Source organism: Ischnura elegans, chromosome 11 (assembly GCF_921293095.1).
Source record: "Ischnura elegans chromosome 11, ioIscEleg1.1, whole genome shotgun sequence".
In the NCBI taxonomy this organism is placed as follows: Eukaryota; Metazoa; Arthropoda; class Insecta; order Odonata; family Coenagrionidae; genus Ischnura; species Ischnura elegans.
The window spans coordinates 15,775,552-16,928,984 of record NC_060256.1 but is presented as its reverse complement, the minus strand read 5'-3'; the positions used below and the strand labels follow the sequence as shown (position 1 = coordinate 16,928,984).

Here is a 1,153,433-nt window from a genome sequence, read left to right as displayed (position 1 = left end):
GTGCTATTATAGACCAGAATGTTCATACAATGCTGTAAACCTTGGTTTTCGAGGTTTGGCGTACTTTATACGCCAGCGCGTCCCTTCCAGGGTTAAAAAAGGGCAGAAGCGAAGACCAGAAAGACATTTGCAGTTGCAGCACTACACACCTAGAGCGAATTTCGTTTACTGTCCTTCTACGATTGTTTTCATCAGCCCATCATTTCTCATAATGTGGCCAAATAAGTTATCCCTTCTACTCATGGTTTATGGAATACTCCTCTTTTCCCCCACTCGTCTCAGCACTTGCTCATCACCTCCTTGGTCAATCCATTTTATCTTCATCATTAACGCTTACATGGACACAATGGAAGACATTGAGGCGTTTCAATTTTTTCTCAAATTGACCTGAAAGGTTACCATAAGGTGTTCAATGACCCCGAATTAAAAATATCTGTTGCTTTTTAACTGTATAAAGTTAAGTTATCCCATTTTTTTAATCCTGCCAGGGATTACTAGACACTCCACCAAAAAAATATGGAACTCTTCGAGGCTTTCACTGTAAGTTTTTTATGTCTGTCATAAAGATCCATGACTTTTGCCTTCTCCTCCCAAAATAATCCCTTGCAATAAGGTTCTATCCCCTAGATAAATTAATTTTCCTTCCGCGGATATAATTTATGACGGCAATACGCTTAAAATAAGAATTCGTAGTTTTCATCTCCGAAAAAACGTAAGCTTAAACGTAAGTCTTGCCCGTTTGGTCAGAGAATGATATTACCATTGGTTATATCCAATCATACCTAACATAGAACTAAATAGAGAAGATATTTCCTAACACAAATCACATTCTATACAGGTATATAATTTTCCAATAATATTGATGACACAGAAGATTAGAATCCTTAAGGAGTGCATTAATTACTTTGTCATCTGACATTACAGGGATCACGTATGTCAAATATTTGTTAATTGTCACTAAATATATAAAAAAAATTATCAATCAGCATTATAAACATGCAATAAAAACTGCTGATACGCATTAAAACATACTATAGAATTGATATGGCTCCAAATATGATCAGAAGCAATTCATTACCTTTAATTCAATTTATCCATTGAAGCCTTCACATACTGCAACTTGGTTCACAAGGGGGAGCTTTTTTCGTGTCTCTTGTTCCCTGGAAGAAACATAAACAGAGAAATGAAAGGTAATACCTCTAAATACTTGCATAAGATGAAATATGGAACAAATGATAAAAATGAACTTAAAGTAATATAGTGAAGTATAGCATTTCATAATCAGCAGAAGATGGATGTTAAATAACTTAGTCTTCGATATGATATCATGGACTGAACCTTTTAAGTCCATTAACTTTCCTAGCACATAGAAATTCTTCGTCCATGAATGTACGCATTGAAATCTTGGTTCAACGATTAATGTACAACCGTTCATCTGCACCTTTTTATAGTTATTGTAACAGCATTTTACGTCCATTGGTACTATCAAATAAAAATGAATCGTCAATAACTACTGGTATTAAAATAAATTTATCGGTCCAATATGTTATGAGATAGACGGAAATCAGATATTGTTAACACAGAAACATTTTTTTTTTTTTTTGTTAAATAATAAGGAGATTCTAAGAATCAATCTATTAACGAAAGGAGATACGGAGCGAGAGCGCAAAAGATATACTGGGACGCACTGGAGGTGACATCTATGGAGTAATTGGCGAGCTACGTTCCCAGAGTTTGAGATCTGACGAATATACGGGGGATGTTATGGTCGTAAGTTCTCCCAAGTTACGTCTGTCAAAATCAGCGAGAAACTATGGTAGCAAAAAATTGACTACCACACATAGTTACCTTATTTGAGGTAACTTCTCGCCTAAAATAACACGATAAAAAAATCAATTATCTTGGAAAGATAAAAGCAACCCATTAATTATTGGTATTAAGGCTTTGGTTTAGTGATGCAATTCAAATCATACACGACACGAATTGTAAATAATTATATCTCAAAAGTTAAAGTTTTGGGGATGTAGATGCGCTGATAGCGCACGTAATTAGCACTATAGTTTCGTCTTGTTTTCAAAAGCAAGGCAGACTGAAACTTCTGCAGCCATAGCCCCATGGAAGAGCCGAGAAAAAGTCTTGCGTATGATTTCTTATCAATTTCAACGATTGCCGTAAAAACAGAAACAGTGAAGATATATACGACTTTGGCGTAAATACTTTCTCAGTTCCGCTTGCACCCAAATGAATAGAGAAATTCTTTGCGAAAAAAGCACGATCATAAGCATTAAATGTCAAAGTTGCTCAAACCGTCAGAAGGAAAGACGGTATCTATGGAAATTTTCGTATTGTGGTTGGCAACGAAAAACTGATTTTTGAAACTGGAACGATTTTTCCCCGAAACATGTCATTTCGTGCACGAATAAAGAGTGTTTTAACTTAGTCTTTTCAGTTCATACATCGCAGTTCTTACAACGCATGGTCTGTTTCAACAAATTCTCCACCACATGACAACAATAATAAATTCACCGTAATATGGAAAAATAATGAAAATAATTGTGATAGATCATTAGTTAGAACAGAGCTTCACCCCGGAATTGAACCCGAAATACTTTGGCCAACAGTCCAACATTACACACAAGGTCACCGCTTACGCAAAACTAGGTTAAGTAAGGAAAACTTGATCCATTCTATGATGTTCCTCATAAAAATCGTTCAGAGGAGCAGAGTCACAGAGCCCTGGGAGCAGAATCACACACTCCAAAATAAATTAAACCAGAATACTTGCTGGCAATGATCTTTTTACCCCATCGTCAACGAAGGTGGCGTTTCGCGGATTGCATAGACGAATATTTTCTTAAACATTTATACTCTTCAATATTCTTCATTAATTTTGTGGGAATGATAAACTGATTATTATCAGTTACTTCAACGTTAGAATGCGCATTAGCAACGTATAATGGCTAAAATATTACGAAATAAGAGAGCAAAAGCGAGTTCATAATTTACATACTACCGAAAGCAGCTCATGTTGGCCTTTAAATCGGGGCTTTTCAACATTCCTTTTAGAAGTACACGTTTACGAGCAACCATGCCCTTGATAGTGGAAGCCTATACAGTTGGGACTCGAACCCACAACCTCTTGATTGGCAGGCGAAGATTTTACCCCGCCGTCACCGAGGCCAGCAAGAACTTTCACTTTTCAAACCAGGGCATTTTAAACAGTCATTTACTTTCAAACATATCTAGATATTAGGTTTTTGAAGAAAACATCATAATGTAGGGGCATCTACCTCTCTAAGGTAACCACATGATTTGTCAACTTTGTGCACACTACAAGGCGCCGCTAAGCTGGAGTCTTGATCGATAGTGCATTTTTGCTCAAGCTAAATGAATATTCGCTACTGATTACACTTAAAATGAATATCCAGTCTCAATCCAACAGGTCACTTTAATATTCTTCTTAAACTCCATTGTGGGTAGGTACCTACTTTGAAAGCTTCTGAGCGGTGTTGGAATTTTAATAAAAAATGAACTATTCATTGTGATTTCCACTACGGAATCACTTTACTTAAGTAATGTCGACCATTTTATGCATTTTTATTATCTAGCATAAACATAACCATATAATTAGTGAATTAAGGTGCTTCATGAGAACATTTATGTGAAGTGCCAGTAATTTTTTTATCTATGTAATGATAATCTATTTATTTAATCATTTTTGAGGTACCAATAAGTACTAATTTATCAGAGATGGGTCAATATTCGTGATTCGGGACTCGAACTCAAAACCTTTGGCTTGGCTGGCGAGGACTTATCCCTGCCATCACCGAGTCCAAAAATGGTTTATTTATGAAAAATAAACCATTTATTTCTTATAGAGATTTGACGGAGGGAGGGAATTCCGGGTAATTTCTACTTCCTGTTCCATTCGGAGAACGTACCCCAGCACCCATCTCCTGATGGCCCACCTACCCACCCCCTTTCTCCTGTCGCTTTATTAGACCCCATAATCCTCCCCCCACCCTCGCTTCCGACTCCGCCCCCTCCATTTTTATGTCCTTGTCCTCTTCCTTTTCACATTTTCCTCGCCTCACACATAAAGGCCATCTTAAGCCCCGACCTAACCAAGATTTACGCCCCCTGAGTAATTTGGGGATAAAGAAACTCCTTTCCGAGCCCCAACCAACGAATCTCTAGTGCCTCACGTAAACGAGAGAGACTGGGAAAAAAATAAGATGGATGCATCCAGAATTTTCACGCACCAAAACGATATCTTCACCTTAACTGCCAGGGGGTGACTGCAGCGCAGTGTCACCAAATATGTCTATCATTATGTTTTAAATTTTAAAACATGCGTGGGTGTGCAATTAAACAGGTTCTGTATTGGTGAATAATCAGAACTTTCTCTCTTTTTCAGGCTATGCATTTATTTCTAAAAAATATTCAAGCCCCAATGATGCAAAACGTAGGCAAGAAAATATTCTAATTTAAAAACGTTGACATGACCAAATATCCGATGAATAAAAGACATATATTAATCTAAAAAAGGTCAATAATATATCAATTAGTAATCATTACCGCCCAATGTTAGTTTTTATGGGTATACATCTATTGCTCTATCGCCTAATGTAAGATCTTAGTACTTATTAACACATTATAGGTTTCTAGCAGCTTTCCACATATACAGATCATGAGGTATCGATGAGTAATCGATGTTTTTGTATTGTAATATTTTCCATGATTTGATTGGTATTTTTAAGAGCAGCGAAAAAAGTACCCTCCTTATAATGGATTGCTGCTGTCCATCAAGACAGTTAGAAGAAAAATTATACAATAGCTTAAACAAGCCGTTGAGCATCAAACATGCGTTAAGTACTGTGCATTCAAAAGCATATCTTATTGCCAAAATGTTGAAGTTGACTGAGTCGTTGATAAACAATACCTGCCGTCAAAACAGAAAATAGTCCAACTCTCATTGTCGACGTAATTTTCAATTGTTTCAAACCTTAAAAATCAGCTTTTTATGTCTGTAAAACATTTAGTTTGCCAAAAGTATCAAGAAGTTGACAGTTGCGTCATTCAATCATCAATAATACTTGTTTATCTACATGCCATCCATTCGACTTTTCCCCGCCCCGCGGGCTATCGCGTTTCTTGAAAAGTACTGGATACTTCGCGTCAATATCTTTAACACTTCGTTAATTTAAATGTTCGGTGTACATATTAAATTAGCCTGTATTCGGTTCTGATTCCTACTTCTTCCATTAACGAAGTAACCCATATTTTGCATTTTGTTACATCAGGTTATCCGCATTTCAGCAGACAGTAACTTTACCATTCCAAAATATCGATTTCGATTTTTTCATTAATTTTGTAAAATCATCGAAGGCTTGGGTAATCGATATTAAAACCGAAATCGAATACCGCTTAGTCAAAAACAGATTCTGAATTTAAATTTCCAATGCCTTGAAACCTACCTTGGGGTTGTTTTACCTACGTTTCAAGAAATAAATGCTGTTTTTGCATGTTAGTAATGGTAATGACTAGCTGAGACCCAGGTTAGTCTAATACAATCGCAGCAAAAATTAATACTCAATATTCCTTTTGTGATAATGCTAGTCATTCAATTTCCTAGAATTATCATCAAACACTTTCAAAAACATCTTCCTGTATTTCTACCACCAACCTGGGCTCCCAACTCGGACAGGTGTATACATTAGAGCGAAGGGTTGGACAGTCGAGCAACCTTAACTCAAGTCAACTATCTTGTTAGGCAGAGAAAATTATTCGCGCGTTCTTGCATAAAAATATCACGCGATACGATCACGTAGCCGGCATGAACTCATCCACGTTTCCGAGAAATCACGACATGGAGCGGTATGAGAGGAACATAAATTTAAACGCAATTCTGCAACCTGCCCACATCTCTGAGTACTTTCACGATTCCCTCGCACCACTTACGTTACAAATATTCAAGAAAAGCGTTTTGACAACCGCCCTGACGGATAAGTGAAACAAACGCGCTGCGTTCTCACGGTTGGTGACGCAATAATATGCGATATCACGTAGACACCTCCCGGTAAGATCGCACCAGCAGAGTAAGGGATCTTTTTAGAGCGCGCAGCATCAGCAAAAGGACGATTCAGCGATTGTAAACAAACCCTCGCCACTGTCTCATACCCTAGAATCCACCACCTTGGCTCCCCCTACAGTGTTTCACCTATACCCTCAGACAAACCCAAGGAATTGCAAGCATTCTCGTCTCGGGGAAAAACAGTTACACAGCCTCGGCGTCAGATACGGGGTCTCCAACGGATCATAAAAAATACCCCACACCTCTACGCCATGGCTAAGGGATGACTCACCCAAGGGGTGGTTGTGACTCGGCGCCACCCCTTACAACCCCTTTCGCAGTTCTCAGAAAAACTTCTTCACTCTGGCGAGTCATCCGTCTATGGTACCACTTCGTTATCTCACGAAAACCTCTGTATATACACCTGAATTGTGATTATCCAGCCACTCATGGTGAATTTATACGGGGTAGTTTTATTTTTCGCTAACGAAATACAACCGTTGATTTTCTACAGTTACGAAGGCTAAAGTAATGGTTTGTATTAATCAAGTAGTTATTTACTCATTACGGTAGATTTATGTGAAAGCAGTTTCACAAATTAATTAATGTTTTGAATTGATGTTTATACAGGGTTGCTACGTTATATTTCAATTGTTTAAGTACAAGAAATATGGATAAACTTAAAAGAATTATCGGAAAAAAATTAGGCGTTATTCCAGCATTCCTTTTCCCCCGCAGTGATATAAATTTTCCGAGTTGATGTAATTATGTTATCAAAACAAAAAAGATCCCAACAGAAATCAATTCTTGTGGGTCCAAGTTTTTATGCTAATGGGATAAAAATCACCCCAAAAATTGTTTCTTGATGTCCCAGTATATGACTCAAGGAATTAACAGTGACAATTTCATGGTTATATCATCAATATTTTTGGATGTTAGTACATGAGTGAGGGAATCAGACAATGAGGAAGCGTTGATTCAAAGAATAGATGACGCCAAAACAGTTTTTTAGTCCCAGTTACACTTCTGAGGGTGTTTATAAATTAGTGATTCTTTACTAAACTTTATCTTTAGTCTCTAACATACCTTCACCCCAAATTACTCCGGTGTTTGTATGGCTTGGGTCAACTGTCATCATCATGCAATACTCTTTTTGCTTTAAGGTAATAAAATATCACAGAGGCATTATAGATTTGATACGTGATGCGTTTCGAACGGCAGTCATCCTAAAATTAGCTAATAATTTTTAAAAACTTTCTCTACAACTACCCATAATTGAAACTAATTGGCACAATATCCGTTACTATTCAAACTTGCACATGTTAAAAATCGAATAATGTAGAAAATAGGGTAAACATTTGCTGAGCGGGGGTAGTAAATATGGCAAATACGTAGGGCTTACTTTTCTCAACTTTACCCACACATTAACAATGATTTCTTTTTAGAAAATATCCACTATTTCATTAATTCGAAAACGTGCAGGCGGGAGTAGCAGATCAACGAGGCTATTGGTAAACAACAGCAACGCCGAAGCAGCTCGGGGGCTTTTTTCTCTGTATTATTATTCATACTGCGCCATGGAAATTTGAAAGTTCGCAAATTTTAGCACTTAAAATTCAACGGTAACTTGCATCTGAAATAAAGAGACGTTTCCAAGTATAGAAACTCAGCTACTGAATCCATTATATACATACATACAAAAATGATGACTTTAAAAGAAAAATAAAAGCATCCAAGCCTCCTGCCTTACAAATAATATTCCATTTTTTTCCACGCATTCTCATAAAACGCACTAAATCTTTCAAAAGGCGCATGCCCCTCTCACTTCTTTCGGGGTCCATTTTTTTTCTCTTTTCGCTATCTCCCTTCCTAATACGCACCAAAGAAACGCTTCGAGAAAAGAGAGCAGAGATAAAGAGGCGACGGACGGAGGAAGGAGGCTGGAAATGAAAAAAGAAAACCCAATAAATAAAAATAAGCCATAAAGTTTTCATGCTTTCCCCATTACTCCTCCCGTCTCGGAAAACATCGCAACCGAAGCTATTCCTTGCCCTCCCACGCACGCATTTCTCATCTTTTCCGATTCTGCGTCAGTTTTTTTCTTCGCCTAACGACGATTTTACCGTACCCGCATCATTTTGAATACACTCTGTCCCGCCTGAAAACATTTCTACCATCTTTTAAAATGGATGATCTCACAATTATGATTCATTGGTTATGATTAGAAGATAACAGAAAGATCAATTTTGATAGTTCGAACAATAAGGATCACGAAAAATACCATTTCGCAGGACGCATAAAAAAACAAGCTTTAGGATTAAAAATAGGTTTCCCTAAAAATTTGACGTGACGAACGGTGAAATAAAGCAAAGTCAAATGATTAAAGATTAGATATGGCATTAGATCAGTAAGAAAAGCTAACAAGAGGAGTAGGGGGGTATTTTTCAGATGTGATAACTTAAGGAAAGGATAATATAGTGACCATACAATCATTAACTAAATTATATACACAACCAAGACCCTAACCCTATTAACAATTATAAGCTAAAAGTAACATAAGCAGGCGAAATATAGTGGAATGAAATCCTGTAAGTATTAAAATAATAGAGAAATGGCGCTGTACTTTATAATGACCTAACGGTCGAAATGCGTCGTACTCTCAATAAACCTTTGGAAAAGTGTCATCTCTCTATTCTTTTAATACTTAAATTAAAAGCTAATTTTACTGATATAAATCTTCACTAAATAGCAAGTTGAGCTTTCATTTCCAAGCAGTCATACAAATTAAATGCGAGTTTCTACGACCAGCATGAGTCTCATCACCTAAAATCTTTACCTAGGGATTATATTTTAAGGTATAACTACAGTTGCGACTATTACTTGAAATCTGTAGTCTCATCAGTAAAGGAAAGAAGACCTTGTGCTTCACAAAATTTATTTGAAGCAAGGACCTGAACTCTTTCTTCACCCAAATGATAAACCGAGGTAAAATAAAGCTGGATATATATTTTATGCAAAAGCAAAAATATTTTAGCAAAGATACAAGTATCATGTGTGTTTGACCAGTTACATGGAGTTACAATGTATTTATGGGGGATGAAAGGACAAAATAGGGATTCCGAAGCAGCCGTTAGGAATTCCGAAGACATCTGTCAGGTATCAAATCCTCCCTTGTGACGATGCGCCCAAAAATTTATTCCGTGCCGCTGCTTGCTATTGCGATGCTTCGGATTCTGAAAATGTATGACATATAATTAAGCCGAGTCTTTATAAGAAAATTCTACATTATAATTAACCCAATCCTTGCTATAGATGGTTTATCAATGAGATTACTCATGAGATAAACGCCTCATCTGCGGAAGCCAGATTGCAAGTTTTAAAGATTTTTGCGGGAAAATTTTCCGAAGTGGCTGCAGTCTTTTCTCCGCCGAGATGTGCAGAGTGAGTAACATACCCATTGTCATCTCCCCAGTCCCTTGTCACTAGGGGCCCTACACACGAAGGATCTGATTAGTGGAGTTTTGGATAATTTGGTGAAATTGTTATTCGGCCAAAATCAACGAAGCAAATATATCTGGAAGTTATAGTTAATAGTATATTTAAAGAGTATAAATAGTACTTCTTACCGTGACTGGAATTCCACCAAACGTTTCTAGGATAGATACCGGAAACTGTGGTGGCTTCATAAGGGCTCTCTCAAAGGACTTATTGTCATAAAAAATCAAATTTTCTAATGGTACGTAAGTAATACCTAAGCAGCATTATAATTGGTAACTAAATTTCCAAATGGAAATAATTGGACTCATGATGAGGAGCCACGTCAATTGCTAACCTTAGCAGTTTCTCATGGAATGTAAATACATTCGATTTTGATTTTAATTGGTTTAGCAGCTGAAATTATTTTTCCCGTAAAATAGGCAATGAGATTTAATTTCCATATTTTTGCCGACAATTATTTTTATATTTTGAGATTGGACCTCTATTTTATTTTTCTCTTCTTGAATACATCACTCTGCACACATTCCTATGAAACTTTCTGTTTGACCGATATTTCGGCTCGTGGCAGTAAATGAACTTATAACATTATTTGGTGAAAGATTTAGCAGGGATATAAATGTCTTCCAGAGCTTAATCTCAATTAAGACATTCATGGGTGTATTTGCACAGGAGGCAAGGTGAAAATTTGACATAAATGTCTACCATCGATGAGCCTCTTATTCCAAACTGACGTAGTTCCCTTGGTGAGCTAATAGGGATAACATACTCAATCGAATTGATGGCATGAGTAGTGAAGGATGAAACGTCGCTTCGAACCTACTTACAAAATCATTGAGAACTCTTTAAGATGACAAGAAAATAAAAATTAACCTTTAAAATGAAATCAATTTCGCCGTCTAGGAAAATAATAAAATATGAAAATGCACTCTGGGAATACACAGAGATTTTCGAGAGCATTGCGTATCGTTTGAAACTACAACTTCTCTATTGGTTCTTTTGGTACTTTAGTTTGACTCGACAATTTGGACGGTAATTGTTTGCTGGGGAGGCGCACTTTCCACGTCGGCATTGGTACTTGAGAAAAATGATGGCGGAAGTTCTTAGTTTTACTTCGGCGCCCATCGGCGTTCTCTGATTCCTGAATAAAACTGTAACGTACATTCATATTAGAATTATTTTTCAATCAGAGCATGAAAATAATGGAGTCCATTACGGTGATACGGCAGATATAAAGGCTTGTAACTAAAAATAATATCACTTTTACTTGCCTCTGTTGAGTGAGAAAAATTTTGTACGGCAAAAAACTATATGATATGACAGCAACATATTGCGTTGCATAATTAGATCGCTACGGGTGGATAGTTTAGCGTAGCTACCTTTGAGTTCTAGAGTCTCAAAGGTATATGTTTAACATTAAATCATATAAATTATACATAATTCGTCAATTTTAGGATATAAAATAGAATGCACAACATAAAACGCTTAAAAGCAGTGACGCAGTTATGAGAAAAGGTGGGTAATGCTTCGCAGAGATATCATGGGTGGAAGAGCCACTTCATGTCAACTCAGAGGTAGAGCATCCCAAAAAAGTATATGTCAAAATGCTTGAGTCGAGTAGGTTATCTTATATGGTGCCCTGGCGAAATAAAATGATTTCTATACCCTATTGGGCCTGATCATACCTCAATAAAAGGTCGAGCCTAGCTCTTGAATGTTTAATCTAGCATATTATAGAAATGAGAGCAAGGCCTCAGAGCTAGAAGTCGAAATATTGGTCATACGCATGTGCAGAGTGATGTATTTAAGGAGGGGAAATTAAATAGAGGTTTAATCTTAAAAAAATGCAATCATATGTAGGCAAAAATAGGGAAATAAATGCTCATAAACTATTTTACAAGGACCAAAATTTTCAGCTACTAAAGCAATTAAAAATAAAAATCAAAATTCATAGTTCAGAGTCCATAAGAAACTGCTTATATTAGCGATTGGCGTGGCTCTTCATCACTATTCAAAATATATCCCTTCAGATATATTGTGGCAAATTGTACCGCTTTTCCCCTAGTATCATCAACAATTACGATTTTTTTTGACAGCTATAAGTCCTCTGAGGAAGTCCTTATAAAGCCACCACCGTTTCAAGTCACCATTTTATAAAGCTTGGTGTTACTCCAGTTGCGGTAAGAAAATTAGTAGACGCTCTAACCCCAAGACCTCCGAAAACTAAGATACGCCACATCCCAGCTGGCGAGCCGACCGTGAGTTCCTGGGGGAACCCATCTCAAATACGTGCAAAGGTAAATCGCTAAAAGTTCTCCGCAGCGTGGCCAACGGAAAGGAATTAAGAGATGACTCGATGAGAAAGATCAGCAGAGTGCAGAGGGGGAGACAAAGAGAGAGAGAGAGAGAGAAAGAAGCCAGGTGCTGCCGGAGAAGAAATAGAAAAGAGAGGAAGGGTATACGTGGAAGGGACGCAATACTCTCAGGAGCCATCAACGGAGGCCGCACTAAAGCCCCCTTCCTCCCCACTAAAACTCACGTATATACGAAGGCCGCGTCCATTCCAGCACCATGCGTCCCGGTCTCATTCTGAATAAGTAACCTGGAGGACGGCTAGCACGGGAGAACCGACCGTCTCCACCCCTCCCGACTGTACATATACGCCCTTACCTTGGCAAATGTCCGGGACTCACCGGGCTGCAGGGACGCCGTGTCTGTATGTTGGGGAGGGCGCAAGGAGGTTGGGGTACTTCCGGGGGAGGGGAGGGGAGGAAAATGTTCTTCTTACGACGGTAAGAGTAAGAAATTGGAGAGAAAGAGAGAGAGGGCGAACAGAATGTTGGGTGGTGGGGAGGGGTGGGAAGGTTAGGTGAAGGACTTTTACTACTACCACTACTATTCGAGGGGGTTGGTGGGAGGGAGGAAACGCGGGAGGCGCTCGAAAGGTTTTACTGCTCTCTCGGAGGGGCTCTGTGTGTGTAGGGGGGGTGGGGGAGAAGACATCGAGAGAGAGCACGGAGGGCCCAGCGGGAAGGTGGGGAGGGAAGTAAAATTGCAGTCGAAGAAGATGGCACCAGGGTGAAGGCCCCCTTAGAGGAGAGCGAGGGCAAGGTATGCACCATTCCTAGAGGTGCCCGCGACGAGTTAATAGAGGAGAGAAGGCGGGCGATGTGGTCGGGAGTAAAACAAAGAAAGAGTCTCCTCTCCGGAAGGACTAATTGAAATGTAAAATTTGACCGGAGAAGGAGTGAGATGTTCTAGATTCCCATGGCCAAGGCAGGCGAGACGAAAGCGATGAGTTGGCCCATCACAAAGTGAGCAAGTGCCCTAACAGAAGCAGCAGAAGGGTGAGGTTAAAAATCGAAATTGTCAATGATACTGAATACGTAAATAGATGTACAAATAATTACAAAATCTTTAAGAGAAATGATTAGTTTAGCGATGAAGGACTGCGTCAATTACTAATATTAACAGTCGTTTATGGAAAATAAATTAACTCTGATCTTGTTTTTACTGTGAGTTAGAGGCGAAAAATTTTTGTCCCTGTAACCTACGCAGTGCACCTGTGTTTCCTTATTTTTGCCTAAATTTATTATATTTTGAGGTAAGAACTTTGCTTTATTTTTCTCTCCTTAAATAGACCATCCTGCATAAATTCCTATGAAACCTTCTGTGTGACCGATATTTCGGCTTCTGGTGGTGCAAAATCGGTCTCATTCCTATGATGAACTAGATTAAACATTCAAACGCTATTCGGGACATATTCCCATGGCCTGATAGGGCCCATTAGGGTATCGAAATTATTTTATAGGGCACCGAATAGGCGATGTGGTTGGGAGTAAAATAATGAAAATGTCTCCCTTTTACGGAAGTACTAATTGAAACGTAAAAATTGACCGGAGAAGGAATGAGTTTTTCTAGATTCTCATGCCAAAGACAAGTTTTCTTCGGCGAGACGAAAGCGATGGCTTGGCCCAACACAAAGTAAGCAATTGCCCCCGCAGTAGCAGCTGAAGGGTGAGTTTAGAGCGAACCCACCTCCATTTCTTCGCCATCACGCAAGCGAGCCCGAGTTAACCAATCAAGGAAGAAATACGCGACTCGGAGTGTCTTAATTCTCGCCATAACCACGACACAGAGAGAGAATCCCGCAAGGAGACACTCATTGAGCACTTTTCTCCGTGCTGCGAAGGAGGGGGAATGAGGTAAGGATTCCAGATCACCAATCGTGCGCCACTTCACATCCGGGGTTTAATTGCTGATGAAATTCGTTCCTCTCCAAAAAATGATTCCGAGGAATTAAAGTCATGCAGACGCGAAATTTAGAGCGACATTAACCAGGTGAGGAGTTGACATTCCAACGATAAGATACCTGCTGCTATGTAATGCTAAAAATGTAGGGACTGTAAAATGTAAGTGGCACTCAAGTTTTCAAGAGCAGTCGTTAATTTTCAATCCTTCATAAAATGTCAAAAGTGAAGAATTTTAATACGGACGGTACGTCAGAGTGTACATTTTACTGTAATTTATTCCTTACATGACTTGCGTGACTTTACAACACGTTTAAAAATTAAGAGCATCGAAATAGGAGGAATAACTACGAGCACATTGGACCACTTAACATGTGAAAATGGAATGATTATTTACATTTCATTTTCCCAATGCGTTGTTAAACCTTCGCTGGAATATGAGATTCTTCTGCGCGGCATTACCTACAGAAGCCATTAACTTTATCAGGACAGTAAAACAGGTTATAGACCCGAGGGAAAGAACACCGGAAAGGAAGAATATTGCAGTGTGTTTTGAGTCCACAATGATAATGAAATTAAATCTCATTACTAAGCCGTTATTTTGCTGAAACGCTGATAAATACAACAAGCTCAGCATGCCTCTGAATCTTCGGACTAAATCACAACCTTGATTTTTTTTGTGAATTGATACATGGAAAAAATAACCAGATAAACGTTTTTAGCATGAAAAAGTGTTGGGAAAATGAACTAAGAGAGTGAAGAAGGATCTAAGGTTTTCCCGGCGAATACTCAGGAGGTAAAGTTCTCGGGTTTTCAGCCGAGTCCGAGGGTTTTTCAGCACCGACGCGACGTTTTGAAGGCTGTCTACCCTCGTCCATACCCCTGTCATTCACCCTGAAGACAATGACAGGCTTAGGTTTCGAAACATTGGTGCTGAAAAACCCTTGGACCCGGCTGAAAACCCGAGAACTCTTCCTCCGAACTAAGAGAGGCCAAAAAATCAAAAAACTTAAAAATGATTGATTTTCTCGTCAAAATTATGGTCAATGCATGCTCCTCAGGACTATCTCAAAGCAAATGCCCTCGGAATGGTACTGAGTTAATATAACTAAAACCGCACATGAATGTGTATTAAGATAAAAGGACCTGCGGCAAAATAAGACTAGTCAGAATAGCATTACATCAGCTTGGGTACGCGGCCCTTATTACCGCGGTCACTTTCACAATTCCAATCTCAATCTTACCTTTCCCAGAAGTCCCTGCTCCCTCCCACTACCTTTCCCTCCAATCAGGGTGACGCAATAATTGAATGAGACCCCCACTACTGCATCGGGTAAAAGCTACCATCCTCTCTCCCCTTTTCGCTTGCTCCATCCTTATATCTTTCCTTACTCAACCGAAGAGAGGTTCTTCAACATCATCGGCGGAAAAGAGAGGATAGGTTTTCGCCCTCCGAAGAGAAGACAGAGGGAAAGAGAGATCCCTTAGCTCCTCTAGCGGAAAGAAGAAGAAAGACAAACCCCCTTCTCCAGCACATGAGAGCCCTCTCTAGACGTCATTCTCTTTCTACATACTTCTCTTGTCTCTTGGCCGTGCCTTCATTCTTCCATTGTCCGCGCATCGATGCCCGCATGAAGACGCCAACACCTTGTGCTTTCTAGTTGGTCTCAAGATAATTGAAAATTCAACGAACAAATACGAAAACATGTGGATACCAAAATTAGCGATGAATAAAACTAATTTCGGGACTTTTAACTATTGCTGTATGGGTCCCGATCAAATATCGTGTCATATCACCCGATTAGAGGCACATGGCGATTTTTATTGGATGGGGTATCATGGCAATTTCATCATGGCATTAGACGAGACATTTAAATAGGCACGATATTTTGAAGGAAAGAAGGGCAAAGGACGGCCCCAAATGAGTTGCATAGGATAGGTTATAAAGGACGTAAAACAGAAGAAATACGTCGCTATGAAAAGGCAAGGGTAATAGGAGAGAGGAATGGAGAGCTGCGTCAAATCAATCTTAAGATTGTGACTAATGACGATGATTTTAATTTTTGAAATCGACGATATGCGACATTATTTATCGGAAAATCATGCATCACCAAAAACTTAATTCATCACGAATTATCACTTGGTAAAAAATCGACATAAATTTTCACAATATTTTGCGATCTTTTATCAGGCGTCGATTTTTATTGGATGATGTATCACGATATTTTATCATGACAGTAGTGAAGATATTTAAACGGGAACGATATTTTGATTTTTGTTGCCGGCAATATACCACATTTTTATCCGACAATCATACATCACCCAAGTTCGATGGTCAATATCGGATATTTGATTTATTTAAATATCGTGATACTTGATGGTATTTAGATATATTAGCCAGGCCAACTATCATCATTGATACACGATGATTGAAGGAACAACCATTATAGTTGTATTGCCGAAGAAGCAATTTTCGTAGTTGACAAAAAAAATATTTTTCTAAGAATTGAATAATATGCCCATATGGATAATAATTACGAGCTTTCTGCAGTCCGTCCTGCCGCAAGGATGTAATGATTCAAGTTCTTCACCGTTAAAAAGGATGTTTCAGTAGAATGGTAAAACACTGTGCGGGATGAAAATGGTGGATAGAAATAGCGGGGAGAAATACCGCCTTCATAAGACATGCGACTAATCGAAGTCCGAGTAATTGCAAGGCGTCGCGGTAAAAATTTTATTCGCTCATACATCGGCCATCAAGAGACAAGACTTTTTTTCCTTTACTTCCACGAGCAAGTGCAAGCTCTTTTTTATTATATTTTCATTTCATTACGCTTTTCAAGATGGTTTTTTACTGCAGGCGAGCTTTGAGTACACTGCACCCAAAGCACCCACGCATACGTGCATCTTTACTCCTTCCAAATAAAATCTTAATGAAGATGTTATTTTCTTGTAAGGAAGACGTGGAAGGTTTGAACTTCGTTTTTACGCCCGAGTAGAGCCATTAGGTGATAAATTGCCCCTTTTCGCCCATCGTTGGCCCACTTAGTTTTTATTGCTTACGGAAAGGATGACCGCGGAGTTATGTCGAAGGTTTAATCCTATTTCGAAGACCCTGAATATGGAGTCTACTTTTGATAGCACCTCGGCGTAAAAGATATTACTGGAGGCTCAGTAAAACGACACGAAAATCAAACCCTGGAAAGAAGCGACAGAACTGGTGGATAGCATAGCATACTAGAGCACCGTCTTCGTCACTTTGTGATAGGCATTAGATACGGCACTTTATTTATGAGAAGTTCTTGGCACAGAAATAGTAGTCAAGAAAAAACCATGGAACACATAGGAAGTCTCAGATCTCATTGAACAAATAAGAGCAAGATTGTGAAAACAAAAGGATCAAATATTGACGAGATTTGTCGTAAAGTGAGGAAGGCTAGAGAAATGTGAGCGAAGAATACTTTTGAGGAGGTATAGAACAATGTTATTCATGGAAAAGCAAAAAAGTAAGAAACCGCTTCAAGGAAATGGATTACCCAAAGGGGCAAAAATGGAGACCTGATGATTGAAAACGAAGGCAATGTGAAGAAATGGAAGGAACATATGCAAGTGTTGTAGAGCGGAAACAATCTAACCACAAAAGCTGTCGAACACCGAGCGGTCGAGGGGATGATTCACCCAGAATTTTTCAACAGTGCCTATCAAAAAAGGCTGGAGAAAAAGTACGTAGCTGTACGTAGTGCGAAAAGATTAGCTGACAGTAGAATCGAATAGACAGCTGCGTCAAACCAATTTAAGATTTGTTGACCAGTTAAGATTACCTGTACCGCAGTGAGGGGGGATTTTGGGGGATGAACCCTCCCTCAGGTCTCGGAGAAACTTCAAATTTTAAACCATTTTACTTCATTTGATCAATATACTTACAGAATAGTGTAAGGATTAATAAAATATCCCTCAGAAAGCAATAAACTCACCGTTTTGAACCATTTATCTTAAAAAATTTCTGGAGGAGTGCCCCCTCACCTCCGGCTTATTCTGGCGGGTATACCACACACCCCAGTTATAGTTGCGTCAGAAAAGCCCCCTAACCTCGATTCCTAGCTGCGCCCATGACGATTATAGAATTTATAAAGACTAATCTAAGTGCATAGGTATTCATTCTATGATATGCTAGTGCCATCACCTAGTTAATTTTCTCTCCGCGTTGCCTCTCAACCTAAGTAAAGATAGACTTGACCTTTAATGCTAGTATTCGCAATTTATAGTGTGAAAAAATTTACGGAGTAATAAATTTTTTCTTTGTCACAAAAACCTCATAGAAAAGGTATGATTATTAGCACCTACATCGATTTTTCCTTTCTATATAACTTATACCAGCTATGACCATATTTGGCAAGCAAACTTCATCACTATTACGTCAATGAACAAAAACAGCAAACACAGAATTAAATCATTATACAACTGCCGAAAAAGAATGCAGCTTCATCCCAACGTCTTCAATCACTCGCCATCCCAATTATTTATTCCCTGTTCACTAACAAAGGCTTTATATGATCCACAAGAATCATGATACCGCTCCTTCCGATAGTTGATAAAATTTTAATGAGGTGGACAGGCACTTGCTCATACCTTTTGAAGAAATCTTTTGTGACTATAATTGAGAAAAATATTTAAATAGTATCCATCCTTCCTATGATATGTTCATCAATCGTCCGCTAACTCTTGCCGACGTATAATTACCTAATTAGCAAGATTTCTCCTATTATTTCATCCTCCTATCCGGTCATTTTCTTCTGCATTGAAATCTGCTCTCAGACGGTGCTGTCATATGCTTGTGAACAGAATGATATCAAAACCATTCGATATAAAGGATTGATTAGTTTTTAAATATATTTATTCACATTTAATTCTATCGTTGCTCATGCGATGTATGCTCTTATGTCTTATTCAATACATTCAATTAAAATTAAAATTGAACATTTCGTGTTCCAGGAGGGGTAATGAGTACAAATTTATTGATACAGAAAATTAGATTTGTTATCCTACATTGAAGGGTGTTTAAAATTTTTTACATACCACACATCAGAGGGCAAAAACAAAAACTACGCATCGGTGTAGCATGGATTTTTATCGTCTCCAGCACCCAGATAACGATCGAGCAACCTCAAAAACGATTTCGAACGCATTTTTGGGGGGATTGGATCCGACCGAGACCCCCCATTACAAAACCCTTCCTCCCGTCCCCCTCAATAATTTCCACCTCCCCCCGCACACCACTCCAATTGAGACTTAAATCCCGGGAGCACACACATCTTGGAGAGTATCGCGTGGATTCGTCACAAAAGGAAGAGAAAAGATACAGAGCAAGCGATCTTTTCTCTGACTCTCCGTTGCTGAAAACACAAAAGGGCGAAAGGAATGCATTGTTCGGTGAACAAGTTGTACGAATTATTATGACGGGGAGGATGATTGATGGGTTCGGTTGAAAGAAAATAATGCACATCGGCATTGTCGTTTTTCATTTTCCCAGACTATTTGATTTCGACGTCGTGCAGATTCACTGCAGTGGTGAGCCAGGAATTTCGTTCGGCGGGGAAGGTCCAAAAGCAGGGGTGTTCCGGGGGAGAGTTTTTGAAAAACAGGTAACTAAGTAGTAGGTTTCAAACAAATTATAACACTATTGATAACGAAAACACTTAATTTTTCAAAAAAATATTTTGTAACTTCATGATTTTTGCAATATTTTGATTTGTTTTATGATGAAGCAAAGTAATAGAGTTATATCCCGATAAACATAAACATAGTTTTCCGGGAGCTTCAAGATCTGTCAAATGGATGAGTAAGGCTATACAAACAACACTGCAGAGCATTATTTTAACTTATTTATCACTTTTTAATGTTACGTAAATGAATAATTAGCGAAATAATTCTCTAAGCTACAGCGCTAATCTCCTAGTATTTCTACTTCTGATCATTTAATCGATTACATTGTTACAGTAAATTGGAGATATGTCTTAATATTTCGGGGGGCCCGGTTCTCCCCCTCCCACGCCACGCCTCTACCCCACTCCCACCAGTTCATCGAGTGACAGGCTAGCTCTACATAACACAGGCATTGGCTTCCACGGCATGGTTTGAGTGTAACTATGGCCATAAAAATATATGCTAATGCATTTGAAATAAAATGGTGACAGAGTATTTCAGGCCATCTAAAGATAAAGCGATTCCATCAACTGCACATATGCGTGACCTTTCTAAAGGACCTTCAAAATGCTTCGCGCGATCCGTATTCACTTTATGCCTTCTAAAGATGGCTAAAAAATACAAAATTCATGTTTCGATTTTTTTGAGCATACGTAACGAACGGTAAGATGACTTTCAGGCCCAATTACCCGTTAGTGATTTGAACTATACAAAAGCCTTGATCATAGCAACATGACCTCGATCCTTTTGGCGTAACTATGGGGATGAAGGCTCGCTTCCAGGGCGTTCTTGTCTGAAGTTGCCAGCATGACTGAGTATAACGTCAATGTTCACTCCTGACGAGTCCGTTTGCAACACCAACTCTCCGGGGCACTCAGCACTAGTACCGTAATAAGCATTTTCTTCGATCTAAAAATAAAAGTCCAAGCTGTTTCGCCTTTCTTGGATTTCCCTTACACAAAATCCGATAATGGTGCTGCTGTTCTAGCAAAATTAACTTTATCTCTCTTGAACAACCCCTTGGCAACCATACAAGTACATAGGTACAATATACACAAGTAAACGTCAGACGCTACAATACTCACTCGATCCTTGCCATTATGAATGAAAACTTTTTTTTATTTAGCGAAATGAATATATTCTTCAAGCCTCATGTCACGAAAAAAAGGGTTAAAACAGTGAAAAGGATCGCGTTCCACCACAACACTCGTTGAAAAACTGTTTTTCAATCTTAATACGGCTGGCTTGCTAACTGAAGGCAATTACTCACCTTGAATGCGGGAACGAAATAAAAGTACATTATAATTCCTTTACGGCATCCTGCAGCGACAGGAAACACTGAGCACTCATTGTTGGAATGAAAGTAACTCCGCAAAGTAGCGTGACAATAAAACATTTCGAAATAAGAGGAAGCAGGTACAATATTGAGATATCATTACTTATTTTAAGGTATAGAATACAAGAAAAAAAAGATATACGCTTAATGATGACGTTGAGAAAAGATAAGCACACACGGCGCTAAGTTTTCGAGTGCAGAGTGGAGAAACCTGGTGGAAAAGGGGAAAAAGAACGCGATGCATTGTGGGTATAAAGGACAAAAGATCACTCCCCGTTGCAAGAGTTGTGGCGTTGTGTTCACCCGAAAACCACAAAACGCTGAAAAAGGGAAAGTTTAATTCTGCTTCCCCCTCGCGGATTGCTCGGTGCTTATGACATCTGAATTGAATGCGATAAAAAATCTTCAAAATGTCTCAATATTTTTTTAAACTCATTCTCCGCCAGATTGCGACAGCCTTTTTCCATCCAGCTGCCTATAACGCACAACTTGAAACTGTTCTCTCCCGTCCAACAGGACAAATTTCGAATATCTTTCTACTATCACCCTACCCAACCACAAGACCAAAGGCGATAGGTGCTTGGGTAACCCAAAATTAATATCACTAAGGATAATAAAAATTAATAATTAGGATAATTTGAAGGAAAATATATATTTTTTAAGGTAATGATTATGATTAATAAATTAATAACTAGGCTAATTTCAGGGAGACAAAGGAATATTGAAGAGAAGGACAGTTTTCAGTGTTCAACTACGGCTGATATTTTGACAGACACCAATTCAAGGATTTTACCGGGTACAAAATACTCAAATTAACAAATCTAAAAGTTTGAAACCTTCCCAGGACGTAAAAAAGCTTGAATTTAGATAGAGTTTGCCAGTAAGTTGCCATAGGAAACATCTATGTGAATGAATGTACAAATCACGGTCAAATAAAAATTGGTTTGCGCACTGCGAAAAACACAACTGCTAGTAGATATTTGTAACTACACTGTTTAAGTATCAGAATAAAGTAGCATCAATAATAATAATGAATATATCAGCTTGGATATGGATAGAAATTATACGAGATATCCAGCCAACTTTACTAAGGTCCGAGAAATGAACTATGAAACCTTGGACCTCGGTCATAGAATAAATTTCAAAATCGCGAAGGTTCTTCGCCGCGCGACTGTATATTGGGATCACAATTGAAATTAGCCTAAAAGGAAAGAACATAAACAGAGACAAAGGCTTCAAACGAAACAATAAATGGAATATCATAATCAATCGCTACATACGAAAATAACAATGAGCGCCACCAAGCATAAATATAAATTAATAAGTAAACAAAATACTGACAAAAAAATTTGGCTCCGCATTCTAACCCTGAAGAAGATCGCAGACTCATACGTCGAAACGCTGGGACCAACCACCCAAAAACCACACACGGTGTGAAACCCGATAATTACACTGGAGAACTGACATTTTTTTCTTATATCTGTGACTTGTTTTTGACTAAGCTTTGGCCCGTGGATAAGAAAATAACTTCAGTTTTTATCAATCACGTCAACTTTTTTAGCTAAAAATTACCTTTTTTCTCGTAAGCCGTAAAAAAATTTGGATATAAAGGAAGATATTTTTAATGAAATTTAACTTTCATAATTATTTACGAAACATAATATAGAGCTGATTTACCGAAATGTATGATGTATCGATGCTTGCGGACTGACGAAAAATATCAGTGTAGGCAACCTAACTTCCCCCAAAAGCACATGAATGGATACGTGCCTGCGTCTCACCATAGTAACTCCGACGTGTCTAAACAACTATGCATCTGTCGCTGGTCTCCTACGGAAGGCGCGCAGCTAGGAATTAAGGCTAGGGGGAGTTTTAGGCGCAACTAATACTGGGGGGTATGGAATACTGGAAGTGCGGGTGCCCTCCCCCATAATTTTTTTAAGACAAATTGTTAAAAATGATGAGTTTTATGACTTTCTGGGGGATATTTTATTAATCCTTACAGTATTGTATAAGTAATATTTACCCAACTAAGTAAAATGGATTAAATTTTAAAAATTCCCTTAGCTCTTAGGGGGGGGGTTATCCCCCAAAACCCCCCCTCGCTGCGCCACTATCTTAATGTTAATGTCAGCCAAGGAGTGCAATGATGCCTCCTAAGATCCATTCACAATCCAGCAGTGTGATCACGCTCACATAAGACGCAAAGAAAAACCTTGACGTTATAGAAAAAAAACTAACTACATTTTAAAAATCAGCACGCTCATTTTACCCTTAAACATCTCAAAATTCGGAGTCAACAGAAATTGCGTTAAATATTGTTCCCAGTGTTATTCCTAGATAACACTTGTTCAAGCGCTGAATCCGATAAGCCCTGTACCCCTCACCCTCTGCCACTCACCACTTCAACCCCATCTCCTCAAAAGCCCTGTAAGTCTACTCACGATCCTCCCACAAGTATACACCCCCACTCCAGTCCACCGTCTGCCACAAGTTGGCTAATTACGGGCCCGCCGTTGTTTGCCCAGAGTGGGAAAAGGGGCGCAGCGAAGAGATTTTTTTCTTACTTTGAGATGGAGGGGAGAGACTGCATCTGGGAGAGAAGGTAAGACAGCTGCGGGCCCCAGAGAAGTGTACGCAAAGGCTGCAGGAGGCAGGGCGGTAGATGGATTCAGGCAGGAAAAATAAGTGCCATAATATATCCGTTTCAGAATGGTTTTTGTGAAATGTCTCCACATTCATAAAAACATCGATTTTCTTAAAACTTGTGTGTCTAATATTTTTTTTAGGGGAAATATCCCCATTTATTTATTAGGGGTATAATGATCAAGAAAGTTCTGGCTTTGAAAGTTGCATATCACTCAAAAGTAAAGATTGAGAAAGTAGCAATGAAGGAGTACAGCTAAAGCCCATAGGCTGTTAACGTATCAAATAAAAATATATGATCTATGAATGAGTGAATATCCGAACAATGAACAACAACTACTTAAAAATGAGCAACAAAATATGATTAAGAAATTGATTCCCGTTCCGCTACTAATGGCAATTTTGGGATGCAATTAAAGGCTTTCGAAAACCTTTAGGCTTCTACTACTCCAACGACGCCACAAACTGTGATTCATTTTCGATTTTAATTGGTTTTAAACATCGAAACTAAGGATCTAAATTTTTATCGTAGTGCCAGGCACTTTGTGTACTTTCACTGTTACTATAGAATAAAATACTATGTATCATATAATGGTATAAAATTAATGCAGCGGGTCAACCAGTTTTTACTACACTGCGGCATCATTATGAGTGATACATTAGTCAACTAAGCCCATGTGATATACACTCTTATCGTGAGGATATATCCCAAGTATTTGGTTATTTAACCACTCTGAGGTTGTTCGGAAATGATTTCACTGGCTTAACGATTCACATATTTTTTCGACTAATTTTCACTGCTTAATTCAAAGGGCACGCATGCAATTTCGGACTTGAAAACGCTCCTTCAATTATTTTCGGCGTCATGAAAAAAATGAAAAACCAAATGATGCTTAGGGAGAAATAAAATAAATATATGCCCTAATTCTCTTATCAGTCTGAGCATATTTGCTCCCCCTTTCATTGACTATTACTGCATATCTAATCTACTGCATATCTAAGTGTTAATATTTGCAACAGGAATTGAGGAAATCATTCGGTAAATGGAGGGGATGTTAGACAAAAAAGCGTATAATTGGGAATCATAATGTTGTCCTATTCCATTTTCATTCGTAATATCTATAACTAATCTCGTAATATCTTTAACTAGTAATAAAGTATCTAGGAATATGAAACATACTTTTTTCAAAACATCCATCCCTTAAATAAAAACAGGTTAGAAAAGGAAAATTAAGTGTATAAGAATTAATGCAAAAACTGAGAGATTATTGGTACTATTACTCCAAATACGCCCATCCGTGTAACATCCGTTCTGCTTGCCTTTCCACTTTTACGATTCATCTATTTCAGTAATACATTGTTTTACTGCGTAGCCCATTTTTCATATTTCAAATCACATAACTATCAGAAGAAACATTACGAGAAAATGCATTACATGTTCAAACGCATTAATGATAACAGTTGTAACAGCGTCGCTGTAATCAGCATTATATTCTTACCAGTCTCAGCAAGTCGTGCCTTCAACCCAATCGTCCATTACACTTAACTCGATATAGCTAAGTTTTCATTTGGCATCAAAACAGAGGAAGGATAGAGAGTTGCTCCCTATAACAGTAAGACGGGTGTGAGGTAGTTGACTTCCTAGATCAAGAACAGCGTGGATTAAAACCCTCATTCGTTTTAAAACCCGACACAACACACCTCGGAAGTTGAGACTAACGTAAGATGCTCCGTGGGAGGTGTATCTCCTTATTTCTACAACAATCAGCGTGCCTTAACGAAGAAACCTCTCGTTAATCAAGGAGGCGTGCGCGCTAATGATTAATGAGTCCCAAAACTGAGAAGCGACGCTAAAGAATGAGGAAACAAAGAGGCAAAGGAAGCTGGAAAGACCGAAAATCTCTTCCCCGACGGTTATTTAGCATAAATCAATCCCTGTCCCACTCATTCCAACTCAGCCTATCTCATTAGGGTAAAAAATATTAATTCAAGAACAGAATAAATGAAACGATAAATACTAATAAAAATGAAATTCCTCTCGGAATTTTTCATTAATCCTCCAGGAATTTTTCCAAACTTAATTTATTTTGAGTGCTATATCAATTGTATGTTTTGAAATTGGCAGTCCTGGCCGAGACAGAGAATGAATTTGAAGAATAATTTCACATGTATGGAAAACATAAAGGCTAAATATCAGCTGGAAATCAACAAAAAGAAGCCTGAGATATCAGTATGCATCGAAAAATAGGAGACTAATGCAAACATTAAGCTTGGAAATAAAAGCTTAAAGTGGTGAAAGAGTTTTATTTACTAGGAGGTCGAATTGCCAATAAAGAGCGTAGCAATAAAGAAATAGACAATATAATAGCGCAGGCAAAGAGGGCTTCCTACAAAAAGAAGAATCGTCTTACAGCGGAGAATACAAGCATGGAAATGTGGAAACATTTCATCATAGGCTGCATATGACGCATGTTGCTCCATGGAAGCGAAGCTTGGACGTTGACAGCAGCAGAGAAGACAAGAGTGGAGGCATTTGAAATGTGATCTACATCTACATAATACCCCGCAAGCCACCTAAAAGGCGTGTGGCAGGGGGTGTTAGGACACCAGCCGTCTACGCATAAAAAATGAAGTGCTCTTCGAAGTTGGGACTAGCATTTATTAAAGTCCTTTATGGTTCGGGGGAAAAACGAATTCCCATATCTATCCGTTCGGCAAAAAATCTCTCTTAATGTATCGCTTCTATCGGACCTTGAAATACAGTGTGGCTCTAATATTATGTTCTCCGTGTGGCTCTGAAAGATATCCATTCTCAATTTTTCAAGCAGTCTAAGCCTAGCGTGCAGCCTCCGAGTCGCCAGCGGCTCCCAGCCTCAGAAAGATGATGATGACGAATATCTTACTAGATTGCTTGAAATATTAAAAATAGTTGACTTTAAGAGCGACACGAGAACATCATCTGAAAACCGCACTGTACTTCTTGGAAGGGCATAAATGAAAAATTAATAAAAATATCATAGCGAACTAATAGATTCGCTTAACATCTGCGTAACGCTGTCTCTACGCCCGTAGCATTTTTTTACAGTGCAGTAGCAGCAGTGATGCTACCGAAGAATGATAAAGACAAAATGGATCGACCGAGTAAGTAATGAGGAAGAGCTAAGGAGAGTGGGATGAAAGGGAAGTCATCTAAAAGCGTTAAGAAGAAGACGGGACAACTTAGTTGGCCACATTATGATGCATGATGGCCTGATGAAAACAATCGCAGAAGGATAGGTGCAAGGAAAGATGAGCCAGGGACGGCCACGTATGATTTACACAGAACAGGTTATAAAGGATGTAATAGAGAAAAAATACATCGCTACGATAAAGTTCGCGTTAAGAGAGAGGAATGGAGAGCTGCGTCAGACCAATCTTAGGACCTGTGACTAATGATGATGAATATTTGATTTATTCCGCAGTAATTTAAGAGGAAGTTTTTTTTTAATAATGCGACAAGGGAATGATACGAGAGGGGTTCAAGGGAAGAGAAAGAGATAGGGGTTGAGTTTTCGGCTGCTGAGTGAAGCCGCGACGCCGTCGCTTTGCCATCTAAGTCACGTACAACGGAACAGGGCGGAAGCTCTGCTAGCGGGGAGATGTAATGGAGTGAGATTCTGGCGAAATCAGATGGAGGGAAGGGGTAGGAAGTGTGTTGGTGGTTTCGCCAAGCCAAGGAAGAGAAAGGGACGATGTCGCAGCGTAATACCCGAACTATAAGTTATAATCTCATCACTGATATAATGAGCTCGTACAACCCACTTTTTATTACCGTCGTATAATTTGACAAAAATATTGATAACCGTATTTTTCAGTTTTTCGATCAGCCATATTTCTAGAGCTTTTCGCGTCTAAATATTCAAGGACTTAATTAACCCTTTCACAAATAATTTGATGACGTCACGTTGAGCTGGTTTGGTGCTTTTCCTCGGCCTTATGAATGGGAGTCGCGTGGCTCGCTATTGTTCACACCCTCGTTAGCGGTTTCATACCACTATGAACGGTTCTTCCTGAGTAATAACTGACTGAACCAGTACTCTAGTAACGTCACCAACTGATGAAAAGCGGGCGAAAATTTCCGAATTTCCATAGCTCAAAATAACATTTCAGCCGTGCGAGTAATGGGTAAATTCCATTTGCTACGCACGATACTTTGTACATTTATATTAACTCTGAACTTACCGCAAACATTTTGATGTTTTCAATCCCGCTACTTACACTAGATACATATCTTGGAGCTAAAATTTTTAATTAGTTAACACTTTGCACGGATTGTTCAAATAATGCGTATTCTAGTTGACAATTTTCCAAGGTTTTCAGTCAATGGTACGTCCATCCATATCAAACTAACGTTTGTTTTATCTTGACTGCCAAAAAATTTACCCATGATTCATCACGTATACGGCCATTATGTTTTACAAACTAGCTACAGTATTTGTTTCTCAAAACAATAATATATTATTATGCATACTCGGGATATCTTTATGTTATCTCCAAATATGAAACGAGCTGCTATCATTAAGCCGTGCTATGTGTTGCCTAGTTTAGATTTTTAGCTCCAAGTTATGTCTCTGATGAAAGGAGTGGGGTTTAAAAAAATTAATATATTCCCACTAAGTTCAGAGTAAGTACATACAAGCATACAAAGTACCGCATATTAGCATAGTGTCCTTGAATAATTAAGTATACGGCCATTGTGTGATTTACAAACTGGCTACAGTTTTTATTTCTCAAAATATTCATATTTTAGTTGTAAGTCACATCCTCTCTTCACGTAGAAAGGCACAATCAAGATTAACCACGCATAATCGGGTGATCTTTGTGTGATATCTATAAATGAATCGGGTAGGAGTCAAATTTTATCATTGAAGGCAGTAGGAAGAGTAAAGGATGAAAATACTGTAAATTTTCACGAAGAGGAAATTTGCACAGTTGCTCGTAGGAACGTAATAAGAAAGTTTCACTGCATGTTAAATAAAACCAACTTTATCACACAGGTAATGGTTGTCATTTGACTTTTAAACAAGTCACCAACAGAGCGGTGAGCCCATCGGTATGGTTCCAAAAACTAGGTACAAGCATAATCAGTTAATAATCTGAAAGCTGCAACATAAACTGTACTAATTGTAGCTAAATATAAATAGATAAGTATTTTCGTTAACTGCCATAAAGTAAAAAGTAAATGTACGAGTCGAAAATACCTATACCAATCCGAAATTTAGTTTAGTTATGTAGATTAGGCTCGATGTTTAGTAGACGAGCTTATGTTCATCATGAATAATATTTTAGAAAAAGAACACTTTGTCCCCTCTCTTGATCTCTATGTTTAATATTGAATCAGCGTCTTGGAGTATAGGCATTGAAGAATTATAAATGCAACTTTTTCGGTATATTTATGCACATTCATAACGGCTATGAATTAATATGAGTACGTAATTTTGATACATAAAAGTTTGTAGAAATGCTTTTTTTACAATAACAAAATAAAAACTAAAAAAATCAGCTGAAAATTATTTAAAAAGAAGATTCTATAATTTTTACATACCTCTTTTTTGCTATGATTCCGATTTTATTGGTAGTGATTACGCCTATACAGTTCATATATACCTATTAATTTTGATAAATAAATTAATAATAAATTTTGCTTAAATTCTCGATTCCTGATGTTTTATTACCACTATTTTTGTAAATGGAGATATGTATTATTTCTTTAAAGTAACATCTTTGTTGGAAGAAAGAAAACGTAAAGAAAATATGAACAGGAGCACAGTGAAAGACGATATCTACTACCCTACTCCGTCGGATTAAATAAATTATTTCCAATGAGCAGTAATATCTCTCGAGTCGCCCGTTCCGAAATATATTTTTTGATTCATTTTTATACGCCTCAATTAGATCATTTTTTTGCCTCTCCGCAGAACAGTGGAACTTCCTGTTCCTTATCGGTCAGGCGAGAGAAATTTCAAGACAGGAACGGGGGAAGGGAGGCCACGAGGAATTGAGAAACTTTTTTGAAGCAATAGCCATTACCGTTTGATTGCCTTCCTAATGGGGACGGGATAAATGATGCCCCTTATACCCCTTGGCGTAAAGTAGTTCTTATTTCTGGGCCGCTCATAATCACGTTAAACTAAAGCACACGAAAGCGGAGACGCTTCATTAGACGAGGGATGTTAACTCAGACCTCTCAGGTGAGAAAGGGGCAGAGTTGGAAGGAATTAACTCGCCTGGGCTAAAAACTTTTGAAGCTCGATTTGGAATAGTATTCAGGAGTTTCATCTTTCTGGAGATGGTGGGCACTCATCAAAAGTTAGGTGCATTCAAAAAAGATTCTAGTTAAAATGGAATAATGCCGCCATTTTCCAGGTAAAACGTGATACTCCACAATTCAGTCATAAAACTCTATTTTTGCATCGTGCTGGTGATTATGAAGAAACTTTTTCACACAAGAATAAGATGGCATTGTTCGCAGTATGAGTCAGAAAATATAGCAAAATTATACGAAAGTTTGATCTTGGATTTGTTCTTGAATTTGGTCATACTGGCTATCGCACAGAAAAATTGACGTCCTGGGTTAAGAAAGTATATTTTCGTGAATCTCTCGAAAAATATTCTGTTAAAGCCAATATATACCCTGAAGGCCGAATGGATAATATAAAATTCATCAGTAGCATTGAGAAATCATAAATATTTTAATATTATTTAAAGATTGAATGCAAGATGGTAGGAGTGAAAAACGCAACCATGGAAGAAGCTGGTTTTATTCTGAAAATTACGGGAGAAATCGACACCGAATAAAGGTGAACAGTAGTAATATGTGCAATTGTATCTGCATCGCACAGGATATTGCGTCATAAAACTATTTTTTCAACCCTCTCCCTATTCCACAGGATTACTGATTAGAATTTGGCCTAATTTCCACAATTTAAGAACCAAAAAGCTAATTCCTAAGCATAACTGATTCCTAATTAAGGAACAAAATTCCAATCATGAATCATAAATATAATTTATGTATCAAAATGATAAAACCACCTTTTCACACGCAAATACTGTTAGTCCATTTCCCTATTAACCATCAGGTAGTATGAAAAAGAAACGGTATGAAAGAGCATACAACTCCTTAGATTGATTTTTCCTTTTACAGCGATCTGGCCGTCCTAAATTTGCACACACTGCCTTCATTTGGCACAAGTGTTACTCACTCAGGCTAAGCTTTACACTTTTTTCAATAATTAGTATCAAAACAAATTTTTTAAGCGTAGAAATGGTTGTGACACGCATCTAATGCGTTGAAATTTTAAAAATTGCCAGGGAAAGATTCCTTCTAAGTTTCTTCGAAAATACCACTCCAGAATTTTTAATCCACCATGCTGGAAAAAGCGTTTCGGCTGAGAGTTATAAATTGCCGAGGGAATCCTGGAATCTTTTTAAGTAAACTTTGTTTTCACTTTGTTTTTTACCCACTCACTTCCGCTAATTACTTCTGAGTCATCCTTATATTTCGAAGAGGACTAGCCATGACAGGAATAGGGAAGCAGCCGCCCTCGTATGAGGAAGAAGCGCGCAGGAATGAGAACCAGCCGCCCGCCATCCATGTGAAAATCAGATTTCTTTTGCAGGCTAGGCCTCGCGAATTTATAAACACCCCATCACGCCGGGGAAAAATTAACTCTATCCCCTTTACCCAAGCCTTTATTATAATGTTCACGCCTCTCAATCTTTTAACGACTCGAGTTACGTCGTGTTACCCAAAAAAAATTCCCAAACGCCATATGATATAAATAAACGACTTTTCAAATTTTCCCGTCGCGAGCAATACAGGAAGTTCCTGCAAGGTTGCATAAATATTTTTATTATTATAATTTCTTCGCCCACTCCATTCCTAAGGCCGTTTCACAAGGAACACGAACTTGCACAATCTGACGTGTGTACGAAGACGCCGTCAAAATTGCGTCGCGTAAAGCGGTGAATTGCTAGAACACATGCGGGAAGAAGATGGCTAAATAGCCCCGGTTCTAATTTCGTTCATGCATTCGCGCAACTCCACGCCATTTTATAAATTAATGCAGTCCTAACCAACGCAATTTCGTGCCCCGTGTAAAACGGCCTCTACATAAGTTTAAATGACATGGAAAAGGAGAACCCATTACAAATGCTCTCGAGAGAATGAGAGAGATGCTTATTGGAAATAAAAGTCATAATTCTACGCACTTAGGACGTATACTACGTGATTTAACGAATTGATAGAGAAAATAATTTTTCACCTACTACGTATCTGCGTGCCTAAACGATAAGACTGGATCAGGGGGAGACAAGTGCCTACACAGACCTTCGAAAGAAAATATCATTTCTTAGCATTTGATAAATGTACCGCCGAAAAATAGTCCTTCTTAACCTGATAAAAAAAGATGAAGCTGTCAACTCACACAACCCAAACACAACTCACCATACCTCATTCATGCAGTTGATGTTATACGTTATAAACATCAAATCAAAAAGAGGCCAGCAAAAATAATTTGTCTAAAGGACCAGCTAGCTGAACAGTCTCTTCTATACCACCCAGCCTTCCTTAGCGCTACCAATAGATGGCTGCACACGCATTTTCCCTGTAATTCCCTCTATTTCAGACTCCATCCGAGACATCCTCCAAAATCGCTAGAACAGTAATGGCTTTGCCTGGTTTCGCTGGTGGTAGGACCCGCCCGCCTCTGTGACGGTGAGGGATTCCTCGTCCCATCCCTTCCTTCCCTATCCTGTCCCAGGAGGCGTCGTCGGGCTCCTATCGCGGCGGCGCCTCCTTCCTTTCTCCTTCAATGTCCTCCCCCTTTGCGGTTCAAAGGTGAAAAGCTAGCGCTTACAGACCCTGCTCCAGGAGTGTGTCCTTGCGAGCCCGCCTTGGAGTCTCGTTCCATTTGTGATGGCGGCAGAGAGAACAGTTCAATGACCAGAAATAACAAACCAAAAGATACAGTTCTAGTTACTGCAAAGTGCCACTCCGTAACAAGCATATTGTGCATAATCACACTGTGTACTTTGGCGATAGCTTAGCTAGCTATGGACTTTGTTCACGTAAATTTATGTTCAGCATAGTTCTAATGGTGGCCCCTTACAACAAACAAACATTTAGCCAGTGTAATTTTTTCAATAAAATACACCGCTGTAAATGGGTGAGGCTAGATATTATTAATTACTTCCAGGGCTTTGTATACTCACAACTACCGTCATTAATTGTTTCTGATGCACACGCTATGCAACTAAGCCAATAAAGCCTATTATATCAGATAAAGCAATGATCCCGTTACACTAAAAAATGAGGAAAGCTGATTTTTTACCTTGAGAAAGTAACACCTCCTGGACCAAAACAAAGTTAAGAATGGAACAGATTCGTAGGCTTTCCCAGCAAACTAGTTGCAGGAGCTATTTTCGGGTCCTCCTCGGCGTTAAGGCCATGCGCGTGGTGGGCAAATCGAGAAGAATTCCAATAAGGCTGGGAATTTTAAACTTAAAAGAGTAATAATATAAAAAAACAACGTTACGAGGGTCGTCTTCTCCTGAATCATAAATTTTATAATATAGATATTGCACTTAACCAGAACGAATTTTTATCACTTTCCATCAGGGTTACCCACGAGTCTGAAGGCTATCACCAGAAGAAAATTATCTTTTATTGGATCCAATTTAGGGAAATACGAATAATTTCGTAACAGGACAACGAGAAACGAGGCATAAATATCAGAACTTTTTGATGGAAATCACGTTTCGCACTCGTAGAACATGTCCAGATACTTTCGGCCGCTTGGAATATTTCCCTCGCGATGAGGTTCTTGACATGACCACCAGTTTCCTAAGGCAACCAATCCCGAGTACGGTAAGCTCCCTCCCCCCTCCCCCAGGTAGCGAGAAAACCCGCAAGACTCGCACGAATCTCAATTTACGACGTCTCGGTCGGCCGAGCCATTTGGAAATAAAATCATGACACCTTCTTTCTTTTTTTATAACACCTTGTTCCCGCAGCACCTACGGTCTGCGAAGCTTAAAGTGGAATTTCGCAAATCCAGCCCTAAAAATGAGTGTATAATTCCAGAAATACACTGCCGGCTAAGTTTTCTTTTAAGCACCATGCATCCGAACCTTGCCATGAACAGCGGCCGTGAGGGAAGTAACGCTTTAACTTTTTTATGGTCCACCGTTGCGCTCAATCATGTTGTCCGCGGAGGGAGGAGAAAAAGAAAACGTGTTAAATCGTGGTTTACGGTGATTCCCGCACGCGTTCAAGCTACCTCCCACTGCGCAATCCATGGATTATGAAATACACCAGGGTTTTTTCCTGAGTCCATCAGAAGAAACATTTAAGCTTCTTTCCGGAAAGGTGTGAAGCATGGAAGGAAGACGATAAATAATATACACACATACCCAGCGATTCAACCCGGTTGGTTTGGATAGGTGAGGTTAGAGCTCATATCGAACTAAGCTACAGATGCGTGAATTTCTCACATTCTGGGTAGGGGGGCGAGTTCTTTTTCACGAGGGCGCAGCTAGGAATTAAAGCTAAGGGGGGGGAGCTTATGCGCAACTAATATTGGGAGGTCTGGAGGGTATGGTACCCGAAGGGTAAGCAGGAGGTGCGGGGTTTCCTCCCCAGAAGATTTTTAAGATAAATTGTTCAAAATGGTTAGTTTTACGGCTTTCGGAGGGATATTTTATTAATCTCTACACTATTCTGCAAGTAACAAGTGATATTAATCCAATTAAATAAAATGGATAATACTTAAAAAATTTTCTGAGCTCTGTGGGGGGTTTTGTCCCCCAACCCTTCTCGCTGCGCCACTGCCTTTCCATGGGCCACCCTGTAAACCAGTCTATCCCCTACCTCCAATTATTCCTAAACGCAAGCAGAATATGGCTGCTCACGCATTTTCCCTGTAATGAGCTCTATTTCAAACTATCTCAGAGGCATAAGAAGTGTGGCTATCGTAGAGAACAGTTCAATACTTAGAAATATGACAAACCTATATAGACGGACTTGTGTTCTTTAGATTTTAACCAGTTCATTTCCCTGATTCAGGTATTTTCCACTTGAGGGTGTATCGGAACGACCTTTGAGATTTGAACCTGAGACTCCACGATCAACAACTAAGTTCTCTACTAGTCTACCATGCTTCCCATAAATAAGATAAAAACAAAATATTAATTAAGGATACAAAGCGACTTTGAATTCGCTACTCCACGGTTCCACCAAGTTAATCTTAAAACCTTCCGCAATGTCGAGAAGCTATCCAGATAAAAGCACATGCCAGCTATTTAGGTAGTTATTGCTTCTTTTGCCCTCTAAGAAAAGTTCAACTTCGTTATCATTAGTCGACAATCATAAGATTGGCTTGACGCAGCTCTCCATTCCTCTCTCCTATCCGCTAGCCTTTCATAGCGACGTATTTCATCTCTGATCTTTAAGCCATCGAGTACGTCCACTGGATTGCGGATGGTAGGCCAACCTCTAGATATAGAGGTTAGCTGCAATATAAGGGAGTTAACTTATCGAATAAGCAGTTGTTGACAAAAAGTGACGTCATTTCGAGGCGGTGTGGGTCTATCCCTGGGTAGGATATGCCATTTAATCTAAATGATACATAAAGCCTGTGAAGATGCCGTGACTTGGCGACGGGAAACCACCAATAATTATGCCTCCCATTGCCCGGGGGAGAGGGGAGCAGCTCTTCTTCATGTGAGTGAAGATAAGAGACCACAGTGGTCAGTACAGCGACACTCATTTCACAGCGAGTGTGGTAACATTTACTTCAACGGCTGTAGTAGGCAAGGGGAAACCACCACATTAGTATCCCGAGGAGTCCCAGCTACTCCAACTTTCAAATAAACAGAAATGATGAAAATCCCTCACGTAAAACATTTCTACACAACACCAGGTAAACTAGTCCCCCAATCGGATCTTCGGGCGAAGACAACCCGTGAGGGTACATCGCTCAACTGTGATAATGTTATAATAGTAGGATGTAAAAGAGAAGAAATACGCCACAGAAACGTTCGCAAAAAAAAATATCAAATTACTCTCAGTTTAGACTATCTTGATGCTGCTGAGAGCGTGAAAAATCTTTCACTCCATTCTGATTGTTATAAGAGCAAGATTGCTAGGCAAGCTCTCTGGCAAGACGCCACGGGCTGAATAAGCTCCACGTCTCCAGTGCATATATGATTGAGGTAAAAGAGCAGCAATGCCGAGAAACCCGTGGTAGTACGGCGCGGTGTCTCTAGAGACGGAAGGGTAAAATTAAATACGAAAAGGTGTCAGGTCCTTAATTAAAGCTTAAGAGCGGGGAATCCCTTTTTCGGGTTGGGAAACGGAAGCAAAATTAAATGAGATCGGGCGCAGTAACAGCGCGCCAAATTTCAAGCGGATATTTATTTTTCTCCTCTCTGAAGCTCCCAACTCTCTTGAAGCCCACTCAAAAAAGAATCTGCCTCGCACGGAAGAATGAAACACTCTCCAACCTCTTATACTCCGTCCCAACGCCGAAAAAAAATCTGTGAGATTTTTTTCGAGTCCAACAATGCAACACAAATTAAATCCTCCGAGTAATGTGACTCATAGTTCATAAATGAAACTTTTACTCCTAATTAAAATCTAAAATGAATTATTCCCCTGCGACATCTTTTTAATTACTAATAATGTGCTACACCTATCAAACCCGAGAAAAAATTCTATGTGGAATAATAAAATCGTTTACTGTACACAGGCAAGGTTTATCAATTTAATTTAAGAATGTACCAAATGGTCAAAATTTAAATAAACGAAATCAAAGCGGTATCTAAACGATGAAAAAATTATTTATAATTAGCGGGACACTATGAAACTGGATATACTGAACCCGAGAATAATTCACGGTGCGATAAAATGAATAAGGATGGGATACCTAATCAATACTTGCGCTTTACTTTAGGAAATAAGGACCAAAAGAGGGTGTCATAAATTATAGCCAGGCTTCCAACAAATACCAATATAAAAACCAGGGCACAGTATTGAGAAAGAAAAATCAATTTCAAATAAGGGATATTCGTTTCCATTTTAGTTCTACAGAAGTAGTTCCTACTTATATTTTCAAGGAAAGATACAAATCACTTAAAAGTTTCAAATAAGGCATATTCGTATTCACTTTTGCTTCAGAGCAGTTTCTATTGGTTTTTTTAAGGAAGGGATAAATCACTAACAATTGATCACAAAAATTCAATGGGTTTTTGTTTTATCTTAAAACATCTTCATTTTAGTAAAATGATTTCCAGGACATACTCACAAACATTATACTCACAAAGAAACAATAGATGAAGTTTCAAGTCACAGAGTGAGCTGCGTGTTTCCTTATTAATATAAACCCTTGATTATTTTACTACCTATAAGGGATGATTTTGTTACTGCATATAAGGTATTATTGTTATCCTTTCAAGTATATTGAGAATATCTCGATATTATACTTTTAGTGCTATGAAATTTTAGTTGTCCACAAAGAGTACCGTGGTGGCTAGGTATCATGATTAAAGCAAAACACCTTCCAGAGAAACGGCTTTGAGAGGATACTTACAATATTTTAGTTGGAAATGTTTTTAAAAAATAATGGAAGTTTTAAAAAATACCAAAAACATGGTTACAGCATTATATCTCATAAGATAGCTTCGTAAAAATAAAAATTTAGAAAGTTATACCAAAATATCAGTCACTGAGCATTGCGTCTAAAATACGATGAGCACGGAATACGCTTAAAACAAGGTTTACAAGAGTAAACATCTATGCTTACCCAACAAACTGGGAATATATTATGAAAATTCACACTCATATAACCATTGCTTATTTTCGTATGCAATGTCCAAGTCTATTGAAATGGGGAAAAATCGCCCAAAAATTTTTCATCGAATAAAATCTTTCTTGCGCCGATTTTACATTGCATTGAAAATAGGTAAATCCTGAAAATTATATCGAAATAATTTGGAGCTCTGAGTCGATGAGAAAAAATACAATCGGTCAGGATACGTTACTTAATACAAGAGATTAACTAAGAATATACTAGACAAAATGTCAAGAAGGATCTCATTAGGTACACGCAGCGTCATTTCAAGTGGTCCATTACACGCCCCCTTGCGAGGCAGGAAGGGTAGATAAGGAAGCAGGATGAAGAAGCTGCGTGGACCCGGCCGTATGGGCGCAAGACCTCACCCCTTTATTAAACTCTCTGGGCAAACCAGCCGCTTTGCAAAACCGACATTTGCCCTTCCTTCATAATCCCATCAACACACAACCATGCAGCTCCTATCCACAGTAACGGAACCCGGCATATTCAGCGGCTGTGGCTTCCGCCTTTTAGGTGCTTCAAGATGCGACAAACGACGGCCTAAGACAGTGAAATTGCCCCATGCAAAATGGCGATTACGTCACTTGGTACAGGACTCGAGCAAAATCACCTCATACCAATAGAGCATAAGGATTTCGACACTTGATAGTAAAAATCTAAAATTTTCATGAGACCGCGTATATGAGCACAAAAACATGAGGCATATTTAAGGTAGGGGGACAGCCATTTATGCGGAAATTAAGGAGAAAAAATGACTAACGTAGTCTGAATTTGTTTGATAAGCTATTTTGTTAAATAGGGAAGGGCATGGTCTCGGCATTTAGTGATACTCCGTGAAATATATTAAATAGGCACCTAAAGGGTTTCCTCATTTAAAATAAGTTGACGTAGCATTTCGTTGATCTCATTTCTCCCAGTATTGTTGATGAAACACATTATGTTCTTGATAAGCACTATTTTTCCGAGTGCGCGCGATATGAAGTTCATACAAGATACATTTTTCATAGAAAGGTTTTGTGATTTTTCTGACCCGTAAGTATTGTGGACTCATGAATCCGAATTTGAATGTGACAAAACATGGCAAGAAACTGCTACATTTTTAGCTTTTTTATCGTAACTCAGAATATATGAATCTTCAAATGAATAAAAGGTGGTTCAAATTTGAAGTACAAGATAATTTTCAACAAATTTTATCTCTAGGATACTTTTCTCAAACGAACCGTTTAGACTCCGCTAGTTAAAAAGTTGCTGCTTTAAGCTCATTTCCGAATTAAATGTGTAGGAAATTTCATTTGCTTTCATTTGGAGGAGAATACTTACGTCATTATAGGCAAGATAGTAAGTGCGCCTGCCACTTGACGTCAAGTTCTCACGAAGATCGCGTGGCAGAAAATAGTGTCGTCATCATAGAAAATTTCGGAATTCCCACTCATACCTTATTTATCATAATTAAGTGCAATTCAAGCAAAATTCTAGCTAAATGCCGTGACCAGTCGACCACCAACGTAAAAAATGGGATAAGTGACAAACCCTGTAAAAGGTAACATTAAAAAATTAACTACGATGATGTACAAGAGGACTGGTTAATTCTTGTAAAGATGGTCGTAGCCACTAATATGCGACAGTTTAATACGGCGATTAAGGCCAAAATAATTAAATGTTTTGTAATTTATACTCAAAACTGAGTATGTAGTCATTATTTGATAAGTGTTCTAAATTTTGAATCATTAAAATTCGTCTGTCATTCACAAAATGTCACACAAGCGCTCACCTCATAGATAACATCAGGCAATAAAAAATTCATAAACTTATAGGATAAAATATCCACCACAATAAGAAATACGATCATAAGCAAACGTGAAAAGTTGTTAGATGAATGTGAAAAGTCATTCGTGAACCAGAGCGTGCTCACCAGCGAAATAATGCGAATGTCACTTGACGTCAAGTTCTCATGGATCTCATTTGCCGAGAGAAAATTTCAGCATTCTCACTCATACATTGGTAGTCATAATAAAGTGCGAATCAAGCGAAATACTCGATGAACGCCGTGAGCACTAGACCCCCAACGCCAAGATCTCCTTCATCCTTCAATTCTACACCACGAAATACCCTCCACTGGAGGCAATCGGAGCTACGTCAATGAAATCTTCCGGATATCTTGCCCAGCCCTTTTAAAACCCTGGTCGGAATCCTGGAAAGGAGCAGCGGCGGGAAGCGTTCCCTCATTCCGCAATTAAAGGCTTAATTTCATCAATGGAGGAGCAGCGCCTCTCTTCTCTGCAGTCTAGCACTCGCCTAGCATCCACCCGCCCGCCCTTCACTCGCACGGAATGCCCGCAACGGAGGGTGGAGTGGAGACTCTTCCCAAGAGGCTGGTGGTGGTTCCGTCTCCTAACTCGTCCTTTCCCTTTCTTCCGGATAAAATAAGACGGACATGCCCCAGGAATCAAAAGTAACCACGAGAAGGGTTAACTTTCTCTAACGACGCGTTCAGTCAAGACTTAATCATCATTACAGTATTACCAAGAGGTCTTCATAAAGGAAGCTCCAGTCCGTACAGTCAAAGCTTGATTTATGCTGCCATTTTGGGCGCATTTTTATTCTAAAATAAAATAAAAATACTTTTTTCTATTCCACACTTTATTTTAAGTAGTAAGACCCGGGTTTCTGTATCTCATTTTATCATCAGGCACAGATATTATTTACTTGATGATAGTATGAGATGTAGAAGGCCACTCTTATCTACACCGGATGTAGCGAGCGGCGCCGAGGCGGCCAGTGGGATGGGGACCGGAAACTGACGTCACCATAGGGAATTAACATGGAGTTGTGGACTTTAAAATTTCACGACACTTAGAAAAAATTCGAGATATGAAATTTGCGGACGCTCATAACTTATTCTAGTGAGCTTACGGGCGCAAATTTTTCTAAGTCCAGAAAATCCAAGATGGCGCTGGGCGCACTCACAAATGACAAAACACAATGCGCATTGAAATGAAAGAACAAAAATAAAGGAATAAACTATTTATTACTATTATAAAACTGAACATCACCAAAAACTCCAATGGAAGAAGAATCTGGAGTTAAATTACTTTTACAAAATACAATTAACGATTATGTTAAAGGTTAATAAATAGTTTATTCCTTTATTTTTGTTCTTTCATTTCCATGCGCATTGTGCGTTGTCATTTGTTAGTGCGCCCAGCGCCATCTTGGATTTTCTGGACTTAGAAAAATTTGCGCCCGTACGCTCACTAGAATGTAGATGTAGATGGAATAGAACAAAGTATTTTTAATTTATTTTATGATGAAGCAGTTTCACTAAGTAACGCCTGAGACCGTGTCTTATATGCATTTTTATTGGTTATCAAAAATGCCCGTATTGTGTCGAGGAGGTGAGAGTGATCTATTCATGTCAGGGCATGCCGGTCACCATATGCGAAGACCTAGTAGATAATGTTTTTGAATGTTTTATTTGATTTTCTTAAATTTTTTCTTGTATATCGATGGCTAAGTTCTAACAACACGTCTCTCAAAATCGGCTGTTTGAGATAGGTATATAGTGTCTTAAACAAAGTGTAATAACATTAAAAAAATAAAATACAAGCAAAAAACATCTCTTTGCTTGTAAATGAATGCTTCTTTTTCAGTTTTATGAACTATTGATTTAGATTTCAGTGTACCAGAAAAAAAAAATAATCGTTTATTTTTGCTCTCCGAAATGTTGTTATTTTTAAGATACGTGTTGTTAGAATTTAACCATCGATATGCTACATCCTTGCTTCTTCATCGTATTTATAACTAGCCCATTAATAACTATAGTTGCCGATCGGATATTAGTCACGATAACTGATATTTATCGTTAACTAAAAATTACCAATTACGTAAACCAAGTAGTTACTTTATGGATTAATGTTCTCCAGTTATTAATTTTAATTGGCTTAAGTAATTTTTCTCAGTTAAAAGCTTTAATCTTAAGCCTTTTCCTCATATGTGACGCGCCCAATAAGACGACAGTAATCGTTCCGATTATAGCTACGATAGTCGTTATTTATTATTACTTAAAAATCAATATATACGCAGACCTAGTAGTTAATTGATGGATATGTGCTAATATGATTGAGTATACTTGTTTTCTCAATTTTCTATTGAATACGCTCTAATTCTGCGTCTTAATCGTAAACCTTAACAATGTGCCCAATAAGACAAAAGTCATCGTCCCTATGATCACCATGGTAACCAAGGATTCCCAAAAATATAATTATAATCGACGAGCGTGCTGCTCCCGCTCCCAGCGGGCTTCCCCCGCTCTTTTCAGTGCAGGTCCACAGAGGGATAGGCGCGTTTCTAATTTTAAAATGTAGAAAAAAAGGCAGGGTTTTATCTACAAATTTAATTGGAATGTTCATGTACAAATTGAGGTCAGAGGACCTCTTTAAACACAACATTGGAAGTAATTACACTCTCCTCTGTTAAACGCACATGATGACTCATACTTACGTATCAACAGGAGATTTGAATGTGGAATCAGCCGCATTTTGATAAAAGCTTTTTGAGAATGAGAATGTTGAGATATTGTTGCAAATGAACAAATGTATCAGTTTGTGCACCGTTAACGTAAGGAATATATACCGGTTTTTGTTTTTTTTTAATTATTCAAAAACCAATTTTAGACAACAATAGCAATATTTAGGAAGTAAGGTATGCCGTCGCATGTTCTCTGATAAATTCTGTGCATTTTGGTACCTCATTTGTAGAGTTTGGTTGCGTATAAGTTGAGAAAAGGAATCTATACAGCAAAAATAATATAGAAGATTGGTGATATCGCCTATAAATACTGCAGAGTGCATCTCCGTTCCAGTCATTCGGTGGAATGTATCGCATGCGACGAAGGAGCGATTCGCATGGCCCGCATCCTGATCCTCTCTCGCCTCGCCTGCGAAACCCTTTTCTCCCACGGCTTCCATTTTCCGCTCCGGTAACGCTCCTCGCCTCAGTCCCAAATCCACCGTCCGCCTGCCACCATCCTGGACTGAAGGGCACCGAAGCCGCAGACACACACCACCCTCAGAACGCGGCGCGGTGTGTCTCGCTAGCCACCGAACTCTCCATCTCGGCCCACCTATCTCCTTCTCCTAAGATGCTGGACTTGACTCAACCCGAGCATTTCACCGATACGACCGGCTGGAGGGAAGTCCACCAAGTCACTTGTAGTATTGGTCGAAAATGATTCCCAACAGATGATGAACAGGCGCCACTGATTAACTAGGACGCTTGACTTTTTCTATTGCTGCATTCGATAAAGAAGGAAATGATTTTCTCAGCTCATTTAAGATTTACCTCGGAGTTACGGAAGTTTTTTCAATGCATTTAAGAAGATTTTGAGAGTATTATCACTCAAGATCACTTGATAACGAGTTCACTTGATGACGAATGAGATTAATCTCAAATGACAATCTACTGACTACTTCCAACAGAAGAGATATCTAGTGGCTATTTCCGCGATAACAACTTAGATTGCGGTGGATCCTCTTGGAAATTCGATGTTAATTTTTCAGTGAGAAATCCAAATGAATGAGATTGCCAGATGAGTGCACTTTACCATAAGGAGTAACATTTAGGCGCAAAAATATTTCATGACGGGAAATGTTTTCAATATGAGCCACGTGAAAAGAAAAAAATATATTTTCTCCAACGAATAATCATAAATTTAATAAGTAACAAGAAAGTACTGTCCTTTAAAAAGTTTACACCTAATGACGTTTACAGTTTAAAAGTTTACAGCATCCACCATATTTCCTGCGAATGTGACTAAACTTACGTGGTTAGACTGGTAGAACTGTATCCACCATAATTAAGGAGCTTCGCATTTTAGACTCGGACAGCCCGTTAGGTCTGCTGTGAATGAATATAGGTGCATTGGATAGGTGCCGCTCTAACTCTATTCTTTAAATACGCATTCACGTTTACGTCGATTCGCACCAATAGGGATAACAAGATAAAATACGAAAGCGCCAAATTATACTGGCGTTCCAGCAATTTCTAAAACAGGCTTTCCAAGGAGGTAATTGAGATCGGTCTTAGTAAATATACTTTCAATCGATACACAGGGTATAAAGTTAGTATTGCGTGTAATCTCATTTCGAAGAAAATTAAAAATGATGAACTAATTTTAATCAAATTACCTAGATCTTTCCGGTGGATTAGGATTGACCTAATTGTTGTAATTTTTTATGCTAGCATGTCAACTATAATCTCTATCGTAACAGGCTCAACGTTGTGGAGGTTTATTCTAATAAATAAAAGCGAGCAAACTATGTATAAATCCACAAATTTATTTCTGTGGTACTACTAGTTTCGACGCAACGCCCAATCACATACCTCAGATTTCCCAGCCACCCCTTCCACCAACCTTCTTCCTCCCGATACCACATGATATATAAGGGTGTTTGTTTTCTTTGTAGCCTTTGTACCTGATGATGACGCCGCTGCGTCGAAACTAGTAGTACCACAAAAATAAATTGGTGGATTTACACATAGTTTGTTCGCTTTTATCTATTAGCATGTTAACGTTTATTTTCAGTGAAAATTATTCATTCACCTTCATGACGATGCAAGACGTTCGATGAAACGTTGGAGATATACATCGAATTAAATCGGTGGAAATTCCGAGAAGGTTCAGTTGGCAAGATGTCGGCCATTGGCCATTTTCGCAGCAGCAACAATGTTTTGTAATGGAAACGACCTTGTCCGCGTCATTCGGCACAGGGGCATATTTGATCCGAATTATGCATTCTCGGCTGGAGCGGAAAGGAATTAAAGCTTCTAACATGAATATAAATGATTTAAAAAATAAAATAAAATATTCCGAGTTTCGCAATAGCGCGGAATGAGATTCGTCCGTCCCGAGGGGTAGAGACGTAGGAATCGCGCGGAAAAGGAAAAAAGTGCGGATCGTCCCACGAGGCATTCAAATTAAACGGTTCGGCGCTTAGCGAAGAAGAAGGAGAAGAGTGCCTGAAATTCGAAGAAGATATTACCGCGCAAGAAGCGCAAAGTCTCACGTCCGGCGCTAAGTATCCCAAGCATTTTGAACTTTCGGATTCCTGAATGACCGCTTTGAGCCGAAAATCCACCCAATGGCCCCAAACTTTCTGGAAATATAATGTCGTAAAAATGGTCTCACGAGCCTGAGCAGTATGCCAGGATCGCTGATTATGGCTCTTTCAGAATATCATCATGGCCCAAGTACAAAGGAGGAAATTCAATGATTTCTTTCGGGAAACGCTCACGGATAGAATGCACTCAAAAGAAAAGGGTCATACGGTCTTAAAACTCGATCTGACGGATAACACCAAAGATGACGCATTTTGGACTTAAAAAGGTATTTCATCATAATCACCAACTGAAACAGACCACCGAGAAGAAGCAAATATTACATTGCAACGCCATAACGCATTAAGATTGAATTAAAACCCTCATATGTCCCAAAGATCAATTCAGCTGAATCAAATATTCTGAAAAGCTTGGCTTAAGATTGATATAGTCTTTAGAAAAGCTGGGATAGTTTTAAAAATTATTCATAGATTTTAAATAAATATGTACAATTTATATTAATTTCACAGCTCGGACGGTATCAAGTACTGATGTGACTTGATAGAGTTTATGGATATATCTTCAGAGGATAGTATTCCATTAATTATCACGATAACCACTGCATGTCTGGCATTATTAGTTTATCATTATCGTACTGTGCTTTTGATACAATATTTCTCTTAATATTGGAGTAATTTCAACATGCATCAGGTATTTTGCATGGTGATTTTTAGGACTTCTAGGAAAAACTAACAAATTTTAAGAAAGGTCCAGCACAATGGATTTCGTAATAAGTAAATACACTATACCACTACCATACTGCACTCATGAACTGTTCAGGATAGGCCAGTATTTAGAAAAATCAATGGTAAGTTTCCAAACTCAAAAAAAGTGAACGGAGAAGGAAAATGCACATCGAAGATGGCATTGCAATTTAATACTAAGAAAATATTTTGTCCATTGGCTTAAAATAAATTTCTATATTATTTTGCGAGAAATCCTGCATTTGAAAATATTGTAAGAGGAGCTTATCTAATATAGAGTACCATCGACGGAGTATCGAAGACACAATGGACAAGAATTACATCTGAGATGCTGGTACACTAATCGGCAATTCAGCAGTTTCACAATTGAAAAAATGTTGTCTAAGCTGTGTTTGGTGGATCTGTAGCTCTTTGGGAGGCATAATCTTCCGTAAAACGGACTATTTGACCGTTTCATAAGCAAACACTGACATGCACGATAGCAGGAAAGCGTGCATGGATGTTGAAACAAAAAATATTCAGCCTCATTACTGCTAATATAGTGACTCATTGATCAAATTCATTGGCGGTGGCAATTGGATGAAAATAAAATTAAATTAAGATTCAATGGCTCGTAACTATTACTGGTTGTGAAAGAAAATGGCATAGTTGATCTCAAAGAAAAATGCTACAATTTTTTGCTAAAAACATAACTATCAGACAAATACGAAGTGCCAAAGGAAATTGGTTGAAAGAATTGGAAATTTCATTTGTTCAGCATTTCAACATAAAGAGTAGTAGTCCTCCATCTATTTCAATTGAAAGTTCTTTAAAAAAGCATAAAAAAATGAGACCACCTCAGCCCGCTACACGGAATCCAATGTACGATTTTAATGGACAACAGGGGACCCTGAGGGAGAACTACCAAAAAAATAGACAGTACTAGAGCCATCAATGGGAAAAATATATGCATATGCCAACTTTACTTTGATCGTGGAGCACTTTGGTGCAGTGATTTCGAAGTGTATCGATTTCGGGCAAATATACGATCTTTATATTTTATTATTTAAAAATATTGTTTAAATTTTAACTTAATGCAATAATGGTCTATCCAAATTAAAACGGGCACATCTAAATCAGTCTCCTAATGACGTTCCAAGCACGAGAAACGAAAAGTTGGCCATTTCTAGTTTATTCCACGCAGCTGTACACCCGAAAATGGTTTGCATTTGGTACAGGCAAAAGTCAAAGAAATTAACAGTTGTGACCAAACTGATTATTCTCATTAGTTTCATATAGATAAGTTAGTTAAGATAGAATCAGAATCAGAGATATCAAGGCAAACCCTATACATCTTCCTGTTAGAACTACTCTTGTAAAGAGAAGCATTACCCAAGGTATAGTGCCTGAGGGGCTATAAATTGCATTGGTTAGACCTATATACAAAGGTGGATCCTACAAAGATTTTGCAAACTACAGACCTATCTCCCTGCTACCAACTATCAATAAGATTATGGAGAAAAACGTGGCACAGTATCTAACAAATTTCTTGAAAAAACATAAAATAATCTCAGAATACCAATATGGATTTGTGGAAGGTAAAGGAGCTAAAGATGCACTTGAAAATTTTGCCGACATAATAAATACCAACCTTGATAAGAATAATAAAGTAGTAGTCACGTATGTGGATTATAAAAAAGCTTTTGACTCTGTCAATTTGCCCACATTGCTGCATTTACTGCAGGGTATTGGAATTAGAGGGTATGTACTGAAATGGTTTAGAAGCTATCTCCTGCAGAGGAGTATCAGGGTGAAATTTAAAAACTGTATTGGAAACCAAGGAAATGTAGAATATGGTGTACCTCAAGGTTCTATTTTAGGACCAATCTTGTTTACTGTGTATATTAATAGTATATTTAAATGTGTTTTAAATTGTAATATTTTACTTTATGCTGATGATGTTGTATTGATATCTGCTCATAGAGATTTAAATACTGCCATTGCCTGCATGCAAAATGATGTCAAAAATTTAACAAAATGGTCACATGACCATGACCTCTAAATCAACATGAAGAAGTCCAAAGTTATGTCCATAGCCAATAATGCAGCTAACGTTCAACAAATTCACATAAAAATACATGATAATAAATGCCTGTATCCTGAAATAACCAAGTCTGTGTGTAAATGCAACAATATAGAACAAGTAACACAATATACGTATCTCGGTATCATAATAGATCAGACATTCAAATTTAGGGAACACTGTGAGAAGATATGTAGTAAATTACGAAAGGTTAGTTATCAAATGCATCATATTAGAGATTTATTGCATATTAAAGTTAAAAAGATGTTGTATTTCGCAACAGCTGAAACAATATTAAGATATGGTGTTACTATTTGGGGTAAAGCCAGTAGGGTACATAAAATAAAACTATACAGTACACAAAACCGGATCATCAAAGCGAACACAACAAAAAAATGATAATAACTTGTCAGCGACCTAAGACTCTCACGATACAAATAATTTCTATAAAACACTAAGAATACTACCACTCGAAAAACTTTTAACCTATATTTTAGTAATAGATAATTATTTTTCCAATCAATATAAAACACTGAAAGACAATTTTCATAAAATGGAAAAGAGGAATCTATACCAATATAAAATACCCAAATGCTTCAATCAATACGGCGAAAAAAAATGGTGGTTACCGTTCCTAAATTGTTTAACAAATTACCTAAAGAAATGCATGGTTTAACCACATATTCGGCTGTCAAAATTAAACTTCTAAATTATCTACTTGAGGACTTTAATTTTTAATTTTAAGTCAATATAAGTTTATTTTTTATCGTTCCTTTTATTGTTTTTTAGATGTATTTAACTTCTTGCAAATGAATTATGGAGAACCTGCTGATGAGCCTGTTTTGGCTCAGAAGGTATCCTAATTGTAAAAATATTTTTTTTATTCTAAAATATTGTAATATCAGGGTTTTTCTCTTTTATCTTTTCTTGACCAATAAGTCAAAATATGTGTTGCTTATATAGTGAAAGCGTGTTAAGAATTTGTAACGGGAATGTTTTTAATGTACCATATGTATTTTAATATTTGAGCTATGTATTTTTAATGTATTATAATGTGTTTATAAAAAAAATATCGAAGTAGACCATTTAACGGCCATAAGCATGCAATATTTCGACCAACTTAAGGGATCATGTGACTGCAATTAATTTCAATTGGTAATAAAAAGACTGCCCATATTTTAAGAAATTAACTTACCATGTTAGCCTACACTGGAAAACGATCTGAGTAAAGAGCATAATAAAAAATGATGATTATTCAAACATGATTACCTGTATTGATGATAGTTAACGCTATAGCCTAATTTTTATGAGCCATAGAAGTCTTTCCTTCAGGTATGCTATGCATTTAATCGAGGATTATATACCATCTCTAACTCTGTACCTGCCTCTATCGAAGTCAGATTAACCTAGCGACAAGACAAATCTCGAGCGAATTGATAACCCAATGCTTTTTCACTCCTTCTACTTCTCTTCTTACTAGAACGTACCCTATCATAATCTTGAAATTCTTTACACGGGGTTCAACTAAAAGAATTCCCTCTGGTCTCACATACCAAATCAGACTAGCCCATTGATATCATTCTACGAATTGAGTATAGCCCTGTGAAAAGCTTTTTAAAATTACATGAGAACAGGACCAGACACATGATTGCGCTTTCCTGCCCTCCTATATAGCTCTTATGTATTTCCGGATCAAGTTCCCATTCCCGCAAGCGTTTCACAGCTATTGGCTCCCTTAAAGTCCCTTCAAGAACGCTGCTGAGCGGAGAAAAGTTATCAAGTATCTCACCAGGCATTCATGAAGCGCAGCAGCGCCCCGAACGGCGGCCTATCAAACTAATCTCGCTTCTCAATTCTTATCTTCGGAATCTCGGCACACAACCCACGCACGCCTCTCCTTCTAAAAACATACCTTCCCCAACTACCTCTCTTTCCTCCGACAATCCACGTCGTCCGAGAAGTCGTTGCATCACTTATGCGATACCGGAATCGGTTCCCAAACCGTCTCCTCGTGTTAGACCACTTGCACGTCTTGCATGCGTGGACCGACCCAACTCCCCCTACTATTGCCCGTGAAGTCCGTCCACCTATCGCCGTCCCAACATGCTCACGCCATCATCCCCACGCCTAATCCCCACGCGTTCGAAGGCCTTCCTCCGTTTCCCGTCTTCTTTACCCATCCAACCCTTTCCGAGCACCGCCTTATAAAAACTGTTCTATCTACCACGCCGATATTATCATGAGAAACATATAAGCACTCTGAAGAGACTTTGGAAGAGTCTTTCGATTGCAAATCGGAGACCGAACGAGAGAAGGATCAAATACAGATGGGGTATGAGACGGTTGATTAGATTCCTCGTATAGTGAGGAGAGAGATTGGGTTGGTGTGGTGGCTAGGGTGTAGGCTTCCCACCCTGTGGGCTCGGATTCAAATCCCGGCGGATTCCCCCGGCGGAGCGATCCCTGCTTCAGTGTTACGTGGAGGGCACTATATGGGTGGCAGTCCGTCCGTCGGTCCATACCTTTCCCTCAAATGACCTCAGCTGTCCGTCGCCTCCTCCAAATACCATACGATGCCGTTTTTGGAGGAGACTACCGAGAGTGTAGGTCACTTGCACCATATGAACAGGACGGTTGAAAGAAACTTGGAGTCGCCATTAGCCTGCTCTTAACAAAAGGCGCCAAAGATACCACGGTTTAACATCCCATCTGACAGATGAAGTCTTCTCGGGAAATCAGCCTGGTCAGGATGGACATTGCTGCCAACGTTTTGGGAAACGGGAAGAACAATACAAACCAGGATATCGGAGCACAAGCGCTGCATTAGAATTGGATACCCGGAGAAATCTGCCGTAGCCGACCACTGAATTAAATACTATCATGACATTCAGTTCAATGAAACCAAAATCCTCTGCAAGGCAAAAGGAAATTGGAATTGACTTACAAAGGAGGCGATTGAAATAAGACTCGCAAATAAAGCAAAGAACATAGACGCGGGTTTCAGCCTGAGAAAATCATGGAATCCCATCACCCTTTCGCTGCGGCGCACTCTACGGAAACCTACTCGTCACATGCGGCGAAAGTGCTATGCGCTTGGCAGGCAGGAAGAAAAGGTACGTTCGCAGCAGCCTGCCGCGCGAACGTACCAGGTGCGTTCACAACAGTGAAAGTGTTAAACGAATGAGTAAGCTAAGCGGAAGAAGGACACCAAAAACGGACCAATCACAGAAGACTTGAACGCCCCAACTGTGTACATAAGCCCGGCACTAACCCGGTCCATCATTCGCCCTGATGACGATGGCACAGGCCGTCGAAACGTTGGCAGAAATGTCCATCCTGACCCGGCTGATTTCCCGAGAAGACTTCATCAGCAAGATTCGCCGGGAAAGCACCAAATAATTCGTCCCATCTGACAGTTTGTGTTCCCTCCGCAAACTAATGAAGTCTCTGAAATGACTCCGTCATCGCAGGGTTTTGAACGCGTGCGCACTGGGTGGGAAGCCAACAATTCAGCCACCACAACAACCCAAACTGCTAGATTCCTCATGTATTCGATGCATGTTAAATTCATTCACACGAATGGACATGACGGGTATGCCTCGGTCGTAAATAACTGCATACATCTGACCCGAAAAGCTCTTCCCTTGGAAAATAAATACCGAAATTTAATAGTGATGAAGGCATCAAATTATCGACAGAAATTTTCGCGGTAAGAAATTCTTTTTCATTAATCACGAGCGTTTAAATCACTTCATTGCATGCGATCGCTGAGAATGCCTGCGAGAAATAATAAGTACTCAAAGATAAAATTGGGATTTCGTTCATGACAGGAAATTTTTTTCTTAAAATGTCCTCTGTAATTTTCCACTTAAAAATAAATTTACTTAAAAAAAGCTTTTAATGTAAAGGATATTTTACGCAAGAATATCAGAAAAAATAAGTATTCAGCCAATTTTAAATAAAAGTTTTAAAACGTAACTTTTTCTTATAAAGCCCATTCATTGACGTTAAGTACCGCTATCAACGCCTCTGATAGCAATTATACTAGTTTTATAGACTGTTTTTTATCAACTAATTCTTAAATTGGCTCAAAAATATACGAATAGAGAGACTACGGATCTTAAAGTATAAGAGAGGATAAAGCTTGGGCATGAATAACATGGGCGGAAACCATCACCGCCAAACTTATCGGGTAAAAAATGATCACCAGTGTAGGCATGGGCGGTCCTTAAAAATGTACCGGTATTTTTGTGATGAGTATTAAAAAGCAATAATAGTACTCTCTTGGTAGTACCGGCGAAAAAATACCGGTATACCGGTACTTTCACAATTGATAAAATATGTTAATAAGCTGAGATTTAACGCTTGTCTTACCCTAATTATCCGGTATTTCGGAAAATTAGCGTAACATACAGAAAGAATACACTGAAAAAATTATTAACTGGATTTATTTTACGAAAATTTATCGGAAAAATGCATGAAGGCTAGATTCTCTAATAGTGAGAAGGGTGATAGCGATCAAGTTTTATTTCTTGGAAATGGCCTATTTCGCTTGATATATTATCAAAACTCAATGCTTAAGTAGCTGGGTAGGTAGTTTATTGATAACACATAAGATGGCACAGCCGTCGAAGTACCGGTATTTCTAGTACCGATACTCCAGTAGTACCGCCAAAAAAATACTGGCCGGTACTACCGAAGTAGAAAAAAAATAGTACTCGGTACTACCGAATACCGGTATTTTTTGCCCATGCCTACACCAGTGCAAAATAAACTAGCGATCACAAAGTATCAATTAGAAATATTTCCTAGTTTAACGGTTCAACACCAAAACTCATCGAGCCCTTGTCAAATAATTTAAATAGTTTTAATGAAAGGTCATGGAAGTTCACGGGAATCAAGTTCCTTTTTTTAATTTTTTGATGGAATTTTTTCTCTTACCTCCGAGCATTATTGCCTTGTATTTTACTAAAAATAATTATAATGAATACCCCAGATTGAAGCTAATATTCCCTTTCAGATGACGAATCAGGGATGAATATTTTTACAAGGGAAAATATTTTGGCTCTGGTTAAAGTAATGACTTGAGTGGGCTGAGCTCCATACCCATGAATGCATCCGTTCACGGCGGGATGCAAGGATATATTTACGAGACGGGGCAGAATTTGAAAACACGATGCCCCTTCCACTTCCGCTTGCACACCACACATATATTCATTGCTAGGATCTTACCCCATTACACTCCACCCCCTCCACAAATATCCACTAAGGACCCTCCCAAACACGCCGCTTATGAAACTGCTCCACGGCCAGACTACAAACTCCTCATCCACGAACACAAACATCGCTATGGCGTATCCTCAGAGCACTTCTCATCCCAGCTCCGGCGAAAACGAGTTTGAAATCCGGTTCACTTGGGCGAACGCCCCTTTTTCGAAGAGTACGAGCAGGGTATAGCTTCGGATGTATAAGGGTTCCGATGGTGGTAAAGGAAAAAAAACAAATTGGCAGACTATGGTGGGTAGGAAGGAAGTAAGTGTCGGGGGATAGAAAGGTCAGGTCGTACACCTCAAGGATAATATGCTGAAGGAAGGTGGTGCCCGAATATCGGAGTAGAGGATGGATAAAAGCAAGGAAGGATTTTGAAGATACTTGGGAGTAGGAATATATATTCACGGAAGAAAAATGGTGAAGAATTTAAGATAGGGGTGACATATACTTAATAAAATATAAACTATGAATATTATTGTCCAATTGGGAATCAAGTTCCTTATTTTTAACTTTTATGGCATTTTTTATTACCTCCGGGTAATACGTTCTATTGAAACTATGTTATTAATAATAATAATGAATACTTCAGAATAAATCTGTAATTACGAAGCAGGTGTCAAAATAACCTTTCCATCGAGGGTTAAATATTTTTACAGGGGTAACTATGGAATGGAATGGAATTTATAAAATGGAATTTCCATTTGTAGTTTAGATTTTATCATCGATGTAACGCATGCCCACCAAGTAAAGCCTGAAACGATATCATCCATATTTATTTATTCTCTCTTTTCCCTGCAAAAATACATGTATCTACATCTAAGCTGATTCCGCCCCGACACGGCATGTTTTCAAATCAACCACTTGGTTTTTTATAAGGGGGACTCTGAGATCGAGAGAGAGGATAAAATGTAAACCACTTCCTTTCCAGAGGTGGCAAATGTTTTAAACATTAAAAAGAGGACATCTCTGATTAATCACTACACTACATCTGAATTATGGATGCATACTTACGTATTGATGGCCATATTAATCGCGTATTGATTCCCATCAAAAACTTAAAAATAAAACCCAGATCAAGGTTTCCAATAGGCCTCCCTAATATATGTTCCGCTTTTAAAACATTTTAAACGAATACACAAGATGGATGATAATTCTTCTAGGTATAATCACCTAGCACGCGTAATAAGTAACGATGTGATGAAATACAGCAAAATAAGGTAGGACGAAATTAAAGAGGTCCAAATGAGAACCAAATCGCCAATTAGGTATACGTGCCCACTTAATATATTTTGAATCTCACTCACTCTGTGATTCAACACTTGGGTTGGATTCAATATATTATGGTAGAGCTCGGCCCGAACTAAGCCAAAGGCGTATAAATTTCACACTATCAGGATTGGGGGATGTTCCTTACCCTGTACCACCTGTGAAGATCACCGGCATCTGAACCCGCGGCACTTTTTTTAGCAGTCAATCTATCTATCCACTTAATTGCCACGCTAAAACCTTATTGAGCATGGGGGATTATTATACTTTAAATACACAGTAATTATAATGAAATTATAAAGAAACTCAATATCATCGAACTAAGGCTAGAAGTAGAGTTTCATTATCAACCATGGTATAAATACTTACAATGATAAATCAGTGCAGGGAAATGCCAAATCTCGTCATGTGAATTCAGAAGATCATTTAAATGTGATAAAAAGTCATATTTTATTAATTACCCCAATATCACTGAATCAAAGATATGCCTACCCTTACGCATCGTCCGCCATTTTCCTTAACAGTGATTGCCAAAGAAAGATCTTCAAGTCTTATATTTCCAATTCCTCAAAATGTGCTAATCAGTTAAATGTTAATGCGTCAAGTACATCATGTTGAAGCGTTTATACGATGCAAATCGTGCTGAAATATGAATAAATTCGTTTTCCCAAAAGTAAAAATTCGTATATCGCTCTGATTTATTTGCACTAATGTTATCGACGCAGCTATCAATATATACATTGTTTTTACCACGAAATAGTTTTTAAAATCTCAGTGAGAAAAGTGAGAGAATATTATATTACTAAGCAATAATGATACTCATAGGATTGTAGTTATAATTAAATGGAAGATATCTAAATAAAAGGTAGTTGCATTTTTACACAACTACGAGTACGTTGTAGTTTTTGCATGCGATGCGTTTCGGCTCACAGAGCCATAATCTGGTACTTGCGGAAAAGGTAAACTAAATTTTATTTCAACACGTCCAACTTCCAGTATTTCACGCCTGAATCGATTGAACGTACTGAGGATAGTTTGCTGCAGTAGGGAACGGAGCCCACAGCAAATTTTAGGTTAGAGCATTTTACAGATGAACTTACCGCAGAAACAGATAAAACGGGGTAAAAACCATCTATTAGAATTCAATAGTACGTCTTCAGACATAAGTTAGCTTAACTTAAACTAAAATAAAGTTTTGATACTACCCGTAAATACGGGAGTCATCCCATGAAAACAAAGAGCGTTGCCTTTCTTATAAACTTCAGCTTAAAATATTGTAGCTGATATAATATACGCATTGAAGGGAGGGGGCTGTTCATAAAGACTTGCATTTGGAGCATGCATCGTTATAGTAGCCCGGCATGATGGCAGCAGTGGAGAAATCAAATGTGGAAGCTTCCAAAATGTAGTCTTACAGAAGAATGATAAATATCAAATCGAAAGATCATGTAAGCAATGCGGAAGTTATTAGAAGATTAGGAGAGAAGTCTTTTGAAAATATTGTGTGGAAGAGGTGAGAATTCAATTGCCCACTTCACGAGATACGATGATACAATGAAGCTTATCGTTGACGTAACAATGGACGGGAAGTACAGCAGATGTAGACCACGGATTATATACATAGGGCAGGTGGTGATGGATATTACGCATAAGAATTACTTAGGTGTTAAAAGATTAGCTCATGGAAGAATTAGGTGTAGGGCTACGTCAAAACAATCTTAAGATTGATGACTGTAGACGGATGACCAACCTGCTAAATTCTGAGGAATTTATCACCAAATACGAATTCCGATCACTGACAGGAAAGAAAAAATCGTTTCGCATTACACCTGCTCCACGGTTCCGTCGCGAACGGTAGTGAGCGACTTACGGAGAGAACACCCCTCGCTTATGCAACTAAGATCCCCGCTTCCGAGTCAAGGAAGGGATAGGTGTAACGAAATGGGGAGGCCGTGTCGTGAATTCCACGCGCCGACCTCAAAGTCATCCTCTTCTGGTTATAAACGCCTACTTTTCTGGCACAAAACTACGCTCGGCTAAGAACCCAGTTTTCAAAATCGTCCCCCTTACAGCGGCTGAAATCGAGAAAGATTCTATTTGAAACTTTGCATAGCCATTCTCAAATTATTACTCTAATCTTTTAGAACCAACATTTCTGTGTGCATTAAATTTTAACATTTTTAGTCACCACCACATTTAACTTCTGTTTCACGCTGCCCATTAAGTGCTCTATGTATCACATCTGAGGTCTCACTCTATTTCCCTTCATACTTCATATTTTCTTCCACTTGTCCCTCAACTATATGTTTGTTACAGCATAGTGTCTCATAATGTGGCTGATTAAATTTTTCTCTCTTCCACTCAATATTTTCAAAAGACTTCGCTCCTACACTCATTTGAATTGCTGCATTTGGCACATTTTAAATCCATTTGATTCTCGTCATTCCTCTCTAATAACACATTTCAAAAACTTCCAACCTTGCTTCTCCGCTACTGTAATCATTCCTGACTACAGCTTTGCCTCCAATTTTGTTTTGATCTAAGTTTGATAAGTAGGGTAATATTCTACGCGTTTACGGTATGGTATGGGTTTATAACACAATGCATATCTGAATTCCCAGGTTCGCATGTTAACAATATAAGTGGGGCCAAAATTGAAAAGCTTGCGCGAATAAAAGACCTTGCATTCTGAAAATTACCTACGTTAGCCTCTTCCTGATGTAAAATGAAATTCCCTGTGAAAAAACTTTGAATTTTAATACAAAATTCTATATCTGTTATAATAGTGTTATTCAAGTATTTTAATCATTATTAACCATAGATACATAAAAAATAGCTAGCTTTAACTTAGTAGATTTTTGCCATCTTTTTTCGATCCAATGTGCCCCGTCCCCTCCTCTGGCGCTATCTACTGTTAAGCTATCCCCATAAGCGTCGCCGTGAGCGGTTCTTCTGTCCCATCAACCAAAAGACCAACGCGGTCTATACCAGGGCCACACGCCACGAAAAGAGGGTACAGTAACGGGCATGTCCCCATGTCATTTTTTTCCTCCATGGATGGAATATGGCTTCTCTTCGATATCTCACGACTTTGGCCCCAGCACATTGAGGCGACGCCATCGTATCATTTAACAAGGCCGCAACCGAGAATTTTTATCTGATAAGCGGCGCTAGGATGGGGGAAAACGCTCTTCAAGCATTCTTTCAATGCGTTTCGTTATTATAATATCGACCACAAGAAGGAGAGGGACGCTTCGCTCAGATCATTCACCCTATGACTCAAGCGTCGATTTGGATTTCAATTGCACAAATAATCATTAAAATTTTATAGCCTCATGGCCACAGCCCGATTTATTATTAGGACCCTCTTTGCAGGAATATAAGTAAACTAATGACCATTGCTATAGTGAGACTTCCATTTCAGATACATAGCCTTAAGTATCACATCTTAACACAGCATTTAACCCTTAAGTAATAAACATTTTATCATTTTATGTACCTATATTTCATGACATTTGTATAGGGTTTCCGATGACTATTTCATAAACATTTCTCACTTATTTCGGCATATGAGAACACTGAATGCCAATTTCTTATGGATGCAATGGTTTAAAAGATATTGAAATGTTGTTAAACTGCAATTTTACGAAATCATTTTCACACCATATGCTATATCTCAGAAAATAACTAAGATATAAAAGCATTCAAAGTTTTATTTTAAGGGTCTGACATTGAGAAAGAACGTTATTGGATAGTACCATGAAATCTTACAGTGTGTCTATCTAATTTCAACTTTCAAACCAATGTCTGTCAATCATTTCATGCAAAGTTTCAGCTTCTGCAACACATATTGGCCAAAATTCCGGCCATTTTTTAATCTGGTCAGCGTGCGTCAGATAGCGGTCGTAACAATTTGTGCTGGTTAAAAAAATAGTCAAACACAAACGCTTTAGCTTCAAGAAAGTTGGTCCAGAATTAACATTATACATATCTAATGCTCACTAAAATTAGCATTTAAAACTGAACTCTTGAATCGTACTTATAATATACGATGAACGCATTGAGCGAAGAAAAAGCACACAATTCGTATAAATGTACAGTACAATTGAGTCAAATAAGTAAAATACTACGCTACCATAACTGCAAAGAGTTATTTTTTTTACATTTACGAGCTATAAGATTATCATTTTAGTAATCCCAGCATAAGTAACACATTTTTATGCCTATGAAGCTACGCCTAAAGAGAGACTGGGTTCATCTGCCCACCGCAGCACTAAAACATATGTTATTTATTACGAATGTGCTGGACAGATCATTAAAGGTGGATGTCTGCCCTACTACCCCAAGTATATACGCCCATTTTAGTATTCTCTATTAGCTACATTCCTCAACCACAACGTGCAATTTTGCGGCGCAATTATCCAACACAAATTGGATCTTCCAGGCACTCAGAAAAGGTAGGTAACAAAACCATAACCTTTGTAGCGGTCAAATGAGACCGGCAAAAAAGATAGAAGGATAAAATAGCCGAATGGGGTTATGAAAACAGAAGCTTATAGGTGAGGGAATTGATGCGGTTGTCTGATTGCCCACCGCGCTAAGCACCCAAAACTTTATTCTCCATTAAGTTCACCGCGTCTTGAACTACTGGGAGTTTATTCCTACGGCCGCAAGTTACCCTCCCCAAGACTCTTCTCCTTCCAAGTAAACCACATCCTCCTTCTCCATACGCCGTCGACTCACGGCCCTGCCAAAGGGGCGGCGCCTCACTCCCATCCCTACCCTTCGAACACGCCGTCTTAAATTCGAGATTCGCCGCGTGAAACTTTACGCCGTGGAAATTTCCAGCCCTCCACTCTGTGTGCCCCCTCGTTTGCCGCAGTTTGCAGTTTACGGAGGCCTAACTGGAGGCCTCCATGCCTTTAAACCATACTTAACCCCCTCTTTGCCACCTCCGCGTGAAGACCGTCTTTAAAATCCTTCCCGAGCCTTCACCATACTTCCAATTTCCCCACCGACCTTATTCGAAGCATCCACTCACGGATACCTTACCCCCATAGCACTCCGAATAAACTAACCCGTCAATCTTCTTCCCCTTCCCGCCAAACTACGCTATCCCGACCCACCTACCTCACCAGCAGTTTACCCTTCTGAATCGTTTCACCGCGCGCCACCTATAGGAGCGGTCTCCTTCCACTGGAGGAGGTAATTAGAGCGAGAGACCATGAGGAGGGGGAGGAGGTAAGGCATCCGATTGCTGGTCGTGGCGACAAATTTTACACCCTCCCCCCAACCTCCAGTTTCCACACCCATACGGTGTAAACCACGCCACCGACAAACTCACTGGAACTCCGCGGCAGTGGAGGGGAACCTGTGATTTCGAAATTCAGGAATTCCTACTAGCATATTTTGATCTAAGGTACATTTTAAAAACATAAAAAACGCAAAAAATCGATGAAAATAACGAAAAATCACGCACTAATCTTATTCATTAATCTTCACTCCCTGAAAGGGCATTTTCTCTAATCTGGAAGTTTGCTGCGAAGATAATACATGTTAAAATGGAACGTGAATGGTAGTATTTACTAATTTTGACACGGCAGTATGGAAAGTTTTCTCGACTAAGAGAATATTGTGTTTGAGGTGAAGTCGCAGTTACTATACTTTGTTTTCATTCATTTAAATTCGATACTGTCTATGGAAACAGTAAAATTCACAAACGAAAATGTAATTTGTAACTTATGACCTCAGTATCTGCCGTTGAAACCTAAAAAAACTTGTTACTGTAAAAAGTATTTTCAGCCAAACATAATTTAGCAGTGTCTAATACGTTGCGATCCAGCTGATTTTTTGTGGAGCATGTTTTCTAATGACATTGCACCAAAATATCATCCACGCCGGACTTCCAGAAAGTTTCTTTGAGGTCAAACAACTGAGAAGATGATTGAAAAAACGGCCGTAGAGTCAAATTTTACAACCCCCCACACTCAAATCCCCAGCAACTTTCTGCACCCATACGATCAAAATCACAGGACCACCAAACTCACCGCAAAATTTGTCTTGCTGCAGTGAGGAAGACCCTGTGATATCCAAATTAAGGAAATATTTTTCGCGTACCTGCTTTAATACGAGCGGGAAGATGCATGGTGAAGTTGCGCCATTGAAGATATTTCGACGGGAAAATACAAAAATGTAAATGCATAGTATTTATGTTATAGCAGGCGATGGGACTTCTTCCATGGCAATCCATAGATTCTATAGACATAAGCTAAAGAAAAATGCAAAAAGTATATTTACTTATTTAATTTAAATGTCTAAAAAACGACATCCCCAAAAGCTTCTCGTGAATCATGATTGTGATTCCCAAAGCATTGTCGTTCCAAAATCATGAATTTTACACGAGTAAACCATTACCATAAGCGGCAAAAAATACTCATTTTTACCCCAGTATTACACGCCATCCACCATCTCCCCTCAGAAGACAGATAAGTGGTATTCACAATGCATTTGTAAGCGTCCATAACTATCCTTCCTTTTGATTATGCGTCCCACTTTTCAGGTAAGGCAAGTGAGTTGCATACATCTGTAGATCTGTAGGAAAAACTTTTTCTACTGAGAGTCGGTAAAATATTTAAATCATGATTGTTTAATGCTTACGTAAGCTTAAGACTCAACTATAACGATGTGAATCCGAAAGACAAAATACATATCCCAGTTAAAGAGTACTTTTGAGATGTGATCAACACATAAATTCTCGTTAGACATGGGTGCCAATAAATATTGGGATATATTGAGATGCTGTCTGGAGTTGAAATATTTAAAATATATTAAACACCTAAAACGCTTAAGAGATTAGTTTAACGACTACGATCTCAAATATAAATAGTCTCTAATTCTCAATTAGGGTAAAATGACTTTCTGAAGTTTATGCTTCACATTTCCAGGAAATGAGAGTAAATAGATTTCTAGGCAAAAACTATATGCGATAAACGATACGTTTCCATTCCCTTCACATATACTACGAAAACAAATATCATTACTAGATTAAAAGGAGTTCCCGAGAAAATAAGGACCAATTCATTTTATAATATGACAATTTGACATTGAAAATATTCGGTCGGTTTAAACGTCCATATACTGTTTACCTATGTGTAACACTATCCCAGTATCATCTCTAGGGCTTGTTAAACACCGATTAAAGAAGTAAAAGCAAATTATTTTCCGACATGGCTACGAAAACCAAATCAAGTTAGGGGATGGCTAAGATGAAATTGCAAAGATTCAATGATATAATGACGTGTTTGATGTCTTCTATCAAAGTTTAAACTAACCCATCTATAATAGCCCAAACAAATCCGCAAAATACTACAGCCGTGGAATATTTACCGGGCTGAAGTCACAGATCAAGGTCACTATAGCCATTTTAATAATCACATATAAATAACTGAAAGGTCTTTTTCTGTAATTCCGTATATGCTACGTTAACATTTCACCAACAGAGATAAATGAGGAATCATTTTAAACGTTGAATCACCAACTTCTGACAAATAATACAATCACAATCTCAAATTTCAATTTCCAAATTCAAATCGGTAAGATTTACTTAAAATTTTTGACTCCAATCTCGATTACTAGTCTAAAGTTTAACGATTCCACACATTTTTATTCTAAATTCCAAAAAAAAGGTTTAAAAACCAGATAAATCCATAACTAAACCAAAGAAATGAAACAAAAGCAGGCAAAAATATTAAGAATAAAATCTAAGAAAAAAATCTAAAAATAAATCAAACGTTGAACGTTAAAATTTCTCTAAAAGTGACATCGTACGTGGTGAACTTAAAAGAAATCGTGTACGACGAATAAATAATTATATCGTTGTGAAAGTATTCAAGAATTCAATCATGTCATTGTTGTTTCTACAGGTACGAATTTTTTTTACCACAATTCAAACCACGTTGTTATTCATAAGTAGATCGCACGATTAAAAATAGTAACAGGTTATAAATGCTCAATCACTACAAGAAAGGGGAGGAAAAAGGTTAATCCTTGACTTCCCGCTGCGACTTGGTGATATGCAATACCTCTATGAGATAAAGGTTTTTTTAGGCCTGGTTGCACATTGTATTAACCCGTACGACGAATGCCTAAAATTACGGAATATATACCGAGTGACCATCCAACTCGAATGAATGAATATGATGATATAGAACCTCTTTTCGTTTAGTTCAAAAAAAGTTCGCTTTCCCTTCGGTCCACCAAAATCGTTAATGAATTAAGAAGTTAATTCGTGCTATTAATTTACCGTGGAACCACGCCATTAGAAAAGTGGATTTTAGATATTCTTTAATTACAACCATAAAAGTAGTATTGGACATCCATATTAGTTATAACATTCATTAAAATGTTTCCAAGAATAACAGGGGCCTCGATTCAAGACTCGGTTGCCTTTGGGACATCCTCTTAAAATAACTTCAATCGCTGTTTTAGCCAGGAAATCAGCTTTGCAAAAAACTGACAGACTAAATCATGTAAAATGAAAATAACCCACTCTAGCCATTATATAATAATGAATCGGTTCTACTGGAATGCATTAATACGGCACTCCAACACAGGCCTGCACCGATTATCTCATGTGCCAATACTATACAACATTTGTTCACACAACCATTTACTATGTGAAATACAACCATTTACAAATGCCATAGAGATGCATTTTATTATTTTAATAACTAGGAAAGTTTTTATGCAAAATCTAAGATATATTTCAATCTTACTGCGTGAATATCGCATTAATTGGAATTGAAACGCATCTCCCGGACCAGAAACCCAACCATGGAAAATTTTATTTCGTTCATCTCAATTACTCCCGAAAACAGCACATTGTGGCCTTTACATCGGGATGTTTAAACAATCAACAACAGACGATCACTCACCCCCATGCCCTGGAAAGGGAGACCTGTCCAGGGAACCCTCGACCTTCGGTATAGTAGGCGAGGACTTACCCCGCCACCACCAAAGCCGACAAATGCCATAGAAATCAAGGAAATTGAATTGCATAGTCGTCTCCGTCGTGGTCTATGTAGTGGACCGAAAGTTCATGGATTGATTACCGATATGTGTAGATTTTTCATCGAGAAGTCTCTGGAAGATAATGAAAAAAACGCGGCAGGTGTATCCATGACTGTTTTAGACACCTCTTTAATGACGCAAAATAGCAATATACCTATGTACAAACTAAATTTACTGAAATATTTTGGTGCTGACAACGAGAATGGCAGGAAATGTTGGAAGAATGAATCAAGTCATAACTGAGTTTATTTATATATTATTTATTTCCAATATCCTCGTAAACAGCACAAAGAGGCCTTTACAAAAAGCACGACACAAACATCTATGCCCTCGATAAGGACCCCCTACTCAGACCGACGGTTTGGCAGCCGAGGACTTAAACCCACCATCGCCAAGGCCGGCAAAGTCTCGTGACAACTAAGCTCATAGTTTCGGCAAGTATTACCTTGACTAAACGTTCGATGTGGTTCATAGAGTCTGTCTAAAAGTGTAATTGATAAAATCTAATCGTAAACACCCATTGGAGCGCACAAACTAGAGTAAGTGGTACGAATAAAATTTAAAGACAAGAGAGCCGATGGCTTGAGGAAGTGAAAAATAATGAAATTTTCCGCAGACGTTCCAAGGAAATAATTGAATTTAAAATTCATCGAAACGAAAAAACTGTTCTTTCAGGGTTTTCGCTGATAAATAAACCACTCTCGCTCTCCACTGGTCCGACCTGTAATAAAATATGCCGGTAGAGGAGTAGAATGAAATTCCGAAGGAGAAAAACCGACTGCGGAACAAGAGAAAAGCGTGAAGTGGAGGGAAAATTGGAAGAACAAACAGAAGGGGTTTCTTTCCCATTCTCCGTCAGCCTCTTGTAAATATATCTTCCTCCTCTTCTTGCGCGGGTCGGCCGCAAGACCCAAGCCACTGCCGATCCAATTGGACCCAGCCTAATTTCACACCCCCAACCGCGGCTCTCCTGCCAACCCAAACCGACCCCATCGCCTCCATACCTCTTCTCTCTTTTCATTTCCCGAAGCCCATATCGTGAATCTCCCTTCTCCACCCAAACCACCCAATAGCACTGCCACGCGGTGGGCTTCAGACTGATGCATTGAGATGGCTGGGTTTAAAATGTTAAGTACCTCAAGAACTATGGTTTAGTTGAATCATTTCGAGGGACAAGGTAAAAAAATTGATAACAGTAACTGTATTTAGTAATTACTGCTACCTTAACGGTTACCCAGTAGCTATACCAAGAATTCAGGAGGAACAACTATGATTTCGAAATTTTTAATAACCCCAAAATTAAAATGAAAATAACTGCACTTGGTTTGTAGTGTGACCTCAATAAATAGTAGTTATACTAAACGACAGGTGAAGAAACTCCATCTTTGATGTTTTAAATAAATTTTAAATTCTTTTCATTTCCGATAACCGATTTCAATTGTTTTAATGAAAAACTTGATGTTTGGAGAAGATATTTTGGGAATAAATGCGTCTAAAACAAAATATCTTTAATTCCTAAAATTATCAATCACCTAAACCCTAACTTTACTTTTTCATCTTATATTTTCCTCTAAAGATCCCTTTAAAAATAATACCCTTACTGAAGATGGCAGTGTTCTTACCTGGCAGAATTGGTGAACAATATATTTCACCTAAGTAAATTGATCTTTCAGGTGATCATTACGCATTTGCTCACCTTATATCATTCAAATGCCATCTTAACACTAAATTTCAAAAGTAAGAAGCACGAGTAAACTGATGCATAATACATTACCGTACGAGCAAATAGTAACCGTTACCAAGCTAGACAAAGAATAACATACTTACATGAATTGAAATATTCAGGGCATTAAAATGCCCGAGCAGCAGTTGCGGTGGGAGCATCAACTTTCCAGTGTCTTGGAAGGGAACTGCGTAGATATCTAACTGCAAAGCACGGACTTCTCCGGAGTAAGTCCAAGGTAAAGTTGGTTGAATATGTGCACCAGTGAAAACAGTGGCATGCGGTGAACTAATGCAACACAGCCTTTGAGTTTAAAACCTATAAAGAAAAAAAACAGAATTTGGAAAAACTGATACTACTAAGACTCATAGTGATGGATAGGAGATAAAAGTAATCCCACACGATGCCGATAGTGACTTTACTTAATTTTTTAATCAATAGCATGCATATATTTATTTTGAAATATCAGAGAGCGTACGTTTTGCAGAGAAAGACTCCATTAACGATACAATTTTCCTAAATTGAAACTCAATAGCATTATTGCATAAACTTGCAGGTATTATAAATATATTTTATAAATTAGAATTGGCAAAAGAGAATAAATTTTCCATGTTTAGCCATTTATAAATTTCATTTTTGATTCACCGGTGTAAATTTAGCGTCTAAAGCTAACTTAAAAGAAATAATTTAATCTTTTACAGAAAAAATAAATATTATGGATAGAAAATGCACTTCAATTTGGCTGAAAATATAAATGGGATAACACTGGGAGAAGCTTGACCATGAGCGCTAAATACATCCAGTCAAATAACCTATATGATTTCATTTTTAGTACAAACTTCAGTTCGGTTCAAAGCTTTAAAAACGTATATTTTTTAAACTGTGAGGTACATAAAAATTTTTGACAACAACTCATCACCATCTAAATTAGTAACAAGATAGTCACATTAACAACAAGAAAAAATATTTTTTTCACAAGTATTTGATTTCTGGGCTTTCCTAATATGGAAATATCGAAACAAATAACGAGAACATTAACATCAAATAACGAAGTTTTACTCCTATACTTTTATATAAATTTAATGAATCCGCATTATGCACTGTAAAGCAATGGGAACTCACAACCGCCTGCAAGCTAATCTGGTCGAATCACTGATTTTGAGGACAAAGAAAGTAATTTTGGCAGAAGCACATGCGTAAATTTTTCAAAGGAAAACAATTTAAAATCTAAAAAAGGAGCTTCACAGTCCATACTGTTCGGTACTGCCATTCGAATAACTATTTATTCATCATTCAAAACTAACTCAGCAAATATCAGCAGTTGCCATTGACGGATTTTTTTGTATTCCTTGTAAAGTTATGTCAATAAATATAAGGGCTAAATAGCTAACAATCAGGACGCATACTACAGGATACCACGACAAAGACTTTTACATTAACCAAACAATTTCTGGACCACTCCGTACCGCCATGCACCCCTAGACGTGAAGCCAATGTGAAATTCCTCTCACTCAAAGATTACAATAACCTAAATGTCCTGGAATTTTTATTACCCCCAAAAAAACTCTTACAATCAGAATTATAGATTGCTCTTTAATTCGCCGAATTTGAGTAGTTTCATCAGAATTGCAATTTAATTAAGTCGCTATTATTTTTAAACTAATAATTTACTAAAGCTTATGAAATTATCATCACCCGATGTTATTTACGGTTTCTTTAGACTGATATGAAAAATGGCAGATAGGCATAATTCATAAAACTTTCCTCTGAGACTCTATACAAAGTACTTTTTACTCATAACAGACTCATCATAAGCCTTTGTTAGCATTTTATACACTATGTTTAACTTTATTTGCCGATAAAACTTTGTTTTGAAATCCTTCTTTGGTGAGAAATCGCTGAGCTAATAACAACCCGCCTAAACTTAGCGGCGTCCACAAACAAAGGAAAAAATATATAAGTTTGACAATTTTATCATACTTCTGGAGTCTGCTTACCAATGTAATAACAATACTTGGCAATCGAACTCACCAAACCAATGAAATTAAAAAAATTACCGGAATTTTCTGAACACACCTTGTACATATATGTACTACAGTAGTAGTACGTGGCAAGACTGTTGGCCGTGGCCACCATAATCAAGGTAGTAGAGATATCGGTCCGTTTGTCTATTAAGAGTTGCCAAATTCCTCCGCATTCAATAAATGTATTTGCAGCCACGCAGCTGTTATTCCTTCAATGAAACTCTAACCCTCTTTCCCCCTTGTATATTTCTAAGAGGGTAATCACAAATGATAGAAAAATACTCTATTTTTTTCATTTCATCGATATTCCACTACCTCCCGGTAATACTACTACTACGAAGGGAAGAGGTGCCATTGAGGAAACAGATTTCTTGTCATTTCATTTGACATGGATGCATTCCATAATCAAAATACGTATACGTCAAATGTAATTGTTAACATCATTGAATATTTTTGATTGTATATTCTGAAAGTTCTCCAAATCAGTGCTGACTATAAATTCATAACATAATAATGCTTGAATGCGATTACTTTCAGATTGTGCTTTTTGAACGAGATTACTATTATGGTGTTTTCCTGATTATGATACCTATGTCCGAGTTCTTGTATACTTATTGAAGCTACAAAAGAAATTTCCGAGAGCAAATCTATCTATCTATCGATATAAGTAAAATAATTTGGCAAATGTACACCAAGCCTAAAAAATTTAAAATTTCTCGTTATTTTCTGAACACAACTCATATCCTGGAGCATTAGTACGTGGCAAGACATATCAGGAGAGGAATAAGCTCGGGCCGTTTGCCTATTACCAGCCATCAAACCCCTCCACAGTCAATAAATATCTTCGCCGCCCCCATGCAGTGGTTATTATTTCAATGCAACCCTGTCGCTTTTCCGCCGCACCATTCCCCTTGTATTTCTTGTAAATCTAACATGGAAGCACAAATGACGGACAAAATACCATTCGCCCAGAGGTTGGAATCCGCCTCGTGTTCCAAAACGTCGGCAGAATGGAGACAGACCGCCCGGCAGGAAGCCCGAATTGCTTTTTCGAAAATACTAAAATGTTGTCAATTCAGCGATTTTCCACTGGCCTGAGGATGCTACTTGAAAATCGTGAATGAGTGAGGTCGGCGATCAGCACTTTGAATTGTATTCACACTTTGACCGACGCCAATTTGATTTGACCTACGAAAACAGAAACTCGTTTTTCGAAATATCGTTAAAAAAAAGAGAAGTCATTGAGGAGACAGGTTTATCGTCGTTTTCGATGCATGCATACCAAGGTAACTTACCAAGGTAATTAAAAAATTCCCGTTATTTTATCAACACACCTTGTTCTTACGCTTGAGTTTGAATACTTTCAGATTTTACTTTGTGAAAGAGATTACTATTATTGTGTCTCTTCCTGATTATGATTAGTCCAAATTTTTCGTAAATTTATTAATGCTCCAAAAGAAAGTCCTTGAGAAAATATCATTTATCGATATAATTTATAAAATTTGAAAAATAGACTCATCAAGCCAAATAAATTTAAAAACTTGCGTTATTTTTTTTAATATCTTGTGTACTTGAGCAGTAGTACTTGGCAAGACATATCAGGGAAGGAGGAAACTCAGTCCGTTTGCCTATTAAGAGCCTCCAAACCTCTGCGTAGTCAATAAATATCTTCGCCACCAGTCAGTGGTCATTCCTTCAATTCGACCCTATCGCTCCTCCATCTGACTGTTATTATATAGCACACTCACGCTTGGATTTGATTACTTTCATATTGTTCTTTTTGATCTAGATTACTATTATTGTGACTGTTTTCCTGATTATGATATGTCGGAAGTTTTCGTAAACTTATTAATACTTAAAATGATAATTTCTAGATAAAATATCTATTTATCAATATAATTTATTAAAATGGGCATGAAAAATGGACTCATCAGGCCAAATAAATTTAAAAACTCGAGTTATTTTTTTAATATCTCGTGTACTAGAGCAGTAGTACTTGGCAAGACATATCAGGGAAGGAGGAAACTCAGTCCGTTTGCCTATTAAGAGCCACCAAAACCCCTGCGCAGTGAATAAATATCTTCGCCGCCACGCAGTGGTTATTCCTTCAATGCAACCCTATCGTTCCTCCACTGCACCCTTCCTCACCACGCTTTATTTCCATCCTATCTCTTCCGGACGCCTTCTCCCCACCCCCCGCTGACGGCTGCCGAACTGCCCCATGGGAATGCCGCCCTCTACCAATCCACTCTCTTCTCTTTCATCCTCTTGTTCCGCACCTTTCGGGGCGCCGCTATCTCTTCCGACCCCCCTGCCGAGACCCCCTCGCAACCCCTGCCTTGAACCATCGCACCCCCCCGAATCTTTTTTTCCTTCCGTTTACTCTCTCCATCCTCGTGCAATCTCGCAGGATTCCCTTCCACTCGTGCCAATAAAGCCGACCGCTCCTAGCCATTCCCTCTCCGTTGTTCGCCACGGTCTGCACTTTGAATTCCATGAATTTCTGAAGTTTTTCACGGCAAAATTGACAATTTCAAGCTTTCCACTCCAGGATTAAGATTAATTTCTAATCGGCCCCACTAACCGTGGTGACTACGACTATATTCCCGTTGAAAAAAATTTTACGACCAATTCGTATGGCATTTTTTCTTACCTAATTTTTTTTACTCGTAACTTGGACCAGGAGTGGAACGAACAGCTATTTTAAAAGCTCCAATTATCAAGATGAAGTCTCCATGATTCTGGGTTTCACCGCGTGGATTCCAAGCGGCGAATACCGGAGAAACTGTCGTCACAAAGAAAATCAACGCGGTGAAACCCAGAAACATGGAGACATCATCTGGACAACGCCGCGGAAAACTACGCATCAACTCCAATTATCAACTTAACTCGATTTCGAGCTCACTTGATGATCAAGGGCAAAGATCTCATGTATCAATTTACGAACTACTTCCAAAGCAGAAGACACCTAGTGGTCATCATCGTGTTCAAAAAAATGATCATCGATTTAGCAATGATAACCATTTCATCGAAGAAAATTACATGGCGTTGGCCATTAGATTTCTCCTCACTTGGAGGAAGTTTATAAATTTACACGAGATTGCCATCCAATGCCATCAAATCAACCCGAAGAAATCAAACTTGGCTCTCTAGCGTTTCCAAAATTCCCTAAGATTTCATATGTTCACTCGAATGCCGTAATGGTAAATACTTCTCATAATATTTAATGATTAAAATATAGTACACACCCGTTTTATGATGAGTTTCACTCATGATGGATTCGTCTCACGATCTGAGTTTACTGTGCGCGCGCATTTTAGAATTTCAAATGTCACCGATTCTCGATAGCATCGACAAAATGCATTTAAAAATCAACGAAAAAATAATTTTACATAAAAATCAGCCAACTACCAATCAATTCTAAGGAAATATATTGTGTTCTTTATAAAAATACGAGCACAGTTCCAACAAGTTTTTTCAGTTCTAAAATACATTTTACTTTTGGCACTACCTGATTGCATTGCTTCGATTTTATAAAAGATATAATGAGCAATAATGTCTACTAGATTCCATCTATGAAGGGGGAAAATAGAATTTTATGGAAGTACGGTGTGCCTGTCATGCCATCGTTGGCATTTATTATCTGCTAATTCTACGATTGGTCCCACCTGTGCTTACCTTCCGCTTCCGATTTATTTTCTTCACCACCAACTTCCAAACCCTTCTCTCCCTCTACTTCCCATTGCATCTCCGTTCCCTTACCCCGACTACTTCCCTTGGATACGCTCCGCTGCCAATAATGTCTGCGTACCTTCCGTATCTCACTCAGCTCCTTCAACCCCATCATCCTTGCCACTCAAAAAGAAACGAGGGGGTACCATTTCCAGGAAAACTACCATTTTTCCATTCTCACGAATGTCATAAATCTCTAAAATAAGACAATATTTCCACTTTTTTTAATGGTTACCAAACTACAACAACGAATTATTGCCTTTGTAAACCACCCGATATCAAAATATGCTGAGACAGCTTACCAAACAATCTAAGATTATTTTTGCAATAAGAATTATCAACCGGGACCATTCATTCTCAAACGATCTGATAACTTCTCCATTCACCCTTTACTAAAGGGCAAGCGCCTTGCAACGCGAAGTGAGAATAAAAGGACAAAATTCCACAGGAAAAGAAAACATTGGAAACCTAAAGTGGCCCTGGTGGCACATGATAGTCGACTGGCCCAGAATATTGAGAAGATGCCTGCGGAAATAATGGCATAAAAATTTCGGATGCTGAAGAAAAATAGGGCAGAAGAATAAAGACATGAGGCTAATAGGAAGTTACCTGCAAGTTAGAGGATAGGAAGTTACCTTATATCTTGTAGGGGAGTCGGCCAAGGGTGAAGTAGAAGGCTCTCTTGACTACTAATACATCAAAGCTAAGCGAAAGAATTCGGCAATATGACATTATGATTTGGATGACTTACAATGCAGGAGAAAAATCATTTGATAATGCACGAACAATGTGCTTTCCTTATCTTTTCCATTTCAAAATCAACTGTCATCTGGTTAAGTGTTTTTTTTTATTGCGCTCTCAATATTTCTCCATGACGGTATTGGATCCAAATTTAATTAACGTTTCTCCATTCCTCAATTAAAACTGGAATTTTGAAACCCAATGGCATGCCACCGCCACGACGACAATGCTAAAATTAGGACTGTTTAGGTTTGGGACATCTGACTACTTGCTCTTTCATGCTTATGTAACAGTTGGTTTGCGTTTGAAGACATGCAAATTTTTTGACAAGGTTTGGTTTAGATTAGGTGAGGGGACTGTTGAAAAGAAATGGAGGAATACTCTTTTTGAAAATAACTCCGTTGTACCAATTATAATAAATAAATTTTGTTGAAAGGCGGTCAAGTGATCGGCGTCACTCATACATCGTGTTCGGCTGCCTAACAACCCCATTTAGTCCAGGAAATGAAGCATTTTGGCTCGCAATTTTTTCAAACTGAATGGATTTTCTTGAAATTTTCACAATAAGTAGGGAATATACCAAGAATCAAAATCTATATCATGCCGACGGGCGCTTTTACCCTGGGGGTGGTTTCCACCCCATCTCGGGGGTGGAAAATTTTAATTGTATTTTGACCACAGGAATCGATAGAAAATGAAATTCTAAGAATAAAATGTTATTACCATTTTTTTCGTCAAATTTATATTTTTCGAGTTATTTGCGATTGAAAGTAACAGTTTTATCACGAAAAAATCAACGATTTTAATCGGTTATTGGCAAATAACTTGAAAAGTATTAAATTTATCAGGAAATTGTCAACTACAAAACTGTAGCTTGTAAAAAATTAAATAAATATCTTATTTTATATTTCCTATATGACCAATTCGGACTGAGCTACAACTTGTTCATGGTTACCTTTTGTTTGTCAAATGCTAAATTTGAAAGATTCAATATCAAATAGCGAGAAAACTGTATTTTTCGAGGAAAACTTATTCAATTAGTTTAAAAGTATTTAAAAAAAGCTTTCTTATAATGAGAAAAAAAAATTTTTATCATGAAATTTGAGCGAGTTATGATTAAAAATAAGATCAGTCCCTACTTTTTTCTACGAAAACATCAGTGAAAACAACTCCTTATTACCACACTAGTCAAAATTGATTAATTCCCTTCATAATTTCTCTTTATTTAAGTATTTTTAATTGATACTAGAAGTTTGGTAAATTTACAATTCTCAATTTTGAAAAAAATCAAGGTAAAAGTGAAAAGCCGTTTTCTACAATTTCGTTAAAAAATCTCTTTTTTTCAAAATAACTCCAAAAAAAACTGTAGATATGAAAAAAATTCAAGAGTAATGATTTGCAGCTTCTTTATTTTTAAATACTTTGGTTTGTTTTAATTTTCTGTACAATAAATATTTGGATAAGATATTGATGTTTAAAACCTCTATTTACAAGGGAGCACCACCTTATTCCAGCCCATTAAACCCCTCCCCGTTCACAATTAGGGATTTGAAAGAAATTTCATTCACATAGCCTTGTAGTCCTTAAAAAAATCTACAAAATACATATGTACATGAACTTTCTATCATTAAAAATAAAGGAGCTATGTTTAAAATATCAATCAAATTTATTTTTGAAAAATTCGAAAACCACATTTCAGAGCATAACATTCCTCATAACCAGTATATAATTTGTCTGCTTTACGTTCGAAGCTAACGATGCGCTCAAATTTAATACAATATAAACACACATACCCATAAGATCTATATATACATACACATATGTGAGTATGTATGCTCTCCCTCGCATGTGACCTGTTTGCATGCATGCGGCGGGAAGACTGGAAGCCATACAGTCTCCGTTTGATAGTGTTTCCAGTAATGTCTACATAAATATACATTTATTTGTTTACGTCACCATGACGAATTTTGTTCTGTTTATCCTATTGTTATATCTTTTCTGTGCTGTGATTAAAATCATCAGAGAAAAAAGTGAATATATAATAAAAGGAGTAAGAAAGAGAATAAGAAGATACAGTACATCTTTCGAACGCCTTCTGATTCTGTGATTTGACTTTATTCCTACTTATGCCAATTAAGCATAACATGGGGTGGTTTTTAAGGGTTGACAATTTTTTAAATGAAATTGTACATTTTTCAATCAACAGCATTCCTAAATCAACACAATGTGATAAATAATTAATTTTTTGCGGTAGAATAATTTTTTAATTAACCCCCAATTAGGGTTGATTATTAAGGGTTGAAACACTCTAAAATTATTTTACAACCATAAAAATATAATTATAAAACTAATTCAAACTAAATTTGACCCTTATTTAGCTTGATAATAAAATTTTATAAGTTTTAGCATTTAGGGGTAGTTTTCACCCCTAAAAAATAAAAAGCGCCCTTTGGCATAATATAGATTTTGAAGAAGGGGTTATGATTAGTGTAATCCCAAATTTTTATGCAAATCGATTCAGTTTGAAAAATATTTTAAAGGGGGTATGATTAATCTAATTCCAAATTTTTATTCAATTCCATTCAGTTTGAAAATTATTTTTTTTTAATTAACCCCCAATTAGGGTTGATTATTAAGGGTTGAAACACTCTAAAATTATTTTACAACCATAAAAATATAATTATAAAACTAATTCAAACTAAATTTGACCCTTATTTAGCTTGATAATAAAATTTTATAAGTTTTAGAATTTAGGGGTAGTTTTCACCCCTAAAAAATAAAAAGCGCCCTTCGGCATAATATAGAATTTGAAGTAGGGGGTATGGTTAGTCTAATCCCAAATTTTTATGCAAATCGATTCAGTTTGAAAAAATTGCAAGGTTTAGCAATTTTAGGAGCTTCATTTCCTGGACTAATTATCATCCTCCTGCGTTAATGAATAAATCCATAATCCGCTTTCTACAGAACTCAGTGATGTGCACGAGCGATGGCTAACATTGAGAACATACAAAGATTTTCTGAATACATGAACGATTCGTTCATTTATTTATTAGGGACTAGAGAATATACCTTTAAAGAGCTAGAGGAAAATTCAAACGAAGGTCATTCCCTGATTCTTGACAAACAATTTTCTAAAGATATAGCGCAAGACATTTTAATGATTTTTCAATGAAAACAGAAATATTTCCAGAATGGGAAGCCGATATGTGGAAAGGGAATAGCTTAAAAACGCAAGAGATACCATAATTAAAGACAAAAAGACTACGGAAAAAATAGCCGATAATACGGATCAATCAAGGTGTAGGTAGGTGATGGTGATAAAATGAGAAAGGTGTTGTTTGAATGATATGGAATAGTAGTGGTGATAGTAAGAGTAGATCGGCTTACAAAAACTTCAACAGATTTTAAGTTTCCACAGTATTTTAAAAAGCATTGAGTAATCATAGTGAATACTTGAACGGTCCCTTTTCTCAGTATTGTAGTACAATACAAATTGAGACTAAACTCATGGAGTGTATGATATATTATAGCGATTGTTTTTTATTAACACATTCATAAATAAAACCTAACCTAAGAGCTAAACTTAGAAAATTGAGGACGGAATTGATCTAATACACATTACTTACATATTTTTATCGCAACTATAAAATTACACCACCTTATTTATTGCAAGCACGATAATTATTCTGCATTATACTTTTATCACTGCCATTTGATCCATATCTTTCCTGTTTTGAGAAAAACTAAGGCTAATCTAATCTAAAATGGACTTTTTTCGGAGGAGTAACTCGAATGCTGTTTAATTTCAAACTGCTTGCAAAACAGACACGAAATGCGCATGTCGATACGGAAGAAACATAAGGAATTGAAATAAAGAGAGCATCAAGTCGTCGTACTCCATCCGCAGTAATATAACCGCGAGGTGAAGTCTATAAACCAAATTTTCGGTACGGAAGCGATACCGCATCCAGGTGGGAATAGGGGCAACCCGCTCACTCTGCCGCACGTCGGAGTGGCGGCAAGGAAGCAGGGGACGAGGCGTCGGTAGGATGACGCAGTATTACGAGGAGAAGAGAGAGACCTTAAGGGACTATCACTCCCCGGAATACGTACTGCCTACGAAGGCACTGCAGAGGAATGCCTCACAGGGATGGAGGAGGTAAGAGCTGAGCTATCCTTAAAAATCCTTATTGCTACACATAAAACTCGAGGCGAGAGAGAGAGAGGCTACAGTTATAAATGCAGCCCTAATGCTACACAGCCTAATGGTTGATGGGCATACCTCTCTTTGCCATTTATGTTAGGTGAAAAAATGAAAATAACATTAGCAACAGATATAAGTGACAGAAGGTTGTTGAATAAATACCTACGTGCACAAAAATATAGGAAAAATGAGTAAAGGCCGAATATGTTCAGCAGAAGATAGCAATGATATGGGCGTTAAATTCTGACCGATAGCCGTCGCCAAAAGGCTTGACTGGACCTGAAAATGGCAAACAGCATCGCTGACAGATATCTACTACACAAAACTCAACGTAATACCCCACTTTCGCAATTATGATGGCACATAATTCCCAAATTTGTACTTTAAATAAGCTATTGCTTTCCGATATCACAACAAAATCCTTTGATATCAAAATATAGTTGAAGCCTAGATGTGAAGTCCAAAAAAAGCCCATTGAGCATATTTTTTTCTGATTCCCGTGTGGTGCAAGGTATACTGCTTAAAAAATACAGTTGACAATGCAGAATAAAATAATTAAAAATTAGTTCCCCCTAGTCAACACAAGAATAGAAATATTTCGGTAAATTTTTAAGCGTAAAATGTAATAACCCTATGAATAAATTATTTTTAAGTGAATTGAAATTGTACGTATCATTAATCCAGTTCAGTCTATAAGTTTAGTTTGCCCACAGATTAAAGGCAAGGGAGTAGATTACAAAAGTTTTGAAACTTTACTAATATCAAAAAAATTGGTTCATGGGAGTGATGTACTGAAGCCCAAATACTAATTCATAAATTAATATAAAATGGCAAATTTTCAAAGATACCTATTAAATTATGAGATGTTTCATTACATTTTGTATTATTTTCCAAATAAACGGTGATAGGCACCTGAAGGGAATGCCGAATGAATCGAAACCCTTTGTGCAATTAAAATAGGTGTAGGGGAAAAATAGGTATCCGAGGAGGGGAGATTAGATCAGTGCAGGAAGATATGAATCTAGGATCAATATTACCCTGGATGTTAATGCAAGGCGAAAACGGATGGCTATCAGCTGTTGAAGAGGCCTAAAACCTTTTACAATTTTAGTGGCCACTTTGAAATATCTGTGGCCATATGGACATTACATGTTCATTCATTAATACGTTAGAATTCCATGAGATTAAGCCTGAAACAAAATTATCTATTTCTAATGGTACCAGACGTTAGGCCCTCGCGGGCCATCAAGAATGGCAACGCAAAGGAGAAAGGACTTCAATGAAACCACAACCGTTTGAGAGACCAAAACCTGCGCTAAAGCCGCTCATGGTAGCATGTACAATATTTTGAAACATTCCACGTGAATGGATGTGAAATACACATGAATTAAAATAGAAATCATTTCCCTGCACCTGAAATCGAACCACGGACCTTTGGTTTTCTAGACCACCTCGCAGACCACTATGATATCCAGATTCTTTTATTCCCATGACAATTTTACCGAGGCTTATGGTACTAGAATCTATGCCCAACTATATAACTATGCATATAGAGATAGTTGTATACCCAAATATTAAAATTACCACTGACGCTAAGAGGATGATTTTCTGGGAGGAGGCATCAGGGGTTTGTGGTCTTTCGTCCGTGGGAGGTGAGAACAGAGGGAGAGGGTCCCGCGTTGCCTGCCTGCCGCCGAAGAGAAGAGATGTGACCCGACTGGTAGGAGGGCAGCGGCGGCAGTGCGTATGCGGAGGGAGTCATTGGAGGCAGAGTGGGCATAAAACGCCCGGACGAATGACCACTAGAGACGCGTGAGCGCTAATGGAGTTTATATAGGCGGAAAGAGTGAGGCGAAGGGGACGCATGAAAAGAGATTGAGGCGGGTCACAGGGGTTGGGAAAAGAAAGATTGGGGGATTTCCAGGGAGAGAGTTACACCCCCTGAAATGGGGGAGGGATATATGACAGGAAAAAGGAGCAAGGTCTTGAACGGTGGTCCTGGTTTTAAGGGGCGATCGTAAATAAATAACATCACACGAAGAAAGTCCTCAAAAAACAAGCCGCTGTAAAATAAACTCGAGGCCTACAAGAAGGGGAGATGGCGCATTTTCAATTTCGTGTTGGGCACGGGGTGAAAAAAATGGAGGAAATGGAGTTGTCACGCATTAAGTCGAGAAAAAAAACATTTCTGAAGGCCTAAAGCATAACTCAATGGAAGGAATAAACCGTCAAGTGCACTAATATCTCCAAATGATCTTTTATAAGATGAAAATGTGAAGGAATTGATCCTTGACAGTGAAATTGATCCTACATGAGCTTCAACAACTAAAATCTAGAATTTATATACATGGCCCCCAGTTCAGCAGAAGTGATCCATCGCAAAATATAGCAGAGCCAATAGTGGAAATGAAACATTTCCGCATACGTGAAGAGAAGCAACTTTTATGTTGATTTAAACTAAAAATTTAGCAAGCATATTTACACTGGTTACTTATGTCATTGATAACGTATTTTATTTACATATTTTCAGTGTGAACACTTCAAATCATAACTATAACAAGTGTAAACGCTAATTTTATTTCCTTCACGAAATGAATTAACAACTATGATACCCTCTTCCATTATGATATCGAGATCTTTGCTTCAAATTCCACTGTATTTTCCGTTCACATTCTGGCATAGCAATGAAAAAAAAAATCGATCACTCTTTGTCACGGGTGATGGCGAGTATTGAAGTTCCCACATTCTCTGCAAAAGGCAAAGTGAGAGAAACATTTCTTTTTCCGATCGAAATGGCTTAAGGCTCTAAACATGTACGGTACAGATTGTGTATCAGGCAGAATTTATTATTCTTATTCTACAACTTTATCCTAATTTTAAGCATTAATCAACAAATTATAACCGTCATCAACCGCACATTAAATCCCCTATAAAGTACACTTGAATGATTACTTAAGTCTCAGAGCTTAATTTAACACCAAAACTGAATTTGAGATGTCAAAATAGCGAAATAAGTTCAGTTTCGATTAGGATTCGGCAAATACTAAAATGCAAAGCATACCATTTACTTACCAGCCCCTAATTGATATTTGCCCATAGGTCAATCAGAGAGAAGCATTCAATAGCCCGGTGTCGTACGACAAAAGCATCTAAATAATAGCATAATTCTATTTTCAAATCGGAAATTACGCTAACAGTACCTACCTAATCAACTATTGATTTTTAACAATCTCTATTATGACAAAAGTGCATTTTTGAATGACCAAAGAAAGGAAACCATGCATGGTTATTTACGAGAAGGTTTGTGTGTCCATATAACATTAATTTAAGCATTTTCGTCACTCTATGATTACTGAAAGGATAGAGAAATTCGAATGGGAAGATGGCTTACTTCATCCCCCTTCAACTCCAATGCACTCGTAAATCATGGCCCATGTGTGCGTACATATGTATACATCCCACATGGGGGTTTCAGTCCATCTCTTCCTGGCGCTCCCTTTTATTTCTTCCCCGGGAAAACTCAAACGGCCTCAGACGAACTCGGCTGTGTCCAAGTAAAAAGCCTCATGCCTTTACTGCCTCAGTCATGACCACCCTACTTCAGTGAAAACGTCTTACTGCATTGGAAATAGTATTGGGACAACGTACTGAAACTCCGAGCGCAGTAGTATATACAGTGCGAGAGATGGTTAATGGTGTTTTTCCGCATCCTGAACCACTCGTGACAAACTTTACCGTCTAGAGCCCTCATGGGGCTAAACGGAGGAATTATTCAACACTTTGAGTGTCGGTCTTGACGTATAAAACGCATTCAATGGATAAATTAAAAAAAACCGGGAGGCCGAAACTAAGGTAACATTACTTGCCCTAAAATAACGCATTCGCATTGCTGTAAACTTGATTATATCAGCTTTGAAACAGAAATAAATTAGATTACGAACGTTCTCGAACACCATCAAAAAAGGATACAACTACTTTCGTGACAACGCTGGTATAAAATATTTAAATAATTTTAAAAATGTAAGCAAATATCTAAGGCGATTTACTGTGGAATTAATTATTTTTGGGATCTTATCGCCATTTTCTAGGTTTTAATTGCATAGAAAATTATGCTGAGCTGTCGAAACTCGATAAACAACATCAATTTAAGTGTGGAGTCAACAATTATGTTTTTACGTAAGCAGGTTGTACGATTCAAATTTGGGCTAAATTAAACACAAAACTGAGCAAGAAAAATGACTCTTTTGGTTTTCTGCTCCACTTTTAGGACTCTAATGTTCCGGATCAAAACTCAAAAATTTCTGCACGAATCGCAAGATTGCAACAGCTTGTAGATAGACTCTCAGGCCGTACCTTGTGCTACAAAATGATACGAGCTACCATTTTCGAGCTGCCTGAATGTTTAAGCTTCAACTGCACGAATGAGTAATCAATGTTATGGAAAACTTTCGTGTGAAACTATATCATAGAAGAGCCACACAGCTAACATCTCAACTAGTACTAATCTGTCACATTACAAAGGACTCAGGCACGAGTACAAGAAAACGTGCAGCATTCAATGGAGGAATAATCTGCAAGTCTGTCATTGTGTTCAGGTGTAGAGTATGGAGCCAAGTCCTTGGTCCTTGTCGGTATTTATAACCTCAAGTGGGTCCTGCTGGTTATCGATCAGTGCTGTTTACGCATGTTGTGGTTAATTATGCTCTTCCACGTATTACTTAGCTGAAGGCCTTTGTCCTTATTGACGGTTTCCTTTGCTATGCTAATTTTTATCGCTTCTTTTATAATACGATCCCAGTAACTGTCAGTGTGGCATAGAATCTTTGCATTTTTAAATTAACTCTATGCCCAAGGTCCAGGCTATGCTCTACTACTGCCGATTTTATCGTGTTGAACAACCGGATGCATCTTTTAAGCAATGAATTTAATGCATTAAATTCTTTGCACGAAATAAGTTATCCACGCATTGTGCTCATCGAGTACTTGATCACCACCTCCACTGACTACATTGCACACGAATACACTGCAATATTACACGATTTCTCCGTTGAATTTGTGGTGAGCACGTCCAACACGAGGCGAGGGACCATGACAATACCTTACGAAAATGAGTTCAATTACAGAGTTAACTCGGGAAATTAGATGTAGATGGAACGTGGTAGACCCTTCCGACGGTGCACGAGTGGAGTCGAGCTACAGCTAAGGTATCTACGTGATAGGAGAAGGACAGAGGAAAGGAATGTTGAAAGGAAAAGAGGCCTAGCATTTTGCGCTCGATAGAACGCCATATAGAGGTCATACTTGACCTTCCTGATACTTAACTATTATGAGTCAAAAGAGAACAAAAAATTTAGCGGCACCACATATATTTGTCGACGATTTCTTCTTTGCAATATACTATTCCAAGGCCGACGTAAGGAGGTTTTAAACCCTAATAACGTAATGCCATCTGGGCATATACAAAACTGACGTCCGACTCTTAAGGAAAATCATATGGAAAATAAAATTTAAATTTGAGCATGAAAAACTACTCTCAGTACACTACACTTTAAGCGGAAAGTAAACAATTATAATTGTTACTATGTTACCCTGCCACAAACAAACTTACACATGCTGCATTCACGCAACCTCGGTCGTAACCGATATCTTTACCATGGTAGAACTTATCCACCGTGTGAACGCGAAATATCAATACCCCCTAATTCTGCCACTTAACCGTTATCAGCGCTACTGAGGAGGCCGAAACAGTACAAAGGAACTAAGAGTGGGACGAGATGACCATTTTGAGTCATTGAATGCGATAATGAATCGGCGAAGAAGGTCTAGCGTAGTGGAGGCGATTTTCAAGAAAGATAAGTGTAGTAATTTGTAGATTAATACAATTTTTTGCCAATGGACATCTCTCTTAGGACTAATTTAAAAACTTCGACACACTGGTTACTGTTTGGTTACCGAGGTCGCATGAACTCAAAAATCAACTGTGGAATATGTGAGGTGGAGAGAGAATTGCGGAGGAAAACAATGTGGATCGCCATACATGCCAAAGTCGATTAAATAGATAACATAAGCCTACCATTAAACATTCATGCGCGTTACTGCGTTAAAGTTCCGTCGTCGCAGAAAGACCAAAAGATTATATAGCACAAGAAAGAAGGCACCAGAATGGGAACTGCTTGAATTCGTTCCTGCATTCAAATTATATTAAAGCTAGTAAAAATAGCACACATGGCATTTAAGTTCAAAGTTATAAATGAAACGGCTAATTTTCAATTAAAGGGACTTATAATTTATTTTAAAAGAAAGTATTCTGTTATTAAACGCATTTCCGTAGCGATGCCAACGGTAGAAAATTTTTAAATGTTCACAAAATATTGCGGAAAATCCTCCCATATTCGATTCTGTCAAAAACTGAAGAACTGTGGGCATGTCTTCGAATAAAATATAACTGTAAAAATAATTTTCATTCCACGGAAGAAATTATATAATACATAAGCATTCTTATAGCCAAAACGTCTTGGTAAAAAAATTGTATTGACGGAAAGGATTTTCTAATTTTTAGAAGTAGGAAAAACTAAAAGGCACACTTTTATCAACGCAGAATACAAACCCCATAAACTACATATTGAAATAATTCATTCACACTAATATTTACCAATCCGTAGCATAATAAAACGCCACTTAATTCAGCGGGCATGGAAGCCATTCTCATCAGTCCATACGAAAACTAGCTGGAAAATCATCATTGACAAAAAAATACCAGCTAGAAAAACAAAACGATACCTATGGTAAAAATTTCGCTCAAATGCATTGCCTAATGGGAGTACATCAAAGCTGGTTAAATGAAAAAGCAGCCCATTATATTCCAATGAATTTTTTCAACTAATAAACCGAAATTATCAGATTACTCTTGGGTTATTCTTATTTTTAATTAGTAAGCTTTAGAAGTGGATTTATCAAAGCGAAAATGTGCAGTTTAATGTGTTCCAGATCAATGAAACTGACAAACACGTTTCCCCATTATTGAAAATATAAAGTAGGTACTGATTATTTTACTCTTTTTGAGTTGATTTTTATGTTTAATTATTTGTACTTTACTTGATGACGCCACAATCCGGCAACTCACTCTCCACCCCAGAGTTCTTTTACAAAGGTAAATAGAATTTACAGAAGAGATGCAAAGAAATATTTTGATCACACTTATAAAATAGCACGAGACAGTGTACGATGCCGTAATGGTACGTTCAACCTTCCAACCCAATGATCGCACTAAAATTCGCAAATTGTGTAATTAACCGACAAAATTGAGAGCTATTTTCGATATTCAACATCCATTATACAGATTGCTATTGAAACTCCAATCAAAAACTTCAATTGGGAAATTATTATCATGAATATAATTTTTGTCCAAATTCCAAAATATCATTCCAACTCATCACTTGAAACAAGTTCTATATAAAATCTATCACTCTCGCAGCAGATAAAAATAGTTATGTTATTTTGAAAAAAAATCTGGATATTTGAACACCAAATGTAAATACAAATAAAGTCATTGAGTTTCCGAGGGTCACATATACCATATTCACAAACTCAAACAACTGCAATTTTGAAAACGCTGAGAGAATGCTCTGGCAATGAGAGAATAATGTTGTCATTTGTAAATATAGGCAATGAAAAAAATTGGCTGAGGGAAAATTCAAGTGAAAAATATGCAAACAAGACAAGCCTACACATATATCTTTTGAAGTGGCGCCGGCTGTTTTTATTCTTTCACCTGAAAGTTACCTAGCCCGTAGTAGAATAATTATTACTTTCATAATCAATCCCCAAATGTCACTAAAGCCAATTAGCAGTAAAATTACAAATACCAGGACATGACACATGTTCAGAGAAGGCAGCCCTGTAGATTTAATTACATACATATTCACATACAATACCAGCCCTGTAGATATAATTTCATTTTCCTAAGCAAGTCCAGCCGTGCCAACTATAGTGGATATCGGGCAGTGTGAGTGCTTGTTCTAAATCCACTGACAACGCTCTTCCATTGCCACAAAACGGATTTTTGTAACAAGTATAAGATAGTTAGTTTCACATGCACCCTAGCACTTCCACATTTACTATTGTGACCCTTTAAACTAGCAAGCTAATAACGCAATGATGGAGTTCATGAGATAAATAATTGCCAAGAGGCCAATATCTTTATTGTGATTATCTTTGTAAGACAAAGAGATTCATTACCTGGGAACGTTATCATACCGTTTACCTTTTCAACACTCTCTTTCATTCTCACTTTGACACATCTCAATCATTCAATTGTTACATTTCTCAGTTACAGCGCCTTTCCATACAAATTCTCCCCATTATTTTGTTAATTAATGTTTCCATTATTGTTCATTTTAATTTATAAATTCATTCAATATTTTTATTAAACCGAGATGAAGGCCAAAGTCTGTTGCTGGCGTTCAATATACATGTAAAAATGAGGGGTACGCACGGAATTAATTTAACCTCTGAAGTCCAATGACCTAGATGTCTAGTTTTGATGAGCTAACCTTTAAATTATACTCCCCTTACCAACATTTATCAAATTATGCACCAATCATTTTTTAAACGAAACCATTTTTACCATGGAGCGCAATTCTATGAAACCCGTGATGAGGTAGCAAGTTACATCCCCGATTCATCGATTTAATTTTAACTGCTCTGCAAATTCTTTCTCGTACATTTGCAACACAGATCATGTAATTCATGTATAATACGTGGTTAATGGAAAATCAACACCTTGACAGCTCAGTGAGTAGTAATTATATCACATCCTCGCCTACCTACAATACAGTGATTAGTCCATCAAAGGTTATAACTATCGTGCAAGTCATCTATTTGTTTCTTCAATCATATTTTTGCTAACTCGCTAAGGTTGCTCTGAACAACGAGGAGCAAGGAGAGTTTGCATTGGTGTACAAAAGTGGATTATTTTAGGACATAGAACGGTTGAGTGTTAAGTGTTGCGGACAATCATATTGAAGTGACTACGCATCCGAAAGTCATTATTTAGATCACAATTATAGTGAAGAGAATTATAGTGAGGGCGTAGTTTTCACACTGGTGGAAATTGAGGAGGAAATCAAAGTCAGGCTACCTGAGGTATTAACCAAAAGTAAATATTACCGACTTCAGAGTAGCTTCGTATAATTTGCTAACCACTGCGATTGGAAAGCAATAGTTTGGTAATTTCACATAATTTATTCGTGCGACAATGGTTCACACGTACCAGCTCGTTTATTAACGTAGTTTTTTCACCTATTGGTTCCGTTTGGTTTCAAAACCATGGCAGTATGAATAACTTGTTAGCAGTGGCGGATCTATGAGGGGGGGGGGAGCTAAGAAAGCTATAGCCCCCCCTCCTTGGGCATCCAATTTACAATAGATTTACAATCAGCATTTTACTAGATCAAGCCTACGTCAATACTTGACATGTATAAATACATTAGGAGTTTCTAACAAGTCTTCTCGTATGAATCGGTCAGGTAATTGTTGCATAATGAATCGATACAATAGCACTCCTGAAACTGCGCCAAAAAATAAGGAGGGTGTCAGAGGCAAAATAAACGTGGGAAAGAGAAACCCGGAATGACGTGGGCTCCGGAGTGGAATAGGACGGAGAGAGAAGTTGGGAGAAATGTGTGCGTGAGAGAGAGAGAGAGAGAGAGAGAGAGAGGAGGGGGAAAGAGATGGGGAGAGGGTGGAGAGGGGAGGAACGGGGGGGAATAAGGTAATGGAAAGGTGTGCGCGGCCCGGTCGTAAACTAAGACGCAGGCAAGAGAAGGTAAGGGTCGGGAGAGTTTGAGGGTTTACGGAGGGGGGAAAGGGGTTAGAGGTATGAGGGAATGGAAGACGCAGTTCAGGGGGAGGATTCGGACGAATCCAGCAAGGAGAAGGTTTTCGGAGCATAGAGGCGAACTAATAAAATAAACAAAATAACAAACTATGAAATAACTTTTGTAGTTTCACTTTGGAATACATTTTGGGAACAAGATAATGTTTGAATTCTACGTAAAAGATACACTTAGGGCGTAATTCGGTGCATAACTTTGTTCTTTAACATAATGAAAGTCCTTGTCTTTTCCGCACTTATTGCAACCGACACAGGTTTCGGCACATAATGCGTTTTACCTTGATAAGGTAACATTTCTTGAAAATGACATCATTTACCGAAACCTGGAACTGTTAAAATAAATAAGTGAAAAAGTATGCAATTTTCATAATGTATAATGCATTCTAAACCGTTGCTTTTGATAATAGTATCCTTTAAAAAAGTTCCTATTACACGCACTATCCACGTCTTGATACAGCTATAATAGCCATCATGAGGTAGCAAATAATTACAAGATCGCATTTTTAGAAATACATTTCGGTAAACTTCTACCCTTCACAAGCTTGTATGCATTACCAAATTACAATTTCTCTCATTTTATCTTGTTTAACTAAAAACTCTATTTTGGCTTTGGGCTATAATAAACGTCTATCTATCAAGTCTGATAACCACTGACACAAGAAACATACATATTATACATACATTTCATTTTTATCCTCGTGTGAATAAAACCACGTGACCCTCTATTCCCTCACCTCACAGGGCAACAACAATACTATAATCGCACCAAGAAAGTACCTGCAATATTTACATGCAAATCATTACAAAAATAACATCAAGCAGTTTTCACATTTTCCATAAATTTTGATAAATTTTATCTCTGATCGGATGAATCAAGTATGAGCGTCCTCGAAATCAGGAGATCGTGCAATGATAAAGTTTAGTCGAATTATTAATTATATTAATAACTTCATAATAAATTTAGCATAAGATCAGGCTGGTGAAGAGTGATCAGCATTTACGATCGAAGTCGACGGGAGAATATTTCCTTGCTCACCAAGATTCGAACCCATGTCTTCCAAATTTCATAAAGACTTTTTTTGTCTTTGAAGTAGCTGCTTTCACATTGTTTTTATTAACAGAAAATAATTAACGGGTGTCTTGAAATCATTCGGCTACAGTCAGCAAGGCCAAAAGCGAGTAGTAATCGACAAATTTCATTCAATTTAAAGGCTCTGCGTAATACACTCACATCACTTTCCGTCTGAATAATCTTCCAAAACTCTTATCGGTAACAAATCTTCGCAAATTAGCCTCGATATTACTTCACGGACATCCGCATATATTGTGGAGAGAAAGTCGGAGGAGGGGAAGATTGCATGACCAGACGCTGAGGGAATGCGGCCGCGGTACGGAGGTAATACCTGCTCACACGTGAGCCTCTTATGGGCGCAAATAAACCCGACACAAGAGTATTTGCGAGGTAGGGAGAGAGAAGTAACGGCGACAAATTTCAGAGAAGGAAGGACACGGCCGACGAGAAAGAGAGAGAATAAGAGGAGGAAGGATTGGGAGACCTTTTTACTGCCAAGGATTACACAATATAAGTCGTAAATTTTCAGATAAACCACCGCTCCAGGAGGCCAAAACTAATTTGAAAATGCAGCCGTATTGCGTGCCGTGCACGTAAAAGATTTTACTCCGAACACTTCTTTTTTTTCTTTCCCCTGCGTTGAGACTCTCTTCTGCAGCTGTTTTATTATTATAGAGCTGACCCGAGCAGGATTTTATCCAGTGCCTTCTAATAAATTATAGTATCAGGGAGGAAAGTCACTCCCAGCGCCAGACACTCCTTAGCGTGTCACATATACACTTCACGAACAATTTCCAAATATCATCAGCAGAAGTATTTATAGCGCATAAAACGTTCTACGACGTAAATGCTCAGAGATGTAATCATTGATCTCTCAATCGATAAAAATCCTAAATATAAATGCGAAGCATCCTTTTATCACATCATAATGATGAAATATGTTCAACATTAAAAAAAAACGGCTGAAGAAAAAAACCATGGGTAAAATAATAACAGCTAAAATATACTTCGTTGAATAAACGGCAAACCTATCTTTTGATGCTTTTTTACCCTTACTATTGATTGATTGCTGATGAACTAGATGTTAACTCCTATGGAAATAAAAGAAGCTAAGTTGGTTCTGGTTGGTTGAAGAGTATTTGAAAGATATAAAATCAATAAACGTAAAGTTCTAAGCAGCCTTAACCCAGAGCGATGATCGATCATACAACTTATCCCCATGTAAAAAGTAGTATACATTTGACGGTAGAGACGATAATGAGCTAAATTTATTCATGTAAAAGTGGCCAATATGATGTGAATTTTTAAGAAACACTCGCAACAAATAAATAATTCAGCAATACAAGAATTGACTTCGGCGAGCCACCTTGAGCGCTTCACACAATCCGATAAAGGTGAGGTGATTATTATTACTACTGTTATCAAAAAAATTATTTGGAGTCAACGAGTCAGATATCGGTAATGCCAAATATATTAATATGGTATGAATATTTAATTAGTGTCAGCAAAATATTTTATAATTATAAATTAACTCGGTCTTATCAACCAAAAGAATGAACTCGAGACTTCAGGGAAACGTAAGATATCAAGGTAAGAGTTTCAGAGTAAATATAAAATGATCATTATATTCTATCTGCGTGATTACTTTTCCCCTTTGACTATGAGAACGCATCAAAGCCATCACAAATTCTTCGTTTTTTTATGCGCCCACATTGGATATAAAATTTCCGACTCTTTCACGAAGTAACACGCAATGGCAAGTATGCACGCGATATCACAAGTTAAGCACGCTCTTTTCACAAGAAACAAGATAATACGATACAATTTTCACAGACAAAAACAAAACCTTTTCGTACAACCTGTACTAAAACTTATCTTTCGCAATGCATCCACTAGCCATGCCCCATTAATGCATGAGATATATCCAAACATCATGCCAATTAAAGCATGATGGTTCTCAGAGATAAATGATTGACCGCTATGATGACGTCCCCAGCACTATCTACATTCAATTACCAAAGATCTCGCTCAATAGATAGGCCTTATGTTGTGAGATTTAATGGGTTGGATTTTTTTCCATGATCTCTATATACATGCTTAAATATTTTTTCAGTACTATTACAGAGTGATTCACATTCTTTTTCAAATTGATTCAGTAATTATGAGACTAGTAGTTGATGAGGTTGACAAAAATATGCACATTCAAGTTCAGTCAGTGGCTCAATTGGTACATGACCTCAGCTACAAACCAGAGCAAATATTTTTTTCCTTATACTTTGAAGGAGATTTTTTTATTATTCAAAGCCGACACAGAGTCTAAGATAAATTAAATGACCATTGGTTTGAAGAATCATACAAAAAGGTCTGCCTAAGCTGAGAGACCCCTAATTTTTAATGAATGTCTGAATGCTGTATCTTTTTACAACTAAGAGATACAGTCAGCTATCTGCAGCCAGATACGCTCATTTTCCTCAAACCTCTCTACTTTATTACTACTGCCATAACAATATTTAATAAACGGTCATAAAAAAATGCGTACTTTTTCAAAACAACTTGAGTGAAAAATCAGAAATTGGTACTTTTTCATTAATCACATGGGCCACTTGATGCATTTCATCTGATATTAATTGGCTTAGTGAGGTCTTGTAATCGTTTGGAACGGCCACATCTTATATAGAAGATTTCTTTAAGCGTATTATCATGAATTTATTCCTAGAAGAGAAAAATAATGCTCCATGTACATTGCTAATCTATTTCTAGCAACGCACACTATTTGTTTCAACTGTAAGTTAGTAATCAGGATTATTTTTCTGCCTAGAAGATAACTTGTACGCCAATAATCATGTATGTGAAGCGTTGTTTGAAAGGTCGCTCACAGATCGACACGTCTAAAATTTACTCAAACCCTTCGAAAAGCCAAATGGGTGTTTTCTTCCTCGTTAAACAAAATGATAACTAAAGGCTACGCTTTCCGATTTAATCCTAAAATGTCGTCTGGTATACTATGGTCACTAAGTAAATGTATGTTGTATTAGAAATGCCTTTTTATTCGCGGAATTTCCTGGGTGTCAATGAGTCTGAAGGTGCTGATTGTACCTGAAAATGATGAACCACGTAATTTACCAGCGGAAGGGCACAAAATACGACACACATGCTGGCAATTCAATCCAAAGCTTGCTATGAGGAATTCACGGCGGGAAAGCAGTTCAATGAGAAAAAATACCGAGTCACATGGATATTTCCAACACTTTGGTACAGCGCGATAGATTGCTATTCGATAAAAGTAATACAACATTATCAAATGGTACTTTAAGTGCCATTCGATTAGGTCTATGTAATATTTGGAAAAAAATGTTAGTAAATCGTTATAAACAACTATCAGAGTGTGGCAGCTAGTAATAGATAATCGTCGAGGTCAGACTTCTTCTCAGCAGCACTAATGTCGATGATACTCATACTCCTAGGGCGAAAAGTCACTGATCTACAGCAAAAACGCGTCGTTCTTGTCTGTAGCTTGGAGACAAGAACGTCTTGGACAAAAACGATTGCACTGTGAGAAGGAAGAAAGAGTAGTTGCGCATCCCTTTGGGGACGCCACTAAAAAATAACAAAAAAGCGTATTTTTTTATGCTCTCATTCTTCGCGTGTGAGTGAGTTTCCTTATTCGTCCGCACATAAATGTCCACGCTGTTCCGCTGACTATAATTCAAAGACCCCCATCGCAGCACCCAAGCCCACTAGCGCGCTCTAACCCTCCGCCGAGCAACCATTTATCCCGGCAATACAAAGAGCGCGAGGCGAAAATAAACGGAGGGAAAACGCAATACGGCAGGAACTACTTTCGGGGCCACGGAGACCCTCTTTTGCAGCTGCAAAAACAGGCGAGAATGCGGAGGAGGGTTTATTCTTCAGGGCGGAATAGAAATAAATAAATGATGGAACAAAACTGTGATGAAATCGCCCCTTCCCTCCTTATCGGGGGGAGCTGAATCAATTATGCATGACCCAACACATCAGGAATGGCAGGATAGAAAGCGAAGCACTTGCGCGACGAGTGAAAAAGGTTGGCTATTTCCGCCCGAATATAAACTGTTTTCTTATATTTCTTCTATTATTTTAACTCCTTAAGCCCATAGACGTTCGATATTATTGTGCAATGTGGGTAGTACAATATTTTGAGAGCAGCCCCTAGACGGCCAATATTGTTTTACAATATTTTGGTTTGTGCAAAAGATTATATGGAGGCGATATTGAAGATTGTAAAATATATTGCGCAATCGCGAGCATAGGCGCACAACCACATTGTGCAAACCGTATCTGCCATAATATCATGAAGCCAACATGATGAGTGAAAGTGCATTTTGCTGGGTGATAATTTCTGTGGCTTACCACGTCTTGTTTCTCAGCATCCGTGTATATTTCACGATACTTTTATGTCAGCACATGGTACTGCTCCCTTTTTTTCGCACCATCAGAATAATATTTGCCCTCCACATCCCTCAAAGCCGAAAAACCACGACAAACCTCAGTAAATTCAACAATAGAACCTTTTTCGGCTTTCTATCCCGGTAAAATTAGCCGAAAAAATAGGAGAACCCTTGCATAAATTCCCAACCCGTTTAAAATTTACAGAAACGTTAAGTATACCACCCTCATGAAATCCCGAAAGGTCCCCATTGTTTCCGTATGTGCAAAAAATTATATACTACGTTCAAGGTCACAAAAATGGGTTTTTTGGATGTTTTTGCTATTGTACAATAGCAATTGCTCAGATCAAAACTGTAGATCAGCTTATTATATGCAAAATTACTTCATAACTTTTTTTCTAATATTTACCATTTCTGAGAAAAAGACATTCGAAAGTAAGTTGGAGCTGTATTCCCCGTAATATGCATGATATATTGCTGCACTCTCTGAACATCATTGGGCGCGTAACCTGGGTTACTAGCTTTCATCCGTCCAGCCGCAAACAACCGGGACAAAGGGTTTAGTCTTAAATATTCCCTCGTAGTAAAAGCACATGGTTATTGCTAGAACTTTAGGTCAAATTTTTGTGCTGCACTCAGTCCTTATAAAATGTCGGGACTATGATTGGTCCGTAAAAAAATCTTTTCCCGTAAATCATATTGGTAATGTTGATGGTGGCATCAATACGTTGGTTGACGCCTGTGCTGAAAAAGTTAATGCATTCACTGACTACATAAAAAGACAAAATCTAAGGCTGTACATGTACAATATCGAAAAAACTACACACGAAGTGCTATTGCTTCAGTGAAAATAATATGAAGTGGATCAAGCCAATACATCGAAATTAAGTCCTCCTCGCACCAAGGCACGCGTAAAAAATCAGGTTTTTTTTATTATATCATCTTCTGCGGCAATGAAGATAATGAAGAATATGCAAGGAAATGAGCCAAGAAATTTTTTTACTATTTGAATTTGAGCAAGAAATTTTTAATACTCTCACTAATTGTATTAAATAGGAAATTATCCGTACGCATGAAGGCACTCTATCGAAGGAGTAGGTTACTAGGTAGCAAACTAAAGTAGTACATTATTATCTCCACCATAAGCTAAGGTCCTAGGCTTACACCAGGTAAACATCGACATTTTTTAGCAGATATGAAAATATAAAAAGCTAAATAAAAACATTTTAGTCTCAAATCAACACTTAAAAGGATCTAGAGTGAGTTTGGGGGAACAAACAGTGTCAAAATATACCATTCAGACAGTTACCTTTAATGCATCAGATGGAAAAAATGGGAAGCTGAGTAGGATTGTCTTTGAACAGAAATAGGATGAGTATAACTCCATGAGATATTTCTTCTTATTCTGGAAAGAAGACATTCAATCGATTTCTTGTCTTAAAATTGTCATTTGTGGCTTACGAGAATCATTACTCATCATCTAGCCCCGAGTTGTCACATGGAGAGTGGATTACTTTAGTATAATTATGGTACATAAATATTTAGCATGCCCCAGGTGTTGATGAAAATCTCACCTATACAACATACGCAATAGTTAAAAACATCAAATTAATCAAACTCAAGCAATCGCACATAGTCGCCTCCCATTTATTTATGTAGATATTTACATGGCTTTAGAAGTGTGAGATAATAGGGATGTACACTTGTGTTTCAAATGCATCAAATACATTTTTTAAATTAGAGTTCATAATAGCATTATGTCGTAAAACCACAGTTAAAATCCTAATAGTGAATACTTGATTCGAGATGACCGTCCGAAATATGGAAAAATTCAAAGGCCGCTAAAACGGGTGTCCATGTTGAATATTGGCCGTGACGTCACAAGGCAGTAGCAGAAGGCAACTTCTACGCCGTTTAGTTCTACCACTATTATTGCATAGAAAAATTACAGAATTTGAGGGTATCCGTTTTTTGCTGTCATAAAATATCTTCAGAATATATATGTGGCTGCTTCTCATTTTGAGTAAATGACTTCATCATTGCGTAATATATTAATATTCATTTACGTGTCAACCTCAAGTTTGGAAAGAGTAGTACGAATAGCACATTGAATCTTTAATAAATAGATGATGGTACTTATTTTTCGCTGGGTATATTTTGGCACAATGCTGTTTATCATGCCAAAACTTTTTTTAAGAACCGAGTCAAACTAATAAACCTATTTCAGACGTTTGCTGCAAGACTTATTCGTTGCGTATGTATTCACGCCGGCCGGAACGTTCGCCCTTCGCAACTAGAATCATGGGATGTTAGCCTTATTTCCGTGCTGGCTGGTTGTTGCAATGGTTCGCTGTCCAGGATGGGCTCAAAAAAAGATAATCTTGGTTGGGTGAAGGAAAATTCCAACGATTTATAAATGGTATACCAAACTTTGATGTATTTATGGTCACTAAATTTTTGAAAAAGGAGGACAGGTTCAACGCTCCATAGAAATGCGAGACGTTAAGGCTAACAAGGGGAGACCACGCACCTTGCTCCATCTTTTTCAATTAGGGCCTTAGTTACTGTAATTAATTAATTTTCATGCGTTACTTTTTACAAGTCATATATATAAATACAAAATATCCCTCGATGCCCAATGGGTCGGTTGGGGTAGTGGTAGCGGGTGCGATTTCAAAGGAAAGTTCTCAGTTTATGGACTAGGGCTCAAGACTTCGTCATGACATTACTTTTTGTTGTCTTCATTGTGATCATACGGCGTCAAGTTTATCATTAATTGTAATTGCAGCAATCATTGACATGAGACAATTTTTTTATCATCATAATGGCGTTTAGGTATTTTAGCAGTGTCATTACAAACGCAGAGATACGATGACTACAAGGGTTGGTGTGCGCTAAAATGTTAATTTTTTCTTTGCTTATGCTGACCAACTTCCACATTAAAAATGAAAACCATTACAAGAGCACGTACCATTACAGGCTCGCGGCAAGCAACAATATGCGTACAGACATAATTAATAAGAGCACAAAGCGAATATAAAATGCCATACATCTCGAACACTTATAATTCACATTATTCCAAAGGGAGTTTACTTACTCAGTACCTTGTACTCAGTACCTACCAGTTTACCTCAGTAGCAGTGCTAAAAGAACCATTCCGAAGTATAATTTCAATTAACAAATATGATGAAATAAAAGTTGATAACCTGGACCGGGCGCGCTGGCGTATAAAATACGTCAATCTTTGAAAACCAAGGATTTCAACATTGTACGTACATTCTGGGCTAGAATGGTCTCGTGTATTCCTACAATGTACTTTGACTGCCTATATTGCGAGTTTTCAAAGTCCGAGGTATTGTAGCTAATTTTTTAGATCAGCAAGATGAACCCGTCACCAGTGGAGTACAAATTACGCCGCGCGACCTGCCGTGTACCTTTATATCTGTATCACCTATGAATGTACTAATTTCAACAAATAAAGATTAACTTAACAAAAATAGTTTGTTATCATATATGCACATATCATGGGCAAAGTACGCATTTTGCCCGGTCGTGTAAAATAACAGTCGCGCCATAATTCTTTAACCAAACTACTTTCAGTTTATAAATTACGTAGGTCTACGCGGAAGATGCTATATTTTGACTCAACACACTTTCTGATGTGACTGAGGTACCTAAATTATTATAATATAAATATCAATTTGAACTTACAATACCTTCAAATGATCTTCAAAACAGAATATCATCGATAGGTAAGAGTCAGGAGCAGCCTTGAACCATTTATTCCGTTTAGCTTGTGCTTAAGGCACGGGAATGAATATCTTCTCCAGGCTTTTGTTTCGACGTCGAGATGAAATTTGGAACAAAAAATCATTTATAACTGTATTTTGTATTCATTTTTTCGGTACTAGACGATATTTTTAGGAAGCAAACTCCACCGATTCCCGGAAACTCTCGCCGCGCTAAAGAAGGCGACGGAATACAGCGATACTCCACTGGTGACTACTGCCTTGTGACGTCACATCTCAATCAAGATGGAAGGACTGTGTTTCAGCGCAACATGAAATTTTCCGACTTTCAAAACGTTTTAAAGTGCATACCCCAGATGCAGGAAATAAAAGTGACTGTACTAATGTTTCTTTTTTAGGCTAAACTTTCAAATTCAGCAATAAAAAAAATTTGTGCACTTTCCTATTAGTCCTCATTATCACGATAAAGCTGGTGAGGATTTTCAGACTCTCAATACTTGCCGTTCTCACCGCGAAACTATTGCACAAAATTGGCAAGACTATATCGATGCTAGAGAAGAGTCATTTGAAAATTTGTAAGTTTATACACCTACATGATCAAATCATTTCACTAAAAATACGAAATTTCGCTTTTGGAGAATATCCTGTTCAAAGAAAATCTAGGTACGGAATGAACTCCTCAATGATTCCAATCATCCAATCATTGGATTCCTGAATCCCTGAAGACGATGGGCGAGTTGTTCATCGAAACGTTGGAAGGAGAAATGGAGGACCTGACCCGGAGCGAAACCCGAGAAAACTTCACTGAAATTGTTCACCGGGAAAATACCAAAAATTATATAACTCCTCAATTCACTAGAAATACTCCGAATTTTTTTATTACATTTTATGACTTTTCTCGAAAACTAGAGGCCATTTCCAAACACAAATAACATTTCACATAGAAAGCTAACATAATACTTAAAAGCGCTCAAAAGAGTACATAATAATTTTAGCGCTTTACGTTGAGGTAACATGTACATTGTACACTAAGGAAGGAGAACGAAAGAAGACTGGAGGCGTTCGTGATGTGGATGTGGAGAAGAATAGAAAAGTCGCAATGCACGGAGAGAAGGAACGACGAAGTGTTGGATATGATGGATGAGGAGAAGCAGCTTATAGATGAGATACGGAGGAGACTGAAGGTGTGGCAGGAGAAGGGAGGATGAAAACAGTGTTACCGAAGGAAGAATGTTGGGTAAATTAAGGAGAGGAAGGAAGTGAATAGGATTGTCAGATAGAAAGAAAGGGAGTAGGCCATATTGTGAATTGAAGAGGGAACTTAATGAGGGAGGAGAGACAGCCAGAATACTAGTAAATACTCCATGCAAATCTACATTAACAGGTAGAACATTTTATTAACAGCCGTGGCCGTAAGGAAAAATTTAAGAATAAGACTCCATATCATGTATACCTACCTTGCCTCATAATTTGAAAACGTTATCTCGATATTTTCTTGCATTAATTTTAATTTGTTTGAGATACAGAAAATTATTTGGTTGGATTAACGAGGGAGAGGAAGGAGAAGAATAGGAATTTTAGATGGAATGAAATAGAGTACGCCATATTGCGAATTGAAGAAGGAAGTTCACGAAGACTGCCTGAATACTTCTTAAATACTTAATGGTAACCTACAGTAATCAGTATAATACTTCAATAATAATTTATCCAAATGTTTGTCTATATTTAGGCAGAGAAGATTTCCCATCCCGGTTGCAAAGATAAATACACTAATTGCATGCTCAATGGAGCCGCAGCAGGTGGGAGAGCATGTCGAGCAAAAAGGACAAATAGCCGCGAGGGTTCCTAATCGATGCAATCGGCACAGAATCAACGCTTAATCCGCAGAGAAAATAATTTGGGCTGCCAGAGTGTGGGGGATGAGTTTGTATGAGTGAAAACCCACTGGAGAGCGAAAGGCCAGAGAGAGAAACGAGAGCACAAAATCCCCGCGAAGCATTTAAACCCATTGGAATAAAATAAATTTGCGAAATTCGGGAGCTCTCGGTTCAACAGTTTATTTATTTTCCATCCTCCATGGATTAGCAGGGAAGGGTGGGGGGTGGGTCCTTTCGCATGAGAACCAATTTTATCCCATGCGGGCTCACCAACACTTGGCAAAAGGATTGTTCCCCTCCTCCGCGCATATATAGGCTGCCTCTTCCCCCCACTTCCTACCAACCTCTGAATACCCACCCATTGGAATCCACTAATGTGGCATAAAATAATATCCAAGGGTATTAGAGGAGGCGATGATGGCATAGCGGTGCAGAATGAGAAGAGAAGAAAGACGGTGGGTGAAAGAGGGAATAATTAATATGCGCAAAGCGATCGAATGTCCAGCAGAGGAAGAATAGGTACGCTGAAAGACAAAGGATTAACAGAGGGGACACCTTCCAGGTGGTGATTAGTTGTCAAACATCTACAGCGAACACTTTCTAATCTACTGGTGTCTTAGCTCTCCCCGCCACACACCTATTGAGGGGGCATGCAGGGTAGTATATGAACGGGTTACCGACATAAGGCCCGGCGCAGAATCCCCGGTGACAAAGCCCCCTGAGGGCATAAGGCCCGGCGAAAAAAAACCTGAAGATATAAGGCCCGGTGACAAAATCCCCTCGACATAATCGCCACAAAATCCGCGACAAATTTGCCACGGGGATTTAGTCTCGGACGTTTTGTCGCCGCGGGAATTTTGCCCCGGGCCTTTTGTCTCGGGCCTTTTGTCGCCGTGGATTTTAGGAGAGGGCCTTTTGACTGCGACCCTTTATGAACGAAGGAATATATTTTGAAATGAAGCATTTTAAGGGTAGATTTAAAATCAATCTAAACAAAGAGTACTTAAAACTTTTTGATACTTAAATAGTCCGCGGTAGGCCATCGTGTAGCAACCTCGTGTAGTGCTCGGCATTCAAGAGTTATTTAGTAAAGTGATGCTCCACTTGTAGAAATAATTGATGCGTGACATCATTACATAAGAGGAGACCAATGCAATCTTCTGCTCACTCGTAATAGTCCACTTGATCCAAAAAGGATACTTCGCCATTGAATTTGCTGTTCTGTTATAATTTAAACATTAGGTAGATAGGTAAATAGAAAATACTTATTGTTCAGGAAAAATTCCGCAAGAACAAAAAGATATTAAGTTACATAAATAAATTACATTTTGCTAGCATATTACATTAAATTCAATATAAATTATTAGAATGATAAATTATTACAATGATGTTTCATTTCATGACGTAACCGATCAAATGCATGAAATATAGTGAAAACCGGCAAATTGAGCTATTTTCCAAGCCAGATTTTATACAAACACAAAAAAGTCACATATTCTTAACTGAACAAAAAACGCTACAGCAATAAATTGAACCATAATAATCGGAACACAAATTTGAAAAAAATAAGATGAACTTGTAATAATAAAAAAACTTGCGATATGCCATTATCGAGATAGTAAATAATCATAATATTTTAGTTTAAAGGTTTTAGCAGATATGCAATTTTTGACATCAGTTGGTATTTCATCCCAAATACGACAAGATGTGACGACAAAAGATTCACTGTAAACAGTAGTGCGATGCCCAGAGAAATATAACGTATTCGGATCAGACCTGGTGTACATATCTATCTAACCATTAGGTAAAGCATAAGCACATAGATAGAGATTAGTTACATGAAAAGTTAATACCACCCTATGTTTGTTTAAAACGCAATGAAAATAATGATGATAATTCATTAAGCACGAGGATGTAATTGTATGAGCTTGCGGATACAGAGAGCAGAGGCGGGGGTGAGGGAGGTAGACGGGTGTGATGGGTTGCCATGGGTACTGGGGTGTTATAAACGTCTCAGGCGTTGCGGTAGATGGCTCGTGAAGAGCGCACTGGAAGTGGTCCCACTCCATTTTACGGACAAGCCGTGACGTAATTGTGGGAGGCCTTCACCTCACCACTGCCACCTCACGAGAAGTGAGGGAACCCTATCACCACCCCCCATTCACTTCTCCCACCATGCTCCATTGCACGCAAGCTCAAAGAAAATAACTGAAGGGAACATTGAATAAAATACCTGAATTTAATAAATAATCAAGTAGGAAATGCAATCGCCAATTTTGAGTTAAAAATTTAATGTGCTTTGATAGGCAATTTAAACGTTTACGGGATCCAACATCACGATTGTAAATGTAAGATTGTATTCCCAGAGCAAATTTACACATCTCACGATGAAATTCTTTGACCATAAAGTTTGATAGATGTTCACGGTCATCGTCGCTGAGGTTGGAATGTAAACATTTTAGGGGGAGTTTAATAAATAAAATATCTTAGCACTTTTCCACAAAATCTCCACAAAACACCTTGGTCGTGTACCAGATGATGGCTCTGTGAGCTGAAACGCGTTGTACGCAGTAAAACATTTTGTGGAAAAGTGCTACGATCTTTTATTTATTTAAATATGTCTAACTTCCACCAATTGAAGCCTGAATCTGTTGAGCTCATTTTAGCAGGAATAGCGTAGCGGGAAAATTTACCAAAATTTTAAAATCTTGTAACCAATTTTGAATTCCCACCGAAGGTGATTCGTTATTCTTTTGTTATATAAGTAAGTCAAATTGAAGTTGAGTTAATTAAGCAAATAAAACAAACGACATCAACTAGATATATAGTAGTGCACAGAACATAAACTCACTCGTATTCATTTGCCACCAAGTTTTTGTGTATTTCTTCCACCAATCTCTGCACTTGTGTTAAAAAAAAAAACATTTTTACTCTAGACTCTTCACATGTAAAATCAAGAAGCTTTTAATTTCGATGCCGTTTCATTCTCTATGGGGTTGGCACGTTGGCACCCTCTCGTCAACAGTAGGCACACAGTCACACCAAAATCCCACGTTCACAGAATAATAGAATGATGAAAAGGGTTTTTCCACGAAGGAATCCTTTTCTCTTCTCTGTCTCCGCCTGGAACCATTTGGTCAGCGAAGCCGTCGCTAGGACAGTGAGACTCACAATGCGCTGACAAAAGCATCCTTGCTCGACGGAAAGCCACCCTGGAATATCCGTGACCCACATTCTCGATTGCCACGATTAGGTCACGGGTCACGAACTGACCGTGCTGACTTTGATCGGCCCTTGATGCTGCTACTTCACCGCTTCCCAGGGGGTTACCATCTTCATTCCTTTGTATATCTCGCTCTGATGTTCATTATAATACATCATCCAGGATTTCTACCTGATAACTTAATTGTGAATGAAACACGTTCGCAATCTCTTCAAAACGTATTCTATTTGATTTATATTTCGGTCATTTTATGCAGTTTTTTTCATAACACCACCTGTGCAAAGTGATAGATATGTGATTAAGAAGTTGCATATCAAGGAAATGCAGGATATATAAATAATAATTTTAAATAAACATTGCTTGGTATTTTTCCCATTATCTTACACCAATACAGATTGTTAATAAAGAAAAAATTAGTGAAATTTTGTTCCTGGAATGCTGTAAATATTAGATAATATTGAAAATAGGTATTATTAAATATGAATCTTGATTTAACGTTGCTATATATTTTACCCATAATCTTATGCCCATAAAAATTGTAAATATTAAAAATATGGTTGAAATATTGTTCGAGAATCCTGTAAATATTGGATAATGCTAGAAATATAACATAGTAATCTTGTATTTAGTTATTGGGAAGCTGGAAATATTGGATCGTACCGCCCTCTAGTAAATGTTAATATATTGATGGTACATAAATTACTAACGTCCTCAACGTTACTACCGACATTCCTATACTCTACCTCAACCACTTCTCGGGGTCACCGTGCCTCACTTCTCCATCTACCTCGATTCTTCAGTAACTTTTTTTTTCTCGAAAAGAGACGCGGGACCCGTGAGCGAGGTTGATGTTTAAGGGCTGAACTCCCTTCGATGATGGATAGTGGGTTTTAGACAGGACGAATGAGTGGGTCGGCCATGGGACGACCATGCGGTAGAGGGAAAGTGCTAATGACATGGACTACGATGACGTCAAGCGCGGAAGGATTAAGAGAAAAGCCAAAAAAGAAAGGGAATCTTCAATATCCACGAGAATTCTAGAGAAAGGAGGCGCAGAAGTAATAGAAGCGTATTCACTGGAGTCATTTGGATATTAAAAGTATTTTGCACGCAAATTCTAACGCGATCCGCAAGACCAAAACACCTGAGTTAGTGTATAGTAATTTTTTAAAAATAAAAGTACACATTTACTTGCAGAAAAGTTTCTCGGGTTTTCCACCGGTTGATGTCGTCCATGTCTCCCGACGTTTCGATCCGCAACTTCCTGATCATCCTCAGGGGATTCAGTTGGAATTCATTCGGAAGATCCCCTGAGGATGTTCAGCAAGTCGCGGATCGAAACGCCGGGAGACATGGACGACATCAACCGGTGGAAAACCCGAGAAATTTTTCTGCAACTGATACGCCGGGAAAACCTTAGATCATAAGCATTTACTGATGGCAGCGTATTACGCATAATAAAGCTGTTCAAAACATTACATTATTTTGCACAAACTCTTCCGTTGACCTTTGCAAACGAAAAATCGGATCGTATAAATCGTCCATTTTTGTGAAGAGTGAAAATTCAAAATGACCGTGAAGTAAGATCTGATGCTTTCCTGGAGGCTATAGTCAAAGAAGGCTATTCGGGCTTCCAGCCGGGTTGTCACTCTCCATTATAACGAGGATGCACCATCTGCATCATCAACCCTCAGGATGGAACACGATTCGAGTTCCGAAACGCCGGCAATTTGGAGAGAGACCACTGGAAGGCTGGAAGCCCGAATAGCCTTCTTTGACAAAAAGAACCGATTCTAATTTTGCTGATACAATTATGCAATCTCACGTTCAATTTTTGTATAAAAGCCTTTACCAGCCCTTATATTCCCGGTGTGTGTAAATTTACAATTATTGAAATAGATGAAAGGGTTATGTCAATTACTTCTTCGCAATAATAACACTTCTGTTGACATGCGTGAATGTTGCACGATCGACCAAAAACATCAACAGTCACCTATGCGACCGCATTCCAGGGATCACAACTCTGTAAAACACAAGTTGAACAATTCATGTCGGTTGTTCCTGAATATTGATTTAACTACATTGATTCCTCTTGTATTCAAAAAGATGATCAACTCTTCCCTAATCAAGGCCGAAAAAAAAGTGCAAATATTTCAGTGAACATAAAATTCATTGCATTATTTGCATTTCAGCTTAAACTCTGGAGTCTACGCTCACCCTGCAACGATGGCTGACTCTGTTACCAGATTAAACCTGCCACATTTAAGTTTAAAAGTAAACAAATCTGAGATGAAAATAATAATTTCAAAAAAGTAGGAATACTTACAAAAGACATTCTGATAGAGACACAATATATATCGAGTATAGGACAGGGGATGAACTTTGAATATATGAATGTACACATTCATTACAATCTTGGTCTATCAATATGTATATCAGCTTCCTTCGACGGATGATTTTATTCAATTGAATGATTTTCAGTAAAGTTGCAGCACTTGGTACGCTGAATGAAATTCTTGTGAATTTGGTGTAGAGGATAAAACAGACTGCCTTTCGAAACAGGGATGGCTTGTTTCTATACCGCCGTGCCTGAACTCCCTCGGGCATTCTGGAATTTCTCTGGAACGGACCGAAAAAATACTGCCCAGCGCCGAGATTTGAACGAGAGCCGACCATATCCAATTCGTACGCGTATCCACCGATCCAACGGCTTGGTATGGCAAACGAAGCGCCACAAATTTTTAAAACAATACTTAAATCCATATCCCTAAGAGAGGTAAACGCAAAAAAGTCATGTTGTTTTGAAAAAGTATAGGTAATAAATATAGAACCATACTCCCCCTCCATTCAATAGAGGGAAAAAATATTTATGGAGAAGTCATCACCGGACTCCAGGAAAATGTGGCTGGGATGCCGATACTCACTCGAGCCATACAATTTTCTCCCTTTGCAAAGAGAAGCGCTATTTGTGCAGAGATACCGGTCCATTATAGCTACCGGCAGAATCTCATTGAAAACGGACTTAAATAAGGCCACTTGACCATCCTATCAAAGATCACAGCCAACGTTGAGGTAATGCATGCGTACTCGATTAAAAAAGGGATAATGAAACACAACCGTTTCTCTCTCATAAGCATTAGCATCTCAAACATTAGTATTCATTCGTATCCTGCGGCCTTTGATTTCCTCCATTGACCGCAGGCATGCTGAGAAAGAAAGATATTTTGGATGGAAATGGAAATTTTAAAACAAGTAACAAAACTTATAAAAGGCATTCTGAGAGACAGATAAGATCGATCGAGTGAGGGAGAGGGGGATGAACGTTAGGTACAATACGCTAGGTCCATTCAAAAGGCAATCGCTCAGAGACAAGAAAGCGGGCTCTTTGAGACCTGAGGAGAGAATTAATAATAGTAATTGATTTACTCCTACATTTTGTTCTTACATATAAATACAAAATAAACAAGGGAAGGAGCTTTAGATGGTCTCCAAGGTCATAGGACCAAAATTGAACCACCATCAAACAACAAAATGTATGCCAATAGAAACATAATAATGCAGTAAATGATACATGATTGTTTTAAATAAATAACATCAAAATAAATGTTCAACTATTTCTTGCGAGAAAAGCCAATCTTTAGCAAGATTTTGACATTACATTTGAGGATTTATTTTTTTTATTCTAGCGGGCAGATAATGAAATAACTTGGGCCCCATGTAAAGAAAGCAGTGTTTATATAATGTTAACTTAGGTCTGTTTGCTACTGTAAATGACTCACTCCTTAAATTGTATTTATATTTGTCACATCCACTCGGCATATTCCCACTTCTGGCAAAAAAGCAATTTAAGCACTTTGAATAAATACAAATGCCTTAGTGGCGACAAATTAAGGGCCACAATAACGGAAATGAGTGCTCATAATAATTTTTAGACAATATTAACCTAATTATTTTTTTTGTAAAACGAGTGCACACTTAAATGTGCTCATGTATGCACTGCCCCAGCAGATTATGCCATTTTTATGCCATTCTAAAATTTCTTTTATGCCAAAAGAAATTTTAGAATGAACAAGAGCATGATAAATGGTTTTTTTAACCGGAAGTAGACATTTGTTTCTTAGATAGTAAAATTTGGACAAAGCACTTCTAAGGCTTTTGTTTACAGTAAGTAAATGTTTATCCCAGCGTAGATTACTGTCCAAAATTACTCCCAAGTATTTCATTTCAAGTACAAGCATAGTTGTCTATATAGTGGATAAAATTAAGAAGATGGCTTGCAGGCTTGCACAGAAGAAAACAAGCGAAAAACTCAGCCCTCAACTCATAAAATCAGAGGATAAATGGAAAACATTCAGATATCCGCGTGGAATGAAAATGGTGAGGGATACTCGTATGCAGCCGCCATGAAGCGGGGTGAGAGACAATGGAACGGTGCTGCGGATGCAGGAAAAGGAATAAGGTTAGTTGCGATGGAACGGGACAAACGCTCTACGGTCACACTGAAAATAGTTTTCTCTCGACCGGCCTCGTAAAAATCAGGAGATTACGTGGATGCAAGAGGAGGTGGGGGAGGTCACGTGACGTGAACGAACGAATGGCGATCAGCATATAAACATTGGCCCCGTTCTGCCGACAAAGCGTGCCTCCTATCTAAGTTTCCGCCGTGCGCAGTATATATAACGGAAATCCTTTCCTAATCCCGAGTCGAAACGCCAACCGCCACAAGCCATGCTAGGGAAGCATCTATATATTCATACACGATCAAGTAAAAATTCGTGGAAAGCTTTCGTTCCAATCAGATGAGGAGATTGCAAATCGACTCCAGGAAAGAATTCCAAAAAAAAGCAAGGCAAAAATACAGATTCAACGGAAGACTTTGTGCATACACAAGGGTCAATCACGCCGCGGCCTTAAAACTAAAATGAAGATGAGGTCGGCCACTGCAACCTATCAATATGTATATCAGGTTCCTCAAGCGGATGATACCATTCAAGTGAAAGATTTTCAGTGAAATTTTGATACAATATCCGAATTCATATTCCAGTAGGCTTATCCTTTCCTAACTCATTGAGGTCACTCACGTAAACCTAAATACGTGTACTAGAGGTATTTTTTTGGATTATTTTGGAGTTACTTATTTAAAATAGCGTTGCTATTAGTGCATTATTTGTGTAAGTGCTACGCATTAGGTTAAATTTTGTTCTTATTCGAATTTAAATTCCGTTCAAAAAATTGTCAATTTTGAAATTTATATTTACTTTTCCCTTCACCTTAAAAACCTTTTTTTATATATATTTATTTATTTAAGTAGTTGCTCCCATTATAGCTTATTATAGCTACAGTTAGGTTTGCTAGCTCTCCTTCCACTTGTGAATCCATGAGTGTTTCGGTTAGAGATGATTCTCATTTTACTTGTCCCTAGATTCAATTTTTAACTATGTTTAGGCATTTGAGATGAAATTTGTTATTTCTGTTTTTTTCTTTTATAACTACTTTTATATTAATATTTCTATATTAAGACTATACTAAGATTTTCTTTTATGACTACTTTTATACTAAGTTGCTCACATTCCAATTTACAGTGACGCAGTAACAAACATGAAATTTTAACATAAAAAATCTGAACAAAGAGTACTGGCATAAGATAGTAGAGAACAAAATGGAAGACACGAGAAAAGGGAGGTGGAGAGGGAGGTTTATTTATTAGCCGAGGAATGGGACATGGCGAGTTTGAAAAATGAGTTTAAGGGCAGAAAAAACGGATCAATATTATTTTCTTACTACTTAACCACTTACGGTCCAATTTTCCCGTTTGGGAATAGATTTCTAAAAATTCATGGAAATTATGTTTCGTTTCTGTGATTATTTTTATAGCATTTGCTGTGTAAATAAAGTATAGTAGTACGAGTGTGCTGCGCCCGCTCCCAGCGGGCTTCCCCCGCTCTTTTCAATGCAGGTCCACAGAGGGATAGGCGCGTTTCTAATTTTATAATGTAAAAAAAAGGCAGGGTCTTATGTACAATTGGAATGTTCATGTACAAATTGAGGTCAGATGACCTCTTTAAACACAACGTTGGAAGTAATTACACTATCATCTGTTAAACGCACATGATGACTCATACTTACGTATCAACAGGAGACTTGAATGTGGAATCAGCCACATTTTGATAAAAGTTATTTAAAGAATGCGAGATATTGTTGCAAATGAACAAATGTTTCAGTTTTTGCGCCGTTAATGTTTACCGGTTTACCAGTTTTTGTTTTTTTTTGTTTTTTTTTATTATTTAAAAACCTATTTTAGGAAACAATAGCAATATTTGGGAAGTAAGATATGCCGTCGCATGTTCTCTGATAAATTCTGTGCATTTTGGTGCCTCATTTAGAGGTAGAGTTTGGTTGCGTATAAGTTGAGAAAAAGGTATCTATACAGTAGAAATAATATAGAAGTATTTTTTAAGTGAATCACATGCCTTGTGTATACATTGGTCGATAATTATGCCTTATCAAAATGGGTTATTTTCTTCGCTTCTAAGGGGGGAAGGTGTTTATTTGATATTTTCCCCTAAACTCGCTCTCCAGTGGCAAATGCTCATTTATTCAAAAGATCAGTATATATTACGTCGTTAAACTTAGTTCTTGTTCAAGTGTATACTTATTTTTCAAGACACAGCATAATTTTGCGTCGGGTTCCCATTTGATAACATGCTTGAAAACTTATTTAAAAATTTTTGTTCGGGTTTTCTTTCGTAATATCTCTTGATCAGTTGTAAAAGAAATAGGATATGCAAAAACTGATAAAAATCAGCTGGTGTTTTAGTTCGGTTTTGAAAGGGTTAACTTAAAATAATAATGAACCACTCCAATGTAAAGAAATATTTAACGTTCCAATATTATATTTGCCCAAATTACAAGCATTTGAAAAGTGACTCTTTTGCTCGCTAGCCAGAAGGGCGCTTTTTTATCGGCGTTTTTTTCATAGACGTGACTCATTGAAAACGATTTTATAAAATTAAAATTGGCCAACTTGTAAATCATTATCGCCTACAACTATTTTTAGAACTACCACTGATAGTAATCTCGACCTTATTATGTGGGCCAGCATTAATTTAAATGGAATGGGCCTAAGTAACAACCTCCAAAATATGCTTTGATTCTTTCCTTTGCCAAATATTAGCATAAAATAATCTAGTTTAAAACTGATCATGTCGCATTAAAATTGAAATAAAAAAGTTGAAAAGAAATAATAAGATCTACACGAATGTCCTATTTCATATAAGACTTTTTGTGACAGAACATATGTCTTAGTTAGCTATAATCTCACCTGAATGTGCAATAAAAACCATTTGACATACAAGAAATCGTGAAATAATTCGAAAATTGATAAAGCTACTTAAGATGAAAGATCTATCAATAATCTTAAATCCGTCTAGTTTAAATATTCAACTTAGGTAATTTGATCTTTGCTAAAAGAAACTTCGCCATACAATCTGGACATCAATTGTTTCTTCATCACCTTCAATCCCAAATATAGCTCAATCTCCATCAATCGCATGACTAATATTACATAATTTTTTCGAAAACTTGGTCGGTTAGCAACAAAATTCTGTCGACGAAGCGAACGTTTTTCTGTGATTTCGTTGCCCAAGTCAAGGTTTTGGCGTTACCTAGGTCAGCTTCTTTCACGTTCGGTTTAACAGTACTAGTTATCGAATAATTAAAATAATGAATCCTTTTCATCACTCCTTCCTTAATAATATTTTGATTTAAAATTTAATTATATTTAAATTTTAATTGTATTATTTAGCGAAATAATATAAATAAAATGATAAAAATAATTATAGGCCATTATTTAAAAAAATTAAGGTTTACTCCTGCGAAGATAAAACTATAACCACAAGCAAGTGTAAGAGCTGAAAATAGCTTACCTTCTTACTCCATTACAAAATTCATCAAAAATTAACTGAACGAGAAAAGGAGAGATGCCGAATTCGCTGGTGTAAAATACGAAGCCTCAAAGCCATAAACATTCTCAAAGATACCTAAACAGCAAGAGCACTAAATTTTCACTTAAAGAAGGCATTATTATCTGCTCACAACAGCAATAGAACACTAACACACGCAAATCGTAAACATCACCTTCGGAGTTACTTCCTCGGTTATCGCATATATATTGGATGAAAGCGTGAAATGCTTATCTTCTGCTTCACGCCCTACGGAAATCTTCCACTTTAGCGAGTAACTTACTGCCTCCACGCCCAGCGTCCTCCCTATACCTGTCGCCTTTCATACACGCGGGAGGTCCTTGGCGTTGGGGACACTTTTCTTTTAACACCAAGTGATATTCCCTCGAACGACATCCAGTCTTGCGAGCCTTCGTTCCCACCTGCCGTTCGAAGCGGCTAAGTTTACCGCCCGCTAACCCTTCTGCTCTCAGAACCCTGGGAAAATCCCTTTCACTCCCAGGGATAAAACTGGCGGTGCTTCCTTTTGTCTCCCTTTCTACGACCACCGTTCCACCTTTCAAACCTTTCTCCGCGGCAGGTCCTCTAAACTTTTGCTCCTCCTTATGCCCAGATATCCGCCTTTTGCATCGGAGCAAAGACCTCGCATGGAAACCTCCTTCACTGAGTGGAGGATAGAAAAGAAAAGAAGTACATATCAAGTTGTCCTGACAACGCAGCTTACCTCTTTAGACATTGATTGAGAATAGAAGCCACACGTTTATTCTTACTTCTGGGCAATTTTCCTTGAGGAAATAAACGACAGCCCTCGAGTTGATCGTTTAAGCAACAATACTAATTATGAGGACCAACAAAAATGAGATATTAATTACAATGAAAAAAATGAGATAATAATATAAAGCCTGAAAAAGCATGTAAGCAAAAGAAATAAATCCAAGTAAATTTGTTTGTAAATTGTATTACATTTTTTGCGATTGATATGTGCATCACATTTTTTCGTCAAAACATTCAATGCACATTTCAATTAGCCCTCCGATTAAAAATCTGGAATAGTGACATGAGATAAAATTGACAACTTATATGTAGGCAACGTATTGGGTAAGCAGATCGATGCTATGACTGCCATTTGAGTACGTTACTGCAGCATCGTCCAAAACAAAACTTTTCTTAAGCATTTTGTTCCTTTTAGCGCTAATTTCCAGCAATTCAGGCATAGAAAACATATGCCATCCTCGAAAAATTGTTTAATTTTATGCCAGCGTCTCCTCAACCCTTATTCAATAACTAATTTATATTCACTAACTACCTTAGCATTAAATAAAACAAGCAAGCTCTCTGTTTACTCACGAGATTAATTAACATTTTTTTGCATACCATAATTTATGTCGGTCATTTTAAATACCGGTTTTAATTGAATGAATGTGGATAAATTATCATATCTTTGATTCATATGTTTTTGACATGAAAACAGTGTAATCACCAAGGCCTTTTTGCACGCAAAACTCTGTTGTTCAGAGCATGAAATTGATGAAATGAGTAAAAATTTGAACAATAGCTAAATAAAAATCTGTATGAATAACGTGATCTGGAATCAAAGCTTCTGAAAACATACGCTGAAGCATGCGTACACATTGCTATACTCAAATTCCATTTACAATGGTGATAAAATTAATATTTGCACTCTATCAAGGAAAGTATATGACCACGTGCACGCGTCGTCGATTGAACTATCGGAAATGGAGCTCCTGATAAGTTTATAAATGGTAACCCGTTTCTGAAAATAACAGCTTTCAAGCGTTGAAAATGGGTGAGCGTGAGCGATGCGTGAGAAAATGCGTGAGAAAATGCGTGAGCGATGAACAAGGCATTTTATATTACGAAAGTTATACCTCTAAATAAGAAATATGAGCTCATGACAGAGACAACTTCCACGAACTACAGTTGAGGACCTCAAATCCAGAAAGCTTGGGACCGAAGGGCTTCTGGATTTCTGGTTTTTCTGGATTTCTGGTGTTCATAGTATATTTAGTAAATTAATTAATTTATGCATGTGATCAGGCTCTTGTACTTGATATTTGATATCCTTATGTGTCCCTGACAAGGTTCTTAGCGTATGTCCATAGTATGTGCTAACTTCCTACTCATCCCAGAACAAGGCTTGAAGGGTGGTGCCACGAGGTGGCAAGTCAAAACACTACGCAAAGGAATTTTCAAATGTTCTAGATTTCGGGTTTTCCGGGTTTCGGGATTCCGGATTTGAGGTCCTCAACTGTATACTCAAATGTGAAATTTTCATGTATAACATGATTCAGTAGTACTTACATATTTTTACCATCCTAAACTGTTTTTAGAGGTTAATTTCATCTCCAGGTACATTTATCTTTACACCATTTTCACCGTCTGCGTTTAAAGCCTTGCAGTTTAAGTAACGTGCAGTGATCAGATCCCCCTAATTCCCACCTTAAAAATTTCAAACTGAGTTTCACTCATAAAAAGATATAAAAATAGCAAATTATGTCTAATATAAATCTAATATGGATAAAATATAATAAAATTTTAAATAAATAACGATAAATAAATAATGACATGAAAAAGTCCTCACTAATTTCTTCGATGGACAACTTTACCCTGAGATCCACGTCAACATAGGGGTTTCCCATGGACGAAAAATCACAAATGTATTACAGCTGTAGGCTTTAAATGGTGGAATACTTCCAAATACTTCCAACGCGCTTTTCAATTGGTGATAACATTTATGGGGTGATGCTCCAAAAGAGCCAGATGGGTGACATAATATAGGTTGCTTCTTGACGGACTACCCTTGAAAAATAGCTATGGAGAACCATATTAGAGTTCTTTTACGAAAATTTTAAAAATCATGCAAAGCACCACGAATACACTCCTTTACGAAATCCTGAAAAATTAGGGGGATAAAATATTTTAAGTTTTCTCACACCTCAATCAAGAAAACGAATGTATCACGAGCCTTAATTTACTAAATGATGGAATCCTCCACCCATGAACATTTAGCTAAAGAATCAAAAAACTTACCACAGGAATTAAAATCATCAGCATTCATGGTTATTAGGGAAAACACTCGATGGATTTAAATTATCCAGGCAGAGCAATTACCATTTGTGATAGACTCTTCATTATAAAACGGGATTTGGTCAATTAAAACGGCACAATGTGGCCTCTTTAGCACGATTTTGAAAGGCTGTGCCCCAGACATTTTCAACGCTCGGGTGAACAATATTGTTTTCAGCCACCCTTAGAATCCGGGGATAATTATTGGAAAATCACTTCTGTTTCGATGAGAGCACGCCTGAGAGTGACGAGAGATGTCAAAGCTCGTCAAATTATTCTAATTAATGTGGATTTATCTCATTTCACCAGCTATCCAACATGTACGATCAGAGAAGACAGGTAAATTATACCGAGCATTAATGATGACGAATCAAAAGGCGTATAAGTAACGTTATATATTCTGAATTTTCGAATGTTTCTTCATAAAGCTAGAGCCCATTTTAAAAACACCTATTTGAGTTCATGCTGTTGATATGAGGCACAAAAATCTTTATTAATGATGCTTTTAAAAATTTCTTATTCTTTAATTCCTGTTTACGTTATTTACTGCATGAAACGTCTAATAAATATCCTTGAAGCATATAGTTTGCGAAGAATAACGCTAAGCGCGTTTTAGGGTTGTTAACTAAGGCGTTAGGATGCGTGATGACCAAGTGTGTAGGACCCATTCACATGATTGTGACGTAGTCTGGGGTAAACTTCGCCCTTACCTATTCAAACCAAACCTACGCCTCCGGGTTGAATTACTAAGAGCATGGTTAACCGTTATAATTTATAATTCAATCCATTCTTTAAATGAAAGTTAAAACAAAAAACATATTCTTCGCTCAAAATATTACTGCGAGTGATGTACTGAGTTATCGTCACCTTTCCCAGCGTATGTTAGTATTGAATGTTTCTCGGACTTTCTCTCGGGTTAAAAACTCCATCGCCGCCAATGTTTCTAAGAGTCCGTTGCTCTTCAGGGCAGTCTGATACAGGAGTCTAACAACCGGGCTCACATACTATTACCCAGGGGTCAAGCCGGATGGATGTCATTGTTGGATGCGTATAGTGACTGGGATCCATGATTGGCTGAGGTGGAACCCTTGGTATCGGTAAAAGTTTTTTCTTTTTGTCCTTTGTATTACCGTCCAGATCTTTTCCCTATTCCTGAATTCTCACCCTGATAAGGGCGTGACTCGTCCGTTCCAGTATGCGATCTACTTTTTGGGGCTTATGTTTGGATTTCAATCTGGCAAAGAATAGTATTACTTTTTGGTCCCAACATTGCAGAAGAAAAGCCATTATTATCCCAATTATTGGATATTGATGGCGTACTTATACATTCTGAATGTCAAGCGTCACTGCCTACCCATAGCATGTCTTAATTCCAACGGAGACTAGTAGACTAGACAGCTTTGCTCACTAAATGCCGATTAACTGAATAGTACAAGCCGAATTGTCACTTAAAGCGCAAAATATAAAAAAAGTCCTAAGCCAGTGATGATCGTAATTAAGGAATAAACAGTGGATTCGAGATCCTTGCGTTGGTTTTACAATTACGTAGATAAGCGCAAGTAAAAAGATTATTCCAAAGATATACATCATTTAACCTGAGCGTAGCTGACTCCTCCAAGCTGGCTCAAATCGCCGTAAGTCTTACTAAATCTGAATATCATGGTAGCCGAAGTGGTATTTCGGGGTATCAAAATTCGAATCCTGAGCACGAAAAAATATTTTTCCACGGTAGAACTATCACACTATGTTAACGTTGACCACCCTCACCAAGGCGTTCCACGTTAATCTACAGGAAACCTATAAGAAATCAAAGAGAAAACATTTGCGTACGTACAAGAGTTATTTTCTACAATTAGTTTCTACACCAAAACAATTGACAAAAAATTTGCTCATTAAAAAGCCAAGAAACTTAGCACAAAAGTCCTAATCAGTGTGTAAAGCAATTCTCTGTCTATCGACAATATGGAAATTATATTTTCAAAAGTCAATATAGTGAAATAATTGCTCCTTCTTGATGCCTCGAAAGAGCCTCTTCAAGTTGAACAAAAGTGTATCTCGAATGGAACGGAGAAGGACGAGAGATATTTCATTGCTCACACTACGAGCTAAACATGCAAATTACATGCGGTACATTTACTCCACGAGCCGCTTGTGTGCTGAGCTGAAAGGAAAATGGCTGACAACACTCCGCGGAGGCGCCAAGGCCTTCCCTGCCCTATCAATTCGAGGAAACCCCCCGAACGCCCCCCCCCCCTTCCCGTGCGCACACAGCCCTTCAGGGTTCTCCATCAGAATCCTCTTTGCGCGGAACATTCGCCGCCAATAGCGATTCCGAGGGATTGGAGTCAAAGGAGGGAAGGGAGAGGATAACAGAGGGTTGGAGGGGGGAGAATAAACCTCAACAAGCACCCCAACCACCCCTCCTGCCTCTTTTCCCTTCTCTCCTCCTTCCGCCGCCGCCTTCGTCAGCTTTCCCTCTCCTCTGAGGTACATCCCAAAAGGGACCTTTGGTTTTGAGCGCTGTGAATACTTTAAGCCACAGAACCACTATTGCGGGCGTGGAAATAGACATTGTCGAAAGAGGAAAATACTGGGTGTTCCAGGGGAATCTGCAAGACTTCAGGAGGTGGTGGGGAGGGACAACTTTAAGCACATTTTGTTCTATAAACATGGGGTCGTAATTTATCAGTCACTGAGCTATGGCAATGCAAATATATTTTGGATGCACTTTGCATTCACCATGGAAGCTGTTTTTCTTGTGTATCCAGTCTTTTCAACATTTTATTAAATACTTTATATTATTAACGACATTGAATAAATAAAGTTGGACGCAAATTTGCGATTAAAAGTGCCTGAACCAAATATTTTTTAAACTTAATTAAACGATAGCTTTAAGCGAATATCAACAATGCGATTTCACGATCTCACCCATTTTAAGATAATTGTTTCAGACAATTACAATCGCTCATTTTCGCCAAGCCTTAATTTTTAACAGGCTTCAAAAATTCAGATTATTTAATAAAATGCCGCAAAGGCTGGATATCCAAGAAAAACTGTTTTCATGGTAACTGCAAGACACGTCTAAAAAATGTTTTAGTTGCCATCACTCGGGAGTTGCGACCCAATGTTTACGGATAAAGAAGTTAAAAATGGTCTCCCCTACCACCTCCTGAAGTGTAGCAGATTCCTCGTAGCACCCCCTGTATAATATGCCTCAGGTGTCTGAAGCGTACTCTAAACCAATTTTAGCGAATGTTTTTCTCCTTCTTATCTACACGCATCATTAATATGGCATAGGGCCACAGAAACAGAGAGCTGCAATGAGAAAATGGGATAGCAAGGGTGCACATGGAGGAGGAAAAGAAGAGATAGGAACCACGGGATGAAAAGCGGTCCTGTTGCGCGAGTAGATCGTCTTTTGTCGATTCCCATTTTCGGAATTCCCTTTCTCTCACGCGCGTTTCCTTTTGGACCTCCGAATCAGACGGCTTTATCAAAGTCCGAGTCACTTTCTCTCCCTTTCCACAAATTGTCTTTTGAGCCAATTTTAGCCCATGGCCCGCCTCATCCGATGCCTCTCACTTGATCCAGCAAAATACCTATCGTAATAACAACTTTCTTAAAACTTCTTTTTTTCCCCGTGCTCCGCGTAGGACGGCCCTAATATTTCAAACCAACATTGCTACAGTTTTAAATATTCGTACCCTTTCTTCTTTAATGAATCCGGGGTGGAGAAGCATTTTATTCGAGGGGTAATTAATTACAGAACTCGGATGCTTTAATCAGAAAGGAATTTAGGTAATGGCTGGTACTGCCTTAAGGTGTGTGGAGAAAGTTTAGGTCTGCCCGGGTTCTTCTGACGAAAACAGTAGTTCCGAGGGTGAATAGGTTATAGAGGTATTTTTAAAATGAATATTAGAGTATCGAAAAATTAAAATAATAGATAGCCTCGGCTTTGATTTCGGTATGTATCAAAAATACATTAACAACTTTCCAAGTATCCATCCTATCGTTTCATTAACAACTACGCGTTGATAAAATGAACAATGATCTTACCGCAATTGGTGAACATCGTAAATACATGGGCAAGAGGTCAGTAAGGTGGGTTTCGTAAGTCATGACGTATTTGATGAGCGCACTACAAGCGTATTTTCTTTTGAAAAATAAAATAAAAAATCTAGAAAAATATATCATGAGAATATATATCATTCGGAGCCTATCGAATTATCTGCACATCCGCGGCGACAGTACTTTTTAATCTCTTTTTCCACATTTCCTGAGTTCTTAATACGCACGCAAAATGAAGTACCTCTTCTTGCTCTCTCTATCATCAACTTCCTTTCTTTTTTTATTTTAGTTTTTTTCAAAAATTAATTAAATAGAACTAGAATAACATTAGGATATGAGATTTTCCTGGATTGGGATGAATTTAGGTAATTACGTATAGGTATAGGCCTAAAAAGAGTGCCGAAAATAAGTTGGATGGAAACATTTACTAGTTAAGGACTGTTTTGAGGAGCTGGGAAAACCAGATGTTTCTTGAAGCGAACGTAAAAGGAATAAGCCATTTACTAGGGAGAAATTCGTCCTCATGATGGACATGTATGAAGAACCATTAAGGGCAGAAGGAGGGACAAAATAGTCGGAGAAGATTGGACAACACAAAACAAGTTAAATGCGACATGAACTGCTCAATCTACTCAGACCTTAAGAAGGCAGCAGAGAATCGTAAAGAGTGGAGATATGTTGTCATCAAATAAAACAGCTACAAATCTGAAGAATATTTACCACCCGATCTGTATTCTAAGGAATGTAACAATGACTGTGATAAATATTTCGCGGCCCATGAGATCAAAATGTTTGCTTTTACTATTTTGCAATAGGCCTTAAATCCCGTCCCGAAATCGAAATTGCAATCAATTAATAGATTTTGATAGATGAAAAGGAAAGATTAGTCAAGATGGAACAAATACTCTTTGGCCAGTCAGTATCTCTTAATTTTAGGATTGAAAAAACAGAACAGTTGCCACTGTCCACATTTCATGAGTTGGTGACGTCATTAGAGTTCCGCTTAACTGACTCCATAGAAAGAACCGCTCATTAAGGGAAGAAATCGCTCACCAGAGAGCGTGCGAAAAAAGGAACCACGCGAGACCGATTCGTCAGGGCGAGACGAGTAGTTGAGCAGTGACCCACTTGGCAGGAGTGCATGATGTCATCAACTCATGTGAGCAAGGATTAAGCTCGTCAATATTTCGCCGTAAATAGCTCGATAAGTAGTTGATGGATTAAAAAAAAGAAAAATATTCTTTATTCATTATTTTACACCCAATTACAGTCGAAGAAGAATTTCAATTTAAAAATTAATGAACATGAGCCCATTTCCAACTTTTATATTCTCATTATTTCATTATATCGCCCGAATTCTCGGTCTATTAAACTTCTAAATACTACAAGAAGGCGGCTGGATTAGTTAGTGACGACAGTTAGTGTGATGAGTGACAAAGGTTATGAGTGACGTATTAGATACAGAACATTGATTACATGTTCAATACGTCATTATCTCGTCAATGCATTCTTTATCAGAGTTTCAATACCAATGTCAGATGTCAAGCCCCTCACCCTATCTTGCTACATAAAGTGATCCTATAAAAAATTAGCACCCCCTAGTTTCTCTTCTTTTTCACATCCGACTCCGAGGCAATTTTCAGAATCACATCTCACTTGAAATAGTGGGAACCATCTGCCTTCTCTTATAATCTCCAGACATGCCCGCGAACTGAAGACTTATGGTGAGATGACGATTAGACTTGGAAGTGGATTAGATAATGGTATGTTCCTTCAGCTCCTTAAATTTGCATACCAACCTGCGACTGTGTGGTAAGCTCTCGAACAGTGTTATTCCCAACCTCAATGGTCCTGATTTGCATCTTAGTTGCTCAAACATTTCCCTCGTTTTATACATTAACAAAAAATCCAAAACGCATGACACGTAGCATATCTACAGCAATGCAGTAGAATGGGTCATACAATAGTTAAAGATAGCGATACACAGAAACAAAACGTATCATACTTAGGTTAGCAGGAGCTTCACCGAAGAGGTAAATTATAATCCTCTTCCATCAAAATTTTTAGAAACCACCACATTGCACTCATGATGATCTCTATCACCTCTACACTCAGGTATGTGACTAATATTAAAATTTCAATTTCTTCCTGAATGAAAAAGCAGTGTAACTCGGTAACAACGGTCTTCGGTTTATATTCCGGTAACTACGCGCTTATTACAGGTTTACCAGAATAAAATATTTGATGGTGTAGGTAAATATGACAGAAAACATATAGTTAGCAAATTGTGAAGATTTTGCTGCTATAGTTGTTGAAATTAAAAATCCACAATAGGGAATTGATGGCCGAATATAAATTAATATTCATCAGCATCAATCCTAAGATTGGGTTGATGTAGCTCTCCACTCAGTTTTCCCAGGGGGTTGTCTTTTAACACTTTCATAATTCTTCTCCTTCACTTTCTTCATCATCTGCCCCATGTCAGCCCATCAGTGGTCTGCCCTGGCGTTTTTCCCTTCTACTTGTCCTTCAACGATAATTTTCTTTATTCAATCAGTTTTCATTGATTGGCTGATTGAACTGTTCCATTTCCAACCCAAGGTTTTCCGAAGACTTCTGCTTTTCTTATAAATTCCGCATTAGTCAAACGACCTATCCATTTGATCTTCATTATTCTTATAAAAATAACATATTGTAATAGCGTCTAGTCTTGATTTTTCTCCGCTGAAAATTAGTATTAGTCTTTCGTAATTTTATAGTGCAAATACCAATGATGAATATTTCATCGAAGAGATTTCCAAATGTTCGTGTTGGTTACTAGCATCACTCTTATACCTACACAATGAACACAAGAGCTCCTCACGATTCATATCACGCTAAGCGAATTCTGTCCACAACATCTTTTTATGAGACCAGCAAAAGGAGGAGAATTGAGGGGTACTGTCATTCAGTTTAACCGAATGAAAGGCAAGTGCTGTACTTATGTGCTATTCCTCGCGCTAAACCTTTCCCGGTGCAAGGAAAACATGGAATAGATAACCAATAAAACACAAGCAATCACAACTCCCAAAGTCAACAGGAACGGCTAAATGAACAGGAAAAATTCCCTTCATTTCCATTCAAAGAATATGCGTTGCTGATCAATTGAGTAGTAGTAAGGTGATGATACATTTCGATTAAGCTAGGATCCAAGAGCATTGGGTTTATGGGTGCCGAGTCATCTCTTCCTCTCATTTCGTATGCCTGTTTTATCCTTCTATACTATTCTATCATACGCCCCGACAGGATAAGGGCAGGATACTTCGTTCCACGACGAAAACGAAGACGTAGGAATCATGGAAAACCAAACCGACCTCCACTAATTCCCTCTAGACCTGAATATTCCGCGAGAGCTCCGGAGTCTAATTGCATTCACTCCCATTCCGACTCTCCCAGTGCGGGCTATTTCCATTTAGGGCACTATTTGGCCCCGGTAGAGAGAGAGGGAGGAAAAAAGCGGTAAAAAGGACCTTTCTAAAGGCCCGAAAAGATGAGGCGGACGGCGCACGGAAAGTGGGTTGATGGGACGACTCTGGCCTCTCTCTGTACAATCACAGTGCCCACTCAACTTGCCTACCGAGCGACCCCTTCCTCAATAGTCACACTACCACGTTCTCGGGACACATACGTACCTGCACATTCGAAAAAAAAGTCGTCGCCACTGCAATAGTTTCGCATGGAGGTGGACAAGTGAGTATGGAGGGCGGAGAGGATGGACAGGAGATATTTGAGAGGCTGAAGGTCCACACACGACCGAGGTGCTCTCAAGCGGAGGAACGGGTGAATTAACGAAAAAGGGGACTACGAGCTTCAGGGAAAAGAGTTAAGGGAAGAGTAACGAAAAAAGGAGAAGAATCGCCAAAACGTGAATGGAAGAATGAAAGAAAGAGCGAAATGGGCGACAGAAGAGTGAAGCAAAGTCAAATCAATAGCAAAATGCATCCTCTAAAAGAAATTGGAAGTAAAAAAATAAAACTTTGTAAGGTTCACTATTATTTTAATATATTTACCTGAAGATGTAACCACGTTACGAAACCCGGGTCGTGCCCATATTAAAATAACAGTATACCTTACAAAGTTTTATTCTTTTACTTCCAATATGGAGAGGTTTCACAAATTAAAGCCTGAAGATATCAGTTATACAGCTGCAGAAAGATAGCTTCCTTTCCTATGAGATCAATGAAATAATAATAGCTAGATAGAGATTATAATTGGAGATGTACAAGATCACAAGTAAATAAATTGCATTCCCCACTACAACTGAGCTTATCCAGCCAAGAACATCGGCTATACATCCACAACGCGAATTCATCTGGCTGGGATTAGCAAAAACGTGCTATTTCGATCAAACTGCTTTTCTACCCTTAAAGATAAAAATATTTCCAGAAATTTCCCATATTGTGAATTTAAATTATTTTCCTCGGCAAGTGATTTCACATTTGATGCCAATATTCCTACACTAATAATTCGGCTAAACTTTCTCCCAATGAAATCACAAGCTTTTTGAATCATCCTTTAATTCTACAATCCCACCCATGCCTACCGACATTTAACACGTTTAATCGACTTATTTATTTAACTGACTCCGTCGTCATGGATATAAACTCTAAGCAATACGTACATTTTATTCTTTCAGATTTTAAGATAAAAATGAAGAGGCAATTGTACCGCTTCTTAACTTTGCAAGTCTTCAATGTCCATCTATCGTATCAGTTGGAGTGATTTATCAATATCTGATGCAGATAATTATCACGATCTCGGCCCAAAAAGCGTCGATTGTTCACAGGTATTATGTTTACTGATAACAACCATAAGCATATCAAAAAAGTAACACTTGCCAATGGATAACTTGACTTTCTCCATCCAAATTAGGTCCCACTGAATCGGTATTGGAGGTGAGAAATGCTCGCCAATAAATCTCGGTTAAAATTAGGAGACTCTTTACTCTCAGAAATATACGAAATGCCCTTGGTCATTAAAACATATGTGCAGCAGGATGTATTGCATCCTTGATATTTATCACGAAACTTTGAATAAAATTAAATCAATAAAACGTCGAAGCGACGATAATTTTTTATCCTCTCATCTCAAACAGCCTCAAAATTTTCACTACCGCCGTGAATACGATCATGGAACCGCGAAATAAAAAAAGAAGAATCCAGCAGGTACGCAGGTACCTACACTGATTCCCATTAGAATTCCTCTGCGTGGCCCTGTCCATTCCACCGTAAACGAAACGCTGTGAATTTGGGGAATTCCGACGTCAACCCGCGCGTAATTCCATTCCGATCTTACCCTAGGACCCGTTCCGCCTACATACACCAACACGTCAATAGCTACGTGCGTGCTCCGATGCTCAATTTTTTCAGGAAGTGGTACATCAAAATCATAACCAACCTTACATGAGAACTATCCATAAGCTGCTCCGAGTGGCACCAACGAAATCGAAGGATTGACCAACGCGGATATTTTGAAAGTCTCTACACAACAAATTTGCATCGCTTATGGGAGCAAAGAAAAACTGGGATAAAAGGGTGAGACTACGATATAGCAATGCGTATTTCAACTATGGTTACCCAGGAAAATAGTTCATGCAATAATATGATCTCCCAGGATAAATTATACTCAGTAATATGCTGAGATAGGGCACTATCGATATATCGTTGGGCCATAACAACCTTGGGTGCAATATTTGCAAGTATGCAGAATAGTCTACATTGGAAAAATTTTACAAATCCAATGCAGGATCACTTACGATAGTATAACTATCTCTTTCTTATAATTTCATTTTCTACCAATAATATATAATGGGAGATATAGAAATAATTCAATTATCTCCAGAATTTGATATTTCTATATATTTTTAATTACCATTTTTACCCACACCCTACATTAAAAAGGTAATGCAAACATAAAATATTACATTTAATTGTTTCAATTAAGCTTTAACCAATTGGAATTATTTACTCATACTTTTGATTTCGCTTCAAAGCCCGCGGAATATCTTATCTTCCCCTCGACATTCACCATCGCTTAAATACATAAGATATGTAAACCGTCTCTTAGCTTCTGACTTCTTTTTCATTTATGTAGAATAGAGGAAAGGGTTACTCTTAAAATAGGTGCTAGGACGCAAATGAAAAAAGGTTTATCCCTTTTTCTTTTTCCATCCAAATTCATCCCTTTCTCCTTCTCCCCCTTTCCTTTTCTTTATCATTTCCTCTCATCCTCTTCCTCGCATTGCCTCTCCAGCAAGCCAATCGCTCTGACTCCGCTGGATTTGGGCAAATATTGTGATAGGCGGGAGAATAGAGTTGAGAGAAGAATCGTGAAGGGTGTTCTTGATCCGAATCAGGGATGGCCAATCTTCTCGCGTGAAATGTCAAGTGGGCCACTCCCAGTCCCTCCATTCAACCAATTTCATCCACCGTTCACGGTATTCATGGGGGAATTTGGTCTTCTATCACCCGCCGCGGTTACCACATTGGAATCAAGGAAACGGTTCATCATCTAATGCCACTGGTCGCCCGTGAAGCTTTCATACTGGCCGCATTTGCAAGACAGTTTTATATTAAAGTAAGGCAACTACGTTCCGAGGCTAAAGCTTGGGTTTTTGTGCTAAAAATATTTTCATGGTATTAAATGAGATGAAGTAGCTATTAAAAGTCTATATTTGTTCGCTTGAAAATTAAAAATAAGGTTTACAGTTGTAGGTAAAGGTTTAACGTTTACGCATTTTCATTCCTATCCTAATAACAATAAAAATAGTGTTTTTTATCGGAGTCTCACTTTTGTAGTCTCTGAGAACGTTTCAAGTAATCGCCGTGTGCTAGTAGCGTATATTTCAGCTACACTTTATTGCATCCAAAATATTTATTGATATTCGTCAATACCCTTAATTAACGAAATAACTCCTCAATACCAATAAAAAATCTTTCTTGACTTTGTCTAATTCAATGTTTAAAATGGTTCGACGATTAATCCTATTACACCAATCTTATCATCAAAGCAGCATCCTCGATGCTTCGGCCATATTGGCAAATTACGTTACAGCTTCAGCACCGGCATCTGTGATTTTAGTCACGATAATCTTGCAAATGACGACTCCTCTGAGAACTTTAAAGTAATATCTATGCTTGCGTTACGAATATTACGCATGAGGCTCCTTAAGGCGGCCTCTAAATGTGTTGTCACCCACCGCGCATTTAAATGGGTTTACAGAAGTCTCCACTCGCGTCGCTGACGGACAAATGGATCCGAGTTTCACGGGGAAATAAGGTTTAATTAGAAATGTCAACCTAAATTTAAATTCATGTTGATGTGACCTGTCACTTTAATAACTTTCCAATGCTATTCCTCATTGCACTCCTCTATTGCAAACATAATAATGCAAAATACTTAAAATAAATTAAATCGCATTGCACTCACCACCATGCCGCAGACAATTTTGAAAGGCGATTAAAATGCGACCGACGTGGCAAGAGAAATCAATACTTCTCTGGGATGGAATTCAGACTCTTCTTTGCAGTTCCCCTTGATCACAGCACTATACTCGATGCGTAGGCCATATTGAAAATTACGTCACAGCTTCAGCGCCACCATGAGTGATTTTAGTCTCGAATAGCTGGCAAATAACGACTCCACAGAGAATTTAAGTATACCGGGACCAGCCGCGGTGAAAACTTTACGGAGTTATCCGCAATGCATAATTTATGTGAAAAATCATTCGCCTTGACCGGGTTTCGAGCACGGATTTCCGGACGAGTGCTTTAGTCAGTTAAGCTACCCAGGCGTCTTTCACCACTGTGGAAATTTTTGGGCTATACCGGACAAGATGGTGTGGGCTACTGAACATATTAAGCCACTAGCAGTCCAAGTCATGCGCACAGCCGGAGTGCAAAGCAAGAACCTCGATCACAAAGAGGTGTTCGCCCTTGACTACTAGTATACCAGAATTTCCGCTAACTTTGCGGAGTCACCTGCAACGCATAAATTGTGCAAACATTCCACAGAGAAAAAAATCGTTCGTATTGACCGAGATTCGAACCCGGATCCCCAGATTCCCCGTCGAGTCCTCTGAGAACTTTATAATACCTATTTTTGGTCCTTCCATCTGAGAGGATTCGCACCATTAAAGAACGAATGGGAGAGAAAGGGGAAGAAGAGCCAGGATCAAGGGTTTTGATATCGCGGACTCCGAGATGATGTCTTTGGAAGGGGGGTGGAGAAATCGCTGTGTTTGTGCTCATAGGAGGAGTCATCACGTCGAGGGCGGGAGGGTGGGGGCGGGGGGGCGAGCGTTTCCGGGCAACATAAACAAAGAGAGAAAAAGAGAAGAATTGCGGAGGGAATGAGATGAATTTATTTTCTTTCGGCCCGGGAGTCTGCACACATTTCCCACGGGGGACGAGCAATTTCTCTCCGGTATTTTGGGAGCGTTTATCCCGGCAGAAGGGGCGCCCATATAGGTATAGAGGCGAAAAAGAGAAGAAGGAACGCATCCGATTCATGGAATAAGCAGGAAAACAATGGAGTCTCTGCCCTTGAGATAACAAATCTTCTTTCATGAAGGGAGGGGTTAACTTTGGCCAGGTCAGAAGCCAAATAATTCAGACGCGACTGGGTTCATCAAAGTTAAATTAGTTTCTGTCCCCGTGCCATGAATGGTAATCTCAAATCATGCTTTCTTTCCAAATCATTCTTGCTGAGAATACTTATTTGGATTTTTCATGTCAATACTTTGTTATAAACAATATAATTTGTAGAGAATAAAGTTTGAAACGCTTAATATTGAACATCAACCGCTATTTTAATAGTAGTATTCCATGATGTAAGGTAATTATCATGCGTGTTCGTTGTTTTTTTCACTGTTGCGAACGATTCGATTCCTTCCTTAGAATGATTAGTTAATTTTTCGAGACCCTGAAAGAGTTGATGATGCGTTATCCCATGACCTCAGCGTTTTTTTTATATTTTATTATTAGTGATTTTTTTTCGTCAAGACTTATCTTTAGCTGCAACCAAATTCACAGTTCATTCGATGAATGCAATTTGGGGTCACGACAACATCACACCATAAAGTAGGAAAAGCTTACAAATAATGGAAAAAATAATGATAACGAAGAAAGAGTCACCGACAGAGAAAGGAAAAATTTACATTAATCCAAGGCGATAAATTATCTGATAAATAAAAACGGGTGAGTTCTAAGAAAAAGAGCCACCTGAACTGTATAAAGAATCGTCTCTGGTGCTGTTCCGGTGAATTGACTGGACCAAGGGCGCAGCTAGGAATTAAGGCTGGGGAGGGGGGGTTTAGGTGCAACTACTTAATACCGGGGTGTGTTGGGGCATGGAATACCCACCAGGATAAGCGGTAGGTGCGAGATAAATAAATTGTGGAATTTTAAAGATAAATGGTTCGAAATGGTGAGTTTTACGGCTTTATGAGGGATATTTTATTCATCCTTACAGTATTCTATTAGTAATATCAATCCAATTAAGTAAAATGGATTAAACTTAAAAATTTCTCTGAGCTGTGGGGGTGGGGAGGTTTTAACCCCCAATACCCCCCCACGCTGCGTCACTGGACTGGACAGTGTTTTCTCTGGTTCCCAACAGGGTGAGATAGTTTATTACGTGTGAGGCACGTCACGCCAGTTCCTCATCGTCAGGGAGCGATGCTGGTGCCGTGCGGTTGTCCTGTATGTTTATTGGGACAGGAATTATTGAAATCCGATAGGAGAAGCAGCATTTCAACCGAGACTTTACGTTCTCGCTGAGCTATTGGATTGACGACCAGTAATTAATGCCATAGGCAAGAAAAAAGTAGACTTGCGGAAAATGATGAGACACCATACGAGAGGACACCATAGGGCAGGGGTGTCAAACTCATTCACCTTGGTGGGCCACATTAGCCAACTCATACAGCTCGAGGGCCGCATATGTATTTCAGGACCAATAACAGGAAAATTATACAAAATACTACCGCCACTATATTAAATTATTATTATTTAAAAAGACAACTGAAAGAGAAGAAAGAGTTTATTTACTTTAATCCCTGGTACTAATACTCCCAGATACTTGACACCTCTTTGCCTGTACAAGTGCATGAAGAAATGCATGAGGGTAATATGGATGAAGTGCCAGTAATTTTTGATCTTCCAACTGCAAGAGCTGTAAATCTTAAAGGAGCAAAGGAAGTGCCGTTTGCGATTGAAGAAGTCATGGTGCCGTGGGCCGCAGATTGTAAGGGAGCGGGCCACATGCGGCCCGCGGGCCGCGTGTTTGACACCCCTGCCATAGGGGGATCTTCTGAATGATTCAAGGATGAAGAGCAAGTTACTCTTTGAAACGTAGCGTAGGGAGAAATTGAGCCAATTACCCTGTGTAAAACCTGGGAAACCTTTCTGCACTTGATACTCCGGCAGAATTTAAGACCTTACATTCTGATATTTTTATTGTATTTATGTTTTTATAATTTTTACACCGAGTATACTTTAAATAAAGCAAAAAGCGAAAACGTATATTGTTATAATTGCAAAAACTTTGGTTCAAGGAAACCGAGTCTTTACTACACCTTTAATACAAGCTTCACAGTAGACGCGAGCGTTGTGGGGGGCCACCTATTCTCGGGGCTCTGGGCGATCGCCGACTAGCCGACCGGGACGGACCGCTCCTGTACCTAGGCCAAGTTGCTTCTATCCGGAAGTGAGCCACACCTTTACGACGCGAAGCGGCAGTGCAGAAACACGCCTTTCTTCCAAGCCCGCGATCGACTCGGCGTCACGCAAGCGGGGCACTGGAGTTTCCTCGGCCGTGTTCTTTAAACGACCGAGGCGTCTTTTCTCGACACCGGCAGTTACACCTCCTCGAAGGCCTCCCTCACCTGGGGCACCTGAGGGGCAAACTTACTCCTTCAAAATGTAGACCATTCCCACTCGACGGTGGAACGGAGGAAGAAAAGAAAGAGGCCCACAGCTTCCCGAAGCACCACGCAAACCCAAAACTTCATTCGACTCACTAGACTTTCTCTTCATTCATATTAAATTTTTCACTAATAAAAAAGGTGGCTCAAGTGTCAGTTTTAACCTATTATTTTCTATATAACTTACTAATCCTCTCAGATATTACATGTAAGTTGATTCCTTTCATTACTTAAAAGGGATGGGACATGAGCGCCATCACCAGATCAAACTCAAAATTCTCACAGTAATAGACAATGAAATTGTGAGAGATTAGAGTTTTTGATCAAGCGCTTGATGAGCCCTTGTTAAGTTGTCGTTAGATATTTTTAGATAGGCCTTATTTTTCATGATATTATCGATAAAAAACAGTGAAAGAGCTAAATTTAAAAAAATTCAAAATATAGCAATATGAGTGAGGATAGGAAGCTTTTAGATGAGATACTGAGGAGACATAAGGTATGGATGGAAAGAGTACTCAGCGGGGAGGTAAGCTTGAAAACAGTGTAAGAGGGAAGAATGTCATGTACACCAGGGAGAGAAATAAAGAGAATAGGATTTTTAGATGGAATGTGAGGGAGTAGGTGTTATTGGGAATTCAAAAGGTAAGTCCATGAAGGGAGGATAGATTTGTTGTATAACGCTAAAAAACCTCCATGAATAACCACAGGGAACGAGGCAGGATTTCACCCAGAGTCGAGAGTGAACTACGCTACGCTAATGGCTATAGGTATTATTGAGTTATCAACGAGCTGAAAATTACAATGGTCTTTTAAGCATTGATGTAACTACAATTTATTAAGGCTGAGAGAATAGAAAATGATTACACTTGACGCGTCACGTCAATAAGAGAAGGCGCTTTATATTAAAAATAAGGGAGCACAAATTATTTTCACATAGAGGAATACATAGAAACAAGCCAATAATCCACGAATCTAAACTCAGGATGCCCCAACTTCCAGAATTATGGATATGATAGGAGGCATGTAGATCGTTCCCATGAGCACTTGCCACAACTATGCTCGAAGTAATTAGGAGGGTGCATTGCTTACCTGTATGCTATCACCTTGACATTTTCAGGGTAGATATGTAAAGTAGATTATTTGACATTTTCCTGTGCCTCATGATTTATAAAGTTACTTCCGAGAAAATTGGTAAAAAGTAACAAAATCAAAGAGGAACATGAAAATATTGGCAATGGTTTATAGCATATATTCTCTAAAGATTTCAATATGATAAAATAATTCCTATGTGAGTAATCCCTTACAAAAAATACCAGTTGAGTATCCATGATAAAGCTTATGAACCTTGAAAATGCCAACAAGTGTTGAAACCATGGTCGTTAAGTTAGTTTTAAATTAAATAGTGTGGAAATTACGATTTTATACCAGTTGAGGATGAGGTAGGCGTGCTCTCAAGCAATTACGTAAATGATGTCATCTCCAAAATATCTAAAATACTTTTATCTCTACATTTCAACTCACACATAAAGGAGATTGTGGCTTTTAAAAAAATAAAGCCGCTACGGTCTCGATTACTTTCAAAACAGGACGCAAGAGTGTTAGCCGTCGCTGGGAATCATTATCTAGTCAGGGTAAAGATGCTGATCCGACGATATCTCGCCCCGAAGGTTGACATTACAAAATGAACATCCCAGGGCTGCTGCACACGCCCTGACCCGTCTTGATCCTTCCCCCCGCAGCCCCTTGAATCCTATCCAGCGAAGAAATAGCGGGAGCAGGGGGAGAAAGGAGGGTGAGGATCCGTTCGCCAGCTACCATCGGCCATAACCCCCTCCCCCACCATCTCTAGCTTTGCCCGAGCGGACGGGATGAAAAAAATAACAAAACACGGACGATAAAGGTATTACGACCGACGCTTTTACCAGCAGGGATCCTTTTTTTTTTCTTCAAAGTTCGCCTTAGGAGTGGGAGGGGTATGTTATAGGTGGTACCACCCCATCCCCTTCCTGTCCACCCCAAAATCCACCCCTGCGCTTCTTATCCCTTCCTGCAGAGGTCCTCCCAATCGCAGGAGCAAATAGGGCTCGCCTCCTCCACTGCATACAACGAAAAGCTCCAGGAAAAGGATAGCACTGAATGGAGGCGTTTTCCTGAAGCGAGTACAAAGCATATTTCCGCGAAACGATACATCATTAAATCACTTATGTGCTATAAAGTTTAAATAGCACGTTTTTATTTATATCAAATTCGTCTTAATTCATTAAAACTTTAAAAAACTTCCGCAGCAGAATACATTTCTCTATAAATAAATTCTTGTTGTTGTTGATTTTGCTCTCCACAGGCTGTGACCGATTATATTTTATAGAAAAATCAAAATATCCTTTTTGGATGTAAAATTCAATTTCAGCGCTATCTTCCGCAAGGTACTCGCGGATATAATAGTTACGCGGATATAATAATATAATAATATTTATGTCATAGTAACTCTCTTTTCATTGAAGACATATAAACTTTATTGCCTCTACATTTATCACTATTCATATTCCTCCGAAAATACTAAACGAGTGATTTTATATGAATTTTCTTTAGTTAGATTACATTTAGGCGGCTCAACAGATAGATAAGTATCAAAATTCAGGCCTTGTAGTGACAGAATATTAAAATCGCCCAATCATAACTAACGTAACCGGGCGTAACGCGAAGGAAATCTCATTTGCATGCCCCTTTTATAACTAGCATGTCATCTGTATTCAGTAAGCATACATGGTGGCCTCTCCTCGGGAATGCGAAACACCTAGATAATTGACAGAGTTTGCCCAAAACTGGGTCGGTGAATAAAAATCTGCGGACCATAGATACGTTCGTCTGTGATTATGTTACCTGTTACTCGGCTACACAAAGACACATGAAAGGTTACTCGCCATCTAATCTTCAACGGGTTGAACTCCACACCTTTCACTCCGTCCCTCTCTCGCCTTCAACCGTAGGTGAAAAGTGCGACGGGCCGATATATCGGCTTTGAAGCCGCTATACCCAGTAAATGACCATGCAGATGATAATGCTGAATGATTTCGTGATCATTCACAGGATCGTGCGAGCAAAATATAACATGCTCCAATTTTCACTGAATGATCATGCGCGTGACGGTTCATTCGTGAATTTTTCCGTCATACACGGTGAATGATCATGCGCATGATCATGCTGAATGATCATGCGAATGAAATCATTCGCCGTGTATAGCGGCCTTTATAGACGGCGAAAATTTTCATTCGCATGATCATGCGCAAGATCATTCACCGTATATAGCGGCCTTCACGTGGTCCATCACTTACTTTGCTATAACATATTTTAGTAAACTTAAAAATATTTTGCCAATATTAACCATTTTAACCTCGTCAATTTAAAAAAACCGCATATGCAAATGTAATAAAAAAGCTTTCTACTATTTTTTTCCTACTCGCTACATTTTATGAAAATACCCTCGGCATTTATCGCCAGTACCCCAGCAAGATGGGTAGCACTAAACCTGGGATATAATGGGTTAAATCTTGTACCCCTTACATCTAGGGGTGCCAAAATCTCTTATTCTAGTTGGCGCTATCACAAGTAAAAAAAACTTATCCTCATGTTTCGATTATGAAGTAGGATATATATTCGTTTTCTTTTTCCAATTTTCGGCTCGTTAACTCGTTCAGAGAAAACCGCTCACTAAGGTAAGGAAACGCTCTCAAGAGTGTAAACAACAAGGGCCCACATGAGGGTAGGATGTACAAGGCTAAAGGAGGCATCAACTCATCTATGAATGATGACGTCACTTGGGCATCGAAATTTCGTCTCGAATACCTGGAGAAGTAGATGAGGAATTGTGAAACGGAAATATATGGGTCTCTATCTACATATTACTTTGCAAGCCACGTAGAGAGGTATTTGGCAGGGGTACTCCTAATTCCAAACTCTATTACAATGGACAATTTAAAAAATGGTGGAAAGGCCCAATACATCATTTCAACTTCGCAATCAATAATAACATTAATTATCACAAATACTACTTCCGTGTCATACACATGTTAGATTCCATTACTCTATTTGCTTGAAATAAATCCTATTCTTCGCGGTTGTCTTGCTGCAGTAAGCGTTCTACGGAACAATCTGTTTGGATATTTTCTACACCGAGAAGCTTCATATTCTTGTAAAACCATTTCCTTTTTCCTGAAGATTCCTATTACAGAATTACGCATTCGGCTGAGGAGTCAAAATTTTTGTGCAAGCATTTAGGAAACAATAAATCGAAAGACTGATGCTTTACTGAGGTAGGGTATCGCTACGCATTCCAAAGTAAATCGTATTCTTTTATGGTCAAGTCCAGGAAGACTCCTCTTCAGAGTAAGAAAAGCCAATACAATACATCCACAGTGATGGGAACGGCCAAAAATCTTCCTTTATGCATAGTCAAAGAAAGCACTGACTCAAGGGAGAGGAAAGCTGCGTCAGATATGCGAAGATTTATGGCAACCTATAGGCCTATAAAGTGCATAACAAGCCCAAAGAAACCAACATAAAAGCAAAACTAGTTTCATTACCCCTAGATAAAAAAAACGGCGAGCAGTGAATCCCTTTATTCAGCAGAATTTTGAAGCAAAAATATTTTATTGATTCCAGCTCTCCCTTTTTTATTTATCGGCATTCCAGAAACTCAATATTAGCCTCAAAAGCTCTGTAAAAGCCCAAAAATGGTACTTGCCTATTGGTGCAATGCAATTAAAAATGTAACTCTCTGATACTATGTAAATTTTAGCCTATTGCAAAACTTTAAATCAACGATAAATAAAAAGCTGCCTTTTAATCGTTTCAGGAACTGACAGCTGTCAAAAAGAATTACACCAGTTTCAACGAAGCAACGACAAAATTATTTCAGAAAACACGCACAAATGGCCTTAAAATAATATTTCACGGTTGCAATAATGAACTACCTCCATAAAATTCACGATTCTTTGGTGAAAGTAAAATCTTCTACGATTTGTTTTAAACTATGAACGCCAGTTTAACTAAATAGTGCCTCATTCAAGTGTTAAAGTTTAAATTTGAACGTCAAAAATTACTCTATACTTATGTAAAAACTATCTTAGTGAGTTTTTTTTATGAATGTCAGCCTCGTCGAATTTGGTAACATAATGACTATGTCAAGGGGGTTGCCCAGCTATTAAGAATGGCCCTCATATTGCCATCCGAACCATATCTGGGTTAATTGGGGTAACAGAAAATACTACGGACATACTCCCAAGCGAAAAAGAATTGAGAAATGGAATATTTGGTGCGTTCCAGAAATGAACTGGAGTTATTGCAGAATAAGCATAATGTACACGGAAATATTGTTCTCCCCGCCGCTCGCATTAGGCAACAGGGGATATTGTCACAGGTATTGTTAGGTAACAGGGGACAATGTATAATTTAGTCAAATGAGCTTGATACTCCCTTGAATGTTTTACATGAAATATAAATTTTAAACAAATTATTAATGTAAGTTGAATATAAGTTATCTTTTATTTCACTCTAATTGCAGGAATTAGATCTTTCACTTTGATTTTTCCCTTATAACTTCAATCAGTTAAATTTGCAAAAGGTTACTTACGAGCTACTTTGTCAGGAATGAGCATTATTAGTCAATTTTTTCGTGAATACAATCAACTAATTTCCGTGAAGTGTTCCCAACTAAACATTCAATTTATTTCTATTTATTTATTTATATCTTATTTCAATCATGATTCGTTTTAACAAAAGTGCGAGGTGTGTTCAGAATATAATAGGGAATTTTTTTTAATTTCAAAGGTTGGGAGAGTCCAATTGCAATTTTTTGTATTATGTTGGCATACATTTCCCTCAAGTGTGATAAAATTTTCAGCTTTATTCATTGTTTACTCTTTCCATGGAAGCCGCTAAGGTAAAAGTTATTTTAATGAGTTCGAAGATTTTCGTTTGCTAAAAGAAATTGATGAGAGAATGAATGCAAAGCAAAGAATTTTCAGAAAATAAGGCGTGTGAATAGTTAACTAAGGCCTACGACGAGGCTACAATAAGCAAAACAAGAATTTACGGGTCTATTTAAGCGTTTCCTAAATGGTCGTGATGACGTAGAAGATGACAAACGCTCCGGACACCCCACCACATCAACAACCGGTGAAGGCGTCGAAAACGTGAAGGAAATGCCTATGAACATCTAATAAAATGAATATCTAATGCAGACTATTTTCAAGGTGACAACATTAACCTCATCAGTTCCGGGACATATCAACCGGTATTTTTGGCCGGAATTTCATATTTTCTTGTTAATTTGATGTTAACTCAAAACATAAGTCATTTCAGTGAAGTATGCTTCTGTATGATACTGTCATTTGTCAGGAAGTACCGAACTAATTGCAATAACGACATTTCACCTAGCCAAGCGTGCAAAAATTCAAACATCTAAGTACTGTATACAATATGCCAGGATCGAGGAAGTTAATTTAAAGGAATATATATTTTTTCATAGTACTAAAATTCCCGTCATTTTCTTGAAAGAAATCGTAAAATACCCTCAACACGGGTCTTTATGGAACTTAATTAAGACTAGTTTAACATAAAAGGAATATCAAACATAATAATCAGTTAGTAATAACAAATCGCTCCGATAAAAATTTTTTTTATTTCCCTTCAACTTCCACAAATTCTCCGACCTACCCTCTGATATCAATCAAATTATGAAGCGAAGGGAACGAGCCACTCTACTTAAGGAGGGGTGTCGTCACGTGAAAAATAAACCTCGTTGCCCGGGAGTGAGAGGCCATTCCTAGGCAACGGGGGCGTCTTCCAATCCAAAGGCTCCTTCCATCCCGATCACATTCTGGACTCGGGAACCTTTCTCCAAAGCCCATCTCAATAATTGCCCCCATTCCACATCCGCTGCGCGCCAACCAAAAGTCCCAACGTAAACTCAATCTTAAGTCCAACATTGCCCCCTTCCTCCACGCCCTCGTCTTCATTCCAAGATTCCATATTTCCCCTCCCATCTCTTTGGCAGTCTCTCCTCCGCCGAAAACTCTGAAGGTTTAACCGATCCATTCTTTTTTTGATCGCCTCAAAACGACTTGGCTCCAATCTACGCCACATAAATTCTAATGCTCCCAGAAAAATGCTGGAAAACATATAGTTGATGCTCTGTTCTGGAAACGTTTTGATCAGAAGGGTAAGCTATTCAAGTTTATGTTGTTGCTTTGGCATGATGAGGATCCATTACGAAGCGAGGGGTCGCTTAGAGAGCAAGCAAAATATTCACGAAATCCTGATCCTTGAGGTGGAGCGACAATAAAATGGGCGACAAGGAATTTCCTACTAAGAGTACTTAATTTTGAGGGTTAATGACACAATATGAAGAAAAAAACTGGTCACGCACACAGCTTCCGATCAGTAAACAATTAAAATCACCATAATTTACGTGGACTTTGAGAACAGGTTCTAGAACACACAGGCAAAATTTATCTCAACCGAAAAAAAAAATCATTCGCGTCAAATGTAAAGTATTGGAAAGATTTCTAACCCCATTCAACCCTTTCAGCCCATAATATGAGGCATATATTAGCATTTTTATTAATTTGGTGTGAAATTTTCAAAATACACATTTTTCCCTCTCCTACCCCATGTTGCGTCCGCTAAAACGCCTCGTGAACAACGACTCCAAAAGTAAATAAAAAGGTTACTATCTTTCGCTGTCCAACAACCTGAATGCATCCAGTTTCACTGGGCTCGAGAGGACGTATGGTTATCAGAATATTCAAATACATTTAAACTGCAGCGTTATCCGAAAATAGAGAACGGGATTCTAGCGAAAACCACAATTTAAAGGAATTAAAGAGAGAATGTTTGAGATTTGAGGACATTTAGCGATTCATTCAATTCTTCACTTTTATTTCATAAAATTCTTCTCGAGCAAGGAAAAGTGACAGATATACAGCGTATAAAAATACAAGCTAAGGCGGCGTTCATGGATAAGAGTCTACAAATGTGCTCAAAGAGCATAATAATGGAGATTTGGAAAAAGTACTACGAGAAAATATTCGTATAATCAGCGGAATTCGATGGTTCAAAAGTTTGGACCACAGGAAAAAATTATGAGAAAATAATAAAGGCCTTTGAGACCTGGGGCAGGAGGAGAAAAATTAATATAAAATGGACGGATGGGGTGGGAAATGAGGAGAAATGTTGACGAATAGGAGAGGAAAAGCCCCATGAAGGTAAATGAAACATGAGATAGGGAGGGCTGCAGTATAACAATCATGGGATTTCAATAATGAAATCCTATGAAAACAACGGTAGAGGAAAACAAATACGCAATCCTTCTGTTGGCTGCTTAATTTACAAATCCATTTTCCCTTCAGGAATTTCCGATCCAAACTCTCCTTTCACTAAATTCGCTCTATCCCCACCAACTGCCCTCTCTCTCTCCTCGCCCGTTTCCTCCTCACTGTCCCCCAACCTTTGAATGAAAGGACCACCACTACTAACCACATCACCACCACAACATTCCCTTTCATCGATCAGCTCCCTCTATCATAATGATGAGAATTAACCAACAAACTCCCATCCTCCGTTTTGATCCAGCTTCACAGGAGACGCGAGCGTCTGATGAACGTGATGGCTGATTTCTAATAATGCGGTCCGCACAACGATTAAGGGTTTTGAAGGGTTGAGGGCAGCAGTTATAGAGTAATCAAGGCACAGAACCCTGGCCAACGAGAAATGTAAGGATAAGATAGATAGGATCGATAAGGATAGTGGATTAAATAATGGAGAGTTGAGGAGCCTGATTTGATTTCCCTCTGGGAGGATAGGGGATAACTAAATCTTATAATTTTAAATACATATCGATAGTTCCAACAACACGTATCACAAAAATAGAAACTTTGCAGGAGAGCAACAAACGATTTATTTTTTATTTGTATATAATTTTAATTGAAATTAAAAACCAAAGCTATATAAAATTTAAAAAGAAGCATACATTTGCATACAAAGGGTTGTTTTTAATTGAATTTTATTGTTTATCAACAGTATTATTATTAGGATATGGGAAAACTAAATCTTATAATTTTAAATACATATCGATAGTTCTTACAACACGTATCACAAAATAGCAAATTTTCAGGAGAGCAGCAAACGATTTATTTTTTATTTGAATATAATTTTAATTGAAATTAAAAACCAAAGCTATATAAAATTAAAAAAGAAGCATACATTTGCATACAAAGGGTTGTTTTTTGCTTGAATTTTATTGTTTATCAACAGTATTAGCAATATTAACTCAGACCGGCTAAATTTTGAGATACGTGTTGTTAGGACTTAGCCATCGATATAGCGTAGCATAAACTGTTTTCAGAGGTTACGAATTTTAATCTAAATAGAATTTTGATGACTGTTTTATCACGGTCTCACAAGATTTTAGTTTCTTGGAAGAAACGGCTCCGGTTTGTATAAAAAATCATTACTGAATGATAACATTTGAAAGTCTTTACATTATTATTAAGCCATTTATCACGGCGGTGTCGCTATGTGCACGTAGATTTCAAGCGATACATAAATTGCTGCTCCAACGCAAAGTTCGTAGTCTGAAGCTAATACCGTAGAAGACGAATGAGTTTTGAAACTTTTATGAATAGTACTGATATTAAGAACAAATTCTTGGTAATGTGGTTCGATTTCAGCCAAAAAATAATTATTCAAAGAACTATTTCCCTTCTAGAGCATTTGCGGAAAATTTTTGTAGAATTTCATTGCTGCAGATATGTCTTGTGAAGAATGCTTCCGTAACAATTGATAAAAGCTTACTGCAATCATCAATTAAGCCTTTGCTAGTACTGTTGAGAATATTGTGCTGAGTACCCATGGGAAGGCTTGGCTAAGTTGGCTTGAATAATCTTTGACGCAAATTAATGCCGCACTGCATACTTGGGGATTAATTAATTCGAATTTTGTTAGTAAAATAATGAAAATTCGAGTTTTTTCAGACAGAATTTACTTATTCGTCTACATAACTGCTGCTGTCTTAAAAAAAAGTGTCCATTTCATAACAATTTCATTCACTTTTCCTACGTTTTCATTGGTTGATGTGTTGGGGCGTTCGCCATCTTCAACGTCTTCGCGGCTATCTTGGAGACGCTTATACCACCCGTACATACGTTTTCTACTCTTAGCTGATTCATAATGGGCATTTGCTAACATTTCGCATACTATTTTACGCTTTGTTCAATTTTTTACTCAAAATTTGATACATATTCTTCGATCTATTTCTTTTAACAAACAAAAATTACCGAGATTATAAAAACACGTCTAGCCTTAGCGGCTGCCACAAACAAAGTAAACAACGAATAAAGCTGAAGATTTTATCGTACTTCAGAGACATAAATGCCAACAAATATTGGCAGTCGTACTCGCCAAAACTCGCGAAAAATAAAAAAAAATCCTCTATTTTATGAATACACCCAGTATTTCATCCCTGAGTACGCATGTACGGGTAAAGTTTTCTTCCAGGCTTCCTGCACGATTACTCTATTGTTACGAGACTATGCTGAGTAAGGTAATTTCACAAATATAGACGTAAGGAGAGGGTATGTACGTAATAGAGCGACAAGGAAAAATGGCAGGGCTGCGCAGGGGGTTGTTCTTACTGGTGATGCCTGGCCTTGAACATTTCGGAGAAGTAATTAGGGATGCCGTGTCGGGAAATATTCGTGGAAATATACGGGGGAGGCGCGTAGGGTTGAGCTTTTGCGAAGGGGAGGACAGAGGGAGGTGAAAACAAGCGAGGACGAAGAGGAAGAAGAGTTTTTGGGAGCGAATGAAACGGACGGAGAGCAGAAAGACCTCTTTCTCGGAAATTACGCGAGGGAAGAATAAGTTTTCTTGATGGGCTGAGACAGGGGGATTCATCCGAGATACGTCTCGTTGCGTTCTTGTTTCTGGGTGGCGGCGAAGGCGGGGGGGAGGGAGGGGCTCGGCGGATGGCGCTAAGGAGAGAGGGAGGGCGCCTTGCCTACTGGCGCCGACCAATGCGATGCCGAGGAGAGGGACACCAATCCCTGAAAAACACGGGCGCCAAAACACGTGGGTAAAGTATGCTAAAATTTGGTTGTTATTTCTTTATTGCTGAAATGAATTTCCACGCCGCGTAACAAGATGGCAGGAGTGAGGCATGAGGCGAGTGTATTTTTTTTCTTTTACCTCGCCGGGAACGGCAATAACAGAGGAAAAGTTCGTCGGAAGAATTACTTCGCGAAAATAAATAAACCTATAAAAAGAAGAAGAAAAAATGAGAGAGCTGAAAGACTGAATCCGACTTTGAAGCGAAACCTCATAAGGGAGTATAATAATGTAAAGAACATCATTGCCCTTGGTGCAGATTTATGCAAACACGAGCACAATCGTAAACCCAGCTATCTATCCGAGTAATGTGCCGTCTATTATAGCCATCTTTAATTTGGTCGCGACAATAGTTCACGATTGTCACTCTCGGAAACTAATTAAATGCGTCTGCAAGAAATTTGAGTCCTGGAAATTAATAAAGGCGTCAACGAATTAAAAACTGCATGAATATGGCGCGTATTGTAGTCTCCATGGCAAAACAAAAAGAATTGTAGGGAGCCTAATAAATGTTCATAACCTTGCTCATTTAGAAACTGAAAAGAGTACGCATAAGGTAATAAAGTTGAATTTTTAAATACAAGCTCAGAACTCCAGCGAGTGGTGGGGAAAGTGGCGGTGGTGGGAGAACTTCGGATGGGGAGAAGAAGCGCTTCGGATTCAGTCAAGCTCAAAGCTTGAAATGTGTCAAGTCCCAAGCAATAATGGTAATTTATACCAACACCCCCGTGTGACGGTACACCTTTAAAAAATATCCATCTATGCCCAAAACCGACGCACAGTGGGCTGAAATAGATAAAAGCTGGCCAAAAATCGCTGTAGCCTAAAGTACTGCTAAATTAATGAAACTTTTTGCGAATTGGGTATTTTATGGACAAAATGAAACTTAATTAGGATGATTTAGTCCAGAAAATTGTTTAGGAGGGCAATAAAATTTAAAAATAGTGAAAAGTTATGCGGGAACCATAGTTACCAGGGGCAAGTCGAAATTTTGATATGGGAATATCAAAGGAAAAACAGAATTTCTTCCATTTTTATCTATGTTTAAGCTATCTCGTAGCTTCTCATAAGGTATGTGATGATTGAAAATTGCTATTGAGCCTTTTAAACCTGAAATTTCGGTCATTGAAACGTAATAATAAAAATTAATACCATTGACAAATATTTTATTGCAAATTTCTCAAAACAAAGGTGTGCCACATTTAATTCTATTCTGAGTCAGAGGATGAAGACTCCTCATATTCTAAAATATTTTCGCTATTCACTAGTAGATTTTTCTCCTCCTCTGGTAATTTTTTTACTTTAGTGGGAACCCCCGCAGAGTAAGAAATGAAAGGATCTAACCTAAGCAGAAGCCTACGGTAAAGCTAATAGTTTGTGGCTATTCTAGAAACTGGTATATTTTTCGCGATATTCTCTTATATCCTTGTGTCGGGCTTCCAACGCCTCTTCGGAAAGCTGTCCAATGGGAAGTATGGCATTTTTCACAATTAACGCTCCATGCAGTTAAATTTTGTGAAGAGTTGGCGGCATATGAAACCATGGATAGAGTTTTACATAGATTTTAGCTGTTATAAGACAATAAGCTGAGAAAATTTGATCATTTACTCGAATTCCAGTCGAGACAGCTCTCAAAATTACCGAGAAGCGGGTAATTAGGTCTACAGAAATTCCTGGAGGAAAATTGTATATGGCGTACTATTATGATTGTCGATTACTAATAATTTGCCACTCACGTAATAATAAAATCCTAACTGATTAACGATTGAGAAAACCCATAAAGTTGACTAAGTGAATTCCCTGGAGTAAAAATACTATTTCCACTTCAATATATTTAATAGCATTTAAAATCAATATCTAATTTCGACAATTTTCAATTTCAACTTCCAATTGCTTACATTAGAATATTTTTGGAACAAACTGCTTCGTGTATCTCTTATCATATCACTGAAGGAAATATTACAATTTACCTGAAATTTCAGCTGATAGCGCTGGATTTACGAAGTAGCATCTCGTAGTATTGCCGTCATTGGTCGTACCAAAACCTGCCTTTGGTAGATCAACAGTAAGACCCAATCTGGACAGGAATGCGTTTTGAACAATTTTTTTCATTAATTCATTCATAAATATGATTCAACTTCAGAAATCTACTATTCACTCTGGTGCACTTTCGAAAGTATTGACGCAAGCAATATTTTTATTTTCTTATCTCCCAAAAAAGATTTTTTTGTGTAAAAACTCCAATATGATTTCTTCTGCTTGATATTCCCTTCTATTTTCCAAGATCACACTATGTAAATATTGGCGAGTCACTAATGCAGTATCCATAACTGGGCAACTAAACTGTGAACGTCCTTCGACACCCACTTCAACAAGGAATACTGAAGGGAGACTGATGCTGAGCACTCGGCTAGAAAGCGTGCCAATCGCATAGACGGCATATTTTGGGAATACCCAATTTTTAGAATGAAAACACTTGCACGTGTTTATAGCAGAAGAGCAAATCTGGGTGCATAAAGGGTAGCCGCCGAGGACAAAGGGCTTGGAGAGCGCGCGAACCGTTAGGTTTTTTACAATCCGCACGCGGCTCCCGTGGAAAGACCCAGGGGTATAATCGTCAGAAGAGGGTACAAACCATAAATACACCGCAAATAACATTTAGTTGAGTACGATGCACTCACAATTAAGGGAAAATCCAGTCTCTCAAACGGACTACGACGCATGTCATCCTAAGTTCCCGAGTGTCTACGCTGTGTATTGCGGGTCATGGAGCGCGACAACCGCCCGACATCATTTTGCTATACCACGAAAAAATCGAAGGGGAGCAAGTTGGAGCAAGATTTTTCTTTTCCGTCTAATAATATAGACTTCAGTTTAACTCCTGGTGTAAATATCTTAGGAGCGGCAAGCGGCGGTAACTACTTTTATCCTAGCATTAGGTAAAAAAATCAACGAAAAACAGTGTTATTTTTAACAAATCATAAAGTTAATAAAAAACAATTGACTACAACAAAAGTCCGCTCTTAATTAACTAAAAGAGTTGTACTATCAATAAATATACTCAAAAACTCTGAATTATTAACTGTATTCCATTGCATGGGGAACAAACTTTGAACTTTTTCGTATAAATCGCGCACTCACGATTTCATAGATTTTTGTTGATTTTTGGCGAGCTATAAAAATTAAACAAAACATTTTGACCAAAAATTAACTTCAGTTTTACATGCCCTGGACATTCTAAAATGATGATGTACTATTCCCGGTTCGAAATGAAAAAGTCGATATTTTGATTTTTGGCCAGGTTTTTTCGATTTCAGCCCACTGTGCGACGTCGCGTATGGGCCAAAAAGTTTTATTCGAATTGTACACAGTCGTGTAAATGAAATAAAGACTGCTCACTGTGTAGTAATTAAAAAAAATCCCCTAATGTTTCCTGGTTTTCAAAAGGAGTTGAATGGTAGACAAGAATCATATTGATTTTTCGTTAAAACTTTCGCGGGTACTCGTCATGTTTAATAAAAACTTTCGGGCTATGTCGCCTCGTCAATTTTTGGGTGGCCCCAACGTTTCCCGACCGATGCTGGTCGCTTTCTTTAGGAAATCTCTTTAAGGGATCAACGGATTCCCTTAAGAAAGAGACCAGCATCGGTCGGAACACGTTGGGGGCACCCAAAAAAAATTGACCCGGTGACATAGCCCAAAAGTTTTTATTTAACATGATAATAATGAGCCCTAAGCCTAAGCATAATATCTGAACATTACGCATGGTGTGTTTTTAACTGTCCATAGGCAATGTTATATCATTAAATTCAATGCTTTGTGTTTACGCATTTTTACGACAGAAACTTAATCCTGGATCACACGATCATTTTTTTCCGTCCCTCAGAATGATAGCTCTAACGATAGTTTTTCAGGAATAAAAAAAAGACTGCTCGATCATATTTTTCATTTTCTGAATCACGCGGCCATTCCCATCGTCACTTTTCCCATCGCTAATTCCATCACTATCCGTATTTATCCCGTAATTGGTCTCGTCGGCTCATATTGACCCGACTGGAGTTTTTCAGATAATTTTTAAAATAAAATAACGTCGTCCGAAATTGGAATATTTCTTGTTTATTATTTCCTGTAACTCTACCGCTAAGTAAAGTTAGATTTTCAAAGTACTGCTTGTTTTCGTTGCAACCGATGTTTTCACCCCACGTGACTGTGAGCGTATCAGACTTTTTTCACCTTTTGCCCGATACTTTACATTGTTTTAGTCTTATTAGTCTATTTTATACAGCAGGCTGATTTCTTCAAATGTTGTGAAGCTCAATAGATTTCCCTCTTTTCATCAAATTCATCTTTCTATATGTTCTCTGCATAAAAATTGATACCGTTTTCTATGCATCGGCCATTGTTTATGATATTTTTATTGTGCATCAAACGGCAAATTTAACAATAACAATGTATAAACCTTATTCGAATAACTTACTTTGTTAGTAGCAGTAAAATGATTCCAATATATCACCCAAAAAAATTAAATCGCAATTTACTTAACTCGGGTCACCATGACCCAACGCGACTTGTTACGTAAGTTTACGGATGTGACCAATTAACGCTAAGGCTGTCATTCAATTCATTTAAAATTCATGCATGGCGCACAAAGGGCAAGAAAAAAAGACTGCTGCTCCACAAAATAAAATATACATTTGCGACCGGTTTCGATACGGCTTATCATCATCTGGCCAGATATTATGATAATATCTTACCCTTTGTGCATCATGAAGGAGTTCCACCATGCTACGCCACCCACCATCGCATTCCATGTATGGCGTTGCAATCGCTTTTAGCGGTCGCGCGTTCCGACTGGTTGAAAGATGGTATCAGGAATGGTGTCATTGACGGAAAAAAGGACGTTCCGATTGATAAAAAAAGGGATGGCATTCCCTTCCTGAAGCCATCGCGGAAAATGATTGCGAGAAACTGATAGTTTTCCGCCATCACTGAAGCGCTTGCGGGAGCTATCACTCGGAAAGGATGGAAAAAATGATCATGTCATTCAGGCTGTATCTACTCAGTCTATCTAAGCAATCAGCATCACCCAATTAGGTGGGATTCAATAAACTGTCTCCGTTACTCTTTAAACTTTCAGAATAATACAATATTGGTTCTCTTAAATCGCTCGTAAATATATATATATATTTACGTTACGTTTATGAATAATCAATAATTAAATCGTATCTAATCAAATTTTCTTCTCCTTAATAAATGAGAACATAGATATTTCACATGCACAACCAGGGGCGGATCCAGGATTTCTTTCTGGGGGGGGGGGGGGGGCACAAGCAATGCTGTATCCAGGATTTTGTTCTTGGGGAGACACAAGGATACCCCGTAATACAAAACGAACGCAATGATAACAAGACCGCATTAAAAATCTTGAATTTTTTTAGGGTCTGGAGGGGGCACGTGCCTCCCCCCCTTGATCCGCCTCTGAGCACAACCTTAGAGATGTATTGTTCTGCATAGCAGGAGGCTGATATTAGAAGTGATTTTTTTAACGATACCGAGGAAAGCTCTGGAAATCACCGTGAATCATCCAAGCCAAGTCAATTTCTGCAAATGCCAACACTAGATTTGCTTTCAAGATGCCACTGACTCTCCTTCTACTAGAGATTGACACGTGAGTAGTAAACTCACTGTATTTAGAATGTTCATTCCGAAAATTTGGTGGCGTTATACAAAATATAATTCCAGCCTAAGCACACCACGCGAAATAATTGTTATTTACCGAATTATTTTCTAAATGAAGCAATGAGACTTCCATGTAGGTAATTCCAAATACAGACCCTACTGTAAGTGAACTTGAACCAAGTTTAGGTTTTCTGGCGATGCTTAGTGGAATTTGCTGAACATTTTGAATGAGTACTTTAAAATTTATATTTCCACAGGTTTTATTTTTAAATAACGACCATATTTTCAACAACTTACGTCATATTCTGGATTTTCATCCCCTGAAGATGATGTACACCTTCGAAACCGTGGTCGCGATTCAATAAAACATTCTGAGAAAAAAATATTTTAAGTTTATCATTTAGACTGGACTTGAATCGCCAAGGTTAATACCTACATACATAGTTCAAGCAAGCAAGGCACATGGCAATAGGGATGGGTTCCTCCAAACGATACGATAGCATCAAGAAAGCTTCTGCAGCACCTTAGACACGCCGCACAATAGCAGCCGAGAGCACAACAGGGGGAGGATAGTGAAATACAGAAACCTGCTTTGATGCACGAATCTGTAATATATATTGTCGGTGCAAAAGCTGTAAAACAGGCGCGGCAAAGCGATTTTACGATCGGGTCCCTTTTTTTCCGATTGCTGCGCAGCACGTGTCTCACAATGCTTCCGAGTATACCCAAATTGCCCGCGCAGCAAAAAGAACGGTGGAACTCTGCGAGGAGCCTCTATAAAGACGAAGAAAGGAGGAATGCCCGCGGGAAATGGGAAGCTAATGCACCGAGCATGAGTTGTGGCCTGAGAGAAGAGAAAGAGGGAGTTGTGTTTGAGAGCAAAGGAATGTAAAATTCACTCGCAGCTCCCAACTTTTCAATAAATAATCCCCATTCCTCCATTGACATTAATACCATCTTCTTACCGAGGATTTATGACACGGGAGTGTGCTCTTAAAAGTAAAATGCAACGCTTCGATGCCGACAAAAGGAAATAGGCGTGAGCACACCTCGAATTTTTCGTATATCTTTCTTCAATACACATACTTTCCCCTATAGCAGCCTCCCGCGTTGAAAATTAAATGCGATATACATCGCTGTATAAATTAAGATAATTCAATAATTGATCATTCAATACACTTTCTGCAGTTGTTGAATCGATTTTAACGCAATTTCTATTCAAATATATTGTGTAGTTCAACCTCAGTTAAATCATTGGTCTACTTTTGATTCAATTAATGTCATGGTTAGATGCCAAAGTTATAATTATTTCCTTATTTCTCTTCCCTAACGTGTCGATGATCCTCTGTGTCGCTGAAAATGCAGATCTCTTCAATTTAAGTTGCGTTTTTCGAACGCAAATTAAAGTACAGCGATTAGAGTTTTTTTTAGCATTAAAAGATAAATGAAATTATTCCAATGAAAGCACTGACAGTTCGATTTTAGATGGTAAGATATGATGCTAAGAAAGAAAGGAAGAAAGAAAGATGCAATGTAAATTTTACTCTCAAAAATAACTACTCGGTTACATAATAATAAAAAATAACTAACTCGGTTACATAATGAATGTCAAGGTACACTGTGGTGTGGATACCTTTGAATTTGAATTTTTAATTTTTATTTCCAACACTAAAGAGCCCATGAATTTTCATTGATGACAGCAAATAACATGGAGACTGCATCCAATACCACTTCATGACCGCAAAAAGGAGGAAGATTCAGTCGTGAACGAATGCAGCAGAGAAGAGATGGGTGGTGAGTGGGAAACCCAAAAAGTGGGAAACTAGCAATCGTAATGATAGGTGAAATTTTATTTCTCCAAAATTTATTGACTTCATATCTCCAAATGATTTTCCCATTTGAATCATAATGGCAAACAACAGTTTTATGTTTTTACGATGAGCCTGAGGTCTCATCGGTATTTCTTCCCACAGGGCCATTTTCCCACATTCTCAATTCTGTTTCACACCGATGAGCAAGCAGCAGGTGGAGAAATGAACAGGATAGCAATCAAAATTATTCGTATATGAATCTCTGTTTCGAGAAATTGCAGACGTTAATTGACACACAGAGTTTTTTTTACCGCGGCTATGATTGCTCATCAACAAACTTCCACCCGATAATAATTCAAAATACATACTTCACAAATGATGATGATAGTGAATCATACTGTGGCAGAGAATTCCAGGAGTCTCGAGATTTTCTATTTTTCCTCACATCACCATAAAAGTTAGGTACGTTCTTTGCCTTTTTTATTCCAGTGAATTTCCTGTCAGGTACCAATCCTATACAGACCAAAAGGAATTTTTAAATCCATTATGAAGCACAAGATCTTTCTAATGGGACATTTTACAAGCTCAATTTATTACCCAAAGGTAAGCATTACTCATACGTTTCCGAAAGCAATGCCTATTACATAACAGGCCCCGTTTAAAAAGAATATATAATAAATCAGGTCATAGAAATCATAATCAATTATTTTGTTCAAAGAGTAGATAGCCATGAGCTATTCATGAGGTTGCGGTTCAGAGGAAATTTGATAAAAAGGAATGCACCACTAACTTAACAATATCCACAGCAAAATTTTCAATAGCCTATAGTGATGAATACATTAGTTTTTTCATCAGGAATAGAAGCTGAAAATGTAATCATAAAAAGGATAGGCTAATCATAAAAATAATTACTTGATGCCTACAAAATATAAATTAACATGGCGGCTTCCCAGAATAAAAAATATTTAAAATTAATAATGATCGCATAAAGTAGTTACATCAGCTTAATACAAGATGAACACGTGAATAATAAAAATAAACACGTTAAAAAATACAGTACTTAATTGATCTGTGCCGTCAAATGGCGTTAAAATGTCAATACATTGCATCCAAGTGCGTGTGAGTCTCTTGAAAGGCAGATGGGTGACTCGCCACCTAGGTTTGGAATTTTTTTTACTCAAATTATAAAGCATCATCTTCATTTTTACGAAATATCCTAAGGGTTAAAGGAAAATATGTAAAAGAATTGGATGTAAATGGAAAGGATTTCCTCTACCATCCCATAGACCTCACCACAGCTAATGAGCAGAGCATATTAGCCACGATAAGGTCTCCGTAAAGTGAGAAGAAACTTCAACTTTTTTTAAACCAAAGTGCGAGCAATCCCTCGAGCTAATAATATTACCAAAGACTGGGAATGAATGTTCTGGCAACTTCACATTATTTGTATTTATTCTTTTTGTAAAAGAGATACATGGAAATGTTTACCTGACGGTTTCTGCAGCATCTTTTATCTATAAAGGCTATTCCTTTCGTCAAACGCTCCTTACGATTCCTTTCCAGAAAACAACAATCTTTAAAATACGGACTATAATTATAAAAAATCACAGAGGTCATCTAAGACGATCATGAGTCAATCTTCGCTTAAACCCTCTAAAACAAAGCAATGATTAAAGTCAATTCAAGCCTTATAATTTTCTTTAACTTTATCCAATGATCTTCTCAAGAAAAACAAGCTTTTTCCGCACAATTTTACTATTAAAAAATATATGCGGATAAAAATATTCTTGACCATCATCCTTTTATCATATTTTGCTCTCAATCACATAAGTTACACGGAATAATCTGATCATAAGAAAGATTATGCTTCCAAGTCTCGTCAGACTTTCAAACTTCGTTGTGTATGCTAATTAGCCCTTTGAGCTAAACCCGAATTTGTCCAAGGATATGGTTGGAAACTTGACTTCCGAAAGGGCAACTTAGATTGACTGCGGTCCGATACTTCGCTGAAGGCCCACCGTGGCAAGAATTATTTTCTAGTGGCGTGAAAACGGGCAGAAAGCAAACACCTACACCACCTATTCAACAATAAGAATTATAAAATAATGCATTATAGCAGCAGCGATGCAGTAGTTCAGCAATAGGCCGGTTTTATATTAAAACGTAAATTTAGAGCAATATTATCAGGTTAACAGGAGCATTTGAAAACGATAAAGAACACTACATAAACAAGTGGCTTTTTAACCAACAAATAACAATTAGGGCGTGATAAAAGAATGTTACCTTCAATTGAGATGATACCGGCTTACATCATAAAACTTACTTTAGAGATGGCCGAGGAATTTAAGCATCACCTTCAAAATTCGTAGCTAAAAATATTACACTTCTCACAACAGATAGGTAGCTAACAGTTACGCCATCATGCGGAGGGTACTTGGCACTAGGATCTCATTACCAGACCGAATAATCTAACGTAGTTCAGAGCATTTCGCCATTATTAGCGGTAATTTAAACGTGGAATCTCAGTAAAATATTCATTTTCCTCGGTAGAATCTCTAAATGATATGCATGCTGCTCCCACAGGTTGCCAAACAAATTGTGCCAAGATTCCTACACGGTTGGTGCAAGAACAAAAATTGATCTCACATGCTTAGTAGATTTCCTGTAGTCATATGATTTCTGGCTTGGGTAAAAATAAAGACGCTTAATAATCCCGGCTATTGTGAGAAAGATTCAAAGACTCAAGAATCAACGATTCGAGATGGATCCAATTAAATTATTGGAAGGGATTATTGAAAAAATAAAAGGGTATCACTACATACTCAATTTATCACACAAAATTACAAAACTGATTTTAAAGCCTTTTAGATACGAAAGAAAACTTTCATTTTAAAAGACCACCATGGTAAAGAGACAAGCCAACCCAGGGCATTAATGAAATGATAAGCTAAACTATCTGTATTTTGCTACTAGCGGTGGAACGAAGGACTAAAGGAAACTAGATGGAAAATGTAAACTGCATGCAGGGCTTGTCTAATTGAAGCGGGAAATGATAGGACATTTATGTCCTTCACCTAGAAGACAACAACCCAAATGAGGCAGTTTTTCACTTGAAGCGAATGCCAGCGCAGGTATGTTGTGTAACACAAAAAATTTGTTACCGTCTGCAAAAAAGCGCAGTTACAAAAAAATAACGAGATCGAATATTGTATCTCTTTTTTAAAATGATGATGATGCAACCAGCCGGAAGCTTTTAGTCAATCCATTCCATTTTTAGCCATTCCCGAACTTTGTAATGTATATCTTAATGCATTCCACAGCATTTTTCTTTCTTTTATTATTGATGTACCCGTTCACTGCGTTTAGCAGTGTCCCTCCAAGTCACATGGTTTGTTAGAGGGTTCCACACATATATATATATATGCCATGCTGCAAATGACAGAATTATATAGAAAACGCAACAAAAAATTATATTAATAAAACTAGCAAACATTAAATATAGAGAATACATTTAGGCATTCCAACGTTCGAAGACAATCTTTCATACCAAATATATTGAACATAACTAATTAAAAAATTTCAATTTCTCCCAATAACCATGCATATACCCCTTTCTTCAATTCGACCAATACTTTGAGATTTCTAAGATGCTTAGGAATATAATTTAAAAAATCAAGTAAATAGTACTTCGCTAATCGCGCATCATATAAGTTGCAATATCTATATGTCATTAATGCAAGGGAAACCATACCTTAAGGGACTTGTTACCTTTTTGGTATACAGTGAGTTATGACAAGGAATCTTCTACTCTTTTTAATGGTAATTTCCCATTATTATTACACATTTCATCAGTTGGTCAGCAGTTAAATTACGCTTTTTACACAAGTGTTTTAATTCAGAATTTTGTAATTATGTTTTAGAGAGAAGCCTGCTAGCAATTCTAGGTGCAGTTAAGAGAATACAACGACGCAAAAAGGCCTTGAACAAGATTTCAAGTCTGCTAAGATTCTGACCTATCCTTATTCCAGGCCTATCGTAGCTCCTTGACGCCTATCGCCAGGGTCTTTCAAAATTCTTGTCACCTCTTTCCGGGAGCCGAGACCAAATTGGCGTGAACGAAGGCGAAGAAGGGGTCTTCCTCTCCTATCCCAACTTCACCGAGACCCTATCATGTTTTCCGCCTGCGTCGCCGGAAAGTCACCTCCTAAAGGCGTCTCACAGCGCCTTGCGAAAATCTTTCTTCGACGGCGATCCCCCGTGTAATCCGGCGCTTCAAGCCCAAGACGATGCCCCTCCAAATCCCCTGTCCCCACCACCACCTAGACCCTAGACCTGCCAAAAGCCTCATATTCCCTCGGTTTATCTAAACTGGATGATCTTTTTTTCTCTCCATCTCCCTGGTCCGGAGAAATTTCCCCGTTCGGAGGTGGGATTGGTTTGATGCTGGCGTCGTCCATGGCGACAGCCAGGTGAATAAGCCAAGGCCTTCTTCATTTTTCAAATCCTGACCCGGGTAAAAAAGTCTTGCTTACTTTATGTCGCACCTTGAAAGATGAATTACAACGGCGTGATAATCCTAAGGGTTTTCAATAAACGTATAAAATTGTTTCAAATGGTAATTTACATTCTTTAATTCAAAACTGCACTACCGGCCATAGTTCCAACATACAATGTCATTTTTAACATATTATGTCATTTTCAAGTTCATTTCCTTTGAAAATGACATAATATGTTTTAACCATTGTCAGTAGAGGAGTTTTACAACACAGTGTGGAAATTACCATTTGAATATTTTATCATGATTTTCAATCAAACCCAATTATTGAAAATTTCAAGGTTGAATACTGTTCTTAAGTATATAAGTTAATCCTAAATGAGAACAGAAGAGCCTTGTAGGTAAGTAAGGATTGACAGGCATATTAATCCCTAAACCTTCTTCTTTTGTGAAACCGTGTTTCTTAAAGTCTTTTTTTTAATTTTACTCTTATTTTCTTCTTTTTAGTGGTGAACAATAAAATCAATTAAACCACAGCCGTTGAAGAAATTTCTGCCAAAATGGTCAAAATGTTTCTAAATATCGCTACCTATTAAGAAAATTAATAACTAATTTCCCGAATGGAATTTCAGTTAATTAATTATAGAAAAATTAACAAAACTTCAGATGCCTGGTATTTGAATATCGTGTTGCCATCAGAATCAAGTGAGAGTGCCTATTTCAAGCCGATCCGATAATGGAAATCGGAATAAAAATCAATCACAAAAAGTCCTTTTATAAAACAGGCAGACAGACGAAGCAAGTTAAGAATAAGAGCGCAAAAATGACGGCGTCGAACACTTTGGACCCCGAGTGAGGTCTCGTAATACCAACGTGGCAACCGAGTCGGGTTTGAGTCGGAATCAACACTTGAGTAGCGTAAAAGATACAGTGTCCGGCGTGATACGGTGTAAATCTTTGATATTTAGCTTACTAAAACAACTTGTCTGTTTCCACACTCTTTTCTTTTCAACGACCATGGTTTCGGCAACTTGTGCCATTGTCAAGGTACATAGCCTTGGGTGACAGCCTTTATATATTGTTTTTTCAGGAGGGGGTAGGGAGAGGGAGAGAGGGGAGGGGTTATTGGGGTGTGTTTATTCCGAGGTTACTGATGACGTCAATGGGCGATGGGTTGGAGGTAGGGTAATGCTCAGAAGGGGTGAGTGGAATGGGAACATATTGTCGTTACTTAATTTAAAATCAGCGGGGCAATTCACAATTTCAAACTGCTCTAAGAAATCCAGTTTCCGACCCTTGTCATTTACATGTAAAATTTTTGCATCAAAATTGCACCTGTGACGTTCGTCATTCAAATGTCTTGCAATTCCTGATGAGACGTCGTTATTTCAGAAACATCGTCTATGTTCTCTCATTCTCGTTTTAAAACTCCTCCCAGTCTGGCCAATATATTTGGTTTCACAAACTTGAGTAGCGATCTGAATCTAAGGCCCTTGGAATGAAAAAGAATGATTTTTTTTAATTTTCGGAAAAAAATGAAGCACGAGGTGATGATAGGGAGAGGTGAGCGACGGCACCGCCGTCCGGAAGGTGCCGGGATGAGAAGAGAGCAAAAGGAGGAGAAGGAGAGAGAAGTAGATAGGGAAAGGGAGAGGGTGTACACACTCACAAACACACACAGGGACGGGAATCCTCCTCTACCTCTCGCGGAGGCTAAGAAAAGAGGCGGATCAATGGAACACCTGCAGTGCGGACGAGGAGATCCCCTTCTCCCCCCTCCCCCGGTCACACACCTACAACAGACACAGGGCCTTCCTCCTCCTTGCTCCTCAAAGTAGTCCCTATATCCCACCCTCTCACCATGGAAAAAGACCTCATCGGTAAGGAACCGCGATTAGACCGTATCGGATGCTCTCTATGATCGCGCCAAAATTTTTCACGATGCTCATTTCACAATACTGAAAATCGAAATGATCCCTCCACACGATCAAATTGAAACTGGGGCTCTGCTGGCCAATAGGAATTGGCGTAGCGAGGGAGGAAGTCCGGACCCCCACCCCCAAAAATATAAAAGCACACTGACTTTTCATCACAAGAGAAAACCAAATATTGAAAAATTATGAATTTACAAAAGGTTTCTTTGAAAAATGAAGTTTTTTCGATAATGAAAAATGTTTTTAATAATAATTTAATTTAATCATAAAAAAAAGTTTGAAACCCTCCACTTGGTGCCATGGTTTTCAAAAAATTTCCCCCTGGTTTTGGACCCCCCCCCCGAACAAAATTCCTGGCTACGGCACTGCCAATAGCAGCGCTGTCTTCAAAATAACAATGATGCGACCAAATATCAGAGTATCATCCTTACCAACATGTTAACAAATGCTAACTCTCCAAATCATTATCACAATATCATGCCATCAATATTTACTCAAACCTCTCCACGGAAAAGATTTCAATAAGAAAACGTGATTAGACCATATTAAAAGCTCTCTATCATCGTGCCAAAAAGGAAGTTTTCTCAATGATCACTTCATAAAACTGAAAATCATAATGAACTCTACAAACTATAAAAATTGAAACTGACTTGTAGTGTGTCCAACTTGCTCTGCGTACTAAAAGGAGTACTATTTTGAAAATAATAATCATGCAACTCAATATCTGAGCATCATCCTAACCAACGAGTTATCAAATGCCAACCATTGCAAACTCTCTACATAAAAATCATAATATTATGCTACTCAGTTCTCTTCTTCTCTCTGACCTCCCACTGTCCTCTTGCAAGCGCAGTCTTTACCCTAACTTATCCATGAAAAAGATCTCAGTAAGCAACCAAGATTACAACATATCAAATGATCTCTATAATCGCGGAAAAAAAAGAGGTTTTCACGATACTGAAAATCAAAATGAAGTCTCCAAACGACCAAATTAAAACTGACTCGCAGTTTATCCCACTTGCTCTGCTGATCAATTGGAGTACTGTCTTGAAAATAATTATGATATAACCTAATATCTGAGCCTTTTTATCCATATCAACATGTTATCAAATTCCAACCATAGGTAACTCTCTAAATAATGATCACAATAGCATGCTGATCAGATCTCCTCTTCTTCCTGACATCCCACTGTCCTCTTCCAAGCGTAGTCTTTACCCTTACCTCTCCATGAAGAAAATATCTCAATAAGCAACGGGTATTAAACCATATCCAATTATCTCTATCAACGAGCCGAAAAGACGAGCTCACCTGCTACATGGAAAAAAAAGCATCTCGTAAAAGTTTGCGCCACCACTGTCGCCCCACGAGAAAATAAGTGTCGATGGCATCTTATTCTTAAGGCTAATTCACAACGGAGAATATTCAAACAGGTCGCATAGTTTTCCATTTTCCAGGGCAAATCATGTTGACGCATACCTTCCCTAATAGTAATTCACGCTTCACACTAGAATGGCCGATACTCATTAAACAATTTCAAATGTAATTTTTCATTATCTCATTTTTTAAATGCCTTTGGAATTTTCTATTTAAAATCTCGCGCTCTTTACCTCTTCCCGTATACCTCCTTCATAGCTGGCGCCTTCCCTAGCACTCGGGCTAGGACTATCAAACGAGGCCGCAACGACCTGTAAGAAGCAGAGGATGAAACGTGATTCAATATCCATCGTCTGAATTTGGCCTAAGAATAATATACCATTAGTATGGAAGACGATTTCCTCGCAGAAGACAGTGGCGCCGCAAACTCAGTCGGAATACTCTTTCCTCTCATAGTGCAAAATCTGATACTTTCAACTGACTCGAAGAGCATCCCATGTACTTTCCTCGTTACTTAAGTTTTTATCACACCCAGTGAGGCAAAAAAACAGCATAATTTAATAATTTTAGTTAATGAAAGTCTGTTTTGAATTAAAATGATTGGGGATAACCACAGTACCTTATTCCTTAACTTCAAGAGAGAATTACCGTAGAAACCGATTTTCTGTCGCACCAGATGTAACCAATTTTATAGGATATTAATTATAAGCACACAGGTATTTAAAATAATAATGACACGATCTAACATCAGAACAACATTATTATTACCAACATTTTATCCAAATTCAACCAAAGTGAACTCCTCAAACTGCGAAAATATCCAAAAATCTACAACGATTTTCACCATCACTCTTAAAATTATTGTCATAATATTATGCTCATCAGTTATTTTCTTGCAAATTCCTTTAAGGACAAATGAAAGGTAAGTGAACCGTTCGAGCTTAAAAATAGAGACATTATCCGCACATTGTAATCTACCTTGAAACTCACAATAGAATCCTGATCATAGATGAGTAAAAATTGGCATGAGAAAATCGCTATTTTCAGAACTTTTTCTGTGGTGACTGGTTCAATGAATGAATTTCAATGGGAATTCGAAAACATAATTTCAATTGCAGCGGCTAGAAAATTCTTCGGCATTGCATTCTTAACGTGTAAGTTTTCAAATATATATAAAAATTATTTTTTTGTTGATAACACTACATCGTGTAAGAGTGCCCGCTTCCCGTTCTCGCGTCAGCTCGGTTTCGCTCTCGCGGTAACAGAAGATCCGGATGTACCGTCACGTTCAGGTGTACATCAAATACTCAACACCGCCGACAGCTTTTAACCTCTTGGCTTGGGACCCAGTCTTAGTGGGAAGTTGCACAGGTAATGAGAAATGCTGCTGCCATTTCCGGACAATTGGAAGACTCTAAGAGAATCACGAGACGAAGCGGTAGTTGGCTGGGCGGGCGAAGGGACTTGGGGAGTCTCGGCTGTGTGTCTGAGGGAAACAATGCCTCTGTGGTGTGTGTGAATTATAAGTGTTAATCTAAACGTCCGACTTGTTAATTTACCGTGCCTTCTCCGAACCTGGAACTTCTATTAAGCTCAGCGCTTATCAACACTCATTGTCAGTCATTTCGATTAGTTTCATGCAGCCTTTCACTCAATCCTTCTGCTTTACATCATCACCGGCTCTTTAGATATCATCGGTGGCCTACCTCGGTCGATCTTTTCTTCCACCTGTCATTCAAGAATAACCTTCATCAGACCATAATGTATCGTGACGTGATGATTTAATTGTCCTACCTTCCACCCGAGGATTTAAAAAGCCTTCTCCCCACTCTTATTTGAGAACTAAAGAAAATAAAATTTATTTTATTAACATCTTTCATCCATCCGATCTCCCTACATAGATATTCAATTATTACCATCTAGAAAAACTTAACAAGAAACTGTTATTAAAGCATTTTTCTAACTCATTTGAACATATCCTTAGAAATTACAGCTATTGTGAAAAAGCATTAGAAATCGACGTTATCCTCACAGAAATTCAAAAGGAAATACTTAATATTCTTCCCAAAACTTTGAATTCAACAAGCCCACAGAAAAATTAAGATATGGATTTCAGGCTTGCAAAATTGAGGGCTAGTTTGAGATACAAACAGCACAATTACAAAATTATCAATATATGGATTTAAGGCTCGTATGATATGTGGCTGGTTTGAGAGACAAACAAAAAGAGATTAAAAGAATAGGTATTTACCTACGACACTGGCGCTGAACTTATCAGTAAGCATTGAAAGCAATTCAGAATCCACTCCAACAGGAAATACTTTGACTAAACACAGAAAAGCCTACGACCAGCAATCAACTAGAGATCCCGACGCGACCGATCAGGAAGATAGTCATTCTTATCTCACCCAAGCATAATGCACCCGCCGCCGAAGGAGGCATTAGCAGCAGTTTCTAACTCATTTTAATTTTATCCTCATTTATGAGAGCTTTTGAGAAAAACCATTTGAAATCCACTTTTCCTTAAAAATAAATCCAACACGCAACAAAACTCTGGATTCCGCACACCTATACAGAACATGGGTTTAGCTTCATATGATTGGTGGCTGGTTTGAGAGATAGAAAGATATTCGAAGAACTGGTATTAAGCAATGGCACTGACGGAAAAAATCCACTCCAAGAGGCAGAAAGCCTTACTTTGAATAACCCTAGAAAAGCCAACGACCAGCAATCAACTAGAGACCCTGACGCAGCAGATCTGGGAGATAGCCATTCTTATCTCAAGAACAGCATAAGAAACCCGGCACCGAGGAGGGCACTAGCAGCAGGAGAAGAAGGCACATGGATGAGGGAGGGGAGGGGAGCCAGGTGGAATGACATCATTTTTCCGCAGCTCCAAAGTTAATTCCCTCTTCCTCATTCCCTCGTCCCCGTCACGTATTACGCCTGCCTCATCTCAGCAGCAGTAGCGAATGCTCTCTTCCCCACCCAACACACGCGAATCCTCTCGGAAAATCACAAATCTCCATCCAAAGGCCAACCAGCATTACACCCCTCGCTCGTCCACGCTCCCAAAACTTTTCGGCGCCATTTAAAAGTCACATTGTTAACCCTCTCTTCTCACGGATCAAAATCTACATGCGTGAATTATCTTAGAGCTGAAGTTGTATGAAAATATACACCGCGGTTAAGTATACTATTTGAGTTGTAAGTATTATTTTATGGAGGGATTAAAATATTTTCCCTTGGATAAAATACTTCAGAAGTAAAAATACTTTACTGATTATTAAAGTTGCTGATATACTCCTGATAATTTGGATGCAATTGATGCATCTAACTTCATTTAAGCCAATGTTCGTTTTATGATTTATGAATTTTTATTGTGCATTTAAATAATTTCAGGCTGTGTTTACTTAATTATCTAATCTCACCTTCCCGAGATGCACTCGCCGTCTACTCAGGAGCAAGGGCCATAAGAATGTATAACGATTCAAATAGTATTTATAACTGGGGTATGTGATTAACTACAGATCTTGCCTACATAAGTACTTGCTGATGTCAATACTACTATAATTTATAAAAGTATAACTTTACACGATACAAGGGTTTGACCGCATAAAAATGTAAGAATCCTACTTCAAACCTATGAAGATTAATTATATTAATGATGTTATACAAAATTTATTACTAAAACATAGTAAATTATTCGATGAACCACAATGCATTTTATGTGTCCCACAGAATTAGTGGATTTGGTTCCCTCATGAATGGGTATGGATTCCTGGATTCGATTCAATCCACGGAATCATTACCTGACACTCTAGCGTGCATCATAAACGGTTAAAATCACCAAATAAAAAGTCATGGATCATATAATGAGAACTGGATCAAACAAATGAATCGAAAATCACACCCGAAAACACCGCACGAAATGAGACCTGGGAGAAGAAAACATTTTTGAATAAAATGAGATAGATACTGCTCTGCCTCCGCCCTTTGCCTTGAAAGACGACGGAGAGAGGGTCACGGATCCACATTAATTTCCAACGAGCGTAGTCTCACTGTAAGTTTCTATTACTAACTATTCTCAAACCATTAGTGCAAGGGCCAACGAGCCCGAATTCTCGTCTCAAAGAATCCTAAAGGAAGGAGGGAATTGAATTCTTAAATAAACTACCTCACGAAGCAATTCAACTCATCTTCTCGACGGCGAGGTCAGAATAAATACACATAAGCCACTGTTTTGGCGAACCATTATCTCATCTATATGCTTTTATTGCTGAAAATATTTTGGTGATTATTAAAAAAAATCATTCATTCACAGAGACATCCTTGGAGATCAAGACGTTTTAAAAATATTTTAATGCAAATATCTAATTTGAAAAATTATGCCCGGTTTATTACTGTCACTATTTTAACCTATAATAACACTTAAAGCAAATATTTACTTGGCTCATTCCTTACCACTCTCTTTAAAACTGAAATTCCCGCATATATTTTTCCACCTTCGAACGATTACCAGCCTCAGTTTCTAGAAACATAAGAACTTGCCCTACCTATCTGCTACGCCATATACCTCGGAGAAATCAAGTGAGGAGGAAAGTGAGCATTTACGCCAATAAACTAAATTTATTTGATGGCATATTATTAAAAAATATATCAAAGAAAACATTTATTCGATTTTTCTCTTTCTTATGAATATTATTGTATTATCACATTATGTACTATGTGTAATTTTACTTTGGCGCAATATTTTTGCTTCTTATTGCCAAGAGAATTGTGAGAGGTGCATTTTTATTTTTTGAGTATAAATTATTATATTTGTACTCGCTCATTATAGGAAACCCAAATAATATATAAACCTCATTCATGCTCAGAGGATGGTATTTCATAACCTAACAGTTCCAAATCTTGCTTCAAGTAAGATAACACACCCCTCACCAATTTATGGGGCATTCCATCTTCCGCCATGCTGCATCCCTGCACTTGAGTCCTCCACTTGACTACCACCACGCCATCTTGTGCCTTTCGAGGAAAACATCGCCAACTCGACGGAATCTCCGTAGTACCTACCCCTTATACATTTCTCACTCTGCGAGCAACTTCTCGCCGGGAGATAACCCGTGTTCCCAGTTATCTACTTGTGCAAATTCTGATTATGCTTGTCCCCGCCACCATCCTCAACTCCACACCCTCATCTCAACCCACACTGCATTTGCCTACTAAACTTCCCTTCCGAGTCCAAGTCTACCATGCATTCCTCCAAAATACCTTCGTCCGAGATAAAAAAAAGTAGTTCAATTATTCTTCATCGTTATTCATTTTAAACACATTATCCAAACTAAGACTAACGGTGACGGACCAGCTCAGTGGCGCAATTAGGAATATGCTTTGGGGGGATGAGGAAAGGCGACCTCCGACCCACCACCCAGGAAAATTTTGGAAAAATTACGTTCCTCCAAATACATTTTACATAATTTTAGCAATTATAATTTGGGTTTCATTAAAAGGTTATGTTAAAATTTACTATAAGTCAAAACTAGACAATAGTTATGAACATTATATTTATTTCTCTGAGAATTGGGGGGGGATCTATCCCCCTCAACCCCCCTATAGTTACGCCACTAGACTAGCTTAGTGTCACTCGTAGAGTGCTTTCATGCATGGATGTGAACAGGGCCGGAGCTTGGAGTTTTTTCAGAGGAGCAAAGATTAGTTTACCGCCCCTGATCACCTTCCTTCCTCTCTCCCCCTCCCCCAGCCACCATAATATAATACTTCCGTAAGCTATTTTTTGAGATATGCTAGTTGAAATTACGCACCGTGTGTTTGCTGTGGAGAAGTTTTATTAATACTTTTCTTTAATGATTTAATTAGAAAAAAATAAATTATTCTTAATAAGCTTTTCAAAATTTGCCACACCCTTAAATTTTCCGCCAAGGGCACGTGCCCCCAGTGGCGCCGACTCCATGGGGCCTGAGGGTCCCCGGGCCCCCTCAAAGATTCGTTTGGGGTGGCTGAGCCCCCTCAATAATTCAAGAAAATAATTAAGTTATATTATGCTTTGTGAAATCACAAAAATATATTGGTAATTTTTATCTCCCATGTTTGACGATAGTTACCTCTTAAAAACAATTCAACAATGTATTAAAACAAATAATTATAAGGTTAATCAGGTTAACTGAATCAAGTGGTGTGAATCATGATAGTGTTTCGGTGCTGCGACACACTTTGAATTTAACCTCTTCCCGGGGCAAGACCTCCGATATGGGCCCCCCCAATATTTTTTATAAGTCGGCGCCCCTGCGTGCCCCCTTTGCCCCGCCCTAAGACCGGGTCTGAGTGTTAAGCGTGGACATTTGGTTAGAGAGAGAGAGAATAGTTGGATATGAAATGTGGGCTCGGAGAACAATTGGAAAAGTAACATGGGTAGTAAAAGAAGAAATGAGGAAGTTTTTCGCAGAGTAAAAGAAGGAAGTTTGCTCCTAAAGGAAATAAAGAAAGGAAACTGACTGATCCCAACAATTAGAGGGGAATTTATAATAAGTGCGGCAATTGATGGACCATATAAATGGGAATACAATCAGAAGAATTACATTGGTGGATGAGGTGAAGATCAACAGCTACGAGTAAACACAGAAGAAATGTCGGATCAAAAGCGGATGGAGACATAAGTATTCTACGGGACCTATCAGCAGGCAGAACACCAAATGATGATGATATCATGCAACATAAAGAGTAGATGGAGATAATTTATGAGATCGGGTAACAGGTAACATTTGATAGAAAAACATTGCACGGTATAGCGATTTTTATTCGTCAACCCAGGTTTAGACAAAACGTAAACGAAAAAGTATGTAAACCTTGAAAATGACATGCTAGTTTGTTGAAATCTGAGTCGGTAAATCAAAATATGTGGAGCGATACAAACATTTTTCAGTAATAATATTACCCAATTATTATTTATATTTATGCTAATAAAATTTTCACGTATTTAATTCATTTAATTATTGCTTAATAATCATAACTTTTAAAATTTCTCGGTCCTTCATCGTTAGTTTCTTATTAACCATGCTTTATACCATCACCACAATACATCAATTACCGCGAAAAAAATATATCCATCATTCAGTCACCATTTTCCTACAATTTTGAGATAAAAAAAACATGAATGTTTTCACTGCCCACTTTTCATAAGTTGATGACGCCATCAGAGTTCAGGTTCATTAAGCCGCTTTGATGGTGCATTTCACTGACGAAAGGAATCGCTTACATGAAAGAGCACGACAAAAAAGAACCACACGAGGCCTGTACACAAGGAAAGGAGTATCTGGGACATGATGGAACGTAGGGCATAAGTTTGTGACGCCATGAGCTTATCTTTGAACGAGTGAAAACGGTCGATTTTTCAGAAGAGAAGTCGGCGTCGGATAGGGATACGAAAATATACGGATCACCTACGTTTCCACATTGCACTATAAACTAGAATTAGTGCATAGCATACACGGAATGGCATAAAAAAACTTTCTGTAATGATATATGTACTTGCTTTGACCCATGTCATAATAGTAGATTCCGTCCGAAATATCTAAGAGGCTACCTAAATATATAGATTATTATCACCGTTGTATAAATTCATGCTTTGTTCTTTCGTTGTATGTATAAGTATGAGAAGAGTCTCACCATGCATCAATCAGAAGGTATGTCACAGATATGCTACGTACTTTCACCATATAACTACGAGAAATTGGTTCCAACAATATACGTTAATCTACTCAACATCATTTCTATTTGCTTTCCCATTTTCTAGATAGCAATTTTAGCCCAATTTTGGAAGTATCTCTTAATAAAATGGGTTGGGACAAAACGATTAAGCATTTCTGCTCGCTTAGACATCCATTGAGGATTAGCTGTCAAAGAAGATCCATTTGATCGCACAATCTATAAAATTTACATAGTGGAGACAGAAATTTTCGGTAAGCTTTATTTTTACCAAATACTACCATCTAGCAAATCTCGGAAATCAAAAACAAAGTGCCTGACTTCTTACGGTTAAAAATCGAAGATTTGGTAAGTTGATCGCATGCTGTTTGAGCGCGTGTCTTTTACGTGATTTTTCACGAAGTCCTTGATGACTGGGCTTAATGCTGTCAATATATTATGATATGGCTTCCAATAATTGCTCTGTCATAAAGAAATATCAGTAAAGTAAATTTTTATGGTTAACAGATATTCTCTTCTGCAGATGTTCTTGCACATGAACAAGAGTATTTTCTTCGACGGATAGTATTGCACTTGTGTCGCACATAACTGATCGCCTCATCGCAAGTGAACGATTTCGTGACTTCAGCCAAGGCTGCTGACCAACATCAATGTATTTTAATAGCTCAAAGACTTCAATTCTCGAATTTATCGCTAAATTTCAATGAAAAAACACCAGATATCAGCACAATATACAGGGAACCCTCTGTTCAAGGACACTTCTCATTTACGGATATCTCTGATTTCAAGACAGCATTCAATCCGCCATTCAATCAGAAGGATATGCATCTGTATAAGGATGGAATTTATTGTATATTCATTCCCTCATTTCCGGATACGGACACTTTTTAAGCACAATTTAAATCTTTTACGAACTCCATCGCCATGGGTTTTCTGAACGCTCTTTAAAAAACTTAACTTCTTTTTAATAATAAGATTTCATTCCTATGGCGAACTATGATACTTGCGGGTTAGTAATAAGCGTAAAAATGAAGTTTTATAAGGTCACCTCCAACTTACGCCTCTCACCTCGCACTAACGGACACATTTTCGATGACCGTTGGTGTCCGTACATGAGAGGTTACACTGTAATACGCACGATGGCGCTGCTACCAATCGGCCAATGGATTCACGAACTCGCTAAAGACATCATAAGTCGTACGTTTTAGTCCCACCCGACCTCCAATAAAGACGGCAACCCTTTTCTCTCATTTCACACGCCTTCGGCACGAGGGATGGTGGTGGTTCTCAATAGACCTCGCGTGGAAACTCTCAAAAAGAAAAGAAAGAAAAAAATATGAGATTGCGGAATCGAAACCAGGAATTCCCAGACTTAATTTCTGTTCGACATTCCCGTAATTAAAGCCATTATTACAAGCCCCGAAGGGATCGCGCGAAAGAGAACCAAATTAAAAGCGTCGTATTTTCATTTTTCACATCATTTCGAAGGGAGTGCGTAATTAGGGCCCTTCCAACACCACTACCTCAACGAGAAAAAGGACTGCACTGAATGAATTACCGAAAGGACACGCTTGAAGTTAACACAATTTCATCAGAAGTCAGAAGATATATTTCATTTTAACTGTTCTCCAGTGATTACATTTCTCGTCCAACAGGCATTAACGTTGTCTAGCATAATGATAACAATCAGTCCCAAATATAGAGAGTATAGGCTTTTTTTACATAAAATAAATTATACTACCGCCTCTCCACTATTCTTAACTCTCTACCATATTATGTCGATTCGTTCTTGCTCTCATCTGACCCCTTCATCAACCTTGCTATGCCCCATATATCTGTAAAATAAACTATCCTCCACCTTCTTCCCCTTTCTTATTTTCGATAATTTTTTTTATTTGTAATTTTTTTAATCTTGCCTCTTATGTTTTTTCGATGCTTTTATTTCAAACTACTAACTCATACTCATTACTATCATGTTACTGTTTCATTGTAAATTGTCACAAATGTTGCACGTGGACAACTAATCAAATAAATGAATGAATAAATGACAAAGCTCCGGATATTGATTGCTTTCTTCTTCAGGGTTAATGCTAATTACAAGAGACATAACTATGCACTAACTTACTCACTTGTGATATGATTCTCCATTCCAATTCATAGTGCTTATGCAGTCAGTCACTGAGATCATTAAGTTAAACCTTTAAAAACCACATTGTTGCGCCTAAATATCGAAAAACTTATGTGCAAAACTTAGGAACGGAATATTTTTTAATGAAAAGCTTATCTACTTTTGAGATCTGAAAAAATATTCTCAAGGGTCATCTATGGTATTTCGCACTGAATGAAAAGAAACGATTAAAAAATTAAAGGCAATAGATTACAAACATCAGAAGTATATCATGAAGTACGTAGTCTCTAGTGAAGGTATCGTAATCATTTGGTGCTCATGGCTCAAGCATAAATGCACTACATCCCCAGAAACTAAAGGACATCCTCCCGCGCTTGTTCAATAGCATATTATATGGTATGATTGCTAACACGAGCAAAATCCACGATCATTCACTGTGAAGCAATTTTTAATAAATCGAGTGGTGCAGTGTTGAAATATTGTTTAATTACACGTCGCGTACGTAATCTATGCATGTACGTGTAATGAATAATTGCTAATGTATTACACATACTCAACATCACGGAAAATTTACTCAGAGAGGCATTTTTAATTTTAGTGGATATTCAGTAGTGATAGAGGCACATCAACGGCCAGTGAAAATTCTGCACTCGTTTAAATTTGCATTCTTTTTCGTTTTTTTTTTTAATGTATTACTTGATTTTCAGTTGCGAATGCACACTATTTGTGATTTTTTTTTAGAATTTACTGGCAATTTTCATAAACGCTTTAATTTCACAAGACCGGTCCCTATAACTTTCTTATTATACTACCTGACAAAGACACATAATAAAACCGCCGGTGGCGTAAATAAAAGATTTTGTGGAAAATAGTGTTAGAATTTCACCACATTAAGTCTGAAGCAGCCATTCAATTGATAGTTTGTGGAGGGCAATTAAGACTCACAAAAATAAACGATAAATACAATTTATTACTTCTAGAGGATTTGCACGGGTAGGCCATGATTATTTGCGTGCAAAATTTCATGCACATTAGCTCATAAAATTGATAGTGCTATATTTGCTCAATAGAAATCTGAGAGCAGAACACATAGTGCATATCTAAGAAAAGATTAACTCACCAAGGGTTTTGAACGCAAAGAACTTGACAGCCAGATCACGAGACAAAAATGTACCTTCAGCTAGCAGCGCATTTCTGCATCATTTTCCAATTACGGCAGGGTTGCTGATGATTGTACCTAATAGTCCATGGAACCCATTGATAACACATGGGCATTTCTTGACGGGGAAATTCAAGAGAAAAACCTTTCCTACATTCAAAATATAATGAGATCTTGGTCATACATCATCAGCCACTCAATGTTGAAACTCTCTGTTGAACTCTGAGCGAATGACGTAATATTCAGATGAGATAAGTCTTGAACATGCAGTTTTCATGCATAATTCGCAAATTTTCAGGCGCTAAATCACCAAAATCACAGAATCAACCCTGAAAAGACAAAAATAACGTCCATTAGCAACTTAGTTTCTCTGAAGTTTAATATAATAGGTAGTCGCTAGCATTTCTGTACATGATATATAGCTCCAACTAGTATATGCTGAAATATTCGATCGTTTCCGGCTCAACTAAATTAAATTTGTCCTTATGACAGCAGTAAAAACGACTTGGTACTTTTCCATACAACGATTAATTGATTTACAAAGACATCTTACTTACTATGCCATTCTCAAGAGTGCAACTCCAAAGTTATTGGGAGTGGGCGTAACATTTATAGAGTTTCGGAAGAAGTGGGGGCTAAATTATAGAGGGTAGATGTAGTTGCTTCTGAATGGTCACCTAAGGCGGGTGGAGTTAAAGTTTCTGTGGGGTGGGATGGTACTGAGGAAGAAGAATGGTCATTGAGTGCAAAGGTTAAAAAAAAGGTGGTGGGCTATGGTTCAGCATGAAAATACATAATATTGAATAAATAGGAAGCCATTGTGAAACTGAAACATTAACAGCATTTTGACTCTTAAAACGATAAAGTCGTACAGTAACTTTTTTCATTCAGAAACATAGTAAATAAGGTAAAGATAAACAATTACATTTTGAGCTATTAAAAATATAAGTTTCCATCATTACCTAGAGTCCCAGAAATCTAAAATCCTTTTGCCTTGTAATATATAGGTAAAATGGAGGATATTTGAAATGTATACTTAATTGATACATAAAAATGGACTTTGGACCCCCCACCCCCAAAAAAATAAATTTGAGTTATCCTGAGATTTTGAGTTATCCTGAAATTTTCATCTTAATAGCAAATCGGAAAGTCGGTTAAAATTGAGATGCAAAATTTGACCTCGCGGAAGTCACTGGAGAAGACCTCAGCGACGTTTTGTGCTCAGTACTAAACGGAAAGGAAGGTGATGGTGCAAATTCGGCCAAAAGAGGACGTATTCAAGACCATTCAGAGACATAAACTCCTGTTATCGCTAGATACATCTCGCCTGGTGACACAAACCGTCTATCCATGCCGGCTGAAAAGAAAAGAGAAGGACACGACCATGGAAGGGGTAACACCAACATTCATCCAGATGCCGAAGGTGAGGTAATAAATTCAATCCATTCCAAACCTGTGAACTGTGGCACATTTAATCCTACTGTCGTGCCAAGTGAGCATAATACTGAAGGCAGAAACGAGGGAATTGGTGGCAAAAGTGCGAACCTCAAAGCAAAAGACAGACGCGAGGAAACAGAATACACTATTACTCGTGTCAGTGTTGAATTTGAGATGGTAAATTCTCAGCGTTCCCCACCAAAAATTCCTGGCGCTTCATATCGTTCTTGCGTGCCAGCTAAACGGAAGGCAGAAAGCTTGGATGAGGGCAAGGGTTACAAAAATGGGAACCTCAACACCAAATGTTTCACAATAAATGGACGCCATATTGATTCAAAACAAGCTGATGGCTTTAAAAGGTGAAATGGGAAGATAATAGCTGGAGAGAATGTCAGAATAAGATGCAGGGATTCACAATTTCATGGCGAAGGAGATTTCGTATATCCTGTCGACGTCGCAAATGAACGCATTTATTTCGACCAATATCGAGTTCTTCCATCCGAGAGTAAAATAATTAGAAGGAAAAATGCAATTGGTGGCGATAGTCCTTCCTTTCATGGGAACGGAAACATTATTAATGCACGCCACTTCTCACCAGAGCAAGTTTGACTTGGAATATTCTGATATGCCGCCTAAGAAGAAAAAATTGTGCCATAACACACAAATGGGATTCAATGACCATTTCGGCCGTGGTGAAGGTGATTTATCAAAGCCCATGCATATTCCAATAGAACGTTTCGATGCCTACAATCATTATTACATGTTGGCTGAAGACGAGACAGAGGAATTGAATAGTACAATGGACTGCGAGAGCCCTCATCTTGATACCGAAGGTGAGCCTGTGAACCCAAGCAACACAGCATCACAGCATTCACATAAGAAGAAAATAGTGGGCCGTAACAAACTAATTGGATGCAATCATGCTCACTGCCCTGATGAAGGGGATTTTTCAAATCCAATTTATATCCCATCAGAACGTGTTGACGCCAACAACTATCCTTGTATGTTGACTGAGGATGATAGATAGGAATGGGACAATAGAATGGACCGCGAGAACCCATACCGTCATACCAAAGGTGATGTTGACGAAAACTACAGTCCATTACAACAACCTAGTGCATTCCACCATCCTTTTGAGCCAGCTGACCAGATGGATTTCTGTACCCATGGAATGGACGCGATGAATACTCGCTTCCAAGCTGAATATGACTTTAGGCATCCATGCCAACATGGGCCCACAGAGGAATGGGAACAACGGACACTTGCGATGCCTGGTGACAGATTTGCAGCTACCACCAGCACCAAGCCGGCCCGCAGAAAATGTGAGAATCTCAGTAATGCCACTGGATAATCTCCTTGGTCTAGTGGACCGGGCTTGGAGAGGCGAGGCAATTGAGGAAGTTGAGACACTCCTGGATTATTTGATCGAGGATATGAGGGAGGAGCCGGAAAACGACCAGCTGTGGGAACAACCCCAGCCCATAATAAGAGAGGAGCTACTATATAGGTTGGCACACATAATCACCTACGAAAAGAGGAGACAGCAGCATAAAGAGCTGTACCATCAACAGACGACCCCTGCCCACCAATACTTTGGTTAGACTTCACCTGGGTGCAAGTGCTCCTACCACGCTAACTACCAAAGGCATTCATCCGAAAATGTAAGTACATGATTCAAATTGAATTAAAATACTTTTACCGGGGGTAGAGTGTTCCTTTTATCTGAGTAACATTCTACATATGTACAAAAGCGGGCATCGATTTCTGTGCGTGAGACCAGATTTGAAAAGGTGAAATTCTAGATCCCCCGGTAGATTTGATAGGGTGTTTAGAACGATAGCGTTTTTTTTCAGGTTGCTTCTTTGGAATGGGACTAGAACTTAAGTGAGTAGTGACGAAAGAGAATTACTGTAAGTATTTCAATCAATACCGTAGATGAAGTAAAATACAAGTGGGAATATATGAAAATAATTCATAGCCAATTGCACAAAAATTAAAAAAGAGGAATTGCTAGCATCCTTGAGAGTGAAATAATTCAAAAAAGTTCACATGCTCACTTAAATGACTTAATCGTATAACAAATAATTAGTCATAACATTCTCTCTATTTCAGGTGAGTCAAAGGCCATTGCAAATTATATTTGAATCCTAATAAAGGATAATATGCTTTATCGTTACAGATTCTTACGGTGCATTTTTTCAAGACGATAAAAATTGAAAAAATAACGAAAATTTGAAATTTTCACAAAGATCTCGTTTACCATTATTTTTACATTTATTGTGATAACTCTTTAAATATGGTGGGATCTGAATTTTTCCGTTTTTAATTGTGTCGCCTACTTCTCGAGTTCTTCGCGACAAAAAATTTATGGTCATCACCTCTCGCACAAAAGTTGATGAGGTTAACAGCACAATCCATGCTCGTTGCCGCTTCTCAGCTACTCCTTGATCTTGTGCATTTGCCTTGGGTGGTTTGCATTCTCGCTAGCAGTCAGTGACAGATCAAGAGAGGGAGTATACAATATGCACTAAATTAAATGTAATTTTGTTCAGTTGTCGAATATATATGGAAGAGAATAGCCACTAAAACGTAGATTACAAAAAAATGCACATAAATGTTAGTTTAAAAAAGTTAATTCTTTGAAAAATTAGTAATTGGACAACCTTAATGTGTTGTTACAAGCTTCGAAATCCTCAAAATTTTCATTACCTCTTCGACCCCCCTTATTGCTAGGAAGTGACCCCCAGGACCGCACCTAGCCCCCTTGTCCCTATCCTGGATCCGCCACTACTAGCGATAACTCCCCAATATGTGATTTCCTAAAAACGAATGAATGAACCTGAAAATACAGTGAAGTCTCCAAGTCGTGGAAACTGGGTGACAAATTTTGTGTTTTCTTACATTGAACTTACGGGAGAAAAAATACATGGGGAGAATGTTTTTGGTCGAATCTTATCTAAATTTTATACAAAAAATTCTTTGAAACAGTAGCAACTTTCTGTGTGAACGACACCAATCAAAATTTTATTTTCTTATTACGTTAGAGATCAGCTAAACATTATCTATAACAAAATTTTCTGTTCTTTTCATAGACGAATCGCACGGATTACGGCAATGCATGGGAAGGTGGACAAAGAGGACATTATTCCTACACCCACTGCCGTTCATCCATATAGGAAAGAAACCAGAACCAACGCAGAACTGGATATCTGGGAGGAATGGTAGCTAGTGAAACTAGGAAGACAGCGGAGAGGTACATCAGATATGGCTTCCGATCTCCAAGATTACGAAGAAATAGTAAACGAATTGAAAATTCTAGAGAGGAAGATGAAATCCTTAATAAGTGCATGCAACGAAGGGCTGGAGAGACTGTCGAAGCTGAATGTGCAACCCCAAGATATAGAATACCACAAGGCACAGTGCTGGATGACGTCAAATGCAAGATAAATATGATAGAATTACAACTATCACAAATGGATAAATATTATTGAATTGATATCCAAAACATTATTCGCTTTCTTCAACCTGTGAGGCAATATTATTAGTTTCGCTGTTCTTATGTAACAATTGGGTATCAAGTTCCAAATTATATTCCTTCACTCTTTGTAAAATCAAAAATGCTAGTTGTCACGCATCCTGTTTATACAATGGCATGAAAAATTGTGTGAGAGCAGTAGATCATTCACGATGAACTCCACTACCTTAAATAATATTAATCGAACGCTTTCATTTCGGTGATTTTTCAATTTGGTGTGTTAATATGATTTTTCCCTGCATGGCCAAATTGTGTTACGCATCATGATGCATGTCACCAAAGGCATCGTCACAATATCACCATGGCATACCGAATACCAAATCATATTTCATTGGATGTACCTATGGAAGCATTAAAATTTGATGACGCGGTTGGCAATCTAATTGCATTACATTTTAATTTTTTACCCTTATTCTCCCATTGATCTCCGTAGATTATATATTCCACTGAATTTCATTCTTTAAATAACATCCAGTGCGCGTAAATGTTTTAATCAACGACCCAGATCTGTTTGCAAATTACTTGCCCAGTCTTTTTGTTTTTAATTATTGCAACTATAAATCTCAATCTATGCCAAATTAAGCCAGAATGACGCGACCAATATCCACGTACTAGTTCAGGGATGGCTAAAGTTCCGGCTCAAATTATGACTCTCCAACGTAATCATTTTCAGAGATGATCACAGTCCCTATTTCCATCATTTTTTTCCATTTGGTTTGCCATCACTGATTACTTACGTGGAATAAGCAGCAGCCAATCAGAGCACGAGACCAAATGCATTTTTTGTGACATTTTTGAGCTCTTTGAGAACAACTTTAGTATATATTAAGGAAGCCTTCAATGACAGAGTGATATAGAGAAGGATAGTTTACACAATCTTACCACCTAGGGGTCTGCATAGAGGAGGCTCAGTTTTATCCCATAGAAGGCTGATTTTTGTTGCCGCTATAGCCACATTTTAATTGGATTACAGAAATGTCCGCGGTGCTGTGGTGAGTGTTACACGATCCACTTTTATCCAATATTTTGCAGTACAAAGTTTATCATTGACCTATATGTCGGTGTTTGGCAGGCGGTGATCAATCACCAGCAGGCAGCATGCAATTGGATTCCCACATGTACAACACACGGTCCAAAAAACCTTACGCATACTATCGAATTATGCTATCACATGCTGTTAGAAATAATAATTAAATTCAGAAACATGCATTAAGTTTTACATAAGTTAGTAGGCTACACTACAAGTCATCTAATCCATTCATGAGTTCTAACGCTGCCGTTATAATCTCTTATTGATCGCGGAAAAAAAGCATTCTGAATCTGTCGAAAATGTCTAATATGTGTAAAAAAAAAAATACCACAAATATTTCGCTTAAGACATATCAACAAAAAGGGTGTAATAAATCAAAGTTAACATTAAGGGGCCCATAACGGACTCATCGTGAGGGCTACAAAACTCATTGCAGAAGAAAAACAGAAATATTGGTATTTTAAGTCAACCTAAATAAAAATTCACAGTCGTCGATAAAATTTGGCTACACTGGAGGTCTTAAAGTTTCATAAAATTCATAGCTTCTCCATTTTTTGAGTCCGCATTCTGTTCGTTTAGAATTACAACGCAGTACTTGGAAATTCACAAAGAATATATGAGCACTTATTCGCTCTTTAATTCACATTGGTTAAGATCACCACTTGCTCCATTACTTCACTCAACTTTCATCATTGCTAGCATGACTAAATACCAAATAGAAGGGATTCTATAGCACATGGCTGCCGTTGTATTACCAGTAGTAGTTGTAAATTCCTTCGCCAGAACATTGTGTGCGTCTCAAGACTTCCTGCGAAAATCAACTTTTCCCACATATAAGCCTGCTTCGATTTCCACGGGGTATCCTTCCCTTTCCTTGAAGAAACCTTTACCACCGCCTGAGAGGCCCAAAACCTCCCTCCTCTCCGCCGGATGGAAACTAACCTTGTTTTTGGGGAACAAACCCAGCCAAGAGTTTTGAACGCCTGGGTGGAATGCTAATTGCTCTCGGCGAAGCCGGGGGTAGACGCAGTGGCGAGCGACTAATAGGAGTGGAATGCAAGGCGGGTATTAAGCAAGCGTAGCAGTGGGAAGGAGGGGACTTAAGAAAACTATTCAGCAACTCGAGAAAGGGAAACTCTGAGTCGTGTTTTTCCGCATCTGATTTCCCCTGACGTCCCAAGTCTTGCAGCCCCAGTCATCCTGCAGTTGCCAGCAATAAATGCAAAAGACAGCCTCAGTCTATGCTCTAGCATATAATCTTCATCTAAACCATACCCTGCGAGTCACCTCCAGGGTATTGGGCGGGGGTTGATCAATCACCAGCATGCAAGAGGATCCCCACATCCACAGAAAAAGGTCATTTATTTACTTATTCATTTATTATTTATTTATTACTTATTTATTTATTTCCATACCACCGAAAACAGCTCCATGCGGCCTTTTACGTCGGGGTTATTATCATTTTAACAAATTAACTCACACAAACAACCATGCCCTGGATATGGGTAACTTACCTAGGCGGGACTCGAACCCGCGACCTACTGTTGGGCAGGCGAGAACTTTATTCCGCTGGCACTGAGGCCGGCAAATTACATTATAATATTACTCTATAAAATAATGTCACGCATAACATCAACAAACACAGCATTTGAAAAAGATAGTTAAATATGAATAGGGCAATGGGAATATATATCAGCTGAAAATAAGCACAAAGAAAACACTAGTATGTAGCAGAAGGAGAGAAGTCATGACGAACACTAAAATAGGGAAACAAAAAATAGAAGAGGCGAATGAATTCTATCATGTGTGAAGCAGAACAACTACATGCGATGGAAGATAGAAGAAATAACTTATGAGTAGAATAGCCCAGAGAGGGAATTAATGCGAAATACAGTCTCAGTGAAGCCTCAGGGAATCGATTCTCAGTGTGTGAAGCATAATTATTTCCAATTCAATGCTAAAGTTTATAAACAATGTGACTTCCTCGAAATGGGATTTTCTTTGTACACTCTTCTTACAGACTTATACATACTCTATTTTGAAAAAAAACTTTGCTACTTATGATAATTAAATTGTTAAATATGTGTGTTGCTGGTATAGATATGCCAATTATATGTTTCGCCTTTTGGTCTCGCACGATGAGGCAACTTGAGTTTTTGACAAATTTTCTGAATAGTATTGACAAATGTTTAACTTTTACCAAAGAGACAAAGTAATGGAGCAGTCAACTTCTTCAATATAACTATTTCTAATGTTAACCAGAAATTAGAATTTTTCATTTTTAGAAAGAATTCGTACATAGATCAAGTCATTCACTCCTCACCCAGACGTCACCATTAACAAAAAACGGCTGCTTTCCATTCATTAATTCACAGACTGCTTATTATCCCCATGTTAGAGGCCAACATAATGAAAGAACTGGACATAATGAAACAGATAGCTGCAATCAACAGATACCCCATCAGTATCATTCATAGCCCATGCATAAGGGAACGACGCGACACATGCTAGGCTTGTGCCTTGGAAAGACCAAAGAAACGAGGTATTACAGGGTTCATTTCTCTAAGCTTAGTTTTGTCATTTGGTCAGAATATCACTGAACTGGAATTTATAGCACTTCTGCACTCTTTTTGAAAAATCGGAGTGGGGTCACATATAAGTTCGAAGATGTTATTAGCTTAAAAAAAAGTCCACAAATTTCTTTATGTAATCTTCTTTCTCTAAAATCACCACTGCCCTCCCTTTGCCAGCTTTTAGTAACAACAAGACTGATTGTGTGCACCGAGGATTTAAGCCCTAACACGGCAAAAAGATCGGGATATAACAGTCTCTCGGTTTTAATTGAGGAAACTGAATTACTAATATGTTTTGCAAATAGGTGCTTGGCTCCGAGGTTTTCCTTTTGATGTCATTGCTTTTGTGAATGCCAATGAATCGTTTAGGCTGAACCATACCTTCAAGAACAGCACAGCTCTACTGCTAAAGACAAGCAAACGGCTGGAAGTAAGTGGGGATTGATTGAATCGGTCCTTTGACGATGTCTTCCATTGTACGAAAAATCCACTTAGAAGAATTCGTTCGCCTTGACCAGGATTCGAACCCGGATCCCCCGATTTTCGGTTGAGTGCTTCAGCCAGTAAAGCCACCGAGGCATCAGTCTTCCCTGCAGAAATTGGGTTCGAATCCTGGTCAAGACGAATGATTTTTTTGAGGATTTTTCGCACAATAATGCAATGCGGGTGACTCCGTATAGATATCACCGTGGCTAGTCCCGGTATTCTTAAATAAAAAAAGGTTTTATATCCATAAGGTAAGAGTTCCAATTCCGGTCAATATTTTTAATTTATTTCCTGCACCATTATCAAAAACGTAAAGAGGAAAACGTGCTAATTGCAAATAGAGGGTCTTAAAATTCTTCCGCAAGGAGAGCGATGAAAAAATGCTCAGAAGAAGTAAATGATGACGTTGTGAGAGGCTTCCATCACATTATGTGTATAATGTGAGGAAAAAAACGCATTATTTTGCCCTCAACGAAAGAGAGAGAACGAAAAACTGCTCAGAGAGCAACGAAAAACTGCTCAGAAGAAATGGCGACTTTTTTTAGAGGCTTCTATCACATTATGTGTATAATTTGAGGAAAGAACGCATTATTTTGCGCTCTCTCTGTTTTCCAGCTACGGAGGGAAATCTCAAGAACGCACTCCGAACAAATTACCGAGGCACACATGTATTGGTGGGCGTCCGCCAATGGAAACGGGAGAAAAATCCATTCCAATTAAATCGCTCTCGCCCACGCGCTGCTATTGAAACTAAATGAGCAATTGAGTGTGCGAACGGAAAACGCGGACCTTTTTGTCGCCTCTCTCCAATCTCAACTCGTCCGGATGGAACTTTTTAACTTCCGCAAAAACCGATTTCGGAAAACGATTCGTTCGGATTTCACAATTAGGGAAGCGATTCTGAATTGTAAATTAATGGTGATCTCATCGACGTATGGATGCGTGCTTCCGGGTTGAAAAAAGATAGAGTGGGCTTCACAAAAGTTCATTTGCGCTCATCATGCTACAGTGGCCAACCGATGTTCCATACGATTGGGGCCCTGAAAAACGACCTTCGTACTTGCCCACTATCGGTTAGCTGCTTGTGACTGAAATCCCACACCAAGTTTTTGATGCGGCTTACTGTAACTGTCAATATTCCCACTGTCCCTATATTGGGATTTTTCTTCCTCATAGAAAAATCTCCCCGGGATGGTGGCAGAGAAATAGCATCGCTTGGTTTCGCTAGGTAGGGCTCCCTTTGCTTCCATAGCACTGGGGTGTTTTATCCCTATTTTCCCCCCTTCCATCCCTTTTCCTTCCCTGGAGGCGTCGGCGGGCTCCGATCGCGACGGCGTCTCCATCCTTTTTCCTTCCTTTCTTCCCCCTCCCCGGGTGCGCGGGCGTATAAGCTTCGTGCTTGGTTCCTGGCCCCGGTGCGTTGTAACTCTGGTGAGGGTTCGCCCAGAACCCTCGAAGTCTCTGTAACTGTCAATACTAGTTATCTGCATGCATTTCTTGGGATGTTATAACACATACAAGAATCTACGCTAACTTTTCGTTTTCCATTACTAAGCAATAGTTTTATTTGCATGGTAGCATGTGCTTGTCCTAAGCACTCTCCTAGTTTTTGGTCTGACCGCATCTCGCTGTCTTTTGTGCTGGGCCTGTGTCCGGAAAGCGAGTGCGTGTCAGATTAAGGCTAGGAGCAGGAATGCTTGGTGTAAAATCACCCCGTGCCACACGCCCTGGTGGTGGCTTACACGTTATTTCTTAGATGTAGATGGGCGGAGAGCCCGCACTCTGGCAGAGTAAACGGAAAACTTCTGCCGAGGTGTGGCTACGCTCGACGACGAACCGTCGAGTAAAGTCATACTCGCCCACCCGCCCCAGAAATGGTGCCCCTTTTTACCTCAGAACGCTCCAACCAGTTCAAGATTTGAGCAAACTAAATTTGTAAACGGACACCCATTCCACTGCCTAGTCGCATCCGATCCGATCACACCCAGATGTATTGTAGTATTCGTGACATGAACTACTTATAGTATTTTTATGTCTAAAACGTACTATTTTTAAACTTTTAGCGTTACGATTGGTCGCTAGTTTTTCCTGTTGCCGGATGCTCTGGACAAAGGCGATAGTAAATTCAGAAAAAGCATTCGAGGTCTTCAGTTATCTAGAGCATTTGGCAACAGAGCAAACTTGCGGCAAATCGGAGCGCTTGGCTCAAAGTTTCTGCTGTTTGATAATGGATTCGAACATCATCAGTAATTTCGGTTCATACAATCATCTACTAAACAGAGTTAAAATATCGTGACACGATTTGTCTCCATCCTTCGTAGGGTAAATGTTGACTTCTTACTAATGTGCTTCGGTGAATGTGAGCAATAGGAAGAATGGTGGGTAAATTTTGGGGCAGTTTAAGTCGCCGAAAAATGAAAAATGTTTTTCGCATCAAAAGGAAGGAAATCTAGAATTTATTTTTTCCCCTTACAGATACAATAATGCCAGTGTTTTTGGTAGGCAATATTTGCTTCAATATTGAATTCTTACTTTTAGGTGCACAAACTGTCAGATGCAAAGATGAAGTTAATAGGGTGGTTTTGTACTTTTTTAACTGTCCAAATCAAAATATTATTACTCTTGGAGTACGTATTTCGCGCTTTTAGATTTTTAAATGACGATATCTATTTTTCGCGATCAAATTATAAGTGAAAATTTTCAAGCGCACCAAAAGGCGACGGATGCTGGGAAAAGCCCGTTCGACGTCATTCTGGTTCCAGCTGCCGCCGTGCGAGGTCACCTTGGTGCGAGACTATGAGCGCCGATACGATGTAGGCTGCTAGCTCGCAGCAGAGTACCGTGCTAGCAGGTAGCGCTTGGCTTAAATAAGAATTAGCAATACCCCATCAAACGAAGGACACTTTCCGACCATATGCAATTTTAATACGTGATTATTAAGAGATGTTTCCCTGAGCTCCGTGGCACATGCCTTGATTAGTAATCTCAGACGATGTAAAACTCCTGACTACTCGTATAGCATCTAGGTCCCTGTGACGTCACGTGGCGTGGCATCGCATGGGCGCCAATCTGGCCTTTTTCAAATGAGGTTAAAATTGACCATTAACATTCGTCTAAATTTGGATTTCTAAAACCAAATTATTTTTATTTTATCAATACACTAATGGTGGGCAAATACCATAAATTAAATCAAATCCTTTCGTTTTCTTTGATGAAGGAAACTACTCTATTGTTTGACTTTCATAAGAGGAAATCCCCAATATCCTATATTTTTGTACCTTATTGCACCCTAGTTTTTTCAATTCTAATCTCTCTAATGAAAGCACAGTTTTTTTTTCTCTGCTCCATGAAAAAGCTGCAAAATTTGAAAAAATATCACCGAAATCGTAAAGATGGCCACGCACCGAACCTCTATTCCTCACCTCAAAACTTGAGAGAGAAAATAACAAAATGGATACAGAATTACCGATTGACAGACTGACACGACGTAAAATGAATTACGAGACACTCGTATATTCATTTTACGAGAATGAATAAACGAGATACTCGTACATTGAAAAGGCAAACTTCAATTCTATAAACTAATTTGGCAAGTCAACCAATACAGGAAAAAAATCTTTTAACAGCAATTCATTGCATAAAAACAGCGTACCTCCTCATGAAAAACCCACTCAAATTACCGACTAATTTGATGGGCGGGTGAGCGCTTGAGGTTCACTTTTTAACGTTTTTCGTGAATAACAGGAAAACAGTGACCAACGCAAGGATACCAAATTTGTCTACGCTAAGAATTTCTATAAGAAAAGGCACTCTCATTATTTTTGGGATTGATAGTTTACAGGTTTGAAAGATAGGTTATGACATTTATTATTATAAAAACATCGTTCTCCAATGGTATAAAATAAACAATTAAAATTAAATTGACTCAAACTAGCAGAAAATAGTGGTCGCTGAACTTATTATAGTGAGCAAATCTCAATTATTTATCCCTTTTGCTATTAATAAGAGTACTTCAAAAGAACTTCTGACTCCTTATTTGCAGAAGATACATCCTCATACATGATGCGTATGGCATTGAGAATTTCGCAAGACAAGCTATACTACATCATGAGAAACAGTCTAATTCCTTTGTTGAGTAACAACTTCCAAACATTATCTGTAATTGATAGTAGATTCTTTTGCAGAAGTGATTGTTAATGATTCCACCAAAAAACAGTTATTTTTCATTCCAAATCGACAAAATCGGTAGGGCAGTTCAGCACAAAAGAACTACTATCCAATTCTACAGCATAATAGAATTTAGGAGAATTTTTTTGTTGTAATAGACTACAGAACGAAGATTTTAAAGCAATGAGTTTAGAGGAATGAAATTTATTAATACAGAAATCAATAGATGGCAATCCTAGCATCGATTTCATATTCCAATAACGGATGAGACATCTGGTCCGATGCCATAGATCTTAAACTTTAGAGATCTTAGACCTTAGTCTCTCATTTTAACTTTTTATAAAAAATAATAATTAATCACAAATTTAGTATTTTACTTCACGAAGTTTATTCCTTGAATTCCAATTCCGAAACATAAATAATCGCATTCTGACTCCAAGTTAGAAAATCAGTTTCAACGATGGTCGTTTTCAGAAGCATGGTGGTGGCTGAGTATAAATTGAATTTCATTCCCTTTTCTTTATGCTTCACTTCTTATCGTGATTCCAGATTCTACTCCTTCAAATTTATTCCGCTCCGCTCCAATGAGAGAACTTTGGGAGGATAGAAAATTTTCAACAGAAGTTTAATCAAAGTGTTTTCAGTCAAAGAGAGTATAATTTAAGTACGTAATTCCAAAGTATGCGGTAGAGAGAGTTTTACACGGAATGTAGTGAATGATTGCATTGAAATTTTGAAAAATAAACGCATGAAAAAAAATAATTTCATTCCAATCATTTACGCGTTTACTTCTCAAATGAAGAGCAAAATATATAAATACTCAAATACAACTCAACATCTTCTCGCATTGAGTCTCACGTAATTACTTCAACTTTCTAAGGTCCAGTTTTATGCCTGGTTAGCGCTAACCTTAGGATTATGTAACTTCTGAAAGTTCAGTATGAAAGTTCTTGTTAGCTTGAATTCTGATCTTATACAGAAGGTAGCCAGATGATTCAGCCACCACCAGGTAAAGTTGAAAGCTGCAGCATGTTACTGTTAACACGAACCAGACATGATAAAACTGGCTATATGTGATTCAAATTCAAACACCGAAACCGTGATATGATTTTTCAACATTTTACAGGCAAATTCCGGGGAAAATATTGTTAGTCAGTGTAATTTTCTGATGGGCGAGTAGTGTATGCATTCCAATATTTGGCACCAAGCATTTCAAGATGTGGTACCCTTCTGCTCAGTGGCTTAAATAGAAAAATACATTCGATCGACCGCCAGATCAACGCCAGATCAACAGACAGATGGGACCGACCCCCAGGCAACGGGGAGTCCGGGTGAACTCACCTTAAAAATTTTCTTGAGTCATCGGTCGGCATACAGTGACTTGACTCACTGCCATGATATAAAAAACTATCTTTTACCTTAAGCAGATGCAGTTATAATTTGTCAAAACTAGACAATAGTTCTAAATATTTTTTTTTCATTTCTGGTTATCGATTATTTTGGGAATCATTCCCACCCATAGTTACATCAGTGCTTCTGTTATCATATTTTTAAATTCTCGGAGATGAAATTTTCCCGAAAAGGTGATAAGGACAGCCTCTTTAACATTGGTCGGAGTGCTATTCCAACATTGATCGAGGGAGAAGGACCATCGAAGAGAGAGAGAGGTCTTTAGTGAAAGTTTCCCAGGCAACCAGCGGAGCCGCCGTTAAGGAGAATCGGTGGAGAAGAATAATGGCGAAAGAAGAAGAGGGGTTCGTTCCTTGGCCGTACACTTCGCATAATTTCCACATCCCCCAAGCCCTAGGGTCTCGCAAAATGGCCGCAGTGTTACTGAGAACGGGAGGAGTAGACCGTGCGTCATGGTTCCACGCCACGTCTAATGTTTCAGGGAACATCCACGAATACATGTCTGAACATTGCACGGCAAGGAAATACGAAAATCACATCTTAGGAGGGCATCACACGTGTGCGCACGAAATCGCTTCGATATGATGCTCATCTCGGGATGCTCGTCCGATTTATCGCATCTTATCGAATGCGATCAATCGGACGGTCGGATTTTTCAGTCCTTCGCCATCAAATGCTACTCCGACGATGATATAGTCGACACACACGCGCGTCTGGATATAATATTGCGCGGACCTAGCCTAAAAAATATCCCCAGGCCATCAGAATAGGGGTCCCAATTTCGAGTTTAATCTTTGTCATCTCAAGATATTGTGTACTTTGGTTCTATATGTTTTCATTTCCGCAGTTTATGAAATTTGAAGTTAGCCTAAACACAGCCTTATTGTCTTAGAGGCTTCCTTACTTCCTTAAATGGATATAATCATCTGTAAAACATATGTATGCATGGAAGAATAAATTATATTATTATTTTAAAAAATTATGATGGCTCGATAGCAGTCACTAAATAGGTATATTATATATGGGGTCACCACATTACGTGTCAATGAAAGAGAAAATGATGAAATTAAATGCTTGGCAACTTTAGTATCGTCAACTCCTTTAGAACAATAAAAAATTCATTTTAAGCACTATGATTAATCATATTACTATACTAGAGACTAACACGTATACCGGTAATTATGGAGGTTTTCTGTCGTAAAGAGTAATAATGGCAGTAACGCATGATTCCTACAGGTACCTATACGATAATATAATGATACCTTACCTATATGATAATATAATCTAGGGGACGTCATCGCTGCAGCATGAATAAATGGCTAAGAAGGTTTTGATAACCACATATGGGATCAACAATTTAAACCAAAGATACCCCTACACATCAGCGTCCCTTCAAATATCTTATATAAATTTAATAATTTAATGGAATGAGAGACCCAAATTTGATATGGACAGCCGACAGCAAAAATTTACAAATAAATGAATATGTATTCAACTGCTATATTATAACTTCTTAATTAACAGCGAAAATGTAATTTCTCCAACAATGTGTAACATTACATCCACAAGGAATCGCAAGTATATCACTGCTCTTCAAATTACTCTCTTCGATTAGGTGGAAGAAATCTGTAAGAGTTGACTTTAACCTGGCATTGACGTTTCCATGGATGCGCATTCAGATAACTCTTCCCCATGCTTATGTGAAAAATACAATGAATTATTATCTGTAGCAAAGCCCAGTAACTGAGACGTTAACGTTTAAGCGATACTAAAAGCCGATGAAGTAATGAACGCAGCAGACATGTAGCACAAACGACTGCCAATCTACAACGTATTTTAAAGATGGTCGATTTTAGCCGTAATAAATTTATTACTTATAAAAATTTCTGGTAAAAAATATAGTTTCTCCCCAATACATTTTAGCCCAAAAAATAAATTACCAAAAATAAAAAAGTAAATTTTAGGAATACATTAAAATTTAAGGGGGATCTAATACACCAAATCCAATACGTGAGGCGCTTAGGGGCAGGGGAGGTTTTCAAGCCGTTTCTCACCTAATCTCACGTGAGCGAGAGGGTCCTGGCAAGTATCACGTAATTTTTTTCCCGCAAGAAATAGGGTAAAATGTGAATCTAGACTGTGATCTTGGGAATCTTAAATTCTAGCCGTCACTAATTTAAATAAAAATTATTAAATATTTTTAAAATATATCCAACGAAATGAATCAAAAATAACATATTTTCGCTGAAAATACGTATTTTGAACAATCTCACGTGAGATTAGAGTGAGGGGGTTAAGCCAAATCTCACGATATATCACTAAGGGAGGAGGAAGGGTTCGTATTAAAAAAACTAAATACCATTGTAAACGAATTTCTAAAAATGAACGATTTTAAATCACTGCTTCATATCAAAACACAGTAGTAAACTTTATGCTTCATTGAATATTAACCAACAAGCGTTTTCGCAGCTTATTGCCATTTTATAGGTCTTAAATCAAGTTTATATTTCACAATTGTGTTCTATAGAGATCACTAAAACTTCCACAAAGTATTGTCTAAGACAATTTCTTCAATAAAATCTTTGCTCCGTTAAGTCGAATGTTGAAAAAAAAATTAATGCAATTTTAGCCACTCAGTATTCAGAATGTGGTAAAGCTGGCATGCTGCATTAATGGCTATATTTTCATAGAAGTAAAAACGTAAGAAATAAGGGATTAATCTACATTTTTATCTCCCGCAGTGAATAGGGTGCGCTCAGCGTGGAGTCACACAGCGGTAGACCTGGCGGAAATATACTCTCTGCTCGTATCGAGTAACGTGCATTAGCACCGAGCAGTAGTGGTGCAGGTGCATTCCACGAGTTCCACTACACAAAATTTCCCGAAGAATTGGAGTCAGGCTGCGTGGATTAAGGCGAATAGAAAGCCAAGTTGGGACTTGCAATTCATGGAAGATCTTCCTCCTTCAAGATACTCCAGACTGCATGAGAGAATAGACTCATAGGCAGCTAATATATCCACCCCTTTATAAACAATTTTGTCATCTGCTCCCTGACACTAACGATGCTCAATGCGGATACCAAATCAACAGCTACATTTACGAGGTACCGTGCAAGCCACCACCAGGGAATGTGGCACGGGGTTATTCCACACCATACATAGAGCACTCACCCTGGTGATATAATTTTTGTTTTTTTCCCGGCGAACAATTGCAGTAAAGTTTTCTGGGGTTTTGCACCGGGTCAGGCCTTCCATATCTCTTTCCGACGTTTTGATGAACAACTCGCCCATCGTCATCAGGAATCCAATGCCATTTCGCTCTCGCAAGTATCTCTCTTTGTTCTGTTCTCCGCAGTTCCCAGCCAGAACTGACTATTTCCTGGGTGTATCATGTTTATCGTTAGTTTCTGGCAGCAAATAACCACTTATTCATAATTAAAATGAGTCATAACATAATGGTAAAAGGGATAATTAGGGGTTTTGCAGGCCTCGGGGTATATGTACAAAAATCCGTGGGTGAGAGTGGTTTCAGCGTCTCGTAATTGGCTTAAGCTGTAGCTACAGTCTCTGTTGATAGTGCTGATGTTTTTTAGAATATGAATATATTCCTTCACCAAGCGGTCTCTGTATCCATGGGATCGACAGAGGAGCTTCATCTACATCTACATCTACATAATACCCTGCGAGCCACCTCTAGGGTGTTTGGCAGGGGGTGATCAATCACCAGCATGCAGCATGCATTTGGACTCCAACATGCACACCACACCGTCCAAAAAACGTCCCGTATAATAACAAACTATACTACTATATGCTGTTAGAAATAGAATATAGAATAGAAATTCAGAAACATGTATTAATTTTTACATAGGTTAGTAGGCTACACTACAAGTCATGCAATCTATTTACGAGTTCTATTCGCTTTATTTACTATATTTACGCTATATTCGCTATATTCACTATATTTACGAGTTCTATTCGCTAGCTTCGCTTTTTCCCAGTGAAAATCATACGGATTTTTGTATGCATACGCCGAGACTCGGAGGAAATGGAATGGGATTCCTGAGTTCCTGATGACGGTGGGCAAGTTGTTTATCGAAACGTTGGAAGGAAATATGGAGGACTTGACCCGATGCGAAACCCGAGAAAACTTTACTGCACTCATCCTAGTCTTAATAAGATACGCGCTCGTTCACTGGGCATAGGCTAAGCACAGGGGTGCCGACTTACAAAAAATATTGGGGGGGCCCAAACCGGGGACCTTGCCCCGGTAAATTTTATAAGTAGTGAATTTTAAGTTTTTTAAGCATTTTAGAAGAGTCATATGATCACCATTAGAACCCTGATCACTCGAATCTCGATATCTGGACACTCCGGGGAAAATTGACTAGCTTGACACATTTTTTCCTCACATCTGTAACGAATTTGGGGGGGGGGGGGCTCGAGCCCCTTCAGGCCCCATGGAGTCGGCGCCACTGGCCAAGCACTCAGGACAACGACACGTGGTCCGACCAGGAACTAGGAGAGTGCTATGTACACGAACATGCTAACATGCAAATTGAACTACTAGTTGATGATAGAAAAACGAAAATTGATGGAATTAGGTGATTCATGAATGCATTAAAACGCCAAAAATGCATGTGGAGAGTCAGTATTTACAAATATAATAAGCAATTAACAATACATCCAGGGGCTAATTCAACAAGTCTGAGACGAGCTTTCCTAGAGATAAACTATCGCAAGTATTATGATCCGGGATTGTACGCAGCATCAGCATCTTAAATCTATTGCTTCTGCAGTATAATTCCCTAGCCTTATCCATGTAATCGTTTTTACCACTGTATTTAAATACCACGTGAAGCAGTGTGAAATATTGTAATTATTGTAGCGAATCGTAATATTCTTAATGTATGATATCATGGCTTCCCGGATTCCACCCTGTAATTTGACAACTGATGAGGACAGTTTCACCGGAATCCCGCCATTAGGTCAGAAGTGGAGATGGATACAAGGTGGGCCTGTGTAAGTAAGGTTTTTTCCGTCAATCCGTATTTGCTCCGTTAATATTGCACTTAAAGTGATAGATGAGGTATAATTATAAGCGTCGAATCACCGAATTTTGACGAAAACTACAATATAAATCTCAAATTTCACTCTTCACCCATTGATTTGACTTAAAAATTTCAATTTTTTCATTGCGATAGCTCACTTGAGGTATATCGACTCCACACATTTTTTATCTAAACTTTTAAGAAAGATATGTTTTTGTATATTTTTGCAAGAAAACGTGTATACTAAAAGTACATTATGATACACCTTTTTCTCTATGTAAAGCCCAATTACACCGTTTTTTAACATACTTATTCTATGATTTTCAAACGGGTTGCCCAGTATTTTAATAATAATAATAATTCTCATCCAAAATAAGAACGAATGTTCTACTCAATGTTGGTGGTTGCTTTCGAAAAATGCTACGTTCGTAACATTATCTGCTCGACGTTTCACTCCTCGTACTGGGAGCGTTTTCAAGATTCTCGTCCCGAGCTTACAGTATATAGGTTTCGTTCACCCATTGTTGACCCGATTTGAATTTTTACGGAAGGCGATATACCGTTGACCATTAGATTGGGCCAGGAACCCTCTCCATATGCGGCTGAGGTTATATCCATCCTTGAAGTTGTTTGGCCTTTTCGCTATCTTGACGGATTCACGTATAAGACGCGGATGATATTCTTCCGTCTTCGCCAATACCCGTGTAGCGTTAAAAATTATTTTATGCCGAGGGCTGGAGACGTAATGTTCAGCGACCGCTGATGCGTCCCACTGATGTAGTTTCAACGCTCTTTCGTGCTCTTTAAGCCTTTGGGAGATAAAACGCTTGCTCTGTCCCACGTAGCTTCTGCCGCAGCAGCAGGAAACCCCATATACTCATACATACCATGGATTGAAGGGGAGGATGACTATCCTTCGGTGAAGGATATTATTAATTTTCTTCACCGTGCAGAAGCGAGTCCTTACGTTGCCTTTTTGAAGCAACCACCAACATTGATAAAAGAAGCTGAGAAAATCTTCATAGAGGAATATTCTACTCGTTTACCAGAGGTCCATTCTTCCATATTCTCCTTCGCCCACTCGAGCTGGACCTCTGCCTGAGGGTGGCGGCAGGGGTTGAGAGGTGAGGGAGGGGAAAAGCAAGAAACGGAGGGGGAGATAGTAGGAGTGGAGTCCTCGGGCCGTTTCACGCGAATCAACCGCCTGAATCTTTTAGCGAGAGGCACAGGCAGGATGGGGGCTCCAAGGGGTTTCACCCCCTCCCTAAGAGGGGTGTGTTGCTCCGTTTAACTGCCCGCCAGGGGGTCGGTCGCCTCCCGCGCACTTTTCCTGACTCGCCCCCCCAACTCCTCCATTTTATTTGAATTGGAGGAGCATGGGGGGGGGGGGGAAGAGGAGTTCTGTGGAAAGCATTAGAAATACGGCGAGCAATAAATAGGAGCAGCGGCGACCCCCTCCCGACGCGCACTTAATATGTATTTATTTCCCTTCCTTCCGAGTAAGAAAATTTAAAAGACCACCCCAGAATGTTCTCCGCTGCGTTGGTTATCGCCACGGTAATACGAGGTTCAATGCTGAAATAAACTGCGCCCAGAGGTCTGAACGGAGGTGCAAGTAGAAAATAATTCGGCGCGGGAACTGGAACTGCGGATATTGTATGTTTTGCGGGTGAATTCCAGTGCCATCACGTTGATGGTACTAATTGACCCTAATAAATTAATATTGGGCTCTCTGAATATTATTTTAGTCCCACCTTTTTTAAAAAAACGGGAACAGAGGGGAGGGATGGCTAGGATTTAGGAGTCAATCAGTTCGAATGTGAATGGCTAGGCTAAGAAATAATTATTAAAAGTAAAGACTGGAATAAGGGTGTAAAATTCCGATGATTGCAATTTAGGCATTAAGGCCTAATTTCCCTCTCGTCAGGCCGCACCTTTAATACAATAGTCAACGTGATACAAAGGAAAGTTGCGTGATTTGTCATAAACTGCTACCCAAGAACACGGACAAATTAAAGAAATATATTTTGCCGACCAGATAAATACAGGACCGCGCTTTCCCCCGAACAATAAGGGGTTTTGATTCATGGTAGGTTTAACTTATTGTTAGTACGACCATCTCCTTTTCTTTTTCGTCTCCATTTTAATGGCTTTACCAACAGTCCCCACAACACGCACATTGAGGTAGCTCGCGGGGTAGTACCTAGATGAAGAAATACGTCTCATTCAAGCGATCGAGTACATTTTACTTAGACCAGTAGGATTATATTTTAGTACTCGCTTTGCTCGATGGGGGGGCTCTGCCCCCCCTAGGCCCCCCCGAAAAAGGCCTGCGGCCTGTTATGCTCACTGTGGGGGGTCTTACACTTTTTGTTTGCTACTTGTTACTTAAGGATCGCTTACTTTTAAGCTGGCTAGCTTAGGTATAAGCGATATTTCCACTTTCACGTAAAACGAGCGCATGGTACGTAGGCTACAATATGAATGTAAATATTTATAAAGAGAAACGTTTTCCTGAGGGGCTAAAAAAGTAAAATAAATTTCTACGAGTATCTCTAACTTATTCAATTCAAATACAAAAAACGTTGAGACCACGTTCCACTGTAACACCCAATGCATACGTAATATCATAACATAACGACTTTACGAATTACAATTAAAAACACGTTTATTAATTATTTTCCACAAAACTCAACCAAATTCTTGATATACGAATAAGATGTAACAGCTGTTCCCCTTCGTAAGCGAATTACGTTGGGACTGAATATCAATGTCTAGAAACAAATGCGTCTTAGCATGAATTGGGGCTAGTATAACGAATTTTATCGAAATATTATTTATCGTGATCGCGAACGATTTCACTTCAGAAGTACCTCTATTTGAAGTTTTAATGAATCGGGATACACAAATATCTCAGCTTTAATATCCAACGCAATGCGCAATAAATCTGGTGAGTAACGGATCACAGCCTTTGGTGTACAAGACATTGTGAATGTCAAGATTTCGATAATTTTCACAGTTGAATAACTTAGTCACTCAAGGGAACGTGATTTTCGCAAGACAAATAATTGAATAAGAAATACCTTTATTTGCACGTATCTTACATATTGTATTATTCACTGCCTATTCACTCCTGCAGCTCACGGATAACATTGGACATTAAAAAGGACATTAACGGAAAAAAGAACGTACACAAAAATAAAAAGTTATCACCATCACAAAAAATGAAAATAAAATCATTTTTACCTACCTATATCATGTAAGACTTGTTGGAAAGTCTTTCTACTACAATCGTGTATCGCCAACAAGATACGAACTATAGTCAACAGCACGAATCATATTTCTAAATTGGCATTTAGTGCACTTGTTAACTTTGATATTAATAACCACCACACTTTCGATGTAGTATATCAAAAATAACTACTAACTTCCTGCCTTACATTTCTCCGCTTTTGATTTGAATGCGCTTTGATTTAAACAGATGTTTGTTCTTGCGGAAAGAAGACGCAAAGAAATAGACACTTCAAATATTACTTTCTTAATTTCCTTCCTTATATTTATCAGTTTTTCGTTTTAATTCCTTTATCTTCTTTCCCAATATAGCTCCTCTTGTTTGCATAAACAAATATGTTGCTATGATTGTTCGTTTGTATGACTGCCGCGCCGCCATTGGAATTTGGTGGCCATTTTTTGAACTAATCCCCATACTCAATTTTAGATGAATAGACTGATAAATAATTGTAAATTTAGTGTTTTCATAATTTTTCCTGGGGTTTCAGACAATTTTAGAGGGGGTCTTCATTAGACTTTTTGCCGTATCTCGTCTCGTTCACCCCAAACATTTGTATAGGTGAGTGAATGAATGAATGAGTGGTCGTTGGGGGATTTTATGATATAAGAAGATAATTTTTCAAAACATTTTCAGAAAATTCACTTTGACCAGGAGCCATCAGCATTCGAAAAAATAACGTGGCTAAATTACTTATCAAGTACTACGAGAATCTAAATCATGAAACTGAACTCTTATGGAACCGACAGGTAAAGGCATGAATGTGCTGTCTGCTTGTCTGATCGTGGCCCCTAAATGCGCGAATTGGCAACGAGTTCTGGAGACGGTACATTTTGGTGAGGGAAGTTGAAAGGAAGGAATGCGATGAAAAGTAAAATAACGATATTTTTATTCTCTAGCGAAAGCTTACTTGGATTGCGCCACAATTGTTTGCGACCCGTTTGAAAAAATATAGTTTCGGATAAAGATAAGATACAGAGATAAGCAGGAAGATTTGTTCGAAAATTGTTATTATAAGCATAGAAGTGTAAATGAATTAGCTAGGAATTTCGAATAGGGAAGTTTAACCGATCTATCGGAATGTTTTAGATAAAATCTTTTCGGATATTTAATATACTCTATTCCACCACCATGATAATTGTGATTGTTTACCTCTAGGATAGCCTGACTCGGGCAAAAAAAGGCTCTGCATTTGTAGTTAACTACTTATCGCATTTGTAAATACTATCTGCATGAACTTTTTGGAGTGTTATGCCTCATGCATGAATCACTTTTTACTCTAAACTCTCGTTTGTCAATTATAAACTAGTGGTTTTATTGGCATGGCGGCATGTTTGTGTCCTTAAAATTCTCATAGTTTCTGGTCTGACCACTTGTCGCTGTCCTGAGGGCTTGTCTATGTCGGCGAAAGAGCGCATTTCTGATTAAAGAAAGATAAGTTCTGCATAACTAGTGTGGAATATCCCATGCCACACATCCAATTGGCGGCATACACACACATTGCCTCGTATTTCTAGATGTAGATGAAGGGAGAAGAAGGGAAAGAGCACATGATCGACAGAGAGGCCAACGGCATAAAAAAGATAGCCACCTTAGTGAGAGTCGCAGTAGGGGCGAGAAGCGATAGGGGGGTTTGTTCTTTAACTAGACCTGGAAACAGAAAAAGTGGTACAGTTGGCAGCGAAAGAGAGTAAACTCAGCGAAGTGTCGGAGGACAATGAAGAGAAAGAGAGGAAGAACTTTGGACACATCTCCAGCGGGAGCCTTTCACGAAAATGGACTTGCCAATGTAGAAAATGGGCCTCTGCGCACAGATCACGAGAAGAAAAATTGGACAAAAGTAGATATATACGATCCGCCGGTTATAATTCACATCAACTCCATAAAAAAGTGAAAAAGATTACCATTAGGCCGTGGGATGAGATGAGGTTTTCCGCGTTGCCATGGCGCTGGCGTTGCTAATTAGCATACCTTCTCAAGGATCCTCCGATACGCATTCGGAGAGAAGTTGTCGGAATCACACGGAGACAAGAGGGGTCAAAATTTTGATGCTAAAATATTATTCAAATCTCTACTGAGCACTTGAACGATCCATTTGAGAAAAGGCAGGAATATCATTCATCAATGAAAGTACAACGTAAACGATCTAATTCACCCCACTTTCCATCACAAAATATCTGTCACACGCAGAACACACTCTACAGATAAACTCTCCATAGTTGGCGCAGTAACTCACCATTAGGAATAAATTCAAATGCCACCACATGGGTGACGAGTTACAAATGTATAAAACATGCGTCAGGTGACAAATGGTCGTAATGTCACCGAATTAGCTATCCATACTTGCCACGCAAATATTTGGCATTCTTGCAATATTAATTTGATTGCGACTTGATTTCTCATCTCTGAGAACTTGGACGCCATCTCGAATTTTCTTCTACAATTTTAAGGCTAAACACACACAATTAGACTAGACAACAACTAGACAAGTCTTTCGCAGAAATTTTAAGCATTAAATTCGAATAAATTTGGAACAGACTGAAAGGTTTCTTTACATTTACGATCTTATGGAGAATTCAGCATGCCTCGCTCTGCGCCAACTATACACTCAACTTTTTCACTCCCCAACCTCCAACTGCGCCTTCCCGATCAAATTTTCTTCCATTTCAGAGCTCAGCATCCCATCATTATTTCACTCGTCACCAGTGAAACTTCACAGCGAGAGCTTGGAAAATAGCCATCGAAAAGAGCAAGTACCCAACGTCTGGATGTTAATACTGAGTGAGATTATTCATGGTTTTATTGCGTATGAAGGTGATCCGTTGACCTCACCAATGATTCACATATGAAGTACATAAATCTTTCAAACGAACTTTCCTCCAGGTATTCTTTTCTCGGTCCTCCTCTGCCAGCATCGCCCTCATTACCTCAGGATGTCATCTACTCAGAATGTCGCAGAAAGTAGCCAATCAGTGACTTTCTCATTCTAAAAATTGAATTTAGAAGAGTTTATCCCACTCCAAGGAATCTTCGCAAAACTTCCACGATGATAACCCTTTCTTTCAGAGTTCAACTGTGTTTGGCGAAATACGGTGGAACAGCGTGCTGAATAAAATGATAAAACATATTGTACTGTCCATTTTTTTTTAATAATAACAGCACGTTTCGACGCTTGGGGTCATCATCAGGTCAAATAGAAATAACAAGTGAGGGGACAGCACAATAAGTTTGTCATTGTATCCTTTTTCAGAGATATTTTTAACATTCTTCAAAGACCTAAAGCTTATTCCTTTGTGCTTTCCCAAATCAAATTTTGTAATTAATAAATGCACATCCTCAAAACATACTTTTCAACTAATTCTCTTAGGGTTCTTATAATAACATTAACATGTGTTAAGAAAGTCTGCTTTGTTCTATGTTTATTTTGTATTCTAATGACTGCTGTGTATTTTAATTATTTCTTACATGAGAATCCATTAAAAATATCAAATGTGGGTATCACTTTGGGTGGTTAAAAAAAAGTTGGGATAGATTGATTTTTAATCACCCACACTGACGATCTACACTCAATATTTTACACAGACATACAAAGCAAGAGGTAGAAGAAGAATATTTCACATAAATATACTACAGTCATTTGCTTATCAGGGTGTACTTCGAAATCCTTAGTACCAATGTAATCTAATATTTATCAGCGAAAACGTTTTTATTGAACTTGCCAAATATGCATTCCATTCTTGCATATTGTCATGGTATTCCCAAACTTATCTTTGCTTTGAATTGCCTTACTTTGTTATCACAAACCTAGGGGGATAATAAAATTATTGTTATCATATTTTTTGAGAGATTTTTCTTCTTGAAAAAAGCTTGTTTTCGAAAGTCGAGTCACTTTCCCGAAAATCTTGAATCTACGAACTATGGAAACAATCATTTTCGTACTCCTTGAAGCAATACGACAGTTACCAATATGTAAATGTTACCGCATAGGATCGGCGGGATTGGTTTCCCGGGAGATTCTCGCGAGAATGATGAGACGACGAGATGCAGGTTATCCCATGGGAGAAGGGACCACACACAGAGCTTTCAAAGGGAGAGGAGAGCCGACCATCTTCAAGGAGGGAAGCGAGTCAATTGATAGCGGGAGGATTTGCATCATAGACGCGGAAAAAAGGAAGGATAGCCACTGGAGAGGTGCCTCTTCCCCACACCCTTCAGACGTAAGACGCCCGTCTTATGCGGCGGACGTCGAGATGAGATCGGGAGTCAATCTTGTAGCCGCCAATTTAGATGCAGATGGGATACGCAAATTCACAACTGTCCAGGGACGCGCGTGGTCATGTCTTTGATTAGTTTCCCCCCGATCCGGAGGGAATGGAATTTCCTCCATCGCATTCAATATCTGCCATTCATAGGCCGCGCACGCTTCTTATCAGATACAGAGAGCGGACGACGCGCCACTTGGAAGTAGTTTTGTCTTCAGTGCGCCGAATTGGCTCCATATAAGCAGAATATTCCAACAGAGCAACGGTAACAAGAACAACGGATAATTCGTGCGGGATTTTTTCTGTTGACCTCCTCGGTCCTGGCGCTTTGTATACAGTACATCGACGTTTGCATTTTTTTTCCACATGGCTTGTAAGTGAAATGTCGTTCTTTAAAATAGTTCAGTGCTTCCTGACAGATGACAGCATCATACAGAAGCATGATCGCTAATGCTACTTATTAAATTCTAATTAACCAGGAAACATGAAATTAAGACAAAAAATAACGGTATACATGTCCCAGGACTTAGAAGGTTAAAACAGTTGATACATAACTTATTAGAATATTATGACGCTAGCCGATGTTAGGTCATTTTTGTCTTTTGTAAATCTATTTCGTCGTATATTTGCACATGAGGGGGATAAGTAATTGTAAAAACATTTTCAAAAATTTTAATCAGAATAAACAAAATACTGGGTCGTTCGAGGCTTAATCTGGTGGAACAATAGCATCTTCAGGGAGAGCATAGGTTTGGATGAACGAAAGTTAAAATCATATTTTCTTTGTCCTTCTATTTTCACTTGTGTTACACTTGCATCTAATTTTCAGACAGTAGGCTTCCATATTGAAAATACAATTTTAACCCGTCTCTTTCAGCACGTCGCATAATTTAAACCATCTTAAAAAATATTCTAACAGATGGATTAGGCTGACAAAACTTTAAGCAGCTTATAATAATAATGATAATAATAATTGTTTATTACTCCAAAAAATAAAAGTACAGAAAAGAATTAATTACATAAAACGGAGTAACTTTAGGTAGCCATTAAGGACAACCTGTTTTTTTGGCTACCATCATTTGCATAGGGTCATGCTGGCATATAAACATTTGAATTTAAGCAAGCACAACATTAAATTGAAGCAAGCACAACATTTGAATTGAAGCAAGCACAACATTTGATAAGGATGAGAGGCATCGCCGTGATTAGAGCCCGACGACACCTCCAGGGGAAGCATAGGAAAGGAAGGGAGGGGACGAGGAATCCCGCACCGTCACAAAGGCGGGCGGGTCCTACTACTAACGAAACCAAGCGTACGCAATTAATATTCTGCCGATACCAGTGGATTTTCCTAAGAGGAAGAAAAATCCATCGATCGAATCGGTAAATGCCCAGTACGGTACAGTGTAGCCACACGTGGTAGCGGTGGACGATAATGGGTTAAGATAAAAGTAGGTCCACAACCATGAGCAATAAAACTGTTTTGGCAGCACAATAAAGGAAAACGCAAAAGGCACTGAGGAAAACAGGGAGAGAGTTGAAATGGCTGAGGAGGTATTTATGAACAGGAAAGAGCTTTACCTTAAAACAAAAGAGGAAGGACTTCGAGATGTGGGTATGGTGAAGAATTGAAAAGGTGAAGTGTACGGAGAGGAAAAGAAAAGATCAAGTGCTGAATATGGTGGGTGGGGAGAGGAAATTTCTAGATGAGAATTTAATGAGAAGAAAGAGAATAAGATTTATAGACGTAGAATGAAAGGGAGTAGGCCGTAGTGTGAAATGAAGACTGAAGTCCAAGTTGAAAGGGAAGACAGGACAGGATGATCTGCACATGCTATGCTTGAACCTAGTACTTCGACAGGTAGAGTACGTTAATAAATAACAGGGCAGTTTTTAAGGGAACACGTTTTGATGTACACTGATCACGAGGCCTTCGGGTAAGAAAAATGACGTGAGAGAGGTGTGCCTGCCGCGTTAGCAGTGGTGAAATATGCATGAAGTGCTATGAGAAAAATTCTTCGCGATTGGGAATCGAAGCACGGACCTCTGGCTTTCCGAGCCACTTAGTAGACCACTGCGCTATCTAGATTCTTAATTTCCCATGGCAATATTACCAAAGCTCATGGTGATAGATTCTCCTTCGCACTGCCATCCTTGATGGACCGCAAGGGCCTAACATCTAGTACCACGAGTCTCAGTACAATAGGGTGGTTTCCTATTTTTTATTCCCTAAATCGATATTATTCATAATTGTTCATAGTTACTCCTGAAGGACGTATTTCACGCTTTTAGATTTTTAAATGAGGATATCTATTTTTCGCGATTAAATGAAGATTGAAAATTTTCAAGTGCGCGAAAGCGTGACGGCTAAGTATGAATGATGGGAAAATCCCGTGTGACGTCATTCTGGTTCCGGCTGCCAACGTGCGCTGCCACCTTTGTGCGAGGCTGTGAGCGCCGTTACGATGCAGACTGCTAGCAGGTAGCAGAGTACCCTGTTAGCAGGTAGCGCTTGGCTTAAATAGGGATTATTAATACCCTATCAAACGAAGGACTCTTTCCGACCATGGCAATTTTAATAGGTGATTATTAATATATGTTTCCCTAAGCTCTATGCCTAATGCTTGCATTGGTAATCTCAGACGATGCAAAACTCCTGACTACACGTATAGCATTTTGGTCCCCTGTGACGTCACGTGGAGTGGCATCGCATGGGCACCCATCTGGTCTTTTTCAAATTAGGTTTTAATTGACCATTAACATTCGTCTCTAAAACCATTCATTCTAAAACCAAATTCAAAACTCAAAATTCATTCATTCTAAAACCAAAAACAACTTATTCATTTCTAAAACCAAATTATTTTTTATATTATGAATACACCAATGTTAGGTAACGAATCACAATCAATGCCTTTCGTTTTCTTTGATTAAGGAAACTACCCAATTGTCATGGGAATTAAGGATCCTGGATAGCGTAGTAGTCGGCACAGCAGCCCGGAGAGGTCCGTTGTTTGATTCCAGGTGTAGGGGAATTTTTTCTAAAGAAAATTCATGTGTAGTGAGAGAGATGGTTGACTTATCATTATACAGCTAAGCTCAGGCTTTACCACATTCCCGAGCGAAAAAGTAATATCAAGACGCGATTCCACATATTCCCCTCTCTCTCTCTCTCTCAGCTCCCAAAAGTAGTGAACGCGAAGGAAGTGGGCAGCCGCACTTCAATCGAGCCTGTTGGAATATATTTCCCTGGAGGTGAGAGAGAAAATAATCCAGGAAGCGACCTCTATTAAGGTTCAGCACTTCAAAGAAAAGACCGCGGCAAATAGAGATCGTTGCGGGAGCACACCCTTTGACTTGAGGTATTGGATGAGGACTTGGAGGTGATCACGGAACATCACCCACTTCATGGATACGAGAAGGAAAATGTATTGAATGAAATTTGAAAACAGTCAAAAATGACCAGCACCAATAAAAAAATCACAAGCTAATAGATAAACGCACACCGAGGCAGCAAAGTAGTTAGATAGGTTACCTTCTGATCGAGAAGTCCTGGGTTCAAATCCTGGATGAATTCTTCGGATACCCACGAATAAAATTTCCCACACCTTCCATTAATGTGTAAAATTCCCACGCCTGTGGTTTAGTTCGGGGTGAGCTCTGCCCTTGTCCATCAAAAGCAGCTTTCCTTGAACCTTCCTTGAACCTTCACTTGATCATAAACATCACGATGGATCCTACGGAAAAGCACATGTCTTAATGGGTCCACTCTAGCTAGTATTTGCGTGTATGAAAGGGCGCCCCTGGAAGCTTTCTGGCTAACCATGCATTACCAAGGTTAGAAGCAGAGATAGCAAGACCGTCAACGCGAGTGTACGTGAAAGAAAAATATTAATATAAAAAAACGCATAAAATACAAAAGAGACGATGAGAGAGTGCTGGAATCGAAAGCATCTGTCCAAATATCAAAAATTGTTTACTTTCGTCGGAGCTGAAACTCTCGCACGGTTTTTGAAAAATGCTACTGCATGTGATGATACATACTATTTTTCATGGTTTATTTGTAAATATCTTTAAAGTTGAACGAATTTTGCAAAAATCGCCCGTGTTGATTTGTTCCGGTATTAAATGTATTCAAGCTAATGCTACACCGTTATAATTATTACAATTCAATCAGGAATACAAATTGTTGTTACCAATTACTTTTCTTTAATGATCCGTGAATTTCATGACCTAATTGTTGCAGTTACCAAAAATAAGAGAAAAAAGGAAACCAAGTCCTAAAAGCGACTTAGTCGGCAAATAAAAGATCGCATCTTCCCAGAAATATGAATAAAGCATGTCACTATGGCTGCAAATTGTGGAGGAAGACCGTGTCGTGAATGATTCACATTTAATTTCCAAAAGGAACTCGTTCTCAGGAGTGGATGGGAAAGAAAGGTGCCCTTCACCATTCCTGTACGCAGTGAGGAAGGAAGGCAGGGGAGCGAGCCGGGGAGGGGGGTTGGCAGGGGTCGGGTATCCCGAGCAACGCGAGTTTTGGCGGGGAGGAAGGAGTGTGAGGGAGTCAGCAGAGGGGTCAGCGGAATTGAGGGTTCGGCCCACGTACTAGCAGGGGCGGCCAGCCCTATCTCCGTCCGAGCGAACACGTTCCGTTCCTTTGGGGAGATGCGATGACCGGGAGACGACGGAAGTCACCACACACCTTCAAGTTAAAGGTCTCCCATTCCCCGAGCACGCCTTTCGCTAACTCCTCTCCATCTCGTGAGGGCCTCTTTCACTGACTATGTTGTCTTCACGTCGACTTCCTCAGGGAGTGTCCCTGAGGAAGTCGACGAAGTTAATGGTCGAAACGTCGGAAGAGAAAGATGGATCAACTGATCCGGGAAGTTACCCGTGAGAGAGTTTTAACTTTCTTCCGGCGAATGGCAGATGTAAACAGTTTTCGGGTTTCCATTCGGGTTACATCTTCCATCTTCATCATTGCCGACGTTTCGATGAATAGCTTATTCATCGTCATGGTCCCTCATGACGACGAATGAGACATGAATCGATGGCAGGGATGAAGATGGAAGATATAACCCGATTGGAAACCCGAGAGCTAATTGCGTGACCCGAGAGAGCATAGTCCACCGGAAAGCACGAAACTCTTCCTCTCCATCTCATCGTCACGCTTCGCCCCGTCGATCGACATTCCCTGAGAATGAAGATACAGTTAGCTGTAGAAACGTCGGTGGAGAACGAACGAACTGACCTGAAAGTTACCCGAGTTGATAGCTCACCAGTTTAGTGGGTGAGTAAACCTTCGTTCACTACGGATCATAACGGAGTAGAAGGGAGGGAAACAAGCGAGAACCACATTGCGTAGCGTTGCATTCGGTACGCTCATACTAAGCCGCCAATGACGTCATGATGTTGTGATCAGTGAAAAAACTACGGCTAAATATGTCCCATGTTTACCTCATTCACGCCAAAGATCAGAATACACCCAATGCCTCCATATGTGTTCTTATACCCCGCTTATTTAACGATCGTACCGACGAAGGAAGTAACAAACGACCTTCACAGGCTCCGAGTTGCTAACGTAACTTGTTGCTGTCATCTGTGTTTCATCGACAAATAATAGGCGCCATGCCTACTTTTTAATGGTATTATTTTTTATCGTCATCATTAAAAGTCAAAAATCCAAGGACTTTCTTAATGTAGCTCTCGACTCCGCCCTCTTGTCTGGTAGCCTTTCATACTTGCGCATTTTTTTCTCTTTTACACCCTGAATAGCTTGTCCTAGGCGTGCTAACCCATTCGGAGCTTTTGTGTTTCTCCCCATCGTTCCACGATTGTCTTCATCATTTCCCCATGCCCCATGTGGCCGATTAAGATGTACCGTATTTTTCCAAGGGTGTTTTAGGAAGATTCTCGGTTCTCCCATTCTTCTCAGAGCTTCCTCATTGTAATTCACTTAATTCAACACAATTCCAGGGAATTTTACAACAAATGAAAGTCTTTATGCTATATCCTCTCATTGTACGGCGCGAAAGAATGTATCGCCGTCATGGACCTAAAATGCAAATAAATTTTCAAATAAGTGCAAAAAACATGCAATAAATTCAATTAGAGCGAATCTTTGTTGAATGTGTCCATATATGTATTTTATGGAATGTTTGAAATTGGGCTGTTTGGGTCAATTTTCAAATGTTATTTGTATGATATTTGAACTTATATATTATTATTTATTACTATAGGTGTCTTTTCTGTTTCTTACTTTGTTATTAAATAGGTATATTTGTTATTCATGAATGTAAATCTAATACTTCCACCAGGTAATAGCCTACTTGCAGCAATAACAATAATAATACCACCGACATGAGACTAAGGATATTTTCCAAAGTGCCAATTAACAACCAAACATACTTAATTTCGTGCTCAATTGATGACGTAGGAGAACTATCTCAGATGACAATCAATGAACTACCTTCATCGCCAGCAGGGCTGGGCAAAATACAGGCCTAGGAGTATTTGAAATACAAAATACCGCTTCAAATGTATTTGAAATGCAAAATACAAAATGACTTTGACTTTGGTGGCTGAATAACAAACTACTAAATAGTATTTTAAGTATCTTTTAAAATACAAATTATATTTCTACGGAAACTGAGACATCTTAAAAAACTGTAACCTGCCATGGCACGCTATGGATATCTGCAAACATGAAAAATGATTCAAACGAATACGAAATAATCTCTAAAACATAATGTTCTGGGTGTGTTATAAAAGCGACTTCAAAAGTATTTTGCAAATTTATTTTTTATTTTAGAATGGGAAAATACAAAAGAATCTGATTTTTAAATACAAAATGCCAGATGGTCGTTTATTTGAAATACCAAATAAAAAATACAACTCAAATGTATTTTAAATAAATATTGTAAAATACTTGTATTTGAAATACCCAGCCCTGATCGGAGGAGACATTTAACGGTCATTGCAGCTTTTATGACTTCGATGCAGTGGACATTATTGGTAAGTCAATGTGTGATAACTAAATTATCAACTTAAGAGTTGTTGCATGAAAAAAGATTACTCGGTCTGATAAGATCGTTTCCGCTTTAGCCATTAAAAAAATCTGTTGCTACGTCATTTATAGAGCCAACCAAGTAACTGGAAGATCAGTTTAGGTGGCGCAAGTATGCGCAGAATTTGATTTTTGGAATCGTTGGCGCACTTCCCGTCGCATACTTTCCTCGGTTCTCGTTATACTTCAATTTATTCCATGGCCTCGTACAAACTTTTAACGTTTGCGATCATCGTATATGCCTCGCACCATCGTTTTGCACCCAGTTATGGCCTGAGTCCACGTTATCTTAGAACGATTATTAGAAAGTCCGCTTGATATTAGGTGGGAAAAGTTAGAAGCTCTTCCTGTGCGCGGGGCATAGCCTATAATAATTTTCAGCATCCCTAAGTGCTCCCTAAATTTTATTCATATGATAATGGCACTCAAAGTTGACGATGAGGTGGGATGAAGCAGTTCAAGTCATTATGATTAAGGCTGCGAACATCAAGATAAAGAGAGGCAGGCGGCTCTTCTCCTCCCGTGAAAAGTACCCTCAGTAATGACGAAGGTAAAACGGTGGCTGGAGATCGGGGGGGGGGGGGGGATGCTAGTGTGGGAGAGAATATTGGAATGATGGGATGAGATGGCAATCAGTTTTTGAGTAGTGAGAGCGCTAAGACGGTGTGCTAAGGTGATGGCGAAAGCGAGGAAAACGACTCGTAGGAAGATGTGCCAAGAGCGAGCCTGCCTATAGGATGGGGCTGAGGTAAAAGGTTTCCCGAGAGTGAAGAAAAGCGAAAAGGGGCTCCAGGATTATGGGAAGATCTTTGAGGCACGGACGAGGAGAGAGGATTGGGTGGTAGAATCCTTTGAAGTGCCTTAAATACGTGTGGAGACAATGCTTCACATAGCACGGAATGGAAGCTGGACCGCAGTGAGGATCAAGGGGACCGTGGAGCCCAGAAAGTGATCGGATTTTGGGAACGGGTATTGGAATGGTTTCATCTACAGCGATATCGATAGAACGCCTGGCTGATTGAGAGTGTTTTGCAGGATTTTTAGTTTCTTGAGACATGCACGTATGCTCCTCACCATACTGTGCAAACGCAATAAAATGAAAAATAATAGTAAAGCAACGTATTTTATGAAGAACGGCTGATTACGGTGGGGCATATGAGGGTCACGTTTTTCTGCTCAGCAGGTAGCATAATCACATACAAAAATATTATATGGTCGATAGATTTTTATTCTCTGACAGCATGACATAGTTTTCCAAAACCTGGATCTGTGAATAATAAAATTTGGACGGTGCACACCTTTGTGTGTGACATTTTACTTGTTAAATGGTTCTACAAAGTATTGTCAACTACTCTGACGTTGGTTCTTATGGGCTCCATCGTTTCTTCCAAAGCCGTGCGCTTTGATTTTGTATTATTTCCATGATTCCTGTTTTATTTTACTTTTCTCCCTTATGCATCGGCATTGCATTGATTTCATATTGCACCTTCCTCATTTCAACTCAGACGCATTTAATTACAGGCATTACGTTGTCTCTTTAAATCATAGCAAGGAAAATAGTATTTCAATAAATTTCGGTAGTACTTTGTATTTCACATAAAATATTATTAAAATTTATAATTTTTGAAGTGTTCCATTTACCTCACAATAACTTGATATTATACCCGAGATGTGTGCGTTTATTATTGATGGTGCTGTTGTAATTCATCAGAGTCAATGCCTGTTTGTGTAAACTTCTGTCTCCAATATGAATATTAAGAGACAAATTGAGGTACGAATCCTCAACGCTCTTGGCAGGCGAAGCTCATTCAATACATGCAGCCCAGGAACGATTTATGTCATGATTGTAGTACTTAACTGTTGCTAAGTTGTAATAGTGACAGTAAAAACTTTTTAATACTTGAACTTTATTGCTAAAAAATGGTAAATACGGCATGGGGATATCATATCGGCATTTCGAAGTTTGTACGCAAACTGTTTAAAAATTAAGCTCTAGGCAACTTTTCTATTTTACTATTTTTATATATTTAATTATTATCTTATTCTGAACATATCGAATATTTGTTTTCTGTATTCGTTTTTTTATATAATAAGAAATAATATGATGGAATTAATCAACGTTTTAAACTTTGAATATATTTGTCGCTCCTATGATGTTAACGGCAGAATAGAAAAAGCGACACAGAAATAAAATATGCAAATATTCGTTCAAAAAGCTTATTAGGACAAAAATTCATAGTCATTTTGTTATCCCTTCCAATTTTTCCAATTTTAATTTTTCTTTCACCCGTAGCAACTTCAGTCGAAACCTTTCTCGTAAGTTTCTCGATATTCGGATGTTATCGAGGGCCTCATTAAATTTGTAAGTGGTTGGATAAGCTGGATTTGAATACATTTTACCTCAAAGACATCCCGTTGCGGCCTCAGTTTCGAAAGTATCGGAGAGGGTTTTCTCGGTCTTATAATATGAAAAAAAAATCGTAACGTTTTCTGAACATAAATAATATTGCAGATGCACTGCGGAAATGCGAATCTGGGAAAGTTTCTCTTGACTATACGTCAGATTCCGCTCTTATTCCTTCTTTACATTGAAGGGGTATTTATAGGTTATGAAAGTCACCGCCGTTGGAACATCTTTTCTTTGTTAACTGATTGGTAGTCTTTGCCAACTTTGATTGGTAGGAATTTAGCCAACACTATATCCTTGATAGTGTTATTAAAACGCCTAATAATATTAAAAATATAATGAGGACGTCAGTATTTTTTGTATGAACTGCAGTATTGTAGCCGCTGTTTCCAATAAAATTTGTAATTGTTCATGAAAGTGATTGCCAAATACTTGCTGTGATACCAAATAGTCCGCATAAGTACGAACTCATTCGAATAGATACACTTAAATTATGTCAGGATCGTTCCAATTCAAATAATAGTTAGTGGTAATATTTAACACTTTCCCGGCGAACAACATGTATAAATTCTTCTCGGGATACCGCGCCGGTAAGATTATGTAAGAGCGCCGACGTTTCGGGTACCGACTCGTTACCCATTCAGTATCCGTGACGTCCGGTACCCGAGACGTCGGCGCTCTTACATAATCTTACCCACGCGGTATCCCGAGAAGAGTTTATACAATAATTAGTGGTACGAGGAGCTCTTCAAAACTAATGCACACAAATCTCCTGGCACCGCAATTATTACACTAGGCACTTTAAATTAATAGAGTGCATATAAGCATTCTTCCCGCTTCCCTTAACCCATTAGTGCATAGCGTCCGATATATCCAACGCGCGTATTCAATTTTTTTTTCTGGGCTCCAGTTGACATGCGCTACATTATGATACCACATTAAGTTCAAATGGATGTCTTTCTTCACCGCTCCGCTAAGATTTTAGTTGCCTTCCTGAATTTATCAACTTTAGAAGTATTTATGTGAGGCATGGAATTGAAAAAAATTTCAGTCACTTACACGGGGTAAGTAAATTATTTTTTATTGAAGTATTTTGCTCAATATGTTGAAAACCTTTAGCTTATTTTTGTTCTAAAGATTGATGCTTTTATTTCCTATTTCCTCAAGTTTTGGTATACTATTTTGTATTTTTTATCAACAATGAAAGCTGACCGTCCGATATATCGGACGCCATGCACGGGGGTCAGTTCTGGTAACTAATCAATAGATGGCTGCTCTTATATATTACAACCTCAAATTTTTGTTTTAGTATTGTATGATTATAAAATTAAATTAATTTTATCTAATTAAATAAAGTTATAAAATTAAATTTATTTGAACGAAAAACCGAAAGTGGCGTGGTGGCAGCAGTTCTATAAGATGGCGGATGCGCTTGGTGTCCATCATAGGCAACGCGTTCCATTTGAGTTCCTTTTTTGTGAGGATAAAACGGCTGGAAACATTCACGAAAGGTTGAAGAGGATGTATGCCTCGTTCAGATTACGATTGTTCCAGCAATCGTTGGAGCTATCGTGCATTCAGACGACGATGGTTAAAACCTGTGCTGCCCTCTAGTGCTGACACCTAAAGAGAACGAGAAATTGACGGTTAGCAAAGCTGTTGAGACATGCAGGGTCAAGATATTACTGTTTTCCACGTGCATTTACCGAATAACTTTACTTCTGCCCATATTCTTCCTACCTAGAAAAAAATCCATGAAAAAAAAATAGAGCGAAGAAAGCTTCACGTGCTTTTCGTCGTTCTCTGGTCGCTTCCGTTTCCGGTCTCCCAGCACCTAACCATCGTAAAGTGGCAACGTTCGGAAATGCGTGAACTATTGTCAGGACATGCATTCACACAGCCAGCTCGGCCAAGTATCGTTAAGACGATCGCTTGGACAATCGTAATCTGAACGAGGCAGTAGAGAAATGATGACATCGATCGCAGAACAGTTAGTCAGAGGTCAACGAGTATCTGGAGAGAACGATCACGCCAATGTTGAAGATCGCAGAAGCAGCGGTAGACCCCATACTGCACAAACACCTCCTATTATTCAGCGCGGAAAGACAGAGTTTTACCGAACAGGAATACATGCCTTAGTTCCACGGTGACATATAGCTATTGGAAAGGACGGAGATTATGTTGAATAGTGACTGAGTGTTCCTAAATAATGTGTTAATATGTTAATACATTTTAAAAATTGTAACTTCTTAGAATAAAGGCTTTGAAGTCAGGAAATTTGGAGGCATTAGTTATGGAGTGACACTCGTAGTAGGGCAATCCCATTCGTGACGGAATTACCTTTAGAGAAAACTATGGAATAGGATATTCAATAAAGTTGTAAAATACAAAAAATAGCAAAACTTCTAAATGTATATGATCAAGAAACATTAATGAAGGTGATTTTCATGTACAGAAAAAAAATTCGTTATCGAAATACCTTCTAAATATGCTCAAAATTAAGATGTGATGGAATTGCTGCCAGGTCAATCTCCTACGTGTTATCATTTCAAACATCTTCAAACCTCGTGAATCTAAGAATAATTTGAAAACTTTACATAAGGCTCATGTTTCAAACACTGATTTCATAAAATTCTATCATTTAGCTGTTGGTTTATCGAGATAAAATATTTCCATCTAAAATTTTGATTTGAGAGAAAAAGTTGACATTTTCATGGGAACACCTAGTAAAAGTACAAGCTTTCCCGTGCGTTGCTTTATTTAACCCTTCTCATACATTCCTCCTTTCTTGTGCCACGCGGGGGATCGGGTTGGTGTGGTGGCTAATGTGTTGGCTTCCCGCCCGGCGGGCTTAGGTTCAAATCCCGGCGGTGGAAGAGAATTTTCAGAGACTACCCGATCCCTGCTTGAATGCTGTGTGGAAAACATTTCAAGCGCAACACTCCGTCCGTTGGATGGGACGCTAAGCCGTGGTCCCCTTGGCGCCTTTCGTTAAGAGCAGGCCAATGCCGACGCCAGGTTTCTCTCCACCCACCCTCCCTCATGGCGCAAATGACCTCGGCTGTCGGTCGCCTCCTCCAAATACCATACCTGTACCACGCATCTAATGGCGTGATCTTCTGCGAGGCCTTCAAAAGGAACCAACCCACCCTTTCCTCCATAACCCATCTGTATTCACCCCCATCACTTTCTCCTTATTCCTTTTTACTGGGCAATAAAAATGCCTCACTCCGTGAGACGCGCGCTCGTTCGTTAGCGCCTCGCCTCCCGCTTAAACATGTCCCACCCTACACCTCTGAGGATTTCACCTGGAGACCGGAGTCAGCCTTTCGCCATTTAACGCGCAACCCCCCGGGAAGATCTCATTACGCACCCAACGAAAACCCCTCGTAAACGAGAAGCCCAGATCTGGGTCTGTCGCACAATATCCGCGATACATTCAGGGTGCCCGGACCCTCACATAGCCGCGAGCAATATCTCATTCTAGCAAATCTTAGCCTAGCAGTGGTATATTTCAAGCCTCCCCTAAGAGTGGGGACTCGAACTTAATCTGAGCAAATGCATGGCGGTACATTTCTTGCGGAATTCGTCAAACTCTAACCATGTTTATGCAGTGGGTGGTATTAACATAAAGGCAACAGACGAAGTGAAGAACCTGGGAGTTACGATAACCTCGAACCTCACGTGGTGAACACATATAAAGAATATTAGCTGCATAGCCCTGAAGAAATAAGGATTCGTCCAGCGTATTGTGGGAAGATTTTCGGATGAAAAAGTAAAAGAAAGGTGCTATTTCGCTCTCGTCCGACCGCACCTTGAATATGCAGCGAGCGTATGAGATCCGGTGCAGAAAGACTTAATCCGCGAACTGAATTAAATACAAAGGAAGGCTGCGCGTTTCGTCAAAAACCTCTACGGGCGTACAGACAGTGTTACGCGAATTAGGCTAGGAGCCGTTGGAGACTCGGAGGCTGCGCGCTAGGCTTAGATTGCTTGAACAATTTAGAATGGATATCTTTAAGAGCGACACAGGGAACATAATATTAGAGCCACACTATATTTCCAGGTCCGATAGAAGCGATAAATTAAGAGAAAAGTTTTGCCGAACGGATAGATATGAGAATTCGCTTTTCCCCCGAACCATAAAGGACTTTAATAAACGCTAGTCCCAACCTCGTTAGAGCACTTCATTTTTTTCTTTTAGTTATAAACGGCTGGTGTCCTAACACCTCCTGCCACACGCCTTTTAGGCGGCTCGCGTGGTATTATGTAGACGTAGATGTAGATGTAGAAGCCTTCATACAGAGAACGTTTTGTTAGTATTGTTAATGAATGCAATAAATGTCACTCTTGAATTTTACTTCCCGAGTAAAAATTGAGTAGATTTGCAGTACCTACATCAATTTTTTACTTTGATGTTTCAGCTATTTTTCAGCATGTATTTAATACCTTCCATGTAAATCTTTTATTGAGTTTTCATTTTGTTTTTATTTAATAACTACTTATAATATCATGTACGCCTGCGTATTTGCTGCTTTTACGGGTATCTTTTCTGATTAGAATATTTCCCTACCTTATAAATGGTATTACGTTTCATAGAGAGGAAAGTGGAGGAGAATGACTTACGAGCAAATATATGACCAGTATTGAATATTGATAAATAGGTGGCTGCTATGAATCATTTGTCCGATAGTAAAACTGATAACAGTGCCTATCCATTTTTCGAACGGTGATGAAATTCACATAAATTGCCATGAGAAAAAAATTGCAATGGGGGTGAAAGAATTTGGATAGCACAGTGGTCTGCTCAGTGGCCCTGAAATCCAAACGTCCTTTGCAAGAATCCCGGTTCAGGGGTATTTTTTCTTAAGGCCTGGTTACACGGTACTCTAACGCGTATAAGTTAATAGACGTTTGCGTGAATGATTTTGGTGGACAGGAACGGAACATGTACGATTGCATGAACCAAATTAGAACAGGTACTATTTTCTGTGCATTCATTCGCACAAGTTGGGTGGTTACACGGTGTATTTTGGCGTGCATACATTTAGACATTAACCCGTACGTGTTAATGTATCGTGTGACCATGCCTTTATGGCAATTTATGTGAAATGTCAACTTGCTCGCCTCATACATTAAACCGGTTTTTCTTTTTTCGTTCCGTTATCAAAGGGTATGCCAGATGGATTCCTCAGACGAACATTAAGAATTACATTTTACATATAAATAGGTAGGTACCTAAAAAGCATGACAGGAGGTCAATTATGGGCTATACTTCCCAACACATTTGCACTCTGTAAGTAAATTTCAAGAATGACGAGTTAATGAGGAAGTTCTAAAAGAGTGTGATTAAAGAGAAGCCTTCAAAAAATATCACTAATTAGTAGCTGTAGCAGCTTAATCGGCCCTATGATTAGGTACGATGGCTTTCTGAAGACACTCGTGGATTTGAAGAATGGCTGAATAAATCCCAGAATGTTACACAGGACAGGTGAAAGAAAATTGTCAGCAAAGGTTCTCAGTATGAAATTCAAACCTCTCGACCCTTATTCTTGTTTCATTATTTATAATTATCAAGAGTGTATGGAAAAGAATATTTCTATAAAAATATTCTGTGAAATAAATGGTGTCATGCGAGATTTTTTGGAACATATTGATGCAAAACTTAAGATGCAAATGATTTATTTATCTGATGAAATGTTTCATTTAAGCACTGAAATTCAAGAATTATGTTTATTACTGCAGATACATTGCATCATTTGATTTATCAGTTATCATACCGAGCAAGCGCCCATTTACTTTGCAGATAAACTGCTCTACCTCTTGCCTGAGAGGTTTACCATTTTTCCTTTCTATTAGCCATTCCCAGAATACGAAGCAACTACAACAATATCCTTTTGGTGTCTGCCCAACGAATTTCTAGTTACATTCCAAGCTAAATATTTAGAAACAAAAATACCTGAACAACAATCCGAAGGACCATTTGCCCCAATGGCCATCAACTCTGTGATATCACTAACAAAAGAAGAATAATAAATCGTACTAAATAATCATGCCGCCTATTTTATTTATTAATTATTATTTAAGCCCTGAAGAAGATATAATTAAGGACATATAGGTATCGAAACTTTGGCAAACAAATTTGCATATAATCCTGAGACCTTTACACCGAGGCGTTAACCAACATTAAATAATGGAGGTCAAGAAAAAGCCATGAAAATATTTTTTCTGAATGAAAATTTTTTTTAATCAACCTAAAAGGATTATGTACTTTAAATTATCGCAGCGCTGCCATCAGATTTTGGTGCCAATTTTTTTAAAATAACCTCCATATTTAATTTTAAATTCTGAATAAAAATCAAAACACAGTTAAAATCACAATATAAGTGTTACAATAATGTATTTTCATCTGTTTCTGAGTTATTCTGAATATTTCAGCTTTATTGCCAATGGAAAAGTTGGTTGAAACTGATTTGCAAGATTTGACCCGGACAAGAAGGCACAACTACTAAAGCTAGTTTATAAAACATTATAAAAAGGCATGGATTCATCCTGAAATTTATTTAATTTTTTCATGGATTCCTCACCCACAGTGGCACTAAACAACGGTTGCACGTCCATTCTCAATCCACAATGCTTTTCCCGCCCTCAAAAGTAAAAGAAAGATGCAAATTCGCACTCGTCCAACATCACCTTGAATATGGGATCATATGGAATCTAGTGCAGAAACACTTAATCCGTGAACTGAATAAAATAAAGGGGAAAGCTGCCTAATTCGTCAAAAACTGCTATGGGCGTGAAGAGAGCGTAACCCAGATTTTAAGCGAATTAGGCTGGGAGCCGCTGGAGACTTGGAGCCTGCGCACTAGGCTTGGATTAGTTGAACAATTTAGAATAGATATCTTTAGGAGTGACACGGAGAACATGGTCTGAGAGCTCCACTATATATCTAGGTCCGAAAGAAGCGATAAATTAAGAGATATCGCCGGGTAGATACGGGAATTCGTTTTCCCCCCAACTATGCAAGTCGTAAATTTGTTTTAACACCTGTTTTTCATACGAATGTGGAGAAGACAAGGGGTTGATTCATCGTGCTACTTGCTTATCCACACCGTATTTCCAACTTTTGAATCAGCTTCGAATGTGAAACCTAATTAAATGCCAATCTAAAATAATAATGAGGGTGAGAAACCAATGTGTTAATTGATTTTTTTCTAAAAAGGTCTAGTTACAGAAATTAAGTAAAGAAAACAAACAAGTTCAACTAGATATTAAGAGGTGAATTTGATTTTCAACTCGATGTCAGCAAAGAACAGAGACTCACTCGTATCCCTTGGCAACCGAGTTTTTGAATTATCCACGGGTAAACTGGCACAGCAATGAATCGAACAAGAAAATCCCAAAATCTCTCGGAAATCTTTTTTTCTGTACGAGGTTTAATTTTTTGTTCACAGCCATTGGGTATTTCATTTTGCCAACTTGACTTGATCCAATTGTTCTATCAATTTCTGCACCTAACTCTGTTTAGAAAAAAAGTCACTTGCACTCTTTGGCTTCTCATCCCCTCACATGTAAACGGCTGGTGTCCTAACACCCCCTAGTGCAGGATTTTTAGGCGGCTTACGCAGTAGTATATAGATGTAGAAAAGAACACACGCCGCAATCCACCCATGCAAACTTCAAAGGGATCTGTCCCACGGTTCCTTCTTCGTTCCTTCACCGCCTCTCCTTCTCACCTCTAACATGCCCTTGAAACCGCAATGGGGCGGTCACTTGGACTGCCCTACGGCTCCGACTACGAGGTTCCTTACTTATTCACGGGATGCCGCCACCTTAACAGGCCCTTCCCATACACCCTTCAATCAGCACACATCCCCTCGCATACACTTTCATGAGGTCTCCTTCCACACGCACCTCAACACCTCCTCATTAGCACACAAACCCCATCCCCAAAGCATATATCCATCCCCATGCTTACCCTTATCTCTCTCCGCTCCTCTCCTCGTAGACGCATCAGCGGGGGCAACGGTGGATAATCTACTCTCTTGCAACCACCGCCACCTCTCCAAAGGGAGAGAGTGTGAGCCCAATCCCTAAACGAGAGGGATCTTGATCCCGGGAAACCTGAGCTGCTTTTATTCCGGGACATTTCTTTGAGGTTGGCCGTCAAAGGGTGGCCCCCACCACTCCTCTACAGCCGGGGGAGGGGGGCTAAATTGTCCACGGGGAAACTGGAATAGCAATGACTCGCACAAGAAAAGCCCAAAATTTCTCGGAAATCTTATTTTTGCGGTATTTTTAGCTCAGAGCCCTTGGGTATTTCATTTTGCCAACTTGACTTGATCCAAAAAGAAAATATCAACCATCAATATCATGAGTCGACAATCCTAAGGCTGAAGGAATCATTCTCGGGTTTTCCACCGGGTTTGGTTTTGGATAATTGGTCGTAATGATTCAACGGCTGAGACGGCCTTTAGGGGTAAATTCTGTCAAAAAAAAAGTCCGCCTTGAGGAGTAGATTCTGTCAAGAAAAATTAAAAAAATAAATAATAAAAAAATGCCGTAGAGTATCCGGCTCCAAATTCTAGCCCTGAATACGATGGCACGTAAAGCCGTGGAAACGTTGACACCAACAGCCGAGAAGCACACCTGGTAGGAAACCAGAAAATTATTCCTTCAAAATTTATGTCAGAAAAAACTAAAATTCTAAATCCTAACTTTGGTTTGACGTAGCTCTTCATTTCTCTCTCCTATCCACTACCGCTTTCATTATGACGTATTTATTATCTTTTACATCCTTTATGACCTCCCCTACGTAGGTAATTCGTTGCCCTTTCTCCCTTCCACCTGTCCTTCTATGACTGTTTTCATGAGGCCCTCATGCCTAATAATAAGTTGTCCCGTCTTCTCCTTAATGTTTTCATAAGGCTCCTCTTTTATCCCACTCTTCTCAGTACCTCCTCATTACATACTCGGACTATCCATTTTGTCTTCATCATTCTTCGGTAGCACCACATTTTGAATGCTTCCACTCCTAACTTCTCTACTGCTGTCAACGTCCAAGCCTCGCTTCCATAGAGAAACATGCTCTGTATGTAGCACCTGATGAATTGTTTCCTTACTTTTATGCATGCACCCTCAGATGTAAAATGTCGATACGGAAATGAAATTTTAGGACGCAGTTCTGATAATATACGCAAATACTAAGGTTTCAAATGTCCTAATGCCGGTGTGACTATTCACTGTAACCCATGACTCATTAAGTCTCTATGAAATGAACAGAGTACTACCGTTAGCGTGATAAGAAGAGTGGAAAAAAATGAAGTCTTCCAAAAACCAGAAGAAGAAGACTGGAAAACTTAGAGGGCCACATCATGAGGAATAAAGGCATGATAAAAACAATCGTATGATAACTAGAGGGGAAGGAAGGGACGACTTCGAATTAATTACATAGGAAATATTATTGTAGATGTAAAAAAGAATAAATAAATAAGTCACTATAAAAAGGCTACGATAATGGAGAGTGGAATGGAGAGCAGACCAATGTTTTGATTTCTGACTTATGATGACCATTATAGTTAGCTCGTATTTACATCAGAAGCTACGCCTGAGACATGCTTACCTAAGCATTAAAGCGTTGACGATGGCATTAGCACGAAATTCAATTGAGTAAAAAAATCTAAATATAATCATTTACTGTTCATTCAATCTAATTATGGCAAGATTGCAATCGAATAATGGTACCCTAAGATTGCTGTGTACTCTAATCCTTTCTCTCGAGCCAGATCCTGTCAGTTCCTGAATTTCTCCATCCTTACATCCTTCTCCATCAGACCAAGTATTGCCCCTTAATCTCTTAGCTTCCCTCTGGGTATTTGCGGTATGAGTAAATTTTAACGAATGTGGCAATGACTTAATTCTTCCGAGAAAATTTGGCACACAGGTGCCCCCCATGCAACCCTATCAACAGATGTGTATACACGGTTGCCTACTAGAGTCGGCGCACGCCAATACATTTCAAGATGACAATAAATAATAATAAATTTAATACCTCATAATATCGCTCTATTACAAGCGTATTAAGGACTAAATAATCCCTTCATAAAATTCACCTGTTTAACAATCACATTCACCCATGCCCGGGATGGTGGTCAAACCACCCAGATGGGATTCGAACCCGCGACCTCTATGTTGACAGTGGGGAATGTTACCTGGCACCACCGAGGCCAGAGAGGGAGGGTTTCGGAAGATAAAGTGAGGATCGGAAACGCACGCAAATTCCATCAACGAGTTGAGCAAAACAGTCAAAGAAAAATAAAGTTGTTACCGTGGTGGGATATACTTAAAGAATAAGACAGTCATCCACATCTACAGTTTTCTCACGAGCAGATATATCTGCTCAAATCTGAGCTCGTGATTCAACCAAACCCATTCGCAGTTTTACCACTCCACTAATTTTCAGATCCCACAGCAGAGGACTCTCGATTTATATACTTTTTGATTGCTTCTATTAAATTATAGTGGCTTACAAAACAAGTAAAAATCACTGCAATGACAAATATTTTAGAATAAAAGCTGCTGCTAGGAATGGCCAAAAAACAGCCATACTAATGACATATTGCATGAATATTCACGGTACATTTTAAATAAAATTAGCACTGAATGTTTCCTAATATCATTATATATAGATAGGACCATTGAAGTAATAATTTATATCTAAATATCAATAGTTGGGAGAAAGAAAATGAGTATGATTTTAGAAAAACTTTCAATAACGTACCTATACCGTGTGAAGGTTACTCATTGAGTTTAAGATTTGGCGATGAATAAGACCGTAATCATTACTAATCACTTGGGCAAGTCGGCGGCTCAAACATCAATAATTGATACTACGCCTCAAATGAATCGTCATCCATCAATTTCGGAAAATCTGAAGTAATCGGCAGCTGAATATTTTCTTCGGTTTTTTTAATCGCTAAATGGACCACGTTGTTGTCACACGATGACGCACAGAGGGTCGATAGGCATATTTCCGAAAACCAACATCCAATAATTTTTTTTAACCGGACTGCGAAACATTTTCTCCAGCAAAAAGGTTTCTCAACTTATTAAGATAAACAAATATTTTCAGTATTCTCTCTGGATCACGCTGCCTGCACAAAAGTTTTTCTTTTTTTAGCGACCATCTACTGTTACCACAGCACAGCGGTGAGAATTCTCTACATACTATTTTAGCACGTCTTGCGATATTACAAGAATTATCTACATACGCTTAGAGATAGAGCGCATTGAACACATCAAATTTACTGGTAAACTGGATAACCCAGGAACTGAAATACTTTGCATAATTACAGGAACCCTGATACTTAAAGTTTCTTATCATAACAGCAGCTAAAATAAAGCTCATTTAATAATTCCTAACATATATCAATGGTTAATCCTTATTTCTCAAATAAAACAGGTCCCACCTAATAGTAAAGAGACTTTAAAATAATCTATTATGCACAAGGGATGTATATAAACTGGAGGAAGGTATTCAGTGGAAGATATCTGGACAAAGTATCAGCTGGATACTGTATCATCGGCTCATATGCACCATCTCTTGCCGCAAAGAACCTACACTAAGGATATATCTGGCGACAGCAATGCTTAACTCAGTCATCCTTATCGTCCATTGAGACGCTTAGGGGGCTTATCCACCGGAGGAAGTTCATCCACGTTGTCATTTCCTTGAATCTCAAAGTGGTTCCTGCTCGAAATCTCTAGCAATACTCGTTTAAGTGCATTTGCATACAACTATCTCCTCGGGCCTTAGTAGACCTCTTTCGTACGCTAAAACGCTCCAGTTATGAGAACAAAATAAATATCCTTGAAAAAAGAAGGATGCTGGAAAAAGGTATTTCATTTTTTATATAGCTCAAAAATGTTTCTTCTAAAAAAAATAAAATAATTGCCAGCCTATCATAAAAGGGTTGAAATTTAAAAAACAGCAAAAAAATTCTGAAAAAATATTCTCGGGTTTTTCTATCGGGTGATTTGACTTTGAACCGACGTTTCGATGGCTGCCTCTGCCATCAAAACGTCGGCCTACAATCAACTCGACCGATAGAAAACGCGAGACGACTTCAACAGCATCACACGCCCAGAAAGAACAAGAGCGTATAGTAAAAAAATATTTTTAGGATTTCTTTACATTGATTATGTGTTTTCCCCAATAGTCTGCAATGAGCCTCTATTCATTTTTACGTAGAGGAATGGATTAGAGGTGAATTACAATCATAAAGAGAAATGCATAACCAAACAAACCGAAATATTAGATTAATGTAGGATGGAAAGATCTCCGTGTCTAAATTTCCACGGGCTTTGAGATACAATAAAGGTTATTACGACTGATTTCAATTCTGATACACAGCTTTATCATCAGATATGAGTTATTATTAGACTCACTGTCAAACAACCACTTAACTATAAGTCTAATGGGACTTCAGTGAATATTTTGCGTAAAGTATCGAACGTCTGCCATAACGGCGCGTATAGCTTTCTCAGCTCGACTAAGTATGTAATGAAAGTAATGGCATACTCGTGAAAGACCAAAGATTTCCATGTTAGCTCAGTGAGTGAGCAACCACTGAACATTTGAGTCTAAGCTGTATTTTAGTACGCAGATTTTATAGAAAATAAGTGGTGGTCGTCATACCTAAAAGCAGTGTACAGCGCAAATTATTTTAATTTTTCCACCATTTTACTTAAAAAAACTTACAGATAATAATATGAAAGAATAAAAAACAGTCTAATAAAACACCACGTTTTATTTAAAAAAAAATGGATATTGGCCTACGGCACCTTAAATTATAAAAAATTCAAATGTGATTAATTAGAAAGTTACATAAGTTTTAGAGGAGTATTTCAGATATAAAAAACGAAAAACATGTAAGAATATAAATTTAATACTTCCGGGTCAATGTATATCAGACTTGTCCCTTACCGAAAGCGAATATAATGTAAACAGGTTTAACCATCGACCAAATTTGTACCCGTAATCCGAGTAAAAATAATTTCAGGTTATCTGGTATGCTCATAATGGTGGCTCCGCCTGAGGGTAGCTTAGTTTGAGGCTACAGTTAGGATGCAGATGAGGTCGGGTTAAAGAGCGTCTCTCTTCAGCCAATGGGCTTGGTGAATAACATTCCGAGGGCTTCTCCGCTTGAGGTATCTCGAGGCAGCAAACGGGCTGGAACCACATTGCAATGCCGAAGAGTGGGAAGGGTCGGAGCGGGGAGTGGAGGTGTAGACAAGCTAACAATCGCCTCTAGGAGTACTCAATACTTAAGGTCTCACTTTCGCCTGTCGCCTTCCAAGCAATCAAATCAGTTTCCGCGTTCAAACATCAACAGTTAAAACTTGTCTTCTTGTGGTCCTTTTATTTTAACATTACACTGATATATTCATTATATAGGGCAAAATATATTTTATAAGACTTATATTATTGGGTGCATCCATTAATTTCGTGAGACCTTTAGGGGGGAGGGGGCATCCCAATTCTCACCCAATCTCACATGGGGGCGAGGGGGGTCCTGGTGAGTATTACTTAGTTTTATTTCCGCAAGAAACAGTTCAAATTGCGATTTTAGCGTTCTAAAATACTATTCTTGACTAATATCAAATTAAAATAATTTAACAAATAGTTTTTTTTATGAATCCAACATAATGAAGCATACATATGCGTATTTAAAAAGATTATACTCAATTAACTAAACAATTTCACGTAAGATTAGAGGAAGAGGGTCGAGCAAAATCTCACGATATGTCACTAAGGGCGGCGGGGGGAGGTCCGAAAATCGCCAAAATCACCCCACGTAATAAATGGACGTCCCTTTATTAATATATTGGTAATTTCCAGGAGTAGCTGGGAAAATCTGTTATTATCAGGGATTTTTTTTATTTCTAGAGACGCTAAGAAAAAACCAGCGTATTCTCGTATAAAATGGACAATATTAAATGTGATTTACTCGCATTTTATCGTAACACTTTGCTATTAAATAACTGAGAGAGCAGCACGAGGTGTCAATAGTAATAATTGGAATGAGGTCCAGTGGTATCATGGTGTTTCTGCGCGTTCCGGCACTGGTTTACAAAAGGTATAATAGTCAAATATCCCTTTTATCAATTTTGGAGCCCGAAATACATATATTCGTAGCCAAAACAAAATAATATAATAAAATACAAATAATAACTTGCAATAAAAACAAACAGAGTAATATTTCACTAGCAAAAAAAGTTAAGGGAAGTGCGTTCCGACACTGATAATTTTGCCATGACGTCATTGATGAGGTTGCAAATTCTCTACAGGAACATATGCACTGAGAAGCCTGTGATATTTGCGAGAGCGAATTTCAGATCTACACGATAATTCCAAGTTCATCGAATAATTAAATGAGCTTTACCTGAGATTTGTTCAGTAAAAGGCAAAATTTCGACGATTATTTTGTCTGGAACATTGAAAAAATTAACATGCGGCAGAAGTCATGGAAAACTCAGATAATTTCGTAAATACATTCGCAGTCATTTAATAGCATATTTACGAAGTGGAAACCTTTTGTTGTTATCTTGCTACAAAACATGAGCCAATACTAGAAATGCTTGAGATTCGGGTACAGATAGCGTCATCTGCTTGCATTGTTTCATTGAAGCAGTGTCTGGAACGAAGTACCTATCGAACAACTTAGGGAGTGAAGGCGCATTATTATCAATTGCTATGCTTTCATGATGAAATTCGCAAAATGCACTTAAGTGAATATGTTGGTATTAGGAACAATTGCCATTTTTAATGGCATTTACATGCAACACACACACCCTACAGGAATGCGCTCAACTGATACATTATTTCGCATTCAATGAATGATTCAAATTTTTATTCCTTTCCAATTTCAGCACCATCGTCGTACACACCCGAAGGTGTCTGACAAAAACACAGAAATGCATCCAATGGCACATGTATTTAACTTTGCACCCGAGCGCGTGACTGCGTACAAAGTCACTTGTTCCTGCAGTGCTTTGAAATTCGTCGTCGCAGACCAGCGACAAAATAAGGGTTTTTCACCCCGACAGTGGCTTAGTAAGCACGACCCTCGCCACAAGTGCCACAGTGTGGACTTGTGGCGTCAACATCTTGTTCGGTAAAATCCATCCCGGATTTCGCTCTGAGAAAATGGCTTGGTGGTGTAACTGGCTAACACACCTGACCGGCAATCGGGAGATCCGGGCTCGAATCCCGACTAAGTCAAATATTTTTTAATGGCGAACTTCAGCCGTTGGTGTATTTATGCATAATCATGTTTTGATTCCATTAGGTATCTTTTCCGACTCAAAATTCATACAGAGCATCGGGTTCCTTACTACCGAGTAGCGTCATACTACTCCCGACTCCACTACATCAGCAATACTCAACACGCGGCACTGAATTAAAGAACATTTCTGCACGACAAACCTCAGAGACTGAGACCCGAAAATAGCCATAGGGATATCTATCTTTAGCATATTGGAAATCGCAGTCCATGTAACCCCGAGTGAAGGCGAGATACGCCGCGCTCCGACCTAAAAATGACTTCAGGTATCTCATCGGGGCGCCATCCAAGAAACCAACACTTCGCACCGGAGGAAGAGATGGAATCTAGATGGAACGCTATTCGCAATGAGCAAGCAGAGGTGTCGTCTCATTGGAATTAATGCCAGGGAAGGCATAATCAAGTTCCAATTTACGAGCGTGTCGAAAACAGCGGGGCTAATTACATTCCCACCCCAAATGGGTCCTCGAGAGCGCGTGAATGTGGAGAGCGCGAGAAACGAGGAAGAGGAGAACGCAATGCCTCCCTCGCGGGGAAATGCCGACGAGGGCAGCGGAGGCATTAGGCGGAATTTTGACTAGAGGTACTTACTGCATGGCTGAAAGCAAGATGCGCAAACTAGGAGGAGCAATAGGATCGAAGATAATGTTTCAGCGGGTCATTTAATGAGAATAACAGGAGAACACAAAGCATACCTATATGACTTACACTGTGATTTTAAAAATGGAATAAACTATGCAATATAGAGCGGAACATAATTGCACGAGTTGAAATGATTACGTATCAAATCAGTATCTTCGAGTGTAGGTATTGAAAAGGTTGAAATATAATTTTTTGCCAATGCTTCGGTTAAGATTTAAACCTTCATAAGGACTTGAAATAAAAATGGATATATAATGTTGATACAAAACTAAAATAAATTGCCATAACAATGTTTTAAATTATTTTTATATTGTAATTTATGGTATAATAAAACCAATTATGCTATAAATTGACAAAACAATTTACAAATTTGATTTTTATACTTCCGAGAAGGTCAAAATACTTGATATTTTGATGAGGGCCTAAAATCATAATCCCTACTGTTTAAGTAAAAGTGAGTTTTCCATCGCATGAGTAAATTTTGACGATTCTTCAACGTTTATTTTTACGGCGATTAACCGAGGTTAGCAACCCGAAATACATTGGTTTGACACCCAGGCCGGGAAAAATGTCCCATTCCTCAATCCTAAGTCACCACCTTTTTCCGGGAAAACTTAATTGCAAGCACTCTGTCTCTTCAAAAACTTACAGCATCTCGAAGGAGGAAGGTTAAGAATGGATTTATTTAATACAATGGCTTTTTTCGAGGTAAATGGAAATCTGAAGGACCCTAGTTCGATTCCCAGGCCGAGTAAATTTTTCCATTGCGATAAATAAGAACAGATAAAAACACTTTTCTCATCCACCAAATCGTAAATAAGTGACTGACACGTCCATAGCAATTTTTAGATCCAGATGAAAGACCGGCGTTGGTGCCATTTTCCAGGAAAACTATATTGCAGGCACTGTAGCTCATCAAAAACTTACAGCATCTCGTAAGAGGGAGGGTTAAGTCCATGACTTGTTCCTTTAAGTTCCGATGCTCGTTGAGTAATGCCACGTAGCCCCATCAACCGATAAAACTCACCCGGACGAGCTAAAGCCGAATAGCACGGCATAGGCCTCAAGTCGGAAACTTCATCATAACTTTGTCAACGTCATTTACGGCTTCTTAAACATATCCTGCCCCCGCTTCACCCGACAAGGAACACATCCTTGCCGATATTCCCCCAAGATCACCCCACACGTACCCCCACAACCCCCCCTCACCCTCAGACGCTCCGTCCCCCTGCCTTGCCTCCCCCTGAGGGTCGTCTCAACCCACCCTGACCCTGGCCATACCGGTAACTTTACCTTTTTCCCCCTAAACGTACCTCCACCCTCCCACATGCCCCGGACATCCATGACCCCTGCCTCCTCCTGCGAGTTTCCTTCCCTCTTTTCGTTCACTCCCTTCCCAAATATCCTTACCCCACTCTCCCCACATACCCTCACTCCTACTTCCCTGTCTTTCCAAACCTTCCCAATACCTCCAGCGACGGCAACGAAACACTCACCTCACGTACCGCTTCGCTCCCCTCTCTGAACGCTAAAAAGACGTCGAGACACGGCGAGGAGGGGGGGTGGGGTGAGCGTATGAGGCGCCTCGTAGCGGGAGGGAGGCGTACTGTGAGGCGAGAGGTTCGCGTTGGACACGTACCAGCGTCAAAATTGGCTTTGGCTCCTTTGAGGGAGGTCGGACGAGGGAGAGGGTTGTAAGGAGGCTGGGGAGGGAGAGTGAGTGGGGGATGGAGGGTGGTTTGGAATGGTGGCGGAGGAGAGGGACGGGGAAGACGGATCAGAAAGAAGGAAGATGGTGGATGCCGAATGATGACAACAAAGAGAAAAAGAAGGAAAAGAAGTGGCTTACAAGTATTGCGAAATCACTCGTTTTAAAAGAGGAATTTCTGTTTAAAAATACTTTCTGGTGTACGGGCACTGAAAACCTAGTCAAATAATGTTAAAATTCACATAAACCAGAGCATAAAAACTTAATACATATTTAACTGATAACTTCAGGCTTTAATTTGTGAAACGTCTCCATATTGGAAGTAAAAAAATAAAAATGTGTAAGGTTCACTATTATTTTAATATGGGCACGACCCGGGGTTCGTAACGTGGTTACATCTTCAGGTGGGTAACGTGGTTACATCGTCATAACGTGGTTACATCTTCACCTGAAGATGTAACCACGTTACGAAACCCGGGTCGTGCCCATATTAAAATAATAGTGAACCTTACAAAGTTTTATTTTTTTACTTCCAATCATTATATACATTTTAACAGAACGTTCTTTTTCTGTCATTCCGTGTTAATGCTGTACCCACAGTGGTAAATGCGGTATGGTTTAAAATGTTACACCACCGACTTCTGACTAAAAACACTATTTCAAATTTCACTATTTACGCATTAATTTCACTTAAAAGTTTCAATTTTTCCATGTCTATTACTGGCTCGAGGTATATCGACTCCACACATTTTTTTATTGCTAACTACAAAAAAAGGTGTAACACCTGTTTATTCCATAACTAAAACAAAGAAACCTCTAATAAGCAGGCAAGAATATTAAATATAAAATCTAAATGGTAGAGGAATGTTAAACTTTCTCTAAAAGAGACATCGTGTGTAAGGAACTTAAAAGATAACGCGTATGGCGAATTAATTTTAAAAAAATAAAATGTCGGTTTCAAAGTATTCAAGAATTATTATCAAAGGGAATTGGCGACAAAAATGAAAATAGTATGAAATTCACATAGTGATTGTTGGTACATAGGTGAATGGTATAAAATTGTTATGTATAAGAGAGAGAGAGTTCATTATGAAATTCTTTCAAGAATTATAAAATAAAGTTCTATTCACCTATTTGGTACACCTCCTCTATTTAAAACTCAATTACACCAATTCCTTAACATTCTCATTCACTGAAGCGTGAAATTGCGAATGGGTCACTCAGTAGCTATATATTTCTCAAACGTCAGACTAAGATGGCATGCCGTATTTCTCGTATATAATTAAGTAATTACAATTCAATATATGAATGATGATTTTCTGAGCAACTTTCGGCAATCTAATCATTATAAAAAAACTATGCTTAACTTGAGTACTATAGAGTTACAGCTAGGTGGAATTCTTTTAAAATAAAGCGAGCACAAGCCTGGTCAGTATTGAGACGTACAGAAATGCCATCTATGAGACTGTTTCCGTACTCATTTGCAGTATTGTGATGACGCGGAAAAGATTCTATCCACTGTCTTTCAGGAAAATAAGAGGATGATCTCCGGACAATCTCTGACTCATACGGAGGTTTTACCTTCCTCCAAAAACAGCGCATTCCCAGTTTCGCTACTTCGTTAGCCTTCCAGTACGGCGTGAGATTCTCCCTTTCCGAATCTTCCAAACCTATGCTCCAGAGGATTCATCGTGCTCACCAAGTAGAGAATTCGTTCCCAAATTTCAGCGCCTTTATAAGAGCAAGTGGATAGGATAGAGCGTAGATAGTAAGGTCGTAAGACTCAGGCCGTCTTTTTATCACATAAAAAAATAATTTTGCACAATTGGTGGCTTGCTTGCTTGAAATTCAATTTTTGAATCGATGCCAGTAAAAAAAGCAATAAAACTACAAATTTGAGGAGAAGATTCCCGATCTTTTTAGTACATATTTAAATTGTGTAATAGACTACCTCAAAAGCTATTGCTCTTTTCAAGTCTGCTTCCAAGCAAGAGAATGAAGTATATGGATTAGAATCCACAAATTCGTCAACAAAATCCCCTAAAGTTTTAGAAGGAATGGCATGTACTACGCCTTTAGAAATGATATTAAAACAGATTTCATCGTCCCAAAACTATATTAGATGATTGCAATCTCGGAGAAACATAGCCCATTATTACATGCTCTGGTTCCATTGATGCTAAATAAAAGATTATGGAGTAAGAAATAAGAAAATCGCAATTCTGCATGCATATTTTTTATGCATGAACGGTATTCGACAATGCGCCACACACCTAAAGCACGGTGATGATGATGCGACTTGGGAAAACAGGAGGAGTGAATTTAAAAATATGCTTGCGGAATTGCAGGGTATTTTTCTATCGCCGTTATGGATGAATTCCACCGCGTTACGCCTGAGTATACCACGCTAACCATGTGTGATGAAGCAACATAGAATAATGAGTTCAAACTCAATCTACATAGCAGGACATACCGTGAAATTAAATGAATAACTTAAAGTGATATGTGTAATTCTCGCCATTTTTATGATCTGGATTCAATAACTGGTATTATGCGAGAAATTTTGGTATAAAAATTTTTATTCCTTTTACAAATATTAACGATGAAGATAATAAATAGTGCCGAAGCTAATTACCACAAAAGGAGGAAGTTTCAATATGTGATCCGTTTCCATGCGTTAACGGGTTCACGTAAAAAAATGGAATATGCATACTGGACGTTTAATGCATCGCATTATTAGACATAGCACTGCTTTTACATCATAGTAACTCTGACTAGCCTCTAGATAAAGATGGAAAGCAAATTGAAGAATTTTTATCAAGTAATATTATAGGAAGATGCGGAACCTGAAAACTCGTAGGAAAGAGATTTTTTTTAATTCTGAGAACCGCAAATTCCCCAAATAAAAGGACAAAAAACCGTACCTGGGTAAACCAAGGACACATCTTCGTGCAAAAGAGATATTATTTGCTCATCAAAACCTATTTTTTCCGGAATATCAGTTAATTAACGGGGTATATAAATTTGAATACGTAATGAAACAAAGAAATAACTTTCGTAACATCACTCTCACGGCGTAAATACGTATAACAGGGGAATGAAGGCACCGAAATCCTTCGAGGGTGTTTATGCATCTACATCAATTTCAGAATATTCATCAAATAAGGAAAAAAGAAACAAAAAATAATATTTTTTTAAAAGATGTTTGACAAAAAAGTGCGAAGTGTGCTGTATATCAGGCGGTAGGAAACGCCAAATAATATTTGACTGATACCTTCCCGGTAATGTAATTTAAAAAAAACAGTAACTACAAGAGAAGGGATACGGAATTATTCAAATTTATAAGTTTCCCAAAACTTTAATATAATTTCCACCAAAACTTTATTCGCGGAGATGCCTCGCAACACCTCTAAAAATTACGAGAGTAAAAGGCCTTTTTTGATGGGGAGGAGGCTAAGTCTTATTTCCTCGCAGGAAAAATCTCGTTTCATGGAGAATGTGTTGTGACAACGAAATAGAAAAGGGAAAAGGATCCTTCCTGCTTGGAAGCTAATGGATCCTTTGAGAAAGAGAGGGAGAGAGAGCCGGAAAGACGTGTCGACTGACGACTGAAATGAATAAAACATATTTGATCTTTAGGGGAGAGAACGGGAGAGACATAAGAAAAGAGGGAGGCAAGAATGATAAATGAAAGGAAAAAAGTGACGTAAAAAACTTCCGCAAAATAACAACATGAGGAATATGACGGACGGAAACAACATAAACTTTGAAGGCTAATTTCAAACCCACACGATTATGATATAATGAAGTCAGATTGACCAGCATATTTTTGCATAGATATTCATACTTGTAACAAGTTACAGTGTTGCGTGCATAAAAAGTAACTAAAAATGCATGAGTTTAGAGACAAACAGGTTCAGTTTCACACCTTGAGAAAGGTCCACACTTATTTACACTCATCGCGTCGTTTATTTCCTGAAAAAAACTGTCGACTAATCTTGAACAATGCATTATTAATTCACACTGAAACCATTGTCTAATAAAAATTTCGCACTATGAAGATAGTAAGAATGATAAATGAAAGGAAAAAAAAGTAACGAAAAAAATCCAAAGCATTAGGAATATGAAAGATGAAACTACATAAAATTTGATGGGTTATTCCAATACCACACTATTACAATGTAAAGAAGTCAAATTCACAAACACATTTTTGAATAGATCTTAGTATTTTAACACTGCGTAGGTAGTTTTGCTAGGACAACAAGACTAAAAATAAAATAATTGAGATTAGAGGGATGCAGTGGAATGATACCCTGATTTAATGAAAAAGAGAGATATTATTTTGTCCACAAATTTATTTAAACATGTAAGACGCGTTTCGGCCATGAGGTCATAACAAGTATAATGTGAAATATTTTTATTTATTCAGTTTGGACGAGTAGGAAGAGGGATGAATTCCACCGCGCCATAAATTATTTAAAACGTTCATGGAAAATTGGCATCTCTCTTTTTCATTTAATCAAGAATAAAAATGCGTGAGTAAAGAGAAAAACAAATTAAGTATCCCACCTTGAGTAAGGGAAAGATAAAACCACGCTTACTTTCAACCATTGCGTCGTTAATTTCCAGAAAAATAAACCTTTTGGCTAATCTTGACAAGGATTTATTCATACGCACAGAAATCATTAGTTGAGAAGAATCTGTAACAAACGTAACAGAAAAGTTTCATCTTCATGTACTTAATACCGCGTAAGCCACCTTAATAGGCGTGTGGCGAACAAAATCTCGTTCCAAAGCAAGAGTGGCAAAAAAAGTGGAAAAAAATTACGTAAAAACAACTTCCGCGCAGAAACAATATGTGGGATAAAACACACATAAAAACAACATCAAGTTTGAAAAATAAATTGAGTGAATTATTTGCGAAATTTTTCTAAATTTCATGTGATAATTTATCTATCAGGCACAATGTCAACTTCTTCAGTGACTCATATTAGCAAGGTGGATAGGCGTCGGGAGAAATTATACTGTCATTTGAGTTTGCTGAAGTAAATAGTAATTATTTTAACGAAATATTAATTTAAATCAACAACATTAAGTGTTGAAGTTTACGAATAAGCAAAGGGTTGTCAAGGGTAAGAAAAAGTTGTTGACTAGTTACCAGTGCAGTTGAATAAATAAGTTAAAAAGAGACAAAAACATCGTAGAAGAATAATTAAGTTACATTAGAGTTTTCCATTTTATATTGAATTTCGAGGCCATAGAGCTCTTTTCCCCCATTTTTTGTAACCAAGCAGTCACTGAAATTGAAAAGAATGATAAATCACGGGGAAGCTCCATAAAACGCGACTCATTACAAAATACTACCGAGCTCCTGAGCATTCGTATAGGTCAGCTCTCCAATTTACTATTAGAAAAATCGTATTTTATAAATGGCAGCAGTAAGAATAATCTTATCGAGAACTTTCTCCTGCTCCTCCGCTTTTAGACATTCACCACAGAGGTACTTCCATGCAATTCAATATCCTGTCTTTTTGCAACACACCTTTCACTATTTTATTGTTCTCCTATTCATCCCTCCCGCCCCGAAAATAGCGCATTTATTGCCTTTACAGCGGGGAATCTAGAGAGCATCAACGTAGGGCGATCAGAAACCCTAGTCCTGGGTAGGGGCAACATAGCCATGAGGGAGTCGAACCCGTAACCTTCAATTTGGAAGGCGAGGAATTTACCCCATCGGCACCGAGACCTGAAAAACTAAAAAGAAAGTTACGCCATAATGAAGCAGATCGGGAGTAGGTTGAAGTCTCGATATTAAAACCGCATAAACATCGGGATTGAGCAACTGTGTAATCAACTCTTCTTTTCGTCTAATTATTATTATCAACTTAATATGACTAATAATTTTAATTATGAATATAAGGATGGCAACGAAGATCAGCTATTGACTCAAAGAAACACTTTCTCAATCGTAGAGATTCAGTTTGATGAAGACTCATAACATATCCTACAGCTTTCACAAAGCAGTGATAGAAAGGTTACCATTCTCATGTGCTATGTAATTAAAATACCTCCCTATTAAATCTTTCTCATGAGGCTAATAGGAAGGAAAACCTAAATATTCTTCTTAATGTAGGCGATGGTCCTAATGGCTCGATGTAACTTTTTTTTATCAAATACTTTCATGGGACATCCTATCCGAGGTAAATATAAATTTCAATAAACTCACAGCTCAACTTTAGCACCGAAACTTTCGCATTCACTGCATAAGTATGATACAGCTCGTATTTGGTACTTCATAAAACGGTGGAACTACAGCGCATACCGAGTTTTTGTAATAACATCACCTTTCGAATGACGATAATGAGTGAACGTTAACTGCGGTCAAACAAATCCAGGACATATAACAAACCTTTGTCACCAATTAACTACTATTTGGTATTTTCCGAGAAACTGCGAGTAGCGCTCCGCTAAATCAGTTTCCATACATGTGCATTAAGGACTGGAATCAAATTTCATTTAAAAGAAGGGTGCAAAAATAAGCTCCCTAAAACTTAAGTTGATACGTGGGAGTTCACAAAATCCTTGTTATTGATACTCAAAATAATTTTATATATCTTGATGGACCTTGAGAAATCGAGCGAAACAGTATTTACAATAAATTCAAACTCAACCGCAATTTTTCCATCTCTATTACGGCAATAGAGTGCTCCATAAAACGTTTACAGGGTAGTACTAGCGTGATTCACGAGGTAAAAAGTAACCACAGCTCACCAGAAAATAGGTCACAGAGAATTCCCTCATGGAATAATGGCTATATTTATAGGTTTTGTACAAGCGAGGAGGAATCTCGTATTCACACCGACTTCAATGTCTATCTAGCTTTTTGCCGATAACAGACGGTTGATCACTACTTATATTCCCGTTCAAAGACATTAATTGAAGATTGTAGAATTTTGCATGTAGCAACATGTAAAATTGTTTATTCGAAAGGGATTCCATCGAACTCCTACATTTATCTGCCTGGCTTAGAACCTATGCTACTTTCGTTTCTATCGTACCAAGAAGTGGAAGAAATCAGAGAAAAATGTTCTCAGATGAAATTTTCTCCATTCCACTCTGGGAGACATATTTTCTTAATTGTTCAGGCAATATAAGCCACATTTTCAATCGATAAATGATTGTCGATTTGATAATACCTTAACATATAAGTTAGTTGTGAGGTAAAAATAAAACATTGAGCATTAAAGGCATAGGTGTTGTAGCGATCACATGAAAACCTTACATCGGACTCTAAATAATTTATTTGTGCACCTCAACCGTCTCTTTTTTTTCCTCGTAATGCCTGACGACGCGATGGCCTCTACGAGACATCCGCAGTCGCCTTCCCAAACAAACGAATTGCCCCCACCTTCAGGCAGCCCCCTCTACATCCTCCGGCCAGTTTAGTGATAATGCGTCCGGAATACACAAGGTTACATATAATAGCGTAAAGTCGCCACCACAAAGGTCCGCCATGATTATCCCACGAACTGAATCACAGAATGGTGGAGCCCGTCTGAGGCATTTTCTAAATCTCGTTAGAGTTTCATCCAGTCGTGCGCAACGCTGACTTCGACGGGACTCTTTTGTGTGTGATGCCGTCAGCGCAAGTAAGTAAAAGCTTTTCGGCACCGGTAGGACCTATTTTCACATTTATATTACCTTTGAGGACAAAGAAAAACCCTGTATTTATCAGCTGATGGGCCTCAGCAGATATAAAAGTACATCAATGGCCTAGACAAAATGAAGAACACCTCGTAAAAACCTGAGAACTTCTTAAGCAAATTGTAATAAATATGCATAATTAATATGTTTTATATACTGCTATAAGTTCTTGAAACGAGCAATTGTACGTTCTCAATAAATAGACCGAGGACGAGTGCCCTCACATTATAATGTTTTAGCAAATCTCTCAAGTGTCGTACTCGTAAAACAGCGATATGTTTGAAGGATGCTTAACCGGGAACTTACCTGAAAAGGTAAAGAGGATTTGTTTTCTCGTGGCAATTAATGTATATTTCACCACGGTTCATGGGGGAGACTACGAAATATTACACATACAAATTATGTAATTTCTCATTTTAGGATTTTTTTCAGAACATGGGCGCATACCCGGGAAACAATCCAATCCTGAATACCTTTTCCACAGCTTATATACCCATCCCACATCACTTCCAGTAGCACTTCCAACCTCCTATCGCTCAGTCATCCAGACGGAGGCGCAATCCTCGGGAGAAATGCTCGCGAATCGCGTGTGCAAAGAGACTTGCACTCCTCCGGTCACGTCTCATTTCGCAATCCGTGCTTCGGAAACGCTGCGAAAGATCCCACGAGATGGCGGGCTGGAAACACAGAGACCGCACACAAACGTTATTCAAGGAAAGCACAGAGAGAGAGAGAGGGAGGCTCTCTACGCGGTCGAAATTACGTCCTCTTCCGGTAGACGTTAAAACCTGAAGGAACCTCCCACGGAATTAATATTCCCCGGCCCTCCTTATGTGATTGGAGTGGAGTCTAAACCACTTGGCGAAGTCGTCTCCTCCTCCGAGCACGGCCTCGTTTGATCCTCAAGAAGAGTAGCACGAGACTAGTAGCGCATGCAGCGGTGAGGACAAGAAGATGGAAAGGTGCCGCAGACGTCGCCGTGACTGAAATACATACATGGCAACGCCTCAAAACCGCCACGTGGCAAATACCTCCATATCCACTAAAACTATCACACAAGAGTTTCTCTAATACGCACACCAGTTCGGCGGAGACGAGAGGAATATACCACAAAATATAGCCAAAAAATCGCCCGGGAAATTTCTGTAGAATATTTTCTGGAGATAAGGCCTACTCTCTTTCATTCTATCTCAAAATCCTATCCCTCGTTTACCTAAACTTCTACCCACTAACACTGTTTTCGCCTCTCCGCTAACAATAAGTACTCGCTCCATCTATACCTTCTGTTTCCTCCGTATTTCATCTAAAAGCTACCTCTCCTCGCCCACTAAGGAAAACTACGGAAATCGTCGTTGGCTCCGATCAACGCGTTCCTTTTCTCAGGAAAACTGGCTCATGTTCCGCATAAGGTCTGTAGAAATACCTTCCGTAGAATAAATGGACGCCCTCCTTGACTGCTTCCGAAAAACAGAGAATTTGGAGTTCTTTTTCATGGGATTTTCACAAAAAAGGGGGTCATGTTCTGTGCAAAACAAATTTGAGTTCACCCTCGCAAACAATTCTCCATTATCTGTTTATTACAATGTGAAAAATATCTAAAAATGGGGACAAGTTTCATTCTAAACAAATTGCGATGTTTATCAGGTTGAGGCGTCGACTATTAATTCAACTGTAAAAAATTCGCCACTAATAATAATTGTTTGAACAATACTATGCACAGATGCAGAGATACAGCGTATATTACAAGAAATTTTGGACTTTGCCTCAGTACCAATAGTTATCTCTGATAACGGAGCGTCTGAGGTAAAACTTAGAATAAATCAATGAAGGATTATATTCGGTAGGAAGTTATGGAAGGTCATCCATGCTGGAAGGACGTCTGCTACAAAAGCATCACAGGCCCGTACACATTTAAAGAAATTTTCTTGGCATAGGAGAGAGACAAGCAGCCCTGAGTGGCGTGGATCTTAAGGGTGGGTGTCCTGCTGGGAAGTAATAGAGCGACATGGTTTAAGGTGGGGCCCAAGGGGAGACGATGGAGAGGAGTAGAAATGATAAGGGGGTGAAGCCAGAGGTGAAAATGGAAACAAATTTAGCGGCCTTTTTCTTCATCTGTCTTCCTCCGTCAACAGATGCAGGCCAAAGAATTGCAATAGTAACAATAATTTTTTAAATGCGAAGTACATCCTGATAAAAGCGTGACAGAAGATGTTTTCAAGTGCCAGAAACAATCCAACGCTTTATATCTGGTTGAAAGTTGTTAGCTAATGCAGAATATTTAATGAGGCATAATCAAGTTGCAAAAATTATCCACCAAAAACTGGCCCACTGACACAAATCGATAGATACCAAGACCCGAATATATGAGTACCACCCCATGAGTACCACCCGGGAACAGTGCTTGAAAACAGTTCATTTAAACTGTGCTACGATTTTCCGATCCAAACAGATAACACTAAAGTCAATAATAGACCAGACAATGTTGATTGACAAGAAATATATAACTTGTTACATAGCTTATATTGATGTGCCACAGTCGCATAACATCGAAAAGAAAATAACCGGAAAAATAAATAATCACCAAGAATTGGTAATAAAATTTAAAAATAATATGGAATATGCAGCACGTTTTCATAGCTTCATTTGTTATATCTGCTACCGGTATCATCCCAAAACATATACAAAATAAATACACCAAAGGATGAAGTTCGCCATGAAAAAATATTTGACTTAGCCGGGATTCGAACCCGGATCTCCCGATTGCCGGTCAGGCGTGCTACCAGTTACACCACCAAGCCATCTTCTCAGAGCGAACTTCGGGATGGGTTTTACCGTACGGTATTTTACGGTAGCACGCCTGACCGGCAATCGGGAGATCCGGGTTCGAATCCCGGCTAAGTCAAATATTTTTTCATGGCGAACTTCATCCTTTGGTGTATTTAACTTTGCACCCGTGCGCGTGACTGCGTACAAAGTCACTTGTTCCTTCAGTGCTTTGATATACAAAATAGTTTCAAAATACTCAACTTCACCCAAATACATTCATACGAAATTTCAAACGGCTGTAATAATTTCAACTTGCCATATCACGAGGAAATTTCTCTACGCAATAGAACAGTAAAGAGTTACCTTGGTGAAAACCCGTACTATTTACAATTAAGCAACTTAGTGAAAACTGAAGAAAATTTAAGAAAAAGATAGTAATAATAATTCGGCTTCATTGCGCAAGATTATGACTAGAAAGTTCCATATCCATCTAATCCTCGTCATGCGTTGAATATTTTCAGTTTAATACATTTTCAAGTTACTCTTAAAACTAAAAGAAGTCAAAATATAGCAAAAGACGCATGTAAGCATTATCACAGGCCAACAAAAAAAAACTTTTTTTTTGGTACCGGGAGTTTTTGAGCTGATATTAACAATATTAGTGGTGCTGAATACAAATATGATATCCGTTTTTATGTAACAGCTCTACTTTTTTAGATACGGTGCATTTTATGATTATATTCTTTCAAATTTTTTATATATTTCAGAAAATATTTTTCAAATTTAAATCAATCTATAAATAAACTAATTCATAATCACTCTGCTGTATTTACTTTGAAAATCACCTTTATACCTTTGAGAAAGGGGTTGGGGAGGATTTGGCGTGTTTGAAGAAGGGGGAGACAGGCGCACAGAGCTGAGGCAGTGGGAAAAGATACAACTAAGGGATGTGGGAAACCCACGGTGGAAAAGGACCCTAGTCATAACTGTAGAATAACGACACGTGGGAAGAATCACAGAGAAGTGGAGAAGAGTAAAAAAGGGGGGATGGGTAAAAAGAGAGTGTGTCTTTGAAAATGGAGAGGCGGGAGTAAGTAAGCAGTAAGGGGATTTCCGAAAACAAATGGTCAAATTCTCAAAGTTTTTGTAAAGTAGCCTCTAAAAGTGAGCTCAATTCGAAGAAGCTGTGTAAACCATTGTGATGTGTTTTGTTACATTTGTGGGGAATATACTTTAAAAGAAAATAGGAAAAACATTACCGACTTTGTGAAACGTGCATGCCTAGGATATTTTGGTGTTCAGCTTGGTGACCAAGGTAAAAAGTAGGCACCGCATGTTGTGTGTAAAACATGTACAGAATATCAGCGGTATTGAACTGCAGGAAAAAGGAAAAGTTTAAAGATTGGTGTGACAATGGTTTGGAGAGAACCTACAAACCATATTGATGACTGTTCTTTTTGCATGGTAAATGTTTCGGTAATTAATCGAAACAATCGCCGCAAATGGAAATATCCAGATTTGCCTTCAGCTAGACACCCGGTACCCCATTCAGAAGAAATCCCGATCCTAATATTTCAGACATTACGAGATGTATGTGAGGATAAATATGAGCCTGATTTTATTGACGATAGTGACAGTGACTACGAGGCAGTATCAACAAATCCTCAACATCAATCAAGATGAACTAAGCAAACTTGTTAGAGAATTGAACTTACCGAAGGAAGCATCTGAAATATGCATGAAAAGAATCTAATGGAACAAGGTACAAAAAATTAATTTTTATCCCACAATTGAAAAGGATCTGCTACCCCTCTTTACTCAAGAAGACAATCTTACATTATGTTTAGACGTTAGAGGTCATCTGAAAGGAATGGGACTACCGCAATATGAAGCTAGTGATTGGCGTTTGTTCATTGATAGCTCCAAGCGTAGTTTAAAATGTGTTCTTCACAATGTTAACAAGTTTGGCTCAATACCAATCGCTCATTCAACTGAAATGAAAGAAGAATATGATACAATAGTATTGGCCTTACAGAAGATAAAATACTAGGGACATCGCTAGGTGATTTGTGTAGATTTAAAATTGGTGAACTTTCTTCTTGGGCAGCAATTTAGCAACACAAAATATCCTTGTTTCTGGTGCCTCTGTGCTAGCAGGGACAGACAAACCACTGGATTAAGGAGTGGTCAAAAGGAGAAAACTTAATTATTGGGTAAAAACATTATTGCTAAGTCTTTGGTGAACGGGAGAAAATCACCTTACCGCCCCTTCATGTTAAACTAGGCTTAATGAAGCAATTTGTAAAGGTTCTTGACAAGGATGGACCATGCTTCGGCTACATAAGAATAAAAATGCCGCAGATAAGTATAGAAAAACTTAAAGCTGGTAGTTTTTATGGGCCACAAATCAGACACAGATGGGCCACAAAACTGCTTTTGTCAAGCCATTGAATGAGATTTAAAAAAAACAGTTGGCTTTCATTTGTTGAGGTAATAAATTTTTTTTCTGGGAAATCACAAGCGAGAGGAATTATCTTGAGCTGGTAAACAATATGTTCACTAACTTTAAACCACTTGGATGTAATATTAGCATAAAAGTTCACTATACACAGTCACTTAGACTGTTTTCCTGAAAATTTAGGCGACACAAGTGAAAAACAAGGCGAATGATTTCACCAGGAAATCAAAACAATGTAAGATCGCTACCAAGGAAGATGGGATAAATATATGATGGCAGATTAATGCTGGTGCCTAAAAACGAGACTGTTTTAACAAAGTGCACGCAAGAAAATCGCAAAAAGGAGCTTCCGTAGTGTTGAGTGACGTTTTTACGTCTTTTTTTTCTTTAAATTGTTTTATTTCAGTGAAAAATGTTACTATTTGTATTCAATTGTATTGTAAAACTATCGCAATTGTAGGTAATTTAACATTCCTATAAATAAATCAAGTCTTTATATTTTGTGGGTTTTATCATTTATGTAATATCATCATATTGAACATTTTTTTACGTAAGTAACAACATATCTGTATCTTAAAAACTAGAGCTGATAGGAAAAAACTAATATCATATTTGGATTCAGCACCCCAATTATACTTGGAATCAGCTTTAAAAGCTCCGGCACCAAAACCACTGTTGACCTGTGTTATTTATAAATATCAAAAAAGCAAAGTGATGAAAGTTACACTTTTGCATTAGGATTATGATATTCTTAGCTCAATCTTCGTCTACGACTACGAGGTAACGAGCAAATCACCACCAGAGTGGGTAACACAGGGTGATTACTCACCAGGTGTTCAGCACATATCCTAGTCTTAATCAGGAATATACTCCTTAGCCGCACACAGGCCAAGAACTCAGGACAGCAAGATACGGCCATATCAGAAACTAGATAGTTTAAAAGGACACGAAAATGCAAATAACACCAAGTCAGTGACATAAAAACAAAAAGTTTGCGTGTTAAGTGATATATGCAGTAGTCAACATGCCAAAAATATATGCAGGTTGTTAATATTTAATTACAAATGTAATAACTCACCACAAAAGGAAAGCCTATTTTACCTGGTCTGGTTCAAGCTATCCTAGAGCTAAACTATCGAAAGTATTATGTTCTCTTATTAATCTCTCTAGTCACCTGAGGATGACGCCGCTGCGTCGAAACTAGTCGTACCGCGTAAATAAATTGGTGGATTAATACTAGATTTGTTCGTTTTTATTCACTTATAGTCTCTGATTGTACGCGGGAAATACAAGATCTTAAATTTATCGGTGCTGCACTCTATTTCCTTAATCCATTGTCCATCCATCTATTCCCCTATTCCATTATCCTTGTGATAGTTTATACCATAACAATTAAGGTTTTTAACACGGGGTACGGAATTGCGCAGGTTACAACTGCATTAATTTATAAAATGGCGTGGAATCACGCGAATGCATGAACGAAATTAGAATAGGGGCTATTTTTCCATATCACGTCCACGCATTCTCGCATGTGTTCTAGCAATTCACCGCTTTACACGACGAAATTTTGACTGCCCCTTCGTACACACGTCAGATTGTGCAAGTACTACGTGCCCCGTGTAAAACGGCCTTCAGGCTCTCTCAGTACATCTTCAATATTACGAACAAAGTATTCTACCTGAACTATCCGAAAAAATATTCTAAATTTTTCCCTCACGATTTTCACATTAGTTACAAAATTAGCTGTGAATCAAAGAACGGCAATTCTTCCCACCATTCAATTGCTAACACGTCCAGACTTGACACTGTACAAGTTCATTATATTCACAATTAATAATAGTAATGATCTTCCACAAAAACGTTCCATTAACATTCCTTTAATTAACTTACATGAGCCTCAAGATACTTCAAAACACTTAAAACAATACACACTAAGCAAAACACACAAAACAAAACACAATATAACTCTTTGGGTGATAAAAAATATTTCCTAGAATGTTACAATGGCAACTCAACAAGAAATCATTTCCAAGAAACATTAGCGGTTTTAGTTTAGAAGGTGTGTTTTCAGGCTTAATTTGGTGGAAGTTTAACAAATCTATTGATGAAACGCACAGACAAATTTGAATGAAACAACATTTCTGGAAACTTTCTCTCTTGATATCTTGCTTTCTTTGTCGTCCATGAAGCGATTAGGGGAGACAAAACTGATCCCTCGGAAAGCTCCACCTTTTGTTCACAGAGGTTGCCGTAGAGCAAAGGATAGCTTTGAGAAAACAAATTTCGAGCAAAAAGGACATTTATTCGATGAGGGATTAACTCAAATAGGCGATTTTTTTAATTTTTTCCTTCGAAAACTACGGCTTTGTGTGTTTCAATGGAAGAGAAAATTTTTCACGGGTTGAAAATAACCAACAATGGTTTCAAGAAGTTTTTTCTGGTCATCCACCGGATTTTGGCGTCCATTCGGGTCAACGTTTAGATCCTCGACTTATCTTCGAGGCGAGATGAATGCCATCCCTGGAATTCGTCTGCGTTAGGTATCCTCACGGATTCAGTCACCCCGGCTGTACCCACATACAGGTGCTGTGAAAAACTGAGGAGAAGAAATCGGGAAACAGGCAGAGTTATAATGTCGGCCAATCACATTAAATGCTTTCCTCCACTAACCCATCACGATTCACTTATCCCGTATGGGTATATACATACATTTTACGGATGAATTATTGATTCTGTCCGGTCCGGAATGACAATCATCTCTCCCTGAAAATGAATCTCAAGTCAAGGATCGAAACTTCAGCTCAAATTGACGGCCTGACACGATGGACGACCAGAATCTTACTTCAGCTGGGGGTAAGGTGTTATGGTCATAAGTAGAGAACGTATGGCTAAGATAACAGGGTTTTCCATTGAAAATTTTGGTGCAAAGCTAGAATGTTCGATATAAATCGTAATGTCGTTCATTTAGTGGAAAATACTACTTTATTTCATTGATAACGGTTGAAGTTTAAAAGGTAAATCCAGTGACTCAAAAAAATCTGGAAGCAAAGCCGAGGTCGTCAAAAAAATGAAAAACTAACCACAAATTTCAAGCATCAACGGATTTCAACGGTCTTGTTTTTTGTTCACAAAGCAAGGACTTCCGCTTCGAATAAGAATATTCTGACAACAAATGCTGTTGAGGCGTTCGAGCATCACGAAATAAATCCCCAGGAAGCCTATGCGGTTCCAGGTAATCAACGGAGGTAAACGTGAAGCCAACAGGCCGGTATTTATTGCTAGCTGTTGAACTCGAGTGGTTGGCAACGTGATCGGACTTTGTTGTACTTGAAATTGTCACTCTGACGACGAGATTAGCAAATGGCAGAAGTAGAAGAAGAAAAATCAAAATGTACGAGTAAGCGACCAAATATTAGGAATATACGAACGTAATGTCAGCTAATCAGAATAATGCCAAACAAGTTCAGGCACGACCGCAAAGTGAGCTCATCCCATTAGCGTGCACAAAATTCGTGCGTCTCACGCGTCTTCGTCACGGGAGTTTATTACCAACACGAAATCACATCAACCTTTGGGTTGAATAATGGGCAATGAGTAGGTTATGTTCTCCTTTCGGTTCGGATGACTAAAACTCTTTTCATGACAACTAAAATATCATGACATTTTTACGGTAAGAAAGCGATGCTTTTTGAAAATTTTTCAGAAATTACCATTTGTATTCGTAATAACTTTGACGTTAAAAATTTTAAATAAAAACATCATCGATTACAGGAAAAAAATTCCGTAAAATTAATAAAAACCTTGAAGTTGACAAAATTGCTGAGAAACTCCAGAACAACTGACACTCTCTCTAATGACCGGAAGAGTAGCGTTGTTGACCGGGGGAGAAAATTGAGCCATCCCATACTATTATTATATGAAATTTCAGTAAAATCAAGAATCCACGCAAACAAAACTAACCATTTATAACATGAGCAAAAACATCCTAGCATTAGAAGAATGTAACAGAGAGTCGTGAATTCTTAAGAATTCTGACAACGGAAAGGAGAAGAACTGATCCACAATTTATATTTTCAGATCTATCAAATTACCTTTCATGGGGAAAATACTCGCTATTCTTTGCATGGAGTAAAAAGACAAAAAAATCATGCTGAATGAGGTACTTTTTTATAGTAGCCAATCCCATATTTCCGCACTACAATCTGCAATGTACACAGCGTATTCGTGACCTGAATATGCTTCAAAATTAAATTAAGACAAAGGCTCATTGTCTACGAGTGAATTCAGTACAATTTTAGTCGACATTTTCCTACCTTCCAATCGTTCCGATTCCAAAGATCCTTCATTTACTGATATCATTGCATAGCTTTCGGCGTACTTGTACCCAAGGGACGGTAAAATAAAGATAGATACTCGCACGCTTGAATCAATACCAAGACGGAATAGCATGATTTTTCTCTTCCTTTCTCTTACATTTTATAAACTTCCAACGGTTATACCCATTGCCGATAGCAGGTTACTCATAAAGAAATGTGTACATCATTTAATCTACCACCTCCCGAAAATTACACAATGAACTGAGACAATGAGTTTGTATCCATCTAATTGCATTGTTAAAATAATAATATAGTTGTAAAATAATGAATCACTTTTTGCAGTATGGTGGTCAATTTACACTAAAAAGGAACACAAAAAAACACGAAAGCGTTCAGTAGAAACGAAATACCGCTTCTTGCAGAGCATTCTAGCACACAACTTTTTTTATAATTATTTTCTGATAAAACATTTCAAATGCAGTTTGTCTTTACATTTTTTATAATATATATAATATTATAAAATAAATTTCAGTTCCATATTTTTTGATCATAAGATAAAACAATGTAAACACTTTGAAAACAGAAATATTTTGTGCAGGTTGAATTTTTAATTTGTCATTAATTATGATGGCTCTCTCAAATCGGTTTACGGAGCATTGGCCACAGAAAATGATTCTGGGTGATTATTTATTTATTAAGAAGTTATTATCATAAATTAATTGAATTGATTTCATTATTTCGTTTATTTAGATTTATTTATAAAATCATTCTGGGTGCTTGTTTATTTGTAGCTACTTTCCAAACGTAATAAACATGCTGTAGACGTTAATGTATCAAATCAAAATATGAAGACTTGTTTATACCAACGAAATTCCTTAAAAAATAAAATCTTCTTATAGATAATGCAACAGTTGAATATATTTTTCCCAGGCCAACTTATGATTGTGAGTCATGGGCGTCCCCAGCGAGGCGCAGGAAGGGGCAGCTGCCCCCCTCCCCCTAGAAGCAAAATTCGCAAAGGGTTTTAGGGAAAATAATATTTTTTCAAACAAATAATTTTAAAAACTAATAAAAATCTGTTTGCTTCCTTATAATGTTGATTCCATTTCATTCACCTTTTCCATGCTTAAATGCTCATACATATAAACAGTAACTTATTTTTTGAGTTGAAAAAGGGTTGAAATATAAAAAAGGCATACTACTGCCTGAGACCGGTGAAGACGCAAGTGAAATAAGAAAAATAAAAAATCTTTCCTACAGCTTGAACAACCATGCCCCTAACTTGCTCCCCCCCCCCCTGGTTTTGATCCTGGGTACGCCCTTGTTGTGATTAATTTGTAAATATTGATACCTTTTGACCATTTCAATTTATTCACATTGATCGTTTAGTTGTTTACACATTTTGGAAAGTAACCATCATCATCAGTCAACAATCGTAGGATTGGTTTGACTCAGCTCTCCATTCTGCTCACCTATCCGCTAGCCTTTTCATATTCATGAATTTCTTCTCTTTTACAATGTTGGAAAAATGATAGTTGGGAAATCTAATTCTTTAAATCAAAGGTAATTTAACAAGCAATTATAGAAGTACGCCTCTGCATGAGTGTTTTAATGAGCCACGTAGAAAGGGGGAATGCATTGGTGGCTTCAGCCTCCCCCCCCCCTGAAAGTTTTTCTCTTTTTGAGTCTGCCCGTATTACATTCACCCGCTGAGGAAACCAGCCCAGGGGCAACTATCATTTATCACTCTATCTTTCGATTATGTTTCATTTCATAGTGCCAGCCAACACTCCGAAGGAAAACATTAACAATTCATTTTCCTTTGCCACAGGACAACCTTTAGTGATAAATGCGCAGACAGATTCAGAGCATGAATCTGAGAAACAAAAAAGGAAATGTAATATCACCATTATTATTGTGGAGAAGAAAAGACACATTTGAATGATTAGAGTGGCCTCTGGCAGGCTGAATGGGTGCACACTCCCTGCGGTGAAAACCATGGCTGAGTGTTGGCTTCAACTTATGAATCCCTTGAAGCATTTTATGGCTATGTGTCTCGTTAAAATGCTCATACATATAAACAATAACTTATTTTAGTTAAAAAAAAGGGTTGAAATAGAAAAAACGCATCTTCGCTGCCTGAGACCGGTAAAGACACAAGTGAAATATCATATTTACCATATTTACCTTCATTGAAAACAGCTCAGAGAGCAATAGCCAAAATACAGTCAATATGCTTGCTGATTATTGCAAATAAACTCGATTACCCCAGCCACATGCTATTCACATGATATAGAGAGCGCTGTGTATTGTTATGCAGATGTTGATGTAGAGATATATCTTTGTAGATAATCTGAAATCAAAAGGTGCATGAAAATGACAATATACGATTGAAACATGGTCATAAATTGATTGCCAAAACGGATATTAATTGCTGGAAGCAATTGGTACAGTGATATCACAATACCCTTCAGTCCCACACTATGATCCACGTCATATTATACAGTTTGCTTAAAAACGAGAAACTGTTGAAATTTGTAGAAACTACAATCTAATACTATTTCGATTCGAGTTGTAAACTCACATCACACCGTATCACATCAACGTTGATGGAACCTCGCCCTTCCTGAAAAGAAGAGAAGAAGGGATGCATCGCATCTGCTACCTACTTCCTCAACACCACATCCTTCATTCTCCCTCCTCCTCCTCTTTTATCATACTGTCGTTCTTCCTTGTTCACCCACTATTCTTCCCGCGCTCTTTCCCGGATATACCTGCCTCTCTCGCGCCATCTATATTCCCGAAAATAAAGCAAAAGTGGCAGTTCATTACGACAATGAAGCTCGTCGTGAAGGTTTCTGCTCAGAAAGAACACAATAACCTCTTTCAAGAATCACTTTCCTCCCGCTCTGATAGTACCCATTCAGACGGGCCATTCATCGTACTTGAAATATTTTTTGTTGCGAAAAATTCCTGAGTGTTGCTTCTATTGGCATCGTTTATAAGGCCAAAATTAGATCTTAATTTCAACATATAATGCGATAATTCATACAAACAATTAATACAATAAAAACAACATATAATGGCTCTCGCGATCGAGGAGAAGTTATTTGAATTGATTTAGATCACAATTCCCACCACAGTTACCTTTTATACATACATACATACCCTCCATTACTTCTTATATTTTGTCCTCTGAATTATTTAAAAAATGCAGTAAAATTATAAAATTAGTATTTACAATTTCACGGGCCGAAAAAATCGACAAAAGATAATCTACCAGTAACATTTTGCGTTAAAATATGTGAGTTAATCCATTGAAAAACGCAAACTTATTCGTTTCGTCTCATCAATCTAATATTCAACAGAGCTGATCGCATTAAAAAATCAATTGAACAAAGCAATAAATATTTCCCATTTCCCAGGATACATATTGTCGCATCATTGGTTGCGGAGAGTACGGAGAAAATATTGAACGTGCCTCACCAATTTTCGGGGATTAAATTTTTCCCCTCTCACCTAATTAAATACGCATCGAGGGAATCCTTTATGAACTGGACGCAGTGACCATAGGGGTGGTATTTCACGCAGACCTCGAGAAAAGCGCTTGAGGCCACACCTCATCCTCTCGTTTCGCCACTAACTGGCTTCTGCTCTCCCTTAGCACCTTCGGTAGGTATCCATGGCAACAACAACACCAGCCTCCTTATTTGTCCCCCAAGAGGTATTCCGGTCGTTAAGACTCGCAGCCACATATATATCATTCCCATCGGACCGCAGACTTAATCACCCAACCACCAACAACTTACGGCAACCCACCGCCACGCCCATATAAACCCAACGCCTACACACCCTCGATTCTCAAGGAGATCAGGGACCAAGGCCGACCTGAAGATTGCTTACGGACACCGCAAGTGAACATCTAAAGTGAAATTTTCCTAGGTTTTTATCGGAATTTAGTATAATTAACTGGTTATTCTTTTCATTCTACCTTTATTATTTTGGCCTCACGTGTTATAAATAAAGGGGTGAGAAGGCAGAGGGTACAAGCGATTATTTATTTAAACAGATGGGTACAGAAACTATTTGAAGAAATACACAAAAACTTGGTGGACAAGGGATACGAGTGATTCTCTATTTTGTGCTGACATCGAGTGGGAAATCAAATACAGCACTAAATTTTTAGTTGATATCCCTCGTTTTCTTATCCTAATATCTATACTCAACGCTGTTTAGAAAAAATCACTTGTATCCAATGTCTTCTAAGCCTCATTATTCTTTTAGACTTCAGAAAGGCATTCAATGAGGATCCGAATCCCAAATTGATTCAAAAGTTGGAAGCATACGGTATGAATAAACCAGTAGTAATCTATGCCATGGATTTATTAAACGGTCGTGAACAGAGTTGTTTCGGATGTAGTTGGCCCGAAGACCATGAAAGTATTCTCGGGTGTAGGTACCTCAAGGAATTATTGAAGAACATCTTTTGTTCCTTCTTTACATGAATGGATGTAATACCGCGGTCACGAGCAAAATTCACCCATTTGCAGATGATGTAGTTGTGTACAGAAAAATTGACGGCGAATCGATTCTAACAAATTATTATAATAATTATTATTTATTATTTGTATCATTATTATTTATAAGAAAAACCTTGCTGCCACAAATGAATGATGCAGTACTTGGAAGTCATAATATAATTTCGAATACTGCATGGTTATGAATTTTTGGGAAAAGGATATCTCCACATTACTAAATCTCTCATGGGATTAGCACGGTAAGTATACGGGAAAGCCGACCGTTAAAAGGGATTAAAAAATAACAACTCTCGGTAAATACAAAATAAAGGTGAAAGAGATAGCCTACCTGATTCTAGTAAGGCCTCCCTTGAATAAATTAGCCAGTGTGACGGACTCTTATGAGATAAAAGTGAAAACATATTAATAGAGAACAGCTCAGGGCGGCCATAATCGTGACGGGTTTTTAAAATAAAAAGTGCAGCGTTTCAATTATGTTAGGCGAGTAAGGATAGCTATCTTCACTGGAGCGTAGAGTAAAATATAGGCTAAATATACCTACCGAATTCAGAGAAAATTTATACTCATACGATGTGAAACATTACCTTAGTTTATCGTCGTACTACGGTAGAAGGGATCACTAGAATGAAATAATGGACAGCTAAACAGAGAGATTTAAAATGCCCTTCATTTCTCGTACTATCAGGGATGGTAACGGTGTCTAAACTAATAAAATTAATGGTGTAACTCTTTAAGATAACTCATTGCATTTGTTTATTTTTTCCACAGCTATGTTTTTTTATAACAATATTTTCTTTGTATTTTTATTTGTAATAATCTCATCATTTTTGGGCATTATTCATGCAGCTTTTCTTCGCCATAATTTTTGCATGGTTCTAGCATCGCTTGGATATACTAAATTAATTACCTGAGGCGGATCCAAAGAGGGGCTATTTAACTAGCAGTTGCTCCCACTCTCAATGGTATCCTCACTACTGCTGGGAGGTCACCCCCAGGCCATCCACCGAGCCCCCCCTCTCCTTATTCCTATTCTGGATACGCTAATTTTAATTACTAACCGTTGGAAAGTTTTGGCTTTCTACGCGAGTGTATTTGAGCTGTGGTTTCGGGTTGCTTAGAATGATGCACGCTTGTTGGGAGCTCACTCCACCTGCATTAATGTGCACGCATTTTTTTCATTATGAGTGCTTTTTCATGAGCGTGTGGTGGGCATGCGGGGATTCTGATGCATGCTGCAGGTTGATCAATCCCTTCCAAGCTACCCATAGATACCTCGCAGAGTATTAAATACATATATCACCATAATATGTATGCATGGGAATCTTTACAAGAGCGGAAAGCAAATTATGCTAAGCTGAATTTACTTCGTATATTCCGGGATGTGATAATAATAAGAGGAAGGACCAGCTTTTACGGACTTACATGCGGAAAGCATTCTATACTTAGCTGAACTTACTTCGCATATTCGGGGATGTGATAATAATAATAAGAAGAATAACCAACTTTTGCGGACTTCCAATTATACAGACTGTCCCAAGTGTCGTGTGTCATTTTTGACCTGTAATTTTAGTAACTTTCCGTAGAGCGATGTTCATGAAAATTGGCACACTTATGGGAAAAGGACCTAAGTTTTGTTGAGTGTAAGCAAAATTTTAAAATTTTGACCATTTGACCTCACAATTTGGGTCCAAACCAAAAATTTGAATTTGCCTTATGGGGTTTCAATGTTAAAAAAATCGAGAAAGAAAAATGTCTGAATTTCATTGACCAAGGTGTCAATTCTTATGGTTTCGGACCCGAGAAACCCGAAAATAACAATTTTATTTACGAAAATTCAACCTTTGACCCAGTAAGGTCACCGTCAAGGTCATAAGGGTGGCAAAAAGAATAGCATACCGACAAAGGTGTCGATCTATGGGTTTTATAGGGTGCCCAAGTCATTGGTATTGTCCAAATACCCGTATTATTCACTAATTGACCTACGAGGGTCACAATGGGGGTCAAAGGTCATAGCGTTAAACGTCGGGCCATCGTGGCAACTAACGTGTCAAACCATAGGTTTTGAAGGGTCCCAAAGTCGGTTAGGCAGTTCAAAGATCAGTATTGTTAGTTTTTTGACCTCCGAGGGTCACAATGGGGGTCAAAGGTCATAGAGTTAAACGTCGGGCCTTCATGACCACCAACCTGTCAAACAATAGGTTTTGAAGGGTGCCAAAGTCGGTTAGGCAGTTCATAGATCCGTATTGTTGGTTTTTTGACCTCCGAGGGTCACAATGGGGGTCAAAGGTCATAGAGTTGAACTTCGGGCCATCATGACAGCCAACGTGTCAAACCATAGGTTTTGAAGGGTGCCAAAGTCGGTTAGGCAGTTCATAGATCCGTGTTGTTGGTTTTTTGACCTCCGGGGGTCACAATGGGGGCCAAAGGCCATAGAGTTAAACGTCGGGCCATAATGACAGCCAAAGCGTGGAACCATAGGTTTTAAAGGGTTCCCAAGTCAGTGTGGCAGTTCGTAGCAGTTTGCATATTGTCGATTTTTTTACCATCAAGCGTCATAAGGGGGGTCAAAGGTCACAGATGTATGTTTTGAAATAATAGGAAAACTAATTTCCCTAACTAAAGGTTTTGAAGGGTGACCAAGTGAGTGGTGTAGTACACATATCCACTGCCTTTTCCGACAAGCCTCCCTTACCCTCTTAGTTTCACGCCGTTCTTGATTATTTATTTCCCTAGACATCCTTTTTCCCGACTCTGTGTCCACATTCTTCCACTACATCTCTCTTCAAAGAAGGTCCTAAGGAGGTCTAACGCCACATAGGACTTTCTTTATAACTACGCTGAAATCCCATTGGTGTAAAAGATCAACAAGCAAATAGCAAAACCTATTCTTGCCGCTTTTCATTTAAGTATTAGACCTCCATTGGTAACGCTCAAGTTAAGGGTTGCGAGTTTTTCCCATGAAGTCCTAAAAATATGTTAAATAAGTAGTTAAGAAAAAGTCCCAGTTTGACTGTAAAGACCGCAACCTTCTGACTGACCCTCGTCCTGCAAACATTACTGGCTGCAAATTTTTCAGGACCTCACTTCACATTCAAACTTGCAAATTGGTTGGGTATAACACCCAATAGTCTCATTGCTATGTCTTGGCCTTTCCATTAAGATACTTTTGCCGCTGAGCACTATTGTCCGCGCAGCGTGTACTGGACAATTCCAGGTGTGCGATATAACAAAATTTAAATATTCTAAACTTGAAGCCCTAGAAAGTGTAATGTTGCAGCTTCGAGAAGAAGAGCATGGCAATCAAAACCATTTCTGCAATTGGATGGTTGACTAGCCCAATGTAAACTAATTATTGACTAATGTAGACTATTAATTTTGTCGTTTAATGATATTTCTCTTTAATGGTTAAATATTTATCACAACGCATGATACAATCAAAATAAAAGGTGGATTTATCCATTTCTTTTACGTTTTACCTTATGGTTTCGGACATAGCCAATATCTTTTTAAACGGAGTTTTGTCTTTCACTTTGAGCTGCAAATCAAAATGATGTTTAGAGAAATGAATGATCAACTTCGGCATGAAGCTAAGATGGCATGGGAAGCCTGACGGAAAGCACTGCGAGGAAATGGAAAATTTTTGGAAGGAAGGGTAAGAAGTAAGCGCATTGCATATTTTCTTTATGACCTTTGATCCCCATTATGAATTTCGGAGATCACAAAAATCTGTTATGCGGAACTATGAAATGCAAAACTGACTTGGGCACCCTTTAAAACCCATGGTTCCACTTTTTGGCTGTCATGATGGCCCAAAGTTTAACTCTATGACCTTTGGCCCCCATTGTGACCCCCGGAGGTCAAAAAACCAACAACACGGATCTATGAACTGCCTAACCGACTTTGGCACCCTTCAAAACCTATGGTTTGACACGTTGGTTGTCATGAAGGCCCGACGTTTAACTCTATGACCTTTGACCCCCATTGTGACCCTCGGAGGTCAAAAAACTAACAATACTGATCTATGAACTGCCTAACCGACTTTGGGACCCTTCAAAACCTATGGTTTGACACGTTAGTTGCCACGATGGCCCGACGTTTAACGCTATGACCTTTGACCCCCATTGTGACCCTCGTAGGTCAATTAGTGAATAATACGGGTATTTGGACAATACCAATGACTTGGGCACCCTATAAAACCCATAGATCGACACCTTTGTCGGTATGCTATTCTTTTTGCCACCCTTATGACCTTGACGGTGACCTTACTGGGTCAAAGGTTGAATTTTCGTAAATAAAATTGTTATTTTCGGGTTTCTCGGGTCCGAAACCATAAGAATTGACATCTTGGTCAATGAAATTCAGACATTTTTCTATCTCGATTTTTTTAACATTGAAACCCCATAAGGCAAATTCAAATTTTTGGTTTGGACCCAAATTGTGAGGTCAAATGGTCAAAATTTTAAAATTTTGCTTACACTCAACAAAACTTAGGTCCTTTTCCCATAAGTGTGCCAATTTTCATGAACATAGCTCTACGGAAAGTTACTAAAATTACAGGTCAAAAATGACACACGACACTTGGGACAGTCTGTATATGAACTATTTTCTTTCTCATCCTGAGGTCTCAGTGTCAGTCTCCAGTAACATTACAAATGCAACAGTAAAGGTGGCTCTTCCCACTGACAATTAAAACAGGAAGAAATATTATGTAGGTAACTGATGACTTTAAGCTAAACCTTGTGAAACCTTTCCAATATGGAAAAATGAAATAATAAAATTTGTTAATGGATTGAAAGCGTATCTTCGGATCGCAATATGAAATAATACATTTTTATCAAGAAGGAGAAAAAATAATGACATAATAAGCAATTCACGATGAAAGAGAAATTATATTGCCAGAAAAAATTGAGCTTTCTTCCTAGAAGCTAGGCACAAGGATATTAAGTTTTAAAAATGACAAATGAGTCGTGACAAATCCGAAGAGTCCCACCGTAAATTATACTCCGGCGGAAATATAGAAAATTATGAAAATGTTATTTTAAGCAACATAAGCATAACTTTGAATCAGAATATCATCTTTTTCGTCAGGAATCATAGTGCCATGTTTCTCTTCAACAAACAATAAGTACGTTTTCTCTCTAAGTTTTAGCACGTTCTCTCCATGTTTTTAAACCCAACAAAGATAAATACGCCTATTTGTTCCAGCGAGCGCTCAACTTGTAACTGCTAATTATCGCGGGGCCCAATCTCCACCTCACCAGAATACGAAGCAAGCAGAGGCCAAAGTCTCAGCGGACGTAAAATGTAATTAAACGGCAAATAACACACTCTTTCTTTAGAAACTCTAACCAACCACCACCGACCCCTCTCCTTTCTTCCAAAGCAGCGGTGCCCAAGAAATAAAAAAGGAACGGAATTCACCACAGTGACCGCCAAGTCTTCACCACCCCGCTATAAGAACTGCTTCCTCCTCCGCTATTAACTCAAGCCCCTCCCACTAGCTTGCCCCTAAAAGAAGAAAAGCTCCCACTAATCGGGAAAACCCGAAAAATACGAAAGTATGAGACCACCAATACATGGCCTAGAAAAATATGGGTTTTCTTCGATTAAAGTTCTCATTCCGTAATCCTGTAAAATACGAATTAATTTAATTATATGTGAATGAAAAAGTTCATAATCCCACATAAATTTCATACTATACGACCAAGATTTTAACGATGTGATACTGAAGTAATGTTAATGATAAAAGACACCCTTCCCAAGATTATTTAAATTCAATTTTTTAATGCCAATTTTAATATATTCATTCACCGAAATAATAATTGAAAGATAACCTTCCAAAATACCGAGGAAAAGGGATAAATATATTCTTATGGGACACCCCAGCAAAATGGCATTTTTCCCACCAACAAATGTCTATGGAAGCGGTAAATTGCATAATGGATGCATAAAACATATTAACAACGAAATATTTTTGCATACCACTGCCGCCATAGATCACAAAAGTTAGTGTTCTTTATAAGCCAGCAGATTCTGACACGCAGTCAGGACAAAGTTTTAGAACTCGAATATTAATTTCAGTAGACGGAGGACATTTTTTACTAATATTTACCCCTATCTGCATGGTATCCGCGAGCAGAATTTTATTCCAGACACTCAAGTATCATATTCTCATTGTTTATTACATTTAATTAAATCTACTTTATGACTTTGACCGATATAAAATACTTTGGCTTTGTATCGAGTTCAGCAGCAATCTTTTCTAAGCTCTTGGCCATTTATATTCTTCATCCCTAACCTTGAGACATCATATTACCCTTCAGTGGTTTTTGTATACATTGTGCATTGTGCAACACCACCCGTACACCGTCACACGTCCGATATTTCGACGACTTGGGGGATAGTAATTACACATTGCAAAGGTAGGCTAAAAATATAAATATTATGGTATTAATAAAATATGATACATTAGTAAAACTTAGAATGCATCAAGGAAAAAATGGAAGCCCATGAACGATAACAAGATTGCACTGCTATAGTATGGAGAATCGGGAAAAGGATCCCAAAATTATAGACCTTTACACCATTAACAAACCCTAATAATCAAGTAAAATAAAAACTTTGTTGAAACATAACTATCCCCACAATAAATAAGAGCAATTTAAGAGAGGACCAGGGGTGCCAACTTACAAAAAATATTGGGGGGGCCCAAACCGGGGACCTTGCCCCGCTAAATTTTATAAGTAGTGAATTTTAAGTTTTTTAAGCATTTTTGAAGAGTCATATGATCAACATCAGAACCCTGATCACTCAAATCTCGATATATGGACACTCCGGGAAAAATCGACAAGCCTAACACACTTTTCCTCACATCCGTAGCGAATTTTTGGGGGGGGCTCGGGCCCCCTCAGGCCCCATGGAGTCGGCGCCACTGGAGAAGACCCACAATCAATCGTAAACAGAGTATTAGACACCCGTTTTAAGCGATGAAGTCATGGAAATTCCTTTTTCCATCGGTAGGCAGTTTCATTACACTAATCTGATAACTCATTACACGATACTAAAAATTAACGTTAAAGAGGATTTAATCAAAATTTCGCCACGGCAATTGGTAAGGAAAATAACCGTATATTCGGCTTCATCACACAATTTTGGTTCTTACAGATTTGAAATTAGACTTAAAGTATGGCTACATCAAGGTTACCAACAACGAAAGCAAGCCCCCACAATGAACGTGTGGCGAGGGGCGTTAGAACAAATCGTTCACAAATTAAAAGGAAATTATGTGACGAAATTACGCCTAGAATTGATTAAATTTCTTTATCGCTCGGTTGTAACTATATTACATATAATAGATCAAGTTTTTCTCTTTGACGATAAAAAAAACTTACACCTTCTTAAATTATGCATCCAAGTATATAGGAAGCGAATAAACCCGTATATTTGCCTTAATTTCCATTGATCGAAGTTTCTTAGATTCATGGCTGCAATGGTTGTATTTTCTATCCCCGGAATTAACGACTTTCAACCGATGTAGGTAGGTACTCCAGATAAAACATGACACAAGCACCCGAGGCTAATGTTCTAACCGTTGGAGCCTTTCGCAAGCCCCAGGGGTGAAACATTAGCTTAGCCGTATCGTATTTCGAAAATTTTCCACCCCGAATTCTCTAATATACATTCATCACGGTTAACGCTCCCTTGAGCAGACACCTATCACGCTTCCCCAACACGTCCAATGACTGAGAATGTGTTCACCGCTTCTATTCTATCTCACCGCAGGTTCCCCTCTTCCTTCCTAAGCTTCATTTCCATTCGGCTTACAATTAATCGGAGAGACAATACTGACGATCATCCCTCGAAAAGTAACGGAACATAGACTATCTAGTATTGGGCAATTAGGTCAAGATAGCTCACGAACGAGTTCTGAACTGGGGTGTAGGCAAGGAGATAATTTAAAAGTAATCCGATATCCCACAGCATGAAACTAAAAGAAAATACTATTGAACAAACGAGTACGCACTCAGTAGATACGTAACTTCTATCAATGCCAGCGTTTTAATAAAAACACGAAGGAACAAGTAACAGAACTGAGCAATGAAGGCATTATCTTCCTTCACAATTCTTCCTTGTTATTAGATATAAAATACACCGTTCTCCTCCACCGTTTGTTTATACTGCAGGGCACTACACTATCTATAGAGTTAGTCAACAAAAAACGAGATAACCAAGACAAAGCGGCAGTTATCATTTTTTTAGTTGCGCTAAAAACTTCGAATGGCAATACTTTTATATGTAGCTACGTGCGTAATGACTTCAGGCATATAAAATTCATCAGACGAGTTATTTTCAGTATTGTCTGACCAATAAACATTATTTAAAGAACAAAATTTTATTTCCAGGCAAAGTCCCAAATTTTAGACTTGATATAAATAAAGCGTTTACTAATAAAAAAATTTATAATCGGTAATTACTGTTCTAACCACATGACAACGTTTATTAACCTCTTCATAAAATAATGGCTTACGTAGACTGAGTCAATTATTTTTTCGACATTAAAATATTTTCCTAGCTTAGGGTTCAGAATGAAGTGTCTCTTCACATTTAAGAATACATTACCTAATTATTTGAAAAACCAGACATTTCACTACCGCTTATTAATTTTGTGTTACCTAAAAGCCTGGGCGATGCTTCTAAAAATATTGGCACAAAATTGTGTTCTTGCATGAGGCAGATGTCTTCTCAATGTACATCTAGTACTACTATATCTACATGAATATAATAACTTGCGAGCTAGCTTCAGGGTATTTGGCAGGGGGGGATAATTCGCCAGTTTGCAAGAGAATCCTCACATGCTCACCACACGTAAAATATTATGCATAATAGCAAAAAACACGTGCACATTCATGCAAAGACAGAACTTGACAATGGTTTGTAATTACTATAGCAAATCCATACAAGACTAGAACAATTTAAAAATAAAAGCATGCTATTAGTCATCATAGTGAATGAGGTCATCACTTTTTTTAATCGAGACACCATTCCTATCCTAAATCATTGAGGAAAGAACGACATTTTAAGTAATCCTGTTATTCAGTCTATTTCCTTTATTTACCTCCCGGGATCTACCACATTACGGCGGTTAAAGAAGCACATGTATCACGCCGTTTGAGAAAAAATCTTTCCTGAATATACTAAGTAATTTTAGCCTGTACTTTGCTCTAAGCTCCAGTAAAGAGTCCGATCGTTGCTTGCCAAACATATAGTAGGATGTATACTATTATTTGCATAGCGGAATCGCATCGGATTGATCTCGTTATTTCACGTTTTATGTCTTTCCTGTTTACCCAGACCCTGAGTCTAGAGGAAGCGATTTTCCCACCATTTTCTCTGATGGAAGCCTTCCCTTTGAGGAACTAAACGTAACTCCGTTCCTTGCAGCTGGAGTAGCCAAACCCAGCCTGTGCTCCTCATTATCCTCTCGCTCCCTTATCTGGGCAGAATATCCCCCAAATCAGTCGCTCTCCGAATGTCTATCCTTCGACTCTTTCCTCACCGAACTGCCTCGGCCTTCTCCCCTACTCCCTTCCTCCACTTCCCTCACAACCAGTGGAGCAAGGCCCACCCCTTCACCGATCTCGCCCTTTCCTCCACAGCCCTCACCCTCGGCGCCCCAGCCATCAACCTTCTGCCACGCCAATTCCCCTGCCAATGAACTCTCCCCTATTTTGGCTTGTTACCTAAACTCACCCTCTCCTATCTTTCACCTTATTTCTCCCCCTACACCCCTCCCCAACCCCCCTCTACCCATACAACACCTCTCCCTTCTTGTTTTCTCAGAGGTCGTTCATATTTTCGCCGGGACGCCCTTGCTGCCGCTGCTGCTGCTGCTTCCCAGAGACTTTTATGGCCAATAAACACGATCCCGGCGTAATGAGTTGTTTTTCCCCCACCCTCCATCTCCCTGACCCCCCTCCCCATCCGTCCTCAATCCTTAACCCCCTCCTCCCACACTCTTTTCCGCAGCACTAGCTCCAACTATCGTCTCTCAAGGAAACTGGAAAGAGCTTTCTTTTTTTTCTTTAACTCAGTCTACAACCAGGCATACCTGCATCCAAAGATGCATGGGTCGTATTAACATGGTGGCAATAGTAACGACAGAGTGGCCGATCAATTGTTAGAATACCCTTACCTTTAGGGCTTAAAAAGAGCGGCCTGCACGAAAAAATGTGGTAAATTATTTTTCTATCCAAAATTACAATATATTTGGTCATTCCATCAAAATAGGATCAGGTGTTTGCGCCTTCTCACTCCGATTTCAGCCAAATAAGGCAAACCGTGTTCATTTGTTTAGAAAACGAAGACCCCAAAGTGTTTTTATAATGCATTCTATGGTTCATAAAATATTGCTACGTTGTAAAACTGCAAGCTGTATAACTGCGTTAGACAACATATCTGGGACATTGGTAAGATATATAAGTATGCAATTTTTCATTGCAAGGCCTTGAATAGGAAATTATTTATAATGGACTATTTTATGAAATTGAAAAAATTTAATACTGCTTATAATAAATTACAAATTTCAAATCGATTTTTGACGATGAAGCTACCCAGTAGATTTTTCTCATTTTACTACAAGTTCCAGCATACCACCCTACCAGTCATGTTAAAAAATTTGGTAGGATTAACATCTCATTTAAGAAAGAAAAACATTTTTGAGTGAAGGCGTAACTTTCCGCCTCATCGGCGTGATGAGCTGATGGAATTTCCCATGCCTAATCCGTGTGATGATTAAAGATAAAATCCATCGGAATAATAAAAATACGCTCAATTCCACACAACACGCCCCACTTTCCGCTACGTGATACGTGGTGAATTTTCTAAACCCACTCACACCATCACCTTCCGTAGAAGGGACAATATCTCATTAGTAATTTGGTCAGTGACGTACTAAGTTATACATTACATTCAGGGTTTAATACAGGCAAATGTCCGTGAGAAAAAGGCAAAAGTAGATAAAATTCATTTCCCAGTAATATAGCCACGTGGCATGCGCGTCTGTCCGATCAGGGTCGGTTCTTTCGTAGCGATGGAAACAGGGAAACATTTAACAAGTTTTTTGGAAAAAAATACTGTCTACGAAGGCGGATAATTAGCTCCAGCTTATGTACTATTTCGTGGAGGCCTTCCTCCACGTACCCCGGTGAGTCCTCTCCGCAGCTTTCCCTCGGGAGCAGTTATCATTAATTCCCCACACAAGAGTCGCGTCTCCCGCCAGTGAACATTCCAAAGGTCCCCTGATACCCTAGCCGCCACATTCCCTGACCCTGACCACCCTTCTATCCCCCCAGTACTTGCCTCTCTCCCGATCCAATGAGCATGGCAGCCCATGCCCTACGTCCTAAGGCACGGCGTCCTCCTTCGCTCTAACTGCCCCATCTTTCTCCCATGGCACACTATAACACGCCCCACGATTTTCATCCCCCGAAAGCAAGCAAGCCCTCATCGGATGGGTTCAGTCGTGCAACAACCTCTTTAAGCCCTCGTTGCACGTGTAGAACGTTTTTATGCGCGCCAATTTCCCAAAACGTGTTGGCTGCCGCGTTTTTTCCCGGCCCACTTCCTTATTTTGGTTCTTATTTTCTGTTAGCTACCGCAAGAAGTTCTCCCTTTTAGTCTTTTGCATCAATCCATCTTCATTCCCCAACCTAACACACCCAACAAGGTTGCATTTTGAACTGATGCAAACATAATGAGAATTCTACGCTGCATCAAAAGGGAAATATAAAACGAAAACTTAGAATGCGGCATACCTTACTGAGAATGAGTATTGAAGAATAGCGACATTAAATAAGGATGACTAACTATCCCCTCAACTTGAATATCGATGACTAGGTTCTAACAACATGTAACTCAAAAACAGCAACTTTTCAGGAGAGGGAAAAAAACGATCTTTTTTTGCTTGTACGCTGAAATTAAAAACCAAAAGTTCATATAACTGAAAAAGAAGCATTCATTTGCAAACAAAGAGTTATTTTTTGCTTGTATTTTATTCTTTTAATGCTATTACACTTTGTTTAAGACACTTGTCTCAAACCGGCCGAATTTGAGATACGTGTCTTTAGAACTTAACCATTGATCACAACCTTTCTCATCTTTTCGAATGTTTCCGGTTTCCAGCGCGATGGAAAGAAGAAAGAAGTGATTGGTTACCCTAAGCCAAATATTCTATCGGCTTTATGTAGATGTAGATTTTTCAAAATGAACTTGAAATAAAGATGAGATTATTATTATAATTATTATTATAATTATTATTATTACTATTATTAAACCACTTATGCGGAGCTAGATGATATCAGTGCAAACGCAGCAATCAAGTAAAAATTTCGATTTATTTGAATTCTAATGCCTGATAGCTTGTTCACCGATACAAAAACAGTCTTCCCAACGGGACTTAACGCATAGGTTGATGCTGAAGAATTACACTCGACCGACTAGTGATAAAGAGTAGATCTTAATTCGATAGTTTTCCACAGACAAGTTTAGGTACACAACAAAGTCCATGCATAAGTTAGGTTCACGACAGCCTTATCACTAAATGTCAATTGAGAGACAAGACTTGAAACATTTGAAATAGCTAATTTCTTAAAATCGCCAAATAACGTCAGTCATTGAGAGCCCTATAGATACTAAATCATTAACACGATTATAAAAATCTACATAAGATTTAAGCCCAAATGCGTACGTGATTCGCTATCTAAAAAGTTTTCTAGACTATAACTAGGCATAAAAATCTCTTTCATTTCATTTGGAGCATATTGGATGTGAGGGTATCTTCACTCCTGAATCACCAAATTTTATTTCGCTCGGGAATTAGATAACCTGAATTATTTACGCCACTCATTCGCTAGAATTCGAAAGAAGGCAATCCTAAAAAAGTTTTCCGCTGACCTCATAAAAACATCTTCGTTCGTGTGGACATAACCCTCGATACAACAGGCTATAAAATATATTTCCAACTAAATTTGCCGAGAACAGCTCACGAAAAAGTCATTCGCGCGAGGTAAAAAAAAAAACATCCCTCACCCCCTTAAAGTCCCTAAGGGACAGGATTCCTATTTGTTTTTACCTGCATAGCAAAAATCAAATCTACCGCCGAGAAATAAATACGCAGAAAAAAATACAAAAGAGCACACACAACCATCTCGTCCGCGTCCACTGAGAGATTCTTTTTTCTTTTATCATGTCTGTTACCTCGCCCGGAGGTAGACGTTACGCCCTCTGACTCAGCGTCTGAATACAAGCTTCGGTGTTGGTATGGGGCAGTGGAGACGGCGAAGACGAAGGATTGAAAGAGAAGGCTTGCGAGAAAGAGATGACCCCTCCCCTTAACTCCCCCCCCCCAATCAAAAGGCAGTCTCTGCTCTCTTGGTCTTCCCCACCCACAGACTGCAGAACCTTTCCTCACGCCCTCCAACACTTCTGCGGAATAGAAACATAACGACCAAGACTATTACTACTTTCAAGCCTTCAATGAGACTTAAATAAACACCCAGTCAAAGCTAAAAATAGGAATTTTGTCAGGGGGGGCAAATATCACTTTTATCAGGTCATTAAATAGCTTAATAAGAAATATTAAATATTTTTTTTAATTGATTGTTTGACGCGTAACTTGGTGTAAGCGATTCGTTATTAAAATTAAAAAGAAGAACTTTGAGCTTTCACATAAATAATAATAATTGTGAATAAATATTAATGTGAAATCACAAAGTTCTTCTTTTTAATTTTATAATTAAAAAAAAAACTTCGAAATGACGGTATAAACGTCGAAACTAGTTGACAGCTAGTAATAAAAAGTTTGTGGAATAGCACGAATACAAGGATCAAGAACATTGCTATTTCTTTGCTTTCAAGATCCTTGTATTCGTGCTATTATGGATTTCCACCAAGTTACGCCCTCTACGATTAATTATGTTTGTGGAATAGGTTTGTAGAATAATGGGTTTTGTTTCACCATAAACTTTTTGAATTTTACCGACCACCTCCACAGATCCCCCCTAGCTCTCATCCTCCCCCTACCGCTTAAATATTTGAGCTAAGCATGCGCAAGCTATTATAAGCTAAGATAAGCGGTTTTTGTATCCGTAAGCTATTTCTTTGAGATTCGGTAGTTACACACAGTATTTTTGCTATTAAGAAGTTCATCAATATTATTTTTAGTAATTAATAAATTAACAACTATCGTTAAATGACTAAGAAAATAAAATACCTTTTTAAAATAAACTTTTCGTATTTTGCCGCCCCCCGAAATCCGCCGCGCGGTGCGCGTGCCCCCTCTGCCCCGCCCTTGTTCCGGGCCTGCACCCAGAGATAACGTGATTTTTTACGGCATTATTAGTCGCACAATTCGCATTGTGATTTAAAATCAAAGACTTGGAAATTCCGAATAATTTATTAAACGATGACGGTTTTCAAGCAGTTCGTCATCAGCAGGAGATACTACGGTGACAAACAAACAGGCACACAACGATCAAAACCTATGATCTCGTTACGGTTGCGTCAGGAACATAATGACGCCGCTCACGTATGATGTGTAAAAAGTATCAGTGCTATGATTTTCAATTTCATTTATTAGTGAATTTCGAGATGTTACTAAGAAAGTTACATGTAAAATTCTAATTATTATACTGAACAGCCTTGAGGTGATTTGTTAAAACCAGGTATTTGTAATTACCAAGGTAATCGTAAAACCCCAAAAAATGGTTTTAGAGCTTCCATAGGCTTACATCTAAAAGTGTACTGAAACCTCAGTGTATTTCCATAGATTGCAGTTAGCGGAGAATATGCTATCGCCATTATGCATGAAATAAGGTACTAAAGTTGTGAACTTGGCGGACTCTGTCAAGGAGGATATCCTTAAGCGTCTCATTGAATGCATAATCCAATTTGCCTCTGCAATTCGCTTCGTGCAATATTCCCTTATTCCGCAGGAAAACAATGAAGTTGGAAACTAATCTGCAAGAATAGGTAAAATAATACAGAATTATGTTCCCATTATTACTGTTTCAGGGGTATTATAAGGCGAATTTCACCATTTAATGTCTCGCATTTCACATTAACCAAGATAAAGATTTTCCAAATTTTCCTCGTAATATCAAAGATAGGTTTAGTGGTTCACATATCTCACGCGATTTAAACAACTCTAAGTCAAATTTTCTTTTCACTTCATTTTCTTCTCAATGCTTGATCCTAATATAGCGAATTTTACCTGTGAAATGTCTTTCAACATAGACAGCTAATTAACTAATGATAGTAGCTTTTCCTTAAATTTATTCCGCGAGGCTCTCTATCGAAGAAAAAATAACTCAAAAGTATTCAGCTAACACATAACAACGAGAAGCTTATGCACGAGACTGAGGAGTGTTTGAGTGTCCCACTCGGAAATAGTTCGTGACGTCATCAACTGCGAGGGTCAAAAGAGGGAGGGACGCATCAAGCAATGGAAGAGTCTACATCTGCACATGTACGGGATACCGTGCTAGCCACCACCAGAGTGTGTGACATGGAGTGATTCCACACCAGGGATGTAACAGTGTACATTGTAACACTCGTCCTAGCCCTTAGACCATATACCAAGCTTGCTTATATGGTCTAAGTCCTAGCCTTAGTCGGAAACGCTCTCGTTCACCGGATACGGGCTAAACCAACGCCACCTAAAGTAAAGGCATGATGACATCGCCGTGACGTCATCACGCGGCATCGCCTCCAGAAGCATTTCTCGATAAACGAGGGAGAAAAACGCACTTCAGAGACGAATCGTCTACGATTTTGGATTATGTTCATTGGGTTCGAGGAAACTGTCATTCAGAAAGAAAAATGGCAGAAGATTAAAAAAAAAAAATTGTAACACATTCCATCGACAGTCAAAATGCCCTTTCGCTTCCACATTATAAATACTTATTATAAGTACTTTATATTTTTACTTTCGGTGGCGTTGGCACTCTGGACAACGGCACGCAGTCAGACCAAAAACTAGGAGAAAGCCAATGCACGAATATTTGTATAAAACTACTAGTAAGTAATAGAAAAACGAAAAGTGATTCATGCACGAGTTGTAAATTGCCAAAAAATTAATGCTGAAAGTTTGTTTTAAAAAATAAAACAACTTATTAACTAGACATGCAGAGCCTGCTTTACCGAATCCGAGTCAAGCTATCAAGTATTATGGTCCTTCATTTTATGCTGAAAGAAACGGCATCTAAAATCTATCATTTCCGCAGTTTAATTCTAAAATCTTAATCATGTGATAATTTCTAGAATAATAACTAGGCTCTTAAAATATCTTGAAGATCAGGCATTTGTATTCTACTTTAAATTTCCGCAAAATGTTTAACGTACGTGCGAATGTGTGTCCCTTTATTTTTCAATCACTATCACAATGATCATGGGTGTTAGATCCTATTTTAAGTAAATGCAGAGAAGAGCTTAGTGGACGTTAGTTAAAACCGCTGCCAATAAGCCCAACGTATTTATCTCAATGTTAATCAGATGACTATGAAGAATAGAAATGTAAAAAGTGGCATCAGCAGCTAACAAAGAAGGGAACAGCATAATAGTTTATTCTAAACAAAGTCGTACGAGATTTGTAAATAACGATAATTTTTCAATTGCTCTGTTTGTGATAGTCCGATTGTCAAGTTTTGTTATGTTGGTATACATATACACGCCCCTAATGTACAATGTGATAAAATGTTTGGCTTTTTTTATAGAGTTCTCTGTCCGTAGCAGAATGATTGCAAAAAGCTATAAATGACCAGCAAATAAAGTGCAACGAAGTGTGTTTAATTTTTACAAATGGTGAGCCTGCTTTGGATAAAACAAGAATTAAGGAGTGTTATAAACATTTCCAAGATGGCCGTGAAGACGTTGAAGATGGGTAACGCCCCAGAGCATCAACAACATGAAAACGTGTAAAAAGTGAAAAGAATGGTTATCAACGTATAATCTAATGGGGACTATTTTGGAGACAAAAAATTATTATAAACGAATAAATAATTATTTTATTTTATATTAAATATTTTTTTCAGAAAACTAAAATTCCCTTCATTTTCTGAGAAAACTTTGCGCGCTAATTATCTCCGAAATTAGCAGATTTTTAGAGGTAAACTATACGGTTCTTTTTACTCAACTTTCAATACGCCTGTCACCATGCAATATCCAGCATCTCCGAAGGTGTACATTGGTTATCTCACGTTCGGATGCAGTTGCAAGGTGTGCGAAACTGCAGAGCTATAAAGCACGAGGAAGAAAAGAACGTGAGGTGCTACACCTTGCGGAGTGGCTGAGGGCATCCAGGTACGAAAACACGAAGAGATGGAGAGAGAGAGAGAATGACGCGAAAAAAATAGCAATAAGGCAGCAACTTTTTCCGTATCGCCGCCACCTTTTTTTTATACGACCGCCGTGAACATTCCCCGCGGCAGAGAAGAAAATAAATGAAGGGAGAGGGCGCGCACGGTCAGAAGGAGAAGGGCAGGAAAGCCACCTTTAACCCCCGTGGCAGCAGTAAAAAAGACGGACTTGCGAATGCTACGCGGTGCTAACTGTAGGACGCAATAAAATGAAATAATGATGTATTCCGAAAGGCTGTGCGGCAAGGTGGAGTTATGTTCACCCTCGAGTTCATTCATTTTTTTCTCCCAAACCTTCAAGTTTAGTCTTTCATCCACATCTCTTTTCTTGGCTTGCAGCCTGGGTGGCTTAAAGGCGGGGAAGTAACTGACTGGGATCTTGAGGAGAGCGGTGGCGAATCGCAAGAGAAGTTGGCAGCAGATACAGGGAAACTCCAGGCGAAAGGCAAATAGGGGCTCCTTTACGAAAACCTAACGCAAAGTCACTCGACTGCAGTTGCGCGAACGGGCACTACTCCAAACTAAATCTACGTACTACCCCGCAAGCCACATTAATAGGCGAGTGGAGGGGGGTATTAGGATATCAGTTGTTAATGAATAAAAATGATAGGCTCCAAAGCAGTTCCGAGGTCCTTTATTTTGCGGGGTAAAAACGGATTTCCAGACCTATACTACGAAAGGGAGGCTATACTAAACTACCACTAACTCTACTGAAGGGAAGTTTGAAAATTAGGAGTTCATACCAGTCATTATTTGCTATGTTTTGCAAACGATGACATTTTAACAAGTTTCACGTCTACTGGTAAACTTTCATCTATAGTATAGCACCCTCCGGGAGGCTAGTGGTGTTTTATAAAGATTCAGGCTACAACAGGCCTCAATAGCTGTTGGTGAGATTTAAAATCAGGGTGGTAGTAAGATATTTTTGGAAACTTGGTTTTTAACGTTCAACTAATTTTTCGAAAAAATATGGCGCCATTAGCAACATATCGAATTGATTCTCATGAAATAACCAAATGCCTGCTTTGAATACCATATTTATATATTAGCATGGTATATTTGAGTGCATATTCTTCCCTTCCTTAGTTTTAGAACTATTAAATCCCCTAATGCAGGTGGGCGATGAAAGCACACAACAGCCTTTGCCATTAATAGGTGAGTTCAATTGCACGAGAAAAAATTAATCTAAATGGTTATCGCGTGATGTGAAGAACTCTCTCTTCCCGTAAACCCATAGGATATTAAAAGATCGTCGATTTTGCCGGCGAATAAAATTGCTCTCGGGTCAGCCAGTGGGTAAGGCTGTTGAAGGTCATGTTAGGATAATATTAACATATAAATGCTTGTAATGATCTCCCTTCTACAATCGTGTTGATCACAATAATGACCCTTTTTATAATTAGCGAGAACTTTTATCATTTTAATAATTTAAAAAGTTTTGTTACTTTTTCCACTTCGTATTGACGTCCTGAAAATTCGATTACGCACAGCCAAATACGAAACATCTTGTTCTTCATAACTGAATGTAACATTCAGATAAATTTTTTCCCTTGATGCCACTTTGGATTAGGCAGAACAATGGGAAAAGTAATAAAATATGAATAAGGAGGGAGGGGTTTCAAAGTGTGGGGGTAAGTCGCTGCAGCAACGCCTTAAAGAAAAAGAATGAAAGAGTGCTGGGAAGACGATGAAAAAAGTTCTCCCCTTGTACTTTTATCCGTTGGCCGCATAAATAGCGACACAGTTCCCTCTTCCCTCCCCCCTTCCTTAAACTCGACCCCACCAGGGAACACGAGAGAACCGTGCAGCAGACGCAGCAGGTGAAACTTTGGTCAAGAGTCTCAGGCGAACGACATAAAAGAGCCCATTAACATCGTACACCTTACACGGCTCGTATGAGGGATTTTAAATTGTGACTTTGATAGCGGGAGGGGAGGCCGTAGCAGCCCAGAACGTGGTCACAGAGTAGGGATACAGTGATGGGTGAAGTCACTATTTTACTAATACCATACCTCCTCTGCCTGTCATTTTATTGGAAAAATGAGGATGAATTCATGATTAAATGACTTAAATAGTACAGCATTCGACAAATGGTCACTTGAAATAACAAAATTTTCTCTTACTTCAAAGTTCATTGCAATCCAGTCTAGAAATCCACGATGTTACATTAAATGCCATCAGGGGCGGTCTGGGTGATTGGGGGCCCTCGGCTGAGACTCATTATGGGACTCTCCTCCTCATACCCCCTCCACACGGGAAATTTTAGGAAAACATGCCTGGAAACAGATTTTTACGCTATTCTGACTCTTAAAAACTAGAAAAAAGTAATGAAAATAATACTATTTCACAGCTTATATAGCGTAATAATGTATTATGGTCCTATTAACTATTTAGTGAATTTTTTCTATATAATTACACTGTAATCTAAAATATCTCTAAATGACCTTTTCGAATCGCCCTTTCAGATAAGCTTATGGGGCCCTCCTCCCCATCTCCCCCAGAAATTTTTAGGAAAATGCATCCCTGAAAATGACTTCTGACTCTTAAAAACTGGACAAAAGTTATGAAAAAATTCTCCAATGTAATTGCACTACAATATAAAATATCTCTAAATGACCTTTTCAAATAGCCCTTTCAAATAAGCTTCAGGTTCGCTTTAATCTTATAACGCCTTTATTTTTTTATTTTTTATATGATACTCATCTCTTGGGATGTTTCAAATAAAGCGAATAATGAAAACTTAGAACTTTATAATTGCAAAAAACTTTGGTTCCAGGAATCTTATAATTTTTTTGTAACACCTTTCATGTAGATACACTTCACGATAGACGCGAGCGATGTGGGGGCCCCCTGAGCTCGGGGCCCTCGGTGATCGCCGAACAGCAAATCAGGCCAGACCGCCCCCGCATGCTATCAGTCACCATTAGTCGATCTTCCGGAGGGTGAACCTGATGTTAGGCAGGTTTGGAGGTTCTGAGGACAATTTTTTTAGCTGGAATATGTTATGGGGAAATCATCTAGTTGCCAGGGTACTATAGTTAGATCTTTAGAAAGTCACGGATAATAAATGTATTGCACTAGTTATGAAAGTACATCATTTTCACTTTGTGTTCACTCCGTATTTCAATGCAAAACCATGCAATTTGGTAGTCCTTGCTTTACGTTTAGTAGAAAATAAATAATTAAGCTAATTTTAATTTTAAACGTCCTGATTTCAGTGGATGGCAAGTCATTGGCACTATTTGGTTTAAACTTACCTCATATTTCTATTTATTTTCAATATGGCCGCCGTCATATTTCATATATCACGTCTATATTTCATTAAATAGAAAACTGGGACTTACTGTCCACTCTGTCTACTCTGCGACGTGGTTGTTACGCGGGAGGCGGGTAGTGAGTGGAACGCCACCTAGGTGGGGACACTTGCGGTGGAAATGGCGAGGAAGAACGGTATCACGTTCATTCCGCGAGGAATACAGTCCACAGTGGGTGACCATCCAAAGGACCCTGACAGAGGTGCTTGGGGCGATATAACGCACCCTTTGGTGGGCGCAGGGGTTTTAAGGGTTCTATTATTCCCGCCTCTCCAATACTGGGGTCCCTGCATTTTATGCACGACCCAGCCCTGCATATCGGTTGAATTTTTTTCGGCCTCGGTAGCGGCTAGGATAAGTCCTCGCCTACCATATCGAAGTCCCGCCTTGACAGGCTTCCCCTTACGGGATATACGTGTGTTTGATCGTCTGTTTTTCATTGTATAAACTCCCTATGAAAGTTCACAATTTACTGAAACTTTTCTCGGTTTTTCCACCGGTTGATATTTTCCATATCTCCCGACGTTTCGAGCGGCGACTTGCTGTTCATCCTCAGAGAATCTTCGAGGATGAACAGTAAGTCGCTGCTCAAAACGTCAGAAGACATGGAAAACATCAACCGGTGGAAAAACCGAGAACTTTCCTGCACCTGATACGCCGGGAAAACTGAAGATCATACTCCACATTTTAATGTTTTCGGGGTTAATTTAGATAAATAAAATGTTTTGAAAATTTTTATCGGTGGTGGAAACTAGCAAGAATCGCTGTGCATACTCGGAATGGATTTTTTTTAAATAACGGCTAAAAATGACACCTCAGTAAACTGTAAAGTGACAGAGCAGGAATGCATTTTTCCCTTTACAGGAGCTGATTGATTTGGGTAGGTATGGATTTTTTTAATAACGGCTCAAAATGAAACCCCAGAAAACAGTAAAGTGACAGAACACGAATGCATCTTTCCATTTACAGGAGCTGTCTTTTCTAACTTCTCGTTTTTTATTTCTAACTAGTAGCTTTATTGCATGGTAGCATTTTCGTATCCTTAATACCCTTCTACTTTCTGAGTGCGTGTCGTTGTCATAAGTGCTACGCTTTTACCCGGCGAACGAGCGCGTTTCTGACTAAGGTTAGGATGAGTGCTGAATGCCTTTTGAGAAATCATTCAGTGCCACACACCCTAGTGGTGGCTTACACGGTATCTCGCATATTTACTTGTCTTAGAACTCTGGTAGTGGTACCACCACAATTTGTAATCACGACGAGAAGGGATGAGGGGAAAAACCTGAAAAATAGAGTACCTATATAGGTTTGCAAAATCTACCGTTTCCTTTCCAATATTTTCATGAAATGAAATGGAAGCCATTTCTGGTGCAATGGAAATTCGTTTTCCGCATAAGCCAAGTGACAATAGGGAAATATAAATTGTAAGAATTATAAAAAGTGTATGACAACAAATTTATTCCACATTAAATCAATCTTGGTCGTCCTATTAGATTAATGATTAGAATTAACAGTTCAACCTTACGTTAATCGGCCTTATTATTAAGGCGGTTTCACACTATCAAATTCTCTCCAAATTCCGTTCAAGACTCGTTGGACAATCTTTCTCGAATGCACATGAGTCATGTCAATCGTCATGATTGCGGAAATCTTGTCTTGAATTTTCTTGAATCACTTCGTTTCCATGGAATTCGTATTTTCTTGAAAGGTTCTAATTTATATTGACTTTCGAATGGTATTGAAGCATTTCGACCAATCAATGAAGGATTTCTAGCAGTTATGGCATTGTGAAAAGAAACGAAAATGTTTCGTTTCGACCCTGAGGGAAACGAAAATACGAGGCTTAGCAGTGAAGTTTTCTCGGGTTTCGCACCGGGTCAGGTCCTCCATTTCTCCTTCCAACTTTTCGATGGACAACTCGCCCATCGTCTTCAGGGATTCAGGAATCCAATACCAAATCCTCAAATCCTCGGGGTATATATACAGAAATCTGTGGGTGAGGGCGGTTCAGCGTCTCCTGATTGGCAAACAGTCCCCTCGTATTTTTAAGAGGTGGTCCCATATATAGCTAAAATTATAGCCATGATCTGAGAAGGCGATCCACAGCAGATGATTTCACTGATGACTTAATCTTGGTAAAGGTAGGAATGGTATCAGAATCCCGGCATCTTAGAAGAAAAGCAAGGACAGACAAGAGCCCAGCCTTCTCCTTACGCAGCTCCTCAAGTTTCCGGATGTTACGATGAATCTCCTCCCCCTAGAGTCGAGTGATATAATTTTTTGTTTTTTTTTTCCAGCGAACAATTGCAGTGAAGTTTTCTCGGGTTTCGCACCGGGTTTCATGTCCTCCATTTCTTTTTCCAACGTTTCGACGGACAATACAAGGCTTAGGTTTAGTTTCCTTTACTCCTGTGAACGAAACTAAATTAATCGAATGTTCATACTAAGTTTCGATCCCAAAAGTAGAGTGGAGGGGGAAAGGAGGGAATAGTTTCGACCTATTACGTATGATATACGTATCGAGAGGTTAAAACATCGAGCTTAAAAATCGAATGACCAGTTTGCGTTCACCGTTCACCTGCAAGTGGTAAAAATATGAGTGCCCCACGCACCTTATGTCGGTAGGCCGAACATCTACTTCTTTCAACCATACTTCGTACTCGGTGTGTGGGTCCACACTTAACTGTTCGAAAGTGAAGCACGTGGTCTCTCCGGCGTGAAACATTATCTGCATTTCGTTCTGTTCCAGAGTTTTACTTTAGTTTCAACCCGAGGTAGTTTTGACTCCAATTTCGTTTCGAAACAGAGTTTAGCTCCCCGGGTTTAAATCCATTTCGTTTCGTTTCTACATTTCGCTCCCGGGAAAGAAACTATTGCAATTTTACTGGTATTGGCTTTGTTCCATTTCACTTGCCATCCTTGGTTACAATACGTGCTGGCGCAGGCCGTGGCAATCAACGTATCTCACATATAAATCTTACTTAATAACTGTGTAACTATATGTTAAGGTACTCGCTTTGCCCCAGACCCCCCGAAAAAGGCCTTCAGCCTTGTTTTGGCCGCTATGGAAGGTCTTATACTTTTTGTATGCCGCTTGTTACTGACGGATTTTTTACTTTTCAATTGGCTAGATTAGATATAAGTAATATTTACACTTTCAAGTAAAACGAGCGTTTGCTACGTCGGTTACAATATGAAAATAAAATATTGATGAAGAGGAACGTTTTTCTGAGGGACTAAAAAAATAAAATGGATTTCTATGAGTCTGACAGAGATTCTAACTTATTCAATTCAAATACAAAATAACTTTGAGAGCATGTTCCCCTGTAACACTCAATTTATACCTACTTAATATCATAATATAACGAATTTACGAAATACAATGAACTACAGTAAACTACATTATAATTGATAAAGAATAGGGTGGTTTCCTATTATTTTTTTATTGCCTAAATCGAAAGATTATTACTCCTGGAGTACGTATTTCGCGCTTTTAGATTTTTAAATGACGATATCTATTTTTCGCGATTAAATGAAAAGTGAAAAATTTCAAGCGCGCAAAAACGCGACGCGTAAGTAGGAAAGTCCGTGCGCCGCATTTCTGGTTCCCCCTCTCTCCTTGTGAAGTGACCTTGATCGAGGCTCTGAGCGCTGATAGGACGCAGGATGCTAGCGGATAGCTGAGTACCTTCCTGTCTGGTAGCGCATGGCTTAAAAAATGTTTATTAATACCTTATCAAGCGAAGAAAACTTTCCGACCTTAGCCAGTTTTAATAGGTGATTATTAAGACCTGTTTCCCTGAGCTCTGTGCCTCATGCATGCATTGGTAACCTCAGACGATGTATAACTCCTATCCTCTCGTGTAGAAACTAGGTCCCTGTGACGTCACGCGTAGCGGAATCGCATGGGCGCCAATCTGGCCTTTTTCAAATGAGGATAAAATTTGACCCTTGCCATTCGTCTAAACCGGTATTTCAAAAACCAAATAATTTGTGTATTATGAATACACTAATGGTGGGCAACGAATCGCAATCAATGCCTATCGTTTTCTTTGATGAAGGAAACTACCCTATTACAGGAAACGAGTAAACACTGTGACTGCAGTTCCCCTACGCAAGCTTAAGAAAGGACGATACACACAATAGAATTACGTAGGAACTAAATATCAATATCTAGAGAAAATGCACGAAGTGGAGATCCTTAGCATGAATTGGGCCTAGTATGACGAATTTAGAAATTACGATTTTATTGAAAGATTATTCGTCATGATAGCGAATGATACCACTTCAGGAAAACCTCTATACATTTTTTAATGAGTCGGTATATACAAACATCTCCCCACAGCTTTAATATCCAATATAATACGAAATTAAATCATCTGGTGAGTAGCAGATGACAATTTTTGATTAACAAGGCATTAAATGTCATGCTTTAGAATATATTTAAGCTAAATAACTTAGTCACTCAATGAAACGTGCTTTTCGTAAGACAAATAATTGAATAAGAAATACCTATAATTGCACTTATCCTCCATATTCTATTATTCACTTCCTATGATGCACCAGCTCACAAAATTGTAACAGGAAAAGAACGTAAAGAAAAATAAAACGCTAAAATTAATTTTTACCAACCTGTCTTTTAAGGAAAGGTTGTTTGGATATCTTTCTTCTGCAATCGTGTATCGGCTACAGGAGAGGAACTACAATATGTGCACTTGTTAACTATGGAAGTAATAACAACCACACTTTCGATTCTATAATCGCACTTATCCTCCATATTCTATTATTCACTGCCATTGATGCACCAGCTCACGGATAACATTGCACATTAAAAAGGTTAGTATCAGAAAAAAGACGCAAAGAAAAATAAAACGTTATCGCCATCACAAAGAATGAAAATAAAATCATTTTTGCCTACCTATCTTTCAAGGAGGGTTTGTTTACCTAATATTTCTCCTCTTTTCGTTTGAATACGCTTTGATGTGATCGAATTTTTGTTCATACGGAAAGAAGCCATTAAAAGATTGACATTTCAAAAATTACTAAGTAAATATCCTACCTTATCGGTATTATCCTTTCGTTTTAATTCCTTTATCTTTTATTCCAATTTAGCTCCTCTTGTGAGCATGAACAAATATGTTGCTATGATGTTTTATTTTGTATCTGATCGCCGCGCTGCCATTGGGATTTGGTAGCCATTTTTTGAACTAATCCCCATACCCAGTTTTAATTGAATAGACAGATAAATAATGGGAAATTTATTGTTTTCATAATTTTTCCTGGGGTTTCGAACAATTTTGGAGGGGGTCTTCATAAGACTTTTTGTCGTATCTCGTCTCGTTCACCCCAAACATTTGTTTGAGTGAGTGAATGAATGAGTGGTCGTTAAGGGGCTTTATGATATATAGATAATTATATAATTTTTTTCCGTGTTGCACTGAAAGATATCTATTCTCAATTGCTGAAGCGATCTAAGCCTAGCGCAAGGCCTCAAGAGTCTCTAGCGTCTCCCAGCCCATTTCACTTAACATCTGGGTAACGCTGTCTGTGTGCCCGAAACAGTTTTTAACGAATCACGCAGCTTTATTTTGCATTTAATTCAATTGACGCATTGAGTCTTTCTGTGCTGGATCCCATATTCTCGCGGCATATTTAAGGTGTGTCCTGACGAATGCGAAATTCCACCATTATTTCTCTTTTTCGTCCGAAAATCTAGCCACAACACGCTTGACGAATCCAAGAAAATTAAAATACGATAATTATGTTAGGGTGAGCGAAGGCTTTTTGGAGTATCTCCAGATAATGAATTCTTATTACTCTTTCTATAAGACTAACCTAAACCCTTATTACCTTTTCTAATTCAAGAACTCTAAATGAAGCCAATGCATGGTTTCCTATCTTTCTTTTATCCGAAAATATGGCCTGTAATCTGAGGAAACTTACTTGTTAACCGCTTGATCATTATCTAAAAATTGTATTTGAGACCACACTGCATTAAGTTCGGTGACAAGAGAGAAACTAAATATGCCGCCTCAGTCAACGCGTTTAAAAAAAATATTCAATGCCAAGGAAAGAGGCAAAAAATGTATTGTCAGAACGCTTTATAATGATATTTTATGATGAGAGTAAAAAAATTAAAAAGAAAAAAAAACTCAATTTCCAATTTAAATGCTCCTAATATAAAATTAACTTTGATTTAATTCCACATCTAATTCCACCGTAGGGATTTTATCAAACGCTCTGTTCGACTTAGTATGAAAATTGCCAATTCAGTAAAGACGTTAATTAAAAATATGATAAAATGACACAGATTTTAAGTATGTTTCACTTAGAAGACTAGCTTCGTTAAGGTTATCTAATTCACAACCCTCACCTGACGTCAAGTCCTTAACTTATCTTGGCCCCGTTAATACCCCTGTCAACATCCGAGGGCAGGAAAAAATGACAGGCGAGATGCGCGTCGAACAAAATATCCAACCAAGTTTTATTTTCTTGCGAGATCGATCAGTCATTTTTCCTCGCCGGGAATCTTTGAAAATAATGAAATATAAAGAGGTAACAGCCCATCTCCTGCCAGAAAAGGAGGAATAAGTGAATTAACGCTAATGGTGACATAACGGAGAAACTTTTAACATAATGAAATCTGTGAATTTATGAAATAATAAGATTTCGTGGCGGCGGGATTGGGGGAACGTGGGAGGAGGGAAAAGGGGGGGGGGAGAAGAGAGGGGTGAGTGACGTCAGGATACGAGGGAAAGGGTCCATCGCAACGTCCAACAGATTCTACGAGATTTCCTTCAGCACACAAAGAAGCCAAGAGTAAATAATTGACCTTTTCAATTATTAGAATCTCAAGCACTACAAGGCATACGAGACCTCTGGTTAACACCTTAATTCCTCCGAAGTCAATTTATTAGTAGTGGTATTCTTGTTTAAAGGGTGCGTCGACATCGGAGGTAATTTTGCACCACATCATATCTTGTAGTAACATTTTTAATATATCACGTCATAAATTCGATAAAATTCTATCTTCTTGATTTCATTCATTTGCACATATACGATATAAGAGAAAAAAATAGTCATTTCTACATAGCGATTCGTAAACTTACACTTTGTTTAGCATTCTCTTTATCCTTGTTTAACTTATCTTTGTTTAGCATATAGCACTCACTTTCAAAAATTTTATTACCAGACTAAGTCGCTCAGGGTCGTCATGGAGTATGTCCTTGAATCCTCCAACAAGGTCCATCCTATTGAGCCATACCCGATAAATTTATTCATACTATTTATTTATTTATTTTAATTTTTTCCTGTACCACCGAAAAAGGCACCATTCGCCTTCGACAAAAATGGTTTTCAACTAAACTATTAAACGCACATGAACATCCATGCTCTGGATAGAGGAAACCTACTCAGGTGAGACTCAAACCCACAACCTCTTGTGTGGCAGGAAAGGACGCTACCGAGGCCGGAAAATTACCAAAACATTCGCAAAATCCACCATTGTATGCAGCATAAACGCAATGGAATGCACATGTCAAAACTTAGTTTTTCGAAAATAACTACATCAAAACCTCCAGAATAAAACCTAAAAAAGCATGACCATTGAGATATCCCTTTTCATGAATCCATTTTCAGTACCTATTAAGTATTAAGTTTAGCGTTTCGAGGTGTTTCAGTGCCGACCTGATAAGAATTTTTTCAAGGACTTTGCATGAGATAGGTCTTAAAGATAATCAGCCTGTAATTATATGGCTATTTCTTGTCTCCTTTTTCGAATATAGACGTTGTATTGGAAATTTTCTTATAATTGGGTACTTCTTGTTGCTAGAATATTAGCTACTAGTAGGGGAAAATTTTCTGAGGGTTTCTTCGTGCGCACGTAAAGGTATTTTGTCTGGGTGACTAATATACGTATTAGAAGTACAGACATAATATTAGATAGCAGTACTCTCTTTACAAGGATTAAATGTATCAACCGAGTAAGTAATGAGGAATTCCTAAGAGGAGAAGGAGAGAAGACAAGTCTCGTGACAACCTTGATAAGAAGGAACACCTTTAAGGCCATACTTAGAGAAATGAAGGCCTGATGAAGACAATCGTCGAGGAACAAGGGGATGGCAATCGGAAAAAAATATATGGAAAAAGTAAAGAAGGATGTAAAAGAGACGAAATACATAGGTGTGAAAAGTTTATCCGATAGGAGAACTGAGTGGAGAGCTGCGTAAAAATAATCTTAGAATTTTTGAACAGTGAAAGCGATGATTAGTACTCTATCTAAATCTCTATCAATGACATTCTAAATCTGTCAGTACCTACATAATATTCAATCCAGTGGTTCTCTCATCCTATGGCGGATACAGAGGGCGGGACAGGTGGCGCCCCCCCCCCCCTTGCAGGCCCGCCTATATTGCCAAGCATTGCATAACCACAATTATAACTCTTTTATAACATAAGATGGTATTGTCTTGTATAAGTGTGTTATAAATTTCATTAAAATTTTGATTATTTTTATCAGGATTTCAATCAAACTTGATTATTTTTTAGTAGGATAAAAGTAAAGGTAACTCAAGATATCTTTTGCTCCCCCCCCTCGAGTTTTTTTGCGGGCAGGGAGGGGTTGGAAGGAGGCAGAAGTGGCTCGAAAGGAACACGGCGAAGATTGAAGAGCCAGAGAGGACGAGAGGGAGGGAATCCGAAGGAGAAATTGGACAGAATGTGGATGACTTAAGGCAGGGAGCGGGTCGGGGATTCCTACGTAGGTAACAGTCCGGTTCCGAAAATATGAAGTGCCGTGAGGATAGCAATAACTCGCGAAGAGGGTAAGGGAAAGAAATCATCCCCCCGATACGTACGAGCGAGGCGTGAGATAGGATACGAGGGTGGAGAGTTAAGGGCTGGGAACGCACGGAAGGGAAAAAGGATGAAGGGCAGGCAAAGGGGATAGGGGTTCCACGGGCAACTTTTTTGATTTCCGAGAGAAAGACAAAAAGTTGAATTTTTTACGAGGTTTTAAATTAGAGGAAGCGGAGGGCAGGTGGAGCAAGGAGTCTCCATTCTTTTGTTAGCTTACAGTGGTACTTTATACACCGAGAAAGAAAGTTCTTATGACTTCGTGCGAGGATTTCGTATTCCAAAAAACTCTCTTGGCAACGTGAATCTTGGAAAAGCTTTCGAGAAAAGGAATTAAGAAATTTCAGTTAGCGCAATACGGTATGAGTTCTTCAAGACATATATTTCATCTGAAGATGCCAGCTTCCAGTGTACAGCCAGCTCAAACCCTACCGTTGACACATTACTGTCGTCATATTCCAATGCAGTTACCACGCACGTTAATTGTATCAATTCAAGAGCGTGATCTTTCTATTAATCTGAGAATTGATATACGATGCTTTCATTTTTACTGTCTTTGAAAAGAACTACATCCTATCCACCTAAAGATCGGAAATCATAAATGTCACGGAAATAATCGTTGAATTCTATTTGAACGATCCGAGTTTCAACTCTAAGCTATTTTTACGTACCACTAAGACCGGAAAACGGACTAGTCTGACCTAAAAGGCGTTTCGATCACATTATTCCCCTCTGAGTTCAGGAAATCGTTTCTCATTTCTCGATCAGTGTCTATATTTTTGCACCTTTCCCGTTCCGTATAATGCATAGCTTCCAATAACTGCGGAAATTACGATTTGTGTTCAAAATACTACCTCATCATGTACGTAAATAAATTATGGTGCCAATGGTTGGGAATAGGTACATGTAATCATGACCCAAAAGGATCATAACTGTGGTAGATGACGGCTTCAACTTTACCACCTATTGGTGGAAGAAAATCGAAACTTTGCCCAAGTGATTCAGTTTTTTGCAAATAAAAACTTATATATTCTTATATGTAAAGAAGTTACAGGTATCAAATATTTTTAGAAGTATCAAATAAAGCACAGAAGTTAAGTGCGAAGGCATTTGAAGTGTGTCTAAAAAAGAATAATGCACATGAAATAGACCAATAGGATGTGTAATGAGGAAATCCCATGAAGAGAGATAATTAGAAGATTGTTGAAATCCTTATAAGACGATCAACCAAGTCAGCAATGAGCCAAGCAATGAGCCCTGCAAAGCTGAGCTTTAAAAACCTGAGGACACTAATTGCGCGCCGTTGTTGCAAAGGAAATATCTAAAGTTGGGAGAGGAGGATTTACACACACACAGTAGTGATATTACATAAGGAGGGGTTACAATGTTTTACAATATCAAGGAAGAATTTTAGAGGCCCTCTAAGAAACTTTGGATTCGTGGGAAAAGCTAAGAACTTTCCTCGAGATGCATCTCGCCACGCCCCCGGAAGGAGGCCTGTGGCGTCACGTGGAGTGGCATCGCATGGGTGCCAATCTGGCCTTTTCCAAATGGGGTTAAAATTGATCATTAGCATTCGTCTAAACTGGAATTCCTAGAACCAAATAATTTTTATACTATGAAAATACAAATGATGGGTAACAAATCGCAGTTCTCTTTGAGAATCGTCAGAAATTAAAGTTCTCCATTCCATCAGATACTCCTATCTCCCTCTCGGCTTTGTATTTGAGATTTCTATTCTGTTATCTGTAGTCTCTAAAATTGTGTACGTAAGTGTATTCCTCACTAATTTCGAATGTAATAAATTCATCGACGGAGTCAAGACTCACGCAAGCAGCCATGTTGGCGAGTTTCACGCGTTTTGCGCGTCCAAAGTTGAACGTGTGCGCACCAGATGCACTCGTGAAGATGTACCTTAAGACGAGGTAAAGGGATGTTGAGACTAAGTGGTCGGAAAGGAGCCCCGAGGTATCTGACGGGCCTATTCCTACCCCGAGACCGGCACCTAGGAAGAGACGTCAGAGGAAATGGACGGGGATTTTAGTGATAGGAGGTAGAAACGTTCGCCGTGTGGTGGTTCCTTTGCGTAAAAGGGCACGTGACGAGGGTGTGAGCCAGCGCGTGACTTCTTGGTGCATTCCGAGTGGTGGCGTTCCGCCGGTGACGAAGGCGTTTTGTGCGGCGGTTGTGGACAGGAAATTCTCCAGACCGCGGGTAGTGGGTTATTTCGGCGTCAATGATACCATATGTATCTGAGGAGATTCTAGATTCCCTCGGCGACCTTAATGCCGAATAGGGTGATTTCCTATTCTTTTATTGCCTAAATTAGAAAAGATTATTACTCCTAGAGTACCTACGTATTTCACGCTTTTTGATTTTGATTCCGACCGAGCGATGTGGTGGATCAACTTATCAGGTTATGATTAGTTCCAAGTCATTAGGATTTAAAAAATCCACTCAATGACACGATATGTTTCGATGTTCACACCCGAATAATGATTTAGAAGAGGAAAAATAAATCTCACCCCAAACCAAGCCACAGGAATATAAATTTCACAGAAACAAGGTGTGAGGGGACAGGGAATGAGAATATCTATTTTTCGCGATTTCATGAAAAGTGAAAAGTGTCAAGTGAGCGAAAACGCGACGGCTAAGCATGAATGCTGGGAAATGCCCGTGTGACGTCAGGCTGCTGCTGTGTGAGGCCACCTGGGTGAGAGGCTATGAACGCCGCTACGATGCAGGCTGCTTTTTGCCGAGCACGGCGGTAGCGTAGCGTACCCTGCTAGCAAGTAGCGCTTGGCTTAAATAAGGATTATTAATACCCTATCAAACGACTTTCCGACAATAGCCAGTTTTAATATGTGATTATTAAAAGACGTTTCCCTGAGCTCTGTGCTTCATACATGCATTGGTAATCTCAGACGATGTAAAACTCCTTACTTCTCGTATAGCATGTGTGTCCCTGTGACGTCACGTGGAGTGGCATCGCATGGGCGCCAATCTGGCCTTTTTCAAATGAGGTTAAAATTTACCATTAACATTCGTCTAAACTAGGATTTCTAAAACCCAATAGATTGAACAATATGAATACACTAATGGTGGGTAACGAATCGTAATCAATGCATTTCGTTTTCTTTGATGAAGGAAACTACCCTATTGAAGCGGGTGAGCGGGATGGAATTTCATAGTTTTAGTCTTCTCCCGAGGATCGATCGTGGATCCCTGATTTTGAGTCAATTAGAAGGCATAATTCAGAGGATTCGTCAGTTCTACAAGGATGTTGGAGCCTTCTCCGTTGATCTGCAGCCGGCAATCCGATCGTGTTGGAACACACTGCACCGATCTGGAGTTCATCACACAACCTAATCAGCTGGGTTTGTAGTGAGTATATTGCTCGAGAATTGTAGGCCTTAGGTTAAAGAGGTTACCTTTCAGTTAAAGGGTAGGGCACAATATGGGGTTAGTACGGGGATAGAAACTCATGGGGTCACACGTTCTGTAAAAGCAATGACAACGCGTTTAAAACTCCGTAAACTCCTTTGCGAATATAGTATCAGCATTAGAATAATCACATACTGAATGCATTAAGAAACTTAGATTTTTAGAAAAGGTTACAAAACTGCATAAGAAAGCTGACATTTATGACACCTAATCGGTAGTAGTTGTAAATTTCCGTAGTATTAAAAACTAAATATCTGATATCCAGCATCTAGTTCTAAAAAACGAAAGCTCATGTAATCATAGGGACTGACAGTTGATTGTCGGATGAAATCCATGAAGGAGATATTTTCTCAAAATCATAAACAGTATACAAGAAGGAACGAAAAACGAGAATACGAGGATGAGTGTTCATTTTAGTGAGATCGCAAGCTGCGCAGAGAATTTTTTAAACTTTGATTTGGAAAGTGGTAGGTGCTGAATAAAGTGCTCAGCTAAGAGATTAATTATATGCGAGTACTATAGATTAACATATTTAAGCCTGAATGCGGATCTGGTGGTAATATGTCAGATAAAACGTTTTACATATCAGAAAAATTATAGTAGTGTGACCATTGGCGGCGATTTCAACGCTCCATCGATCGATTGGGAAAATATTATAAGAATGGAGGTAAAATAGACCCTGTGCGAAACTTTACTTTCCACATTCTATTCTAATTCCTTTACTAAGCTATTACATGCAACTGCAAAGGGTATTAACATAATCTACCTCATAGCAACGAGTGCGCCATCAGAGCTGCAGCGGTGGCTGATATCGAGAAGAAAATAAAAAAATAGACTGCAAAACAGAGATTTAAAATGTCATTCTTCCCTCGTACTATTAAGGATAGCAACGTTGTCTCAATCAATAGGATTAATGGTGTCACTCGCTAGGATGCGTATGTTTTCCCATACTAGCAAAATATACTAGGTGTATGTACATTTTGCAAGTATGCGTAAGATTTCTATGACCGTGCGGTGCGCATTTGGAGGTCCTCCTGCATGCTGCATGTCGGTGATTGGCCACCCCCCTGCCGAGCACCTTAGAGGTGGATCGCAGAGTATTATGTATATGTAGATGTATTAGCAGTGGCACCGACTCAATGGGCCTGAGGGGGCCCGAGCCCCCTCAAAAATTCGTTATGGGTGTGAGGAAAAAATGTGTCAGGCTTGTCGATTTTCCCCGGAGTGCCATGAGATTCGAGTTATCAGTGTTCTAATGTTGATTATATGACTCTTCTAAAATGATTTTTAAAAAACTTAAAACTCACTACTTATAAAATTTCCCGGGGCAAGATCCCCGGTTTGGGCCCCCCAAATATTTTTTGTCGGCATCCCAGTGTATTAGTAACCAAAATATCGTGACATTCTTGTAGTAAACCTTATGATTGGGGCCAGGGTTCGGATGAGCATCACCCGCGAGCAATGTAATGACGAGGATTAGATGGTTAAAAATAAACTCACATACGGGTGTATGCCGTGTGTCGTAATGGAAATTGCCCCGACGTTTCGCGACCGACTGCTAGTCACTTTTTCAAGGGAATAATGCTGGGACATGGGATCGACTTCGAAAAATCAAGAGTCATCGCGAGGATAAAACATTTTAAAACCCGACTCATCCGCGAGGCCATAGAAATAAAGAAGAACAAGAACAACTACAATAGAGATACCGGATTAAGAATCAGCAATACTTGGAACCCAGTCATCCGCAAAACTTCGTTATCTTCCCCCTCCAGTCCTAACTCCTCACACCCTCCGCCCACCCCTCCCACCTGAAATATAAAAAGGCAGCAAAAACCAATCCCAGCATTATTCCCTTGAAAAAGTGACCACCAGTCGGTCGCGAAACGTCGGGGCAATCTCCATTACGACACGCGGCATACACCCGAATGTGAATTATTTCTAATCATCATGAGCTGCGAAAGCTTCAATCAAGAAATACGAGGATTAGATTTCTAAACGGGTAGAGACGTTGACACATCCCGGGAGTATGCCGATGCTTTCGCCAAACTAACTACCCCGTGGAAAGACATTGCGAGGAGAAGGCCGTTACGGATATGCTCGGAAAACTGAAGGTAAAGCTTGACTGTGGATGTAAATATTGCGCCCAATTGCGGTAAACAATCACATCGTCTGGTGACTAACGGATAATTTTAACACGGGAAGTAATCACGAATATCACAACAATGATCACAGCGTTCTCCCACACTATCATCCATCTTGAAAAACGTACGTTGGCTAATTTCAAACTTTCTATTCCATTACACAAGTTACAGTACTACATTATAATTCTGCAATGAATGTCATTATTCTGGTTTTGCAACTTCATTACCCACATGACGCACTACTCATTTCTGCTGTCGCGCGGAGCTCGTGGTTAGCGGGACAGGCATCTTGTTATGGATATCTCTAATTTCTCCGGCGTCGCAGCATCATTTATCCGCCTGCATTACATTCTGTGAACCTCTAGAAAAACTACGGCCAACTACAAAAGGATTGCACAACTTTTAAAAACTCTATAGTATCATAAAAGTATCATAAAAGAATGGAAAGGAAATGACATTCTTTTGAACGTGGTTTGAATGAAACAGAATTACCAGCAGTTTATGTTTTTTTAAATTTTTCTAATACTTCGTCTCATAAATTTTGTATATAATTAATCAATTCCAATATATGCACCCTTAGAGGCTCGGAAAGAGAGAAACCCGGTGTCGATACTAGCCTACTCCTGGGGAAAGGCACCGAGAGGACCACAGATTAACGTCCCATCCAACGGACGAAGAGCTGCACTTGAGATACCCTCCTCAAGCCACTCAAGTAGGGTTCTGGCAGCCCTGAAAATCTCAACCACCCTGTCCCTACTTCCTTCCTATGAATTACTGAAACCGCACCATTCTATTAGGATAACCCTGTACTTTAGAGGGTTTCATTTGAATATGAATAGTTTATTAGTTAATTTGATCGACATATTCCCGTCACCGAAATAGCGCCGGTCTACTCTGTGGACTTGAATTATTCTCTTTCGACCGATTCCTTCTTTAATCACGACTCCCATCAATAGACCACCGTCTCGAGGGGCGGACCTTCTCGTCTCCCTTTTCAAAACCAGATTGAAATCAATCTTTTCATTCAAACCTCGTACGCAGGGGTTAATTCGATTGTTTGTCCCAAATCAATCTCCTTCCGCCCCAAACATATTAGAAAGGTGAGAGGGAAGGGGATGTAAAAACACGAGGGTGGTTTTCGCGGGGGGGGGGGGGTCAAGAGGTGGCGGTAATGCTTTGACCAAACACGTTCTCCTCAAAACCCCAGCGTGGTAGTAACCTGAAGGCGTTATTCGCCACACGTCCTGAAGGGGAAACGGTTTTCTCTCCACCTTATCTTTCCTCGGCCGCGTCCCGCTCTCCAGAGAGAGAAACGAGCGGATAGAACGGAAGGGGTGAGAACAAAGCCATTAATTGGGATTCGCACCTTTATAAGTGGGAGCAGAGTTACTGCGGCGGTCGGTGAGGGTGATGGTGGGGGGAGCAAAGGTGTTCTTAATCGAGGCGAGAAAAAAAAAACAAATGAAAAACGCGGTGCGCGCAAGAGAAAGAGGTAGTGGGGTGGCATAAGGCTTTAGATTGGTGCTTTCATTGGCGGATGGGGGAGGAGGTATGGCTCTCTCTCTCTCTTTGGGATTTTATTAGGACCATCCCTGAGAGCGATTCCGACCAGACTAATATCGCCGGAGAATTGCAGGGGATCTCTCTCCAGCGGTATAGAGGATTGGTATGTGTGGAAGGTAAGGGGGGAGGGGAGGGAGAGTTGATAATAGGAGGGGGCGGAGGTGAAAGGCAAAGCTTCTTTTCCTCCGAATTGAAGAGGGTGAAACTTCGTGTAAAGAGGGGGACGGAGTTTTGAGGTCGGGAAAGGTTCGCTCAGATCGCACCGCTTTTAATCGTTTTCTCGGGAAGATTTCCACGGTTTTAAGGGTTTCGGGAGGGTGGGAAGTGGATGTACCCGGATGAGGGGATACTAAGAAGATCCACGCCTCATCTGTTCCTTCCCCTCCACCCTCGGTGAAGAAAGAAAGAAAGAACTCCCTCCCCCCACACTTAAGCGCGTCTCGCGGGCAAAAGGTATGGATGGTTTAATAGGCCAAGACTGCAGAGGGAGGAGGTGCGTCTGATTAAGGGAGAATTTTCCCGAGGATTGCGGGCTTCAAGATATTTGGTCGATAGCCAGGTACAACCCCCTCCATACGATGGAATTTTGAGGTGGCAGTAGGCGTGGGGGAAGCATAGGGGCTACCTAAGTATTGACGGCTGCGTCAGAGAGAGGTAGGAGAGGTTCCGGAAGGAATTGGACACGCTTTTAATGGGCCGAGTCTCAAAGATGTATGGCTAGGATTTGTACGCCAGCGAGATCGGGCTTACTGCCACCTTGGATGTGGGGTTTTATGGGAGGGAAAGAGGAATTAAAGCTCTTCGGGGGTTAAAGGTTTAAGGAGTCGTTTTGTGGGTGTCGGTGGCTCGGAAGATTGATGCAAGTGATCGAAGCATGTTGTGATGTCAAGACACGACGAGAATCGCCGCTTTTTTACTTCTCAGGTTTCGCCAGATTGGTTTTTTCAACCAGAGTAATTTTTTCATCCCTCCGTCGTGTGAAGATTAGTCAACTAGACGACAGAAATGAGCCAACTCGGCTGTCTGCTCCGTTACGTGCTCAGAATCGGTCTATCTCACCAATCGCTAATGAATGAGTAATTTCCTAAATTTACCGCTGAGATCAAACTGTGGTTTTCGGGGCTTCTCGAACGACTCAGCATCGTCCGAACACATACAGGGTTAAGGAAACCGAGTCGTAAGATATCTAGGACTAATTTTGACATTGGCGTAAGGTAACAATCCACAAATAGAATATCTTATGGAGCAGCGGATGTGAAAGGAGCGTTTTTCTGGGAGACAGTAGGAACCCTCACCCCAAAATAAGGAAAATAAAAAATAAATTGAGGATCGTAGTCTGAAATAATGAAATTGCTCATTCTCGAGGACATGGCCGACCTATAATACTCCGCTAAATCTAAAGTACAATACGAATACCATGTAGTATGCATTAGATATAAAGAGTGGGGAGAGAAATACTAAGGCCATCAGAGAGAAACGCAATGCAAAATGATGAAAGCGGGATATTTGACGGATGAATTCGAATATGGATATATTACTGTTGGCTTCAGAAAAATGTAGTGATAGCAACATCTATTAGACATCCATTTACGATGGCCAAGGAAAAATATTACAATAACATTGTTGGGAAATATGGAGCGCATACGAGCGAGCAATAAATGTAAAATTATTAATAACGCATTCATTACTTGGTTGCGCAGAAGTAGATCTAAGCGTGCTACATCTACATAATATTCTGTGAGCCACCACTGGCAGGGGATGATCAATCTCCCGAATGCAGCATGCAACAGGACCACGACATGCACTCCACTCGGTCATAAAAATATTAAGAATAAATTGTGTGTAATATTTATAAATATTAAATGACAAAATATACGTCCGCATTCATGCAAAGTCAAAACTTGCCAAAGGTTAGTTATTCCTATAGGAAATCCATGCAAGGTTAAAACATTGTAAAGAATAAAAGTATTCAACGAGTCGTCCTAGCGAGTGACTCCGTTAATTGTGTTAATCGATGCACCGAACACTCGTCAAAAATCGGAAAAAGCCGGACAAAAGTCCAAAATAGCATTTTTTGAGGTATTGACTTGAAACTTGACGTATATGCAAAAAATAATTGATAATCATGAAACAATAACTAATTTTTCATAGATCTCATCCGTTGCTAAGATACAGAGGACCAAAAAAGACCAAATTTCCTGACATAAAGTAGACATTATCTTTAGTTTAAGAAACAACAGTTCTCCAATTTTTACTGAGAGTATTAATTGAAGATAGCTTTAGAGTATAAAGCAAAAATCTTGGAAAAAAGTTTGGTGCTGCAAAAATGACCGCAATTTTTCGATCGCGCTTCACGTCCCGACTCCGCGACGCGGGGGCTTGGAGACTCGGTGATACCGATGGATATTTCATGTTGCTTGGAACTTAATTATTTTAAATCTTTGTTTTATGCACACTACACAGTATCGATTGACCCTAAATACTAAATTGAAGATATTATTAGGATATTGGATCGTTATACTAGGTTACTGAACGCGTAAATCTAGTAAACATGCTTTGGTTTTCCAAACTCAACTCAATGTAACTTCAGCAAAGTAATCACTGTTCTATTATAAAGAATGTGATTATTATAATAACACTGCCAGAGTAAATATGTATCAATTATTAGGAGAATATTAGGGAGTCAAACAACAAATATATTATCGATACGATCGCACTGGCAAGCATGATATCACCTGACACTAAGTATGATTGACTTAACAAAAACACAGGAAGGGAAAAATGAACTTAAAATAAGTTGTAACTCTCAGTTAAATTGGTCGAAGGGAAAAAGTGATGCATGTGCCTCGTAATGGTAAGAAAAAGACAATCAACTGGACCGTAACGGAACATGCACGAATGTATGAGCCAAATTAGAACAGGTACCTATTAATCTATTTTCTATTCGTACATTCATACAATTTGAGAGGTTGCACTCGGCATTTTGGCGTTGATTCTCGCGTCCACACATTTAGACTCAAACGTGATAATGTATCGTAAAACCATGCCTTAAATCTCTACTACAAAAGAATAATCCAAGTGAATTAAATAACCAAAACAAAACAAAAAATACTTAAAACTTACTTGGTATTCCTAAGGAGAGGACCCCTCCGTTGCAGCAGCTTGGAAACGTATAATGGGCCACCACTCGTATTTAGGCTTGACGAAAAACAATCCCATTGACACACTATAGAAGTACGTGGCGAAGGGGAAAAAAACTAACTAAAATTAACTCGATCTGCAGACGCGAAGCACAAAAAAGAATAAGGCCACTTGTTCACTTCCGCCGTCGAGCACGAAGGCACGCGAAGATGCGTCGACGAGGATGACAGTACTCGACCCGATGTTATCGACAACTACACCGGAGCGGTTCCCTCACCTTTGCTATCCTTCAAAAATTTGGGGTAAGCAATGACTCATGATCAGCTGTCAGATTACGTTACCGCTTTGGGAGGCAGTTTTTAAGCACTCTAGCCTCCAAGGTCTTCTCGCGATTTCCAAAGCACTCTCAGGCGTGACGGTCGCATTGCATTCGAATGGGATTGCACGCCGCCGAAGGAGACTAGCAGTGCGGTAGGCATTCAAATGGAAGCAGCTTTTTCAAAGCCAAGAAGAATACGTACAAGGGGATTTCAGAGAGGGAGACCGATTCTACCCCATAGAAGACTGATTCCTGTAGCCACTTCGGTCGAGTTTTAAGCGGTTTTCAAAAATGCCCGCGGCGCGGTGATGTGCGCGATGAGATTAACTTTTTTCCAATATTATCCAGTACAATATTTGTGATTGCGGGGTGTGGCACTGAAAAGTTATGAATCCGATAGATCATATCTTCATGTTTAAAAACTTCCGTTCACACCCCTAATATTATACTTTATTTCCCCGCGAACTCGGATCACTTCGTCCGTCAGCGACGGGAGTAGCGATATTTGTAAACCCATTTAAATGTGCGGTGGGTGACAACACATTTTGAGGCCGACCTGATGATCCTCTTTTGTAATATTCGTGACTACTTTGATTAGGTTCAACTCGGTCCCGTAGAAGGTTGATTTAGGTTCTCTTTTGTTTCTTCTTTACATTGTTGCTAGAATGACTGCAGTTAGAATTAAATTTGAAAAAAATGCGTCGTAATGAATTTCTGGAATAAGAATAACTCCCTACAACATAGCTATATAATTTGGGGCACCCAATAAAAAACAGTTGAACCAATGAAATATCTAGGAGTTAGACTCAATTATGATCTATCGTGCAATAAACATATTCGGGAAATAAACGGTCAAGCTAATCGTAAAATGGGTTTTATTAAAAGAATATTAGGAAAGTTCGACGACAAAGTGAGAGAAATTAGCTACTTTTCCCTCGTTAGACCCCATTTAGAATACGCTGCCAGTGTTTGGGACCCTCATGGAAAAGGCTTAATAACAGAGCTAGAACGCGTGCAAAGAAGAGCAGTTTTAAGAACTTTAGCTAATGTCGCTATCTCCTTGAAAAATTAATAACATGGTCTGAGCAGTTAGGTTATTTAATTTAACATAGGATCATATGTACATACATTACACTGTATCTTTTTCGTTCACAATAAAATTTCCAGATGAAACTTGTAATGCAGCTCTAAATAGCATCATAACATGCGTTCATGCTTTATTAACGGTACTTTCTCATTCAATAAAAATTGTGGATGATATGCGCATTTCAAATTCAATTGCGTGTGATTTACGGTTAAAATACCTTGCCTCTCATGTCCAGGAAATGCTTCGAAAAGAACGATGATTTAAGTCAGGGGTCTCCAACATACGGCCCGCAGAGGGCTTTCATCCGGCCCGCGCACTCGTTTCAAGTAGAGCGCGATTCTCGCTCGTTTGACTCTTGTGAGACGCCTGTAGGAGCACTGCAGCGCTGTACTACACGTCAAAGTCGCATTCAACTGTTCGTAAATAAGAAATATGCCACCGGATACTTCAATAGAAGTTGGAATCGAATATTTTAGTCATCGGCAAATTTGCTATCCGGCCCGCGGGGCGATTCGGAACTTGGAATGTGGCCCTCGTGGCCTAGTAAATTGGAGACCCCTGATTTAAGGATACAGAATTACACAGACATTACATGCGTGAATTTCTTTAGGAAGCGTGTAGTGAAGATGTTTGTGAAGATTTGTATGCGACTTTATTTGAAAACAATTTGGACTTTTTTCAGCGCTCTGCTAATAATTACCAGCCACGATTTAGACGCATACGTGTCCATCGTAAATCCATCCTCTGGGCTTAGTAATGAAATAGACAGTCGCAAGTCATTGTAGAGATATATGTTTCTATAATGGCAGAAATATGGAAGGTAGTCATCATCTAGTTATCTTAAGAGCGAATTTCCCTCCTAGATTTATAATCTACCTCAGAGGAAGGACTTAGGACGGAAATGAATTTTGAACACTATTTATGTGATGTTAGGGTTTTTTATTAACAATGCTTGTTGATATTAGTCCCTGGAGTATAGTATAGTATAGTTCTACTGAAAACAAGTGTGAAGCATTGATAAAATGGTCTATATATTGGACGAAGAAAATGGGCGTTAAATAACTCACCGTGGGACTATTAACTCTTTTCCATTACTTACTTTTTTCGTTTTTTTTGGCGCATTTTTTCGCAAAGATGCCTTCTCCCCCATTTTGCCATTTCGCCACACCTTTTCAACGCGTCCTCCGACGTCAGAAACCTAATCTTCGCCCTCTCTAGCCTCCTCAGACGGTAATTCAAAAAAATGCAATCTAGAGAATCTGGAAGCTCACCTGAAAACATCAGAAGCGTGAGACGGAGTGCTTTTTCTGACGGAAAGGGAGTGGGGCTTGGGGAGAAGGACGCGAGATGGCAGCACGTCTGCGCCTCTGGCCGTGGCGGCGCTCGACAAAAGAGAATTGGGAAAGGGAACATTATGTTGTGCACGGCGAAAAGGGAAAGGAAGAGAGAGGAATTGGAAGAAAAACTTTTTATCTCCTTTCTTATTTTGCGGAAGTAATTTCGCGGTCGTGTGGAAGCTTCCGTATGTGATACATACGCCGAGGTGAAGATCCTGAGAAGGTTTTTTGGGAAGAGATACTTGTAGTGTAGGATACTTACATAGTAGTAGGTACCTTACTGAGTATACTCTGAGGTTTCAGGCGAGATGGAGTGGAAACGGAACATAATAAAGAAGCAGGAGCAATTTCCACGATTTTGTATTTATTGTACGACCGGTTTCGCTAATAGCATCATCATGTACATTTAACAAGGTGTGAAAACGCTTAAATAGAAAGGCAGGGTGGGGTTGGTAAGATGGGGAGGAAAGGAAGGGATGGGTGTAACCAGGGATGCCAACTAACAAAAAATATTGGGGGGCCCAAATCGAGGATCTTGCCCCGGGAAATTTTAAAAGTAGTGAGTTTTAAGTTTTTAAAGCATTTTAGAAGAGTCATATGATCAACATTAGAACCCTTATAACTGGAACCTCGATATCTGGACACTCCGGGGAAATCGATAAGCCTGACAAATTTTTTCTTCACGCCGATAACGAATTTTTGAGGGGGCTCGGGCCCCCTCAGGCCCCACTGGGTGTACAGTCTAAGAAGGTTCGTCTTATATATTATATTATTATCATATTCGTCGTAATATAGGAAGGTGTATATTCGTCATAGCTCCTCACTGACTCCTTCGGTTTTTTCCAACCCCTAAGCACCTATGACTCTGCACCCACCCCTACCTTTCCTCCCCTTCCTCCATCTTCCCATCTTACCACCTCATCCTGCATTCCTATTTAAGACTTTTCACACCTTTTTATATGTACCTGATGACAGATGCGCTGCTAGGAATTAAGGCTGGGTGGGTTTAGATGCAACTGATACCGGGGAGTGTGAGGGTATGGTATACCCACCAGGAGAAGTGGTAGGTGCGAGATGAATAAATTGCGGAATTGTAAGATAAATGGCTGAAAATGGTGAGTTTTACGGCTTTCTTAGGGATATTTTATTAATCATGTTCTATTCTATTAGTAATATCAACCCAATTAGCTAAAATGGATTAAACTTAAAAATTTCTCTGACCTCTTGGGGGGGGGGGGGGAGATTTGTCCCCCAAAACCTCCCTTCGCTGCGCAACTGCCCGATGATGCTATAAACGAAACCGGTCGTGCAATTAATATATAATTGTGGAAATTGCTTCTGATTCTTTATTACTATCCTGAGATTGGTATACACACTAGAGCCCTTCACATCTGCTGTTCCGTAGCTAATTCCGTCAGTTCCCTCATGTTATTCCTCCTTTCTGTACTCTGTAATCACTCTTGTATTTGAATCAGTTTCTACGCCAACTTTTTGCTTTCTATTGCTAAATAATAGCTTTATTTTACTTACTTAGTAGCATGTTCATGTCCTTAGCACCATCCTATGTTCTGGTCTCAGCGCATGTCGTTGTCCTGTGTGCTTGGTCTGTGTCCGGCAACCGGCAACCGGCGCGTTTCTAAGTAATAAGCGTCTTTTTGCATTCTTCTAGTTTCTGATCTGACCGCATGTCGTTATCCGGTGTGCTTGGTCCACGTTCGTCCAACGAGCACGTTTCTGAATAAGTGTAGGATGATTTTTGCATGCCTGGCCGTGCCACACACCCTGGTTGTGGCTTGCACGATACCTTGCAGATGTAGATCTTTCCCTAATACTCATCACTTGGTCTTCCTCGGACGACTTTTCAATCTTTCCCTCCATTATATAATCGCATAATTACGATGCCTTATGATATGATACATCCACATGTCGATGGCTAAGTTATTGCAACATGTTTCTAAAAAAAGCAACTTTTCAGGAGACAAAAAGCGATTAATTTTTTTTTACTTGTACACTCAAATTAAAATCAAAAGTTCATTAAACTGAAAAAGAAGCATTCATTTGCAAACAAAGAGTTGTTTTTTGCTTCTATTTTATTTTTTTAATGTTATGACACTCATTTTAAGATACCTGTCTCAAACCGGCCGAATTTGAGATAAGTGTTGTTGGTGCTTAGTCGATACGGTTCCTTCTCCAGTATATGGAGCTCCTCGGTTCCCTTTCATCTCATGTCTTTCGGCACATCACCCCGTTTCTCACTCTACTTGTCCATTTGATCTCAGCCAGCAGCACGTCTCGAAGGCTTCAAGTCTTTTTTTCTGGTCGGATTTGCGATTGTCCAAGTCTCCAATCCGTAGTGCGCACACGAATTGTTACGCTTACTATTTCCATGTCTTGATTTAAATGCTCTTCGTGCATAGCAGCGGCCTTATAGCCATGAGTGACATCTTAAGTTGGGTTATGCGATGCTTTTTACTACGTTTTATTATAATCGCTTTCTTGTATTTGCGTTTGTCCTAACGGAAAAAATCTTGCGACTCCAATTTCGACCTCTCCCTGAGTAGCTGGGCTGAAATTTTGAGGATAGCTCATAATTGGATGACAATGCAATATTCTTAATATTTTACCACTTTGACTGGAAGCCATCGCTTTTAAATTTTCACAGAACGTCCGTTATTGCATGGAAATCTTTTATTTTTTACTAAATTGAATTATTGCAGTAGCATACTTCGGTGGTTGACTTCTATCACTATTCTTGCCTAAAAAAATCTACTTTAATGGCGAACTCATGCACTACAATTTATTTTACTTCATGGAATCTTTGTTGCTGCTGCAATAATCATAATTTTTAATACGTAAGACAAATAGTAGTGATAAAGTAAGGCTCTGATGAACTTGTTTTTCCCACGTGGTGTTTGCTATTCCATAGCCTGTCATCCCATTGGTGTTAAAACTGGCAAAGCTGAAGATTGAGAGACTGTTAGTATACCTTTTGTCATCAAGTGCAAGACGGCATCTTCTGTCTAAATATAAAATCAAAAATACACTCTGGCAAATTTTACCCCTCCTTCACGAAATTACGTTCCTGGACTGTCAAACCCAGCCGTAAATTCATATTCTAATAATTTTGTAGCCTTCTTCACATTTTTTATTTTGCCCTCGTGTTTCGTTACCCAAGAGTATCATCATGCACGTCATAACGCGTCTAGGGTAAAGACCGGATTTGAATTTGATAAAGCGGTTAAGACACGGGTTATGAGCAATGAGGAACTTCAGTTTTTGCTTAAAAAAGTCTTATAAATTGTTAATAAATTTTGCCAAATTTCTCATAGGTATGCAATCATTTCGTATGATCTCATTACTAGGCGACTAAATATTGTCTAATAAGAATAACGACTACTTCATTGAAGTGAGGTCTGAAACAGTGATATATTTATTAAAGTCGCAAATGATGAAAGATTCTATCCTAAACGCCGTAAAAGATACTTTTCCATCCTGCATTAATACCAAGTGACTTACAATTTCTTACATAAATATTCTCCGTCTCAATATCATGTCCCACGATTTCCATCTCCAATTTACCCGTTTGTGATCTTTTTGCGAAACCGTACCCCAGTTATAATTCATTTGGAAGTACTATTTTATTGGTGCAGCCGCATATTTTGCACGAGAAAAATAACCGAAATGAGATGGAGTTGAACGCTTCTTCACTGGAGGTAATTACTAAGAAACCGGCGTAACTCGGGGCCATATGAGGAACTTGAGTTGAATCCTAATTAAAATACTGCTGCGGTGAGGGATTGACGCGCGGACTGACTTGTAGTGAATTAGGCTGAGTAGATGAGATTACGGCTGAGCCATTTGCTCGCTAAATACATGTAAGTGGCCGTTTCAATCAATTGCGAAAGTTAGGAGGAGTGAAAACAAGTGCGATGAAGTTAGCCCAGACGTTGAGCAAAGTGAAACAAGAAGGGTAATTTCATTTTTGGCTAAGGTTAACTGATTTTGGGTAGTTTGGGCGTAACTTCCTCTGTTTGCCTTTTAGCTTTATGACGATGTTGGTTCTGTTCCATTTTCATTTCAAGATTGCACCGCTTTAAATCGTTTTTGGGGTAGTATAATAGTAAGTCGAAATTTTCTGTTTGACCGTTAAATATCTGAGAAATATTTTATTGCATTCGAGTTTGCTATAGCTAGCATTATCCACATGGCATTCTGCAAGGTATATTATTTTCTATTTTTAATATTTTTATAAAACTAGTTATCTATCAGGTCATTTTCAGCGTTTGGAAAAGATTTTAGTGGAGCATTTCTTTGCTCTCAATTTATTTTAGGTCAAAGTTTTTCTGTTAATTTTAATACTCGAAAAAAATATGCATTTAAATGTTTGAGTTTATCATGTTATCGTTTTTAGCGTCTATATGCACTTGCTGAGCGGAGTTCAGGAATTTAATAACAAACATAGTAGCAAGGCTGGCGGAATAGATGTACTTGCTTCCTACACCTGTCTATCTAAATCTCTTTTTACGATGGCATGTCTTTGTGTACTGCATTAGCTAATCCTCAAGTGTAAAGTACATAGTTGTTTTCCCAAACCCCTTTGTGATTCACGTATTTATTCGATAACTGTTACTAGACTTACCGAAACTTCTGCATATACGAATGAGGGGAATAATTTGGTCTCGTTTCTAATTTTTGGCGTTTCTTTCTTTATTTTTGGAGTCTGCAAATAGGCATCGCTATTGTGGCCGTAAGCTTTGCTTGGAACTAAATGTACTATGATTTCCTAAGTGCATAATTGCGTTGAATCTATGAATGAGTTGGCGTAAAATCAAGGAAGGAACGCGTCTAAATATAAATGAAGCACTTCGTTCAACTGAAGGTTTTTGGATATTCCTGACTAATAACTCTATTCATAATGTCAAGCAATTCCAACAAAATTAATTTAATTGATATTATTTTATTGTTTAAGTAATACGTTGAATGATAGTGCAATACACTTCAAAATATAAAAAATGATGTATTTTGCTAAGAAATGATTTTGAACCATGTCGTGGAACTGCAGAAGTATTTGACATTTCAGGTATATAACGATTAAAAATATGAATACCAAGTAGCGTATCTGATAATGATGCAGTATCGTTAAAAGGCATTGTACTCTATTAAAAGTCTTAAGTGGACATTGCAAAATCTTACCTTTATTAATCTGCGTAACGTGTTCCACAACATCTCGTCTGATACCGTTGAATCAGGCATATAACTCAGTTTCTGCGTCTAGGATTCCCTTTAATGATAATAGCTGAGAAAAAAAACTATTTTATATGATTTATGTCCGTATTTTATGCATGTGTGTAAAAGGGCTGATTTCTAAGTTATTTTTTCGAAACAAACCATTGTTTTCACGGCACGTCCTGGATTATTCTTGCGGGAAAGAAGCGGTCAGCCTAGACGAACGCATACATACACATGCGAGGCCCGAGGCTTCGTTCGTTGTGTTTAATATGAGTCGTAACACAACTCACGTAATCCCCGGAAAAGCAATCCTGTGGGAGAGCGGGGATTTTGTCTGTCTACGTGCGTTATGAAGAAAAAACGGCCCGGGAAACAGCTCTTGATTGCTCCCGGCGACTACTAGATTGAGTCATTTCGCGCTCGTGCGTTTCATTTTTTTGGCAAGTTCGTGGTAAGGTTGTTTCCAACGCTGCGGATAGGTAGGTAGGTAGGTGGAAGCGAAGTACCAAGGGACTATTCAAAACGGAGAAGACGCGCCTACAAAGGGGAAAAGTAGTCGAATGGGTTAAAAACAATTGGTCTATTCAACGCCAATCACGTTAGGTATGCTTCTATTTATGCTATGCCTACGGGTACACTACTATTTACATCAACACCAAGATATCTTATTCTAAGACGAATTACGACACAGGCTTTCCAAGGGCGTAAGCTAGAGGGGGGCAAGCCATGGTGGTTCAAGTTGTAACACAGAAGAGGTTATGAAACGAAAATTTCTGAAAAATTATAACAGTGATTTCTTGGTTTTTTAAATTATTATCTCGGAAAAATATTTTTATTCTGATTACATCTTTTATGCTACTACCAATTTTCTTGGATTTAAAGAAATTTTTTTTTTAAATTTCGTTTTGAGATAAATTTACTTTCGTTTGTAGTTTTAGCTGCCCTCTCCAGTCCCCCGCTGGGTGCGTCCATGAGGCTTTCCGAACAAGGTTTAGACGTCTCAGGTCCGCACTGCACCAAACACTGAGATTGTGCCACATTTTTTGGATTTCCAGACGAATGTTTTTTTGTTTAAACTATGGTCGTTTATTAAGTAGGAGCCATTTCAACTTCTATATCAAGGAAACCATATAGAGTAAAAATGATATTCACCATGCAAATGATCATTCGGCTTTGCCGGGATACCAACCCGGATATCTCGAATGCCGGTTAGATATGCTACCATTCACGCCATCACCAAGCCGTCTGATCCTTAGGCGAATCACACACGAGGTTTACCGAACAAGGTTTTGGCCTCCCTAATCCACGTTGACACCACTGACCGGCAATTGGGAGATCCGGGTTCGAATACCGGCTAATCAAATTAATTTTTTTTGTGGCGATTTACATCTTTGGAGTATATAACTTGCACCCGTGCGCGTGACTGCGAACAAAGTTACTTGTTTCATACAGTGTTTTGTCAAATAAGCCTTGTCGACAAAAGTAATCACATTCCTCATGTACACTGTCAAGCATTGGAAATCGGTGTGAATGACGTCGATTCACTGAAGAACGAACCACTAAAAGGCTTAAGTAGGTAATGTTGTGTTTAGAACGAAGATATTCCGGGTTAACTTATGTTTAAAGAGTAGAGTTGGAGAAACGAAGTGATCTAAATATAGTGGGAAAGCTCTTCTCGGGATTCCCACCGGGTTAATTTTGCCATAATAGCCGACGTTTCAAGCTCCTACTCGGGGCTAAATGTTAAATATACATAATATCCTGAGAGCTACTTATTGTGTGTTTGGCTAGGGGTGGTCATGGTGGGGGTTTATGTACCGGCATGTAAAAGAACCCCCTCATGCACTCCATATGGTCATAAAAATATGACGTGTATTGAAATATACACGTCGGCATTCATGCAAATTCAAAACTGGTTAGTACTTTCCATTGAAATTCCATGTAAGGTTAGATCAATGGAAAAATAAAAACATGCCATAATTCATCCTAGCGAGTCACACCAATAATTCTGTTAATCGAGACACCGTTGCTATTATAAATAGTAATAGGTAAGAATGAAATTTAATCTCTCTGTTTTTGATTCAGTTCCCTTTATTTTCTTCTCGTGATCTTCTATTGTGCGACGATTGACGACGGATATTTCTCGCGTCGTCTGAAAAACAATCTTCTCCGAATTGACGAAGTCTATTTAGCTATACTTTGCTCTACGCTGCTGTAAAGATTCCCATCCTAACTGGCATAACATTTTGGAAACGCTGCTCTATTTATCCTAAAAACTTATCACGAATCTATCCACCCTACGCTGAACTATTTCAGCAATCAGTCCTACTTCAACAACGGGTACAAAACTCAAGCAGTATATTCTACGTGTGGTAAGCCGTACTATAAGCAGATACCTTATCTCTTTCATCTTTATATGGAATTTATCGGGAATTGCTTTTATAAATCCCAGTTTAAGATTGGCTTTTCCGCATAATTTACGTGTAAGCATACCCCACGAAAGATACCATACACTTTTCTAGCTTCATTTCGAACTCCAAAGTACTGCAAAATTCATTTATGGCAGCAAGATCCTTTTTTAATACCAATTTATGGCAATGGCCATAAATTTCTCTGTACACACTGGTAATGTCAGCACATTTGCATCTACAAAATACCCTACGAGCCACCTCCAGGGTGTTTGTCGGGGGGGTGATCAATTATCAGCATGCAGCAGGCAATTGGACTCCCACATGCACACCATACGGTCCAGAAAACGTCACGCATACTAACAAATTGTACTGCCACATGCTGTTATAAATAAAAATAAAATTGAGAAACATGCCATATAGTATAAATAAGTTAGTAGGCTACACTAAAAGCCATCTAATCTATTTATGAGTTCTAACGCTGCCGTTATAATCTCTTATTGATCGTGGAAAAGAGACGTACTGAATCTGTCTTTTCTACAGTCTATCTCTCTTATTTTATTTATATGATCTGATCTTCCGTAGTATGTTGGCGTCCGTAAGATATGGCTAACTTCGTTAGAAAAAACACTGCTCTTGAATTTATCTAAAAGGTTTAGTATATTTTTCAATCTACGGTCTGACAGAGGTTCCAGTCCGAGTTTATCTAAGAGGTCAGTTACACTAGCAAGGCTATCGTAACGACCTTTCACGTACCTGGCAGCTGTCTTAGTTAACTGTCACAACACACATATTTTGTCGTGTGTCATTAAATTGCAGAGGAATTAATCGTAGCACCTTATATTCGAATAGAAAATAGGTCCACCAAGCTAGATCAAAACTTAGAGTAAACTAAAATTTGAATGATCGCCATGAATAAATATACACTATTCAATTACGCTACCTTAAAAATTTGTACGCCTTTTGCCAATATTATCATGCCTCTCTGGTTATCAAGGCCACCCAGACACGAATGATTGTGACTGAATCGCTGATAAAAGGTTGCTCGTTTTTTGTTTGAAAAAATTAGTTCAATTTGTCGTAAAAGACTAAACTTCAAAATTTTTGCTTCAATATATTACGTTATCCCAGGAATAAGGTCTTTCAAAAATTCTTCGCGGCAAGTGGATTTTTCACCAGTACGTTATAAATCTCAAGCGATAACAAGATTTACCATCAACGAAGGCAAGAGAATAATTGAAATTTTGCAATACGAAAGTCAATGTAAGAAAAGAAATTAGATGGAAAACTGTTCACCATTCGGCACTAAAAGTGATACAGCCACAAGGTATCTTAGCTGGCGGCGGGGTACATTTGTGGTGACGAAGACAATGTTCAAAGCATTTACCAGTCAAATTCGTGAACTGATCTATTGAGAAACATTTTTAGAGCTGCAAAATTAGTGTAAAATTTATTTGAATAATATATTATTACTTAAATGACTTAGTAAATGAATTGTTACCCTTCTTAAATGTCTGTACAGCTAAAATAGAATAACTATTAGAGTAACTGAGTCCAGTTTGCCATGACGATGTAAAGTGCATAATTGGTGGCAATTACTTATCAAATACTCCGATAAATAGCAGGTGAGAAAGGGGCAATGATAGACACGATGAGGCCCTTGATATATTTCCATCCTCATTTCTCGATGTGATCGCAATGAGACTGATGCGGTAGGCAATCATTGCGATGAAAAATATCAACTTTTACAGGGACATATTCCCTAAAAACCAAGCAATAATAATAATTTCATGCAATGCATCATCTTCCTCAAGGATTTGCGACACAGCTTTCAGGGGAAGGAGATGAGTTGGGGACCTACAAGGATTGGTACGTATGTACCATTAGCTCAGCGAATACTCTCTCCTCTACTGGGTTTTCACGTGCCCTTGATATGAGCCGCGAGTTCACTCCTACCCGCATTCATACACTCAAGAGGGAGAATCCGCTCATTGCACGTCTTTGATGCTGCGGCGCCGCAACGCGGAAAAAGGACCGTGTGTGTGAAATGTGCGGAGAGGCGAGAAAGATGTAAGGTGGCAGGAAGGAAGGATGAGGGAATTTTCAGCGTTAGAGTCCCGCGAGGGATCCGTGATTGCCGTGAGAGAAATCCATTATCCACACCGTGCCCCAGCGCCCTTCCTCAGACGGCGACGGGAAGATCTCGCACTCTGTGTGCGGAGGGACCAAAGGGGAAATTTCGCGAAAAAAAAGAAGAGAACTCTCCGTGGCAGTGCTTTTAAGATCGCGCGGGGTCGGTTCTCCCCTGAGATTGTGGCTAAGGCGAGGACCGACAAATTGGGCGTCTCAAAAGATCACGAAGGCAGCGCTGGAAAAAATGCGTATCCAATGGAGCGCAAGCTCTAAAATGTGGTAGCCGCGCGAGGATATTTCTCTCTCAAGATCAGGTGGATGGAGGGGGAAAGGCGGGCTTTGGATCGCAAATGAATCCAGGGAGGAAAAACTCAAAGGAAATGTATATCACTCCTTCACTTACGTGCTACATCCTCCTCCTTCTGAAGATTGCCCTTTGTGAGGCCAACGCTAAAATAATTATGTGAAATAATAGTATGTTCATTTGGCTGGCCATTATTTTTCAGAATTGCGAAAATTTATGTTGCCGTGGGGGTGGTGGATTGCATTACGACGGACGATATCTCCTAAAAGCTTAGGGATAGTCAAAATAAACAGAAAATCGGTCCTAAAGATCTTTAATTTTACGCTTTACATACTCCCCCCCCCCCAAATATTCAATGGAGGGTCCTCAGTACTTAAGGTCTTTGGGGCACGGGTTGACGTTAATTTTAAGTAACCAAATTTTAACACGTGAATATAAACCTCATTTGGATCGTTTTGAGACTAGGAAAATATAACTTTTCGCTGAAAAATACAGGCCGGCCTAATGTTCAGCTCCACAGATATTCTGGAATCACAGAGGAAAAATATAATATACGTCAATTAAAGAATCAATTATTTATAGTAGGAAACCTAATCCAGCAAAAAGAAGCACCGGAAACCAATAATTGGGAAAAAAATACCTTAATAACGCCATTATACACCGAAGGTGAAACTATATGATCAGAATTGTCAACGCGACTCCATTCCTCATGATTCACTGCAACAAGGTTCACCAAGCTTATTAAAAATATTCTTAATCTCCCTATTTATGCGAGAGTAGGTCACATAGTTATGGTGTGTGTAGGAGGCAACAGACAGCAAAGGCTATTCGCGCCATTAGGGAATGGTAGGGAGGAAGGGTGGAGAGAAACCCGACGCCGGCATTTGCCTGCTATTAACTAAAGACGCCAAGGAGAACACGGATTAAGGTCCCATCCGACGGGCGGAGTGTTGCGCTAGAAATGTCCTCCACATATCATCTACATCTACAAAATACCCTGCGAGCCACCTCCAGGGTGTTTGGCAATCAATCACAAGCATGCAGCATGCAATTGGACTCCCACATGCACACCACACGTTCCAAAAACGTCACGCATTCTAACAAATTGTACTACCACATGCTGTTATAAATAGCAATAAAATTCAGAAACATACATTAAGGTGTACATAAGTTAGTAGGCTACAAGTCATCTAATCGATTTATGAGTTCTAACCCTGCCGTTATAATCTCTTATTGATCGTGGGAAAAAAGACATTCTGAATTTGTCTTTTCTACAGTCTAACTCTCTTATTTTATTTATATGATCTGATCTTCCGTAGTATGTTGGCGTCCGTAAGATATGGCTAACATCGTTAGAAAAGACACTGCTCTTGAATTTGTGTATAAGATTTAGTCTATTTTTCAAACTACGGCCTGACAGTGGTTCCCATTCGAATTTATCTAAGAGATCAGTTACACTAACAAGGCTATCGTAACGACCTTTCACGTACGTGGCAGCTCTTCTTTGCTCGCGTTCTAGCTCTGTTATCATTATAGCAGAGATCATTATAGCAGAGATCATTATAGCTTAAGCCTTTATATCATTCAAGTACGGATCGGGCAGCCTCCAGGATTTAAACACGGACCAACTAATTGGGAAGCCAGCACTCAAGTCACCACACCAACCCGATTCCTGTGTAAGCCACACTTCTCGCCCTTGAAGTGTTGAAAACATGATCGTTTCAAAATTATTGTTCACGAAATTTTTTTCGTATCTTATGAATTTATCGTCTCGGATCCATCCACTTCTTGAAATTTGCCCATGTCCATCACACCGAATACCATCGCTTCCCTTCGGCATACTATGAGCTTACGTTCGCCCTTCAGACATACAATGACAATATCTTGTCCCTCATAATTTCCCCAAAAATTTCCAATCCGAGACCCGCAAATATGGTTTCTGTGGCGAGCAATACGATTTCCATGGGTGCCCGACAGAATGGGATTGGAAACGATTGCTATTGGGGAAGAGACCTCTTCCAGAATATGAGGCCGAGTATCACCAGTCCACGAGGATCGGAGCTTCATTCTATTAAAGCATCTCTTTATTTCCATTCTGCGAACACTGCGGAATAGGGGAACCACACTCAGAGCCATTGCAAGGGGTTTGGAAGCAATTTGGCCAGAGGTAGGTTCCCTGGAAAGGCAGTAACATTCATTTTAACGCACTTCACTCACGCATTCATTTTTTCCATGCTCCAAGGAACGAACGCCGCGAAAATTTTGAAAGCCACACCCTCAGGAAAATGGACCGCAGCGGGTGGAGTCCTCCCTCAATACATTATACAGGTTTTCTTCATTCCATTACTGAAGTTATGTTTCACTGACATTGCAGGAAAACAATTAAAATCGAACGCTGAAACCTACAGCGTACAAATTTAGAGAAAAAAAATAATCACGTACCATGAAAATAATCACTTAATAACCGCATATTTTAAATTCCCTTCATAAAATATCGGTTCTGGATTCCAAATAACATTTTTAGGCGTTTTTTCTCAGCGGTTTGATGGTCATGTTAAATTTTCTAAGCAATAGCGAAACACAACTTATCACCAATATGCCGCAAGTGACTTACTCGCACATAAAGAGGGAGATTCAGAATTTTTTTGAATAAGGGGACTGCATGAAAGAGGCCCAATTCCAACCCATTGAAGGCTGATTTCTGTCGCCACTTCGGTCGCACACGTCCGCGGTGCTGTGATCAGTATGATGCGATCCACTTTTTTTCTGATACGATTATGCTGTATCATGTTTGTCATTGCGAGAAATAACATTGAAAAGTAATGAATTTGATAGATCACATCATCATGTGTAAGCATTTCGATGAATATCCCTAACTATACCTTAATTCCCCGTGAAACTCGGATCAATTTGTCCGTCAGAGACGCGAGCGGCGACTTCTGTAAACCCATTTAAATGTGCGGTGGGTGACTACACATTAATTACAGCGAGTAGCGAGTCGGCTTTGAAAGGAGGAGTTAATGATATTTACTTTTGCAAATTTGTCACTAGCTTCATAGCCAATTTTTAAGCCATCTTATCGTAGATTTATTACCTTTAACTTCACTCCCGTAAAACCAAAATGCCTTCGAATTTTCTTAATATTTTTGTACTAAATTTCATTAATTTTCTTCGATGTTAAAAGGTTTTCTGCATTGTTTTATAAGCTCTAGAAATAAAATAGTGCATTCTCAGTACTTTCTCTCTTCCTCATTCCTCAGTGAGTGTCATTTGAAACTCAGTGAGTCTCATTTCCTTCATAAACATTTATGGTATTAACAAGTTAGCATTGACAAATTTTTCCCGAGTTTTTTCGGAAAGATTTTGGTTGATTGTATTTTATGATAGAAAATTTTTGAAAATAGTTTCCTAAAGTTCTTTTCATGCTGAACACACTGTTTTTTAATTATTCTGATATCTTTTAAAATAGCTCCGAAATTAAACTTTATGCAAACCAGGTTTTTCATCAAAATTTGCCCAGCCGTCCTTCAAAAAATGGCTGCCAAAAAATATGGCTTGTAAATTATTTTTCGAATAGTGTTTTGTGATTTTCTACTTCTAGGGAACCAATGATAAAAAAATCGGGATAATTAAAAATGTCGAGCAACAAATTTTATTTATACTGGGTGATTCGAAATGGAATGATTCATCACGCGTACATGAAACCACAAGACTTTCTCGATATTTTTAGCAAAGGATGGCAGTTATTTCGCATGGCTGTTGTTTATTTCGATGGTCCGAAAGAGACGATGATCAACGCACAGGTAAACTTTAAGAACATAAAGTCCTTACTAATTTGGTATTTTTCCCATGAAATTGCCTTCATTTTATTCACACTTTGCATATTTTGTGAACCTGATATTTTCCCGAAAAATATAATACCCAATTTATTGATTCAAAACTGACTAAAATTCATAAATGTTGCATATAAAATGATATATTTATTTTACATATGCTGGGCATACTTTGATGCTTCCGGTATTAATGCCATTCATCACAGAGATGGTCCAGTAAATTTTCCAGTCACTTCTTTATCATCTTCTTAATTCTTAGTTCATAAGGTTGACTAAGTTTCAAAGTGATAAGTTCCTGCTCTAATGGGCAATTTTGGACGCACGAACTGACTGGAATTCTCTTTCAATTTCTTTCCAGAGTGGAATTAAGGAAAACTGTGTATTCGGAATAACGGAAAAAGAAATAAAGAAATTCAGGTGTTCGCCTACAAAGAAGAAACGAAGAAAGTAGGCCTCAGTGAGCGGCTGGTAGGCAGTTCATGCTTGGTATTTTCGGCTAATGATTGCTCTTTTTTCAGGCAATGCTCTATATTTAAGTTTATACGTATTTCACACATGAATTGGCATTTATACACAAATAATCCAAGGTGTGAATCAAGGTATTAAGGCACACATGACGTCCATAAGTGACGAGTTCTTAGAATAAGTAATAATAAACTTAATAATGGCTGGTCAATATATATCATACATGTCTCCTAGCGAAAGCAAATGTTATCTTACATGCGCACCACATCCTTCGTTATTGATACCTAAAATGTTCTCCATAACTTATTTTACCAACTCATCAGTCATATTTGAAATTTTCAATAATTTAAGGGGCCATAGGCAGTTATTTTATTCTTTTTAACAAAACGTGCTTTTATAAAATTTAATTTCTATCTTTTAATATTATATCATTTAAATTCAGAATTTACTATCAATATAAATATCGAGCAAGTAATAGTAAAATCTGCATATTTAAACAATTTTAGCTTGAAAATTCCATCATAAGACATGAATGGAACTTCCTCTTAAAAGTTTTAATTAAAGCATATCAATCATCGTAACTGGTCAAATATTCTAGGAATGGTTTAACCTCTCCACCCAATTCTTCAGTCAGCTTTTTTTTTCTCATCCACATTTTTTTCTCTTTTACACCCTTCTTTGCCTGCTCCATACATTGTATTGGAGGATACTTTAAGCCGGGATGAATGGTATAATGATAAAAAATTCCTGGAGTATAGGTCTTTTTTTTGTTTTTTTGTTTTTTGCCAAAGTGGCGTTTTATTTTAAAACCTTCCTCAGGGCTATGAATGTAAAAATGGGAGCACAATAATATACAATATTGATGCATAAATAGAGGTTACAAAACAGTTTTTTTTACAATAATATAATTAAAAAATGAGAAGGGAATATACAAGAAATTTTGGCATATATCATAGTTTTGCACTTATATGTTTATTGATAGTAGGTGTAGCGCCGGTTCGCAGGAGAAGGATATTCAAAATAACGTTCGCTCACTTCGAGGCTCAAAACACAACTCCTTTATTCTCTCTCTTTTACAACGGGCCCCAAAGCCCTTCTCCCGTTGAGGGCTTCACGCCCCCACCTCCTGGGTTTCCCCCAAGAGTCCATGTCCTGAGCAGCCGACAGCGCTCGGCTACACTGCCCCCTCCTTTCAAAGGCGTCGCGCCCTCGCGACGGTCGGCATAGCCTTCGCTGTCCTCGGATCTCGGAAAGTTGGCGCCTTTATCTTCTTACCTCTGAAACGAAAAGAAAAGAGACCACCCCCCCGGAATTACTCCTTCCTCAGAGCCCGGCTTGAAACCTTTGTGGCTCCCTGGTCACCCGTCTGGGATATCGCATGGTCGGCTCAATAACCGCTTCAGCTGGTGGCTCCTCTCTCGCTGCCGGAGTCGCTTGGCCCTCATGTGTTGGTGGAATGGAGAAAAACTTCCATCCACCCCCTCCGCGGACGACAGGTTTTTCCCTCGCTGTCTCGGTCTCTCTTGGCCCAGCTTTTGTTTCTTCCACTCCGTCCGTATTCTGACATTCCTTTTCCGTGTCTCCTCCCGGTCTTTCCTCCCACCTTTTGAGTCGGTTGAAGTGTACCACTAGGCGGCGGCGAGGATTATCCACCTTCTTCACTCGGTACGTGACCTCGGACAATTTCCGTATGATTTGGAAAGGACCCGTCCAGGGGCGATGGAATTTGCGACACTTCCCTCTTGCCGTAGCGGGATCGTGGAGCCATACCCTTTCCCCTTCCTCAAAGGGTGCACCGTGACACCGGCGGTCGTATTGTTCTTTTTGCCGGAGGTGGGCCGACCCAAGCCTCTGTCGTGCGAGATCATGGGCTTTCTCGAGGCTCTCTCGCAAGCGTCTCACAAAGTCGCCTTCTTTCGCCACCCCCCTCTGCACGTCAGGGATCCCCCACTCTAACTCAATAGGGAGGCGCACTTCTCTCCCAAACATAAGGAAATAAGGTGTAAATCCTGTGCTGCTGTGTTTGGCCGACCGATAGGCTAGCATGACGGAATCCAAATGCTCATCCCATTCGGATTCCATATCCGTCCACTGGCTCAACATAGCTAATAATGTTCTATTGAACCGCTCGACTTGGCCGTCCGACTGCGGGTGGTAGGGTGATGTTCTTGTTTTTACCGCCCCAATCACTTTACACATCTCTTGGAAGAGGCGGGATTCGAATTGGCGTCCTTGATCAGTATGGATTTCCCGTGGCACTCCCCACCTGCACACGAAGCCCTTAACATGATGCGCCACTGTTTCCGCCTCTTGGTTATGCATGGCATACGCTTCGGTCCACTTGGTGAACTCGTCAGCGACCACCAATATATATTTATTTCCCAACTTTGTTTGAGGAAGTGGTCCTAAAATGTCCATGGAAATCCTTTCCATCGGTCCTCCCGTCGGGCAATGACCCAGTGGTGCTCGTTGCTGGTGAGGCGGGGATTTCCGACGCGAACAATCTTCACACGTGCGGCACCAAATTTCCACGTCTTTTGTGTATCCGGGCCAATAGTAGCGCTCTCTCACTTTCCCTAGAGTTTTCTCATACCCTAAATGGCCTCCGACGGGCGAATCGTGCAAAGCCCGAAGAATTTCGTCCCTCGCCTCAGCAGGGACAATTATCTGTAAACGTTCGGCGTCTCTTCCTTCTTCTTCCCACCTTCGGAAGAGAGCCCCATCCTTAAACACTAGCCTATCCCATTGTGTCCACAAAGCCTTCGCCTTCGGGCAGTCACCCCTCCTCTCTCCCTCGGACGGCCGAATTCCTGCTTCGAGTGCTTCCATTACCCTTCTCAGCACGGGGTCTTTGCTTTGCCTCTCCCTCACGCTTTCACTGGGGGCCTCTAAGACGGCGTCGATTTCCGCTGAAATCAGCTCCCCCTCTCCCCAAGCGCACTGTTTACAAACAGACCGGGATAAACCGTCGGCATTTCCATGTTTGTTTCCCGGCCGATGCACCACTAAAAAGTCATACTCCGACAATTGCTCAAGCCAGCGAGCAACTTGTCCTTCCGGTTCTCGAAACGATCTCAACCACTGTAGGGAATTATGATCGGTGCGCACCACAAACCGTTTGCCTAATAAATATTGGCGAAAATGGCGGGTAGAATTGACTACCGCCAAAAGTTCACGCCTCGTCACACAATATTGTTTTTCGGCGCGTGAGAGCGTCCGACTATAATAGGCCACAACCCTTTCCTCGCCTTCCTGTCTCTGGCTGAGTACGGCCCCGATACCCATCCCGCTAGCGTCACAGTCGAGCGTAAATTCGCAGTCCATCCGCGGGAAGGCCAAAATCGGTGAACACGTTAGCTTTCGCTTAAGAGTCTGAAAGGCGTCTTCACATTCTGCACTCCATTTAAATAAGGCATGCTTTTCGGTCAACCTGTGAAGGGGGCAGGCTATCTGTGAAAAGTCTCTAATGAACCGCCTGTAGTAAGACACAGTTCCTAGGAACGCCCTAAGCTCCTCAAGGGATGCTGGAGATCGCCATTGTGTGATCGCGGCAATTTTATCAGGATCCGTCGCAACACCATTTTTGGAGACTATATGGCCTAAAAATTTCACAGATGGTTTCATGATTTGGCACTTCTCAGGCTTAATTTTCAGTCCCGCCTTCCTTAGGCGTATCAACACATCTGTTAGCCTTTCTACGTGCTCCCTAAAATCCCTTCCGAAAATTATGACGTCATCCAAGTACACCAAACAAGACCTCCACTGTGCACCCGCGAGCACTAGGTCCATTAGTCTTTGGAATGTACTGGGTCCGTTGCACAATCCGAAGGGCAGCACTTTAAACTGATATAGACCGTCACCAGTGGTAAAGGCTGTCTTTTCTCGATCAACTTCCGCGACCTCGCACTGCCAGTATCCTGACGCCATATCTATTGTGGAGAAAGCTGTTGCGCCGGCGAGCGAATCGAGAATGTCGTCCATGCGGGGGAGGGGATAAGCATCTTTGTGAGTCACGGAATTCAGACGCCTATAATCAACGCAAAATCGCGTCGATCCGTCTTTCTTTTTCACAAGAACGATCGGTGAACTCCAAGGAGATGATGATTCTTCGATTATATCGTCCCTCATCATTTCCTCTACGATTCGTCGCACTTCTCCGCGTCTGTGGATTGGCAATCGCCTGGGAGGTTGCCGAATCGGGGGCACATCACTAGTCTCTATTGTGTGCTTACGAATGTTTGTACGCCCTAAGTCGTAGGGTCCTCGAGAGCACACATCTGAAAACTCATTCAACACTGTTTTGAGTTCCTCTATTTCCGCTTCACTAATATCGGCACAGTTTAAGTCAAAGAGGGAAGATGCTGGGGGAAGATGCGCGTTCTCCAGACTAAAAACGGGCTTCTGACATGTTTCCACTTGTTCTCCACAACACTCGTGCAATACGCCCACTTTCGTGTCTTTGTATAGAGTCACTGTCTCTCCCAAGGGATTCAGGAAAAGCATATTCACGGTATCCTTCACGTTATGCAAAATCCGCGCACCGAAAACGCCATAACGCTCTAAAAGTTTTGGGTTTGGCTCGATTATCCCCACTTTTTCTTTGAACCCCGGGTCCGAGCTCACCCAACACTCCACTACCACTTCGTGGTGAGGAGGAAGAACAACGTTCTCCTTCAACGTCACTGCGCAGCCCCACTCGCACTTTCCCTCACTTGTAAGAAAAGGCACCGCTTTTCCGCGGAGAAGAATGCAATTCCGGGAAAAGGCCACGTCACACTGATGTGCTCGCAGAAAATCGGCACCCAGGAGGCATCCCTTCGATAGGCGTGGGGCGATGAGCACATCATGAGAGAACTCTTCCCCTCCGATCTGAATTATCACTTCACCCTTCCCAAGCACCCGTAATGGCTCCCCATTCGCCGTTATTAGTGTCACATTGTCTGTTATGATTTTCCCCAAATTTTCGGTGCGGCTCCATATTTCTTCCGATATCAATGACACTGCCGCTCCCGTGTCTATTAGTATCTCGACGGGGATCTTCGAAACGGATCCGTGCACCAGGGGCACTGACTCGGACAAAATTGTCCAAATTTCCTTTGCTCCGCGTCCTCCGACGCCCTCGAGCGGTGAAGTAGTGTCTCGGGTTCCTTTTTCGTCTGCGGCCGAGAAGGTTACCATCTCCTCGGCCTTCCGTCGTTTCCCGAGAAGGAAAGCCGTGGGCATTCGGCTCTCAGATGGCCCTCTTCGTCGCACATCCAACAGCGCGGCCGATCTCTGCGCCTCACACTGGAATTAGGGCGCCGCCTCTCCGGAGCGGGAGCGGGGGCGTGGTCTTCACCACTCGACATAACCATCCCTCGTAACAATTGCAACACCTCTCTCATTGTCTCTGAGTTCTGTGTCAACGCGGCCTCCACTCTGTCCTCGCGACCGCACCCTCGACTCTCCACACCGATATCCTGAGACCTGACGAGCGTCGCCGGCGCCAACGCATTCACTCCCCTGGTTGATGACTCGGCGAAATGGATTGCCTCCATCTCGATTGCAACGCCGATTGCTTCTTCGAGGCTAGCAGGTCTCGCCTGCTTCACCCACACCCGAATGTTCCCGTCGAGCCCATCGAGGAAGCGGTCGCGCACTACGGCCTTTCTCGCATCCTCGGGCCAGGAAGGGTATGCGCGCCGAGCAAGGCGCCCGAGGTCCGTGGCAAAGGCGGCGATATCTTCTCCGGGGTTGCGCGCCCTTTGGACGAATCGCGCCTTCTCCTTCTCGCTCGCTTCCCTTGGGTTGAAGCGCCGCCCCAATGCCTCCCGCGCCTTTGCATAGCTCCCACGGTTTTCCTCCGGCAGATCACGAAATGCCGAGAGAGCGTTCCCTGTGAGGCAGAGTCTCAGATACAGTGTCTTCTGCTCCTCAGGCCACTTATTTATTTCTGCAACTGTCTCAAATTGGAAGACCCAGTCTTCCCACTCCTCCGCACCACTAAACTTCTCCGGCATCACCATACCCGCCATGGCTGCCGCCGCCGAACCGCACGCAAAATCTCAGGATCGAGAACACAATCCTACCGACTGCGCCAATGTAGCGCCGGTTCGCAGGAGAAGGATATTCAAAATAACGTTCGCTCACTTCGAGGCTCAAAACACAACTCCTTTATTCTCTCTCTTTTACAACGGGCCCCAAAGCCCTTCTCCCGTTGAGGGCTTCACGCCCCCACCTCCTGGGTTTCCCCCAAGAGTCCATGTCCTGAGCAGCCGACAGCGCTCGGCTACAGTAGGTAACCAAGCTATTACTTAACTTAGATACCATTAATTTCGATTAATTAAAAAAACCATATCAAAATTTATTTTTATTTGATTAATCGAAATTAATGGTTACTACGTTAGGTAATAGCTTAGTTTTATAGTAATTAATTAAAATATTGGGATAAGTATTTTTTGACCTTCATTTTTCCTGTAGAGTTTTGTAGTTATGTTTAGCTTATATCATTAAAAATTTGAAGTACTGCGCTTTTCTATTTATTTTCACCAATGACTTGCTTCCAATGCAATCATTAAATCATTTCCCTTTTTTGTCGAAAAAAACTGACGCTGCTTTTGATGCATGGAGCTCCACCAACATCCTGTGCATTGAATTGATTTTTTTATCGGTGATAAGTTCATAACTAAATTTTTACATGTGTGATTGATAATTTATTTACGCTAACGCGGAAAGAATGAGACTTTTTGTCATCCAATTTTGATAAATGTTATTTACCATACTTTATATTCCTTGAAAAAGCCATGGAGTGTGGGGAAAAATTGAGAATTGCATTTAGCATAAGTTGAGTTCCGTCTAAGTAAAATTTAATTCAATTTTTACCAAGCCATAGAGTTTAACAATATGCATATATTGTAACATAGGCAGCGAGCTTCATTGATGTCGACGGCTCCCGAAAGCCGTCGACATCAATATGTATATATCGTAACAATATGTAATACGTGTATCACAGTAGTCGATTCATGGGCCCGCAACACAAGGAGGGTTTAATTGTCACTTGAAATAGGTTTTTTAAGTCTTCTAGAGAAAATCTGTAAATAATCCAACTATAAACTGGGCAGTTCACAAAATTCAAGCTCTCTAATATTGCGGGATAATTTGAAATTATGACTTGAGTGACGTTCACTTCGTTTCTCAGTCGAAGCGGCTTCTTGAGGAGGAGGAATGAAGACTCGCACTTGAGATGAGAGCGTTGGGAAAGTCACGAAGCGTCAGACCGAAAGGGAGCCGTGAAGAATTGAAGAGGTGAGGTGGAAGTGGTGAAGGGAAGGGTGAAAAGGCATTCGGAGGGCGCATTCCTGATTAAGGGACGGATGGATGGGAGCGGAATAGCAAGATGGACAAATGAGACGAAATTATGTAGATTAAGCGAAGGTCGAGGAAGAAGAGGGACGGAGGAGGAAGTGGGAATGGGATATGCCCAAGAGAGCAGTGCGCGTGAGACGGAGAAAGGGTTGAGGACAAGAGAAGGAGAGAAAGGGGATGTAGTGGGGAAGGAGGAAGAATAAAGGAGGGAGAAGGGAGCAGTGTTGGTAAGTAAGCGGGTAGAAGAAACCGGATTACTTGTAACGATTACTTTTGCAATATCTTTCAATTGTAACGGTTACTTTTGCAATAGCTTTCAATTGTAACGGTTACTCTTTCAATTGTAACGATTACTTTTGCAATAGGTTTCAATGGTAACGATTAATTTTTCATAAAAGTTATTTTTATTTGTAATTTACTCCTTACGATGAAAGAGGAATCGATCCTTTCGTTGTAACCGTTACTTGGATCGACAATTGCTTATTCCAATGATTTACATAGTCTTACGGATAACTTTCCATCGAATCCCTGAGTACCATTATTTTGCTTGTTCACGTTCAGCCACTCTTATGCTGTAGCCTATTTCATGCATGATAGGTACAAAAAACGACATCCCTTGTGTTGTTACACCATATATAATTGTATGTGTCGCAAGAGATATTGCTATTAGCGACTTCTATGGCTCAATTATTCCATATTTTTCTGCAGCATTCGACAGATTCCAGTTGGTCTCTAGAAATTACATTCTTACGAGAAGTAATTGTAGTTGTAATTTTACTGATTACTTTTAATAAATCAGAATTTTTACTTAAAATCGTTTGCTTTTTGTACGAAGTAACTGTAATTGAGTCCACCCAAGCAGCAGACGACATCCATCAGATATTTAACTAACGTTGATATATCCAAAACACGTTATTACAAGATGGATATTGTAATAACCGTACTTAGATATCCTATTTTTCACATCCACTGCGATCTTTAAAAATTATGTTAAATACATATCAAACTTGTAATGCCCGTAATATTTTTAAAAAATATTCCAAGCGATATCCATTGGTATTATGTATCAGTATGTGTTCTGTTGAATTTGAGTTGAGAGTTGAGAATTGAGGAGCACAAATTTCTGGTCTGCATGCCTGGGAATCACCAAAAACCATAATAAGCACACCCAGTGGCGGATCTATGGGGGGGCTGAGGGGGATATTGTATGTAAAATATACACTAGATAGAAAGGTAATTTGTCCGATCCTCACTACTGCTGGAATTTTAGCCCCTACTTATCTCCCCCTTGTCCCTATCCTGGATCCGCCACCGAGCACACCCACTATCGACTCATTAGATATTGAGAAGATATATTAGAGACGTTGTATAATTAATCTTTATGTCCACTGCTGGACATTGCTGCAACATTGTTTGGCCGGGTCCTTTGGATATCTTATAGTAATTATATCATCCATGCAACAGTAATTGGATTAACATGGATATCGCACAGATGTCATATTTCAACGCCAAAAATGTTGTCTGGATGTTGTGGGGATATTGATTGCTGATTGGGCAGTTGCTTTTTCGCAGCGCATTTACCAACACTAAAACGGATAAAGTAGGTATAAAATTGTTTCAGGCTTAATTTGGAGGGAGATTAATATATCCATGATGAAAGAACACAAATGATATTTTGCACACGTTTTAATTCCAAATTCAACAACCGACCCTGATCCCAGCACATTGGGTCATTTTAAAGGAAATGAAAATGTGCTGAACCTTGAAAATGATACAATGTGTTGAAACCTGGGTTGGTTGTTGATTTTGGAATTAAAAAGTGAGGAAATTACCATTTGTGTTCTTTCATCGTGGATAAAGTATCAATGAAGGTGGGATAAGCGCAGAGGAGAGAAAAGGGATGGAGAAAGTATAAAGAAGGAGTGGGACAGAGGGAGCGAGCGTAAGTGAGCAGTCACGGAGGTACCGTGTGATTGGACGGCACAGGTGGGATCGCCCATTTGGCACGACGGAGGAATCCCAGAGGAGAAGAAAAAGAAGGGAAGAAGAATAAAGAGGTAAAGATGCACGAGGGAATCCTCCATCACGCTCACTTCGGAATTCTTGGACAGTTAACGGTAGAACTCACGTGCAAGGAGACTAGAATTCGTCTCATTATGCAGCCATTAAGGCCGATGATCACGGTGAATGATCATGCGAATGATCATGCTGAATAAAAATGTGAATTAAATCAATCACCATGTGAAACGGGAAAATTCGCGAATGAACCGTCATGCGCATGATCAATCAGTGAAAATTAGAACATGTTATATTTTGCTCGCATGACCCTGTGAGTGATCACGTGATCATTCAGCATGATCATTCGCATGATCATTCACCGTGCATAGCGGCCTTAACGATCGCAGTGGATACTTCATAAGAGGGAAAGGAGGTGGACGTTGAATGAGTAATTTGCCTAATGAGTCCTACACTGAAAAAAAAGTTTGGTATTAAATATCAAATTCTGATGAAATTCATCGAACTTTTCGGTTCATACGGATCATTCAATATTTTGGTAAAAACGATCAAACCAGTTAAATAAATGAGGTTTGATAAATTCCATCAAATTGGCCACAGCAGTTCGATAAAAACTACTAACATTAAAAGTATATTAAAACCGCCGTAGCGTACGCATTTGAAAGATTTTTCACCCAGAAAAACATTGTTCTGATTGAAAATCATGAAATTAAAACGTTCTCGCCATTACAAAATAATGAAAATAAAATCATTCCTACCATTCTAACATTTAAGTAAGGTCTATTCAGGCATCTTTTAACTGCAATCGTGTATTGGTATAAGCAAAATAGGAACGACAGTCCGTTCTATACAGTACGCAAAACGATTAGTAAATTCTATTAAACCAAACAAGAGAGTTTGATAATTGTTACCAAACGAGCAAGCACTTTCGTAAAATTAATCATCACTTCGATGAAAGTTGTTTGATGATGAAAGTTCCTAACTCTGATGTGTTTCGAATTCATTCAGTTATTTTTATCAAATTCTTTCGAACTATTGACCAAATAATTTAATGTCGAAATTATGAAATGCTCGATAAAATTCATCAAAAACCTTTGATGAAATAAATAAAGCGCCTAATTAAATGTTTGTCAAAGTTCAATTATAATTTTTTTTAACCACTCCCTATCATACCAGTTTGATAGTTTTTAACATATCCTTTTTTCCGTGTAGAAATTTATTAAAACTAGAAGAAGAAAAAATATCGGAAATACATAGAACTTTACAGCTCGTAAGAGAGACGAAATCCTGTAACAATCCGCTCGGCAAAATATCTATCTTTATGTTCCCGTTTTTGGGAGTCTCAGAAACATACTGACATACTGACGTTCTCAAATGATTTTCTCGTGTGTACTGGTCTACGGAATGATCTGGAAAGACAAATGTCCGAGGTTCGATTCCCGGTGCAAGGGAATTATTTCAAATGGCAATTTATTTATATTTCACCGCTGTTCACGCGGCAGACTTTGAAATATTACACATACCGCCATGCGCGGCTTTATCGCAGGTTTGAGGCTCTAAACTGGTAGTGGTTTCCTTGAAATACTTTCTCCCTCGCGTTGCCATCATTGACGGACCGCGAGGATATAACATCGAGTACCTACCAAGAGCCTCTGTAAAAATTGCCATGGGAATCAAATAACCTAGATAGGTAGTATTATGGCTCGGAAATCCAAAGGCCCGTGATTCGATTCCCGATCCAGGGGGAATATTTTCTCATGGCCACTCATGTAGCCAAGTTTCGGGTTTAATATTACTTAAAAATGTGATATGAGTACAGAAATAATTGATTTCGTGCCAATGATACAGTTTCATTTAACTCTGATGCTAAGGATTCCACTGGCGAGTTGGTAAAAATGACAAGACTTACACTCAATGCTTTGACATCGGCCGAAAAGGTTTGTTTGGAAAAATTTGTAAATTACTAGAGACTCTTGATGCCAAGATTATACCAGTCCATTGATCACGCATGGGCAAGTATCCTAATTACACCATAACCTTTCTAATTTGATCATTTGGCATCCATCCTCTCCATACCCATGAAATTGCACTATGTCAAGATAAGACACAGAGAGCAAAACATTTGCCCAAGGCGGAAGCCGATCTAAGTTAATAACTACGTTAGTAAACCTACCATATCGTGACTTATTAATACGACTTTTGCTCGTTTTTCACCATAATAATACATTGAAGATATCTCTCTCCCAGAGAATTTTCCACCATTAGCTAAACATTTCTTTGCGGATGTAATACCACTCTCTAACGAAATAAAAAAACACTAAACCTTCCTTAATAAACTATGCGAGAGGTTGAAATAAAATTTAAGGTAAGTACGTTTATCATAAAGCTCATTTAATTGCTAACCCTGCAGGGAAGATAGATATTAACAGCAACAGGCTCAAAGAAAAATCCGAGTTTTATTATGATAACCCTTAAAAGTTTTAGATTTCATTATAAAACTTCGTAAATTTTGATTAAAATTATTAAGATTTACCGACCAACTTCCTCAGAAAATTTAGTCAGCATCAGCGTTAGCAGAAAGTGAATGGGAAAAATCTTTCTCTCACAGATTGCTTTCGGTGTTAAAAAAACATATTCAAATGAAACTTCACCAACTCTTCTGAAGCTAACGGGACTTATTCTAAAAACTGAGGGAATATTTCAATTAAAAATATGGAGACGGGAGATTTTATATGTAACTAATTGACATGAATGAATAATAAAAATATTACGTACACGCAAAATAGTAAGTTTTTCATCAGGGCATGAAAACTTTCACGCACATAACGACCTCCGCTAAAATGAAATGAATTTCAGGAGAAACAATAACGTGAGACCAATTTGTTAAAACTAAAAAACCCACTATATGCGATTGCTAAGAGTGCGAATGCAATTTTATATGCGTATCTGTTCATAGAGTTCACTCAATCAACCCTGTGAGTAGGAGGTAAGGGAACAGAAATGTCCCAAACAGCATAAATGATAAAATTCAGTAATTTAAATATACCGGGACTAGCAGAGGTGAAAACTTTACGGAGTCGACCGTAATGCACAAATTGAGCGAAAAGCCTACAGAGAAAAAAGCTAAAGCACTAGGAGCTAAAGCATGAAAGCTAAAGTAAAAAAAAACAAAAGCACAAAAAGTTGAGCACTTGACCGGAAATCGAAATATCCGGGTTTTAATCCCGGTCAATGCGAATGATTTTTCTTCCGTGGAATTTTCCCACAGTATTCAATAATTATAAATCATAGCATTTAATACAATAGTCGCGATAAGTACGCGAATTTAATATTATTTCCAGTAAGTACTAATTTTTGTCACGAGCTGAATTTGTTAGACAAAGCATTTATTTCCAATCCGTATTTTTTTTAATTCCCTGATTTTATATTAATGGCAGAGCATTCGTACGCTGCAATTTTGTGCAAAAACAAAAAGCGAAGTATTGTGGAATAAACAGCAGCATTTGAATTAGTCGCAGAAATGAGATCAAGTGAGCTATTTCGTGGGTCCGTTGCTATCGCATCGCCCAGCCAGCAGTGGCTACATAATGCCCACCTCACCCCTCGAGCGTATCCACGCGTCCAACCACCTTTCCTATCTTTTTGCTCCACTCCTGGAGTTTTTCTCCCGCCATTGCTTCATTTCCCTAACATTCAGTCTCGATTTTGATTCCCTTGATATTTTCACGGATTTCCTGACCTGTATTAACTCTGCATTCGCTCGGAGAAAAATGTGTGCGGCAAAACATGTACCATTAAGTTACACGTGACAACGTCAGAAGTGAAACAAAGGAAATCGGCGAGATTCGTCAAAAACTGCAATTGGCGTTCAGAGAGCATTACTCAGATATTGAGCGAATTAGGCTGGGAGCCACTAGAGACTCGGAGGCTGCGCGCCATGATAATATTGTTGGAGAAATGGAAAATAGATGTGTTTCAAAGCTACACGGAGAACATCATATTAGAATACAGCTGATAACTTCAGGCTTAACTGCGTGAAATCTTTCCATAATATGAAAATAAAAGAAAAACTTAAAAAAAAAAAGCACGACCCGGGTTTCATAACAGTGAAATCGATCAAAATGAATCAATCTGACCTGATTATGTAGCTATGTTATGTAGACCGAGCCGCGCTTTTTCAAATGTATTAATGAACCTTACATCATCATCATCTTGTGGTGTTCTGCCCGTCGCCAGGTCCCCCGCGCCAATGCTGTCTCCATTCCCTCCTGTCTCCAGCCATCTCATTGAAGTCTCCATATCTTCCAATTTTAACGTTGTCGATAAACTTGAGCCTTCTCCTTCCCCTTCTTCTGAACCCTTCCACCGTTCCCTCCAAAGCTACTTTCAAAAGTCCATTCCCTCTCATCAAATGTCCCAGCCAGTTACCCTTCCTTTGATTTATTTTGTCCATTAACGTTCTTTTCTTATCTATCCTATTTAACACTTGCTCATTCCTAACTCGATCCATCCAGCGTATTCCCTCCATCATCCTACAAACCCACATCTCAAACCTTAAAAAGCTTACAAAACTCATTATTTTATTTTCCATCATATAAGAACCCCTCTATATTCCTTGGTACAGAAACGATAAATTAGGAGAGATATTTCGTTCTACGGATAGGCATGGGAATTCATTTTTCCCCCGAGCAATGAAGGACTTAAAGAAATCTAGGCGAAACTTCCTTTGAGAATTGCCTTTTTATTTGCAAACGGCTCGTGTTCTAACATCCCCCGCCACACGCCCATTGAGGCGGCTTGCGGGGTTAGTATGTAGATGTAGATGAATTGACAATGAGAGGGTAGAGAACTGCAGTAGGGTGGGAGGTTACAGGGAGGAGCAGGCATTGTTCCATCGACTGAATGGGAGAAGTGCAGAAGCGCACTCGAAGAGTCGGCGAAATGAGCACTTTGGGACGCCTCTGCCTGAAGCCAGAGGTAGGTTGGCACTGCCTCAGAAGGCAGGGGTTAGAGTGGAGGACATAGCTAGGGCAGCAGGGGGGTGCAGGTGCGCAAGCCAGGCCACCCCTCAAGTGAATGAGTCGTTGGGGAGAAGTAATACGGAGAACACGCAGAAGAGAGAGGACGTCGGCAGAAATGAGGGAGCGAAGCTTTGGCGCAGAGCGTGGAGTGGGACGGGAACACCCCCAGACGCAGGCAAGAGAGGCAGGGAGGTGGCGGAAATATGTAAAACATAGCTGGTTTATGGTCGGGAAATATGCTTCGTTTTACACCCCTCCCTCGCCTCGTTCAAGAACATACACTCGGGCACCGCTGTAGGTACACACGCGCGTTTCCAAAGCTTTCATCAAGGAGCGTAGATACTCGGAGAGGAGAGTTGAAGGGGCTCTCTTTTAATTAGGTGATGTTAAATTCCCTTCCTTGTGCACTTTTTAAACCCCCTGGAATCACTCCTACGAATATTTAGCTCGGAGAAAAAAATTATTATTCCCGAGGCTATCAAATGCGAATAAAAATGTAGGAATGGGGGTCCAGGTTTTTCGTTCCCACTGAGCAATTTCATCCCTGCATGCCGCCAGAATTTGAAGAGTTTTCCAAGTGCAATCGCGGGAGAGTTTCTTGAAAGAGCAGGGACGGCAGCGGAAGAAATGCTCCGAATTCAACTCAAAACTTCACCTGCCACTTTAATGTATTAACTTGAAGAAACTCACTCACGGTCAAATATTTGATGCATTCTATCTTGCAACATCAAGAATTCAAACTTTAAGGTAGCTCAAGTTATCCTCGACTTCTTCATTCCCCGTCTTCGAATAAAAATTATTTTATAACACGTTCCGTGATGAGAAAAAGAAAGAAATATCAAAGTATGAAATGAGGAGAGTCCAAGAAAACCTAACCCAAGAAGAACGTTCGTGTTCAGAAACATTTCGCGTCGTAAGTTCCGAAACGTTAGCCATACTTGTTTTTTAGATAAATTTCACTTATTTCAAAACAACAGCCTTAGGTGTAGTAACACTTTCATTGATATTATCCACGATATGAATTAAAACTAAATTAAAACCTTTCCTGTAGTAAGATCGGGTCAAGCGAAGTGTGTCAAAGCTTACATTCGAGCATAGCACGATACGGTAAAATTTCCCTCTTATTTAGGTTGACTTATTTAACCTTCGGTTATGTTGAATCCCTTCAACGATGCATGCACTTAATACTCACAAGTCCCCCTCATAGTTCTTAACAAGTAGTGTGCTTAACTGATAATGAAAGAATGAATCACTCCTTACCTTATATGAAAATTTTAATCCTAATTACGGGCAATTTTAATGCATTGTAATACCTAACCTTGCTGTTTTTAGAAGATTTGCTTCTCAGACTAGACAATGAATAGAATAGACATGTGGAGATCTCGGAAAGGCCGTCGAAACTGAAGATAGTGATGCAACTATTAATGAAAGAATGAGCCAATCCTAATTTTCTTTTTGAAAATGGTAATACTAAATAAGTAAAATTGTAATTTTATAATTTATCATTAATGATATTGTTCAATTGCAAATTTAATTATATTTAAATGGGCTTATAATAATAAATAAGACTTAGAAACATTATAATTGCTATACTACACGAACATGCGTCTTTCTAAGCCAACTTAAAAGGGGAAAAGCCATTACCAATCCAAATGTTCTAGAACGGCATAAAATACTGCAATGCAAAGAGCACTCTAAACACCCTGAATATATAAGTAAGGAAAACTGGGGCCGAAATGCCGTCCCAGTTAAAAGTTCAATACACTTGGCCCACTGTTGTCCAAAAAGCAAATAAAATGTTTTCGAGGGAATAAGACCGTTGCATGAGTTTCTTACCCTTCTCTCCTCGGGGGCGTAAAAAGGGAAATAAAATTGACTCGATAGAGAACAGTTATGGACCTCAACTAGGCCCCTCGCCCCACTAGACACGCCAGAGCGCATAAAACGCGAAATGCAAAAATAAAAGAGGGATCGCAACACGCGGTGCGGGCAGCAACAAATTTCAGATGTTCCGGCGAAGCAAAATATTTAGTGCCAGCATTAAAAAAAATATTGTACAAACAAGTCCATATAAACGGGGGTATCTTTAGAAAGATACAAAGGAAGAGATGGCGAAACATCTGTTTTTCATTTGCTTCTAAGACTAGCCAAGATGTGGAAATCTCGGAAACCAAAGTCTGTCGAAACCGAAGATGTGTAGTGATGCACCTCATCATCTTACAAAAACACGGGAGGTTTAACATGGATTTGAAAACTTTTTCCTTTACCCCTGCTAATGAGGGAAGAAGAAAAAAATCCAGCTAAAAATCACCAAAAATGTAGACGTAGAACGAATTTTGAAAATTCGAAACTAAAGTTTATGACGTCAGGCGCCCAGTTAGGAATTAAGGCTAGAAGGGGGAGGGGTTTAGGAGCAACTAATATTGGCGGGTAATAATAATAATAATACGTCTTTATTGGGCGAGATTGGGACTAGAAAGTCCCATCTTCCATCTAACCCCTCGTCAAACATTAAATATATGCAGTTAAATACATTGTCAAGTTGCTCATGAAATTACATGCAGAGAAATTACATAAAAATAAGTGGAAGTTCCATTTTCAATCAACAATTAGCATTAAAATTTAACAAAGTTACTTGACCAGTATGGAATACGGGAGGTGCAGGTGCCCTCCCCCAGAAAATTTTTGAATTAAATGGTTCAAAATGGTGAATTTAACGGCTTTCTGAGGGATATTATATTAATCCTTACACTATTTTATGAGTAATATTTATCCAATTAAGTAAAATCGATTAAATTATAAAATTTCTCTGAGTTTATCCCCCAAAACTCCCCCTCGCTGCGCCACTCTATGAATTATCATAAAAAATGAAGGTAGAAACTTCAAAAATAAGGATGAGAGATAGATAACTACACCAAATTACCCAAAATAACAATTTACCTTGATGAAGTTGGTAACATATGGACCGCGAAAGTTTTAACAAGTTATAAAACTTTTGGATTAACCCGCATATTGCGTCTTAAAAGTCGTCAAAGCTTCTTCTCCTCTTTTAGCCAAAAAGTTTTATCAATTGACGATTTACTATTCCCTACTAATAGCATTATAATAAGAGAATTTATTCTAATAATAAGAAGTAGAAATATTTTTGAAAATCCTACTGAGCCTAAGTAAACTATCTTATATTTGAATCAGTATCACCCGACACATTTCAGGTCAATCTTGAAACGAAAAAAGTGAAAAGGGTTAGAGCTAAAACAGAGTTGAAAATGAACAGAAGACGGCGACTCGGGGCAGGAAGGAAAAATATCTTTGTTTCCTTGCATTTCAGGAGAAATGGGGAAAGAAGTTAAACTCAGCCGCATCTGCCACGCATGCCAAATTTCCGACTGATTTATGGCTGCGGATATGAAAAATCGCCACGGTCTCTCTTTCCCTGCGCCCTCGGGCGGCGGCGAGGGGAAGGTTGCTGAAAAAAAGACGCTCGGGAGGCGAAAAGGAGAGAGAAAAAATACGAGAGAAGTTGAAGTCGGCGTGAAGCTAAGAAGACGGGAGAAAGGCAAGAAGAGGACGCGTATGGGAAAGCATGCAACGAGGAAAAGGATTTATGGTCGGACTGGCTTAATTTCGCATTCCCCGGATGGGATGAGAAAGAAATGCACAGCGGGAGGCGGTGGCGAAAGACGTATTCTTCGACGGATAAAGAGAGTTCCGCTAACCAGTATTCTTCCGCGAATATTCCATTTGTTTGGCTAGCAGAATACTGCAAATTCAAGAATGAAGTTTGAATGCAACAAAACAATAATTTTTCGTTAATAGAGTCAGACAACTCTAATTAATCTCTCTGTAACAATATTTGCCTTGCAAAGCATAAATATTTAAAAGTTGGAGTAGGTGCGATTGGAAGTTGACGAAGTGTGGTGCTGCCCAAGAATGATGAAGTTAAAATAGATCGAAGTAAGTAATGATGAAGTGCTTAGAAGAGTGGGAGAAAGGTCTTATAAATACCTTAAGAAGACTGGACGACTTTTTGGCACATTATGGGGCATAATGGCCCGATATAAACAATCGCAGAAGGACAAGTGGAATGGAAATAAAGCAAGGGACGGCCCCGAATGAATTACATAAGACAGGTTACAAATGATGTAAAAGAGAAGAAATACGCGGCTATGAAAAGGCTAGCGGATAGGAGAGAGGAATGGAGAGCTGCGTCAAACCAAACTGCTTGGGATTGTTGACTAATGATGATAATGAAGAGTATAACTCATTTTGGATCTCAAAGAATTGAAAATTTTATATGGAAGTCAAAAGTTTTTACGCTACAGCATAGAAGATAAAATAATTTTGATATACATCCAAAACACTCAAACCATACATATTTATGTAACAATATTACATTTGTGACGATTCCGTACCCTTAATGACTCACGGTAACTTTCTTATACCAGCAAAATGGTTTCCTGAAGCAATAACTTCTCCATATTGATGAACACTTCTTGAACGTGAGAAGGGCGTTTGAATGAAGTAGTCTCGAATCCTATGTCACAGCATTTACTTATTGAAATCAATAAAAATGCAAATACTGAAAAAGAAACTTGGTGAAGAGATCAAATGGCCAATTAGATAAATTCATATCCTTGACAAATTAATAAAGCACTTCAAGAATACCTAACTAAACGCCTCTCCTGGAGAAATTCGTCGTCCTCGTATCTTCAGTAAAAATATTTTACTCATCCGGAGATGAATGACCACACAAGTATCTCAAATCCCTCTCCAACCTAGGGCTTCTCAGCTCGCCACTCCGGCTCATGAATGCTTCTTGCGTTTCACAGGATCGACACCTTACTAAGTAGAGAGTAAGCCTTCCCTGTGGGACAAGGTTGCAGATTGCTTTAAAGACTAGCTGAAACAACAATAAGCATGGGGAGAAGCGTGGAAATTTTAAGAAGATGATTTGTTTATTGATGAGAAAGGATAACGTAAAGTGGGGAAGTCAATATTTTATAATGTACTAATATAATATTCAGGACTTATATATAATATTTTATTCCTTTTCCATGACAAAACCCACTCAGGACCTACAAGTAGCCTGCTAAACGATCTCTTATGGTGACTGCTGTACTTGTCGGTCGGCAGCAAGGAAACCTGTTTACTTCATGCAATAACTGGGTCATCATGGACGACATTGAAACGAAGCCAGCTCAGAAGGATTTAAATAAGAACCTGAATGCTATCAGCGCATTGGAGTTGAAACTTTGGTGTAATTACAAAGAAGGTAAAGAGCGTATTAAATTATAAGCACAGAAAAAAGGAAATCCATTCAATTTTTTTGTCACTTGGGGAAATGGATTTTATTTTTTGACCACACAGGGTCCCCATGAAAATTTAAACAATCGAACATATTTTTTTTAATAACAGCGAGAGATGACTAAAACTATTATTTCACCCAGTTACTCAAATGCATATTGATTTTGAAAATAAACTGGAAGTTAAACCCCTTGAAAACTAAGTGATAGCACGACGATTTTAGAAAATTTCCCTAATATTGCGGTCAATTAGTTAAATGTGGCCTACTCGTTACAATGTATTAACTCGGATGTGAATATGAAAGGATATTTAGCACCAAATTACGCATGGACATATTTTTGCCAACTATGTAAATTCGAGAGTAGGTAATAACATTATAGAAATTGAAAAAACATTATCTTGAGCCAATATTATTGAGTTAATTAAATGCATAGGTTTATCCCCAACCGCTAGATATCGCTACTCAAACAACTATAAAATTCACCTATTACCAATCGAAATTAAAAAGGAACGATTTAAACAAATATAATAGAGAATAATCATAGTTCATTCCAAGGTCGTGCCAAGAAAATTATTACCCGGGAATCCCTATCACTGAGAGTGACTGGCAGAGACACATTCTTTTCAGAAGAAATGCCGCTGTCCCCGGGAAACTACGAAGGAAATTCTTCTGAAGCGACTTAATTTAAGCCCGAGTAAGTAAGTCATTTTTCTGAGCTAAAAAGCAGCATTGCGATGCCTCGGAGAGAATTCACCTTTGCCTGAGAGAGAGGACTGTACACACAAATAAATGAGCCTCACAACCTTCGTTCCATCAATAGCTAGAAAGAGACAAATGTCTCCTGTAAACAAGAAAAACATTCCAAATTCAACAGCCGAATCGAACGAGCTCATGGTTGACCGAAAGAGTGGGTTCACCGCGCTGTCCATGAATACTGCATTACAATATTGGACGAGAACTTTGCAGTCGGCCTCTAGTCGCGTCGCTGACGGGAGGAGCGATCCGAATTTCACAAAGAAATAAGTTGTATATAGTTAGGGTTGTTAACCGAAATTTATATTTGTAATCTTATGCAATACATAAAGTCCACAACTTTTCAATTCTATTTCTCGCAGTTGTAAGGAATACATTGCAAACATTAAGAATAATAAGGTCGCTCTTCACTCATCACCGTACTGTGGATATCTATGAAATACGATAAAAATGCCCATGAGTGACAGCATATACCAAATTTCTCCTGAACGGACCGGGGACCTCATCTATGAAGTCTCCTAGCAGCTGAGCGCCGTGAAAATATGTAATTCATAATTACTATCGCTTGCTTCCGAAAACAAGGGATAGATCATAGTTCAGTAAAAATGAAGTTTTTCCAGGTAGATAAGGGGTAGTTTTGGTATCTTCCTTTCTTGAATTTTTTGGGGCTCTGAATTCAAAAAATTGAGATTTTTTAACAAATGTTTTTGGCCCAACATTGCAAGAAATTGGATGGTCATTGTAAAATCTTAGGCTGTTTTGTTGGTAGCTCCAAGAGTATCACCTTTCAATAACGGCAATAGTAATGCGGCATTCCTCTACCCACACTTTCGACTATGAGAATGGATACTGAAACAATGTCATTAAGTTTTATAGTTGTCAGGTAACTGAGAGTCAATTTCCGTCTCATAATCGTGAACAGAAAATTTTGAATGTAAAAGAACGATATCATGCGTAGGCACTGAAACTGCAAGTAGGAATCAGAGAAGGTATCTCGAGAGAACGGACAGAATGGAAGAAAGAAAAGCGAGTATTTTACTTAGAAGTGGTGACACCCTGAAAAAATTTCAAGCTCCGTCATCCCCCTTCTCTTTTTCTCAGAATAAAAAGGCGATAACAATAATATCGGCAAAAAGGATGACGAGCATATCGGAAAAAAGACTCGTGGGTGAGAACGGGAGTCCACGGAACGAAAAAGCATTTGGGATCCGCAAAAGAAATCCGCCACGATAGCTATCGATAAGACATGAGGCCGAAATAAATGGAACAGCTTACGTTTTCGGCGCTTTTTTTTACGTGATCGCAATCCGAAAACTTCCCTCCTGACTTCCTTATCATGGAGACGAATCATTTTTAGCTATCTCAAGGTCTTCCACGACAGCAACTCTCGAGTCATACCGTTCAACTTTTGACCTTGATGCAATAAAAGTACATGAGAATAAACACACATTTTCCATTTATCCTCCCACAAATTTTCAAGCATACGAAGAGATATAGGGAAATGAATTTGACCAAGAAGCAAATAATTTTCGCTACGGGACTTAAGTAATGAAATCAACTTTTTCGGGGAAAATACAGCATAGTGGAAAATATACTCAACGATATCGTACTGTCTACTTATTTCTTTAAATTTCATTACTTTACAGCACGTGTTTCAACTAGCTCGCAGCCATTATCAGGCATTACGACCTGAGTGCGTGCGAGTTGATACTTTTTTTAATTAACCGTTGAAATATTTTTAACTTAGTGATGTATAGATATTAGATGTAAAGATGCTAGATGCATAAATAGATATATAATTTACTGTTTGGTAATCTACTTTTAAACTTATATTCAAGAAGTGACGATCGGCATAGTATATGTTGATTTAATATAGGAACTTTTACTTCGAGGAAGAACATGTATGAGGAAAAAGGGGAAACCCTATTTTCTCATAGATTTTCCTCCTCATATGCACCACCCGCAATTGTCTCTTACTAAAAATTCCTAATTTCCGGTCATCAATATCCCAGAGTTCCCTTTTCTACCGTCTCCCTCATACTGCCTCACCTCCCCTCCCCCTCACATGGCCTCTCCTCCTGCTGTCTGTCTAAATTCTCCCTCCTTAGTCACCCCCGATAATGTGGTCCCAATTTTCCCTGCATTTCATTGACCCATTCATTAGACTTTTTTCTTGCTATTTTCTTAATGATGTTTTTTGTTAACCTTCATCATTCATAACACAGGCCAACAATGAAAAAACTTTTTTACTGAAAATACCTTATTCTTATGTTTTTGAAGTTGCTGAATCCAAATATGATGGTTATAAAGTTGTATCACCCACCATTTATTCACACTTTACAGTTAAATTTATGAAATCAAGCAATATTTTTGGAATTTAACTGCTTTTTTATAGTTATAATAAAATTGAAAAAGTAGGTCTAATGAACGAAGATAATGGGGATTACTGTTGGTACTTCACCGAGAAGTTCAGGAAGCGATTCATCGCAGAAAAAGCTACACAAGAAGCTTCACGGAAAAAAGGGAAAGAAAATGTAGACCGATTCCAGTTGACAAGTGAACCCTGTATTATCACGCTGTAGTAAATACAAACAATTTTATCACGATGTAGTGAACAGTAAATACAAACAATTTTATGATATAACACAGTGTTTCATTGATTTCCCTGAATACCGTATAGGGGTATTAGACTAAATATTAAATACATATTGCTTGGCATTTATGGGTGATACAAAAATACTAAGACCAGGTTTGGATTCGGCACATCAAAATCTATAAAGATCAGCAATTAAAATAAAAAAGTTTTCAAACAACATTTTTTGTTGCCCTGTGTAATTTGTTTATTTCACCCAATATAAAAAGTCACTTTGTCATTTATGGAACGTTTAACATAAATAGATAAATTTTAGAAAGAAAAATTATCCATTTTCACAGATGATATGGTATTTGGAGGTGGCAACCGACAGCTGAGGTCCTTCGCGCCATGAGGGATGGGGTAGGTAAGGAAGGGTGGAGGGAAACCCGGCGTCGGCATCATCCTGCTCTTAACGAAAGGCGCCAAGGGGACCACGGCTTAACATCCCATCCGACGGACGGAGTGTTGCGCTTGAAATTTTATCCACACAACATTCAAGCACTGATCCGGCAGTCTCTGAAAATTCTCTGCCTCCGCCGGAATTTGAACCCGAGCCCACCGGATGGGAAGCCAACACTCTAGCCACCACACCAACCCGATCCCCACATTTTCACAGATTTTTGCTTGCAAGGGAAATACTAAATCAATGGGAATACAGAATCAGTCGGCTAAAGATAAAGATGCATGCGTATAGATGCATGCGTTGTAGTCAGAAATTAGGTACTGCTGTAGTCTTCAAATGTGTACCTCCTTGAGGATAATACTAATTTAATAGGAGAATAGTAGCACAAAATCTTTTTCTCCAATAAGCAAAATCAGCAATTCCAGCAATAAGAGAGAACCTCATCTACATGAGTTAAAAGCAGTATTTACTCAATCACTGTTTTCCAGCCTTGACTTTCACTTTCTACTCCAACAACAAAGAAAATGAGTGGCTTATCTCACTGCCGAACCCGGTCGCTAATAAATTCTGTCATGGTTTCCGTGTCTCCACAGCGTGGAGTCATTTCTGGTGATGATATGGAACAACGTGGTGGATTGCCCTAAGCCATGAGATCATCTACCACTCATCGCGGAAAGCTTTTAAAGAATGATCGCTTATAAGTTCACGCGGACTTAATACCATCAGGGCCCTATGAATGCTACTGCTGCTAACAGAACTCGAGAAGTAAATAGCAAATATAATCGTGTGTTTTCCCGGCGTAGGTGTTGGATGAAAAGTTCTCGGGCTTTCCACCGGGTAATAAAATCCTTCTCCACCGACGTTTCGATGTCCATCAGGGGCATCATCCTCAGGGCAACTGAGTGAGTTGCCCTGACCCAGTAGCACTCAGTTGCCCTGAGGATGATGCCCTTGATGGACATCGAAACGTCGGCGGAGAAGGATTTTATTACCCGGTGGAAAGCCCGAGGACTTTTCATCCAGGAAATAGCAAAGTCTAACTAAGAGAAAAAAATTAACCACTCAAGATAAACTGCCGGTCACAAAGGACCTATTTTAAAAAGTTTTTTGCTTAAATAGCCATACTATGACTCTATAGACCATACTTGAGTAGAGCGATTAACCAGAAAACTTTTCGAGCCCTAACCAAAAAAGGTTTTAGAAAAAATTAACGTAGTAGACGGTTTTTAAGGGTAATTTTTAATATTTGACGGCATTTTTCCGGTTACAACTGGGTATTATGCTCAATTGTAACCACCTCCAAAGTAAAAATATTGCATTTGTAGAGCAGATATAATTATAATTGACAAGAAAAATAGAACTTGTAACATGATTGATACTGCAGTACCATTCTCCGATAGCACTAAAAATACAACTCCGAGGAAAAAAAAAGATTTCAATTGGCAATAGAAGTAAGAGAAAAATAAGGAATATAGAACAGGTTTTTTTTATTGTGTCTGTCGTCATTCCGTCGGTGTCGTCGATAAATATGTACCGAGAAAATTTCTCTAAGCAACACTACAACAAAACCTTGCTTCGGTATCCACCCGTTTTCATTACGTAAAACCATAGAGTAAGTATATTCTATATAAGTATATTCTACATTGTAAGTATACTTACTCTATGGTAAAACGCAGTGAACACTGAAGAAGATTTAATGAAAGAGACGATGATCATAAATATAATAATAATAATAATAATATGCGTAGAATTTGAAAATAGCTCTACCATATAAACTCTACGATTCTAACCTCTTCCAACCCTTCCCTACGATATCAACCCTCTCCTTGGCGCGACATTAAAACAGAAGTTGGCCAAAGAGAATGCAAAGTGTCCTCCCATCTCCCCACAGCACCTCCCTCGCGCCATCTCAGAGCCATTCCCTGTTCTATATTCCGCCCTGGATCCCCCAGGGTTCTTTATTCTAAGGGTCGTCGTACATGGTCGCTGCCAATATGATCCGGTTGACGGGTTTGAGAGAATGAGAATAGGAGGTGGAGGGGAGTGAAGAAAGAGGGGTTGAAGCAAGTCTAACCGTGGTCGGGGGTGGAAATGGGGTGAAACCCCCGTTAAAACCCACCCCCTCCGCCCTCAATCCCTTCTCTTCGAGCTTCATCCCCTTATCCTCACAACGCCTGGACGAGGAAAATATCTTTGAAATCCCTCCTATCATCTATGCGAACTTTAAATAAGAAAAAATTTACACTATGAAAGTATTTTATTATATATTTATTAAGTATATTATTAAATTATTTTTTATCTTATTATTGGAAAAAAGATCGTTATAATAACCTTTCATGTCTTCGTGTATCAATTTAATGTGATAATATTCATTCATATTTTTATTGAATTGTTTTTTCATTATTTAAATATATTTTTATTTATTAATTGTACATGCTTCTCTACACCGTAGAATGATTACGACTCATGTAGTGAAACATGTAGACTCCATTAAAGATTTTTTATTATTTTAAGCGGAATTTTCGAAGTTGTCTCTCTTCCTGCCATTATACAAAGGAGTTCCACAAAGCATCAGCCGCTACTTTCACTTACAAATTCGTTAACTGTTTAACCTTCTATTAACCATTGATGAATGTAATATAATTTAGCCAATAGGGTAGTTTCCTTCATCAAAGAAAACGAAGGGTATTGATTGCGATTCGTTACCCACCATTAGTGTATTCATAATATACAAATTATTTGGTTTTAGAAATACCAGTTTAGAAGAATGGCAATGGTCAATTTTATCCTAATCTGAAAAAGGCCAGATTGGCGCCCATGCGATGCCACTCCACGTGACGTCATGGGACCTAGTTTCTATACGAGTAGATAGGAGTTTTACATCGTCCGAGATTACCAATGCATGCATGAGGCACAAAGCTCATGGAAACGTCTCTTAATAATCACCTATTAAAACTGCCTATGGTCGGAAAGTTTTCTTCGTTTGATAAGGTATTAATAATCCATATTTAAGCCAAGCGCTACCTGCTACCAGGGTACTCTGCTACCTGCTAGCATCCTGCGTCGTATCAGCGCTCAGAGCCTCGCCCCAAGGTCACCTCACTTGCGGCAGTGGGAACCAGAAACACGTCACAAGGGCTTTTCCCAGTATTCCTACTTAGCCGTCGCGTTTTCGCGCGCTTGAAAATTTTCACTTCTCATTTAATCGCAAAAAATAGATATCGTCATTTAAAAATCTAAAAGCGTGGAATACGTACTCCAGGAGTAATAATCTTTCGATTCAGGCAATAAAAAAATAAAAGGAAACCACCCTATTGTGATCTATAACAACTGTTACATGTATCTATCTATCAATGTTCAGCCTGTTATGCTTTCGACAACTTGATATATAACAAAAAATATTTGATAAATTAGTTCCAATACATTAAAATCAAATTAAAAATAAATGCTCAATTAAATAACATGGCTAAACCAAAATATCAAATTTAACCTCTAATTGTGAAAAAGTTTTTTATTGACACCGAGTTATAATTTTAACCCCTTAACATTTCATTGTAGAAAAGGGTATTGCACTAGCATCATACTTAATTCTATATCCACATAAATAATACTTTGATAATAAGCTTCATTTAAAAGAGCACGATCAGGATTCTCGTCGTATGACGTTTAATGGACAGAAGAAGGTATACAAAGAGAAAAAGGTACACGGTCTACTTTTACCGCAATTTGCCAAGAAATGGTCCTTGAACGACAGACATCTTTCCGATTCCAACGGCGCTATAAGGGGTCACATGCGGGTACACTTTTGGACCTTGGATTGGGGTCCGCAACTGTTAAACTGTTAACTGTTTAACCTTCTATTAACCCTTGATAAGTCTAAAAGAATTCAGCCAATTATGATCTACATCAACTGTTACATGTTATCTTTTAATCTCAGTATGCATTCGAAACATACAAACATTGGAGAGTAAAAGCTGGTAGGAAAGTGAGAAGAAAATCTAGATCAGGGAAAACACGTATCGAAGATGATAAAGATTGAAAACTACGACGGCATATGAAAAGATGGGGAAACATGAGGTCAGTAGAGAAGTATGCACGAGGAAGAAAACTTGGTGACGTTGAAAATTCCAGCATCGAAGTAGGGTAAATCATCAGACCTTGTATATAGAATGTGCCTCTGTATGGCAGTGAGGCATTTACGCAGCAACAAAAAGGGTGGAAACATTGTTCATGTGGTGCTACAGTAAAAGTTATGAAAATGAAATTTATTGACCGAATGAGCAATGAGGAGTTCTTACGAAGAGGAGAGAGGGGAAGCCATATGAAAACCTTAACAAGAAGGCGGAACATGGGCGTACCCCGGGGGGGGGGGTTACTGCCCCCCCCCCCCCACTAGGAGTGAAAATAAATTTAGTTCAAAGCAAAAGTTATGAACAAATTTTCCTTTTGAAGAAAAATGATATTAGTATATGACATGGAAATAAAATAAAAATTATTTTTTCAAGCAAATTATTATAAAATCTAATGAATTGCAGTCATAATTTCCTTAAAATTTTGGTTTCATTAACCTTTTCTGTGCAAAAAAGTTAGAACTTGAAAGACCACAGCTGACTTTGCCCCCCCCCCCCCCCCCCCCACCCTAGTTTTGATCCTGGATACGCCCAAAAGGCGGAATAACTTGGTCGGCCATATCTTAAGATAGAAATGGTCTGATGAATACAATGGTGTATAGAAAATTGGATGGCCAGAATAGAACAGGAATACACAGAGGTGTCAACGAAGGATGGTATGGAGAAGAATAACTTGAAAATATAATTCCCTAAGAGATTTGAGAGCAGAGCTGCGTGAGACCAATTTTGGGACTGTTGACCAGAAATGATGATGAATATAGAGAGTATTTTTATACTTAACCTCGTGGTATTTTAGCATATTAAAATATATAAATTGCCAGCAATTTCCCACAAACAATACATTCTCGCGATCGGATTCATTACATTTAGTATTTTCCTCACCTGAATAAAATACGACATTTTTTGAACCCGGTGGTGATATTAAAATGGATAGTATGGATAGATGGTGGCATTTTATGGTGCAGAAGGTTGGACCATCGGAAAAATTGATCACAACAGAACAGAGATCTTCGTAACCTGGTGCTGGAGGAGGATGCTGAAAATTAAATGGAGGAATAGGGTGAGAAATAAGGAGATATTCAGAAGAATAGGAGGAGGAGCACTATTGATCACTGTATGCCGAAAAGAAAGTGGTGAAATGGCCACGTGATGAGGTACAGCAGTTACGTGGGAAACGTGATGGAAAGAAAAATTGATGAAAAAGTCTCCAGAGGAAAACAAATGTATGTGAGAAAAACAGGGATAGTGAAAAGTTGTCCTTCCCCAAAGTTGAGGCGCCTTTTAAGCACAAAATACTTTGCAATTATGTTCTGTTTATTAGATCTTACCACATCCATAACATCTTTTTATGCTGAAAATATTGTTTTTAGTTCGCCTTGAGGTTTGGTGATTATTAATTATCATTGGCCACAGCTCAAGATTTGCTAAAATCAATTGTATAAACTAGTGCTCAAGAAACACATTCAATAGCACTATACTTTCAAGGACCACACCTTCAACCCCGGTGGATGACGGGCATTTATACCTCTTGTAATCTTTGCTTGTTTCCGAAGATATTCCAGGCATTCGATTTTTTATTAGCATCAAAGTTAAAAGTAACTGAAGGAGGCGAAATGTAATGGAATGACATCCTGTTGTAATGGTGACGTTTTGACGGCGTTTTTAATATGTATGACACATTTCGACCGTCAGGTCATTTTTAAATACATCATGAAATAAATTTGTGGAACAATTGCATCTCTCTTTTTCATTAAATAATGTAAAAAATCTTACCACTTGAAGAGAAAAATAGCCAATGATTAGTACTACCAATTCACATAACCGGAGTAAGCTTTCATTTTGTCATAGTAGTACCGCAATTAGCTAACCCGCTGCGAGTATTTCAGTAATAAGAGTCAGACAAAATGATCAGTTCTGAGGTTAAAGTCAGCTAAACGTTTAGTTCTTTAGTGATATAGAACTTATGACTATTTTTAAAGGTATTAGGGAATGCAATTTTTTTAAATAAAAGTTTTCACCCCACAAATTGAATGCAGCGAGAACTTTCTCGTTGTGATTTTTTTTTTAACAGCCAAAAAAATACCACTTCCGGGCGTTTATCGTTAAGCTGATAATGTTGATATATTTTCATCCGATTACAATGTTTATCCTAACTTGCTGGATACCGTTCGTCGAAAGACTCTTGCCATAGGTCCTTTTATATTCGTGAATCGGTATTCACGGCATAGCCTTCGACCACTATCAAATTCTAGCAATTCAGCAGATTGTGTGGCTCTGGACGAGAAATGCTCCTCCTTCGTGATCCCTTCATCACTTGTGGATGATATCTCTTCGGACGCTCCAATTAAAAACTACGTCACGTACTTTGGAAGAGATGGAAATATCATGAATGAGACGGATCCGATGAAAAAATTCCATTGGAAGAGTTCTCTATCAGCCGTCCGAACGTCGTCTCCCTCGACTGCCCTATCTCGGGAGACATCGAATGACACGCCCCCTTCCCACCTGCCATCTCCGCTGCCATTGGTCCTCCGTTTTTCACTTCATATCTCTCACCCACCTCACCAACAATCCCACCCTTTTTCTTCAATTGGAACTTCCCCTTTTCTGGTGTTATCACCTCCATACTCATTTCTCCCTCGTCGAGCCACCATATACAGTGATACCTCGACATACGAGTTTAATTCATACCGTAAGTGGGCATTCATTAATTACGTGAGGCGTTCAGGGGGTGGAGGGGGTCGAGCCAATTATTACCCAATCTCACGTGGAGCAGAGGGGGGTGATGGAATGTATCGCATAATTTTTTCCGCAAGAAACGGGGTGAAGTTTCGATCGTAGTAATAAATACTAGTCATAGATAATCTTAGATGAGAATAATTAAACAATCGATAACAAATCCAACGCAATGGAGTATATATTAGCGTATTTACCTCGTAAATACGCATTTTGAACAATCTCACGTGAGATTAGAGGGTCGAGGTTTTATATTAAGGGTGAGGGCAGGGGGTGGAGCCATATTTCACGATCTCACACCAAAGGGGATGGAGGGGTCCAAAAATCACCAAAATCACCTCACGCGATTAATGGACGCCCTATTATCTGCTCGTATGTCAATGTACTCGAATCTCATAGAGATGTTCCCCATTAAAATTAAATGAAATGGCATTAATCCGTTCCTGCCCTAAATATGCTACTCCAATAGGGTGGTTTACTATTATTTTTTATTGCCTAAAAAGAAAGATTATTACTCCTGGAGTACGTATTTCACGCTTTTGGATTTTTAAATGACGATATATGTTTTTCGCGATTAGATGAAAGGTGAAATTTTCAAACGCACGAAAACGCGACGGCTAAGTATAAGTGCTGGGAAAACCCCTTGTGACGTCATTCTGGTTCCCGCTGCCGCATGTGAGATGACCTTGGGGCGAGGATTTGAGCGCTGATACGACGCAGGATGCTAGCAGGTAGATGAGTACCCTGCTTGCAGGTAGCGCTTGACTTAAATAAGGATTATTAATACCTTATCAAACGAAGAAAACTTTCCGACCTTAGCCAGTTTTAATAGGTGATTATTAAGACATGTTTCCTTGGGCTCTGTGCCTCATGCATGCATTGGTACTCTCAGACGATGTAAAACTCCAATCTACTCGTATAGAAACTAGGTCCCATGACGTCACGTGGAGTGGCATCGCATGGGCGCCAATCCGGCCTTTTTCAGATGAGGATAAAATTGACCATTGCCATTCGTTTAAACCGGTATTTCTAAAATCAAATAATTTGTATATTATGAATACACTAATGGTGGGTAACGAATCGCAATCAATACCCTTCGTTTTCTTTGATGAAGGAAACTACCCTATTGTTTTTGTTACGTGTTTTTGATTAAGAAAATGTATTTATGAGTGACAAATATAGTATGAAAATATAATAAAAGGGAATGCAAAGCAAAAAAAAAATTTTAGCAAAGGGTATTGGTATTTCGGTCTCTTAAATAAAACTTACACACGACTTAAATGCTACTGCATGCTTAACTTTAGTCATTGCTTCTCTCTTCACTGGTCTTTGGCTTTTTCACCATGTGCAGCGCCACAGTGGGCCGATCTTGGTATCTCACATTTTACTCGTATTTCAAAGCGAACTTTAATTTCGCTCGCTCGCTCGACGGCTTAAATCGCAAATATCTCGTATGTTAGTGCACTCATATCTCGAGGTACCACTACTAAGTATGTGAAAGTCGGGTAATATGACGAGCTCGGTTTTTCTCTTACGCATTCATAGATATCAGGGTGAGTACTAGCCCTTCCCGGGACTCAGACGATTAGCAACGAAGGTCACCGCAAAGAATGGCGGGCCAGATTGTTTAGGAAGCTGTAGCAAGCAGTAATGGTTATCTTTCCGCACGACTGTAAAGTTGAGATGACGATATCCTGCATGTCCTGGCTGGAGTAATTAAGCGGAAGACACGATGACGACACGATACGATGGGTGGGGTGAGATGATGTAAATTACTTTCTTATTTTGGTGAAATATTTTTCATAATGCAATGGAGGAATACATGGTATAATTTTTTTATTAAACACTAAGGTTTAAATAATAGTCTTTTCAAATAAGAGGATTTTAAGCATCTTAATAAACTAAGGGAAAAAGTCTGAAGCTGAAGTTCGTCAACTTACCTCACCATCGCCTACTTTTAGCGCACTAGCTTCGTTCTCGTTAGATCCCTACTAGAAGAGGCTGGCCGAGGGAAAATTGGACACCATTTTTACTTGAACTGTGGACTATTTAGCTTGGCTGCTTATGGGAGTCTAGATTTAAATCGTTCATTTTACCCAATCACCGGCCTAATTGCGCGCGGGAATGGATTTGTACTCAATAATTGCCAGTAGGGTATAATGAAAACCGATAACTTCAAAAGGATATTTTCATCATAAGATTGGTTTCGGAGGTATTGCAGACGAATAGGCCTCTCTTACATGCTCTTACAATTTACTCTTTTGACAGAGTTAAGTTTGCAATTAGATAATTATTACCTGAACAAATATTGAGTACATAATCTACATACCAATATGCTCCATCGCGACATATTGAGAGACAGGTTGAAAATATTCCGGATATGAGTAAAATATTATTTCCATATTGGCTTGTTTATCCTCTCAAGATAATTATAACCCCAACAGTACGAGGACAGAATGAATAAATTGTGCAGCATTAGCGGCTTATCCTGAGGAGTTAGCGACAATAGCCTGGCACTAGATCCTCCTAGCCTGTCGCTAACTCCTCAGACACTAGCCTGAGGAGTTAGCGACATTGGATAAGTTTCTCCTAAATTTTGTGGCGGAAGTTTCATTTTTTTCTCCTGATGAATAAAGGGGTTAGGATTGTTTGAGGGCGTAATAGATGGCCATACTGTTCTCATACGTAGCTCAGCGCGTCTCTCCCAGTATTACCAACCTCACCCGCGCGACTGCTTTTATCGCAAACTCCTCGTTCCGTAAAGCTGATTCCCCCGCTTCTCTTTGGAGGACAACGGCTGAGGAAATGACATCATGCCCCAGACATATTAACCGAGGACGGAGACAGACTCCTTATTTCCAGCTTCCTTTCCCAGCCTAGCGTCTTTACCCCAACATGCTAGCCGCTCTCCCCGGGTGGTCTATTCCACCTCGACTCCCGCAGAGGGGTGACTAACCAACTCAATGGGAAACAGTGCTCAGGCATTAATGGGGGGAGGGGTCCTAACACTCAACACACGCGAATCTAATATTCCAGCATTAAAGTTACCACCACGGAATCTATCTCTGTGGAGTGTTAGCGTTAACATATTTTCTACGTAAATAAGAGTTAGTGAAAGATTTTTTCAGCTTATGATAAGCAGAAAAAATATATAAAATGGAATTTTTTCCTCTTCAGGTCGGTACCTGTCATATACGAGGCGTATCCAGGAAGTAAGTACCGTTTTGTTGCCAAGTGTTAGTGCCAGCAATGAAAATTACTGTGCGCCCACTAAATAATAAGCCAACAGCATAGACAAATGCGACAAATATTAATCAAATTGTTAACTGGGGTAAACTTTGCTTATAGGAACAGTTGAAACACGACGAATAATGTGATAACGTTGCTCTTATGCGTGGGGACATTTTGTCCCTTCTTTTTTCGAATCGAGGTGGACGAGGTTTATATGATGATGCGTTATGGAGGAAAAAAAGAAAACTCAACCCCCGATGTCATCTAAGAATGCAAATTGCGAGGGAGCAGCGTATCTGGAGTTGGGCAGAGTCCTCTATATTGCCATATAATAACTACGAAGTTGAGTCGTCGCAATCCGCCATTGTTGGTCAAACCATTAATGGCGGGCTGTGTTGTAGCATAGGCGTAACGTTAAGTAGGTGCAGTTTTTTCCATTTTTGTAATTGATTAATAAGAGAGATGGGTGGTTCTTCAGCACCAAACTGTTCCAATAGTTGCAGGGATGGGTTCCGTGTTTTTGTTTTTCCTTGTAATCCTGAGGTAAGGGCGAAATGGTTACAAATGTGCGGGATGGATAAGTGGCAACCATAGCCGTCTTCCACAATTTGTGAGGTGAGTTAGAAGTTGATTTAATTCAATGTATTGGGTAAGTATCCATATGAAGATCAAGTTTTTACTTAGTTTCGGCTTAAGTTGATGAAAGGCTGTGATTTATTTCAAAGTTTAATACCTTTGGTACTCAGTTTTACGTTGTACGTAATGTAAACAGAAAAGAGTGCATAATAATTCCTGCTATCGTTGAGAGTTTTTCATGTTTATAAGGTTATTTGTGGCAATAGTTTTTAAAACGTTCATAGTCTCGTAAAACTAATACAAGTAACCCGAGATACATTCAAGTGATTAATTTAAACAATAAACATCAGAATACGCAACCTATTCACATGATGGAATGTGGTTAGTTGTTATTATTTCGTCTCGTGAAAGTTATACTTGTAAGTGTCCTTGAAAGTTATACTTGTAACCATATAAGTGCTTTCACGTTTGAAATACCATGAGGAACTTTTACGTGCGATGGAATCAATGATACCTGTTTTTATTAAAGACTTACTGAAATAATGTAATATTTATGTCCCTTTTGGAACTACGTTATTGGTAACGAATGTTTGCAGGTAATTGTATTGGAATTCATGCTGGATTTTACACCTTGTAATTACATGTGATATACAAACAGCGAAACCTTCCTTAATTAATATAATAGTCAACATACAGTTTATAATTATTAAGATTAAGGTAGGTTTCTGTGGAGTACTAATGAAGTGATTTGGGAGACTCCCTATCCTTCCAGCGCTGCCTTCCCTGTAAGGCGTACTTATTTCCAATTTTCTTAAAACCCTATTCTTTTCCTTCCTCTCCCTCGTTTCCCCAGCATTCTACCCTCTAACACCATTTTCAACATCCCCTCCCCGCTAATTATTCGCTCCACCCATAAATTCTGTCTCCTCCGTACCTCATCTAAAAGCTGCCTCTCCTTGCCAACCATATCCAGCACTTCGTCGCTCCTTTTCCTCTCCGTCCATTTCACCTTCTCCATTCTTCTCCATACCCACACCTCGAATGCCTCGAATCATCTCTCGTCTTCTTTCCTCAATGTCCACGTTTCCGCACCGTAGAGCGCTACACTCCAGATCAAACTCCTCGCTAACCTTTTCTTTAAACTCTTAAATAACAATCCTCTCAGAATTTCCTCCCTATTCACGAACGACTCCTTTGCTAATGCAATTCTCTTCCTGATGTCCTTACTAACGTATCCGTTTTCCTTTAACGTACTGCCTAAATAGTTGAACTGCTCAACCTGCTCAAATTTTTCACCACCCACCTTCATTTTAAGTCTCACATTCCTCGCTCGTGATGCTTTACAAAACCGCATAACCTTAGTTTTCTTGTGATTAATCCTCATCCCATACTCCTCGCAACGCTCGTATAGCGCTTTCACTAGAGCCTGAAGACCCCTCGCTGACTGGCTAATCAACGCCTGATCATCCGCGAATCTCACTGATTTGAACATCGTTCCTCCCACTTTTATTCCAGCTTCTAACTGTTCCCACGCTTCTCTTACCATCTTCTCAGCATCATCATCATCATCATCAGCATCATCACACCTCGGCCAATGCTTGCCCACCCAGATTCTCCGTCCGCTATCCTCACCTGCGCAGTCTGGGCCATATACAGATTACGAATCAGTCGTCTATCCCTCCAATCTACACCCATTCTCTTGAGAATATCCATTAACTTCACCCAGTTCACCCTATCAAACGCTTTTTCAAATTCCACGAAACACGCATATAGGTCCTGGTCATATTCCAGCCTCCTCTCCACGAGGGACCTCATTATTGCTATTGCATCACGAGTTGACTTCCCTTTTCTGAAACCAAACTGATCTTCGCCCAAATTGTTTGCCCTCGCCTCCATTCGTCTGTTCAACACCCTCAGCACCACTTTCGTCGCATGCGATATTTGGGTGGTAGTCCTGTAATCTCCGCATCCCACACCTTTCTTCTTTTTCGGTAGCGGAATTAAAACAGTCTTCACGAAATCCTCCGACCAACATCCCTCCTCATATATCTTGCGTACTAGTTTGAAAAACCTTTTCTTAACTTCCTTCCCTAGATTCTTCAGAAGCTCACACGGGATATTGTCCACGCCCACTGCTTTGCTGGCCTTCATATAACGAAGTGCTCTCTCTATTTCCGAATCTAATATCCCCGGCCCAAAATTATCCTCCCCCACTTCACTTTCATCCTCTAAAGTCAATCACTCCGGTCTGTTCCTTCCTTCATTGAGATCCTCCACGTATTCTTTCCATGTACTCTATACATCTTCTCGCTCGGTTAGCATCCTTTCATCTTTAGCCTTAATGTTAGACATGGCTTGTCCTCTTTTGCCGCCCGATAGCGACTTAACTTTGGCGTACAACGCGCCTACTTCTCCATCCTTCTGGAACTTTTCCATTTCCTCAATCTGTCTTTTCCACCATTCCTCCCTTGCCCTCTTAGTTTCACGTAGTAATCGATTATTTAGTTCCCTATACATTCTTTTGCCCTGATTTGTGTCCACGTTCTTCCCCTACCTACTTTCCTCCATTTCTTTTACCATTCCCTCCGTAATCCAAGGCTTCTTTATCCTTCTGCGGTCAACGTAGCCAATTGACTTCTCCGCCGCATTGACTATTCCCGTTTTAATACTATCCCACCCTTCCTCTTCAGTCTGTGTACTTCCAGTCTCCCGTATGCTAATGTACACTTGTTCCTGATATCCTCCCCTTCAGGTTCTTTCTACGTTCCATTTCTTTGCCTTTCTAACTTTAGTACATAAGTCTTTTGAATCTTACGTTACATTTTATAAGTACTAGGTTGTGGTCTTAATCCGCATCCGCTGCTGGGAAGCTACGCGAGTTTTTCACACTATTCATAAACCTCTGTCTTACCATAATGTAGTGTATTTGATATCTCCCTACATCCCTTGGACTTTTCCATGTGTACCTTCGCCCTTTATGATGATTGAACCACGTGTTTGTGATGAATAACTTGTTTCTCCTGCAAAATTCTGCTGCATTCTCATCCCTGTCGTTCCGTATTCCTAATCCAAATTCTCCTACTTCGTTCCATCCCTCCCTTCCCCGACTGAGGCGTTCCAGTCCCCCATCACTACCAGATTTTTCTTACCCGGGGTTTCTCTAATTATTTCTTCGAGCTGTACATACACCTCATCTACTTCTTCCTCCCTATGATTGCTATTGGGCATGTAAACTTGGACCACCATAAGGTCGGTGAGCCGCGCCTCAATTTCTATCACCAGAATCCTACGCTTACCTGATCTATACCTACCACACGCTTAGCCATCTTACTGTTTAATACTAATAAAGCTATCCCTCGCTGGCTTACCTCCCCACCACTACATATAACCCTATACCCATCACTCCAATAGTCCCCCACAACCCTCCACCTCACCTCGCATAATCCTAAGATCCTTCCTTTATCCATTTCCCTTTTCATATTTTCTAACTTTCCTGCCCTCATGATTGTCCTCACATTCCACGTTCCTACATTTATAGCCGACTTCTTCTTCTCCATCTTCTTGGTCTTCTTCTCTCTTCATTTCTGCTGCTGCTGGTGATGATGATAAGTCTCTGCAAGGATTTTGCATGTTGACGACCCCGAGGACCTTGCCGACCTCACTGCCGTGCCCGACACCCGCCCTTTGCGACCGGGTGCTGGTCGATGAGATTCCGAGGCTCATTTGGTTGTACTTTGGTTGTACTATTTTCAGGAAAGAGATAGTTGGTAGGGTTTCCCACTTCCATTCCAACAGTGTTTTTCACGTGACACCATCACGTGGACTACCTTTCGTCTGGCTTCTACCCTTCGACCTATTTAGCATGGGTGGCCCTACCGGGAATAATTTAGAATTAATCCCGTCAGTGCAGCTCTAGGGGTCATAGGGACGCGCAAGCCTTTCCACCGCGACACGGTTGTAGCCCAGGGAAAGGCAACATGCAGTATATGCGCGTAATTATTTAGCCATTTAATCATTATGAAAACATTTTCGTGTGAGTTATCTTCGTTTTCCTTGCCACAGGTGCACTTATACGAATCAAAATTTGAATCCGCTCGGAAGGAAGGCTGGAATAAATTAAAAGCCTAATGATGTTCCGACGATTTTCGACGTCGCGAATTATCCTAAGCCTATTACACCAAAGAGGAGACCTCTCATATTCTATGTATCGTATATCGTTTCATACAAATTTTTTGTATGAAACCAAAATCATTGACCTGTGGTATCTCGATAGTGTTCCTTGAAAAAAATCATCTTTGTATAATTCATGTTTGGCATAGTCGATGGCTGGATGAATCCAAGGTTTCGTTTCTTGGAGGGGTTGAGTGTTTTTGATGGCTACATGCAGTCTTAGGAGCTGGAGATACTGAGCATGTCTTTGTTTGTGCTTTTATTCATGCCATAAGCACCTATTACCCTGAGTTATGTACTCCTAAAATCTCTTGTAGTTTGTCTTTTTCTATTATGCCTAATTATAGTATCTTTAGGTGATGTAAGTCATTTCTCATCTTCCATACGAGTCACCTGCGCTTGGTATTTTGCTGAGATATGACTATATATGTATATTTTTAAATGAAGTACCTAATTGTTAGCATTATCATTCATCTATAATTTTTTGAGAAATCAGCACAGTTGTTGAAAAATAGGCACGCAGTCTTTGTTAATGCTTATCATCTATCAAATTACGTAGCTTCTCAAATTGACGTGTTTGTTTGAATGTAAGATTGAACTATCCATTACAAGTTCTTTTCTTTCACATTGCCTTTGTTTATATTCTGGCAATTTTTCAGTTACACCATTTTTCATTACTTCTATAGCATCAGCCTTGCTACTTTACATTGAAAAATGGTTTTCAAAATACTTCTAGGGTAATTAAACGGAGTCACTGGTTGCTCTTGTATTAAGCTGTTTTGTTGGTCCATGATTGTCAATAGGTATACAATAGTATTTTTAGTGATTATAAAGCGCAATTGACTGTCCACCCATTAAAAGAAGGGTTCTATCAGATCGTAATACGTTTAGTCTTTGCCGTGGTTTTATCTTTATTTTCACCGTTTCCATTGTTGTCATGCCTAGAAAATTTTTATTTATGTTACCGAAGGTTTCGGGAATTAATATCAACTATCTGAAAATTACCAACATTCTTTGCATACCAAAATAAACGAAGAAATCTGCCCACATCTCCTTATGGGTAAATGGGCTGCTAGGACTAACAATGGCGAACGTCGTGCTTCCCATAGTGGAAGCCTATGCGACGACTCGACATGATGAGAGAGTAGTGTTGAGAGAGCAATCTAGAGGACTCTGGGAGTTGGGCGTTGTGGGATGCCATCTCTTGGTGGGAATTCCAATAACTCCTCCTCGAGAAATAAGACTTCTTCTTTCGCTGGACGCGGTTCTTTCATTCATTCGTACCGCGACCACGTGCATCCTCGTCTTATTGGGAAGTACATCCCCATACTAACTCCATCTCCCATGGTGAGGTCCAGTGCGATTTTCAATGCTATCACTGTATTACGTCTCATACGAGGTGATGATTTTCTGTGATATTGGACCTTGGCGCACTGTCCCGCTATGCCATACATGTGGCGAATGGGCTGCTTGATAAAATGTATTTTTTTTTCGTCTTCAATCATTCATAGCATTGTAATCGTAAGATTGGTATGTATACTCAAGCCCTCAATTTCACCCTATCCTATGCCCGTATCCGTCATGATCTGGCCGTGGTGCATGTTCCTAGCTCTTACTGCTGTTACATGCTCTTCAATTGGTAATACATTCGAAATTCTTTGATGAAAAAAGGATATGGCAATTTTTCCACATATGTATTTAATGATGTAGTTGAAAATGACCTGACAGTCGAAACGCGTCGTACATATTAAAAATGTCGTCATTAAATCAGGACGTCATACCACTACATATCGCTTGCTTCAGTTACTTTTACTTTTGATGCTAATAAAAAAGCGAATGCCCGGAATATCTTTGGAAACAAGCAAAGAATACAAGAGGTATAAATGACCGTCATCCACCGGGGTTGAAGGTGTGGTCCTTGAAAGTACCGTGTTATTGAATATGCTTCTTGTACACAAGTTTATACAATTGATTTTAGTAAATCTTGAGCTATGGCCAATGATAATTAACAATAACCAAGCCTCAAATCAAACGAAAAACAATATTTTCAGCATTAAAAGATGTTATGGATGTGGTAAGAGCTAATAAACATAATATCATAGCAAAGTATTTAGTGCTTAAAACGCGCCTCAACTTTAGGGAAGGACAGCTTTTCACTATCCCCGTTTTTCTCACATACCACACATGCCACTGAAATAACGGGATATTGTATGTACCAGACCGAAAAATCAAATAATCTTCATTCATCACATTAATTTATAATGTCAGTATTATAACTTTCTTTGTCACATTACATCCTGAATTAAATGCATGCCAAAAGCGCTAATAAGACGGCTTGAAATTGGTCAAAACTTTCGTATGAATAAATTACCTCCTCACGAAATATTAATTACGATGAACAAAAATTGATATTTCAGTTTATCATCATTAACAGCCACAACTTAAGGCTTATTAATAAAACAAAACACTGACGAATGCAACATAAACTACAGACGAAAAAATTCTGACAGCACGCAAAAACTGTCAGTCAATAATATGTATTACTAATACCATTTCAAAGAAGAATAATGAATGATACAAATTTATGGATAGGAAACAAAAAAGTTGAGCTCAAATCGAATTGAGTAAGAAAAAACACAGTTCACCCGTCACCAAGGAGCGATAAGAAAGGCATAGGAATTAAAAAAATAAAATTGGGAAAAAATTATACAACCGCAAGGAGGGAAAAGATGAGGGAGGCGGAAGAGAAGATGTTGGGAAGACGAGGAGGAATAAAATAAAATAGGGAGAGGATCCGAAGGAAAAGAATGTAATGGAATGAGAAGAAGGTCTTGGGGCATCCAGACGGACGAATGAGTGAATGTGAGGGAGGGGAGGGGGTGGGGGAGTGAGGGGCAGGGGGAGGGACAGCCATCGCAAGTATTCCGCTCACGATCCTGTCTCCGATTATCGATAAAAATCGATTTCTAGGGCTCCAATCGCGAACCCTCCCTAACATCTCCTTCCTCTCCCCGACTTATCACCGAACATCCAAGACCTTATGGTAACTACAGCACCGAGCACAGAGCAGCTATTTTTTTTAACAACTGTCCACGATTGGTGCATTTAAAAGCATTAATATGAATAATTCCTGGAAATCCTCCTTTTACTCACACCCCCATATGCCATAGAAGTAACTAGGAACTAAGCAAGTACTGGAACGGAAAATCAAATAATATACAACGTTGATTAATGTCTTGGAGCTCTGGTCTGGAAGAATTTAAATGCAAATTCTTGCCAACGTTTCGGCACATTTATATACCTTCATCAGGGCTATGACTGAATATGAGTAAATAACTTTGATACATACAAGGTTATTACAATGTTTTTAATAATAAAAGGAAAAGAATCCAGTTGTATACTAATTAAAAGGCAGGGACTAAAATGTTTACACATATATCAAAATTGTAGACTTATTTTTAATTAATTTACAACTTAATTCTTTTTGGTTTTTTATTCCATTATAGCAAAAAACGTTGTTATAACATTTAATGTCTTTTATGTATCAAAATTATGTACTTTAAGTATGTAATAATGTAAATTATTCATTCATTCATGGACCTGATGAAGGTAAGTACCTGTAAATATATTTAAACGATCACATTACATTCCCGTTAAGTATTAAACTTCCTAAGAGTAAGTCTTTCTCGATTCTTGGTATTTGTCATTGTGGTTATTAAGAGAGCATTAGAATTAGGGTATTTATAACTAATAACTTCAGGCTTTACTTTGTTAAACCTCTCCATATTGGAATTTTAAAAAATAAAACTTTGTAAGGTTCCTATTATTTTAATATGGGCACGACCCAGGTTTCGTAGGTGACCTGAAGATGTAACCACGTTACGAAACCCGGGTCGTGCCCATATTAAAATAATAGGAACCTTACAAAGTTTTATTTTTTTCTTCCAATTAGGGTATTTGGTTCAAATTTCATTCATTTGTTGAGAGCTATTTGTATTAGTGTATTTTTTGTATCCTATCGGGGTATTTTCTTTTCATTTGCTTTGCCTAAAGAAAAGAAATACGCAAGTGTGAAAAGATTAGCTGATAGGAAAATTGAGTGGAGAGCTGCGTCAAACCAACCATAGGATTGCTGACCAGTGACGATTACTTTGGTCTTAAGTAGGTCGGATTTTCATTCATGTATTTTAATTTTAATGTTATGCGATAGCCTACTTTGTAACAGTATTCATTAAATAAATAAATAAACACCGATTTAAAAATCATGGAATAAAATGAACCAGATCTACAAAAACCAATTGGCCATCCCATACATCCTAGGAGACAGAAATTAAGATATTGATATTAAAAGACATAATTGCGATGTTCAACATGGGCAATCAACAAGAATGAAGAAATGACGTCACTTTAGCGAATCGAATGGCTCAAGAAGAATGGAAGGATAATCATTGTGCGGCGTTTTGCAAATGATACCTCCAGCTTGGCATTGTATACGTACACAACACTTTCCGAATGTAAGATGGTTTTAAATAGTACCGGAATAAAACTCCAGAACGAGAGCCATTCGAAATTGTCCTAAAGTAACATTTTGAAACTGTAAAAGGGACAATACTAAACTATGAATGTCTCATTTACAACCGTGCAACGACTACGAACAATTTACGTCGTTAGACATTCACTCAATTCTTTTTTACTTACTACCATTGAATGACGACACCAATATGGTAAAAATGCCACTGATGCAATTTTAAAAGTTTATCAGATACTTTTAGCATAAAATTCTTTGCTGTCTCCATTAATTGAACCAAATTTTGCCGTTGTATCACTATGCGATTTACAGGCAGTTATCGAAAAATATTACCTTAGTTAACGAAACTTTTATGTACCACTCGTTATCTCAACGACTGGCCCGAAGTATACGTGCCTAGACTAAGTCCTTTTAACTTCTACGAGTTGTAAAACCACATCCAAGTCATTAGTATAACAACTGTGGCCGCCAATAACTGTTAAGAGTGGATGAGATCACTTGTAAAACCACAGTAAAATAGAGAATTGTCTGCAACAAAGCACGGATAGGATAAACACGAATGGCGCCCAGTTCGTTAGGGGATTTCACCCTTATTTGACGAGTACAAATGCGACGGGACGGTTTGGATTTTCGAGCCCGTGTACGTAAATTAAAAATCAAGAGCCATCAAACTCAAGAACTGCCTGAGCCGCTCTCCAACAGCAATCAGGCGGAAATCATTGGGCGCCGGCTGCCACCACATTAATGAACGAACACTGCCCTAGATTCCATCGCCGTCGGTGATTGATGCGCGCTGCCGTACATTTTTATCGGTCGGCACTCGAATTTGATGGCGCTCGTTCAATACTCGCCCGGGACACAAGCCGAAAATTTTCAATGGCCATTGGAAAGGTTTAAGTTTCGCCAAAGGGTTTCTCCAAAGACTACTTTAACATCAAATATTCTGCGAAAATTCCGCAAAGAAAAAAAATAATAAATCGCCTTGACGGGCAACCCGGTCGAAGGAAATCATTTTTTCTCTGTGGCATTTTCGCACAATTTGTGCATTGCGAGAGACTTCATAAAGTATTTACCGCGGCTAGTCCCGGAGCAGTAGACTAAAATTTATCAAATATTCTACCAAGTTTTTTTTTAGTTTCTCCGACGGAACCAATGTCACAGAAAAAGAGGACGAAAAGAGATTCAATGGATTTAAATTTTGTACAAAATGGAATAATAGTCAGTTAAAACTTAATTGATACCCTTAAATCATTCTCTCTGCCTTCTCATATAGTACATTCCTCGATTACCGTTTTTATCTAAACGATACATAACCATACATAAAATCATGAGATTCCATAATATTCTCAAATTTTTGAAAAAGAGAATTCAAAGAGAGTAACGATTTACTTATGATATACTTCAATTTCTATACTATTATTCTATTACAAATATACCATTTCAAAAGAGTTTACTGATTTTAATAAAGTGGTTGACGAAATCAACAAGTAATCAATCAATCAAAAACATTTCGCATTAAGAGAATACAAATTCGGACGCGTTACAAATATAACACAGCGGAATGAATTGAGAACCATCGAGTTAAACAGCAGCTGATATACGAAGCGATTGAACCTAATCCTTTTTCCCCCATAAATAATCTATTTCAGAAAGAAGTCGTCGTCAGTGTCGGAACGATAGCGAAAGGAAGTCAAAAACTATAATTGTGAATATTTCTAATATCGTCCGCAGCAGTGGTTTGGGCATTATGACTGTGAAGAAGTGATTACAATTAGTTTTGCACATAAATTACGCTTAGCCACTTTTTGACCGCTGCCAATATCTCCTTTCGGGTGAGTCAGAGAAGTTCCAAAAGTTTTAAAAGTATTTCATGATTACAACTTCTTCTTTTGCTGAAACATAAGAATCGCCATTGTCGCAACACCCGCTCTTCGAATTATTGCAAGCATTCCTCCGAAATCGGTGGATTCCAAAATTTAATATGGCAGAAATAGATTCTGGTTTTCTATAAGGAATAAAAACATCCCTATGAATTTTTCGAAATTTACAGAATATAAAATAACTACGTCTACCACCCCGTAATCCCATGTTAGGCAACCGGATCAGTACCTTGATTATGTTATTCAGGTTGCTTAATTAGTCACTCCAACACATTCTTGGCCTCCTTATACAATTATTATAAAAGGAGGCCATGATATAGGTCCCCCTATCTTCAGGACCCTTTGACCAAAAATAAGGGACTATATTCAGAGATATACGGTAATTATTATTTCAAATTTATTTTCTTCCCAAGTAGAGTTTCAAAAAATGGGGGTCGCCTAACGAAAAGATTTCATTTCAGATTCGTACAACTACGGTAATTAATATAAGCGTTTACATTACTTCTCGCAGGCTTCGGCGGAAGTGAATTCAAAAATATACTGATAAACACACCATAATGAGTAAAAATTTCACAACTTATTAACAGCAATTATTTAAAACTGTCCTCTATATTTTACAATGCTCCCAGAATGTATATGATCGCTAATTGGCCCACATAATAGTACGCTCTAAATTTATTTTACCCTCGCAGTTAAAACCTAAATTGAATGCAATTTAACCCACCTCACAGCCAAACATATCGCTATGGTCATGTTCACGGAATTTTTACGACTTCTTGTTGATCAGTGATTTTGTTTAGATAAAGAAGATATACCTCAGGCAAACTGAGACAGTCTTTTGAAACAAAATGACTACGTGATACCGTACCGACCTGATACAAATTTGCCTCACGTAACTTCAAGGCCTCTACCCTGAAATTTAAAGCGAAATAATACAGTCCTAAAGCCACCGAAAGTTTATCACCACAGATCAAACTTCTTACTTCGCCCTCAGAATAATAACTAACGCGCCGCATTGCGGAATCTTTGGACTGCAGCTCTGGATAATAATGAAATAACTTCATTCGCGAGGCTCTGTCAATATGGGCTTGACTACCTTCTCCCGCGTACGAAATCCTACACACATAGAAAATCCTCACCTTAAGCAAGGAATCTTGGCGCAATATGTTAAGGGAATATGAACGAGTTTACTATTTCCATTTGGCACTCAGCCCGGACCATAAACGCGAGAAACAAATGAAATCCGGCTGGAATTATCCGCGTTCTGCGTAATGCAGGGATCCTCCTTACTCGTCCATTCCTTCTTCATTAAATCTCCGCATTCCCCATCTCATTCTTCCTTCCTCTACCTCACATTGTACGATTAATTTCTTTTGTGATATTTTCGCAAGCTTATGACCGAAAAAAGTGAAATCACCGGTGACGTTATTATTCCAACATATGTAAAAGAAGTCAGCTAAATTTTTCTAACCAAGTTTTTTTGAGCGGTTAAAATAATACCTTTTCTATGCTAAGTTTGCCAAAGTTACTGCACCGCTATGTGATAACTAAAACTGATGAAAACGTTCAAAATATTTGCAGCATTCGTGATTAACAGGCTTTCCATAGGTTTTTTCGGTTCGCTTCTCTTCCTAAAAAGTATTTTACTTGTAGAAACCGAAAATGGTTTCATTTTGCGATGTTATTGCACATTAGCCCGGGGACAAGAAGTTGAATTCTTTTAAAATAGTTTAATAGGCAATATTCATAATAAGTTTGGGCCACACTTTTTCCCCAGGGCTTACCTATGAGCTTACGAACTTCGGCATAGAACAAGGTCCAGATTCGTGACCATTGTGGATAGCCTGCCAATTACAATGAAAGAATAATAATAATAAACGTCTTTATTGGGCGAGATTGGGACTAGAGAGTCCCATCTTCCATCTAACCCCTAAATTATGGAATTGGGGAGTATGGAATTGGGGAAAGAGCGTTGCTATTCAGTACATTGAGATTAAAAACTGAAGGCCTTATTATTTTCCTGTTTTGATTTTACAATAGAAATATTATTCCTAACTGTATCATCTCCCTTGAGAACGTGCTCCTCTAATATATCTACATAATACCCTGCGAGCCACCTCCAGGGTACAGTTGGAAGAAAATTACTTTGCTTTTTTACAAAACACACACTTTATTGCCGACTAGTTTCGGTACACTGTACCATTTTCAAGACTAGTGATAAACATAAGATTTTGCCGTGATATATACTCTGTGGTCGGGTGATTGAAGAGGAAGGGGGGGGGGAGGTAAGTGACGGGAAGGGTGAAAGTGGGAAGGGATAGGGGAAAAATACCTCAGGTTTTCCCCTATCCATTCCCACTTTCCCCCAATCACCCGACCACAGAGTATATATATATCACGGCAAGTTTCGTTACGTTCGTAACCTATTCAAAGTATGAATATTCTTGGGAACGTAATATTTATCCGAAAAAGTTGATTTTATAACTGATAACCGCAAAGTCATAGAAACCTGAAAAAAACCAACGAGGTTCGCCCCTGTAAAGGAGGCAATTTTATTTTAAATACGATAAATATTTTCAAACGCGATTCGGTAGGGTGAAATATTGTGCGATTAAGCTGACTTTTTTACGTAGTTCATCTTTTAATGGAACCTTCGCTCAGTGATTCAACCTGGAGGTAGGTTTGGTTAGGTAAAGTTAGAGCTCATCACAGAGTGAGCCACGGGCGAGTGTCAAAAACAGGGTAAGGGGAGGGGATAATTATTTACCCTCGGCCACCTCGCACTCCGATGCATTTGTTGGCGGTTTACTTAGTCTTCACCCGAGAATTGAACCGGGGATCCCCCGACCAGCAGCCCAACGCTGACTCCCCAATAGGGTAGTTTCCTTCATCAAAGAAAACGAAAGTCATTGATTGCGATTTGTTACCCACCATTAGTGTATTCATAATATAAAAATTATTTGGTTTTAGAAATCACAGTTTAGACGAATGACAATGGTCAATTTTAACCGCATTTGAAAAAGTCCAGATTGGCGCCCATGCGATGCCACTCCACGTTTCTATACGAGTAGATAGGAGTTCTACATCGTCTGAGATTACCAATGCATGCATGAGGCACAGAGCTCAGGGAAACATGTCTTAATAATCACCTATTAAAACTGGCTAAGGTCGGAAAGTTTCCTTCGTTTGATAAGGTATTAATAATCCTTATTTAAGCCAAGCGCTACCAGCTACCTTGGTACTCTGCTACCTGCTAGCATCCTGCGTCGTATCAGCGCTCAGAGCCTCGCCCCAAGGTCACCTCACTTGCGGCAGCGGGAACCAGAACGACGTCACACGGAATTTTCCCGGCATTCATACTTAGCCGTCGCCTTTTCGCGCGCTTGAAATTTTTCACATTTCATTTAATCGCGAAAAATAGATATCGTTATTTAAAAATCTAAAAGCGTGAAATACGTACTCCAGGAGTAATAATCTTTCGATTTAGGCAATAAAAAAATAATAGGAAACCACCCTATTGACGACCACGCTTTCCTCTAATAAAATTACTCCAACAAAATCATCCGCAATTGCAACTTCCTATCCCATGAGGAAAAAAACAGCAGTTCTGGGCATATTAGAACAAAAATTTAATGAAAATAAATTTAAGGTCGCATCGCGATAACATAACTCATTTAACTAGTAGAAGTACACTGAGCCGAATACTGCAAGCGACAAGAGTGGATTTCTTCAAAACACTGGCCGAAAACCCTGATTTTTAGGGAATAGCGACAGCAAGAGGTTGATTTTTTATAAATGGATTTTATTAAAATCTCGACGCCTCTCCATCTTCGTGAGAACATAATTAAATGGATTTTAAAGTTTCATTTAATAATGCACGTGCACGAAGGAATGAACGACACGTAACAATAACAACGATCCATCAGGTGATACTTATAGGATTCAGCCATTTCTATCTTGGTCCCGGGGTAAGCCTTCCTTTGACCCGTAGTCTACGGAATGTAAGCACAGGCCGAAACACTACTTCCTTCACTTTTATTTAGATGGCCTACGCGAAGCGCTGGAAAAACTCCACCAATGGTATTCTTATTCTTAAGGCAGAGTTCAACTTCAAAGTTCACCTTTTATATCTCATCACACGCCTCATTTTATGCGCCGATTAAATTTTGTTCTAAATATGAGTGCAATAATTGAAGAATTACTAGTAGTGCTATTTACGACGGAATTTTAGGCAATCTTCGGTGTTTTTGTACATATATACAGGGAAAGGATAAATATTTTCACGAAATTTTAACCCTGGATAGCTGATGCCAGCAGAAACCAAAAATACCAATAATGTTAAGGTCGAAAACGCGTCATTTTTAAACTACAAAAATTTTGAGCCAAGCGCTCCGACAGGCCACGAGTTTTTCCTATTGCAGGACGCGACTTCGAATGCTTTGCTTGCGGGAGATCGCTAAGTATCCAAGGCAGATCGCTAGCTCAGTGGTAGAACATCCGGCCAGCGGCGCAGCTAGGAATTAAGGCTGGGGGGGTTTAGGTGTGACTAATACCGGGGTGTGTGGGCGTATGGAATACCCACCAGGATAAGCGGTAGGTGCGAGATTAATAAATTGCGGAATTTTAAGATAAATGGTTCAAAATGGTGAGTTTTACGGCTTCCTAAGGGATATTTTATTAATCCTTACACTATTCTACTGGTAATATCAATATAATTAAGTCAAATGGATTAAAATTAAAAATTTCTCTGAGCTCTGGGGGGGGGGATTTATCCCCCCCTCGCTGCGCCACTGCATCCGGCAATAGGGCAAGCTCGCGGGCAATCGGAGCGCTTGGCTCAAAGTTTATGAAGTTTAAAAATGGCGCATCTTCGACCTCAACAGCACTAGTAATTGTGATTTCTACTGGCATCAGCTATTCAGAGTTGAAGTTTCGAGACAAAATTTTTCCTCCACCCTTTATACATACATGAGTACACAATAAATGCACATTTATAATACGTGAGAGGGCTATTGAGGCGCCGAGTTATCGCCACCCCTGGAACCCCGAGCGCTGCAAGGCTAATGTAAGTGGTCGCGATGGGTTAGAGGTGTTAGCCTGCGCAATTAGGACGAGGAGCGTGAATGGTGGAGGGGGCAGCCCACGCCGATGGTCGATTGGTCAAATAGATTCCGAATGGAGAGATCCTTCAACACCCATGTCCTCGCTTTCGATGCAAGCCCACTCCCAATATGGTAATGCGGCGATGTGAGATTACACAGCCTCTGAGGATTCAAAGACAGATCCTCTCGTTCATGCCAACAGTCTACCGAGGAGAAATTTCACATATCCGATGCATATTAAGGGTGAGGCTTACTTCTATTTTATATCGAATTCTCAATTTCAACCTCTCAAAATATGTAACGGGGAGTAAAATCCATGTGCCAAAAATCATGTCAGCAACTACCTACGATAGAATCATATATTACAACCACACATATGTTGAACCAAGAAACGTTTTCAATGAGTAGGTAATGCTTTTGATAAACTTCCAGCTAAGAATACATGATCTCTAGCATTGATTCAGATGGCAAACTGATAAAATAGCATGGCTCTAATACGTAGATGAGAAAATCAGGTACGTCAGCACTGATGGTTTTTTGGACCAATTCACATTGAGCCACTGTTGCCTAAAAATATTTCTCCCTCAGCTATTGGCCAAGAAAGTCACGATGAAAGGTAAAAAGTGACGATTTCAAAAACTAAGGATCGAATAATTCACATTATGTGTTCCGGGAATTCAGAGCACAGCCTCAAGCCTTTGAGTATATATCAAAGGAACGCTTTCAAACGTAAGAATCAGAATAATGTTGACAATACTGACCTCTGCATGCCCTAAAAATGTCAAGATGTTAGCGAAGGATTGAAACAAGTGATACTTCGCGAAAAAAGAATAGTGAAACAGCGGAAGTGACGTGTCCTCTTATGCACCCATTCTTCGCCACCGCTAAAAGCACTTTTTCGTGACAAAGGTAGCCATGGATACCATCATGAAACGTCGCCAAATATGCTAAGGTTATTCGGAGAATATGAGAAACACATCCAAGGGCTCCGCAACGTATCATACCCATAAAGCACTTTCCGGTAAAATGATGGAAAGTATTACATGAGAGAGCAATATTGTAGAACGGATAGATCAGGACAGTTTAGTTCTCCTCATTAGTCAATAACTACCGTAGTAATAATAAATCTGTAAGTAGAACAGGTAATGCATGTGCTTATTAAAAGCAATCGTTGACGCATGAAAACCACCAATGGCTGGCTAAATAGCATGCATTTGTTTATGTGCAGGAACCGAGGCAAAAGAGGTTTAGTATCATGTCCTTGGAATAAAAAGGAACCAGAAAAACCACAGGATCGATATTTACTCTTGATCATATTCAGCATATGACGATTTTGCATCTAACAATGTTAATAAACTGAGAGCCTATGGAAGTCTTCACTTGAATGAGCTTAGAATATTTTTGACGAAACTGAATGTGAGTCCTTACATTAAGGAAATGGGTTAAAAAAAAGGGTCTAAGGAATTCTTAGAAAAAGATTTAACGGATTTCTACGAAATTTTATAGCAGGGGTGACGTCACGACTTTTCCTTCCCATTCTCCAATCCGTTTTGCAATACAAACCTTCACTAAGCTGAGCGAGAGAAACGGAACGACCGGAGGAAATAAACGTATAGTAAGGTCGATAAGACTGGGGAGGACGGAATAATGTTGACGAGCGGAGGAACACGGCGAGAAGGATAATGGGGAAGGTGGTGAAACTGCTGCATATTCATGCGAGACGAAAACGGTGTTGGATCTCTTCACACCTCTCGGTCCATCTGCCGCACCGCTGCTCCCCTCTGACGTCGAGGACGTAAGCCTTCGTCGGCGCCACTCAACAATCACCCCGACGACATCGGCCCGAAATCACGGGAGTGCGGGAGCAACCAATGGGCGCATTTCGCCGGACGACTTTAACAAGCATCACACACACAAGGGGACTGCATAGAGGATGTCCAATTCCATCCCATAGAAGGGTGATTTCTTTTTTCACTTCGGTCTCATTTAAAACGGTTTTCATAAATATCCGCGGCGTGGTGTTGAGTGCAATGCGATCCACTTGTTTCTTTTTTTTGCTGTATCATGTTTGTCATTACGAGGAATAGCATTGGAAAGTAATGAATTAGATAGATTACATCAACATGGGTAAACATGTTGATTAATACCCTCTAATTATACCTAATTTCCCCGTGAAACTCGGATCAAATTGTCCGTCAGCGACACGAGTGGCGACTTTATAAACCCATTTAAATGCACTGTGATTGACAACACATTTGGAGGTCGATTTGAGGATCCTCTTTCGTAATATTCGTGGTCACGCACAAACACCCTCTATCAGTCAGAATCCCCACACGAACAGAGAGTTCAGTTTAATTCAAACTACAGCGCTCCCATTGAAATATTATCTCGTGTTTTTTTTCCCGGCGTAAATCGCCTAAGAAGTTTAATCGGGTTTCCCCACCGGTTGACAGCTAATACTGCTCCTGACGGTTCTCGAAACGGGGAGGGGATCGGGTAGCTGTGGTGGCTAGAGTGTTGGCTGCCCACACCATGGGCTCGGGTTCAAATCCCGGAGAGGTAGCAGAGTATTTTCAAAGACCGCCCGATCCCCACTTGAATGATGTGTGGAGCAGTGGCGCAGCGAGTTTTTGGGGGATAAACCCCCCCCCAGAGCTCAGAGAAATTTTTAAGTTTAATCCATTATATTTAAGTGGATTGATATTACTAATAGAATAGACTGAGGATTAGTAATATATACCTCAGAAAGCCGCAAAAATCACCGTTTTGAACCATTTATCTTAAAATTCTAAAATTTATAAATCTCGCACCTGACGCTAATCCTGGTGGGTATTCCGTACCCCACACACCCCGGTATTAGTTGCACCTAAACCCCCCTAAGCCTTAATTCCTGGCTGCACCCCTGGTGTGGAGGACCTTTCAAGTGCAGCACTGTCCATCAGATGGGACGTTAAGCCCTGTACCCCTTAACGCCTTTCAATAATAGCAGGCTAATGGCGATGCCGGTTTTTTCTCCACCCTTCCTTACCTGCCCTTCCCTCATGGCGCAAATCACCTCAACTATTAGTCGCCTGCTCAAATACCATACTACTATCATTTAAAATGGTCATATTCCGTAAAACACTCACAGAGTGATCAATGACTGCAACGCAATTCGCAAATTACATTCCCATCAACAACAGAGTATTGCATGCAAACGTTGGCGGAAATGAAGAGTAAAATCATTTGCCTTGATCTGGAATCGAACCAGGAATTCCGAAATAATACCTAGCCAATAAAGATACCACAGCATTTCCTTCCCCTATGGTAATTGGCAGTTTTAGACAAAGTGATATGCTACAGTGCTGTCAGTAATGCAATACCATGGATTTCTCTCCTCTTCCTTCCATACCCTTCCCTCTTGGTGAAAATGACCCTAGCTATCGGTTGCCTCCTCGAAACATTATAACATACTCGAAACGTGGATGTACGAAATAATAATTCTTCCGCTAAATTAATATCGCTAATGAGAAACTAATTAATTCTTGCACTAAAATAAGTGAAGTCTAAGGTGACGACTTGGCACTGCATTGAGGACATGCTATGCTGCCACTACTGGTAGTTGTCCACATTTTAGTACATATACCTGTTACATAAGGTGATATAGTAATGCAGTGGCTACAGCAGATTCTTCTGAAGCCATAAGTATCCGACCCTTTTGATTCCTCAAAACAACACGTCGGCTGCAATGTCAGCAATCATGTGGAGGGATACCCATCCAGCCTACCTAGAGCACTCTATTGGGCGGTGTGGTAACCAAAAGCTAAGGCCAGCATAGAATCCCCAACTTCAGAAATATTATTGCAAATGGAATTGAAAATACATATCTGATGAAGGCATTCATTGATGAACTCGATGACCGGTAAAAAAAAAAGCTAAAGAAGGCCTCTAATAAGCTGTGCATATATAAGAGGTAAATACCAAAAGATAAGATGATGCATAGTAGAGATAAAAGAAGAGCTCAATAAACCTTTCAGTCAAAACTATGCATTAACAGACACTATGTCCATTACAACACTTATATGCCATATATGTACATCCTGTGTCATAGCAATAGTTTCCATGTTCCACTAAATTAAGTTAATTGCCTCTTTCACACTAAGCTATGCCACTGATGTTAGAAAAATACATTTTTAGTGGCAGCATAATTGGCCCCCTTTTGTTCATTACATATATTAATGACCTCTGCTCCTATTAACAGCAAACTATGTTTATTTACTGATGATTCTGTCATTTAACGTAAAATTAGTGATCACTCTGACTTTGTAATTCTATCATCAGATTTAAACAAAGTTCATTTGTCGAGCCCAGAGTGGGGACTCGAACTGATCTGAGCAAATGCAGGGGCAGTACATTTCTTGTGGAGGTCATCTAACCAGTCCCATGATTATGCTGTGGATGGTATTAACTTCAAGGCAACAGGCTAAGTGATGTACCTGGGAGTTATAATGACTTTGAAAATATCATGGGGTACACACATAAGGAATATTTGTGGCAGAGCCCTGAAGATGTTAGAATTCGTCTCACTTATTGTGGGAAGATTTCAGGATGAGAAAGTAAAAGAAAGGTGCTACTTCGAACTTGTCTGACCACACCTTGAATATGCAGTGAGCATTTCGGATCTGGTGCAGAAAGATTTAATCCGTTAACTGAATAAAATACAAAGGAAAGCTTTGCGTTTCGTCAAAAACTGCTACTGGTGTACAGACACTATTACTCAGATGTTAAGCGAATTAGGCTAAGAGCCCCTAGAGACTCAGAGTCTGTGTGCCAGGCTTAGATTGCTTGAACAATTGAGAATACATACGTACGAAAATGAAAAGGTGACTTCGTTGATTTCCACAGATTTATTTCGTCCGTACGACATGTTTCGAACCATAGAGGTCATTACCAAGTACAAAAATTTTGAATTTTAAGCAAACATATATACTCTTCCCCCAACCCCTTCAAAGAGTATATATGTTTGCTTAACATTCGAAATTTTTGTACTTGATAATGACCTCTATGGTTCGAAACATGTCGTACGGACGAAATAAATCTGTGGAAATCAACGAAGTCACCTTTTCATTTTCGTGTATTAATTTCCACATAGTTGAGCCTAATACAATTGAACGAATACATATGTATTTTTAAGAGTGACACGGAGGACATCACCTCAGAGTCCCACTATATTTCCAGGAACAACAGAAGTGATAAATTAAGAGATATTGCTGAACGGATATGTAATTTTCCACATGTCACATTTATTAACCTAAACCAGTTTTGAGAATTTAGAATGACATTTTCAAGAGGCCAGCAAGTTACAACAGACTCCCGATTATCTGGCTGTGGTTTATCCAGGTTGCGGATTGTCAGTGCATGATTTTCACTCTCGCTCAATTTTTTCTGCGATCTTTATTTTTAAAAATTAAATCAGACGCAAAATCATCGGAATTACTGCATCAATGCTAGGATACACCGGGCTTATTATTCCCTTTAGAATCCCCTTTGTATAACGGAAGCAATCGCACTCTAGCTGCATTCACGGTAGTACCATGCTTCTGTTTTCCAAGCTTCGCAGTGCGCGGCCTCGCTCGGTGATCACGGATACACGTCACACAGCAGCCGCAACCCGGGCAACTTGTGCGAGACGAGACTACATGGCGTGGTGCCTGACAGTGTAGTTTCCGACGTCGAGCAGTGGTTTTGAAGAATTCGTGCAAACCACTTTTCTATATCCGTGATCACGCAGCCGCAGATGTGTGGTTTTCGAAAGCAGGCCTTAAATGGAGCATTAATAATATGAATACAACCATGTTATGGCCACTAAAAAGATCGCAAACTGGCGAAGAAAGCTATCAATGAGTCCGGGAAGCACTCTAAAATAACAGAATAACTGCATAAATAATAATGTATTGTTTTTTTAGGTAAATTATAAACATTGCAAGACATTTAAGTTAAAGTTTGGATTATCCGTGTTTTCCAATTATTCGTGCCGTCCCTCCCCATCATCATTAGCCCGGATTATTGGGAGTGTACTGTGCCTCCTTGATGCAAGAGACCTTAAGATATTTTGGATCTTAATACTGATCTTTGGATGTGAATCACTATCTGGATGAGTAATCATGGGATACAACGTTGATGACAGAAAAGCAAATTAAATTTATAGGCACCCACACCAGTGTAAATGATTTCCTGATTAAGACTGATTTTGACAAGATGAAAATTGACATACGCGATGCTGTCAGCCCTGTGTAGGCTTCAGATTAAAGAAAAAATATGATAACAAGAAATCATTAAAAAACACATGTATTTTTATCATGAAGATCCTTTTATCCTAAAAAATCACAATAAATGAAGCATCCATAATCAATATTTAAAGGGACACCAAGAATAAATTCCAATGGTAACATAACAAGGAAGAATTCATCAGCATGATACATAATCCTCATCACTGCCATGTCTAGAAGGTATAAGTAGGTATGTATTCAACAATGAAAAGTATCATTCCGCGATAGAAAAATTAAGTTTTGAGCACTGACATAAAATCAATAAATTAATACTATCCATTAGGTCAGAAAAAGACCGAGATCAAGGATACATATTATGATTCAGATTTAGTTTATCCTCAAACTACTCTTAATGATTCTGTATTACCTTCTGTATTCCAATAGGTGCAATGGAAATGAACTTTCCAAGTACATAAAATTCTATGGACATTAGCCATGGTTAACTTCAAAAATGTCTCAAAACTTTTTAAAAAAATAATCTCCAGTAATAATCCAACAATAAATTACAACATGTGCAAAACTGTAAAACATTTACTAACCCCAACTTCTGAAAAATTTAATCAATCGTTTCATTTTTTCTTTTTTTGCAACATTGGTGCTGACACTTTCACTTTCCCAGGAATGTTTCTGGCAATATCTTGATCTTTAACACTCTTTAAGAGGTCTTTCTCACGGGAGGTGGAAGCCTTGTCCTTCAAAAACATATTCAGAGCTGTCTTGGCAGCTTTCCCTCGCTTGCCAGTCCCAGGGGTAAGTTTTACTTTATATCTGTAATAGAAAAACCCATGCAAAACATTTTAATACAGCAGAATCCTCAAGTCATACAGGAGAAATTTAAAACAAAAAAACTGTATACATATTTCCACTTTTACTTTTCTCCTCAGTACAACTAGTTCAAGAACTCTTGATTCACCAATCTTCACTAAAAATCCAGTTGTTGCACGCACACTAGACCCTTAGTGTTCAGAATTTGGAAAGTTATCATTTCCTAATCTCAAGATGACCAAAATGAAGTTTATATTCACATGCTAAATTGTAGTAAACCTTTTTAAAGTAAGCAAAGAAGGTTAATTCTAAAACACTAGGAACTTTGATTCTGCCTGGAGAGAGGAGGGGAAGTATCTGACACTAGAAGTATGTGGTGCAGGCCGTCCTTCAGAGGCACCATAGTATAAAGTATAGCTCTCCGATTGATGGGGACCATTCCTAATTAATGCTCACTTAGAGATACATCAAAACAAACAAAATTTCAGCCCTAAAGAGCTTCACTTATACATTTTTCATTGGAGTGGAATTTTTTCAGCACCAAAACTCCCAACTCTGGGTCTTAAGTACTCTGGGTCCTTGATAAACAGGTTTCTGTTATTTAAAAATAGGTAATCAAATTTTAGCACAAGAATGTAAACTTATCACAGTCATTAGGAGACAAGGAAAGCATTACTAATCCAAATTCTGAAATATAAGTGCTCATCTAAGGCACAATACAAGGGAGGAGGGTTAGAATGGATGGGAGAGGTAACACTCCTGGACTGAGCATATCACTCGCAGATGCATTAAGTACCAAAATAATGCAGACAGTCATGCAGCAAGTCCTTAGGATATCCAAGAGATTGTTGTTTTAGCACCAAAAATTAATTTTCCCCAACAAGCAACACTTATAATTACGTAGTTAATTGCAAAGAGGTTAAGCTGAATCTGCAGCATAGTTCAATTGTTGCTGTTGATTGAAATAAACAACACTTCATTTGTTCATAAAAATGGATGAAAGTGAGTTTCGAGCCGTGACCAAACACTGGTTTCCAAAACGAGTTAATGCCAATAGAAATAAAAACCGAAACGGATGAAGTCCATGGCACATCTGCTCCTTGGTATGCAACAATTTACAATTGGAAGAATGAGTTTAAACGTGGCAGTACATCTGCTCTGGATGCCCTGAGGAAGTGTCTACCTCTGAAATGATGGATCAAATCCATAGAACTGTTTTAAGTGATGTGTAAATTGATGTAAACCATGTATCAAAGAGCACACAAAAGTTGAGACCACAAGCATGGTACAGTTGTTTTAATTTTGCACGAAAAACTGGATGTGAAAATATCTTGGCTAGACGGGTGCCGTGTTTACTCACAGTGGAGACTGAGAGCATTTGTGTAGACGACTCTTGAGTCATTTTTGGTGGTTTTCCATCGCAATCCAGAGGATTTTCTTCATCGATAAATAACTTTAGTTGAAACATGGATTCATCAATACACTCGAGACACAAAAACAATCAAAACAATGGATTTTCAAAGGCAGAATAGGCGCTAAAGAAAAAGAAGACTGTGAAATCGGCCAGCAAGATTGTCGCCACAGTCTTCTGGGATGAACGTGGAATAATCTACATTGAATACTTGGAAAAGGAGAAAAATGATAACAGGAAAGTATGATGCATCATTATCGGAATGGTTGAGCTAAGAAATTAACGAGAAAAGTTCTCATGAGAAATGGAGAAAGAGCCTCTTTCATCAAAACTGCCTCTTTCTGCAAGACTGCACACCTCCACAGTTGCTATGGCCACAATTGAAGAATTAAAGTTTCATTTATTACCACATTCACAGTATTATTCACTTGATTTGGCCCCTAATAACTTTTTCTTATTTCCTAATATGAAGAAATGGATTGGCAGACAAAGGTGTGTGTTGTTGAAGTTTATTCGGGATTGCCACCGCATAAGGTTCTCCATCTCTGCCGACGTTTCGATGGCCGAGTCGTCCATCGTCATGGTCTAACAAGGAGGCCAAGAGTCAATTCATATTCTGGTTGAATTACGATGGAATGACCCATTTTTTTCAAGATCTTGCTCCGTCAAATTTTTTGGCCAATGGAACAATAAATACTGCTTTTATAACTTATGCTATGGGCAAATGAACTTATGCTAAGTAGATTAAAAAGTAAACTCTGCTGTATTCCACACAACATACATCAATATACTCAACCAGTTTCGAATTTTTGTAAGTGAACCTCTTGATAATGACCTGAAGAGGTCGAAACCATTCGAGTCTTTTAATAAATACTGTACAACAAAATTTATTTTTTGATCTATCATGTCACCATTCCACGAGGTAACCCCACAAAGAATTGATTTCTTAGGATAAGTAAGAAACAATAAATTTGAATTGGTTAATAAGATCAGTGGTTAAGATTACGAAGTTGCAACTCACTTGCAGTTGGCAAGGGCATTGTATGGTGCAACAGTGGGGATTGCAAAGAGAAGCTCGTCCTCTGCTACTGGCTGGCCAGTGAGGGAGTTGAGTATGTCCAGCTCATCCTTTGTTGAGGTATTAATGTCCTCATCATCATCATCGTTAATGTCTTCTTTCGGCTCCTCCTTTACCACAACCCTGTCGTTGGCAGGTTCATCACCAACCTGCTCTTCACCAAATAGCATTCCTGTGCCGGAGAAAGGCACCAGTCCAACCCGCTTTGCACCTTTCTTCTCATTCTTTTTCGGATTTTTCTTGGATCCTCCATGCTGATCCTGTTTTCCTTTCTTACGATTCGACTCCTTGGCACTGCCAGCAGACTGCAATATGTGATTATAAATAGCAGTATATCAATAATATTCTATCGTCTAAATCAATATTTGAAAGTGCAAATTTCTCTATTACATTCACTACAGAGAAAATTTGGGTGCATGCTTAAAATGCAAAAATGCTGAGAAAGTACATATTAGACTTGATTCGCCAGATCGTCTTTTAATAAAGAGATAATGTTTGAGCAAGAAAATTTGCTTCATATTTGTAACCCAAACATACTTGTAATATTTCCATTCGAAGCTTCCTTTCCTCTTCATCTTGATACTTGTATTTCTCTTTAATTTTCTTCAGCTTACCCCTCTGTCCACGCTTCACTTGATTTTCCACTTTTGTTTCTGTGTCACTATCACTGCCTCTATCTACATCTGTAAGCAAAATTGAAGAAGAAATAAAATGTTTTTTTTTTTTCAATTTATATTTTAAAAATTATCAAAGGACTAAGGGTAAAAAATGACTGAAAATGGTATAGTATCAAGTATAAGTTTCTGGTCTCAAAGTATCAAAATTACTGTATGAAAACCAATGACATGAAAGGTGATTTTTTTATCTGAAAGAAATATCCACTTACAGGGGTCCTATACGGCGAAGTAATATTTGCCCTCATAAAGGAAAAAATTTGTTTCAACTAACTTTACACAGCCACCATAGATAAAATTTCTGGAAGTAGCAAACGGACAAAGAGGAAGGCATTATAGAAGCAGATAAAATCCAGAAAAACTTGACTGTGATGAAAATAACCCATAAAAAAAAGATCTCATTCTAGTTGTTGTTGGCTCACATATATGTATTCCTATATTCCAGACTTTTCTATGATTGCCGTGCTACTGCTTGGCAATACTCAAAAGAATCTTTTTAAATTCATGACATTTCTTTTACCTTTTTCTTTCTTTGAATTCTTCTGTTTTTTCTGCTTTCCTTCTGGGGCTGCATTCTTTTCTCCACCATCTTTCTTTGGCTTCTTTTTATTTTCACTTGGTTTCAACTTGACTGGCTTATCATCACCAAGATACACCACATCCTCATCACCATTTGAAATCTGGCTCTTCAGAATGGAGGCACCCTCAGCAACCAATGAAATTCTGAGAAATAATCATTCAAATAGCACAAAATTGAAACTTTTGCCAAAAACAATATTTCCCCGAGATGATTTTTACATTGATGAAAAAATTCAACAAGGAACAATAAAGAGGCAAATATCTAATGCTCACTTCAATGCTATTCAAGTATGTACTTTGGTGCTTGCAAAAAAAATTGAGTATCACAGCCTATATTGCTCAATGATATAAACACAAATGGTAATTTCCACACTGTAAGACCCCCGATGCTCTAAGGGGTGTCGCCGATCAATTGGCAGGGATTTTTGAAAGGAAACTCATAGACTACGGAGAGATGATTTTATTATTCTACTCGTTTACATTCTTCGCCGCCACGCGTCCAACTCCGCGACGTTCGTTGTCCAACGGCCCCCCTCCGCTGACCTCCCCTCCTCCCCCTTCCTCATCCTCAGCCATCGTCTTTCTCCTTCACCCAGCTCTGCAGTTTCCCACGGGAGGATGGACGATGAGCGTAAAGAGACTCGACTCTTCGCAGTGACAGAAACGCATGACTAGGGAAAAATATGGAGTGTGTAGGTGATGGGTTGGGGGCGTGAAAGGGTGGGACCGGAAGTTAGGTCTGCTGTTTCTGTCTCTTACAACACTATTAAATTTAACGCTTAAAGACCGACCATGGTTTCAACCTTGAAAATGACACCATGTGTGTCAAAGTGTCGAAACCATCGTCGGTCATTAAGTGTAAAATTAAATAGTGTGGAAATTACCATTTGTTTTTTTATCATGGATATAGCACTACATATTCCACAAAATCAAGCCTGAAACAATTTTATAGGCATCTTGCTCGACTCCAGTTGGAACAAAATTTGGATTAAGAGTCTACCAACATATTTGTCCACTGTACCAGTAAGAGGACTACAGAAACCAATAGATAATACAAAAATAAAATCACTTATTTTACCAACAAGTCTATAAATTGTCCACATTATCAGTTTGCAATTCAAAGGGAAACTAGGTACATGCGTACCATGAAAACGCGTTCTGCCACGAAAATAACATAATTGAAAGTAGGCTTCCGTGAATGGGAAAACATGACACCAAATAGCAGAAAAAATTTGCACGAATAAAAATAAAAATTTCAGAAAAATCATGGAAATAAGGGTGAATCACAGGCTTCTGTAAAATGAAACAAAAAAAAAAGACATTATGAAAAAAATTGCCATAGGCGAGATTCAATCCCAGGACATCAGCATGACAATCTGCCACATTAACCACTCCTCTACAGATAAATCCTACAAGATGGACTCTCATATGGGAATACATTTGACCAGTAAATGTTTAACTGCGTGCAACATGCTTCTGAACTTTCTTTGCAACCTGCATGCAAAATTGCATCCACGCAGTGGGAAAATGATTTCCAATCATTTTATGAAGTTGATGGTTTGAGGCGTTACTTTATGGAAGTTGCTCATGATGAATGAAAATTGTACTTTGTTTTTCCACATATATTTATTTACACGTGACCGCAGTTTTGACGCACTGCGTCATCATTTGGTGAGATGATGACGCCGCCAGATGATGACGCAGATCTCGCCAGATGATGACGCAGTGTGTCGAAACTGCGGTCGCGTGTAAATAAATATATGTGGAAAAACAAAGTACAATTTTTATTCATTTCCAATCATATCCATGACAGTCAACCTATGTGACACTAGCCTTTTTAAATGCAAATGGTGAAGTTACTAAAAAAAGATCAAGTAAGTTAGAAACTTGAGTAGCAACAACAATGAGTCGATCAATGTGAGCCGATAAATGTTGTACAAACTTGAGCCGATCAATGTGAGGGCAGCCTTAATCTCAATCAGTATGAGTACTCACTGGCCACCAGTGTGCTCAAATTTTATTTGAGTGTCAGGAAACTCAGGGACACCACACGTCTCTTCATCATCCTCTTCCTCCTCCTCCTCCTCTTCACTTTTATGGATTCCTCCAGGGCATTCATCACCTTCAAAGTTCCAGCATGCAAGGAATAGATTAGGAACAAAATTATCAAATATTAAGAGACAGGTTGCAAAAAATATTGCACCTCACAGCGACATCCCAGTCATGGGTGCAGCTAGGAATTAAGGCTGGGGGGTGCTTAGGCTTCGGTGCAACTAACATCGGGGTGTGTGGGGGTATGGTATACCCACCAGGATAAGCAGTAGGTACGAGATTAATAAATTGCAGAATTTTCAAGGTAAATGGTTCATAATTGTGAGATGTACGGCTTTCTGAGGGATATTTTATTCATCCTTACACTTTTGTATTAGTAATATCAATCTAATTAAGTAAAATGGATTAAACTTAAAAATTTCTCTGAGCTCTGGGGGGGGAGGGGTTTTATCCCCCAAAACCCCCCCCCTCGCTGCACCACTGATCTCAGTAATAAAACACATGTGCAACTGCGACATGGCTGAAAATAACAAATTAGGGGATGGTGATTAATTAGGTGAGGTGATTTCAGCAATTTTTGGACCAACTTCCTCCATTAGTGAGATATCATGAGATATGGCTCGACCGCCTTGCTCTAATCTCACGTAAGATTGTTCAAAATTCGTATGTTGAGTGTGAACACATGAATCTATGCTTCATTGCGTTGGTTTTATTTTAAAAAATCGTTTAATTATTTTTCTTAAATATTTGTCAATTCAATCCAGTTATCTCACAATTTTACACTATTTCCTATGGAAAAAAATTACGTGATACTCGCCATGACCCTATCTCCCCCATATGAGATTGGGTGAGAATCTGCTTCATTATTGAATTAATGGATGCCCGCTTACTGGAAATGGACAAAAAATTAACACAAAGTTCACTGGCATCTGAATGCAGGCAACTTGTTTTCCAAAAATATGCCCAGGTACCTAATGTTCTCTCATACAACCAGGAATTTTGAACATACTAACAGATAAAAGAAAAGAATGGTAAAGTGAAAACCACTTGAATCTTTGACCAATTTCCTCTCATTCAAGTGGACTGTTTTATATAAAATATTTGTTCTCTGATGCTAGCTTTCTTTTCCATGCCCAAGTTTACTCTCCTCTTTACAAAAACAAACCTATGCTTTACTTTTCTAGTCATTACGTCGTTACCTCAGAGTAACCCTGCCTTTATTCGGTCTGAATCGTTTCCTGCATAGTATATATTACTCACAACTCCACTCTTTACTTTTATTTTCTGTTCACACATGCTGCTTCATCAGTCCATCTTCAATACACAATTCAAATTAGTAGCAATATTGTAAAAAAATGCCACAACAAAAATGCAAAAGAGAAGTATTCTAGAACATGTGATACAAATTGTTTAGTATACATAAACAGGCAAACCAGAAAGAGTTTTTGCAAACACAATGGCTAGTCACAGTAAGACACTACTTACGGACCTATCAACAAACTACAATGCAGCTCTATATCTTTGAAAAATGTCAGTTCTTTCAAAATATGAAAATATATGGTTTGAATATACAGTACACTCCCGATAATCCGGGCTGATGATGGGGAGGGACGGCACAAATAATTGGAAAACACGGATAATCCAAACTTTAACTTAAATGTCTCGCAATGTTCATAATTTACCTAAAAAAAAAACAATATATTATTATTTATGCAGTTAATCTGTTATTTTAGAGTGCTTCCCGGACTCTTTGAGAGCTTTCTTCGCCAGTTCACGATCTGTTTAGCGGCGACAACATGGTTGTACTTGTATTATTAATGCTCTATGTAAGGCCTAGTTTCGACAACTACACATCCGTGGCTGTGTGATCACGAATACAGAAAAGTGGTTTGCACGAATGCTTCAAAACCACTGTTTGACATCAGAAACTACACTAACAGGCACCACACCACGCAGTTGCGTCTCGCACAACTTCTGCGTGCCGTGTACCCGTGATTAAGGAGTGCGGTCGCACAATGCGAGGCTTGGAAAACAGGAACACGGTGCTCCCATGAATGCAGCTAGCGCGTGATCGCTTCTGTTTTACAAAGGGGATTCTAACGGAAAAAATAAGTCCGGTGTATCCTACCATTATTAACAAAGTAATTCCATTGATTTTGCATACAATTTTTTCTTTAAAAGATCGCAGAAAAAATTGAGTGACAGTGAAAATCATGCACAGATAATCTGCAAACCGGATAAACCGCAGCCAGATAATCGGGAGTCTACTGTATGTATAGATAGGACATTTTTATTGGTCTTGCGTCAATGTATTTACGTGCATGCATAGAAACAAAACCAAAGAGAAATACAAATGATTTCTTAAAATCATTACATACCACTTCCTCTGGTACTAGCATTCTTCTCGGCCTCTTCATCATCACTGTCTCCCTCAAGCTCAATCTCTTGGTCTTCCTCCACTTCAACGGAACTAACCACTGACTCTCCAGCAACTGAGGCCGTTCCACCAACACTCCCTTCAATGGATTCTGACAGAGTCAATTTCCTCATCTCCAGCTCGTCTTCTTCTAAGCTTCTAACCTTGCGCTCATCAGCATGCCTATAAAATCAAAAGTAGACTGGTTAATATGCCCATGCACCAGGCAAACCCATCGGCAAACCTCCCAAGGGTAAATCAAAGGTGACACAAGTGATATTTAACGTTACCTGAAAACAGAGCTTTCCTCCAACTTAAACAAGAAGCTGAATCCCATGATGAGATGGCAAGGAGGAAGGTAGTTCTTCTTTCCTCGGATCATAAAGCTGCCAGTGGTCAAATATTCACCAGTAGGAGCAGTCTTTGAGACTTGATCACTATGCACCCACCACACATTTTGCGGAACTTTTGCTTCCCATGCTATGCTTTAAGATAAAAAACAACAAATTTTACTCGACTTTTACTAAAACAACCTTCATCAATACAGTGAAACCCTATACTTGGATTTTTTTGGGGACTGGCAAAAAAACATCAGACCTCATAAAGAGTATACAATAAGGGAAAAAGAGTCATAAATGATGCCAAAAAAGACAAAAATTGGTTCACAAAGCAGGAAAAAAATGTAATCCAAAAAATTTAAAAATAGGATTCAACTGAATTAGACAAGGGCAATTAAAATAAAATGCAATTGTTGTGAGTCAGGAATTCGTAATTCGGTTTTAAAGAAAAGGAGCAAACAAATTGAATTGGTTAGGATCCAATTATTTTCTCCAGAGCAGATCAATGAGCTGTAGATTTATGTTAAAATTTATAGGTGCATACACAATTGAGAAAAAATGCTGGCTCTCAGTATCAAAACAGCTTTGTAAACTCTCAGGAGGAAAAACATTAATCATACTTAAGCAGATTATGATTCTAGGACTAAACAGTGAGTGGACCTTAAGGAAGACAGGTGATGCATAATAGGGAAGGCAAAATGGCACACCGATTTTATATGAAATATTTAGTAGGTTATTAATTTTTGACAATAAAATACTATTACAGTAAAACCTCTTTACATCGTAATGGAGGGGACCAAAAGTTGGGCAATTTGAAGTATGGAGGTTCACTATAGAGAAGTTTCAGTGATAGGCACCATTGTTTCATATCATTCGGAAATGAAAGGCACTGCTGTCTTTTAAACCATAATATTTAAGTGTTTAAACAAACATGCATGCATTAGTGAACACATATTAATTATTTAATAATTACAGAAAGCGAGCACTATCGCATGATTTTTACCATGATTCGAGAGAAAACGATGTGATCTCTCTTAATTCAACAGTCACTTAAAATGATTACAATAGTTGGATACCTTTTTTCTATTTTACTGTTGGTATGCTCTCATATGGAACAAAATGGCCACAACTAATTATTAACGTGAAAATTAGAGCATATTGAAGGTGTATAAGAAAACAAAATAAGGGTGAAACATTTATCGCTGAAAATATCATTCCATGTATGTTATCGCGGCTGCATTAATGGTCTTTAGTTGTCTCAGTATGATTTGTGGAGGTAGTTAGGCCGTCTCGGGAGTATCTCCTTGGTATGATAAGTGGAGGTTTTATGTGATAAAGAGGTTCACTACAAAGAGATTTGCCAATAAATTTACACGTAAATCTGATGGGACCGTAGGGGTGGTATGAAGTATGGTGGTCTATGATGCAAAGAGGTTCACTACATAGAGGTTTTACTGTATTTACAATAATGGGAATGTACTAATATAAGAGAGAGGGAGTAAATCAATATGCTTGTTAAATGAATAACATTCAGACCCAGTCCCAGGATAATTATTTAAAATTAAGGTAAATTATGATAGATTAAATGTTCACTTGAAACAACTAACCTGTAAGAGACAGCCATCACACCAGCCTCATTCAATGTTTTTGGAGGGACAGGACCACCCTGAGGATTTTTTATTATAACACTGCTTGCACCTTGAAGATCCGCATGGACATATATATCATTAGCCCGCAGATGTTTTTTCACAACAATTTCATTCTGCTGCTGGTCTCTTCCACCAATAACTAAAAGAGAGAGAAGTCAACACAGTTATGACATAGAGTAATCTAATTCTCAGGGTTGATTATTTCACCACATGCTAACTAATTAATTAATCTTCTACTATTTATCGTGATTGAGTAATATAATAAGAATAATAATGAATACTCTACCTAAGTAATTCTCTGAACTGATGAACCAGAAAAATTTTTCAAACCAAAACACTTTCCTAGCTTTGTTAATTGTGGTGATCGCCTGCACCTCTTTCAATGCCTGCTTTGTCTTCCTTTCTGCAGATTTCAAAGCTTTCTTTTCCGAGTCCAGAGTTTTTTGCTGTTTCTTCGCAGCACTCCTCTTTTGATCATAGTAACTGGAAGAAAAATTCAACAAAAATGCATCCATTTGAATTAATTATATATTATTTTTACTAAACTCAATTCAGAAAAGTTAAGCATATTCAGCTGTCCTCACATGTTACACCCCACAGTTGATTTATATAATTATGGTTGTCATTCATTTGATATGATCACAAACAGCTTTTTTAATGGTTACACAGTAGAGCCCTTCGACATCTTGAAATTGACTTTGACAGGACTGAGAAAATTTAGGTTTTGTCATAAGGAGACTCGGTACACGGGTGTTTTGTGGGTTGCATAGTGACAGAATGATCATATATTTGACATACATAGATTGAAGACATGAGTAGGGTGACTAGATACCCAGATTAATCCGGACGAGTCCTCCTTTTTAGATGTTCATCCGGTGTCCAGGTGGATTTTTTAAGAATCAGAAAATGTCCTCCTTTAGGAAAATCATGATTATATACATAGTAAATATGTTAATAGCCAAGAACTTTTCAAAACTGAAATTGTTCGATTGGCTGTTTCACCCCAGAAGACGATGGCAGACTCAGTCATTGAAACGTTAGGAGCAATTATCCAAAACCAGCTTTTTATTTCCATTAGCCCCTGGAATCTGCAGAAACAAGTATTCGAACATGAACTTCAACAGGTGTGTGCAACCCAGTGGCAAAATTTGGATTCCTTAATTGATTCCTGATTCTGCAGTAATTAGGAATTTAACATCAAAAGGGTTGAGAGGATAGTCTAGCCTACAGAGACACCCAGACTACAGAGAAGCCAAGCGGTAGACAACCTTGGCATGCTCTTCTCCACTAGCAGCCCGCATTTGTAACCAATGTGTGGAGGTCCGTGAATTTCGCGAGATGCGATATCGCGAAATCACACGAAATAACACGAAATCGGTAAATAAAAATGAAATTTTGCGTTTTTAGGTGAATTAGGGAAAAAATCACATCTAATGAGTCATAATCTATTAAAGACTAAGCCTTCATTGTTTAATGCTGCCAACGTTCATTTGCTCTATCTCATTACGATTCCAACGTCAATTGGCTCGCATTGTCTCGCGCATGATGCATCCGTGTAATATCGCGCACTGCAGTGATTTCTCTGCCAGAATTTGCTGTTAAATTTATCACAGCCTCTCTCTTCGATTCCCATGTACCAATCCTGAAATATTTAGAATGAATCGCTTTCTCACCTGAAGAATTAGATTTTATGAATTTAAAATGTGCGGAAAGAAATTTAACGCGGCCGCGGAAGAGCGGAAATACAAGCTCACGCACCCGGTACGCGTCAATGCCGAGCGGTAATTCCCGTGACTCACCGGAACACATTAGACAGCGTTATTGGATAACTTGTTGCAGGAAAGCCTTGAATGTGGGTTTAATGTAACAATTTCATTGACTTAAACACGGCCGAAAATCTCCAGCTTCGAAAATCAAGGATTTGATCCGGATCCGGGTCTGAAAAAAAAACCTGGATCTGTCCATCCCTACTAAAAATAAAACCTTTCACAATATAAATTCGATAAGAATTTTTGGTGATTGAGGCAATCAGCTTAGTGATAACATCAAGGTATCCAATAATTAACGGACCAAAAATTTATTGAGAACTGTAAAATTATTCATTTCACATACTCAAGATAGGATAAAATAGAGAGAATAAATTTAAAGAAAGCTCATGAATTTAAAATTCAACAAAATTTCATTTCAAACATCAATTAGAGTAGAAATTTAAGAAACGTTCAGCAGACTGCCAAAAAAAATTAAATTAGAGAGGAGGTTTCATAAATGAGGTTTAATCGAAAAGGAGCATGAAACCCTTTTCAATCAGGTCTGCTTTGTTTCTAGGATGAAATTACTTGTTTGGAGGCAGGAAAATTAAGCACAATAATCTCATGTAAACAGAAGCAACACCACAGATGTTCAAGTTAGGCCTCGGGTACGATACGAGCGGCGTGAGTGGCGCCGCTCTGAAATCGGGCCTCCTTTAGTTGCGTGTAAATCCATTGAGGGTGGGTACGATACGTTTGAGAGGCGAGCGACAGTGAGCGGCGCCGCCCAGTGCCGCTCATAGTTCCAAGTCCAGACCGATTTCTTTTTTTTCCTGCCGCTCGCCACTCAGTAGATTCATCCTTCAATGTAGTTGAAAATGTAAGCGGAGAAACATCAAAGTAGTGAGAATACGGCCAAACAAAGGAAGACTGAAGTTAGAAAAGGTGAGAAACCTGAGTGGTGCCGCTCGTACTGTTGCCACCCCTGCCGCTCACGTGCGGCTCAGGTTGCCGCTCGTATCGTACCCGAGGCCTTAAGGGAAACATAAATTTGCATCCCTGAACAATGCTTCCTGGGTTGAATTTCTTGGTCTAAGAGTAAGCATTTCTGGCACTGTGCCTCAGGGTCGAAGTTTCAATTTACACAGAGGAAATTTCATAATATGTAGATGCTAAATGATTGCAGAGAAGCCACTTTTTTTAAACCGTTGCCTCGTTAACAGCTGCTTTTGGGAAATTCATTTTATTACCTGTAGACAAACCAAGACTGAGGATTTAAGAAATGAGATACCTGATGGAAGTCAGCCAAATTAATGCCAGTAAAAGGGAGCAAAATTTCACTCATGCATCAAATAGTGAGGCTAAGCTGATAATTAATAAGATAATGAAGTAGAGCATTCAAGTTTTCAGAGAAAGATTGATCCCAGCTTAATTATGTATGGACATTACTAAACGAGAAGCTTTTTATATGCTAAGTTTTTGGGGATGCTAAAAGGAGGACAGGACAGTTAAAATGAAAAGTAAATTAGTGAATGCAAAACTAATCTCTGGCAGAAAATATGTGGTCGCACTATTAGTCTTCAATATGAAGGAACTAGAGCTACCTTTTCATTCCGGTTTCAAACGATATCCATTATAAAGTCATTTTTACTCACTAAACAATACAAATATGTAATCCACTACAATATAAATTTATGTCTTTTATTTTTTTTCAATTCTCAGCTCATCTTATTGTAAACAAAACTCAAAAAATATGAAGCTGTCTTACTCAGGCTTCTGTCATATGAAGCCCCATGACCCTTGGCTGGAGTTACCCCATTCAACAACTTGTCCTTCCAAATTAACAGAATGTAAAAGGTGTTGAGAAAACTACAATCATGTAGAAAACATTCAAAGTCTCATTCGTACATAGTATGTACAGTTATTGAAGTGATCTTCATGTACCAGGCAAGAGACAGAGGAAATCTACGAAAAAGCCAGGCCAGTTTGGACGTAGAGCCTCCACATAAAAAGCTAGAGCTCTAGCAACTACAAAAATGCCATACCTACCGGTGAAACAAATTTGTTACATCAATCCTTTTTCAAATGAAATTATGTACTCACGCTCTGGCATTGGCATAAGCTGAGAGGTCCAAATCAATGTCAATCAGCATTGGCTTTGATGGCTCAACCCTTTCATTTACATCATCATCATCATCATCATCAGATGAACCATAATCTGCATAAGGATCACTGAAAAAGAAATTCCTATATTATGAGTATTCATATGCATGGAAATTAAATCATTGATGCTACAGCTAATTCACAACCTAAGGAAAGAAGAATTCAAACATTAATGAAGCAACGAAACTTGAATCACATTTAAATAAGACCTCTATATAGAAGGCCTGATGAAGACAATCACTGAAGGACAAGTGGTAGGGAAAAAGGGCAAGGAACGGCTCTGAATGAGTTACATAGGACAGGTTATAAAGGATGTAAAAGAGAAGAAACATGGAGCCCTTCCACCACGTACAAGCTTCAAGTTTCGATTTAATTTTGATTTAAATATGTACATATATACTAACTGGACAATACATATATACAAAGTCACTTACGCCAGCTTCATGGTGATATTATTGATTTGGAGCTTCAAAGCATGTATGGAAGAGGCGACTGGATCACCCCTAGCTGCTGCATCTGCTACAACTTGTTGCACTTGTTCCCAAGATGCTTGAGTGGCTAGGGCAGCTCGCACAGCTAATATCGCATTCTCAACCAAAGGCAAGTTCTTTTCAATCAGTTCAGCTTTCAATCTTCCTTCCTCTTGAGCCTTGCCCAATGCTTCCACCCTCACCACATGGTCCTTCCTCACGTTTTCCAGTTTTTTTAATGCTTCCCTCTCCTATAATAAAGCAGATGAATTAGGTGGCACGAGGAGAAATGGAGAAATGTGGTAAACCATTCATTGCAGCTCAATGCCCCGGTAGCCATTAATGCAACTACCTATCAACTCAGGGTTCACACCAACTATAAATTATTGCGTACCCTGATTTTGCACTAATTTAAAATCCAAATTATTATATCTCCCTCACTATATATTAATGGCAAAGCAGTTGTCTGAAGGGATTTTTATGGAAAAATGAACCTGGGCGTGAAGCAAAATAAAGTGAAATAGTAGTAGTTGTGAAATAGCAGTAGTTGTGTAATAAGAAATAAAGTCAAGTGGGTGCAATCCCATGCAACCACGTGAGGATGTCAACAAAATGCCATCCCTGACACTCCAATGTAGCAATGCTCCGCACGTTCAACCACCACTCTCATCTTTTTGCAGCACCTCTGGAGTATTTCCCTGACTGTAATCTAATTTCCCTAAAATTTCGATGACTTCCAGTACAATTTTTATTTCCCTGACCAATATTGAAATTGTCATTACATATGAAACCACCCTCCTGGAAGTGAGCAATGGGGAACATGCATGAAATTATTTCATCATGCTAGTAAGTCTCATTGAATAGACAATTTTCTCACGATTCCAAATATATAAGACAAAACTCTCCTAGTACTCCACAAACGTCAGTAAATTCTAATTAAATGTGCTCGAATATCGCTTGAAATCACGTGACCTGAAACGCCTTCTGACGTCATCGCACAGTACACCATTCACTTCGCTAAGAGAGTAGAGCGGTATTGCTTTAATGCAAGATATCGAAATAAAACTCATCTTTGAGCTGTGCAGTAGTTCCTCATAGGACGAATTGACTTAAGAGGGATTTAAGAAGGCACAGTACGACAGTTTACTTTTGGTCGACTCCTTTATATGGCGGCTGATTTTCTGAAAAACAGTCGTCACTAGCGCGATGCGTGAAGTAGAAACAAGCAGGTAAATAATTATGCGGTTAATCAAAATTACATTACGAACATTTTTAAATATTTATTTTTGTCCATTAAGATTAAATAAATCCATTACTAGCTGAAAATCTATCTTATGTATTTACTTAGTAACCACAAGGAACTTTGATAGTTTTCCCCAATCGGTCGGAGTTGAGATACAAATGATCGTTAAATGGTAATAAAAAAGTATTTGATGGAAACAGAAACAAGTGTCAAGTACTATTTACGCTGTATTTACTCAAGTTCCTGTTTTTGAACTGAAATCCACTGCAGAAACGAGTCGAAATTTTAGGTTTTGCGTTGACATCCAGCGAACTTTTTTGGCATGACAGTGGCAAATATTGAGTTTACCTTGCCAAAAGCCTCATATTTCTCGTATATTCCTTATTTTTCTCCGTGGTTAAATCGTAATCAGTATTTATTCTCGTGAATAGCCACCTTCCTTTATATTTAATCCTACAATGGGTAGACTATTAGGTACATTTCTGGGGTTCTTTACAAAGTTTAATGAGTGATACATCCTAAATTTGGTGGCTATCCGAGAAAAACTGGCAATTCTATAAAACCCTACTATAACCCTGATTCAAGAGTGTACTTACGTTGAGAAATATTTTGTTGACAATCTAGATAAAGTATAAAACTCCATTCTGTAGATTGTCAACCACTTTCTTCTATTATTTTTGTCCTTCGGGACAAAAGCACAAACCTTCTCAGGCGAGAAAATGGAGGTACTTGAGCGCCGGGGCACTATACACGATTTCACACGTTTTTCTATTGCATATCCATGCTGCAATACACTTAATTCAACTAAGCAAATGATGAAGGTGCGCAGCGTAGATCACAATGTGCAATCAACTTATTTTCATTTTATCTTTCCAATTCTCCCCAAACAAACCCCTTTATTTATTTCAACAACGCCTTGGCAACCCAATATATTCATAATCTGCATTTTGATGTTCGAACAGCAATTATTTTCGCCAAATTTGCATTTCAGCACCTGCATAGACCGGTTTTCTATCCACTGCCTCAGTCTGTCATCAGTGGACACCGTGCCGTGACGTCACGCTCCGATGACGTCGTGTTTTCAAGCAGCCGATGAAGATTAATTTTTAAAGACTCATAACTCCGCTAAAAAACATTATTCATCCACGAAATTTTCCGCAAGTACATTTGAGGTAGGGACCTTCTTATTAAAGCACTTTAAAAAAATTGTGCATGTTCCCCATTATAAATATCCAAAAAGCTGCTTTAAACCGAAGGTCGCGGGTTTGAGTCCCGCCTGGGGAAGTTACCCTTATCCAGGGCGTGGATGTTTGTGATGTTAAATGTTATCAACCCCGATGTAAAGGCCGAACAGTGCTGTTTTCGGTGGTGTGTGAAATAAATAAATAAAATAAAATAAAAGATCCCTTAAAAAAAACTTACGACAGAAAATGCCACATCCTTCCAACAATGTTTCCTCAGGTGTATTTATCAGTGTAATTGCAAAGATTTCTATCATCAGGGCTGACGTTTCAATTCATACAGGGGATATTTCATAATAGTGATGCTAAATGATTGCAGAGAAGCCAATTTTCAAAAAGAGTACGCTCATTAACTACCGTTTTCAGACAAATCATTTTAAATTAAGTCATGTAAATTAACACCATCATTGGGGAGCACAAATTCGCTAATGCATCACAACAACTTGCATGATTTTAACGACAATATAAGTGCCATCGTCATAGTACACCCATCAATTACCTATGAGTTTTGCATCATTGACCAGGGTAAATTTAACATCCTCACCACGGCATAATCCACCAGTGGATTAGACCTGACTTCCTCCCAACACAACTGCAAATTTACCATTCTTATTCACTTTAGAAAAATGAGAAGCTAGAGACTAAAACTTGAAGTGCCTATACAACACAAGGTATACTACGTGGTGCAACCAGATGTTAAGTGTGATATGCTGGTAGGTCACGCCGCCACCCAGGACAAAATTGGTTTCACACAAGGGCAAATTCAATCCCCCAGTGAGTCAGACTCTTGCCATACATTGTGTGTCACAAAACCCCACTACCTGAGACACTTTAGAATGAAGTTTTACAATTAAAGTTGAAAAAATGTGATTGGCACCACAAGATCAAAACCGTGACAAGTTCAAAAATTGGTGCCAATTGTTGATCTCATCACGGAAGGATGTTAGCTAAATACAATGACATACTCTATTAAATTATGATTGTAACGGTACGATTTTGCAGTAAAAGGTGGATTTTTGGTTTCTGGTTGGACGGAATAGAAAGTGCTACATTAAGCAGTTAGGATAAAATTATCCTGTCTGGCATTAAAATTTTACTAACTGTGGTCCGCAAATCTGTTAAGAAGTAAATAATTTATGTTGCCCATAGCAGAGTGTACTGTGCAAAACACCTCCAAGAAACAAACTTACCATCGATAACTGGAAAAATATTGATGGCATGAATTTCGTTGAGTAGAGGTTGAACTGTTATGGCAAAGATACGATGCCACCCAGATAATCAACATACATATTGATGATTTTTTACACAGATTAATATGCAATTAAAATTGATGAAACAACTATAACATTAGTTCCCAATATCACCTCATGAAGCTAATGATATGCCGTACTTTTCACAAATATGATATTAAATTAATGCATGAAAGTAGTACTTCACACAATTGCTTGCCCTTCGGAATATGAGAGCAAATTCAACAGGAAACCTTGCCAGGTTAGCACCTCTTCTCAATTTATAAGAAAGACACTTTTTTAAGCATTATTATTCCCGCAGATTTCCAACACCACATCTTACTAATAAAAACGAAGCGCTAAAGTCTATGTTTCACAGATAAGAACCTACTCCTTTAGATACAGCCAGTTACAAAAAAGAATTAAATACGTACCGCCATATCTATAGGGAATAATAATGGTTACAGCTATCGCCTGCTTTAAAAATTGCTAAATAGAAAAGTCTACCAATATATGTACAGCACAATCTTCAACCTCTATTCATCATGTACCGTGTGATTAACTATAAGGTGGTGGGAACTACCTTTTCCCGGCCATATTTTCCACAGAATTCGCTCTCAGATACCAAAGTAATGCATATGTTTTTATTCACCTGCATCCATAGTGCTTTTGAACTCAAAAGACCCAGTGGAAATGTTAAAGAGAAGAGAAGCACATGTGTTTCATAGTAAAGAGTGCAATGTAGTGTATGTGAGGCAAATGGATAGATAAGTCCAAACTCAAATCAAGGAGCACAAATTCAGTAAAAACCATGGTGAGTGCCAATCATGTTTTATAAAACATCTTAGGGAGTTTAACCTGAAAATATCGTATGCATACAATAAAAGTTGTACATTAAATTATTTAGAAATTGCAGCAATTTTGAGACATTCAATTGTACCATATACATATAGGTGTTTTGAGTGACTTGAGAAATTTAAATTCTTCCCAATTGTTTTCAACTGTTTTAAAATCTGACTTGCATCCTAATCCCAAATGTGCCCCTACTTCTGTCCTCAATGTGACCCAACTGCCTCCCTTCCTCACCTCTTCCCCAACATCACCACGCTTACTCCTACCCTAAATGCTCCCTCCTTCTCAGCTTGAGCCATCCTCACTCCTCATGCAAATATACAGGGAGGAGAAAAGCTGTGTAATAAAATTAACCCTGGATAGCTGATGCCAGAGGATAAAGACCAATTCTGGGCCTTAAGAAGTGTACAAAACACGAGGGCCGGCAACCAAGTACCAAACATTTATTCGCCCAGTCATCCTCAGGGGGAGTGTGGAGAGGAAGGAAAAAAAGAACAGAAGTGCCCCTGCAATGTGAGCCTTATGATGCCTCCAGGGTAAGGATAGGGGTAGAAGGAGACGGATCGGAGAATCCCTCACCTTTGTTAGGGTGACGAGGGCGACAGTTAGCAAAACCATAATTTAATGTTTCTACTAGAGATGGGTCGAATAGCAGATTTCTCGAACTCGAATATCGAATTCGAATATTTAAATCATTGCTCGAATATTCGAATACCTCGAATACTAAACGATGAATGCGGGAATGTTTGACTCGGTTGCCTATGCAGCAGGAAACACCAGATTTTGGGGAGTAATTTTGATTTCTTTTAAAGGGTTTGAACAGGAATTTAGCTGATTAATGGAATATTTTTTTATGGAAACAATTGGGCATATAGTTGATTCAACTAACATGTCTTTCAAATATTCTAAGGGGACACACCACCTCAGAAGAATGATTGCATGCCATCTCGGCATTTACACTGCTAATCCTAGCGAAGAAAAATCCTACGCTACTTCCGTAGATTCATTCCATAGATGTTAAGCTTGAAAACACACCATTTCTAAACAACAAAAGTGCCAAGCGCTTCAATAGGGAAGTGCACTAGTGTTTCAAATGCACCAAACACATTTTTAAAATTAGAGTTCAGAATAACATAATGTCGTAAAACCACAGTTTAAATCCTAATAGTGAATACTTGATTCGAGATGACCGTCTGAAATATGGAAAAATTCAAAGGCCGCTAAAACGGGTGTCCATGTTGAATATTGGCCGTGACGTCACAAGGCAGTAGCAGAAGGCAGCTTCTACACCGTTTAGTTCTACCACTATTATTGCATAGAAAAATTACAGAATTTGAGGGTATCCGTTTTTTGTTGTCATAAAATATCTTCAGAATATATATGTGGCTGCTTCTCTTTTGAGTAAACGACTTCATCATTGCGTAATATATTAATATTCATTTACGTGTCAACTTCAAGTTTGGAAAGAGTAGTACGAATAGCACATTGAATCTTTAATAAATGCATGATGGCATTTATTTTTCGCTGGGTATATTTTGGCACAATGCCGTTTATCATGCCAAAACTTTTTTTGTAAGAACCGATTCAAACTAATAAACCTATTTCAGACGTTTGCTGCAAGACTTATTCGTTGCGTATGTATTCACGCCGGCCAGAACGTTCGCCCTTCGCAACTAGAATCATGGGATGTTAGCATTATTTCCGAGCTGGCTGGTTGTTGCAATGGTTCGCTGTCCAGGATGGGTTCAAGAAAAGATAGTCTTGGTTGGGAGAAGGAAAATTCCAACGATTTATAAATGGTATACCAAACTTTGATGTATTTATGGTTACTGAATTTTTGAATAAGGAGGACAGGTTCAACGCTCCATAGAAATGCAAGACGTTGTGGCATTTTTTAGTGTTCCCCCCCCCCCCCAAAAATTTCTGGTACCCCCCCCCCCAGAAATTCCTCGAACTTCCTCGAACTTCCTCCGAACTTATCCGCAGAACTTTTCCCGCTAAGGATTTTTCGCGCTAAGGTTTTTCGCACAAAGGATTTTCGCGCAAAATCCTGTGTCGCAAAATCCTGTCTCTGGAAAATCCTGTCTCTGAAAAATCCTGTCTCTGAAAACCCTGCCTCTGGAAACTCAGCCTCTGGAAACAGCCTCTGAAACAGCCTCCGAAACAGCCTCCGAACCAGCCCCGAACCAGCCTACCTGCAATGCAAGACTTATATAGGACTACTGCGGAGAAATACTTCTCCTTGGCAAGCAAGGGGAAATCGGTGCTAAGGCCTAAGTACTGCACTTGGAGTGAGAAGTTTTACCATTGTCCTATCACAAACTCTCTCTCCCTCCAACACCTCACCCCAGTATCTCCCTCCCCTCCATGTGTTCCAATGAACTGATTCCTCGGATGTCTCCAACCCAGAAGTTGAGGGGAAAATTCTGGGTGCTGGCTGTTGTCTCAAAACCAGGGAATGGTGTTTTCTGGAGCGGCCGCTTCTGCAGGGGCAGTGACGCATCAGTGGGCGGTTGTTGAATTCGCCTGGCTACCCCTCCACTCCCTGGAAGAAGCCCTCCCCTCAAATGCTGTCTCGCCTTGCATAGGCAAGCCCTTTTTTTGATCGTGACCTGCTGGGAGTCACATGTCTTGTGAGGCATGAGATTTTTTAGAGCAATTTTCTGCTGGTATTTAGCTGGTAATGTTTTCTTGGGATCATGAATTTACTATCATTGTTTTCTGTAATACTTCTGATTTTTTGAATACTCTACTTTGAATAGATATCGTACGGTAATAACTCGTAAATTATTTTTGGCTACCTTTTTCTTGTGAGCTGTTTTTCTTGTTTGTGGAGTCTTTCGCTGATCCAGCATGTGACCGACGGTTGGAGTATTTCCCTTGTCTGGACTTACGTGAAAAATCAACCAGATTTTACGACGTAACGTTACATATTGGTAGCAGAGTTGTGGTTCGATTTCCTGTCCTTTCGTCGAGGTCTCCGAGTACTGGACAATGGTGACAATTCTCCACTATTTCTCCACTTTTTGCAGTTTCTGGTTGTTTCTCCTCTTAAAAGTGAGTTATTTTATGTTCCATTAAGTGCTTTTTGGTTCGTGTGGGATTAAGTGACTAGTGTTGCCGACTTTTCCTCGTGGTCCTATGCCATTTGACATTAATGTTCGTAATGCTCGTAATGTTCTTGATAATTTGGATAGCAGCTAGTTATTCTCGCACCCCTTTTGTCCTATTGGATTCTTCCAATAATGAGAGATAGTTTTATTTCTCGCTCTTTCTCTCTCTTTTTCTCGTTGTCGTCACTTCACTTTTCAAAATGCCTGGAGGTACTGAAAACCCGTACGAAAAAACTTATTTAACCACGGGCGAGGATCGTAAGGCCAGGGGTACGGCTAATGTGTCCGTAGGAAGTGAAGTTTCTAATAATGAACGGGAATCTTCTTTAGAAGTGGTTCCACCTCGCACAATGCACGAGGAAAGTAGTGATGTTCACGTCTCTCACGAAATGTCTGCTTCTCAGACATTGCCAGTTTCTGAAGGGTTAGTAATTGTCAAACAATTACTCAGTGATTTTCCGCCATTTGAAGTGTCAAACAGTGAGAATTGGTTTAATTTCATGTTAAAAGTTAATGAAATCGTTTCTTTGTCTTTGGTTCCTCTGTCAACGTTATTGTACCTTGTAGTATCTAAACTACCTGCCAGCTCTCGTCATTTTTGGTTGTCTATGTTAAACTTGAATCTCGCATGGTCTCAAATCACAGAAAAAGTTTGGGCTAGAATTGTTAGTGACAGAGAGTTTGATCGCTTGATCACTACGAAAGTTAAGAGATTTCAGTTCCCTCGCGAAACGCCCCACGATTTCGTGTGTTCTGTGCGTAATGCCACTCAGGTGCTGGGTTTGCAGTATTCCGAGTCTTCTATTGTGCGACTCATTATTCAAGGGTTAAATCCTTTAACAAAATCTGCAATTATGTTCTCAAATCAGCCTAACACATTTGTAGAATTGGACTCTGTTATCACGCAGGCTTCTAAACATTTCATGGACTGTGCTGAATATTCCAACACTTTCCATCGTATCTCTAGGAATCCGTCTTCTGTTGCCTCTTCCAGTGCGCCTAGGGAAGTTTCTTTTCCTATTAATTGTTCTTACTGTCATAAACCTGGCCACAAAGTGAACGAGTGTCGCAAAAGACGACGATTTACTCAGCCTGCCGTGAGTTTGATGAGTGTCCGTGACAGGTGTTCGACTCGATTGCCAATATTATCTATTAATCTTCATTCTATGCCATGCCAGGCTCTAATTGACACTGGGTGTTCAGTTTCACTGTGTGATGAAGATTTCTTTGCTTCTCTGAAATGTTGCCGGAGAAAGGTTATTCGTAAGAATGTTGACGTCGATTTAATCACTGTGTCGGGGCAGCCTTTTCATATTAATTCCTCTGTCTCACTCAAGGTTCAAATAGGCAAGTTTTCTTGGAACCACGTGTTTTATTTAGCTAAAATCCCGTTTCCCGTGTTACTGGGTGTGGATTTCATTTGTAATTCAAAGATGATTATTCGTCCGGCGAACGTCAGTTTTGAAATTGCCCCGAATTCTCTTTTTTCTTTTACGGACAATTGCGAAGCGTTTAAATCGGCGCCAGTTAGTAACTCGTCCGAATCACATGTTCTGTCGTCCACTGAAATCACGTTGTGTGATAAGTTGAAGGGCTTATTGTCAAAATTTCCTGATGTGATTTCTCAAGAATTGGGGGTCACATCTGTTATGACCTACGAAATTGAACTGCTAGATTCTACTCCGATTCGATCCCATCCTTATTCATTGTCACCTCCAAAGGCAAATTTAATGAAGAAGCACATCCAATCTTTACTTGATAAGAAAGTGATTGAGGTTTCCAATTCAAACTGGTGTTCGCCAGCTTTTCTAGTGCCTAAAAAGGATGGATCTGAAAGATTAGTGGTTGATTACCGTAAGTTGAACAAAGTTGTTAAATCAGACGGTTATCCTACACCTTCTGTTGAACATGCATTCCAATATCTTGCTGATGCAAAATATTTTACTGTTCTTGATCTCAATTCTGCCTTTCATCAAATACCATTATCTGAGAATTCTAAGAAATTAACTGCTTTTGTGACGCCGTTCGGAGTGTACCAGTATAATAGATTGCCATTTGGTTTTGTAAATTCTCCTCAAATATTCACTCGTCTCATTAATGAAGTATTGGGCGATTTGAAATATTCCTGTGTCTATCCATATATTGATGACTTGTGTATCTATTCCAAGTCTGCTGAAGACCATGTATCTCATGTTAATGCTGTCCTCAACAAACTACGCAGTGCCGGTTTGACGGTGTGCGAGGACAAGGTTAAGCTTGGTGTGGAATCACTCACTTTTCTGGGCCATCTCATCACAAATGGAACCTTGCAAGTTGATCCTGAGAGAGTGAGACCAATTGAACAATTCCCAGTTCCCAGAAATGTGAAGGAAGTGGCCAGATTCATTGGACTTTGTGGGTTTTACTGCAAGTTTATTCCAAGGTATTCTGAAATTTCTATGCCACTGAATCGCTTGAAACGTAAAAATGTTCCTTTTCAATGGACAGCCGTTGAAAATGAGGCTTTCTGCCAGTTGAAGAAAGCTCTCACCAATCCACCAGTATTATCTTTCCCTCGATTTGACGAGGAATTTCATTTATTTGTCGATGCCAGTAATTTGGCGGTTGGTGCCGTTCTGAATCACAAAGTAAATGGTGATTTTGTCCCTGTGGCCTTCGCTAGTAAGGCACTCTTGGAACATGAACGTAAATTTTCTTCTTATGAATTGGAGTGTCACGCAATTCATTTTGGAATTCAAAAATTCAGTGTTTACTTACAAGTAAAACCATTTCACTTGTACACTGATAATGGTGCCTTGACATGGCTTTTCTCTCATCCTAAGCAGTTGGGCAAATTAGGGAGGATGGTTCTTAAATTATCCTCTTATAAATTCACTGTGCATCATGTTCGAGGATCATCTAATTCTGTCGCAGATTGTCTTTCTCGCATTCAGCCATCCTCATCTACTAATAGTCAATCAGATGTGGAATCTAACACTCATAAGGAGTCAGCTGTTCCTTATTCTTGTGTGTTACATAAATTGCCTTTGTCATTTGTCGACATTCGAAAACACCAAGAAACTGATCTCGTTCTAAAGGATATTTTCAATCAGATTAATAATAATTCCTTGAACGACAAAAACTATTTTCTGAAGGGACAGCTATTATGTTATGGGAATTCTAAAATTAAGCGAGGAAGAGCTGTTTTGCCTACGGTCTTGAGGCCTATGATTTTTCAATATTTTCACTGCTCTAGTATGTCTGCTCACTTGGGCATGGCTAAAACTTATGATAAAATTAGCAGACATTTTTGGTGGAAGGATATGAAAAAAGAGGTTTATGACATGGTCAGAAAATGCCATTTGTGTCAAACTTGTAAACCCAGAAATGCTCCACCTCCTGGCATGCTATCGTCGCACAATCCTTCTGAAGTTTGGGAACGACTTTATATTGATTTTGTGGGACCTTTACCTTTGACTAAAGGTGGACACCAATATATACTTTCTCTTATTGATGGTTTTTCTAAATTCTGTTTTCTTGAGCCAGTTCGTAAGGCTACTGCTGGTTCGGTTGTTTCAATACTCACTCAAAGAGTATTCCCGAAATTCGGTTTTCCTAAATATTTGGTGTCTGATAATGCACAAGTTTTCAAATCTCATGCCGTTAAGGAGATGTGTTTGCAACTGGGGGTTAAGCAAATTTTTGTTTCTCCATACTATCCCTGTTCTAATCAGGTAGAGAGATTGCATAGAAATCTAAAATCTGCACTTGCTATTTTGTGCAATAATGCTCACCATATGTGGGACTCTATGCTTGCTGACTTAAATTTTGCCTTGAACACTGCCTCTCATGAGAGCAGTGGTTATTCTCCTGCCAAAATAATTTTCGGCAGAGAACTTAAGCATCCTTTAATTAATCAGTGGGACATTCCAAAATCTTTATTCGAGAATGATCTCAGCGATAATGACAGACAAGCATGTCTGAATCATGTTATTGCTAATTTAAAAAAGGCCAGAAATAGGCATAAAGAATTCTATGATAAATCTCACTCCCAAATCACTTTCTGTGTGGGAGATCTTGTTCTCTGCAAAAACCATCCTGTCAGTTCTAAAGGTGAACAGAAAATGGCAAAACTGGAACCTCTGTGGACCGGACCTTTCGTCCTTAAAAAGTATCTCTCTCCTGTAACAGTTATTCTGGAAGTTTCTCCTGGGAAAGAGAAAATTTGTCATGTTTCTCATTTAAAGGCATATCATGGTGGCATTGCTAATTCCAGTAATTAAAAGGAGAGAAATATCATTGATTTTTTTTTTATTTTTTTTATTTTTCTCAATGAATGCTAATGTTTGCTTTCTCAAATACTATTGATGCTTGATTTCGGTGTTGAATTTCCCTTGATTCCTAATAATATTGTTTTGAATAATGAATAATAAGTCTATTTCTATGCTTGTAATTGATATTGTTCTGAAATATTGTATTGTACTTGCTTATTCTCATCTGCTTAATTCACTCATGTAATTTAGTGTTGGTCTACTGTGATTGTGAGATGGGGTAAGGTGGAGGAGTTATGGGTGCTTGGAGGGAGAGGACGGGAGAATAACTTGGGGGGAAATCCCCGAGATGGCTCGTTTCCAGATAAGCTGTGGAGGTGGCCCCAGTTATTAAGATTCAATTGTGTTTTGTGTCACCTTTCCTCCACCAAGACTTTATGGACATTCTCACAATTCTTGACAGTGATAAGTGTCGTGATTTCGCAGTGTTCGATATTCTATCGATGGCTGAGTGATTGAATTGATCAGCTGATCTTAAGACTGCCTACTGTGTTTTAGTGTGGCTTTGGCGTTGAGTTGCGACCTTCATCGCCCGACAAGTATGAACTTTCATCTTGTCGCAAACAGCATGTAGCTCTTCAAGCCATTTCTATTGTTAATTGAAGAGTGAAATTTAGAGTGATTTCTTTTGTTGATGCAATATGCAGTTCTCATTTTGTTAGCATCGCCTATGATTCTTTTGACTTGTTTAATTAATACTGAGAGATATATATACACATCTTGATTAAATTTAGTCAGTACTTGTTCAATAGCTGACATGAATACCATATGCCTTGTAAATATTAATAATTATTGGAAAATCGAGGAATTTAGTGCAATCTATTGTTGTTTATGTAAATCTTGTTGAATTTTGGAGGATTCTTTATTTGATAATTAATTATGGACTGATAATATTTACAAACATGGAGGGTTTAAAGGGAGAATTAATAATGCCAAAGTATATCAATTAAGTGAGACACATATTATGCTGAATATTTTTGCTGGTATTTTGATAACTAATAATTATTTAGTGTATAACCGTATATTTGAATAACCTTGTATTTATTGTTTATATAAATTGGGATATATATTTTGTTGGTCGACCCTAACTTTCTCTTGGGTTGCAATATGAATTTTGGGTAGAAGTTAAAACCCATTTTTTGTGAATCGTTGTTTTTTGATAAGGTGGTTGAACCCAACTAATGGGACAACCCAGGGTTCTTATGAACCCAACTGCTTCACCAACCCAATCTTGCCCATTTACTAAGTGGTTGGTTATTGTATTGCTTTACTTGGTTTTAAAAACCACAAAATATCTCTGATGAGAGAAGGAACATTTGAGTTTGGTAAAGATATCCTGGTGTTATACCAAAAAAAATCTTCCCAGTTCCTTCTAGTCGCTGATGATAATTATTTGTAATTTTGATTTCACTGTATACCGAATCAAGCATCACATTATGAGATATTGATTATTAATTTTATTTTCTTGCTATGTAATACTAAATAATCTACTCTATATCAATTCAGCAATATTTCTTGTCTCACTCTTGTAATTATGCCATGTTACTCACTTAAGAATTCTGTTGAATTCCAAACATCACTCCTGAGGTTATTATTTACAGAGTGATAAAAATGTATGTTCTTGTCAAAACTATTTTTGAGTGATATTTCTTGAAAACTGTTACCTCAATCAATAAACTTTTATATTCAGTTCAATTCTAACCACTGAATAATGGTTTTTTGTGAAATTCATGGGGGTTAAACAGTGGGGGTTCATCCAGTGAAAACCAGTGGACCTGTGATGCCTCGATAAGTTTTCTAGGCATTAATCAGTTCTTGGTGGACGTGTCTTGGTCCCCAAGTTCAAGCAATTTTTGTGGTCATTTTCCCACAGAGGATGTGGCATTTTTTAGTGTTCCCCCCCCCCCCAAAAATTTCTGGTACCCCCCCCCCAGAAATTCCTCGAACTTCCTCGAACTTCCTCCGAACTTATCCGCAGAACTTTTCCCGCTAAGGATTTTTCGCGCTAAGGTTTTTCGCGCAAAGGATTTTCGCGCAAAATCCTGTGTCGCAAAATCCTGTCTCTGGAAAATCCTGTCTCTGAAAAATCCTGTCTCTGAAAACCCTGCCTCTGGAAACTCAGCCTCTGGAAACAGCCTCTGAAACAGCCTCCGAAACAGCCTCCGAACCAGCCCCGAACCAGCCTACCTGCAATGCAAGACTTATATAGGACTACTGCGGAGAAATACTTCTCCTTGGCAAGCAAGGGGAAATCGGTGCTAAGGCCTAAGTACTGCACTTGGAGTGAGAAGTTTTACCATTGTCCTATCACAAACTCTCTCTCCCTCCAACACCTCACCCCAGTATCTCCCTCCCCTCCATGTGTTCCAATGAACTGATTCCTCGGATGTCTCCAACCCAGAAGTTGAGGGGAAAATTCTGGGTGCTGGCTGTTGTCTCAAAACCAGGGAATGGTGTTTTCTGGAGCGGCCGCTTCTGCAGGGGCAGTGACGCATCAGTGGGCGGTTGTTGAATTCGCCTGGCTACCCCTCCACTCCCTGGAAGAAGCCCTCCCCTCAAATGCTGTCTCGCCTTGCATAGGCAAGCCCTTTTTTTGATCGTGACCTGCTGGGAGTCACATGTCTTGTGAGGCATGAGATTTTTTAGAGCAATTTTCTGCTGGTATTTAGCTGGTAATGTTTTCTTGGGATCATGAATTTACTATCATTGTTTTCTGTAATACTTCTGATTTTTTGAATACTCTACTTTGAATAGATATCGTACGGTAATAACTCGTAAATTATTTTTGGCTACCTTTTTCTTGTGAGCTGTTTTTCTTGTTTGTGGAGTCTTTCGCTGATCCAGCATGTGACCGACGGTTGGAGTATTTCCCTTGTCTGGACTTACGTGAAAAATCAACCAGATTTTACGACGTAACGTTACAACGTTAAGGCTAACAAGGGGAGACCGCGTACCTTGCTGCATCTTTTTCAATTAGGGCGTTAGTTAGGCTGTAATTAATTAATTTTCATGCGTTACTTTTTACAAGTTATATATATATAAATTCAAAATATCCATAAGTCCTTAATGGGTCGGTTGGGGTAGTGGTAGCGTGCACGATTCTAAGGAAAGACCTCACCCGAAGGACCGTGGTTCAATACTATGTCAGGGCATTATTTTTTGTTGTCTTCATTGTGATCATACGGCATCAAGTTTATCATTAATTATAATTGCAGCAATCATTGACATGAGACAATTTTTTTATCATCATTATGGCGTTTAGGTATTTTAGCAGTGTCATTACAAACGCAGAGATACGATGACTACAAGGGTTGGTGTGCGCTAAAATGTTAATTTTTTCTTTGCTTATACTGACCAACTTCCACATTAAAAATGAAAACCACTCTTGCAAGAGCACATACCATTAAAGGCTCGCGGCAAGCAACAATATGCGTACAGGCATAATTAATAAGAACACAAAGCGAATATAAAATGCCATATATCTCGAACACTTGTAATTTACATTTTTCCAAAGGGAGTTTACTTACTCAGTGCATACCTCAGTACCTTGTACTCAGTACCTACCAGTTTACCTCAGTAGCAGTGCTAAAAGAACCATTCTGAAATATAATTTCAACTAACAAATAGGATGAAATAAAAGTTGATAACCCTGGACCGGGCGCGCTGGCGTATAAAATACGTCAATCTTTGAAAACCAAGGATTTCGACATTGAACGTACATTCTGGGCTATAATGGTCTCGTGTATTCTTACAATGTACTTTGACTGCCTATATTGCGAGTTTTCAAAGTTCGAGGTATTGTAGCTAATTTTTTAGATCAGCAAGATGAACCCGTCACCAGTGGAGTACAAATTACGCCGCGCGACCTGCCGTGTACCTTTATATCTGTATCACCTATAAATGTACTAATTTCTACAAATAAAGATTAACTTTAACAAAAATCGTTTGCAATCATATATGCACATATCATGGGCAAAGTACGCATTTTGCCCGGTCGTGTAAAAAAACAGTCGCGCCATAATTCTTTAACCAAACTACTTTCAGTTTATAAATTACGTAGGTCTACGCGGAAGATGCTATATTTTGACTCAACACACTTTCTGATGTGACTGAGGTACCTATTAAGTAAATTATTATAATATAAATATCAATTTGATCTTACAATACCTTCAAATGATCTTCAAGACAGAATATCATCGATAGGTAAGAGTCAGGAGCAGCCTTGAACCATTTATTCCGTATAGCTTGTGCTTAAGGCACGGGAATGAATATCTTCTCCAGGCTTTTGTTTCGACGTCGAGATGAAATTTGGAACAAAAAATCATTTATAATTCTATTTTGAATTCATGTTTTCGGTACTAGACGACATTTTTAGGAAGCAAACTCCACCGATTCCCGGAAACTCTCGCCGCGCTAAAGAAGGCGACGGAATACAGCGATACTCCACTGGTGACTACTGCCTTGTGATGTCACATCTCAATCAAGATGGAGGCACTGTGTTTCAGCGCAACATGAAATTTTCCGACTTTCAAAACGTTTTAAAGTGCATACCCCAGATGCAGAAAATAAAAGTGACTATACTAATGTTTCTTTTTTAGGCTAAACTTTCAAACTCAGCAATAAAAAAAAATTAGTGCACTTCCCTATTGGCCATGAGTTTGCCCCGCTGCCAGATGCTCTGCGAAACTCATGACTTCAAATGCTTTGCCTGCCATATGCGATGTATTCAAGGCATCTCAAAACTAATTAGTAATTTTAGTTCCTACTGGCAACATCTATTTAGGGTAAAAACTTCATGACACAATTTTTTTCCAACCTGTTTAAAAGGTTTGCATGAAATATTTTGGTAAGTTTCCCCCTTGAAAATATCACATTGCTGTTGAAATTGATTGGGGTTATTAAAAAACTGTGTGGAAAGAACTCAGTTGTTTCACTTAACATGCTTCACAAATATCATATTGTTTAAGAAATAACAAACCCAAAATTTACCTGTTGCAATGCCTTCATGTCAATTTTTTGACTCTCCAAGCTAGAGAAGAATTCATCGACAGCAACATCAAAAGAGGAGAATTCCTTAATGGGCTGGTTAGCATGCTGACGAAAAATAATTGGATGAAACTCTTGATTTGTGTAAAAAACTTCCTCATCACCATCAACACCCTTCACTTTCTTTTCCATTTTCTGTACTATGTAGCCCTGTTAAGAAACATTAGTCCATCAGAAACAGTTTGTACTAAAGTAAGTTAACAAAGGGAACTCATAAATAAAAACATATTCATCGGTGACATGATGTAACAAAGAAAAGTAATCAAATTACTTTTAATGATAACTTTTTTGGCAATTTTTTCCAGTTATTGCTAAATTCTGCAAAAAGTAATTTTTACTAGCAACTTACTTCAAAACACTTTTGAATGATTGCTGCTTATATGATTGATATCATGCTCTTTCCCGCCATATGATACTGGTGAAATCTCATCGGGTTTTCTACTAGCTGAGTTGCTTGTAGGCCAGTATTTTGATAGCTACCTCTACCATAAAGGAAAAGTTGAAGCAGAACTGCTTCTGAGTAAGCACAATTTAACACCTAGACTAAATGTACGTTTTGTATTTTCTCAAGAAATGTTAGATATTTTCAATAACAATGTAATGGAAGGAACAGTTGTGGTCCAAGTAAATCACAAAACCATGAAGATTTAGTCAATCAATTGATTGTGATAATGTTCCACTAGAGCAAAGATGTCCCATAACCCAAGCCCTTAAATCATACAAGAATTCTTTAAAAATTCTCACTGCTACATCATCACTATGCCACATGCAAGTATGCAAGAACGAAGTATGCTTGATGATGTGGACATGGCTGTAGATATACAATAACAGAAATAAGGATTGTGCACTTCCACAGGTTCATAAATCTCTTCACACATTTCGTCCAAACCACTTTACTTGATCATAATTCGTCTAATCAAGATATGTATGTATCTTGAGATTCTTCCGTCCCATGCATCTCTGGGGCTCTCTTTACTGGATCCACCCTTCCGTAGATTGTAACCTTTACTTGACTTCCAGGGGATCAGATTAAAGTGGAGGCTAAAGTGATGGCTTCATACTCCATGGTCCTGCGTTCAAATCTCAGCAACAGGGGAGACTGTTCAGAGATTGGTCAATCCCTCACGGGGGTTGTGTGGATTACACTTCAAGTACAGCACTCTGCTTATCATATGGGATGTTGGGCTGTGGTCCTCTTGAAGCCTTTCATTAATTACCGGCTAATGCCAATGCTATGCCTTCTCTTTGATATAAATGGCCAAAGCCACCAGTTGCCTCGTCGAAATACCCACCTCCAGTCAAGGTGGCCAGAGTTCACCCATAGCATGTAGATTGGTAGAGTGTGTGGCCCCGCAATACGAATCTCGCGCCACTATAACGAGCGCTGGCCGGTCGTCACATGTTTGCTGCCTCACCGACGCCACCGCTAGGTGGCAGGCGCAACGACCCACGCCACTGCAGAGCAGCACCATGACAGTCTTGCCTGATCCAACTTCCAAGAAGGATGCCTTTACCATTGTGCTGAACAGCAATCGTATATTTTCGCTGTAGTTACAAACCAATAAATAGTTAGTTTTCCAAATACTGCGTTTGTGTGTGGAAATAACCCAATCCTCCTCAAGTGAAGGGTGAGAGGCAATCTTACCACATAAGATGGAAAATGCCCATGGGTAGAGGTAAACAAAAGGATTTGGTATGGCTTAAGAGAGATAGCAATAAATGCAAAGGGAATCTCCAGTTATTCCTTGCAATTCAAATCCAAGTGAAAAAGATGTTTAGGAGGGCAAGAGCGTTGGTTTTTAACAGTTGACAGTGATTGGCTGAACAGCACAAAGTCGGCAGGGTTCTGAACCCCTTAACTTCTGCCATAGAATAACCTTGGCCAGCTCAACTTCAGTAGACTCCCTACTCTCATTTTGTGCTGTCAATTTCCTAACAAATTTCAGCCTGCCTCAGAGGATAAATATGTAGTTGGATCCACACTTGGGAGAGGACCACAAATCATGACACACATTGAAAGAGTGAAACAAGAGTAGAGAACTCATAAAATTTGCAAGGGTTACATTCATACTTAAGAGTGCCGATTTACGAGGATTTTCAGCTTCAAAATATAAAAATGGCTAAAATTTATTTCCCTCTGCCTAGAGACCCCATTAGGGATAATGACATTGCTCAGCTAATTTAAAAATTGCTTGGCTTGATTCCAAAATTTTACCATGTCATCAATCTATCCGTGAACTAAATAAAATAACCATGATGCATAAAAAACTGCTAACTGTATGAGAAAAGAAAGAACATTACACAGCTTACACACTAATATGTGGGAGAGATATGCTATGAGATACTAAGAGGCTACATTCTGGGCTTAAACTGCTTGAGCCAATCAGCATGGAAGAACTTCCTCAAAACACCAATGATCCATAAAATGCAACCAGATTCAGTTCAAGCAAACTTAATACACTAACTTTATACACCAACTATAAGAAGTAATTACCTTAGAAATTTCTTTTGATGCATAAGTCATTATATTTTCAGCTTCAATTAATGCTTTATACAATGTTTCCACATCCCTGGCAACATCAAAAGTCTTTCCCAGTTTGCAATTGGCAGGAAAACCTGCACTTAAAAGCATATGTTCAATGACTGCAGGTCCATATTCTGAAATGAAAATACTTAGTGAGCTAACAGCCATATTGGAATGAATGCATAGCATCTTGAGGGACCGAACTTAGTCAAATAAAAACAAGCATATACATATTATAATTCCATATAGTGAAAATATTGATAACAGATTTTGATATGTGTATGTGGCTGGGCCATTAACAGCCAAGTTATTCAAAAATCTAAGAAGCATTGATGTGAATTTCTGGAAAGGGGAGTAGTAGAAATTTTCCAAACCCACAAATCCAAGAAAAAATAATTCAAGAAATAATGACTGTACCACAAGATAATGAAAAGTAAACTTTGTGATTCCACATAAATATTTGCACGACATAGGTTTTGACTATGATGTGCCATTTTGAAATCTACGTCTTCAAGATTTATGTGGAATTATAAAGTTTTATTTACTTTTCATTATGTTAAGTAGATTCCATAAAGCCATGCCAGAAACTACTAAGTAAAATACAAGATGTTGTTATATTGCAAAGGCTTGCATTATAAAGCTGAATGTCTTTTGTTCTCTCCTGGCTCCCGGAAGTAATTTAAGTTGTGAAAAGAGAAGTAATAAAGATGGCTAGGCTGTAAATGGACCTTGGTCGTCTCGTGAGTGTTTACTTGAAATAGAGGTGACTTGACAAGAAGCCTCCAAGAGTTACGAGGTAACAATGAGAGGTACAAAGATATAAGAGATATAATCAATGAAATAAGGGACAAGGACTTGGAATGATACAGTCACAAGCAGGAGACGTACATAATCGAATAATGCCATAGTAGCTTCAATTTCAGAAAAAAAACTAAGATGGCCATTAGGAAGAGCTGGAAAGGAAGGATAATTAGCACAATAAGAGACAGAGAGGACCCGAAGCAATAAACATCAAAAATGGGAATTGGGAATCGGATGATAGGTACCAAAATAGCTTTAAGACATGAACTCACTAAGATGAAATAAAATATAGTTGAAAAAAATAATCGCAATATTTAGTGGAATTTATCAAAGATAAATTTTGCAAATCATGCATCAAAGTATTACACACTTTCAACTCATTCAGCAATTAACATATTCAATGCAGGACATTGTTTTCAAACGCCTTTTAAAAAAAACCGTTCAACTATTCTTTCTAATATTATTACAACTATAAGCAGTTTTCCACACTTTTATCCAACCCAACAGCTTTCGACACTTACTGCATAATATTTTTTCCAACATATAAGTCCTAAACAAGTCCAAATACCTGCCAAAACCGTGTGCAAAATTAACACGGTAAAAGAAGAGAGCCAACTGCAAGTCAAACCATGGACATGAACCAGCTGAGCCAATATCTTAAAGCAGACAAATCTAAAGTCAACAGAGGGGAGGATCGAGTTAATTTATATGGTCCCACATACATATAGGTATCCATCCATTGGTCAATGGAGGTATAGTCACTGATACCTCCACTCAATGAATGTGTAAAACCACTTATTTACTTTCCACAAAATTCACATAAAAACAACCTAAACAAAATCAAATGGCACTGGCATGTGTTTAACATGGACACTATAAAGACTGTGACACATGAGAGATTTGGTGGAATCCAATTCACTTTTAAATAAATTATTTCTGTAAAGAGATATCCATCCTTCCCTCACATCTACAGAAGCAAATTCTTTCAGCGAGCTTTCTACAGTGGAAAAATGGCTAATACCTATCCCACAAACTGCCAGGTTCCTCTAAGAAAAGAATGAAATTACAAACCTAGCTTAGGATTCAATATCTTTTTCAAATTATCTCCAATTTTCCCTTGATTGAGTATATCTGTCAGCTGCTCTAGGGGCATGACTCCTTGCGGTTGTCTCGCTCTATCCACTGGATACTTCTCCCGTACAGCAAATCTAAAGGACAAAAATAGGAATACAACTCTCAACATGAACACAATGAGGAAAGCTTGTCATAATATGCACACTACACCCTGCAGTTAGAAAATTACCTCACTTCCTCCCCTTCAACGTGTGGACGCAACACATTGAGAATCACCAAATCACCATCAGTGAGTAGCAAGTTCCCTTTATCGTACAGCTCCAGAATTACATGATACTCAGCATCACCAGTCCCGAACTGCATGTCCACAACGCGATCAATTCCAAGTTGTTTAATGGCTTCTAATCTCTTGTTACGAAGATGCTTCCTCATCTGCATTGATGAGAGGATATACATCAATTACAAAATCACATTAGCATCTCACCGAGGTACTTCAATCAGACCAACCTTCATGCTAAAACTTGATGGAGCAACATTCTTAGGCCACTCGAATGCAGTGGTGTGGATTCGACTACCGGATTCAATCAACAAAACAGCTTTCTCATCCGGTTTTTGAAATTTAAATAAATAAGTCTTGTTATCTACATCATATATTTGATGTAAACGCATGCCAACAAGCCTAGAATTGACAAAAAATAATTATTTGCCCTTAGTAAGCAGGTAATACAAGACGATTCGCTAAACACTACAAAATTTCATTGATGAAGTTTCAATGCAGAAATCTTTATTATTAAAGCAAAAGATAACAGGGACTAACTTTTGAAGTTCCGTGACGATGCATATCAAGTCGTACGTGCTAAACTTTGACTTCATTCCGACTGATTGATATTTACTTCACCATACGATATAAATTGGATATGCATTTGATGAACTTGAGTAAAATAACAACAAACACCTACGCTTCAAATTTTCGCCCCAGAAACACGTTTCATGAAAATTCCCTCACGCATTTCGTTACTCATCGCTTTCCCGGGAACTTTGATTCGGTTTAAAATTAACGCAGCGTTGGCACACTTGCGTTTCGCTATCAACAAGAAAATTTCATTACTTTTTCTTCCACAAAATCCAAATTAATAACTGATCCGCTAGTTCTACCCAGATGTGAGCCAATTCCTGAGTTCACACCTCAATGCTGGTGGCACTTTCGGGGAGTATTTCTATTGACCCTTTCCTGCCGGCGCCTACGAGAGGAAAACGTTTTCCGAGCAACGAGTAGCATGAGAATATTTTAAACCTCTCCGTTCGGAGCTCATTTTTGGGGTGGAGTTACCCTGGTATTACCCCGCTGATTTCAGACCCAACTCAAGCCAGCCCTTATCCCAGCCACTGGACTAGACCCTCAAACCCTATCGTAGCACGAGTCCATAGTCAACTTGTGTTACCAGTGTTTTTATAAACCAAATATTGCATTTTATTTTCAATAATTTACTCTTATATAAAAATTAATATCATTTTTTTAGCATTGTGGAATTTAAAACGAATTTCCAGTGTTGATAACAACAAAATTAGAGAACAAAAGGTACATATACGACAAGTCAGCAAAATTTTGCTTAAAAATTTCTTTTGTACAGAACAAAATGAAGAATTCATTTCAAAGTATAAAAAAATTGTAGTATGCAATTAGTAACGATTCCTGCAGCGAGGATGATCGTAAATGAGTGGCCACTCCTGGGAGGGTTGGGTTTAACCCTCTCCCTATTGAAGTTTAAATGCCTCATTCTCCGCTCCGTCCAAACCCAACCGAAACCAGCCACCACCATTTAAGTCGCTCCTTCATAAAGCAGCCAAATCCACCCAGCCTGCCCTGCTATATTTGGCAGCCTTTTGAGCTTCATAGGCATCTGTTTTAAAGAATGTCATTCCATAAAACAATACATCCAAGGAAAGCCAACGAAGTGGGGATTTAAAGTTTGGGTTTTAGCAAGCTCCCATGGCTACATTCTGCAGGGAAATGTGTACGTAGGGAAAAAAGATAATGGAAATCGTGAAATGTTTCTTGGGACGCAAGTTGTAATGAATTTAATGAACAACTATATTTAGGCAAAAATCATCATGTGTACATAGATAGGTTTTTTTCAAGTGTGACCCTCATGAAATTACTACATATGAATAACACATACCCATGTGCTACTACAAGATCATCTCATAAAGAATGGCTGACGGAATTAAAATATCCAAAAAAAACTAAGACTCCAAAGAGGTGAGAGTAGAAATTTACAGAGCGGAAAAGTTACTGCAACGGTTTGGCATGATAATTGGGATATTTGTATCCTTCAAACCAATTGCGATCCCAATAACAAAGTCTATGTACAAAGAAAAACAGGAAAAGGGAACAAACAAACTATGGTAACCTGTCCAAATTCAGTTGCGTTGTACACCAAATACATGGGTGGTGTTGACAGAGCTGATCAAAGATGGTGCTACTATGGCTTAGTTAGGAAAACAAAAAAGTGGTGGAAATATTTATTTGCCTTCGTCGTGAACACAGCTATAGTGAACAGTTTTATTCTATACGAAGAAACCAATTCACCCTCAAATACTAGATGCATGGAGTAACGCAGAAGAATTTTTGTTTAGCACTTTACAGGCAGATGATAGGGAAATTCTCCTCGCGTAAAGTAGTCGAACGTAAAAGAATCCTTACGATGGGCACATTTTCACAGAGACAGCAACACTCTCTTGTAAAGATCGTGGGGAGAAAAAAAGTGTGAGCCTATCGCAGCTCGAAGAAAAGAAAAACTTCTACTGGTCTGAGCATAGAAACGTCATGGAAATGCATCAGATGCGATTTAGCTCTTTGCAAATTAGGATGTTATCATCAAAATCACCAAGAAAATGGAGTTGAAGGAGGGAATTAAATTCAATATGTATAAGGTAAGGCAAACTTCTTTCAATAAATTAATATATTCTTAAAACATATACAAATTTTAAAATAAAACACTTAAATATATTTCAAGTTATTGTAAGTTAATTGAAGTAACCTGCATCAGTTCCTCATTTCGGAGAAAAATAGGTCTACCAGTGGGGCAAATGGGTATTTAAACTTCAAGCATGACGGGGAAATGTTTACGGGCGGTTTAGGAAGGAGAGGGTTAATTGCCACGGAATGGCCCTAAGAATTTGCTAAGCTGGGTCTCAGGCCGGGTCTGAATGCATCCGACAATTGCTTCCTCAGCAGTCACTTCCCTTCCCCCGTGTCGGCAATAGCCAACATCTGGTCATTTGCATTGAGAAAACCAATACAGCTACACCCGATGTCAAGTCTTCTGCTCTTAAAAATCTTGTCGGCTCCACTCGACGTTCAGCACAAAAGGGTTTAATAGAGGGAAAAGCACAGGTTGAAAAATCCTGTGTACATATGGATGAAATATGAAGCTCTGAATGCTACAGCTATCTCATTGACGAATTCACCGCTCTACATGTGTGCGATTCTGTGGCATCGTGCCGGTCGCATATATTTGGTCTACGTGATCGCTTGTGGGTGCTCAGGTGGGACAAGGTAAGCCGGGGGTCATGCACTGTTCAAATGGGTGCTGGAAGCAGACTCAAAACAACGTGAGTGCGCACACACATATTTGGAGAGTAACTCGCAGGTAGTGTAGCTGCCACCTACACTACCTGCGCCCAGGATCCTAGTCCATCAATGCATCCAGTGCCGTTCAGTGGCATTCATTTGAACTTCATGCTAAAAACATTTTTTTCGTGTGCTTCTAGCTGCTATTGATGGTGTGCTTTCTATACTATGTTGTGAGTCTAAAATCTAATCGTTTGTAAAGTTTTTATTCTCTCTAACTCATCGTATATCTGCTCTAATGTACACCCTGGTTAAATTACCACCAGCCACCACTGGCAACAAGCTCTATGAGCTGAGGGGACTTGGTGGAATGGCAGTGGTTATTCATCTGGATCAGCACAGGCATGGTGTATTCTCCAACATAATAGGCAGGGCAAGAATTATAGGACAGGTGGTGGACAAATTTGAAGGAGGTGCAGCATGGAGATAAGGAAGAGTTGTTGATGACTGGTGAAGAGGCGGATCTAAACAAGAAGCAGCTTTAGCTTCTTGGGCAGTTGCGTGGTGAGATGAAAGAAGATGAGGGGGCATTATGGGGGAAAAAGGAATGCTTTGATCTGAATATGTCATGCAGGATAGGTGCCCTTCTGTAGGCGATAGAAGGGTAGGAAGGGAAGAGACTTCATGTATAACGGTTTTTGCTAATGCTTGGGTAGAGGTCCTGCAGAATATTTTTTTTGTGCCGGGAAAGAATGTGGTGGTGAGGTTTTGTCAGCTGGATAGTTTTGTCGTGGTGTGAGCGGTGTATTTGCCAAGGGTGATTGAATTTTCTTTTTGAGAAGAGGCTCTTGGTAGCCACGGTTCACAAGGGCTTGGTTAAGGTGTTGTGTGGCTTAATGTAGGAAGGGTGATTTGTTGCAAATGAGGATAAAACAAATGGAGAGAGAATAGGGAATAGTCCTTTGTTAGGATTGAGGTGAATGGTAGCTAACCCAAGCGGAAATCAATATCCCAACAAATTTCAGACAATATTTTCGGCATTCACATATGACATCCCTGCTATATCCATATATGTTAACCCTCCATCGGGCACAATGGATCTGACAGGCACAGCGTGAGTGCTTTTACATACAAAACATATTCTACCTATTAATACCATTTGGAACAATGACATTTTACTATCATGGATATTACAACTTTGATATCTATGTGATGCAATTTTTATTACTCTTCGTGGATGTTGCAAATAGGACATCTAAGCAACGTTGCCAGTCATGTGCAGTAGCAGATACAGGAAAATCTAAAGGGGGGCACAAAAGATACCTTGAGTTACCTTTAATTTTATCGCAATAAAATATAATCAAGTCAAATGCAAGAAGTTTTCAATTAAATTGATTATGTAATAATACGAGACAATGCCATCTTATTATATAAAAAAAGTTAAAATTGTGGTTCTGCAATGTTTGGCACACAAGGTTGAGGCCCACAAGGGTCATGCGCTCCATCTGTATCCGTCACTGGTCATGTGAATGAAAAACTTAGCATTTACCATGCTGATTAGGGTCTGCTCATTGAAATAGTTAGCAATAATGTACGACCAATTTGTTCATTGTAATTTATTTAACCATGATATGATAGTAGATAATTTAAAACCTGCCTCATGAATGGCAGTGAAATTCACCTGAATTGACCGAAAAAAAATTCCCCTGGATCGGTAATCATAGGTGGATCTAGGGGGGGTACGTGCCCCCCCAGACCCTTATAAATATGCAAGATTTTTAATGCGGCCCCTTATCATTGCGTTCGTTTTGTATTACGAGGTATCCTCGTGGCCCCCCCAGAACAAAATCCTGGATACGACCTTGCTTGTGCCACCCCCAGAAAGAAATCCTGGATCCGCCCCTGCTGGTAATCAAGCCATGAACCTCTGGCTTCCCAGGCCACTATGCAGACCCCTACCCAATCCAGTTTCTTTAAATGGAAAGCCAAAGGTCTGTGGTTCAATTCCTGGTCTTTGGGAATTTTTTCCCACTGCAATTCATGTGAATTGGATTGTAGTTTCTAAAAACACGCCTATTACCCAGAAGCCATTGGATTTGCTGAAACCCATCTACAGACCATAAAATCACAGTTACATAAAGCTCTAGAAAATAAAAATGGCTTATCATTCGCTTTGAAATAGGAAAATTTCTTGATAGCATATTGTAAAACCCCTTGTACTACCACCATAAGGTTCCCAGCGGATGTCATATTAGGTTTCGTACCTGAAATAATTTAAATAATGCTTAAAAGTTTGCTTTGAGAGAAAGAAAAATAACACTTCAGGAATTTCACTCTTCTTCCACTAAGATGCTCTGCCTTGCTCACCTGGTAATCGTTTCTACCACCCAGGGCGCTGACCCCTCACAAATCTGTTTTCTATAAATAAAAAAAATGTTTACTTATACCTTAACAATGTTATTTTCCCTTTCTCATACTAAATAAAAGAATTATGTCTCAAAAAGTAAATAAAGCTGTTATTTATTCATATTTTTGATAAAAACAGTTTTTTCGAGTGGAAGAAAGATAATACTCCTTGACACATCATAGTAAATATATATAAAACTAAAAATTTATGTTTTTCCCATTGTAAAGCAGTATTTAGTGTCCAATTATCTACATATTTTCACGGGTAAGTTTTTTTGTAAACCTTCAAATTTCTAGTTATATAGTTTTCTTGTTATTTCCCGAAAAATGAGATTTTGGAATGACACTTATCAACGTTCAATTGGCCCTAAATAGCTTCAAGTTGCGACTACTGATAGAATTATGTATGTAGCTAAGTGTCAATCAGGTGCACTTGGCCTGCCCGAGTGCCATGTTTAAAATATTGCATATAAGGAGGAATTGAATGTGATGTACTTATGCCCAGGATACCAGTGGGTTTACCAGCTCCCACTATTCCTTCACCCCTGGGCCCTGACATCCCTCATGCTGCTCACATAAGGAGACATCGCCAAAGTGATGTTCAGGATCTACATGCAGATGTTATTAACTGAAACTATATAGGTGAGGTAGAAAAAGTGTCACGGCTTTCTTCCACAAAGGCCTGGGTTCGAGAGATATTTGCATGTAAAGATTTCGTGCAACATGACATCCCTTGAGTATGCGCTCCCTTTCAACTGCGGCCGTAGCGGTGTGAAGGCGATAGTAACCTAATCTGTAGTTGGTATCCCAGGTTCGAGTCCCAGTCTCGGCAATATTTTTCTCTCTTCTAATTTTTGAAATCACTGTTACATTTTATCCCCATTCGTTTTATTTAGTTACTCGAGCGCTTACTCAAGGGATGTCATGCTGCACCAAATCTTTACATGTGAATATCTCTCGAACCCTATGTAACTATGTGTAAGAAAGCCGTGACACTTTTTCTATCTTGCCTATACAGTTTTAGAAAATAACATCCGCATCCAGATCCCGAACATCACCTTGGCGATGTCTCCTTGTCAGCATTCAGCTGCTGAGCCCAGAACCACGTCCGTGCGTCTCCTCGTTGACAGTGCACCCAGTCCTGCACGTTTTAAAACAAGTTTTCATAGCCACAGTCTTCCATTCACAGGAAATCATTACAATGTCCATTAGATGTAGAGAGTAATTTCTATTCCTTTCAACTTTGTATTGCTTTATGCACTGTCAAATCTTTAACAATTTTGATTATGTTCTCCCAAAATTTTGAAGGAGAGGCATAGTGTAGTGTTTCAGAGGTTTTTGGCAATGTTGATGTGTAGATGGCAATGTACTGTCTCCAGTAATTAGAATAAAGATGGAGAACCTAAAAGAACATGTGTTTGTTTCACCGGCCATGATCCTGGAGAATCACTCACAATCAGTGAATGAGATCAGAGACACAACACTCTGTGCGTGTATAGTATAAAACCAGTGCTGTAGTTGGGAAAAAAATTTAGGCGGTCCTCACCAAAATTTGCCAAAAGCTGAACACATATTTTATATGCAGGCGCAATTGAAATGTCAAACTCCCAACTCTTGTATTAGTTCCAAGTTGTGCTTGAAATTTTTCACTTTTCATTTAATTGTGAAAAATAGATATCGTCATGTAAAAATCTAAAAGCCTGAAATACGTACTGCAGGAATAATAATCTTTTGATTTAGGCAATAAAAAAAATTAGGAAACCACCCTATCCTAGTAGAGAAATGGAAGCTTGGGACGAGAAATAATGGATTTCTGCAGACAGAATTTAGTGGTGGCAAATGCCTTGTACATGCAACACCCACACAGAAATATGGATGCACAGAAAATGACAGGACAGAACCAGATTGACCAAATTTTGATGACATTACATTAGAAAAAACAAGTAAAACATTGCAAGAAGAAAACTAGCAGCAGATATCTTAAGCAAATGCTTTCTAGTGATAATTTAGAAAGCATAGAAACCAGAGAATACAGACCCTGAATACTAGGAGGAAAAATGGAAGATTCGTGACTGCTGACAACAATAACCTAAGATTTGCATCAGAAGTACAGGCATCCCCCGAGTTACGTAAGAGATGCGTTCCGGCAGACTATGCGAAAGTCGAAATTTACGTAAGTCGAACCTTTGCGTTGGCGCTTCAGAGATTGCTGTATAACAAGTTGTATCGTAAAGAAATGAGCGCAACCACATACGCCACCACATCCATCGCTAGAACTGCAAATTTTCACGTTGATTGCTGACTTGGGATTTATAAGCGATTTTTCTACAGAAATTAATGAAATTTCCTTCGAGGAATGAGAAAAATGGGTCACTTTGTTATTTTTAGCACGTAAAAAACTCTATAACTATTCGATATTTTTTCTACCATAGGTTGTACGAGCGAATATCTACTTCTTCGCGCTCGCATTCGAAAATTAACGTAATCATTTGAAATACGGTTATCGCTTACGTAAGTACGGATTTACGTAAGTCGAGACATACGTAACTCGGGGGATGCCTGTAATCAAAAGTGGATTAGAAAGACAGTTGCCTAGAAATGACAATCACAGAATGGCATAACCAATAGCAAGCAAGCCAGTCGAAATCAAGAAACCATGTGTGGCAACATAGCATATTAAAGTCCTCATAGGAAATAGGAGACTGAACTGAAATAACTTCACAAAGCTGCAGAATTATGTTACCACAGATTGGAAAAAGTCGAAAGAAAAGTGAATTGAAAGATTCTGGGATAACACAGATGAAAACAAGACTCAGAAAGAGCAAACTCAACATAAATAAGAGAGACTTTGCTACAGCATGATAGGAGCATACGGAAGAACATAGCGACAGAAACAATGATTGATACAAGGAGTGTAAAAGCTTGAGTGCACTATATGCACATGCCTCCAAAATCCTTCTAAGATAGTACGTTTAAGAAAATGAAAGGGAAAAAACTTATCACACAGCCAGTTTAGATTCAGAAAGAGTAGAGTACAAGGAAGGCAAAATAAAGGAGAAGAGTCTACTGATAAGATGATACACACGATCAAGCCATTATAGGTACCCATCACAACTACTTCAGGAAGTATGGAATACGTTCACAACTCCCCACATAAAATTGATAAATTGTAAAAGAAAGAAGATATGAACAGGAATAGAAGGAAAATCAGGATACTTGTATGTAGAATAGAGAAACAAATGGCCAATGTCTCACTCAAGTAGAATAATTCACAATTAATCAACCTTGAGAGCAATGTTACCTGGATTGGAAGAAGCACAAGAGACATTAAGCATAGTATAACCTATGCTTACATGACATTCATGACAATATTACCACCGAGTATGTAAGACTGGATAATAGAGAAAAAAGGCAAGCGAAAACATTCATGTGGGTAATAGAACTCTATGCATCAAACACACAAACTACTGGCAAAAATTTGCAGAAAAGAGCACAAGGAGCAGGAGAAGAGCACATTCAATAGAATGGTCCTTATGGGAATACTGTGCGCTGGAAATAAAATGGACAGACAATGAAGGAAACGCAAGGATGCATAGAAGGGAATAGTGGAGCCAAATGTACCAAAGATCATAATGGGCTGGTCATGTCATGTGATGCAAAACATATTAGAGAAAGAATCATAGGAAAGTCCCTATGGGATTATACAAATTATAAAATACAGCGACCAGTCAAGCACGGATACAGGGAAGAACCACAGGGAATCAAAAGAACTTACAAGGAATATGGATGTATGATGAATATCAATCCTCAGATCATAAACAACTTAAATGTCAGTAAGTACAATAACATTCACTTAGATAACTTAATAGGTTTATTTCATTTCAATACATGGCTATAGTAATAATTGATGATTGAATCACAGTTAATACTTGAATATAAAATAAAAGCTTGCGATTGAGTATCACAGGTAATAACATGCAATCATAAATATAAATGAGGAAACCTTAAAAATGGCCCATTGAATCTTAAGCGATCGCATTAGTACTTTTAACTGGCATAGCCTATTAGTCCAATGTAAATATCCTGGCAGCAATATCTCCAACAAGCCAATTCATTCCCAAAAGTAAGTTTTCTCCAGTAACAGCACTACAGCGGACTATATGCCAATGATGTGTCTTAATAAGATCCAACTCCAAAACCTGTGGTAAATAAATATATGTATTTATTAACATGAATCCATTGAATTAGATAATTTACCTTCATTAACAAAGCCTACATCTTTTATTTCCTCCGCAGATAGAGCGCCCGGTAAATCTTGTTTATTGGCCAAAACTAATAATGATGCACCAGCAAGTCTCTGTAATAAAAAATTACATTATCCCCACATAGTTGACAATGCACAACGCTATTTAAGATATTTACAGCCATGGTTTACCTCTTCTTCCAACAGTTTATGTAGTTCAATTCGACAATCCTCAAGACGACGTTTATCAGCCGAATCTACCACCCAAACAAGTCCATCTGTGCATTCATAGTAGTTTCTCCAATAAGACCTTAAGGATTTCTGACCACCCACATCCCAGACATTAAGTTTGTACCTGAATTAAATAACATAGAATATTAAATACAGGATAGAGATGTATCTTAATGTAAAAACTATGCCATACACTTAAAGGCTAAAATACCTACCCTAAATGCTCAATCGTTTTGATGTTAAATCCTAGGGTTGGCGATATTGTATCAATTTCTTCCCCGTTGAATCTTTTCAGAGTAGTGGTTTTACCCGCGTTATCCAAACCTCTGCGCCAAAAGTTAAGGGAACTAGACTATAAAATACGAATAATGGATAAAATATACCTTTACGTCATGCACCGAGGCTAATATTTTAACACAACCACAGGAAGACGCTTCACAATTTGAGACCTCAAAGAACATGGAAGAAATAGAAAAGGATACAACATCAAAAGCCGCATTTCTTTTTCCTTGATTTTCATTTTCTTTAAAATAGACAGTAATCCCATGGTCCCTAACTCACAGCTAAACTTCGCGTTTAATATCACATGTGTTTAAGACAATTCGGATTTGTTTTCAAAACACCTAGTACGGCTGCGGACAGCGCTACTCCACTTTTCTGTTGACAGTTGAAAGTCGAAGACATCAAAAAACAAATCGTTTGAATTGGAGTTGCCTAGTAACGAAATATAAACAAGACCTTTTTTCATCTTCCTCGTCTCTTTCGAAAGACTTCTTACAATTTCGAGTAGATTATGCAAATTTTTAAATGAAATAACTTTTTATCCTTGTATTTGACTGACATTTGTCTTTCTATATGCATATACCTACAAGCCCTACAAGTATGCTTTTTTGGTAAACCATTTTGTAGGCGCGAAAGTTAGATTTAAAGAATTTTTCGATGATCCTTTGCCTTGGCCCGAAAGGGTCAGGTAAAACTCTTCTTCTCAAGAAGCTGAAGCAGGATGAAAAGATCGACGCAACTTCTAGTACAGTGCCAACAGTGGGAACCCATTTCACTACTGTGCAGCTCGATAACATGAAAGAAGTAACCATTAGAGAAATTGGTGGTACAATGACTCCCATCTGGAGAAGTTATTTTTCGGGAGCCAAGAAGATTATCTATGTTGTTGATACCAGCAATTTATGTCAAATATCCGTCGCTGGGGTACTTTTCTACGAGTTAATTGCAGAGCCAGTTCTGTCATCAGCTAAGGTGAGTGTGTGGTATTTTGTAGTAGACCCTTACAAGACACATATTCATGAATATTTGTTGTGGTTTTAATTCTGACTCCAGGGATGATAAGGCTATCCAGCCAATATTGATGTCAAATGGTATCAAGAATATATACCAAATACGTATTCCTTTTTGCTGTGGCGTTACACAAAATAATCAATGAATGTATATCAATGATTTGGGACTGAGAAAAGCATGACAAGTATTTTTATGGCTATTTTACCTGTTCCGATGATAAATGTAAAAGGTTGCTGAGGAGTGATGTTTAAATGTTTGTTGATAAACGCATTTTGAATTTTTTAAATTCAAATAATAATCATTAATTTTTTTACTCATCTCCCTTATTCATCCAACTAAAGCTCAGGTCTTCAAATCTTGAAACGGTTGTGAAATCAAATGTTTTTGTGAAAGCAATGGAAATTCCTTCCCTTTCTGTTATTTTTTTAATGACAAAAACTTCGTTTGGTGGAGGGGGAGGAGAATTTTTTTTATGAACAGGGTACTAAGTAGATCCTCGAGGATTAAAAATTAATTTTAACACTTCTCATAATATAAAATAATTCATTTGTCAAAGAAATCTTTTGTAAATGCATGATATATCAATATTCATATAGTTTTCATTTAAGAAGGAAGGTAATGGGGTGGTTTTTTTAGTACATATTTCATGCTTTTAGATTTTTATCTGACGATATAAATTTTTTTCGATTAAATGAAAAGTGAAAATTTTCAAGCGTGCGAAAATGCGATGGCAAAGTATGAATGATGGGAAAAGCCTGTATGACGTCAATCTGGTTCCGGCTGCCACTGTATGAGGCCACTTTGGTGCGAGGCTATGAGCACTACTATGATGCAGGCTGCTAGCAGGTAGTGCTTGACTTAAATAAGGATTATTAATACCCTATCAAAGGAAGGAAACTTTCCGACCATTCGCAATTTTAATACGTGATTATTAAGAAATGTTTCCCTGAGCTCTATGCCTCATGCATGCATTTGTAATCTCAGACGATGTAAAACTCCTATCTACTCGTATAGAAACTAGGTCTCTGTGACGTCACGTGGATCGTGGCATCGCATGGGCATCAAACTGGCCTTTTTCAAATGAGGTTAAAATTGACCATTAACATTCGTCTAAACTTTCTAAAACCAAATACTAATTTTTATATGTATTATGAATATACTAATGGTGGTTGACGAATTTTAATCAATGCCTTTCGTTTTCTTTGATGAAGGAAACTACCCTGTTGTGTTTTCATATTTGGGGGGTACAGACCCCCTAAAACCTCCCCCCTCGGTACACCACTGGTTGGCATGAAATATTTACTTATCTATGTGCTTTTCTTTGCCTTATTCTTCAGATACTTCTGGTTCTGTCAAAAATGGATGTCTCATATCGCCAAATGAGGAATGAAGCTCTACTAATGATGCAGCTGGCACGGCTCAAAAGAGAAGAATTACACAGAGATATAACTGTAATTGAAGCCAGTGGAATGAGTGGCCATGGTATTGAGGAGTTAAGGAAATGGCTTGAAGTGTAAAGCTTAATTTTTTTGAGTTAACAGCTGTTCCCTAGGGAAGATACTATTATAAAACATAGCACTTTTCCTGATGTATGCTGTTAGTGAAGGCTATAAAAATAATACACTATAGAAGCGGTGATGATGTGATTGGGGGCCCTTGGCAGGGGCTCATGAATGGGCTCTATTTACTGCGAAACTCAGAGGTACTTCCCCAATAAACTGATTTTGAGTTTCTACCGGCTCTTAGAAGCTAGATAAAAGTTAATAAAAATATAAATTTTGTAGAAAAAATATGTACTGTCAAAAGTGAGAATTGCATAGCTTATAAATTGAAAATTACAGGGTGCTAAAGCGTTTGGAAAACCGAAAAAAGTCAATCCTGGAAAAGTCAGGGAATTTAAGTTTGGCTGCCACCTGTACCAATTAACTGTGAAGTCTTGCAGACCCTTGCTTTACAGAATAAAACTATTCTTAAGGACCAAGCAAATGCTACGGAATATTGAATCAGAATTATATATGAATGAGGAATCAGTTTTAAAAGCATTAGTGCATGTAAATGCTGCTGTCTAAGATGTGTTTTGTTGAAAAAATTGGGTGTAGAATTGCATAATTAATGACATATTGTCCTATTGGAATTGGCCAAATTCATGGCTAGCAGCTCCAATAGTAAGCTGAATCCATCTTGGGTCAAACTCACTGTATACAGAGGAGCTACTGCTAATGAATTTGTGTAACTGATGCATGACATCAAAGGTAGTTTAGTCTCCCCATTAAATCCTAGCATCTGTTACTGCAGTGGTGGTTATCTTGGAGGAGAAAAAGGGTGTCCACTTGGCGAAGAATAAGTAGCATCAGCAGCTTGCACTCATTATATTAATAGTCACTCTACTCAAAATTTGAATTCTCTGGAAATAGCAGTGAGTGCAGTTCAGTATAAGAAAGCTGCTCAGATATCTTCAATATTATTCAGATGTTGCTGATGATGCTTGATAAGAATCCTTAACAAGAAAATATGTGAACCTAACTATTATTTCCACAGGTAAATGTGTGGAAATCACGCAAGAATATCATTTATATTTTCTGGCATGTTACCATTTCATTAAGCAGAGTTATCAGGTTTGAACTTTCATTGATTTATGTATTTGATTCATTTGTCGTATTTCATTGTTTAATCCTGTAATTTCATTAAATACATTTTCACCTGAATATTTGCATAGTTTCCTTCTGATTATACAAGCAGAGCATGTATAATACCTAATACACAATTATTTAGGCTATAAATTGCTGTATGCTTTATAGTACGTCTTTGTCACATGCATTGTGAAAAAATAATAGAAACAATTCCTTAATTTCAATGTAATTGCTTATGAAATTATCTTCTGAATTCATTATTCCAGTAAGAGAAAATTTACGTTTAGTTCGACTGTTTTTGAGGCTGATTTTGAGGAACACTATTGCTCTCTCGGGCCCGTATCATAAAAGTCCCCTCGAAGCCGGCCTCCGCCTCATTGTCGTCACGAGGAGGAAATGCGATATCATAAAACCGACCTCAACCTCAAAAACGTCGAATTTTGAGGCCAGCCTCGACTCACTTTGAGGTTAGTTTATTGACGGCTCAAAGCGTTTGAGGTGACTTCTGCCATTGCGAGAAGATGGATGCTTTCCCGAATGTGGAGGATGGCTACAATCTGGAAGAGTTTTTGGGTCATATTGAGGACAATGCCTTCGTACATGCACCCAGAATCCATCTAGTGGATAGAGACAATCCACTAGATTGGTACACGGACGAGGAATTCTTCGTCAGGTACAGGTTTCAAAAAGTAAATGTAACCGATGTGTTATGTACTTCCGATGCTACGGCCGGATAATGCTAACTTGAGAGGCGTTCCTGTCCTGAGGTTATTGCTTGCTTTTCTAAGGTTTTATGCCACAGGCAGTTTTCAGGTGAGTGATTTAAATACTTTATGTTCTCTCAGTGTGATAGATAATACCATTACTGTAAAAAAATATATTGTGAAATGATAGCAAAACATTTAGTATCAACTATATAGATTACTGGGCAGCCAAAGAAGTACATATACCTTGAAGTTAGCGTCACAATGTCACCCTTGAAATCCATGTAGAAGCTGGGAAAAAATATACATTTTAAAAGGTTGACAGAATTTAGTTTGGGGCATGATTGATGTCTGTTCAGCATTCACCAGGTACGACTAGATTATTTTATGGCATTTGGCCTGAGGGTAGACTTTCAGCAGATGACCATTGGTATGAATGTGGAAAATAAATGCACATCCAACATGTGCATGATGGACATATACTAAAAAATTTTTGGATGAACACTTTTGGGAATGGGATCATCTTTTTTCTAATTAATACTAAAATCATGTAACAAATGATTCTTGAACTAATGCATTATTATTATTGTCCTAGAAGATACCTATAATCATCTAGGAATTCTAGCACTTCACTCCTCTTTTTCTACCAGACCACAACTCCAAGTCTCAACAGCTAGCTATATACCATTACTGAAATTGTTTCTAATAGAAATTACATCTTGACTGGAAATGGCCTATGGTAAAAACAATGCAGTTGCAAACGGATGTTGATAATTATTCTGTTGCAATATCAATGGAAGGCTTCATTTAGTAAATTAGAAAACTTACATGATTATATTTCATGTTAAAGTCACAATTCCTCCTGCCATTACCTCAAAGTATCACAGCAACTTGACACCAATATTTGAAATATTATGCATGATGTATCATCCTTAGTAATAGCAACAAAATTAAGATGATAATCATCATTCAAGCACAAGGTAATCTTTTCAACCATTTGTATTTCTTACGAGGAAAGCCAATGCTTCTTAAGGCTGTTTTACACGGGGCACGGAATTGTGAAGGTTAGAGCTGCATTAATTTCTGAAATGGCGTGGAATTGCGCGAATGCATGAACGAAATTAGAACAGAGGCTATTTTGCAGTCTCGCATCTACGCATGTGTTCTAGCAATTCACCGCTTTAAACGACGCAATTTTGATTGCGCCATCGCACGTACGTCAGATTGCGCAATTCCGTGTACCGTGTAAAACGGCCTTCTGAACGACCTGCCCTATAAGGCGAATAATTCTACAAAAATATCTGTATGATAGACTCTCGTTATTACGAAGTTCACGGTACCGAAAAACCGGAGGCTCATAATAACGAAATTTGTATCGACGTTTCTATTAGGAATCGTCGAAAAAAACGTATGTGATAAACGCAATTAAATTACGCGGAAATATATATATAAACAGGAAAATTCGTTTCAGTTTCGGCATGCGGCATGACGTAATCGGGGGTTGATACCCTCCCGAGTACAGTAAGTCCGATTTACGAACTAGATGCGTTCCAAGACCTTGTTCCTAAGAAAAATCTTCTCGGGATACCGCGCGGGTTAGATTATTTAAGAGCGCCGACGTTTCGGGTACCGACTCGCAGAATGGGTAGCGAGTCGGTACCCGAAACGTCGGCGCTCTTAAATAATCTAACCCGCGCGGTATCCCGAGAAGATTTTTCTAAAGTTGTTCGCCGGGAAAGTGTAAAATCATATATACCTTGTTCCTAAGTTTACAAACCTACGGTCCGGCCGCAGAGTGTTGTCTGATGACTGGCAGAATAGTCTAGGTCGGGGCAGCGTTGCCAGGTAAGAAAGTGAAACGCCTATAAAGGGCTCTGTGAAGAAAGGAGACGGAAAGGACGACGAGCGTGAAGGACCCAGTGGAAAGAATCACTTGTTTTGTGGATTCGAAGAAAGGGCATGTTTTAGTGGATCAGGCTTATTTCACTACTCTTTAAGCTTTTGACAACGTTGTATGACTAGGCGTTGGTGTGAGGTGCGTTTGGGGGACAGCGATTGGCTGCAAACCGTGCCTGCGAAGGGTTATCCGCACCTCCTATTGTGCCGTCATCGGAAAACTCTCGCTGGCCGGACTGTATGCAAGGCATCAAGGAGTACGGTTATCCTGCAGAATGCAGCACTTCATAAAAATTGTGCGCTAACTCACGATTGTGACGAATTGATCTAGCTGGGCGTGCCACGCAGCTGGAGCCGAAAAAAAATCGCTCTCCGCGACAAGGAACAACGGGCGAAACGCTGAACAGTTCTTAACTTCACACCAGATTCAATGATACTTTTTTCAGATTATGCCCAGAGTACGATTTCCTCTACGCAGCACCACGTAGCAACGGCCAAATCAAAAGGCGCCAAATTCGAAATTTGAAATTTTTGAATGCTGGCATCTCTGAAAGTTCGTATGTCGAATGAGCGTAGGAAGAAAACTAACTGTACATCAACTTTGCGAGCTAAATGCCATAGCTTATGCGTGGAACTTCGTAATAAAGTTCATTTTGTAACCGCTGGGACCGGGACTGAGGTTCGTAATTTCGTAAAAACGAAAATTTCGTAATAACGTTTCTTTTCCTATAGCTTGGATAGGCCTTTTCGTCGGGACCAACGATTTGCTTCGTAAAAACGAGGACTTTGATCTCGTACATACTCATGTTGTTCGTATTAACGAGAGTCTACTGTAATCACTCTGGAAATTAAAGTTTCAACTCATCAATGTCTCCTGACACCCATTACCACATGAAAAGTTTAGGTTATCTGCCACCACAACAACTTGTTTCAATTTCATTTCCTGTTCACAGTTACATTTAAGTCTCACTCTTAATTCTCAAATTCTTTTCTAATTAACCTCTGTCTGAACAACTCCACTTGCTGCATGCATAACCAAGGCCACTTAACAGATTTGGAATGTGTAAATTCTAAATTTATATCCTTACAGTCATGGGGCAGAGGCTCAGCAGGACTAATCGCCCACAATTACCATCTCGTACATACTCATAAAACCTAGCTGATATGATAACAGAACCTCATCATCCATTTCTTGGGACATGGACCGATTAAGACAATTGTCAAGGGACAAATAGATGGTAAACACTGAAAACCCTTGATTAGAAGACTGAATATCGTTGAGGGACAGGTAGATTGAAAGAAAAAAAAGTAAGACCTCCAATGAAATATATGGAACAGGCAAAGATCTTCTTTCACCATCCAGCACCAGAATCACCATTCAGTACCTACTTTTATTTTAGAACCCACTTGTTAGAGACTATTTCACAAGTCTCTCCAATCCGCCAACAAGTTCCTTCTTGACATGTCGATTTGAAGCTGTTGCCAGATGAAAATAGATCCCCAGACCACTTACACATCCAACAAGCATCCTAATCGCTTTTGCTAATGAAGTGTTCGCGCTGGAAATAAGACCTATAAATGAATTTAAAAAACTGTTCGTGAACGACGACAAAATACCAAGCTATAAAGATGACAATTAAATCGTCAAATAGATGAAGTTAATACTCTGCCCATCGAATGAATAAATTCTATGACCTCCGCCGATTACGTGCGACACAGGCATCTTTTAAGATTGGGAATAAAACTCACCACAAGCATATTCCGAAGTTGTGCAGTTTCTCCAATGCTATAAGGCAATTTATCAGCGAGCAGCGCTACAATGAAGGATCGTCCAAAAGGAGGTAGATTCGAAATCTTGTGGGAATCATTATCAGCCATTCGAAATCGTGTAGAAACTTAGAAGGCATATGTCCATGAAATAGGAAATTTGCTTTCCTGGCGATAACGCCCCACTTGCTTGTTGACGAAGTCAAATTACGCCCAGTAACCTGACCGAAATAATAATGGAATTAGAACTTCAACTTAGGCCTGAAAAAATTAAAGTACTTCTATGTATTTTGCATACATACTCTTAAAATATGTCACATAGATTTACCTCATTTCATGAATTAATACATATCTAACTGCACAAATATAAATAACGCCATACAATTATTATACGAGCAATATTGGAAGTATATACTTACTGCGACCCGTTTGCGGCCACACCATATCGAAGGCACATCTGAGACTATGCGAAAGATTACGAGAGTTTAAATCCGGAACCCAATTTTGCAAGACGACTACACGAACATTGCGGGAATGTGATCGTCAATGCACTACGGCAGAAGAGGATTTTCGTACCGCAGCGAAATCACGGAAAGTTAACCAAAATCGGCCAGCACGGTATAGCTAGCGAAATGTCTCGACTGAGGACTTAACATCCTGCAGGAGTACAACTCACGTTGAAGAAGCTGCCCGATTTATACGGAAGTCCACCAGAGAGAGGGGGGGGGGGTGTCGAGGGGCGCGAGGGGCCCATTGTTCTGCCACCCCACCCTACATCTACCCGCCTCAACCCCACCTCTAACTCCTGCGGGCCTCCTTCCCTTTCTCTGCCAAGAAAACAGCGCGCAGCCGTGCCGGTCCCTCGCGAGAGGCCAATTCACGAGTTAGATAGCGCACCCACGTGGGAGACAACAACGACCGACTCACAAGCAGATGGGGGCGGTCTGTAGTGATTGGGGACACAGAGAGATTTAGCGGAGGGGGCGGGGGCACATGAAAAAAATAGACAAGACTTTCAGTACGGTTATCATTATGTTCGCTTTTTTTGTATATTACGGAGCCTTTATCACGTGGGCGTATCCAGCGAGGGGCAGGAGGAGGCTAGGGGGCAGCTGCCCCCCTAGAAGCAAAAGTAAACGTAGTTCTAAACGAAAATTTTGAGAAAATATTCTTTAGATCCAAGAAAATTGATATTAGCATAAGACTATTAATGTAACTAAAATAAAACTTTTGTTTTTGAGCAAACAATTTTCAAAAATGATAAAGCGCCGTTATAATTTTCTTGAAATTTTAGTTTCCTCAAACTTTTCGGTGCTACAACCTGAACGACCACGCGCGGCTTGCCCCCCTCTAGTTTTGATCCTGGGTACGCCCTTGCTTAATCATTTGATTTCATATAAAAATAAAGAGATTATTTCGCATAATGTTTTATGTAATTTTTAATATCAAATATAATACCGTTTGCCTGTCAGACCCCTGTGCCTCTCTCCCCCCCAGAAACAATTCTGGATCTGGTTTTGATTGGGAACCCTCGGCAGGGACAGTAGCGGATACATAAAAAACTTAAGGGGGGAGGCGCAAAGATATCTTAAGGCACCTTTACTTTTATCTTTATAAAATATATCGCAAGCTACATGCAAAGTTTAAGAAAGTTTTCATTTAAATGATTATAAACATATACAAGACAGTGTCATGTTATGATATAAAAATGTTATAATTGTGGTTATGCAATGGTTGGAAATACGGGTGGCTCCGCAAGGGGGTTTCATTGCTGTGGCCAGCGACGTGCTGCCAAACGTGAGACTGAGGAGAGAGCGCGATTTGCGATGAGAGCCTCAGAGAGAGATCTGGCGGCACTTCCCCGTGCCCTTTATCCGACCAACTGCCATAACCAGGCGTCGTCCTGCCTATATACTCACCCGGCCTCTGCCGAATATGAGGCCCAGCAGCATGCCTGATGCTATTATGAGAAGGATATTCACTAAATATATAATAATAGAACCATAATGCATTTTAAATTTTATACTCTGTGAAATTCTCACTATTAGTGGCATCCATTAATTACGTGAGGTGTTTAGGGGAAGGGGGTCAAGCTAATTCTCACCCAATCTCACGTGGGGGAGCGGGGAGTCCTGGCATATATACGTAATTTTTTCCGCAAGAAATAGTGTAAAATGCGATTCTGTGCGGAAACTTAGACACCGAAGAAAAAGGGACAAGAAAAGAATGAAGGCATCCGAGATATGAGTACAAAAAAGAAAGGAAAAGGTGAGATGGACGGAGTGGAAAAGAATTGAAGAAGTGCTATCCATATTGGAGATATTTGATGCAAGGAGGGAGAGGGAGGATAAAAGTAGGGATATGGATAGAATTGAAGGGCCTAATACGAGTGGGAGTTACGGTGAATTAAAGTAATTAGTTCAAGTTGGGAGAGGCGTAGGCGGGGTGATTCGTAAAATCTTCCATGTAATCCAACATTAACAGAATACCTTTAACAATAATCAAATATACTCCCTTTCTCATTACAGAAAGGCAGGGAAATTATGTTTATATACCAAGAGGAGGGTTTTGGGGGATAAAACCCCCCCTCAGAGCTCAGAGAAAGTTTTAAGTTCCATTTTAATTAATTAGATTAATATTACTAATAGAATGCTATAAGGAAAAATAAGGTATGCATCAGAAAGCCGTAAAACTCTCCATTTTGAACCATTTATCTCAAAATTCCGCAATTTATTAATATCGCACCTACCGCTTATCCTGGTGGGTGTTCCATACCTCCACACACCCCGGTATTATTTGCACCTATACCCCTCCCCCCAGCCTTAATTCCTAGCAGCGTCCCTGACGGGAGCTAGGGAGGAACTTGTAAGATCATGAAATTTTGTGAAGTCGTTTTTTCTATGCAGAAACGTGCGAGCATAGAGTGTACTTACTCTATGGTGCGAGCTATGTGCTTTGTGCGGTTTGAATTTCCAGCCTATTTCGTCATGTTTGGATCTATTGCTAATACCACATGCCTGCATTTTTACGGTTCTATCATGTTTTTTAAGGTTCTGTTGATGAAGTACCACGTATTTTTGTTCGCTGAATCCGGAAACTGTCTAATTTTTACGAGATTGAGTCATCTCTCAGCCAGAACTTTTTTAAATTCGCCATATGTAAATTTCTAAAACGTTATACGTGGAAGTAAATCGAAAACGTAAGACGCACACTTACGTGTGTACTGACGTGCAGTGGCGCAGCGAGGAGGGGGGGGGGCTTTGGGGGATAAACCCCCCCCAGATCTCACAGAAATTTTTAAGTTAAATCTATTTTACCTAATTGGATTAATATTGCTTATAGAATAGTATGAGGTTTACCAAAATATCCCCCAGAAGGCCGTAAAAATCACCATTTTGAACCATTTATCTTAATTTTTTCCAGCGGAAGGACTCCTCACCTCCCGCTAACCCTGGAGGGTATGCAACACCCAAGCACCCCAGTATTAGTTGCGCCTGAAACCCCCCCTAGCCTTAATTCCTAGCTGCGCTCCTGCAGACGTGTACTTCCCCTCTTCTCCCGCTCGGCGATCTACTGGCTCTCATCGGTATGTCGGTATTTGGAAGGAGTGTTCATGCGCCCGTTAAACTCTTCCGCGCGCGAGTTCTCCTACTGCATTAAACCCCTGAACCGCGATTGCTTTCGCCACTTTCCACACATATTGACCCAGTGGAGATACAATCTCCTATATTATTTCTACTGTATAGATACCTTTTTCTCAACTTGTACGCAACCAAACTCTACAAATGAGGTACCAGAATGCATAGAATTTATCAGAGAAAATGCGACGGCATATCTTACTTCCTAAATATTGCTATTGTTTCCTAAAATAGGTTTTTAAATAATTAAAAAAAAACAAAAAAAACAAAAACCGGTAAATATTCCTGACGTTAACGGCGCACAAACTGATACATTTGTTCATTTGCAACAATATCTCGCATTCTTTAACAAACTTTTATCAAAATGCGGCTGATTCCACATTCAAGTCTCCTGTTGAAATGTAAGTATGAGTCATCATGTGCGTTTAACAGAGGATAGTGTAATTACTTCCAACGTTGTGTTTAAAGAGGTCCTCTGACCTCAATTTGTACATAAACATTCCAATTAAATTTGTACATAAGACCCTGCCTTTTTTTTCTACATTTTAAAATTAGAAACGCGCCTATCCCTCTGTGGACCTGCATTGAAAAGAGCGGGGGAAGCCCGCTGGAAGCGGGCGCATCACGCTCGTATCATGGTTAAAAGTGGATTAATAACACATCTGAAATATCGCTTTACATAAGATTGAAACAATTTCAATTGCGAAATTGCTGTGTACACATATAAAAAGCCCAAAATCAATGCACCTCGCCGGATACATTCCGAATATTCTCTCATTCTCAATATATTCTCTTTTTCGGGTTTATTGCACACTGATGATTGTTTAATGCTTCGATGACATAAGCCATTTCATTTTGCTAGATTTGTACCAGTACTTAAATTTTCAGAAAAAAATATCATTGTCAAAATGTCATTTAACTTTTTTATGCTATCATACAATGAGAAATTAAAATACTTTATTATTTATAAATTTTCGTATTAATCATATTATTCTTATCAATTATGCATAATATGAATATTAATCGGATTTCAAAAAATGTCCGCGGAGCAGTGCAATACGAGCCACCTTTTTAAATTATTTTGTAGTATGAATTTTATAAATCACACCACAGTGTACATTTGGGTTGACAACGTCAATTATACCTTATTGGTACCACCTGTAACTCGGGTCACTTTGTCCGTCTGCAACTTATGTCAACCCACATGGATGCGCAGTGTGTGGCAACAAATTTAGAGGCCAACTTGAGAATCCTCTTTTGTTATATCCGTGAGCCAGTTTCACCAACCCGGATAATCTACTTATCTCGGATAATTTTCTTGAAAAACCGAGATAATACAATAATCGCGTTTCACCAGCAACATTAACTTGGTTTTGGAGAATTATCTCGGTTAATACTTTTACTGACGATCGTTAGTCATTATCAATTGCTAATATACATAAAAAATAGACATCGCAGGCAGTAGGGTAGTTTCCTTCATCAAAGAAAACGAAAGGCATTGATTGAAGTTCGTTACCCACCATTAGGGTATTCATAATATACAACTTATTTGGTTTTAGAAATACCGGTTTAGACGAATGGCAATGATCAATTTTATTCTCATTTGAAAAAGGCCAGATTGGCGCCCATGCGATGCCACTCCACGTGACGTCACAGGGACCTAGTTTCTATAGGAGAAGATAGGAGTTTTACATCGTCTGAGATTACCAATGCATGCATGAGGCACAGAGCTCAGGGAAACATGTCTCAATAATCACTTATTAAAACTGGCTATGGTCGGAAAGTTTTCTTCGTTTGATAAGGTATTAATAATCCTTATTTAAGCAAAGCGCTACCAGCCAACAGGGTACTCGGCTACCTGCTAGCATCCTGCGTCGTATCAGCGCTCAAAGCCTCGCCCCAAGGTCACGTCACTTGTGGCAGCGGGAACCAGAAATACGTCTCACGGAGATTTCCCGGCATTCATACTTACCCGTCGCGTTTTCGCGCGCTTGAAATTTTTCACATTTCATTTAATCGCGAAAAATAGATATCGTCATTTAAAAATCTAAAAGCGTGAAATACATACTCCAGGCGTAATAATCTTTCTTTTTAGGCAATAAAAAAATAATAGAAAACCACCCTATTGTGATCTCCTCGGCAGCTATATCGCGGGTACTCGCAACAAGGGAAAATATTTCGGGTTAGGGGAGGAAGGAAATACGAATAACAAAACTTTGTACGCAGTCACGCTCACCGGTCCAAGTATATAAATACCAAAGATGAAGCTCGCCATAAAAAAATATTTGGCTTAGCCGGGATTCAAAACCGGTAATCCAGATCGCCGGACTGGCGAGCTAGCCAGTTACACCACGAAAACCTTGAAAATCTCGACAGAGCTGTAAAAGCAAGGATGGCTGAAGGAAATGTACGATGGGGGGAAAAAGATCCCAGCAAAAGTTGTGCCGCCACTATCACTCCGCGGAATAGTGTTTTTTTCCAGTGGGTCGCTATTCTTTGGTCAGTGAGGGAAATTCAACCAAGGCAAAAAATTTCCTTTCTTCGTCGTCCAAATACGCAACCGACTACTGAGTCTTTCGCAACCCAGAGCATAACTCGCGATGAACTCCGTTGAATAGAGACGCATTCGACGGCATCATGTCCGCACATTGGGAACGCACCTCTGAATTTTCCTTCGCATATCTCGAAGAAATGACACAAATCACTCAAGGCCATAACAAGCTTTCTCTTGAGGTAAACAAGATAGTCAACGAGCAGATTCGATGGGCCACGTATTTGAATGCAGTTCCTTTGAAGAAGTTTTAGCTTTCCTGGAAGGCCAGAAAGGCCTGGAAGGACAGAACTCGCTTTTCTTTGGACCGAGAAGGTTATGTTCCAATCCAGTGGCGCAGCGAGGGGGGGATTTTGGGGGATGAAACCCCCCCAGAGCTCAGAGAAATTTTTAGTTTAATCCATTTTACTTAATTGGATCAGTATTATTATAGCATAGTGTTAGAATTAATCAAATATCCCTCAGAAAGCCGTAAAACTCGCCATTTTGAACCATTACTCTTAATATTTTTCTGGAGGAGGGCCCTCGCAACTCCTGCATACCATGGCGGGTATGCAATACCCCCACACTATCAAGTATTACTTGCGCCTAAAACCCCCTACCTTTATTCTTAGCTGCGCCCCTGCTCCTATCTCGCTTTGAGGTGCCTTTGTCGGCAGACGAGTGGGGGAAAAGTAGTCCGCTTGTTGGAGGCAGACTTAAAGACAGGGGAAACGTAGCGAAGGATGAATAAAAATAGAAGTACCATGCACTACTGGGAGATACTCAACAGGGAGGGTAACGAGGCATTAAATATGGGAGAAGAGGGAGACCTAGGTGTACGACCGGAGATGTTGATACTAATATATTGCATCGAAGTGCTACTGAGATTTCGTATTTAATAGAAGTAGAGATATTGTTCAACGTGAAGTGTGAACTCATTAGAGTATGTTTTTCGTGCCTTGATCTTTCTGTCCACGTCAATTAAGATATTTTATTTGACCTTTAAATATTGTCAAAAGTAATTTGACAGCAATAAATGTCATGAATTGTTTTAATTTTGAAAAATTGGTTTCCTAAGCAATTGAAAAGAAAGTGATGCATCTAACTGGATTTTTTTGAGTTTTGGCGACTGGCTAGGAAAAATAAAATGTTTATTTTTTGACGATTTATGGAATTTACCAAATTTGTGTGTCGTCATATAAATTTGTGACTATCATGTGCCTATGCATTGAGAAATATTTGCAGTCGTAATCGTCGTACGTGTGCGTGGACGCGAGTTTCCTCAATGCATTACATCCACTTACCTTAATTCCAATAGGGCTTTTGCCCCTGAAGTTTGTGGGTGGGACACATAGATGTCCAATCAGTTACGTGGGACTCGTCTGAGTCTCCACATTAGGAACTGAAAAAGAAAATGCGCGTTCTTATTGATCCAGGTTCACAAGTAAGTTTCATTACCACGGCTGGCCCTCCAGGTTGAGAAAGCAACCTAATGCAAAGAACGTGCTTACAATCCCGTTACCACCACGAAGGCATTCACGACTTTAGTAATTTGTATGCCAAAGAGGCGAGGAACTAGTCACTAATGCCATAGTAATGAGACTCGGAGGCTTGGCATTAGGCTTAGATTCTTTTAACAATTGAGAATGGATATCTTTAAGAGTGACACGGAGAACATAATATTAGAGCCCCACTATATTTAAGGTAATTTGTTTTTCTCCTAACCATAAAGGGGTTTAATAAATGCCAGTCGTAATTTCGTTAGAGCATTTCCTTTTTATGTGTAAACGGCTTGTGTTCTAGCACTCCCTGCCACACGTGGAGGAGGGGGTGTTAGGGTTGAGGCGGCGGCTTGCAGTGTATTATGTAGATATAGAGACTATAGTCTTCCACCCTGGCGCAACCAGCGGAAATAGGGTGGTTTCCTATTATTTTTTTATTGCCTAATTTGAAATATTATTACGCCTGGAGTATGTATTTCACGCTTTTAGATTTTTAAATGACGATATCTATTTTTCGCGATTAAATGAAAAGTGAAAATTTTCAAGCACGCGAAAACGTGACAGGTAAGTATGAATGCCGGGAAAAACTCCGCGTGACGTCGTTCTGCTTCCCGCTGCCGTAAGTGAGGTGACCTTGGGGCGAGGCTCTGAGCGGTGATACGACGCAGGATGCTAGCAGGTAGCAGAGTACCCTGCTAGCTGGTAGCGCTTGGCTCAAATAAGAATTATTAATACCTTATCAAACGAAGAAAACTTTCCGACCTTACCCAGTTTTAATAGGTGATTATTAAGACATGTTTCCCTGAGCTCTGTGCCTCATGCAAGAATTGGTAACCGCAGATGATGTAAAACTCCTATCCTCTCGTGTAGAAACTAGGTCCCTGTGATGTCACGTGGAGTGGTATTGCATGGGCGCCAATCTGGCCTTTTTCAAATGAGGATAAAATTGACCCCTGCCAATTGTCTAAACCGGTATTTCTAAAACCAAATAATTTGTATATCATGAATACACCAATGGTGGGTAATGAATCGCAATCAATGCCTTTCGTTTTCTTTGATGAAGGAAACTACCCTATTATAAATTTAATTAAAATCCACTGTCTGAAGTTTTCTGGGATATATTCGGCCTCCTTCCAGATATTCAATATCATACTTACCGCAGAATTGGCCAAATATGTCATTCCACATCACTGCATCATGTGGAATGACATACATATTTCCAAAATTTCCATTAGGACCTTGACATGTACCCCATTGTGAGATATCCAATTTTATTTTTAGATTTATTATATTCTGCTTGTAAGTGGATGTCATGTGCTAATTCACTGTCGAGGTTAGAGTACTACCTCTTCGATGCCTGGGTCTGAGAGAGGGGGTACAACACATCCCACATTATTCTCTCTGTTTTGAAGCGCTTTGAAATGGAACTCCGCCCTCTCGTTATCTTTTGAAGCAGGTAGATTGCTCGGAATCTCTTCTACCTCCTAGAAATTTTCTAACAGTGCCCAAATCACGTTTGTCGTTCGTGGCATTACACTAATGAATGTTTGCACTCATGCGCAAATAATAACAGGCCGGTTTTATGGGACATATGGAGATACAGCGAAAATTGAAGGTCACTATAGTGAAATATATACTCTCATCAAAAACGTCATGTACTATTGATGATTTTTATATTTAATATTCTTCAGAGGATTGAGGTGGCAAATAACCTTTTGAACCATTGATGACTTCCTTTGTGGTCCTTCCATGGTCCATTCATGGCAAAACTTCTTCAAAACCCTATGGCTAATTTTCAAGTATTTTCTGAGAAATAGAGGCAAGAAATGAGCACTCTAGCCACCCACTCCGAAACACAATTTCATTGTGATGAAGACAAATCTAGCATAAACAGTGGTGAAATTTGAACAAGATGGAAAGAAAAAAATCCCCTTGATCAGAATTCGAACCACAAACTTTCAGGGGAAATCAGCAGATCGCTATGCCATTCTGGTACCTTGATTTCCTTGGCAATTAATTGAGTTATAATTAACTCTCACTCAGCCTTCAATCGTAAACACCCATTATTTTTGCCCAAGGAAGCTTATCTAACCGCATTGATTGTGGACGATTATAATTTGTATTTATTTGCATGCGAGACCCATGACATTGCAGTAGTTATTAGGATTTTAGTATTGGATTCAATTGGCTCGTTCCGTGGTTTAATAATAATAATAATAATAATAATAATAATAATAATAATAATAATTTATTTTGTCTAGAGACCTTACAGCAAAAGATATAAGACACGTCATGAAAGGAAAAAATGCATATGTATATATGTATATAATAGATTATAAATAATTGTATGATCACAGGATATTAATACTTAATTGGAGGAATCAAATAGGTATTCGTTAACAGAATAATAATTCTTCTCATGAAGAAAAGATTTTAACTTCCTTTTGAATGACTCCATTGACTGAATTGATTTCAAATGCGCAGGAAGTTTATTATAAATTCTGAGGCCCAGCTCGCGTGGGCCCAGCTTTGATCTGTTAGTCCTAATGGAATGATAATGAAGGTTATTACAATTCCTAGTTACATATTTGTGAACATCACAATTGAGCATAAACAAATCAAGATTATAACGTACAAAAATTAAAATTGATAATAAATATACACACGGGAGTGGAAGAATGTTAAGTGCTTTAAAAATAGGCTTGGAGGGAGCATCAAAAGGTTTTTTTGCAATGATTCTAATTGCACGTTTTTGTAATGTGAACACCTTGGAGGCATGAGGGGATGAGCCCCAAAAAATTATATTATACAAGTTTGACATCGAATTAGAAAATTCATTACTTGCACCAGATCAACGCCTTCTTGCAAGCTACCAAGAATGGGCGATTTACCTTCCTCAATGGTTGGTGGCTATGCACCCATATTCTTATACACAGGGGTTCATTTCAGAGGACAGTTTCTTGTTAAGGGATCCTTGAGGCAATCATCTAAATCAGTGAAGGCGTACCTGTGTTTGCTTGTATGTTTACCCTCTAAAGCATCACACATTTAGAACTAGTGTCGAATTAAACTTCAGATGCATTTATAGCTGCTCTAGAGCGCTTTATATCTCACTAGCAGGCCACCCGGTGTTGCTAGGTCGATCTCCGAAAAACGTGCATTTTCTGCAGGTAAAATTAAAAAAAATAATTTTGTTAATATAAAAAACCAAAATTGTATAATTATGGTTCATATATCATAAAATTTTACAACGTCAGTGGCAGAGATTGTAAGTAATCTAGCGGTGAATTAAATAGTGTCCTTAAATCAGTGGTGTCCGTGAATCAGAGACGTGCATAAAAAGAGGTTTCACTGTATAGTTATCGTTTCCGCAAATATAGCAGGGTGAAAATGTTTGTCTTGGGCAAGCATTGACTGCGGGGAATTGATCTTGTCGATTTACCTAAGGAATAGTTCCTATTCGAATATACGTGACTTATTTCCACTTTACTCAGTTACCAGCAACGTCCCATGTGTTGATATCACCGATGCCATTTCCCATTGCCTGTTTTAGGGGTCAGTCAGGGCCTCTATACTAAAATGGATTTAAAATTCTCTGCTTGAGTAAAGCCCCCTTGTACCAATACATTCCATTGTACCAATGTCATATCCTGAAGGAGGCGACAGAGGTCTAAAGCCCCCCACTTGGATATCCAATTTACTCAAGATAAAATGGTATTTTTTCGCAACCCCACTACTGCATGGAGCCCCCACTTAGTCCTCCCGTCCTTATCCTGGATCCCACGTGGCATTTGACCTCCTAACCTTTAATCCCCACCTCTTACCTCTTGGGAGATCTCTTGTCCTTGCTTCGACATGCAGAAAACAACCAAGATACCTGTATGTTGACGGCAGCCGCCGACAAGATATGAACTTTTCGGCCCGAGCTTGGCTTTTATCTTCGATTAACCCCTATCTTTTGAGCCTCCTTTGCTTTTTATTTTTTCTCTGGACAGACTTGTTATCCTTTTCTAATTTTTACTATGCAGTTACAGTGTGCTACAACTGCTGCAACACCTCATAAGGCAGTTTTACATGCTGCAGGTACCTGCACAATCTGACATGTGTACGAAGACGTACTCAAAATTGCAACACGTAAAGCAGTGAATTTTTTAGAACATATGCAGGAATGGGTGAACGTGAGGTGTCAAAATATTATGTTATTAATTCGCTCGTGCATGATCTGTTCTGATCTGTGACTTTTTGATATGAGAACAATGATCTGTTGCTTTTTGAGTTGACGCATACCTCCAGATCAACTGGTCATTATTGTGACGTATTACTAGATTAAACTCATGCTACCATCTCGGAATATCTAGAATATAAAGGGTGGAGAAAAAATATGTCATGTTCAGGGATGACGACTTACAAAAAATAATGGGGAGGCTCAAACCGGGGATCTTGCCCCGGAAATTTTATGGGTAGTGAGTTTTAAGCATTTTAGAGCAGTCATATGATCAAAAGTAGAACCCTGATAGCTCGATTCTCGATATCTGGACACTCCGGGAAAAATCGACAAACCTGACATATTTGTTCCTCACACCCTTAACGAATTTTTGACGGGGCTCGAGCCCCCTCAGGCCCCATGGAGTCGGCACCACTGGTCACGACATTTTAACATTTGATAGCTGATGCCAGTAGGTACGAAAATTACAAATTAAGTATAGGTTGAAAAAGCACCGTTTTTAAATTATGGGAACATTGAGCCAAGCGCTCCAATTGGCCGCGATTTTCAAATGCAGGAAAAGTATTCTTTGTATTCTTTGTCATGAGTTGTCCAGAGCATTCGACAACAGGGCGAACTGGTGGCCTATCGGAACGCTTGACTCAAAGTTTCTGTTGTTTAAAAATGCTGCGTTTTCGATCTAAAAATCAGTAATTTTCATTGCTACTGGCATCAAATATCCAGGGTTAAAATTTCATGACACAAATTTTCTCCCATCTGTAAAATAAAGTCGACCGCAGGCAACATTTTCCTGCATCTCAAAATTGATCTCTTAACTTTATAATTGTTTTCTTTGATAAATTTTTTAACATTTTAGACACAGGAAAATATTTAATAGAGTCTACTCTGCTTACGCTGAAAATTTTGAGACGACAGAAAAAATCAACACAAGTACCTAATCTGTCATTAAAAATTACAGCTGAGAGATAGGAGTGTGCTCTTAAGTGTGGTATTTGCCATTTTATTTGGGGACTTCCTTATTTCATTCGTTTAATGAAAGTAAAACTACCATTATTCCTTGCAGAATAAGATGGGTTCTTTATGAAATCAGTGGCTAATTGTTGAGGGGGGGAAAGGAGGAGAGGAGTTAGATGATATATCTACATCTCAGTCACCAGATAAGTTCCATGCCATCTGCCATAGTGGATCCCCCATAATTTCTGAGAAAATTGAAGTGATGGCAATCTTTTGGCCATCTTCAATGAAACTATTTATTTCATCACCTTAATAAACAATGATTAAAAATGATTGATGGATATCTATGCATCTAAAAGCCACTTATAATGTACATATATCAAACCCAAGACGGATTATCACTGGGAGTTATTGCATGCACAGCATAAAGTTATGAACTGCCTCCCCCTTAAACAATGATCATAATATGCCTCTATATGAAATGAGTGATTTTCAGTGCACACCTGTGACTAATATTTTAATGAAGCTATGCGTCTGGCCTTAAAAATGTTTTTGTGGTTCCAATACAGATCCAGGGGGTTTTTCTCTGCTGTAATGAGAAAGATTAAAATTTATAACATTTACCATTATGAGCAACTTCAGTGTTAGTAGGAGGTCCTCAACTGGTTGTCACATCTTGGATGTCCCTTCTCCTTTGCATTGACATTTTGATTGAACCTGCAAGGGCCCGACACCTAGCACCATGAATCTCAAAAAATTGCCAAGGAAATCAAGGTACCAGATTGGCGTAGTGATCTGCTGATTTCCCCTGAAAGCAGTGGCGGCACGTGCACATACGCATGTTAGCAGGTGCACACCCAAACATTAATAAATTATGTATAAAAGAAAACTATTCCTATACCACGAGATAGATAAAACTCCAGTCTACATATGAAGCTCCAAACGCCACAGCTATCACCGCTCTACAAATGTGCGATCCTGTGGCACATCGTGCTGGCCGCATTTTTGGTCTATGCGATCGCTTGAGGGTGCTCGGGTGGGACGAGGTAAGCGGGGGGAGGGGGGGTGCATGCAATGTTCAAATAGGTGCTTGGAGAGCAGACTCAACACGACGCAAGTGCGCACTCGCATATTAGGTGAGTAACTGGCAGGTAGTATAGCGGTGTAGCTGCCACCTACACTACCTGCGCTCAGGATCCTAGTGCATCAATGCATTCAGTGCCATTTAGAAGCTCATTCATTTGAACTTCATGCCCTTTTTCATCATCGTATATCTTCTCTGATGCACACCCTGGATATATAACCACCAGCTGCCACTGCCTGAAAGCCAAGTGATTGTGGTTCGAATTCTGGTCAAGGGGATTTTTTTTTCTTTCCATCTTGTTCAAGTTATCAAATCATTTGCCGGCCTCGGTGGCGGCGGGGTAACGTTCTCGCCTGCCAAACAAGAGGTCGCGGGTTCGAGTCCCGCCTGGGTAGGTTTCCCTGGTCCAGGGCTTTGTCGTTTGTGTACGTTTACTTGTTACACTTGTTGAACACCCCGGTGTAAAATGGCCAATAAGAGCTGTATCCGGTGGTTTGAGAATAAAATAAAAATAAATAAAATAAATAAAAATTACACCACTGTTCATGCTAGACTTGTCTTCATCACAATGAAATTGTGTTTTGGAGCGGGTGGCTAGAGTGCTCATTTCTTGCCTCTATTTCTCAGAAAATACTTGAAAATTAGCCATAGGGTTTTGAAGAAGTTTTGTCATGAATGGACCATGGAAAGACCACAAAGGAAGTTAACGATGACTCACCTTAATCCTCTGAAGAATATTAAATATAAAAATCATCAATAGTATATGACGTTTTTGATGAGATTACATATATATTTCACTAAATGTGATGGAGGAACATCATGGGCTCTTCCATCATAATGATAGTTATGTTTTTATAAAACATCCTCGATTACGGGATAGTGGGAGGTTGGCTGTTGATGTACAATACTAGTTCATGAACCTATTTGAATAATTCTTCAACCAATGCAGGTGTAGCACGGTTGTAAAGGATTTTTGCAATATCATGTGAGACATGTTGTGAACCTTAAATAATTGCTTTTATTGCTATGTGATGCATGCAATTTCCACTTGGTAAAATTTTAACTCATTGAGAGTTTGTGAGTCCCTCATTCTTGAAATTATCTCCCTCCCTGGAGGGTTGATGAGATTCCCTGAAGCAGTTGGATCGAGTACCCCAGGGTGGGTGTGGCGGGCGTTCAAATCGTAGCGTGCCACTGCCGGAAGGCAGCACCACCTGGAGGGAGACAGGCGGAAGGCCCTTGGCGCCAGCAGGGTAACGGACCCTGGGGATTTGGAGCCCTGGCACGGAGAGTAGCGTCCCGACAGTTTGAGGAGAGAGACCTGCCGATCCCGCGACCGTGATTTCAACCCGCGAACATCCGAACGAAACAATCGCACGTGTGCCTGTAATTTTATCCCGCAAATAAATGGATTAATTCATTATTTATAGAGGGCGTAGTTATTTTGCCGCCTGCCAAGATAACCCTTAAGGACCTCTAAAGTGAGCTTGCAGGGTTACACTCCTAAGGGCCGGGAACGAAGTCAGAGACTTGGACGCCAACACTTCTCAGAAAGGGTGGGGGAGGAAGGAAAGAAGCGCTGCCAATATAAGACTCCAGGTTAGGGATAGGGATGGAAGCATTGGGTAGGGAGAAACCCACGCTGTCATTGAGGCTGTGCAGCCTATCATAAGCGAAACCAAGCTTTGCTGTTCCTACAGAAATGAAATAATATTCTATAATTAAGAATACTCCACAGATATTTATGTAGACATTCCTGTAGGCAACAGAAACGAGGACCCAGGGTGGCCTCATGGAGTCCTCGTCTGGCACACTCCTGAGGGTCTGCCAGATCTGTAAGTCTGAGACTTTTCACCCACACACCTCATGAGGGGAAGGACAGAGGAAGGATAAGGGGTAGGAGGCGCTGCCCTGATGAGAGCTAGACAACGGCTATAGGGAGAGGATAGAGATGCAAGTAGGAAAGGGAAATCCCAATACCATCATTAAGGCAGCATGGGCCACCGCTAGCAAAACCATAATTTAATGTTTTTTGCAGAAAGGAAAGATTTTTCTGAGGAGAAGTAAAACTCTACGATATTCTGTAGATATTCCCTCAGGCAGTCGGTGGTCCAACAACTTTAAATTTCTTGATTCAATTGCAGAACTCATTCTGTGTGAAAACCCACCACCAATAAGTATAACTTGCTGAGTGTCACATGTCTGAAAATTTCTCTATACCATTGAAATTTACTCGGAACCTTGTCCATGACAGTCCAGTTGTAATTTATTTTCAAGTATTGAAGCAGCTGATTCTTCTCACCTCCAAAATCAGGTTGATAAAAAACCTTTGACATGAAATGCGCTTCTCTAGAAAAGACTGAAAGAAGAAAAATGGTTCATTACAATCACCAGTTTGGGGAAGGCATAAACTCAGTGGAAAACAATGGCTCAGGTATATGTTGTCAGTTATGGAGGAAGCAGAGGTTTACCAAAAAAAAGGTTAAATGGAGAAAAGACCATTTGGTAGAAATAACCAGTTCAACCTACTGATCAGGTGCACCTAAGTCGCAACTGTTTTTGTTTTTTAGAATTGTGAACCAGTTAACCCTCTCCTTCCTAAATAGCCCGAAACCGGCCGTAAACATTTCCCCGTCATGCACGAAGTTTAAATACCCATTTGCCCCACTGGTAGACCTATTTTTCTCCGCGATGAGGAACTGACGCAGGTTACTTCAATTAACTTACAATAACTTGAAAGATATTTAAGTGTTTTATTTTAAAATTTGTATACGTTTTAAGAATATATTGACTTATTGAAAGAAGTTTGCCTTACCTTATATTGAATTTAATTCCCTCCTTCAACTCCATTTCCTTGGTGATATTGATGATAACATCCTAATTTGCAAAGAGGTAAATCGCATCTGATGCATTTCCATGACGTTTCTATGCTCCGACCAGTAGAAGTTTTTCTTTTCTTTGAGTTGCGATAGGCTCACACTTTTTTTCTCCCCACGATCTTTACAAGAGAGTGTTGCTGTCTCTGTGAAAATGTGCCCATCGTAAGGATTCTTTTACGTTCGACTACTGTACGGGAGGAGAATTTCCCTATCATCTGCCTGTAAAGTGCTAAGTGGAAATTTCTACTCTATCCTCTTTGAAGGCTAAGTTTTTTGGATATTTTAATTCCTCAGGCCATTCTTCACAAGATGACCTTTTAGTAGCACATGCGTATGTATTAATCGTAAGTAGTAATGTCATGAGCGTCACACTTGAAAAAAAGCTATCAAAGTAAACGTGATGATTTTCCCTAAATAGTTTTTCATTAAATTCATTAAAACTTGCGTCCCAAGAAACATTTCAGGATTTCTTATATCTTTTTTCCTAGGTACACATTTCCCTGCAGAACGTAGCCATGGGAGCTTGCTAAAACCCAAACTTTAAATCCCCACTTTGTTGGCTTTCCTTGGATGTATTGTTTTATGTACCTTGTATGTGTATGTGCTTGTATGTGTCAACACTTAATTCCCTACCTGGTTTATACTTTTGCTGAAAAGTTTCCATTACATCAAGAACCGGCCTAATTTTATGCAATACATCAAAACCCTCCTCTCCCTGTTTTTGCCTGAGTTATATCACTAATATGGAAATATTTTGAAATCTTTTAGTATCTTCCAAAGGTCATACAGCCACGAACAATTGAGATGTCAATATCTTGGCTATGCCAGTAATCCCTGCTTTCAGGCAAATCGAATATTCCCATGTATAATTCAAGCACCCCAATGTGTGCCACCATTTCATCGCACGTAACATCTACCCAGTGTTTGTCAGCATTTCCTGAGGAATGTTGAAGATGTTCTGCATATTTGTTTGTGTTATTGACAATGTTGTAAAAAAAATCTTTGCCCCCTAGCATATATTTCAGGAAGGAAAATTCATTATCACCTTTCGCCAAATTATGAATAGGCCCTCTCTCTCTTCTTTGAACTCCGACGGTTCTTCAAAAATCAGGGTGTCCCTCCAAGAGTTATGCTCCTGAATATCACCTTTTAAATCACTCGCACTGGGGTCACGTCATCCTTTAGTTCTACTTCACTTGATTTGTCACTATCACTATATCCTTCTTCTCCATTCAAACAACTAGAACTATCTGAATCACTCGAAAATTCACTTCTTCTGCAATAGCATCCTCACTTAAAGAAGCCATGGTCAGGACTGAGGAGCCTTAGGTTTCTTTTCATATTAGCTGAGCTTCGCCTACTTGCCATATGAGATAGGAAAAGTGTGAGAGTGCGTGTGACCACCCACAAACAGAACTGAGGGGAATTAATTTTCTTTTCATTTGAGCTGAGCTTTGCCTCCTTGCCATGTGAGATAGGAAAAGCGTGAGCTTGTGTGTGACCACACAGAAAGAAATATCGCCATTAGATGTGACAGTCACTCTAAATAACACAGGGCAGGCCTAGGGTTTTCGTATCACACCATTTTAAAACTGGCCCTCGTAAAAATCCCATCGTAATAGCTTAAAAATCTTCTCTCACTACTTCTCAGTTAATGTGCCACGCTGGAACAAAGCACCTTATTGTCTCGGGATTTTAGCTCATGATGACGACGTTCTGCTTCTTCTTAATGAAACGAGAGATAGGAAGGATGCTTGTGCTAGCAAAGATAAACACTCTCAAGATAAAACAGATGCCTATGAAGCTCAAAAGGCTGCCCCAAACATAGCAGGGCAGGCCGGGCGGATTCGGCTGGTTTATGAAGGAGCGACTTAAATGGCGGCGGCCGGTTTCGGCCCGGTTAGGACGGAGCGGAGAATGAGGCATTTAAACTTCAATAGGGAGAGGGTTAAGGATTTCCTAAAGTGTGCAGCCCTACATTTACTCATACATTTAACTTATGAATAACATAAATGATCACTTTGTCTAAATTGTTGGATACCTACTTTCATTCAAAAAAGGTCAGCTCAGTTCGAAAAAGGTATGTGAACAAGTGGAATTCAGAAGCCAAATCAGCTGTCTTAATCATTAAATAACATTAGACGCAATTTATTTAATATTCTTCCACAAAAATGAATGAAATAAAGACCACATGATGATGGCAATTCAAAGACTAGTCTACTGAATGATGGAAGATGAAAGACTAAAAATTATCCCCATAGTGATGTCAAATTTTAAGTGCGGTGTAGGTATCACTGATAATTGGTAATCCATGGTACTCAAAATAGAGTATTCATCATGCTCGGAGGGTAGAGTCTCATGAAATGGGTATATGAGACTCTAGATAAATACATGAGATAAGGCTAGAGATAAAGTAGGTATGCATGAAACTTAAATCACAAATACCAATTAGATTTATTCTCTTTGCTCTGTTATATACAGAAGCAATTACAGCATTATAGTGACTGACATCTTTGATTTTTTTACAACCATAAGTAGAAATTATTAATGAAATTCTCAAATGCACAACCAGGCATTTTTTATTTTTAAAATAAGGAATGCCTGAGTCTATTTATTGTAGCCAAAGGTAAATTTGGCGATGTTATGCAATATATATGCCAGTACATACATATATATACTGCACACTTTTTGCATATTTAATACAAAAGACTATTATACTGTAGAAATTGTATTATTTAAATTACAGCATATGACAAATATGCGTACAAATTCCTTATAGACTAGTATTTGGAGTAATAATACAAATGAAATCCTATAGTGAATTATGTACTTCAGTTTTAAAAAACTAAGCAACACATACCGAACAAAATTGTTTGAAGATGCAAAAGTTAACTTTTAGTCCTATTTACATCACCATCAACAATTCAGCACTGATAAATTTCAATGCAACAGAGTCCTTCGAGTATTTTAATAGTAACACCATGAAAGTATTTGACAGTTGTATAATTCAGCAAATTTTTGATTTTGCTTGAGTGAGAATATTCCCTGGGCAGGTGTATTTAAAAATATACTTTGCAAACAGGAAACATAGCAGCGAATTCCCAGTCACCAAGAGACATTTGTTCATCACTGCATATCTTCTTCACTGTTGGTCATGAACGTTCATAGTTATATTATGCTATGGGCATTCAACATAATCCTTGGAACTAAATAAATGTCTTAGTACTCACTGTACTAGATATTGCAAAAACATTTCATTGAAATGCAGTGATAGCCAGTAAAATTCTTGCATCTCCACCCAGCCGATGTACACCATTTTTCTCTACCATACACCTCAGTAGCATTATTATTAATAATTATTTAAAAATAATGCCTTATTCTGGCTAGGAGGATGCTCATAATACCAACAACTCAACGCAATTACTCTACCAGATTCATTTTCAAGTACATGTCTCAAAAAATGTCAACAATAATATTTGTAAGGGTAATAATGCACAATATCTTGTTCAGATAATCACATGAACAACACCACACCTTGCAAACACATTGAGACACTTAACAGTTAGCTTTGACGTTGAAAATAACATGACAGTATCTCAAACATGCCATACTATCATTACAAACTTCATCACCAAAGATTTCAGCACAAATCTTGAGAAAAATAATGACATACTTCCTGAAATTCCACATTAAAATCATACAGAGTGACCCAGCATTTAGATGACACGTTCTTGCATGCCCAAATGGGGAACTGAAGCTGATGCCTTGAAGAATTTCATGAGAATTATCGTCATTCACAACTAGGAAGTATAAGACCTGCCAAACTGTATCAGTTACACCGGTGGAAGCGGCAAGCACAGTCTTGCGAACAATTTGATTGTTCAACAATATGACATTACCACAGTTTCAAGATGCAATAGCATTTTTATCTTTATTCCAACATCTGAGTGACTATCCTAACACTCACACCCAATATTTGCTTCCCTTTTCAAGGTTATCAAAATCTTGTTGCACTAACCACTCTTTGGCCTGGCTGATAACTTCCTCGGCACTGGTCTTGTGGTAAAACAGGCACAGGAATCTATGAAAGAGAAAAAAAATAACATCAAATCACAAATTTTTGAGCATACATGATGATGAAATTTGTGCAATAAGATATAGGAAAATGAAGAAAGGCAAATAAAATTGAAGATAACCATCAGTACAAAAAACTGATCCCATATATAGCATTATTACAATAATGAGGTCACACCTTCCCCATAGAGGCCCAGTGACAAACGGTATGCAATGAGACAAATTCCCTACCACTGACTTGTCATGCATTTCCAGTGGCTTGAATCATTCTCAATACAAAGACATACACAGTTCATGTAGGCATCTGTGTACAGTGCAAAACATGTGTAGCCACTTCCACTTGGGTTGTCCATTTCACAGTTTGTGTTTTGCTAGGGAACTTAACTGCAGGAAAATTTAAAACTACTATAGCAAACGTATAAAATTGGAGTTAGAATAATAATCAAAATCAACTACCTTACAGGAAATAGATATCAGTGAATAGAAGATTATATAAAAAAAACTAAAATTCAAACACTAAAGATGGTAGTCATTAATGGATTTTTGGAAGAGGTTCCAGATCCGATTGGAGAAAATACATCAGCATGAAAAAGAAATAGTCAAGCAAGAGAGGAACATTATATAACTCTAAGGGAGAATGAAGCAAGATGTCTCAATTACATTCATGTGTATCATTACATAATTTGGAGTACTCCATGACTGCTAAACTCCAGGGCTTGTCCTTGGCAATACATATTTTAAAGGACAGGAACAGGACACAACTTCAGTGCCCCAACATGCTATTATTGTCAGAATCTGTTGCAATACCTCCAATTATTACAAATTTCATGAAGTGACAAAATGATTTCTTACTAAAAATAAATTATTCCATAATAGCAGTCTTTTTTATGTTGTTTTATTTGAGGGGGGAGAGGGGGGGGGGGAAACAACAGAGAAAAGACCGAAAAGAAAATTATGAACAGAGAATCACTTCCAGACAATGTGAATTTTGAATTTCTCCACTGTGTTCAATGCATGACCTTGAAGTTTTTATCTGGCTCCATTAGTCCTCCTCACTCTACGCTAAAATGCACAAATTCAAAATTAAGGAGCTGACAGATAAATTGAGCTCTGATATCATGCCCTGTCAATACATATTTTCATAATATTTTCCGTATCTTGTTCAGGGCTATACTTGAAAAATTTACTCTTAACAAACTCTTGACATCTCTCAGAAATGCTTTTCATACATAATACTCTGTAAATAATTTTGCAATATGTATTTTAAACCCAATCGAGAGACTTCAGGCACATAGAACATAGGTATAATCTACCTGTAGATAAATAGACATAGATCTTTTCAAGTCCCAGTTAAACTCTTAAGCTGTAGAAGATAGATTGGAAGTCTTCTATTAAGTGTGGGATAATTTGCCAAGTAAGCCACAGCTTTTTTCTTCCTGAACAGTTACAGCAGGGACAGACCCTTCTAATCTCCTCCAGACCCAATGGCCCATGGCGATAACTTAGGTATAGATTAATGGAACCTAGGATTATTTGGTGAAAATATTCCATACGCAAAAGTTTACAATTTGTTAACTGGATATTAACTCCGCTCCTTCAGTCTCATGAGCCCATTGAGAGGATAGTGGAAAGATAGGCTAGTACCTGAAGGGAATGGAAATAGAATTCTTCGATTTTTTAATTTGTCAATTTAAACCCTCCTAAAATGTGCTATAGGGAGTAGAGTCAGTTTGCTAAAAAAAGTTCAATTGAGGATGCCCAAAAGCGATAATAATAAATAATAATTAAAATGAAATAATAAAAGTTTTATTAATAGACAAGGGAGAAAATTTTCTAGAAGAAAAATCAAAAGTTAGAATGGCAATGGACCAAAGTTCACTGAGGCTTCTTGTTTGCTCAATAGTTTTACTGATATCACATGTATTCGTGTGAAATATAGCCAAATACTGCTGAATATTGCTCTGGGTTATGGGGCAAAGTCATGGCTCTGATTGGTTCTGCATCCTTCTTAGCCCTACATCCCCCTTGCAACTTTCTTTGCAACAGCCAAGGGCACATTTTTCTGTTGGAAACACTGATAGAATGCTAACTATTCACATAAACTTGCAGACCAAAAATGACTAGATTTATTACTTACGTACATATTAATGCAATGCATTCTATTAATTCCTTATAAATGATTGAAATTTTAACTGGAAACTTACGAAGTAACATTGCCAACTAACAGAAAACACACTACCAGAATAGCAGATTACATAAAATGCATTTCATGTCAATAAAGGTTCTATTCATGCATAATATCGTGAAAATATGTAGTGCGTATTGATATTTTTCAGTACATTTGCCCATATGAACTTAAATTCAGTTAGCTTCAACCAAGTATAATATCATTTCTACTTCTGTGATCACTATGAAAAGAATGAAATTTACACTTAGAAGACGGCCTTCACACCCTATATATTATATGTATATTTATATTTCAGTATATCTACATAGTTTCATGCATTGTATTTCATCTCACACTACATGTCTCATTTGTTTGTAGGTAGTAAAAGAAACTCTCAGAGAAAGTCATTAAAGGTAAAAACAGGTCTTGGAGTAAGGAGATTGAATATAATGCTTATTAATAATACTGTAATTTTAAGAACATTACAATGTACAGTGCAACCTCGATATAACGACACCCACGGTACACTAATAAACACTCGCTATAGCGAATTGTCGCTTTACCGGAGGTGGAGCAAATAATAGCCAATATACCTGTTGCGAACAGATATACAGGCACAGGAGTGGTGCGGCGACAGATAAACATCTATCCGATAAACGAAAGCATAAATCCAGACGAAAGGCGATGTTTTTTTGCATCACTAAATTTCCTTACTCAAATAACGACTGACTATTCAAACAATTTATAAGCACCGCACTGAATAAAAATCGTGCAAAGCATTGTTTCGTCAATCCTTATATTTAACGAACGACAGTTTACCACATAAATTTAAGACTGAGCACTCCATTAACTTCATTTCTAACAGATCGCTAGCAATTACAGAGGTTAAGGAGTCTTGATGAAAGTCTTCTGGCGGTGAAACCCTCGCTATGGCGAGAGCCAACGCCGAAAGGGTCTCGTAAAAACGAATTTTTTAACACGCTTATTATAGGGTCAATTGACGGTGCATCGGCTATCTCTCGTAATAGCGGGGGTGTCGCTATAGCCCGTACTCGCTTTAACGAGGTTCCACTGTAATTAGGCTCAATGAAAGAAGCACTGACAGATTTTTCTGATAGCATATGGGGAGTACAGAAGAACAATGGTTTTATTACGTGATTTTTTTTCAAATATAGAGCTTAAACATCAATCACAAGAATACATATCAAACAGAATAATAAAAAATACATCTACATCACTCTAACTTCTACCAATAATAATAATACCTAATGTCAGTAGCATTTAATAAAAAATGGTTTAAAGAAATGGCTACATATATGCAGTGGCGGCAGGTGCAGAATTGAGGCTTGATATGGAATGCAAAGTCTGAGTTTTCCCCATTCCGGACTCATCTGAGTTCATGTTTGTACCAAACTGGATTAAGATGGCGGCTGAATGCAGCTGTTTTCCCAGTGTTCACTTTCCTAGCCGAGCGATTGGCCCCCTTCCTGAACTGCCACAAACAATCCCATCAGAAAAAAGGGGTGCATGAGGGCTACAGTGGATATAAAGGCCTGCAATCGGGTTTTCCCTTGGGCGAATTCTATGCCTACTGTCTGGGGGTGACATTGCCTTGGGACTGCATGGAGATCATTCAGCAGGTCACCCCTGACCACCCACTGCCGGCCAGCGTTCTGCTCTCAGAGGCAGCTGTGCCTGAGGGAGAACTTAAGGAATATTCACACAGCATGGTGAGGTCAGAGGCATAGCCAGGGGGTGGGTTAGGGGGATCCGGACCCCCCTCAAAATATAAAAACCCATTTATTGTTATTGATAAAAGAAAACAAAAATTGAATAAATCATAAATTTACAAAATAGGTATTTCTCTAACAAATGTAGGTTTTTCGATTATAAAAATTGTTAAAATTAGTTTAAAACCCATTACTTAGTACCCTGTTTTTCAAAAATATTTCCCCTGGTTTTGGACCCTCCCAAATGAAATTCCTAACAACACCACTTCGGAGAGGCAGCCAACACCTGAATTCATCTGGAAACACGATATCAGCATTGGCCAGTTGTTAAAAAAAGGCACTAAGGGGATCACAGCTTGATGTCTTAGCCATTGGACATAGTGCATTAACCCTTTCACACCGGATGTCGGGTGGAGCCAAAGGGCATTTTCAAATGCATAACACCTGACATCAGGTGTAGCTGTCGCGAACTTTTCAACGCAGCCGACCGGATGTCGGCTCATGCCGACGTGAGGGAAGGGGAGTGACTGCTGAGGTAGCAATTGTCGGATGCATTCAGGCCTGCCACACCAGGCACCAAAATTTTGTTTAATTTCCCGCTTAATGCAAAAATGAGCAGGGTCTCCACAATTAGCAGCTCATCGTCTTCTGGCCTGGGGTGATGCAGTTGGTGGAGGCACCCCATCGAGCTGGGTCCTAAATCTGAGGGATGAAAATATCCTGGCAACTAAAAGAGCTCTGTACCAAGAGGTTTAAAATACTCTTATGCCACTTGTACCATGAAAACGCTTTCCTATTGTAGGCACCGGCAGGAAAGGGTTAAGGTACAAGGCACTCAAGCAGGAAGCGTGTAGTCTCTGAAAATTCTGTGCCGCCACTGGGATTTGAAACCAGGCCCACAGGTTGGAAAGCCACCCCTCTAGCCAACACACCAACACAGGAAAAATTTGTGAAATACATAAGGGAACACTCTCTCTCTAACTCTTGCATACTCCCAAAGAGGTGGCTACAGTGTACTCATTTTCGCAAGCCTTTCAGGCCTCTTTTGCAGAAAGATCAACAATGTACAACTCCCCTCCCATTACCCCCTCCTCACCACCACTCAAGTGTAAAATGTGTGGCGATGCAATACATAAGGTTCCTTGGGGGTACTACTATTACTTACACCACTTATATTTTAAATAAATTATCCCAGGTTTCGATGAATAATCATCATCAGGCACAAAGTATTATCTGTTTATCTTATTATTGTAACCTTAGTTACGTAACAGGAGAAGAGATAAGTTTAGAAACGGAAGGCTGAATAGGGGAGAATAGAATGTGTAAAGATAATCATTTATGCAAGTGTTTTCCTGGTTAATACATTTTTTTAAATATCTAACTGCTCCCTAGAAAATATAGTTTGTGGAGTCCTTGCTAAATTTAAAAATATTCATTTTAAAATCACTCCTAAGGCAGTGATACTTTAAGCGTTCCAAATATTTTGAAGTTAAGGTTAAAAAAATATGTATTATGTACTGGTTAACGAAAGCTAAACATTATAAAACTGGCCCATAATGACTTACAGCTCTTCAGCACACAAACACCATCCACCACTGCAGATATGATGTCTAAAGAAAATTATGAAGTGAAGGAGAGACTATCAAGTGACATCTACACCGCTCAACAGTTCAGGTTACTATTCTGAGAAGAGGTATTAGGAGAGAAAAATCTTCTATCAATCTACAGGATGCATTAATATACCTTTCTAATGACTACAGGGTAATTTGTTCACTACAGCATGACGGACGGATCTATACCGTGCTTTCTCTGTGGTTCGACATGAGCGGGGTCTCCACGCTTGGCGGCTCGTCGTCTTCCGGCCTGGGGTGATGCGGTTGGTGGAGGTGCATGTGCAGCTGCGTTTGGGGATGCATCATGGGAGGGTGCTGATGGTGGAGCAACAGTTGCTGGGGCTGCGATAGGCCGCTGCAGTCCATGGGAGGGGGAACTTTCTTGGAGACATCGATCTGAGCGTATACTGTGGGCTCCTGCCGTCTACTCACAGGGGGGGCATACACTGTATGGGCTTTGGGAAGGGCAAGCTCAGCATAGGTTATATCTTCAACCTGAAAAAAGGAAAAAAATAGTGATATCTCAACAAAGGTATTTTTAACCGTTAGAGGGTTATAGACATAAGATTAATACTAGAAGGACCAGACCTGTCATCTTGACGGGTGACCTCTACTTATTTACTCACATTGCCTAGAATTTTTTACTATTGATATGAATGAATGAATACTGTTGGTATGATGAAAAAAAATTTTAAAATCTTGAAGGTGGCTCTCCAATGAAAATTTTATTTCACCGACTCAATAAACAGCGTTTAAAAATAATTGATGAATATATAAAACCATTTGAAAATGCTTATCAGACTTCATTGTCAGAAACATTACTGCTGAAAGGTATTGCATACCACCGAGGCATCAGGTAGGTAATGAACCCCTCCCCCCAAAACAACGACCCTGATCTGTCTCTGCTTGATGTGTGAAAATTACGCAAATGAAAAGTCATTTTCCTTGTTTAGAATCCAGACCCCAATCTCCTTAGTTCATTCCAAATGTGTTACTACCTATTAGAACAGCCAAGGGATCATCTTTCTTTAGTGAGTTTTTTCTTGTTCTCTAATAGCAAAAAAAAAATGCAAAGGATTGCAAAGCTTCGATTATCCATCATAATGAAGGGGAAGCTAAATTAACAGTCAAAAGAGGCTGATTATCTTATCACTTTCAAGGGATTTTTATCTCGATTTCTCTGCATCTTTTAGAAACTCATTCCATGGAAAAACTGAGTGTTTATGCGAGGGTTATCATAGGAAATTAAGAACAGAGGAGAAGGGAGTGTTAAGAGGGAGGTGATAGATGGATGATCCGTTGAATTATCATTGAATGATGAAGAATCATCACCATATAGCACATCTACTAATTGCAAAGAGATGCAAATAAAAAAGAGAGAATGGATAGTGTCAAAATTTAATAAATGTTTCTGGGCTTTCCAATGTAAACGTGAAGAAAACATCAGTTTATTCAGGTTATTCTAAGGTACTTTTTTCTGAACTACTTATGAGCATGTTTTGTTTGATTTAATATTATGAACCCGTCAGTGAAATATACTGATATCAAGCACTAAAAATACCTTGATGGTAAAACATGCGGAGAAAGATAATTTCTGATTTTTAGATAATGCGCATCATTTTAATTCATTCTAAAAAACCTCACCATTTTAGGAATATTCATGACATTCACACTGTCATACGATGAGTCCATGTGGTTGCTGTGAGGGTGGATGTGAGGTAACGTCTCATACATGCGTGTTGAAGTGTTATTCAACTTCTCAAATGCCTTCTCATCAGCATCTTGATAATCGTTATCTGGAATAAAATGAAAAAACACGTAAAATTAAGTTGAGATGAATAATTTAGTTAATTTCACATGCATTATTTTAAACTAAATTGACTGCTGACTGCTTTATTAGAAAGTGTAACATCATATCTTTATAAAAAAAATTGGGTCACTCAAACTCAAAATCGTTTTTCCTTAAAAAATTTGATAGAATGAAGGATAGAACACGCCGTGACAGAAAACAGACTTTCCCATTCAGCTGTTTGCTCAAATCACTAGTACATGAATGGCAAACATTTGCAAAGGGCGATGGGATAAAAAAGTCCCGTCCTCGGTTCTAGTGTTAACCCATTATAACCCAATGTTGCTTCCAAGCAACATCAAAAATATATGTTCTACTCTATTCAGGAAATATCTAAACTACGCATTATTTTGTGGTGTTCATTGTAAAAACTAATAATTTAGCTACCGGTATTTCTATCGGTTTTGCACTCAATCATAAATGATATTTATGATTGAGTGCAAAATTTTCAAATTTTCATAATGAAAAATCTTGATATTTGAATTCTCGCAAAAGTAGCTCTGGGGTAGAAAGGGTTAATGATAGGGTCCAAAAATTGCCAAAATCACCTCATGCTATTAACCTTTTGTCAGGTGCAACATTGTAATTGTGGAGTTCAGACACAATGTGTCTCAAAGGTGCAAATGTGAGAAAACATCATTAAGCTTAGCATTATTCAGTGGTACACATTTAAAGTTTAAAGCAACATTATTAATGTAGTCAAATACTTGAATGATGTCTTTCCTGCTGTGCAAACACCCCTTTACATGCCGTCATACAGCAAGATGCAATTTAACGTGCTCTGTACGCTATTAATAGGGTAGTTTCCTTCATCAAAGAAAACGAAAGGCATTGATTGCGATTCATTACCCACCATTAGTGTATTCATGATATACAAATTATTTGGTTTTAGAAATACGGGTTTAGACAATTGGCAGGGGTCAATTTTATCCTCATTTGAAAAAGGCCAGATTGGCGCCCATGCAATACCACTCCACGTGACATCACAGGGACCTAGTTTCTACACGAGAGGATAGGAGTTTTACATCATCTGCGGTTACCAATGCATGCATGAGGCACAGAGCTCAGGGAAACAAGTCTTAATAATCACCTATTAAAACTGGGTAAGGTCGGAAAGTTTTCTTCGTTTGATAAGGTATTAATAATTCTTATTTGAGCCAAGCGCTACCAGCTAGCAGGGTACTCTGCTACCTGCTAGCATCCTGCGTCGTATCAGCGCTCAGAGCCTCGCCCCAAGGTCACCTCACTTGCGGCAGCGGGAAGCAGAACGACGTCACGCGGAGTTTTTCCCGGCATTCATACTTACCTGTCACGTTTTCGCGTGCTTGAAAATTTTCACTTTTCATTTAATCGCGAAAAATAGATATCGTCATTTAAAAATCTAAAAGCGTGAAATGAGTAATAAACTTTCGATTTAGGCAATAAAAAAATAATAGGAAACCACCCTATCATCATTATGTGTCATAAATATTAGCATGATAATTCTATAAGATTATTGTTTTTCTTTTGCTATCTTATCTTTCTAATAATGGTTTTGTTTTGCTATATTATGCCATTATTTTGCTTAATTATACTGAAAAATCTGCTACTGATCTGTCGGCATAAATGCGAAAAGTGAAAGGCTGCATGAAGCACTTCAAAACAAAAAGCCACCATAAGCATCAAGGGTCTATGCTGCCTAGCGGCATGGAAAAGTGGAAAAAAATAAATACTGTGCCCGTTAGATCCATTGCACCCGACGGAAGGTTAATGTACGTCCCCTTATACATAACATAAAAATAGACTATAAAAAATTGGTGAAATTGCACAAATAGAGAAAGAAAAAATAAGTACCATTATTCTGAGGAATAATGTCTGGGTTCTTCTCATCAGGATCGGTGCCGTCACAGATGTCCTTTCCAAGTGTCTGGCCAGGAGTTTTCTCATCCACGCCATTGGTACAATGTGTGGCAGTCTGAGGGGCTCCTTTGCGTGTGCCTCTAACTCCGACAACACCCCCTGTTCCTCCGTTCCTCATCGCCTCGTCATCTTCATCCCCGTCATCATCGTCATGACCCCTGAGCCTCATGACGACCACAATCACCACAGCCACTAACACTAAGGCAGCAACAACACCCACAAGTACAGCGAGGATGGGAGTTATGTGTAGTATTGTGCCTTGCGCAACTGCTAGAAAAATGAAACATAACATGACATTAAGCAAATCTCTTCATACTAAAAAAAAATCATGTTGGAGAAAAAAAAATGCGAAGACTTTTAAACATGGAAAATCTATCTTTTTATTTTCTATTAAGCAAATCTCTGAATTTGTGTAAGAGTTGAATTCTAGGGGAAACTAAAATGGAACCAGATATTTGTAACCACCCAAAATCATATTGTTATAAAAATATGAATTTCCACTTTTGCTGCCTTTATCATTCCAAAACCAGTTAATTTGCAGAGGTTACAGAATGTATTAAGCCTCTTTGAAGTTATGATTATGTCTAAACAGATAACAAAGAAGTAACGATGAATGAGATATAAACAGAATGACATGAATTTAGGATCTCTTGAACTTCCATTTTACTTAAATACCATTTCATTTACAACATTAACATATCATACATTTTGCATCCTTACGTAAGCTAAAATAAATAGATACCTTACTTATGGTTTATCCCATTTATGGTTCTAAGGATGCCTTGACATGGCAGTTATGGCACAGGCCCAGTTTGGAGTGGGACACTTTGGCATTGGACACTGGCAAGTGAGTGACTTTTACATGGAATCAGCGCAGGATTTACATAGCACATACAACCTACATAAACTGTTGCTTAATACTTTCGCTTACTCGGTGGCGTTAAAAAATTACCGCATTGAATATTTTCACCAGAGTTTTCATTTTTAAATTTCTTATGAATAAAAATTATTTTAAGTTTGTCATTTCACTACCTATCTCTGTACTTACAACAACAGTCAATTTTTCCGGTATGTAAATATAAATTCTAATTCTTTATCTTAAATTAAAAAAATACAACTGAGAGAGTACTATTTTAAATTTTTTATACCAGGCAAATGATGAGCAGGGTTGACTGCCCTGCAAATTTGAAATGATGATGAAAAATGATAGCTTTATTTTTGAATGAGTTATCCATCGTGAAAAAAAAAACAGTTAAACCGATGGTATGCATTCTATTAACTGTTATAGTGAGTCCAAATATTATCAGAACATTAGGCATAAAGTAGAATGGTATGCCATGGGTCATCTGAGTGTATGCATAAAATACTTATCATACGCATCCAAAACTACAGGATATATTTCATAATTCAAATCCCTTTTCATTAGAAATGAACTTTATCATATGAAATTTTATTCTTACATGGTATAATTTCAAATGAACTATAGGGAAGATCTCTCTCAAATAGGTTATACACTCAACAAAATTGTAAATACAGTAACTCGAATCACTAACTGCTTTATTTCTCATCTGAATTCCAAAATATCTCATATCATGTGATTCCCAGGTCCAAAGTGACCCTGGCCAAAGTGTCCATTTAGCAAAAGCTATATGCAATTATGTATATAAAAAATGTGATAAGTTGGATAAAAAGAATTTCCCTTGTACCAGCAAACTATATGAAGTTGAAAAAAAGACCAAAATTCCATGACAGAATGATTTTGTAATGCAATAAAATAGTACCCATTCCTTTGTCAAGGTAGTCAGTGCAAGTGTAGGCCAAATCTCCTCAAAACCGTATCTTAAAAATTTATGAATAAAAGAAGAAAATAGAATCCCAAGCTAACCACAAAACAGTGAAGTATGAGTCAAACATACTCAGATAAGGGGGCAACATACTTATTAGGGTCTCCAGTAAACTAATCCCCCTAAAGCCACATTAGCAGTTGGAGTGAATTTTTCACTGTAGGGCAGAATGAATCACAATAAACTGCCATACTTAATTATTTTTATGAAAATTTCAGCTAGACAGAGAATAAAAATGTGGAACTTATAAAAAAAAACAGATTTCACTCTAAGGCCCGAGCGACTTTTCTTGCTCTAGGATGTTTTGCCAGAAAGGTTTGAAATAACCTTTTAAAGAGAATCAACCGTAAATTTAACCAATGCTTCCACTCTAAATAAGTTGAGGAAATATTATTCAACCCTGGAGGCATTAGCAAGTATACCTTCATTTGGATAAATGAATCTTAAAAATACCTAAATTAGCTGCAGATTTAAAGACCAAAATGAATTCCACAATACAAGCACTGACAGCCAACATATATGTGACCTAAAATGTTTTCTGATTTAACTCCTGTGATTTAGCACAACTAGCTACACAGGTATGAGAGACCAACTAAACTTATAGGACACAGATACCTAACAACTTCGTAAAATTTGAAATACGCTGAGGCTTAAAATACCTTCTTCATTTTTTTGTAATACTATGTTAGAATGTCTAGCAAATGCATAATATTATTTACAGATTTTTCAGTAACCATATCATGCAACTATATAATAATGGTTAACATCAAATAAACAAAACTTGGTTCAATTACAACAAATACAAATAGAATGACAACATGCCACGCAGTTAATAAATAAAGTACCGAGAGCAAACTTGTACAATTTCCAAAATTTTTATAGCACTTTAGCAGGCACTACATAAAAAATAAGTACATTTATAAGTAATAAGCATTTATAATTCAGGCAACCATCAACTGATCTACAAAAAATAATGAAATCAGTTAGTACGATGATAATATTTCAATGGTAGGGTTGGTTTAATAAAATGCATATTTTCTAATTTGAATAGCTAGTTGTTGTGAGTGAGCCGAAATTTGAATCTACCAAGTAATCTATGATGCCTCTGGTAAATGCACTGTACTCTCCAATCGGGCTGGTAGGCGATCCAAGGGAGTTGAGGTAATTCTACTTAAAACCTAAAAATTGAATTACTTCATATCCATGCAAGTAAACTCATTAATTGGAACTTCGGGAGTTTATTTCACCCAAAATATATTTCCATTTATTTTAAATCCTTTAAACAACTATCAAAATAAATAAATACTAAAAATGTGCCAATTGAATTGCAATTCTCATGGATAATTCAACCAGACCAGGAATAGAAATGTAGACATTACGAAGAATACAGATTTTTATCTGGTCTGATGTGGTCTATTTTTCTTCGAGGCAGTCATGGGAATGTAATTGGACAGGTTTGTAATGGCCAAATAAAGAGCATTCATGACAGAGACTTCAATGTGCTCCATTTAGTATATAATTCAACATGTAAATATCTGAGTAAACTGGAGTTTATAATATAAAGGGGTGCAGTTGCAACATCAGCTACTCCACCTTGAATAACATCAGATTTACATCCAGAATAGAAGCCATCATATTCAAGGGCAGATCATATAAATTGACTTGTATTTGTTAATAGATACATACATGGAAATGGCACATTTTACCTCATTGCTCTTGTATGCACGCAATGCGTCACACATGGTCAGACATTCAAAAGGGTATTTGAGTTCCTATAATTGTGCATATTTGATATGGAGAGTCAGCTTATAAGAGTAACTAATTTGGAAATTATTCAAGCATTTCACAGTAGCTGATTTTTTCTAGAGGTCTGCCATAGATAATCTCTATGCATTTAATGGCACATGAGAATGAAACTTCTTTGAATTGGCATAATTCCATATTTTTGATACAATTTCTTGGTATAAACAAATAGTCACAACTGTTTTCAAACTGCTTTGCATCTGTCCATTCATATACCAATCATACTCGAGTATTGTATTATTACTGTGCTCCAAATTAACAATTTACTCTTGAATTTACTTTCTACAGCTACATTAAAATTAATGTAAAAGTGATGCCAACAAGTGGTAGTGATTTCACTCTTTCACATTTTGCATTCTTAGCTGGATGAATGAGATGAATTTTTCAAAGTCAATGGAATCAGGGTTGAACTAAATCAGAAATGTTATAAGGAAATCAGTTTACATTAAAATTTAAAATTTTTTCTCTTCATAGTTAAAGCCTATTTTAAAGAGAAAAAAGGGTCAAGCACCAATTGTCCAATTAGTTCATTTAATTTCTTGATAATTCTTTTCGGGTTACTACAGGGTCGACTCATTTTTGGTTGAGCGAGCCAATGAGTCAAAAATGAGTCGATGCGGCATTTACCTGAAAAATGATTATCAATTTAATCACCGTGGAAGCCTCCTTAACCATTTAATACCTTGTTAGGTTATCCATCAGTTCTTCTACCATTCACCTAGTCTCTGCCATACTCTCCCTATCCTACACCCAGATATTTTTATCACAATGATGGAGGGTAATTGGAGTGAGGAATCCATTTTAGAGGAGTTAATTTGGAAGAGATATAGGTGTGCATGCCAAGAATTTTGAGGGGTGTGATATATTTCTAACCTGTCTCATGATCAGTGGTGAAATTCACATTAATTGTAATGGGAAAAAATTCCCGTGGACTGGGATTCAAATCACAGACCTTTAGCTCTCCCAGAGGGAAATTTTGTCGGAGCAACTTAACATACATCCAGGGGCGCAGGCAGAAATTAAGGCTGGGGAGGGTTTGGGTGCAACTAATACCGAGGTGTGTGGGGGTATGGAATACCCACCAGGATAAGCGGTAGGTACGAGATTAATTAATATCGGAATTTTAAGATAAATGGTTCAAAATTGTGATTTTATGGCTTTTTGAGGGATATTTTATTAATCCTTATTCTATCCTATTAGTAATATCAATCCAATTAAATGAAATGGATTAAACTTAAAAATTTCTCTGAGCTCTGGGGGGGGTTTTAACCCCCAAAACCCCCCCTCGCTGCGCCACTGCATACATCAATGTGATAATTAAAAGAAGGATTTGTAACAATGGAAATTAAAGATGGGATACACAAAAAGGAACATCAAATTCGTCACGTAATGCTTCTCCAGTCAGCAAATATCCTTGTCATCACAGTGACAAATAAATGGACACTGACTGCCTTATGCTGTATAAGAAGGACACAAAAGTCAGGGAACAGGAAGGGAGGAGAAAGATTCCGATTGTTTTAGCTCAAAGCTTTCGGAGTAATAGCTCAACAGCTGTGGAAAGTATTGGAGAAACTGAAAAAGTGCAAATAATGCAATGCTCCCAATGCAATATCATGCCTCTTTATTTCAAGTACTATCTTTAGGGAGAAGCCTTTTTTCTTCTTGCTTAAACTAATTACAGTAAATGTTGAGGTCATTGTTGAAAATGAAAAAAAAAAAGATTCCTTTGGATTTGTTTTATAATTAAAGTAATTCATCAATTTTTCCCATTTTCCAGCAATCACATACATCACATGCATTGGGTTGACCACCGGTTGTGGCCAATTTGGAGTCCATTCTGCCTTTTCCTCCCACAATACAATTTTATTTCAACACGCATTCATTAAGATAGAAATTTTGTTAGTGTTTTCAAACAAGTTAGTTGTAAATTCATCACATGAATGTATTGTTGGGAAGTTCAAGGTTACATCTAACATAAACACTTGACATCAGTAACTTGTCATAGGAGTCAAGGAACTTGGATAGCGAAGTGGTCTGCTGAGTGGTCCTGAAAGCCATGGTTGGTGGTTGAATCCCAGTGAAGCAAAATTTTCTCCCATGGCAATTAATGCAAAAATTGAGGAGGGGTTTGAAGATTTGAACCTCTTTGGTGCCATTCTGCCCCACTCACTACAGCCATGACCTCTACTCTTACCTGCACTTCCTCTATAAACATCACCAGTATTAATATTAATTTCAAGGATTAGGTTCAAAATACGTAGGGAAAGCATGGAATAGAAACCAAATCACAAACTATGAACTAAGAAAATGATCATGATCATGATCAGACTTTCCATTTTTAAATCCCCTCCAATTACTGTGGAGGAATCACATTTCAATGTATGCATAACTAATCAGACTTATTTTATTCAAGAAGTGTCACAGTCAAACATTCGTCAAAAGTGCAATATCAGGTAAAATTTTATGCAAGGATGAGGAATACATATAATGTACCTACTTTATTTAGCATGATGGGCCCATCATTTCATAATCATAACCCGCAACCAAATAATTCCACACACTACTGCAAACAAAAGTGACTACAGGTACTGCATGCATCTTAAGTATCATTACTAATCTCATTTACAATACTTTATGGAGGATATTTTGACTGGTCAGATGCAACCTGATGTCTTATATACTCCGCTGTAGAAATACAATTTTATTTCAACACGCATTCATTAAGATAGAAATTTTGTTAGTGTTTTCAAACAAGTTAGTTGTAAATTCATCACATGAATGTATTGTTAGGAAGTTCAAGGTTACCTACATGCATTTATCCCATTTGAAGCATCAGGACCAACGGAGTAGTTCAAAAACCGGTAGTAATCTGTAAAAATTCGTTTCCTAAATTAGAGGCTCTTCTGAGAATCAAATAATGCAAACTTAATTACATAGATTAATATGTTTACTTGAAAGTGCATATATTTTATATAATCATGATGTAAGTTATAACCATATCACCCAAGGAGCATATTAAACACCATCCCACAATTTTAGATATTAATGAACTTCATTTCCTTCACTTGTGAACATAGTTCAGAAATTTCCATTTAAATATTGCCAATCAATCTCAAATGTTCAACCTTTAATGAATGTCATACTTGTGCTGGGTGTACATTTGGTAAGACTGATATTGATTTTCCCCTATAACATTTCATTTAGCCTTAATGAATTCATCCATCTATCACATTTCTTCATTAACCCTAATCTAATGAACCATAGGGTGACAAAATGTGCGAATATATTTCAAACACACAAATTTCTTAAGTATCACCTTAAAACTTCAAATCACATTGCACGTGCCTGTTTCAAAAATTCAATTCTTGATGATTGGATTTGTTATAATACCTCACAATTGTGATTGCTGAAAATTATTTGAGCTAACAAAGCAATTACCTCACAACACCATGTACTCTTTGTACATTTGTAGTTTTGCAACATTCCTGATAAGCCTCACAATATGAAAAAAGCAACAAATACATGAATCCCAGCTAACTATCCCATGGGTACTTTGAATTAAATTTCTTATCAAACACAAAGGAAAATTCACAGTAAATTTAGGATTAATATCATTCTTTTCAACCGTGGTGAGACAATTACTTTAATTAGAAGAATTAATGAGATCATTACCATATCAATCATGAGAATGAAATGTAGGCAATCATGACAGACCTCACAGAGAAAATTTGTAAATACTTGTAAAACAGCTAAGCAATTCATTAAATATTTCAGAGCATGAAGCGCGCTACCACAGAGTTCCACTTCTTGAATATTTACCCCATTGGCGGTGAGATAATAGGTACTTGTATAATATATAAGGAGGTCTTGAAAAGCATAATCTCTTCCTGCTATGTGCTTTCAGGAGGGGGTTGTAGATACACATTTCCTGATTTTCAACATACCGCTGTACATACCATATCTCTAAGTGAGTGTCTACCTACCTACTTTTGATGTGAATTTGATCCTATCTATAGGTGCCAGGAATCAAGCATGCATGACTATTAATATGCACAGAGAATGCCCCCATAAAAGTTCCTTATTTCTTTACATTGGAATTCAAAAGTTGTCATTTTTTTACCTTAAAATCCTATCAATTTTTAAAGCATTCAAGGAAGAATTATTTTTTTTCACTTACAAATTCCTGTCCTCTTCTCAGCTGCCTTAAGCGTGTATGCATGCAAGGGAACTGCGTCACTGCGCCCCTTTCCGTTTGCTGCATAAACAGATATAACAAATCCAAGACCAGATTCAAGACCGCCAACGGTAAAAACAGGAGTCCTGTTCGTCACATTCGACACAAGAGCATGGGTTTGTGTGTCAAACACTTCCATTACAAAATGCTGAGGGAGTCCCCCATCAAAACCTTCTGTGCACTCCACATGTAGCGATTCAGCAGTCTGGTTTAATATGCTGCAGTTATGAACTGGATCAGGTCGACCTATTGAAAAGGTATGAATGACACAGATTTGTAAATTCTTTCAATTTATTGACTATAGTTACTCAACTAAAGATATCATGCTTTTTGGTGGAGAGGGACTACTAGTTTGAAGTTTCTTATTTGGGGAAGGTAACTGACAACTAAAAACTTTCAAATGAATGTTGGTAAGGTAAGTATTACAAGGATAATTGAATACGCCTATCAAGCCTGGCATTAAACCTGTTCTCAATGAATGCCGAGACTAGCAAACTGAGCCCTCAACAAGTTTCAGGAAACAACCATGGACTAGCTAATGCTAAACATTGGTGGGGTCTCCGGTAAGTGTACTCAAAGGAAAAGATACCTAAGAAATTTTCTTTCAATAGAATTCAAACTAGGATCCATAGAGTTAGTGCCAAACACTTTAACTTATCCAGCTACTCAAGCATCCACAGCACTTTTGAATTTTGGAGATTGCTTTAGAGCATAATGTGATGCATTGTTCTTAGGTAAACAATGCAACATGACAACATGTTTGTGTGCACAGAAACAAAGTCACAATGCTAAAGAAGATCATTGAACACAAAAGTACTTGCTCTTGATTATTATAGGGTAGGGGTGGACATAAAAATATGATCTGGTCTTACTGGCTGCTTCAAAATAACATCATTACTCCATTGGCCACAAACCAAATTTTTACAGGTATATTTCGACTAAATAAAAGCACAAATCATTTATTTATTAATATGTTGGTTTTCACTACTTTGGATATTGCACAACAGTAGCAACTCATGACTGGGATCATGGCCCTGGGTCAAAGAGGGAAATCAATAACATAACTACCTCATCAGGTTGATCCCTAACCTAAGGTTTAAAAAAATCCATCTTTCGATATTTTTCTTTCAACTTTATATGTACTAAGAATATGGTCAAAACATTTCATTATTGACTCCTTTCTGCATTCGTAGAATTCTCAAACCTTAAATGTGCTTGAAACCTACATACATCCCATAGCTCTTTGTGTGGTCACTATACAGTTCACTGCACTATTGCATCTCATAATGTGGAGTCAATGAATGAAAAAGATTTTATGATGACTGGATCCCTGTGGCAATGATGCACTTCCTCATTTATTTTCTGGCTTTGATATGAAATAGAATGTGATGAAAAATCTCTTGAATTAAAATCACTCCAGGATAAAATATATTTAATTTTGATGAACAATGAACTTTGAACAATAAAAACTTTGAAAATATTTTGATCAGTGCCTTTGATGAGGTGTGGTAAATGAAAGTACATGTCCGAATGAGTGAGAATATTGTTGAATATGCACACAAATGTCATGCATCATAAAGATAAATGAATTGGTTTTATAGTGATACGTACTTTGGATCTTTTCATTCTAAATAATTTTCCCTCTCCAATGCAATTGCATACACATGTGGAACTGTGTATTGGACAGTCAGGGACTCCAGGTTCAAAGATATATGTTCATACGAAATTGGCTGGCTTGCTGGTGTAACATACCTGACTGATGACAGTGAGATCTTATTTGAATCCCAACAACTTAAATGACTTTTAACACTGATTTTCTCCCTTAGGCATACATTTTCTACCATTGTAAGCTTTCTGAAAGACCTATCAAGAAGGTACAATAGTAACAAATAACCAATAAAAATTGTCTTGCTTGCAAATGAAATTTACACAAGAAGTAAAAGTGAAGAGAGAGAAAAATTCTTGCCACCTACTAGAGAGACCAAAATTCACTGAACATGGAAGGAATAGAAAAGGACTTTTTATTTTGGAATAGACGATAACTTTTTGTATTGTATTGCCATTAAATGATGCAAACATCATTTTTCTTTAATTTCAGGAAAAACAAAATATATAGAATCCAGATGGCAAGAACTTTTCTCTATCTACACCTTACACATTTACTCAGAAATCTTTTCCATGGCCAGGGTAATATTTTTCTGCTCTGTTTACTCACATTTCATAAAAATGATACGCCCATCCTGTGAAAAGACTTACTCTAATTTTAAGATCTATGTACATACACTGATTATTTGAGCTCTGCCTACAATCAATAATTCAGTATAGGTTGTTGTACAGAAGGTATCCTGTAATAGGGATCAGGTACTCTCACACAAATATTTGGGTTATCGTCAACGATGTATTTTTTCTATCACTCTGAAAACTTTGCTATCTCTACAATTTTCAAGAAAGCACTAAAAATTCCATGTAAAAATTGATGGCATACAAACATTTTTACTTCAAATGATGAAGGAATATTAAAAACATCTATACATTTTCATGGTAGCTAAAACACTGAGCACATGCAGCATAAAATTATAAAATTTTCCACTTTGTTTTGCCAAATTAATTTTTTCTCCAACAAAAAATGCTGCGCCATGCTAAGAATAAAGTAAAACAGAGAGTTATTGCCAGTAAAATCAGAAGAAATTGATGGATAGAAAAAAATCATGCACAATGTCTCAAGATCTAACCTGCAGGGATAATGTGGAAAACACATGGATGCCTTTGGTGGCCCAATTCATTTCGACCCCAGCAAAGGAGGGTTCCATAGTCGAGTTCAGTCATTGGAGTGTAAGTCGCCACACTTCTTGCTCGGTCTGCCACAAAATGTGATTGCTGTATGTCTATTGCCTCGGAAGTGTTGTTGAATTTCCAAATGAAACTGACGTCCTTCGGGTTAGCTTCTAGCTCACAAAGAATTTTTGCAGCTTCTTGCCGTGCCACACCATAAACCTTTTGCTGCCCTGTTCTGCAAACTGGTGCAACTGTGCACGAAAAAATTGGAGTAAACTTTAACATAAGTACACCATTCCATTTTATTACCCAAAAAAAGTCATCATGAATGCAAGATTTGTGGAAGGAATGCTAAATAGAATTGAAATCTGCATGTAAACCTTTATGTATTCACATTTATTTGAAAAAACTTTCATTTTCACTCACATTTGACATCAAGGTTCACTGGATTGCTTTCTCCATCACCCTCTTGATTGCTTCCTACACAGGTGTAGATTCCTGCACGACTTCTTGTCACTGATTGGAGTACAAGGCTTTGATTGCTCACTATTGTGCCGGCACTGGCATTATTAAATAATGTTTTTCCCTATATAAGCAAGAAATAGACCAATTATCCTTCATTATAAGCAAAATATCAAACTCCAAACTTATTTCAATATTGTCCAACCATGGTTTTGGTAGCTTAGTGCACTTTTATAGGTCTTTACCATGTTTGGTGTTTGATGTTTTGTAACTAGATTAATGACTTCCTCAAAGTATCACCTGAGATTACCAAGGAAGCATTGAAAAATCTTAGTTTGGGTAATTTACAAACAGTTTACAGAAATCCACATAGTCAAGTGCTCATGGACACTGTTAGTGGGTGCTTTAATTGAGAATGAGACATGTCTTTAAAAACTGCATTTATATGGTTTAAATCAAGAGATAATATCATCAGCCACTTACATTGTGCCTCCAGCTGACTTTGTACACCCAAGGGTTGGACTTGATGTTGCACTCGAAGTACACGTCGACTCCCTCTCTTATTGTGCTGGCATTAAGGTTGCTCCCCAACTCCAGAGTTACAATGGGCACATCTGAAAATAGAATAGAAAACTCTCATTCAAATAAACGATTTTAAGAACCTCTGCTAGGGAGATTTTACCAAAAATGTCACGAAAATACCATATTTGGGAAAATTTGACATAATCTGCCTATAACTGTATTTCATCGATTGAAGACAACAAAAAATTGAGCGTCATATGCTAGTTGTTCTTGAATTGCACTATGAATCAGACCATTTCTATAAGCTCTTCTGGCAATGCTGAACGAAGCAGAGGAAAAATGCTGATTATGGCTAGAATGTAAAGGCGTTGTGACAAAAAACTGATATAATTTTTTTATAACATTAGAATAGATATTGCAAACATTATAAATATAAATGAATTGCTTTGCACTTTGCGAAAATTTTCGAAAAAGGATTAAAAAACGACCGAATTGGAAGCATAAACCAAGCTTCTACTGGCTGAAATAGGATCTCCTCTAAGTAGTTACCTTGCCTTTGAAATAGGTGCATACATTCTGGCCATTGAAAAATATGAATTAGCAAGAATATGAAACATCTGCATCGTATCGATGTGTAATTTTTTACTATTTGCTATTATAAAGCATAAATTTTCATTTTGCTTAGCTACAGCACAAAATTTTTTGCTATAATGTTGCTATAATATTGTTGCCAGGGGCGGATCAAGAATTTTACTTGGGGGGGGGGGGCACAAGGATATGATAGGCAAACGGCCTTCTCGTACTTGGGATGGAAAACAATGCACAGCAATTACTGTACGAAATATTCTCTTTATATTAACATGAAAGTTATTAATATGAAATTAAATGATTGACGCTCTGTAATACACAAAATAAAACGAACGTAATGATAACCAAATAAAAAATCTTGTCTATTTTTTAACATCTGGGGGAGGGGCAACTACCCCCCCCCCCACTAAATCCGCCGATGATTGTTGCCGTATTGCTAAGAAAAACTTTATCAGTCATGTAAATAAAAAGTATATCCCGGAGTGTATGCAGCACCACACAACTTTAATGTGTGAAATGCATACTCTCTAGGCGCCAATGCCTTCAATTGTGGGGAAGAAGTATTCACGAGTTTATGAGTGATTTTTGAATTTATGAGTGATTGCAGGAAAAATGTATTCGTATGTTTGCCCCTTTATTATCATGCACTCTGATTTGGCGATGGGTACCTCGAAAAAAACTAAAATTGCAAACGTTAAAAAAAAAGATTTTTCACTCGGATCTTATAAATGGCGAAAAAAATGTTTTCTTCAATAGCTTAATTGATGGTGCTTCTCATAGAAAAAAGTATTAATTTAGTACCCTCTGGATATAGTAATCAAATTTTTTATACCTTTAAATTGTAATTAGCCTCTTCAGTTTCTCCATTAATTTCTTAATAACGACTCACCACGATACACGTGTTCAAGCCCACTAACATGCGATATTACATATGTATGCGATTTGTATGAAGTGTTGACATACGATTTTAAAGAAGCCATACATCTCATTGAAAATACAATAAGCAATAATGTCACATTGTATACTTCAATATTTCTATTTAATAACTAATCCTTTGAAATGATAATATATCAGTGCATAGGGTCATTCGAAAAGATTATTTTATAGGTTTTAGTGCATTTTCAAGGAAAAATTCACTAATTAGATAAAAGAAACATTAACATTATTAAATTTCATAAGCCGTGAGTTTCACTTTCCGACAAAATATTTTTCACACGACATTGCTATCCTTGTTTTTAACTTTTATCTAGTTACTAAGACTCAGAATAGCGTCAAAATCTACATCCGGGCTTGCAATTTCCTATATTTTTCCAGGTGAGGATCCCGAATTCCCCCAATAAGGAGGGCCCCATCATGATAAAATCCACCGAAACCTAAATAAAATTTTCGAGTAATCCTTTCAAAAAAAATTTATCTTCTTCCAACAGAAGTGATAAATTAAGAAAGATATTTTGCCGAACGGATAGATCTGAAAATATATTTTTCCCCGGACCATAAAGGACTTCAATAAATGGTAGTCGTAATTTTGTTTGAACATTTGCTTCATATATTAAAACGGCTGGTATCCTGACACCCCCTGCCACACTTCTTTTTAGGAGGCTTGCGAGGCAGAATGTAGATGTAGATGAGTCCCATTCAGGGCCCCCAATCACCCAAGACCCTGATGCCTGCTGAAATATTTGACCCATTCGTATTTACATCTCATACTCCAACTCTGAAGTCCGCACATTTAACACGTTGCGTAACGGGGTATTTAGATTCCTAGGAACGCCGATTTGGAAATATGTGCGCATTAGGGCGTTATGCCTTTGGTTTAAACATGGTTAAAAAGCTCATGGTTAGAATATAACTTTACCCAATCAAACGCTATGATGCATCAATTCATTATGAATAACGAACAACAACTGAAAACGTACTAACGAATACGTATTGTACGCTTGAAAATTGTTTAGGTTGACGCGCCTAAAAGACAAGAATCTTCGTCATCCGTCCGGAACGTTCGGGGAAAAAAATGACGAGAATTCTCGCCATCCGTACGCAATGTTTAACATATACTTCATACAGGCGACGTAATGCCGTGACCGCTGAATGATTCCATGGAAGCCACAGAGAAAGAACCACTTCTCACCGACGGGTCCGCACCAGGTTCACGGGGATATGGAAGGTAATGGACTTTATTCATGAGCATTCCGGGATGCAGAGCGCGGTAGTTGAGGCGCGGCGGTTTGAGCGCGGGAGAGGAAGATGGATGCGAGGTGCCGGGACGGGGCGAAGCTCGGGAAAAGCTCGTGATGCCGGCGATTTGGGACTCAAAATGACGGTAGCGCGGCGTGTGAAGCCTCATCAGGCCCGCCATTTGGCGAATCAACGACCAACCACGGTGGGTGGACGTACGGGACCTCAATAACCCCCCGGGTGATTTTTAAAGATAAGGAACAAGGTTACTGCCCCCAATCGTATTTTAGAATATCAAAGACATCTGAAAGCTGAAAAACGTCGATGCTCACTAAGAAAACATTATTTTTATTTCATACGAAACGATTCACCTTAAGCTCAAGTCTACTTTTAAGTAAACTGAGCATTTTTAGGCAATGATTCCTTGCTGGTGCATATTAGAGGAGATACTTGGTACTTATCGACTGTTACGTTAAATAATATGTCCCAGGTTTCACTAAAAATGCCTACGGAGTAGGGTAAACCCTGGTCAGCCCACTTAACATTATTACGAATGCGTAGAATGTACAGAGTATCTAATTTATATTTATTCATACTTCTGAAGATATAAATGTATTCCCTGCTTTTCGAAAGTGATACTCTGGTTTTTCACTACTACCACTGCATATGAAACAAATGAAAAATGCTAAGGCATACGCGTGAGGTATTGTTCTCAATTTCATGTTCACTTTGTCAAGATCAAGAGACATTGACGTCCTCACAACATTAAACAATATTCTAAACATAATGTAAAATATTATTTTCATAAGATACCAAGAGAAGAAAGAGCATGAGATTTTACTGGATTGGTAAAGCAACCAATGGAAACATTGAGAAGGAGGAGGATTCAGATTCATATTTTTGGGCGTGAAATTCCATGGATCGTTGACAATATGCGATACACACCGACGCGCAAACTAAATCATTTAAAGTCCTTCGTGTGACAAATTTGGGATTTTAAATTAATTTCGTACTTGTTTGTAAATAGAGTACTTCTGCCTTTGTTCAAATTAGGCGCATCATCCACATATGACACCCATTTTTAAAACGCTAAATTATCAGCCTCATTAAAATATTTTTCCCTGGATTTTGGGAAAAAAATTCCTCTTCCTTCTTGATCCGGAAATTTACGAAAATAGGTCAAATAATTTTTAATTACACCCATATTTTGGAATGATATACTTAAAATTAAATTATTCAAAGGCCGAAAAAATGTGAAAAAATATATTATTTAGTTGTCGGAACTCAACGGTTTTAATTCAATGAAACCAATGAAATTCATTCGACACCAATGAAGACGATGAATATGTCGTCCGTGGAATCGTCAGCGCTGTATAAACACTTAACCCGGTGGAAATATCGAGAAGACTTGAAATGAAAATTTAATCTCGCGGAAATCAATGCGGAAAATTATTTTCATAATTGAGATAGAGTTGAATGATAAATTTAAAGTTGGTAAAGTAAACAAGCCATAAGACGCAATTAAGACCTGTAGATTGAGAGAAATGCAAAAGTGATACTCTGGTTTTTCACTACTACCACTGCATATGGAACAAATGAAAAATGTAAAGGCATACGCGTGAGTGATTACCTTAGGCATTGAAAATAATTTTATTTTTGAAATTCCTTCAGAAAACTTATAATTTATTCAAATTTTGCAATCATAGAATCCTTCAGCTCTTCAATTTTTCTCCCAAATTCTAGGGAAAAATGTTTTAATGGGGCCAATGATTTAGTGTTGTAAAACTTGTGAGAGTTTGTAATTATAAGGTGTCTTCGGTGTCACATTATAAAAATGTTCAACTTAAAATTACTCAAGAAAAATATAGGCGCAGATAAAAGAAATGAGCATACTCCTAAATTTTTATTGTATTGCACAAAAATTCTTCAAACGTAATAGGATTTCCGACATATAAATGCACGCAGTAATCCTCCTACTGCTATGATGAAATTGCTTGCAATATAAGAAATATTTCGAGTGTAGATTCATTTCTTTTTTCTAAGCCTATATGTTTAGCTTGTGTTTGATTTCTACGTGGAATGTGCTTGACTTTATCGATGTGAAACCATCAATACAACAGCGATACATAACGCCGACGGTTTTTACCTCCACACCCGTCCCATATATGCCACCCAATTCCACTGCAATAGCGTCCTGAAATTCGACGGGTAGAATCCACTTTCCTCCTGATGGCCCACATCTCAGCGAAACGCGGCGAATCCCATGGGATTTATGTCACCCAACCGGGGATTCTCATATATCCCGCGCCCTGAAGTCATCTCTTCACTCAGAAGGCATCCTCACTTGGGGAAACGCGAAATATACACTAGTTCAGGAAATCTAGTGCACATAGATATCTTTCGGTACCATATTATTCAGAAGACAACGACGAGGTTTTTTCGAAGCATGCCATTAAATTGTTTTCGTTGCCTAAGATGACGCATTGCTCTAACTCTACCTGTCTTATTTGTGTATTTTTACTAGTTTATGCCACAAACTTTAAATTTAATCATTTATTTCTATTTCTATTAAGAAAAATTACTTACTTAAGTCTTTTCCTCGAGATAAAATTTTCATGTAAAGGCTTCTTGGGACTTCCATCGGGTTAAATATGAATACGGCATCAAATTTTCCGACGAAGAGAGAATACTTGCCTTAATTAATCGAAAAATTGAAATCGACATTTATTAACAGCAAAATATTTCTCTGATGAAGTACGAATGTGCTGTTGTAAAAGGATGAAAAGCATGGGTTAATTTAAGCACTGGGGATAAAATCCGGGAAATGACCGGCGGATGGCATGCTGTTATACAAAAATGAATAAATAAAGCACAAACACGTATTTCATTTTTGGCAAACTGAATAACTAACAAGCATAAGCCTGATTTTTAAGGAACGAAGCAACAATAAATTACGGATGTATTTGTTCTTACTACTCATTTATTTTATTTTATAAATACTCTGTCATCATCCGCATTTTGTCGACATGATATGCAATTCAATACATAGGGCTCAACGCATATTTTTCGTTCAACGGATTTTTACAGGTTTATATAAATTTCTTTTCCTAACTTGCTAAATGGACAGTAAATACAGCGATTTATCAGCAGGAGAGCATGATTTTCGCCCCTCTCAGTAATTCCTACCTTATAATTCGCGCACTCGTAATGACAGACAATCATATATTCCGCAGTACCTCCCTTCATAGAAGGCAATTTTTGCCTAATTGATTACTACAAGCAGACTTTATTCATCAAAGCATGAATTTAATATCCTTAAAAATATTAAATATTTCACATCATTTACAGAGTATGTGATTAGATGAAAAATAAAAATATTAGACACTGTGGTAAATATTTCTTATCGTCAACACAATTTACGTGGGTGATAAATATAAATATTAAAGTTAATACCTATTCCAGAATTCTCTCGTATAAAAATACTTCATTTAGACACGCCCTTACATTTAGCGGATCTTACAATACGAGTGTGATGATATGCATTACATATAAACAGTTTTAAAGGAGTTTTTGGTATTTGCAGGGGTAAAGACCCAGAAAATTCATCCTCGAATCCAAAATATTTGGTTTTTGAGACTAAAATTAACTGAAAAAAAATTTTCTTTCCTACTATATTACATATTCCATGAGGTTCATGAACCCTGAATTTAACCCTAGAGTTAATACAGTTTGCTGAGAAAATTGAAATACACTTTTCCAGATTCTGCATTATCTTCGGACGAACGTCAGCCGAAGAAACAACGTCACACATACCCGGGTACGAATGATTTTCAGCTGGTAATATGGGTAAACACCAAAAAAATTAAACATCGAGCGTAAAATTTAAGGCATTTAGAAAAGCGAAATATCTATTAAAATACTATTTTTCCCAACCATAGTACAATGAAGTTCATCAAGCCCGAATAAAGGAACCACACAGTTTGATGATATAACGGAAATAAACTTTTACAGACTGCAGACAATCTTCGGGATCAATTAACTTGCTTTACTTCGCACACCTCTCGAGGCGCATTATTTATTTTCGGGGCAATTTCACGAGAGACTGGGAGGCTTGTTTGCCAGGAAATTTTAAATCCCCGTTGGATTCAACGCGGAATTTGCGACGAGTAAAACGTCTTTGGAAATGTCACCTGATTTCTCTGAGTAGCGACGCCTCTCACACGAGGCCAGATTGGAATGCCTCGAAATGCGTAGGAAACTTGTGTGGGAAATCCTTTCAAGGCAAAGGTAGCTAAATGGAAGGGATAATGAGGAAAGTGCGAGATCCCAAAGTTTATACTACTCCAATTGGTGCGGGCGAAATCTTGAGGAGAGCCGTAAAAGGGGAAGAAGACCTTGGGAATTATTAGCGGACGATGAGAGAGCAGGATTACACAAGGATACTCCGATTACGACACTTCATGAGAGGATTAAGGATGCAAGTTTGATTATTTACTAATGCTAGTTTATGGGCGTAATAAGTAACAAATTAAAACGAATATTTCATGAAAAATTCTAATGGTACGGAATCTGGAGGAGGCGACCGATATCTAGGGTCATATGCGCAGTGAGGAAAGGGTAGGGAAACCCAGCGTGGAGATTTGCCTTATCTTAACTAAGGGCACCAGGGAGACCACGATTTAGTACCCAATCTAAAAATATGAAATGCTGTATTTTTTTCGTATGAAGATTTTCACAGCTTCTTTAATCAATGTTGTTGGTTGCTTTCGGGAATTGCTTCTTAGATAACATTTTAACAAGTTAACGTCGACTAGGAAAACAACAATAACAGATTAACGTCGAGAAAGAAAATGTTATCTACGCAGCAATTCCCGAAAGCAACCAACAACATTAATGAAATGCTGTACTTAAACTTTCATTTAGTGCACTCAAACAAGGAAGGGTAGCCTTTCAAATTTATCTCCTACCGATTTTAACCCAGTCTAACACTCTATCCACTACACTAATCCAATCTCCAAAAAATAAGTTTCACAAGCATGTGTAAAAAGTTTTCGCGGACTAGACGCCACAAATACCTCTTGAGATTATAGCTGGCCACATATAGTCCTAGAAAACTATCGTATAAACTAAAAAATTGAAAAAGTGAGAGGAGTAGTTTTTTCACCTCCACTTTTGTTAACCGAAGGCATTTTTTCAGCCCGAGGTTTCTTCGTCTCAGGGTGCAAAGAAAATGTAAATAATAGGTCACAAAATGCCATTGGAACGAAAAACGAACATAAAAAAATCACGCTAATTCCAAATCGGTCACACCTTGCACTAATTTGACTAATAAATTTCCGAGAACTTGCTATATTTTCGTCTGGGAACTCCAACTTTCATCTCAGAATACAGTAGACCCTCGTTTTGTGATAATTAATTCGCTTCCAAGGACCAACGGTGAAGGGAATTCAATCGTCTGCTGAATCGGCATTATTTACGGAGAAGGAATGAGGTTAAAGGGAATCAATCGCATGCTGACGTTGCCATGCACTTCGTCAACTAATAAGGCGTAGACCTCGGTTGTTTATCACATTTTGAGCGAGTGGAAATAAAATTATAAAAAAATGTAAATGTTGAAAAAGGGCGCACTAAATCAGTCGAGATCTTATACCGTATACATCGTTACTCGAACACGTAAAGCGGTGACTTCTCTACTGAAATCTAGCCGCTCGAAAGAAGAGAAAAGTGCTCGTGCATACTATGTTTATATAGCGCAAACATTTATTTTAAATAGGCCATTTTCCTCAATCTTATTTCTTATTATTTATATTGGCTATTTAAATTAAACAAGTATTCTGGAGAAGCGGTGAACTTGAAGTATAAGTGTGATGGGGTGTCGGTGAAGTGAAGATTTAAGTTAAAGCCGAATTGATTGATTTCTTCATTGACCATTCTGAAACCACTACTTTGCCGACGCTTGGCTGACAATGAGTAGTATAAACGCTATCAGGGATTCCAGTGAAATTCAAGAGGAAATACACTGCATGAGCATATTAATACACTGGTATTTCTGGTCATAACAACATGTTAAAGCAGGCAAAGGAAAATGCAATTCTACCTTGCTGAAGATTATGTAATAGGCATTGATAGCTCTACATTGGCTATTTCGTAAATGTATATTACAAAATGTAGGAATCAGCGTTCATTTATCGGAGCAGAAATTTCATTTTCAGCACAGAAAATTCCATTTAAACTTTAATTGAAACTATTCTTGCTGCCTATCACTAACTTTTAGCTTTGACATTTAACCGTTACGTGTACAATAGAGTATGTTTAAGTTGACGTAACTCCGTAACTCAAAGCGCCCAACCCGCGTTCAAAAATGTTTGCCTCCGTCACTAGAAACTGAGGTACTTCGTGCTTTCGATTGTTGACAAATGTCCTGTACAGCCAGCAGTATTTGTGCATGGGAGCACGGATTATACCGGGAAAGCAGAAAATCCTGAGCACGGGTTTATTGCTGACTCCAGTCACTATCTAGACATCTCTCCAAGACATTTTCACTGCGGTGTACAACACTCAAGGGAGAGTTATAAAGTTAGCGGTGACTGGTTACAGAGTCAGAAGAGGAGAGAGACCACTCAAAACTTTCCAGGTTTCCCTACAGCGCTCGTAAGAAGTGTTTCACTGGCTTGTCTTTCACTCACAGGCGACAGCCACCACGCCAAGATCGTAATTAATTTCGCCACAGGCCCGGAACGAGGAGTCCTTTTCATTGCACGTGACCATCAGCCCTTCTTTACTCGGCAACCTCTTCTGGTGTCTCCCACGGTACGTTATATGCATGCAGATAAAAAACTACACTCGACTTACACACACACACTAACGCTATTTAAAAAAAAAGTTTTATAATAACCGAGCAAATAAACGAGCTGGGACGCGCGCTCTCTCCACTTAAATTTGAACCTCTGGACCGTTAAACTCCTTCGTTGCCGGATGGGGCTTGGAAGCCACTTGACCGATGTGCGCCAAGGAGGTTACATGCTCAAGAATGAGGCGAAAAAGCGGAAGTAGGAGGCGGCGTGATGCGCCGGAAATAGGCGACGCGAACACTTTCGTCGCCCGATGTTGAAAACTAAACAACTTTAACCACCTTACTCTAGCTACTGGCCCGATTTTAGATGGAGATATGCCAAACTATTTTGATGCCAAAACATTTTCACCCAAAAATTTTCGCCTATTATGACGGCGGCCTCAAAGTAAGTAGGTAAATTATGTTAAGTTTTAGCGCATGCGACTAAGAGTGAAATGCCAAAACAACGTTATTCATTTGTCTGCATAGAAAATTTCATTAATTAGCGCAAAATTTTTTTTTAAATAGGCCAGTTTCCTCAATCTTAGTTCTTATTATTTATATTGGCTATTTAAATTAAACAAGTATTCTGGAGAAGCGGTGAACTTGAAATATAAGTGTAAAGGGGTGTGGGTAAAGTGAAGATTAAGTTAAAGCCGAATTGATTGATTTCTTCATTTCTTCAAGGATGGATGTATTTGGAAATGGTCACAGGCCGGGATATGACGTAAATTATACCATTTAAAACGGTAACTTGTATACCGACAGATTATGCGCATGAAAAAGTGGGTGAAAATTCGTCGCATGGCTCCAGACGGGAAAGGAAAGAGGGTTTATTACTTACGGTGTATGTTCAGCCTCCATCCGTCCTCAATGGCGCTATCAGCAATGAGAGGAACACCAGCACGACAGGACAGGTACTTGCCGCTGTCCCGCAACGTCGGGACAAACGTCAGCGTGCTCGTCGTGATGTTCTTGTCCGGACTCGACTGCAAAGAGAAAGAAAGTGAATCAGACACGAGAAAGGAACGCGTGACAGATTTCACAGAAAGAAAAATCCATTGAGAACACAATTTACACAAACGGGTGGAAGTTTACAGTACCCGACCACAAAAAGAGTATAAATGTAAAACCTAGGATACTTACAGAAGTCATGTATTGTCATAGAAATATTTGAAATAAATCGATATTAGAAAATTAGGTACAAGTAGACTTGTGTATCAATTTAGCAAATGTCCTCTGAGGATTATTATAATTGTAACCATATTCTCATTTCAACGAAAAACATTAAAAATTTACCATAAAACAATTTATAAAGCTTGCATTCAGTGAGTCCTCATTAGGCGCTACCTCTGAGAAATAATACCGTATGATTACAATGAGAAAAAATAACCAACTAAAGTATCCAGAAATGTTTACATCGAATCCCAATGCGAATAAATGCGAAAGCGTTAAAGAAAAAATCGAGAGTGAAGAAAATTATTACTTCAGAAGGTAAAACTAATTATTAATTATGCATGGTAAAATCCTCTTGCACAAACGGGTCAAAGAGCCAAAGGCAATGGAGAATTTTAAAAACAAACTTCAACGAGGCTATGGCCGGGGAAACACACTCAAACACGTGAGAATAGCATGAGGATGTCGAGTGATGCAAAACATCGGAGCAAACGCCTGGCTTATTATTTCAAACAGCTATGAAAATAGGCGTAGGGCGAAATTCCTTCCCCTCTCTCTGATGACGGTGAAGTTTGATACGAGAGTATTCTCGATGGCTATTTGGACGCCGAAAACGATAGCTCTTCACGACTTAGTCGACGAATTCGAAGCGAGGTCGCGAGAGTGCGAGCTCTAGCGTTTCCGATCCCACAGCGTGTGTTTGTTCCAGTTAATTATTCAGTCTTCGTGACGGAGGTATGGAGAGTACTTTGACCCTCTAAGGCCGATATATTGACTTTTGCATTTGGGACGAAAAGTACATCGGGCCGATATATCGGCTCGGATTCAGGTTTAATTTTTAAAATATGAGATGCGTTATTTTTCATGGAAATCAACATCTACGTTTTTTCCGTGGATGTTTCCAAATTTTGTATAGAATTAGCGCTCTGTCGCAGTTGAAGTTTAAAATTGGATACATTGCATTGATAGAAAAGAAAAATATATCGAAGAGGTAAATGACGTTTATAAATATTTCAGTATTGCGTCAAGTGAATCGACGAATAGTACAAAGAGCACGTTGAGGTATTTTAAAATATGAAAAATGTTACTTTGTTTACCTAAATTGATGTCAGGATATGCTTTGAAAATACAATTCCATAATATATAGATAACTTTTTGTCAACAAATCCGGCTTTTCTACATTAAAGCCTTTCTAGAGGAACGCTAATAGATGTTAAAAAGAGGTGGAACCATGGTCGTGGACCAATAGCTTGGTGTAGTCTTGTTTGAATCAGTCAATATTTTGAAATAATTATTGCAAAGGACACATTTTCGTCATATTACGGAAAAAATAAAATTTTCTGGGCAAACCTGGAGACAGTGAATTTTACCGTTTTCAAGCGTTAACTTTGTAGGAAAATCGACGGAAGAGTTGCATTATATCCAAAGGTAGAGCAAATTTTTAAAAGCATAAGGGCCCTCTCACCGAAATAGTTAAAAAAATTGAGTCCACCGCGTTCACAAAATGAAATAAAATACTCCGACGAGGATAGGCCGAAGGGAATAACGGTAGATGTAGGACTTTCGATATTGTAGTTAGTTCAGAGAGCATCGTGATTTTTCAGTGGACAGTCAAAATTGCAATCAAAATCAATTCCAAAATTTTTAATAGGAAACTTATTTCATTACAACATTAAATTTGACCATTCTTTTAGAATGAGGGTATTTAATAGAATGTAAAAATGTATAGCATAAATTTTTTTAATTTATCGCAATGGTAAGATAAGTAAAAGTAAAAGAAAGAAGTATCATGTTATAAAATTTTGAAAAAAAGAGATATATAAGGAAAAAATATATTTTAAGCTTTCATAGCATAGTCAATGTATGAATATGTGATACATTTATTCTAGGAATATATCTCTGAATTTAAATTGTAGTAACCTACTAAATAACAATACAGCTGCAAGTAGTGATAGAGTTTTCGGAATATGGCACCCTCAAGAACTGGCATACTCATGCTTTACGATAAGGTTTCATCAGTACGGTTCCACCTACCTATTCAACGTAAAAGAACGCCGATGAACTTGGAAATACAGACTGTCGATAAAGCACCGTGAGGATGTGAGTGACACTGATCAAATGAGTTGGTAACCCCCTTTTTAGACGCTAATGGAATTGTAAAAGGATTGCCCGTCACTATACGAGGAAATAGCGGCGCAAAACTTTGAAACTTTGAAACAATTCCGATGAAACTACAACGGTTTTAGGAAACTCGTTAATCCAATAAACGAAAATCAGCGAAACGCTAGGGAAAATTTAGCATCACAGCCGTAAAAGACTTTCAACCTTAAACAAAACAGTATCATCGAGCCGAAATATTTGGATAACGAAGAAGTAAAACTTTGTATTAAAGTGATCACAACCGAAAAGTTATTTACAAAACTGTTTCGCTTGATGGCCTTGATGGCTTAATCATCAAGGTCACAGTTGGCTAGGTGTTTCATATTTTAAGTCGGCAATCGATAGATAAGGTCATTTGTGACATGAAGATAGGGTAGGTAAGGAAGGGTGGAGAGAAACCCGGCGTCAGCATTGACTTTCTCATAACGAAATGCGCCAAGGTGACCACGGCTTAACGTCCCATCCGACGGACGGAGTGTTACACTGGAAATGTCCTCCACACATTATTCAAGCAGGGATCGGGCAGTCTCCGAAAATTCTCTGCCACCGCCGGGATTTGAACCCGAGCCCACGTGGTGGGAAGGATACACTCAAGCCACCAGACCAACCCGATCCCCGTGACAGTTGGCCAATTAAACATTACCATGATATTACCTCAGATGACGATGCCTAATGATATAACCTCAGATGGCTCGCACACTAACGAAGAGTTGAAATTACCGCTAAGTAGTTAAGTAATGTGCGCTGCGTGTACGTAGCATTTTACCTCGTTTTATTTAGGCTAATGTATTAAGGTGTCTTATCTCATACATTTCCGGTTCTAAAATAATGAACACGCTGGGCACCAAGAGGGGATTAGAGCAACTCAATTTCATCCAATCCATTGTTTAGCTTTCCTGGAATCGAGACGAAAATTAAGAGCAATGGATTTTCCTCTAGAGGGAGAATCCTTGCCAAGATGAGGAAATTAGTCTCTCTCACTCGCCAATGGAAAGAGGCGATCAGGAGCTCAGACACTTGACTCACCCTCATTCGAGGAGGAAGGTGAGTAGCTAGTGAAAAAAACACAAAAACGAATCGCAAGCGAATTAAGAAGAAATCGATGCCTAGAATGATCTCGCAAGGATTCCTGTTTCGACTTCCTGCCCAAGATTCACTCAAAGAAGAAGCAAAATAAAAGGGAGAAATTGTGTTCAATTTGTGTTCAATTTTCATCGTCCACTGATATTGCATTTACCGAATACATTCGCCACAATGAGATTCGCGGCTGAGCTTTAAGCCACCGAGTGCGTCCACCGGGTTGCGGATGGTGGGTCAACCTCTAGATATAGAGGTTAGCTGCGATATAAGCAAGTTTACTTGTCGAATAAGCAGTCGTGGACAAAAAGCGGCGGTTATCCGAGGTGGTATGGGTCTATCCCTGGGTGAGATAGGCCATCTAAATGATACACTAAACCTGTGAAGATACCGTGACTTGGCGATGAGAGGCCGCCAACAATTATGCCTCGCATCACCCGGAGGAGAGGGCAGCAGCTCTTCTTCATATGAGTGAAGGTGGAGATCACGATGGTCAGTACAGCGACACTCATTGCACTTCAGGCGTGGTAACATTTACTTTAACGGCTGTAGTACTGCGATGTGGAAGGCAAGGGGAAACCACCACATTATTATCCCGAGGAGGCGCAGCTACTCCAACTTTAAATTGTCTAAGAGATTAGCGGATAGGAGAAAGAAATGGAGAGCTGCGTCAAACCAATCTTAGGATTGTTGACTAATGATGATGATTCGCCACAATACTACCATTACCATAAGTAACATTCCAACTGAATAGTATCTAAATAAAAATAAGCTGACGGTCTCGGTGGCGGCGGGGTAAAGTCCTCGCATGCCAAAAAAGAGGTCTAGGGTTCGAGTCCCACCTGGTTAGGTTCCCCCCATCTAGGGCATACTGTTCGTGCTTGTGTAAATGTTTTACCTTGTTGGAAACCCCGATCTAATATGTGCTGTTTACGATAGTATGGTAATAAATAAATAAAATAAGCAAATGCTGAATATTCCACCACAAATTATTTATTGATACTACTTGATTCGATGCTTGCACGTCATTTGAGGCGTCGAAAAACTTAGGGTCAGCAAATAATGTTTTTAAATGGATCTTGCAAGATTTATATTATTCATAACGGGTGTATTCCAACATATCCTACTTGAAACTAATAGCTGAATATCTTAGACATTTAGAATTCCCTGTATTAGAATCTCAAGCGAACATTCTACAAATTCTACTGAATAATACACTGATTAAACCATCCGGCTTTCACACAAGTCGTTCATTTCCTGTTCCTTCCATTGTGATCACACGAAAATACGCATGCCCCATGTTTATGCCCATTTTTAAGACTTGATAACGTCATATGAGTAGAGATTCATTAAATCGCTCACGGAGAACTATTAATTTAGGGAAGTAATTGCTCATATAAGAGTAAACAACAACACACTATGGGAGACCGATGTGCAAGGCAGATGAGTATCTAACAATAAGAAGAGATGACGCGCTTGGCTTGAGTTTGTGACGTCATCAGCTCATTTTCAAAAGGGATAAAATGAAGTTAATATTTCCACCGTGAAGTTCTCACTTCAGTAAAAATTGGCGAAATGCCTAATATAAAATGTGTAAACGACTCTTGTTTTTGGGAATAACAATCTTCATGGAGTAAACGTATCTAATGATTTCCCAAGAAGAAATTCTCGTTTTCTAAGGAAGAAAGATCCAGGTCGTGAGGACACCAGTCACAGTTTAATTTTCCTCAAACTATTCAGTACCTACTCAACGATAGTTCGTACTTTTCCGTCCGTGTTTTCTGTTGCAATCGCACGAAAAGATGTATCTACTTGATGGTGAGATAACGCTGCAAAGAAACGGGTAAGAGGGATTTGAATAGCGGGCGAATCACAGTGCCCCGTTCATAAGGAAGTGAATCGCCTGTGTTTGGGAGCGGTGGGCGAGGAAGGCCATTAGGAATAACACGGTTGGGCAGGCCGTACCGGATTACGCCGAGCCTCCACCCTCCACTCCAAGAGGGCGTTTGGTAGCGGCGTGGGGGGCAAGCGAATGGAATTAAGTTCCGCTTAAGTGGATGAGAAAATTCACAAACAGACAGTGAGCCGTCTTTTATAGGAGGGGAAGGGACGGTAATGAATCGAGATAGTCTTCGTTACACGCTATCAGCAGGATGGCGTAATTGTCCTCTGGAGACGGGAAGTTTTTCAACTCCTAGCGAGCAAGGACTGCGAGAGTTGATTTCTTTCTATCGCTCTCGTTGTGTTTTTCATTCTGAGATAATCCTCGCCTCTATTTCTCGAACAACTGCGCGTGTCTTACCACAATTTGTCCATCGACCTGCATTCACTCATTTTATTCAACTTAGAATCATAGCTTAGATTGGATTAGGTTGGCGAAATTAGACCGTTTCCAAAATTGGAATGCAGCTTTATTCCTCCATATGCGAGAACACCAAGAATTTTACTTGGCAGAACTAGGTAGTCATACAAGGGAGTATCAGTACATGTTCAGAGAGTTTATTTCACTATGGGTAATTACTTCATTACCCATTAAAATACCTTCGTAAATAGAAAGAACTTGTCAACTTGTACCTGCTTCTATCCTCCTGTAAACTTCTCATATGATTTTTATATCCTCCCGATAGATTTTCAGACCAAACTGAGGCGTAAAATGGCTTTTAACTACAGGTACTTACTATGTTTATTATCTTGCCGAAATGCTTAAACAAGCGTGATAAGTTCTCCAATACCATAAGTATCTATATTAAGTTTTACTTGTTCTATTATCCTATATTTTGAGCGTAGTCAACTTTCCGATGATTGCATGCATATGTGTGATAGGTAGTCTGCTAGCCACCTTAGAATATTTCATTGCGAATGAACCGTAAATACCCCTTCAATGGTTAATAAACCTTTCAATGTGCGGTGAGAGGGATATGTATATGAAAGTTGTTTTTCATCTTCTCTTTTCTAAGAAAATTTCAAGAAATTCAGTCACCTCATGCGTTAAGAAAATGAAAAATTGACGGATTGGTAACCCTGGATTGGGTTTAGAGTCTAATTGCGAGCCAGAATTTCTTTCAAAGCGCATGAGAAGATCCTAACAGCCAACTAGCGTATGTACGAAGGACTATGCAGATCGCATATTTCATTAAAACTGAGGCATTTAGATGCTCAGACATGATGATAGTTGAAAGGCACTAAAGAAAGATTTTGAGGTTCTAAAACAAATTATTCGACATCTAAATAGTTCCAATCGAGTCTTTCAGTACGCCAATCAGCAGTTTTCTCGATTTTTTTCCATCAGCTCAATATTTTCAACGACCGAGCATGTAGCAAAAAAATAGGAAAAGGATTCACCAATAAAAGAACTAAAAAAATTAAAATTTACTAAGCAGATGCTTTTCTGTGTACTTTCAGAAATTTGAATTTCCACCAGGCCGTAATCAACTAGCATTAATTTGAAATTAATTAAAATTAATTAATATAAAAAGGAGCCAAATGAGTAAGAAAGGACTAGTACGGATAAGTATAGGAGAAGGATATAAGAGAGACGACAACTGATTATGAAAAGGTAAGATGATAGGACAGCTATGTCAAACCAACCATACCAAATTACTGGCCCGTGATGATGACTATGAATAAAATTTTTAACGAAATTAATTAATTTTCCTGGGGAAAAAACAGAAGCTCTAGGCCATAAAATTATATACCCCTTAGGAATAAAAACATACATTTTTTGAGCAACGTGAATAAAATAAACCAAGAATTTGAACTAACATAGCGAAAAAAATTAATAAAAATTAATACAATAGTTAACATTTAAGTTTCATGCAGAGCTTTGACAATTTAAAAGGCTGAATGCAAATTATTCTGGAAATCATTTTACAAAATTCATCTGTAAGTATACTTTTTTAAAAGTTTATAATGGAAGAACTGCACTAAAATACCATTATTTATATTTATATATGGTATATTAATACAAACCAATTACTACGAACAAAATAATAACAATATTTAGTCTTCAGAAAGAAACAAATTATGAAATTTTATGTTCAAACTAGCAACAGAACAATGTAGGTATTAAGTTTTTGGGCAGGCCGTTCCAAAGGTGGTACGCATTGACCAACACTAGTGCATTTTGTGCAATCACGGACTACTTAAATGAGAAAATGAAATAAAGACAATACTAAAGAGGCAGAAATATATGAATAGCTCCTTATATGTTTCATAATTTCCAGCCATGCATTTTTGATACCTAAAATGGTGAGAACTGAAGCAGGGAAGCTCGTTCATCGTCGTCTAATTGAAACTAATCTTTCGGGCTCGAACAAATCCATCAAGGTTATTTTCTGATCAAAAGAGACATTCCTCATCAGTTTCTGTCCCACTTGGCAAGGCGATTGCCTCGAAATTGAGGAAATTAAAACCAACCCCTCCATATCACCTTTTCGTCACTCCAAGTACCGTAAATCAACGGGAAAAGCCGCACACTGTTACGGCTTCCTCGGCGACAATTACTAGCACCTATCGCAGCCAATCGGCAATTTTGATTAAGCAATCGAATCCAATTATGGCGATGGAAAAAAAAACTAAGTGTGTTGAAGACCCCTTGGGCACGGCTATTTTTGAATTTTTTTTCCTTTTTTTCATTTTCCTCATAATCGAAGACGAAAGGCAGCGGAACGGATATGGCAATTAAGGCTTTATGTGTTCGTACGACCCGTTTCGGTTAAGGCCAAAGAAATGAGCAAACAAGCGCTAGGAGAGTATTGAAGGGTAAAAAATTGATAAGTCACGTTTCTCATAAGGATTCTCCGCCCAACATGGCAATTTTTCGATTTTTTTTCTCAGGCAGCCAAATGAAGGAATTTTATCGGATTTTTCCCTCGGACGCAGCGGGGAAGAAAGTGATCATGGCTCGACAAAAGGATCGGCAGACTACCGGCGTGAGGGTTAAAATAGGCTTAAGGTGAAGGGAGAGAATCGAAGGCTTATTCCCAAGCTTCAAATTTTCTCATCTTCCGTGGGGTTTTTGGAAATTCTCTTCCGGAATTCCTCGGATCAGAAAAAAATTCTTTGAAATATTTTTTCTATAAAACTTAAGTTAAAAATTTTTATTTCAAGCCTATTAACTAAACGCACTTTAAAAGCTTGCCGTGATGGTGAAAAAAGGTTTTATTTAACTGACAGTGGAAAGTATATTGATCACACCTTGGCAAAGGTCGAGAAATATTCAAGAATAGGAAAACAAGATACAAAAAATGAAGCATTTAAACCATTAAATAGGCTTAAGAGCAGTTGAGAGATTTAATGGGATTTAACAACGGGAAAAAACAAATACATTTAAATAATTCAAGCCACATTATATCAACAACCAGTTACATGATAATAGCTCCGTGATATTCATCGCAAAGTTTTTAAATACGTTTATAATTTAAACAAACAAATATTTAAAGCATTAAATTTTGGATATGCGTCTTACTTCTACGATTTTTTTAATTGTAATCAATTTAAACCTGAGTAAAACTATTATTGCGAAGAATTTACTACGATTCTCACGTAATATGAGTGAACTTAGACCTATAATACACCGCTTTCCCCTCTGATACATACGTTTATAGAGGTATATTACATTGATTTAGATGTATAACATTAACCGTAAACATACACATGACAATTTTGTGGTTGCATCGAATAATAACTTTCTAATCTGATAGGAGATATTTTGGTTCAAGTTCAACTGAACACGCTATCAATATAAAATATCTCCAAAATCAATAATTTCCCCTAGAGTAAAAATGTTTTAGGCTATTAGAAAATTTCAGCATTGCTAAACTGTGGAAAATGTGTTTACATTTACCGTCCAAATTAAACATGTTGATATAATTTCAACGAAAGAAAAACTGCACGAAACGTCAAAATAAGTAGTATTGAGTCTTTCATTAATAAAAATATCTCAATCATATTTATGCATGAATTGGTTGCCCAATCATGAAATTAAGTATAAGATGAATGAGTTATTGTAGTCAAAACAGTTATTTCTACTTTCATGCATTTTGTTTAACCATTCCAAAATGGTGTCTGTGAGACGTCACACGACAAATGGCGTCCCAAAATGTGACGTGACTGACTGAGGGTTAATTGTTTATTTATAACAATAGTTTGAATCTTACCCTAGTGCGTTAATTTTTTCATGAGATCCATTGGTTTTATAAGGTTGCTGACTCTGATCAAAGAATACATATGAAATGTCACAAGCAAAAGTACATAAGTTACCATTTGAGTGAATAGGAAATGGGCATTTACCACATACCTGGATATTTATGCCAGAATGAGAGTAATCCGAGGTAAGGAGTATTATGCCAAAAACCTCCTTATACCGAGGATTCAAAGAGATGCCGTAATTTCCGTAGACGAGAAGGTGTAGGATCGTATGAGGTGAAATATCACCTTACATCACTGTCAAGACGCTGAAAATTCCTGGAGATATATGAGCTGGGAAAGTGGGGAGCTTGATCCGGGATCAGTCCGTGCCACATGCTATCAACCAGAGAGCTTTGAGCGCAGGCGAGTGCCGGTGAAGTAAAGAAGAGAACCTTTCATTGCCAGTTACCACGGCCGAGGCGCAAAAAGCCGTTTAGCTTTCTCATTTCTTCGTGCACTTAACGAGCTAAGTCACGGTGTCAAAAGACACGTTTCCTTATGAGGAATTTGTTGCCACTATAATGGTGGAACACTAAATGACGTTACACTATCAATTTTTCCATTAAAAGAAGTTAAAATTGACAGTGAAATCCAAAACACAAGCTTTTATACCGTATTTATTTCTCCTCAGGAAAGCCTAATGATATGATCGCGTATTGTGCATCTTATTTCGTGAGAATGACGAAAAAATATTAAATTTGGCTCTCCGCCTCTTCTTTTAATATCGTGAAATATTAACGCTCCGGGAATTTTAGTCATTTACACTACATTTATCGATCAAAATATCAAAATACTATCCTAATCAAATTAGAACATTCATTTAGGAACTACATAGGTTACCATTACATTTGGAGTCGAAGTTGAATAATTACGAAAAGTCTTATGTATATATTTTTTTCTTTCGTGGAGTGTTGTTTTTACATTTAATCATATTTAATCACTCCAAATACAATAACATCTGCGAAAAATCGAAGTCGTTTAGGCATCTCACATTCATGAATTATCTTTTGCCGTTCATCACATACTGCCTTAAGGCTACTAGCAAAAAGGCCACCATACGGATGAAAAAATAGCATTTTTAAAAACATTCGGGAGTAAACGGTTATTAAAAAATATGAAGACGAATGGAATTTGAAAGCTTTTGGATGACATAATACATGGTCCTTCCCTTTCTCCGATTCCATAACACCATCCTGGCCCACACAGTAGGTATCCAGCCCACCCCCGGGTGCCTCAAGCCTCTATTTCATTTTTTCCAAGAGAAATGTAATATCCAGCAATAGTTACCCAGTTGTGTCTGAGAAAAGAGATTTTTTCAAATTAGTCATGCCCTGTGTTAGAATATAATATAGCTCACAAGTTTCAAATCATTGATTCAAAACATCAAAATTGTCTAAGAATGGAATGCTAAATAACTCTGAATCCACGCATGCCCATTGAAAATTTATCGAAATCAAGGTTGAAATTGTTGACGAAAAAACAATTGAGAAATTATCGGGACCAAGAAATGACGAACCAGCACTCCATCAGTGCAATAACTTTGAGTTTTTATGGAAAATTTTATCCTCGGCTGCAACAGTAAAATTTTTGCTTATATTTTTCGGTAAGATTGCCAAAATTCTTCAGAGAAAAAAATCTAATTCTCCTCAGCCGGGATTCAAAGCCGGTTCTCGCAAATTCAGGATATTCGAGTCGAGGCATGGATAAGGCAAATTATTTTTCATCAGTGGAATTTTCGCAGTTGATAAAATTGCTATGAGCAAGCTCTATAGACAGGCATTTGACCTATTGAAACTTTGATGTTTCATTTATTTATCTATCCATTAAAAATATAGTGTGTAGGTCGTCAGTTTGGGTGATTAAAAATTATTCTTTCCCTACATTCCGGACTTAAATGAATTCCATTTCAGGGGTAAATAGAAAAAATCATACGATGCTACAACACAGTTATATCGCAGCTCATTTAACAGGTAGGCGTTACACGCTCATATCATTATTCCTACATAGCCCTTGAAATGGAATTCATTAAAGTCTGGAATGTTGGCAAAGAATGATTTTTTCCAAGAGGTAGAAAATGAAGATAATATATGAAATATTAATTGATAATTATAAATAAACAAATGATAATCGCCCAAACTTGTAAAGTATGCATTTAGTTGTCATTGTGATCTCAACTTTTCATAATTAATGTTTTAAAATATTTACCTCAGGTCTGTTTGAAATTGCATGCCATATTTGTTGGAGTGAAAAAATTATCATTATTCATGTTCTACCCTAAATGTTGTGATAAGTATGTTGTACAGTATATATACTTAGGTTTTCTTGCTATGATTGATTGAGTAACTTCAAGATTTCATTTTTATGTCCTGATGTGCTAGTTGTGCTGTATTACATTTCGAAATATTTGATATATTTTGTAAAGTTTACTTTGTAAGCCCTTTTGTATGCTGTGTCCATTGTATGTTCTTAATGGAAAATTGTCCAAGAAAAATAAATATTATTATTATTAAACTAACGACCAACACTCGAGATTTCCAATGGGTATGTATATCAAGATGCAGAAAAGGAAAATATGTTAAATTAATTGATAATAATAATAATAATAATAATAATAATAATAAAATAAAGTAATTAATAAGTTATATTATTAATAGTAAGTAATAAATGTAGTAATTAATAGTAAGTAATAAGTATAAGTAGTAATTAATAGTAAGTAATTCAACAGTAAAGAGTTACCTTGGTGAGAACCCGTTCTCTTTACACTAAAACAAGAAGAAAATTAAAGGATGATGATGATAATAATAATAATAATAATATTAAATGATAATGGCCTAAACGGACGACAATCACTCGATATTATTGGTGATATAAAAATTAAGTGGTCAAAAAGGAAGATATTGTATGTTACATTCATTGATATAATAAATAAATGATAATAACTTCGTCCATTCACTTCGGGGAAGAAGTGGCGAAATTGATGCACTCTGTCGTGCGTTCCGCGCCCCTCAAAATCCCCCGACTGGCCCATTATCGCATTCCCGACTGATGAGGGCGGAAGCATCCCCTCAGACTCTCACCGGCCCTGCCTTTCGCTCCCTCACAAAGCCCATAAACGATCCGCGACGGAAGAAGAGAGCCTTACCCTCTGAATAATTATTCGGCATCGTCCCGCCGCTCGGAGGAGAGCCATGGATATCCGTCCACTTAGGCCTCCGCCTGCCAAAGGAGCGCGATAATTGGAGCGGAAGACCAGCCGGCCGGCAGAGGGCGCGGAAACCCACCTACTTAATGGCCGGCCGTGGGTCAAGGGGCGCCTGCTACCGAAGGCTGCTCGCAGCCATTTGCACCCACGCAGTGCTCTTTGAGGAGCTGATGAGCGGTTAGCCCACCTTCTGCTCATCAGGCTTGCGATTAATCGAAATCATAGTCGATGTATTTTTCACAATCGACAATGCGGTGGGATCACTGAACCCAAAACAATGGAATGCTGGTCGCTAGGCAACGCGCACGGGAGCAGTTAAAGTTATGCTGACCATTGAACATGGCCAACTCCTTTGTATTTGAAATGGGAAAATGAGCAAAATTCCATCGCAAGGATAGTGCAGTCTGAGATCCAAAAAATTTCGTAAGAGATACAAGTAATTTATCTGCTTAGTCGAAACCTCATCCAAATTATGTGATATGAGAAGATTTTTTTGTTAGAGTAATTTCCCATGATTTTAAATGGAGCGGTATTCTTGAAGTTCTTCTCAAGATGGCAATTCATTGGCTTCACGAAGGGAAAGGATATCAAAATTCAATCGTTTTAAAGTTCAGTGTGCGATGTACAAAATTTTGGTTTTGATGAAAAGCATAGGGAGCTCTTCGAGGCTCTTCAATATCAAAGAGCGGTCAGTCTGCAGACTATTTGTAAGTGCACTGCACTGTATTTCCCTTCTATCCTCTGAGGGCTTGGGATAAATTGAACATATTATTGAAGATTTTGGTCGGTTACAACTGATGAAAAATAAGTAATAAGGCCAATATTATGCATAGAATACTTTCTAATAGTAGCGGGCGTAACGTGGTGGATATCCTATTTCGTAGGAGTTGAAGGAGTAAAAACTTTGCTTTATCCACATGGCGATTTACTTTGACCGACCATATTTTCGTTACAGATAACATTTTCAAGGTGGAGTTTTCAACGTTCATGTAAATTGAGGAGAACATATTTTGCATTAAAAACGGAGTGGGAGATTTTTTCCAGGTGCTGAGGGGGTGGTGGTTTGGGGTAAATGACGGTTGGGCTCACTGTGGTTCATCTAAATCTACATAATACCCCGCAAGCCGCCTAAAAGGCGTGTGGCAGGGGGTGTTAGGACACCAGCCGTTTACAGCTAAAAAAATAATGTGATCTAACAAGGTTGCGACTAGCGTTTATTAAAGTCCTTTATGGTTCGGGGGAAAAACGAATTCCCATATCTGTCCGTTCGGCAAAACATCTCTCTTAATTTATCGCTTCTATCGGACCTGGAAATATAGTGTGGCTCTAATAATATGTTCTCTGTGTCGCTCTTAAAGATATCCATTCTCAATTTTTCAAGCAATCTAAGCCTAGCGCGCAGCCTCCGAGTCTCCAACGGCTCCCAGCCTAATTCGCACAACGATTGGGGTTGGGGTGGGTGGAGAGTTGGATGAGTAAGTGGGGAAGTGGTGGAGGGTGGAGTGAGATGGATAAAGGTACTCATTAACTAGGCTTGAATCACTGTGGGTAAAACTTTCTAGCTCCTCCAGGGCGTCTAGCGTCTAATCTGATAAGTTTTCTTACCAGGCGGAAAAAGCAAAGTTTTTATTCCTTCGACTCCTAGAATACCTTGACTATGATCATACATATTTTGCTACAGTTAAAATGAACGTCTGTTGGACGTTTATCAGGAAGTAAGCCCATTGTAAGGTCAGCATGACTGATTTATGAGTTCTGCTCAGCAGATTTAAAATTTAGTAATTTTTTCGATTGAAAATGTAGTCTTTTTTTGAAAAACGGCGACAAGATGCTGTAACTGCCAATACCATTCGTCGAGTATTTTGTTTTTGTTGGCCAGCGTTTTGTTAGAATTTGTGGTCAGTTTTCAGGAGTTGATAAGCGGTAAGCCTATTGCTATTGGTGTGGGCATCAATCCAGATTACTGCCTCCTGCTCTCTGCCAACTGCGATTATTCAAAAACACAATCTATGCTTTAAGTAAGTAGGCGTTGAGATGGCAGGTTTCAATGAAGTAGTTAGGTAACGAATACCTTGCATTTTACCGTAAATTTCCGGTTAAAAAGGAAGCTTTAAAGCCATGATATGTCTACATAGAGGTGTGAATGATTTAATGTATGGATTTATTTTATTCCGTAAATTGCATAGAGGGTGACATCGAATAGTTTGATTTGGTTTTTGCCTCTCTGCTTTAGAATTGATCTTAAGAATTTGGGGATGAAATTCTTCATCCACATACGGATTCTATTGCAGGCCTTTTGGAAAATAGACCATCTGCAGTCTTTGCCCAGTGGCATAGATTTTATTTTGATGTAAAATAGCAGTAGAGGCAAAACAAAAAAAAACCTCTGTATTCAACTTCATTAAGAAAGAGCCTTTCCCCCCAGGTGAAGGAAAATACAAATACGTTTTATATGGAAACTAATAAATTAAAATGGTTAATAATATTTGATAAAAGACCTCATTAACGTTGAATATAGCATTAAAGGATTCAATTTTGCTTTCGTGTTTTGAAATATTTAATGTAATTATAAATTTGATAAGGAACTTGTTTTATTTAAAAAAATTTTATCCTCAAACCACCGGATACAGCTTTTATTGGCCATTTTACACCGGGGTGTTCAACAGATGTAACAAGTAAACGTGCACAAACGACCAAGCCTGGACCGGGGAAACCTACTCAGGCGGGACTCGAACCCGCGACCTCTTGTTTGACAGGCGAGAACGTTACCCCGCCGCCACCGAGGCCGGCCTTGGATATAATTCAGATGTACCAGTACAAAAAAGTGAACTGAGTTATTTTAAACTAGAAATAACAGTAGTTTTCTTGACTTTCATATGAAATTAAATGTCAAATAATGAAAAAACGATTTCATTGTGTTATTTCATGGTCGTAAACGATGAAAGCAGGAGAAAAATGTTTTTTTGTCTTCGCCTGGATTTCCAAGACAAAAATCACGTGATTGACATAAACGAGATTATATTTCTGTTTCCAGAAAAATAAAGCTGCCTAAGACGTTTTGCTTGCTTTCACAGTCTTTTTAATTTGAATGGACAAAAATATTCTCCATTTATTTTTTAAAAGAGTGAAAAGAAACCAAAACATAAATAACTCCAAAATAATTCACCATAACAATGATGCTTCGAAATTTCTTCCAGCTGAAAATTTCCTAAGATTCGGAATATAATAAAGAATATATTCATAGAAGCCCAAAGAAGAAAAATTTAATAATTCCTTTGTGATATATTTACGCCTATATCGATTTTCAGTCAAAACAATGGCAAATCATGAGGCAAATATTAATTCCCCAAAGAATTTTATCCAACAGGGTATGATTACATAACAAAATCCTACAAATAGGTGGCAAAAACAATTAATAAAAAATTTCATTAAGAAAAAGGTTTCATGATATGGTAGCAGCCCAACATTATAACTTTCTTCGACATTTATGAATGAAGAGGCATTATAAAAATGACTTGTAAAGAGTGCGACGGATAGTAAGTTAGGTAATATAATTAAATTTTTACCCTGACAAAATTTTGGGGACGAAGAGAATATATTAAATCTGCCACTTTTTATCCCTATCTCCTCTTTTGTGTTATCCATTGCAGATCTAGTTCATACCTTAGGATTAACAGAACTTAAAGCATGAAAGTTTCCACCGAGCTCTTGGCCAGAACACGAATACCATTTTCTATCGCCTCCTTTAATCGGGCCCATAAAAATAGTCCGCAGCGCACGAGCGTAAAAAGAAAACATGAAATCTGGCGAAACTTCACAAAGTGGACAACTTTTGGACTTGATAATTCCTTTTTTCCGCCCGGGGGTCTTTTAATCTGAAAGTCGTAAATGCATATTATAATGGCCTTCTCGCCCTATTGTCCCCGGGATGTAGGACACACCACCTCCCTCACTTCTCTCCGCCCCTCCCCGGGTCGATCTGTGACCCCGTGTTAGGCCGACCCATTGAGAGGGAGTGCCAAGACGCGGGCGGTAAAGGGCGAATGCATGTAAAAGGGGGCCAATGCTTGCATGCCCATCAAAATGCCCCCCGGGGCTTGGTCCGTTGGTTTAATCAGCGGAGGGAACCGCGTTTATGGAGAACTGATGGATTTAGACGAGGAAAAAATATTACACTCAACACCCCAGCAAGAAAAAACATAATGACCTTGCAAAGGTTAATGCGAGAAAGATTGCGATGATGATTGAACGTGCGCGAAGTATTGCGAGATAAAAATATGCGACGGCCCAAAAACGTGAAAAATCATGAATGCTGAGGAAACGCATTAAGGTGGTGAATTTGAAGATTTGTTTAGCTCTTCGAAGTACGCTAAAATAGCTTAAAATTATGAATACCGGTAAATCGTGAGCGTGAAAAAAAACATGAAAACTGAAACATTAATTATTGAGAATTTTAAATCCAGCTAAAAAAAGATAAAAATTGATACCGGTGAGCTTGGGGATGTAAACAGAGGCGCCTTGCCCTAAGCAATACAAAATAAAAGTTGTTTGGCTCTACGAATCTCTACAACAGCTATCAAATATAAACGTGTGCGAAGTAATGCAAGATAAACATTTTTGACGGCCCAAGAGCGTGAAAACAAATGAATTCTGTAGAAACCCCACAAGATGGAAAACTGAAAGAATTCTTCAGAATTTTAGACCTCACTAAAAAAACGAAATACTGTCGAAAATTGATACCAGAGAGATTGCGGTTATTTATGCAGGTGACTTGTTCGAAGTAATGCAAAATAAAAGTTGTTTAGCTCTTCCAAGACCGCTACAACAGCTATCAAAACTAAACACTGGTAGCTTGTGAGAAATTATTCAAGATAAAAATTTGCTTCGGCCCACGGACGTGAAAAAACATGAGATGTAGGAGGAAAAGTGAAAAAAATCTTCAGAATTTCAAACTCAAATAGAACACGATTTATTGGCGAAAATTGCTACCGGAGAGCTCGCGGATATAAACGCAGGTGATTTTCCCGAAGCAATCAATACATGATAAAAATTGATCAACCAAGTCGACGGACATGAGTGTGTGAATAAAATTATCACTGGAGTAACGCCACGGGGCCTTCCAAGTCTGCTACGTCACGATGCACTGGCAAATTTATATGCACAAGGACTAGCGAAGAGGAAAAAATTGACGGCCATGAGATAGAAAATAGGAATGAACTATGATGACCCAATGTAGAAAAACCATCACATTGATAATTCCTCTTTGCCACTTTGTGGTGTTTTTATTTGAAAATACTGAGAATAGTAATTATATATCATTGAAACTAATCCGAAAAAATAAAACATGCAAGTGCTTAAATATCTGAATAAAAGTATTTGTCAACATTATTGGAAACGCTGTATCGACGATTCCACCTGAACTCCTATCCAGGATTTGGAGAGCCTCGATACGAGCGGAACGCAGTTTAGTGCCAGAAAGAAAATTGAACACAGGCGACTTTACAGGGTCGTAATCGTGCGTTTGTGCACAAATTGATGCAATCCAAAAGTTTCGCGATGAATTTCAGCAAATTTATCAGATTCTAAATGTATCGCGTGAAACAGTCACAGCAAGAATTTTCTCATTTAACAGTTGATGTCAGAAAATTAAAAGAAGCTTCCCTTGAAAAATATTATAACCAACGTATATATGCGGTGTATATATTTGAGCAACAAAATGCAATAACAAGCTCAACAGGCACAATAAAACATTTTTTTAAGTCACACGAATTCGGGAAGCACTTCAAAGCGCTGGCTTCTTTGAAAACGCTTTGTTTTTATCAGTCGTTATTATGATCACGCAACAAGCTTAGCTGACTCAATTACAAAAGTTGATTTTGTCATCACGAACTTGTGCAGAAGTGCTTGCTTCGTTAAAATCGTCCAGGTTTACAGCCTTTAGAGGCCTTTTAGAAAAAAATTGATCATGCACAAAGGTTGAGAAAAAATGCCATTTCAAGTATAATGGCAATGAAATGTGAATCGCTGATACTTTAGAATCAATAATTTATTAACCACGCGGAGTTATAATATCACCAACAGAACCTAATTGAAAAAAATTAAATGGATTGAAAACATCCCTTCTCCCGTTTAACGACGTATGTATGGTTAAGACATCGTACAAAATTGTTGTTTGAAACTTTCCCTATGTTTTACGCGCAATCATGCACTTTTAACGAGTGTTTGACCATATGTTAATCGCAGAAATATGCAAAACTGTTTCCGAGAGCATGCATATTCAAAGTAGTAATTAAATTTGAAGAAAACACAGCTGTGCTACAAACTTTACGAATGTATGATGAAAATTCATTTCCCACAGATGTATGGATAAAATTAACTAGCAAACTAACGCGCAGGCAAGCGTCTGGCTGAAACACAGCTCAGACACTTTGATAAAAAATTGCCCATATGTATACTTGCTTATGGATTAAATTAATTCTTCCATTCAATGGGTGCGTGTTGGATCACCGGCAGTAAGAGATCACTCATTAAAATTATAATCCGTGAACCATGAGGTAACACATTAATATTGCATCTCATTACGTTCAGAGTGTGCGGTTATATTCCATCAATATCAATAAATTAATTGGACTTTGTAATTAGAAGAATATATCTCTAACAAATCAAAAAAAAGTAATGAGAAGCTTAGGCCAATATTATTAGCTACATATCCATTTCCATAGCATTTTATAGAGGCTATGTCTTATGGAATGGATAAAAATCTCAAGCGTCGAAATAACGGCTGATTTGATGAACTATAACTCGGCGGGAGTTAGTCTATCTGCTATTTATGTTTCTCTCCATCCACTGTAACAACTGATATTTATTGGACGAGCGTGCTGCGCCCGCTCCCAGCATGCTTCCCCCGCTCTTTTCAATGCAGATCCATAAGGGGATAGGCGCGTTTCTAATTTTAAAATGTAGAAAAAAAGGCAGGGCCTTATGTACAAATTTAATTGGAACGTTTATGTACAAATTTAGGTCAGAGGTCCTCTTTAAACACAACATTGGAAGTAATTACACTATCCTCTTTTAAACGCACATGATGACTCATACTTACGTATCAACAGGAGACTGGAATGTGGAATCAGCCGCATTTTGATAAAAGTTATTTAAAGAATGCGAGATATTGTTGCAAATGAACAAATGTATCAGTTGTTCGCCGTTAACGTCAGGACTATTTACCGTTTTTTTGTTTTTTTTTAATTATTTAAAAACCAATTTTAGGTAACAATAGCAATATTTAGGAAGTAAGATATGCCGTCGCATTTTCTCTGATAAATTCTATGCATTCTGGTACCTCATTTGTAGAGTTTGGTTGCGTACAAGTTGAGAAAAAGGTATCTATACAGTAGAAATAATATAGGAGATTGTATCTCCACTGGGTCAATATGTGTGAATAATATAGAAGATATCAGCAGGGGCAAAGAGAGAATTCCAACAAAAGAAAAATCCACTCAGAGCTGAGAATGCTAAAATATGTAGGTATAAGGAAACAATTCATCGCATGCTACATATGGGACAAGATTCTTTATGGGAGTGAGGCTTGAACGTTGAATGCTGAAGTGAGGTAAAGAGTAGAACAATTCCAGATGTGGTGCTATCGAAGAATGATAGAGATAAATGGATCGACCGAGAAAGTACTAAATGAGGAAGTGCTAATAAGAGCGGGAGAAAAAAAGAAGTCTTCAAAAACCTTACAAAAAAAACGTAACAACTTAGTTGGCCTCATCATGGCGCATGACGGCCTAATATAATCAATCGTCGAAGGATAAGTGGACGAAAGAAGGCGAAGGAAGACCTCGAATGGGTTACATAAGACCGGTTACTTAGGATGTAAAAGAGATAAAAACTCGTCAGTATGGAGAGGGTAACAGGCAGGGGCGCCGGCTTATAAAAATATTGGGGGGGGGGGCCCATATCGGAGATCTTGCCCCGGGAAGAGGTTAAATTCAAAGTGTGTCGCAGCACCGAAACACTACCATGATTCACACCACTTGATTCAGTTAACCTGCTTAACCATATAATTATTTGTTTCAAACACACATTGTTGAATTTATTTTAAAAGGTAACAATTGTCAAACATGGGAAATAAAAATAACAAATATATTTATGTGATTTCACTAAGCATAATTTAACTTAATTATTTTCTTGAATTATTGAGGGGGCTCCGCCCCCCCAAACGAATCTTTGAGGGGGCTCGGGCCCCCTCAGGCCCCATGGAGTCGGCGCCACCGGTAACAGGAAGTAGAGCGGAAGAAAAAGCTACGCCAAACCTAAGATTGTTGACTAATGATGGTGTTGAGGGTGATGGAAAACTGAAGTTTATTTCACTAATTTTTTAATATCACCTCATGACACCCAAAGAAGATGGATGGCTTCATATTTTTTATAAAAATAATCGATTTAAAAATAATATTTGTGATAAGTTTTTCCATTAACAGGTGGTAAATTTTTTTCGTCAAACTACGCCAAAATGGATGGTACTGTAAGTGAGATGCAGATGGCAAAAAAATGAGTCCAATGCATGACCCCCATAGCGTTGAACCCCGAAAGCAGCCACATTGAATTGACTGCTGTTATACAATGGATACCATTCATTCTCCTCGATGTAGCAACCGCGGGGACAAGAGAAGTCCCAGGAAGTCTACAGCTATACGGTTCGCCGAAGAATGGAGACCGCCTGGGGAAGAAAAGGACCCAGTACCACTCGGAGAAAAGATGGGAGGATGATAATGACGTTTCGGTAATGCGCTGGAGGGAGTCAAATGGAGAAGGACATTACGCGATGCCCTATTTAACTCACCCTCTCCCTCGTGTTCTTGAGCGGAATGCTTCCCTTCCACCACGTGATCACAGGCTCAGGGCGGGCTCCAACCACTTCGCATACCAGCTCATACGTGTTGTCCGCCGACAGCGGGTCGTTCTGTCCCTTCAGCCGCACCGACAGCGGACGAACTGTGAATGAAAAAAAGACATTGGATGATAAAAAATGCGTACCTGAACAAAAAAACATTCTGCACACAATTGATATGCAAGTTAGAGAAAAAATAAGTCATGCATTGTCCTCGTTATTTATTTTATTCATACATTATTACAAGAGATGCGTGAAAATCGCAAATGCGACATAGATGCGATGCGCGCAAATAAATGCGACATAGATGCGATGACTGGACTTTTATGATATTTTTCCGCAAATTTGCCTTTTCGACGGCAAAATTCGTACATTTTGTGCCGAGCGCAGTTTAAATGCTCCGCTGACACTCACCGCTAAAAGCATGTGAGCGACTGCCCAGCTACTAGTTGGCTGGGACTCTACGTGGCCGCGAACTACAAGTAGGCGCGGGCAAGCTACCCCTCCGCCACTGCACGTCTTATTCCTTAATTTATTATTGATCTGCAACATAATTATTCAAAATATTCTGTATTTTGTCATATAACTGTGTTTTACGACATTTTGCCGTCATCTAACTCATTATGAAAATAAAAAATAGGCGCTACAAAATGCGATAAACTGTTATTGAAAGTGCGATAAAATAAAAAGGAAAGTGCGATTTTCACGTATCTCTAATCATTACATATTGCATCTAGTAGGCTATTGCCTGGTGGCAGCATGAGATTTGAATAAATGAGTGAAAAGTCTATCTAGAACATAGGTTTCCGCGGTGATGGTTTGATCTATGCATTTCTTCACGGTTTTCTTCCTCGTCAGATTGTTTGGCCTGGCCGAGAGATCCAATTTGAGGTAAAGAAACTTTTAGTTAAGGAGCGCCGATACTTCCCAAAATACAAATCAAGGAAGCAATAGAAATTCAAAAAAACACCGTTGAATTTCAATAGAGAAGATGGATGCTTCCTTCACAGCGCCTAGAAAAGAGTCATCAAAGGGAGAGCCAATCACAGAGAAGCTCCCAGTCAGACAACCAATCACAGAGCAGCTCCCATCCAGCCTACGTTATATAAGCGAGGCAGAAACCAACAGCCGACACCTTCGACCTGAAGACGCTCACAGGATAGCCAGCTGCCAAACTGTTGTATACAAACAGGTTGATGCGGAAGAAAGCCCTCAAGAAATGCAGAGATCAAAAGCCTATCTATTTTTAGACGCCTTGAAGTGTGTATTTTTTTACACAGAACTAATAAGAAGAATATTTAGCCACATCAACGGCCATCTCTTATAACAATTTGATTAAATATGGCATTAAATTTCAATCAAACTCACTAATTAAAAATCACAGTTACCATTACGATACCTCCACTGTGCAAACGCTCAACAATAGCCCTTCCATTCAAATCCGCTCATCCATTACTACTAGGGCTACTAGATGAGCAGATTTGATTCGGTGGGCGATTGTTGAGCGTTTTTTTCCAGTGGAGGTATCGATAACTTATTACCATTAGTTATAACCCATGAGTTTAGAGGTAGTTGGTTAGTTGTGCATTTAATCTATTTAGGAAATAGTATTTAGATGAATACATTTTTGCCCAGGCATGGAAAATTTGTTACAATAATAACCTAATTTTTGCGTCAAATGAACCTGTTTGACGTGGATGATAGACTTGCCTCAATTTCAATCGATTTTATCTTTGCCTCGAAAGCTAAAATATCGTATTGTTTACGTTGAAGGCAATTTTTTCACATTCACGCTCCAAATACTAATTTTTGATTGACAATCAGCGGAGTAAACCTGTACGCAGTTTTAGGTAACCGCGATCCGTTACAAATTAGAATATAGAAATATAATTCCAAAATTAAAATCGCTTGCTTGAAAACATCTGCGAGGTATTTTCGCTGATGATTCCGGCCTTGTCTTTCCTCGTTCCACAGGTAAGGCTAAGAGGATTACTTGACGTGAATTCTTTGCACCAATATCAATCGTAAATATGTATAAAAGAAGATTCCACCATTGAATAAAAACCCAACTCAAAATACATCCTTAAATGAAAATGATGCGAGACGTACAGAAAAGAGATATGAGGGGAAAAGAAACATGTATTCATTCAATTCGAGTCTATGCAAAGGTCCGATGAAAGATAAGCTCACTGAGGGACTTAATTTAAGGGAAATTCAGCAAATTTGACGACGAAAGGACGCGTAGGCATCGTTTCATTCATGGACCTTCAATCTCTGAACCATCATACCACGCAATAAATAGGGTTTAATGATACGCAATGCTTTCGCGATGCAACTACTCGCAATAAATTTAGACTCAGCAGTGTGACTTAGTAGTTCATAGATATTTGATATAACGCGAAGAAAAATGCATGCTTTAGACTTAATCTCATAAAACACGATGGATGCGTAAATCTAAGGTACTCGGACAAATAATGGTAAGTGAAAAAAATACACTGCAGTTTCAAGTTATACGTGAATTGTGAAATGGAGTGCTAGACTCATATTCGATCGATTTTGTGATAGTTTTGAAGTCTATCATCATACTGCTGGCACTTGAATGTAATCTATTGTTCATGATGAGCGCAAATAACCCACGTTTGTTGAAGTCGATTACTAGATAAGAAAGATATAACTCAAAAGATATAACACGTGGAAAATATAACCCAAAAGTTAATTCATCATTTTAATTTGGAACTTATATATTATTAATTCTAATAGTACAAAATAATGGAAATAAAACCACGCCATAGGGATATGGATGAGTCAAATCGCTTAGGACTACATACGCGGAGGTTTTTCTAAGATAAAAAATGTTTCCCAGAGGTAACAGCCGGCTGCTTCAACTGGCAAAAATTAACGCCTATGAAACGTGACATCGTTCCCGCAGTGAACCAACGTGGTAAATTTACACCGGAAAATTTTTCTTTACTTCCAGTCTCAATATTTACTTTTCGAAATATATTTTTTAATTATTCCATGACAGAAATCAGTACACACTTTCCAACCCAAATAAATAATTTGCAATCATGAAATGGAGCAGAAATGTTAAATTCCTCTTAATGGATTTAGTTTGAAAGTATTTTTCACTAGGTCATTTGAAGAAATAAGGCTTACACTCCTCTACGTATTTATACTTCAGTATCTTAGTGCATAAATAAACTCTACGGAATAATGACAAGAAATTCATCAAATTTAACTGTGCATTTAAAAAATCTGGCCGAAAACTATTGTTGGAATTGTAATGTTAGAAACTGATGATTTTACTTCAAACGGCATGGTGATAATGCTCAATTTTACATAAATGCAAAATAAGAAAACGTAATTAGAACAGATGTTCATATAAAATTTCGGTATTATCAAGTAAGACAAATATTTTTATCATACATTAACACAATTACGGATTGAATCACGGAAAACATAATAACACTTACTTTACTTATTAAAACTTAAATCAAAATCATATAACAAGTCCTAATAAAAGCGCTCATTAGAAGGTAACAGTAATTAAATAAATCTTGTTCAATGAAAATATAAATCACCTATGACAATAACTCGTTCCAAGTCCTCCGGAGCATTATTGTACGACTTCTTCGACTAAAATCATGAGTTCAAAATAAGGTATAATAAAGTCACGAGGGTTAAAAAAAATTAACTTTCGGAGAATGAAGTAGAGTGAATCCACTCTTTATGTCCACATTTTTATAATATTCCATTAGCCCTACCCTAACTGAAAGGCATTCATATTGAGTAATGGGAGAATTAAAATAAGATATTATAGCGCCTGAGTGAAATTATTTCATGACGCGTGAATTTAATAAGTTTAAAAAAATTAGGCAGGGAATATTTAGCTAAGAGGATTGAAAGAATTTATTAATATTCCTTTCTCCTTGTTAAAAAAATGCCTTCTGACATCAGCTCCTTTGTTGGAGAGAAACACTTGACGACAAAAAACAACTTATTATGCTTACTCAAGCATATACTTCAGTAGAAAAAAATTAATTTCATTTTCCTCAAAGGCATAAGATGAAAATAATTTACTTTCAGAATTTCCCTCTGAAGACAGAAAAGAGTTGGAAATTATATAGTCTGCCTTAAAACTCTGGAACTGCAAATAAGCTTCACCAGTGATTACCAATGAAGCAATACTCGACACCTCCAGCGTATGATAAGCTGTTGTTTTTTTGGGATCCGAGATTATACCTTATCTTCGGCTGCTTCAGTTTCTTTACTATAGAAAGATACCCAGAAGCAGCAACACTACGGCACTAAAAGAAAATTTAGCCCATAAGGCTCAAATGTAAATCTCTTAGATATTTATTTCTAAAACTATACCCGAAATGTGGCTACAAAAATTTGACGCCTAGTTAAAAGTATTATCATTGGTGATGGGGCCGGAGTTTAAAAAAAATATAATTATGACATTTAGACGAAACTGAGTATATTAGAGGTTACACGAGAAACTCTAAATAAAACTTGTACTGTAATTTTTTCCAATAACATATCTCGGATTTAACTTAAAATCTGAGGGATGAAGTCCGTTTTTAAATACAAAATTATTATATCAATGCGGAGAAAATTCAGAGCTGATAACGGGTATTTTCTTGGAAAAAAAGTATTCCTTGTGATGATATTTACTTTCAGACGGAGTCATTCAGCGGTGATAGCGCCATACATTTGACTTTTCATTCGAGATAAACAGGCCGAAGGAAGTTGGAATATAACCTTTTAGTTCTAAGATATCCAACTGCTAATTCATTAGACTTATCATAATGAAATGAAATAAAACATTAGATACCCCGTTCATGTTTTAGATTCATTAATCGGAAAAACCTCTGCACGTTAATCTGATATCACTTTATTAAGTCGATAAGCCATCTCTGTTCCATTCCATTGAAAGGATAAATTTTTCCGACTCCTTAAGTATCCTCTATGTATCCGTAAAACAAATTCGGCGGTGTATCCCCATGATTCACACTTTAACTCTTCTCCATTTTTCTACTGCAGACTGGTTTGTAGCTGCTTTTCATACCAAGATATCCAATAAGTATTCATCATAAGGTGAAATGGTTTAAAAAATTCCTGTGCTTACTTTTTCCACAAACATAAGTCAAATTTCCTTGATCCGTCGAATTAAATGGTTATGGGAAGTTTCCATTGCCTCCAAAATACGCATATTTCTAAGATAAAATTTTCACCCTGAATGATGGTCTGATGCTACTTTTTTCCGATTACATCCTATTTTTTTGAAACTTCATCATTCATTTTTTATTACTTTCACGAATTAATAACCTTATAATTTTACTCATGTGAACATATATTTGTCTTAGAAAAGTTTTTACGTAACTGCTATAAAATTCTCTGCCCAGTATTTCCAACAGATAAACGCATTGCCATACCTTACCCGCAAGGATTTCCTATATCCTTCATATTTCATGAGTGAAAAATCTAGTCCAGAAAACGAAACGGCACGATATAACGTTTTTTTTGTGAAGTAAGTCTAGAATTGTAATTTTTAATGAAAATTGAAGATCAAGACAGTCATTATTATAATCAAGGAATAATTTTGCCTCCATGTTAGACGATTGGATGATACAAACCTCCCTCGTCTACAAACTGGTTAGCAGTACGATATAACATATTTGGTGAGGAAGGCCTTAGAATTTTTCTTATTAGTAAAAATGGGAGATCAAAAGACCATTATTATAATCATGACAAGAATGAGGAATTGAATGAAGCTGAGAAATAATTTTGTCTCCTTGTTACATGATTGGATGATACGAACTTTCCTCGTCTACGAACTGGACACGAGAGTAAATAACATTCATTCCTGGCACGCCCTGCATACTTCTGCCCATTTTTTTCTTTTACTGGGAGCAGGGGGAAATTCATGGAATCCTGGAGTCATAAGGAGACCTAAGTCTTGCACTCGCGTGCATCCAGGAACTTCACGTGACATATTTGCACCGGCAGCGCCAACGCGGTGACGGGGTCACGAAACATAACTCATTTTTTGCTCACCCCACTACGATGACCACCTAGAGTAACTCAAAAGATTTTTCTTTCATCAGGATAAGGCACGAGGAATCAATTTTCTCCCTCTCTTTCTCTACATCTCTCTAGCTCGTGGGTCGAAGTAAATTTCAGGTTACACGGCGAAAGAACATTGCATAAAATATTCAGGTGCAAAAGACCCCCTTTAGATGGTAATCACTTTGCGGCTGGGAGCACGGCAAAGGAAAAGGGTCTCTCCCTCCCTTCCCTCTAGGGATAGATTAGGAGCTGGTAGTTTTCAAGCCGGTTGAGCTACGCATGTCCGTAATCAGGGGCACGAACGCGGATAATTATCCTGTTTAGCTTTTAATACAGAGTCCCCCCTGAATATTCATTTGGAAAATTGCGGTTTCATAGGCAAGCCCCTGAGGAGGGCAAAAATTATTATTTTGAGCAAAACATGAAGCCACGAGATTGAAATAATCACGCCGGCGTGCCTACATTTAATTGTCGCGAGAATCGAGTAAGAACCCGGATACCTAAATAATTGGAGCAATTAATATTTTAGCCTCTCAAATTGTATAACAGAAATGATAGCCCCAATTAACGTTTAGTGATGTGCACCGGCTGCAGTGAACATGACAGTTACGGTATGATGGATTGGTCACGGAAAAATATTATTACAAAAAGCAATTTAAAACTCATACTCAATCATATTGCCTTATAAAAATATGACCTTCATGAAAATTTTAGTGAGCTTAATATTTGCTCTGAAAGCATCACCACAAAAAATTCTAGCCGGTGAATCATTTAAAAATTATAATTAAACTTCTTTATCGTACTGTAGAACAATTAGGGACGTGCTTTCTCACTTTAATCTTTATTAGAAATATAAAAATGAAGCAGATACACTATGCATATGACATTAATGGACAGTTTGAATACATGTAGAGATAATTATCCGTATTTCATCCCGACCTTCAACAGGATGCCTAGCACTGGAAAAGTTCAATAATCCCATGCATGCATCTGCATGATCTGTAACTGCTAGCAAAAACTTGCACGGATTTTGATTAAGACATGCTGCGTACATATCTGATAACTCTTCATTTAGGCGTCCGTCAGCTGGGATTACTCGTGCAGTAATGAGAAGGCAAAAAGCCTTCTTATTGCTGCACGTTAAACAAAATAATATGGAGCTGAAGCAATATTATTCCTTTGAAAAGATTCGATTAACAATACGCGTTTTTAAACAAAGGTTTACGGATAACGATGAAATAATTTCTACTCACTTCGCTAATTTATCTGGAAATCTAATAATGTTTTAATAGGCAAATACAAATAAAGAATATTTTTGCTAATATTACATGAATCCTCCTCCAATATCCTCCAATAGCTGCAATATATATATATATTTAAGAAATGCCTCTAACTGAATCTAGCGTAAGCAAAGCAAAAAAGAGTATTCAAAAGTATGAGTTAACTCGAATAGCCCATAAAAATTGCAACCTAGTTGAAAACGGTATGCACATCCATCGTTTCACATGAAAACTATAGCACAGACATCGAAAAAATCCGTACACTACCTCCAGGAAATATAATCACTGGACACATTTTATCGTCGCAAAATCCAAGAAATGTAAGAACCGATCGAATAACAATATTTTCTCAATCGGAAATGCGCCATCAAACACTGTTTCTTTACTTTTCCTGTTAGTACAGAAAGGGTCGCCAGAAGCACAGAACGAAACTACATGTCATCAGAACAGAAGCAAACGTAAATGTTGGCATTCAAGAGCACCACACACGTCAGTATCCCCACAAAACTCCGATGCGACTTTCAAATCCGACGCTGAGGTTTCGAGGAAAACTTTTACCGGAGAAGTCCGCCGAAGGAAAAAACGAGGAGAAAGAATATCGCCCCGACTTTCTCCAAACTATTTGCAGAGCACGTAAAACAAACAGAGCGGCTGGCATGGCGAACTGGAGGGAACGCACCACAGGGGGTTAAATGGAAAGAAATGCGGGCGATATGGGGAGGAGATTGGAGGATAAATAAGGGAGAAAATTCAGGGTTTGGTGAAGAAGAAGAAAAAAAGGAAGGAGGAAGAGTTTGGGTCAGGGAAGATACACAGTGGAAAATTCACCAGGGAAACTCAGGTAGAGTCAGTCCGAGTGTTCATGTAGGGTGAAGCATTAGGGAAGTTGAGAACGAATCCAAATTGATTCTCACCCATTTCGTCACATAAAATGTTACTCATGCGATAAATTGGCGTTGGTACAAAGTTTTATCAGGAATCTGGAAAGTGATATTTGATATTCATAAAAGAATCAATTTACATAGATAAAAAATACCTATCCTACTTTTCGAATAGAAGAGGTAAAAATACTGTATCTGAAAACTGATTCAGTAAAACATTTTATTCCCTCGGTCATTCTTCAAAGGGAAGATATTCATTACAAAATGGCTCTACCCACTTTAGAGGTACCATTGAAAATTATGAAGTGACATTTGGGAGGAACATACGCATTGAAACACAAAAGTATGCGGAAAATTCAATAAGGAAATATGAAACTATTAATGTCATTAATATCAAATTAAACGAGGAAAAGCTAAGCAAAAGCATGATTAGCGCTTGAACAGGAAAAGTTGTTTTTCATTCGCAAAAGGCTTCCTTGAATCTTAATTTGGAAATTAAGAGGCACTAAAATATAATCAGGAATAAAAATGACGCCAAATTGCGAATAAAACATTTAAAATGAGAGGAAACAAATGAATGAATAAACCAATAAAAGGGGAATGCTCTTGGCTGCAAAGCAAGAGTAATATATATGAAAATAATAGTAACTCATGAAAATTAATTCCCTCGGGAGAAAAAGGATGAGACTAAATAAGGCTGGAGACCAAAGGCAAAAAAAGAATAAAAAACGATGAGACTAAAGGATAAGACATTTGGAGTGGGGGTTCGTAACACCTGATCTTGAACTCTTGTTTGCTACCCCCTTGATGTAAATGACTCTGAAAGGGGGGGTGAAGGAAAACCATCGCAAAATTTAATCGTTATCAATGCTCTCCCCCGTTTTTGATATCACTCAGAGATTCAACCCGAATGTTGGTTTGGATGGGTGAGGTTAGCGCTCACTCCGGACTGAGTCTCAGGCGCGTTAACATTCAGGGTGGGGGGGGGCAATGATTTTCTCCGGGCCACCTCGATTTTCGAGGAATTTTTTCCGGGGGTGTCCAAAAACTTCATCCGGGATTTGAACCCAAGACTCATTGATCAGCAGCCAAGCGCGCCATCCACTCGACTACCACATCGGATCGCAACAACCTCTAGGACTTCGTTTTTCTCTCAATTAATAACTTGGTTCCATTGATTCTACTCATCATTGCCATGCACTGGTACTTATTTATTAAGGTACATTTAAATCTGAAAATGATCTAACTGTATAGCTTAATATTTTTAAGTAAAAATATTTCTACGACTTAGGCAAAAAAAATTGAAATTTTTGATAGAGACTAAGGCAAAGAGTCTTGACACAACATTTATGATTATGCCTATGTTTCTTATGAATATTATGTCATAAATTATGATATCGTTACGCAATACGTAACTGGTATACAAATTCATATCCTACACTCAAAAATAAAAAATCATCTTTAATTATTAATTACAAATAGAGTGCTTCAGTAAGGGAAGCATTAATATAAAATATATCGTATGATACGAGACACGATGTTGTCCAAGTTCTTAATAATATTAAAATGAGACATTGCAATATTTCCACAGGATTCACTAGACTTAAAAAATGTCGAAATGTGTACTATAAATTTAATGAGGCAGTTGGCCGTTTGAGATGATAAATTTAACGATTGATGAACGAAAAGGACAAAAAAATTCATATCAAGAACATCAAGCAGCAAGGCAGTGAAAGGAAAGATTTGGGACAAGAAAGCACCTTTCATGCTTCATACAAAGCGTGATACGATGCCGTTTGGGACCCCACAGAGATGCTCGCCAATGAAAAGGTCAGGCGAAGATAGTAGGATGAAAGGGATGACTTGAGGTTGTGAGGAGAATTCATGAAATGCTGCTAGTGGGACGAAGTAAAAGGAGAGGGGAGTGGTGGGAGACGGCCAAGGGAATAAATTTGAGCCATTCCGGTTAGAAAGTTTTTTATATCGATACTGACGAATGATGGCATAGATATTAGAACCGTGTGGTACGGTATATGGAGGAGACAACCGACAGCGTCATTTGCACCATGAGGGAAGGATTGGAAAGGAAGGGTGGAGAGAAACCCGGCGTTGTGATTGACCTTTAACCTTACCACGGGCGCAATATTGGAATTGCTGAGTTCAGGCGTAATGTTCCTGACAGGCACAGATGTGAAAAACATTATTTATTCTTAGCATGGCTCAGTGGTTCACCTTTTAAGTTTAAAGCACAAATTATTAGTGTAAACGAATAATAAAATGATGTCTTGTATGTCTTGATTGGTCGATTGGCGATATAAGGAATTTATGATTACGCCTTTTATTTACGCTGCTATATTTATGACTGAGCTATAACTGTGTAATTACGTATTTAAAGGTGTAAAATTTATTATATAGCTATTGAACTATGTCATCTAACTTGCCAGATTGTAGAAGATTGTAGAAACAATTTGAAACCTTTCAATAAGCCACGCGGTACAGAAGTATGTCAATATGCAAAAAAGGCGTTAAAAAATGTTCCTTTGACCGACGGATGGTAAAACAGATTTTTAGCTAAAATAATCTCAATTTAAAGGCTAATCGTAAGTAGAAAACAAAGATTCTATTGAAAACGATTGAAAATCTAGCGAAATAATTATATTGTGTGGAGTCTTGATTCAATTTTCAGTTTGACGGCAGAAAAGGGAGGGCATTCTATCCTTAATAGTGACTTAAAGATAATGACAACGAGGAATCCAATGAATTTTATATGAAAAAAAAACAATATTTTAAACTGATTTTTTGTTTAGCGCTAAGCGCGTTTTGCTTAAGTTTAGAGGAAAAACAGTTTCTGAGAATTTTCCGGGGCGTAACTTTCTCCTCTCTTTACGTTGTTTATGCAATTTGACCCTTATGAGAGCTTCGCAAAAGAGCCCGAGGAAGGAGTGGATTTATTTTTAATGAGAGTATCTTTTTTGGAATTGAAGTTGTTTTTGTTGAGCCTTTCCTGAAGAGCCCAATGATATTTTAAAGGCAGAGCTATACATTTTTTTCTCCCTCCTGTTTTCATACATAATAACTTTCATTCTGATTTAGCGTCCATAACTCCATTTAGATCACCTTTGAATTTCTAAGGAATTCGTATAGAATTTTTAACAGCTTCTAATTGAATTCAACATATATTTCCTTTCCAAATATATTTGGTGGTTTTTTCATTGGCATAGCGTGAATGAATACTGAAATATGTAACATTATCAGTGTTACCTTTATTTAAATTAACTGCTGATATTTGCCAATACCGAGTCTGCATTCGAGTTCATTGCACACGCGTGACATACGCTGATCTTTTTTTCATGTACAGATGCTCGCAAAAACCGTTAGAAATGTAGGACAATTTTTTTCAACTTTTACTTTTCCATGGGGCTACCATCACCGTGGTCTGAAATTAGAAGCTACGATTGAATAATTGGTACGAAGGAAAACAATAGGGTTTTGTACCCCCAAGGGGAGCTTACATGTGCTGTAGACGTTTCAGAGGAAACCGACCTTGAATGATATTTCATAGAAAATGTAGGGTGCACTTGGCTCATTCCGTCGGATGAGACAGAATGATGGAGGCCTAAGTGTCTTTCACCAAGAACACCAAGGGTGCCTACATCTCCAACGCTTCCAACCCTTCACTCGTGAGGAAAATGAGGGACAAAATTCTGAGGTGAAAGGAGTCAATTGAAGATGGGGGTACATTTAAGGGGAAGTTATGTATTGAAGAAAATTTAGAACGTACTTTTAACATACTTAATGATTTCAGGCCACAATTAATACCACAAACATTGCCAAAGTTTTGTGAAAAATTGTCATGAAAGAAATGACAAAATTATGCTACTTATGCACCCGAGTTTTGGCAAATTATATCAACAAAAATTAAGAAATTTAATGATACTTCAGTTCGATGCGTCAGACCAAACTCAAAACTCGTATGTGAAGATGAGATCATTTGTTTAAAAAAATGGAACGTCATTTACAGTGAAATTCGCATAAATTTATCACTGCCATAAAAAATAAAAAATCACGAATTACAAAACTGCAAAATATATTTGGCGCTGTAGTGCGAGCGGCACCACTGATTGGTAAATGTATGGGTTCCTGGCAGGCTACACTCGGGTACTATCAGAGGAGGTGGCACAAAAATATTTAAGCTGGTGGACAACGCCGTTCGGCAGGCGAGAGCTAGTTTGTCAGTGTTTCGGGATTGCTGCCGCTGTATGTGGAGGGAATACGCTAAATGACCACTGCAAGGATAAAGGGAGAAATTCGATGACAATATACGGGATATTAATTTAAATTATGAAATAATAAATGCGATCTTGCATGTATACTGTAAACATAATTCGATATAATAATAATAATATCGTTTATTTTCGTATGCACTGGGGCCCATGAGAAAATATAAGTACAGCTTTCTACATTTCACATTGAGATAGATAAATAAAAGACAAAAAGTAAATAAATAAATAAATATATAGGTATAGTCAAATGTGAAGAGTGCATATCGCCTAGTGCATGGAAAGAAAACAATACTTACAATATTTTCGACAAAAAAAATAATCACACTTAGATATATAACACACTAATTACAAAATTTAAGGCGACAAACTAATATATTGGCTGAAATATTTGTTTTTAGTTTTAAAGGAAATAAATTAAATAAAAAATGAAAAGTATTATTTTATGAAAACTTTTGTGAAATGGTTCCATGACGCCAAAAGTCATATGGTACATATTTTATAACAAAGGGCTTATTAACGCCATATTCATATTCGCCCTCACTTATTGTGGCCAAACTCTGATTCTGTACCTGAAGAAGGCACAATTTGCAGAAACCCGGAATTTTAATGAATCATTAACAATTTAATTTGAATTTTTTATTATTTCCATCACAAATAATAAACAAAATACACTCCAAATACCAAATTGGGCACTGTATCGTAAATGGCACCACTGAGTAGCATCGGTATCGGCTCGTGGCCACCTTTACTCGGGTATTCATGGAGGATGGAGGCGAGACAAAAAGGCTTAAAGCAGGTGGGCAGGGCTGTTTGGCTGGCGGGAAGTTGTTTTTCAGGGACCCGGGATTGCGGTCGCGCGGGTCGTGCCGTTTCTGTATGGTTGAAACTGCGCCGAATGTCCACGGGAAGGGGAGGGATTGGACGCTGGTGAATGGCAGAAAAGGCGGTGGAAGGTGTAAGGGAGGGGGACAGGGTCGCGTGGGAGGAGTTTGAGGGGACCTTGGGAAAAAGGCCTCGACCGCTTTTCACGGCGGTCTATCTCCGCCTCAGCAAAGGGATAAAAGAAAAGGTGCCGAATAAAACTCCCTCCGGAGCAAAAAGGGAGATAAACTTCGGCATATATATATATATTTCTCCCTCCCTTAACCCACCCTTGCCCTGTCCAGCAGAGGGTCACTGTGGGTGGGACCTCTGCAGCTCCTTTCCGCGCAAAGCGAGGTCCGGCTAGCCAAAGGGGAGGGAAAACGGGTATTTCTCTTCTTTGAACATTTTTTTCTAAAGCACCACCGAATCCTCTTAGTTCTCGACCCGTACTATTTCGGCTTTTTCCCCCGCTTGACCCCTGCAGCCGGCTAAAAACCTCACGCCTACGGATCCACCATTGGCGTTCATGTGACCGCCTCCCCGACGGATAGGTAACCCAGAAACCTCGCGACTGAAAGACTCATCGGATGTGTTGGTCGTCCATTGAGGAGGAGTTGTTCCGCGGAGGAAAGATGAGAAGGTCCCCGAAAGGCGAGAAGATTAACGCGCGTGAGATTAAAAAGGTAAGAATGAAAAGAGTTGTGAAAGAAGAGCGGAGGAAGGCAGGCGACGTTTAGGAAAAAAAGAAAACCTTCTCAAATCCACTTCTCTCTTATCTGGGCACACACGTATCCAATCTGCAGGTCGTTTGAGGCTTTACTCGGAGGATTTGCGAAAAGCCACTCGACGCAAGTGAATTTGCGGCACAGAATGAGTTGCCCAGTACTTTGGATGTGGCGCTAGGAAATCTCTCCTTTGCCTCGCAGGATTATGGAATTGACAAGGGAAGTGTTGCTGGACTCAAAGCTTCTTTATGTGCTGCTCATCTAGTCAACCAAATGCTTAAATTTTTCTGGTGCAAAGGGGGTTCATCAGTTAAAATAATCACGCTAAAATAGTAAATAATTAAAGAGACGGCCATACTGTTTGTCAACTGATGCAAACTGAACTTACCAAATTTCGCTTTTTAATCGTTTAGAAAGGAGAAATCAGACCAAAGTTATCTCCGCTCCATGACTACAGATTTTCATATGGTACATGCTCTTTAGTTGGATAAATTTTTTGAAGGTAGTGACCACTGTTTATTTTAAGGTTATGGAAAAAAAGTCGAGACAAAACTTAAGTCTTAAGGATTCCCAAATAAAGGGACGAAACATGGGAAGTATAAGCTAACAAATGATTATTTAAATTACCAAACCTCATTTACATTACTTACAACTATACGGTATTTATAGGTTTGCGTTAAAAAAGCAATGTTTTAATGATATTGATTTTCTTAAAAAAACAATGTTTTGATGATATAGCGGAAAAATATCTGCAAACTGTGAATAATACTACTAAACTCTCACTAAAGCCTCACTAAAAATGCTCTATCAGTCGACGAAATATATCTTTCCCTAATTGCTTCTTGATTATTTTTTTGTAGCAGGCAATGAGAAATACTTTAAGCTGAAGTAGTAAATGGAACACGTAATTGACTTGATGAAATTGATGGTTTTCTAAAATAAAAAGTGTGTTGGAATGCACCTTAACTAAACAAAAATCTTTCTAAAAACACATCTCGTAAACTTAGAACCAATGGAAGGACTGGCACGGTACTTATTTATAGCGAAAATTTAATTAATTTAAGCCAGGCGCTTACTAGGCACAGCAATGGAATTACGGATACAACGTCGGCCGACACTTTGTAGAAGTCCATAGCACCTGAATAAGATCTCGTATTTTGCAGTTATGTTAGGCACTATTACAGTACCCATTTCAAGAGACTTGCCAAGGAATGAGCAGTGCTAGAACCGATTGGGTAATAAAATCACAGCGTGAAATTACAAAGTTAATTTTTCGAGTGTAGCCTGAAGGTTGATGGCTGAACGTAGGATATATCGTGCCATTGTAAAAAGGAACAAACAGTATAGATTAACGAAATGTTTTCCCTGAAGATTAGTTTAAGTTTAGCACATACTACTCATGCTTTACCAACCATTTGCTACATCTCGATATTTAAGTTGAAATAATGGTTGTCAATCTTTCAACTCTAAACGACAACGGAGTTTATTCGCTACTGCCAAAGATACTGAACATCACTGCTCGTCCCTTACTCAGTTTTGGATTTCTCTTCCATTGTGAGTGAAGTTGAGCTAACATCCACAAAAAGCCCTCGCGCATGAATATAATTTATTGGGAGAGAGAGCAGACACTGCGCTACCTGCGATTACAATATTCCGAAATATCGGAAATCTTATGAGCACGATCGCAATTTTTTCACAACCGTTGATTATGAAACTGCTTGAAAAAACAATGACGCACGTATTTTTTTCATTTCCCGATCTTTCGTCTACTTCCTGAGATACAAACGGCGAAAGATCAGCGGCCTAAACCATTTCGAAGATAAATTGATGTCGTCACCGACTTTTGCCTAGCTAGTCACCGCGTTTCAAGCCTGGGCCCTGCTCATCTATCACGCGTAGCTCTTTGTTGGCTTCTGGAAGGGATTAATCCCTTCAGAGTGTGAATTACTGAGAATGAGTAATAAGCCGAAATTCTAATTAAGCCACTCTCATGAATAGGAGGCGACAACTTTCACTTTTTTTCGCAAATAATAAAATTACGAGAGAATGGCTGGGTGACCAAGATTTTTGTCCACGGGGTAACTTATCTATACCTTTCATAAACAAAATTCTTTTGGTATAACTGTCATTTCAGGTCAGAGAGAGTGAGCCCTTTGCATGGATTGTTCAGTTTGTGTAATCATGTGCTCCAACCAAAGTTGAACCTAAGGCCCGCTAGTTGACATCCCTAGCTGTACTCAAGATACCACCAACCGTCTATTTATTACAGCAAAACATAAATTTTATTGCATTATGGAAGCAAAATTTAAGCAGGGAGCTGAGATTTGTTGGACTAACACCCGAACTCCGACCGAATGTCCTGAATACATGGAGCAAAGATTTGTTCAACAGACTGGCATCTGAATTGTATTCTGCACTGGACACATTAAGACAGTATAAAGGGCTTACACTGCCGGTAATAGTTAAACTGGCTCCCTAGACAGAATCATGAAATTCTGTTGAAAAAAAGAAAAATGCCTACAGAAAGATGCAAATAATTTACCGATTAAAACTTAAACGTGAAGCACCCACATAACGGCACTCGGAAATAATTCATTTTTTTTGTCGTTTTCAAAACTCCAATCGAAATTTTTTGGTGTCTCTTCGCATTTTAAAACATTTTCCGCGAAGCCTCAGCCATTTCGCTCGGGAGCGCTGAAAGATAAATGCATTGGTTTCAATTTTACGCCCGCGTCTCCGAAAATAATAATAAAAAAATGGTGGTCGTGCCCGCATATCTGATGGCTCGCTTTGACCCACTTCAGCACAGTTCCCCCACGCCAATGGTCTAGAATATGTTTGGTTCGTATTCTACGCTTGTTATAAAAATTGTAACGGCCTCAAAAAGTAACATCGCATGCATGGGAGAATTTTCCGCTACATGAGGGCCTGCAGAATTAATTCGAGCACAATAAATGAATCGGATATATTGATTACGCAGGGGAAACGAAACGTACATCTTTCCAATTTCTACGCACGGATTACATGCGAGCCCCCACCCCAAAAAAACTGTAAGCAGCTTACCAGATTTGTGGATCTCGCAAACGTTTTAATTGAACTGTGGCTGGTTAAAAATGAAAATAGTGTCCGAACATAAAGGAAGAGAAAATATGAATATAATCCACAGATAACGGATGTTTCTCAGGGGCAGCATAATCATTTCTGCATCAGCATTATCATTGCACGACGTATTAAACTAAAATAAAAGTTTTCGACGAAAAAGTAAAAACCAACAAAAATGCTTACGAAGGGCGAAATGTGCATATTCAATAATTAACCTGCCTAATGAATGAGTACCATTCCTAACGCTTGTATCAGCACGTTGTTTTTAATAATCTCTGTTAATCCACGTATAGAATATGAACGGAACTTGTATTTAAATTTAGTGATTATTGCAATTAATGAAGGCTATTCGTTAGAAATTACTATATAAAAATGTGATTGATAAGCTTTACCTCGGATATTGCAAAGATTACAATTGCGTCTGAGTAAGTAAGATACATTACCATTCTATTGAACCAGAAAAATTCATCAAATGGAATGCAATATTATAAATAGATATAAACGTCCAGTGGTTGAACTACATCCGACGAAATATTTCATTTTCAGCGAACAAAATCATCTAAATTAAGCCATAAAAAATTAATTCAGAAAGAAATGCAATCAATTATTTATCATTTTGAAAATTATCTTTCAACACAATTGCCACCAAAAAAGACCACTTGAAAAAAAGGAAATATAGGTGCACATAGAAAGATAAAACAGTTCCTTGAAACCAATACGAAACATCAAAAACATGCCGAAGTATACATATGCTTCAGGGTTGTACTGCTCTACCTTGAAAGCTATGATGAGTCCACTAAAATCTTCAGCATCCCGATCATATAATTATGATGAAATTGAAGTCTTCTCACATCAATGCAAAAATCTTCACTGATGGCCAATTGATAATCTTTCCAAGTATTCACTCGTAAACCTTTTTCGGATACCGGGAGAACGAAAAAGGGAGGGACGCCTATCGCTCCTCAGCCGTTTCCTATCGAGGCATCATCGATCTCTGCCACTCGGATCTCGCGGTTTTTAAACGCACCGGAGAAAGTTTTTCTCCCACTTATTTTAACCTGTCTCACGTGCCCCGGCGATGTTTGCAAACGTTACACGTAGCGCCAATGCATCAAGGGCCACATCAGATAGAATACATATATATGTAGGAAGGTATGTATGTATCAACACCTATACATTCATATGTGCACACGTAGTATGTATAAAATATATTTTTTTTGGAAGGAAAACGATGAGGAAAAAAGTAACTCCTCTGCGCTTCTAAACGACTTCGTGGAGAGACTGAGGAAGAACGTCTGGAGCAGAAGGAAATGGTGAAGAACGATTGGCTGAGAAGAGGGATGGATAAAGAATGAGCCAGATAAGTGAAAAAGACATTACGGAAGAAGAACTGTGGAAGGGAATCCACTGGCAAGGGATTTGATGCACATTCGATGGGAGTCCGAACAAGGCCATAGATAGAATCCATCCTCAGGCCTTGAGTCGGGAGAGATTAAAAACACCATCGCATCCTACCGTGGAGAGAGAAACTGAATTATCGATTCCAGGCGAGCAACTCATATTATAATTTTCCCTCACCGCATGGATGAAGAAAAACCATTCTCGGAGATATCTGTTGATAATTCAAGAATTTTTCATTCTAGAATACAAATGATTAACTCTGAATAAGCTTTTCGGATGTGTTGAACATTAAAGAGCTGGAATAAAATTTCCCTGAAAATTACAAAATTTTGATTACGCTATCGAGAATAATCATTAATGTATCCAGAAAAAAATAATGTAGATAGACAAATTATAACGATAAATTGCATTATAATGACTATATTATTAAAAAAAGGGCCTGAAAATTGTAATAAAAGATAATTACATTGACTTAATAATAATTTTTGTGAGTGATTAATTTCCTGCAAAAACTCATGATAAAATGACAAATTAAATAGTGTGATCAGAAGCAAAAAATTATTTCGGGAGATTCTGAAATCCAGCACTTACTTTGTCTTACCGTTATCGCATAATTATTTCTCGGAATTTCCGGAATTACTTACGTCTCTCTATCTTTCCAGCACAATTCTATAGTAACTACTCAACCAACCCTTTTCTACCCATTATTGTCAATTAAATAAAAGGTTTTGGACATGAAGGGCTCTATTAATTAGATGCCTTACATATCATTAAAAAACGAGACACGAACCAGCAGGAATTAGAAATGCAGAGATAACCTATCGTCACAATGCTCTACATCTGAACGACTATCAAAATATCTAATGACCATCTTCTTCTAACCACATGGTTAGTGCTTGTCGGAGGAAAATAATTTTACCAATTATTGACCAAAAACTATTGACAAACAAATGACTAAAGTTATGAAATAGTTTCCAAAATGAAATCGAAGAGGCAAATTTAATAAAAATATCATCTAATAAAAAATGAAAATATTTTTGGTGAGGCTACAGTCTAAACGTACGAGGATGGTTTTTTTCAACCTCCGCTTGGTCATGAACAGAAGAAGAAGTGATCGATTAAAAGTTATTTTATTGCTAAATATTGAGGTCACCTGTGGTGTCCTTTCGGTATGATGGCCTCGCCGATTGAGGTATTGGTCTTGCCTGTGTACAAGCTTTAGTATTCCTTCTTCATATAATCTTACCGCCAATGACTGCCAATTAATTTTCCCTTTGTCCTCCATCGACCGTTTGAAAACGCTTCCCTCCCAGCCACACCTTCATTTCAGCGTAACGATGGAAGTCACTAGGTTGGCATTGCTCGGCGGGTGATCGAAAACGTCCAATTGAAATTGCTCAAGGAACAGTTGGGCTGCATCAGCACTGAGATGAAGGGCGTTGTCATGGATTAGAACGCTTTCAGAAGTCAGCGCGTATCCTCTTTTGTTTTCAATGGGAATAGGCGTAATGTTTCACACTGTTTTACACTCTTGCCACAGTGCATTAAAAAGATGTATTTTATCGGCATGAAGGTCAAGACATGACAATTCTGAAGAAATTAGGCGAGTTTTCTGGCTGTCGCTCTGCAGTGCACACCTGGAGGGTGAATAAACTGTTTCCGTGTAATTAATAAGATAGCTAATAATGATAGAAAATAACAATGAAATACCTTAAACTAACAACTTACGATCAGACATGTGCGGAGGACGCGCAATTGCCCTACCTGCGCTGTACCCGCCTATAGCTTGTATGGAGTTTTTGCTGAGCCATCGGAGGCTGAAAAAAAAACTTCCCTCGTATATAACTGCATTTGAGCGCAAGCAAACTAGTATTCAAAACTAAAATTTAGTCCTACAGCTAGCGAGAATATCCAACCTAGAATCACCTCCAAGACAAAATACATTCATTGGTAATTTTTTGTGTAACAAATTAAAAGAAATAAATGAGCCTCCATGCTGTGAATATTTACAAAATGCTACAATATAAGAACCAGAAATGTTAGACGGCTCGTATGAAATAAACAAGCAAAACTGAAACTTTAACAGAAACACGCTCTATTACAAGCCCTTGCAGCACTATCGAATGTTGAAGCATACACGCATTATTATTAGCGAAGGCACACATTCAGAGGATTCGCGATGAAAATATTCTACATTAATATATTCACACGCATGTCAAGTTTTGAACGCGCAGCCATTTTTAATGCAGCTTCGATCGTATGCATTCCAAAAATGGTTGTGAGCGAACTCGAAAAAAGATAGACTGCGAAAAAATTTCAGCAGGTTGTCGAAATGAATAATGTAAAGGGGATTAAAAATGAAAATGTCCGTGCGACGACTAAAAGTTGACGATCACTGGCCGTGAGAGCCAGGAAGCATTCGGTGAGCTGCCCGTAACCCATGACCGTGCAAACATTGAGCGACCGCTGTTACACCCGTTTCCCAGCGCTGAAGACTCAAAACGACCATCGATATCCCTTTACGGGTAATTTAGCCATCAATTTCTTTTTCTTTTTCCTCTCATTTTCCTACCATAACTACCAACCTTATTTGGACTGAAAACCGTAAATTCCATCTCAGTCCAACATGATGACGGAAATTTTAAAACGAAGAAGAGTTTTTCTCCTATTAAATTATTATCATCTCATTAAACTCCTTCCACTTTGTTCATCGTTTAGAAGAGCTGAATATCCCATTCAATAATCCATTACTCAGCCTAAACCATGACAATGTTCACAGCATTATTGGTTAGAGGCCAAATGTAAACATTCCGATGAATTCCAACCAATTTCGTACACCGCCCATATTTTTATCAATAAAATGCAGAAAATTATTTTTTTGTTACACATTTAAATTATAAGTATTTAAATGTATTTTTATTTCATTGGAACTCAGGTTTTCCAAAAAAATATGAAAGACAATCGATTATCTAGTAGTAAAAATATCGATGGATAAACATAACCCACTCCGCTTCAACTCAAGGGGCTCATGAACCAGCCCTTCACACTGGTCGCATTTTGAACACCCAGATGATGTAATGTATTAACCAGGGTTTAGGAAATTAGAAGATAAAAATGAAAAATAACTAATGACAGACAAAAATTTAACCCCTATAGAGTCCAACTGACAGTTCGATAGTGGCTGTGATTATAAATACTGATTAATAAATTGAATGATTATGAAATGAGTAATTATTGGTGATCAATTTATTGGCATTACAACTTCAATCAAAAAGAGTAGGTACTTAATTAACTTGTTTCCATTTCTGAGCTCTTAAAAATATTAGTTATTATTGTGATCCATACAACAAAGAATTTGGCCGAGGGCGTTTTCCTGCCACGCGTCAATTATCATAGGGGCCATTTATTAAGCTGGTTCTGCGTATCCATTCTTGTTTGCATATCAAGTGTATACTAGTTTAATTTCATCATAAAGACTCCCCGGGCAGATTACAGGCAAACAGAAATATACTGGAAAATGAGCAAATAATTAAAACGGAAAGGAAATGGATTGGTCACTTAATTTTTTTTTCAGTCATTTGCCTCTGTTAGCCCGAGGACACCCAAAAATATGACATTCACTCAAATTGACAGCAATTGATGGAAATATGCCAAAAAAGATTTCATCTTATAAATTCTGGGCATCCATTTTACGATGAAGATATAAATAAAGGCACCGTCATAAATGGACAAGCAGGACGAGAAATAGACGGGTATATGGATGTGAAAGTTTTTTCCACGTGTATTTAAATTTATATCCAATAAATAAAGTAATATGTTACAAAAAATTGATAAAATTAAAAATTGATAAAATAATCATTAAAAATTTGCTGAATGACAGGTTTTTCAATGATGCCGATACTCTTGAGCTATTTGCTTTCATAGTGTCACATGAATGACATTAAAATAATGATCATAAAAAACACACATTTTTAGAAAGATTCATGATCTAAAAAATTGGGAGCCGATCCAAAGAAATTAAAGAGAGAAAAATATTTGCGCTCTCCGAAAAAGAGGAGCACTAAATTTATAAAAATGTCTGATCCTATATCCAACACTTTTTTAAAAACAAATTTGGTGCAGACCAAAGGCAGAATCCTTTCAGAAAAACAGAGCCAAAGTCAAAGAGTCAAATAGATTAAAATAGAAAAGTTTAACAAATAGCTTTACAAGCAATCAATCAGTTCGGATTTTTAGATATTTTTCCCGTCAATAAAATGAAGACTTTATTACGCCATTATGTAAAATTCAGAGTTTATAAAAACTGTGATTCCCTTTAATAGATGAACAGCGTTCCGCGTGACCTGGTCGGGGTCATACAAAAGCTAAAACTCATGACAACTCCATATAACTTCTTTATACATTTCGAGATTTTAATAATGTTCCATTTGATTATTTTTTAGTCTTAATTATATTTAAGTATTTTGAAAAAAATTAGACGGTTAAGTGTGAATAAGAAAATAAATTTGAACTGAAGTGGATTCAAGAGTGGCTCGATGAATAAGGGTTTCAGTTACAAAACCATATTGTTTGAAGTATAACAGGACTTTATTTTGCTGTAGCATATGTATTGCTAAGCAGAGGCATTGCTTTCTCAGATGAATGAATCAAATCAATTAAATAAAAAATACTATTTTGTATCCGCTGCTCTGAAAGAAAGAGCTACCACAAGCGAGGCCATTATTTTTTATCTCGTATTAAACCGAGCAGTGTACGTAAATGGAGAAAACTCCAATTACTACACCTTGAATACGTTTTTCACCCTTATCTATACACATCAAACAAACACATTTTTTATAGCCTTCTAGGAGTCATTCTGGAACGTGAATTTAGTCAGAGAAATCAATCACTAAGATCTGATGAAGTCAACTTTCTTTGGAGAGATGTCGTGGAACATAACTAATGGTAATATTAAACGAAGATATCGTAATGTCCACAATTCATTAACCGAGTACTACACGTGTTTCGATTGTTATGCAATCATTCCCAGGTACTAATAGAAACTGTACATAAACTGTAATAGTTTCTATTAGTACATGAGGATGATTGTATTACAACCGAAACACGTGCAGTACTCGGTTAATAAGTTGCGGACAATACGACATCTTCTTTTATCATTAACTTTGATCTGGGTTGGAACTAGAACCCCCAATTTGTCACCCAAAGCATCTCTACAGCCAGTGAACTCCCTTGAGGAAAGGACAAAAGTTATTGTACTTATTTTTTTAAAAAGAACTCTGTGTGAATTCGGATAATGATTTCGTCGGAGTAAAAGCTATGGCTGATTAGTTTTCTTCGTTTCCAAAGCCGATGTTATTTTTATCAGCTTTAATGCCGTTCAAACAGTAGTAAAAATATCATGTAAATCTACCCACGAGGTATATAAAAGCTTCAGCCGCTTTAATTGCCAAAAATCAATAAAATAAATGCAATGCATCTGAAAAATAATAAAACTTGAAAAATTAAGCGCAAGCATGTATGCGCTGGTTTTCGTGAGAGGAGCGGGAGTCGCGCGGGTATTGATTGCAGTCGTCCGAGATGTTAGGCGAAGAGTAGCCACGACTTGGCGCGAGGGACCTTAACGCCACGAGGTGAAAATTAGGGCTAACGCAATTGGTTTTCGGAGGAAGGAGTAGAGTTCACCGCTCTTAGTGAGGAAAGATGAAGATATCTATTATTAGATGGAAAATTCCTGTTAGGACAAATTAATGGGTAATCATATAAGTGCCACTGAAAGGAATATACATGATGTAAACAGTATAAAAAATCAACGAGTATTCTACAAGGATGATGCAAATCATTTGGTTGAATTTCCTTCATGAGTTTTACTAGTATTTAGACGCTCCAATCCTAAAAGAAAGACAAAATATGTCTCTTTTTAAGACGTGTTTATTCATAATTTTTTCCGTTTTGAAGCGAGCATCTCAAGAGCAACACGAATGATTTATTTGCAAAACGCTGTGATTTTGAGCTTTTAGCCTACATAGGATATTCTGTTCAAATAATCTTCGCTAAAATATTATGTAGATACTTGCAAGCATAAAGCAGCTACGAAAATGTTGCAGGAAAATGAAATCTTAAAACGTGAATCTAACTCAGAATCCTCATTTTCCGCTTCAAGTGTGTTTAAAATTTCAACTACCGAAGTTAATGAAATTGATTGTGTTCGTTTCCAGGTTTCCATGGCGTTGACTGTATGAAGTGTACATTTTAGAGCTCCGTCCGTGTATGTTGACAAAGATTCATAAACAGTTTTGCCAGCTATCCTACTGGCGTCCCACGTCCATACTGTTTGTGAATCTTAATCAACATACGCGCCGTAGCCCGAAAATGTTCACTCCAAAAATAGATTGTAGCGGCCATATTTTGTAGAATTCCATTATAATCACCGTAATATAATTGCCCGTTGCAAAATTCCATTCAATATTTACTCAACACACACTCATAAATAGAATTTGGCGAAGTGAAATTACTCCACTGTGACACCAAAGCTAGAGACCACCTATTGACATTTTGACCAAATATTCATGTTGATTCGAAAGCTAAAGACTGTTTGAGGCAGTAGTGTTATTCTATGCATGAATAAAAAAGGCAAAGCAGTTTGAAAGAAGCCATTTTTTTATTTTCTCGATTATTGGCGTAATATTGCAGACATATACAAAATAAATTCATTTTAAACTAAAATTAAAAGAAATACAGTATAAAAACATTAAAAAACGATGAAGCCAATATTTTAAGCCAAAGAAATAGTCACCTAAAGGCTAAGATTCATGGCTAACATTTGAAGGAAGAGAATAAACCAAAAATAATGGTGACTACAAACGTCTAGGTCAATCTTAGACATGCACCTTATCTGCCGTTTTTGCCTGGCGATTGAGGACAGGCATATCTCCGTCGCAGTTGCTGGATGCCCACAAGACCCCGCGTGTTCATGCAGGCGAAGACAGAAGCAGCGTAATGCAAGCGAGCCAGAGGTTACCCGTAGAGATGTAAACAAAGTCACGATGGTCGGTCGTGATACGGGGAACAAGAGTAATGGAGGTGGACGTCGTAGGTCGAGTTAATTAGGGAAACGGCGACAAGGCACGCGGTTATTTCGGTACGTCTTCACCGGCCGGAGTTTCCTTCCGGCTCCTACGCCGAGGGAATGATAGCCGCAAGAGATGGCAGATAGCAGCGGAGTCCAACTCCGGCGCGTATTTCCGTTCATTAGCTCCTTGTCTCTTTCCTGTCCGATTTTAGCTTTCAATCTGATTTCCCTCCTACACTCTCTTCATCGAGGAGGATGAAGCATAAACGATTATCCGACGGAGAAAGAAAAATCGACATTCTAGTTTATAACTGTTTTCAATGCTCTCTCCGCTCATCTTTCTCGTAGAATTAAAGTCATTCAATTCAATTCCACCTGTAACATTTGATATTTAAATAATGTTATTAAATGTTGACAGGGGGTTGTCAATGGAAGGAGAAGAACGATTTTTGAGGAGAAAAAGGAAAAGGGAAAGTTGAGGCAAAAAATAAAACTCTAATTTGAAGAAAATAACGAGGTTTTTGAAAAAAACAATAGTTACACTCCACTACCCGCGCGAATCTTGGCCAATGGTGTGGTGGAGCCAATTATAATATTAATACAATAATAATATATCAATCAATTCAAGAACAAGAATTAGTGAATCAATATAATATGAAATAATTATTTATATTATTATTTCCTTTTTTGGGACAATAATGTAGCCGTACAAAAAATAAACTAATTTTAAAATAAAATTTCAGACACACTTCACGCTAATAGAGAGCAGTATGTTAAGCAACAGAAACGGTCAAACAACGGCGGACTTGCATGGCTGACACATTAGGAGAAAAAAACAAAAAATAATGATGACTAAAACTGTTGAGGTCAATCTTACATTAGACGTGCATTTTATCCACCGTTTTGCCCTGCAATTGAGAACACAGTAAACTTGCCAGTAAAATAATTTTGATATTACTAGGAAACTCAAAGACGTATTGAAAATAAGCTTGAGTTGTACTCTAAAGACAGGGTATGGGACTGTAATTACCATATATTATTGAATTGCTAACCAGCAAACGCTTCAGAGAATTTGTTTATAATATTGGGGAAAATCTTGAGTTTTCACCTAGAGCTGAACTATATTTTCAGGTTCAATAAAAATCTGTAAAATAATACCGTACCGCAAAATAAAGGTGCAGAATTTATTTTCTTACACCTGATAACTGAAGTCCTCCCGTCAAAGAGTACGACTGACACAAAAATATTTTCAAAACCACGTATCCGAGAATTTTTTACGAGTACCCGACCTAAACCTCACCTGAAATTTTGAAATAAAATATCCAGTTCATTTCAAAAAGATTATCAGAACATTACGGACAAAAATGAGTTGAAATTTTTTTTTCAAGTATCATACCATAACCAAGAGATCCCGAGAAGATTCAAGGAATTTTTGAAAAATAAAAGAAATTGAAAAATGGGAGAAGAGAAACTCAGGATAATGGCTTAAAACTCTCGCGAAATCACGAAGACGATGCAGTGGATTTGTTCACAGACATTAGCGGCACACTTGAGTTCTAACCTAGAATATCGGAAGTAAACTGTGTAAACGTGCTCACTTAAACTCATTCAAAAAGCATGGCTAATATTACGAGAGAAAAAATAACTGAATTCCACTTAAATAGGGGAAAATATTACCAATCCAGTTTTTGCGGACCTACGTGGATAAGATTTATTTTTGACAACTCAAAAAAGCTTAGAATTCGCAATATTTTCAGCAGAATTCGAGCGGATACCCTTGGAATGGATCAAAATTTGCAGAGTTCGATCCCATGTCCTGGCGACAGACTCGATGGGACTCCAAGGCGAAGAAGGGCATGGAGAAAGTTGGTCGAAGCATTGGAACGGGTAGGAGTTAACCGCAAGGCAGAAGAGCAGAGTCTCTTTCATGGCTTTCGTGAACTTGGATCCCTTTCGCCTTAGAGAGGAGGGAATGACGGGTGAGGGTTTGCGAAGGGGATAGGTTCTGCGTTTCCGAAGAGCGAGGTGGGAAATTCAGAGGTAATGGAGAGCGATGAGAAGGGGAAGTTTCCGTGAAATCCTGTTACAGCACCCCCATACTACGCATACCCTTCTCCACACCCCTCTTAGCCTACCAAATCCCCATTTGGTACAGAATTACGAAAGACAGGGGCACTATCTCGGAGAGCGAAGTTAAAGCAATGACAGTCGGGGACTTAGAGCAAGCCGTGAAATCACATAAAAATATCCTTGAAACATGATCGTAATTTTTTAAAATTCGACATCGCAAAATCAATTTCTAAATGTATGCATGAGCCCAATTTTCCGAGAAAGTAATGAGGAAGTCTCCAGAAGAGCAAGAGAGAAGAGAAGTCTCGTGAAAACCTTGATAACAGACGAAACATCTTAATGTGCCAAATATTGATACTGGATGGCCTGATGAAGAAAATCGTCGAGAGACAATTAGAAGGCAAGATCGGAAAAGGAACAGCGCGAATAATATATAAAGAGCATGGAAAGAAGTATGTAAAAGGGAGGAAATAGATATAAAAAGATTAGCTGATAGGAGAATCGAGTGGGAAGCTACATATAACCAATCTTAGGATAATTGACCAGTGGTTATGAAGTCAATTTTCACTATAAACAACAAGGGTTGACACCAATGAAAAGAGAAGTAAAAAATATGCATAGAATGTTGAAAATAAGAACATATATAATAACGAACGCAGGTAGACAACCGGGGATTCCGCTCTCATCATGCGCAATGCGTTGAAAATCAACGCAACAATAAAAAAAATTATGAATTTTACTTACGTGGATGATATAGTACTAATTATTATGAATAAAAACTTTTGGTCTATGTCGCCGCGTCACTTCTTAGGTGGCCCCAACGGACGAAGCACAATTAGAAGGCAAGATCGGAAAAGGAATGCCGCTAATAATATATATAGAGCATGTAAAGAAGGGGCCACCCAAGAATTGACGCGGCGACATAGCCCAAAAGTTTTTATTCATAATGACGAGTACCCGCGAAAGTTTTAACAAAGAAATGGTATTAATTCTTAGACAATTCAGTGAAAAATATACTACTCAGTAATCTATCGCACGTACGACTAAAAGTTGGTGAAATAAAAATAAACAATGATTCCATAGGCGCACCAAGTACGTGATCTTGAGCGATTAAGTGGTGATAAGTCATGATGAGTCGTGTGAGAATTTAACGATGAGTCAACGTATAAACGGCAGGTGAACAGTATAAGAATGAACATTGTATGAATCGATACCTCTTGGACGGCAATTTATGGTGTTTTTAATTTTCCTAATTAAAATTTTACTCGAAAGAAAGAGAAATAAAATCCTAATTCATCAAGGGGTATTAATATTGATTTCACACAAAAAGTTTTAAAACGCATCAAACCATCACGTTTTTTTTTCAGAAAATTCTAAGGTTACGTCTCATCATCATCATGAGCCAACGATCTTAAGATTGGATTGACGCAGCTCTCCATTCCGCCCTCCGAGGTTAGTTCGATAAGGATGAACGAAACGTATGCGGATATGCATTGAATTAAATTCTAGAAACGACTCACGGAATCTTTCCAAAATTTCTCATCCAAATCAGCTGCTAACTCAATGCCCAGCCAGCAACGCGTACTATGAGATTCAATCTTCCTTTAGACGAGGAAAAACTTAATTCCGAGATATTTTGCATGCATTTCAAGCCTTGGGAACGAATTTGAAAGAGTCACCTCTTCACGCGTATGGACTAAAGATTGAAAATTTCCTTGATACCGACGGATTTCCGGGTAAAAAGCATTAAAAGCTCCCATTCCTGGAACGGTTAATTTCACACAAGGCTCCTGCTTATTTGTTTATTTATGGATGCACGGATATTTTTCCTAAAGTAAAGGGAGGTTCTCAAAACTTTTTTATTTACCCTTTATTATTTTTTTTTGAAAAAGTTGGTGAATAGAGAGCGCCCCACGGAGATTATTTCAGAGCTCTCATGAATTATTAGTTACCAACAAAAACAAACGAATGGGAAATAGAGATTTAAAAAATCCTTTTTCATTTTTTACGTTTTTAGTTTTGACGAAAAAAGAATTACGTGGTGAAGTCGTGACCCAGTTTGGTATATTCGCGCGGCCGTAATAAGGGGTCGAGGCAGGAGGTCTCTTGGATTACGTAATACCCGCCATGCACGTTCCTCTCCCGGCGGGTGGAAGGGCCGGCAGAGACCGCGGAGCCGCCCCTGGATGTGGCCGCAGCTTCAAATCCTCGTCCCCCCTAACCCCAACCCTTATCTTTCCCCCTCCCTTCCTCTGAGTCTTTCCCACCAAAAGCCACTACACGGCCCTTCAACCTTTCACGAAATCTCCCAACCCACCCCCTTCACTCTCCTACCTACCTTTCTTTTATGCCCCCCCCCCTGCGTGTCTTCCTCGTGGAGCGATGTATCCAAACTCGGTATTTTAAGCGATATTCACAGCTCTCCAAGCCAATAGCGTGGCCGTAGCGACGTGCACCGGGTAAATACCCTAAGATTAGGGTATTTATAAAAACAGATGTTTATCAATAGCCTGGGTAAATTCCGCAACTGAGGATGTACATGATTTTGCGAGCTTCAGAAATTAATTAACTTGGACCTGTTAAATACCCAGAGGAAGGGTATTTTTATTGGATGTTTAGCAATAGCTTGGGTTAATACTGCATGTGAGGATGCACATACTTTTGCAAGCTTCAGGAATTAATTAAAGTGTACTGGTTAAATACCCAGGGGTAATAATATTCTTAATAGGGTTTTTAGCAAGTAAATACATTGGGTAAATACATTAACTGAGGATATACAGGATTTTGCCAGCTTCAGGAATTAATTAACATAGATCGGGTAAATACCCAGTTAGGGTTAGGGTATTTTTAAATGGATTTTTCGCAAAAACTTGAGTTAATACCTCAACTGAGGATGTACATGATTAAGCAAGCTTTAGGAAGTAGCAGTATTTTGTCTGTTTATGCTAATAGATTAATCACATAAGGACTTGAATAGACTAAATCTACTCTTAGTGTATTCCACGCAGACCGCATTATTAATTTTTAGATTTAAATTTTTGAATGTACTCATTTAAACCAGTACATGAAAGATCACAATCATAATCGATCAATTGAGTATTGGTGTGAATAGTAATATTGGTATAACAGCAACATCACTCAAGAATAAAACAAGGTTTCCAAATTTAGTGATGCATCGAAACTCAGTATTAAAATGAGATTCCCAACTACAAGGCAGTTGTGTGCTCGTAGAGACGTGGGTACCCTGGATGTGTGGTTTTTTTAAATGAACAGTAAAAATTCCCATTTCCTCCCATTTCCATCCCCAACTCCAAAAATTCCCATCTCCATGCTAATAGCGTAGCTATGGCAATGTGGGCCTCGTAAATACCTAGGCATTAAGGCATTTGGCTAAACTGGTCTTAGTTACACAATTTTGATATCATTATAAGTGTTTCGTTTGGCTGCATTTGCATTTATGCATATTTTATAATTTAATTGCTATTATTTAATGTTCGATTAGACACTAACATAATTGAGTCATCATATCATATAATTTTTGATTCGGGATTCTATCTGTTTTACATTCTGAGCACTTTTAAGGTGTAACTACATTCTAGAAAAACTTTAGATTTTCATTTAGTAGGTAATCTAAACACGGTAAATACCCCATAAAGATAGCCAAAAACAACCGAATATGTTGTATTCGGTAAGTAATAAGTTTTGTATGCAATCAACTTATTATATTCTACATTTAGAGGAATATTTAATAACAGCCTGGCTAAACACCGTAATTGATAAATTTATTGATACTTGAGGCTACCGAAATGAACATTTTTTTAGTTTTAAGGTTAAATTAATCACAAAAGGACTTTGAATAGTCTTAAAACTGGCTAAAAAAGGACCATATTCCCTGATTTTTCCAAGACATTGGATCATTTATGAGTAGTTTTCACACTTCCAGTAATACCAGTTTTTTAAAAATACGTTTTTAAAATTGTGCTTCAGAACAAATTCAAGTTCTTAATTGCCTCAATGGAAAATTTCATTTATTCATCAACCTGAAATAATCGGAGAACAGTTAGAGTTATGACAGTAATGGGTATATTTATTTCGAATATTTAAAAAATAACAATAAAATAAATTCTCGCCTTGTCTCCTTTGCTACAATCTGTGATGATGATCCATCACATCCAGCAAAATTATCTTTATCTTTTTCGTTAGATTCATAGTTTATTCAGCAACGAGGACGAGTACAAATAAAAATAAAACAAGAGAACAGAGTTTGACAACTTATTATGCTCTCTTATCTGTGAATTTATTCATAAAGAATGAAAGAACTCAATTCATCTGAGGCACTTCTATTTCCTCCGCTCCTGCCGTTTCGCATGACAGCTGATGATAGCAATAAACTCGCTCAGTCAAGCAAGAGACATCACATTTCCATTTTTTCATGAAACCCGTCAAGATAAAAAGAAAAATCTTGACAGTCACTCTAAAAGATGAAGCGAGCAATCGTGTATGGAATTCTCAAAAATAGCTGGCAACTTCACAAGAGAACGAATACACTGGAAAGAAACGTATTTTCATTACATCCTTGAATATATACAGCACAAGCAACACAGAAATGTATTACCAGGCTGCGTTTTGACCGTGCTTAGGATACCCATCCTGAGGCGAGTTGTAATGGAAGCTACACTGAACGATTTCACTATCACAGGGATAGATATTTTTTTCGATCATTTAAAACCTGCATAAATCATCATGATCTATACATTGGCAGCATGCCTTTATTTTCTATCTTCAATCCATTTTACCTTCAGCTCACACTTTCATACTCTCAACTGGCGATAAAAGTCATTTGGTTTGAAAACGACAAACCAATGCACAGAGAAGATACAATCGTACAAGCCATCAATAAACGTCATATAAGTGTATACAGCTAGTTTCACTTTCATCATAATCTTAAAATTTCTCTCCCGGTCCTATTGTAGTTTGACGAGATGATTATTCCAAAAAGATTGAGTGTACACTACAGTTAAATCCGCGTTTTCCATCAACCTATATTGCTTCTCCATTGTCATGATGTAGGCATGCGGCACTTTCATTGATATTTTGCGGAATGAGATGAATGAACATTTTACTTCACTAGATTTAAATTGCAGATGTTTCCTATTTGGATAATCGTACTTCGCGGCCATTGGCTAGAATAAAAACTAAATTTCTAAATAAATACTCAGAGTGAGTAAAAAGCATACAATACATGTAACTAAGGAAAGTTTCCTGCAATATGTATACATTTAAATGTATTACAATTTTTTTTACAATTTACACTACACCAACAGTGGATTTGATTTCAGAAATGTACTTAGGTTCAGACATAAATTCAATAGCAATGAATTTTCAGTAACATAGTAGAAAATATAGCTCGCCTACTAATGTTAACATTTCTAGCCATAACTATGAGAAAAACACCAAACAAAGAATGTCAAATGAATAATTTCGAAGCATAAAACATTCGTAGAGCGTATTCATTAAAGGAAATTCAATTAGTAGATTATCATACCTTGACAGTGTACAAGTATTACCTAGACCTTTTGAGTAAAAGCCCTTCAGTGTGTCAGGGACGCTACGTACGTATGCGAAATAGAGGACACAAGCGGAGCTCTCTGCGAATATGTCCTTTGCAGCGGATCTCATCTGCACGCAAACACATATGGATCCACATTCATAGTGCGACATTCAAAGCGGTCTCAAGGACAGAGCTAGAGGGCGAACCGTCGCCACTATAGCGCAGGGGGAGTCGGTGCTACAGAGGAAGTACGTTGGACACCAAAGCAGCTGTTCGTGGGGCGCCCGGAGCAGAATCGGAGTCTCGGTGCTTTCCATTTCTAGAACGAGTATAGTAATGGAATGAAAGCAGCAGCGCTTCAACCCAACCCCCCGCGACTCTTCTGTTTGGCAATAACTGCGACTGCTTTTCAATGCTAGCGGGACACGTAGCCGCCTTTTCAGCTCAAAGTCCTCACGACTGGGGCGGGATGAGAATGAATAATAATCGGCAAGAGTCTGGCGAAATATATTACGGTCCCAGAAACAAAAAGAATGGCTTCCCAATTTTTTTTTAATCCACGCCAACGAAAAACTGGGACGTCCTTTCGCAAAAAAAGTAGGGCTCTCAGGCTACATGTCGTATCCGTACCAGTTAAATTTCAAGTTGCAAATCCCATCACACTAAAAGTGCTGGAATTATTATTTAATTCATGAAGAACATCGATGCACTGTCACGTAAAGATTTTGCGTCACACCTCAAAAGCATATCAAGATTCGGCAAGAGTTTACGATTTATCAAATACGTAACGAACCAGTAAATTAAATAAATAAATTATATAAAAATAAAATTATAATAAAAATAAAAATAAAATTTTAATTAAAATAGTTTGGTAAAATTAAACATTAAAATGTGGCGCTAATACATTCCTAAATAGAGTAAGTTTTAAGATATTTGGCCACCAATTTTATGCGTAAAATAAGGAAATATGCGGCATTTAAAGTTTTATTTTCACCGATGAGCAGGGTAAAAGGTGAATGAGAGATCAATGTCCACTATAGTATAAATCACTATACCAAAGTAAGATAAATATTTTCTGTAGCACTTTCCAAAAATTAAAGGAAATAAGGCAATTTTTAACCGCTAAATGATAAATTTAACTATAAAAGGCACATATTAATGCAAAACATTTAGCAGTCTTCGAAATATTAACCTTATTTTAATCTAGAAATGGATAACGTTGGGAAATTGCTATAAATATTTTTCACGATAAAAGAAAAGTTTAGCAAACATTTCATTAGAGATAACAAGGTACTTGAAAGTATACAATACATTAGAAGGCAATCTATTCAGCGGGAATAAGCTCCATAATACTACCCACACTAAAATCAAGAGTTTTTGGAGCTGAAAGTCATTAAGGAAATCTAATGTGATTTTTACAATATATTTATGCAATAAACCATTTTTTATTTTCAGACTTAAACACTCAGCTCTAGTACCGACTCATTGGCAACAAGTATCAGCAAAAAAAATATACTTATGATTACGAAGCCGACGGAAAGTTTTAAATGAGGCTTTGAGTACTTGAATATTATTATGGGTGCAATTTTGCTAACGAATAAAAACTGAAATTATATGTCTAATCACATATAGCAATGATATTTTTTTCATGTATTACTTTCCCCTAGGAGTTTCCATTGCATAAAAAACTTAATAAAAAGCATTTAATTGCAGAAAAAATAGGAAGAAAAATAAATCCTATTCATGAAACGACGAAAAATAGAGACAGTGTTTGCTTATGCCTCCATTGTATACTGAATTATGTCACGTATATGGTTTTATGCCATGAAATAAATTATAAACAAATAATTATAGCAAAGAAATGTCAAGGTGCTTAAGCAGGGTCACTTGGTGAATGCAAAACTTGAGATAACATTGAAAATTTAGGTCGTGCAGGATTTTATAACCTCAAATTCACACAAATTATGCCGTGGTTAAGGTAAATTTTGAAAATTAAGGCTGTAGGAAGGTAGCACGTGCAGAGAAAATTAAAGGAAGATATTCAATCATTCTCATAAAAATTCCGATAAATGAAATGTAACGCTTTTGTTTCATATCATTTACGTGTTGAATCTTTAGGCCTTAGAATTAGCTCAGATATTCCTCAGAGCAAAAGCTTTTTACATCGGTCAGCACAAAATTTATTATACCAAGCTGAATGTTCAACCTAGCATCAGCGTAATAATAATGTCATTTGAAAAATTGATTTCTATGGTTCTTCAATGAAACCTATTAACAACTCTCTTACCGCATGCAGCAGAGTTTGTAATAACAGTGTTACCGTTTCATTCATTTTGCTCTAACTAATTTGCATGCTGGACCTTTCACACTTGATTTTGTTACTTTGGACATGGCCTGATGCGTAGCGCTAAGGCTGCTGAAGCGGAGATCTCTCGCACTAGAGCGTCCATGGACAGTTACAGAGGGAACTGCCGAGAGGCGTTGTCATCGCGACGGATCCCAGGATTCCGATCTCAATAGGACTGTATAGACAGACCTTGGCGTCACTTATATCTTATGGACAGCTCTTCCGACTCAATTTCCTATGCCGTAAGAATGCTTTTTTTATTTTTTGGGAGCTAACGCAGGAGAAAATGCGAGATCGTAAAAGACATTAACTTATTTTTGTAACAATAATCCGCAAAATTTCTCATCTTTCTTTAGGTGTGAACTTCATCACTCGATTTTTACCTTCATTGTCTTCACTCTACGGCCTCAAATACTTCCTTCGGCCTTCCCTACTTTATCCGTTATGGCACGCAATAGCAAGGCCGCAAACTGCATAATACTGAGGGATAATGCGAATGATGTGGCCATTGAAAGAAATAGGTGTATATATTGCGGAATTGAGGAATTATTCCCGATTATTTATAAGCAATTTAAAAAAAAATGCATTTCAAAGATGCCCATATGCGGTTTCATCGATAATTTTTTCTGGAAAAGAGGAGCCGTAAATGTTTTACATATATTTCTTACAAGTTTATTTCAAATAGATTAATAGATGAATAGTTGAAATTATTTTTAAAAAATCAGGCCATTATTTTTAGTACGTTAAACATAACACCACCAATCAGTTAATTTTGATTCGGTAAAAAGTATATCCCGACCATTGCCTTCAATAGTAGATTATTATTGTTGGGCCTAATCTAAGGATATTTTTTTCTACGACATAAACATTATTTACCATGGAAAAATATGGCATTTATGAGCGGATATTAACGACAAAATTAAGCCCGAAAGGAAATCAGAATGTGGTATCAATTCTCAAAATGCGTATAATTAAGTATTACTTTATCATTGCTATGATTGCACAACGAAACTTAAACCGTCTTGATAAATATTTATCATTCCAGAAGGAAAATATTTTTTAAAAATCATAAAGGGTAATTAGCTTTCAATTTATTCTGGCGGAAGAGAGCTTAAAAGATTTTCATTCTGCCTCCAAGCGAGCAAATTAAATTAAGAAATAAATTAAAATAGAATTTAAATCAAGGTTTTCCAATGAAAACAATTATGACTAATTAAAGCATTAATTAAACCTATATATTCACAATACTTTTCATCTAAATCCACACTTTCAAAGGAAATTTTTAATAAAAAATATTGGAAACCGATTCGTTTTCTGAGAAAGGTAATTTGGGATCCCACTTTCTGCTAAAATGCTCTGACTGCTTTCCTTTTAAAGTCATGGGGTGACATTCTCCGGATGTAATTGTATACGAAAAAGATTAATTTGAAAGCTATCATTGGATGGAGAGAAATTCCAGCAATTCCAACAATCAGTATTTATAATTGATTTGAAACGTGGAATTATTTATATCTTTCCAGTTCCTACGAAATCACATCGACGAAGAAGATGATTCTTAAACATAATTCAGCTTGAAAACACGCTAAGTAGAGCGCAGCCTTCCCATTACATAAAACAAAATGAAATGTTTCTCAGAAATGTGCGTTCAGACTAGGCTTAGTATGATTAATCAAGTTCTTACGATATCTTAGGATAGTTCGTAGGATATCTTAAATATATATCACGCAAATTCATCAATGCAAATATTTTACAATGCCTTATTTTTATCATTCGATCTAATTTGTACTTAACATCAGAAATTGAAATTAAACAAAATTATAATAAACTAGATTCGAGCTTCATGTTTTCAAAACGTTATTAGGACTATGTTATTTTTAATATTCATAATTATAAGCATTGACACGCATCATCACATGACACTGAAAAAAATTCCCAATTTATCAGCAATATAAAGAAGATGCATAGCGTGTAAAGCCCTTTTGCAAAAAGAGTGAAATTAACTTCGTTTTACAGTGGTACCGTTTCAAATAAAACAATACTAATATTTTATTAAACCAATGCTAATAATTATGTAGACATGAACTTACATCACACGTTTTAAATAAATCAATACTAATATATTATTTAACCAATGCTAATAATTATGTAAACATGAACTTACAATTTCACTGAGAGCATTATATTTTATTACTAACGTTGGGCTAAAATCGCGAATCCTTCCTCACGAATAACCAACCAAATTATTCGATCTCGCAAATCAATCCGCCGTATATGTAGCCGTGAAAACAACCTACGCAACCTATGTAATTGAGTAATCACCTAGTTTTATCGGAAAAACGGAGAGTGATCTGCCACGCAAAAACTGGGATAAGGCCGTGACACTTGGGGGTCAAAACTATGAGTGATTGGAGTAATAAGGGCGAATCGGGTGGAAAGGAGATTGAATGGCTGGGTCCAGATTGGAAATGAGTCTCTCGCAAATGGATGTGTACCACCACCGTGACATTATTTTAACGACCCATCCGTCGCAATTCGTGCTCGCGAGCGATGGAAGGAAAAAGGTCGCTGGCCGGTTACGTTAGCGTCAAACCAGACAGATAACTCTCGACTTTTTTTTCAAGATATTAATCGTTATTTTCACGCAGTATTAAAGCTCTGCGTAGAGCCCTAACGAGTTAAATAATTAGTACTTTGACCAAATTTATGCAAAAACAACCACTAATTTTTTTTAATAATACTGCCACCTTTGCTTCGTTTGACAGTACACTTTCACCAAATTTCTTCGGCAAGATAAAAAATTACGTTTACGACAACTGCAATAAAAAGCAAATTTGAAAGTAAATCATAACTGAGGTCGTAAAATTGTGCCATGCTAAATTTTTATTCTCATTTTCTATAATGAAAAGGTTAAATGTACTTGGGTCCGAAGTTATCAATTATATATTAGGCTCAAACAACGTAGGTCAATGGCATATGTACCAAATTATTACTTGGTACATAGGCCATTGACTATTATAATAGGACGATCTGATACTCACAACACCTCGGGGGTTATCTGGAACAAGCATCGGCATCAGACCTTGCGCCTTAATTCGAAGATAAGATCTCTGATGACTGAGGACGGAAAAAAGAGCCCACCTCATAGGTTGAGGAGAATAAGGGAGGCACGGTGGTCCTCCAAGGATGCTGTGAACTCGATGGGGAAGAGGCAAGGGTAGTTGGGGCAGGGATAAGTGGGTGGTGGTATTAAGACTTGACGCAAGGCAAGAGGACGAGCAATCAGGGCGAGAGTATAAAAGTTGAAGGACTTTAAACACATTTCCAAGTCCTCCCGGGCACACTCTTACGCAGTAATATTAAATTTTTTATAATAATGTGATAAACTACCCAGCAGCCACATTTAGAACCCAATAAACAAGACCACAATCGATTTCATAGACAAGATCTCGGCATCAGGAAGAGACGAGATGCCTAGTTAAGAAAAGATATCTATCAGATTGACGAGGAGAATATTACTCTGGAACCTCATTTTTCTACGTGCGACAGAAACGATACAACATAAGAGATATTTTTCTGTACCAATAGGTACAAGCATGGATGAAGATAATGAAGAATAAAAATAAATGTTAGATGAGACTTAGAAGTCAAATCGTACCCTCTATTCTTTCTTTTGTTATATTTTTAACGTTTGGTATCGTAAAACCGGCCGAAAAACGCCTATTAAGTATTCAGGAGTAGATTTTAAACTTAAGTGTTACAAATTAACATCGAAATTAATTTTAATCGTAGCATTAATTTGAGATATAAGGAGAAGTCATTTTCTAAGAGGATGAAAGGACCTCAATTCGCTTGGGGCTCCAATTTTCCCTCATTACCAATATAAGTACATATACAAAAGGATATATATACATTAGTGTAAGTATATTATAAGTACACTCTCTCTATTATCTACAAAGTTTGGTTACTAACAAATGAGCCTAATTGATCGGCCGACCTCAAATTCATAACACCTCCAGGCTAATCTGAAACAAGCCTAATCATCCGATCGTGCGCCATAGGGCGAAGATAAGATCACTGATGACCGAAGACGAAAAAAAAATAATACCCCTCACAATTAAGTAGAGGAGAACAAGGGTGGTCCTCGAAGGGCTGGTTTGCACTCACCGGGCCGCCCGGTCGTTGGGGCAAGGACGAGTAAGGTAGCTTGTGAGGACTCGGTGCAAGGCAAGAGAAGGACGTGTAAGGAGGACGAAGAAAGTCGAAAGGTCTCATGCACTCGGGCAAGTTCCCCCCCGAGAGTACACTCGACAGAGAAAGGCGAGGGTTGGTCGGAGGAGAGATTTTCGGTGCGATAAGGGGACATAAGGCGCGTCGCGGAGCATGTGAAGGGGTTATGCTCGGGGAGAGAGAGTGGAGTTAGGTGGTGAGGTACGGATACAGAGGTGGGAGAGAAGCGCGCGAGTCTTGCACACTTATTCGCGGGGGAGGAAGACGCTGACTCGACGATTTCCCTTCGACTCCTGCTAACCTTTCGTCAGGCGCAATATTTGAACTGCAGAGTTCAGGCGCAATTTGCCTGATATGGACACATGCGATAAAACATTATTAAATAGCATAAAATAGTAATAGTACCTGTTAGCATAAAATTAATGATTTATTTTGCAATGGTGGAGAGTATATTAAGATATGGGATCACTATCTGGGGAATGGCGTCAAATACTCTGTTAAACACAATTGTAAAGAACCAAAAGAAAATGCTGAAGTTATGATACAGATGGTTTGAACTATTTTTATAATTCTGACCTAAAATCACTGTGTACTAAAAATAATATATTAACTGTGAATAAAATGCTGAATTGGCTCATTATTACAGAGAACTATTTCAAAAATGAGCACAAAATTAAATGTAATAATACACATTCTATGGAAAAACGCAACAATCCTTTGTTGAAAACTTATCTTTATAATAACATGGACGGTAAAAGGTTGCTGAAGTATGCTGTACCTCACACCTTTAATTGTATGCCTAAGGCTTTATGTAATCCCAAATCTTTGGCCGACATTAAAAGAAAAGTGAAAGATTGGTTAATAAGTGATATTGTAAACTTGTAATTTATTTATTTTAATACGAAATGTACAAAACATATTAAATTATCATAGTTTTTTTAAAAGCCCCTAGAGTTGAAGTTGAAACTTGTAATATAAATGCTATGCTCTCAATGTCCCACATGTTGTATTGAATAACTGGCACCTTCTGACAAGCCATATGACTTAGAACGACCAAGTTTGTATATGCAAAGATAAAGGGAATAAAGTGAAAAAAATCTTAGCACGGCTCAGAGGTACAACTTTATTTGTGTAGTCTAACACCTCAATGATGTTCAACTGATTCAGTGGAATTTGTACATATAGAAATAAAATAAATTTGCACAACATTAATTACCCCAATTGCACTATTGATGCATTCTTGCGGAAAAACAAAAATTCATTTTATTTCAATGCCTCAATGTTGTCTTACGAGCTATTCACAGGCCCCCTTACACGCCGTCATACGGCTCCGTACTGATCCATCAAAGTGTTAACGCGCTCTTTAGGCTATTAAGTATTAACTAACGCGATGTATTTTTGTACGTCAATTACAATCGATCAGCGTTCCTTATAATGCTAAGTCAATTTTCTAATTATGATATTCTTTGCTTGAATAAAATAAAAATAAATACTCCAAATAATACTCCTAAATTACTGACCTGTCGCCATAATTACGAAAAGCGGAAAAACTGCATAGAGCATGTGAAAACAAACAGCTACCAAGGGTCAAGGGTCTCTATCACCTAGTAGCGTGGAGAAATTTAAAAATACCTGCTGTGCCTATCAAATCTGTTGCGCCCGATGGAAAGTTAAGGTTTTAACCTCCCTTTAACAAGGAAAGTATGTCAAGTGTCACTAAACGATCTCGTTCAAAGTTTGCAAGGTGATTGGAAATGGATACCCATGAGGAGTAGTTTTTATTTCACCCACCAACGATCGATAATTTTCGAGATATAAGCTACGGAAAGTAACATGAAAAATCCTGAATTTTTGCAACCTACTGCGCGAAAATACAACGTAAGCACTCTTTGTCCCAGCAACGCCGGGTTTTGCGCGGCGGTTTGCATACATTTAGGAGTTCATGAACGACTAGGTAGAGCGATAAAATATTCCGCTTGACTTTTCCTGCAAGCCATTATTTAGCCACACAAACTTTCTTTAAACGCTGAAAAAAAATCATATATGTAACATATTTATCAGCTTATTCATGAAATCAGCAAAAAACAGACTTCCTTTGCATACATTATATTATGTTAAAATCAGAAATTATTGGATTTTAAACTGCCGGAAAGAAATGGAATTGAAATAATTTGTCATAAAAACCAAATTAAATCGTTTATTTTGCGAAATTACTGCAATATTATTTGTAAACCTTGAAAAGTGTTTCCCCCATGAATTTTAAAGACCCAATATATTCCACTAATAAACTCATTTAGCTAAGCATCTATTTAAAACCCGGAGTTTTTGCATAGATAATACGGTATGTACTGAGCCAAATAAAAAATTAAGATTTTTAGGAAATTTATTGATAAGTTTGCAAGGAACCACGTTAAAAATTCATTCCCAAGACTAAAGAATTTACTCAATCCCTTGAAAATAAACTTCTGTCTCAGAGTATCTTAATAAAATTTTCTCGAAGAATTTCGGGAGCAGATCCATAGAATTCTTCTCGAAAAAATCTTTTCGATGGCAAGGAGAAAAACCCCGTTCCTAGACAAGCAACACGGCGGCACCACATCCATTTCCTCCACTCTTTTCATGGCAGCGCATCAACTTCCGAACACTTTTTCATCCAGAATCCCACAAATACGACGGAACAGCGAGTGAAAAATCGTATTCATATCTCCACTCATCCGGTGACAAAAATTTGCGTGAAAATACAAACGCCTAGTATAATTCACATTTTAATCCACACAGTCGGGAATTCCGAAGAGCAAGTAATCAACCGGTTACGGTTTCATACGGTTGTTTTTATTTTTAATGGCGATTAAGGAAAATATGTAACTATTATTTTTAAGCTGAACATGGCTTTCCAAAATTTACATTATAAAGTAAAAAGAGGTTACTTTCCCTATTCTGCTATGTACTCCATGTGCAGGTTTAAGATTATCACAGTTATCCATGATGAAGGTGTATAAATATAAGGAAATGCATCCAAATATTTGAATTTAAAGTTCATCAAGACTCCATGTTCCACACACTTCCAGGACATTGAATCAACATTAGACAAAGAGGTCAAAAGAAAGAAAAAAAACTCGATCCACATTTACTATTATATCGTTCTAGCAGGGAGAATATATAAAATGATTCATTACTTTTAAATACTTATTACAGCGCGTTAAATTTGTGTCTTAACATGTATTGCCTCGAATACTCCATTGTCCATGATACCTCGTCATTTTGAAGTGCTCTTAAGATTTATTTCCCAAGTGCTATGAAATGGATTGCTATGTAGCATAACGATACGTTGCAATCACAAATATTGCGTCAAATTAATTAACCACTAGAGAAACTGCATTTTTAATATGCTTATTTTAAATTTGGACTCTTGGCCTCCCATTTGTCCTGGGATGCTTTAAAAATTAAAGAAAAACTTACATTATGCCTAGTCCTTTTTAAAAACGTGAGCATTACTCGCAAATGATCATAAATACTACATACAGTGTTAATAACTGATGATTTCAGACTTAACTTTGCGAAACCTTTCCATTATGGAAAATGAAATAATAAACTTTATCAGGTTCACTAATATGCTTGAGAGAGCACGACCCTGGTTTTATAACATAGTGACATCGTCAGGTCATCGTCATCGTCTCGTGACGATGTAACTATGTTATGAAACCCGGGTCGTGACGTTTCAGATATATTAGTGAACCTAACAAAGTTTATTTCCTCATTTTAAAAGGTGTTTATTAAATTTTTCTAGATAAATGTATTACCGATGTCTGAACTATGCTATGAAACGCTTTGAACTACCGAAATTTGCTATGAAAATAGGGTCGTGCTTTTTCAAATATATTAGTGAGCCTAACAAAGTTTATTCTTACATTGTAGACAGTGTTTATTAAATTTTTCTAGATATTTAGATAACCGATCTAGGCATGTAAGCGTGTGTGTAAGATCCTTCCCAGAATCATTCCTTTTCACAAGGGCTTTCGAAGTGGAATACATTTCGCCTACTTAGCGAAGATGACAGATGAATGACAACCGATAACAACATCCCAAGCCAACCACCCCATCTCCTGCAGACGTATCGCTCACATACACACCCTCTCTCGGATAAAAAAAATACACCACAAAACCTCTCGGAAAAGAGAAGTAAATAAATAAAGAAATAAATGATCCTCATATTGTATGCCGGCAGAGAGTGAGCTCCACTTCTCCACACTGTTACGACCACAGGCAGCGAGTTCCAATCCATAAACAGTCCTTCGATTCCCAGCATTAAAGAGATCCCGAACAAGAGGATCACTTTTTCCGAGGCTCTCTTTACCCGACTCGTTCCATCACTGCGATTTCTCGAGCACACGATACCACCGCTGACGCCAAAAGATTTGGAGCAAGCAGTCCACGCAACGGATGTGATGACGAATGACTCACTCAAGGCCACGGACCTAAATGATATACTGTGCACTCAGAAATCTTACCCCACAATTTTTTCAAAGTATGGATACAATTTCTAAGAAGTAACACTTTTTGGGACAGCACTAAACTCTAGGATAAATAAAAATCAGTATTAATGGAATCAACTAAATATCTCTAGCAAAAATTTCCAAATTATTGCACAAGACCTCTAGTTAAGAAAATTAATTTTTAATACACGTTCACAATACCTTTACTGCGACAATTTTATTAATAAAAAAGCAATATTTAGCAATTTACTCACACAAGTTCTCATAGCCGTTTGAACACCATTCATTTAATACGTGCTTTAAATTTAAAGACATAAAATTCTAACTCTACTGAAATTTCTGAACTGTAATATAATTGCACATGGCGATTAGCGAATATAATCAATCCCTGTTAAAATTTCTAATTGCACTAAGCTCTTCAGCGTACTTTTCGAGTATTATATTTAGCACTTATTTATTAAATATTATTACATAGAGTAATCAATATGAGTATTTATTCAGGTTAACCTGAAAGGCTCATTCACATTTAGTTCCTTAACATTAAACACGAAGATTTTACATAATTTTCATCCTAATGTTTTTTTACCATTATTTTCATTTCATAACAAGACGCGTTTAAAAGCTATATTTTCCGTTGGCGCTAACACCTCCTCCAAGAAATAATTAATAGCAAGATAGTGTAGAGAGTAGAGAAATTTTCGCTTTGAAAAGTCATATAGGGACACACTGGAGATGGATCGTCTTCTGTTTCTATAGCAGGTGTGCCATTATAATGCCAAATTATTCTAGGGCGCCCAACTTGAAGTGTATGCTCAGAGGCAGCTGTCTGAATTGCGTAATGCCTGAAGCGAGGTCTGTCTACAACCATTCTGATTCATCAGAACCACCCACAGAAATTCCCAAACCTTCGAACGTGACATTGAAGCGGTGAAAAGATAACCCGGGGGCCAATTGGTTTGAATAAGGTACGCCACCCCCGAGTTGGAGCGCTCAACCCTGGGGCTTCATTCCATCTCATTCCGCTAACGACGTCTTCACTTTCGTCCCTCTCACAGTCGTACATTCCACTTTACATTCGCATTCATTCATTCAATCCCGTCCTTCTCTTCTTCCATTCCCACTCCTCTCTCTCCTTTTATGAGGCTGCCTCCCCTCCCACTTCCCCTTTCACATAGCGCTCAAGAAAAAAGAAGGACGGCCATTTTGTCGTCGCCGGGAAAACGCTACGCGAAAAGCTTTCAGCTAAATAGATGCTCACACCGCGGCGGCGGCGTCGCCCGAGAGGAACGCCATGAGAATGGGGCAAGGTCGAGATGAGGAATTGTCTCGCTCGCTACACGAGAACTGTGCCCGTGAGATAAAGGGGGAAAAGAGTAGATAGGGACTGGGGGGGGGGGGGGGGATGAAAAAGGGGAATGGAAAACGTTACCGAGGCAGCGAGAGATTTATTATGAACAAGATTTTTCATTCAAAGTAGACACTATGCATTTCCACATTCACGGGAAAAATTCATAGATAAATGGGAAGAGGTTTTTTTTTGGCAGGGTGAATATAATGAAGGCCTCATGAAGACAATTGTCGAAAGGCAGTTGGATGGGAAAATTGTCGATGGACGGCCCCAAAAGAGTTACATACGACAGGTTAGTAAGGATGTTAAAGAGATTCACTATGAACAGGCTAAAAGATAGGAAAGTGGAATGGAGAGCTGCGTCAAACCAATCATATGATTGTTGGCTTACGATCTGCATCTACATAATACCCCGCAAACCGCCTAAAAGGCGTGTAGTAGGAGGTGTTCTGACACCATCCATTTACAAATAAAAAGGAATTGCTCTGACGAAATTGAGACTAGCATTAATTGATATTGATATAGTGCGGTTATAATATTATGTTCTCCGTCAAGCAACCTAAGCCTAGCGCGCCGCCTCCAACTCTCCAGCGGCTCCCAGACTCAGAAAGATGATGATGATGAATATCTTCCTAGATTGCTTGAAATATTAAAAATAGTTGTATTAAAGAGGGACACGATCAGCTGAAAACCTCACTGTACTTCTTGGAAGGGCAGAAATGAAAAATTAATAAAAATATCATATCGAACTGATAGATGCATGAATTTGTTTCCCCCAAAAAATGAAGGACAAGATATAAACGTATAATGGTACTTATTACGTGTAGGTATCATCAGTTCTTTTTTATTCTTTTTTGTCTATCAGGTGGTGCCCTTAAACTCCCGACCCACCCCTATTGAGGCAACTTGCGGTGTAGTATGTAAATGTAGATGTGAAGGGTGGGGTATTAATTCATGAAGCAGTTCCCTGAAGGCGAAAACACAAGAGGAGAGGTCTCGTAAATGTAATTTAACATGATAATGACATACCTGCTGCGAAAACAAAAAACATTTTGTTTTTCATCACGTGCAGATTACGGTTTTGGAGCGGACGATTCTATTCATTTAGCCATAGTCGGGGTGGAGGTGTTCTTGACAATACGGTACGTTGTTGAGCATATTAATTATTTGGAATTTTGAGAATTGGAATTAAAATCGTGGGAAGAATGAATGATTAAATGATGTCAAACCATTATGAGAAATTTTGTGATTTTATGTCAAAGATCGGCATAAACACGAAGGCTATAATATATTTAGTTGGAAAACCATTTAATTCTCAGTGATATCATTCCCTTAATGCATGGTTAACGGATATATATTAATAATTGGACCATGGTCTGGATGAATCTGAATCTCCCGAACGAATGTATTCATGATTTTCTAAGTTATTTGGGTAATTATATTAGTTTTTTCGGGTATTGCATTATGGGTATAAGTTTGAGCTCTCAGTAATATTTTTCAAGGTTTAGGTAATAAATTGCTGGCCTAGGAAACGTCAAAAGCCTATATTCATGAAACACATCCCATATATGAAAATCCTTTCCTTGAATTCCACTTCTTTTTACGTTTCGCTCGTGTTTTTCAAAGGTATATTCCACTGAAACTTAAAAAAGTTTTCCCAGAGAGCATCAATCATTTGCCATAGTTTCACGGGAGAGTATTAAGGATTCAGAAATTCAGAAGAAAAAATTACAACCAGGGCGTCACAAACAATATCGAATTAAAAATTACCACTTGCATGAATATAAAACTAAAAAAAGGTACTTCACAATCTCCATAAAAACTACTGGCAGAATGCCTGACAAAATCCTGTAGTACGTTAGCGTAGGAAAATAATATATCAGCTTAATTAATAATTCCTCAGATTAGTGATGACGATTCTGATAGATGGAGATATTTTTTGTTACGGTGTAACAGGTAACATAAGCACTGAAAAACATTTTTATTCTCCACCCAACCAGGCTTCGAGAAATTATGACATAATCAAGGAGATAGCTTTCCAAAACCTACGCCAGTTGATACAAATCTGTGTACCATACAGGCGGTTGTTAATGATTATGTTACGTCGCACTGATTACCTTGGAAAGTGGAGAGAACTGTTTAGCGGTGTTTACAGAACAGTATTCAGGTTGTTAGTTAATACCAGAAGTAATAATACCCCTGGCACGAACAATAAAAATTTCCTCAAGACTGGAATCGATATAAATTATGTGTGTCGGAGCTTATCGAATTCAGCTGACCTTCTGTAGATGCACCCTGTAATGACCGCGAAAGCTCCCTTGAAAAAGCGTCATACGCAGCACCTCCCGCGACACAAGAGTCTCGCTGCAAAAGCCTTCAATTCAACTCGGAATCAATTAAATATCCATTTTTGGAAAAGCGACAATGCGTTTTATTTATCGAATGTCACGCATTACGTAAAATCAGTAAAAAATCTGTCACTTACACTCTATTTTAAATCGTTTCACTGCTGAGTCGAGCGGAGCAGATCTAATTAACACTCATTGCCACAATTGTCGACTTCGGCGTAATTTCGTAGAATTAATTGACCTCGATACGGCGCTGTCCCCTGTTCACAATGTTCCAGTTGAAAGTTCACAGCGGCAAAAAGAGATAATGCTCTCTTAATTTCTATAATTATATATCGTTCTTTTGGTAGAAAATATTTTCCTGGTACCAGCGTAATTAATCCATTACTTATTACCACTTCGGCAACGTAGAGAGTAAATCACCATTAGATGGAAACACTAATTTTTAAAGCTTAAATTAATAAAACTGGGGCCGCTGTTTGTGATCAGAAAGAGATCAAATGAATTGGTCCCCCCATTCGTTAACGTATTACTCTTCCCTTTTTAATTTTCCCATGCACACTAATTACAAACCGAAAGTAATCGTATACAATTTGGTGAATGCGCTCTTGACTCTGAAACTCACACTTCTCGCATACAATTAAGACCAAAATACTTGGAAATTAATAATTTTACGAACCCTGGGACAAAATAAATTGAAATTAATCAAGGAAGGTGGGAAAAAAGTACAATAACAAGGGCATGCGGATCACTCCCAAAAACGATTTTTTAATATTTCCTGGCGATTGTTGCGGTCAATCAAAATAATTTTTGCTTAATTAAGCGGAGAAAAGTTATTCGTGTTTAATTAGCTGGAATAAATATAGATTATTTATTCTTTACATGCAATTAAATATTAAATTATCGGTGACAGCTGCGAATAAAAAAATATTTATATTTAATGCTTGATAAAAGCATTAAAAAGTGAAGAAATCCATGATATAACTTTCACGTTTAAAGCTGTTCTGTTGAAAAAATTAAATGAAAGTTATCAATCTAAAATAAATAGTCTATCTCTTTCCCTTTTGTCATTAATTAATTAATAAATCTATTTAGCATGTGAAATATCGTCAGTCTATTTTTAAATATTAGATTGACGTGTCCCGTAAAAATACCAAAAGTGATGACGATGGGTAATTAAACGACATTTGCACTTCAAAATGCAGCCCAATACATCACTTTGAGAAGAAAAACAAATTTACTGTACACGAAATTCAGTAGAAATGTATGAGGCAGACACAGATATAATGCCATAAGTCTCGTAGAAATAAATCCTCTTTCTGATAATCATGGGAATATTAGGAAAATATTAATGTATGCCCGTGTCGTTACTAGCGACGATTAGGGTTTTTGTCAGAATCCCTTCAGAGTAAAATTAACTTATGAGAAAAATATCTTCTTTTTGATACTGAGAAATACAGATATTATATTATTATCATTAAAATTGTAACAAGTAGGCCATTGTCCTGGTGGTAGCATGTACATATGATGAAAAAAAAACTATAGAAAGCATTGAAAAAACAATAGAAAACATTGAAAAAAACAATAGAAAACATTTGAAAAAACAATAGAAAATATTATAAAAAGCCCTTGGTCCCTAATTATTCAACCTCTTTTTAAAAATATGTAAACTTTTCGGGAGATGACGTAATATTATAGCTTTTTATTTATTACCCTTCGTTTTCTACACATCTGATTTAAAGCTTCTGTAAGCAGGCAGATAAGAATTCGGTATTTACTCATCGAAGCTAATATTCTAGCATCGCATCCTGTCTTCGCCACTCCTTTGACAATGTAATATTCTGAGCCTTTCCCAATTGCCTTGATGCGGGCAACTGCGTGAGTATTTTGACGACAATTCTCGAGTAGAATGATCGAAAAACAGCCAAAAAAAAGGAACGATAAACAAGCCATCACAAGCCATTGCAAAAACATGTGCGTTGGAGCTATACGGCCTCAATCACATTTCGTGTGAGCGGTTGGTGTGCCTTTATCTCTTTTATAACTTTTTACGACGCGCAGATGCCGTCGTTTCTTGGATATCGTAACCGTAAAGAAAGATCGTAAACGATTTCGTTAAAGGACTTTCGATTTTCCATCACAAATATCCAAGGCACTATGAAGTGATTTTTCTCGATTAAATTCTTACGAAATGTTCCTGAAAATTGATTACAGTTATAAAATTACAGCCTTTCACGTAAGATGGGGCTATTTTCATTCTCTTTTTTGTGATCCTTTATTTTTTAGATACACTATTAAAAAGAAATTGCACTAAAGGAACAGAGCAAACTTTTGCTCATAACACAAGAACCCTTACTTAAATAATCCAAGCGCAAAATTAAATTTTGATCGCATTATTGCAGCTTTCAAAACTTTCAATACTTTTGCACGCATGAGAATTATTTTTCTCCATTTTTAAAATTAGAAACATATGACCTTTATACGTCACCATAATAACAACGAGACAAAATCAAGTATTTCTCAAACAAGTGGCATTTATAAATGTTTTGTAGGATGTAGAGAGCGGGAGGCGAGGGAGACAGTGGGATGGGGACCAGAAACTGACGTCACCATAGGGAATTTACATGGAGTTCTGGACTTATGATTTTCAGTGCTCTTTAAAAGTGAATTTCCCGTACGCTCATAGGTTATTCTAGTGAGCGTACGGGTCCAGAAAAACAAAGATGGCGCTGGGCGCAATAGCAAATGACAGCACGCTATGCGCATGGACAAAAAAGAAATAAATAATGGAATAAACTATTTATTATCCTTTAACATAAAATTGTACATCACCAAACACACCAATGGATGCAGTATCTGGGGTCAAATTGCTTTTACAAAATACAATTAAACGATCTTCAGGTTTAAACTTCATACACCTTCTAGATGTTAATACATTCGAGGAAACAGTAGTACAATGCTCATTCTGATAAGATTGAAAATTATTCATTTGAATAGTTTTCAAACACAAAACATCAGGTGTAGGAAAACTCTCCAAGCCACCAATATTCATTGTAACATTATTAGGTATCCTTGCAAATAAAATAGTGAGCCAATAAGACCCTTGCACATTGTGATCGTTACCAACAGCAAATATCCAAGAACGAAAAAGCCATGAAAAATTACTAATGCCGTACAGTGACTTCAATAGTCGATAGAAAAAGTACAGAAATGAGGAGAAGGTAATCCGATCTCATTATATTCCTAAGTGATATAAAATTTGAAGTTAATATTGAACAAAAACCTTCAGTGCTGATATTTTTCTTGGAGTTGGGAAGAGACATTCCACTTATTCAAATTATTACTCTCGCTAAGATAAGTGATCATCTTGAAGCATTTTTGATTTCCGTTACTTTAGATGATGAGCAGAGTATAGTTGCATGCAATATGGTATACATAAAGTTTATGATGAGAGCCGTGTGATAGAAACAGTACTTTTTCGTATGAATTTCATGCACTTAATCTGTAGTTTTCAATTAATCTCTATAATTTATATTCATTTACAGACTAAAGGGATGCGATACCGCACTACGAGTTTCTCATATAGATTCTTGGAGATGAAAAATATATACCAACGTATTTTGGATCTAAAACACAGCGTCGCACAAAGAAAATCAATGCGCAAAATCTAGCAGACACAAAAATGAACAAAAAGTATGATGGCCTACTTTTAATACTAAAGTAACAAAGGAAAAGGAATTTCTATGGACCCATTATCCTAGAATGGAGGCATGAAAGTCCACATTTCACACTTTAAAGAGCAGCTTTTTCGCATCATGACCTCGGCAGCGCACAGCGACACAGTTAAACAAGATGGCGTGAGCGCATTGTTTTCCACACTCGTAAAAAGGAGACAAGTGAAGGACGAAAGGTCTACAATACTAGGACCACTCGGTTAGCAACAATTAAACTTGAAGCCCTGGAAACGGTTCAGAACCCTATTCTACAGCGCTCAAGCTCTACCCAGCATAGCGCATATGCTCATTGTATGAACTGAAAGTTAAATTATCGCACTGCCATAAAAACAATGGAAATCGCCTACTGCTCTCAATGGGAAAGAGAGGGCATTTATTTAAATTAAAGTTTACGAGGTTATTACCTTAGTATAACCTTGGTTACTAAATTAATGCAAAACATATTTAAGGTCATTTTTGAAGTAATCATGTAGACGAAAATAATGATGAATTTAGTAGCACAAAACGATTTTATCGTCTTATTTCCCACCGAAAGCGTTACTATTAGATGTCACTTGGGTGAATCTACACTGAGTAAATGGTAGAAACCAATGCGAACCAGCTGTCACCATACAATACGACAAGAGGAAGGGGCTCTGAATATTTTACGAAATGATTTGTCGATCCCTCAATGATTGGTTCAACACATTTCTTAAATATTGATTTTGGTAGTTTTGAAAGAGACACGTATTTATGTGTTTTTCTATCCTTCAATTATTTATCTCTTTATCCATTTGTGAAGAAATATCAAGGGTCTTAAGCCATTCGAATATAAAGCGATGACGACAAAGAGGTCATGCAGAATGTGTCACCGCTTCTCGGCTACTCTTCGGGTTAGCAATTGGACCATTCGTTGTCCACTGTTGCTCACACTTCGTGAACAATCTCTTCCAGCAACGAGTTCTCAGAACTAGTAAATGAAACAGAGCTATAATGACGTCACCAACTCATGAAAAGTGGTTGACGACTTGAAAATTTAATTATTTGAGGCTTATGACAGAATGGATGGATGAATAAGTTTATTTATCATCGTAACTTGTATTTTCCTTCCATCTATAGAATTATTTATCCTTTGCAGAAAAAGGAACATACGTATGTTATATTTAAAAAAAATTATGTCAAATTTAATTAAGAGCATCATTGGTTCTTAGTTTAATGAGTACCAAATGATCATGATTGCGGATTCAAATCATTATGTATGCTTACAATATCCTTTTGTTAGTAACGTTCCAATATTTATTATAAGTATCAATTGAAAAGCCGTTTTGGAACCGGGCTGAAGCAAATATTTGTGGTACAAAATGAGCATTACTCATATGCTTAAAAAAATAGCAATGTATTTGTAATAATGTCACCCTAGAATCCAATTTTTAATTAAACAGTTAATATTTGACATTTATTGGGTGGATATAGACTTACAGCATTAAGTATAGAGGTGATTTACTCATTTTGAGTACTTTTAACCATTACCGGCCGCATAGAAATATTTTTCCTAAGATTCAGCTCAGAAAAAATCAGAGATATCTCTTCATAATAAAAAGTTTTGGGAGATAAACACCAATTTCTTGCTAAAAATATTTTGAATAAAATATTTCATGGGTGCCATCTTTATGGTCGTTAAGGGGCTAAAAGAAGAAATATTATCAGACCAATGATTTCAGTATGAAATAAATAAGATCATTGCAAACAATTATCTGCTGAATCGCTTAAATAATTTTGCCTAAGGTTACATGCATCCTGGTGGTGGAACAAAACCAACACGTTAGTCCTCAGAAATCACATCGCTATCCTGTCACCAAACACGGCAGACATTAAGAAAAAGTAATGTTTTTTGGTGAGGTTGCTAAAAGAAAACATAAATACCCAAAATAAAATATCTGAGAATATTAGGTATGATAGCATCAGAAAACGGAACGCAAGAAGAAGATGTGACAAACCAGTTTCCCGTTGCACCGATATCAGCGAAATTTAAATATTTGCACTAATTAATTGCTTTGTATTTTTTGTCATTTTTAATCCCTCGCATCATAACAGAATTTGCTTTTCCGTGCTTGATCACAACATTTTGCTTAAAAAAATCTCCTTTCTCGTATCATCTGTCACACAAATTCTTCCTTTCTGTGCATCGAAAAAATCCAAAATTTTGTAATACTCTACAGACAAACACAGATAAACATAAAAAACCATCACAAAACCTTCAACCTTTAAAATAAAATGTTCACGGTAACATTGAGACACGCGTTTATTTATTTTCTTATTGTTAAGCTAAAATATTTCTCTCTTGTGAGCACTCGTTATGATTTCTTTACAATCTTAGAACTTCTATTTTTTGTATCATGGGTAATGAATAATTTTCTCATTTGATATTTAATCGTTTCTGAATGGATTATAATATCCTCTCGTAGGTTACCCCTAGAGCATAAAATAAACATCGATTCATGCAAATACAAATCGCGATCTCACGACTAGGTTACGCCTCGGTCCCCGTGGCTGAGATTTGCGTTCAGATCGGAGCAAAGACGCGTTTTTTTCCGTCCCTCGCTTTCCCTCTTTTGATTTCGATATCAACCGGGATCCCATGTGCTCCTGATGGCGCCCCCGTTTCCCCCCGCCGTACCGTAAATAAGAATGTTTCGCCCAGAGTCGGGCCAGCGCCATTCTTTTCCTTTCGGCACGTGGGGAGGCATTGCAGGGATAAAAAAAAGAATGTCGAAACACTCAAGTGTGCACTCGTTCTCGAACGTTTATTTCCGTCCGTTCGATTGGAGTACCGGGACGTTCAAATGACGTTTATGTTGCGGAATGATATGGCCGCCCAGAGTATGCGGTCGACAGTCGGACGAGTTAGAGGCTTGTATTTTTTTTCCTTTTGGTCGTAGGAAAACCCCTCTCTTCAGAGAGAGAGAGAGAGAGAGTATCAAAGGCACTCTCTATGATGATGTAAAATACCCGGGAATATACCCTCACTAACCTTTTCTGTGAAGAACACCGAGAATACTCAGCAGAAATAATGTGAAAAGTTGTTACAAATATCCGGGAATATTCCCTGGGTATCACTCGATATCGAGAATATAGGGGGAACATTGTGGTGACGTAAAATATCTAAGAATATATGTCCTTTGGTATTCTCTCTCAATCAACATTAAATCATCATTATCCCTCCAGTTCTATAAATAAATAAAATCCGAAGACTCGCGCGTGTTGAAGTGGAATCGTGGAGAAGAAGCGTGATTTTCCGCATTGAAATAAATGCTTGCAATTTTCGTTCGTTGTGTCGGCGTTGCGTTTTTCTGTTAGACTTAAATTTTTTCTTTTAATAGATACTGATATTATTTCCAATGTATTCTAAATGCCTGGAAATTTTGTGTGGCTGGAATCCCGGGCATCTGCATTCGGAATGCAAGGGTAGGTATACGTATATATGTCGGTTTATATTTAGTTTTTTGCTTTTTTTTCCTCCGTTTTTTAATTTTTTTTGTTTTGTATTTACTGAGCCTTGACGATTCCGTGTGTTTTCCTCTGTCAAATGATTTTTCCTGAAATGCTGTGTACTTGTAAAACATCTCATGGGACAAAGAGGCCCTCGATAATGAATCAATTGAATTTAATTTTCACTATTATTATCTATCTTCTAATATATAAAGTTCTCGTGTCACGGGTTTTTCTTTCCAAACTCCTCCGAAACTCCTGGACCGATTCCTATGAAATTTGGTGAGTATATTCAGTAGGACTGAGAATATGTTGCAAACTATTTTTCATTCTTCTCCAGGGCCCGTGAGACCCTGAAATGGGCCATGAGATTTCATAAGAAATTAATGTAAAGCTCGTTTTTAATGACTGCAGACCTTTTTCATTTTGCACATTTAAATTGGCGATATTGGTCACATTAAGTTGAGACACATACCATTGCAAAGAAAAAGAAATGCACATTCTTACTTTTGCATTCAAATTTCGTTTTCCACGTGATTCACGGCGAATTTATAAATAACATAAAAAAATCTTAAATCTTAGCGTTTTTGGCTACTTATCCCCTTGACAACCGTCTGTATTGTTTGTGTAGTTTGACATCTCTTCTATCGATACAGTTTGCGAAACCAACGAAGCATGAAAAACGCTGTCGAGGCTAGTATTTTAAATGGAAAGTTCTATGGAAATGTATTACTACCACGAATCTCAATTATTCTGACAGATATGCCAATTGACTTCAAACGAGCTAAATTACAAATTAGATTGGCATTCGCTATGACAGTCAATAAGTCTCAAGGCCAAACGATGTCCGTTTGTGGCTTGGATTTGGGTACACCATGTTTTCTACTTGGAGAATTATACGAGGAATGTTTTCACATGGGTAAACCATAATTTATCGCCTTTACTGGGACCCACTGTATCGAAGTAGTAAAAATATATAAATATTACGGATAAAGGTTAAAATATTTTCCTAAGTTCAACTTTCTCTACCTATAAAGTATTTATATACTCTCATATAGGTACTTTAAAAGTGGATTAGGATCAGCAGAATTTTGTGCAGTGCTTTTTTTTCAACAGAATGTCATTCCTCACCTTCGCATTCTTCGAATGGCATTTGAAGGGCAATAAATTGAATCCTTTTTCTAATACGTGAAACGTCAGATTACCACCAAATTAAGCCTGAAAATCCTATTTTTCGCCGCTACTGGGCTTCTCTCCATTCTTATTTTTCCGCCCTTATCTCAATATTGCAGATGGTCTACGCCGTCCGCCGCTCCCTCAGAATGCAGACACCTGAACTAATTAACACATGTGCCCATTGCCCTCTTCTGTACAGTGCTTAATATGCATATATGCTTCCTTCTAGCCGAAACGATCCCATAATTGCATGCATGAAGGGACGTACTCAGTGGTGCATTCATTTCGTAATTTCTCACTTCCTCCGCAACAGATATTTTCCTGTACCTGGTCCGCACTTCACTCTGGAGTTGATGCTGTGCGTCAACGCGTTTGAGGAAGGATATTGGTCGATACTCAAGGTGACGTCACTGACCGCGTCGGATTCCGGGAAACAGGCGGGAAACGAAGCTCCCACGGCAGCTTCAGCCTTCTCCTCCTATTATGCGCTCTCGAGGTCCATTCCTACTGTAGATAGTCACTGACTCAAATTTGTGGAAAATATTCATAGCTAATAATATCGAATTACGGATTTAAAATCTCCCCCATTAATCTCTGTATTACAAAGTAAAAGTTTTTTTAAACTTCGGAGACCCTAGTAATTGACAACTTGTTTTTTAAAGGCTTCAATTGAACTCAGTCTATTCGTTAACCTATTTCCGCCCATAAGGGCGTGTAAATATTTGTCAATATGACCATAAAAAACGTCACCATTAATAATTCATATTCTTTTGAAGTATATTACTACTTTTTAAGGTTTTCATATTTGTTCTGTAAAAGTTTCCGATTCCAATATTTTCATTTCGAATATACAAATGAAAACTATACTCTGTATTACCTGCCTTATGGAACTTAGTGATCTAACTAGCCAACATGCTATGTGCATAAATTTCATCGTGGAAAATGAGAGCCCATACGCAATGGTTTTGATTCACCTCTATCAATGTGTGTGTCTACTAATTTCGTCACAATTTACCAATGGGCTTCGTGTATTTTCTGTTCCAAACCACCTTGTTCGATTCCGGAAAGTATTCAAGGTTGATTTTCTTTGTTTTGTTATGTGTACTGCCTAGTTCATTTAATTTCCGATGAAATTGATATGCCACCCATTCTAACCAGAGTCGTTCATCAAATTACAAAAAGTCATCGTTCAGCCCGGAAAACGTAAATGCAATATTTCTCTGTGCGTTTTCCTGCATTGCACATGAGAAATGAATATTCACGGCAATCACTACCAATGAAATTCAAGCGTTCATTAATCATATTTTTCATAGATGACGTTCAGCGTATGGCGTTAGTCATTTTTGAAGGCGTTCTCAACCCCTTCACTGCTATATCCTACGTTCATTTCCAGATATACCGATAAAGCGATGGAATTTGATGGCGAAAAACATATGCACCGTGCGATAAATATTCCAATATCGTTTTGCGTCTCCACGTATTTTACCCGATATGAAATATTTTCAAATGAAATCCTAATTTTAGTCCTTTGGTGTTTTATGATTTTGGCGGTTATGAATAGAAATTCTGCAAATGTTGAAATTCAACACTATTAATCTCATTCACATTGTGCTCTAATTTACGCTCTTTGTTGATTAAACTTAAATTTTGCGAGTAATTTAATGGTAAAATAATATACAAATACATGTTTCATTATCATAATTCCGTTTTTCATACGGTTCAAAATTTATTCATATCAGAGAGAATTCATTTTTATGGAAATTTAACTTTATATCTGTGGTATTTTGTATTTATAGCGAGCCCTGCGTTTCGGGCTGTTGTATACAAAGTCTGCAATCGTTTTTTATAACTCTTGCGCATGTTAAAAGTTTTATACGACAGCAAGAGGAAACTAATTAGTTTCTTTGTATTTCGATGGAAAAATTTGTCTGACAGTTTTTTACCATCAGGGATACTAAAAAATAAAAGTATGAGAGCAGGTTTTGATAAATATGTATTTTCTATGATATTGTAATTCTCTATTTACTGACCTACTTTCATGACGAAAATAGATGCAAAACCGTACTCTATTTCGAAAATCCGCAAATAGTGCCGGAATGCGATTAGCAAAGTAAAATGCTAATCCTCACACTGATTGATTGCTCATTGTCTGCTCATATTGATTTTGGTAGCGCGATTTGTTTTCGCAATACAGGGTTAATTGCAATTCATTAGTTGGTAGGGTGATTTTTAACTTTTGATCAACCCAGGAGAGAGTGAAAATGATTATTTTGGATCCAATGTTACCGTCCCTGTTTTCGTGAAAGACAGTCGGCATATTCGTCCACTATAATTATTAGGGAGGAGGGGCTTCAGCAAGATACCGTTCATTCGCTTGTTCGGGAGTTATAAAAAAATGTTGACCTTTCCGCGTAAATCCGGAACGCTGTAAATACTAATTCGCGTCTTTTTATGCACGGCGCCATCAATATTACCCTTTTTCTTTTGTCAATTTTTTGCGAGGTCAAAAAGTTCAATGAAGTCTAGAAAAAACTCGCTAGTTGATTCGGAGTAATACATACCTTCCTTACGAAATAGAGTACCAATGGGAGTTTTGGTTACAGGAATGAGGTATTAGTCTCACTAACTCATGGCAATTCTGAAGAAAAGGGCACTTTCAGATTTGACTTTTGCAATAAATGAATCACGGTAATGGTTTGCACCCAGAAAGCTCTTTTTCAAAATTTTAGCTAAAAATGAATATTTATGTTTTATTATTTCTGTTCTCACACTAGTAGTTATACCTGTACTAGTATTTTCGTTGATATTCATAAATATCTCACGAGTTATCAATGTGAGAGAGTATCGGCCCCTTTTCTTGTTAACATCACCAGAGCTGTTTTATAATATTTAAATAAGCGTGAATTTTATGGCTCTCAAATTCCGGTTTATGCTAATCGTGAGGAGCCTTTGAAAAACATTGGTAAAATAATCGTGATAGGAAAGATTTGTTTCGTTTTAAATTTTTTATGTTATAAGCAATAATATTGCGAAAAAATCTCCGACTGTCTTTCTAAAGAAATGCCTATTAATGTACTGAAAAAATGTTCCGTATTTTTGTGCTAAATTTAGATTTTTATCCGCGTACTTCGGGTACTACCTTTATGTTCCCCTGAAGATAAATTTATTTGCCTAAATAAGGAGCATGTGCTAATCCTATATCCTGTTTTGGTATCACTTTAAATTTTTATCTATTATATTTCCTATTTTTCTGGTGGAAAGTCAATTTCTGCTGAAATTTGGCTGCTAATCATTAATTACATTTGTGATTTCTAATACATTCTTCTAAGTAAATTGTGACACCCAACAGCGGGTTGTTTTAATCAAATGAAAAACATGATTCTCAGATAATGACAAGATACAGTGGAGTATGAGACTGCATGGTTGATGAAATAACCTGTTTTTAACTCTTATTCAATGTACAAACATTATTTACGCATCATACGGAGGTACTTCATGCCAAGCATACGACTAAAATGAAATGTCTGTTTTGCGTATAAACTATGATATTTCGATCAAAACGGTAATTTGAATAATTTATGACGAAAGCTTACTCCTCACTCTATATTTAGCCAATGGCCGCGAACATTGCCAAAATATCGTTTCCATACTTCATAATCTGGGTTATAATTCACTGTCGTTTGAATTTTAGAAAGGTGATATTGTCAATTTTCTTCCGCAATTACGTGATTTGTTATAAGAAAACCGAGCACTAACTGTTAGAGCTTTTAAAGTAGCAGTTATTAATCAATCGTTCCAATGCTTTTCTTATGCGATTTGAATTTTTAAACCCTAACAATATCAAAATGCCGTTTCAATATTATCTTATTTGGGTTTAAATTCTTCGTCGTTTGATTTTTATAAACGTTATACTGTCAATTTTCTGCCGAAATTACATGATTTGTTATGAGCTAACTGAGCACTGTTAGAGCTTTTAAATTAGAAGTTATACATCAATCGTTCCAATGCTTTTCTAATGTAATTTGAATATTTAAACCCTAGCAATACCAAAATGCCGTTTCAATATTATCTTATCTGGGTTTTTATTAATCGTCATTTGAATTTTATAAACGTTAGATTTTCAATTTTCTGCCATAATAACGTGGTTTGTGATAAGCTAATTGCGCACTAATTGCCCTGAGATTTAGAGTACTCTTTAGAAATCAATCGTTCTAATGGATTTCTCATGTAAGTCGAATTTTTAAATTCATCCCCTTCCCCTTGCGACCACCTCCAATTTCTGAGAGAATGAAGAAGGACTCCACATTTCGTAGCTGACGGTGCTTAAACGCAATCGATGGCCATTAAGACGGATCCCGGAATCAGGAGAACCCTTTTTGGGCCTGACCTTAGGAATAGATTTTTTCATCCTCTGCTTTTTTCAAATCCCTCAAAAAAATCGATTCCCGCTAAAAAGTATTCGGGGGAGGCGATTATTATCGCCAAACCCGGTCTCTGAGCTGATCCCTGAGGGGCTAATTGCTCGCGTTAACGGATCACGAGGGTCAAGCCATTCATCGGGCCGGAGGATTAGACCCAACAAACTGTGCGGGAGGAGAGATAGCCCTTCCCGGCGAAATCCTCGCTCTTTCCCGTCCTTTTTCCCTTCTTTCGCCCATATTCTTCCCCAACGCACACACACCCTAGTCCTTCTATTATTCTTCGCTCTTCCGTTTCATGCCTCATTACCCCGAAATCCTCCAAATTCGTCCGAACCCTGAGCGGTGCGTAACCATGGAGTCTATTCTTACAGATTAGTCGAGAAAGAGATGTGAATTCAAGAAATTTTATGCCCATTTCATTCGTAACCAGCAACCATTACCACTGGTTTCTACAGGAGGGGGACTAAGAGAAAGTATGACTTTGAAGGAAGTTTTGTATTTCCCAAAGAATTTGATTTTGCATGCATTGGAAAAAATGGGGGTTTTTCTTGTAGCTGAAAACGAAGTAGCTGTTTAGCACTTTGGTAATTGGTTCCAAAAATGTTTTAAATAAGTTTTTTATGTCGACGTATTACTTAATAGTGTTACATCAATTCATCATATGTAAATAAAAACGAGTGGAGATGTATACGAGGCCGAAAAAGTTCATTTCCTCTAAGTGGCAATCAGTACTAGGTGGTTCGGAATAATCAGCACATTCATGTTAATCGTCAACCAATAAACAAATAGCTATCCTATTTAGGGTGGAACAATTAAAATGAGGGAAGTATTATAAAGCATTGGTGAAACTGGAATATAATTTTAAATATTTTTGTATGCGTACCATCTTGCATTGAAATATCGTAATTAGGAATCGATAGAGGATCTTCTCGAGTAATATTTATGCTGCAATTTTGTGCACCTTTGCTTGATTTGCATGCATTAAGTAGCACCCTGAACCTTTATCCCGAAATTTTCTCATTCTATTAACTTTCACTCTGTGGAAACTTATCAAAAAATCAGTCTTTGTGATGCACGAATTTGGAAATTAATGCAACATTTATTTCCTGCTGAGAGCATATTGCATTTGGTGCGCAAGAAATTTGGTATTTCTTTCGTGCGAGGGCACCTCAAATTAGCAAGCAAATAAACTATGGAGGAAAAAATGATTCAGACGAATTGCTTCCACTTGACGTTTTTATAAGATTGGAATTGAAGAAAAAAATCGAATTATTTAACAAATATTTTAATGCTGGAAGGACTGGGGGCGGTTGCCTACCTATAAGTACCAAGACATATCACTTTGGTGGTTGATATTTGTTTTAATTGCTTACGATATTTTGATCATAAACCTTGATTAATTCGTATGAAGTTACAATTACACTCACTTTTAATCATTACATATCGAATAATAACGATTAAGTTTTACGTTAAAAATATTTTACTGAGCATGAAATTTATCTTTTTTAAAACTAGAGCAAAATCTACTATTGGCTTTTATTACATATAAACACGTGTTTTAATGATCCATATATTTATGCTTAGAATCACAGAAATGGCATTGTGTAAGGAAGATAGATAATGTGAATGAATAAAACATATTGCCGGATTCGTACATATATTTATGCTTAGAATCACTCAAATGGCGTTGTGCAAGGAAGACACATGATGCGAATGAATGAAACATATCTAGGGCCAGAATCATACACTGGAAGATGCACTGGGTGTTTATTAAAGATGCAACATTTGGGTGATTAAAGATGCAACTTTATTGGCTAAAAATGATTGATATTTATGCATGTCATATACCGCCAAAAATAATTAATACCCAAGAAAAATTGAGGTGTTACAACAACAAAAGAAGGAATTGCGGCCATTATAGTAGTGGATAACCGTCAGATTGGCGAGTTTGGTACATCCAGTGTTGGCCAAGGGACAATTATTGTTGGGAAAGAGTACTCATAAAAAGATGAGGGCCTTCTCATACGATTTTTGCTTATATAATGAAGCAAGGGAGTGAACCGAAGGGTCGATATAAGAGCATTTTAATATGAAAATTAAAAAGGTTAAGCAGGATATAATGCGTGAGAGTTTGGAAATTATCCACATGGACCACTTACGGGTTGAAAAAGGGGAGACCGTCGAGGAAGTTAAAAGAGGGGAGTACAGAGATTATCCTTGGGTAGTTTTGAGGATCACATAGGGATTTTAACGGGTTATTTGGCACGGTACGAACGGGTAGATTTTACGATGGAGATAGAGGAACAGGAATGAAGGCCAGAAATGCGCTTGGATTATCTTACAGTGGCTAACTAGTCGGTTGTACCTTGACCGTAACCCCAGTGCATGCATAGTAAGATTTGTATACTGTTGCCTACATTTTTCCCGATCCTAAAATAGCTCTTTTTTTCTACTTACCCCAATATTTACACTAAGAATTTCCTTGTAACTATTAAGTAGCCCAAATTGTTGCAGTTTGTAAGACAATCAACAAAATGATACTTAGATAAAATGCATCTTTTATATGAAGTAATTTTTCCGTCAGACATAAAATTCGATGACACCTCGTTTGATTAATATTTATTTTTATGAGTAGCTAAAGTAGAAAAACAAATACTGGCTACTGGCTCTAATAATTCGGAAAGTATCTAGTATCTATAAAATACTAAGATAAGAACAAATAGCATGCTACCTGGCGTAGCTTTGTAAAATATATAATTTTTGTTGAACAAATACGAATTACTAAAAACAGTCTGTATTTACAAATTGCGCCGGGTTCTTTTATGTCTAAGCGAATAGAGAAGTAGTGTAAGTAGATGAGTTTCTTTTTTCCTTCGCAAGTCGATATCACTGTATAAAATTTGTCGCCAAAACGTATCCTAATATCGTTGAATTCGCAGATGAGGACACTTGAAATGGTTTATAGCCTCAAACCCATTTTAATTCCAACAAAATCAAGTATTAAAGGTTCCGGAAGGTGGTGGCCAAGTGTTCAACTGTCGTAAAACGCATGCTTCTCCACTGCGATTCGAGACTGCCGAGGAGTCTTAATCGCAGTTTGAATCGACTTCAGAACTATCCCGTTCTGAACTTCTAATAGCTTCGCAGGAATATATTTACGACATATCCGTGTACGCTTGTATTCACATGTATGCCATGTGCAATACCCCTCGGGCGGTATTCCTTTCTCAGCTCTGTGATTACACCTTTATTACCCACAGAATTCCTAGTAAAATTCTAGGCGAACATTTCACTCTGAGATAAGGCATCCTGCTGGCTGTTCAAAATTCACCCATCTTATATTTGTGCACTCCAGGTCATAACGCAGTGGTCTGATTAATTATATTTTCCCGGGTTTTCACGAATGTTTACTTGTGGCCCGGGAAAATCCTCCAAAATGGGGAGATTTATGAATTTAACTTGAGTATTAAGCTATTTTCTTCCTTTGGCGATAGACGGCCATTATTATCACGTCTACTATAGACACTCACCGTAGACATGTCTGAAATTTTCATTGCGCTAACTTGTTTCTTAACTCCCCGGTTACACTTCTATTGAATCGGCATGCTATCTTTTTTTCAATATCCATCTCGCTCGATTCGACGAAGTGAATATTACCTTGAGACTGCGCATGTTAAATCCAGGCATTTACTGAGCGTAAGTATGCATGCGTATATTTTGACAAGTGATGGCTATCTTTCAAGTCGCACAAAAGGATATTACATCTAGGTAAATTAAAAAAAAAAACAGGGAAATATCAGGGGATATGTTGGACCTGACAGGGAAAAATTGGATGAGGGCAAAATTCGATGCAATAGTTAGTGATCGGCGCACCGTAACTATGCGGATAGATAGATTTCTGCTCTTTGAATCCTAGTTTTTGAAAGTTTTCCAATAAATTTAAAGAGTAAAAATAAAACTGATCGGTTTTCCCCGATTTTGTGTGGTAATGATTTTCGCTGCCATGTGAACGTTATGCTGATAAGGAAAAATGTCAAAGGATATTACAAATTTGGTCAGGAATACGTAGGGTAATTATCTGGGGATTTATTTTTCACAATTTTGTTACAGTAATAGTTTGAATTTATTAATTATATTATTTGCTGAATTGCTGTGAAAGGTGAAATAAAATTTTGGTACCTGGCGAAAGTCTTTTAATAAATTCTGTTAGTCAATTTTGTATGATCTGGTCCATTAACTCCTTCTGAGGGAATCTTTTATTGAGAGGGGCAGTAGATTGCTACATTACGAAAATCAGCGAACCATGCGGGAATATGAACAATGCCGATGATCAGCGGAGAAGCGGCGAGTCACTCCGTGTGATATCCTGGTGTTCTCTTTCGAATTCCATCGCTTTTCAAGCATCGGGGGTAGTAAACACATGGTGAACAAGCCCATTTCCGCACTTAGTCACACTCAGCGATTCAACCGAAAAGTTGGTTAGGTTAAGTGAGGGAAGAGGCTAGGCTACACTAGGCTACAGGAGTGTGAACTTCACACATTCAGGGCCAGTTCTTTCCCCGGTTCACATTGAACTTCGAGAATTTTTATTTGGTGTGTCTGAAGGCTTTACCCGGGCTTCGAAACCGGTATCCCTCGTTCAGCAGCCAAGCGCTCAACCCAATCGGTACGACCACGCCCCCCAGTACTTAGTGAAAGTATATTAAAAACACTTTTCTGGAGGTAACCTCGTGGAAAGTTTTCCTCTGTTGGGCCCCGCTTCACTTGACGCTGCCCGTCCTCCATGACATAGGTACAGTTCCCTCCCCGTATTATAAAAAGAATCTCGGCCACCCCTCTTCGCAACAACCGGCCGAGACAGGGCCCTTTCGTCAGCCGTTCCGGTCTGTGAGACCTGCCCGACCCTACTCAAGACGAAGTCCCTCACAGTCCTACTCACTCCGCAAGCCAATATTGTCGGGGTCAAGGGAAAAGATTTGCCGGGACGTTGACAAGTTGAAGGTGTAGGGAAAGGTGGTATCCCCCAGGGGAATCCTTACGGAGTTTATGCGTAGAAGCGCGGGCCTGTGTACTTCCTCGCTGTGTTTCGGCGTGCGTTTGAGAAGCCTAAAGGATTGGAAAGGATCCCTTATGAGCTCAAATTTGTATTTTTTCGCCTCTGAGTTTGTTGATTGAACTTGTCACAAATCTTCATCTTAAATGTAATACCTCGTATATCAAAAATTTCCTAAGATTTATATCTTTATGCCATTAGTTGTAAAACTTCGTATTTTGTATAATTCAGCTGAAAAAATTCTATTTGACACTGAATTTAATGGAAGGAAATGATCCCTTATGAGCTAAAAATTTGTATTTTTGCGCCTCCGAGTTTGATGGCTGAATTTGTCACATCTTAAATGTAATACCTCGTAAATCATAAATTACCTAAGATTTAGATCTTTATGCCATTAGTTGTAAAACCTCGTATTTCGTAAAATCCAGCTGAAAAAAATTCTATTTTAAATAGTAATGAATTTAAAAACAAAAAAAAATTAATAATTTATGACTAGAAAAAGACTTTTTTGTTAAGACTGTAAATTCTAATATATTTGATTTACGAGGTTTTACATTCAAGGTAACGATATTCAACATCAATTACGTGAGGCAATCAAAAGGAGTGTATGGTTACTGATAATCTGTATCATTATGAGCAATTACTTTTACCTGGCGCGTGCTCAAGAGGAAACGGCCGCCTAAAAATTGTACGACCAAGGCAAGAGAACAATTAAATGAATGACATCGCTTCACACATTATTAAAAAAAATAATGTGTACTCTTTTACGGTGGGTAATACAAATAAAATATTAGGGAATCTACAGATATATACTCAAAATATAATTTTCGGCGAGAACATTAAAAAAATATTAATTAGATTTGTTTCAGCTGCGAGCACTGTTTGACAATATTACTCTTCGTATTTAATCATCTATTAAATAATTTTATGAAGTTTCCTTGAGGACTTCGGGAAAATTAACTTCCTTTAATGTACTTTAAAGCTTAACTTTACCCTCCGGAATGTAATTAGAAGTGGGACTCTTTTGAACTCATCAAAAGATGATGTGGTTCGATTTCCAGTCCATAAAATCCTGTTCCACTAGTAGTAAGCAGCAAAATAAGCGAGAGATCTTACCTTGGAGGAATTTGAGTTTCAGGGAGAGGAGATAAGAAATTAGAGGAGCTCCCAAGGTGCGGCTTTCATGAGGAACGTGAGAACGGGAAGCTACAATGAGAAGTCTCCGAGGTTGCTTTTTTTCTGATCCGTCACTCCCACTCAAATAATAATTTATTATGCTTTGGCAGGTCAAGGCAGTACTTCGCCATATATTCCTGTACCAATTAAGCACACCCTCTATACCGTTGTATTTATCACATGAAATTAATATTTTATATAGCTGTCTCTTTCCTTCTATATATTCGTTTAGATTATTGTGTATACGCCTAAGAGCGAGAAATGAAACTTAAAAAATATGAGGCATCGATTACGTGATACACTTAAGCGGAAAGTAAAATTAATGGAAATCAGTAGGTATTCTGTTAAGGAATTACTGTCACCTGTAGTTACTTTCAGAAAAAACAGCCGCACAAAAAGTTTACGACCAAGGAAAAAAAACTTTATCTTTGACTAAGAGGCGCTGGCAGGATAGCCATTGAAACTGCTGTCCAAAAGCCAACTGTTACGGAAGAAAATCCGAGAAAAAATGCTGCGATCAAACCATCAACGCAGAATCCAATGTTCTAAAACCTTCGTTCTAAGGTAAAACTGAATCTATGTGTGCAAATTACGAAAAGTTTAAGAGTCTTAAAAACCTTTAAAGCTAAAATGTTCGCTCTGAGGTTATATAAAGAGAAGGAGATTTTTTTAATCGCTTGTAAGGGGCTCTGGTTCGATTCCCAGTCCATTAAAATCTTGCTACCCGTGCAAAAGTTACCAGCGAAATGAGCCCGAGATCTTTACCTTGGAGAAATTGGAGCAAAGGGGGATAGGAGATGAGAAATTAAAGGAGCACAAGGTGCGCGTTTTATGAGGAATGCGGGAGGTTCTTGGAAGAAGGAAATGAGGGTGACGGTATCCACCCGAGACGACAGTCGGCCGAATAAGATTCTTCCTGCGGCGAAGAGAGGAACCCTTTATGAGTCGCTTGACGACGCTGCCGTAAGAGTTTGTCACGTGACCTTTTGCACACAACTCGCGAAAGGTAGAGGGGGGGGGTAGTAAGGGAGGTAGCATTGTTTGAGGTGACGACGATGAGACAAGGAGGAGAGGGTTTGCGAGATACAGACAAGGCAGAATGCGGTATCCACCCCCTCCTCTCTGAGGGTCCCGGAGTAGGAACGCGGCCTCTGAGGAACAGGCAGATGTAATAATCCCCTTGGCAAACACGAGAAAGAGAACTCCTGCGCTTGCCATCTTACCACCAATCCACCTTTCAGCCCTTCCCTACCTCACGGAAAACCATCCCCCTCCCACATCTTGTCCTGAATCGATGTTGGGTACTCAATACCCACGACGCAGATAGAGTGTTTGCATCTACATACTACCTAGCGAGCCGCACAGAAAGGCGTATCGCGGAGGGTGTCAGAACACCAACCGTTTACATGTAAAAACTCAATGGACTATGAAGCCACCGCGGAGATAATCCGCCAACCATGCACAGCCTTTTTAAATTTAAACCCTTTCCTTGCCCATTATTATTTCCCAGCCAAGTTATTGCCCAGTTACTTTATCCCAGCGGTTCCCAGGCAAGAGACGGCTCCGAATGAGCTACATAGGGTAGATATGATGTTAAAGAGAAGAAATACATCACTATGAAAAGGGTAGCAGATACAAGAGCGGAATGGAGAGCAGCGTCAAACGAATCTAGGATTCTTGACTTTCGGGACTTGACTTGAGTGATGGATAGTGCCAGTAACTGTCTTTGAAAGAAACACATTTAAAAAGGAAAATATGCGAAAAGATACTCTGAATGCAAAGCTCATTGAAATAATTCGTAAAAATGAATGCTGTTTGTACTTACACACAGAAGCTGTTTAAAACCCAGGAAGCGAGAAAGGTAACAGGTACTCACCTGAAAGAAAAGAGATTCTATTAGTTCAAGATTGTGCTGAAATTACGGGAAATAAAATTGAAAATGAAGTATGAAACGCACAATTAAATTAACTGTCTAAAAATTCATTTTAGCGCGTAAGAACTTTATTTTATGGGGAGAGGGACCGTAAAAAATCTTCTAAAAAAAGGCCGGATTATTTTTATGGTACGAGGGGGTAGAGGTTATAATTATAACAAGGGAGCATGCGAAGGTGTGAGAATGTATAAATGAAATAAGCCGAAGACTTATATAATCGAATAATTTCAGTGAAAGTTACGCACATGAAAGGGCCGAAGGAAAATTTCTGGAGGAGTTCCTCTCCACCTGTAGTATTTATCCTCGCCGCTGTGAAAATAATCCTTAAATTTGTGCAATGCCACGCATAGTGTGATATTTGGTGAAGTAAAAATAATGGTATATATTTAAAATTAATTTAACTTTCATCAACAGTTGTGGGAATCAAAAACTCATCGAAGAGTAATTGTTTTGCAAGGGCCATCACTACATCTACGTGAAAACACGACTTTGGGTGCTCAGGGCAAATATTTAAGAATTAATCTTATAGATTCAGATATTTGGAATCTGTATGAATCAAATCATACAGATCATGATACAAATGGATTTGAATTATTAGAATTTTAGGAGATTTGATATAGTGTTGAAATACTTGCCCATTTTTAGCCACCCCAGCCATGCCATTACGAAAAATGCAAGTGATTTAAGACTAAAAACAGATTTTCAGAAAGTAATATATCCACCAATTAATACAACTCAATACTCACTGCACACGATGTAGGAATTACGTTACTTTTTGAACAAAAATTGTGAGTAGAACAGATATACGTAGCCACAAATTTTTATCACATTGTCTCTTTTTGGAGCGCTAGTTTTACTGAATGGAGAAAATTATCTATGCTGACCGAGGTTTTAACTTCTAAACATTGATATTTTCTATCAAAAACAGGCTAAGATTTTACCTATAGAGAGCGGAAATCTCGTATCCTTTCAATTTTAGACAATACGCGTGTTTCGTCATGATTTCCGCGTTACCATATTTTCAGCCTAATTAAGTCCTCGAGAGTTTACTCAAAATTGTAGAGCTGCTTTTCCTTTGCTCATCATAACTCATAAAATTAAATCGTGATACTCACTAAGTTTTATAATGAATGCAATGGTCCTTGAATAAATTAAATGGATGGGTAATCATCAAAATTTTATACTTTTTTGGACCTTGCTTATTATTGGATGCAAGCATCAGTAATTAGTGGAACAATTTTGAATTATCCTATTTTGTGTATGTATTGTAAAATGAAAGCTCTAGAATTAATTATATTTATTTTATTTTTTAAGGCTGAAAGAAGCCCTTTTTAACGGGCACATTATTTTCATAACTGAGCGCTTACAAAATAATAAATGGCTAATTAGGAGCCACTTATTAGCTTATCGCAACACAAATTTCAAAGCATCTCAAATTTTCCACATTTAAGCTCTACATATGCATTTTTCAATGCCAAATATTCAATCAATATAAATTTACGAAACACAATTACCGTACTTATTTTACCCAATATTTATAATAAAAAAATTCTACAAGAAAATTGTGGAATCTATATGAAATGCATTACGTGTATCAATAATTTATAACTACTTAATTAAATTTTGAAGACAGGATGAATAATGATCGTTCTTATAAAAAGTAGACACCTTATAGGATAAAGGAATAAGAAGGGTTGCATAAATACATGCTTGAGTAAGGGAGAGATTCTTAAAAGGGTAGAAGAAGAGAGAAGCATTTTCAAAATTATAGGGGGACATGATATATAGGGAAAAAAAGATTGATGATGTTAATTTAGTGTACACAACTGTAAAAAGAGAAGATGCTAGAAGATGGAGATCTGAGTCAAACTATACCTTGGCCGGTTGTAAAACGGTGTTAATTTTAAAAATAAATATATTTTTTTCCTCTCCTGAGACCATTTGATAATCACACGCAGTGCTCCAAATGAAAACATACGAAGGTATATTTAAAAAAAATTAGAAGTGTATGGATCAACCTCGCAGTCTCCCGAACGACTTTGTGGAATTTCAGTAACATTGCAGCGTAATGGATATGAGTTTAGAGGTAAAATAGAGGCAAATAGGGGGAGACCTCAAAGGCTCGAGACCAAAGGCAGAAAATAGATGAGCAACATTTTGCAGAAAGTAAAATAAAAAAAAAAGCCTTGGCGATTTCTTCTTTCAACTTCATAGGGGCCTCCTTTATAAACTTTTACGATCTACAAGCAATGAAAACGCTCGTTTGAATGATACTGTCACAGTCAGACCGGATAACGGCGGGTAGCTACTCGGAAGGGAAAACAACTCACTACTCCCTTCCCACCTTGACACGGAATTATATCGGAATACATTTCGAGAGAGAGCACTAGGAATGTATAGCTATGTAGTGGCGTGGACATATACTGCGCTCGAGTTTTGTAGATACATATATTCAAAAGAAACGACACGAGCGGAGAAGCAGACATTAAGAAAAAGACAAAAAGTAGGCAGCTACATAATTCATTCCTCTTTCGGTTTACCTCGAGTAGTTTGGGAAAAAAAGAAAAGAATTACGTTTTTTCCCTCTACTCGGAAAATGAAACGGTCACAGAAACGTCGGCATTTTCCTTTGCCCTTTTAGTTTCCTTTGGAAGCCAAGACAGGGAGCGTGGGACGAGGAATAGTGAAGGAGAAGGGGTGGGAGGTTAAATTTTATACTTCGAGACACAAAAATAGGGGACAGGAGTGGATTGGGGGTACGCAGGAATAATAAAACATTTTAAAAGAGCCGAAAGAGTGAGACAGAGAGGAATATTCTTTGTTGAGGGAAAATTTTCGGTCGGGAATATCTCCGAGATAAAAATAAGAACGAAAACAAAATCTCCTCCCTCTCCGTGTATAACATTTTTTTTATCCCCCCCAAAACTTTTCATCAGGACGAAATACCCCTGGGCTATTCCAGCAGTAAGCGGGGTACGGTGGTCCACGCAGTTGCTTTCACTTTGAGGGGTGGGGGGAACAGGGGTCACAGCGAGAAAGGGGAACTACAAAGTACGAGAAAAATAAAACCACGGTTCATTAAGACAGAGGTGCGTGTGTAATGCCTTGGTGAACGCTCGATGGCTGGGCGAGCAATTATCCTGGGCAGATGAGAGCGGCTGCGAGTCACGTCTCTCTTTTATTTGCAACAACGAAGGATTCGCTCGCATCCCTCCCTTAAGCGATATAAATGTAGGTATGAGTTCTCTCACCTTTTTTATACTTTTACGTTGAACGGCTGAAATTAGAGCAGGGGTGAGCTGACGTCCCCTTACGTACAGCAATCTACTATCTGCACTCGTAAATTATCGCATCTGAGTATGAAGGCGAGAAGAAATATTGATAGCAGGAAAGATTAGCAGAGGATTTTGAGAAAGAACACTGAGTCTTGGATAATTGAGTTTTTGTTGCCTCCAGAAAGTCTCTCAGCGTACATCAGCTTCATTACAAGCGTATTCACCCAAAAAATTCTCCAAAATAAAAGTTCTTTCTCAAAATCCTCACGTCATATTTCCCGCATCTATATTTCTTGCAGATCTCCAAAGTTCTATTTCTGCTAATTTCTAGAACGTAGTATCATACTCAGTTGATCAGTGTATGCTATGGACATAATTAATGAACATAGGCAAAGCTAGGAGAGCTGTTTTTTTGACAATCATATTATCATAGGAGGATCATATTATCATAGATCACAATTTTACATGGTAAATCTGTGGAATTAATATTTTGCATTTCTTATAAACATAATTATTGACGACACAACGCGGTATTCCTGACCTAAAAGTATTTGACTATTTTTCTTATTTCTTGAAGCGAAAGTTTTTTTTTGGAAGGTAGAAAAAAGGAAATTCGAATCGTAATGAAATTTTCAGCAAACAAAACGCAAGAAATATTGCCATCAAAATTTTATATACCTCTCATTTAGAAATATTCAGTTGAAACTTCCTTATTTTGAGAAAAACTTTACCCTCACCTATTTAAAAATATAAAATCGTGGCTAAAGCTATGGAAGAGGTTAACCTGGGAATGATGATATTCTAAAAAGTAGCAGCTTGTGGGGTGGGCATAAAATACTTGTATTATAAAAGTCGAGGTCTAAAGTCTCTCACAAAGCATTTGGATTACTTAAACGTGACTTTATGTTTCCTCAAAAAAAAGATCGCGAAATCGTGGAGAGAGTAACTTGAGCGGGGATATCGGCAAAGAGATCATATCGTCGAATATTAAATTTGAGTTTTCGGGGGACCGAACGGCCTGCTGCGTCACATTTACCGCCATGATGATACCAGTCCATCTTCATTATCCCTTCTCCGCTACGAAAGCTAGCGCTCCGAAACCACCTTAAAGGATTACGGTCCCTGGATGTAACTTAAAACGCTCCGTACGTCATCTTGGATGGCGAAAAAAAAGTCAAGAGAGATAAACGTAAAGATGCGAAGAGAATTCGCAGCCGGATGGAAAAGGACCTCTTATATTCTAAAGGTAAACATTTTCTGGAATATTTAAGGAAGTCAAGAAAAGCGGAGGAATAGTGGGTATAGTTTGTATAAATTGGAATAAAAAATTGAAAACGTGGGTTGAAATCTCGGGTGAGTTACTCACAAACTGAGAAATTAAGAAAGTCAGAGAACGTATATGAATTTAAATGTTATTCCACGGTTTTTAATGCTTGCGATGCTATGCACTTGATGAGGTTGCCGATCTATATGTCTTAGAGAGAAGCTTCTTCTTACAGCTTTAGTATACAATAATTGCTATGATAATGATAGCTTACAGCATTAAAAGGTGAAATGAAAGCAGCTAAGTGTAACAAATACGTGGGAATTTAGGTGGGGCTTGGGAAGGTAGATAACGAATGTCGCCATAGGGATTATAATCTAATACTCTAGCAATTTTAGCTGAATGAGACAGAAATCTTTACCATAAAACTTAAATAAAAACGCTTCATACCGAACATATGGGGACCTGGGAACTTCTACGGGAACTCATACTGAACACATGGGGAACTTCTACGGGAACTGAGTCGTGGTTAATGTTTTTCTGGTACTTGCTTTCACGGTGAATTCATAATGTCTGGGTCAGTTCATTGAAACATATAATACACCTATATAATAACTCTTCATAAGAGTACTACTTGATTCCCACACACACGAAAAAGTTATTACATTATTTATTTTTCGCATACACGACAAGAAAATGAAAAATTGTGACTCGCAGTCCCTCGCAGATTCCATGAGCAAATTCAAAGATTAAGACATTTAAAAACGAAAAAAATAACGGATTCCTACAGTTCAACAGGGCAATAAAAACCTGAAAGGCAAGCGTTTTTGGGAAAAAAAATGTCTCATGAGCGGAAAAGAAAAGATTTATCAGAGGACTCCCTCAACGGGAGACGACAACCACTTAAAAACGTTGGAGCAAATTTATGAACCGTTTGCTGAAAAGGGGCAGAAGAGAATTTAGAACTCTTTGATTCTGTCGACATTTTTTCCTCCATTCCTCTTCTCTTAGGCCGCATTAAATTAGTACATTATAAAAACCAACAATGATGGAGACGCATGACAGGATGGAAATTTAGGCAAGAAGCCGGCGCGGACAGCCACAATGTGGCTCTGAATGGCGAGAAGAAAACCCGTCAGGAGTTGGGAGTTCGGAGCGCATAGAGACTGCTGTCAAGGCTCATTGGCCACATGTCAGGCATGGAAAAATGATGGAATTATTTGATACCCAGCGGGGCCGCTTGAAGAGGGTGGAAGGACATTCCTAACACCCCTTATGGTCCACCCTTTATCTCCGTAGTATTCCACCTGCCCCTTCAAAACGTCAAGCGCGGGAGGTGGCTCCTCCGAGTGGCCATTCTATAAACTATGGAGACAAGATCAGGACTCGCGGGCTTCCCCTGAAGCCGAAATGAAGGATTTTGGTGGTGAGTGATCGTTTTTACTTAACTTAATGTTTAAATTTTATTGCTCAGTTATGAATGAAAAAAAACAAAGCAAACCATGCGCATTATTGTGTAAAATTTCAATTTTTGGTAACCATTCCTGCACTTACTGTTTTTAATGTTGAGCGGGAGATGAGTCTAATATATCCTTATCGTTTGCTATAACTCCAGAGTGAAATTTATTTAAATCGAAAAGATGGGTTCAAGCAAATAGAATGGAAATCCTGAAAGAAAATGACTTCTCATTATTGATCATCGAAATACGAGAGGCACAGCGGTCTGGAAAATAACTTGAACTCAGACTATAAATTAGTTTCTAGCAAAAAATTGATCGAGAAGGGCCAAATTAACCCCTTGCAGCATTATTATTCCACAAAGAGGAAAAACGAAACAAAATTGATTCCCTCGAGTGGTTAAAGATAGTCGAAAAACCGAAAGCTCATCATGAGAACATTTTAACAGAAAATTACTTCCCGTTTACCCCAAATAATTGACAACAGCCTTATTTCCTGACACCAAAACACGAAATTGATCTTCATTATTATTTCCGTCTCAACATTTTCTCAATAACTCTTTGCAATCTCGTTTTATTTTTCTTCCAATACAAGCTTACAACCTGTCATTTTTCCCCTGAAAACTAAAGGCATCAGTTATCTGGTAAGTGGTATTTTACATTCTAATTTCAGCCGAATGTCGATTATATGCAATTTATTAAAATTTTTACTATTTGTACATCAGTGAACATTATTTTCTTTGATTTCTTTCAGGGAAAAGGCAATTGCACTCGGGTTCGACGACCTTCTAGCCCAAAGTCATTATCAATACACGATTGCACCAGCGATTGAAACGATTTAGCCCCCGTGCGCGATGGATTAATATTCTGGAGATTATCGAGGAAAGCGACGAGAAATGTTTTGAATTTCCACCTCAAATATTTTTAGCTCAGACTGCAATGTGAACATGCACCACTCACACCCTCTAGCGATGAGAATGAAAACAAAAAATCAAGAAAATTCGCAGTGGAAAAAGCCTGTGTGTGAACAAACACTTTCGATCAAAATCATCCGCACGTTACGAGAAGTGGTTAAAACTGAAGAAAAATTATAATAATTATTTATGTCGGGAATTTCTATCTCTTACAAACATAAGGCAAGTAAAAAATCGGCCATAGAGTTTTATTGCTTAATAACTTAAGTAAGGTACATGAATTGAATGTTTGCATTTAAAATTAATAGAATGAAAGAATCGAAATAATTACGAGAAGCGGGCAGCGACTTGAGAATTAAGTTGTAAGTTTTTAATAAATATTGTTAACACGTTGCGTACCGTGGTATTTAAATTTAAATTAAAGGAGTTGAGATTGGAAATATGTGCCTATTAGGGCGTAATGCCTTTGGTTTAAACATGGTTAAAAACCTAATGTTTAGAATATAACTTTACCCAATCAAACATTATGCTGCATCAATTCATTATGAATAACGAACAACATCTGAAAACGTACTAACGAATACGTATTGTACGCTTTAAAATTGTTTAGGTTGACGCGCCTAAATGACGAGAATCTTCGTTATCCGTCCGGAACGTTCGGGAAAAAAATGATGTGAATTCTCGCCATCCCTACGCAACGTGTTAATATGCCATAATCATATTTTTCCAAAAAAGTACGAATGGAATCTGTTTGTATGTAAAGTGATGGTGCATAAAATTTACGAAAAAATTTAAAAACGTCACATATCTTAACATTTTTGCGAATTTGGTTTAATAGCTAAATGGTATGGGTAGTTTGAGTTCGTTTATTTCATAAGAAAGAAGTCAATTTTCAGCCATTCTGATTGTTTTTCATTAGGTACACATTTCTACCCTTGCATTTCCGTCCTTTATGTAGTTCACACCTTTCTTTTTATGGCTATTAGTTTTTAAACTATCTTGTTTAAAACTAATTTATCCACTTCATAAGTCTCCTTTTAGACGTTGAACTCGACTTCTAACGATGTAATCCTTGGATGATATTTGATGCGAATGAAACTGCTTCAACTCCGGACGTCTTCTTGCTAAAGAGCATTCTCAAATAGATGAGTGTGCTAATATCCACGAAGGAGAAGTATCCACCTAATGCATGGCTTGGAGGGTACTTGAAGTTATACTCCTTGTATCGCATCAATTAGGCTACATATTGGGTGAACTGAGGTTTAGATAATTGGGTGAATTGGTATTCAACAACTCACGAAATGAGCAGTTCTTTGTAAACGTAGAATTTCTTTCGCAGCCAATAATAAAATGGAATTTCTTTATAAGAGTCCCCTCTCTTCACATGATTTAGCGTTTTTTCAGTAAATGAGAATCTGCGAGGTCTCATACCAACGTATATTTTCAATCCTCAAACTTAGCTTAATTAGCTCTTGACTTTTAAGTCCAACTTTTTTGTTTTATATACCTAAACATATTTTTAAATAGCATAACTATATTTTATCTATGTATACTTTATCTATATAACTATTCCAGCTACATTTAAGAATGTAGATTTTCTCCAAAAAACAAACCCAATGGTTGAAGCACAAGCACAAAAACCAATTCAGAGATCAGTATCTTGCACTCACAGCTACCTATAGTGCGAAGTGCTTCACGTAAGAAACACTATTGAGACCTCTTTCTATGGTTACGCAAGAATATTTTTATTTTAATCACATCACGAGTGCCCATTGCTAAATAACTGATAAATACATCATGCAGAAATGGAGAATAATACTCAAAAGGAAAAAATCACAATTTAGGAGTAAAACATCACCAGTATCAAAAGTAAGATCTGAATATCCTTTAGGAGATAACCTTCTTGATGGGCATTTAAGTAGCGATAAGCCTGAAATATTTTACGAGAAACATTCCAAGCGTGCAGCAATCAACCTGTAATATTGATATTACAGCACCAAGCAAAATTCGTTAACTTCATTGATTTAACATTAGGCATTACCATAATAAGGATGAAATCACAGAATTATCAAATCATAAATTAACTCAAAACTCAAAAGATAGTTTTAAGGTAAGTGCTGATAGATCTAAGCCTAGAAAAAGTATTTATTGGATGATTTTAGCTCATGAAACAATATAGTTTACTGATACATTCCTAAATTTTTAAAGTTCTTATATTAATTTTCAACTCTACAGTTGTTTGAGGCTAAATTTTGATCACGATACCGGTGGACTGTGATAATTAGAAACTGATATCGTAATTAAAAAACACATTATCAATGGATTCAATCAACAATTAACTAAAGCAACAATCAAAATGCTCGTAATCCAGCAAATAGTTGGTGGTTAAGTCTTGACCGACCTTAGCCTAGAAAGGATGTAGCATGAAAGAGAAAACTTAATGCCTTCCTAAGAATTCTGAAGGCGCAAGAGCCATTCGTAATGCCTCCTATAACTGGCTAGACCCACGCTTTTCATCGTTCCTTTTTCTCGTTCAACCCCCCCGCGACATTTATCACACGCCAAACAGCCTACCTGTCTATCTTGGTCGCAGTGGGGCCCGGCAGCCGTGGGGGCGGAATGCCCAGCCCAGATTAAACACCAGACTAATGCCGGACGCTGCTAAAAGAGAAAAATAGCCCGGTAACCATAGAGCGGGGTTCACTACGTGACCTCACATAAAGGTCTCGGGCAACGACAATGCTACCTTGCCCCAAGGAAACGACGAAAACAAAGGAAACCCTACGTCCAGGCTTGGAGCGTTTGATTTCTCACCTGCCCAAGAAAAAAAGCCTCCCTTTCGTTAAATCCCAACCACCTTTTTATTCCATCTTTTTTTTCCTCTGCGGCCTCTTGCATGTGAACAAGAACAAGGTGGTTTATGAACGAATTGTTCATTAATTAATCGTTCACTAATAATAAAATCGTTCATGAACGATTGATTTGAATGACTTGAATGAATTGAATCGTGATTCTCTGGAGAAATAGTTCATAAAGAAAGAAATCGCTCGTAATGACGATTAATTCAAATCCATTTGAGTTGGTTTCCGTTGGTAGCGTTGCTCGAATGATGCAGCTGCTAGCTGAATGCGCCGAAAATAAAGCGTTCTCAATGAACGATATATATTCAGCGGATTCTTTATTGTAGCCATTTGGATGCGGTTGGAGCCGTGAACAACAAATAAATATGGGGACTAGAGGTGTATCTTTGCTCACTATATTTGAAAGGAGGGTTGGATGATTGCAATTTAGGTTGGTTTCCGAAATGAATAAATTTTTATCGCCGTAAACCGATTTTGACTTAGTTTGGTATGTATTCGACTTGGTTGCAAAAAACACTGATTTCCATTGTCGTTCATCTATGATGAAATCGAATTCACGTACATCCTCAACGCATGCGTCATGGAACTGAGGATTCGGTCTAATTAAAAGAACCGATCAATGTGGACGAGTTGAAGAACGAAATGATTTCCGTGAATCCGATCGCGTGAACCGATTCTTCCCTTCAAATGAACCGAAACTCCCACATCTTGTGCAAGCCTCTCCTCCAGCTCACTCCGGACAATCGGCCCCTGTATCTTCCCTCACCTCGAGCTGTAATCCGCTTGTTATGTGTCTTGTACGCATCGGGAGGCCCCCGAGAAACTACCTTGACGCGCCACGTCGCGTCGTAGGCACACACAACCCAAAAACCACACCGAACCCACGCCCCGTGCAAGAACAGACCCCCCGACCTTGTCCCGCAACTATCTTGATCTTCCTCCGGAGGAAACTTATCGGCCGGGAATCTCCTCTAAGGTGGGATGAGGGCCCTTACTTAGTGGCGGCCCGTGCCTCGGGGGTCCTCGGCGGGGAGGCGTCCTTGCGGCCCGCGGACGGATTGGGGCACTGCGGGTGGCACGAATGTGGCTAGAGTCCGGAGGAGCGTCAGGCCGCGGCTACCGACACCGATTTAGGTGCAAGGACGGGTCTAGGTTGTCGGGTGACCACGGTAGTACTGTAGAACATATGCTCGCCTTGTCCAGAATCAATCTTCCGAACTTAAATTCAGACAATGAATGCTCAATTGTTGGTAACGCATGCATGAATGATTTATTGATGCTCCGTGAAACCCAGAAGAGCAAAAATCCTAACGATTAGAATAAAATTTTTAAGTAGAGTTCACATTCTGCTCAAAAATATAATGATTATGGAATAAGCAAAACACAAATAAGAGTAACTAAACACAAAGATACAAAAAATAAAATTAACCGCATCAAAAATTCTTAAAACACGAAACAACAGTGTTTAGGGTTTCAAATATTCATGCAATTTCTTGTCAAGAGATTTTGAGGTGGAGGAGTATTGCAACTGGGATGTATTGAACATCAAAACTTGTAATTCGAACAAGGCTTATTTTTCAACATTATCATGACGGAACATTGAAGATGAACCTAATATAAAGCGTAGGGAAAAAATCATAGCCACTACAACTTTTGATCGGATGAACTCATTAAATAGGTTTGATATCAGTCGAATAATATTTTTTTACCTTTGCTGGCTTAGTTCGTGAAATCAATGGGAAACAGCTTATTCAGTGAAAAAATTAAATTCCGTATTGTATTACTAGAACATTTCCAACACGGTCAGCACTCCGTGAGTGCAGAAAAAAGCTAAGAAGAAATGGCATGTATTTTAGACAAATTAACGTATTATTCAGCAAAGGCTACACGAAATAACATGCCTCAGATTCTCCATTTAATCTTACAAATTTTTTACAAAATATTTGCTGTACAAGTGGTAAAAATCAGAATAATTATGGATACATCCATTATAAATCTGACGCGTCGTCGGGAGGCTATCATTATTCTTAAGAACCGCTCAATATATCCTCTGCCTTCAATTAGTGCAGGTTTACTTAGCTTGGTTTTGCATTCCGCTACGAATAGTATGTACTTGAGAAAAATTACCATACAGAAAGAAAAAGCCTTCAGCAAAGGTAAAACAAAATGACATACCTCAGATGCTCTATTCAATATTTCAAATCTATGACAGAACACTTGCTGTGAAAACGGTGAAAATCAGAGGAATTAGGACGTAAGTTCGCTTTCACAGAGGTTCGAATGGTTGGGGATGGAGCGAGAGTTGGCATCTGAATAATTCCGCGGATAAGCGAGAAAGGGACTCAGGTCAGCCGGAATAGTCGACGCTGCACTCGCCACTATAGCCGCTCTTGGGAAGTTTTAATATTCAATGAGGTAGGAATCGATTTCTTTTCCTAGTTTGGCTCACTCCTTTCTCCTAGGCGCGAGCGCAGCGGGATCCTATTTTGGCTTCCAACCCCACACTACTTCGCCTCTCACGAAAAACTTCCCTGGCAGAAGTTTTGAAGGTCTAAGGTGACAGGAGATTGCTCAAACTTTTCCTCGCCCTGAGTTATTCCCTAGCTCTTCTTATCGCGTTATCTCGATCGACGTCTGGCTACGGACTTAAATCTAACGCGTCGTAAATTCTTGCTTAGGGCACGTTGTCCTTATTCTTAAGTACCTCTCAATATATTCTCCACCGCCCTCAATTCGCGCAGGTTATTTTAGCTTAGTTTTGCATTCCATAAGAGTTTCATACGTGAGAGGGAAGCTTATTCACTGCCTATGGAGGAATTAATCAGTTTGGCACTCGTTACAGTGCAGAGCTGAAATGGAAATTAATTAAATTGTTAATAAATCTAGAATAATGAGTCTCGATGAAATAAAAAATTGATGAAATTTATAATCTGGAAAAATAAATTTATGATACCAGTACTAGGACAAATGAAAAACGTGTAACATTTGGCATATTACAACAAAAACCTAAGAAAACTTTTTTTAATCCCGATATTTAAACATTTCAATGAAGCCTCTAAAACGGACAGGAGCTCAAAAAGATAAAACTGTTTTGTAAAGTACGGTAATTAAAACAAGAGAATAAAAGAGGCTCCTTGGAACGGTCTTCATCAGCGAAATCGAAAAAATATATTATTAATAAGGAAGTCAAAAATCTTTAAGGTGTGGGTGGTTAAGAAAATAAATATTAGTAAATAATTTATATTTTTATAACTAAACTTGTAGGCTTAGGCACCATTCGTTTAAAAAAAATAAAATGATGAAAAATGGTCCACGTGAAGGCAGACCTTGAATGAAATTTCTCAGCAAACGTTCAATGCAATAAATTTCATGAGGAGAAATGAAATCTGAATCTGGAAAACTTTTCTTCGTAAACCGTGGAAAATATGGGACTGAAAATGAGTTTCATCTCGATAATTATAAAATATATTAAAAATCTTGATTCAATAAGATGTTTTACCTCGCTGATGGTATTGTGAAATGTAAGTAGATGTAGTCAAATACAATTACATCGAGAAGAAAAGTAGAATCATTCTAAGTACACATTTACATACATGCCAAAAAATTGAGTGTATCGCATATAAACTTGGTACATTTTCTGCGTGGCATACAATCGACAGGAATAAACAAGGATACGTAATGAAAAAGGGCGAGTGACGGAATAGTGACGTTTTATTGACATTATATCTACCATCGGCAAAACCTAAAATGATGTAAAGAGCAACAAATAATATCGTTAACACGATCAACATCTTCATTAAAAGAGACCTTTTTCTCACGATGTCTGAAGAGTCAATGACGGAATGTGAAATAAAATAGAGTAGCAGTAAAGCAAAGTAGGGGGAAAACGGAATTTTAATATTTAAAATCTACGCAAGCAATCGAAATACAGGTCTGGAAATCTAGCCCCATACCTAAACTACTTATAAGCTAGAATGCTTAAAGGCAAAAAAAAATGAATGTAATTTTGTTATTGATAAGGATTTTAACACATAGAAGCAATTGAAATGCAAGGAAGAAACTTAATTTCTTTCACAGAATGTTATTCGATCGAATTGAGAACGGGGGACGTTCGCAGAATGCTCGCGTGGAACGAGACATTGAAGATGCCAAGGGTTGGCCAAAGGAGTTTCGGAAAAACGAGAGAACACGGTGAAAAAAGCGAAATATTCAATGGCGGCGTATTATTTAAATATACTATCAAAATATGGTTACACAAATAAGATAGTAAAGAAGATAATTATATTGATTTTAGGTAAAATTAGATGAGGCTTCGTCGCTTGAATGCCGGAATGTTTAATAACTATCTTCAAGATTAAGAAAAAAGGTTGCTTTACTTTAAGCAAGCAGTTATGTGCATAAAAGAAATTCAAATGCATGGCTAGACACTCAATCCGCTTCCCAGACTTCTGAAACAAAAGAATCCTAAAAGACTGCAGCATTGCCGATGCAGTGAATTAGCGAGACGAATTTCGGGAAAATGAGGGAACGAAGAGGAAAAAACCGAGGATAAAATAGCGACACATTAATTATTTTTGTCTATCAAAAATAAGTAATACTTAACTGCCTAATGATATAAACAGATAATATTACAAGCAAGATAAACGAGAGAATTTAACCATGCTGTCGGTACGACGAGTCTCGGAATGAAATTAAAATGCTCAAAGATCGAAAGCAAGCAAGTAGCATTTTAAACATCAAGAATTTATGGATGAAACTCATATAAAGGACCACAAAGCTATCCCCTTTGCTAGTTAGCTAAAACTACAAAAAACTAAAAAAAAGAAAAAATAAACTAGTAAGTAATATTATTAGCATGCACTTAGTAATGTAGGATCAGTTCAAATGCAAAAAAAGAAGCCTCATTTCTTTCACACGCTGTAATACAACCGAAATGAGAATATTGTTGCTAGCTGACAAGAAAGGCGTGAATATATTTTTTCGAGAAACGAGACATTGAAAATGCAAAAGGATTAGCGAAACAATTTTCGGAAAAACCGAGAAAACACGATGAAAAAAGCGAAAGATGAAATAGACTTATTACTTATTTTAGTTCACCAAAAAATTCTATTCACAGATAATACTGAAAGCAAGATAAATATATTGTTAACCACAGACTCTGTATAAAGCTTTCGGTACAATGAGTGCCGCAATAAAATATAAAATTCTTAAAGAGCGAAAGCAAAAAAGTAAGGTTATAAATAGCATTTATATGCAAAGCTTCAATTCATCACAAGACTTACTAAAATAACCTCTTTCAAAGTCAGATAGAACGACAAAATAACAAAAAACAGGAAAAAATACAGTTGTAATATTATTACTGTACATTTTTGTTACCATTTCTAAAGCAAAAAGAAAACCTGTTTTTTTTTCGCACTCCGAATGAAACCTATATTAGAATGCTGTTGATGGCTGACAAGCGAGGCGTGAATATATGTGCTCTCAAAAATGCGAAACGATTAGTGAAAAGAGTTTCGGAAAAACCGAACAAACACGATAAAAAAGGCAAAAAAGATACGGACGAGGCTCTGAGAGCTTTAGAGAAGGAGTAAGGTAAGACGTATTACTTTATTATTACTATTATTTTTTACTATCAGCAAATTATATAAACAGTTAATATTGCTACACAAAATAAACACATTGATTGCGAGAGGATTTTCTACCTTATTTGGATACAACGAGTGTCGGAATTAAAAATAAAATGCATTAGTAACATTGGTAAAATATTTGTATACATGATACATTTATATGAATAGATGCAATTCATATGCAGGGAATAAAATCTTGCCCTTTTTCTCAGACAGCTATAACGAGAAAAAACTGAAAAGTAGGAATAAATACTTGTAGGGTATTAATATTATTAAAATGAGTTTCGTTACGTAGGATCAGTTCAAATGCAAAAAAGAAACGATTTCTTTCACACTTCGTAAAAAACCGAAATGAGGATGCTGTTTATAGCTGACAAGCGAGGCGTGAATATATATACTCTCGAGAAACGAGACATTGAAGATGCATAAGGATTAGCGAAACGAGTTTCGGAAAAACCGAGCAAACACCATGAAAAAAGTAACAAAAAAAGGATACGGACGGGACTCTGGGAGCTAGAGGGAAGCAGTAATCCTTTCGCAATTTCGCAGGCGAGGCGCCGAACACACAGCCGCAGAAAGCGAAGGCGTAGTGGGACGGAAGGGAGGAGTGGGTAAGAAGAAGGCCTTGCGGGCAAGTTAGCACATTCTGATCACGTCTCGGCCGTTGTGCACCCAAATAACCCCAAAGCAGAGGGCCCTCGGTTGAAATATTGCAGCCCAGAGGGGACGATGAGATGAGTTGCAAGAGTGTCACGAGCGAGAGGCGGCAACTTGAGGCCATTCACTCGAGGGCGGTGTTTGCTTGTGTTGAGGGGATCTCCTTCCTGCCAGTCCGAGACCTGTTATCAAAATATCTATGCTTAAATAGGCAGCAGTGCGGAGTAGCTCAGGCATGAGTGACGACGTCGATGTCCTGAATCCTAGTCGAGATTGGATAGTGAAAAAGAAAGATGGCAATTTTCCACAAATTCATTTAAAAAAGCACCACGCGTTTCCAACCTCAGGTCATTCTCAAGTACAATATACATATGAATGATTTGGTGCTTTACCGGCGAATCTTATTGATGCAGACTTCTCGGGAAATCAGCTGGGTCAGGATGGACATAGGTAACTGCCAACGTTTCAATGGCCTTCTCTGCCATCGTCTTCAGGGCGACTGGTTAATGCGGGGCTTATACACACATTTGGGGCGGTCAAGTCGCCTGTGATTGGTCAGTTTTAGGAGTCCACCCTCCGCTTAGCTTACTCATTCTTTTGATCATGGGATTCCATGCTTTGCTGAGGTCGGAACCCGCGTCTCAATTTATTTTATTATTTTTGATTCTCATTTCAATGGCCTCTTTGGTAAGACGGCCCCAATATCCCTTTGCCTTGCAGAGGATTTTGGTTTCATTAGGCCATTGAAACGTTGACAGCAATGTCCATCCTGACCCGGCTGATTTCTCAAGAAGACTTTGTGTACAATATGCATATTATTGTGCGTGTAACATATGTGTATTGTAGGTACTCAAGTGTAATGTATTTTTAAAATGTTTATTGTACTTGAAAACAATATACCTACATATTGATACTTTCTAATAGATATTGTACTTAAAGGTGTCCTGATGGTCAAAACGCTTCGTTCTTTGTTATATAAATTTGTGGAAAATTGCTATCTCTCTTATTCAATTATCAGGATGTCATTCCAATATATATCACGCCTGCCTTAGTAAATTTTATTCGAGATTGAAAATGAAAAGCGTGAGAAAGGAAGTTAAATTCTGCTAAATCGAGCATGTACATTAAATAGCAATAGCCGATTTTAAGCTAGTACATTTAGTATGCAATTCAGTCCGAGAACGGTTATCAAAATGCTTATGCTAAACCCGGCAGCAGTTTGGAGTAGCTCAGACATGAGTGACGACTTCGATGTCTTGAATGATATTAAAGTCGTGACGAAAAGAAGTGACGACGTCAATGCCCAGGATGATATTAAAAACTTAGATTAACTTAAGAGTGTGCAAAGAACATTTTTGAGAACTGCACTAAAGGGAAAGGAGAATTGGATCGGTCATATTTTAAGAAGGAAGGGGGTTTAAAATACGTCAGTTGAGGGAACAGTGCAAAGAGATGAGGGAGAAGAAGGCTGAGGATGACAGACGCAACGAGGTTAGGAAGAAGCTATACGGAAACCAAAGGGTATGCCTTGGACAGAAGGCGGTGGAGACGACTATGGTATTGAGGAGCTGATAGTGGGCAGAGAACCAGCCCATGATGATATTGTATGCAATTAGTCCGAGCCCAGTTATCTTATAGAATATTGCCAATTTTCAATAATTTCGTAGATTATGCTCTTAATGTTTTATATAAGAGATTAAAATATTTTGTCCATTTCCTGAATGTTAAGATGTAAAAACTTATACCAGAATGGTCCATTGCCGATGTTAGTTTTCGAAACCTCCATTGTGACCAGAAATGAAAGAATTTTACTACAAATCAACCCTCTTAAAAGTTGATGTGAAACATTTTGTTCCTCCTTTAAACAGACTGACCACATATTTCACAGAGACACCTAGCGTTAATTATTTTTCCTCCGAAAAACTCATTCCAAAACAGAGAGCTACACGTCCTCCATTAAGCGAGGCGAGATGAGACAACGGTAACCGAAGGCGGCAAATTTAGAAAGCAAGCGGCTTCTTTATGCCTGAGTCACGGATACGGCAAGGTTTAAAGGAATTATTTACGCCGGATAACCAAATAGAGCGCCTTATTAGGGACACCCATTCGAAGCAATAAACTTGATCCGCCAAAACAACACGGCACTAATGGGGCCGCATGTTCAAGGTTGAAACAAGAAAGAATGAATTTACCGGTTGGCTCTTATACGTAGAGCTTGCGTGCGATCGCGACTCGTAAAATTACTGGAAATAATACCGGCTGAGGGCGAGAAAATAAGAAAAAATAGCGGAGAGGGAAAAACCAGTTGTTTAAAAAGGGAAAAAAAATTATTCTGAAGAAAAATGAGGATTTCAAGGAAGATAAAAGAGGTCCATTGTATTCAAAAGCACTAAAGCAACAAAAAAGCAGAAACTTAATTACATCTTTCGATGCTTTACAACCATATGGAACTTCATATAACCAGGATGATAGATAGAGAAATTCTTACCATAGATGTAGATTTTAAACTACAGAGATATATAATATATTACCTGGCGATAATGTTTCAGTAGCGTGGAACAAATAACTTAACAATTTATTGTACGCTTACAAGAAAACTAAATGTTTGTTTATACGATAAAGAACCAATTCATAGATCTTCATTGCCCCCTCCTTTGAAAACTTCTCCATCGTTAATCATTTTTCCTTGAAATTTCCTTCTGAGCCATATGTAGCTCTTCAGACGGTTCTTTACTTCTTACTTTTCTCCTTTTTGCTACTTAAGTATACATAAAAGTAATAATTATATACATGGCATAATAAATAATTTCCAAAATTATAGGTTTTGTTGTTCTGTACTTAAAACACAGTTAAAAAGTAATTAAATGATTGAACACCAATCACTTTACAAAGGGATTAATAGACGGGTAAAATGAATAAGGAAGGTGGTGTAGAAAAATGTATGGAAATAATATATAATATAGCGGCGATTATATAGTTACTACATTTGTAAAGTAGAAGAGAAACGCTAAATATAAACAGTAGGAGGCAAGAGAGTAGATTGAGTAGACCGAACCACTCACAAGATAGCTGACAAATGACGGTGGTTCGTATTTGAGTCTGCTGAATGTCAACATTACTAATTGAGTAAGAGTTGTTTGCGGTATTGTTGGACATATTAATAAATAGCTCATCTGATCAAACAGTTACTCACTTTCATCGCCAGCTTCACTTAAAGAATGGTCGCACCTCTTCAGACTCTCAAGTACTACACCCCATACCGCAAAGTTTCGAGCATCTCTCTGAGTGCCGTGCTTCTGATAATTGAGTAAGTTATTATCCGTCCCACGTCCCCCTCCTACGCAGCCTTCGCACCTTTCGAAACCTATTTTTCCCCCGCTCCAAAACAACGAGTTTCCTAGGACCCCCTGCCAACCACCAGCGGCCCTCGACAGGACCGCCCCGGCCCCTTTTAAACCCGACCGGGCGAGAATCCAACGCTGAAGGGCCATAATTCAATCGCAGCTGGAGTCCATTTGCAGCGGCGAGAGGGTCTCTAGCGGTAGTTAGGCAGGTAGACACGCCAGGGTATGTGGGAGGAAAGAGGAAAGGGTAGAGGGTACTAGAGCCCTTCTAGAGAGGAATTCACGAAAGGCTATGCTTTGCTGCTGCCACGATACCATTTCTTAGATGAAGCCTCTCTATCAACGAGATCTTCCTCATACTAACTGCAATGTAAAAGTAAATTGCAGGTAACTACGCCACACTGGTACAAATTAGATTACACAGAAGAGAGAAATATTCATGAAATTCAAATTCAAGTACAGTCGAAGTGAAAAGGAAGCGGCGCCACTTTCGCCGCCGTTAAATTTCAGTTCCTTAAAATTCAGTTTGATAGTGCGACACTAGAGGACTGGTTTGTTACCGTGCAATGACTTAGTAAATTTCGTAATGAGAGCCTCCTAAAATCAGTGAACGTGTTGACGTAGTGGCAGTGTAGCGGAGTACTCACTGTTAGCATGCAAGCAAGAGTGGAGGTTTAAACCAGATAGAGAGAGTTATTTTTTCGATGTCATGAAAAGGCAATAAAATATTTTTCTTATCCTCTTAAATGCATATTAGCTGTGATATTTTACCTATTATCAAGCAGAGTAATGAGGATGTTAAAATTTGCTACTTAAATTTTCTTAAAATCTAGCATTTTGTGGACTATGCATCAAACTTTAGCATGAGAAAAGCCCGGCAGAGCACATATTCCCCCGTAAGTCTTGGTGCTAAATAAATTTAACTCAAATAATACCTCTTTAATGATGGAAACCTTCCAATTGCTGACCATGCTTTGTCCGTAGAGCAGCCTAGCAGTTTGGTACTGAACGTCCTTTAGTGTGAACAAGGCATAAGATAAATGAAGAGCACTTGTATTGGCTAGGATGAACCGCATAAGGGAAAAGCTGAACACCTCTACAATCATTCTTTGGGAGGGATTGATTAGGGGTTTCAGCTGCATCACGTGATACATCACATGATATGAAGAAAGATTTCGTGCTTTCCCGGCGAATAGACTTAGTGAAGAGTTCTCGGGATCGCCACCGGGTCAGAAACTCCATAACTGCAAAGGCAAAGTTCCTGACCCGGTGGCGATCCCGAGATCTCTTCACTAACATCACATGGTATTAAATCGAAACTTGAAGCTTTTACGTGGTGGAAGGGCTCCAATATTAATAATGAAAAACACTTTGTTACTTCCACAAAATTCACATAGTTTCTATTTTATTAGCGGTGCCGGCTAGTACACCATTTTCAAATGCATGTATTTGTATTTGATGTATTTGAAAATGGTGTAATAGCCGAAACCGGTAATAAAATAGAACCTCTGTGAATTTTGTGGAAGTAACCAAATGTTTTTCATTATTAATCACATGATATGGTTACTGGTGAGGATGCAGCCAGCTTGCCCGAGCTTCAAGGCCTGCTGGATGATAACAAAAGACACATCTCAAGCGTAAGTAAACAATTCGGAAGGTTTTATATCTCTCTACGCTATTTTATTCAGGTGCAGTAACGAAAATAAGCCAGTGAGAAAAATCCCTTAACTATGCAAATTCATTTATTTTTCGATGTATTCGTTTCAGCGATTTTTTTTTCAAAACCTGTCGAAAGCATTTTACTGCACTGCTTTTAGCTGATGAGAGGTATTTTTTTCAATTGGAAAATGCCAACGCAATGAAGAAATACCTATATTGCACAGAGAAACAAAAGAATAAACACATAATAAACTAGAGTAATTTCTGCATAGATTGCAAGGTATAGAATTTTATGGATGTGCACAAGCACGCAGATTTTAGTACCGGTTGGCAAGTTTTATTCTCGAAAGTGATGATATCATTCTTGCACAGATTTTTATAAGGAGAAAATATCAATGAAACAACTAGAATTTATTATTTATATTATTTCAACCACATTATTTTTTCCACCGAAACCAAAGGCGTTAAACAAAATAGGTCAGCAATTATTTCGCAATCAATAGATCATTGCCAGCCTAAGTAAGCATTTAATAACTTAGGGAAGTATTTTAAACTCACGGGGTATAAATGTGGATATTAAAATGTGGAACAAGCATGAATGCAGTTATACCAAAACATTTATAAACTGAAAACTACGTATTTGTTATGATTTTAAAAGGAATGACGTTTTTTCTCTTTTTACTTAGTCAGCTGAGTAAACGTGGCATTTCAATATGGAGAAAAATAATACCAAAAAAGGAGTACAGTGTTCACTCTTGTTACTCCAAAAACATAACGATCGTCCTATATGAGGCTTAAACAGGGAAAAAGCCCGAATCGTTGTGAAAATAGCTAACATTTCAATATTCATCTCCGAAAGATACGTAATATGAGGAAATTTTCAATTCATTAGTTCGGCGAAACAAACGTGTGAAACGCCGCAAATGTTACACGTGGATCAGAACTTTCCTCGAAACAATACGAATAAATTTATTTAAATTTATGTCACAGAGGTCATAATAAAAACCCTATTTTAGGTCGCTGGTGTAATTTGCTTCAACCAATGAATAAAATCCCACTCATGGACGCCCAAACAAGTGGCGTGGAATTGAAAAATATGATATCGCCACATATATATTGTTGAAATATCAAATGACCGAACGTCGTGGTCACTGGAATGCCTAATGTTGCAAGTGAAAAATTACTCTACTACCAAATATGAAAGTCATATGATGCCTAATTATGCGGGAGATATTTTGGTGTGGTTAAAAAAATAATTGAAAATGATGCTGGCCGAAAAATAATTTAAAAAAATAGCTTGACTGACAATTTCTGAGAAATATAGAAATAAAATTACGAAGTAAAAATCACTCATTTTTTCATGCGGCCAGAAATTTAACTACAAAATAGCAAATGGTTTGTAAATATCAAGTATTGAACGAAATATTAATTCTCACGTATTGCTTCACATTTTATGGCTGATAATTAGAAACAGTTCATGCCCCTACGCATAATCATTCAATTTTCATTTCTGGGAGTTGTGAGCATTTCAGCGTAAATAGAGATGGATATCGCATGATATTATAATGTCATCATGAGGGTCATTTTATATTTTTCAATTCAATATTCTTGAATATATAACGCACCCCAATGCTTTCAATTTAGGCAATGACCCAAACAAAAACAGTTATGGAAATAAAACTCACAACCCATCAAAATGCTCATATTACCATAAAAACTCATCTGTGTCTAACGCAACATGACTTCATAAATACAATAGAAAATAAAAATTTGAAGCTCATTAATACCCATCAAAGTTATCATATGAAATTTCATATAAAGCATTCTACTTCAAGTAAATCCTACCTTGTCCAAAGAATCTTTGCGGTCACGGTAGAAAGAGTAATTCGTAGGAATGAGTAAATAATAAATTCGCTGTTTTATAATGAGCATTGATACTTCTGATTCAACAGATTATTTACATTATTATCTCATATGCTACCTAACAAATAAAAGAATTCCCTTAAGGCGTCTTAAATAATTAGGATCACCACTTGGTACCAAAATGAAAATAAAACGACTTCTCCTTAGTTTATAGGCGGTCTAACATTACTAATAAAAATTAAAATGGGGGCCAGGGGCTTAAATAAAATTGAATAAAATTATTGGTAAGTCAGAAAAATAAAATTTCAACACTCGATTAATACGTAAAACCTTTCAAACTAATCTGCAATGCCCATTTCGCTCCTAGAAGCACGTGGGTCTAACGAAGAGGAAAAAATAAATACTAACAACAAATTACTTCCCCCACAGATCTAAAGTTTAGCTTAATTTTTGCGGAATAAATATGTCTAGCCATATGTGTGTAAAACATACTGCATAACAACCTCTTACGAGACAAATAAACCATAACACTTTCCCTAAAAAATGATAGAGTCGGAAGGACAGAAAGGATTCCGTTGATAGGAATTTTGGCTTCAGATCGATTCATATATTGAGTCTAGCTAAATTAAATATACTTATACGTCATACTGCCAATCAGGGGCATTAACGTATCTGTTATAATGACACAGCGAAGTTAGAGACTCCGTATAATATGATTGTGTATTACAGCATAACTAAAGTAATACTGGGGGAGTAGTTCTAATAATTGCGCGTCAATTCCATGACAAATAAAAAATAACATGTATGCTATCAATATGCAATGATAACTTTTGTTTTGATAACTACAAATTGATAAATCAAATACTAAAAGGAAGTACAAATGATTATATATGCCTCAGTACTGAGCATAAATTAACAAGGTTATAGAGTGATAAAATAGAGCTTTAAACAGATCATGGATCATATACCTGGTACATAATAAGGAAATTTTAGCATATATTATACTTCGATACCTCGCATAAACAAGTTTTTTCCAATAGTTTCCGGCAGTAAACGAATCTAACAATTAGTAGCATACCTCAATGAGGGATCAGACGCGGTGGATTTTGATTAACCAGGTATGATTAGGTATGTGTGATATCGATGGTATTGACACTTTTGTTTGCAATTTTTGGGATAATCCGGACATCACTCTGAGCGCTGCACGCGAGATTTACAGCCCTCGCTCAATTATGCTCGTCAGAAGGAGGGATGAATTTATTGCTGGTAATCAGAGGCGATCGAGAACTCGGTGTCAAAACGATGAAAAAAAATTACTCGTCCGAATCGGATGATTATTCATCGGTCATGAAAAGTAGTGAGAGCAAACCATGAAACCATGGGTTGATGCGGGAGAGCAATTATAGAAAATTAAACACAAAAACGCGATGAAAGAAAAAAGACAAAATTTCTGCACGCATCAACTCAAATTTTTAACCTCTTCCTGGCACAGTAATCACTCAGTATCGTAATTATTAGCGTCGATCTATGAACTGATTATTATTTGGACAAAAAGATTTGTAAGCAAAAATCCTGGCCGCATTTTTGACCCCGAACCTTTGGTGCGGATAGGGGAAAAATACAGCTACCGCGAAGAAATCACGTTTTTAGGTCAATTTCACGTCTGGGCGAGGAGTTTTATTTTGTTGATTTAATGGCTACTAATAATGGCCTGCATTGGACATCATCGACCGACCTACTTTGAACCTCAAATGATAGCACTAATTAATTAGCGTCTTCAACGCGACGGTCTTTTAGGAAAACCACCATCTAGAATTTTATTTCCCCGTATTTCCTTTGACCGCTGGAATACGAACTAACCGCGGAATAAGAACTACATGATGTAGAATTGATAAAAACATGACCGATGCGAATCAGGTAATATATGCCATATGGAAATGTAACTATAATTTCACATAACAAATAATTCAACTGTGGAAAATAATCCAAAGGTGGGAAAAGATCAAGAATGCAGACGTGACGAAAATGCTTGCGCTAAAGTTCTCAGGGAAAAAGGTATCAATCGGAATGGAAAATTAAACATCAACTATGAATTTTATATAGAATTCAAATCACACAGTGAGAAACTAGTTAGGTGTGGAATGACAGATGTTTTTATTGAAAGTCATAAATACTCATCACTTTACCTATTTTATATTCGAAAAGACACTTTCGTCTTCACTCACCCTGTAACTGTTGAAAAAAGTTTTGTGCTTTATTTATGTTATAATGCATAGGATATTCTTTTCGCTGGCGGCGGGGTAAAGTCCTCGCCTGCCAAACAAGAGGTCGCGGGTTCGAATCCCGCGTGAGTAAGCTACCACTATTCTGGGCGCGGTTGTTTGTATAAATCGTTAACATGTTAATAAACCCGATGGAAAAGGCCGTGTAGAGCTATTTTCGGTGATATGCAAATAGATAAAAAATAAATAAAATAAATTAAATGAAATTGCTTGAACTAAAAAATGCACAAACTCATGTTTAGAGATGACGTAGCCCGTCGTGAGGAAATAAATTATTTGGACACTTTGTGCGGTGTCAAATTTAATCAATATTTCACAATCGTACGCGAGCTAAATGGAAAATGTTTTAATCACTCGTCGGTATGTGAAGGGGATGATGAGCTTAGGGTTCCGCAGAACGGGAGTGCAGGGACAAGAGGGAATAGGGTAAAACAGGAGGAGGAGGAGGGTTGTGGGGGGTGGTCCACGAGAAATGTCCCTTTCATGAAACAAGGGGTCGCAAATCATTTGACCCTTCTCCCTATCTACCACCCAATTCTCATTTCTCACCACGGCCGCCGCCCTTATCAAAGGACCGGAGGTTATTGTGAGGATTGCTGAGGGAGGGCGGGGGAGGGTCGTGGAATTTCAGCAGTGGTAGCGGGGGTTTTAATGAAGATTACACGACCAACTCGACCCCAAGAAGAGCGACTGCGTGAAACTTGACCCCGTTCAGGCCACGGACACACACGTAGGTACTTTTGCCGAGTGACTAAGTGGACGAGTCTTAACACAGCCGTAAAGGGGAAGACAATGGGGCACCATTGTTGCGAGGAGAATTTTCGGAGCAAAAATATCTCCTCCCACGAGCAAAGTGTTAATCCTTTTGAAAGTGGTGAGACAAGTACCCGAAACTGAGAACAGGGGCCCTCATTTCGTGACCATAAACACTTCCTCAACCCACATACGAGCAACTGGACACGTACAACAGTGGTTTGAGTCGTTTATGCGTCGATTCTTGGATGCTATTTCGATGTCTTTGAAGGACCGAGGACGGAACTAGCTACATCACAAACGGCAAGCGTAAGGGAGAGTTAAATGTACTGTTTATTCTTTAACTACATGAGATTTTAAATAGGGAACGTTACCAATTCAGCTTATACAAAAAAACATAACTTTATATAAGTAGTAGCAGCGGGCGTGACTTCGTAGAAATCCTGTATCGTAGGAGTTGAAGGGTTTACATCATGTAACGTTTTATTTTTCCCATACAAAAACTAATTACAACATAATGTGGAAAAAGAAAAGTTTTAATTCCTTCAACTGCTGCGAATAACTTGACTTTTATCCTTTGAAAAATCCATTACCTCATTCTACTTTCAGAAGTGGTCTTTTGAACATTTCGTTTATCCAAACGCAACCATCGCACATAGCAAATTGATTTAAAATAAATAAGACTGAAAATAGGCATTGGTTAAGAGAATGAAATAGAAATCCTAAGTAAAAGTCTTGCGGAATTAAAAATATCATCGAAGTTGCTTGAGAAGGATTGCTTTCAATTTTCCTTCTACAACTCAACCAATAGAGTAAAGAAGCTTTAACGAACAGTAAAATAGACTTACGCTCGATTTAATGAAGTTTTAAACAGAGAGCATTAACTATTTTTGGTTTATCCTTACGCTATTCTTTTTTTAATAAGAAAAATACCGAAGCAATGCTAAGTATTTTAAATTTTACAATCCGCTTTTCTAATGCTTTTAATAATAATGGCTATTTAATTGTTTTTTTTTGCGTGCTCGACAGCGTAACAATGAATCACGTAATAATATTTCTTATTCCTAAGCTAGTGGATTTTATTCCAGATTTATCTTACTTCGCATATTCTCTCCATTAGTTAACCTATTTGGTCAATCGATCGGTGTAGGTAAAGATAACTTTTTAAATGTGAGTAAATAATTTATACAAGCTCATAAAGGAGAAATCGGCGCCTTTTCTGGTGAGCAACTGAGTCTCGATAGTTCAATGCCTCACAAAACTTCGAGCTTATCGTACCAAACATTAGGCTTTACTCGAGTACTTTCCATTTGTAATATATGATAACGTCATGCAACATTAGCTGCTCAAAAAATTATTTCATGAAGAAATTCTAAAAATTAGCGAACGATAAATTAAAAACATCCGTCTACCTAGCCGCTTTGATCCCTCCTGTCGTGTTTTAGCTTTCTGCGTGGAGGTAGGCTTGCGCTAAAAATAATTTATCGAGATATATAGAGTAACATCATGTAGTCCCTACGGCTCCGTATATTATTGTACAAAACTTCCATCACTATGACAAATCACGAGTTGCTCTCTTACAGGAACCATGTATTCAACAAAGCAATCATTTGCCACAGACTATATTCCCACGTGATATATGGGCAATTCTGATTTTTTAAGGGCGCCCTTACAGAACGCTAGACGCGACTGACAAAGGAATTAACGTCCAAAAGTGAAATATGTATTCCGTATTGGTCGTAACGAGACCCGAAATATTCGCTCGCTCTGGAACGACATCCTAAGCACGACGCCGGGAAGAAATTTCCGTCTGGATGGGGGAGGGAGGTCGATAATAAATCAAGCGCAGTTTAAGCCCCACACTCTGGTAATGCGAAACTCGCCCGGCCCCCGACTACGGATCAACAACGATGATTTGGCCATCCACTTCCTTTCCTCCCGGCCAAATGGAAGACTTTCCGCAGGTTAGCGGGGCTATACTGCCTAGTTCCTGGCCTCGTGATTCCAAAACTCACTCCTCCACTATCTTAGCCCACTCTGCTTCATTCTCCTCACGAAAATTTTCAAAGGAGATACTTTCCTCAGCGCAAAGCGATAGACTGATGCATTCAGGCAAGAAAATAGGGTGAAACCCCTAACTTACAAACAGTGACGACCCACAAAAATGTGTCCTTAAACGAGATACTTCTTTAACCCGTTATTCCCCAGACTGTATATTGGGCTTTTTACTTCGCTTATTTCGCATTTTCTGATTTATTTTGGCCTAATTAAGATGAATTCCTGGAAAAAAAAATTTTCATCGTATAATATATGATTTTTTAAAAATACTGCGTATACGCAACGCTGGGAAAACTTCGGTAAATAAACACAAAAAGTGTAATTTAAAAGAAAGTATACGTATTTCATTGTTTACCTTGATTAGTACACTCGAGTTAATCAGTATTCCTTTGGAGGAAATGCCCCATTCTGCCTTTCAACGGACATGCTGGTGCATGTCATTTTTCATAGCGTTTCTCGTATGTATGCATCGATTTTTATGCCAAACGCCATTAGTCATAAAAATACAATTTTATAAATGAAAATGTTGGTGTACATGAAAAAATTAGAAATAGATATACTTAAAAAAGTCAGTTAATCGAAGAAAAAATTATTCCGAGGTAGAAACTTGTTCTGAGAATTAGAATTCAATAATGTTGCGTCAACGCAACGCTGGGGATTAATGGGTTAAGTAAGAGTTTATCCACATGAAAATACATTTTTTAATGATGGTTTTATGTGTAGATGCATTAAGAGGCGGAATTAAAGACAAAAAAGCAACAGTACCACCCATTTAGCATAAAATATCAATTTGCCTTCATGCCGTATCTTCATGCTCTTCCACCTATCTTTTGATGCATACTCAGCGAGATTAAGGTCGTTCAATTTGGCCCGAAATCGAAATTCATCAAAAACTCGAATAATAAGGGATAAAATAGAAAATTCGATACGATACGACAAAAAAGAAAGCTTTAATATTCAATGAAAAGTGAAAATCAAAAAATAAACAATTAAGTGTCCGCCAATATTCAAGAGTTGGTGATGTCATGAGAGTCCTGGTTCAATCATGCGTTGCAGGGGGCCACTCGTTGAGGGCTGGAACGGGGGAGTAAATGGCAAAAGAGCACGTCAGACCGGTTAACAATGACGAGTAGTATCTGAAAAGCGGAGACCGCAACAGCGGGTGCACGTGACGTCAACTAACTTATCGGCGGCGAAGGCATTGAGACCGTCGGTTTTTCGCATAAAGTAGCTAGAGAAATACTGGACTGATAAAAAATTGGAGAAATTTGTGAGTCTTTATTGTACATTGGATAAGAATAAAATACAGCAGTACATTTTCGCATGATTTTAGTGTTGACCGACTCGGTTACGGCACTTTGTGTCATTATCAAGGTTGACAGTGGCACAAAGTTTAGAAACCGGGTCAACATCAAAAATTTACAACTCCCTTTCATTCACATCCAATGGAAATTAGGCGTTTCCACAATATTTCGCCCTATCCTCTCACATACGTTCTTATTATTTGTTACAACAACGTTATGTTTATTATTGTTTCTTATAAAAATCTTACCGTTAACTCGATCACAATGGGCAATAGAAAAAATAAGTGAACGAGTCAGCTCATTACTGACGGTAAATATCCAAAATTGTTTAGAACTTACGACTCACTCAAAAACGCACTGGACTAAACCCCGGAGGATGGAAGCGAACAATAGGGTCTTCCCAAAAGAGGATTTTTGAGGGGTGGAATTCATTCACGAAATAAATATCATCACCGTAAAAAAATTAAGTCTTTTTAAAGACAATGTGTGACATACCATAAGTCTTTTGAGACCAAGGCATCACTCACGCTTCATAAAATACTAATAGTCGTTAAAGGTTTGGTATAATGAAATCATGAGAATCATCTTCATTATTTATGATTACATCCTTATTCACGATACGTTCCAATTATAAATGGCAGAGCCTATTGGTATTTTCCTTCGGGCAACGCGTTTCGGAGAACTAAGCTGGCTGGCATAAGGCAAAACCGAGCCCGCTTTGAAATGCGAGATTAACACCACAATTCGACGCTCCAACTCCGATTATGCGTAGCACTTTCACACAAAAGGAACTCCAAAACCCAACCCTTGACCTCCAATTCCCCCTTCCACCTCACTCGCATAGGACAGACCCAAATCTCCCATCCCTCTTTCTTCAACACCTTTCACATAGCCTCCCACAAAAAAAACAAAAAACCACCCCTCCGGGCTATTCTCTATTCTCAATCCCTGCCATACACCCACCACTCTCACTCACCCACCCTCCCTCTACCACCCCCCAAACCTCCCCGATCAGCGCAAACGAACCGTGTAATTTAGCCGTAAATCACGAGGCTGTGAGGGTGGCAATTTTATCTTATCATGGAGGTAATACGTCTCTCCACGCTTCGGTCGAAATAAAGGAAAAAAAAAGAAAAAACATCTCCGACCTTTTAATTCGTTTTTTATATCGCACGCTCTCCTTCCTTTTTTATTTTAGGCGCTTGACAAGCCACGTCATCGTTTGCGTTTGCGTCCCCCATTCGCATGCACGGATAACAAAAAAAAAACAAAAGCACCGACACAGGCGCATCGGAGGCGTGATGCTGATTTCAAGCGTTTTGTTTCCTCTCTAGTGGGAGATAGAGAAAGATGGCGAGAAAGAGAGAGAGGGAAATATTAATGGGTTTGTAGATCCGGGTGCCGCTGTTCCTCTCAAGAAGAGATCTCCAACCGATAGGAATGATGGTGCATTCCATTCCAGAGATCTTACTTCTCGCGGGGAAAGGAGCCAATTTCCATTCCCTTGTTCCTCAGAATTAATGTGGCAAACTGCCTTCTAAAGCTAACTAGGTTGCACCATTTAACTTACAAGTGATCAGACAAACTGACAGAAGGATCATACGGATATTTATACCTCATCATCCTGTGCTCGTTAGAGCGTCAATTAATTAGTCTCCACGATTACAGTGACGAAAATGAAAATAGCGTTGCATCAATTAAAAATACGTTCCACCATACCAATAAGTATCTAATTTCTCATTAATCAAACTCAAGAGTTCATAGGGAAAAGAATAAAATAGAGTCATTGACCAATGTATTACTTTGCACAAAAAGGTGTCCAAAACTCATAAAGAAAATACCGCAATAACTAGTATTTTTTACATCCAATGGTAACCTTTTGAAATCTAATGTTTAATTTAGACGTGTAACCTATCTTTCTCATGAATTATATGCCTTGATATAGGAACGGAGAAGTGTGTACTCATTATTATTTAAATAAGCTACTGATAATAATTCATCTAAAACATAACAAGAGAAACATGTAACTTAAAATATCAGCACCCCCCAAAATCCAAAGAAGTCCACAGAGATCTCAAGGGTTCACTAATACAAACTCACATTTAAGAATTCTTTCAGTATTTTTTCATCTCACTCTTTAATCATGAGTTTTTTCCCAGAGATTCCAACCAGTCCGTGACAACTATTTCACGAGCGGTATCGTGCATAAAAACGTGAAGTGACCCAGAATAGGGAGGTTAAGTTCAAGAAGGAGCTTAAGATTTTACGGCGCTAAGAGGCACAAAGCTTGGCGACGGAAAGCATCCGTGACTGCACAAAAAAGGTGCACTAGTCCCATATTTGCGAGTCAGTAACATAAAGGGATGACATAGAAGGTCAGAAATCCCTCGAGGGGAGACTAAAAAAGCATGGGAATTACTCGAGCACAAGACTAAATGCCCCCAAAGCATCTGTGGAACTTCCACCTTTTTCTCTTCCCCAACATCAAAGTGAATTTAAGCCAATATGGATTCGTCTGTGTATCAGGCATTCAAGCTACTGCAAAGAACCTTTCATTATGTTCACGACGCGATAATTTAAACATGAAAATACTCTTTATTGGCGAGTGAAGGAACTCGGGGATAATTAAAGGAGCTGATGATGATAAAGCTTAATTGAAGTAAACTCATTATTTTTTAGGAAACAGTCGTAAAATAGCCAGCAGTGAAACTTCATTAACCCACGAGTTCACCCATAATCCTATGAGCTCCAGAGATTAATTATATTATTTATTAATTAAAATTATTCACCACTGCCTGAGCTCAAACTAGGACGCTGTGAATGACACAGTCAGTTTTATATATCCGTTAAAGTTCATGGGATGTTGGCTCAAATGCAGCTAAAATATACATCCTTGTTTGCAATTTTAAATTTAAACAAAGACCTTAATATAGCGACCTTTAAGTTTAGGATTACAAAAATGCTTTTCCTTTCAGAATAGATAATAAAATACTAGTATTATGACAGGTGACCCTTTGAATATCCATAGTATTTTTTTTCCATCAAATGGCATTGTTTATTGTCGTTACCAGACTGCGTGGCTACGGTAAAGAACCTCTTATTTAGTTCGTTACGTGGAAATATCAAGAACCGAAATAATTTAAATTGGCGTGATAATGAACGCGAATAAGGACCACACATTAGCCAACGGCGTTGGCTGCCAACGCGCTGCAGCGGTGAACTATCTAGGGAGTAATCTGGGAGTCTGCTTGAAATGAGTACATATCAAAATGAAAAATTAATCCCACTGGCTTAGACTCGAATACTTTGAGTCCTCAAACTGATTGAGATACGTCTACTTAATTTCCTGAGGATGCTGGTTCCAGACAAGTATAATGTTACTTTACCAATGGATTATTTGCGGTTAAAATGTCCCTGATGGTTTATCTGGCATAAGGATTGTCCTTATCCTGTACAATATCGATAAAAAAGTTCAAATAAAACATAGAAACCTTCATATTAAGTTCGTCTCTGAGAAGGCACGATTAAAGACCTGTCTACTAATGAAACATGGATTCTAAAATATTTCAAGTAAAAATGTTAACCACCAAATTATTAATTATTAAGGACATTCATATGGGAGAAGTTTATATGAAATAGCGAAAAATGATAGACCGCCAATAAACCAAATAGATATGCACCTGAGAGTTAAGTATCTGCGGAAGAAAGACAATGTTTTTGATACTGATCAAGGAAATTAAAAGGTTCATTAACAGGGTAGAATTAAAAAATACATTTCACTATGGACCGAGGGAACATTTTTCCTCCACTTATAACCAAAGCATATCGTATGAAATTCCAATGCAAACTTCGATCATGAGCTAAATTTGGTAGAATTACAACCCTTCGTTTCCTTAAAAATTTTCGCGTAACACCAAGTACAAGTGATCGCAATTATCTTCATCGTGGAATAGCTCACCTGGACAGGATAGGGAACTCTTAAGTTGCTTTCATTATTGTACGTTCCTCGAGATTAGTGTGGTCGGGAATCAAAGGGCTTCCGTACATATTAAATGCATAAGGAATACGCATTAGTTTCCCTCCGGGAAGGGGAAGGAGGTAGGGACGTGGATATTTCGTCACAGGCCTTCCCTCTTCATCCAAGCAGAAATTCTCCCTAATGAAGTGGACCTCCCCTTTCCCTTTTCCATCTCCTCATGAACCTCCTCCACCCTATCTTTCCTCCCGGATTCCGCGCCGGCTGGATTGCTGTAGTGGGGAAAGTCATAAAGTAACCTAATGTCAGTCAACAAATTCATAAGTCCGTTTTACACGGGGCACGTATCGCGGAAGAACTGCATTTTTTTTCTCATTATGGCGTGAAATTTCGCAAATACACGAACGAAATTGGTACAGGGGTTATTTTTTCATCTCACGTCAATGCATTCTCGCATGCGTTCTAGCAAATCACCGCTTTACACGATGCAATTTTGTTGCGCCTACGCACACACGAGAGATTTCCCCGTGTATAACGGTCTTTATGGCACAACGTAATGGAGCGATGCATAGTTAAACACATTTACGAGTGCAAATGTAAAATGTCTTTCTTCAAATATATTAAAAGTCATTGTTCATTAATCAAAATACGTATAAATATTTTTGACATAAAAATGCTCTTTTAATAATTATCTTCAGTTGATCTAACGTACGCTAGCAATTTTGTATCTAAATCTGGTGCTTTAGTGGTCATGATATGGAGTGACATTGTTTCATTGACATGGAGGGAGCCAAATGCATTTTCATGATTGATTTTTTCTCTAACTATCGCAAATATATCGAATGTTAAAAATGTGATGTCTTGGGCTCTTAAGTCTTCGCATCTTACATTCTTATTTTAGAGATAGATATCCGTTTTGAAAATACCGAATCAGGCTTTCTTTGTGTGTAAAATTTATCTTTTTACTCAGTCATGCGTCATAGAGCGAGCCTTATTCATAATGAATAAGAGTATCTCTTTTGCATAAAGAACCATCAATGAGATATACACAACTCACAGTAATTAAAAAAGTAAATTCGGAGCTAAAATGATAAAAATCGCGGTCTGTTTAAGCATTTTAGTTTAGAATTCAAATCGTAAAGATGTACCAGATGAGATTAACGTGTATTTAAAAGGTATAGGGTTTTGTGGCGGCTAGAGTGAAGGATTCTCATTCAGTGGGCCTGGATTCAAATCCCACTATTAGAGGAGATTTTTCACGGAAAGCGCGAATCCTATTTTAGTGAATAGCGGAAGGCACTTTTAGCACATCACTCCGACGTGGATCACTTTGCGCCTTTCATTAAGAGCAGGCCGATGCTGGGTTTCTTTCCACCCATCTTCCATATCCTTCCCTCATGGCAGCATTTGAAGCGAAATATTTGCCATATAGTGATTGAATTTACCACATTAGAAACAAATACATATTGATTAGATTCATGAGAGAAAAGCATATGCATTCTGGGTAAGTTTTAATTTAGCAGTTACAGAAATAAATGTCCAAAAATGTAATCCAGGAAAAAAACTCAGTTCTCATCTTTCGGTACTTGCCATTCAATGCGTTTAGTCTTGCGTCTAGTACGATGACTCGGGAAGCCAAAACTCAGTGATTCTCAGAAAAAATTTTCGCGTCAGTTTTTTAGAAAATTGTAAGATGCCAACGTAAAATCACTGAAGTGAAGACATAAGACTCATGCTACCGTTTCCGTTAAAAAATATATTTTACCTTTGAAAAAGAAATTTAAGATGAAAGTCGCTTTGGAAGCCCTTTAAAAAAAGCTCCCAACCTTTTTATTATTTTTAAAAAGACGTCTCACGATAGTTAAGGCAACAACACCTTAGCGACGTTTTATGTGAAGATTATAAAAGATCATGATTCTATGGCCAGAGCATTATCAGGCGTACATCTCCCGCAGAGGATTCCTTATACCATTTTCTAACCCCTAAACAGATGAAAGAGGCATCTTGACCCTAGAGATTCCCTCTATGCGATAAAAAGACCTTTAAAGTTCTTTCAGGAATAAAAATAAAACTGATAAGTGAAAAAAGGAATCTAACGGAACAGCTCTTTAGAAAGAGGCCTCTGACTTCTTTAGAGCCAGAGCACACATTTCTAAAAGTACTGATACAGAGGAAAAGTAGAAGAGCCGATTACAGGACTATTTTTAGGAGGAGAGGGTCCTCATCCGACTCAATGCTTAAAGTTAAACTACAAGAAAGCTACAAGTCAGGAGTTGGAGATTTAGGGTTCTTTTCCCTCGGGTCTACCAGAAAATAAATTTTACGAACATGGAAAAAGTACGAAAAATAAATAACTATTCATTGAAGTCAGAAGTAATACATAGCTATAGCGCTCTCATCATCGAATACCCTTTGTATCCTTAATTTTAAAACAATTTTTGCCCAAATTCGAAAACCAAGAGCTGTAAGAAGGATCTATGGTTTTCCCAGCGAATAGACTGGAGGAAGAGTTCTCGGGTTCCCAGCCGGGTCCAAAGAAACACCGGTGCTGAAAAACCCTTGTACCCGGATGGAAACCCGAGAACTCTTCCCCAAGAGCTGTAATTTAAAAATAATACATGACAGAGCTGCAAGTTTAAATTAATAGATGGCAATGGTGTCAGACATGGTTTGATTCAAAGCCAACTAAAACTGGCCGGTACTTCACATTGATTGGTGAGTTGGAGTACCAGCGACTAATAATGAAATAAATGTATTTCAAATAAACACTTTTTCTGTATATCAATAACTGTTAAAGCCCTTGAAAACCCGTAAATTTAAATTTCTAAAACACTTTTGCAAGAAATGTAAATGTCAGAAATAGAAATCATTCGACCTACTACAATACATAAATATAAAAAATCTTATTCATATACTGCATGTATAAAGGCATGTGGAAGAAACGTTAGAATAAATTAACCTCACTAAACCCGCATACAGCGTTGGGGATCGGGTTGGTGTGGTGGCTAGTGTTTTGACTTCCCACCCATCTTCAGTGACTACTCGATCCCTGCTTGTGTGGAGGACATTTCAAGCGTAACATTCCGTCCGTCGGATGGAACATTAAGCCGTGGTCCACCTGGAGCCTTTCGTTAAGAGTAGGCTAATGTCGACGCCGGGTTTCTCTCCACCCTTCCTTTCACACCCTTCCCTCACGGCGCAAATGACCTCAGCTGTCGGTCGCCTCCTCCAAATACCATACCATTCAGCGTTACTATTTAGATTGATTCTTTAAAAACAGCATGTTTCATGAGAATATTTTTATAAAATATGAGGGTTAATCAGAAAGAAACAGACGTTTTTAAATAAAAAATTAACAAAGAGAAAATTACCATTTTTATCTCATACTCTTTGAAGTTCATGCTCTTTGGCTATATTTATCCATAATCACCATTTAAATTTAAGCATTTGTGACGTTTATGGCGTTTATGACGTGGTGCAAGCTTTTCAATACTCTCTCTGTTGAAATCTACCGCCGGCGAGTTCAATCACTGGTGTAGCTACACCGGAATGCAGATCATCGTCAGTGTCAAATATTTGCGTGGCGAGCCGCGGCTTCATCGCTGGGAACAGTGGGTAGTCTCGGCAATCCCACAGCACTAAATCCGGGCTGCATGGCGGGTTATTGAAAACTTCGAATCGAAATCCATCCAAAACAAAACTTTCTTCCCGAGTTTTCCCCGATGCTTGTTTTAAGTCGCGCACGCCAATTTTCTGAATGATTGTCCCTTCACCGTACACTTAGCAAATCTTGCGAAAAATCTCACGTGGTTCGTGAATTTTCGTCATCAAAACAGTTATCATAGCTCGCAATAGACTACTGGCGGGATTTTCAATTGAAGCGATCATTTTAACACTCCACTGTATACAATGCACGACAGGCAAGATGCGCAGCATAACCCGGCTGATTGCGCACGGAGTTTAGAAACACTTGGCTGTCAGTGAAAATTGACGAGGACAACGGTACTGTGGTAGATGGAAGAAGTCAAGAAATAATCAGAGGGTAAAAATGCGACATGACTGGGACTCGAACCCAGAACCTACCGGTTGCCGGCCGGTTGCTCTACCAGTTGCGCTATCAGGACGCATAATTTCATCATGAATTCGGCGGGGTTTTATGCACAGAAAACTCCTTTTACTTTGGTTATCTATCATAGTCTAAGACTATTTAAACAGCCATTTTTTAATGCACATGACCATAACCTATGTATATCTATTTTCAGATATAAATTGTGTGTCTTATACTATTCTATAAACTTCCTTGTTTTTTTTTTGAGAAAAATAATGGTTTGATGTTTCAAATGAAGGTTGATTACATCTGAAAGTGAGGAACTTACATGGAATTCACTTACTGTGCTAGAATTCTGTTTTCCTTCATAGTAGGTTTTCTTTACAAAGTCCATTGCAAAGTATTTTGGTGGTATTTCAAACGTGCAGCTACTTTGGAGTCCTATATAAGTGCCTTTATGAAAAATATAAAAGTGATATTCCAACAACAATAATAATTCTGAGTGGAATAATTACATCAACGTTATGATCATTTTTCATAAACGGATGCAGAAATTAATCAAAAGAAGACACGAGGCAAGTAAATAGGACGAATAAAGCAGAGTTAGTGGAGTGAATTGGAGAGGATTTAATAATAACTCGGATTCAAGAGAGCTTGGGGCCCATACCTATCGCAAGAGTCACAATAGGAAAACTTTTTTTCACAGGGAGAATGCGAGCATCCAATCCCTCTGATCTATTCCCCATAATCGATTTGATCGCACCGCTCATTCGATTCATCAAATAACATGTCATTCCGCGCCCACGCCACTGGTTCTTGCCGCACACTCCTTCCCAATCATTTCATCTACGACTTCTCCTCGTTCAAAATCCAATCATTCTCATCTCGATAAGCTCCTTCTGACCTGAAAAACTTTCATAATTCGATGCCTAGCCAGGAAAGCGTACATCATTCACGTTGATAACATCTCTTATCTCAAGTAAATGACGTCAGAAAGTGTTACAAAAACAAAGGGCACATCATATTCTCACCAACCGATAGAAGCACTCTTGGCACAAAAACTAAGAGAAGCTAAAACGCCTCCAGCTATGGTAATTACTCTAAAAGAATGCTTTTGCATATCGTATGGATATGGTAAAGGTAATATACTACTCAGTATTTTTGCAAATTGGCTCCTGAATGCTGCCCGATGAACAAAGCAATGTGTTAATGTTATTTTTTTTATCACAATATGAATAAAAAAGACTAGTAGACCGAATGGTAATTAAAAATAACTCAATCTTATTCTCACAAACCTTGAATGAATATGCTTGAATTTGGAATTAAATGGCAACCGCAGGAGGAATATTTGATTTTAAATTAAAGAAGCCAGTGTTTTGAAAAAAAGAGGCATTTCTGAGGATACCTTTCAGAGAAAATGAAAGATTTCAAATTAATGATAGCATTGAATATAGACATTTTATTTCCGAAATTAACTACCGTTGAAGAATACCTTGAATAAGCCGAAATTTTTAAGCCAGAAATAATGATGCTTAAGAATTATTACTTATGAATGTCTTTAACGCGACGAATCGTAAATAATGAGGATAAATTCATAATTATACAATGATTTAAATTCACTACATATTACACCATAACATTTTTGAACTCTGAATTAAAACTGCATTCTCAATTCTGAAGAGCTATGAAAATGAAAAAAATTAACTTTTGCATTTTTCATTGCTATCCCTTGCCAAGAAAATCGCAGCTTAAATAAATGGAATTATTTTATTGACCTTAAACCTTTTATCAGGAGTTTATAAATACAGAATGCTTTCAAAGCTATCTGAAAAATATATACTATCAGAAATTCTATACACTCTTACGATTTATTTTTATTAATGTATACAAGATGTATATTTTTCTCATTCTAAAATCCCTGTTGCTCTTCCACTTGATACTGCAGGGAATATTGCAAAATCTTCTGATGGAGCTACGTCAGGATGACTGATGATTTTTTCTTTATGGAACAAACAGCTCTAAACGGATCTAATGGCTGAAAATGATATATTACTTTTTTCACATTCCACATAAGTCTCTATATGTAACCGGTACTCAATCTTATTCCCCTGACAGTTCGATTTTTTTTCGGAAAAGGCTTAATGGAATATCAACGGTATTACAAATTTTCACCAGCGATAAAATCGATTCTTTATCTGGAAAGGCCCGGATGAAATATATCCCCGAAAAGAGCCCGTAAAGTAAGGAGGATTTTCCCTCAAATCTTTCTTTTCTTCACAATCAGGAGATGCATCTTCAGTCTTCCACTTATAAAATGAAAGAAAAAAATCATTATCATAAACTAATGGCCGACCGCAACACTTTGTTTTGATTCGCAATGTGGTGGGATATTGAAGGAAAGAAATTCAACAATGGATTCTGGTTGAGAAAATAAGACGTATTTATCTCGTAGACGAGTGAATTTCCAGTAATGAATTTTATGCAACTTCGTCATTGGAAATTCGCACTGGAATTAATTATGCCTTTCATTTTGAATCCTTGAAAAAATGAGTAATTGAAATCACCTCAGTGATACCATCACTCGAAAAGATAAATTTAGGACTTAGCATCCAGCGAATTATAAAAATACAAAGTGCGCATTTATACATAAATATATATAAAGCTAAAAACACAACAGACAGATTTTTAAATTATAGATTACATATATTTCTTCCGTGGTGATTTTCAAAGGCAGGCTGCTTCGTTCTCAAATGCTCCAAATTCTTTCATCAGTATTAAGAACCGGATTACAATAAATGTTGACTAGGTAAAACTTCAAAAATCAGCATCGACACACGAATAAAATGCAATATAACAATTTTTCATGGTCATAAAAATATGAAATTTATAAAAAAATATGAGCCACCCAATAAGTGCTTATATTTCGTTGAATGAGTAGCCCCTTTGCAGCGAAAGTATAGAGAAGCAATGTCATTTCATTGCGTACACTGAACTGGGCAACAGCTACGTGCTAAATGTTATTCGTTACTTCATGTGCGAATAAATAGGTAAAATTGTAAACGATTATGGAATATAAAATAACCCTCCCTATTTATTCAGTGAGCAAGTGAAGCAATTAACTGGAAAAATCAAGAATAACCTCTATTCCAGAGATGACTGAGCGAAATAGGGAAAACGACTATGCTATTACCGTCTTCTTTCATTTCAATGCTCATCGCCAATCTACTATTTTTACGGGGGATTTTGATAAGTCTACTCCATATTTATTAAGTGAAGGGAGAGGCATAATTATCCATGGAATGCTGGCGAAAAGCCCTGTCTTTTGAATTTGCCTCTTTGGTCCTTTTCTCTCGAAGAGTATTCCTCCCCAGTAACTTGGCTGGGCCATGTCTAGTCCGTCAACATTAAAATCCCTCACTTTTTTCCTTTCGCTTACCCTTTTAAACAGAGTTTTCCTGACTAATGACCCCTGATCATACGACATCTCCATCCCAGCCGAACTCCATTCCCTTTGGTCACATTAAGGTCATTTGATGAAGCGGTGGGAGCTTCACGTCTTAAGTCGGCTCTGTGCCTAATCTCTGTGTAGACCTCAGAGTTTTCCCAAAAAGGAAAGGAGACATAAAAGATAAAAAAAGGTTTCCTAGAAACACCCACCCTTTTTCCCCTAGAAGATTTATTTTCACCGTGCAGATCCGTGAGCCTAGATTCACCGGTTTTGCAGTGAAATTTATGTTTTCTCGTGTTATTGATTGCTGGGAGACTTCTTGGGTTTCCCGCCGGGTAGAACTGGCGTAGAACACCGCCATTTCGATGGCTGGGCCCATTTTACATGGGCGCGGACGGTCCGCTCTACGCGCGTGGATAAGCTTCCATTGACGTTAATGGAGCCATCCGCGTGGCCCCTCCGCCCCGCCGCATCCGCGCGCGTAAAGGGCCACAGAGACAGGTTTGCGCTTACACATGAACGCGGACGGCTGACGCGGAGCAAGCAGATTTGTCATTGGAAAAAGAGCGAGCTTGGAGATAACAGTGCGAGAGCGTCCCTTCGCCATGGATAGTAAAATTGACACTGAGAAAATAATTGAAAACTTATATTCATCAGCACGTACCTCAGTAAATCTTTTTTCCCACAAACAGAAATCTTTTTCTTAAACAAAATTTTGACTTATACTTGTTTATCTTTTTTTAAATTTCACAAATTGTGTATATTGTATATATTTTTTATAGTGAAGGTTTATATACAATTTTTTAATGTTTTCATTGACGCTATCGAGAGGTTAGGTGGAAGAGGGGACTTCTTAGTTTCATCCTCGCCCAAATAAAGACATATTATTTCTATTTTTCTTAAATGTGGTACCGAAAGCGGCTTTTAATTTTCTTTATGCCTCAATAGGGTCCACCCAAAACCTTATTTTACGGGCACTTTTCTTCAGTTTTTTTCTAACCTGGTATACAGCAATTGGTTCAATTGCACTTGGCAGTATGACGTTCTTCTACCTTGGCAATCTGCACCATCTGATATTGCACCGGTCGCGGATTTTTAAATACAACAACTTTTTTTAACTACAACAAATCATTCATCGACTACTTATTTTCATTAATGGACAACACATTTATCCATAGTAATGATGGAAATATTTGTCTTAATAGAAGACTGAATACCACTTATGTTGACGTTTCTTAAATTGTTTTTCATCGACATTATATCAACATGTTTAATTTGAACAGTAAAAGCAAACATATTTTTCACAGTTTCACAGTAAGGATTTCGCTAATAACCTAACAAATATTTTTACTACTGGACGAAATATTGATTTTGGATTTTGGTTATAAAAATACGCTGGGATAAATTACTTTACTGCAATAATGAATCTGTAGAATATCTCCAAAACTTATCGTGTTGAAAGAGCAGAGAAATGTTTTTGATTAATTATATTAATAATAAAAGTATTATAATTCCAAGTGAAGGGCATGTAGCAAATCCACGAAAACCGACGAATACCGAAGCTATAACTTTTTATAGCGATTAAAGACTGATTTGCAGTCCTCGCAGTCTGAGAACGTCTTTACGGAAACGAGTATTGATTTTAGCTCAGAGAGAGTATAAGTAATGACATGAAATGAAATGAATATCATTAAATTAATGCGATAGTCAAAATGTGACAATAAAAGTTTATACTTTTTCAAAATAAGTTGTCACTCCTTAGGAAATTGTTGAGAAGATAAATGAATAATATTAATGCCGTGTTATTTTCATCGATGAAATGACGATTGTTAATATTTAACCTTGAAAGTTAAGGTAATTTTGGTACAGAAAATCCGTAATTTATCATGAAAGAGTACCCACCAAATTTATAACAGAGAAACGGAATTTCCCATATCCAACATGACCCCGTCACTTTACCTTTGGTTCCAAAACACTCACAAATCAAATCAAACTTTACATGTCCCTACCAATTCACACGAAATTCGCTTGCATAAAACGCCTAAAAGGACAAAATGACAGAAGACCTCAATCATTATATTTTATTCTGCGCATAAAAAAGCACGTTTAGATTCCAGCGAATTTTGGGAAAATTGTGATACGCCAATCACATGATTCCACCCAAAAAGCGACTGTTTTCCTCATGTCACCGCTATATCGACGTCATATCAAGTTCAAATTTGACATGATAACAGAAAGCGAGTAAACCCCGAGAGAGGGTACTTGCCCTTTTCTACTGGCTTCGGGGACCGCCTGTTCAAAGAGTGAATCGAGGTAATTACGGAAAAGAACTATATCAAAACGTGCTGGTATCCTAATGTTAAGTGGGAATTGGAAACTCACCTCAGACACTATATGCCAACAATGGGAACGCCAGAGAAGGCGGGAAAATTCGGCACTTCGTCGCTTAGACTACGCAAGAACAGTACCCAAGGGTCGCGAATTAAAAATCTCTTAGTTGATTAAAACGCTTTTTCTTCACATGCATAAGAAGACCAGGATTCGACCTGAACAATCCCTTAGGACGGTCTCGGAGTTGGGAGCCGAAGAGGAACGAGTTATATACAGAAAATATACGAGGGTTATTCCAAAAGTGCGCTCTGATTCTCCGTAACTATTTGTATTTGGCACCAAGGACACAGCACGCATGCGCACCGAATCCCGGCATGCCTTACGCGTCAAGAGCCGACATTAGCGTTGTTACTTTAGCTGTGTGCTATTTATAGTGCCAGTTAATATGTTTAAGACAGTTGATCAGCCCGCCGATTGTGAAGTAAGAGCAGTGATACGGTTTTAGTCTGCAAGAAACATTTCAGCGGCATAAATTCATCGGTAGATTACTGAAGTTTACGGTCCTAACATAATGAGTGACAGCAAAGTGCGTTAGTTGGCGTGAGCTTTCAATGAAGGACGGGAAAATGTGCATAATGAACTACGCTCTGGCCGACAATCAGTGATTTAAGACGATTTGGTCAATGCGGTTGAGGAAAAATTCAACGACCCACTTGGCGCCAAGTGATCTCCACTTGTTCCGTTACCTAGAGTTTTCTACATCATATGGCATTCAAAATCTTGTTGAACCATATTAAAAATGTTTAAGTTAGTATGGAAATTATGTAGAAAAATAGAGGAAGGTGTAAGGAATGTAAAAAAACAATTGTTTTGTAAAAAAATAGATTGATTTTTTGCTTCATTAGATCTTACTTTTGGAATAACTCTCGTACATTTAATAGTAGCGGTCGTGACTTGGTAGAAATCCTTTTTCGTGGGAGTTGCTTTTTCGACAGGGGAAGGGAAACAGCTTTGCTTTTTCCCCACGGTGACCACCATGAGGTAAACAAACGGTTTTTTCACTACGTGAAAAAAATAAAGTTGTTATTCCGTCGAAAAAATGGACCAATTAACTCGGCTACTTAACAGAGAGAAGTTCTTGCAAATATTTTATACATCTCATTCAGTGCACACTGAGGAGTGAGGTGACCTTTTGGGTAGAGGAACAAGTGGGCAATGATCGTAACTAGGAGTCCAAGGCTCAAATCGCGGGTGAAGACTGAGGACACCCAAAATCAAAATCATTAAAAATGTAAGTGGTGGAGAGAAAGGAATTGGTTCCGCTACACTGCTGTTCCTGAAATTAACACGTCTGCGGTTTAGTCTGATGTGAGCTCTACCCTCACCTACCCAAACCAGCTTTCGAATTGAATCACAGAGTGAGTGCGTACAGATATCATAGACTTGAATATTGGAACACCTAAGCATAGAGAAACCATGAGCAGAGGCAATGAATTTTCGCAAATAACGAAACCTTTTATTGCTAGTTGAGTTAAACGATTTATCTTTGCATGGCTGCATATTAGAACATGAAAAAGTTATACATACTCTGTGAAAATATTTTTGATTTTTTATTACAACCGCGGATGCGAATATTTCTTAAATATGCTGTACTTTAATAGCCATTTGCGAAAATTCGCTGACTCTAACCACGGGCTATTTTATTGGATTGCTACCGTGAAATCCATATTTTGTCAGTCAAGTAAGAATTTTCACGCAGGTTACATCATACCAATTGTCGTCCGATTGTTGGAATTTTCTGGCATGAAGAGACACGTTCGATTGTCGTCGCCACGCTCAACAAAAACCATGGGTTCTGAACACTGCGGTTCACGCGGCGACGCGTCCACGTGACGTGACAATGCCATAACGGCCCGCCGACCGCGGGACGCATCAATCAAGCAGAGAGACGGCGCGAAAGCTTACCGTATAGGGCAGCAAGGCGCTACTTTTGATGTATGTATGAGGTTGGGAAAAATGACCGACTTGGAGCAACTGTACGTAACAAGTCCCCGTTGGAAAGCACGCACGGAGAGGTTTTCAATATGCCAGAGTTGCTTTTCAAAATGCTAGACTCTTTCTCTCTGGAGGGATGATGCACGAGGGAAAAGAATGGCTGTGGGCACGTTTCAATTTGTCAAATGTCAGTAATGCACTCAGTATAACAAACCCAAAGGCATACACCTGCCGAGTGATACATGTTCCATTCTCCTGCAGGCAGGACACTCCCATTTGTGAGCTCGCACGCATCGATAATTCCGTGAAATTCAGACCAATCACAGCCCAGAGCAGTGAAAAAAACTATTACAGGCATAAGCAATCAATTGTGGCTTTTTTCCACGGCCATACAATATGTAGGTAACCTTTCCTGCAAATATGTACACATTGTTCGTCGACAAAGTAGCCCTTCACAGCGAAGGTATTGAAAGGAATTAAATTTGAGTACATACCTATATAAAGAGAGCAAGGCTATAACTTCGATTCATATTGTTCATTAAATTCGTGCACTAATATAAAAGGTTAAATTGCACACGATTACAGACCTTCCGCTCATATACTCCCCACAGTAAACCAGTTCTTCTTCCAGCTTGTCAATACTTGTAAGTCCAGGCTCAGAGCAACGAAAAACATATTATTCACAAACATTTGGAGTAATGATTCATCAATGCCAACAACATACACTCTGCCTTATCAAGATACTCTTATGTGAATCTTTCTTACTCCTAGTTTTAATGTTATCATTGAATAACTTTATTGCTTGATGGACTATGTCCAACAAAAAAATATATTTAAAATACAAAATTATAGAAAAAAGAAAACAAGAGATAAAAAATTATAGCAAACAACATAACAAAAAATGCTAATTGCAATGAAAAAATAATAAAATTATTTTAAAATAGAACAGACAAAATTAATATAAAATTATCAAAAAATAGTCATTCTTTTTTCAATGTTATGTCATCAATGTTTTCATAATTATTTTTTTTCTTCGTTATCTTGACCTCGTTTAATCAATATTGGCCTAGGCCAATACCTACACTCCGAGAACTGTTTTAACATCAACGTTTTCTATTTTATACATAAGTTTCTGCTACCACTAAAATATACTACCCACACAACACAAACAAATGTGCTTCATAAATATTGAAATGTAAACTGGCCGGTTGCGGTGAATATGGTTAACCGTTACAGCTAAAAAGCGTCTCCGCTTCGACAAATGAGAATCTCAAAATGGGATTCCAGGAAATAAAATAACCAACCCCATTTTCTCATCGACCAAGTAAAGTAATAAGCTGGAAAAAAACGAAATCCTTTTCTGTAGATAGCTTTGCGAACAGCGGAAATCACTTTTCCCCAACCCCGTTCATTTATTTCAATTACAATCATCAATCTACCATTTTGACGTGGACTTCAGTCAACTCCGTCTTTGTTAAGGAAATCCATATTTTGCCATTCACGTGAGAAGAGATCCTTCAATGTGCCTGAGTTCCTCTTCAAAAAGCTAGGCTACCTCACGGGATAAATAATGGCTGAGGGCACATGTTCCACTTTGTCAAATGTCTGCATTGAACGTAGTATAACACACCCAAAGGCGTGAACCTGCCGAGCGAAACATGTTCCATTTTCCTGGAGGTAGGACAAATCGCGCTCCTACTTCTGAACTCGCACGCATCGATAATTACGTGAAACTGGGGTTAATCAACGCCCAGAGTAGTGAACCAGAAAACGCAATACTGATTGTAGGACGGCCATCAACCAAAATGTAACAATGTGAATGCCAACACGGATCAGTATACGGAGAAATTGCTGTGAATTATTTACAAGCTACAGCATAACTCATTGTCAGGGGTGTGAATTGTATTTCACTAGCGCCAGACCCTGAGTGCACTACGGAAACATAAACAATTTAACGAATAGCAATGCAATTGAGGGCCGATTTTTATCATCTTATTTGTTTTTCCTTTTTAAAAGAAAATTGTAAGGGAGATACATACATTTTGAATCTTTTGGCTCCAGCGACAATCAATTTATCTTTATAGCTAAGGGTCTTAACACTGTTCACAAAATGCAATTTAATCAGTCAGCTTCTCAAATGAACTATATCCGATATTTATTTTTACCAAAAACGTAAATGAAATCAACACCATCAAAAATACGGTAATGTTCATCTAAAGGTGCTACAGCTATCGAATTTTCAGTATTTATGAGGCGAGACCATTGATGCTTGTGACTATCACTTCGTTCATAATATTAGAATATTTGTAACGATTTCACATTAATTGGAAAAACCCCTCATCATTTAACACCCTTGGACGTAAAAATCAGGTTGCTTCAGCTAGAATAGACTATCAAGTTCTCTTCTTTATCATATGCTTAAGTTTTATGAATATTTTGAACGAAATAATTTTTAAAACGCATTAAATTTACGGGAAAAAGACAGAAGCCATGCAAGTTTTTAGTGAGCATAAGCCGAAATAGATACGCTGAGATATTCATCTACATCTACACAATACCCCGCAAGCTGCCTCAAAGGCGTGTGGCAGGGGGTGTTAGGACACCAGCCGTTTACAGCTAAAAAAAAATGAAGTGCTCTAACGAAGTTGGGACTAGCGTTTATTAAAGTCCTTTATGGTTCGGGGGAAAAACGAATTCCCATATCTATCCGTTCAGCAAAACATCTCTCTTAATTTATCGCTTCTATCGGACCTGGAAATACAGTATGGCTCCGATATTATGCTCTCTGTGTCGCTCTTAAAGATATCCATTATCAATTGTTCAAGCAATCTAAGCCTAGCGTGCAGCCTCCGAGTCACCAGCGGCTCCCAGCCTAATTCGCTTAACATCTGGGTAGCACTGCCAGTACGCCCGTAGAAGTTTTTGACGAAACGCGCAGCCTTCCTTTGCATTTTATTCAGTTCGCGGATTAAGTCTTTCTGCATGGGATCCCATACGCTCGCTGCACATTCAAGGTGCGGTCGGACGAGAGCGAAATATCACCTTTATTTTACTCTCTCATCATATTGGGTGTGGATGCTGGCTCCAAAGTATGCTGCTGGCTGTGTGAACAGGTGGCCTTGGAGTCTAGCTCTTGTGATGGTGACTTTGCGGCGGGACTCAAACGAAGTGGTCCAACCCTGTCGCCTTGGTGACTAAGGCCGGTGGATTAGCGTCGGCCACCCACCGCGAGGAATATCCACCAAAACCGGGAATTAAAGGCAACCTCACGTTCAAGAGCGAGATTCTAGATTCTAACGCGTCGAAGAAAGGCAGGGAGCTCGGGAATACGTTCCATTCGAGGATAATGTCGATTCTAATTGAGAACGGAACAAGAACTCACGGAAAACCCGGCTCATTCGGTGAAAGGAGAGGGACAAGAGAAGGGATACATGGGCTGAAAAGGTATCGATCCTTTTGAAAAGGCCGAAAGAGATGGAAAGAAAGAGAGGGAGAAATTCACACCCGTGTAATCCTTGGCCGGATAATTCTTCCAGTTTACCCATCTCTAATAATCTCGTCTTGCCCTTCTTAGAGAACTTCTCCCATGAGAATATGAATGTGACAGATGACATGATTTCAACACGATTCCTTGTGGGAGAGCCCGAAAAAAATCTTTTGACGACAGAACGACTGCAACGTGTGTGGTAGCAATCCCACGAAGTAATGAATACCCATAATAGCTTAAATTTTATATATGCAGTGAAATATGATAAAAAAAGTCTACATAACTAATTTAAGGTTAGAAAAGTAAAAAGACTTCAGTAACTGTGTTTGTTTACCTAGATTATTTCGATGAATACATCGAATTATTCAAGTTTGTGACAGCGGGAAAGAAAGAGATACTAATATGCTAATATCAAAATCTAATTGATAAATAAAATAATTTCAGAACACCGAAATTCTTGCAGAATATGCAACTAGATACCTATGGTTCATACAGGATTGGTTGGTCAATGTTGATATCGATTCATTCTGGCTGAGCTTCACAGTTGCTTTTATTTAGAGAGGATTCGTTAGTATGAATGCGCTCATTTCAGAAAAATAAACTCAATTGAATCAACGGAAAAATATGACAAATTTAACAATAGAGCATTTGACTTTCTGTTAAAGAAACATAAATAAAAGAATATTAGCACAGCGTAGCGTCGGGCATCCCAGGACAAAAATAATCGAAGCGCAAGATGGCTAAGGGAAAGAAACTAGCCTCTACCCTGAATGTGTGAAATTTACATGTCTGTATCTTAGTCCGGGGTGAATGTGTGAAATTTTCATGTCTGTATCTTAGTCAGCTTGTTATTTGATGGACGATTATTGATTAAATGGATGTTATTACACTAGGGTAGCCAGCGTCGTAGCCACACTTCGGCGACTGACTGGCTACCAATGTGTAGACTTCCAAAATGTAGAGAAGACTTCACAAAAACCTGTTTTCACCTTCCCTATCCAGAATTACGCGAAAGTTTTAATTAAATGTAGAATTGAAGCTTATGGATATCCCCAAACAAAATCCTCGAGGAATGAAGAGGCCCAGAGAAGAAAGCTGGTTTTCCACCAAGAATGGTAGATATTCACATGCCTGGCTTAGTGCCACCTTCATTTTCTCGAGAATGAGATATTTTGGAACCCTCACCAATCAAAACCAACCTCAGGGTTCAATCGCCGTGAGTGATATCATTGATGCAATATCCTTCACTCACTTGAACGAAATGTTAGCTTTACGAGACACTAAATCAACATATGAGTGATATCGTTCGATCGCGCCGATATTCTTCAATAACATGAACGAAATTTAGCTCTAGGGGACAGTGCTGCAACCATAGGCCAGTAGATTTGCGAATAGCACACATTTCTCCCCTTAAGTTTTGAGAATTTGAAGGCCGTGATAATTTCGCTGGAACTGTATGTACCACCTCGCGATCGTTCCGTACACTGCTTCACACCCCCCTGCCACTACCCCCAAGGCGTATGCAGAGGCGGAGGGGTTAGAAGGTGAAGAAGGCAAGCGAGAGTGAAAATTACGGGAATTGGGTTAGGCGCGAAGGCGGAGAGAGAAGTGTGCTTTCAAATGGAGCCGAACAACACGCGGAGTCGGCACTCTCGCCGACCGCCTCCTCTTTTCCCTTCAAAATTGGCGACACTCTCCGCCGACGTCTTTGTGCTTCTCCTCCTTGAAAGTGTGTTCGCAAAGTTACTTTTCTTAAACCCTCCCTCCTCCCCTCCATCCTCGGAACGGCCCACGGAAGAAAAGAAACTCGAGAAGGGGGAATATAGCGACTCCCAAAGAGTGTGTGGAGTGGAGGAAATCTCCTTAGCGCATATCGAGTTACATTTTCCGTCGCAAGTGGTTGTTTTAACGCATTTTCGTCCTTTCAGAAGTACTCTCGCTTTCTCTTTGAAACTCCGTCGCGAGCAGGGGGAACGCAGAGAGGGTACAGTCACCCCCAGTGCGCGCGTGGGCATGGCTGTCTGTGAAAGCGGTCATTGCAGCTCAGAGCGCGAAACCTTTTAGTAAATGGATAATGAAAGAATTAACTATGTTTGGTTCAATGCATAACATTCCCTATTTACTCCGTAGCTTCACAAATTTAATTTACGCATAAATATTAAAGTAAGGAGGTCTGAATATGTGGAGGCGATGTTTCCGAGTTTTTGGCGTGGTCGAAGTTCCGCCATCTTAGATTGACAATTCATGGACTTAGTCTCTGACTGATATTTTGAGGTAGCTAAGTTTTGTTCTGCTAATGCGCTACATTAAAGGCAAAATGCTACCATAATGACTAATATATAACCGGTGATTGTCATAGTAGTTTCCCCATCATTGGCGATACTATTAACACTTTGCGTGCCATGGGCGTAATATTACGTCCTGCTAATCATTGTGAGGATTGCCATGGACGTAATACTACGTCTATCTATTTTATTGACTTTGTTTGCGTGAGGCTGTAATATTTTGCCCATAGTACTTTTCCACTATACTGCTTAGGTGTTCTGTTATTTCAAAAATCAAATCCTCGATGGAAAAAGAGTTCTTTTAATGTCTTGAGGACGAAAAGTCTTCTGTAGCTACCGGCACCCTTATCTCAGCCTACTTAGTGTGAAAAATCTTTAGAGAAAAGAACCGTTCGTTGAGGGTGCAGTGACCCTTATTGTCATCCAGGATTTTGAATGATTTGCTTGGAACAATGCTTTTGTATGATCTCCATGGTTTAAATAGCTCAAATTGAGCGTGATAGAAAAATATTATGCGTTTTATGTCGGTATATCATTTGTTGCAACTCTTTTATTTTTCAAAAACAGTAGGTTTTCATTATTAAATAACACATTTAAAAGTTAGCAACAAATGTTACTCAACTCATTCATAAGGAAGAACAAAGTCCATTTTTATTGGAATACACATCAATATAAATAAATTTTTGATGCTAATGTTTTAAAAAATATGCGAAATTAGTAAAAATGGCTGGGTTTTTCAGTAGGGCTTTAACATTAGCGGCCGGCACTCAACGTGTTGATGAATAAATTCTGTGCCCTGTCAGCCACTTTAATGGAGGGGATATCCTTGAAATTATACTTTTATACTGTAATAGATGGGTTTTCATTTGTTATAATAAAATAAAATACCAGTATAAGTGCAGGGAAATCACTAGTTTACACTATTAAAATTTTCTTTTCAGTTGAACTGGTTGTAGAACGTAACCTTGGTGATTGATAATAATTTTTCCCTGGGAAAATATGTTTGAGACATAACTTCGCGAAGCCTACAATTAAGTAAGAGGAAAATGTTTACGGTGTGCCTTCCATAGTTTATTTTAACGTTTTAACGAGTTATGACAAAAAATTTTACCAAATGGTAAGCATTTAACCTCACGGGATGTTTAGGTCAAAGTTATCACCAAGCACCCTTCTTCGAGAGCACCCTCACCCAAACTTCGCTACACGCTAGGAACCAGTGACACCAACTCCAGTATATTATAACCTCCTTGTATTAAACACAAATCAAATTAAAATATAAATATTAGACACAAAACAAATTAAATTATAAATATTAGACACAAATCATATAAATATTAAACACAAAATTAATACGAAGAAAATCGGGGTGATAACACTTACATCAACTTCTCAAATTTAGTTATCACGAATTGCAAACGCACTTGTCTACGAAAGGTACTCGCGACGAAGACCGCAAGCGACGATAAGTTCAATTACTTCACAAATTAAATTTTCACACAGATTGCCAACACTATAAGTTCTTCCGATGAAAAATATCGGGTGCGAAACATATCCTTGTTCCGTGCAGTCAACATAAATTTTCGTCCAATATGTTTCGACTCTATTGTTTTTATCCCATCGCTATAGAGAAATTGTTACAACTAATACGTTAGAAAAAGCACGAACCGGGTCTCATAACATAGTGAAATCGTCAAGGCTAATATGTTGACTATGTTATGAAAATGGGGTATAACTTATAGGTCAACTATGCTGTGAAACCTGGTCGTGCTTTTTCAAACATATTAGTAAAAGTAACAAAGATTATTCTTCCTTTTTCCATAATAGAAAGGTTTCATAAAGTGAAGCCTGAAATCATCAGTTATGAACCATTTATATACTCTACTTTTGAATTAAAGCGGCAAAAATATTTTACTCTGATATTTTCAATTTTTAAAATGGAGGAGGTATTTTTAAACACAAACTAGTTGATTCAATAAGCTATGTTGGCCTAATAAGTTCAAACCGATGATAAAAAATAATTTAAAAATGTAAGTTCTTTCAGAAGAAATTTAAAAAGCGTTAAAAACACAGATAAATGGAAGCAAAATATTTGTGCTGTCAAAGGCAAAGGCTATGTTGACTTTGATAACTGGTCATTTTAGGTTGTGTACGTATGAAACTTTAATTTTGATCTCGAATGAATAAATATCAGCCCCTCAAATATGCGAGAAAAGGCATTGCCAGAAAGGAATAGACGAAATAAGTTAGTTTTTCCGGCTAAATTTAACGTTAACTTTAATTCACGCTCAAACGAAATTTCAAACCTTGAAATTCAGGCAATCAAGGAGTAGCCTGAGGTTCCATTTCAAATATTGAGACAAGGCCCTGCCATATTAATAACGTAGGATATACGAGAGATAAATTACTCTGTCATCCACTGAGCAGAATCTATCGTGAGTTTCCTTTTTGGCAATCCAAACCTTAGGCTCGGAGAGAGTTGACCGTTTCATAAATTAGATATTTCCTACAAAGCACAATTAAAACAGCATTTTCCATTGAAATAACAGAATGCTAAAATACGTTTCTACGAGTCTCAAATATCGGCTTATGCCTCTTAAGTTCGAATACCTGAATCATTTAAGAATATTTTTATGTTATTTTGAAATAGAAATGTGATGTCAGGTGTCATGATTTGAAATCTTTGCTTGATTCTTTCAATAAAGGTAAAATATTTCCAAAAATAATTCATATGAATAAATGAAGTAAATTCCAGTAGCCAAATTTTAGCGTCTGCCAAAGAAAGTTGTCACATGCATAAAAAAATTATAGCAATTCCTACCTATCAAGAAATGCACCTCACCATTTGAACGTACAAATATCGTGTCCAAATCATTTACTGTGGAAATAAGGCATGTTTTCTAGTTTTCTAGAGAATAAGTAATGTGGATGCAAGTAAGTTCAGTTAAATCCGCATTTATAGATATATTTCAGCTTTGAACTTCCGAATACCGGTCATTTCAGTACACTGAGAATTAAACGTAAGGAATTATGAATGAACTCGATGTTCACGCCTATTCAAAATGTAATCCAATAAAATATCGTGAAATTAGTATCAAATATTTGCCTTAAAACGGCTTTTCGCATAAAATCTTATATAGAAAATCTATTTCTAGTGGGGATAAGGCTACTGATGGAGGGGTCCGGAGTTCATATCCCGGGTGAAGCCTTCTGATACACCCAAACAAAAATCCTCAAAGAAAGAGATGGCCCAGTGAATGGAACTGGTCCCCCTACCCTGAGTGTATGAAGTTCGTTCGCCCGTGGCCTAGTGCGAGGGAGAGCTCAACCCTCACCAATTCCATTCCATAGAGGGCTGCTTTCTGTTGCCGCTTCGGTCACATTTTAATCGGTTTCAAAAAAGTCCTCGGCGCATTTAATGAGTACAATGCGATCCACTTTTTTCCCAATATTTTCATTACATTGTTTGTAATGGCGAGTAGTAGCATAGAAATGTTATGAATTTTTTGGATCAAAATCATCATGTTTACAGCTTTCGTTTAACACCCAAAATTATGCCTTATTTACCCATGAATCTCGGATCACTTTGTCCGTCATCGATACGACCGGCGACTTTTGTATATCCATATAAATTCGCGTCCGATGATAACTCATTTAGACGGTGAAGTTCTCGGCTTAGCATGTCATAATAGGAGGGTGAATAGATAGGGTGAATGGAAGGATATTCTGCAGCAAGGAGCGAAATTTTTTGGGATGGCAATGGGTGGGCTGCCGGGAAAAGCTAATTGATGGACAACCTAGTGGAAATGATATTATGAATACAGGAATGTTGGAGTCGAAAAATACCAGTGCTTCAGAAATAGAAGAAAGACATCGAAAATGGTTGTACACGCCTAAAAAAATTGCGAATGATTGAAGAATGGGTGTACGATCGGTTCATTGAAGCGAGGCATAGGTATTAATCGGTGCTGACGAGTACTTCGCAGGAGTGGGCGGGGTGCCTCATTTTGCCACTTATTTTTAGGAGCGAATCGTGATACCCGGCAAAAGTTGTGTACCCGAGTGGGTATTACAGGTATGATTTTTTTTCAAAATCGGTTAATATCTTCTGTTCGCCATTTTGTCTTGAAATTACGAAATTTTTAACGAAAAACGTTAAACATTTAAATAATTTTAATTTGGTTTTGGGAAGCACTCATTTTTTCCAGTGGACTATATCATTGGTCTTTCTTTGATATTTTAGACCAAATATGTCAGCTCTATTGCTGTTAACTACCGATAAAATGACCTTTTATCGCACCCCCGAAAGCATTTTTGTGGGGTAGGCAGCCCGCAACACACCGCCTCATTTTACGCTATGCATGCGATATTATTACGCAAAATAGAGATTTTTTCAGTCCAAAACGTGGAAATCATGTCTGAAATTGTCAAGGGTAGTCACTAGGAAGAGAGTATGCTCTTTTATGCCATCGCCGACTATATTGACCACATTCGTGTAAGATATCACTGAAGTTTCTGTCAATGCATGTGCCATTTGGAAAAAAAGCTTCTATTCCAGCTTCTATTCTTCGCCCACTGGGCACTATCGGCGACCTATCAGCATATTTCCTCAAATATTTCTCACTGAGAGAATTGTTTGCGGTTTACTTCTTTAGAGGCCGACTTGAGGACCCTCTTCTATACTATTCGTGTAGACTCGATTGTAATTTTGCAAATTTTTCTTTCTCCGCATTATTGTCGTGATATTCAGCGCAAAAAATCCCCGCGCTATCGTAAATTAAACCGCCGAAACACGGTGACCTTTCGCTCAACCTACTTAGGCTCCTCAGACTAAACGGAATTTCATATTAGAACGTTCTCAGCCATGCAATAAAGAGCACTCATTTCCGCTAAACCGCATAAGTACGTCTTTTCCACTTAACCTTGCGGACGGAGTTTGGGTTGAGATGGGGGCGTGAGAAATAAATTAGGTATCCATACAACCGGAGATATCGGTGATGGGGCCGTCAAAGATTTGATTAAACGGTCTCATTTCCGGCATATTTACAAGGGGAAGGGGTGGGGGGAGAAGCCCCATTTTGCTCCAAATTATCCGTAAATCAGGCTCTCATGTTCTCCTCGGCAGTACAACGCGGTCTAACCTCGGCAGATAAATTACGGTTGGTGACACCGTCGAGAGTTGGGAAAAAGAGAAAACATGCATTTTGTTGGGACGAATCGCGATCGAAAGGATTCCGAGGTAGCGTCGGGCGGGTAAGAGTTATGACGAGACATTTGATACCGTCACTTTCGGCCGCACGATATGCCAGATTGCCCATTACTCCGGTTTTTCCCCTCCGCTACCCACATGGATAGCATGAACGCCTCCCTTTCCCATGCTGCCACCTGGCGCAATTTCCTACAACAACCGGCCTTGCTCCCATTATTCTTGGCTCGCAACGCGGTCTGAAAATGTTCCTGGAGCATGAATGAGGGCGTTACTATAGTTTCATCACGTTCATTATCTTACTCCCTACTACTACGCTTTCTTTCACTTGCAAGGTATATGTCCTTGAATTAACTATGTTCAACGGTCACCTTTCTTCCTATCTACGCGACAATTTTATGAGATGCTTTTTTTCGATAACGTAAAAAATTATTTATTTAGGTCGCACACAAGGGCATTGATGCACTACGAACGATAATGATTAATTTCACGAAGGCTTGCCTATCTGACTTAATTACTAATATCGTAAGGATTCCCCATTCAAATGCAGATTTTTTAATCAGCAAAAAATCACCGAGTTTTTCATGCGTCAAAAGATACTTCACGTATCAAGCAAGTTACGAACTAACATCGTCACGTTTAGCCTGCACAGAAATTTTCCTTTATACTCGCAATCTCCTTCTAATTTATCGCAACGTTCATTACTTTATCCTGATATTATAAACAAATGTGGAATTACAGTAAATAAGTCTGAAGAGCCCACGAATGAGTCCCCTCTTATGCCAGTTCTTATAATACCATATAGCGCTGACATGACGCTAGGGCTAAAAGTAAATACCCTATATCAAGCTACTTATAATAATCTATGCAGCCCATGTAGGTAATGGAAAGGGTAATAGGACAAAAATAATACAGGATATTGATTGACTGAATACTGGGTACCTAAGGTCTGGTGATTATCCATTAACCTTTGAGACCTTATCATAATGCCCGGCTTAAGCGACTAAAGTACACGGCTAAACACAAAACAAATATGCCAAGCTTCCCTTGTTTGTCTAGCTCAAGACCCACTTAACTCCAACATATCCTGCTAAACTCAGGTGCGTGAAACTCAAGCTCCTTTAAGCATCGTTGAAATTTCCTCGACCTATGAGGCTGAACTGCAATTACCTAATTCATGGATTCCGAGGAATTTGATAACGTTAATAAGGCTATAGTGGATTACTGAAACAATCCTATTATCTGTTTGTTTGCCAACTCCAAATTTTTAACACAAGAGCCAATATCACTCGCTCTGAATCCTCCTAAACGTCCTTGCCTCAGGCTGAAGGGAAAAAATAGTATGAGAGCTCTTCACGAAAAAATATCTACCTCTAAAAATACACCTGAATCTCGTTTTTTTATTTCGATACACTGGCCTAGCTCTCTACAATAAAATACTTTTTTCCGTTGAAAACAATTTTTGAGCCATCACTTGAGGACATCTTGAACCCAATTGAAACTAATAAAAATTCGTCCAGCATCAATATTGGTTAAACTTCTTATGCCGCAAGAGATTTCAACCTTATTTTCAAACTTCCCTTCTTCAATAGCGGAGCCACTCCACAGACCCTCCATCGCTAAACAAGATTTCCCGGAATCTCAGAAAGGAAATGCAAGTCCATTTTCCTCTTTTCACTTCATTACTCAGTCTCCCGACCAATATTGCCACGCCTGACATTTTCCATTTATTTTCGAAGGCGCCCATACAATTTTAGACCGCTATAACTTCTCTTTAACATACTGTACTTCTGTACAGATAAAAAGGAGAAGAGGAAAAGAAATTGTATGCTACAACTATCTACTACACCTTAACAGACATCATGCGGGCATAATTATTTCACCGTCTTACTAGAATCCCTAGCTTATAAACATACATATCGATAGCTAAGTTCTAACAACATGTATTTCAAATTTGGGCGGTTTGTGACAGGTATCTTAAACAAAGTGTAATAACATTAAAAAAATAAAATACAAGCAAAAAACAACTCTTTGTTTGCTAATGAATGCTTCATCTTCTGTTTTATGAAATTTTGGTTTTATATTTCAGTGCACAAGTAAAAGAATTAATCGTTTTTATGCTCTCCTTAAAAGTTGCTATTTTTGAGATACGTGTTTTTAGAACTTAGCCATCGATATATTCCTATATTGTATCGAAAGGAATACTAGATATTCCGCGAGTGATATTCAGTTCTAAAAAAAAACAATTTTAGCTATCTATAGCATACGCTAAGACCTCAAAAGTGAGACCGAGCGGTCATGAACGCGCAATTCTCGCACTATAGACAATAAAAACTTACACTCAAGTAAATACTGACGCGGATCTATAAAATAACAAATATATGCAGAGTTAAGCATTATTATAGCAATGCTTCTTATGATATTGTCCCTTACAAAACCCGTGAATAAAAATGTAGAATCCATGAGCCTACAATATATGTGCTAGACGTCATTGTGGAGTTAACCTTGAGCAATACGCAGTTATTTTTTTGTGGCAGCATCATATAAAGTAGCATAAGATTTTTTGGTTCAGGTACCTTACAATTAACCATCTATATTTCATCTTTTGGTCGTCGGACTTTCACCCTAAATTACCTCCAAATATTATGATCCCGGTGGGTATCTCAACCTGAAAATTGCCAATGAAACTTTTCGATGAGTCTAAAATGATACAAGAGAAATTTTCTCCAATATCTCTTAATTCAGGGAATTTATTATCAATATTGGATCATAAACACGGTGATAAAAGGGAAATAATACCGAATTTTCAATTTACTACTTTCGCATCATTATTTCAGCACATTTCACATCACATTAAACAATTACTTAATGAAATCAAAGTTACGTGCTCATTTATATCGTTGACTCTCATCGAAACTTTCGCTCTAGAGCATTAAACAAAGAGTGGGATTTCCGCATAAAATTTCGACACGCTTGAAAATGGCAATCAATTTAAAGCAGAAAAAAATGTATGCATTATAATATCCCTCTCACGTGTCATTTTGTGAATCAGCAATTATGGAAGATATGGAGGGTTTTAATTTTGGGACTCAACTAATTAAGCACACTCGGCACTCGACTCATTTGAGTAACCACAATTTCAAACAGTTGATTTGATGGCTCTTTCAATTTACTTCCGATCTCTGCACTTCTACAGTCGCTTTTAAAATCGCAATCGTTTCATAAGTTAGCTAGATTCTTATTAATTAGAAAATATTGCCTGGATTATTTTGGAATCCTCCAATTTAAGCAATCATGTAATTAGAAATTAATGATAAAACCGCTGACAGGATTTTGAAATTAAACATCTTTCCACCCTAAAAATTGGAATACAACTAAAGTTTACAAAATAAATAGGCAATATGTCGTCTAACTGTTCATTTCTTACTTTTCTATCATTTATTACTTGTGGTGGTATGGAGGCAAATATGTATAATTTAGTCCACGATCTATTTATTTTTCCACTACACCTTACAATACGGAGACAACGCTTTATTCAAACTTAGAAGGAAGGATGCCATGACTTGATGATTTCCAGAATTTGAATAGAAGATTTGTTCATGAAGTCGTCCAGGAAAACTGTAAACAATTAAAATGCAAACTTTTTAACTAGACGAAAACAGAATTAATTTTTCGTGAAAAATAGCTCAACCTTGGGTGGCATGTACCTAATATACCATTTTATTACTTGTATCAAAGAAGTTCGCAAAAATCAATTTAAAAAAATTATCACTGATCTTTGTAGCATTGGACAGAAGAGGGCCTTGCTATTAATGAGTGACTATCGTATGAATTTGTGTGAATTATCAATCTATCCGAATATTTTCACGTGCGGAAACGTTTAAGCGTAAAATATAGCCCCCGTTCCACAGCTCCCACACAATATTAACAGAACAAAAAAATAAGTAGATGCAGAGGACCTAAATTTTTCGCATTTATCTCTAAATGTAATTCGAAAGAATTCTTTTTCAAAGAATCGTGTACATCTGGACGTAAAACAATCACGCTCGCCAAATTACAGAGAAATACTGCGCTAGCCTGCTTAAAATAGTGGTAAATTATAGGATAAAGAAGTGTACGTGGAGAAAATTCATTATTAGGGAGATAGAGTATTATAAAAGAATAAAATAGATACATGCAAATTCTAGGGATGACGTCTGATTAAGATACGGGACAATGAACTGAATCGGTGCATTCACCCTTTTCGTGTTCTTCCTTTGCTTGCACGAGCGCAATACGCTTCCTCCAATAGTCTTTGCGTGTAGGAAGGGAAATTTCTCAGCCCTAGCACGAGAAAAATGGATGTGTCAAGGTTGAAGCAACTGCAACGGGTTTTCCTAGGAAAAATATTGTTTCCGACGTTTCCAACGAAAATCTGCGTTATGATTGATAGCATGAAGGAACGGTTTGGCTGAAGGGTAGACGCTAGTTTTAGCAATGGCAATGTGATGCCGCAAACACAAAAAAATAATTATTAAATAACTAGTATAAACTAACGGAAACTATGGTCTATCAAAGAATGCTAAAAATGAATGCAAAGTATTCGGGGAGGAAGTTCTTTATGTGCAATAATTGAAATTAAAATGCACAAAACACATGAATGAGTGTCACAACATTTTTGGCGAGCAATTATCATAATTGATCAAAGCGTTATTCCCGTAAGGGTTATCTTAGCAGGTGAATGAACCAAAAATTCATAAAAAAGTGCACCAAGATTTCATAAATTTTGGCAGAACACTTTGTATTCAAATGCAAAATTTACGCTTTGCAATGACGGATACATATCATTATTTATTAAACACATATTACATTCTAGAACAAATTCTTCGTCCAATCTCTTCGACTTCCTTTCAGTATAAAACCTACTTGGGCTTCTAAAAATATCACAAATCAAATATAAAAAAATATCAGTAAAAATACTGTAAGCACATCCGGATACTTAACATAGTGTTACGAATATCGAAAATAATGTATAAATCTAGCATCTTCCTTCATTAAAGGCTTTTCAAGTTTGGCATATTTGAGCGTACTCCACTGTTATGAATTGAATAATATTAAGGCAATGAAGTATGATATACTTGACTTGGACAAATTTTGATTTTATTTTTAGTTAGTCCCTTTTCAAAATGAAATCTTGCCATAAGAAAATAAGTGAATTGATAATAACGAATTATCTTTCATTTATGTAAAAAATATAAAGTAAAGGTAGTTTAGAATGAAAATGGGTTATGGTATTGTGTTTTTTAAAAGAGAGTTCAACACGCAATGCTGTTGTAATTAGGTAATGAATATTCATTCGCCCGAGGCGTTCCAACAAAGCTACGAACAGCAAGTGCATGCAGCCATGTTTACAGATTTTAACGTTTGACAAATGCCCAAGGTAAATTAATTACTGTCGGCTTCCTACACTATTTTTAATGATCATCTCGTGTTTTTGATTAAACCCCGCACCTTCGTGAGAGGAATTCCCTTCTCCTGCTCTTTGTAAAACAGTACTAAACGCCCTCTGATAACGCTTCAGGTGCCCATAAATTATCCGCCCGAATCTAGACAGGATTTCCTCCTTCAAAAGTTAATTTAATATATATTTTGGGAAAATTTTGAAGGGGTTATCAGATCTTGCGCCAATGAATAAGTTGAAAGGGGTAGAAAATTAACGTTGCCTTAACTCTTCCTATCCTATTTTGACACAAACGTCAACAACAACTCCAAGAGAAGAAATTTTCCCTCTCTTCAACATGAGAAGTTCAATTGGGTTCATATATTCAAAAACTCTTAAAAGCAGATGAAATACTCAATACCGAAGTAAAAATCCCCTTCAGAAAACGAAAATATGACTTTTAACTGCATCAATAAGTCACAAATTATTCCGATAGAAGCTCATTACTCAAACACAAAGGATGAGGCAATCGAAAAAGGTACTTGCTTTGACTCTGTCTTCTCCCTATGGGTATAACTATCGGATCTTCTTTATTATTATAAAATTCTTTATGAATAATAATGCAGTCTTTCAAAGTCGTAGACGATTAAAAAAGAAGAATTCGAATGAGATATATTCTACGTAAGGTACTCACTCCATCAGCTTTTCCCAAACAGATAAGGAATATCTCAGAAACTTACCTGAAAGTAAAAGAAAAGATAGTTACAAAAAGCTTTATTCTATATAGATACAAGTATTTGGCAAATAACATAATAATTATTTTGCTGTTGTTATTAAAACAGGGCCTCCTTGCATTCAAAATCATGAGTGCAACTATATCTTCACTACAGGAAGAACTATGATGTGAAGCTGTGGTTACTATATGATATCCCTAAGTACCCAACCCACTCCGATAAAAACATACTACCTCCAAAAGAATAGAAAATTCTCAGTGTATGGCATAAATGAATAAATTGACCGCAAAAACAAAATGCCACTTCTTTTTTTTTAAGAAGAGGAGTAATACCATATTAGACGCAAAAACAACCAGCGAAAAGTCACTCGTAATGCATAATTGCATACCATCGAACGCCAAGTCAATGAAGGCATTAGTATAATAAATGAATTTCCTTAAAAAAACCAAATGAGTATTGAGTGTGAATGTTTTGGAGCGATTTCAAGAAAAATAAATCACATAAATTCGGGGGCCATGAAAAACTTCCACAACATTATTATACAGGTCAACTACGAATACGAAAAGACCACCGAATTCACCCACAAAATATCATCGGATACTTTCATTCAGTACTTAAGTATTTTTTCTTTTAAAAAAGTCATAACTTCCTAAACTTAATCTTTAACGAGTCTTTCATGTGTATCTTCATTTTTCCTTGATAAGAGAAAGTTGAAAAACTTTCACCATCGATCCTCTCAGGAAAAACAGTATGAGGAACACACTTGCTTTTGTCCTTTCGGCACACGTTCGATAACGAGATTCCTCGCTACTCGACTGTCTTTTGTTCCTCAACTTCCACGAGCCCGTGGTTCTCCTTGCATTTCCATCCCACAGTCGGTGGGATCCGTGTTTATCCCCGGAACACACGAAGTCGCGTACGTAACAGAACACACCACAGCCATACCAAGAAACAAAGGAAGATCTCGGCGCGAAAAAAAACAAACAAACTAGAGACGCGGCTCTGGGAACCGAATGAAACTATTGGATGTGACGTTCCAACCGCATTCCTCTCGTCTAGCTGCAGCGGGAAGTGCAACCGAAGTTGCCGCTAAGGGTTTTGCAAAGGCGGATTTAAAACTTGGGAAAAAGTATTCAAGTTTCAGCAAAGTTTTCGGGACCCTGTGTTGTTGCATGGAGGTGTGCCCTTTTCCATGCACAATTAATCTCCCTTTGCGGAGTAAAAGTTTCCGCGAGGACAGCCCCCGAAATAAAATCATTCGGACGAAATTTCTTCTCCCTTTAACGAGAAAGAATGCCGCTGTTCTCGAGAAAAAGTCAGGCTTTGGAAGCACGAGAAAAAAAAATGCTAACTTAAAATGAGTTTTTGAGATGAAATATACACGCGTGAAACATAATTTCAGCGTTCACAAGCATGCATGTTGTTCGTTTATTAAAGCGAAATCTACGCAAATTCTAGGGCAATTATAACTCCTAAGAATACTGAGAAACGTTGGCTATTCATGCCTTAATATAGCAAACATAAAAATAGATGTCACAAATGATTTATTGATGCTGAAAAAACGCGGCCAATATAATTTGATAAACGCGAGGAAAACGAATCTCTTTAACTAGGAAATAGTTACTGTAAGAATCTGAATGCCTACTTGCGTATTCACAATGAAAAAATATTAAACACGATGTCACAATACAGAAAATAAATCTATGATTAGAAGTATTAATACGAGAAGATGCCATTTCATTCGTTAAATTCTCAACCAAGCCTTTATAATGAATCTAATTTCAGTGATAAAAAATGGGAATTTCATATATTTAGAGTGATGATAAAAATTACTAGATAATGTGTGAACAGATCTCCATGAACTCCAAAAAAAATTGCATTATGCCAAGAGTATATTACGACGTAGAGAGCAAGATGAGGAAATTGACAAACAGAATGGAATGACACTGGTGATAGCACCGATTGACACAATTCCAGAGGCAAGCCATTTTCGGACCAGCAGATACCTTTTCGACATGTTCTAATAAAAAAAGAGGTTTTCAGAGCGATCACGAAGGCGCTGGCTCAAGACGGCCTTTAGTCAAATGGAACTCCCGCCCTTGGCCATTGTTGAAGAGGTTCCTTTTGACCTCGCCTCAGCGCGCCAGCAACAATAATGAAAAATTAAAGACGAAAATGGGTATGCGCTCGGAAAAATCTCTAATTCCTTTTCTGGCAATCCCCACTCCGGCCGGCACATATAATGTCCGATATTGCTTACTCCTCACTGGGGATAAAAATAACGGTTTATCGAGGAAAATAAAATAAAAAAGAGTTCTCTCCGCATACTTATTTTCTAATGGGATGCCGTGGCAGACCCAACGCTGGAGGTAAAGGTATGTTTTTTTTCACTTGACCTAGGGATATCAAAGTAGCTTGGCAGCAAAGAATCCAAAATCCGCCCAATGGCCAACACCACACGGGAGAAGCAGAAAGAATAGCAGCTAAGAAACGACATACCTGCAGCAATCATAAAACGTTTGCTAACGAACCGAAAAAGACAATGGGATAAATTGCTGATAAGTTAAATGTATACCTCAAATATGGTGCCTATTGGAATTCTAATTTAAAATTTACGGATACCTATTGATAGATGAAACGAGTTACATATAAAATTTAATTAAGAATACAGGTTTACTAAATGAATAAAACTATTCCTGACTCCCTTTATCAGAAGCTCCACGATAGCAAGTAAACGACAATCATTGAGCTCAGTTAAACATTGCAAAAGCGGATGGAAAACTTCAATATCTTAGTAGATCATCTCGCACTAATGCAGAATATTAAATTCTATACTAAACTCTAGGTGTTTTCCTTTCAGAAGAATTAAAACTGAGTAAAAATAATACATTATTTCTGCTTGCTCTCACAATTTGATAAACTTGACTGTGATACATTTGCTGCGAATATGTGGATTCGCTTAAATATTGTGTATACCTTATTAAAAAGTATTTAATGGTAGATTATGCCTAAGTTTACATAATCAACGATCGAGAAGATGGCAGATCAATAGAAAAGTAATTTACACCAAGTCATCCTCATAATAGGTATTTCTTTCTTCCAATTCCAGTCCAAACCCCTCCCTGTACTTATACCTTTCTCTCATGAAGTAAAGAAAGCAAACATCGCCAAGTGCTATCATTTCCCACGGATAAGTGACCAGCGAATAAAGGGGTCATGAAAGGTCGGGTAAAACCGTTTGGTGCATCACAAGGCGAGCCCCCGCATTTCTATAATTATCATCACGCAAACCTTCCATTTTGAACGATTTGCGCGGTAATAATTAAAGAAATGAAACTTGTGATTCAAAGCATTCGGTTCTTCCATATGATTATTCCAATTTGGTCAAAAAACGAATTAGTTTTGCACAGTACGATCCTGAGGAGTTACTTTGTATTTTCGAATTTGAGCACAAATGCGGATAGCCTCATAGATTTAGTCAAATTTGGGCATTATTCCGAAATTCAATTAGTTACCGCCTAGGGCGCGCGAGTACGGCTCTTTTGAAGACCTCAATTCCACGAGAATGGTTCATTTCTATCGTGTCATAGCTGTTGTTGCTAGGAACAAATGGTAAACAATATTTTTTATGCACTTATCATTATATGATACTCTTGATATCAAATGGAATACTTCATTATCTCATTAGATCATCTCGTACTATTGAACAATATCTAATTTGAGGAAAGCAATAATAAATTTTGTTCACACTCAATATTTCTATTACTTATTGTAAATTGTTTATTTCCACATCTCAGTTGCGCACTGCTACACAGTGCTTCACGATTAAAATATTTGATGTCGATGAGTTGCCATTGAACGATTCATTTGAAGATCCAAGAGCTCTCCATACGTGCTCTTAAGATTAAGTTAGCTTGCTTCAAGTGAATTTTTTATGCTGCAATTCGAAAAGAATAAAAATCTTAATGAATATTTTTTCGATTCTTAAGCATCTATGAATAAGTTTTGATCAAAATGTGAGAATCCATTGATTTTCTTTTGTAGCAAAGCCGCAGAATTAACGTCATGCAATTTTGATGTGAAAAAATGTGTTTCTGATGCATAGAAATATTCCGAATTTGTGAACAAGTGATCCTTTTGACTATCAATCCTTCCTCCAATAATGCATGAGTATCCTGTAACTTTTTTATGCGCAGTTACTTTTTGAATGGTATATCATCTGCGGTCTAAGTGACCTCAGAAGACGCTGTAGGTTGGTGTTCAGGCGTTCTAATGTCACTATCTCTCACTTTCATTCGGAAATAAAGATTAACCCCTCCGAGGTCGTCAGCACGGAAGACGGAATGCTGGGCGTCGCGACACTGCGTCAAAATATTTCCACGTTTACACGATATCCAGCAGGAGGCGTACCAGCGCGAGCCAGCTCTTCTGCTGTTTCCGTCGCTTTGGACCCAGTCCAATACACTCATCCTTCTGGTCTGCGCCTTTCCCTTTTCCGAACCCTCACGCATGTCCCCTTCGGTTTCTCAAATATACCTTATCCTTCATATCCATCTCGACGGAAGAAGGAGAAGAATACGACGAGAAGAAGAGAAAGGGACGAAGATTGGATGAGAAGAGATTGGATGCGAGAAAAAAAGATGGAAATATGGGGAGTCAACGTTACCCTGCTTCTGAACTAAGAGACGCGCATTGACCCGATGACGCAATGGGATGTGGCATTCCTTTGATTAAATGGCGCCAAATAAATTGACATTAGAACGCCTGAACACCAACCGAGAGCGTCTACTGAGGCCACCTAGACCGCGGATGATAAACCATTCAAAAACGGGTTTCTAACTGCACATGAACAAATGTTAGACGATATTCTTATACCTGGAGGAAGGATTGACAGTCACAAGGATCACTTATTCACGGATTCGGAATAGTTCTATACATCAGAAATTTTTCACATTAAAATTGCATGGCGTTAATTCTACGGCTTTGATGAAAAATATAACCAATGGATTCTCACATATTGATCAAAACTTATTCATCGAAGTTTAAGAATAGCAAAAAAATATTCGTGAATTTTTTAAATTTTTTTTTCGCATTGCATTTCACTTGAAGCAAGCTGACTTTATTTAGAAAGTTGACTGTATAGAAAATGTTGACTTTAATGAACCATGTGATTCCTTTCAACTTCGCTCGCAAAATGCCATGTGGAGCATTTATTTTTCGTGCTTTATATAGTTTATTAATATTTTTAGTGCTTATAAATAGACCACCGCGCTAAATTTTACAACGAAAGCTTCCTTGGCATTTGCATCATCCTAAACGAATAATATGGGACTCCTTGCCTCTGATACCTCCGATTGAGCGCTGCTACTTCTCGCCGCTACATTGGCTGAGAAAGTCAAATATGGAGAGGGATTTTGCGTAAGTAAATAATATCCTGGTATTTTTTAATATTAGGTAAAAAAGCTGTCTACACATGTCAGCATTAAAAAATGAGTCTTGCATTAGGACCTCAACACAGCGGCATAATTTACCTCTCATTATGCTTAGTTTGATCTTCAAATAACCTTTAATGAAACAGAGTTCTTATTACACATTTAATATATCTAAAATGGCTATGTGGCGTATGTGGCTAACTGATGAACCCTCTTTCAAATCAATATATATATCTATATAGCTTCTTGTTATCTATATCTATCTAGAGCTAAATATTCTATATCTCTCCAAATCTGCATCATCTTCCACGCAGGCAACGTTGAAATATGCAGGGACAATATCACCCTAAACTTTGCCATGATATTTTTTGGATCGAACCCGAGGTCAGAGCGTATTCATTGAGACCTGTTTGGAGAGTAACGATCGGACAGTCAAATAATATCCATGAAACTGTCATCACACATTTTAATTTATTGCAAGCATAGTAATGAATAACGCTATTTAAAAAATAAGTAAATACACAGCTATCAAATAGCTCTCAAGGAGTACGTTAAGATCAGGACCTTGATTTTAAAAAATGCAGAGAAAAACAAAGGATGATGTTGCCATTCTACACAACAATTAAGCTACTCCGGCCGAGAGAGTACATTTATCATCAGGTACTGGAGCAATCTCTACACGTGTTTTAAGCTGTTAAAATAAAATTAGATGGCAGTACGATATCTTTGTTTATCATTCGATATGTTGTTCCTCGAAATCTCACCATAAAAAGTTGACTTTATATTTTAGTGACAGAAATGGCTCCATTTTAACTACAATTAACGCTGACAAAAAGACATGTTCTTGATCGGGTCATAACGTTGTGGGGGCTCTTCAATCGGGACCGCGAGCAAGAGATGGCTCCATTACTTTATTCCTTCATCTGGGCGATGGTCTAAGTGGGCGAGAGTCCGCCATTTCGAGTGCCCGTGTGGCGGCCATCTTGCAATGCGGAAAACATTCTCCGCAGGGATGAGGAAGGTTAGTCGGAGAGTGAAAGTCCATTCAATCCTTCCACCCTTCACTCTCCAACAAATAAAAATAATAAATCCAGCCCCACACACTCCAAACACCGCAACGCTGAGGGGAAGGAAGGCTCATCATATTTATTTTACGATATCTCGGGCGACCCCCTCGACGCTCGGATGTTTGCGGTCCAGCATTCTCACTTAACGGAATGAAATGAACGGATTCATGCATGCGCAGACAGTACGGCTGAATCAGGATAATTTCGCCTTTCCTCTCCATGCTATGTATGGTCTTCTCCCCTCTCTCTCTCTCTCTTAGGTCCAAGGTCATGACTGCTGGAACTATTTGAAAGGGGAGAGAGAGACTTACATCTTGGAGAGGTTCGGCTCAGTTTTACGCGGTGTAAATTTCAAGTTGCGTAACCGTCGTCAGATTGGCATTATTTTATTCTCCCCATCATTCGGATTCTTTCCCGCGAATCTAACAATAGCAATCTAACAACTACAACAATCCTTCACACACTCAATAAATATTCTGTCACCCATCACAAAAATCGACACTAGCATCGAAGGGGAGGAGCGATCCGAATAGCAGGAGGAAACGAGCTAAAAATATTTCTTTAAGTTAGATCTTAAGTCAGGTTTTATGCATCTTTTTATGCAGGTATCCGCGATTACTCCCTGTGATTAATTATTTTTTTTTAGTAATTTCACTCTATTATTCGTGCGGTGCAATCTAAATTCAGTAAGAACATACCTACAAATTTCAATATGATTTTGCATTAAATAACTGTAATTTCTGCTTGAGGGAAAAGATCAAATAAATTACAATTTGAATTAGCACTGGTCTCGAATCATGCCATTGAAAATTAACTGAAACTTAAACACGGAATATGATAAGATCCATCACAGTCATAATTTTTCCCTACCATTCATCACAAGTATAAATGTCCAACTGCAAATATTAAGAATATGTATATGGATCGCTCAGCACTCATTTTTGAAAATAGATTAAAATGTACCCTAAGTGACAACATGGATAATGCTTCTCCTTTACGATATCCCCTTTTTTCTGTTGTCATGATCAGTGGCGCCAACTCCATGGAGCCTGAGGGGGCCCAAGCCCAATCAAACATTCGTTATGAGTGTGAGGAAAAAAATGTGTCAGGTTGTCGATTTTCCCTGGAGTGTTCAGTTATCGAGATTCGAGTTAGCAGGGTTCTAATGCTGATCATATGATTCTTCTAAAATGCTTAAAAAAATTAAAATTCACTACTTATAAAATTTCCCGGGGCAAGATCCCCGGTTGGGCCCCCCTAATAGTTTTTGTAAGGCGGCATCCCCGGTCGTGATGTTGGGATAAATTCCAAGCAATAAACTAAACGTCACGTAGATCATAAAAAAAACATTGACGGAGAATAAAACAAAATATTTCGATCTGTAATCCGCGAGATTCCTCCCTATTTGGCTGCTTATTCATAACCCTCATGCAATATCGAAATTCTAAATCCATAATACTTTGAGGAACTCAGTAAGAAGCATTAAGCAGTAATCTCTAAGGAACATTCAAATAAAAAAGCGGAAGGAAAAAGCTAAAAGGAGCTAGCTAACATTGGTTTGTATGGAAATGTCGAGTCCACGGTAAGTATGTACAAACATTTCGTATAAGAGCAATATCGTTCGAGGCCAATAAATATTTCAAATTCAAATTTATTTGATCCACTCGTTCAACTAGAACTTACAGTTATTTAAAAAAGTTACATCAACAGTGGTAGGCATATTCTTACTGAATATAGGTTTTACCACGTGTAGAGTGGAATTCCTGCAGCTATTTAATTAATCACAGGGAATAATTGCGGCTACCTGCCAAAAAAAAGATACATAAAATCTAACTGAAGAATAATTCTTGGCGCAGATACTTATGAATACATTCCTTAACTCTTTTCTTTTCGAGCGCTTATTTCAAGATATTCGAAACGGTCTTTGAATGAAATCTCTTCTCTCGGCCGAAACAATTGCGAGGTAGGCTCTCTTCAGGCTCCAGCATCCTTTTACGCTGCTAAAGCGGAGTGGGTATTTAAATTCTTAAGCCACAATGACTGGGTTACCCGAAGTCGAATGAAACGAAAGGATATTTTCTCTCCTTTGCGATATCATCCCGCATTCAACGAAGAAGACGAATATTGTCTCAAAAACTCACAGAAAATGTTTGCCATTCACCCATAAAACATTGTTTTGAAAAGTAGAGCAGAATTTAAATGAAATAAGGATTGACGGAGTAAACAGCAATTTCAAGCGATGTTAATGTTCGACCAGTTTAGTACGAGTAAGTAGATAGGTATTCAAGCAAGCCTGAAAGAGATAAAAAAAGAAAAAATACATAAAATTTCCGCGATTGCTCCCACTTGCGTTGATATTCAGAGATTAATGCGCACTACCAAATTTTCTCTGTCATGATAATCAGCCTATGGGCTGAATCTGAACACTCCTATCACATGTGAGAGTAAAAATAGCTTCAAGGTAAAAAAAACTAAGTTTCCTGTTTTACCCTTGTTCCGAGAACAAAGTCTAAGTAGGTACTTTCTACTTGAATTTGAGTTAAATCGAGTTTAGTATACTTTTTCCTTGATATTTCTTCAGTTTCTGTTATAATCCTCCTGATTCTATGGAATTTTAATTTGAAATATTTGGGAGTGGGACCCAAGACGAAATCATGTTTGAACTCAGGCTATAAAGAACATTATAACTTTGAAACAATGAGCAATTGAAGAAGAAAATATGCTCCATGTTCAGAAAAAGGCGATCATAGAATGTATTGTTGAAAGATTAGGGCGCAAGATGTTAATAAATCTCTCTCGAGATCATAAAATGTCCAAAAACATTGGCATTATTTGACCGTAACAAATGTCTGCTACACCATATCCGGTAGAGTCTACTGGTTCCTGCTTCCACGGTCTCTGCATTTGATGAAGGTGGCAGTTTACGAACTGAATCCCTTCGACCACCGCTCCGTTTTGCCTCTCGGACCGAAGCGGACCTTATTCCTGCAGACCCCAAAAACCCTTTATTTCCCCTCCCCTTTCCATCCCTTACCCTTCCTGCATGCTGGCCACAGCAATCCCTCATCCTCCACTCGGCGTCCACTGCCGGCCGACCCGATCTGCATAATCGCGCGTTAGAGGGGACGACCACTTCGGCAGAGAGGGTGGAAACGTTCAGGAGGAGATGGAGCGACAAAGGCATCCAAGTGGTAGCGGAAAAGATTTTTCGGGACTGGACACTCTTGGCCATTTACGTTGGATCGAAGGAATTGATCGTGCGGAAAGTGGGGATTAAAATATATAGTCAGTTTTAGTCCAATAGGACGGGGTAGAGATGTGAAAGGGTCTTAGGAGAACGCATGAATTCCCGTAGCTGTCTTTTATCATGAAAGTCGTTCTTTTTCCTGTTAAAAAAATTACTCGATCCTGTTAGGCGCAACTACTACGGTACGCAACAGTGCCATTCAATTTTCAATTGACCCATTGCTTTCGAAGTTAGCAGAGAGTTGCCAGGTTAACAAAAAATCCATCAATTTTAGTGGTGTAAACAGTTTGTTTTATGCAAACTATTAAGACTAGATATGACTTCCTTGCATCAAAATAGAAAATTATTAATATTATTGAGCCAACTTAAGTAATAAATTCTCTTTCGCTTGCTTTTTGTTACATTGAATTTCATTACTTCGTTTAGACGGTAGCGCTCCACAAACCTGTGTGCCTTGCTTATTTTTACAGACAGTAGTTTTACAACACGGCGTATGCCACATAGATAACATCTTAATCAATATTAATATAACTACCGCTATGTGGTGAAACGCTAGTTCAGCATAGAATTTCAGTAGATATGAGAAATTTAGGTTCAACCATCATGAATGAAACGCGTTGTTCGACTTTAAAATTCAATTTCTTTGGAAATTACAAAGCTTTGTTCATTCCGCCAACATGAATTTTCAGCATTTCCACACCATTACTCATATAGCACTAATAAACTGCATTACTAAATATAACTCTATTTTTTTAAAAGTAAATTACTGCATTTCCAGGTCTGATACAAGCAATAAATTAAGAGAGACGTTTTGCCAAACGGATAAATATGGGAATCCGTTTTTCCCCCGAACCGTAAAGGACTTTCATAAATGCTTGTCCTAACTTCGTTAGACTACTTCATTTATATGTGTAAACGGCTGGTGTCTTAATACCCCCTGCCACACGCCTTTTAGGCGGATTTCGGGGTATTATATAGATGAAAGTAATCAATTTTATTGGATCACATTGAAGATTTCACAAAACGTGAACTCGTATCAGCAATAAAATCTGTATCTCAACTACGAAAATTCAATCCATGAAACTTCTCCGAGGTATAATTTTCTCAGTAAGGCCACAGACATATGAAAACAAAGTTCCCCTCCGAATAAAATAAACATAAAAGGATGATTGCACAAGTATTAAATAAGTAAAAAGCCATGGAAATAATTTACGATCGTTCGAGTAGGAACTAAGCATCCAATTAATATTCCTGCACGCTGGCCTTGGCTTACTACTCTGCTTTTGAGGTTTTGAATGCATGATAGTAATTCTTGTTACCAGGCGGTCGGACTGAAATTTAGTGAAGAGGAGAGACGTAAGCAAAGATTTCTCGGTGAACCAAAAAGATGAATTCTACTTGTAAATTAGTTGATCCATAATAATGGACGCTTTGAGGCCCGATTAGTTCCTCGTAATGGGGGAAGAAGAATAGAAGAAAAAAATTCCTTAAGCCAACAAAAACATTTTATATTCTACCCAAAATTTTATAGGAACCACAGTCAGAGATAAATTTTCCGATGTAAACATATTTACTGAGATACTTTTGCATAAAAAGAACGACATTTCGTCTATTATTCCTAGGTGATTTGTTTTTAGTGAGATGCGTTTTTGTTACAATGGAATGAAATTTCTAAAAAATAATGCCAGTTAGAAAACAGACTCTAACTCGTCTTCTTCAAGTAAATTTACTGTAAATTTAAAGCCAGATGGTAGGAAAAACGAGAACAAATTATATAGAGCAACACGCCATAACAGAGAGTCAAGTCTGAAACAAATAGGAGAGGTTGATCCAGTGAGAAAAAGGCCCATAACCCATTTGCCACTATTTCCGGAAAATGAAGTACATTGAAAAATTTCACGTAATAGCTTTACAAAAGAAAACCGATATTTCACAGCAGAACACAAAGCAATAAAAGCAAATATGGAAAAGGCAATATTCCGCTTTCGTTGAAGATCGGATAAAAGCCGCTCCATTACTACGAAGCATTAAGGAAAATGTGCTTCGTGCAATTTCAAATATAGCGAATCAAATGGTTTCTGGTCTATTATTTTTTTTTCTACGGGGTAGCTTGCATTCATTTCAAACACGGAATTTAAGTTTGACCTTAAAGATAATAAATAAAAGAGTTGGATTTCCAAGCAATCATTTTCAACGAAATAAACCAGGAATGCGTAAGACTCGGGCAGAGTGTTGTGAATTAAAAAAATACAGTACATTTTACCTAGTGATGCAGTTTCCTAAAGGCAAATTTATATCAAGAATTACATGGCATAACGTTAGGATGCACGGTCAACATTGACAATTGAATAACAAATATCTAGCGTTCAAAGTCTTCTTGATACGAAAATATTTGTGATTTCTACACTCACTCAATTGCATTACTTTTAACTTCTCGCATTTTTGCCATAGCGCTTAATTTCCATATTTTTCACAATCGATTTCCCATAGTATTTGACAAGCGTAAGAGCCACTCACAAAAGTGAAGTAGTTCCGGACGTCAAGACTCGTTTATTGTGTAGGTTCCTGCTGTTCATTCGCTCATTATTTCCTGGAATCGTCTTTCATTTCTGGGTCTTTTACTGAATGACGCATCGCGACTTTTTGGCATCTAAAAAATCAAAGAAATTTTAATTTTATGCGCTACTGGATTGCGACAAATAAGTACTAATTGATCTAGACGTACGCAAAAATGGAGACTATTAATCATGAGACCACATAGAACTCTAATTCCACAGAACTCTTTTTATGAAAGTATGACACGATCGCTTCATTTTTGTAAGAAGAATTTAAGTTTGTTGTAGCGTTAGATGCTGTTACAAAAGCAACAAAAACATAGTGGCTCCTTCTTAATTCCTTCAACTTATAATGCAGCCATTAGATGTTTGTTTATAGAATTTGATGAGCTATATTCTCCGATTCTCTCATTAAAATTCACGAATGAATATGCAATAGCACGCAAATATCCCGTCCATGCAAAAATAGACTAAGAATAGGCCAAATTTAATCATGAAAAGAGTACTGGCGCGTCGGTATGTTTCCGCCCCCGCTGGGGCCAATGAAAAAGTGAGTTGATAAGTCTTCAGCAAGAGGTAATAGGTGGTAGTCATTCAATATATCATGTTAAGTATGCTACCATGCTACTACATTCGGGTTACACCCAATACTCTCACACAAATCCAAGGATTCATGTAACTCGCTTTGGAATTACCGGTTAAATTTAGACGCGAAGGGTACATAAAGAAAGCATATGATGGAGTTTTTAAAGGGTATAAGTGAATCAGGATGGCTTTTTTACTAAATAATAGTTAATATGAAACCAACACCTTAAGAAGCTACGATACAAGCTCTATTTCTGGCCTTATTAATATCAATCGAATACTCAAATATATTTAATTAAGTATAAATAATAAGTACTCACACAAGGGATCCTTATCCAGTCCATGGGTAAATTCCTGATACAATCCCCATCTTTAAAACCCCTATTAGCGGGTAACTATGTAAAGCTCACATAACTATTCAATCAGATACTTAAATCAATGAATTTATTCGGTAAAAAGACTTTGGTTGCATTGAAAGTGATAAAATGACCTCTTTTGTCAAAAAAGAGAACGTCTATAAACCACTAAAAACTAAGGTTTTCACTGATAAATTTACTTTGCCGCTCTATCGGTGCGTCGGACTCCAATTAGACGTTCTAGATACACGTGAGATTTTTTGTGTGGGGTAAGAGATGGTAGAACGTAAGCAAATTCGTTGTTCATTGGGAGGGTGGTAAGCAGGGAAGAAGGGCTGGGGATAGGGACGTGGGATACGGTCCGGCTAGCGTGGTCAGCCAGGTCAACAATCAAGCCAGGTTTCCGTAAGGGGAGAATTCTGTGGGCGTCATAAGGGAGGAGGTGAAAGGGTTGGCCTTCAAAATAGCTCTGAAAAGCGAGGAGTGCGGAAGGTTCCCGTAGGGATATTTCACTCAAATCTTGAATCATTTGCCTTTTAATTCCTATGAATACAATCATACGATTGGTATCCCGCAGTCCCTCTTTTCTCCCCATCTGAAAGTAGTTGCTTCAGTTCCTTGGTACTCTCTCTTCTCTTGCACTTCTTTATCTACGTCACGTAATCTGGAAGGGATTTTGGGGGCGTCTGATACAGTATTTTAGTATTTTAACATTTCATACACAGGTAAACGATGATAAACGTCTGCCCTATACAATGTGTAAATGTCAAGCATTACGATAGGTCTTACGGGAATGCTGCGTTATCTAAATGCGTTGGCTCAAGATAATCAGTCAATGCAAGCAAATGTTACCTTAAGGAAATACTTCGGAAGAAGGAGTGCTAAAAACCTCCACAATCTCATGTCAACTAAATAATGAGCCTGTAAATCTAAAGCGCTCTAAAGCGCTCACCTAAGACTCTCTCCGTCATTGTTAACAAAGGAAAAAAGATTTCAGAGTGTTCGAAACCCCTACCGATACATAGATGATGGAAAACGCATAATAAATCAACAGAGAGATTCATTCACTATGATGGAGATTCTTTGATCATCTTAGCCACCATATCGGAGGCACAAGGCATGAAATAAGCTTCATTATATATCCAAAAGTATTCATAAAATATTTTACATAGACTAGGATCAATTTAAATCTTATCACTTGATTTAAATATGATAGAATACGTATTTGAAAGAGGTAAGCTCTACATAAGGACATTTTCGCCGTAAGGTAAAGGCAGGAAAGAAAAGCGTGGAGAGGGATAGGCATAAAATAATGGAGCAAAAGGAATAACGGTTTGACATTCCATAAAATTGACCGCATTGACATTTGAACCTGGAACCACGGAAACCAGCACTCAAACTACAAAAAAAAACCCTATCCCACTTAATCAATTAACCCTTTCCGCAATACTGAATGCTCGTGCACACAAATATTATGGAGAAATAAATCATTATATTTCTTAAATTCATTGGGCACTTGTAATTTAAGAAAACCCAGTTAATGAGGAAAATTTGAATTTTTTTCGGGCGATATAAACAGAGTGCACATAGAACTCTGGAGCAGTGATCGGGTAGTCTCTGAAAAATCACCACCACCTGCACCGCCGAGAATTGAACCCAGGTTAGGAGGGTGGAAAGCCAACACTCTAGCCGACGAAGAATCCCAATCCCCTGCGTGCTCAAGTAAATATTTCCATTTCCGCATAATGTAAATCATATGCTGATGGAGGCTTCCGCAGAGGCTTCCAGTAGGAGCAGCTTGGTTTTTGGGTTGCCCTTCACGTCGATTCATCTCCCTGCTACAGTTTCGCCGGCGTTGCAGCAAGAGTCTTCAGGCTTGATTTTTCGGATGCAATAGGGTTGTTTCCTATTATTTGTTTTGCCTGAATCGAAAGATTATTACTCCTGGAGTACGTATTTCATGCTTTTAGATTTTTAAATTATATATATTTTTCGCGATTAAATGAAAAGTGAAAATTTTCAAGCGCGCGAAAACGCGACGGGTAAGTATGAATACCGGGAAAACTCCCGTGTGACGTCGTTCTGGCTCCCACTGCCGCGAGTGAGGTGACCTTGGGGCGAGGCTCTGAGCGCTGATACGACCCAGGATGCTAGCAGGTAGCAGAGTACCAGGCTAGCTGGTAGCGCTTGCCTTAAATAAGGATTATTAATACCTTATCAAACGAGGAAAACTTTCTGACCTTAGCCAGTTTTAATAGGTGATTATTAAGACATGTTTCCCTGAGCTCTGTGCATGCATTGGTAACCTCAGACGATGTAAAACTCCTATCCTCTCGTATAGAAACTAGGTCCCTGTGACGTCACGTGGAGTGGCATCGCATGGGCGCCAATCTGGCCTTTTTCAAATGAGGAAAAAATTGACCCTTGCCATTCGTCTAAACCGGTATTTCTAAAACCAAATAATTTGTTTATTATGAATACACAAATGGTGGGTACCGAATCGCAATCAATGCCTTTCGTTTTCCATGATGAAGGAAACTACCCTATTTTTTCCCCGTATTATAAAAGCTAAAACTATATATGCTAAACTTATCGCTAAAGAGAAGTATTACTATCCACGGCTCATTCGATGGGCTATCGAAATAGCCAAATATCTAATTTCAATAGGGAGGACAGCTATTCCCTTCGCAACGCCTGGAATAAGCTCCACAAACCGACCAATCAGGACGCAGCTGCTCAAAACTAAAGCTCACTTAACACGGGAAAAGTCTCTGAAGATGCCTGCTGCAACGCCGGCGAAACTAATATAAGAATACTGGGACTAGCCACGGTAATATCTTTACGGAGCAACCCGTAGTGCACAAATTGTGCGAAAAATCCGCAGGGAAAAAATCATTCGCCTTGACCAGCATCCTGATCAAGGTGAATGCTTTTTCTGTCAGTGGATTTTTCGCACAAGCCGGCGAAGCTGTCGCAGGAAGGCGAGTCAACGCGGATGACGACCCGGAAGCCAAGTTGCGCCTAATGTACATCATATTCGGATAATGTTGCACGCACTCAAGTCTATAGAAATCCGCTCACCCTAGTGCAGCACATATTCTACCCCCAAGGGGAAATATACACGTGTTGAGTGTCTGCTTCCAGTGGATATTCCAGCATTAGGGGAGAAGAAGACCCTAAAGGCTATTTTCAGTGTGTGTGGATGAACCCTTAAGTCAGCCATCCTAACCTTCCTGGACCATCCCTTTCCTCCCACCCCAAAATATCCCCCCCTGTACCCTGCCGCCACCAACTCGTGGGCTACCCTTTTCCAGGTAGCGAATAACCTCTCTGCTGCAGTGCGTGAATTTCAGGCCGTGTTTTTGGGGTGGGGATTGTTTGGTGGTGGGAAAGTCCAGGTTTTTGAGCAACTGACCGCTTAAATGAGGGGAGGATGGTCGGGGGAGAGAAAAGCCCACGCAGCCGTCTTTGTGTTGCCAATTACGCAGGAATCCCCAAAAGTGAGGCTGGGATGAGGAGGGGGGGGGGGGCTGCTTGAGGTAGAGGCTGGAGGGAAGAGGGAGTTTTCACCCCCGGATGCCCGGCAAGACTTTTGTCATGCACCCCTGACCGAACCGCCACTGCCCAGACCCCTCCAGAAATCCTCCCCCCCCCTGGCTGTTTTGCATACGCCAAGCACCCACACTACGGAGAGCTAATCAAACTTAGTTTAGAATCGCAAGAAACAACACTTGTAGACATGTTTTTACTATCCATGCCACTCCTGCCAACAAACGATAAGAGAGGCACGGGCGGTGGTAGGGAGCTTTGCCTCCGTTGTTTGCGGAGGAAATCTTCGGATCATGGTGGTGCCAAGATGAAAAAAAGAGACCTCACCAGGAGGTTGGTCCAGATTTGATCGAAATCCCGAAAAGAATGAGTCCACCAAAATTGTAAAAATAACTTTAGAAATAAAATAAGAGGACTTACGGACCCAATAAAAGACAGGTTCTCCTGGGGATTCAAGCGGCACGCGGTACTTACCTGAAATAAAAATACAGACAGAATTATTCAACTTGATCACATGAATTTTCATAAAGCAATTCTGAACAGCAAAAAATCAAATTTATAATTGTGTAAAATAGATATAATAGTGGATAATCTATCCTCTCACAGACATTAGTAAATACAGTTATTTTCACTATTTTCGCAGTGTTTCTTTCCTTGCACAAAGTATATCTTTTTACAAACTTAAGGCATCTGAATGTCAACGAATAATGTCCTCTATGTATGAAGCTGATCAAGGAATATTTTTGTAAATATACTGAGAGAAAACTAGACAGTGACGGATAACAAATCCCATAATCTTTAATGACTCAAAACTCGGGAATAATATTAGCTTAAAAGCAATATATAAGTCCATTAAGCATTCGAAATTCCCTTAGAAAGACCTTCACGAATATTCACATCCATGTATGCATAAGAGTGCGTGGTTGACTAGTGGGTAGGGCATTTGGCCGCTGATCGACTAGTCCTGGGTTCAAATCCCGATTGAATCTTTAGGACACCCCAAACGAAAATCCTAGAAGTGCGAGGTGGCCCATGGAAAGGTATTGCCACCCCTAACCTGAATTTCACACACCTATGCCCTAGTGCGGGGTGAGCTCTAACATCACCTAACCAAATCAACCTTTGGGTTGAATCTCTGAGTGAATGATACGTATTATTAGAGAGACGCCATAGTAAGATGAAACTGGTGGAGGAGCTTTACATTTTTGTCAAAAAATAAACCTTTAAGACAGTGCACAAAGCCATTTGCCTGGATCTCAAATATAGTGGTAACCCACGAACGGCGCTAATGAAGCATCAGGAAATAATTTTAACTAAAGAGGTGTAAACATGCTATAAATAACTGCAAATTTTCCTGATAATGGGACCTCAGACATAATCCTGTCTCCGTGTTCCCGTTAGCGAAGGAACCCGTAATGAATGAAGAAATAAAGTTCCGGGAAAAGTTACGATTTTTCGAAGTTTATGATGATGATGTGATTACGACAAATAATCACTTTCGGCCAGTGGAATTTTCGCACCACAATATGTGTCCTACATCTTTATTAATTGAGAAGCAAATGGAATAATAGTTTTCAAAATATAGAATCCTAAAATGAACGGGACAAGTTCTGAAGGCTCACATATAAAAGGCTCACAGTGACACTAGGCATTTTCCTGTCTCTAGATATCCGGACGTGTCCCTTTGCTTGTATCCTAAGGATTCCTCCAGCTCCCCTTCCGCCACTATCCTTCCCACTCCGGCCGAATATTTCTCGTTCCAACATCTCCCACCTCCTCGTTACGTACGATGCTTTCTTTCTCTCCCCAGGCGAGTATACAAATTGTTTGGGGCTTCCTCCTGTGGTTTCCCTAAAAGGGTCTTCTCCCTACATCATAGCCAAGGCGAATGCGGTCTCCTCAAATCGCATTTTGCGGGAATAATAATTTTAATAATCCCAATAAAGCCGACCCTTTTAACCGCAACCAACTTCACCGTTAACTCCATCCCAATGGTAACTGTCCTCCGTGGCCTTCTTGGTATCTGAAATTGGTGGGTTCATAGCCTCGGATTCACCCTTTAGCTGTCCCCATGTATGATCATTCTGGCCCTCATTGACGTTGGCAAGGATTAAGCCACATTAAAGCTCTAAGTCGTCCTGTTTAAACCAGCAACAGGCGAAGATTTGAACTATCACGCATATTTCTCTCTAAAAGGAATATTCTCTCATATTAATTCACGATACTGAAATTTTGTCAACAAAATTGGCTCTTCTAAGGATTCTAATGAACTCATTAAACTGATAAATAGTTAAATAGGAAATGTTGTAAGTAAAATTGTCACCGTCCACTTAAATAGCCCTCTCCTTGAAATGTATCCTGGAAACAGGAAGTTATGTCGACCAGTTTCAACACTTCTTGGACATTGTCAAGAGGATACTAATATCACTAGTACATAGAAGTATTATACATTGATAACGAAAGGGTTGTCTTGAAAACGGTTAAGGTTCTATGAAATAAAGCTGTTGAATCGGCAACGTTTTCAACATATCTATTTAGCCATGAGCAAGTTTCACTTGAGTAAGTTACCTCGAAAACAATTGATGATACACTCCACGGTAGTTGCAACTTCTACCAATTATCTTCCTTGTAGTAAAAGCTCACAAATTTTAGTTCAATTTATATTATATTTCTTGTATCCATATTATTTAAAATACATTTGTTATATTACCTACTTCTTAAAAACGAGTTCTTTTCTGCTTTTTAACAGCAGCTACCATGTTCATAGAGTTCTATTTGTTCGACTTATTTATGTTGAGGGTAGCATTTTATAACCTGATTTGTTCTCGTAAATTATTCGATAAATAACTGGGGGAGATAATTAAAAACTTGTTTAATACATCAAACACAGAAAATAATTTCCAAGCCAATAGTTTTGTAAATATTAGCATACAAACAGAAATATGATACAAATCTGAGGTTACGTAAATCCGTAGAAATGAGCCCAATCAAGTCCCTCCATACAGCCATTTATTATAAATATTTATCAAAATGTCACTAATCGTGCTTTGATATAAGCCAATCGCTATGAACTGAAGGTAGCTGCAAAAGGCAAGGAATAGATAAAGAAATACTTTTCTTCATAATTGAACAAAGAATATATTGGTGGGTAACGGGGGAAATAAAAATTATTTTATTAATGAAATTATAAAAATCCATATTTTCCACTTCATCAATTCCAACAAAAAGCTTAAGTAGCCCTTTCGTGGAAATGTATCCAGGAAACAGGAAGTTTTCTTAAAAAAAAGTGTTGTTTGGAGATTATGCTACTTCAGCTAATCCGTAAAATAATCCATCGTCAAAACAAACGGAGAGGAACAGTAAACATCGCTTATCTCCGAAGTTAATCAATCTCCGGGGAAAAGTTAAAGCAAACATTCCACGCTTTACACCGCCGTTGGCACAAACGTATAGCAATTACTTAATGAGAAATATAATAACACCAAAAATGTTTTGCACCATATAGTCCCTTGCCAAAACAATCTGTATTGAAAACTGGCCAACAATAAAATATTCGCGGGCCTCCGTTAATGTTTTAGGTCATCTAACGAAAGAATAAATAATGTGAGAAACAAAACATGAGCCGATGTGGCAACGGAAGCACATAAAATATCTAGTTGAGGCTAAAAATTAAATACCATTTTGATATTACAACAAAAGTCTGACGCGAGGCAGTTAAATGAAGCTCTAAGAGCCAGAAAGTTTTTAAACTTATTATTTATTTTGTTTTCTGATTAGCCTAGATGACGCCTCTGATGTTCATTTTTTATTTGTTGAGTGTGTAACCATTGCCAATACATTTATCTTGGTATGAATCTAGAATCACAGACGTGTCTTCTAATACTGGGAACTTAGCGGGGATTAGTCCAAGAGAGAGGGATACAACGCAGATAGAAAATGTTTGCGAAAATAACTTTAGTGAAAAAAATCTATCAAAAAAATTGCCAATCACGTTACAAACGGCGTCATGAGTACTCAAAATATAGGCAAATCGCAGGTAATTCATTTCTTATTTGCTTTTTTCAATAACTTTGCGTAGGTATGATGCGACGTACCTACTATTAAAGCTAATATGGATGATCATTCGTGCCTCCATTTTTGTAAGGAGAGTATTTCACAACCTCCGTCAGTGCGTTTACCTCACCAAAATTGTCCAGTATAATGCCAAAAATATGCTCATTTGATTCGCTAATGACTAGCCACTCACTGTATTAATGATAACCATTCAAAATGAATCCCTACTCGTAAAATCTATATTCATTCATGATATTTTTTGCAGAATTTATCAATAATGTTTCCAAAATTAGCTCGCTCATGCGCAGCCATTAAACTGGAAAACACATGTCCAGCTTCACAAAGGCACAGACATAACACAAAGGAAAATTACGCAGCGTAAACAAATGAAAAGCTCGCTGCGCTGAGGGTAGTACTTGAACACTCAATCTTCTTCAGCTTATATCTCAAAATCCAAAAAAAAAGACAAGACTTCCCGAGCACTCACTTCCAATTACGAGACTAAAACACATCATGCATGACTTCCTTCAGATTTTTACGCATCAAGTTACCCTAACTTGCCTTAAAGAATGGGCACCAAAATAATATGTAGGCCGTAATTCGACAAAAGATAACGCCAATTTTTCCCTTTTTCTAAGTGCATGAAAATATGTTCAATAAAAGGGAATCACTTCTAATTTTGTACTGATAACATTTCTCAGGAATCTTAAAACACTGCTCGCTATGGGTTTAAATCTCCCAGAAATTTTATGTCCAAAATGAAAAACGATTTCCTGTAATTATATTTTTTCGTCATTCTTTTGCATTTTCTTAATTTGTTTTACTGTCATCGTCCAGCCATTTATTAGCATGCTCCACGGGGTAGGATCTCTAGAATATTTTACTTCCTATACATATTGCCGGGTATTAGGTAACATATTTTCCTTGTTTTTAAAAGCTCTCATCACTTGGGAAATATGGTTTTTGCTCCCTCTAGGTAGATAAATGTAATTACTTTAATATATGGATAATTCTGACAGAATGGCCTCCGCGATTCCTAGAAAATAAATCTCTCGCAACTTATTATATTCAGAACAAACATACACGCCATTTCCTTCATTCGTGTACGAGGATTACTATCTCAGGGCCTTTGCGTGGCATGGGAAGGTGAAGACGGTCGGATGGAACGCGTTGGTCCCTCTCACAGAGGTGCGAATATGGGTTTTGCGCGCGGAGGGGTTTTCCATTTAAACTGGCCGACGTGCGTGCTGCGCAGCGGTGAGTTCGAGAGGGTAGGAGTGCGTAGAAGGCTGGTGGAGTGCTTTCGGAGGAGTTATATAACAGCTTAAAGGGCTTTCTTGAGTGCGTGTAGTCTCCTTCTGAGGTGGAAGTGAAAGGGAAAGGGCCAAGAAATATGGAGGGCCGAGGAGGAGGAGGAGAGGGGATTAAGGAAAGATGGCTGATGGAAGGAGGAGGAGAGGGAGGGGGAGAGGAGGAGGTTCGGAAGATGGAAAGCGCGGTGGCAGATGGGAAGGATGGGACCTCTCCAGCTCAGGCGAGATTACACACGCCATGAATAGAATGAGGGCTCACAGCTAGTGCTGGGGCGCTAATAGGAAGATGGCCCTAAAATACGGAGTATCTAATAATAATAATAGATTAATAAGATTTTATAAATTAAGAGCTTCGTAATTCCACGTAATTTATCTGACCATACATGGTTTCGACATTGAATGTCATACCAGGGATTTTTAGCACAGGTAAGAACGCGCAGGGTAACACGTTGGGAAGATGAGGGAGACGATGTAAGAGGATAGGTTTTCAAGGTAGAATGAAAGAGAGAAGGCCGTAAATTGAACTAAAGGGGAAGTCCATGAAGAGAAGGGTACCACCAGAATACTTTAAATACTCCAGAGAAATCTACCTTTATAGGTAGATTTCTCATAGATACTTAAATAAAGATAATTTTAGCTTCGTCCATAATAAGCTGCTTAATAATCGATATCTCCACTTCACAAACGCTCAACAATCACCCAACGAATCAAATCCGCTCATCTAGAAGCCCTTCTAGTAGTGCTAGATGAGCGGATTTGTTTCGGTGGGCGATTGCTGCGCGTTTTTGCAGTGGAGATATCGTAATATCACTTGATGTGGAAATGTAATCTAAAGATTAGGAAGGCTTTGGCAAATCTTCAAAAAGAAACCTGTAAAAACGTATCTCATTCAGAACAAAAATCACTATTTTCTCCAGTCTCGTTCGAGGCCTACGGAGTCATGCCTCTTCATTTACAACGATTAGCGAACCCCACACTGAATCTACTATTTACATTGATATCATTTGGCTTTCTTGAGGGCTAGGTAATGAAAGACAAGTACATGGCTCATCAGTGTTCCCATTCATCTATAAACCTTCATCAGGGCTGTATCGATGGGAACGTACGTACATGGCTAAAGCTAGGCAATTACAAATCCCAATGTTTGTACGTGTAAACTATGAGTATAAACAGTGCTGTAAAAATATGATGGGGACAGGGATTCAGTGGGTCATTAATACAGGCCGCAGTACGGCTTGGAAAATGTAAAGCGCGTTAGCTGAAGAGAGAGATGGGGACGAGACCTTTCAAGCTCAGGAGTGATCACACAGGCCATGAATAGAATGAGGGCTCACAGGTAGTGCAGAACGCTAATCGGGAATAGGACTATCTATTGAAAATAATATATTTTTTTAAGGATTCCTAGAGGGCTCTATATAACATAAATAGAAGCTCGTTTCGGTTTTTTATGGATCTTCATCAAGGTTGTACTTATGGAAGCATACATGCATACATGGAGGATGAAACCGTATATATATTGTTATATGTTTAAACCTTGAGCATTGATAATACTACAAAGATTTAACCTGGGTTGGGATATCTAGCGTCAATCATTCAGATTATGCAATATGAATTTAGAGCTCGAATGAAAAATATATCCGTTTGATGAATGTCCAAAAATAACATTTGCAGGATTATTTCATACTCATCGTGTTTTCGCATTAAAATAGACATTCACTTTTTCCTACCGCCATTCATGTCTTTATGTTCATATCGATTCAGCCCTTTCAAAGATAAGTATATGTATCAGAACTTTGTCATGGCATCTCTTTTTGATGTATGACCGCAGCTTCAAGGGAATCAGTCCTCATTAATGGATGTCATTGAAGTCGACAGTCCTGATCATATTGCAGTGCATATGGAATAATGCTCGGTACTAAACGGTTAAATCTACATATTAATATTATGCTTCGAACAATATCCAAGACATTCGACAAAAGTCGACTCATATTATATATTCTGTACTTCTTAAAAAATAAGTTCAAAAGTTTTCAGTTTTACTGCATCTTTATTTTCAACTATTATGTGAAAAAGACACACGAGCAACTTCCACGCATAAAAATGAAAGCATAAGACCGTTAAGAACGGAATATTAGCAAAAATAGGTCACATAGTACCATTCCAATTCGGGACCGAGAAACGACAAGAGGATTAATTTTTACATTAATGTGCGATTATATTATTATTGATGCGTAAAATATTTCGCGAATAATTTTAATTTTATCAGATACTTAATTATATAAGATACATAAGACACCTACCCATATATATAGATAGGTATACAGCGGAAATTGCCTCTTTATCCGTGAGGCCAAACAAAATGTTATTTTGGAAATCAAGTCCGTGCATTACTCAATGTTACCTTCAACAGGCAACCTCAGTGACGTTTGCTAGAAAAGAGATCCCGGACCATCATGACATCAATCTCGTGATGTCCAGCACGTGGGAGATTAATGCCTTTTCCCTCAAAAACGGCTTGACATGTTTTGCCGGTGACATTGAGGGAAAAGCGAGTTGACCGCATTCAGAAGGTAAATCTATATTGCCCCTTCGTTGTTCCACTTTTCCTGCCAAAATTCCTGGACGGCACCATACCATTTCCACGGCGTTTGACTTTTGTCCCAACAATGATTTGGCGTACGTGAAGCAACGGGTTTGCATAGATACACTCCGGGCACGTTCACCACTGCGACGAAAAATACATAAATGAGGAATTAGTTTTTTTAATTTCACAGCACGAAATTCTCCAACAAAAATATGCAGACAATAAAACAGCCTATGAATGGATATATGGATTTCCTTGAAGTTGAAATGAATAGCGACGTTTTTGCTGGGAGATTTTCGACCTTATTTTTTATTAAAAGAGTTTTTTTTCGGAAAAATGCCTCGCGGAAATTAATTATTACGCGACAAGACGCTTCAAAGTCCACCCACTCTCGTTGCAAAGTCATAGTATCCCATATTTGGTCTAAAATGTATTCACCTGCTGATTGTTTGGAGAAAAATGTTAGCTATATTTAAACTTCAACACATTTAGCAAGAAAATAGAAGATGGCATCGTTGGCAAGGATTTCACTCATACACTGGAGTAAAATATTCTACTGACAACACCATATTAGAGATAACACATTCATTTTGGCCAATCTATTTCTTTACCGCTCTTGAGAAAATAGGTGTTTACCAAGCCGAAAATCCACGAATGGCATATGGAGAAGATGCCCGACAGCTCAGAGATAACTTGTGAAAGGGTGAGGGAGGGAAGGGTGGAGATGAACCCGGCGCCGTCATTACCCTGATATAAAGGCCTATTTACACGATACGTGACGCGTACGAGTTAATGTGAGAACGCTCGAACGATTTTCGTGGACCGGAACGGAAAATGCACGAATGCATGAACCAAATTAGAATAGGGTCTATTTTCTGTTCGTGTGATCGCACAAGTTCGGTGGTTACTCGGTGCATTTTTGCCTTCATTCGAGCGTTTATACATTTAGACATAAACTCGGATTAATTTAGACATTACGGGTTAATGTGCCGTGTAAAATGGCCAGTAAGGAAAGGCGCCAAGAGGGCCGTGGCTTGACGTCTCATCCGACGGACGGTGTACTGTGCATGAATTGCTCCTAGCAATAAACTCAAGCGGGGATCGAGCAGTCTGAGTATAATCAGCCGCCTCCGGGATTTGAATCCGTACCCACTGGGTGGGGAGCTAACACACCGACCCAATTCTTATGTTAGTCACAGCGTTAGAATACTGGGTATATGGTGCTGAATTCAAGTACCGAGTAGCCGTATGACATCCTCCAACAAAAATCCTATCCTCGGCAGTCTCTGAAAAATCTCCACCAACTCCAGGAAAGAAACCCGGGCCCACAGGGTGAGAAGCCAACGCACTAGCCGCTGCACCAACCCGATATCCCCCTTACGCGGAGGGCTATCAATAAAATTTCCCTTTCATCTTTTTCTCTTGATAAAACCCCTAGTAGGGAAATATCGACAGAAAAATGAATCCCACGTACTATTTTCCGAAAAGAGCAATTAACACGAATAACGAGGCTCTAGAGGGATTGCACTCACTCTCAGTCAGTGATTCAATCCGAAGGTTACTTCTGTTAGGTGAGGGTAGAGCTGGGCCACCTCGCAGTAAGAGGGCTTTGTTAGGGGTTGTCTAAAGGTTTCACCAGGGATTTGAAGAGTCCCGGGTTCAAAGCCACACCTTTGGCCTAGTCTGGTGTGAGCTCTACCAACACCTGACCTAAACATATTCTGGTTTAATCACTGAATAAATTAGAGCGATTGAATAGTGTGAGAGGCTGACTGGATATCTTTCAGTTTTCCCAGAAAAAGAGCTCGTTGGCTCAAAAAAAAGTAGTACCCTTGACAGAGTAACCGGAGAAAAGCTTAATGGGTGGAAAAGAGGGAGCTATCAAGTTTAACGACGGAATTATTAACTACGTGGCTCACCTCACCGCATCTAATCCTCCGCCTCACTCCGTCTTTCCATCATCAAACCCTGAACCTTAACTCCGGCCACACAAAGTATTTTTCCGCACTAAACCCTAGTCCTTCTCCCTCTCTCCGTGTCATCAAAGCCCTTGGTAGGCCTTGGCACACACATCCTCCACAATTTAGTCTCCTGTAGTATTTATTTTAGCATTCTACCAGTTGCAGTGGGTTTACATGGAGCAATTTTTAGATTATCCCGTTATGTCTATTCTCAAAACTTGATCTTCCGTCTTCGATTTTCAATAATATCTGCTCCTTTCCACTCCATCTATTAATCCTATTCCCTTCCTTGCCCTCCCTTGCTTACCTAACATCTTATCTCCAATACGTACTACTCCCCGCTCAGAACTTACTGAATCCAGTGATGAACGATAAGGACAATACGCGTCTAAATAAATTTAGTTAGTGACTATTGAATAAATGATAACATGTAATCTTATTTCCACTTTTAGTGACATAAAAATAAAAACATAACAGTTTTTATCTAAGATATGTTATAATCATAATATTTTTTCCGAATTAATAACATCAATAAATTAATATATAGACATAATATAACAAAAAAATCAACCGAGCTCTTTTTAACATAAATGCGTCACTTACATTTTTTATTTAAGATATGTTGTAATTATAACACTTTTGTAAATTCTACCTAGCTTGGATGAAGAATCACCAATGTCATGTGCATAACATTAAATTGGATACTGGCTTTCTTGCAGTAGTTCATTGACATGGTACAAGATACCTTGCAATAAAAAACGGGTAAAAATAATTATTGTTGCTGGCAATATATCTTGTACCATACCATTGCCAACTTTTCCAAGAAAGCTTATGTCAAAATCAAAGTCGTTCAAATGAAATAAACTCATGGTTAATTAGCATTTTTTATACGCAGATACGTTAATTTTCCATGAAAAGTTGCTAATACTATTTGAACAATTAGTTTGAGCTAGACACACGCTATCACTAACAGGTTGGCGATGCCATTGTACAAGAGTGACGAATCCACTGGAAATTCGCTTCCCTTCACACAGCCATTCTAACGTTGGGGAGAAGGAGAAAGAGTAGGGGAGGAAGACACGGAGTAGTAACAAGTTCCATCGCCTCACTGGCAAGCGGAGCGGTTGGAAACCCACCCGAGTCACTCATTTGGTGGATTCATGTCTTCCGAGCGCAAGAGACCGCGGTTTTGGCGGGGACGCAGATTTCGTGGGATGTCGCGCGGGGGAGAGGAAAAGATTCAGCGGACGCAAGTTGGGGAAATTGCTTTGTCTCTCGACTCACGACAGCGCCGCCGCTCCAGAAAAACGTCAGCCACAGCCTTCAAGCTGGGACGCAGACGGAGGTAGCAATGAGATGGAAGGACGGGAGGAGAGTGTGAGATACATTGCTCTGCCGTGATCCATTTCACCTGCGCAACGAACGCAATGTGGAAAGAGGCAGGATCGCGGTGTATTAGAGTACGCCGCGAGTATCACTCCCTCTCGAGTGATCGCAGTTTTTTCCTAATAATAAAATAGTAATCCTCACCAAATCACTCGTCTAGATTCATTCCTATGTCTCCACCTCCTTCAAATCAGTTTCATTTTGCAAATTATTGTCAATTCATTGGTATATCGCTTTTATGATCTTGCTATAAAAAAGAGATAAGATAAAGGGCACAAAAATATATATATAAAATAAAATACACTGAAAAAAATAGTTAAAAATAAAATAAATAAATAATGAAGTTCAATTGTTAAAAATTAACAATTGTTTCAAAAAGAAAAAAAAGAAATAAGTGCTTAATACTTGTGTTCTTATTTAGTTTTTAAGCTTCTCCTTCTCACAAACAACATTACAGACGACAACAGTACATTTGCGCACGCCACCTTTTTCTTTGTAATGCTGTCTGACTGGTTGAGGTGGTATTGACTCACCGGTACAGTTTTACCTTACGCGCCTTCGGCACTGCGAGTGAGTTACCAGATATCCTAATGTGTAACTCATTAAGACTTATACTATAGTCGTGAATATTCTGGGTCTATAGAGGACAATGCCAATAATAATTTTTATCCCAAATATTTAAATTGCATCAATACAAAATACCAAGTTAGAATTACGATAACATAGATGGAGGTATTTATTGAATAAGGCTCACTCAATACACCCTTAACAATTCTAATAATAAGCAATAACCGAAACCGGAAATAAAATAAAAACTCTGTGAAATTTGTGGAAGTAACAAAGTGTTTTTCATTATTAATATGGAGCCCTTCCACCACGTAAAAGCTTCAAGTTCCGATATAATTCTAATTATAGCATCCAATAGTTGGTACTGCTAACAGTTTTATGTTGAATACTGTTATAGAATTCGATTGAAAGGTAACTGTAATTTAAATCCATAGACAGTTATACAAAGCACTTTGATAAATTAATTTCTATCGCCCACAGTTACAACACTACACTGAACCACTCACTGAGACTGCAAGGCCTCAATTACTGGCTCCAGCTGAGAAAATAACTCTTTTCACACCATTACCTGCCTCGGTGGCGGCGGGGTAAGTCCCCGCCTGCCAATAGGTCGCGGGTTCAAGTCTCGTCTGGAGAGGTTGCCCCTATCCAAGACAAGGGAGCCTGTGATCGTCCTACGATGTTTGTTACATTCTCACGATGCAAAAAGGCCTTAAATGAGCTATTGTCGGGGCGTTAAAGGTAAATAAAAAAGTAACCGAATAACTTAAATAAATAAAAAGAAAATATGCAACCTCTTAACGCGCATGTACGCTTCAAATAAGAATTATGAGATGACCCTTCAACCCTCAAAATAAACGACGACAAGCGCGAGTGTCTGAGGAAGACAATGAGAATTCATAGGGAGTTAATTCGGAAGGTGCCCTTTGAGAAAACCGCCCGGATACCGACAACAACCAACACTGTTTAGCGGTGATTAAAAAGGAACAATGGCCATTCTTTCGAAAAATAACCACGCGGAAGTTACGAGCAAAAGGATAGACCAGTCGGTAAAGTGAGACGTCAGCCAAGAGAGTAATTGTCTGTGCCACGGGTCGCGTTTGCCGGTTGTCAACCCAGCAATGATTTGAGATCTCATTGTCCCCACGCTCAGCACGGTAGACTTGGGCTGGAGGTTCCCTTTTCTCCGCGACTGTTTACTTTTAACATTTCGCCGCGTTCAAAGGGTGAAACGTCATCGGGAACTACTGGAATGGGCTCCGGACCAACCTGTACCGCTGGACGTGTCCGAGTCTTTTGTGTCCCACGGGAGCCCATTGTGGAGAAGATCGCCTCAAAATATCGTACTGCGGCACTGGGCACTCACGGGACCACTCAGCCTTGCCTTGAAGGATAAGCGGCCATTGTGAACCAATCCAAGTGGATTGGACGAGTCGCACTCAGTCCTAAGTTCGGACGGACGTTTTCTCCTCTGTCATCCGCGTGCCACGCACGTGAAAAATGAAACCTACGACCATTGCGACCGGAACCTGTCTTACACGGGTAGATGCTGATAGAAAAATTACGATAGGATGGCGTGATCTCGGCACTAATGCGAGCAACGATATTCCCGAAACGAAGAGAATACAATGATATTTTTTTAAATAATGATTTTCACATGAAAAAATAGCAGTGTGATACGAGCTATCCCTTGTAGCATATTGATACTACTGAGTTTTTAATTTTTTTTTTCGCATCAATTTTCAATGTTGATCCTTGCCTAGGATTTTAGATCTCAAAGAATTAAATGCAAACTTTTTTTCCAACGTTTCAGCATATTTTTATGCCTTCAACCGGGATTTTTTGAAACAGTGGATTAGATGTTTACAATGTACTGGATTAAGAAATCCAATCCATTGTAAAATAAAGCCCTGATGAAGTTATCCAAATATACCGAAACGTTGGAAAAATTTTGCATTTAATTCTTAATGACGTACACACTGATGAAAGACGCTAATAAACATTGAAAATGCTTATCATCTTTTGCAGATGATTGAATGAAGCGAACGAGCGAGCACTGAGTAGTAGCACTGAGTAGCACTGAGCAATACTCCAAGAATATTGGGAGGAAAGAGAACCATCTAAAAACTCTAAGATGAAAGTAAGATAACTTAATCGGTTACATCAGGAGACTTGATGGCCGGATGAAAACAATCGCGGAGGTACAATTGCATGGGAAGCAATGGAGAGGCAACCCTAGAATGAGTTGCATAGGACAGGTAATTGAGGACATAATAGGGAAGAAATGCGTAAATATGAGAGGGTTAGCTGATAGGATAGCGTATTGATGAGCTGAGTAAAACCAATCTTAGGTCTATTATGATTAACATCTGAAAAATGAGGCAATACTATCGATAAAGAGGATTATTTACCCCTATTTCGTATTTCTAAAATTCATATAACACTAAAGCTTTAGTTCCGAAGCTCTGATTGGATTTTTTTTTTAATCAGCAAGAGGCCTACAAATTTTTTTTCAAAATAAATTAACATTGTCCACATTACAGTAGGATAAGATATGGAAAGTATGTCAATATGTGAATGAATCCGAAGGACAATTCAAAGAGCTTTGTCTGAAGATTATGAATCGTAGCTCAGTGGCGCCGACTCCATGGGGCTTGAGGGGGCCCGAGCCCCCTCAAAAATTCGTTATGGGCGTGAGGAATAAATGTGTCAGGCTTGTTGATTTTCCCCGGAGTGTCCAGATATCGAGATTCTAGTTATAAGGGTTCTAATGTTGATCATACGACTCTTCCACAATGCTTAAAAAACTTAAAACTCACTACTTAAATAATTTCCCGGGGCCCCCCCAATATTTTTTGTAAGTCCCTGTCGTAGCTGCAAGTATAGTAAATATTGAGAATACTAAGAATTTAGTTTTTAATGTCTAGAGAACTCATATTTTCTTCGCTCCTTTCATTTTAATTAATTTTTTTCTTAAAGGTCCGTAAGAATGCCAAGAAGAGGCTATACGCGAAGATATGCAACATTCCAGTACTTCGGCTCCATCTTTTTCTTATATAGTTATGATAATTTACTTATTAATCATGTTTAAAATCATTCATTCCTTTCGTCCTTCCGGTATTTTATTAATTTTTGGAGCTATTCAGAAATGTCCAAAGGCGCATAGCATAATATTTTCTTCATCTCGTCCCAGCACTCGATTGAAGAGAGAGGGGCGACGAAACACAAACAATAACAACTACAGGCATACAAAAGACAACGGAATGAGAAGCCTTTGAAAGGGAGATCCTTGCCCCCGGCAATATATTTATTTCACGTTGCAGCTTGCGAGCAGTCTGAAATGTGAAATTGTCGACGATTGCATGCATAATCTCTTCTTCTCCATTTCTCAAACTCAAACGCGCAAAATCCCACGTTCTGCTGTTAATGGATACGGAATGCGTGCTCAGAATTACCATCGAAAACGCTTGCTTACGAGGGCAGTTTGAATGGCAACAAAATCACACCTGTTACCAAGTGCGCCCGAGGGGACTTTACCTTCAGAAACATAACCCCAACCTGAAGGTCGGGCGATATTTTATGCTACACAAATTCAAAACATCCTGGGACGAGGAGTAAGTACTGCTGGCGAGGTCCTGATTTATTGTCGAGAGAATGAGTAAACATAAAAACGTGCCATTTACTACAGTCAGGTTAAAAAAAACGCACAAGGCCATTGTGTTTATTTCGGAACTTTCACTAAAAAATACCAGCCGAGGAAATGGAGAAAATTTTATACGTGCCATCAAATAAATCTATGGTACCCTCGAGTTGGTTATCCTTAAGACAATATAGAGCTATAAACTATATCTTACTTAATATTACCATTTATAGTCGTTCTTTTAATTACCTAAAATACTCACACCGGTTTCTAAGTGCTTTCCGATATATTACACTAAAAATACCAAGTGAATTGTGATTCATTCTTTCATAATAAATAAATAAAATTAAGGTAATGGTACGCACAAAGTTAAAAGGGCCACGCAAATGGATTGATATAAGACTGTTTAAATATAACGAGCTCAACTTGAGGTGTACCTAAGGTAGAAAAGAAGGTTTAATTTTTCAGTAGATAAAATAACTTTACTACTGCAAAATAAAGGGAAAAAAATGAAAATTATTCGTTAAAATATGCCATGTAGTCGAAGTTATAATTGATACTATATATTTTCTTGCGTTACTTATTATCAAAATCACGGAGAAAAAACAAGGAATCAATATACCGACAGCTTTCAATAATTTCAGGAAAAAAGCGTAAAATAAAAGGTAAATTCTTTGAAAAAATATTTCAATAGCATCAAAACATACTTAATTTATCTGAATCTTCTCCTGAACGTACATAGGAACACATCAACGACCAGCGGCCATGAAAATATTTTGGGCAACAATTCAAGATATTTAGGCAAGGGCAATTCATGTGGACCTAATACGTATCATGAAAATAAATGTTAAACGTTGAGGACTATCATACATTTGATTCACTTACTGATTTAATTCAAAGTTCGGTTTTAATAGGTGAGGGTAGAGCTCATACCGGATTAAGCCTCACTTGTATGAATTTCACAAATTCAAAGCAGGGGGGGCAGTCCCATTAAATGAGAAACTGGAAGAATTTGACCTGGGAGTTCTCGGTTTTGAACCCATGGCCCCTCTCTGAACAGTCCATTGCTCTATACCCACTAGGATAAGACAATCCCCCAACAAGACACATAAGCACTGCATATTAAGAGTGACTTGGAACACAGTGACGTGCGTGACTGAAAGTCAACAACAAAGATAAATTTTGCCATGAAAATATGCATGGCTTAGCTGGGATTCTAATCCGGATCTATCGATTACCGGTCAGTTATGCTAACAGTAAAATCACGAATTCATGCTCTTCAGGCCGTGTAACACGAAGTATGAATGCCGGGAAAACTCCCGCGTGACGTCGTTCTGGTTCCCGCTGCCGCAAGTGAGGTGACCTTGGGGCGAGGCTCTGAGCGCTGATACGACGCAGGATGCTAGCAGGTAGCAGAGTACCATGCTAGCTGGTAATAGCGAAGGTTAAAACAGCATTAATTTTTCATGATGGCGTGAAGTTGCGCGAACACACGAACGTAATTAGAACACGGGCTAATTTTCCATCTCACGTCCATGCATCCTGGCATGCGGTCTATCAAAACACCGCTTTACATGGCGCAATATTGACTCCACCTTCCGACACACGTCCGATTGCGCAATTGCGTGCCCCGTGTGAAACGGTCTTTCCCGAGTGAACCTCAGACTGGAATTACCGGACCCATCATTGACGCCTTACGTCCATAGTAGCACAGGAGACTGAGGTCGATTCTCAGCTTAGCTACATGATATTTTTCGTGACGAATTTAATCCTGGGTTTAGAGACACAAAAGGCTAAATAAACGAAACGAAAATATTTCCAAAATGCTTGAATCTCGGAGATGGCCTTTTGTGGAAGCAGACGTAAGACATATACCACATCTCGAGATAGTCCTTGACATAATTCGGTGGAAACACTCAAGAATCTTAATCGCAAAAGAGATGACGGACGGACTAGATACGACAAAATATTGAAGAGAGTTAAGATGCGAAGCTTTTACCGCCATCGCTCTCGTACTTATTTCGAAAAATAAAATATAAAAATGGTGGCAGAGGGGAGAAACGATTGTTAGGAGATGGGAAGTGCCTGCAGTATGGGTGCACCCAAGCCTGTGGGGTGCAACCCTGACAACAAAAGAGGGCTGGTTGCATCCCGCTGCTGTCCTTGACCCGTGCAGCCCACTAGAAGGGGCGGGACTGTAAATAAACACACGCTCTCGGCCCCGAGGCGTGACTGGCAAAAAATAGAGTCCGGACTCGACAAGGCAGGTGCTGGCTGCATGACATTGGAGTATTGTAGAAAAAATATTAAAAAATAAATAAATGATGTCGGAAAAGAAACCATCTTACCTCTAGGGTGCATTTTTTCCTCGTCATGAGGAAGGATGTTTTGTATACATACTACGCGGTTGCGTTTTTTCGCCGCTCTCTCTTGGTCTTTCGAGATGAAGATATGAGTGACAAATGCGAACGAGACACTACAGCAGGCTACATTAAAACGTAGCCTAAAAATTCTTATCTACGAAATTAAGTAAAAAGGGAACATTTCTAGAAGCATTAAAAATATTGTTCGAGTCTGAAGAAGCCAGTGGTGGTCAATCTGCTCATGAGAAAAACGACAGAATTGGAGTTTCAAAAGGACAAGTTTTAGAAGTATTTCTAACAATAGAGTATTTTATTTTTATAACCTGAAGCACCACGCTACAGAGATAACTTGGCAAGTGTTTTTGGCCCTCGAGAGTTTTAAAAATGGCAATTTACGAGATGTGGGCAGTAACATGGTCCTCATTCACGAAATAAATTTAAATATGAAAACTTATCTTGCTTAAAAACCAAGTTCATGGATAGAAGCACAAAAGGCATTAATATAAAACTCAACGTAGGTTTACGAAAGACAATATACCCATGTTGAACCAACAAGACAACTTTGTTCATATCCACAGGATTATTTTATTTCACGACCGTGGTTTCGTCGAAAAGTCGACATCGTTCGGTATACCTATGTCAAGTGTAGCTTCCAACAGTAAAAAGTAGCCTAAAAGTTCTTATCTACGAAATTAAGGCAAAGGGGAAAATTTCTGGAGGCATTGAGAATGTTATTCGAGTGTGGAGAAGCCAGAGGTGGACAATCTGCCCACAAACAATACGAAAGGATTGGAGTTCCATAAGGACGGGTTCAAAGAGTATATCTAACAATAAATAATTTTATTTTTATACCTTAAGGTATCATGGCTACATAAATAAATTATCAAAATATGGTGTAAAATTCCCATTTATCTTCCCGAAAAATCAAACGAACATTTTGGAAGGGCCTCTGAAAATGAGTATTTTTATACCTGAAGTCGGTTTCTTCTCAATGGATATGAACCCAATACATCCTTGAGTTTCAGCTATAGACTCCACAAAGTTTAAAAATTTCTTCTATAAGCTCAATCTAATACTTCATTTGTTTTTTATCTCATGTTTAGAGTCTTTGGCACTATCTCCTATTTTGCGCTAAATTTTTATAGTAATTCAATAAGAAATAAAGTAGGTTTTATTTATTATGGATGTTTAAGTCACGAGAAGATAATGTATACCACTATGTTCAAATCAAGAATAGTTGGAGCTACATAGAAAAATAGAGTTGTTATAAAATAGGTGCGTCTTAATACCAATGACATACATCTATAAAATTCGCATTTGGAAGCAATAAAAATACATTCAACGGTACAAAAGCGAAAGAAACGTGAACTAAAATTAAGCCAAAGAAAAGAAAACATATTCAGACCTGCCAAGAACGAAATTCTAAGCAGGTGGAGCATTTGTATAGATACAAAAGTATCTCGGTAGGAAAAATGTACATTTGGTGCTTCTTCTTTATGAGCTTCACGATCTTGAGAAAGAGGTGTGAGATTCTCACGCGGAGTTAACGAATATGTCTCGAGGCAGGAAGAACCCGACAGAACTCCCTTGTCTTCTGCTACGGCCTTGTTCTCGACTGGGAAAGCCCCGAAGGTAAGTTTGGGGTTGAGTCGAGGGGAAGAGGTTAGGAGAATGGAATTTAAGTCCTGCGGGGCATAGCTACGGCTTGTGTAAAGAAAAGACACGTGTGTGACAACATATTTATGAGATCCATTGTATGGGTGTTTTTTGATGCACCTTGCGAGGAGAACTGCTTTAAGGAAGAATTAATGAAAATAAAAAAATTAATTTTGGAACATCACTTTCGCAGTCGAACAATAGGGAAGAAAAAATAAGGTACTCAAGATAGTGATGAATGCTGTGATCCATGACAAAAACTGCATGTCGACAAAATACATCAACTTATTCTCATGAAAATCCCAACGGTACCTATTCCGGGGAGATAATGAAGTTTATGCAAAAGAAAGGAAGCAGCTTTGAACTAGAATTACGATTAGTATGGAATTTCTCTTAGTTGTCATAAAGTAAGCGTTAAAATCAGCATTTCAAATCAAAAACAGAATTATGATCAATACTTTGGTACAACCAATAAAATTAATAATCAGGCAGCGTAGAGTGACTGATGAACATATTTATTTAACAAGTGGCCTCTCACAAAGATATACCTTGGTTTCAGCTTGCCGAAGTCTTGAATACATTTGGAAGGGAGAATGTTTTTGTGCCTTGGTGACTTGAAAAATGTAAGGTGATGTCATCTAGGATTAAGTGAATCCAACAAAAAGATATGGAAAGCAACCAGGAAGCGACCTACGGGATATCAAAGTAATTAAGAGGGGAAGTAATTCCTTACGCATACAAATTCAGATATTGAATGACTCAGCTGAGCTACATTGAGTGAAGGAATTGCTATACCATAGCTCACAAGTATTTTAACTAAGGGCGATAAAAATAAGTTTTTCCGGCCAAATATCAAGAAATGCCTGCTAATTATACATGAAATTTCATATAACACATTTGATAGAGGAAAATAATATCTAAACTGCAATCATCATTTTCCTAAATTGAAGGGATCGAGGGTAAGGTAATGGAAAAATAATCCATGGACTTATCTTCCGGCGACTATCAGTAGCTCAAAAAATATTGTACAAAATTCACACCAGTATTCAGTTATAATGAAGTGACTAAAGGAATTAGATATATTTTCACTACTTAAAAGTAGAAACGGAAATTTGAAAAAAATCAGTACTAATAATAGAATAATAAAGAATCAGGAGAAAATATTTATGTCTTCAATTCTTTTATCCCTTTTAATTTATTTATTTGTTACTACCACAAGTTAATTCCTTATATTCGCATTTGTAGTGCCATTCGCGAAATTTCGCGGAAAAAATAACACTAATATGTAATTGTGATTGAAAAATGTTAAATACTTTCCAAATTCATTTCATGCTTCGAGAATTAAGGCAAATACGGCGGAAAAGAGGCTTCCAATCGCCAAATTCCGTGAAAAATGATAATTAAAAAATGCATTAAATGGACGGGATGGAAGGTGTTCATCATTAGGAATTCAATTTCCTGTCAGGGAGCCAATGTCTCTCAGTGCTTACGACTACTCCTTCCTTTCGCGGAATTTCCATCACGAAAAATTGAAAAAAAAATAGCTTGAATCATTAAATCGCACAAGTTGACGAACAAACAGCGTGGAGGAGGAGAGCTTCACTTTCTCGCCGCGGAAGAGGGCCCGCAACACACTCGAGAGGGCTTCCACGAACACACGGCACGGCCCAAATTGACCCGTAATGGGTGCGGAAAGGCGGCGCTTTTTTACCTCAACGGTGGAAGGTGATGTTTTGATCGAACACCATCGACGGGAGGCCTTTTCGAAGATCAGACGGCGACCGGGAGGCTCAAAAGGATCGGCACAGGCGCCCAGGTAACAAGCTCGGAGGACCATTGAGGGTGCGCTTCCTCTCAACGGCGAATTCCTCCCGGCGTAGCTTCGTCGTCCAGCCAAAATGATAAGGCCACCGGGAGGAAAACAGCAAAAGGAGAGGAAGAAGACAAGACCATATTTTTATTGACCTACCCTGAAACAGATACGATGGAAAGGAGAACGTAATGACTGAAAATCTTCTATATTATTTCTACTGTATAGATACCTTTTTCTCAACTTATACGCAACCAAACTCTACAAATCAGGTATCAAAATGCAAAGAATTTATCAGAGAACATGCGACGGCATATCTTACTTCATAAATATTGCTATTGTTTCCTAAAATTGGTAAAAAAAAAAAACTAAAACCGGTAAATATTCCTGACGTTAACGGCGCACAAACTAATACATTTGTTCATTTGCAACAATATCTCGCATTCTTTCAATAACTTTTATCAAAATGCGGCAGATTCCACATTCAAGTCTCCTGTTGATACGCAAGTATGAGTCATCGTGTGCGTTTAACAGAGGATAGTGTAATTACTTCCAATGTTGCGATGAAAGAGGTCCTCTGACCTCAATTTGTACATGAACATTACAATTAAATTTGCACATAAGACCCTGCCTTTTTTTATACATTTTAAAATTAGAAACCCGCCTATCCCTCTGTGGGCCTGCATTGAAAAGAGCGGGGGAAGCCCGTTGGGAGCGGGCGCAGCATGCTCGTAAGGATTTATTTTGCTTTGAGAGAAAAGATAGGAACTCACAAAAAGCACAAAAAAGGTTGATATCGTAGACAACGATGAAAGAGGAAGCAATTCTCATATTTTTACTATCTTAGGGTGAAATAGATACGACAAAAAGGTGAAAGTAATGAAGGAAAATAGCGATCCATTTTGGTTTGAGAGAAAAGATTGGAACTCCCAAAGAGCACTGAGTAAAATTGATTTAGCTGATATCGAAAAAGGAGGAAGTAGAAATACTTATGTTTTCATTACCATAGATTGAAATAGATATGATAAAAATGTGAACGTAATGACGCAAAATTAGGATCTATTTTGGTTTGAGAGAAAAGATAGGAACTCCCTATAAGCACTAAAAAAGGTTGATATCGTTGAGAGCGATGGAAGATGAAGGAATTCTCATATTTTTACTATCTAAGGGTTAAATAGATTCGACAAAAAGGTGAACGTAATAACGGAATATAGGGATCTATCTTGGTTTGAGAGAAAATACAGGAACTCCCAATAAGCATAAAATAAAATTGATTAAGCTGACAGCAAAAAAAGAGGAAATAGAAGTACTCATTTTTTCATGACCCTAGAGTGAAATAGATATGATAAAAAGGTGAACGTAATGACGCAAATAAGGATCTATTTTGGTTTGAGGGAAAGATACAAACTCCCAAGAAGCACTGAATAAAGTTGATCTCGAATCGACGGTCTAAAATGATAAGAACGGACGAGAAAGAAAAGTCAAATATATAGGAAAATCTGGCTGGACCATTTAAATGGGTAAAGATGGCATTCGTATTAATACTGATACTATAATTATGAGCGCATACAGAAGTAAAGGTAGAAATGGCGCTATTAATTATAAACACTCTCTTCAGCAACCCAGTGATTCCGAATGTTTTTCCAGTCTAAATAGTATTCACTTTGAATATACCATTTCAGAGAAACAGATAGTGCTCCCCTCGGAGGAATGCAATTTGGGAACTGAATAGCAATCGTCATTGCGTAATCATGAAAGGCAAATCTTTATGGCTATGGTAATTCCTGGAAATCCAATCTGTATTACTAACAAAATAAAGTGCATAAAGGTTCACGTGAAAGATAAATATGATAAACGATTCATCAAAATCCTGGCCATGCGTTGATAATTAGGCTAACCACAAAATATATCAGAGTCACTGTGACGAAAAGAGTCGGCTTATGAGACGAAAAAATATATGGAGACATGCGCAAAAACAGAAAAAGCTTAGAGATGTCAGGGTCATTATCGACATTTTCTGCGGAAGTTGTGTGAGCTCGTTCACTCCTCCAAGCATCGGTTGTAAATATGATTCCATGAACACATGAGTATCAATCTCAAAGTTTTATTTTCCTTTTATTTGGTCTTGAGAGAAAGAAAACAATAAAAAGCTTAATTTTTCGCCTGAATAATGAAAATTGCTGGTCCGTCTCAATGTAAAATAGATCTAAGGACATGGATTACATACAGACTCAACATTTCCAGGCATAAACTGGTGAACAATTATTATGAGATAATAGTTACAGTAGATACGCAAAAATACATAGAGTTTTTATTTGACACTACTAGTATCGACGCCACCGTGTCATCGTTAGGTCCTTCAATAGACTGGCTTTGAATTTTTAAGTTTAATTTTTGAGTTAATGATGACACAGTGCCGTCGATATCATTAAAACCAATGAAAAACTGTGGATTGAAATGTAGATTTTTAATCATGACCACATTACCTATACATGTATGGAATCTCTTTTCACAGAAAAATAGTATTAATGTAATGAAATTCGAAACATAATATTGAGGAAGACAACTTACTTAATCGTTGCGATATTTATTTTCGCCAGAAATCTGCGAAATTTACTACGAGGTGTTTTCCTTTGATTACGCAGAGAATAGCTTCGATTAGTAAATAAATAGAAAACAGGGCCATTGAAAACGCTGTTAAAAAAGCGCAAGACCCAATCTCTGAAATTTACACTCACTCAAACCTTGATTTACTTGGTCCACTGTAAGACATTCTGCACGTGTCGAACTGATGGAATATAAACATGCGCCCGAATTGTCGATTTCCCTTATTTCTCTTAATCAGGTAATCCCTTTGACATTATTTTTATTCAATTACTCTCTAGTCGGTAGTTCGCATGCCTTATTCGGTTCCATCAATCATTTTCATTAGCAACACGTTCCGCGGATTTTCCCTTAATCAACAGATGGAAAAAAACTGCCAATGGAACAACTCAATCGCAAGGGTTCTAAAACGGCACAAAGACAAATTAGCAATCAAAAGGGATATACCAGCACCAGGTCATCAGGCAAAATTACGCATGACTCTTCACGAACCCTTTTAATCCTCTCATCTCATTCATCCCCTTCCGGGCGAAACAGAAATACTTAGCGTCAAAGGGGAATGAAAGAGTTCAATTAAAAAAATGGACAAGGCTTGAAACAATAAACTTAAAAAAAACTATTTAGCGACCATTAAAACCGCTAAATAAAATAATACAAATTGGTTGATGAATGCTGGAAATAGGTTTTATTCTTACGAAAAATTACTTTTGGGCAAATCTCAAAAGCACTTTTTCTGGCATGTTAAATAAAAACTTCTGGGCTCTGTCGCCGCGTCAATTTTTGGGTTGTCCCAACATCTCACGACCAATGCTGGTCACTTCCTCTCATTCATGCTACTCTCATACATGCTCTTATATGATGCTTAGAGAAAGCGACCAGCATCGATTGGGAAATTTTGGGGCCACCCAAAGAAATGACGCGGCGACATAGCTCAGTGACGAGTACTCGCGACAGTTTTAACGAAGAATTACTTTTTTCTGGCATACGCAATGCGTAATTCACAACGGATTATAAGAGATTCCCGAGAAAGCATTAATATTTTATTATTAAATTATTTTGGTTTTGTTTAATGATGTTCTACGTCTTCTTATTCCCTATCCCATACCTCTTTTCCCTGACAAAGTTATTCATGTAATTATTTTTTAGTCATTTCCTTCTGTACCCCATGTATCATCTTTTCTTAGGCCCGCCTCTCATTTGCGTTACCCCTGCTTTCCACTGCAACATTATATTCGGGGGCCTTTCATTTTCTATTCGTTGCACGGGTGCATATCAGTTCAATTGCTGTTTTTACTTTTTATACCATCGAGAAACTGAAATTCATTCTATCTTCTTATTACCATTCATTCAATTATTTTTTGAAATTTCGAGATCTCTTTCTAGAAGTCAATTTCCGAGTTCAATAGTCGGTTTTCTGATTATACCGTTTGTGGCCATGCTTCAGAGCTGCAAGTTATTACGCATTTCACTATTGCAATTATATTCTCTTTTAATTTACATTAGCTATTCTCTTGAGCAATAATGTTTGCACTAATCGTCGTCGTCAGTCAACAATCCTATCTCATAGTGACATATTTCATCCCTTGACATAATTTATAACCTGCCATATAAAGTATTGCACTGTAAGTAAAAATACAGCAAATTAAAGCGACCTACATCAGAAAAAATCTAAAAACACCCCTGTGTGAAGAAAAATGTACGTGGTTGAATTTGAATATAGGGGCGTGAAACTTCTTTGAGAGAAAACTGACATATGACGCTGTATTGTTATTCACCTTCCCTCTATCACACAAGTTCTCTCCTAACAAACCCAATCAGCCTCTCTCAACGGAGTAAATTACCTCGTCTTCCGGACGTTTCCTTGAGATAACAACCGTAATTACGGTCGGATGGAATCGGAAAGGCTGATTTCAGTGCATACCAGCTATTGGAAAAAAAGATAACCGATATTAAGTCAAGGATAAATAGACGGGTCTAATATGGGGTTCGCCGAAGGGTTGGGTTTCCCTGAAAAGTAATATGGCCCGGTGCTTAATCGAGCGTAATTAAATGCAATCTAAATTTTTGAATGGGTAAGCGTGTTAACATAGCGTGGTGATGGTTGCTGGGATAGTAGTCGGGATCTGTGTACCCAGGCATTTAAAATCAAAGGGTTCAGAGCAGCTGGGAAGGGCTAGAGGAAGCGTGTGCTGAGCTCACGCCATGAATATGCATAGGGACAAGGAATCTGTAATAACAATAGGTTGTCGAGGGGATTGGATATCCAGCCAAGTGCCACATTCCGTCTTGTTTGTGCCATGAGAAGGGGTTGGAGGGGGGAGAAGAATCTGATTAGCCACCCCTGGCCGACTCCTTCTACCACTCTTCCCATTGAGGGAATCCGAGCAGGGGTGGCTGGGATTGATGTGGGGGTGCTCCAAGGCTCCGTGCAAGGTCCCGCACCCTTCCTCCCCACTCAAACTCAGCAAAGGGTGGTGTTAAAGCAGGAGCGAGGGGTGGAGTCGCCCGCCACACTATAGGTAAGGGCCGGGGATGGGGAAACTGAATTGGTTTGGGCAATGGGGTGGGTGGGAATAGGTGCCGAGGGGGTTTGATGGCCATTTAAAATGTGCGACGAACCGTAAAGTGTTTGTTCAAGTGGCCCGTCCATGGCTGCGGGAGGTGGACGAGGGGGAAAACTGGACCCAACCCACATTCCGGTTGACCACCGTAATGCCGCCAACACACGCGAGGCTTCACGTTCCTTATAGCGTTCCCTTCACGTTCGTAGCCTATCGTGCAGTATCACATACAGTTAAAAAAAGTGGACACGAATGTTTCATGTGGGTACTTCAAACAGTGTGAATGCATTAGCGTGAAGCCTTCCGGGGATTTCCATCGGTTTTATTCGTTGCGTAAAACAAACGTTTCGAAGGATGACTCGTCCATCGTCATCAGGATGAATGGATAAGTTTGACTGAATAAAAAATGTACAGATGTTACCACAAACAGTTACAAAAATCAGTTTACTCCTGATCGGCCGGAAATATCTAGGTAATTCGGACAAATTTGCACTAAAACATTACAAAATCTATAATTTTGTAATGTTTTAGTGCAAATGCATTTTTTGACGCTCATAAATGATGTTCTTTCAGTTTCACGAAGACTTTTTGAAGTTAAACAGAATACTATACACATAAATTTCATTTTCAGCAAGCACATCAAATTTAAAAATGGCCAATAAAACTATTTATTTGCAGCCAGAAATATTAACTTGTCACAAAATGAGTACAATCCATAACAGCTAATTGATTATGGGGTACTTTCGTGCATATTTGACGCCCTCATACAACCTACCTCCACAGAAAAATACAAGCCCTGCCCCAATTTTTAAGTTACCATTTTAGTGACTTCTGTCTGATGATTGTTGGCCCCTGAAAATTTTACAGTTAGATAATTGCAAATTATGAATGAGCTTTGCTCGTAACGTCCATAAATGCATAATCATGTTATGTAGGCACAGGAAAAAAATTACATTGGTTATTTTTGGACATCCTAGCATATAGTCTTTCAAAACTTCTAGGAACACCAACGTACAACCAGGCAATGAGCTCAATGTTGCAACAATATAAATTGCATCGTACTACATTCAGAATCAGGCTTATTGTTCTAAATAGCTATAATATTCACTTATCCAGTGCAAGTAAGTGGTAAGTTGGCAAGAACCTCGCTGAATAAAATTGAGAGATTGCTTCAATACGTGGTATATATCTGTCATTCATGGTACATGTCTCGCATTCTCCCTGATTTCAGTACGGTGATAGACTGCGTTCCCTTCGTTTTGCTGGGATGTAATTTTTCCCAGCCCTCAAAATTCCCCACCGGAACACATCCCTACCCTTTCAGCAGAGGCATCCGCTGTCTTCGAAAATTATGGGTTCGGACACAGGCCGAATAGATCCGTGAGATCGTTAACACTTATCGAGAGCGACTTGATAGCACCCATAAATTTCCTCCATTCTTCGGACGAAATTGCCTCATATTTATTTAAGGGCACCAAACGGTCTTCCCCCGACGGGAGAGAAAATGGTTCCCACCCCACATCAACGCTGTTTATCAAAACCCTTCACAAACGCTTACGGAGGAAATCTTCATTGGGTAGGCATCCATAGATTTGGCAATTTGAAAGGCTCGGGCTACATATAATTTTTGGGGCCAAAAATTTATGCTAACCTTCGGGTCAACAGAGGCTCTTTTACATATCAAAGAGGAATACTGAAGGCCAGATATCTTTCAAGTTCTCCCCTCAATTTTTTTAATATAATTTTTTCCTCGCCAAACAAGGCTAGCAATAAAAAATGGAAGTGTGAAATGGAATAGGAGTTTGAATCATCTAGAAAATGACCCCAAAAAATACCGAGGAAATTTAGTTCGGCTTATAGATTTTCATAGGAAATTTTTTGTCTCTCATTCAACAATATTATGAAATGAGGGAGGAAAGGCATTTTTGGACTGGATCTAGCAAATACCTCATAACTCAAGAAAAAATAGAGATATTAAGTGAAACTGCGTAACAGGTAACATAATGAAAGAAAATATTTGTACGGTCCACAGGTTTTTATTTACACATGATGCGAGCTATTTTATATACTTGTATCAACAAACAAAAGCGCGGTTCTACCTTGAAAATACATGATTTGCCTAAACCTGGGTCAATAATAATCTGTGAACCATATGAACCTTTTCCAGTTTTCATGTTGCCTAGCAAATAGTATTTTAACAGTGAATTTGTTTCCAAATAGTATTCAATAGCCTTGGTTTGCAGAAAGGAAGAGTGTGCATGAAAGAAATGTAGCACACATTTTTTTATAAGTTACAATTAAAATAATATGCAATGATATGCATTAGGCGTGTGTATTGAAAATCCTGGAAACGTTCATCTCCAAACGAATAAGTAGATTTGGGTTCTGAAAATATAAAGGCTGCTTGAAATGATGCACAACATGGAAAATATTAAAGCCTCTGCATTGAAGTCTGAGGTCCCACATGAAGCAACGATAGGAAAATTACACAGGGCAAGCCTTTGATGTTGAAAAGGAGTCACTCCATGCATAGAATGAATGGAAGTATGAGTAGCGTTGGTTAAATTCAATGTAAATTTACCTTCGGTCATGCGGCATTGAAAGCATTTTTTTGTACTCAAAAAGGTGAGGTTATACCGCTGCGAAACCTCTTTTTGACTTTAAATCTCACAAAAATAGCATTTCAGGGCTCACTAACTAGCGCAAAATAGGTTCTTAGTAGACTTTAATTCTATCATGCAGATCTCTGGGAAATATTTGAGTGTTGATACTTCAACCGAAGGGCATTCAGTGCCAATTCAACATGGAACCCCTTTCAAATGGACATCAATAGCAATTGAGCACTAGGAATACATCATTTATACTCAGGTATAATATCTTCAAATAAGCTGGATTATTTTGTACGTGGTCAATTCAATAGCGAAGTGAGTGATTTATCAAAATCTTGAGCCCTATTCAATCGATAATGTTCTAGAATGAAACAACCCCCAGCCTATATCGCTTTAAATATAAAGAAATCTCAAATTACGGTTCGGTCAAAAATGCACTATTAATCATACTTGCTCACATATGAATTATCCAAATTTTCTACTTAAATTCTATAAACGTGAAATCCTCCGAATACGTTAACAACACAACTTTTAGTAACTGCCAAGAAAGATTCACGATTTTTTAGGGTAAATAAACGCCCATACTGCGAGGACTGGGTAAACATACTTAGGTGTAAAAAGTGCATTGAAGGAAAACAACTGTATGGACGCATGCGATTATGTAAGCACCATATGAAATTATACAAGATAAAATGATGTTTATGGCATTTTTAATAAATTTAATTTGAAGCCTTTTCTCACCTTACAGTTATTGACCACGTTCTGATGAGTAGAGACATTATGTAATAGATTCGTTTCCATCAAATATGAGAAAACAAAAATGCTACTGCTAAAGTTTTATATAGCTGGATAAGATATGCAAAAAACATGATGAGTTCGCTGACAAAAATCATGAACAAAAAAGTTATGCATTTAATTCAAAATTTTCTAGAAGTAGAAAGCCTGAAAATACTTTCCGTTTTGAAAGTTTTCATCCAAAAACTTTAAACGAAGCTAAGTTAGTATTCCTGTTCCATTTTTGAGTTTAGGACCAAAACCTTAAAAAATAAAAAAAATGGCGAAGAGGGAATAATTTCCTCCTGGGGAAAATTTTCATGTGCTGATAAAGTTGACAGAACGATGGGTAATAAGTAGGATTTTTTAGATAAAAATGGTCCTAAATAACTCAGATGCATAGACTAGGCATAAAATGGGAGTATACATAACATATTTCACCCTGAATGTACATATACATCCCGCAATGGTATTCAAAGAACAACGAAGATACTTGAATTCATGAGATTATTGGTATCAACCCATGAATTAGAGCCGTGAACTAATTTTTTGTGAACTGAAGAAGCTGACAGAGCCTTCTGCATTTGAATATGTGGCATTCAAAGAATTTGACAACCAAAGGAATGGGGAGTATGATAGCCAGGGCAGAGAAATATAATAAATGGTAATCGTATTTTTTCGGAGGCTGAGTAGTGATAACATCAACACTCACACAATCGCCATAGAAAGAGATAAATAATTGGAAAGCATATTTTGACAAGTATCAAGCGTCAGGTGTGTGGGAGTTACTAATTTGAATACGGCTACCACCACCATGGAAACCTATCGACGTAGCAAATACCATGGTACAAACAAGTATTTCTCCCGGTAAGTAACTAAATCCGCATCAGTGCCCTCTCGCGGCGGGGTCACAAATTACAAATGCGCTCCCGAGGTTGCCGCCGCCGCCGCTGGAGGAAGAGACGGCTCACTTTCTCGTCGCAATAATCTTCCGAGACGTAAATCTCACCTCGAACAAATTGCCTGTTCCTGAATTAGACGCGCCCTCGCGAGGGGAGATGGGGAGGTTCGGTGGGAAGGCGAGGTAGTGGAATGGAGGGAGGTCACGGGCATCGAGCGATGGTGCGACGCCTCGCGGTGAAAGTTGGCAAAATGGAAAATAAAGGCGATGGAATACGGGAAGTAAAGCACGGACATACACACGGCCAATTTATGAGATTCGCCCTGGAATAAAATAGTTCGGTGGTGTACCTAGTAACATACCTGCATGCCTAACCGGCAATTGGGAGATGATGGTTCGAATTCCCGGCAAATAACAATGATTTTTTCATGACTAATTTAATCCTTGAATATTACGGTCAATGTTTTACGGTTATATACCGTTAGAGGTAGATGTAATCACGTTGCGAGCACATGTTCTGATATTCATACTGAATACCTTCATATAATATTTCTACATTTCCCGATGATATTCATAATTTTCATGGCCGGAAAAGCGCTCGCTTCGTAAGAAAATAGAAAAAAAAATTAATCAAGAAAAATGGAAACGATTCCACAGTTACCTCACTATTTTGGCATTGGCCTACCTACTCGAGCCATTACGATTTTCTATCTAAGCGGTGAAATTAAAATCATACGCGGGTTAGAAATTTTGAGTATCTCTATGTATCTATAAACATATGCCTAAAAATTATCTTAGAGGTTATTTTTACAGCCCAGCTACCTTGGAAAAGATCTTTGACGCATAAAAAGCACAATACACCCTTTTCCACAGCCATGTGTGTATAGAATAAAATCCAACGATTGCGGCAAAGTGTACATAAGACAGACAGGACGGAACTTGTATCGGATTTGCGGAGGAAATGCTTTGTGAAATTAGATACGACTTTTCTCGTGGCGAAACATCTCCTTGAAGAGAACCATTGATGTGAATTTGATCTGGAAATCGTCCACGTAGAGAGAAAAAGGCCGAAGACTCGACGCTCAAGAAAGATTGGAAATTGCACATGAAGGAGGCAATTACTTAACGAAGGAGATGACATTCATGGACCGCTCCCCCCTCTTTGCCATCCCAATCCACCAGCGCACCACCCAATGAAGTATCTCCCCACCCTCTTCTTCAACCTTCCCCTTCTCACCCTCACTCATACGAATAGAATTAATACAGCTCCATAAACTGACAAAATCATGGTGTACTTTAGGATGATCTAACGGTCGAAAAGCGCTATGTGGAGCGCAAGAAACTTGTGGAAAAGTGCCAATACAAGAGGCAATTCCGTAACACATATTAAGGGATAAACTGAACAAATTTCCGATGAAATCTTGACAGGATAGCTTGGTGGTAATTCATCTCATGAAAACTATTCAGAGATACAAAAGAAATGTACCCAAAACTCATTTCAAGGGCTTATTTTTACTTATAATATCGTAATTCTGTACCCATCCGGAAAAGTTATTGAAACTTGATATGTGTACTCGGTAAATAAAATACGGGAAGTAAAGGTGGGGCGTTTGTTCAAGGGTTTAACCGGAGTACCGAAAATCAATCCTAGAACTGTAGAAAGTAAACATAAGATAATTTGACATGGCTTCACAAGTAATATTTCAACGTTCCTTCTAGGCATTGCAATCAGTACACAGTAAAACCTTTATTAAGCTACCACTTATGGTACAACTGAAAAATGTTTGTTCTGAAGGGTTGTCGTTGAACAGGGTTGAGAGGTCTGTTCTTCGAGTAGATGCATTTACTGAGGCCAGGGTGAAAAAAAGGAAATCTGCTGAGCTTATGAATCGTTTTAGGTAGCTGGAAATAAGTGTAAATATTATTATAGATTCACCGGAGAATTTATAAATTACCGTAGTCTAATTCAATATTTTCCAATCCAATCATAAAATGAAAGGCGTATCATTTGAAACAAATTGCCAATGTCAACCACAGGCATGTCAGTACATCAAACATATATGCAAAATTGCGATAAAAAGTAACAAATGCATGTATAAATTCCGCTTTTTTTTTGGTTTCCATTATGCATTATATTTCATTCGCTGAATGGAGGGAAATTTCCTGCAAAGTGGCGGTCTTAAGCTGGAGGGAAACTTGGTCTTTGATAGGGGCATTAAGTCGCATAAAAAGGGCACTATAATCGCCTCTTTGAAATACCGGTCTTTATGAGGGGTGATTGTTAATAGGAGAGTCCGTTGGGACAGGCTTTATTGCAATATGGTATTTACATACCTGTGCCGCATCCTGAACTGTCATTTTCTCCTAAGTTTGTAATAAAAGAAATATTAAACACGAAATTTTACAATGTAAAACAGCTGAAGAAGCTTAATGAATTAATCAAGTCCCCGTAGCCACGAAATACTAAACATTTGCTTCCAGGCGAGATATACGTCGAAATGTGTATGATAATAGACTAATATGATAGTGTTCTCTAAATTAAGTCTGAAAATAACCTCTTCACGTTTGAAATGAGAATGTTGTTGTTGGTATGGCTACGCGGGATGCAAATGTTTATATTATTATTCACCAGTATTAACTAGGAATTTTATTTCATAAATAATTAAAGGTCTTAACTAACCAATATTCTCTTCTCATTACTCGAAGGTTGGATTAGAGTTAGAATTCCTAGCTGGTATTTATCAATATAATAAAAATACAAGTACCACAATCATGGTCATAAATATCACCAACAATAAAAATTTTCAAACAAAGAAATAATTATTACATCCCAACGAAAATCGAAAAACAGTGCATCGAGTTTTGGTAACAGCAGCCAGTCGTTTTAAAAGAAGTTATTTCGAAGGCTAAGGGATGCCTCTCTAAAAAGGTTTATGAACTGATGTCCCACTACGGAAACATTAATTCTATGAACTCCAGTAGAATATCCGAGGTTTCGCTAATGCTTTTATCCATTTATTATTTTTTTTAAACATGGGATTGGAGGTGTGTAGGGAGATTGAAGAACATTTGGTCCGTGAGGAATCTCGCAGCCCACCCGTCTTTTGTCTTCGGAAGCGCTGCGGTGCCGAGATAGGGAGACAGCACGGTCGTCTACCGGAAGCAGGGCCTGACGCCAGAAAAAAAGAAAGAATTCCGCCCGCTATCTTTTGTTTTCTTTCGCGTCGAGACATCCAGCCGCGTAAATCTACCTTCTTTTCCGATGTCCTGAGTGCAGCCCATGTTTTTCACGGCGAGACGGAGCGGAGCGTACCCCTGCTGACGTATCTCTCGGAAATTATGCATGGAAGGGGGGGGGGGGAGAGCAGGAGAGCGAACGGGATGAAAAGCAGGAGGCCGAAATTCGGAACTCGCGAAAAATAAGCAAAGTTTTGAACACCATCGTCCATTGAGGGCGTCCCGAATACAAGCGGACCAGACGGGACAGAAAAAAATGATTCTATCCAGTAATAGAGAGTCCCACAGATGTCTGAGAGTGAATCGTATGGAATAGATTCCGGTCGTAAGGGATTCCCTTCGCTTACTACTTCATAATTGAGTCCTTGATTACATATCGGTATAAATTTAGAACGATTCAAGCAATTCTCCTACCTAGGGATATCAAGAGGGTTTTGGAATCAACCACCCGAGCCAATGTTAGTATTGCCAACGACAGGTTTTGTTAAAAGAATCTCGTAAAATATTTCTACAACAATATATATGTATTGCCATTTCTAAATTGACATTACTTGAAATATGCATATAAAAGCGTCAAAGTTTTCCAGTTAAGATACATTTTTTCACTTTTTTTCACGTTGAATGCTTACTTGGAGTTTTTAAGGACTCAATTTACAATGGTGTTGATATGATTATCAGGAACAAAATTGAAGAAAAGGACATATAATATTCTGTGAAGTATCGAACTGTAAGTTTCTACCCTTCAATTTCACAACGTGACTCGTGACCTCGTAATATGTTTGTAAGTCGGACGGCCGTGAGTCAAGGAGTGACGAGACGTCTCTCCTTTCGACGCACACAGTTCGAGTGGCTTCCTGAGTTGTATGCAGACATGCTCCTAATCTCCAGTCAAGTTCCCAAGTGGGGAGTTCTACCCCTCGTGACAGATTCCTGGGACACCACCCTCGTCTGCAGAAGCGGGCGGTGGCAACATACACGGCAGCTGAAACTGGAGCGTGCCTTATCACGCCGCGCTGTCCACAGAGACTTCCGGGAAGGGCGAATAGATATCATCTCGATTTATATCGTGCGGGACGAAGGGCCGTGTGATGGATACACACTTCAGCCTGCATTCGGTGAGGCTTCGTAAGGGATGGAATAGTTGACGTGGCTGAAGGACTACTTTCCGATCCCTGATGTGCACCCTGAGTGAACGTCCTAGGGTTAGCGTCTTTGTTCTCCCAAATGTGTGTCGCGAAGACGGATCGGTGGAAGTATCGCTGAGTCAGCAAAAATAACCGTAATACAGGTCAGAAGGAAAGTATCGATGTTCCTGAATACCCGCTGGAAATTCATTATTTGCCGGCATCGGTGGCGGCGGGGTAAAGTCCTCACTTGTCGAACAAGAGGTCACGGGTTTGAATCCAGCCTGGGTAGGTTTTCCCTATCCAGGTTATGGTTGTTCGTGCACGTGTAATTGTTAAAATTGTTACCACGAAGAAAATAGGTCAGTATGTACTGTATCCGGTTGTACGAAAATAAATAAATACATAAAAAGAAAGAAGTTGTGCCTCACACTGCCACGGTATGGAATATATAATGCAGAGCGACTAATTTCCAAGGATCTTAGAAACAGTCTCGCATTACCTCACTACTTATGTTTGATAGGAAAAATTTCACACAGTGGAATAAAGAACGTGACGTATTGTATTAAGGCAAATTAGGACCGAAATTTTCCCATTTCAACCGGTTGCTGATGAGATGATTCTGTAAGGAGTACCAGAAACTGACCTATTTCTCACAATACCATACGTCAAAGGAAAATTATTTCTAAATTCAATAAAAATCTTTGAATTTAACGACATTGTGCTATCAATAACTTCCTAATTTACTCAATTTAAATTAATTATAATATTTGAGATATTTGGAGCATGCTTCCAAACGCAAATTTCACTTTTAATACCTATATAATTCACTGTATGCATGAGGCAAGGAAATCAGCATACAGAGAGTCTCCAAAAGGAAATCCATTAATGGAATAGTTGACGTGACTTCATTACTTTAGGATTAGTTGTAAATCCCTGATGGGCATGAAGAGAAAAAATCGGTGGATGAGCTTTTTCAGTGACCGCGTGGAGAGTGAAATATGAAAACTAGTGCGGATCGTCAGATGATTTCACCGCTAGCGTTATAGTATGCGAGAGGGCAGAGATCACCCCAGATAAAGACTTAGGGTGTGAACTTCTCTCCATGATTGGGTGGTTGCTTATTTCCGAGGGCAGTCTGCGAATTTAAAAACATTATATATCTCAGATAGCTGCCACGCACGTTGTTGTAAAGTTATTCAAGGCTTCACTCGCATTTGACCTAGGAACTATTAAAAACCGGTAAATAAACAGTCTGAGTATTACTATCTTGATTTCAGTACAGTTGTTCAAAAAACTCATAGGTACACGCAACGGTCAGGAAAGATACATTACGGGGATAGAAGCCCTGGGTCCCCCAGGAGATTTCCGCCCTGGCGAAGTCCGTCCATGGTGGTCACAGTGGCTGCGACAAAAGCCAGAGGCCAGCATTGAAACTCCCAACTTCAGTATTCTATCCACTCACAAACCATGGCAAAATCATTCCAATTTTTTGCATCGGTAAGTTTCAAAACTATTCACAATATGACGGCGATGAATGAAATTCGAAGATAGGAGAGACATCTCCCGACGGAGTGTGAAAAATACCATACTGTGCGCCATCGGCTGAACATCGGAGGAGACATAGGGCACATCCTAGGAGACGACCCCGACAGTATCGGCCGAGTCATAAAGTTTTAAATAGAGACCGGGATAATTAACAGCGTTTAAACTCCAACCTTTTTATCATCTGACTATCCCTTTTATTTCAAAATTTTTATGAATGTTTAAATATTTTTAAAAAATTTATCTTTTAAAATTTGATTTTATAGATTTTCAGTGGTGCAAATGACCTTAGCTGTCGAGGCACTCTAAAAACAAAATATTACTATTACTCGAAGATAGGAAAAAAGTAAAAAAAAATTAAAATTGAATTTCCCCCTGAAGCACGTACTGTGGGGATCAGGTTGGTGTGGTGGCTATAGTGTTGGGTTCTCACCTCTTGGGCTCGAGTTCGAATCCCGGCGGTGGCAGATGATTTTCCATAGACTTACCCATCCTACTTGAGTGTTCCGTGTAGGGAATTTCTAGTGCTACGTTCCGTCCGTCGGATAGGACGTTACGCCGTGGTCCCCTTGGCGGCTATCGTTAAGAACAGGTTAATGCCGACGCCGGGTTTCACTCCACACTACACTCTTAACTCTTTCCCCATGACGCAAATGACCTCAGCTGTCGGTCGCCTCCACCAAATATAATAAAAGCACGTAATGTGTAGAACTTTTTTCTTCAATATCGCAAATTGATTTAGGTATTAACGTTTCAACAAAAAATTTCCATTAAAACAACTAACACATCTTTATGAGGAAAATAAATGTAAAAGTCTTCAGGAATAATTTCCACTCTCTCATGGGAAGAGGTATACAAGGGTCTTCGTTAGACACAATTCTAATAAGTTTTAAGATAAGGATAAAATTCTTTATATGCATAGTTAAAGCTCCAAGATTCTGGCAAACTCATTATTCGTTTATTTTCCAAATCTCAACCATAGCCAGTTCTCTACCTGCTAAGTCATTGCCACGAAAATTGAATGGCATCATTCAGAATCCTCTCCGGTATTTCCTATTTCCTCAATAATAAGGGTATAAAGAGAGGACATAAAGGAAAAATAACACTTCCAGGATCAGATTCTGGTAAACGAGCCGTTTACAACCAGGATAGGGTAGAGATTGCATCGGTTTTTATGCCTTGCTTTTTAGAACGCTCAACTTTCAAACATTACTAGCAATGATAAAAAAGGAATCCATGGATACCTCTGAAAAGTAATCTTATTACTATAAAACAATCTCAGGATTTATTTGAGCTTCGTTAATACCGATAACGCATGCCTCAAATATAAGCTATGGACGTCGAAATGAACCTAATAATCCCTAACCTTAACCAGGTGAAAGAGGGGTAGGAACAATTGAATTTTTTACAGTTCCATTATTCGAGCCACAGATCCATAATTTTAAATCCACACTGTTACATAACGTAATCCGAGTCGTGATCTGGTTAAAAGATTTCCATCATCAGAAATGAGTGCGAAACGCCGAATATTTCGGACTCTTTCATCAGGTTTGCAATCTATAGGAATACTCCTTGAAGCCCTGGTTATACGGTCTGTAAACACGAACGAGTTAATACGTGAACACATGAACGATTTTGGTAGACCGGAAAGGAACATATACGAATGCATAAACCAAACCAGAACAGGTTTAACTTTCTGTTCATAAGCTCGCACAAATTCGGTGATTATCCGATGCATTTTAGTTCTCATTCACGTGTAAATTCAATTAGACAAAAACTCGTACGAGTTAAGTTATCCCCTAACCAGACATTAACATCATACGAGGGATTTTATTACCTTCTTAAAAAGTTCTGATTCACTCAAAAACAAGGCTACATCACATCCTAGACTAAGCCACAGGCATACGGGTAACACACATTATGGGCAGGATAGGAAACTATTTTTCCTCTGTAACTTCTTCTTCGAGAATATTTTTGGACTGTACATAGGCTTCATCTGAGATTTGCACTTATATGGCAGAAGCCAAATTACCCTACCCACTCACCTACCACATTCCCCGGACAAACGTACGATAAAATACTTTCTTTAACTACTAGAAAAAAAATTATATTTTTTTGAAATATCTAAGGTGATATCCCTATGGAATGTAGTTTGAATAAAGTGCCATCATCCGATTTCCTCAATCTACAATCTTCGAGGAAATATAGCGGGAGAAGAACGGTGGTTGGAAGTTACATTACTGGAATGAAAATCTCAGAATTTATCCACTGGTTAGTGACCTCCTCAGTCAAACGATCTTCCTGCTCCTCATTTACTTTTCGAATTGAAGGAAGAATACGAAAAGTAAATGGCAAGCGCTATCGCAACGAGGCGTGAATTATACTCGGATATGGAGTAGGGAGGGGGGACATCCCTAAATCAAGATTTTTGGCGGGGGAACTGTTTATGTCCTTCAATCGACCCAAATCGCTTCTGAGGGCGCATTCAGCGGAGACAACCGCGCGAAAATGGGAAGCGTTCTCGGAAAAGGGATTCCTCCTTGTGGCGGTGGCGCCTCCGTGGCGCCAGGGAATTCGTCAAGCGTCAGGAATCGAAAGTGGGAGAAACCAGTGGTGGTGGTAGAGGGGAGTGCGGAGTATGTATATGACAGCCAGGGTGATATAAATTGGATTGTGGCGCGGCTTAAGAGGGGATGGGGTGTGAAGCGACCCTGTGGAGAGGAAATGCAGAGGGAGAGGGTGCGAAAAAGAGAGGAAGGGAGGGATATGCGATATGGATATGGAAGGGGCATATAGTAGATATAGAAGGGATATACAAGAAATGGAGGAAAGATATAAAAGAAACCGGGAGGGGATGTGTAAGACATGGGGAAGGCCTAACGTTAGTAAAGAAGAAAGTGGCATAAATGTGATAGGAAAAGGATTGATCAAATTAAACTGACTACAGTAAGGAGTATAATAAAATATTAGCACATATTGATTATATACTCCTACTATACTTACCTTGGTAGCCATTCAGAATTCTGGGAACTGTACTTCAATGTATTAACAACTAAAATTTCATAGAATATTAGAAATGAGGAGTAATTAGGATACAAAAAACTACAGTAAGGAGGACACTAAAATGCTATCACACATTAATTATATCCTCATTCTACACTTGTTTAGTAATTATCCAGAATTCTGGGAACTTCATTTCAATGAATTGACGACTAAAATTTCATAAAAGATGATAAATGAGGAATAAATAGGAAAAACTACAGTAATGAGGTTACTAAAATGCTATGATATGTTCTCTATGCATGTACTCATGCTAACTACATTCGTCTTAGTAGTTATTCAGGATTCTGGGAACAGTATTTCAATGAATTAACGACTTAAATTTCTTAGTAGATTAGGAATGAAACTGTAGCTACTGCCCTTAAAGTTTTATCTAGCTTCAGGATGGATATAAGATGCGGAAGGGACGAGAAAGGCGTTATGATGCTTAAGGGGGATAATATTATAATTTAAGAAAAGTGATAGAAATAAGACATGGCACCCGAAAAAGACTGCCAAGGGTGTGAAGGTAAAAAAGAAGATGAACTGTGATAAGGTTAAGGAATGGGTGAATGAAGTAAATTTTTGAAATTATCGGTAGCACTAATACTAATAGTGACCTAATCAGTCAAACGAGTTTTATGACAATAATGGAACATAATAGCCCGAAAAATTTTTATTTACAGATAATACGAAAGAAATAATTGACACAAATTGGGCAGAAAACCTTGTTTCGATAACCATGAGATTTTTACGTTTGGCAGAAGAGAAATGCCGGGAAATTGACATGGAGTATAGGTTAATATGAAATTACGTGAATTTGTAAGCACAAAGAATACAAAGTCACATAGTAGTGAAAGAGCTAGAAGGAAGAATAGCCCTGATGAACACATTAAAAATACAATCCACATTACAATAGTTGGCTAATTGAACTGCATTGCCCACCACAGAAAGAACTAGCACCTTCATTCTTGCTAATTATATAGATTTGAGTAGAATTGATAACTTCAAGTAAACTTTCGTCTTAACTAATGGAGAAGCAGGAGCAATTTCCACAATTTAAAATTTATTGGTACCACCGGTTTCGCTTGCAGCATCATCAGGTACCGTTTCCACTCCATCTCGCCCGAAACCTCAGATTATAACTTTCGCCTTAAATATGCTCGCAATTGTTTCAACATACGCTGCTTTTTAAACTTATGAATAAGAAATATTTGGAGAATGTTTACCCATCTTTCATAATTAAAGATAGTAAATTTAACTCTATTTCAGAGAACAACACACAATAATAAGGCAAATTTACACAAGATAATATCATTAAAAAAATTTTCGACAAAGTTGCGGAACACGATGGCAAACTAGCGGCGCGCATGAGTAAACGCGGGGGGGCCCCAACTTGCTTTGGCTTTCATGTATGTTAATGCTGGATCTGCCGTTTGCTCGCTGTAAAGCGGAGCTAACAAGGAGGATGAGGAGAGACAAAAGGATAAATGGTGTTCCGTCGGGCAGATGTTGGCAAGAAAGACGAGGAGCTGGCAAGCAAGACTTTGTGGAACATATCACCAGCGGAAAAGTTGTATTTGGAATAAATTAGAGTCTAATACCAAAGGAAAAGGTGGTGAAAGAAGAAACAAACTTTGAAAAAGCAGGGTTTTGCACGAGGGAGAAAATTTCAAGGGAGAACCGAATTAAAAACAGCAGTTAGGGTGGAAAATAAATATTGAGACAGCAATAGAATAAAAGGAATAGGAAAGGTAATTTTGCAAAAAAAATAATGAACTTTGGTAAATGAGTTGGAATCCGTAAATATGATAATGGTGGGTCTAACTCCACTGACGAACAGCAAAGAAAATAAAATCATTTAAACAGGAAATAACTCAAATAAAAAAATGAAACATCTACTGATCATCATCAAAAAATGCTATTTTAAAAAGATAAACAAGTAGAAAGTTAATGGACTAATATCAAGAAAAATATTAAATGTTTGTAAATTATCAGGAAAAATTTAAGATTGGAAGCAGGGAGACAAGCTGTGATAACGGATGATCATCATTGAAGAGCTTAATGAAATAACAATTGCTCAAAAACTACCAATCGAAACCATGGAATCCAAAATATTACAAGTCTATCCATCAAGATTTTTTACACAAACCTCACTAAAAATGTTCACAAGTTTTCCAGAACATTATATCCATTCATAGAGACCAATCGAGGAAACAGGTCTTATACCTCCAATTTATTAAAGATACAATTAATTCTTAAGTCAAGGGAAGTGGTATGGTGCTGATTTGGAAAGAATAGCATCCATTTAAGGCTTATTCAGAAGTACAATTTTGGACACTTTCATGAGAGACAGTTTTTCAAAATCTTGGTTAAAGTGATAAGGGAAAACTACTGAAGAAAAAGATCTTGAAGAGTGGAAATGACGAAATGCGTGAAAAAAAAAATCGTAGGTTAATTGTTGCTTTCACCAATAAAATGAAAATTCAGAAAGATCTATAGTGCCCCAGGACGGATGGACATGTATATATTGCCAAACCGCAATTGATTCTTATCGACGTGACAAGAAGCAGAAAAATAATGAAATCGTATCAATATGCGAACCAAATAACGCGCTATATTACTTGTGCATTGCGTAGAAGTATCTTAAATACTTTTCTTCTATCTTTGATGGATTAGAAATGAATGCAGTCATCACTTAAGCCTGTCTTATTAGAATAATAATATTGACTACATTATTCGATGGTTACATTGAAAAATAGTCTTTAATAGCATCATCGATGGTCTGAAACAATAATGTTTCCGCGTGTTCAATGATTACAGTGTTTTTTTTTGCAAAAACATGATTAAAAGTCATCATTGACATTAACATCCGAAGGTGTAAAATGATATAAACGCCTTTAAGCATAATCGAACGAGTTCAACCACATGTCAGCTTGGATTCTATCCTGAGCCAGGGGAGCGTGTAAAGAGAAGTTCAAACCGTGGTCCCTGGGAGAAGGTGTGCTTGGGAAACAAGAAAGAGGATTTGACGAACAAGGAGGTGGTAAAAACCCTTAAGGGTGTGGGTCTTAGTTTCAGAATGGGGTTAAAGAGATAAGGCCTGCCGAGATGTATGCAAGTCCCCGGGAACTCTAAAGAGGAAAGAGATGATGATAAACAAGGAAGACAAGGGAGTGAAAGGAAGATGAAAGCTGGATGCGAGCGAAGGAGCAGGAAAAACAAAAGACAGCCGGGAGGCGTAGCGGCAAACGAGCGAAGACTAAGGGGATGAGCGCCGCCTTGAAACTTACATTAATTTCTACCATCAACATGGGCCACCAGCAGATAGATAGTTTCTCAGGGTCCAAGGCCTTAAGGTGGACTGGAATTTTCTCTGTAGTTTTTGAAGTGGTACTTATTCGTAAGATATTACAAGCATTTCCGAAGGGAACAATTACTCAACATTAATTTCAGCTCAATCGCCAAGAGGCTCATTATCCCTGTTCAAAGGGATTACAGATGGTTGATAAAAATGAGTTTCTACGAACGATTGGCGAAGTAAGAACGATTGAAAGTAAAAAATTGCCAACTACCGTATCGAAATATTGTAGTATCCTCTTTTACCGAACTAGTCCTTCGATTATTGTTAAACATTTGAGCAATTACTGGTAGCAAACAAACATATTTCCCTTATAAACATAAAATACGCGCAGAGTAGCATAAACCTCAACTAACCTTCTGCATCTACGAAAACGTACTGCACTTCCACATCAGCAAAGGTTGAAGGATGATGCGTATAAAAATATGAGCATGAAAGAGTTGTGTAAACATTTTTGCTGTTTGCTATTAGTCAACACGACCATCCAACTGAGCTGGGTATGGCTACTCTGTGATTTTCTAGCCGAAAGCAGCACTAAGAACCATTTATCCACTTTTTTCATTGACAATAGAAGATCGATCCCTTTAACTTCGACTGTTTGACTAGCATTTCAAAAGAGCACAATTACTTTATACTAGTTTGAACTCCACCGGCAAGAGGTTAATTATCCTGGGTCATAGAGTTTTCAGATGAGTTAAATAGAATGCGTTGGCAAACAATAATCAAGTGAGTGTCTAGCAATGAAAACAACTACGAGTATATTAAATGAATAGCAGGAGGAAAAATGCTCCGGGAAGGAATCTAAAAAAATTGCATATAAATAAGCACGAATATATAAAATCGTACATCTACTGAAGTAAGTAATAAATTGCAGGAGGGAAACGAAGGAATAAAAAAACGAAGCGAAATACGTTTTGTGGTAGGCCGTATCGCATCAATAAAAGAAGCTGATCGATGCATTAGGAATAGCGTCGGGAGAGGAAGAACCGCTGAGCGGGGAAGTGAGGCGGCCTTCTTCCCCGGGGAGATGAAAAATGCAAGTCGCTTGGGAAAGGAAAAAAAATATGATAAACATAAGACCCGAATAAAAGACGAGAGGATGAAAAGGGAAAGGAGGTCACGCGAAAGATTTCCGAGGCGAAACGAAAGAATCTTCAGCTCTGGATTCGAGGAAGACATTTTCCGGCAACTCTAAATGCATACGTAATGACATTTTGGCGGCGGGAAAACAATGAATGAAACAACATGAAATACATAAATTCTTTGTGGAGAGATACAAACGGTGTTGACTTAAAAACAAAACTCTTCAGATCTTCGTTGATACGGTGTCCAAAATACACCATTTTATGGTTTTGTTTTACCGTTTTGGTTTTATTATTTGATAATGTTATCAAGGTTGCAATTTATGTAAGTCGCTTTTGCATTGTTGCCTTGCGAGGTTTTTTTTAAAGTAAATAAACATTCATTGGGGTTTTAACGAAAATAGAGTGCACATCAAATTAAGAATTGAATATTCAGCTCTGTATTCGGGGAAGAAATTTTCCGGCAACTCTAAATGCATATGCAATGCCATTTTTTTGCGGCGGGTGTGCAACAATTATTCAAACAGCATGAAATATAAATTGTTTGTGGGGAGATACGAACTGTACTATCAAACAAGCAATGAGAGAAGTTGTTCTACTATCAAACTGGGTAAATTTAATTCACGGCTGGATGAATTAATTGCTAAAAACCATATTCACGACCTAACCTATGCTAGACAAAATAGTTCTTTTGCAGACAACTGAAAGCAAAAATAATCGGCTAAAATTAGCTATTCACGCGTTTTGTAATATAATTTCCGAAATATGCCAAATATGCAACATTTTTGAAGTCAAGCAATTTATTTATTATTTGTAATCGGGGTTCTTAAGTACTTCCATTTTTTCCAGAATACCAAATGGACCAAAAAGATAAATATAAACATAAAGGTACAAGCATAACATTAAATTAGCAACGTGAGAAAGTGAAAATGTAGAATAAATCATACTTACGACTGCGAAAAGAATCTACATAGGTAAAAATGAATGGTATTTTTATTGCTTCTTAGTCCACGAAATGTATCATACATACTGGTGACAGATAGAAGATTCGCCCAAGTTGAAAACACAGATTCAGTTCATGGTATGTCAAGACTGTTACGTAATTACGAACGAAATGATATTTAAAAACTACTAGCATTAAGTACGTAGCTACTCCTAAGCATCGTTGTCAAAATTATATTGTACGTCGTATTTCATTATGAATTATTGCACGCCGTGGATACGACGGCTGTTAATTAGGCGGTGTTCGTGTAATACTGTAACAAATGTATGACCCACAAATTACTCTCATGGACTATATCAGCCTATTTTGGCCTTCTTGTACACATGCTATTCAGCTATTCTCACGAGAGAATAGTTTTCGAACTTGAAATAAGGAAATCCATAGAGCGTATTTACCTTGCAGTAAACACATTGAGAAGAATGTTTAGTTGCAGAAAGAGAATAGAGCCTTGCCTTAAATTAATGCCTTGGTATGGCTCAGTGTATAAACGCTAGATGAACAAATATTTGAATTCTGTCAACAAGGGAGATATAGCGGGATGTAACGAATCAACTCGTCAAATGCTGCTCTCAATTTAGCAAGAGGTCTCATTTATACTAAAACGCATTCCAAAAGGCTACCTATTCGTTCCTCTTACGCCCGAAATAGGTCGGGAAAGTCGAATCATCGGGGAACTGGAAGGCCTAATGGCCTTAAATATAGTTATACATACGTTCCCAAAGATGCTTCACCTTTCTAAGTATATCTATCGAGTCTAAAATCGGATTCGCACGCAGTATTATGCCCACCGGGACAAAAACAGAATTTCGATAAAACTTTCGCAGGAATGAATAATTTATTCTCTGCAGATAAATATAAGACATATTGCTAAAACAGATATGAGTGGGAGCCTATTTACTCCTATATTATCTTTCCTCTCCAACCAATCTACACAAACAATTCCATCGGGTAGATGTTAAAATATTCAACAGATTCTGAGTCCACAAAGACCAATGCAGTAAAAAAATATTTTACGAACTAAATATATATAAATTTGAGTGCATTGACAATACAAAGAAAACTATTGCAAACAAATGACCAGTTAACTTCATTTTATGCTATTAGTATTCAGGCTAATACGGCTCATGTATAATTAAGAAACACATTTGAATATAAAGATGCGCACAGCAGCAAAAATATATTATTGCATCAGAGGAAGGTATGGAATAAATGGTTCGCGGGTTCAATTTGCGGAATGGTCACATGATGGATTCAAAAATTAAATTTGTCATATACCACACAGTATTTATTATGAACTCTAACGCTTTCAACCAATTGAGGTCATTCTGAATAGGTAACACAACCAACCTCAGTTCTTCAACCTCCTGCAATTACTAATATCATGTGTGATACGTAGCACGGTATGGTGGGAATTATCAAGACAATGTTTTAGTGTCTACGACACGCGTCATGTGGAAATAAATTTTGTACAAATTAAGAACTATGTGCCATTTTATCAGTACAATTACTAAGATTGTTGCACTATCTTATGGAAAAGAACTTTGACGCCCTCACCACACGTTCAAAGAGGAGTAAAGACAGAGGTACACGAGTTCTCACCCTCTCCCTAAGTAAGCTTCAGTCGTTTTACCTCGCCCCCTTCCCTCACTTACATCGCCGCCATCCAACCCTTCTGCTCCCGCTCTGACTACGCAATACCATGACGGGGAAGACCACGTCCGTACGAGCCATTCGTTTTAAACGTCAAGATTTGATCTTCATCTTTTTTTTTCTCCCCAAACTTCACCCCTCCCTCAAGTTCTACCACTCTCACCCCTTCAGACACTTCTACCCTTTACCCTCATCCCTTGATTCTCCCCATGCATAACACAACCCTATTACACCCCCTAAGAAATATTTCGAACAAACAGAAGCCTTGTATTTATATACTGTATCCCCTAAAACACACATAGAATTCTAATTACACTCTTTTGCAGTTACAACGCCCAGGTCACATGTAAATTGAGGGGCCTTTACGGAGAAAAGTTAATTGGGGTATAAACACTAATTACGATAGGAGCTTTATGTAAGACTCTTAGCTCAAAATGATGACTGTAGAACTTCATTGTTCATCAATCAGCTATTCGGAAGACCTATATCAAGAATACTTAACGTCAATTAGAAATAGGAAACCAAAAAATACAAAGAAAATAGAACATTTACCAACAACATATTCGAAGTAATTGCTTTTATTTGAAATTTAGAAGAATTAAAAAAACAATTTTTGGAGCCTTATATTCTCGTGTTGCTAAAATCTCAAGGAAATAATATTCGTTCGAAGATGTCATTCAAAAAATAGACTTGTGTACACATTATTTAAAGAAAAAAGTTGATAAGGAGGACTTGTAGTGATATGAAATAAAATATGTGGTCAATAATAATTGATTCCTCTCCTTAGCCATAGAAAAAGATGCATTCATATTACATTTTATAATTGAAAACCAGCATTATTACATAAATTTTGACTAAGGCTGTGAATCGGAAGATATGCTATGACACCCACTCAAACACTTGTGTATTCATCTGAGTTGTGGGTAACTCTTTTCGTCTGGTCCTACGTGTTTCGTCACCCTTTCCTGTGATAGTGTCTGCGATGCTTCCATCCCTATGAGAGGCGACGCTGCGCGAGGAGAATTCTCCCCCCAATAATCCCTGGATGGGAACTTCGCCTTAATGGGCCAGTTGGTCGGTATTTGGGGTTCCCGTAAATTTCCAATAAAAATGGAAATTCGGGGTTGACAAAGCTAAGCCAAGAAATGACGGAGCGGCATGAATATATTTGGATTATTATATTTCGCTAACTTTTAAAAAGAGTAGAAAGATAAATGGCTCCATTATATTTCGTTTAATATTCTGAATTCGTTTTCATATTTGTATGGCACAGGATCCATACACAAATAACCTCGCTTTTGTATACTTTAAAGTAAATAAATGCAATATATATGTATATAACACCATCAACCTTTACTTTAAGGAAGTTATTTATGTTCATATTTATATTCGTAATTTTCTACAATACCCATAAAAACAATACCATTATTTGCACGAGAACGTGATTTGCCCATCCTCGTCTTATTTTTCAGCATACGTTACCAGTAATGGAACAACTGTAGCATCGTAAAGTGATACAGAGTAAATTTTTCGTGGACCTCATTCTTATTGCCATAACTCTGGCATGGTATACGTAAATATCGTGGTGCAGTCCAATGAACGTGTGGCAAAGGCCTCAAACGTCATCACTAATGCAAAATGCAAGGATCAATATTGAAAACTGAGCGCACTGAAATATAAATAAAATGATGTATGAATAAAACCATGAATCTAAATTGTTGGATATCCCTTGAAAGAATCATATTAGTAATTAGGGCTGCATGTATGTACTTGTCAACTTCGATTAATATTATGGTACTTGACAAAAATTATAAGCCCAAATATAACCCACTAAATTCTGGTAAATAGTTATCCACACTGATGAATCACAACAAAAATGTCTTTCGGGCTATTTTTATTGATTCAGAAGCGTGGGGATACGGTGAAATTAAAAGTCGTTAAATTTCAAATAAAATTGTTTAAGCCTTTTTTTACTGCCTAACGAGAAACATATCTTCTCTATAATAAAATTAAATCCCGTAAAAAAAGTAAGCGTAGCCTTTCATGAACTTTCTAAATTAAAAGTCTGTATCCAGCATTTCAAAAGAATGTATGAAACGTGTACGTGTATAGTTGTGTGTAGCATTGACGAGCAAAACTCACTGAGTTCTCTAGAGTTCTCTCTCTCTTACTATCATAAAGAAAACAGAATACCTGCATAGAAAGACAGAGATGCTCATGATATACGACGAACATTTACGAGGAACTATATGATGAAAATAAATCAGATGCATTCAATGAACTGAAAACGATGCAGTCCTGTCCGAAACTTATTCAGCACCTCAAACGAAAAGCATGTTCAAATACTCTTAGCCCCTAAAAAGCAAATAATTTTATTATTCTCAAGTAATTACTAATTTGATTGGAAATAATTAATACATACTATGGAATTTTCCAAAGTTCATGAGGTAGCCTATAAAGATGAGCTTTGGCTGGCCAGTTTTGATATGAACTCGGCCGTTTTCACTTCGTTCGATGAGATAACGTGGGAAAAGACGGGGCTAAAAGGTTTTTTCCCCTAGTCCCTGGAACCCTCATTAATTCTAAGAGGATAGCCCAGTGTATATACGGTTTTAACTCAAATAATCCGCTGTCAAGGAAGAATAAAACGGGATATGAGAAAGACGACGGCACGAGGGAAGCGGGGAGCTGTTATCGTCGATGAGCCACACGCAAATGAGTGGCTTGGCATCCAGACAGGTCGCTAACAAAGTCAAGACGGAAAGGCGGCCACGTCCAACGAGAAAGCCAGATACTGTCGCACGGAGTCCCATGATGACAATTTTACGCAGCCGCCCCATAAGCTAGGGAGCTGAGAGGTGTTTTTCGATTGTCATTCCGGAAGCACTGGAACGCGCCAAGGGTCGTTTCGGCTGCAGACGAACGATGGAAATACGAAGAATATGGCTCGAAGCATGGACACTGCTTACAAGAACGAGGTACTTGGCAATATCCTCCGACCAACCTCCTGCGATTATCACGATGGCCCAAAATTATTGATGACAGGAAACACTCTACGCACGGATTTTAAGTGGACTTACTTCGAATAATATTAGAACTGGTATTCGATGTTCAGTAGGACGATCGCCCAAAATACTTAAGGGAATATATGAAGGTTCAAAACTTAAAGTTTCCCATTACAACTGAATATTGTGTGATTTTAAAATTAAATGTTTTTCTGCTGGAAACCAAATATATCAATTCTATCCCATGATAGAAATAGTCAATGTTCCCAGAAGTAATATCATATGGGTGCACACAATGTTTGTTCATATCCTATGTTGAAAAACGCTCGCACGCCTGGGGTCTGGTTACCGTTTAAATAAAGTAAATACTTGCGCATAATAAAGCGCATACTTGACGACACTAAACCCCTTAACATAAGCGGACGTATTTTCATATCGGCATGTAAATTTTACCTGTGTTTATTGGGTCACTTTTATTTCCGTAATAAGCCCATCACTTACACACTGTATATTCTATCACGAGTGCTGGTTTGGATAGCTGAGGGTAGAGTTTACCCAGACTAGGCCACAGAAATCAATGTGTTAATAACACATGTTCATGTAATCACTCAGCTTATAGGCACCTCGCGTTCATCGCACCTACCTATACCTACAACCCTCATCAGACGCATGACATATTATCCAACACAGTAATCGATACCTGAAATAATTGGTATTCCTTCAACGATAATTACCAAATAACTATGTATGATCCACAATCTAAGGCAAAATTTTCTCGACGTGTATTACACAGCTGATGAAATATGCCCAGGCTCCGTAGATTGCTTGAAAAACGTTTAACGTGGATTCTTCGACTGGGACGCGGCAGTGGGCGGTCGCCCTAATCGCACAGCGGGCAAAACGTAGCCGCTGATGGAATATTAATGATCCTCGAATGAAGCTATCTTCCTGGCGCACGGATGGAAAAATTAGCGGCTACCTAGTGATGGGCCCTCATCAAAATCAACCCACAGCTAACCACTTTCATTCACTGTTAGTTTACTCGACAGTGCATCCTAGTGCAAGAAACGATAAGGAAGAAAGCGGGTTTTTACCTTAAATCATGCTTATTTAATACCAGATCTATCCACTCTGTGTGTGATACATTGCTACAATATCAACTACAAGATCGTTTTTGAACATATTTGTACGAAAAAAGAGTAAAAAAGGGCAATATACATGTTTGGTAGCCTGAGCTGTTAAAGAATACGAGATGAGTAACCGATTGCTTAATGAGTGTTTTTGTAAACATTTATCAAATATTAAGGTGATCTCGATATATGTCATTCTTTATTTTGTTTATTCTTGTATACTCAGTATTTTTTGTCGAACAGCACTGCAGTAAGCCAATAAACAAGGTCTTATTAGCAGATAATGGGATTCAATTATTTTTTTATCAAGAATTCACCGTGGTTTTTGGCCACGATAGGTTTATTGAATACCACCAGATCTACCGATTTTCAACACACTTTCTACAAAAAAATGTATACTAGAAGTTGCAGGAACCTGATAAATAGATAAACAAAGTCTTAAATATACTTTTTTGAAAAGAGAATAAAAACTACAGGATTATAAGTAACGTGGCATAAATGCGTCAAATTTAAAACCAAAGATTTCGAAACAAATTGCCCTTTCCTATCGATTATCGACGAGTTTACGGTGTAGACATTTATTGCAACAAGATAGAAACATCCGTTGTACTTTTCCACTCCACATTTATTCGCCTCAACCGGTTACAACGTTTAAGCACACGTCCTTATCAAGAGCTGTCTCTGGACAGAAAATGACGAGACAGCTCTTTAAAATGACGAGTGTATTAACATTGAAACCGGTTCAGAAAAATAAATAAGTGTGGAAGACTATAACGGCAATTTCTACCTTGTCCTTACCTGTTGCCTTTGTTTCTACACCACCTTAAACGACTCGGTATTGGGAAAGGCAAGAGGTCAGCAGTGAGCTACTTGGAAGCCGGTCACCGATCTTACCACGAAACCATTTAGCGCGAAAATACAAAAAACGTCTCAACATCAATTCACTATATTCAATTTGATATGTATTTACTACGTGGCCCTTTGTGAAGTTCCTTCAAATAAGATCGGTGCTGTTTCTCATTTTCCATCAGTGTTATGAGGGAAGAATACTAGTTAGGTTGGAGGGAGGAAGAGAATGGGATTGAAAGATTAAAAGAGATGAATAAGCCTTATAGTGAATTGAATAGGAAAGACAGAAAAGTGACCATTTTGGAAGGGTATATGGCCCAAATAATTTGCAAATGCTCAATGCAAACCTACCTTAACTTCAGGGGTACTGTAATAAAAATCAATACAGTTTATTTTGTACTACTGTACTTTTGTTGTGTCTGAAGAATGTAAAATGACTTTAGTTGAATTAAAAGAGGCTCTTTCAATAGGTCCTCTTTCCCTTCGCGTGGAAGCATTGCAGCTTTATAGATATGCACATGCTAATATGATCAACATTCTTCCACACCTATTTACAACACCATTGATGATGATGCACTGCGTATAGTTGATGCGGAGTACAAACCCGAGTCCCAGCGCATTCCTGTTTGCCATTTCCTTTCCAGCACCATTCACGACTCGTCGGCACAGGGGAAAGGCGAGAGGCCAGGCAGTGTGCCGCACGGCAAAAGGCCGCCGTCCCCCCTGATTACATCCGTGCACCATTTAGCGCGGTCACGTCGCTGAGAGCATTCACCGACGCAGCGCTTTTGATGCACTCCGCGCTTCGTGGATAGGTGGCTCCGAATAAAAGGGTCGGGGCGGATAGAACGGCCTTCATAACGTCGCTGGTCCACGAGTCCGCATGGAGGTGCATTGCCTTTTGGGTTGGAGGCAATGCTCCACTAAGATCACTGGCGAGTCCTCCTTTCATTCAAACGGGTCTAATGACGCAGGCAGTCGCGATATTGAGAATCACCACCGCTATCGCTAAAAGAAGTAAACGAGCAGAGTAATGCAAAGGTTGTGGGAGATAGCAGCCTGACACATTCATATTAATAGTATATGTTAAGTCGTAACGAAAGGTCTTATTAGCTGAGTATCTTTCCGCAACAGATTGAGGAAAAATGATCACCAGTACAACATGAAGTGTCGGTCACAAAAGAGCAGCATAAAATATACTACATACTACTTAATTGGGCAACAATGGCCTGGAACGATTTACGGCCAAAACTCTTCGGACCATTGCCAAAAAAATAATATTTATTAGAAAAGGTTAAGGAAGTTAAGACTACCGAGACATTATGAAAGAAATGTTTCAATGCCAGTAAGTTGCTTACAATAACAATAGCTCTGAAGAACTTCCTTTATGGCCACTGACACAAAAAAGCAGCTGTTCAACTATAGGGAAATAAATTTCAATATTATGAAATAGATATAAAAAAAAATATTTTCACCCACAAAATATTTATAGGAACACATTTATTTCTCGATTTTCCCCCAATTTATAAACTAGTAGTTGAGAAACCCATTCAAATACTCAATTAGCAAAACTGAATTGGCAATATCGTTTTCAGGTATGATCTAAGCATGGCGAATAAGAACACTGCCGACAGCACGTGGGAAATTAAAAAAAATCTTTCACAAGAGGGTTTTTTTTTTAACTCAAGGGGTGTTTTTGAAGCGAGTAAAGATAGAAGAGAAAGGACGCTGGGTAATAGCTAGACGTTATAAAGGACACGGTTGACACGGCAAGAGACACGGTTGAGAGAGTGACTTTCAAAAGGACACACTCCGAAGGGAAAGGAGTGTTTAAAAGTGCTTCGTGAGGGGGGATGACAGGGGTGTTGTCGGGTCTTAAAGCGGGGTCTTCAAGGGAAAATAATTTGAGAGGCTGGGGGCGTAGTCCCGCCCACCTGGTTTTATTATCTAGATAGGAGACGAGAACGGAAAAAGAAGCAGCACCAGGGTGTAAAGTAACAATAGTTTCCCAGGGAGAAAGTGAGGCACAGAGAAAGTATAGGCCCTTTTAGGACACTCTAACTTCAACGAAGTAGTTATAATTAGGCTCAAGTAAGAAGTTTGACGTTTGTTAGATTGCTAAATATGAATTGGGCTTTTAGCAAAACATGAACTTAGCGCAATGCATTCATAAAACTTGAGATGCAAAGAAAAAATTACTGATCGTCGGAAATAAATGCAACAAAATGAGAGGCCTACTTGTCAACATAAGATGCATAATTTTCAAGTAAGCGGACTGTATGGTTTTATCAGAGTACATTTATTAACTTAAAAGAAAAACTATTAAGCGCTAATATCGTTATAGCATCATATAACTGAAAAATTGACAATGTTGCAATCGAATTAAGGATAAAACTGTGCATTTTCATTTAAGTATTTCCGAATAAGTTTTCAGTATTCATTCCACGTGAAAGCAAAGCTAATTCCAGGATCCCAGTCGGAATAATAATAAAAATCAAACAATAAAAATTGGATAGCATTGAGATCTCCCTTTTATTAGACAGTAGTCGGTTCATCAAAATGAAAAAAACTCGTTGAAAATTAGCTGTTTTTCTACAATCTAGCGGGAAAATATCTCACCTTGCCTTTAATGGTCTCATATCCACACGATATCTTATTTATTTTTTCTAAGGGTGAAGCTGCTACATCCCTGGCCACACATATGATTTTTATTTACAGTTGCTATATAGGTACCTACTGGATTATGTAATCTAAATGTCATTCAAAAGAAACTGCATAGAATTAAGGGGATTTAATACATGGGTATGATTACAGGACAGATGTAGAATTCTTCCCTTCAAGTACTCGCGCACTAAACAGGCTTAGATGTGGAGGAATTATAATCTATAGAAACATAAATGGGACATTTACAGAGAACACAAACAAGAAAAGTCTCGAGTTTAGACTATCACGGGTTGCGTGTAAGTTGGAGTGAGAAAGCTGCTGGAGCAAGGGTGGGGAGGAAAAGGAGTGAGTCCGATAAGGAAATAGAGTTTCTGCGAGAGAGATAGCGCCGAGATTCGACAGAATGTCGCCGAAAATTCAAAAGTGATGTCTTTTTAACATGTCGCGCCGCCTTTCGGTGTAACGGGGAGAGGCAAAAACGTCATGCGCACGATGAAGACGGAAGATTGTAACGAAGAGAAAGGAGGATAAAAAAATACATGCGAACGCAGTAAGATGACTGTGACGGGACACGAGGTGAAGACAGAGATCGTTACATGGAGGAGGAAAAAAGTATCATCATCTAGTTTCCATTATGACTGCGGAGGAAACAAAAAAAATAATAATACTCCACCTGCATCCCCGTAATTGTCTTCAGTACCTGGGCTCTGAATATGGGCGTTTCCTTCAGTTGACGGGTTTAACTAGAACATTTAGATATAAATGCATTATAAGTCCTGACGATTCAGTGCATCAGGGGATTCATAATGTAAACATTTGTAACATTTCTAGGAAACTACTCCAATTGCACACTTTACCTTACCATATTGTACAAGGTACTTACATTATATTGCTACTTGGTTAATGAATTTGGGTATTGGCATATTTGGTAAGTGCTGGCATTGAAATTGATGCATCATATATATTGACTATATAAATAACTATAAATAAACCATTAGAGGAAGATAAATGTTGCGAAAAGAATTAATAAAAGGAGAATTTCTCATGGTACAGTTTATAATTGAATTCAACATTCAGTGTGTATCCATAGTCTTAATAACGGTTAAAAATATCAAATTCTGGTAGAAAATCAGATTTAACGGCTGAATGGAACAAAGAGAATAGTGTTCCCTGTGTTACTTACAAACATAGCTTAGATAGGTAAGCAAAAACAAGGAATAACCTTCCCGAATACAAATTCTTAGTGACATAATTACATTAAGAATAAGGTCAATTTTGAAGAATCACCTATCCGAAATATTACATTTTCAAACGAAGTAGGGCACTAGTCAGGTAATTAAAGTATGATGATGTTCAGCGATGAAAGTTCAACGATGTGACGATAGCGATTTAAGAACAGAAGAAAATTTGATTCAATATTAATTATAAATTAATTTAATTATCCCCACACATCTCTGAAAGTTTCAGCTAGCTACTTATTCCCAGTTATGCCCATAGTTCCATTACTGCCTCAAAAGTAAAAATAACCTATGAAAAATATCGATTTTCCTCCGTTATTACACACATAAGTAGGTAGAAATATCCTTTATCCATGCCGTTTTCTTATTTATTTATTGACAACTGTAAACGCTTTAGAGATTTATCAACAGACCAGACAATTTTGGGCCAAAGTTGATTTGCCTCTTACCATAGTTTAATGCCTGCGTTCACTACGGCCCCAAGCACATTAATCTTTCGATTACTTCCGTCGCGAAATGCTTTGAAATCACAGCGCAAACTGAGATCCAGTTTCCCCATAAATTCTCACAATAACGGGCTACTTGGAGTTTTGTGTCCAAGATAATTCTGTTTAGAACACAATACGGAATGGAAACGTCATAATTTTTGTCCCGTGGCGGAGGTATTTCTTCCCACACAATGGGCAAACGATGTTTTGATTGACTGCTGAACCTGAGAAATAAAGAGAAACGGTATTGTGATTGGCATTTTAAAAGGAGAAAGAGAAGTGGTGGAAGAAGGACTTGGTGGAGTCAGGAGAAAAAAGGAAAATAAAAAATGGGACAGGGTCGAGGGAAAGGGTGGAAGTGAGGCCAGGGTTTTTCAGGCAGACGCGAGATGAAATTCCCTGGAGCCCTTAAGAGCTTTTTCCTTTTGGAATTGGAATGAAAACGTCAAGGAGCGAAACCTGATAAGGAGGAATACAAGACATTGATGGATTGGATACAGAAGTAGATTAAAAGAATTCTCTCGGGAAGCAACGGTGGAATACGGCAAGGGAAAAAGTGAAGAAAGTGAGGAAGGTAAAACTCCAGCTGATATAAACCCCCCCTTCGAAGGACGAAGGATAAATACTGGTATAATATGAAAGGTGCCACCATAGTAATCCTCGGACTTGCAAGAGGATTGATTGGCACGTTGGATTCCGGAAGGATTATCCACAAAATAACGGCTTGTTTTGAATAATGCCGAGGACTTATTGCGAATCGCAATTTTTCCCCAGCATCTATTGTTGCCTTAGCATCAAAAATGAAAATTATGGGACATGGGTAGTCATTAGCTTTACGACCACTGGAATTGTTTTCACAATATTCACCCGTAATAAACTTATATATAAAGAATATTTTAACACTTCTTTTTTAAACGAATTATAAGCATAGCTTAAATCCTGATAAGTCACACGTATTAATTCGATTTTTTTGCGAAGGGAGGCCCAAAGATTGGCTTCATGTGTTGCCTGCTAGATCCAATTAATAATATTTTTAGTGAAATTTTACATTTTAGTGATATGTGAAACGGTATCAATCCACGCATACGTCTGGGCGTCGCAGCGTATGAGTTTCAATGTTTCAAGATAAATTGTACATATCTAACCTCTCCAGCACTACTACCCTCTATAGAGGAATTGTATCTCCCCCGAGGAGTCAATCACCCGAAAAAACAATTAATTTTCCTTTGGATAATATAAATGCCAGATATTGAGGTCCTTCGCTATTTATATTTTTTGCGCTACGAATAATCCGAATTTTAAATATATTCGAAATTTTAAGCAAATATTGTAATGACATAACTGTAATATTTGAACTCGAGTCCCCTTCACTTAAGTTGATTAATAATTAAGTTTATTAAGTTGATTTATGTCACACTTCGTTGCCACAGATTTCCATTTACTTTCATAAACACGCACGCCATATCCTAATCGAGTCTCCTTACGTAGCATTATCATAACGGGAAACCAAAACAATAAGTCGTACCTATTTCTATCTCATTCAAAAACAGGAAATGAGCTCTAAGGAACTACTTCATGGCTATAACCATGTAAACTCTCGTAGTTGAGATACTTAACAGGGGGACATAACAGGCACTAGGTTTTTAAAACGCTACAACATAACACTTGAAGAAAACACACGGCTTTGTTTGGAATCAAAATTAGGATAGTCTAAATCAATGTATTGACATGCGAGGAAGTGAAAAATTACTATACTTAATTATCTGCTGAAATATCACAATAAAGCTATAGGTATGGATATATATCTATTACGCATTAAGTTAAAGAATGACAACAGTCATCCTGCAGTGAAAATTAACTGAACTGTCTCAAAAATATGAAGAAGTACTTGATCTACCTCTGAAAAAAGTATTTCAATGATTTTTTCTCATATCAATTTACTTGATAAATAAAATCCAACCACATTCCGAAAGCAAAATGTTAATTGATTTTTAGTAAATATCGTGAATAAATTGTACTTTTGAATTCCATTATCGCCATTTTTTATGTAATTCAACAAAAATGACCTATTCCCGAATGATATCGACATCTTAATGTTTAATTTGTGGTTGAACTGCCATGAATATTGAAGTTCTATTTTTCTTACGGTAACATAGAATTTGGGAAGTCAATATATTATAAATATGGCAAAACCATTCCAATGGTCCATCCTGAAAATAGAAACTGAAGCAAATATATTTCGAATAATAACAGAGGAAGAACCAACAATATTTCATTCTCAAGAATCGTTGCGATGGGAAGGGACATTTTCAAAAATTAAAAAAAAGTTATGTTCCCGAGTTATTCCGTAAGATCGCATATTTATCTCAACACATACTATGACCCGCGTTCCGTTGGAGCGACGAGAATTTTTTTGGCGCAAAAATTTAGTCTCCTCTAAAGATAGCTGCTTTTTTATTCGGGCTCCAATTCAGTCCGGACCACCCTCCGGGTAAGCGGGTGCTCCAATGGGGAATGAAGACGAACTGGTGGATGACCTTTTCTCGTGTTTATATTTTTCGTTAATGGCTTTTTCGGATGAGGAAGCGCGGAGTGGGGACAGCATAGGCAAGAACGAGACTGGATTGTTGAGGGCGTCGCGTTGGCCGCTCAAAAAGGCAAGCTCATTCGGCAAGCGGAGGGGACGGATGACAAAATTTTTCTATCAATAAAACTGCTTTACTGTATAATCCACAGGCATTGTTACGCAGCAGATAAACGTCGCAGAAATACGGTATTTTGTGATTAGTGAAATATTACACACGAGTTTACGTGGCTATAAGAATTGTATGCAGGAGTTGGTATCATGTAATTTTCCTTGCGCTTCGGTACACGCAGATGGAAACAATTTCAAACAGATGAAATCGTTTATTTTTCGCTGAGAAACGTACTGCGGCAGGAACTTATAACATATAACCACTCATTTGCTCCTTCTACGCGATTAATACCACGTTATACTGAAAAACAGCATTAAAAAATATTTCATGACCCTGAATAGGGACTATCTTGATACCATCGCAAGAAAAAAAACTTTCGCAGGAGTTTTCCCAAAAAAAAAACCTGATTGCTTTTGTATTGCCACATGCATGATGACGAATGAATTAATGAAAAATTAAGTGTATTCAACAGTTTTAAGCAATGAATGTGCCTTCGTGCCTCACGAATAATTAATACACATTTAATGATTTCTTGACATCTCTATGATATATATTTTGTCATGTCGGGGTTGAGTAAGGGTAACCCGTTGCAACCCGACTCAGTGTATGTTCTATTTAAGTGAGAAAAATTACAATAAAAAGGTTTTATACCATCATTATAACAGACAATTCCACAAGATGAAACCTGAGTCCATCGATTTTACCAGCGTACTTCCCTCCATTCCCTTATTTACTGATGATTAGAGTATAAAAAGTATCACGGGACGTGAAAAATGAGTTAATGCCGACGGAAATGCTTGTTTTTCTACTAAAAAAATAAAATACCAAACTGGCATTAGAGAACGTACATCGAGTTCGCTTAAAATTTCATTCAGGGGACGGATCTTTCTCGTAAAACTGCAAATTTTGCTGGCATTGAAAAGTAGTTGAATTTTAGTCTTTCTTTGATCATATTATTTTATGAATTCATCACAATTGAGATGGATGCAAATATTGCCAACAATACTTACCAGGAAATTTTTTGGATGTTGACGTATGTTTATCAAATAATGTATTGTGAAAGTAGACCAAATTGTTCTTTTTTGTTGTCTCCATAGCATCGGCGGTACGTATAAGTAGCATTTGTTTGAGTTGGTGCTTTTCCTTTATTTTTAAGCATTATTACTGTTTTTACTTGTTATTCCCGTTAATTAATGGCTAATTGAGTTTAAATGTCTGATAAATCGTAGTGCAACATTTATTCTCTGTATTATGTGTAATTAGGAATGGTTTATGTTACAAAATGGTGTGATATTTCTTTTTATATACTTTACTTTTCGTTTGATATTATTGCTGTATTAAAACGTCTCCATAGTAATGTCGATCCGCACAGGCTGCTTTTGTAAGAATTAGTATTCTTTTATTTATTTTGTGCATGTATCGATTCTGAATTTTTAAAAGTGAGGTACAGTTATTTTATCATGGGCCAGCAGCTAACGAAAATAAATGAAATGTTAAACATGGGAGGAAAAAAACAAAGACGGAGGGACGTGTTCCCTTGAAGTACCGACTACGCTGCGCATTTCCAGCCAAAATCTGAGCCATTCGACCAGACCTACATATTTTAAATGGCCAATAATCCCGACTGGTAAAGCCATCTCTGCTCCTGACAAGGGGAAAACTTCCCAGCCGTCCTTTTGTCTCTTTATCCGAGTGGCAGCCCTTTTTACAAGCTGTTTCACCACCATTCCCGCTCCAACCTTCTTTTCCACCGCACGTCACAAGCCAGTCATGTCTCTCCTGCGCTGGAACCTCAGTTTTCCCGATGGAATGCAGACTCACTCTCGGGTGACGGAAGCATAAATACCGCTTCCAACTGTCCTCTCTCTCCGGCTATGATTCTCATTTTTAATGACACAGGGACGAGGGATCCCTTGACGGATAACTGAACCAGTTGAGACAGCTTCGCGAGAGCAAAAAATCAGAGGCACATGCGTGCGATAGCAAATGACTATGATTGCGCTGGCTCACTGGACCCAAGGAAACGAACAACATAACTGAACGGGGCGAGATGCCTTTGTGAATAAAATTCTTCCCTTTCCTTGAAGGCATATTTGCCTGGATTATATTCATAAATACCTTAAATTCAGGAAACATTTTTCCCCTTCCCAAATTACTCATGCTTTATGTATTGTTTTGACCTGTAGATTGCTGTAATAGTTAGCTTTATACCTTTATACTGCTACAATTAGTTAGAAGTTCAAAAGACCAAACATTTTCTGCGGAGAGCATCTCAAAAATACAAAACATATCAAACATGGCTTTTAAATATGTATCATCACAATAAATACATAAATACATTAGCTCTCGGCGAGCAATAAGAGATTTTTTTTAAGTGCCTCACAGCTGGCCTCAGCATCAAAACTTATTTCAGTGAATTAGACTAATAGAGCGGTCTACATGTAACTAAGTATTCTTCGTACGGCCTCGTAAATCTAAATGAACATTTGAATACACTAAATATATTTACACAATGACGAAACATCATTATCATCAGCACCCATCACTTCTAAGAGTGGAAAGACACTACTTCCCACTGAATTACCCCATTGGCTAATCTTTAAAAACCTATAAAATTATTCTGTCTTACATAACGCTAAATAAAACAAAATACACCGCTAAGAAGGTAGTACTGCAAATGAAAATTAGTGCATGAGGTGGTCAAAATATGAATTCTTCGCACTTTCAAATCAAGGAATATTTTCATAAATATCATCAATTCATTGAAAAATTTTTATCCCCTTCCAAAATTACTCATGGTATTTTTATATTTTATATATATTTTTTCACCTGTATACTGCTTTATTAGTTGTTCATATACCTTTATATCGCTACAATTAGTTAGAAGTTCAAAGGACCAAAAATTTCCTATGGAGAGCAACGCAAAAATACAAAACATGTAAAATTGATTTATTGAAAACTATAATGGAATTTCATTATACATAATTTTCCTAATATTGATGGCATGAAACCGTGAAGGGTACAAAAATTGGAACAGCATTAGTTTCAGTCCAGATCTCTGCGTAATACACGACAGAGTTGGCGAAATTGCATATTAAAAACCTGTATACAATGCTTAAATATTTAATGAAAAATTTCTACTATATTACGACCTCTAAACTGAATAAAATACCCATTAGTCGAAACCTGTTCTACCCATATTTGGCCTACAATTTTTACAACCTTTCATAGGATATAGTTCGTATTCATTGCCTTCTTTTTAATTCCTCCTGCCATTCCTTGCATCAGTCCGAGAGAGAAAATTAAGAGGGGAAGAAGAATGAGCTAAGGGAGGAAAGCCGAGTAGCCATCGGTAAGCGTAACTGAAAGAATAAGCCAAAGAGGCGGAGGCGTGCGGAATTAACGACGGTGGGGGGTCGACGAGAAACAAAAGAGAGTCACCAGTGCAAACAAAAGAAGATCTCGCTGCGGAAATAAAGGCGGGAAATAACGGGTCGGAAAGAGAAAATGCGTCTCGGTGGTTTTTGTATTGGAAAGGCGATTTTCTTATCTTCTTTTTATTTAAGAAAAAAATGTGAGGGAGAGAAAGAAAGAAACAAAGCCTTTTTCTTTAGCTACCACTCACAGATGCTTGACTACTCAATGCGCTAAGAGTGTCTGGATCACTTTCCATTTCGCACACAAGAATGTAATTAGTAAAGAAATATAGGGTGTAAATAAGGTTACGAAGAAATGCACCCTGCAAGGAGGTCAAACATGGATATTTTGGGTGCACTGCAATTACTACAGACTGAAAAAGCTCAGATTAGCAGGTGAAATATAAACACCTAGGACTTCAGATAGGATTTCTCCCGCTTTAGGCTAAAAGTAACTTCCAGAGACTTTATACGAAAAGATATAAGTAAATAAATTTACTCTCCGGTATTCTTAAGGAGAGAGTTTGGAGAGTGAGTAAATGGTCTATAATATAATAATACAACAAATAGATGTCTTCTGGTATTTGTTTCCGGATTTAAATGGAGATGCCAGCTAATTCACTACGCTCAATTTAATTTCGGGTAGGAAATATTTCATTGCGGTGTCAAGATCTAAAATTTTCATCAAAAGCATATTCTATGATTCTGACTTGCGGTAAAACAGCTAAAATTGAAAAATGTTTAGCACCAACATTACACTGGAATGAAAAACACCAGCTCAGAAATGTTCGGTAAAATACGAGTGACCTGATTCTGTAAACTAATGGTCTTTATTTTATAACGAAAAGGAAAAAATATATAAAAGAGAAAAGATAGAGGGGCAAATGACAATGTTACTATTGTGCCAATTCTGCCTGCCTACTAACTCTGGTTAAAAATGTGCGCCGCAAACCACTAGTTAATAAAAAAATACCCACCAACAACCAGAGGGTAAACAACTCTAACATAGCTAGAATGGGATATAGCTAGATTTGCATACGTTTGGTTGGTAAAAAAGAAGAATAAGCGAAATAGAGATAAATATCTAGGCTTTTATCTCAGGTTCTGATTCTATTTGTTTTATTTGTCAGCAGGGAAATAACGCCAAAGGATATCATCCTCGAAGTAAAAGCTACCTTCTTTAGTCTCATCTTCACTTTTTGACAGGCAGTGCTAATGATACGGGTTCTGACAGCTTACCTTTTTCGTAGTACGGCAATATTTATTATTCTGAAACAAAATAGATCATCAAAAGGGAAAAAATAATCCCGATATTGCCGAAACAACGAAAATTAGATTGTTTCTACTTTATTCTACACACAGCATGAAATTTGCCAAAAAGACATATTTTCATGAGTCTCGGAAGATTCGACGAAGAAAAGCAGATCGGTAGCGCAAAATGAAACGTTTACTCAAAAAACCTATTATTTTTTATGAATGATTTATTGGAAAATGTACATATGGAATAGGTAATGAAAGGAGCACATGCAATTTTCAACGATTATAAACTTTTATTCCCGACTTAGCTTTCCATTTGAGATATTGTAGTAACATTGAAACCTAGGTCGAGATTAAAAATTTATCATCGAGGAAAATTGCGTGTTTCTTTCAATATGGAAAAAATCCCTTCAACTACGCTTAGTTCTTCTGATTTTAGATGGAAGAGAATTCAAAATACTTATATAATAATCAAAGATCTCCCTTTATTCCTTTAATTTTCGACAAAAAATGTCAAAATGCATCATACTAGAAGTTGAAACACTTTGTACAAGATCTCATTCTAGACCCTCATCCACGGGAGTCTTCCTAGTAATGACGAGCGGAGATTCGGGGCCGTTTGCAGACAGCAAGAAGACGAGAGGTAGTGGAAGAATAAACAAGGAGTTTAGTACGGAATGTTACTTGGAGCGACGGGAAGGTGGCGCGAGGTATCCGCCCCGCAGCGCAGAATGGCGATTCTTTTCAGCCAATATTTGCGGAGAGAAGGGGGATGGGAGGCGAAGAGGAGGAGGGGTTGGAAAGGAGTCAGTGGCAGGGACTGTGTGAGGTATAAGTGAGCTAGAGAAGGCTGAATATAAACGTGGCAAGTGGAAGGAATTATCGAAGAAGGAAGTAACCAACTTGCCTACCTCATAGAAAGATTTCAACATTATTCCTACACAAGGGGTACAGTTAACTATGCAGAAGTAACAATACACGAGAAAAATGTGTTTAGTATGACGATCAAAGCAATTGCGTGCTTGCATAAAATTCGTTTTCCTATAGGTTTTACACTAGTTTCTCGGTGTAACGTAAGAAAAGGACCCATTTAATGGCATAAATTTACAATATTTTGCAGTGAAGACGCATTGTAAACATTTTTAAGGATAAATTACATGAAAAAAGTATATCTTCACAACTAAATGAGCCAATAAAAAGCAAATTTTCATCCGTAAAAGTTCAATTTCTCTATTTATGAAATACAATACACTGACAGTCGTTGATAAGGCGTTAACTGAGAAAGCAGGGTTAGGGTTTCATCATCATTGAAATGTCACACAAGATTCGAAATCATAATAAAAATTACAAAATACAATTACTACATAGCAAATGAATGTCTTGAAATATCCCATTCAATACTAAATATTTAAAAAATATATCGAAATTTCAGGAAAAGAAAACTAGAGAAAATAAACAAACATATTTTGGAATATTTAGGAGGCTATCCTAAGTAATTTGGTTATTGAATTATATATTTTAGCGTTAATTACATGGAGAGAGCATTAAATACAAACACATTGGCGCCTCGTGGGGATTTATGGTACAATTTCCACGAAAAATAATCTTGAATTTGTTTCCCGAAACCATCTTTGCTTAATCATTTTATCATCGGACCCAAAGATGAGATTGAGCAGTCCGTACGAACATTAATTCTCCACCGGAAATAAATTCAACGCTCAAGCTCACTTACTTTCCAATCAAAATAATAACATTTTCAGGCGAGAGAGAGATAGAGAGAAAGAGAGATTATACGGATTGATGGAGAAGCTCTTCAGGCAATTCTTCTTCAATATCTCAGTTCCATAAATCACCGCTCCTTCGCCACACATCTACGAACAGCGCTGCATCGAATCCCTTCCCCGCGCCTGGCGCACATTAATAATTCCAACGCTGGCTCTTGAGGCGTAATTGGGTTAATGAATTATCGGCCCCCTGGTCTTCCTCCCCTGGGAAAGAAGAACCTTAAATAGTCTGCGAATGAAATTATAATAGACGCGCGGAAGGGGAAGGCGAGGTTGGGGAAGGTTTTTTTTTTTAATTTCTATTTGCACTTCCACGGGTCACACCGAGGTGTTCCATTTTTTTTCAAAACGTCTCTCATCAATTGAATCCTTTAGATGCACTGCGCATACATGTGCCCAGAATTTTTTTTCGGTGAAAAAATGATTTCACCCTACACGGGACGATTGAGAGCAAGTCTTCATTAAAAAGTATTGGAAAATGCAATTTTGGCACTATTCGGGCTACAAGGTTCTCAGGGAATTTTAAGTTCGCTGTACTTTTAGTCGCATATCGATATTGGTTAAATTTGGTGAATTTTTTCCACGGTTAAAATCCCGTAATTGGAGGTTCAACGGATTCCTAAAAAAGTTTACAGGCTTATTTGTCTCAGTTGCTCATTCCAGGTCATGAATGTTGGGAAAATAAGGGACTTCATCCATCTATACTTGATTATGCGAAACATTCATGCAGAGAAATTTGTGTGGCAATCATTACTCAGGTATGAATTTCACAAAGAGCTCATAGTAGTAATATTATCCTCTCAACGGAGCTACTGCAAGCAATATAAATATGATACATAAGTAACTGATAATGCTAAACAGGAAAAACATATTAATTGTAAATACTGTTGAAATGTAAACAATAATTTAAAAGATGAAAAGAACAAATCATTATCATGCATAAACAAAACATAAGTTTTTAAGGATTCGATTGAAAATTCATCTTGGTTATCAGGGAGATTTGACGTTACAGACCAAAACCCACAGCTCGACAACAGCAATGATAAAACAATGGCTTTTTGTAGGAGGTGCAAAGCGGTAGTAACCAATTGTTAGTAGGAAAGTCATTGGATTAGGCTGTAACAGATGTACTTAGAAAAATATTTTCACCCCCCGTAAAATTAGTCAAAGAGTATGATTGATATTGTAGGCTTAGTAACATTGATAAGTGCAAGAGTATCATTGACATGTTATCTTAAGAATTCGAGAACGGATAATTGATAATAGCAAGAGAGAGATATCTTCAAGAGCGACACGAAGGTCATAATAGAAAATCACTATATTCCTACGACCTTCAAGAACCTTAAATTAAGATAGATATTTCGCTGAACGGATAGGTATGGGAATTCATTTTTCTCACAAAAATAAAGGCCTCAAATAAATGCCTGATGGACCAGGAGCATTGCCTTTCAAGTTTTCAACGGCTGGTATCGTAACATCCCCCGCTACACATTGATGAGGATTGCGGAGGAGTATGCAGACGTAGATGCAGATATTTTCCACTTTCCGTTTATAGGCACACTCTAGCTACCTGGCTTTTATAGTGTCGATTAACAACTCTCCACGATTGACGTAACCTGCAATATAGAGGTAACTATTTGCGTGCATCAATAAGCACTCTCAGTAATGAATCCGCGGAATACCTGACTTACAGGGAGAATATTAAATACTTTTAGATAAGTGAGAGCATCCTCCAAGGTAAATACAAGAGTTTTAGATAAAATGGAAAATTGCATGTGGTTTCGGGCATTGAAATGCTCGTCCAACAGTAAGGAAAATCAAGCGCAAGGAACGTTCATATTCTATAATATTTTAAAATCTTTTTTAAATAAGTGAGAACTATCATTTTACTCTTTCACAAGCGTCATATTGATGCCGTCAGATTTTGCGCAAATTGGAAAGCGATATCATGCGAAACGTATTTTACTCCATTCATAGACTGCAGCGCAGATTTGCTGGATTGCAAGCAAAAGCTGTGTAAATTCATGTATACTTTCAGGTTACAAAATGTTTGGCGCGGAAAAGATCCCAAAAAGGACCAAATAAAGCATTAGAAAAGGGTATAATTATAATTTTACGGGCAAAATAATTTAATACGTAACAATGCAAAAAATCTTTCCTCAAATTTTGAGGATGTGTATTATTATATGATTGAATCCGCAAAATTCTTGTCCCAAATCTACCACGACACGGAAAACTGCAAAAAAAAAGAAGCCAAGGACGATTCTATCATTGATTTGATGCGTTCTTGTTCTGCCTCGCAGCCCAAACGGAGACTGAAATGTGGTTGAGAGTTGCGCATAACGCATCGCATATGGCTCGACGCCGTGCGCTCAATAAACTCTCCTCTCAATCTGCCGAAGTGAGTCACGTGGTGTCGTTACGTGCTATCCATTAACAGTTCAGTCCATCCCCTCAGAATCCTTCTCTCTCAGTCACCATCCGCTCTGTCAACAAATTGATACGTCGAGGAAAAGTTCCAACAGACGAGAAACAGTCCAGCGGTGCCTATAAGGCGGAGGATGTACATTACAAATTCTGTTATTACGGCCGTTCGCGTTTCTTCTCGACGGCATCGGTGAAAAAGTGACGAATTCCATCATCTGATCCCTTTCCTCAAACAATATGATTCACCAGCAAGGGAAAAATAACACTATGAGTTACTTATTGATCCAAGGTTCGCGAAATAAGACGAAAGAATCTATTGTGATGGCCTACTTTCTATTTCCACGATTAATTTAGCCTTATGTAAAAAAGATAAACATAATATCCAAAAAAGATACATAGTAGTTGTTTAGAAACACTCATCGAGTAACGAGAATATTTTGCAACTTTCAGAAGGAGTGTCAACTACCTGAACATATTGCAGGAGAAAAAAACACATTCATCAATTTGCACATTCCGCTTTGCGAAAGGCGTTTCCTCTCCATTTAAATTTGAATGATACAAAATATTGAAAAGGAGGTGTTTCTTTTGTTTGCAGACACTCACAGAGAAAATGATAACTTCCGTTTCGTACGAAGGAGGAAATCCTTTTTCGCGGCAGATACAAAATTGTGAGTGATATTGTTTCACAGTCGGCTGATTTGAATACAAGGCGGTCGACAACCTCACATGTTTTGTGGAATTCGCGCTCCAATAATGATGGCGTGATGAGGAAAACGTATCCAGACGAGAAAAAATCGTGCACCGTATTTCACCACCTACCTGCATATATTTATAGTCATAATTTTTCTATCGGTGAAATTCTTTCGTAAGGTAAAAGAAATAGAAATAGGAAGTGCCTGAGGAATGCAATGGGGAAATATAATGACAAAAATAAGCTGCTATCTCAGAATGCATGACGAAACATGATATTAAGTAAAATATTGTTCACTGTATATACGATAATTCAATTGAGTGAGGAGGAAATTCAAAATATAACTTCTAGAAAGTTATTTTTGCCGTAAGTTGACACTTAAACGATGACAACTAAATTAGATCAACAAAGTGAAAACGTCTTTCTTTTCCAATTCGCATTCGACACCGGAATAACTTTTCAATTAAGAATAGAAAAAAAATTAGGTAAACATGTCAGTAACATATCTTTATTTAATTTAACCATTTCATTACCCAGTTGATACCCACTGATGCAAACATTAAATTTGCAATCAGATTAGAGTTGAATTCAGAATAATGTTAGAGATTTCCCATATTAATATAAATTATTATTGTTCTTTTCACAAAAAACTGGAAGATTTTAACCCCACTACCAAGTAAGATTCCAGAAAAGTAATTTTACATCACGATTAGGAGTGTAACCAGCCTATAAAAATCATTATACTATCGTATACATAAATGATTCAGTTTTATCAGCTGTAGACACGCCATGGAGAGACATATCAATATTATAAGCCACAAGCATTAATGTATGCTCTCCGGATTATCACCATGATTTAGTTTTCAACTAGATAAAACAGTTATATGACAGCTATTCCAAGGTACAACACTCTAATTCAGGCCAAAAATACTGCTCAGCCGAAAAACTGGAAAAATCAAGCTTAGTGAGAAAGGTTACTCTTACACAGTGCTCGAAATTTTCAAATTCGGATCTCCAATAAATACTTAAACGAATAGGTGAGCTTCTAATCTCATTTTTCCAAAAGAAAATTCGAGCAAAGGTGATGGAGGAGCACAGGTGGGCTCAATATCGTCGTTTATGACGCGATATCGTCTTATTCAGCCAGATGCTATCGACCTACGAAAGACTTTTCGAAGCACTTCAGAAGACAAGCGGCAATCTCATTAGACGCATGCACCATACCAGCCTTCGAGGCATCCAAAGATCAAGTAGACAGAGGAAAATGTCCTCAGGTTCGAAAGGTAGCTACGCGAAGCTAACAAGGAAAGAAAAGGCCATTAATGAGCAAGCAACGCGAGAGCATCCGTAATGATCGTTTTTTTTGTGCTCCAGCTGCACACTGAATGCCTCATGGGAGTTTAATGTGCCTTAAGAGTAGGAGCGAAGATGATTTTGAGCCAATGAAAAACTTCGCCACAAAAGCTGGTGATTAGTCAACGACAATCAATACCAAACAAGGGACCAACTATTTTTTTTTCTTAAATATGGATATGCCACACCCACAACGTAATTGGCACCGTGAAATTGGCGAACTTTTAATGAAATTGTTGCAACAGATAAGGAAAATTTGTGAAAAAAATATTTCCTAAACTAATACGTCACTCCCTTGATTAAAAATATCACTTTTTATGACACCTTCATCGAATATATCACAGTTAGCATGCAGAAGTTGAGAAATCACTCTTCCTCATCATATGGCAACTATATGGGAAAAGTTATGGAAAGAATACAAGATGAGCATAAACATAGCTTACCTTATAAATGTTTACTGTGTGCCATTTAGAATGACCAAACCAGCAACATTCTCCCTCATCTTACTTTACTCTGGAACTTCTAAGATTTTACCCGAAAATTTTCATACAAGATCCTTTATTTTCCTGGCATAATATCTCCATATGAGTTGCGACTCATATGCCTTCCGGGTAAGTATTCAGTGTAAAGCTAAAATAAATATTTCAATAATAATTACATCTGGCTAGTTTGGGAAAAAGTTAATACTTGGGCCTCGATATATGGCAATTAAAAAAATACAAAATCAAGATAACAGCACAAAAAACACAGGTTTCAAGGCATTCAAGTGTTGTTATAAATAGCACACTACCAGTGAATTCCTACGCAACAGCACAGCTCTTAGGAGCGAAACAATTTTTAAGAATCCATCTGCACAATACTGCCCACATTTTATGTAATTATGTTTAAAAGTTTAGGAATTTGTGTTTGTAATCATTCGGTATTCAAAGAGAGGAGAACTCAACGGGAGTAGCGAATGCACAGACGTGGCATGTAATTTAACTTTCAGGAAGAATATCGCGAAGCAATCATATGAGTTCTAGGGTAATAATAACTGGCATTGCTGGTAGCTGGTTATCGTTCCAAACAAATCCGTATGCACCTTGAAATATTTAAGTATGAATAAAAAACACAATTTTAAGCATGATCTTTCATAAATATCTTTTAATATAAATAACATAGGATACATAGGATAAATACATAGGATAAGTAGTGACTAAGTGGAGGAGTTGTAGCCACAAATGATATTGTAAACTGCACATCTCAACTTAAAGCAGACAAGGAGATGATGTGTAACAATGCTGCGCACATTCTCGCCTTATAAGTACACGAGAGAAATCCGGCTAATCTCTTCCGCATAAAACTGCTGGAGTACGGAAGATAGCGTGAAATATTATCCCGGAGACAAATTTGACGACAAATATTCATTCCTCTTTATCGCACGCGAGAAGATGTTGATGGATGTTTGAAAGGATAAAAGTTTTTCCTCAATAAGAAACGTGTCTGACGCGTTCCAAAATCCTAGTCACCAAACAGCGCTACGCGATAACCCTAAGCCATCACCGAGCAAACTTGCGGTCACCTAGTCCCTTAGAGCTTGTGTTCCCAACCGAAGGCCTTACCAAGTTTTCCAGTTTATATTCATGCGACGAAATTTCACCCAAGGATGAAAAAAACATGGAGAAGCAAGGAAAATATCGTTCACTCCTGATATCACCGTGCATGTACATTTTTTTGTAGGTCACGAAAAAAAAATTTCCACAGACTTTAGAGAGGATGCATTCCGCAGGAGTAGGGTAAAAGAATTTGCATTCGTAACCATTTAGTTTGCAAAGTGAAGAGAGCTCAACGTGAGTGACGTAGGCAAAAATTGCACGTCACAAAGTGGCAGGTAGTTTAACTTCCTGGGAGCATTTCGCAAAACTTCACGGCAGCAAACTTTATTTTATTTTCGTAGTCTCTAGGAAAATGACAAATCTAATCAGAGGAAAAATACTCCCGGAAATGTTTGCACAACTTTGATCGAGGCATTCGGCAAAATATAACTGGCATTCCAACATTTTGCCACCAGGTTAAAAGTAAAAACGAAAAAGCTAAAGTTTTAGACACACATGGATGGAGATATCAGAACGCAATATATTTTTAATAAACTTACATTCGATACACACTTAAATACAAGGAAAATTGTGTCGGGGAATAAGGAGTTTGATGGAAAGTTATTTAATTAATAATCTATGACAATATACAGTTTGAGAATAGCCTTCATGAGAAACTATAATGAAAGCTCTCCTTTTATAGAAGCGGAAAAGAAAATTATTTGATTTTTATCTCCATTGAAATCTTAGCTATATATATGTTTGGCAATAATTCCCGCTATTTTTTCCATACCTAAAATATCCAGATTTATCATTTAATAACGATCTCTTACCAAGAAATCACAAGTAATAAGGAAAAACTGCCAAAAGCGTTCAAAGAGCATAAAAATAACTAAATGACATAAGGAATCTCGTTAAAAAACTCCACTTAATATTTACAAGAGTTCTTGAGGAAATATGCCCACCTACACATCAAAGAGTATTTTTATATTTTAAAATTAAATAATGTTGTTTACATTAATTTTTCGTTCTTTGAGGGCATAATAATATTTTGCCACGCCATTCAGGATACCACCACGTCACCCTAAGGATATATTTTCATTTCGAAATATTTTCAAAGGACTATGATATGCAAAGCAAAGAGCTATTATTAGCATTACTTTCATTATGAACGAAACATCGAGATAATTACCTCAGGATAAGATTAGGAGCTACCGACCTAAACAAGCTTTCTCCTAGACTTATCAACCGGTATTAAGTAAAAAAATAGTTCAGTTTAACCACAGTAGCTAGACTGTAAAATTCATTTCTGACCTTCGTAATTCGGAAACTTTTAATAACAGGTATCTAGCTATAATTAAAGTTCTTCAAACATCACCTCATAGAAACTCCCAAGCTATCGCAGGCCATGATTAAGGTATAAGGATGGATTAGACATTCCGCAATAAATGGGCCATACAAGTATACGTGGAATTTGAATAACATCTTTGAAGTACATATTGATGCCAAAAAAACTTCTTTGACCTGATACTAGATAGGAAAATATAATGTTACGTGGCAATATTGTGTACACTGCCTCTTTTTGGATGAGCTGGAGCCTAAAAGCAATATTCATCCCCTCATTGAATGACAAGCGGCATTATGTTAATGGAATATATAATATGATATCCACATTAAGTTAAAGAGATGATATTTTGTTGAAAAACCAATTAAAATTAAATGACAAAGGGCGTAAATTAAAGGTAAATGAAAAAGTAATTAAGTTTAACAAGTTTTCCCTATTGAACTGGGTGAAAGCTTAGGTTTAGCATTTTTTCCGCTGATATTACTTTTTATTTCGGAGAAATAATGGTGTCAGTGACCCCGTAATAATCTCATTCGAGGGTAGCATCAATGGTAAATGCACTCAACGCCAAAGAAGAGTATCTGGCTGCTTCAAACGAGTTCGATGTCCGGATATTGGACAAATAGCTCGCCAAACGACGATCTTCAGGTATTATTTTTTTATCCGCTCAAATGCCTCTCAGCAGCTATTGTGCAGTAGAGGGTGATGACACATGGAGGGACAGAAGCCAATGAGACGAAAGGAAAAGAGCAGGAAAGATGGCTACGACGATTTCAGGACGATGATACCCATGGATGATCGGAAGCCAAGGTGCGGGATGGAAGGAGAGACCTCAATAAAACAAAAGAAAGGAGACGGAGTGTCAGGGATCGATTCACGTGCTACACTCCGATACTGGCTAACCAAAAATTCACACTGAGTCGGTAACAAATTCTTTGAGGCACCGAGTTTTCGCGAATAGCAATTTTCGGAACAGTTTATTTAAACAAAAATCGTATCCAAAGTTGCGAGATCCTATACCTGAATAGTATATTAAACCTTTCCACACAGTTAATTTCACATTCATGCAAAGAGATATTCTTTTAATCAGAGATTTCAGCATTCGTAAATATTTCGGCACTTCTGCGAAGTGTGTTGCGAATTCTTCTTACAGCGTACGTATAAATGTAAATAAAAATCAACAACGGAAGCTATAATAATTCATGTAAAGCTTATATCATGCTTGCAAATAACTGTACTAATTCATATCATCAACCACGATATTATTTGGTCTTGGCATCTAATTCCCACTCTTGGATATCACATAACTGTCATTTACACACGGCCGTGTCATTCTCAACGGGAATGGGATAAAAAGAACCGTATGACACATGTGAATACTGATTCCAGATATGGGCAGAAAGAGAATAGGGGTTATGGATGGAATAAAAGGGATTAGACATCATTGAGAATTGAAACGGGAAGATCAAGTAGAAGGTTAGACAGAATGAGGTAATTCGCAAAAACTCTTCAAGAAAAACTACAGTAATCGATAGAACACGTTAAAAATAGTACTATTTAGTTATTTTTGTTATTGAACGGCTAAGTATGGTTTATAGTTACGTAAATTAGGTACTATGGAAAGTTTTTCAAACATGAATACAATTGATAATTGTTTATTTGATAATCATACCAAATGAATTCGTGCTTACTGAAATTGGTCACTTAGTAAAAATTCAAGTTCACTTTGTACAAATTTCACGATCATTGTAGCCCTCTTTCTAGAAGATTTCTCGAAAACACAAGTTCACAATATCCTTTCCGTGGACCAACTGGCACAAATGGCCACATGCGATGAAATGTAGGAGTGAATGAAAGAATCTTGAGCGCTTCTATGTACGAGAAAGCACTAGATTCAAAACTTCAACACTTTGGGCTCAAAAGGTAAGCAGCTCGTGGGGAATGTCCTCCAAGTCAATGAGGAGAAAAAAGAAAAGAAAAAGAGAAAGTATAAGTAACAGCTTTGGGGAGGAGAAAACCTTAAGGGGTGATGAAGACTGAGAGAGACTCTCGTATCGGGTGTCGCTGAAAATTTAAAAAAGGGAGGAAATCTCGGGGAAAAGGGTACAGCGATGCGTCAGAGGTCAGGACGCAACGCAAGAACAGGGGTACGGCGAGGAAAGGGTCAAGAGAGGATGATGACGAGGAAACCCTGGTCGGGCAAGACCTCCGGGAGGCGGGGAGTCTGAGACGGCGGTCTGGTAGAAGCAAAGCCTCATTAGTGGGCAGAAGACTCACCTTGAAAATTAATTGAATGGATTCTAATCAACGTAAAAATGTAATTAGAGGGAGTGTTGAGGTGAGGAGGAAAAAAATAATTACATAAAAAGAGGATTAGACTTCTGGCTTGAGTCCCTTAAGGGTTGAGAAAAATTACGTTAAAAATTTTCAAGGGGATAAAATTAACCTATTTACACGGGCATTGGCGAGGCCTTTGAGGAGAGGACAGCATTGGCGTGTTTGCTGTCCGGAAATGCGGTGAGCAGGGACGGTTATATCTCTTGAGAAACTATACATATAAAAGAAGGACCTGCATTGACGGTGCGGGATAGATAAGGAGGCGAATCCTGTCCAAGAGCGTATCGTTTGCTAAATTTATCCTAATGCCGATTCTGATTGAATAAAAGTAAAGCTACGCATACCTTTACGCTTTTTGATCCGCTGACTGTCGCTTCAGTTGCCAGCGGTGAAATTCAAATGTCCGTAAGTAATCTACGAATCAGGATTTGGAAAGTTATATTATGAGAGTTACTATTACTTTTTTCATTCATTCACGCTCTTGGCGATATGCACTGGTTGCATTTTTCTGTAATTCTATTTAGTTACTTTTTTCTCTTGCCAATGCTAAAAATGTATAAAGCTGTACATTTTTTTCACATGGGCCTCAGTCCCGCAAAAATAAACGAAATTATTATTAATATATTATAACTGTAATGAAGAAAAAAAAATTTAAGGTCACACGCAGTTCTCATCAAATCGCTATGAAATCTCGATGTTTAACCCTTCCCAGGCTCTAGATTGAGTGAATAAAGTACCCCGATGACATAAATAACTTGTCAAGTGATTTACACATTTTTAGTGAGAGTGGATGTGGGAAATAGTAGTTTTACTATAAATCTACATTTTTATCGATGTACCGAATGTGCAGACCTTAGGAAAACCATACCGGACCAGTTTGAACAGGTCCGTCACTGTGACATTTTCTCAAGATCAATGACAACATTAGCACAAAATACAAAATTATAAAGTGCCGCCGGTGAAAATCGATTAAATTATGACATAGCTAAATGTTATGTTTGGAAGACGATTTTTGTTTTAACAAAAATACGATAACTAACCCTAACTATATAACAAGTTTATTTCGTAAAACTCAGAAGGAATAATAAAAGGAAGTCATGAGATTATATGAAGTACTAATTCCCTCGGGAGATGGCGTGAAACTCAGTATCATGCTATGAGCGCTCACCATACCATAATTTCTGCAAAAGGTACATGTTAGCCACGGACCCATTGGAATGTTGGCATCTAATGATTTGATTATAACACGTCTCTCACAATAAGGCCCTTCATACAGACCCGAAATAGCAATGCATTAAAATAATTAAATTTGATTTACCACCCCTCTTTCATTAGTGTGAGACAACCTTTTTCATCAGCTGGTGACGTCACGGTTCAGGTTCATTTATTCGTTTAGGATACTGATTCATTTTTGCAAAACATGCTTTCTTGCTAGAACAAAGTGAGTAATTTATCTCAGCACTGAACCTTGGAATTAGCTTCACCCTTGGCCCCTAGTGTCCTTCACAAGAATATTACGCTCTGGGAAATAAGAAATCCTCAACAAATGCAACCCTTCCTCGGTGATGGACTATATAATTTTTCATGACGCTCGTTGCATCCCTAACACGTTTTATCGTTTACCAAATTAGCAAAGTGGAAGCAATAACTATCCATTTGTCACCGAATACATGAAAAAATTCAGCGAAACAGTGAAGGACTTAACATGTTTGTGTATATACTTAAAAATGCATTCAAAACAAACTTTCCCAACGCACCGAGCTCCTGAGGAATTCGAAGGGATGCGAAATCTTTCCGGCGCTCAAGAAATTTTTTTTCATCCATCTCTCTCACTCACTTTTTCCGAAAAACCACTTGGAACTTCCTGCTTTTATTGCGCGCGAAATGTTCCCTGATGAATAGGCGGCTTCTTTTGTGGGAAATCCAATAACAGCGTCCAGCCATGGGAGAAAGAAGTGGACCAACACTTCAATCCATTCCCAGCACAAACCTCCTTCCTTCCTCTCCCTGTCTCGGCGAAATAAGAACCTCTGCGCAAAGGGGAACCTTCCTGGAAGTTTTTCTCTCAAACTTGCACCCTGAGGTTAATCATCGCGACGAGAGGCAGGCAGTGCTTTACCCATAATTCCCAGAACACAAGATTGACTCTGTAAACGTGAATGTTGATGAGAATCTTGCCCTTAAGGAAAATAGTGGGAGCAAAAACGAGGTTTTTCACTCAGATATCAAATTACAATTCCCAGTCTCTTTCAAAATGGTCTACCTTTTATTATTTATCACGTATTATTCTTTTGAATCGTATTTTAACCTGTATATTCTACATTAATGTAAGAAGCAACTGTACAAAGTACAAAACAACTGTTTGGATGAAAAACAGGAGATTAAGCTTAGTACTTATTGAATAGCTAGGATAAAAAAATGGTGAAGAATGATTATAGGATACTTACTATAAAACATAAAGTACTTCAATAATTTGTGGATTTTTGTTTCACTACGTAGTTTTAGTCAAGAATCATACTAAACTTATATAAATACAAAGAGTAATATAATGCACGAATACGCACAAACAGGATGTATGTCGATAAAGATGAAAAAGAAGCACTTACTATGACGAAATATACAGGAAAAGCGACTCTTTGAGAAATTATCATAAAAAAAGACAAAGTGCTCAAAAGTACGGGCTCATACCCATATCTTTTAACCTTGGCATTAATTGTATAAGTTTTATAGGTAGAGCACATAATTTAAAACAAGGCAAATAGGTGTTATGGATAAGTTAAATTTTAATATTTTGACAATAACCAACATATAGTTTTCTATGACGTATTCGGCGTGACAAATATTATAAGCGAATTAATAATGGATAATGTAAAACAGGATATTCAAACTATGGAAAAAATTTCTTTGGAATATCCTGCCAAAAAATAAATTGCGAAATTTTTAAAATGATGTTGAATTTCCCATTCATTTTGATTACGAGGTATGGTATTTGGAGGAGGCGACCGACAGCTGAGGTCATTTGCGCCATGAGGGAAGGGTATGGATGGAAGGGTGGAGATAAACCCGGCGTCGGCGTTAGCCTGCTCTTAACGAAAGGCACCAATGGGTCCACGGCTTAACGTCCCATCCGACGGACGGAGTGTTGTCCTTGAAATATCCTCCACACAGCATTCAAGCAGGGATCGGGCAGTCTCTGAAAATTCTCTGCCACCGCCGGGATTTGAACCCGGGCCCGCAGGGTGGGAAGCCAACATTCTAGCCACCACACCAACCCGATCCCCTTGGATTACAATAGATTTACATTAGTTTCACTGATATTTAGCCTCTTAGTAAGTTATCCTCGGTTTTTTCTTAAGCTGACGAGAGAGAGGTTCCCAATTACCAAAGAGCTTTCTGCATAAACTCTACGTATATGTAAAACTGCTGCGCGATAGCACGCCGTCAAGCTTTCGAAGAACAACACGGGATCTGGAATATGTATTTTATGACTTTTCTCTCCCTAACCGACAACAGTCTTAAAAAATTCACGGCACATAAAACAGAAGAAACTTTACTCTTCAAACAACGATTTTCCCCCAAGAATTAGGAGCACGATTTGGAAGCCACTTTTAGTGCGGGTGTAAATTTGGAGTTCATGCTCAATGGAGAATCGAATATTTTGCTAGTTTCATATTTACAAAACTTATTACCGTACAGTTATATCATATTATAATATTTCTGCGAAAAAAAAAAGTTTTCTTAAAAAAATTCTTGACTCCCCAGTCGAAACGAAAGCGTTCGGGGAAGTGTCCGGGAAGTGTTGCGGGAGTGTTCAGGAAGCGTTTAACGGTATGTGGACGCTTCCCGGCAGCTCCCCGAACACTTCTTTAGCACTACCTGACGGTCGACCCTTCGCTTGCCGAACGCTTCCTCGCCACTTCGTGGTTGAAACACTTCCCGGACGCTTCCTGAACACTCCCGACACTTTGGCTTCGCTGACGCTTCCTCGCCACTCCCGGGTTGAAACGCTTCCCGGACACTTCCTCAACACTTCCCGTCTCTCGACTCTTCGGCTTCGCTATTTTGGTCATAGGGCTTCCTTAAAGGATTGCTAATTTGTAATTAATAAAGTGTGATGGAAAGGGTAAATAACAGTTGAAGTTGCATTTGAGAGAATTCACAAGCAACCCACGTGAAACGGGAGCGTCGATTAAACATTGCAGGAGTGGAAATGGATCCATTGACAGTCATTCGCCATAGCTTACATGATTACCCAGGCAACCCGCAACGCAAATACTCTATTCCATAAGATGTCTTGCTCTACCGTAATTTTTCAAAAAATATTATGGATTTCGATCACAAAGAGTATTTTAGAGCACCGCATAAAGATATTTTTGGTCAAATTTAATTACAATGGACTCTAATATACAATGCTTATAATATGTTTAAAAATGACAATTTCAGATTTAATGACGAACTTATATTAATAGTATTACAAATTCGCAAAAACAAAAATACTCAAATGAGTAAAATTGAAAAACGGAGCATTTTGGAGCCCATTGAAAATTACAGAGAAATGTTTCCTTCAAAATTTTAAAGCGTATAACAAAAAGAAGAGAAGGATCCAAGAATGACTGATTCCTTAACGACGCTAGGGGTTCAATAGGGTGGTTTCCTATTATTTTTTCATTGCCTAAATCGAAAGATTATTACTCCTGGAGTACGTATTTCACGCATTTAGATTTTTATATGACGATATCTATTTTTCGCGATTAAATGAAAAGTGAAAATTTTCAAGCGCGCGAAAACGCGACGGGTAAGTATGAATGCCGGGAAAATCTCCGCGTGACGTCGTTCTGGTTCCCGCTGCCGCAAGTGAGGTGACCTTGGGGCGAGGCTTTGAGCCCTGATACGACGCATGATGCTAGCAGGTAGCTGAGTACCATGCTAGCTGGTAGCGCTTGGCTGAAATAAGGATTATTAATAACCTATCAAACGAAGGAAACTTTCTGACCTTAGCCAGTTTTAATAGGTGATTATTAAGAGATGTTTCCCTGAGCTCTGTGCCTCATGCATGCATTGGTAACCTCAGACGATGTAAAACTCCTATTTACTGGTTTAGAAAGTAGGTCCCTGTGACATCGCGTGGAGTGGCATCGCATGGGCGCCAATGTGGCCTTTTTCAAATGAGGATAAAATTGACTCTTGCCATTCGTCTAAACCGTTATTCCTAAAACCAAATAATTTGTACATTATGAATACACTAATGGTGGGTAACGAATCGCAATCAATGCCTTTCGTTTTCTTTGATGAAGGAAACTACCCTATTGACGACGACGTGCTGAAAGGAGAAGCCTACCTTGCGGGAACACGGTGAGGGAATCGGAACAACCGTCATAGGCTCCGTGACGGCATAGGCAGTCACTCTCCATGGGCTGGGTGGAATTCATCCATCCATCGGATAGAAAGTGTTAACATTCTAAAGCCACAGCCAGAACTATCTCAAGTCTTGGTAAAATAATATCTTTCGTGATATTTGGCACAATGAAGTGGACGTAATAAATGTTTGCTAAACTAGAAATTTGGTCTATTATTTATTTTGGACTATTTGGACTGAATTATTTTCGCACGACGCTGTTCGCTGCTACAACAACTTTTTCAAGTGCATCAAGTGAAACCAAATACTTATAAAATGTGTCAAACTGTTAGAGGAAAGGGTGTTAGAGGAAGGATAGGGCTTGGTTATCATGAGCTGGGATTATTGAAGGTTGTAGGAGAAAGGGAAAAGGTTAATCTAGCCGAGTAAATTCCGACCCAATGAAAGGGTCGTTTAATTATAGCACTTATTTAAAGGCTGACTGTTACATATAAGTCTGCAAAGCTCTGGAACATCTATATAAACCCCTTTTTAAAATATCTGTTTGCCTTTACGAGAAACGTAAAAACTAGGGATGAATAATGCCACCAAGCGTAATTTTTGGAAATAAATTTACACAGGTAAAATATGCGGTAAGGTACTCTTTGAACAAAAATATTTGAAACAATCCGTAAAAATTAAGGTCGCATGTACTTACACTCAGAAGCTATCAAAACCCAGCAAACGAGAAAAGTAACAGGTACTTACCTGAAAGAAAAGAAATTTTGTTAGTCCAACATTATACAACATCTTCGCATTGCATTAAAGCGAAATTAATTTCAAAATAGCACTGAAATTACAATAAAAATATGCAAGGAAATAAAATGACTTAAGTATAATACTCCTGCTGTATTTTTAAGGTTTTGCGCCATGGTTAAAATACACTGATAGACTATGACTTAAGCTTTAAATATTCATTAGATAGAGCACGTATATAAGAACTCTCAATAACAGGGTATAAGATACCATTATAGGTATTTCCGTCTCTTTTCTTCAATATTTTCTGCATATAGCTTTACGGAGTACAAAATTAAATTTTATAACTTTCAATACAAATCGGTATTAAAATTACGTCATAATTATTGCAAGTAACACTGTAAAATTAGGTCTTCTTCTGAGAATAATGTATATGAATCAAAGTAATTTTTATTGCTATTTCGCATTTTCATTTATTTTTCGTTTATTTTTTAGTACATTACCTTTCAAATCTCATACTTAGTCTCCCCTGTATCTTTTCCTGTATTTTTTTTGGCACGCATTATGACGAACCTTTCTTGGTCGTTACATTGAGTGATTACCGCTTTTAGCATTCTCTGTCCTTGTCTGCACTTACTTACCCCGTGAACGTATAATCTCACTGGCTAGCGGATAATTTGCTACCGTTGAGATAAAGGAAGTGCCCAAAAGGCTTGAGGATCTTCGAGACGATTGGAATAATATGCTGGGGGATCGAGCATAACAGCTATGAGTGCTGATAAATGTCGTATGACCCACGAGCAAAACTGTCCAATCAATGAAATTTATTGCAGGGTATTATTTCATGGATACATAAAAGACTTCACGGACAATAAATCCTTCGTCAGCAGATTTACAGAGCGATATAGATTAAGGTGAGTTTTATACGATGAGAAATAATAGCAAGGGTATCACGGAGGAGCGGTAGAATACACATGGATGATGTACTTCCTATGGGAGGATATCCGGATGGCAATGCGTTATCCTCATTATTTTTATGGAGTCAGAATCGGCAGGGCCCATAAGTGGTTGAGGTGAATAAATGGCTCCTAAGAAAAAATTTCGTTCCTTCCAGCTACTCCCGCGCAATAAATCCAGTTGCAACTGTGATAGTGCGAGAGCGATATCAAGATGTTATGGAATGTATGAGCTCACGTGCTGTTTCTCTATGCATCGATCTGACATTGTAACAAGTCTCAAAGGGTCATGATAGGGAAAAGGGAAAACTAAGAATATGATGAAATCATTGAATTATATGATACACGATTAATTATCAATATTTTTTGATATTCCATAGTGTCAAAAATTGATGGGAGCTACAAATATGTGTTGAATTTATTGGAAATATGTTAATATAAATTTATTGATATCAACCGTTTCTCTTGCCAACGTATCCATTTTATATTTATGCTTCATCAGAATTTTTATAAACTAATGCAAAGACGATATAATCATACTCCACCACTGAAATAGAACCAATAAACTATTGAAAAATATTATTCCATTCCAGTTCTAAACGTTTAGACGTTCAAGTTTTGTAGAGTAGTAAAATAGTTTAGAATCATTAAAGAAGGCCATGGTACATTCATGTATTGCCACATAAAAATTAGAGTGTGAGCGAATATGTTGCTATTCTTTTGGCTTTCCTTAGATGAAAATAAATAATTCACATAATCTGGGTGGTTGAAAAAGTTTCGTTATTTTGAATTCTTTCGGGGTAATATAATTTGTAAAATAAAGTAAATCTTTCTTCGAGCAAATATTGATGCTAGAAAATTTCTGACTTATGGATGGCATCCAAATGCAGGTGTAGACATATATTTTATCGTATATCGGTCCAAACATCAGTGTTTCCGAGAGCAAGCGACAAAATATAGCCTAGGATCCAGTGCGAGAGGCCATTAGATCCGCATTAGCCCAATTTAATGGCCTGTTAACTGCCAAAACCTTTCAAAACCTCAAACTGTACATTTAACGGATGGTAATGAAAAAGTCACCCCATGAATTTAATTACCTACGCCGAAAATAAAAATAAACCTCCCAGAAAATATCCACAAGGCTCAATGAGAGAGTTTGAAGTGAAATCTTTCAACGTGCCAAACACCTCCACGAACTCATGGGAGTAAATTAGCCGTAATACATGAATTCATTCAGCTATTTACATATTTAATGTCAACTCAGCTGCACACCATGCGCTACGGGGCTGAATATGAACGCAAGCATACAGGTCTGGCGAAATAAAATTAGCAGGGACGCGGATATTTACTCCGCTATGTAAGCTGGAATGAATTTTGTGTGAACTCTTGCGTGTTTATGTACATAGCAACGGCGGCCCACGGCGACCCGCCTCTAATACGCGAAATTAAAAACAATGACCCACTCGTCACGTCGTGCAACGCGAGCCAAGTATGTTTAGCACAGTTAGCCATGGGTCATTTTTGGCAAACTCCAACGCAGCGTAGCGAACACTGCATTCCATCAAGTAAAAACAAAAATCCTGACTTTAATTTTCGGAATGCTTCCGCAGCATTGGTTCCGGGAACCCTCGCATCAAATGCGCCTCTTCAACTCCCCCACCCAAAAAATGAAAACAAATGACTTACTTCTAGGCGTTCAAACAAATGCGCCCCCTTCCTTATTTGTTTGCCACCTAGCCAATGCTTCTCAACAACCTTAAACAATCCATCTTTGTCGTTGGAAAAAAAAAAACAATCCAAACCCGTACTTGCTCTGGAAAAGTCACCCCTGGGGAAAAAGCTGCCCTTTGTTTGACCTTCTCCACCCCTATTTCATCACTTGGTTCATACAAACCGACCCGTATTTAAAAGAGGGCGGCCAAGGTTTCGCAACCAACCTTCTGTACACAGTTTTTTCTTCCTTCAGTGGCCCCTGACAGAGACTACAAACACTGCATCAAGGTATAATTAACAAAAGCACTCTAACCAACATTCAAATGTATCACTTTCCACCAAAAACAAAAACGACGAATACCACGATTACATCTACTACCAAGAGAGGTATTTTGTTGCGTCAAGAACGAAAAAATCGGCAACCATCCGAAGAGTGAATAAACGAAAATGGAGTGATGCAAACGAAATTGTTCTTTAGGAAAAGGAAAATTTTACGCGATCAGTCTTAGAAAGCGTATGCTTTATGAGAGCGGTACATCTAATCAAATTGCACAAATCTTCGAAGCGATTTAATTATATTATTACCTTAAAGAATTTTTAGGATTCTTACAGTCATACTCAATTCAAAGAAAACACATGAAAACTGCCTGCAGTAGTGTGCACATTTTCATGCAACTTTTGCGCCATAGTTAAATTTCTTATTAGGAGGTAAAACTAATATATATGCATGTCTACCTGTATAGCACAATTTTGCAGGGTAAAAAATTAAATACATTGGACGGTTCAAAATGATTTCGGTCATACAGATATTAATACGTTGGAACACCTTAAACAATAACTATTTGGTAAGGATGTCTGGCAAAAATCTTTGTCGATTTCAGTCTCCTCCAGCAGGAACGCGATATTTTCGAAACCGTTACCTAAAAGAAGATTGGGCATCATTTTAAAACATAACTGTTCACGGTATCAAATGATTTCGTGAAACACAAACGGGCGAGCGTTTTCCAAACGTTTTCATCAAACATCAGGTATATTTCATTTGAATACATTAAAGTTCATTTTTTGCCCTTTTATTGCCATTAAAACTTTTAATCTCAATTTCAATGGGGTCTTGCGGACTAAAGTAGGTACGTACGTGCCAGGCGTGTGACCAATGGATATTGGGGAAATAATTACGGTAAATCGTAATTAATTCAATGGTAAATTGTTCTCCAACATTAATATTAATTAAAGCCAAATAAGTATCATTGAAGTAAGCTGATAAACGGGCGAAAATAATTTGGCTCTCGCGCAGTAATGATATAGATTTTCCATCATTCCTATCGAAGCGAAAGGGTCCGTGAAATAAGCGCCCTTTTAAAAGAGGTGCGTCCACCCCACTCCCCCGGGGCATTAATTAATTTTAACCAAACGCCATGGATAACGTAAAACTCGGACGAAATACCGTCCGGCGAAATTCGCTCTTCATCTTTTTTTTATTTCGTTTTGTCTGTTGCCCACGCGTGTGACGTAGACCGGGGAAGACAATAATACCCTCATTGTTGGAATAACGGACGCTGGTCGTAATGTTATGCGTGCCACTCTGGCGTACCCGTCGTGCTAATTGTTGCGATCCACGCTGGTAGAGGGGGTTAGCGTCGGTACACGAAGAGGGGGAGAGTACGGCTGTTGAAATAGCCGCCGCCGGCGGGCTATGGGGGCGTTTTAAGCGCACAGAGCAATGGAGGACTGTACTCTCACTACGGGAACTCACTCAGTTCCTCCCTCACGCCAGCGACCCGGTAGTGGGCGTGAGTGGAGTCGAAAAACAAAAAAAAAAAGAAAATCGAGGTGTGTTGAAGAGAGGAAAAGAGAAAGAGAGAGAAAGGGAACAATATTGCGTATATCGCCGCTCTTTTGTTGCATTCTGACGGTCCCGAGTGCGGTGTGAGAGCTGCCCTATTTCCGGTCTGGACGAAATTAATGACCAAAGCCCACACACTACCCTCCCCCATACCGTACCTCCCAATCTCCGCTGCTTTGCCCACAAACACAGAAGTCCGGGACAACATTTGAGGCTCCACACACACGCCTGGAGGTTTGAAAGTGGGGCCATGGCGGTGGCGGGTTGGAAGGTTGCTATGTGTGGAAAGCCCCAACTCGACTGACTGTTCTTTCTGTGTGTCTCTCGCCCTCCCACTCATTCATTCCTTTTTATTCCGGAGGGGTTGTGGCTTTTCGAAACCATGGACGTTTTGTTGTGTGTGGTGAGTGGAAATGGACCAAAAAGCGAAAAGGTGGAAAGAGGTGAGTTCGGCGGGGTGGGGGATAAATAATTTATGTAACAAAAGGTTGGTTTGTTTGGGGAGACAGTGATGCGGAAGGGGTAGAGGGAGGGAGGGGGGAGGGTGGAGAACTGCGGCGGTGAATTATAATGCGATCGCAATAGCACCTGAGGTTTTGGGAGGAGGTAGCACGCAGCGCAGAGGCTGACGGGAAAAAGCTCTTTTCCTGTCACTTTTCAAGCGCTTTTTTTTAATGGTTCCTGAAGTTATGAGTTGACGAACTTTCTCCCCGGGCCTGACGGTGAGAGAGAATTTCGCTGCATAGGAAGCGCTTGGGTAACAATCACGGGAATTCTATACTTAATTTAAAGAAGTTTGAAATATCAGAAAAAAATGGTTTTGAAATATAGATATCAACTTAAATTATTGATCTGGGTATTCAAGCAAAATATACGCCTAAAAAATGGTAGTATTAGCTACATTGGCGAGGTGGCTTAACTAATGGCAATATAAGACCTGAATTCCACTCCTCACAATTTGAATTTTGATGGCAAAATAAATGCATTACCTAGAATATCATCTTTTAGCCTTTTTAAATTTGCACACATATGTGATTATTCATTACTTACGCTGTTGATTACTTTTTTCAATAAATTGGTTCAAAACTGACGTTCAAAACGATGTAGAATATGCAAATTAATCAAACAATACCAAATCATAAACATAGAACTTGAATTCTGGGATGAAGCGTATATCTACTATCTACTTTAAAGCGATAATTCAAGAACAAAAAAGTAAACACTAAACTAAAGAATGAATTCTGATGGAAATTACAGGGAAATCCAACATTTGAACATCAGATTCTAGGGAACATTCGATCCGATGCATACTTTTTAGAATCAGGCTAGATAGGTAATACTTTGTATTGCTAATGCATTTTATTAGCAAGAGCTTTGCTTCCATTACTTAGTATAACGTTACATCGTAATGAATGATTCTATTCATCAATCTCGTTTCACAGCATTTTAGTTGGCATGAAATATTCGCAAAGATATGCGTATGCATTTTTAGGCAACGCTTTCAAAACAAAGAGTTTTATACACATGTAGAAGAATTTATAAGTAGACGAATGATTAAACCACGCGATAAACAATAGCTGGAACTTTCTTTAACTTATTTCATTTTTGTCGCTGGTTGGAAAATTTTTCTTTCCTGCTCTACAATGGGTGATACTTTTTAGACAGTGCCGAAACACTAGATTGAGATATCGTGAGTAAATCTCAAAATCATGTTAGCGTGGCTTTTGAGGCAATTCCTTGATAAGAAATGACCATAATAAGCAGCATTTTTTAAGTTAATTCAGCTTTAATGACATATTTTGGAAGCTCAAATTATTGCATTCCCTTGGGGCATTGTGACATGATTTTTTTGTGTTTTGCTTGGAAACACGAGTCATGAAAACAAAAAACGATCATTCTTAATGAACGTAATATTAAAATTTAATGAGATCGTTCCACCATGATTAATTTCGGTGTACTGCCTTCCTTGACAACGGACTTTCAGGAAATGTGTTTTCAAAATTAACCGTATGCATGAAAAATAACGTTCGGCACGCAAAACGGAGGAGTCTGAGGACCCAATTTAATATGATAGACTTGTCAATTAAACTAGAATTGTTTTTCAAAAGTTTCAGCAAACTTTTGTTTTAAAATTTGCACCAGTGGCATGGAATAAATGACGGAGGGAAGCCAAAAATCCTGTTCGGACATTGAAAAAGCGAGATTCTTCCCTAATTCAGGAAAAAAGGTGGTACCAATTATGTGAAAGAATGTTAATTAAAAATCTTATTCACATCCTGAGGACGATTCTCCATCATTATTAAAGCAGTGTAAAGATTCAAATAGATAAATTTAACAGTTCTACACACCAATATCTTATCTATGCGACTGAGTTCAGTTAAATTCGAAGTTACCTACATCAGTACTGAGAGGGGTGAAAATAAAATAAAACTGGATTAGATCAATTGATCACCATTGTTGGACGCTCAGAACTTATAAATTCGTAATAAATACAGTTTTTATATAAATATTTCGATGATGAAAAACCAGTGAACTATATATCGCGTGTAATACTCTTTCGTTGTGTAATAGTTAAAAAAAGTCATTATTAAATTATAATTAACATTGAAGAAATAACAATGGATAATTTAAATGGGGCAATAACAAACGCCATCAAAAAAATTTAGATCTTTACGAGATTTCGATACCTTTGTTCCTAATGAGCATACATGTAAAGGAAAACCTTCATGATGAATCAATTAATTTAGATAATTTCATAACTAAGAGTCTTTCCAAGAATTTTCACAGTCCTAGTTGAATAGATTCGAGAATCTTCGACCCTTTATATCAATTAAATAGTCATGTAACATCAGAGAGCATAATGTCCATGGTGCTCGAGACATTTCGAAATAAATGTAGAAAACATACGTATCTGATGTAGGATATGGAAAGGATATTTTATGAAAATATGAGCGAAAAACAAAAGCATCATTTACGTATGCACAAAGGAATGCACACGCATATTTTCAAACTGCGAAACTGTAATCTACAAACTGAAAATATGTAAGCAATATCATAATTTCAAGTTCTAAAACATCTTGACGCGCAAGGAAAAAACATGAGACCAGATTTTGAAGTAGAAGATTGAGGTATTGGCCGCGAGAGTTTGATTCATGGCCACGACAAGAGAGGGCGCTGAAATTGGACTTGCCGCATGCCGTGGTTATTATTCACCTCGGTCGCGAAGGGTGTCGCCGGCAGGCAACTTCAGCGCTCCGAGTCCGAGTGGAGAAAACAAGAACTAATTAGTGTCCGAACGGATGTAATTGGCGTATCGGCGCTCTTGTTTCCTTGGTTGAGGAGTTCGCCATGGAAATTTTCCTCGTAAATGGAAAAAGAAATGCAACCTGCGACTGGTGGATATTATGTTTGAGAAATCCTCAAACAAACCTTAGTTCTGCCGAGGGTTTGTGACCTATGAGCACTTTCACTGAAAGATCAGAGGATGAAAATATTTTAATTTATAAGCTTCATTTACGTATCTTAGATCCATTAAAAATTGCTATCAAGGAGATTTTTCACCAGGATTGAGTTTTCATTAGATTCGTACCTACAACGTATAGCGATATACATAATGCATAGATTACCTGAGCAAAAAGTGGAAAAAACAAAGTAGTGATGATAGCAAAATTATTGACCAAATTTTTAAGCCTTGGTGGGTGGAATGTATAGATTCATAAAATAACTTCGCTTACCCGTCACCGATATAAGATTTTACCAATTTCGGCTCAGCCAATGCAGAAATTCCTAGTGTTATTAGGTCTAAAACACATGCTGGTCGTATAATACCACTTATAATCTTCAGGGCTGAAAGCAGGGGCGGATCCAGGATTTCTTTCTAGGGGGGGGGGGCACAACCAAGGCCGTACTCAGGATTTGGTCCTGGGGGGGGACAAGGATATCTCGTAATACAAAACGAACGCAATGATAATGGGACCGTATTAAAAATCTTGAATATTTTTGAGGGTCTGGGGGGGGGGGGGTGCCGCGTGCCCCCGTGCCCCTCCCCCCCCCTGGATCCGCCTATGGCTGAAAGACCACGATAAGCATAACAATAAACTAAAACACACTTAATAAATGTTTTAGCAATATTTTGAACCTCGAATATGATTTCATGTTAGTTAAAAAAATATTTTTTCCAAGAGTAACTATGAAAGCTACCTGGGGTGTTTTACATGTACTTCTTTAAGCAAAAATTCTGGCTATTTAATAGGGTGACTTACCGGTTAAACCTGCATAATAATTCCCATACTACTTCTACAATTTAATGCACAGGACATACTTCACATCGGTCTTCTGCCATTCATAAAGAACTCTAAATTTCTCTAAAAAAATATTCAATAAAAACAAGGAACTCAAATATATAATTATCTATAAAATGCTTTCAGTCATAATAATGTTATTCCAATATGTTCCGCATGCAATTAACAACAGTTTATTACCTCACCCCCAAGGAATAACTTCATTTCTTTTTTGAGTATTTTGAAATATATTATTTCTGCCTTAATGGAGGCGATAATAGATTGGAGATGCGAACCGATAATAGGAGATAATTAAATTTTATTACATGGCCAAAAAATACCCTAAATACAGGACAATTATAAAAAAATATCAGTCAATAAAGCTGTTGATATTGTATATTGAGGCTTCCTTGAATAATATTATCTCTTTTCCTCTTTCCTCTATTTTTTGGGAGACATCACTCATAAGAGAAAAGAATGACGCGGCAATTTGAAAAAATATTCCACAGATAAATTGCAACTATTTTCTTTTTACGCCAAACCACTCCCAGGAGAATGGTTTTCCAATAAGCCACATACAAAAAAAGATAGAGGTGCGTTATTTCCGGTCATCGTACGCTTTGGTTTTCATCACGAGGGTCGGAAAGCTAACTCAAATCCCCCAAATTGACTCGAACCTTTAAGAAACCACTCGAAAAAACCTCCACCAGTTTTATTACGCATTATTACAATTCCATTTTTTTAAAATTAAATTGTCCGATTTGGATTTTTTTTGTTCGCTAGGGAAAAACCTACGTTTTCACGATAATTTCCTCGGCCCATTCATAGCGGATTTTCGAGTTCCCTCCGAACCTTTCGTATTCAGATTTCGATTTCCAATTTATTCATCAACTGGTCTCCAAAGGGGCCAACTAGCGCAGCAATTTCGCGACACGCGCGGCATTTTCCTACAGTCGGCGAATCAAAAGATCGCAAAAAAATTGCGGAACAAAAGATTGGATCCCGATGAAAGGGAGAAAAGGAAATTAAACTGAGACCCTAATTTGTTCACACGTGCCTGGAGCGGCTGGAGGATTTGAGCAAAAAGCAATAATAAAATGGCACAAATAAATCTACATAACTCGTCTCATGAGACGAATTTTGAGGCAAAGATTCGTTATTTTTTTCCTCTGCGGTTTCTGGGGAAACAATATTGGATGGATTCAAACGAGGCGAAAGGGATACATTCAAACATCAAAGGAAAGATAAAAGACAAAAGAATGGTGAGGGAGCTTCCAATACGTTTGAGGGGGATACCAAACAAAGCTTTGGAAAGCTTTTTCCGCTCATTGTTTTGCATATCTACGATGAAATTCCATTGATTACGTCGGCACCTCAAAGCAACGAAATATTCATATCAAAATGGACACGAATCCAATTGTGCATTTCATGCACGTTCGATTTTGCCTCAATTTCGTATTGGCATTAAATATTTAGGTCATTAGAAGCAACAGAATTCAAACCAATAATGCTGCGAGAATTGACGAGGTATTTGACGAGCTTTTTGATTTGTTGCACAAAACGTATGTATGCAAACGAATGCATGGAGACGGGAACAGAGCCAAATTCGCGCTATGAGAAATTTCAGAAATTATCAAATTCGCGCGTGACTTCAGCATATCGCAGCCACTGAAAGCGCAAGAATTAAGTTATGCAATTATACTCGGATTAAGGGAGCATAATTTACCCTTCATCAGGGCATGATAGAAATTACTAATGCATATCAATAAGGGGATGGCTGATCTAAATTCCCTCCCGGCGGCATTCTCGCGGAAAAGTCATTACAGCATTAATACAAGTCTCTATTGGTCCGGAATAAACGAATTATTCGGCGATTGTGATGAATCAGTATGAAATGGTTAAGAGACTCCAGTAATTAGTGAATTATTTTCCACATAAAAATGACAAATTTCCATAATAACTAGAATTAACCCTTCCTATATCCTATACCTTGGACGAATACCTATCTTAATTATTACTCGTTTACGTTTCTAATATCTAGAATTCATTGTCATTACCTACGGTCCTATTCCTCTTCTCTGCCTATTAAAAAAAAACATTTAATTATTACCTGAATGAGCTCTTCCGTCAATAAATTAAATTTATTTTTATGCTATTACAGATTATTAGGGAATTATTTTGCCTGATTTTACTTCCTTCTGATTATTACTTTGTATTCTCATTATATACTTTGTGTAAGTTTGTGTGTCGTATGTTTGCTTCTTATCGCCAAGAGAATTTTGCCATGCATATTTTGTAGAGTAAAAATAAATCATTAATATCGGGAATAATAATAACATTCCTAGCTAGCAATCCGCAGAGGTAATTAATCTTGGAAAAATAGTTTGCATTCCTTAGATACCCATTAGTTGGCTGAATATGCTACAATCGTCGAAAAATATCTCCATTTATGAACTAAAATAATGCATAATTGCCTTCGAAGTAAATAAAAGCAAAATTCTATGCCATTCTGATAAATAGCAAGAATAACAATGAAAAATAGTGGATTATGCGCTAACGTCAGTGAAGGGATGGGCCTGCGTCACCTCCGGATGTAAAATGAAGAATCATTAAGCTCCATCCCGTAAATGTATAGAACTAGGCCCCGACGATTTAGCTCGAATGCTGGTAAAAACTAGAGCTCAACCCGTAAATTACTTAACTAACTCTCCATGTAATCTACACGACGCTATTGAACGGCCAAACATTTTTAAATAGTCCACCCTCTCCCTGCAGCAATGAATGAGAATAAAATAGGTCATTGGGCAACATTGCGTCATTACACGTGACGCAAAAAAAGTTGGACTCACATTAATTCAGTATTATTTCAGTTATTAATTCAGTTGGTAAATTCACATGCCCTACCGTAACCACCAGATAGAAGAATGTACTAAAGCTTTGCATGAATAGTCGCGAATTTCTAGTTATCAAGGCTTTAGTAGTATTACAGTGTGGAACTCATCCTTAAATAGGGATGTTATACATTCTCTGATTTCCATAGAGTTCGAAGAATGGCGTTTTTATATTGAAAAATCGAAATTGATTGAGAAAGTCAAGTTAGAGCAAAAATAGGCACTTGCTGATTGTCTCCATATTTTAGTTTTTTGTTCATAATGTCAGACACAAGTTTCTAAAAGAGACTGGCATTTCGTAATATAATAATTGACACTAGTATTAATACAAAAATAACGTTTAAAAATGGCTTTTTATGCAATAATTCCGTTGAGAATGGCAATAGAAAAATATGACGATGTAATAGTAACCGCTCACTCAGTTAAAAATTGGTTTAATGCAAACAATATGGAGGCAAAATCTGGAATTATGAGATATTAAAAAACAAAGCTAAATGAATCCCATACTTTGAGTGGATATGACGGGAAAATATGGACCAGAAATACACAGTTAATTAAATATTGTGAAGTGAAAACATTGCTCAAAATTACGTGACACAGCAGTATTTCGGATAACAAATAAAAATATACCGCATCACATAAAAAAGGTCATGCCTTCCCACAATACACGCAAAATGAAAGTCAACCCATAAAATCTATTTACAGCAGTTTGAAAACCTTGGAAATACGCCAGTGAAATTTTCGAATTAGTGGCATAAAACACATATTTTCTCATAAAATATTTGGAAAAACACCGTTTTCCACTTAATTCTCCGATTATGGATCCACTGATAATATCCACAACACTGAAAAATATGGAATAAAAATATCTCACCATACACCATCGTAATGTCAGAATATTTAAGCAGGTCACTGCAGTACTCAAGTACTTAATAGTCTTATATTGAGATTTAATTTTATAGCTTATGCGTAGTCAAGCACTTTTGTAATTCACGCGATAAGATTGATTTTATGCTCACTATTTTACAAGCCTTCGAACATTAACGGAGCAGTCCTCTGGATGAATATGCTTATATGCTTGCATGAAAATGCAAAGGTACGAGAGGATTTTGCCTAACTCCTCATTGTCCGAAAACAGTCACGGCCCAAGGCCTAATATCCAAGATTAGCCAAGTGAATCAAAACTTCGTACGCCAGCAAGATCTTAATTTCATTGCAATGATTTATTTCATAAAACGACCAGGCCACCCAGATAGTAAAGAGGAGGATGATATGAAACAAGTTAAAAAGATAATTAAGATCATTTAGGAATTAAATCTTACATTTGCAAAGCGCAAAAACACAGGTTTGTGTAGACATTTTATTACTAAATAGAGTATGTTTCAAAGCATTATTCGAAGTTACCTACAGGAAAAAAGCGTTCCATAAAAATCATTTACATACATGATTATTCACCGTCAAAATGGTCATTTAAGTTGGGCTAATTATGAGTAGGTATAGCTTCTTTTATGAATTTTTGCAGGGATGAAGGGTATTTTATTTGTTTAGGAAGGTTTTTCCAAGTTTTCGCGGCGCAAAAAACGTGAATGATTTTTGATAATTTGTGGACTGAAAATGTGATGTAGATAGCTGGGTTCGTATCTAGTAAAAACATTAGGCAATATTATTTACTTGGGATGGAAGTTAATAGTGTACTGAGGTTCGTTGCTTTTAAAAAGCAACACGAAAATAACAACAAGCAACGAACATAAGCAACAATACACGAAAAAGGTCAATTTAAATATTTTTCTTGTATAAGAAACTGTAAAAGCAAAAAAGAAAAAAAAACACGACTGCTATTGCTCGTCTCGGACACTCGGTCACGGGGTCAGTCGAGCTTGGGACAATAGGGAATGGTCTTCAGAGTCAAGTCTCGGACTCCATTTCTTCATTCATATCACTCTGGGACGTTCCCGTGGACTTCGTGGATTTTAATGGCACTCCCTCCCACGTGCATTCTTGGGTCCGACTGAAAGAATACAAAAAGTACGATCCAAGTCTCTCGTCCTATTCGCTGTACGTGATGGACGGAAATGTCATCCCAGTCCGGCATACAGACTAGAAATATAATGTCACGGAAAAATTGCGTCCACATTTCTTTTTACTAAAGAGCTCACGATTGCCATTAATAAGTACAATAAACTAAGGAAAGTCAAATAATAGGGGCGGGATTTACATTGGAATAGCTAACAGGAACAAAGATATTATTTTAATCAAGCAATATATAATATTTGTTCCGCAATACTTCGTGTCACTTCATACTAATGCGAGGCAAAGAGCACTTTTGATAAAGTTAAAAATGGAAAAATTAAACCTCCAGTATTTTGAAACTTGTAGCAAAATTAATGTTTATTTTTCCGGAGTTATGGCACTCGATACTTATTCTTTGGAACAAAATATATATCATCATAGACTGAATGCGCTGAGAAAAGAAAAATATTGACTCCAAAGCGTACGCGAAAACTTTCGTAGCAGGAGATTTAAATGTTATCCATAAACACGAACCAATACAATAGCATCGATTCTAGCACTACTCAGGCGTTGAAGTTCGCGTCATTCATTTAATATTGATTTGAAATACTAAAAATGGATTACCATAATGTATCCCAACGATAGTACTGTGGATACGAACAGGTGAATCAGTAAAACCATCAAAAGATGCCCGCTAAAAAAAACCTCATCAGGGCACTGTCATTATGAAGGTCTAGGTGAAATGGGAGAAGGATAGACGGATGAGGTTGGGGACGAAAGAAGGTGCGAAAGAAGATTCACACATATCACGTTGGCACCATGTGATCCCGGTCGTCTTGGTGAAAATAAAAGAGAGAGAATTCAGGGCCGGTTGCCGGGAGACCACGCACGTAAGCAATTCCCGTCCAGGGGAACGCAATCGTAATGGCAGAGAAAGACGATCGCGGATCGATGAGCAAAAATAAAAGAAGAAGAAAATAATAGAAAAAAAAACAAGTGAGGAACGACGAACGATCGAGGAAAAAAAGGGGTAGGGCATCGGAGAGAGAGAGAGAATCGAAGGAAATAAAAGAAAGAAGCAGATTGCGAGCGTTGGATTGCAAGGAAAGACGTGTAAGATGCCGCTCCAATGGCAAAAGAAGAGTTTGGTCCCCGCAAGGACCGCGCAGACCTTGAAACCAATCACTGCTCTTCGGTTGAAAAAAATACCCTCTTTGAATAGCGCTCCGGGCGAATGTCGTCTTCGGCGGGCAGGAAGGCGAGACAAGAGTCCATGCTTTTAAGTGCTGCGCGCGCACATTCTGGGGCAGAGGAAAAGTTAACCATTCGGAGAGGTGTCGTCAAGAAAAAGAAAATGCCAGATCGGCAAGAGTAGCAATATACAGCCTCGGATCATTGAATTCCCATCGATAAAACGACGACAATACGGACAAGAATATCGATTGGTAGGATTTAGAGCACGCGTGCTCTAGATTTTTTTTATAGCTTGTTACTTATCCAGAATAAAATAAAGCGATAGAATTATTTATATGCTTGGAATTCCCAGAGATAAAATGACGACAATATCGACAAGAATATCGCTTGGAAGACCTTGGAGCTCATGTACACTTTTTTATAGTCCATTACTTCTTTAAAATAAAATTACCTACATACTATCTACATACTACTGCTGAAGCTATATTGAAGCAGTTTTTGTAGACGAAGACTCTTTATGTTCTTAAAATGCGAGGTCAATTTTCTCAAGGAATTGAAAGTTTCTTGTTTTTCTTCAATTTTGACCAAAAGCATCTGATTACCAATTCCAAGAAAACATCTGCTAGCGATTACTAGATGAGGAGACCTTACTCGTGTAGGGCAAAGAAAAGAGGCTTACGAGGAAAATAACGTTTAAAAAATATTACAGCGTGATTCGACAAAAACAAGTAGTATGAGGAAGAGACGTGTGTGTGAACGAAGTATTTCGATTAACAATTAAATTTCAATCCTGCCGCGAGAACGGAATAAAAATTCACAAAAATTACCTTGAGAAAACATCCCCAGGACTTGATCCAAGTTCCGAATATGAAAATAGAGGGCAAAATTACAAAATTGAAGGTCCGCATTTTAATTAAAACTAGCTATTAAAATAACCGACACTACATGCCTGCGCCTATCAAATAAGAAATATCCCAGTATAACATCTTAAGCTTAATATTTGAATTTTAGTCTAATAGCAAAAGGTATACCTATGCTATAAAAAATCGAGAGAATTATGTGCAATACTATTCATTATATTAAATTCATTTCTTTTGGTAACTCAGCGCTTAAACTCAAAGTATAATATGGATTGGTGAGGATAGATATCACCTTAGAAAAAGCCTCAGGCTAGTCAAATTCGCAATGTGGGGTCCAATTTATTTCCCTTGATCCGCATATCGAGGATTAACCATTACGGATTTTCGAAGAATTCTCCTGGAATTAAATCTGGAACCCTTCGATCGCTAGCCAGGCTGAGTTGCCAAGCGCTTTAGCCACTAAGCCATTAGGATCTCCTTTTGAAATGAAACAGGCAATAAATAGAATAAGGGTCCTATAAATATTGGATGGGGAAACAACGTATTACGGCTCACGAATATGCCCTATTATTAATAGAATATGAATAAATGACGTTCAGTTATTTATAGCTCGCACATCAATTTTCCAAACAGTCTACTTTCCTGACATCACTCAAAGAAAACAAAGACTCCGATTCCTCTCCCATTCGTTGCGAACTGACGTGCCGAATTTTGGATCCACTTAGGACGAGAGTGGGACTAGACGAGCATTTGTGTTTTGGCGTTGAATAATGAATCTCCCAAACACATGAAAGGAAAGGCAGTAATGTGCTGCCACCGATATCCCAAAACTTGCTCCTCCGATAATCGCCTGACAAATAAACATCGACCGGCCTTTCCCCCATGAAAGGAAGGGCTATTATTAATGACTGTCCACTCGGAATCAATCCATGACCATCTTTGAGGGCTGCGGGAGCTTCTCTAGCCCACAGAGAAAAATAACCCAAAGGAATCCATTCTTACGGCCTCGGAAGTACAAGGCAAAGGATGGAGTTTGCCAGTGGGAGGGTTGGCTTCACAATTTCCCTTCCCTTTCGAAGACGCTGCTGCCACAAACATAAGATTCTATCGGCCGATCGTAAAGCCAACTTCTTGATGCCACAGGGGCGGGAGTGCGGACGTGGAACTGGAGTTATTTGGGGCCGAACCTCCTTGGTGCTCGCAGGGGAGTGGGCCAATAGTATTCCCCTGAGGGACTCCAAAAGGGCTAACCAGTTGAGAGCTGAGGGGACGGTGGGTAAAACCAGAGTGGAGCTCTGATATAGGAACAGGGAAGCGGGGTTTAACCGCAACACATAATAATTGCAATTATTGAGGACGCGGGGTGACAGAAATGTAATACTATATGGATACCAATGAGCACGCGTATAATTTTAAAAACCTTTCAAATACGAAATTAATATAGTTTTGGAGCCCAAGAATTGAATTTGAAATTGAAAATTCGAGGAATTAAACAACTACCTCATGTATTACTCAGTATTCTCAATTAATTTGCATTATTTACGAAACAACTACGTAAAAATGCTGATATTTTTATGGAAAATGAAAACGAAGTTACGAGTTAAAAGCCTTAATGGTAGCCTAATGCTATTCAACAATCCAGAAAAATATTTCATCGAAATAAGATTTTAACAGAAATTAATACGGTATCATACAAAAATGTTATTTAGCCCAAAGGAAGGTCGCGGTCTTAGCGGATTTTCTGTCTTTGCTGTATGCCTATTAGTAAGCAATACATGTTCTCAATAATGTTTATGTTGATTCAACTAAGAATGTATTAAAAATTGTAAGTATTCATTTAAACAGGCAATTTCAATTTTATTACTATCAGTTCACAGTGAAAATCAAAGATACAGTTTTTAAGCAAGTTGTCACAAAAAAAGGAAATCAACGATTACTGTAAAAACTAATTTAATATGTGATCCCGTTAAAATACGCCCTGAAAAACCCGAGAAAATTTCTAGTGAATGGTAAAATGACAGAATACAATACATCTATATCATTCTCAAATAATAAGAATGTATTATTGAGTTTGATTAGAAGACATCATATGTGGTAGTGATCACTGAGCAGAAGAAAATTGAGAGATCCTTGTAACACTGACGATTCTATCTGCACAAGTAATAATACCATTTAATTTTTCGGATCACTGCTGAGGCGGAAGGCAATATGGTATGTAATATAAAATTTTTTGGTTTTGAATTCACAAGATAGATCAAAACATCGGTCTACCATAAATGAAAGAAATTTATTTGGAATCTCTACTAAACATGGAGCCCTTGGTGTAAGTTGAAGGACAAGTCGGAAGAAGGTAGATATCTCCCACAGGAGTCCAAGGGTGGTCGTAAACGAAATCAGGCCTTCATATAATACCTTCGGCTTTCTTTTTACGGCAGCGATGAAAACAAGGTTTGCCTCCCCTTCTGACCAAACCAAGGCAACTTAACAAGTCAGAATTCAACATTACTCAGCAGGCAATAAAATATTTCTCCACGCGGTTAATATTACAGATATTACTGAGTGCGATCCCAGGCTTATTGGAGTAAATGTATATTTCAACAGGCAGCAAAAAATCATAACTACAGCAATTGCGAAGCTATCAGTTGAAAAGCATGGCAATACTAATTACTCAGAGGTTAGGGTTACGGAAAATTTTAGCTAGATATCAGTAATGGGGTTATGTTTAACCGTCAGACATAAAAAATGCCATGTACGCAATATTTAGAGAATAAAGCCTGATGCTTTCGTCCTCTAAGAAATTTGCAATGGAATTTTCCTTGCGATCCTCATTGTCTTGGAATAAGCATCAAATTTAGCGCATTTCTCAAAATAGAATTAGTTTGCGTAAATAACCTTCAATTTTAGTTTAGTTGCTTGCTTGATCTTAGCACTTTACAAGAGCTAAGTTCTGCTAAAAGCTTTAAATGCATCTCGGGAAAATGCATTATTAATAGACATATTCATTAATCCTCCCTCAATGGATTTTAACTTTTAAAACAAAAGTTCTAACATGGCTTCTTTAAATTTCTTTCTATCGCAACAATTAAGATAGTTACATACCATTCTCTTGTTACTCTAGTTTTTGAGTGAAGTCCTTTGAAAATGGCTACAGGCCTATTTTTTCCAAAGTATTACGTCCAATTGCTTGAGAAACCCTGAAAAACACCAAAAAATTAAAAATGCATATCCAAAAAAATTACCTATTAACCTGAATTATGTAACAACATGATTTACGGGTGTAGAGAAACAAGCATTTGAAGACAGAATGCTGCTTCCATCAAAAGTCTAATTTCTTACGCTTGGAAATTTATATTTTTTCTCTTTTTACTCTTGAAATTGGAATTTCATTCTAGCACTTTGGGTTGATGAGAAGCTGATATTATTTTGTAAAACAATTACTAGCAGTTTTCTGTAAAACGTAATAACATTGATATGAGCCATATTTGAGATATAGAGCCTTATTCAGTGGGGCCCTTCGTTGATTACTTTTGTTCTTAAATCGAGGAACACTGAAAATAAAAATCACAAAAATATTGACAGAAAATTTGGCTCTCCCCACGAACATAATCAGTGTAAAATTTGCAATGACTTTGCTGTTGCAACTCCCTATTAAAAATACAGGTATTATTTTACAGATGAATGAAGTAAACATAGCACAAAGTTTCATATTTTTACGTCATAAAGTCGCAAAATCTCAAGGACTCACCTTCCTTTCTAGATCCAATTTAAATTCATAAGAAAATATCTATTCCTTTCAAATAATAGGACGGCCTTTAAAGAAACGAAAGCTGCGGGCAGGCGCATCATACAAGATGAAGACAAGAGGAGCTTAAGATTCACGCCAATTAAACGGGAAAATTTCAAGAGACCATTAATTACGCGCCGCAGAGAAAGAAACAGCTTCTGTCAATGAAAAAAAAAACTTTGAAATGAATAACAAATATTCTGGTAGCGATTCAAAACAGGTAATCCGTTTTTATTACTCAACCAACTATTTTAGATAACACTCAAATTAATGACCGTCACTCGCAAAATTAAACAGGGATCTCATAACAGACGGTGGTTCTCAAAAAATGAAATTTTAAAAATGTCAAACGGCGCAGGCTCAATATGCGAATTAAATTTTTAGACCGAGCCAGACACAGGTCCATGTTAGATGTAATATAGGAATGGTCCATAATAAGTCACAAAAAGCTGTAATTAAATATACCTTTATTAACATGCCTGTTCCAGAAAATTAGTGACTAAAAGTTTAAAAGCTGGAGTATGATTTACCCCAGGGATAAAATGGCTGAGTTCTCAAAATTGAAATATAATGATACCTTCAATTAAATGCTTACTTTTGAATAATTTGATTGCGAGGAGTATGCTATTATAACAAATCAAAAAAATAAAAGCATTACCAATCCATGTCTTTGGGTTAGTGTGATTAAAGTGGCTTGGAGTTCCTAGAATATTGTAACATAATGTAAACAAGCCACCATGTTGTTTGTAAATAATTTAAAACTAACAATGGTAGTGATGGACGGGGAGATTGTTGTGAAAGGAAAAAGGGGAGTCGTGTATGGAGAGAAGGAAGAGATAGACGTGATAGAAAGGATCGGGAGAAAAATTAAAGAGTGGTGTATTGCGCGACCGGAGGAAGAAATACGGCAGAACCCAGGAATCGGCAGGAGGAATTAAAGGACGCGGAGAAGAAGGAGGCGTCTACGAGAGAGAGAGAGAGACCAGAGGAAAGAGATACGAAGAGCTCAAGACCCCCACACTGGTGCAGTTCATGGCGGTGGTTCAGTGAGTGGTAGTACGGATAATATAAATGGGATTGTATTAGTCATGGTGGCTTTTTGATGTTGTTTTTTGCTCCCAAGTTTTAAAATATAGAGCTTGTTTTTGAATTGTACTGAAATTATTTGTTAAGTTAGTAGTGGATATTTATAAACGTTACAATATATAGAAGGGACATAAGGGTGAGGACTCAGAAATATCAAGAGCTTTAGAAACACTATGTAAATCATGAATGGTTAACAAGAATAAGTGCTAATATTTGGTATATTCGACGGCACCTACGAAACGAATGAATCTCCAATGCATCGAATACTAGGCCAACAAAAATTAATAAACACGATACACTACATCAAACGTTCTCATTAAAATTGACGACATTAAAAATTCCTGTCTTTTAATTGGTGATACTAGTGCATCAATGAGGTTCTTCGACATATTTACGACACCAAGACGTGACCTCTGGTACGAGTTTGGGAATGATAAGCAGAAACAGAAAATAATGGCGGCTAATATGTTGAATACTCGACACTGCTCGAAGATCGAATACTTTGCCTTGAAAAAACCTAAACAAGATTACACTCAAGAGAGCGGTAATGGAGAACAACAACTCCTCGTTACGGAGCTGAAAACCAAAGGCACGTTTTTGAAGAGAGGAAGCAATTTTTTTGGGCTCAAAAATCTCAAGAGCGTATATAACACCATCTAGGGAGCAAGTCTGGCTGTTCTGACACACAACGGTGAGTAAGCGATGCTCTTTCACACTCTCGGGCTGATTTGTAAACACCTAAGGCGTTTTGCTAATGCGGCCTCCAGTGCCTGGCGGGGATTCTTCTAATGCGTAAGTCTATGGGAAATAAATTTCGCCCGAGGAACACACGTCGTTTGTACTGATTATCGCCTGACCTCTTTCTTTACAGCGGCGCGAGTGCTCAAACTGATAAATTAGATCATCAGTCAGGTCCCGAGAGAGGTCGGGAAAACCTCGTTTTAATACCTCCTTTTTTCCCGTAATTTTTCAAGCGGCGCCCGGGTCTTCGGAGACGTACTGAGATGAGGAACCAGCGAGACCAGAATTGGAAAGGAGCGGAAGAGATAGACCCGGCGGCGAGGCACGAACCCGGGGTCCTTCGGGCATCGGAGCAGACGCTGAAAAAAGATGGCGATGGAGCGCATTTCTCTCCGTGGAAATTACTGAGACCCTTCCCCTCACTTCCTGTTAAGGGGGAACACCAGCACTGCAGAAAGCGTAACGATTGAAAAGTTACATAAAATCTTCCACTTTCACAGGAAAACAAACTAAAGTCCACACTGCATTTCAAATATTAATATATTGATATTTACAATATTTACATAGCGACTTTACAATATTTTAAAATTTTATTGATTAAACCGTGAAAATATCAATAAAAGTTTTGAAGCATTCACATGCACTTTAAACGATTCAAATTTTTATTCATATAAAGAAAGAAGTTGACCTTCTATGGACGACGAGGGGCAATAGTTACAACTATTGCGTGATGTATTCATTGTTGTAGTCATAACTGCATGGGAATATGTAGTAAAACTGGGGAAAAACGTTAGATTTAAGTCTGTTTATAAAAAAATTTATCGAAAAAATTAATAATGTCATTTAATTACCAAACCAAACTGTTCCTATCATGGCATGCACTAAAATATTAGGTACTATACCTTGGCAATCGTAAAGATAGGGAAATTATGCTGGTCCACAGCGATGCTTTCCCCTTAGGCTAACCCATGAAAGGATAGCTCTAGGAACAAGATGCGATTCTGATACTTCGACTGAATTCCATGCCTTACCTAAAGCAAACACAGTCTGCCTATTATACTCAGTAATCTAAAACCTAAGCGTCAACATGATTCGAGAAAATCTCTGTACTGCATGAGCACATATGAATTCACAAAATTCATACATATCTAGAGCGGAACTAATATTGAATCCGAGCTCTATAATATATGAACATTTTATATTTAGCGGTGGAAGGAAATAAACATATAAAATATAAAAAGTAAGGAAAAGGATATGCAGGTTACATGGATGGGAAAACATTATAGAAACATTTCTAGCAATGCCAGATTTTTCCTAGAGAGCTTCCACTGAAAGAAAATCCAGAATTTCTTGCTATCAAACGGATCGATTCTTCTACCAAACAATTATTTATATCAAGCCCAGGCGACAAATTATCAAGGTAGTAATACACGATCAAATAATTAATTAATAACGTTATTACGCTATTTTTTAGGTAAAGGTATTTATTTTTTAAAGTTCTTTTAAGTTTTTTTTTAAATCATCAAAGCCAAAGTTTTGGGAATAAATTTTTTCATTATCAAGGTTTTAATGTAAAGAGTTGTTTGAAGTAACTACAAACACAGAAACAAAATTCTTTGCATCAAAACCTTGGAAATGAAAAAATGAAATTCGGAAACGCTAGTCCATTTGGCTCGTTTTAATTAATAAAAAATACAATGTACGTTACAGTAATTTGTCTATAATTATAATAAGAGGTAATGCTAGTGACTCATTCTATTTGTATGGTATTTGGAGGAGGCGATCGGCAGCTCTTGTCATTTGCGCCATAAGGGAAGGGTGGGGAAGGAAAGGTGGAGAGAAACCCGGCGTCGATAAAGGCCTGATATTAATGAAAGGCGCCAAGGGAAACACAGCTTCACGCCCCATCCGACGCGACGGACGGATTTTTACACTTGAAGGGCCCTACACGGAACACTGGGACAGTGTCTGAAATATGTCTGCCACCGCCGAGATCCGATCTGGGCCCCCGGGGTGTGAAGCCAGCACATTAACTACTACACCAACAACTCGTTATATATTAAACTATTGCCTTTATATTTACCACCTCCACACCTCAAAAAATGAAAAGGAATTCTAATCACGTTTTCTTCTGTTCAGCATTCTTTATTCTTCTCATCCCCACTCCAAGACACACGGCTCCAGACTCCCTTCCCTATAATTCATCCTTCTCCTTGAACCACTCAGCTTTTTGCATCCCTCACGCGATCACAGAATTACCGGTTGGAAAGCCATTCCTGAGGTCTTGGCAGATTGATAATGTCCGACTGCTGTGATTATTCCGTGGAAAGCTGAGACATCGTTCACGGAAAAATGATCTAAAATCAACCACTCTCAAGGGATAAATGCCATTAAAAAAACACATTTGCCAAATGTTAAGTAATAGGCTATGCATGTGTTAAAAATTGAGAAATATAATAAAAAATGTTGTTAGATAAGTTTTGATATGCAAAATTATTTAATAAAGACATATCCAGGAGACTGAAACTATCAACATGAATAAAACGATCTCTATTGTAAGATCATGTATCTCAGCGGGTTTAAATAAAACGAGTCGATTGGGTGCTTGAATTCTTCAAGCGGGTAATTAGGAGGGTGGGAACATTGTTGTGTCACGTGTTGTCGAGCATTGTGTCCATAAGTGCTAAAAATATTCAAAAATTTCCCTGCCGGTTTTTGAAAGGGTAAGGAACTTAATTGTTTACTTTTAAAATTATTTGTTATTTTCAATGTGATTTCATTTGACGGATAGTTCATTATTTGAATAGGCTAAGTTTAGCACTGAGACATAATTGGAATAAGGTTTTTAAAATTTCAAGACAGTGATGATTTTGTGGTTATTTTTCAACTCTTAAAGTCCAAAAGCGTTGTGATAAGCGAAACTTAAAAATGAAACGCAGATACGTTAGATAAATATATAAAGATATACCACTCGCAAAACATATGTCCATAATGCAGTGTGTAAAATACTAAATTGTAACGATTCCCCAAATTTCTTTGGTACTAAAAAATAGTTATTCTCAAGATATTCCAATTTGAAAAAAAATAGCTTTGGCATATTTGCTATCACTATCGTATCGAATTATCAAGTATACTGTTTTGAAAATTCGTAATCCTGTTCCCGTCTTCGATTATCAACCCTAAATTTCCTGGTCAACTATGTACGTGGATAGAAAATCCTGTATGTAATAACGATTCGATATATTTTAAGAAAAAGCATATTCAATATATATAGATCGTGAGACTACACGCAAAGCATATTTCCATTGGGCATTGTGAGGAAGACCAAGATGTACCCATTCACCAAATTTCATTGGTCAAACGGATACAATAATCAAGTTATGCCAATTTAAATATTTGCTAAAATAATCAAATCGATTTTTCAATTATACTGACATCTGTACTGTTAAATCCGCGATGCTATTGGTTTAACTTCCAGTGTATGGGTAACTACTACATAATTCCTGGTCAACTATGTCCTTGGATGTAAAATCCTACATGTAATAGCAATTCGATATATTTTAAGAAAAAGTAAATTCGATTTATATCGAACGTGAGACTATAAACAAAACATATTTCAATTGGGCATTGTGAGGAATACCAAGATGTACCCATTTACCAAGTGTCATTGGTCCAACGTAAATACTAATCATGTTATGCCAATTCGCGTATTTGCTACAATTATGGAATCGATCTTTCGATAAAACTGCAATCTGCACTGTAATATCCGCAATGCCGTGGATTTTAATTCCAGTTAATAGAAATCTTCTCTATATTTCCTGGTCAACTATGTCCTTGGATGTAAAATCCTATATGTTATAGCAATTCGATATATTTTAAGAAAAAGTAGATTCGATATATATCGAACGTGAGACTAAACATAAACAATATTTCAATTGGGCATTGTGAGGAATCCCAAGATGTACCCATTCACCAAATTTCATTGGTGTTACGTATATACCAATCAAAATATGCTAATTTCAGCATTTGCTATAACTATCGAATCGATCTTTCGATTATACTGACATCTGCACTGTAAAATCCGCAACGATATTGATTTTATTTCCACGATATGGTCATCTTCTATATAATTGCTGGTCAACAATGCCCGTGGGTGTAAAATCCTAAATGTTATAGCTATTCGGTATAATTTGTGAAAAAGCAGATTCGATATGTATCGAATGTGAGACTACATGCAAAACATATTTCCATGGGGCAATGTGAGGAATACCAAGATGTACCCATTCACCAATTTTCATTGGTCCAACGTATTTACTAATCCACTTATGCCAATTTGCGTATTTGCTAAAATAATCGATTCGATCTTTCGATTATACTGACATTTGTAATGTAAAATCCGCAATGACATTTTTTTAATATCCAGTCTATGGTCATCTTCTATATAATTGCTGGTCAACAATGCCCGTGGGAGTAAAATCCTATATGTTATAGCAATTCGATATATTTTAAGAAAAAGTAGATTCGATATATATCGAACGTGAGACTAAACATAAATAATATTTCCATTTGGCAATGTGAGGAATACCAAGATGTACCCATACACCAATTTTCATTGGTCCAACGTATTCACTAATCCAGTTATGCCAATTTGCGTATTTGCTAAAATAATCTATTCGATCTTTCGATTATACTGACATCTGTAATGTAAAATTCGCAATGACATTTTTTTTTATATCCAGTCTATGGTCATCTACTATATAATTCCTGGTCAACAATGCCCGTGAGTGTAAATCCCTATATGTTATAGCTATTCGATATAAATTGTGAAAAAGCAGATTCGATATATATCGAATGTGAGACTACATGCAAAACATATTTTCATTGGGCATTGTGAGGAATACAAAGATGTACCCATTCACAAAATTTCATTGGTCAAACGGAAATACTATTGAAGTTATGCCAATTAACATATTTGCTATAATAATCGAATCGATTTTTCGATCATACTGACATCTGTACTGTAAAATCCGCAATGCTATTGGTTTAATTTCTGGTCTATGGGTATCTACTATATATTTCCTGGTCTACTATGTCCTTAGATGTAAAATCCTATATGCTATAGCAATTTGATATATTTTAAGAAAAAGTAGATTCGATATATATCGAGCGTGAGACTATATACAAAACATGTTTCCATTGCGCATTGTGAGGAATACCATGATGTACCAATTCACTAAATTTCATTGGTCCAACGTATACACTTATCATTTTATGCCAATTTCCGTATTTGCTATAAAAATCGAATCGTACATTCGACTATACTGCCACCTGTATTGAAAAATTCGCATCCTATTGATAACCCCTCCATGCGATGGCCATACCCTTATCCCTCTCTTCTCTACTATCCCCGCTTTCAAAATTTCGCCTATGTTCTTATATTGGTGACGTATATAGGGCGATGCGTGTATTTCCTACGGGGACCTAATACAAAAAGATATAAATTCATATTGATATATCTTCGTTAGGAAACAATACTCATCTAAATAATTTATGTGTACGCATAATTCATTTCTTCCCTTACATATTTTTATAATTTTTATCCCCGTAACTATGTAAATAGGTCTGAAAAATGGCTCAATCGAATGCAACCTTTTATCGATCATAACTTCGACTGTAATCGCTCGATTCGCTTGATTTAACTTTTGTCGAAGAAAAGACATTAACAGTAGTATTATATATGACTTTCACATTCATGCCTTGATTTAGAAAAAAGTTATTAGCGATTTAAGCGTAACCAAGGAGATTGGTATCGATATAACTTGCACATGAATCGATCGAGCGAAATGGTCATCATTGCAAAAGTTGACCATTTTGATAAAAGTATTACTCTGAAAATTTCATTTCTCTAGCTTAAACGGTTGCTAAGATATTCAAGATTGCATGCTCCACAAAAAAATGGCGACAATGATTTTTCGCGTGCAGGACATTTTTCGGAATTTAATTAAGAATAACCCAAGAGGGATACGGAGAAAGGGAGCTCAAACGTGAGGGTTCGGAGAACCCTCTAACGGTTTTTCCTAAAGAGTCCAAATTTTCATATGGCACATGTCTCAAGGCTGAAATCCGAGTTTGAAAATTCGCCCATCACGACAATGTTAAATCGAAATCGTTTATTCCTCGGAATTGTATCGACGTACGAAAATTTTAAGATAGCCAAAAAATTAACCAAAGAATTATCTAACTTTTTGGCAAAGGAATTTGTCGTACGATTATTGGAAGTTGGTCAAAAAAATTCCCAAAGTTTTCCCATAAGAAAAGCATTGAGAGCATTCAAACAGTAATAAAAAATACTAAATATCAATTCGTCGCTATGGCAACCACACCAAAAAATCGACCAAAAAATCTAGTCCATGTCCATTGAATATCATGTTCCTCGGGCGTTTAAAAGTACAAAATAAAAGCGATAAAGTCGTAGTCCCATAAGGCTCCCATGTTAATTCAAGTCGATATATCTCGAAAACTAATCGACTTTTTCAACTTTTCAGATTTTTCCTCCCGATGAATTTTTTTTTACTTTTACGTCCAATATTCCATATACCCACACCTATCACAGTTTGGGCTACTAATTTGTGTCAATCACCCAATCAATGAATTACTTTCCAGCTTTAAATATGTAACGAGTCGATTGGGCGCTTGAATTCATCAAGCGGGTAATTAGGGGGGGTGGAAACATAGTTGTGTCACATATTTTCGAGTCATGTGCCCATAAGTGGTTTAATATTCAAAAATTTCCCCGCCGTTTTTTGAAAGGGTAAGGAACTAAATTTTTCACTGTTAGAAATATTTGTTATTTTCAATTTGATTTTATATGACGGATAATTGATTCTTTGATCCATTAAGTTAACCATTGACACATAATCGGAATAAGGTTTTAAAAATTTCAAGAGAGTGTTGATTATGTGGTTATTTTTCAACTGTTAAAGTTCATAAGCATTATGATAAGCCACTCTTGAAAATACAACCCAGATTCTTTAGATAAATATATAAAGATATTCCACTTGCAAAACGAATATCCATAATGCAGTTTGTAAAATACTGAATTGTAACGATTCCTCTAATTTCTTTGGTCTTAAAAAATAGTTATTCTCAAGATATTCCATTTTGCAAAAAAGATTTGGCATATTTGATATCATAATCGGATCGAATTATCAAGTATACTGACACGTGCATTGAAAATACGCAATCTGATTGATTTACCTTCCAATCTTTGATCATCAACACTAAAATTCCTGGTCGACTATGTACGTGCATGCAAAATCCTATGTTATAACGATTCGATATATTTTAATAAAAAGCATATTCGATATATATCACACGTTAGACAACATACAAAGCATATTTCTGTTGGGCAGTGTGAGGATTACCAAGATGTGCACATTCGCCAAATTTCATTGGTCCAACGGGTATACTTTTCAAGTTATACCAATTTGTGTATATGCTATAATAATCGAATCGATTTTTCGATCATACTGGCATGTGTACGGTAAAGTCCGCAATCCCATTGGTTTAATTTTCAGTCTATGGGTATCTACTATTTAATACCTGGTCAACTATGCCTGTGGATGTAAAATCCTACATGTTATAGCAATTCGATATACTTTAAGAAAAAGTAGATTCGATATATATCGAATGTGAGACTACGTACAGAACAAATTTTCATTGGGCATTGTGAGGAATACCAATATGTACCCATTCACCAAATTTTATTGATCCAACGGTAAATCTTTTGAATTTATGCCCATTTACGTATTTGCTATAATAATCGAATCGATTTTTCGATCATACTTACATCTGTACGGTAAAGTCCGCAATCCTATAGGTTTAAAATCCAGTCTATGGGTATCTACTATTTAATCCTTAGTTAACTATGTCCTTGGATGTAAAATCCTACATGTTATAGCAATTCGATACATTTTAAGAAAAAGTCGATTCAATATATATCGAATGTGAGACTACGTACAAAACAAATATTCATTGGGCATCGTGAGGAATACCAATATGTACCCAATCACCAAATTTCATTGATCCAACGGTAAATCTATTGAAGTTATGCCCATTTACGTATTTGCTATAATAATCGAATCGATTTTTCCATCATACTGACATCTGTACTGTAAAATCCGCAAGGCTATTGGTTTAAAATCCAGTCAATGGGTATCTACTATTTAATCCCTAGTAAACTATGTCCTTGGATGTAAAATCCTACATGTTATAGCAATTCGATACATTTTAGGAAAAAGTAGATTCGATATATATAGAATGTGAGACTACGTACAAAACAAATATTCATTGGGCATCGTGAGGAATACCAATATGTACCCAATCACCAAATGTCATTGATCCAACGGTAAATCTATTGAAGTTATGCCCATTTACGTATTTGCTATAATAATCGTATCGATTTTTCGATCATACTGACATCTGTACTGTAAAATCCGCAAGGCTATTGGTTTAAAATCCAGTCAATGGGTATCTACTACTTAATCCCTAGTAAACTATGTGCTTGGATGTAAAATCCTACATGTTATAGCAATTCGATACATTTTAGGAAAAAGTAGATTCGATATATATCGAATGTGAGACTACGTACAAAACAAATTTTCAATGGGCATCGTGAGGAATACCAATATGTACCCAATCACCAAATTTCATTGATCCAACGGTAAATCTATTGAAGTTATGCCCATTTACGTATTTGCTATAATAATCGAATCGATTTTTCGATCATACTGACATCTGTACAGTAAAATCCGCAATGCTATTGGTTTAAAATCCAGTCAATGGGTATCTACTATTTAATCCCTAGTAAAATATGTCCTTGGATGTAAAATCCTACATGTTATAGCAATTCGATACATTTTAAGAAAAAGTAGATTCGATATATATCGAATGTGAGACTACATACGAAACAAATTTCCATTGGGCATTGTGAGGAATACAAAGATGTACCCATTCACCAAATTTCATTGGTCCAACGGAAACACAATTGAAGTTATGTCAAATGACGTATTTGCTAGAATAATCGAATCGATTCTTCGATCATACTGACATCTGTACTTTAAAATCCGCATTGCTTTTGGTTTAACTTACAGTCTTTGGGTATCTACTATGTAATTCCTGGTCAAATATGTCCTTGGATGTAAAATCCTATGTGTTATAGCAATTCGATATATTTTAATAAAAATTATATTCGATATATATCGAGCGTGAGACTACATACGAAACAAATTTCCATTGGGCATTGTGAGGAATACAAAGATGTACCCATTCACCAAATTTCATTGGTCCAACGGAAACACAATTGAAGTTATGTCAATTAACGTATTTGCTATAATAATCGAATCGACTTTTCGATCATACTGACATCTGTACTTTGAAATTCGCAATGTTTTTGGTTTAATTTCTTCGATATGGGTATCTACTATGTATTTCCTTGTCTACTATGTCCTTAGATGTAAAATCCTATACGCTATAGCAATTCGATATATTTTAAGAAAAAGTAGATTCGATATATATCGTGCGTGAGACTATGTACAAAACATGTTTCCATTGCGCATTGTGAGGAATACCATGATGTACCAATTCACTAAATTTCATTGGTCCAACGTATACACTTATCATTTTATGCCTATTTGCGTATTTGCTTTAAAAATCGAATCGTACATTCGACTATACTGTCACCTGTATTGAAAAATTCGCATCCTATTGATAACCTCTCCATGCGATGGCCATACCCTTATCCCTCTCTTCTCTACTATCCCCGCTTTCAAAATTTCGCCTATGTTCTTATATTGGTGACGTATATAGGGCGATGCGTGTATTTCTTACGGGGACCTAATACAAAAAGATATAAATTCATATTGATATATCTTCGTTAGGAAACAATACTCATCTAAATAATTAATGTGTACGCATAGTTCATTTCTTCCCTTACATATTTTTATAATTTTTATCCCCGTAACTATGTAAATAGGTCTGAAAAATGGCTCAATCGAATGCAACCTTTTATCGATCATAACTTCGACTGTAATCGCTCGATTCGCTTGATTTAACTTTTGTCGAAGAAAAGACATTAACAGTAGTATTATATATGACTTTCACATTCATGCCTTGATTTAGAAAAAAGTTATTAGCGATTTAAGCGTAACCAAGGAGATTGGTATCGATATAACTCGCACATGAATCGACCGAGCGAAATGGTCATCATTGCAAAAGTTGACCATTTTGATAAAAGTATTACTCTGAAAATTTCATTTCTCTAGCTTAAACGGTTGCTAAGATATTCAAGATTGCATGCTCCACAAAAAAATGGCGACAATGATTTTTCGCGTGCAGGACATTTTTCGGAATTTAATTATGAATAACCCAAGAGGGATACGGAGAAGGTGAGCTCAAACGTGAGGGTTCGGAGAACCCTCTAACGGTTTTTCCTAAAGAGTCCAAATTTTCATATGGCACATGTCTCAAGGCTGAAATCCGAGTTTGATAATTCGCCCATCACGACAATGTTAAATCGAAATCGTTTATTCCTCGGAATTGTTTCGACGTACGAAAATTTTAAGATAGCCAAAAAATTAACCAAAGAATTATCTAACTTTTTGGCAAAGGAATTTGTCGTGCGATTATTGCAAGTTGGTCAAAAAAATTCCTAAAGTTTTCCCATAAGAAAAGCATTGAGAGCATTCAAACAGTAATAAAAAATACTAAATATCAATTCGTCGCTATGGCAACCACACCAAAAAATCGACGAAAAAATCTAGTCCAAGTCCATTGAATATCATGTTCCTCGGAAGTTTAAAAGTACAAAATAAAAGCGAAAAAGTCGTAGTCCCATAAGGCTCCCATGTTAATTCAAGTCGATATATCTCGAAAACTAATCGACTTTTTCAACTTTTCAGATTTTTCCTCCCGATGAATTTTTTTTTACTTTTACGTCCAATATTCCATATACCCACACCTATCACAGTTTGGGCTACTAATTTGTGTCAATCACCCAATCAATGAATTACTTTCCAGCTTTAAATATGTAATGATAATGCTCCGGCTTATTTACCCAAGACAGTAAAATATATATTTTGGCGATACCTAGAAATGTACCTACACATTTATGAAGCTAAAAAAGGTATCAAGCCCTTACAAGTTCATCTCCTCTCAAGAAATGATAATTAAATTTTTGAAAATGATCTGATATTATTATAATTTCCCCAACCTCAGAAAAACAATTTATGTAACATTGACATTACTACCTCCATAAGCTACAATATTTTATAGACAAAAATCATTAATATTATGGCATTCCTATTCAGCAAAATCGAGGATGAAAATTTCTCGTTAAATTGAAACCTAACATGTACTAGTAATGAGTAAGGGTTGAATAACATGACTGAATTTATGCTTGAATTTTTTATGGTATTATGATATTCTGTTATTTAGGAAACAGGATAGTTATCAGAAGAATGTACTAGGTGAAGAGAGTATTCCACTTATAGAAGGATTAAACTTAGGGTGGGATATTTGAACATAGAAGTAAGGAACGCTGAGTATGAAATGAATCGACCGAGTTGGCAACGAGGAAGTCCTAGGGAAGAATATGAGAGGAGAAAGGCCAAATTAAAACTTGATAAAAAGACGGAACAGCCATGTAGAGCATATCTTGACACATGATGGTCTGATGAAGACAATCGTCGAGGGGTAAATATATGGCAAGAGCAGAGAAGGAAGAACTCTAATGAAAAATATGGAACAGGTAAAGCAAAATGTGAAAGATAAGAACTACGTAGGTGTGAGAAGATTAGCTGAAAGGAGAATCAAGTAGAGAGATCCGTCAAAACAATCTTAGGATTGTTGACGAGTGATTTATTCATATGCAATATATCAATAAATAAAAAAATAATGAAAATAAACTGACTCATAAGCAACAGATACAAAATAATATTTTGGATGATCAATTGTATTATCAATTTCTGAAAATCATCTCATTTGTATAGCCTCGGAGGAACAAATTATGTCACATTGCCATAGCTATAGAACCACCATAAACTATAGAACAATAATTGTTTCTATTCAAAAATAATTAATTTTCTGCCATACCTATTCTGCATGCAGTATTAACCCGTTAACGCCTAGCGGTACCAAATGGTACCGGCTGGTAGTGCAGTGCTAAACGTAACTTTTTTGATATTTATCGTAATTTATTGGGATTTTTGAAAGTTTTAAATTGCTGAGAATATTTTTAACAACATTTTTCCGAAAATTTTGCTATTTTAAAGCCGTAATTAACGCATTTAGAGCCGTTTGAAATTTGTGAATTATCAACTAGCCCAAAATAAAACGGAATTTTTAGAACAAGCATTTCGATAATCTTTACTTACGCCATTTGTACTGCTAATACAAAGGTTTTATTATGAAATTATGATTTTTATGACATGTATATCTTATATAAAGTATGGTTATTTGATGTGAGCCTAATATTTGGGATGTAATGATGCAAAACATTTTGGTGGTACCACATGGTACCGCTATAGGTGGTCACTTATAGCGGTACCACAAGGCGTAGCTATTAGTGGCAAAAGAATAAATTTTGCACTGGCTCCAAATTTCATTGATATTTAGATACATGATCACCACAAAAATCGCAGAAACTTTTTAATTCAGGCGCTACCGGGTTAAGCAAAATGAAGGATGAAAATTTCTTAGTCAAGAAAAACCTATTATGTGTAGTCATGAGTAAAGAAAACTGAGCTGCGTGAAAACCAATCTTAGGATTTTTGACGAGTGATGATGATTTATTCATACCAAAGATATCAATAAATAATAGCATTAATGAAAATAAACCTACTCATAAACAAAATATACAAAAAAATAGTTTGGATGAACATTTTTATCCTGCTCGTAAACTCGCTAATTCTGAATAATTAAAGGCGCCCGAGACTCATCTCAAGAGAGAGAGATAGAGAGAAAAGGGTTCACTCTCTCTTGCGCTTCCATTCCAAGCGAAACACGGCCTGGGTGTACGCCTTTAAATGCGCCAACTGGATGACAAATGAAATCGGTGCGTGAGGATAAAATCGCCATCGAAGCGGCAACGCTGCGGGAGGTGGAGGAGATGGTGAGACCTTAAAAACCTTTCTTCCCATCCCTCATTTCCAACTCCTCCTTTCGCTTATTATTTTTTCGTCTTTGTTTTCTTTTGCGAATCTTTTTTTTTTTTTTGCTTTCCGTTCCCCATTTTGCCTTCTTGCAAACGATTCTTTTCCCTTGCAATCCTTCCCCCCAACTCCCTCCAGCGGAGAGTTCCCAAGGTTTCCTCTTGTTCCAGTCCAAGCCACGAAGCCCGCACCTGCTTCCAAGCATCCGACCTCCTTCTTTTTACTACAAAGCGCGGCGGATATGCGAATGAATAAAAGAACGAAAAAAAATGAAACGCGTTCGCGTGCATAAGGAAAACGCAGCCCCAGACACATGGGTCGCAAAACATTTTCTTCACCCCCTCCCCCTCCAACCCTCGCTTTGTCCCCCCCCTCCCCCCGATCCCTCGGTAATAAGAAGGAAAAATCCCTTTCACCTTCAGAGTCAAGCTCCGCTCAGAGCAATTTAAACAAGCGTAACTTATCTCATAATGACCCAGGCTAAAAAGTGGCATAATTCCAACAGGCACAGCTCACTATACGACTTCGTACTACCACGACCATCTTTGATCGGAGATTTAAGAAGGGAATCTTTACAAGCAAAGAATAGTGCAAAGTATAATATGAATTTACTATAATCGAAGCGTAACTTAGCTTATAATGACCCAGGATATAAGATGGGATATTTGGCCAAGCATACCTCACTGTGCAACCACGATCATCTTTAAGTAAGGCGAGTAATTATGGGAATATTTACAGGAGCGTTGACCGAAGTATGGGGTAAATTTACTTAGTAAATTCGGAGAAGATTTTTATCTCGTGAGATCTGAAACACACCCTTCGCTCACCGCCATATTAAGGTAGACGATATCAAGAGAGAAAAATAACGGATGTAGACTCAAAACAGAGAGATTTAAAATATAATTCTTGCCGATCACTATTAAGGATAGCAACGGTCTCTCTATTAATGACATTGCGTCACTCACTAGGACGACGTATTGCATTTATTAAGTGTTTCCATTGTTCTGACCGTGATGAATTTAGTATAGGAATTATAATGCCTCGCTAATATTCTCCGGAGTTTGAAAGTTGGAGTTAATGAATTCCATTTAAAATAATTAATTATGTTACACGTGATTATGTATAACTTTTTTTCAAATACACTCAAGTTATCGCTAACGCTGATCGGCGGCTAACGCGAACCAGGTATTATAAACCCTATTTCAAAATCCTGGACACTGGGATTTCATTGATGCACGATGGATGGATATCATTACCACCACCACCACGCTATCAACCGTTTTACGCATAATATGAGCTGTAAAAAAACTTAAAGTGAAGTAATATCGACATTTTATTGACTCAGAGATGGAATTAGGAAGATCACATCTCTCAACTTCCACCGCGATAAGAACACAGTCCCTGGGATTGGGGCCCAATGTTCAGCCAATCACGCACAATCCCGATTTCCCCTCACGACATGATGAGATCCACATTCGAAGGTTAAACCGAAAGGCTTCCTTCCTGGCGCGGAGATCCGAGTCTTATTCAAGTGGGACAGGATTTTCGACCCGACGAGACGCCACACGCTTGCCCTGAAGGCCAGGAAAAAAACCTCGAGAGTCCATAAAAAGAACTGGAATATGCCGCGTTCTAGACGTGATATAACGCAGTGTGCTGCGCATTAATATCAAGCCGATGTGAATGGCTGGATGGCAGAAAGAGATGTGGACGGAGTCATTTCGTAAGGGAGACGGAGGTAAGGAAAGACTAAAATAAAAAAAAATATATATTAATGGATGAAGGTAGGAATTTCGTTTCCATATTCTTCCTTTTTTCTGTCTTTCCACACGGGGAGTAAAATATTTCTGGGGGATTATATTTATGCGGGTAGGTGAAGGTGGGTGCTTGAGATGGACCTCAGCTTCCATTCGTATTCTGACTCAATCCCGAGCTGTCTATCCACACATCCAACCTAAACCCAGGGCCACTTCATATCCTTCATGTCACCCTGAGGACAAACCCAGGAGCCCGCTTTCTCAGCACATACCAACTGACCACTCACTCACGCTCGACTGCTCAGGTTTCACTCCAGTCAATGACGAAAAGTAAAGCCTACATACAATTATCATAATCACCTATTTCGCTTCCCAACTTGGTGCACAAAAATATTTCCGTAAATTCGAACGTAGTTTTGGATTTTTTGTAGTCGTTACGAGACATGGTTCATTTTAATTTTGGTTTTGAGGAAATATACGCTTAAATCTTAGGTCATCACCTAATGTTACAACATAAATTTATGTAGCCTCAACCACAGAAATGAAAATATCCCGTGAAAGTTACAAAAATGGTCCCTAGTGTTCAAATTGAAACCACATGTATTTGATTTTATTGGTGCAGAGCATGACGGAGAGCATGGAAGTTTGCTTTTACTTCCCATAGCGGAAAGTTATAAAACGGATTAATTTACTTATAAATACCCAGCAAAAAACGCTCGAGAATTGAGAAATAAAATCTGTGTAGGAAAACTCATTAAAATTTGCCGTTCGTGAATGCAACAATGTATTTACTTATTGCGACATAAACGGTATCCATTCAATTCAAAAACTGGGAAACGTAAAAGTTACAATGATTCATCCCTTTAAAAATGTATTAAATATTCATTGCTGGGCATGAATTTATAAGTTGGGGGCTTTCTCCACATCATTTACTACTAACTAAACACTTAACATATTATCTACACACTTTATTACTAAACACTTTATGTATTATCAAGGGATAATTATAAGGAATGTTGTAAAGGATATCTTAAGTTGGCAATTGGTTTTCTTCTACATTGAACATCAAACCATAGGCGATGCATTTGCTTTACTAATACTTGCGACCGTAACGAGTAGTTTGCAAAACAGTCTTCCTGCACCAGCTGCTACAACGAGGCTTTCGTGTGTACTCTAAGCTCCTTCCCTCAGCGCGAGGTCTTATGACCCCCTTGGGGGATCAAGGCACCAGATTTGACCTATTCTGGAGGAACGTCATGGTATTTTCATGAAATCAACTCGCTGCAAGTCGCATCAAGAGTGAGATGCGTCGGTAGTAGGTGTTCACGGTTACGGGCTTTGCAACGTTCTGCATGGAATAGTGTAGAGTGCTGCAAACGCAAACGAATTTACGTTCAACGTATAATAGTTTCATTATATGTCAGAGTAGAATGACAATGTTTGGGACACAACATAAGTATTTTTTTGAATGAGCAACTTAAACTTGGTTTTTCCAAAAAATATTCTTATAAAATCACGACCTGTCGTGACCAGGGTTTAATAAATAAATAAATCTATAAAATTACAAAGTTTAAGTCATTCATTCAAAAATTTCAGCAACTTCCATGTAATATAGCCGGAAACCACCAACCTTACAACATTAGAAGTATATTGGGCCAGAAACTTTGCAGGCAAGGTTAATATTAAAATAACTGGCAATAATAGATGGCTGCTGGAACAACATTCATGCTCGTATGGATTTATTTCGAGATAAAACAGGTAATTAAGGATCAAATGTAATATAAAAAACAGTCCTACGAAAGTATTTGAACTAAGTTACTAGGAAAGCACTTCAGAAAAAAGAATTTACAATGTAATCCCGGTAGAGCCTGCAAAAAACCATGGAAATCTGCATAGAAAAAATTACGACAACAAATCCCCGAGTTTCAATAAAATATAATTCAATGCTGCTTAATTATTTGCGTAGTCTAATTAGTAATAGCTGCGTAGTCTTTTCCCAGTAAAATAGTAATTGCTGTGTAGTCTATTCCCAGATATCATTGAAATTACTTGAGTCATAAACTTGGTTAATTATATATACATAAGGTAATTTTGCTTGGGTGAGCAAATGAATAAAACGAATCAATATAGATACTTTATTAATTCTTGTTGACGACATGAAGAAACAATGAGAGTAACGTGATAATGGGCAACAATTCTTGTTGACGACACGAAACAAACAAAAATGGGAGTATTGTAATACGGGCAGAGGCGTTTGGTTGCACGCAACGTCGCTCCCTATGTTTCACCCTTAGTATTTATAAACTGTGTTCACAATGAGTGTGTACTTTGATTTGTGAAGTATGCTACAAGTCATCGTAGCCGATTTCCTTCGTGAGTACTTTTCCTGAACAATTTTAATTGCAATTTTTATTAATTGGATATGTGAAGTAACAGTGCCTGTCGCCACTTTCGACGTGTAGGTTTTTTTCGTGAATAATCACCCCGTGCAAGTGTGCTTGTACTGTGTGTGCTTATTTGATTTGAAATATACAAAGTGAATGTTACAGTACCAATCTTGAACGCTCATCAGCACACCTCTTTCACATCTACTACCCGTCTTCCCGCCAAAACATTTATGCTCGGTCACTCCTCCCCTCTACCCGTTTCACACGAGAGGAACTTGGAGAATAAAGTATGAAGCGATGACGCGTCCTTCCCCCCTCCCCCTTGTGCCTCCCTTCGGTTTTATTCTTTACATTTTCTCTGCCTTGGAACGAGTATCCAGACGTTTGGCCCCGCCCACTGGCTGCACACGACTGTCGTGTGGCCACCTCCACTACCTCTCCCCTCTACTCAGGTGAGAGAGGGAAGGGGGAAAGAGCAACTGCCCAAGACTAACGCCAAAGACGCACAAGTCGAAGCATCCGAATTTCGATTGTCACTCATTTAAATTAGAAGGCTTGTTTACGTATGGGATCTCATGGGGATACTATGAAAATTTTCTTTTTTTTAATTTTATATTGGTGCCAATATTTAGCTAGCACCGTTAAAGGAAACATAATTTCAGATGCACTAATGTTGTATGTTCCACAATTTTTTAAACTACTCACACAGGTTTCGACACTATAAACTATGTCATTGTATGGGCATAATTTTTAATGTCGAAACCTGGTTCAGATCACTAAAAAAATTGTGGAACATAATAAACGAGCATCTGTGATTATCCTTCCTATTACACAGTATCATCAAATATCGCCATTCACCCTTAAGTTGGTGGCACTGTAGATTTTTGTCTCTTGATTAGCATAGTTTTTAAGAAATCGGTATTGATGTCATTCAAAGTAACACGTCGATTGGATTGCTTTTATTAAACATTCATCGGGTTATTTTATACCCAAGGATGCAATGATGCATTGACGTTTTACATGGAAAATAACTGTCCCATATATACGCAGCCTGAATATGCATGATTTTTTAGGCTTTTTGAACTCTACCATAGGAATTATGTAAGAAGGGGCAAATGTTTTATGGTAATAATTGCCTTAAATTCCGTCTTAAATTATAATTAGGATTTCCCTAAAGCATAAATATTTTGGTAAATGAAAAACTTTGTACATGTCCACCGTAAATACTGTCGACATGCACAAAGTTTTTCATTTTTTATTTATCATTGCAATATGTTCCACATCATCTCCCCGAACACCACTGAATACATCCGTAAATATTTTGTTTTTGACGATTTATTTATCTCCCATCCCAACTTGGAGTTCCCTCAATAAAAAATTGTAGTATAAAATTATCGAAAATATATAGCCGTGTAGCAATTGAATAAATGAAATGACACAGAAATGGCCTTGAAGGGTAGGTACTGCGGTAGATCGCTTCGAATGTATCGCAAAGGGCGCCCAAAATGAAGGAGTTGACTATCGCGCTCCCCCAACCCTGTGCTTCGATCGCCACCACCTCCTCCTCCTCCGCCCAACTCCACCCCTCCTTCGGGGCCTGCCATCATCTTCTCCAAGGACCCACCGCCGACGCCACTTCGAAAACAGGTTTCTCCCATTACTGCGAGAGCGGCTGGACCAGAAACACCCTCCGGGGACTCCCGGAGAAGCACTGACGGCGAGTTCCCACGCGTCCCGAATCAAGATCCTCGAGAGTTAAGGATCCTTCGCGAGAACTTAACTTCAATCGGCGCAAATTCGGGGTCGAGAACTTTACACTCTGCGTGTTATATGGGTGTAATGTTACGCCGCGTGAAACCCTTCGATTTTCACCATGGACCTAATACTTCGCCATCCGTCTTTGGAAAAATTAGCTCTCTTGCATATCATAAAAGAAACAGGTGAAAATATTGCAAAAATTATAACAAAGAATCAATAGCAATTGTTCACAAGCCCACAAATTTCATTTCACCACCGATTTAAACACATCTAGTGTAATTCTCGGGTTACTAAGGAAAATTCAAAATGCAATGAAACAGCTCGTGAAGGGAAATTAAAGTATTTTTGTACCTTTTGTATTAAATGTTAATTTAATTATAAACAATTAATTAATCGAATGAAATGACTAAAGGCTTAGGAGCTATATCGACAGTCATCTTATATCTAATACAATATTCATGCGGTCTGAGCCGTGACTGCTAGACAATTTCACTTATCAGCCTTCGTCAAAATGAGTGAAGATACGCCAAGATAAGTTAAGACCAGCCAGTCATGACCTTTCGATCCCTCCCACCCCACCTATGAAGACATTCGCCTCTGCCATACACCACGTCCCTCACCCAGGCAACTCTAACTAACCACCTACTTGCCCTAATGCGTTCTCTCGTACTGAGACTCTGAGGGCTCCATCTTTTTTTTCCTATAATGCCGACGTTAACGTACACCGAACTCCGCCAACTTCGAAGGGTGATGAGCAAGGTGTTTCGAGCATATGGGAGATGGATGGTCTCATGAACAAGGAAGTGGTAAGCGCATCATGAAATAAACCTAATGCCTACGACAGGCAAACATAATGTTAAGGAGAGTAAAATGAATCGCATACAGACAAGATTCTAGGCATTTTGCCTAAAAATCGTTTATTAAATATATACTTTTCCCAGACAAATTGTAAAATCAATGTCATATGAATTTCTCATATTAAATAAATCATCAGCCTTCACAACCATATAGATGATTAAATGAAACTAGCTTGTTTTACAGAAAGACTAGAGGAGTGCAAATGAGGAATCTTGTCTGTAAGCCTGATAGCTAAATGTGAACAAAATTAACCTATTCAAATTTCTCAATATTATTTACCGCCGCCCTATACGCTGAAAGTAATACGATATTATACACCATATAATAGCTTCCTGCAAAGATTATCTGAGATACCTGTGTTTCATATTTAGTTACTGCATATCCGATGAAACGAAAAGTAATGCTACGGACATTTTTCCAAATTTACTGGAACTAATTACATTATCATTCTTATTTCACATTTTTGTTTGCTTAAATTATTGGTGCATAATTGATTCGTACGACTTTATTCAGCATGAAGAATTTTTACAACAAATACCCAGGGACCGAAATTTTACTGAAAAATTCGTGGGGATGCTATCCGTGGAAATCTTTGATAATTATGTCTTCCAAATTATAATATTTTTCTGTAAGATTATAATATTTATATGAAAATTACATCAAGGCCGTGGCCAGAAAATACTTTTCGATGGAGGGGGAAGGAAATTTCATGCATTATCACAAGACTGTATCTCCCGAACATTTCGGTAGAGTTTGAAATCACCCGGATTGGTTGCCCAGGAATACATAGGCAGAGAGGTAATATATGGCTAGGGTGAGATGAGACATTGAATTGATCCTCATCCCCTACAGATGTGACATCTTTTTACTTATATTTTCGGGCTGTTCGCATTTTATGAGTTGCGAGAATCAAAGTTAGAATGAAAACTAACTAATCGAGAACTCAATCGATAATTTTCCCAAACAGAACGTAAATTTGATTGGTAAAATTGAAATTCTGAAAAAAAATAATCAACTGGTATAACTATCGTTACTGACAAATGAAACTTGTTGAATTTTCCTGAAAGACTACGGAAGTACAAACGAAAAATCGCCATACTCAAAATTTGAGTTATCACAGGTAAATATAATCAAATTAACTGATCAGATATCTCAATTATTTTTGCCGTCACGCAATACAAAATATATAAAATATGTTTTCTTTTGATTAGAAATAAATTCAAATGAAATGTGAAGGCAAGGAAGCGAAACAGTCCAGGGGTGAATTGAGGGATTAATGAAGCCGTCCAGTGTAAATCTTCCGCCGAAACCCTCCGGCCACGAGGGGGAGCCGCTGAGGTGAGAGCGAGGACCCAGGACCCGCAGGGCCGGGCGTAGCCTGTACTGGGACGAACCCGAACTCATTGGACCGTGAAGCTGTTTATGGGACGGGCGGAGAGGCAAATGTAAATACGACTCACTCCCCCTGGGAAGGCCGGAAATAACCAGGGGTGGCCGTCTACTACTAATGGAAACCTTCGCTAATCCGCGGTAACACGTCCAGTACGAGAGGATTAATAAATCATGACGTGGTAAATGCCACGGAATTTTAATCCTTGTTTGTTTTATATCGGGGCAGAACAATGAACGGTCGTTTTCAATTGCGTGCTGGTTCTATAAAAATGTAGGACCTACGAAACGGGAGATGGGAGCTATCGGAGGGACGGTGTTAAAATATGCAGATCACTCATTTTATATTCACCCACGGTTTGTTTATGGGATACTGTTATCTTTTCTCCTTGAAAAAATAACGAATCATCGCCGCAACAGGCAATTAACATATCTTCTGGATCGTAAAATACGCACTGACCCCGTGTCTTGACGCCAGCATCACAAATGTTATCGGATGTTAAAATTTTGGCACGCGGGCATTAAAAAATCATGCATAAAATGGTGGTTTTGTTACCTTCAAGGCAAACCTGATGACTAATGCAATCTATAAATGTCACCTAATTTCATTAATATGTTCTCAAAGAACGGGGATGGGAAGAATAAGTGGAGGGCAGCCTTGAGGGATGAAAGTGAAAAAAGGAGAAGAATGAATTAATAAAGGAATGGGAAAGATGAGCAAAAATAAATTACCGTGAATTCGATACTTTTGAAGCCAGTAAAAAATAGGATTACCTTTTTTGCAAGACGACGATAGAATGCCAATAGTATTAGAGACTTCAATGTATAAAATGTATGCAGGGGTGCATCCATTAGTACATAGGCGGATCTAGGAGGGGGACGGGGGGACGTGTCCCCCCCCCAGACCCTAAAAAAATATGCAAGATATTTAATACGGTACCGTTATCATTACGTTCGTTTTCTATTATGGGGTATCCTTGTGCCCCCGTCAGAAAAAAATCCTGGATACGGCCTTGCTTGTGCCCCCTCCAGAAAGAAATCCTGGATCCGCCCTTGCATTAGTATAAAGATTTAAGCCACATTTTTGGACAGAGTTTCAACTAATAGTAAGAAAAATTGAGAGGTCGTAGTATAAATGGCAGAATAGATGAGTTTATGAATACCAATGATGATTCATTGAAAACGGTATGCCATACATTTCATTTTAGCAAGCTTAAGTGTAGTAAGAGAATTCATGATTACAGAAATACTTTGATAAATTAATAGACTCTGATCGTAATAATTACGCATAAACGTTGCAAATGAGGAAGAATTAGAAAAAAAACAACGGTGATGTTTCTCAAAATAAAAGCTGTTAACCGTGAAGATTTCTAAAACTAATAAACCTACAATTAGATCTTGCACGCGATGCAATGGAAAGATCCCATGATCTCACTCTGGAGTCAGAACTACAAAAAAAAACGCCAGAGACTAATAAAAATCCAAACCCATGAATGTCTAATCGCACAATCTTCCTGCAGCTTCGGCTCCTATTAAAACTCATCAATCAATTTTTTCATTGAGACTTTAACGACGATATTTTTCTGGAAAAGTCCTACCGTTTAAAGGCCCACCAAAAGAAGTTACCGCCAACAAGACAAATTAAATACGAAATAAAAATAATTTATAACGTATTTGTTTAATCAAATCGCTCTTAAAGAACATGCTTCATTCCTGCTATAGATAGTACTACGGAAATTGTTTACAAGTAGGCTTTGCAAACATTCTTTCATTCTCCGAACATTGATTCTATTTATCTCTTTATTACTCCTATGGTAAACACTGCAACATAATAACACAATTTTGTACGTACGTAAACACCAGAAAATACACTTGTCCAATAGTTTGGTTCTGTGGAAGCTATAACGACAATGACTTTCAATATCGGTGCTAAGACTTCGAAAAAAAATATTTTATGGTCGATGGTTGAGAAACTGTAGATAGTCCATGTCTTAAATCACCAAATTCAACAGCCAAGCCTTCTTGACTATTAAATATCTTAGCCGAAGGTCTTTTCATAGTCACAAGACAGCATTTAATAGCGAAAAACCCTGCATATCGAATCCTACCACTCACTTTTGAAGAATTAATGACATTGCCAATCAGTAAATCAACGCTGTAACCACAAATATGGAATTAAAGAAAAGCAGTTAGATCCAATAACAAAATTTAGATATTACAACTAGTTTGTAGTAAAAAAATGGCCTTTCTAATAGAGATAACACCTATTTAACGCAGCTGAATAATGAAATTAGGACTATATTCCATCATTACTTTGTGCTAAAAATCCACCTCAACCTGAAATTCAATCGTATACTAAAACAAACTATAACTATGGATTTTCCATGCGACGTTAAAGGCTAAGACGTTTTCACGCTAAAAATATTAGCAGGAAAGACACAACCGTTCAGATAATTTTACTACGCAAATAATTAAAAAGATTTTTGAATATAAATGGCCCATCACACCAAAACTAGGGATGATAATTACTCTGACAACCTTCTGGTAAATGGCAACTCTTCCAAACAGCTTTGATAAAAATGATCATAAAAAAACAGTCAGCTAAAGATTGGCAGGACTCGAAGATGCCTAATCACATTTTTTTCGCTCAAATCAACGGTTTCAAGCTCAAAAATTACCTCAATCAAAGCTTTAATTGAGAAGTTTAACGGCGGATTTTAAATGTGATGAAAAAACGCTACCGTTTAGGAGTTCACCCATGGGTGAAGCAGCCGCCCATGGGCGTAGGTGATGAAAAAAGGAAGCAGAATCATGTGGACGAAGGGGAGAAAAGGCTGTGGTTGAAATAGAGGGTCTGGTTAAGGTGTAAAGGTTGAAGGAATGCGCCCGTTGGAGGGGAGATGGTAGCTAAACAGGATGAGCCTAAGGTGGTCCAGTGAGATTGCTGCGGCAAGAATGTGAGCTGGATTGAGATCGGAGTCCGAGATACACTCTCATTCATTCAGGAGATCCTCTTGAGAGGATGGACGGCCGAAACGAAAGAGTGAAAAAAATTTGATAGTTCCGAAAGATCTCCCTCCCCCTTTGACTCCTCCAAGACCGCCCGCCGAGACGGAGTCAGCATCTTGGGAAGTGATGTGGGTTTGGTGAGCACTCAGTTTGGAGGGTATATTTCCTAACGAGAATTATATTTCATTGCTTAGTTACAAAATTAAACTGATTGCAAATCATAATTTCTGTTTTTTTCCCGGCGAACAATTGCAGTGAAGTTTTCTCGGGTTTCGCACCGGGTCAGGTCCTCCATTTCTCCTTCCAACGTTTCGATGGACAACTCACCCATCGTCATCAGGGATTCAGGAATCCAACACCAAATCCTCAAAGCTTTGAGGATTTGGTATTGGATTGGATTCCTGATGACGATGGGCGAGATGTCCATCGAAACGTTGGAAGGAGAAATGGAGGACCTGACCCGGTGCGAAACCCGAGAAAACTTCACTGTGATTGCAAATCGTCACCTTAAATGTTAAACCTCGTAAATAAAAAATTTCACAAGAATTACATTATATACCAGTAGTTGTAAAACCTCGCATTTCGTATAATACAGCTGAAAAAATTCTATTTTAAATAGAATCTAATGAGCTAAGGAAACAAAACAAATTATTAAAATTTTGTATGACAAGAAAAATAAAGATTTTGTTCACACTGTAAATTTTTGTATTTTTGATTTACAAGGTTTTACATTTGAGGTGAAGAAATGAGGAATGTTAAAATTCTTGCCTCTTCTACATCACTTATGTACAGTTGAATTATTTTCATATTTTTCATTTTCTTATTTTAAAAAATGTAAAAAACTTTCATGCCTTCATGTATTAATTTATTGTAATCATATATAGACCTGATGAAGACGTAAGAAATATATCGAAACGTCGGCAAACAATTTCAGGCTAAAATAACTTCCAGACTGATTTATACGAAAAATATGAGTAAATTTACTTTCCAGTATTACTCAGGAGGGTTTGGTGAGTGTGTAAACGGTCTGTAAAATGATACTCCCTCACCTATGCTAATCAAACTTCGGGTTGAATCACTGAGTAGAATCAGACATGAATGAAGTCTCGCCAACTATAAATCCCCACCTATTCATTTCCCATTACTTTACATCTCGTAACAATATTTTGTTTTGTGTTTGAATAGCTCTTTTTATCATACAAAGTCGCTCTTTAGTTTGATGTGGGAGTTCAGTTTCTCATATTTTCACAGATTATAATACTTTTTCTTCGTTGCTATTACTCTCGAAATCATATAAATGTTTTCATTTTCTTAGGGAATTTGTCCCCGGACAATAAATTTACGTTTCTATTCATTAAAATTAATCTATTACGGGTAGTAAGATTTAACACTTTCCCGGCGAACAATATAACCCAATATTGTTATCAATATAATATATTGATAAAAATATTGGCGCTCTTACGCAATCTTACCCGCGCGAAATCCCGAGAGTTTATACATATTACGGGCAGTGTTTATCGCAATTAAAATTAGACTTTGGGATACAAGTCTTGTTACGTACCTATGGATACCACGAAAGTGGACCAGTTAAATCGAACGGCCGAAACGGAAAAAGAAGCAAAGAAAAACGTTGATAGGTCCCAGATTTTGACACCCTACTCTTTCCAAACAACTCCCCGGGAGGTAGACGGAATCTTATGTAGAAGCGATTCAAGAGGTTTAAAAAAAAGGGGCCTTCGATGGGTGGAGATGGGGCATCCGATTTTCGCCATGGTCCCGACGGATGCATCGAGTTTGTCCACGTAAAAGTCTCAGCAAAAAAGACAGCTGTAGGGGTATGAGGGCGTCCAAAAGTAGCATGTTTCGGGCACAATAAAAAGAACGCAAAAAATCTTGGTATAAGAACTCATTCGAGGCTGGGCTACTAAGAAAGCCGTGGGAAAGATTGTCCGATTAACTCGCCCTGCCGTCCCAGTCGTGGATTAAAAAAGTGACGCTCCACGGGGTCAACTTGACGTCTTCCGAATAGTGGAGAAAAAAATCTAACGAAGATTAATTCGCACTCAGCTAATCTGTAGTTGGGGCGTTGAAAAACTTCGCACGCAAAAGCTCCGTAGGTCTCTCCTCCAATTCAAACTCACGAAATATACTTTTTCTGGGGTGAAAGCCCCAAAAGATGGGCACCCATGGTGTATTTAATCACTCGGCAGCGGTGAAGCGAGGGCAGTAAAAACGTTTTGCCAACGCTAGCCACGTTGAAGGTAAGCGATTATCCCGCTGAGTAGCTTATCGTTCGGGCAAAAGGTGGATGTTTAGCGGACCCAGGGATTCAGATTATAAAAAAGAGGAGCATTTTGGGTCCGTATAATTTTTTCCGGCCACTTGTTGGGCGATTCCCAATCGCAAATCAATGCAAAACGTTCGTCAGTGAAGAATGGTGAGGTATCAAGATCGCTGATATGATCTTCGGATGAAATATGACCCGTGGACCCGGCAAAAAAGTAATTGCTTATTCAGAGACTCATTGACTCTAAAAGTCTTCCTTAGAGGTCTTCATTAAAGGCAGATAATCTTCAAAACCACATTAAGCTACGAAGCCGATCCGAAAACCTTCAAAAAAAATATATTAATTTTTTAAATATATCCGAATATGAATGAATAAGGGGTAATGGAGGATACGGTTTTTGCTCTTTCACAAGAAATATTGAAACCTTACGTGAAAGAAACAAAAGTAACAAAAGTGAAGTGAAGTGAAAGTAACAAAAGTCTATTTAAAGTTATATGGTTTTATATTTCAGAGTTAAGCATTGAAAAAAGACTTAGCATGTTTACAAAATAAATACTGTGAATTACGGCCATTTTTCGGTTAATGCACAAATGTAAAGATAGCTTCATAACTGATGAAATTACATAAAATAATGAAAAAAAAACTTTTTATTTGTGGTGCCTGACCTGTCACCAGGCACTCCAGTATACTTTGGCATCATGCAAATATTGAATGAAAAATTTCAGAGGCTTTTCCCATAGTAAATTAAAGTTGCACCAGTACCAAAGCTTATTATTTTTAGACTTTGTAATTCACAGTTACCTATTTCTGATTAATAAATGAGGTGTTTATGAAATAGACTTTATTTAATCGGAATGCGAATTTCCGTTAATGCAATGACTGCTCATTTCCGTTCTAACTAACATTCATTTCTGTTGCTATACTTTTCGCCGTATAGTATTTCCGCCAGTAAAAATTTTCAATGTGCAAAAATTGAAAGATAGGCGTCACACCTTTATTCCAAGTAATGGGGCTTTAAGTACCCAAGTGAAAAAAAACGAAAGGGACATGGCTCTCGCTTTATTCATGCAGTCACTTGGCGTACGAAGCTGCTGTGAGCCTGCTCCATTTTGTGCGGCGATACTATGCATCGTATCAAGGTCATAAGTCTAACGCTATGAACAGGCATGCTACGCCTCGTCTTGGCAGCCCAAGGCCGCTTGTTCGTACCCTTCCTCGGGCAAGGAGCTTAGTTCTTGTTAAGAGGCAGCGTATGTTGTTGAGAATGTCAGAAGTCTTTAGTAGGACGTGGTGATATGAACATCACGGGAGGAGTGCATAACAGGCATTCCACTGCTGAATTTTAAGGCACCTAAAAAACCTATCGAGTATTACATTATATTCAGTCACTGCAAACAATACTTTGATGTGCATGACATAATTAAGACATTTATTTGATAATTATGTATCCAGGGTTTCGTTGGTAAATAATGTCAATCTAAATCTTCACTAAGCGTTACAGCTTACGTGGTAAGAATGCATGCCTACAATTAGCGGTAAAAATGTAAAAATATATCTAATGTGTCTCACCCTAATTGCAAGTTTTAAACTTAGACAACGCAATTGCCAATGTACAGAAAATGTGCTGAGCGAAATTTTCCTTTCAGTTTTAATACCACGAATTAATTAGAAGACGTCTATAGATAATTATTCATTGATGTAAATATTCTTAATAATCAAATTATTACGTCCTTATTAACCCTCAAGAATTTTTCGAAAGCTATGAAACATCTGCAATCATATAATATAACTCACCTCCACTCCAAGCCTATTTACATTCCACGTTAATCATCATTTCCTGCTAGGGCTGACTTGATCAGAAATGTTGATAGCCTTGGTATTTATAATATGAGTATTAATGCAAAATAAACATCCTCCTCGAGAAGTCAGCAAATATCATAGATTACGAGAAATCAAAACTGAATTATCATTTATCGATTTTTTAATCTGATTTATCCCCTGTGGATGAGTAGGTAAAAATTATACACGGCATGTATATTGATATAACCATGAGTTATTACTATTAAGACGGGCAGGTAAGCAAAACGCCAGTCATCACGACAGCTACGAGGAGAAATGAAAATAAAGGAGCATGATCAAACTGATATATGTTTTACCTCAGACGCACCACCCAGATCTCGTGGATACGTCCGCGATGACAACCAAAGAGACAACACTCGTTGGGTAATTTATAGCATGTGAGCATTTAACGCTTCCACTATATTGCACACGCAGATAATATAGGTGAAACCTGGAGAAAAATAAAAAAAAGTTCATATAAAAGCTCATTGCGCGAGACAAGTCATACCATAAAAACCAGAGAGATAATAAGAATAAGGGGGGATAAATTGTACCGAAAATAAATCTCCCGAGAAACTTAAAATGGTGCAACTTTATGGCCTTGAATCGGTTTTTATTCATCCATGCGAGTTATCCCAACGCCTTCCCTCTCTCCGCATACGTCGCTGCGGCAGATTAAAAAAGTTTACTTATGAAATCGTAACGCGGGCGAAATGAAGATGGAGTGAATCCTACGGACTTAGCATAATGCCAGTGCAGGGTTAGGATAGGCCGAATAAATATCTTACCTTACCCCCTCCACGGGATTTATTAACCATAAATTACCGCAAGAAAAAAGAGTGCTTACCCCCGCGTAATTCCACGCGACGACGCCGTCACTGCCATGGGTTGCGGGCCCTAAAAAGGGTGGGAATTGTACGACCAAAAAATATTCTTCCGATGGAGTCGCCCTGATATTAAAAGAAATACAGGTTTATCCGAGTTCATGAAAGGAAAGTGGCAGGGTGAACTCTTCAGGGTAGGAAGGAGGATCTCGGAGAAATAAAATAAAAAAAGAAATGAGAGGAAAGCATGGGAGGTTGTGATCCACATGAGATAAGGCCCGAAGAAAATGTCCGAGGAGAATGTTCCATTAAAAAATATATATACGTGCGATTGCCGGAGAGATAAAAAGCTGTGTTTATGGCGGCAATTTAGCTTCCATCAAAACTATCCAAGACTGGATGGTAACAAATGGGCTTATATTAATAATAAATCAAGCCATAAAGGGAGTAGCTTTAATAACCGGGCATTAATTTGAAGTCTGGGCGGGAAGTTGAGTAATTAAGTGACGACGTAAGCAGGAAATTGATAACGAGTGCTAATTGAATAGCTGCTTCTAGATAACTAGCAAACGAGAAATATTATTTAATGTCCTATTATTCCACACCTTTCCTGAAGAACCAACTTCTAACTTGTCTATGAGACATATCTCATAGCTCACGATGCTTGGTTATTATAAAGGGGAAAACGCATCTTGCTATCTCCACTCGGAGGCGACTTAAAACATGACGTTCACTACCAGAAATGAGTATAACTTGAGTTTCAAACACGCTTGCTGCGTGAAAGCCTATTTATAATTGAAAAAAACTCTCGGGGTGATACAAATAAATTACAGGGAATGCTTCATTATCACCTTTGGCCAATGTAATTATTCCACTAAATAGATTGGATATTTAACTACAGGCGTAATTTCAAGTTAGAAAATAGGCTAGTAACTTTGATTGCATAAATACTTGAAAAGATATAAACTAAATTCTTAGATGAGTATGAAGAGATAAGATGTGTTCAAGATGGTTTTAAACACATTATCATTCTGGTGTACCATAAAGTACAATTTATATTCTTGTAAATTTAATACTAACGATAGAGTACAAAAGAATAAACATTTATCATGCGCCTAACACAAAATAAACTTAAATCTAAATACCTAAGCCATGGGTAAAAATCATGAATAAACAATTATCTATCAATCAATCAGTCAGTCAACTATCAATCAGTTATTTAATCAACCCAAATATGTTTTCTGGGTCTAGCGAATTGTTTCACGAGGCAATATATGTCATTTATTGAGAGAAGACTGTGTGAATGTAAGATCTTACAGCGTTGAATGGTAAGTAATTGTATTAGAATGAAAAGCGACAGTGCTTTTTTGCTTATATAATACTCGTCAGGCCAATACGTGGATACGCCAAGGTGAATAGCGAACATACAGGGGAGAAAGACTTAATCCGTGAACTTGATGAAATACAAAGAAAAGCAGTAAGATTCGTCAAAAACTGCTACAAGCAAACAGAGAGCATTACATAGCTTTTACTCGACCTAACCCAGGATCCAATAGAGGCAAGGATACAGCGCATAATTGATTGCTTGAGCGACTAAAAACAGGTGCCTTTTGGAATGACACAAAGAGCATCATCTTAGAGCCTCACAATATCTATAAGTCCAACAGGAACGATAAATCAGAGAGATATTTTCCGATCAGATATATATAGTAATTAATTTTTTCCACGAAAATTAAAGTTCCTTTTTACAGCGGTCACGTATTCCAAAATCTGACGTGTGCCGATGGCACAGTGAAAATTGTGTCATATAAAGCGGTGAATTGCTAGAACGCATGCGAGAATGCAAGGTCGTGAGATGGCTAAATAGCACATGTTCTATTTTCATTCGTTAATTTGCGAAATTAATCATCATATTGAGATAGAAATTCAGTTCTAACCTGTAAAATTACGTGCGCCATGTAAAACAGCCTTGAGGACTTCGATAAATGCTAGGTGGGACACAGCACGTTTACATCTTGCAGATTTTTTTTGCAAACGACTGTTGTCCCAACCAGGGATGGCAAGTGAAATGAAACGAAAATGTTTCTTTTCGACCCGGAGCGAAACGAAAATACGAGGCCAAGGTTTAGTTTCGTTCCCGCACGAAATTAAAATCACCAAGGTGTTCAGTTTCGACCCGGGACGAAACTTTACTCCTGGCAACGACACTAAATTAATCGAAAATCCGCTGCTCATAGTTTCGATCCCAGAAGTCGTGTGGAGGGGGATAAGAGGGAATAGTTTCCACCCATCACGTTCGACATGCGTGTAGATAGGTTAAAACATCGAGCTTAAAAATTGAATGGCCGGTTTCCGTTCACCGTTCTCCTGTTGGTGGTAAAGATACAAGTGCCCCATGCATCTTGTGCCGATAGGCCGAACCTCTGCTTCATTCAACCATACTTCGTACTCGGTGTCTGGGTCGAAACTAAAATGTTTGAAGGTGAAGCACGTGGTCCCTCCGGTGCGAATAATAATCTGTGTTTCATTTCGTCCATGAGTTTTAGTTTAGATTCGACCCGAAGTAGATTTGACTCCGATTTCGTTTCGACCCTGAGTTTACCTCCCCGGGTTTAATTCTTTTCGCGTCTACATTTCAGGAAATGAAAGAAAACTGTTGATGTTTTACTGGTTTTGACTTTCGTTTCACTTGCCATCCCTGGTCCCAACAACCTTCACCACACGGGCGTACAGACAGCCTTACCCAGATGTTAAGCGAATTAGGATGGGAGCCGCTGGAGACTCGGAGGCTGCGCGCTAGGCTTAGATTGCTTGAAAAATTTAGAATGGATACCTTTAAGAGCAACACAGAGAACATAATATTAGAGCCGCACTATATTTCCAGGTCCGATAGAAGCGATAAATTAAGAGAGATGTTTTGCCGAACGGATAGATATGGGAATTCGTTTTTCCCCCGAACCATAAAGGACTTTAATAAACGCTAGTCCCAACCTCGTTAGAACACTTCATTTTTATGTGTAAACGGCTGGTGTCCTAACACCCCCTGCCACACGCCTTTTAGGCGGCTTGCGGGGTATTATGTAGGTGTACACGCTTACTGAAGCGTCTCCACCTCCTTCTGCCCAAGACATCCTCTCTGGTTTATTTATACCTTCTTCCTAACTTCACTGCGTCCGTCATCTTCATCCCTGTTTCTACTTTATCCATCCACTGTTTACTCGATTGCTGTATTTAAAATCCACTTCCCTTTTACAATATGCACGCTCCAATTCACCTTTCTCTATAATACAGTTCTCAATAATTTCCTTTCCTCCACAGCTCTTTCCAGCATATCCTCATTCCTCACATTATGCAGCCACTTCACCCTCTCCAGTCTCCTCCACACACAGATCTCTGACGCGCTGAAATCGTTCAGGCGTAGTATGTAGGTGTAATGCCAAATGGAGCTCGCATAGCATGGGAAGAGCAATAGATGGAAAACTTTTGACCTCCTGTTCAGAATCTGGTGCCAGATTAAGGACACATTGAAGCACAAGAGGTGTGAGGCGTAACACTTGTCATCCACAGGAAGACAGGGATGTGAAAACTGCGGGATAACATTTGGAAACGTATCAAGGAATGCAAATAAGGGTTCGACCGGCAGGAAGTTGAAAGTCTGGAGGAGTGGCTTTGAAAAACGAGCCAACTGTCATCAAAGTGACACTAGGCCGTAACGCTATCAAGAGAAAATCAAGAAGAGCAAAGCTTGGTCCGTCACGAGGACAGTATATGGAATGACCACGGGTCGGTCGTTGGGGGCTCGGAGATTGAGTGGCAAATTGTTGCTGTCGTTCCAAGAGCATTAAGGTGACCACGAATGCTCACTTGGCCAAATAATCTTGATTGGTCAGTTGACCAATACAGAGAAGCATTCCTATGACCAATTCAAATGAACAGAAATCCAAAACCAAGTGGCTGAATTATGGAAATACCAAGATCTCCACTCCATTCCAATTAACTGCGTTCGACCTTGCGTTTGAAACACCAGGTGGGTACCTGCCGAGTGTGTACAAGGACCAGTGCCAATCAAAGAAGAGCTACTTGGCTCACTTAAACATCCAGTTAGGAAAACGAGGCGAGAACAGTGCTCCAAAAATTATTTTTAAGGATTAATTCCAGCGTAAAATCGATTTTCATACGAAATATTCGCTATATTTCATGGAAAAAAGTACCGTTATATCAAATTGACATATTGATGATATGTAAAAAATTAGAAAATAATTGACTTTAATCACTCAATTAACTTAAATAATGATAAGGTATACGCAATTAAATTTTCATAAGCTAGAAGAATGTATCACGAAAATAACTCGTATTCATTCAACTCCCCACCGAACCACAGTTCTGTGATTAGTTTGTATGACAAATTATGCCAGGAAAATTCGCGAAAAGAGAGATTTCAATTATTTTTAAACTCAAATCACTGTCATGCAATGATAAAGTGAATTACTTCGCAAAGTTAAAATGTGATGAGGTTTGAATTTAATAGGCTAATAGAATGAGGGAGCAGTTTAGAGTTTTACGAAGATATTAATTACTCGACTAAAAGTTAATGTCACACCAAATATCGGACAAACATCCACTGAACCGATTTCTATAAGAAAATATTTGCACAAAAAATAAATCCATCTGTACAATTTTATAGAGACACAGAGCTCAATAAATAATGATAAGAATAAAACCTACAAGCCAATTATCACTGCGTACGAAGCTGAATATTAAACAGGATATTCATATTTATAGTTTAAAATAGTTTTTAAATAAACGCTGAACACAAGCTTATTATAGCCATCGTAGTCTATCAATAACGCAAGATGCCTCTTCTCATACAAAATGCTTAAGGACGCCTCTACGTAAGTAAATTAACCGTAAACGCAAAAGAGTTTTCAACTCACAAACAATTCAGAAACAAGCAACAACAATGGCTCCATGTCATGCGGGAACCAATTATAACGCTATAAACAACTATCAAGGAACTACATTAACTTGGAAATGTTTCCAATGAGGCCTCAAATAGAGACCTCATCTTTTCCAAACGCACTTTCTTCCTAATATGTAAATTATTGTCAGGAAAAGGATTACTTCACCAGATAAGTAAATTGCTCTGATATGGCATGTAAGAGTATAAAAACTGAGTTACTCTGTTTGTCCTCCAGGAGATGAAATCAGATATCACCGGTTACGCGAACTAAAAATTGTATTTCACTTATAGATTCTACTAAACCGAAATCAATATTTCTGCGAGGAACGTGTACTTCAAGTAACGTTACATAGAGCATAATAGGCGAAAAAGGGCAGTAAGTACAAATATGTAACAATATTTTTGATGAATAGAAGTCCACCCGCTATAAATTCAAATGCATAAAAAATACAAAGGAAAACCTATTTATATTTTTTAAATTGGATGAGCACATCTGGCATAATATAAGAGTGACAAGAGGTGGAGGAATCACGTTTTTTCCGCAGCTACATCTATCGATCATTTCACGAGATAAGCTTTCCTTTAAAAAGAGAAACCTTCATCATAGCATGGTGATTTCAATTATGCCATCTCGTTAGCTTTGACTTCTTCAGAGCGCGATTAACAAATGTTTGAAGAGAAGTAAACAAACTTCCTCCTTTAACAGAGCCCATTTCCTCTTTATCAACCCGAATTCCCAGACGAAGGCTCGATCAGCCGTTAATAATATTCGGGCTCCTTCGGTTAGCTTGACATAATGAGGTATGGACATAAATAAAACGAATTTTTCCTTTCGCTGAGGTCGGCCGTAGAGCTATGCCCGATGGCTGTAATCCATCCTTCTCCTTTCCGAACCACCTTCAAGGTCGTCCGTTGCTTGACATGGAGTCAGTTCTTCGTCATGGAGACCGGCGGAGTTAAAAGCACCGCACCCGCTCTTAATGAGCTCAAAAATATCGAAGGCATGGCCGAAAGCACGCGAATACAACTTCCTTCGAGAAAGACCAGTTTTGCGTCCCCAAAAAAAATCTTTTCATTCCCCGCGGTGAAGTGAAAAATCGTACGAAAGGTATCAGAAACATGGTGCAATAAATTTATACTTGCGAACAACAAAAAATGTTAAGGGTGATCTACTTAGGAGCAGGCTTGTCTCAGATAAAACGGTAGGCAGGCGATGGCGAATTAACATTGGCGATGCGCGGTTACTAAAATATAAAAACTTTTGATTTCGGTCAACTTCTTTCATCGTTATCGCGATGATGTTCCGCTTTTATGGTTTCCATTGTCAGGCCTTGGTGAAAACCTAATATTATAATAAAGTTTACGCTTTTTATCCTTTTTAACGAAATTGTGTCCCTGAAACTTGTGCATAATGCACTCCTTTTTCTCCAGACCTACTAAACGGAATGAATGTCGCATTCTCGTATCAATTAAGTAAACAGACCTACCATAAAAGAATGATGAAATGCATGCATCAAAACTTAGGAATTACATTAAGGTGAAAGTGGTAAAATATGTTTTAAAAGGTGTAAAATAAAGATAAATATTTCAGTACGGTGATAATGTTTTCGTGTATCTTAAACAGATTTAGCCAATGGCATAGGCAGGAATTTCGCTGGAAGGGGGTCCTAAACTTGGGGGGGACATTTTGAAAAATAGGTTCCCAAGTAGAGGGTTTAAAACTAATTTTAACGCTTTTCATAGTCGAAATAACTTCATTTGCTAAAGAAATATTATGTGATTTCATGATTTTTCAATTGATTGTTTTCCTTTATGAACCCGGAACCCCCGGACCCCTACTGGATACGCCACTGGATTCAGCGCAGTCATTGTTATCGCAAATATTTTCAAGCAAATAGTTTTCCATAATCAGCTGAGCAACTCCTTTCGATGTTAGATTTCCTAAACGGGTTTAATAATGCAGAGACGAGTTCTGGCAAACTGCGATCAAGGAAATATGATTAACATTCCCCAATTTCACTGTCGAAAAGCAGAACTTTCACTACCTCCTGTGGTACCACACAAACAGATTGATAACACAGGTCAACAGTGGTTTTGGTGCCGGAGCTTTTAAAGCTGATTCCAAGTATAATTGGGGTGCTGAATCCAAATATGATATTAGTTTTTTCCTATCAGCTCTAGTTTTCAAGATACAGATATGTTGTTACTTACGTAAAAAAATGTTCAATATGATGATATTACATAAATGATAAAACCCACAAAATATAAAGACTTGATTTATTTATATGAATGTTAAATCACCTACAATTGCAATAGTTTTACAATACAATTGAATACAAATAGTAACATTTTTCACTGAAATAAAACAATTTAAAGAAAAAAAAGACGTAAAAACGTCACTCAACACTACGGAAGCTCCTTTTGCGCGATTTTCTTGCGTACACTTTGTTAAAATAGTCTCGTTTTAAGCACCAGCAGTAATCTGCCATCATATATTTATCCCATCTTCCTTGGTAGCGATCTTACATTGTTTTGCTTTCCTGGTGAAATCATTCGCCTTGTTTTTCACTTGTGTCGCCTAAATTTTCAGGAAAACAGTCTAAGTGACTGTGTATAGTGAACTTTTATGCTAATATTACATACAAGTGGTTTAAAGTTAGTGAGCATATTGTTTACCAGCTCAAGATAATTTCTCTCGCTTGTGATTTCCCAGAAAAAAATTCATTACCTCAACAAATGAAAGCCAACTGTTTTTTTAAATCTCATTCAATGGCTTGGCAAAAGCAGTTTTGTGGCCCATCTGTGTCTGATTTGTGGCCCATCAAAACTACCAGCTTTAAGTTATTCTATACTTATCTGCGGCATTTTTATTCTTATGGAGCCGAAGCATGGTCCATCCTTGTCAAGAACCTTTACAAATTGCTTCATTAAGCCTAGTTTAACATGAAGGGGCGGTAAGATGATTTTCTCCCGTTCACCAAAGACTTAGCAATAATGTTTTTACCCAATAATTAAGTTTTCTCCTTTTGACCACTCCTTAATCCAGTGGTTTGTCTGTCCCTGCTAGCACAGAGGCACCAGAAACAAGGATATTTTGTGTTGCTAAATTGCTGCCCAAGAAGAAAGTTCACCAATTTTAAATCTACACAAATCACCTAGCGATGTCCCTAGTATTTTATCTTCTGTAAGGCCAATACTATTGTATCATATTCTTCTTTCATTTCAGTTGAATGAGCGATTGGTATTGAGCCAAACTTGTTAACATTGTGAAGAACACATTTTAAACTACGCTTGGAGATATCAATGAACAAACGCCAATCACTAGCTTCATATTGCGGTGGTCCCATTCCTTTCAGAAGACCTCTAACGTCTAAACAAAATGTAAGATTGTCTTCTTGAGTAAAGAGGGGTAGCAGATCCTTTTCAATTGTGGGATAAAAATTAATTTTTTGTACCTTGTTCCATTAAATTCTTTTCATGCATCCTTGAAGCTAGTAGTTCAGATGCTTCCTTCGGTAAGTTCAATTCTCTAACAAGTTTGCTTAGTTCATCTTGATTGATGTTGAGGATTTGTTGACACTGCCTCGTAGTCACTTCCACTATCGTCAAAAGAATCAGGCTCATATTTATCCTCACATACATCTCGTAATGTCTGTAAAAAATTAGGATCGGGATTTCTTCTGAATGGGGTACCGGGTGTCTAGCTGAAGGCAAATCTGGATATTTCCATTTGTGGCGATTGTTTCTATTAATTCCCGAAACATTTACCATGCAAAAATAACAGTCGTCAATATGGTTTGTAGGTTCTCTCCAAACCATTGTCACACCAAACTTTAAACTTTTCCTTTTTCCTGTAGTTCAATACCGCTGATGTTCTGTACATGTTTTACACACAACATGCGGTGCCTACTTTTTACCTTGGTCACCAAGCTGAACACCAAAATATCCTAGGCATGCACGTTTCACAAAGTCTGTAATGTTTTTCCTATTTTCTTTTAAAGTATATTCCCTACAAATGTAACAAAACACATCACAATGATTTACACAGCTTCTTCGAATTGAACTCATTTTTAGAGGCTACTTAACAAAAACTTTGAGAATTTGACCATTTGTTTTCGGAAATCCCCTTACTGCTTACTTGCTCCCGCCTCTCCATTTTCAAAGACACACTCTCTCTTTACCCTATCCCCCCTTTTTTACTCTTCTCCACTTATCTGTGATTCTTCCCACGTGTCGTTATTCTACAGTTATGACTAAGGTCCTTTTCCACCGTGGGTTTCCCACATCCCTTAGTTGTATCTTTTCCCACTGCCTCAGCTCTGTGCGCCTGTCTCCCCCTTTTTCAAACACGCCAAATCATCCCCAACCCCTTTCTCAAAGGTATAAAGGTGATTTTCAAAGTAAATACTGCAGAGTGATTATGAATTAGTTTATTTATAGATTGATTTAAATTTGAAAAATTTTTCTGAAATATATCAAAAATTTGAAAGAATATAATCATAAAATGCACCGTATCTAAAAAAGTAGAGCTGTTACATAAAAACGGATATCATATTTGGATTCAGCACCACTAATATTGTTAATATCAGCTCAAAAACTCCCGGCACCAAAAAAAAAGTTTTTTTTTGTTGGCCTGTGTAATTGAATGGTTTTCTCGGATACAGTGACGGATCCAGGATAGGGACAAGGGAGATCACATAGGGGGTAACCTCCCAGCAGTATTGCGGGTCCGAAAAAATACCATTCTATCTAGTGTAAAATGGATAATAAAGGGGAGGACTATAGACCCCCCACAGATCCGCCACTGTACGGATGTATTAGATTTCCAATTATATCACATTACGGGGGAATATTATATTAACCACTCAGAATTTAAGACTGAAAATAATATGAATCTGAAAAAAATAAACTAAATCGCGGTAAATATGCGTATTGATGAAAATGAAAACAAAATTTAAAAGGTTCAGCCATTATTCTTCTAAATATGCACACAAAAATGAATTAGCATAAAATTCACTCAATTTTGTAACGCAGTCTCGCTAAGCAGCAAATATGTGATAACGCTTGGTACTATACACTGCAATTTCCAAATAGCCATCCCCAATTCATTTGCATCCAACTTGGAATTTCAATTTTAATCAACTTTTTAAGCCAAACTATGGAGTTACAAAATCGCATCAAAATGGCTAATGAAGTCTAGTTGCTAAACAAGCAGCTGCAGGAGAGCGAACGGTATGCATTTATAGTTGTAGAGCTATTGTTTTCTCACAAGATTTTCAGCAAGAGTCTTTTATTTCAAAATATTAACGTTACTCCTCACAGAAGTAAATCGAGGCAAGTAAATAAGCAATTTAGAGCTGATAAATAAATAAAAATAACACAAAAACAAAATATTTCCAAGAATTCACAGCAGCTGCGGTATACAATTTTGACTATTTCAACTTAATTAATTTTAGATGATGTTATCATCTTGGCTCGCTTCCTCCCTCATTATTCGCAGGAGAGACAAAACGTCCGTCAGCAGCTAACAATATTTGAACTGCAAATGAATATTTATAGGTTATTTATTTATGATAATCACGGGTATTTAAATTAAATCGAATACTAATAACGTCAAAAAGCATTTTTGACGTTACCTCATGAAAGTACTATAGTTATTTAGAACTGACCTAGAGTAGAAAATAATGAGAATAGTTGCACTGTAACAGGAAGTCTTTCGTTTTCGTCAAATTCTAAAGGCTCGTGGATGTGCACTCAGTTTAAATGAGGGCGTCAAAATTTATTCAGCGCCTCAAGATTGGAACAGAAGTTGATTGAAAATTTCTTAATAGTTTACTTCGGTTGCTAAGTCTTATATATATGCACAAGTGCTTCCAAGCGTGAACTGGTTTACATGCATTTCTAAAAATGTTTTCTTTCATAGCTTCATTCTCTCTTTCATTGTAAGATAATCTCATCCTTAGTTTGTATACACTAGGGAGACGTAACAAAATTACCAAACGAGGGGCATTGGACCCGTAAGTCTGCCCATATATACTGCTGTCTATAGCAGTTACCATTGCCCTGTCCCCAGGGCATTGGTAACTTCCATAGACCGGCAAATAAGCACCCCAAATGGCCTATTATGTCCTGGTTCATTAATACCTTATATGCTAATGCTGTTCGTGAATTTGCTCGCTATAAAGACTGCATGGCGAGGGTATGAATTAAACGATACCTTTTGGGGCTCTCTTCAGACCCTTAAATATCACTACGTTGCCTATAAATGGAGATAAACTCATAAAACTACGAGCATTGAAGACGATACAGACTGATTCTGGTTTCAAAGTGGTACTGAACGTGTATTTAAAGGATACTTCGTGGAGTTAGTTTATGGCCTTCACGTAATTCCATGCACATACACGCCCTGAGTTTGTGATATGGTTGGTTACGATACATTAGCTCTAGAGGAGACGTCGCCAAGAGGCTGGCGAGAAGAAACGTACTTTTGAGCTGCACTACATTAAAAATATTTGCTTAGCACTAATTTTGAATGAAATTGGAAAATCTAAGACGCAATTTAGTTAACTCCTCGAGCGAAATGATTTAATATATTTAAAAATAAAGAATTGAAAATTTATAAACAATGTTTTCTAATACTTCTAAGAGAGGCAGCAACAGGACATACGAATCCTAGATTCAGGATAGCAAATGTTGATTGGAAGGCTTAAAATTGGTTAGCATAGTGCAGAAGTGTTGACACAAGATGTTTAATGCGTCATGCCTAGCTCTACTTAATTTTCGTGAATAATGCTTATTTTCTCTGCTTAATTATTTAGTAGTATTTGGGCAATTTTTAGTATTTGTGGGGTCATTTACGATTTTTTTACGGTTTTTTTGTGATCTGAATGTTTCAATAGGGAATATGTTACCTCACGTAAAAACTGCAAAGAAAAACGAAGTACTTAGTGAAAATTCGAACTGAAACTAAAGAAGAGCATATATTTTAGATTCTCTGTTTTTATGCCCCTTATAAATATTGATAATAAAAACTCTTATTTCCCCTTCTGTGTATTCATATAACCCCTCTTTTTTTTGGTGTTTTAATCTAATTTAATTCAATTATATATAATTGCATGAAATTGAATGCCTCACGCCTATTTCATCCGTCGCTGTCAGCATGACTTCGCAGCATAAATGCGTCACTAAATTTTATTGCCAACTTATATTTTATCAATACAGTACTCTATTTTTAATATTTACATAAGAAAGTTGTAGCTGGCTCACTTTCTTGTCCTTATCATCGCTAAAACTAGGTGTTTAAAAAACGTATTCTAGCATTCATTAGTATCCGTATCTCAACAGAATACTTAATAATTTAAAAAAATAACATTCAAGTACGACAAAGCTCAAGTACGTAAGGCACCTTAAACCCTTAAAAACCCACGCACAGATTGCGTGCAGTGAGTGGCAAATAGGCAGAAGAAAATAGCCGAGAATGTAAAGGAAGGGAGAAACAACAGCTGGATCGAACTCAAACCACGCAACGCCGAGAAAGAATGCTCTGGGACGCGAATAAAAAAAAAGGAGGAGCACACAAACTTTTGTCTCTTGCCGCGGGGTGTAAGGAAGTTGGTCTCGCGGAAAAAGAAGTGTTCCTCTCCTTAACTCTACTTCGACGACTAGCAGCAAGTTCTCTCGGGGAAGGAAGTTGGGTAGCGAGGGGTTGGCGGCGAATGAGGAAAGCAACAATGGGAGTGGTCGTGATGGAAGATCCTTTCTCGGGGCTGGCACACATGTTGAGCTCACAGGTTTCCGGAAAGATTGTCTACGGAATCACCTTTCGGCGAAGTTGGAAGCGGTTTTGGCTCAGACTGGAAGAATGAACGGTTAATCTACCCTCTCTCCACTGCCGCAAGAAACTCCGCAGCACACCAAAACCACCATTAGTTGCGACCGTCGAAAGGTCGGGGTTAGGTTGAGGATAACCCTACACCATCCCATGAGATGTCCGCATTGGGTTCGCCGTCGAAATAAAGACATCATCCTCATGTCTTCAAAGAATGTCATTCGGTGGTTCACGATGGAACCTTCAAAGAGCGTTTTCAAGAGGAGATTCGTAGTCCATTCACATATTATTCTTTCAATCGTTGGCAGTGTTTTATTTTTGCTGATTTCTAAAGAGTTTGAAGCATACTAATTTCGCTAATGAGTTTATCACGTCACTGACTCTAAGTGAACCGCTTCTCCGCTACTTCTCAACCTCATACATCCGTCTCCCCCCCCCTCCCCCCCCCCCGCCAAACACCCTAGAGGTGGCTCGCAGGGTATTATGTAGATGTCTCACCTGGTCCAATGTCCTGAGCTTTCTAATGAGCATTTATTATCGTCAATGATCGGGTCTTTATGACAGACTAAATGAACCAGAATTTTAATGACGTCAATAGCTCACGAAGATTGGGTTGCGGCTTACGCATTTTACATTCTAAAATTATGAGAAAATGATGGAGCGAGGAGTACTTATTGCGTCATCATAACATATCATTCCTATTTCTGATGTGAGAAAATAGCTCCATTCTCACATTCGACACTGCTTACAATAAATTCCAAATCCAGCGATGATCTTCAGGGAACTCTGCATCACAGTTTAAAAATTATGCACCAACATTTCGTCCCGGATCTTGTAGACTTCTTCAGGGATAATGACACATCATGGTCAAATCCTCGCCGAAGTTTTATATCGTCCAGGAGGAGGGGGTATGGGAGGGGTTGAAGGTAGGAAGCTTTATTATCTCGAAATAATTGGAAGCCAGTATGAACAAATGGTATGTCCTTGGCCCATCCTGGCTTCCAGTGATTTCCATAAGGAAAGACAACGCTCTATTGGTGATATATAACATTGACGAACCATAAAAAATGCCATTACCCTCATGAAGTCTTAAGCAGCGGAGACGAAACTATAGGTGTTTATATTTTTTTGAACTAAAATGTAGGTATACCAAAAAAAAAACATTGCAGCTCATCATGAACGGTGAATGTCTCAGGCAATCGATAAAATTCTATATTTTATGTTATCAATCACTAGAGCCGGGTAAACACTGAGAAAGCAGGGTGTTTATTAATGTGAATTGCAGGTGAATGAAACGAGGGCATTCGCGATTCCATGCACGAAAGCAATCAAAAAATGTTTTAAAGACTTGGAGACACCAATTTTTCGAATTCATCCACTGCGTTTAAAAATGAATTAATTAATATAAAATGGAATTATCAAGTCTAAGTGCATTTGTGCTGAACTATGGACTCTACACCACTTGGCTGCCTGCCTCAATGAGGAAAGTATCGAATGAAACTAATTTGGCCACAATGGGCTTATAAATGATATTTTCATAATCATTCAAACCATTTATGGATTATATATCCTCCTATGAAATCTGCGCTTTTGTAACCTCAACTATTTCACATCTCACCTCTAGTGACATGACCTCTTCTAAGAAATAATGTCACTATGATAAAAATTCCCTTCTGAATTGCAAACATACAGAAATTTTGCATAGGTTCCCAATACATATTATAATATTACCCATACAGAGCGTACGCTATAATGCTTATTCCGCAAGTCGCAAGAATGACCATAATTAAAAAAATGTCTTATTTTTATAGCCCCACTGAGCACAATTAGGCCGAAAGCAATATCTTCACGAATAGGACATTTAATCTCAGGAACAAAAACTGCTTACATCTTAAACCGACAAACAAAGCATTAAAGCTGTCTTGTTTACGGTACGCACTTCCTTAATCGGACGCTCTTTTCAACCCAGCAGAACACCACTTGTTTAATCCTTGCTATATATTTGTTTTATTCCGGAATCTTTGTCTTTAGAGGCGAAGAAAAAGATGTTTTGACAAAGCAGCTCAAGACCACCCGCTATCATGTATTTTTTTTCAAACAGGCTCTCCAGCTTCCCTCCATATACTCTTCCGGTTTCGCCTTCTCTCCTCGACGGCTTTGAGAAGGATGACGAAGCACTTGAGAAACAAACGGAAAAGGAAGCAAGGGATTCAACGAGGCTTTTTTACCGCTGTTCCTTGAAAGAAACATGAACGAGGAAAGTGCTCCTCATGTGACAATTATTTTGTTTTTTAAAGTGCTCGAGCTAAAGATTTTTTGTTGGATGCCTGCCATGAATAATTAATATTTTACAAAAAAACTAAAAGCTAATAAAATAAAAAATAATCAAAATAGAAGATCACAGATATAAACGTACTGTATCTCATTCAGACTGATTGCTTCATTTTTTATTGGGAGAAATAATCCATATAGCTCGAAAAATATCATGAATTATAATATTCCAGGTTTAATTTCGTGTTAGACCCACAACGTGGTTATCTAACGGAAGCAATTCATAGATGACATTTGGCTTGCTCTTATTAACATCTATTCTCCCTAACATTGCTTCGTATCCAAAATATCAGTGGTCCTCATAATAAAGGCTATGAATTGATGGATCCAAATCTCACTCGATGATAAGGGCCAATGCTCGATAAATAAGAGATTGTTTCAGTAATGTTTTTGTAGTCAATAAGTCAAATGATAAACTGCGGGAAATTAATTCATTAATTATAATATATAATTCAAAATTGCAACAATTTTAGAATGAATTCATGAGGATGATGAAAATTAGTCTTTTCAAGTACAATCAGAGCTAATTTCTCTTTCATGCGATGATCAGGTCAAGAGTATGCAAAGTTAGCTAGTACGTTATTGGCTCATTATTCATTGCTTTCCAAATCATCACAACGCTCATAAGCTGCTTAAGTAATGTACTCTTTAAGGAAACATCTAAAAGAAGCCCTAAATCATGTAGGTAAACATTTGTTCAAAAATGAAAATGAGCAACTGGTATAGCGTTAATTTTAATGCACGTATTTTCACTAGATGCCTCGAATACGGAACGTTCACTCTCTCCATAAACAGTGTAAATATGATTTTACGGCACAAGCGAAGCCTATGAGATTTTAAGACTAGTTGGCAATTACACTCGGAGGAGATTTTACTGTGCTGGGGTTATGAAAGATATCGAAAATTTTAAGGAGTTAATAATGTAATTTGTGCAAGTGAAGGATGAGAAAAAATCTATTTTCTGGTATAATTCGAGAAATATTTAACATTAGATTGGCATTGTAGGTAGACAATGAGGAATGTAATGGAGGTATTAGAAATGAATATGAAAAAGTGTCAAAACTTTTTCCATGTCTGAGGATCGCATGTTCATTATGGCAAGGCGGGGTCTAACTTTAGTCCGTGAGTGTGGGTTATGCACACCTAATTTATAAATAAATAAATTTTATAAATGAGAATTTAACCTAATACGTAAAAAAGTATGAATATATTTATATACAAAGAATCAGAAAAATAGCAAATATCACAAGAAGCCCTTTCGTGTTTTGTACACTCACAAATAACCGACTTTATGAGATTATTAACACAGAAAACAAAAAACAATTATGTTACAATGTCTGGGACGTGTTGACCAATAGAAAGACACAGGAAAATGGTGAATCTTTTTTGGATAATCTTCGAAGAACGCATGCAATACGATTAAGAGGCCAATAAGCAATAACACAGTTTAGCCCTTTTTTACTTAGATAAATTACTGATGCCATATTTAAACAGATCATAACTGACGGGATATTAACTGGAGATATAAGGTATACAATAATGGACTAATATTGGCCCTTGAGTTGGTAATCATGGCACTTAGTTCAAGTAAAGGCTGAAAATATCTTATATGGTGAGATAATAAGCGTGATGTTAAATATTGGCCTTGCAATGAAGGCAGACAGTAAAACTACACAGAATAAGTGACTTTATGGGAAGTATTCGAATGTTTCGTACATTCGGTGAGAGAGAATTCACCAGAAATAAAAGATAATGTAATTGCTTTCAAGGAAGCCCAAGGAAACCAGAACAGGGTAAGAGCGCTAAAGGAAAAAGAGTAGGAGGAAGATACTGTGCCGATGAAGTACCATGAGGAACCCTTGGGTGCATCGCCCGGTATAAATTCTTAAAGCAAAGAGAAGCTTGATCTAAGAGGAAGAGCCTTATGGGTCCATTGAAAAAGATCGACAGAAGCTCCCACATGGGAACCCACGGTAGTGTAGGTTAAGGGACGTAGGAGCTCTCTATTCTCGGCTGAATGAGGGACGGACCACAAACAAAAGAAGCAAGAAAGGCGGAATACTTTCAGGAGTCGAAACGGAGCCTTCTTCTCGATGGATCGGAGAATTTCTGAGCAGATTGGAATCCTGAGGTCAAGCGAACGCTGCGACTCCAATCGGTGAAATCTGTCACCATCCACCATCCTAACGCCTCCTCACAAGTAAAATATACGAAATAGTAAATAATGCAGAAATTTCATAAAAACATAAAGTCGTATTTTTACCACCCACGGAGTACCTTGAATCCCCAGTACAACGCGTTATACATGTTTCTTTTACAAATCTTTCGAAGTTATTTGATGCGTATTATGCATGTGGTAAAAAAGGGCACATTTAAATAATTAGGAGTAATATATTTAACAAAAATATATCTTTAACAATCCAAATAGTTAAACAGTGAAATGATGACGTTGTTGAAGCCTATCAAATTTTACTTCACTTTAATCCAAGCATATATTTTTCTCACATTTTCTAGAAAAAAATATACTCTTTTACACTCTGCATTGTCGTTAAAATGCGAAGTTAATGTGATTTTTAAAGCTAGTAATCAAGGTTCTGAGGGTATTCTACTAGTAATATATGAGTGTGCGTGATTCTTTAAAATTTGGAGACATATTGATAACAACCAAAGGTTGAACTGCCCGTCCTGCATAGATGCGCGTTATACTTGGGAATAAAGGGAAAAATAGTAGATAAAATCCAGTTTCAAAATACCTCTCTTCCACAATTATAATGCACACCTAATATTGTCTGAGCGTTATAATACAAAAACTAGGGCATACAAGAAAATTACCCAAGCTGTTTTCTTGCATGGGTCAGAAGTGTGGGCACTAACAAAAAACCACATGCAGGAAATGTTGAAAACGCTGAAAAACAATTTCAAGAAGAATTCATTGACAAACATTTTGAAATAAGGACGTGGAGAGTTAAGAGAATAGAGAATTATTCAGAAGGACATCTATTTTGGCTGTGGTGAGGACCAGGAAGATAAGAAGACTTGGTCATGTAAGCAGATGAGAAAAGGACTGATTCATAAAAAGTATGAAGAGGAAATCCGGAAGAGAAGCGCCCACAGAAATAGCAAATGACGCTAAAAATTGAGGGGAGGCATTGATATAGCGAAGAACAGGAGAGCTAAGTTGACGAGGCTGAAAATCAACCAGGATTTGATTAGCCGTAAGAATGAACATTTTCTGCTGTTATAAATTCAATGGTATACGATGTAACACTGTAAAAAGCCAATAATGAACATGACCAACGCCACCCTAGCATGGTTAAAATTCTACGATTCAAAACCGTGAAAAGCTGAGAAAGTAAATAGCTGAAGCTTCCTTAGGATAATTCAGCGATAAATACTTCTACTTAACACAATTTTTCACAGCTTTATGAGATTCATGTAGCTCAATACATATGCTGATAGAAATGACCTAATCTGTTATAATTACTTGGTAGCTGTAACTGGGTCCAGATAAAGGTTTCATTTTAGTTTATAGAGAGTTTATTCTTAATATTTCTGCATGAATATTGGATTGATACTTGTGGCTAGATACCAAAATATATTGCGCCATTGTAATGAGAGCTGAGATGTCATGCAGCGTACTTACATGAGTTCTCATGAAAGGTAACGGAAGTGTACTCACCTGGAAAGAGAGAAGAATATTATTAGACATGCAAATGGAGAGATTCACACAATCTAAATTGATAATTTATACAATATTTGACTTAATGCATTTTAAAATGCATATAGGATTTGTAGAGGAAGAGTCAAAAGAAAACAAATTACTATCAACGGGTGTAGTTCACAACTTATCAATCCATTCCAACCAAAGCCAAAACAAAACTAATTGTAAGATTAAATAGGAGGGCTAGGAGGCAGGCTATTGAGATAAGGTAGGCAGGCAAAAACTTGAATCGTGATACGCGATACTCACTCAGCCATGCATGGAAACCAGTGCTCAAGATTTTTAAGACGTCTAGGAAAAACAACAAGGAAAAGCTCGACGACGGCCAATCAAGAACTACTCTTCTCACGGCCGGGAGATATGTAGACTCGGAAAAATCTTGACCCAGCACTCAACGCCCTGAGGATGATGGCAGAGTTAGCCATTGAAATGTCGACTCTGATAGAATAGCTCATATGAAGGGAATCCCCTGAAGCATTCATCCACATCGTGCTCCAGGTAAGCACCAAGTCTAACAAGATTTAATAGATTAATTAGCAGGTTTAACTAATAATTTGGATATTCTCAATTTCTGATGAGTGAAACAGTTTATCTGGATAAAATACTTGATGATTATATTGTGTCCGACCTGGAGTGTTAGCCAATAAAATAATAATTCTATACTTCAGAATAATCATAGTGTTTCGTTGAATTTACTCGCAACTACCACCGCGCACCGCAAGTAAAAAAACAAGGAAATAAACCACTGATTTAAGAAATTCAAGTAAAATATTTACAAATTTTAACGCTGGCGCACAAACAAATTATGAACAAAAATACAAGAACGAAGATAAATACAAAAGAGTTTCATAAAGACACGTACATTTTTAAAATTGAGGTTATTTTGCATTGCTGTTTGATTTGTGTGTTAGATTTCACCGTTTTTTGTGCGACAGCTATCAAAGTTTAATCTGTAAAACTTGCCATGATTGTCACATTACATGTGCTTTTGTCCTTTGCTTTCCGGCATTATCCCTGATCAAGGGAAATAAATTCAACGAAGTGTTGACATAATTGCGCAATAAAAAACTATATACAAAGGTAAAGGTTTGATTGAAACACTTGATAAAGGTTTTATTAAAAAAATAATTCTTTCGTGTAAATTCTTAACGTTTTATTGACGCAAAAAAACAATGCACGAAGTCGTTAATTAATATGATTCATTGGGAGATATTAATGAATTGGAATCAAGAATTAATAAGCGAGGAAAATGGTTAGGATTGTTGCAGTCACCATTGTTGGTAATATTTTTTAGATCAGTCTCACAATTTCACCCCGCCTTTTTTGCACACCTTCCGGATTTATTTCATGAGAAAAGGCATGTGTCCCAATAATAGATGCAAAAATAATGGATATGAAAACAATTTAAAAATCTACATTGATGAGTTGAAAGTTAAATAAAGGTTTTTTTCAACATGACTAATTTAAATATACAAATAAAAATATCAATTAAGTTGATGATGATGACAACAATGACCGCTGCGATGGAATAATTCATCTTGAATATGCATGCATTATTTATCCACTATTTGCTTATCATAAAATATGGATATTAAAAACATTTTGGCAGCGTGAATGACTGGAAAAAATATTTAGCACTCATAAATATTAGATAAATTTGCGAAACCCTTGATATTAGCAACTCGCTTAAATTATGTATATAGTCTCAGAACTTAAAAAAAATGGAGAAGGAGCCGGAAATTTGGCTCATCAAATGATTTAAATATTTAAAATGGACGTAACCGAGTGCTTTTTGGCTGACTCAAGGGCTTCCTTACCTTCAGTATTATAACAAATACATTCATGATAATATTTTGCATCACAACATTACATAAATTCAATATTAGACGGCAAAATCAAATCAGGGTGATGCAAGAATGGCTTCCATACTTAACAAGAAATAATTTAAAGATTTATATGAATGGTGGGTTAATATTTGCATAAATTCTATTCAATTCAAGATTCAAGCCAAAAACAACAAGACAGTAAATTACCGACCTCCTAACTCCAAATGCTGTAACCGATATTACTTGAGATTGCTTATATTTTGACATGCACCTGAAGTAAATAAATAAAGAATAAATATAAATAATAATGATATGAATAATAAATATAAATATAAAATAAATGTGAATAAAAAAATACATAAAAATAAAAATTAATAGATAAATATACTCAAATTACTTTCAATTATTGAGTAATATTGAAAACATTTATTGGTATAATGAGAATAACAGACATTTATAACGCAACTGAATACTAATTATTTCATAAAGTATTAGTAGGGGTCAAAATGGTCCCGGATGGTAGCCGAAATGGTATAAGTTCAGGGTCTAGTCTCTGTTTTTTCAGCAATATCAACGTTAAATTAGTAATCATTTATTTCAATTATTGACAAATTACCTGTGGTTTGGTACTTTGCTTTTTGCCATTAGCCCTGATGAAAGTGAGACGAAACCTTGACGTTATTGTGAAATAAAAAATGATAGACACAGCTATTTCACATTGCCTACATAACTAACAGGTAAAATACATACATAATACATTGATTAATGTAATATAAACAAATCATCATACCAACGATAATGAGTGTACCATGTTTTCACGATGGTCGGTACAGATAAATTATTCACGGGTTTTGAATCGGATGTATGTCTTCTTAGTGGTCAACGTTTCGTTAGATTACTTATCTGTCGAATGCTATCTAAAAATCGAGGGAAACTTTGGAGATTTTAACTCGATTAAAAGCCCCTGAAAAATTTATCAACAGGAAGCATTGTTCACCGAAGGTCAGGAGGAGTGGTTGAGACGCGCGAAGCAGGGGATAAATTCCTGGTCGCTAGGGGCTCCTGGGGATGGGTTCAGAGAAAACGCGGGCAGTGCGTTTGGATACTTGTCTCTGCGACTTCCTGTCTCAATTCTGACCCCCGGAGGATACCTACCCATAAGTCCTCATACCACACGCGTCTGCCACCGTAACACTGAAGATAAGAATGGGCGCGAAGATGCCCGAGCTTAGAGATCAAATCTCAGCATCCGAATGGTCCATTCTTTCTTTCACTTTACGACGCGTATTCGAAGACGTAGGCGTGGAACGATTTGCACGCGGGAGTGTTCTCTGCTCTCACTCCTAACGTGAAAGGCTGTGCGGATTACGGTGATTTCGCGCCACTAACAGTGGTCTCTTAAATAAAAATTCATTCGATTTCATAAATTTGTGGAAATTAAAAAAAAAGTCATTTCAAATGAACTGACGCTAATTTTCCGCTCAAAGACTGAAAATGAAATTTTCAGAATACTGAGACATTGCACACAATAAACCTGAGCTATAGAATAATTATGCAGCATTAAAGTTTTCCATAAAATTAATTAATCCTCATCAATGATATTTTAGCGCTTTAATTTTAGTTTATAATTGCTATTAAGTATACTTAAAACGCCCAGAATCGCAGACTTCATGGACTTAGGGGTTATGGAGGCGAAAAACACGCTAAAAAAGTACAAACGCCCATTATACCACGATAAAAAAGCGTTGTTCGTGGAAAGTTGCAAGGGAAATACACAAGCAATTTTGCCTTGGTGATAAATCTTTTTTTTTAAGGAAGAGTTTAAACCAAACCAGAAAATACAGAAAGTCTAAAAAATACAGAAACAAAATACAGAATGATTATTTTTATCATTAGAGTAGAAATACCTCAAATGAGACGTTAAAGAGTAACACGCCAACGCACAACACTATAAGCGTAGGAAATGAGGACAAAACATGCTTTGCTGTGGTTTTCAAAGAATATTCCTTTGAAATTCACCTCGTGGCACGATGAAAGTAAAATCGGCAGTGTCGTCACGATCTCATTTGCTCGCGGTTTGATTCAGTTATAGCGCGAGAATTGACAGTTGATGAGGAGATAGTGAGGACAAGCGTCGTTTCGGCTGAATCTTTCGATGGGTAAGCAAGCAAATTGTTTACGCCACCGAAGGAAATGAGAGGCTCCACGAAATATTGCCACTATTTTGGCCCATAAAGTGGGTTTTCTCCCTGAGAGTTTGATTATTTTTCTTTCTAAATCTTACAATGACCTAATGTTCGTCTGCAAAATTCCGATTGGAATTACTAATTTCATTTATGAAGTGTTATCTTTAGCACTTTAAAGCAATGCTATTATTTATTATTATGCTAGCACTCCAGGTCGGACACAATATAATCATCAAATGCTATTATTTTGGAAAGAAATGGGTAGTTTAAGATCATTGAACTTACAGATTAACCTTTTCATTTAAATCTTTTAATGAAAATAATGAAACGTTGATTATTGTTTCAAAGACCTCACTGATAAAGTAACTAAATGAAAAAAGCTAGCAGACCGAGCCATATTTGGGATCGGCTGGCTTGATCTCGATTTAATCGATCTTTGACTATTAAAACTAGATTCTATCGACTATTAAAATTCACTGTTATTTAATTATGGGCACGACCCGGGTTTCGTAACTTGGTTCCATCGTCAGGTGACTGATCTTGCATGCATCTTATATTTATACACAATGTACAAAGGTGATAGTGAGGACATCTATTGGAAAGGAAAAGGACCGGTTGAAAGGGCGGGGGTGAGGGTTAAGCTTATTCATTCCGTGCTAAACCCTCACCCCCGCCCTTTCAGCCATTCCTCTTCCTTTCCGATAGACGTTCTCACTGTCACTTGTGTACTTTGTGTATAAATGTATGATGCATGCAAGATCAGTCACCTGACGATGTAACCAAGTTACGAAACCCGGGTCGTGCCCATAATTAAATAAAAGTGAGCCTTACAAAGTTTTATTTCTTTATTTCCAATATGGAGAGGTTTCACGAAGTAAAGCTTGACGTTATTAGTTATATCAAAACTCAATTTCAATCGAAATAGATCATTACATCACTTAATGTGATGTTAGTCCCATATTTTGGCAACGGCGCAGACAACATGAGCGCTCTTTCTATTTACTCTGAGGAGTAGACACGGTCATACCAAGATGGCTGACTTTTAAGCACGCCAGGAAACCTTCGAAAGCGCTTCTAAGGTTTATGTCACCCTACTCAGATAGGACCCTTCGTGGTGCCGTATCAGGTGACAAAATACTGCAGGAAAAGAACACGGACTGCCAACGCCTCCGCAGAAAATCCTGGCGCCCGTACCGGACGCCAACAGTGCACGATTACTGTCGCATCGAGCCCCAACTCAGCTAATGGAACGGTGATAAAATCAACGCCAGAGGTATACCAGAGTTTGGTGACCGCTAACCAGATTCCGTGTGTCTTTAGAGGGGGAAAAGGAAAAGAAAAAACTGAAAGCGACCTCGTGAGACCAAAACTTTATTCCCTTGCCACCCTCAAAGCATTCGAAGACGGCGGGAGGAAAGCTAAATCCATTCATTAAGAACCTAAAGGGAAAGGCAAGGATATTTGCGACTTCCAAGCTCTTTGCAAAGGCAAAAAAAAAACATATCCACCTCACCTCAAAAACCTTGCGCCCCCTCCTTGATGAAAGATCCCATTCAATTAATCCGGCACTTCCTCCCGACTCAGAAAGGCTGGTGGTCATTTCTTTCTCAAAAATCTCTTGGAGAGTGGACACGAGGCGGTATTCTGAATCAGCGAGGCGCGGTAACTCGGCCTCAACGCGTCCAAAAACCAAGTAAACTTCCTCGAATTTCACTCGAACAAATTCACGTCTCCTTTCTCATCCAGCCGACCTCTTCCCCTTTCATTAAGGATAGCGCGGGGGCTGGGTGGAATGATTTCAAACGTATGAGAATCTCCTTAACAGTTTCTTGCCCTGTGCTCAAAGTCTCCAGGGTACATTTTCGTGAGAGTGGTTACAGCCACTCCCCGACGCGCCTGAGAGCCTTTCCATGTTATTTCACGTCGTCGCCATGGCTACTGCTCTTATGATGCCCATTCTGCATGGTCTAGCGGTTTTTTTCGATTCGACACTTGAAGGTAACAAGAAGAACACTTCAAGGACATGACTCGGTTCGCCGTTTGTACAACGTTGAACCCTGGGTTCCCAGACGCCTTTGATGGATTTACGGCTATTTTCGTGGTAGGGTCATTCACCCACTTCCGTTTCCATAGTCTGATCTGATCCGAAAGTACATTCAACAAAACTATTCATATACATGCATTACGGAAATTGCGGTCAAGCCTCATTCGGAAGTTGAATAAAACTTCTATACTAACTATTAATACCGACCAGCTGCTTTAGCTTACCAAAAAATATATCAAGTTCAATTATTATCGCACTGGTTGAGTTATTACTGCCGTACTGTGATATCAAAATGTAGTTTAAATACATAATTATCACCAAAACGTGGAACAAGTTAATGCAAAGGAAAGCGTGCCTTCAATAAAAGGTTCTCAAATGGGTTATACAAGGTACCATTAAAAAATCCAATCGTCCCATTGCATTCATATTTCAACTCCAATGATATTTTTTTTCACCAGTCGATACAATTTATCCAAATTACCACGCACTTCTCAAGGGTACAAAGTTAGTAGAGCCGTTTCTCTGCTTAGTAGAGCTCGAAAATAATCTTATTTACTCATAGTTGTGTCCTATGCCTAAAGATATCGAAGTGGGGGGGAAGAAACACAGATTTAAAGGGATTGTCTTTGATATGAAGGAATTTGCCTGTTCACCAATTATAAGGTTGAAAAAAAGAAGATATGTATTACGTAACTGTCTCTAGGAATTTTAATATATCCCAATGCTCCTATGCGCGGCGTTATAATGTTCATGCCCGCACTAAAATTTCCAGTGACCTGCCATGATGCTCGGGAGGGGGCTTTTTGTAGGCAGGTTTATTTTGGAGATCTACGTCGATAAAGTTTTGCTGAAACCACTGCGAGATAATGCGATAAGGTACATTTTAATACGCCAACCTAATAGACTACAAAGTTTGTTGGGAGTGTTCAAATGGAATCTATCGTTACCTTCATAAAACTGTCGCTCTCATTTTATCATTCAAGTTCATCGCTTTGTATTTCCTGCTCCCTCACTATGTTTACCTACTATAATGTGTCGTTTACCTACTATAATGTGTAATTTAAACTACATTTTATAAGAATTTTACTTTGTTTTTATATTTTGTTTGGAAAAATAAGGAAACTTACAGCAATTACATGGTTTTTTATTCTCTCACGTGCCAAAATGTCAATTTTTCACTTTTCTATCCCCCTTTCATGAGCAGCTAATGGTTCATTCGTTATACTATGATCTAACGGACATGGCATCCCACTTGACTCATTATCTAATTAACGTACTGCATAAAATAAAAGTTCGAAATTGAAATGCAGCCAGAAAATCTTCCGAACTTTCTATTTCTCTAATATATGGCTAATAAACATCTCGCTATTTAATTTTCCAGGTTCAATATACGTACTTGATTTACGGGTCTCAGATTATCTCTCGGTAAGCACTTACCATTAATGAACATCGTATGATGTGTATGTTCTCCTCATATTCCATTATGAATATTTTTGTGTACAAAACGAAGTAACTTACGCAGTAGGTACCGACACAAAAATATGAGCGCTGACGAGCTAATTAACGCCGAAGCGCTGGTGAAAAATATAGAATATAAATAAGTGTGGAGGAAGGAATCTTCCACTTAACCTCGTTACAGTTTTTCTTCCTGGTTCCCTTGGACAGTGCTCGGCACTTTCCTTTCAGTTGGTGACGCTCGTTGCCTGGTTACCAAGAGAGGCGTGGTCAACTCTCAATACTTGACGACCTCCAGCGCCACTGTGCACACGTTTCTTCGGTCTCCGGGGAGGCAAACCTTCCACGTGAATAAATTTACATGTATACGCGAAACGAATTTGACACTTTAGCACGTCTCGACCGATTGTAAAGATGAGTTCTGGCGTAAAAACGTCAACAGAGGGAAAGGAGTGCGTTAGAATATAAAATTTACGGTTGGCGAGGTCTGTAAAAAAGTAGGTTACGCTCATGAGACACTCCAGGAAGGACACGTTCACACCCAATCAGGGAAGCGTTTGAGGGGACACAGAATAAATAATAGTTATAATTCTGTTCTTATTACTCAGAGAGTGAGAATGATACGATCTTCAAATCTTTACTGCGACAGAAGAGAGACAAAATATCGAACGAAGAAAGAAGAACGACTAAAAATTTTGTCTTAAAATGAGCATAATTTTACAGAAATGGCATGAAAGAATTCTACAAAACGTCATTGAGGTGTGATAATAGCCACATTTATTCATATTTATTGAGGTTTTTATTCTAATCTAATTATAATCACAACTCTCTCAAAGAACAGTAAAAACTGAAGTCAACCATTAAAACCTAGGTGAAGATAGAATAAAATGATATATTTATCACAAAAACTCAGTATTCATCGCTGTAAACTAAAAGAAATACATCTAGTATCGACTAAGGGATTAGATATTTTTTTTAAACCGAAGACTTAAAACTAGTTAGAATGCTTCCATAGGTTTACAGACAGCTGTTTCCTAGCATGAACGAAACTATTTTCTTGCCTAGAGCCTAACTTAACTTATGCCCTACCTATTGTCATCCATAGAGAAAACTAAAATTTTGAAGGTTTTACTTAAAATTAAGGATTAATCCGGTGAGAGCTTCAAGTATCATCATATTAGAACCTATTTTTAAATAAAGTGAGATAAAGCAAATATTGACAATTTATATCTGATCAGCTGTAAAAATAAAATGGCTGCTGCGTTGCTGGAGCGGCACGAGTAACGTTATCAATGATGGTTTTGAATTGAGGCAACGGAAATTAACTCGACCATTATGATATTTTTCGGCTTACAAAGGCAGTACGACCTAATGACATGGTAGCCCCATAAATTCTAACTTTGTGCACCATGAAATAACTGATAAAAAATAAACAACTATTATTCATATAAAGTCGCAAAAAGTCAATATTAATACATATATCACCTAAGACGAGATGGTACTTACTTCGTCAAGGGAAACATAGGACGAGATTTGAATGATTTGCAACAACATCTAATTACGAAATGTGGAAGATTGGAGCCATAAAAGCGTATCAAAACGTGTAATTCATGAAATCTATGAAACCTGAGAGCTCTAACAAACAATTAAAAAGTCGAAAAGGGGTCTGCATACTATAGTTGGGTCAGATTAAATGCTTTTTTGAAAGCATTCAGTGATGACCTAAAACATTCAACGGATTTAGAGTGAAAATTATTCCATTTTCAGTTTGTGAGGGGTCACTTTACTGTCACTGTGTTATTTTATCTCACATTAGCCCAAAGTAGAGGCGTATGTAACAGGGATGAAAAGGGGGCTCACCCCTCCCCCCCCCCCCGAAATGAGGAAAGTTTTTAATACCATGTCTTTTAATCCACCGCTGCTTACAGCTATCACAGTTCTTCCTATCTGTCTACTGGTACAATCGTCATTACTTAGTTATTTTAGTTCATTTTTTTTAATACCAAACGTAACACGATCCTGAATACACGAAAAAGAATATAATCCAGCACAAAGGCTATTCACTGCCCGCCGCATAGCAATCACACTACTTCCAATCTATCTCCCAGCACTACCTTACTTGTTTACTGATTTAAAGTGGAAATATCACGAGGTGCACTTTATAAACTTTTAATAAGCCTCATCATACACTGATCTTTCCTCCTGATGGATATTATATACAGGCGCCAATCACCAAACGAATTACCTCACGTTATCGCAACACCTTCACTTGAATATAACACGACTATGAGCATGCCGGACAGGATATAATGAGTTTGGGAACGAATGTAATCGACCAATCATCAAAACTTAATTCAGCTGTTAACCGCCCGCCTCAAAGCTATTGCAGTCCTTTCAATCTATCTACTGGGACTATCGCACTTGCTGAATCATTTTGATTTCACCTTTATTTCAAAGTTGAAATATCATAGGGTGTCCGCATATTTTTGGACTCAATGTTAGCATAAAATTTCATTGGACTTAGCTCCCCCACAGATATTATCTATGTGCGCCAAACACCCAACAAATTACCTCACGCGATTATAACGCCTTCACATAGAACGTAACACGACCCTGAACATGCCGGAAGGGACATTGTTAGTTTGGAAACGGATGTAATCAGCCAATCTTCGGAACCTTTCCCTCTTTCGGAGGGAGCTATGGGCTTCATTCCCAGCCAAAAACGACTTTGGCCCTCTCTCCCCATCCTATCCAAAAACGTCTCCCTGATACACTCGTACATAAGTTTACTTTTGGGCAAAAGGGTATCGGATACCTTATCTCCTCCCAAACATCGGCTGCCAGCCTTTACGCCGGATATCTTCATTCTTAGTCCTGCGACCGATTTCGGAGTAGGCAGGCCATATTCGGTTTGCTCAACGAAAGGGGTTTTCGGATCTGTGGACCGAAGGCGGAGTGAGTTAGGCTCGGTGGTTAAGGGGAAAAGGCCCCCACGAAATAGTGTGCTCCCATCGAGAGGAAACGTATGTCCGTTATCTCCGCAGGGAGCAAATTTGCAGTTGGCCGCCCACGTTCCAACGCATATGCTCTCCCAAGAGTCTCTTTACCAAGTGGCTTCGGTGTCCATGCATGTAACTTAGTCTTCTTCTCCAAACCGTATCGGAATTAATAGAAGCAATACATGACCGGATGAATACAAAAAAGAAATTATCACTATCGTCTCAGACTCAACTTTGTGGAAGTTCATTTAATAATAAAGTGAAAAAAAACATTGTTTTATGCCACCAATTTATTTAAAGGTATGACTAGTTTCTACGCAGCGGCGTCATCACCAGATACGAGATAGTATCTGATGAAGACTCCGCTGCGTCCAAACTAGTCATAAATATGTGGAATTAAACAAAGTTTTCTTCATTTCATTATTACGAAAACTAAACAATATTATGAAATTTAAAAAAAAAGTTCAAAAATGGTTCTTTGAATACGATGACATTGAAATTTTATTTAAAAATGTACATGAAATCGCCTTGCAACATGGTTGTGCAAAGTAAATCTGTAAAATAAGTCTTCTGTATACTTACTGTTGTAAATTCTACACCATGTCACTGTAATATTTCATTCTTTTTATTAAAAATATGTACATCGTATTTGATTGCCCACATACAGGTGACGATGCTAGGGGTAACCTAGAGCTTCCCAATTATGTGTTGTTCCAATAATTGAACATGTTTGGGAGCATTAAATTAGTATTATATTTAAAATACTTCTTACTCCCAATGATTCTGTACCACTATTGATATGATCTTGATTTGGTGAGAAAATATTAATTTTTTAAAGTTTATTTTCAGCAGAACACTAAGCTTCACTCGAGTAAATTTTGCAGTCGCTGTTGGTCTTTTTTCCCTCAAAGTTTCCACGAATTTGGAGACATCGCAGAGCCAAGAATATTTATTGCTATCCACTTTGTTTAAATGAAAAACGTATTAAGTAAAATGAATTTCTGGCAGACAAATAAAGTTACCCAGAAAAGACGTACCTACTCATATTGCTGAATACGAAATTTCGTTAGTATTTTTTATTTTGTACAGTCTTTTCCAAGAATCACTCAAAAGATGTCTCGAGTCCATAAAGCTTATATTAAGCCTTGGATACATCAGCAGAAAACAACAAAAGAGAGAAATGAATTATTATCTTTCTTAAAGAAAATGTGTGAGACAAAAAGGCTTGAGAGGTTTCTTGAGCATTGTAAATATTTCATTAATTAAAATATTTTGTCCGTACATTTTCACAGATTCAGAACAGAATTGTCTCTAAATTTTCGCAAAAATATATAGCTAGAGGACAATTTGCACAAAAAACACCCTTCTAAATTAATCACCTGAGCAAAAAAAAACTTGCTTAAAAATGCTAAATACTATTTCAAAAGTCTCATTAAGTGGTCGAAATTGATGAACCTCTAGGGAGTAGAAAATGCAATGCAAAAGGAAAAAAAAACAGTCATAAAAAATTTCAGCACACTAAATCAATGCTAGAGAGTAACGGGAATAATGTATGTTATACCCCGGGAGCAATTTCTCAAATAAATAGCGATGTTTTAGCGATATATTTTCCATCTTGATATCACTTAGTCGGGTAGGACACTACTTTAGTCGGACGTAGGATATAAAAACCATGATATTTTGAAATACAAGACAAAAGTTTGGGAGAGTAACTCATAACGCTGGTAAATGTATGCCTTAGAAGTACGGTAATCAATATACCCAAAAGCGTTATGTAAAACTTATTATGCGCATAGGAGGTTGAGTGGTATTTGGGATATTACTCATCATAAGGTCCCAAGTTAAAATCTGGTTGAAGCGCCAGGGCGTCCCAAAGCATGAAACCTTAAAAATCAGGATGGTTCAACCTGAAATGAACAAGCCATCTTCGTTCCCTGAACTAGTAGTGTTCACACGCTTGTAGCTTTCTTGGGGGTGATTTCGTTTCCAAGTCTATCGACAACAATCTTAGGGTCGAAACAATGAGCAATTGGGGATATAAATTTTCTTTTCACAATGTATTCGGCTATATTTAATAACTAAAAACACACATGAGCATTTTATAGGGTAAATTGTTATCACTGACTAGCGTTATGGGCTTTTCTGGAAATGGGATTTGAAAAGTATTATAATTATTAATATATTCATAGGAAAAATATTAGTAAAAATTTTAAGAGCAAAAATCCAAAACCCCGCAATTTTAAAAAGAAAATCTTTTAATTGTTCAAATCGAATTGATGAAATTATCCCAATGTTATATAATTTTCTTTTGAAATTCAACTTTCACCTTCAACTTACAAATATTTTTTTCGGGCTGTAATCCAGTTGACAGCATCAAAGTATCTCATCATATTTTCCGTGCGCTAAAAATTAGGATTGACGTATTTTTATTGAGTAACGAGCGCATTAATGTAGACCTATGTAACAGGCCATTTAAAATTAGTGAGAACATAGGAATTCAGATGACGGCATCAAAGTATCTCATCCTAATTCCGGGCGCTATAATTTAGGATTGACGCATTTTCACTGAGCCATTAGTGCATTAAAGTAAATCATAAAGCATTGGTGTGAGTGAAAACACTTAATGATAAAACAAGATCAGTTTTTCCTGAATGTCTCAATATGACTTCCAAGCCTAGACCTCAAACCGAGCCTGCAGATGCTGAAACACTACATACTCTGTTCTTCTCATGGCTTCCTCATTCATTCGTCTTTTGCTCTCACTCAGAAATATCTGTTAATCGTGCGACCTCCATCACCGCATTGCCCATCCCAGGGGCTGCTATCTCATATCGTGGAGTTGGCCCCTATCTCATCCCTTGTATCTTCCCTCCTCCCTTTCTTCTCTTCTCTTTTTCCAGTTACTTAACCAATTGTTCTACCGCTTCCTCACCCCCCCCTCAACCACCCCTCCCCCATTCCATTCAGACAACATCTTCCTCCCAGTCCTTCTACTCCTTTTCTACTCCTTCCCAGCCAACCACTCAACACACTCACTCATCCAATTTCCAACTCCCCCACCCCTCCCCCCATTTCCTCCCCAAAAAGTCTTTAGATCCCCCTCTCTCCCAATTCCCTTTCTTCACTCGCCAAAAACTCTTGACTTTCTCATCGCCCCCATGCTACTCATGGCTTTTTGGTCGTCCAATCTTTCCTGCGGTCTGCCCTCCTTTCTTCCTCTCTTTCTTCTCTCCCATCCTTTCATCCCTTACAGAGTAGATACGTGTTTTCTCTCTCTATTCCTCCACCCAAACATGGTCTTACTATTTAAGGCTCTTATCTTTTCAATCTAAAACAGTCATGAACTGCCTTCACTTTCCAGAATTAATCTTAAATTGCTTGTCGTTTAACACAGAGTTAGGCCGTAATTCCTGTCGAAACTGATGGTTGAGAATAAATACACCTATACGTAACACAAAGTATTAGTAAATAGTATTTAATGCAAAGTCAGGCTGGAACTCGTGTCTGGTTGAGGATAAGCACAGATAATTGCCATATTTTAGTATTATTAATGATAATAATATATTAGAATTATTAAATTAAAATAACAATTTCCATGTCTGGTTTATCCCCACCACGCCCGTATTTTATTAATTTTCTCTATTATATATTTCTTGTGTTTTCTTCCATAAATTGGTACCTTTACATTGCCAGTTTTTTCGTACCTACAGGTTGGAAGGCTCTTATCTTTTTTAATCTAAATTGGTCATGAACTTCCTTCACATTCTAGGATTACTCTTAAATTGCTTGTCATTTAATACAGAAACAGTCTGGAACTCCTATCTGCTTGAGGGTAAACACATTTATAGGCCATATTTTAGCATAATTATTGGTAACAAGTCATACATACATTTAAAAGTGATTACCAAAGAATATCTTTCAGTAGAATTGCGTTTCCTTGTCATTCTATATCCACCCACGTCCGGTCTTCATCTATTTACCGAATACGTTTTTACGAAATAATTTCAAATCAGGGCAATAATGGCATGTTGGTACCCACACTTAACACGGTTCATCAATGCATCAATTTCAGCATTTTATTAAAATTCCAATCTTGTTGAACTTCCTTCACTTTCTAGAAATACCTACAACTGAATTGCCTATTATGAAGTAGTGATAGATTTGAGCTCTTAATACGGTTTTAGTGGAGGATAATCACATTTACTGGACATTATAGAGACAATTTACAATAAAGGCGTACGTCATACGTTAAGACATACGTCAATGTGTGTAAATCATAGGTATGCACCTTGGGTTCCCCAGGTGTATATGTTTTATAAAATAAGAAGCTGATTTTGCTTGAGGCACTTGACACTAAATTCTTATCAGAGAGAATGAAGAAAAAAGTCTTAATAGACTTTGAACCCCAACCCTTTCTCCTTATCTTCCTTTTCATTCTCTCAACGAAAACTTTTCAGGCTCTCATTGGTCCATGCGATCTACGGCGTTTTTAGTTTTTCCCTCTGTCTTAATTTAAATATTTTATCTCGTTCACATTAGATATTACGGCATCCTTCGACCCTTTTACTCTTCATCATTCAAAATTCTCTTGTACACCACACAAGTGCTTAATTCGTCATTCTTCTTCCAGGTATACACGGAAATTGGTGGCTAGGAAGTAAAGTCAACCGTTTGCAATTGACAAACTTATGAACATTTTGGATTATGCCGTTTAGTGCTGAGTGATCTGTTACAAATTCGAGTGTGATTTTTTGTCGCCTCAAACAGAACAATACAAAACATCAAACTCACGGAAAAATGCTATCAAATGCCTTGGCTTTTGAGCGATTGAGATATTTAACGTACTTTTTTGAAATATTTAACGTAAATTTAGCGCTAAGTCAATGACTTCCAAGTAAAAGCAGAGTTTCTATCATTCACGCTAGGAAATTCTAATTCTTAGCAAACGATAGAAAAATGGCAATTCCCTGGCTTAACTCTGTATTTCTGGCCCCAAAGAATGATTGACCCTATCTTCGAAATTATTTTTATGTCCCTATGCCATGCATCGATATGGCGATAAAATGTAAATCATAAGGATTATGAAAGTAATAAAAAGAATATTCGATGCGCAAATTGAGTGTAGAACTGCGTCAGATTGGATTCTTGATATTGCATAATAGTTACAACGAAAGTTACTAAAGACATTTCAAGTGACAAATATCAGAATGGCAAGGAGAGAAATCCGCATATATAGAAGCCCAAAAACTCGAAAAGGAAAATAAACATGACGTCATTCCCTTACCACGATGCGAAGAGATTTGAGGTCATATATGGAGAAACCCACGGTAAAGACGGCTATGAAAAAAGTCGTAACTCCATGCGCAATTCCAATATAATTTAATTTAGAAACGTTAACGATAGAATGTGTGCCAATATTGCTGGAAGGAAGAGTAGCAAAGCAAATGGATGCCAACAGTTTTGAGGCCAGATATATCAAGGAAATCCAAACTCCATTCAGCGGAAATATTTTACATCCAGAAATGGAGTTATAAAACGCTAAAGGAGAAAATGATAAAGATTTTCTTTTTTTAGCGAGGGTTAATTTCGTACATTATAAAAAAGCATTGATTATCTTCCCTTAATATGAGCATTTTTGAGAATTTGAAAGCCTTATACAGAACGCCCAATCCGCCTGAATAGAGTAATGTGTTTATAGAGACCATTCAATCTGAGCCTTAGGTCACTAGGAAAAGCTTGAAATATTGAAATTCACCCTTAATACATGAGTTCTATCTAAGCCTTGGTAACTTCGTTGCCGCATGAAATATGAAAGTTTATGCAGAACCCGACGGAGAGCGCAGTGACCGTCAGCATAAGAATATTGATTACTGCATATTTTAACTTCATTTATCTTTTATCGTTTTTATTGAAAATTTGTCATATTACATTACGGATTATATCCGTAAAAGTACCGCATTGTAAGGTGTTATTGATCATTATAGGGCCGAGAAGTTTGATTCATTCAATTATTTTATTCGAGGATTTTTTAGTTGTTTTTCATCTTGATTCTGGTTGATGCTTTCTTTGCTGCATGTATTCAAATATAATGGGCTAAAAGGAATACCTGCATTCACCGAGGAGGGCGAAATGCAGTGGAAAGAAAAAATATTGGTTAAAGAAAATAAGATAGCACTTTTTCCACAATTTTAATTTTGGTTCTACGTTATTCAACCACTAGTCCATCGTGAAATTCTGGTATCACTTGATGATGATCTAGCGGTTGAAACACGTCGTACCAAAGTAGGATATGTTAGTTAATAAAAGAATTCAAGGTCTAATACTTAAATGATCAATTTTCGAGCCATAAAAATGTGATTTTTCTAACGGTGTTTAAATGTGCTCCTGTCACTTTTAATGTTTAAGTCATTAAGTTTTCGCGTAAGAGCTATTGATATCTTCGAAGCGTACCTATCTAAACACAATGCAACTTCTTCTGTCCCACGATGATTTTTGATTCTTTTAGAACACTCTTTTACAGTCTTAAACTTGGTATGAGTAAAGGAAAAAAATATATTAGGTTGATACAGAACACAATTGAGGTGGAATAAGTATGCTTTGAACGTTAGAAGTCGGAAAGTAATAGTGTGGAGAAAATACTAAACTTGTGAAAACAATATGTTTTCTACACAGAAATGCCATAACAGTATTCTCTTCGAATGAATCAGATTTCCGCAACTAATTATTCAAACGATACAATGCGTAAGAAAACTGTTCCGAGTGTAAGTTTTCAAAAAGAAAAACTAAGAGCAAAGAGTATGGGAGGGACATCTGATGAGGAATGCAGAGAATAAAATACGATTGGAGGGGCAAGAGGAGGGCGTAGAAGGGTAGAAAAGGATTCGCAAAGGGGTGGAGATTGAGATGTTCCCTCAATTAATTCCATTCGAGCACTATCAAATTGTTTTTTTTTTTCTTGATTCTAGTAGACTTCTTTTCTGAAATAAAACTAAAACACATAATTGGCGAAAAGTTACACCTAAGAGGACCGAAGCAGGCGAAATGTAGTGGTAATAAAACACTTTCGTTGGAGAAAACAAGAAAGCGCTTTTTCCGCCACATTTACTCTGGTACAACGTGTTTCAACCGCTAACCGTTGTATCATTGTACATAATCAAATACATATGGTAGATTATGAATTAATTATATGGAAGATAAGATAGGTAAATACCTCATGATGGCATAGTGGCTCAACCACACAATACCGAACTAATAATTGTGAAAAAAAGGCTTAGATGTTATCTTCAGCCGGGAATACCTAAACAGAGTATTCTCTTCGATTGGATCAGCTCTTCGCAAGTAATTATTCAAGCAATGCAACGCGCACAGAAACTGATTCAAGCGTAAGTTTCCAAGAAGAAAAACAAGGAGCAAAGAGAATGGGAGGGGAATCTGATGAGGAATGGAGAAAATGAAATAGGATTGGTGGGTCAAGAGGAGGAGGAGAGGAGGGCGAGGAAAAGGATTGGGCAGAAGGAACGAGATGAGAACGCGGAAAATGGAGCAGAGAAGAGCGTGGAAGGGGAAGTGGGTGGAAGGGGAGGGATAAATGCTTAGCGTAATTGAGAAAGCGCGCCTCTTTTCCCCACCCTCCGCCTCGGAAGAGTAGGGAAGGATTCCACGGAGCGGATGACTGAGAGGAAAAAACATACATGAACCAGATTTCATTTAGACCCCTAACGCGTCACTCTGCAAGCCCGGACGCTCTGTGCGCGCGATCAGAGTGCTGAGTAAGATAACATAATCCGTCCCATGTGGAAGACTTTTCTCCAAGGGTGGTAATATTGGAAAGGCACGCCCTCTATCATAAAGATAGCATCTCAATCAGATGACGTTTCTTAAAAGTTTTTACTGAAGCCGAATGGTTTCAAACGGTGATCCTCAACATTTAATGTGCGTCCATTGTTATAAGGAATTTTCATTTTTTAATTTATTTTTATATATTCTCATACCACCGAAAACTGAATATATGGGCCTTTCACATCGGGGCACAACCTACCTGGGCGAGACTCGAACCCGCGACCTTATGTTTGGCTTTACCCCCCCACCGCCGAGGCCGGACATTATATTCCTACTTGGCTTTCAAAGGATAAAATTTTGTTGATAAAAATTTGAATCATTGCAAATAAGAAATACTTCGGTGTTTTTTTTTTGCCAACCAGCTTTAATTGCTTCATAGTAATGAACCATATTGAAGTCTCCTCATTAAAAAAAATGCTTTCTAACCTGTATGCACAAGAAATGATCGCGGGACGCATTGGATGCGTTAGAGGCAGGAGTAAAAATTGGAAGATTGATATTGAAATCAATGAGGTTCTCGGATGACCAGGCATTGATTAGCCGGAGGGAAAAAGGGTTGTAGGCTCTAGTGGATGCGAGAGGATGACGTTGCAATGAATATATCATGAAGAATAATCATTATAAGACTAAGATCATGCCGTTCTGTAAAGCATCGCAAGCTAGGAATCTTCAGATCAATATTAAAGTATGTGGTCTCAGCCTCGAGCGATTGGTTCAACTATTTGGGCAGCACATCAGAGGAAAACAGTAGAAACGACATCGGAAAGAGAATTGCACTACTAAAAGAAACGGTCATGCATGGAAAGGATCTGATGAGAGGATGACTATGTAAGCATTTGAAGAAAATACTAGAGAAGAGACTGGTTTGTAATGTAGCAGTTTACGGTGCGGAAACGTGGATGTTGAGGACAAAGGACGAGAAGAGACAAGAAGCGTTCGAATTTTGGCTGTGGAAATGAATAGAGAAGGTAGAGTGGACATAGAGGAATAGGAATGATTAAGTGGTGGGCAGGGACAGAAATATTTTAGATGAGACATGGAAAGGACCGTCTTAGAGAGAATAATTCTAGAAATGCGGGGTTAGGGTAGTAAGATGGAGGTATTAATGGACGGAGCGAAAGAGGGTAGGCTGTATTGTGCTTTGAAAGCGCAGTTCATGATGGGAGTGGAGACGGTCAGAGTGATTCTCAAACGATTCATGTAAACCTACTTTAACTGGTAGAATACTTAAAATGTACTAAGCTGATCAATAGCCTTGCTTAGTCTTTGCAAGACTACCACTTCTGACATTAAGCGCTAATCTTGCGATTGGAACCGTGTACCACACGCTCTACCTGGTTTTTAAATATTATTATTTATAGTTTATGAATATAGTTTTTTAACTGTAGTAAAAAAGTTGAATTTTATAAAGTAAAATTTTACTATCACTATAAAAAGTGATATCCACCTCCGAGAAAGTATGAAGCGTGTTTAAAATTTATTTAGGAAATTTCCTTCACAGAATGAAATTCTGGATACATTTGATCCCAAAAGCTCTCAAAATAAAGAAAAACCTCCAAACTTATTCGAGGAAGAGGAGAAGTTTTTTTTTACTCGTGCTCGAGATACACATCTCCCCGAAAGAGGCAAGGAGAACAGAATCCATGGAGAAGGCCAAGAACGGGGTCCGCTATCCACGGGGCATGCAAATGCAGGATCTGAATAAAGACGAAGAAAAGAGACAGGATCGAAGGGGTACGCGAAAAAGGGTTAGGAGGATCGGGGGGGGGGGGGGGTGAGGAGGGGTTCCAGATTGGCCCGGAGTGGGGAATATGCAGAAAAGGGGGACCGATGCGGTAGAATCAAGGATCTGCCGAGAAAAGAGGGAGACTTTGGCAAGGATGATCGCCTAAAGGGCTTGCCGAAGCCGCTTTAATGGAGGAGTTACGGAAAGAGTATGAGGAGATGAAGGGAGGGGGGATTTTACAGTGAGGCAGGGAAAAAGAGATGGGAAAAAGAAAGTATGCCGTGAGCCGGGGGTAAGGATCGAGGGAGCATAAGGATGGGGACTCCCAAACCGGCGGAGAACGTAAAAAAAGACCAGCGGGACAATTAAGATAGACAGGGGATAGAGGCAATAATGTAGGAGCTCATATTGTTCGCCGTTATCTAAATGTGAAAGGGGTAGGAAGAGAGCGGTCTGGTGATATCCTTTCTCGGGATCTCCACTCGTTTCCAACAGATATCGGCATAAAAGGTCGGGTTGGGTTGGAAAGTTTCCGGCGTTCATTCCTCAAACTTCGGTTTAACATCCACTTCAGTCGAAGTCGTTGGTTTTTATTGTAGCTCCGTAAAGGGAGCTTCCGGGAAAGAAGGAAAAAAATGGGAGAATTTAATTGAATCAGCGGGAACTTACATTCCTCGTTTTGATAAAAGCGAACCATTTGACCACGAGAGAAGTGATGCGTTGCTTTGTAGTTAAAAAACCCTTTGAATGAAGACTGAAACGTGAAAAAGTTCCAGGGTGAAGTGAAACAATCGTCGTGTAACACGAAACTAAAAAGTAAAACAAACATTGTTCGCACGCGCTCCGGAAACAATAACTATTTTTTAGAAATGCATGATTTTTTATTTTGAGTTGGAGAATTAATGAATGAAGAAAAGTTTAAAGGCTCAGATGATCACCTTTTGAACATTAAAAAAGTGATTTTTAACGGTGTTCATATGTACTCTTGTTATCTTAATATAATAGTCAAAATAGCTAGTTACTTGGGAAATTGTTACCCTCCGTAGAGAAGTCTGAAAAAAGAAACCAACACAATTTTTCACATATAACAAACAAAATAGTCATAAAAACTAAGGGTAATTGTAGTAAGAGACCATCCATAGGTAGATTGGATGAGACTTACGCTTACTCCGCTCCGAAAATCGAACATATTGCTAACGTAAGGTTACTTGTAAATTGAATGGAATAAAATTGGTCTAGAATATCAAGCAAAGAAATTTTAGCGATGCAGTCATCTAATAGTTGGAATATTTTGCTTTATGGCAAGTGGCTTAGGCAAAGAAATCTTACTGAACCATCCTAAATTTTCGGATTCTTTTAAATACCATAAAAAATACCGTTATTTTTAACTCTGGTTCTCAGAGAACGTATCCACCAATTGGCAAAAACATGCCGTTTTTTTAACTTCCTCCGACGAAGCGAAACTTCGAGACCCAAAAAGAAGAACCGAGCAGGTATTCACTTCTAGTAAAAATACCATGAAAAACACTGAGTTTTTTCGGTTTCAATTTGTTCTGTATTTATTTCAAGTATGCATACTGGGCATAACAGCTATTGATATCTTCAAAAGCGTGTCTAGGCCAACTGAATTTCTACCGTCCTAGAGATGAATTTTGATTCCGTTAGAAAACTCTTTGACAGCCTCAAACTTGGTATGAGGAAAATAATATCATGTTGATGCAGAGCATACTTGAGATTGAACGAGCATGTCTTGAACGTGGAAACTCAGAATGAAAGAGTACGGAGAAAAGAAAAACTTCTGAAATGTGACAGCTCAAACGATTACGTCTGCCACCAATGAGAATTTGAACATTTTGGCAGCTGACTATAAGGGAGCTAGATCAAACTTAACAAGTTTAATAGAGATGTGCCTTATCAGTCAACGATTCTCGCATCTCTTGATCCTTTTACCCAAAACTTGCACTATATGCATATGTTCACGTATGAAAACATCTACAAGGAGGCTCCTGAAAAATTCCACCATTCTTTCGACAGGCTAGTCCAAGAGAAATCCCACACGATCTCTCGAGAATTACATGGACATGTAAGATTTAAAAAAATGAACACCCGAAAGACTTGAGTCGGAAATACGTAGTAAAAACACGTTTTTCATGACTTTATCAGACGTAACGGGCCAGTAGTAAGTCAAATTAGTTTTGAAGAAAAAAATCTTTCCTGATTTCCATTGCCCGAGATCAATGAGTGCCAATATTTAACTAGCAATACTGTCACGCAATAGGGACCTAGTATTAATAAAATTCAATTCAATTTAATTTTATTACTATTACTTCACGCTAATCATTGGGGTTCCTTCCTTATCAAGTCAAATAATGTAATTCAGATAATTCAAATACCATGATAGCACTTCATTAAAAGCGGTAGTAATTTTAATATCTTTTCCCCTAAATTAAAGCTTGGGAAATGTCTAAATTAAAGCTGTACATGTACTCATGCACCCGCAAAATGAAAGACATCCTTTTAATCATTAGCCCGATGGTTACTCTCTTCACTCTTTAGTCCCATGATAAATTTCTTTTTGACGGAAGGTGAGGAATTTACAAAGTCAGCTTGTCGTTTAAAATACATGGTGACGTTATGGTACACCGTATACTTAGCTAATGTAACGATGTTTGCGAAAAAAATTCTTTTAGAAATAAATCAGCTCTGGTTGTGCAACCCAGAGCTCAAAGTAAAAGAACCCTGGTATTACAAGGACGCATACTATATTATTAAACGACGTACCACGTATATCGCGACGTATAATAATAGAGCTGTAAGAGATTGGTGATAAACGTTTCAGCCACCTTAAATCAAGAAAACGCGACGGAGGAAAAATGCAAGAATATATCATCCAGGAATTCGAGTCTCCTTGGCGGACTCCTGCATTTCGCTTCAGAGGATTAACATCTCCGTTACCATGACATTGATAACCGCTCCGGATGCACTAATCCTCCGCACAAAGTCCTCCCAATTTACATTGAATGGAGCCTTGGATCGAAGGAACAACATTCATGAGGCTTCCATCGCTTCACGTGCGCGTCTTACTCAGCCCACGCCGCATTGCACGACGCCCGGAGACGACGGGCGATATCCTCCTCCCCTGTGCAACGGCCGGGGGTTGAACGTTTTCCTGCGGCGGCGGAAGGCTGTGCGACCCGGAAGGAGACGAGGCACGGTTCACGTGAATGCGATGAGCTCAACACCCTCGTTTCCCACGGTTTGCGGCGGAGGCGCCATTGAAATTTCCATAATCGCCACCGACTCCGGCCACACGACCCGGGGTCTCAAGAGAGACGCTTCTTTTTACCCGGAGGAGCAAAAAAAAAAAAACATAATACGATCGTGGCGTAAAGAAGGATGTGCTATGGCTGGGGATGAATTTGCTCTTTTATCCCAAGAGAACAGAGAAATTAATTTTTTTTCCGGGCTGATAGCGAATATATGCTTAAGTCATAGGAATGTAAGCCAGATAGAAATGGGTAAATTCATTACAGACCATGCATCCTTATTTTTTTCACAATATATGTAGAAAAATAATTTAAAATAACACATACTTGATGGAATTTGGTACCAGTACAGTAACTGGACGCGTACTCAAATAAATACCTGTATAGCAAAGAAGATACCCTAATATTAATACGGTGTTGTGAAGGTTGATTAAGGACAAAGGATATTTTATTTTAAATTATTGCAAGGAATGCAATGGAATAAATTCTTGCTGTATTTTTCCTAAAATGATCAGATATCATTGATGAATACAATGCAGGAAATATTGAAAATTTTCTAAATTGTAAGGTACCAGGGGAAAATATTAAATAATTATCCCTATTAAATAATCAACAGTCCTTGGAGAATATATATAGGCACTTGTTGAATAAATATCGGTACCCGCTTCGATATTGGAACCGCGAAGAATCAGAGCAACCACAGACGCTAGGGGAACATGGTGGGCCTTTGGGTAGAGCGATTGGCTCTTAACCGAGGGGACACGGGTGCATATCGAGGGTAAACTTGGTCTGAGGATTCCCCGATTCATAATCATTGCAGTACGACGTGGCCAAGAGAAAGAACTCGCCCCATCATTACTAGTCACTAGTAATGTTTGACATTACCTCTGGCTTAAGTCCAGGGTGAGATCTGCCCTTACCCATCCAAACTAACCTTCTGATTGAATACCTCAATACGTGAGTTGAGTAGGCACTTAAAATAAGTAAGTATTGCCCATTCCGTAACTATCAATCATGGTAAGCAAACCTAATAGTTCTAATTGCTGCTAGGCATTGTATTTAGTTTTAGCTGAGATCAAAAAATAACTCATCAGAATCACTTTATCTGATCAAAAGTGCGATGAAAATACAATTAAAAAATTAAACGAAAGAAAAATTCTTTTGCAATGCCATATCAAGCAATAATCATTTTAGCAGAGAAGTCAGTATATACTGGCCTCAGCCATCCACAGTTGTCATTGCTCCACAAAACAATTACACCGTATTTATAAAATTTAATTATCGCTTTCAGCTTTAAACGCAATAAACAATGCGTAAAATTACCACGGCTAATAAACAGACCGACATAGTCATGCGCAGGAAGAAGAACTTCGTATGCTCTTCCTAAAATATTGGGATAAATATTTTTAGAGAATATTTTTTGACATCAGCACAAATACTATAATTCAATTTTTAAGTACGTTTCTGATAAAATTTTGAACCTGAATATGACTTTATTTCAGTGATAATTTTCTTCCCGATATAATAAAAATCGTAAAAAACATCCGGATTTGTTGCTTTCAGAAATTTTATTCTTTAGCAATTGGATGTAAGTAATAAAACTAATCTATTAAAATTTATATAATATATGAATCATTACTTTCTAACATAATAGCACTCGAGATATACACACATCGTAAATAAAACTTTTATGAAATACAATGCAAGGCTACAATCAGGGTTTATATTTCACTCCCTTCCGTTGTATAGGGGCATGGTTCAAGCGCCCCCTTCTAGCGTTCGAGGACAAAAGGAAAGTGGTGCGAAAAGCGGCAAGAGTTGAGGGCACTGAGAATGACTAGGGGTGGGAATCCGGAGAGAGGGATGGAGAGGAAGGTTGTGTGGGGATACGGCGGTATAAATAAAAAGACAATTCCGCAAAAATGGAACGCGCAGCGCGTGGTTGGAGCAGCGCTACGCGTTGGCCCTGGCTGTCTGCTGCGTTGCGTGCTATGGCAAGGAAACTGGCGAAAGCATAAAGGGAAAACGGTTGGTGGGCCGGATTTCCTGAGATGGGGTGTGATGTTGCCCGGAGTGTGGGAAAAAAGGATTTCATTTGACAATGTGCCGCGGGGGGGGGAGGAGAATGGGAGCCCAGAGTCCTTCTCGGGATGCGGCAACCGAGTTAAGCGGGTGCTGCTGGGTGCGGCATGGGAATAAACATTAGCAACCCCGTCCGTTCCTCAAGGCTAGAAAGAAACACGCCCTCAACTCGTCAAGAGGATTTCAGATGGTAAATAAGAAGAATTGATAAATATTCAAGAGGTTTGAAAACATTGGATCTGCTTTCGCATATTGTTTACCGATACTAAAAACATGCAAATCCTAATTATAACCCCCATGAGTCTTGTGGTAAAAAGTACTCGAAGGTTAAGAGTAGAGAAAATTTAAATTACTCAATCATTCACTTGGTGAAGTCAATACACCATGCCATTTTTGGATTTTAAAATAAATGATAAATATAGAATATAATCTGTGGATCAATTTGCAAATATTAGGAACAAAAAAAAACTAAAAAGTATATGTTTATTCTGATCAAAAATCGCGTAAAACTCAGCGATCCACGTCAAAACAGACATTCTCAGCGAATGAAATATTAATCATTCAAATAGAATTATACCATAGTCTATCATACCGAAGATAAATGAAGTTATTTTCGATGTAATATGCCGAAAATATAATATACAGTTTTGTACACGCAAGTTTTTAATATGATTCTAAGAGAGGCATTGCGAAAAACTACTTTATAAGTGCCTCGGCACTCGGCGACCTGCTGATTGTTTTACCAAGCCAGACCATACCCGATCAACGGCGTTGAAATAAGAATGCAAATTATGCCAACCCCAGCATTGTTCCAATTAATAAGAAGATATATACAAAAATATATGATGATGTACACCAATCCTTCCCGATTGTCAAACGATTATCAGCGTTACCAAAGGACGAAAGTGTTCATACAAGAATAATTGAATAGGTTTATAAAATCTAAAATCATTGCAAATCTTTTGGAGTTAATAAAATACTTTAGGCCTCACCTTTGCTGAGATTCCTAACAGGATGAAAATCAAAAGTTGCTCTACAATAGATTAATAGTCCAATAGTGCTCATAAAATAAAATAGCTTAAATCCTCGGCTAACAATTTTATGATATATATTATATGATTTTCTAATACAAAAGTATAGAATGACAATTTAATAAAAAAGATGCATAAATACATATGCAGATATTTTACGCGATATTTTAATCATGTTTTCTATGTTTTGAATGAGATTTACTGAAATTTTTTTCAAATTTTATAGTTGTCTTCAAATCATTGAAAACCTTAGGCCCCAAAAGTAGGATGACATAGCTGATGATTTCAGAATAAACTATGTGAAACTTTCCCATTGTGGATATGAAATAATGACATTTTTTAGGTTTAGTAAAATATTTGAACAATCACGACCCGGGTTTTATGACATAATAATATGGTCAAGTATGTACATAAGGCTGACCATGTAATTATGCAATGAAGCTCGGATATTGCTTTTTCAAAAATATTTGTGAACCCATCATAGTTTATTCTTTCAATTTCTAAATGCAAATGTCCTATTAAATATTGTTAAATTTGGTTTTTAGAGATTCATATAGCATTTCCGCCACGAATAAGGAATCCTCCTAAAATAATGGAAGGGAGAGATATTCTCTCTCTCGTGGAAATTACAGTGCCTATCGTAATTATCCTCCCGTACTTACGTGGACCAATACTCCACGTGAATGACCCACAAGGGGCCACTCTCCTTCACGATTCGAGAACCCTCCCGCGTCTCGTTAACAGGAATGTAACAATCCGTTGCTATCTGTGCCGAAAACCGTTAGCAGCTTTTGGTAACGTCCTCTGCTCAACAAGCAAATACAATTCTCCAACGCCGGATAATGCAGAGTCAATCTTTGAATAACGAACTGATTTCATAATCACGCCAACGCAGCCAGGAACACAATTTTCCGCGAACAATGCATTCGTTACAAAGATTCAGCACGAAAGCTATATTTTTTCCTGGCGTAGTCATTACTTTTCTATAAACACGATAATTATTTATAATTCGGTATTTTGACATGTTCTATCCTTCATAATAAATTAAATTATGCAAGGGCAACTTTCATTATATTCTGCAGTGCTTTCTCTATAATATATAATCAATATAGTATAAACTTTTCAGAAAGTTTCATGGGACATTAGATCCCAAGTGCCCCCTTAATTTTAATACTATGTTTACTTAAAGGCTACCGTTAATAACTAGCTACATTTTGAATGTGTTGAGTAGATTCTTGTCAACATTTGCATGGATGCTTAATTAAAAAATATCATCTGCCTTATAATAGTGAGAGATAACAGGTATAATCTTTGCACCCTGAAAAGTTCAAGGGTATAGAAGAAATTTTTCCAAGATAATGCGTGAGGACATACTAAGACAAATTACGACTTTTCGAGTGCGATTGTCACATCCATCCTCTTACGTGTGCTTTCATCTTTCAATTTTTGAGGAGTAAAACTTTTTTCAAGCTATACACCGAAAATTTTCAAACGGGGGAGACTGGAAGAACGAGATGAGAATGGCTACGGGGGAGAGAATAGTGTGGAGAGGCAAGCAATGGCCTGGCCGGACATTTTATGGGGAGGACGCGCGAGATAGGAAGAGAAGCTTCATGGAGAAGCGGAGGAGGCAAGGGAAAAATGGAGAAGGCAAGGGAATTAGACCGAAAGGGACTGAAAGAAGAAAACAAGGGAGAGAAAGAGATGAGACGAGTGACGAATAACACAACGTTAGTACTCTAAGAGAAAATAGCCTCACTATTTACCTCGGTAAGTTGGGGGTGATGAATAAGTAATTCTAGGATAAGGCAGTGCCCATGATGAAAAATCTCATGAAAAAATAACTTTAAAATATTACTGGAGTATTTTGAAATAATTTGAAAATTATATTGAAAAAAAATGCTTCTCAAAACGATTTCAATTTCTCCTGGTGAATACTATTCATAAATGCTTCTCGGGTTCTGAGCCAGGTTAATTCTGTCTTATGAGCCGACGTTTCGAGGTACCACTTGTCTCCCATCTTCAAGGCCGTGTTACTTTTTGACAGTTTAATTTCACACTAAATTGAACTTGATTAACACGGCCTTGAAGATGGAAGACAAGTCGTCTCTCGAAACGTCGGCTTAAATGACAGAATTGTTGCTATTGTATTTGAAAATGGTGTAATAGCCGAAACTGGTAATATATAGAAACCCGGTGAATTTGTGGGAGTAACAAAGTGTTTTTCATTATTAATATGGAGCCCTTCCACCACGTAAAAGCTTCAAGTTTCGATTTTATTGCTTTTCTCTTTTTAGGCTTTACAAATTTTTATTTTCACTATTTCAATGTTAATTCATCATTAGTTTTCATTGTGTCTTAACTCTTGAAGAAGCTATGAAGAATTATTTTGAAATCGTTTTAAAATATGCTAAGAATATTTCAGTCTCCTTTTAAAAAGGTAAAATAATTATGTAATATTTATTTAGACATTTTTCGACTCATGTCAGAGAAAAACTTTTGGGCTAACTCCCAGACGGAATCCCTTAAGAAAACGTTCAGCATCGGTCGGGAAAGGTTGGGGCCACCCAAAGATTGACGCGGCCACGTAGCTCAAAAGGTTTTATCTAACATGACGAGTACCCGCGAAACTTTTAGCGAAGAATTATTTTTTGTCTCATTATCTGTAGCAGTGGACGCTAAATTAAATGGAGCCACACTCGGAAGTTCAACAGAAACAATATCTTAAAAAGTGATGAGCTTTTCCTAACGCTTGTACGATAGGCATTGAGGGCCACAAAGTTTTTCGGGGCTGGTGGTTTTGTATGCACACACTATATACACATTGGGAGTGTTTTCAGTTGTTACGTGGTTGTTTTCTTGGATCATTCAATGCCCATATTTCCACGGTGCGTCGGCCTCCTTTTCCGCCAATCTCCTCCTCCTCAATCCCTCATGTTGCCGAGTAAAAAGAATGACGCAGGGGATATTATTAATTTCAAACATAGTACACGGTCTTAGAACGTTCATTCAATGGTATTACAATTTATACTACTTATTTACACAGCTCTTATAAATAGACGAGAAAATGAGGTAGTAGATGAAAGGCCGCTTAGAAAGTTGGCAGAGAGGTATCAGCGTTCAACGTTACCAAGAATATCCGACGCAGACGACCGTGTAAAAATATGCGTAGCCTACTTCCTTCATCGCGTCTATTTAATCCATTAATGCGGGTTCCATACTCAGACAGAATTCTTCCATGCAAAACGCGCAGGCTCCGACGCGGTGAAATGGGTCATAGCACCGTCAGCGTTTCCTCTTGTAAGTAATGCCTTTCAATTCGTTAAATTGCATTGATAAGTTTATTGGAAGATACGAGGACAGACTCCTTTCAGAATGTTATTCAAGAGGCTATTTATTACTTTTCAACCTTAAGTCATCTCTGTAGATATTAGATTAACAATAAACACACTAAGTAAAGGAGTGAATAGGATGAAAAATTGTGAAAAATGGTTTATGTGTTTCCATACATAAATTCCAGTGAATAAATTCCGACGAGCCAAGCGTGATAGAGTTTAATTTTTCCACTTTGAAATAAACACTTGCAAATTTGTTCTCGACGAAAGGTTTCGACAATCTAGTAACATCAATATTTAGTGACATTTAGTGATGATTTAGTGATGATTTAGTGACATCTAAATCTAGGTCGGGAATATATTTTATAACGGTGGAAAATGACTAGTGTTTATTTCAACATGCATGTATTTTATACCACACTTTATACTAATCAAGGGTCTCTACAATGAGAAATAATCATAAATGCTAATGAAATATCAATTGTGAAGAGTGAAATGGTGGAAATAAAGCACTCAGGTGTACCAAAGGAAAAGTACTTATATTAGTTACATAGCATTGTATGGCGACTAAAACCTGATTGACCCGATTTATCTAAATGTTAATTTTGAAAATTAAAATGAAAAGGACTTACTACGCATGCCATAAATTTCAATATCATTTAAGTTCAATATCATTTAAAAAAAAGAAGATTTTCAGGATTTGGAGTCACAAAAATAATTCCAGAATATTTCCAAAGAGAACCATCGATGCATTTTCATTATATGCACCGCAGGATAATCTTTACGCTTATTTACGACGAAGAGTGCACTCCTTCAAGGGAAATGGATCTCCTCAGTTTACGATCAGCTATGCCTAGAAAAAAATTCCCAAAGCTATTTTAAGGGACATTAAATAAGATTGGCTTCTCGAAAAAAATGCAAAAAAAGAACATCAAACGAGGAAAGAGCATATAGGGAAATGATATTGATTGTGAATAAAATTCCGTAAAATTTAGGGCCCCGTTTTATGCGATAGCACTTTCCACGGATAAAATAACGAAAATTAGTTCTCAAAACCATTTGAGCCAATCACCGCTCATAAATTTCAACGCAGTGTCAATAGCATACTCGAGTTCAAGTGACATTATGGCATTACTTTCAGCCATTTATCTTTGGCCACTTTAATGATGAGACTATGCGAACACACACGGTGGATTAAACGCATTAGTTGATGGAGTAATTAGAATATTTACGGGCGACAAATCATTCATTAATGCCGACAGACTTCTTTGGCACCTCTAAATAATTAATAATTATAATGAATTTTAGGAAACATATTGCACTCGAACTATGGATATAGATTCTTCACGGCCTCTGTACAGACCAAGGCAATTATTTAATTTAGATGACAATACGATAAATTAAGAAATTTTCCCGACTCAAGAAGACGGCTTTAGATGTGCCACATAGCATTCAGTAGCAAAAAATGACATCCATTAAGATTTGATAAATTAGAAAGAAGAGTTTCTGACTAATGCAGATAAAATACCGGTAGTGCATAATCTATTATAGCTACCTGAAATGGATTTCTTGCACGTTTCGTAAACAAGACAAGGGGAAAATTACTTACAGTAATTGAGCAAGGTAGAAGCAGAATATGCAACGGAAAACTACTCACCTGCAAAAGAAAGAGAAAACGTGTCATTCACAAATGATAAAACTTGATCACTTAAATACTTTACTGCATGGAATTTAAAAAAATAGCAATATGCTCTAGAAAGAAACTGTTTCATAGTTCCACGCCCATAAAGTTTTTGAGCAAATTTTCTTTCCGCGGAACAATTCTTATCTTAGAATTATTTTTTCTCATCAGATGGCGTTTGTATATTTACCGATTGGTAGGACGTTCAGCGTCGATTCGATAAATATTTTCTCACCTTCACAAATTTAATTCAAATGCAAATGTACACGCAAATTTACAAATGATAATTTACGTGGATATATTTTAAACTTAAAGGATAATTATACCTGCTTTATGTACTACATTTTTAAGCACTCGATTTAATGCTTATGATTTCACAAATAAACTGAGTAATAAAAGAGCCTTCTACTTAATTTGTAATTATATCCACCATTAATCGGAATTTGGTACCAAAGGGTATCGCATTCGAGAGTATTCGATGGAGTGTCTCATATTAATGTCACTCATAGTCACGGTTTTTATCATTGAATGAGAAGGAAAAATGCCTCAATGAAAATGTCTCTGTAGGAGCTATAACTTTTTGTAAAATGCTGGAGATGTGAAATATGTTATTAAATATATGTCTCTAAAAATTCATAAAAGCTCGATTTAAAGTTTTTAAGCCCAATTTCTGGAAAAATACTGAGCACTACTCGTCTAACCATTAATGAACGTAATAAAAACGTCATTTAGAAGCAACGACCGCATATATGAATATAATACCTGCACAGGAACAATATTCATACTGACTTGCTTCAGGATTGGCATGTGAGGATGCCAACATCGTTGTAAACTAAAGGTAATTGCAAATATTTAAAACACAGATTAAATTTACTTCATGGTCACTTTCAATACACAGTGTAAAATTTTCAGGTAGACCTGAGACCTTGGGATTCATTGAAACCGGTTGCGAAGTAAAAATAAATTATTTAGGGAGAATTGCTATGGCATCCACTTCGGAGTATATATATGACAAAACTGTTTTTTATCATCTACTAATCGTGTCTCCAAGTGCTGAGCGCCGCTTTTATCGTATTCTATACATTCTGCAATATTTAACATTTTTTTTGAGCGGAATAACATTATTCTGTTCTATTTCTGTATAAAAATGAGGAAAACGAAAACATTCTGCGTGAAATACACTTTCAGGTCTGAAGAGAATATATTAATTTACTCACAGGGAGTACAGCATTCATAAAAATCTTGGAACGCGGAGTGAGTTACTACGTAAAAAACGGAAAATAGGAGTATATAGGATATATAGGAAACATGAAGATTGGCATAAGTAACTTATTTCTGCCATCCTCAGCAAGCCAACATCACTAGGATTTTTCCGGCAACGAAATAAAGGCGAAGAAAGGCAAACTGAGGGAAAGGCCATGCAGATAGATGGTTGGAGGTGGGCCGGAATATTGAGGAAGGAAATTAATGTGAGGAAAAAGTCAAGAAAGTAGCAAGAGTCGGTATATTAGGGCGGCAGGGGGAGTGTGGCGGATTAAAATGATGATGGAAGGGATCGCTTCAAAGCGGGAACAAGAGAAGTTCGGACAAGCGAACGATCAAAGGCGCGGATTATTATTGAAACGGGAAAGCCCTCTAATATCGGCACGGCTCTTTTCGGGCCGATTCAAGCGGAAATGATAACTCCATCGAGTACACGAATAAGGGCCGCGAATCTTTACATGGATACATAAGCGTCTTCTTCACATTTTCTTCCTTCAGATAAAACTCTTGGGAGGGCGGAAATGTTTAATTACGAGTCGATCCAGGAACTTTTGAGAAGCCGTAGAGCTTACAGGGCATTTTGGCCATTATGAGGGACAAGGATAAAAAGAAATTATACGGCACCTTTTACTCTATACTCCAGAAGTTATTGAACCTAGAGACTGCGTTAAAATTATTAAAATGATGAGGTAATTAAATGGAGACATGTAAAAAAAACTAGTGAAATGTTCACGCTAAAATTAAAATGAATTTCAACTGCAACGTAGCCTAGAAAAATAAATAATTTTCTCCTAAATCCATACAGCGAAATTTAGTGTTAATCGGAAGATTAAGGTTTTAGCTACAGTCATTCCACCCCTGACACTTTGCTCATTGGATGCTATATATCTTGCATTGAACTTCACTAAAGTATTCCCACCTTTCAGTCGACTTTTTCCTCTCACTTTCAGCAGTGAGTAACCTTAAACTTTGGTGAAACAGTGATTACTATTACTCACTCATTCAGCAAAGATGAGCCAATGCTGGAAAGGCAGGGGTAATAACTGCATAAATCTAGAATCTAAGAAATGGAGTTGATAAATTTGGAGCACACCTAAGGAATACATACTCGATAAAAAGAAATAACTCAAAACCATCAACAGCTAACGCTACGAATGAGTGAGAATTTTTTTATACTTATGCAGTATTTATTCCTCAATACGGACCAGATAAATCACTCAACATTCAACGACATTCAAAAGAAAATTTATCACGATGGTCTAGTCCTGAAAAATTTTCTTTTTTTCTTTAATTTATTGAAAATGGCCCGTGTATTTTAAATGCGAAACATTTGGCCCCCTAAAAATAAACTTAGCAATAAAATGATATAATGGCCTTAGCAGAAGAAACAGATGGACCAAGGGAAATTTTATTCCAGCTACCATTAATATTTATTTTTAGCAAGCCCTAAAAACTAACACCACTCATATACTCTCAATTAATAAATTTGAACTGCCCATGAAGCTCGCGATAATCGTTCTTGTAAGACTGTACTGCCCGCCTTGAAATTCTTAATGCAAACCCTCCTCCTACGCTCGGAAGCTGTACAAAAAATATAATTACCTGGGAACGAAGTCCTCCTACGGTAGTACCTACTTCTTTCGAAACTTGTCTCCAATCCCAATCAACTGCTCCCTAATCTCTTTTCCTCTTGGAGAGATCCCCTCACAGCGGGAGAAATCAGGGCAGGCAAGCACACGGTGTTGAATGGGATAGTGTCAACACTACCCTAGGGACGGGAACCGTTTCGTGAAAAGAAGCAAAGGAAAAAAATGAAAGAAATAATAATTTCTTCCAATTCGCTCCAAGCTTCCGTTCAGCAGTATCTCCCGTCTTTTTTTTCTCACGTTCATTCCCCCGCACACCTAGGGGGTATAATTTCCTCATTCAAAATCCTTCTCCTCTTCCTCTTTTTTTTTTATCTCCGGCGCACAAATGACGAGCCGAAACCCCCACCGCTCGCCTTTCACGACCACCGCGACCCTGTCTCTCCTGAGGAAGAAGTCAACACGAGATTTGCGACGATCAAGGGCGCGGGGATAGATTCCACCCCAGTGGGCACGTGGAGGGAAAAGGGGACGGGACTATTCGTGGAGCTCTTTAACATTTTACGACGAGTCTAGCTCGTCATTAGATCTTCTATATTATTACTACTGTATAGATACCTTTTTCTCAACCTATACGCAACCAAACTCTACAAAGGAGGAACCAAAATGCACAGAATTTATCAGATAACATGCGACGGCATATCTTACTTCCTAAATATTGCTATTGTTTCCTAAAATTGGTTTTTAAATAATAAAAAAAAACAAAAAAAAACAAAAAAAACTGTAAATATTCCTGACGTTAACGGCGCACAAACTGATACATTTGTTCATTTGCAACAATATCTCGCATTCTTTAAATAACTTTTATCAAAATGCGGCTGATTCCACATTCAAGTCTCCTGTTGATACGTAAGTATGAGTCATCACGTGCGTTTAACAGAGGATAGTGTAATTACTTCCAATGTTGTGTTTAAAGAGGTCCTCTGACCTCAATTTGTACATGAACATTCCAGTTAAATTTGTACATAAGACCCTGCCTTTTTTTCTACATTTTAAAATTAGAAACGCGCCTATCCCTCTGTGGACCTGCATTGAAAAGAGCGGGGGAAGCGCGCTGGGAGCGGGCGCATCACGCTAATTTATAATTTCAGCAGTATTCAGGGTGAACAATATAAATATTTTGAGAGTTTAACAATGCTAAAATATCCATAATATTCATAAAGAACTCATGTTTCATTAAAAATGAAGCATTGGAAGAAATGAAATGGTTTAATACTAATAGCGTTTAAATGTTTTCTCGATGTTTTTAATGGAAGAGGTTTCCATTGTGAACAGTATGAGAAGTATGGAACAGTATCACTTTTAATTTCACCCTTCTACGTTGATTTCAAACTACAAAATATTTTATTACAAAACATTCCATTTAAAAATAACCGCAGTGAAAATAAATAGAGGATAAAAGCACGATATTTATAGAGTAAATTGAATTGAAAAGGGTTGCATGAAACGATATCACAAAAATGTGCAAATAGCAAATTGTTCCATCTTTATATCCATTGAGCCACGTTTCCATTTAATTAATTAAACTAAACCTGATTACAAATTCATTTATAATAATTCATCTAATATAAGAAACTAAACCTGATTATAAATTCATCTATAAGGTAAACCCTTGACCTGCGTAAAGATGAAGTTATTCAATGACTTCTTCGCGATAAGTCATGCAATCATGAAACGCTAGTTCACTCTTTAATTACTGTCCAAAAGCACACCGTTTTAACTAAATCTAGGCGAATCTCAGGTTTTGGAATATGAAGAAAATATCCCTTCTGCGTCTAGGAAAACCATTCAGAACAGTCTTTCATAAATCTTGTTCGCATACCTGCATTTTGTAGCCGCACTCAATAAATTGATATTTTCAAAATTTTTCCTGAGGAAAATATAAGCGAAATGTGCGTAATAGCCAATCGCAAACTGGGACTCATTAAAGAAAATTCAAGGGAAATGAGATATTAAGCCAAAAGATAAAAGCTAGGCTGGCACCAGACTATTGTAAGCATTCACTTTGAGGGTGTAACCAGATTCATGAGCTGTCAACAAAGGATGTGCAGCGTTTGCGATATGTTTGGCGAGTTAAGCTGGGAATAAAAAAAACAGCATAGGGTAAAATATACGCTGAAAGGAGTTCGTAAATTAGGAAAGGTGTTTCACACAGATGATTATAAAACCATTCTTCCATTGTCGCGGAAATTTAGTAGAAGATATTACGAGAAGGAAATAAGGGAAATATAACGGACAATTTCACAAATTGGGGCAATTCTTCCCTCACATTGCCAGGGGTAGCAATGATTTCACAATTCATAAAATTAATCGCGTCACTCGCTTGGACGACGGTATGCTTTTCTCATTTTATTAGTATTACTAGCTGACCCGGCGAACTTCGTACCGCCTAACAATCAATGAACTTACAGTTTACTTACACCATTTATAAATCAAGAGCGGCTGTATCGTTTTTAATCATGTTTAATTTATTATAATAAAATAAGGATACAAATTATATAAAAATACGTAAATGAGTACCAAAATTGCTTGTCAGAAAGACATTTTCTTTATTGAATCTTCATAGTGTGAATCGGAGCACGTTTACGCGGATTTTTTTCAACAAAATTTCTTACGTTTTAGCTTAAGAAATTTTGGGCATTGTGGTTTAATAAAGCAGTTCATGGAATAAAAATTATACGCATTCAGTTGTTGGCTATTTGCGTTATTAGCTGTAAAAAAATGTTTTTAGGTCCAAGTCTGTTGCATACACTTGGCCCATTCAGGGGGCAGGTTGACACGACCCCAGACCGACGCTTGACTGATGCTCAAAATCGTGCAAGAAAAGACCCTATGAAGCAGCATTCGCATTAAATGACTTAAGGCGCGCCAGTTTTAGTATCTCTGTTTGGAAAAAATGCACTGCGTAAACGTACTGCATGCGTAAACGCACCACGGTGAGCCCTACACATTCGGGTTTAATGTCTTGCGTCAAGCACCTTCTGAGAAACAACAGTTTTTGTTTTGTTATCAGGCGCAAGATGAAGCGGATGAAGCTAAATAAATATAGCGAAGCAAAGCAGTGACGCAGCGAGGGGAGGTTTTGGGGGATAAACCCCCCCCCCAAGAGCTTAGAGAATTTTTTTATGAAAGATTTTGTTATTAATATTAGGGGGACGGATGACTAACAAACAAAACATATTTAACTATTCACACAGCCACAAAACCCACTATTTTGAACCATTTATCTTAAAAAATGTCTGGGGGAAGTGCCCCCTTACTTCCCGCTTACCTTAGCGAGTTTTCTATACCCTACAGACCCGTGGTATTAGCTGCGCCCAAAACCCCCTATCCTAGCTACGCACTTGAAGCGAAGGAAGAAATACAGAGGATGGTTTATCGACTCGTGAACATAGCACGCTAAATTGACCGTGAGAAAATCATGGGTTTTCATTAGCACATGAGCACAAACAACACAAAAACTGAAAGAATGACCATGCGATTTTTTAATCGTTATCACGAATGCAACACGAATTGTAAATTGAATACGTTTAAGCTCAAAAGGGAATATGAGTTGAGATCATGGAATCTACGGAATGAGGACTTCCTAACCTTTGAATTTTCCTTTCAGTAAAGTTGCGTGAATCACATTCATCACCAATTTTTTTAATGATCAAACACGTTCCGTTGGATAGTTATGGTTGGTTTAGGCTTCGAAAGATCATGAGCACATAAACTACATTTTTCTGTAAATCGTGCCTTGGTAAGCCAGGTACGTCCAAGGACTTAAAATATTCAGATAGATAGTTGGTGATTTCGTCTTCGTTTGTAACACATTTAAAAGATTCGAATCCATGCAGAGTACGAACTATTTGAATTTACCTCGTTTTAGTCATCCACATCTTCGTTCTTGCTCGCTAAATCAACCATCTTTGGTTCTTTTGGTGATCAATCATATTCTGGAACTCTTTGTTGATGAGCTCACTGAAACTAATTTGCAATCATTCCAAGGAAATTAGTTAAAACTACTCGATTCCTCGACAGGAACACGGAAATTACCGTTCGTCAACAATTGCTTGGAGATTTGTTTACAAACACGGTAGTGAAGTGTCAACTCGAGCTGGGCCACGGCTGGGCTTATAATCAGCTCGAATTAAATTTTAAAAATGTAATTTCAATTTAATTAATATTTTGAATATATTTAGTAATTAAAATGTTATATTGTTACTAAATTCAGTTATTAAAGTGGTAAAAACAAAACAAATTATTTAATTTGTAGTTTTGACCAACTTATCAATTGTTGTGTTACTATAACTCCTAAAAGCATGTCCATAGGATAGAGATGAATTTTTTGTGTGAAATTACCCTTTTTTTAATGGCCTATATGTTAACCCCGCCTAAGACGAATCCAAAGAACCAAATCTCATTGAAATCGGTGCAGCCGTTCTCGAGTTATAAGTGTTCTAACTAACACGATTTTCGACTTTCTTTTATATATATAAGATTTGCTCTTTCCAAATATTCTGCTTATTTAAACAAAAGATGGAAGCAATTTTCCACAATATTTTACGCATCTTTTATTTAAATATGTAGAACTTCCACAATATAACGCCTGTATCTGCTGAACTTATTCTGCTTATTAGCTAAGTTTGATTGCGCAGCAGGGAACCATAGTAACTAATGTATTAATTTACATTTCACTCGAATAATAGGATACTGAGAGTCTAAATTTAAAAAAACTTTTTTCTAGCTGAGGAATGGACATAAAAGGTCACGCTTTAGAGGATCTATCATTATGGTATTATAATCTGGATATTCCTGATTCTGGCATAAAAATAACATACAGCGATAGAGGAAATTAATCGATTCACCTAAAATGATATATTTAAAGCATAAAATATTTTTCCGAGAGAAAGGAGTATTAGCCTCCTCTTTTCTTATTCGATAAGTTTGTTCGTAGCAGGGGTACATAGTAACAAGTATATTAGTATACATTTCACTCGAATGATAGGATACTGGGAGTCTTAAATTTTAAAAACTTGTTTCTAGCTAAGTGGTTGACACCAGTGGTCACGCATATGAGGATGCATCATTATAGCATTAGAATCTAGATATTAATGAGTGATGCATAGGAATGACATACGTCGAAAGAGGAAATCAACTTGATTCACCGGAAAATCCTGATATATTTAAAGCATAAAATATTTTTCCGAGAGCAAGAGGTATTAGTCTCCTCTTTTCTCCAACTCTTCCCTGATGTTCTCATCTCTCTCCTTCCACATTACTCCCACTCTCTCTCTCGCCTTCCATCCCATTCCAAAAAAAAATAAGAATAACGCCGAGCGGGGCGCCGCCCGAGGCCCAGCGCCCAGGCCACGCGAACAAAGAGAGAGGGAGGGAGTAATGCCAGAAACATGGAAGACTGCGCGAGGATAATATCGTGCGGAAAAAAATATCAAAAAAAGAGAAAAACGTGGAGAAATCACGAATCAAGCGCTGGAGGATCGGGGGAAATATTAAAGACGGGTGAAGAGGGAATTGTGATGAAGAGAGGAAGCTCGCATAGCGATAAGAGATGAGAAAAAGGTGGTATTGGAGGTGAAAGTAGAGACTGAAGGGGTCAATTCCTGGAACGACAATTCATCATAAGTGCTGTCCGGGAAAAAACGCCGAAGGAGAAAGAAAGTAAGGACGTTTTACACGAAGTAGTCACCTACCAGACACGTTCTTAAGGAAAGAGGTATTTGATCATAAAAGGGGAAAAGGCTTTCTTTCGCGCGTAAAATCTTTTATTAATCCGTGGCTATAGTTTGCCGAAGTTTAATTCTGGCATATGACTAAGGTGCAAGTCACAAACAGAACAGGGAGTAAAGATGCGTTGATTATGCTGAAAGAAAGGTCGTCAGGATCTTATACACAAGGCAGAGAAACCCACCATTACCTTAGAAGCGGTTACTAAGGCAACTTAAACCATTGTTAGCGGCGAATGATCATGATCTCCGTCTATTCCTTCCGTTTAAACAACACTGTGAGTGAGTATATCGCTAGATAAACCGCTTATGGACGCAATGCTCGATAACACGTGGCAAAATTATGTCACTATCTTCTTCTCCAACCCACTTGAAGAATTCAAGCGCTAATCGAGCAATTCGTTTATTAACGGGAAATAATTTTGCTTGACAAATTTTTATCAGTCAAGGCTGTAGTTCCCCATTTGTTGATTCTGGCATAAGACTGAGGCGCAAGTTGCAAACAGATAGAGTCACCTTCCGGACACATTCGTAAGGTAAGAGTCATTCAGTTAGTAACGGTTATGCTTTCGCCACAAAAGTCATTCATTAGTCACAGTTATAGTTTCCCTATGTTTGATTCATGCATAAGACCGAGGCGCAAGTTGAAAACAGTACAAGAAGCAAAAATGCGTTGAAAGTACCGAACGGAAAAATTGCGTAAGCTAGAGAGAAAGCTGGGTACATTTACCTCCTTTATCTTTAACATACCCTGGTTACTTTTACCTCAAGAGTGCCTCGGACTCAATAATGAGTGGCAACGTTGGCAACTATAATGTGAGCCATTTTAAATAACGTGGAAAAAATTGCAGAACAAATCCTTGGTGCTCCTGTATAAACAATATATAAAAATCCCGATATCCTCGATCCCACATAAATTTAATAACAAAACATAGTTCTATATTCAATACCCTAAATAAATATAGTTTTGCATGAAAAGTTTCGTAATTTCTTGTGAAGGTATAGTGGACGGTATTAGGAGTTGAAAACTATAATTCTTGAGGTAAACAAACATTAATTATCAACAATAAAATATCAAATTAAAAAATTGAAACCAGTAAGATAATAAATATAACATCGACAAAAAATATCATCCAAAAATACCAATAGCATCCCTACTTATGAGAAAAATTCACTTTTAGATCAAAGTATAGATCGCATTCCCATTTGTTAACGTGATAGGAGCAAGTTAAAAGCAATATTTGCTAAAAGGCGTAGGACATTTCGTACTTCGTAGGTAGGTGTGATAAATAATTTGTCATCTCAAGAGATACATTACGAGGCATTACCCTGCACCAGACAAGCTTTGAGTTGGTTAATGGGCAGAGTCAAAGGTGAGTGGCATTGTTAGCAATTATAACCGTCTTTGACCATTTTAAATAATGTGAAAATAAAAAATGAAAACAAATCGTTGATGCTATACAAATGAAACTATCACAATTTCTTATGTAGGCATGGTGGATGGGGTTATGAGTTGGAATCTATGACGCTCGAGGAAAAGATAAAAAACGACACTTGTACATTATGATAAACCATTGCTTTACCTTCCTAGGGAAAAACCATCGGCCTCGGGAAAAATTAACCATATTTATGAACAAGTGGAAAATAAAAGTACATGATGGGTAAGAAGGAAATAAAAACTGTGATACAAAGTACCTAAAAATAAAGTTGGAACTAGTTGAGTGATTGTGAATTGTAACTCATTTTTTTTCTGGCATCAAAAGAGTTAATTTTTAGCATTCATTTTAATAATCCCCTATATCCTCCGTACAATGTAGTGTCAAGCAGTCTGTCTTTCTTGCGGGAGGAATTTGTCACGTACGAGAAGATTTTATTTTTTTATTACTCCGAATATTTGGATTTAATAAAACTATTGTAAACTATCTCGTCAGGGAAAAATGTTGGACCCTCAAATAAAGCAGTGATGATCAAAACTAAAAGTTCTGGGATGAACGTATCTCTACGTTCGTTACTGAGACTTAAAAAATCAATCCCTTTGTCTGACATTGATTTCCTGAGGAGAATATTTAACTTGCCGGTAAAAATTCAATTTTTATACGACTCATGCCTCGACCTTTGATAGATCCCTTCGGAATTACAGTCAGATTACATAAATAGCTAATGACGTAAGTTTATCCCACAATATTACCAGTAATGTTCTTTCCACTATGCGGATGATCCGATTGCCACTTTTCGATAAATCCACCTCAACCTCGTCCCATATTATAAAATAAGCTTGATAGATTAGTTCACCTTGCCTTGGTTAACGACGGTTTTAACAGCTCAGATTGAATATCACCTCTCCAAGACCTTTCCTCCCACCAATGACAATCAATATCTTCAGAGGCAGATGTGAAATTGAGGCGAGAACCTTTCTTTATTATAATTTTGCCTCCCACATTTCCATCTCCTTATCTTCCTTCTAAAAATCGCTATTTTAAACCCCTTCCTCGCCATCTATTATCTCTGACCACCAAAGCTTTGAAGCCACTATGGCAGATAGAAAACTATCTTGTTTCAAATTAACGGATTGATGGAAGTGCGGTGATAGATCATAAACATTTCTTAAGCATATTTACCCCCTATATGGCAAGTTCGGAACTCCGTTGGAGGTAGAGGGGCATGGATATTCTCTGATCACAACAAACGGCGGCTTTTGCCCTCTTCCTTGACCTTTGATCTATCTCGTTTGACTCCCAGCAGCGTCCGTAATGCTGAGGTCTTCATTTGACTCACGCCCACAGATCCATCACCGCCGCGGTCCAAACACCCGGATCTTACCCCACGGGAGGATACGTGGATGGGACCACAGGCCAGATAACTCCCAGCATGCTCTTCTCCCATTAATCCGTAATATCTCCCGAGATTCAAATGACCGAACCGACGAGACATCAAGTTTATCCGTCACATCTAATGGGACATAAAGGACTGATACTGAAGACTGATCGCCGTCATTCTCCAAGCAAACGTCGGGGCATGATTAAACTGCAGCCCTGATCCCAACATTACTCGCTACCGGTTGCAGCAAAGTACTAAACTAAGCTGTGCTATTATGCAGTATTCAGAAGTGCTACATCGCGTAGTTAGGCTCAAATGCCTTCGAATAACGGTTTGAGAGCCACTTATAGGAGTCAGGCATAAAATTGGTCAGAATTGATGGATGCCTACGTAACTGTGAATAAACCTCCTATCATAGGAATGCCCGTTTCCAAGGCAAATATGTAGAGGAAAAACAGATATCTTGGCATAATCGTGAAGATCCTTCTTAGATGAACAAAAAATAATATCATTTGATAAACAATAGATTTGATTGAAGCAACGGTATTCATAAGAAATGGTTGGTTTCCCCTGAGGTATTTTTATTCCCTATCCTCCAATGGAACTCCCCATAGTGACATGCTTTTCTAGGACTCGTAACAATTACTTTTTTTTATGTACAACCTCAATAAACTGTAATAATCCAATAAAGCACTAAGCTCAAAAGTGTTGAATCACAATAGAGTTTAACGGCTGGCGTCCTAAAAACCCTTACCACATACATATTGAGGCTGATTCTGAGGTGAGGTTAGATGAAGATTACGTAGAGGTAGATGAACTTTAAGGGAGGTAAAAATAAAATTAACAGAGATACATAAAATACAGTTTTAATCTAAAAGTCCAACTCCATAAAACAGCTACCATCAGTTACGTTTATCGTTTTATTTTTGAAGTCTACATGAATGAATCCTTCTTTGCGTTGAAACTATTTTAAGATCAAAGTAATTGCAAATATCAATATACACTCGCGTAAAAGCATAAAATTTCATTTTGGTTTAAATAAAATAATTAACAGCCCTCACTGAAATGTATTTATGATGTTCCGAAGAAATATAACGCACATTTAAATACTTATGACGTGAACCACTGTCTAGATGTCAAGTAATATTTTTCTACTTGGATATCCAGCCACCGCTATTTCTGGCATTTTCCTTTCCCTACTTCCGGCAGAGAGAAATCTCATCGTGACGCGAGATAATATTCCCTCACCCGGGGATGCAAAGGCGGGGAAAGAGACCACTTGCAAGACCTCTGGCAGACGTACGCTTCTCACTTTTAATTTTCATTTTTTGCCTTATCTTCTTTTTTTGACCCGAATCTGTCACTCTTGCCTTCATTCGAGGGATCCGTTGCGTCGGAAAAATAAAAGAAGGGGCGAGGGCGTTCCTCCCCGGAGCGGAAATGAAGCTATCTCGCTAAATGTACGCTGCGAGTTCTTTAAACTCTGCAGTCCTCCAAGCTAGGTGGGAGCCCAGAGTGTTCCAAGAAAAATTTTAAGCAAATAAAATAAATAATTAGGGAAGATATCGTATAAAAATGACAGTTATTCGAGATGAAACGGAGAAAACAAAATGTTCTAATTGGGGACATTTGGAAGCTTTGTTTTTATTATTAATATTTTACTCCTCAAAGTAGCAAATTAAAAGAAACGAATGAGACACTGAAGGCTTCAAATGCTATAAATAATATTGTGCTCAAATTATTTAATGTTCTAATCGAAAATTATGCGATGTGTGTCTCCATATTACGCAAAAGAAAAAAACATAATTTTAGGGCTTGAAGCAAGAGTTTTTTCAAGCTGAAGTGGTACCGAAAATGATAAAAACTATTGTATACCAGCAATGCCCCTTTGATAATGACTTTATGATCTCTAAAGATACCGTCTAAAGCAATCTGCACGACCAGGTAGCGGCTTTTGGCTCACCCAAAGATCGCGGGTTCGAGCGCCACCTAAGTTGACTTTCCACCACCCAGAATATGAATGAGTGTAAGCTAGCGCGCAGCCTCCGAGTCTCTAGCGGCTCCCAGCCTAATTAGCTTAGCATATGTATATTGTTTTCTGCACACTCGTTGCAGTGCTTGACAAATCTTTCATCTCTCCTGTGTAATTTATGAAGTTTACGATTTAAGACTTTTTGCACTGAATCCCATATGCTCGTTGCATATTCAAAGGGTGGCTGGAGGGGTTAGAAAAATCACTTCTCTTTTACTTTATCGTCCCACCACTCGCTTGACGAATCCTAGCTTCATCAATATCCCTCTTGACCTATCGTTTCTACCGAACCAAGTAGAAAATATAGTGGAGTTCTGATATGATGTTCCCAATGTCAATCCGAAAGATATATATTCCCACGTCAATGAAATGAAAAACTTTGTAGCTTTCAACCAATTTACTTAAAGGTAATACTATTTACGACGTAGTGGCGTTATCATCAGGCAAAGAGAGTCGAATTTATTGACCTTTGATTTGACTGATGATTTGATTGACTTTTGATTGACGATTTGATGACCTGATGATGACGCCGCTACGTCGGCTAGTGGTATCTTAAAATAAATTGTTGGAATACAACTAAGTTTTTCATTTCATTAACGTTAAAATGAACGTCCAAAAAGTTGAGCCTGAGAAAATAGAAATACCTATAGTCAATAGGTTGGTTTCCTATTATTTTTTTATTACCTAAATCGAAAGATTATTACTCCTGGAGTACCTAGGTATTTCACGCTTTTAGATTTTTATATGACGATATCTATTTTTCGCGATTAAATAAAAAGTGAAAATTTTCAAGCACGCGAAAACGCGAAGGGTAAGTATGAATGCCGGGAAAAACTCCGCATGACGTCTTTCTGGTTCCCGCTGCTGCAAGAGAGGTGACCTTGAGGCGAGGATTTGAGCCCTGATACGACGCAGGATGCTAGCAGGTAGCTGAGTACCGTGCTAGCTGGTAGCGCTTGGCTGAAATAAGGATTATTAATACCTTATCAAACGAAGAAAACATTCTGACCTTACCCAGTTTTAATAGGTGATTATTAAGAGATGTTTCCCTGAGCTCTGTGCCTCATGCATGCATTGGTAACCTCAGACGATGTAAAACTCCTATCCTCTCGTGTAGAAACTAGGTCCCTGTGACGTAACGTGGAGTGGCATCGCATGGGCGCCAATATGGCCTTTTTCAGATGAGATAAAATTGACCAATGCCATTTTTCTATACCGGTATTTATAAAACCAAATAATTTGTATATTATGAATACACTAATGGTGGGTAACGAATCGCAATCAATGCCTTTTCTTTTCTTTGATGAAGGAAACTACCCTATTGCTTGATCAATCGAAGCCTGCAATATATGAACATTTCCACTTGAGGACACTCCGCGACCGACATCAACAGGAGCCCCAAAACAATCGTGGCATGTAAACCGCCAGACTATCGTTTCACTTATCCCTCATCCGCTACTTTCCTCCTGCACCGCACGTCCCACCCGTTCTATTCTCTCCACCCTTCTCACTTTCACCGCGGCCGCCCCTGGAGCCTCCTCACCCCCGCCTCGTCTCGAGAGATCTCTCCTTAATTCCCTCTTGATTCCCCTCTCTCGGGAGCACAGCATCCCCTTTCTCTCTCCCTCTCCAGAAGCGCCTTTTCTGCCCAAAAAGAGTTCAATCGATAAAATCCAGAGCCGCGACGACAAGGGACAGACCCGCCCGCTCAGCCTTGTGGATCTTCTTCTTTCTCCTTCGCCACCATCCCCTGCCTTACACCCTTGTGTTATAAGAATGTCGGAGCGTTGCAGAATACCGATTGATACAGCGCGGTCATTTTATTTCTCTTTCCTCCTTCAGTAAGGGTTTGAGTTACAAAACAGTGCCCCAGTTTTTACGAAGGCCAATTATTTTGCTAAAGTGATGACATCAGTGACGTGAGTCCACACTGGAAAAATTTCCCTTTTAACCGGCCTTCTATGAGGGGATACACAATTTCCGCATTGCTCGCTCCTGTTGCACTTTGTTCTGTGAGTCGCTGGGGAATACTAAGATATAAGAAGCAGATACGTACGCCCCCGATTAACTTTGGCTGGAACTTATACGATGGATTCGACGGAAAATCTGAGCTAATTCTATGAGCGCTTTTTAAAAATGTCATATTTTGCCGATAAAATAATCTTTCTCTAGCACACTGCCGTTTCACTTTGTTATGTTAGTCGCTGGGGAAATTCTGGGTTATAAGAAACAGATATGTTCGCCCCCTCTTTACGAAGGCTGCAAATTACGATTGATTCGACGATCAATCGGAGCTATTCTGGGCGCTCTTTTAAAAATTCCATATTTCTTCCACAGAACAAAACATATTTCCATCGCTCCAAGATTTACCGCGGATAATAAAACTTTTATTTCAGGAAGAATTTGAGCTCCAAAACAATGCCCTAGTTTGTGCGACGGCCAATTATTGAGCAAAAGTGCGATCAGTGATTGACTTAGCCCAGGCTGGAATAATCTTCTTTTTAACCGGCCTTCAATACGAAACAATAATGCATTCTCAAATGGCTTAATGGCTTTCAACTAATTTCTGTAATACGTTAGAACATCAACTGGTAGTTTCTCTTTACGCCTTTTACCGGTATATACAATCTCCTCCACAATCTTCCATATTATTTCTACTGTATAGATACCTTTTTCTCAACTTATACGAAACCAAACTCTACAAACGAGGTACCGAAATGCACATAATTTATCAGAGAACATGCGACGGCATATCTTACTTCCTACATATTGCTATTGTTTCCTAAAATTGGCTTTTAAATAATAAAAAAACCGGTAAATATTCCTGACGTTAACGGCGCACAAACTGATACATTTGTTCATTTGCAAAAATATCTCGCGTTCTTTAAATAACTGTCTAACGTTTTATCAAAATGCGGCTGATTCCACATTCAAGTCTCCTGTTGATACGTAAGTGTGAGTCATCATGTGCGTTTAACAGAGGATAGTGTAATTACTTCCAATGATGTGTTTGAAGATGTCCTCTGACCTCAATGTGTACATGAACATTCCAATTAAATTTGTACATAGGACCCTGCCTTTTTTTCTCCATTTTAAAATTAGAAACGCGCCTATCCCTCTGTGGACCTGCATTGAAAAGAGCGGGGGAAGCCCGCTGGGAGCGGGCGCATCACGCTCGTACTTCCTTATCCTCTTCCCGTTACTACCTACGCTAACTACAAGATCGAGATCCCCATCACAATAACTACACTAGCCATGCAACCTTAAGTGACCTTCGAAAGTAATTCCAAGTGGTTAATATGTCCAGCCAAAACACAAGCAGTGAAATTACGATATGCACTTTCAAACTACACACCTAATGTATTAATTGACAGAAATTTTCCAACTTACTTTTCTGATGAGATATTATCACAGATTTTATTTTGATTTTTTAATCAAAGTTTGTAATAACTATTTCTCAATATTCTGTTTTACTGTAAACTAAGCGAGATTATCAGAGACTAAATTTTACTTTTTGGCAAAATATAGTTTGAAATAACTTTCTCCCAAAACTTATTACTTTTGAAATAAACTAAGCCTGAGAAAAATGTTAAAATTTGTGCTACTCTTATTCAGGGGAACTGCCCCAAAAATTATCCACCTTTCGATTTAAAATTTCTACTATTTAATAAATGGAAGGCAGAAAGGGATGTCCCTGGCCTCAAATGTAACTCAAATTACTTTTCGGGAACAATAAGAAGAGAGGAAGAGTTATCATGAGAAGGGATTATATACTCGAGAGCTGAAAAGGCTTGGTGGATGAGTTGTGGTGACAAAAGCAAAGTTGAAAGAGGGACAGAAGAATTCGAAGAGACAAGAAAGGAATAAAATGAGGGAGAGGAATTCCATTGACCTTTTCTTTAATTCCACTTTTGCACGCTCAAGAGAAGGGAGGCGCTGTTTATGCGGACGTAAAAACATTCGCCGGTTTAGGAGTTTGTATCAAATTAGTTTCTCTTCCCTTTCCTCGAGAAATTTCATTATTATTCCTGACGATTGAATTCGAGAGAAAATACGTGTTGGGGACTGAGGGATAGATTTTCTTAATCCCCTTTGCTCTTGATTGATTCCGTCAAAATGAAATTCCTCCGACGAACCTTTGTTCAAAGTACTTTCAGCAGTAAAGAATTGTTTCCATCCAACAACTTTTCTTGTTTCTAATGTAACGTAATTGGACGCACAATGGTCATCCTGTCAATGCAATTATGCGAGCTTATTTCGATGTCCAAAAGAATGCGGTAAGCTAATACTTACGTGAAGACTAAAAATCCTATGGTGGTCACAGCATGTGCGACAGAAGATCTAAGGAACACAACAGACGTATAAAAAGAACGCATTGACTCTCATTTAGTACTTGATTGATACATTTTGACTATGTTTAAATAACGATCCTATCCGATAGATAAAGAAATAAAACCTGATAAGTCTTACACTGATTAACCAAAAATATGGTAAGACTGCACGTTTATTTTTCATCTTACTTACCTAATTAAAAATTAAAACTGCACATCACGAGAAAATATACAAAAAACAACATGTCTGTCGAATTTTGCGTTACTTTATTATTTATTGAATTTACGCAAATGGTATAAGTCCCTTAGTTTACTGCTTGTTATTGTCCAAGGTGGATAAATTACTAAAATTCTCTACATATAATAACAACTCACCCACGTAAAGAAATTTTAAAATGGCTCGAGAAAATTATAGCAAAATGATATTCAATCTTTCTGAAAAAATTAAGGGATACTGATAATCTACACCAAAACGTTTATGTGACCATAATCATACTCGTTTCCCGAGGCGGAACAAAGAATGAATTCAGAAAAAAAGATGAATAATCATTTTCTTATCTTTCAGAACGTAAGATAATTAACACTGACTTCTTTGAGAAAAAGATTTAATCCGAATATAAATGAAAGATATTAGCGAGAAATATATCCGTGCCAACTCAATTAATATGATTGATGATTTTTATATTACTGTTAATTCTCTTTTTTTTGAAGAAGGATCTGCGAAGGCTTAAGATAGCTCTTAAGGGAATTACGGAGCGAAAGTACCTACTTGTGCATCAGCGGAGTTAATGTGCGAGGCGAGTAATCAGCGAGCCAAAGTGATAAGGGAATGTCTCTCAGCGGAAAACTGCTGAAAGACTTTGGTGTGTGAACGAGGGAGCGGCAAACTCTCACTTTCCACAAATAATCTAAAATCCAAAGGATTAACGAAAAATTCCCCGATGACCTTTAAGGTTAATTGGCAATGATTCAGCACATGACAATGGACTCTCGCCATTGATTGAACAGGATTAGACATTTGGTGATAAAATGGACTAATTGAAAAATCGATTGGGTGAACCTAACGACTTTTTTCCTTATAAATTTCCAGGAAAACGTCCCAAATCTATAACAAAAACGATGAAATGACTCTACCTCCATTTTACCTCTTTTAAAAGCTTTTAAGCAACTAAATATAAAAAAAACTGAGTTCAGAATAAATTTTAGTCCCAATAACATGCACACATTTCCGTGAAGCTACAGTTTCAGAAGAGAAAAACTAAATTGCATATAGAAGTAAAAAGATAATTTAATAGATACTAAAAATTAATATACTAATTACATTAACTTTAAAGAAAATTAAGCGTACAACAGATTGGAAAGAGTGGCCGAGTTTTCCAAAATGGAGAGTCACTGCTTGTTTTATTAAATACTACTTGAATTTTTTTATACATTTGAAAGCAGGATAATGTTGTCATGGTATTCCAAAATAACGTACGGGGTAAAAGCAATTTCTAAATAAATAGGTAGGTGAAAATTGCTAAATAGTAGAATAAGAAAATAGTATTCTCACGATATTCTTATAAAAAATAGGTACTGGGTTATTGAAAATTATTCAAGGTAGGCGAAGGCATTCGAATAATACAAAATCGATGGACTTTTAACTTTTCGGTAATTAGTTCATGAAGTCACTGACTCTTCCCAAGTGGTTCACCGCCCCTCCGTTACTTCCTGGCATCGTACATCCGTCTCAAGAGGTTTTCTGTCATTAGCACTTCAATGAGCAATTCTTTCCGTCAAAGATTAGAACTTTTTCTACACGACTTAATGACGCAGAGCTTTAATGACGTCACTAACTTACCTAGTTGGGTGGTTACACAATGCATAATAAGTGAGCGGCAGCTTTTGCAATTTTCCGTTTTCAAGTTACGGGAAAATGGTTGAATGAGGAAGACTTATTGTTTCGTCATAACTTATCTTTCTCATTCATCTGCCGAATTATTACATTGTATCGCGATTTACAGTTTGAGTGAACGACCACATTTCAAAATTTGGGATCATCTTTAATTTGAAAATGTTATCGTTCCATAAATGTTCAGATCTTTTTCATATTTTTTTAGGTGATCTGAGTTAACTTAATACGGCCTGAAAAACTCAAGCCAATAGCATAATAGCAAACGATGAGTAATCCGTCGCCAAAGAAGCAGGAGGTATTAGTCCTCTTAAGATGAAAGACATAATGAACGTAGGGGGAAGAAAGGGTAGCAATACCTGTCTCTCTTTCGTAAGAATATTTTGGCAAGTGTAGACGACTGAAGGTCTCAAAAACGGAGAGGTACCGAGGAAGGAAAAGGTTTTAGCCAACTGGGACTAATTTTACCCGTATTCCGGCGGAAGGTCGCAAGGAGATGAAGGAATTAGGGAAAGGGTGGGATGAGGAAAGGGTAGGACTCGATTGGGAGGAACAGGGTTCCGAAATGAGGGAGTGGACCTCCCATGGATACAAAATGAGTGACTGGTGTTGGGCGGGTTAGGGAGGGTTCGATATAAGGCCGATCTAAGAGACGAGAATGTTTGCCGGGGAAAATCGTCAGTTTGGCCAGCAACGATTAGGTCAACATAGATTTTGCCATCATCGCCAATGAAAAAGGTTACGCTGGTGGCATATATTTTCTTGTATTATACATAAAAGGACGTTTAAAATGTAGTTTCCTTATCAATAAACGCAATGAAACGGGTTACATGGCAATTTTTCAGAAGCGAAAATAAGGACGAGGATGATTTAACGATATTCGTACGTATTCCGGCATTACGTATATTCATTTCCCAGACTTATTGTGCCATTAAATTAGTGAATATTTACAATTGAACATTGTTAAAGTATCTACTCACCGAGGATCAAAGTTAGTAGATCTAACAAAGAAGAAAGTAGATGAAAGCATTTTTTTTATTAGGAACAAAAAGTATTTAGCCTTCTCGAGTTAATGATGACAAATCACGAACAACCAAAGAGAAAAGCGCGTAAGCTACGTAAGAATGTAATAACTGGTAATGATATAATTACAAAAACTGAATGATTAAAAATGAGGAATAAATTGTGTAAAAATCCGATAAAGAAAAATAACAGAATATCAGTTTATGAAGCATAGAGTATAAATTTATCTGAGAAGGCCAGTTATTATTTAATAATTTTTGAGGAGTTAAGAACATAAAAAAATGTAAAAGAACAAATGTAGATCTTTAAATCTCCATCTACTATCTTATAATACCATTATATAAACGAGGTGGGATGGTTATACGGGATGGTAAGTAGAAATTACCTAATAGGCTTAATTTCGTAATATGAACTACGAGGTATTTGAAGAGAGAATATGCACGAGAATACAGACTCAGTAAAATCCTTCCAAAGAGGTATAGATGTAGCTTTTACCGTTACGGCTAAAAGATTCAAAGATAAGTAAGAGGCGAGGAACCGCTGTTAACACATCCTTTAGATGCACCATTTCAGACCGATTTTCACGCATATTATCATTGTTTTGTTGACAACCAGAGCGCGACACACCTTGCAAAACTGCCATAGATTGAAATCTTTACGGCAAACCCTTGGCAGAGAGGCTTACTCCAATGCCAGAGAGATTTTCCGAGAGATTTTGGATTCTCCGCTAATGGATCATGGGATGCTTATCTTTGGCCGAGAGCAGTGGACTAGACTCATTATGGCGCTGCTCAAAATGACCGTTCTAATCGTCATTATTTGAGAAAGAAAAGGTCCGTTTAAAATATTGTCCCTCCGCACTACTACAGCGAAAATCAATTACAACGTCGTACTTTTGGAACTTACCGCGGCCTAAAATATACGTAAACGTACCGGAAATTTCGACTCCATGAAGAAATTTCAACTCCAAAAAATCCTCTTGTTTAAACATTATACCTATAACTGTGGTGACTAACCGTATTACTGCTCATAAAATTGGCTGTAACCTCACCGTGACACAAAGTTAAGTATAAATATGGAAAAATAATAAAGCTGATTATTGAAGAATATTTAGGATGAAAGTTTGGCTAAGAGCTAATTTACAATGAGGTAATTTACTCATACATTTCCATACCACCGAAAAAAGATCTATACGGCCTTTTACATCGGGTTAATTAATATGGTACTGTTAAGTACACATACAACCATGCCCTGGAAAGGAAAAAATTTCCCAGGCTCGAACCCGCGACCTCCTGTTTGACAGGCGACGACTTTACCCCACCGCCACCGAGGCTAATGAATTCTTTACAGCATTTAAAAGTAAATAAAAATGATAGGTCTTAATATCTCAAGGGAAATTAACCGTTCGACCCGCGTAGGCAAGTTTGGTCAAAGTATATTGCCATCGAATAACTAGAATTTTCAGCAAAAATATCCGCAAAATCATATTTCCTAACGAGATCAGCGGCAGCTAAATTAAGGGCCTCGATTTTTTTCTGTGATACATATGTTGAATTTTACACGATTCAAATGTAGAGCTTTGAAAATCCAATCTTGAAGATGCTAACAAAATTGAAAGATTTGACCAACACCGAGGAGTTGGTATCCCTGACGCTTGATGGGTTCAACGGTAAGGAGGGTGTGGGGGGTTCAAATTCATTTGAGCGATTGAGGAGGAGAAGATGGCCGCCAAACAAAGAAATGTTCGTTCCCAACCATCTTCCGTTCCCTTTTCACGACACTGAACGTGTTTAGCTCCATTAACCAGCGCGAAACGTTCGCTCCCCTCGAAGATATCACAGCCCTACTTCCTCGTCTTCTAAGCATGGCATTTTTTTTTCAGCTTTCCTTGGCCCCAGTTCGTGAATATCCTGGATAATGTGTGGAAGATGAGACGCTAAATGCGGCGAAATACGTTTTTCTATTCCATTCCTGTGTCGACACGATTCCTTGTCTTTAATTCCCCTTATTTTTTTGCTAGATGCGTTGTTCTTTGTCAACGGCGTGTAATGAATTTTAATGGATTTCGAATTAGCAAAATTTCTTGCTCGCGCCTCGAGTGGAAATATTTCCCCGCGTAGTTAGGAATACAATAAATTCCCTTCTAAATAATTGTTTGTATTCTCTCCGAATAATTTCAATGCATGGAAAATTAATTTTGAATTATGCTCATGAAAAATAGGGTTCGGAAAAAGAGGACTTAATAATAAGAATTGCATCGGTGGACTGTGTTGGAATGAAATATGTTCAGGAACCCATCGAGTTTCAAAGAACAGATCTCGAGTAGCTTTTAGTAGTGAAAATTCATCTTTTTTCGACGTTCTAGCAGTTTCTTTTCATATAAAAGTGTAATTTACATTTATACGTCACAACACTGCACGCTCAAACTTAAATAAAATTCTTCTTGAAACAAGTTCACTTTTAATTGATTATTAAAACATGGTTTCACCAGCAAAGTATAAAATCTTTAATATAGATCTGATATGGTATCGCATAAAATGGTTGAAAATTAGATTTTTTAGCAGAGAATAGAACGACATTATTAAAAATAAAATCCAATGATATTCGCAGGATTGTCTCAGATAAACGTTTAATAAAGTGCACAGAAGAGTACTTTTTCTAAGATATGGACGCTTTATAAAGGTTAGTGCAATTTTCCTATGATCAGACGAATGCATTTTAATATCGATCCCGCAAGGACGTTAGCACTACAACATATGACTGTCGATAATATGAAAATGCAAAAATATAGTACAATATACATTGGAAAATACCGATAAGGGTCGATATTTTTTATCATAATAAATATGAAATGGTGGTAAATAAAAACGAGTACTGTATTTATAGCTAAAGAAAAATTGATGGTGATAGCAATGAGTTACGTAGTAACTCAAATTATATGAAACTATGTTACGACGCGACGCCACTAGTGAGTTTTTGAATATCTTATATTGGGTTTAAATCGTAGCGAAGAAGTTCAAATGAAGATCAGAAATCGAGAGAGATTACACAGGCCAACAATGAAAGAAATATTTTACTGAAAATACCTTATTCTTATGTTCTTAAAGTTGCTGAATCCAAATATGATGGTTTTAAAGTTGTATCACCCACCATTTATTCAGATTTTACAGTTAAATTTATTAAATGAAGCAATATTTTTAGAATTTAACAGCTTTTTATAGTTATAATAAAATTGAAAAAGTAGGTCTAATGAACAAAGATAATGGGGGATTACTGTTGGTACTTCACCGAGAAGCTCAGCAAGCGATTCATCCCAGAAAAAGCTACACTATAAGCTTCACGGAAAAAAGGGAAAGAAAATGTAGACCAATTCCAGTTGACAAGTGAACCCTGTATTATCACGCTGTAGTAAATACAAACAATTTTATCACGATGTAGTGAACAGTGAGTACAAACAATTTTATGATGCAACACAGTGTTTCATTGATTTCCCTGCATACCGTACAGGGGTATTAGACTAAATATTAAATACATATTGCTTGGAAACTATGGGTGATACAAAAAAACTAAGACTAGGTTTGGATTCGGCACATCAAAATCTATAAAGATGAGCTAATAAAATAAAAAAGTTTTCAAACAATATTTTTTGCTGGCCTGTGTTATGATTATGCAGAGAAAAAATAATTTCAATATTAGACTTGGCCCTTAGGCAATTAGGCGTGAGTTGACATCAGCCTGGTCTGGACGAAAAATGCCAAGGAGATCAAGTTGTAACATTCCATTTCTTAGACAAAGCAATAATCTTGAAATTCCGTCCACGAAGCACTCTCTAATTGCTACCAAGAATCAGTCAGTCTATGAAAAATGTTCTCAGGCATCCGAACCTGGACTCACAGAGTGAGAAGCCTGAGTTTTAGAAATAGATTCAGTGGTAGATGGTGTGAAGGGCTGAATATGCCTCGCCCCTGGCTACTTACCTGCAGACCACATATCTACACTCAATTTGTACGCCATCAGCAGAAAAGGATTATAAGAACATTTTAGATGTTTCAGAAAAGCCTTCAAAATAATAATTATGATTTTTTGCCATTTTTTCCGGCAACCAAGGAGAATATAAACTCGTTGAGTACACCTTCACAGCTTCATAGAAGAGTAAAATAAAGTATTTCGAATTCAATGAACACAGAGTGGAGGCGCCAAAGAAAAAATTGAGTAGCCAGGCTTCTTTTCTTTGAAAAGATGATGATAGGAGTAAATAAAAATAAAAAAGGGTTATAGGACGAACGGGAGGGAAAAACCCTTTTTTAACTTATGAAAAGAGGAAGCATCAGATGATGGGATGGGGGTAAGGGTTTGGATCAACCTCGACTCCTTCTCGGGGCGGAGTTCTTTGAAAGCATCCGTAGAAAAAATATAAGATGAAAAAGGCAATAAAACGTCAGGTCCAATTTTTTACCTTGTTCCCTGGGACAGATACATGACCTATTCCTGTCGCAGCGGAGAAATGTCCAAATATTCGCCGACGCAGCCGACAAGGGCAATTCATTTTATCGAAAAGGGAAAGTTTGGAGATGCGAAGTTGGGTTCATACGTTCGTTGTTGGCCGAGAAATGGGCCATTTCACGTCCTGTGACTGCCCTTGTAACTTTAAGTTACACAAGACGGGTTATGCCACTTGAATGACTGATACGATCAAAATTTACGATACGAGATGATGAATCACCTCGTGGAATGACTATGGAAAAACTAACGCATCACACATTACGTATCATGGATCGCACTTTCCATAAAAGTGAGGTACATATAAAGTAAAGTACACGGTACCCTCGATAATTACATTTAGGAACAAAAAATACAAGCTACCCACCTCCTGAAGAGGAGACTTAGCCCTCGAAACGTTGGTGCTGAAAAACCCTTGGACCCGGCTGGAAACCCAAGAACTTTTCCTCCTACCCACCTCCTCACAATTTGAAAATCATTAGTAGAAAACGGTTAAAAAAATAGAAGTATAACGATCTCATAATAAAACGTGGTAATTCCGTGAATTATTTTATTGATATGAAAATAAATATAACTTGCGAATTACAACACATAACTTACATTAGAGCACGACCCAGGTTTCAATACTATGTATCATCTTCAGTTTCTGCTATTGGCAAGCTTTATTTGAAACATGATAACTAGAATACTTTGGTTCTTTCACCACAGCCATCAGAATACTAATTTTAATTTACGCCATGTCACCAACACTCAAGAAGGATATAAACTCTTGAAGAATACCTCGACGTCAACATTGTAGAGGAAAATATAGTGCTTTGCATCCAATGAACACGACTAATGGGTGGATAGCTAATGAATGCGCTAAGACGCCATCTCAACCTGCTAGTAAACGCATTCTCAGCTCACTGAAAATGCCTTTCGATAAGACCATCCGAAGCCGCACAAGTTAAGCCTTCACTGAATGTGTAAAGCACGTTCAAAGTTTGAGAGGTGATTTGTTTCCATTAGCCTTTTAAGCATGCTCCCTTACACCGTATTTCAATCACAGTATCTAGGGTAAACATATCTCCTCACTCCAAAGTTTGACAAAGAAGAAAATTTATCGCTGGAGAAAATAAAACCATAATAGCTCACATGTAGGGATTCACATTAAAGAATACGCAGGTAGAAATCATTTTACCCTACATTTGCCACAAAAACACAAATTATAACTTGGAAAAGAAAAAAGGGCAAAGCAAGCATGAATAATATTTTATAAAACCATTCAAAGCGTAGTATCTGAGGTCCCTTCGTAATATCATTACTTCCTAAAGGTAACTGGCGGATATCAAACATGAAGACAAGTACGTTGTTTGGAATGCTTTTACGAGCGGTAACTTTCCCGAGTTTCCGATTGGATCATTTCATTTTAGCTGAAGTGGGAAGGCTTTTCTAAGTATATTACGATTCAAATCATGCAAATTTCGGCGTGTAATCATTGAAAATAGAGGGTCGTTATAGAAACATTATATCGGACGACTCCCTCCCAATCCAATTTCACTCGCCTACTGCATCCCGACGAGTGAGAGAATCGATATGGCAAAGGGCGTTGGGGCCGTACGGCTGAATTCTGTCATTCGGCACGATTTGATTTCCCGGTCGGACTTTGATAAACCCCTTTCACCCCCGATCGTCGCGCCAAAATGGTGATGTAGTTCTGAAGTCGTAACCCGGGGGGTCATGATCTCGCTGTTTTACGCCCTCCTGCGCCACTGAAGTTGCCGAAATTATGAACTTGTGCCCGCGTTCGAGCAAATTCGAACCCGAGGCGGCCTCTCTCCCATTAACTCCAAGACGACGGATTCCGGAGGAGGGTGGAACACGGCGCGATGATAAGGGCGAGACGAAAACTCGGGTCTTCGAGGTGAGATACTAGACCTTCGAAGGGAGGCAGGGAGGAGGGTTTCCAAACTTTCCCACGTAACCGATGTGGGTCCCTCCGCCAATGACATCAAGGGTAATAAGGCAAAGGAATGAGGCTTGGATTGGATCGGTATAATCATATAGGGCCTGGTTCGGTGTTTGTGCATGAGAAGGGTAAATGCCTACAAAATGAGGGTATTTTTGATTTGATACCCTCCAGAGTATGCAGTACCTGCGGTTTTTACCTTAGTAATAGATCAGTGCATCACATAAGAACTTTAACTGGACCATTTTGTCCTAAAAACAATTTTTTTATATTTCCAAAACAATTAATGTTGCGTGTAAAGTGTTCTCGGGATTCAAACCGGGTTAATTCTTTTATAGCGGCCAACGCTTCAAACTCCGTCTCGGCGCTCATCATCAGGGCTGAAAGTACTGATGATGAGCGCCGAGACGGAGTTTGAAACGTTGGCCGCTATAAAAGAATTAACACGGTGGGAATCCTGAGAACCGTTTACCTACATAATCGCCGGGAAAGCATAAAATCATATTAGAAAATGATGTTATTTGCGCGCGCAATCCGCTCTCCTTATATATAGTACCATCTAAAGAGAACTGAATTTATTGAGAGCATGTAATTATGTTGTAGAAATATTCTATTTATACGTTCTTGGGGTAATCCTAATTCATCTTGCATGAATATTACATCATATTACACATATTCTTGTATAATAAACAGGCCAAATATAATGGTGACAAATTTGACATGAACATGATGCTTTTTTTCAATTACAAATAATGAACTCACGAGCAAGAGAGGGGCTCAAGTTATGCTATCAGAAGTCTTCACCTCTATATTTCCGTTCTTTAGCAATGGATTACACGAAGAAAGAAGACATGAGTACATAATATCACGCAGGCAATGTTAAAAGTTGGACAGCAGACAATACACATCGATGGCTGAGTTCTAACAACACGTATCTCAAATTTGACCGGTTTGAGACAGGTATCTTAAACAAAGTGTAATAACATTAAAAAATAAAATACAAGCAAAGAACAACTCTTTATTTGCGAATGAATGCTTCATCTTCAGTCTTATGAACTTTTGGTTTTCAATTTCAGTGTGCAAGTAAAAGAAATTAATCGTTTTTTTTTTGCTCTTCTGAAAAGTTGCTATTTTTGAGATACGTGTTGTTAGAACTTAGCCATCAAATGGGAGTCATCGTGGAGGGAAAGATGTTAAGACAGTCTAAGAAACTATAACTTAAGTAAAAAGTAAAGGAGGATGTGAGAAATAAGGGAAATGATACAGTAAAACACAGTTTAGAGGGGGGAAGAAGCATACTAATGATATTATTGTAATATTAGTAATGACTCCGGAAGGTAAAAATCGAATAATCCAGCAAAAACCTAGCTAAATCCGTTTGAAAACTTGAAATAAACCTGCTCTACCCTATCTTAGCGACCCGGAGTAACCCCAGTTCTGGCGCAAATCACTTTCACTAATGCAGCAGACCATCACCTCCCAATTTCTATCCATCCCAGCTCAAGGATTGCGGAACGCAGGACATTCGTGCGTGAGGAGGCCATAAAACGCAGAAGAGGAGCTGAGACAGTGGGGAGCTGTTCCCGCCAAGTTTGGAATATCGCGGGAGTAGTTGAAGACGCAATTTAACTGATGCGACCCTTCCTACGGCTCCGACATCCTCGCCAAAGAGCGACAGTGACTCTGGCGAGGGAAAGTTTCCTGGGTTCGCCTACTCCCAACAGAGGAGCTATCACACTGAAATGTGACCTCATCTTCATTTGCGCTAGAGAAGACACATGCGAGGGAGGTCCTAAAGCCATTCACTCCTTTAATTGGTCGACCCCGGCATTTAGTTGGAACTAGATATGCGAAGAATACTAAGTACTGAGAAAATTGGGAAAGTATCCAAATGTCATAAAAAGGCATGTTTCGGTAGGTGATGTAGGTTAGGCGTTGAGTCCCAAAGCCGTAAGGAGGGGAATGAAATAAAATTTAAGAATACCCAATTCTATCCTTTAACCCAATCTCTTAGCTTGTGCACTGAAGAGTTGAACCTTCACAAATTTAATTTAATTCAATTATTGAACTTCCGCAGAACGATATTTTTTTATATGAACAACAAATATCTCATATTTTATGTATACCGGCATAAAGAAAATAACTAAAAAAATGAAGTCATGCCCATCAACATGATTGATGACGAATTAGTCGAATTGAGCACAGCATTTAGAAAAGGCCGATAGCAAGTGAGTTTTATTGATACTATCAATTGCCTATAAAATATGCACTGAATAAAACTCTTCGAAATTGAGACGAAAAAGCTCTTTGCAAAATACCTTTAATATGTATTGCTGCAGAACGAATATCGCTATTAAGCAACTTTAATCTAATCCCTTGGGGAAAATTCACATTAAAAAAATAAAAATAAATTGAAAGACCTAAGTTTTTTATCGTACGATATACAATTATATGATCTATAGAGTAGATAAAATGATGGATTGCGGAAATTGGAAGCGATGAATTTTTATCAAACTTACACAGCCACAGACATCGTACTATAGGGTAATTAAACCGATGCTGTGCTGCACTTCACAGATACTTCCTGCTTCATCTGGGAAATTCAATCTATTGGGTATGTTATTCGAGCAATCTTTCCTTTGCCGTGGCGAAAAAATAACAGGCCAACGGAATTAAACGGAATCGTACGACAATAGGAAATTCTATGAGGATTGATCAGTCGACGCACGCATCGATAGCGGCATAATATAACGACGCGTGTACAGGATCAAAGGAATTGCGCGGAGAACGATTCGTCATGGTCTCGCTGAGGCTGAAAAACAAACATCACGGAAGAACGAGATGAAATAACAACTGTAACCTGCTTGGGATCACAGGGACCGTTTCTATCAGCGAAATAAAAATATAAACACTCCGAATGGAAATCTATATGCCCTCTGGTTACGCCAACAAATTTACTTCGTCACTAAAAATACAAGGAGGTAGCGTTTTTTCGCGCACATTCGACAGCATTTTATATCCTTACTCTGTCCTCTATATCTAGCATTACGAACACGTGGGTCAATGTTTTAAAGATGTTTGTAGAATAGTTTGAAATTATGGCAGTCTAGCGTCTTTCTATCAGTGTTCTCAGAGTCCGAAAATGACAGCAGTACATGAATTATTGGGAACAAAAATATAATATAATAATATTATATAATAATATTTAATAAGAAAAATATTTCTTCCCTTTCGTTCTGAGCAGTGAAACACCAACTTTATGTTAGATCCCAGTCAAAATATAATAAAAGGCCGAGTCGAAATATAAGGCTGTTCATTCAAAATTTCGTTGTTAATAGTACGACGAAGCTGCATGGATACAAAAATATTTTGAAAACAAAAAACTGATCGACTAAGACTGTACCACATAAAAATGATACGGTGCATTTCCGGCGAGTCAACTGAATGAAGTATATTCGGCTATTCCACCGGGTGAGTTTCTCTGTTACTATCGACGTTTTGACCAGCGACTCGACAGCGACAGAAAGATAAGTCTATTGTAAAAATCTATATCTCATAACAATAAATTGCACAAAAATAAAGCATCGGTTTTCAAAAATGTGCTCTACCTCAATAACGAAAATTACTTCGTCAAGTAAAAAGCCTGCTCCTTTTTTCATGATGTGTTGCGAATTTCAGAAAACAAACACAGTGTTCGAATGAAAATAATAATCCATTGGGTGTTGCTAAATACCAGCTCGTAAAACGATACTATACGAGATATTGAGAAAAATAAATTATTAAATATTAACAAAAACCGGAAAACTGAGTTTATGCATAAAAAATATTCTATAAGTGAGAACGCTGGGAAAAACATAAGAAACGTTTCTTGATAGCACAAGATAGGCGATAACAGAAATATAAAATACAAATGCCTTCATAAATTGATGGAGTCAATTAAAAAAATGATGATTCTGAAGAAAATAGGCCCCTACTTGAGACAGCAGAGAAAATATTATTCCAGTATCTCCGCACCAAAATCCTATGACTATATATTGGATTGGGCCAGACGGCTGCGGATATTCATAAATAAAATAAAATATTCATAAATACAGCATCATCTTCAAAAGGCAACTTAGAAAAGAATAAACGCCATTATCAACGAGACAATGCCTCAATCATTATTTTATATGGAATGCATCATAGACGCTGGAAAAATATAAAATTATTTAAACAGGCAGAATAACACGACAGTTTATTTGTAAGTGGACTCAGTATTTCGAGTTTTCCAGGAAAGCAAACTTGGATTAATGTATCTCCTTAGTAGCCACTGCATTCAAATCTGGTGCACTATCGTATAACTATTGCCATCATAATCATCACAGCTATCCTTTAAAATGCGCTGCTTTAACTACATCAAAATGAGAATTTCAAGTGAAATATTCTGTCGGCTGTATAAAAAGAAAAACTCAGGAAAATCAAGGAAGATTACTTTAACGCGAATGACAAGGAAATGCAGTCTATCTTAATTCAATTCATCTGAGAGGCAAAAATTAAGTTTGTTTTTTCATCCAGCAGAATAATTCACAGAGAAAAAATTAAGGGCTTAGGTACACTACTATATCAGGAAGAAAATAGACGCGGAAATGAGGTCAAGCGCTTTCACGAGTTCAACACACTGTGATCATCTAAATTTTTAAGAAAAGCCATGTTGCAGACATCCTGTAGATTCAAATTACGTAGCACTGTAATGAAAGGGGCATATTTCATTTTCCCTTAAAACACCTGTCCATTGGGGAAGAGCTATCAGCAACACATGCCTCTATTATTATTTCTTAATGCACAACACTCTTGGCGGGATGAAATTTGACGGCGTACACGTCACACTTCACTTAAGAGCATTTCAAGGGAATGTGACAAAGATTTCACGTAAGACGAAAAAAGTGAAAGCACGCGACACAAAGGTATGAACGGCGTCGTGACACGGGTCTTCAGAAAATAAATCGTCCGACGAATAAAAAGAGGAACGATAACAAGATAAAGGTATGTGAGGCGCTACTTCCACGAAAAAAATATCCACCCCCCTCGCTTCACACGTTCTCGACCTGGAATAGATAAAAATAAAATCAACCCCACCGGATTCCTGAAGATGAGACAGCGAGCCTTCTGCTCTGAAGTTGCTTTATGGCGTGCACTCAAGCCACGACCGTCTACGGTGAGGAGAAGGGAATCTCATATAGAACAGTTGCCATTACCCCGGAAGACGCAATTTCCCTACACACCTTCTTAGAAACACTCACGCCCCATCTACTGCAGGCCGAAGACAACGTAGTACACCCAACCCATGGGACGAAACTTAGTGAGCACAAGACTATAGCCACGGCCATTTTGCTTAGCTAGAAAGAAAGATGAGCGGTAATTCGTTAAAGATAGACTTTCGTTAAAGATGGAAAGAAGGTTTTCTCAGTTTTCCCAGTTCCCTGACATGTTTCCCGACATGTTTCCCTCACGAGAAAAGTGTCGGATCTCGAAACGTCGGAGAAAATGAACTCCCACCCGGATGAAAACTCGCAAAATATTATTAATCAATTGGCTATTCTAAACCTCGAAGGCATTTAGCAATGATAACTAATCTTGCCCTACATTTTTTGGGTTTCCTCCCAGGTTAAAACCACCATCGAAAACAACGCTTTGAATAGAGTGATGCTCAATTTTTTCGGAGCAATCTGACGTCGATCTTACCAGGCTTATCGATATTACAACCACGTTATATACCATCAGGCTGATAATCAGAATCGTAAATCGATCTCTGTATCAGACTGCCCTGAAGGCGATGAGCAATGTGCTCTTCGAAACGTTGGCAACAATGCAGTTTTTGACCCGATTGTAAGCCCGAGAGTCATTCAGCGCTCACACTTGCCGCGAAAAAGTCTCTTGATATATTAATAATATATTTTTATTATTTATTCGCCAATCTGTATAAATGGGTTCGTTCAAAAGACCCCCATAAACCATGCATTTTCCTAAAAAAATGGTAACATTACACGATTTCCCCTCCCCTAGAGGCAGATAACTAAATAAATACGTAGAGTGGTTGAAGATGTTGAAGTGGTTGAAAATGACACCCATGTCTGTGATAAAAGATTATCGGATAGAACAATTAAGGAGTGAGCTATGTCTAACCAAACTTCGGATAGCTGACGGTTTATAATGATGATAATTAAGTAGTACACCTTTGTTCCTTAAAAGCCTCCCCTAGGTACCAAGACAGCGAATGAAACCAAAAGGAAAGTAAATCTCGGGCCGAAACAGCCCACCTTCCCCGATTACTGTCAATAGAAGTCTCTATGACATGTACCCCCATTACCCATGCTTTTTATTTTCAAAATATTAATTACGATTATACCATTTCCCACTCATAGGAGATAGATACGTGATACAAATACAGATAGAAGACGAAAAATAATGTGAAAAAGAAGAATCGTGTAAATGTTAAACGATTATCTGATTGCAAAACTAAAAAGAGAGATGTGTATAAGCAATCTTAGCGATAAAAGAGCACATGTTGTTCGTAAACCAAGTTTCCTTAGGTTCATAGGAAATTTTCCTTGGGTTCCTTATGGAAACAAAGGCAGGGAGTGAAACTAAAGTATGAAAGTCCTCTCTTGGGCCTAAACTGCCGATCTTGGTCGAGTACTCTCAATAGGATTCTTCACCCCTCATTCTTTCTCGCTGGACCCCCTAAGACACGACACTTCACCCAGCCAAAGGAGGAGACCAAATTCCTCTCCCCTTCATATCCCATTCATCTCAAACCCCACGAAATCCCCCTTCCTTCCCCCAACTACACGGCACCGTGAGAACTCCAGCATCCCCTTCCATCCTTGCGGGACGTGCTAAGCTCCATTTTCCCAAAGGCAGACGCAATGGCGGGGGCGGAAGACGATGAACCGCAACGCCTTTCCATGCCTTTCGCGCAGTCGGGTTCTATTTCCTTTGGATACAGTCTTACGGACTCGATGCCCTCCAACTGGCCACTAATCTCTTCTACATCTACGTACTACCCCGCAAGTCGAATCAATAGACTGGTAAAGGGGCCGGCCATTGATTAAACAATCAATATAAAAATAAATTAAAAGTTCATACCGGAGATATTTGACTACTGAGTCCCACCAACCATATTGAAATTTGTTTTTTTTTTAATTATTTTTTACTTAAATATTGAAAAATTTTACTCCATCACGTTTGGTTCTTCTGATTTTATCCACCTATCATTTATTTAAGTCCCTTAGTGATGGGGAAAACGAATTTCTATACCTATTCTTACGGCAAATAATGTCTTTTAATTTATTTTTTCTGTCAGACGTAGAAACATATTGAAGTAAGATGATAATTTTGCCTCCGTCGCTTTGAAATATATCTGTTAAAAATAGCTCGGGAAATCTAAGCCTTGCACGTTGCCTCCGAGTCTGTACATGGTATAGATTTCGCGAGGACCAATATGGTTATCTACAACTCATTGTGTCATACATAGTGGTGCGTGAACTCCATTCAATCTGATTCGGTTACTCCGTGAACTGCAAAGGAAAGCTGCGCGATACGGGAAAGCAGAAAGCGTTACATATATGTTCAAATGAACTAAACTAGGAGATGCTGAAGTCTAGAAGGCAACGTGTTAGACTTAGATTGCACACGCGAATGAAAATAGATCGACGGGGAACATCATAGTAAAATCCCACTTAATTTTCGGGTCCGGCAAAAACAAGAAATTAAGAGAGATATTTTGCCGAACGGATAGGTTTGGGAATTCGTTTTTCTCTCAAACAACAAAGGAATTTATTAACTGCTCGGCGGAACTCCGTTCAGCATCTGCAATGGCATTTCCTTACAATTTCTTCATGGCAGGTATCCTAATACCCCCCACCACTCGCCTATTGAGACGGCTTGCGGGGTAGAATGTATATGTTGATGCATGTTACAGATTCCAATGGAATACCCCTCCCATAAGTACAGAGACCCAAAAAATAAGGACAGTAAAAGAATTTATTAAATGCTAGGCAAAACTTCGCAAGAGCATTCTATTTGTCAATGGCTGGTGTCCTATCACTCCCCGCCACACGCCTATTGACGTTTTTTTACGGGGTAGTATGTAGATGCAGATGCATATTACAGGTTCCCAATAGAATAGCCCTCTCCTTTGCTGAGAGACCCAGCAAATAGTCTCTCGCCGTTGAAAAGACAAGACTTTCTACAGCAAATCCAAGCTTTAAACGCATCCCTCACCCTCCCTTTTAAAAGGCGCATAACCCCCCATTCTTTCATGGTCCTAACTCAAGACCCATTTATTCTCGGCAGAATTTTCCTTCCCCTCAATCCTATTCTGCGAAGGTATTCTTAGGACTCTAAATCCGGTTTGAGCTGGAGTGCACGGCAAAGCCGCAGCTCTAAAACGCCTTATACCTTCTTACTTTCCGACAGCCCTCTCGACTCAAAACAGGCTTTCATGGAAACGGCGCACATGCCATCAAATTCCGCTCCGTTTCTTTATATCGAGTTCCCTGTTACTTTTCGGTTCTCCTGGGAAGGAGGAGGAGGAGGAAAGGCACCCGGGATATCTAGATGCATTACCGGGAGGGAGTGAGCCACTATTTCGGTACGAGCACTGTAAGATTAGGAAAGGTAGACGGATTTCCTCGAACATTATTATTTTCTTCCGCGCAAAATGAAAAAAATGAAAGACGATTTAATCATTCCATTCCCGACGACTTGTAGGCCTCCCATTATTCTAATTATGCAAGAGTCTAATTTTAATGAATCCACTCAAAACGCAATTATTCCTGCTCCTTTATATGCACTGTTTCGAGCGTTGTTGTGAAAATAATTTTTAAAAAGGATTTGCAATGCTTAATGCTTAATTACAAAAATTAACTCAACTAATACTCAAAGCCCTCTAAATATGCAATTTTAAAATGGGAGGAAGAGAGTAAAATATGAAAGTATGGACTTTGAAGAAACGTTGTTTTCAAATGACTGCCTTGATAACCCTCAATATAAATTTCGAAACGAGGCACTACTTTATGTTAAATGCACTTAGTAATAAAACCTTTCATCATCAAGAGATATATACATGTCTTTCAAATGATGAAGAAACATTCTCCGTCATATCTATCTTCGGAAATTAGAATTCGCATTATTAAAACACACTACACAATAGACACAGCTTAGGCAAATCTGAACAAAGAACACACTACAAATGGATCGGAAAGGTAAAACAAGCTATTAAAACTAAAAAAACGCAATGAAAGTTCATGAATCTCCGTTTTTTTTTTTTTTAAATCGTCCCGAGGTACTTGCCCGAAAACATAAAAAAACATTCCCAAAACATCCGTTCCCAAAATGTTTGAAGGCACAGAAATAACGCAACATTACTTGGTTCCTCAGCAATAAACCTCGGTTAAAGTCATGGCTTCCGGAAAAAGTAAAGAAAACGTTTACATTGAACTGAATAATGAGCTAACTTGCTGCAAATGCATACAATGAACAATTTCAACAGAGCCACTACAGCAAGAAATAAAACGGGTCAATGTGTAACCACGGTATTTTTTAAAAACAAAATCTCTTCCCAAACTTGCTCTTGGATTGTAACTGACTTAAACATCTTGTTGAAAAATAGCACACTTGTGCCTTCCGACACCGCATCAATATTTTTGGCGATGCGAGGAACGTTTACAAGTATCGTACTATCGCTCAGGCTGATCTGGTTCTGTTTTCGCCTTTTTCAAATTCAAGTTTTGCCGTGAGGGCCAAGAGTTGCTGAAGCTGATATTGATATTTGCTGTTGAATCGTCTTTTCTATTAGCATATAATACGAGATGGCTCAGTGAGCTGAAAATATACGTCCTACTGTGTAAAATAATGATGGAAAAGTGCAACAAAGTTTTATTTCAATACTAATGAGCAAATGCAGCCGTTGTGACGGGAAAGTGGTCACCATAAATGAAGGTATTGTGAGATATTGTGTTAGAATGCCCTTAATAAGACGAAGATAAAATCAGTAGTGCGCAAACAGTAGGTGGGAATTCAATAAAATTTCTTTTTTTTAGGAGACGAAACAGTTTTTCTCTGCCCGCTGAAAGAGAAAGGCACTAAAAATCATTTCTTCATGAAATATATCTTTCAATCATGTGTTTTGGTGAATTATCCATCAGTTTTCGATCGGATGAAGTAATTTTCGCGTGTCATTCAAGTCTTGTGAGCTTTGTGGCCATCTAATGCCCTCATGCTACTGTGCACGAACTGATAATTGTAGCAATCTGGATGGATAAAATAAAATTTTATCTCACCCTAGCATGAAAATTCTCCTGGTAAATCCAACTACGAATGACACATCAACTTGCCCAGCCATCTCTTAAGATTCGATCCAGAAGCTAAGGGGCGTAGCGAAGACCTCTTGATCAGCAACCGCACTGCATTATCAAAGATTTACTACTTTACTTCGCCAGAGGTACGAAAAGTTCCCAGTCAGTGGAGCCGGCCTCGCGAGAGATTTCAGAAGTCAACTTCTTTGAAAAGCGCAGCGGAGAACCCTTTGTGAGAGAGAACGGTAGGCGTAGCAGAGAGTTTTGAAGCAATGAAACCGCAACGTGGAATAACTTTCGTACGAATCTCCAGGTTTTAGAGACTTTCTTTCACTTCCCCTGCTTCAGGGCCAACCCCATATCCCTCCGTTCCATACATAATTGCGCATACCCTCCCCTATAAGCCTTCCACGCCCAAAAATTAAGCTACCATTAAGGTCGCTCGCGGATAACGCAATTCACAGAATTTCTATGCCGCGGACGAGTGAGAAGGCGCGCGCGGATCGTTTATATTAATGGGACGATGTCAGAGTGTAATAGAGCTGAGGCATGTAGATAGCGGCGGCGGTTCCCGCTCGAGGGCCCCTTCCCATTGGCCGGGAGAGGGCTTCGGGGGGGTCACGTGGGTGGAAAGGGCTTTGCGAAGGTTTGACGCGTGAGGAGAGGGCTGTGCTCTCGCTAATTGGGCGGAGCAAAAGGCATCCATCAGGATCAGGTTAGGGGGTCCGGTGACAAAGTATGAAAAGCGACGAAATGGAGGACGCGGGGCAGAGAGCATGGACCACGCACAACGCCACACGCCAAAGGGAGGAAATGAGGAAAGACAAAGAAAGCGAGGAAAAGAGAATTACTAAAGTGGGACGATATTAGTGGGAGAGAGAAAATTGTCCTAATGGGTGGAATATAAAAGATATTTAATCGTAAGTGCGTGGGCGTAACCTTTTGAACTTTCACAGTGTCCGGCGATATATGGTGGAAATGTTTTATTCCATGAGAATAAAATAAAATGGTAAACTTCCACACAATTTTACTTACACAGTCCCCTTGATAATGACACTACGTGTCGAAACTCTTTTGAACTTTGACTTGGGGAGACTTCTTCCTTACCACTTCTTCTTCATTTAACTTTGCTTTCATTGATGCATATATACACACATTTATAAGTTGAACCGATTTAGGCGTGATATAGTGGGAGTTCGACATATTGTAATGCTGGGTAGTTATACTTTACTACAGTTATGTAACGTGTGCCTTTATTGGAATTAGTGAAAAAGAGCAGCAATCATTCCTTTAAATATATTTTTATAAGGTTCAACGGTGTTTCTATACAAGTGGTAACTCGAAATCCCTTTACCCCACGTAAAGAAAAGTATATACTCACCAAAACCAAATTGAACGTGGCTAAAAAGATGACTTTTTTTATACAAGACCAAGGATAGACAACGTCCTACCCAAGTCATATGCACTATTTTAAAGCCTGTGAAAAAATTCTTAAAAATGACTACATTGGGCTTCACGTAACCTGATCACTGAATCCGAGAAAACATACAAAGTGATAAAAATTAGAGAAAGTATTTGGAAAGGTGAAATCCAACGGAGAAATTTGAAGAAATAAGCTCGGAAATAATATGCTTAATTGCCAAAGAAAGAGAAAATGTGACGTTACGATGTGTTATAAAAATATGCAAATTTAAAAAGTAAGTGAAATAAGATTAAGAGAGAAAGTAAAGTCGCTAGGTCGAGTTGGTCGAGTGTCGTTTGAACTTTGACATCTGTAAAGGAGAAAGGCCACGCGGTTTGATTTGGTCATCGGATGTCTCCCTTTTTCGCTTCCTTCAGAGCTCATTCACATTTTATAAAATATCGGTTTTTTCACGTGACCAAACCCGATGTAAAAAAGAAATAAATTTACTAATAATCTATTTTCAGCTAAAAAACTGGTTGGAAAATATAAACTATTGGGTGGAACGTTAAAAAATGAGCGGGGAAATATTTTTATGGCTTCTTGATGAAAAATGGTAATCGTGAAAATGATAAGTCGTGATGGAACAAAACAAGGGATTTTTTAAAATTTACAATGCTCATTTAATGTTTCGATGATACAAAGCATTATTTATAAAAAGTTTCCTTGAAAAAAATAGTAAAAAACAATCACAAAATTGTACTACCATCCAACGGCCATCATGACTGTCGATTTTTACATACAGCATAACACAATGTTGCTCTGATTTGCCCGAAAAGCATATAATGATTATGGAGTTCTTAAAATAAAAAAAAAATAAAAATGTATGTGCTGTTATAACAAAAATGAAAGTACAGGAGGTATCGCCAGGTTGTCGAGTCATTTAAACGTCGACTTCTCCATGCTAGAAAGACCTCGGACATTGCTTTAGATAGGGACCTTTTTACAATTTTATAGTGGCTATTTTAAGGCTGTTTCCACTTGACCTGATCATCGAATCCGATTCAAAAATACAAAATAATATTTTCAAAGCAAATGCTTTCAGCTATTTAACGGTAGCAGGACCCGGAACAAGCGGCGCTCTGGCATTAGGTTCATAACTAATTTAGCTCCTTTTTTCTCTCGACTTACTCCTTTTCTGGATTAATTAAAATTTTAAATGACCGAAACATCTATTTAAAGGCAGAATCCACATAATGAATTAGTATTTAGCAAACTGTTTAGCGCCTCAAATATCAACTATAATGCCCCCTTGGCCGGCTAAGGCATATGTAATATACTCACGCCGCAAACCGCTAAAAAGTTAAAGAAAAATGAAAATGTTAAAATTCAAAGATAGAATATTAGGAGGGGAGCTGAGAAATAATTCACAAAATTTCCATGAAAGGAGAAAAAGAAAATTCAATCTGTCCGAAAAAAATGAAAAATGAAGAAGCATGAGCTATTGGCTTACGAAAGGAAGTATTTTCTCTAGTGCATAGGCCTCACCTATTGAGATTAGACTCCTTGACGAGACATACAATATGCATATTAATTTAGTTACCAGCTGGATTATCTTATTTATAAAGTTATAATATTCTCGTAACTTGATCATCGAACGAAATTATAATATTTCGGATTTTCAGAGAAGGTACTCTATCTAAAGAAATAGACTGAAAGAATTTGGAAAAATAACTTTGGCGACACATTAGGATGCCCAGATGAGCTAAAAAGGGGAATATTATGTTCTAAAAAATGAACATTTGAAAATTACGTCCCATAATAATAATAAGGTACGGGCGTTTGTGCGTGGGCCGAGCTTTTTGTCGGGACTGAAATTTCATGGCAGAAAGAGCAAGAGCGAGTATTAGATATATAAAAAGGTGCCCCGAACCTTGAGGCTATTTATTTCCACGAAAGCTTAATGGATGTTTATTTTCCAAGCAAACTTCTTGTGATCTTATCATTGAACCCGAAAAAAACGTAAAATTACATTTTAAAGGGTGATATCATTGGTGAATCATTAGAAAGTATCAAAAATTATTATGAAATAAATTAAAAATAAAATTGTAGAAACAATATTGATTAGTTTGCGATATTATCATTCTGTTACCAAAAAAATATTGCGTGTCCTTGCGGGTAAAAATAAATGAGAAGTTTAGCAAATAAAGCACCTCAAACAGGGACCAGTTTCAGAGAAGATTTAAAAGTGCGCACACTCATTTACTTTGTTTTTAACTTCACAACCTTCACTTGATAAAACTGGACTTGATGTAAATAGAGCCTAGCAACTCCTTTTCAACCCTGACTTTATTTGACTTTTGGTAAAATATAAATAAGTCGAAAAAATTGCATTCAGATTACATATTGTATTTTCAATTAATTACAAAATATTTTTAAAAAATCCTTTATATAGAAATAATTAGGCGTTTTGTAATTAAAGGTAGGCCAGCAATTTCAGCAGAGAAGTATATACAGATTACCTAGCAAAAAAAAAATGTCTTAGAATCCAAAGTTTTACAATAAACGAGCAGTAGTAGTTTTCATGTCCACCTTCCCGCGAAATTCAACGAAAATGGATGAGATAGGTGACAAAGGAATGTGTCAAATATAAGAATGAGATGTTTAGAAAATTGAGTAAAAGATGGGCAGAAATGTTTGGTGATCTGGCAGAAGATTTGGTTTCCAAATATGAAAAAGCCAGGCAGGTGTATGAAACCAGAGAAGCGAATAAATTATGTCAAGGAAGATATGGAAATATATTGAAGAAGAAAGGCGACCCTCGCTTGACGGTTCACAGCATCTTCAAACTGAAGCAACCGGCAAATTAGCATTTAATACGACAGGAAAAGCGAAGAGTCTCACCGCTCAAGATGCCTGCCACCTGTCAGCATCAAAAAAATGAATATTGAAAAATATGAAATATCCTCCAATAATACATGTTGATCCGTTCTCCAAAGTTCTAAAATTAGCATCAATAATGAAAAGATATCTCGACAATTCAGGGTAAAAATTTAAAACTTCCATCTTTATTTACAGTTGACACAGAATTATTTTCATCAAATATTTAAATAATGAATGGATTTTTATCGCTACGAAACCCTATTTTGTGGAATACTTTTTCATTAAACGAAAACCATTTTATTATCATTAGAAACATACTTTCGGCATCCGTTTGATTAACTTTAGCATTCGTTTACGTTGAACTCGTGTATAAATAGTGCGCAAGTTAACATTTTCACTAAATCCTTATGCTTTTATGGTGAACCAAAAATCGCAAAAATTAACTAATTTGAAATTACTAACAGTGATCATAAATAGAAGATTAATTCAATGTGAGTTAATACATGAAAACTAAAAACAAGCAATTTCTGAGATGCATTGGCTACCACTGAAAACTCAGATTAAAAGATTCTGTGTAATCATTTCTGCATTTTAGTAATTGATGGCTACGTAAATTGTTTTTACTCTAATTATTACAAAGGAATTCTCTATTGGATTTATTGCTCAATTTTACTAGTGTATATATCTCAAGAAAAAAATTCCTTTTGAGGATAATTATGGCTGGCGAAAATAGAAGTTAAACGGAATTGATCCCGGAATCATTTACTTCACGAAGAAAACTTTTTGAGTGGATAATTTTTTTTCAATGCCACAAAACGATCGTTCCAAATTCAAGCATTGATATGAACGATGTTTGAATGCAATGCAGGAAACGTCAATTAACCATCCAAGCGCAGAAGCAAATTGAAGAGTATTTTTCCATGAGAAGATTAAATGAACAGAGACCACACTATCCCGGAAGAAAATTGGACTAGAAGCCTCTCTCCCTCTAATGTACCGAAGACCATTGAGTGGAGGCGGATATGAGAAAAGAAGGCAGAATATTACTCCAGCGAGGATAGGGGGTAAATATTCCCGGGTTTCCAAGGCCTTAAACTCATTTGAGTTCGAGGGGAGAGCTTGAAATTTGATTGGCAGTTTGAACAGGTTATTTGATCGCAAGAAAATTTTACCCGCTTGTTTACTCTTTGAGGGAAGGGAAAAAGCATTTTTGGGGAAGTTTATGAACGATTGACCACTAACCACTCAGCTTCTGGATTACGTTAACGTCCAAAAACCGTAAGATCATTTTCATCCACACCACAAGCCTGGCACCGTGGCCAAATACAAACAGCCACTTCATTCTAATAGGGTTTACATTTCGTACGAAAAAGGCTTTTATGGTCCACTATTTCGTTTCATCATACATATATATTTGACGGAACGAGTATTGACAATCTTCGAAGAACCATACATCTTGATGAATTTTATTGGTAAAATAAAAATAAGTTTAAATCGAGGTAAGTGGACGGTAAAAGTAAAATAGTAACTTTACTTCAGTCAAATTTGAGAAAAATTATAATATAGCCTTGATATCAAACATCCGTCCAGATTAAATGAAGTGAGGAGAAGAAATGCCTGTTCCACGGCGAAAAAATAATTGAAATCGCTAAAGAGGGCGTCTTAAAATTACGTTTGAAAAGCGCACTAAGAAATTTTGCATAGACTTACGAGAAAGAGAATTGCAGGGCGGTTGTAAACAACATAAATATAATTATATTGCACCCCAATGATTGATTTTTTAGAGTCTTTTTCACTTTCATTCTCTTCATGACCGCAAAGTAGCCTTAGTACAACCTATCGATGCTATAAATATAGTTATAGCTTCATAGCAGTGAAAAAATATTGAAGAATTGTTAATAGAATACTCACATAGAATACAAACAGATTTTACTTTAGTAGTCAAAATTGCCCTCAGGAATCTTTTCAGCTGATGAAAGATATACAGCACAGTAATATTGCAATCCAGTCAGTTTCAGTTCGTGTGCCTGCACTTGAATCTCAAAAACTATATTGGTGACTGATTTGAAGCACTGCACTCCCGCTTTGAGGGGCACTCAATGTGACGCATGCATTGTCAATCACTTGCGATTGCTAGCGACGGTTGACAGTCATTCAAAAATTATGGCCAGGACGAGGGTGCGATAAATTCACACAGCGCTGCCGCGACAGCTTCGCGCATTTCTCAGTGCCTTAATTTTAAAACTTCACTTTAGATGACTATTTTACGAACACAAAACGAATGAATTATATCTATGAACAGTTTGAAATTCGAGCACAACTAATAATTTATCATGTAATGTTTATAATGATAAAAAAATCAATAAACCCCATCGATTCCCATTGGGTGGAATGACTCATAAGTGAATTACGCGAACCTTACAGCACAGTGCTTTAAAAGAATTTAATAATAGAAAAATGAACGAAAATGCATAAGTTCATTTAAGTAGATTAATTCTTTACTTTATGGACCTAGCTTGAATTTGCGTAGAATAATAATATCATATTGGCGTTGCAGCAACATGAGAATATCATGAAAAACCTATGGGACTTCTATTTCAACTGCGTCGTATTAAAAATGAAGCATGAATTACACACTCACCCATTCATCAACGAAATACCCATAACATTGGCTGTAAAAAGCCTTCAAAGGATAAAAAATTCCTCTTCCGTCGCAAAGAGAAAAATAAATTGAATACTTTGCACAGGTTCAGAGTCAAAAAAGAACATCATCAGGCGGAAATATGTGAATTAAACGATACATATCTAGGTACCCGATCAAACATTCTCATGCACGAAATGTTATAAAATTACAGTAGAGCCGAAGATATGTCAAAAATCCAGCATTCTAAATTCCATTCACCTTCGGGCATTTGCTGGGAATAACCATATTCCATTAAAATTCTTTTATCAATTTTTTCCAATATTTATATGAGCTTTAAGCGAAGATTTTATAGAACGAGTTGGTCAATACTACACAAATTTCCGTCAAAATTCTTTTATCAATTTTGTCCAATATTCATATGAGCTTAAAGCGATGATTTTATGGAATGAGTGGGTCAATACTACAGACATTTCCGTCAATATACCCATATTACAAAGCCTTATAGCACATACTATGCATCAACTTCCTTGCAATGGTATCTAAAAACGTCTTCAAAAATAGCAGAATATCTAACTAAATATATTTATAATTTAATAACATAATTACAGTATCTTAACGTTATGGCAACAAAAAAGCTATTCAACATATTCTTTTGCACTATTTTACGACAAAATCTTGAAAATAATTTTTACAAGTGGTTATTCTGTTATTCGAGCAGTAAATTATTCTTTTTCTAAATTAAAATTGTTAGTTTCTAGTAACTGATTATAAATTTTAAAATGTCGTAAGGGAGCTCGGTTAGTTACTCTCAGTACTACACCCATAGCAAATATACATATATTCATCATTTAATAACCATAGCTGTGGTATATATTAGTATTACAGCTCCAAAATAAACACTCAATGTATTCTTATGCACTAACCTATAACCATACCTTGAAAATCATTGTCATGAGTAATTCTGTTGTTACTACACTAAATTATTCTTCATCGAAACAACAATCGGAAGTTAGTACTAAACGATTAATAACTTAAAAATGTGTCCACAAGCGAGTTTGGCTAGTCACGAGTAATAACGTCATTTCTACATAAAATTATTCCTTTTTGGAATTACAATAGGTAGTTGTTAGTTACTAGTAACTGATTACAAATTTTTAAATGCCGTAAGGGAGCTCGGGTACTTAGCTATTCTCAGTATTTCACCCATAGTAAATATACAGATATTCATCATTTAACAACCATAGTTACAGTATATTAGCATTAGAGGAACAAAATAAACACTCAATGTTGTTTTGTACACTAACTTATAACCATACCTTGAAAATTAATGTCACGAGTAATCCTGTTGTTACTACGCTAAATTATTCTTTTTCGAAACATCATTCAGCCCTGAGGATGGAGTACGAGACGTACCCCGAAACGTCGGCAGCCATGAAGGAAATCACCTGGTGGACCCAAATAGCCTTCACTACCAGCATACGCCGTGAAAGCATCATATCTTCTTTCAACAATCGGAAGTTAGTGCTAAATGATTACAAATTTTAAAATGTGGCTATAAGCGAGTCCGGCTAGTCACGCGTAATGCTGTTATTTCTAGATAAAATTATTCCTTTTTGGAATAACAATAGGTGGTTGTTGGTTACTTGTAACTGATTAAAAATTTTTAACTGTCGTGAAGGACCATACCTTGAAAACTCACTGTCACGAGTAATTACAAATTTTAAAATGTGGCCGCAAGTGTTCCCGGTTGGTTATTCTCAGTACTTCACCCATCCCTTCGCAATACATCTTGAAAAGAGTTGTTCGGGAGGAAAGAAGGGAAGAATTCGGCGAGCGGTTGGTTGTTTTGCTTGTGTCTACATCATCCTCATCCTCCTCCCTCCCAAACGCGTCGTCGGGCTCTCTCCAAAACCCTTCCCCCGGAAAACCCTTCCCCAGGAACACTCCCTTGTCCGCTACCGCTCCGACTCGCCATTTTCTCACCCTCAAACAACACTTTTCCATCCCGGAAAGAAACTTGCGACTGGTAACCGCCTCTTTCCGAATTGGATAACAAGGGATTAAAGTGGGGGGCGGGGGAGGGAAAACATGGCCTGTGTTCCGAGGACGGGGACGGATATGCATGGGAGAGGGATAGAGTGCTGAAACAGATAAAAGGAAAGAGGGATTGCGACAATCGGAGCGTGGGCTAGCAAAGCGAAAATGTTGAGGAGGGGGGGGGGGGGGCGATCGATTACGGGGCCGTTACACGATTCAAACATTGCGTAGCTGGAGTTACAGCGCATGAACTTTGCTCTCTTCCACTGACAGACAAATGAAGTTTCACATTCGAAGTGAGAAACGTCTCAAAAAAATTACATCATTTAGCGTGGTTCAAGAGGAGTTTTTCCCTAGGCAGTAATTCTCATGTCGTAGATTTTTCTGCCCTCCTTGCCCCATCGTGCGAATATTTAAGCTTATGCTTTAAATGGAGGCTCATATTTAAATGCTATTGTTATTACTGTATCCTGATGCATAAGGATGTTATTCGGATAAATGTACATTGGAAATGGGGATAGGGAAATGTATATAGCGATTCGGGGAGTAATGGAAAATGTAAAAAGCTGTGCACGGTGTACTCATGGCCTTTAATTTAATAATATGCAACAAAGGTAGGTTAGGCTAGTTATTTATGGGTCAACAATCTGGACTATAATCAGGGGTGGATCCAGGTTTTTTCTTGGGGTGGCACAAGGGTCTCACAGGTCTTCTCATATTTGAGATTAAAACAAAATGCAACTAATACTGTAGAAAATATTCTCTTTATTTTGATATGAAATTTTTAATATTAAATGAAACGATTGAGGCTCCCTAATGCACAAAATAAAACAAACGTAATGATAACCGTTTTAAAAATCTTGTCTCTTTTTTAAACGTCTGGGGGGCGGGGGTGGGCACTTCCCCCGTGCCCCCTACCCCCTAGATCCACCTATGGATATAATCACAGTAAGTCGTTCGATAATTGTTCATTTTACCATGGAATGAACCCATTGGAAGAACAACATGTGCCCATGTGCTTGAATGATCGGCAGACTTGACCCTAGAAACGTTTATATCAAACATAATAACAACCGCTGGGAAATTCGATTGATATCATTTCAAATCAAGGCGTTGTCAATCTTCAGTGCAACTTTTACTCAATATCTTCCTCTATCATAATTTATAGATAAAATATCTATTATTCATCGATTCCACATTTAAGTATGCTTCCTTTAGGGAAGCGAGGCACGGACGTTGACCACATCATTGTGAATCCAGTTGAAATACGAAGTTCCCGAAGAATGGTGAACATAAAATGAATCAACCGATATAGTAGTAAGGAAATGTTAAGAAGAGTGGGTGAAAAGAAAAATGTCTTCCAAAATCCCTAAGAAAAACGCGGTACAACTTAATCCGCCAAACCATGAGATATAAAGGTCTGATGAAGATTATGCTCGAGAGACAACTGGATGGTAAGAATGAAAATGGAAGACCTCGAATAAAATATATAGAACACGTAAATTAGGATGTAAAGAAAAGAAATACGAAGGTGTGAAAAGATTATGTGGCAGAAAAATTGAGTGGAGAGCTGCGTCACACCAATCTTAGGATTGCCGACTTATGGTGACGATCGATGTTACGACGCAATATTTTGGGCCAATATATATTCATGTAATTAAGAGAAGACGCTTCAACTTTTTTCTCGAAAAGGATTAGCGGGTAATTTATCGCATGTATAAAGAAAGGAATTCAATGTCGCTTTCACTTTTCGTGGTGGTTGAGCCAAGACCAGGCTTAAAACCGAGCATGCATATCGAAACGCATGAAGATTGTGCACTAATTAGCAGTTCTTGTGTAATCTATGACATATTAAAGGGGTATATAAGTGGTTTCCAAATTAAATAAAAACCTAGGCTGTACTAAAAGCCTAAAAAGTAGAGGGGGGTAGGTAAGTTCGAAAATACAAAAAGGCTTAAAGCAGTTTAAATAGTCGCATAATTTATTTCGAATGATAAATGCAAGTATTTAAACGAACTTTCGATTCACGGGTTTCCTATAGATCATTCTGTCAGGATAAAATGTATCGCGACTGTCAAAACAGCAGAAAACTACTATCAAATAATTTATCGGGACCAAATTTCTAATACACATCGATACTAATACATAATCTTCCGGATAAATTTATTTTAATGAAACTAAAGAGCATAACTTCAGTATTTTTCTACCGTAACTGATTAATGGATAATTTAATACACAAAAAAGCGTTCGTTTCACTTCCTGTGGGGGGGTGTACCAAGCAACAGCCCTCTAAAAGAGCAAGAAAATCCAAACGTATTAACAACGATCAGATATTGCAATAATCTACGTCACATTGAAAAAGATACTCAAGGTATCTGAGGTATCAAAATAAATTAGAATTTCTAGGCTTAAAGGAGTAGAAGATAGATAGAGAGGAAAATACTTAACAATATAATATAGTTTCATTGTTATGCAGCAACCACATTACTCGTAACAACTTAAAGAGATATTCCAACAGTTTCGTCTCACGGGTCACCGCAAGTTGACTCTTTAATATGTATTATACGGGAGATACGTATTATGAATAGTGACTATCAAAAAGGTGGTATTAATCCCATAAAACGCTTGATCAATTAGAAACAATTACAGACAGGCATGGATGCCACGTCACAACATTTATGGGCAATATATACTCATCAAATTTTGAGAAGAGTCAGCTTCATCATTTTTTTAAACCGCATTTGAAATAGCGGACTCAAATCAAGCAAAGGGATAATCGTCGGTTTCACCTTTTCGGGCGTTAGGTGCCAAGCCAAACAACAACCATTTATACGCAAACCCGACGCGCCCGCGGGGCCTGGAGACCGCCCTTCAGCCCTTTCTTAGACCCGATTCCTCCCGCGCCACGCAACCCGTACGTCCTTCACATAAAAGGCATCCGCTCCAATTACGAATTCCCTTTGATAAACCCCCGACGAGGGATTCCGGCCGCAGCCTCAAATTCTACCAATTACACGCCCTCGCCCAACAGACACGGCAGCTAGTTCTCCATTCCCGGATACACCCTCTGCCACACACACACACCCTTTTACAACCCTCACGTACTCGCCCATCCACCCGCCGCCAAAACCGAACTCTTAATTGTATTCACAAAGGATGATCCACAAAACGGCTCCCCGCAACGCTGTATACGGATGCACAAAAGGTTTTAACGCGCGCCCATGGGCCTGTCGTGAAATGGTGAGGGCGTCGCATGTTATGGTGAGAAAATAGCACGTGTTCCACCTCATTCCCCCCACGGCTTATAAAACAGACTCGCAGCGCATAATACGTCTCCTGTTGCTAGCCGCGGGTTCCCGTAAGGATATGCATAGCAACCATTAGGTCGAGCATGACGCCAGTTGTGCAATGCGGTCATCCGCTATCGCAGGTAAAAGCGGTGAATCTCACACAGCGTTTACTGTTTATTAAAATTCAAAATAACCAAACGCGAGAGATCGCAACAGCTCGAGAGCAGTGTTCTGACGGCAAATATTAAAGAAAAATATAACATCGTCCAGTACACATGCTCAAAGCCACGGGCTCTTATAAGTACCTGGGTTGAGAGTGCGCCTAATAACTTAACTAACTCAATGGGTAGAATACAATGCTAATTCTTTTCTGCAGTCACAGGCTAGAACATATTATGATTGCGTTAAGAATATTATCATCGCCAATAAAAACGGTGATTAACATTTCATTTTATTATGACTGGTGCAGCACGGGTTTTATAAATATCTGGAGGGCAAAGCGCTAACGGCAAATAAAACCTAAAGCGTCCAATGCTTCTTCGCTAGATTGCCACGCTTTCCATACCGGTAAGAAAATTATACGCCTAGTAAGTCATATATTGAGCGTTTGCGCAATACCATCCTCTAGACAAGAATCAACTCTCACAGGCTAAGTAATAGTCTCATCCGAAAACATACCGTCATATTCATGCATTAGAATCCTACAAATTTGAACGCGGAATATGTCAGTAATTAGGGAGCATATTGGTGACGGTAAACAGAATTTAAGGGGCTTAATATTTCTCCCTTTGTTAGCCGCGGCTTACTTTAAGTAGAATGGGTGTTACGAAAAACAACAAATATTAATTATCCATACGCAAGGACTCAACTTCAAATGCATGAGATACGAGAATATCTTGCACAAATCTATTTTAAATCTTAATTGTCGCAGCTGCCTTACGTACATTAAAAGATAGGCCTTATAGAAACCTTAAGGCCGGTTATTACGCCAATTCTATGATGCAATCATAGAAAAAACTAGCACAAGTACAAAAAGTCTCAACCGTGGTAAAATAGTGATAAAAATAACTCAAATTCAAACTACTTCAATGCAGGACACTAACATAATTTGGGGGCTCTTTGGCGACGGTAAACAGAGCTTTAAGAGCCTAAACTTCTCCAATTGCTTTTAGTGACTTCCTTAATGAAGGCAGAGGATGTGACTAGGAGATTTTGAGTCGAACATCATATCGATGCTTTAGTGTAGTCATCAGACAAAAACATAAGATCACACGTTCAAGATAAGTCTCATCTAAGAAAAAGCAGCGTTTAATATTCATTTGACTTTGGACTAATAAAGCGCAGGATAACGCAATGAGTCATGCAGTGAGCTTCCAGCAAATAGAAATTAAGGCGCCCCGAACTTTCCTGCTGCTTGTCGCTGCTTACATTTTAGTACGCAATCGATATACCTAGTAACCCATGTGTGAAGCGTTTAATCAATGATTTTGATATAGTCATAGAAAAATCCTAGGTTCAAGGGACTATTACCAAACTTACAATAGTTTTAAGAATAGTCTCTATCCAAATTTTGAATACATTCTTGTTGCTACGATGATGAAACATATCTCTCTCTCTCTCGAGATAAAAGTCGCTACCAATACATTTTATTAAATAAATCCTTTGATCAACCCTGCTGGTAAGTATTGTTAACGGAACGGAACAAATTTTCAACATCTGGGATCACATAACCAATAAAAAGGATATCTCGACTAGATATGAGAAGCGATAATGGAGAGCTATAGGACCTGAAAACAAACAAAACTAGGACAAACTTTCCGAAACAGACCGTGTGCTGCGTGGTTAAGCTCAAGTTAGGACTCGTTCAAAAAGCAGAAATAAAAGATGCACTGATGATATTGCCGCCATTAATTCACAAAACAAGGCAAAATGTTGCGAGCACTGAGTCGTCTCAGAAGCGGCTACATACTACAACATGAATTAGGATGAAAAGGCTAGTATACATTTTTTTAAACTCCAAGTTTTAAGGCCTGTTTACACGGTACGTTAACATGTATCTACGGGTTAATGTCTAAATGTATGAACGCGAGAATGAACGCGAAAATCCACCGTGTTACCACCCAACTTGTGCGAATGCATGCACAGAAAATAGAGCCTGTTCTAATTTCTAATTCGAATACATACGTACATGTTCCGCTCCGGTTCACAAAAATCATAAATGCAAACAGACATTAACTCGTACGTGTTAATGTATAGCGTATACAGACCTTAGGGAATATACGGAAACGTAAATATACCAAATAGCATTTGGTAGAAAATAGATCGTAAATGGATTATGTATTAATAAAATATACGATGGTGATATAATTCGATGATGCACGTCATTATGTTAACTCGAGCTGACAGCGACGGATGGGAAGAACGTGGGGCATAACTCTCCATCTAAAGCCATCTTAAATTGATTTAAATCATTAAAATACTAAAAAGGATCCACATAATGTAAAAGTCCAGTTTTCATGCGCAGTATTTAAAATGCATAAGAAAAAAGAGCATCAAAAATATATTCGCTTCTTCAGTGCTTTTTTCCGATTCCTTGGTGCTCCATATTTCATTAAGTAGGTTACCGGATATGGCATACAGAGGCTATACTTACAGTTACTGAAATAAAGCCTTCCCCGCGAAAATGAATTTAGATTATGCATGTTAAATCACAGGTGAAGTATATGGTACTGAAACGAAAATATATATAACTAATAATTGCTCAAGTTGATGCATGTGTCTTTATGACCAAAATCACTTTTGTATATGTTTAGTTTATTTTCTGTTTTTAAGTTCATTTGTTGTTTGTTTTGTTTATTTGTGAGCATGTTTGTTTTTATTTTGATTTCTTTTATTTCTTTGTTTGAGACGATGCTATGGTGATAAAAGATAAATAATGAATTGTTAAGGAGAGAGCCATCTTGAAGTGGATTTAAAATAGGATTGAGAATAAAACAGAGTGCCAAGTGATATTTACATTGACTTTAATCGCTGTGATACGTTAAAGTTTATTTATCGATATCGAAATATTGTATCAATAAATTATACGATGGTGATAAATGTATGGATTCTAGTTATTATGTTTAGCAGTGATAAAAGCAATGCATGAAAGAGACGTGAGGTGATGAGAAGAGCAAGAGCAGGCCCAACGTAAACGTCAACAAAGGCTCAACGCAACACCAGAGCTGTTGCAAGGAACGGAGACGGATGGTGATCAGGTTTTTGTGAGGCCAAACACCTTTTGCAGAGTGGCCACAGAGTCAAGGCATATTAAATCGCACACTTGATAACCCAGACCATTTTCCCTTAACTTCTTGATTTCCTATGAGTGGGCCACTACCACCCTCCTTCATTAAAATATTTCCTCTCCATATATCTACTCTGCAACCCTAGGAGTTACAAGTTTTCCTTTGCCTTCCTGCTACTATCTTTCTTTTAACGGGGTGTGTATACCACTCATTATAGTGAAATACCTGAATGAGGACTACGTGTCAAAATATAAAAGTTAAGCTACAACGAAATTCCGTGGAAAATTATTTAGTTCTAGTAATACTAAAATAGAGAATTTTTCACCAAAATGCATCTGAAATCATCGAGATGTTTTTCAATAGTAAATCTAAAGCAATCTAAGTATATCCAATGCTTACATTTTTCTACAGTAGTCTCGTCACCCGAAGCTCCGTTATATACGCCCAATTACCTGAATCCAATGGCACATGAAGATGCTAGATGCAAGAGGAGCAATTATGAGATCTGAACATAAATAATGGCTCAAAACATTCTTCTTCTTGGGTTAGAATCCTAGGTTTGGTCGGCAACAGTCTTCCACTATAATCGGTCTTGGCCCAATCTTTACACTCCTCGATCCGATTGGCATCCAAGGTCCTCCACCAACTGTCCCATGAATTCTAGTCTACAGATATACCGTTATGGTTTTTAGTTTTCACTGTTCCTTCCAGTTTGGCTTTTAGCAATCTATCGTGAATGATTATACGGCCAATCCAGGTTCTTCTGTCAGTAGACACCGTCGTTCCCTTATCCTTTCACACACTTCCTTGTTCTTGACTATAGCCACCGGGGGTAAATAATTAAAATACCCTTGGTGGCTGGAGGAAGTTTTTCAAACAATATGGGACGGACAGGTTGTAATAAGAATGCTTAACAAGAAAAGAAGCACCTGGATTGGCCACATATTCCAGAATAATACCGTTGTCAATACCATATTGGAAGGAACAGTCTAGACACAAAAATACTCATCCTCCACGCTAGAAGTCGTAATACACCTCTTTTAGATATTATAAACGAGGTGAGTACGAGTAAAACGAATAAAATTAGCATTGAAAAATGTCCATACGAAATAAATTCTAGAAACAGTTACACAGAAACACGATATCGATAAAATAACGTTTCGATACAAACTCCAATATAGTTGCAAAGAGTTGAAAATGCAGGAGGAGGAAATAGGAGGAAGTGCGTAAAAATTGAAGAGAAGAGTACAAAAGACAAAATGGCTAAAAATAAAAGAATGACAGGAGATGAAATGCCGAGTGACATAAAAAAAACTCCACCCGCCACGTAGTTCCTTTTGACAAGCCACGTCGCGTCGTCAAGGGATACGGGAAAACAATATGGCCCCTCACAAAGTAGGCGCTTGATGTTCCTTTTCCATGTTAAATTTATCCAACATTTTTTTCCTTCTGAGAAAATTGCCCCAGCTATTTATAGCACTCAAAGCACTTTATGTGGATAAAAACAAGTAAACTAATGGGAGGGCTACTTAAAAATACCTTCAAAGTACCATGTCCAAATAAAAAAATGTGTCACTGCTAAAGAGAGAGAGGTCAAATTACAAGAAAATTTCGGAATAAATTTCCATTGCATTATTCGTGGAAACGTAAGGCATTTAAATATTTCCAATAAAAGTTAGTACCACACGCAAGTCAAACATGGTTGCAATTAATGTCTTAAAGCTTACCTGCGCACCATATTACACTAATCACTCTAGCTGTGCATATTTTACAGAATAACTGCTGGTTCACAAAGAAACTATAATTCCTCATACTTTTTCAAAAAATTGTATTGGATTTATCATAGAAAGCGAGATGAAAGACCATGTTATAAAAAATATCTTCATGATGCAATTGTAGCAATTAATGCATCCCTTTGATTTCCCTTTCTCGGACACTTTGAGTTACGATGTTTGTATTCAATTAGATGCATGCCAGAGAAATCCAGGTTCCTGTACGCTGCGGATCTTGAATAAACATTCAAGAACATTTGTCTTTCAGCTCAAATTAGGTTTGCCTCAAGCCTTTCGTTACGAAAATATTTGCATAGAGGATTTGCCTCTCAAACAAACACGAAACATGTTTACAGATACGGCGAAAGCGGTAGCCAAATTATGACCGAAAAAATTGATGTAAAAAGTAAGGACAATTCTAGGAATCTCTAAACCCCTTGAGCATTATAAGGTGCTTGGTAAGGACCATGAGGATTCGCAAATTCCAACACAAAGTTTTGTTTAATCTAAGTTTAAACATACATTTATAAGAAAGTAAGAGCTAAAACAGCCTCATGAATAATTCCTTTCAAAGCGGAAAACACACTTAAGTAAATACAAACGTATTAGGTTGGTGTCAAGTTCAGAAATAAATGATGAGCCTAACAGTATTTTTTGCGCTCCCCTTTTGGAGTAAAACATGGCATTTGAACACTGCATCATAAGGGATGAAGTACTTAAACAAATATATAGAAATTAACCACACAAAAATCGCTCGCACTACGAAATACTTAATATTTATTGGCTGTTTCATTGAGTTGAGAAAGTTTGCAGAGGTTTTTTTACTACATATAGCATGACTCCAGCAGTCCAAATCCGTGCCTCAAGTTTTAGCTTGAATTGGAAAAGGCTTGTTGAAAAAAATTTTGTTGCCAAAAATTACTGCTCTAATATATGTGTAAGAAAAATGCTAGCGGTGACCCCAGTGCAAGATATTTTTTAGTGTGTAATATTCCATTTTCAAACAGGTAATTACGTCATTCTGGGTTTGAATAAATCTATTATACGAATCATACTTGTCTATCTAGCGTAGCTGTTTCAGTGGTGTATGACCTAAAATTTGTATTAAATACTGTAGACTCTCTCACAGCAACTACACCCGATTAAAAGTAGAACTTTGAAGCCAACACTAATTACAGAAAAATGATAGGTTCGGCGATTTTTATAGATTTGGAAGGATAAGACGACCAATATCAACAATAAGTACAGGCCTATCATTGTAAAAGTATGCGGTATTCATTATTAAAATAATTTGACTCGGTTCGATAGTTGCATACATTTTTGTGGAGTGATAGAAAGTTATTTAAATCATGAATATTGTATATCAGTTTAAATGTAATAAATATAAACAGTGGTAACCTTTGCGGTAGTAATTTAAAATCGAGTAATGAAATGAAATTAATAATAGCCTATTTTACATACTAGAAGAGACGTTGAAGTTCTACAAAGGCATATAATAAACCAATAGGTACTACATCAGCCAATTTGGTCTTCACGAATATGAAAATTATAATCTCCAGGTTTACCAAACGTAATTTACAAATAAAATTAAAAAGTATAAAAATTAAGACTCAGGAGAAAACGGCTTTTTGAGGCTGCCTCTTAAATTTTACTGCCAATATGCGTTTAGAGATCTAGGGAAGTGAACCAGGGTTCCCACTCTAACTAAATTATAAAATTCACGGTTTTTTCCAGGTTTTCACGGTCTAAATATCGTCAAATTCACGGTCTGTTGATAAGCCATTTTAGGCAGAAATATTGACGACGTAACAATCATCGCCCGCACGTAAACTAAAAATTTATCAACCGCGACGGGCGCCGTGAATTCAAACGAATTGAAATGAAAGTGCTATTTCTCAAGACGTCACCTATCGATATCAAAATTTAGGTGAAGCTTAAGGTTGTGAGTGGCAAAATGGAGGGAGCAGTGAGGTAGGGAAGTAAAGAAGTGTCTGATTTTTCCCCAGGGTTAATTAATACTTTGTTTGCCGGTCTCCCAATCACAGGCTCAAGATCAATGTGTCGTCATGGCACAAGGACCAATAATAAATGCACTTTGAATATACGTGTGGAGATAAATGTGTGGACAGAGTCTGTAAGTGGCTCGGAATTGAAACATGATTGAAATATCTTTTTTTCTTTTGATCTGTCAATTGAAGTTCTTTTTCTATAAGTTTGGGAGATTTTTAAAGTTTTATGGTGAAATTCACGGCTATTTCAAGGTTTTTTCACGGTAGACGAAATTCACGGCTCATTCACGGTTTTGAGGTTTTCACGGTTGAGTGGGAACCCTGATAGACGAAATAGTGTTGAATAAGGAAGGAAGTCTGTAAAAATGTGATCTCTGAGAAAGAGAAAGACGGAATTGAGGCTGGCGTAGCAGGTCGTTGCTACGAAAGGGAGGGGTGGGAACGGGTGGATATTGACAGATTTACAGAAATTTTGCATGCCAAAAAATATTGCAATACCAAAGTTTCATCTCGAGCAACGTAAAATAACACAACGTCTGGTTTCACAAGCTTTAAGGCTGAGGTTTTGATTCAATAACCAGGACGGTACCCTTGGCGCTCGACTCCCTTGGCATTCCCTGAATAGAAGTTGCACTGACTGACTGACTGGCTGCCAAGGGAATCGGAAGGGTGGTGGCGTGTTTGGGGGGAAGGGCGACCTGGGGTTTACTCGCAGAGGGAATGCGAAATCGTCTCACTGGGAGAGGGGATGCGATGAATAAGAGATAAAGAATCAAAGGAGAAGGTGCACCGGATCGGACAGGAAGGGTTCCCGACAACCGGGTCCTTCTCAGGGCCTTTTAACGCGGGCCCCGGAGAAGAAACCCCATCCGTTCCCTTTTCAAAACCCTAAATCTGGCATTCCGATAGTCCCTGCACCTCCTCACCTCGGTCTTTACATATTATCGTCTCCGACCCCAAAGCGTGCCCCTTTCCTCCTCCTTTTCTGTACTTCCTCACCTTCCCTCGCCACGTGGCTGGGTCAAAGGCCCAACACTCCAAGCCGAGCCGAAACACAAGTATCGTTCTGATCTCGCCGCGGAATCTTTCATCGGTGCATGAGGATGAGAGCTCCTAACACGGTCACGTTGCAAGGCGGTAGGCGTAAAGGTCTTCACGTAAAGGTCACTCCACATAGAAGGCAAAATTAAGTGGAAGGATTAAAGAAATTCCGTTCAAAATAACTTATCTTGGCGTGACTCGACTTAACCCGAACAATTAATGAAATATTACCTCCATCACCGCACCAATCGTTCGATAGATTATTAAGAATCTACAATAGTATGTTTCACTCAATAGAAAAAAACCTATCTTCTCAAAAAGAGATTAATTTCATGAGTAACTTTTTTTCTCAACGCATGACAATTCTAAACTGAGATAGGTAATTTCAAGTTGCTGCAAACCAAAATACCCTCTTTTTGAGTGACTCAACTTCGCTCATCTAGTAGCCCTAGCAGTACTAGATGAGCGGATTTGAAAGGGTGGGCGATTGTTGAGTGTCTGTGCAGTGGAGGTATCGCCATAGTTACGCCAAGATATACTCATCAATATCCATCTTCGCACAAAAAATTTCGAATTTTACATAATTCATTTCACCCACCCATTTTTTTTCAAATTTAAAGCCTTTATGAAGGCTACTTGTACCCTTTACGATGATAATTTACTTGCCGAAATCAAGGTTGCTTAAGTACAACATTTTTGTATAGTAAACAAAGAGTTAATAGTATCTTTATGAGTTGGGCTACATATTGGCTACAGAGAGGCACTTTATCAAGAATCATTAGTTCAAATATGGATAGTTCATACTCACAATAGAAAATGGTGTAACACGTAAGTCTTCAAGATTTCAGGACGACAGCGTAAGCTATAAACAAATTATACGGAAGACAATAAATTAGATTTAGAATCGGTGGATCCGGAGCATGACTTCGCCCCACGCAGATTGTTCGCGCTACATTTTTCATCGTATCTTGTTGTGTAGTATATGATATACAAGACTAATAATCGATTTCGGGAGATTTTAACACCAATTACCTGAAAGACAAAGCTATAAAGTGTTTTTATTATTTATCGTTTTAAATTTGCGTTATACCGGCATTAATGTATAATTGCAATTTTCTTTCCCTACGATCTTGCAAAACCCCCAAGAATAGCATTCACTATGAGAGAAATAGCGAATTATGAAACACAAATAAATTAATAAATATGTCTGGCCATCAATACCTTATCCTGATCATAAAATCAAAAAAGTTATAAAATTTTACAGTATCTAGATGCCTATTTCTGATGTCAGTAAAACTACGTAGTGTATACAAATTAGTGTCTACAAATGTGATTAAGCATTTTAAATTATTTTTATATAACACTACTATGCATAATATCTACTACCCATTTTCCTATGTTTTAACCAGCTACTTAAAACTCGACTTAAAACTCATTTAAGCTATGGCTAGGTAAAGTACCCCAAAGCCTCTCTACGGTTCCTCACACAGTTTCACAAAGGTTAGCTGCAGTAAACTGAAAAACGTTCAAAGAGGGTTCATCCACCGCACGACCATTCGTTTCTATCTCATCTGCCAGTTTATCTCACATGCTTCACCCATATCAATCAAGCCGGCAAGCACAATCTCGGATACTCTCACGCTATTCCTTTCTCGGATACGAATTTTTGTGTAAATCCAAGGTTACCCCTGCAACCGCGTCACCCGATTCTATCTCTGATCCACAATACTGAAGAAGCGTATCTGCAGATGCGATCTCCGATCTATTAAGAATGACTCTCCCGCCGATATTGCCTACGCCCGATTTTTCTGTACATCCCCCCAATACGGATTCATGACAGGTTCTCCTTCAAATCCGTTTTTTTTTATATAATAGGAATAAAATGCTCGAGCTGAAGAAAAATTCAGTATTGGGAAGCTTATTATGCCGCAATCAGGCATGCCACAACGTCTTACATGTAGTCACAGAATTATTTTTGGAAATATGTGCTAAATAGGATTTTACAATGTTTCCAAATGAAAATATCACCATTTTACATTGTTTTCTCTGAAAAAAGTTAAAGGCAATGACTGTGGCATCCGTACTTATGAGTGGCATGAAAATACTTTCCTAAAATGGTCTAATACCAGTCACCATAATGCTCGATGCTAAATAAAGAATATATAAGAATACGTTTTATGTACGAATTTATTACATGACCGAATCAAGACCATGAGTTTCTTTTGTAATATATTACATAACCCACGTTTCCACCTATGGTATAATTTCTGATTAGCCAATAGCGTTAGTTCCACGCATACTCAAATATGAGTTTGATTATACGGACGAGGAGTAATTTCGAGGGCAATGAACTCTATCGAGATAGGTAGGTTATCACAGAATAAACAGATAAACTACGAGAATGAAATACCTGAATTAAAATCGCATAAATTATTAGCAGAGCACACCTCGATATCGGCCCTTACAAAAAGCATTTTCTAAAAACAACTAAGTCTGTTGTTATCATATGTTCCCTTAGTGTCTAAGCTAGAGAATTGCCGAGAAAATACCGAGTAATAAAACAAGTTGCATTATTATTACGTCAACATTCCACTCAGTTCGAAACATTGCGGTAACCACGTTTGTAACCTGAGATTGAGAACTATCTATGACCTAAACCAATATAATGTCGGAGAAAACAGAAAAGGAATGATTTTAAAAGCAAGTTACTTCTTGACAACATAAAGAGATATCATAATATTTTAAATAACTTGCAGCGCAGAGCTCAAAAATTGACCTATCCTATAACATGCTCCATCAACAATTGTGCTTCCCTGATTACCAACTGATGAATCTGAATATGCGAGGGTAGACCTGATCATAACATAAGCCGCAGATGATTGAACATCCTTTCCATGGGCCAAGTCGCATTTCTCGCAAGACTTTTTCTTTGGAATTCTTCATTCGGGATTGCATCCCGGGACCCCTCAATCATAAACCAAGCACTCTACCCACTAATCTATCACCTTCCCTGCATTCCTAATACAGACATTAATATTTCACCTACTCCCTTCCATTGATTATATTCTCTTGGGTACCTACACTGAGATTGAACACCATACGTGATTTAAATTTTGAGCTGATAGACCAAGAGTAATTTCAAAGCCAAATTACTCCCCATCAAGATACTCATAGATCGATCATCCCCGGATATAATTGGCCAGAGTATCCCATAGCTCCCAGCCGGGCTTCCCGAAAACCACGGTTTCCATTTCGGCGCACGCAATTGGAAAAAAAAAGAAGTCCCGAATCCGCGCCGCCGCGATTCAGATTGAATATCGCCGGGGAACGGATTAGGAATCGATGGGAAAAAACGCGGAAGAGTGCGCGCCCGTTGTTCGTACGGCAATCCGGCTTCAACCAAGCATGGAAAAGCTATTACGTATCAACGCGCACCGGCCACGAAGCGGGGGCCCCTCCCACTGCGGAATTCGCGCCAGTTTCAAAACTGCGCTTCCTTCCACTTGATTAACGCTTGGAATCGCAATGTGAAACATCGCCGGTTGCCGCTTGTTCGTCCCGCGGGCCTCTATGGTTATTTCTCTCGCCGTTCGTTTTCACCCAAATGTGCTCCCCTGCATCGGATGAAAAGTTACGCAGCCCTGTTGGAAATGTATAATAAATAGCCAGATCACTAGCTACCAATCGTTCTCGCTTTAGAAATAATTGCCAGATTTCAAAGCCTAGAATGCATTCGTACTCATGGGCTACACTGATAAATACGCTCAACAGCAATATGGGAGGCTTAGTAAAAAATTGTTAGGATATTTGTAAATGGATACTTGACCATCCATGATGATCTGCAGCTCTATTGCCCAGTGTGGGCCTCGGATTCCTCTATTATATGCATCCATTCAGTCCATCTTCTTGCTTTCTCCTCCATCTTGTAACTCCCATTGCCTTCAAACAATCCTGCACATCCTGTACCCCTCCTACTACCTTTCCTTGTGAACCCAACCACCTTGTGATCAATAATTAAATTGAGCATTCTGTCTTTTTCCATCCTTTCTATATGGTCCAGCCATGCCAGCCGAAGTGCCTTGACTACAACCTTCCCTTATACTATTTCATTTATCTCCATTTTCGTTCAAATTCTCCATCTCTTTCCTACTCTGATTAGGCCGTACATTATCTTCATAATCTTTCTTTAATACAGGGTTTGTCCCAAAAGTAACGAGCCATTAAAAAAAATAGATTTATTGATCAAACATATAATACAACTTAATACACTTCAAAATAGTCTCCTCCCGCGTCTATACGCCTTTGCCAACGTGTTTTCCATGCATTGTAGGCCCTCTGGAACTCGCTTTGCGGAATGCTGTTAAGGCACCGCGTCGTGGTTTTTTAAATGTTGTCTAGGGTCTCCAGATGCTTTCCTTTCAGCTCCCTTTTTACCCTAAGAAACAAGAAGAAGTCTGCCGGGGCTATAGGGGGGCTGTGGCACCGTTGAAACACCGATCCTGGTCAGATAGGAGTTGACTACGAAGGCGGTGTGACTCGGCGCGTTGTCATGGTGGAGTCTCCATGACGACCGGATCTCTGGCCGGACGCGGGTAACTCTGCGAACAATTCGACGGACATCTGTTTTCGGCAAATTTAACTGTTCTACCATTAAACGAACACTCATTCGGTGGTCTTTGTTCAGCAAATCTCGCACACGAGTGATATTATCGTCCGTTCGCGATGTTGATGGACGCCCAGAACGGGCCTCATCGGCCACTTCTTCCCGGCCTTCCTTGAACGACTTGAGCCACTTTTTGACCTACGAGTACGACAAGTAATCATCCTTGAAGGCCTCAGTGAGCGAATCAAATGTTTCCTTCGCCATCATTTGAAGTTTGACGCAAAACATTATCGCATAGTGTTGCTCCGAAGTTCTCTCCATCCTAACCACGACGAGGCACTGCGCTGAGGTTTACTAAAAATGAAGTCCTACCATTCTGAAAGCTCGTATGCAACTGAAAGAGGCGTCGCTGACAAGCTTAGACAAGGGGGCGACAGAACTGCGATATATCGTATAGAAAACATCTTTTGTTTCGATTTTTCCGGAGCCCCAGTGGTCCAACGGCCTACCCAACATAGAGGCGCTGGTGTAGCCTGTTTTTCTGAGCAGTAACGAACTGGGGGCTGCCATATTGAATCTCGCTGTAAACAAACGTGATATTGAGGCTTATTGATAGTCATTAGTGTTAACTGCAGACCTTTTTTATTGCTTACAGTATCCCTTACGATTTTGGAATGTGCTCGATGAAGGATACGAGTCTCAATGATGTTGGTTATTGCTAAATTGCATTGGTATGAAATGTATTTGGTGATGAAAATGTGAGTAATTTGTTTCCTTCATTATTCCATTTTGATTTCAACCTGTGATTAGCAAACCTTTTCTCATGTTTTCAACATTTCATGGTGTCTTGTATTCCTTATATTTCTATATGTTTTTCATTATATTTGCAGTTTTTCTAGTGTTCAAACTACTCACGAATCGCTACTGATATGCTTTGGTTTTGTTTAAAGCTAATCATTTTGTTGGTTATGTATTTAATTTGCTATTTCAACTTTGTCCTTTCAACTGTTTAACAGTCATCAGTTGAGCGTAATTCATTAAGTGTTCTACAATGTTTACATTTCTTAAAACTTTCTCTTTCGTTTTTAAGTGAGAACTTAATTTCTACTACATTGGTATAAAATATTCATCACTTTTCTCGTTGTCTACTTTTGGAATTCTTTCTTTTGCATAAGTGATGGATATTAACATCTAAGAACCTTTCATTTTAAGATTCCTCTGCCAAGATATGTTATCTAATGGGTACTCATCATGAACTACTTCCTACGAAATAATGTCCTTCTCCTTTCATAATTAAATAATTATCTTCCATGAAATGATATCCAAACTTGCATGCTTATTTCTAGTGAAGTGTTGTTATGGTCTATGGTTTCAGGATTAGCATTATTTTCCCTGTCCCTGAGCTGTTGCAAGATACATCTACCTCAAGGAAAATTGGGTCACCCTCTTTGTTTATAAGTGTGGAGTGTTTACTGAAGTTATGGAATCTGACTCCTATTACGCAAAGGCTGCTCATCTCTCATGTTGTCATTGATATTTGTTGCTTGTGCATCTCATGTGCTTGTAGAATTGTTAACTTCCACAGATTTCATCTGTAGTATGTCATATTGAAATTGTTATTGTTGTATTTATTTTACCAGTTATTGTATCAATAAATACCAATGTCCACTGAAGTAAGTTTCCGAGATCATTATTCTCACTAACCACCAGATCGCCAGATGACTTTGTACATTAATCTTGTATTATGGTTACTGCTTTAGTAACCTGGGGAAGTTCTTCAGGAAGATTTTCCTACATTCATTGCTTTTAAGTTTCTCGCAATTGCAGTAGCATTGTTAAGCCTGAATAGCACGCCCTATCGTGACGCGTAAAAGAACACGCGCCGAGATGTGCATTCAAACTTCGCGGCAGCGTTGGACCACTGGCATAGATGGCACTGATGTATCAAAACCTATACGCATTATCCTTACGGGTATGTCGCCCCCTTGGCTTAGAGTCCCTCCCACCACTTCCAGCCGGTCGCACAGGTGGCGTTGTACAGTCGCGTGGCAAAAAAATGAAGCTCATTACTTTTGGGACAAACCCTGTATACTCCATGGATTTCTTCATCCTGACTTGATAATGTCCATGTTTCATCCCTCAACTGACAAAATAAGATCATCACCTTCCTATTCCTTGATAGTAGAGTTGATTTGCGGGATACTTGACCTTTACGAAAGTAAATCGGGGTATTTATACTGCCTTCATGCCAATTCCATATCCCTCATCTGAGGTATTTCTTAAACAGCGAGAACGACTGAGGAAAATCCCAGGTAAGTCAAATGGTTCAGCCAGTGAAGCATGTTTAAAAAAATTGCAGGTCAGTTTGTAACAGGGACCTGGAGCAGCAGTGGAGCGGAGCGAATTTTCATTGTTGCTCCGGGGTGCTCCACTCCGCTCCGGCCGGAGCGGAGCGGAGTAGGTCGGAGCAATGTCGGAGCGGAGCACTCGGGTGGAGGGCATGTCGGAGCTCCTCGGAGCGGAGCGAATTGCTATGATGCTGCTCCGCTCCGGTATTAATTTTGTGTTAACTTTGTTCCATAAATTCTATTGCCACCTTGAAGTGCGTATTTTCCAAATAGAATTAACCATGATTAATTATTAATAGAAATACCCACAATAAAACTTAACAAATTGAAATATAATGAAGGGTTACCCGCACGTGATGGCACAGCGATATTTAATAGCAATTCCCTTCTTGACATTTTTATTTAGAATACATCATTTTATAAAGAAATATCGGATTCTTAGCATAATGATACCCTTGTAAAAGTTGACTAATATTCATCAATATGTCCATAGCCAAATCAACCATTATAACGAAAATTTAATTGGAAACCAAAATTAAGTGATGAACTACTTTCCGCTATGTTTCAAATTTTAAGCATACGTTTAAGAATACGTAGGTAAAACCTTTCAACATGTTATTTAATGTCTTCACAGCAATTACGCCAACTGCGATTTTTATCTTTCACGTGTATAATGTACATTATTTCCTGGCCGCAACAATAATTCACAATGATAATTATTTATGCGGGTTTTAATGGCATTGGAGAAACATAATAAACTAATAAAATAATTTAATTTTGTGAACATGATTTTTATAGTTGATTATTACATGTTTTACATACTATTCTTTGCTATCAATAAAATTCAGAGATGATAGATGGAATATTTGACAATACTGCCATGTACCTGGCCTTAACTAACTGGCCTTGTAGGGTATATACGGATATTTTATCTTGATTTTGTTGATGTTTTTCACACTTATGAGCAATAAAAAGAGCGTATTCCGAAGTTATGCGCTCGTGAATCCAAACTTTATTTTATTGTGATCCTCTCTGTTGAGTAAAAAATCAACAACTGATGGTTACCAAGGCCGTTTCATGCCATAATGTTTACGATATTTTCATGAATAAAAGTCGTCTGCAATTATGAAATTATGCTATTATTTTTCTATAGTTATAAATATCAATTTTCCATCATTTTACGATCTAAAGATTATAATTAAAATTAATTAAAGATTTATTACAAAGGTATTGAAAATTTGTGTTTCCCTTGTATTTTGCCTTTTTATTACAACTGAATTGCGAATCATCTGTATACAAGAAGTTTAAATACAACTGTTATGCAATTGTATCACAAAAATCGGTATCATTTGTAAATGTACAAAATATATACCATTTGTAAATAAATGCTTGCATTGCTTGGGAAAGAAAGACTACATTTCAAAATAGGTGTTATCGCGGAATTCAGTTTAACAGACAGACATTGCTCAGAAGAACCTCTAATTACAAAGCATGTTATTCGGAAAAAATTATGGGCTTTGGTTAAAATATATATTACATTTTAATCCAAGTACATATGTATTGTAAAATTTCATTAGAAATGCTCTTTCCACCCAACGAAGGGCCGCATCGTTAATATTTTAAACGTACTACGTTATAGCATCGTAAAAAAACGATATCCCAGAATTTTGAAAATATTAGCCTACAGCATTTTTATTTTTTAATATCGCCCGACAAAGAATTTTATAATGCGATAATAAAATTAATAAATTATTAAAATGGCGACACAAAGCCTGTCAAATTAAAAAACAACATAGATTGCGATTATCGACTATCGTATTGTATTAATCCTTAAGATTATCACTATAATTGTTTATTATTCAAAAGTATCTAACGCAAGGTATTTAAATAGAACACATATTGGACTGCCCAATTTGAAAAGTATTATTTACATAATGAAAAGTAAAGAAAACTTTGTAATTCCGCATAAATATTTAATTTACGACCTAGGTTTCGACGTGGCACGTCATCGTCTGGTACAAATGCACAGAAGACAGAATAAACAGCCGCACACAATTTTTTTTTTTAATCTTTACTTTTCATCGTGTCAAGAAGGTTCCATTAAGTCACGCCTGAAACAAATACTTTTTTTGCATAATACTATTTGTGAATTGAAATGTATTGGTATTAAATAATACCGCAAATCACGTAGAATGTGGATTAATAACTCAACATAAAAATAGCCGCAGGGAATATCCGATGCGTTCCACGGCTGCAGAAGCGTGCATACGTCGATTTCCCGCCAAGAAGCGAAGCATTGACGTTTGTGTTCTGCTCCGCTATGCTCCGGCTCCATTGTCGGAGCGGAGCAGTTCCATTCCTGCTGGAGTGGAGTTCTCGCAAGAAATGCTCCGCTCCGGAGTGGAGCACCTAGGTCGCATTGTCGTCGCTCCGCTCCGGAGCGGAGCAGTAGGAATTGAACTGCTCCGCTCCGACAATGGAGCCGGAGTATAGCGGAGCGGAGGAGCGCTCCAGGTCCCTGGTTTGTAATAACAGGCTAATTAAGAAAAATGAGTTGAAAGCAATTAAAACCAACGCGAGGATTTTTGCTTCACGAAGATGGTAAATTTAAGCGATGAAATGACTATTTCTTTAGATTATGTAATAACCAAAAGAGGAGTTAAACTCAACTATTAACTGTCTTCAGGAGGGATATTTTCCGAAATATCTGAAATGAAATAATTAGTACCGAATAAAATAACGAATTCTTATGAAAAAGTACGCTTCAATTAAATTTAATAATATTTAATGGGATAAAAAAATGAAAATGAGGAAAAAACAACAGTTTCTACCATTAATAATTGAGGGTCAAATAGAGACGAAATGTTTTTAAACGTAATTAAATTTGAACAAGTGCAAAGATAAAACAACAATGTAATTTCAAGCAAAACATTTTCAATGACTTATAGAAAATACACATGTAAATAACAAAAGTTATGATAGAAAATCCTTAAAAATTAATCACAATGAGTTCTCCTTTCCTCAGGCTTGTGTACTAACTACGAAGGCGTCCATAAAATTTAGTATCGTTACCTTTTGACATCTTAGGGGGGGGGAGGGCTGATTCGGAACAAGTTGCACTAGATTTATGCACACCAGAAACCAATTCCTGGTCTCGCTACCGAGTCTGGAAAGAGTTATTTATTTACCAAACGCGATTCCCCTTTCACTCGCAATACCGTCTTTTAGCCGGCTGTCCCTTTGTCTCCAAACCCGAATAAAGAGCGAGGGAAAAGTAGACTTTCGGAGAGTTTCAGCAGAGGGTTTCAGAACCTGGGAAACCTCTCCTGCCGAAAACTTTTCGCTTCCCGAGATTCGAATGGCAATTAAGCCTCCATCTCCCATACGATTCGTTTCGCCTCTCCCGCCGTAGGAGCGGGCAAGTGGCAAATGAAGCGAAAACTGAGACCCTTCCACGCTTCGCGACCATTAAGCCAATTAAAGGAAGTAAGGGAAAGGCACCCGCCCCGGCCACAGCAGGGAACAATGGAGACGTCTTTTCGGTGGAAACGAGGCTGGAGGGATGAGTCAGAAGTAAGGTGGGAGAAGAGGAAGAGGCCTAGGAGGAAAAAGATGGAGGCAAGAGGAAACGTGCTCGTAAAAAGCCAATGCGATAGTTTGGGAGGTGAAAGCTAGGTTGACGAAATAGTACTTCACAAAATACTCACCACGGAAAATAAAATCACGACATTTCGCAAGGTTTTTAAAATAAGTTAGAGGGAAAACTTTGTTATTCCACAGTAAATTCGGTTGGTATTAATTAACGCATTACACCTTAAAATAACAGTGGTGGGCGTGAGTTGGTGGAAATCCTTTATTTTAGGAGTTGCAGGAATAAAACGTTTTGCTTTTTACACATGGCGACATCGTGCTTTACTACCATTCAAATATTAACACCTGACCGTTTTAAGAACTTAGTTTTTTCACCTCGTGGAAAAACAAAGTCTTTATTCCTCCAACTCCTACATTACACCTTTGCTTGAGAATGACCAAATAATTGTAAACTAGTAACAAATAAGATTTATGCTGAATAACCAAGTTTTTGCTTTCAATTATTTTAAATATGTTAACCAAATTTCTCCATGTTTTACCTGGCATAATCAATTTGACTTCGTAAGATTCGATAAAATATACTAAGAAACCCAGATCGTGTCCATTAAATATTGAACCTTACGCAGTTTGTTACTTTTATGTTTCATAATGGTTAGATGTCACAGAATAGATCATGAAATTATTAGAAATAGTCTTCAGTTATTAGTAACATATTCATATTTAATTGGAAAACGAAAGAACGAAATATAATACCAGACACGGCTTACAGAGTAAATTTTATATTGGAGTCCCATTGCATAACTGATTCAGCTTCAGTTTACTGCGAAGAAAAATAACCAACTTTTTCCATAACCATAACTTATTGGAATACTATGGAATGGAAACCATTATTGTGTCAGCGAATATTTCTAAGGTAAATTCATAAATTTTCCACGACTAAAATATCACTATAGCGGAATAGAGGAGTATTATAACGTAGTTTCAATCTTTATATATCCATAACACTCTGCTGATAAGGTTGCTACCAAGGAAATATTAAATCATGTTACATTCCATTTATAGTAAGCATTGTTCTTCAACTTACAAACACTGACATGCAAAAAAGATAATTCTTTCTTTATAAAATAAAGTTCATGCCTCTTATTTAATGCTTTCATCACACCTGTTTGAATTTCTCGAAGAAAATCCCATAATCTCTGAGGGTACATTTGAAAACCTCGCATATATCCCGGTCAAAACCGTTGTACTAGTGGTGAAGAGTACGCTCGCCATCCATGGAAACAGTAACAGCCAGATCCCCCGTTGAGCCCCTAGAGTTGACGGGCATTTTATGAGATTTTCTCCGCCCGTGTTTGCAGAGGGTTTGAGAATGAATCAGCGCCGAGTATCTCGCTAAGCTCTGGAGGCAACAAGGGTTGTGTGTGACCGGTATTACCTTTCCAGATCCTACGACTGCATGGGTGCGTTTTTAAGAATGCTTGGAAAAGATTATGCTGCTGCCATTGCAAGTGCACAAATCCCTTCTTTACGCTGGTGCACACGGCGCATGCATTGCTATTTTTTCCATTTTCAAAAAGACGTAAATCAAAATCAGTTGCGCAACATAGGAAACAACACTACTTTTTCGTATTCTAACCTTATGAAGTACGAATAAAATGTTTATTTGTAATTTCATTGATACAAACACATCGATTAAGATTTGAATTTTACATTAATTATAATGTAGTACTGAATTTTCTCAGTCTTATAAATTGTGAACACAAAATTCTATGACTTTCAAATAAAAATAAAAGAAAGATTTACCGTTCCATTATAAGAATTGCCAAAATTAAGGGATTTTCAATCAAATTATAGTCCCATTTTATAGTTGAATTTAAAAATTATACCAGATTATCTTGTCATATTTCATGAAAAAGAGTAAAAAAGTGACGGTTATGCGAGATATAAACTGCAAGGCAATCGGAATAATATTATTGGATAAAAGACGGTGCTTACCTACAACCCCTCTCTTCTTCCATAACATATCGGAGACAAAATTATTTATTCATAGTTTTGGTCGAATAAAATAAAATATGTGGATAGGATTTTTACGCCAAACGGATTACGGAACGGCGGAAATGATGCTGAAGAGGATATGGAAGATAACAGTGGCTGAAAATCAAAATGTGAAATTGGGATCCACAGAGAGTCGAACCCAAAACCAACCGATGGGGAGGAATTATTTATTCCTTATTAGGCGCTATGTTAATCAATGGCTGTTTGCAAAAAAATTGTAAGTATCAGAGAAATTATATCATGAATCCCTAAACATCTACAATTCTTTAGAACCAAATAAATCATGTTGTGCACAGCACACACCATAGCAAAACGACAATACATTTAAAGCAGACCTTACAATGAGTTGATATAGAAAACGCATTTTCCAACCCAAGTGGAATGTAGCATGTACTAACAGAGTTAATAGGGGGTTTTAACGCCTTCAAAGTACAAAGCGTATTTCTGAATGTAGAAAATAGTCTAAAAAATTCATATTTCGAAGTATTTTACATAAAACGTGCACAAAAAAGAGTACAGAACTATTGCACTAGCCCACCGTATTTTCAGCGCCATCAATGTTACGATTTGATGACTGAGATACAAGTTAAAATAACGAAGAGATAATACCGGATCAATTTGAAACAAAGAATACCCTAACAGACTGAAAGTAAGTAAGAGTAACGAAATCACTCGCTCATACTTCCCTACGGCTAAGTTGACTTTTTCTATAAACATGCCTTTACAGCCCGATGGAACAAACCAAGCGACAAGACGGAATAATTCAGGCAAGTCCGTTTGGCCACTAGGTGTTTTGGCATTGTGGCACCCAAGGGCCGGTGAGAGCGCTTCCCCTGGGCCGTAACCCATATGACGACCGCTGTTATCCACACTGGCCGACGCAGAGCGGCGCACAAATCCCCCAGCCATGCGGTTGGAACCCTGCCCGCGCGAACTTAAAGCTTCTAGCCTCAGTAGGGAAGTAGGTATACCTACGCCCGCCTCTAGGGGAGCCTCCTAGCGCCTCTGTGGCGGGTGCGGAAGACCAATGATACCGCTAGGATTCTCACGACTGAGTGAACGACGGGCCAGCGCCGATATTTAACGTCTCACTTCCGACCAACCCTATCGCGTGATCCGATGCATTTGGTCCGAGTCTCTCACGCAGACTCGACGACGCATGGCAGGGGTTGAATCCACAAATCGCAAGAGGAAAACTAGAAGGTTTTATTATCTACAACTACACCAACATGCTTTCCCCCATCCCGCCTCTATAGGCGTGTGGCAGGGGTCACCGGTCGCTTACAAATAAGAGGAAATGCCCTAACGAAATTCATCTAGCCTAGCATTCAATAAAGTCCTTCATCATTCGGGGGAAAAATGAATTCCTATACTTATCCGTGAGGCAAAATATCTCTCTTAATCCATCGTTCCCGTTGGTCGCTTCGGCCAGTTCGACTAATGTGTTGAGGTTTCAGTCATTCTAACAGAAACTCCTACATATTGCTTTCCAAAACTTATTCTAAAATTTTTATTGCATTTTAAAAGGCCTTTGCCAATGAATAACTTCTTATCAATATTAATGCCAGCACCACAAAATTCTAACTAAAATTAATCGCACATATGAAAAATAACGATTATTTTAAATATTAACTGGTATTCTATCGTTTAAATCTGATCCGATATTATCTCCTCGTAATAATATAACCATCTGAGACCACATTTATTTCCGCGGCTTTGGACGAAATGGTCTAACGAAGTTTATATTTTCTTCCTAATATTCCTCTGGGAAATAAGATCATACCTCAAAAATTGGTTTCAAGGCTAAAAAAATAGTTGAAGATTTTTAAGTAATAAGGATCTTTCGGAAGGGCAATGACAAAGACTTGCAAATTTCCATTAAAATCGTAGGGAATGAATAGGGTGTCTTAGTTAAAGATTTTATATAATGCATCGTACAGTTAGAATTTTATGCTTATACCAACCTAGCAATAAATTATAATGAACTAGAACTCGTTATTTCACCCAAGAATGTAATGCTTATTAAATATAGACAATTGGGCTACTATCGACAGTTTAGGCCAGCTGCATCTTATAAAATAAGGACATAGAAAAAATAAAACTAACTCAGGAAAAATATAATAGTCCATTTATAGATGCTAAAGATTGCATATTATAGCAGCATGTGCTCAAAAAGCACGCATATAACGCAAAATACAGGGAAAGACTCTCTACGGAAAAAATTTCGCTCCGCATAACTACAAACAAATCTGTGCCTGACTCCACGCAGAAAATTTGAATATAAATTCACAAATATCACAGGAGTATAAATTAAACATGGATATTTAGAGAGAATTTACATAATGCATGCCTGCACGCATGAAGGAATGTAGGAATCAACTTTTATAATTTAAAACTAAATTATAAAATTTGATGCGAAATGCAAATTCCAATTTTCGCCCCGTTCCATTCACATGGATGATGGCAGCAGAAAATTTGCGCGTATTTTGCACAGATAGAATTCGGGATGAATTATGAAGAGTCATCTCCTCTCTACGCACGACGCCCTGATGAATAGAGTCCGTAATCTTAAATGGAGCAAAAAATAAAATATTTTTGCCTCCCGCGGAGACACCTCTACGTGAAAGGCTATGTTAATCCAGTCGCGAAACGGCTTTAAAAAAAACGGGGTGAAAGTGAAGTGAATCGAATTTCGAGCTCGACGTCGTATTAACGAGACGATTGTACGCATCACAAAGGGAAGCGAACGAGATCCCGGTTGCTAAGACCCCCTCTTGTTTAGGGTGGGCCTCGATGAACATTGGAGTGGGAATTTTCTGACTGGAAACTGCTCCGAGCGAAGTGAAAGTGTCACGCAGTCACTCCGACGTGCATCGAGGGACTCACTAGAAACCTTGTAGGATAATCGTCAAACTATGGCCTAAACCTTCATGTTCATCTCACCTTTGACATATCTACATACTATCCCGCAAGCCGCCGAAATAGGCTCGTCTCAGGAGATGATAAAATACCGGGCATCAACAAAAAATGGAAATTCTCGTAAGAAGTTCCACCTAGCATTTATTTTGGCGTTAAAAGAATTCATCTCCTCATCCGCCCAAGAAAGTATTCCTCTTAATTTAACGTTTCTGTCGGACTTAGAAATATAATGAGGTTATATGTTCTCCGCGTAAGTCCTATAAAAATCAAATTTAAATATTTTTCACTCGGATAACTCGTGTACTTTCAACTCAATCATAAATATCAAGGAAGCTTCATATTTGATCATTTAATTTGAAAACTCAAAATAACTCGTGATTAGGATACATTTTTGATTTAGCTGAAAATGAGCACGAATTTGATAATGCATTTAATCAATCCTCGGCTAGAAAGAAATAAGATCCAACTGTGGCCAAATCATCAAGTCCACACCCCGGATTGACCCGCCTGTGTCACCGCCACCCAGCGCAGACCGACGGCCTTCCTGACCGACCCAGCCCGATGTAAGTGTGCCGGAATCTAGTGTAAAATTTCTTGTAGCTATAAATCAATTAAAAATAACACCAACAGCTTTTTGCTCATTAAACCCTCCCATGCTCCGTGCGGCATAATTCCTGGGAGGCTCTTACGCAACTCAGAGGATGGGGGTAGGGTTCCGGTTTAAACTTAAATTTTTGTTCACATTTTGGGAGGGAGGAGTTGAAAATGGCTAAAAACGAGCTTACTTTATGCTTGACTGCTCCCTTATTTAATTGTAGGCAAGGTAGCATGCAGTTCCAGGGAAAGGAAATTTGAGTGCAAGGGAATGGAATTTTCGGTTATCTCGGAGAGGCGCACGAGTTATAACGACGAAGCACTCACTCTGAAGGGTGGTTTTCGCGGTTGGGAGACTCGTAGATGGCGCCACGCAGGGGGGGGGGGCGGAAGTACTGCGAGGGAAAAAACTGTTTATCGCGGTAGGAAATGGCAGTGGGCGTTTTGGTGGAGGGGGCCAGAGCCAAAAGAATGCGGAGGTAATGCGCGGAGGAAAAGGAAAACATTGGGAGCTTGCGGTGTTGCACACACGCGTGGGGCAGTTTGTCGGCATGGATGTTGGCCAGCGCTGAAAGTTGCGGAAGTGGTTAACAGCGAGCTTTCTCGTGGGCCACGACCATTATTACACCTGCAGACCGGACTAGCACTTGAAATCCTCCCCGCCAGAACGAGTTATGCCGGAGCGAATACCAATTCACCCCAATTCCATCACCTTATGTCAATGCCTCTCCTCAAAATAAAATCATTGGGATATAAACATAGTTAAAATTCCGTTATGATATTACCTAAATTCGTTTTCTGACTATATACGTTTATAAAGCCATTTAAGAGCTTTCGGCCCGACACAAAACTTTTTTCCGTACAAAAGCAACTTCACAGTCTGAATTTTGAGGCTCTCCTCAAAAAATAGGCATTTATTTATTTAGTTGTACATTCGTCGCTGAAATGCCCATTTTATAAAGAATTCTACATATCATCACGATCAGAATAATTTTTAGCGCAAACAAAATCAAACCCTCAAAAGCTAAATTAAAGATTTGTAATTCTTTTGGGTTTCTAAGTAATAATGGGTTTCTAGTTTCACCTAGTTACCTTATTCAATGAAAAAAATGAAACCCTTTGACATTTTTGGCCATTCAAACTTGAGAAAAATATAACATAATGCAGACAGATCACATTTACACCCTAATTCGTGATTATACGTACTCCAGGAGCTAATCCGCACTAACAACGCATCGCGGTTTTCAGGTGAACACCATAGTTCATTTAGAATAAATCAACCCTTCGCTCTCATGCTACAAAATGGAGTTTGAGGTTAGTGGCAGAGTTTAAACCCACAGACCGTCCATTTCCGCACGCCGCGACCGCACTAGCAGCGGCTTGGAAGGTGAAACGCGGACAGAATACCGCAGATTACTGAATGGCGGGCTTGGGATGTTTGCGCGTCTCTTCAGTGACGCCGATTCTCCACGGATTGTGTGACAAAGACAGTTTCATGAGGATATCCACACGGCAGTGTGCACGTTCAACGGTCCGATCCCAGATCAGGGAAAGCCAACTGAGGCCCCTGCGTCAAGAGTTGGAAGCCGTCATACGAATGGTTGCATGGGAGGAGACCAGAAACACAGGGTAAAGCAGTCACAATGTCAAGTGTATGGTGCTGAGATTGCTGGCTTGTGGTGATAAAAGTCATAGACAGCAGAAAGTCACCATGCATCATGTATAAGCTGTTGCATAGTCATTTGAAAACATAATGGTAAAACGTATGATCAGTCACGGTTATAAAAAGTGGAGTATTTGAATAATAATAAAAGTAAATAAAGTAACAGAAAATTTTCAATAACGTTTCCGAATTAAAACAGGAAAACGAATGATACGTCACGATAGTAAAAAGAGACAAATGGAGTATTTGAATTATGGCTTTAGCTCAAATGCAACTCCAAGAGCGAAGAGAATTCTCTTCGATCTTATTAAAGGCATAATTTTAAATTGCAAAAATGCTTCTCCGTCTGGGGACCATAACAATACATGGCAGCTATGGCAAAAAAAATACAAAGCACAGTCCTTCAGTCTTCCGCTTACGACCGCGCTGTCTCGTTAATGTTTGTCCCTCTGCAGCATTATTCGTTGAATCAAACTAGTGATGAAGGCCGGATTTTATCTAATAGGTGGAGTGAATATATATTAAATATTTATTATGAGCCATTTAACATTATCTAGGCTGAGTGTTTGCGATTAGAGGAGGTATTAATGGCATATGCAAGAGAAGGTATTTAATGGACTAAAGCTTTATGGAAGTTGCAGCTGAAAACGTAAGGTAATTTATTTAATAAATTGTCAGTTTAAATAAAATTTCACAAATATCTCTAATTCAAATCGAACTCAATTGACTGATAGCTAAAAAAATATTTTTCGTTATTAATATTATACCAGAAATTCTACGTGAAAATCCAAATGTCAAGCAGTGCGTTATGACAATACTTTTCTAAGTACAGGAAAACGTTTTATTTACTCTACAACTCAAAGGGCAAAATGGCTTTCGGCAGCAACTTTAGGCTACACATGAACGACAATTTATGTCTAACTTATTCCAGCTTCTATGGTGATTTTTGAGGGCAACATTACCTCCGTTTTATTTCAAGGGCTATCCTGTGAATTTACCGACGACTCCTCACATTTTTAACTCAAATGTAACATTAATGGCATGAACGATCGCCCGGCTTTTCACAATGAATTCTGATATAATGTGAACAAAAAGTAGAAACGCAATGTGTCAAAGGTCCATGTCAATTTTTTATACAGCCACGGTTACAACGAAAGGGCAACGCAATGTAATGAGAACACCATTAAGGCAATTCATTCCGTTAAAAGCTATGTTATCGAAACGGAATTTACATTACGAAAATAGCAAATTCAAATACCTGAACTACAAGTTGGTATTTTAGCTAAGTGGTAATTTTAACTATACAAATATTTCTCTAACTGCAAAACGAAGAATTATGGCAGAAGCTCACGACCGCTGAAACATAATACCTGAACTGAAATTTCGTTCGAGTAACAACTGCATGCGATGATGCGTACTCAATTCCAGAGCACTGGAAGGCATGCTTGATTCCGATACGGATACAAACCACAGTAATACCCACTTGATTTCTTTTCGTGCTGGGCGAATTCCGCCGGAGCTAATGGCTCGTTTTCCCAAAGGCTGAAAGGGTATTCGGACGGAAAATGTGAAGAACCATTAACCCAATCCGCAACAACACAGCGATGTAATTGAGCATAAGTTATAGCTGGGGACGCAACCGATGTTCGATACGAATACAGTTTTAAAATGGCGCACGGAATGCAATCGAATGATACTTGTAATGGTATCTTAACGTGGTATTTTGAACCGAAATATTTGACCTCACTATGCATACATCCAGTTTCTAGAATGGTCTCGATTTTAGTACATTATTTTAATCCTCTATGACCATTCAACACGCAACTTGGATTTATCCTAAAATTCACACTCAAACAATGAAAGAAAGTGATCATTAACCCTCGTTGGATAATTTGGAGAACTTCACAGGTTTCCCCTTAAGTTGGTCAAAATCGGTAACGAGCGACAAACCTGGTTAAATGAAAAATGCCCAACCACGAGGGCAAACAAACTTTTGACATTTGGAGAATGTATGCTTCGGAAAATTCATTCTTAGAAATGGAAATGCGAGAAATTTATTTGTACTCCAGAACATGGTACTAATTAACTCTCTCTGCAAACATGATCCATCGAGGGGCCTCCACTCTTATGCATAACAGCTATTGAACTTAAGGGCCACATTTCAATATACACTCATAAGGAGCTCGAGTCCGGCGCATACCAGTATTAACACCTTAGAGGTAGAGGTACAAATTATAACATTAAATTGTAATTACAAGTCAAATTCATTATATCTATCAACCACTCATGGGTATACCCAGCGAGGGGCAAGGGGGGGGGGCAAAAGCAAAAATCGCAGAAGTCTTTAAGCAAAATCAGCACTGAACTGATAAGAAAGTATTCAAGAAATTTTCTTTAAACCCACGAAAAATGATATGTATTAGTATAAGATATGTAACGAAAATAAAACTATTTTTTCAAGAAATAATTTCATACACTAATATAGCGCTGTTATGATTTTCTTAGAATAGTTGTTTCATTAACTTTTTCCGTGCTAAAATGTTACAACTTGGCTTGCCTCCCTCTTGACCATGCCTTGCCCCCTCCCCTAGACCATGGCTGGCGCCCCCTAGACCATGGCTTCCCCCCCTTAGTTATGATCCTTGGTACGCCCTTGCAATCGCATGCAGTGCCATCGTTTTTTTGCAGATTTGGACAAGCATGTGAAATCGGTTTTCCTATGAGCATTAATAGACTAATTGAATAAATGCTTGGTGGAACTTCGTTTGAGCGTTTCCTTTTTCTATGCTAACAGCTGGTTTCCTTTGCAGAAAAGTTTCTCGGGTTTTCCACCGGTTGATGTCGTCCATGTCTCCCGACGTTTCGATCCGCGACTTGCTGATCATCCTCAGGGGATCTTCCAAATATCCCCTGAGGAAGAGATCCCCGAAGATTCGGAAGATCCCCTGAGGATGATCAGCAAGTCGCGGATCGAAACGTCGGGAGACATGGACGACATCAACCGGTGGAAAACCCAAGAAACTTTTCTGCAACTGATACGCCGGGAAAACCTAAGATCATACCGCTGGTTTCCTAACTCCGCACGCCTTTTCAGGCCGCTTGAGGGTATTAAGGTGTAGATAAATAATTCGGGCAGCCGCTTAGCTGGGACAAAAAGTACCGGTCCCCATGCGTCCAAATAGACAATACAATCGGTACAATGGATGTCGGTACAGTATGATTAAGAAAGAGAATACTTACGGTTCATGTCGAGGGTGACTGCGCTGGAGATGGGGGCCACGAGGTTGTTGTTGCTCGCCTGACACGTGTACACTGTGTTCAGATGTCTCCGCTCGAGGCGCTCCAGTCGCAGCACGTTCCTCACGCGCTTGTCCGAGATCGTCTCGAAAGAGTCGTCGAGGAGAGCGTTCTCTTGCCACCACGTGACTCTAGGAGTTGGCCGACCTGCAACGACAAGGAAGAGAAATGCATTACAAATTACCTCACGAAAAGCCTTAAAAAGATGAAATGGGGAGGGTTTACATCTGAGGAAGGTGAGGGTGTCATTGAAGGAGCCCGCTTCCATGACCTGTGATGGCATGAGTATTGAAAAAATGTTACGAGTCTCAATTACAGTGAGAATGTCAATGTCGTGAATACAATTGCAAATTACTCTTTGAAAATGTAACAGTTTATAAACTTTTCTTATATACCTAATGTTAGTCATCCAATTAATATAATTTAAGCGTTTGAAGGTACACTGAAAATGGCATTATGTGCCAAAACCTCGATCGGTAGAATTAAATAAGCGTGATAATAGACTGGTGCCTTCATTACGTCAAATGGATAACCAAATGTCATGATTACTCGCACGGGATTTGGAGTGGATAACTAGCAAAAATTACTTTTCAAAAGCTGTTCCGACTCCAGTAAAAATAACCAAGTGCAATCGCAAATAGTAATTCTAATGCTTTTGTTTCACTGCTCTCACTTGGAAATTGATGCTAAGAGTAATTAATAATTATGAGCAGAATAAGAGAAATTCCTATCTTTCCAGTGATACGAAAGTAATTTTTTCGAAGTTCGAGAAGAAGAAGAAGAAAGAAGAAAACTAGAGGAAGAAATAATCATGACTTTTATTTAGCTACGTAATGAATACGAGTGATAGGTAAAGATGGTGTACCAATGAATTTACGTTACAATGGCGTATTTTTTATGGAACATATCCTGAATTAGACAATAATACCCCTGAAAGAATTGAAGTCACCCAGAAAATCACCTGCCATATATAGGCAAGGCCTGAGTGAACCAATGAAATGAAAATTCGGTCTGAAAAATACAAAATTAATCAATTTCATTATCAATATAATTCAAACTAGAGCAAACATAATGCACATAGCATAATAATTAAGAGTATATTGTCCAACATTGCATGAAATTTACCCTGAAGCTACGTAAATATTTATGATACTTACCTATTAAAAAAAATGGTACGAAAAGCCATTAGCACGCTATTATGCCTTGTTCCTCCGTACAAAATTCTTACGTTGGTAACTTTCAAAGTTAGAGTACGGTGATGTAAGTTGACACAAAATAAGTTATCTGAGACTTCTCTTTGCGTCCTGCAGCTCTAGCAACAAAATTTGTAGATAATGAGTTCAACTCAACTAATAAGTACTCCGCAATTTCACCTTTTGCTATAGCTGTATTCTTGCGTTATTTAGCAAATAATTTAATAAATGAATAATGGTTACTACAGTAAATACTGCTTTCTATCAAAGGTCCTATTGGAGACGTGAATTTTAAGAGGAAAGATCAAGCTGACGAAATAAGCATTCGTTTCCGTCCTAAATGGATCGCACTAAAATCGGTACCCCACACACGAAAAGTTCACTGCGGGATACCGATTCTCTTTTGTCTAAAACTAGAGCGTTGGCTGATGGAGCGAGGGAAACATAGGGACTGAAGGGACAACTCAGGCAGAGGTAGGAAGCGAAGGATGAGAGGTTAACGGCCGTGTCCTTTAAAATTGAGGGAATCTAGATCTCCCTGGCTCCCCTTAATGCCAGTTCCGCACCATTTCATCGCGCGGTTTAAAAGGACGACGTTCGTATATACCCTTTAAGTTTACCCCTCTCCCTTCACTGTTACTCTTTCAACCGGTTGCATTAAATTCAAGCCCAAACCTCCCTTCACAGGCGCTCTGTCACCATCGCCAACAAGGTAAAAGTTCTCGTTGCTCCCTGGGGGAGTAGGTCCATGTGCGGTTCACTTGGCCCCGAGTAATTGCCCCCAAATGGATAGGAAAGAAGGGATGGTGGCGGGAATAGAGCAGCTTCAGAAATAATGTGCGCCGGGAGCAATTTACGAGCCACTCAAAGGAGGAAGCCTCGGCTGAAAAAAGAAACAAAGGCTTCCACTACGTTAATCTGCCGATCTACTACGTGAACCGTTAAATTTGAGACAGCGCACAAACATACCTGAGCAGAGGCCTGCTTGAGACTTGAATATTCCGTAATGTTTTTTTCCATCTTGCAATACTTTCAGAATGCAATGCAATCAAAATCAAATGCAATTGCAATGGCAATATGGAAGCTCTACTCCATCACGCTTGAGTCCCCAGATTTAACGTTTTCCATGGTTGAAATTTAAGGCAGTTCAATTAAATTTTTAAATGATTATTATTATAGTATTCTGCCGAATAAGGTAGGTTTCCATGGAATACTAAAGTAATCTTGAAGCCTCCCTTTCCTTCCAGCACTGCCTTCTTCAATTCACTGTAAGGCGTACTCCCTTTCAATCTATCTAAATATCCTATTCTCTTCCTTCCCCTCCCCCGTTTACATAACATTCTACCCTCTAATACCGTTTTCAACATCCCCTCCCCACTAAGTACTAGCTCCATCCAATCCTTCATTTTGAATGTTAAGGAAGTTTTTTCCCCTGCGGTGGCCCGCATTGTATGAAACAAATTCATGTAAAAGTGGTCGATACGTACGAATTTGGAGCTAAAAATGACAGTCATTGCTAATTTTGCTTTCTCGTGGGCGGTTATTAAGTACATGGCCACCATAGGTTCTCATATTCTCCTTCTTCTGCGAAGTATAACCTTCTGATATAAAATGCTATCCATATTACACACTTAGTGACGACCTGAACCAGCCTAAGAATAATATGCAATTTAATTTCGAAGTAATATAACCTTAAACACTATTTTTGGTGTAAACTTGTCAACTCAGTACTTTAATCATACACTATTGCATAAATAATTGCATGAATCTCAGACCTTGGTATTCTAGGACCCCTGGGCTATGCTCCACCTACCCTAACGTAGCAACACTATTGGCAAAAAGAGATATCTACCGGAAATAATAAAATGAAATGTCTTACGGTATCCCAAAAATATCAATTTTCTTCATCGCTGGCTGAGTAATTCACAAGGATTGAAATATGATCTTGTGGCCATTAATTAGCCCTTTCCGACTGACTTATACCTTGCCTCTACATATAACATTCTAATTATTGCTAATTTTAAAGATGGATTATAGTGTTACAATGAAAAAAAACGATGTCCAAGACTTTCCCCCATGTCCTGCAATTCCAGCAACAAAACTCTTTAGAATGAGATAAAATCAACCAATAAATGTTTCCGGAAATGAAACCTACTCTTCCTTCTGCTGTATTTTTGCGTCAATTCAGCCAATAGTTTAATGAATGATCAAATCATTGCTACAAAAAATATTTATACTTTATTTGTACCAGCCATCACACTCTGAAATGCATGGAAATTTTGTTACTTCTTCATCAAAGAAATAGCAAGTGACGACAATTCGAGGAATCTGGGGACGAAGTTTGGGACATCATCATCACCGGTCAACAACACAAAGTTTGGTTATACTCTTCCTCAATTTTTGTCCGTCCTTTCGGTAGCCCTTCCTCTGGTTTTTATTTTTCACCTCCTGTTCCGCATCAGGTCTTCCTCGGCTGTTCTTCCCTTCCCCTTGTCCTTCAAAGTTTAGTCTCACGAGTCGGTCGTGCCTCAAATTGTGGCCTTTTCAATCTTCTTCCCAAGATTTCCAAAATGCTTATCTTCTACTCTCTTTGATGACTTGCATTTACTCACACAATCGGTTCCTGTAATCTTCATCTTCTGCAACAACTCATTTTGAATACTCAGTTGTAATCACCAATACCTCACTTCCACGAAGAAACTTGCTTCTACAAGGATTCCTAATGAATTCCTTCCTCACTCCAACGCTTATAATCGCAGCTTGATAAAATATACCTCCATTCGAAGACTGCCCTCTTCGTATGGGACCATCCAACCATCAATATACCTTTTTTTAACAGGTTGAGAGCTAATATCCATGGTTTAACGCTCGTTATGGGGACAATGCATTCTCTAAGAGGAATAGGTAGAAATTGGCGTAGCGCAATCTCTAGGATGCTGGGGTAAATCACTCGGTGCATCAACGGGATGCTTTCGGCTCGATCACATCAACAACCGGGCACGGCGCACTTGAAGCTCCGCGCCAGAGAAGCAACTCTCGCAGCTGGGTTTGTGGCCGGCAATCAGTTCCACTCGAACATTTGCCTCAGGGAGATAGGGTTGAGGCTGGGGGAAGAGAGTTAAACCGCCAATTATCGCTTGATTGAATCAATATCCAACAGTGCCTAACGCGAGGTGAAAAACGACCGGGCTGATTCCACGAAACCTGACTCCGAGCACAGACAGGGATTCGGGGCCTGGAGAATCCCTCACAAATCGCCCCCGAGCACCGCCATTCCCTTATGCAGCCATTAATCAACCTCCTACTCTCCTCTTGACCACTCTTTACCCGGTTCCATCGCAACGAAGCCTTTATATCCTTCTCAATTCGGTGGTTTCCGATAACCATCAGAGAAAGGACGGGGATGATCGAGAGGCATCAATCCAGCGCTGCACTGGGATTTAAAGCTCAAACCACTACCGAACCCGTCCAAAGTGACTCCAGGAACCGTTTTCAGTAACTCCAGCATCCCTCCCATGCCTGAATTTTCAAAGATTAATATGCCGTAACCAGTAATATTACGAATGAGGATCAAGTCGGCCTCTAAATGGTTGTCACACACCGCGCATTTAAATGCGTTTACAGAAGTCGCCACTTGCGTCGCTGACAGACAAAGTGATCCGAGTTTCACGGGGAGATAATGTGTAATTAGGGGTGCTGACCAAAATTGATATTCATGATTATGTGATTTATCAAATTCAGAACTCTTTAATGCTATTCCTCGCATTTGCAAAGAAAAATCTGCAAAATATTGGAAATAAAATAGAAAAAAATTGGATCGCAATGCTCTCATCACCGCACAGCGGGCATTTTTGAAAACCGATTAAAATGCGACCGAGGTGGCAAAAGAAATCAGCCTCTTATGGGATGGAACTGGGACCACTTTATGCAGCCCCCATGATTACATCCATCAATTTTTCCCAATTCATGCTAGTTCTTCACGTCCTCATGGCTTTCCTCTTGACTCACGCCTGTACTCGGACCAAGATAATATCTCACCTTAGCATGGAAACTTGGGGCAAGCGCTGGTTCATGTACCTCTCCGGTTGAGGCAAAGCGGGATGGGTACCACCAAAATCATTTTCACATTTAAGATAATGTGTATCTATTATAAGAATTAGCTTTCTATTTAATTGTGCTACTATTGAGTGCACTTCTGATATTAAGGAGAATTATACTGCACAGAAAAACATCGGGATTAATGAGTAAAGTTGGGTATAACAAACATATTTGTTGTTAACAATCATTCTACTCCTTGTGCCAACCTGTGTCAGGGTATCTAGGGAAAAGCTAATGCTAAAACAGGTATTAATTCCTGATAAACATGTATGATATTTGTTGTCGTATATTTTTATTAAAACATTATGTTCTACTAAAATAGCAGCTAACACTAAAGTTTTCAATATCAGCTAATTAACGCAAAAGAAATTCGTGCCTGCATTATATGTATTGCAAACAAATGACGCACAATATAGGATTACGGACGAGTGTAATATGTGATTGACCACGTTCGAATAATAACGCAAAGAGCTGTAATACCTAATAACCTATCAGTACTCCTCATTAAAAATTACAGTATCAATGAAACAGTGCGCGTTTTGTCAGGCATTTATTACTTTCTTCCACCTCACGTCAGTACCTTGGTCTTCATCGAGGAATATTTCGTTCAATAATCTGTACCATCGTAACTAATCACTCTTCACTATTTCTCTTCTGCCTTCCTCCCTTTTAACTGTAACTGCTCATTATTCTTCCTATTATATCATCCTCAGCTGGTATTTGAAGATAGATTCTCTTTCAGAAAATCCTTCTCTTAGTCAAAGTAGGCGACTTAAATCACATCTTGAAGTTTAGGAATATGAAATATGCAGAGTCAGCCAAACTTTTCTTGCCTAAGAGTTTTATGCAAAAGCGAATAGTTTGTCCATTAATACGTCGTCTCTTCTCAATATCGTTGTGCTCGAGATAAAATGTTCGCATTGTAGATGAGAGCTCATTCCATACCAGGCAAGTAATACGTGAATTTTGCACATCAATTGAATTAAGGAAAACTCCAAGATTATCCTCGAAGTTTTGTCAGATAAAAATCAACTTTGCAAAGAAAGTAATTTGGAGTAAGATGAGTACTGAGATAACGAGCAGTTTCTGCAAAAAATGTTTAATGAGAGAATTCTCTTTTGCAGCTTCGTGAAAGAATAGTAGTAAAAAACCAAGGATATCGTTGCACAAAAATAACAACATAAGTTGGCACAAGGAGTAGAAATATTGATTACTTCCATTATGTATTGTATGCCCAACTTGACTCACCAATTCCGAAGTTTTTTATGCAATTTAGTTCTCTTTAATATCAGAAGTGCATTCAAACTGTGGTTTTGGTTTTCCCCGAAAATAAACATTTTATCTTCTATAAACACGCGGAAAAGGCAAAAATTGATCGTTATAAACATTTTTGCGGTGCAGAGGAAAAAACTAAACCATAATTTTCACCTCGCACATCAACAAAGAATAGTATCAAGGTACACATATAGGCTTTTTAGTTTAAATTTTCCCCAATTATTTCTTATTTGTGGGCCTCTGGTTAGGGTTTCACGGTAAACATTCATCTTTTGACCCACCTAACTATCATCACGCACCAGTTAACTACTAGAGAGAGTGGGATGTATTCATTCATATCTGATGATATCATTGTGTTGTATTACGCCAGGGAAGGCATAGGAGCTAAATAGGGAACTACCATTTATTACTTAATCCAGTTAATGAGTCACACGAAGACTAATTTTCCACTTTCTAAAGCATCGCAGTTAAATGCTATTTGCGAATATTCAGGAGGAAAACACTTTATTCCATGAAAGTCACTGCACGACGTTCAATGCCGTTAAATGCTCTTTAGCCGCGATTATCAAGTTAATTACCTTCCCCGAGTCTAAAGTGGTCCGGGGACCAAAGCCAAATATAATTTCGGAACACAAAGAAAATTTAAAAATATAAGCGAGAGGCGAGAGTATAAACATGCTATTACTATACTATACACGATATCGTGCATGCTGATTTTTCCATTTTGCTAAACATCAGTCACAGGATTATTATCATTCAACTTGCAGTTATTCAGCTTTTAAAATAAGTACCACTTACTTTACACCTTCCCCAACAATCCCTCGTACAATAAAGCTAGTTATCTCAATAGCTTTTCGTCCTAATTTCTCCAATTATAATTTAGCCTCAATATTAATGCATAAAGTGGTTTAGTATAATTTTAAATCGCCTAATTTTAATATGATTGAGCATTTACACATTTGTAGCTACTGAGTGCTGTTTTAAGGATTCTCAATAGGACCAAAAATTATTTAAAATATTTTATGAAATCCGTCACTGAGATTAAATTTTTGATTTTAGCCCGTCAAATTTTGGGTATCGTCATTTTCAATTTATTACAATCCATGGTTACAAACACATGGCCCTCCGCCACAACGAACTAGGCTCGACCAATCAAGCACATAATTATGAAAATAAATAATCATGATGCCGGTTTTCAACGGTATCATGAACATTTTCGTCCCGTACATATTTAGGGGAAAAGTGCACAATTTTAAGAAAACTATATTCTAAGTAACAAGACGAGTTTTGACTCGAGCTCTCAGTTATCATCCACAGACCTCGACCCATACACTACTAATCTGACTCTACGATCAATTATCATTCTCTAGTTTTGTGCAAAAGTTACTGATTAAACCATTGGATCAATGGATTCCTGAATCCCTGAAGACGATGGGCGAGTTGTCCATCGAAACGTTGGAAGGAGAAATGGAGGAGCTGACCTGGTGCGACACCCGAGAAAACTTCACAGCTACTGATTAAACCGTCACAGGGCACACTTTTTTCAACAGAACATAAGTAATAATTTTTTTTCAGATTCAGAAGGAAATGTCTTCTTTAAACAAGCAGGAATATTAGATACATAGGATCCGAGTAAAACCAAGCAACATATTGTCACTTATAGTCATTCACGAATGAAACGGAGTATTGCCAGGCTTTATGTCATACTGCTTTGCTATTTTTTTAAATGTTCTCCTCCTCTGCTTATGGGAAAAAATCTTTTCCTTCAATCCGGTTTTGGGTAAAAAAATTACCTGGCCACCCAGCTCTTAAATTAACACCATTCATGAGGACAAACATGTTCCAATTCTGAAAATCAAAGGCCAAAATTATAGCCTGTTATCGTTCGAACCCTCGATAAAGTGTATGTATGTGAGAAACTTGAAAAGCACGCGGGATTTGCAATGCCAGGGGAAGGGGTTTGAGTTTCCACAATCAGAGCGAGTGAATACCGAAGCGAATACCACTCCAGGGCATAGGAAATTGATTGCGCCTGTCGCATAATGGTGAGGAAATCGTGCTATGATAGATAGAGGGTAAGGTTATGTCAGGTGAGAAACCCTGAGGCCTATGAACACGGCGTGCGTCAACTCTCCAAAAAGAGGAAATTGATTTGAACGCCATATTTTAATTTCCCCTCAACAGCAAAATAAATCAAGGTGGCGCCTATTCGACAATGTCTGGTAGAAACGCCGATAGAATTGCACACTCATGTGTACATAGTTTCCATATATTTATAGGTTAGCATCCAAAATTCAATAATGATTTCGACGAATTAGTGTTTAATTAAGTTTTTTTCGAATCGAAAATAATCTTTGGATCGCGCAAAGCGGTAAAAAATTTGAAAAACGGCGAACAACTTGGATATTTCCAAAACAATATCCCACGAAATTGTGTGTTTGTACAAGTAGGTATATTTTACAAGAAAAATATTGTATCAATTTATGTGATAACTTTAGATGGTGCCAATTGCTGGAATTTGGAGAAAATAATGAATAGAAATAAAAAGTTGATGAAAATAATGGCAATATATTCCCATAACTACAACAAGTTCAGTGAAGTTTTCTCGGGTTTCACACCGGGTCAGGTCCTCCGTTTCACACCTGACCCGGTGCGAAATCCGAGAAAACTTCACTGCAATTGTTCGCCGGGAAAAAACCAAAAATTATATTACAACAAGTTCATTTTGGTTATTAATTGTCCTAAGGGTTGAATAGACAACATTCGTCTTTAACGTCCTCCTTTAATTCAATTCATGTCATCATATGTTCCTTTTAGTAAGTAGTCCTTTTACCTGCATTACCAAAGGGCGTTTGCTCACTCGATAAATTTCTTTACAGCACTGGTATTGATAGATTATAGGGAAAAGCACTATCATAAATAGCAGCTATAATTGGCTGTAGGAATTCTATTGGAACCTTAGGTTCATGAAATTCTTGAATGGATATATTATACACCAAAAACCACGAAAATACTCGTTAGCTCGTTGAATCTATGGCATTCATTCAGCTAGGCGAAATGATACCAACTAGTATACAAAGAGATAGGCTAACTATTGTCGTCGGTAGCCGTGTGGGCTTTCAGAATCTCAACTAGTCTTCCGACTTTGACGCCTATCACTTCCTACGTTTGTGCGGAAGGTTTGCGGGCATTGAATTGCCTTTGTTGTTCGCGCAAATCGGACGTTAGAAGACTTCGGCTCCTAATCAGAGGTTTCGATCGTAACTGTCGAGGGGTTTGCGCGTCACAAAGCAGTGAAGGCTTTTGCTGGCCATTCCCATCTCACCGTGTCCTCAAAAGGCATTACATATTGATAGGGCTTTGTAATCACCCAACACCTTTTGTGCCCGAACTCGGAAGGAATGGGCAATGAAGCAAAATACCTTTTGATCCTCTGACACATCCTTTCCCAAATTTATGAAAACAGACAAAAAAGTGTAAAACAACGTTACTATCAAGTTAATATGAAAAATATGAAATTCAACAGATTGACAAGTTATACACTCAACGTCATGTCAAGATAAAGATGCAACGCCTTTACAGATAAATAGAAAAAAAACAAAGAGAGGACCACAAAAATTACGTCCAAAGTAAGATATAGGCAATGTTTCGAAAACCTAAAGAGTTGGGATGACATTTTATGGTCAGTCTCAGCAATGGTGAAGGCACTGTTCCAATCAGAAGTCCCTAACGAGAATAAAAATTGACGAAAATACAGTCAACAACGCATTTAAATAAAAATGTCTCCCTAAAACTCGAGCCTTCAGTTGAAACGAAAAATATCGCTTTCTCTTAAGGGGTTTTATACATTTTGAGAGCCGCTCCATTGTACCAACAACGGAATATTGAATAACTAGAGCAATACTAGAGCACGAACGTGTTCTATTCTCAAGAAAACGACCATCAAGACGAACATTCCTTCCGGACAACAATGCCCCCACCTTCACAGCGCCATCCATTGCATCCCAAATGGGATTGGGGATAAAATCTCTACGCCTATTTTCTTACGAGGCGCTCAATCTAATAAAAATCGTTTGAAGGTCTACAGGAGTGTTTGAATATAAATTGATATTTTTGAGGAAAGAGAACGAGAAAAGACTGGAGGCGTTTGAAAAGTGGATGCGTGGTAGAATGGAGAAAGTGAAGTGGACGGAGAGGAAAAGGAACGACAAAGCACTTGAGGTGAAGATCGGGTGAAGGAATGTTGAAGATACGTAACGGAGGCAACAAAGGGTTAGGATGGACCGAATAATGAGAGAGTAGGACTGTTCAAAGCACTGCTTTAGAGGGAAGATTTCGAGATACATGCTGGGGCGGTGTCAGCATCAAATTTGGGGGTAGGGGTATCGTGATCTTGGTCCTGGGAATATGGAATACCCCCTGGCAGAGAGGGGTGTTTTTACAGTAGGTCGAGCTATGCTCTACGATGTATAAAACTCAAACTTTTCTCACGTTTGGGACTTGTAGCTCACTTCGGGACTTGCATTTACATATAAACTTTCTTTCCTCCTTTACAAGTATACAAACATAGGTAGAGTCACAAAAGGTGAGCAAGTCAAAACATACCAGATACAGGAAGAGTATAAGACCGTTATTTAAAAGAAAATTAATGTATTCCGAGGCGATACATGTAAGCGTGTATTATTTTGAAAAAAAATAATAAGAGGGTTTGTTCCCCGGTTACGTTTGAGTACTAAGTCTGGAGCTGGATTTTTGTAGACGTTCCCAGAAGTTTTGATGCTAAAAATCTGAACGGACAAATTATACATAAAATTGATTTTTTAGTTTAAAATAGCTTATTTTGTAATTCTCAGAGCCTTATGTAAGTTGGCGGAGAACAGGAAACAAATCATAATCAATTGGCGATATAAATTGAAACAAAATCCACATCCCTACTCTAACCCTTTAGTTAGATCTCCCATCGAGGCAGCGAGTTACCTGGGAATCCTTTCGGCGAACTATAACACCGCTGCAGATAAAGCGTGTCAAAATTATTTATCGGTACAAAATTGGATACAATGCGAAGAGTAGGGCTAAATGCAACGAAAGAGTCGTCTCTCTTTCGATCTCACGTCGGTGACCACGCGGAAGGCGCACGTAGTTTCGCTGCTCCGGTGAATCCTTATGAAAACCAGCCAGTTTACAAAATAAAAATTAAATGGCGCATATGTACCGCTGTCGCTAATAATTCCGCTTGTGTTAAATGGGAGCTTAAAATTAACGATTTTGCATTAACATAATAATAATTGGAAAGTGCAATTACATGAAAATATTTTTTATTTTCTTTTTAATCAAAATAATCATTTTTTTGTTATCTTTTAAATTTTCATGCAAATTTAGTGATTATTTTCTCATTTTTTGCATAATATTTTCCTCTCATTATATTGACATTTGAAACACAGCATTTATAAATGATAACGTATGATATGTCAAGAAATAGAAAAGACCCTTAGAAGAGTAACCCATTGAAGCAGTGTGTATGTAGTTGGGATGCTTGGATCGTGACCCCAGATGTCCTCTAGTGGTGCGAAACACAATAAACGTCAGGAGCGTAAACGGAGATTTGGTAAACTGGTCGATCCTTGAAGCCTGGCATATTCTCCCTCCCTCCTCCAATGAAACCGTTCATCAAGGCTAGCTAGCATCCATAATTTCCTCCATTCGCGTCACACCATTCACTGTAGCCGGGACACCATCGGCAGAGCAGCGACGCAGGAGACAGAGAATCATGGTTGGCGGAAAATGACATTTTAATCGCCCCTTTTTCGAGCTCCCTTCCCTTCCAACCCCGGGACATCCTCCTCCCACCCCACGGAACAATGTCGCACCCTCTCGATGGAAAATTAATACAGAAGGTGCGCGGAGGTCGTGACGAGGAAGAGATTCTTCTCCTCCGGGGGCCATTAACGCCTCCTCCCCTTCCCGGGCGCACAAGTGGCCGTGTCGCCATGGAAGCCCCCGGTCCAGGGTGCACATTTCAGGGCGAGGTGGAAAAATGAATGGCGAATCAGGAGAGGGCGGCTTTAATATTAAAGCACGACCTGGCGTAGGTTCCTCGCTGAAAGATGAAATCACTGTTCATCTCTGCAGATCACTAGTGATTGTTAAGATTCATAATTCATGATTGTAATAATTTCTCTTAATAATAGAAATAAGGAGAAAACCCTAGCCTGACCCGATTAGCCAGGGCCAAGGCTGAAGGATCGGCAATTTTTTTCAAAATGTGCATCGGTTATTTTGTTAAATGTCTCTGCGGAGGCAGGTAAAGACTATTGTTTCATTTCTTTAGATTTTCTTTTTTCCCTGTCTTGACCTCTTTTAATTAATGATCAAAAATTCCTGGAGTATAGGTCATATAATGCAAACAGTTTTTTTCCAACCTTTCAGTTTATTTCAAAACCTTCCGCAGAAGAAAATCATAAAATAAATTTTTAAAATCCAAAAACTGATATGAAAAATTTATTAAATCCATTTATAATTTAGACAAAATCTTTTCGTTTCTAATTCCTATCTCAGATATAAATCATCTAAAATATTATTAAACGCACGACAATACTTTTTAATTGTGCCATTTTGTTCTCTTTTACAATATATGTGGTAAGCTGCAATGTTTCCACCGTCTGGATTGAATTTTCAAGTTCTTCTTATTTGACAAAATCATAATCGTCTTTTACTACATCTTCCTATTACCTTGTGTAGGATCTGATTTACTCGCTGAAAGATGAAATCACTCTTCGACCATGATTTTTGTCATCCAAAGAAATGAGGAATAAAACTACCTTAGCTGAAAAATATGTAAGACATAAATATTCTTAAGATTTTGGTAAGGATCTGATATCCTCGCCGAATGATGGAGTCACTATTCACCACTGCATTTCATATGCAATTGGCATCAATTTGGTTACCCAAAGGAACAAAGAAAAAAAACTCAACCTGAACCGATATTAGAACCTACTGTATTTGTAATAACAATATCTTCTTATGACCTTTTGCAGGCTTTAGCATTCCAACTGAAAGATAAAATCGTTGATAGCAGGCTATAAGCTATAGGTATGAGTTGAAGTATTGAAAGAAATAGGAACAAAATCACCTGACCCTGAAAACTGAACCAACTGCATTTTTAATGACTATATTATCTGACTTCTCGGATGTTGCACGGAATGAATATTGTATTAGTTCCCATTATTGTGAATTTATAGCTTATTCCAATGAATACTTTGGTAACACTTCATCTATTGAGAATTAAAATCAAGCAAATTTTAAATGATCCACTTTATTTTGTTAAATCAGAACAAAAATAGTCTCAGTCTTGCTCAAGGAGAATGATTTTTCATGTCCTCTGACCTCTGACAAAAAATTTCCCTGAATCAAAGATGAAAGTACTTTTACCAATAAGAAAAATTACAAATTATGAGGGCCTTATGCGTTTCAACGGCTTAATTAGGCAACCAGTTCCCTTGTTTAAGGTTTTAAACGATTTTTTATGCTTATACAACACATGAGTGATCTCCAGGTATCTTAAATATGCACAATAAGAGGCCATGAATGCTTTTAGCGTCACCTAATGAATTATCAACATTCCAAGCGACGGAATTAGCGAAAACTATTCGCTGATCGGAAAGATGCCGAAAGAAGAGATGCCGATTTTTTTTTTACCTCTCTATCTAGCATCCTCCCGGAATAAACGTCTTCTTTAAGGAACGAACCAATATTTGTCCGTAAATCCATTTTTAATTGACGTCCGCGTTAAGAGGGCCCAATTTGCGAGCAGTATCAACAGCCATAAATGTCAGCCCTCGGTGAGTAATTGGCCCGCTAAATATGCGCCACAAGGAATGTCACTCGAAGCGTACTAATCAAGCGGCGGAAAACGCAGGAAAAAGAGAGCGAAAAAGTATCTAAATGGCAAGGGAAGCAGCTGTGAGACTGGGACCTCCTCCATTCCTGGGGCCATTCTTTACGATAAAAAAGGGACTTTTATCTTAGCGTGCACGCGCTATACTTCGGAATTCAATCCTGATTTTCATAGAACCTGTTTAAGGAATTCAAATTTGCTCGCTGAAAGATATTTCAACCTGTCAGCAACGTAAAACATGAATACGTAAACATAAAACCAATATAATCTCATATGCATTGAGCGATATTTTTTACTGGTAGCATGTAGCCTATGAACGCAACAAGAAAAAAAACCTACGACCTCAACGAGTCCAACAGTTGATCACACGCGCTTAAATAGCTGCACTTAGAAAAAATATTCGAAATAAGAAGAACTCTCTCTTTAGTTCCAAAAATGTTTGCATATACTCACTGCATCTTCAGCGTTACTCATTTAGGGGTATCCTGTAGTCGTTTCATTCATTACTTGGCGAGTAAACATTAATTCTAACATTTTTTTCTAAAACCAGGCAAAAACAGCGTTTCGGTGAATCAGTTTTGCACTACACTTTTGCTGCCATGTTCTTAGGATAGAACAGCAATATTAGAACTTTTGGAGTCGGAACGTACTTGTGATGACTATACATTCTTTCGGTACTTCCCACGTTTTCGTCTTAAAAAACCTCAGTTTTATTCACGTGCGTCAGTACATTAGATGTGGAAAAAGATCATAATCTTTAACCGTCCAGCCTCACTGCACATGAACAGTGATTCAATTACGACGAAGAAGGAGATATTGACGGCCATGGCTCGAGTGCAACTTCATCTTGGGATCCGTAGGAGAAGTCCAGCGTCGAAAGCAGTCCTTGCGCCGTCATAGGGATCACAGAGGAGGGAATAGGGTGGTATAGAGGAGCATCCCAAGGTTTATACGGTGAACCAAAAGAACCCTTCAAGTAAGTAAGAACTGAGCGGGAGTAGGAGGACCGTATAAGTCAGCCTACAGCTGGTAGGTACTTTTGTTTGACGGTATATCCACTACTACGTTTAAGCTGTGAAAGAAAATATAGTGGGAAGTACGATGTCTTTGCTTATCATTAAAGCAAGGAAATATTATCTCAGAAAACAATTGGTAAGCCTGAAAAGTTATTATTATCGCAATTGTTGTAAAAGATAATGAATATTTATGAAAAGTTAACAAAAAATGTCCTTTGCATGCCACCGATCATCAATGATGACCTGTACGGAATTCAATGGAGTTGTAAATAAGTTTCTGACTATGATTACCGACAATGTTCTCAAATTAAACAACAATAATAGGGACTTTAAAAGTCAATTTCTGGGAGGAATTTAGTGGTCCATTGAGGCTAAGTTCTTGAAAAAGTCATTGAAAATTGATTTGTTTTCTGGCTAAGAATTCATTGAATTCACTGCAGGCCATTATTGATGATTACTGGCATGCATTTTGCATAGGGAATTTTGTGATTAATTTTCAATGAGTATTCATTATCGCTTATCGTACTTGATTTGGGACTCCCAATGCCTTCGTCATAAAACAGATCAGTTCTCTCTACGTAAGGAAGGTACGATGATTTTGGAAACGGAGCAAAATTAGCACCGGTCAAAACCTTTCTGCGCACGCGCAGAGATTCAATCACGATGGAGAAGGAGAGATGGATAGACAGGGCTCGAGTACAACTACATCGTGGGATCCGTAACAGAAGTCCAGCGTCGAAAGCACTCCTTGCGCGCCGTCACAGCGGGGGTTGGGGGGTGGGGCGGAGAGCCCTCCCAGGGTTTATAGTGCGGCCCAATAGCATCCTTCAAGCGAGGAAAGGACAGGAGTGTGAGAGGGACTTAAACCCTTGCAGCCTCCGTGGTGTGGGTACTCGCGGAAAAGAATGATAGCCTCTGCAGCGGAGATTAATGGCGGAGTGCGGAATAAAGAGGTCGGCGGAAGAAGAGGAGGAGGAAAGACAAAAAAAGAGCGGAAAGCGTAGGGAGAAACAAAAGAGCGCCAGAATGCGACACTTCCCCGGTTTGGGGAAGGAGGGTGGGGAAGGAAGTCCGGATTTCGCGAGGTTGGGGGGGGAGGAATTTTTGGGGAAAAAGCAGTTCGGGAGCAGGACGTAAAGAACAACAGGAATAATAAGGACGGGCGGGATTCGAGATTAAGCCATATCCTGATTTCATTCGTTCCGATGAATACACGACAGGCCCACAATGCTCTTTCAATTATTCGATATTTAACGCTCAACTTGAATACATCTGCAGATACTTTCAAGCTTTACTATACTTTCATAAATGAATAAACGCTTTTTGAATTCAGGAAGAGACTGTACACATTTCTACTATTCAGATTGATCCAAAAGCGATAATACAGCACAACGAGCCGATATCTAGTGAGAAGTTTACTAAATCAACACGAAAAAATTACAACTACCATTACATCACATAATTACGGAACTACCGATCAACATACCGACCTACGGGACCGTTAAATCAAGACGATTTACACGCTCCTTAATAGAAGTAGATATCATTCTAAGAATGAGGCATATTTTCGTTTTCGTGTCGATATCACATCGTGAGATGGGAGTGAAGAACGAAAACTTTTATGGCCATAGACATGAGCTCCCCCTGGAAGACGAGATTTCGGCCGAGGATTCAATTTGCAAAATTGTGGAGGCGACTTACACGAGCCGGGTAGTAGAGGGTTGGTATGAGAGAAATCTCACCGAAACACAAAAGAGACGAGGAATCTGAAAGGTAATTATTCTCATTCCGCTGCTAAAGGATCGGATCGAAAGCGAAAGACCGAAATTTGGCTGTTCGGAATAAGAGATAATCGTTGTTGTTTTCAAAGGTAAGGAAAAAAAATGCAAAGGCTATTAAGACGGAAAGCGGCACTCGTCATAAAAAAATGGAAAACTCTGATGCAAAAGGATGAAAGTATTCTTCAGAAAACATTGAATTCCATCCACATAAATACTGCATAATTATGCTTTAGAAAATATGCGCATATTTTAATATTACGACAGGGCACAATTTAAACAAGAGGGCCTTTTAACAATTGCTGTAAGATTCACAGAATTTATGTAACTTATGTAACTACTTATTTCACGTAAGTTCACTGGTATACCATTAGCAAAAAAATTAATGAAAGTATAGAAAATTGAATAATTTCACTGTAGATTTAGCGCAGAGTTTGTTAAAGCATCGAGTTATATTTGTGAGTAATCGTAGATACAATGAGAGTTACCCTAAACAGTGGAGAAGAAACCTGTATCAAGTATGGAATGGGTACCCTAACTTGTGGAATTTGTTCCATGCAAGTAATGACGAATAAATCGCGTTCCTACACTTTTAGATCCATGGCAATGACCTAATTAAAAATTAAATTGAAAAATTAAAACCCTTCCTTCAACTTCCAATGCATTTTTTTACTTTACTTTGTGATACACTTTTATTCGTTAATTTAATAGTATTAGAAAATGTAACGCAGTAGTGGCATGCGAAGCCTTACATGCCTCTGCACTATAACAGAAGCAAGTTGAGAGTAGGAATTTTAAACAGGAGAAAATGTAGCAAGGAAAATTTCCTTCCTACTGAAATACTTGAGCGAATGAAAATCCTTCTTTAGCTTGATAAGTGTCTATTTCTTTTTTATAGACGCTTGGGCAATAAATTTACACTTCGAATGATTCATCCGTAAGATATGCGATCACTCATTGCTAACAACTAAAAACATGCCGACTTTAAAGCACCATGGAAACGTCAACAATAATAAATGCCGTTAAAATAGATAGTTTATCAGTTATCTATGTTAAGAATATGTGGACATGGTGGAACTAATTGGATAGGCACCCGGAATCACAATCCCTTAAGCTACTTAAATATATGTATCCCAAGGTCCAAGCGAGTTTATGTAATAAGCACATAGGGTTCACTAATTCAAACGAAATACCGATCAAAAATAAAAGATAATATTAAAACTAATTGAAAATATTTGGAGCATGGAAATAAGTGGTACCAATTCATTAGCTTTGATAAATGTATTCCACGTCGCTATAGGATGAAATGGAAATAATACACGATATATAAATAAAAATGGGTGGAATATTTGGCTTCTCCAACTACGTATGCTAATATGTCTGCAGTATGGTTTCAGTGTAAAAACGACAGGAAGCATCTACATTTTTAATGCGACAGGAGACAAAAATTTACGCTCCGCGTAGGAAAATCTCTTCATCTTTCTCGAGAACACTGCTCAGAAATTCCAAAATTTTGAAATCACCGTATGAATGTATCTCCGTAGTGAAAGATTAATGGTCATAAAATTTGGAAGGACCAATTTTGCGTTTATCTGGGGCACACAAGGATTCATAGTGATGGTAAAACTCCGGTAAAAACTATACATGCACCAAAGAGGATCATGTATGGCAAAAAGTTTGATGGCTTATTCAGAGATGAGTGTTTGGCTTCTGTGCAAGTAATTTCTCTTGTACTGTACTCTAGACATGTGCCTCATCAAGCTTTACAGTTGCGTAAATACATTTCGAGTTGGGTGCATAATCGTAACAGTGCTGTTGTTCACGAAATCTTAGAAATATATTTGCCTTGATGATCATATCCACTACTCACACAATACTCTCTAAATGTCAAGAAAGCATTGACATATCTTTAAAATGCCGAAGAAGTGCAAGCCTCGATATTTTGGATATATTTGGTGGCCTCATATGTCACTCCCTTATTACTCTGATAGTTTCTAGGGATTTCAATCGAGATAATAAAGCAATCTGTGGAAGTATGGAAGATATATTATCCCTCAAACTATCGAAAACTGTAATCATGGAGTTATTATACGTGAACAACAGCACTATTAATGGTTCTCCAGTTTCATCATCTTCTAATGTTTTTGGAAGCTTATATGGGAGCAAAATATTCTCGATTTTAATAAATAACGAAATAATTTTCAAAATATAGATCAAAAGAGCTGTTATTTAACTGTGGCTTTGATCAGTAATTATAAAATAGTAGGATCACATTTGGTATAACAGTAGGCACGTGTTTTGCTTATTGTTCCATATATGTTCTGATCATAATTAATATCTTTGCACTTCTATATTTATCATTTGAAAATCTAAATTAATATACTGACGCCAATTGAATATATCACCACAATAAAGTAATTCATTGTGACGAATACCAATTCGAATAAAACTCACATAACAACCCCAGCCAGGGTAAAAAAGGCATACCGTTGTTTCAGTAAGCCACTATTCTATTTTACCTATCCGCACCTAACGAATGGCGAAAGTATAATATTAACTTTAGATATCCAGAAATAAATTGAATGGATCTAAATACTTGCAATAAATAATTTTTAATCACCATTCACGTTATGATAAAACAAATTCATCGTAGACGTTGCAGGATAAAAGAAAATTATTTTAAGTGCAAGATTAAATCGGGCGACACATTCTGATTCGTGAGCGGCAGGAATTCTTCACAAATAGTAAATGAAATAATATTTAATCAAGAGGGGAGACATTATGGATTGCTTGAAATAAAAATGCACCAAGGAGAGAATCATTCATCGTCATTAGAAATTCGTCACGAGAAAATCATTTAGCATACCGTGTACACCAACAGACCATTCCGGGAGATGTAACTAGAAAGACAAAGTGATTTATCAGGTGGCGTACCTAACTCGGAATCGAGAAGTTCAGTTTCGAATCTCAGCCAAGACAAACTAATTTTTGCATAGCAAATTTCAGCTGTGATGCATATTATCACCTATGCGGGTGACCATGAACCAAGTCACTTTTAAGTGCAGTTCATTGATATAGAATTGGTTATTGTGCGATTATGATGGCTTTTATAGAATATTAAATGGGAAATGTACCAAAAAATTTTCAAATTTCTGAAAGGGAACGATTGAAGGATATTTGAAGAAAAATTTAGCGGACTTCAAATCATTTTTGTACATAAATTTAGAAAAACTGACAAAAAAATACTGGCTATTCTAGAGTACTAATAACACAATACTTGAATTATAAAATACACGGATGATTAACACGATAATTGCTTTGGGTAAACATTTAAGACTTACTCCCTGGAATCAGAAAGATATTGATTTCACACTAGCACCAAATTCTCACAAAATAAATGATTCAATCCTATTTGTAAAATGATATATCGAACACTGAATTCTAAGGGAATAAATTAGCCCATTTATGGATATTTTGTGCATTCTCCTTTTTGAAAACCCACAACATCGTAAATTTTTCCATTAATTCCCAATTGCGAGTAAAAATAAAATTTCTCTTCACTCTAGCAGAGGAATCAGCGACGAAGGTGAAATAAATATCTAAGCTTTTCATTCCCATAAATGTAACGCCACGGAGGTCACATAATTCATCCGTATCGCCAGCCCGACGCATGCATCAAATGCTTTACCGACTATTTTCCCAACGAAAATGGATCCCAATGGCACCCACAGAGCGATGTATAATTTCGGCATGATTCGATAAAAAATTTACGTAATTTATTGCAAAATTTTATACCTTATCCCCATCACCGAAGGGAAAAAAATGCTAAGCAACGCCCGTAGACCCTCTCTTGTTTTTCCCACCCGGCTCGCTCTCATGATTTACTTTCTGGTTTTTCCGATCGATTGGCTTATTCCGTGTTAATGCATCTTTTGCGGGGAGATACATTCTGGCGTAACGCTGTCTCTCTCTCCCTGGCCTCCCTTGGTCCGCCGCAGTTGCATCCCAATCGCTGTAGAGAGCGCTGCAAAAGGATGGCTTCGGATTGAGCAATGGTGTGGGGGAATTGAAAGCCTGGCAAAGAAATACTTGGGGGGGTAAACGACTGTTCAATCGTTTTCCGTTACGCTAAATAAAATTTCTTCAGCGCTAAGCCCAAACAAGTGTCACCAAATCCACGAGGAATAAATCATATCGATCCGCATACCCACCGTAGTTGGCTAGTTTTCATGCGGAAACAAACCAGCGCGTTAAGCCGGAAAAAATCGAGGGAGAAATTTCCAGAGTAGCATATATATGTATTATATTTTTTCTTCCCATCACGAAGCAGAGTTCTTTATGCCTAACAGAGCTGACGTCGGGTGTTGGAGCAAGAGTCAGGAAGGGTGGGGAGAGGAAATGAAATTTGAAACGATAACAAATGACCAATGTCGATGTATATGATTGGTCGTTGATTAGATGTCGCTTTATCCGCTTTATCCTTAAACTAGATTCGACGCATTTTGAAACTTTCCGATTGTTTCAACGGGTGGGAAAGAGTAATGAATAATATAGCGGAAGGATAGATTAATTAGTTTGGCCAAAGGTTCCACTATATATTCTTCTTGGCATAGGATTCATAAGTTAAAGCATAATAGAAAAACGCACATCACCACTGTCAGGAAAATATCCAGATAAAAATTCAAATTATAATGCAAAACAAATTATATTACTTTTTAAATTAATTCATCAATAAAAATTCATCAATTCTGTGGTATTTTGATCACGGAAATTGATTATAATTGAAATTGGAGATGAGAGGCAATTTCAGGGGGAAAAAGTAACTATGACGAAAAAAATCTCAACCACTATTATAAAAATATAAATACCATTATGACAAAACCAAATATGAGCAATCCTAAGATCAAGTACCCATTTAACAAATTCTAAGGTCCCTCTTAGAATTGCTTCGGATATAAAAATATCACATATGAGAAGTAAGTGCTGTGCCCTCAAATGATTCTTTCTTTGCAACCCTGAATTATTAAATTCCGAAACGTCCGAAAAAACGATTTTTAAATTACAAAAATTGATGACATACACTCGATATTTTTATGATCGTGAGGGAAAGAAAATTTCAGTGCCCTTAAGATTAAATTATGGGCACTAATTACCCAGAGTAATTGGCAGAAGAACTGTTTCATACGAAAGGATAAGTAAAAGTTACTATTTTGAATCCATATTGTTAATTCTTAGGCCATGTGTGTTTCAGGAACACAACTCCCCCAATCTTTTTATAATGAGTATGACTAACCTCTCTGATTAACAAAGAAGTATATAACAGATCATAAGGTAATTATACCTCTTAAAATTGCATGGACTTTATTTAATAAACTATAAAAAATAATAAAATTTTGTCAAACTGTAAGATGTAGATGTTGTACCCTTACATGATTCCTTTTATGTAGCTCTGAAGATGAAAATCGTTAGCGATATTAAAACTGGATGAAAATAACTCACTTTAAAGAAAAAACACGATTTTTTACGGAATAAATAACCATAGAGTATTGTAAAACAAATTACTCTGCAATATTTAACCATAAAATCCCAAAAATACGAAGAACGTAGTATTCGCATTGACTAACGACCGAAATTGAATCACATTAAAGGAACGGCAACCTGCGCTCACATTTGGGAGAGCGCCAAGCCGAGGTCAACCCCCACGGAAGCAGTTCTTATAGACACGACCCCGATTAGATCTGATTGGCCTTAGCAAAGGAACATGGAGGAAAAAAAAGATCCCTTTTCGGAGGTACCCTTAAAATGTAACCATCGAGCCGCGCACTCGCCGATCAAAACCTCCAAGCTCCCCCATCCTATCCTTACACGATTCGTAACATTCCCTCCCCCGGTAGAAGAGTAAACGACCCTAATTCCAGAAGTTACCGCGTGTGTTGCAGCAAAAGTTCACGGCGCAGTACTGCCTGAAAGGGAAGTGAGGTGAGTGACGAATGGATTCAGTGGAAATGACATACTGCAGGAGAGGCAGCGCGAATGAGGAATAGGGATCAGTTCTTTGCTTAATTTTACCACAGCGAAAGGCAGTGGAGAAGCCAGCAATTTCGTTCGGGGGGAGGGGGGTTTCAAAACCAGGGCGGAAAGTTTTTTTAAAACAGGATACTAAATGATGGGTTTGAAACTAATTTTAACACTTTTCACCGCCGAAAAAACTTCATTTGTTAAAGAAATATTTTATAACTTCATATTTTTTCAATATTATATTCTCTTATTTGAAGAAAAATAACTGTATTTTTTATTTCGGGGGGGTGAGGGGTGGGGAGTCTAAAAACCCCGGACCCTTGGCTACGCCACTGGCGATAGGTATGAGAAACTGAGAGGTAATATGTGTGTTTACAATGAGGATGGCAATTAGTTAGCATCCAATATGTTGCAGTTACATATCCCCGATTTCAGGGTAAAATAATACCACTTTTAAAATAATAACACCGCTTTTGGCATTAAAATAACTCCGCCAAATGCATGCCCCAAGTTATGATGAATGCTAAATTCAAAAAGGGTGTTGTATGGCATTTGGAGGAAGCGACCGACAGCTAAGGGCCTTTGCGCCGTGAGGTAAGGGTAGAGAGAAACCCGTAGTCGGCATTAGCCGCCTCCAGCGAAAGGCACCTAGGGGACCAACGCTTAACGTCGACCGTTGTACTGCACCTGAAGTGTATTTAACAAGGGCTCAAGCAGGGATTGGGCAGCTACGAAAAAACCTCTGTCAACGCCGGGATTTGAAACCGGGCCGACTGTAAGGGAAGCCAGTGCTCTATCGAAAACACAATGAAAACTCATGAAGAGATTATCTAATTTTATTCGCCATGCTTTTGCAGCATATACGGAGAACTACACGATTCATGGCAACTTAAGGACATTAAAATTCCATTCGGATAAAAATTAAGTCACAAACTTAAGCCCTTTGTCTTTATTTAGCATTCGCATCAGCACATAAACAACAGGACGCATTATTTTAGCTTCTCATTCATTCTTTAAAAATTTCTCAAAATTTTAATTTTGGTGATTTCCTCAGAAAATTTACACGAAAAATAGACACCAAAGTATCAATTTTTAAACCAAAATAAAAAGAAACATTTTGTAACTCCGTTTACTAAAATTCAAGAAAAATCAACGTGCGCGAACAAAAAAAGCCTTGAAGCGCGACCTAGATTTCTACCAAATTCATCAATAAGGATTTGTCACGAGTCAAGTTGCTGATAGATGAATCCAAAAGCTACTAGTTTGATTCACAATTCATTTCGCGCGAGAAAACTAACTTATTTCCATAGGCCAAACACCGCTCGCAGATATAAATGCACATAGTGACAAGAGCTGACAAAGAAAACACTAGCCGACGAGGCAATTCACCAATGTTTTAATAACTACGAGGCCCTCCATCTTATCCTTTTTTTACCTTTTTCATTCATATATCTGGGAGGTAAAATGACAGGTGCCCAAAAGCATAGGAAGGGACTCCCATAGGGGCTTTATATTTCGCGCAAATAAATCCTCGGCTACGACTCTCTTCCACGTGTCTCTCCGACCCGCTCCAACTCCAACGCTATACCATTGACGTTCGACATCTTCCCTTGTCCCTGGCGTCGCAGCCTTAGCCTCCCGCTTCCCATCGCTAATCCTCCTCCGCCGTCTACATCCTCTTTGATGGAAGATTGGCATCTACGTTCCACGCCTATCCCCGCTCTACCTATACGTTCCTGGGGCCGGGCGATATATATCGACCGATCGATATGGCAGACGCGAAACTGAGAGGTGGAGTGATGAATGATTCCTAGGGAGCAGAAGATGTATTCGGTTGGGAATTGGGCCAGGACCGAACGGGACTACAATGGAGAATATTTCGGGCAAACTTACCGCCAAAACACGTAGATGTAGAGAGCGAAGATATGTCAGCAAGAGCGGATTTTTAACTGCGTACAATGGGACTTAATGTGTCATAACGTATTAGAGATAACAAGCGATAAGTTACTTTGTATATATTCCCGCACTCGATCAAGAGTAACTCCAGTTAAAAAGTACGAGGGAATTAGAGGAAACGACTGCGGAGTAGCCACAGACATCCCAAGGAATAGACTCAGCGCGCAAACAAAGGGTAAAAACGTCACAGAGGAAGAATCATTTATCTTACCAGGATCAGTCAACATAAATAGTGGAATAAGATGGCTTGGCACCTTGAGAATTAATGCACCTTCAATGGGACTTGGTAAATTTTGCTCAGGAAAGAAATTGGCCCATTTAATCACAATGAAAGTTATACGCACGCCTGTGACTTAGTATGGGTTGAAATCTATCCTCATCTATCCATATTAACCTTTGATTTAAAGGATTGAACAAAGGAATCAACCATCCGTGGATAGCAACCTCAATGGCCTCAGAAGTGGACTAGCGAAAGAATCGGTCCCCCTCTCCTCCTAAAAACTAATATTTGGTACTCATAATCTTATGGCTACGTCTGATTGGAATAGGTGTGGTAAATGGTGTTCCTACCAAGTGGGTCCGGATTCCAATCCCATCAGTGGCCTACATTTATTAGAAACTACTCGAGCCTTGCTAGAGTGCTCTGTTTAGGGTACATCTGGTACTAATAGGGTACTTCCATCCGTGTTATTGAGCGTAAAGTCGTGGTTATCTTGTCGTTTTTTTTTGTTAAGAGCATAAAGCTTTTCCCAGCCTCGAATTTATCTCCATTCCTCTTTCCCTACGGAGTACATGACCCCAGCTGTAGGTCGCCTCCTTCAAATAAAATACCTTGGTCTGGGGACACCTCTACCGTCTATTGTCCACGCCAACCTTTGGGTTGAAACATAATGAATCTATGTGTGCTCAACAGTCTTCTATTCAATGGATTATAGCATCCGCGCCCTTTAAAAAATCCAGCTCCTGCAGTCGCGAAGGTTGGGTTAGACATCGCTGCGATCCCATTCGCGCAAAAAAACGCCGATTTTTCCCGGCGAAATAACTCACGGTAGGCACCACGGTGGATGGCATACGACGTCCCGTTTGACGCCGGATTACGGAAGAAAAGCGGCAGAGAATTGGGAATGGGATAGGGGGATGGAGCAACCCCTTCATCCCTTTCCATCACCGCACTCCATCGCACTGGCATTCCGAACGGTGTGATAAACGAGCGGCAAAGAGAAGAGACTTTAGTTTATCTTTTCGTAAAAATATGAAAAAAGCGCATAGGACTCGTTCAAATTCATCTAGAAAATTGTTAATTCATCTCAAGCGCTCTTAGAGCTCTTTCCCTGGCGCTAAGATATGCTCGTATAGATATTTTTTTTCGTCATTCAACAAATTTATTTAGCCATCTTCTAACATTTGCATCGTCTTCGTTGTCAGGCGAAAAGTTTGCTTTAATCGTGGTGTGGTATTTAGAGGAGGCGACCAAAAGTCTACAACTGATTACCATCTGAGTACAAAAAGGCGGTAAATCTTCATATTTTTCTAAAAATTGCAAAAAATAAGCATTTCCTTATCCTAAAATTGAAGAAATACTTTAATAGTTCAATTTGGATAATTATAATAATGTATTTAATCAAATATACTACATTTTAATGCTGGTACATATTCTTTTTCCCGCTTTTTAAACCGATGCATTGACGATAATCATAAAATTTGGGTGACCTTAAAGCTGGTTCGCCTTAGGATGCCTAAATCTCATAATATTTCGTTTTTGTCATTGTTTTTAAATAATATGAAGTAATCATCATTATTACTATTATTTTTATTTCGTATTATTATTAACTAATATCATTTTCGCAATACCGGAGAGATGGAGAAATAAGAATGGATGGTTAGAATCTGGCGTTGAAATTAGCCCGCTCTTCATGAAAAGTGCCAAAGGGACCGAGGTATTAGCGGCTCAGCTGCCGATCAGACGGACGGAGCACAGCGATGTGCTTTACACAAAACTTTGAAGCAGAGATCGGGAACAATCAAACTGCAAAATTAAAAAAAAATCGAGAGAAGAAGATGCGTAATTATTACAGATGCGCGAAAATCGCAAATGCGATAAATGCGATGTGCGCAAATAAATGCGACATAGATGCGATGACTGGACTTTTGTGCCGAGCGCAGTTTAAATGCTCCGTCGACACTCACCGCTTAAAGCATATGTGCGACTGGCCAGCTGCTAGTTGGCTAGGACTCTACGTGGCCGCCAACTACAAGTGGGTGCGGGCAAGCTACACCTCCGCCACTATACGTCTTATTCCTTAATTTATTATTGTTCTGCAACATAGTTACTTAAAATATTCTGTACATTGTTATATTACTGTTTCACAATATTTTATCGCGATCCACCTCATTATGAGCATAAAAAATAGACGCTACAAAATGCGATATACTGTTATTGAAAGTGCGATAAAATAAAAATGAAAGTGCGATTTTCACGTATCTCTAGTAATGATGCAAGTGGAGGAATCCGAAAATTGTAAAATTGAAGAACAAACGTCATTATAATTGGTGTATAGCAACTAGAGAGAGAGAGAATAATACATTGATACATGGGCAATGAGAGCCGCGGATAAAACAAGCATAGTGGCCTTCGAGATGCGGCGCTACAGAAGAATGATAAGGATCAAATGGATCAACCGGGTAGGTAATGAGGAAGTCCCAAGAAGAGAGGGTGGGAAGAGAAGCCTCATGAAAACATTAATAAGAAGACGTAGCAACCTTGATGGCCACATCTTGAGACATGATGGCCTGATGAAGACAGAGAAAAGTAAATGGAAAGAACGGAAAAGGAAGACCTCGAAAAAATATATGGAACAGGCAAGGGAAGATGTGGAACAGAAGGAATACGTAAGTGTGAAAAGGTAGACCGAATGGAGAATTGAGTGGAGAGCTGCGTCAAACCAATCTTAGGGTTCACCAGTGATGAAGAAAATAATATTTCCATTTTGAAAACCATAGCTTGTATCCGGAATTAAATTTTATCCATTTCAGTAGGTACTTGGCATAAAAAACAATGAGAAAAGTTAAAATTAAATCAAAGCATTGTAATGTGCCACATATTAATTAAAAATAATATTTAGTAAATATTTGATATTTTACCGTCACCCTCCAAATTTATATCACATGATCAATATTCATCCTACTGAGTGTCTTACCGAGCAAAGCGAGCTACCTTTCCTGAATTCATAACGAATAGTGCTCGGAAAAAAATAAATAAAATATTTCGGCGGGTAAATAAAGGGATGGTCCTATATGCTTCTTAATCATTCTCCCAAAGGGAAGCAAAAAATAGAAAAATAATGAAACTGCTAAGTTCAGAATCGAGTTGACGAACAAAATATTACGTGGCTTCCATATAAAATTCCCGCCTCGCTGGCAGTTTTATTTTCCCCGGAACACACTCTTTCCCAGGGAGGGAACTCTCAAAATGGCTCACGATTTTCCAACAAAAATTAATGAACTAAGCACGGCTTCGTCCTTGCCTCATTATAATTTTAAATTGCTGCTTCCTTGGCTACTTACTGAGCTCTTCCGTCTACATGCACTCCACGTCCTACCTTTCTCCGGACTAGTATCTTCCATTTGTCCGCACGACCTCTCCCGGAGCTAGTCTCTTGCTCCTCAGTTCGCATTTCCAACGCACGTTAAAAAAAACAAGCATATCCCAACTCCGGCCGGCCTATTCCATCGCAATCTCTTCACCCTTTTCATTTGCGATTTCATCCGAACCATCAACGTCCCAATTACTCGTCACTTGTGTTGCCAGATTGCCATTCGTTTTATTTTTTCTATGATTTTATTTATTATTTTGAAATTTATTAATCAGGCAAAATTAGGAGTGGATTCACTTCCAACTCGCAATTCGAGTGTTTTGGCAACGTTGGTTATCTCGCATTTAGATATATCAGCAGTCATTCCGATGAAATCAGGCTTCGCTTATGAAAGGAACGCAGTGAGCTTCGCTTCGTGAGAACGGAGAGCAAAATTCATTCTGCTTAATTTTTCGCGACGTCATAACCTGGAATGAAGCAAAGTGTCATAACTAAAGTGACGTTCCGCTTTTATTTTATCCGAAATGCGGAGTGGAGATTAGCCTCTTATGTAAAAATAAGTGCAATTAGTCCGCAACCAGTGAAGTAACCTTGGAAAAGGACTATACAATTTGTATGTGGAAATTAGCATATCCGTGCGAGCCATTCCGCTGATAAATTAAAAATTTTAAATTAAATATAAAAAATATTAACCAAACTTTGATTTTCAACGAGTTGCCAACACAACTCTTTGGAAGTAGAAGTGGTAGAACACTAGACACCAAATCGGAAGATTCGGGCTTGAATATCGGCTTAGGACAACATTGTTTCCTTCGTGCAGTCTTCTCAAATATCTCACCCCGACGGAAACCTGAGAAAAGTTTAAAAACCTCACGTTGAAAAAAAATTTTCATTTATATTCAATCATCATGAGTGATCGAGCAATATGCAAATAACCAAGCCTAGTTATCAACAGAGCTTATAAAGAGGAGTGTGCATTTGTAGAAATTTAGACCGAGGGACAATTATTCAGTATAGATGTAAGCAGGCTGCAGCAGTCCCTGATAACACATTTTCCGTGTGGCTCTGAAGTATCAGCGTAGGCTTCACCACAGGGCAGGTAATTGGAACTCCGGTAAAATATTATCCCACATAAGATGCTTTCTTTATCCTTGTCAAGTTTAGCAATGGTTACATTGAATAAAAAGATTACTTGACCAAATTAAGGCATCATTGATCGTTTCAGCCTTTCCGTAATCAAAGAAGACACTTCTCTTTTAATAATCTTATCACAAAGAATGATACTCAAGGTACTTCAAAATTCATTCTATCCATAAGGTAGATTTCAAACTTAAGGAATCATTTGTGAGGTTTAAAGTACTTTCAGAGTTTTTTTTTAATTCTAAGGGTTTATTTCAGAGCTATATAATCTGAATTCGGGCCTACTACTAGTAAGTAAAGGCAGTCATTCCAATGCATTGATTTCCCGCTCACGCGAGCGAATTTCGGTAGATAACCCGATCACCATAATGAAAAAAAATATATTTCAGTGCACAAAACCCTCGAGTTGATATGGTTACCATTAATACGAGATAAAATATGACCAATTAGGTTTTTCATGGGACAGATGAATTCTCTCCAAAAATTCTGCCTCTAACGCTGTCAAAAACTATCCTCGGCCCTTAATTTGTCGGAAAACTAAGCTTCCAATTATCCAATTTTTCGTTTAATAGAGATAGGGAACGAGGAGCTTTGCAGTTATTTTTCCAAGTGCCGTTGAAACGAACGAGTGAAATGAAATCTAGCGCACCGTGGCCACGGCTGAATTTTATTTTTCTATCGAATCGTGCAGTTCCTCATTAGCCACGACCATTGAAAAGAGGAACGCTCCGCAGTCCGGCCGTTATATCACGGCAGACATTAAATCCATCGCACTCGTTAAGCACACATACATCGGAGCCTGGCTGGTCATCCCGATTCACTGGGCAGGTTAGCTTTTAGTGTCAGGTAATGCAATGAAAATTGGGTTGAAGGTGATAAACATACAAACAAATGAGAACTTAAATTTGGAACGTAGAAGAGTTTTTGACGCTGTTCCAAAAAATGCTCTTTTAGCCACTTACATAGTTTTTATACATTACTATCGTTTTTTAAAAATTCAAAGCTATAATGAAAGAAGCACGATTTGAAGGTAAAGGAGCCGTCAGATTTGAATCTTTGAGGGTGCTTTTAACCTATTAAAAGGAGCGGTATGAAATCTATTAAAATATTGAAAGCAGGATTTTTGATGAGCACTTATTCGAACTAGAGTTGACTTAGAATGAATTCAAAAGTAATGAACGGAAAATATTGAATTTATAAAAAAATGTATACAAGCCAAACTTCAAAAATTGGGAATGCCAACTGTCATTCGCCTAGTTAAACACTTATAATTATAAACAAATGACTAAACTTAAATATTTAAGCGACTAATAATCTTTGATTTAGCTGATAATTCATTATTTATCATCACCTGATCTGACCTGAATTTATCTGTACCCAATAATGAAGTTAAAAACGTCTGACCCCTGTATTTCATGAGTGCTACGACAGATATAAACTTTATCCTCCCATAAAACGTCATCGCAAATTTCATTTAGCACTCTTTTAGTTCCATCAAGGACGGTTACGAAATTATTTTTTTAGAATACTTAAAAATTCGATCAATATTAAAGCTATGAACATGGCCTTTGACCCAAAAAATATTTTTTTTCGGTAACAAATGTCGACGGAACTAAAAGCGTTTTGACTATCAATCTTGATATGAATTTAAGCTCTTGTGAACGGTGACATATACCTTCTCATAATTGGATTTTAGGATAGAAAAGAGGAAATTTCTATTTGACCTTTTGAATATTTCACAGGGCTAAATAACGATAATGGATAAACATAAAACGCGGTTTCAAAAAAATTAATTGCTCTATAACGGAAGAGCAAGTTTGTTACAGCCTCTGAGGATATCAATAGGCTGGGAAAAATACTATTTCGGGAAGCTCAAAGTAAATATTCAACCTCGCAAATATGTACAGGAATAAAATATTTTATGGCTAAATTCTGAATTCAATTATTATGACTGCACGTGGATGCATGTTAGAACTACTACATAGGTATGAGAATTAAACCTTTTTTCCAGAAATAAATATTGAGAAAAACTGATTTTTACTTTTCTTTACTTGAGTGACTTTGTATATTTTGAGTAACATTTAGAGCAAGAATTAGGGGAATCCGTAAAGGGTCCAGAAGGATAAGATGGTGAAATCGGCCCTCAAACAGATTGAATTTAGAAAGCATAAAATAATATACTTACCCACAAATTTTTGGCCCCGTAAGAGGCCACGAGACCCGTCAGGATTCAATCGAACGTTTTTTTTACATAAATCTCCTTTCATGCAAAGCAAATTTAGAATAAAAAATGTAACATTTTAAAAATATACTCTTAAAATAATCATATAATGATGGAAGCTTCAAAATCCTATGCGCTCTGTAAAAATATTGGCAGATGTTAAAAAAGTAAAAAATCGTCGTTCCTTCGTGCAAAAATTCTAAAAATAGCTGAATGTGAATCAATGTATGCTTTGCCGCTCTGAATTTTTTAAGACTTTTTAGAAGTAATAAAAAAATATAAAATCCATAAGCCGTAGCGAACATATATTGTCCTCAACATAATGTCTTCGGCAGTAGGAGAGGAGTAAAATTCTTATATTCTGCTCTAAATTAAAGGAACTCCCGCTCATCTCGTATCTTCTGGACGGCTTTAATGCCAAGTGAGAAAAATCTAGTAGAAAATTCTTCCAAATAACGAAAAGGGTATAATGATGCATGAAGATGAACATAGACACCAAGGAAGCCTTATAAACTTTGTTTGAAAAAGAAAATTTATTCGACATTTCAAGGGGAAGAATTTCGACAAAAACAAAAATATTTGCCGACTATTAAGCGTCTACTCTCTTTACCTTTTTGAGATAATAATCATTTTAAGCATTAGTCTAAACGCATTTAAACTTTTGAACACCATGAGATGTGAAGTGTTTCCTTAACTTGATCCTAGCATATAATAATTTAACGAATATTTTTCAGAAGCTTGAAATGATATTAGTATGGTGACGGGCAATTCTAACGGGATAACCTCAGAGGGCAATTTTTATGATTTATTCGCGAAAATAAAATTACCTATTCGATAAATACTTGGTGTTATTTAAGGCTTACCAACTCCAAGATTCATTCGGTTGAATTCTGCGCTGACAACGAGTCAATTTTGATGGAAAGGGTGTAAGAGTTCCTTAATTTTCAACGCCTTTGGAAATATAAAACACGTTCAGCTTGATGGAGATTTCCAAGGCTGACGGTCAAGTAGGGACTTTTTTTAAAGGCAAAGGTTAGCCTTAATTAATCGAGCATAAATACGTAACACCCACAGAGTCAGCGATGTAATTACGAGGAATCAACGCTAACTTTAAAGTTGTCTAACTTGATAAGATTGTATGGATAGCATTCAAAGGTAAAAAAATGTCCATTAACTAGCATTTAATCCAGTAATTTTAGGTGGTTCAACATTTTTATTCCTTAGCATAATATATATTGATAAAATTATCTGCCCTTCACGTTTAAGGCTGCATTCTTAACCGTCCATATTTATCTCATTTATATGTCCAGTTTTTCCTTAAACCTAACTCCAGCTCATTTAATCCACAGTTCGAAAGCGTCGACGGCGAAAATGTCCTGCATAATGCGACATAATTGCATCGGTTTACGAGAGAACTATTTCGGGCACTACTTCGCCATTTTGCCTATGATTACCCACTATTTCAGCTATTTCGCCCATTATCTCCCACCTTTAATAGAAGGGCTATCAGGTTCAACTTTATTTAACATCGTTCACACATTTAACATTGTTCACACATTGTTTAACATTTAACACAACTTTATTCAACTCTGTGAGTTGAAATGCGTCGTGTATTAAATAAATTTTAGAGAAGTACTCAAGTTATTTTTATCATGGAAACCTTCTAATACATCACGCCCGAATACGTCGATTATATTCTCTTTAAAAAAATCCGTTATGTTGGTACCTCGGTGGCACGATATCCCCCTTACGGCGACTGCACCCGGGGTTTTAGTCGCCCCTATCACGGGTACCACTATTGCTGTGGCACCCCTGCCTGGCACTCGGCTAGGTGTGCGAGGAGCGGCTTGAGACGGCTTGGGTGTGTTAGGCCCACTGCTGCCGGCTCCCGGGACATAATTCAAGAGGACAGCGGTCCAGCCGGGAGATAAACGCAGCCGAGGCAGCACACGCGGGCTATGGTCGGGTTGAGAGGGAAAAAAACCCTGAACCCTGAGACCTTTTCAGGGGTCACCCCTGACTGGGCGAGGAGAAAAGGGTGTGAGGAGGTTACCTAGTGTGGGGAAGGGTTCCTAAAGGGTTAACGGAAACGAGTGAGCGCCTCCCAGAAAAAGGGTACGGTGGCGCCGGGGTTGTTCGAACGGGGCTACGGGCCAAAATCCCAGACCCTTGGCTCTACCACGGGCCGGAGAAGGGTTTAAAGCCCTTGGAGAGGGGATGAGGGTGGACGGGGTGGGAAAAGGAAGGGATGGGGACTAAAATTATTTAATTGACCCCGCAAGTTGGTCGAAACAAATGTTTACCTCCACACCCCCGCCTGACCCCTCCGCCTCCTCACACAAGGGTAAGGAACGACTCCAACGGGGAAAATATTTGCTTAGGACGGGCGGTGGCGTAGGAGGACCGTGACTTATTTATAATTTAATGCCTTCTTGAACCTCCATCTAAGGTTACAAATATAAAATATTTTCCCCCCTCATATTTCTCAGTGTTCGTCTCTCAAACTGATATAAATATTCCTGTGTTTTCACAAGGTTTGGTTGAAAAAAAAAACATTTTTTTACTTCGAAATTTTAATAGCGCGGAAAAGTTGCGAATTATAAAGACTAAACAAAAGAAAAAAGGACAATCGAAATCGATTGAGACCTCCAGGTCGCGAAAAGGCCCTAAAGTTTGAAAAAGTACGAAAAAATTAATGGTTGCGATTACATTTTTTAATTTTTGAATTAGATATTTTCGTTATGTAATAGTTTAAAAAATAATTTAAAAGAGGCTTGAACCATTTTTTAACTTTGGTTCATATCCTTCAGTCGCGCATAGAGCCTAAAATTTACCAAAATATTGAAAATATCTCATTTTAACGAGAATTAAGTAAGTAACATTAATTTTGCTGTGTGTTTAATATAATATTTCAAAACGTAATAGTTGCTGTATTTTTATTTTCGCACAAACCAATGAATCAAAAATACATCGTTAAAATAAATCTCCAAAAATCATCCGTTTTATTTTGATCGACCCTAACTAAAAGAATAACTACCAGAAAATTTCCACACTTATAAATAACATAACAACTGAAAACTCATTCCTCATAATTCGTCCTTCGCTCCATATCACGGCTGTATGTAACAAGGCCACGACAGGAATAGGGAAAATATCGTAATTTTTTTTCTATTTCCGAATGAACATGCGGAAATATATATATATATCAGCGGCACGGGCGAGTACTCGGAACAGTTGCAATATTGCGCCTTACTTCCCAACTTTTCAACAGTTCCGAGAATCCTTAAAAGTGATTTTGGAACTAGGCCAAGATATTGCTTCCGTTACGACTGTTCCCGCCACTAAAGTATTGCGCCACTACATGCAATAAAAATCTTTGAATAATTTGATACAAAAAGGACCTTTAGAAAGACGATTCAACTAATAAATTCGTATTTTTACAAGCTATGGGTTGTGTCCGCAGAATGAGAAAGGGTAATCATAATGGAATGGATTCATTGTTCCGGTGAAGACATGACGGTATTAAAATAAAGTATTACTGTTCACGATATGGCAACAATGATCTCATTCACCTTTATCCATATTCATCACCGTGTAAACAGGTCTAATAGGCCTTTATATCGGGGATCTAAAACAAAAAACAATCGACGATTACAAGCATCCATGCCCGGGGACAGGTCTCAAACCCGCGACCTTCGGTTTGGCTGACGATGACGTCACCCTGCCGTCACCGAGGCAGGAAATTGCTAAACAGTCAAACTTGTGAGCACTAGAAATGATTGCCGTAACTATCGGCAGGAAGAGGATGAAAGAGATACATATCTTTATACGAGGAAAAAAAAAGACTGCAACTACAACAACATTACCGAACTTATGCAAAATTTTTATCGCAAGAGTAGAATAATTTGCATATACGCCAATACGAAGGATTTGTGTACTATATAACAAAAATTTCAACGACCTAGACTTGTACCAAAAGAAATACTGCATTGTAAAAGATGTAAAGAATATGTTTCACGACTGTGATAGTATTTAGTAAATATTTTTCAGCATTTGTTATCATGGTTGTTACCATGTTCCTGGGTTTCACCGCGTGGATTTTCTTTCTGACAGTTTCGCCGGTATTCATCTAGACAACGCCGCGGAAAACTACGCATCAAATTCATGGTTGTTACTATTTTGTGGCTGTGACCAATTTATTTTCAATTTTTTTATAGTTATATTCCTGTATTGTTCGCCCTATAATTATGTATATGTTGGGCGAACATTAAACATAATAAATAAATAAATAAATAAAACTTTCATCAAAATTATCCTTCTTACACCTTACTCGCCACTAGACGTGTCATATTCATTCCATAGAGCCATTATTACTGCAGGCATTATCTATGCAAGGCATGGGATCATTTTGTCATAGACTCCGATTATGGCAAAGGGGGGTTGGAGTTACATAATACATCATTGTATTTTGATTACGAATCAAAGGCGAGAACATAAACCTTTGTGTTTAATTTCAGAATCGAATGTACTACAAAAGATATGCCGCGTCAAAGCTTGTAAAATCAGTTATATATTCTCAAGAGGAATACAAACACGAGGAATATTTAATTCATTTCTTTATCATGTTTGAGGTTATTTTGAGAAAGAATGGGATAATAGTCGCATTTACGCGCTATTATTTATTCATAGCGGGGGATTTTTGTAAAATTTGCAATTTTTACAAAGAGATCAAACAGTTAAAAAAGTGTGTCCAACCATGAGTGGTGAAAAGCATCAATGAAGTTCCCTGAATATCAATGAATTCAATTTTTGAAATGGGTTTTGACGAAGCACAAAGGCCTTTTGCGTATTGTTATGCAAGTTTAAATGAAGCCCAAAGCCGTTCCATTACCTGGGTACCAATGACCCTTTCAGAGAGACTCGGTTTACAAGAAAAACTGTTTCCGCAACACCATCCGCCGAGTGCATTGCGTCGCCGCTACTATGTTTACTGCTATCCTATTGTATGTGAGCACTCCTCGCAATCACGAAATTTTTAACTGAGGAGACTAAATTAGGAGTAGATTTCATTCAAATTTTCCCCAGATGACGTCTGTCAAATCTATTTCAAGCCCTTCCAAAAATTCCATGGCAATCGGTTAAAGGATATATCTCGTACAGTATTAATTTCAAATGTAACCTGTATTAAATTCTATAAAACGTTGCCTCTTAAAGCAATATTTTCAGTATTTATTGGTACTAATAATTTATTTCATTGTTTTATCAACAGTTTTTGAGTGCTTAGGCTCATGTTTTTTTTTGTTTGCCAAATAGCCCCAAAACTCAAAGCCTTGGACAATTTTGTCCCTACTTGAGTAACACTCGTACTTTCCTTCCAGCCAAATACTATCAATACAAGAGCAGGTATTATTTCCTCAGAGGAGTTTATGTAATATAAATTAAAACTACCTCAATATTCCACCATTTACGGTAGCTTATGAAATTATTTAAAAAAAATAAGTAATTTGAATATCTTGAATGCTATGAACTACTACCTGTAATACCCAAAATTAGAGATTAAAAAACTGACATGCGATTAATTCAACATGGGAAAATCTAAAATCGAATTAAAGATTAACTAATGCACAAATTCACTCTCAGGGTGGCTATTTGGTCCAGATTATTGATAAACAGAACGAACTTGAGTGACATCTAATTCAGACCACATTAGGACGAATGTCATTTTGGTCAAGCTAAGGCAACGCAACACTCGCATTAGCTCATGAATTATTTTCAAAGTCGAAGAGATATACAGCACAATAATTATAGGGTACCCTCATGAGTTTGATTAAAAGGTTACTAGATAAATAAATATAAGGAGAGTGTGTTATCCTAATGGGTACAGAACTTGTATGCTGATTGAGGGGTACCGGGTTCAAATGTTGGACGAATCTTCAGGGCCTCAGTTAAATTATAATGCCGTAAGACAAATCAAAATTCTCAGAAAGCGAGATGGCCCTGGGAAAGAAACTAGCCTCCCTACCCACAATGTGTTAAATTCATATGCCTTGTCCGGGGTGATCTCTACCCTCATCTAAGCAAAGCAACCTTATATTCATCAATAGTAGTTTGGATTGAATCACTAAGCAAGTGAATGGGTAAAATTTGACTGGGATATTTAGTGTACTTACTTGCAGTCGTCATAATTTCAAAGATGCAACAATTACTTCTTAGCGATGTACTCACTGTTTCTGCAAGCACTCCTTAATATCTCTCATCCTTTCTACATTATTTTGTTGTGGTAAGTAATCAAAGATATAAATTTTAAAAAATTACCATGCAATGGGTACTCCTGCATTTCAGTCTAAGGACAGGTTCAAAAGTTGCATAAAATGTGCCGATAGCTGTAATGTAACTAGAACTACAACAACGAAATTTTATGATTGATCCCTTTTAAGCTTCTGGTTTTATGAAGTTCTTTGGGGAATGCAGTACCATGAGACCGTCCTAATTGTGTCATATGGAGTATGGCTTAAAAAAAAAACTGGGAAACTCCAAAGTTTTCAGCAGATACGTGGAGTGACTTAATGAATTTAATGGAGGCATTTAAATATGGCAATTAAAGTTTAGTTATTTCATTTTAATCGTCAGTTTAAAATGTTACCTCTGTTATTAATGTAATAATTTCTGATTGTAATCTTCAATTCAATCAATACCATTAACTAATCTTTCCATCATACAATGAAACTGCATAAAAAAAGAGAAAATGCAAGTATCAGAGGTACTGTCTCCTGAATACCTAGATGAATATGTATCACTAGGTACGAGTGAAGCAATTATATAATCACACCTCAAATCCTTAATGCAACCATGTGTTCGTGACAACACTTTCGATAATTCGTACACTCAATTTTTTTATTCTAGCGTTACAGGCACGCTTTAATAAGGGAGCAGAATAACGTAATAATTACTCAAACAATCCTTCCACAGTGTAGTGGGGGGGAAAAAGCGAGATTTTTCACCGGCCATGGATGGGCGCTCCTTTCCCTGACCCCCATCCATCGCCTCGGCTAATGCACTGTGGGCGGAGGCAAAATTTCGCCCGGCTCACAGATTTCCCCGTAAGCCCAGGAAATGGGGGAGGAAAAAAGAGTTGATGGTATACAGAAAGGAGGGTTGCTTGCGAATGCTGGGATTCGGTTCAGGGCAATGATTGGGTTCTTTAAAATTTAAACTGTTGATATAATGAGATGGTAGCACCAAATTAATGGAAACATATATGTATAGTATCTATAGATGGAAATATGATAGTGATAAATAAATGGATGAGTTTTGCAACAATTAGTAGTATAATGCACTTTTTATCTGGAATTAATATGGATATCTGACCAATGAAAAGATTTTCCCGTGTGGTGAAATCTTACATCCATTATTACTATCGTATAAATTGTTTCAGGGTCGATTTTGTGGAAGTTCGATACATCCATGATAAAAGAACACAAATGTTAATGGTAAATTATGCGTTGGGAAACCTCCTCATTATTTATAAGAATGGAAACCTCCTAAATTCCGCTAATATTGTGGAATGGGGAACTACAGTACTTCGTAGAGGTAGGTAAAAGGGTAATAATTAAATTTATTTTTAGATAGCCAAAAATATAAGGGATCTGGTTTTAGATAAGACTTGTAGACATGGTTTCCTAATTTTAGCATGAAATAAACTTTTATAAATTCATGATGAAATAACTACTTCTGAAGCAATAAATGAAAATAAAACGAAAATGTTTACCCAGCCGATGTGCCACAATTCAAAGGAATCTTAGCCCGCTGTAGCAAATCAAATACATCGGTTCTCTTAATAAAGAGGAATCATTCGATTATTTCATCTGATCATAAATAATGAATTAAATATTCAATGCATGCAGTTCACTTTGAATGAACATCCATGGGACATAGGTAATTGTAGCTTTGGATTTCTCATCTCCAGATATTCGTACTTGATTATACTTATGTAAAACTCAGATAAATTCGAAATGAAACTAGCCACTTCACATCCTCTAAAATGAACTTTTGGAACTCGATAGATTAAAATGGAAAGTGTTACAGAGCTGATATGTTAATAACTCAACGCATATTTAGTCTGATATATATCAAGCAAATGATTACTCCCGAATTTTTTCTCCATAAGTAAGGAATATCTTGATCGATTTTAATAATTTCTATGAAATTTATTACAGTCAACGGTCAACAAAAATCCAAGTTTGCTTTGAATGGCTCAATATGATAATTCAAACAACTGAACGATTTTTCTTTGTAAGGAAAACAAATACACCAATTTTATCATAATATGAGCGATCAAGGGTCAACTCCAGTACAAGTTGGCGTAGATGACCCTCATACAAATGATATATTCAATAAAAATCGTTCATATTGAACTGTTCACTAGAATGGGCATTCACGAACGACAGGTTAAGTATATGAAGAGTCCTCTCCCTCGGTTATTTTGGAGTACTAGGGGAGGGAGGTTGGTGGGAATGGGGGCTGGGGACGGTGGTGCGCTCTGTCGGGGTGGTATGTGCCAAGGGTAGAAGCGCCCCAAGGAGAGGAGGGTGGGGGAGCTGGCGAGGCATGTGTTATGCAAAGGCGACGTCAGGGGGCAGGGCAGTCGAGATGAATAGCCGGGGCAAGCCGAGAGGAAAAAGGCGGGAAAGAGAGGAGAGGGGGTCTGCAAGATAAAAAAAAACAATGTTAAAATGAGCGTGTTGGGGAGAAAGAGAGAGAAAAAGAGAAAGGGTTGTGAGACGAAGAAGAAATCATTTCGGATATAGAAATCATTGCAAATCTAAGCAATAATCTTTTACGTTATTTTTAAAAATAAACTTCACTCGATAAGCGTAGGTATTGGGGGTTATCTCCTAGGTAATTTCTTCATTTTATGCCAAAGGAAAGATAGAAACGGAATTCTATCAAACCAAGGAAGGATTCTTTGAAAAACGAAGGCCCAGTTACCACAGATTAGAGTTATATCACCACCAACACAGTGAATGTTCAAAAGAAAGCCGGCCAGCCGTAAACACCGACCATGGTTTCGACATTTTTGCATCATTATGAAAGAAAACATTCTTACAATTCAATTAATAACAGTCTTATTGACAAATTATGAAATCTCAGAGGGGTGCTGTCCCTGTATTGACATCACAGTTGAGTTTAAGCCCGTCTTCCTTACTAATCCTGCTCCTCACCTTACAAACCCGATTTAACTAGAAATACTCACTTCTCGTTTCCTTCCCTTCCCCCCACTAATTCACGCCATCTGGCTATCCGGTGCTTACAGAATTAATTTGTTCATTGATAATAATTATTTCATTGATAATGATTAGATATACGTGAAAATAGAACTTTCATTTTAATTTTGTAGCACTCACAATTGCAGTTAATAGCATTTTGATACATCTATTTTTTCTTTATTTTCAGAATGCATAGTTTGTAGTTAACGGAAAAGTGTTATGAAACATAGTTATTTTAAAAATACGGAATAGTTTAAAAAATAATGGGTTAGACAAGAATAACTTAAGGAATAAGACATAAAGCAAATAATTAAAAATGATATTAGTAGCCTGAATATCATTTACACTAGTTGAACATCAATAATGAACAAGTGTAGCTTTCCCACGCCCAAGGAGTCCTAGCCAATAAGTGGTAAGTGTCGGCGGAGCGCTAGGAATTTACCAATTTTGCCATCAAAAAGGCAAATTTGTGGTTTAAATAGCATAAATGTCCTGTCATGCATGCCTATGTAGCATTTATTCACGTGCATCGCATCAATATCGCATTTATCGCATATGCGATTTTCACGTAACGCTAATAATGATATAACAGTATTGAATCAGTGTTTGGTGTTGATAAATATTTAGTGTGGAGCTTACAAAATGAAATTTATTTCCCCATTCCGTTCTTCCCAAAATTTATGCCGAAAAGTATGGATAGTTTTGCTCAATGGTAGTGAAACTAAGTCACTTAGCAAGAAAGATAAGGATTGTAGAGAGAATTTTGAAACATGGTGTTACAATAAAATGCTGAAAATACCCATGGTGAACGAGGAGGTGGAGGGAAAGGAGAAAGACGGTGTCTAACTAGAATGCTTAATTAGAGAAGGAACGCCTGGATTGGATACGTAATCCGACATGAAAGCTCGGTCAAAGCCATACTGGAAGGCACTGAAGAAGGAAAAAATAGGACATAGTAAGGACAGACCTAAACTATACTTCATGGGACCCAAGATGTCAATCATATAGAGAAGTGAAAAGATCAGCCCAAGACCGGATAAAGCGGAAGGCTGTAGCACATCTATTCCAGGGTTTTAACCCCGGAAGAGGAAACCAGAAACCTTTAAATTTGAGTAAAGAGAGGATAGGTTTCACTCACCTCCCGTTGCTATGCACGTGATCTCGACGGTCGATCCTTCGTTGTACGGGCCGATGATGTAATGCTGCACCGTCGTGCCTTTCTCGTCAATGATGGACAGCGACTCGGGAGGGACTGCAAAAGAAAGGGAGAAGGTGTTTATTTATCAATACCATACTCGTGATTATAGCCACAGGTACTCTCAAATGCCAACCACCACTAAAATACAGGTGCGGGCACTTACACATATGGTTGGTATTGGGTAAGGGATAATATCATGGGATTCATAAATAGGTAAGGGATTTTAATGAATCATAACATTGATGCACAGCCATAACAAACATGAATGGAAATTGTCCTTGAAGGGATTACATTAATGAGTTATATAAGACTCCTACAGCCATCGCTGCTTCGCCCAGGGGTTGTATTTATAAACTATGGATTGCAATATAAATACGTAATTTAAAAAATACTTCCTTTTAAGGGAATTTTTGATAGGACTTCTGGGATAAAAAGGTGTTTTTCGTGATTTTTTCGTAAACAAACGGGTCAGTTTTCATAAAAATCGTGCACTTAAGTGTTGTAAGCTAATAACCGTTTTAAAGCTGAATAATCAATAATAATTCACGCGTGGAATCATCTAGAATTAAATTAAGACGCGGGGTATATAATAAGAATTGAATACATTTGCAAATACGTCTATTTTACTCATTACTTAATATCATTTTGACCGTAGAGTCACTTGTATGGGAACACAAAGTTAATTTATTTCATCGGATAATTCCGCATGAGCAAGATACAATGTTTAAGCCAGCCACGGAATACTCTCGAAGGCGTACCCATGCATTCCTTGATCCACACCTTTGAATTTACCGCTTGTGCCACTTTCAACCAATGAACCCGCTGCAGATGACTGGCGCTGATTTCAACCACTCACATGGCAGGGACTTGTCAATCCGGCAATGGCTAACCGGATGAACTTTCAAAAATGCCGTGGCAAAGTGCGGAACTTAAAAAAATACATGACGCGATACCCCAGGAAAAGGTAGGTGAGTTAAAAGTAGCAAGCACCCACATACACCACTCCACTACGGTCGGGCGACCGGAAAACTTTCGTCACTTAAGCTGCTTGAGGCGCAGGCACCAAGAGCAGGGGATAGTGGCTCCCACACCACACCCAGGAGCCAAACCCTGTCCTTCACCTCCAGGGCGACACCCGCCCGCACCCTCAGACTTAAACTCGGGCCAAAGTTGAATTCCTCTCCGCAATGGCACCTCACCAAGAAAGATCCGTCGTCGTCGCTCTCACGAGGGGGTGTTGAGTTCTTCCTGAGAACAGGGGACCACTTGCGGAGCCTTCCAAACCGCCCGCTTAAAACCTCTGAGGCCTCACGGAAAAGCAGAAAACTATTCCCTTTTCCCCGGAACAGAGAAGGACGTTTCACTCCAAAATCCTTCCGAAGAGTAACGCATCCCTTGCCAGAATTTTCCAAAAAATAGTAGGCACCCAGAATGGTTCTTTGACACGTACAGAGAGTTAAAGACGCAGTATCACGTCCATATACATTTTTACAACAACTACGGGAGGTGTCTAAAAGTAAAAAAAAAATTCTGCCAGAGGATTTGCAGATGATTTTATAATCATCCCAGCTATCCTAATAGAAGAAGAGCTCCAAATTAAAATAAAATAATATTCAACGCAATAACATAAGTAACTGAAATTAATTAATTGATGAAATTATTAAAAACTGACCCACCTGGAGTGAAGATAAAATTGAACACCCTCGAAGTTCAAAGAGAAATAATATTTCCGTCTAAACGGGTTGTATACATCCCTCTTTTGTCACAAATTGCTCGCTTAAATGTTGATCCATCAACTTGACATATTCTTAGTGCATACGGTAAATATTATTAAACGTTTTCCTGTTTCTAAAATATAAAAATGTCATCTCACAGGATACGGAGGTCAGATTATCAAATTTAAACTGAAAGAAATGTTGACCAGGGTTTTGTCTAATGAGCCGTAAAATTTATCCAGCTCAAAGCAAACGTGTTGTGTTAGTATTTTTCATTCATTTTCATTCCATTTAAGTTAGTATTTTAATTTTCTCGCTCGGCTTGAAATAATGTTGGTATAGCCCGCCTCACACTAAGCAACACGTGTATGAAAAACACACATTCTGAGTAGAGACGCCAGCACAATACCTTGTACCACTAAACTTATCGGCGGTTTTTGTTCCGGGATGACCAAATCATTTACCTGGAATTCCAACTCCCGTAATATAATACCTACTTTACACAAGCGGTCCCTACACTCCCCATTCAAACTCACTCATGCGCATTTAGTATTATAAATTAAAATATATTTTAACTTAAAATGAAGGGTTCCGCGGAGTTGAGAAGCTAAAGTGTCAGCCTGACAGGTTCTTCATCAGTGGACTTGAGGATGACAACTAGAGAGAGCAAAAGATATTCCAACGATAAGCATAGAAGTTCTTCACTATTGCCAGCGTCCGTTAGAGTAATCTCCTCCAATGGACATCTAGATGGTATCCATTTTCGCGATTAAAATTGTCTGTTCGGACAATTTCCTCGACCAAACTGAAGCAATCGTGACAGAGATGTTGTCATCGCCACAGCAACTAACGCGATAGTAACCGAAAATGAAGAACTTCGTCGCACATCGCGTTAATCTCCGTTTTCACACATGCATAGGCGCGGAGTGTTGGCGGACGGAAAAACATAATATTTTAGGGAAAATTTCTGGAATAACACACGAATCTTCAGGAAGTTTCCCCCCAGAGTGCAGCGTTACCAGTTTGAATACAGGCCCATCATCCGATTTATCGCACACGCCAGTTTTTAAAAGGGGATAAGGGGAGAGAAGAGTTGTAGTTTGGAGAGGGCGCTGTTTTTGAAGAAGGACCGGGAGAAGTGTTGGGTTCCTCGGTGTTTTAGTCGAATTGGATTCCATGCCGTCTGCGGGCACAGCGTCCCCTATGATGGATCACACGAGCGCTCAACACCCCGCAGCTACGGCGGCAACAGAACGACCCCTTCGGGCGACGCCGTTAGCTCGCTCCCTTATCGGGAGGTTCCTAAAGGATCATGAGGCTTAACTGACGAGACGTGTCCGGAACTCACAGCACTATCCACAAATAAACCAACGTTGGGGTGACGTTCGCTCCTCACTGAAAAGCATTATACGCAGTGCCCAATAAAATTACTAGCTTTTGAAGTGCGAATGTCGAACGCAGTTATCTAATATATTTTTCAACGTATAATACATTACATGCCTTTTCATAATATGATTACATATCCGGTTCCATGGTTCATCCACACTCTCCATTTGTAGTTTTAAGGGAAGCATATCTATAAAGTAACTATCGGTTTATGTATTGTGAGTAAAGAGTCCATGCTACTCATGAAAATTAATAAGGCCATGTCTTGTGACACTTGGAAATGATTTCAAAAAATAATGTTCTGCAGAAATTTTCAGACTCAGGTTTTAACTCATTGGAAGTCATTGTCAAATTCATCATGGACCTTGATAATAGCTCGTAATTAATGGCCAATAATGTAAGTTAAAAGGTTTTGGTGAAGCTTTACTACGCATAATTATTTCTGAATGCCGTTGTTTTTCAAACATTAAATATTGTCATGATCGACGTTGATATAACTGTATAAACCCACGCTCGGGGTGCAATTTTAGTCCGAAACACTCATTTTGATGCAAGAATGTGCACTTTATTTCAACTCATACTCATCAGATATAGTCTGAGGACAATATTACGAAACTTCAAACAAAAATATGCTTTTCTCAAGAAATTTCTAAGCTTCTATTTCCCAACCGTTTACAAAGGTGGAGTTCATACGTGAAAGGATAAATAATTAAGTCTCTAATCGATTTTATTTCCCGGAATCTACTCTCGTAAAGGATACGTAATCTTGGATTGAAAATGATAGGTACGAAAAGGCAGCCATTAAAATATAATTTCTCATGGAAAACAGAAGGCCAATCCTGCCTCTAAAATAATCTCCCTCACAAATTCTTGCAATTCGATGAAGTCTAGAATACCGTTTAATGATTACCGAGTATCTAAAAAATTCTGCAACAAAATTATCTTAAACCAGAGCTAAGCGGAAAAAGTCGGCTTCATTAATGTCATTGGTAAAATTATAAATTTTGTAAGGTAAGGTTCATATTTGAATAGATAAATAATTAACGTCTCTAACCGAATTGCTTTCCCGGAGTCAACTCTCGTAAGGGATATGTAAGCTTGGAAATGATATGAAATGATAGGTACGAAAAGGCAGCCATTGAAATATAATTTCTCATGACAGAAAGAAGGCCAATCCTGCCTCTGAAATGATCTCCCTCACTATTTTTCGGTGCAATTTATTGAATTCTAAAACATAATTTTATAATTACCGAGTATCTAAAATAATTGTAGCTATAAAACTTTTTTAACCAGACCTGAGGGGAAAATTTCGACTTCATTAATGTCATTGGCAAGCTAATACATTATTTTAATGGAAAACCAACCATTTTTTTCACACGAGTACCCAAATTAATGCCTTAAATAATTTATAAAAACTCTGACGAACGGGATCCTAAAAAAGTAGAAAAAAAATGGTCACGATAGAAGAAGGTGGACGCTATTTTTGAAACAATTTGTGTGTTTAAATAAATGGATAGAATACTAAAAACGCACCACTAAACGCTTTAATTAAACACAAAAAATATTAAAAAATAATAAAGGCCATAAAAGTTAAACATTTTGCCATTAAAAGATATTTTAAAACGTTCAACATGCCACCTGCAATTTTTACATGCATGCTTTCTTCCGAAGGGAGACTTTTTCAGCGCATTTTTAAATAATACTATTAGGCAATACACAACAACCCCAGGGCTAGACGTAACGCCGAAGTAGTAGTTAGACTTCACTACCGAGCGTATCCATGTTTTGCTAGACGCTTTTGAAGGCCTTATCATGCAAGATACATCCAATTTCAAACACGACCAGAGAGAGAGAGAGGTGGTACAAGCACAAAGTACATTGAATGAGATGGGTGCATAACTTCCGAGTCTCGAGCGAAGCTCAGAATGCGCGCTCGTCTACGCAAGAATACAAAAGCAGTCCATTAAAATTCAGAACACTGGCATCAGTACAGATAATATTATGCGAATCTTAAACCTCTAGCAAAACTTCAAGTCGTTTCTCAAGGATATTTGCAGCGCATACTATAAGGCCAAAACATTTTTTTCTTACTCATTGCAACCATTTATTACTCAAAGAATAGTCCATTTTCTCTAATGTATACATCACCACATTAAGGAATTTCATTGTTATTACTATTTTTAAATAGTTTTAAGTGGACATTTTTGCCGATAATAGCGGAAAATAAGACATAAAATATAAAGAAAGCACTATTTATCCGTCTATTTCGCAAATATTTTTGTAAATGCTTTCTTAATGCTTGCTTTAAAATCTGGCAGAAGCTGGTAGCAGACAGCTATAATAATTTTCTATCTCAAGCGGTGAATACCAAGGTATGAAAGCCGTTGCATGAGGTCATTAAATTTGAAGAAAACCAAGCAGCACTTATGCCAGTGTAATAATTTACCACCGACGAAATTTTTTTTTGCGTTCTATTCCCTTGAATAGAATGGAATTAAACATTATTTGAAGGAAACTGAGGTATCATCTTCATTTTCTGGAATAAATTTATAAATGCGCACGGCTACGGTGACAGAAGAGAGTTAAACTATAAATAATACTTTATTAAATACCACACAAACCTAAAGTTTATCGCTATTTGGAGAAGCACAAATCTTTCCCTTAAAATTTGTTGCATGAAAACCAACGCAACCTGGTTAAAATGCAGTGTGGCGGTCTATCAGGTATTAAATAAAAAAACTAATGCATGGACTCATAACATTTAGAATCTTTGAATTAAATAACTGCCGATGTAAGAATAACATGAGAGATAGAGACATAATTAGAGGGATTTGGATTGCTATGGTACCAAATATTGAAAAATTTCAGTGAGCAATTGAAGTTTGTTAAATTGCAGTGGGACAGATGGTAAAGCTAAAATTAAAATGCACACTTTGAAGGATAGCTAACAAATTTCAATAATACATATTTTCTATAGAGACACTACCTGAAAATAAAATATAATGAACATCAAATCAGAAAAAAATCAAGTTGATATTTATTGTTGCGGAGATATGTTGACCACCAGAGGTTAGGACAGAATAGAGGAGACGGTATCTACCTGCAAGCCTACCGTAGAAGATTTGAAAACCGCGCAATTATTCTTACGGGATGGTAAATTGGCATGATAATTGAAATATAAAACATTAAAATACACGTAAATTAGAGAAAAAGGAGGTTGTGATGGTCGGTCATATGGAATCCCACGGTTTATACGAACACAAATGCTCATCTTTTTAGTAGAGTTTTGACTGTACATTTTTCTAAAGCAAAAGAAATAAAGAAGTTAAAGAATACTGATGATAAAATTTATTTTTACGATATGTCAGTCAAATAAAAGTATCCACTGCTACAGCAACGAATGTGCTGATACGATACTCCTGTATCCAATGCACAAAAGGCTGAGTCCTAATCGTCTAAATCCACGAAGAAAGCTGTCTGAAACAGAGGAAAACACAAGAAGCGAGATGAGCCGCTGAATCGTCACAGAAGAGACCCCCCCATTAAGAGTTTGAAATCCACTTGCCAACTGCCGGGAAAGGAAGCCTGGAATTACACGGAGAACCTTCAGAGGGAGCAACTGAAGTGAAGAAGTCTCTTGGAAGATTGTCACGAGAGCAATTTGATTTTGCCGGCGACTGCTCTTCATTTGTTTGTCTCCCCCCCCCTCCTACTTCCGCTCTGCTGTTTGGGTTCAGCCGGGTCGCGTGGTGAAACGATTTTAACGGTTGACTCGGCTCCAAACCTTTCGGGATGAACTTTCAGCTCGGGAACAAAATACGTTCCGAGACGGTTGGCTTTAAGTTTTCAACTGCAGTCTCGGATGCGTCAGACAGGCTATGATTCCACATGAAGATAACGACGCGTACTGCACCAAAATCAGGCTCGTTTTATTCAATCAATTAACCCTTTGCACGAGAACAGAGACAAATACCTCTTGTATCGCAGCGTTAGTGACTTCAAAGACATCGCTTGTATAATAGGGTGGTGCGAAAAAACTCAAGTTCCAAATTTCGTGTCGTAATAGTGCGGAAAAGTTGCGATACGTTAGTACAAGAAAAACAAAAAAAGAATTATTAAAATCGGACGTCATCTTCCGATCCCGCAAAGCACCTGAAAAAATGACAAAAATGAAAAAAAAAATGTTTTTTTTTTTTCGTTGTAAAAAAATTAAATTAAATTAATACCTTTTAACGCTGTAGCAAAGAATGATTACAATTAGCATAGGTTATTATTTATATATGCATATTATTGGCTTTTAACTGATATTACCGATCACACAAGATCATTAAAAATGTATAAAGATTGCAATTTAGCCGGTTTTTCAGAGTTGTGTCATAATAACTTAAGGTAATATTTTAGTCTAAAATACATGTTTGATTATGCAGCTCTTTCTTTGTTTATATATGATATAATAATATTTAAACAACCCAGAACTCACCGCGGAGAGGTGGCTGCACTTTGAGTTTACCCACACCCTCCATCCATCCAACCAATGAGTGTTACTGCTTCTACAATATTAAAATTTTTTGTCCCTCTTTTAAATTTTAACTTTTGAAAACTACTTTGTACTGCAATTTAGTGGTAAGTCTGGCATAATGGATCTTGATTTGAATTAGCCCTAATAAATCCATCTCTGGATCGATAGCCACAAAGCTTAAGGGATGCCTCCGTTCCCAATTTCACACACGGCTCCATTGCTTGCGTGTGATATGGGAAGTTATAATATCCCAATCTTGTTTATCGCCAGATTCAATGAAGGAAGGTATTTCTTCATTAGTGATTATTCTCATAAGAAGAGGTGGAGTAGATAGTTTGACTACATTCCAGTCAATCAATTCTATATGGTCAGTTATTTCGAAGTTCATGGTAGGAGTGATGAAGTTTACGATAGGTTTGCCTTTTGATTAAGTCTGTCTGGCTTTAAATACTCTTATTAGCCCTAGCTCTATAATGTGCCTTCTGTAATCAATAACCATCGCCATCAATACATTTTTTCCTTGATCAAAGTTAGAGTTTCGTTCAATAACAACGAAAACTACTTTCTTTCAATATCCAGGTATGTATCGAGAGGTTTACTTTGCTCTGTTCACACGAGCCATCTAGCATGTGAAAATGGTCCAGTATCCCGGTTTGCTAAGTCATTTGGAAAGTCTGGCTTATTATTGGCTTTTAACTGTTATTACCGATCACACAAGATCATTAAAAATGTATAAATATTGCAATTTCGCCTATTTTTCAGATTTTTGTAATAATTACATGAGGATAATTTTTGAGAAGTTTTAAGTATCTCTTTAGATCAAAAATGACAATAAAACTGACCAATAGAATTGAAAGGCAAAATTGCACTTTAAAAAGGCAGCATGTTAACCCTATTGAAACCGAAAGTGAAGATGTTGAGGTTTTAAATGACGCAACGCAAAGTTCAACAATCAAGGAGAAATTTGTTGACTAGGGAGACTACATGCCTAGTACATCCAAAAAAATTTAAATCACCATGGCAAATGAGGGTAAAATTCCAAAGTACAGCTTTTCATTGTGATCAATACGGGGTGTCTCACCATACAGCTGCTGCAAGTGTACTTGCAGACATTGGTGTTATAACTGAAGAATATACTTCTAAGTTCATTGACCGATGTAGATCAAAAAAGGAAAAGAAAAATATTAAAAACGATTTACAGCAAATCCATCTTGATTTAAGTGAGCTACACGGTTATACTTTGACGGAAGGGTAGACAATACCATAGTAATAGAAATGATTGAATCGAAGGAGTACTGTCGGACAGTTATAGCGGAACACCATTCTCTAATAAAAGAACCGGCTTTTGTGTATTTATGTTTCTCCAAGCTCCGGGTCTGCTAAAGATATAGTGGTCTCCATACTATCTTATCTCTGTGATTAAGGAGTATCATTAAAGCTCTTAGAGTTAGTTTGCTGTGATGGCACGAACATCAACATTAGATGGAAAGGTTGTACTATTAGAAAGCGCGTAAAACACCAATGACACCCGCTGCAGTGGGCAGTTGGGTTACTTCATTTCATTGAATTACTTTAGTCATATTTTTCAGTATTTAGATGGTGAAACAAGTGGCCAAAAATCATTTAGTGGGCCAATTGGACTAATATGAATGGTTATGGAAAGCTTCCAAACTGCATTTCCAAACAATTGAATGCGAAATTCTACAAGTTGATAGATGAATTTTGAGCAAGGACCAAAGATACCTTATTGACATTAGTCAAGCAATCACAAGTGGCGACTTTCCAAATGACTTAGCAAACCGGGATACTGGACCATTTTCACATGCTAGATGGCTCGTGTGAACAGAGCAAAGTAAACCTCTCGATACATACCTGGATATTGAAAGAAAGTAGTTTTCGTTGTTATTGAACGAAACTCTAACTTTGATCAAGGAAAAAATGTATTGATGGCGATGGTTATTGATTACAGAAGGCACATTATAGAGCTAGGGCTAATAAGAGTATTTAAAGCCAGACAGACTTAATCAAAAGGCAAACCTATCGTAAACTTCATCACTCCTACCATGAACTTCGAAATAACTGACCATATAGAATTGATTGACTGGAATGTAGTCAAACTATCTACTCCACCTCTTCTTATGAGAATAATCACTAATGAAGAAATACCTTCCTTCATTGAATCTGGCGATAAACAAGATTGGGATATTATAACTTCCCATATCACACGCAAGCAATGGAGCCGTGTGTGAAATTGGGAACGGAGGCATCCCTTAAGCTTTGTGGCTATCGATCCAGAGATGGATTTATTAGGGCTAATTCAAATCAAGATCCATTATGCCAGACTTACCACTAAATTGCAGTACAAAGTAGTTTTCAAAAGTTAAAATTTAAAAGAGGGACAAAAAATTTTAATATTGTAGAAGCAGTAACACTCATTGGTTGGATGGATGGAGGGTGTGGGTAAACTCAAAGTGCAGCCACCTCTCCGCGGTGAGTTCTGGGTTGTTTAAATATTATTATATCATATATAAACAAAGAAAGAGCTGCATAATCAAACATGTATTTTAGACTAAAATATTACCTTAAGTTATTATGACACAACTCTGAAAAACCGGCTAAATTGCAATCTTTATACATTTTTAATGATCTTGTGTGATCGGTAATATCAGTTAAAAGCCAATAATATGCATATATAAATAATAACCTATGCTAATTGTAATCATTCTTTGCTACAGCGTTAAAAGGTATTAATTTAATTTAATTTTTTTACAACGAAAAAAAATTAAATTAAATTAATACCTTTTAAAAGGGTAAAAATTAGTATAATGAGCACTCAAAGAAGAATTCAACAAAAAAGTTTTCATGTACAGTATAACCTTAGGCTAACTCAATTATAACAGGCATATGAAAAGCAGTTTAAATGCTGCCGTCATAAAGTGCAAAGGTACAAATCTGTGTAACAATAATTCGTGATGGATTGAGAAGCACTTCTCCGCGACAAGGACAGAATACACAGACTATACAAAAAACAGTGCCAATAAAAATAAATATTTGTGAATAGCTAAGGTGAAACGATTACTTTGTCTGAAAAAGTATAGAACATAATATTTCAACTGGAAAAACACCCCCTTGCTTTTCATCAACCCTTTCATTAGTTTGCATGACAATGCGACCGTAAAGAAATGAATGCTTTACTTAAAATGCTGTAGTTCAGCAAATTTCATGTCGCAATTCAGACCGTAGAAGAAGCAACAGCTTAAAAAAAAAACAAGTTAATAGCTTCTGCAAACGGGAATTTTTGTAGCGGGAAAGATGAAGTTGTTTTTTTTTACATGTACTGCTCACTAGCTGAAGAGAGTACTACTACAGTAAGTTTTTCATCGTTCTCGCCACATTTTTGAATAAGTTCTAGAAGGAAAAAATGCTAGTTAGGAAAAATATATTTGTACACATATCCGTTAAAAATTGATGGAATTAATTGAAAATAGGCGCTAAAATAGACTATATGAGTTGTAATAGGTATGTTCACTTGAAGCATTGAAATTAATCTCTTTTAGAAAGTTACTAACAGAACAGTTTAAAGTTTTGATTTTAGAATCGTGGTTGTTTTATGATATAAAAAAGGACACTTAAAACACTGATCATATTGAAACTTTCCTCGTTGCGAGAGGAAAATATTTGGATTCAATTAATTAAGGCTATTTTGGTGCATCTCGGTTTCTGCCGCAAAAAAGAGTTCCCGTGAAGAAAATACATTTTTTGTCAACACTACCACACAGACAAAAAGGTTTCTTTTCCTCCCCGTGGACATGTCACTGTCCGAGAGAGAAAGGCTAAGGGAACACAATGCTTTTTTTATCGTCATCTTCACCGTGTATTCGGACACAATATGAAATGAAGGCCGACTGACCATTCATTTTGAAGCTTCAAAGAAGCAAATTAAGAGTTTATGAACCGAAGGAGTTTAGAAAATCGGCGAATCAAAAAATCAATATCCATTTTTAAAATATACTTTAGGATATTGAAACTAATCCGATAGAGTAAAAAGTAGGTATCTTTCATTCAACTAAGTTAGAAAATTATCACCTACTCAACATGAAAGTAAAAAATAATGAATAATCTGAAAATATCTGTTAAAAATTTCACATTAGACGATTACACGATTATTGCAGCTAAAAAAATAATTAAGGTCGAATATTTCGTCGTCCCAGGAACTTTATAATAAGTAATAGAAGTTAATACTGATTGTTAAGATACTCCTAAACTTTAAAAGTGTAAATTTAGAAGATCTGTGAAGAAAATATATTCAAAATATCTGTTTTGAATAAATGGAAATTACTAAGTTGAAAATATTCCCATGCAGTAAAAAGCTAAATGCAGCAACCGAAAATGTTCTGACCTAATGACTCCATCGTTACTAAGTCACCTAGTCGGAATTTCGTCACGATGGCACGAGGGATAACAAGCACCCAAGTCATTTTCCATGGAAAATTAATGAAAGTGAGCTAAAGAACGGTATCGAAACTTATTGTGCTTTTATCAAAAGTACAATTCTCAGAAGCATCATTACTCTAGAGCTTTATCCTTGACAATGACACAATATGTGTCGAAAGCGATTGAGTAAAACAAACGATTCGTAGAAAATTACTAAGTTGTTTTAACTTCCATCATTCCGATCTAATGTAAAGTTTGATAACACGTAAAAATGCTAAGATAATATCGTGCTGAGCTTACAATATGTAGAGTCAATCTGCAACCCAGTGCTGGCTATTTTCAATATGTACTTACAATGAAAGTTGTTTATTAATAACTTAACTTTGATGCGAGGAATAGATATTTGGTATCATTTTAAATAATGAATTCTCCTATCGTTTTTTCATTTGTTTACTTAGAGGTTAGCGAAACTTTTTTAGAAATGTAATAACTACGATTTTTTAAAACACGGATGGCGTAATATTACACGCAAAGCGATGATAAATTGATAAGTTATTGATTATTTAGACAAAAATTGCGAGTAAAACGAACAGCTAGGAGCGCAGATTATAATTTAACTATGCTGGTTATCTTACACGTTTACATTGGGACAATAACTGGTATATTTTCCCCATTCGAACACGTCATTTCCCGAGAAATGAGAGGGCCAAGGCTACACGACGTTTTTTCGTCCTGCTCCGCGCGCTCTCTTGGACGCGCTCTGGAAATGAACACTGCCTGCCTGCCAAGACGCTCTGACGCTGAACTCGGAGAGCGCGAGTGACAACTGGAAACGGATCGCTGCCCGAAATTCTGGATTTTAGTTCGCTCCTACGCAAGTCTCACTCAACTTAATCCCATGCCTCGTTTTTCTTCCTGCAGCGCCATCACTACCCTCTTCACCCACCCATCCTCCATTCCTCTTCGGCGATAATCACATTACGAGCCAGTATCACGGACGCACATACATACATGCACACTGCGAGAAGAGAAGCTTGGTTTTTGGAGGCGCGGCGAAAAAGCGGTGGCCGGGGACGACCACCGCTTTTTTTGGTGTCGTAAGAAGCAGGAGTAAGCTGAGTGTGGCAAAAATCATTGTCAATAACACAGACACTCTAACATACGTGAAGCAATATTATTATTATTATATATAGGGCGGTAATGAATCTCCACTGAAGGTCCTCTTTCCACTTAAATTACTTTTTCATATCGTTCCGGTATTTTGTCCTTTGTGACTGGGAGACACCACGCGTAGGAAGGGACCCGCCAAAGGGGCTGGTTACCGCAATCTTGGGTCCCTATCTCCCGCGCGTATGAGGTGTTCCCTATTTACCGGTGTCAAACCGCCCCCTTTTCAATCCTTTCATTGATTTCTAGTACTCCCTCATTTACAACGCACAAAATCTCTCCTATGCCCCAGATGTTGACAAAATACTCTCCTTTTTGGTTCCCGTTGTGGTACGCGTGCTCTCTTCTTAGTCTGTTTCTCACTTTTCTGCACAGGAATTGTGTATATGCAGCTTCTTCCCTTTCTCCCTTTTCACTCGCCGTAAAGCAAGTGTATATGGTGTGTTTTGCTGTAACAAGGAGGTAGTTTGCGAGGTTCTCAGCCGCACGCTGACTTTTTGCAAGCAATTTTTGCATGTTAGTGCGTGGACGTACATTCACCTGCATGCCGAAAACAGACTTAACTTCCCTTCGCAACCCTGCCCCTGCCGAGTTAATGATTGTGGTTAGAGCAATGGTTTGTTTGTTCGATTTGTTCCATTTGAACAAACACATACAAGGATGAAGTTGAATATAAACAAATTGAATATATACATGAAATTGAAATTGCGAGCTTCGCCAACAAAATCTGCCTTTGCCTAGAAAGTATTGCCGTATCAATAACATGACTAATTTTTTTAAAAGAGCGTGAAATTTGCTTATTCATTTGAAATAACCCGACGGAAGAAGTTTCGGCCTAACTTTTCAGCTCTCGTTGATTCGAATGCAAAAGTACAAGTCTGTGGAAACTTGGAAAATGCAGATTTATTACTATCGTCGCTCGCAAATTCTTCGTTCAACAAGATCTATGGATTAAGTCTATCGAGTAAATTGAATTAAGCCTCAAGAGTCTAAAAAACTGAAAGGTGTCATTAAGTACCAGAACTTTGAGCATCTAATTAAAATTTTTTGTTGTTTTTGAATTTATTCTATATAATGCAAAAATGAAGCCATATTATCGTATTTTGTTCAATTTTAGATTAAAGTAAATTTCTATGAAACACTATTTAGCCAAAACAGAATGACAGTTTGAATAAAGGTGTAATTTATCCCCATACATCGTATTCATGTGTAACTTAAACAATCACTTGGAAAGCATTGCGATGCATGTAAATCCAAGAAATTAAAAATAACAGTCAACAGAAGGGTTTGTAACATTGCCTATGAACAAATAATGACAAAATTTTATACGTGCAAAGAAAAAAAATGGTACCTAAGTCTTTAAAGGCAAATATACTGCCAGGGGAAAAAGTTTTTGTCGTATTAGTGAGCAAAATAAGTACCCAGTTAATTATTCTCTCCATCTGCAGTTCGACAATCCCCAGGTCCTTTTGTAGCAAGAGTGAATTAGGAATGAATATTCAATGAACATCAATACCCAAACAGATTCAAATAAATCTCCTTTCAACGCAAGTATCATTAATCCATGTTGGTAAAGCCATACAAATTTGACACATTTATCTTTGGAAATAGCCATTTTTCGAGTATAAAATGAAGAAGTAACATTGAAAATAGGAATATTTTGTATATTAAATAAGGGAATACGGTCGCTCATTCATGCTCAAAATCGCAATTTCATAAGGGTAGGATAAAAAGATGAGTTAAAACCAAAATGTCTTCATTTTTCAGCCCATCCTTCGTGAGTTTGTGACGCCATTAAGTTTCTGGTTCATTCGTTCGTGCAGTATGATCCTTGACGGAAAAAAATCATTAATTCGAGTGTTAATGACTAAGAACCACGCGAAACGAATGCGTGAGGCCGAGAAGTAGCGGGGATGCGGTGAGAGGCTCGACAAGAGTCAGTGACGTCATTAACTTATCAGCAAAAGGGCTAAGTCCGTCACGAGTGATTCGAAAATGAACGGATTGAAAAAACGGAAGAATAGGTGCCTCTTAATTTTTTAAGCTCTACCGCGATCGGCAATAAAAAATTAAACAAATAATTTAAAAAAATATTAAATGCTGAATCTATAGAGAGGAAAAAACCTTCGCCATTTACCAATTTCTCACATAAACCTATATATCCAACGCCTTACACACGAGAGTCTTCCATTAACGCACAGCCTCGCAAGAACATGGTGAATGGAGCGGAGCAAAAACGTCCGAGGCTAATGCTCAATTTCAAGGCCACAAGGGGAACTTTATGACCACAGAAACTGTAAAGGCCGCTTCGCAGCAAATTACGACGTCACAATCCGAATTAGTAAATTGCGTCGTAAAAAAAGTGCTGAGATAAGGGGTGAAATGAACCCTTTGAGACGCGGACACTAATTATCCGCGCCATGAAAAATAGTCAATTTAAGGTAGAAAGCTATGCTATAATTTATCGCCATTTTCCCTTCACTCATTGAAGCAGGCGTCTGGTGGATGTCCTTGAGACATTACCCCTGGAATAAAGGCATTGAGGGGATACCCTGTATTTTTCTTAGAGCAATACGGAGGACCTGTGGGACAAAGGGGTGCCCTGCTGTAAGCAATTACTTGTACAAGATTACAAGAACCCTGACGCGAATTTGTAAAAAACTTTATAAATAAAAATGCTGAATACAAACTTTATATCCAAAACACAATGAAACTGACTAAATTATGAAATAAAATTCTCTTATTTTAAGTTTTTAGGAATTATTCTGGCAAGAAGTAATGAAGAATACTATCGCAAAATATTTAAAACGTATGAATAAATATATTTAATAATACTTCCCACAAAAACGCAAGATATATTGACCAAATGACTGTTGAAAATTCTTTTTACTTTTAAGGAATAATTCAGGAAAGAAGTAACGAAGGAAATAAGCATAAATAAATGAAAGATAAAATATAATTCTGAAGGGTAGGTGAAGTTTTGATTTCACAAGAGCAGATAGCTTTAAGAATCATTAGGGAAACAAAATAACCAGCCCATTAAATCCATTAGGCATGTGAAGAAATATGCAATTTTATGCTCCCCCAATGCAGATTTCAATTATACAAATATAGGCGAAAAGCTACTGAGAGAGATACGTTATTAACTAACAATTACCGAAATCGGTTGAAAACTTCATAACTTATAATATTAATTCCAACGCAAACATAAACATAATCCATGAATTTAAAGGTATTTGATGCCCCGTTGGCATCGTGACAGACTGCATTTGCAAAATAAAGTCGCATAAAAATTATATTTTGAAAGTTTTAACCTACTTCCACGAATTCATGAAAGTACCTAGTTAGGAAATTTTTTGTCACGGATAGCACGAAGGGAATTATAATGTACCTACTCAGCGACGCCGTTCACCAGGAGTGCGCAGTAAACTATTTTTATCAGTCGTTGCAGAGCATGCTGCTAAAGGCCACAGGGTAGACACCGTGAACTTGACGATCCTCGCAAGAGATAAGCGTCATAATACAATATATTTTAACGGACACTATGGACAAAACATGACAGTAACTCATTCACACATTGCGAATAAGTTCAACAGATTCAGGCTTCCATTGGTGGAAGTTAGACATATTTAAATAAATAAAAGATCGTAGCACTTTACCACAAGAATTTTTAATGCGTACAACGCGTTTCGGCTCACTGAGCCATCATCTGGTACACCATATGATGGCTCACTGAGCCACTACCATTGGATGAGCCTGTATATGGTGTACCAGATGATGGCTCAGTGAGCCGAAACGCGTTGTACGCATTAAAAATTCTTGTGGAAAAGTGCTACGATCTTTTATTATTTAAACATCCACACATTATTCCCCATGATATAGATGGGTATACTATTACATTTTAGGTTCACTCACAAATTTGTATTCGTAAGTCCAGCCACTACTTGTCATGTTAATAGGATGTAAAGGAATAACACTTTTGTCGAATTTTGATGAAAATTTTATATTAAAAAACCTAAAAACATGGTCCTTGAAAAAACAGAAAACTAATATTAACAGAAAGAATGAGTCTATTCTTTAAGCCATTCAATTGAATAAAATCTCAGCCTTATATCGCCAGTGGGTACTAACCCAATATCACACATCACGGTATTTGCCTTGGGGATTAAGTACAGAAAATTACGTAGTTAAAAAGTCTTCTCGAAAATATAAGGGCATATAACATGCATTTATAACGGAGTGCTCCGTATCCTACGTCCATAGAAAATAAAGTGATTCCTCCCATCGATTAACCCTCCCATATGGAACTTGTTATGGTTTTGTGAAGGTTTTAGTACGTTTTACCGTACTAATGCCGCAGCTTTTTTTATTGCTTACACAGAAACCTCTCAGTGCAACGACGGTGCATTGTTGCCCTGATTGTTGGAAAGGTGAAATCGCACTGTGATCACTGAAAGGGCGTCGATGTCTATTGATCACCGATAAGCTATAGGTATACACATACCTTGACACTTAACATAGGTGAGAGCGTTAGCGCTGAGGATTTCTTTGACAGAGGAGGAGCATAACTAGCGAATTTTAAAAGTTGAAACATTTATATCACAAAAGAAATCCCATACTATGCAACGATCCACGACAGCGAATATTTTAACAATGGCTGTCACACGATAAGAAAAAGGGAATACCCGACCCACAGCTAACAACCACACGCAGAACTCCGATAATAAATTTTGCCCCAGTTCAGTGAACACACCCTGTCTTTACCGATCTTCGCGGCAATTTTCATGGAACCGCTTTCTCTTTCTAAATTTGGGAGAAAAAAAATACAGCGGGATTTTTGAGGTCGACAGTCGATATTGGATCACATCCGTCATTCCATCAAGGAACCTGAAGGAGAACCGATAATGGTGGATTCAACCCCTGTCTGGAAGCATATACGTCAGGATAAGTATGAACGACTTGGGAGACTATATGTAAGTGAATGCCCGCGATTCTATATCAATATATCAGCCAAATTTGGCCAAATATTTTACACAGTTATAATAACTATGACCATAGACAGGTAGACATACTTCTACTGGCATTCTTATATCTGAATCGATCAATTTCGTTTAATTTGCTATGTGTCCATCCATTCAAATGCATTCAATCTCACAAATTTAATGCGGATGCCGTTGTAGCCACGCGAAAATTCCAATGGGTGCAAAATCAGCTTTGAGAGAATAGGGTTGGCGTGGTGGCAAGGGTATCGAGTACATACCTAGTAGACTCGGGTTCAAATCCTGGTGGCGGCAATGAATTTACAGAGGTTGCCCGATCCCATAGTGAATGTAATGTGGAGAAAAGTGCACCACACCGTGTGGAGTAGGCTAAAGCCAACGCCAGGTTTCTCTCCCCTCTTCCTTTACTACTCTTCCCTTCGTTGCAAATTAGCTAAGCCCACGCCCACCTTCTCCAAGAACCGTAAAAATTACCCTTGACATCACAAGTAATTTTGTATGAACTATCCAAAAACTGCATCATGAGAAACCGGTTATGTTACACCTTCAACATCATTGACGGTAAAATGTATACTCTACATTCACTAGGATACTTACAATCATTCACATGAGAGGCAATGTATATGGAAGGGCACTAATAAACGATATTGGAACCCGCAAGTCATAAACACGCTTATGACTATAGTTTATGATGAGCCACAAAGTCCCACCCAATGAAGGGAAATCAGCTAGCAAACAAATGCGGAGAATATGCACGAAAAGTCGAAATAATACGTGATATAATAGGCATATCGATATAATGATATATTCAATAGATGCTGCATTTTCGGAAAGGTTTTCATACTCAAATAAACAAAAGCGGTAACCTTCACATTCCATTGCAATCATGAAACGTCGACTCATTCAACTTCTATAGGTTTTTCATGGACTTTGATAACATATACAACTAAACGCACTGTGTAACAAAAGCCAAAATCTTTTTATTCCAGAGATTTAAAGTTGCTTCCATGGAGCTGGGAAATCTGTAGATAATCCTAAAAAAAATACCCTCAAGGGGTCCTCATCTGAGAAAATATATTAATGACCATGGGTCCTGGGTCGTCGCTTCCGGTGCCAATTGCTCAGAAAAAAATCACTCGGAAAACTGCCAAGGGGACAATTTAATTAAAATATCTCTTCCCTAAATCCAATGTTACTCTCTACACATATTCCAGAAATAAAGTCTATAGCAGTGTTTTCCCAATTAGCGTGAAAATGCTCACTGCTTTATAGAAAAATATGGTAAAATTAGCACACTGAGCAAATTTTACGATACTAACCATGAAAAAATAAGATTACATATAAAAAACAACTTGAACAAAATTTCCAACTATATATATTTTTTTCTAATATATGTGAGCACTTGCTCACATTTGGAACGGTATTTGCAACGCACAACCGATGATATCAAAGAATGTTTCTAGCTTGATTTATGATTTGTCAACTTTATAATACATGCATTTATTTATTGAAATGCTTCATGCAGCAATGAGAGAAATAAAAATAAATAGCAATTTCAGAAATATCATACGAATCAAAGGCAAAGTTTCGTGCAATTGAATTATGCGATACAACAGGGGTTGTTTGCATAGGCTATTATAACTGATTAAGCGGCAGTTAAATGTGAATATGGGGAAACACTTGAAACTAAATGAGTGCCGACTATAGTATATCGCCGGCATGCAATGTGCAACCTATTGTGATTACTTTTCACAAGTTTTGAGAATTGTAGAGCTACTTTGTAGTTAAAATAAGCTGTGACAAAGATGAAAAAACTTTGATTCACTCAATGTTATGTCTATTTTGCGCAATCACTCCGCTCGCTTCGGCGAAAATTTTCAAATTACTTGTCAGAAAATATTATTCAAATAGCTTCCAATCACCAGGTTGTTAACGACATATTCCATAATCATTATCACAGGCTAATCTCTCTCATTATAGTTCTAAGTTCCCAAAGAGTTTTCTTACTCACGCAATGCACACAAGAGCCCACACAATAAGCATTAACCTACAGGTAGGTATTGTCAACTTTTTTGACTTTCTGCAAGGAGAACGACAGATTCATAACGTAAAAACCTACTCAATAGATCAATATAAACGTAAAATTCTTAGTTTAATAACTAATGTACAGTTCTTTAAGTGCCGGATAACAGCGTAGGTCTACAGTTAGGTATACAAACAATGACCATCACCACATTCATCATCTGTAACATTTTAATAGCATACGAGGAGTTTCATAAAAATTAACCAATGTTATGTGAAATGTAAAGCTTATAATGATGCATTGTTCTTAATTGTACGTACGGGACAAATTCGCTGAGAAAAATATAATCGAATTTGATGAGATGGTTGAAAAGTGAAATGCTTTTCAAGAAATTATCCAGGCGTATACTAAACAAATTTTCTGATATTTTTAAAGGGATAAAGTGGTTTTCCAATTTATTTAACATATCCACGTTCAATAAAAACAAGCTGGAAATTATCCAGAGAGCACTGATCCTCCCTGAGGTTTCAGGATATTTTTTGCTAGGACCATAACTTGCATATGCATGTCACAGCGATAAAGCGTGTTTATTCACAGACTCATGATTATGCACATGCATTAGCCAAAGTCGTATTAATTTAGCGCTGTCGACGCATTAGAGGGTGAAGAATCAACGAGTTCATCATGTCAAGCAGGATGAGCGTCCATTTTCCTAAAACGAATCATTATTCCCTTCGCAGTTACCGTATAGAATGATTCTCACCGAATTATATTTATTTACGGGTTAATGTATTATTTTCTACCAAAACTCACTCAAAAGTCAAAGCTTTAGGATGAAAATTAAGGGATAAAATTAATTGATCACGAATCCTTGGACAATGCACTCGCCATTAATCATTATACCAAATAAATGCAATTCGTTAGAGCTTTGCCAATGGGTGTTTATAAATGAATTTGTTTTAACAAAATACACCCTCACTTCATTTATACTTTTTTAATGAAAATGTTGACCAAGCTGTTTAACCAAAAACGTTTCCATACGCTAATAAAGAAAAAGAATTTCCTGTTTAAATGATGATATAGGGTGCAAATTTCGTCAGCAATTAATATTTCGCTGTAATGAATATTATTCGGGGGATTCCTAAGGAGCTGAATTTAATTAAAAAACAATATTCGCTTGTAGAGGAATTTTATTACTGCTAATACAGTAATTACTCGCAGCAAGTGAGAGACGTCAGTTGTCGTATGATGCAAGAATTTAATAAATATGTATATGGCCGTTGAATTTATTTTAATATAAGTTTGAGAAGAAACAGGCATACTATTGTAGGTAAATGCATATCCACTTCAAATCCACAAAAAAAACAAACTGGAGAAATAAAATCACGGTAGACATACTGAGCAATATCGATTTCTTTTACACGCAACGCAAAGCAATATTCTAATATAATAACTTGCGAGCGAAAGACTGGAAATACTCACGCGACTCATGAATTCGAAGAATTGTTCTTTAATGAATTCAGCATTAAGAATTGTACTTGCACAGTTTCCAAGCCAAAAAGTTTCTAATGCGGTAGAGATGCTAGAATGATTCCGTACATGAATGAACAATAATATTCTCAAACTCATGTTTTCATAGTTTCAATGATCGTATAGTTACCAATCTATATACTAGCCTCTATTCAGATACATGGAACACATGACGTTACCAACTTATTCCAAAGACACAGGACTTGTCTTATTTAACGAGAGGTAAAATTCAGTCTGGAACTAAGAAATGTGTAACCTTACATTATTTGAAAAAATCACCAATAGATTAATAGAAAAATCACCATTTTTCTTCCTCATCATTCCAAAACATAAACAGAAATAGTAATTATCAGACTAGCTTTTTTACTTCATTGAAACTACTGCTTTGAAAACCTTATGAAACGTATAGAGTACTCAAGGTTCTGTAAGTGGAAGGTTGGGAAGTGGGTAAGGTGTGCTCGGAGTAAAATTTTTCAATGGGAATGGTATGAGCTGGTATTCACGAGAAGACCTCGCGGGAGTAATCAGTTCATAAATAGGAATGAGGTTTCTCTGAGCCAAGGATTGGATTTAAGCTACACTACCGCCTCAGGTAAGCCTTACGAAACATAACGTTGCCTGTCGGAGGAGGGCTATTCGAAGTGTTCATTTATCCACTGTCATTAATTAACTAAAACGATTAATTTAATAAAAACATGGATAATTTTGCGAAATTAATTCGTTCAATATGAATTTAAAAATATTTCTCCGCAAAAAATAGACAAAAGTAATAAAAGAGATATGGGAAAGCATAAGGTTTAGCTGGCCAGCAAACTCATACGACGAAGATATACAAACTAAACACCATCATGATATTGAAATACCATGGATTATAAGTGGCATAACATTTTACCGTGTTTGAATCTAAAGTTCCACCCGGATTTTTTTTAGGAATCTATTTAAATAATATTTAATTTTTTGCTCTTTATATCTTTAGATGCAGTTTAAACTTAAAGCATTGGGATTATTTTTATCGTATTCATAACATATAAAATAATAATAATAGAAGAAATTAAACCATCTAGTTCTCTAACTCTTAAATATATTCAAACATGTAATAATATGATGAAAACATCGGATAGGTACCTGAAAAGAATAATATTTTCAATTCAAAATCATTTAACACAGACAAGCATCTATTGCTGTGATAGAAAGGACATATTTTAAGAAAAGGTAGAAAAGTAATATTTCATACTTTCAGACGCCCGTTATAGTAACTACTGCAGATTTGCGTACTTTTCACATGTGTCCTATGGCCTCTTTCACTCCTCCCACATTTTTCGGATGTCCAAACGTTATTTTTTTCCATTTTTTAATAAAAAGAAGAGAAGTTATATTGACATGTTTTCAAACACCAGTTTGGAATCGAAATACAGTCTAGTAAAAATTTGTGTCCAAAACCTCCCTTACGCCTCCAAAATTCTCCTGGACATTGACTTGTCATTTTTCTATTTTATAAAAGTCATAGAAAAGGAGCAGACGCAATAATTTTGGACGGTCATGGAGTCCAGTAAATTTTCTTCGCATAGACAACCTCTCTCACTCCTCTCACATTCTCCTGAACTTTCAATCGATATTATTTCTATTTTATTACATTAATAGAAAAGGAACGGAAGCATTTCCACATACTTTCAAACGCCATATTTGGATCGCAGTTAAACTTTTCACGTATTTGCTAGATTTTTCACATGTGTCCAAAACCTCGCTCATGCTTCCCATATTCTGCTGAACCGTTTTTTTTCTGTTATACATAAAATTCATGGAAAAGTAACGGAAGCATTATTGACGTAGCTGTGGATCATCAAGGAGTGAAGTAAAATTTTCACGCGTCTCCTAGATTTCCACATGCGTCCACAACTTCTCCCATGCCTCCACATCTGTCCTGGACGTCCATTCGTTATTTACTCCCCGCTTAGGCTTCCGGTCTCTCTAGCTCACGCTCCGGCCGACGCGTCGCGCTAATTCCACCCGTGATCGGCTTGCACCGGATCGGTCCCTTCTTTGTCTCCACGGTCCGCCGAAACCGCGGTGTTTTTGGGGAATCCTCGCCCGGCCGCTAAACCTGCGAGTGATCGCGACAATGCACGCCAATCCGCGAACGGATCGCTTCGAGGCTGGAGTGGTATTCGGAACCAAATCCGAAATACCAGGCCCAGGAGCCTTTTTTCTCCAACTTTGTGCGAATGGAACCTTACCTCTTTGAATGCATAATACCCTCATAAATTAAATAAAAAAGAGCCCATCTTTTCACCGCACTTTTAATCGCATAAAATAGCTGCCATCTGTTGGTTTTACACGGCGATTACAAAGTTATGCATGGTAAAATGCATATAATTGTCTATCAAATGCTATAATAACATCCTCATTCGTCAACTCTATTTAGTAGGGCGTAGTAATATAATTATTAGAATGAAGGCCTGCATAGCTGATATTCAACTAAAAAAATACATTATTCCTTAAATGAAGTCCTTGCAACCTAAGTCCAACTAAGAATGAAATTCAGTCGAGGATATAATTCCCCACACTCTTTGTTTATGCTGCAAGAGCTATCACTAACCCTTCGCACTTCCTCTTATGGAAGCGAGCATTAATCAGACCTATTCCAAAAAAGAATAATTCCCAAGGGGAAAAAGAATTCCGTCCAATATCCTTTCTTCCCATCCTTTCCAAAGTTCTAGAAAAACTTGTATATGAGCAGATAACACATTTCTTAAAGTGCAACAGTATTCTCGATAAATTTCAGTCTGGCTTCAGACACGGTCACAGCACATCTACCGCTTTAACTAAAATCACCGATGACTTGAGACGCTCCATGGATCAAAAAGAAGTTTCAGTACTCGTTTTGCTTCATTTTTCGAAAGCTTTTGATTCATTAGACAAAGATATCCTAGCAGCAAAAATGAGAGGCATGGGTTTTTCTCCTACGGTAGTCCATTGGATAACATCATACTTAACAGGCCGGCATCAGCGAGTGATTACAAATGATTTCTGCTCAAGGTGGATCAAAACCACAAGAGGTGCGCCCCAAGGCTCTATTCTAGGACCTCTGCTATTCTCTCTGTACATTAATGATTGCCCTTCAGTGATAAATCATTCTAAATATCATCTTTATGCTGACGATCTCCAAGTGTACCTAAATTCAAATGTTAAAAGCCTGTTCAATGGAATATGTAATCTAAATAATGACCTAGAAAATATCAACAATTGGAGCAAATCCAACTTCCTAAGCATAAACCCTAGTAAGTCCCAAGCTATTATAATTGGATATCCTAAAATACTCAAGTCAATTGACAGAGATCAATTACCGCAACTACACATCTCCGATTCTCCCATAAAGTACTGCGACGAAGTTATTAATCTAGGATTGATCATTGATGAAAGTCTGTCTTGGTCATCTCATATAACTAAGATATGTAAAGCAGTGAATAAGTCATTATTTCCATTAATACGTTTAAGAAACATTATTCCTCTCTCCTTAAAGAAGCAATTAATTTCAACATTAATACTTCCCCATTTTGATTATGCCGATGTTGCCTTTCATGACATATCTCAGATGCTGTCGAATAAACTTCACCGCTCCTTCAACGCCTGCATTAGGTTCATATTTAATTTACAAATATCAGATCATACCACCAATCATATTAACGATCTCAAATGGTTAAAGCCTAGTTCTCGACGCCGGATGCATATCCTTTGTCTTCTCTATCAAATCTTACAGACAAATACACCAGCGTACCTCAGAGACGAATTTCAAAAATTTAGTAGAATACACGACTCAAATACGAGGGGAAATGAAAAACTCGTTATACCTCACCACCGGACAGTCAGATTCAATAAATCATTCATTGTTACTGCATGCCGCGAATGGAACAACATTGACCTACCACTACGTAAATCATCATCACTCGCCTCCTTCAAAAAGGCACTACACGTAAAACTTCTTCGAGAACAACAGCAAGACATGTAACATCACGGGAACAGTACGAAAGATTCATCAATTATCTCATCCGGCTTCATCTAATTTTCCTTTTCTTTACAGGTACTGGGTAAAATTTTCCATGTAATTCATTGTATTTGTATACTCAGGTTTACATTAGCTTTCTCAGTAGGTTTTCGCAGGTTTTTCACGCCCCCCTTCTTGTGTGGGCGTTTTCCTGCAGTGGGTTTTTTCCAATAAGGACGACAGTCAATATCCTTAGGTTTTTCCCACGTTCACTAACATCTTTTTACACTTGGTCAATAGTAACTTTGTTAAATTATAATGCTAATTGTTGATTGAAAATGGAACTTCTACTTATTTTTATGTAATTTCTCTGCATTTAATTTCATGAGCAACTAGACAATGTATTTAACCGCATATATTTACTGTTTGACGAGGGGTTAGATGGAAGATGGGACTTTCTAGTCCCAATCTCGCCCAATAAAGACGTATTATTATTATTAAAGAGATCTCCGATCAAATATGCGTTCACATTATACGCCAAATCTCATGGGTCTCTGACTAATTAACTTAAAGGATAACTTTAACCCACGGAACGAAGGTTTGATATATACTCTGTTAGTGTATACTTCCCGTTCGTAAGTTCCTATTTTTTGGTGTAATTATAGCCCTAAGAAATCTTTCACTCAGCGCTGTAATGAGGACAAATATCAATAGTTTCACTCAGTTGCCTTCTCAAATATTTAAGTAGTGATGCAAGGGATCGTTGACACCCTTCATGGCATTGTGATGCATGCAAAACACGATTCCTTAGAGTACGAATACGGTCGTGCGCTTAATAAGACCATTGACGCTTGATCGCTTCTTGCAACGAGGCAAATAAAGAAATAATTTTAAAACTTGACAATTCCGTATCTTTCCAAAGAGGTAGAAAAGAAATAGTACAATCTTAATTGCTGTCCACAGATAGTAGCTGTTATTCCAGTGGAAACTTTGAACATTGAAAAATATATCAAACTGCAACGTAAGATATCTCCATCTTTCACCAAACTTTAGAGCTCCTATCAAGTCGGCAAACTCCTTTCCGGAACTTTCCCACACCACAGGCCAACAGTACCGAGAGAAGTGCACGCATATCCCCCGAACAGTGCCTGTCACTAATATCGCTTCTTCCCACAGGAACCACATGTCGCTTTGCAGACAGTAACATGTATTTAATTGTATCTTTAATGAACGTTTCAGTCAACGTTTTGGAATATGAAACTCCCGAATAAGGGATATCACAACGAAATTTAATATTTGCATCCAGTTAAAAAATAAAAAATAAACTGGAGAAAATATACTATCGCAGCTTCGTTTTACATTCAATTGAAGTCTGTACTTTGTCAAGTGGCGTGATAAATGCCTCATGTACATTATATCTGCATGGAAATTATGCTTTATTCGTTAAAGACCCGAGAAAGAAATTACACATGGATACTTTCATAAATGCACAACACACGGACAGATAGTGACCAAACACAACTATATTATGTCACTGTCATTGCCGCCAATTGTAATGCTCGCATTAAGTTTGCAAAAAATGCATTAGGTCTTAAGAAGAAATACGATGGAGGCTGCGTCATATATTCAAGTGAAGTTAATGCTTTTTCAATATGTACCATAAACGTCTTAAATAAATTTTATCTATATAGAACTTTCGGTACATTTGTCTCGTTACAGACCCGAGATAGGAATTACTCAAGGTTGCTTTCACAATTATTCCATAAGAGACCACCAAAAGACGTGCATATATTCCCTCCCAAATGTGCATTCGAAAACTGTCCAGTAATTGACATCGCCTCTTTCTAAAGAAAGTGCACATCACCCGATAATAGTGAGTAACATGTCTGTGGTTTCATTTCTGGATAAAACGTTTCATTTTCAGTTTTGGAATGGTACACTCTTCACTACGTCTTTAATATTTTAAACCACCAAAAACATGCAAACCCCTTAAAATATGCAAAAATATATAATGCCACTATCTGTGGAAAAAATTGTGATGTTCGCTTTTCGCTGAGAAAAAATTAAAAACGCGTGAAAAGATGCTAAGGAATGTATGTTTAAAATTCGATAGAATTTTGTCAAGAGGCATAATAAATGTGTCATTAAGTTATACCTTTAGAATAAATTTGCTTAATTTGTCCCAGTATAGACCCTAGATAGGAATTACACAATTATTTCATAAGAGATGCGTATTAGAGATATCAAATGAAATTGAAAATATCATTTTCTCCCACCTAAAATACGCGCCTTCATCGAATCCCAAAAACTCCTTTTCGGGCACAGCCTCACAGCAAAGGTGCAATATGCTGATCCACAAAAAATATGCACATGCGTTAAATAATTTCCAAAAACTGAATTAAGTAAACATTAGAGAAAGAAGTTGTATTACTCACTTTTGGTTTAAAAAAAGCATAAAGACTTGAGAAAAGACACCATGGAGCTACGTTCACATTAAATTGAAAATTATACTTAGTCTAGAGGCATAAAAATAGGCTAATGTCTCATACACATTATATGTCTTTAGAATTTTGACTAAATTTGTCCCGTTATTGACCTGGGAAAGGGATTACGGACGGGTAATTTCCCAATTAATTCATGAAAGATATCAAGGGGAATTAAATATCTCTCCTTCTCTCACATTCATCAAATCGCCAAACCCCTTTTTGAGTGTTGTCCCCCAGCCGAGAGATGTGCATAAATTTCCTCTGAGCAGCCCTCTCCACTCCTGAACGTCGCCTCTTCCCACAGGAAACGCGTCTCGCCTGCCCGACAGGAATACCATTTTTCGCTCCTTGCTTAGCCCGGAGACCACCAGAGTCCAACGCTTCCCGTTTCCTCTCGTCCGTCCTGGCGGGACGGAACGCCGTGCGCTTTTGTTCAGCAGCTGTTTTCGCCCACCGCGAGCGGCAGACGTGGAACATGAAACGGTATTCGTGTCTGAGCAGATGCTCGGGGAAACACAGTTCGAAGCGGTGGTGGTGACGTGCGGAGTGTTTCCTGTAGTCATCCCTTTTTTCTCTCTTCACTTCTTTCCCTTGGACACTGAATCACCCATTTTCGGACCCTCCCTTCCTTTCGACAAGATCTCCACTCCAAAACACACAGGATATGTTCCATTGGAGTCCTCTAGATAGTCATATAATAACTACGCAGTATTTTATTATTATTTTAACTACGAAGTAGTATTCTATCGTAACAACCACAAAGTTGAACTCTATTATTATGAAAGTAGAAATGAATTTTTACTCAATAAATCCAAATTGATGGTAACCATGATATTGTACTAGTTTAGTTGCAATCGGCATAGAAATTGTGCAAACATCATTTTCACAATAATAACTTCGGACAAGCATTCCATTATAAAAACTACTTCGTAGTTACTAATAATTCGTACTTCGTAGTTATTACAATAGAAATTATAGAAGAATTGTTTTTATATAATGCATCCAAATTGATGGCAATGGCATTTTACTACCTTAGTTGCAATCAGTAAACAAATTTGTGCAAATAAGGTGCGTCAAAAATTTGTCTCTTCTTTCCCACTTATGTACAAAAGAATTGTATTCATATTTTTTATTTTATTACTGTAAAAGAAAACTGTAATGATTTTTCTTGCCTTCGTGTATCAATTTATGGTAACTATTATTATTCATAACCCTGAAAAAGATAAAAGAAATAAATGGAAGCGTTGGCAAGCAATTTCACATTACATTCTCAGAACTTTACAGAGTGACGTTAATCATCATTAAATAATTAAGGTCAACAAAAAGAAGTCGATTTAACCACGAAGTTAAGTGGTAGCAGTCATAAAAAGCTGGCTTGTATTTAACTTTCCGACCGTAACGTAAGGAGAAATTGTTGCAACAACAACAGGAATAGGTTTTGGCTTTTTATTTTCCCCAAATCCGCAGAGGAGAGCTATATGGATGGAAATTTGCAAGAGGGATAGGGGAGCCAAGTAGATTATTTGCTTATTTTTGAGGTAAGGTTAGGGACCATTTTATCCATTTTCTGTGTAAGTAATCAATTAATAATGTAGTCATTATATTGTTTAAGTTTTTATTTGGAAGACGATTGTTATTTTATCCATATATATAACCTTTGCTCCTTATTTTTTTGGAGCACTGAAGGACGAGTGTGTTTTTCAATGCTGCTGCTATTGTGGCGAGGTTTTCATCCTCTTTATTTCCATGGCTTATTTAGCTTGAGGATATTTTTACTTGGATCTGCGTGTGAGTAATTAAGCAGTTTAATGATGTAGGAAGTAAGTTATATTCCAATGCCTGACTGATTGTGGATTACGGCAAACAGAAATTATTTCGTAGTTTAGGAATAAAAGTTTCTTTTTGCTATTATGGTGTGAGCTTTATGCATATAAAAATCAAAATAAATAAATAAATTTATTGATGAATAATTTTTAATGCTTTCCAAACGACAATAGGACGATTTTTAGACGATGAGGATGAATTTAAAAACATTTCAGGTGGACAAATTAAGCATGAGTATTGTTTCATCCTATAAAATTAATGCGTAATAAATCACGAAAAAAGATAAAAATACGAGAAAATTTATATGATAACTAACGCTATTGCGCAATACGACTTTTTTTCTGCATTCAATTGATGAAATTATGCATTTCGGAGTAAAACAAGGACGATGAAAAGATAATATTAACTCACTGGTCAATAGTGACATAGGAGGATACCAACGGCAGTTTTGGAAGTCATATCGGTACATTCGGGAAATTTATATCTGAGGTGAAAGAAAAGAAATTGCATAGAGAAAGGCGAAAAAAATGGAAGAGTGGAAGAAGAAGGAGAAGAATAGGAAGTGAAATGTCAAGCCGAGGAATAAGTAAAAACAAATTCATGCTGACTTTAAGAGTAGATACATTGATAAATCATACAACGCCCATGATATAACAAGATAACGCCCATGAAACCTTGGTTTGTGTTGAGAATTAATAAGAATTACTTAGATTATTTACTACCAGAAATTACATGATTATTTTTTGTATAAAAATTTACCTACCAAAGTTAATCATACATATGTATCAATGCATAGCTATTCTCAAAAACTATTATCAAGAGGTCGTCCGTTTCTGATTATCTTTAGCTGCATTTATAACATCCGTGAGACCTCAGTAATACCTCCACACAGCTACAAAAATTAAATTTCTACTATTTTTTCAGTTTCCCAGCAGTTTAAAATGAGCTGCAAACCATATTGATCAACTTATTGATAAATGAAGGTGATCGTCTGCTATGCATGAAACTGTTTGCCACATAATCCTTATGATTTATTCAATATCTGAAGTGGTCACTTAAAATCTATGAACCGTTGAACGTAGAGCACCAATGTAATCAGAGAATCAGGACGTTGCCTTTCGTCAATGTCCTTACTGGCACATGGCAGCCCAGATAAGGATATTATTTTTTTCTAATCTCAACAAGGGCGTTTTGGAGTTAAAAGAGGCCACCGCGGAGGATAGATGGCGCCTGCGAGCACTTAAACCGATTGAAGCTGGCAAGCTATCGATTTGGCATTACTTTCCCCGCTGAATATATTTAAATGTGTCACATAGAGTTTGGACTGGATGTAAATCTCTTCCTACCGGAGAATAGGAGTGACTGCAGCTGTTGGTAGCACCGATGAATGATGCCTTAGTACTGAGATGAAAAGTGTACTTAGTACAGAGTGTAAAAATTCCACTGTTTTCTATCAGAAAGGCGATATTGTCTTTATTCTGGAATAAAATATAAAATTGTCAAAATTATTCAATTGTTTTACATGTGTTTCCAAAACAAAGAGATTTGCAATTCATCTACACGACTACGCCCTAACATTTGTGAGACTGAGGGACCACAATACTTTTTAAGCGTTTATTTATATCACAAAGTTGCTCCATTCCGTAGAGCATTTCACCATTGAGGAAAGCAAATATGTGAAAAATGAATTTCAAATATAGCTGGTATTTTTCTCTCAATTATGGTTCGTTAGATTCCACTCGAAGTTATAAACAAAATAAAGCTAGAAATGAATTGTTGGATTGCATTAATTGGAAAATTCATTTAATATTACTAAAGCCCATCCGAATTAATCACGCTTTTCTGACCTTAGGACTAGTCGATAAAAAAATACTCTCAAACACATTGGCATATGATAAAAAGCCAGTTCAGTGAGGCCTTTATAACGCGAGAACAAAAGCGGCTACCAAGATGCCTTGAATTATCATTGACAGTTGAAATACCTATGCTCATCATTCATCGATATCTTTTCCCTTTATATTTCAACCCTGACATAAACTTTCATCGATTTCTAGTATCGGTATGCGCGCACCCAGCACCGAAGCCGATGCCTGTACCGTCGGGTGCCGCCTCTACTGTGATCCTCTTTCTTCCACTGCAGATTTTTCGCGGTGACGTCGGAAAGAGCGCCCCCCCGGCACACGGATCGGTAAATTAATTTTCAGTCTGCGGGTAAATGACAGCGTCTACTTCCGCAAATATAAGGGGAAAAATAAAAGAAAAGGTTTCGGAAGCGGAGGAAACAAATAAAGGGATAATGGGTGCCGCACTCTCGCAGAAATCGGGTCGTCGATGGAAAGGATGGCTTAAATCGATCTTCGATACGCTCGATTATCCGACGGGAACGTGAGAGAAAAATTGAGGAGAGGGAGCGGAACAAAAGAAACAATGGACGATCGTTTTATTTTTTCATATATATATATAGAAGGAAGAAAGCGAGCAAACTTTGTGCAGAGGTACTGCTATTTATTTTTCTCCATCCTTTTTTTTGGCAGAGAGGTTTGGGTGAAGAGACGCTCCCACAGGTAGCGCCTGGGAAAGACGCGCGCTTTAAAATATTATTCATCGATTGTCTGCCCCTAAATTTTCAGCTTCACTTTTTGGGATTTTTAGTGGGCCCTTTGGCCATAGGACTGTATTCAACGTTTTATTCATTACGTGGAATGTATACATTCACCGTCTACGTGGTGTGAAATGTAATTGTAAAACTCATACTATATTACTCAAGTTCATCCTATTACATCATGCTTTTCTAGACTTATTGGTAGTACTCGTAATAAGGATTAATCACAAACACATTGACGCATGATAAATATCCTGTTCAGTGAGCTGGCAAAATATCACAATTGACACTAAAAATAATTGATTAATGAGCCCATAAAGCAAATTTTAGTTCCGTGGTCTCTTGTACAGTGTGCTTAGCAACTGATCGATGAATCCCAGGTTAAAAACTAAGAAGAGGACTTCGGATGTCGAAAAACAGAAAGTAGTTTCTTTCTTTTAGCACTAAATGTTAAATTCTTAGATCTATCACTGGCACCGAAAATTTGTTATAGATTTGAAATTTAAATAATATGACATAAATAAAATAATAATTCGGAAATCACAGAAGTTCTCAGCTTTAATACAAGTGCGGTTCCATTGGTATATCTAACCCTATTACTATGGGGATTCTTCTAAATATATATAATATAATGCATATTTTATCCATAGTTGTTAATATTATTTAAGTACAATAATATTTTAGGAGGCCTCAGAGGCACAGGCCAACACATATGAGTATGTACACAAATAAGGACCATTTCATTTATGCCAGTTTGGGAACAAAGGCAGAATACATATTTCTTTCTTTACAATGCCTCATATTATGTTATATAAGCACTTAACGAAGTTAAATGCAATTTTGAATATAATATTGGTTACAATTTTAATATAAAACTTCATAAAACATATCCAGGCTACCAATTCACCCCCGAGCCATTATTACTAGCACGCCACAAGATTTATGCTTGAGAGCGAACTGGATTCCTCGACAAATTCAAGCTCACATTGTACGTATCTGTATATAATAGGATCACATCACACTTGTCGCACATCTTAAGATAGCGAGAGAGGCGCACAGTGACTTAAAAAGAGGAATGAGGGGAAGTAGTATCAGATGCAGGAAAGCGAGGAGGAGATTCGAGTCGGAGGCCTTTGATCTTCGTTTTCCGCAAGGGATCTCACGCGGCAAAGGCAAAGAGATACACCAACACTTCACCCGCACACAATCAACCCGTTCGGCGTTTTAAAGCCTCAAAAAGGGTTCTGTGAGTGAGAGAAGGCAGGACTTGGCTAAAAGCTGCTGCTCTCGGGCCCGCCGAACGCTTAAAGAGCCCCCTGCCAAGGCTTGCGAAGAGAGGAGGATCATAAAGCGAGAAATTCCTTGAGAAACATCCAAGTCTTCGGACCCAACGCCCAGGAGACAATTGGGTCAAAACCGGAGGAAAGATGAGGGACACTTGCCTTCAAAATCGTAAGCGTTCAACCAAGGAGTGATCTCTAAAGCCTCTAGACACACTTTGCGAGAGTATAGAAGGCATCACTGAATTCAGGTCTCACCAAGAAAATTAATAACACCTCGTAAAAATGCATTCCGGTCCGCTTAATGTAAGAAATTGCCTTGATAATTAATAGTGAATCCACCGGTTTTTGTCAAGAAGCCAACGTCAACGAATTATAGGGAGATCGGTTAATGTCGCTCTCGTGGGGACTACCGATGGTCAGTCGCCCTAATGAGGGTCCACCCTCGACTCCGAGCCTAATCCGACCCTTTCCCGGGGTCCGAGCTCGCGACGGATGGACCCAAAACACCGGGAGGGCCCCCACCCATGTGGGCCACGTGTAGTACAATTTTGATTTTATAGTTCCTCTCGTGCTATCAACAATTTATTGCCTTTATCGTCTTCTTGGTGACACCAGAAATACGGTCCTTTTTTGATCGTCTTTCTACGATGATTTTCAAGAATTTTGTCCAATCTGCGGTTAAAGTCCCCTTTTGACTTGGCAACGCTGGAGCCATCAACTTTGGGGTGGGATAGGAAAGCCCTCTCGCTGGACGCTCAACAATGGCAAACCCTGTTCTGACCTGGGAATTGGAAAGTTGCAAAGAATTGAAAATTGCATGTTAACAAATACGTCCACATTCATGCAAAGGAAAAACTTGCCAACTGCTCATACATACAAGATGAGAAGGCAAAAAGGCCGCTTTACACGGTGAATTTTAATTCGAAAGATCATTCGAATGATCATTCGCTCTCTAAAAGCGCTCTAGAACATTATCACAAGGAAACTTACTCTTCAAATGACCATATCATTTATATTATTCACGGAATCATTCAAGCAAATAAGGACATGCTTGAAATTTAATTCTTATGTGTTCCTTCAATGATGAGAGATAGGCAATATTGTGATTTCAATGGGGAGCCAAGATAACGTAACGGGTCATTTTCGTTCTAATGTGTTCATCGAATAAACAGAGATTTTGTCATTAATTGGGGCTCTCAACCCAAACTTTAGCGCTCTTCTCATGTAACATATTTTAATAATTGTAAATTAAACAAAATATAGAAGCAATCAAGGAGAAAAACGACGTTTTTATTAATTGAATATCCCAAATGTCATTTCCGAATTACCCATTGCAGACAATTGATGTATGTGAATTTATGTTCTCTCAAAGTACATATTATTATTTGAGCTTTGCATATGGTTACTTTGCTTCCAAAATTGTAAATATGATCTTAAAATTCCGAGGTGTATGCTAATGGCAAGATGGACGCCGTGCGTTCATATCATTCACGGAAATCATTCAAGCAAATTAGAACAGGCCTAAAATTTTATTCAAATGATCATTCGAACGCAGGAAATTTCCGTTATACACGGTTAATGATGGTCATTTGCAAGATCATTAGAATGATCTTGCGAATGAAAATTCACCGTGTTAAGCGGCCTTAAAAAAAGGAAAATTTCTGAAACATGAATTAAGGAATACATAAGTCAGTAGGATACACAACAAGTCAACAAACCTATTAGTAAATTCTACATCTACACCTAGCACCATGGTGTTTGGCAGGGGGCGACTAATCTTCAACATGCAGCATTGAAGACTAAATGCAAGTGTAGAACTAAAAAGAAAAACAAAACAGGCAGAGAGTCGTCCGAGGGAGTGACGCGAATAATTCTAGTAATTGAGACACCATTGCTATTGTTAATAGTACGAGGGAAGAATAACGATTTAAATATCTCTGATTTGCAGTCTATTAATACAGAGTCGTCCGAAAATAATCGTAGCTTACTGTGTACTACTTCGCCAGTGTCGTTTATGTAAAGAAGGAATATGAGTGGGCCAATAACACCACCCTGGGGGACGCCAGAAATGACCTCAACCTTATTGGAGACTACACCATCTAATACTACTCTTTGGACGCGGTCGTTCAAAAGCTCTCTTATCCAGGAAATGACATCATCATCTAGGCCATAAGATTTCAGTTTTATTATTAACTTCCCGTGGTGTAATTTATCAAATGCTATTTTGAAATCAAGAAAAATCGCGTCTACTATTTCGACTGTGAATTACCACTGTAATAGGGGATATAGCTGAAACGAGCAGAGAACTACCACTGTGAAGAACACGAACTCTCAATCACAGATATATATTTTACATCTTTCACCAATTTTGTGTAGTCCGATACGACGAAACAGTATTTCACCGGGAAAATGTATGGATTTTACGTACGGACGACATGTACTAAAGATCACCAGTGAAGGAACGTAAAACGGGACAGAGGACCGTGCGATAATTGTAATATTACTTTAAGAACATTCACACAGTGTGAGACGACTGACAGTAGGATAAGTAAACACAACCCCATGATAAAAATTTTCTTGATCACATGCTACTCATGAAAATCGCCAAAATCCCAATATTGATGACAGTACACAAAAATAATAATGCCTAATAGTATCAATTGTTTATAATTAAATTATTTATGTAAAATAATTAATATATATTAATAATTAATTAATAAGGATTCAGTTATACATGCAAACATTTTCAAAACAGTCAAACATTCTGTCTAGAACGTTGGTTACCAAATGGGGTCCATCTGGGACCCCAGCGGAGTAACTAGAGATATACTTTGGAGGAGGATGAGGGAGATTAGTGGGGGCATCCCCCCACGAAATGGGGAGTTCAGGAAAATATTTGAAAAATTACATGCCCGAAAAAGCATTTTCATCATTTTTGCGCTTATAATTTAACTTTAAACGGAGGCAGTTATTTTATATCCAATCCAAACAAAATTTTTAATAAATTTTTGATTTTTCTGAAGCTTTGGGGGGGATACATCCGCTCATCTCCCCATAGTTACGCCTCTGTGGTACCCCATTCGTATTTTAATTGATACAGCTTCCAAACAAACGTAATTTTGATCCTACTTTGGCCAATAATACGGATTTTAAAAGTTGTTCACAAACCTGGAGATACATGAACGTGAAAATTTATTATGGTTTAAACGATCACAAGGATAAGGTTCGAGAAATTAACTGCAAAACCGAAATATTTTAGATGTTTTTCCCGCGTGCAATAATGAATCATATACTACTTAACTTCGGCAATTTTCCAGTCATTAGGTACTTCGTGTTCCTTGTTGGATTTACTGAATATTGACTGCAAGTAGAGGGAAATTTCTGTAGCTAGTTCTTTATACAAGCGAGAAGGGATTTCGTCTGGACCCGAGGATTTACGAGATCCCGTATCTTTTCAACCTCCGATGGTTCATGAACAGAAGACGAAGTGATTGATTAAAAATTATTTCATAGCTAAATGTTGAGTAAAATTGTGGTATCCTGTCGACAGAATCGCCTCGGCTATTAAGGATATATCGAGCCTGTGGACAAGCTTTACTATACTTTTTCATAGGATGTTGCCGCCAATGACTTGCTACGAATTTTGCCTTTGCCTTGAAGCTCATTGCCCGTTTGAAAAGGCTTCCCTCCTAGCCACTTCTTCATTTCAGCGTAAATATGAAGTCACACGGCACTATGTCGACATTGAATGGGTGCTCGAAAACGTCCCATTGAAATTGCTAAAGGAGCTATTGGGCTGCATCAGCACTGAGGTGACGGGCATTGTCAAGGATCAGAACAAATAGATTACATGACTTTGTAGTGTAGGCAACTAACTTATGTATGTTTTAATCCATGTTTCCGAATTTCATTATTATTATTTCTATCAGCGTATGGTAGTATCATTTATTAGCATATGTGACGTTTTTTGGACCTTGTGGTGTGCCCGTAGGAGTCCAATTGCATGCTGCATGCTGGTGATTGATCACCCCCTGCCAAACACCCTAGAGGTGGCTCGGAGGGTATTAAGTAGATGTAGATGAATACTTCCAGAAGTCAGCATGTCTCTTCTTTTGTTTTGAATGGGAATGGACGTTATGTTTTACACTGGTGCACACACTATCCATTAAAAATGTTGTTGTCGGAATTAAGGCCATGACATGTCAATGCTGAAACCATTCGACCAGTTTTCTGGCTGTTTCTCCGCAGTGCTCACTTGGCAGGAGAATCTATTGAGGCAGTGTAGTTAATAGGATTATTATTAACCTCAAACTAACAATACGGTGAGAAATGACTTGAGCGTGTGGTTCGGAGGGCACGCAATGATCATACCTGTGCAGTACCTTTCCTTACCAGTGCCTTTCACTTGTATGGTGTTTTTGGTGAGGGATCAGAGGTTGAAAAATTAAACGCCCTCGTATTTGGACTGAGCGATTTCAATGAATTTTCTATTCCGTGGGCACTAATGTCAATAGGCGGCATCTTTCGTATGCAGAGATAGTCAGTTTTCTCGGATGAGTTATCGGAAGGCTCGGTGAACACGCTCTTGAAGTAGGAATTTAATAAATTGGCTTTATCAGAACTGTTTGTCAACCATTATCGTTTCTCAGCGAAAATACGGTAGATCGTTTACCTTGAGCTTCCCGAAAATAAGACCAAAATGCTTTTGGGTTATCCAGTAACTGCTCTAGTAGTGTTTTTCTTTTAAAATTCGTGAATGCATTCCTGAACGCATCCTTCGTGGCGGCTTTAGCCAACCTATAGTTTTGAATTATTAACTCGCGTTCATTAGCGAATATATCAGTGGTGGCTTTTTTTCATTTTAGCACGACACCCTCTTTGTCGCCTAAATGATTTTCTCACTTCTGCGTCATACCATCTCGGCTCGCTGCCTTCTTTTTTGTTTTACTAGGGATGCAGTTATTTATTGGCGAGGTTACGAGCGAAAGAAAAGCTTTCCAAGTACCCTCTACATTTAACTTTATTATTGATTCTTGAAACGCTGGGAAAGCATTTTTCAGATGACTCTTAAACCCATCAAAATTAGCCCTTTTAAAAATGAAAACTTGACGCTCTTTTTATGAATTTTCATTGGTAGTTAGAGAAAAGTTTGCAGTTACTACCCTGAGGTCACTTATTCCTTCGACGGTGCTCACGTTTATTACCTGATGAGGTATATTTGTCGCCAATAAATCAAAAATACTTTCCCCTCTGTTTGGTACGGATGCTATTTGAAACAATGAATTAGATGTAAAAGTGTGTATATTCACCTCGGGTTCATTATAAAAACAGTCAGGCATTCTAAATTTTAGGGCTCTACGTAACAATTACTTTTCACAACTAAAACCCGTTATCCATTTTCGTAATTCATTCCGAGAAAGCCCGGTAAGTACATTCAAAAAGCGTGGGTAGCTGTGGATACGGATAAAAATTACTTCATGAATGCTTTTTCCTTATCTTGGAAAATATCGTCTCTGGCCAAATGATATGCGTCCCGAATGCCATGTGGTGATGCAGTTGATTTCCATCTATTTATGAAAAAGAAGGATTATAACTTGTTCATTTACTTCTCTTTACCACGCAGAGACCGAAGAGTAAGCTTACTAGTTTATTTGGAACTCTCAACAGATCGAGAGGGAAGATCCCGACTGAAATCAACACCTGTCGGTTGCAGCTACACAAAGCAAAAATTCATAAATACGATCATATCACATTCGCAATACTGCAAGCAGTTGCGCCGACACCATGGAGCCTGAGGGGGCCCGAGCCCCCTCAAAAATTCGGTATGGGTGTGAGAAAAAAATGTGTCAGCCTTTTAATTTTCCCCGGAATCTCCAGATATCGAGATGAAAGTTATCAGGGTTCTAATGTTGATCATATGACTATTCTAAAATGCTTAAAAAACATAAAACTCAATACTTATAAAATTTCCCGGGGAAAGATCCATGGTTTGGGCCTCCCCAATATTTTTTCTAAGCCCTGATTGCAATGCAGGGAAACTAAAAAACCTTCTTATACGACCAAGTGTGACCGTTAATTTAGGTACTAAACGTAAACCAGAGACTGTATTATTTTATAATGAAAATGAATTCGAAGAATGTAGAGTAGACCAAATGGCGAGGCTTCTGCTCATTATATCCAAGCATGCCAGGACAGAAATAAAGCTGAAAGTCTCCCATTCCATATAAGTTACGTTGAAATCTCCACCTACATTCAAGTTAGTAAGCATAACATTTTCCAAATCCAAGGTCCGGGCACAGTTTGGCATTCTTGGCTGTCGGACGCTTTGGGCCCGAGAGGGCTTTCTCACCTCACCCCACAGATGATGGCTGCGCCGTTGCCAAGTCATAAGGGGACTTTTAGCGCAGATTGGACAAAATTCTTGAGAACCATCGTAGAAAGACGATCAAAAAAGGACCGTATTTCTGGTGTCACCAAGAAGACGATAAAGGCAATAAATTGTTGATAGCACGAGAGGAACTATAAAATCAAAATTGTACTACACGTGGCCCACATGGGTGGGGGCCCTCCCGGTGTTTTGGGTCCATCCGTCGCGAGCTCGGACCCCGGGAAAGGGTCGGATTAGGCTCGGAGTCGAGGGTGGACCCTCATTAGGGCGACTGACCATCGGTAGTCCCCACGAGAGCGACATTAACCGGGAGATCCCTTTATCAGTCGGATAAAGAATCATGGATATCAGCACATGGAGATCAGAGTCAATAACTAAGTTGGGAATAATTATAAAAACTATCTTTTTCAATTGTATAGCCATCAAAATTCTATATATTGGGTAATTTTTGGTCCATAGAAATAACAATTCCTTGATTAACATCAGCTCCTCCGATTCCTACAAGTAGTAAAACCCTTGGGCACAATCCGCCATATTAGAATCCATCACTTAGTTCATTTCTCGTCTAATAAATATAAAAAATCCTCTAAAGAAAAGTACTTATGCCTAGGTGGTGGAACCGATGCATTACGATATTGCTAAATTATTAACCAATTTTATAGAAGCCAAGGCTTAATCGAAATATTGCGAATTCCTTTAGCAATGGAGTAACAACATTTATCAGCAACAAAACATTGCGTATCACGGGCAAAGACTAAATAATTCGAAATTGGTTCGTATTGGGAATGCATAAAATTAAATATAAGATTTAGAATAGTTAAGCAGTCAAAGAAACATTAAACTAAGCAATAAAATGACGTTGCAACATTTTATGGATTTTTCATTTATTGCGGTCTCTTACACTGCACGTCACTGGCAGTGTAACAAGAATGCACGTCACTGGTTAAAGGCTAATGGTGCATTCAATTTTCCACTCAATGTGAGCACAGAAAAGAGACTCACTTCTCCCTCTGGGCCAACAAGTTTTTGTATATTTCTTGTACCAATTTCTGTACCTCTGTTTAGAAAAATAATCACTTCCATCCCTTGGATTCTCACCACCTCATGCATCATTAATAATTTTTCAATATCCCACGTTTCCCTTAGTAAGACAGCACAAAAGTGTAAACGTGTCAATTACTTCACTAATTTGATATTAAATACAGGGTATGAAATGGAAAATTTCGTTAAAAATCGTAAGAAAATATCTAGACTATAGATTTTTCCTAATCCCACGAAAAACAGTAGTAGAATTCAGGAGGAAGATATTGAAGAAAATTTTCTTGAACTTCATTGGCCGAGCTAAACTTTGAGGATTATGTGAATCAAGTAGGGGGGGATTCCTCAGATAACATCAACGTCTTTGAACCGCTAGGCAACAAATGGGTCAAATACGGAGAGGGGCACTCCGGCCTTAAAATCCTGGGTATTCTACAGAGATCTCTGAGGTCTTATCCAAACACACTTTGCGGAGGAGCGTAGGAAACTCGGAGGTAACCGCCATAAAATCGATGCTAATTACACCGATACCCGATATTCCAGATCCTTCTTTATCTCCATCATTTTTAACATCGAGAGTGCATCAAGGAATGGATTTCTTGCAAAAGAAAAAAAAACTTAAATCGCAGTAAAGCAATCCATATGGCAGAACCGTAACAAAGGAGGAATTGGAAAATAAATTGTTAACATTCAACTTGATCGTCAAGAGGCCAAATGGAAGCATAAAATTTTCAATTCATTTTCCAAAGGGATAGATAGCTCAAAACATTAGACACTTGTAGATTCAACGACTACTACCGAATGGATTCCATATTAATGCACGGTAATAAGTAGTTGTTTAACTAGGAGTTGAATGGTCATGCAACTTCAACAAAATTTATTTTACACTATGAGTCTCAACCTCAGTGAATTAATTTTTATGAGGAGTAGTGAAGATAGAGTTCGCCCCAAACTAAGCAATATGAAGTTCACAAATTCAGGGGCAGGGGGTCAATTGCTTTCCCTGGGCTACCCAGCCAAACATTCAGATATAATTTATTCGGCAGCCGACCAACACTTTCAGATCAGTCTTACTCAATGTTAGCAGCTCACATAGAGGTTACATCCAGGGAAACATATCTCGCTAGCAAAATATTGTTACAAAATCGAGTTAAACGAAGTACATCGGTCGAAGTGGCCTTTCATGAGGCACCTTGCGAAGATTTTTGTTCGAGAATGTCCAACTTGGACTCGGAAACCTTTGATAAGTTACCCAATGCTCTTCCTGTAGATTGGGTTTATTTGGTGGCTAGAGTGTTGGATTCCCACCCAATGGGTGCAAAGGTGGCTGAGAATATGTAGAGACCGTCTGATAGCTGTACTTAGTGAAATTTGGAGGGCATTTCAAATACAGCACTCTGTCCGCTAGAGACTCGGAGGCTGCGTCCTAGGCTTAGATTGGTTGAGCAATTGAAAATGAATACCTTCAGGAGCGCTAAGGAGAACATGAAATAAGAACCCCACTATATTTTCAGGTCCAACAGAAACAATTAATTAAGAAATATATTTTGCCAAACGGATAGGTGTGGGAATTCGTTTTTCGCTCACACAACGAATGACTTAAATAAATTCTAGGCGTAATTTCGTTATAGCGTTTCCTATTTATGTGTAAACGGCTGGTGTCCTCACACCCTCCGCTACACGACTATTGAGGCGGCTTTCGGGGAAGTCTGTAGCTGTGCATGTAGATGTCCGTCGGATGGGACGTTGACTTATGGTCCCTTGGCGCCTTTCGTTAAGAGCAGGATAATACCGATTCCGGGTTTCTCTCCTCCTTTATTTCCCAACCCTACCTCCATGGGGCAAATGACCTAAGACGTCGGTCAACTCTTCCAGAAACCATACTAGCGCTCTACCAGCTAGGCTACTACACGCTCCTCATTTTCCCCGTCTATTGAGTGGATATCAATTTATGAGTTTTGTATCATGAAGCGGGAAAACCCCCTAGGGACCCACTTCAGACGACAATACTTGGGTTAAACACGGGACAAAATAGGCGGGATACTCCGGCCTTAAAATCCTGGGCGTTCTATCGGGGATCGAATTGACGTCTTACCCAAACACACTCGGTGGACGGGCCAAGGGAGCTACGCCATACAATCGATGCTAATTCAATCGGTAACCAAGGATACACTTCCAGATCCGCTCATCGCCATATGTTCTTGTTCCACCTTGGGAATAGAAGGCACCTAGGAATGGATCCGTTGCTTGAGACATTTTCACCTACATACAACCTCAAAGTTCGCCTCAATAGGCGCGTGGCGAGGGGAGACGTATACATATAATTAAAGAAGTACAATTAAGTATAGCGTATGAATATATAGAAGATCTAGTTCACTTTAATAAGGATGCGCAATATCTATAGCAATGCTCCTTTTTGGGTCAACTCAATTTTTTAAAGGCTAACACTAATTCCATACGCTGGAGGCCTACTCATAGCTAACCCCTTCCTCCAGTATCCAAAATTGTGGATGAAACGTTGGAGTTTTAACTCTTGATGCGGTAATTGAACCAAAAAGGTACGTTGCTGGACATTCGTGGACCACGATTGTATTAACCGACTGACAATACCTTATTTGCCATCCATTCTATTTGAATATGATTTGTGACTTCTGTGAAACAACAATCGTTAGAAAGAAGACTGCAATGACTAGATAAATAAAATGTTAATCATTTAATGGGTTCACTTTTCCTTTCTGCTAATGCCAAAATATTATTTTTACGTTAGCGCCTGAGCAATCCAAAAGATCCTAACGTTGACGCATAAAAGATGTCCTCATCCGCTATAAATACATTTTCAATGATTTTGAAATTAGCTTCTCACAATTACCCTGTTGCCTAACATTTATTAATAATGTAATTTAGTTCCGAGAAATATACATTATAATGAGTTTAATCAAAATGTGGTAGTCGCTTCAGATGAAGTATTTTGAGGAACAAAATGTATCGAATAATTTCTCTGCTCTATGAGTCAATATTTAAATTAACGCAACAACATTCCACCACTAATAGAATGTACATTACTTATTCCCCAGTAAGTGCTAGAATATCCACTGAGAAAAATGAACGCTATTGTGAAGTAGGTAAATTGAAATAATTCATACGAAACAATAAGTGAATTTGAGACATAATTAACCACTACACACGCATTTAATACCATTCCAGTAAATAAATCCCTTGAGACTTAAAAAATATTGTATTCTCAAATCTATTTCACTGTAGAAGTTTCATATAAGCCCAAATCAGTACTGGAACAATCATCTTCGAAAACAAATTTCCATAAATGATAAGTTAGTATTGAAAAATATAATTATCTATAAATCAAAATTGACTAAAACAGGGTCCCGTACTAAACTCCCTCTTCCGCTGGCTTATCAGTTCTGAAAGACGCGGATTTATTTCTATTTAAGCACTTAACCCTCCATCGATCTCTTAATAAACCCGGATTCCTTCGGTTTTCCCCAAACAGTCGCGCAGGCTTTTTATCGAATTAAAAGGACGAGGAGGGATATTCATCCTTCCACTTGGAAGCTTTAGAATCGTTTGTTCTCGAGGAAACACGCAGGTAGGATATTAAATGGAGGCAGCTCCACGCAAGCCCAATGAATTTTAACTTACGAGCAATAAATATCCCGACGGTGTCACCACCAGGCGACGCCTGCACGAACTAAAACCTCACCGCCCTTTAAAACCTCCTGTTTGCCCTAGAGAGCAAGCGCCCACCGGCAAACCCAAAAACGGAGATCCCAGAGCCCAAAGAAATCTTCCGGAAGGAAAGGATGCGCTCAATTACTCGCATAATTGGATATTTCAATACGAACACGAAGGCCTTTCTCTCCCGATTGGGGAAATGTGTGCGGGATTGAACAGAGCAGGGGAGAAATTAGCCCCTCGAGTGGTGGGATGGGGATCTGGGGGGTGTTTTTGGTCTAAAGCGATTCGTGTAAGGGATGAGAGTAGGACGGCGTCTTTGCTATCCCTCTCTACTACGTCTCTGGAATACGTAAGCAGCCGCATAAAATTCGACTGTCTATTTTTTTTCCTTCTCCTTTTTCACCCCCGAGTTCTCCTCCTACATTGTGACATTCTGCTGCTGCGCGTTCCCTGGAACACCTGGCGTACCGTCGACATTTTCATCAGTTCCCCTCCCCTCAGCCTTCCCTTTGCCTCTAAAAACTCATGCAGGGTACGCGGGTTGGTTTTGCGACTGAGTTCCACCCTCCTCCTCCTGAGCCATTCCACCGCCCCTAGACACCGTCTTACAGATACCATATACCTCGTCCTTTTTTACGTCAACCCTTACGCTCTGATCTATGTGTACCTACTTTCTCGCTTGGAGTCCGAAAAAGTCAAAATTTGGGGCGCAGGAAAGTATTTACATCATCTTGCACGTGTACAGTCTTCCTCGTATTACTTAGCTTCATTATCTGAATTAGTGCAAAAATCCCAGGACCTGTTCCCTTAGCACTCCATTTATTCTTTTCGCTTCCTTTAACGGCAATTTGGCACTGAAAGCGGATATCCATCTCCAAGTCTACAGAATCTTATTGATTTGATAGTCAATATCCTTCTCCAACACCAAGATCAGAGTGCGTTTTCTACGCAGTGAAGGATATTCTTTTTTACTCACCTCTTCCAATGGATTATTCTAGGATCTGAGGGACCTCATACAACAAGCAAGAATTTATTCAAATTGAGCAGTGCATAAACTAATATAATGCAGTAAGAAATAAGAATGGCAGCGAGGCGAGGGAGTTGGCACCGAATAGGAGGTCAAGAAAAGAAGCATTCGAAAAATGGTGTAACAGAGGAATGATTGAGATAAAAATGGATCGGCAGAGTATGTACTGAGAAAGTCCTCAAAGCAGTGGAAAAAACGCATTATGAAAACACCTGGAAAAAACGGGACGGAGTACTTGCGCGCGTAGGGTTTCCTCTGCATAAAAATTATTTCGTTAGAGTAGCCACTTTGAGATAATAATACATATTTCGGCATAAAATATTCTCTAAAAATCGGATCACTATGTGGTCATAGCGTTATGGGAATAATTTAAAAAGGAGATATTCATTAACAGACATTATCTTTTTATTCGAGAGTGAAAAAAGCCAAATATACAAACGTACGATCTCCTCACTACCAAAATAAGTGAGCCCACAGTCTGAAAAGTACAGTACTTCCAATAAGCCCAAAAAATTACGATTGAACCAAAATCTCCGGATAAAAAACCACGAAGTATTATGCTATTCGTAAATATATTATTCTGCCTTCATAATTTAACCCATTCAACTTCGATTCATTTTCTGAATATCGTACTCTAATTCTATATTTATTTTTCCTGTGGTTCTCTTTTAAATGGGAGGTAATGAAATGATATTTTGTAATTTGTAGTCAATGTAGTACCGTGAAATAAAATGTGATTCAGCTTATTAAAACAACTTGTCTATTTCCACACTATTTTATTGTCACCGGCTATGGTTTCGGCAACTTGAGCCATTGTCAAGGCACAAGTTGCCGAAACCATGGCCGGTGAAAATAAAATAGTGTGGAAATAGACAAGTTGTTTTAATAAGCAGAATATCAAAGATTTCACCCGCATCACGCCGGACACTGTATCTTTTAAAATGTGATTATTAAACATGGAGAACATAGCTATCGCTATTCGAATAAAATCATTTTAATCCTTCTAATGCATCATGTTTCATGAAATATGAATTATTTATGTATAATATGTATGTTTAAACATTATTAAGCTTTCAAAATAATTATATTGTTCCTCTAAATAGAGCTAAAAATATGAAATTCCGATGACGAGATACACTCGTTATTACAGCGCAAGGGGTTAAGCCACCATAGCTACTACAATGCTATTAATGAGGGAAAAAAACCTTCGCAGGCATAATATCAAGGAGGACACACACGTACTCTGTTACGCGACGCAACTGGAAACTAAATTCGAAAAACAATTTTCGATTCGATGCTTAAAACCTAACGATCAAACCCTTTTATGCAGATGGCGTATATATACCACCGCTAATGCGACCGTAATGCCGTTTACACGAACGAGGCCAATCGATGCAGTAAAGTAAGGGCTCTCTCACTATTCGACCCGAGCGTGAGACACCATACCCCTCGCCCGTGACTCAAAAAAGGGCAACGGTAGTTCGTGTCTTCTCCACCGCTGTTGGCGCCACACGGGCGAGCACGCCCGCTGTCTTAATCTGTTTAGGATTACTGGCCCCGGCGCAGGGCCGCTCGTGATATGGTGCACCGGAAGAAACAGCAAGAGGATAGATACAGGCCAGGTATCGTGGAAATTGGGGACGTTGCCATGGATAAAGATCCTCACGTTTCGTCATAGGAAAAAGAAAAAAACCGTCGAAACTGCAGTAAAAAACCTTCTTTCGCAAATACAGACTATTTATTTCCGTTTTACGATCTTACGGAACCATAGCTTAGCTATATTTTTGGACTAAAGAAGCAGCAATAAATTCCCTGGGGAAACCCCTCACTTCATATTTTACAGGTTTAACTAACAATAATGAACCAGGTCGCCACAAATCCACATCTATATCTACATGATACCCCGCAAGCCGCCTAAAAGGCGTGTGGCAGGGGGTGTTAGGACACCAGCCGTTTACAGCTAGAAAAAAATGAAGTGCTCTAACGAGGTTGGGACTAGCGTTTATTAAAGTCCTTTATAGTTCGGGGGAAAAACGAATTCCCCTATCCGTTCGGCAAAACATCTCCCTTAATTTATCGCTTCTATCGGACCTGGAAATATAGTGTGTGTCAGAATTGGCTTCAGAAAACAATATTTTTAGGAATACGAACCCGGGACACAGATTCGACGCAATATGTGATTCAACTGAAGACACCAGAAGGCAAAACTATTGCGAATCTTCTTCAACATATGAGGATGGAGTCCGAAAATGTTAATTTCATCCATTCAATGACACGGACCACTGCGAACACAGGCACTACAGACTAGGACACCGCGTCTCCCACTCCAAATGCAGATATGTTATATAATCTCCAGTTTTATTTATTGAGTGTGAGTCCACTAGAAAACAACATATGGAATATATTGGAAAACAAAGTATTGACTAGGTGCATGAGTTTGCTAACTTGGAAGTCAGATAACCAACGATATACGTAGCAAGAAAGAAACACCAGAATATCACAGGGCTTCTATAAGAGGAAAAATCTACTAAAACCTTAGAATACAAGCATAGAATTAAGGAAACAACACATCTGATGCAATATAATGAGCATGTTTCTTAACGGGAAAGAGACTTGGACATGGACTTTGACAGCATTAGAAAAGTCTACAGTGGATGCATTAGAATTGTGGCGCAACCGAATAATGATCAAGATAATATGGATCTACCAAGTAATGATGCCAAGAAGAGTAGGAGAAAAGAGAGGTCTTCTAAAAACCGTAAGAAGAATGCAAAACGACTAAATCGGCCACTGCGGCAAGATGTCCTGACGCCTGCAGTAGATAGCTGGCCGGGAAGATGAGAAATGGACGGTCCCGAATGAATTACATAGAATGAGTTATTAAGGATGCATCACATAAGAAATAGGTCACTATGAAAAGGCTAGCTGATAAAAGAGCGGTATAGTGAACTGCGAAAAAACAATCTCTAGATTCTTGAGCTATGATGATGATGCCTAAATGTGTAATTACCCAGGAATTTCACGCCGCCACCCATGAAAAACTTAAGTGGAAGAAAGAGGTAGAATGTGGTGGAGGGAATACTTTATAGAGAGCGGCGTGGGCTCCATCGTTTGAAGGAAGCGAGCGAGGTGTACGGTGGCGTGGAAAGGAAGAACAGAGGGACGTGTCGCGATACGGCGAAAGGAGATCTTGGGAACGATCGAGGGTCTTAGACACGAGGACGTAATAAGTAGGTAATTAAGAGTCACGCCTTGTAGCTCGGTGGTAATTAAGCCATCAGAAGGGGAGCACAGGAGGAGAAAGGGATACGGGTCGTGGCAGCAGTAATAAGGAATGGATGAGGGTGTAAGGGAGCTAGGGGGATGAGGAATTGGAAGGCGGATTCCGGGTGAACGTCACTGCGAAAGACAACGAGGGAGGGATGGAACGATATGGGCTCAGATGGGGAGACGAATCAACAGGGTTCATGGAGAGAAATAGTAAAAATATAAATTAACATTTTCAGTCAATTACTGAGAAAAATCTCTTTAGCATTGTAGGTAAAGACACAGATCCCCAGTGTTCATGGAGAGTAATGGCAATTATATGAGTTAAAATTTTCAATAAATTATTGAAAACAATTTCTAGCACGTTTTACATGATGAGTTTTCACCTGGGTTCCTGGTGAGAAATAACAAACAAAAAATTGGTGGATTCTGGCGATAACTTGTGGAAGTTGCTGAACATTTTCGATGAAGACACAAAGGACCAGGGATCCTGGTGTAAAATGGTAAATATATAAGTAAGCATTTTCAGTCAATTGCTGAGAAAAATTTCTAGAACATTTTAGAAGAAGACACAAAGAACCAGGGTTGTTGGTGATAAATAGCAAATACATAAGTAAATATTTTGGGTGAATTATTGAAAAAAAATTAGAATATTTTTAAGCATATTTATTTAACTTTTATTCCGCATTTGCGGCTTCAGTGTATGCGGGGAGTTAGTTGTCTTCTGCTAAATTGGAGGAAGTGGTTTCAAGTCTCGCATGGGTGGGTAAACTCTATCCTCGGTATGATTGTCCGAGATTGTTCATCGTTAGTTGTTCATTACTTCAATACAAAGATATTAAAGTACCGTTTTCGGGGTCCTGAAGATTAATTTATGATGCTATAATTACGTATTTGGTTTGCTGATATTATATAATCCCATATTCCTAAATATTTGGATGAAATATTTAATGTTGAAGGTCTTATTGCATCTAAGTAATCCTAGGGTTTTAAGCACTTGGAACACATGGAAGTAGCTGTGGAATAACACAGGAATGTAAGTAAAGACATAAAACATTCGCATGCCTTTGTCTAATAGACCGTAACATACGTAATTACCCGTTTAACCTTACATGCTATATAAGAGATGATGTCTTTCTAGTTATATATACAGAGAGGAGCTGACGTCATTTATGATAGGAATTTTATTTCAGGATAAAGCCCAATTGGAATTTCAAAATATAGAAAATAGCCCTCATAAGCTCAATATTTTGTCAATTTAAATACATTTGGGAAGAATGTATAAATTAATAACATTTTATATAACTGCCTAGAACTAGATGCTATATATTCATGCGTAATACTGTCAAATTGGATATTTACCCAAGCAAGAGGTAAATATCAGTCTGGAACTCCAATTAAAATTGCTCAAATGAATTCGCTGAACATTTACTCTTCCCACATCCCATCTTCCCACTTGCGATGAAATGCAAGCAGGAAAATGCGTTTAGAAAAGGATTCATACGACCGTGGGAGAGCGCAGGGTGTGAGGAGAGATACAGGCGCTTCTGAGGAGGAAATTGAGACGGATTAAACTCACGAAAGAGTTTGGAGGGAGGAAAAAAAAGTGTATCTTGCGTCGTTAATTTTAATTCAGGCCTCTTCCCCTCCTTAAGTCTTTCCTTTTTATTACGAAGACGTACGAGGGGGATGAGGGGGAAAATTCCCCTCCTTCGTCCTGATGGGATTGCACAAAAATTTACTCCTAATTTGAATGCAAGAAAATTACTAAATTCCTTCCTCTCAATCCTTGTTTGCAGAAGAAACTGCTTCAGCATCCAGTGTCTCACTCTTGTTTCCTCTTATTTGCGATCGTAATCACACAAGAGAACGCCATATGTCCTCAGACATTTAATTTAACTTGTAGTGATCATAAACGATTTGAGACTATAACAAAAGACTCAACGTAAGAGAAAATTTTACCCAGAAATGCTTCATTTCCATACACTGAATGCTCAATGATAACGTCCAGCTAAATACCTAATTTCATTTCATTCAAATTGTGCTGAATACTGCTCAAAGTAAATACGGTAAGAAACGAGATACAGGCTAAAATAGAGAAAAAAAGTTTTTCCCTCCGACGGTGGCTTAGGATGCACGACCCTCGCCGCATGTGCCACTGTGTAGACTTGTTACTTCAAAAATTTTCCCGAACCCCCGTTGCTTGGAAGATTGCTCCCCCAGGCACCCTCATCCCCCCAAAGCACATTTCTAGCTACAACATTGTTTATCCTAATATTCAAAAGCTATAAGTACGCTAATATTCGGAAAACATAACGATTAATAATATTTGGTAATCACAAAGAAGTGAAGAATTGTTAATTTCTGTTAACTGAGAAATGCAACCATAATCAGATCCACTAAGGTTAAAATTCAAGTCATTGATGGAAAAAGTACCTTAAATTATAAGATATAAGATGAAAACTTCCACTTAAAAGAAACCACTCATAAATTTAATAGAATAACATGGTTAGCGAAAGAACAGAATAATATGCTATTTAACACCAGAAGACTTTCTTCTGATACGCAAGAGCAATCGAATGGTTTCCACATTTAATAATACGCATTTAATTTTAAATACCAAATGTATAGGGAACCGGACTGATTACCAGGTTAAGAGCCTGCATCATAAAGTCTAAAATTGCTGGGTCTTTAATCCCCAGCGTGAAATGCGAGTCAAGTTCGGGAGACAATATGAACTAAAGATATTTACACCTTGTTACAATGATGCCGCACAGGGCTTATTAAACTAAATGCATTCATATTTTTATATTATATATAGCAACTACAGAGATTATCTGCCAATTTCAAAATTTTTAACAGCTCTTCAACTTTGATACTCAAACTTTGATAATTTACCAAATTGTTGCTTAAATTTTAAAATGGATTGGGTGCTTTTCCTCATCATCAGCATCTTAACTCCGCGTTAAAGGACGAAAATGATTTAATTACAATGCCACCACAAAAAATTTTCATAGCCGTATAGTTGTAGTATAATAAAAAAATTCTGAAAAAGAAAATTTAAAGTAATTACTACCAACTTCAATCACCATGTTCAATGAGAATCTCACTTAAAAATAACTAGGGAAAGAAAATTAATCCGAGGAAGCTTAAGCATATGTACAATGAATTTCTTTTATTTAATACGAAGGTCATGTCTTCAGGCACTGTCATATCTCTTCACAAGGGTCATTGACCAGCAAGAAGTAAGAACTCAAAGCGGGCAGAAATGCCGCCACCAGCGCCACGCCCGGAGGAAGACAAAAACTCAAGAGAGTAGTAGGGCGAAACAAATCAGCTTTTGGGGGCGCAAGAAACCGCGTGAAACATTGCAGCCGGGACCAACCCACCATCGATCGGAACATAAAACAGCCGTTAGCAGCGTACATAACGTCCCAAGTTTCAACTTCATTAATGGAACGTAGTTCGCAACAGACAATGCACCACTGAAAACGCATGATAGATAAACCGACGAGTTGGAGTGAGGGAGAGAAGATTCATCTTCCGCACAACCGAAGAGGGCCCAGACCGAGCCTTGCGGTACCACCTTTCCAGAGAGAAAGAGAAGGAGGAAGCACCACGAAGAAGAACTGGGGCCTCTATACAGTTACTTTAAAAAATCTAATATCTGGGATAAGCACAAATTACAATTCATAAAACAAACTAGTAGCAGTAACAGTAACGTTTCATAAACATATTTGTAAGGGCTAGATGACCCGAGAATCTAACTTATGGTGGTCTTAAATTCTCAAAATTTACGTCGTCAATCAAAGAAGGAAAATACTGAATGCATATGCATATTCCTAGTAATTAAATTGTCAAATAATGGTACAGTGAAGATCGAAGGAGTGACAGTCATTAAAAACGAAATCCTGAGGTTTGCTTTAAAATATCGTTATATCATAAAATAATAGCTAACCTATTTGTAAAAATGTTAATCTTGATATTTTTATTGTATTTACAGAAAGAAATATTGTTCGGAATAATAGAGATATTAAGTAATATTATGACGACTGCAAGTGAGAACACCTAAAGAAGTGAGTTATATTTTACCCGTTCGTTTGCTCAGTGATTCAACCCGGATTTTGCTATGGTAGGTGAGGGTAGAGTTCACCTCGCACTAGACCACAGGCTTGGGTATATTTAGGGTAAGCGGGCCAGTTCCTTTGCGGGACCCACTCACACTTCGAGGGTTTAAATTTGGGGTATCCGAAAGGCTTCACCCGGGATTCGAACCAGACACCCCTCGATCAGCAGCCGAGTGATTACTAGGCTGATACACTCCCCAATTTGCCCGATACTTGGTAGAAAACATTTGAGTTAACCTGAGCTGAATAGGACATCCTATTTTTGGACATGAAAATCAAAAAACCAAGTATTGCAGAGCGGTACTAGACCCATACAGCTTGCCTAAAACTTCACTCAAGACCCACCACCAAACCCTTTAGGCAGAGAAAAGGCAGCCAAGACCTCTGCTTCCCTAACAGTCATTATTTTTCACTAAAGAAAAGGCGGGGGGAGTATCTCCGCTCCTTGGCTGGGGTGAGCAGGATTCATACGAGGGAGAAGGGGAGAAAGAGTTGCGACGTACGATCTCAGAGTATGGGAAAGAAACTGAGAAACTCCGCCCTCCAAGAAATTATGACGCCATGCAGGAATGGTGGGCAAGTGGAAGAGGGTGGGGAGGAGAGGTTTAGCCTCGGGGCAATAAGTGCCGGGAAAGAAATATAGGAAATTGGAACACGATACATGAAAGATGATAAAATATTATGCTCTTAGAGGAGTGAGGGAGAGAGAGAGAGTTTCCCATTCTGAGTAGTGGCGTAGTCAAAAGACGCAAGCTCTGAGTTATAGGATGTTCGCCAAAATTTGAGATACAAAAAAATGAGATATAATCCCCGCAGTGGTACTAAAAGGAAATAGGCTGTCAAAATGTTTGGAAAAAAGTAAACCACAGATGTACTTTCTGCGTCATCAATCCATCGCTATTATAAATCTAAGGTGATGGTATGTGTTGTTCAACTGAATTAAAATGATCCCATTCTTGGTCTATTTCAAGAGCTTATACGTCAATTATATAGAGCGAAATGATAAGCCATATGAGGGAGATACACTAGCTGCTCATGTTTAAAAAAATATAATTTAATACCACTTTATTCGTGCATATTCATTTTTAAAGACATTAAACACAGCAATAACAAATGCAGAGCATCTGTGTTGCAATGCTAGAGTAATTTATATGAATGATTACAGAATAACGCTTTCAGCGCAGAAATATAACCAAAAGCCCAAATCCACGAGGTATTTTATATGTCCTGATAGAAGCTAAATGCTTAATTTATTCGTTATATAAGCTTTCATTTGTAGTAAAAATGAAGGAAAACTAATTAAAGCAATACACCTTCATTAAACCACGTGTCGGATGAACTTATAGGGGTACAGCGAACAACAAAGGATAGAATAATTTTAGATACTGTCAATGAAATATCTTTTTAAGATTGAAGAGATAGTAAAAAAAATACCAGATAAGACAGAGAGCAGAATCTTAACAGATATGGCCAAGAATCCATTGCAAAAGTAATATATTCGAATAAAGAATTGAATTTACTTTTAGTCTGATTAATTGACCGTTGAATATTTCAAAACTTAAATACCCTTCATCCTACTCCCTCTCAGTTATTATGAGATTAGTTCCATAGTATTGATAATAATTTTTACATGATGATGAAAGAAAACTAGAAAGAATTTTAGTAAAAACATTACGTTTAAAATCTAAGAGGTCGTACGATATGTATTTCAATATCCTATAAGCTCTGTTTTCCTATAGAGGAAGATAACAGGAAAGGATTGGACTCCGCTAAAAGTATTCGTGCATAGCAATCAACGAGGAAGCTTTTCAAAATATCCATCGAAAAAATAACAAGAATGCGTGTTGTTTTACGCTTTTCGAAATTGAATGGAAATGTTTCTCTAGTGAATTACGCCACGGACAACTTGATTAGGGGAATTGAAAAAAAGGTCAACAAGTTCCTCACTGCGTGACCCAAAAGGTTTTTTTTACATAAAATGTTCTTCCAGTCATAGAGGTAATCAAATTCAAGCCATGGGAATAGCATATCACAGGTGGAAGAGCAAAACAAATATTGAAAGCTGATGAACACCTTAAAACCTTTGGGATGGCCACCCTCAGCGCTGTAATCCAATGAATATAAATTGAATATTAATTCTGAGCAGCGTTAAAATATCTACTCTCTCCCACCTCCCATTTGCATAGTCGGCAGTCCAATAGAAGTCAACAAACTCTTGCTGACATTTTCACCTGCATCCTAAATAAACTCATCACTATGATTTACTACCTTAGCTGAACTAAGTAAACTACAACTATATTTGACCTAAGATCTACAATACATCAATAGCCATACCCAACTGAAAAAAATACCTACTTATTAGAGACAGAAGTATTGAATGATGCTTCTTAATGAACAAGAAATGCATCATGCATTATATTTATGATTTAAAGTCATATGATAGTGAATATCACGAACACTGAAACTCCAATATTCTTGACATTTTGTGATTAAACCAATAAATAATTGATTCTAAAACAGAAGAAGTACCAACAGGAATCTGTCAACAATAATTTTAAGAACAAATTGAAAACTTGTGGTATGCGTAAATTGCTTTTAATGCGTTCGTAGAGACCATAAGTGTGAATTTTTTCACAAACTATGAAAAATGCTTTTTTTCAACAAAGTATACATCATTATTATTATTTTTTTAGCGATGCAAACAAATTTCCACAACTCAGAAATGTAGTCTTCGTTTTACAGCGGATGGTTTTACAAACACTCGCTTAACTAACGAGTCGAAATAGCAGAATAATGTCTTTCTTTCACTAATGTCTGAATAAAAAATAAAACTAAAATTAAGCCAGACTGCTTTAATAGAGAGATGAATTATTAGGAGAGCGAGGGAAATATTTACGATAAATCGGAAATTAAAACCTATAAATCAGATGACTAATTAACAGTAAAATTCTCTCCAGTACCTTTTATTCAGCTATTCTCAATTTTCACCTATATTTAATCTATGAAAATATAGCAGCTCAATCTTAGTTTCCGATGCATTCTTAATTAAACGCCGTTGAGAAGCATTCAGTAAAAAGGTAAAGGAAAAACAGGAAAAAGTCGTTGGAATATAGGCAAAATTGCATAATGCGAACGAGGAACTTTTTCCCCTGAGCTATCTTTTCAACGATTTTGCGCACCCATCAGATTTTCTTTCCAGCATCTGTTTTCCAGCCGCTAATTTAACCCCTTAAATTTCCAGCCTAATTCCTCCAAATAGATGTTAAACGAACGTTTAAATTCACAAAGAAAATGCAATGTCCCGGGAAAGCGTACACCTCATTTATTGTTTCCTTTTATTCGTCATTTAACACTTGCTCAGCAGCAGATTGCAGAGCGGTTTGATCTGGGAAAAGATTAGGTGGAAATATAAAGCACCTATCATCCGAGGAGAAAAAATGAACGTTCGCGACCCGAGAGCATTCTAGGCGTGAAAATTAAAACACAGAGAATTTACCACGCATTAATAAAACGGATGCCTCTCAGAAATTCAACGCGGCTCGCTTCAGCGATAAGCGAGAAAAATAATGCCGTACTTAGCTCACTTAACTATAAATCAAAATACTAGGAAAATTAAAAGCTGGGAGGTATCTTTTCCATCCTTTATGATGAGCGTAGATGATATTTTATAATTAAATATCGTATAAGATTCAACCAGTAAAGATGGAGGGTGACAGGTTCACTTTGGAAATTTCATCATTGTCGAAGATAAGAGAAATATTTTTTTTTAAGCGGAAAGAGGCCTTTCGAAAAAAATATGAAATTATTCAACGCAGCTTTGGTAGTTATTAGCCGTCTCAGCCCACCGATTTTTATGATAATAAACTTCCCTGGGGGGATAACAATTTCCTGTAGTTCGCAAATGGCCATACAGTAATGAGTAATCAATGGTGCCCTGATTAGGAATTACTTTACCAAACCGTACTTCCTTAAGATTAACTGACTTGACCTAGCATCGTCCCAAAATAATATATCCTATTGCATTGTACCATATGCGCTACACTAGCGTCGCTATAGCGATGAGGTAAAATTTAAGACGTTTGGATGGGCCTCATTTAATGCTATATGTATAGGCGTCCAAAGCTCAATTTTTTTATTCACTGGGGGGCGATAGTGGTCGTTCGTTCATTACGGCGGATGACTATTCCTGGTTATTGTAATGAATGCGCATATAAGATATGCAATATTCTCGCACAGGCTAATCTTTCGATAAACAATATTTGAATGAAGAATCTGAGCTTTTCCCGGTAAATAGCGTGGATGAAAGCTTCTCGGGTTTCCAACCGGGTCAGGGTCTGCATGGTGCAGGCCGACGTTTCGTTGGGAGACTTTCCCAACATCCTCAGGGCTGATTATGCCGATGTCGCGGTGTTTCGAATATTTATACCCTCCTCCTTCGCCTAGGTGATCTCTGATTTGTCCCATTCAGACCAATCAGAGACCATTGGGCCAATCAGAGACCACCTAGGTGAAGGAGGAGGGTATAAATATTCGAAACACCGCGACATTGGCATCATCAGCCCTGAGGATGTTGGGAAAGTCTCCCAACGAAACGTCGGCCTACACCATGCAGACCCTGACCCGGTTGGAAACCCGAGAAGCTTTCATCCATAATATTTGAATGAGTTTCACTGCAACACATTCATTACTTCTATCGCTAAACGCTGAATTACTTTTTAGTATCGATGTTTTCGAAAGTATCCTTACCAGTTACTCAAAGCATTATGTCCAATATAGGCAATTCAAAGATATGAAAATTTAACTTATTGACGATAGAAATGAAATGGTGGTTAAATATTTCCGTGATATAATTCGTAGTTAACCCTTAACCAGTGACGTGAAATATTTGTTACACTACCACTGACGTGCGGTCTTGGAGACCGCAATAAATAAAAAAATCGTAAAATGTTGCAACGCCATTGTTATTGTTTTGTTTAATTTTTGTTTGAATGCTTAACTATTCTTAAACGTACATATTTAAATTTTTACACTCCCAATACGAACTAATTTGTCATTAAAAATTGTGATTTGAAGCAGGATCAAAAAACTGATGCCCAAAACACTTGAGTTATAATTATTCTATTTATGCATCAGTATGTCGCCAGATTAAAAAAAAAGCCTTAAATGTTAAAGTTGGAAGGCTAAGTAGTAAGTAGCTATGAAATTTATCCAGCTTATTCCTTTCTTGATGCTTTCTTATCAGATATTTCTCTTAAATTTAATATATTTTAATATATTTTATCTTGATAAATCAACAGCTAAATGGCTGAATGTTATGAAATCAGTATTTGGAACATTATTCAGAGCCTTATTAAAAATTTTCAGATTATGCTTCGATTCACAGAGTTTTGAAGATGTTTGAAATTATTGCACTTATAAGGTGGACCTGGTAGTAATTCTGTCACATGTTAATTTTGGCCATATTTAGAGGGTACTTCTATGATTAATTATTTTTTCTGCATAAAAACATCACCTCCATAAATGTTTTTTGATCATGCGCAGTAAAAAGCTTTGCATTTTCTTGTATTTTACAATTTTATCGAAATGTCCCATTTCATAATTTCCTCTGAAGGCAATTCCGTCACAAATGGAATTGCCCTACTACTACAAGGATACCAAGGAAAAGATAGCATGAGTACTTACTGAGGACGGTGAGGTTGACTTTGGTGTTCCGCGTCGGCGATTTCTTGAAGTCAACTCGACATCTGTAGACTCCACCGTCTTCGTCCTTGACGCTCTCAACCGTCAATTTGGCCGGATCGTCCGTGAACCGGAAGTAGGCCCTGCCACCTAGCGTTTGTTCGTCCGCCCAGTGCCGGGCCTGGTCGAAAGACTTCCCCCGCGCATCGAAACTGCAGGGAAAAAACAGAAAAAACACCGTAAAAATTTAATAAAAAAATGAAGAAAAAAACATGAAAATTTATGAGAAGAATGGAAATATTTTTTTCTATTCGAAACAAAGTTCTCAACCGGTCGTCAGGTACTAAAAATCCACTGGGACGAAAATCATTCGCCTTGACCGGGATTCGAGCCCGGATCCCTCGCTTTCCGACCAATTGCTTTGGCAAGTTAAGCCACCTGAGGAAATTTGTGGACTATACCGGACTACCCAGGCGGCCGGATATCGAGGGGACCGGGTTCGAATCCCGGTCAAGGATTTTGTCTCCGTGGATTTTTTGCACAATTTCTGCATAGCGAGTGATTCCGTAAAGTTATCACCTTGGCTAGTCCCGGTAAGCATGCTCAAAATTGTCATCAGCAATTTTTATGTTCAACTCCCTTCTTCTAATAAATCAGGATACGTGTAACGAAAATCTCTTCATTTATGAGTGAAATTTCCTTGTAAATAAATTGCCATGCAATACATTTAAAAATGAACTCTCTCTGAAATGAAATCTTTCCGAAATGTAAAATGGCACAATAACTAATTAATAATATTTTTGCGGGAATAATACATTATTTTTATGGATTCACAACCTCTAGCATAGAAAATAGAAAGAAATCCTTAATAAAAAGTAATTTTTATTCCAAAGAATAAATACCAAGTGTAATTACAATACCGTTCTCTATTTCAAGAAACGTTTACACCAGTAACGTATATCAAGCAGAAATTTCGTTTTAATTTTCATTTTACGATTTAAAAACTGTACTTAACTACAATATTCAGGCTCTACTGAAATCGTCGTAGCAGATTTATTGTGGATAAATCTGCTACGACCTTTAAACGTCTTATAGAAAAAAAGGTATATAACCAGGAATCAAAATATATCATCCACTCCGGATTTACTGAATATCAGCTATACTCTGATACCAAATAAATTTATGAACCGTCTCCCGTGATAGCGTAAACAATTACCATAAAGAATGTAAAAAATATCTTTGACCATATATTACTGAGGCCTAAATATAATCTTTTAAGCCTGAAGTTGTAAGGAATAAAACATTTTAGCGTGCCATACAATTTAATTCTCACAATAATATCATTTAACTGTTATAACAGATTTACTTATTGCTTTACAATTATATTTGACTCTAAAAATTAATGTAAATAAATCTCTGTATGAAGCTATGAGAGAAAGAAAGTCGTTTAACCGAGAAGAGACTTTCCAAATTAGCAGCTGAAATACATAGTTAATTAAACACGTTTTAAATAATACATTTTTATTTCTACGGCTCATACGATGCCATTTCTAATCAATATAAATAATAGCTAATGTAATACATATGCATGGATATCTCTCTTCCACAATTTTGCTAGTCTACTTTGAACGCTGACATCAGACACTTTGAAGGCGCAACGATGACGTCACGCAGCTCTTAATTGTATTACTTGGGAAAGAGACGCCTCGGCGTGACTCATGAGCACACACTCAGAGGATACACGAGTCATTCCCGAGATTGCAGAGCTGAAAAGGGAGTGGAGGAGAGAAAATTCTCTTTTTTTTATTTTCAACCGACGTCCCCTAAAATATCAGGAACAAAAGAGCACTGACCTGTATATGGGAGTGATGGCGCCCTCCTTGTACCAAATCACCAAGTATACTTTGTCTCCGGGCATTGGGGGTGAAATGTCACAGGGAAGTTTGGCCACTCCCCCCGCCACTGCCGACGCCTCGGACACCATTACTGAAAAATACGAAAGAGAAACGAAATCGCATGAGAGAATGCTTGGAAATAAAAAGAGGCAGACATGAGGAAGACATGGGCATATTTGAAATGAGTGCAAACTAAGCCTAAAAATAAACTCTAGTTATGCCACTTCTTCTACCGTCTGAAAAACATCGCCCCGTGCCCTCATGATAATAACAGTGTTCCATTTGGGAAGAGGGAAATACTCAGCTAAAATAAATGCTGCATTACTATGATTTTCTGAATGAGCACGTATTGACTTAAAATGAAGTAACACTAATTTTAGAAAAATAAACATATTTTATCGTTATTATCACTTAGCCTTCCAAAAGTTAGCTATACGTACTACGTATGTGCGAAGAGTTTTCTGAAATCGGAAATGAATTCAGTGAAATTACATCTATGAGACAGGATGCGTTGAAGGAAATATCTCCTTACACGCCGTAGTAAAAGATAAAATGTGGGACCTTTTTACAAAATGCCTGGTATGGATATAGCATATGTAAAACAAACGGGGAGCACTAATGTGCATAAGACGGACGACATTTAATTGGAACAAGAAAGGGTAGATTTATCAGAATTCACCCGGGTTTTGAAATCGAAATCTTACGTTTAGTAGCCATGTTTGTATCCATTATTTGCGGATGCGTCAAATACATTTAAACCACACAGAATAAAATTGAATACTTCAAGCGAAAAAGTAACAGACATTTCAAAAAGTAATTATGCAGATACATTGACAAGAAGTCTCTAAAATTGCCTGAACATATCAAATGTAAAACGAAAGAAACCAAGATAATTATTTTAGCTAAAATAAAATGTTTATGTAGCTAATTTAATAGTGCATATATGTTTCAACTCTTTCATCTACTGATCCAATTAATTTGATGAATTCAGAAATGTTTACTAATTGGATTTAGATCGCACTTTTGACAAAATATTATTTTTAGGTAAATATGGCATTAAATAGTGTCATTCTTTTCCTAATTGATTTGATTTACCATAAGGTAGAATATTTACTTCTATAATAAAACAGTCCTTACTTCAGTCATAACAATATGAATGCTATTGAACTAAATCAATCCTGATGCGTCTATAATAATATCCCTAATACATAGGTAGTATTTATAATGAATGGATACAAGCCATCTACATCTACATCTACATAATACCCTGCAAGCCGTCTAAAAGGCGTGTGGCAGGGGGTGATAGGACACCAGCCGTTTACAGCTAGAAAAAAAATGAAGTGCTCTAACGAGGTTGGGACTAGCGTTTATTAAAGCCCTTTATAGTTCGGGGGAAAAACGAATTCCCATATCTATCCTGTCAGCAAAACATCTCTCTTAATTTATCGCTTCTATCGGACCTGGAAATATAGTGTTGCTCTAATATTATGTTCTCTATGTCGCTCTTAAAAATATCCATTCTCAATTGTTCAAACAATCTAAGCCTAGCGCGCAGCCTCCGAGTCTCCAAATAAGGATTGAGATATTTACGAAAGGGCGAAAATCTAGCAAAATAATCCATCACGGAGACCGAAGGAAATCTTGGATGCGCCTTCCACTTTACATACCATTACTAGGATAGGGAGACGGAAGATTTACCGCATAGCGGGTAATATATCATCCGTTGCCACCGCGGGAGATGCAATATACGTCTGACATCCGAAAAAGAAAACATTAAATATCGAGAACAAAGGCTGAATCATTCATTGGCCAGCTTTGGAATGAGGGCGCCGTCTCAGAGCAGTAAAATTATCATTCAATTACGAGCTCACATTCAGGCACCCTTCTCGTTTAGTGCGATATACATGCATATATACATATATGTTTCGCTGGAACACTACCAGGGCGCGCGCCGTGCGTAATGTCTCATTTGCGCAGAAGGGGCGGTAGATGGCACCACTTGGCCTCCAAAGGCGTCGCTGCCGGGCGTGCAGTCTTAGATGCGGAACCTTAATGATGCCATTACGGGGCGGAGTTTTCGTTGATCTTCACGAGCAGCATCCGTTGCTGATGCTTTACCCCTTCCCTCGCGCATAAGATTTTGACCTCGGGGGGTGTGTGAGACACAAGAGGAAGACCTACTCCCCACCTCCTCCTCCTCCCCGTGACGTCATTACGGCGGGAAAGGGCGCCATTTCGGTGCAGCGGGCAAGGAGCGAACTGTCGTTTCGACTCTGCGAAGAGAGGAGTTTTTGAGATGCGGTCTTTAATGTCGCGATTACCCCTCCCCTTTTTGCCGTGCCTCTAAAGGATTCGATAACTGAATTTCAGCTTTTGGGTGGAAATTACTATTCAAGTTGGAGAATTTCTGAAATTTGCGTTAAATTTCCGCAGCAAGGCTGTGTGAGCGAGGGTAAATTGCAGTTATCGTGCTCAGAATTGAGAAGGCGCAGTTCAAAATTTTTTTTTTAATCTTCCTTTTTCGTCCAGGGAGAGAGAGACTTCTCATACCGAAGGAGTCTAACACGGAGATGGTAAACATTGATCGGGAGCGCGCACACAATCTAAATGTCGGACTTTGCCGAAGATTGCGCTAAAACCGAGTATACTACTCCACCGTTTTCTGTCTCCGCACAATGGGAAGTACGTGAACTAGGTCGTCGATGCGTCTGATGGAGCCCTCAAAGATAGTATGCCACCAGAGTAAAATTCGTACTGAAATAATAGACATCGTATACGGTGGCATAAATGGGGATATTTCCCATAGGAGTCCATAGCCAAGAGGCGCATAGAGTTAAGTAAAAAAGGAAAAGAAGTTATTCTTTCTTTATCGTCAAAACACAGGTCATTCTCCCGAAATGTGTTTCACTTTACCCGGAACATCATAAATATAATTTAGGTGAATAATTCCATTCTTATCGCTGAAACTTTGGAAAAATATCCACTTTTTCACAATAGCGACAACGGGTTATTAAGATATTTAGTACATCATGAAGATATAAAAGTAAAGGAAGTAAAGAACAAGACATTTAGATCCTACGAAAATCTGTGGAATAAATCAAAAGCTCGGTTTTCAAGAAATGAATTGAGGACTGATTGGAATACAAACGAAAATCATAAAACTGTTACCGATTTGCGAATGAAAATGAATATTATACCAACCTGTTTTGAAAAAAAATCTTATGAATTAAGGTTAACTGAAGGAGTTCCACGAATAATATTCAGTTGTGCTAACAATTAAACGGTACATTACCAGCAGTGGAGCATTGTGCCGTAGCCGTAATGCAACCAAACTGGAACAGTAATTTTGTTTATATTTTACGAAGGCTTTGACCAGATAAGTTAGCTAAAAATAACTGAGTGTTTACGTATGGTTGATTGTAACTAAATTGAAGAGAAAAAATAAAACAAGGCCCAATTTTATGCGACTTAAAATACACAAAATAACGGCAGCTGAATATACACAAAATATTAACCGATGACACAAACACCCCATTAATAAGGAAGCTAAACTTTATGTAGTTTTGCCGGATTGTAGGTCCGCTGCTGTAAAGCATGTAGGAAAATCTACATGAGAACATCTTTTTTCTCTCTAAGTAGAAAAAACTAAGGTAAGGGGAAGTATGAGCTAATATATTGTTTAAGAATACTATTTCGAAGAGTATTTTTTAATATTTGTATTAAGATTTCCTGCTAAATAACCGCATATCATTATTTTTTTTCTCCTACCTTCCACATTATTATCTTTATAAGGACAACTCGCTATAAATTTGCTAATGCATCCCGGTATAAGCAGTTCTTATTTATATTTACGTCGCCTCGAGCTAACTAAGAAAGATACAATTTAAAAATTACTACCTACTTAAAAATCACGAGTTAATTTGCAAATAAATGTTCTTAAAAACAAAAACTAGAAGGGATAATACACGTAACAGGAAAAATTGGAAACTTAAACAAACATATTTATGCTGGATGCGATGCCTGTTGCGGTCTAGTATACTTGGTGATGCATGGGAAGATTTTTTTCTCTCTCTCAGAGTTGAAAAAATATGCAGTGCAAGGAAGTATAGACTCAAATAGCACAAAAGATAGGAAGCAAACAAGAAAAAACGGACCTCACATGGGAGAAAGCAGGGCAAAATAGATAAAATAGGTAGTAGGCGCAGGATGCGAAGAATAGGGGTCCGAAGCGAAGTGAAATAGACGGGCGAAGAGGAAGGAGGATGCGCGCCAACTTTTTTCAGTCCGCGCCCCGGTGTCCCTCTCACGGATATGACGCGAATGTTGCTGAGGGAACGCTCGCCGGCTGAAGGGAAAGATGGGACTCTCCCTGGATTCATGTGAATCGGAACAATGGAGCGAATTCCTTTTAAATGCACTCTACTGCAACGTGGAGCAAGATGGCGATGTAAAAACCTAGCAATGTAAACTTGAAGATTTTAATTTCGAAAGGAGGGCTCTTGCATTAAAGCAAAAAAAACTTGGAAATAAATACACAGAAATTTATGTCAGCCAGAGCGTATTTCAACATGAAGGTGGAAGGCGATTGAATCGCGTAGCAGGAGCAGGAAAAGAAGGATTTCCCCGGTAAATTTGTAGTCCAATCACATTCTGTCGATTTAATATACATAGAACTTATACACGCATTATAAAATGATCACAGTAGTAACGCATTGTATTTACAAAATAAAATTTGGAGAGAATAAATATAAGGAAAACAATTTAGTTGAACGAAACTTTGAAGCACATTACTGGACTGATTCTTAGCTAATTCTCATGTATTTTTGTGTGTTATTCTGAATTTATTACTAATAGTGGATTGTCAAGATGAGCTGGAACTTCAAGAAAAAGCCTATGATGCAAAGTAAAATATTTTCTAATTATGATGATATCGTGAGTATACTCTTAGGCAATAATATCGTATGAAAATACGGAATTTGGAGTCAATTTTTTTCACCCTACTTTGCACGCTTTCAGATATTAAACATTAAAATACTTTAATAAAGATTATTTTGGGACATGAATTTACATTTTCCAGCGTTCAACACATGTCGCATTTCTCCACTAACCTCAATTTTATAGACAAGAGTCCAGCATTTTTTAAACAGATTCATGTCCCCTTTACGTTAATAAATTTAAAAAACGTGTTTGGTGGAGTGAACATAAGGAAAGAAAGAACGTTTAAAGAAAATATTATTAGCACAATGAGTGCACAATGGGATTGTGTGTAGATACTTATGGGTGACTAAAGGGTTTTCAGTGGATAGATAAAATATTTAGGAGCCTGAATGCTACTGAAACTCGCGCGTGACTACGAGAGGGAAACGCTAGTACGACGGTAATTAAGAATGGGTTGTGAGAGACACAAAAAAGGAGAAGTGAAAAACAAAACTCGGCGCTACACCCTAAAGGTGTGACGACGCTTGGGATGAAAGGGAGGAAGAAATTAAAGACATACACACTTCAACACTTTCCCGGTTTCACGTCTAATTTGGGAAATGGATACGGAGAGTGGATTTAAGAGATATGAGACACATTTTGTTTAACATGTCCTTTCACGAAAGATCTATGCAGTACTGGCTGCCTTCCTTACCTCTCAAGTAACGTAACCCTCAGAGTTGTTTCATAGCTCAAGGTTCAATCTACGTTAAAAGCGAGCTGAATAGAGAGGGATTGGATGGAATACCTATGCTCCACTTTCAAATGAGCTCGCCTACTCACGGGTAACTTTCCAAGGAGGCATTGAGCGTGTCCTTTCGACTCATTACGATTTCTCTAGAATTTTTGCCATAATTAAGGCCTTCAATGAGGTTTTCAAGAGAAATACGCTCACTCGGGATTATGGAATTAAATTAAACCTAATTCCTAGGATTTTTAATTAAAGCACGAAATAACTCAATCGTATGGAAGATTTGTAGCAAATATGTAGGAGGCACTTGAAAAATTTTGTATCTCATCATTCAACAGCTTCATCTTTTACTCCACTTTGTTAGTATATTACCCATGTCGTCATCTTGTTGAAATTATTGCTACGTCCAAAGCGTCCATGCAATAATGTCTATCAAAATATAGTTATATGCATAATACTTAAGCTACTTTCCGGCAAATGAAAATAAAAATTTATTACAGCATTTAGTGTCTCCAGGAATAAATTTTCTCCGCAATGATTTTCCTTGTTTATGATATGAACAATCTGTGTTGAAGGGTCTCCTAAGAAAATACTTCGAATGCAAAGTAAATGACTTTCGAAAAACTTTGCTATTCACCTTCAGGTTGCCCATTCATATGCAAAACAATTTTTTTCGTATATTACCGGCAAAAAAACTATAATTTTATGTTTTAAAAGCGTTCCAGCCTTCAAGCTAAAGGGCAAAAAATATTGGAAGCACCGCAAGGAGTTGGAGATTACTCATTGTAAAATGAATTCCAGTAATGACCTGTCTCGTTGCCAAAACAAAATACTAAATAATTTAAATAACTTCATTAAATTACTCTTCAGACCCTACATTTTCCAGTTAAAGTTACGAGAATGAAGGGAATAATTTAAAATGAAAGTTATATTAAGCATCGCGCTATACTACTGTCTATACTAGCCAACGGTATCAAGGTAATGGCTCGGTATCGCAAAAAGTGTTGTGAGTCTAGGTCTCCTTGTTTTTGCTTCCCTCTCTGCTTACCTTCAGATGCTCGTAAGCCCAATGCTCCCCGTAAATTTGAGCAGCTCGCGAGAGGAAATCGGCTGTAATTTAGGCCGTGATTAAGGCGAGGGCGGGCTAAATGGAGAACAATGTCGAGGACACAAAACGTTCACGAAAAATGTTCTAGGGATTTTTATTGTAAACAAAGAGGCTACCAAAATGGGAATTTGGCAATCGGGGCTATGTTCCAGGAATAATTATGAGGAAGCATAAAATGTCCCAGTCTTCGAAATTGCCGAGGAGAGACAAAAAAAAGTTTACAAGGTTGAAATTAAAAAGAAATAAAAATTTTTAATTTCTTTACCTTTTAGGGTAATAATGAGTTGAAATACCTTACTTGAGTAATGGAGACAATGGCACAATGAAGCGGTGTAGTGCAGTTGAAGAATCGTCCGATGTGAACAACATAATGTACCACAAGATAAACGTTTGCAGGCTTTTGGGAAAGCGATTACAACTTAACAAGGTTCCAAACTGTTAGCAGTGAATATTAAATTTCCCAAAAATTATAGGTATATTTTAAATTTTAGTTCATAAGTATTTTTTCAGTCTGAGGTCTGGGTGTTGATAAAATAATCATCTTACTTTTGTATGGCTTGAATCGGAAACGTACTCCTGTACTAGTGCCTTCAAATATCGATCACCTTAAACAATAACCATGATCGCCAATTAAGATAAATAATATATTTTCTAAACCGTCCAGAAATCCTATATACCACTGGTTTTTATTTGCAGAAAGTTCAAGGAGCGATACTTCCGACGAATCACAGTAATTTTGACAGTGAACCCACCCACCATTATCTGAAAGTGCCGCTCATCAGGGTACCATTCTGGCGCAATTACTAGAGATACCCCTGGGATCTATTTATCACTGGAGACCTCCTCATCGCCAAGATAATGACGAACTTCACTCAGTGAAAAGGCTCGAAATTAGAACCTGTGCCTATCGAGGGAGTTTATGTAATATAACCCACTCTGAGAACAATATTGATCGTTATAGATTCACAATAATATTGGGACAGCCATTACTAAGGCTAAAACCCAAATATTTCAATATGTTTTGGAAAATTATGTAACATTGAAAAACAGCATGCCTGTTTTTCAGTGCTGATAATCCATGGCATTCATCGTAAAAGAATATCAGTGACGCATAGTTAATAAAACAATGAAAATGAAGTCTACATGGAGTAAATTAAAACCAATTCCTGGAAATATCATACAAGCCCACTCCCTCTAATCCTATATCAGGGTAAAACGATTCCGTTCACTAATATCATCATAGACGCTCGAAGTAGGGGGACTGCCAAGGTATCAATAATAAGACACATACATTAAATTAATTCCCCACGTGTATTACTTTATGAAATGGCCGTCATTTAAATAATATCTTTAGAAAGCCCATAAATATATATATATATAATTACCATCTTCTTTTTAACCTTGAAATAAAACTGGAATCAACATAATTTTACTCATTTGCCTTAAAATACATAAAAATGAAACGAGGCATAAATTCACAAACAATCGATGCTGGCCTAGTGCTTTGAGATACCAAACTTTCGCCAATTAAATTCATAAACTGCACATTTTCTAATCTTTGTAAGTACGAAAAATAGTCTTGAATGGAATGGCAACATTAGTGATGAGAGAAACTAGCCTAGAAGTATCCAGTAGCCTGACAGAAGGATATAGAGAGACCAGTAATGCACTCAAGTTTAACCGCGGAGGATGGGAAAATACATGATTGCCAACCGTTCACGGGAACGAGCTTGGAGGGGGAGCAATCTACCGGCAAAGACCTACCTGGAGATGGTCAATTTTAAAGGGCGGGTCAAGACGGGCAGTGAAATAAGACGGGCGGCTACATTGAAACGAAATCTTATCGGTAAGATGAGCGGGATGAAGGAAAGAAAGTAGCAATTGAGAAGAGACACACACAATTGCAGGCCAAATCCCTTTTCATACGCCAGCCAATATGAAAGACTGAGGACTTAAATTCTCTTCTGTGGAAATTAACTTCCGACTGAAAGAATTAAATGGCCATATGGAGTAAAGGAGATTCCATCATTTCGGCTTACCTTGCAATATGAGTTTCTTTTCCATTGTGGTTTTAGGTAGGTATATTTTGCGAATTTAGGGCTAGTTCTTTTACAAACGGTCTAACATAAAAAAACGTCATTTAATGGACTAGATATTTACCTTACTTTGATACTACGAAAATAAAACATATTCCTAATGGTATCTATCACAAACAATTAAAGGTTATCTCTCACAGCCAGCAGGTTCTCTTCTATTGTTATAGCAGATTCGTTGGAGCCGGATGCAGGAAAAAAACGGATACAGGAAGTGGTATTAACTACACTTTTTCTTTTCCCCTCGAATTAGCCGCTTCTTTAACTTATACAGATCAAAGGCAGAATGACGTTTATTGGTTCCACTGCAGAGGTCATAATGGATTCAGATCACCGCAATGAAATTAAGGAACGAAATACCAATTCGAACGGATGGGCATCAGATCATAGGAAAAAACTGTTAGCATTCAACAGCTAAGATGACTTGATAGTTGGCTTGTTACAAGAAACATTTAAGGAAAGAAACGAAACCTAGCAACCATAGAGAAATTTGCATTATCAGGAAAGTAAACTGGCGTAATGGATTCAAAGGTTGAAGTGGTGCGAAGCCATGTTTTGATGAACAGTCAATGAGTAAATCTTAATAAAGGATGAAATGAAAGAAGGAGAGGAAATAAATAAGATATAAATTGGGAATGAACCCATAATATAGTGAAACGGACTGGGTTAAAAACAAAAATCGGCTATTATTCTTTCGATTTTTCTCTTTTTTCACGAGATGAGAGGCTGTAACACGGGTCGGGAGTCGAAGCATGGCGTTAGGTTGAACCCTTGGCAGAGAGTTACCCTAACCGACCTAACTCGTGACCCAAGACGTCCCTATCACTTCCCCCGCTAACCTCCTTCCCCTCCTCTGTATTTTCTTGAGATTAATGAGCGAAGACAGCGCCGTGGTCGGCCGCCTTCAGAACCGTCGAGGGTGAAAATAAGACGAGGGATTTCCCTACTTCATGTGAAAAAATTAACCGAAAAAAATAACTTTCAGAGAAGAAGAAGGAGAAGAAAAAAACGCGAATAAGATCTCCGGATTCTATTTTTTTTTTACTCCTTGAGGAGCTTATTTATTTCCCTATTTACCTCCCTCGAAGGCAGGGTATCGGTTGCACAGCTCCGCGTCCAATAAATTGAGGAAAAATAAGAAAAAAGTAAGACGAAGATAGGAGATGGAGGGGAAGACTGCCATAAAAGTAAGCGAGACCGATGATAATCCGAGTTTTAACGACATCGCCCGAAGATCTCCTTAAGCGGGTAAGGATCAGACGAGGAGATGGATGCGATACTCGAGGCTTGAGCCAGGCGAGTGTAAATGAAATGGGTTGAGACAAGAAGAGGCGCTTTGTTCCGCTCCGGGTGACAAATTTGATGCAAATTGGAGCTCTAGCGAAGGATACAGCAGAGGATGCCTCGGTGACACATAAAGTATCGCGTACATAGTGCCTACACATTTAGAGATTCGAAATGCCGAAGACGAAACGTAACACAGGGGATCGGATCTTAAGAGAACGAAAAACCTCATCGCAAAAGGCCGTGTTTCGTATTTTTTGGTGATGCATAACCCCGGTTTAATTTCCTGATTGAGTTAATGTCCCAATGGTAGCTGCATCTTGCTTCTTTCCTATAACGTTGTCTTATAATTCTTAACTTGCACATGTAATCTTCCACCGTAGTTATAATGCGATATTTTCATTACCTAGGAGTATTAGCCAAATTCCAATTCAATCCCGGTGCACTTCAATTACGTAAATATTTGGACGCATATTATTTCTGTCTGGGGGGAGTATTGTCATATTACTGTCCAAGGTATTGCCATTTGGTACGAGGAAAATATTAACTCTTCTATTATTTCCTTCATATTGTGTTCAAAACTTTTAGTTTTCCCTGAATGGAACAAAATGATATCCATATTGATAATAAAATGCTTTTTCTCAGCAATAGCAAATTCTGGAAACGAACGTTGCCAATGATAAAAGTAATGCCTTCTATACTGTTGTGAGTGTATCTTATTTGAGTTACTGTTCTGAATAAAAATCTTTTCTTAATCGTTTAAAATTTAATTCATTGTTTAACGGTTTTAGGGAATGTAGAGTTGACAGTTTTAAGCATCTTCCAATCTCTAAAATATAAAATTTTTACATCAGCCGAAATATTTACAGGAAATTTTGAATTTGGAGATACAATTGACCGTAGGCAAGAGTCTAACCTATAAAAGCTGAAAATCTCAAGATGGAACATAATTTTTCAGCAAGTCATAAGACGCAAAAAAGATTTATCCATCCGGGGAGTTCATCCTTTTTAGATTAATGAGAAAGCTTTAGTGTAGATTTTTTCTCCTCAGATCCCGTCGTCAAATTCTGGAGGTGAAAGGGAGCAATAAACGGAAGAAATTTCGACGCCGTGACTTTCAGATCAGGGAGCCGGATCAAAAAGCACAGGAATTTTCCGCGGCGCTCAAGGTTTTGACGCTGGAGACGGATAGAAAGTGGTTATCGCCGTGAAAATCAACGGATGATCGGTTAGCAAAAGGCGGCGAAAGGAAATTTTTGCTGTCACGTTATCTGAAAGAGGCGCTAAATACACGGCTCTAATTATGATTATGATGTTTCAAGATGCAATACAATGGAAACTATACCTACAATTCCCTTTGCATACTTGAGAAGAATATATTCAGGGACACCCAATCCCTCTAGCTTGTATTTGCGGACATCAATCCGTCAGTTATTTAGGGCGTTAAGCCGAGGTCCTCTGGACCACTTTCGTTAAGAGCTGATAATTACCGATGCCAAGCAGATAATTACCGTATTACCGATCTTCACTCTTGCTTCTTTAACCTCAAGTAAAAAATTTCTTTGCTGTCAGCAAACTTTGGCAAAATCCATACCATAAGAAAATACAAACTAGGTGGGGAACAATATTTAAGGTGGTCCATATCTAAAAGTTCTTTTAATTACTAGAGTTTCACATACTGGAAAATAAACTATTAGGAATTGATTATCTTTGAGAGACATTAACTCATGTCTAAGATCTCTTTGCTTTCGGCAACGTATGGTAAAATCCACACCATAAGAAAAACGGTGGGATGGGGAACGATATTTTAGCTAAGTCCAAAGCTAAAAGTAGTCATTTCTATTAGTAGAGTATCACAAATGAGAAATTATTAGGAATCTTGGAGTGAAAAGTAAATTAAGCAGAATGGAGAGACTAAATGCATTTCCACCCACTGTAGCCATATGGTTACATCCAACCACTTTGAGCATAAAAAGCTCTTCAAGAAAACCCGCAATCATTTTGATGTTGAATTGTAAAAATATGTTGTTTAAGGTTGCAATAACTTAATACATATCTTATTTCCAAGTTTATGTTAGAAGCCGGTCGAAATAACCCCATAGACGGAAATGGATGAGTTCATAACTGAAAGTCAATATGGACGCCAACTGTATGTAAATTACATACATGTTTCATAAAAGTAAACTGAAAATGGCATTTTATATACTATATTATATATATTATATACTATATTTACTTCCTCTCATCCAAAAGTATGCCCTTCCCGAAGATTCGTCCTACCTACCAAGATCACTCGAAGAAATTGAACAACATTATATTCTGACCCAGTGTAAGCTTGCGGCTGCGGATCATTCTGAAGAAACGAGTTGATGTATCACCAAAAGAGATCACTATATTACTCAATACGACCATATGATTAACGAACAGAAATATCTTCACAATCGCGAGCAAAAATTTTTCTGGAGCGAAATTGGTTAAGGGAGCCAGTTCAATCAATTTTCCCGCAGGTCCGGAATCTGATCAGGCTGCTGTCTGGCAGCACACTGCCTTGAAATATATTATTTGAGGGGTTGAGAATCCGATGGGAACAAGTGATTTTTTCTTCCATACAGTTAGATAAAGTTAATTGTTAGAAAAAATACACAAAAACTTGGTTGCCAAGGGATACGAGTGAGGCTTTGTTCTGTGCTGACATCGAGTGGAAAATCAAATGCACTTCTAAGTATCTAATTGATCTCGGTTGTTTTCTATGCGTTATTTCTGTACCTAACACTGCATAAAAAAAGATCTCACTTGTCCCCTTGGCTTCTCAGCCACTCATTCGACTTTTTCCAGGCGAATGATACGCATTAACATTTCTCGGAATTCCCAACGGGTGAGAAAACTGATGGCAGCTGACGTTCCAGGATCCAACCCGTCTATTAGTCAGGCCTATTTTTGAAGGATACTCCTTTCTCATCTGCAATGAAGCTATTTTTGTGCTCATGCATGCTTAATTTTTATCTGTGGAGGTGAACCCGACAGTGGGAACGAAACCCTAGGGCGGGCTCGCGGGGATACACTCCTGGGGCAGGGACTGTAAGCGCTAGCTTTTCTCCTCTGCACCCAGAAGGGGAAGGACGGGAAGGAACAAGGAAGGAGGCGCCGCCACGATGAGAGCCCGATGACGCCTCCTGGGAGTGGATAGGGAAGGAAGGGAAGGGACGAGGAGTCCCGCACCGTCACAAGGCGGGCTGGCCCTACTATTAGCGAAACCAAGCTTACGCAATTAATATGCTACCAATTTTAGTAGATTTTCCTATGAGGCAGAAAAATCTATCGATCAAATCGGTAGATAGGTGAACCCGACAATAGTTCACGCATAGTATCATGAAGTTCAACGACCATAAGCAATTTTAAAACGAAATGAAACCACTACAAAAATGCATGACGGCAGCCGAACTACTTAGCATACGCTTGAACTTCAGTACGAGTCTAAGTCAAAGACCTCTTCAGAGAATATCTGTGGCGAAAGTAAATAAGGAAGATACGAAATAATTAAGTCAAGAAAGGATAAAATGTGGAATACGGCCTCGAGCGTAAATATATAATCTTTAAAAATCTCCGACTCCAGGCTCGCTTTTATTTCCTTCTCAACCGCGTATGTTGGCATGGAAATCACATCCCTTAGTGGAGGCTGCGGGGCACCAAAGAAAACTCCAAGAAAGTACGGTAAGGAAAAAAAAGCGGTTCTTTCATTCCGTGGATATTATAACAGCAAAGGGCGTCCGCAGACCACGGACGAGGAGGGTGTGGAAGAGGAAAGGGAGATAAGATATGCCGAGTTAAGAAAGGGTAAGGAAGAATGGCTTGGGATGGAAATGAGCGAATTAAGAACGCAAAGGAGATTCAGGAGAGGAGGCAAGGCCCAGCTGAGGAGCGGGATGTTATTTTCCCAGTGAGGTGGTTGAAATGAAAAAAAGGGAGGAAAGAAGCAGGGAGAGAAGGCCGGAATGCAAATGTGAATCGGAAAGAATAAATGGCAGTTTTGGGTCGGAGGTGCTGAATGAAATGCAATATGGTATTCCAATAAGATTCCCACCATACGCATATCACGGAAAATTCGAAAAAAACTTGGTGGTAGATCATAACGCCTGCTTACATGAGCAATCGCAGTTATTTTTTCCGATAAATATGGAATTCAATTATTTATTTATAAAGGCATTTACAGATTAAGGCACGCTCTCTTGAAGTATATAAGAAGTACGGATGTATTTTGCTATGGATGTGCTCTGTTGAATTTTTCAAATTCCTCCGTAATGCAAGTGTAAATTCCCCTTAAATTCACAATAAGGCCTACTCCCTTTCGTTATATCGAAAAACCCTTTCCTCTTTTTTCATATCCCTCATTCACCCAACATTCTAACCTCCAATTCTTTTTCAACATCCCCTCCCCCATCAGTACTCGCTCCATCCATACCTTCTATCTCTTCCGTGTCTCATCTGGAAGCTACCTCTCCTCACTCACCATGTCCAGCACTGTTGTTCCCTCTTCTCTCAGTCCACTTAACCTTCTCCATCCTTCTCCACTCCCACATCTCGAATGCCTCCAGTATTTTTTCGTAGTCCTTACAAAGCCGCATAACCTTGGTCTTCTTGTGATTAATCTTCATGCTATACTCCTCGCAACGCATCTCTAACGCATCCACTACACCTTTTATCTTCTCCGTATTCACTCTAGAAGCTGACTCTCCTCACCCACCATGTCCATCACTTCGTCGTTCCTCCTCCTCTACGTCTACTTCACCTTCTCCAGAATCGAATGAATTAATATTATTAGTTACGGAGCGGTAGATACTTTGAAATCGATGAATGTTCACCTCCTTTGCTATAAAATCCTTAGTGTCCTTAATCCTCGGGTCATGGAATGGTCATGTTTAGTCCTCGTATCCATATTTTCGAACCGCAAAGCGCTACACTCCAGATCAGACTCTTCATAAGCCATTTCTTTGAACTATTACATCACTATCATCTCGTGAGCTCCATCCTGATCATGAACGCCTCCTATGTTAACACAACCATTGAATATTTACGTAAATCATTGAAAGCTCCATGCTGGTTAAAACCCATTCCCTCATTAGACACTACTATTGCGAGTGTTTAAGTGCTAGCAAAAAGGCTTTAAATCTAAATGGCCGATCTCCATTTCTTCCTATCCTTGACCACTTATGAAAAACCAACCCTACTTCCATGCACGCTTTCAACGCATATTTCCTCTGGATCTGCCCTCCATTGGAATATCCTTCAGGTGATTAAAAAACACCGCCTCCGATACCTATGACATCTATATGGCACCAAATTACAACTAGCATCTCGTAAGCGTCCACATAAGTCACATGGGTGAAATAAGTGGGTTAAAACAATTAATTTAAACTAGAAGTCACGCGAAAATAAATAATATCTAAGCATTGTGAAAAACGGTCATTTGAGAATAATTTTTGTTTTATTCACGATTTGCGTAACTGTCATAATTCAACAAATAAATGCCCATTCTCGTTCAAATAATTGAACGTAAATATACATGCTCATTTCATTGCTACAGTTTAATTAAATTTGATGCAAGTTGATGATGCAATCGCATGGGGACGTTTGATAATTACACACGAGTTCCGCCACTCGTACAATACTTAACAACCCCGGCAAACAGACGTCTGAATGAATTAGCGAGTTTAGCACGAGAGACCGAGATGGTTGAACGTAGAGCACTTGGAAGGGGACGGAAATACAGAGAGAATGAGAAGACAGGTGGACTTGTGCTGTCCTTCGAGTCACAGGTCATTGCGGCACATGTGTAGAAAGGGCTAGGCAAACATGTCGAGGCAAGAGCAGGGAAATAGGGCGGGGCAATATGGGGTAAACGTCCCCTCACCTCTCCCAGCATAGACGAGATGAGAGGAAAGAGGGATCTGGAGGAAATTACGCAATTTCCGGCTGGCCTGAGGGTGTTGCATGCTTAAAAAGGCAGCTGGCCGCACTGCCTAAACAGGGCACGAAGAGTGTGCGAAGGGAATGCCGGATGAAAGTGGCTGAAAACGTTTTGAGGCCGACCAAATATTTGTGAGAGTTTGCGAGGCTGGGAAGGAAGAGATAAATAGGTGGTCCCTCAGGTCAAACAGCGAAACCAGTCCCACAGCCTCGGCCTATGGTGCCATGATGCTCGCATACATACACGAGTTACGTACATGGGATACATACGTACACGAGTTAATCATTTTCAACAACTTGAATGGCATCAAAATGAAAAAAAATTCAAAGATCCAATCGTGATGGAGTAGTATTTTTCCATTAAATACATACATTCCATATTATACATACAGTTGATGTGCCATTCAAGTGTTTATTTCAGCACCAAAATAAGGGCTGCCTTTGACCATTGACAGCATTTTTAATTGATCAGCCCGCATATAATCTTTTATTCGGGAGCTCTGTAACGCCAGTTCGACTCAAGTACAACATGGTGTATATAAAAATATATTCCTCCACTAAGAATAGAAACATAACCTTGGGACTTCATTTTCAAAATAAGATTCCTTTGCGTTGCTGCAAAAGCGGGAGTAAAATATCTCAGTGAAATATGATCGCGATATGTCACGCTAATTGAAAGCGGTAGAAGCATAAACAGGTATTTAAGACAATTTAAGGGCCTGAATACGAAGGCTTAAATCTGCAGTTCCTCAATCCACTTTGAAACCAGGCGGGTAACTAGAGCTTAGCGGCGATGATTCGATACACCAATTGCAACCTCTTCAACAGCTTCTCAAATATATCTCCCAAACCATTTTATTTTCATACGTTAGGTGCTATTAAACTTAGGGTGACTATCATTAATTCCGATTATTCAACAAAATATACATACCTAATAATTTGCCGCACATTATGACTGGATTTGGGATACTTACCTCTAATTTTTTTAAATATTTGCGGCCAGAAGTATGAAGATGTGAATAAGTGATATTTTCAACCAATCACATTTTCATCTCTTAACGAGATTCATGTCCGTTGAAGCTTAGCAGGAAAATGAGGCTGGATTTTCTTCTACTACTCCAACATTTAACTGCGTATTTATCGAGCGACATCATTCAAAGTCCAACCGTTAAGTGAAGGGGAGAGGAAAAATATCCACACATTGCTAGAATGTATGAGCAGTAGGAGGTGATTTTCGTTTCGTGATCTCCGTAAGCAGGTCAAGAGCGTTGCCTGGGGGAATTTGCATCATCTGGGGCATTATGAAATCCTTGAGTTGTTTGCTAAAATATAAGGCGAGACTTAATTCATACCCTAAAAATTAATGGTATGAAAAACTTCTGAAAGGAATAATTAATGCACGTGAGCAATTAAAAAAATAGAATTAGATGAAAATGAATAAAATAGTTGCAGTTATGTAATTGCAATGTAATGCAATTAAAACAAAACGTTTAGCAACCGAAGATAAATACACCAACGGGTGAAGTTTGCCATAAAAAAATATTTGACTTAATCGGGATTCGAACCCGGAATTCTCCATTGCCGGTCTGGTGTGTTAGCCAGTTACACCACTTTTTTTCAATAATGTTTTTTAAATTTCCATTCTTTCAATGCACAACAAGTTGAATTATAGAATTTTAGGAAGACATTTGTGAAAATAGAGAAAAAAAGGAGCTTAGAAGCTTTTTGTTTTAGAAAATTGAAGCCAAAAATAAATACAATGGGAAAAGTTTTTGCAAAAGAAAAAATGTAGTAAAGATGAATAAATTAACAATTGTATTACCACTGTCTCTTATTATCTCTTTCTCTTTTTCATTGGTAAGAAGATGTCCCTATCCCGGATCAAATTAAATTTCTCAGAGCGAACTTCGAACCGATTTTACCGAACAAGATGTTGACGTCACAAGTCCACACTGTGGCACATGTGGCGAGGGTCGTGCTTAATAAGCTACTGTCGGGGTGAAAAACCCTTATTTTGTCGCAGGTCTGCGACGACGAATTTCAAAGCACCGCACGAACAAGTCACTTGCAGTGATATTCTCGTTGGGCTATTACGAAAACATCAATTTGATACTGAATCACATTAACCTGTCAATAAATGTCAGGAACCCATCTTAAAACTAATAATATGCGAGACTTAGAAGTGATAAAATCAGTATTTAACACGATGAAAGCACTATTCTATTTCCACACTTATTTATTTCTATCGTTTCAGGTTTCGGCACATAATGCCATTTTCAAGGTCGTAATAAGAGCCGAACCCAGGGTCGATAGAAAGAAAGATGTGTGAAAATAGACAAGTACTATCTTTACGTTAAACATCGAAGATTTTCAGCGAATTACGATGGAAACGCAAAAACAAACTACTAAATCAGTTCCTGTAATGTCTTCCTTATCCGAAAAAGTCTTCAAATCACAACTGCATTTACCTCATACGAAGTCGGCAATAGTGTGAGGAAAAAAGACTTAATAGCATTCTCTAACATATCTTTTTCATTATCTACATTTGCCTAAAATAGATTTACAATCCACACACAAAGGAAGATATATTCTTCATCCTCGTACGTGCCCTGTAAAGCACCCTGGCATGAGGAAATAGCGACGAAGACCCATTTTTTAAAGGAATTAATCACGATAGGTCGATTGTGAAAAACGAGGACAGTATCATAGGCGGAGGCGGGAATACGAGCGAAATGGGGTTGAAACAAGGAAAAGGCAAAGAGAAATGGGGCGAAAGGATCAATAGAGAGGGGATGAAGGAAAGGAAAACACACAGTGAGGATGGGAGCACGAGCTTAAATAACATCCGTTCCCGGAAACTTGTGGAAATGGCAAATAAAAAAACGCCCTTGCGACGAAACGCGATGGAGGTAGGAGGGAGACGAAAGGAACGCAGAAACGTCAAACAAATGAAAGGGATGATCCGAAAAATAAGACGAAGGCAATAGAGGGATGAAGTCTTAGCAAAGCTGGAAAAAAAAGAAAGAGAAAAAAAAACAATACGACGACTGGGGCCACCTTGAGAATTGGGAAAAAAGAAAGGGGTTTGTGGAGAAAAGGAGAAAGGTAAGAATCTTGCTGTGCGCGGGAAGGGTGGGAATGTAAGGAAACAAAACACGGAATGGCAATGAACCGAATCTAGGGGAGAAAGCGTTGGATGGAGAGACCGATGCTGACTTAGATCTCGAGCAGTGCAAAAGGTCTTCGCTTCCTCCGAGTCAATTTTTCGCCACCACTTTTCACTCGGCGCGGGATAGATAAAAAGTGCGGAGAAAAAGGGATGGGAAAGAGATTGGTCGGGAGCGGAGGGAAAAAAAAAAGAAATGAGGTAGCGACGTAGAGAACCAACTCCCGTGGACAGAAGGACATAATAGAGATGCTGGGATGCAGCAGGGAGGAAGGTAAGAAGACGGGGGAAGAAAGATGTGCAGAATTGAGTTTATTGGACGGACTTTTGCCCTCTCTTCGACTCGACCACCTCAATATCCTTTCTCCGAGCGAACTTTTGACCAAGGATTGCCACCCCCGTAGATTGCGTTGGTGCGCCGGTCGACAGTTGTATTGTACGGTAAACAGTGGCATTCCTCAACCGGTTCGGGAAAAAAAATTCCGCAAACCAATTGGTGGGCTGGTGAGGTACAATCTGGATAAAGAAGGAAAATAGTCGGGTACCACCTTAAATAGACGCAATTTATATAAGCCCCGCTCTGATTGAAACCGATTATTATTATTTTCCTCCCCCGTTTTATCAAATCAAGCTATCAGCACCATTTACGGTAAATGATTGGTATCATATCCATACCTGGAGGGCAGTACATCGATGGGTAAACTTTCTTGCAATCATACACCTATTTCTTTGGTAAATACCAGACATTAATGTAAATTCAATTTAATCAAATTTACCACCAAAAGTATTTCTGAAGACCTAAAAAACGGAGTTTTCCACAAAACTTAAAGAAATAAGGTTAAATTATGGGATTGGAAAGGGTAATGATTACTTTTGCTAAGAACCGGGTTTTATGGTTTCTAAATAACGACTCAAATGTATGCGGTCAATATCACTCACTAAGTGATTAAACTCATAGGTTAGTAGGAATAGGTATTCGCCCCATCCTCGTGTGATTGTCCCACATTCACAATACAATTCAGATCCTCTCCGTGAACTTCCTTGCACTTTCTTGGGGTTGGAGTGAAGGATGGTGAAACATTCGGAACCCGATCCAAGACCCTCTGGTAAGTAGTTAAAGCCACATCTCTTCCATTTCCTAAACTCCATCAAGTTTTGGAATTAATGAAAATGCTCAATATGAATAAAACCAAGTCAATTTTTTCTAAGATAACAGTTAGTATATTTCGATGCTGAATAGGATATCTCTTGAACGCTGTTAATCATTATATGCGCACGCCAAGGTGTGAAAATATTTCATCAAGATTTTATTTTTAATCACCTATACCATTATCACTGGTCAAAAATCCTAAGATTGGTTTGGAAAAGCTCACCACTCAATATTCCTATCAGCTAACATCCTTATCACATCCCTGAATCAGTGAATAAGATAAGCTAATTGCTCAAACGTTGGAAGCAGATATGGAAGACCTTATCCGGTGCGATATAAAAGAAATGATCATTGCACAAAAATATAAAAATTCTTTAAATTACCAGTATCACGCAACGTCAGCAAAAGGAACGAATCTACGTCATACCCTGAACAATGGGGACTTCTTCTATCGTAGAACCCTTACCTTTGCGAGAAAGATGGAGTTGATGCTAGGTGACAGTAGCAAAAAATGGGGAATAGAGAACGTGGGTAGGATATTTTCGATAGGATGAGGAGGTCCAGCAGGGTTCGGATGACTTCCCTTTACCCCAGCAAAGGCTCCCGGTACTTCTGCAAAGCCTCCCCTACCCCTCCTAACGCTACCCTTGCCCCAAACCTCTCCACCCCTCTCTCCAATACCTCCCACTTGGCTCTTTCATCCTTCAGATACCGATTCCCAAAAGACAATCCAATCTCAAACGACTTCCCTTCCGTCTTCCTTGGAAAAAGGTGGATGGGGAATCTCCCTCCTCCCTCGTACCCCTATTCAGGACGCCTTGGGACCTGTCTCCGCGACCTCTCACTCCTTTCCCTAACCCGCCCCCATATTCCTTCCGAACCCTTTAGGGAACTCCTCCATCCCAATCCGGACGTCCAACCCTTGACCCTTCCTTCCCCCCTTTCGCCAATGACCCCGACGCACGAATGCTGTGCTCACCGTTCGTCGATTTTTTCCGATTGTGCTGCCACCTACCGATCTTGCGGAGAGATGAGTTCCTGGTCTCCTTTCCGTACTCTTCAGCTAGATGCTAGACAAGGAATCATCATACGTGCCGACTCTTTTAAATAACTTATGAGATAATCAACTCGTATTTGTAGCATAATATTGATGTTTTTAAATGAAAAATGCATTCATTGTTCAGCAAGTGTAATGAAGTGAGGGATATTAACTTATTTCTGGGTGCAATTTGGGGAAAAATTATTTCCGGAAAATAATGATTGCATTAGGATGTTTGGGTATTCCTTCTAGAATTTTTATTGTGAATGCTTATCCTTATTATTCTTATTGTTAATGAGAATAAGTTTTTTTCTGAGACAGCCAATACATTAAAATCAAAAGTTATTCCACAAAATGTATGCACTCTTTCAGCCTAACTTATTTTCAAAGAAAGGAAAGAGAATCATCTCGTTTTTCATGCGGATTATAAGGAGATATACTTGCCTACTAAACTTACAGATAAGACATATCCTGTTTCATTGCTAATTGTCAGATGAATAGCGGTGGGAACACACGATTTTAAAATTTATATCATTTGTTAATTATGGAGATGGATTGCCATAAATTACGGAAAAATTATTCACATGTCTTTACGGAGATTTTTACCACCCCCGGTCAGAAGAGTTTCACATTATTTAATGAATTTTGCAGACCTATCTTCGAATCTTATTGTAGTAGCATTCAACACTTATTTCCTCGCACCGGAATTTTCCTGACATGTTACTATTTATCTTACTTAACAAGAGCTCAAGTGACTTACGGAATAAATGAAGGTAAAAAGGCATATGACTAACGATAATGATACAGTTGAGCGTTTTATTTAGAAGTTGAACGAAGGTATATTAATGAAAATCAAATCTTCTAGCGCTCGATGAATGCATAAATTATATAAACTTAAATTTGATGGAAAAAACAGTTTAAATATTCATCATGTTTCATATCCAATCCGTATTACGAGTGACTGAGTTCTAGAAAAAATGAAGAAGCAGGAGCAATTTCCACAATTTCAACTTCAGGAGCAATTTCAACAAAAAGAAATCGTGGAAATTGCTCCTCTTTCTTCATTATGTTCCGCTTCCACTCCATCCCGCCTGAAATCTGAGATTATATTCTAGAAGAAATGTTTGCATTTTTTTCAACACACGAAGAACTAAAAATGATAATTTCAGTGTTTCAATTGAAATTTCAATAATTAGCTTAAACCTTAGCTATTGATGCCGGTCATGGTGGCGATGGGGTAATGTCCCCGTCAGCCAACCACGAGGTCAAGGGTTCGAATCCCGTCTGGGAGGATCTTCCACTACCTACGGTATGCATATATGTGACTGTCAACCAAGTACGTTGTAATGAAGGACTATCTAGTCCTAAATTCGGTTTTAAGAAAGACATAATTACTATTGAAAATCATAAATCCACAATGTCTTTGTTGCGTGCCTACTCCAAGTCAATAGGGTGCAAAGAAGAAACTATTCTAGTACTACAAAGATCCGATTCCTTGATCGTCCGCCCTCTGTTTCCGCATGCTGTGATGAAGGAAGGACAGATATGATTGCGGAGAATAAGAAAGGGAAGGGGAGGGGCCAAAGGGATAATACTATTTCTCATGACTTCCTTATCTGGCCTCTCTCATCCGGTCAAACTCCCTTTCTGGACTCGAGTCGTTACATATTTCCTCCCCCTTCCTTCACTGCGTCCTACTACTCTCCTACAGTCCTTCAACCCCTCTCCACCCGCCTAAATCTATTCAGCCAACTCCCATGGCCTCTCCAGTGGGCTCTTCCCTACATTTTACGACGCCCCTTTACTTAATAAAAAGCAGCGGGGGGAGGAGGAGTGGTTGTGAGGGGAGTTTTTGAGCGGCGAAAACATTTTTTCCCTCCCTTTTTGGCCCCGCGAACGTGACTCGCAAACCAAATCCAACTTCCACTCGCTAGACGCCTTCCGCAGTGGTCCTCCCATCCCTCTCTTCCCATCGACACCCACAACGAAAAAATGTACATATATGTGTATATGTATGTATACTCTTCGGCCGACCTCTTCCTCCTCGCAGTAGTGCTTCCTTCCTTCCATTGTGGTCCAAACCCATCGCCAATCATGCAGAATACGTGGGGCGGTGAAATTTTGGCTTTCAGGCCCGGCCGGAGCGAAGTGCCCCAGTGAACATCTTCGGTACGTACGCCACGGAGCGGCATGGGAAAGCGGAGGTGGGGTGATTTTCCCTTCCTCCGTATTGGGAGCCACGTTTGAATAAATAATCCTCTATAGGGCATAGCTGTCCACCAATGCACGTACTTTTAGGAGGAGGACTTTGGAAGAGCTTAGTCTTGTGACATCAGTGAACTAGAGAAGGATCTCGCAGGACTTAATCCGCGGAACCATATGAGTACGACAAAATTGGGCCGCGGGTCTCATCTGAATCTTCAATCCTTCAACGGTGAAACAAAATACACTGTGGGAATAATAAAATGCTTCACTGAAGGGCGCATGTTCGTATAATATCGTAGATGGAAGTGAGAGTAATATTTAATACGAATGGAGGATATTTTAGGGTTCCTTGTCATGAATGTAGCAATCTAAAAAGAATGACTTCACTCATAGATTTTGTTAACTGTCTATATATTGCATTTTTCTTTGGCCGCAGCTGAGATATTGCATAATCAGAGCCGTAATATATTTGTTATAGCTCAATGAAAGCCTTCCAAATACAAAAACACTTAAGCTTTGAGTAAAAATAAGGAGACTAAGTTGCGACGTCTAGGAACATATATTATTCGCAATATGGGGCTTAATAGAGATTACATGGTACAGACTGATGTTCTTTTTAGCATGTTTAAATGTTAACAAATAGCAAACAAACATTTTTAAACCGAAACTTATTGCTCCAATGATCTGGAATAAAACTGAATCTACGTGCAAGACTGCAAGAAATTTTTATGTGCCAAAAAATAACAACAATGATACGAAGTATTAAAGAGCACCTTGAGAGCAATATTTTATGAGCAGGCTAACGAATATGTAAGCATAGCCCACTATTTAGAACAAAAATTTGTTGAGTACGTGAAAGTTTACAGTTAAAATTCATCATCATTAGTCAACAATCCTAAGATTGGTTTGACGCAGCTCTCCATTTCTCTCTCCTATCCGCTAATCTCTTCATAGCTACATATTTATTCTCTTTTACATCCTTTATAACCTGTCCGATATAACTCATTCGGGGCCGTCCCTTGCCCTTTTTCCCTTCCACTTGTCCTTCAACGATTGTCTTCATCAGACCATCGTGCCTCAAAATGTGGCCAACTAAGTTGTCCCTTCTTCTGCTTAATGTTTTTAGGAGGCTTCTCTTTTCTCCTACTCTCCTTAGCACTTCCTGGTTACTCACACGGTCAATCCATTTTATCTTCATCATTCTTCGGTAGCACCACATTTGGAATGCTTCCACTCTTGACTTCTCTGCTGCTGTCAACGTCCAAGCCTCGCTTCCATAGAGAAACATACTCCATATGTAGCATCTGATGAATTGTTTCCTTACTTCTATGCTGGTATTTTTAGCTGTAAGAAGATTCTTCTTTTTGTAGAAAGCCCTCTTCGCCTGCGCTATTCTACTGTGTATTTCTTTCTTGCTCCGTCCATCGCTGGTAATTCGGCTTCCCAGGTAAGAGAACTCGTTCACCTCTTCAAGCTTATGCTTTCCTAGGTTGATGTTTGTTAAAATTAGCATCCGCAATTTTTATCCACAACATCCACTTCAAAGGCATGTTTTTTTCGAAAATAGTAACTTTATAAACGCTGGAATTCATGGTAGTCAAATTTTTACCTAAAGTTAGAATTTTTATTTCATATGCGATATTTAGACTTAGCTTTTCGACTGTTTTAATCAATGACCGGAGTGAATTAGCAAACAGAATCCGGGATAGCAGTTTCAATAACTCCGCAGACTAAACATATTCCCTCGGAATATCCGGAGCCCGGATACTCCATTTCATTTCGTGAGGTGTAAAGAGGGCCTAAATGAAGCAAAAAGCCTGATACTGTGGTCAGATTCCAAGCTCTCCACGCATTTACTAAAACTATCGCTAATCCAATATTGGCGAGGAAATATAGACTCGCACATTTGACGAACGTGAAGTTCTAGCAAAGCTATCGAATTTCGGCGTCAGTGAGTTCTTTCATGCTCACTCACAGTGATTCGGGGGAATGGATACCGAAATATTAGCCAGATTCGATTCTTATTAATCTCCATGAAAATTGATGTAAAACGGTTCTGTAGAGTTTTCTGAAAATAAATACTCTACCATACACCACCAAGTTGATTCCAGTAAATTTATAGCACTGTGATCATAAATCCGGCTTTTACTAAAAAAACTACCCATTTCACAGAATCAATCTAAGATAGTCTTTCATTTAAGTATTTTTAAACAATACAACGGAACATTTACGTAGTATAAATTGGGGAACATTATTTTATTTTACATTGAACAGGGATTTCATATTTACTGTAGCCTGGGAATTTACTTTATTTTTTAATTTTCTAGATTTAAAAAAATCATTTTCGGGAAATGGTATCCCCCGCTTAAAACAGAAAAGTTTTGAGGATCTTAATTCTGATCATCACGCTTTCATTTTCGAGTATATTCGGTGAAGAGAGAGAAGGGGATTTATTGGATCTTTTTATTAATTTTGAACTGAAATGAAATGATGAATGGTTTCATCAAACTTTTAGCATGTAATTCGTTCACTTACTCAACATGAGCAGTCTCTGTTACATCAGTCAAATCATAATTTCATATCCTTTGTGAATTTTAGACAGAAATCATTAATGCGAAATGTTTGGTGATAGTTCGAAAATAAATAGTTTAAAGCCATTCAGCCAACTTTAAAAGGGAACATAAGCAATAGTTTCATATAAAAAATTATTACAACGATATTATATAAATCGAGGTATTTTAAAATGAAAAATATTAGCAGAGTATTAATCATAATAAATGCTCCGTTCTAAATGGCGAGGTAAACCTTATGAAAAATGGAAATTAAAGCTATCTCTGTGTATGTAACATCGGAGTAGTGCCACTATTCTACATTCCTAATCCATGCAACGATTAGTTTTGACAGAATCAACTTCCTTATTGGGCTAACTACATTGAAAAGAAGTGGAGAAAAATCGGCAGTTTGATGGGCAGCAATTAAACTACGACGAATATTTCAGAATGGACTTATTAGGCCAATCTTCTTCATGACCATGGATAATGATCGTTTCCTACATTTCGATGGGCTTTAGAAGTCGCCAGGAACGACCATTTTTCACGAACAAGACTATTTTCCTATGGAATAACGTACTTAAAAATAGGACTTACACTGTAAACCTCCTATCGTAGGAACTAAATGTGCTTTACCCCCCTTTAAGGTAGCATACAATTTCCATGCGATCAGACCAGGAAAAGTTACGGCTTATTTTATATTGTCTTTAATATTCAGAGGCGACTTTGCTCCGAACGAAATTTCATTGCGTCTGCTCTCGGAAGGGGAAAGGACTTCGGATTTGGATCGGTTCTGCAAGCAATTCCGAAGATGTTCCCTTTTGCTAGCTTTGTGTGTTCTGTTGCCACGGGGAAAAGGATGTGGGGGTGGCTGCGCGAGGGTTGTAAATCCCCTCGAAATTGGTCGCTGCATCCCGGAATGCACAATGGTAAGCCTACTTACATTTTACTCTCCGTGGAAGCGATTTCGAGAAAAAATGAGAATAGGTTTTAAAGCAGAAAAGACGACCGTCATATGAATCTGAATTGAAATATATGAAACTGATTTGCACGAGCGTTCGTAATAAAGTAGTGTGGCCATACATAAGGACGTGCTTCAACAATATTTTAAAAATGATTATGAATGAGGTATTTTTCAAGGAAATTGAATACATACATATTCTTCCCAAGCATTTCTGAGAAGGATGAATGGCTCATTTCCTACGATTTCATCTCCAGTATCTGTATTTATCATCTAATAGCATAATACTTACACTCAAAATGTGGGAAGGCAAAATAAAATAAAGATTAGTCTCACAAAAACCTTATAAAACGAAAATGTACGAGTCAAGTTTAAAAAAAAATCGGCAAGATAATGCAGATTTAATAATGTAGTTTCAAGACATTTTTACATGAACATGAGTGACCTCAGAAATAAGCATAGAATTAGTGGATGGTTGTAGTGATAAAAAATGTTTTTTAAAACTTCTACATAAATATATAAGTACAAAGCAATGTTTTCATCAAAACTGAACGCAGTGAAATAATTCTTTGCATCTTTGATTTAGAAGCGGTTAAAATCTTTTAACCCGGCCAGTACTCTGCGAAAGCTTCAGTAGAATAGACAATTTTATTTTAATTTATTCCAATTCACGTGTCACTCAAAAATATAATTTTAGTTTTTCAAATCTATACGTAGAAACTGCACATTCGTAAAAACTGAAATGACGGAAAAAAAAAATCGTTCTGAAAATTTGAGTGTCACATAGGAATTCGTGTGAGTGAAGGATGGATCCCAAGAGAAGACGTTCCTGGTCCCGATAGGTATCGATTTAGACATGAGTCCCGACAGAGAGAAGACAGACTGCGATAAATAGCCCAGGAGAAGAGAAGAAGAGAAAAGATAGCCTCGTTTCTTTTCGGTGGAACATCCTCTTGTTGGGAGAAAGAGCCGCAGAATTCAGCGACGCAAAGAAGGGAGGAAGCCTCACCGCCGATATACTTCGGGAAGAGAAATCATAATTTACTGGCCGTTGCCCCGGTGAGGGTAACGTAGCGCTCAGGGGAAAGCGAATTGATTTTCAATTGTTTGGAAGTGTAGTTTGGGCCGATAATCGAGAGACGGGCGAGTAGTGCACACAGCCCCCGGGCTCCGGGCCCGCGCCTCCCGGGCCATTTCGCCGTCTGGGCTCCCTGGCGCGTAACCGCTCTACGGAAAAATCTCCCTCATTTCCAATCTACTTCCCAACAGCGATCCTCCCACCTTATTTTTCCCCAGAGACGACGGAATAATCACACCAACAAATATTAGACCCAAATAAATGTCACAAATGGAGGAGAAATCGGTCAGAACTTCATGACAGAGGAGTTTTTTTTTTGGGAGGAATGAAAGTGATTGGAAAGTGATGACATCGTGATCGGAAATAGATAAAATAAGACTGTTGTCAAGGAATGACAACCTTTTTCAGCCTTTTCTTTGAAAATATCTCTTCGTAAGCCATCGATTATCACCATAAGCCTAATATATCCACCTTGAACATTTATTTGAGAAATTAATAAAACAGGGGTTGCTATGGAACCATCACAGTGAACTGAGGAATGAATTCCGCATGTTTTTATGTTCATGCCTGCCAACTAACAAAACAGAGCGTTATAAACGTATACTTTCGATGATTTTCAGGGACAATTAGTAAAACAGATGTGATGTAATAAACTGTAAAAAGGAAACGTTTGAATCATCTCCTAGAACATAGCAGTAATTGCAGGTGCATTGGAAATGAGCTTCAAAGTTCATTATGATGAGTGCATAAATTTCTATACCCGCAATGAAGCCCCTCTGAATTGAATTGAGAATTGAAAAGAGAGTTTTACTATATGCATTCAAGATTCTTGAGACAGAATATGCATAAAGCACACCTATTGACGAAATAAATGCAAGTTGAAATAAATTTCTAAAAATACAATATGCCAAGCAGTGAAATATTCCATAAAATACTACCCAAAAAGGAAAAAAATAAGAGAGAGAATAGTTACGTCTAAAAAGCCTCAGGTTAACGAGGTTTTTGGGATTTACACAATCCATTCAATCACTCGTGCAATAAGACAAGCATTGATTGATGATTTACTATATACATAGCTTGATTCAAAATAAAAATCTCCTGAAAAAATATTTCAGGTTTTTAGGTAATTAAGAGTAGGTATACGTTTACATAAAATGAGAACCCAAGGGGGGGTCCTTAGAAGTTTACAATGCACTACTGGGACCCAGTACTACTACAGCTGATACGCCCACGCTCCCCGGGAGGAGAGTAGAATGTAAATGAAAAAGGATGGAGGCGCCGCCGCGATAGGAAACCGTCGACGCCTCCAGGGTAAGGATAGGAATGGAAGGATAGGATAGGGAATTACCCACGCCGCCATGAAAGACAACAGGGCCCACTGTAAGCAAAACCATTATTTGTTATACCAACGATTTTGGAAGTTTTTTCCATGAAAGAAACAATTTCCAAAGATCAAATCGTTGTATAGTAAACAATAGTTGCAATTGGACTTGCATGAGTCAAATCGCCTACCGAAAGTTTTATCATAAGAATGAAGATATAAGATAGATACACAAACTGCAGAAATACTCATCAATGATGACAAAATGAAGCAATTTAGACATGAAAGCTGAATAGTTTAGCCAGTGATGGATCCCGGATAGCAACAAGAGGGGGACCTCCCAGCAGTTGTGGGGGTCCGTGTGGTTAATGAATAGTTGAAAATTGCGATGCTTCTAACATCACTTTCTGGTTGGCACATTACTAATTTTCCAAAGAATTAAGTTTTCAATACAGAAATGTATGCACGTTTTCAGTAATTTGGGTTTTGCTCTAACCTCTAATATATATAAATTCGACAACTATACAAAATTACCGTTTTTTTTATGTAAATAGGTTACTCCAGAGGGGGGTCCGCCACTGGGTATATCACAGGGTAAACCTATCATAGGATTGATGACTGCTGTACTGAATTATATTTATTTATTTTATTCTTTCAAATGCTAACTTGGAACGGCCTTTTCCGCCGCAATTCATTCCAATATGACGCCAATGTGTCAATCTACTCATTCTGACATGTATGGGCCAATTACCCCGAAATCTGATATCAAATCATGCCGTGCGTTACTTGTTAGAAACGGGACCAAAAGGGCAGCTAGGAAATCATTGTTAGAGCGCGTTGCAGCCAGAAGAGTGGGAATGTCTCGGAGGACAGGCGGACACTTGGGTCTTATAAAACGATTTCTCAGCGGAGTTATTGGATCAGGGCACGGTTAGAAGTGATACTTAATGGGGACCCGAGGGGATTGGTTGGTTTGTCGGCGAGAGGAGGTGACTTCGCAAAGGAAAGAGTGGAGAGGAAAAAGGCTGAACGGAAAAGGGAGACCGGAAAAAGAAAGATAGACGGGAGTGACAATTTGCGGAAAATAGGAAAAAGAGGCTAATGAAATGATAGGGGAGAGATTGCGGGGGTTATGATACGTTCAAAAGGCAGAAGAAATCGGTAGAATTGTTTAGGGGATTAAAAAAGTCCCCATTCTCTCCCAAAAATTAAATCAACCTCCTCTACATACGCAGTTATGATAGAATATATTAATGCCTTTTGAACTTTTAATTACACTCAAGCTCTACCGCGGGACCCATGGCAGAATCGACAATATAAAACTCGATAAATTACGAGTTGAAAGTTTGAATTTTTCGATTCAATCAGCTTAATTCATCTACGATTTATATATTTATGCTGCAAAAAAATATATTTTTGAAAATGGTGAGAAATATGTGCCAAAGCGACATGTAAAAAGCAAGGAAAAATAAAATTCATAATACGTTAGAAGTCAGTGAATGATGAGAGTGATTTCTTAAGCGAAAATCAAAGGAATTCAACTAGAATACATTTAAAATAGAATTCCAATCCATATTTCTGAAATCGCAATAAATAAACTACCTTGATTTCATAACTATCGCCTTTATACCCCAATTCAAGTGCGAGTTAAAGGAATATGAATACTTTCAAAAGAAAAAATGCTGAGTACATGTGACAACAGACACAATTCCTGAAGAAATACTAATGACATACATCACGACTCTCTGACAATGTTTTCATCGCAACGCATTATTGAAATTCTTAAAATATTACACAGTCACTTCTTGAAGAAAAGGACGGGTTTTGGATTCCAGAACAAAAATAAAGGAGGATTATCTGGAAGTGGAAGGGTAGAAAGATTGCGAGAGGAGGGTTATGGTTGGAAGAAAGAATTTCGGGGGACCTCTCTCCTTCTTCTCTCTTCGATGAGGAAGATAAGTTGGTTTGGGTCGCTACGGGGAACGGAAGGGCTGGTCGACATAGTGAGGGTAGAATTTGGGGAAAGAGAAAAAGCAGCGGAGAAGATCGGAAAAGACAAGGAAAAGATCGAATATTGGAGTTGAGGGCGATCCATTTTTGGGAGGCAAGGAAGAGAGGGAGTTAGTTTTGTAGATGGTAGGCTGAGGAGAGGGAAGAAACATGGGCTCAGTCCATTGGATTCGTAGATTCATTCTCACATTTCTATGTATCTCCATAGAATTTTACTTACTTTGTATTTTGAATAAAATTGCCACATCATGAGGCAGGAAGGTCTAACAAAAGTTTTCACTAAAGGGCAGCAGATGACTCACATAGAGCAGATAAATAAGGATTTAAAGCAAAAAAATTATATAGGCATTTACAAATTAACCAAAAGGAGAATTGAATGGAAAGCTTCGTCCACCCTACCACAGGGGTGATGACTGCTGATGATGATGATGACTGAAAGTATCCATGAATTGCAATTCTGCAGATTTACATTGGCGTAACAGAAAACAAATCTATGAATAAAAGAGGTAAAAATGCAAACAAAACGGCACAACGGCAAAAATGAGAAAAAAAGTACTCGCTTTTCGAGGCTTGTTTTTCTCTTCACATTGCATTGAAAACCAAATAAAGAAAAGTTGATATCAATAAACAGAGAGATAAGATGGAGCATATTTTGTAAGTTTGTTCGAGGAAAGAGAAAAGGCATCATTTTTACGAGGATGGGAAATAGGAAGACAGCGGATGCGAAAAACATGTAAAATCTAAAAAAATCCCTAACATAGTACGTGCGAAGAGAAACTTAGAACTATATATACTTCCAAAGATCATTTTATTCTTTCCCACCACACACGCGCTGGTTTACGTCTCAGCTACCCTGAATTGTTCCAACCGCCCCTATCAAACTACCTTCCCACCGGCAGATGAGCAATTAATGGGATGAGCAAGTGTTAGAAAATGGATATATACTACATCGTAGTGTGACATAAAATTGCGAATTAAATTAGGCAAAAAGTAATCAATAATTAATAAAAAATTCATAGATGTATCCCGGGTTCAAAATAATTGGAAAAATTAGTTAGTCTTCGGTGGAATTTGACTCGATATAACCAAAACGACAATGAGAATATCAAAATAGGGAATATAAGTCTATTAAAAATTGGATTGAATCGAACCGTAAACGCATATGTTCAAAAGAAAGATAACACGCGAAATAATTTAATCCTCCAGCTTCCATTTTTGCGGACCGTATAAATAGCGCTGGTAAGATGAGGAAGAGAGAAACAAGGGAAGAAAATTTGACTGGAAACCGGATGTTTAAATGCCTGGGCATGCATGAGATCCAGGAGAATGACGATACGAGGGGATGCAGAATTGTAGAAAAGGGAAGATGAGGATGGAGATGGCTTTCCTTTCCTTTTAGAATCCTTGATCCAAATTTAATTGAGTTATGTGAGATGCCGACGATACGTTCGTACATTAGGAGTTTGCCTTGTGCCTCCGGAATTTGATAGCGGAATAACACAATGAGATCTGCGATGTCGCCTCCTTCAACGATCTGCCTCGGATTAAATTGCATCCGGAATCTACGTTTTGGGAATTCTTTGGCGCAACGAACGTCGCATCGGAAGAGCTCACATTTTAAAAAAGGATTATTGGAGAAATATCAAGGAATTCAAAATGTGTTCCCTCGGAAAGCAGCTGTTTTTTTTTCAACGACTCAAATAAATACTTGGTGACGATTCAGTTTTCCTCGGAGAAAATGGAGAAGAAAGCGATGCCAACGCAAATTTTATCAATGCAATAACGGAAAAAATTTTCTTTAACTTATGTAATAACCTTTTATGAAAGTACATGAATTAATATTTCAAAACTTTTTATGAAAATGAAAAATATTATATAAAAATGACTCTTGAATGAATCTTAAATCTAGCCAATGTTGTGTTGATTCAATCACCCGATAAAAATCCTCCATGGCGTTCATTTTCAATAGTTTATTCTGAAATAATGAAAACAAGTTTATATGTGATAAAAATTATAGTAAAATTTTTGATAATTATGAATAAAGTCTTAAAAACTCAACTGGACCCTATTGTGCATTAAAGCTTCAATGCTTCATAGCGCTCATGAGAATTATGGCGTGGCAAAACAGACCCATCTGATAGCTCAAATACTCATTAGAGGCATTATATTCATTATTTCTCTATAACTAATTAGCAATCATAAATCATTATTCATTATTATTGAATATGAGGTAAATTAAAAACCTGATGTGATATTAATTATGCAACGAGTTATCAAACCGGCATGCCATGCGTTTAAAAAGATGGATACTTAGATATATCATAAATTCCCTCATTAAATATCTGAGGCCTTAAGGAGGGGAGAATACAAAGAGCTTGACCTCAATGAGAGAGAGAGTTGATAGAGGGTCAAAGAGTTCCATAGCCACCTTTTTTAGGTCAGGCAGGCATACAGTCATTTTAACTACTCATCTAAGAATAATATGATTCAAAATATGAACAGTAAAGAAATATCATACGAATTTTACGCAAAATCAGTGAATATCCTATGATCAGTGGTAAAGCTTTATTTCCAATTCAGTGTAATATGAGTAAAAATTTACCGACGACGGACGAAGCAAGAACAAAATAGTCAGTAGAATAGCGCATGCGAAGAGGGCTTTATACAAAATGAAAAATCCTCTTACAGCTGATATTACAAGCATAGAAGTAATGAATAAATTTCTTAGATGCTACATATGGAGCATGTTTATCTATGGAATCGAGACTTGGAAGTTGACAGTAGCAGAGAAGTCAAGAGTGGAATCATTTGAAATGTGGTGCTACCGATGAATGATGAAGATAGAATGTATCGCCCGAATAAGTAATGATGAATTATTAAGAAGAGTGGGAGAAAAGGGGAGTCTTATAGGAACCTTAAGGAGAAGGCGGGACAACAGTGTTGGCCACATTATGAAGCATGATGGTCAGATGAAAACAATCGTAGAAGGACAATTGCAAGTGAAGAAGGGTAGGGGACGGCCTTGAATGAGTTACTTAGGACAAAGGATTATAAAGGATATAAAAGAGAGGAAATGCGTTGCTATGAAAAGGCTAGTGGATAGAAGAGAGGAATAGTGAGCTGCGTCAAACCTTAGGGTTTTAGATGAGAAAAAATACAGGAAATATCGAACACATTCATATTAATAGTATAAAATATAAGCAGATGAATTTTAAACATAACGCATGCATTAAAAGGACCCAAACCCACCATCTAGTGCTAAAGGAGATGGAGGCGATAAAGTAGGTGGGATGATATAAGGTCTGGAATAAGCAAGGAAGGGGTCTCTAGGAAAGGGGTTCTTCGTCGGCTCGGCGCGCCAAGGCCCCGGCGTCAGCCGGCTAAACCAGTTTGCAAAGGCGTTACACTGGGAGAGAAGCAGTTCTCAACTCCTGCCAACTCAATCAGACCGAGTTTCTCCACTCCATCCCAGACCTCTACCCTCTTCCTCACCCTCCAGGCCCGTTGTGAGATCTCTGGACCTACCCGCCTCCTTCGCCCGCCCTGGTCACACACATCCTTCGGAGCAAACGGCACGGCGAAATCTCTCCGCCCTCGGCCACCCACGCTCTCATAGCTCACCGACGCTTATACCTACTTCCCAAGCCCAATCGTGACCTTCCACGTAACCAAAGACTTCCTTTGCTTAAACTGCATAAATTACTCATTTAACCAGAGACGACCCTAGGAAATGACGCTGAGGAGACGCTGAATAACTTGAAAGTGAGAATATAAATTTTATAATTAAATAAATCTTAGAGATACCTATAGATTTAAATAAAAAGGAAACTAATGTAACACAAGAATATTTTTATAAGATCTCGGCAAATTATATTGATAGATCATTCCCGAGTTGCTACCCGAACAAGAAAATTTGCGGCAACCAAAGAAATTTGAGAAATTTCATAGGAATAGAAAAAAATATCATAATTTTTATATGAAATCCATTAAAAAAACTACTCCATTCCTCTGCAACACAATTTCTTACTTGGATAGAAACCCGAGAGCTACTTATTAAATGCAATTTTGTTTTAAATTGTACAGCACTGTTCGTATCATTTCCCAGGCGGAACTTTCATGTTTTCCTAAGTCAAACCAGAACTCTATAGAAAAAAATACTCGAAAATATTTTTGACATGGAGAACTTCGTAATGTTATTCACAATCGATAAGATATAATATAAAAATTTTCAATAATGATTCAAATAACAACACTGCAACATATTGGTCTAATAATTTTTGAATCATTAAATTGATTCCTCTCATCAGGTAATTATCAACTGACTAAGCGGCATGAAGCACTAAGCATATAGCATTACTTGTTACCCGATGACAAGCCCAAAAATCCACTATTACCATTCGCGGGAAAAATGCTAAGCCACGCATTGCACAAAGCGTTTTTGTAACTATAAATATGAATATTCAATACTTCTGGTGACTATCGGCTTCACAAGCCCAAACTGCTCATATACATGCCTTGACTGGTTTATGATAAAAATATACGGCTTACATCCAAAGTACATGCGATACTTAGTTGCCATTCAAAGATTAAAAATTTACACTCATATTTCACGAATGAAAATACCAGGGCATTGTTTAATACAAAACAGGTAAATAATCACAGAATGAATTAATAATAAATAAACTATACATAGCAGCAAGATTCAGATCCACGCTTTGATGCCGCTGCATTCATTCCTTATCCTCATTCTTCCGCGAGAAGGAAGCATTAGCAGCAAATAATTCGCGGCTGCATATGCTCAGGTGAAGGGATCAAGATTGCTCCGCGTAATATGGTAACGTCTGGTTCGTTTCAGTACTAATTAGTCGGGGAAGCACACCATGAAGATCAATCACGCCATAGCTCACGTCTGACGACGCGTTATGCGGCTTCTCACATCCTGCCGCTACTCCAGTTAAATAGCACGCCTATTCCGGTATCCTTTCACGGATTCACATCGCCTTGATTAGCTCATTGCAGCAATGAATCCCGCTGAACGCTTCAAGCATCAACTGCTTTGGTTGATCCTCTCGCTGACACAAATCCATTCACTAAAAATTTAATTGATTCATCGCATTCATGGGAAATGAAATTTGTTCCAATTCTGTTCATAATTGAAGGTTAGAAATCAGTGAAACACATTCCTAGGTTTTATTAAATTTAAGAGCGAAAGCAGGATAAATATATACTTGAAAATGAAACGAAAAGCCAGGCTGAAAATGGTCCTTCAAATGATACTATCACGAACGGAAAATATTCTTCCTGAGGTTAAAAACAAAGAGGTTGGATGGTGCGAGTGAGTAAAAAAGCGCATTAGAAGCATTGATTTTTCCTTTTTGAACAGATCGTAAACATTGCAAAATTATACCACAAGCGTTATACGAAGAAATATGCATACCATCTAATTTAATTATTTGTTTACTTTCTTACTTAATTCAACATCATAAAGATACAATACAATTTCCAATGTCAGCACATTTCGCGTCACGTAATTAGTTAGATAATTATTTATGTACTCAATACGGACTTCATATAGTGCTAATTCAACTGATAAGCTTGAATACGGGGATATACGAATTTGCTACTAAAATTAAGCTTTGGACTGAGGTAAATACCAACGAGCACACCCTACTTCATAATTTACTCAAGCCGGTGCCATGCATAGGTAGCAAACGAGATTAGGCACACACAACTTCATAACGTGAGTGGACGTGTGCAGCCTAAAATTGTTTCATTGTAGTTCTTAATATCTTCGCCAAATTTGTTTGTTTTCGCATTTATTATTTCCGGCAATCAAGGCCGAAATCTGGCACACGACGATTATAGATGTAAAATATTACGACGATTATAGATGTACAATATTAATTTTTAATAGCAAAATAAATTAATGCAAACCGAATTTGGAATATAAATTAACAATACACTTTTGCTCCCAACCATCCACCCTATTTTATGAAAAATATAACGATACATTGTATTCCCCATTAAGTATTGTAATGTTTAAGGCATTGTTTTATAATTTTTAAGAAGGGCTCTCTATAATGTGTTTCGGATGTGCTAATGAAATCCGATATCTATTTTTTCCCACTTCACAACTTTTATTCCATAACGCACACTACATTACTGAATTTGAGTGGCAATTTTTGGTAATTTATGATGTTATAACTTAATTGTGCTTGTATATCATTGAATTACCAAATCTAATAAAAAAATAACACTTGTTAATACATTGTCACTCTTTTCTCTCTCAAAGGGTTTCAACAGCCTTTTGACAAGTAAATTAACGCACTATTGCCTGCGCAACCCAAGTCTACTCTTCGGTAAATTCAGATTAAAGCTAAAAAAACATTTTATCACTTCTTAAACAACATTTGGCAATATTTCATATCTCAATGTTAATATTTAAAAATCCTCGGATTGATTTGACGCAGATTTCCTTTCAATCCGCCTTTTAATACAATTTCTTCACAGCTTCATATCTCTTCCTTTTCACATCCTTCTTTTCCGGTATTATTAATTTATTTTTAGCCATCCTTCTCCATTTGTTCCATAATATCGCTTTAGCTCTAATTGCATCCAAACCATTAGAAATGAGCGCAAAACTTTCGTTCTCCTTTCACGGCTGCGGAACACGAAAATTCAAGGATGAAATGCGATCCTCCAAAACCTTTCCGACATTGAGCATCTTGCTCACACGTATTAATTCTTGAGAGGGGAGAGACCAAACGACAAACACCACGCCCCCGCTTCAGCCGGAGATATTGGAGAGTCCTGGGAAAGAAGCGACAGGGAGAAAGAGGGGCGATAAAATTGCAGCCACAAAAACATGTTTTGTAGAAGGAACCATCCCTAGTTCTCCCCTCACGAAAATCGGTAGTTTTCCTAATCGATAGTTCGGCAATATCCGACCCCACACTCGAAGCCTCTCTTCCTCACAGCCACCCGCATTCGATGTCCCGGAAGAACCACATGCTGCAGTTTCAATCTTTCACACCGCACATTCTTAAAGCTCCCAAACCGCCACCACCCTTCAGACTGGCCCACCCTACGCTGGCGCCGAGCTAACACTTGTTTCCACCAAGGATTCTGCTTTTTGCTTCCTACCCCCCCACGTTTTCCATCCCCAAAACCCTCTCCTCCAACATTCCCCCCCCCCCCCCCCCAAGTTTCTCCTTAAAACCCCTGCCCATACCCTTAAGGATATTCTGCAACCCTTTCCCCCTCGCACCCGTTCCCCGGATTCTCTCATCATCCCCTTTGTGCGTCTATTATTTATCACCTCCCGTGTCCTCTCCCTCGGCTAGTCCCTCTCCCGCCAACCCTTATATATCTTGGTTGCTCCGTCTCACTCTTGGAGCTCATCCTTTATCCCCACTCACATCACCTGCCACCCACCACCAACCCCTTCACTCCCTCTCCATCGATTCAACCCCATTCCTTACTCTATGATTCGTTATCCTTTCATACACATGCCACTGAGTAAGGATAGAGAGATGTAGGGCCCTGAATGCTGTGAATTTTGCATTTAATAATGATATTTAAGGAGGGCTCTACATAGTGTCTAGTTTATCTATTTTTTTTCTTTTTCACAACTATTGTTCCGTGAGGCACACTAAATATTTTGGTTTACATTTATAGCGTTTTTAATGCGAAAATCTCATGTTTCGGTCCATCAATGAATAAATAAACCTAATACCAGAATATCACTTGCTAACATATTGTTACTCTATTATCCCCAAAGAATATCACAAGACTTTTTGACAAACCTGTCAGAGGTGATCAATATCTTGCGCTTATTCATGACATACGGCATTAAGTAAATATGCCCTGACGAAGATTAGGTAAAGTGTGTACGAAAGCACTCGTGCTATACTTCAAGATGAACTTCCTCGATTAATTGAAACACAAAAAATATCCAAACCACTCACATATTTACTAGCGTAATTAAATCTGCATAAAATCGTTTCATTGAATTTTTTATTCTCGTCGCAAGATAGATCATCGTACTAATTAAAATTGTATGAAACGAATTTTCAGTACAAACCACTAGGAAAAATGGAAGCAATTGAAAACGGGAAACCATTTATTACGACTGGTTTTAACTGTATCATTTTCTATTTATAATATTTTTCCATCCACAAATGAATCCATTTTAGGACTTCCCTTTGAAGTTTTATGATCCGTTATACCCAATTCCCTTCCGTCATACAATTAGCTAAACTGGTTTGATTATTTCCTACTTAGAGGACCACCAAATAAAAAAGAAATAGTTATACCCACATAAATATAATTGCTAAAAGGTAAACGAGGAAATGAAGCATAAAAGATTTTAATGAATATATTACTGAAACGCATTGCTACAGAATAATATAATAACACGTTATCTGAATAAATTACTAAAACCTGGAAAAACTGGAATAATAATGGCATTCGATAGAGCCGCCCACAAATGCCATTTTCGCTATCAATTTATTGAAATAATCATTAACAATATCTCTGTACAAGCGTTGTATGTCTCCTCATGAGCCTCAGGCCTATGAGAAACAACGAACATTCTCGTCGCAATTACTACCTAGTATCATAAATTATTTACAAAACATATAATTGCATAATGAATGATATATTTGATTGACGCCATGGCATTATACGATGAAAAGGTTCTAACGTGGGGGACGATGAATTGAGGTTGAAAAATAATGAAAAGGGAAATTATCACCTGCACAATTTACGTGTGACAATTCACAGAAAGGTGAATGTAGAGCCATATATACAGATGAAAAATAAAATTCTTTATCATTTGAAGCAAAAGATATATGATAGAATTAAATATTTAAAACATCGGAAGTGAAATCACAGCAAAAGTTACGAACATTGTAAATGTCATAAGTCGACCACTACAGTAACAGATACATAATTACTATGAAGAGCAAGTTTATTAATAAAAAAATCCATAATATCGTATCATATAAAGCATTCGGTTCAGTAATAGCAGTGCAAGTAGTCTCTAAATCGTCCACCAATTCTTTCAACCATGGTTTTCCTCCATGCCACGACCATCAAAGCCTTAAACAATTAAGCCATCAAATATTACCAAACAATTGAAGAAAAGAGTTAAACGAACGGCTTACAATGCTAAATAATGTCTTCCGTTTGTTAATGGCCATACATGACATACCCTTTACCTTATTTTGGACTAGATTCAAGAGGATATAGACTGTGATATAGACGGGTCGACGAAAGAAAAAATCATTGAGTAAAACTACTCTTTTGAAGCATAATTAGTTGACTGATCGGGGCAAATTGCCGGAGGTAACCGGTTTGAGTACGTGGCAATGAAGATGAGTTTTAACGTATTTAAAAGCATTGCGAAGAATATCACGAAGCGATTAGCATGTAACGTATTGCAAATCAAGTTGTCGCGTGGCGTCTAACGGACTCAAAAAACAACAAAATATCAAAATTAATTCCATAAATGTGACAAAACATATAACGGAGCAGTACTCGTGCTTCTTGTGAATTTTATTTACTCCTTAGTGACCCATATCTCTCCAGTGCACCACCGTTTCCTTAACTTCATTAATTATTCATTTTTTCTTAACACGATTCACGCAGAGCAAGATCCGGACTCAACTCCGAGGCATGTCAAACGATTATTTACCACTAATTCCTTCCTTCGGTATTTATCCAATCTCATACAGTTTCTGTTGTAAACTTTTTCAAAGCGATATATTAAGTCAGCAAAGGCGCAACTAGGTACTCGACTGCAAAATGTAATTTCTGTAAATACTTGTTCGTGCACTTACTTGAGTTCCGTAGAAAGTAACTCGAATTAGCAAAAAAAAATTTCGCACAGTTTAAGTAACTATCCACTCTGGAAATTAATGCCTCTATATTCTTAAATATACTGCCTCTATATTCTTCTGTATGTATTATCCTCATAGATACGCAAGCAAGTATGATACTGCGTATCCGCCTGGAATGATCAGCGGGTTGCCTAATCATACGGATACTCACAATATCTCGATTCATTCTCTCTTCGCTTGGTATTTGAATTATTTTAATCCAAGAATAGATTTAAAAGTGCGGAATTAGGTGATACGATGTAATTTAAGACCTTAATGATACTTTTATCGTAATTTTGAATTAAAATTGTATTCGGGGCAAAGGCATGGGGAATCATAATTCTGTACTATCTGTCTATCAAAACGTAAGGAAGAGCTTTGTAAAATACGCATACTTTGCTGCTACCCTCATCCGCAGGGAATAAGCAATATTTTCGGGCAATTCTGTGTTACCTAGAAACAGAATATAGGCCAAATAATATTAGGTTCACAGAGATAGGTGATACGTCAAACCGTCAACAATGTCCAAAGCATGTTCATCGGGGAACTTCTTCCACCCGTCTCCATGTTCCTCCAAATTTGAGTAGTTAGTTTGATTAGAAGTGCCTGAAGGATAGAGGCATAAAATCACACGAGTAGAGAGTAGGAGCCACCACCATACTCGTCAAGAGAACTAGAGTTTGACATAAATGTGTTTGTGACACAAGTTTTTACAAAATAATGCTTTTGTGAGAGCAAATAATGTTCTATTTGCTAAACTTTAAAATTTCACCAAATACGTAAAACGCTGAGGAAAAACACACGAATTTTCAGGGGATTTATCTTTGAATGTTTGAATGAAATTAAGTTATTTTTTAAGTGCATCATTCATATTAAGTGAAATTTCTCACAGCAGGTTGAATTACATCACTACCGTGGCTTTTTTCCTTCCATATTTCCCCACAACTTAAGTGATAATCCCCTAAGCAAGAGTTTTGGAACCATAGAAAAGAATAGGTACATTAGCCACTAGCTAGAGACAACACCATACACATACGACGCTTTGTATACAGTCCGTTACTCTCATTTTTATAAGCGAAGAAAATAATAATTATTTTGAAATTTGAATTTGACACTGGTGATAATATCATTGATTTTTATCACTGCATACTAAAAACTAAGACATACACAATGTGTAAGGAGCTTTAAGCATTATACTTATTGCATAATTTTTTTCCTCTCATCCTACGGTTTTTTTTATAAACATCACAATGGATTTTCACTGTTAAATTTGTATAATAATTACTTAAAATGACATAGTTTAAACCTATAGTTTCCTTAATTTTTACGCTCTATGACGTAAAATCAAAATGAAGACGTTCGCTTCAGTGAGCTAAAATTGATCCTTGCGGTCGTGGCAAAATCCAATCCTTCCCCCGAAATTTCCGAGATAATCGCCCAAACCGGAGAGATTCAGGAACCAGAGGGGGAAAAAAGGGACCATGAGTCACCAGTTAGAGGCAACTCCTCACACGTCCGGCGGACTGCTCGAGGTCCGAGTGGCGAAGAAGGAAGAAAAAAAATCTCCACATCCCACCACCCATCGATTTCCGGCACCCAACACCCGCCCGAACGGCACGACTTGGCCCAAACTTTCTTCTTCTCCTGGCTACTTACTCCACGGCCACCCAACCAACCCCCAGGAGGAAACTCCTCGACGACAAGTGGTTCCATTTCATCTTAGTCACGAACACACGCTCTCGAAAGGCGACGCGGAAAGCGGTGGTGTGAGAAGAGCGGTGTGGCAAGTTTTATTTCATTTTTTTCCACGACTACAGGAGGATGAGGAGGGAAGGTACCCACAGCAGGTTGGAGTGGGAGACGTCGTTTCATGGGTGGGGGTTAGAGGACCGAAAACCCAGGAGGGGTTGTAAAGGCCTCAAAGGGTGGTCTGTACACTTCTTCATCGTCTACACAACCCATCCGCCCACGAGAGGGAGAGGGAGAGGGGAAGATTTGGACAACTTTTTTACGAAGTTGGAAATCAAATTGCTACTCTTAAGGCGGCTCGAGTGGGATCGGGGGTTGAGAAGGAAATTTACAGGCCGAGGCAAATGGAAAAGGAGAGAGTTTGGATAAAGGCGATAAAAGCGAGTCTGCGAGTGTGTGAGGGAGGGAACGGAAGAAAAGTAAGCGGAGGACGAGGTCGTCACAAAACGGATCGTAATCTAGTTATCCGCGGCTTCATCGAGTTGGACCGGCTGCACTCTGCAGGTGACTCAAAATCGGCTGTGTCAAGCGAATTAGCCAAATGCCTCGACCAGTGTAACTGCTTCTGCGATGTTACCTCAACCGGCGAATTGGAACGGGCTCTTTCGGTTTTTACAGCCGATTTAATCCTGAAGGAAGGTCTATTAGTAATTAGATCACTCCGAAATTTAACATTTTTTTAACATTGACATAACGCCAAATTACTTTTAAAAAGTTCACTCCAAAACATTTCTATTCATGTGATACATCTATGCCTATGAAATAAGTGTTTGTCAAAGAAATCACGAAATCTTAAGTTCAACCTGCCGATCGGAGTCATTGAGTGGCATTTCATTGATATTTAGTTGTAATTTTGAAAAAGAAGTAAGAGCCATTGAAAAATAGTTGATTAATAATAGTTAGATTTTTCATATTACAATAACCCAACATGAATCCGTGAAATGACGTCAACGAAATCATAGGCACGGCGTGATTCTAATATACTACTTAATGAAAAGGAAATACAACTGAACATAAAACGTATCGCTATTAAAAATACATTTATGATGCAAAATAAGGCCCTTCTTGGTGCTATGCATGGAATAATATCTTTTTCACACGTAAAGAAATATTTTCCGCGCCAAAAGAACAAGTTAAAAACTCACAATTCGCATCAGCCTAACTAAAACTGGGTTTGCGGAAGTAACCGTAGGTTTAAAAATCGGTAGGTAGAATACGTGGGAATGGTCCATACATTATCTTAGGGCTGAAAGTGCCTCATATAACAATTATAAATGCAGAAAAGAGCAAGTTTACCGAAGATAATTTAAGATAGCTCCAGAAGGTCAAAACACTGTTACTTAATGCATGAGCTTCTAAGCTCTTCGAGGAAATCGCATAAAGCGTATTTGCTTTGGATAAAATTCGTCCGTCATCTACGACAATTTACTAGGCATAAATGGTAGTACAGGAGTAATCGCATTTGAGTCTCTCCAAACCATTTTAACACCTTAATGGCGGACTAAATCATTACAGGATAGCGCGACCACGTCACTTTTCCACGGTTCATTTCTTGTGAAGTGCAGTAATTCTCGTGTGCAAGGCAAAGCTCCCGGGCCGCGTTAGAAGCTCCGTAGCTGGGCTTTTAGGCTCATGTTTCGCGGTTTACCTTTGTCCTCGCTGCCGGCAATTCCGCCCCTAATGGCCAGTATTAAGGTTAATTTATGAACATTCCCTACATTTTGGGCAAATGTTTTCTATCATGAGTCACTGAGGATTTTCCTAGCCGTTATACTCGTCCACACAAGGGACGGCTTATGCTTTCAGGACGTGTATTCTGAGAAGCCTTACATGTTTTCGAAATGCATTCCAACTAAAAACTCACGTCTATCATAAATTAATATTGTAATATTATCTTGAAAAAACCCACAAAGTGTACTTACTTTAAAAGGAACTACGTAAAAATGCCAATTTCGAATTTGTATCGTAGAATTGAGATACAATTATTAAAACCATCCGAATTTAAATACTTTTTCGACTTTTGCGGGACAAAAAATCAACCTAACATGCATATGGTTGTACATGGTAGAATAGCTCTTTATATTTCTGATCACTTCTTACAAATCTATGTATCAACCGTATCCAATTGTGATAAGACCAATCCAGTAAAAGTGACAAAGTAGATACAAGCACCAATGGAAAAGTCACTCAGGAAAAGCAAAATGAATAGTCGTACACAATGTTATATATATACTGTGAAAATAATTATTTATGTTTTGCTAAATTACTTCCAACAGGTTTCAAATTTAAACCACACATCAAGTGACCATATCTGAGTGGAATTCCATTTATCGACTACGATCGATTGCAAGAACTTGTTTCACATGTCGAGATATATCACATAGTTTTGAATATTTTGAAGATATTTTTAAAATTAACCTACAGACTAGTGCCACGCATAAATACATTGTCACTAAGTTATGTTAAAAATAATGAATATTACAGAACAAACGTAAATCATCATAATACAATACCAAAATGAAGTTATTTGAAATAAGTATAGGAGGAGAAAAGGAGCAGGATTCATATAATACCTACCATCTCAGAAGATAATGAATGAAAGTGAATTTAAAAGTGCAACTATAGCTAATCGAACGAATTTATCTATGATGTATAATCCCCTCTATGGCGTCAATACGTTGTAATATGCTGTGATATGCATTTCCTCATGATTGAATGGTTGATCTGGCTTTGTCCTCGTTGTGAAAATAACAATTAATAATAAATAGTTGTTAATGGAGAAGCACTGAAGGAACAAGTGACTTTGTACGCAGTCACGCGCACGGGTGCAAAGTTAAATACACCAAAGGATGAAGTTCGCCATGAAAAAATATTTGACTTAGCTCTGAGAAGATGGCTTGGTGGTGTAACTGGTAGCACGCCTGACCGGCAATCGGGAGATCCGGGTTCGAATCCCGGCTAAGTTAAATATTTTTTCATGGCGAACTTCATCCTTTGGTGTATTTAACTTTGCACCCGTGCGCGTGACTGCGTACAAAGTCACTTGTTCCTTCAGTGCTTTGAAAATCGTCGCCGCAGACCAGCGGAAAATAAGGGTTTTTCTCCCCGACAGTGGCTTAGTAAGCACGACCCTCGCCACATTTGCCACAGTGTAGACTTGTGACGTCAACATCTTGTTCGGTAAAACCCATCCCGAAGTTCGCTCTGAGAAGATGGCTTGGTGGTGTAACTGGTAGCACGCCTGACCGGCAATCGGGAGATCCGGGTTCGAATCCCGGCTAAGTCAAATATTTTTTCATGGCGAACTTCATCCTTTGGTGTATTTATTAATGGAGTGTAAAATAATAGAAATATTAGTGTACAATACATTTCAGAATAATTTTCACAAATCAAAACAGAAAAAATTGTGGATCTGCCCATTTTCCCCTAAATAATCAGAGTTTTACACGGTCAAATAAGATCGTAAGCTTTCACGGTGAGCAATGAAGGAATTCTTTACAGATTTTCCACTGGTAGAGATTTTCCATGGCCTCTCTCTCTCTCACACACACCTCTGCTCTGAGGACGATTTTCAGAATTTGAATGGAAAATCAAAACGGCAAGAAATGTATGCAACATAGATATGCATTTATTTATATTTCTTATCACTTCTTACAAATCCATATATGAACCATATCCAATTGTGATAAGACCAATCCAGTAAAAGTGACAAAGTAGATACAAGCACCAATGGAAAAGTCACTCAGGAAAAGCAAAATGAATAGTCGTACAGAATGGTATATATTCAAGAATTTGAAAGAGGACAAGGGTGGCAGAGAGTATAATAAATGTTCTCAGGGATGGGATATGTTTTGTGAGCAACAGGGACTATAAAAAGTGCCTAATTATATGATGGTATTTGTAAAAATATACCTCTAGGATATGGGTCATTTTCTGGATACAAGACCTTAGGTATCATAGGAGTAGATTTGACGAAGTAGCAACGAATGAAAATTACCATGCGTGTCAGATCGGATCAGAAGGTTGCGCTGGCGAGGTGAGGTGGATGTAGGATATAAAGAGCGCGTAGGATATGAAGTGGAAGTCCCGGCTGTTGCACGAGCGGGATGACAGGTAGGAAGAGAAGGCTGAAAATCCAATATCCCGTGGTTGCTATAGGGCCGAGGAATCCGAGAGGGGGGGGGGAGAAATATGCAGAAAATTGCCGCAAGGTCCGAGGAATTTGGAGGATGGATATATGGAGCGTGGGTGGACGGCAATGACTTCATCAATATCCACGCCGTAGCCTGCATTTTACCTCAACGGAGAGAGCAAGCGAAGCACCGCGTTGGCCGAACGATCAAGTGGACCTAAGGGCACAGCCATTAACTGATAGTTCCTGCCACGAATATTACAATACAAGGCTATCCATTCAGCCATTACATGAGATGTCACGTAGGACGCATTTAAGTAAGCCACTTAATGGAAACCATTTAAAAGTTGTAACTCTTAATACATTATAACCTAATGTTGCTCTTAAGTAACATAAAAAATTTGTCAATTTGAGCTTTATTCAGGAGATATTTTTACTACGTATTCCTTTGTGCTGTAAGTTTTAATGGCGAAATATGCAGCTGCCAAAATAATTATGATTGAGTAGAAATTTTTCGCATTTTTAAAATGAGTGGTCTTGAAATTTAATTTATCCCAGAAGCAGCTCTGGGTTAGAGAGGGTTAACTAATATTTCTATTGGTGCACATGCTATGTACGAAATTCACAACCTTTCAATTGCTAAACCATGACAAGATCCCACACATTGGGTATAAATACATCTCTTTGCACTCATCACCGCTCCGTGGACATGGGAAAAGAAAATGGGTCCTACTGGGAAACGGAAGGCAAACTGGTAAGGGAGAGAATGCTGCCTCCTCCATGCAGTCTTTACGATGACAAAACGGATTTCTCCATTACACTGCATTACGAGGGGTTAGCCCTCCGCGAATTTATTGGGGTTAACTACTGCTAAGTTGCTGGCGACAAAGCATCTCGATTTCAAGGAAAAGTAAGGGGTAATTAGAGCTTTAAACCGAATTTCATAGCCATCAAGAAGTAATACATCGAGTTAATAGTGCCGAACAGTGGCGTAACTAGGAATATGCTTTGGGGGAATGGAATGGCCTGGGGGGTAACCCCCCATCCTCAGGTAAAGTGAGATCCGGGAAAATCTTTCAAAAATAACATGCCTGGAAGTACATTTTACATCATTTTGGCACTAAAAATTTAACTTTAAGCAGATACAGTAATAATATGTCAAAACTAGACAATAGTTTTAAATAATTTTTTTATTTCTCTGAGGCTTTGGGAGGGGGGATCTATCCCCTCATCGCCTCCATAGTTACACCACTGATGCCTAATCCTATTGCTTACCAGTGATTATATTATATAAAAACCATTACAAATAAATGGACGGCTTTTGCGAGATTGCGAACATTGTGGGAAATACACTTTCAAGCGAGGGATATTGCAACATAAAACAGACTTCTAATGGACGGACTGGGGCTTCTTCTGTGTAGTTTCGTTGGTTCATACCCGATCTTATACGACAAAGGGTGTTGAAACTGCTTTAAATCTGCACATGGACGGTATCATGCGACGATGCTTTTTTAAAATATCAGTGGGTTTTCGTTATGATGAGCCTATTATTAAGTTGGTGGTATTGATAAATCATTCCGTCCACGAAGAAGGTTTAAAGTGTAGAAAGCCAAAGTCTTAAGGATCACTTGGGCCAAATATTACAGCGAAGAACTCATTGTTTCTATCATACTAGGAGGAAAATGGAATTGTAAAAAGAGTGAACCTTTCATAGCAAAAATGGTACCCGATATGGTGATTCAGCTCTAAATTATAAAAGGCTATTTATTAAACTAATGACTGATAATTTTTAAAATAAGGGAGATCTTTATATGCTATTTTTTCCCACAAACAAATGCAGGTGGTTGGCAGAGTAAAAAAAAATCCTCAGCCGATAATTCCTTCAGTTTCCTTGATAAAATTTATACGTCTATTATTGGCGTGAAAAAGAGAAAGAAACTCAAACTATGCAGGTTCATAGTTTACCTTTTTTTAATTTACGTAGTTGCCAAGGCTATGACGTACTCAAACTACGCGTGCCAGAACTAGGATTGAAATAAATAACTGCCAAGCCAAAAAAATGTCTATTTGTGACGAAAACGTGCCCTAGTGAAAAATAAAAAAAAATCTCTTTTTTCACAGCTCTCAATTCTGCTGAGTCAACTGTGCGAATATCACAAAGCAGATCAGGATCTGCAGTGATCCCTACTCAAATTGAGAGAGTACTATTTTTTCCACGCGATACATGGGTAAGAGTTTAAGTGAGCACGGATAAATTTTCAGCTTCTCCATTCACTGCTTTCCTTTGCATCGTTGTTTTGAGCTTTCATTCTGTTCCCAGTACCTAGCAAACCCCTAAATTGTATGATTTTTTAAATTAAATATATATTTCACTGGCTACAATAGCCCAATATTAGATTTATACCTACCTTAACCAGCTGACACAACCTTCACTTCAAGGTTTACGGAACAAAAAAGAAGCATAATAGCCAATACACCTGCTACAGAACGCGACTTTACAATCTATTGGTGATCAAGGCTTGTACATAATATCATCTTAAATTCCTCGTCATCATCAAAAGTCAAGAACCATAAGTTTGTTTAAACGCAGCTGTTCCATCTATCATCCTATCAGATAGTATTTTAATAACGACGCCATTCTCCTCATATATCTTCTTACTTTACATAACTTTTCACAGCTTTTCCTGAGAATTTCGAAATTTTCCCAAAACAATGTTCTCGAAACGAAGAATATATTCTACGATCGTACTTTCATTTCCTTTCATCCATTCATCCGGAGATCGTATTCAGAAAACTCATTTTATTTAGGATCAACTGGTAAGCGAAAAGATCAAGGATACACGATGTTTCCTGCTTTTGTTAAATCTAAATTCACTAACTTCGAAACAGCATAAGACCATTTATCTCCAGGACAAATGTTTTCCTGGTCACGTGCCATTCAGCGTCACTGTACACGAATGGAAACATGCTGGTTCTCAGCGTATTCAAAGAAGAAGGCAACGTCATTTTAAATAGCTAAAACACACGAAACCTGTGAATTTTGGTGAAAGGAATCTTTAAGGATTGATGGTAAGTTCCATAACTCAATTTTTGAACTCCTTTGTCGATCCATTGAGTGAATATGCCCACACTTCAGAAACAGCAAGTTATTTCCCTGAATAATCTTGCTATGCATCAAAAGTATTTCTTTCAATGCTAACCCAGACGGTGGCATAAAAATAAAATATTAATTAAGACAACCAATCATGTTTGCTAACTTTTTTTCAAAATTTGGTATTATAGACACCTGTATGAAAACAAAAAAATCGTTGATGCATTTTAAGCACATGATGAAAACAAAAGCAAGCCCAAAAAAATGTAATAATTTCGAATGACAGGAATTGTGAGTCGATTTTCCCTGTAACATTTCACACAATTACGGCAAACAACGGCAAGAAAAGGTGTTATTTTCTTATCGTAATTTAATTATCAATGAAAAATAGGAAATAGAAAGTCGTTTTGATGAAGGATTTTACATCCCTGCAAGCGCGAGGCTCATAACGTTGGCGGAAACAACATTTTTCCCACGATCGCTGGCTGAGGAACAGCCTTGACAATTCGACCTCAACAGCAGCCGACAACTCAGATATCACGCCGAAACTGTAGCTTTATCGCCAGAGTTGGATGGTTGACAATGCGCGACAAGTTCGGAAGGAGAGGAATTCTATCTTTCCCTCACACAATAAGCGCGGGACCATTCTTCTTTCCTAACAGGTTCAATGCATCAATCTTTGGAGACGAAGAACTACCGAAGACACACACCTACCTGTCTGTATGGAGATAAATGGAGGTACGAAGAGTTTACGTTACGGTACAAAAGGAAGATTACGACTTTTAAAATTCCCCGCTATCAGCATCTCCCCTTATAAGCTAATTCATCTAATGGCATCTAGCACACGATGCAAAAGTTCCATTCACATTATATTCTGGCAGTATGCAATTCCTCCATCCGCGCAGAAAGCTAACTAGCATTAACTTATTAGTTAAAATAGGAATTGCTGATCATCAACGGGCAAATCTCCACATTTCTCAGGAATGTCTTCTATGTATATAAGTAAAAATTACTTATTAATCAAGCTAAATGACGATACATATTTACCTCGCTTGCCTCACACATAAATGTGGTAACAATGCCTTGCATAGTTCACAATTATATATGATCATATCGGATTTGGTATGACTGGTAACAAAATAAATGCAGAAATTAAATTAAGACTTTAGGAACTAATTTAAGGACGAAAATGACCTTACATCAATGCCTATCTACCTTAGGACACAAAGTATACCGCATTGCTGGTCAATTATTAACAAACCAATCGATAAAATAAGCCAATGTAATAGTAAATATTGTAGCTCAATGATGAAATTTAATAAAGAATTTTTTTCCTTTGGAAAGAGAAAAAGTAAAAAAACAATAATTTTATCTACCTTTTTTTTCCGATAGTTAACCCTAGTGTTGAGATTTAGTTTAAGGGAAGAGCTCAAACAGCTCCAAACTGCAGGCTCGCGAAATCAATGTTATTATGGTAAAGAGGTTTTTATTTGGTCACGTGAAACTCACGAACTTGCTCTGACGGGCGAATATTTTTTTAGGATTTCGTAGCTTTTAAAAATCTGATCTGAAACAATTAATTTGAAGGCATACGTTAGATTATTCATGGTCGCATATTACAACCGGTAATTTCGTTGTGGGAGAGATTATGAACATAAATCGCAAACAAAAAGCTTTCGGCAAAACTCTTAAAATTCTGGGCGATGAGTGTGCCACAAATGAAATATGAATAATGGTTAACTCGAGTTAACTTATCCTTTTCGGAGGACCTGTGGTAAGGAATTGAGCTGTATATATACCAGCTGGTGGCACGATATTCTTTTCTTCCAAAAATGCCGTGTTATCGGCGAAGCATTGTCTGCGGAAGCATAGATACTTTTTCATCAGTAAACGTCATCAGAACCTTTATCAAGATCATTCAGTTGAATAAGCAGGTCTCTGAAAGGCTTCCAAACTATGGTTTCGCATGCAAGACGGAGATATCGGCTCGCGATGGAAGGATGCGGAAACCCTCAGTGCTGTATCACTTCAAGGATATCGGAGGCCAACTTCACCGCGCCAACTCACAAAATCTCTGCTTTCGACGTTTGGCCACGCTACCAAGACTACGACCCAGCAGACAGACTATCACTTCCTGTCATCTCAATGCAAATTTCTCTGGCCTCGAACGATTCGCGATACACTTCTTTTTTTCAATCCGAGAAGAAGACTCGTGGACCAACCGAAATGTCAGAGGATAGAGGTGAATAAATGGAATGAAACGGCGTTTTCGATAAATATTGGTAACACTGCTCTCCGAAGATTTCAATGACGACTGAAAATTGTATTGGGAAAAGAAAGGTACCCAATAAGGTCCCCTTACTGGAATAGCACGAGGAAAGCTAAAAAGGTAGGTCACAGTGGCGTAGCCAGGGGGGGGTCCGGACCCCCCGGATTCATACGGTTGTGTTAGTTTCCCTGAAGTTCTATGCACTGCCATTAAATTTTGCATTAACTTTAATCAAACACTCTCTCTCTCCATGCTCTAAGAAACTTTCAACATTAAAATTTTCAGCCTTAAAATTTTCAACATTAAAATTTAAAATTTTCCAACATTATACTTAATGGAACTGCAATTCTAAGAAGTCAAGGTCTATGTAATATTGAATATAAATGTGTCATTATAAGTGAATTCAATTCATGTATGAGTATGATGGCTAATTTCAATCATTTTTATTTCTAATTACATTTACAAAGGAAATGGCTATTAATGAAAGAATTGACGATTTTTAACCTTCATGACGTGCCATAAAAATTCTATGTAGGTGCCTAAATAGGATAATGTAAGGTACCTCAAAAATAGGTGCCTTATATCAACTTGCTTTGCAATGTATTCTTTACATAAAAATGTATTCCTCTGCAAATATTTAGTACATGATGAGGGGTTAAACGGAAGATGGGACTTTCTAATCCCAATCTCGCCCTCTAAAGACCAAATATTATTATCAAGTTGATCCGGCAACGATCGATACGATCAATGAGAATATTTCGATAGTATTGAGAGTGGCATATCGTTCATAAACCTATGTTCCCGGTGAAACCATTCGACGAACATGATTTGTACCCGAGTGGAGTGAAATCTGCATTGGATTGGCCTGGTTGCACCGAAATCAACTTTTGAGGCTGTTTCCTGAGGGGCAGAGACCCCTATCCAAGCGTCTGAAGCGGAGACGGTGAACGAGGGAGGACCTATCAAAGGAATCTGCCGTGGGTAATCTCAAAATTCGAGAAGGGAAAATGACTCTCTCGACTCTCTCCTTACGTATCCAAGTTAACACAACGATCGATGTCAAGCCCACGGCCACAGCTTCCTACACGTGCAGTGAGAGACAAAAAAACCATTGTTCGTTGACAGAGAAGGAATGGCAGTTTTTTTTACCGATAGTTGGAGGAACTACAGTCGCAGATCAATCAATAGCTACCGATTTCCGTTTTTCTCGAAAGTGCTCGTTAACCCACAGGAAGGTGATATTCAGACCAAAAGGATTAATTATCCCTAGGGGGATTTTAAATTAAGGTTCAGATTTGATGCCTGAATTGATTCCTGCGAGGAATAACTTGGAAGGTCATTAAAAAAATCAACAGAATCATAAAAAAATAATAATTGATAAAGTCTTTGAAGTGACTGATATAAAATAATTAGAGCTTCTACCAAATGCTGTATTTGCAATCAATACTGATTCAGAGGTAGAAAAAATGGAGTGAAATTTGAATGGAGAATGCCCTTATATTTATTTTGGCTAGAAACATTCATAATGTAGAAGAGAAAATTTCAATTGGCCGTTTTCATACTCATATTTCTTTTTTATTAATTGTTCGGAATTTATATGACTAATTTACTTCGTTGCCGCCATAGGAAATTTGCAATACTGCTTCAATAATTTATACAAGCAAGGGTACCACCGCATTCTATTTCAATTTCACAAAACTAGTTTTCGCCCATTATTGTAAAATAATTCGGGTAAACAATGAATAACAAAGCCGAGTTGGAATTTAATAGCTCAAAATTACTTAAAGTTTCCAACACGCTCCAATACTCTTATTTTGATCATTGTTGTGCATAAAAAAACGCTGAAAAAACATATTATGCTCAACACTTTTGATAGTTTCAAAAACTGCCACGTACTGTATACTAGACAAACATTTGGACAAGAGACAGAGATGATGAAATGATACACGCTATCGTTTCTTCAACGGAACAAAATTACAAATTTATTTTTCCCACTCAGGGTATTATTTTCAAGAATGTATTCATGCAAGAAAAGTCTCACAAATTCGTGAAATATGCCTCTCAACCAATATTTTCACGTGATGTAACAGAGTAACGGACTGGGCACCAAAAAACGACAAAGTCATGACATTTTGTACGGCTCAAAATGACCCATCGTCTCCATTTTTCCTCGGGCCGAACAAGAGGTCGAAAACTCAAGAGACGAATGTCCGGCAAAATGAAAAAAAAATGAAGGCACGTGGATACAGGCCCTTTTTAATTGTAGGAGTGCACGACTCTGTCGAGCGAGCCAACTCGCACATGGAAAAAAGAGTTGAGGCCATATAACCAAAAGCAGTGACCCGAATAGAAGCAAACAATGCCCCAGTTCTTTCAATTACCGCTGTATGAGCGGGACAAACATTTGCGCAGGTTTTCAAAATATCAACAGATACCCACACAACACAGGCAGACCTGCCTTTATCAAGTTGCTTTCATTGAGTTTCAGTGTTTTCAATTAGAGAATTAAAAATCTAGAGCATTGGAGTTGATCAAAGTGCTGAAAATACTTCGCTCTTGGGCAAAAGCTCACGGCGAGGATGAGAAAATAACTCGGCTGGTGAAAAATCTTGAATCCAACACAAAATCGTGAAGTGTGAGGATCCTCGAGATTTGTACAGAATTTGATACAGGAGTTTTTTTTATGGAAACCATGAACTCACATAAAATTGAATTTAGAGTGCCTAAGTTATGAATGCACATTGCTACAAATTCTATAGTCTTCCAAAAGTATTAATTCAGTTTAACTAAATCAGCATATTACCAAGGTAAGGTCACGATATGGAACACTTTCCGATGCGAGAAGAGCACAAAACATATTGAGTTCTTTTAAGATTAATTTTTGAACGGTAGTGAATATCAATGTCCATTTTTTTAGCATGTCTTCAGCAAAAATTCAAACAACCTTAATATGAGGTATGGGTGCATTTCCATATTTCAAGCTCCATAAGAATTGCATCATGTTAGGCTGGATTTCTTTACCAGTTTCTAATACCTAAATAAAAAGGTACCTAAGATTCATTAGTTAGTATTGAAATGTAATCTAGGTCATAAAAATGACGTCAATAGCACATGATTACAGAGTAAGCACATGACATCCACAGTACTTATTAAAAGATAAATTATCCTCGTTAATTATGAAATTGCTTGTGGAAAATTAGTTACCTATATTCCCAAATGTATGCTAAAATTAAGCTGTAAAGAATCGTTTCCCTCGCGGAGTAGGTTAACTTCATATGGATACCTAAAACTATAAAAGTACGAGCGATAGAAACACTTACTAAAAATATTTCAAATTTTTCCTTTAGTACTTTTTTCTTGGTGCACCAAGTTCTGAGAAAAAGGTGATTTCACAATTCATGACTGAAGGGCATATTTTGTACAAAAAAATTATAGTCGGATAGGAATAAAAGATAAAATAAGTAATATAGGGTAAATATCTATGATATTAAATTAAAAATGTAGCTCAAAGCAGCTTGAAATGGTGAAATATCGATTCATGAATAAACCTTGAATGAAGGTAATATTATCTTTAGTTTGCTTTAGAGGCTCAATCATCACGTGACAATTTTGAACTGTCAAATGGAAGCCATTTACACTACATGCTATTTCTGCTCCATACATAGTCCCCGCTAGTAAATACGCTCATGGAAATGAATTGGTGATTGCGGTCATCACGGTTAATCTACACTCTTACAGAGTTCTACGGGCTTCACAGTTTTCTTTTTAAAAGACTGTATTGGATGGATTGCAGGATAATTAGCCTCTAGAAATCACGAAGTGAGTTGGCTACTGAGGAATCTCGCGAAGACTGATTAAATAAATTGTGAATATAAAGGGTTTTAGTTCAAGTGTGGGATTGTAAAGAGATAAAGGCATCTATTATTTCTGGTCAAAAGGATGACCAATTACTCGATGGGTCTAATTTTCTTGGAAGGAAAAATAAAATATTTTCATCGGGAGGTGCAAATACAAATTATAATAAAAAATTAAGTTAATTTATAATTTCCGTTGAGTGGCGATATTGATGCCTATCGACAATATTGACCACCGAGAAAATTTATCACAGCAGCATCTACTATAAATAAGGCATATTCGGACCGTCACTGAAATCGATTATCAAAGCGTGACTGATTTTACCTGCGTATGTGGAACATTGTGGGTCATAGGTTTTACCTTGATTATTTAACAAGTAGCCATACGTCTCTGTAGGTAGATATGATAGAGCAAGGTGTGGATATAATCACACATATATGTAAGGTAGAAGTCCATTTTGATGAATTTAATAAATTTTTGAAAAAAATGGTGAGTTACTACTTCAGTTGAAGGCATTTGAGGCTCATGAAGATAATTTCAACAATTTTTTTCTATAAAGAAAGACGTACAAAGCATTTTAAACACCTAGGTGGAAAAAGGACCATAGTAAACACTGGAAGAGGAAATATTTTTCGAAAGTCACGATATCAAAAGCTATTGGAATATTTTAAACGATTGGTCTTAGATAAAGGAAGACTCATCGACACAAACAAAATGAAACAATATTTACCACAAACAAATTTATAGTGATCGTCTAGGGGTCTAAAATTGGAGGAATGTAAGTACTTATTATGCAATGCAGTTTAAGTAAGAAACTTGTCCCCGAAATTGGAGGTATGAAGTGCAGAGTAAGGATGCCCTAAGAAAAGAAGCGATGAATCAGTTTATTAATACATTGAGCAATCCTTCAAATTATTTCCGGAGAGCAAATAGGTTCAACATGCCAATTAAAATCATCAACAATCGATATAGAGTCAAAGAGTTTTCCACAAACATAAAATAATAGCCGAGACCCGCATTATGCGCGACCCACGCGCGTATATCACTTTTAAATAAGAAATGTTTTTTTAAATATTAGAACATTATGAAACGAGTGTTAGTGAGCGTAAGGATCGCGCAGTGCGGGGAACGATGAAATCCTGGCATCCGTTATTCATTTGTTATTCACGGGGGAATCTCGCGGGAAACAGATCATTACAGTGCGCACTCCGATGCTCGCAGAGAGTTATATGTGTGAGGATAATAAGGTGCGGTGAGGACGTATGCAACGCAAACGAAGCGAGGACGCAGAGTTCAGCGTGGTTCTCGCGATTTATGGGCCGCGATTCGGAAAAGTTGTACACGTAAACCGCTTGTGTACGTCCGATCATATTTCACCCACCGGTTGGTAACACTCGACCCCCAAAATACTGTGTGGCAAAAAAAATTAACGATAAAACACACTCCAGTTTTCCCGGGAACACTGTAGCACACTGAAAATTGACGTTAGAGGGAAGGGAAATGTTGAATGCGTTCAAAAAGTTTTCGATTCATGATTTTAGGACCAATTCTTTTCGGCAAGTTGCGTATCTGGGTCAGGATGTTAGCGTGCTAAGTTCCTAAAAAATTGCAAAATTTACTTTAAGCTAAATCCGATCGCACGATAGGTCGATCAAAAGAAAATTATTGAATCTTATTTATTTATCTAAACCAACCCTGAATATAGCATTTAAGATCTATGCAGCTTCTTATAATCTAATAAACAACATTATAAGACGTTAATAAAAACATCATCCAGATACGGGCAACCTACCAAGGTGGGACTCGAACCCGCGGCCTGCGGTTAAGCTTTCATGGACTTATCACACCGTCATCGAGGCCTGCAAAGGACGCCGAATATAGAAAATATTTTACCTAAACTAAAATAATAGGCGTTGGTATTATATATCTCCCACACTAAAGAAATTACTGATTACTTTTACGATTAATTATTTCTAAGGGCAATCTTTTTCCTACAAAATATATTTTCATGGTTTATCGCCTTAAAAATATGCTCAAAAGATCGAATATTTACGTAATTTTTACAATCCCGATTTATGATATGAGACCTGATTTACATCGCTTTAAGACTGCGAATGATAACCAATGAAGTATTGAGAGATACCATTCTCAATTAATTGTACATATTGTCGCATGGAAAAATAGAGCGTGCACAGAGAAAGATTCAAAAGATAACAATTGATAAATAAGAGGAAAAAAGATGTAACAATGTTTGGCTCATACTATATATGGATAGATAAAGTGATGCCTGTTATCAATTGCCCGATTCTTGAAAAAATTGCAGCAACGATGATGAAAAACAAGAAACCATTTAGCTTACTACATTTTTCCGGCTTTGGTCTACGTAATTTAAATTAAAATATTAACGCACGTCATTAATCTATGTGTGACTCTTCCATAACAATAATGAACGTTCCAAAGAAAACGATTTAACTCACTTTTCGTAACACAAGGTAATTTGGAGAGAAATTCATGCTGATTATTTTCGAAATAAGATTCACTGACGTGCTTATGAGACATCTTGATCTGCTACACCAAACCGGTGGAAAAATATGTGATTATCAGTTGATGGGGAATTTACACTAAAATTGCGCCCATTGTAACTGGGAGTTGTGGTTAATCAAGCTTATAAGGCGACGTTTTCCCAAAAAAGTTTTATGTATAACGCCAAAATGCAACGTCGAAAAAAATTTCATTTGATATAAAAAGTATTTAGAATCCAAAAATAGATTATTTCCGTCGTTGCGACATCTCTGCTCAATGGGGATAAATATGCAGCCAACGACAATTTACTTGATAAGAGTTTTACTACCATAACTTTGACCGAGTAACTAATGCTACCCATAACGATACATAACAATTTTAGCATTAAATGCCATATGCATATAAAATTCTATATGCGAGCGTAATATGTTAAAACATTTTCTGGTTCTTAGTAGTACACAATGTATTGATTATATTTTACTAAATAATGAATTATTTAGATAACTTCACCATGCCATCGTTTGCCTTCGCTATGATTGATACGGTCGCTAGCGATAAATGGTAAAGCGAATTTTGTCCGCATTTATATGATCTAAACGCCTTCAAATTTTGTGATGAATTGTTGCACATCGGTAGTTCTTTAATTTTAAACTGGAACATGGCTGAGCCATGACGCAGCCACGAATCCATATTCTTAAACGAAATACAAATATCCATTTCAGATATTATTTCCACAGTTTGGAAAATTAACAGGAAGTTTCAAAAGGATAACTTTTTTATTATTATCCCAAACTATTATTGAGAATTTGCACAGCGAGTAACATCATTTCAAAGAACTAACTGTGCCACGCACGTTTTCATACATGATAGGGCTCATATATTTCTCAAAAGGGTTTTGAGAACACGTCGAGGGTAGCTGGTTATTTCAAACTTTAAACGGATCGAAAATCTCCAGCCAGCGAAGGATGAAGCAAAATCCTTCCATTTCATGAATCAAAATATTTGCGAAACGAAAATGGAGACTTTTACGAGGCATTAAGGCCATAACTATCATTTCCCTCCTCTCTGGAATACTAATTATTCCTGGACAGGTGAGACAAAAGTAGCCTCAAATGGAAATTTGAAACCTTTCCCCCATCTCAAAGGACATCCGTGCTTGTTAGCGAGGACCATGAAAAAGATACCTACTCAATGCGGATAACTACGTTTCAGGGATATTTTATGGCGACCGTAAAGTCAAATGGGAAACAACACGATATGGTTATGAGAAAGATGAGAGGCAATGGCTAGCCACCAAGGGAATGAAGGGTATCTTTTATGAGTAGCGAGGAAGCTATAGCCGTGGAATAATAGTTCTCGTCCGTCTCTTTAAGCTACCAATTCTGAACCGAAAAAATAATAACTTCAAGCTTGCCACGATGCAGCGAAGATCGGTTACGAAAAATAGCCTCATGAATCATACAGTATATTTTGACTTGTTGCACATAATGTATTTCATATATCACCGAAACTAATACGAAATACCTTAAGTCACTTGCAAGGGATAAATAATAAATATTATACTTCTGATATTAAATAAAATAGACTATCAGGGCATAACATATTAGTTCATACATAAGAATAATATAACTGTTTCACTGTGAAATAATTATGAATAAAATTTATAGCCGTATGTATATTTTCTGCATTCAACGCTTGAGAAGTTGTCAGCATTGTTGTTTAGTTAGTCTCTAGCCATAGCGCTGATATTCCCAGGAGGAGATTACACATTACAAATATTTCTCCTCAAAAAATGATTATACCTTGCAAGAAAAGCAATCCAATCCAATAGTCATACGGTTACATCGCCGAAAACTAAAGGTGAATGATACCATGAAGGTTATTACTCAATGCGCTACCAATTAAAAGAAGAGAAGAACAAGCATGAAGTACATGTCTAATCTGGATACTTTCGCATCATAAATTAAGGAGTAAAATATTTAGCATATTTTAAAACCTATTATACTATTTAATTGAGCATTTATTGGACTTCAGTAGGTAAAAATCAATATTTTTCTTTCAAAATGAGAGTAAAACGTCCAATCGATACAGCTTGGTAGACCAAAATCCGCGAGGAACATTTATTTTCATGATCCGCAGGATCTTAATCGCGGAAAGCGCTCCTCGGGCAATGAATTTTCATCAATTTATCCGATGCGCCAGAGCAATAAGCGGTTATTAAACGGTCAATACAGAGGAAATAGAAATGGCTCACATTCAAAATTGACTGGGAACGGATAATATGCAATAAACTCAAATGAACGAAAATGCCGCTCAAATTGGGTACATATTATTTACGTAAAACTCAGCACATTACAATAACTAATGATTTACCATGATAAAAAATTTGCCATTCTCTCACATTATTTACCCCAAGAAAACTTTGCATAAGGCATCGCTTTCTAAATTAAAGCATAATACAGAATTCACTATCAAGTGGGTCTTTGCGGCCATCCATTATATTACAATAATGATTATTATGCATCACTATCATAATGGTATCCAAAGGTCGGATAAATCAAAATTTTTTACGAAAATTACTAACGTAATCATCGGCCATATATACTTACAGCAAAGTTAAATTCGTAAAAACGAATGCGCGGAAAATACAAGTAAGAAGACTTGAAGTAAAAGTACATGCGATGAGGAAATGAAACACAAATCCTTGCTGAAACGTCAACAGCTAGTGGTACCCTTATGGTGGGCTATTCAATACCATAGACATTTTTTAACACCCACTGTCTCCCACCCTGTTTCCTCATCCCAATTTGAAGCCTTTTTCTCCCTCCGTCGCTTACCCCACCTCATCTCTGGACCGCCAATCGACTCATAAAGCCCAATTCCGCCCACGCCAAGGCAATTCCGGGTGGTCATTTGTCAAAACAATTGGTGAATTGGGCTCCCTGTCCAATGTTTCGTCTGCGGTCTCCCTCATGAAGACGGAAGATACAATGAGAAACGAAAGAATCCATTGAGGAGGCAGATACAAAAACTCTCTAGACACCCTATCTAGCGATACAGTGGAAAACATAAACGTTCAGTACACATCTAGTTTTCTGAAAAAATGAATTAATCAAGAAGAATAAAAATTTGGGAATAACTTACCCCTTGAATGAACAAGCAAAAAATACAAATTTTTCCTAAGTTCAAAAAACCAAGAACTAAATAACTACCCTGTGAGTTGAATACTGCAGTGAGGTAGAAAAATGTCGTTAAATATTGAAAAAATATTCATTTATTGGTACAGTAAGATTGTATTAAAATTATAAAATACTCATCTGTATTATCACCGCTCATAATTTTTACAATGGTAAATTTAAGAATATTTCATAGAGTGTTGTAACTTGTTTCTTTTATACTGCAGTCATTTTTCAAACCGGTATTGCAATGGGTAAATAGTCCAAACCACAAAACTGATAGATTTATTGTTAATATCAAGTATTATTGAAGTTCATAATTAGGTGATATAGATCTAGATAAGATTATTTAAAAATAGTTTTTGCAATAGTTATCGTTGAAGTACATCTTCTATGTTGAAGAGACCAGTTACACGACAATAAAATCCAGGAATTCATTTTAAAGGGCTACGATTTAATCATGTGGCTTTACTATAATGGATATTAAAATAGGAACGATTTGCTAAAACGAAAAATATTTTAGAGTTAAAAAATGTGATAATGTTTAGATGATGAAAATGAGGAGAGTTAGAATTTTGCTATTTATTTCATATATTTAGATCGCATTGGGCCAGGACTCACAGTCTTGTTACGACATCTTAACATCACGTTTAGCAAAATTCACCTAATGCGCATTGTGATTTCTTGAACGGTGACCAGGCTGATTCTTTCTTCACAGGTGTGTTGTCCCGAAAGATCTCTCAGCTCTACCGAGCGAACTTGACTAATTAGTTCCGCGTAACCGGATTTCTCCAGCCCCATGGATGGACAATACAGTGTGCCTAGTTACGGGGCTGAATGTGTGCAGGCCCTGAGCGCGGAGAACACCCAAAAAAAAAGACAAAAGAAGCGAGCACAGCGAATGGAGTGGGATGAATCACCACGGCCGACGCGAGGGTGGCGCCTCTCCGCGGCCAAAAATACATTTCCCCATCCGCCCTCTCCACGAAAATTTTATGACTGGACGACTTCCACGACTGCGATTTCATTATGACCACTCCGCTCTGGAAAGGGAGAATTTCTTTTTTTTTTCATTCGGTGGTACCTCCTCGTGCGTTGTCACAATTACGTTCTCTCGTGTCGTGGAAAGAGCGTTGTGGTCACCGGATGATTGAAATCGTTAGAAAGGGTTAGACCCTATTCTCGGAGGAAGACCACTTCGAAGTGATTCATTTTGATTGTCTTTTGTCGCCCAGGGCGGGGATTAAAAGCTCCCGAGGTGTACGCTTCGCTGCAAACAGTGTACTCCTTGATGGAGAGGCATACTCCGTAGAGGAGGACACCAGTACCCGAACACTGGTCCGAGAAAAGTAATGGCACTTACGAGGAGATAGCCTGCTAAATGAAATTGTCCGAAAGCACCCTAACATAGCTGAAGCTATCATCTATTTACCAGAAAATAACGAAAAAGAAAACAGACCTGCAATTTACCGAACGAGAGAGGGTCAATATCAATCGACCTGAAAATTTCTCTTTCGACTCAATCCTTGATCAATCATCTCTCGATCATTTCCTACATCCATTCCCTTTCCTTCGCCAATAAAGAGTATATTCAGATGGCATTATAGAGTGGAAGGGCTGGGGAAATACCATTTAGATTCTCAAAAGCTCAATTAGCCGTTTTCGTGTTTTCTCTTGCCATGTCAATTATTTAAAATTTAAGCTAACATTTTGGTCTCATCGGTGAAGTTATAAGGAAGAACCAATACTAGGAGAACTCTTCTAAAAACCCTATGAATATGGAGGGACAACTTCAGTGGTCATATAATGAGGTACTATGAACTGATGAAAAGACAGTAGTCAAAGGGAAAAACGGGAAGAATGGCGAGGAACGGTCCGAATAAGTTATATATAACAAAGTGTTAATGGTGTAAAATAGACGAAATACATCAACATGAAATATTGGCAGGCAAAAGAACGGATGGAAAAGATCGATCATCGGATTCATCGGTCATTATGGCAATGATTAATTTTGGAAGAAGTACACCCTTGTACTTGCCTGCACATCAAATATGAATCTGCTGAACTTTCAACAAATATTTCGGAAGGAAAAACTACCCCTCGAGCAAAAGTAATGCATTTTGCTAAAGAGTAATCCAGTGGTTAAATATAAGTGAGGGTTTCTCGGGTTTCTCACCGGGTCAATTCTTTAATGACCGAATATCAACTCGCCCTGAACCCTAAGGGTTTCGAGTAATGAGCATAGAAGTGAAGTAACACTCGGGGCCCTCGAAGATAAAGGATGAGTTGATTTTCGAAACGTAGATCATTAAAATCTTGACCCGGTGGGATACCCGATAAACCGTCATTCTGCGTATTCCTTGAGAAAACAATACATTTTTAACTTTTTTGGCAACGTCTTGGGAGAGATTTGTTTTTTGATTTGAGTTGCAAAGCTATAGAGAAGCCTCCTAAAAGGCAGGCATTTCCCTCCAACAAATTACTAAGATGATATTATCATCTGAATAGCAACCGTTTTTTTTACCACGAATGAAGATTTTTTTTGGGCTTCTCACCAGATCAAATCTTCAATCGCTTAAGTTTAGATGTCACCTGGTTCCTAGTATTTTGGGTGCTGTATCCTGGCCACGGAAAAATGTGATACTCATCGCCCTAGAGGAGGAAGGGTAAGTTGTCCATCGAAACGTCGATCGTACAATATTTGACTCAATGGGAAACGCGAGAAAAATTTATTCATTTATTCTAAGAAATCACAAAATCCTAAACCTTTTTTCCAGCAACATCTGAGAGTAGAATCTATTTCATTTGGATTGCACAGCCACTGCAAAACCTCCTATAAGCAAGGCAACTCCCTCCAACAAAAGCACAGTCTCTTGATTTATATCGAGGTGATTACCGATGAGCTCGCGTTTGGGGAAGACGTAAAAGAAGACGCACGGGAGAAGAAGGAAGTGGGCTCCGAAGGTGAGTGATAGGATGCAACGGAGGAGGAGAAAAGAAAGAAGATATTTCTTCCCGCGAGGCCGTCTAGACCGGAAGAGGAGACATAATACGATTGCGATTGGCGAAGCACCGCCTCATGAATTACACAGATGTATCCAGTACCTCTGGGGAAAAAGACGGGATAAAAATGCCAGGAAACGGATTCAAAGTATATTTCCAATGTTTCCAAAGCGTCAGACGGATTCGGCGTTCCCGGAAGTGACTTGATAGACGACGAATTGAGAGCATCTTTCAGCGGCGTCTTTCCCCCCGCAACATTGGTTAAGAAAGAGAAGAAAGAAAATGTGATTCCATTCCAACATACAATATATTACCCCGCACATTTACGTCATGCAAAAATGAGCCAAACAGAACCACATAATGACCGTAATAACACGTAAAAGGAACTTGGAAATGATGATGAATACTTATCAAACTTCATAATTCTATCACCATTCTGGAACTCCTTTGCGGGCAGGAGTACCAAAATAAAGCTGAAGAATAACACACTAAAAAAACCTTGAGAAACTACATGCATAATTAAAAGAAAACTTGCCAACCAAATTCCCACACCATGCACATTCATCACAGAATTATAATTCTGATTGAAAATGTAAAGTAGATAGTTAATCAAAATCAATTTTATCGCCGTGAGTGAGGGTGAGTAGGCACAAGAATAAGGTTAGAAAAACCCTTTAAGACAAAGGAAATATTTTCCGGCGACACACCTGCAACCCAACAAAAAGAGTAAATAACGCTATTGATTACGCCATAAAATACCAGCCGCGCCAGAATTGTAATGAAGGATATCAAACTTCCACTGGGAAAAATGAGCTGACTAATTTTAAGACGCAGTAAAAAAATTTTTGAGGGCGATAAGAAATATCACAAGGGTTGATGGCAGCGATACATTCGCTCTGAAGACGGCAATTATGCAACGCGAGGTTTAAAAACGTAAGGTTGTTGCGTGCTATCCCCCTCATATTTTGGAAATAATTAATGGAAGGAACAATGAACGATATTGGCGATAGAAATTAAAGAAATCGGATCCACGGAAAACAAATAAACCTGGTTTATTTTCGAGGCAATATATCACGATAAAATTGAAAGGTCATTCATAAAGAGAGCAAGGGTGAGATAAATATATTTATTGGCAAACAATCTGACAATGGCAACGATGAAATGTAAATATTTCACAATCATTTATGGAAGTACCAAGGTAATACCCTGTTCACAGGAATACCTACTAGGCAGACAGTCAGTATTAAAGGAATTGAGACAAAACAGGTATTTATTTCTGAAATTAGTCACGATTAAAGACAAAATCACAGTCATATGACGGAAGGATTACTAGGAGTCATATGATACGTAGTTAAGTATTGAAACAAGGGAATGCTATCCAAAGAATGATGAATAAAAATTTGATATACAATAATATTCAATGCATATTGATGTACGGATGAAAAAAGAGACCCATATGTTATGAATTCGTGAGCCGGATATCTCTCTACAAATATTTCTTCCAATAGCGAGATCATAGCTTTCCTCAAAGAAGATAAACTTTAAACGGTATTATCATGAAGACCACGTGCCTAGAAATTATTTCCTCACCAGCAGTGGTGAAAACCATATGAATACTTCAGATGAAAATAAAAAGAAACAGGTGAAAAATCTGTCACATAGGTAGTCACGAAGCTCTAAACTAAAATTCTTGCTAATCATCCTGAAAAATATACCTGACAATTCTGAAAGATGTTTACTTCATATAGGGGGTACTTAATAAGCATTTATTTACCTCTTTCTAGCTCCTTTCATAGATTGAAAATAACGATTTCGACAAATTGAGAAAAAAAGCATCAATATCGAAAGCTCAATTTTCAACCACAATAAAATACGTAAGACTTCACGTAAAACTGCACAAGGCTAAAGAACCAAAGTCGTTTGAAGCTAAGATGGAATTTTAATTTCATACAGTTAATTTGGAGATTGAATATTGACTAATATAAATAAAATAATATGAGTAAAATCTTCTCTTTTCAAACGGGCGTCCATCTATTGGGACTTGAAAATGAAATACAATAATGACAATGTTTTAAGAAAAAATATCCAAAATAAATCCTGTTTTTTTTTTCATTAAAAAGCAAAGTTTCAGAAAGAAGGGACGTGAATTTTTCAAAGTATAGAAGCGCATTCTCCATAATTCTATTTCAACCGAAATTTCGCACGTATTTCACTGAAATCATCTCAGGGTAGAATCGCACCCCATTCCCGGCGTGCCTAAAAAGACAAACGATTAGTGAAATAACCGCCGTTTCCCGCCGAGACGAAGGATCGCGGTCTAGAGATTTCACGCCGAGATTTACAGCGCCGTAAACCACAATAGGCGCATGAGTATTCCTCGCATAAGAAATGTCGCGCCCCTAAGCCCCAACCGGAGAGAGGTGGAAATTTAGCTAAATTATTGAAGCAATCCCAAGATAACTTTCATCCACGATATACACACACTCACATACACACGCCCCTTCCATTCCGACAACGAAGCGTACACATAACCGTAAATAAGGAGAGCCATGCCATTCGTCTTCCTGGCCAACAGTAATGATTCCCTTTTCCCGCATTGTGCCTGGGGTCTTTTACCTCCCCGAGATGGAGGCAGACTTTGACTGACTCGGTGTCTCTTCTATGCCTAGACCAGCGCGATAAGGTAGTATTTACGGAATATCACATTGTAGCATTGCGTTTGAGCTTTGCTATTTTGTCAAGTGTAGACCCCTTTTCATTAGGCCTGAGATCCTCAAGCAATTGCGTAGAATTCTAGACAAAATGCTTATATTTATTACAAGATCCATTCCTACATGTGAATCCTTACCTATTGACGAAAGACACTACGGTTATATTTAAATAATTATACATGAAAACCAACAAATAGATAGCCTAAACATAAAAAAGATTGTTACGCAATTAAGCTACAAAAGATAGAATTGAGAGGAGATTTAGTTTAATCATTGTAGCAACCCAACATACTTTCATTCATGATACACATCTAAAAATAGACATCATTGGATGTGAAATAGTCTATGTTCCGTTAAGTTTGTGGATGGAATAATAGTCCATCATTTCACCCAAGTATCAGAAAAACCTGAGATACTTTTACCCAAGTTTAAATGTTTGAAAGAGTAAATTAATAAACTAATACCATGACTAAAATCGGGTCAAAATCATTTACCACTCCTCCTCCCTATACTTTCAAATATTATTTTTGTCTCTCTGTATTAACTCTTACCTCCTATTTACGCATAAATATCCACCCAACGATCAGACAATAAATGACCACAATTGCTCACCTTGGCAGTTCCCATCTCGAAGAATCGGTAAAATTAATATCATAAAATAGGATAGCGTAGAACTACATACGCTGCTTCGTCTAGCGCAAAGAAATATTGCCAAGGAAAGCCCTGGCTCATGTGACGGACGGATGAAACGCAGTGATGAAGTGGAGATAGAAGAGGGAGGAAAGAAGGGGAGGATAAAGGATAAAGACTAAGGGAAGCTGAGGCGAAAATTTATGGTGCGGAACGTCGGCGCCAAGTGGTTGCAATGCATTGCATACGGCAGGAGGGGACGGATGTACATAAAAAAGATAAGGATGTTGGGCAGGGGGTGTGTGTTGCATTGCGCACATTGGGGTAAGGATATTATAGAGCAGGCATGTAGCCAGAAATCTGCTCCGGGGAGGGCTTGGATGGTATAAGGGTTATTTGCAGATGTAACTTGCGGGTAATTTGATACGTTTAAAACTTAAGGGATTTGGTGACATTAGTTAAAGCTCTCTGATTTTGAAAAAAAATATATTTATTCGAAAATCTCGGTTAATAGATACACTCTAATTCGAATTATTGATATTTTTAAATCATGCCTTATAGGAAAACACTTAAGATTCCTTGAAAAAATTGTGCTTTATTAATTCAACCCGATTGAATCCAACAGATGTGTTGTAGCACATAAGCCTGGAGATATTACTTATCTTTATCATGAGACCCGTTCCAGCATGCAATACCTTGCCCATTGAGGAAAGACACTTCTATTAATTCTAAAATTTGTGGACAAAAACTAACAAATAGATAGTTTAAACGTAAAAGATGAAAAGTCACGCAATTAATAATTAAAGGGTTCTTACTTATGGGAAAGGCAGTGCTGGGCTGGTTTACTCATGAGCTGATTCATTGCGGGCAGTCGCCATAGGGGAAAAAATACTGGGGCAGAATGAAGCCCCCATGCCAACTGTAGAGGGGTAGTTTGGGCCTAGAAAAGACATTCTTTCCTCTCAGAGTTCTGGATTGTACGGATTAGGTACGACCGGCCGCGTGAAGAACGCTCCTCAGCAAAGCAAATTGAACCGTAGACTATCTTCCGCGGTGCGCGATAACACGACGCGAGGCCCACCTTCCGAGTCTGTAACTGCGACTTCCACCGACGATGGAGTGCCTACAGCAAGCGATCCTTGCGCGGCTCGGTGAAAAAACACGGAATCTCGCGCGCTACTAACCCTCACCTATTTCAAGTGCGCGGACGTAAACTGTTTAGAAGGTAGGCGTTTGCCGACATCCTGATGCACCAAAACACGTATTAGATTAATGTGCGCGGGATTAAACGACCCCTTTTTCGCCTAAGTTGGCACGTTCCCCGTGAAATACACACTCCTAGAGCTCCACAATCCATGACCTACATTTTGTTTCGGTGTGCGGAGATGTGTACTGCAAAATAAGGTTTGCCAGGGATTACAGTATTTCACTCGCGCATCCATTCTCAAGGTAGATGTATGGCAATTCATATCCACCAGCCGAATAACTCACGAGGCATTTATATCGTGGACTTTTTTTTTCCACGTGTGGCCATTAAAAACACAAAAAAATCATCAATTCAAATTCTGGAGCAACTTAAAGAGAAATTACAGGTATATATAATGATTCCATCTTCAAGTTTGTAGCATAAGTATCCACGGAACAGTTTATAAAGACAAGGTACCCTGATACCAAAATATTAAACTTCCATGGGAAACATGATGAAAGTAGATGTGAATAATTTGAATGGAAAGAAAGCAGTGTAATTGAATTCCGATTAAAAATATATGCACTATTTCTAAGGGGAAATTTGTTTAGCTAAGAGGGTGGAAACACTTCGAAAAATTAGCTCTGACCATGGAAATTGAAATTAGATAAAAAAGAAAGCCGGAAAGTTTTTGAAATATACTACCTTCACAACAAAACACATGCAAACATAAAATTGATTGAGCATTCGATTTACAAAAACCAATAGGAAAGTACAGATTACGTTGTATGCACTGCTGTGAAAAAAATACGATTCCAACATCGATATTTAGCACAGCATTTTATTTTCCTAGTGTTCGAAAATGTGAAATATCTAACGAGATCATTGAAAATTTACCATTTTTCTTAATTTTATTCACCTTTTTATGTTTGAAAATTTAGCCACTGTTATCGGAAGGCGGGTTAAGAAGACCTAAGAAGGACAAAGAAACAAGGAGGCATTATTGATTTCGCCGGATAAAAGCTGTAGCCAACACGACGTGAAATCTATCACCACGTAGGTATGGAGGAAAACCGGAATGGTGCAAAAATGATCCCTCTGGGTAGGGTAGCCGAGCGATTTTCCACGAGCACTAGACGACCGCTTAGCTGAACCAAACAAAGCATTCCTCAGGTTTGCTCTCCCGTGCTTGAGCCGACCCGACCCGAAACAACGCCCGAGATGCATATCGGTTGCAGCACGTGGATTCAACAGACAGGATAATCCCGCTTGGAAATAGCGCCCTACGTGTTACTACGTGTGCCATTTAAGCGCGAGGGAGAAAGATATTGGTGTGTGAGCCAAGGACGACGGAATGAAATGTATGGACGAGGGGATAAACTTTCCCTCGCCTAGGATTTCGGGCGGATGACTCAATTATCTAAGGGAAGTGCGACTGCTATTTTTCTAGGGACGAGTGATTTCCTTAGGCTACATATCTTCCTCCTCATCTTTACTTCTTTTTCCCTTCCTACACTTTTCAACATTATTTGGGATGGTCTCTCAGAATAAAACAAGATATGGATGTGAAAAATTTTTTGAGATATGAAAAAATGAGTGTTTTAGGTCTCCATCGTATGTACATCTACATATTACCCCGGTATTCGCCTAAAATGTGTGTGGCAGGGGGGTGTCAGGACACCAGCCGTCTGGATATAAAAAGTAAATGCTCAACCGTAATTACGACTAGAATTTATTAGTCTTTCATGGTCCGGGGGAAAAAGAATACCCATTTCTATCCGTACGGCAAAATGTCTCGCTTCATTTATCGCTTCTATCGGACCTGGAATAATGATATGACCGTATGATACCTAGTAGGACATTTATCGATACTGGATCATCACTGACTTGCCTGGTTAGCTAGTGAGACAAGGAAGAACATTTTTATCGCATTAATGCAGTTACGTAGGCGACTATTAACGTGAATAGCCTTCTACATATCTTCAGTGGGGAGAGTTGCTTGGAAATCATTCACGCTTTTCATTGGTCAAGAGTTGATGCTAGCAGGAAATGTACCTCACAAGTTAACAAATATTACCTTGATTCTGAGATTCACAATGAAATAATATAACTTGGTGGTGAAATTGGTAGAATACCTGACCGGCAAACGAGGCATCCTAGTTCGAATCCCGGCTAAGCCTGATGATAGCTTCATGGCAAATTCTATCTTTGTAGTATATTACCTTGATTGCCTAACAAATTTAAAATATCATAACCGATGTAACTGTACCCACTCGGCCGCAAAAATCACTTCATTCCTTTTGCTATTTCTATACGACGGAAAGTTTTTCGAAGAAATAATGGTTTCGATAGTTTCACTGTATAAGTATAAGTTGGATATATTACTTGGATATATTCAGGACAATGAGTCCACCTTTTTTGTTATGTGATAGCCAATAGTTCAAAACTGGTTTTAACAATGTCAAAAAAATACCATCAACTAATAATTTTGTGGCTACATCATTTTTACCCACACGCCCTCAGCTCCTCAAAATAATTTTTTCAATTGACTCTATTAATCATCCCTAAGGCCATGACAAAGCTTACGTTCCACAATAAATTCAATTTCCCTCTGAATGGATGAGAAAATAATATAGGGAGGAATGAAGTAGGTCTATAGATTAATAAAAAAAGATTCTCGGTGATTCAAGGTTACATAAAACCCTTTTCCCATATTCTTCTTTCGACGGCGAAGCGAATGGACAGTAGAGGATATATAGGGTTGAGTTCGTATTTTTCCTTCAAGCTACACATTGTGAAGGATTTCTTGCGACACCTTCCCGCGAGATCTGCGAAGGAATCGTCGAACAAAACTACTTTTCACGCTGGACGCTTCACAGGAGCGATTTGAAAGCACTTCGCGAAACAAGTTCCGCAGAAAGAGGATTGCGCCCACAACTAACATTGAGGATGGAGACTCAAGGAACCTTTCCCATGGGAGAGAACAAAATGCAGGACTGCGTTTAATATTATGCTCTTGTCCCTCACGTCTGTTAAACTGTACTAATTGAGGCAAATACTTATTTACGGTATGCAAAGAGCGGAGACATTATGCACCCAAAGAAAACCTGCCTAAAACGCCTGCCAACATCAAATTATTTATAGTTTTTCTGTAGCGCTGACGAATATTCTCAGGTAATCACCTATGAATGATTGTCTTTTTGCTACCGAAGAATGGTAAAGATAAAATGGATCGCCCGAGTAAGCAAGTGAGGAGGTTCTAGGAAAACTGGCAGAAAAGAGAAATCTTCGAAAAACCTTAAGGAAAAAATGGGACAACCTAGTTCACCACATTATAAGGCATGATGGACTATTTTAAACAATCGTAGAAAGACAGCTAGATGGGAAGAAGGTCAAGGGATGGCCCGAATAAGTTCCATGCGACAGGTTGTAAAGGATGTAGAAAATAAGAAATCCGTCACTATCAAAATGCTTGCGGACAGGAGAGAGGATAGCACAGTAAAACTGCGTCAAACCAATCTTTGAATAGTTTCTTCATTAAAGAAACGACTAGTACGATATGACAGATATTTCAGCGAGACAGCCGTCATTCATATTATATTACATACCTATTAATTTCTCAATCTGTTTTCGATTAAATCACATAAAAATGAAAATAGCGGCGAAAATTTTAGTAAATTACCCACTGTCGTGTAGGAGGAGCAAAAGTTATTTTCTTGCTGAGGATATTCCAAGAAATTAGAAGTCAAAATTCACCATTAAGACAACCTGAGAATATACGTAGAAGAATCATATCGGGCTGATGGATAAAAATTCCCTGACGCTATCACAAAAAGGAATATGAGACGCTTTTGGCAGGTAAAACGTGTGCTGAGGACGAATAGGATTGGGCGATTAGAGTGACATGTATACTGCGTATACACGGCCTACAAAGCTATGTGCCATTATAATAATAAGGATATTATTTCACTGCCAAAAAAATAACACCTTGATACATAGAAGGCATACGTTTGGTTCTTCAGAAGATTCAATCTTTTTTAAGGGTTGCCATTCAACGAAAATAAGAGAGTGCTCGGCAAGACATTTTACCAAATAGTTTTAAACAAAAGCAGCTCATCTGTGATTCATCATAGAAACAAGAGCCCTTATGCAATGAATAAAATAAATTAAAAGTATGTGAACAAAAAACCATTAAAAATAAAAATAAGAATACAATAACAAGAAATTATTATCAAACAAAATTTGTGATCAAATTAAATTTGAAAATAAAAGAGTATACCCAGCATAATCCATTAAACCCTTGTTGACGAAAATAAAGTAATTGTCTCAAAGAGAAATTCAACATTCTTGAATTCAATTGTGTTGAATTCCACTCTCTCTTTCATATAATCAGGCACCAAAAGCATTACGCTCAATTTTCGGGCAGTCACTGTGCCGAGAAGGCTCCACATAACGTCGAGCAAATTATCGCAGTGGTTTCTCCTCTGAAGGTAGGGAAGGTCAGAATGTTATGAGGAGGGTATAGGATGAGAGGAAGGTCATGGGAGGAAAAGTATATATAAGGGAAGCAGGAGTCATGACCGCCGCTCCCATTCACACAGCGGGAGCCGAGCAAAAGTGACGAGGGCGCCAGCGGTGGAGGTGCGATTAATTAATTCAAAAATCCTTTTTAACGACTGTTTTCGAGGCTTTTTGTACCCCGCGGCGCGTTGCGTAGGGCTGCCTATCTGCATAACGCTTTGGCCCTTGAGCAGCTCCCCGGGCCGCGACTTCATCCACAAAGCTTGAAACGCGGGGCGCAAAATGCAAGAGATTTTAATGACAAATGCCGAGCGTAAATCTCGGCTCGTTTTACGTCACTTTGCCAAAAAACCAAGGCACAAGAGAAAGGCTTTGGGCACCTCCGTGAATCTTACGCAAAGCGCTGAGGTGGAATACCTGGAATATTCAGACGCACGAACCAGCTAGAGCTACGCATAGTTAGGCGTCGTTAATTATTCTTAATTAATTCCACGATGTGGATATATCCCTTGGAAATTCCCGAATATTTGAGCCTCCGAAGAGAGGCTCCTCCATACACACACGCCACCAGTGTAATGTGGCGTTGGCATAAATGCCAAGTGCGATTTTTAAAAGTGAAAGTTAACATTAATCATCATTACCAAAACGAACAGTGCCGACATACCATGAATTTTATGTTTTCACAAAAGGCCTAGATCTTGCTCATTATAACTGTCTTTCATAATATCTCTATAGACCACTCTAAGTCGACAAAGAATTATTAAAAATATAGTAAACGGTTTTATTACATCGTTTATACCATTTAGTTTTTATACATTGATTATTTATATACAAAATGAATCCGACACAAGCTTTTCCAAACTGCGAATTTCAAATTTCTTTCATAGAAAGCTCCACGCACCGCATTCCTTCAGGCTGATGTAGCCTTTTTGCTGATTATTATATTAATTCATTAAATGAGAGAATTTCTAACGCAAGCGGTTTACGTTAATGCAAGTTATAGCCTATACTGTACTACACCTTGTGAATGAGTGCGTTTTTCTCCTTTCCATTAAAAAAATATAAAAGTAGTTATTTTCAGAGAATTCTCCTTGAGGTATGGATGGCTACTTCATATTTATTTTTTAGACAAAATAGGTTCCCTCATCCGAATACTGGCAAGCAGACCTAAGTATTTAATATAACTAAAGGTGTGTGGCAGACATGCCCGAAAAATGCTTATAATTTGTAATTAATTAGAAAATAAAATACTTTATCTGTAATTTTCAAACCCCATTCTTGTCAATGCCAACGGGTAATTTTGACTTTGAATATTTGCATACCACTGTTGTTTAAGAATGCAAAATAATTGAATTTTATCACTATTCCACGATTTTTGTTACCTCTACCCCATTAATGACTTTACTTTGAGTAGGCATTTTGTGTCTCCTTATTTGTTTTTTATTCAAATTTGACTTTGCACTCAGTAAATTAATCTTTCATTGCCACTACCTCCTCCCCTTGCTCCTACCTCATTCATTTCTACCACTGGGAATACTGCATCCAAAGTTTCCTATTCAATCCGCTTAGTCTACAGTCCTTACCTATTTTTTTCTCTTTTCATTTACCCTCAGAGTACTGTTTGGCATATTAGACTCATTGTCCCATTATCGTACAAAATCATGTCCATAAGCTGCCATTAAACAAAAAAAAACTGGCTCATTAGTTTATGTAACCTTTCACTAGTTTTAGTGACAAATTAGTAAAGAAAAATTATATTTCCAAAATTTAATGCCCATAGACTATGATTCGTCATGCCCATGGACAGTCCCACATAGATTTTCGAAGAGGTGTGCATTGTATTAACAACCTTTACTTAGTAATTTATTATAAAATCTATCATTAAACAAGTTAAAGCAATAAAAAATCCAAAATAGTCTTTTTGGGTTGCTTTTATTTTATAATATTTTTTATAAAAAAATTTGTCCTACCCAAAAAAGCAATGTCCATGGACATACAGGAAAAAAAGGGGGAATTAATCATAGGAGATGGTGGCAGCATTGAAAAACTAGTGTGTAGAGAAGAAGATTGTCAGGTATATTGGGTTGTTTGAGTTTATACTTGGTTTAGTGAATGTTTTAATGGTGGAAGAAAAAGTTCATTTTGTTAAAAGAGCCAAGATAATCAGTCATGTTCGTGGGCAAGTAAAAAGAAGTAACTCTGCACCTTTAAATAATACAATTGAGTTGCCTTTTACGGCTATAAGATCCAAGTTTAATGTCGTAAGGACAGTGTCCTAACCTATTGTCAGTCCTAACTATAGCTTAATAAAGAGATAATCGTCATGTCTGTGGACATTGTGCCCGTGAACTCTGCCGTTAACTGACATGACAGGCGGTAACGGACATAACTATACACTATGACTAGTAAAAGAATGCCCAAAGACAAATTAAAAAACTTATTCTCGCGAGTAAACAATATTTCTCTTCTGCCGCATCGGTGGAAATATATGTCCGTAAACAACCCAAAAGTAAAAATTATAAAAAAACAGTGAAAATATTAGATACGATCTCTGCCACTTACGTCATTAGATTGCATGATTGACAAACCTTAATTACAAAATTTTGGTTCTCATATACAAACAAAGTCCTCTATCACCGCTGCTCTTTAACGTGTACGCTGAAGAGATGGTAAGGGAAGCGTGGGATGAGTTAGAAGCTGGAATAAAAGTGGGAGGAATGATGACTACGTAGGTTTCCGCGGTGTTCAGGTTCCAATTTCTCCATGTTTCCGGTGCAACCGCGTAGGTTTGTTGGTGATGACAACAGCTTCGCTGGCACTGCTGCTAGCGTCTTCAGGTCGAAGGTGGTGCCGGTCCACGATTTTTGTCCTCCTTATATAGGGGGTCAGTCCCGCCAGTTGTGGCTGCCGCTCTCTTAATGAGCCTCCTCAGAGGCGAGTATGATGCACGCGTTCCCTAAGCAGGGCCTTGCTGGCTTGAAGCAAGATCCTTTTGGCAGAACTCGTTTTCAGATGATGACTTATTTCCACACATACAGGAATCGTGTCCGTGTCCCGGCAGCGAAGAAGAAAGGCTAAGGAAGAAGATCTTACTTCAAGCCAGCAAGGCCCTGCTTAGGGAACGCGTGCATGCCAGCCATGAACCATGCCAGCTGGTAGCGCTTGGCTTAAATAAAGATTATTAATACCTTATCAAACGAGGATAACTTTCCGACCTTAGCCAGTTTTAATAGGTGATTATTAAGACATGTTTCCATGAGCTCTGTGTCTCATGCATGCATTGGTAACCTCAGACGATGTAAAACTCCTATCTACTCCTACAGAAACTAGGTCCCTGTGACGTCACGTGGTGTGGCATCGCATGGGCGCCAATCTGGCCTTTTTCAAATGAGGATAAAATTGACCCTCGCCATTCCTTTAAACCGGTATTTCTAAAACCAAATAATTTGTATATTATGAATACACTAATGGTGGGTAACGAATTGCAATCAATACCTTTCGTTTTTTTTGATGAAGGAAACTACCCTATTGCACAGAATTTTCTTAAAAATGTCCAATAATATTTATGAAATTGTATTTCAATGATTACAAAAAAGTATACACGCACAATATCAGCATTCACAGAGTCAGGATTGAATTAAACGAGGAAAAATGAAGCGCGCAAGTTCAAATTAGTGAGCAACGGAACATCTCACGCACAAGATATTACCGAATGTAATAGTCCACCGCGAGAGGAATGGCCTTGTTCTCCGCGGCCTTTGATGCCACAGCGCGTTGATACCCATCACGAAACGCGTCAAAAAGGGTTTTCGAAATAAGACCCCAGCACGACGAGACCAGGGAATTGTTTAAGACCGGTCTCCAGCGGGTAGAGGGAGTGCCAGGACATGCTATGAATACAAACGCGAAGCCATCCCTTGAATATTAATGAATCTACACTCAGCATTGCTGTAATCAAGGATTCAGCGGGGAACGGCTGGAGTGTAAACAGAATAGTGCTTCCCAAGTTTCTTTCGACTATAATGAAAGTACCTTCTCGCACACAATAATAGACAGATGTAGCGGAGAGTGAATTGTTAAAAAAAATGAGAATTCTTGGCATAATTCAACATGATTAATTGATGAGTAATATTTCAGAGCTATAAATGGGAAAGAAAGAACAGGTTTCATTAAAATTTTTCATTTGGCTCTTCCATTAATGTATATTCAAAATTATACATAATAACAATTTGACCCTCCTTTGCAATTTCCATATTTTTACATCATCCATCCTATTACAGCATATTTATTCAATAGTATTTCCATCCTGAGAATGACGCTACAAAGTATCCAACCTCCATTACGCGTAAATCAAAGAAAAGTCAAAATTGCCATTACTGATACATCACGAAAACTAAACGGTCACATCCACACATTATTTCCAACAGATAATTTCACTAATACAATAAACATAAGATAGACTTTCCTTTCTCTTTCAAGATAATTCAAGGTCTTTGATTCAAAATTGACCTATTTAAAATAATATTTAATAAGAGCTGTTAAAAAAAGCTACACTATTTTTCTCAGTTGATAGCATGTGCAGTCGTAGCCTTTTATGTCTCCAAAGCAAGTATATCTTAAGTCATTCAGGTTTTTACCAAAGCTGAAGTTCTTTTCTTTTTATGATTGGTCCAATCGCTCGTGGGAAAGGTCAAAGGGAACTATGGATATCGTAGCAAATTACCAACTCCCTCATTCTCGAGGAGTAGCGAAAAAATTATTTTACCCAAAAACACGCGACTGACAAAATCAAAGGGAATAGAGAGCATCAAAGCTGACAGGGCCGTGAAGGGGCCTGGCAACCTTAAGCTGTTGAAGGCATAAAATAAACTTTTTGCGGGTCCCTTGAGATGATCGAACTGCTCAGGAGCAAATTTACATCCACTCGGAATATGAACGAGGAACTAAGGTCTCCCAAGAGGCGAAAAGGGTCTCCACGTTTTCAGCTGCCCATGACGTGGATCGCACAAATTAGTGCGTGGGAATGGATGAAGTGTTACGGTAGTCGTGCGCGTGTCGCCGTGTTTTTTTTTTTCGTCCGCCCGCGCCCGAGGGATTGAGTGTGACATTAAAACGAAGGGCGCCTAGAGCCATCTTGCGGGTGAAGTGGGAAATAAAGGGACACAGGATTTGTTACCCTTAAGGGACCATGCGGTGCGGGGGAATGGAACGCTAAGGGTAAGCGTCCCTTAGGGTCACAAACAGCGCGATCAAGTTATCTGGCGCGGGTGGTTTCCCAGGAGACAACCAGGTGAGAGAGAGCTGTCAATCAAATACGAGAGCCCAAAACGAAGAACGGGAGGGAAAAAACAGGAATATTTTAATAGATACGACAATATGGAACGGCTTATCAAACTCAAACGATGTTATTCTCTTGATGTCGTTAAGACGACACTACTGAAATATACTAAAGCGAATCAATCATATAATATCTAATAACTCCTTGTAATTTTTCAGCGCAAAACTTTTTTCCATACATTACATATATTGCTTTGTACCACGAGCAAAATAGATCCATTCTCCGTTATCGTCGCTCTAACCGCTAACCCAATTTAATCTTTATTTTATAATACATCCTTTTGGTTATATTAACTATATAATAAATTTGGGCGACTCTTATCACTGTGAATTTAATTTATTTTCAGAGAAAGGAAAAAACCCGGAATGGAGGCAATAATTTTTGGAATTCCGGAAAATAAGGGAAAATAATGTTAATTAATGTGTTGCAGAACGACTAATTGTCAACTTGTACGGCATTCCAAGGTTAAATCTTATTAATAAATGAATTTCCATAAATATATACAATTCATATCATCAATACATTAAACTCGGCATATTTGTTTAATATTCTAATAACGGGCATTTCAAAAATGACTTTGACACGAAGAAATATAAAACTTACGCCAAATAATTTGTGTGCTATTTTAATTTAATATTTAAGATTGACCTGAGTGAAAAGCTAGACTGAGAAAGAAATACCTATTTTTTGCGTTCCTTTTAAAGAGCTGAGCCTGCCAATTACATAAAATTACCGACCCAATCGATTTACTGAGTCATTACATAAGGATTATAGTCCAACTTGATTCACTCACCACTCTCACTTGGCACTATCACTGCAGTATAACTGTATGCAGTGAACTTACCTGGAATAAAAAAGAAACAAAAATCAGTAAAAAATGGAATTAAACGGCAAATTATTTTGGCTATGAGACACTATAGAATTTAAAGCACGAGAAATTTTTAATGAACGGTAAAAAGGTAGGTATAATGATCATCCATTCGGACGTTTTCCCTTGGATATTCAATGCGTCTGATTTCACATAAGCATGGGAATTTTCTCTATTTTCTTCGTAATAATTGACAAATCAATGTAGAATGAACCTTTAAATAAATAAACTATTTACCGTAACCAATTTTTAATTAATATTTCCCCAAGACTCACCCTTGAGATTTTCCAACAATGGCTACACAAGCTACAATATTCAATAAAAATATCCGCACAAAATGTAGAAAAAAGGAGAATAGGGGTGATAAGGAATTTCTGGCATATAATGCCCCATGGCAAGGTCATTGAAGAGTAGGAGAAGAAAGGATACTATGGATCACTGTAGGCCAAAGTAGAACTGTGGATTAGCCACCTCAATGAGACAGCTAGGAATATATAATGGAAGGAACAATTTATGGTACAGCCCCCACAGGAAAACCTAGGGACAACTACATGTGACAGATACTATAGGATACGGGGAAGAAGAACCTGGGGTAAGTGAAGAAACTGGCGCGGGATAGGGAGATAGAGTATAGCAGAAATTGGCATTCCTACAACATACCGACCCTGGGATTGCAATAGAATTAATGATTACCACTGTTATTTAACTTGCATTATTTTTAGGAAAGCTAGAGCCTTCGGTTTGACTGCTAAGGCTCCAAGAACCGCGTCGGTTCCAATATCCAGGGCTTACGGCTGAAACGTCAGCAGCAATTTAAGCAATCACCCGGTGGGCAACCCGGGTAAAATTTTAAGCCACTTTATGACGAGTAAAACACGAGGTAATATTGAATAACGATTTGTATTTTTACTTTGACCACTTATAGAAATATTTTTTCCACTGAAATATGCCCTCAAGTTTTGACATGTTTGACTACAAACGGCGAAAAGAAGAACTCAGCAGGAAACATTCATGCAAAGGGTAAAATGAAGGAAAACCCTCAGGGTTGGAGAGGGATGAGATTTTCTTGCCCAAGATACCACTCTGGGGGTTATTCTACCGATAAATTTCAAGAGACAATATTTCTAACCGGCACGGGAGCAGCCTTCTGTAGGGAATAGGAACGCTCATTAATATCATTCACGAAGAAGACATTTCACCGTCGGGTGACGCGGGGGTCAGAGTATCAAGGGCCTCTCTTTCCACGAGCACATTTCCGCTCGCTCACAACCCCTTTCACCGGATATCACGGCCTCCTGACGATCGCGCTAGCTTACCAACCCTTGCCCGCCCCGTCAAAAACACGCAACCGAAAACCAACTCAAACCCCAAAAAAGAATCAATTTTTTACCAGTGAAAAACCACCCCCTTCGCCAAGCTTATATGACACCGGAGTTTCATGCTGTCTCTTTAATATTTCCAAATTCACATTTGCAATCAGTACAATGGCAGAAAGAAAAGCTTTCTTACTTTTACATACGATTTTTATCATTAGGTTCAGTTTCGTTTATGCAGTTGTAATGTTAGCTATGAGTTCATTCTGCCAGATTATAAAAATCTGCCTAAAAACATTGTATGCTTTTATAAAACGTGCTTCCTATAGCTCTCGAATGATTTATTACAACAAGCTTATTTTTTGCCACATTTATTGCGTACAGAAAATACTTTTGCCTAAATTACCAGCATTATAATGAGACGCACATAAAATTATAGTTGCGTTCCGGAATGCATTTTTGAATTAACTCATGACGTGTATTCCGATTCCGAAATTCCGATATGATTCCTTCATTAACAGTCATTAGAGTAGAATAACATCGCATTAAACCGGTGAAAAATCAATAAAACATTCATATATAATATAATCGCCATTTGTTCTAATCCTTGAACTCGAAAATGAAACATTTAATTATTGCGGTTCTCTTTCTGGAGAATCTGCAATGATTTCCACAGCCTCTTTTAAATAGTAATCTGTATTGTAGCACCTGTATTATGATTTTTTCATTGTTGCTGCATGCATCAAGATTTATTTTTAAGTCCCCATATATCTTCACTATGATAATTACTTATAAATATAATATCATTTGAATTAATTCTGAATAAATAGCAACAAATAAATACGGTAAACTCATGGGGAAAATGCGCTGGATCAACATTGAATGTTGTTTCACAGATTCACGTAGACTGCATAAATTATCACAGGGATGATGCGACCAAGTGATAATTTTCATAACTAGACTAAATGAACTTACAACTAGAGTGAAATAAATCAAATTAATATTAAAAATTTGAATGATTCATTCAATTCCATTAATCATGCTACAGCAAACAGTCAATACATTTATGATGAAATGATAGCATGATCGGTTCTCACAAGAATGAGAAAGCCCATGCTTGTGAGAACTAATGGTAGGTAGTAATTTTAGCTGGAATTAGGAAAACCGAGTAAGAACATAAAAAACCAAAGTTGTCATTTCAAATGAAAAATACCATGAAACTGTCCCTTGAAACTCATGAAGAACCTACTAAGTTCTGCATTAGAGTTACCCAGTATCTTTTCTTCTCCATATCAGCTATAGGTACCTTTACTCATTTCTCACTTTACATGCTCTATTATACACATGCGAATATGTTTATGTATCCATAAACTTATTTTAATTAATGATATCATTGTTAACTATGCACTAAATTATGCGAAATTTGAGAAGTCTGGATAGTATTTTCATATAAAGGAATTAAATTTCCAGAAGTATTTTTAGTAATTTTTAAAATTAGAAGAAATGGTGCTCCTAGCGTATTTATTTAAAAACTTCTTAAGTAAAATTCCTCATTTCTCATTTGAATCACATATCCAATTTGTCAAGAAAATAATATAAGCACAATATGTTTCTTCCATACTACCATTCCACAATTATTTTGCAATTTACTCAGTCTCCCCTTAGCCTACACAATTTTCACCATTGCACATATATTATGAAACAAATTGTTCCTTGAAGGGCATGTTTCTTTCAAATATAGAGCTCTAAAACTGCAGCTGTGGGTATTAAAACCGCTCATACAACCACGAGATACATACACCGGTTTTGAACTCCTCACAATTCACTTCCTTCACATGCAATTTTCAACATTTTATAAAAAATTGCTAAGAAATATCGCTTTCGCTGATATAAAAGGTTTTTATCATACACCATGCGCTAAAGGTGGTTTTCATCTGCGGCTGTATGCACTTTAAAAAGCACAAACACCCACAAGATGAACTCTCCCGTTTTTAACTCCTCATGTATCACTTTCTTCATATAAAATTATATAATTTTTATTGATAATTACTAAACAACAAATTTATTACTGAAAGGCAAGTTTTTTCATCAAATACCGAGCGCTTATGGTGGTTTAAATCTGTGGCTGAGTGAATTCAAAAAGCACATACAACCACGAGGTACATCCACCCCTTTTAAACTCTCCCTGTCGAGCATAATTTCCGGGCCTCGGGATCGCGTGAGCAGGAGGTAGGGGGTGCCGAGCTGTTATGGTGGCGCCACTTCCGGCGGAAAAAGTTTTCGAGCAGTCGTTGAACGAGAGGGAGGGGCCGAGCGGGAGAGGTTCCGTGGGAGGTCGTGACGTGAAAGGATTATACGGCGGCGGATTTTGAGGGCAAACATTTCGAAGGGAAAGTGACGTTTCATTTGGCCGCGAGTGGATGAGGGGGGGACCCTGTCACCGAACGAGACAGATGCACACGTTATTACTACTGTGCATGAAAAATTGGAGGGAAAGGGTTTTTGGTTGGACGAAATTTTGTGGACGATATTTATTTTCCGGGCTCAATCGATTGAAATCATTGCAGTGCGAGGCAGATCACATGAAATCGTCTTTCAAACACATTTAGTTCTTTTTTTCAGTACCTACAGTTGACCTTTATGCAAAATTCCAAATACATCTCAAAAATCCCCCCTTCCATCTAAACAATCCTTTGGCAACCAAATTTACACTAGTCACAGTCAAATATAGCAGCAGGAACTCTTGTTAGCGACTAGGAATACCTGCATATGAATATATAGAGGAAACAAACAAGTTACTTCAGAAATCTTTCCACAACTTCTCTATGTATCGGTAGACCTGCATATTCAATTTGTTATCACATGCATAAGTAATTATTAAAGAGAATTTAGTTCGTTGAATCAATTGTTACATCAAATTTCCATCCTGGATAATATTACGAGACTCAAAAATATCAGACTTTGATGACTACATCATCAATCACCAAGAGTACTACAACAGGAAGAAATAAAAAAAATCACTGGATGACTTTTTAAAAGAGAGTACTACTGTTTCACCTGATTAATTGGAATCACCGCAAAGCAGAAGTAATAAATCTTTGGTAACACAAGGTTGTGGCACACATGAAGACCTTCAACTAAACGTATATTCTACCGTTAAAAAAAAACCATATTTTCCATTGAACATGAATTATTATTTACCACCACCAAGGGTATTTACCAAGGACAAAGAAGAAGAGCAAAAATCGGCTAGATACTCTCCCTGCTGGTATTTATTTGCCATAGAGAGTTATGAATTACTTGGATGTTACTGAAGATAAACCAAGATATGTGTGGCTATTATTATGACCTCATAAATGAACAATACAAAATTATTCAATGTTATAAGAGAAGAATTTCATAAAAAAATTTCTTTCAGGGAAACTATTTAGGAAAATAATTGGAGGTCTGGAATAATTAACTCTGAAAGTTTTTGCTTCACCGTGAGGTTGACGAATCCGTCCCCAAGGACAAGTTTTGAATACCAGAAGTAAAGAACTTATTTTTTACTTTCACTTTAATTTTATTTTAGCCTGGAGGATAATCAATATTTACATCCCAAGTTAGAAACTGAATTTTAAAAATAAGCGAAAAATCAATAAATAATAATTTTAGACAGAAATATATACTCAGAATTGCTGTGCGTCACCATGGCCATAATGACAATAAACAAATAAATACGATGAAAACGTGAGAACAACCGTTTTACGAATGCTTTCCCCCACAGAACTACACTCAACAACTCATCCTCGAGCACACGGCTAACAGCAACGCAGAACTTCAAGAGAGACGTAGGTGAATCATGAGAGGAGGTTTGGAACATCCTTCAAACATATGTAACCCGCGGTGTTTGTAGGAGTTTTGGGTCACCGTGAGTGCAGGTTATACGTGGGTTAACATTCTTCCGCTCACTTTAAGCTACCTACGCTGCGCGTCGCTATGAAATTCTTCAGACATCCCTCGCGTCCAAATGCCTCAGCGAGCTTGGATTCTCAGACTTTTGCGCCCTTAAGTTGGATTCCATTACGCCCAATTTCATCCCGAAATTCGTTTAAATTAAACCCTACGTTCCTTCTCTAATGGGTTTCGCTTTCGCTCTCGGAGCAGCTAAGGGAAACTGGAATTTGAATCGTATTTCCCTTAAAAGCTGTTTTCTCCACTTACATGATTCGAACAAAACGAGCTTCATCAAAACTCAGTGCAAAATTATAATGGAAATAAGCTCTCATGGATGCATGACCTAGAAAAAAATTATGGCGTGACAGTTTTTAAGGGTTTCAGTTTCCGAATACCTCATGGCGATGGGATACAGTTCACATTATTTGGAAAATTACGAACATTTTCAACAAAAAATAAAACCAATAATATAGTTAAACATTGAAAATGCTCAATATTACATGCTCTCATGTAGCATTGGGACAACAAAGGTAATGCATTGATCACCGGCCTATATTTTAAACTTGGTGGATATGAGAAAAGACATAGAAAATACAAATTTTTGTAATGGTATACTAATCTCTAGTAAAATGTAGCACTTTTTACCATGAATTTATCAAAAAATATTGAAATAGGTCGTCACGGTTAATGAAATATTTTGGAATTTGAATTGTTTTCAACGATCATATTTAATTTTTCCTTAACCAACTTCCCGCTAAAAGGTACCATGGCTCTCATATAATATCATCAAATGGTGCAATAAAAACTGATATCATGAACTTATTTCCGTTCAATATAAAACATAAACTTCCTTCGTTCACATGATTTATTCAATACTAAATAAAAATTTAGTACCTCAAGACCGTATAGCATTTCAGCTATTGTTAAAAAGATCTTTGTAGCGTATATATTCAAGAAATATTCGAAAGAAAATTTTCAATTCCGGACTTCACGCAAGCAGGAAATATTTTTTTAACTTAAGATTCACAACACAAATAAAAATTAAATGATGGTTAATTTTAGTGTTTAAGACCCAAGAACGATTTTGAATCATGCTGCTTCGAAATCATACGAATTTTTGATCTGGGTAGTCGCCGCGAAATACGACCAGGAATGGAGCGTGGGGAAATTTTTTTGCAGCAATGAAACGCCAGCTAACCTATTTACATGCACGTGTGTTGCAAGCCCCAATGGGACATGCTCAACACCGCATCATATTGCCGAACACAACACCGAAAGGTATTTATTTATGGCGAGGATAAACCCCCACTAACTCAACTGGTGGATCGTCCATGCGCGCCGGTACGAAACAATCCGAATCAGCTGACCAATACACTCAACATCCCTCTCCCCCGAAACAACAACAAAGGTTAAGCCACTCATTAAAAAGATAGCAAACCCGGCACGGGATCTCTTCCTCTCATCCACTTCTAAATATCGGACAACAACGCCACCACGACCAGACTGGTGCTCTGCTACAACAACGGCAAAGCGTGGTCTATGGAATGACACGGTGGGTGGACAAAAAAGTAGACGAGGGGGGATAGAGATGGAAAAAATGCAACAAAACAGACGTAGTCATGGCGACGTGCACGGTTCAAACGATGTTTCCAAGCGCTACTTAAAAACCTTTAACGCTCGGATAATCCCCATAGGTCCAATTGGTCGGCGGGCGAGTGCCCTTTACTCATACCCCGTACACGATACTCCAGTTCCGAACAACAGACTAAACCCCTTCCCTTCCACATCAAACCCCACACCCCTAGTCCAATCCCGCAAAGAGCCGGCGGCAACACATTGTTGTAAACACGGGGCTTGGAGGCGTGAATTACCTCTGTGTGCATCACACAGTCAGCTAGTCGCCTCGCAGCCGCCTGGTTGAACTTGTAATATCGGTCTGAGGGAGCCGCGACTGAACAGAATAGGGGTCTAAGCAAAGAAGAGGGCATGGAAAAAGGGTGTGAATGGAAACATGAAAAAGGTAAAACGTCGATATCTACAGTCAAGTAAGTGGTAATATTTAGAATATATTTAGAACCATATTCAAGGAAATATCTGACAATTGTTCATTCTTCACCTTATTGGGTACATGTGTATATTCGTACTCGTAATCACACCTTACCTGCCACGAGGATAAAAACTGGAATATACGGCATATTGATGAATTTAACGGTAAATTATTTTATTCAGCCCTCAGCTGAGTTTATACTATTAAAATGTATTTTTTGTGCATCGCACACCATGTAATATAAATTAAAATGAGTGTGTCAGTTGATGGTAAACCCGAACTGCGAAACATTTTTATGATAAATAACGAAAATTCAAATATTCAATGTTTTAGGCCGCTAATGTATTAATATTGTCAGTAACTTAATATTTAAACCATTTATGCGTCAAAAATTTATAATTGTTCAATCGTTTAAAAAGTAAAGCGATTGCGCGTGCCTTCTTGACTACGCCTGGAAAAGTCTCCATAAAAAGCATCAAAACTGGGCGTTTTCGTGTCAACTAAGAGCTTGACGTGTTTTCAGATATGTTGTCAGTAAATTCGCAAAGTGTAGGCATCCATAAGAGCTAGGAGAAATATTTCTCAGGACATGCATGCTGGTATCCGGGTATAAACACAGGGGTTCAATGTCATTTTCAATTTGATTGATGAAAAGAATACGATTACGAAGAGATTCACTGAAGTGATTGCGACGTCGGTGAGCTTAAGTGTTACCTCATTAACTTTTGTAAATACGACATTTATATTACTTATAACAAATAAAAGAACGACACCTAATGATACACAAACGGTAATATTATTTCAAATAGAGGTAAGGATTGATGTAACTCTTTACCTTGGCAACACTGGAATTAAGGATCAAAAAGTATATGAATATGATGGACATGTGTTTTTTTACTTATATACTTCAGTAATTTTCATAAAAAAAGTAAATCCTAATGTTTGTGTCATGTATGCCATCGTGTAATGTGCACGCAGTATATATATAAAATACAAATTTTTGTCTACCTCTCAAGGGCCATTCGTTAAAGAACCGGAGTTAACGTGAAAACATATCCAAAATCATTCTCAATTACATATTTTTTGTTCATAATTGAGGTACTCCATGCTGTTTACGTTCGACTATTATGGAAAAATATTTGCCGCTATGTTGATTTTTAAAGTAGTATATGAATGAAAGTATGAAAAACGTGTGTTTGGTCTATTTATCGTCAATGCCAATTTTAAAGTAACAATTTCGTTATGACTAGGTAATTTATTCTTCATTACGAATATACTGCAACATCAAATAGCTCAATGGCCAAGTTAAAAAAATTGGAGACCATGAAGCTCTACAGCACAGTTTATCTCTCACATAGTGAGCGCCATAAATGTGATCTCGTTCCGAGTCAATGAGAGTAAAAAAACATAGACTCACTAAAGCGTAGTCAGTCTTAAACAGCATAATTTCTGATTCAGGAATTCTTTTTGAAAAGTATAGCGATATCTCCGCTAGTCCAAATCATCCCCCACCACCAAAAGAAGACCACTGTGTGCCAGTGAGCATCGCACTTCTGCATGGCTTAGCAGCGCGAGTAAAATGGGTTTTCGCCGCCTCGTCTCCCATACCTTTTCCGATGCCGTGCACGGATATCGACTGGGGATACGGCGGGAGCTCCACGCTCGGCGTTGACAAACTTTCCGGGAAGAGTGTGCCTCTCTCGGATACGGGGCGAGGATGAAAGGCCTTGATTAAACCACCCTGACGAGGGCGAACCAATCGATTATCGAGACCGTGATGATGGGTCTTTGTTAGGCGGCAAGCCGCAGAAATAAATGGCATGCTGCTTCACACTTTCCCTCCGACCAATAAGTTCACGCAAACCCCCAAGAGGCCCGATCTTGTGGTGAGCGTGACACGCAGACAATAGAGGGATCTGAGGAGTTTAATCACCGTATTATGCTGGTTTAATTAATGGGGTAATTGGTGGTATTTTCTCAAAACTGTGTAGATAAACAAAAACAGGAGGTGTAGGAGTATAGGGATATGCCGAGGAGAATAATGAACGTAAATTGTCATTTCAAATAAAGTCTACCCGATAGAGAAAGTGCATTGCTATTTTTTCGACCCATTTAGGATAGTCTATTTAATGCTTTTGTATTAAATATTTCTAAATATAACCCAGTTTAAGTAAAAAATATAAAAATACACGATTAAAGTCAGCGATAGTTTACGAAAACCGTCTGACTGGTGATATTTCAGCTATTACAAATATATTTACGCTATTTTGTGCATGCAACTCGATTGCTAATCCCTTTTTTCGTAGCCGTAGAATAAATGGTAGCTTTGTTTTGATAAAATTAAGGAGAACCTTCGTCTATTTTTGTATCAGTTTAAAGAAATGGTCATAAGATAACCCAAAGACGGCATTTGAACATAAAATCTTCATTCTCCAAAGGCCAATATTAACCACTTCTCAGTTTATATAATGACAGTTGTTTCTATTAATACAACGACTATTTTATTTCAATTCTTCCGCGAAAATAATATGCATCTGATTTCAGAATCGAATTCATTAATCATCGACACTAATAATAACTATAACGCAGCGTTGTCCCTCAATTAAAATCTTATTACGTTTCTAGAGGAAAATATGAATTACATTTCGAAGTCTGACAGCATTTATTACATCTTACACAGTCTATGTCGCTAAAACTCACCATCATAATTAAAATCTGAGAGCAGATTCCAGCAGGAAAGTGGTACCGAGCTTCTTCTAAGCGTATAAGAATTTGTCATACTCAACTTTTGAGAAATGGGACGTAAAAAAACTATTAGTCCCATACTCAACGCCTCCACGAGGTTGACCTTTAGCATCCCAGCTGTTTTGCTTCTTGCAATCCTCCTAAGCAAACTGTCTCGGAGAGAACACGAGTATAGTTATAGATAAAAATATAAGGAATAGAAACCCTAAGGTTTATATTTTACCTTTTTCTTCTAATCCATTTCTCGATTAATAATTAAGATTTTTCAAAAATATTTTTCCATTTATATGATGGATCTACTTAATGCAGCTTGCAAAATCAAACCCGTTTGAGGCCGCACGAATTGTTCATCCTTGCGGTCAATATGTTTAATATTTGCTAAGTAAACATATAAAACTAAAAGTTGCTTATTGAATGCAGTGATTCGGAGAAAGTACGTCGCGGAACATCGACAAAGTAGCGTAAATCTCTCCGGCAGTGGCAAAGTAAGCACGACTCCCGTCTCCGTAGCCACATTATAGAATTATGGCCTCAACATCTTGTTCGGTAAACAAAAAGTGAGATTCTGATGTAAATGACAGAATATCTGACTTGCTAATAGGACATCAGGATAATATTACTTGTCTCATGCACTGCTTTGGATAAAACTTCGTTCTCGATTAATAAAAATGCGAACATGAATTCCAAAGGAAGCTTACAAACCCATTTATTTAGTTTATATTTGTATTCACCAAATTAACAAATTCCCAGACCTGTATTTCATACATATATTATCATAAAGATGCTCAATTTATCCAAAATATTGCGAGAATAATTGAAAATCAATAGAGAGTTTCATTTATTTGACGGATTGGGCTTAGCAAAATAAATCTCCTAGAACCAATGGATAGGAAGGATACTGGTAAACACTGCATTGCTTTGGGGCACAAAACACGGCCCTCGGCGATGAAATTGCGCAGTTTACCAAAAGCCTTTCGATGAACGAATCAACACCTCGGAGCGATCAATTACAAGCGTGTCATTCCCGCGGAGAATCATTAATTAATACCACATCTCCATTTTCACACTTTGGAGGTGAGTACATCCCAACATTCCTTCCAGTCACGCCAACCCTGATCGCGGACTCCCTCTCGACGACGATAATTGACCCGCAACATTTCATTCAAAGAGCGGAGAGCGAGGAAATAGGGGAGAATATTCGATGGAGAGTAGAGGCTGGTGGGTGGAGGTATTTGATGGATAGCGCCTACGAACGCCGGCGAAGTGGAGTCTGAAAAGTCCGTGAGTGGAAGCGGCCCGGGACGGCGGTAATAAAGATAGCCGTTGGTCCCTGGAAACCGCCCATTTTTGGGTCGACGGGACGAGAGAGGCAATTTTTAAAAGTGCTCTCCCTCTTCGGTTCGTTTTATTTCGCGCCCAAGGAGAGGGGGCTTTGAAGGGGAACTGGGAGAAAATAGGCTTCGTTCGGGGGTAAGAGCACCGACTCAATTACGAATACTGGTTGCAGGGCCAACGCCCAGCCACGATTGGCGCGAATAACAAAAGACACCATTGAACGCACGTCTCCTTTTATGGCGAATCAAGTACAAACGCATCAACGATTCGCGTCGCATTATTGAATCGGAATAATTTTTTCAATGGAAACTAAGATGCAGATTGCCGTAAAACAAGTGGCCTAAAAGAATCTATATATCCGAAACAATGGATAACACGCACGCAGTCAGGGGCACGGGAGCAAAGAGTTTAAAACCAAGAGTGAAATTTTCCAAGTGAAAAAATCATTTGGCAAAGCCGGGACTTATACCAGGATTCCCTTGATTTTTCCTTGAAAGAGATGGTCGATTGGAGTAACATCCCTAATACCTGATTATAAATAATTTTTTTGTTCACATAGTTCAGCAATAACCTGCATGAATCTCTGTACATATGAGAAAATATTGAAAATAGAAGCCTATAATCAATCATTTAATCATTTGTTGTGACAATACTGTCGGAGCAATTCAAATGATAATTAATAGTTGCACAAACATAAAGTTGTTATTTAAACTGAAATGAGTAGCGATATACCGGCTGACGGGTACTTAGCGCATATCAATGATAAAAAATGTATTCCGAGAAATAAATCAGTTCTCAGTGAGCAAAATATACATGTGTTGATCGTGTACATTATCCGGATTGCATTCTATCAAATCATTTGTTTTATTATTATGATTATTACTTACGTAAAAATAAGCAGCATTCCACAATACCAAATACAAGGAAAATATATAGCCTGGAGCAGGACTTTCGGTCAAGGTGTTGATCAAAACTGGGATGATTTGGAAGGGTTATATAAGCATAAAGAACTTGCTTGCTTACTTACTTTCAAATACTTATCACTTAAAAGACTAGCACTTAACCCGCTTGGCCATAATGCATGAAATACGAAGATTAATTACCAAAATAAAAAAGATATTACATTTCACCACAAGCCTTGCTTTGCTTTGATATGAAATAAACCAGAGAAAGAAAACTAAAAGTGTATTTATGAAATACATAAATGCGAAAATAGACTACAAAGGGGAAACGGAATGATTTATTTCTTCTAAGCGAGAAATAAAAAATCGTATTCATATTCACTCAATATCATTTGAGAAACACATTCGAGAAAACGTGAAAAACTCCCTGTTGAGGATAGTAATACTTCAATTATCTCATTAATGCACAACCGCGTCGATCGCCTTTTTAAACTCACTTCTTTATCAAACCTTTGTCCGTAAACCAAAAATAATCTTCATTCTGCAACAAATTTCTAATAGATATTTCCCATAAAGGCATGCTGTTATTAAATTCGGATTTATGTGATTTCATATAAAATATTCGGAATGTCAGAATGAACATCCAAATTATAAAATTTAATTCAAACATTTATTGTTAATCGGGGAATTTTCCCAATTCAAAGAGAAAATTTTACAGGTAAACTGACTTCAAGCCACTATAAAACCTCGATCCTCACTGGCAACTTGTTAAACATCTCTATCGCAGAAATACAGCTTGTTACTGGCTTTGCGATAGCGTGCGAACATCGAATAAGGACCAAATTTTCTTCCGAACCAATGTCAAATTGTGATACCTAATGAACACGCCGCGTAGTATTCGATACATCGATCAATTCGCTTATCGAAAATTCGATCGGACAATCGGATTGTTAGCGCGAGGGGAGAGACCATGGTTGGATAAGGGCGAGCGGGCAACGTTCCTCAAATGTTTATAACCGCGGGCGGGCCATAAATCGCGGCCGCCCAGGCGTCGATAGTCCCGCTGGAATTGAGGAAAAACTAATTAAAACACTTCACCGCACGTCGAACGCGAAAATTACCCGGATCTGCTCCAGTCGTCCCAAACGGGCGAGGTTTAATTTTTAAATCCCCCGCCGTATGCCGCTCCACTGACCCACCAACCTCACACCACCAACCCGGAATCAGAGAATAGTCCTCGCTAGAATGATCCCATCTCTTCCCTCTCCGCAACACATACCTTCCTAACACTTCCCTCACACCTTTCCTACAACCATCCACCTTCGCCAATCACTATTTAGAATATGAAAATGTCTAAAATTGTATTCTGAACACCGTAGCATTTAATTTCAATACATTTACAATCGTGGGCCTTTCTGACCCATGAAATATTTAAAATCGCACTACAATTCCGGAAAATAAATTAATGGAGGCATAAAAAAACACGGCAAAAAGACTCATTAAGTGCAAACATTAGGAAAAAAGGAAAAAAAACAATGAAAAGAAGAAAAAAGGTATATTCTTATCCAAACACACAGACACACGTACCTGGGATTCCAGCCACACAAAAGGACCACAGACAAATATACTTTCGAAAAAATCCTAAAACTATGTATATCTTGTCATAATGACACCAAAACCAGGCAACAACTATTATAACTATAATTCATGGATAAAAACTAAATGAATTCATTATAAACTTCCATATTGTAACGCCCGAAATCAGTTTAGGTTTCTTTCTCCGTTCTGGGAAGCTAAGAGTCCGATTAGGCTACCGGTCTCCCAATTAGTAGCAAATGGATTAGTTCCGTTTCTTTTTCTGTTTAAATCATGTGGCAGGTAACATATTGCAATCATAAAACTAATAGATGTAAGGGTAAACTATAAGCAAATACATCCATATTAAAATTTAATGTGGAATACCTAGTGATGTAAATATGCGAGGTAATAAAAATAATGGTTCCAATTAGGTAACATCCCCCAACCCAATCCGTTGGTCTCATTCCCTCTTTCGCCAATATACCCTCCCTTTCTCTGCCGCCCTCATTCGATCCCAGCATGCACCGCGGTGGCGCAGGTGCTTTCCCTACCTGCTCTACACACCACAATCCACTCTGGCCCGTCACGAACGATCGCCAAAGGGAATAAAAACATCTGCTCCATCGACTCCGAAATGCAGTCAGTCCCTGCACCCACTTTCCACGCCGCGCTGCTGCCGACGAGATCGCCCGTAAAGAACATAACTAATCTATATGTCACCAATGACCAGGGCCATTTACAGGGTTGTTCTGAGGAACTGCCTAAAATTCAGTGGGGTATATGTCGGGGCGTTCCGTTGTCCACTGACTTATTAACACTAAAAACGTGAATATCCACCCCAAAATATAACGTTTTCATCATTCATTACAAGATTCTTCTCAGCTTCACTCTTTAATTATTCTTCATGGGGCATTTTTGACGAATTGTGACTATCATTGGTGATTTATTCACTGATATCTCATCACATCAATAATAATATTAAGCAAGAAATGTCTTAAGCATGCCATGACAATTAAATGCACCATCTCAAATTAAAGCCGCCAAAATGCTACTAAGTTTAGTCTAAATTAAATCTGGATAAAGAGTGAATATTCCCGTGGTTTTTCCAGTTCAATATGCGACTGAATGTACTGAATACGAATATAAACAACTCCTGAAGCAATAATGAAAAAATGAGACGTTTACCTTTCATTTCATAAAACCAATTGGTATTGCTTTATTTTCGTTGATTAATGTATCACCTTTAAAATCAGCAGTCTACTAAGGAAGGGATTAGACAGAGATTAATCGTGAGAATTTATAGAAAGTGACTGGGATTGTATGAAGAGTATTTCAATGAGGAAATAGGGCGAAAAGGTGATACAAAGTGTACGATAACGCTTGGTTGTTGATTAGAAGTGAAATTGACTGCAACTTACTTAAAAAGGCTACGGTTCATGAAGTACTAATGACTGGCAATAGTTATATCAAAAAAGCAGGAAAGCCTCACATTCCATAAATAAGATCGTATCGTAACATTATAAACGTAGGCTCCAACTAACTTTCCTAAGTGTTGCGCGAAAGCAGTGAGATTTTCATTAGCAAAAGTAATTTTTCGCCATTTTATTAAGGTTATGAAACTAACCAGTTACCCTAGCATAAACAACAGTTATACAGCATATTGCTGATAATGTAGGAAACTATAATTTTGTCTCCAGGTTAACTAAATTCTTCATCAATTCAGAACTTACGCAGATTAAAAGCTTTGAAGTGCTAGACAAACAAATCAAGTTAAAATTATTATATCAACTTTGACATAGGGTGATTGTAATCGTTGGCTCGATAAATAGCAATGAATACCAAGTATATATACCTGGTTTTTGTTACAAACCAATAAATATTCTAACACTATACAATCGGAAAGGGAGGATGACGAAATGAAAGTATTTGGATATCACCGAAAAACAGAATGAAACGGCAATACTGATAACGAAAACGACGTCGAGAGAAGATATATAAACTGGTTGTTATCAATTTCTATTCATCCCCATATCCATCAGCTGAATAGGAAATTCTTGGTGAAAGTGGTTTCCTTTTAGTCTGTCAGTTGGCAATAATTTCAAAGACGTAGCCCAACAAGCCCTGATTGTGCTCCGTGGTAACGAAGTTTTCCTCGCATCTCTGTGAGGTCCATAGACTAATTTACGAGAAATCCAATTTCTGCGGATAAAATTTCAGCCCCAAGGTGATCGGGATACAAGTTCATCCACACGCTCTTTCGCTCTCCTTCCGTGATTAAATAAAATCCAACCGACGGAAAGGTTCGTCGTGCGATGACAGAGCATATCCGCACCATCGCAATCCAATGCTCCCCGAAAATTTGTCAACCACCCCTCACCGATCCAACTGAGAAACAAACCCAGTCCAAAAGTACACAAAGTTAGCTCCCACGCTACCAATTACAGCTATCTCTGTGAAATTGAGACTCGTTAATGATATTGAGCAAGATTGAAACTCCTTAACTTTCCTTGCTCTTAATAGTATTCATATTCTCATTTCAGAAAGCAGATAAAACACTCTGCATTAAGCAGCACCCAAATTTATATAATTTCAAGTATTAAAAGGAATCGCTTTTCATTACCTAATTTTAAATATCCATCAATTTCTCTCTCAGCCAAAGCCTATTAATCAATGCTATATGAAAGAAACGTACTAATAAAAACAGAATTTGATTGATTTTGTGATACATCAAAATAACAAATCGTTTTATCGCTTTCTAACAAATTACAAATATGATAATTTCAACGCATTTCATCAAACATCAATGTGTAAAAAATAACTGATCACATATAATATAAAGAATAATTGCATTTTGTATTTAGATTTGTTTATCATTTTTCAAAGTAACTTGCCGACGAATTGCATAGTTAACTCGTGACCCTCGGCACATTTAGCCTTTGATGGATATCCTTCTTTAAAGCATGTAACATCCGCATAATATTATGAATAAAAATGTAAGCGTCACCATTAACAATTCAAAATATTAAAAAATAAATTAAATCTAAAATTAAAAAGCAAATAAAAATCCTTGTAAAATTTAATTATTTTTTCATGGATCTCACGAAATCCACGCTCTTTCGCGTGAGTAATAATAGTCCACTGCTTCTCAAGCCTTTCTTAACATTAAAATAATTTAAATTACTCAGATTATTGCTTCAAGAGGCATTTGCGTAATTGGGTCTGGGCCTGAAAATCTTCCTCGTCCTTGCCTCCAATCTTCTCTCGTCTTCTTTCCTCAGTGTCCACGTTTCCGCACCATAGAGAGCTACACTCCAAATCAAACTCTTCACTAACCTTTTCTTTAAACTCTGACACAACGATCCCCTCAGAAGCTCCTTCCTGTTCATGAACGCCTCCTTCGCAATTCTCTTCCTGATGTCCTTACTACTGTATCCGTTTCCCTCTAACGTACTGCCTAAATAGTTGAATTGCTCAACCTGCTCAAGTTTTTCACCACCCACCTTTATCTTGAGTCTCACATTTCTCGCTCGTGATGCTTTACAAAACCGCATAATCTTAGTTTTCTTGTGATTAATCCTCATCCCACTGGAATCTGGACTGGAATCCAACTGGAACATCCCAACTGGAATCCACATCACTGGAAGAGTTACGGATCAAAATCATACTGAGATAGCAACCTATCTACTCAAAAGCAGATTCATAAACTTCTGGTAGACTGCAATTCCCTAGGTTACAATTCTTCGAATTGTTCCATCTGATTAATCGAATGTGAAATACATTTCAATGCAATATACTTATATAATGTTTCTAGGAGCGATATCATATCAATCGGTGAATATGTTTGGATACGAGCTCGGCATCTCACTGCCTTTTGAACATCGCTTACGACTAAGAGCATCCGCCTCAAATTCGTGAGAGAAGGAAAGTATGCTGCAGTTCATATTGATCTGGACCGTGCCGCCCGAATGGAAGGATAAAAAATCTGAAACATAATGTTATCCTATTCCGACGAATTAGTTTCGTATCTTCACGGGATTTACACCAGTTCAAATCGTTGCATATAACCAATGTCTCAAAGAAAGACTCTACCATCGCCAACAGGGTGCATGAATAAGATTGAGTGAATATAAATCCATCAAGAAGCAAATACAAACAACCACAACAAGTAGAACTCCTGATCTTAGGGATCCAAATAAAAATGATAATTTTTATATTCTTTTGATTTTACTTTCCACGCATTGCTACGTTCATACACAGAGTCTCGACAAAAATTATTTTACCTAAGCCGGATAGCTATAGCCTCCTTAATAAGCCTATCCCAGAAGTTGTTGGAATGGCAGATTAATTTGGCGCTACCCCTTTTTAAGTTGGTGATCTACAAAGATTTAAACCTAAAGAAATTCCAGGAACATTTCACGATCGTAAAACCTTCTTCACCTTTCCAATTTTATTTAAATTTTCTCAGAAGAACATCTCTCCTTCTTCTCCTGAAAATTTCAGCATTCACTCACGAGTAGCTCGAGGCTATTTCTTCCTCATCATCTGACGTTATTTAAGCATCAAACACGATAACAAGACACCGAGTTCCTTCTCGTCTTTTACCCAGGGGCTGTATTCCTCACGATGCGAAGGCGAGCTCACGATTATAGGCAAGCATGAAGTGAGGGGGAGTTGTGTTTTTTTAACAAAGCCTAAAACAAGAGACGGAAAATAATATATTCAGTAATCTGAGCCTCTAAAATCCACATATAGCAAGCTTCTCTCCCATTTCAGGAATGTTTTAAAACTTGATCGCCCGTTAGCATCCCGTCAAATTTATTTTTAACCTGTGCTAATGATCCCCATGATTTTCCTCCCTGTTGTGATAAGCAAATGATTTCGACCCCCTGATATTTATTTCAATTAAGGGTCAAAAAATCTGAAAATGAATTTTCTATAGCACTGTACATTGAAAGTTAATAAAACAGGACTAATTTGGGGAGGATTTCCGACGAGTTTATTTCATTTTCATTTAATGCTGACGCCCGACATTTGAAGTTTGACGTAGTAGCAGTTGATTAGTAAAAAAATAAATTTTAATGTTCTCAAGGCGAAAATATCATAATAGGGTTTCACAGTTCATCATAACGGAGAAATAGTCACAGAATTCCCTTGTTTTCGCAGTATCTCCTATAAATTTTGGACTTCACTTTTTCCGGATTTTTTTCAGTATCCACCTCCGCGAGTTGTACGAATTATAGTAATTTAAGCAGCGATTTTGGATCTCGGTGAACGACCGCATTTTTCATTTAAAAATTTTTTTTGATAAAGGATAGATTTCCAAGAACCCATTACTCTTTATTTTTTCTTCCTATAAATTGATATTTCTTATTCACTTTCAGAAACATCAATTTTAGACCTTCATCTTCTTTATATGCAATGTTTATGTATTTTTTTATCCCCAAGTAATTCTTTAAAGGAATTCATAAATTGAAGTCTCTTCCATAAAAAACAATGCTGTACTTTGGACAGTTTTTATATAGTATCATCCCTAGTTTCAGTGCCCTAGCATGAAGAGCAATTCAACTTATTGGGTAGTACATCTGAGGGAAACAGATACAATGGTGAGGACATCAGGAATACAATTGCGCTAGCAAAGGATGAGTTCGTGGACAGGAAAGAGCTTAGAAGAGGATCGTTATGCAAGAGTTTAAAGACAAGGCTAGTGAAGAGTCTGATGTGGAGTGTAGCGCTTTACAGTGCGGAAACATAGAAACTTAGGAAGGAGAACAAGAGGAATTAGAGATGTGGGTATGGAGAAGAATGGAGAAGAAGTGAACGGAGAGGAGGAGGAACGATTAATTGAGTACTGGACATGGTGGGTGAAGAGAGGCAGCTTCTAAGTGAGATACAGATGAGACAGAAGGTATGGATGGAGCGAGTGCTGAGCGGTTTGGGTATGTTCACAACATTGTTAGAGGGTAGAATGTGGGGCAAGCGAGGAAGAGAAAGGAAGAGAATAGGATTTTCAGATAGAAAGAAAGGGAGCAGACTATACTGTGAATTGAAGAGGGAAGTCCATGAAGTGATAGGAGACTAGCTGAATACTTCGTAAATACTCCATGTAAATCTACAATAATCGGTAGAATGTTTTCATAACTATCACACTAGGTCAGCAATCCGGGAGATACAGAATACAGTTCTCCATTAATCTATCCTGTCAGCTTATCTTTCCAGGTGACATTTACCATCAAAAGTATACCACTGCTTAAGTTAGGTTATCATGAAGCACTCCTTCCATTTCACCCTTTTCAGCCTTTGCCATGCATTGAGTTTTCCTCTTAAATTCATTCTAAGCAAAATTCTCATTCATTCTATCAATATTTCACATTGTTTTCCACCTCTTTTTCTAGTTTTTCCTTCTCTTTATCCTCTCATTAGCACTTTCTTTGTCATGAATACCTCTTTAGTCAATGCTATTCTATTCCAGAATTCTATACTAATGCCATTCTCTTCTGATGTCCTGCCCAAGCATTTACATACCTACTTAAAAATAATAATAAAACCACTGTGCGTCGCCTTACATTCCACATCGTCACTTGCCAGCAGGCATTTTTCTATCTGATGGATTTTCATTTGTCTAAATCATAATTTTTAATCTATAAATTTATTATGAGATGAACATGGTGAAGTTAATGTAAAACAAATATTTTGTTCTATGCTGAAATAATAACCAAGCATTGTATGAATGATCGTAAGATCTCCTCCCCTTCTTTTTTTTAATATACATTATTGCAGTACTTGTTTTCAATTATGTGAATATCAATGCTTACATAACAAAGGAAACGTATGGAAACCTATCTTAATCGGTAGAATACTTTGATGGTAATAAAACCTCCGTGCGTTGCCTTACATGCCATATCGTCCCTTATCTGCAGGCGCTTCTCTATCTTCGAGGGTCCCTTGCAGTGGCGTCACCCCCTATCAACCCCAGACCGGCCCACCCTAATTCCTCCCCTAACTCCCTCCCACTTCACGCACCATTCCCTCTGCCATTCCGGCTACGACCGCGCCTTTTCCCTCCCTCCCCATCGAAGAGCAAAAGGGGAGTGCGGAAGGGAAGACGCTGTTCCCCTCCGTTCCGTTCCACCCTGACAGACAGGGATGGGTGGAGCATAAGGAATGGAGGAGGAGGTGAAGGAGGAAAAAATGACGGTGAAAAAGTAAGAAGGAGTGGAGATGTAGAGAGAAAATTGCCAGTTTTTGGAAAGGGATAAGGGGAGAGGAAGAAAATCGTGCCCAAACAGTCAATTGAGAACGAAAGAGCCGAAATCAAACTGGCCTTCTCCCCCGTTATCACCACTTCGGAGTACTTCCAATCCAATAGCAATCTCATTTTCTCTTACACCCGTTTCCGATTACCACCTTTTTAAACTCAAGTTAACCCCCTATTAAACCTATCATCTCAGCGTTTTGAGCAAAAGAAATCCAGCCGTTTGCAGGAATATATCGATAAAAGTGAAGGTGAGTATCAATTGTCGTATTAATGGGATTAAAGTAATATTCCCCATTTTAAAATAATGTGTCTTCCTATATCATCAATTCTTATATTGAAGTCGATTTTTAGATACTACGCTGTATTTTTATTGATAAATGCGATAAAAATATAACGAATTAGCTCTTACTTTTTGCTTCTGGGATGAAGAGAAAGGTTCTAAAATAAATAATCTAAGAACAAAGTTATGGACAAGAGTTAAAAAATTCGCAATTTATTTGAAAAAGTCAATGTTTCCATCAAATACGTACTCCAAGGACAGTAAAAAAATTAAAATTGTTTACCCATTTAATTTAAATCGTGCTTTCCAAATTTACAAAGTTTAACGTGCCAATTTTCATAATATTATGACATATAAGGCCAGAGGTGAATATAACAAATTTTCTTAAATTTCGTACTAAAACTTGCGTTTCATAGGTAACGTGATGGAAAATTTCAATGCGAACACTTGTTTACTCGTAGTCTTGTCTCAAATTAATTAAATGTCTTGTCTCGGAGGAAAAACTTGAGTCGTTAACTCCGAGATCCAAAATACCGCTAAAATTGTGGGACGCAGTTTTTCACAGAACTTCCTCCTACGCAAGAGGATATTGAAGCTACGCACTTGTGACACGCAAATGTCAACCTTCTCGATGTCCACATTATCCGGCATTATTGCATCGTCAATAGAAACCTGCGATACCCGCCCTTGTGTGACCATGAGCATCGAGCCCTTATGAAATCCAACGTAGAGTGGACACAGTGGGAGATAATCTCGCGCGGCTGAAAAGCTAGAAAATGGAAATGGGGCGGTGAAAAATATTTTCCGAGGTAATCATTATGACGCACTCCTCCTGACCAAGAGCCAATTTTCCCTTCGACACTGCAATTGCCAAGATTGAATAATGCAGCCACTCCTACGCTGACCTTTTCAATACGGCCTTGAACGGCCTGACCTCAATTGGGAAATCGCTGGAAGGCTCACAATGAAGATCATTAGGGCGAATCTCAATGTTCTAGCCAGGACTCAGCCCTCACTTGTATGCATAAGTGCAGCTGTTTGTCCATTTCATTTTGCATTTCACATACCTCGACATGTTTCGTGTTAAGATGGAAATTAATGCAAAGAAAACAAAGTTACTGGTCTGCAGCAGAGGAGAAGAGGAGTAAAAAACCAACCAGACACTAGGAAAGCATGAACTAAAGGTGGGAAGGAGTTTAGCTACTAGTATAGCCGGTGGTGGACTAAGGATCTAGGAAATAGTGGGAAAAATAACTCAAGCGAAGAAAGAATTCCTCAAAACTAAATTATGAACTTAGATGATCAGTTGGGAGTGTAGCACCTTAAGTTAAGAAACAATTTATTAGGGCTCACATTATATGAATACGTCTTTATAGTAATGAGCCATAGGCCCAGATAGTAAAGGAGAAATCAGGCTTTCAGCTTCCAAAATGTGGTACAACATAAGAATGAAGTGCAACAAATGGATGGTTCCTGTGGGTAATGGGAAAGTTCTAAGACAAATAGGAGAGTAGTCTTTTGAAAAGCTTGGGAAGAAAGCAGAATATCTTAACAGAGCACAGCATGAAACGCTGTAATGTTGATAAAAATTATCGTTGAGGGATAGGAGGAAGGAATGAATGGCAGAGGACGCCGACGGAGGAGAGATATAGAGCAGTTGTTGAAGGGTGTAAGGAAGAAGAATTATTTAGATTTTACAAGATTAACTGATTAGGTAACTGAGTGGTGAGCTGCCTGTAACTAATGTTCGCCATTACAACTGTTGATGATGACGCTCCGTCTTAAATTTTCTATAACCTAACAACAATAAGAGACATACATACATAAAGGTGGCTCTTCACTTAAAGGACCTGGTTTCAAATACCGACGGTGGTGAAGATTAATTTTTCAAAGAATAACCTAATTTTTGGCCTTTTAATAAATTTGGGATCACCCACACATGGTGTTTCCGATGCATTTCAATATTCAGTCCTCTCCTCTTGGGCGCCCAACTAAAAACCTTAGATAACGTCAACGGAATCTCCAATAAGTTTCACCCTCCTTTACTTCAATGCAAGAGACGATTTTAGATACCAGTACCTTACTTTAATAGCCAACCGTATGACATTGCTTTCACGTATGGGTGAATTGATAGAAATAATTATGAAATTCAGGCTGAGTTTCGTAGAAATATGCTAAAACTCTTTCAAGGATTTACTACAAAAGAGCAATAATTTATGGCACATGTAATCAGTCACCTCAAAAGGGTGACAGAGATTTATTATCAGACATAAAAAGGGAAAGATCTAGGGTAAAATAATATACACTTGGGTCGCATTATGAAGCGTGAGTGTTTTAAAGTGAGAATACAACGCTAAAAGTTCTATGAAATAATCATCGAATGTATTCCTCCTTCCAAATTTCATCAACAATGCAACAAAGAATATCATTTCATTTATGGAACATATAGAACTACCTGAAATCCATGGCAGTTGAAAAAAAATGTCAACACAAGAAAAAAGTAAATTTTCTTTCAATTATCAATATTATGATTAAAAAATCAACAGATTTAGGCGTTACTTGGTGGAACGATGAGATATTCATGGCGAAATAAAAACACAGTACTATTCCACAACCTTATATTTTTTTTGAAAAAAAATAATATATATATATAAGGTTGTGGAATAGTACTGTGTTTTTATTTCGCCATCAATATTTTGATGTTGAAGTGGAAGGTAAAATTGAATACAAACTAAAAATATAGTTATTAGGGAATGACGTTCTCCGCTTTCCATAATATGTAGTAAGATAACGTTCACCAAATTTGCATCCATTCCCACTTCAAATGAATCTACCTGTTCCTGCTTACCTGGCCAATTTATATCAATTTATTCCTGGTTAGTATCTCAAAAATGTCGGAGAATTTGGAACCTGTGCTCCACCCCACCTCCACTGTATATGGCTTTGATTACGTACTAACCGTGGAATCAAATTCCGTTTTACTGAGTTCCTCTTGTATTTTATTCCTTCCCCGAGTAATCGTTTTCACACACTGATTCCAAGGCAATGCCGATATAAGCCCAATATTAGCTGTAATAATAGCTATGTTGTGGCAATATTCTGGGCACGATAAGGATGAAATTATCGAATCATGGCGAAGAGTGAAATTACACAAGGTAAGCAGGCAATCTCTGCGATTAACATCCTCGTAATTACTGGATACTGATTATTGGAAGCTTCAGTGTTTTGTTTCGATATTCATAACAAAGGCGAGTGAGATCATAACAAGATATTCATAACAGAAAATGCATTTGCTAGGAGGTTTAAGCCAAAATTGACCTCGCGGAAATTGGGCTTTTTTTGAACACTTCGATAAATAATGAGATTTAACGGAAACATTACAACTTCCTCTAAAATTTGCCGAATCATTATCACTACAAGTGTCTTACCATGTAACCAATTTTAATTTGATTTAGCTTCATTTTTAGTTCTCACAAATGGAATTTATATAATTCATTTGCTATTACTATCAGTGGGATATTCAAATGCATAAAATGTGATCAGGATATTTCATAGATATTGTAAAAAAATGGTTATCTATGAGAATAATTGTTTTCACATTTTTTTAAATCTCTGACGGTATGTCGATTAAAAGAGAAAATGTTACTGGTAAAAAACGCCCATAGCATTTCGCAGTTGAGCATTTACATTTATTTATTTTCAGCACAACTGATTTTCTGTTCCTTTTTGAATGAGAATTAAATTATAGCTATAGAAATGAGAACATGCCACAATAACATTAAATGTAAAAGAAAGCCATGATGCGATTGATGATGCCATAACAAATGGGTTGGAAATAAATACTTTGAGTTTTTCATCTTTCTTTTCCCATATTCCCAATCCGTCCAAATAACTCTATTAAATAATTGTAGGACAGTTTATAGGTAGAGTACAGTGCCTTACACTCAGATACAGGTCATTAAAATCCTCCTATATCATTCATTTTAAAATTGTACCTTAAGGTTTACCTAGAATAGCCACAATAAGCTATCATCTACACATCGAGTGAAGTCAAGTCCTATTCATTCACCCCAGCTCCAGGCTGGGTAATGCAGAGAAATGACAAGAGCTACCATAGTTAAAGCAAAGTCAGATCTAAGATATTTATGAACGACGAAAAAATCAACAATTTTAGTTATACGTTAGCTCAAATTGGTACTGCCACACTGTTTTGGTAGGTCAACGTATGCATGTACATCAAACTAAAATAGTAAATAATGATGGGGAAGTTTCAAGGATACTATAACACCTTAAACGACTTCAAAACTTAAAAACAACGCACGCCTCTTGCACAGTGCACACGTACTCACTTCATCTCTAAATGGTTTGGGAACTAAAATTTTCCTTTTCACGACTTTTCTAAAAGGATATTCTAAATATTTGAAAACACGCGAATCACTGTTTTTTCTACCCTTCACTTTCCGTTTTGTTTCATAAATGGTATGATTCGATTGAATTGAGGATTATAATTTCCAAAAAACTACTATTTTACCTCCACCTCCTCGAGATATATCGAGTAAATTGGCAAAGTGTCTAAAAAAAACTAATTGTTGGCGGCGATATGTCAACGAGACTCGTAAAACTCGCCTTGCAGGATATGCGCCACGGAAATACCATGACGTTAAGAATATAAAGTAAGAAATTCCCGCTGACCGTCAAGCCGTGAACGCAATGGCCCCTGTTCACATCGTAAAACTCAAGAGCGTAAAAAAGAAAGAAATTAATAAACTCAGAAACATCTCAGCTTCATTGCGCCGCAAATTGAAAGGTAAAACAAAATTAAAAACGCTGAATCTCTCGAATAACTACACTCTTAGGCACGTTAATCTTTCTTTACAATGGTATTATTGTGGGTGAATAGCATAGTGAGTTGACTACTTATGACCCCAAACTTGTGCAATATTCAAAACTCTCTCAAATATACCCCAGGCATGTTAATCATTCCTTGCAATGGTGGTACTGCTACTGAAAAGCATTGTAAGTTGCCTCCTTATATCCGCAACCTCGTAAAGATTCATACCAGCTTCATCTTGCACAACTTTTGGCCAATAAAGCGAAAAGTTGTACCAGAAATTCATTTATGTATCAGCAATGAATTTCCACAATTTTCTCTTTTCTATTTATACATAACATGACCATATCGAAGAATGGTTTCGTAGAACTAAGGCAATACATTTCTGACGGAATTAAAACAATGCAATAAACACTGTTTTCTCAACAATCCTCGGGTTATCATTCCGAAAAATTTCGAAGTATAAATTTTGGATGCGACCATTTGGTTAGAAAAAAATAAGAGAAATGATCATCCTGGATTGAGTTAAAGTTTGAGTAGAGTTCATACATGTAGGGTCTGCACACAATTCCTTTACTTCTGGCAATTCCCTTCGTAAGGAGCAATATTGGCGATAACCTATCTTTATTCCGAATTAGAACCCGATCTACTTCGTTTTGAAGGGTGCTACCCATAAGGCAACCAAACCCATTCCTCCTACGTTTAAACAATTATAAAAATTAAGCAGAAAATAAAATAAAATACAAAATATGATTAATGGTCTGAATCGCAGTCTAATGGACATCCATTAATGCTTCCATTGGCTCCATCATATAGTTGGCAGACAACCTAATTAAAACTAACTGAGATTTTTTACGTTCCATCCCGAATCAATTGTCTCGCACACTATTATAAATCGACACTATTTTCCAAAGGAGTTCATTCCTAGAACAATAAATGAATTCATAATAATTACTACTTAAGTTTCATTATATATTGACTATCACAATGCATTCATAATTGCTCTTATATTATTTCTACCACTGGGCCCATTCATGACGCATCATACCAAGTAATAACATAACAACCTCTGTTCATTTCCTCCAAAAGAAAACTGTGTTCTTACAGAGAGAGCAAAAAACACTGATTATCGCATGTAGCTTAAGTGCCGAAACGCTGACAAATAAGGTGAAATGTAGCACGATTCAAGGGCTCAATTCAATACAACTAAATGAGCATAACGAAATATAAAACACAATATAGGAATTCTGCCAGGCTAAACCAAATAAAACATCCCGTAAAATCAGCAATATTCCTCGTCGGGGAAAAAATAATAAAAAGAAATCATGTCGAGAAAAATATCAATAGCACGCCAGACACACGATCTATAAAGCGGTGGGCTGCTTCAGCCATAAATTTCACTCATAGCATCCAGTTCATTACTCAGCCGAAGCGTCGCGGATGGAAAATAGGTACACATCGTGGCGCGACGGCTTTTACTGCTCGGAGTATTCCGATGAGAACAGGCGCAAGGAGCGAGGAACAAGTCCCGTGGAGAGCTGAATACTTCAGGGGGAACAGTGAGCGGGGAACAGCATTAAAAAAAGTGTCTAGCTACCTCAGCGGCTGGGCGGAACATGCCGACGACATAAGAGATGTCGCTTCAGTGGGGGTGCCAACGTGATGGAGCCACGGAGGAAAAAAAATGACGCACGAGTTTCGTCGCGAATGATTCGATCCACACCCAGGCTTGAAACACTGTCAGCCTCGTGGGATTGGTTTTTCCCCAGTTCGAAGATTATTCGTCACATTTCGCGGGAGTACTTGCATAAATGTGCTCCTTCTACCTCCGTGTTACGCAGTCATCAGCTTGAAGGAAGTCCCAACAGGTCTCGCAAATGTTTACGCTATCCCAAGGCGTGCAGAGAGCGAAATTGAAGCGTAGAAGAAAATAGCACGCAATAAAATTGTGCTTTTATTTCCGGAAGACCGCATTACCAACATACATGACTTACTACTGGTATAAACCTGGGGTCGACAACCTCTTGTCTACGCAGCGCGTAGTAGGTACGGAAAGTTATTCCACAAGGAAAAAGGAGTTACGAGCAGTATTTTCAAATCGAAATGGCTACACTAAATGCATTTAGATAGACTACTGCAGCAGCAAAATACTGCAATAGCGTCGCGTCGGTTGTTGAAAAGTTTTCACAGAAATATTAACTCAGCAAGGCGTAATCAAAAATCATAAATTGCCATTACTTACACTTTTTTATCTACACATGCATAGTTCCCCGCGAGCCGCCTAAATAGCCCAGTGCGAGGGGTACTAGGATACCAGTCGTTGATAAATAAAATGGAAATGCTCTTACGAAGTGCCGCCCAGCGTTTATAATGCCCTTTATTATTCGAGGGAAAATTGAATCCCCATATTTATCCGTTCGAAAAAATATCTCTGGAAATTTATTGGGATTCTCATATGATGTTCTCCGTATTGCTCTGAAACATATCTATTCTCCATTGATCAAGAAATCTAAACCTAGCGAGTAGCCTCCGAGTCTTTTGCGGCTCGTTATCTAACTTTTTTTTAATCAGAAAAACGGTTTCTGTGCGCTCGAATCATTTTTTGACGAATACGACAGTTTTCCTCTGTATTTTATTAAGTTCAAGGATTAATTTTTTGTAAGGTTAAGATTCCATACCTTCGCTCCATACTCAAGGAGTGGCTGGACTAGTGGGGAATAGCACCTGTCTTCTTCTATATCAACCGAATATCTTCATGCAATACGAAGATTTCATTTTCAGCCTGAGGATGAGCCCCGAGTCGGAGCTTGAAACGTTAGCCATTATACCCGGTGGAAATTCTGAAAACAGTTTACCCTTATCATTCGCGGGGAAGGCATCAACTCATATTTCAAACAACATGCTTAAAAATCCTATTCGATAGCTGCTATGATTTCAAAACGTATTAAGTGGCTAAATCATTGTATTATAGCCAAATTTCCTCCGCACTTCAATATCAATCCAGGTAAAATTATGTAGAACTATAACGTTCACACAACACTCAACATGCGTGAATTTGGATGATTCAATCGCAAACATCCACATTTATAGGTAAATAAACACGCAAATATATGGTTGCAAATATATCAATTGGTAAATCGTATTTTCGTAAGTGCTCGCGCAAAATCAAGTATGGGATTAATAAGAGTGCTACTTCGGTTTCCAAATACACGATTGGCTCTAAGTCCGACGTTTCAGCAGGTTACCCTGACATCCATTTCATCTATGCATGCGGTAGCATTGATTACTTTGATGCCGTTCATGAAAACCAGATTATCGTATTTTTCCAGGGCAAACAAGGAAATCCTAATATCCTTCATTATAATTGAAACGCTTAAATGGACTATTATTACGCATATATGAGTCGATAAGCACGATATCCAAGTTTAATTCCATCATGATCATGGTAAACTGTTTAATTGCATCAATTACATTGCCGCAAATCAAATTTAAACCAAACGAAGAGAAATTTCTAAGGCAATGTGATCTCCCTCTATTTTACTACAGTTTTCATTTCAGACTCTGTTTGCAAAAACTTTATTGACGTAGCAGTTCCGATCACAAACTGGTATTAAATTTCACGGTGTTACAGTGTCTGGCCTCTTCCTCAATGAGGCCCACTCATCAACCTCCAACACCCACACTTCCAACAAACCTCACAAAACTGGCCCCCACCAACGCAACGGCTGGAAAAAATAATTACCGCCACGGATTATAACAACTTTCCACCTCATTAAAGGGAAAAAGGGGAGTCTCAATTTCGCAGCGACATGGCTGGGGTGCTTTCCTCTTTAATCTATTCACCTCAGCCTTTTCTTTGGAGGGCTCCATGCAATAAAACTGCTGACGAGAAGAAAAAAAGAGAGGAAGCAACAACTTGAATGAACCGACACGAGGCTTAAATGGAGATTTTTTGCCATAGAGTGACTAAGACCACTCAACCGCTGCCTATAAATAACTTACCTACCCACCAACAATAAACACCAATACAGAATACTCGTGTCAAATGCTAGTTTTTCTTGCCGTATAGTTTGAAGTGATAATTCTCGGGTTTTCCACCGGGCGAGGTTTCGGGTGATCGGTTCCAACGCTTCGACGGCTGAGTCTGCCATCATCTTCAGAGGTCAAATCTGGCGGTCTATATCTTTAGGTATTTGGTTTATTTTTGTTTTGCTTTCCAAAACCAAACCAAATCCCTCCGGGAAAACCAAAAACTATTCCTTCAAACTCATACATAGTTTATTTCAATTATATTAATTTCAACCATAATAGATTTCACAGATATATTTCAATGTTAGAGATACAGATTCCTACTAAAGAATTCTCATGGATATGTTAAGATATATTCAATATATTTAATCGAGCTACAAAAAGTTACGCCTTATAAGTTTGAATTTAATTTAAACGTAACCATATAAAGGCTAAAAGTGGTAATAGGTATATATTACTTTTTAAAAAATTTTAAAAATAAATACACATGAAAGTTCATTTTGAATGAAAATGAAATAAAAATCAAGAATTCATTTCAATTAGGAAAGGTTTAATTTCTAACTAGCCAGCAGAAAAACGCACAAAATGTAAATGATCATAGGAAGAAAATACTATTAAAGTTAGAAAACAGTTCGCAAGATAACTTGTCAGAAATATAAGTAGCATGAAGGATAAGATATTATATTGGTAACCCAAAATTTCCAACACCGCTAGATTAAGATAGAGGATATTGTCAAAATTAAAAATATTGTAAGCAGAGATGATCATCGGTCAAAATTATCACTTTTCAAGGCATTGAACTCTTTCTAACTAATTTCTTAATAACTAATAATTAGTTACTTAAAAGTGGATATAGGTTGGTTTACTGTTTTATGAGTATTTTATAATATGGCAGATATTTTTTATACCGAGTATTTAAGTACGAAAGCGTTTTAATGGGCTGGATTAAGCTTTATACGCCAGCTCAACGAGGTCCTCATTAACTTAAAATAAGATTGGATGGAAAGTGCCTACTAATGAGGCTTATTTAATGTATTCCACGGAGAATATTTTAGCAGTTTCCTCCAAATCCAACCTTATTGGAGCACTTACCATGGAGATTCTATAAGACGTATTCTTCAACGTGATTTGGTTACGCATTACGGAAGCATTCACATTTTTACCCGGCCTGATTTCCTTCATATGACCCTAATTTGTCATAAGTTAATTTCTGCTGAAGCCTTTTCACTATCGTGATTCGCGTATACAAATTGACACTATGTTTAACCATACATATTTTGATAATTTCGTTTGTAATGACGGAAAAGCAATAACGCTTACAGTGGGAAAACGAGAAAGTAAAATGAGTATCTTTAATTGCATCTTTTCCTCTCAGCCCAAAAAAAAAAATTCTCCATCCTCCATCAGACCCGCTATATATATTTATAGTCAAAAGCGAAGCCCTTTTATTAATTTCCTCCTTTCTCAGAATCCTCACTACTTCCTTAATTGGAATAAAAGGAAAATGAAACATAAATATTATGGAATAAACGATATGAAATGCTCCACTTCCGCTGCTCTCAATAGTATCTTTTTTCTCCCGACAACCCCATTCGGGCCAAACCAGGTGAAAGACGGAAACATTTCTTTTTAATTAGGAGAGTGAACTTCTATATTTCCGTTTGTTTTAGGACGAAAAATAATCGTGAAATCAAAACCGGAAAAACGCAGAAACTTCCGCCTAAAAGTTATTCACCCGACAGCACTCCATCAATAACAGATAGTCAGCCTTAAATTCTATGCTTACCAAAAATGACTCCGTAAAATATAAATTTGACAAAAAGCAGGAATTGTGAAATCACAAAATGCATCTTATATTTGATCGCACGGTTAGATCTAAATAAACCACTGAACACCCAGGGGGAAACAAGGAAGAATTGTATGGACCATATTTGATCGCCAAAATTGATCAATAGGAAAAACGATTCATCAAGCGCATATAATGAAGAATTGCATGAACCTCTTTGTGAAATAGGGATGCTATTTCCTATTTATATCACCCCAACTTGCATGTTACCCTAGGCAAAAATTAAAGATCCGAGGGAAAATAAAAACCTAGTGGATTATTAAAAATACAAGGGAAGGATTCATGAATGACTACTACTTTACTTTTTGCCATGATTGGACTGAGAAAAAGGTGACATTGCAGAGACAACGCGTAGGACAAGATAGTTTTCTCGTTAATTTCTGGGCAGACATGTTATACCGGGAGAAATTACATCGCATTAGAACAGAAGTATATTTGAGGCTCCAATGAAACATTCTAATATGAGAAATCCATTTTGAAATCATGAACGAATCGGAAGAATTTTTCGTGACGGAGGGCGCCAATTGTGAGGATTGAATGCTTTTCGGGGATTTGTGGGGATTAATTTAGAGACGGTATATATATGAATTAGCAAGTTATAAAATGTAGGTAATAAAGTGGTAGAGGTATATAGAAGGTATAACATGAATCAGTAAGTTATTTTTGGCATTTGGAACCTGTTTCACTCCCAGTATCTGAATGACGAACGCCTTGATTGGAATCGGTAAGCAGGCAAAGGGGCGTTTACAGTTTTTTTGCACGGGTTCCAAGAATGCCCTCCATTAAGTTTATCTTCTCTTCGAATGATATAGTGGACGTGAGATTTTAATATCAAAGATTTAATAAACTACCTATTTTAACGAAAAAGACACGTAATAGAGAGTGATTCAGGCAAACAGTGCCTTTTACGGAAAGAAAAATCTGTTTACTTCTAGAAGTATACACCTTCAAATATGGAAAAGACTATTAAAGACGTTTGTTTGGAGTGTTGCTTTCTATGGAAGAGAAAATTGGGAAATCGGAGAGGTGGAAAAGGAAAAAATTGTGGCATTTTTTAGTGTTCCCCCCCCCCCCCAAAATTTCTGGTACCCCTCCCCCCCCAGAAATTCTTCGAACTTCCTCCGAACTTATCCGCAGAACTTTTCCCGCTAAGGATTTTTCGCGCTAAGGTTTTTCGCGCAAAGGATTTTCGCGCAAAATCCTGTCTCGCAAAATCCTGTCTCTGGAAAATCCTGTCTCCGGAAAATGCTGCCTCCGGAAAGCAGCATCCGAAAGCCAGCACCGGAAGCCAGCACCGAAGCCAACACCGAACCCAGCACCGAACCCAGCCTACCTGCAATCCAAGACTTATATAGGACTACTGCGGAGGAATACTTACTCCTTGGCAAGCAAGGGGAAATCGGTGCTAAGGCCTTAGTATTGTACTTGGAGTGAGAAGTTTTACCATTGTCCTATCACAACTCTCTCTCCCTCCAACACCTCACCCCAGTATCTCCCTCCCCTCCAGGTGTTCCAATGAACTGATTCCTCTGATGTCTCCAACCCAGAAGTTGAGGTGAAAATTCTGAGTGCTGTGCTGTTGTCTCAAAACCAGGGAATGCTGATTTTGTGGAGCGGCCGTTCTATGCAGAGTGGCGCCGTAGTTGAATTCGCCTGCCTACCCCTCCACTCCCTGGAAGAATCCCTCCCCTCAAATCCTGGCTTTTCCTGAATAGGAGAGCCCTTTTTCTGATCGTGACCTGCTGGGAGTCACATGTCTTGTGAGGCATGAGATATTTAGAGCAATTTTCTGCTGGTATTTAGCTGGTAATGTTTCCTTTGGGATCATGAATTTACTATCATTGTTTTCTGTAATACTTCTGATTTTTTGAATACTCTACTTTGAATAGATATCGTACGGTAATAACTCGTAAATTATTTTTGGCTACCTTTTTCTTGTGAGCTGTTTTTCTTGTTTGTGGAGTCTTTCCCTGATCCAGCATGTGACCGACGGTTGGAGTATTTCCCTTGTCTGGACTTACGTGAAAAATCAACCAGATTTTACGACGTAACGTCACAAAATTATGGCTTTTTAGGCTTGGTGCTTGAGGAGGATGTGTAATGTCCGTTGAGTGAATCATGCAACAAATGAGAAAATGTTCAGAGGAGCTGAAGAAAGGAGAAGCGTAATGAAGAGCCATAAAAACGAAGAGCAAATATGATAGGAAATACTCTCACATATAGTAGCCTATTGAAAAGAGTAATTGAAGGGATGGTAGAACGAAGGAACACAAGAGAAATATCACCACTTGCATGCATAAATCTGGTCATGAGGGATTTGAACACAGCATCATATTGCCATCTGAATGTGATGGCAGAGGACTGGGAAGAATGGTGAGCTAAAAACCTGTGCCATGGTTGCTAACTTAAGAAAAAAAATGACCTACCTATTTCTTACCTACGGATTTTAGGATGATATTTTGCATCTAATTCTAGATTTTTGGGTTCTCAAGGCTCCCTATGCACCCTTTGGAGATTGCCGCCATTTACGTATACGTTGGAGGATTCAAGAACTTATTTCGCATAGAATGACATTTGAAGGCGGCGACAGACAGCTACACCGCCATGTGAAAAGGGGAGGAAAGACGGAAAAGAACCCGGCTTCGGTATTAATCGGTTCTTATCGAAAGGTACCTAAAGGACCACTGCTTGGCGTCCTTCCCGACAAACGAAATGTTTCACTTGAAGTGTCCTAGACACAACACTCAAGCACGGATCGGGTACCCCTGAAAACTCTCTGCTACCGCCGGGATTCAAACCCCGGTCCTCGGAGCCATAACTCTATGCATCACACCAAGACGATCCCCTAATTACTTTGTCCATGAGCAATAAGTTCCAAAAACGTTTAGATGCAACCAAATCATTCCCAACACTCACTCAAGCAAGCAACAGTTAATAAAATATAAAGAATTTTTAATGTTTAGCGCTCAATGTCTTCTATAATATGCGGCACGATGTGATTGAAGTTCTTAGTACTATTCAGATGAGACCTTGCCATATTTCCACAAAATACACTTAACACTGGCGATATATTCGAATGAAAAATCGCAATGGCGGAAATATTGCAAATGTCTCATTTAACTAAGAAAGTTAGTGCTCTAACTAAACCAGTCACGCACTCATTTAAGTGACCTGCGAGGTGGCATGTAGAGGAGTGAAAAAAGTTAAACTCGCACTAAAGTTTTTCCCCCATCTCATCCCACGCGCCAAAAGTTCTTCCCGCCGCACTCCACTCGCTTCCGTCTTTGAACAGTTTCGCTTTGTTGATCTTTCCCGACCCTTCCTTCCTTACATAAGACCCAGCCTCTTCCTCTCCATCTTGGCCTCTTTCCACGCCCCCCCCCCCTCAAAAACCTTTCCCAATATCGGCGGAGAGTAATCAGCAAGTTGCCTCACGCTCAAAGACAGTCTCGGCCAAGGATGAGAGGGGAAAGTTTGGCATATTACGGAAAAGGCAAGGGAGGGGTCGAAGCATGATGATGATTTCATGCTCGGATTTAATTAAAAACACGAATTTTCCACGGTCATTCCGCGCCGAGGATGGAAATAACGTCCTACAAGTTTGTCGTGGAATATTAGACTTTTCTCAGGACTTTTAGTTTCAAACGCTGGACAGTATCATACGGAGGGCTTCGGTCTCATTAAAGAGAATATTCCCCTCTCCGGACATAAATTTGCAAATTGTATTCATCTATATATCATAAAATCCCCTAACGACCACTCATTCATTCACTCACCTATACAAATGTTTGGGGTGAACGAGACGAGATACGGCAAAAAGTCTAATGAAGACCCCATCTAAAATTGTCTGAAACCCCAGGAAAAATTATGAAAACACTAAATTTACAACTATTTATCCATCTATTCAATTAAAAGTGAGTATAGGGATTAGTTCAAAAAATGGCCACCAAATTCCAATGGCGGCGCGGCAGTCATACAAACGAACAATCATAGCAACATATTTGTTTATGCAAACAAGAGGAGCTAAATTGGGAAAGAAGATAAAGGAATTAAAACGAAAAACTGATAAATATAAGGAAGGAAATTAAGAAAGTAATATTTGAAGTGTCTATTTCTTTGCGTCTTCTTTCCGCAGGAACAAATATCTGTTTAAATCAAAGCGCATTCAAATGAAAAGCGGAGACATTTAGGTTAGTTTGGGTTTTTGGTATATTACATCGAAAGTGTGGTGGTATGATTCGTGCTGTTGACTATAGTTCGTATCTTGTTGGCGATACACGATTGTAGTAGAAAGACTTTCAAACAAGTCTTACATTATATAGGTAGGTATAAATGATTTTATTTTCATTTTTTGTGATGGTGATAACTTTTTATTTTTGTTTACGTTAATGTCCTATTTTATTTTACAATGTTATCCGTGAACTGCAGGAGTAAATAGGCAGTGAATAATACAATATGGAAGATAAGTGCAAATAAAGATATTTCTTATTCAATTATTTGTATTGCGAAAATCACGTTTCCTTGAGTGACTAAGTTATTCAACTGTGAAAATTATCGAAATCTTGACATTCACAATGTCTTGTACACCAAAGGCTGTGATCCGTTACTCACCAGATTTATTCCGCATTGCGTTGGATATTAAAGCTGAGATATTTGTGTATCCCGATTCATTAAAACTTTAAATAGAGGTATTTATGAAGTGAAATCATTCGCGATCACGATAAGTAATATTTCGATAAAATTCGTCATACTAGCCCCAATTCATGCTAAGGCGCATTTGTTCTAGATATTGATATTCAGTCCCTACGTAATTCGCTTACGAAGGGGAACAGCTCTTACATCTTATTCGTATATCAAGAATTTGGCTGAGTTTTGTGGAAAATAATTAATAAACATGTTTTTCATTGTAATACGTAAAGTCGTTATGTTATGGTATTACGTATGCATTGGGTGTTACAGTGGAACCTGGTTGAATAAGTTAGAGAAACTCGTAGAAATTTATTTTACTTTTTTAGCCCCTCAGAAAAACGTTTCTCTTTATGAATATTTACATTCATATTGTAGCCTACGTACCATGCGCTCGTTTTACGTGAAAGTGGAAATATTGCTTATACCTAAGCTAGCCAGCTTAAAAGTAAACGATCCTTAAGTAACAAGTAGCAAACAAAAAGTGCAAGACCTCCCACAGTGAGCATAACAGGCCGCAGGCCTTTTTCGGGAGGGCCTAGGGGGGGCAGAGCCCCCCCAGCGAGCAAGGCGAGTAATTCACCTATAATTGAGTATCTACATCAAATACAACTTGGATTCATCAAAATCCATAGAAACTTATAAAATGTCATTAGTAATCGAAACTAGTGATTAAATTGGAACGCGTTACAACTTCATAGTTAAATATAATAATGTTCCATTAATCAATGTTTAAAGCCAATGAAATTAACTAATATTTCTCTCTATTGTACATGAGAAACCATCCAGGAAGTAAGAAACGTCAATAGAAGGGGCCTTATTGATTTTCAATGGACAACAAAGTTTGTTATGATAGAATATAAATTAAGTGTGTCGTTGGGGAGAACGGATCCATTGCTCATTCATTCCGCTTTTTATCAATTAATTCAGTATAATTTTCCGAGACGCAATGCCATGAAAAACAAACTAAATTTTCTATATATTCCTGAATTCATAACATTCAGGCTGATAGCTAGGAATTTCATTTATCTCGTTCAGAATAACAAATTAAAAAATGCTTCGAATTCATCGATTTTATTATAGTATTACTTCCTAAGGGACCTCTAATGCCGCCATAGGAGTATCACATAAGATGCATTGAATTTGGTGTAGTCATTTCAATTTTTAATAGTACTTTCACTCAATACGGATATTTTTTATTGGATAGCTGAATAAATGGAGTCTACAGTTTTGCCAATTCTTTTTCCTTTTTGGTCTGAAAATCATATTATACCTGAAAGTTCTCAAAAACAATATTGCCAGGTTATGAGGTGAGAGGCTTTCCTACGACATACCATCTATAAGCGCTTTTCCTTAGGATATATCGTTATATTCTCCAAATTGAGAGTAATTTTTCGGTAGCACATTTACCACCAGCAGTATATCTCTTGCAAAGTTTCTGGAAATATGTCCGCCTAGTCAAACTGTAATTACGAAGAGAAGAGTTTCATGGTCGGTGGTCCATTCATTAAGCACAAAGACTATTGGAAAAGATGAACATACCACAACCACCCGCATACTGGAATTCTCATTTCAAAAGATAATCCAACAAACGGAGTTCCGGAAAGTTCTCATTGAGAGATCGGATTACAAAGTCGACAGAAAAAGTATTATTGCATATTTTCCAAATTCGCAACAAATTCGATTACTATTATTTGAGAGAAAGTAATTTTTTCTCTCTCCACATAAATTTCTCCAAGTTTAGCCAACCATTATGTCTACTACCTAGCAACTTAAATTGTTAAGAGATTTCATCCATTTAATTTCATGCGTTACCTAGAAGTTAACTATTCCACTAATTACTCTATGCCCAAAGTAGACATGTAGCTATTGTTTTCAATTTATTACGAATATACTTCTCAATGTTTTTAACCTAGTTCATATATTAGTTTATTTTTGAAGCCGGTAGAAATAATAACCCACGCGCTGAAAGGCACAGGTATATTTCCACGTAAAAATCGGATTTCAATACGGATGCCTACTGTGTGTAGATGAGATGATAGTGTATGTAGGCCATTTAGCCAAGGGTCACTCAGAGAAAAATACTCGATGAATTAATCGCGAAAATATTTAAAAGGACATATTTAGACGACCGTAGGAACGAAACGCCTAAATATCTTCAAAATCGCAAGCGTGCATTTTTCTGAGGGAAAATGGGTAAATGTAGGTTCACATGGAGCATCATGGGGCACGGCCTCCTCAGCTCCAAATTAGTTCTCCAATCAATCCCCCATCAAATTAGGATACGGCCTAGTCCTTACCATTCTCTTTATGAATGTTATTCAAGAATTCTTCCATGTACCACGGTATTTAACATTCCCGAACCGCTCTTTATTCGCTCAATCCATAAACTATGTATTTTCCGTACCTCATCTAAAATCTTTCCCTCCTCGCCCAACATGTCCAGCACTACATCATACCCCGTTTTAATGGACAACTTCAACGTCTCTATTTTCCTACATGACAATATTTCAAGCCATCGACCTCGTACTCCTTCTCGTACTCTCTCCTCAAAGACCACGTTTCAGCACTATTAAGTGCTACACTCCAAATCAGACTCAATTCACCGGTCTTTTCCTCATACTGTCACCTAATGATCCTCTAGTCATCAATTCATCTCATTCTTATAAATGAACGCCTACTTTACTAACACAATCTTCTCCTGATGTCTTCACTTCTTTAAAACCATGACATTTTTAAGTTATTCGTTGATTATCATTTGCTTTCCTGAGGAAACAAGTGTGATGTTCACGGTCAGCAACGACTAAAATATCTCAAAATCAAGCATGATTTAAAAATAACATATTATATGGATCAGTGAAAGATACAAAAGAATCCAAGCACAGCTTTTCAGAGGAGCGAAGACGTAAAATGCCACATATCTGGTTTTAGTGAGATCTCGAATATGTAAGCAATAATAAGTGGCTAGCTGGCAGACCTTCCGAGAATTCTCTGCCAAGGGTCTTCTCCAAATTAGTACAGTTGAGTAAAGCACGTTAAACGCCTGAATACCTATCCAACAAAATGGTCCTTCTTTTCATAAGGCTGGAATAAATTGAAATCCCAATTCCAGCGACACAGGAATTTTCTCTGCCGATGGTCAAACGCTATAGCCTAAAAGAGCAAAATGCATTGTTAAACACGATTCAGCCTTTTGTAAATATTAGAAAAACATTAATGAATGGTGGTAGTGTTTAGCAAACAATTTCAATAGATGTCTGATATGTTTACTTGTCTCAGATACTATGAAACGTGTCAAAATAACTATATGCCTTATTGTGACATCAAAATCAAAAGAAATTATTCAGTTCTTTAACGTCTCTGAATTTTTCCTCAGGAATAGACAAAAAAAAGCTAAAAATACTTCAACTTCTACAGCGTTTTTTGGGAATTACGGCCATGAAATGCTTTTTATGCGACCTTAATCAATAGCATTTTTTAGTAATTATGTATATGAACCTTACGACGAATTCATGATTTCATGATCATCAATATATATCTCATGGTTAGATAAAAACAAGCAAGTGGCACTGTTATTTTAACAGCACCAAGCCATCGGTTGAAAGTTTTTATTTTAGCTGAATGAAGACAGTAAGTTATTCCGATTAAAAGCAAAATATGCTAATGGGAATAGATATAAAATTAAGAATTTGCTAATTTTTTCAGTATTCAACGGAGGGCTGGACTTGGATAACATGAAAACAGATGATTTCATTAAAAGTTGCCGAGTGGGACACACAATGTGCAGGAACAGGTTGCCCATAAAGTCCGTTTCCCAAACCCACATGGCGCTAATTAAAAGAATTCCCCTTGTTTCTCGGAGTTTCTGACCTTCCATTTTTTTTACACAAAACCTGTTAATTAAAGGAACAGATTTTTCCATTACCTTCCTAATGGACCATAAGAGATGACAAGGACACAGTTTATCAACAGAGGACGATGTAAAGCTAATTACGGCAAAAATGATTGAATTACACACTAATTTTATACGGCTTCTGCCTTTGCATATTCGAACAATGACTCATTCTAACTTGCTACACAACAGGGACCTATTCTATTAACCATTTAAATACTTTTTACATCATTAATTAATAACACAAAATAAAATAATTTCGTTAAATATGGTAATTAGTATCTGAACAATGAAAAGGAAATGCCATTACCCTGGGGAAAAACTAGCATACAAATTATAAGAACGATTTGCTTCATTAGTATCAATCATTGACAAATTTATTCGGTTTTAATTTCATAACCTGATTAGGAATTAATTTCTGATAAAGTCAGCTACAGTAATTTTTTTTCGATAACCATTTTCGATGATATAAATGAAATCAAAACACAATCGCATTGGTAAGGTAATTTGTCTTCAGATAAATATAACTTCGTTTACAAGCCATGGCCCTAATTCTTCCACAATAATGATCTTTGGTAAAATGCAATAATTTTATACATAGTGGAAAAGCACACAATACGTACACGCTAGATATTGACGCGATGCAACGCAAGCGAATAAATTGCGATTCAGTAGAAGACAAAAATATTCCCAGGATGCTCTTTATTTACCAAAAAAGCTGAAGTATTCCTCGGTAAATTTGTAAAAAAATAAATGTCTATAATTCGAACACTGATTCGATAAAAAGAACACATTGAGAAAATAAATTCAAGGCCTCACACAACAAGCCTTTGGCAGAGAAACTCACTGACAAGTGCGTGAAGTGTGATATTGTGCGACTGTTTGTAGGAATTTGTAATGTGCCAATAAATCCAAGCATAAGTTTACATGAAGGATTCCATTCACGAATACGAGAATAAATATTTTTTTTCGGTTAATTAGAACGAAGTCCCTTGAGTCAGTAGGTGAATATTATCTACAAGCCTGACTCGAAGGAAAATAAAGTCCGTTATAGTAAACTATGACTTACTTTAGCCAATGGATATGTTTGATATGCAGATCCACGGAAGAATCAACTTACCTAGAAAGATAGAAAATGAGGATTAGTCATGTAATGTAAAATAAACAGCTTTACCTATCTAATTACCAACTTGGTATTAAGCCGGATAACATCGATAAATTCACAAAATTCAGGGTGTACGGTCATTCACGTGTATACATCTTTCAACAAAATTTAATCCAAATAAAAAATAACTGAGGCGGACGAGATATAGTGAAAGGACATTTTGAGTTAACGAAAAAAATATGGCATTTTCAATAGTTTTATAGCGTACAGTACAAAGCGCTATTACCATGAGTTCATTCTCAAGAATACAGTATTATTGTCATTTTCTGGAGCAGTATTTATACTATTTGGATGAGTGAGTGTGAGAGGTTGAAGGCGTGGGTGGAGGAATATGGCATAGCTTCCCTTTTCCTCAACCTTCTCTTCCCACTCCCACTTATACAAATAGAATAAATGCAGAACCAGAAACTGATAATATCGCAGTGTACTTCAGAATGCCCTTACGGTCGAAACGCGTCGTAAGGTATGCAATTTTTCAGAGATAAAATCCATGTACAAATAACTCATAATTTATTCCATTACATTAGTACACCTTAATCGCTTACCAATATAATACTCTTAAATCTCTTTTCAACAATCACCCCAACAAAACCTCGACAACACTTACACAGAAGGCATGCATTTAAACACAGCTCCACATCGACATGTAAGGGCTTGCAGTAGAAGTTACATGGGAAACAGTAAACAACTTTTTTCATCGGGGCAATTACACGATCACTTAAACGTTACAACATCTACGTGGGACTACTTGCACCCGCAGTAATCACACGAGGGCATTTGAAGTTCCTCCTCCCTCTTTGCCTCCTGGATACTCCATGTCGAAAACACCCGCGCACGTCAAAGCTGCTGTATCCTACGTGAGTGGGCGACACTTGACCCTTCCTGGGACCGGCATAATGCAAGAATACAGAGAATTTGCGAGGACAAGAAATTAAAGAGTGTACCGGAGAGGGAGAGAGAGGAGGGTAGGGGGCAAAAAACAAACTTCCTCCCCTCCTTCCTATGCCGGACATGGAGCACTAACTCAACCCTCCGCGAGGCCTCTCACCTCTCAGTCCAGATAAAGAAACTCTCTCGCTCCCTTGCAAAACAATGAGGTCGAGATTTCGGCACAAGGGGTCAGAGGGAGTCGGACCATAAAGAAGACAAAAACGTAGCGAGGATAACAGGGCAGGGCAGGAGAGAAAGAGGGGAAGTGCGGTGGGATCCCATAACTATATGAGAATCCTTTTTTATTCGACCAACCTTTTCTCACTCCACGAAGTTTCCTACGCACTCAAAACCTACCAAGTCCTCGCCATTCTTCAATTCAAATATTCTACCTTACCATTCGAGAAAGCTGCCGCATTGAAGATATATGAACTTAAAAAATAAAATTTCCTCAAATACTCTGAGGCCGCATTATAAAAATATGCATTCATCAAGTTCATGAAAGGCACAAAAATAACCATACGTTTCTTCTACACATCTGTGGCACTTGTCAAGCGCATAACCCTTTCTAACCCAAATCCGTTTCTGGGAGAAATTAAATTTCAAGATTTTTCATTTTGAAAACTTGAAAATTTTACACTAAATGATAATTATCCTGGCAGATAAATATTTCGTCATTAACATTTACACTACAAAATAATATTTAGTTTAGATATCTCCTAAATAGAGCTGAATGTTTAAACATTTTTGATGTTGCTTAGAAGCAACATTACGTTATAAAGGATTAACATTAACGTACAGATGTTACTTTATTTAGAATTTCCATGGTAACTGCATAGCGTATCGGAGAATATGATTATGTTGCCATTGCTCGATTAGGAAGGACTTTCCGCCCAATTTTCATCACATAAAAATAACTAAATAAACCGCCATTTCAGCTCGTGAAGTAATAATACTCGGCTATTGATGACTCACCATATTTGTTGATAATTTGAATGATATAACTATTAACCAACCGGTTTGACAATAACAAAAAAGAATTTTCAATTAACTAGAGTGCATACGGTTCCCAAAATCCTTCCTACGAAACAAATGAAGAAGACGCATTGGGCCATTGAGCATGCCTTAACCTCCACTGTTTTTTTTATAGACCGTGACGAGCAAATGCACTGCAGTACATTTCTTGCTAGGGTCATCTCATTACCCTCATATATATATTGTGGATGGTGTTAACATGAAGGCGTTGACAGTACACGAAAAAAAATATATCTCAGAGCCCTGAAGAAGTTAAGATTCGTAAAGCGTTTTGTGAGAAGATTTTTGGATGAAAAAGTAAAACAGAGCCATACCTTGAATATGCATCGATCATATGGGATTCGGCGAAAAAAGGCTTAATACGTGTGCTAAGCAAAACACAAATGAAAGCTGTTCGATGCCTCAAAAATTGCTCGAAGCGTGAGGAAAGCGTTTTACAGAACATCATATCATAACCCTACAATGTTTCCAAGTCCACGACGATAAATTAAGAGAAATGTTTTGCAGAAGGGAAAGGAAGATAGATTTGTTTTTTTCCCCCGAGCAATAAATAACTCATATGCCAAGCGGATCTCCTTTGGAGCATTTCTTTTCCTTTTTGTCGACGGGTGGTGCACTATCACTCCTCTCTACATGCCTTCAGGCGGCTTGCGGATTAGTCTGCAGGTGTAAATGTAAAATTGGAAGCACACTAATAGTTGTAGACATATTACACTCCCGATTCCTGATTATTCATACTTCCTGACAGTCCTAAGGTCCTACATAACCATGTAACGTCTAGATAAATAGCCAACTAAATTCTCCTTGACAAGTCTAACTTTTTCATGAAGATGCACCCAGCGGACTGCAAAATAATCAGCATAGATAAATAATTTCTATGTTTCGGAAAAGGATTCCAGCAAAACATAGGCATCTCCACTATCCTTCACCGTTTCTTTCAATTTTTATTCACCTTACTGCTCTCCAGCAAAGGCATGTTAAAACGAGGGGTTGGAAGACCTTTCCCCGTTCTTTTTTTTACCCGCACCGGACTTATTAACACTCTCTTTCTTCCGACCTTTCAGCGCCCTTCACTTCTTGATTCTCGTCGCTGACTTCTCCTGGCCCGCGCTCAAAACCTCCCAACTCCAACCCCCGACTGCAGCGTCGCCAGTTGAGGGTGGGGGAGTGACTAACCTCCCGCGCCTACCCACCCCTGTCGCTACTTGCTTTTGTTTCCACCAAAAACCCTTGTTTTAAAAAGGAACTTCCCAATTTATACGATCCTCTCCACCCCTCACTCACACACACAAGGGTCAGAGTCTCTTTCTTTTTTCACTCATGGACTCACAGAGACTTCTCCATCCCACACCACTCACTGGAAGAACACAAAAGGGTGAAAAAGACCGAAATCCATTTGTTGGAAGACCCCTCACCCTTCCCTCTCTCCCTTGTGTCCTTGCTCAGACAAAACTTTCGGTCCGACATTTCTCACCTATTGTCCACCACTGAGAGCAGTCCTTAAATTCACCGAGCCCCCATTCTACTTGGTCTTTGCTGCCTCGTTATCTCCCCAAACTGGGAAGTTATCGCCCCGTTCCTCGTCTCGCAAATGGATTTCAAGATAAGGATAAGTCCGAGGACTCGGCGTATCATCGTCGTTAGTAGGGAGGCACTGGCCAGTTAATTGATTAGACTGAAACAATTAACCTAGAGTTTCCATTCTTTTTTTTCCAAAGGACACTGAATCATTTTTACTTTTGTGTCGAAATGTAGGCAGGGATATTCTTAACCACGAACAAAGCGCTACCCACGTTCCATTCCTCGAGATATATACCTGATATGTAATGGAACTAAAATAGAAGTCGACAATAACGTTACTGGTTTTGAGGACAAGGAACAGCGATAGTGATGGATTTTTGATGAAGTTTCTCGCATTGCGGTAGAGAGGATAAAAGCATGATACTTTACTTTATTTCCAGGTTCAACAGGTACAATAAAATATAAGATAGATAGATTAAACTTAAGATAGGCATGGTATCTTTTTCCCATGGGAAAGGGTTTTAACTGAAACTAACATTTACGACAGCTTGGCATGGGTGCAAATATTAACGGCTGCAGACATTGATATTGTGAGTAGGGTATCGTGCATTCTACAAATTTCTGTTGGACTAGGCTTTGATTGGAGGTAGATACGCATAAAAAGTAGCGAACGACCACAAAACTTCGAGGTCGGACTAACGTCGGAGTTCACTAATAAAAAGCTCTGTATGTCTAAAAAGAGAGACTATGATAATAGAAGGGTTTCAGTTGAGTTTTCGATGACAGTCATGCTACCAATATTAATGAAAGGTGTAAAAAGCAGACTTTTAAATAGCAGTTGGAAAAGATTTCCCCGACCACAAATCTATTTTTTAGAATAAAATTTATCAGTGAAATTCACAAATATCCCTATTCAATATAGCATCTAAAACATACTTTACTTAATAGTTTACTTTAATTAATGGATCCTTTTTCGAAATAAAATTCCTCAAAATGTTTGCGAATAGCTGGTAGCGTGCTGAAATACTTTCCCTACGTCGGAGTAGTGGAATTTTTATTCACTTCCTTAAACTCACTGAAAAACCTTATTTAAAAAAATATGCTATAAAAAACCCCTGCAATATAATGCTCATTAAATTCATTGTACATAATACTTACATTTCCAACGCCGAGAAATACTAAAACCTGAGGAGTAGTAAAAAGGATATCCTCTCCCATTGAATAAGAAAACCGCATACAACGCGTTATCTCGCTTCTAGAAAATAAAAAAATAGTCTTTCATTCTGGTTAGGGTTCCTATGCTTAATTCATGTCATCGTTTGAGCTTATTCACACTTATATAACCCTTTAATTAATTGTAGAGAGGCAGGAAATGAATATAATGTTCCGCAGTTTTTAGTTTAACCAACTGAATTGAAGGCAACTCAGTTTTTTCACGAAGTTAGATTTTCGAGTGTGTATTCAATGGAACTGTTGGATTATACAACATTTTCTCACTAAGCAACTTGAGAATGCACTCAGTGCATCGAGAAAATTTTATTTTACGTGCGATGAATACGATCCGTTTTCTACAATAGCCTGTATTCAACAAAATCCGATAAAAATTTCTTATTTTTTTACGCGAAAAAATAATTTTTTTACGATGGGATTGAAATGCATACAATTCAGTTCACTACGAAAAAAAACAATAATTATCTGAATACACCTGAAACGTTTTATCCTTAAATCATAACTAATAATCGAGAGTATTTCATTAGCACAAACGTGGTCATAACACCAACAATTAACTGGCCGGGATTAAAAAAAGGTAATATGCCTTAAAAGATATTACACTGATAAATAAATTTCCATTTAAAATAATTTTTTAGCCAGTCCCTGAAACTGGCTGAATGCGAATTATTGAAATGAAAGGAAAGTATATGCCACAGAATGATCCACGTATTACTTTTATAAAAGTAGTAGGTACCTAGAGGGCTGCTTCTAACCAAATGATTGAAATGGGAATTGTCTCAACAATGGCGCAATTTGATGTCAAATTCATATTGCTTTTAAATACAGCTACCAAAGCATCATGACACAACGCATAGTTAGGTCATGAGTTAAAACTTGGCCTTTCTAATCCTACTCCAAGCTGCCAAATTTTCCATTCATCTCAGACGTCTAGATAAACATTAATTACAGTTCTGGTCCCACAGCGTGAAGGGAAGCTAATTATATACCCCTTTATTGGTGCTAAAACGACATAAGTTCCTCCGAAATGCAGCAGGGGGTGGAACCACAATCATTTCACGCGGAGCCCAGTGCGTTGTCTACACTGAAATTCCCTACTCTCCTGGAATTCTCTCGTTCCAACACCATAGGAATTTCCGGTCTTAGATACCTCTCCCCTTCGCTATCCATGCCCGTCTTAAATGTTCCGCTGCAACAATAGAGCCTGCAATTCCAGGGCCGAAATCGCTTCCTACGAACTTAACCAGCACTCTAGCGTCTTGAGTTCTCTGAGGGTCTGGAGATGAAATTTAATTGCACCACTGAAGTGCGCTCACCAAACTTTGTAAAATCGCTGAAGCAGTGGCTGACAACTTTGCAGACGCGAAGTTAACCTTCTGTAGACCGTAGTGTCCTTTGTTGGTATCTAACCACTGATATTGAAGGATTTCGAGAAGATCATTGAAAATAAATCACATAGAAGGCACCAAAAGGCGATCCGGTGTACCAGAGATACTTGAAGGAGACAAAGTTGAGGTATTATTGAGGACTGACTGGAATAACGACTTTACACCAAAATGGTAGACAAATCATTCTTTAAAATTGAAAGTACATGAAAGTCACGAGTACATGGTACTGCGCTTGAAAAAAATTACAATTTTTCAACGTGCTTAACTTCTTCGTATTCTCATCTAACATATAAAAATAGCATACCTTTCTATTTCCACGGGCATGCAGAGCCACATTAATGCTATGCCTTAAAATAATTATAAGTTATACTAAATTCCATGCCTCAATCACTCAAGACAACTAATATAATATTTAATTAATATGACCTAATAAAACGTATTCCAAAATGTATTCCTATCGATGGATATCCCCTATTAGCAACAAAAGCATTTAAGTTCATTCATAGCTCTTAAGTTTCTTTATTGAAGAAGGGAAACAATTTTAAGAGAGGTTGATTGACACCTCTGAATTGCGCCCAACAAACTTCGAAAAACGGCTGAAGTAGTGACTCACAACGTTGCACTCACAAAGTTGACCTTCTTCAGAATTCGGTTTCCTGTATTGGTAACTACACAAGATGTTGAACGATTCAAGAAAATTGTTGAAAGTAAATCACACAGAAGATACCAAAGGTTTTTGAGGAGTAACTGAAGTTGAAGACGTCAAAGATGAGTTAACATTGAGGACAAAGCGAAAGAGCCGCGCTACGCTAAATTAGACGATAAATAATTCATTAAAAACTGAAAAATTAGAACACAAATGACTTTTTTTATTTAATAAGAAGCTTAAAATCTCAGTACCCAAAATATAAATTAAAATCAAAGGTTTTTCTATTACGCTACTCATCGCAATGTGGACATGCAAGAAAATTATGAATTTCAACAATCTTTAATCGATAAAACGTGCCTATTCCAGACACTCAAATCAATAATCAAATACTTCTAGGAAACAAATAAAGAATAAAATAACCTTATTTCATAAAAGGAATCATTCCTATCTAATAATAAACAACAAAAATTCCTAATTTAGTTAAAATAGCTTCATCAATTATAAACCTTATTTTATCTATTGAATACAGTGAAGAGATAAACAAGCAAAAAATTAAGTTATTTACTGAAGAGATTCAAGGTTGTCAATAAGGCAGAATTACACCGCTCACCATAAATAACTTTTCAATAAAATCCTAAGGATAAATCATAGCCAAAGCTCCTCTACGAAAATTTCCTCGAGAACAGGTCACGAAACCTGCAGGCAAGGGCAAAAAAGTACATTATTGCACGAAACACATGGAAACACGTAGTGTTTTACCAGGCCAGCACTTGTCGGCAAGGGCACTCGATGGCCACATCGCAGCCAGAGTAAACATGGTGAGAGAGATTCGTCGTCCAAACAAAACAACGACGCACGAGTTCGCAATGCGAGCGATTTCTTGAAAGGCAGCACTGAGCAGAGCCAGGAAGGCAAAGGACGACTTTTGAGCAGAATCAAATTGCATCGGCGCGAGGGTTTTATGGCGACTAGAGTAACTCCCGGGGGATTGCCTGGTGCTACTGTGTAAATTTAAATGCACGGCGATATAGCGGTACAAATAGACTAGTAGGTAAGTGTACTGTGGTCATTACTCTATGCACACCCATCTAAAGACCTCTGTAGTTGTGCCATAGGCCGTTGGTGCAATTTAATTAGTTACGTAAACGATATCGGAGCAACAAGCTAACATGGACGACAATATCCCAGAAGCTGCCGTCAAAATACGTAATAGGACTCCAGCCGTTGCAACAAAAAGGAAAGAGATATACGTGCTGAGTCCCACCTAATATTTACTGAAATCCCATATTTTTACGTATTCTTATACCTATCCATTCCGCAAAATATAACATTTCTTTTAATCTCGGCATATATAGCAATAAATTGAGCACACTTGATCCAATACTTCAATCACGTGAGTGAAGAGTTCTATTGATGAAAGCTTTTAAATCCTACGAGTCGAAACAGCCAAAATGGAAGTCATAATGTATTCATAAAGTGAAAACTCCATAAAAATTGAAGAGTATCGTTTGAAGAGTAAATATGTTCACAAATGTGCGAGAAAGAACTTAATTATTGAAAAAACTCTAAACGGAAACCTACAAAATTAAATTTTATTTTTAATATGCGCTGAGTACAAATTAATTTTGAAAGTTAACTTATGCGCATAAAAATCCATAATATTTTCATACTGTTCGAAATCTGTATTTTTGGAAACATTTAAATAAATAAAATTCACTACTTATGGTCAATGAATGTTTTTTTTTCAATATTCAAAGAGAATAAGCTATACTCAAGAGTGAATAGAATATCTCATATTCAATGAACGATACCTTTCACACGTGAATAACTTTCCACTTAAATGGCTTTTAGCCCTTAAAGAGATTTTTTCCCTTTCTACATGCCATAGATGGGCGGGAAATTCTTACGTATTGCATTATCCTACCCATTTTAATGATTGTATTTCATGAATAATCCCACTAAAATTACGGAAATTAATTCCTCCGCAAATGTGCGTTTCAAATAATGTCTGAAGGTAAACATTCCCTCTTTTTAAATTAAAAAATTGAAATTTAATTAAAATGCATCAGGAAAAGACCGTACAGGCTCACGTTTAACAATATAAGAAATTAATTGAAGTCAAACAACGATATTTACACACGAATGTATATATAATGATTATAGATATTAATTAATATTTATTTCAGAGAAAAGTTTTGCATTTTTTTAGTATTATTACGCCACGCATGATTCTCTTACTCAATTTTTTCTACTTCATCCCAAAAAATATTTTGTCGGTTACAAATTTACAAGGGTGATTCTCTTATTTTATTTTGATATATTTTTCACTTAAATCATATTCAATATTCCCTCGTTAAATCACGACCTTCATAGCTCTTTTGCCATCATACAAAAAAAAACAAAGATCGTATGTTATCACGCGATTCTAGAGGCACACTCAGAGAAATCTGCCTATACTCCCTGTAATACACGCTTAGAAGCACATTTGAAAATTTTTAGTTGAATGAACTTGTAACTTCTTTCAAATTGATAACGGTTTTCATTGTGCGGGATATAAACCAGAGTATTATTTGATATTTGGAGTAGAGTCACATACGCCGCGAAAGACGGATGGGGAAGGGAGTGTGGAGAAAAGCATGACTTAGAACTATTCTTAAATCCTCAAAGCTATACGTGGAAGCCGATTGGCGGAGTGCTGTATTATAAATGCCCTTTACATGCCACACAATTAGGGAGCAGACATCTCCGGTTTATAAAGACATCTCCGGTAGTTGATCATGGACCTGCGGGGTGGGAATTTAGCACTCCAACTACCACTCAGCCAGAAATTCATAAATGAATAGTATTAAAATTGATAGTTTGAGGCGTGACTTGGTGAAATTACTGGTTGAAAAACGAAACGTTGTTACAGAAATCATAAGTGAAATTAACTAATTTTTAAATTATATATGAATAGTATTTAATGCTCCATGGATCCAAAATCATTTTTACATATTCTATTGCTTGCATTGTATTCTCCTACCGCCGGATTATTGAAGAAATTCGCCATATATAATACTTAGGGATAGCGTGAGATTCCAGGACCGGCATTAAAAGATAAAATTAGCCTGGGCAACTAAAATTAGCAAAATAATAGCGTGAAGTCATGTCGATTTTTAATTATGGGGAAAATTAACGAAAAAGTTTTGGAACGCACCGTATCGTAATTATTTGTTTTAGGAGGTTTCATGAGCTTTTCTTACGAATTTTGTCTTGCCAATAAAAACCGTCAATTCTGGAGGAAAATACCTTGGAATGAAAATATAACATGGATAAAATATAAAATTGAGAAGGTAAGACCGCAAAAGACACCGAGGCCATTAAAAAAAGCCATTCAACTCAATTTCTTTAAAGTGTGTACGGTAGATTGCGGTTAGTTCCGAAAAGTAATGATAGCTTTAAGCACACGTCAACTTTTTTAAATACGTCACATAGCTATTAATTTTTCCTTATTTTTTTCTACTATCGGTGCTTTTAAGTCCACGAAAACGACCTATGCAGTCGAATTTACGCCCCAGGGGACTTAATTGGTCCCGATGCACAAAGGTTAAGAAAACACTTAGCTGTTTCACAAAATAAAATATATTGCGACCGGTTTCGATACAGCGTATCATCATCTGGCCAGATGATGATACGCTGTATCGAAACCGGTCGCAATATATTTTATTTTGTGAAACAGCTAAGTGTTTTCTTAACCTTTGTGCATCATGAAGGAGTTTCACCATGTTACGCCAACCACCATCGCATTTAATTGGTCCCTTTATTCCAAAAGAGACCTATATTTTGGTCTGTATTGGAATAAAGTCAATTATTGAATATATTGAATATTAGAATTGGTCATATTGGCGGTAACTTCAAGTTTTGCAGCAAAAAAAAATAAAGTACACCCAAAATTTACGTCGGAAATTATATTATTATATTTTTTATTTTCTCACCATAATCATATTCAATATTTTTTCATTCTTTTCCCTTTCTTTTCCGCAACACTTATTAGCCTCCCAGTATTTCCAAATTCACCCGGCATCTTCTCCAGGCGTCGCCAGGAAACCCTTTCTAGCCATCTTAGTGAAACGCGCAGGAGATGACAAAGGGAACGGCCCCCGACATCATTCCTCACGGAGACGCTTATGAGGAAGCCGAGTCGACGTCCTTTAGAGCACTCTCCCTTTAGCCCATCCCTCTCCTCACTCAAGTGGTCACAGCGCCAGCTCATCTTGCTCCTATGAGAAATACCCCTGCAAGATCTCGTAACTCAACACAGAGCGACCCAAACATCTACTTACACACGCCCCGCTCAATATACTTGGTCCCCGTCATTCATGACACTGAGGACGCTCGACAGCAGCGTATTTTTCCCTCAAATGGAAAAATAATGTTAGGAATATTATACAGGTTTAATTAAAGCGTGCTAGAATCCGATGAGTACTATTGGAAAATTGATTTTTTTAGTACTTACAGTGTCTTCGCACAAAACCAGCATTACCTTGTTTACATTATTATTTCAGTTGAGAGAGAACAACAATTTTCATCCGTACCAACGGGGTGGAAAACTATTCCCACCATGGTGTTACAAATTCATAAAACTGCCGACTAACAGAAAATCGACAAAGGGCTCACAAATATTTTTTAATCCTATTTTTTAATGTTTTTTATCTTACAATCCACAAACATATGAGCAACACAAGGAGGATTTGTTCTTTCACAGGCTATCTCAAAACAACAAATAAGAAAAAATTGGATTATTTTATGATGGTTACTAATACGGTAACAAATTTTATTTTCCAGTACACCCGCAATGTTCAATTGTGACTAAAATTAGAATTTTCAACAAAATAATATGGATCGGACTATCTCATGTAGAGAATATTTGTAATAACGATACTTGCATGTGATAACATGACGACCATGCCTTATAAGTTGCACCGTACACACTGCGATGTGCGAATGGCAATCTTATGGAGTACATTTGAAGGGAAAATGCACTATCAAATAAGAGCTCTCGTGACAACGACCCAAAGACTCTTGTAGACCCTTTCGAGGGGTAGTAGCAGCTTCTGACGCTCCCTATACAATCAAACTCTGAAGCCCGTAAGTAGCGAAGAGAAGTGGGGCCGCGATGGAAGACAGGGCAGAATTGTATGAAAGGGGTTATGGCAGCTCCGCATTATCCGTATCAACCTTAGAAAGGAGAGAGGGATTCAATGGTGGCCGGCCGGAATCACCGAAAGCGACCGTATGTCGCAGAGCGGGGCGGAGGAGAGTGCAAGTCGTGTTATCCTTCCTCCTTTTTGATATCCCCAGCTCAAAAGGAAGGCACGCAATTGCAGAGACACTGCGAAGTGGACTGCACAAGATGCTTGACTCACTGTCCGGTCGGCTCTGGCAACAAAGGAGGCGGCAGTGGTGGAGATGGTCCAGCCCAGAAATGGGATGAAAGGGGTAGTGAGCTGGGCGCCTTCATCAAAGTCATTCCACCATATTTACACCCCCGTGTGGGGAAGGGAGGACCCTTCTAGATAGAACGCAATCCCTTCAAACGAATTTCAGCAGCTGTCGGATGCAATTCCTTAACCACAGCAAACCAAGAATATTGAGCTTGATTATACTAGCTCTTATTAAATATATCTACTAATGCATTATTATTAAAGTATTCTACCAATTATGTATTATGTTTGCAACTTTTACATCAGCAATATGAGATCATAAAATAGGAGAATATTGAAAAATGTTGACATGTTAAAATTCGGGTCAAGTGAAGATTTTTTCCTGTGCATAACCTTATAAAAATACCTCTAAAAAAGTAAAAGAAAAGTAAAAAATAGACGGGTTGGATAAGAGACGTGATGGTGTAAGGAAGAACAAGAGGATTAAAAAAACTCTGGAGGGCCATAGAAGGAGCCGATGGACTGTCAATACTTAATAATGGGGCACAATGATTGATTGCATGATAAATAAGATCGAGAGAAAATCTGAATGGAAAGTCTCCTGAAGGAGACTCAGTGAAAAATACTTGAGGCAGATAAAGAGGAACACAAGGAAGGGGAAAATCAAGGAATTAAGAAAAAAACTTGTGGAAATGGACGACTAAAATTGGTGTCTACCTTAGGAGTGCATCACTATGAAACAGGGGTGCTGACTTATACACATTATTGGGGGGGGGGCATAATGGGGGTCTGGCCCCGGAACATTTTATAGATAGCGAGTTATAATTTTTTTAGCATTTTTGGAAGAGTCTTTTGATCAACATTAGAACCCTGATAACTCGAATCTCGATAACTTGACACTCCGGGGAAAATAGAAAAGCCTCACACATCTTTTCCTCCCCCCGATGTGGAATTTTTTGAGGGGGACCGGGCCCCCTCAGGCCCCATGGAGTCGGCGCCACACTAGAATAGATGAATTAGACACACAAGCTCAGAGATTTTTATTTAATTCATTCTCCTTCAAATGATTTCTAAGGAATACCATAAAATGAACGGAACATCTGTTACTCAAACATCAGCGCATGGGGCCTTAAAAGCATGCCCTCGTTCCACGTTTAATTGATGGATGCATGTCCTCGCCGGGTCAACACGCGCATGATGCACGCTCCGGGCCAACTTCCTGCTTAAAATCTCGTTTCCTGGAGACTCCCCGCTCCAATAAAATTTCGTCTCTGAGGCGGCATCCACCCAGCCCCTATCTGAACCAATTATGTCCCCCTCAACCTTCAATCCCTTTAGGTAACCCGATCCGGCTCCTTTCTCCCGTCCCAGACCCTCCCACGCAGAGGCTATTCAAGGACATGGCAGCATTCCCTCATCTTCCAGGACTCCAATTTCCTTCTTCCGATTGCAAAGCCCTCTCCTCTCTCTCCACGTGAGTAAGAGACCTGAATATCCCGACTCATATGTACGACCCGAACCCCTCCTCCCCTCCGAATAAAACCTTTTAAACTCCAATTTCCCCACACCGCTAGCACGGGGATCTCCGGGCCACGTTACCCATTCCTTTCGGCTCCTCCCTCCTGAAAACCTTCACCTGAGACCCCACAAACTCCTTATCTCGTCGGCCCCACAACAAACCAATCCTGCTCCTTCGCTTATGGCACCTGATCCACACGCGGATGAAATTCCAAGAATGCTTTCTTCTCATCTGATCTCCGAAAACCAAAAACCTTTTCCCAACCTACCTCCTTCAAACCTCACGAAAAAAAATCATCCCTCTATACACACATATCTCTCGCAATCTTTACCATGCTCGACAACGGGTCTCGTTGAACTCTCCATTTTGACAAGCACACCTGGGAGCAGCCTCTCCGCCCCTGGAAAAAGGCAGTAGCATATATTTTTCTGCCTTCTTACAGCCTCGTCTCCCATGCAGCATCTCCCGTTTCCATCACTTTAATCGTTGGGAAGGCGTCGCTGGTAGCGGTTGCGTCGTGCGGGCAAACCTCGAATGGGTTCTGGGTCCCGGAAGGCGTCCGTCCCTCCACGGGCGAAAGGTCCCACGGTGTTATGTGTCTGGATGAGATTGCCCGCGGATTTCTTTGTCACCCGCGTTTCCCCGGTGGATAAATGGAGCGAAAAATGACACTGTAGCGAGTGTAGCCGAGTGGAAAATAACCAGGTTACCAAGGAGTCCCGGGGCGAAAGGGATACGAAATAAACAAAACCTAGGCATGGGTTCAGTTCCTAGATCAGGGGTATTCAACCTTTTCTAGTGCAAGGGCCAAATATCTATTCCACATCGGCCGGAGGGCCACAATGCTCCACGTCACTTTACCACCACATCAATAAAATTTTTAAAAACATATAATTTCAAAGTGCAATCATCTTTATTGGTTAAAAAGCTCAATCAATAAATACAATTCTTTATATTTTTATTTTTGTCGAGTGTGTAAATACATATTTTACATTTTTTGGGGCGCTACAATATTTTCTGTAGCCTCTAGGGGCCGCAAGAAGTTATCCGGCTGGCCACATGCGGGTTGAAGACCCTTTCTCTTGTGCATTCGTACCAGTTACCAGTACCTCCACCCCACGCCTGAATGTACCGCATCCTATGAAGTATTCACACTCGATAGGAAAATTATTCGAAATCAATACCAAAAGCGTCTCACGTAGAGGTGTTAATCAAGCTAAAATTCTCTTGCTTCCATTGAAACGGGCAAATGGTATGCATTACTTAACGAGCAAACAGTCTAATGAATAATTCCGCAAATGAAAATTAATGGGACGGCTTTGAGTATATTAATGTGGCAATCAGTTAAAATATTCGTTACAGGGCATAAAGCGGACGATTCATTAATTTATACGCAAATTTTTTAACTATCAATTCACCTGGAGCAATATAGTAAATGAAGAGAATGGTCCACAAAGCATGAAGCATTCACCGGCATATTTACAGCTTATAAATACATGTAAATGAATGGCTCTCCATACAAAACATAAACGAATTTCTGGCAACTGGATGAAAAAGGTAATTAGAGAATTTTAATATCGCATAAATAATACTACGCTCGACTTGTGTATCGCATTTCAACTTAATTAGTACCTAATACAAACCTTTGAAATATCTGCTTGGACGGATTTAAGAATGCAAATAGTTGAATTGTCAATGAGTTTTTTGTGCAAATAGTTGAATTATCAAGGTCCTTGGTAATGATCTACTTAATTATAAACTGGATTAATTTCAAAAAATATTTTTGACCATTGCAGGAAGATTTTTCAATGCCACATTTTCTTTGTGTCCAATATTTTACTGCATTATATATTTGGTCACGAGAAAGTCAACCTTTTATTGCACAAATATCTGAAGGCTCACCCTAATTGAAAAATAATAGATAAAAATTTGCGGTTATAATGAGAATAAGCAAAATAGCTTGGAATATCACAATAATGACTATAAACTACTTCGTTTCACTTCGCTCAGGCGTAAGTGCAACTGAGATGGATTCGACGTACGATCGATATACGACTTTGTTTCCATTCGCGCTATATCCAATCAAAAACGTAATTCTACGCCTTTTATGTGTATAATCAAACACAATTTTAACAAGTCAACCTTAAGTTAGAATCAGAATCCTCAACCTTATAATTTTTTAACATGTGTATGAGGCTTTTGTAGACCTTACTCACAGCACACCAATTAAGAAAACAAGCTTACTTCACCCACCAGAATGGTAATACATATTCAGTGAGAATTAATTTTCGTGGCTCTAAAGTAATACATGTCTTATATGAAAGAAACCAACCCAAAATCGATATTATCAACGTTTAATTGGAATTGCCAGCAAACCGCGTAATACACATTAATTGTCATGAGAAAAAATTCCCTTGGACCGGGAATGGAACCACGGACCTTTGGATTTCCGGGACAATGCGCCGACCCCTACTATTACCAGGTTTTTATATATTATACACTACTACCAGGTTCTTAATTTGCTAAGGAAATTGTACCGAGGCTCACGTGGCAGGACCGAGCGATTCATCAAAGCTGGCAACACAAGGAAATATGGCCTTACAAAAAGCCACTAACAAAAGGTGAACCCAATTCTGCAATCTTCGAATTGTTGACTAATAATGATGGTGATGTTGCTATAGATAAACATACACTATATACAAGCTTAATGGTGATGGCGAAATAAAAAAAATTGCAGTACCCCTATTTCCATTACCTACGCTTGATCCGTGCCCGCCGCGAGGACAAATGACAGCAGCGCCACTGTTTCCTCACACCACCGTTGCGTTCGCCCTCTGAACCTTTATTGTTGTTACGTGCCGTTTAATTTTTTCTCTCTCTCGCTTCTCCCAGCGGCACCGCACTCACTATGCGGGCGCACTGTGCTCTTCCTTTGTCCTGCGGGTTCGGCCTTCTCCCCCCAGGGGGAAGCTCTTTTTCCGCGGCCCGCGTGTCGAACTCGTCCACGCGTCGCTCCAGCCGCCTTTCGCCTGCACTCAAGTGGAGGTCTCCGCTCAAGTGGCACTCCAGCGTCAGGAGTGGCCCCTGGTTCCCCAACGAAAACATTTCCATCAACTCTACCATCCAACATTACTGCTACACCAGGCTCCACCTTTCATTTCCTCAATTTTTTCCCCGTGCGATTTCCAGCACGCATGAACTTCGAATGGTAAGAAACTCTTATTACGCCCTATCAGTAAAACTTAGCGCTGCGTTATGCTCCGGCGACATTGGCAGCATAAATATTTTACTCATAGATCCACTAATTTATTCAATTGGAATGGAAACGATAGGGAACTGGACCAAATTTTGAAACGAATTACTCAGTATCGAATTCAATCACCTGTGAAGAATGCACTAACGACTTAATAAAAGTATATTGATTTAAGCATACCGGGACTAGCCACGATGAAAGCTTTCATGTGAAAAATATAACCCGTAATGCACAATTTGTGCATTGACAATAAACGTTAATTAGTCCAGAGCGTACACATATTACAAGGGGAGACCGCGTACCTTGCTCCACATTTTTCAATGCCGTATTTTTTATGGCATTCGGAATGGCGAACACATATCTGAACTTATAGTGGTTCCATTGAATGAGCCTTAGTTTGTCTGTAAATAATTAATTTTCGAGCGGTATTTTTAACAAGCGCTTTATAATCCTAAAATAACGCAACGCCATACAAAAGAGGCGGTCGGTCTAGTGGTGAGCGTCTCCGGCCCATCTGTATGACGTTGCGTTATTTTGGAATTATATAGCGCTTGTGAAAAATACCGCATGAAAATTAATTAATTACAGCCAAACTAAGGCCCATTCAATGGAACCACTACTAGTTCAGGGATGTGTTCGCCATTCCGAATGCCATAAAAAATACGGCATTGAAAAAGGCGGAGCAACGTACGTGGTCTCTCCATGCTAGTGTTCACAGTTCGTTCTACGCTCTCCGGCTGCGGCGCAGTGCGCATGACTTGGACTGCCAGTCGCAACGTATGCTCAGCAGTCCTTACCGTCTTGTTCGGTATAGGCCACAAATTTACACTAAGGGGAATGACACCTCGGTGGCTTAACTGGCTAACGCAATCGACCGGAAATTGGAGTATCCGAGTTCGTATTCTGATCAAGACGAAGATTTTCTCTCCGAGGAATTTTCACACAAAAACTTTATTGGTTACATAATAAGTTTTACAATAGACAGAGTTAAGCATTGGAGTTGGAAATTTGAAAGAAGCAGAGGTTGATCACTGAATTTGATGGGACAAAACAAAAATGTACTTCATAAGGGACGTAACAATAAAAGAAAACTAATTGGCAATCATAATCGCTATTTTACTGGTAGGTTTTGCATGGAGAATTTTTCGCCCATCGCCCAGTCCCAAGTTGAACCGTGACCCGAACTCAGATCTGCCGTGTCTTATCCAAATCATTCTCCTATTAGGGTCAATGCATTCCAAAGGAGGCTTATAAAAACAACAGTGCGTTGCCAAATATTAATAAATTTTAACGAAACAACTATGATAGTTATTGCTTAATATACATGGGACCATAGATTATTAACTCAACCAAACCTCATGTAGTAAATGAATACATCGAAAACTCACGTTGACTATGATGGAGGTATTTACGGCAAAAAAAAAATCCGCTCCTGGCTATTAAAACTAGAGTTTAATTATCTATTGCTACAACGACTACAAAGAGACTTGGAGATTCGAACGCAAAAATCGCATTGTCTATATTTCCGAAGTATCAATTAGCCTACCCCACAAGACGCTTATACGAACCAGCGATTAAATCATTCCGTGCCATCAGGCACATGCGACCACAATCACACCCGGATGTTCTGTCGACAACTGAGCATCATCCTCCAATCCACGTGAGGGCGGTGAGGTTCCGACGAAATCATCGAGGCGGACTTAAACTCGGCACATCAACGCGGTGATTTCATGCTCCGTATTTTGAATGACGCTCGCGGGAGGGATTATAATCTTGTTTTTACGAGCCGCCATGAATCATGCGCTGGATCGATGGAGTGAAACCTGGGGGATGAGGGTTATGGGCATGTAGCCCTTCGAAATCAAACTCGCGTGGAAGAAAACAAGACTATGATACCTGCGGGGAAATGAACGAGTCGAATTGAGGCTACACTCCACTGCTCCTGCAGTAGCAGACGCGAATGCCAGGAGTCATCAGAGCGGCTTAAGTGGACGCATGCCTGCTGCTTGACTGATCATTTTTGGCGGCGGATTCATCATCATCAGAAGTCAACTAACAATTCTTAGATTGGTTTGACGCAGCCCTTCATTTTGCTCTCCCATCCGCTATCCTTTTCACAGTGACATTTCTGTTTACTTTTACATTCCTTACTGGCTTTCACTCGCTTCTACCCGGAAATCAGATAAGAAAATTGATATTATTGAAAAAATTGATTTTTGTCTTAACAGTATGAACATAAATGTGAAATTTCCAATGGATTTCCAAAAGTAATTGGTGAGAGGGCTTATATTTTGCGGCTCCAAGTTTATGAAAGACAGCATATTATATTTTTAAATTTACATGAAATTCACTATTCTCGTACAGAGTGCCTCAATCTATATGGAGATGCTTATTAAGTAGGAAAAGGAATTGGGATAAGAATTCAATTCCAGCCTTATAAAACACAAAAAGCTCATAAATAACTATTTTCATCGCTGATCCTGGAGTTTTAAGTTATAAATACATGAAATCTCCTTATTTTAGCTGAGGCTTACTTTTTAAGCTTCCCACTGCTGAGCACCATCATTAAAAGCCCTCTCAAGGATACAGCAGTTGCAATTAATTCATATTACTCCCTTATTTCCTCAAATCACTACGCAGAATTCCCTATTTCCAGAGAAAGAATCGAGAATTTACAACGCTAAAATTTTTGAATCGAGTGGTATTTCAACATCGGAAATCTTATTCCCAGTGTTTTTATAACATGAATGAATTAAATGGCTATCTTACGTTCTCAATAAGCTTATGCAGGAAAACTTTATTCAATGTTTCTCAACCATCTCACACAACTTTAGGTTAAATAAACGCAGGAAACGTAACTTTCAATTTTATATTATCATGCAGTGGTTGAGCCGTTACCCCAGACGATGGTAAACAATTTTACCAAATCTTTGTTAATACCCAAGAGTCTGCCTCCTCCAAACTTCCAGAAAAATAGGTAATTAACACACGTATAAACATAAAAGTGATCCAGAGGAATATAACAAGTGTTTTTCTTCTATTGATCCATTCATTATCAGGAGAATGTTGAAATTACTATTGCTACCGAAGAAACATCATCACTGGTCAACAATCCTAAAATTGGAAATAAAGAAATAAAACTTTGTAAGGTTCAATATTATTTAATTACGGGCACGACCCGGGTTTCGTAACTTGGGTAAAGCCTGAAGTTATCAGTTATATCCTAATTTTGGTTTAAAGAACCTCTCCACTCAATTTTCCCGTCAGCTAATCTTCTCACACATACATATTTCTTCTCATTCGCATCCTTCTATACCCGTTCCATGCATTTCATTCAAGGTCTTGTTTTTCCCTACTTGCCATCTAATTGTACCTCGACGATTTTCTTCTGTAAGTCATCATATCTCAAGTAAGATATGGTATATAAGTGCAGAAATCATTTACTGTTGTTGCCTCAAAGCTGTGGAACGATTTGCCGAAACAGGTTAAAGAGACTGCATCACAGAAAATATTTAAGAAAAGGATTGTCGCCCACCTACTTTCTGGCGACCCATGAACTCGGATCAAGTAATTTAATAATCATTTATCTGCTCACTGATGTAATTAATACCTATTGTTGTATTAGAAGTAGTAATCTAGTTCTTTTTTTTTCATTTTTTAAGTGTAATTTCCTTTTATGAAGTTGTGTTATTTGTCTCTTGATATGTTTAATGTTCATTTTCTGTTAGAAAAAGAAATTATTCTTATTCCATTTCGTTGTTAAATGAAAACACTGTATATGTCAATTGGTAGTAATGCATATTGCCACTTCCTATATTTGTTATTTCAGATTAGTTTATTACTTTGTTAATTGTACTACTCACCACTTTAATAATTTGTATGTTCCAAAGGAGTTAAAACTCCTAGAGCAATAAATGAGTTAATTATTATAATTATGAGGTTATTCCGTCTTCTTGACAGGGTTTTTAGGAGGTTTCTATTTTCTCTTACTCTTGTTAGGACTTCCTCATTACTTACTCTGTCGCTGCATTTGATTCTCATCATTCTTCTGTACCACCTCATTCTGAATGTCTCTATTCCTGATTTCTCCACGGCAGTCATGTCCATGTCCGTAGCGAAGAATATGGTAAAATACATAAGCCCACCTCGCTTATCAAGTTCGCAGTACTGAAGATCATGTAACAGAAATGATGGCCAACGTAAGAACGACAGACGAGCAGAATCAATATGGTAGCCCACCGCTTATTTCTTGTCTTTGTAATTCGGCGGCCAGAATCGCCCACTGTCAAAGCCTATCCCACTACTTAAGGTCATGTAAAACAATCAATGGCCAAAGTAGGAACGACAGATGCGTAGCATCAATATAGTATCCCATCGCTCATTTATTGTCATTGTAATTCGGCGGCCAGAATCGCTTACTGTCATAGTTCATCCCACTACTTAAGATCATGTTAAACAATTGGTGACCAACGTAAGAACGAAAGATGCATAGTATTAATTTAGTGGCCCATTGATTATTTTTAGTCACTGTATTTCGGCGGTCGGAATCGCCCACTGCCACTGCCCATCCCACGCGCACTGGACCCTGCCCGAACCGCCCCTTGACCCCGAAAGGTCAACGGGAGCCGACGAGAAAATTGACGCTCATTTGGTGTGGAGGGGCAAGTGTAGGGGAGGCATTTGTGAGGGGCGTAATAACAGGAATTGAATGCTAATAGTGGCCGTTGGGGTGACGGGCGACGGATTCGTGGAATGGCGTCCACGTGAGCTTATACGAATGGGGAAGTGGGTTTTGCCACGGAGGAAAGGGTCAGCGGTGGAATAAACAGGAGGGCGAGAGCGTGACTTAAAAGTAGAGAAGCGAAATTGACGGAGAGCGTGGAGAAAGAATGACATCAGATATGAAGTTTCCCCGACTGGAGGAGGGGGCGGGTATAATGCCGGCAGTAAACAAGATGGATTATAAAGGGAGAAAAGATAAATACAGGATTTGGGGTGGAATGTAGTAAAGGGGTTGAGCATACATGTCAGTGGCGAGAGCGGCGAGTATTAGGGTCGTGATAAGTTAATACCGCGCGGGCAAGAACTTGGGGAACTTGTGTATACGGTGCCGGAGAGAAAGAGAGGCATGAAAAACGTGGCCGGTGATTTTATTATTACTTCCCATGAACACGCATGACCAAGGATATAAAAGCAGCGTGCTCAACTGGTTTGCTGTTTACAAATGTATACGAAAAAATGAGAAAATTGGTATGAAGAGAGATATTCCTAAAATTTTCTTTGCTAAGAAGAAAAGAGGGAATGATTTTCGGAAAATTATAAGAAATCATGAAATAAACGACATTAAAATGGCAATATACTGCATGACACCCAAAAAATCAGATAAAAAGTTACTATCCATGAAATACTTCGGGATGTAGACATAAATATTATTGGAGTGCGGTAGGTGTTGGAGTCGTGATAGTAAAACACAGTTTGCCCTCAAAAGCTTGTGCATCCAATGCGAAAGAATAGTAGGAATGAAAATATTGTAGCCTATCAATGATTCCATTCCATTTCCCTCGCATGAGCACGCTTTTAAAGACCATAAAATCAGCGTGCTTAACTGGCTGACTGTTTACAAGTATTTGCAAATATTAAAAATGTGAAAATTGATACAAAAGTAAAATTTAAGGCTCCATGTCAAGCCAAAACAGAGACAAAGAATGGCGTAACGAGGGGGATATACACTCCCCCAGAACTCAGAGAAATTTTAAAATTTAATCCATTTTTCTCAATTGGATTAATATAAGTTACAGAATAGTGTAAGGATTAATAAAATATCCCTCACAAAGCCGTAAAATTCACCACTTTGAACAATTTATCTTAAACATACTCTAGGGGAGGGCACCCGCACCTTCCGTATCCCATACCCCCAGTATTAGTTGCTCCCAACACCCCCCTAGCTTTAATTCCTAGCTGCGCGCCTGGGGACAAATGCCACAAGAAGAATACTACATATCATGCGGGAGTACATTAAATGACACCCACATTTTATGAGCTGAAATTATTTTTGACTATTCAGGAAATAATATGGTGAAGGTATGAATGATTATTATACTCACTGTTAAATTCACCCTTTAAACCATCATAAAATTTGAAAAGCGATGCCAAATTATTTATTGTTCATAAAACATAGATCTTTTTTCCGCAGTACTGTATAAATAATGCTTTTAGATCCTGTTCACTATTCCCCTCGCACACTGTATCCTAAAAACTTCAATTTTCTCAGCGCCATTCACGTCTTTTACTTACTATTTTCGGTTTGAAAATATTTTCCCCTACAGGCATGCACTTGAAATGGAAATAATGATTACAAATATAACTGGTTATAAAACTGCATTCACCCGGGATATTTTTCCCAGATATCTGGCAGGAATAAGGCATTGTAAACTCACGAAAATAGTTAAGTAGCGAAAAGGAAGATTAAAGACTATAGCTCCTATTTAAAATTAGCACATTTACATCGAATATAACGCATTTTACTGATGTTTATTAGTTATTTGATGAGCCCCATGCCACACAATTCACTTTAGGAGTTGCATTATATCGTGGATACACTTCACTTGGACAAAAATCAGCGACAATGTGATAGCTCGACTCACACGTCCGCATACAACAAGAGCTGACCGCGACGACCAACTTTTTCGCAACTCAATATTATTATGAAAAGAAACTTGGAAATAATATTAAAAATGCAGGAAAGTACTTCAGCGCGATGATACCTACGCATTCTAAAAAAAAATAGAAGCATGCTCTAGGCTGGGTGGCCGAAAGCTACAGAAGAAAAAGAAGTAGAAGCCAGAAAATAACGGACAATTTATTGTAGATTCATGAAGTTAATTTTCCGGTATCACACTTAGAAGTAGCAATAAAAGAGGGTTATGGTCCGGTTTAACTACCTTAAGGGATGGATTTCAAAGGACCAAAATCAGGTCGGGCCTTTCATTAGGGTAGATATGTTCATTTCACAACTCACTTGGAGCACTGGATTCAACCCTTTGTCGCACAGAACTTGCTTTCGGGAGAACACCTTGAATTCTCGGAAGTGGGAATGAGGCGTACGGAGATATATGAACGGCAATGGGTTTGGGAAACGGCGAGAATACAAGAAAAAATTATCTCGCGTATGAATGCGAATGAAAAGACTTGGCGTCTGCGGAATACAGAGGCGGCGGAAGGCAAGGTAGAAAGCGGATGGAGATAAAGCTAAAATGTGGAAGTGAAAAAATGATAATGATGATAAAAGAAAGGAAAAAAGAGTTGAGGGTTATTGCCGCGGGCGTGACCTCGAGGTAAAAGAGGTATTGAAAGCAAGCCAGGAAAGAGAGGAAAAGGAAAAAGGGGTGAGGCTGGAGACGTATAAATTGAAAGAAAGGACCCACACAAACTCCCCCGACAGCGCGTATTTCTGTGTCCGCATTCGTGCCCGTCCATCGCTGAATAAACGAGGAAGTCACGCCACCGTACGCTACATGGGCGTACCCAGCGGGGGGCAAGAAGGGGCAGCTGCCCCCCCTCAGGAAGTGAAAATAAAGTAAGTTCAAAATGAAAGTTTTGAAAAAATTTCTTTTGAAGAAAAATTCTACTATTTTAAGACATGGAACTAAAATAGATTTTTTTCAAACAAATACTTTTAAAAACTAATAAATCATTGTAGTAATTTTCTTAATACTTGGTTTCATTAACTTTTTCTGAGCTAAAATGTTCCTACTTAAACGACCATGGCTTGCCCCCTCCCCCCCCTTAATTTTGATCCTGGGTATTCCCCTGATAAGCTGTCTCGGAATACACGGGATATTTGATGCAGCTTTAGCGGGAGTCTTTCGACATTTCTGCTAGTTACAGCCATCTCCGTCCATCAGTGAAACAACTTAAAACTTTACAACTTAAACTTTCTCACTCGTCGTTACTGTTGTTGTAAAATGAGAGAGAAAGTTTGTTCATGTGATGAGTAAACCAAGTGGTAAAAATACACCCACGAAAATAAAGTATAAACGCTAGGTGGAACTTCTAGAAAGCATTTCATTTTTATTTGCAATCGGCTGGTGTCCAAACATGGCTATTGAGGCGGAGTGCGGGGTAATACGCAGGCGGAGTTGGCGGCTAGAGTGATCACTAGGACAATAAAATTCCGCCTAGTTATTTTTAATCCACATCTAGATAGAAATAGAAAAGGGTAGTTTAGGTGGTATCTCCTCGGATTCCTGGAGCTGAAATAAATTGACTACTCATCTAAGCACGGAAAGAGACATATTTTTAATCTTTCCGGGAAAAATCGCTGATATATATTGGCGACCAAAATTGAGTTCACTCTCCAAGGTCGGGTCTTCCGGGAAAAGGTGTATCCCAGCGTCGAAAGGGCAGAATGCAAGGTCTCCCTATTAAGCGGGACCTTAAAAGGTTTCATTGGAGGACAAGAAAGCGGTGGATGAAGGGGCAGAGGGGCGGGGGTTGGAGAGGTGGGCGGAGCAGAAGCAATATAGACGTCTGAGGAAGAGTAATCAGCCGCTCGGCGAAAATGACACATCCTGAAATGCTAAGAATAAAACTTACCATCGGTCCAAGCTTTCAAGTGAGACAGTAAAGATACGATGCGACTCTCTACTCCGCCTGCTTCCTCTTCTTGAGGGAACAGAATGAAGGTTTTAATCCTCCATGATCTACGGATAAGTATGTTGCTATGGGAAATTAAAGTGTCACTTACGATTAGAGATACTCAATCAATACTGATTATTTAAGTTAGAAAAAATAAACAAACAATCCATTCTGTCATTTATCTATTTTCTTCTACCACCAATCTATTATTATTATTACCCAGCGGCAGATCTATGGAGGGATATAAGGGGGTTATAGCACCCCCCCCCACTTGAGTGTCCAATTTACACTAGATAGAATGGCAATTTTCTTCGGACCTCCACACCTACTGGGAGATAACTACCACTTAGCCCCCCCCCCCCCTTGTCCCTATCCTGGATCCGCCACTGTTATTACCTACTACTATCACCACTACTATTTATCTTTCTACAACCTATCTTTATTTTACGTTACTTAAAATGGATTTCTACCAGATTAAGGCCTCAATAATTCCGTGAAACATTATTTACTTTCACCCAGTGATATCGCTGCCCCATAAGCTATCGTATTGCTACGCACCTACTCTCCAATTGGATACAAGTTGCTCACGCCACTCGCTAAATCTATCATCACTGACAATTTCCGCGGCTAAGCTAGAAACAAAGTGTAAGATGCATTATTGTAATGGCCGTTATTGAGAATTTTCAGCACAAGCATTACAAGAGTATAGAGTTACCAGAGAGAAAAATGGTAGCGAATAATGAATACTGGAACACGCATATCAATAATGTTGTGAGCTCCTTTCATGTCATATTTATGGTTCATGTTCGATATATGTACAAAATTTCTGGCTGAATTATGGGACAAAGGACAGGAGTACGGCCTGGCTAAGTAAAGTTGGCGTATGAGTATACTCCTAGAGTATCATTGTCCTTCCGAATTCGAGATTATAATTCCACATCGAATATGAAATTCGGTTTTCAACGACAAAGATGAATCTTAATCCGACACCGTAACTGAATTAGTTCTTCAAAAGGGTCTACTCTTTCCTACCAGATAAATTTTGAATCAAACATTTTTCGCGATGGCTATATGCCATCGGTACTTCCTATTTCACGCATGCTAGCCAGCGAAATACTTCGACTTCAATTTCATGAATTAATACCATAATTTCAATTTCATCGTAAGATAAATGAAAGGCATCTCCGGAATAAAAAGTATCTCTTCGTGATGATAATTATTGTACATAATTACGCCTATTGAATCATCTACGTGCTGAAGGGTTTTAGGAATAAAATAAGAGTGAAATTAAGCTCAATTTCTCAGATGGAGTCATTCGTTGGTGATTGACTAGAAACGATAGTAACAATGAAAGGAACATTAATGTTTAACGACCGGAGGGAAACTTTTAAAGGGTATAACTTCGGAGAAAGAGACTACGAGATCTTAATGATAATAGCCAACTCCATGGGGATATCAACTTACTGTTTCAGGAGAAGCAATAAACTTCAGATTAAATTGAAAGGTATTGATTTCTCTTCACGCCTGTCACCTTTGAAGGGTTTCCAGCGAAAAGGAATAAAACCGGTCATCAAAACCTCTGAATTTAACTTAATAGATGTGTAATTAGACCAAATGCAGCAATTGAATGAAGATAACATAAGATTTTACGCATATATTCGTCCATAATGACGTTATCTTCATACCCTAAACGACTAGACGAATATTTTAGAAAAAGGCAACTCGCTATCTTTCTCCAAGTAATATAACTATTCTAATGAAACAGGATTTAAATCCGAAGATATCGTTTGACACAATTTGCAATCGCACGGATGAAATAAATATTCTCTTCTCCCGTGTTACCTTACACTGCAACTGTTTCTCGTGACAAACTGCAAAATACAACGAAAAATTTAATTCCAGCGTAAAGTAATCTAGAAGACCCTCCCCATCACTTGATGACTATAATTCCTTTGTAGGAGAGTAATTATTTGAAAATGTTTCGATAAAAAAATTAATAAGCTATTTATTATATCAATTAATGTAGAATTATACAGAAAAATATGACAAAAAAATGGTTATTGAGTGGAACCTATGTTGTCCGACCCTCTCGGCGGTACGACGAAAGTGTATTTATCGGTAGTAAATAAATCCATTTCTTTGGAAAGTAGGTCCCCAATTTACGATCTCCAGTTGAAAGAATTTTCCAGTTTCACAACGCAGACAGACTAAAACACTCTTATCTATTTACACGCACATGAATCTTAGTAGTTCGAAGTCGCTATTCTGCTGACAGAAATGTTGCGCATGACATTGAGTAAGAGCATGGTGAATAATCTCGTCAAATCGAAGCCAATCTTCAACCAAGGATTATTTTAAACAACTTGTCCCTACCCAATACTTTAATTAATTGCAACAATTGTAATCAATAATGCATTAAATTAACTGATACAGGGTAGGATATATATGAATTTTACCAAAAAGGCAATGCTAATGTTTATTTTCTGCATTAAAGCCAAAAAAATTGCAAACAATATATATTTCTTACCATTAATACCCACGTTTTTTATGCAAACTCATCACCTTTGTTCATAACTTAAAAATATTGATGAGGAATATAATATTTGTTTTCTTAAATATTTATATTCATTCCGTAGATTTATGTGCTGATAATGATTTATTTTAACCCACTGGCATCTGAAATTCTGAAAAATATCGTGAAATATGAGTAATTTTAGTTTATCTTGAAGTTCTTGTAAATTGGATTCCTAGTTCCGAAAGCATGAATTCCCCCTAGTATGACGCTGTCACTTGCACAATGATTCTTTGGATCTTGAGAGTCGCACAGCCATGGTTCCGCTGTACTAAATTAAATAAGATGCATAATATTTAAAAGTTCTTGCTCGTGACTTGGTTCGCTGGGGCTCATTTTACGGAAACTATGATTCGGAAATTGCGTGACCCAAACGCCTTTCCGTGATAATCAGTGATCACGGTGGAATTATTTCATGAAAACTTAGAATTGTTCCTTCGTTACACTACCATTATCACACTCGGTGAATTCAGAAAATTAAGTGACATAATAAGGAAAGATTTTTTACATATATTCTAGAAACATTTTACCACTCTCAGACGCAAGAGGAATTTCGAAATCCAAAAAATTATTTGCACTGGCATGACGGTAGAATAAAATTACTTAGGCAAAAATTCAGAAGAAAAGAATTAATAGAATCCCATGTGTCATGGGTAAAAACAAATACAAATAAATAGGCATTTACCGCGTAATATAATCACGTAAAAATGATAATAACTCAGTTGGGTCATCTGACGTCTTCGTAGGCTAAATCATAAACCGAAGTACGAACGCCACTACACCAACTCCACAGTTCCCACGTGTCTGAGGAAGACTTGGTCTTTTAGGCCAAAGGTAATTTAATTCGTAAGGTAGAAGGGACGGAATATACAAGCAATGAGATCCCATACAGTTGCGACACAAAAAAGGTTGAATTAACTTTTCACCACGTCCACTACCCGAAAGGAAGATTCTTACGCAAACTTTCTTTATTAGCAAAGATCTTTCTTCGCAAAACCCTCGGCTTCATTTTCCAAGGGAAAAGATTTAATGTCTTAAATTAATGATTTAAGATGGCGAGCCCCTTTTTCACGCTTCTTCCCGTTGAAACCCGACTCTGCTAAACTCCTTGTCTCCTCCTTCAAACCCACTTCAGCCCCGCACCAGAATCTTTCCCTCTTCCACACAGTTTCCTACCCCTTCCAGGCCCCTCTTCCCAAACACTTCCTTCATCTACCCTCCTACTTAATCCAAATTTTCCAACGCTCTCCCTTTCTCCTTATTCTCACTATAACGCTTTATATACATCCCCGGCTCTGACGGAAGAAAATTGCAAGAAACTTACCTATTTAAGAAACTTCCTTTAAAAAAAAAGAAAATACCCTTTGAAAAAATACAAGGAAAGCCCATTTCTTATAATTATATCTTCCACCAAATAATTCCTTCCCTCATATTCACTAATATAGGCCACTCCCCTTACCCCCGTTCCACTTTTTCCCTTCCCTCCGCATACGTATAAGGTTCTCCCTTAAATTATGCAAAGGATTAATCTAAATTTCAAAGAGGGGACATTGAACGTGAATGGAATGGTTTAAAAGTTGATCGTTTTGGCGAAGTGAAAGGCCGGAGAAATTCTTTAATGCAGCACTTAAGGATGAATTCATTAGTGATTAATAGATTAAATTCTTTCAGTCAAGCTGATGGACATTCAAATTATTCAAGATGATACTAATTACGATGGTTTCAAAAACTAACAGGTGGCAACATTTCGTAGTCAGAAACTCCATAACTTTGCGCATGAACAATTTTGAGATGAAACGTGAGCTTTTGTGTAAAAGGATAGAACAGAATAACTGTTAACGTGAAATTGTTATTAACCATTTAGAAATAGACAAGCGTTTCAATGAATATTGAGCAGTGAGAAGCAACTCCTTTCACTTTAACGCTGCCGTTAGATCTTTTAAAAATGACACGAGACTCTCGGCTTTACACATTTATTTGCACAAGTACAACACGACCATGCGTGTGCTCAGGCCAGGGCTCGCATACAATACATATACCGCCTCCGGACAGGCTAGCTCGTCGTCAGTTCTCCTTCTCCTTGCGCACGCTAGCGGCGCTCCTTCCGCCACATCCGTCGTCAGCCCGATGTATCCCTCCGCCGTGATACTAGCGCGAATTCAAACGCTGCTAACACTACAAATTAACGCTCTTCGCACATTAAAAGGCACTAACTGATACACAACTGTTTAAAGTTAAAAAATGTAGCAAATGAAAAATAATTATTTGCAAGCGAGAAAATATTTATGATTTCATAAAGCAAACAACAAAATATACTTTCATGAAATGATGTGTCTAATATATATGCACAAGTGTGGTCAAGAATAAGCCAAAGTAATGAAAAGGAAGCAAATGATCCATCGACAAACTCAGGCCTTTTCTAAAATAACTCTTCCCGCGTCTCAAAGTGCCCATCCAAATTAATAAAGAACCTTCACCCGCTGGTCTAACCTAATTCACTGAGCATGCCAATGCTAGTTTTTATATTGCCTGGAACACGGCAATATCAAGGCCAAAGCAAGATTCCTCATTCGCAGTTCTCTCCAGAGAGAAAGGAGTTCTCAAAGCAAAAGTTTTACTCAAAGGGATCCTTCGTTCCCTCATTGACGTCAAAGACCTTTTTGAAGAAACGCGTTTGGTCAGTGGGCCCTCCTCAATTCCCTTCACGGAAGAGAAAGTGCTTCCTACTTACGTAATTACATCAAAGCGCGAAAACAATCCCTAAAGAAAGAAAGGAATCTCTTTTATTACAGGAGAATAAGATGCCTTTTATGATGTGTCGAAGAAAGTTTAAATAAGAAAATACGACGCAAGTGAGAAAAGTTGCTACCATAATAGTGATAAATTATAGATGCTAATATTTTCTGGCGGCTTCTATTCTCCGAGTAAGTAGAGTTGAAAGCATTCGGAGAATACCAAAAAATAAAATAAAATAGAGCAGGTTTATTATAAAAATGGACCCAGAAGCCCATTTCGATGTAGAAGCCGAGAAAAGAATTCCAAAATGCATAGGTCCCGCATGTAAGAGATGACGTAGCTGCTTAAACTTAAAATTTTCTTGTAATGAGCCTAAAAAAAGCTGTTTAAAATTTAAGTATTTCAAATGCTGCTTTTTACCACTCGTTGTTTTATTCGTGAGCAATATGCACATGACAGCATGATCATTTTCTCGAGGCTGATTACTTAGTATATTATTCTAAATCTATTAGCTCCTTATGCTACAATCAAACCTGATCATTCATCACCACACTTATTCAAATATGCTTTGATGTAGCAAAGTGATTTCAAAGGCATTAAAAAGAACATATAGACATTAATTATTGTTTTTACTTGCCTTCAAATCTCGAATAATACGTAAAAACATAAAACTTATGTTTTATATTGCATAAAAATTTTCAGGTAAGTATAGTTTAATGAAATGAAATAAAATGATTTGTATTCATAATATTTGGTTATTGATCAAATAGTAGTATATTTCATAAATAAAATACGATATTACCGATGACAATATATTTTACGTGAAGGACTATCAAGCATATCTATCCTACACTTGATTTCCCACGAATCAAGTATTTCCTGTTGTTGCGTAAAATTATTATTATGTTTCATTCTAATTAATTAACGAGAGCCCTAAAACATTTCATCCATTATACCGTTTTTAGGCCAATATAAAGAAAACACGCGGAGAAAAATTCTTAAGAAAAAATTACATGCATCACCAATAGATTACACTGGATTATTTAAGACGGCCATAGGAGGAACGTACCCAAATATCTTCATAATCATAAGTTTAAATTTTCTGGGCGGAAATGGGTAAAGAATATGGCTTATATAGCCTGAGATGTTTGTTGTAGTCCTTCACAATTATTACGACTGCCTCTCCTTCCATTCGATAACTCAGCAGCCACCACACTCCCCTTACTTAACTCCTGTTAGTCCGGGCACTTTCCCAACATTTTTTCCCCTTTTCACAACCTCTCCGAGTGCCTCGGACGCTCAGGATGAAAGTTTTCCAGAACTCGTCCGACGAAGGCACCCGAGTGAGGCAGCTAAAGATCCCTCAAACGGTCGATCAACCATCAACCTGAAGAACGGCATCTCGGCCTGTTGAAAGCATCCCTCGTATACCCCCTCAACGGCCCTCCAACGCGATAAATACAGCAGTTTCCACTTGTTCAACAATAAACTGAGAGAGCACTTTTCCAATTTTCTAAGCTACCTCATGAGGGGGACTAATTGGAATGCCGATAGCTATTGAAATACTAAAAGTATTACTGGAGCATGCCACCACATTTTTCATAGCGTAACACACTATTACTACAGAACTGTTCACATAATTTAATAGATTTTGGGCAGTTAATTAATTTATAAGTAGCGATAGCGGGCGTGACTTGGCGGAAATCCTTAATCGTAATAGTTGAATAATTAAAACTCATGTTTGATAACAAATGATGGTTTTTTTCCTTCCCGACCACGCTTTCGTTGCAGAGAAACATTATTATAGTGATTATGTTACTCTATAACCACATATTACGTTACTCAGTAAGGAGACCATGGTCGGAAAGAATATAATACCACATGGAAAAGGAAAACTTTTTATTCCTTCAGCTCCTGTAATAAGTGATTTTTATACTATATTGATTTTATTTTACTAATTTCAGTTTTTTCCTGGTTTCCAAGGAATATTTTCTGACTAATAAAGGGCGTCATTAGTTCTAGATGCCCTGTTCCATCAAGTCATATTTCTGATATATCTGTCGCACTAAAATTGCAATTACCACTCAATCCAACAGAAAAAACGTGAAATATATCATAATACATGCAATCGAATGTTGATACGTTAATTTGATCATTTATAGCTAGGCAAGGTAAACACATAATCTCCTCCCGTTTGAAGGCTGCCGAAGCCAACCCAATTACCGGATAAGCATATTTAATTCCTGATTAAAATTGCCACTGGATATCTGTTTCATCAGAGAGATTCAACTCGTACTGTAATAAGAAGAATTATTTATAATATTTTGACAACATTAGAATTTACCTACACCTTACCCGATTAGAGTATGATGTAGGAGAATGCTTTTTCTCTGTGGAATTTTCGCAAATTTTGTGCATTGCAGGTGAACCCGGAAAGTTATCACCGTGGTTAGTCCCGGTATAGTAAAATTTTAAATATACTGATTCGTCGAATCTCTTTGATCTTTTAGCGTGACTGTTTTAGTCCTGATCATGTCTTTTTTAAGATGACTTACGACACGATCGCTTTGAATTTGGGGGATTCCTGGCGCACAAAGCCGTAGTCGAGGCTAATGATGAGCAGAGGGAGGATCAAAACTGTCTCCATTAGCGATCTCGAATCTCCGGGAAGTAACTCCAGGCAAAGCACCCCCAAATTGTGCGCAGCGAACGGGGTCTCACGAGACGGAAGTGTTTTCCTCGCGTGAGGTTAGTTGAAAGGGAGTCCTCGGATATCCCACACACACTTCCTCCTCTTATCCCCTTGTTAGACCCACCCCCATACACGCACCGTAGATACCAACCCCTACGGTCCACCCTCTCGCACAATCATTTACCCCTCGGACCCAAAATCCCCTTCGTCGCAGCGTCGACCCATCCATCAATCAAGAGCACAGTTCCCCACCTTTTGGGAAGGCAGGGTGTCGCTTGCAAAGTCCATTGAGCGCCTCGATCGAGCAGAAAAAAACTACGTTCCGGAGAAGACTGCGGACGAAGTGAGGCTGTGGTCAGAGAGAAGAAAGTCCTGAGGCCTTTTCGACGTATATTTCATACATTCAAATCTGAAAAGGGAAATTCGATTACAGTAGCCATTCTACTCGTAAAATATGCAATTTTGAAAGGGAGAACATGAAAATTAGAAAGTGAGAAAATTTATAAATATTTTCCCATTTGTAAATAATGTTTTTTTTAAATCCAAATTCGAAAGTGAAGAAATAATTTAGGTAAGATGGTAACCCTGAGCCTTGGTACCAAGAAAAGGTAAATTGTTTTGGGCGGGGAATTTTGGTGCAAGATACTGGAACAAAATAAAACATATTTGTATTGTCTCCTCCTTTAAATTTCCAACGCGTAGTGACGCATACCGTAATTATCACGTCAACCATTGCTATCGAGACGGGATTACTGTGGTTTGAATTCATGAGGAGGATTAGTGCCCAACGCACAACTATTAAATCTGAATCTCACGATCTATGTTTCCATCCCTCCGAATGGCATTCTCTAAAGCGATAGGATTTCGGGGACCAAAAATATTGATCGCTCGGCCCATCGTTTTCTGAATCACTCGGTCATTCCCACCGTCCCTTTACCCATCGCTTGTTCTGTCATTTGCGAATGTACAACAGTCATTAAATTTAAATCCAAACCTGGCATTGCAATCGCTGTTAAGTGCCGTGCGCTCTGATTGGATGAAGCAACGAGGGTACCAGCGACGGAAAAAGGGACGTGCGGAGGGATGGAAAGAGGGATTTTATAACCATAGACCAACCCTGGAGCCATCGCGGAAAATGAAATCGTGAAACGGTCATTTTTCCGCCATAATTGGAGGCAACGCTGGAGCTATCGCTTCACAGGTAATACACTAATTACAGACATATGGGACTACGACCCAAGTGTCCCAACTGCATACACACTGCCTCATCAAATCACTCGTCTATGAGTCTTTTCTATGTCTTTTCTTCTTCATCCATAGGTTTAATAATTGCATTGTAATTTCGAGTTTTCTTTTTTTTTTCCTTTCAATTTTGCAAATACTCTAAAAAAATATATAATCACGACATTGGCAATGTGTCTATTGTGTTGTTTAAAAAAATGTATATAATCCATTGAAAAATATTTTTTTTTTTTTTTAAAGGATTATAAATTGTCCAAAAAAATAATAATAATAAGATACAATCAAAATATATCTTTTAAAAATATTATAGTGTTATACCTGTTGGAAATATTAGTTTTTAAGTTTCCTCTTCACACAAAGAACACTTCATACAACAACAGTACATATGCGCACGACACCGTTTTATTGTAAATCTGTCTGACTGGTTGTGGTGAGTTTGGCTCACCGGTACAGTTTATATTGACGCGCCTTCGGCGAGACCAATTCCTATGTCAGCTATCGCTTGGACGGGACGGAAAAATGATTGCGTGATTCGGGCTGGAGAAGAAAACACAAGAGGCAAATCAGTGACCTTTCCGACTCACCAGACGTAGTAGCTGAAGCTAAGAGCCGCAGATTGCGATGGGCAGGGCACATAATGCGAAGAGAGCAAGGGGACCTATTAAAACAAGTATGGGCAGAAAACCCTGATAGAAGACGACCTCCAGGAAGACCGAGAAAAGTATGGAAGGATGAGGTGATGATTGATATGGGGTAAATAGGAGTCAGCGAGGCGGATGCAGAAGTGAGAAAGAGTTGGAGGCAGACAGTTGGCGAGGCTAAATACCATCTAGGCTATACATGGTCATGGGAGTGAGTAAGTGAGTGATTCAGGCTTCAGATGTTGCGGTAGGACATCACGAGGAGTCACTGCGAAGAGGACTACCGTTCACGTGTGGAGGCGGCGGATAGGTCCGTGTCCTCTGGCATGGATGACAACGTTCTTTGCTCTATTCCACCCCTTAGCAAGTACTAAAATCAATGCGTACATACAGCAACAGTGCCACAATGACAAAGAAATAACCCCCCTACCACGGCATAAAGGAGTTATCACACTCAATAATATGTACCTCATATGATGGAATCATCAATGCACAACACAAGCTACATAATTGAGCTAAAACAAAACATATTGCATTCAGAATCATGGAATAAATTTCTATGGCTATCTTTTATACTAAGAGCACAGTAACAAAGTGCTAATTCTGAGAAAAATCAAATTTGAAGATTTGGCTCTTAAAAATAGATACATTATCAACTCAATTATATATATTATGGCTTTTAAATA

General features: G+C 38.1%; 4 protein-coding genes and 1 long non-coding RNA gene across 11 annotated transcripts; 1 reads left to right on the top strand and 4 right to left on the bottom strand.

The window, feature by feature from the left end:
• Window positions 1–352,459: 352,459 nt before the first annotated feature.
• Window positions 352,460–390,226, bottom strand: LOC124167881 (nuclear export mediator factor NEMF homolog). The gene is made up of 17 exons (XM_046545941.1): window positions 390,033–390,226; window positions 389,723–389,894; window positions 389,445–389,647; window positions 389,213–389,349; window positions 387,311–387,474; window positions 384,760–384,966; window positions 367,747–368,033; window positions 367,253–367,381; window positions 363,688–363,884; window positions 363,360–363,540; window positions 361,705–361,899; window positions 361,377–361,597; window positions 358,942–359,068; window positions 356,888–357,090; window positions 356,231–356,376; window positions 355,637–355,998; window positions 352,460–353,207 (listed from the first exon to the last, which is right to left on the bottom strand). The coding sequence occupies exons 1-17, from the start codon at window positions 390,086–390,088 to the stop codon at window positions 353,009–353,011; spliced, it is 3,186 nt and encodes a 1,061-aa protein (XP_046401897.1). The 5' UTR covers window positions 390,089–390,226; the 3' UTR covers window positions 352,460–353,008.
• Window positions 390,227–399,048: 8,822 nt separating this feature from the next.
• Window positions 399,049–400,317, bottom strand: LOC124168132 (ADP-ribosylation factor-like protein 2). The gene is made up of 5 exons (XM_046546250.1): window positions 400,152–400,317; window positions 399,885–399,995; window positions 399,631–399,793; window positions 399,472–399,552; window positions 399,049–399,394 (listed from the first exon to the last, which is right to left on the bottom strand). Exons 1-5 carry the CDS (start codon window positions 400,214–400,216, stop codon window positions 399,260–399,262), a joined length of 555 nt encoding a protein of 184 aa, XP_046402206.1. The 5' UTR covers window positions 400,217–400,317; the 3' UTR covers window positions 399,049–399,259.
• A 90-nt stretch (window positions 400,318–400,407) lies between these two features.
• On the top strand, window positions 400,408–403,669 carry LOC124168133 (ADP-ribosylation factor-like protein 16). Of its 3 annotated transcripts, none has more exons than XM_046546252.1 (3): window positions 400,408–400,549; window positions 400,634–400,923; window positions 402,300–403,669. In XM_046546252.1, exons 1-3 carry the CDS (start codon window positions 400,525–400,527, stop codon window positions 402,477–402,479), a joined length of 495 nt encoding a protein of 164 aa, XP_046402208.1. In that variant the 5' UTR covers window positions 400,408–400,524; the 3' UTR covers window positions 402,480–403,669. The 3 variants fall into 3 exon arrangements, 2 of the variants coding, with proteins under 2 accessions (XP_046402208.1, XP_046402207.1); XR_006866852.1 differs by having other exon boundaries at window positions 400,409–400,923; window positions 402,300–402,664; window positions 402,804–403,669; XM_046546251.1 differs by having other exon boundaries at window positions 400,409–400,923.
• A 3,677-nt stretch (window positions 403,670–407,346) lies between these two features.
• LOC124168458 lies at window positions 407,347–408,602 on the bottom strand. Its single transcript, XR_006866939.1, has 3 exons — window positions 408,379–408,602; window positions 407,942–408,180; window positions 407,347–407,764 (listed from the first exon to the last, which is right to left on the bottom strand). It is a non-coding gene; the product is annotated as an uncharacterized LOC124168458 (long non-coding RNA).
• An 18,602-nt stretch (window positions 408,603–427,204) lies between these two features.
• LOC124167949 (nephrin-like) lies at window positions 427,205–994,996 on the bottom strand. 5 transcript variants are annotated; one of them, XM_046546015.1, is made up of 15 exons: window positions 994,869–994,996; window positions 993,019–993,227; window positions 933,786–933,899; window positions 891,143–891,346; window positions 481,991–482,142; window positions 460,186–460,330; window positions 449,708–449,838; window positions 449,189–449,348; window positions 448,720–449,013; window positions 445,931–446,233; window positions 444,563–444,622; window positions 438,041–438,376; window positions 436,003–436,154; window positions 434,545–434,853; window positions 427,205–428,855 (listed from the first exon to the last, which is right to left on the bottom strand). In XM_046546015.1, exons 1-15 carry the CDS (start codon window positions 994,931–994,933, stop codon window positions 428,772–428,774), a joined length of 2,718 nt encoding a protein of 905 aa, XP_046401971.1. In that variant the 5' UTR covers window positions 994,934–994,996; the 3' UTR covers window positions 427,205–428,771. The 5 variants fall into 5 exon arrangements, 4 of the variants coding, with proteins under 4 accessions (XP_046401971.1, XP_046401972.1, XP_046401973.1 ...); XM_046546016.1 differs by having other exon boundaries at window positions 438,041–438,373; XR_006866796.1 differs by having other exon boundaries at window positions 428,774–428,855; window positions 434,489–434,853.
• Between the last annotated feature and the right edge of the window lie 158,437 nt (window positions 994,997–1,153,433).

What these genes read in the sequence shown, in the direction of transcription:
- LOC124168133 (XM_046546252.1), top strand. Translation starts at nt 400,525, where the DNA reads ATGCATATACCTACAAGCCCTACAA. An exon ending in TATACCTACAAGCCCTACAA is followed by an intron (nt 400,550 to 400,633) that starts GTATGCTTTTTT and finishes TTGGCCCGAAAG; the next exon opens with GGTCAGGTAAAACTCTTCTT. An exon ending in CAGTTCTGTCATCAGCTAAG is followed by an intron (nt 400,924 to 402,299) that starts GTGAGTGTGTGG and finishes CTTATTCTTCAG; the next exon opens with ATACTTCTGGTTCTGTCAAA.
- LOC124168132 (XM_046546250.1), bottom strand. Translation starts at nt 400,216, where the DNA reads ATGGGATTACTGTCTATTTTAAAGAAAATGAAAATCAAGGAAAAAGAA. An exon ending in AAAACGATTGAGCATTTAGG is followed by an intron (nt 399,794 to 399,884) that starts GTAGGTATTTTA and finishes TATTTAATTCAG; the next exon opens with GTACAAACTTAATGTCTGGG. An exon ending in ATAAACTGTTGGAAGAAGAG is followed by an intron (nt 399,553 to 399,630) that starts GTAAACCATGGC and finishes TTTTTATTACAG; the next exon opens with AGACTTGCTGGTGCATCATT.
- LOC124167949 (XM_046546015.1), bottom strand. Translation starts at nt 994,933, where the DNA reads ATGCCCGGAGACAAAGTATACTTGGTGATTTGGTACAAGGAGGGCGCC. An exon ending in AGTCACCCTCGACATGAACC is followed by an intron (nt 482,143 to 891,142) that starts GTAAGTATTCTC and finishes TTTCATTCACAG; the next exon opens with TTCGTCCGCTGTCGGTGCGG. An exon ending in TCAAGAACACGAGGGAGAGG is followed by an intron (nt 460,331 to 481,990) that starts GTGAGTTAAATA and finishes TTCTCTTTGCAG; the next exon opens with TCGAGTCCGGACAAGAACAT.
- LOC124167881 (XM_046545941.1), bottom strand. Translation starts at nt 390,088, where the DNA reads ATGAAGTCAAAGTTTAGCACGTACGACTTGATATGCATCGTCACGGAA. An exon ending in ATCGTCACGGAACTTCAAAA is followed by an intron (nt 389,895 to 390,032) that starts GTTAGTCCCTGT and finishes TGTCAATTCTAG; the next exon opens with GCTTGTTGGCATGCGTTTAC. An exon ending in GTGATGGCTGTCTCTTACAG is followed by an intron (nt 361,900 to 363,359) that starts GTTAGTTGTTTC and finishes TTTATCTTAAAG; the next exon opens with CATAGCATGGGAAGCAAAAG.